We start from the raw sequence: 1,153,433 nt of genomic DNA on the forward strand, positions 1-1,153,433 counted from the left end.
ACACATGCTGGGAGTTGTAGTCCCTTTTGTGTGTGTATGCCAGTGTATCCCAACCAGGGCTGATCATATTAGTGTGCTGTGTATAAGGGGGCCGACCCGGGAAAATAGGGTGAGTAAAGGGCGGAACAAAAAGAAAAAGGAGCCGCCCCAAACCAGCAAGGCATGTGACATGCTGGGATTTTTGTTTTCAGCACAGCAAGAAACAGGAAATAGAAGCAGAGATAGGAAAACAAAGTGGGGGATAAAAAGACAACAAAGAACGGGAATAGAGTAGCCTAAACAACAAGAATAGAAATGAAACAAAAAAATAGGGTAAGTCAAAAACGGAAAAACATGTTGACCACCAGAGTACCCCTTTAAGACTGATAGCCACCGGGACTCCCCAAATATGAAGGTTGCTCAGCTGCTGAGTGTGCTTCATACAACGGGAGCAGCACATGACATACATTTACATCTGTTTGTGGGAAGGAGTTAAAGTCTAAAAATTATTTCCAGCAAACAAACCTTTAATAAAACTTTTAACATATTGCACATAATATCCAAGGGGCATGTAAAAAGTTTTTATCGTTTGGTGCCTTAGTATTCAGACTTCAACTGATGATGAGACTAAACATGTAGAGAAGCAGGCAGCCACGAACACTTATTTGGTATCGCTGTGTGCAGAAATGTCCGAACTATTTATATATTATATTAATTATCCCATACAGTGAACAGCATAAATATACAAAATACCAAAGTCCTAAATTGCTGACTTGTGGTCACATCACATCCCAGAAAAATGTAATAAAAAATTATCAAAAAGTCACATATACTCAAAAGTGGTACTGATAAAAACTACAGATCATGGTGAAAAATTATGAAAGTTATAGGGATCAGAATAGGGCAATTTTAAGCATACTTATTTTGTTTAAAAAAAATGTAATTGGCTCTGTCTTCAAGGCCAAAATATTTTTTACCTTAATGACCAGGCTCTTTTTATTTAAATTTGTATCTCTTTAAATGGTAATAACTTTAGAACACTTTTTCTGAGTGGAGCAATTCTGAGATTGTTTTTTTGTTACATATTGTACTTTATATAAGTGGTGCATTTTTGTTGGCACATGCAGCATTTTTTGTGAAAAACTGGAAAATTTCTGGATTTTTTTTTTTATGGTGTACACTGTGCGGTAAAAGTGATGTTATATTTATTCTATGGATCAGTACGATTATGGCGATACCCATTTTATATAACTTTCTTTGTTCTTTTTCTGAGCAAAATTCTTTTTCTGCCATTCATTTTCCAGCAGCCTTAACTTTTTTTATTTTTCGTCCGACGCCATTGAATAAGGGCTTATTTTTTGCGGGATGAGCTGTACTTTTTATTGGTATAATTTTTGCCATACGTGCTACCCTTTAATCTTTTTTATTCTGCTATTTGTACCAAAATTGGTGAATTTAGTGCATTTTTTTGTTGTTTTATTTTTTTTTTACGGCATTCACCATGCGGGATAATTTACATTATAGTTTTAAAGTACACGTCATTACGAACGTGGCAATATCTATTACGTATATGATTTGTGTTTTTGATCTTTTTTGTGATAATATAGGACTTTTATTGGGAAAGGGGCATTTTTTTATTTTTTTTTACACTTCATACTTCAACTTTTTATTAAATTTTTTAACATTTTTACAGGTTATACTATGCTGCAATACATTTGTACTGTAGCACAGTATGACCCGATCAGCTGCACACTGTACAGCCTGTGCGATCCAACCTGTGGCAGGATCTCGCAGGCTTCCGTAGCAGGCAGACAGGAGGTCATGATCTGACCTCCTGCTGCCATAGCAACCAACGACGACCCACGATCGTATCGCGGCGCGGCGTTTCTGAACAGGGGGAGCGTGCTCCCCTTGTCAACACCATAGATGCCGTGATCAGGATTGATCACGGCATCTATGGGGTTAATGCTGCCAGGACCGGCGCGGCTGCAGCGGGACTCCGGCTGTGATTGACAATCGGGTCCCGCCGGTGATCTCCTGCGCTGCCCGCGGCAGTGCCAGAGATCGCTAGGACCTATGCATATGTCCCAGCGCGCAAACCTGTTGGGTGCTGGGATGTATGCATACGCCCCATAGCAAGAAGGGGTTAAAGCGTACCTGTCATAGTGCAAAAAAAAAAAAATGTTACTTAGTACCTAATCCTGATCATGTAGATATATATTTTTTTGTGTCTAGGACCTATATGTCCAGAGAACAAAAAAGCATTCATCTGCTGCGGAGTTACTTGTAGTTGGGGGGGGTTGTAGTTGTGCAAGAATTTTTTAAAATTTTTACAGGTTATACTATGCTGCAATACATTTGTACTGTAGCACAGTGCTGGGTGCTGGGATGTATGCATACGCCCCATAGCAAGAAGGGGTTAAAGCGTACCTGTCATAGTGCAAAAAAAAAAATGTAACTTAGTACCTAATCCTGATCATGTAGATATATATTTTTTTTGTGTCTAGGACCTATATATCCAGAGAACAAAAAAGCATTCATCTGCTGCGGAGTTACTTGTAGTTGGGGGGGGTTGTAGTTGTGCAAGAACTGCAGGTGCAGTGTAAAACACTGTTACAGCAGTGTTGCTTCCAGCTGTTGCAGAACTACAGCTACCACCATGAACGCACATCTTTACTCTGTAGTTTTGCAAGAGATGGAGGCACAAAGCTAGATAATACACAGCTCTAGCACAGAGTTATACAAACATTGTACTCCAGTTGTTGCAAAACTATAACTCCCAGCATGCCTGCACAAACTTTGACTGTCCCTGATTGCTGGGATTTATAATGTTGCAACTGATGAAGGCACACAGCTCTAATACCTGAGTTTTAGAAACATTGGGGGGGGGGGGGGGGGATTCATCAAAACCTGTCCAGAGAAAAAAAATTTGAGTTGCCCATAGCAAGCAATCAGATTGCTTCTTTCAGTTTTGAAAAGGCCTCTGAAAAATGAAAGAAGCAATCTGATTGCTATGGGCAACTCAGCAACTTTTCCACTGGACAGGTTTTGTTACAAAACAATAACTTCCAGCAAGCCTGCACGAGCTTTGGCTGTCCCAGCATGCTGAGAGTTGTATTTGTGCAACAATTGGAGTTTCAGTGTGAATCACTGTGTTACAGCAGTGTTGCCTCCAGCTGTTGCAAAACTACAACATCCAGCATGCCCATACAACCTTTTGAACGTTTTGCTGTCCCGCCATAGTGGGAGTTGTAGTTCTGAAACAGCACCTAAGTTTCCCCACAATAGCTACAGGCATCAGAGTTTCCCCACAGTAAGTACAGGCATTGGAGTTCCCCCACAGTAGGCCCAGGCACCTGAGTTCCCTGACAGTAGGTACAGGTATCGGAGTTCCCCCACAGTAGGCACAGGCACCTTAGTTCCCCCACAGTAGGCACAGGCACCTTAGTTCCCCCACAGTAGGCACAGGCACCTGGGTTTCCCCACAGTAGATTCAGGCATCAGAGTTCCCTCACAGTAGCTACAGGCATCAGTTACCTCACAGTAGTTACAGGCATCAGAGTTCCCTCACAGTAGCTACAGGCATTGGAGTTCCCCCACAGTAGGCACAGGCAGCAGAGTTAGCACAAAATAGATGCAGGCATCAGAGTTCCCCCACAGTAGGCACAGGCACCTGAGTTCCCCCACAGTAGCTACAGGCATCGGAGTTCCCCCACAGTAGGTACAGGTACCTGAGTTCCCCCACAGTAGGTACAGGTACCTGAGTTCCCCCACAGTAGGTACAGGCACCTGAGTTCCCTCACTGTAGCTACAGGCATTAGAGTTCACTCACAGTAGGTACAGGCATCGGAGTTCCCCCACATTAGGCACAGGCAGCAGAGTTAGCACAAAGTAGGTGCAGGCATCAGAGTACCCCACAGTAGGCACAGACACCTGAGTTTCCCCACAGTAGCTACAGGCATCGGAGTTCCCTCACAGTAGGTGCAGGTATCAGAGTTCCCCCACAGTAGACACAGGCAGCAGAATTACCACAAAGTAGGTGCAGGCATCGGAGTTCCCCCACAGTAGGCACAGGCATCAGAGTACCCCCACAGTAGGTACAGACATCAGAGTCCCCCCTACAGTAGACACTGCCAGCAGAGTTTACCCACAGTAGGCACAGGCTGCAGATTTTATCCACAGTAGGCACAGGCAGCAGAGTTCGCCCACAGTAGGCACAGGCAGCAGAGTTCCCCAAAGTAGCTACAGTCATTGGAGTTCCCCCACGGTAGGTACAGGCAGCAGAGTCTGTCTGGATTGAAACCGTCAGCGGCCGGCCCATGCTTCACTGCTCAATGCGGAAAATAGCATGGGCCGGCTGCTGCCTGTCTCAATCCAGATGGACTCTGCTGCCTGTACATACTGTGGGGGAACTCTGATGCCAGTAGCTACTGTTGGTGAACTCTGCTGCCTGTGCCAACTGTAGGGGAACTCTGTTGCCTGTGCCTACTAAGGGGGACTCTGATGCCTGTACCTACTTTGGGGGGACTCTGATGCCAGTACCTACTGTGGGGAAACTCTGATGCCTGTAGGACGAGTGGCCTACTGGGAATTTTACCGGTAGGCCAGTCCAGCCCTGGCCTTGGGGTAAGTTCACACTGAGTAATTTGAATTCAATTTATATGCACAGAATTGCATTTCAGAATTCAGTGTGAACTCATTGGTGTGAATGCATATTCAACGGACCCATTCACACTGCTGATTTTCTGATACTTCTGCCACTGAAATTGATCTGCGTACAGAATGAACCGGTTCATTCTTTGTACAGAATTCTGCAAGCACTGCTGTGCCGTCAATGGTGAAGGTGCAGAGCCCATGCGGTCCTACTGCCGAAGAATTTTGGTGGTGGCTGACAGACGGAGTCTATGCTCGTGTAATTCTGCTCAAATTACTTCAGTGTGAACATATCCTTAGTGCCCAACTGCTCGCCAGACCACTGACTGCAGTGACCTTCCTATAGTGGTGCAGATTTACCATTCGGGACAGGAGCTGTATCGCACAGCTTTTCATTGCTCCTGAATGGCAAATCTGCTTATAGAAAATATGACATAGCTTTTCCATGATCCTGAATGGCATATCTGCTTATTACTGCTGTATTACTTATGCACATAAAAACTTCTGAAATCATATAATAATCCATGTGATTGCGGCCATGCAGTTGCTGTACTAAGATGTGCCATTCAGGAAGAAATGGAAAGCTGTGTGCGAAAGTCAGACCAGTCATACCATGTAATGACTCTTGACCATGTAATTATTACTGGGTCTGACTGTCACTCACAGCTATAAGCAGATTTGCCTTTCAGGAGCATGAGCTGTCTCACCACACTTTTCCAGTCCCCTGCACGGCAATTCTGCTCTGTAATGCCGGGTTCACATTACTAACTTTCCGGTGCACGCTTTGAAACTCTGGTGCCAAAAAAACCCATTGATGGCAATGGGATTGCGCTGCACAGTGCACACTGCGTATTTTTACGGGCAGTCTTTTCACGCGAAAAATACCCTGGAAACATTCTGCAAGAACATTGAATGAGTTCAATGTTCTGCCGGACCTCCGCTCCTCAGACATAGCCGTCTATGGGGACAGAGATCTCTCTGCGGTCCTAGTGCAGACTTATTCACTCAGTGCTGCATGCACTCAGAGTCTCCGACCGGATTTAGCCTGGATGGAGATTCCACATTGTGAACCTGGCCTTACAAGATCTGATGGTCTCACGCAGCTTTTCTAGGGTCCTGAATGGCACATATGCTTAGTTCAGCAACCACATGCTGGCCACTCTAGGGATTATTGCATGCTTTCTGAAATTTGCCTGGTCATAACGTGATACAGCTATAAGCAGAAATGCAATTCTGGAGCATAAAAATGCTAGGTGAGAACATCTGACATAGCTTTTCCATGCTCCTGAATGGCATAGCTGCTTATAGCTATATTACTTTATGCACTGGAAAACATCAGAAATCATATAAATAATCCGGGCAATGGCAGCTATTCAGTTGATGTACAAAGAAGATGTGCCATTCAGGAGCTTGGGAAAGCTGGGGGATATTGTGGAAGGGGTTTTGTAGCCACATGTTTTTTTTTATTGGATGAATGTTAGTGGGAGTGGGTAGGAATGTACACACGTGGTAGCGGGCAGGAGTGAAACACATACATTGGAGAAGTGGGCATGAATTGTCAAAAAACCTTTGACCCTCCAGCTAGTGCAAAACTACAACTCCTGTAATGCCCAAGCAGTCTGTAGATGCAAGATGGGAGTTGCAGTTCTGCAGCTGCTGGAGTGCTCAAAGTAGGGGAGACAATGCCTGCAGCCCCTGTAGGTCTAACCTGTCATCTAATTGCTTGTAATCTGTACTGTACAAAGTAGACCCCTGCTTGGGACTGGTTTTTCAATCACGCTCGCGCCCGCTCCCGGTGATTTTTTTGACAAATCCCGCCACATCCCGTAGGGTTTTTACTCCACCCCCGCCCGCTCCCGCTAAAATGTTTGTCCAATTCCGCCTGCTCCCACTAACATATGAATGTACAGACACTAGGGTGCAATGCTCTGCACATACTCCCCATGTATAGCAGGGTGTGTAGTGTAGAGTAGTGTAGTGTAGAGCACAGATGTGAATAGCAGTGACTGTGCAGACTCAGGGGCCCTGGGTCACTGACCGATGCAATGCTCTGCACATACCTGGCCTACGGGGATGTATGAGGGCTCATTTGTTGCGCAATTTTGGACTTTAGCATTTTTTTTACGTGTACATCAAGCATGTCAAACTCAAAGGCTAACATGGGCGAAAACAACAAGGTTTATGTTTATGTGGGCTGCATTAAAAAAAAAATGACCTCCCTGCACAACACCCCATGTCCCCATTGCACAACAACCCATGCCCCCCCTGCAAAAGACACCATACCCCCTTTGCACAAGACCCCATGCCCACCCTACACAAGACCTCATGCCCCCTGCACAACACCTCATGACCCCCTTCACAAGACCACATGACCCCCCTTCATAAGACCCCATGACCCCCTTCACAAGACCACATGCCCCTTTTGTACAACATTCCATGCCCCCTTTGCACAAGACCCCATGCCCCCCTTTGCACAAGACCCCATGCCCCCCTGCACAAGACTGCAGTACAGTTCCCCCACATTAGGTGCAGTATAGTTCCCCCACATTAGATGCAGTATAGTTCCCCCACATTAAGTGCAGTATAGTTCCCCCGCATTAGGTGCAGTACAGCTCCCCCACATGAGGTGCAGTACAGTTCCCCCACATTAGGTGCAGTGCAGTTCCTCCACATTAAGGGCAGTACAGTTCCTCCATATTAGGTGCAGTACAGTTCCCCCGCATTAGGTTAGCAGTATAGTTCCCCCACATTAGGTGCAGTACAGTTCCCCCACATTAGGTTGGCAGTATAGTTCCCCACATTAGGTTGGCAGTAGAGTTCCCCACATTAGGTTGGCAGTATAGTTCCCCCACATTAGGTGCAGTACAGTTCCCCCACATTAGGTGCAGTATAGTTCCCCCACATTAGGTGCAGTATAGTTCCCCCACATTAGGTGCAGTATAGTTCCCCCACATTAGGTTCAATATAGTTCCCCACATTAGGTGCAGTACAGTTCCCCCACATTAGGTGCAGTACAGTTCCCCCACATTAGATGCAGTACAGTCCTGCAATATATCAAAAGTTTTCAACAGTGACAGTGCCTCTTTAAAGGGGTACTCTGACCCAGACATCTTATCCCCAATCCAAAGGATAGGGAATAAGATGTCTGATCGTGGGAGTCATGCCAATGGGGACCCCCGCGATCTCTGCAGCGCCACCCTGACATCATCACTACAGAGCACACTGGCTCTGTGCGTGATGATGGGGTGATGCAGGGGACGGAACATCGTGATGTCACGGCTCCGCCCCCGTGAGATCATGTCCCTCCCACTGAATACAAGTCTATCGAAGGGGGAGCCCCCTCCCATAGACTTGTATTAAGGGGAGGGGCATGAAGTCATGGGGTGGAGCCGTGATGTCACGATGCTCCGTCCCCTGCATCACCCCGTCATCACGCACAGAGCCAGTGTGCTCTGTAGTGATGACGGCAGGATGGTGCTGCAGAGATCTCGGGCGTCCCCAGCGGCAGTACCCCCGCGATCAAACATCTTATCCCCTATCCTTTGGACAGAGGATAAGATGTCTAGGGGCGGAGTAACCCTTTAAGGGTGCTTAGGAGCATAATATACATGATTTCCAAAGTGTTTAACATTCTTAGCCTGTTTCTTTGATCTACTGCATTGTATGTGAAGTTGTACCATTTCTAGAGTATACAGTTTGAGCCCATGATTTGAATTCCTGCCATGTAATACTACAAATAATCAGCCATTGCCAACTTCCCAAGTAGGATCAGCTGTTTGCTGGGGGTCTGTGATAAGACAGCCCCATATAACAAAGTTTGTGTTCTATACACTGGGTATGTAGCATGTGAATTTCTTCTAAGTTATCCAAGTCTCTTTAAATACTGAAAACACTTATAAAATATAAATAGTAAAATTATCTGATAGAAATGATACGGACACAGCTGCCAGGTCATCACTAGCAAGTGAAACTCTAAGCAACCCGCTCCCGTAACTTCAGAGGTGCAATACATAGAGATTCAGTTCACATAGATCCCAACCACTAAAGAAAAAAATGTAGAACTCACCAATTCAGTTTCTTCAGTTTTTTTTTTAACCATTATTCTGGTTCCAAAAGTGAGGGCTCATGCAATGGATTGGTTCAGGGGTACAAACAGAAAGAAGTGACAGCTGTTTAATACCGGTGAGCTGTCTAGGTGTGGTTAAATAAATCAATGCAGAGGATCCACCTTACTTCACATTTGGGCTGGCAAGTAAGAATATACTCTCCTGAATGGTTCATCTCTATATTCTCAAGACAGGCAAATTTTAGTGATTCAACTTTTTAAATGCATTTGCAAGCTTTTTTACTCAGTACTTGCAAATGAGCCTCTAGGCTCATTTCTCTTCTATAAGAGGTAGACAAAGGTGACATTGAATCATTCAAATTTGCTGGTCTAGAGATTGATCAATTATGAGGCGATATGTGAAGCAAGGTGAATCCATTGCTTTGATGTAGTGAGACCTTTAGGTCTGATCGGTACAATAATTTTCCCACAATCTGACCATTTTCCAAGTTGCGTCTAGTTCTGTTTATATGTTGCTATGACTTGCACACACAAGCACATATTTAACCACACTTAGACGGCATGATGGCACAGAGGCCGGAGGAAGCGTCCACAGTTGTGAAACAGCTGTCGCCTTTTTCTGCTTGCACCCTTGCATGAATCCACCACCCTCTCCCTTGCTTCTTGTAACCTGCATAAGTGATGAAGAACAAATAAAAGATAACCAAATGAGTGCTACATTCCTTTCTTTACTGGTTCTGTGTCGAATACCTCCAGGCGAGGTGAAACAAATACTGCTCTCCTGGCGCTCAGCTGTGGGTTTTCCTGTTCTGGTTGTTATACGTAAAAACTAAGGCAGACAAGAAAATAATAAACAAAAAGGCTTTTAATAGCCAAATAAACGTCAGATGCAATCACTGTAAACATGTTTCGAGGGGCTGGACCCCCTCTTTCTCAGGTCATCCTTCCTTTACTGGTTGTAATATATAATAAAATATTTTAAAGGGCCTCAGGGCTAAACACACTCCTCTATCTCCACGTTTCCTTTATAAATTGCTCCAACCCTCACTTAAATGGGATCATTTTTCTCCTGATCCAGGAAAGCTGACATCACAATTGCCTGCCTTCTTAGATTAAACAAAGGTAGAAGGAGTCAGCACTCGTATCTGTAGCATGGTGCTCGCGGACAAGTAATAGTCTGCAATAGGTAAAGGAATCCCGGTGCTCACGATGGATGCTTAATCACCTCAAGTGTTTATTCACATAATTCACATGAAAAGCATGTCCTCTTGTCACTATCTTGCCAAATCCATATTTTTGATGTAAATTATGCAAATAAACACTTAAGGTGATTAAGCATCCATCGTGAGTGCCGGGATTCTTTTACCTATTGCAGACTGTTAGATTAAACATCTTGTTGCCTTATTATAGTTACAAATCGCTCTTAGGGTTTTTCATAGGGCATATTTTTCTATCAAGCTCATGGCCAAAATTTCTTCTTCTGGCAACCCCTTTTGTCTTAAATGTTTCGTGCCGGAAGCAGATATATATTTGTTGTTGGGTGTTGGGATGTACTACCGTTATGGTTATTTATTGAAATATGCACCACTGTTTTCTCTTTTCCTGGTCTGATTTTTTCTTTGTGTCACAGACCTGTTGTCTGTAATTTATTTGTTGATGGTTAATAAAAAAAAAGTCTCAGAATGTATTCCATTTCCTTGCTTTTTGCAGGTGGTGGATGCTCGCCTAGTATCAGTTTTTGATGCAAGGGAACTTGAGCTAGTTATAGCAGGAACTGCTGAGATTGATTTGGGTGACTGGAGAAACAACGCAGAGTACAGAGGAGGTAAATAAATTTCAGTGATATATCCACATAAGGTATCTTGGTGTTCTGCACATAAATATGAAGCTCTGATTTACAGTCATGTTGAAGACTGTGTCAAGGAATCTCCTAGTAATAAATTTATTACAGGGACTCATTGTCAAAATTTCATGGTGTAAGATTAATTAGAAGACTAACCTACAAGGCTATAGGGAGTTTAACATTCTACGTGCTACTCCACCTGGAAATGTAAAATTTCTCTCTACCTTGTTGGTGATTATTAGGTCTAAAGTAAATAATTTCAATAATAACATAATTTTTAGAAACTCCTATGCACATAATTTTTTTTTTACCACCTCAGAGTCAAAGGAAATGTTTATTGTCATGTGAGGAAGTATTTCGCCCCTTCCCCCCTCTTTTTTATATACATAATATACATATACTAGCTGAGTACCCGGCGTTGCCCGGTTTTTCCTTCCAAATCCTTTTTGGGGAAGGAAATCAACAAAGGAGGAAGCTTTTGCCTTCATATCCCATCCTCATATATTGTTGTCATATCCCAACCCCATATCCCATCCTCATATCTCAACTTCATATGCCGTCCTCACATCCCGTCCTCACATCCCATCTTCATATCCCGTCCTTATTTCCCATCCTCATATCCTGTCCTCAGGTGGCACTGATTTGTGATTATGTAAGCTGAAAATAGAAGGGGACATGGCTTTGTGGGACTGGGCGTGATTTGCAAGCAAGGCCAATGCACAAAAAGGTAGATAATAAAAGGGGTGGGGCTTAAACAGTGGGCGTGTCTTTGTGAGATGGGGTGTGGCTTGCAAGCCGGACTGACACATTCACCAGGAGACGCAGAGCGGAGCTTGCATGGGACTTGAAACAAAAACCCATATTTTATATAAGGGTGTATGTAAGGGTTAATTTAACTATCATATATATTTTTATTGGACATATAAATAATATGTGTACCAGGTATTATTGAAATATCTCCATTCGTTTGGAAGTTATGCAGTAACATATATTTCCCATAGACTTGTATGGGACCTTAAACAAAAACCCTGACCCTGGCAAATGGGGGCGAGTAAGGGTTAATTTATGTATCCTATGTTTGTTGTTGACATATAAGTAACATGTGTGCCAAGTTTCATGTTAATAACTTTAGCCGTTTGGACGTGATGCTGGAATATACACACATACACACAAACACATTTATATATATATACTAACTGAGTACCCGGCGTTGCCCGTTTTTTCCTTCCTAATCCCTGTTGGGGAGGAAAATAAACAAAGGAGGAAGCTTTTGACTTCACATCCAGTCCTCATATATTCTTGTCATATCCCAACCTCCTATCCTGACCTCCTATCCCGTCCTCCTATCTCGACCTCCTATCCCGACCTCCTGTCCTGACCTCCTATACCGTCCTCCTATCCCGACCTCCTATCGCGACCTCCTTTCCTGTTCTCCTATCCCGTCCTCATATTTTGACCTCTTATCCCGACCTCCTATCCCGACCTCCTATCCCGACCTCCTATCCCGACCTCCTATCCCGACCTCCTATCCCGATCTCCTATCCCGATCTCCTATCCCGACCTCCTATCCCGTCCTCCTATTCTGTCCTCCTATTCCGTCTATCTCAACCTCCTATCTCAACCTCCTATCCTGATCTCCTATCCTGTCCTCCTATCCCGTCCTCCTATCCAGTCCTCCTATCTCGACCTCCAATCCCGACCTCCTATCCCGTCCTCCAATCTCGAGCTCCTATCCTGACCTCCTATCCCGACCTCCTTTCCCATCCTCCTTTCCCGTCCTCATATCTCGACCTCCTATCTTGACCTACTATCCCGACCTCCTATCCCATCCTCCATTCTCGACCTCCTATCTTGACCTGCTGTCCCGTCCTCCTATCCCGTCCTCCTATCCAGACCTCCTATCCCGACCTCCTTTCCTGTTCTCCTATCCCGTCCTCATATTTTGACCTCCTATCCCGACCTCCTATCCCATCCTCCTATCCCGTCCTCCTATCCCGTCCTCCTATCCCGTCCTCCTATCCAGTCCTCCTATCTCGACCTCCAATCCCCACCTCCTATCCCGTCTTCCAATCTCGAGCTCCTATCCTGACCTACTATCCCGACCTCCTTTCCCATCCTCCTTTCCCGTCCTCATATCTCGACCTCCTATCTTGACCTACTATCCCGACCTCCTATCCTGTCCTCCAATCTCGAGCTCCTATCTTGACCTCCTATCCCGTCCTCCTATCCCGTCCTCCTATCCTGTCCTCCTATCCAGACCTCCTATCCCGACCTCCTTTCCTGTTCTCCTATCCCGTCCTCATATTTTGACCTCCTATCTTGACCTCCTATCCCGTCCTCCTATCTCGACCACCTATCTCGACTTCCTATCTCGACTTCCTATCTCGACCTCCTATCCTGACCTCCTATCCAGACCTCCTATCCCATCCTCATATCCCGTCCTCCTATCTCATCCTCCTATCCCGACCTTCTATCCCGACCTCATATCCCGACCTCCCATCCCATCCTCATATCCCGACCCGTAATATGTGTACCAGGTATTGAAATCTCTCCAGCCGTACGGAAGTTATTTGGGAACATACATTTCCCATTGATATGCATGGGACTTTAAACAAAAACCCTGACCCTTACAAATGAGAGTAGTTAAGGGTTAAATTAACTTTCCTATATTTTAAGTGGACATATAAGTAACATGTGACCAAGTATTATCGAAATATCTCCAGCCGTCTGGAAGTTATGCAGTAACATATATTTCCATTGACTTGTATGGGATTTTAAACATAAGCCCCGCCCCTGGCAAATGGGGGTGAGTAAGGGTTAAATCACCTATCCTATGTTTGTTGCTGACATATAAGTAACATGTGTGCCAAGTTTCATGTTAATATATTTTGCCGTTTGTGTGTATGTATGTTCCACAGAAACTTCCACACATACACACGTTGGGTTTTATATATATAGACTAGCTGATTACCCGGCGTTGCCCGGTTTTTCCTTCCCTGTTGGGGAGGAAAATAAACAAAGGATGAAGCTTTTGACTTCACATCCAGTCCTCCTATCCCGTCCTCCTATCCCGTCCTCCTATCCCGTCTTCCTATCCCGACCTTCTATCTCGACCTCCTATCTCGACTTCCTATCCCGACCTCCTATCCCGACCTCCTATCCCGACCTCCTATCCCGACCTCCTATCCCGTCCTCCTATCCCGTCCTCCTATCCCGTCCTCCTATCCCGTCCTCCTATCCCGTCCTCCTATCCCGTCCTCCTATCTCGACCTCCTATCCTGTCCTCCAATCTCGAGCTCTATCCCGACCTCCTATCCTGACCTCCTTTCCCATCCTCATATCTCGACCTCCTATCCCGTCATCCAATCTCGAGCTCCTATCTTGACCTCCTTACCCGTCCTCATATCTTGACCTCCTATCTTGACCACCTATCCCGACCTCCTATCCTGACCTCCTATCCCGACCTCTTATCCCGACCTCCTATCCCGACCTCCTATCCCGTCCTCATATCCCGTCCTCCTATCTCATCCTCCTATCCCAACCTCATATCTCGTCCTCATATCCCGTCCTCCTATCCCAACCTCCCATCCCGTCCTCATATCCCGACCAGTACTATATGTACCAGGTATTGAAATCTCTCCAGCCGTACGAAAGTTACGTGGGAACATACATTTCCCATTGATTTGCATGGGACTTTAAACAAAAACCCGACCCTCACAAATGGGAGTAGTTAAGGGTTAAATTAACTGTCCTATATTTTAAGTGGACATATAAGTAACACGTGACCAAGTATTATCGAAATATCTCCAGCCGTTTGGCAGTTATGCAGAAACATATATTTCCATTGACTTGTTTGGGACTTTAAACATAAGCCCCGCCCCTGGCAAATGGGGGTGAGTAAGGGTTAAATCACCTATCCTATGTTTGTTGCTGACATATAAGTAACATGTGTGCCAAGTTTCATGTTAATATCTTTTGCCGTTTGGAAGTTTTTGTGGAACATACATACACACACACACACACGTTGAGTTTTATATATATATATATAGATAGATACTAGCTGAGTACCCGGCATTGCCCGTTTTTTTCCTTCCTATTCCTTGTTGGGGAGGAATATCAACAAAGGAGGAAGCTTTTGACTTCATATCCCATCCTCATATATCATATGTCATATCCCAACCTCATATCCCATCCTCATATCCCGTCATCATATCTCAACCTCATATCCTGACCTCCTATCCCCTCCTCATATCTCAACCTCATATGCGGTCCTCCTACCCCGACCTCCTATCTCGACCTCCTATCTCGACCTGATATCCCGTCCTCCTATCCCGTCCACCTACCTCGACCCCATATCCTTTCCTCATATCCTGACCTCCTATGCCATCCTCATATTCCGTCCTCATATCCTGACCTTCTATCTCGATCTCATATCCCGACCTCATATCCCGACCTCATATCCCGTCCTCCTATCCCGTCCACCTATCTCGACCTCTTGTCCTGTCCTCATATGCCGACCTCCTATGCCGACCTCCTATTCCGTCCAGCTATCTCGACCTCATATCCTGTCCTCATATTCCGTCCTCATATCCCGACCTCATATCTCGACCTCCTATCCCGACCTTATATCCTGACCTCCTATCTCGACCTCATATCCCATCCTCATATCCCGACCTCCTATCCCGACCTCCTATCTCAACTTCATATCCAATCCTCATATCCCGTCCTCATCCCATCCTCACATCCCATCCTCATATCCCTACCTCCTATCTATACCTCATTTCCCTTCCTCCTATGTCGACCTCTTATCACAACTTTATACCGTCCTTATATCCCATCCTCATATTCCGACCTCATATCCTGACCTCAGGTGGGACTGATTTGTGATGAAGATATTGTAAGCTGAAAATAGAAGGGGACATGGCTTTGTGGGACTGGGCGTGATTTGCAAGCCAGACCGATGCACACAAAGGGTAGATAATAAAAGGAGTGGGGCTTAAAATGTGGGCGTGTCTTTGTGAGATGGAGTGTGGCTTGCAAGCCGGACTGACACATTCACCAGGAAATGCAGAGTGGAGCTTGTGGAGTAAGGTACTGGAAGTCCCATATACTTGCATGGAACTTGAAACAAAAACCTTTTATGTCTTTTATGTAAGGGTGTAGGTAAGGGTTAATGTAACTATCATATCTTTTTATTTGACATATAAGTAATATGTGTACCAGGTATTATTGAAATATCTCCAGCCGTACGGAAGTTATGTGGGAACATACATTTCCCATAGATTTGCATGGGACTTTAAACAAAAACCCTGACCCTCATAATTGGGGGTATTTAAGGGTTAAATTAACTATCCTATATTTTAAGTGGACATGTATGTAACATGTGACCATGTATTATCGAAATATCTCCAGCCGCTTGGAAGTTATGCAGTAACATATATTTCCCATAGACTTGTATGGGACTTTAAACAAAAACCCTGAACTTGGCAAATGAGAGTGGGTAAGGGTTAAATTACCTATCCTATGTTTGTTGTTGACATATAAGTAACATGTGTGCCAAATTTCATGTTAATATCTTTAGCCATTTGGACGTGATGCTGGAACATACACACACATATACACATACAAACACATTGAGTTTTATAAAAATAGATATGTCACTTTTTCAGATCATCTAAATACTTTAGGCAAATAAAACTCAGTAGGGCTGAAATTCTGTTCAGCCCTGCCTGCCCCTATGGGAAAACTGATTTGCCCCTACTAAAATAACTGGTTAAATATATTCACTGAACTATTGAGTCTATTTTCATGAGCCAAACTCAGGCACAATTCCTGCCAGACCTAATAATTCAAAACATTCCTGAAAAGGAACTTGTTGGATAATGTGAAGCAACCAGAAACTCTCAAAAAGCAGCACAGAGTGCTATGTTTAAAGAACATTCAATACACGTGCAAAAAAAAAAAAAGGGGGGGTCACAAAGCCATTGCTAACCTTCCCAGCAGATCATTAATATAGTATGGAGTGCTTGTGTCAAATACTGGACAGTCTTCAATCCAGCAAGAAAGAAAAGGAAAGTAACACAACACTTAGGCTAGGTTTCCACTTTGTTTTTTTTTTTTTTTTTTACACCTGAAAAAAACGCCAGCAAAAACGCCTGAAAAACTGCCACATCTTTTTCCTGTGTTTTGACAGTTTTTCTGGCGTTTTTTCTGGTGTGTGGAAACAGCCAGTTTTGTCACTGCCTTCAGGGTACTACTCTGTGGGTCGGATGCTGAGCGCCCAGTCCACAGAGTGTAAGGAGGTGAGGAGTGATGTATAGCATCACTACTCACCTCCTCCGGCCGTATAGTATACGGGAGGGCATAGTGTACCCGTGTAAACTATACAAGAGCCGGGAATCCTGTCACCAGACTGACAGTATTCCCTGCTCCTATAGTCCCTTTGGGCAGTATACAGAATATACAGCTATCTGTTGATAGCTGTATATATTGTATACAGAAGTCGAGGTCCACTTACCTCCGTCGCTCCCTGTCGGGTCTGTGTAGCTCCGCGCCTAGTGATGACGTCGTTAGGGGTGGAGCTACTGACGGGAGCCAGGCTGTTAAGGGTGTGAGGCTCTGTTCACATCGTACGTTTTGTATAATTTGAACATATCCTTCTGGCAGTGTCCTCCCAGACAGGGAGACTCCAGCTGTTGCTAAACTACAACCCCCAGCTTGCCAAAATCTGGGCATGCTGGGAGTTTTAGTTTTGCAACAATTGTAGTCTCTCTGTTTGGGAAGACAATGCATTATGGGCGCTCTCCCCAGAGGACTACTGCGGATGAACTGGATTTTTTTTCCTTTTAATAAAATGGTTGATGGCTGTGGGGGAGTGATTTTTAAAATAAAATAATTTTTCCAATGTGTTGTGATTTTTTTTCTTTATTTAATTTTCAGGCTTAGTAGTTGAAGACGTCTTATTGACGGAATCCATTACTAAGCCAGGGCTTAGCGTTAGCCCCAAAAACATCTAGCGCTAACCCCCAATTATTACTCCGGTACCCACGGGGAACCCTATGCCTTTTTCTTTTAAATAAATAAATAAATAAAAACGCATAGGCTTCCCCGCATTTTTATTCTCAGCCAGATGCGAACCAAGCAGCAACAGCCTGACGTAACCAGGGTTGACGAGGACCATTGTTACTGGACCTCCCCAGCCTAAATAATGCCAGCCTGTTACGGCGTAGGCCTAGGAGGGACATCTTTGACGCTCTGGGCCTGTTGGTACCGACTCTTCTAGTTACCACTGTGGCAGTGGGTACCGGGGTAATATTTGGGGGTTAGCACTAGCTGTTTTTGGGGCGAACGCTAAGCCCGGCTTAGTAATGGATTCTGTCAATAAGATGGCTTCCACTACTAAGCCTGAAAATTCAATAAATAAATAAAAAGACACATTGGATTATTATAATTATTTTATTTTAAAAAATACACAGTCCTTGTTAGCCATTTTATTAAAATAAAAAAATCCAGTTCATCCGCAGTAGTCCTCCGAATCCGCTGTAATCCTCTGCATACACGGATCTGAGATAAGAAGAAAAAAAAAATCCGTTGGGGAGAGCGCCCATAATGCAATGTCTTCCCAAACAGAGAGCCTCCAATTGTTGCAAAACTACAACTCACAGTATGCCTAAACAGCCTTCAGATGTCTGGGCATGCTGTGAGTTGTAGTTTAGCAACAGCTGGAGTCTCCCTGTCTGGGAAGACACTGCCAGATGGGTCTGTTCACATTTTTCAAAACGTACAATGTGAACAGAGCCTCACATCCTTACCAGCCTAGCTCCCGCCTGAAGCTCCGCCCCTAATGACATCATCACTAGGGGGCGGAGCTACACTGACCCAGCCGGGACTGGAGGAAGGTAAGCAGACTTCGTCTTCTGTATACATTATATACAGCTATCTATAGATAGATGTATATAGTGTATAACACCCAAAGGGTTAACCTACACTGTCCAGCAGTGTAAGTTAACTCCTTCCTTGCTGGGCTGGCGCATAGTGCACAGCTCAGCCAGGGGTTAAGTGAGCCAGCAATGTGTATACTGTAAGGCTAGGTTTTTTGGCAAAAACGCTAATAAAAACGCCCATTCTGCACATGACGTTTTTTTGTGAAAAAACGCTGCGGACAGATGTTAGCTGCAAGTTTATAGGGAACTGCAAAATGCCATATCCACATTTGTGTTTTTCACTTTTTTTTGTATATATTTACACCTATTCATATTTCCCGCAGAGAGCTGTGATTGGCCAGATGGTTCCAGCCAATCACAACTCTGTGGGGAATATGAATAGGCGTGTATATACGGCAGTGCAGGGGACCATAGAAGAGCGTCCGCATCTATACATTATACAAGAGGATCGCAACGGACCCGGGGCGATCTGTCAATTAGTACAGGTACTACTACTCCCATCATGGAACAGTGTGTTCTATGCTGGGAGTAGTAGTACTACCTAAAAAATTTAAAAAAGAACAAAAAAAAGTAAAATACACACACACACACTACATTTTTATTATTGTCGGCTACATTTTTAGTGCCCTACCCGCTCACATAAATTGATCCCTTTTTAAAAATGTATAAAAATGTTGTTATAAAAAAGATAAATTTTGTTAAATACAATTTTTTCCATCACTACTGTATCTTTTTTATTATTGTGTTTTAATGGTACCCTACGAAATTTTTATAAAAAGGGTATGTATCACTTTTTTGGATCGCTAAAGTCCAAAAATGAATAAAAAACGCCTGCAAAAACGCCAAAGTTCAAACCCATATGGCATTTTTCTTGGCGTTTTTTCACTCCCATAGACTTCTGTGGGAGGAAAACGCCAAGATTTTCCTGAAAAAAAATGCCAAAGTCTCAACAAGAGGTTGTTTTTGAACCAAAAGGATTTAAAAAATGCCAAACTGAAAAACGCCAAGTGGAAAGGGCATTTTGTAGTTCCCTATTGTCTTGCAGCTAACATCTGGCTTCAGCGTTTTTTCACGAAAAAAATGGCATGCGGCAGAATGGGAGTTTTTATTGGTGTTTTTCACTTCAATGTATCCTTTTTATTGAAAAAAATCAGTGTGGCAGGTCACATTCTATGCAAGGGCATAGAAAACAAGCAACAGCACCATTTACTGCTATGAACAGCATTTTGTCTGGCCTCCCATTGGCAAACCAATGAAGATAAAAAAAAAAAAATAATAATAATAATAATTTCACATTTAAAAAAAATATATAAAAATCTCGATGACCCACAACGCTTTTGGATAATATGTTCTAGACTGTTGACAAGTCAGAGGTAGAATTTTCGGAAAAATATGGGTCCCATTACTTCTGGCATTAAGCGAACACTGCATTCCACAATAATAACTGACTGAGCCAAACCCGTAGAACTCAATCTATCTCACAACTTTTCCAGGCTCACGTCACGTGAGCTTGGCAACAGCGCTGTTGTAGGAGAAGGGATTAGGAGCAAATGGCACATTTTGGTTCCATTTCAGCATAGGATGAGGAAGTGTGAACACAGAGATGACATCAGGGTAGCCCAGAATGCTACTGGTTAGCCAATCGTTGGCCGCAAGTTAGCCAGTCATTTCTTGCAGCTCCCAGGCCAGTTGGGAGATAGCATAGAGGTGGGTCTTAGAGACTGATAAAACCCTATGCACTGTGTTGCACTTGCAATCTTGGAAAGAAAGCTGAGCAGTCCACAGAACTGTCTCATTGTCGATCTACTGATCCCAGAAAGCTTTCACACTACAACACAAAGCATCCATACGGTATAGGTCACAGCAAAAAGTAAGCGGACTCCCATATGCAAAAGGCTGTGGTCTTTATTCAGGTCATCAGCAGTGCAACGTTTCCGCTACAATCTAGCCTTTGTCAAGCAAAGGCTAGATTGTAGCTGAAACGTTGCACTGCTGATGACCTGAATAAAGACCACAGCCTTTTGCATATGGGAGTCCGCTTACTTTTTGCTGTGACCTATACCGTATGGATGTTGTGATTCTGGACTGGTTACCCAGATGGTCACGGGCATAGGAGCTGGGACCGGTGCTGTCTTCCTGTCTGGATTTGTTTACAACACAAAGCAGTTTGAGAAAAGGTGAATTGTGCAGTGGGCTGACCTCAGTCACCTGCATTACTGTGTCCAGTTGGTGCACTAAAAATCCCAGCAGTGTGGCTGCAGAACAAGCCCATAGAAAGCTATCACACTACAACACAAAGCAATTTGAGCAAAGCATTGTGCAGTGGGCTGACCTGTGTTTTAGCTGTATTTTCTGTGTTTAACGGAATATAAATCACCTTAAAAACTTAAAAGAAAAATATTAAAACAATGTCTGGTAAAGGAATGGTTGAATGAGGACGAGGTAGAAGAAAGAGCATACCACGTCTTTTCTAGTAAACATGTTGGGGGCAGAACCAGCACCTTTGGCACCACCCGTTTGCCCAGGCCCAGGACAAGTAGCAGCAGGTAGGTGCCCGGTGGTAGTAGCAGCAGCAAGCAAAAGTTGTCAATTTCTTCCAGGGGTTGTGTTGTTTAGGAGGATGATATGGCCATTGTGGATTGTTTAGTTCATTCTTGGTCATCTCTGGAGTAGGAAGAGTCTGACAAATATGTAGTTGGACCAGGTGTCAGTGTATTCCTCATCATCTATAGTTGTATGGTTTAGTGGAAATGTCCTTCCTAGACGGTCTGTTCCATCATCTCTGTCTTTGCTTAGCCACAAGGAGGACTTGTGTGAGGATGTTCAGCCTTTGGAGTGTGTTGCAGAGGTGGTTGAAGCAGTAGCCGAGTATAGAACTTGAGGGACTGGTGGTGGTGAATTTAAAAGGTGGAGCAAGGATCCCATGATCAGACCAGACATCAGAAATTCATACTGAGAACAGTGTCAGGAACAATTAGTAGGACTTTAATGATGATGGTGATCTTGTTTTGGACAGGACATGAGAATGAGGTGATGAGAGCAGAAGGGTAGTGGTGGTACTGTCAGCGATGTAGAGCAGAGATAGAGCCAGAACATCTGTCAAACATACCAGACGTAGGCCTCCTAGTATGTATCAGCTTAGAAGTAGGTTAAGATGATGCTGCTGCATCTAAAGGCTCAAGAAAAAAAGCCTTCCGGAGGAAAGGCACAGTTGAATGGTGGTGTACCTATCTAGTATACTGCTGTGTGAAAATCATTTTCTACCTTACCAGATGCAGAAAATGTGGCACAGTGCCGTCTCTGCAAACAAAAAGTAATAGCCAGCGTCCAAGTTTAGGAACTATGGCCCAGATTTATCAAACTATGTTAGAGAAAAAGAGGAGAGATTTTCCTACAGAAAATAGAAAGGGAAGAACAGTCCTCTAGGTATATAAATTGTAATGAGTATATGAGATATGACCAATATGAATAGATGTAACCAGTATTGAAAATGAGTAAGGATTTAATAATAGATTAACCCCTTAAGGACAATGGACGTACTCCTACGCCCCCGTTTCCGAGTCCTTAAGGACCGAGGACGTAGGAGTACGTCCTGTCCATTCCCGACCCCCCGCCGCTAGCCGGAGGGGAGCCGGTGCCCGATGCCTGCTGAAATCGTTCAGCAGGCATCGCGGCATATCGCCCAGGGGGGTCATGATGACCCCCCCATGTCGGCGATCGCAGCGCATCGCTCGTCAATTCAGACGAGCGATGCGCTGTGATTCCGTTCCCCGCCGTGCGGGGATCGGAGCCGGATGTCTGCTGATTTCAATCAGCAGACATCCCGGCAGTGTGCAGGAGGAGGTCCGGAGGACCTCCTATACCTGCGATCGCTGCTGGACGCCGGTGACTACTTACCGGCGTTCTGCAGCGGTTCCGGGTCATCAGGGTCACGTGTGACCCTGTGACCCGGATGTAGATGGTGACTGGTGGTGTAGTATACACCACCAATCACCATCCATGCTGTACTGGAGGCTGGCATTGTGGCCACCCCCCTCAGTACAGTTGTGATTGGGTAGCCAAAGTGGCCACACTAATCACAATGTAATGTAAAGTTTTTTTGCTTTAGCTGTTTTTAAGTCATTAGGGGGCGTAGCTAGACGACATGTCCCCGTCTCGGGAGTAGTGACCTGCACAGAATGTGGGGATGGGAGGATAAGATGTCTAAGGCCAGAATATCCCTTTAAATTGATTAACTGCAGTTAGTTAGCATTAAAGTGAACCTACAGAAGAGTCAGCTGCACTAACCTGATTATACAGATAGATTCGGGTAAGCCTGTTTCCAGCACTTCTTACCGGAGATATTAGTCTGGTTGCCAATATGTTAATTCCTGGTTCTGTGCAATGGGTGGCACTCCGTTGCTGTGCAATGCTTTCTCCCTCACACTCGAGCCGATAACCTCACCCCCTTCAACAGATAACCCAGCCCTTTCACAAATATTTATCCTCTCTTTCTCAGCATGGCCGTGAAGGGGCAGAGTTATTGGCTGAAGGTAATAGGGGTATCCCCAGAGCGGGTGGGAAAATGCATTGCACATACAGAAGCTGCCCGTCTCCATTGAACGTAAGAAGAAATTACCATATTAGCAACCAAATGGATATCTCCAGAACAGCTGAGCCAATAAAAACCACATTATGTTCTGGTTAGTGCAGGTAACCCTGCTGTCAATTTCCCTTTAGGGTAGGGTCACACTGGGTGGACACGCAGCGTATTTGACACTGCAAGAAATCCACCAAGCAGCGGGAAATACGCTGTGTATGCGCTAGGAGCAGACACAGGGCTTTCCCCGCTACAGTCCTGTGTCTGCAATAAGGTTCGGAGGCCAGCCGTGGGCACCGGCATAACTGTGAGGCGTGGCCAGTTCCCAAACCTTATTACAGAAACAGGACTGCAACGGGGAAAGCCCTGGGTCTTCTCCTAGCACATACACAGCGTACTTACCACTGCTCTGAAGATTTCTTGCAGCGTCAAATTCGCTGCGTATCCAGCCAGTGTGACCCTACCCTTAAAGGGGTACTCCGGTGCTTAGACATCTTATCCCCTATCCAAAGGATATGGGATAAGATGCCTGATCGTGGGAGTCCCGCCGCTGGGGACCCCCGTGATCTTGCACGCGGCACCCCGTTTGTAATCAGTCCCCGGAGCGTGTTCGCTCCGGGTCTGATTACCGGCGACTACAGGGCGGGCGGCGTGTGACGTCACGCATCCGCCCCGTGTGATGTCACGCTCCACCCCTCAATGCAAGCCTACGGGAGGGGGCGTGATAGCTGGGGGCGGAGGAGTGACGTCACACGCCGCCCACCCTGTAGTCGCCGGTAATCAGACCTGGAGCGAACACTGATTACAAACGGGGTGCCGCATGCAAGACCACGGGGGTCCCCAGCGGCGGGACTCCCACGATCAGGCATCTTATCCCCTTTCCTTTGGATAGGGGATAAGATGTCTAAGCACCAGAGAACCCCTTTAAAGGGTTTTTACCACAAAGATAACTAGGTCTGAAGTAATGCATTATTTGAAAATGAAAATATTTCCAATGTACATCTCTTAAAACAACTGCGTGAGGAAGTGTCTATTCTATTGAGTCACAGCAGGGTCATAGTGCAGAGAGGAAAGCAGGGAGTGATCAGATCCATGGGGAGAAGTACAGTACAGGGATGTCGTTTATTTTACCTAAAAAAACAACAACAACAAAAACTCCAGCACATTTGTACTTTACATAAAGTATGCGGTACACATCTAATTTTACCAGCTTTGTTACCACACTTGGTGAGAAAACCCCTTTGATGATATACATGTGTTAATATTCCAAAATATAAAACTGCCATAATATACAAAGCATTATACATTGGTGTAATTGCAGATGGTGACATCTTACCTATTTATTGCCCTTAGGTTACCATGACAATCATATTGTTATTAGATGGTTCTGGGCAGCTGTTGAAAGGTTTAATAATGAGCAGCGGCTACGTCTGTTACAGGTAAGTGTTAAGTTTGCTGCCGAACTTTATCATTATGTACTGAATAGCAATCTTTAGTAGAAGTAAATATATAAATTTGTTCAAAATATGTTGCTGCCAAGCATTCCAGTGCTGCACAAATGTAGAATAAAGAACAACATTCTGGCATTGGAACATGAATAAAAATTCTCATGAAATGTGCAGTGTGAGGCTATGTTCACACAACAGAATTTCCGTGCAGAATTTTGCCAAATTCCGAAAACATTTACTGCACACTGAATTGGGATTCTGCTGTTCCATTCACACGGCAGAATTTCTGATGCAGTTCAGTTCAGCTTTCCGGATTCTGCAAAAAATTAAACAATGTCTTTAAATTATTAAATTATGCAGAATTCCAGGCAGAGTCCCATTGAACTCAATGGGGCTTTGAATTTTGTGTTTTGAGCACACAAAATGTCTGCTGAAATTCTGCAAAACTGAATTTGCAGAACGGAATTTGAGCAGAATAGCAGAATTTCCTCCATGTGAACATAGCTTTAGGCTCCTTTCTCACTGTGCTTGCACTGTGTGCTTGCCTTATGTCCTGGGAAAGCTCTTGGCTCATACATGACATCCATATGCCTTCTATTGTTTCCATTACAGCAGACTGCAGGATTCCATACAGAGTCTGGTCTGGTATGGTATACATAGTTACATATAGTTAGTTATATACTTCATAAGGTAACAAAAAAAAAAAAAAGTTCAAACTAGGGCTGGGCGATATACAGGTTCATACCGAATACTGAAATTTTTGTCCTGCACGATATGAATTTTTCCCCATACCGCAATACTGGTTTGGCCCCTCCCCCTCGGGAATGAATGAGTTATCAGCGCTGCACTGTCCACACATTGGGGAACTAATCATATGTGACCCGCGAGCGCTGTTCTGCCCCCCCCCCCCCCCCAATTATTTATCAGCCCAGCGCTGCGCTGTCCCCATCGGGGTAAATACTCACATATCACCCACAAGTGCTGCCCTCCTCGTCCTACAGTTTGTTGCGGCCGCCGGCGCTGACACTCTATACTGTGCGGCATCCCTATGCCCGGGCTGCAAAAGGTAAACAAAATAAACTTTCACTCACCTTCCCCGTCGGTCCAGACCAGCTTCCTAGGTAATGGAACGACGGACAGCCGTCAGTCTATCACCGGCCGCAGTGATGTTCCGCCTCGGCCGGTGATAAGTTGAGCGCACTGTCATGTAAGAAGCCGGCTTCTTACATGACAGTGGGCCCAGCCTATCACCGGCCGAGGCGGAACATCACTGCGGCCGGTGATAGACTGACGGCTGTCCGTCGTTCCATTACCTAGGAAGCTGGTCTGGACCAACGGGGAAGGTGAGTGAAAGTTGGCTGACGTAGGCTGACGGCTCTCAGACGTTCCCGTCCCCAGGAAGAGCATAAGGCCGATGTAGGAACATCCGTTAAAGTTTATTTTGTTTACCTTTTGCCGCCCCGGGCATAGGGATGCCGCACAGTATAGAGTGTCAGCGCCGGTGGCCGCAACAAACAGGAGGAAGAGAAGGGCAGCGCTTGCGGGTGATATGTCAGTATTTACTCCGATGGGGACAGCGCAGCGCTGGGCTAATAATTAATTTTTTTGGGGGGGGGGAGAAGTAGAACAGCGCTCGCGGGTCACATGATTTAAGGGGGGGGTAGGGAAATACAGTTATATACCGTGGAACCGCCATAAGTTACAAAAATACTGTAATAGACATATTTGGTCATACCGCCCAGCCCTAGTTCAAACTATAACCCTACTGTGTTGATCCAGAGTAAGGAAAACACTTATGAGACAGATGCAGAAATCTAGCAACCATAACTTGTATATTATATTTCATGGAACGCATCCATGCTTTTCTTGAATTTGTTCAATGCATCAACTATCACAACAGTGTACAGCAGAGAGCTCCATAGTTTCACTGCTCTTACAGAAATAATTCACGTCTGTGATGATGGTAAAACCTTCTTTCCTGTAGACGAAGAGGATGCCCCCTTGTTATGGTTAAACACCTAAGTAGGATAACTAGAAAGATCTCTGTTCTGTAGGTGACAGATTACTTTCATTCCTTTACAATGACATCCATTCAAGGTATGCATCATAAAATTCTCCCACTCTGACAGTGTGAAAGGAGCTTTGTTGGGCACTGAAAGCATAGTAATGCCCCAATACTGTCAATAAACGCAATTTAAGCATAGGCATTGGTTCTGTTACTGACCCAAAGATCAGCTGATAGGATCCCTGATGTCAAGTCATTATATAGCTCAGCTTGCCTCTTCCTGGTATACTGTAAAAGCGGGGCTAGGGAATGCCCCCATTGTACTTAAGTCACTCATTTACTTATTCACATTTTTATGGATATCTCTGGAATGGCGCAACCCTTGTAATCAACGTCACTTTACGATTTACAGGTACCAGCAGGTTAGTGTGGGTACCCTGCTGTCAGTTTACCTTTAATATTGCTGATATAAAGTTTGGTAACTGTGACTTAAATGTTATAGGATACTTGCAATGTACAGTGTGTTATTCAGTGAGGAAATTATTGTTTAGGCTTGTAGATCCCTATCTAGTCAGCGTATTAGAAGATTGATATCTAATGATAACTCGACAGAAAAGTCAAAGATAAGATTTTGATATTTTTTGCTTTTGATTATACTGAATGTTATGCTATATTATATATGATAGCAACAATAATAATCTGTTTTTAAGTAATTTTTAATTATTACTTAATTTTTGGTAGTTTGTTACTGGAACTTCCAGTATCCCATATGAAGGCTTTGCGTCACTCAGAGGCAGCAATGGCCCACGAAGATTCTGTGTAGAAAAATGGGGGAAAATAACAGCTCTTCCCAGGTAAACAATACAAATGTCTGTACGCATTATAACTTCCAAAGGGGAGTTAGTAAACTACAAAACATATAAGATGTTAATGATAAGGGAGCTTTTCTTCAAAACAGCACCAATCAAGAACTGTATAGAACAAATGTAAATGTAGATACTCATTGCTTGTTTGTTGGCTGATTGTTGGCATCGCACCAAAATTCATCTTTAGCTGGCTGCACATCTTCAAGTGTAAACGAGATGCATTGCTATCAATGATGGAAGTGAATAACAGGTCTCGCAATCCAACCATTGTTGAGCCCTGCAAAGGATCCTTTTAAAAATAATTTATCTACTAGATCGTTGCTTGTATTGGACAGCAGTTTGCATCTCCAAAAAGAGCCTTTTCCATACAATAATGCCTGGACAGGAAGTGGCACCAGTGAACAATATTGACATTACAATGTTCAGTTTTTCAATGTTTAAATTAACTAGTGTCTGTTATAAAAATGTAATTCTCTCTAGAGACACTAAGGGTATGTTCACACTGAGGAATTAGAGAGGAATTTCCATGAGTAATTCTGCTCGCTTTTTCCTCCCCAAATCATTCAGCAGTGAAAACCCCCATAGAGTTGTACAGAATTTCTGCCCCTCAGTTCACACTGAGGAATTTCCTCAAGCAGAATTCTGACAAGGAAGTATGTTCTGCTTGAAGAAAGAACATGGTCTTTCTTTCAGGCGGAATCAGTGTCGTTCTCCCATAGAGATCAATGTTATTATTTTCACACGGAAGCAGAAGCATTTCCACACGGAATTGGCGCGGAATTTCCGCATGAAAAAATAATAATTTTATGAATAGAAATACTTGATACTCCTCCTCCGCATGAAACCTGCATTTCCGCGCGAATTCCACGTGATTTCAGCGCCAATTCCGCGCAAAATTCTGCACGAAATCTCTGTGAGTTCTTGTGGAAAAGTAACAATATTTTGAGGCAGAAAATTTATGCTTGATTTCCGCCCCAATTCCTCAGTGTGAACATACCCTAAGAAGCGATCTTTTCTCCCCTCTTCTATCTGCCCATTGATACTTGCTAACCTACTCTTGAAAACTATAGTGGAATCAGAGCAGGTGATTATTCACACATTCTCCATTTGTTCCCAGAAATTGTTTTTGTCACAAAAATGTCTTAGGAAGGAAGGACACTGACTTGAGTACTTGACGTGAGAACGCACCCTAACAATGATTCTTGAGTAACATTACTTCTGTCCATGTACTTGTGACAAACCATAAAAACTTCCTGAGTAATGTCATAAGCAGCAAAATATTTATGTACATTGGTTAAAAACGTGTATATTTTGGGGCTAAAAAGGCTCTCTATGTCTTACCACTTGTGGTCCCTCCACTGTCCAGAAATCTGTCTTTTCCCTACATCTATTGCCTGTATGTCTCTGTACCAAGACAAAATACAGGAAGTGTGGGTGGAACAAACAGGGCTCTGTGCATGCTGTGGCTTGTTAATCAGCCTGCTGTGTGAGCCGGGTGTGTGTCAAAGAGCCTAAGGGCACAGATCAGCCAATTGTCAGCTCTGAGAAGTGAGGGTGTAGTTCTCACATGAGATGTAAGAGTAAGCGTTAACTCATGTGGGAATGCCCCCTCCTCCTCAGTGAACTGCATGCGCTGGGAGCAACATAAGCAAAGAAATTAGGAGCCATAAAAGGATGAAAGCCAGGACTTAACCTCTTAAGGACACAGGGCATACTTGTACGCCCTGCACCTGCTCCCGCGATATAATGTGGGGTCACACGGTTACCCTGCATCATAGTGGGTCGGTCCCTGTGGCTAATGATAGCCAGGACCTGTGGTTAATACAGCACATCATCGATCGCGGTGATGCCAGGTATTAACCCTTTAGGCGCAGCGATCAAAGTTGATCGCCGGCAGCTCAGTCAGGCTGATCGGGACCACCGCAGTAAACTGCGGTGTCCTGATCAGCTGTGAGGACACAAGGAGGGTCCCTTATTGCCTCCTCGTTGTCCAATCGCCGAGTCACTGCTCCGTGCCTGAGATCCAGGCAGGAGCAGTGGAGCGCCGATAACACTGATCAATGATATGCTATGGCATAGTGATTTAACCCCTTCCCTAATAAAAGTTTGAATCACCCCCCTTTTCACATAAAAAAAAACTATGTAAATAAGGATAAATATAAACATATGTGGTATTGCCGCATGTGTAAATGTCCGAACCATAAAAAATATATTGTTAATTAAACCGCACTGTCAATGGCGTACACGTAAAAAAATTCTTATGCCATAAATTTTTTTATAAAAAGAGATCAAAAAGTCTGATCAAAACAATGGTAATAATAAAAACTTCACATAAGGGTGCAAAAAATGAGCCCTCACACCGCCCCGTATGCGAAAAAAAAAAAGTCATAGGGGTCAAAAGAGTTTATAGTATAGAGAAAGGAGAAAAGGAAACAAAAAAGGGGCGCTATTTAAGTGTCGTTACTGTGGTCGGCCAAGGTTATGGGTTAAACAATGGTGGAGGAGGTGGGATGGGCACGCTCACCATCTTTTGTTGTGCATCAGGCACAACACTGGAAATCGCATGGAAGTGTGCAATACACTAAAGGATTCTCCCATGGCTGCCTTGCATCAATCCCGAACATCGGTGATGTCCGTTTCGTCAATGTGCCTGGTGCTGGATCTGGAAATCAGTATCTCTGGTCCGGCAGGGAAAATGGATACAGATCTGGGCGCCTGGGTGCAATGGTCCTGTATACCAAGGTCGGGGTGCAGGAAATGAGGATTTGGGAAGCATTGTGATACAAAAACTTCCTTCCTTTCTTCCGTTTCGCGAGGGGTGACCTGATGAAGCGAGGGACCCCTCGCGAAACGCTTAGTCATTTTAGTCAAAAAAAGGAAGTTTTTGTACCACAACGCTTCTCGAATCCTCATTTCCTGCACCCTAACCTTGGGTTACAGGACCATCGCACCAGGCGCCCAGATCTGCATCCATTTTCCCTGGTGGACCAGAGACACTGATGTCCAGATCCAGCACCAGCCACAGGGGTCAGAAGAGGACATTTTTAAACATATTAGTTGTCATGCATGTAGTTATGATTTTTACCAGAAGTAAAACAAAATCAAATCTATATAAGTAGGGTATCATTTTATTGGTATGGACCTACAGAATAAAGATATGTCATTTTAACCGAAAAATGCACTGCGTAGATACGGAAGCCCCCAAAATTTACAAAATAGTGTTTTTATTTTATCTTTTGTCCCACAAATATGGCATTTTTATTTTATATTTTGTCCCACAAATATTTTTGGGGGTTTCGCCGCAAAAAACAAACCATCATATGGGTCTGTAGGTGCAAAATTGAAAGGGTTATGATTTTAAAAGGTAAGGAGGAAAAAGCAAAAATATGCTTTCAAATGCACTGCAGTTATAATACAGATAAACAAAGGTGCGCAAATTAAAAATGTTACCTTTCCCCAGCAGTTAGAATTCTCCAAACATTGCCACTTTGTATCTGCAGTTACTAGGTACATATTATACATTGAACGGAAAAGAAGACTGTTTCTTTCATTATCATAGAAAAGTTAACTCTCAATACTTTTTTCAGTGTTTTATAAATTTTACTTTTAATATGTTGTTTAACTTAAAACGGAATCTGTCAGCTGCAATTTATGTTCCAAACTGCTGACTCTGTTAGGTAGGTGTTAGGACAAGGAGACACATGATACCGTTCATAAATGTCTGTGCTTTCATAACAGAGAACATTGCTATAATCCTCTGGTGCAAAGAGTAAGATGCTTTCCCAAGTGGGCTAAAAATCCTGCTCGCTCCCCCTTCTATTCCTGAAAAACAGTCAGCTGGAAGTCGAGCCAAGTTTTGAAATCTTATTCCGGCACTGTACATACAAATTATGCGCAGGTGCAAAATTTGGAATCAGGGCTACAAGGAAGAGCGAGGAGGCGTTCCAGCCCACTTCAGTGTTAACAGTTTGAAATGTAAATTGCAGCTGACAGATTCCCTTTAAAGGGGTAATCTGCCCCTAGACATCTTATCCCCTATCCAAAGGATAGGAGATAAGATGTCTGATCATGGGGGTTTCGCCTTTGGGAGCCCCAGCGATCTCTCATGCAGCACCCCGTGTCATCTGCTGCATGGAGCAAACTTTGCTCCATGCCTGATGACGGGTGATACAGGGGCCGGAGTATCATGACATTACAACCCCGCCCCCTCATGACATCATGCCCCGCCCCCTCAATACAAGTCTATGGGAGTGGGCCCGACGGCTGTCACGCCCCCTCCCATAGACTTGCATTGAGGGGGCAGGGTGTTACGTCACGAGGGGGCGGGTCCGTGATAAAACGGAGAGATCACTGGGGTTCCCAGCTGCGAGACCCCCACGATCAGACATCTTATCCCCTATGCTTTGGATAGGGGATTAGATAAACTAACTAGTAACATAATTCTCTGTTCTGCAAGTGGCTACTGGAATCATTGACTGATGCACCAATAACATAGGATTCATAAAAAAACATTCATGTGTATCATCCTTTGCCAGTCCTGCAATGCTGGGACTTGTGGTTTTGGAATAGTGGAGGTATAGTGTTTGGATAACTCTTTATTTATTTTTTTATTTTTTTTGCAGCAGTGTTGCCTTCAGCTGAGTGCCTACAGCTTTTGCAAAACTACAACTCCCAGAATGCCCAGACATCCTTTAGCTGTCCAGGTATGCTTGGAGTTGTAGTTTTGCAACAGCTGGAGGCACATGATTGGTAAAACTCTGTGTTACAGCAGTGTTGCTGCAAGCTGTGTCCCTCCTGCAGCCTTGTCAATCAGCCATCCCTGGTCCATGACTATTGGACACGTTCATGCTGCTGAGATCCTTAGTGGTGCGATTTTCAAAGGCATTTTTCTTTCATAAAATGTGAAAATTTGTTAAAGAAGTATATTAGAAAAAGTATTGTTTTGTCAAGATGTATAACATTTAAAAAGTTTTTATATCTGACAGTGCCCATTTAAGCAATAATGTGAAGGTTATGAATAGTTGTTTGTTCTTTATTTTACAGAGCCCATACGTGTTTTAATCGCCTTGATCTTCCTCCATATCCTTCTTTTTCAATGCTGTATGAGAAGCTTTTAACAGCTGTTGAGGAAACAAGTACATTTGGCCTTGAGTAGTCCTAAAGATTTAGCAGAATTACACCAGACATCAAAATGAAATTTGTTTTATTACGAGGAACTTTTTAAATGGATTGAGTATAAATCTATGAACTTGTGTGAATATGACCACAGATGTATCAAGAATGTGTCAAAAATATGTACAAGAAGGTGAAGAAGAATAGCATCAAAATTAAATTTGGAAAACTATTAATATAGTGCACATTGGAATTAATGGACATAAGAGATAAGTTACACACTTGTATAATGCATTCCAGTTTTTACAGGTAATGTTTTAGGTGCTTGCATGGTATGCATCCTAATTTTTATTACATTAGCTGAGCTCAGTCTTCAAGGGTCAAACTAACGTAATACTTAATATGTGTCAAAACCTATGCATGTTTATATCTACAACCTCTTTAGTGAATCAGATTTAGTTATCAGATTTACCTGATCTAACACATGCAAAAAAGGCCTGCACATTCTATGGATTAATGTATAGTTCTTCAACCAATTCACCTAGATGTTATTGCTTTCTACACATACAGTATATGTTAATAAGGTTTTTAAATAATACACTCACATGCCAGCACTATAAATCATAAAAATGTATTGTAAAATATTTTATTTATTCTTTGCATCTATAAATGGTGCAATCCCCTTATGCTTTTTATTATGTTGATTTTTATGGCCATTATTTGTAACTGTTATTAAATTATTTTGAATTGCAAGGTGACATAAGGAAGCAGTAATCTATGAAGCAGTGTTCTTGTTGTCAACTTTGTAAAAGCCTTAAATTGGATCTCCAGGTAGAAAATACTACATAATGATTTCAAAGCCGTCAAAGAAAAAAAATGTCTTTGTTGTCCAAAGCAACCAGTCAGAGCTTAGCTTTTATTAATTAAACGTCTGAGGGTAAATGTAAGCTGAACTGTGATAGGTTGCTGGGGAAGACCCATGCATACCTTATATCAACCCTGGCATTTTATTTTAGCAGTAATCGGGCTAGAATCTATGATCATAGATAACGGTTGTGACGTTGCACTGATAATTTTCTCACATTTACAGTTAGAGTAAATCATCCCGGTGCAAGGCAGAGGATATAATAATACACTTATTTAAGTCAGGAGTCTGCCTTCTCCATAGTGAAAGATTGACATTAAATCAGGGAAATCTAGTATATTATGTAGGTTCATTTTTTATGTTATATATTTCACTCCATTAGAAATAAAACTGGAGATCCACTTTAAGGCTTTGATGTTGTAACCTCATAACAGTCCATGACATATACATTCATTTATTTGTGTTATTTATTTATAAGATATATTTTGAATGAATATAAATTTTGAATTCTTTAATATATTTTTGAAATCAGTAAGGAAAATCTAGAGTATCTCTCCGTACCGTCTGCTTCATTAACAGGCTTGTGAGGATTAATTCTATCTTAGGTCCCCATATCCCACTGTATACTTTATAATTATTGATGAATGTTTCTTAAGTTACTGACTTTTGATATCAGCATGTTTCCTGAAATGTGTACAAAAGCTTTATACATAATGAATATATAAATGATTGTCCTTTTCTAGTAGGCAGCAGGTCTCCTACTGTGAGAATAAAGTAAGAGTAGTAGTAGCCTTTAATAATCAGTCCTCCACTTCTACTATTAATAGTATTAGATTTCTGTTGGTAGATCTTAATGGCTTTGACAAGAAATGAACAATGATCCAACAGGATGGAGTTTTTTCATTCCACTCCTTTTGTTTCTCCCAAAGATAAGCATCACCAAAGTTGTGTTCATTATTTTCTCTTGTTTGTTTAAAATAACATTCACATTCAGCTAAATGCGAATGTTAATATTGGAATCAGGCCTGCAAGGGGCAGGTTGACTCTATCCCATAAGTATGGCCATTCTAAGGGCCTATGTATCTAGGACCGAAATATCTAATGAATTAGGATTATGATTTATGTCAAGTTTGGCGCTGTAACATTTAGCATGTATTTTGTTTTTGTATGACCTGAATTATTTTACATATCATCTACACTTTATAAATCTTTTCAATGTATAGAACAGAAGTTCTCCCACTAAGCACTAAAGCGGTATAAATTTCCCAAATTTTATAAACACTTAAATTTGAATGGCAGTTTACTGGAGGATGAAACCTACTTTAATCTGTAATGGTTTAATGATCTTAATAGATTTTACACAGTATGCTGTTACTTTGACAACTAAATGCATTGCCATACAAATTTGGTTATTTTTATACGCTACTGTACAATTTACTAGGAAATATTTTAAATGTTGATGAACATTTAAGAACAAGTTTCCATTTCTACAACAGCATAAATGTGCTTGTACGTATTATTTAGCACCTTCAATAAAAAAGTTTTTTATCTGCTCATTTCTCTGAATTTTTTTTCTTAGTTTAATTCACATTAGAGGTTGCATACTGCTGCATGCATTGGGGCAATTTTGTGAAACTCCAAAAGAAAAGCTATATATCACAAAGAAAGCATGTTTATTGCACACCAGCGTAAATTCTGACATCTGCTCACCTGTGTGAGTTGTGCGAAGGACAATAGCAATGATTCAAGGACAATATCAATGCTAATAATCCAGGGATAACTAAGGTTTCTGCCTAAAGAAGTACTGCATTCATTGGTAAAATAACCGATGATAACTTTATTTCGGACTATAATTAATCTCATTTTATGTGGGACTCCATTACCTAGTTATGACCCCCTTATTATTTTACATAATAATGCATGTTCGAATTATACTTACCTGTTTAATACATTAGTTACCTGTAGGTATCACACAACATGTTTTGTGTATATACTGCACAGCTGTGCTTGCGGTCCATGACACAAGCTCATAAGCCGAGCTTGCTTCATTGATTGTGAGCAACAGCTGCTACCATCATGGGGGCACTCAAAGTTAATGACCAACATCAGCGATCACACTGATCACACAGAGATCGTCACACCCCCTTCCATAGACATGAATGGAGGGGGTGTGGTGTGGCGTCCCAAGGGGGCGTGGTATCACGACCACTGCCCCGAATCCAGCATTGCGGGGGGATAAGATGTCTAGGGGCCGAGTACCCCTTTCAGAGCCAAAATCCTCTCTTGTCTTACCATGGCCGCGGTTCTTGAAATTTTTTCACATTGCCCCACCCAGCAACATGCAGTATTGGTAAGATTCTGTCCACACTGCATTATTAGCTGTCCTCTACAGGTATCTACCTGCATCCTGAAAGGAAAGAATGCTGACGTATACTGTGGTGGACAGCAGTGGGTAACACCTATCAGGCACCTAGTGATTGTTTTTGGGCTATATACACTTTTAATGCAGTCAACTTGCAAGCAACAATCTACTTGGCTACTTGCAATCAGAAGTGTGAGAATCTATCAGTAATTCAATATATCAGAGTTCAGTCACTGTCCCCTTTCTCATTAAGCACAGATTAGACATGTCTTTCAGTAAGGTAACTGGATGCTGCAAGAGCCATCCCCCACTGCTTTAGGTCATCAGGCAGATTAACCCATTCCCTCCACAGGACGTATGAGTACACCCCGGGAGGGGGGGGGGGGGGGAACGGCATCGGATGCGGGATTGGGACATCATACTGCTCTGTAATGTGCAGCCTCTGACTGGAATCGTCAGCCAAGGGCCACAGCAAATAGCCTGCAGCAGCGATTGCCGCTGCTAGGCTTCTTACCCTTTAGATCCCGCAATCAAAGTTGATCACGCAACCTTAAGTACATTATTGTGTAAGAGCAGTTGGTTGCCCAAGCTGATCGGAACAACTGACTGCCCTCCCTATCTACTGTGTCGCTTGGTCCTTTTTCTGCTGCTCCAGCCTGCCTTTGCATACAATCCAATGACAGGTAATATGACGGCGACGACCATAGGGCCTCAGTCTTGAAAAGATTACATTGATATTCAAATTTAAGATTTATATTAGATTCCCAAGTTTAATGTCCCAGTGTTTAGTAATACTGTATGACCACAAAATCCAAACAAAGAAGGAGTCACATGGCGCCACAATGACAGAGCCTAGAGGTGGCAGCAGCATGAGCAGACAATAATCTGGCAGAATGACACAGCCATGAATTTAAAACACAAAGCAGAGGCGCCCCCTGTGGAGGATCACACGTGTTGATGCTGGACAGGGTTGGAGGGGGTGCAGGTGGTCTCTTACCCGCTCTGGTTATGTACCAAAATACGCAACAATGGACAGCACGTAGTGAGTAGTAGAAATAACCGGTTTTCCGTCTGCAGCCTTCCCAGAGAAACTTAAACAGCTCGGTGCAACTTCGTAAATGGCTGGGAACTTTGTGGCGCTGATTTTGGCAGCCTGGAATTGGCAGCAGCAAGAGGAGACCATATGGTAGCTGAATGACACAGCCTGCAGCTCGCGGCAGCATGAGGAGACCATAGGGCCTCACAATCACATCCCTAAGATTAAAAGATGAATTTTAAAATTTAGATTGAAGATTTATGGTAGCTAGTGCTACTATAAAAATTTGTAGGTAATGTCCCAGGCCCAGCAGCATCAGTAAACTATATAGTGGCTGAATGACACAGCCTGCAGCTCGCGGCAGCATGAGTAGAACATATAGTGGCTGAATGACGCAGCTCGCGGCAACATGAGGAGACCAAAAGGCATCACAATCCCTAAGATTAAAAGATGAATTTAAAAATTTAAATTTGATTTATGGTAGCTACTGCTACCTTAAAAATGTGTAGGTTATGTCTCAGGCCCAGCAGCATCAGTAAACCATATAGTGGCTGAATGACACAACCTGCAGCTCGCGGCAGCATGTGGAGACCATAGGGCCTCACTATCCCTAAGATTAAGATGAATTTAAGAATGTAAATTGAAGATTTATGGTAGCTAGTGCTACCATAAAAATGTGTAGGTAATGTCCCAGGCCCAGCAGCATGATTAAAACATATAGTGGCTGAATGGCACGGCCTGGAGTTAGCGGCAGGTGAGGAGACCATATAGTGACTGAATGACACAGCCTGGAGTTGCCGGCAGATGGGGAGACCATATAGTGGCTGAATGGCACTGCCTGGAGTTGGCGACAGCATGAGTAGAACACATAGTGGCTGAATGGCACAGCCTGGAGTTGGCAGCAGCATGAGTAGAACATATAATGGCTGAATGGCTCAGCCTGGAGTTGGCGGCAGCATGAGGAGAACATTTAGTGGCTGAATGGCACAGCCTGGAGTTGGCGGCAGATGGGGATACCATATAGTGGCTGAATGGCACAACCTGGAGTTGGCGTCAGCATGAGTAGAACATATAGTGGCTCAATGGCACAGCCTGGAGTTGGCGTCAGCATGAGTAGAACATAAAGTGGCTGAATGGCACAGCCTGGAGTTGGCGGCAGCATGAGTAGAAAACATATAGTGGCTGAAAGGCACAGCCTGGAGTTGGCGGCAGCAGCATCAGGAGCCCTGAAAGTGACCCGGTGACAGAGTGGTGCGGTGGGTGGCAATACCAGTACCCGGTGATGAAGGTAGATGAAAAAAGGTCTGATGCGGAGGAATGTTTGTAACTGGGGAGCAGTGCCTTAAATCTGGCACTATACATATTTGTGAAGAAGTGTTGGTGTGGCACCATGGTCAATCTACTCTGATGCATCAGGCATTGGTGGGTGGAAATCCTGGCTGATCCATGCCTGATTCATCTTCACAAACGTCAGTCTCTCCACATTTTTTGTGGACAGACGAGTTCTCCTTGGGGTGACTATGGCCCCCGCCACACTAAACACCCACTCTGATGGCATACTACTGGCCAGGCAGGACAGCTTTTCCAGGGCAAACTCTTCTAGTTGCGGCTACAAATCAAGTTTGGCTGCCCAGAAGGCCAGCGGATCTTCAAGGTGTGTTGGCATGGGCATGTCAAGGTATGCCACCACCTGCTGGTTCAGGTCCTGCTCCAGGTCTACCTGCTGCTGATGAGTTGCTTCACTATGCGGGTGAAGAAAGGTACTCATTAGCAACTGTAGACTCAGGCTGCTGCTGATGGAGCTGGTACTGCTCTTGCCACCCCACCCCTCCCCAGCAGCCATGGCAGTGGAAGGTGAGCGCAGAGGGCCCCCTGAGTCAGTCCTGCAAGAGGATGGATGATTGTGCTGATGGGCATTGGCCAACTGACTTCGTATGATGTATCTGTAGCAGGTCAGTTTGTCCTTCCTCTCAGTGGGTGTAAAAAAGGCCCCCATTGTGTGGTGTTAGCGAGGGTCAAATAAGGTGGAGAGCCAGAAGTCATCCTGCTGCCGAATGGTGACAATTCGGCCGTCACTACGCAAGCAAGTGAGCGTGCATCGTGCCATTTGTGCAAGTGACTTGGAGGGACACCCTGCCTCCATCTCCACTGCATTCTGCCACGGTCATCTGTCTTGCCTTCCTCATAACCTTCTAGCTCCTCTGGCTGCTCCTGCTCCTCCTCTCCTGTCAGATGACTAGAAAAACTGCCAATCTCGCAAAACGTAAACTGTGCTCCACTGTGCCCCTCCAGTTCATCCCCCACAGGTTTCATGTGGAGCCACATCTCCATTGCCCTGACCAGCCATCGTTTCCAACACGTGTTGTAGGAAATAAGCAGTGGAATTACGTTGTTCATCCCATATTCCTGGCAACTGACTAATAATGTGGCTTCCTCAAAGGGCCTGAGCAAACGGCAGGTGTCACGTATGAGCTGCCTCTGGTTGACATTGCAGTGACACAGGGGAGTCCCCCTATCCACTTGGATCATCAAGAAATCGGTGATTGCTTTTCTCTGTTCGTATAGTCGGTCCAACATATGGAGGGTGGAATTCCAACGTGTGGCAACGTCGCAAATAAGACTATGTTGGGGAATACCGTTCTGACGCTGCAGCTCAAGGAGGGTGTGCTTTGCAGTGTACGAGTGGCTGAAGTGAAGTGCATGCAAAGTTTCCTTCCCATTGTTAGGATGTCTTGCAAATGAGGGGAACACTTCAGGAACCGCTTGAAAACCAGATTGAACACGTGTGCCATACAGGGCGCATGGCTCAGCCTTCCTTGTCGCAGCGCAGACAAGATGTTCTTCCCGTTGTTAGTCACCATGGTTCTCATTTCCAGTTTTGTGGAGTAAGCCATGCTCCGATTTCTTTAGGAATTACTTTTAGCAGTTACTCCCCTGTGCGAGTCTGTTCGCCAAGGCAAACCGTGTGAAGAACAGGATGACACCGCCGTGCCCTTCACACATGGTATGCTGAAGGGGCACTGAGACTTTTCTGTGCAGTGGAGGCTGAAGACACAGTGAAGGATGGGGAGGCGGAGTCGCACACTGTCACAGGAGGAGGAAGCTGGGTGACCTATCCAAGTTGGTGTTGTGGCTGTGCAGAAACCACATTCACCCAGTGGGCCGTAAAGGACATGTATTGTACCTGACCATAGTTACAGCTCCAGACGTCGGTGCTGCCGTGCACGTTGGTACACACCGACAGGCTCAAGGACTGGCCCACCTTCTCTTCCACAAAATTGTGTAGGGCTGGTACTGCCTTCTTCGCAAAGAAATGACGGCTTGGCACTCTCCACCTTGGCTCGGTACAAGCCATCAGTTCTCTGAAAGGTGCAGAGTCCACCACTTGAAAAGGGAGGAACTGCAGCACCAGCAACTTGGACAGGAGCACATTCAGCTTCTCTGCGCCATTGGATGAGTGGGTGCATACTGTTGTCTCTTGGAAATGGCTTCGCCGATGGATTGTTGGCAGAATGACTGACTAAAAGTAGGAGGAGCAGGAGCTGGTTGTGGAGCCTTGGCTGGCTGAAAGAGGGAGTGGCGTGCCACTGGGTCATACAGCAGGCTCTCCCAGGCTGCTTTATGGTGGCGCAACATAAGATAGTACCTTGACCCTTGATAAAGCCGGCTGTGGCCGGCGAAACGTCGGGGGGGGGGGGGCGGGGGAGGTGGTCAGTGTGCTATTTAAATAGCAGCATTGGGACAGTTCATCATATAATAGGAGAGTTGGAAATATAGAAGAGCAGTAAATCAATCCTGATAGGAACAAAGTGTGGCGATCTGATAAGAGGAGCCAGATATCCAACCTCTCAATCATATATGGGAATGTATAACAATAATCCCAATCTGACCCAATGTCTGTGGTTTTAACTCACAATTTTTGATTTCTCACAAACTCACTTTTTAATTGATAAAAATAAAAGTAAAATTTTATATTGTAGGGTTCCCTAGTTTGGGAATTTAGTCCCGTGAAGGCGAAAGCCTGAACGGGAATTTGAGAAAGTGTCTCATATCCCTGGGAGACACCTTATGGGCAATTTGGATATATATGACCCATGATCTTGGACACAAACCCAGTTTTCTGACACTGGGCTGTACAGTGCGACCCAAAATCCATTGGCAATCCTCAGATTTCATGATGCCTTGCACACATTCAAGGCACCCAGTGCCAGAGGCAGCAAAACTAACCCAAAACATCATTATACATCCACCATATTTCACTGTAGGTACTGGGTTCTTTTCTTTTGTAGGCCTCATTCCATTTTCGGTAAAAAGTAGAATGACGTGCTTTACCAAAAAGCTCTATTTTGGTCTCATCTGTCCACAAGATGTTTTCCCAGAAGGATTTTGTCTTACGCAAGTTCATTTTGGCAAAATGTAGTCTTGCTTTTTTATGTCTCTGTGTCAGCAGTGGGGTCCTCCTGGGTCTCCTGCCATAGCGTTTCATTTCATTTAAGTGTTGACGGATAGTTAAGGCTGACACTGATGCTCCCTGAGCCTGCAGGAAAGCTTGAATATCATTGGAACCTGTTTGGGGCTGCTTATCCACCATCCGGACTATCCTGCATTGACACCTTTCATCAATTTTGCTCTCCCGTCCACGCCAGGGAGATTAGCTACAGTACCATGGGTTGCAAACTTCTTGATAATGTTGCGCACTGTGGACAAAGGCAAATCTAGATCTCTGGAGATGGACTTGTAACCTTGAGATTGTTGATATTTTTCCACAATTTTGGTTCTCCTCCTCTTTTTGTTGTCCATGCTTAGTGTGGCAAACACAGACACACAATGCAAAGACTAAGAGGTAGATTTATCAAAACCTGTGCAGAGGAAAGTTGACCAGTTGCCCATAGCAACCAATCCGATCGCTTCTTTCACTTTGCATAGGCCTTGTTAAAAATGAAAGAAGCGAGCTGATTGGTTGCTATGGGCAACTGAGCAACTTTTCCTCTGCACAGGTTTTGATAAATCTCCCCCTAAGTGAACTTTTCTCATTTTTATTTGCTTTCAGGTGTGATTTTTATATTGGCCACACCTGTTACTTGCCCCAGGTGAGTTTAAAGGAGCATCACATGCTTGAAACAATCTTATTTTTCCACAATTTTGAAAGGGTGCCAATAATTTTGTCCAGCCCATTTTTGGAGTTTGGTGTGACATTATGTCCAATTTGCATTTTTTCCTCCCTTTTTTTGGTTTAGTTCCAATACACACAAAGGGGGGAATTTATCAATGTACATAGAGCTTTTTTTTGTGTATTTTTTAAGGCAAAAATGTGCACAATAGTTTTTCTGCATCTTTTTTTTTTTACGCAAAATCTGATAGAATTCTTCATAGCCATATCTACGGTTATGTTTACCATAGAGCACTTTCTACTGTAGAATCCAATTTATTAACTGCGTGGTTTTTTTTTAAAGCAAAAAAATACGCAAACACACTTTTCTTGCGCAAATATACACCACCTCGGAGGACACTTACCAAAGTGTTCTAAAGCATTTGAGAATTGTATTAACTATTTTGGGACAGTTAGGCCTACTACTCCCATCATGGACAGACTCTGCCCATGATGGGAGTAGTAGTCGAGGGGCTGAGGTGCAGATCGCACCGGGTCATTCTCCAGAGACCCGCATTTATTAATTGTAAAAGCCGGCTGCATATGACACTACACTGCGCTGTCCACCGGCTCCTGTATACACCTCTCATAATCGCCTCCTCTGGGAGACAGGAGCTCTGATAGGTGAAAAGCTATTCACCAATCAGAGCTACCCTCTCCCGGGCGGGGATTATGAAATGTGACAGTGTATACCAGACTATAACTCCCATCATGGGCAGAGTCTGTCCCATGATGGGAGTAGTTGTAGTACCGCAGAGCTGAGGGATGGCACTTGCACATCCTCCGGCTGCGGTACTTTTAGAACTACTACTCCCATAATGGAAAGACTCCATCCATGATGGGAGTTATAGTCCAGGGCCTGAGGTGCAGATCGCACAGAGTCATTCTCCAGAGACCCGCTGCGATCCGCATTTATTAACTGTAAAAGCCGGCTGCACATGCGCTACACTGCGCTGGCCGCCGGCTCTTGTATACACCGCTCATAATTCATAATTACCGCCACCGGGAGACAGGAGCTCTGATTGATGAATAGCTTTTCACCAATCAGAGCTTCCGTCTCCATGCGGCTATTATGAATTATGAGAGATGTATACAGGAGCCTGGATACGGCGGCCAGCGCACTGTAGCCGCATGTGCCGCCGGCTTGTTAACTTAATAAATGCGGAGGGTGCAGTGGGTCTCTGGAGACAGACCCGGTGCGATCTGCCCCTCAGCCCCTGGACCATAACTCCCATCAGGGACGGAGTCTGTCAGTGATGGGAGTAGTAGTCCTAAAAGTCCCACAGCCTGGGGATGTCCAAGTGCCATCCCTCAGCGCTGCAGTACTACAACTACTCCCATCATGGCACAGACTATGTCCCATGATGAGAGTAGTAGTCCAAGGGCAGAGGGACAGATTGAGCTACACAGTCCAGGCCTGACTCTGTTCTCATTATGCGTTTTGCATAATGGGAACAGAGCCTTTCTGGCAGTGTGTTCCCAAACATGGAGACTCCACCTGTTGCTTAACTACAGCCCCCATGATGGGAGTTGTAGTTTAGCAACAATTGGAGGCTCCCTGTTCATGAACACGCTGGATTAAGTGCGCTCTCCCCAGGGGAGAGAACAAAAAATGTACTAACCCATATTTCTTGTTTTTCTTTTATTCTCCTTTCAGATACCTGAATGCAGAGGACTATGTCAGATTCGGTGGACTGTGACGATGACCAGTGTTTTTTTTTTTATTTCAATAAAATGGTTAACGAGGGCTGTGGGGGAGTGTATTTTTTTAAACAAAATTTTATTTTTCAATGTGTTGTGTTTTTCATAATTTTATTTTCAGGCTTAGTAGTGGAAGCCGTCTTAAAGACAAAATCCATTACTATGCCAGGATTTAGTGTTAGCCCCAAAATCAGCTAACGCTAACCTCTAATTATTACCCCAGTACCCACCGTCACAGGGGTGCCGGGAAGAGCCGGTACCAACAGGCCCGGAGCATCAAAAATGGAGCTCCTGGGCCTAGGCGGTAACAGGCTGGCGTTATTTAGGCTGGGGAGGGCCAGTAACAATGGTCCTCGCCCACCCTTGTAACGTCAGGCTGTTGCTGCTTGGTTGGTATCTGGCTGATACTGAAAATAGGGGGAACCCTATGCGTTTTTTTATTTTTTATTATTATTATTATTATTTTTTTTTAAACGTGCGTGGTTCCCCCATTTTTCTGCAATCCTTTTCTGTGAGAAATACTTCATTTTGTAGAAAAATTTCAGGGGTGCCAACACTAAGACTGTATCTACCTATCTCATATCTATCTATCTATCTCATATCTATCTCATTTCTATCTCATATCTATATATGTCATATCTATCTCATATCTATCTATCTACAATGAAAAGACTGCAGCACTTCCTTAGGCAAAAGTATAGCTTTTATCCAGCACAAAAATGCCAGAGCGATGTTTTGGCCATCTCTCACGGCCATCTTCAAGCAACAAAATGAATCACAGTGAGGCAATATATAGGGTGAGCAATCAGTGACACTATCACATAATTTCATAATTGTTACAACATGTGGTATAATGAGTTAAGGTTACCGGATCCGGTAAACCAAAATAGACAAATTATGGCCACCAGGTACTGGTAACAAAAAACATATGATACACAACAAACATAATGTATATCCACATACAGTAAGTGAAAGTGATACAATGTTAATAATATGAGCAATGATATCTCAAAGGAGCAGAAGGGGTTAACATACATAGCGCTTGTGTAAGCAAATAGTGTTCTAGGGACCACATGGCTACGGAAAATAGCTTACCAGCATCTCTGTGTGCTCCACAGTAGATCACAGCGTCCCGGGAGTGACGTTGGTACACGCAGGCACAGCGGCCTGCCGGGTGTATCAGCGCATGCGCACTGTGAAAAAGAGGCGCACGGGGCAAGAATATATATGATGGCAAGTGACCAGGCATAATAAAGTGAGCATATCAGGGAGTGTGGCACAGTGGCAGCATGTCTTTTGCAAACAGAAGTGTGGTACCACATTGCAGCACCCCACATAGCGCAAACCCCCAATCCCCACAGCCCGATCCCATAGGGAACAGATCTGCGGGGACCTGGTCGCCCCACTGTGTGTGTCCACCACCCCGAATTGTAGGCAATTATATCATAGTGGAGTCACTTGACATTGCATAAGGAATAATGTATGTAGAGAGAACAGAAACATAGCAGCCCAACATCACACTCTGGGATAACCAAAGATAAAGGGAATTAAAATAAATAGAGGACATATAGCAAAGTATCTCAGCCATGTGGTTCCTATTGAAATAAAGCAAAAATTGTGGATAACATCAAAGTTCTTCCCCTCTGCTCCTATAAAACATAAACAAAAATAACTATCAAAATCAAATTCATACAGTACACAATTAAAATCACATTCTTGGGGGGGGGCGTTGCATGAAGTCCATGGAGTGAGACGTGTCCTGAGTTCTGTCTCCTCGCAGCCTTAATAACGGTTTTATGCCCACAAATCCGCATCCTTCCCACCCTAATTGTCTCATCTGGCCATATAAAATAAATCTCTACACACCGAGCGGGTCCCGCTGGCGAAAGAAAGCCCTTATTAGGACCTCCGGACCACGAGACCCACAGCTATCCCCTGACTCGCGCCATACTGGCTGAGGCTGTCTCTTCCTGCGCTGCGTTCTGACTGCACGGATCAGAGCTCTACACGTGTGCAGAGGGTTGCAAGGATCGCTCCCTCTGACTGAAGTTCAGGCTCCCAAACAGCACCTCCGTACGGAGTTCGCTTCACTGCCTGAGGGCAGGAGACTGCGGCTGCGGTCTGGAAGGTCCACAAGTTTATTGGTGCCAATAAACGCCATTTTTGTTGAAAGATCTGCTGCCAGATTCCCTTTAATAAATCAAGGAGACATACCTCATACTCCTCTGGTCACACGTCCTCTTGGCCAGCCCGATTAAAGTGTTGCTATATCTGTGCGGACAGGCAATGCGGCGGCCTCCATTTTGCGACCTCCAGCTGTTGTTGTGCACGTGGCTGCATCTCCTCATATCTCCCTACCTCTATAGAAGGCACAGCGGACCACAGTGAGTAATTGCTCTTTTATACTTGCTCTGAGAGACTTATAGTTCTGAAATACTTGCTCACTGGCAAAGCATCCACTATCCTTCCATGCTCTTATACTTTATCTACCTGAGTGACTGTTAAAAAGACATTTGCGGTTCATGCTGTCCTCCAAAACTGCCTGCATCACCAAAACAGTCTTTTCTACATTGACAGCTGGGAATAGTTTATATGTGAATGACTTATATAGCTGAGTGACTTGCTCACTGAACCACCACCTATTATCCTTATAATAAGGAGCTAATGCCCATGGACCCTGTTTATCTGAATAGCTGTGGAAAATTAATTTGCTGAACAAACTCCTCTTTAAATTCATCATTATTTCCTATAAAGTGAATACTGTTTAGCAGAATTGGAACTCCTGCTTTTTGCTCTATATCTGCTTTACTGTCATCTAATTCTACATTATCTGCCTTCTGCACTCTTAAATAGCCCTCCTACTCCATCTACAGGCGGATTTGTGAAATACACCCACCTCCTCTGTGTTGAAATATTATATAATTTTACTCCATTGTTTTTTATGGGACTCTTTTCATGGGTGGCACAAAACGTTCCAACAGAAAACCAAAAAATACGGATTCGTCAAGGCTGACTGATCAGTCAAGTTGCTCTAATCGCTATAGTGCACTTGCAGATATACCACAAGATCATTTTGAAAACAGGAGTGCACCCTCTTCTCCGTCTCGACTGACTCCAGTGCCTCGTGCATTGCACCACCGCAGGCCAGAGGCTCATTTTACAAGACAATAAACTAGAAGTCAATCGCAACAGATTTCAATGTCTGATCTGAAGGTTCTGGAACACTTTCCACCAGATACCCCATTACGCAGTTTGACCCACACTATGCCTCCTACTTCCTCTGACCCAGCTCCTAGGGAACAGAGAACTCCTAAAGAAATTACCCTGCAGGCAAAGTGATCCCTATCTACCCACTCTGATTGGGGTTTAGAGCGTCCTCATACACCTGTCTCGCCGCACAGAAAAAGAATGGATAAGTCCTCTTGGTCTCCACACTCCGTGGAATCGGATAAGAATAGTCGCTGTGAACCAGATGATCATGACTGGAAAAAATTCTTACAACTTCTTCCCACAAAGGAAGATCTTGCTGGTTATCTAGCGGATGTCAAAGACACACTCAAATCTGAAATATCTACCGTCCGACAGGACATCAAAGGTGTAGCTAAGAGAGTGGATGAACTAGAAGAGGAACACGATAATACTCGTCACTACATTTCCTCCTTGCAGTCCACGGTCGCGGCCCAGCACCAAAGTCTCTGTGACTATCAACGACACCTAGGAGGCACAATATTAGTAGGGATGCACCAATATATTGGCGGCCGATACATATCGGCCGAAAATAGCTATTTTGGGGAAATGCCGAAACAACAAAAAAATTGCCGCTAATGACCCACCTCCCCTGCCCGCCCACAGCACAAGTTACAAACACTGCCAGTGCCAGAGGCGTAGCGTGGGGGGGTGCAGGGGGGGCCGGCTGCACCGGGCGCAACATCGGGGGGGGGGCGCGCTCTCCGAGATAGGAATACTTATTTTTATGTGCCCGGGCCAGCTCCCGTGTGTGGCTGCAGGCGGGGGCCGGCCAGAGCATATAAAAACTAATACTGTATACTAAAAACCAGGGGGCCTCCAGCTGTTGTGAAACTACAACTCCCAGCATGCCCGGACCGGCAAAGGCTGTCCGGGCATGCTGGGAGTTGTAGTTTCACAACAGCTGGAGGCCCCCTGGTTTTTAGTATACAGTATTAGTTTTTATATGCTCTGGTCAGCCCCCGCCTGCAGCCACAAACGGGAGCCGGCCCGGGCACATAAAAAGAAGTATTCCTATCCCGGACATCCCTGTGTCCCGAAAAATATTTTCGGGACATAAGGATGTCCGCCGGTCACTCACCATTCCCCGGCCAGCGCGCGTCCTCCTTCGGTCCTTCGCTTCTCCGCCTCTATGGTTGTACGCACGGCACGGGACGTCCCGTGCGTACAACCATAGAGAAGCAGGAGGACCGCAGGATCGTTGCAGGAGAACGCGCGCTGGCTGGGGCCTGGTAAGTTACCGGTGTTCCGGTCACCGCTCCTCCGGTCCCGGCACCTACTGCTATGGTCCATAGGCCATAGCAGTAAATGTGACCCCGGGCCGGAGGAGCAGTGACCAGATCACTGTGGGGGCAGCAGTACAGACATACAGCCTCCAGCCATACACTGTATATGGCTGGAAGCTGTATGTCTGTGGGGTGGGGGGAAGCTGCCTACTATTGTGGGAGAACTGCTGACCTAATGTGGGGGGGGGAGCTGCCTACAAATGTGGGGGGAGTTGCCTAATATAGTGGGGGAACTGCCTACTATTGTGGGGAACCTGCCTACTATTGTGGGGGAAATGCTGACCTAATGTGGGAGAGCTGCCTACTATTGTGGGGGAACTGCTACTATTGTGGGGGAGCTGCCTATTAATGTGGGGGAGCTGCCTACTATTGTGGGGGAGCTGCCTATTAATGTGGGGGAACTCCCGACCTAATGTGGGGGAGCTGGCAATCTAATGTGGGGGAATCTAATCTAATGAGGGGAGCGCTGCATTTTACCAGAAGACGGGGAGAAGTCATTTTCTGTATCGGTTTTGGCCGGACATTTTTTTTTTTTTTTCGGTTTCGTTTCAGTTCTGAAATTTCCATTTCGGTGCACCTCTAAATATTAGAGTTAGAGGACTCCCTGAAGCCACCCAGGATGAGGACCTAAAAAAAACTCTAGAAACCATCTTCAATGTGGTCCTCAAAGCTCCTCCCTCTAACAGGATACAACTAGACAGAGCTCACAGAGCATTGAAACCCAAGGGCTCTTCTTCGTCACCAAGGGACATTATTTGCTGTGTGACAGACTATATCACCAAAGAAGACATTATGGCAAAGGCGAGACTCATGAAATCTATAGAGACATCATCCAACTCCTACCAGACCTTTCCGGGGTCAAATTACAGAAACGTCGGCTACTGAGACCCCTACTTCAAACACTCTATAATCTATAGATATGGGTACCCATTTAGCCTTACAGCCAGGCGTAATGGTAGAATTGCAACACTAAAGACATCCCAAGACCTACACTCCTTTTGTGACACATTGGACATACCCATTCCTGAGCTCCCGAATTGGGAAATGCTTCCCCCACCACCATCTCCTCCTCCTGAGTAGACCAAAGTCGGTGCTCAGAGGAAATGCCCGCCACATGATGGCACTACACCGCAACGCAGATCGCCGAGAGGAGACCTGAAGACTTCCACAAGCCAACTATAAAGTTTAACACTGTTTTCCTCCCTCTTAGTAGGCATAAAATGTTTCTAGATGCCAGATGAGTCACTACCTTGAGACAAGGTGGCTGTTATTGTACAAGTTATTTTCATTTTTTTTGTATTGCCATTTTTCATAGGGCTAATATAGTTACCTTAAATACTTTTAGAACCGCATTATGCTTAAAGGGGTACTCCGGTGCTTAGACATCTTATCCCCTATCCAAAGGATAGGGGATAAGATGCCTGATCGCGGGAGTCCTGCCGCTGGGGACCCCCGGGATCTTGCACGCGGCACCCCGTTTGTAATCAGTCCCGGGGTGCCGTGTGCAAGATCACGGGGGGCCCCAGCGGCGGGACTCCCGCGATCTGGCATCTTATCCCCTATCCTTTGGATAGGGGATAAGATGTCTAAGTACCGGAGTACCCCTTTAATGTTTCAGACTCTAATAATCCATTATGGTGGCAATTTGGGGATTTCCCCTCTTGCTCAGACTCTGGAATCCTCTAACCGTTTATGAGCTGCGAGATTAGGTCACTTTGATGTAGTTGTTGCCAAGGTATACTCTTCTCTTTTGGAGATTCTACCTCTTCCCCCTGATTATTGAGGACTCACCTCATTCCCTTAGGCTAGCATAGCTATAAGCGTGAGGGGTTACTAGTAGATCCTCATATTTAAGGGATTTATCCCTTTTCCATATAAGGTTAATTGACCTGTTTTTTCTTGACTTCTTTATGTCCTTTTACCTTACCTATTTTACTATGTTCTATGTTACTGTTTTTTTTTTTTTTTTTTTTTTTTTTTTTTTTTTTGTGTGTATATAACCTCTCTTATTTTTTTCCTTTTCACTCTGCATGGTCTGGGCCCCTCATTACCCCCTTGGAGACTTTTCCTGATGCTATGCTGGAGTCTCCAACGAAATGAATCCTCCTCGATGTACCACATTCTTCTAACTGATTTGTACGGTAGGATCTATCACATTCTCTTTGCAGCAGACCTTCAATTTTCGCCATGGTGCGTCTAATGTCTTTAAATGTTAAGGGGTTGAACTCTGATATTAAGAGACAACTCTTTTTGAAAGAGCTGAAGGACAAGAAAGTTGATATTGCCCTTATCCAAGAGACCCACCATGACGAAGATTGTACATTCAAATTTGCCCTTAGACAATTTCCAGAAGTCTATGTGGCTACGCAGGATAGGAAGAGGGGAGGAGTGGCAATATTGATCTCCCGTACCTGCCCATTTCAAGTTACCTCATCCCAGAGGGATCCTAATGGTAGATATGTCATTATTTCAGGCACACATTCCGATCACAATCTGTAACTTATATGCTCCAAACACATCTCAGATAACATTCTTTAATAGGGTTTTTAGTAAACTTACTACACTGCTTCCCACCACACTAATTATCGGGGGGGGGGGGGGGGGGGACTTTAACGTACCCTTTTCTTCAACACTGGACAGACAGTCAGACACCCTATTCCTTCTCCATCTGCTATTAGACTTTAAACATCCTTTCGCAAATTTGTTAGGAAGTCACACCTATTTGATTTGTGGAGGTTTTCCAATCCCAATAATAAAGAATATACCTTTTTTTCCCATCCTCACTCTACTCATAGTAGGACTGACATGTTCATGGGCAACATTCTAGGTCTTAGATTATCTGACAAAGTCACTATTCACCCAATAACATGGTCAGACCACGCTCCTGTCACTTTATATTCGAGACCAGTCTCCACTCCACGGAAACGCTGTCACTGGAGAATGAATGAATCTCTTTAAAAAAAAAAAAAAAAAACACAACACAGAGATACCTTAATGACTGGAATCAAAGATTATTTTGACAGAAACGTAAACAGTGCCTCCTCTATTTCCACCCATAAGGTAGTCCTGAGGGGGAATTGTATCTCTTTAGCCTCCCATATCAAACAGAATGCCCTTAAAGACTATTCTGACCTTAAGACTAAACTAATACGATTAGAAAGAACTATGGCAACAACTCCCTCACTAAGGATTCTTAAACTAATAATTTCATTGAGGAATGGTTTGAGAGACCTAGAGATTGGTAGAGTGGAGAAACTTAACTTACACGAAACACGCGTATTGTGCCAAAGCCAACAAACCCCATTCCTTACTCTTATCCCAACTCAACCAACAATAATTCAAAAGAACCTCTTTCTCAATTAAAACTTCAAGTGGACAAATGGTGTATGATCCTGATCATATGGCCAATACATTCCATGAATTTTACTCAAATCTCTATAATCTTCCCTCAGACCTACCACGCAATCAAACCGTTAGAGAAGATCAACTTAAAGAGTATCTTGACACTTGTAATCTCCCCCAAATTCTAGACTCTGATCTCCAAATTCTGAATAGATCAATTACCAGAGAAGAGCTAGATGAAACGATTATGAACCTGCCTAATGGCAAAACTCCAGGTCCTGACGGACTTCCATACTTATATTACAAATCCTGCTTTGACATTTTATGCACTCATCTATTACCCCTCTTCAACTCATTCATGTCGGGTTCTCCCATACCACCTACCCTGCTGGATTTGTATATAACTGTCATCCCCAAACCCAATAAAGACCCATCTGACTGTGCAACCTACCGCCCCATTTCACTTTTAAATTCGGACCTAAAAATCTATAGTAAAATACTAGCCAATAGATTAAGTCTCATCCTCCCCTACCTAATAGACAAGGACCAAGTCGGTTTTACCATCCATAGACAAGCTGGGGACAACACCATATGCACCATTGGTTCGGACCAGTGTGTATTATCCTTTTCTACTTACTTTTGTTTTTTCTTTCTTCATTTCTTTCTACTTTCTGTGTCTTCCTCTCAATTTCTTCTTTTTTCTTTACCTTTACTTAATAGCTCTCCATAAACCTTATGAATAACGACCGAATGTATTGTGTTACTTACACATTATTTCCAGGTTTTATATAGTTCCTAAATATTATTACGATTTGACACTTTCCAATACTCAGGAGAAAAGTTGTTTCTGACAGACACTTTATTTCATTTTTATGTTACATGCATGCCTTCATTTTATGATTAATTTCCTTTAATGTACACAATTTTTCCATATAACTTGGAAATGTTTTCTTTGTCCTAGTCAACCTCCATTTATGTCCTGAACATCCATCGTTACCGCTTCTACCTAGATGGACATGTGAAGATAGGACTCTATGAAGTTTGTCGCCAAATGTCTTGTCTTTAACTTTTTTGTTTTCCTATTCCCTTGTATCATTTAATTTTACTTACCGTATATACTCGAGTATAGGCCGAGTTTTTCAGCACGATTTTTCGTGCTGAAAACACCCCCCTCGTCTTATACTCGAGTGAACTCCCCCACCCGCAGTGGTCTTCAACCTGCGGACTTCCAGAGGTTTCAAAACTACAACTCCCAGCAAGCCAGGGCAGCCATCGGCTGTCCGGGCTTGCTGGGAGTTGTAGTTTTGAAACCTCCGGAGGTCCGCAGGTTGAAGACCACTGCGGCCTTCAACATCATCCAGCCCCCTCTCACCCCCTTTAGTTCTGAGTACTCACCTCCGCTCGGCGCTGGTCCGGTCCTGCAGGGCTGTCCGGTGAGGAGGTGGTCCGGTGGGATAGTGGTTCCGGGCTGCTATCTTCACCGGGGAGGCCTCTTCTAAGCGCTTCGGGCCCGGCCTCAGAATAGTCACGTTGCCTTGACAACGACGCAGATGCGTCGTTGTCAAGGCAACGGCTCTATTCCGGGCCGGAAGCGCGGAGAAGAGGCGCCCCCGGTGAAGATAGCAGCCCGGACCACCTCCTCACCGGACCACCTCCTTACCGGACAGCCCTGCAGGACCGGACCAGCGCCGAGCGGAGGTGAGTACTCAGAACTAAAGGGGGTGAGAGGGGGCTGGATGATGTTGAAGGCCGCAGTGGTCTTCAACCTGCGGACCTCCGGAGGTTTCAAAACTACAACTCCCAGCAAGCCCGGACAGCCGATGGCTGCCCGGGCTTGCTGGGAGTTGTAGTTTTGAAACCTCTGGAGGTCCGCATGTTGAAGGCCGCAGTGGTCTTCAACCTGCGGACCTCCGGAGGTTTCAAAACTACAACTCCCAGCAAGCCCGGACAGCCGATGGCTGCCTGGGCTTGCTGGGAGTTGTAGTTTTGAAACCTCTGGAGGTCCGCAGGTTGAAGACCACTGAGGGCGAATGATGAGAAGAGGATGATGAAGGGGGGGGGGTGTGGGGATGATGAAGGGGGGTGGGGATGATGAAGGGGGGGGGGGTGGGATGATTACAAGGGGATGATGAAGGGGGGATGTGTGGGATGATAAGGGGATGTGTGGGATGATGACAAGGGGATGATGAAGGGGGGATGTGTGGGATGATAAGGGGATGTGTGGGATGATGACAAGGGGATGATGAAGGGGGGACGTGTGGGATGATGACAAGGGGATGATGAAGGGGGGATGTGTGGGATGATAAGGGGATGTGTGGGATGATGACAAGGGGATGATGAAGGGGGGATGTGTGGGATGATAAGGGGATGTGTGGGATGATGACAAGGGGATGATGAAGGGGGGATGTGTGGGATGATGACAAGGGGATGATGAGGATGTTAATGACGGGTCTGGATGATGACAGGGGGGGATGAGGTATTTCCCACCCTAGGCTTATACTCGAGTCAATAACTTTTCCTGGGATTTTGGGTTGAAATTAGGGGTCTCGGCTTATACTCGGGTCGGCTTATACTCGAGTATATACGGTATTTTGATGGCTCGACCTTCTGTGTCGTCATTTTTATTTTTCTGTTGTAAAGTTTGAAAAATCTGTTTAATAAAATAAACAATTATTTAAAAAAAAATATCAAATTACATAGTTACATAGTTAGTACGGTCGAAAAAAGACATATGTCCATCAAGTTCAACCAGGGATTTCATACTTAAAGTCCACATTGAGGACTTTAAATGGGCACTGTCACTAACCTTTTTTTTTTTTGATATGTTGTAGTTCTTATGTACTACAACATCTCTAATATAGTAAAATTTTATTTATTTATTAACAGTGTGTATTTTACAGTTGAAAACCGGCCACGAGGGGTCTCCCTCCTAGTGGCCGGCTGCAGCCTGGCATGACGTCACGCCTGAATTCGAACTGATGCTGGCCTGGCAATCAGTCGGAATTCATTCAGGCTGCGCTTGCTCCCTGCCTGTTAATCAGACAGGCGGGAGCGAGGGCTCAGAACAGAAGCGCATTGGCTCCCCTGCTCACTGGCCCCACACGCCGGCCCGCTTCCCAGCATCCCGTCACTGCTGCCGGTGTGAGGTGAGATTTGTCCTGCCGTTTGGTATGAGGGGGGAGCAGATTGCGTGTGGCGGGGTCCCGGGGGGGGGTGTGGATGGGTGAATTTTATTTGCACGGTTGCTGTGATCTGCGATACCTGGAACCAATGGTCTGGCAGATTCAAGGCCTCATAATAATGAGGCCTTGAATCTGCCAGACAATTGGTTCCAGGTATCGCAGATCACAGCAAATCACTGACATGTGACGGACAGGGGGGGGGGGGGGGGGGAGGGGAGGAGGAAGAGGAGGTAGCGCTGCGTCCACGGAAGGATATTGTTTTCAACACAGGGTGCCTCCAGCTGTTTCACCACTACAACTCCCAGCATGCCCTGACAGCCAATAGATGTCAGGGCAAGCTGGGAGTTGTAGTGGTGAAACAGCTGGAGGCACCCTGTGTAGAAGAACTAAAGGCGGAAGTGTCGGCCCCAGCAGGCATCAGTGACGTCGCACCTGCTGGGGAAGTCGGCCTGGTAGTGAGCACACCACCAGGCAGACAAAAAAGCATTTTTAATATAGTAAAAAAAAAAAAATAAAGGCAGAGAGGGGGTTAGGGAGAGATAGACAATAGGCAGGGACAGAAAAAAAAAAAAGAAAGGATGGTGGGAGCTACCCTTTAACCCTTTAATGACCAAGCCCATTTTCACCTCAAGGACCAGGCCAATTTTATTTTTCGTTTTCGTTTTTGCCTCCTTGCCTTCTAAAATCCATAACTCCTTTATATTTCCATGTACAGACCCATATAAGGGCTTATTTTTTGCGTGATCAATTGTACTTTGTAATTAAACCTCTCATTTTACCAAAAAATGTACGGCAAACCCCCCAAAAAAATTAAAATTTAAATGAAAACCAAAATTTTTCACATTTTGGAGGGTTTTGTTTTCACACTGTACACTTTATGGTAAAAATGACATGTGTTCTTTATTCTGTGGGTCAATACGATTAAAATGATACCCATGGCTAGATAAAAATGGGACAAAAAAGCAGCATTTGTGGACTTAAATTTTTTTTTACGTTTACGCCATTCACCGTACGGGATCATTAACATTATATTTTGATAGATCGGACATTTCCACACGCGGCAATACCAAATATGTTTATTAAAAAAAATGTTTTACGCTTTTTGAAGGTAAAATGGGAAAAAAAAAACAATTTTTCATTTTTATTGGGGGAGGGGATTTTTCAAATTTTTTTTTTTTTTCTACACTTATGTCCCCATAGGGGACTATCTATAGCAATTGTTTGATTGCTAATACTGTGCAGTGCTATGCATAGGACACAGCACTGCTCAGTATTATCGGTGATCTTCTGCTCGATCGCAGACCTGAGCAGAAGACCCCGGGAGACAGCCGCAGTTAGGTAAGGGGACCTAAGGCTGTCATGCTGGATGATCGGATCCCCGCTACAGCGCTGCGGGCAATCCGATCATCCAATCAAAGTGCCGCAATGCCGTAGATGCCGTGATCTGTATTGATCACGGCATCGGAGGGGTTAATGGTGGACATCCGCACGATCGCGGATGTCGGCCATTACCGGCGGGTCCCTCATGGGTTGCTCATGAACGTCCCTGTGCATTATCGTCAAGGCAACGTCACTATTCTGGGGCTGGGCCCGAAGCGCGGAGAAGAGGTCCCCCAGGTGAAGACGGACAGCCCGGAACGACTATCCCTCCCACCGGACAGTCCATGCAGCACAGATGGCCCGGCCAAGCTCACCCTAACGTCCCGCCGAGCGGAGGTGAGTACAAAACTAAAGGGGGGGGGGGGGGTCTGGATGATGAGGAAGGCTGCAGGGTGGAGAGTTCATTCGAGTATAAGCCGAGGGGGGTGTTTTCAGCACGAAAAATTGTGCTGAAAAACTCGGCTTATACTCGAGTATATACGGTACTTTGCTATATGTCATCTATTTATTTAGTCCCTTGGCGACCGAGCCCATTTTGACCCTAAGGACCAGAGCATTTTTTGCAATTCTGACCTCTGTCACTTTAACCCCTTGAGAACAGAGCCCATTATGACCCTAGAGAGGGGAGCATTTTATTCAAATCTGACCTCTCTCACTTTATGCATTAATAACTCTGGGATGCTTTTACTTATAAATTTGATTCTGAGATAGTTTTTTCGTCACAAATCCTACTTGTTAGTGGTAAATTTCCATCGATACTTGCATCAATTCTTGGTGAAAAATTCCAAAATGTGATGAAAAAAATGTAAAATGTTTCATTTTTCTAACTTTGAAGCTCTCTGCTTGTAAGGAAAATAGACATTCCAAATAAATTATATATTGATTCACATATACCATGTCTACTTTATGTTTGCATCATTAAGTTGACATATTTTTACTTTTGGAAGAAATCAGATGGCTTCAAAATTCAGCAGCAATTTTCAAATTTTTCACAAAATTTTCAAAATCGGAATTTTTCAGGGACCAGTTCAGTTTTGAAGTGGATTTGAAGGGCCTTCATATTAGAAATACCCTATAAATGAACCCATTATAAAAACTGCACCCCTCAAAGTATTCAAAATGACAAAGTTTGTTAACCCTTTAGGTGTTTCACAAGAATAGCAGCAAAGTGAAGAAGAAAATTCAAAATCTTCATTTTTTTACACTCACGTGTTCTTGTAAACCCAGTCTTTGAATTTTTACAAGGGGTAATAGGAGAAAAAGCCCCTCAAAATATGTAACCCAATTTCTCTTGAGAAAGAAAATACCTCATGTGTATGTAAAATGCTTGGCTCAAAAGGGAAGGAGCGACCATGGGATTTTGGAGAGTGAGTTTTTCTTAAATGGTTTTTGAGGGGCATGTCACATTTAGGAAGCCTCTATGGTGCCAGAATAGCAAAAAAAAAAAAAAAAAAAAAAAACACAAGGCATACTATTTTGGAAACGACACCCCTCAAGGCACATAACAAGGGGTAGAGTGAGCCTTAACACCCCATAGGTGTTTGACGACTTTTCGTTAAAGTCTGATGTGTACATCAAAAAATAATTTTTTCACTAAAGTGCAGTTTTTCCCCCCCAATTTTACCATTTTTACAAAGGGTAATGGAAGAAAATGCCCCCCCCCCCAAAAAAAAAAAAAAAAATTGTAACCCCATCTCTTCTGAGTATGGAAATACCCCATGTTAGTATGTAAAATGCTCTGCGGGCAAACTACAATGCTCAGAAGAGAAGGAGTCACATTTGGCTTTAGGAAAGCAAATTTTGCTGAAATAGTTTTTGGGGGGCATGTCGCATTTAGGAAGCCCCTATGGTGCCAGGACAGCCTATTTTGGAAACTACACCCCTCACGGAACAAGGGGTACAGTGAGCCTTAACCCCTTAAGGACACAGCCCTTTTTCACCTTAAGGACTGAGCCCTTTTTCGCAATTCTGACCACCGTCACTTTACGCATTAATAACTCTAAAACGCTTTTACCGAATATTCTGATTCTGAGATTGTTTTTTCGTGACAAATTCTACTTTATTTTGGTGGTAAATTTTCATCGTTACTTGCATTCTTTTTTGGTGGAAAATCCCAAAATGTCATGAAATTTTTGAAAGATTGGCATTTTTCTAACTTTGAAGCTCTCTGCTTATAAGGAAAATGGATATTCCAAATAAATTTTATTTTTATTCACAAATACAATATGTCCACTTTATGTTGGCATCATAAAAAGGACATATTTTTTACTTTTTTATTTTTATTTGAGGGCTTCAAAGTAGAGCAGCAATTTTCAAAAATGTCATGAAAATTGCTAAATCTGAAGGGACAGATGTTACAGAACTACAACTCCCAGCATGCCTGGGCAGTCTAGGCATGCTGAGAGTTGTAGTTTGGCAACATCTGGAGGGCTACCGTTTGGGCACCACTGTAACAGTGGTCTCCAAATTGTGACCCTCCAGATGTTGCAAAACTACAACTCCCAGCATGCCCAGACAACCTATGGCTGTCTGGGCATTCTGGGAGTTGCAGTTCTGCCTTCCTAGTGGTTGCCACAGTAAAGATCGTTTTACTTTCACCGGGGACCGGAATTCCCACGGGCGTATGCATACGCCCCACGTCCTTAAGGACTCGGGATGCAGGGCGTATGCATACGCCTGGTGTCCTGAAGAGGTTAACACCTCACAGGTGTTTGATGACTTTTTGTTTAAGTTTGATTTGTAAATGAAACAAAATAGTTTTTTCACAAAAATGCAGGTTTTTCCCTAAATTTTACATTTTTACAAGAGGTAATAGGAGAAATGCCCCCCAAAATTTGTAACCCCATTTCTTCTAAATATTGAAATACCCCATGTGTGGACATCAAGTGTTCTGCTGGCACACTACAATGCTCAGATGAGGAGGAGCGCCATTGAGCTTTTGGAGAGAGAAGTCAGGGCCATGTGCGTTTACAAAGCCCCCCGTGGTGCCAGAACAGTGGACCCCCCCCACATGTGACTCCATTTTGGAAACTATACCCCTCACAGAATTTAATAAGGGGTGCAGTTAGCATTTACACCCCACTGGCATTTGACAGATCTTTGGAACAGTGGGCTGTGCAAATGAAAATAAATGCACATGGTAGGTTTCATACTGGTGTGGTTCTCTGTGGCGGCCATTGTTTCTGTGATGCTTTGTCTGTGGGGTGGAGTGGCCCAGAGCCAGGGGCTTGGTCGGGAAGTAGTGGGGCTGCCTGGCCACTGGGTCGCTCCCCCTGTTGGGCATGGGGTCTCGGAGGCAGTTGTCGCTGCCGGGGGCTACGCCAGTGTCTGTTTAGGGACCCATTCTAACGAGGTGGAATTGACGTGGCGAGTGGGCTTGTACTTTTTGATCAAAATGTATACTAACAACCTGTTAGTTTTTGAAATTATGCTGAGAAGCAAGTAGATCAAATTACAAATGGTGGATGTGCGGCTGTGTTTCTCTTTTTGTGTTACAAATTTTGAGAGGATTTTTTTCCTTTTACCCCTTGTAAAAAGATTTTTTTGTACTCACCGTAAAATCTCTCGTCCTCGTAGCCTTCATTGGGGGTCACCTAACTGATGGGTATATGCTCCTGCAACTAGGAGGCGCTGACACTAGGTAAAATAAAAGTCGGCTCCTCCCTGGCAGGATATACCCGCTCACCTGCAGTGAGGCAACCAGTTTAGTTACAAAGCAGTAGGAGAAGCCACATAGAAACAAGTCCGAAGGACCCTAGAAAGGAATCCCGGAGAACCCAAGAGACATACAAAAGAAGAAGAAATGGGTGGGTGCGGTGTCCCCCAATGAAGGCTACGAGAGAGATTTTACGGTGAGTAGAAAAAAATCTTTTCTCGGTCACTCTTCATTGGGGGACACCTAACTGATGGGACGTCCCAAAGCAGTCCTCTAGGGTGGGAAAAAACAACCACCAGCGAAAAAGAGACAGTCCCAAGACTGAACTCACATGTCCGAAGGCCGGCGGACAGGCCCCCGGGACGAAGACACACTAGGCCCAGAAAAAAAGGTCCCGGAAGAACTCCCATCCAAGGAGATGGCCCAGCACCCAAAGGAAAGTCCGTCCTCTGTAGAGACCCAGTGCACCTGGATCAAATAGTGAGAAAGAAACCATGGGAAAAGAGGGAAACAGATGTCCGCGAAAAACTCCCCTGGCGAAAAAACACCCACACAGAGTGAAGAAGGGCAGAACAGAAAAACTGCCCGACGAATGGGATCGTGGAGGAGTCGGGGGCCGGGCCACTACAAATGTCAAAGACCTGAACCATCACTAAAGCTTAAGGAATGGGAAAGCTGCCCGAAAAGAAGGCACACCACAGCGGCGCAGGACAGGGACCCATAAGGGGACCATGGACCGAGGAGACCTGAGCAGCCTTGAGAAACATCCCGTCAGAACGGGAATGGAGGGAGAGCCAAGGAGAACCCAGCTTGAACTCCCAGGGTCTGGGCATAGGAAGGATCACTCCAGAAGACTGCGGCATCAATGCAGTACCCCTGAACCCGACAAAAGGGTAAGAAGGACACACAGACACCCCCCTTCCAGGAATAGTACTAAGCTGTGATAGAGAACAGAAAACATATGAGCCGAAGCAATAGAGATTACTGTTGAACGTACTTCAGTCAAAAAACAAAACAGGCCCTCCCAAAGAAGGGAAAAACGAGGGAGGTCGAGAAGACAACTCGAGTACAGACTGAAGACAAACACCCTGATCCCTGCACCCTTCGTGGAAAGGGAATTGGCAAGCGCACTAGGCACAGAAGGAGAAGGGAAATGCAATGACTGGGTGGGCAAAGCCCCCAGGTTCCAGCGGCAAGCCACCCTGCATCCCAAGAGGGATCGGAACCCTGTACACTGAAGCTGGGCAACAAAGACAAGGCGAGTTGAGAGCCATTCCAGACAGTGACCAGAAGGTACCTGAGTCATCCCGGGCAGAGACCCCAGAAAAGAACCCGGAAAAACAGGGAGGGGCTGAACCGACAGGCGCCCCAGCAGGCCCCACGTCAGAACGGAGGTGTGCAGCCTCCTCGGAACCGCAGGAACAAATCACTGGAGACCCCGGGGCGCACCCCACCGAGCCAAGGGAAGGAGGGCTCTGCTCCTACAAGCGGGCCTAGCATATGCAGGAACCCAGACATGGGGAGTCCACAGAACCAGTGGCGTACCAGGACTGCAGACACTAAAGAACCGCAGACCTCCAAGGACGCAGCAAAAAAGGGGGGGAACGCCCTCAGCAGACCAACAGAGCAACCCAAGAAAGGAGAACAGAGTGATGCTGCTGTTGCTGCAAAGGAAGAAAAGGGCCCGAGAACCCACATGCACACACTCCGCGCAACTGCACCTGGAAGAGAGACACCGGACTACAGCTGCTGTAGTAGCTGAAAGGGGAAGGTGACTAGGTAGATTAGGACCCCAGGCAGACAAAGTCTGGCCCCATGGCAAGGAGACCGTGGCCACGTCCGATCCCGCACACGGAAACACAAAGTGGAGAGAGATACCAGCCTGTAGACAGAGTAGCAGGCAAGCAGACAACCCTGTATGTAGTGCATTGGATAACCCTGTATGTAGTGCATTGGATAAGGCACATGGGGCAACTCGGAGAGAGTCACATGTTAACTACCATGGCAGTGGTGAACTACCGTCCACGGGGAGACAATGCATGGTAGATTACCCGAAAATGAAAGGTGGGGGGGGCAAGAAACCCCACCCCCTGGAGAGAGAGAGAGGGAACCAGAGGGACCGTGGAAAGCATCCTTGATACCCCGTATAGTGTCCGTGAAATACGCTGGGACAGTTCCAGTATACCACGCACAACAGTGGGGAACTCCAGCCGCAAACAACGTCCGCCGTGTGACAGCCGGCAGAAGAAGACATGCAAACAACTGTCTGGCTTACCGTATGGGTCCCTAGAGGACAGCGAGTGAGTCCAACGGGAAACTTGTACAGTAGTGAGGTACCGGAGGTCCAGTACGCAGAGACACCCGCCATGTAATGTGTAACAAGTGGTGCAGGCAACCCTGCAGACCACAACCTGGCATACAGGTATAGGACTAAGGAGACGAGTCACTACATTCGCCCCTCGCTCAGAAACTAGGTACCCGAACACCAGCCACAGAAACCTCAGGCGGTAGACATATGACAGTCAGGAAGGAAAACATACCGACCACTGTCTGGCTTAGTGGTATGGGTCCATAGTAGACAATGGAACGCACCGACGGACGCCTCACAGAGTAGTGAGGGACCGAAAACACAGAAGCAGATACATCCGCTATTTGATGTAGGACAGGCGGTGTGTAGTTAACCACGCCGACCAATGTCTGGCCGACTGGTATCCAAAGTAGACAACAACAATAAGTATTTGCGACTCGGCGCACATAAAGAAATATAAAGATGGTATTAGACAACTTACTGAACAAGTGATGATCAGTTTTGTCCTGGGTGTGGGAGTTGATAGGGGGGGTATTCAATGTTGGTGAGGGATTCCACTGAAAATAGCAAACAAATTATAAATGAATAGACTAATATGCAAACGACTCCATTCGTGCAGGTGGTGGCTCAAATATTTAATATGTACATGAGGATGAATTGTCACTTACTTAAAAGTGCTATATAGGTATTCTATAGCAATATCCGATTAGATATAATAACTTCATTAACAAATAGACTGTATTGTTTCTTGTGCTATTGAAGATAAGTTACACTGATACAATAGTAACAGGGAGCAATCTATGAGGTCACGTGCAGTATATCCAGATACGGTGTTTCCATGCTTCATTTTTCAGTTACAGCGTCCAGCATTTTTGTGAATGACAAGCTACTTCTAAGTATCTAATCGGACATTGCTATAGAATACCTACATAGCACTTTTAAGTAAGTGACAAATCATCCTCGTGTACATATTAAATATTTGAGCCACCACCTGCACGAATGGAGTAGTTTGCATATTAGTCTATTCATTTATAATTTGTTTGCTATTTTCAGTGGAATCCCTCACCAACATTGAATATCAACTCCCACATCCAGGACAAAACTGATCATCACTTGTTCAGTAAGTTGTCTAATACCATCTTTATATTTCTTTCTGTGCACCGAGTCGCAAATACTTATTGTTGTTGTCTATCTGTACCATGGGGGATTTGCCAGGACCCTCTTAGCGACCAATTGGCTGCCAGAATTAAATAAATTCAGCGCTAGTGATACACACGTCTATTTTTGGTATCCAAAGTAGACCAGGAGTGATACATCAGCCATGAATTGCATGACAGGTGATGTAGGAACTTACTTAAGGGTCCTGAAGACACATTGGTCAGTTCTCATTATACCGCACCCAGCAGTGGGGCACCGGAACTGCAGCCACAAACGCAACCGCCGTGAGATAAAAGGCAGAGGAAACCATGCAGACCACTGTCTGACTTACTGGTATGGGTCCTGAAAAATATCGGGTCAGGTCTCCAAATACCGCACCCAGCAGTGGGGCATCGGAACTGCAGTCACAGACACCTGAGCCGTGAGACGTGTGACAAGTGGCAGAGAAAACCATGCAGACCACTGTCTGGCTTACTGGTATAGATCCTGAAGACACATTGGTCAGTTCTCCATATACCGCACCTAGCCGTGGGGTATCGAAACTGCAGTCACAGATACATGAGCCATGAGATGTGTGACAAGCGGCAGAGGAAACCATGCAGACCACTGTCTGGCTTACTGGTATGGGTCCTGAAGACATATCAGTCAGTTTTCCATATACCGCACCCAGCGGTGGGGTATCGGAACTGTAGCCACAGATACCTCAGCCGTGAGACGTGTGACAAGCGGCAGAGGAAACCATGCAGACCACTGTCTGGCTTACTGGTATGGGTCCAGAGCAGACAGTGAGACATTCCATCGGACATCTAGCAAGTAGAGAGGTACCGGAACTCCAATGCAGATACATCGGTTGAGTGATGTGTGACAGGTGGTTGACAGGTGGTAAGGGAAACCATGCAGATCGTCTGACTGACTGGTATGGATCCCTAAGAGGGAACGGTAATGCCTTTGGACACCTCGCACCAGCAGAGAGGTACTGGAGAGTCAGCTGCTGACGCCGCAGCTGGGAGATGAGAGACAGGCGAGATCACTGTTTTGGCAGAGAGATGATAGGAGTAAACCCTGCCCACCCAGGAACATTCCCATGGAGACCTAGTGCTGGATGAGAGGATCCGGAGCACTAGACTCCTAGCCTGTGGAGAAGGGAACATATAGTATGTAATGCCAAAAACACCCCAGGATGGGCGGCCAGCAGACAGATGAGGAGCCTCAAGGACAACCTAAGAGTCCGTCAGGAACGCCAAGGGCTGAACAAGATATCTTGGATATATTCCAGATAGTTTCCAAGGAACCATGCATCCCTGGTAGTTCAACATGCTACGGTGGTGGGACATGCTCCATAAGTGAGCAACGCTCGCAAAAAGCGATCATCAGGTCACCCGCTAGGGTGACAAAACAGTAAAGCAGCCCAGAAGCAGACTCTAGGAACAACAGATATTGTTGGCCGGCCAAGGCTTCAATAGAATTATGGTGCAATACTAAAATTTGGCCACAAGAGAGCGCGCCAAACTACAATAAACGGTTAAGCAACTTAACCCCAAGGCTGCATGTTAAAATGCAAAGTATGAATAGTAAGTAACCCCACAGGATGCTAAATAAAACAACTCACTCAAGGCCAGCTAAGGCTGCAGTAGTGAGAGATTGCCACCAGGGGGAGCTATAATCCGGAAAACGGCGAGTTAATTTTTTATCTAATTATTAGGCGAGCGGGCCGAGAGGGGGAGTTCCCGCCGGGCCGCTGCTTAGTGAGGCCGACAGGGCCACTCTGCTGCAGAACGCCGCCGACCTGCGCATGGAGAAAGGGCGGAGCTAAATCCGCTGAAGAAGAAAATGGATATGGCCGTGGCCTAGTGAGGCCGAAGGGGCTGCTCTGCCACAGAGCGTCGGCGAAGCAAAGCTCCGCTGAGAGAGGTATGGCCGCGGGAGGTGCCCGCCGGTCATTAGAATGGACCGTGGGAACCCGGAGGGGAGCGCTGATATGACCTCACTGTGAGCGCGGCCATACTTCTGGATCGTGCGCTGGGACGAGGGAGAAGAGGGGCGGAGCCTGTACCACCATTACCCCCTCACCCAGCGAGCCACTGACCCCTTAATGCCTTATAAAAAGTGCAGAGGGGAGAAAAACGTGGGGATGGAGCCCCTGCAAAGGGCAGTCGGCCGTCCCAGTGCAAAAAAATTCACAGCCCCCCAGAGTGCCACATATAAAAACCCAATAAAGGACAGCCTCCCTTGTAAAGGGGGGGGGGGGTTATACTCCCCTATCTTCACATACTCACCTAGAGACGTCTTCAGCCAGCATTTTAGACACCTGCACACGTCATGCTGCTACAGCCCAAGACGAGCAGGGAAAAGAGGGGGACCTGGACCCACGGTGCAAGCCCAGGTGCTGGCCGTTGGCGGGAAGGGGTTAACGGTGCATTGGAATCTTCGTCAATGTCCCGTGCCCCTTAGCCGCATATGGGGGAACAGGTAGCGCCATGCTCCTGAACCCCCACCTGAAAAAGGGAAACAAAAAGGAGTAAAGAAAAATTCAAAAACTGGGTCTACAAGAACATGCAAGTGTAAAAAAATTAAGATTTTTAATTTTCTCCTTCACTTTTCTGCTATTCCTGTGAAACACCTAAAGGGTTAACACACTTACTGAATGTCATTTTGAATACTTTGAGGGGTGCAGTTTTTATAATGGGGTCATTTAGAAAGCCCTTCAAATCCACTTCAAACCTGAACTGGTCCCTGAAAAATTCTGTCACGCCCCCTCCCATAGGTTTGCATTGAGGGGCAGAGCCGTGACGTCACAACGCTCCATCCCCATGATTGACTGTAATCAGACCCAGAGCAAACACGCTCCGGGGACTGATTTTAATGGGGTGCAGCATGCAAGATCACGGTGTCCTTTGGATAGGGGATAAGATTAGAGATGAGTGAACTTACAGTAAATTCGATTCGTCACGAACTTCTCGGCTCGGCAGTTGATGACTTATCCTGCGTAAATTAGTTCAGCCTTCAGGTGCTCCGGTGGGCTGGAAAAGGGGGATACATTCCTAGGAAAGAGTCTCCTAGGACTGTATCTGCCTTTTCCAGCCCATCGGACCACCTGAAAGCTGAACTAATTTATGCAGGAAAAGTCATCAACTGCCAAGCCGAGAAGTTTGTGACGAATCAAATTTACTGTATGTTCGCTCATCTCTAGATAAGATGTCTAAGTGCCAGAGTACCCCTTTAAAGGAGATGTCCGGTGCTCTCTTTTCTTATTTTATCCGTTTCGGGCTGAAAATTAAAACAAAACAAATTTTCTCTCCCCCGGTGCTTCAGTACAGGTATTCGGTTATTCTTCTTACTTCCTGTTAGCCCGACACGTCACACGGAGCTTCAACCTATCACCGGCCGCAGCGATGTCCCGCCTCGACCAGTGATAGGCTGAAGCTCCTTGTGACATGCCGGGCTAACAGGAAGTAAGAAGAATACAGCCCGGGGACCGAACGCCTGTACCGGAGCACCGGGGGAGCGTATGCAGGTAAGAGAAAGCTTATTTTCTTTTTTTTTTTTGCAGCCCGGAACGGATACAATAAGAAAAGTGAGCACCGGACATCTCCTTTAAGGCCAAAATGGGCCTGGTCCTTAAGAGGTTAATCAGAAATAGAAAAACATAGCTACAGCACACCTTTCCTCAGGTTGTGTATAGTATTACAACTTGGCTCCATTCACTTCAATGGAACTAACCTGCAATACCACAGGCAACATAACAGTTGGGGTGCTGTTTTTATTTTTTTTAAAGAAAGTAGCTTTTTTTCTTTTTTCTGGACAGCCGCTGTGCGAACTTTACTGTGCGAACTTGACCTCATGTCAATTACTTCAGGCAGTGCTTAGGAAAGCTGGGTGAGTAAAACATACAGTATACATTTCGAAACCATTTTCTTACACAGCGAACAGCCAGCTATTACAGCCTTCTGACAGTTTATGTATGACGCCCCTCGGCACCTGTCCGCCCTCCACTCCCACAACACCGACACCTCAGCACGGACAACCAGGCGCGAGAATTTCACCACAAAATAAGCATTCTCCCCGGCCAATCTGCATCGAGTAGATTCAGGACGGGCCAGTGATTGGTTCGTACAGCTTGTGGGCGGAGATCTATGCCTGCGTGACCTGACGTCCCAGTTAATGCTGCACTTTTCAAACTACAACTGTCGTGCTCGGGGCCGTATCTCGTGTGGAGGGTCTGATAGATCTGCGTGCCGTGTGAGTAGTACTGGTGGGTGATCTCCATTACGTCCGTCCTGCCGCTGTGAATAGACCTGCTCCTTAGAGTATAGTCGGGGACACGGTGCAGCTCCTAATAACAGGTTGTGTCAGTGTTACCTTTGCAATAGTATGGTCTTCTTGATGGCTCCTACTCTGACAGATTTTGGAAAGCAATTTTACTATTATTATAGTAAACCGTCCAGTTTTATGTAGATGACGATTAAAGCTGGTGTTACTTTCTCTGGCCATGTTCCTTATGGAGCCTCCAGGTGACAATTTTTGGGTTTCCTTGGGAGGAGGTCTAATCACAGCCCCCTTGTAGGTTGACAAGCATACAACATGTTTCTCTAAGGCAGTGGTGTCCAAATTGTGGCCCTCCAGAAGTTTCAAAACTACAACTCCCAGCATGCCCCGACAGCCTTTGGCTGTCCGGGCATGCTGGGAGTTGTAGTTTTGCATAGTGTTGTGCGCAAATATTCCCATTTCCCTACACTACAAAACTACAAATACTGCGAATATATTCGCTATATATGCGTAATTACGAATATTAACTTTTTTCAGCATGTGAATATGGACATATTCCTCCTTTTCCCTTGTGGGCCAATTAGAATGATGCAAATACACTTGTCAGAGGTTATCAGCAACATCCCTCACTGTTTTCTTCCGTGAATATGCGAATATTCACATCCGGATATAAGGAATACGTGAAATTTGTGAATATAGGACGAATATTTGTGGTAGCGTACTTTGTGGTATAGCCTTGTTGGGGTGTTGCTGTTCTAGATTATAAAGGGCACTGTTAACCCTTGTCACTCGTGATGCCAGGGTGAGGGTTAAATACTGTAATGTTGCTAGGGCCTATCGCCACCCTTCTCAAGTGCGATAGGTGAATGCAAAATAAATGGATTGTCCACAACCACTGTCAACTGAAACTTGCAGGAACTTTTACTGAAGATTTTCTGAAGCAGACAATAGCAATAACAGTCCATGAACAAAGTCTATTCGTACTTGAGCAGCGATTGACAGTTGGATGAGATCAGATAAGCTCAATGTAGCTTTAGGAGGATTCCGTTGCATAGATCCGCTGGATTTAGGGGTTAATTAGGTCCAGGGATCTTGCGATGAATAGCGAGGAATTAGATATCTATAACCGCTATGATGTAGGCCGAGGCCGCAAGGCTTTGGCCTAGGAAACGTACTTGAAAGCTGCGGAGGTCCTACCTCATTCAGTGACAGCAACCCAAGAGAGCGAACAATGGCCGCAGCTCCCTTATATGGGCATGGGCGGGCCTTTTTGAATTGGTCCAAAACAACTGTCACTCACCGTTACACGGCATTATGGGATAACACGTGACTCAAGAACCACCTAAGGTCCTTCAACATACCATAGAGTTCTGGCCCGTGTCACATGACCCGCAGGTCCTGCGACGCTGGGACAAGTGAACACAATATACATATTTACATAGATAATATTTATAAATATCAAGTTACTAAGGGGTGACTAGGTGTTAATTAGGGAAGCGAACCCCAATAGTCCTCAGGACTCTGACTTTGGGGACTAGTAACAAAGGCACAGTATGAAATACGGTGCCGGGACACCACATATTCGTCTATATATTTGCGAAATATCGCAAATTCGAATATGGGCAATGCCGCTCATCACTAGTTTAGCAACACCTGAAGGGCCACAGTTTGGACACCACTGCTCTGTTACCTTTACATACTTCTGGAGACTGGTCTGTGGTCTTCTCTGAATGGCACCTATGGATCAGGCAGCATGAAACTGGGTTTATTTTCACACAGGCAAAAAAAAAAAAAAAAAAATGTTGCCGATGTCTGCATTGAAAACCATGCTACATGGCAGTTGCCCATAGCAACCAATCGGATTGAGTCTTTAATTTTTTAAAAGACCTTTGGAAAATAAACAAAGCCATCTGGTTGCTAGGGGCAACTGGTTAACTTTTCCTCTGTGTAGGTTTTAAAATTTCCCCCACTAGGCGCAGATTCTGGATGTGGGGGTATGTTCCCAGGTACTGTATAGGCTGAAGAGTTTCTGCTGGTTAATCAATAGTTAAATCTGCATCACAAAATTTTAAATTACTTAAATCACCAGTAAATGCTCCTTGGGTCGACTGATCACTTCGTTCTGACCTTTGACGAATGATGGCAGCAAAGGACCACAGGAATGATTCTGCAATTGTTTGTACGGCCCTCCCAGCTCAAGTCAGGCTTTGTAATAGTCTCACTAAATGGGCGTAAATCTATAAGGTTTGTTTGTTTTGTGTGTGTCTGGCCATGAAGTAGGGCTTGCAGAGCAAAAATGGCATACAGAAGTTATATAATGGCCTTAAACTTTGATTTCTCATGTACACAAATGGAAACGTATCCTGAAAAGTATGTTTAAAGGGAAAAAAATGCAAGACTATTAAGTCACCCAACCTTCGATGGGCTGACCATGGGGCGTGAGTATATGTGCACTCTCTTTTTCATGTGGCAGTGTTTCCCATCCAGGGTGGCTCAATCTGTTGTTAAACTACAACTCCCAGCATGCCCAGACAGCCAAGGCAAAGTCCACCCAAATTTTTGGTTGGTAGAGACTTAGCAAGCACTTTGGCCACCCCATGATATGTGGTTGTGTATAGATGTCTAAAACTAATGTACAGTGTATGTGTCGTGCATAGTGTTTCTTTCACAATGGACGTCTCTGATTGGAATTCATAAAACCTCAGTTTATTACTGCGGAAGTGTGTAAAGGAGTAGTAGTGTCAGAAGTCACTTCATACACTTTTTGGCTCAGCTTGTCTTAACCCCTTGGGGACGAAGACCATTTTGACCTTAAAGGGGTACTCCGCCCCTAGACATCTTATCCCCTATCCAAGGATAGGGGATAAGATGTCTGATTGCTGGGGACCCCTGCGATCTCTCCTGCAGCACCCCGAGTCATCAGCTCTCCGGAGCTACGTTTGACCGTGGCTGATGACTCATGATACAGGGAACCAAGGTTGTGATGTCATAGCTCCGCCCCTCAATGCAAGTCTATGGGAGGTGGTGTGACTGTTGCCACGTCCCCTCCCATAGACTTGCATTAAGGGGTTTGGGCGTGACATCACGAGGGGCGGAGCCATGAAGTCCCAAATCGCCGGCCCTGTCATCCACCACAGAGCAGACTTGGCTCCAGAGAGCTGATGACTTGCGGGGCTGCAGGAGAGATTGCGGGGGTCCCCAGCAGCGGGATCCCTGTGATCAGACATCTTATCCCCCTATACTTGGATAGGGGATAAGATGTCCATGGGCGGAGAACCCCTTTAAGGACGAGGCCAATTTTCATTTTTGCACTTTCATTTTTCCCTCCTTCCTAAAAATCATAACACTTGCATGACTAATTGCACTTTGTACTGACATCACTTATTTTATAACATAATTACGATTCTATGCAGTGCACTTTTTGGTACTAATGACTCCTTATCTGTAGGTCAATGTGGTTACAAGGATATCCAATTCATGTAGATTTAATTTTTCTACTTAAAATTTTTTTATAACTATATGCAACAAAATTAGTATGTTTAAATGTCATTTTCTGGCTCCTATAATGCATACGGGGCTATATGAGGGCAAATTTTTTGCGCCGTTGTCTGTAGTTTTCACTGGTACCATTTTTTTTTTCATTGGACTTTTTGATCGCTTTTTATAAAAAAAAATAAATAAAAAAAATACGTTATATGAAATGACCAAAAATGCACAATTTTGGACTCTGGTATTTTTTTTTTACGTGTACGCAATTGACCGTGCGGGTAACTAACATTATATTTTAATAGTTAGCACATTTACACAAGCAGTGGTACCTCATATGATTATTTATAATTTTTATTTTATTTTATTAAAAAATATGGGAAAAGGGAGGGAGGGATTCAAACTCTGATTAGGAAGGGTTAATTAACTTTTAAAAACCTTTTTTTTTTTTTAACACTTTATTTTCAAAAAAATGTTTTTAGCCCCCTTATGTTGATTGTAGAGGTGCACCGAAATGGAAATTTCAGAACCGAAACCGAAATAAAAAAAAATGTCCGTCCGAAACCGATACCGAAAATGACTTCTCCCCGTCTTCTGGTAAAATGCAGCGCTCCGCTCATTAGATTAGATTCCCCCACATTAGATTGCCAGCTCCCCCACATTAGTTCGGGAGTTCCCCCACAATAGTAGGCAGCTCCCCCACAATAGTAGGCAGCTCCCCCACAATAGTAGGCAGCTCCCCCACAATAGTAGGCAGCTCCCCCCAACAATATTAGGCAGCTCCCCCCAACAATATTAGGCAGCTCCCCCCAACAATATTAGGCAGCTCCCCCAAAAAATAGTAGGCGCCTCCCCCAAAGATAGTAGGCGCCTCCCCCCAAAGATAGTAGGCGCCTCCCCCCCAACAATAGTAGGCGCCTCCCCCCCCAACAATAGTAGGCGCCTCCCCCCCAACAATAGTAGGCGCCTCCCCCCCCAACAATAGTAGGCGCCTCCCCCCCAACAATAGTAGGCGCCTCCCCCCCAACAATAGTAGGCGGCTCCCCCCCAACAATAGTAGGCGGCTCCCCCCCAACAATAGTAGGCGGCTCCCCCCCCCCAACAATAGTAGGCGGCTCCCCCCCCCCAACAATAGTAGGCGGCTCCCCCCCCCAACAATAGTAGGCGGCTCCCCCCCCCAACAATAGTAGGCGGCTCCCCCCCCCCAACAATAGTAGGCGGCTCCCCCCCCCCCAACAATAGTAGGCGGCTCCCCCCCCCCCCAACAATAGTAGGCGGCTCCCCCCCCAACAATAGTAGGCGGCTCCCCCCCCAACAATAGTAGGCGGCTCCCCCCCCAACAATAGTAGGCGGCTCCCCCCCCCAACAATAGTAGGCGGCTCCCCCCCCCAACAATAGTAGGCGGCTCCCCCCCAACAATAGTAGGCGGCTCCCCCCCCAACAATAGTAGGCGGCTCCCCCCCCCCCCCCCCCCCCGACAATAGTAGGCGGCTCCCCCCCCCCCCCCCCCGACAATAGTAGGCGGATCCCCCCCCCCCCCCCCCCCCCCCCCCCGACAATAGTAGGCGGATCCCCCCCCCCCCCCGACAATAGTAGGCGGATCCCCCCCCCCCCCCCGACAATAGTAGACGGCTCCCCCCTCCCCCCCGACAATAGTAGGCGGCTCCCCCCCCCCCCCCCGACAATAGTAGGCGGCTCCCCCCCCCCCCCCCCGACAATAGTAGGCGGCTCCCCCCCCCCCCCCCCCCCCCCCCGACAATAGTAGGCGGCTCCCCCCCCCGACAATAGTAGGCGGCTCCCATCCCCCCCCCCCCGACAATAGTAGGCGGCTCCCCCCCCCCCCCCCCGACAATAGTAGGCGGCTCCCCCCCCCCCCCCGACAATATCAGACGGCCCCCCCCCCCCCCCCCGACAATATCAGGCGGCTCCCCCCCCCCCCCCCCCGACAATATCAGGCGGCTCCCCCCCCCCCCGACAATATCAGGCGGCTCCCCCCCCCCCCGACAATATCAGGCGGCTCCCCCCCACATTAGGTCAGCAGTTCCCCCCACCCCACAGACATACAGCTTCCAGCCATATACAGTGTATGGCTGGAGGCTGTATGTCTGTACTGCTGCCCCCAGTGTTCCGGTCACCGCTCCTCCGACCCGGGGTCACATCTACTGCTATGTCCTATGGACCATAGCAGTAGGTGCCGGGACCGGAGGAGCGGTGACCGGAACACTGAAGAAGATGACATGGTCACTTACCAGGCCCCGGCCAGCGTGCGTTCTCCCGCGACGATCCTGCGGTCCTCCTGGGTCTCTATGGTTGTACGCACGGGACGTCAGTGACGTCCCGTGCCTACGACCATAGAGGCGGAGAAGCGAAGGAGGATCGCAGGAGGACGCTGGGGAATGGTGAGTGACCGCCGGACATCCTTATGTCCCGAAAAGATTTTTCGGGACACAGGGATGTCCGGGATAGGATTAGGAATACTTCTTTTTATGTGCCCGGGCCGGCTCCCGTGTGTGGCTGCAGGCGGGGGCCGACCAGAACATATAAAAACTAATACTGTATACTAAAAACCAGGGGGCCTCCAGCTGTTGTGAAACTACAACTCCCAGCATGCCCGGACAGACTTTGCCGGTCCGGGCATGCTGGGAGTTGTAGTTTCACAACAGCTGTAGGCCCCCTGGTTTTTAGTACACAGTATTAGTTTTTATATGCTCTGGCCGGCCCCCGCCTGCAGCCACACACGGGAGCCGGCCCGGGCACATAAAAAGAAGTATTCCTAATCCTATCCCGGAGAGCGCAAACCCCCCCCCCCCCCAGATGTAGCGCGCGCCCCCCCCCTGCACCCCCCCACGAGTGCCTCTGCCACTGGCAGTGTTTGCAACTTGTGCTGTGGGCGGGCAGGGGAGGTGGTCATTATCGGCACATTTTTTGTTGTTTCGGCATTTTGCCGAAATAGCTATTTTCGGCCGATATGTATCGGCCGCCGATATATCGGTGCATCCCTAGTTGATTGCATATACTGATCAATGCTATGCCATAGCATAGGATTGATCAGTGTGATCAGTGCTCTGCTGCACCAGCCTGCTGAGGAGACAGGGAGCAGCAGGACACCGATGGGACAGCGAGGAGGAAGGGAAGCGATTTTGACGCAGTAATCCTGATCAGCTCCGCTGAGCTTCTGGGATATTTTGCTTTCGTTTTTAGACACTGTGGTCAACTTTGATTGCAGCATGTAAAGGATTAATGACAGTGCCTGGCATTAACCCTGGGTCCTGGCTGCTGATAAGTCAGGGACCCACTGGCTCTGACGTGCTCAGCTCGTGTGCGTGCTTAAAACCGTGGTGACAGGACTCGGGGCATACAGGTACGCCCTCCGTCCTCAAGTACCAGGACGCGAGGGCGTACCCATACGTCCTGTCCCCAACAAGTTAAATGGGCACTAAACATAGAGAATTCACTGAAATCTCTTTCCTTCCTTGTTGAAGGGAATCTGTCAGCAGTTTATATTAAAGGGGTACTCCGGTGAAAAACTTTTTTTTTTTTTTTTAAATCAACTGTTGCTAGAAAGTGAAACAGTTTAATTACTACTATTTAAACATTTTAACCCTTCCAGATCCATAGCAGGGGTCTCAAACTCAAATTATCTGGGGGCCACTGGAGGTAGCAGCTGGGTCAGGCTGGCCCGCATACGTCCCTTATATATAATGCCCCCATCATGTGCCCCTTACTATTCCCCCTACCCCCGTGTGGTAATAGCATGAGCTGACGGATGATGGGGGTGCTACTTCTGGGGGTTCCCCACATTAGGCAGGCAGCAGGTTCCCCACATTAGGCAGGCAGGCAGCAGGTTCCCCACATTAGGTAGGTAGGCAGGTTAGGTAGCACATTAGGTAGCATTGTCGTCGCCTCCCCTCGACTTTCTCTCTTTCTCACACACAGACATCCAAACACATGCACACGCAAAGACACACTGACATGTCCTGCACTTCTTCTCTCCGGCGGCGGCCTGACGAGTGACATCATGGACGTCCTCCTGTGCGGGTCTGCGGAGGGACGTCACATGCTCGACTTCCCTTATCAAACTCGGGCCGGCCAACCGGAGACGCGGAGGAGGGCGGGTTAAGCAGGGCTGTGGAGTCGGTAGATAAATGTTCCGACTCCACAGTTTTGTACCTCCGACTCCTCTGTATTAATATGCAAATGTATTTATAAACACTTACAGTTGAATCCTAGAAGCTGTTCCACCAAGTTCTTCTAAGCTCTTCTAGCAGAGTGGTAGTTGGGCAGAAGCTGCTGCCTTCTCCTTTTTGTGTGCTGATCTGCTGCTGAAGATAGGGCAGTGGGAGGATCCAGGAAGGGGCATTTATTATAAAACATGATTTCCCTAGTAGAATCCCATAGTCATGTTTAAAGTTTAACCCGTACAGGACGTAGGGCGTATAGATACGCCTTCTGTACCTGGGTCTTAAGGACCCGGGGCGTACCTGTACGCTGGGCGGGGACAAGGCCGAGGTGACTGCTGATATCGATCAGCAGGCACCCCCGTGCAAATGCCCAGGGGGGTCATCAGACCCCCCCATGTCGGCGATCGGCGCAAATCCCAAGTGAATTCACACTTGCGATTTGCGCCGTTTCCGGGTCTATGGTGACCCGGAATATAAGGGGGATCGCGGTTGTCTAAGACACCCACAATCCCCCTCTAGCGATAGGAGTGAGGTGGCAGAGGTGCCACCCCTCCTATCTCTGCTATTGGTGGTCTAGACGCGACCACCAATAGCAGATCAGGGGCGGGGGGGTTTACTTTAGTTTTCCCCGTTCTGCCCACCCACAATAGGCGGGGCAGAACGGGGAAACGACTGGGACCGAACGCCGAAGATCCACTTACCCGTCGGTGGAAGCTGTGGGACGGGATCGGCGGCGGTGATCGGCGCGGGCGGCGATGTCGTGCAGCAGAAGAGGACGGCTCCCTGGATCCGACGGAAGCCGGTAAGTTGCCTAGCAACATCTAGAGGGCTACAGTTCGAGACTATAGCCCTCCAGATGTTGCAAAACTACAACTCCCAGCATGCCCAGACAGCTCTCACTTCAGAGCCCTGTCGTATTTCAAGGAAACTGTTTAGGGCCACATATGGGGTATCTCCGTAATCGGGAGAAATTACAAATTTTGGGGGTCTTTTTCTCCTTTTACCCCTTATGAAACGGAAAAGTTGGGGGCTACACCAGCCTGTCAGTGTAAAAAAATTTACATTTTACACTAACATGCTGGTGTTGTCCTTTATTTTTTATTTTCATAAGTGTTAAAAGGAAACAAAGACCCACAAAATTTGTAATTGTAACGCAATTTCTTCCGAGTAAGAAAATACCCCATATGTGGGCTTAAAATGCTCTGCGGGCGCATAACAAGGCTGAAGAGTGAGAGCGCACTATGTACATTTGAGGCCTAAATTGGTGATTGGACGAAATTTCATTAAAGTTGGATGGAAAAATGAAAAAATAAAAATAAATTCACAAAAATGCTGGTGTTACCCCAAATTTTTCATTTTCACAAGGAAACATAGGAAAAAAGCCCCCCAAAATTTGTAACCCAAATTTTTCTGAGTAAGAACATACCCCATATGTGGATGTAAAGTGCTCGGCGGGCGAACTACAATCCTCAGAAGAGTAGGAGCACCATTGGGATTTTGAAGATAAAATTTGTCCGGAATTGAAGGCTGCATGTGTTTACAAAGCCCCAATAGAGCCAGAACAATGGACCCCCCCACACACACACATATGACCCATCTCACCCCTCACGTAATGTAATAAGGGGTACAGTGAGCATTTACGTCCCACAGGTGTCTGACAGATTTTTGGAACAGTGGTCCGTGAAAATGAAAGATGTAATTTTTCATTTGCACAGTCCACTGTTCCAAAGATCTGTCAAACGCCAGTGGGGTGTAAATACTCACTGCACCCCTTATTAAATTCTGTGTGGGGGGGTGCAGTTTCCAAAATGGGGTCACGTGGGGGGTCCACTGTTCTGGCACCACGGGGGGCTTTGTAAACGCACATGGCCCCCGACTTCTGTTCCAACCAAATTCTGTCTTCAAATGCACAGTGGTGCTCCTTCTCTTCTGAGCATTGTAGTGCGCCAGCAGATCACTTGATGTCCACACAATGGGGGACATGTATCAAAGATTTTACCCCTGTTTTGTGTGTATTTTTTTGCGCAAAGTTATGCGCAAGCCCTTTTTTTTTGCGCACATTTTGGTAGAGCATGTCCTCCAGATGTGGCTGAATCAGGGTACCTTGGAGTGACATCTATAGTACACATGGATTTATTACCTGCGTTCTTTTCCTTTGCACCAAAAATTTTTACGCACGTGGGTCTTTTTCCCCATAAATATAAGCCATCTTTAACTGCACGTAGCAATCCTTTCTATTTCTGAAGGAAAGTTCTACTAAGGAACCACCAGAATGTTTTAACTTTCCTATCTCAATTCCTCCTTTGGTTTGCTTTCTATTGCTTTTTACTCCTTGGTTATTCCAAAGCACTTTTAAAATAATTTGCATATAGAATATTTGTTTACAGTTCAGTTATTCATTAGATCACTTGTATATTGTTATTGTTGTTTTATGATCCAACAATTTAATACATTTACATAGGAAATGTTTGATAGCTTACTTATCATTGAATAAGCTCCAAGCTCCGTCACATTAAAATAGCTTTGTAATCCACTTAACACTGTAGATCATTCTCCTTTTATGTTTACAATTTACTGCTTTCCGTTATACTTTTCCCCAGCGCCCAGTAAGATGGTGGCTATCACTGATAGCCAGCCATCTTACCATGTGACCACGGGGGATTTAATTCCCCCCCCCCCCCCCCCCCAGCGATCGCTGCTATCAGCTAGTCAAATCTGACTAGCTGATAGCAGCGTTTCGCTATGAGAATACTTAGCAGCGCGGTGTGTGAGTCCGGATCACGGGGATCGGGACACACAGCGCTCTGCTAAGTGTCCCTTACCCGTCCCCCGGTGTCACTTACCCGGCCATGCGGTGTCCCGAGCGGTCCCGGTGCGAGCGGTGTCCTCCAGGCGGTCCCGGGAGTGGTGCATCCCCGCGGTGAGTTTGCAGCAGGGCGGCATCTTCATTGGCAGCAGTGAGATCGCCGTAAAGCTATCTCACTGCTGCCTCTGGGAGTTTCAAAACTGCAACTCCCAGCATGCCCAGACAGCCTTTGGCTTTCTGGGCATGCTGGGAGTTGTAGTTTTGCAACATCTGGAGGGCCACAGTTTGGAGACCACTGTATAATGGTCTCCAATCTGTGCTCTTCCAGATTTTCCAAAATTACAAATCTCAGCATGCCCACTCTGCCGAGGCATGCAGGGAGTTGTAGTTCTGTAACATCTGGAAGACCACAGATTGGAGACCATTATACAGTGGTCTACAAACTGTGGACCTCCCGCTGTTGCAAAACTACAACTCCCAGACTGCCCAAGCATGCTGGGAGTTGTAGTTCGTCAACATCTGACCCTTCAGATATTGCCGAAATACAACTTCCAGCATGTCTGGCCATGCTGGGAATTATAGTTTTGCAACAGCTGGAGGCACACTAGTTGGGAAACATTGTTTGTTTCCTAACTCTTTTTTCCCAACCCGTGTGCCTACTGTTTCCTAAATGGAGTTTCCAGCTGTTGCAAAACAACAACTCCCAGTATTGTCGGACAGCCATTGACTGTCCAGGCATGTTGTGAGTTTTGCAACAGCTGGAGTCACCCTGTTTGGGAAACACTGGCATAGAATACCCCTATGTCCACCCCTATGCAAAACCCTAATTTAGACCTCAAATGCTCATGGCGGTCTCTCACTTTGGAGCCCTGTCGTATTTCAAGGCAACATTTTAGGGTCACATATGGGGTATCGCCGTACTCGGGAGAAATTGCCTTACAGATTTTGGGGGGCTTTTTCTCCTTTTACCCATTATGAAAAGGAACAGTTGGAGTCCACACCAGTATGTTGGTGTATAAAAATAAAATTATTTACACTGACATGCAGGTGTTGCCGCATACTTTACATTTTCACAAGAGGTAAATGGGGAAAAAAGATCCCCATTTTTTGGGACACAATTTAACCAGAGTACGGAGATACCACATATGTGGGCGCAAAGTGCTCTGCGGGCGCACAACTAGGCCCATAAGGTAGAGTGCACCATGTACATTTGAGGGGATTTGCACAGGGGTGTCACAGATGTTAAATGAAGAATAAGGACATTGGTATAATTGATGTGTTATGATTGGGTGCAAAAAGTGGTATTATTGTGAGATTAAAACTCTACATAATGAAGAAAAAAAAATCTAAAACTAATAACGAGGACACATTTTCTGTTTAGGTGCAGATACGCTGCAGACAAAGCTCCTACTAAATAGAGCTGCGGTGTAAATTTATGCTCTGAGGAGAATTCTAAATGTAAACGCAATTCAAGAAAGTAGCTGCACAAGAATGATAAATTTAACGCAGCTGCACCAAATTTAGACAACAGGCAGAGGGGTAAAAAACTTCTATTATACACTGGAAATGATACATGTCCCCCATTGGGTATTTCCATACTCAGAAGAAATGGTGTTACAAATTTGGGGGGTTATTTTCTCCTATTACCCCTTGTAAAAATATAAAATGTGGGGGAAAACCAGCATTTTAGTGAAAAAAATATTTTTTTTTCATTTACACATCCGACTTTAGCAAAAAGTCGTCAAACACCTGTGAGGTTTTAAGGCTCACTGTACCCCTTGATGTGTTCCTTGAGGGGTGTAGTTTCTAAAATATTTTTTTCTGTTCTGGCACCATAGGTGCTTCCTAAATGCGACATGCCCTCCAAAAACCTTTCAGCAAAGTTCGTTTTTCAAAAGCCAAATGTGACTCCTTCTCTTCTGAGCATTGTAGTGCACCAGCAGAGCACTTGCCATCCACACTTGGGGTATTTCCATACTCAGAAGAGATGGGGTTACAAATTTTGGGGGGCATTTTGTCCTATTATCCCTTGTAAAAATATAAAATTTTGGGGAAAACTAGCATTTTAGTGGAAAAAAATAAATAAATCATTTACACATCCAACTTTAACAAAAAGTCGTCAAACACCTGTGGGGTGTTTAGGCTCACTGTACCCCTTGTTACGTGCCTTGAGGGGTGTAGTTTCCAAAATAGTATGCCATGTGTTTTTTTTTTTTTTTTTTTTTTTTTTTTTTTTTTTTTTTGCTGTTCTGGCACTATAGGGGCTTCCTAAATGCGACATGCCCCACAAAAACCATTTCAGAAAACCTAATTCTCCAAAATCCCATTGTCGCTCCTTCCCTTCTGACCCCTCTACTGCGCCCGCCGTACACTTGACATACACATATGAGGTATTTCCCTACTCGAGAGAAATTGGGCTACACATTTTAGGAAGATTTCTCTCCTTTTACCCCTTGTAAAAATTCAAAAACTGGGTCTACAAGAACATGCCAGTGTAAAAAATGAAGATTTTGAATTTTCTCCTTCATTTTGCTCCTATTTCTGTGAAACACCTAAAGGGTTAACAAACCTTTTGAATACTTTGGGGGGGGGGGGAGGGTGCAGTTTTTATAATGGGGTCATTTGTGGGGCATTTCTAATATTAAAGCCCTTCAAATCCACTTCAAAACTGAACTGGTCCCTGAAAAATTTTGATTTTGAAAATTTTGTGAAAAGTTGGAAAATTGCTGCTGAACTTTGAAGCCCTCTGATGTCTTCCAAAAGTAAAAACATGTCAACGTTATGGTGCAATCATGAAGTAGACATGTTGTATATGTGAATCAATATATAATTTATTTGGAATATTAATTTTCCTTATAAGCAGAGAGCTTCAAAGTTAAAAAAAAATGCTAAATTTTCTTTTTTTTCATCAAATTTTGGAATTTTTCACCAAGAAACGATGCAAGTGTCGACAAAATTTTACCACTTACGTAAAGTAGAATGTCACGAAAAACAATCTCGGAATCAGAATGAAAGGTAAAAGCATTCCAGAGTTATTAATGCTTAAAGTGACAGTGGTCAGATGTGCAAAATATGGCTGGGTCCTACACTGAAAATTGGCTGGGTCCTTAAGGGGTTAAGCTAACAATCAGAGTTTACAAGTTTTTATAGCCTTAGCTGAATGGCAGCAGTTTTTCCAATGATTTACAGCTTCAGTCTTGAACTATTGACCCTCCATTCCCTTCACTTATACAAGTGTCTCTAGTCCTGCAAAAAACATATTTACTTAGCCTCTCACTGATAAGGGATTAGGTTACCCATGTTCCCTGTAACAGCAGAACACAAAACTATGGAAAGTATAAGTATTGCCGCTCCTAATTGTGCGTTGAGTGCCATATAGTAAAGCATGCTTCTTCACGGTCACTTAACGTGTTCGTTTTGCGGTTACATGAGGCACTGCATGCATTGGTCTTTATTCTTACATTAGAGAAGTCATTAATTATAACTTTTTGTGAATTGGGACATTTAAACTTGCAATTTTTATTTTTTTAATTTTTTTTATTCCAGTGTAAATTTAGTAGAATTCGGAGTCGGTGCATTGTTTGCAGACTTCGACTCCAGGTACCCAAAATTTCGTCCGACTCCACACCCCTGGTGGTAAGTGAAGCCTTCTGGCATTTAGCACTGCTTGCCCAAAGCAGGGCTAAATGCCTGAAGATGTTACCTGCCCGGCGCCCGGAACTGCATGTCCTGGGCGTCGGGCAATACAAATTACACATACCTGGTGCGGGCCACAAACTTTCGTTCTGCGGGTCGCAAATGGCCCGCGGGCCGGGAGTTTGAGACCCCTGCTCCGCAGGAAGTTCTTATCTTTTGAAATTTATTTTCTGTCTGACCACAGTGCTCTCTGCTGACACCTCTGTCTGTCTCAGGGACTGTCCAGAGCAGGAGCAAAGCCCCATAGCAAACCTCTTCTGCTCTGGACAGTTCCTGATACAGACAGAGGTGCCAGCAGAGAGCACTTTGGTCAGACAGAAAAGAAATTCAAAAGAAAAGAACTTGCTGTGGAGCATATAGCAGCTGAAAGGGTTAAGATTTTTAAATAGGAGTAACTTACAAATCTGTTTTTAACTTTCTGTCTCCAGTTCATTTAAAACCTTTTTTTTTCACTCTAGTACCCCTTTAAATTTGAGCTATCAAAACTGATGACAGCCACAAAAAGCCGTAAAAGATCAGTTAGCAAAATAGGAACTTAAAACAACGCTGGCTCCAATCCAAAAGTAGTCACTTCTGACTATAAACTGTAAACTGTTTTTATTAATGCACAAATGAATACGTTTCCGGTAGGGCTGGGCGGTATACCGGTTCATACAGAATGCCGAATTTTTTTTCCTGCGCGATATGAATTTTGGCCCATACCGCAATACTGGTTGGGCTCCTCCCCCCCCCACTCGAATTAATGAATTATCAGCCGCAGCGCGCTGTCACCTAACTAATCAGAACAGCAGGCGCTGTTCTGCTTCTCCCCCGCCGGTTTATCAGCCCAGCGATGCACCCCACATCGGGGGACTAATCGTATGTCACCCACGAGCACAGCTTCTCTCCACCCCCTGCCAAATAATTATCAGCCGCTGCGCTGTACTTTGTATTCCTGTGCCCGGGATGCAAATATTAAGAAAAAAAAACGTTAACTTACCTTCGTCCTCAGTTTCTAAGGAACCGGCCTCACTGTTCTCCGCTGTTCTTGCTGCTTCCTGGGGATGGGAACGTCACACAGCCTTCAGCCTATCACTGGCCGCAGCGATGTCCCGCCTCGGCGGATGATAGGCTGAACCCACTGTCATGTAAGGAGGCGAGACATCGCTGCGGCCGGTGATAGGCTGAAGGCTGTGTGATGTTCCCATCCCCAGGAAGCAGCAAGGACAGCTGAGGACAGTGAGGCCGGTTCCTTCGAAATGGAGGACGAAGGTAAGTTTGTTTGTTTTTTAATATTTGCAGCCCGGGCACAGGAATACAAAGTACAGCGGCTGATAATTATTTGGCGGGGGGGGGGAGAAGCTGCGCTCGTGGGTGACATACGATTAGTCCCCCGATGAGGGGCAGCGCTGGGCTGATAAACCGGCGGGGGGGGTGCGTGTTTGGGGGGCAGAGCTGCGCCCATCACATGATGTTGATGATGGGGGGGGGGGGGGAGGGAGGGAGGTAAATACCGTTAAATACTGTGGAACCACCGTAATGTACAAAAATACAGTGATACACATTTTTGGTCCTACCGCCCAGCCCTAGTTTCCGGCGCATGGAACGGGCCCTTCCTCAGGATGAGGTGCTTATACATAGATGGGTACATACAGACTATATACACACACAGGGATTAACTTCAGGTAAAGGTTACATAAATTTAGGCATTCACAAATAACTTTTAAGCGAATGACGTAACAATCAAGAAGAGAAGGGATTCAATAAATATCTTATTCCTTTTAAAAACCATTTGTACCTGGGTAATAAGTCATAGTATACATAGTTGAATGAAATATAGAGGTTAAAATGAAGAACTTTTATGTGGATTAGGTAATAACTGTAAAAGGTAGCGTAACTCCTCGTGCTTTTAAGATGTCAGTACAAGTGCCGGTGAGTTCCAGTATCCTGAGCGCTATATTGCAGGCGTGTGGTTCAAAAGGGGCGATAAATTATTTTCCATAATATCGCTCTACTTGGGGAGATATGGACACCCTGTGTGTATAAATAAAAGCACTAGCAGTGATAGCTGCTGGCGCTATGTAAGCCTTGCCTATAAGTGTTTGAATCTGGAGGGCTATAGGGCAATAGCGGAGGACAAAAGGGGTGGGGTTTTATTCTCGCTCAGAATTAGATGCGCTGCTGTTATCAAATTCTATCGACGTTAAATTGATGATCTTTAAAAAAAAAAAAAAATATTTGGAGAGGCCCGCCCTCTACAGCAGATTTTCTTTTAACCACTCTTAATGCTAACGACTTTGTGGTTACCGTACATTCACTATCAATAGTAGTCAATCTAAGGCTGAGTTCCTTGACCTGGTAATCTCTCATCACAATAACCGCTTTGTAATCTCAACATATTTTAAAAGTGTAGACACTAATACAGTGATCCCTCAACTTACAATGGCCTCAACATACAATAGTTTCAACATACATTGGTCTTTCCTGGACCATTGTAACTTGAAACCAGACTCAACATACAATTCTACCGACATTGAAACTTGTCAATGGCTGGAAGAACCGACCAATCAGAATGGACACTCACTGTTAAAACACCTGTATTACTGAAGTGCATCCACTGACTGGCTGTCTTGCCCCCTACAGTACAGAGAGGTATTACATGTTCTGTACTATTAACATATGCCACAGTTAGCTGCTCTTTTGGACACAGGTAAAGGCGGCTCCATTTTTAGGACACTGTGTACTGTACAGGACCCTGAAGAACCTCCTGTCCTCTACATAGACAGTGATTTACAGCTCCCAGCAGATATTTCTTTTATATGTAAGGACTTTATTTATCTGTATTAGTTATCTACTTATTTTTGTTTAATCCTCACTTTTTCCTATTTTTGGATGACATTTTACTTTCAATAGTTTTTTATTGGTTTTAAAACACAAAAGAAACAAGAAACCACAAAAATCTCCCTCAATCAACTTTTATACTGTAAGCAGATGCCGCCCAACCCGACCATCTGATATGGAATTTAGTTAAAGATCCCGAACCTCTGGCCAGTGTGTATTCAAACGCATATGTCATATTAAGTCTGTCTACTACCATTGTGTAGGGTTACGGACAGTCGGGACCTCTACATTTCATTCTGGTATGTATAAAACGTCATGCAGTGAAAAGGGATCGACCGATAGGCTCTCTATCTTCACCCAAGGGGGGGAGGGGGAGGACGACCACCAATGCCGCAAGAAGGATACTAATGTGGATACATAATATCCTTTAATATCTGGAGATCCCAAACCTCCCGCTAATTTAGATTTGGCCATAGCTGCATTCAAGCGAGGTTTCTTACCGGCCCAAATAAATCTAGAAAGAATAGATGTGGCCTTCCTAAAAAATGATTCTGATATGTGGATTGGCATTGTGCGAAATAAATACAATAACTTCGGCAGTAAAAACATCTTGAACGCCGCTATGCGGCCCATCCAAGACATCTCCACTGAGGAGTATCTATGTACTGCAGAGGTCAAGTCCGATAATAGTGGTTCATAATTTAAAGCATATAAAAGGGAGTGGGTTGGTCAGGGATAATATAACATCGTGTGTGTGTGTTTAAAGGAGCATCACATGCTTGAAACAATTTTATTTTTCCACAATTTTAAAAGGGTGCTAAGAATTTTGTCCAGCCCATTTTTGGAGTCTGATGTGACATTATATCCAATAAAAAAAAAATGTTCCTCCCTTTTTTGGCTTAGTTCCAATACACACAAAGGTAATAATTGTGTATAGCAAAACATGTTACACTGCAATCCTTTTTTGTGAGAAATACTTCATTTTGTAAAAAAATTTCAGGGGTGCCAAAATTTACGGCGTGTGTGTGTGTATATATGTATATAGCGACTGCAGCACACAGGTTCAGTGCAAAAATAAGTGGTTCTTTTTAGGGATCGACCGATTATTGGTATGGCCGATATTATCGGCCGATAATCACGATTTTGGGCATTATCTGTATCGGCAATTACCTTGCCGATAAGCCGATAATGCCCCGCACCGCCTGCACCGCGACCCCCCCCCCCCCCCCCCCGACCCACCACACCGCTTCGCACCCCCCACCGTAGTGCTGGGCGGTATACTGGTATGAACCGGATACCGTTTTGTTTTTTTTATTTCTTCCACAGTATGGATTTTTACCCACACCGCTTGGGCCCCTCCCCCACTCTCCGAGTCAATAAAAAAAATTAAACTTACCCGTAATGGGGGTGGTCCGGGCCATCCATCCTTCGTGTAGTGTCCGGCGGCATTCCGGGTGGAGGGTGAACCGGTCCAGGCTGTCCTTCTCCCGGGGTCCTCTTCTCCACTCCGGGCAGGCTCCGGCCTAGTACACTGAATAGACACCGCTACGCCGTGATTTCAGGTGCGTCACTGTGCAGCAGCGTCTATGTTGCGTTACTAGGCCGGAGCCTGCCCGGAGTGGAGAAGAGGCCCCCGGAGAAGAAGTACATCCCGGACCGATTCACCCTCCACCCGGAATGCCGCCGGACACTACAGGAAGGATGGATGGCCCGGACCACCCTGACAGGTAGGGGGAGAGAAGCGGGTGGTGGCAGCGGCGCCCGCTTTAAATCGATGTTCTGCAGTGGTGTCGCGGTGGGATAAATAGCCGATAGCCGATAACTTATACCGATATTCCGTTATAAGTTATCGGCCCTAACCTCCACCGATTATCGGTATCTGCCCTAAAAAACGATATCAGCCGATCCCTAGTTCTTTTTTTCCATGAACAAGAGAGACATTTCGGTGTTCTCACAAGACCATTCTCAAGCCAAATCAACAGTGATCCAACAAGGTATATATACACATCAGTGCACATCAAACATCATAAATCAGTGCAAATTGATCAACAAATATCAATTACTCAAAAATAGTGAATAAAACCATCATACAGTATATAAAAAAAGGTGAACAGTGTTTAGGGGATACAAAAAGTATCCAAATATTATGAAGTGCAAATTAAAATTGCTATACAGCATACAATAAAAATAAAAACCGAGAATGGTATGATTATTAATCAATATCATCTGTGTACATTAATCATGTAAACTGGAGAAGGCGGGATGTTTATAAGACTCGCCATCCATGTCGGCGGCATGAAAGTGTCTAGCATGAGTAAAAACATGCTGCGCCGCGTCCTCCATCACCGTAGTGATTTAGTGTGTCATGAACTATGACCAATCAGATGCCGCTACCTCACATTTCCCATGGTACCTATGAGGCGGTCATCTGATCTGTCATGTAAGTGTAATATACATCAAATGTTGGTAGGGAATCAGAAACGGCCACGTAACAGTCAAGTGATCGCACATAGCGGTCACATGAACAATGGGCTATCACGCGCATCGGGCTATCAGCACGCATGCGCGCAATCACTCTGGGGCTAACCGATCACCATATCAGTTAAGGGAAAAAAAATCACAAATCAAAAAGATATAAAAAATAATATATAAATAAAACCGCCATTATTTCAGCAGTCCTTAAACCTTGCTGTTAACCCTCATGATCTCCGTGTGTATTCACAGGTAAGCACAATTATATTTATCCGTTACATTAGGTAACCCATGGCAACCGGAATCCATTTCTGGCTCCAAATCGCAACCACACTCTCCAACTCCAGGGCGGTCTCCATGTGGGGGACCTAAGTGTTACTAGCGGAGGTGCCACAATCAGTAACATGCATCTTGTGGGGTATGAATAAAAGAAAATCGGGGGAGGAGTAAAAAGTTCAGGTGGATCACGTGACCAGGACAAGGTATAGTTGGCCGGACCAATACAAAAAAGTTAAATATATAGCAGAAAATGTATAATAAAAAAATTTATATTTTGATGAGGGTATAAAAAGATAGCATATAGTGTAAGAATACAAAAAATTTATTTTTGGAGAAGATGATTTGGTTCGCTTTTAACTTGAGGTTTGACAGCAGAACTGAAGAGGAGGCTTGTATCGCAAAGCGTAGGTAGATCTTTACACGGTGAGTGGTGTTATGTTGTTGCACAGTTTGAAGAGGAGGCTTAACCCCTTTAAGACATTGGACTTAAATGTCCATCCTGGTGCCATGGTAATTAACGCTTCTGCACGTACATTTACATCCTGTACATGAATGGAGCCCAAGACCTGCATTCTCTTCATGCACAACAGGACCTAGATATCAAACCTGCCGGTAATGGCAGATACCAGCAATTGCACTGATGTCTGTCATTAACCTTTCAAATGCCATGATTAATACTGATGGCGGCTTTGAGTCATTTGATCACCTGTGGCACGAACACTGAGGTCAGATGAGCCAAGATGGCGGGCAGAGGTCCCCTCCTCTGCCTGCTTTCACAGGGTCGTCTACTTTGGTCTGCCTACTAGCAGACCAGAGAAGTAGATCACCAATAATACTGATCAGTGCTATTCCTATGCATAGCACTGAACAGTATTAGCAATGTAATAATTACTATAAATAGTGAATGAATAATTACCCCAGGACCTGCTTGACGATGTCAGTTTTCTAAGGCATAGCAGAAGTGGTATGAATTAGCAATTATTTCATTTTTTTTTTTTCTTTTTTAAAGTTTTGTGTGTTATTTTTGCACCTTTTTAAAAAAAAGACACAATTAATAAATCTTATTCACTGCATAGTCCAGAATGAAGCACTGCATTTCAGTCACTTTTGCTATAGTTGTCTGTTCTGAAATTGCACAAAAATTTTAGCCAATAAAATATCAGGATGGCAATGATAAATCTCCCTCTTTTGTTTAAGGAACATTCCAAAAATCCTGCAGGCCGTCAAGCAGTGTGAGCATGTATAGTCCCCATATAATTTTAATAATCTAGTTATTCCCTTCTTAACCTAGAAATGAATAATAAAGCAGTATGTTTAATGTGCACAACTTCTGTCCAGATAGTGATAGAATCATCTAGATCCTTATATTTAAAGGGAATGCTCGGTACTACAGACATTTTAATGATCTAGTCATTTAAAGAGTACCTGTCACCAAATAAAACTTTTAATATAGTGTTCCTTGTGTAATTAGCAGACACTTTCCCATTCTCTTGCTTTTAACCCCTTAACGACAATGGAAGTTTATACATGTCCAGGCAGGATGCATGTTCCCGCACCAGGAAGAGTATACATGTCCATGGTTCGCGGCAGGGTCTCGGCTGTAACACACAGCCGGGACCCTGCCACACTGCCAGGACCGAAGTAAACTTTGGTTCCAGCAGTTTAATCCTTACAGCCATGGGCTGTAAGTGTTTTGACAGAGGGAGGGAGCTCCCTCTGTCTTCCCTGCAGCACCCCACAGCGCAATCGCGGGGTGCTGTGTGTGATCCCCGGAGGGCGAGGGCCTGCCGCACTGCCGGGACCAAAGAAAACTTTGGGTCCCGGCAGTTTAACAACCCTTACAGCCGCGGTCAGTTGTTTTCACACTTATTTATAAAATAAGTGTGAAAACAAATAAAAATAAATAAAAATGCATAATGTGAAGGATTACATGGCGCACATCTGCAGCATGTTACATGCTGTGGATGCCCACCGGCAGTCACAATAATGAGCTCCCTGCTGCGGCTTGGTAGCTTTGTGTGTCCACTCATAGCGATGGATTTCCCGCCGGCAGTCATGAGTGGACACACTGAGCTACCCAGCCGCAGCAATGATTTCGCACTTGTGACTGCTGGGGGAAAACGCAGTGTGAAATATGCTGCGGATGTGCTCTGTGACCCTACACTGTGTCCTGTTCATACAGTGTTTCCGCAGTATGTTAGAGGTATCCATCAGCATCCCGTCAAAAAAAGTAATGCTGACGTATACTCTAGCAGTTCCATTCTTTTCTGAATGAGACTGCTACAGTATACATTGGCATCCCTTTTTTAACATGACAGCGGACACCTATACAGCAGAAACGCAGTATGAATGGGGTCTATTCATATAATGATGCCCTGAAAGCCAAATGGGGCTCCTCTCCTTCTTGGTCCTACCAGGCGGTCAGGCAACCAGATATGGCCAAAGTAGGGGTACTGCTCAGCCCGGGATGAACAGGGTGATAAAATATGGGGCGCAGTTCCTCCATTTCAAAAGTGACGTATCAAAATGATGTCCCACAAATAAAGAATTTGTGGGGGAAAAAAAGCTAATTGCTATTTTTTCCACTGACTTTTAAATAATTCTAGCCACACAATAAGGGCTCAACCTACTCACTTTTGCCCTAGGTGAATACTTTAGGGGGTGTAGTTTCGAAAATGGGGTCACATCTGGGTGTGCAGTATTGTTCTGACAGCTAGAATGCTTTGTAAGATGAAGTGCGGCCTATAATTTGTATAATGATATCCTGAAAGCCAAATGATTCTCCTCTCCTTTTGGGTCCCACCATGTGGCCATGCAACCGAATATGGCCTAAGCCGGGGTATTACCGAACACTGGATGAACAGTGTAATAAAATATGGGGCACATTTTCTACTTTTCAGATGCAATGTACAAAAAATATGTCCCACAAATGATTCATTTGTGAAAGAAAAAAAAATTAAAAAGTTTCCACTGATTTGTAACCATTTCAGCCACAAACAAAGGACTCCAAGTTTACTATTCTACCACTTTCAAATTTCTGCAAACCTTGCAAAGCACATAAAACAAATGTACTTTTCACATTTTCAAAATTTTCAAAATTTCAAGTTAAATTGTTAGGCTTCTAATTCATTTAAAATGTTCATTAAAAACAAAAGGAATGCTTTCAAAATAAATAGGACCTGTTAAAAGTATAAGTTTCATAAACTATTTGGTCAGAAAGTATAAAATATATGCAACCTTTGTGTTAATATAGCAAAACATCTTTTATTTATTTATTCTATGATTTTTTGCATTGTAAAAAAAAAAAAAAAAAAAAAAAAAAAAAAAAAATCTGCTTACTTTTACTATGTACATGATGGACAACTTATGACAAAAAACGGGCGTACAGGTTTACTTGTATTGGTCCTTAAGGGGTTAAAATTATCAACAAAAATGTTTAAAATGTAATAGAAAAAACGGCCACTAGGTGGCTCTGTTCTGTTCACTGCCACAATTAACCCCTTTTCCATTTTTGCACTTTCATTTTTTCCTCATTACCTTTTAACAATCATAATCCTTTCAATGTTGCACCTAAAAATCCATATGATGGCTTATTTTTAGTGCCACTAATTCCATTTTGTAATGACATCAGTAATTTTACCCAAAAATCTACGGCGAAATGGAAAAAAAAATCATTGTGTGACAAAATTGAAGAAAAACGCAATTTTTTAACTTTTGGGGGCTTCCGTTTCTACGCAGTACATTTTTCCGTAAAAAATGACGCCTTCTTTTATTTTGTAGGTCCATACAATTAAAATGATACCCTACTTATATAGGTTTGATTTTGTCGTCTGGAAAAAATCATAACTACATGCACGAAAATTTATATGTTTAAAATTGTCATCTTCTGAACCCTATAACATTTATTTTTCCACGTCTAGGGCAGTATGAGGGCAAATTTTTTTGCTCCTTGATAGCAGTACCATTTTTGCATTGATCGCACTTCTTGATCACTTTTTATTCATTTTTCATTATATAAAAAGTGACCAAAATACGTTATTTGGAACGTTGGAATTTTTTTGCGCATACGCCATTGACCATGTGGTTTAGTTGAGGATACATTTTTATATTTCGGACATTTACGTATGTACGTGGCGATACCACATATATTTATTTTTATTTACACTTTTTTTAAATGGGAAAAGAGGGGTGATTCAAACTTTTATTAGGGGATGGGTTAATTGATCTTTATTTCCCTTTTTTTATTTTTTTTTTATTTTTTATTTTCAATTTTATAGACCCCATAGGGGACTTTAACATGCATTACATTGATCTCTTACTGTTCAATGGTATGCCATAGCATTGATCAGTGTTCCTGCCGCTTGGCTGCTCCTGCCTGGATCTCAGGCACTGAACAGTCATTCAGCGATCGGACAGCAAGGAGGCATCCTACATGCTGTTCAAGATGCTGTGATTTCACTGTGGCGGTCCCGAACAGCACCACTGAGCTAATCGGCAATGTTTACTATCGTTTTAGACACGGCAATCAAGTTTGATCGCCGTGTCTAAAGGGTTAATGCCGGACATCAGCCCAATCGGCATACCTCGGATGGATGTTAATGGTCGTCCATTTTTGGCAAAGGGTTAATACTGTGAGTGGCAGGAGTCCGAACTCAGGAAGTGTTTCTCTACACTGAGCTTGATTGACAGCTGCACAGAGCCTCATTGAAACATGCACATAGCTTGAAGTCTTCTATTCATCACAGCACTGCAACGATGTGAGGCGGAAGTGGTCCCCCAGCAGGCTTCAGTGATGTCATGCCTGCTGGGAGATTGCACTATGTGATGTTAGGAATAGTTGGGGAACATAGCCTGAGTTCGGTTAGAAAAGTTGAATTGGTGACAGATACTTTTTTAAGGAACCTGAAGGTCCTAAGCGCTGGTGATTTATTCTGACATGCTTTAACCCCTCCTCGACGAAGGGCGTACAGTGCACCCTTGTATCCTGGGACTTAGGGACCGAGGGTGTACCTGTACACCCTCGACACTTCCGCTCACTGGCGGTGAACGGAACGGGATGCCTGCTGAAATCATTCAGCAGGCATCCTGTGACAATGCCTGGGGGGGGGGGTCCTGAGTGGTCCTGACTGGCGAATCACAGCTTTTCCAGGTTAATCGAGTCTCCGGTGACCTGGAAAAAATCACCCTTGCTCAGCAAGAGTGAGGTGGCATGTGTTTAACCCCTTAAGGACCGGAGGTTTTTCCGTTTTTGCATTTTCGTTTTTTGCTCCTTGCCTTTAAAAAATCATAACTCTTTCAAATTTACACCTAAAAATCCATATGATGGCTTATTTTTTGCGCCACCAATTCTACTTTGTAATGACGTCAGTCATTTTGCCCAAAAATCTATGGTGAAGCGGGAAAAAAAATCATTGTGCGACAAAATTTAAAAAAAAAACGCTGTTTTGTAATTTTTGGGGGCTTCCGTTTCTACGTAGTACATTTTTCGGTAAAAATGACACCTGATATGTATTCTGTAGGTCCATACGATTAAAATGATACCCTACTTATATAGGTTTGATTTTGTCGGACTTCTGGAAAAAATCATAACTACATGCAGGAAAATTAATACGTTTAAAATTGTCATCTTCTGACCCCTATAACTTTTTTATTTTTCCGTGTATGGGGCGGTATGAGGGCTCATTTTTTGCGCCGTGATCTGAAGTTTTTAACGGTACCATTTTTGCATTGATAGGACTTATTGATCGTTTTTATTCATTTTTTCATGATATAAAAAGTGACCAAAAATGCACTATTTTGGACTTTGGAATTTTTTTGCGCGCACGCCATTGACCGTGCGGTTTAATTAACGATATATTTTTATAATTCGGACATTTCCGCACGCGGCGATACCATTTATGTTTATTTTTATTTACACTGTGTTTTTTCTTTTATGGGAAAAGGGGGGTGATTCAAACTTTTAATAGGGAAGGGGTTAAATGATGTTTATTCACTTTTTTTTTGCACTTTTTTTTTGCAGTGTTATAGGTCCCATAGGGACCTATAACACTGCACACACTGATCTTTTACATTGATCACTGGTTTCTCATAAGAAACCAGTGATCGATGATTCTGCCGCATGACTGCTCATGCCTGGATCTCAGGCACTGAGCAGTCATTCGGCGATCGGACAGCGAGGAGGCAGGTAGGGGCCCTCCCGCTGTCCTGTCAGCTGTTCGGGATGCCGCGATTTCACCGCGGCTATCCCGAACAGCCCACTGAGCTAGCCGGCATGCTTTCGGTTTCACTTTAGACGCGGCGTTCAACTTTGAACGCCGCGTCTAAAGGGTTAATAGCGCGCGGCACAGCGATCAATGCCGCGCGCTATTAGCCACGGGTCCCGGCCGTTGTTAGAGGCCGGGCCCGACCCGCTATGACGCGGGGCCACGCCGTGGCCCCGCGTTATAGATCGGGAGTGGACACATGACGTTCCAGTACGTCATGTGTCCTTAAGGGGTTAAAAAAAAAAAAAAAAAATGGGGCTACAAGAACATATTAGTGTAAAAAATTGAGATTTTGAATGTTCTCCTCCACTTTTCTGCTATTCCTGTGAAGGGTTAACAAACTTTGAATGTCATTTTGAATACTTTGAGGGGTGCAGTTTCTATAATGGGGTCCACTATGGGGGATATCTAACAAAGACCCTCCAAGTCACTTCAAAATGTATATGGTCTCTGAAAAATTCAGATTTTGAACTTTTCGTGAAAAATTGCTGCTAAACTATGAAGCCCTCTAATGTCTTTAAAAAGTAAAAACACGTCCACTTTATGATGCCAACATAAAGTAGACATATTGTATAGGTAAATCAAAATATAATTTATTTGCAATGTCCATTTTCCTTACAAGCAGATTTCAGTCAGATCTCAAGTCCAATTTTTCATGAAATTTGGGAATTTTTCATCAAGAAATGATCGAAGAAAATATACCACTAAAATATAAAGTAGAATATGTCAGGAAAAAACTATCTGTGAATCAAATTCATAAGTAAAACCATCCCACAGTTATTAATGCTTAAAGTGACAGAGGTCAGATTTGCAAAAAATGCTCTGGTCCTTAAGGTCAAAATGGGCTTCATCCTTAAGGGGTTAAATAGATAAAAGTAGAAGTATACTGCAGGTAAACTATGCACTGAATTATATGTTAAATTGAATCTGTCGTCTGCATCACCTGCACTAACCTGTTGCACACTTGTGCCTCTGTTCTGCCATTATTCTGGTTCTTAGGTCCATGCACGGGGGGGGGGGGTGGAGAACATACAGCCAGCATCTTCCTACTAACGCCACCTTCCCTTTGCTGATCCTGCTCTGCTGCAGTAGGAGCTTCACGCTGCAGAGGCTTGGCTGGAAGTCACGCGTCATTTTAATGTACTGAAAAACTGGGATTGCGGCGGAATGGAGGCATGAGCGGGGACCGTTAAATGCAATTGTCATCAGTGTCTCCTACACTACAAGGATGTTCAGCAGATTAGTGCCGGTGATGCTGATGACATATTCTCTTTAAACCTACTTACTGTATTACTTGTCAGCAGAAAAAATACCAGACTGAAGAAAAGAATCGTTTGTATGCAATCATTATGCTGAGAAGTACATTGGAAGATAAAATCCCTCTAGACTGTCTGTATTCATCAATCCACACGTCTATTAAAGTGGAAAACTTTCACGATGTTTACTCCATGGACACAAACCTGCTGGGAAGGTAAGAGGAACTTTGATCTGTTTACAACTAATCGAGCCGACAGGTGGAGAAGCACTGCTATTTATAACATTTATTTTTAATGCTTTTATATTGTGCCAAAAAACCTTCTGATGAAATTAAATTTCAGCCACTTTGACGCTTATCCCCTCTTCTGTGGATAGGGGCTATCTCCGTCTACTTGCCTGCCCTCAGCGTGCTCTGGTCCCCACCTCCCTGGAAGAGTACAAGTGACAGTCCGCTCAGCCAATCACTGGCTGAGTGAGACATTGCTGCTACCGGTGATTGGCTGAGCGGACTGTCACTTGTGCTTGGTCAAGGAGGTGGGGACCGAAGCAAGCTGAGAACGGGTAAGTAGACAGGGCCTCGTACAGGAGATTGCGGGGGTCCTGAGGCTGTGTTAACACCTCGGAATTTCCGTGTGGAATTCTGCACACAGATTCTGGAGCAGCAGAGTCCCGTTGAATTCAATGGGAGTCTGATAAGTAATGCACAGAAATTCCAATTTCCGCGTGCATAGAAAGAATGAACCTGTTCATTCTTTCTGCCAACTCCGCACAGAATGCATAGCCGTCTGAGATGCAGCATTCCTGTGCTGTCTTAGCGCCAGCATGTTATGCCGGCACCCACAGTCTACGGAATGTCTGCAGAGAGATTTTCCGTGCAGACATACCGAAGTGTTTACATAGCCTTACAGTCGGACCCCCATTGATAAGACACTTATGCCCTATCCTGTAGATAGGGGATAAGTGTCTGATAAGCATTGTTCCCCTGAGTACTCCTTTAAAGGATTATCCAAGAGTCTAAACAAATAACTAATTTCTTCCAAAAACAGCACCGCGCCACACCGGTCCTCAGGTTGTGGGGTATTACAATTTGGCTCTATGCACTTCAATGGAATGAGCTGAGGACAGGTGTTTTTGGAAGAAACTTGCTTTGTTTTTGTATTTCTGATTAACCCCTTTAATTCAGTTATGTTAATATGTAAAAGTTTTTATTCTCTTTTCTTCAGAGGTAAATTTGCTGTGGTTCGACGATGCACAGAGAGAACCACTGGAAGAGAATTTGCTGCCAAATTTCTTAAAAAGCGAAGACGAGGGAAAGACTGCAGAGCAGAGATAATCCATGAAATAGCTGTACTTGAAATAGCAAAGATAAATCCACACATTGTGGACCTCCATGAAGTCTATGAAACTAGCCATGAAATTATCCTAATTTTAGAATAGTAAGTTATTCAGGTAATTTACATTAACACTGGCTATTTTTTTCAGTGTTCTGGGTTAATATGACTACTGACCTATCCTCAGCTGATCACTGTGGCGGCTGCTGCTGCTGCAGATCTGCACAGATGGCTCAGTTCACTGCCTAGTGTCCAGGCCTGGTTACTGCAGTGCGCAGCTGTGACTGTACCCCACCAGTCAGTGATGGGTGGGTAATCCTGACAGAAGGCCAACAATTCTATAAGCCTGAATAACCTGATATTTTACAGTATTCAAGTGTTTGCCTTCACATGTTTAGTAACTTTGCTTAATTTCATGTACCCAATGTTTTATTGGCTGTTTGACAGTAGAGAGCACTATACGAAAAAAAGTAATGACTACATCTAGTGCCAGAAACAGTTTTTTTTGTTTTTAATAGTAATAACTTAAAGGGGTACTCCGCCCCTAGACATCTTATCTTTTCCCCTATGCAAAGGATAGGGGATAAGATCTCTAGGGGCAGAGAACCCCTTTAACCTTTTAGTTCAAACTCCTACTAGTTAATATTAGTATTACTTATTAAAATTATGTTTGATTCCCAAGTGCTGCAGGTGGAGAAATATTTAACCTTTGTGCACCAGACCGAAATGACAACATCTCTGAAAGACAAATAATTACACTATTGCGTCAAATCATTGAAGGCGTGAAGTTTCTGCATGAGAACAATATTGTTCACCTTGATCTTAAGGTAATGTTGTTTAAGTAGGCATCGACATAACCTCTATAAATATATCTGTGTGTGTGTGTATATGTATGTGTGTGTGTGTATATGTATGTATATATATATATATCTCTATCTATATCTCTATCTATCTATCTCAACAGAGCAAGCAATATGAGAGCTTTTTTTTAACATGGCAAGTTAAGTAGCCTAATGGCGTCCTTTTATTTTACCTTGTGTGGTAATGTATGACAGTAGCAAAAAAATAATTATTTTGAGTGTTTTTTTTTTTTTTTTTTTTTTTTTTTTTTTTTAAGCAGTGTTGACATCACGAGGCACGGACATATCAGCAAAGTATCAAAATTGTAACAGTGCTCTTGTCTGCATGAAACCTGTTCAATTCAGTGACCAAAACGTAGTCAGTGACTGTTTGGCTCATTTTTAGAGCGTATATGAGTAGTGGCTTAAACAGAAAAGAGTGGTTTGCTGTATATACATATACAGTCATGGCAGTAAATGTTGGCACCCCTGAAATTTTTCTAGAAAATGAAGTATTTCTCACAGAAAAGGATTGCAGTAACATATGTTTTGCTATACACATTTATTTCCTTTGTGTGTATTGGAACTAAACCAAAAAAGGAGGAAAAAAAGCAAATTGGACATATTAAGTTAATATTTGGTTGCACACCCTTTAAAAAAAATGACTTAAATCAGTCGCGTCCTATAACCATCAATAAGCTTCTTACACCTCTCAGCCGGAATGTTGGACCACTCTTCCTTTGCAAACTGCTCCAGTTCTCTCTTAGGGTACGTTCACACTGACAAATATTTGAGCGGAATTTGCGCTGAACAAATCCGCTCAGAAATCAGTCTTTTTCCGCTTGGACTCTGCGCGGTATTCCGGGCTGATTCCGCACAGAAATCAGTGCGGAGTTCAGCACAGCATAGAAGACATTGTACTTTTTTTTTTTTTTTTTTTTTTGCGCGAATTCCGCACGGAAGTGTGGCGGCCTGAAAAAAAAATTACATTGACTTCTAAGGAGTTACGACGCGAATTCTGCATGAAGAACGAACATGTTCATTCTTCATGCGGAACGGAATTCAGTGACGGAATTCCGCTAGCGGAAATTCCTCAGTGTGAACTGAGGAGCAGAATTTTCATTACATGCTATGGGTTTTTCACTGCTGAATGATTTGGAGAGGAATAAGCGAGCAGAATCACTTGCGGAAATTCCTCTCCAAACTTTCAGTGTGAACATACCCTTATAGGAAGGGCGTCCGGGGCCAGAGGCAGCAGAACAACCCCAAAACATCATTGAACCTCCACCATATATCACTGTAGGTACTGTGTTCTTTTCTTTGTAGACCTCATTCCATTTTCGGTAAACAGTAGAATGATGTGCTTTACCAAAAAGCTCTATCTTGGTCTCTCCTTTCCCAGAAGGATGTTGGCTTACTCAAGTTCATTTTGGCAAAATGTAGTCTTACTGACCGTAAATCTGCAGAAGACGTTCTTTATTCAGAATCACGTATGATCCATGTGAACAGGTGGGGAGAGTGGGCGTCAGTGGAGACCTTCGGGCTACGGACCATGTCACGCGTTAGTGCTTCTTCAGGCCCTTCTTGATTATGTTGCGCAAAGGATAAAGGCAGATCTAGATCTCTGGAGATGGACTTGTAACCTTGAGATTGTTGATATTTTTCCACAATTTTGGTTCTCAAGTCCTCAGACAGTTCTCTTCTCCTCTTTCTGTTGTCCATGCTTAGTGTGGCACACACAGACACACAATGCAAAGACTAAGTGAACTTCTCTCCTTTTTATCTGCTTTCAGGTGTGATTTTTATATTGCCCACATTTGTTACTTGCCCCAGGTGAGTTTAAAGGAGCATCACATGCTTGAAACTATTTTATTTTTCCACAATTTTTAAAGGGTGCCAATAATTTTGTCCAGTCCATTTTTGGAGTTTGGTGTGACATTATGTCCAATTTGCTTGTTTTTCCTCCCTTTTTTTTGGTTTAGTTCCAATACACACAAAGGGAGTAAACATGTGTATAGCAAAACATGTTACTGCAATCCTTTTCTTGAAACATTTCAGGGGTGCCAACATTTACAGCCTTTACTTAAACTTAATAGTGGTCTCCTTTCTGGTCATAGAATTGAATAAGGCACATTCCAATCTGAGCACAGATCTGTTGGCAGACGATTTTGATATTTTACTGCTGAGGCACAAATTGTGATGTTTACGCTGTTGCAAAAATGACATATCTTTTTGTCTTCTTCTTTGGGTTAGTACGATTACAGTGAAGGCAAATCGACCTAGTTTTTGTTAAGGAATACTTCATGTTATACAGCATGAAGAATTGAACAGATTGATGTAGTTAGTTTTGTGGATAAAGTTCCAGTCGAACTTGTCATATCTTGTCTTGTTCTTTTCTGCTTACTCTGGGCTGAGTGGTCATGCGAGTGGTTCTAACCAGTGATTGACATCTGTATACAGAGAGCTGTCAGTCAGAGTAGCACCACCTACTTGGCCCAGAATGAACAGAATAGTGTATTACATGAATAAATGACAAGTTATCCCGAAACTGTTCCTACAAATCTATATATCAATCTGCTTAGCTTATCATACTCTCTTACATACTGCCTGCAGACTGGACTATATAAAAAAAATCCTGCGTCTGTGTGTTACAGCTTCGCTTGTAAACAACCAGACTGCGGCTGCGTAGCTCCACATCGTGTAGTTCCGATCAGCTGACTACTATAGGTCAGCTGATGCAGGAGCGTCATAGATGCCCAGGATCAAAACAGTATGATCCGTGCAAGCGCCAACTACTTGCGCATGCGTAGTGCGTCTAAATGAGTCACAGCACATTAGTGAATCAGCCAGCGCATACCATATGCGCTTGCCAATACCCGAGGCGCACCTGACAAAAGACGCACCGCATAATCTATAATGCATATGAGTTTGAACAGACTTCCATACATGTACTCATCAAGATAAGCATTTTTATTAAACCCTGGCATCTATGTTAATAACAATGAAAAAAATATCACAAGAAGGTGCCATATTGAAACACGGATCAGTGTAGCACAGAATATATTCAGATTATAAGATCTACATTTATACAAAAAAAAATTTCAAGGAGTCCTCAGTGAATTCATCCTCCGCTGTAATCTTCATATAAAGTGATGATGAATAATTAGTGAAATGAATCTAAAAAGACATGTAAAAAAAATATCATCATATCATCATGGGAAAAAATATCCAAAACCTCATGTTGTCACTTATAAAAATTAAATACACGGAACAGGTGAAAGAAGATAAAAAGTAAAAAGAAATAATAAAAACAAATGATGGAAAAAAAGGGAAAAAAATAAATAATAAAAAAAATAAAATAAAGAAATAAAGAAAAGAAAAAGAGAAAAAAAAAATGTGACTATTGATTGTAATGATATATGTATAACACCTGTTATGTAACCAATCACAGTATGTTGTGAATCCTATATATATGCACATTGGGGGACATGTATCATTTCCAGTGTATAATAGAAGTTTTTTACCCCTCTGCCTGTTGTCTAAATTTGGCGCAGCTGCGTTAAATTTATCATTCTTGTGCAGCTACTTTCTTGAATTGCATTTAAATTTAGAATTCTCCTCTAAGCATAAATTTACACCGCAGCTCTATTTAGTAGGAGCTTTGTCTGCAGCGTATCTGCACCTAAACAGTAATTGTGTCCTCGTTATTAGTTTTAGAATTTTTTTTCTTCATTGTGTAGAGTTTTAATCTCACAATAATACCACTTTTTGCACCCAATTATAACACATCAATTATACCAATATCCTTATTCTTCATTTAACATCTGTGACACCCCTGTGCAAATCACCTCAAATGTACATGGTGCACTCTACCTTATGGGCCTTGTTGTGCGCCCGCAGAGCACTTTGCGCCCACATATGTGGTATCTCCGTACTCTGGCTAAATTGTGTCCCAAAAAATGGGGATCTTTTTTTCCCATTTACCTCTTGTGAAAATGTAAAGTATGCGGCAACACCTGCATGTCAGTGTAAATAATTTTATTTTTATACACTAACATACTGGTGTAGACTCCAACTGTTCCTTTTCATAATGGGTGAAAGGAGAAAAAGCCCCCCAAAATCTGTAAGGCAATTTCTCCCGAGTACGGCGATACCCCATATGTGACCCTAAAATGTTGCCTTGAAATACGACAGGGCTCCAAAGTGAGAGACCGCCATGTGCATTTGAGGCCTAAATTAGGGTTTTGCATAGGGGTGGACATAGGGGTATTCTATGCCAGTGTTTCCCAAACAGGGTGCCTCCAGCTGTTGCAAAACTCCCAACATGCCTGGACAGTCAATGGCTGCCCGGCAATACTGGGAGTTGTTGTTTTGCAACAGCTGGAGGCTTCATTTTGGAAAACAGTGCCGTATCAGACGTTGTTCATATTTATTGGGGAGGGGAGGGGGGCTGTGTAGTGGTATGTGTATATATAGTGTTTTTTACTTATTTTATTTAAGTGTAGTGTTTTTAGGGTGCAGTCACACAAGCGGGGGTTCACAGCGAGTTTGCTGCATCTCAATCTTGCAGCACTCCCTGTAAACCTCCGCCCATGTGAGTGTACCCTGTCCATTCACATTGGGGTGAGGGGGGGAAACATCCAGCTGTTGCAAAACTACAACTCCGAGCATGCCCTTTGGCTGTCCATGCATGCTGGGAGTTGTAGTTTTGCAACAGCTGGAGGCACACTGGTTGCGAAACACGGAAACAGACTGTGTTTCGCCACCAGTGTGCCTTCAGCTGTTGCAAAAACTTCAAATCTCAGCATGCAGTGACAGCAGAAGGACATGCTGGAATTTGTAGTTATGCAACAGCTGGAGGCATACTGCTACAACTCCCAGCATGCCCTTTGGCAGTCCGTGCATGCTGAGGGTTGTAGTTATGCAACAGCTGAAGGCACACTGGTTGCAAAACACTTGAAAGTTTACTTAACTTAGTGTTTCCAAACCAGTGTGCCTCCAGCTGTTGCACAACTTCAATTCCCAGCATGCATGGTCTGTCAGTACATGCTGGGCGTTATAGTTTGGAGGCACAGCTGGAGGCACACGGGTTGGGAAAAAGAGTTAGGAAACCAACAATGTTTCCCAACTAGTGTGCCTCCAGCTGTTGCAAAACTATAATTCCCAGCATGGCCAGACATGCTGGAAGTTGTATTTCGGCAATATCTGAAGGGTCAGATGTTGACGAACTACAACTCCCAGCATGCTTGGGCAGTCTGGGCATGCTGGGAGTTGTTGTTTTGCAACAGCTGGAGGTCCACAGTATAATGGTCTCCAATCTGTGGTCTTCCAGATGTTACAGAACTACAACTCCCAGCATGCCTCGACAGAGTGGGCATGCTGAGATTTGTAATTTTGTAACATCTGGAAGAGCACAGATTGGAGACCATTATACAGTGGTCTCCAAACTGTGGCCCTCCAGATGTTGCAAAACTACAACTCCCAGCATGCCCAGATGGTCAAATGGTAAGATGGCTGGCTATCAGTGATAGCCACCATCTTACCGGGCGCTGGGGAAAAGTATAACGGAAAGCAGTACATTTTAAAAATAAAAGGAGAATGATCTACAGTGTTAAGTGGATTACAAAGCTATTTTAATGTGACGGAGCTTGTTCAATGATAAGTAAGCTATCAAACATTTCCTATGTAAATGTATTAAATTGTTGGATCATAAAATAACAAAACCAATATACAAGTGATCTAATGAATAAATGAACTGTAAACAAATATTCTATATGCAAATTAATTTAAAAGTGCTTTGGAATAACCAAGGAGTAAAAAGCAAAAGAAAGCAAACCAAATGAGGAATTGAGATCGGAAAGTAAAAACATTCTGGTGGTTCCTTAGTAGAACTTTCCTTCAGAAATAGAAAGGATTGCTACATGCAGTTAAAGTTGGCTTTTATTTGCGGGGAAAAAGACGCACTTGCGTCAAAATTTTTGGTGCAAAGGAAAAGAACGCAGGTAATAAATCCATGTGTACTATAGATGTCACTCCAAGGTACCCTGATTCAGCCACATCTGGAGGACATGCTCTACCAAAACGTGCGCAAAAAAATGGGGAAAAAAAAGCGCTTGCGCAAAATTTTGCGCAAAAAAAAATACACACAAAACAGGGGTAAAATCTTTGATACATGTCCCCCATTGTCACTTTGTTTGATATGCTTGAAAAAGGCAGTTTGTTGCCGAAACGTTGCACATGAATAGCAAATAAAGTCTCATTCCATCTACTAGCCTGAGTCCTCAGCTATTTGGTGCTGTATCCACTTTGGACTTTTTTTTTATATATATATATATATATATATATATATTCTACATCTGTTTTTATCTATACCATTTTTGTTTTAATGGGACTTATTTATTTTATTATCTGCTATATAAAGTGACCAAAAATTCTGGATTTTTTTTTTTTTTTTGTCCTTGACTGTGCAGTTTAAGTAATAGTATAGTTTAATACTTCTGTCATTTCCGCACGGAGCAATACCATATATGTTTGTTTTTTGTTTGATTCAAACTTTTATCAGGGAAGGGGCGCATTCACTTTTATTGTGCTATGACATTTTATTCACAATTTTTTAGTCCCCATAGGGGACTATTACATGCAATCTTTCGATTACATACGCTGAACAAAACTGCCATAGCATTGATCAGGGTTATCTGCGCTCCATTGTAGGCTGCGGTGACTGCCTGCTCTATTGGAGCTCCAATGAGACAGGAATAAGGCAAGTAGGGACTCTCCACTCATCCTCTGAGCTGATGGGATTTTGCCACAGTGGTCCCGATCAGCTCCTCTGAGCTAACCAGCAACTGTTAACACATTGCAGTGTCTAGTGGGTTAATCCAGGATATCAGTTTGATCAGTGATATCCGACATTAGCCTGGCTGCTGATAGCAGCTCCAGAGTATGCTTCATAGACTGTGAAGAGTTCTTAAACTGAGGTAAGATTATATATAATATTTACTTCTCAGCGATCCATGCTTTATTTTTATTTTTTTACACTTCTTTAAATGGGCACTGTCATGAAAAATTATTTTTGATATGTTGTAGTACTTAAGTACTACAACATATCTCTAATATACTTTTATAAAAATAAAAAAAAATGCTTTTAAAACATTTTAAAAGCAATTTGAAATTCGGCCACTAGGGGGCGCCCTCCTAGTGGCCGAATGCAGTGCTGAGTGACGTCAATGCAAAATGCGCAGGCGTAGTAACAGCCAGGGCTGCGCATCGGCTTCCCGCACTCGCCGACGGCCCTGCTGCGGGGGGCGTGGGGGGTTGTCTGCTCCTGCAAGGCACGGGGGGCGCGAGGAGTGCTGCTGCAAGGTGGGGGCGCTGCTGCAAGGTACGGGGGGGCGCTGCTGCAAGGTGGGGAGGGGGGTGTTTGGGTGTTACTCACCGAGCGGCAGGAAGAGGCTCCCCCGCACCCGTCCCTCCCGCATCGGCTCCTGGCTCACTCCTTCCCCCATGAAGCTCCTGTCCTGGGTGCCTCCAATTGTTTTACCACTACAACTCCCAGCATGCCCTGACAGCCAATAGATGTCAGGGCATGCTGGGAGTTGTAGTGGTGAAACAGCTAGAGGCACCCTGTTGGGAGAACTAAGGGCGGAAGTTGCCCCCCCCCCCAGCAGGCATCAGTGACGTGGTGCCTGCTGGGGAAGTCTGCCTGGTAGTGAGCACACTACCAGGCAGACTAAATGCCATTTTAAAAATAGTAAATAAAAACAAAAAAAAAATTATAGGCAGGGTGGGTGTTAGGAATAGAAGGGCAATAGGCAGGGACATAAAAAAAACATGATGGTGCGAGCTACCCTTTAATGGTTGTGAATGCATAAGGCTGAACCATTAAATTTTTTAATTTTCTTTTCTTTTTCCTGGTTAACTTTTAGCTTCAGAATATACTGCTCAGCAGGCTGGAACCTCCAGGTAACATCAAAATAGTTGATTTTGGAATGTCCCGAAAAATAGGAAATTCTGAAATTCGAGAAATTATGGGCACAACTGAATATTTAGGTAATTGTTTTCTTGTTTGCTAGTAAACACAAATAAAGGCTTGTCTCATTAGAAACCTTTTTTATATTTTGATTTTTTAAACGGGTAGTTAAGAAAATAAAAACCACAATACCTGTTCTGTGTCCACTGTAGTTATCCTTGTGATTTTGCCAGCTCCTGTGGCCCCTGTTGTCTTCTGAACATACTTTTTCCTGCTTGCAGCCCAGGAGGAAGGTGGCTGTAAAGCAATATTTACTGCTGCCCTTCTAGTGGTTGCCAAACTGCAACTCCCAGCATGCCTAGACAGCCAAAGGCTGTCTGGGCATGCTGGGAGTTGTAGTTTTGCAACATCTGGAGGGTCACAGTTTGGAGACCACTATTACAGTGGTGCCCAAACGGTAGCCCTCCAGATGTTGCAAAATTACAACTCTCAGCATGCCTAGACTGCCCAGGCATGCTGGGAGGTGTAGCTCTGTAACATCTGTCCCTTGAGATTTTGCAATTTTCATAAAAATTTTGAAAATTGCTGCTATATTTTGAAGCCCTCTAATTTTTTCAGAAAGTTAAAATATGTCCATTTTATGATGCCAACATAAAGTAGACATCTTGTATTTGTGAATCATTATAAAATGTATTTGGAATATTTTTTTTTTCCTTACAAGCAGAGTTTCAAAGTTAGAAAAATTCAAAATTTTCACAAAATTTTTCACAAAGAAAGGATGCAAGTAGCGACAAAAATTTACCACCAAAATAAAGTAGAATATGTCGTGAAAAAACAATCTCCGAATCAGAATAATTGGTAAAAGCATGTTAGAGTTATTAATGCATAAAGTGACACTGGTCAGAATTACAAAAAAGGGCTCAGCCCTTAAGGTGAAAAAGGGCTGCGTCCTTAAGGGGTTAAAACTACCCCCCACCAGCAAGATCATTGGAGACTATTGTGTGTTCACCTCAGCAGCTAGAGGCCCAGCAACGTTTGGTCTCTACCCTGTGTGCGCTGGTCCCCTCCTCTACACCCCTGATTTTGACGCTCTTCAGGTGCCAGTGTGCTCATCACTAATTAAGCACACTGGCTTCAGAATAATTTTTTTTACCTCTACGACTGGTGAGTGCCACTGTCCTCACTTTTACATATTCTTTGGATGTTGGACTGCAATGTCAGACGGTAGAGCACCAGTATTCTAGTCAGTACACAATATACAGTGTAATTATCAAAGCTTTGCTAAGGGAGAGGTGTGCAGTGCAAGCCAGCTTTTTATATGTAAGACAAGTATTTAGTAATAGACAGATCAGGAAAGGCATCGTCTTCTTTAAAGAGAATCTGACCACTAGTTCATCTGCACTCAAGCAAATATACTGAAAATGAGGGGTTACTCACTGAAATCTGTTTACTAGGTGCTGTGTTATGGAATCTCCCCTGTCTGCTACATAATCCCCTGTCAACCCCGCCCCTTCTTTAGAATAATGATGAAGGGCCGGGTTACAGGGGATTATATAGGAGACAGGGGAACTCGGCCAGGTGGCTTCCAGTCTCCAGTGTGTGCTGGGGTTCATTAGAAATGAAACTATTTAATTAAACACAGCACCTAGTGAAAGTATTTCGGTTTTACAGCTCTTCACCAACACTACAATCCAGTAGACTGGGTTTAGTGCAGGTGAACTAGCTGTCAGGTTCTCTTTGAAGAGTTATTTCCATCTCCCCCTCACCTTTTTTTCCCCCATTCCTCAAATATGCATGTTAAAAAATAAAAATAAAGTTATTCCACCCAAATTTTCCTTCTCCTTTTCCCTGATTCTTAACTTCTGTGGTCAATACTCTTTTTAGCGTTACTCACATGATGACATCAGAGCGCCAAAGCTAAGTAAACTAGTAACAGCAGCAAGGCTGCAGGATGGCTCCAGGGCTACTCCACATGTGTCTGAGCACTCATATTCACTTACATATTCATGCAGCAGTATAGGGTGGCTACAGGGTTAATAAGCATGCCTGCGAGCCTCCATATTTACTTATTTTGCCTAGGAGAGAAATGGCCATATTTAGAGCTGATGCCCATACACAACCAATGGGCACTTCTGATAACTTTGCCTGCCAAACTGAAAATAATGCAGGCACATCAGTGCAAGTGTGGCCAACACCTCAGTGCTGCGGTGGTGGCTACAAATGGGCTTTGTGTTTTGCCATTCCTCTATTATTCCTCCTCAAATGTAAAACTAAATAACCGTCTTGGTGTTACCAGTTTATTCCGTGTCCCTACAGATTCTGCTTTGATTGAATAGGCTCAGACAGCATATATCCAGAATATATGTTTATATGTTCTTTCTCTTTCAATTAGCTCCGGAGGTACTCAATTATGAGCCCATAACTACCGCAACAGATATATGGTAAGTTTATATTGGTGTTAGAGATGAGCGAACTTACAGTAAATTCGATTCGTCACGAACTTCTCGGCTCGGCAGTTGATGTCTTATCCTGCGTAAATTAGTTCAGCCTTTAGGTGCTCCGGTGGGCTGGAAAAGGTGGATACAGGCCTAGGAAAGAGTCTCATAGGACTGTATCCACCTTTTCCAGCCCACCGGAGCACCTGAAAGCTGAACTAATTTATGCAGGAAAAGTCATCAACTGCCGAGCCGAGAAGTTCGTGACGAATCAAATTTACTGTAAGTTCGCTCATCTCTAATTGGTGTATATTTTCTTTTTTTGTTGCTTTTTTATAGAATATTCTAAATAAGTGAAAGAGGCTCTTGAGAAGTGTATAAAAATGAAATGTTTATATTTGTCGGTGTTATAGTTTATAATAGGTAAAATATGGACGCCCTTGTAGTATGTTTACAGTATTTTTGTCTATTGTAAAATATATATATATATATATATATATATATATATATATATATATATATATATATATATACTATATACATACATACCGTATTTATCGGCATATAACACGCACTTTTTAGGCTAAAATTTTTAGCCTAAAGTCTATATGCGTGTTATACGCCGATACACCCCCAGGAAAGGCAGGGGGAGAGAGGCCGTCGCTGCCCGCTTCTCTCCCCCTGCCTTTCCTGGGGTCTAGAGCCCTGCTGCCGGCCCTTCTCTCCCCCTGGCTATCGGCGCCGCTGCCCGTTCTGTCCCCCTGACTATCGGTACCCCATTGCCGGCGCCGATAGCCAGGGGGAGAGAAGCGGAGCCAACAGCCAGGGGGAGAGAAGGGGCAGCGGAACCCATTGCCGGCGCTGCTGCCCCGTTGCCTCCCCCCATCCCCGGTGGCATAATTACCTGAGTCGGGTCCGCGCTGCTGCAGGCCTCCGGCGTGTGTCCCCTTCGTCATTGCTGACGTCAGTGCGCCGCGCCGTGCATAGCAACTTGCAATGGGGCGCCGGTACCGATAGTCAGGGGGACAGAACAGGCAGCGGCGCCGATAGCCAGGGGGAGAGAAGGGCCGGCAGCAGGGCTCTAGACCCCAGGAAAGGCAGGGGCAGAGAAGCGGGCAGCAACGGCCTCTCTCCCCCTGCCTTTCCTGGGGGTGTATCGGCGTATACACGCGCACACACGCACCCTCATTTTACCATGGATATTTGGGTAAAAAACTTTTTTTTACCCAAATATTCTTGGTAAAATGAGGGTGCGTGTTATAGGCCGGTGCGTGGTATACCCCGATAAATACGGTGTATATATATATATATAACGCAGTGTGAATGTTCCAGCATCACGTCCAAACGGCTAAAGATAGTAACATGAAACTTGGCACACGTAACTTATAGGTCAACAACAAACATAGGATAGGTGATTTAACCCTTACTCACCCCAAGTTGCCAGGGGCAGGGTTTATGTTTAAAGTCTCATACAAGTCAATGGGAAATATGTTACTGCCTAACTTCCAAACGGAGATATTTCGATAATACTTGGTCACATGTTACTGATATGTCCACTTAAAATATAGGACAGTTAATTTAACCCTTAACTACCCCCATTTGTGAGGGTCAGGGTTTTTGTTTAAAGTCTCATGCAAATCAATGGAAAATGTATGTTCCCACATAACCTCCGTACGGCTGGAGATATTTCAATAACCTGGTACACTTATTACTTAAGTCAAATAAAAAGATATGATAGTTAAATTAACACTTACCTACACCTTTACATAAAAGATGGGTTTTTGTTTCAAGTCCCATGCAAGTATATGGGACTTCCAGTGCCTTGCTCCGCTCTGCATTTCCTGGTGAATGTGTAATCCGGCTTGCAAGCCACTCCCTATCTCACAAAGCCACACCCACATTTTTAACCACACCCCTTTTATTATCTACCCTTTTTGCGTGTCTGTCGGGCTTGCAAATCATGCCCAGTCCTACAAAGCCACATCCCTTTCAATTTTCAGATTACAATATCTTCATCACAAATCAGTCCCACCTGGGGACGGGATATGACAACAATAAAGGAGGACTGGATATGAAGTCAAAAGCTTCCTCCTTTGTTGATTTTCCTCCCCAACAAGGAAAAATCGGGCAACGCCGGGTACTCAGCTAGTTAAGAACTAGTTTTTCTCACATAACCTGCTGCTCTAAAGACTACAGAAATATTGGTCTGTAATGTGACCTGAGTGTATGGATTTGGGATTGATGCACACCTTTATTAACATAGTAACCTAGTTTGTAAAAAGTTTGAAAAAAAAATTAGTCCAGGCCCCCGTTTAACTTGTTTGAGTCAAAAATCACAACCTCATGGGGCAGAGAGTTCCACAGTCTCGCTGCTCTTACAGTAAAGAATATCTGTATGTGATGATGGTGAAACCTTCTTTGCTCTAGGTGTAGAGACAACCTCTTGTCATGGTTACCGGCCTAGGTATAAAAAGATCACAAAAAAAAATCTATACTGTCCATTCATATTTGTACATTGTGATCAGATTACCCCTAAGACATCTTTTTTCCAAACTAAATAACCCCAAGCTTGATAACCTGTCTTGGTACTGTAATCCTCCCATACCATTTTTACCCTCCTCTGTCAGTCTCCAGTTCAGCCTTCTTACCCTCTATGCCTCTCTTGATACATCTCATGACTTTGTTAGCATTGGCAGCAGCTGCCTGGCACTGGTCATTAAAGCATAATGTCTTATTATTTAGCACACAATTGTACATTTTGTTTTTACCTCCCAAGTGCATAACCTTATTCGCATTAAATTTAATTTGCCATGTCTGTGCCCAAGCCTCCAGCTTCCCCAGATCCCTCTGTAATATTGTTATCCTCCTCTGTTGGGATCACCCTACCGAGTTTAGTGTCATCTGCAAATATAGAAATTCTACTCTGTAATCCCTCTACAAGGTCATTACCCCCTTAAGGACTGAGGGTTTTCAGTTTTTGCATTTTCATTTTTTCCTCATCACCTTCTAAAAAAATACTTTCAATTATACACCTAAAAATCCATATGATGGCTTATTTTTTGTGCCACCAATTGTACTTTGTAATGACATCAGTCATTTTACCCCAAAATCTAGGACGAAACAGAAAAACAAAAAAATAATTGTGCGATAAAATGGAAGAAAAAAATGCAATTTTGTAACTTTTGGGGCTTCCGTTTCTACGTAGTACATTTTTGGTAAAAATGACACATTCTCTATTTTGTATTACTCCTGAAAAAAATCATAACTACATGGAGGAAAATGTACACATTTAAAATTGTCCTATTCTGACCCATATAACTATGCAGTACATTGATTCAATACACTGATCACTGTCATTGCAATGGCAGGGATCCGTGTTATCGGCGGTTGATTGCTCAAGCCTGAATTTCGAGCTTGGAGCAATCAATCGCCGATCGGACGCACAGGAGGCAGGTAAGGCTCCCTCCTGTTCGATTGTAGCTGATCGGGACATCGCGATTTTACCGCGATGGTCCTGATCAGCCCGACTGAGCTGTCGGGAAGCTTTTACTTTCACATTAGACGCGGCGATCAACTCTGATCGCTGTGTCTAAAAAATGAATGCCAATACAGACAAATATATATGGAGGGGTCAATCAATATTTTCCCATAGATTCCTAATTGGAATCCAAAAATCCCCATGTTCCCATATATTAATATTATCAGTGTTCCCACAAGCTTTATTAAAAAAGTGCTCAAATATAACAAAATAATTATAAATGAAGAAATTATAGCATTCCCGTCCGCGCAGAGACTTAAGACCGGGCAGCATATCTAGCCTGCGCAGTCTCATAAAACACGGGAACTTTAAGTCCGAGTGTGCGCAGTGAGAAATAGAAAATAAACATCTAAGTCCCAGCGCATACGAGACTGCGCAGGCGAGATATGCTGCCCGGTCTTAAGTCTCTGCGCAGACGGGAATGCGCAGATGACGTGTCACTGATACCACCAATGAATGGCTTGGGTTGAATCTTAGATTCTATTGGCCCAGATGTAATCAAGCTCCGATTGGTTAGGAAAAACATCAATCACAGTATAACCAATCGTAAGAGCACCTGTGCAGAGTAAATTTTAAGAGCAATCACGCTGACATCGGAGGAAGTCTATAAATAAAGCAAAGATGGCGCCCGCGCTCATATGCCCGCTACCTCTTGATAAAGCTACTTTGTAGCGAAACATGTCGAGGGGGGCAGAGCAGGGACTTTTTTAATCGCACAAGTGGAGGCCAGTAAATGAAAGAGCATGTAACTGCAGGCATGCTTCCTTAAAAACAATAATAAGAGAGCAGTATCACTCCCCAAAATCACAGGTTTTACAAAACCTATATAACTGGCCCGAGCTGAGTGTATTTTTAAAGAGAGTGTAATTTCTTCATTTATAATTATTTTGTAATATTTGAGCACTTTTCTAATAAAGCTTGTGGGAACACTGATAATATTAATATATGGGAACATAGGGATTTTTGGATTCCAATTGGGAATCTATGGCAAAATAAAAAATGAATGCCGGACATCAGCCCGATCTGCGATCTCCGGCATTAGCCACAGGTCCTGGTTGCTTTTAGCAACTGGGACCCACCGGGTATGATGCGCGCTCACCTGCTGAGCGTGCGTTATACCTCAGGAGATGCTTATGGACGTTTATAAACATCCATATGTGTTAATGGGTTAATAAACATATTGAAAAGTGGACCCAGTAATGACCCCTGTGGCACCACACTAGTAATTGTCACCCAACCAGAGTTAAGTCCATTGATACCCACCCTCTACTTCCTGACACTGAGCCAGTTGCTAACCCATTTACATATATTCTCCCCATTTTTATGCATTTACATTCTGTGTTGCTCAGTATCTAATGCCTTAGAAAAGTCTAGATACACAGCTTCACCCTGGACTAATCTATAACTGACCTCCTCATAGAAGCTGATCAGATTAGTCTGACAGGACTGATCCTGCTTAAACCCATGTTGATGCTGTGTCAGAAGGTTATTTTCATTGATATTCCAGAATTTCAGAAAACCCTCAAAAATCTTGCCCACAACAGATGTTAAACTTATAGGCCTATAGTTCCCAGAATCCATTTTTGACCCCTTTTTGAATATTGATACCACATTTGCTAAACACTAGTACTGTGGAACAATCCCTGTCATTATAGAATTTTTATAAATATAAGGGTCTGCCTAGCACTGTACTTCCTGCAAAGCCCTGGGATGGATGCCATCTGGCTCTGGTGATTTGTGTTTATGTTAAGGCGGCACAGCACTCTTTGTTGGGTTAAACAGGTGAGATTTACTGTAGAATTTAAAGGACAACTGCAGCGGAATTACACTTATCCCCTATCCACAGGATAGGGGATAAGTGTTTGATCGCGGGGGGTCCGACCGCTGGGACCCCCCTCGATCTCCCTAACGGGGCGCCGGCATTAGCGCCCATGGTGACGTAGCGTCGACCTAGAGGTCGACGGTGACGCCCCGTCTCCTCCCCGTCCCCATACAGTTCTATGGGGGATGCGGGGAGGCACGAATGCACGAATGAGGCGTGCCGGCCGCAACGTCATGCTGCGGCTGGCACGCCCTCTGCACGGGAGAGCCGTGGCCCCGTACAGGAGATCGCCGGGGGCCCCAGCTTTCGGCCCCCCCGCGATCAAACACTTATCCCCTATCTTGAGGATAGGGGATAAGTGTTTGTACCGCTGCAGATGTCCTTTAATTTGTCCCTTCCCCTGTTATCTGACATTGGATTTTCCTTTGTAAATACAGTAGAGGAAATCCTCATCATCCTCCTTCACAATTACACCCAGATTATTTCTTAAGGGGCCTACATTTTCATTATTAAGTTTATTATTTATGTTGTTGAAAAATATTTTTGGGTTCTTTGTATTTTCTATAGCAATCCTTCTCTCTGTTGCAATTTTTGCTAGTTTTATTTCTTTTTTACAGACTTTATTTCTCTCCTCTCATAATTTTTTAGTGTTTCCACACTTCTGGTTTTAGTAGTTTGAATGATTTCCACTTATCATTTATCACATCCCTAACTGTTTTGTTTAGCCAAATTGGTTTGTCCTTCACAAAATCCTATTTAGGATGCTCTTAAAAATGCCCCATTTTAGAAGAGAAAGTTTCCCCACACAAATTTTGTTTTTGTTTCACTGCACAATAAAAATTTTTGGGGTTTTGAAATGCATATATAGTGTCGTTTTTAGAAGTATAATTGTCCACAAAAAATGCTCTCATTTCGTTCGGTCAATGGAAGAAAATAAATGTTATTAATCTAAGAAAGTGTGGAGAAAAGTTAAAGGGGTTTCCCAGTTATGTAAAACTTATATGCGGGAGTGTCTGATTGCAGGGGGCCTGATTACTGGGATCCCTTGCAATCTCCAGAATGGGACCTGTCTCTAGGTTTTCTGCCCAAATTTTGCAAGATGAACTGATCCTGGGAGGGGCAGCTTGCTTTTCCAATCACCAGCTTAGGTGGTACATCATTGCTGCTGGTGAATGGCACAGCGGACAGTCACTCCCGAGACCAGTTTGTTTTGAAAGGTGGAGGCAGATGAACTCGGGTGAGAGACGGGCTCCTTTCTGGAGATCGTGAAGGGTCCCATCGGTTGGACACCCCGAGATCAGATCCTTTATCCCCTGTGGTAGTAGATAAGTTTTACTTAACAGGACAACCCCATATAAACAAAAAATGAATAATTTTCCTGCAGCAAAAACCATTTAAATTGTGTGTATCACCTTAATGTCTTTGGATTCATTAAAGGTAACCTGTCTGTTGGCAATATGTTACTCTGGGTAAAATTAGTATTGTTACCCTGTCCCAATGACCTGCAAAATGCAGAAAATAAATTCTAAAAATGTCCCAAACCGTTTATTAATAACCCGAATGTAGTCCTCTGGGCATGGTGCATCTTTGCCAGGTACAATTGGTCCTGCAAAAACCAGCCCTCATATGGTCTGTATATGAAAAAATGATGGCTCTTAAAAGGCAACAAAGAAAAAAAAATGAAATGTAAAGACAAAAATAGATTTGGTCATTAAGGAAGTAAATGCAGATCATCTGACATGATATACAGTTGAATCTGATTAGAGCCCTCATAGCAGCTCCAGCCTTTAGACTCTTTCAGATACAATCAATCACTATACAGCCCTATAGACCCCAACCAATTTACAGACCCCAACCAATTTACTGCACACACAGGGCTGTGTCAGCAAAATATGAATCGTATTTCCGGCTGCTCAGCAGATTTCTCAGTGTGAAATAACTGTGTATGCGCTGTGTGTGACCCTACCCTTATAGCACTGAGATTATGGAACTCTCTGCCAGATGAAATAATCATGGTAAAGTCTATATAAGACTTAAGAATTGGGTCTGGGTACATTTTCTGGAGAGTAATAATACTACTACAGTTCACACTGCCGTTTTGGCTCCTTGTTTTTTCTTTTTGCCTTTAACAGCCATTAGTGTGACTGAGCCCAACGGGAGGCATAACTGGCACAGAGGAGTCCGTTCACTTGAAGTGGATTCTCTGACGTCTGTTATTCCGCCAGAAGATAGCGGGAGAAGAAGACTTTCCAAGCACTGATTTTTCTCCCGATATCTTCCAACGGACCCACTACTGACGGGCAGTAGTGTGAAAGGAGCTTTGTAGTCACTAGAGCAGTGGTTCTTAACCTTGTTAGAGGTACTGAACCCCACCAGTTTCATATGCGCATTCACCGAACCCCTCTTAATTGGAAAAATGTTAATGATTTTTTCAAATTCAAACCATAGGAGGTATATATTTATACATAGGTGCATAAAAGGAACAAAACCATTAAGAACAAAGAACAAAACCATGAAAACAAACATGTTTTTCACACACAAACATAATGAATATTTACTGCAAATCAGTGTGACTTCTGCTGTTGTCTTTCAGAAACCAGTTCAGAAATGCGCGGCTTTACCTTGGCAAGTGCCACTCTCATGTCATTTTCGCAACAATGGCAGTGTTCCCCCACATTAGGCAGGCAGTGTTCCCCCCCACATTAGGCAGGCAGTGTTCCCCCCCCCCCACATTATGTAGGCCAGTGGTCTTCAACCTGCGGACCTCCAGATGTTGCAGAACTACAACTCCCAGTGTGCCTGGACAGCCAACGGGCATGCTGGGAGTTGAAGACCACTGATGTAGGTAGTGTTCCTCCACAGACATACAGCCTCCAGCCATATACAGTGTATGGCTAGAGGCTGTATGCCTGTACTGCCCACTTCAGTGCTCCCGCTATAGCAGTAGGTCTCGGAACCGGTGGTCGGAGCACCGAAGATGACGTGCCGCTGGTCACTTACCAAGCTGGCCAGCACGCGTCTTCCTCCTTCTCTATCCTCCGGTCCTCGGCGCCTTCGTTTCCATGGGGGTACGAACGGGATGTCACTGACGTCCCGGCATGCGCTATGTCCCGGCGGCCCTGCGTTTATAAACTTAACGTGGGGCCGCAGGGAGTTAATAGTGATGGGGGGGAATTGCCCCGTCACTACAGGACGGGCAAACACCAGCTCTGCTCGGGGTCCCAGGCTAGCTCGGGCCCCCAAGCAATTGCTTGGTTTGCCTGTTCTGTTGTGACCTCCCCCGCCGAACCCCCGGGACTGACTCACCGAACCCCTGGGGTTCGATCGAACCCAGGTTAAGAACCCCTGCACTAGAGTCTGCACAAGGGCTGTTGACCCATGGAGTTTTCTTGGTTGCCGGATTTGAGGAAAATTGGCTTCTACCTCATTGTGTTTTTTTTTTTTTTTTTTTTTTTTTTTTTTTTTATTTACACTGGATCAACACTGTAGGGTAGACTAAACTGGATGTACGTATGTAACAATGTCTTTTTATCTTTACAGGAGTATTGGTGTAATCTGTTACATGCTCCTTACTGGGGTATCACCATTTGCTGGTGTAGATAACCAGGAAACCTACTTGAATATTTCACAGATAAAAGTAGATTACTCAGAAGAAACATTCACTTCAGGATCACGGGAAGCTGTGCATTTTATAAAGTCCATACTTGTGAAGAAACCAGAGTAAGTTATGATATGTGGAATATAGAGTGGAAATATGACTTACAGCCAAGCCCCTCTTCAAATGAGATTTTACTATTATTCAATAGCGTAGGGTGCCCTGATCACACACCTTTTTTTAGTTTCTCTATGTGGCCTCCGTTCCTCAACATATGTGGGTTTATATTTTGTCTGACAATTTAGGGGATAGTCAGATGGACATGAACACAATTTTAACCCCTTAAGACACAGCTCATTTTGGCCTTAACCCCTTTAAAGCGTACCTGTTTCCAAAAGAAAAACATTTTATATTTTGTTAATCAATGTGTGTGTGTATGTATGTATGTATATATATATGTGTGTGTATATATGTATATATAATATATATTTATTATATATAAAAACTTATTTATTTTTTTAAATTTTTTTTTTGAGTCCGAAATTTCAGCGAAACTGCCTGTCAGGCAGGAGCGAGCGCTGTGCCTGCAGCACGGCGCTCCTGATCTGGCCAGCCACTTCATCTAGCTAGCCAAATGTCAGTGTAGTGCAGGGCTGCACAGAAGAGGATCGGGTCTTGTGTGCTGTGTGTCCCGAAGCAGTGATTCATTGTCCCGTAGTAGCGCGGCAGCACGTCTGGACACAGAGCACATCAGTCCCGTCGTGCTGCCGCACTACTACGGGACAATGAATGGTTGCTTCGGGACACAGAGCGCACAAGTCCCGAAATGCTGCTATGCTAACTCGCCTTGCCGGGGAGATCTATTGTGACATACTGTGATGTTGAAGGGCAGAAGTGGGGACTGACAGCCTTCAGATGATGTCGCGCCTGCCGGGCAGGAGCCTGAGCGACCACAGGGGATGTAAAAAAGGTATTTATATAGGGTTTTGGGTAAAAATATAGACAAGGATAGAGTCAGCGAGAGTCAAGGACCGATTTGGGAGGGGGGGGGGGGGGAAATTAGGGACAGCTTAGTTGATGACAGGTACTCTTTAAGGACAATGGACGTGAATGTTCGTCCTGATGCGGTGGTACTTAACGCCCCAGGACGTACATTCATGTCCTATACATGACGCGAGCAGGTCCCGGCTGCTATGCGATTGCGCTGATGTCCGCCATTAACCCCTTTAAATGCCAAGATCAATAAAGATCATGGCATCTGCTGCAATGCGGCTGTTTATATTGGATGATCGGATCGCCTGCAGCACTGCTGCATGGATCCGATCAGCCAAAACTGCGGACTAAGTTCCCCCCCCCCCCCCCTCTCACGGGGTCTTCTGCTCTGGTCTGACTTCGAGCAGACCAGGGAAGATTGCCGATTTGTACTGATCAGTGCTGGGCATATATGCATAGCACTGAACAGTATTAGCAATCAAATGATTGCTACAAATAGTCCTCTCTGGGGACATTAAGAGTAAAAAGAAAAGAAAAATCACCTCCCCCAATAAAAATGTAAGTCACCCCTTTTTCCCATTTTACCCACAAAAAGAATTTAAAAAATAAACATATTTGAGGGGCGTGGCTAGCGCTGGTTATGAGCGGTCGCTTAGAGCTGTAGCTCTCGTGCCCGTGCACAGCAAACTCCTGCACTTATCCTGGCCCACTTCTTGGTCCGGACCCGATCTCAGGCACTGGGGATGCCCCCTGAACTGAACCCAGCCCGGAACAAAGGCGGGTCTGCTGCGGAGAAGCTCCGGGAGTTTGCCCGGGAACAGCCCCAAGATGGCGCCCGCTCCGCACACTCCTCAGCAAGGCACCAGCCGGGGTCCTCCGCTTCCAGCCCTGGGACTCCTGCTGCATGGGAGAAGGCTCCTGAATTAACCCTGAGAGAGGTAACCGCTCAATTGCTGGCGACGATAACCTCCTGCCAGACCACACTCGCAGGCAAGCTGGAGGAGGTGAAGATAGATGTGGGGCTACTCAGGCAAGATATGCAGACCCTGAGGGAGAGGGTGACCCATGCTGAGGGCACGATTTCCATTATAGAGGACACCCTGGCGCCTGTACTTGCCTCATTGACTGATATGTCCTCGCAGCTGGAATCTGGCAAAAGGCAGATGATCTTGAAAACAGGCTGAGAAGAAATAATATACGCATCATTTGGGTTGCCGGAACGATCTGAGGGCACAACCACAGGGCCTTTTGTGGAGCAGTTGTTAAAGGACTCCTTCTCTGATGCGCCATTTTCTATTGCCTTCACTGTGGAGAGGGCACAGGTTTCCTTGCAGATCGCCTACACTATGGCCTATCCGGCTAAATTTTGTGTTGTGGATGGCGACCATACCCTATTCTTCAATGATCCGGGAGAAGCTGCTGATTGGGTGTGCCGACAGCGGGGATCCCCTCACCGCTGAAGTCTTCTGAAGATGCTGCTCCATCTGTCTTTGCAGGACTCATGAACCAGTGCAGCTGCTGAGTATTCCTCCCCCCTTTCTTTCCCTTCGGCCCCCCCCCCCCCCTTCCCTGTTTCCTTCGCCCTCTCCCTTCCATATCCTTCCTCCCCGCCTGGTGGCTTACTCCCCTTTGACTGGGTGCCCTGGTCGTATGCTTTGGTTGACCCATTTGTTTTGGCGGGTGGGACCGGGGTGGACTACATGTCACCGGACATAGCGCGGGCTCCCCCGTAAGGCCTAGAGCCGTGAATGTACTCTGTTCCCACTGTGACTGTTCACACAGACATGTGCTTCTGTTGGGTTCATTGTTTTGGTGTTTTGCACTCCCTCATGTTTTGGGACTTGTGTAATCTTCCATGTATTCGGGGCGCTATGCTGATTCCTGACCTGGCTGCTGCTGTACCCCAAGTTTATGCTCCTGGTCTTATGTGTTACCTCTTATTTTTAAACAATGGCTGATATCCGTTTTATGTCATGGAATGTGAGGGGAATGGGAACTGTTAAAAAGATGTCGCTAGTTTTTTTTTCTCATATCCGTAGGTTTCACCCGCAGGTTGTCTGTCTTCAAGAGACCCACATGATTCCAGATAACTTGTGGGTGTTCAGTAAACCGTGGATTCAGTGGGCGGGGCATTTGTATCACTCCACTTATTCACGTGGGGGTGGGGGTCTCCATGTTAATACAGGGTCATTGCGGTGGGAGGTGGACCAGACACGGGTACATTTTTACGGGTTGCTATGTATTTGTGCATGCTTTCATTAATAATATTCCCTTTGTTTTACTAGGAATTTACAACCCCCCCCATCCGGCCACATTGGAGGTGCTACATCAGGCGGTCACCTTTTGCTGCGGGATTCCTTCATGCACGGGTGTTATGCTTGGGTGACTATAATTTAACCCCCGACACTGCACTGGATCGGCTTCATGTGACACCGCCACTGTCTCTGTTATCCGCTCCTACTCCTCTGGCCTCCCTCCTGTCTGAGGTAGGCTGGTTAGATATATTCAGGTATAAATTTTCTCGCCTTTTACAATACTCGTGTTTCTCCAATGGAAGCAACTCCCTTTCACGTATTGATCTGGTGTGTTGTAATCCCTCCTTTTACATACCACACATACCTCTCTTGAGGCCCGCGCTATCTATGACCATTCCCCTTTACTGATGGAGATATCGTTGTCCCAGGAGACCTATGTTCATAGATGGAAAGTGCATCCTTTTTGGTTACAGTTAATTGGCCCACATGACAGGATACCTGACCAGCTCCAAACCTTCCTAGCCGACCTCTTGTGGGAAACGCTTAAAGCTTATCTCCGTGGTTGCTTGAAATCCACCATTTCCTATATTAAGAGGGAGACTGCTCTTAGGGAGACGAGTAGGCCCGCACCTGTTCTGATTTGGAGGCTGCATATGTAGCTGGCCTTACTGAGGCCAACAAACATGCCCGGCTTACTACTGGTCATCAGTACATGCTTCTTCTTAATGAAAAAATTAATCGTTCTTTTCCAAACAATTTTGTTTTGAGCACGGCAGCCAGTCCAGTAAATTGTTGGCCCACCTGGTTAAGCAGAATCAGGCGTTCTGAGACTGGACAGGTATTGGTAGATAATTTGTTGATTGCTCAGCGCTTTGCTCAATTCTATTCCTCCCTACATGCCTCTCAGGTGCGGTACTCCCCTGGGGATTTGTCCTCGTTTTTAGACACTATTCAGTTTCCGGTGTTGGCCACTGACTCTGTCTCCCTCTTGGACTCTCCTATCACATTTGAAGAGATATCTGATGCTATTGGTGCAGGGTGGTAAGGCGCCCGGCCCGATGGCCTGTCGGTGGCGGTTTTATTCCCGGTATGTTTCCTCCTTTACAGATGCCTTTTAAAAGACATGTATGACTTTGCCTTTGAGGCCGGCCGCCTTCCACCTACTTTGTATGATGCTAATGTGGTAGTTCTCCTAAAACCGGATAAGGACGGGGGGCGTGGCCTGGACGCTGAGCCGAACGGACGCATGTTGAACTAGCTCCGCTCTGAACCGTGTTGTTTAGCATCCTGTTTCCATCCTGGACCTCAGAACTTTGCCTCAGAGGCTCCGGAACCGCAGTGGATCGGTGGGGTCCATCATGCCAGCTAATAAGAGCGGTGTGGCGGCAGCCGCGAAGTTGCAGGGTTTCGCGCGCGGCCATGACCAAGATGGCGCCGGGCCTTCTTCCTCCGCTCCTGCTGAGCCGGTCGCTGACTTCTGCCCTGAGACTCCCTCTACACTGGCCGCTGCCCCGGGGGAGATGACCCTAAGCGAGGTATCTGCGCAACTTCTGGCTGCCATTACTATGTGCAAAACTTCCCTGACGAGTATGCTGGAGGAGGTGAAGATTGATATTGGCCTAATCAGGCAGGACCTGCACAATCTCCGAGACAGGGTGAGACAGGCTGAAGCTCGTATCTCCTCAGTCGAGGACTCGGTGGCGCCCTTGCCAGCAGCGATCTCAGACCTTGAGCGCACTGCGTCGCAATGGAAAGAGAAGGCAGACGACCTGGAGAACCGGCTGCGGAGGAACAACCTCCGAATTGTTGGCCTGCCGGAGCACTCTGAGGGACAGGACCCCGGCTCCTTTATTGAAAAATGGCTGCGTGAGCTGTTGCCTGATGCCCCGTTCACTACCACCTTCGCGGTGGAGAGGGCACACCGGGTCCCGACTCGCCCCCTCCCGCCAGGGGCCCCGCCGAGGCCGCTTCTAGCCAGAATGCTGAACTGCAACGACCGGGACATCGCCTTACGTCTGCTCCGTCGCTTGCCAGAGCTCACCTTCAACGGGTCTCCGGTATCGATATTCCCTGACTTCTCCCAGGACCTGCAGAAGAAGCGTGCCACCTTCCAAGCAGTGAAGCGGAAGCTGAGGGACATGGCGATACCCTATTCCATGGTGTACCCAGCCCGACTGAGGGTCGTGGATGGTGAGAGGGCCATCTTCTTCATTACCCCGCAGGAGGCTGACGAGTGGGCCTCAAGGAGGCGCAATGTGAGGCGCTGAGGTCCTGAACACCATTTGGGCCCGGCTGGGCCTTGCCGTTTATCGCACTGTCTGGAGCTCCCGGATTGCCGGTGGACTGTGAGTACTGCTGTCTACAGTGACTTGCTTTTGGGCCCCCTGGTATACCCCTGCACCCATCTCCCGGTCCCCTCATGGCCTACTCCCCCTTGAGCATATACACTCTGGGAAGCACCCAACTGCCACCTTTACCCGTGGACTTTTACTCTCCGTACCTGCATACCCCACCTGGATACTCCACCCGATCTTGCCATCTTACCCCCCCCCTCCCCCCCCGTGGACTGTCCCTCAGTAACTGTATGCTCCCTCTCATGCCGGACCCATACAGACCCCTTCCTCATGCTGTCCTGTGCCCAACGAACCCTGCATCCTCTCTGTACCGTTTATCCCTTTCCCCTAGGCTGGACTTCCCCGCAGGGGACCTGGTAATACACTGGTGACTGCTGCCATACACCCGCGACTGCAACAGTTCTGATGACCCGCTACCACTCTGCTGAAGGGACTTGGAGCCCGGTTGCTACCTCGGGACTGCATGTTACTCTGACCTGCTCATACTCGCTACACTGTGCGGCATATTGCCTGGATTTTGGCCCACCCGTATTTCCCCTTGTTTATGTACCCTAGTTAACTGATGGTGCTGCTGTTTGTCCCTGGTGGCAGATCGTGAGGTCTCGTTTCCCTGCGACCTTGATTCACACGGTTCCCCCCGTATTATACATCTTCTCTGGGCCCTAGGCCATTGGCCTTTTGTATGTTGCATCTGTTTATGACCCTCTTGTTTTGTCTTTGTCTAGTGTTTTGTGTCTGTTTCGTTTTGTGTACGTCCTGGTCGGGCTGCCTGCCCTTTTTCCCTCTTCCCTGCGTTCCTTCTTTGTGGTTTCCCTGCTCCTCCACTCCCTTCTGTCGCTTCCCTACTTGCCCCCTCCTCTACTTTCACGTCGTGTACTCGTTTTACCCCTGTTCCTCTTCTCTCACCATCCCTTTCATTTCAGCTTCACTCTCTCTACATGGCGAACGTTAGGTATCTTTCGTGGAATGTGAGGGGTCTTGGCTGTCCACGTAAGCGGTCTCTGGTGTATGCCACTATACGTAAGTACCAACCTACTGTGGTTTGTTTGCAGGAGACGCACTTAATTGCTCCTAACACTCGGTGGTTGTCTAGGCCCTGGGTGCAATGGACGCTACACTCTTGCCACACCTCGCATTCCAGGGGAGTCTCTTTTATGATACACAAATCCCTGAGATGGGAGGCGAGGCACACTCGGGTTGACTCTGAGGGCAGGTTTGTTTTCATTTTTTCACTTATTGACAATTCCCCATATGTCCTCTTGGGTATTTATGTCCCTCCTCCTGGTGCCCTGGAGGTTCTCCACCAAGCTGCAGTTTTCGCTGCCTCTTTTCCAGGGGCTAGAGTTCTCTGCATGGGTGACTTCAATAATGTGTTGGATCCGGCTCTGGATAGGAGAGGGGTTGGCATTGTTCCTTCCTCTTCCCCGACTCCGCTAAGCGCCCTGGTTCAGGAGCTAGGGTGGAGGGACACTTTTCGACATTTGCATCCCCATGCCCGCGTATATTCTTGTCAGGCCGCTAGCGGCAATTCCCTTTCACGTATAGATATGATGTTGGGTAACCCACTTGTACTCCCTATGGTTCAGGCTGTGGCGTATGTTACTAGGGGGGTCTCCGATCACTCCCCTCTCCTACTGACCCTACAGACCCCTGGCCCTTCTAATATTAGGAGCTGGAAATTAAATCCTTATTGGCTGTCCTTATTTGGCCCTCATGATGGTATACCTGTACAACTATCCATGTTCTTCGTAGATCATAATGGGGTTGACGACCTCATTTTAGTATGGGAAACCGCTAAAGCATTCCTAAGGGGGTGTTTACAATCGGCCATATCTTATATTAAAAGGGAGGCGATGAGGGAGGAGTCTGAGCTGGGGGATCGCTGTGCTGACCTGGAGAGGACCTACATCACTGACCCGACCGATGACAATAAAACTGTATGGCTGCATGCGGGGCGACAGTATCTACATTGTTTGCAGGAGAAAGCGGCTCGTAAGCTTTTTTTTACCCAACAGAAGGCCTTTGAGATGGGAAATCAGTCCAGTAGATTACTAGCCCACCTTATACACCAGAACGCCCAGTCTCCGACGGTACTACAGGTCCGTTCGGTGGATGGGACTGTATTGACCACTACTTCCCAGATATCTGACAGATTTGTCTCTTTCTACTCTGATTTATACACCTCTCAGGCCACATACTCCTCACGGGAACTGTCTGACTACCTGGATGACATCACATTCCCTCGACTGTCCGCTGTTAGTGCCTCCTCTCTGGAGTCGGAGCTGACTATAGAAGAACTGGAGGATGCCTTGGGTGCCCTGGCGAGAGGTAAATCGCCGGGCCCCGATGGCATTCCAGTGGAAGTTTACCAGCAATACAAGGAGCAGCTGGCTCCGGTGTTGCTGGCCATGTATAACTGTGCGTTTGCCTCTGACGTGCTGCCTGAGTCCTTTTATGATGCTACTATAGTGGTCATTTTGAAGCCGGATAAGGACCCTCTGGAATGTTCTTCGTATAGGCCCATTTCCCTCCTCAACTTAGATTATAAGTTGCTCGCTAAAATACTCTCCCTCCGGCTGAATCGTGTTATTTTGGAAATCATTCATGCGGATCAATCAGGCTTTATGCCTGGGAGGTCCACATCTGATAACATCAGGAGGGTCCAGACACTCACCCAATTAGGTGCTACTGGGGGGAGGGATTGGGCGCTGGCCTCTTTAGACACGGCTAAGGCTTTTGACTCCGTTGAGTGGTCCTTCCTGCTGGAAACTCTTCGGAGATTTGGATTCGGACCTAACTTTATAAAATGGATTTCCCTTTTATATAGATCCCCAAGGGCGCGCATGTCCATCAACGGTGCTCTTTCTCCTTATTTCTCCCTGGGCAGGGGCACGCGACAGGGGTGCCCTATCTCTCCCCTATTATTTGCTATTGCTATTGAACCTTTGGCCCTTCGGATCCGTCAGCATCCGGGATACGCTGGTATAAGCATTGGCTCGAGGGAGGATAGGGTAGGCCTGTATGCTGATGACATGATCTTATTCATGTCTGATCCTGCGTGCACTCTGGCTTTGGGGATTGACCTTATTGACAAATTTGGGGTTTACTCGGGTCTTAGGATCAACTGGAGCAAGTCGGTGTATATGCCCATCAGAGATTCTCCGGTAGGGAATTGTTTACATGGCCTGCGGGTTGTAGATCAGTTCAAATATTTAGGCATCATTATCAACAGGCGGTTTGGGGAGGATCACCAGACGAACATTCTACCTCTTCTATCCTATGTCCGTGCCAAATTCCGGACCTGGGCTGCCCTGCCCCTTTCTGTTGCGGGACGCATTAATCTCATCAAAATGGTGGTCCTCCCCAAGTGTCTTTATCTGTTAGAACATGCGTCAGCCATAGTACCAGTCTCCTTTTTTAAGCAGCTGCATTCTCTCTTTCCTCCGTTTATTTGGGGCTCTAATAGATCCAAGCTGAAACTGACCACATTGCAACGACCTAGAACTCAGGGAGGTATGTCACTACCCGATCTACAGCTATACTACATGGCTGGCCAGCTCAGGTATCTTAGACACTGGGTTTCCTTGCAGCCCCTCCCCAATAGTGAGCATCACCTTGCCCACAGTCTACACCTCTCTCACCTGTGGCCCGTCTTGGAGGGTAGGGTTGGCCTGGGGGGCCCTTGGCTTCCTTTGCATAGACTGGCCCTGAAACTCTGGACCTATGCTAAACGTTTATTTGCCTTTACGGACAACCTGCTGGATAGACAACTGTGGCATGATCCTACGTTGCCGCACTTCTCTGACCAACTGGATCCGCACTTTTGGAGGTCCTATGGTGTGATCTCCGTTGGTGATGTCTATGATGGCAGTGCCTTTAGGGACTTCCAGTACTTTATTGACGTTAAATCTGTCCCCAGACGATCGTTTTACCGATACCTCCAGCTCAGACACGCCTTCCAAGTACAATTCCCTGGGTCTAGTGCTCCATTCTCTCACTTCCCGGTTATTGGGGTGTTCACCACTCAGGGGCCCCGGGGACTTATATCGGCTCTATATACTGCCCTTTTGAATGCTAAGATGGGGGGGGAGCCGCTGTCGGTTGAGGCGCGCTGGAGGAGCTGTGTAGCTGACATGACCGATGAGGAGTGGGATGATGCCCTCTCCTCACACCTGTACGTCTCACCCTCTATCAACAACAGACTAATTCAGCTGTACATGTTCCACCAGTCGTACCTCACCCCGATACGCTTGACTAAAATGGGTAGGCGCCCAGACTCATCTTGCCACCGTTGTGGACATCCTGACTCTGACTTTATGCACATGATGTGGTCCTGCCATTATATAGCATCATTCTGGTCCGAGGTGACACAGTTTCTTACTTCCTTAACTCGACGACCGGTGCCGATGCTCCCGAGGCACTGCCTTTTGGGTCTTTTTGATGAGGAACTGTGGTCGCCGACTGAGATCATCTTCCTCAGGGAGGTCCTCTTCCTTGCACGCAAGGCCATAGCATTGCGTTGGATGGACTCTAGGACTCCCACGGTTGCTGGTTGGAAGGCCCTCGTGAACACCTCAGTGAACTATGAGTATCTGGTTTACAAACATCGTAAGAACCCTGCCAAGTTCTATAAAATATGGGCGTCCTGGTGTGCCTCCCCCCATGCTCAATACACGGTATCCAGGTTCTTGGCAGCAAGAGACCTCATTCTATCACAGTCTTCTCCCCCGGCTACTTGATTTCTCTTTTCTTGTCTGACCTAGGCTGATCTTTCTCCCCCTTCTTTGTTTCTCTTTCTCCTTTCCCCCTTACTTTTTCTTTCCCCCCCCCCCCCCCCCCTTTTTTTTTTTTCTTTCTTTTTTTTTCTTTCTCATCTCCCTCTTCCTCTTCCCTGACCTGGACGGATTTGTGTGATGTTTTTACGTTTGTAGTGTCTCGTCTTTGTGTTTGTCTTTGTTTCCCTTTCCATAGTTCTTGAGTTCCCACCAAACGGTGGTTGGTTTTAATGTTTTCTGTGTTTTAGTTGATTCATTGCTGATGTAACTGCTCGTGTCATGCTGCTGAATGATTATCCTTCTTCCGGCACGGTGTCGGATGATACCTGTATTTCTCACCGCCAGCTTTTGATACTTTTCGTATGTATTTATTGTGTTGAGCACTTACATTGCAATAAAAACAGTTTAAAAAAAAAAAACCGGATAAGGACCCCCTTGAGTGTGGCTCTTATAGACCCATTTCTTTAGTTAATGTGGATTATAAATTTCTTATAAAAGGTTATACTTTCTATTATGCCCTGTAAATCTACCTCTGAGAACATTATAGAAAGGTGGGCAGCACTGTTAAGTGTATGCTGGTGCTGCAGGTAAACCCGGTCACAGGTCCAGTAAATCCAACGTAGAAAGCAGCAGCACTCAATTCCGTGGAAAAATGTGTGGCTTTATTCAACCAAACATACAGGAGGCGACGTTTCAGCTGTCTCACACAGCCTTTGTCAAGCAGTGACTGGTACATAGTGTGGGGTTTATATAGTCAACAGGTGACAATCAATTAGTGTCATAATTGTTTACAAAACAAAGTGCAGCAGTACAGTGGTTATTACGATCATAGATAGTAGGGCAAAATTAAACACCTTACATGCATCAGGCGCCTACCATACATGAAATAAACTCGGTGCAAAACAATAAGTAAACTCAAAACTGTTCACAACTTTTGTAAAGTGCATAATTGTGCATGTATTCACCGTGATGTGTGAATCTTCCGGGAGGGAGGAGTTCCGCCGCGCGTCTTCCATTCACCGGCACACACGAGGACGCCAACCAGTCCAGCCCAGGTCCGTCTCCTACGTATTTCCGGTTTGCGTCGGAAGTGATCTCATGGTAAACAAAAGCACGTGTATGGCTCGCGCTTGCGCACTAGAGTGAGTGCGGGCTGTACGCCATCTTGGGTCCTGGCTACCCTTACTGTGACAGTCCATATATGCGATAGTGGTACCTATGATACCGGTTGTACCGGCGCATCGTGGGGGTGGGATTGTCAACTGTTGTGGGGTGATGCCATGGAACGGGAAACCGTTCTGTTTGGCATACCGGCTCTGTGTCTCCCTGTCTGGCAATCCAGTGGCACAATCCGGATATACCACCCCTAAAGTGACAACCTGGCATCCACTCACCCATCTTTGCCTTCGTAGGTGTATTTCATGCAGCTCGTTTTCGGGGTGCTCAGGTACCCGGCGTCAGGTGCTTGGGAGTATCCGTAGAATAAGGAAAAGGGTGTCGTGATGGCGTCCTCAGTGACCGGTCATGGCTGGAGGCGCAGCATCTCTCATTCACTCCTCTGGAAGAAAAAGAATAACATAAATATATAGAAAAATATATAGAAAAAAAGTACCAATCATACACCATATTACGCGTACTTGTCCTGTGGCGTGTCTCCATGCCAGAGGAGAAATTATGGATTACATATTTTATGGCTGATTTTATATTCAGTGTTCAAACCATGAGGTTTGAGAGTATTTAACTCGTAGATCCACCTCAGCTCTCTCCTTTTTTACTTACACTCCCTATCTCCACCTTTTTTAAGGGGGGGAATGTGGTCTACCAACATAAAACTTAAATCACGTTCTGCATGGCCCAACTCCTCAAAATGTTTAGCCACTGGAAGGTCTTGGCGTTTCTTTCTAATGGTATAGCGATGGTGATTTATCCTGGTTTTGAAATCCCAGGTGGTTTCCCCAACGTATAACAATTTACACGGGCACCATAGTACATAAATCACGTAAGAAGAATTGCAAGTGAGATAGTGTTTAATACCAAACTCCTGCCCTGTGTTTGGATGTATAAACTTGTTGCCTTTATGCATCAGGGGGCAATTGATGCAAGATCTACACGGGTATGATCCCAAGTTGGCACTGGTAATGAAACTCTGTTTGGGACCTCCCCCTCCCACATCAGCCTTCACCAGACGATCCCTCAAATTGCCGGATCTCCGGTATGACATGAGTGGGGGGGAGGCAAATTCCTGTATTCCTGTGTGTCCTTCTTGTAGGATGTGCCATTGTCTACGTAAGACGCCTGCCACCCTACCAGAGATACCCGAAAATGTGGACACAAACGCTACTCTTTTAGAGGCTGGTCTCTGTTGTGTGCTCTCTTCAAGCGGATGGAGAACCTTCTGTTTACTCTCTCTGATTATATGTGCCGGGTAGCCACGTTCTGCAAAGTTGGACGCCATTGTGGTAAGGGCGGTCTCCAACTTATCCTCAGAGCTGACTATCCTTTTGACCCGCAACATTTGACTGGTTGGTAGGGAGTTGATCATGTGTCTAGGATGTTGGCTGTCGTAGCGCAGGATTGAGTTACTGTCCGTGGGCTTAACATAAAGGTCAGTCCGCAGACAGTTTCCCTCAATCCGTACCCACGTGTCAAGAAATTGTACTCCTGTGGTGGAATGTGTTAATGTGAACTTAATATTATCATGGATATTGTTCAGATGTTGATGAAAGGATTGAAGCTGGCTCTCACTGCCGGACCATCCGGAGGGTCCAGGTCGCAATCCAAATTGGGGGGGGGGCTCTGGATGAGGACTGTGCCTTAGCCTCTCTTGATGCAGCCAAGGCTTTCGATTCCGTAGAATGGGGATACCTTGCGGAGGTCCTGGCTCGTTTTGGCTTTGGTCCCCGTTTCATAAAATGGTTGTCTATCATATATTCCTCTCCTCGGGCCCGGGTAGTTAATTGTCTCCTTTCGGAACAGTTTGCTTTGGGTAGGGGGACTCGTCAGGGGTGTCCACTGTCGCTGCTCCTTTTTGCGGTGGCGGTGGAGCCCTTGGCCCTTCTCCTTCGTCAGGACCCGCTATATTCTGGCATCACTATAGATGGGAGGGAGGACCGCCTCTGTCTATACGCAGATGATATGATTCTGTTTATGTCTCGGCCTAGTGAAACACTCCCTTATGCAATCTCTATGATCGGTTTGGGGGTCTCCGCATTAACTGGGCGAAATCTGCTTACATGCCTCTCCGTCAGCGACCTGGTCCCTTTACTCTGTGGTCGGACTGTAGTCTCCCAGTTTAAATACCTGGGCATTGTCATGCATAGAGACCCTCTCCTTGATCTCCGGGTTAATGTTTTGCTTCTTCTGACTTATGTTAAATCTAGGTTCCACGTATGTGGTGCCCTCCCTTTGGCAGTCCCTGGTAGAATAAACTTGGTGAAGATGATTGTAGTCCCCGAACTGCTTTATATTCTTGAACACTCCTCTAATCCTGTCCCATGTCCTCTTTTTTTTTTTAAATCCATAGATTCTCTCCTTCCCTCTTTCATCTGGTGATCCGGTAGGTCCAAACTTAAACTTTCCACCCTGCAAAGTCCTAAGGAGGGACTGCACTCCCTGATTTTAAGACATATATTATTTAGTGGGACAACTGTTCTACCTCCGGCATTGGGTCTCTTCGGATTCCCAATCGACCGCAGAACTTCACCTTGCTTCCTTCTTAGGGCTCACTTCCATGCACTACTTTTTGGAGGGTGCCCCCCCAAAACACGCAAACTCCTTTCCTTACACAAGTTAGCGTTGCAAGTATAGCGCCAGGCACAAACAATGTCCTCCTTCACTGACATTAAGGCTGACCTTCCCCTCTTGCACAGTCATCACTTCCCCCACCTGACAGATGCCCTGGACCCTCCCTTTTAGATAACACATGGGGTGGCCCAGGTGGGTGACCTGTATCAGCAGGACGTCTTGAAAGCATTTACTCAGATCCAAACTGACAATGGGGTTTCCCGTGAGGCCTTTTATAGAGATCTACAGCTACAACATGCTTTGACCGCCCCAATTCCCCTCCCTGAGACCGCCCATTTCTACATATCCTCTCATTGGCATTATATGGTCCCAGGGACCGCGAGGATTCATTTCTGTACTTTACATACACCTCACCAGGGCTAAAATTGCAAATGTCACTGACTCGGCGGAGGCTTATTGGAAGGCATGCTTCCCTTCACTTAATACGTAGGATTGGTCGGAGGTTTTATCCTCTCACCTAGCGGTTTCTCCAGCTGCTAATAACAAATTAATACAACTTTTATAATATTAATCATTGTTATCTTACTCCGGTACGCTTACACAGAATGGGGCAGATGCCTTCCGATGCCTGTCACAGATGTCACTCGCCTAGAGCTGACTTCTGGCACATGATGTGGTTATGTCCCCTCTTGCAGGCATACTGGCTAGACTTAATAGATTTTTTGTCCTCTCTCATCTCTATCCCAGTCCCCACAGATCCTCTGATTTGTTTGTTTGGTCTGCTCCCTGAAGAATCTTGGCAACACCACATGAGAATTTTTCTATGGGAGGTCTTTTTATTTATTTATTTTTTAGCCAGGGAGGCAGTAGCTCTGCGCTGGATGGACCCCCGTCCCTCCACCTTATCTCTCACAATGGAAGAGATCGGTTAATTCCATACTTCCCTATGAACTACTAGTTTTCAAACATAGGAAATGCCCTGACAAATTCCTCAAGGTCTGGGGTGTCTGGTGTGACTCTCCTCTCACCAGATACTCACCTTCAGCTTTCACTTCCTTGCTGTCCTCTGGTGCTTTTGGCTCTCACTTCTAACTCCCTCTTTTTCTTTGCTCCTTTCTTATCTTCCTATCCCCTCTGTGATTACCCTTCTTTCCTTCACCCCTGTTCTCTCTTACTGTGGGGTATTAGTAGAATTTGGCATCCCTTCTCGTTCTTTCTGTTCCCGCTGTAGCTGGTCTATGATACAGGTCCCTAGATATGTACTGTTACAATATGAGGCAGTGCTTTGTTTTGTTTAGAATTCTTTGGTTGGGTTGTTACATGATGATGCTGCTCTACACAGTTGGAATTGTATGTCTTTATGATCCTGTGATTGCACTTTTTTTTTCTATACTGTTATTTTGTCATGCAGATGTCCACTCTGTGGAGCCATCGTATATGCCATTATTCAAACTTCAATAAAACTAGTTTAAACGTATTTGATATCACCTTGTGCGTAAATGTCCGAACAGTCAAAATATAATGTTAAGGATTCCGTACGGTGAACAGTGTAAATGTAAAAAAGAAAAGTCCAAAATTGCTCTTTTTGGTCACATAACATTCCCAAAAAAAGTAAATAAAAAGCTATTGAAAAGTCATACATACACAAAAGTGGAACTAAAAAAAACTACATGTCATGTGGTTAAAATAGGGCGATTTTAAACACACCTATATTGTGTAAAAAAAAAAAAAAAAATTGAGATTTTTTTTTAAAAGCAGTGCAATAATAGCAAAGCATGTCACCATGGGTATCAGTTTAATAATATTGACCCACAGAAAGAAAGCATGTCATTTTTACTGTAAAGTGTACAGCGTCAAAATGAAACTCTCCAAAATGTGCAAAATTTTGGTTTTCTTTTAAATTTCCATGTACGGGTTGTCATTCCAAAGTACAATCGGTCATGCAAAAAACAAGCCCTCATATGGGTCTGTGGATGGAAATATTAAGAGTTACAGATTTTAGAAGGCAAGGAGGAAAAAACTAAAATGCAAAAATAAAATTGGCCTGATCCTTAAGGCAAAAATTAAAGCGTACCAGTCAGATCCAACAAAAAATATTGTTTTCAATATATCACTCAGTACCTAATCCTGACCTTGTACATCAAATTTTTATGTGTCTAGCTCCTTTATTTATTTTATTACACTTTTAATTTAGCTCACTAGTCTGAATTCCTTTTAAAAGGGAGGGGGCATGTCCTCACTGTGCAGGTCTCCGCCAGTATGCTGTCTGCTCACATCTCCCCTAGCATTAGCAAAACTACAACTCCCAGCTTGTCCTCACTGACAGTAGAGGGACACAAGCTGACAGTGGGAAGATTTTTCCTCCAGCTATGAGCCCTGCACTCACAGCTGTCAATCAAGGAAGTGTGTCCATGACCTAGGTGATGATGCATGCACACAGCAGATCTTATGTCCATGCAGGCAGTTTTTTGTTTATTTCAGTATGAAATACTGAAAATATGCTAATGAAAACAATTGCAAAACCTTTCACACTGCTGTTGGTCCCCGTCAACAATGGCCGTTAAAGTCTGTTTTTCTGTCCAGAGCAGGAGAGGTTTGCTATGGGGATTTGCTCCTGCTCTGGACAGTTCCTGAAGTGGACAGATGTGTCAGCAGAGAGCACTGTGGTCAGACAAAAAATAACTACACAACTTCCTATGTAGTATACAGCAGCTGATAAGTACTGGAAGGATTATGATTTTTAAATAGAGGTAATTTACAAATCTGTTTAACTTTTTGGCACAAGTTGATAAAAAAAAAGATTTTTTTTACTGGAGTACCCCTTTAACAGCCGTTCTTATGACAGGGAGCAACGGGCAACAACTGGTCCCAAAGGCTCCCATCTACCATTATGGGGGCGCCGGGAACCGCTGTTTTTTTTTACGGGAATAGGGGGAGAATGATGGCTCTTGAAGTGATTTTTCTCCCGCGGCCCTCCATGCTGCCCGTCACACTGCAGTTTGAAATTGGCATTAGGGGTTAAGGGCCAAGCCAATTTAATGTTTGCATATTAGTTTTTTCCTCCTCCTCCTTTCCTCCTCCCCTTCTAAAAATCATAACTGATGAGAAACTATGGGGGGATGATTGGTTGAATTGGCACATTATAATTTTCTATACACAATCCATGGTTGGCAAGGGTTTTTGAACTTTATGTGCGATCTGGTTTCCCATGCAGCCAATTCTTCTAGTCTGTAAATGTGATCAAGCCTAGTGGTCCATTCATTTATTGTGGGTACAGATTGTGATTTCCAGTAATTAGATAGAAGGGGCCTAGCTGCTGAGAGTAAAAGCCTCGGGAGGTTTTGGGCCTTGGATGGGATAGTGTTTCGGAAAATATGTAGAAGTAGTAATTCAGCTTGAAATGGGGTTCCTTCACTGCTAATTTAGATACCATAACCTTCTAATAGGTCTGAATACTCAGATTTGTATCTGTACATCAGCTATACCCTTTACACCATTACACATTGTTTATAATTTTCTCTTATGATTGACAAATGCTATGTCAAATTGCACTGTTTTTCAAAAACAAAAAAATATTTTAAGACCAAAACTAAAAAATCATAACTTCCCCCCCCCATTGATCCATATGAGGGTTAGTTTTTTGCGAGACCAATTGTTCTTTGCAATGACATCTTTCATTTTACCATAAAATGTGTGGCACAACCAAGAAAATATTTTGTGGTGAAATTCAAAGGAAAAAACACAATTTTTTTACGCAGTGCACTTTACAGTAAAACTGACATGTTCTTATAATTCTATCAATACAATTAAAATGATACCCATGTTTACATGCTTTTCTATTATTGTACAATAAAAAAAAAATATCAAACACTTTTTAACAAAATTAGTATGTTTAAATTTGCTCTATTCTGACCCGTGTAACTCTTGCATTTTTCCATATATGGGGCTGTATGAGGGCTCATTTTTTGCGCTGTGATCTGTAGTTTTTATCTTTACCACTTTTGCATATATCTGACTTTTTGATCCTTTTTTATTAAATTTTTCTGGGATGTGATTTGATCAAAGAGCAGTAATCTTCATTTGCCGGAGCCACCGGGAGGCCGGTAAGGGGACCTACGGCAGCTATCCTGACAGGTGAACCTCCGCGATTTCACGATCAGTCACCTGCAATAATGCTAATGCCACAGATGCCGTGATCAGTATTGATCACGGCATCTGAGGGGTTATGGGCAGACATCAGTGCGATGTCAGCAGTGCTGGTAGCAGCCGGGACTTGCCACGCTTGAATCGAGCGCAGCTCCTGCGTTTGCTTCATGTATTGGAGCGTAAATTTACATCCTGGTGCTTTAAGTACCAATGCACCAGGGCGTACATGTATGTCCATTGTCCTCAAGGGGTTAAGGACATAAGGTTTTTTTTATTTTTGCACCTTTTTTCCTTTTTTTCCACCTACAGACCTATGAGGGCTTGTTTTTTGCACCACCAATTGTACTTTATTACATCACTTACTTTACCACAAAATGTACGACAAATATAAATTGGAGAGAATTTTCATTTTGCAACTAAGGGTGATTTTATTTTTTATTAGAGTGGTTTTATATATTTTTAAACTCCTTTTTTTTTTTACACTTTTTAAATGGGCACTGTCACCAACTTTATTTTTTGATTTTTTGTAGTACCTATGTACTACAACATATCTGTCGTATATTTTCATTATTTATTTTTTCATTTTCAGGGTGAATTTTATGTTTGAAAACCGGCCACTAGGGGTCACCCTCCTAGTGGCCGGCTGCAGCACGGCGTGACGTCACGCCTGAATTCGGACCGGGCAATCTGTCCTAATTCATTTACACTGCGCTCACTCCCTGCCTGTCAATCAGACAGGCGGGAGCGAGCACATTGGCTTCCCCGGCCACTGGCTGGGAGGCCACTCCTCCCACACATGTCGTCGCTGCCCCTGCCCACCCGCTGCCGGACTCTGCAGTATCAGTAAGTATGTTTATTCATGATTATTTAGGAGAGTTGGGGGTTATAACGGGTTGGAGGAGAGCGGGGTGCCGGGTTTAAGAACGGTGGGGGCGGCAGCGGTGTGACGGAGGAAACGGGGTAGCGCCGCATGGCACTAACTTAAATTCATCTACACAGGGTGCCTCTAGCTGTTTCAATTCTACAACTCCCAGCGTGCCCTGACAGCCAATAGATGTCAGGGCAAGCTGGGAGTTGTAGTGGTGAAACAGCTGGAGGAACCCTGTGTAGATGAACAAAGGGCAAAAGTCGGCCCCAGCGGGCATCAGTGACGTGGTGCCTGCTGGGGAAGTCTGCCTGATAGTGAGCACACTACCAGGCAGACAAAGTTATTTTTAATATAGTAAAAAAAAAAAAAAAAAAAAAAAATTAAAGCAGTGAGGGGGTATGGGATAGATAGTCCCATAGGGACTTATAAATAGATTGAAATTACTGTAATTTCATAATGCTATGCCTATGGCAACTTTTACTTTCGGTTTAGACGCAGTGATAGGCATTGATTATGGTGTCTAAAGGGTTAATGATGGGCAGTGGGAGAATCGCCCCTTCCCGTCAGCCGTGTCTGGCTATTGATGGTAAAGTGAGTGCTCTAAAGTGAGTGCAGCTCCTGCAAAGTCACTTAATGCTCCAGGGTATACAGGTACATGGCCTTAAATGGGCACTGTCATACAAAAACTTTTGATATGTTGTAAAGCATGCAAAACCAATAGGTTTTGCTATTGCTTTCTTAAGAAAATTTTCACTACTTCATACTGAAAAAGCCGGTAAACCAACTGCCCCCCCTGCCTGATTGGGCACAAACTAGTCCTGCTGTGTCCATGCATCATCACCTATGTCATGGACACACTTCCTTGATTGACAGCTGTGAGCGCAGGGCTCACTGCTGGAGGAAAAATCCTCCCACTGTCAGCTTATGTCCCGCTACTGTCATTGAGGACAAGCTGGGAGTTGTAGTTTTGCTAATGCTAGGGGAGATGTGAGCAGACAGCATACTGATGGAGGGGGTGGAGACCTGCAGTGAGGCCATGCCCCCTCCCTTTGAGAGGCATTCAGACTAGTGACCTTAATTAAAAGTGTAATAAAAGTGCTAGACACATAAACAATAGATGTACATTGTCAGGATTAGGTACTGACTGATATATAAAAAAAAAAAAACATTTTTTGTTGGATCGGATGGGTACGCTTTAAGTGGTTAAGCTAAATGAAGTAGTTAATGACGTTTTACAAAGTCAATCCAAAAAGAACAAACAGCAACAGCTGTATAGCACTGAAGGCCAAGGTGAAGATGACACCTGCACTGTGGACTTCTACGCTCCTCGCTGTGCTGATATTTCGGCCTGGCTGGAGCCCTTTGCCCAATCCGATTTCACTACAGGGGACTCATGACTTGTGGAGTTATTTGTGGATGCCCTAAAGGTTGTCTCCTCTGATACTATTGGTCCTGAACTTGTACTTCTGCCTGAATGGTGGGAAACGACCACTCTAACCGAAAGATATATTTTTGGCTGTTCACATCCTGTCCTTAGAAGTGGACTCATGAGGACAGGACATTTCTTTTCTACATCATGCTTAAAGCTGACTATTTTGAAAAAAAGTAACAATAACATGTTTTTGTGGGGTTTCCAAAAAATTGGAAGGCTCTGATCCTACTAATTTATGGATTCACTTTCACCACTACCCCAAACCACCTGCCCTGTCCTATTCTGGTTAATTCTTGCTTAATAAGGATAGGGACACTGTTTTATGTAAAGGATCTAGAATTTAATGGATCCGGTATTGCTTTATATTATGACTACTTGGCTGAGGGCCAAATATGCTGATTTAAAGAGGCTTCGGTCCCTGCATTTGCCTTTTTACAATGCTGTATCCTGCTCATATCTCTCGCCCCCTTCTTGGGAAGGTGCCAGGTTTTCCCCCCACTGCCATTGTGGGACTTATTCTTAGTTTCTATTTGGTTTATTTGGGGTTGCTTTTGCCCCAGCCTATTTTGTCACAACTCACTATGCTACCAAAATGTGTTGTTTCAGGGCCCTGAATAGTCCATCCATAGTTTCTTATTCTCTGCTATATTAGGAGTGTATTAGTTAGAATGTTAGGGGTCTATTTGATTCTACTAAGAGATTTGGGGGCTTTAGTTCTCTCTAAATTTCACCCTGCTATTTATTATCTACAGGAAATACATGACTGCTGATAGGCTACACCTCTTGCGCAAACCCTGTATACAAAATGATAGCCACTCTATCTTTTCTAATTATTCACAGGTTGTCTTCTTCGCACACCGGAGTTTACTATTCCAGTCTTTGCAGGAACATGTAGATGATCAAGAGCAATATCTAGGCATCCTGTTCAAAATATGTTTGAAGCCTAATTAGGCTGTATTTGTGAGAGGGGCGGGAGTATCTCCACCCCCTTCACATCCAGGCGGGACACAAGGGGTTGTGGGTGGGGGCAGGGGTATATAATGCCCCTGCCTCCTATCGGTGGGGCGTTCGTGACAATCTGCAGACGTGTCTGCTCGTGGATATTCCGCTCGTGGTTCAGATCGTTGGTGTAATGTAAGGCCGCCGTGCGGCGGTTCATTCTCGGGGAAATAGGGTGGCTGTTTGGGCGAAGGTTTAGCTTACTTGTTTCCCGGTTTCTCTGGCCGGGCATAGCGAGATCCAGCCGGGACGCCGTTTAACAGCGGTGTTTGGGGGAGGAGCCGCGGCAAGCGTGAAGCCCGGCTCTCCTCTGATTGGCCGGATGCAGGACAGCTCTGCAGTCTGGGGAGCGTACGCAGCGTGATACTGCAAGCCGGCAAATGTCAGGATTGTAAGGTACGGGGCAGGTTGGTGTAGCGGGGCCTGCTCCGTAATGCCGTCTCACTAACTTCGTCTAGTTCCGGCAGAAGGTGTGTGTTACTATATGAATTCAACCATATAGCTAGGTTTCAGCCAGTTTTCAGGTCATATGCGCCCGCAGCAGGTTCGGTTTATGTGCTTTCATTTTAGAATGCGGATTTGCCATCAGTGGGAAAAAAAAATAAACATTAAATGTATAAGTGTGTATATGGGTTTGTACATGGAATTTTTATATATATCTATATTATACAAGTGTAGAGTGGCACTGTGTGGGATTCAGATCCCCGGATCTAAGCAGGTGTTCAGTCCTATGTTGGACTCGACCACGGTGTCCTAATCAGGTATGTATCCAAGAAAAAATAGGGCGGCACTCCAGCGATCCAAATGTACAAAAATACCTTTATTCACCAAAGTGAAGCAACGTTTCGACCTTCTCAATGAGGTCTTTGCTTGAAAAACACCTCATTGAGAAGGTCGAAACGTTGCTTCACTTTGGTGAATAAAGGTATTTTTGTACATTTGGATCGCTGGAGTGCCGCCCTATTTTTTCTTGGGGATATATATATATATAATATATATATATATATTATATTATATTATATTATTATATTATAATATATATATATATATATATATATATATATATTATAATATAATATAATTATGCACTTTTTGGGTACGGTTATAGGTCATATATAGGTATTGTTAGAGGTTTGTTTGTAATACCTAACAATCACTCCCTGTCACACTGTAACGAACCCCAGCTGTGGTCAGGATAGCTATTGTAAGGGTGTTTCTTGGGATTGAGAGTCTTGCTTGGCGGGATGATATGGGACTGCAGGTTACATGCTGTAGGTTAGCTACGATTCAGTTGGTAGCTTATAGCGTCATTTTCACTTAGTTATACTGTACATACATTAATTGTCACACTACATACACGCTTGTACCATCTACTCCTGTACGCTTTGTTGTACCAGTGGTACTGTACGTGTGTGTGTGTGTGTGTGTGTGTGTGTGTGTGTGTGTGTGTATATGTATGTATATATGTGTGTGTGTGTGTGTGTATATATATATATATATATATATATATATATATATATATATATATATATAAAATATATATTAATAATTTTTTTTTTTTTTTTTTTTTTTTTTTTTTTTGCTAGTACCTTTTATATTGTACTTATGCTAGTACCATACCATACATGTGTTAACAGTCACTGCACATATGTAGTACCATCTATACTAGTCATACGCCAATGGTGGGTCAACTACCGTTGTTTACTGTATGTATGCCAAGAGTTGGTCTGCTCATACGCTGGTATCATACGCTAGTAGTTTACTGTAGTAGTGGTCATGCTGTACATGCGATAGTTGATCACTGCACATACGCCTGTACTATATGCCTGCACATACGCCTGTACATTGTTTATACGCTACTTCTATTTCATTATATCACCCTTTCATTCTATGCATTCGGTCACCATTTTCACATCATGTATTCACTCATTTTGTTACACCGTTTTCACAGCTACAGTTACACCAAGTATACTGTGTTTCCTTCTCAGCATTCGGATTCACTCGCAGCATTTATAGCATCAAGTACGGCTTAGCACGTATACTGCATGCACGCATTCATCATATGCACTCAGGGTTATAGAATCTACACTGCATGCTCGTCCTAATATTCATACTGCACGCAAGCCATACCATTCTCATTGCACGTATGCCCACAATCTTTTGCTGCAGGCATGCTCATGGTATTACTCCACATGCTTCTTTGTGACGTTAATACGGCAGGTACGCTTTCAGCATTTATTGCACATACTGATAGTATTGAAACTGCACAAAAGTTATAAGTATATGGTTACAGGTCGTGGCACATCATTTGATATGCTCATACAGTGTATACACCAGTACCATTCATACTGGGCTTACGTTAGTGATTGTTCATGATAATAGCTGTCAGGTTGTGCAAATGCTAACAGTTGGTTACTACACATACGCCTGTGACGTTTATTCTGTATATTTGCGGGTACTATTTATGCTGGGCACACTATAGATTACGCTTGTACCAGTTACATTCTTCATAAACTAGTGTTGTCACTATAGTAGTTGTCATTCTGCACATATGCTAGTAGTTATTGCACATGCTCATACTATTATACTGGACTTAAATTAATAGTTGTTCACTGTTGTAGTTATACGGTACCCACGCTGGTAATCGATTGCTGCACACACGTTTTTAGTGTCATACGGTACACATGCTAGTGGTTGTGACTGTAGTAGTTATACAGTACATGTACATATAGTTGTTTCTATTGTAGTTGTCATTCGGAACACGCTAGTACTTGGTTACTGCACATATGCTTGTTCTATTATACTGGACATACATTAATGATTTTCGCCGTTATTCGGTACTCACGCTGGTAGTTGATTGCTGCACACACATTTTCGTGCCATTTATATTGTATACATATTAGAGGTTGGGTCTGTAGTTATACAGTACATGTGCTAGTAGTTGTCACAATGTACATACACTTGTAGTTGGCATATGGTACATATGTTTGCATCAATCATACCATACACAGGTTAGTGCTTGTTACCATAGCAGTTGGTATGAATATACGCCTGTACTATTTAGGCAAGTAAGCACACTGTACTTGTCGATACCATTGACATAGTACACACATTGACACTTCTAGGTGCACACGCTCATATCATTAGTACCGCAGATTTGCTTGTTGATACTACACATCATACTGGTGCAAGTTATACTGTACATACGTTTGTGCAATTTACACGGAACATGCGACCATAGCTGTAACTTTATTTAGCTTCATACTGCATTATATATATGCTCACAACTATACTGTTCACAAGCTGATAGCGTGATACCGTGCATATTATACATACGTTTGTAGTTTTCGTAACCTCCTAGCTTTTCTCTCCGGTCATGCTTCATGGGCTCGCAGCATTTATGCGATACATGCATTAGGTGTAACATTGACGCGATACAAATGGTCATAGGTTATTCAGGTGTTGTGTATAAGTACTTAGTGCATATGTGCTTAGCATTCATGGCAAACATGCTGCACATGATCACATTTATATGGTACATAAGATCTCAGCCTCAAGTTGCTGCTCGTATCATTTATATGATATACGCTCATGTCACGAACACGTACTTCATGCTCTTAGGTGCTCAGGCCATGTCTGTATACAGTACATATGTCATAGTTTTCATACGGTTATCTTTCCGTGCATAACTGCATTGTATTCCGGCAGCCTCATGCATTACGAGGATTGGATCAGCATACCACTCAAATTTAGTGGACCATGCATGTCACTGTTTCATATCCCGTGCATACACTACTTGGCTGTTAATTTCGGCTTTTGTTTCCACAGCTGATAGGTCACTCCAGTCACTTCAATAGTTGAGCCATTTCTTAGGTACAAGTCAGTATTAAGGTCACATAGCAGCAAGGCATACTGTTGCAAAGTATGTCATGATACATTACGGGTGTTTCCCAACTTTCCTGCCACGTTTTCAGGGGATTACACTGCGCAGTTGTTGTTACTGACATGTCTCCAGAGCTACATTGTCATGACACATAGGCGGTTGTTTACCCTTCATACCTGCCGCGTCTGAAAGGGGATGCACGGCATAGTCGTCTGTTACTGTCACGTTTTCAGAGCAACAACGTCACGACATATAGGTGGTTACATACCCAGTATACTTGCCACATCTGCAGGGGGAAGCATGTCACAATTGTTCTCACTAACACTTTTTAGAACAACATAATGTTGCATAGGTTGTTGGTTTACTGGTTATGCCTGTCGTCTGCAGGGGCAGTTTTCACACCGTTTACCGTTACTGGCACAGCTTCAGAGCATAACTTAACAACATATATGTGGTTATTCCGCTACATCTGGTTATTGTTACGGACACGTTTTCTGAGCAATAACATTTGACTCATAGGTGGTTGTTACCCGTTTGCCTGCCAAGTCTGCAGGGGGGGCACCACTCAGGTTTGTTGTTACTGACACGTCTTCAGAGCAATAATTTTCGACACATAGGTGGTTGCTTAACCGTTATGCCTGCCACGTCTGTGGGGGGGCACCACATAGGCTATTGTTACTGGCACGTCTTCAGAGCAATAACATTTCAACGCATAGGTGGTTTTACCCGTTATTCCTGCCACGTCTGCGGGGGGGCACCATACAGGTTGTTACGGACACGTCTTTAGAGCAATAACATTTCAACGCATAGGGGGTTTTACCAGTTATTCCTGCCACGTCTGTGGGGGGGGCGCGGCACAACACGTTGTTACGTTACTGACACGTTTTCATTGCAATGACTTTTCGACGCATAGGTGGTTGTTTTACCTGTTATTCCTGCCATGTCTGCAGGGGGAGACACCACACAGATTGTTGTTACTGACATGTTTTCAGAGCAATAACATTTCGATACAGGTGGTTGTTTACCCGTCATGCCTGCCACGTCTGCAGGGGAAGGCACCACACAGGTCTTTTGTTACTGACACGTTTTTCAGAGCAATGACCTTTTCGATACAGGTGGTGGTTTACCTGTTATGCCTGCCACCCCTGCAGGGGGAGACACCACTCAGGTTTGTTGTTACCGACACGTCTTCAGGGCAATAATATTTCGACATAGGTGATTGTTACCCGTTACGCCCACCACATGTGCAGGGTAAGGCTCACGCAGATCTGTTATTGACACAGCCGCAAAAGCAATAGACCACGGCACATAGGCGCTCGTTATTCCATATGCCTACCATATAGGCAAGAGGAGGTAGCACACAGGTTCTGGTTACTGATGTTTTCAGAACAATAGCAACTCGTCACGTACGTGGGACCGCCAATCGTGCATTCCACGTCTGCCGGGGGATACACCACGCAGTTTCGTAACTGACAGGTTTCCACAGCTAGCATCCGTCACACGGACGACGTACACCTATCAGTGCCTACTTCGCCGGCATTATCATATGCACAATGGTCCAGCTTGAGGGGACGATGGCTCATTCATGGAGCAGTAGTTTCTACAGGTCCATTTGGTAGGCAATTACAGACACGATGGCAACAAAAGGGTGGGCCACTCTGGAGGCAGGGGAGTTAGGAATGGGGCAGTTGGGTTTGGCTTAGTTCAGGTGAGGTGTTCCGGATATTGTTGGATCTACAGGCAACATGTCAACACAAGGCTGTTACCGCCAAGGTCAGTCGGGTAGTGGTGGTTGTGCCTTATCTTGCTAATCAGTTTCCATCTTGCAACTTAAAATTAGGAACATGGTGAGCTTCATTAGGCCTGATAGGTTATAGTTTTTCACTCTCGCCCTGATATTAGGCAAGCATGCAAAAACAGATATCAGCTTGGGTTTAGCCTGATCCTGCTCAAGTGCCAACTCAGGTTTCAGTTAGAGTAGGCACGTCTACCACAGCTTTTAGTTTCCCGGTATCAAATCCTAGGCCAATCAGTTCGCACTCACTCAACTTCCGTCTTTATGTCAGAGCCTTATCTTGGCTATTGTGCTAAGGTAGGGGCATCGGTTTCACGATTATAACTTTTTTTTTTTCCCTACAAGATTGACTTATTGTCCACTAAAGGCGTAGCCTTCGTCGCGGTCATTGGGCAAAATTTTAGACCGATATGTTAGTACATATCATTGTAATCATGAGCACAAATGTGTAGCCTCGGTCACAAATATAATGTAGTGCTTCTGCTTGCCAATATACACATCCCCCTGCCTTAACCCTCTATTTTGCATAAGGTGGGAACAATCACTGCCTTCCATCAGGGCGTTTCTCTCTTTCTGGTAAAGGATTTCAATAAAAGCCTGATTCTGTCTGGTCTGGATAAATGTGGTTCAGGCTCCCCTTCTGTCTCTTCTGCCACTTCCTTTGGTATCCTTTTGCTGGAAATGTGCCTCATTGACTTGTGGTTGTGGAGGGTCCCAGATGCCCAACAATACTCTTGTTGTTTTAGTGCTTATACTTCTGTCACGTATTGATCTGCCACTTGGGACTTGTACAGGGGTGTGAAAATTTAAAAACAAAATCCGAAAACGACTTGTCCAAAGCACTAAAATGGGAGCACAATCTACTTGTCACTTATGACAAACCATTTTGTCTTGGTACACAGTTACCCCCCTGTAAGTAGTTGCCCTCTCCCTCCTTTTAGGTAGCAGCTACTCTTTAGGTAGCAGTCCCACTGTAGATAGGTGTTGCCGCACCTGTAAATACTTGCCCCCCCCCCCCCTGTTTGTAAAAATCACCCTGTAGATAGTTGCCCCCCCCCCCTGAAGATAGCAATCCCCCTGTAGGTAGATACCTCCTCCTTTTGGTAGCAGACTCTGTGAAGAAAGATGCTACCCCCCGCCCCCTGTAGATTACAGATAGATACCCCTCTGGCAGCCATTCTGTGCTCCGTTACTCATCTGGTCCGGGACCTACTTCTATGGGCCATAGCTCAAAGCAGTAGGTCCTCCAACTGAAGGAGCAGTGTAGCACAGAAGCTGCAGATACCTGATTCGGACTTTGTGGCCAGACTGTCGAGACTCTTCCTCAGTAGTCCGGTCCTCCAGATGTCCCACTGCTGCCTCTTCTGATGCCTTGGCATAATGATGACTTAGTACCGGACATGCCTGTGCGCCGCATGTCCCACTGCGCTACTTCTCTGCGGCCACTGCTTTCTTAAAGTCCCAGCAGCATTGGATTTACATACAGTTCTTCTGAGCTCTGCAAGCAAAATGTGCAGAGTCGGGAACTTTCCACAACCCTGCTGTATGTTATTGAAGATGCCTACCTTTTACAAGATTCGCTCTAGCTCTTCTTTTGCAGCTGTGGAGAGAGGCGCGTCCTTGTGGAAACTGAATAAGTTCTGGCTGTCACTAATGGACAGTGATGGATATCTCAAAGCAAGCTTACCTGAGTATATTTTCCACAATAAACGATCCATGTCTCCTCACAAATCACAATTTTTGCAAATTGTGATGTAACTATTTTGCCCTTTCAAAAAATGTGCTTTTATGAGAAACAATGGGCTGGGTGCTGTAGGGGCCGGGCTGAGCTGCACTGGAGCTGCCAAGCAGATGAAACACTGCTGCAGAGCCTAGCTGCGGTGGTATTCTTTGTTCCCGTGCTGGGTGGCCCACTGTTTCTCCTCCCAGCAGTGACTAGTGCTGGGAGGAGATGGCTTAACCCTTCCACAACTGGCCGCCGAAATGTATACGGCGCAGCCAATCGGCGGGTTTATGAAGCGAGCTCAGTAGCTGAGCTAGCTTTATACTGGCTAATGGCGAACATCACTGTTCCGGGTGATGTCTGGCATTAATCCTTTAGATGCCACGATCAAAGTTGATCCCGGCATCTAAAGTGCCGCAAACAAGTAGCTTAGTGGAGCTGATTGGGACACCCTCAGCAAAATCCGCGGGGTCCCGATTAGCTGAAGACAGGCAGGTCCCTACCCTCATCCGTCCTGTCTGATTGGTAATCCAATAATGCAGGCTGCCTCGGCAGTAATGGAGCACCGATAACACTGATCAGTGCTGTTCTATAGGCTCCTATGACACAGCATTGATCAGTGTCTGCAAGCACAAGATTACATCTGTGGGACTCCAGCTTTTGCAAAACTTCAAGTCAGGAATTGCTGATTTTTGGTCACTTCATATATCAGAAAAAAAATGAGCCCCCCCCTTACAGCCCTATATATGGAAACATTTAAGAAAGTTTTATAGGGGTCAGAAGAGGACATTTTAAGCATACTGTTGTTGTTTTTTTCCCCCTACAATAAGATATAATATTTAGGTAGTAAATTAAAACAAAAACTGTTCAAATTTGCTATCTTTGTAATTGTATGGACCTAAAGAATATAGATAATGGCCCTGATTTACAAAGAGTGGAGTGGAGTTTTCTTGGTGGGGTTTTTTCCCACCCCCAGTTATTTTTCCACTGTATTTACTAATGTTTCCCTAAGTTTTGCTCTTTTTTTCACATGCTGTGGGGTTTTCCAGAGCTCAAATCCACCACATTTTCTGTGGAAACTTTAGGTACATAGTTAATAAGGATGAAAAAAAAGGCAAGAGTCTATAAAGTTCAACCTAAAGCCCTATTGTGTTGATCCAGAGGAAGGCAAAAAGAATCGATGAGGTTGATGCCAATTGATTCCTTCCCACATCACAACATCTTGTGGGAGTGTTCCATAGTCTCGCTGCTCTTACAGTAAGAATCTTTGTCGATGATGATGATGATGATGAAACCTGCTCTCTTGTGCAGTTTTTTTTTATATTGTAATTTATTAGGTTTGTCTAATATGAAAGCCCTTCAAATCCACTTCAAAACTGAACTGGTCCCTGAAAAATTCAGATTTTGATTATATTGTGAAAAATTGGAAAATTGCTGCTGAACTTTGAAGCTCTCTGTTTTCCAAAAGTAAAACCATGTCAACTTTATGATGCCAACATAAACTAGACATATTGTATATGTGAATCAATATATAATGTATTTGGGATGTCTATTTTCCTTACAAGCAGAGAGCTTTTGAAGTTACAAAAAACGCAAAGTTTTCATGTTATTCATGAAATTTTTCACCAAGAAATGATGAAAGTATCTGCAAAAATTTACCACTGTTAAAGTAGAATGTCACGAAAAAACAATCTCGGAATCAAATTTATAAGTAAAAGCATCCCATAGTTATTAATGCTTAAATTGACAGTGGTAAGATGTGCAAAAAAAGCTTGTGTCCTTAAGGTGAAAATGGGCTGTCCTTAAGGGGTTAAAGATGCTGGGATTTTTCATTTTTGCACTTAAATTTTTTTTCTCCTCGCCATAGCGTTAATAGCCATACCACTTACGATTTTCTACCTGCACACCTAGAGAAGGGCTTGTTTTTTGCGCCACCAATTTTACTTTGTAATGACATTGCTTAGTTTACCAACAAACATACAGTAAAATAAAAATTGAAATGTGGGGCAAAATAAAAAAAACTACCATTTTGCAACTTTTGGGCACTGGGGACAATGGCCCTGATTTACTATTGTAAACCAGACCTTTTTGTCGGGTTGTGCACTAGAGTTTGGCACATTTCCCCCAAAAATTTCAATAACCCGAACAACTGTCCATTGGTCGCTGAAAAGGGCGTGTCCCCAACATTTAAAAAAAAAAAAACATCTAAGGTTTCTACAGCAATTGTGGTGGATTTGAGCTCCGGAAAACCCCACAGCTCAGAGCAGTTGTAAAAAGCAAAATGCCATATATCCTGGCATATAAGACGACTTTTTAACCTCGAATTTTCTTCTGAAAAGTCGGGGGTCGTCTTATACGCCGGGTCCGGCATAGGAATACTTATGATTATCTGCCCGGCCCGGCTCCCGGCGGGGGCCGGCCATAGCAGGTAAAAACTAATTACTGATACTAAAAACCAGGGGGCCTCAAGCTGTAGTGAAATTACAACTCCCAGCATGCCCGGACCTGCAAAGGCTGTCTGGGCATGCTGGGAGTTGGAGTTTCACAACAGCTGGAGGCCCCCTGGTTTTTAGTAGACAGTATTAGTTTTTACCTGCTATGGCCGGCCCCCGCCTGCAGCCGCACACTAGAGCCGGGCCGGACACATAAAAACAAGTATTTCTATCCTGGACATCCCTGTGTCCGCCAGTCACTTGCCATTCCCTGGCCAATGCACGTTCTCCTGCGATGATCCTCAGGTCCTCCGCCTCTTTGGTTGTACGTCAGTGATGTCCCGTGCGTACAACCATAGAGATGCAGGAGGACCGCAGGATCATCGCAGGAGAACGCGTTTTGGCCAGGGAATGGTAAGTGACCGGCGGCGCGTTATCATCTTCAGTGTTCCGGTCACCGCTCCCCCGGTACTGGCACCTCCTGCTATGGGCCATAGGCCATAGCAGTAGATGTGACCCCGGGCCGGAGGAGCGTTGACCGGAACACTGTGGGGGCAGCACACAGACATACAGCCACCAGCCATACACTTTATATGGCTGGAGGCTGATGCTGTATGTCTGTGGGGGGAGCTGCCTTTTATGGGGGGGAGCTGCCTACTATTATGGGGCGAACTGCTACTAATGTGGGGGAGCTGCCTACTAATGTTGGGGAACTCCCGACCTAATGTTGGGAAGCGGGGAGCTGGCAACCTAATGTGGGGGAACTGGCAACCTAATGTGGGGGAACTGGCAACCTAATGTGGGGGAACTGGCAACCTAATGTGGGGGAACTGGCAACCTAATGTGGGGGAACTGGCAACCTAATGTGGGGGGGAACTATAATGCCTACCCAATGTGGGGGGGAACTATAATGCCTACCCAATGTGGGGGGGGAACTATACTGCCTACCCAATGTGGGGGGGAACTATACTGCCTACCCAATGTGGGGGGGAACTACAAGGTACTGTACATTGCGGTAGAGGGGTAGTCTTATATGGCGAGTATATCCCAAACTCTACATTTACATTTTAACTGTAAAAGTTGGGGGTCGTCTTATACACCCAGGGAAAAGTGCAAAACCTAGACAAACATTAGTAAATACTGTGGAAAAATACCTGTCAGAAAGCAAAACCCACAATGAAAACTACACTCCTCTCCAAATCAGGGCCAATATCTTTATTTTGTAAGTCCATGCTATTGCAATGATACTCAACTTATATTTTACTACTTATAAAATGTAAACACTTTGTACAAAAATTATGTTTTAAAATTGTCCTCTTCTGACCACTATAACCTTTTTTATTTTTTTTTATTTTTTTTTGTGTGTGTCAGTATACTGGAATGTATGAGGGCTCATTTGTTTGAAAAAAAAAAAAAAAAAGGGTGGTTATTTAAACTTTATTTAACCCCTCAAGTACACAGCCAATTTTGGACTTAAAGGGGTACTCTGCCCCTAGACATCTTATCCTCTATCCAAAGTATAATTCATTTTTTGACATGTTCCATACAAAGTCAGAATATTTCTGCCAAAAATACTACATTTTTTTTTTAATCCTATTAGTGCTAGAGGTGGCCTAGAGCCAGTGCACCTCATTTTGCAGGGAAGTGAAACACCTACTGCCCATGATCTTAAGAGATTTGCTTTTTCTCTTGTGTAAAATATTTTTTGTAAATAAAGCAATTGTCAGATAAGTTAGAAATCACACAGGCTATCAAATGGAGGGCAGTTGTTTGAAATGACAGTGACTTTCTGAATCTTACGCATTTCTATAAAACCGTGACTTTATTGACCACATAACACAGAAATTTGAACAGATTTCAAAGTTTAAGGCGAGGGCTACACAGTGACTATGGCTGCGACACTGGTTGCATTGCCAAAAGATCGTTGTGTTGTGCTTTGTGAATTAGGCTACATCAGTTAATTTTAATGAATGGGGTCATATTGCGACCCACAAGTGACCACGACTGAAAATTCATCTTGGATAGATTTCTGGTGATTGATGGGTCGCACAATTTACAGGTCATGTCTCCATTCACTTACATTAGCTGGGCTGCAGGACGGTTGAGGGAGCTCAATATGGCAATCTGTGGCCGGATGACCGATGTCATGACAGAAAGTTCCTAGGTATCTTTAGTCTAAATCAGCAGTGTATTGTGTTGGCATTGTCCTTTTAATCAAGCTTTCCCTGCTATGAACATGGGTGGCAATAACTCTATAGCAATTATATTGAGCAGATAGAGTAAATTTGTCTGTTAACTCATTCTTCTCCACACTTCTGTGGTCAGTTGAGCTTTCAGGGGGAGGTTAATGGCACTGTCGTGGAACCCTCCATGCTAAGTGTATGTTACCTTATATCTAGGCTAGAAGTGGCCCATTAGGCTACTAGTGCTATTTTCAGTTTTCCATAATAAATGTTTCCTTTTACTCCAATATTGTAGTAATCACCTCTATATCATCATGACATTCACACAAATAGTTTTCTTGGTTTTTCCCCCTTATTCATTGAGTGTACATTTAGATGAACTTTTCTGTAGTCATAAATTAAAGAGCAAAGCAACACAAGATACATAAATGTTACATTTCTACTTTAAAGGGGTACTCCGGTGAAAACCTTTTTTCTTTTAAATCAACTGGTGGCAGAAAGTTAAACAGATTTGTAAATTACTTCTATTAAAAAATCTTAATCCTTCCTGTACTTATTAGCTGCTGAATACTACAGAGGAAATTCTTTTCTTTTTGGAATGCTCTCTGATGACATCACGAGCACAGTTCTCTCTGCTGATGTTATTATAATAACAACCTGTTAGTTTTTGATATTATGCTGAGAAGCAATCAGATCATTATACAAGATTGTAGATGTGCACCATGTCTGTTTTTCTACCCGAATTCACACTGTGATTTCTATCCCCTCCTTTTTTTTTTTTAACATGTGCTGCACTCTTCCCCACCCCCTCAGCCCAACCCTATATAAGTAGTAGTTAGCTACACATGGGTCATTTCTTTCCTAGCAGCCTCCCAGTCTGACTGGGAGAGCATGGTAAGTGAGCCATTACACCTTGTTCACACTGATGTGGTGCTGTGCGGTGTCCGCTGCTGCCGTGTCTGCAGGGGGTGCGGCCCATAGACTGGTTTGAGTGGCATTGGGGCCGCTTTGCCGGTGGGTCGTTCCCCCCCCCCCCCCCCCCTGTGGGCATTGGTGTCGCGGCAGTGGTGGTCGCTGCCCGGTGCTGCGCCATTTTATGCTAGGGACGTTAGGGACCCACTCTAAATAGGTGGCCTTGACGTGGCGAGTGGGCTTGTACTTTTTGATCAAAAATGTATACTAACAACCTGTTAGTTTTTGATATTATGCTGAGAAGCAATCAGATCATTATACAAGATTGTAGATGTGCACCATGTCTGTTTTTCTACCCGAATTCACATTATAATAATAACACTTTATTTATTGTTGTCCTTAGTGGGATTTGAACCCAAGTCCCCAGCACTGCAAGGCAGCAGTGCTAACCACTGAGCCACCATGCTGCCCTTAGCATACATCTGCTATGCATGGTTGCTAAAATGGACAGAGATGTTAGCAGAGAGCACTGTGCTCTTGATGTCATCAGTGTTGCAAAAAGAAAGGAATTTACTCTGTAGTATTTAGCAGCTAATAAGTACTGGAAGGATTAAGATTTTTGAATAGAAGTAATTTACAAATATGTTTAACTTTCTGCCACCAGTGGATTTAAAAGAAAAAAGGTTTTTACTGGATTACCCCTTTAATATAATGGGTTTCACCATTTACATGACCTGATGCTCACAAAGTTAAATTGTCTGTTCATTCTACCAAATGACTATTTACAGGAACAGAGCCTCCGCTGCAGATTGTCTGGCTCACCCGTGGCTTCAGCTAACAGAAACAAATTTGTATGGTCATCAAAGACTATCCATTTCACATCCAGAAGAACATGTAAATAGGTCAAATGACTTTAATTTGAAAAGTAGGTGCAATAGGATGAACAAGGATCGGGGTGAGGACAAAGAGAATATACAAGAAGACAATGTTTCAACCATTAAGAGATTTCGGTTGGATAGTACTCATCACAAGCACTACTGCATCTAAGCATTTTTTTTTTTTTTTATACTTGAAAGATGCATATTTGTATATTCTTTATTATTTTTAACTAAAATTATTAGACTTATTTGCACTATGTTCTTGCTGCTTTATTTAAGGTGCATAGTCCACTTACAGTACATACAGTGTCATGCAAAGTATGATGGGAGATAAATAATGTAAGATAGACACTGTCTAATATTTTGAGTATTTTTCAAATAAAAGATAATTTAACGAGACCTGCCAAAACAAAGTATGCTCAAATATGAACACTTATGCTGTGATGTGTTTAGTTGAAGTAGCAGGCTCATAGCCTGGTGTTGTATTACTAGGAGATTCTGATGACAAAATGTTCCTATTTGATTTCAATCAGGCACAGTGTGTTTTATTGTGAAATCAAAATCGCCACATCCTGTAGAACACACACATTCTACTTCTTAAATGGTAAATGTGTGCAAGTTTGTGTACGCTCATTGTTAATTTGATGACAAAATTTCGAGGTGACACAACTTGTACCAGGATGGGTCCCCACCTGATCAGCTGAATGAAGGGATAGAAGGGTTTGATGAAGTGCTGCAGTCTCTACACTGCAGTGCTTGACAGTAGTGCCTGTGGCTATTTGACTGTTACTCTGTTTAACCCTTTTATTTATCTGATCTATGGGTGTCCCATAGATGGGTTTCATCAAAGTAAAATCCCAGGAAATGTCTGTATGTTAAGTACATTTAATGGCATTCTTTTCTAGTGGGTGGTGCTTAAAAAAAAAATCCATATGTTAAAAAATAATAAATAAATTCATATATTGGGGGGAAAAAATGGAATTGCTATGGCTGCAGCTAAGGGTTTTAAGAGGAGTGTGTGTGTGTGTGTACAATCATTTTTAGAACAGGAATACTCCCAGATACTTATGAGCAGTCATTTCTGATTCTGGCTACTATCAAATCTTTATTCCTTAATTTCTTAATAGCTCCAAGAGATAATTGTGTATGGACAATTCCTGGACAAATATCTGCAGAACTCAGGAAGCAAAGTTGGTACATGCAAATGGACTCCCAAACAATTGTTTTTTTGTTTTTTTTTTTCTATAACTGAAACCGGGGTATTTGTAAGAAATGTTAATCTTTTGAGGTGCAATGTATAATCTAAGTTGCTTGAGACTAACAAACAGTAATTTAAAGTGCATTTAAAATATTTTCAGACCCTTTAATTTATTTATTTTTTTCAATTTTTATGTTGTGGACTTGTAGGGCTGGGCGGGATTCCCGTTCATACCGAATACCGAAATTTTTGTGCTGCACGATATGAATTTTAACCCATACCGCAATACCGGTTTGGCCCCTCCCCCTTGGGAATGAATGAATCAGTGCTGCGCTGTCCCCACATCGGGGAACTAATCCTATGTGACCTGCGAGCGCTGTTCTGCCCCTCCCCCCCCCCCTCCCCCTCCCAAATTAATTATTAGCCCAGCCCAGCGCTGTCCCCATCAGGATACTACTCACATGTCACCCGCATGCGCTGCACTCCTCGTCCTGTCTGTTGCGGCCTCCGGCGCTGACACTCTATAGTCCAGTGGTCTCCAACCTGGGGACCTCCAGATGTTGCAAAACTACAACTCCCAGCATGCTGGGAGTTGTAGTTTTGCAATATCTGGAGGTCTGCAGGTTGGAGACCACAGCTCTATACTGTGTGGAATCCCTATGCCCGGGCTGCAAAAAATAAACAAAATAAACTTTAACTCTCCTCCCGTTGGTCTGGTACCGGCCTCACTTGTTTCCTGGGGATGGGAACGTCTGACAGCCGTCAGCCTATCACCGGCCGCAGCGATGTTCCGCCTCGACCTGTGATAGGTTGAGCGCACTGTCATGTAAGAAGCCGGCTTCTTACATGACAGTAGGCTCAGCCTTTAACCGGCCGAGGCGGAACATCGCTGCGGCCGGTGATAGGCTGACGGCTGTCCGACGTTCCCGTCCCCAGCGTAAGGCCGACGTAGGTGCGTTAGTTTATTTTGTTTACCTTCTGCAGCCCGGACATAGTGATACAGCGTACAGTAGAGTGCCAGTGCCGGCGGCAGCAACAAACAGGACGAGGAGGGCAGCGCATGTGGGTGCTATGTGAGTATTTACCCCAATGGGGATGTGGGCTGATAATTAATATGGGGGGGGGGGGGGGGGGGGCTAGGAAATACTGTTATATACCGTGGAACCGCCAAAAGTTAAAAAAAAAATACCGTGATACACACATTTGGTCATACCGCCCAGCCCTATGGACTTGTGCTAAAAAAATAAATAAATCATGTTTTCCTCCATCATTCTGCAATTAATAGGTCCTAATAAGAAGGCAGAATGTTAGAAATTTTTGCTAATTTATCGAAAAGGAAAAACTAAAACATTACATTGATAAAAGTATTCAGAAACTTTACTCAGTTGAAACTTATTTGGCAGCGATTGCAGCCACCAGTTTTCTTTGGTATGATGCCACAAAAGGTTTGCATACCTGGGTTTGGGGATTTTGTTTTATTCAAATCGGGACCGTCTGTGGTCAGACATTTTCAAGTCAGGGTTCTGGCTTGGCCAGGGGACATTCACAGAGTTGTCCCTAAGCCGATTCCTGTGGCTGCGATAAATACAGCACTCTAATAGCGGGGGTGCTAGGTTAGGGCCCCAAGCCATCCATAATCCAATATAGAAAACAACCTAGCACACCACTTGCGGTGAAAAAAAGAGGTTTTTATTCAAGCAATCCAGTAATCAAAGTGACGTCTCTGTCAATTAAAACCTTCCTCAGACCGGATTTCTGCGGAGAAACTAGGAGTCAAGGAACAGATGACGGTCAGGTACCATGGTAGAGGTAAGTGGTAGCCGACTGCAATTGCAAGTGGTGTGCTGTGTACTTTTGTGTCATGGTTTTGTTAGGTGAATCTTTAGCCCAGTCTCTGGTTCAGAGCACTCTGACTCAGATTTTCATAAAAAAATGTATCTGTACTTTTCTCTATTTATTTTTCTCTTAACTCTGGCCATTCTCCCTTTCCCAGCTGCCAAAAAAGAAAAAGATAACATAATGCTGCCACCACTATGCTTCATTAAATGCAAAAGTTCAAAAAGGCACCACAAAAGTATTTGACCCATATTCTCAGTCCTGCATCATAAAGGAGAACTAAATATGTATACACTAAAAAAAAAACCGTTCATATAGACATTTATGAGGGGCATTTACTAAGGGATTTAGTAATTTTTTTCTGACTATTTTTGGCGCAAAATTGTCGCAATTGCGCCTACCCTATTTTTCGTGCGACTTTCTCTAGCAAGAGCTAGAAAGTAAATTTTTTTTTTTCCCGCCAGATTTACGCTAGTTTGCATTTTTGACTTGCAGTGGTCAGGTATTTATTAACTGAGACAGTCGCAGCTGCACAATAAAATGCTGCAACGGCTGTAAAAATTGACTACATTTACTCCAGCTCCAACATGGAGCAGGAAAAGCTACTGCCGCCCGGGCTCCGACATACTTTCTCCCCGCTACCCTCACTGTGCTACCGGGACACTGCAGTGATTTACATCCCCCCCCCCCCCTCACCTGCCAGCGCCACACAACTCCCATCTGTCTGCTGTTGCAAGACTACAAGTCCCAGCATGCCCTTACAGTGAGGACACGCTGGGAGTTGTAGTCTTGTAGCAGCGGGAGCTGAGCGGCGAGGGCAGGAGACAAGGGGGGGGGGGGGGAGATATCAGTGTCCCCATAAGTGAGGGTAGCGTGGAGGCCGTATGAGGAGCCCGGGCGGCTGCCCTGACAGCCAAAGGCTTTGGCTGTCAGGGCATGCTGGGTGTTGTAGTTTTGCAACAGCTGGAGGGCCACAGTTTGCAGACCACTGGTTTGTGGTCTGTAAACTGTAGTCCTCCAGCTGTTGCAAAACTACACAGCTGAAGGGGACCGGCGAAGACGTTCACTTACCCTTCCGAGGCTCCAGCGACAATCGCTGACGGAGATCGTCGAGCGGCACTGTCGCGCGGCGCTGGACCCTACGGAAGCCGGTAAGTTGCCCAAGCCCTAAAATAGTGTTTCCCAACCAGGCTGCCTCCAGATGTTGCAAGACTACAACTCCCAGCATGCCTGGACAGGCTTTGGCTGTCCAGGCATGCTGGGAGTTGGTTTTGCAACAGCTGGAGGGCCACAGTTTGCAGACCACTGGTTTGTGGTCTGTAAACTAGTCCTCCAGCCGTTGCAAAACTAAACAGCTGAAGGGGACCGGCGAAGACGTTCACTTACCCTTCCGAGGCTCCAGCGACGATCGGTGACTGAGATCGTCGTGCGACGCTGGGTCCTACGGAAGTCGGCATGCTGGCAGTTGTAGTCGTGCGGGGCAGGAGATGTGTGAGCAGGTGATAATAAATGTACTAACCCATTTATTTTTTTTCTTCCCATTTCAGATCTGTGTATCCTGTGGACTCCTTTGGATTCGGTGGACTACTTCGATGACCACGTTTTTCTTTGTTTGATTTTAATAAAATGGTTAATGAGGGCTTGTGGGGGAGTGTTTTTTGTAATAAAAATTTTTTAAAACCTGTTGTGTTTTTTCCTTACTTTACTAGACAGGCTTAGTAGTGGAAGCTGTGTTATAGACTGAGTCTATTACTAAGCTGGGCTTAGCGTTAGCCACAAAAACAGCTAGCGCTAACCCCCAATTATTACCCCTGTACCCAATGCCACAGGGGTGCTGGGAAGAGCCGGTACCAACAGGCCTGGAGCATCAAAAATGGCGCTCCTGGGCCTAGGCGGTAACAGGCTGGCGTTATTTAGGCTGGGGAGGGCCAGTAACAATTGTCCTTGTCCACCCTGGTAACGTCAGGTTGTTATTGTTTGGTATTTGGCTGAGAATGAAAATAGGGGGGACCCCTATGTGTTTTTTTTTTTTTTTTTTTTTAAATAAATAATTATATAAAATAAAAAATAAAAAAAACATAGGGTCCCCCCTATTTTTATTCTCAGCCAAATACCAACCAAACAGTAACAACCTGACGTTACCAGGGTGGGCGAGGACCATTGTTACTGGCCCTCCCCAGCCTAAATAATGCCAGCAAGTTACCGCCAAGGCACAGGAGCGCAATTTTTGACACTCCGGGCCTGTTGGTACTGGCTCTTCCTGGCACCCCTGTGGTGTTGGGTACTGGGGTAATAATTAGGGGTTAGTGCTAGGTGTTTTTGTGGTTAACGCTAAGCCCGGCTTAGTAATGGACTCCGTCTATAAGACAGTTTCCACTACTAAGCCTGTCTAGTAAAGTAAAAAAAAAAAAAAACACAACAGGTTTAAAAAAGAATTTATTACAAAAAAACACTCCCCCACAAGCCCTCGTTAACCATTTTATTAACATCAAGCAAAGAAAAACGCTGGTCGTCGAAGTAGTCCACCGAATCTGAAGGAGTCCACAGGATACACGGATCTGTAGAAGAAGTAACAAAAAAAAAAAAAAGTAAGTACATTTAGGGGAAAAAAAACAGAGTTAAAAAAATGTAATAAACACACACACACACTAAACGCCATTTACCACTATTCTGAGCCATGACTACAATTTAGTTATTGAATTATTTAGATGTGGTGAAAAGGCTAAAAAAAACAAAAAAAAAACTCAAAAACAAAAGATCCAGAAGGAAACCTAGCAGCCAAACCTATTCAGACAGCAGGAAAAAGGAACAGACTATTTTTTCTACTACATGAAGTAAATTTCCCACTTTTGCCTATGTGTGCCAAATTTATTAACACTGTGCAACAATTTAGTAAATTTGTTGCACATAGTCAAAAATGATGTAGAAAAAAAACAGGGTAAAAACCAGACTACATAGTTAAAGATTAGTAAATGCCTCTCATTGTGTATGGATTATATTGGGCAGGTGATGAGCAAGCTTAGTGTGTTCTGACCAGAGTCCTTTTTAGATGTTTTTTCTTTTTTTGCACACTCCAGTTGAGCTTTCATGAGTCTCTTACTGGGGTCTTTTACTGGAAAGAAGCAGTCCACAGAGTATTAGGTCGGCACTTGGATTGGTGCGGCTACCAGGGATAGGATATCCAATGTAGGTAGAAGAAAATCCCGGCACACCAAAATTAGATGCAAATAATTTTTCTTTTATTTAAGCATGTAGTAACGCAGCTGCGTTACCACATGCTTAAATACAAGAAAACATTTTTGCATCTAATTTTGGTGTGCCGGGATTTTCTTCTACCTACTTTTACTGGAAAGATGCTTCTTTCTGGACAGTCGGCCATAATGCCCAGATTGGTGGACTTTTACAGTGATAACCTTTTTGAAAGTTTGGTGGGGTAACCAGCTGCAGGAAGAGTCCTGGTTGTTCTAAACTTATCCAATTTAAGAATTATGAAAGCGACTGTGCTCATGCAAATTTTTCTGTGCAGAAGAATTTTTGTATGGTCTTCTCCAGATCTGTGGCTCCACATAATCATATTCGTGGGATCTACAGGCAGTTCTTTCCCACTCATGGCATGATTTTTGCACTGATTTACCTTATCATCTGTAAAAATTTACACTGGACAGGATTTTAAAAAAGACACACCCCTGTCTATCAGCTGAATTTACCACAGGGGACTCCAATCAAGGTATAAAAAGATCTCAAATAAAAATGGGAGGCACCAGGGCAAAATTTCAAGTGTCATAGCAAAGGGTCTGAATACTTGTCTATGTATGAACTTTTAGATTTTCATTTTTAGATTTATAGGATATTGAGTTCAGAATGATGGAGGAAAATATTTCTTTTATTTTAGCATAAGGCTGAAAGGGTCTGAAAACCTTCCAACTGCATTGTATGTCTAGATGGTTATTTTATCTACATGTTACTACATAAAGACTATTGTGGAGATATATCAAAACCTGTGCAGAGGAAAAGTGGTGCAGTTACCCATAGCAACCAATCAGATCACTTGGGCAACTACACCACTTTTCATCTGCGCGTTTTTTGATAAATCTATTCCGATTTGCCAAGTTTTATCAATCTGCCTGAAACTAAACTCTCTGATTATCTCTGATAGCAGCCAGTAAAAGCTCACGTTTCATTTTAGCAGACCTTGTTAAGATATAAAGGCTCTGCTGGGATTGGTTGCTGTGAGTAATCAGACCGTTTTGATTTCAGGCAGCTTGGTAAATCTGGGCCACTCTGTTTTACCATCATGCCCAGTGATTTGTTACCACAGGTGGGCTGCATAGTTTGTTACATATTGTAGGTGTAATTTGTAAATTTAAGATTAAATGATTGAAAACCAATTTAATTCAGTACAGTTAAAACATAACACTGTATATGTAAAATTTGTGATGAATAAAATATATTTAAAGAGCACCTGTCATCAACAAAAACTTTTAATATGTTGTTCCTAATCATTAATGAAGACATATTGTAATATATCTTCATTAAAAAATATTAATATTTATACCAGTTTTTTCATTTTATACTTCTGGCCACTAGAGGTCTCTCTTCTATCCCTGGTCTGGAAGCAGCATCCTATGCTTTGCATAGTAAATGTACAGCTCTTAGGACTAATGCTAAGGGCACTGGTCTTTTCCTAGGAAGTTCAGTTCCTGTCAATCATGCATGAGCATCACCTCCCCCGCCTTTCAGCACCTGTTATCTTATACATTGTATCCTCTCCCTGCACTCCCTGCTCTGTGGTGTCATCTTACTTCTGTCACTGTAATAGCTCCTTCCCCTGGTTCTTCTCCCGACACTCACATTATATTTGTCCAGTCATTAGGGAGCTGAGCAGTATCCTCCATCACACATAGCAGTCATTAGGGAGCTGTGCAGTATCCTCCATCACACATAGCAGTCATTAGGGAGCTGTCATGTATGTCCTCCATCACACATAGCAGTCATTAGGGAGCTGTCATGTATGTCCTCCATCACACATAGCAGTCATTAGGGAGCTGTCATGTATCCTCCATCACACATATCAGTCATTAGGGAGCTGTGCAGTATATCCCCCATCACACATAGCAGTCATTAGGGAGCTGTCATGTATGTCCTCCATCACACATAGCAGTCATTAGGGAGCTGTGCAGTATCCTCCATCACACATAGCAGTCATTAGGGAGCTGTCATGTATGTCATCCATCACACAGCAGTCATTAGGGAGCTGTGCAGTATCCTCCATCACACATAGCAGTCATTAGGGAGCTGTGCAGTATCCTCCATCACACATAGCAGTCATTAGGGAGCTGTGCAGTATCCTCCATCACACATAGCAGTCATTAGGGAGCTGTGCAGTATCCTCCATCACACATAGCAGTCATTAGGGAGCTGTCATGTATGTCCTCCATCACACATAGCAGTCATTAGGGAGCCGTCATGTATCCTCCATCACACATAGCAGTCATTAGGGAGCTGTCATGTATATCCTCCATCACACATAGCAGTCATTAGGGAGCGGTCATGTATATCCTCCATCACACATAGCAGTCATTAGGGAGCTGTCATGTATATCCTCCATCACACATAGCAGTCATTAGGGAGCTGTGCAGTATATCCTCCATCACACATAGCAGTCATTAGGGAGCTGTTATGTATCCTCCATCACACATAGCAGTCATTAGGGAGCTGTTATGTATCCTCCATCACACATAGCAGTCATTAGGGAGCTGTGCAGTATCCTCCATCACACATAGCAGTCATTAGGGAGCTGTCATGTATGTCCTCCATCACACATAGCAGTCATTAGGGAGCTGTGCAGTATGTCCTCCATCACACATAGCAGTCATTAGGGAGCTGTGCAGTATGTCCTCCATCACACATAGCAGTCATTAGGGAGCTGTCATGTATCTTCCATCACACATAGCAGTCATTAGGGAGCTGTCATGTATCCTCCATCACACATAGCAGTCATTAGGGAGCTGTCATGTATGTCCTCCATCACACATAGCAGTCATTAGGGAGCTGTGCAGTATGTCCTCCATCACACATAGCAGTCATTAGGGAGCTGTCATGTATCCTCCATCACACATAGCAGTCATTAGGGAGCTGTCATGTATCCTCCATCACACATAGCAGTCATTAGGGAGCTGTCATGTATGTCCTCCATCACACATAGCAGTCATTAGGGAGCTGTCATGTATGTCCTCCATCACACATAGCAGTCATTAGGGAGCTGTCATGTATCCTCCATCACACATCAGTCATTAGGGAGCTGTGCAGTATCCTCCATCACACATAGCAGCCATTAGGGAGCTGTCATGTATGTCCTCCATCACACATAGCAGTCATTAGGGAGCTGTCATGTATGTCCTCCATCACACATAGCAGTCATTAGGGAGCTGTCATGTATGTCCTCCATCACACATAGCAGTCATTAGGGAGCTGTGCAGTATCCTCCATCACACATAGCAGTCATTAGGGAGCTGTCATGTATGTCCTCCATCACACATAGCAGTCATTAGGGAGCTGTGCAGGATCCTCCATCACACATAGCAGTCATTAGGGAGCTGTCATGTATCCTCCATCACACATAGCAGTCATTAGGGAGCTGTCATGTATGTCCTCCATCACACACAGCAGTCATTAGGGAGCTGTCATGTATGTCCTCCATCACACATAGCAGTCATTAGGGAGCTGTCATGTATATCCTCCATCACACATAGCAGTCATTAGGGAGCTGTCATGTATACCCTCCATCACACATAGCAGTCATTAGGGAGCTGTCATGTATCCTCCATCACACATAGCAGTCATTAGGGAGCTGTCATGTATCCTCCATCACACATAGCAGTCATTAGGGAGCTGTCATGTATATCCTCCATCACACATAGCAGTCATTAGGGAGCTGTCATGTATCCTCCATCACACATAGCAGTCATTAGGGAGCTGTCATGTATGTCCTCCATCACACATAGCAGTCATTAGGGAGCTGTGCAGTATCCTCCATCACACATAGCAGTCATTGGGGAGCTGTCATGTATCCTCCATCACACATAGCAGTCATTAGGGATCTGTCATGTATGTCCTCCATCACACATAGCAGTCATTAGGGAGCTGTTATGTATCCTCCATCACACATAGCAGTCATTAGGGAGCTGTCATGTATCCTCCATCACACATAGCAGTCATTAGGGAGCTGTCATGTATCCTCCATCACACATAGCAGTCATTAGGGAGCTGTGCAGTATATCCCCCATCACACATAGCAGTCGTTAGGGAGCTGTCATGTATCCTCCATCACACATAGCAGTCATTAGGGAGCTGTCATGTATCCCCCATCACACATAGCAGTCATTAGGGAGCTGTTATGTATCCTCCATCACACATAGCAGTCATTAGGGAGCTGTCATGTATCCTCCATCACACATAGCAGTCATTAGGGAGCTGTCATGTATATCCTCCATCACACATAGCAGTCATTAGGGAGCTGTCATGTATACCCTCCATCACACATAGCAGTCATTAGGGAGCTGTCATGTATCCTCCATCACACATAGCAGTCATTAGGGAGCTGTCATGTATCCTCCATCACACATAGCAGTCATTAGGGAGCTGTCATGTATATCCTCCATCACACATAGCAGTCATTAGGGAGCTGTCATGTATCCTCCATCACACATAGCAGTCATTAGGGAGCTGTGCAGTATATCCTCCATCACACATAGCAGTCATTAGGGAGCTGTCATGTAAGTCCTCCATCACACATAGCAGGCATTAGGGAGCTGTCATGTATCCTCCATCACACATAGCAATCATTAGGGAGCTGTCATGTATCCTCCATCACACATAGCAATCATTAGGGAGCTGTCATGTATCCTCCATCACACATAGCAGTCATTAGGGAGCTGTCATGTCCGTCCTCTCTCCCCTGCTGTGACTTATTCTGACCGTGCAGACTTATCTCCTCCAAGACAGAGCAGGGGGGTGTGAAGGAGCTGTGCACCTACGTCTTCACTCCCCTCCCCCCGCTCTGTGTTTTCCTTTCCCCGTGCACCCTATAAACCTCCCGTGGTAGATTATGTCCTCTGCAGACACAGCAGGGGGGAGGGGCTGTGTTCGTCCTTGCTCTCCCCCTGCTGTGTCTGCCCGTGTAATGTAGAGCTGCGTCCTACATGTGAGATTTCCGAACCTAAAGGGGCGTGGCTTAATTATACACTGCAGACGTGCTGCGAGCTTGGGTAGGAGCTGAGGGGAGGAGCGAAAGGGCTGAGGGGAGGAGCGGTTTGGTTTTCTCACGGGTTCGGAAATCTCACCTCACACGTCCTTCCCCTGTACAGTGCTTGTATGCGCGCTCCTGGGAGGGAGCGCAGAATACAAGAAGAGGGCGGAAGCAGCAGTCCCGGCCTGGCTTCATGTGACGTCGCGCCTGCCGGGACACGCCTCCTTCCGCTCCTCTGTGAAAGAGCGCTCCTGAGCTACCGAAGATGAATATATAAACGTATTTACATGCAGTTTACACCCGCAATAAACACAGGGATAGGCTTTGTTACAGTTAGGGACAGATGGGCAGGGGGATTAGGGAAAGTTTAGTTGATGACAGGTTCTCTTTAAGAAACTTGGTACCTCTTCTTACTGCCACACAGAGAAGTTGAACGTTTGGGGAACAGTTAGGCCTCGTTCACATGACGCAATTTCTGAGCGTATTTCTGCAAAAAGATTCAGCTGGGAAATTCTGTTGCAGCAGTGTCCCATTGTTTTCAAGGGGATTCTGCTGTACCATGCACACAGCAGAATTTCAGCGGCAGAAACATCTGCTGTGGAAATCCCAATTTTGGCATCAGCCAAAGGAATTGACATGCATACAACAGTGTAAAGAAAAACAGACGAATCCTTCAGGATATGGGCGATATTCTTAATAAACAGGATAAACCACTGGCTAATCATGTGAACCAGGTCCATGGGGGCAACCCAAAATCTCTAAGGTTTCAAGGGATTGAGAGTTTAAGGCTAGGTTCACACTAGGGAATCTCCGGGCAGGAAATTTCCGCCCAGAGATTCTGATTGCGGCCAACGCCAACTGAATCAGTCTGTGCTAGGACTGCGCAGACACTGCAGTCTCCAATAGACTGCAATGTGTTCCGCAATTATTTCTGCCTGAAGAATGGGCAACGCCATTCTTCAGGCAAAAATTTTCAAGATGATTTTCAGTTCACAAATTCCAAAGTGTGAATTTGTGAACGGAAACCCATTCACTATACAATTAATTTTAGTAAGCGGAATTTCTGCCTGCAATTTCAAACCGGAATTGCAGGCAGAAATTCCGTAGTGTGAACCTAGCCTAAGTCTATCTAGGAGATCTCGGTAAACTACTAATGAAAAAGGAGTGCGAATGTATATTTAAACTCTACAGCATGTCTCCTAATGGGATAAACAAGAACATAAATTACATGTTTTATTTAGTGTGGCTGGTAGTATTAACAGTAATGGGGTACACTATGGAGAGCTTGAGTGAGTTTGGATACAGCAGCCAGTAAGGGAGGATTTAGGCTAGGTTTCCACTTGTTTTTTTTTTTTTTATAAAAACGCCCATTCTGCCGCATGGCGTTTTTTGTGTGAAAAAACGCTGTGGCCAGATGTTAGCTGTAAGTCAATAGTAAACTGCAAAATGCCAAATCCACTTGGTGTTTTTCAGTTTGGCCTTTTTTTAATCCTTTTGGCGTTTTTGGGCTCCTTGGCAGTTTTTAAAAAACAACCTCTTGTCGAGACTTTGGCGTTTTTTCGGGAAAATCTTGGCGTTTTTCTCCCATAGAAGTCTATGGGAGTGAAAAAACGCCAAGAAAAACGCCATGTGGGTTTTAAATTTGGCGGTTTTTCAGGCGGTTTTTATTCTCTTTTGGACTCTAGCGATCCAAAAAAGTGTTGGAGATACCTTTTTTATTAAAATGTAGTAGGGTACCATTAAAAAAATAATTAAAAAGATACAGTAGTGATGGAAAAAATTGTATTTAACGAAATGTATCTTTTTTTATAACAAAATTTTTATTAATTTTTAAACAGGGATCAATTTATGTGCGCGGGTAGGGCACTAAAAATGTAGCCGACAATAATAAAAATGTAGTGTGTGTGTATGTTTCACTTTTTTTTTTTACATTTTTTAGGTAGTACTACTACTCCCAGCATGGAACACACTGTTCCATGATAGGAATAGTAGTTAATTGACAGATCGCTGGGGTCCCTTGTGATTCCTTCTGTATAATGTATAGATGCGGCAGCCGCTCTTCTATGGTCCCCTGCACTGCCGTATATATACACATATTCATATTTTCCGCAGAGAGCTGTGATTGGTCAGATGGTTCCAGCCAATCACAACTCTGTGGGAAATAGGAATATGTGTATATATACGGCCGTGCAGGGGACCATAGGAGAGCGGCCGCCACATCTATACATTATACAGGAGGATCGCAACATGTGTCAGGAGGAGTGACACTCGCTGCGATCTGTCTATTAATGCAGGTACTACAGTTCCCAGCATGAAGCAGAGTGTACTCCATGTTGGGAGTATTAGTACCTGCAGTAAGGGACAGATCCCAGGGATGTCACTTCTCCTGACACCCGCTGCCATCAAAGTGACTGTTGGGATCAGCTGTTCTCAAGGCTACAGAGCCGGTAGATCAGCTGATCCTGAGCAGTAGATAGATATACATCGTATACATACTGCCCAGCAAGAACTTACAGTGAGCCTGCAATGTGTATACAGTATACACATTCCTGGCTCACTTAACCCCTTGCTGAGCTGTGCGCTATGCACCAGCCCAGCAAGGAAAGAGTTAACTTACACTGCTGGACAGTGTAGGTTAACCCTTTGGGCGGTATACACTATATACAGCTATCTATAGATAGCTGCATATAGTGTATACAGAAGATGGAGAAGTCCCCTTACCTCCGTCCAGTCCCCGTGGGTCCGTGTAGCTCTGCCCCTAGTGATGATGTCATTAGGGGGCGGAGCTACAGACGCAATCCAGGCTGGAAAGGGTATAAGGCTCTGTTAACATTGTCCGTATTGGATAATGGGAACAGACCCTTCTGCCAGTGTCTACCCAGACAGGGAGACTCCAGCTGTTGCTAAACTACAACTCCCAGCATGCCCAGCCAAAGGCTGTCTGGGCATGCTGGGAGTTGTAGTTTTGCACCAATTGGAGTCTCACTGTTTAGGTAGACATTGCATTATGGGCGCTCTCACCTGCAGAGAGCACAAAAAAATGTCCTAACCTATTTTTTTTGTGTTTTTTTTTTCCCTTTCTTCTCGTTTCAGATCAGTGTATGCAGAGGATTACGACGGATGAACAGGATTTTTTTATATTTTAATAAAATGGTTAACGAGGGCTGTGGGGGAGTGTTTTTTAAAATAAAATAATTTTTCCGTTGTGTTGTGTGGCTTAGTTATGGAGGCTGTCTAATAGACAGAATCCATGACTAAGCCTAGGCTTAGCGTTAGCCCCAAAAACAGCTAGCGCTAACCCCCAATTATTACCCCGGTACCCACCGCCACAGGGGTGCCAGGAAGAGCCGGTACCAACAGGCCCGGAGCGTCAAAAATGGCGCTCCTGGGCCTAGGCGGTAACAGGCTGGCATTATTTAGGCTGGGGAGGGCCAGTAACAATGGTCCTCGCCCACCCTGGTAACGTCAGGCTGTTGCTGCTTGGTAGGTATCTGGCTGATACTGAAAATAGGGGGAACCCTATGCGTTTATTTTATTTTTTTTATTTATGAAAAAAACGCATAGGGGTTCCCTGTATATTCAGTATCAGCACGATACCAACAAAGCAGAAACAGCCAGGCGTTACCAGGGTGGGCGAGGACCATTGTTACTGGCCCTCCCCAGCCTAAGTAACACCAGCCTGTTACCGCCTAGGCCCAGGAGCACCATTTTTGATGCTCCGGGACTGTTGGTACCGGCTCTTCCCGGCACCCCTGTGGCGGTGGGCACCAGGGTAATAATTGGGGGTTAGCGCCAGCTGTTTTTGGGGCTAACACTAAGCCCCGGCTTAGTCATGGATTCCGTCTATTAGACAGCCTCCATAACTAAGCCTGAATATTCAATTAAAAAAAGACACAACACATTGGAAAAAATATTTTATTTTAAAAAACACTCCCCCATAGCCCTCGTTAACCATTTTATTAAAATTTAAAAAAATAAAGTTCATCCGTCGTAATCCTCTGCATACACGGATCTGAAACCAGAAGAAAAAAAAAAAAAAAAAAAATAGGTTAGGAAATTTTTTGCACTCTCTGCAGGGGAGAGCGTCCATAATGCAATATCTACCTAAACAGTGAGCCTCCAATTGGTGCAAAACTACAACTCCCAGCCAAAGGCTGTCTGGGCATGCTGGGAGTTGTAGTTTAGCAACAGCTGGAGTCTCCCTGTCTGGAGTCTCCCTGTCTGGGTAGACACTGGCAGAAGGGTCTGTTCCCATTATCCAAAACGGACAATGTGAACAGAGCTTCAGACTAGCCTGAATGTCTGTAGATCCGCCCCTAATGACGTCTTCACTAGGCGGAGCTACACGGACCGGCAGTGACAGAAACGATGGAGGTAAGTGGACCTCCTGTTCTGTATACACTATATACAGCTATCTATAGATAGCTGTATATTCTGTATACTGCCCAAAGGGGCTATAGGAGCAGGGAGTCCTGTCAGTCTGGTGACAGGATTCCCGGCGCCTGTATAGTATATGCGGGTACACTATGCACCCCTGTACACTATAGTGCCGGAGGAGGTAAGTAGTGATGCTATACATCACTCCTCATCTCCTTACACTCTGTGGACCGGGCGCTCAGCATCCGACCCACAGAGTGGTACCCAGAAGGCAGTGAGAAAACTGCAACAGGGGACAAATTTGGCTGTTTCTACACACCAGGGAAAACGCCAGAAAAACTGCCAAAACACAGGAAAAACCTGTGGCAGTTTTTCTGGCGTTTTTGCTGGCGTGTTTTTAGGTGTACAAAAAAAAAAAAACAAGTGGAAACCTAGCCTTAGGAGGCATAATAGGAGTAAGGGTTGGTCACCCCCCCCCCTTGGTAGGGATTTCTAGGAGATATAGGACTTTAAGGGGAATGTGTCACAAAATGCGATTTTCTTTTCTTAAGAGGTTAAATAATGTTTTCTAATTTTTTTTATATTTTTGGAAATATAAAAAAAAAATTAACTTGTCACTAAATATAGCAATGAAATAACTTGTCATATCTCCCACTGTTGACCAGCAGAGGGAGCTAACATAAGGAATCTGGTGAAAGCAAGAAAATTGTCTGGCTGCTGCTAACTAGACCTCGCCTGTCTACCTTCCTCCTCTGTCAATGTGCAAATGAGAGGGGTTTTTTCAATTCCACTGTCACCATTTTGTTAGTGTCTGAAGAGTGGTAAAGAACAGACTAGATGTCTCTTGATAGGTCACTGCTCCTCAGGGACTTCAAGAAAATGGTGTTGACTCCCCCCCCCCCCCCCCCTTTCATTACACCTAGCCTATGCTATGTACATGTGCAGTAAGCAGTCAATGCATTTCTATGAGACACTCTCAGTCTTAACTTTCTTATACCCTATGCCTGCCATAAAGCAACTGTGTAGGTGTTGTGAAGTGAAACAACACAAAGAGGCTACAGTAATGGCAGCCCCCAGTACACACTTTATTATTAAATAACATTAAAACTACATTGTCCTAAAACAAAATACATACGTGAAATGCTTTATCTTGATAGAATAATTTTATTCATTACAAAAATAATTATTTTCGGATTTCTTTTCTGTCATGACCACAGTGCTCTTTGCTGACACCTCTTTTAGGAATTGTCCAGAGCAGGAGAAAATCCACATTGCAAACATATGTGGCTCTGGTCGTGACAAAAAAGAAATCCCTCTGTAGTATACAGCCACTAAGAAGTACTGGAAGGGTTAAGAATGTTTAATAGAAGTAATTTACAAATCAGTTTAACTTTCTGGCACCAGTTGATTTAAAAAAAAAAAAAAAGTTTTCCACCGGAGTACCCCTTTAAGTTCCTGAGTGGGGCTGCCCTTATAAGGACAACCACCTAGACATAGAAAGAAAAAGTGGTGTGAACCCTTATGTAGGTTTATCCAGGTTAATACAAGGGTCTAGACAACCCCCTTGCCTTTCCTTTGCACACAGTCTTCCTTAATCCCTAATTAGACTATTTAATACTGCGTACATGGTGTCCTCCAACATTTCTATATACACATATAGGCCACGCCTAAAATTTTTAACCCAAAGATTATCACCAAGTTCTGTACAGAATATCCCCTCGATAGGCGCACCCTGGATTATGGGTGCAGATATGTACATTATCCATCCTTAGACTTTAGCTTCTCTGCCGAATACTTACCATTAAATGTGACTGGCAGCAACATTTTCTTTTTACTAGACTCCCTTCTAATACCTCTGCAATGTTCGGAGTAATCTTCCCACTCTGTAGTAATGTGCAGAGCCTGCCACAAACTCCTCTTGTAAAGTATACGTCAGTTTAGCTCTAACATAAGCGCACACAGTATCTGTCTGTGAATTGTTTCCATCCACTGACCGGACATGCCCAGAGAGGCGGGAATGCGTGTGTTTACCTGGTGGGCGCTGGCAGTGAGTGCCACAGGTGTAGTGAAGAAAACAGTTCCTTACGGCCGAATGAGATCTGACCAGCTGCTCAACCAGCACACCCGACGTGATTGGCTGAGCCACGCAGACCCTCTCCCTGCTTTTGGTTGTGGGGGAGGGTGTGCTGCAGCTAGGCTGTTTAGGAAGACTTTTTGTTTTACAGCCAGAAGAAGTGAAGCCTCGCTCTCACCCCCCACTGACTGCTCAGTCACCTCGGCTGCCTCACTCTCACCCCCCACTGACTGCTCACAGTCACAACGGCTGCCTCACTCTCGCCCCCGCTGGCTGCTGCCAGTCACCATGGCTGCCTCGCTCTTACCCCTGCTGCCTCACTCAGACAGCCCCACATACTGCTCACACTTCCAGCGGACCGATGTTTAGTAAAGTGACACCTGTCATTCCCGCTGCCTTGTTCTAAACTGCCACTCACTGCAGCTACTGACACCTGTCATCCCCGCTGCCTCCAGCCGCACAGCCCCACTGTCTGCTCAGTGTCCAGAGAGCAGGGGACACAGCCGCAGTGACTGTGAGCAGACAGCAGATCGAACAGCTGTGGTGACTGGCAGTGGAGTGCGGACTGACAGCTGTAGGCACTGGGAGCGGAGATATCCGGCTAAAGGCAGGACAGATCTCCCTTTACTTCACATCAGTCCACTGGGACTGTGAGCAGTCAGCGGAGCTGGGGCTGTGTGAGTGAGGCAGGGGGTAACACAGTCAGTGGGTCTGGGGCTGTGTGAGTGAGGCAGGGGGTAACACACTCAGTGGGTCTGGGGCTGTGTGAGTGAGGCAGGGGGTAACACAGTCAGCGGGTCTGTGGCTGTGTGAATGAGGCAGGGGGTAACACACTCAGTGGGTCTGGGGCTGTGTGAGTGAGGCAGGGGGTAACACAGTCAGCGGGTCTGGGGCTGTGTGAGTGAGGCAGGGGGTAACACAGTCAGTGGGTCTGGGGCTGTGTGAGTGAGGCAGGGGGTAACACAGTCAGTGGGTCTGGGGCTGTGTGAGTGAGGCAGGGGGTAACACAGTCAGTGGGTCTGGGGCTGTGTGAGTGAGGCAGGGGGTAACACAGTCAGTGGGTCTGGGGCTGTGTGAGTGAGGCAGGGGGTAACACAGTCAGTGGGTCTGGGGCTGTGTGAGTGAGGCAGGGGGTAACACAGTCAGTGGGTCTGGGGCTGTGTGAGTGAGGCAGGAGGTAACACAGTCAGTGGGTCTGGGGCTGTGTGAGTGAGGCAGGGGGTAACACACTCAGTGGGTCTGGGGCTGTGTGAGTGAGGCAGGGGGTAACACAGTCAGCGGGTCTGTGGCTGTGTGAGTGAGGCAGGGGGTAACACAGTCAGCGGGTCTGGGGCTGTGTGAGTGAGGCAGGGGGTAACACAGTCAGTGGGTCTGGGGCTGTGTGAGTGAGGCAGGGGGTAACACACTCAGTGGGTCTGGGGCTGTGTGAGTGAGGCAGGGGGTAACACAGTCAGCGGGTCTGTGGCTGTGTGAGTGAGGCAGGGGGTAACACAGTCAGCGGGTCTGGGGCTGTGTGAGTGAGGCAGGGGGTAACACAGTCAGCGGGTCTGGGGCTGTGTGAGTGAGGCAGGGGGTAACACAGTCAGCGGGTCTGGGGCTGTGTGAGTGAGGCAGGGGGTAACACAGTCATCGGGTCTGGGGCTGTGTGAGTGAGGCAGGGGGTAACACAGTCAGCGGGGCTGGGGCTGTGTGAGTGAGGCAGGGGGTAGCACAGTCAGCGGGTCTGGGGCTGTGTGAGTGAGGCAGGGGGTAACAGTCAGGGGGTCTGGGGCTGTGTGAGTGAGGCAGGGGGTAACACAGTCAGCGGGTCTGGGGCTGTGTGAGTGAGGCAGGGGGTAACACAGTCAGCGGGTCTGGGGCTGTGTGAGTGAGGCAGGGGGTAACACAGTCAGCGGGTCTGGGGCTGTGTGAGTGAGGCAGGGGGTAACACAGTCAGTGGGTCTGGGGCTGTGTGAGTGAGGCAGGGGGTAACACAGTCATCGGGTCTGGGGCTGTGTGAATGAGGCAGGGGGTAACACAGTCAGTGGGTCTGGGGCTGTGTGAGTGAGGCAGGAGGTAACACAGTCAGTGGGTCTGGGGCTGTGTGAGTGAGGCAGGGGGTAACACAGTCAGCGGGTCTGGGGCTGTGTGAGTGAGGCAGGGGGTAACACAGTCAGCGGGTCTGGGGCTGTGTGAGTGAGGCAGGAGGTAACACAGTCAGCGGGTCTGGGGCTGTGTGAGTGAGGCAGGGGGTAACACAGTCAGGGGGTCTGGGGCTGTGTGAGTGAGGCAGGGGGTAACACAGTCAGCGGGTCTGGGGCTGTGTGAGTGAGGCAGGGGGTAACACAGTCAGTGGGTCTGGGGCTGTGTGAGTAAGGCAGGAGGTAACAGTCATCGGGTCTGGGGCTGTGTGAATGAGGCAGGGGGTAACACAGTCAGTGGGTCTGGGGCTGTGTGAGTGAGGCAGGAGGTAACACAGTCAGTGGGTCTGGGGCTGTGTGAGTGAGGCAGGGGGTAACACAGTCATCGGGTCTGGGGCTGTGTGAATGAGGCAGGGGGTAACACAGTCAGCGGGTCTGGGGCTGTGTGAGTGAGGCAGGGGGTAACACAGTCAGCGGGTCTGGGGCTGTGTGAGTGAGGCAGGGGGTAACACAGTCAGCGGGGCTGGGGCTGTGTGAGTGAGGCAGGGGGTAACACAGTCAGCGGGGCTGGGGCTGTGTGAGTGAGGCAGGGGGTAACACAGTCAGCGGGGCTGGGGCTGTGTGAGTGAGGCAGGGGGTAACACAGTCAGCGGGGCTGGGGCTGTGTGAGTGAGGCAGGGGGTAACACAGTCAGTGGGTCTGGGGCTGTGTGAGTGAGGCAGGGGGTAACACAGTCAGTGGGTCTGGGGCTGTGTGAGTGAGGCAGGGGGTAACACAGTCAGTGGGTCTGGGGCTGTGTGAGTGAGGCAGGGGGTAACACAGTCAGTGGGTCTGGGGCTGTGTGAGTGAGGCAGGGGGTAACACAGTCAGTGGGTCTGGGGCTGTGTGAGTGAGGCAGGGGGTAACACAGCCAGTGGGTCTGGGGCTGTGTGAGTGAGGCAGGGGGTAACACAGTCAGTGGGTCTGGGGCTGTGTGAGTGAGGCAGGGGGTAACACAGTCAGTGGGTCTGGGGCTGTGTGAGTGAGGCAGGGGGTAACAGTCAGTGGGTCTGGGGCTGTGTGTGTGAGGCAGGGGGTAACACAGTCAGCGGGTCTGGGGCTGTGTGAGTGAGGCAGGGGGTAACACAGTCAGCGGGTCTGGGGCTGTGTGAGTGAGGCAGGGGGTAACACAGCCAGTGGGTCTGGGGCTGTGTGAGTGAGGCAGGGGGTAACACAGCCAGTGGGTCTGGGGCTGTGTGAGTGAGGCAGGGGGTAACACAGTCAGTGGGTCTGGGGCTGTGTGAGTGAGGCAGGGGGTAACACAGTCAGTGGGTCTGGGGCTGTGTGAGTGAGGCCGGGGGTAACAGTCAGTGGGTCTGGGGCTGTGTGTGTGAGGCAGGGGGTAACACAGTCAGCGGGTCTGGGGCTGTGTGAGTGAGGCAGGGGGTAACACAGTCAGTGGGTCTGGGGCTGTGTGAGTGAGGCAGGGGGTAACAGTCAGTGGGTCTTGGGCTGTGTAACTGAGGCAGGGGGTAACACAGTCAGTGGGTCTGGGGCTGTGTGAGTGAGGCAGGGGGTAACAGTCAGGGGGTCTGGGGTTGTGTGAGTGAATCAGGGGGTAACACAGTCAGTGGGTCAGGGGCTGTGTGAGTGAGGCAGGGGGTAACAGTCAATGGGTCTGGGGCTGTGTGTGTGAGGCAGGGGGTAACACAGTCAGCGGGTCTGGGGCTGTGTGTGTGAGGCAGGGGGTAACAGTCAGAGGGTCTGGGGCTGTGTGTGTGAGGCAGGGGGTAACACAGTCAGCGGGTCTGGGGCTGTGTGTGTGAGGCAGGGGGTAACACAGTCAGCGGGTCTGGGGCTGTGTGAGTGAGGCAGGAGGTAACACAGTCAGTGGGTCTGGGGCTGTGTGTGTGAGGCAGGGGTTAACACAGTCAGCGGGTCTGGGGCTGTGTGAGTGAGGCAGGGGGTAACACAGTCAGCGGGTCTGGGGCTGTGTGAGTGAGGCAGGGGGTAACACAGTCAGCGGGTCTGGGGCTGTGTGAGTGAGGCAGGGGGTAACACAGTCAGTGGGTCTGGGGCTGTGTGAGTAAGGCAGGGGGTAACACAGTCATCGGGTCTGGGGCTGTGTGAATGAGGCAGGGGGTAACACAGTCAGTGGGTCTGGGGCTGTGTGAGTGAGACAGGAGGTAACACAGTCAGTGGGCCTGGGGCTGTGTGAGTGAGGCAGGGGGTAACACAGTCATCGGGTCTGGGGCTGTGTGAATGAGGCAGGGGGTAACACAGTCAGCGGGTCTGGGGCTGTGTGAGTGAGGCAGGGGGTAACACAGTCAGCGGGTCTGGGGCTGTGTGAGTGAGGCAGGGGGTAACACAGTCAGCGGGGCTGGGGCTGTGTGAGTGAGGCAGGGGGTAACACAGTCAGCGGGGCTGGGGCTGTGTGAGTGAGGCAGGGGGTAACACAGTCAGCGGGGCTGGGGCTGTGTGAGTGAGGCAGGGGGTAACACAGTCAGCGGGGCTGGGGCTGTGTGAGTGAGGCAGGGGGTAACACAGTCAGTGGGTCTGGGGCTGTGTGAGTGAGGCAGGGGGTAACACAGTCAGTGGGTCTGGGGCTGTGTGAGTGAGGCAGGGGGTAACACAGTCAGTGGGTCTGGGGCTGTGTGAGTGAGGCAGGGGGTAACACAGTCAGTGGGTCTGGGGCTGTGTGAGTGAGGCAGGGGGTAACACAGTCAGTGGGTCTGGGGCTGTGTGAGTGAGGCAGGGGGTAACACAGCCAGTGGGTCTGGGGCTGTGTGAGTGAGGCAGGGGGTAACACAGTCAGTGGGTCTGGGGCTGTGTGAGTGAGGCAGGGGGTAACACAGTCAGTGGGTCTGGGGCTGTGTGAGTGAGGCAGGGGGTAACAGTCAGTGGGTCTGGGGCTGTGTGTGTGAGGCAGGGGGTAACACAGTCAGCGGGTCTGGGGCTGTGTGAGTGAGGCAGGGGGTAACACAGTCAGCGGGTCTGGGGCTGTGTGAGTGAGGCAGGGGGTAACACAGCCAGTGGGTCTGGGGCTGTGTGAGTGAGGCAGGGGGTAACACAGCCAGTGGGTCTGGGGCTGTGTGAGTGAGGCAGGGGGTAACACAGTCAGTGGGTCTGGGGCTGTGTGAGTGAGGCAGGGGGTAACACAGTCAGTGGGTCTGGGGCTGTGTGAGTGAGGCAGGGGGTAACAGTCAGTGGGTCTGGGGCTGTGTGTGTGAGGCAGGGGGTAACACAGTCAGCGGGTCTGGGGCTGTGTGAGTGAGGCAGGGGGTAACACAGTCAGTGGGTCTGGGGCTGTGTGAGTGAGGCAGGGGGTAACAGTCAGTGGGTCTTGGGCTGTGTAACTGAGGCAGGGGGTAACACAGTCAGTGGGTCTGGGGCTGTGTGAGTGAGGCAGGGGGTAACAGTCAGTGGGTCTGGGGTTGTGTGAGTGAATCAGGGGGTAACACAGTCAGTGGGTCAGGGGCTGTGTGAGTGAGGCAGGGGGTAACAGTCAATGGGTCTGGGGCTGTGTGTGTGAGGCAGGGGGTAACACAGTCAGCGGGTCTGGGGCTGTGTGTGTGAGGCAGGGGGTAACAGTCAGAGGGTCTGGGGCTGTGTGTGTGAGGCAGGGGGTAACACAGTCAGCGGGTCTGGGGCTGTGTGTGTGAGGCAGGGGGTAACACAGTCAGCGGGTCTGGGGCTGTGTGAGTGAGGCAGGAGGTAACACAGTCAGTGGGTCTGGGGCTGTGTGTGTGAGGCAGGGGTTAACACAGTCAGCGGGTCTGGGGCTGTGTGAGTGAGGCAGGGGGTAACACAGTCAGCGGGTCTGGGGCTGTGTGAGTGAGGCAGAGGGTAACACAGTCAGCGGGTCTGGGGCTGTGTGAGTGAGGCAGGGGGTAACACAGTCAGTGGGTCTGGGGCTGTGTGAGTAAGGCAGGGGGTAACACAGTCATCGGGTCTGGGGCTGTGTGAATGAGGCAGGGGGTAACACAGTCAGTGGGTCTGGGGCTGTGTGAGTGAGACAGGAGGTAACACAGTCAGTGGGCCTGGGGCTGTGTGAGTGAGGCAGGGGGTAACACAGTCAGCGGGGCTGGGGCTGTGTGAGTGAGGCAGGGGGTAACACAGTCAGCGGGGCTGTGTGAGTGAGGCAGGGGGTAACACAGTCAGTGGGGCTGGGGCTGTGTGAGTGAGGCAGGGGGTAACACAGTCAGTGGGTCTGGGGCTGTGTGAGTGAGGCAGGGGGTAACACAGTCAGTGGGTCTGGGGCTGTGTGAGTGAGGCAGGGGGTAACACAGTCAGTGGGTCTGGGGCTGTGTGAGTGAGGCAGGGGGTAACACAGTCAGTGGGTCTGGGGCTGTGTGAGTGAGGCAGGGGGTAACACAGTCAGTGGGTCTGGGGCTGTGTGAGTGAGGCAGGGGGTAACAGTCAGTGGGTCTGAGGCTGTGTGAGTGAGGTAGGGGGTAACACAGTCAGTGGGTCTGGGGCTGTGTGAGTGAGGCAGGGGGTAACAGTCAGTGGGTCTGGGGCTGTGTGTGTGAGGCAGGGGGTAACACAGTCAGCGGGTCTGGGGCTGTGTGAGTGAGGCAGGGGGTAACACAGTCAGCGGGTCTGGGGCTGTGTGAGTGAGGCAGGGGGTAACAGTCAGTGGGTCTGGGGCTGTGTGAGTGAGGCAGGGGGTAACACAGTCAGTGGGTCTGGGGCTGTGTGAGTGAGGCAGGGGGTAACACAGTCAGTGTGTCTGGGGCTGTGTGAGTGAGGCAGGGGGTAACAGTCAGTGGGTCTGGGGCTGTGTGAGTGAAGCAGGGGGTAACACAGTCAGTGAGTCTGGGGCTGTGTGAGTGAGGCAGGGGGTAACAGTCAGCGGGTCTGGGGCTGTGTGTGTGAGGCAGGGGGTAACAGTCAGTGGGTCAGGGGCTGTGTGAGTGAGGCAGGGGGTAACACAGTCAGTGGGGCTGGGGCTGTGTGAGTGAGGCAGGGGGTAACACAGTCAGTGGGTCTGGGGCTGTGTGAGTGAGGCAGGGGGTAACACAGTCAGCGGGTCTGGGGCTGTGTGAGTGAGGCAGGGGGTAACACAGTCAGCGGGGCTAGGGCTGTGTGAGTGAGGCAGGGGGTAACACAGTCAGTTGTTCTGGGGCTGTGTGAGTGAGGCAGGGGGTAACACAGTCAGTGGGTCTGGGGCTGTGTGAGTGAGACAGGGGGTAACACAGTCAGTGGGGCTGTGTGAGTGAGGCAGGGGGTAACACAGTCAGCGGGTCTCGGGCTGTGTGAGTGAGGCAGGGGGTAACACAGTCAGCGGGGCTGGGGCTGTGTGAGTGAGGCAGGGGGTAACACAGTCAGTGGGTCTGGGGCTGTGTGAGTGAGACAGGGGGCTGTGTGAGTGAGGCAGGGGGTAACACAGTCAGTGGGTCTGGGGCTGTGTGAGTGAGGCAGTGGGTAACACAGTCAGTGGGTCTGGGGCTGTGTGAGTGAGTGAGGCAGGGGGTAACACAGTCAGTGGGGCTGTGTGAGTGAGGCAGGGGGTAACACAGTCAGTGGGGCTGTGTGAGTGAGGCAGGGGGTAACACAGTCAGTGGGGCTGTGTGAGTGAGGCAGGGGGTAACACAGTCAGCGGGGCTGGGGCTGTCTGAGTGAAGCAGGGGGTAACACAGTCAGTGGGTCTGGGGCTGTGTGTGTGAGGCAGGGGGTAACACAGTCAGTGGGTCTGGGGCTGTGTGAGTGAGACAGGGGGCTGTGTGAGTGAGGCAGGGGGTAACACAGTCAGTGGGTCTGGGGCTGTGTGAGTGAGCCAGGGGGTAACACAGTCAGTGGGTCTGGGGCTGTGTGAGTGAGGCAGGGGGTAACACAGTCAGTGGGTCTGGGGCTGTGTGTGAGGCAGGGGGTAACACAGTCAGTGGGTCTGGGGCTGTGTGAGTGAGGCAGGGGGTAACACAGTCAGTGGGTCTGGGGCTGTGTGAGTGAGTGAGACAGGGGGTAACACAGTCAGTGGGTCTGGGGCTGTGTGAGTGAGGCAGGGGGTAACACAGTCAGTGGGTCTGGGGCTGTGTGAGTGAGACAGGGGGCTGTGTGAGTGAGGCAGGGGGTAACACAGTCAGTGGGTCTGGGGCTGTGTGAGTGAGGCAGGAGGTAACACAGTCAGTGGGTCTGGGGCTGTGTGAGTGGGGCAGGGGGTAACAGTCAGTGGGGCTGGGGCTGTGTGAGTGAGGCAGGGGGTAACACAGTCAGTGGGTCTGGGGCTGTGTGAGTGAGTGAGACAGGGGGTAACACAGTCAGTGGGTCTGGGGCTGTGTGAGTGAGGCAGGGGGTAACACAGTCAGTGGGTCTGGGGCTGTGTGAGTGAGACAGGGGGCTGTGTGAGTGAGGCAGGGGGTAACACAGTCAGTGGGTCTGGGGCTGTGTGAGTGAGGCAGGAGGTAACACAGTCAGTGGGTCTGGGGCTGTGTGAGTGGGGCAGGGGGTAACAGTCAGTGGGGCTGGGGCTGTGTGAGTGAGGCAGGGGGTAACACAGTCAGTGGGTCTGGGGCTGTGTGAGTGGGGCAGGGGGTAACAGTCAGTGGGGCTGTGTGAGTGAGGCAGGGGGTAACCCAGTCAGCGGGGCTGGGGCTGTGTGAGTGAGGCAGGGGGTAACACAGTTAGCAGGGCTGGGGCTGTGTGAGGCAGGGGGTAACACAGTCAGTGGGTCTAGGGCTGTGTGAGTGAGGCAGGGGGTAACACAGTCAGTGGGTCTGGGGCTGTGTGAGTGAGGCAGGGGGTAACACAGTCAGTGGGTCTAGGGCTGTGTGAGTGAGGCAGGGGGTAACACAGTCAACGGGTCTGGGGCTGTGTGAGTGAGGCAGGGGGTAACACAGTCAGTGGGTCTGGGGCTGTGTGAGTGAGGCAGGGGGTAACACAGTCAGTGGGTCTGGGGCTGTGTGAGTGAGGCAGGGGGTAACACAGTCAGTGGGTCTGGGGCTGTGTGAGTGAGGCAGGGGGTAACAGTCAGTGGGTCTGGGGCTGTGTGTGTGAGGCAGGGGGTAACACAGTCAGCGGGTCTGGGGCTGTGTGAGTGAGGCAGGGGGTAACACAGTCAGTGGGTCTGGGGCTGTGTGAGTGAGGCAGGGGGTAACAGTCAGTGGGTCTTGGGCTGTGTGAGTGAGGCAGGGGGTAACACAGTCAGTGGGTCTGGGGCTGTGTGAGTGAGGCAGGGGGTAACACAGTCAGTGGGTCTGGGGCTGTGTGAGTGAGGCAGGGGGTAACAGTCAGTGGGTCTGGGGTTGTGTGAGTGAATCAGGGGGTAACACAGTCAGTGGGTCAGGGGCTGTGTGAGTGAGGCAGGGGGTAACAGTCAATGGGTCTGGGGCTGTGTGTGTGAGGCAGGGGGTAACACAGTCAGCGGGTCTGGGGCTGTGTGTGTGAGGCAGGGGGTAACACAGTCAGCGGGTCTGGGGCTGTGTGTGTGAGGCAGGGGGTAACACAGTCAGCGGGTCTGGGGCTGTGTGAGTGAGGCAGGAGGTAACACAGTCAGTGGGTCTGGGGCTGTGTGTGTGAGGCAGGGGTTAACACAGTCAGCTGGTCTGGGGCTGTGTGAGTGAGGCAGGGGGTAACACAGTCAGCGGGTCTGGGGCTGTGTGAGTGAGGCAGGGGGTAACACAGTCAGCGGGTCTGGGGCTGTGTGAGTGAGGCAGGGGGTAACACAGTCAGTGGGTCTGGGGCTGTGTGAGTAAGGCAGGGGGTAACACAGTCATCGGGTCTGGGGCTGTGTGAATGAGGCAGGGGGTAACACAGTCAGTGGGTCTGGGGCTGTGTGAGTGAGGCAGGAGGTTACACAGTCAGTGGGCCTGGGGCTGTGTGAGTGAGGCAGGGGGTAACACAGTCAGCGGGGCTGGGGCTGTGTGAGTGAGGCAGGGGGTAACACAGTCAGCGGGGCTGTGTGAGTGAGGCAGGGGGTAACACAGTCAGTGGGGCTGGGGCTGTGTGAGTGAGGCAGGGGGTAACACAGTCAGTGGGGCTGGGGCTGTGTGAGTGAGGCAGGGGGTAACACAGTCAGTGGGTCTGGGGCTGTGTGAGTGAGGCAGGGGGTAACACAGTCAGTGGGTCTGGGGCTGTGTGAGTGAGGCAGGGGGTAACACAGTCAGTGGGTCTGGGGCTGTGTGAGTGAGGCAGGGGGTAACAGTCAGTGGGTCTGAGGCTGTGTGAGTGAGGCAGGGGGTAACAGTCAGTGGGTCTGGGGCTGTGTGTGTGAGGCAGGGGGTAACACAGTCAGCGGGTCTGGGGCTGTGTGAGTGAGGCAGGGGGTAACACAGTCAGCGGGTCTGGGGCTGTGTGAGTGAGGCAGGGGGTAACAGTCAGTGGGTCTGGGGCTGTGTGAGTGAGGCAGGGGGTAACACAGTCAGTGGGTCTGGGGCTGTGTGAGTGAGGCAGGGGGTAACACAGTCAGTGTGTCTGGGGCTGTGTGAGTGAGGCAGGGGGTAACAGTCAGTGGGTCTTGGGCTGTGTGAGTGAAGCAGGGGGTAACACAGTCAGTGGGTCTGGGGCTGTGTGAGTGAGGCAGGGGGTAACAATCAGTGGGTCTGGGGCTGTGTGTGTGAGGCAGGGGGTAACACAGTCAGCGGGTCTGGGGCTGTGTGTGTGAGGCAGGGGGTAATAGTCTGGGTCTGGGGCTGTGTGTGTGAGGCAGGGGGTAACACAGTCAGCGGGTCTGGGGCTGTGTGTGTGAGGCAGGGGGTAACACAGTCAGCGGGTCTGGGGCTGTGTGAGTGAGGCAGGAGGTAACACAGTCAGCGGGTCTGTGGCTGTGTGAGTGAGGCAGGGGGTAACACAGTCAGTGGGTCTGGGGCTCTGTGAGTGAGGCAGGGGGTAACAGTCAGTGGGTCTGGGGCTGTGTGTGTGAGGCAGGGGGTACCACAGTCAGCGGGTCTGGGGCTGTGTGTGTGAGGCAGGGGGTAACAGTCAGCGGGTCTGGGGCTGTGTGTGTGAGGCAGGGGGTAACACAGTCAGCGGGTCTGGGGCTGTGTGAGTGAGGCAGGGGGTAACACAGTCAGTGGGTCTGGGGCTGTGTGAGTGAGGCAGGGGGTAACACAGTCAGCGGGGCTGGGGCTGTGTGAGTGAGGCAGGGGGTAACACAGTCAGTGGGTCTGGGGCTGTGTGAGTGAGGCAGGGGGTAACAGTCAGTGGGTCTGGGGCTGTGTGTGTGAGGCAGGGGGTAACACAGTCAGCGGGTCTGGGGGTGTGTGTGTGAGGCAGGGGGTAACAGTCAGTGGGTCTGGGGCTGTGTGTGTGAGGCAGGGGGGTAACACAGTCAGCGGGTCTTGGGCTGTGTGTGTGAGGCAGGGGGTAACACAGTCAATGGGTCTGGGGCTGTGTGAGTGAGGCAGAAGGTAACACAGTCAGTGGGTCTGGGACTGTGTGAGTGAGGCAGGGGGTAGCACAGTCAGTGGGTCTGGGGCTGTGTGAGTGAGGCAGGGGGTAACACAGTCAGCGGGTCTGGGGCTGTGTGAGTGAGGCAGGGGGTAACACAGTCAGCGGGTCTGTGGCTGTGTGAGTGAGGCAGGGGGTAACACAGTCAGCGGGCCTGGGGCTGTGTGAGTGAGGCAGGGGGTAACACAGTCAGTGGGTCTGGGGCTGTGTGAGTGAGGCAGGGGGTAACACAGTCAGTGGGTCTGGGGCTGTGTGAGTGAGACAGGGGGTAACACAGTCAGCGGGGCTGGGGCTGTGGGAGTGAGGCAGGGGGTAACACAGTCAGTGGGTCTGGGGCTGTGTGAGTGAGGCAGGGGGTAACACAGTCAGTGGGTCTGGGGCTGTGTGAGAGAGGCAGGGGGTAACACAGTCAGTGGGTCTGGGGCTGTGTGAGTGAGGCAGGGGGTAACACAGTCAGTGGGTCTGGGGCTGTGTGAGTGAGGCAGGGGGTAACACAGTCAGTGGGTCTGGTGCTGTGAGTGAGGCAGGGGGTAACACAGTCAGTGGGTCTGGGGCTGTGTGAGTGAGGCAGGGGGTAACACAGTCAGTGGGTCTGGGGCTGTGTGAGTGAGGCAGGGGGTAACAGTCAGTGGGTCTGGGGCTGTGTGTGTGAGGCAGGGGGTAACACAGTCAACGGGTCTGGGGCTGTGTGAGTGAGGCAGGGGGTAACACAGTCAGTGGGGCTGGGGCTGTGTGAGTGAGGCAGGGGGTAACACAGTCAGTGGGGCTGGGGCTGTGTGAGTGAGGCAGGGGGTAACACAGTCAGCGGGTCTGGGGCTGTGTGAGTGAGGCAGGGGGTAACACAGTCAGTGGGGCTGGGGCTGTGTGAGTGAGGCAGGGGGTAACACAGTCAGTGGGTCTGGGGCTGTGTGAGTGAGGCAGGGGGTAACACAGTCAGTGGGGCTGGGGCTGTGTGAGTGAGGCAGGGGGTAACACAGTCAGTGGGTCTGGGGCTGTGTGAGTGAGGCAGGGGGTAACACAGTCAGCGGGTCTGGGGCTGTGTGAGTGAGGCAGGGGGTAACACAGTCAGCGGGGCTAGCGCTGTGTGAGTGAGGCAGGGGGTAACACAGTCAGTTGGTCTGGGGCTGTGTGAGTGAGGCAGGGGGTAACACAGTCAGTGGGTCTGGGGCTGTGTGAGTGAGACAGGGGGTAACACAGTCAGTGGGGCTGTGTGAGTGAGGCAGGGGGTAACACAGTCAGCGGGTCTCGGGCTGTGTGAGTGAGGCAGGGGGTAACACAGTCAGCGGGGCTGGGGCTGTGTGAGTGAGGCAGGGGGTAACACAGTCAGTGGGTCTGGGGCTGTGTGAGTGAGACAGGGGGTAACACAGTCAGTGGGTCTGGGGCTGTGTGAGTGAGGCAGGGGGTAACACAGTCAGCGGGTCTGGGGCTGTGTGAGTGAGGCAGGGGGTAACACAGTCAGCGGATCTGGGGCTGTGTGAGTGAGGCAGGGGGTAACACAGTCAGTGGGTCTGGGGCTGTGTGAGTGAGGCAGGGGGTGACACAGTCATCGGGTCTGGGGCTGTGTGAATGAGGCAGGGGGTAACACAGTCAGTGGGTCTGGGGCTGTGTGAGTGAGGCAGGAGGTAACACAGTCAGTGGGTCTGGGGCTGTGTGAGTGAGGCAGGGGGTAACACAGTCAGCGGGTCTGGGGCTGTGTGAGTGAGGCAGGGGGTAACACAGTCAGCGGGTCTGGGGCTGTGTGAGTGAGGCAGGGGGTAACACAGTCAGCGGGTCTGGGGCTGTGTGAGTGAGGCAGGGGGTAACAGTCAGCGGGTCTGGGGCTTTGTGAGTGAGGCAGGGGGTAACACAGTCAGCGGGGCTGGGGCTGTGAGAGTGAGGTAGGGGGTAACACAGTCAGCGGGGCTGGGGCTGTGTGAGTGAGGCAGGGGGTAACACAGTCAGTGGGTCTGGGGCTGTGTGAGTGAGGCAGGGGGTAACACAGTCAGTGGGTCTGGGGCTGTGTGAGTGAGGCAGGGGGTAACACAGTCAGTGGGTCTGGGGCTGTGTGAGTGAGACAGGGGGTAACACAGTCAGTGGGTCTGGGGCTGTGTGAGTGAGGCAGGGGGTAACACAGTCAGTGGGTCTGGGGCTGTGTGAGTGAGGCAGGGGGTAACACAGTCAGTGGGTCTGGGGCTGTGTGAGTGAGGCAGGGGGTAACACAGTCAGTGGGTCTGGGGCTGTGTGAGTGAGGCAGGGGGTAACAGTCAGTGGGTCTGGGGCTGTGTGAGTGAGGCAGGGGGTAACACAGTCAGCGGGGCTGGGGCTGTGTGAGTGAGGCAGGGGGTAACACAGTCAGAGGGTCTGGGGCTGTGTGAGTGAGGCAGGGGGTAACAGTCAGTGGGTCTGGGGCTGTGTGTGTGAGGCAGGGGGTAACACAGTCAGCGGGTCTGGGGCTGTGTGTGTGAGGCAGGGGGTAACAGTCAGTGGGTCTGGGGCTGTGTGTGTGAGGCAGGGGGTAACACAGTCAGCGGGTCTTGGGCTGTGTGTGTGAGGCAGGGGGTAACACAGTCAGTGGGTCTGGGGCTGTGTGAGTGAGGCAGAAGGTAACACAGTCAGTGGGTCTGGGACTGTGTGAGTGAGGCAGGGGGTAGCACAGTCAGTGGGTCTGGGGCTGTGTGAGTGAGGCAGGGGGTAACACAGTCAGCGGGTCTGGGGCTGTGTGAGTGAGGCAGGGGGTAACACAGTCAGCGGGTCTGTGGCTGTGTGAGTGAGGCAGGGGGTAACACAGTCAGCGGGCCTGGGGCTGTGTGAGTGAGGCAGGGGGTAACACAGTCAGTGGGTCTGGGGCTGTGTGAGTGAGGCAGGGGGTAACACAGTCAGTGGGTCTGGGGCTGTGTGAGTGAGACAGGGGGTAACACAGTCAGCGGGGCTGGGGCTGTGGGAGTGAGGCAGGGGGTAACACAGTCAGTGGGTCTAGGGCTGTGTGAGTGAGGCAGGGGGTAACACAGTCAGTGGGTCTGGGGCTGTGTGAGAGAGGCAGGGGGTAACACAGTCAGTGGGTCTGGGGCTGTGTGAGTGAGACAGGGGGTAACACAGTCAGTGGGTCTGGGGCTGTGTGAGTGAGGCAGGGGGTAACACAGTCAGTGGGTCTGGTGCTGTGAGTGAGGCAGGGGGTAACACAGTCAGTGGGTCTGGGGCTGTGTGAGTGAGGCAGGGGGTAACACAGTCAGTGGGTCTGGGGCTGTGTGAGTGAGGCAGGGGGTAACAGTCAGTGGGTCTGGGGCTGTGTGTGTGAGGCAGGGGGTAACACAGTCAACGGGTCTGGGGCTGTGTGAGTGAGGCAGGGGGTAACACAGTCAGTGGGTCAGGGGCTGTGTGAGTGAGGCAGGGGGTAACACAGTCAGTGGGGCTGGGGCTGTGTGAGTGAGGCAGGGGGTAACACAGTCAGTGGGTCTGGGGCTGTGTGAGTGAGGCAGGGGGTAACACAGTCAGCGGGTCTGGGGCTGTGTGAGTGAGGCAGGGGGTAACACAGTCAGCGGGGCTAGGGCTGTGTGAGTGAGGCAGGGGGTAACACAGTCAGTTGGTCTGGGGCTGTGTGAGTGAGGCAGGGGGTAACACAGTCAGTGGGTCTGGGGCTGTGTGAGTGAGACAGGGGGTAACACAGTCAGTGGGGCTGTGTGAGTGAGGCAGGGCGTAACACAGTCAGCGGGTCTCGGGCTGTGTGAGTGAGGCAGGGGGTAACACAGTCAGCGGGGCTGGGGCTGTGTGAGTGAGGCAGGGGGTAACACAGTCAGTGGGTCTGGGGCTGTGTGAGTGAGGCAGGGGGTAACACAGTCAGTGGGTCTGGGGCTGTGTGAGTGAGACAGGGGGCTGTGTGAGTGAGGCAGGGGGTAACACAGTCAGTGGGTCTGGGGCTGTGTGAGTGAGGCAGTTGGTAACACAGTCAGTGGGTCTGGGGCTGTGTGAGTGAGGCAGGGGGTAACACAGTCAGTGGGGCTGTGTGAGTGAGGCAGGGGGTAACACAGTCAGTGGGGCTGTGTGAGTGAGGCAGGGGGTAACACAGTCAGTGGGGCTGTGTGAGTGAGGCAGGGGGTAACACAGTCAGCGGGGCTGGGGCTGTGTGAGTGAGGCAGGGGGTAACACAGTCAGTGGGTCTGGGGCTGTGTGAGTGAGTGAGGCAGGGGGTAACACAGTCAGTGGGTCTGGGGCTGTGTGAGTGAGACAGGGGGCTGTGTGAGTGAGGCAGGGGGTAACACAGTCAGTGGGTCTGGGGCTGTGTGAGTGAGCCAGGGGGTAACACAGTCAGTGGGTCTGGGGCTGTGTGAGTGAGGCAGGGGGTAACACAGTCAGTGGGTCTGGGGCTGTGTGTGAGGCAGGGGGTAACACAGTCAGTGGGTCTGGGGCTGTGTGAGTGAGGCAGGGGGTAACACAGTCAGTGGGTCTGGGGCTGTGTGAGTGAGTGAGACAGGGGGTAACACAGTCAGTGGGTCTGGGGCTGTGTGAGTGAGGCAGGGGGTAACACAGTCAGTGGGTCTGGGGCTGTGTGAGTGAGACAGGGGGCTGTGTGAGTGAGGCAGGGGGTAACACAGTCAGTGGGTCTGGGGCTGTGTGAGTGAGGCAGGAGGTAACACAGTCAGTGGGTCTGGGGCTGTGTGAGTGGGGCAGGGGGTAACAGTCAGTGGGGCTGGGGCTGTGTGAGTGAGGCAGGGGGTAACACAGTCAGTGGGTCTGGGGCTGTGTGAGTGAGACAGGGGGCTGTGTGAGTGAGGCAGGGGGTAACACAGTCAGTGGGTCTGGGGCTGTGTGAGTGAGGCAGGAGGTAACAGTCAGTGGGGCTGGGGCTGTGTGAGTGAGGCAGGGGGTAACACAGTCAGTGGGTCTGGGGCTGTGTGAGTGGGGCAGGGGGTAACAGTCAGTGGGGCTGTGTGAGTGAGGCAGGGGGTAACCCAGTCAGCGGGGCTGGGGCTGTGTGAGTGAGGCAGGGGGTAACACAGTTAGCGGGGCTGGGGCTGTGTGAGGCAGGAGGTAACACAGTCAGTGGGTCTAGGGCTGTGTGAGTGAGGCAGGGGGTAACACAGTCAGTGGGTCTGGGGCTGTGTGAGTGAGGCAGGGGGTAACACAGTCAGTGGGTCTAGGGCTGTGTGAGTGAGGCAGGGGGTAACACAGTCAACGGGTCTGGGGCTGTGTGAGTGAGGCAGGGGGTAACACAGTCAGTGGGTCTGGGGCTGTGTGAGTGAGGCAGGGGGTAACACAGTCAGTGGGTCTGGGGCTGTGTGAGTGAGGCAGGGGGTAACACAGTCAGTGGGTCTGGGGCTGTGTGAGTGAGGCACGGGGTAACACAGTCAGTGGGTCTGGGGCTGTGTGAGTGAGGCAGGGGGTAACACAGTCAGTGGGTCTGGGGCTGTGAGTGAGGCAGGGGGTAACAGTCAGTGGGTCTGAGGCTGTGTGAGTGAGGCAGCCGTGGGGACAGGGAGCAGTCAGTTGGGCTGTGCGAGAGCGAGGCTCCACCTATTCTGGTTGTAACATACTGAGCCTGCCTAAACAGCTGAGCTGCAGCACAGTCTCCCCCACAGCCAACAGTGGGGAGAGGGTCTGCACGGCTCAGCCAATCATGCCGGGTGTGCACTTGTTGAGCAGCTGGTCAGGTCACATTCGGCTGCAAGGAACAGTTTTCTTCACTAGACCGTCTCTGAGATCACAAAGCTGGTGCTTTATGACCTCAGATGCTGCCCAGCAAGGTCGCATAAGTGCAGAGCCATTCAGTATGGACCTGAGCCTTCTACTGTAAATATCAGCGATAAACACACTCTGGTCATAGAGGTTGTAAGTAGCCGCGCAGCAGTCGTTACATTATGCACACTTGCTTTATGTAATTGTACGCTATGCTGACTTATTGCACTGTATACATAGCTGATGGAAGTTCCTGAAACTGGTGACTAGAAACTTATGTCACAAGGAAACTATGGGATTTATGTATTTACAAAATACTTAGCGGTGTCTTACTATTAACACAAGATACATAGCATTACCTGTATAGGACTTGTAAGGTGAATTTACTGCATATATACTTGTGGATTATACCTGGCAGTGTTAAAGCGTTACTTTCATCAGTAAGAAAATTTAAAAATAAAATAAAAATATGTTCAAGTTAGTGCAGTAATGTACTCTTAAGACCTGTATGCATAATAATATGCATGTGTTAACATGTAAAATACCTTTTGATCTATGTATTACTATGCACAGTCTTTTTTCACCTCTATTGAAGGCTGGGGGCGTTTCTCCAGGGGCATGTTGAGTTCCTTCCCTCTCCCCTGTCATGAGGTCTGCACAAACATTTTTACATTTCAACAGCTTTGTGCCCAAAGTGCATGCTTTTTATAACCCTAAAGTAGCAATGTAGAACCTATATTACCAAAGAGAAACATTTTGCATATAAACAATTATTGAGCACCTTGTATTACTTGTCAGTGTGCATGGAAATGCTTCCTTTTCAGAAAAGACTGCAAGCTGTCTCACACTGGTGAAAGCTGGCTGATACATTGCACTAAAGCACAACATAGAGCAGAGCAGGGAGAGAACCACACTCCTCTTCCCCCTCTCCCCTCAGAAAAATGGTCCAACTAGTTGCTGGACCAAAAGGACTTGGTTACCAGGGTTCGTTTGAAAAATTGAAGAGACAGAGACTCCCTAGTGGCCATTTTTTCATAGATTTAGGAATCACATTTTTGTATTGGAGTATAGTAGAAAAATGCTTAGTTTTTAAGGAATTCATAAATGAAAAAAGTTGGTAACTCCTTAACCCCTTAAGGACCCAGCCATTTTACACCTTCGGACCCGGCCATTTTTTGCACATCTGACCACTGTCACTTTAAACATTAATAACTCTGGAATGCTTTTAGTTATCATTCTGATTCCGAGAATGTTTTTTCGTGACATATTCTACTTTAACATAGTGGTAAATTTTTGTGGTAACTTGCATCCTTTCTTGGTGAAAAATCCCAAAATTTCATGAAAAATTTGAAAATTTTGCATTTTTCTAACTTTGAAGCTCTCTGCTTGTAAGGAAAATGGATATTCCAAATATATATTTTTTTATTCACATATACAATATGTCTGTCAGGATCGGCAGGCTGGAGGTGGATCCTCTGTGTCAGAGAGGGATTGGCGTGGACCATGTCGCTGGACCGGTTCTAAGTTGCTACTGGTTTTTACCAGAGCCCGCCGCAAAGCGGGATGGTCTTGCAGCGGCGGTAGCAACCAGGTCATATCCACCGGCAACGGCTCAACCTCTCTGACTGCTGAGATAGGCACGGTACAAGGGATTAGACAAGAGCAAGGTCGGACGTAGCAGAAGGTCAGGGCAGGCAGCAAGGATCGTAGTCAGGGGCAACGGCAAGAGGTCTGGAACACTGGCTAGGGATACACAAGGAACGCTTTCACTGGCACAATGGCAACAGGCTCGGCAATGCTGGGAAGGGGAAGTGAGGTAGTAAAGGGAAGTGCACAGGTGAACACACTAATTAAAAACCATGCGCCAATCAGTGGCGCACTGGCCCTTTAAATCGCAAAGAACCGGCGCGTGCGCCCTAGGGAGCAGGGCCGCGCGTGCCGGGACAGCACAGACGGGGAGCGAGTCTGGTAAGCGGGTCGGGATGCGCACCGCGAGCAAGCGCGTCCCGCATCGCGAATCGCATCCCGGCTAGGGACATTATCGCAGCGCACCCGGTCAGCGGGTCTGACCGGGGCGCTGCGAACAGGAGAACGCTGTGAGCGCTCCGGGGAGGAGCGGGGACCCGGAGCGCTCGGCGTAACAATGTCTACTTTATGATTGCATCGTAAAATTTAAGTGTTTTTACTTTTGGAAGACACCAGAAGGCTTCAAAGTTCAGCAGCAATTTTCCAATTTTTCGCAAAATTTCCAAAATCACAATTTTTCAGGGACCAGTTCAGGTTTGCAGTGGATTTGAAGGGTCTTCATCTTAGAAATACCCCACAAATGACCCCGTTTTAAAAACCACCCCCCAAAGTATTCAAAATTACATTCAGTCAGCATTTTAACCCTTTAGGTGTTTCACAGGAATAGCAGCAAAGTGAAGGAGGAAATTCACAATCTTCATTTTTTACACTCGCATGTTCTTGTAGACCAAATGTTTGAATTTTTACAAGGGGTAAAAGGAGAAAATGGATTGTTATTTCTGTAGCCCAATTTCTCTCGAGTAAGCACATACCTCATATGTCTATGTAAAGTGTTCGGCGGGCGCAGTAGAGGGCTCAGAAGCGAAGGAGCGACAAGGGGATTTTGCAGAGTACGTTTTTCTGAAATGGTTTTTGGGGGGCATGTTGCATTTAGGAAGCCCCTATGGTGCCAGAACAGCAAAATCCCCCCACATGGAATACCATTTTGGAAACTAGACCCCTTGAGGAATGTAACAAGGAATAAAGTGAGCCTTAATACCCCACAGGTGTTTCACGACTTTTGCATATGTAAAAAAATATAGAATTTTTTCACTAAAATGTGTGTTTCCCCCCAAATTTCACATTTTTGCAAGGGTTATTAGCAGAAAATACCCCCCAAAATTTTTAACCCCATCTCTTCTGAGTATGGAGGTACCCCATAAGTTGACCTGAAGTGCACTACGGGCGAACTACAATGCTCAGAAGAGAAGGAGTCATATTTGGCTTTTTGGGAGCAAATTTTGCTCGGGGGCATGTCGCATTTAGGAAGCCCCTATGGTGCCAGGACAGCAAAATAAGCCCCCCATGGCCTACCATTTTGGAAACTAGACCCCTTGAGGAACGCAACAAGGGGTACAGTGAGCATTTACAACCCACTGGTGTCTGTCAGATCTTTGAAACAGTGGGCTGTACAAAATGTTTTATTTGCACAGCCAGCCCACTGTTCCAAAGCTCTGTCAGACACCAGTGGGGTGTAAATTCTCACTGCACCCCTCATTACATTCCGTGAGGGGTGTAGTTTCCGAAATGGGGTCACATGTGTTTTTTTTTTTTTTTTGCGTTTGTCAAAACCGCTGTAACAATCAGCCACCCCTGTGCAAATCACCTCAAATGTACATGGTGCACTCTCCCTTCTGGGTCTTGTTGTGCGCCCCCAGAGGACTTTACGCCCACATATGGGGTATCTCCGTAGTTGGGAGAAATTGCATTACAAATTTTGGGGGGCTTTTTTCCCTTTTACCTCTTGTCAAAATGAAAAGTATAGGGCAACACCAGCATGTTAATGTAAAAAATTTATTTTTTTACACTAACATGTTGATGTAGACCCCAACTTCACCTTTTCATAAGGGGTGAAAGGAGAAAAAGACCCCCAAAATTTGTTAGGCAATTTCTCCCGAGTACGGCGATACCCCATATGTGGCCCTAAACTGTTGCCTTGAAATACGACAGGGCGCCAAAGTGAGAGAGCCATGCGCATTTGAGGCCTGAATTAGGGATTTGCATAGGGGTGGACATAGGGGTATTCTACGCCAGTGATTCCCAAACAGGGTGCCTCCAGCTGTTGCAAAACTCCCAGCATGCTTGGACAGTCAACGGCTGTCCGGCAATACTGGGAGTTGTTGTTTTGCAACAGCTGGAGGTTCCATTTTGGAAACAGTGGCGTACCAGATGTTTTTCATTTTTATTGGGGAGGGGAGGGGGGCTGTGTAGGGGTATGTGTATATGTAGTGTTTTTTACTTTTTATTTTGTGTTAGTGTAGTGTAGTGTTTTTAGGGTACAGTCACACGGGCGGGGGATTACAACGAGTTTCCCGCTCCGAGTTTGAGCTGCCGCGCAAAATTTGCTGCATCACAAACTTGCAGCCTGATACTCACTGTAAGCCCCCTGCCCATGTGAATGTACCCTGTACATTCACAGGGGGGGGGGGGATCTCCAGCTGTAGCAAAAACCAATTATTCAGAATTGCCTTTTTTATTACATCGTTCATTTGACCGTTTTTAAAAGAAAAAAAGCAACGATCCCCATTTCTTTCATTACTGGGATTTCTATTGTGATTTCTGTATAACAGTTCATCCCTGCTGAAGTTATTTATTTTTTTGCTAGCAGCGTCAATGATTTTTTGGGGGTAACCTCTTTTTTGGAGTCTGTTAGCTAGTTCTTTTATCTGTGATTCACATTTCTTGCTATCGCTACTAATTCTTTTCAGGCGTGTCATTTGACTAAAGGGAATGGAGTTTTTAATGTGGTCTGGATGTGAATTAATAATGCAAGTATGCGTTTTTTTGCAATATTTTTTCTGAACCCTTCTGTCTGTATTCTGTTGTCTTCTATAGTAATCCGTACATCTAAAAAGTCAAGACTTTTGTCACCGAAGACACTAATTAATCCACCAGGGCGCCCCACAGTCGCCAGTATAGGTAACGTCACAGAATATTCATCAAAATTCCGACCAATATTGCTGTCCACCCATTCGTATCTTAAAGATACTGGAGACTTGCTAAAATTTTTGCACGGTTTCTCATGGCAACCAACCTTTTCTTTATGTTCTATTGACATTGAGAGCCTGTACACTCGCGTCCCCCATGACGCGGGTGTGCAGGCTGTCCGTCAAGCTATACAGGACACTGATAAGTCTCCATGCTTCATACAATTTATCTGTGAGGCATTACTTTTTATTTTATCTAATAACTGTTTTCAATAAGAGAATAATTGGTTTAGACAAAAACATGGAGCAGCCATGGGGACACCTACGCTAATATTTTTCTTTCTGTATTTGAGAGACAATATATATACACTATGTTCAATCCATTTATTGGATCCATTAAAGGATACATGAGATATGTCGATCACATTTTGGTAATTTGGGAAGGGACCCAAGAATCTTTTTGCAATTTTGTACACTATTTAAACGTCACAAATGACAAAAATATGAAATTTGCAAGTGTCTTCGGTGACAAAAGTCTTGACTTTTTAGATGTACGGATTACTATAGAAGACAACAGAATACAGACAGAAGGGATCAGAAAAAAATATTGCAAAAAAACGCATACTTGCATTATAATAGTTCACATCCAGACCACATTAAAAACTCCATTCCCTTTAGTCAAATGACACGCCTGAAAAGAATTAGTAGCGATAGCAAGAAATGTGAATCACAGATAAAAGAACTAGCTAACAGACTCCAAAAAAGAGGTTACCCCAAAAAAATCATTGATGCTGCTAGCGAAAAAATAAATAACTTCAGCAGGGATGAACTGTTATGCAGAAATCGCAATAGAAATCCCAATAATGAAAAAAATGGGGATTGTTGCTTTTTTTTCTTTTAAAAACAGTGAAATGAATGATGTAATAAAGAAGGCAATTCTGAATAATTGGTTTTTGCTACAAAAAGATCCGGATATAACTGAAATTACAACACAATATCCTATAATCACTTACAAAAAGAACGGAACCATTGCTAACTACGGTATATAAAAAATAAACAGAAAAAAAGTTGTGCACAAAAATCGCAGGAAAACTGGCTTAATAGAAGTTCACCGAAAGGTAACAGAAGATGCGGTTGTTGCACCTACTGTAAATACAATGTAGCTGCTGGAACAATAACTCTGGGTGGATATATTCATCACGTTCAAGAATTAATCACATGTAGAACCACGCATGTGGTATACTTTATAGAATGTACCTGTAAAAGATTTTCTATAGGAAAAACGAAGCGACAATTAAATACACGCTTCCGGGAACATCTATACACGATTAGAACCGGCAGAGGTACTACTAGATTCATTCTACATATGCAACAAGTTCACAATAGCAAAACTGAACAGTTAAGATTTGGAGGACTCGAGAGGGTTAACTCACCCATTAATGGAGGAGATCGTGAGGCAGCTTTAACCCGGACGGAAAAGGGTGGATATTAAGACTGGAAGCACAAGGTCCAGCGGGTTTAAATGATAAAGTGGATTTATCTCCCTTCATTGAATAAGAAATATGAAGTATTGTCTGCATGCACCTCACAGGTCCCGACTCATCAGGAGGGGTGGTCGCGGGAGCTGGGCCGCGCCCCTGATCCCCTAGACTGGAGCAAGGCATATGCCTTGTGCCATGGGTCCTCGGTTTCTGTTCAGTTGCAAGAAACTAACTTCAAAGTCTTGTCCAGATGGTACCGTGTCCCAGCTCTGCTGCATCGGTGCTTTCCATCTGTGCCTAATGTCTGTTGGAGGTGCGGCTCGGCCCCCGGGACCATGCTTCATGTTTGGTATGACTGCTCGCTTTTGCAGTCTTTCTGGTCCGACGTCTTGTCTGCCGTGTCCAGGATTTCAGGTTCCGACGTACCCCATACCCCCCAAGTAGCCTTACTGTCGATGGTGCCGGGCCAATTGAAATCTCTGAAAAAGGGTCTGATCGGCATATTACTCTCTGCTGCCCGAAGGGTGCTCCCAAGCAAATGGAAGTCAGTCCTGCCCCCGACCTTGGCTGACTGGATAGGTGAGGTGCAATTTATCCACGGAATGGAGGAGTGCATGGCGGACATGGCGTTCAAACCTGAGCGTTTTCTGCAGCGCTGGACGCCGTGGACCGACTTCCTGTCATCCCCTAAGTATCGGTCCATGTCTCTGTCGTCCCCCAATTAGTTTCGCTACCATCCACCACTGCCACTGACCATCCTCTTCTGTGAGGGTCTCCCCCCCTTTTTTGTTAGTCTCACCTCCTTTGCTTTGGGCTCCCTCCTTCCTTCTCCTCTTCCCCCCCCCCCCGGACTATTCCCTTTGGGTCTTTGTGGCACCCTTTACCCCCCTCTCCCTCTCAACTCTATTCCGTCTGCTTCTGCTCTGTTCCTTCTCCCTCCATTCTCCCCTTTTGTGTCTTGTCTATGTGTGGTTTTTTTCTTTTTTTTTGTTTACATTGGTAGTGTATTGGGCCTCCCCGCCAGCCTGACCCATTTAGACTTAGGTTGTAATACGCTAGTTTGAGTGGCTGCGGCCTGGTTTGGATGGCATGGGTTCCAGAGATTGCTTACTCTAGACAAGTGTAGTTCGCGAAAATCCAGCTCGCTCCACCAATGCGCCCCCGACACGGATCCGCACCCAGCCCGGTGCACACAGACTCAAACAAGAAGAAGAGATGATCCAGCGTGGGTCAGTAGAAATCCAGACTTTATTAGAACTCACAGTAAAAGCAGTAAAAACAACCAGCAGATCAGACGCGTTTCAGGCGCATGCGCCCTTCGTCAGTGATGTCAACCATCAGCACAGGTGTCAGTTAAATACCAAACAGGTAGTGGGTGGAGAATTGGCCACCAATTAAACTACACTTAGACCGCTGACAACGGTGCAGAGGAGGATACTAATACAAAACATGGACAAAATGTTAGTAAAAGTACAAAAAGCTAAAACAATACACTAATATGCAATTTTGCACAAATGGCTTGTACAACACAGGAATATAACATGGTGAATAAAGAAAAAACATATAAAATGTACACCAGTTATAATCGACTGTGAAAGTGGAACAAACGTGTGTGTGTGAATGCGGCGCTAGTAATGGAACAGCAATTCTCTCTTTAAATTCAAACCCTTCGGTGCACTAGTGCCCAAAGTGAATTGCCAGAATGCTTCGCGTTCCAATAATTTTCGCCGCACACAACCACCACGGGGTCCTATGTGAACACGTTCTATAGCATAAATTTTAAAATAATTAATGTGACCACCATGTACAGTTTTAAAATGTAAAGATGCTGCCGATCGGTTTCTTACGGCATTGCTGGTTATGTCATTGAGATGTTCCAGCGCTCTAACCCTAAGTTTCCTAGAAGTGGAGCCTACATTTTTAAGTTGGCACTGCAAACACTCAATGACATAGACTACATTATGGTGGTTACAGTTAATATAATCTTTTATTTGATTATTTTTAGTTTGCTCTGCATTGGAAAATTGTGTGCATAATTTAGCATAATTACATGTTCTGCAAATCCTGCCGCCACATTTAAAAAATCCTCTATTACTCAACCAGTTATTTCTGTTAACTGTGTTGGACAATACCAGGCTAGGGGATAGAATATCTCCCAGGGTTTTTGCCTTTTTTGGGACTATGTGACAACCTTTGGATAATATTTTTGCTACAATTTCGTCCTGTCTCAGGAAATGGAGGTGTCTATTGATAATGTTCTTGACCTGTGTAAATTGGGGAGAATAAGTGAGTGCTATGACCGGTTTACTCTGAAAATTAGAGCGACTGTGTTGTGAACAATTAATAGGTGGAGAAATTAGACGAGAACGGTCCTTTTTGGCAACAATACTAGTACCTTTTTTCCACATCTAATCCATTTGTCTCCCACGTGCAGTGGCATGGCAGATTCATAGATGATCTCCTCCTGATTTGGAGGGGTGATATATCTGCCATACAACTGTTCCTGGAATACATCAATGACAATTCTTACAATCTGAAATTCACTCACCATTCACACCCATCCAGCATTTCCTTTCTTGACCTTGAATTCAGTTCAGTGCCAGATCATATTATTTCTGTTTCCACGTTCCGCAAACACACTGCAGGGAACACTATTCTTAGAGCTGATAGTAATCATCCGCCACATACCATCAGGGCTATTCCAGTAGGAGAATTCACACGGATAAAAAGAAATTGTAGTGGTCCCTCTACTTGCGAGTCTCAAATTAGTGAGGCTTCGCTTAGGCTCGCGAGTAGAGAGGCTATACTACACGTACCTTATCCAGAGCTAAAACTATTGTTGCCAAAAAGGACCGTTCTCGTCTAATTTCTCCACCTATTACCGTATATACTCGAGTATAAGCCGAGTTTTTCAGCACGATTTTTTGTGCTGAAAACACCCCCCTCGGCTTATACTCGAGTGAACTCCCCCACCCGCAGTGGTCTTCAACCTGCGGACTTCCAGAGGTTTCAAAACTACATCTCCCAGCAAGCCCGGGCAGCCATCGGCTGTCCGGGCTTGCTGGGAGTTGTAGTTTTGAAACCTCCGGAGGTCCGCAGGTTGAAGACCACTACGGCCTTCAACATCATCCAGCCCCCTCTCACCCCCTTTAGTTCTGAGTACTCACCTCCGCTCGGCGCTGGTCCGGTCCTGCAGGGCTGTCCGGAGAGGAGGTGGTCCGGTGGCATAGTGGTTCCGGGCTGCTATCTTCACCGGGGAGGCCTCTTCTAAGCGCTTCGGGCCCGGCCTCAGAATAGTCACGTTGCCGTGACAACGACGCAGAGGTGCGTTCATTGCCAACGTACTTCTGCGTCATTGTCAAGGCAACGGCTCTATTCCGGGCCGGAAGCGCGGAGAAGAGGCGCCCCCGGTGAAGATAGCAGCCCGGACCACCTCCTCACCGGACCACCTCCTCTCCGGACAGCCCTGCAGGACCGGACCAGCGCCGAGCGGAGGTGAGTACTCAGAACTAAAGGGGGGGAGAGGGGGCTGGATGATGTTGAAGGCCGCAGTGGTCTTCAACCTGCGGACCTCCGGAGGTTTCAAAACTACAACTCCCAGCAAGCGCGGGCAGCCATCGGCGAATGATGAGAAGAGGATGATGAAGGGGGGGGGGGGGGTGTGGGGATGATGAAGGGGGGATGTGTGGGATGATAAGGGGATGATGAAGGGGGGATGTGCGGGATGATAAGGGGATGATGAAGGGGGGATGTGTGGGATGATGACAAGGGGATGATGAAGGGGGGATGTGTGGGATGATAAGGGGATGATGAAGGGGGGATGTGTGGGATGATGACAAGGGGATGATGAAGGGGGGATGTGTGGGATGATGACAAGGGGATGATGATGAGGATGTTAATGACGGGTCTGGATGATGACAGGGGGGATGAAGTATTTCCCACCCTAGGCTTATACTCGAGTCAATAACTTTTCCTGGGATTTTGGGTTGAAATTAGGGGTCTCGGCTTATACTCGGGTCGGCTTATACTCGAGTATATACGGTAATTGTTCACAACACAGTCGCTCTAATTTTCAGAGTAAACCGGTCATAGCACTCACTTATTTTCCCCAATTTACACAGGTCAAGAACATTATCAATAGACACCTCCATTTCCTGAGACAGGACGAAATTGTAGCAAAAATATTATCCAAAGGTTGTCACATAGTCCCAAAAAAGGCAAAAACCCTGGGAGATATTCTATCCCCTAGCCTGGTATTGTCCAACACAGTTAACAGAAATAACTGGTTGAGTAATAGAGGATTTTTTAAATGTGGCGGCAGGATTTGCAGAACATGTAATTATGCAAAATTATGCACACAATTTTCCAATGCAGAGCAAACTAAAAATTATCAAATAAAAGATTATATTAACTGTAACCACCATAATGTAGTCTATGTAATTGAGTGTTCGCAGTGCCAACTTAAATATGTAGGCTCCACTTCTAGGAAACTTAGGGTTAGAGCGCTGGAACATCTCAATGACTTAACCAGCAATGCCGTAAGAAACCGATCGGCAGCATCTTTACATTTTAAAACTGTACATGGTGGTCACATTAATTATTTTCAAATTTATGCTATAGAACGTGTTCACATAGGACCCCGTGGTGGTTGTGTGCGGCGAAAATTATTGGAACGCGAAGCATTCTGGCAATTCACTTTGGGCACTAGTGCACCAAAGGGTTTGAATTTAAAGAGAGAATTGCTGTTCCATTACTAGCGCCGCATTCACACACACACGTTTGTTCCACTTTCACAGTCGATTATAACTGGTGTACATTTTATATGTTTTTTCTTTATTCACCATGTTATATTCCTGTGTTGTACAAGCCATTTGTGCAAAATTGCATATTAGTGTATTGTTTTAGCTTTTTGTACTTTTACTAACATTTTGTCCATGTTTTGTATTAGTATCCTCCTCTGCACCGTTGTCAGCGGTCTAAGTGTAGTTTAATTGGTGGCCAATTCTCCACCCACTACCTGTTTGGTATTTAACTGACACCTGTGCAGATGGTTGACATCACTGACGAAGGGCGCATGCGCCTGAAACGCGTCTGATCTGCTGGTTGTTTTTACTGCTTTTACTGTGAGTTCTAATAAAGTCTGGATTTCTACTGACCCACGCTGGATCATCTCTTCTTCTTGTTATTGCTTACTCTAGACCCTTAAATGGATACTCGGATGTGACATCGCTCCCCACCGCGTTGGCTAGATGTCCTTGATTGTTTATTTCTTTCTCATTGTCAAAGGTTTCCCCGACCTTGCTAGTTATATGTTATCCCCGCTGACTCTCTCTATCTGGCCTTCACCTATGGCCTCATGGCCTACGTCAGTGTACTGCACTGACTGGGTCTTACTAGCCTGCCTATTTAGTACTACCCAGCACCTGATGGTGATTGTTTATGTTTCAGTACTGATTGCATGGAATCCTGATACCAGCTATCTGTATTCGATTGCCCGCTTCTACCGCCCTGGGGCGGATGTTGTATATGTTATCAATGTTTAATAAATCTTTTGAACCGTAAAAAAGAAATATGAAGTATTACTGCAAGTACCCTTTGACTCTATTTTAACTATTTACAATATTATTTGGTTATTATTCACTAACCTCACTTTTTTATTTTTTTTATTTTTTGTGATCACGAGGGCACCAGATGATCCAATAAAAATACGGGTTGCAATGACGTGAATAGAGGCCGGATAAAGTACACCTGTACGAAACAAACCGGTTAGTCGCCTCTGAGCCTCCCGTTACATCCACCTGTCCACCTGCTTCCTCGTTGTGCCTCCACTTGTTCGGTCATCTCGGCAGTGAGTTGCTGGATCTTCTCTTGTTTATTGCATATTTGTTTCTATTTCTTGGATCCCGGCACCACTACTGGACTACAGTTTATTATATTGGTTGGACTGCATTGTTTCTTACCTTTGAGACGTGGACCCTAATTTTGTTTGTTCACGCTACTTCCACCCTTATACCTGCACACGTGGTTTTGTTATGTGCCTCCCTTCATCACTGCTTTATTTATTTGATTAAAAGGAAAATAAATAAGCTCAGGATCTTGAATACTGGATAGACATTTAATTAATTGTTTAAAATATGTAATGTGCTCCGTGACGCACAGGGCCCTTGTGGGTCAGCGGGGACACAAAATGCAATTAAAAAAATTATAAAATTACATAGATAGCATAGAATACATTATAACATAAAAATATGTAATAAAATACAATCAATATAAAAGCCACACGTCTGTGGATATTCCAGCCTGCAAGAATATAGTGGTGCACGTGTCTTTTGAATAGAAACGAATATGTAAAGTGCAAATTTGTACTGTTCAATGCGCTGTTTGTATAATGAGTGGTATCCGTTGGCAACAATGTAACAATTATTGCATGGTAACAATGTAGCAATGTCTGGTATACTAGCAGTGCTTATGAGCAAACAGTAGCAATGTTAAGTATACTTGCAGTACTGAAGAGCTGAAAGATAAATCGCCGCTTAGAGACTCGGCCATCTCATATGGATAGCGGTGATAGTGGGCTTCAATGATGGGGACTGCAGCGCTTCAATGAGCCGTGAATTTTTCCAAATCGCACAGAATTCGCGGAGAGAATGTTCAAATTCACGGTCCTATTATGTGTGACCTGATGTGTGACGGCTCAGTGTCTATCAGCATATGCCATACATAATAGGACCGTGAATTTGAACATTCTCTCCCCGCATTCCACATGATTTGGAAAAATTCAAGGCTCATTGAAGCGCTGCAGTCCCCATCATTGAAGCCCACTATCACCGCTATCCATATGAGACGGCCGAGCCTCTAAGCCTCTAATACATATTATAATGTATTCTATGCTATCTATGTAACTTTATTATTTTCTTAATTGTATTTTGTGTCCCCGCTGACCCACAAGGGCCCTGTGCGTGATGGAGCACATTACATATTTTAAACAATTAATTAATAAATGTCTATCCAGTATTCAAGATCCTGAGCCTCAATTTTCCTTTTAATCATTAAAATAAAAGCATACTTTGAGATTAATGACGAAACAGTGCTGTCATTCTTCTGTCACCTTGTATTACCCTTTCATAATGTGTCGTGTCCTGTCTCATAATGTGAGGGGTTTTAATTCCCCTTTGAAGAGGAAAAAAGCATTTAGAGATTATGTTAAATATAATCCAGATATCATTGCTTTGCAGGAATCTCACTTTACTCCACAATCATATCCTAAATTCTTTCACTCCAGGTTTAATAGATCCTTCATGGCCTCCTATATTAACAAAACTCGAGGAGTAGTAATTCTTCTTAATAATGACTTCCCCCTATCTGTCCAGAGCTCCCATGTTGATCCTGAAGGGCGTTATCTTATTTTAGAGGAACTCCACTTTCAATCTAAAGTATGTATCATCAACACATATGCCCCTAATGATGATCCACTGACATTCTTTACTCTTATTGCTTCCAAACTACAAACCCTTTCTTATGACAAACTGATATGGTGTGGATATTTCAATATGGTTTTTAACGGAGTTCTGGACAGATCGAGCACCACTTTATTTAGACGCTCGGGCACTCAACATAGACTTTTACTTAAAACATTTTCTGATAATGAGCTTGCGGACACGTGGAGGGAACACAATTTAACTCAGAGAGGTTACACTTATTTTTCCCCAGCTCATGGACTCTACACCAGAATTGATTGGATCCTCACTAACTCGGCCACTCTATCTCACCTTCTCTATGCCCGACATATTCCATGTGTGTGGTCTGATCACAAAATAGTTTTCGCATGTTTCCAATTTGGAAATAGATGTGCGACTCCATTTACATGGCGACTCAATGAGTCGACTCTATGTCGTCCACATATACGTAATCAGATAGAAACAGAATTTTTTGACTTCTTTACCACTAACAGTAATGACACCTCAGATGTGGGTTGGGTTTGGATGGCCCATAAGGCCTTTGTTAGAGGTAGACTTATAGCTATTTCTTCACGAATGAAAAAAGATCGCAATAAGATACAGTCCACTCTTGAAAATAAATTAGCAAGATTAACTATAGCACATCAGAACAACCCTACTCCGTATCTCTTACAAGCTCTGCGGACTACTAGGTTACAGTTGGATGCGGTGCTTACAGAACATACAGAGAAGGCTTTAAGATGGACCCAGGCCACATATTATAAATGGGCAAATAAACCAGATCGTCTTTTGGCGTCCATGCTTACACAGAAACAAAAACAAAACAGGATACACCGTATACAGATTAAACCTGGTGTTCCCACGTCTGACCCATCACACATTAATGAGGTTTTTCATAATTTATATTCCTCGTTATATAAAGATAATGCCACTCCCCCTTCTGCTAATACCATTAATACTTTCCTTCGCTCTATCTCTCTTCCTTCAATTTCCTCCAATTCTAGAGAAGCTCTTAATGCTCCTATGTCATTTGAAGAGGTCTCTGCAACATGTTCAGATTTAAAACTTGGCAAAGCCCCAGGGCCTGATGGGCTATCGGCTATGTATTACAAGAAATTTAAATCCATATTAGTTCCACATATTGTTAATTATTGTAATAAATAATAAAGATGGCGGCGGCGGCGACATGTGAGTAGATCTTCAGCCGCGGTCGGGCCCTCTACAGCAATGCACGTCGCCGTAAAGCGACATGCATTGCTGTATTGGGACCCTGTAAACTACAACTCCCAGCATGCCCAGACAGCCCTTGGCGTCTGGGCATGCTGGGAGTTGCAGTTTTGCAACATCTGGAGGTCCACAGTTTGGAGACCACTGTGCCCTTCCAGATGTTGCAAAACTACACATTCTCAGCATGCCCTTACTGTCCAGGCATGCTGGGAGTTGTAGTGCTGTAACATCTGGCCCTTCAGATGTTGCAGAACTACAACTCCCAGCATGCCTGGACAGTTTTGGCATACTGGGAGTTGTAGTTTTGCAACATCTGGAAGGGCACAGATTGGGGACCACTGTATTAGTGGTCTGCAAACTGTAGTCCTCCAGATGTTACAAAACTACAACTCCCAGCATGCTGGGAGTTGTAGTTCGGCAACATCTGGCTCTAAAGATGTTGCCGAACTACTACTCCCAGCATGCCTGAGAATGTTTGGGAGTTGTGGTTTTGCAACAGCTGGAGGCACACTGGTTGGGAAACATTGTTTCCTAACTCAGTGTTTCCCAACCCGTGTGCCTCCAGCTGTTGCAAAACCACAACTCCCAAACATTCTCAGGCATGCTGGGAGTAGTAGTTTTGCAACAGCTGGAGGTCCCCCCCCCCTGTGAATGTACAGGATACATTCACATGGGCAGGGGGCTTACAGTGAGTATCAGGCTGCAAGTTTGCGATGCAGCAAATTTTGCGTGGCAGCTCATACTCGCTGTAATCCCCCGCCCATGTGACTGTACCCTAAAAACACTACACTACACTAACACAAAATAAAATAAAATAAAAAGTAAAAAACACTACATATACACATACCCCTACACAGCCCCCCTCCCCTCCCAATAAAAATGAAAAACGCCTGGTGCGCCACGGTTTCCAAAATGGAGCCTCCAGCTGTTGCAAAACAACAACTCCCAGTATTGCCAGACAGCCGTTGACTGTCTAGGCATGCTGGGAGTTTTGCAACAGCTGGAGGCACCCTGTTTGGGAATCACTGGCGTAGAATACCCCTATGTCCACCCCTATGCAAATCCCTAATTCAGCCCTCAAATGCGCATGGCGCTCTCACTTCGGAGCCCTGTCATATTTCAAGGCAACAGTTTAGGGCCACATATGGGGTATCGCCGTACTCGGGAGAAATTGACTAACAAATTTTGGGGGTCTTTTTCTCCTTTCACCCCTTATGAAAAGGTGAAGTTGGGGTCTACACCAGCATGTTAGTGTAAAAAAATAAACTTTTTACACTAACATGCTGGTGTTGCCCTATACTTTTCATTTTGACAAGAGGTAAAGGGGAAAAAAGCCCCCCAAAATTTGTAACGCAATTTCTCCCGACTACGGAGATACCCCATATGTAGGCGTAAAGTGTTCTGGGGGCGCACAACAAGGCCCAGAAGGGAGAGTGCGTCATGTACATTTGAGGTGATTTGCACAGGGGTGGCTGATTGTTACAGCGGTTTTGACAAACGCAAAAAAAACAAAACCCCACATGTGACCCCATTTCAGAAACTACACCCCTCACGAAATGTAATGAGGGGTGCAGTGAGAATTTACACCCCACAGGTGTCTGACAGATCTTTGGAACAGTGGGCTGTGCAAATTAAAAATGTTGTACAGCCCACTGTTCCAAAGATGTGACAGACACCAGTGGGGGGTAAATGCTCATTTTATGCCTTGTTACGTTCCTCAAGGGGTCTAGTTTCCAAAATGGTATGCCATGTGGGGGTTATTTTGCTGTCCTGGCACCATATGGGCTTCCTAAATGCGACATGCCCCCCGAGCAAAATTTGCTCTCAAAAAGCCAAATATGACTCCTTCTCTTCTGAGCATTGTAGTTCGCCCGTAGTGCACTTCAGGTCATCTTATGGGGTACCTCCATACTCAGAAGAGATGTGGTTACAAATGTTGGGGGGTATTTACTGCTATTAACCCTTGCAAAAACGTGAAATTTGGGGGGAAACACACATTTTAATGAAATTTTATTTTTATTTTTTTACATATGCAAAAGTCGTGAAACCCCTGTGGGGTATTAAGGCTCACTTTATTCCTTGTTACGTACCTCAAGGGGTCTAGTTTCCAAAATGGTAAGCCATGTGGGTGATTTTTGATGTTCTGGCACCATAAGGGCTTCCTAAATGCAACATGCCCCCCAAAAACCATTTCAAAAAAACGTACTCTCCAAAATCCACTTGTCGCTCCTTCGCTTCTGAGCCCTCTACTGCGCCCGCCGAACACTTTACATAGACATATGAGGTATGTGCTTACTCGAGAGAAATTGGGCTACAAATATAAGTATACATTTTCTCCTTTTTCCCCTTGTAAAAATAAAAAAATTGGGTCTACAAGAACATGCGAGTGTAAAAAATGGAGATTGTGAATTTTCTCCTTCACTTTGCTGTTATTCCTGCGAAACACCTAAAGGGTTAAAACGCGGACTGAATGTCATTTTGAATACTTTGGGGGGTGCAGTTTTTATAATGGGGTCATTTGTGGGGTATTTCTAATATGAAGGCCCTTCAAATCCACTTCAAACCTGAACTGGTCCCTGAAAAATTGTGAGTTTGGAAATTTTGTGAAAAATTGGAAAATTGCTGCTGAACTTTGAAGCCCTCTGGTGTCTTCCAAAAGTAAAAACACATAAATTTTATGATGCAAACATAAAATAGACATATTGTATATGTGAATAAAAAAAAAATTATTTGGAATATCCATTTTCCTTACAAGCAGAGAGCTTCAAAGTTAAAAAAAAATGCAAAATTTTCAAATTTTTCATAAAATTTGGGGATTTTTCACCAAGGAAGGATGCAAGTTATCACAAAATTTTACCACTATGTTAAAGTAGAATATGTCACTAAAAAACAATCTCGGAATCAGATTGATAACTAAAAGCATTCCAGAGTTATTAATGTTTAAAGTGACAGTGGTCAGAATTGCAAAAAATGCCCGGGTCCTGAGGTGTAAAATGGCTGGGTCCTTAAGGGGTTAATCTAAAACCTTCTTCTTCTTCCCTTCCTTACTTAGGTGTCTCTATTCCTACATCCCTCAGTGACATTTACAAGATAAACTATATACCTCTCTTTAAAACTATTAGAGAGGATTTAAAAAAATGGAATCTTCCACATATCTCTTGGATGGGGAGGATCCATTCAGTAAAAATGGTAATACTCCCGAAAATTTTATACTTCTTTCGCACGCTACCTGTTCCAATTAGGGTGGCTGATATTAAAAAATTACAATCTGAGATTTTCAATTTTATATGGCGAGGTAAACGCCCAAGAATACCCAAATCGATTATGTATTATCACCTTCTTCTTTATTTCCGGGCAGCCAGGTTAGCCCAACTTCTTCTCTGTAATGCACCGAACTCATCTCCTAGATAGGTAACATTGGAAAATGACTTACTTTCTCCTTATACACTCCAAGCATTGATGTGGGTCACAAAACCGGTAGCTCCTTATATTAAGACCAGGGCTACTATATCCCTATATTCTATTTTACTGTGGCGATCTGTACGATTTAAGTCCCATCTACATTCCCCTATCTCACCTGCTATGCCTATTCTACACAACCCACTGTTCCCTCCGGGTGTCCGAGGCTCAACGTTTTCATGGTGGTATAGAAACAAATTACTTACATTAAACAACTTCTTAGTGAGGAATACATTAATGAGTAAAGATACATTCATGTCCTGTTACAATCCACCTTTAGAAGAATCTTTTAGGATCTCTCAAGTATTTTCTTTTTTTACCTCATTGTTTCCAAAGGAAACTATAGTAGAAACATCCTTGTTTGAGAAGTTAGCCCTATATTCTCCATTACAACCTGGTTCTCTCTCCATAATCTGTTCGGCTCTTAATGCTCCTCCACCAGATACTAAACTTAAATTTATGTCCCAGTGGTAAGATAGATCTCTCATTAACCCAATGGCACAACTGCTGCATTCAACTCAGCAAGGGAAGTTGGCAGGTATCTTTGGTAGAAACCGCTTTAAAGATTTTACATAGAACATATTTAGTTCCTGCCAGACTACATGGTATCTATCCCTCAGTATCTCCATTATGTTTCAGGGGTTGTGAGGTAGAGGGATCGATGTTACATGTATGGTGGACTTGTTCTAAAGTTAAATCATTCTGGGAGGATATCATGTCACTCATTGAGTCGGTTACAGGTAAACAACTCCCACTTGATCCAACTACCTGTTTGCTGGGTCATAAGCCCAAGGGAATATCTTATACTTGCTTTAAATTGATACAATTTATCTTATTAGCATCCAGGATTAATGTGGCATCTAAATGGCACTCTCTAGATCTGTTAGTTAGCACTGTAATTACTCACATAAATTCCATAATGATCTCTGAAAAACTAAATGCAATTCGAGCTGACTCGATAGAAATGTTCGTCAAAATTTGGGACCCATGGATCTCCTCTTCTCACGCCCGGACATATCCTATTACTTATCTTTATAATAGATTTTTTTATTTTTTATTTTTGACAGCACTATCTGAATAACTAGTGTATTACTGAAAATGCCATTCTTTGAGCAACTTATAGTCTATTTAACATTATTTTATTACTAATATCCATACACATATCTATCCCTCCCCCCCCCACCCTTCCTACCTCTCCCATTAAGATTCTGTATGTCTGTTAATTTTTCTGTAACTTCTCATTGAGCATTGCTTATTTTATGCTACATTTGATTTTACTCTACAAGTATGTTATGATTACATTGATATATGTATTATTGAGTTTTCAATAAATTTCTCATTTTGACACTAAAGAGTTATATACCTCACAGGTAAAAGTGGGGAGGAAGAAATACGAAAATATGTGGAGGAATGCGAGTTACCGAAATTAACGAAGGAAGAGGGGGAGATTACAGAAAGTGAAGTATGGAAGGTGGTAAAAGAGGCACCCAGATCAAAGGCTCCGGGCCCAGATGGGATACCATTCGAACTGTACAAAAAGTATGCGAGTATTTTTGTTCCTAGGTTGGTGAAATTATTTAAAGACATTCTAAAGAGAGGAATACTGCCCCCCTCAATGAGGGAGGCAGTGATAACGTTAATTCTTAAACCTGGAAAAGATGAATGTGAGCTGGGTGTGTATAGGCCATTCTCGTTGCTAAATACCGATATGAAGATCTTGGCAAAGATCCTAGCAGCGAGATTGGCGAAGGTAATGCCCATACTAATTTCAAAAGACCAATGTGGGCTCATGAATGAAAGAACTACGGCAGATAATGTGAGAAGACTGTTTGGTAATCTGCAGACAAGAATCTGCGGGGGGGGGGGGGGGGGGGGGGGCGCTCCATCCTGTCATTGGATGCTGTTAAGGCCTTTGACAGGGTGGAGTGGTCCTACCTCTGGACAGTAATGAGGGTATATGGGTTTGGGGAAGGATTTATGAAATGGATAGGAATTTTGTATGATTCCCCTAGGGCAGAGGTTCTGATAAATAGTGTGCAATCGGAAGGATTCCAGTTGACTAGAGGAACCAGACAAGGCTGTCCTCTGTCCCCCCCCCATATCTTTGCCCTATATATTGGGCCATTGGCAATAAGGATTAAGAATATCGAGAGGCTAGAGGGTTTTGGATGTTGTGGGACAGAGGACAGAGTATCACTTTTTGCAGATGATATATTGCTTTATATTCGGAACATGCAGCAGACATTAAAGGAGATTATAGAGGAAATAGAGGAATTTGGGAAGAAATCAGGATTAAGTATAAACTGGAAAAAAAAAAACTGTATTAATGCCATTAGAAAGGCAAATGTCCCACGAGAGACTCAGGATAATAAGAGATGGAGAAACGTTTAAGTATCTAGGAATAAATGCAGGTAAGAAAGTTCAAAAATATCTGGAACTAATCTGGTTAGGCCTACCACTCAGTATGGCGGATAGGATTGTTTATTGAAGATGATACTTTTACCTCAGATACTGTTTGTGTTGACCAATAGTCCGGTATGGTTAGGAGAACGAATTTTTAAAGCAATTGAAACTATGGAAAGAGAACTTGTCTGGAAGGGGAAAAAAACAACAATGAAATTAAGTTATCTAAGCAGAAGGGTGAATAATGGAGGACTGGCTGTTCCAGACTTTAGACTGTACTATATAGCAGCACAGTTGAGGTGTGTTAAGAATTGGAAAGAAACAGACGTCTTGCGAACATGATAAAAGGGAAAAAAGACGAGTGTGAGGATATGGGAGAATTCTTAGAATCTAAGCTGGGCGGAAAGGATGCCATAGAGAAAATGGTGGGTAAAGTATGGGAATGAATGAAAAAAGTAATGAAGGTGAAAGGTTCATTTGTATACACAAGACTATCTAACAATACAAGATTTAAAGAATTAGAGGGGCAGGAATGGCGATTTTGGAGTAAATATAATTTGAAATTTGTAGCACAATTTTTTGAAGATGAGAAACTCAGAACATTTGAGGATCTGAGCGCATAGTATAAAATCCCTAATAATATGATGTCACTATTTAGGTATGCACAGTTAAGGGAGGCAGTTAAAAAATAGTTAGGAAACAGTAATTGAGAATTAATGACTGCCCGATAATGAAGGTGTTAAAGGAGTTCTCTAAGCTAAAACTTTTAACCCCCACTGTGCCCGGGCTGTAAAACTATACATAATAAACTTTCACTTACCTGCCTACGATCCCCCGTTGTTCCGATATCGTCATCCTGTTCTCCGGTCCCGGTCTCTTCCACTTCCTGCGGGTCGGTGACTTCACTCTGCGCTCAGCCGTTGCGGCCGCTGATAGGCTGAGCGCAGAGTGAAGTCACCGACCCACAGGAAGAGGAAGCTCACAGGGACCGGAGCACGGGCAGTGATATCGGAACAATGGGGGATCGTAGGCAGGTAAGTGAAAGTTTATTATGTATAGTTTTACAGCCCGGGCACAGCGGGGGATAAAAGATTCCAGTTGGAGAACTCCTTTAAGGGAAGGCACAGACAAAAAAATTATTTCTAAGATGTATAAAATAATGGTGGATGTTAAAATAAGGGAGAAAAGCACTTTAGTATAAAAGAATGGGAGAAGGATATAGGACAAGTGACAGAAAGGGAATGGAGGGTGATTTGGGAAGAGAACCTGAATATTATTAAAAACAGTTCACATAGAGTTACACAATTTTTTTTATAACACATAGGTTATATTATATGCCACAACTTCTGGGAAAAATAGACAAATGCCCAAGACGTGAGAGTGAAGGAATGAGGTTCTTCCATATGTACTATGAGTGTCCTGCACTTAAAGGGGTACTCCACCCCTAGACATCTTATCCCCTAACCAAAGGATAGGGGATAAGATGTCAGATCACAGGAGTCCCGCTGCTAGGTTCGCTCTGTGCGTAATGACGGGCGATACAGAGGACGGAGCAGCATGACGTCATGGCCCGCACCCTTAATGCAAGTCTATGGCAGGGGGCGTGATGACCGCCACACCCCCTCCCATAGACTTGTATTGAGGGGGCGGGCTGTGATGTCACGAGGGGCGGAGCCGTGACATAAAGATGCTCCGGCCCCTGTATTGCCCATCATTACACGCAGAGCGCGTTGGTTGTTAGGGGGAGAAAGAACGTAAGGAAGAAAGATGGACAAGATTCTAAGAGGGAAAGTGCAATTTGCAATAAGGCTGTTGGTGGCAAGAAAATGGATGTCTAAAGAAGCTCCAAATTCTGAGGAACTTAAGGCTATAGTATGTAATGATGAATTTTGAGTACTGTTGAGCAGCTAAGGCTGGATGCTTGGCTAAATTCCACGTAATTTGGGATAGGTGGATTGAAGGTATGACAGAGAACGAAAGATTGTGTTTGGTGGAGAGTCTTAGATAAAGGTTTAAAGTGGGCACATCTTATAAATATACACATTTTTTTCTCCCTTCTGCCAATGGGTGGGATAAGGGGAAGGGGGGATGAGTATATATATTTATATATTTGTAAGGAGAGGTGCACCAAAGCCAGAAGTAATTACAAGATGGGTAGGTATTATTGCCTTTTGCCTTTGTTTTTTCTTCCTTTCTCTCTTTCATGTTTGTTTATTTGACTTTTTTTTTTTTTTTTATGGCTCTCCTCCCTCGCTCCTCTTTTCTCCGGGTCAGCTTGAGAGTCTCTACACTGGATTAAGTGAATAACTTAAATATGAGAAGCTCCCCCCTTTAAAAAAATAAATAAATAAAAGGAAAACAAAAACAGAAAAAAGGTAAAATATAGTTTGAAAGCCCCCACGAAATTTTTGATCCTGAAGGGTGTGCAATAAACGCATCAGCAGTGAAGCACAAGTAGTCAGGGAGGAGTGGGGTGTGAAGGCACAGCGCTCCTCGCTGGTAAGGGGAGGAAATCTGATATTAAAAAAAATTATATAAAAGAATTAATAAAAACATTTTTGAGGGGGATTGAAGGATTATTTGTATGGTAGAGTCCAAGAGAGAGTGAGTGAAGAAATAGGTGAGAGGGAGGAAATGAGTAAATGTGGTTGGGCCTGGATGGAAAGTAAGATCCCGAGGGGGCAATTTTTTTATTTTTTTTTGTTTCAGTGATAGGAAGGTTTATTTAAGGGGGGGAGGTAATATTAGATAAAGCAAAAGGAATAGTCAATGGTGAGGGTCGGACAGGGCACTGGAACCGGTTTGAAGAAATGTACATGGGGGGGTAAAGGGAAAAAAATAATAATCCTTTTGAAATATTGATAATAGATGAAAAATGGAGATTTGATTTAATATGGAATGTATAATTGTGGATGAAATAAAAATATATAATAATAAAAATGGCAGGGCAGAGGCCCTTAGTACATAAAGTGATCAGCACTTTTTTCTTTATTTGCTGACTTGTTTGAGGGGCACTCTCTTCTACTGGTGGCTTTTAACCATTGAACTAATAAAATTATTATTTTAAGCACTTCCATTTTGTTTGCTTTGATCATTTATTTGATTGGCCTGGAAGTTATGAGAACATGTAGGCTGTGGATAAGCCAACATTATCGTATCATTTTCTTAATTTGTCATTTCTTTTGTCAGAAACTGCTTGGTGCATTTCTGAATGCACCAGCATGTTCTGCCAGCTATTTGCGGAAAATATGGATGGACATTCGCAAATATTCTGCTGTGTGAATGTAGTCTTAAAGGGAATCTGTCAGCTCTAAAGCATGTTCAGAACTAAAGTGGCAAGGAGGCTGTGCATAGACACAGCATGTCCATAGTGTGAACGAACCCTTAAAGTTCTAGACAGAGACATAATAAAGCAATCTGCATAAGCATTTTGTTCCCTGCTGTACTGGGCTCTGCTATGTTCATGAGCTCTTAAAGAGGTACTCCGGTGGGAAAAAAAAATCAACTGGTGACTGTTCCTGATGTGAAGGATTGGGCAGACAGAAAAGAACTATACAACTACCTCTGGAGCATACAGCAGTTGATAAATACTGGAAGGATTAATATTTTTGAATAGAAGTAATTCACAAATCTGTTGAATTTTTAGGCACCGTTTGAATTTAAAGGAGTACAGTAGTGGAATATAACTTATCCCCCTATCCAAAAGATAGGTGATAAGTTATAGATTGTGGGGGGTCCGACCACTGGGACCCCCCACGATCACCTGTACGGGGCCGTGGTAGTCCGGAGAAAGCATGGTGCCGTCCTTAGCAGGAAGCCACGGCAGACACATCCCCTCCATGTATCTCAATGGGATACATGGAGGGGGCGTGTTGCCCGTCGCATCTAGCGGGGACGGAACGCCCCCTTCCTGCGGACTGCCGCGGCCCGTGCAGGAGATCACAGGGGTCCCATAGGTCGGACCCCCTAAGATCTATAACTTATCCCCTAATCTTCGCATAGGGGATAAGTTATGTTTCACTACAGTATTCCTTTAAGACAAATTTGTTTTCCACTGGCGTTCCCCATAGGGGAAAACCCACATGGTTTTTGTTGTGGGGCAAAAATGTAATTGTAGTTTTGCAACATCTGGGGGAGCCCTGGTTGGGAAACTTGGTTAGCTCAAGTGTAAAACATGTATCTAACATATTTTACATGTTCAAAAAAAAAATACACATTACATAAGAATAAATGTATTAACAATTAATATATATTAAAATCACATTCTACTATAAATATCTACATAAAAATATAATAAAATTAACCAACATGACAAGCTATACATAAATCACCCGTCAATCAAACACATCAATCATTCATGCAGCATTCATTCATTCAACATTACATCAAGTATTAATAAATCACATACAATTATACATTATCTTACCTGTCTTCCAATGTTCCGATTTCCAGGGTTCTCTTCTATTCCCAGCATCCACTCCCGATAATGGTTCCCTGCTTTAAAAAAAATGTATAAATAAATTTTGTTATAAAACCAATATAATTTGTTAACTACAATTTCGTAGACATGTGCAATTTGTTTTGTTCCGAATTAGTTTTCATACTAATTTAACTTTTTTTGTACATTCGGATCCTCCTGTAGCCCATCCCAGCCTTGTGCAGGTTTATCCCTGATGTCCTTACACAGCTCTCTGGTCTTGGCCATTTGTTTGATTGACTGAGTGTGTGGACAGGTGTCTTTTAAAACTGTGCAGTTAATGTGTTCCAAAAAGAAAATAATTTCCTCTGTAGTATTCAGCAGCTAATAAGTACTGGAAGGATTAAGATTTTTTTGTAGAAGTAATTTACAAATCTGTTTAACTTTCCGGTACCAGTTGATTAAAAAAAAAATGTTTTCCACCAGAGTACCCCTTTAAAAAGAAAAAAATAACAGGTCTGTGAGAGCCGGAATTCTTACTGGTTGGTAGGTGATAAAATACTGTCATGCAATAAAATGCAATTAAATCTTTTAAAAATCATACAATGTGATTTTCTGGATTTTTGTTAAAATTACAGACCTCTACATGCTTTGTAAGTAGGAAAACCTTCAAAATCGGTGGTGTATCAAATGCTTGTTCTCCCCACTGTATTTGCTACTGCGTATTGAAGTCAATGGGTAGCAAAATCAGCTGCAGAAAATATGCAGTAATATACGGCACACGTGACCCTACCCTTAGGGTTCCTTCACATGTACTTGTGTATGAAACTCATATTTCATACACAGGATTTGAAGCTGCAGATTTGATGCTGTGCTGCTGTATGCTCCACAGGAAGTTCTTTTCTTTTTAATGTTTTTTACTGTCTGACCACAGTGCTCTCTGCTGAACACTTCTGTCCATGTCAGGAACTGTCCAGAGCAGGATAGGTTTTCTATGGGGATTTGCTCCTACTCTTGGCAGTTCCTAAGACAGACAGAGGTGTCAAGAGAGAGAACTGTGGTCAGACAGAAAATACATTTTAAAACTTCCTGTGGAGCATAGAGCAGCTGATAAGTATTGGAAGGGTTAACATTTCTAAATAGAAGTAATTTACAAATTTGTTTAACGTTCTGGCACCAGTTGATTTAAAAAAATATATTTCACCGGAGTACCCCTTTAAAGATGCAATCTGATTGCTTGCTAAGGGCAACTGGTCAGCTTTTTCTTTGTACAGGTTTTGATTAATCTCCCTAAATGTCTTCAAGTAGGTCATAGAGGCATCAGTTGATTTCTCAGCACTACCCAAAAGTAGCTTCTGAGATTTATTTTTTTTTTTTAGGGCAGCGGGGCAAACACTTTTACACCCTCTTGTGGCAAGATCAATTATCTATTCAATTTCCTGAGCTGCCCTATAAAATAATAAAAGGTCTCAGATGCTACTTTTGGGTAGTGTACCAGTCTGGGCATGCTGGGACTGCTGCGGCAATCCGATCATCCAGCATGGAGGCCAGAGGTCCCCTCACCTTGCTCCGGCTGTCTCCCAGAGCAGAAGATGACCGATAATACTGATCAGTGCTATGTTCTATGCATAGCACTGAATAGTATTAGCAATCGAATGATTGCTATAAATAGTCTAAAAAAAAAAAATAGTCTTAAAAAAAATGTGAAAAAACCCCTCCCCCAATAAAAACGTAAATTGTCCCATTTTCCCTATCCCCCCCAAAAAAAAGTGTAAAAAAAAAAAATTATATACATATTCAGTATTATTAAACTAAAATAAACTATTAAACTATTAAAATAAAATGTTGATGATACCGTACAGTGAATGGTGTGAACGTAAAAAAAATAAAAAGTCCAAAATAGCTGCTTATTTTATAACATTTTATTCCCAAAAAAATTCATAAAAAAAGTATTAAAAGTTTTATATAAGCAAATATGGTATCAATAAAACGTACAGATCACGGCGTAAAAAATGAGCCCTCATAGTTATAGGTCTTCAAAATAGGGAGATTTTAAACGTACTAATTGGGTTAAACAGTTTGCAAATTTTTTTTTAAGCGCAACAGTAATAAAAAAGTATATTATCATGGGTATCCTTTTAATCGTATTGACCCAGAGAATAAAGAACACATGTCATTTATACCGTAAATTGTACGACGTGAAAACGAAACCTTCCAAAATTTGCAAAATTGCGGTTTTCATTTTAATTTCCCTACACAAATAGTATTTTTTTGGTTGTGCCATACATTTTATGGTAAAGTGAGTTATGGCATTACAACGCACAACTGGTCGTGCAAAAAACAAGTCCTCATACTAGTCTGGGGATGGAAATATAAAACAGTTATGATTTTTTGAAGGCGAGGAGGAAAAAACAAAAACATTAAAATAAAATTGTCTGAGTCCTTAAGGCCCAAATGGGCTGAGTCCTTAAGGGGTTAACTACCTGGGGGTATGATCTACTAGGGACCACTACTTCCTTGGGGCATTACCTACCTGTAACTTCCATAAGCAACACCTTATTTTCTGTCCGCCAACACAAAATACTGTGATAGTGCTCCTCCCGAGACTAGACTCTGGACCTTTTACTGTCCAGGACACCAAGTAGGGCATTATTACAGTTTGTGGGCCTATAGATGGAAAGATTATGTAGAGGAGGGGAAGGCACTGGAAAAATGCAGAGTCTAACATGTTTGTCCTGCAGATTTTAAGAGATCAACATGGCGGTTTGATCCGGATGGAGAAGAAAAGGAAAGAGGACGCCGCTGATGAGAAAATACGTAATTGTTCTTAGATGTAACTGTAAGCACTTATATGGTATACAGATCCTGTGAACAGCTGATATCTACTGCCATATGGTCCTGTATATAATCACATAGAGGGAGATTTATCAAGGGATTTAGAGGTTTTTTTTTTGCTTACAAAAGTTGCACGTGCAACTAAGCAAATTTTTGTGCAACTTTTGTGTGTAAGCAAAAATTATCAATCAGCCCAATAAAAGCAATTTTCAGTTTTCTCTTTGCAGTGGTCGGGAATTTATCAAGTGCAAAAGTTACATGTCAGGCTGGGTCCACACTACGTTTTGTCCCATACTGGAGCGCATACGGCAGGGGGGAGCTAAAAGCTCGCGCTCCCGTATGTTACCGTATGCGCTCCCGTATGTCATTCATTTCAATGAGCCGACCGGAGTGAAACGTTCGGTCCGGTGGGCTCATTTTTGCACCGTATGCGCTTTTACAACCGGACCTAAAACTGTGGTCAACCACGGTTTTAGGTCCGGTTGTAAAAGCGCATACGGCGCAAAATTGAGCCGACCGGACCGAACGTTTCACTTCGGTCGGCTCATTGAAATGAATGACATACGGGAGCGCATACGGTCACATACGGGAGCGCGAGCTTTTAGCTCCCCCCTGCCGTATGCGCTCCATGTATGGGACAAAACGTAGTGTGGACCCACCCTCAGAGAAAAAAAAAAAATTCCCAAAATTTCATGAAAATTTTGCATTTTTCTAACTTTTAAACTTCTCATCATGCCCCCTCTCACCATGCCCCTTTCTCACCATGCCCCTTTCTCATCATGCCCCTTTCTCATCATGCCCCCTTCTCCTCTTGCCCCCTTCTCATCTTGCCCCCTTCTCATCTTGCCCCCTTCTCATCTTGCCCCCCTCACATCTTGCCCCCCTCACATCATGCCCCCCTCACATCATCCCCTTTCCCTCCGTTTTTGATATATACATTTTTCCCATCTTCCTTACTTAGCCGCGCTCGGCAGGCCAGGTCCGGTGTCCGGTCTTACGGGCTGCGGTTAGTGAAGCTGGATGAGTGACGTACTATGCCGGCTGCACAGCATCAGGGACGTCACTCATCATTCGCTGCAGCCGCCGCAGGTCAGTGTGGTCGCCGCTGGCAGCCCAACCGCAGCCACCTTAGAATAGTCACAGCGGCAGCAGCATTGAATGAGGGACGTCCCTGATCTTGTGCAGCGGAGCTAGCAGAGGACATCACTCATCCGGCTTCACTGACCGCAGCCGACACCGGACCTGGCCTGGCGAGCGCGGCTAGGTAACGAAGATGAAAAAAAAACAATACAATAAAAAGCAGAGGGGAAAAGAAGGAAAATGTAAAAAAAAACAAAGGGGGAGCCGCGCGCTGGTCACTGATTTAAAGTGGCCGTGGCCAGGCTACTAATCCTTAACAAGCAGCCGCTGCTGCGGCCACTTTAAATCAGTGACAAAAAGATTTATCGGTGTATAACACGCAGGCAGACTTTTTGCCTTGAATTTAAGTCTTAAAAGTGCGTGTTATATGCCGATAAATACGGTATATATTGATTCACATATACAATATGTCTACTTTATGTTGGCATCATAAAGTTGACATGTTTTTAGCAGCATTTTTCCAATTTTTCACGAAAATTTTAAAATCAGAATTTTTTAGGGACCAGTTCAGTTTGAAGTGGATTTGAGGGGCTTTCATCTTAGAAATACTCCATAAATTACCCCATTATAAAAACTGCACCCCTCAAAGTATTCAAAACGACATTGTGAAAGTTTGTTAACCCTTTAGGTGTTTCACAGGAATAGCAGAAAAGTGAAGGAGAAAATTCAAAATCTTCATTTTTTACATTTGCATGTTCTTGTAGAGCCATTTTTTTTTATTTTTACAAAGGGTAAAAGGAGAGAAATCCCCCCAAAATCTGTAACCTTATTTATCTTGAGTAAGGAAATACCTCATATGTGGATGAAAAGTGCTCCTTGGGTGCACTAGAGGGCTCAGAAGGGAAGGAGCGACAATGGGATTTTGGAGAGTGAATTTTGCTGAAATGGTTTTTGGTGGGCATGTCGCATTTAGGAAGCTCCTATGGTGCCAGAATAGCAAAAAAAAAAAAAAAAAAGAACACATGGCATACTATTTTGGAAACAATACCCCTCAAGGAACGTAACAAGGGGTACAGTGAGCCTCAACACCCCACAGGTGTTTGACGACTTTTCGTTAAAGTCGGATGTGTAAATGACATTTTTTTTTCACTAAAATGCTGTTTGTTTCCCCAAATTTCACATTTTTACAAGGGGTAATAGGGGAAAATACCCCCCAAAATTTGTAACCCCATTTCTTTTGAGTATTGAAATACCCCATGTGTGGACATCAAGTGCTCTCCTGCCGCACTACAATGCTCAGAAGAGAAGGAGCGCAATTGGGCTTTTGGAGACAGAATTAGTTTGGAATGGTAGTCAGGGGACATGAGCATTTACAAAGCCCCCCGTGGTGCCAGAACAGTGAACCCCCCCACACATGTGACCCCATTTTGGAAACTACACCCCTCACAGAATTTAATAAGGGGTGCAGTGAGCATTTACACCGCACTGGCGTTTGACAGATCTTTGAAACAGTGGGCTATGCAAATGAAAAAAAAAAAAAATTTCTATTTCACGGAACACTGTTCCAAAAACCTGTCAGACACCTGTGGGGCGTCCATTGTTCTGGCACTATGGGGGCTTTGTAAACACACATGGCCTTCAATTCCGGACAAATTTTCTCTCCAAAAGCCCAATGGCGCTCCTTCTCTTCTGAGCATTGTAGTTCGCCCGCAGAGCACATTTCATCCACATTATGGGGTATGTTCTTACTCAGGAGAAATGGTGTTACAAATTTTGGGGGGCTTTTTTCCTATATTCCCTTGTGAAAATGAAAAATTTAGAGTAACACCAGCATTTTAGTAAAAAAAAAAAAAGTTTAAAGAAGTGGTAAAAAAAAAAGTATTAAACACATATACATTATTTTTTTTTTTTGCTTATGTGTGCTAAATTTATCAACCCCCTGTGATGGTAAGATAAATATGTCACAAATAAGCAAACCCAGAGCAAAAAAAAAAAAGATGACTACAGAACTCACTTATGAAAGCAACAACGATAAATGTCCCTGATGGAGGAGGAGAAAAAAAATGAAAACGCAAGAAACGAAAAAATTGCTGCGTCATTAAGGGGTTAATTTGAATGTGACCTCTTTCAATGCTTTTTTTGAGGGGAGGTCACTGCTAGTATGGTAAATGATGGCTATTGTCTTCCATACCTGGAGATTCACTATACTCAAAGGGGAAGATTTATCAAAACCTGTGTAGAGGAGGAGTGGTGCAGTTGCCCATAGCAACCAATCAGATCGCTTCTTTCATTTTTAAAGAGGCCTGTGGAAAATGAAAGAAGCGATCTGATTGGTTGCTATGGGCAACTGCACCACTCTTCCTCTACACAGGTTTTGATAACTCTCCCCCAAAGTGTCGGGCCGCTCCCATTACCCGCACACGCTGACAGGTAGCACGGTGTAATGAGAAATTCTGTGTCTTGACAAGTTCTGTGTCCCGATCAGCTGACCAATCACAGTGCAATCACAGTGGGGGAGATTTATCAAAACCTGTGCAGAGGAAGAGTGGTGCAGTTGTCCATAGCAACCAATCAGATAGCTTCTTTCATTTTTAAAGAGGCCTGTGGAAAATGAAAGAAGCAATCTGATTGGTTGCTATGGGCCACTACACCACTCTTCCTCTGCACAGGTTTTGATAAATCTCCCCATGTGTCTTTGCTGCAGCTCTGCTGACTCAGCACTTTCAGCAGCTGATCGGGACACAGAACTTGTCAAGACACAGAATTTCTCATTACACCGGCTCTCACCACCGTTACCATGGCAGCACGTACACAAGCGAACGGCTCTCAGCCCAGTGCTCGCCCCTCCCCGCTGCAATCATTGGCAACTTCCATAGCAACGAAGAGACGCAGATGATCCCGGGCTAGACTCGTCCGGGAGAAGTGCGGTTGTGACAGGCGACTGTATCGGCATCTGCTTATAACCGGAGATAGAGCCCCCTGACGAGCAAGCGGATATGGCGGAGGAGGGTCGGTAGGGACAGCTCTGTGTCTGCGGTGACTCTACTGGAGCGCTGATTCGTGTACAGACGGTGCGGTTTCCTAGCAACCCCGCGGATCAACAGAGCTCGCCACAAGTTTAATATGGAGCAGGTACATGAAGATATGAGCAGCTATTGGTCTTTTCTTATATTTTATTAATGGGGTTTATGACTTAAAACTTTCCTTGCTTATCGGGATTGTGGCTGCAGTAATGATGTGGCTGCCCTGCTTCTCTGCAGTTTAGGGTCTGTAAAAGTACAAGGGGCCTCACAGGGTCTTGGCTTGAATGTTGCCTCCCTTCTTGCAAAAAAATACCGGCCAGGGTAATTTGCATAATTAATAATATATGTGTGACATCACATCATACACATATGCGGGGGGGGGGGATGTTATTTCGTCCTATTCTGACCCCTATCATTTTTTTATTTCCCCTTATACGGACCTGTTTGAGGGCTAATTTTTTTTGCTGTTTTTAATAGTACCATTAATTTTTTTATGTGACTTTTTTTGATCGCTTTTTTTAAATTAAATTCAGGAGTCCCATTTAATTGTTAAAGGGGTAGTCCAGTGGTGAAAAACTTATCCCCTATCCTAAGGATAGGGGATAAGTTTTAGATCGCGGGGGGTCCGACTGCTGGGGCCCCCTACGATCTCTCTGTACGGGGCCAGGCTCTCCAGCCAGATAGCGGGTGTCGACCACCGCACGAAGCGGCGGCCGACACGCCCCCTCAATACATCTCAATGGCAGAGCCGGAGATTGCCGAAGGCAGCGCTTCGGCTCTGCCATAGAGTTGTATTGAGGGGGCGTGTCGGCTGCCGCTTCGTGCGGAGGTCGACACGCCCCCTTTCCGCGGGCTGTCAGGGCTCCGTACAGGAGATCGCAGGGGGCCCCAGCGGTCGGACCCCCCGCGATCTCAAACTTATCCCCTATCCTTAGGATAGGGGATAAGTTGTTCACCACTGGGTTCATCACTGGACTACTCCTTTAACTATAACTCCCAGCATGCCGTGATACAGCCTGTGTCTCAGCAGCTGCTCCAAACGAAAACTACAACTCCCAGCATGTTGGACTATAAAGTAGTATATAGTATAGGTCAATGTTTCCCAACCAGGGGTGCCTCCAGCTGTTGCAAAACTACAACTCCCAGCATGCCCGGACAGCCAACGGCTGTCCGGGCATGCTTGGAGTTGTAGTTTTGCAACAGCTGGAGGCACCCCTAGTTGGGAAACACTGGTATAGTATATGGTGCAACATTCCGGGAGTTGGAGGATTGGTTGGATATATATCGGCCATTGCATGGACAGTATTTTTGATATAAAAATACTGGCAGGTTGGCCAAAATGCCGGCTGTGCCAGTAATATACCGACCAGGTGGCAACCCTACTTGAATGGGGTCCAATGGGTGTTAGTTATTTTACAGGAGTTGAGCAGGGAAAATGACTGGACATGCAGTATTTTTTTCTTGCTATGGCTAGGTTCATATCATAGACGGTAGAAAAAGGATTAGTAAAACGTAACTTTTAGTTACTTTAAGCTTAAAAAGATGATAATCGCTAACCAGTGGTAATATGAAAGAAAACCCTCAGGTTAGAAATGCATGTAAATCCATTAGGGATCGACCGATATTGATTTTTTTATGGCCGATACCGATAATATGTTAACTTTGAGTCCGATAGCCAATAACTTATACCGATATTCCGGTATAAGTTTAAAGCGGGCGCTTTAAATCAATGAACTGCAGCGGCTTTTGCGGGGCCAGAGAGCACCGCCGCCACCCGCTACTCTCCCCCTGCCTGTCCTGGGGTCCTCCCTAGTCTAACCACCGCCGCTGCCCCATTGCCTCCCCCATCCCCGGTTTTATAATTACCTGTTCCCGGGGTCCACGATACTTCTGGCTCCAGCGGCGTCCTGAGCTGTCCCTGTGCGCGGACCCCGGGCACAGGTAATTATAAAACCGGGAATGGGGGAGGCAATGGGGCAGCGGCAGCGGTCTCGGGTCGGGCAGGGTGGATCATTATCGGCATATCGGCAAGGTAATTGAGTAAACCGATAATGTAAAAAATCGTGAATATCACCGATAATATCGGCCAAACTGATAATCGGTCGATCCCTAAAATCCATGTTCAAGCAAGACAAAAAATCTGAAAAAAATTAAGGTTGCCCCTATTATGTCTTAGCGCTCCAATGTTTTGGCTAGAACCTACTTGATAGTCAGTGGTAAGGTAGATGCCAGTAGCTAAATGACAAGGGCAAAAAACACAATCCTCTAAATTAGTGACTCAATAACAGCCCAATACTTTCCCCCCCCAACAATATACAGGGTTCATCAGGGGTGTGTATATAGTGGGGATAACCATGTCCCAACATTTCTTGCTTTAAGTGGAATAGAATGTGGATAGACAGAACAAAACACGGTCCGTTGGAGGACCATTCACTCAGATACCCATAAACATTTGCCACTACTGTCTTGAGGAGATGAGGCAGCAGGATATTGTAACGCAGGAACATTCACGGCCCGTGACACAAGTGTCCAGTAGCCCCATGGGGGAAAAGTAGTTCAGTGTTTAAATATCCCATCCTTGGTGCCAAAATGAAAATGCAAACCACCCCCTCATGGTCCACCCCCCAATTTCTTACTGTCCGCGTAGGCGCACTAGTTAGATGAGGACTGTAGCCACCGCTCGGTCTTGCTCCGTGCGCCTGAATCAGGCGCACGCTATGATTCAGACACATGCACCCGATTTAACTTTCTGAAGCCAGTTAATATGAAAAAAAATTTTTTTTCGCTGGAATACCCCTTTTAAGGCTTCTCTCACACTGCCGCCGGGAGAGCCGGGCAGAATAGCGGGAGAAATATTACTGCAGGTGCTTTTATTCCCTCCCGCTATTCATTACGGCACCTGGCGGCCCCCATAATATTAAATAGGAACCGCCGGGACCCGTTGTCTGCCGTTGCTCCCCGTCATGAGAACGGCCGTTAAAGTCAAGGGGAAAAAAAAGAGGCTTTGACGGGGATCAACGGCAGTGTGTAAGGGGCCTAACAATAACCCCATTTTTCAGCTCCTGATGACTTTACTTAGGAGTGTCACTGTCTGAACAGTTATCATAATGGCCCAAAAGTATTATCTACAATTGAAACACTCAGCTACACCACTGCATTGTTATCCTAAACTTTAGTTCTCAGCCACAAAACACAAACATAGGAAAATAAAGCAAGGTTAATAACATTTTATATTAAAGAGTACTGTACCTGTCACCAAATACAACTTTTAATATAGTGTTCCTTGTGTAATTAGCAGACACTTTCCCATTTCCTTGCTTTTAAAATTATCAACATAAATATGTTTAAAATGTAATATAAAAAACAGCCACTAGGTGGCTCTGTTATGTTCCCTGCCACAATTAATACAGTTAGTTTGGTCTCCTCCCGGACGGAGTCCAAACTCAGGAAGTGTTTCTCTGCACTGAGCTTGATTGACAGCTGCACAGAAAGTGAAAGCTCCACAGATTCTCACATAAATCTGCACAGACTGAAAGCTGCAGGAGAACCTCACTGAATATTAGCACAGACTGAAACATGCAGAGCCTGAGGTCTTCTATTCATCACAGCACTGCAACCATGTGAGGGTGGAAGTGGTCCCCCGGAAGGCTTCAGTGATGCATTGCCTGCTGGGAAACGCCCACTTTCTCCTGCTGGGAAATTGCACTATGTGAGCATGAAGAATGGTAAGATTCAGAGCGTTTTAAAGCTCTGAAATTTTTTTAAGGGCTGGAGGCGTGTTAGGAGTAGTTAAGGGACATAGCCTGAGTTAGTATATAGCAGTTTATTTGGCAGGTACCGTATTTTTCGCCGTATAAGACGCACTTTTTATTCCCCAAAACTGGGGGGAAAAAGTCGGTGCGTCTTATACGGGGAATACACCCCTATCGCGGCGGTCCCTGCGGCCATCAACGGCCGGGACCCGCGGCTAATACAGGACATCACCGATCGCGGTGATGCCCTGTATTAACCCTTCAGACGCGGCGATCAAAGCTGACCGCCGTGTCTGTAGGGAAAGTGACACTAACCCGGCTGTTCAGTCGGGCTGTTCGGGACCGCCACGATTTCACCGCTGTGGTCCCGAACACCCCGACTGAATAGCCGGGTTAGTGCTTACAGGACACCGGGAGGGACCTTACCTGCCTCCTCGGTGTCTTCTCCGTTCAGGGATCCCCTGTATGGCCGGCGCTCTCCTTCCTCGCCATCACGTCGTCGCGTACGTGCGTCGGCGTGCGTAACGACGTGATGGCGGCGACGGAGAGCGAGGATACCCGGCCGGCAGCAGAGACGTTCTGGAGCGACAGGGACACGGCGACAGCGATGGAGCGACATCCAGGGCAGCGGTGACGGGTTCGGAGTGGCGGGGACAGGTGAGTATTACCTCCTATGCAGTGGTCTTCAATCTGCGGACCTCCAGATGTTGCAAAACTACAACTCCCAGCATGCCCGGACAGCCAACGGCTGTCCGGGCATGCTGGGAGTTGTAGTTTTGCACATCTGGAGGTCCGCAGGTTGAACACCACTATTGGGTTCAAAATCTTTATTTTTTTTTAGATTTTGCACCTATAAATTGGGTGCGTCTTATACGCCGGTGCGTCCTATAGGGCGAAAAATACGGTACTTTTTAAGTCTTGTGGTGAAATGGCTGTTAACTGTCTCTTGTATCTCCTAAAAAGTTGAAACGCTATTTCCACCTTCACAATCAAATTTCTCCAATGTATCTAAAATTTTAAATACTGTAACTTTGCAAATAGTTCATGTATATGTATGTTAGGAAGACAGGGGATACATATACAGTAGGAACCAGATTATACAGGGTTTGTCTGTTGCCTTTGTCCATTGAGATACATAATTCTATGCAGCAGCTGTGAACACAGAATAATAGGAAACTATTTGTAAAGTTGCCATGAATTGGAGCAAAAAAATTTATAAAAATTGTTGCAAAGGTGTGCATAGTCTTTCAGTCTTTTGTGCAGTAAGTAATATGAAGATTAATACATTGTATTCCAAAGTTTTGGGGGAAAAAACACACTCTCTATCATTGTCCTGATGTAATGAACGTTTTCATGTGTCAATGTTTTTTAATTGTTTATCACTACTGAGAATTTAATAATATTAACATATTAAATAATATTTCAACAGTCTGCAGCCTACAACAATGGAAGGTCCTCTAAGACGGCTTTAAAATTTTTACCACAGCTACCTGAGGTAATGTTGCCATTTTGTCAATACTGACTTTTTGTGTACTGTACCAAGAAATAATTGTAGCTGTGCTAACAGTCAAGTATTATGCCTTTCTTTTATATCTACATCCACAGTATATGGTCAGGAGCACATGTGTCTCCCCTTCAGCCCATGGCCATTTTACACACACTGTCGTGCTTTCTCAAAGCCTTGCGTGCAAAACAGCCATAAACTGAAGGATAAGACGCATGTCCTCCCCTTACCACATGTATGAAGAAGATAAATTGCAGGTCTTCTTGATGATTGGATCTTTGCTGCTGTTAATAGAAATGTTGCTTGAAAACATTGGCCCGGATTTACTATTTTAAACCCAACCTGTTTTGTAGAGTTGTGCACCAAGATGTGGCGGAGTGTGACAGAATTTGGAGCATGGTGCCACAAATTGTGTCTGCACCAGAATTTACAACCAAAAATTCATAAAACCCGACCAACTCTCCATTTTACTTACAAAACTTAAAGGGGTTATCCACCATAAGGTGATAATTGCCGGGCAGGCAGTAATGGACATGCTTAGGGAGGATATGCGCTTGTCTTAGGGCTAAATGGCTATGTTGTGAGATTACCATAACATTGTGGATCGCTTTTTGTGAACTTGTATTTCCTGTTTGACTTATGTTTTTTGACTACAAATCCCACAATGCCATTTTCCTCCCTCTCACACATCAGCCACCCCACCCATTGAAACAAAAGGAAATACAAGTTCACAAAAAGCTATCCACAGTGTAATGGTTTCAATCAGGGTGCCTACAGCTGTTGCATTAGTTGCAGATTGATCCCTCCACCCATTGAAGCAGACAGGCTCCCTGTCATCAGCTGACTAGTGAGTCAGGTCTCGGCCGCATTGCAAGCTGGGAAAAATCTGAGACAACAGTCATTTTGTATGCTGATAAAAATAAATAGTGGGGTGAAAATCACAGAAGAATTGTGAGAAAACCGTCACACACAGGTACAGACACTATATTATGAACTACACTACTTTACAGCTCCTGTAGCAAAGTCAAATAAAAAAAATCCTGGAATACCCCTTTAAAAAAAGGTATTTGACCACCAGGAAAAGTGGGTGTAGCTGCCAAAAAGGCATGTCCCCGACATTTTCGAAAAATCTCAACATATTTACTAATGTTTCCACAGAAAATGTGGTGGATTTGAGCTCTAAAAAAAAGCAAAACGTAAGGAAACATCATGGAAAAATACCTGTTGGGAATCAAAACCCACAAAGAAAACAAAATGTCACTCTTAGTAAATCAAGACCACTATTATGTGGCCAATCAAACAACATCTCAGCAACCACAAATCTTGTGAGTTTGGGTGATCATACCTCTTCAAGACTTTCCTAGATTTTTCTGACATTTTAAATTCTATTATATTGGGCCTGATTTACTAAGAGTGTAGTGGAGTTTTCTTTGTGGTCCCCCCCCCCCCAGATATTTTTCCATGGTATTTACTAAGGATTCCCTACATTTTGCACTTTTTCCTACATCATGTTCTTTTTACACACGCTCTGAGCTGTGGGTTTTTCCCGAGCTCAAATCCACCACATTTTCTGTGGAAACCTTAGTAAATATGTTGGGATTTTCCAAAAACCATGCCCCCTTTTCCCGACAGCCACACTCAGCTGGTCGGGTTCTTTTTCAATTCTGGCACAAATTCCGACGCAGAATCTGGCGAACTCCCTGGCAAAACATGTCGGGTTTACAATAGTAAATCAAGGCCACTATGTGTATGTTGCTCCTCTTCTTCAAGGGCACCATCCCCACTCTTTACTGCAGTTATAGGTGATTAACAAATAGAGGTTTTTCTTTATTTATAAAATATAAAAAGCAGCATTATCTAGAAGTGTTCAAATCGCACCATGTTTATTTAATAGAGGAAAACCCAGTGATAAGTTATTGTTGAATTACTATTATTATGCATACAGAATTGTGGTGTATGTATACAATTACACCATTCACAACTTTATTATATTTGCTGCAGAGGTGACAAAACGCAGCACCCTGCGGACTCTGATACAAATATAGACAAGAACTGCTATTTAAATAACGGATCCCGCAGTAAGGACCAAAATGTATTTTTTTTGTATATAAGGGTGGGGAGAACATTAAAACTTAGCTTTTATTTGATTCTGATAATAAGATCAAGCCAAAAAACCAAGTGCCACAGTGTATATAGAAAAAAATTTTTTTTTTTAAATGCTGAATACGTTCCAAGGGTGGCTAAAGGAAGCCCCCCAGGAATATGTCACAGAAAGCTTGCAGTTACCAGGGGTCTATTAGACAACATCACCTATTGGTAACCCTTAAATAGTAATATGTTCAGGCAAATGCACCAATCTATAACATGCAAAAGATATCTCAAAATTCAAGGTACCCTACGCGTTTCTGTCACAATAATGTGACGTCCTCAGGGGTCACCCTTTAGTTGCTAGACTGTATGTGGTACTATAATGAAAAAGACCACCAACATATACTACAGTTCCTAGTCACAGACATCAATGTAAAAATATTAAATACATAGTAATGCTATTTAAATATATCCTTGGGGGACGGCAACCCATGATGTCAGGTATGCCTTTTTTTAATAAAGTAAACAACCCATCCAAAAGGATATGTAGTTTGGCCGTGAGACTTCAGGAATCTGAAAAAAAAAATGGAAAGAAGTTCAGAAATATACTCAAGGCCATTCGTTCCTGAAAAAAGAAATCTCCCCCAAATGTATGCGATCTTACTCACAACCATCCATAGGTATACCAGGATAACCTAGAGGAAAATTGCAAAGGAAAATATTCCAGTCAGTTATACATTCCACCTCACAGTCTCTAAAGACTCTAGAGACCGTGAGTACACCGCAGAGCGGCTCCCCCCACACCCTTGCCTTTTTTACAGGTGGAATGTATAGCTGACTGGAATATTTTCCTTTCCAATTTTCCTCTAGGTTATCCTGGTATACCTATGGATGGTTGTGAGTAAGATCGCATACATTTGGGGGAGATTTCTTTTTTCAGGAACGAATGGCCTTGAGTATATTTCTGAACTTCTTTCCATTTTTCTTTTCAGATTCCTGAAGTCTCACGGCCAAACTACATATCCTTTTGGATGGGTTGTTTACTTTATTAAAAAGGCATACCCAAGGATATATTTAAATAGCATTAGTATGTATTTAATATTTTTGCACTGAGTTCATTGATGTCTGTGACTAGGAACTGTAGTATATGTTGGTGATCTTTTTCATTATAATACCACATACAGCCTAGCAACTAAAGGGTGACCCCTGAGGATGTCACATTATTGTGACAGAAACGCGTAGGGTACCTTGAATTTTGAGATATCTTTTGCATGTCATAGATTGGTGCATTTGCCTGAACATATTACTATTTAAGGGTTACCAATAGGTGAGGTTGTCTAATAGACCCCCGGTAACTGCAAGCTTTCTGTGACATATTCCTGGGGGGTTTCCTTTAGCCACTCTTGAAACGTATTCGGCATTTTTAAAGAAAAATAATTTTCTGTATACACTGTGGCACTTGGTTTTTTGGCTTGATCTTATTATCGGAATCAAATAAATGCTAAGTTTTAATATTCTCCCCACCCTTATATCCAAATTAGTAGTGGATAAAATTTATATATACATCTGATACAAATATGTAAGAACTGAGTTGCTTCTGCATTACTTTAAAGTTTGTTTCTCCGAATTGTCATAGTTACCACAGCCAGTACATATAAACTGCTACTTAATAGCAGTGTTATAATTGAGGAACCCTTAGAAAACAATAGTTGAAATGATAGTCTAAGAAGAGGCCGAATACTGGGGCTAAAAAGAATGTATTTTGCAGGTTAGTTCCAAGCCAGAATGGAGAAAAGCCCCGCCGTCTTTTCTTTTGAGAGAAGAGAAGAAAGATGAATCAAAAGTCCATGATATTTACAACTTCTCACAAAGTAAGTTCCAAAAAAACACTACCAGTCTTTGAATTCAGAATAAGTTACAGTTTTGTTGCACTACATGTCACGATTTATTCCACTATAAGAAAATTGTGTTGTGAAGGGGGGGGGGGGGATTTATCAAGGGATTTAGAGGGGTATTTTTTTTGCACGTGCACGTAAGCAACTTTTTGTGCGACTTTTGTGTGTAAGCAAAAAATACCAATCAGCCCTACCTAAGCAATTTTCGGTTTTCATTTTGCAGTGGTCAGGAATTTATCAAGTGCGAAAGTCGCACGTAAGCATAAAAAAAAGTCACAAACCCCCTTCAAAAAGTCGCAAGTGTAAGCCAGGTCAGACCTGGCTTACAAACTTGCCTTTAAAAGCAATTTTTAAAAAGTTGCACAAAAAGTCACAACTGCAACTTTTGTGTGACTTTTTGTGCAGCTCCTCTCCCCGACCACCCGCCCGCATCTATCACCCACCCGCTAGCTGTTGCAGAACTACAACTCCCAGCATGCCCTTAGAGTGAGGACATGCTGGCTGGGGGTTATAGTTACAACAGCTTACAGGCAGGTGACAGATGCGGGCGGGTGGTCGGGGAGCGGAGCCAGCCGTCAGAAATATGAAATTACAGCACTGTAATTTCATATTTCCCGGGCAGACCTGTGATTGGTCCAGATCTCCTGGCCAATCTCAGCTGCCAGAGGGAAATATGAAGTAACAGTGCCGTAACTTAATTTTCCCCGCTGGGAAGCCAGGGAGTGGAGAACAATGCGGCCTGCTTCCTTGGCTTCCTTGTCACCCGCCCCCGCCGTACTACTACAACACCCAGCATGCCCTTACTAGACATGCTGGGAGTTGTAGTGGTGCAGCACAAGCAGAAGATGTGCGGGTGGGTGACAAGCTTGTCATACGCCTGCACATCTCCTGCCCGCGCCACACAAATACAACTCCCAGCAAACCCTTACAGTAAGGACTTGCTGGGAGTTGTAGTGGTGCAGCGTGGGTGGGTGGAAGATGTGCGGGCGGGTGACAAGCTTGCAACCCGTCCACACATCTCCTGCCCGCGCAACATGACTAAAACTCCCAGCATGCCCCTGCAGTAAGGACACGCTGGGAGCATTATTAATGTGGTGGGGTGGGTGAAGAGCTTGTCACCTGCTCCTGCTGCACGAGTACAACTCCCAGCATGCCCTTACTGTAAGGGCATGTGGGGAGTTGTAGTCATGTGGCGGGTGCGGTGTCACAAGACTAGGCATGCTGGGAGTTGTAGTCATGCGGCGGGGCAGGTGACAAGCTTGTGACCCGTCTGCAAACCTCTTTCCCACGCTGCACGACTACAACTTCGTGCATTTCCTTACTGCAAGGGCATGCTGGGAGTTGTAGCAGTGCAGTGCGGGCGGCAGGAGTTGTGCAAGCGGGTGACAAGCTTCCCTGACTTGCTTGTCACCCATCTGCACTTCTCCCACCAGCCCCCCATCGTATGACTACAACTCCCATCTTGCCCTTACAGTGAATACATGCTGGGTGTTGTAGTCGTGCTGTCGTGGGTGGGAGATGTGCAGGCGGGTGACAATAAATGTACAAACATATTTTCTGTTGTTTGTTGTTGTTTTTTTCCATATTAGATCCGTATATCCTGTGGACTACTTCAGATTCAGTGGACTACTACGATGAACAGCGTTGTTTTGTTTAATGTTAATAAAATGGTAACAAGGGCTTGTTGGGGTGTGTTTTTTTTTTTAAATTAAAGTTTTTTAAATGTGTGTTTTTTTTTTTAAATTTACTTTACATGCTTAGAAGTGGAAGCTGTCTTATAGAGTCGGGGCTTAGCGTTAGCCCAAAAAACAGCTAGCAGCACTAACCCCCAATTATTACCACGATACCCACCACCACAGGGGAACCAAGAACCAGTACCAACAGGCCCCAGGCGTCAAATATGGCGCACCTAGGCCTAGGTGGTAACAGGCTGGTGTTATGTACGCTGGGGAGGGCCAGTAACAATGGTCCTCGCCCTCCCTGGTAACATCAGGCTGTTGCTGCTTGGTTGGTATCTGGCTGAGAATGAAAATAGGGGGAACCCTATACGTTTTTTTTTTTTTTATATATTTAATTATTTATGAAAAAAAACATGTGGGCCATATCTTCACTCTCAGCCAGATACCAACCAAGCAGCAACAGCCTGACGTTACCAGGGTGGGGAGAACCATTGTTACTGGCCCTCCCCAGCCTAAATAATGACAGCCTTTTACCGCCTAGGCCCAAGAGTGCTATTTTTGATGATCCGGGCCTGTTGGTACCAGCTTTTTCTGGCACCCCTGTGGCGGTGGGTACTGGGGTAATAATTGGGGGTTAGTGCTAGCTGTTTCTGGGGCTAACGCTAAGCCCCGCCTTAGTAATGGATTCTCTCTATAAGACGGCTTCCACTACTAAGCCTGTAAAGTAAATTAAAAAATTTAAAAAACACAACACGTTTATAACACTTTAATTTTTTTAAAAAACTCCCCCCACAAGCCCTCGGTTACCTAAAACAAAAAAAATTAATTGCTGGTTATCGTAGTAGTCCACCAAATCTGAAGTAGTCCACAGGATACATGGATCTGAAATGAAAAGAAAAATCAATAAATAAATGGGTTAGTACATTTAGGGTGAAAAAAGTGGTAAAAAAAAAATCTAATAAAGACACACACACAGATATATATATATATATATCAATTTTTTTTTTTACAGCTGCGACTTGAGATGGGGTTACAAAGTGGTGTTCTGAAGTCATTTATTGGTTTTTGCTTATGTGTGCTAAAAAATAAAAAAAATAAAAAATGGTATTCAAAAGTGATTTATTGTTTTTTGCTTATGTGAGCCAAATTTATCAACCCCATGTGATAGTATGATAAATATCAAAACCCCCCAAAAAATTACTACAGAACTCGCTTACCAGAGCAACAATGATAAATGTCCTTCAATATGAACAAATTCAAAACATAGTTTGACTTTCGCACTACTTTTTTTTACTAGTTTTTAAAATTTGGTGCAAAAATCACACAACATTTTCAAAGGACTTTACATCAATAAATGCAAAAGTTTACACAATGCACTCCAGTTTACTAAAAGTGGGGTTGATGTCGGATTTGGTCTAGATAACAAGACATTTTCAAAGGTTCAGACGTGTGATTACATGAAATTCTTGCGAAAATTGGGAGAGTTATCAAAACCTGTGCAGGGGAAAAGTGGTGCACTTGCCCATAGCAACCAATCAAATTGTTTATTTTTTGTTTCGAGGGCCTTTTGAAGAATCAAAGAAGCAATCTTGTTTGCTATGAGACACTGCACCACTTTTCCTCCACACAGGTTTTAAATAATCTCCCTCAAAGTTTACATTACCTTTTTAATGATGTGAAAATGGGTTATATATTGCATTTTTAAACTTGGCATTGCAGAATACTAGTTTAGGTTTTTTAAAACTATATTTATTAGGGATCGACCGATATCGATTTTTTAGGGACGATACCGATACTCTGTGGAGGTTAGGGCCGATAGCCGATAACTTATACCAATACTCCGGTATATGTTATCGGCTATTTAATACCAAATCCCCCCACCCCCCCGGCGACATCGTTGCAGATCATTGATTTAAAGCGGGCGCTTTAAATCAATGAACTGCAGCGGCTTTTGCGGTGCCAGAGACTGCCGCCCCCACCCCCTGCCGCCACAGCCAGAGACCGCCGCTGCCCCATTGCCTCCCCCATTCCCGGTTTTATAATTTCCTGTTTCCAGGGCCCGGGGTCCGTGCTACTTCTGGCTCCGGCAGCATCCTCCTGAGCTGTCACTGTGCGCACTGATGAGGACGTCACTCGTCATTGCGCAGCGTAACACAGGATGCCGCAGGAGCCAGAAGTAGCACGGGCCCCGGCAACAGGTAATTATAAAACCGGGGATGGGGGAGGCAATGGGGCAGTGGTAGCGGCATTCTCTGGCTGGTGCATTGGGGGGGGGGGGGTGCGGGGGCAGGGCATTATCGGATTATCGGCAAGGTAATTGCCGATACTGATAACGTCCAAAATCGGGAATATCGACTGATAATATCGGCCAAACCAATAATTAGGCGATCCCTAATATTTATCTACTTTTTAACCCATTAAAGACTCAGCCCATTTGGGCCTTAAGGACTCTGTTTTTTGCAAATCTGACCAGTATCACTTTATGCATTAATAACTCTGGGATGCTTTTACTAATCATTGTGATTCTGAGATAGTTTTTTCGTGACATATTCTACTTTATGTTAGTGGTAAATTTTAGTTGACACTTGCATCATTTCTTTGTGAAAAATTAAAAAATGTCATGAAAAATTAAAAAATTTAGTGTTTTTCTAACTTTGAAATGCTCTGCATGTAAGGAAAGTGGGCATTCCAAATAAATTATAAATTGATTCACATATACAATATCTACTTTATGTTTGCATCATAAAGTTGGCATGTTTTTACTTTTTGAAGACATTGGAGGGCTTCAAAGTGGAGCAGCAATTTTCCAAATTTTGTAAAAAATTTCTAAATCTGAATTTTTTCAGGGTCCAGCTCAGTTTTGAAGTGAATTTGAGGGTCTTTATGTTAGAAATCCCCCATAAATGACCTGAAAACTGCACCCATCAACGTATTCAAAGTGACATTCAAAAAGTTTGTTAACCCTTTAGGTGTTTCACAGGAATAGCTGCAAAGGGGAGGCAAAATGTCCTTTTTTTTTTTTACACTAACATGTTCTTTTTACAAGCTTTAAATGGAGAAAAAGCACCACAAAATCTGTAGCCCAATTTCTCCCGAGTATGGAAATACCGAATATGTGGACGTAAAGAAGTGTTCTGCTGGCAAACTATAGGGCTCAGGATGGAAGGAGCGACAATGGGCTTTTGGGAAGAGAATTTTGTTGACATGGTTTTTGGGGGGCATGTCACATTTAGGAAGTCCCTATAGTGCCAGAACAGCAAAAAAAAAAAAGCACATGGCACACCATTTGAGAAACTACACCCCTCAAGGAACCTAACAAGGGGTACAGTAACCCTTAACTTCCCACAGTTGTTTGAACTTTTGTTAAAGTTGGATTTGAAAATGAAAAATTAGATTTTTTACACTAAATTGCTGGTGTTACCCCAAAATTTTCATTTTCACAAGGGGTAATAAGAGAAAAAGTCCCCTTAAAATTTGTAGCCCCATTTCTCCTGAGTAAGGAAATACCCAATATGTAGATGTAAAATGTTCTGCTGGCAAACAATAGGGCTCAGAATAGAAGGAGCAAAATTTGGCTGTTAGAGAGAGAATTTTGCTGAAATGGTTTTTGGGGGCCATGTCGCATTTAGAAAGCCCCCATCGTGCCAGAACAGCAAAAAAAAAACAAAAAAAAAACACATGGCACACCATTTGGGAAACTACACCCCTCAAGGAACGTAACTAGGGGAACAGTGAGCCTTAACACCCCAACAGTTATTCTAAGATATTTTTAACAGTGGGCTGTGAATATTACAAAAATGTATTTTTTATTTTTACAGCCTACGGTTTCAAAAATCTTGGAATCCCCTTTATAGTCTAAATGCTTACTGTACCCCTTCTTATGTTCCTTGAGGGGTGTCATTTCCAAAATGAGGTCACTTGTGGGGGTTTCCACTGTCCTGGCACAATGAGGGCCTTGCAAACACAACATGCCTCCATTCCGGCTAAATACACTTTCCACAAAGCCCAATGGTGCTCCTTTCCTTCTGAGACCTGTAGTGCATCAGCAGAGCACTTTATATCCACATATGGGGTTTTTCCATATTTGGGAGAAATTGTGTTTCAAATTTTGGGGGGCTTTTACTCTTTTTATCTCTTGTGAAAATGAAAAATTTGGGGCTACAGCAACAGGTTAGTGTAAAAAGATGTAAAACCTGTAGGGTCAAAATGCTCACTGCACCCCGTGTTACATTCCTTGAGGGGTGTCGATTCCAAAATGGGGTCACATGTGGGTGTTTTATGTCAGAAACGCTACAACTATTAGCCAACCCTATGCAAATCACGAATTTAGGCCTAAAATGTAAATGGTGCGCTCTCACTCATGAGCCATGTTGTGCACCCGCAGAGCACTTCACGTACACATATGGGGTATTTCTGTACTCAGGAGAAAATGCTTTACAAATTTGGGGGTCTTTGTCTTCTTTTATCTTTTGTGAAAGTTAAAAGTATGGGGCTTCACTAGCATGTTAGTGTAGAATTTTTTTTTTTTTTACACTAACATGCTGGTGTAGCCCCAAACTTTTCTTTTTCACGAAAGGTAAAAATAGAAAAAGCCCCCCAAAATTGTGAAGCAATTTCTCCCGATAACAGAAATACCCCATATATGGCCCTAAACTGTTGCCAGGCAAATGCAACAGGGCCCAGAAGTGAGAGAGCTCCATGCGCATTTGAGGCCTAAATTAGTTATTTGCATAGGGACGGCAGATAGTTTTAGAGATTTACTTACATTCGGTGTACCAAAACACTGCAGTTAGTAAATCTCTGCCTTTTGCGGTATTTCCCAACCTGGGTGCCTCCAGTTGCTGAAAAACTGTGACTCCCAGCATGTTGGAAGTTGTAGTTTTACAATAGCTGGGGGCAACCTGGTTGGGAAACACTGCCCTACTGTGTTGATCCAGAGGAAGGCAAAAAAAAACACATGAGGCAGATGCCAATTTGCCCCATACCAGGGGGAAAAATTCCTTCCCGACTCCAAATATATCAGAATAAATCCCTGGATCAATGTTCTTGGGACTTTTTGTTGATTATTACAACCAGGGACTGGAATGTCCCTGTGTTGCCAATGCATTGTAAAAACGCTGTACATAGCCGTGGTCCCAAGCTCATGTACAACGTCACCAATGCATTGGAAAAGAACAAAAAAGCTGTGTACAACGCCGTATTCAGGCTCGTGTACAACGCACTTAAATTTGGGGAAGAATATAAATGGGGTAAATCATAAATACTCCACAGACGTATGGTAAGCCTTGAACCTTTTCCCTTTTTTAGCGCAAACTCTGCACCTTTTCTGGGACCGTCCTTTTTTTCCAGTGTGGGGGACCTCCCCTGGAAAATGTTGCCCTGGTACGATACTCCGACCTACAGTTCCAGAGTTACTCGGGCCCTCTCCTTCATGGTTTTCAAAGATCAGGGCCTTGATCATTACCTCCTGGAACTGCAGGAATGTTCCTGCGTTGCCAGCGCTCCGGAATAGCAAAAAAGCATTGTACAATGCCATCTGGACCATGGACAATGCTACTTTTTTGTACCATCTCCTGGTTTTGCGCATGGCGCCATATGGTTTGAGGACTTGATCCAAGAGATCAACTCCTCCCATATATGGATTGTAATCCAGGATACAATCAGGTTTGAGGACCAGTGTTGCGGTACCTCGTACAGTGACAGGGGTGCTGCCGTTACCGTGAATGGTGGTCAGCATAAAGACCTCCCTCTTATCCTTATATCTGACCAACAGCAGATTTTCACAAGTAAGGGTTCTGCTCTCACCCCTAGGAATTGGTGGGTGATATGTGGGGAGGCCTCTCTGATTTCTCCGCACAGTGCCACAAGCGACAGTGGCTCTGGCGGAAAGGGACTTGAAGAGGGGATGCTTGTATAAAAGTTATCCACGTACAAGTGGCAGCCTTTATCCAGCAGTGGGTACATCCGTTCCCACACAATTTTCCCGCTAACTCCCAGGATGGGGGGGGGGGCATTCTGGGGATTCAATGCGGAAATCCTTCCCTTCGTACACCCTAAATCTGTAAGTGTACCCTGAGGTACTCTCACAGAGCTTGTATACTATCACGCCATACCTTGCCCTTTTACTGGGAAGGAACTGGCAAAAATGGAGTCTCCCTTTGACATTATCAACATAATGCAAACATTTGAAAACTGCCTCAAAGCGTGGCCGTGGCATGGCCATACTGTAGAGGGGGGGAGGGGGGGGGGGTATATACAGAACATCCCCACTCCAGTATTGCCTAATGCTCGGCTTTTTTTTACTAAGCCCATATGCAGCATGAGGCCCCAAAATGTCCTCATCTCAGCTGCATTGACGGGGGTCCATCTGTCGGGCCTAGCCAAAAAAGCATTGGGATGCTGGGCCACAAACTGCTGGCCATACAAATTTGCTTGAGCCACCATCAAATTGACAAAGTCCTCACTGAAAAAAAAACGTAAAAAAGTCAATTTCAGTGAGGCCGGTGGTGTCAATTTGGATTCCTGGGCGGCCAGCAAACCCAGGAATCAGTGGCGCATAATTGTCCGGAACTGGAGTCCAGTCGGGGTCATCTAAGGGGGATAGTGCCGCTAGTATGGTGGACAGGGAAAATTGTTCAAGGGACAGGGCTACTAGTTTGGGGGGCCTCTCCTGACATTGCTCGGCGCTAGTGCTGCCGCCGCCTTCTAGGGGGTTCATCTTCACTGGATGAGGAAGAGGAAGAAAAGAGGAAGGTCGGGTCTTCCTCTTCCCCATCACTGGCGGATTCGCTGTCAGAGGCAAGCATGGCGTATGCCTCCTCCACCGAAAACATGGACCCTCTACTGGACATTAGATTTTTTTGGGGGGGACGGGATGGGACATGGGGGGGGGGGTGTTGTAAGTGTGTTTGTGTAAATGTAGTGTTTTCACTTACTTTATTTGTGAATAGTGTAAAGTGAAAAATGTGATGTGCTTTTGCAACAGTACAAAGGGTACGGTCAGGCCACACAGTGCAGAACAGCGACTGGAGGCACGGACCGCAAACCGCAAAAAAAAAAAGCAAAAAAAACCCGCAAGAGAAAAAAATGAAAAAATAAATATAAAAACGCAAGAAAATAAGATGCAAGAAAAAAAAATGGAACAAAAAGAAGTGCAAAAGAAAAAAATGTGACTCGAATGAGCAGGCAGAGCAGGGGAGGAGGTATTCAAACTATGCAGAGCACTACGATTGGCTGGACTGGTCGGACCAGCCATTCGCAGCGATCGGAGGGGGGGGGGGTGGCAACCCTGCCACCTCCCTCCTTTAGTGAATGGTGATTGGAGCTGTCTCGGACAGCTGCAATCATAATTTTTTCTCACAGGAGGCCATATTGCTCCGCGATCGCTGTGATAGGACTTATGACTTTACTGTCCAATCACGGCGTTTGCCCTTACAGGAGGGGGTTAAGTCCCCCCTAGACATTGTGTGAAGATGGCTGCTGTTAGAAAACAGCAGTCATCTTTACCAAATCACCCTGTCGGATGACGCTGTGGTACAAAACAGCTTGGATGTAAATGTACGTCCTGGTGCGTTAAGTACCACCTCGCCAGGACGTACATTTACATCCTGCGTCGTTAAGGGGTTAAATTAAGGCCAAACATACTTTCTGGCGTGGCTTACTTTAAACTGAAAGCCTGTTTGGCTTTGCTGCTTTGCGGTACTGTCGTAGTAACATGCTATCATGCAAGTCTTTGCCATGTTTCTAAGACAAATGAACAAAAAAGTCGCAAAAAATGTTGCATTTTACTCAGATTTGCATAAATACAGTAATTTTGTTGAATTTTTACTCCAATTTCGGAAAATCCTTGTAAAAGTATGGCAGTAGTGCAGTGGTACCACAACACTACTGCAAATGCAATGTGTGAGCACAGCCGAACAAATGCTATTTTTTTTTTATGTACTTTCTTAATAAGTTTATCTTTTTCAGCACGTGAAAATATTTTTTTGTGGGGCTTTTTTTTTTTTTTTTTTTACTTCTTTTGGCTTTTTTTTGTTTCTTTGTTCTCACTCACATCATTATTGGATTTGGATTATGATGTTTCAGATGGATTTTCTTCAGTGGACGCCTGAACCATCTCACAATCTCATTATGTGTCATTTGCAATTTTTCATCTGAATTTTGTTTCAGGATTTTAAATTGGTGCAAAATGTTTACGTTTTGGTGCGATAATTGGTGCAAAACTGAAACCTTGTATTTTCTTTAAAGCAACACAAGTGAGCTATGAAAAGAAGGGCATTATTAAAATTACTGAACATAAACTTCACAGGTTTTTTAACATGTGTAATTTTTATTTTTGTGATTTATTATTGGGGTACAACCACAAAGTGGTTTCAAATCAGGTATGTTCTTTTATTATTTTACCATTTGAAAGCTATGGACAACACATTGCTCATTATTCTTTATAATAATATTTCATTTATATTTTATGTTAGCCATTGTCACTATTCTTGATGGGAAATTTCTTTATGTGGAGAAGACTTTGGGGATAATGAAGTTAAAGAGGCACTGTCATTGTTAAAAACTTTTCATATATTGCAGGACTGATTATAATATGACATTTCACAATATACACCTGTTAGAATTTTTTTTTTATTTTCACCCAAATTCAAGCTCAAAATAGCCAGCACTAGGGGTCGCCTGTCTTTTAGCCAGACAGACTAGTCTAGATTTTACAGCATACTGGATACCGGCCATAAAGCATACCGGTATCCAGTATAGGAGATTTCTATTGTGTATGCAAAACTACAGATAAAGGATGTGTGGACATGCTGGGAGCTGTAGTTTTAAAACAGCTGGAGGCAAGACTGCTCTAACACAGTTATTTACATTGCAGCTTCAGTTGTTACTAAACTACAACTCTCAGCATGCTGAAATAGTCAAAGCTTTCTCGGACTCCTGAATGACAAAGAAGTTGATCAGACATTCCGGAGTCTGTGAAAGATGAATGACACACATAGTGACAGCTATGCTGATTAGCATCCAGCTTTACTAGGAGAAGATAAAACAGATAGAACATGTATTCATAAAAATGCTGTACTTTTATCTAAAAAATCCTTGCACTAATTTTATAAAGATCTATTCTTATATTTTTACATTTTATCCTGTTATGAATTCACCAAAATGTCTTCTGATTACTGCAGGCAAGCTCCAAGTATCTTCCTCTGACACATGACACAGCATAAAACCAGAGAGGAAAGGGTTACAGAGTAGAGAGTACTGATTGGCTGACTGAACAGGCTTGCTCCTGTGAGGGAGACAGACTGACACGCCCCCTCCAGCCTGCACAATGAAAAAGTAACTCACCAGCAGATAAATGCTTATATCTCTCGATATATAGGTCAGAGACACGTAAAATTTATATGCACATGATCAGGATTGGGTCCTGAGTAACATATCACTTTTTTTCTTTTTTTTGCACTATGACAAGTACACTTTATTAAACAATATTGTGCTTTATTGGGTTTTAGAGTTGACCAGTAAACAAACATTTACATTAGTTTTAGCTAGAAACACCTCTCAAAGATTCCACCTTTTAACAACATGTGCTTTTTAGATCCAGTTCGACTTTAATTTATTATATAGTACAGTGTATTTTATCAAACATAATATGTTATAGAGAAACAGAGTTCCAGCTCAATGAGGCCCTTATAAAATGCAGTGTTTCTTTTATTTAAAGGATATGTGCAGCAAAATACAACTTTTCCCCTATCCACAGCATAAGGGATAAGTGTCTGATCGCAGGGGGTCTGACTGCGGAGACCCTCGCGATCTCCTAAAAGGGGCCCCGCATTGCCGCTCTATGTGAGAAGCTAATGCGCATAGCGTCGACCTCAGAGAGGTCCCTCCACTCCCCCTCCCTAAACAGTTCTATGGGCAAGGCAGGGAGGCATGGATGGAGATACATGGAGGAGGCGTGCCAGCCACCACGTCACACTGCGGCCTGCACGCCTCCTGCACAGGAGAGCCGCGGCAGAGCCGTGGGCCCGTGCAGGAGATCGCGGGGGTTCCAGCGGTCGGACCCCCCCTCCCCCAAAATCAAATACTTATCCTGTGGATAGGGGATAAGTTGTCTTTTGCTGCAGATATCCTTTAAAGTTGCAAGACGTTTATTTTTGTCCTGGACATGTTTTTTTTGCCTGTTCTGGCTTAGCTTTAATCATAAACATGATCGAGCTAAGCCGAAGCATGTAAGACATTTATTTTTGTACTGGACAAGTTTTTATTGGCAACTTTGAATAATGTCCTTTATATAAGGGCTTTATGAGGGAACTTTGATTCCCTGTGTTGATGTGCTGCCTGCATGGCGTGTGGGCTTTCCACATATGAGAAGCATATGGGAACAGGTAAGCTGGCATTGTAGCTGCAGTTGCAGTTTACTGTTTTTCTATAATATTTTATGTCTGTCAGAGTTCTTTTTTTGTTTTATATGAGCTCTAAATCCCCTGCGTGGACATAGGTTTAAATGAAAAATGTCTGGCTGCTTGCATTCACCTCTAGGGGCTTGTGGCTTACTATATACTGTTTTAGTAAGTAAGTTAAATGTCTAAAGAGTCTCAACAATTTATTTACCGTAATCCATATCTACCTCAATAGACTGTCCTGACAAATTGTAAAATAAAGCAGTCTGAACACTATTAATATGGTTCTTTACTCTTTTACTGGCAATGTGCCACCTAGATTTATTATACCAATTAGAGAGATACTAAAAAACATGTTATTTTTTAAATGTGTTTCTATTTTTGCATTGAAACATAGTAAACTGTAGACTGGAGTGGACTCGAAGCATGCTCTGTGACCTGTGCAAAGGTCATTGCACAGTTTACTGTTTACTTTTTCTGCCTTTTGTTGTTAAATCCTGTATGTTTTGATAGTGAGGACACTGGTGAAACTTTTGCTTTGCAGGAGTGAAAGTGTCAGCTTATTATTAGGTTTAGTGGCCAAAATGTAAACTGCTGCATTTCAGTATTTTTTTCAATATAGATAGTAAAATGAAAAAATAGACGCAAAATATCAAAAACAACTTAACATTAAATCAAAAAAATTATTTAAAATCTTTAAAGATTAGGTCATTTTGTGATAACTATGATCATTTCTTTTAATGAATTGCAAATTGTCAGACATTTATTCTATTTTACATTTCAGGTTTTCTTGGGAACCCAATACACAACAGAACAAAACTCTTGAACTCTAGCTTTCCGAAGCAAAGACCTTCAAAATATGATGATTTATCAGCCATACCTTCTGTAAAAATGAGAAGCAGTTATTCCCACCCAAAGAAAGATCGTGAGCAATTCAGAAGTGCCCTTGTAGACATTATAATGTAAGTTATTCCTTCCAACTAAACAGTGCCTTAGTACATAATTCATTACAGAAATTATTCAAAATGTGAATTCTTTGAACCTTACTACTGCCTTAGTAATTTAAGCCTGTGTTTGAATCACAGTTGCTGTGTCTTATAATTGCATAGCAGTGTTAGTTGTAGCTTTATACTAAAACTTGTGGACACCAGTATTGTATGCCAAAAGATGGCAAAGTTGTGTTCTGGATACTTGCAATATTGTACTGAGGTGGTCCCTCAGTATTGTATTTTGGTCCTCCTCTCGCGGCTCTTTTTCCTACTTTCTAGATAGACTTGTCTCTGCAGTGTTGACCCACTCAGCCAATCACTGACTGCAGTGGTGTCCTGCCTCAGTCAGGGGATTTTTTCAATTTATTTTCATAGCAGGCCCAGTACATTAGACAATATTGCTAGAATTTGGAATACCCCATTAAAGTGTACCTTTCATTAACAAAAACCTTTAATTTAATGTAGATAATACTATTATATGTATATTTGTAATATACATTGATTAAAAAATGTGCATATTTTTGGATAAAAAAATGCTGTCCCTGGCGCTATTGCCCTTGTGTCTCTATGATGAGTCCAAATACACAGTGATGGCAGGAAAAACAGGGCTCTGTGCTGGCTCCTGCCTTGTCAATCATGCTGCTGTGTGAGCCAGGAGCGTGTTGCAGACCATCACTGCACAGAGCCCTGCTTGTCCTCAGTGCACAGAGCACTGCTTGTCCTCAGTGTATAGAGCCCTGCTTGTCCTCAGTGTACAGAGCCCTGCTTGTCCTCAGTGTACAGAGCCCTGCTTGTCCTCAGTGTACAGAGCCCTGCTTGTCCTCAGTGCACAGAGCCCTGCTTGTCCTCAGTGCACAGAGCCCTGCTTGTCCTCAGTGCACAGAGCCCTGCTTGTCCTCAGTGCACAGAGCCCTGCTTGTCCTCAGTGTACAGAGCCCTGTTTGTCCTCAGTGTACAGAGCCCTGCTTGTCCTCAGTGTACAGAGCCCTGCTTGTCCTCAGTGTACAGAGCCCTGCTTGTCCTCAGTGTACAGAGCCCTGCTTGTCCTCAGTGTACAGAGCCCTGCTTGTCCTTAGTGCACAGAGCCCTGCTTGTCCTTAGTGTACAGAGCCCTGCTTGTCCTATGTGCACAGAGCCCTGCTTGTCCTTAGTGTACAGAGCCCTGCTTGTCCTCAGTGCACAGAGCCCTGCTTGTCCTCAGTGCACAGAGCCCTGCTTGTCCTTAGTGTACAGAGCCATGCTTGTCCTCAGTGCACAGAGCCCTGCTTGTCCTTAGTGTACAGAGCCCTGCTTGTCCTCAGTGCACAGAGCCCTGCTTGTCCTCAGTGCACAGAGCCCTGCTTGTCCTCACTGCACAGAGCCCTGCTTGTCTTCACTGCACAGAGCCCTGTTTGTCCACCCACACTTTCTGTATTTGGACTCCTCACAAAGATACCCAGACAAACGTTTTTAACAAACGTATATTACAAATGAACATATAATGGTATTATTTAAATAATATAAAACAACAGGTACACTTTAAGAAATTTGGTGAAACGTATACCTTCGTACACATCCCAGTGAAAAGTAGACAATTGTTATTATTTTTTGTTGTTTGTATAATTTTTTTTTTTTTTTTTTTAGGAAAAATGATGGTGCTTCAGTGCAGCCTTTACATTTTGACCATCCTAGCTCATCTTCTGGTTCACCTTCAATAGATAAAGACATATTGGTAAGGATACAGGTTTACCCTTAAATAAAAATAAAAAAAGAGAAATCGCACCTAGTTCAAATGTTGCACATATTCAACTATAAATGTAATCATTTTAAAGGGGTACTCCGGTGAAAGTCTTTTTTTTTTTTTAAATCAACTGGTGCCAGAAAGTTAAACAGATTTGTAAATGACTTCTATTAAAAAATCTTAATCCTTCCTGTACTTATTAGCTGCTGAATACTACAGTGGAAATTATTTTCCTTTTGAAACACAGAGCTGTCTGCTGACATCACGAGCACAGTGCTCTCTGCTGACATCTCTGTCCATTTTAGGAACTGTCCAGAGTAAAAGGAAATCCCCATAGCAAACATATGCTGTTCTGGACAGTTCCTAAAATGGACAGAGATGTCAGCAGAGAGCACTGTGCTCATGATGTCAGCAGACAGCTCTGTGTTTCAAAAAGAAAAGAATTGCCGCTGTATTATTCAGCAGCTAATAAGTACAGGAAGGATTAAAAATTTTTTAATAGAAGTAATTTACAAATCTGTTTAACTTTCTGGCACCAGTTGATTTAAAAAAAAAGTTTTTCACTGTAGTACCCCTTTAAGCAATGTTTTTCTCTTTCTATAAGCCCAAGCTTCTGCAATTAAAAAAAATAAAATAAACCTTACCTCCTGCCGATCTCCCAGTGCCTCTGGTAATACTTCTGGGGCCCAACCCCATAGCTCAGCTAATCGCTGGGCACATGGGTTTCTCGCCTCTTTCGGTGATAGGCTGAGTACCAGTGTGACATATTGGGCCAGGGCACCAGAAAAAAGATCAGGGCCAGGGCTCAAAACATCACATTGCTGCTCAGCCAAACAAGACTTGCTGCGGCCAGCAATTAGCTGAGCTTCAGTGTTTTGTGTCGGCCCCAGAAGCAGGAAAAAGACCACACCGGAGGATGGGACCTTGATACCAATGGCATCAGGGGGGTGGTGGAAGGAAAGTCAAGGTTCTTTTTTTTTTTTTTTTTTTTTAAACATTAAAAATGCAGAGGAGATAACAACATATCATATACCGGAAAAAAGTTGGCACCACATGCTGCTGTCCTAATAAGCTAAGTGGAAAATATGATCGAAGTATATCACATAGCCAGATTGTGAAAAATCTAGTCATACAATTGATGACAGCCTAGAAAACTAAGGCTGCTTTCACACTATGAAATAGTTCCGTTTAGGAACTTCCGTCACCAGTTCCGTCACTATATCGGCGAAACCTGGCCATTACAAAACCCCTGACAGCCGTGACTAAATCGCATTGCAGCCTATGGGGTTTTGTAACTGCCCGTTTGCACCCGTATATGACCGTAATTCATTACGGGTGTTATACAGTGACGGGACATCGTGGCGGAAAAATTACTGCACTGCATGATCTCCTAAATATTACATAGTTACGTGGTTTGTAAGGTTGATCCAGAGGAAGGCAAAGAACCTCAATGAGGCTGATGCCAATTGCCCCATGACAGAGAAAATTCCTTTACGATTCCAAATATGGCAATCAGAATAAATCCCTAAATCGTTGTTCTATCCACATAAATCACTGCATATTCATATTCACTGCAAAAATGGTTAAATGCAAGAGTATTTGTAGTGTGCAATATTGTAACAAGTGAAAAAGACCGATCCTAAAGAGACTATCCAGCAACCAAGTGTCTTGTACTGTTTCAGCACATATCAGCACATGTTGTTTTTAACTGATTCAGTTTATTAGTGCATTCTGTGATAGAAAAAGTAAAAAAAAAAAAAAAAATGTATATAGTTTATACTATTTACCAGTGTCAGTTCATATTTTTAGGGAAATGTATACCCCTCTCACAAGGGGCCCCTTGTGAGGTGGAACTTTTTTATCAGTTTATTATAATATTTTTAATAAAATTCTATACTTTATTATAATTGAAGCACGATCTATGGTTCTTTAATTATAGTCTAATTTATTATATCCACTACACCTTCCTTGAGGGCTGGGTATTTTGTTGTCCTTTTTGTTTATTTTAACATTGGCACCATAGGTATAGGTGCATTACCCGTTGGTCCTCGGTAGGTTATATAATTGTGAGCTGCACTTACTTTTTCCCTTTTTTTCCTAGAGATTTGTAAATTACTTCTATTTAAAAATCTGAACCCTTCCAGTACCTATCATCTGCTGTATGTTCCAGAGGAAGTTCTTTTCTTTTTAAATTTTCTTTCTGTCTGACCACAGTGCTCTCTGCTGACATCTCTGCCCATTTTAGGAACTGTCCTGAGTAGGAGCAAAACCCCTATGCTGCTCTGGACAGTTCCTGACATGGGCAGAGGTGTCAGAAGAGAGCACTGTGGTCAGACAGAAAGGAAATTCAAAAAGAAAAGAACTTCCTCTGTGGTATACAGCAACTGATAAGTACTGGAAGGGTTAAGATTTTTAAATAGAAGTAATTTACAAATCTGCTTAAATTTCTGGCACCAGTTGATTTAAAAAAAATGTTTTTACGGGAAGTACCCCTTTAAAGTTGCCCTGACAGAGTCCTGTCCTCAACTGCATCAAACACCTTTGGGATGAATTGCAATCCAAGCCATTTGAATGCAAGAACTTCTCACCTAACTTCTCACCTCTCACCTGAACTCACAAATACTGTTTTTACTGTATTGGCACAAATTCCCACTGAAACACTGGATGCTGTTATAGCTGTAAAAGTGGCAATACGCTTACGACTATGCCTGCTAATTTCTGTTATCTGCATCCAATTCCCTGGCTACGGTCACAGCTGCTCTGATACTTTTTAGTGTTTCTGTGTCCTGGAAGCTGCTACTAATTGGGAATCATTCTAGGAACCCTGACCAGAGCATTTCTTCAGTGAAACATGAGTAATAGCACACTGTAGTATTGTTTAGCATGTTAACATGTTTAGTTCATAGTTTGCTTTTTCTTTTCAGAGGTACAATTACTATATAAGCCATGGGATTGACACTGAACATGTAGCATCTATGGAAGACTCATGGTTAGAAAATGTGTTACATTTGGTCCCTGAACACCTAAAGGTTTACACAGATAGTATTTACATTTTGTCAGATGAAATGAAAGAGGATTATCTTCTTAGTGTAAAGAAAGCAATTGGTGAGTTTCTTTTTTTTTAATCTCTTTTCGATATTGTAGCTTGTAACCCATTTCTCTTTCTATGTATTAGTTAAAGGGGTACTCCGCCCCTGGCATCTTATCCCCTATCCAAAGGATAGGGGATAAGGTGTTAGATCTCCGCGGTCCCGCTGCTGGGGACCCCGGGGATCGCCGCTGTGGCACCCCGCCATCATTACTGCACAGAGCGAGTTCGCTCTGTGCGTAATGACAGGCGATACAGGGGCCGGAGCAGCGTGACGTCATGGCTCCGCCCCTCATGACATCACGGCCCGTCCCCTTAATGCAAGTCTATGGCAGGGGGCGTGACGACCGCCACGCCCCCTCCCATAGACTTGTATTGACGGGGACGGGCCGTGACGTCACGAGGGGCGGAGCCGTGACGTAACGATGCTCCGTCCCCTGTATTGCCCGTCATTACGTGCAGAGCGATCTCCCTCTGCGCAGTAATGATAGCGGGGTGCTGCAGCAGCGATCCCCAGGGTCCCCAGCAGTGGGACCCCGGCGATCTGACATCTTATCCCCTATCCTTTGGATAGGGGATAAGATGTCTAGGGGCGGAGTACCCCTTTAAGTAGTCCAGTGATTTGAATCTAAGTTCTGCAGAATCTAAGTATGAAGGATACTATTAAAACCTTGGAAAAATCTTGTGTAAGCTGCATATAGCTTAAATAAAAATATTTGCATACTTGCCTTTCAAGTACATTGTGGCTCCTAGTAAATAAAAAAGAGAAGTGAAGCAATTGAAAGGTGAGCATGTGCCTGGTTTTATCTCTATAAAATATATTCAGCTTATATTTTTTCTAAAGGTCAGAAACCTTGAAGTAGAACATCTCATATGATTTTAAAAGCAGAAAATATGTTTAAAATAATGTACATAGATCTTTCATACTTTTCTAGTTACACGTAGGTTATCTAACTGCTCTATTTGAATTATGAATAGTATTCTTATTAGTAAGGTTTAATTTACCAATGAGATATGTATTATTTTGTATAAGAAAATTTTATTTTCTGTTTCTTTTAGTTGACTTTGTTTTAAAAGATCCAAGAGAGAAGAATGAGAAAAAGGACCTATCTCTGGAACCACATCGCTTAGAGTAAGTAATGTTTTTTTTTAACCTTGCCTTGTCACTGGTAATGTAGTATGCTAAAATAGGAAGCAGAGCAGCACCATAGGGTAAGTAAATCTAGAACAATAGGTAACACACTAGGTGGATTTAAGGGGGTATTCCAGGAATTTTTTTATTTGACTATGCTACAGGGGCTGTAAAGTTAGTGTAGTTCATAATATAGTGTATGTACCTGTGTGTGACGGTTTTCTCACAATTCTTATGTGATTATCGCCCCAATATTTATTTTTAACAGCATACAAAATTACTCATGTCTCGGGATTTCCCAGGTTGCAGTGCCTCGAGACCTGACATCACTAGTCAGATGATCAGAGGGAGTCAGTTCTGCTTCAATTCAGCAACAGCTGTAGGACCCTGGTTAGAAAACACTGTGTTTCAATGGGTGGGGTAGCTGATGTGTGGAAGGGAGGAAAGTGACCTCATACTTGCAATCATGGAACTATGGGATGTGTAGTTTAGAGAACAAAATCCAGCAGGAAATACCCAGTTCTGGCAGGTATGTACTAAAATCACCTTAGTTACATAGTTAGTTACATAGTTAGTATGGTTGAAAAAAGACATACGTCCATCAAGTCCAACCAGGGAATTGAAGGGAAGGTTGTAAGGGGATAAGGGAAAGGGATGTAGTTTTATAATTCTGCATAAGCATTCATTTTATTTTGTTCCAGGAATGTATCTAACCCTGTTTTAAAGCTGTTAATTGTTCCTGCTGTGACCAGTTCCTGAGGTAGACCGTTCCATAAATTCACAGTCCTCACGGTAAAGAAGGCGTGTCGCCCCTTTACACTAAACCTTTTCTTCTCCAGACGGAGGGAGTGCCCCCTCGTCCTTTGGGGGGGTTTAACCTGGAACAGTTTTTCTCCATATTTTTTGAATGGGCCATTTATATACTTATATACGTTTATCATATCCCCCCTTAAACGTCTCTTCTCAAGACTAAACAATTGTAACTCCTTTAATTGCTCCTCATAGCTAAGATGTTCCATGCCCCATATTAGTTTAGTCGCGCGTCTCTGCACCCTTTCCAACTCCGCAGTGTCCCTTTTATGAACAGGCGACCAAAACTGAATAGCATATTCCAGGTGAGGCCGTACCAATGCTTTATAAAGGGGGAGTATTATGTCCATGTCCCTTGAGTCCATGCCTCTTTTGATACATGACAATATCCTGCCGGCTTTGGAAGCAGCAGCCTGACATTGCATGCTATTCTGTAGTCTGTGATCTGCAAGTACACCCAGATCCTTCTCTACCAGTGACTCTGCCAGTTTAATCCCCCCTAAAACATACGACGCATGCAGGTTATTAGTACCCAGATGCATAACTTTACATTTATCCACATTGAACCTCATTTGCCAAGTGGATGCCCAGACACTTAGTCTATCCAAGTCATCTTGTAACTTATGCACATCCTCTATAGACTGTACCGTGCTACAAAGCTTGGTGTCATCTGCAAAGATAGAAACAGAGCTGTTAATACCATCCTCTATATCATTGATAAATAAATTAAACAGCAGCGGGCCCAGTACTGAACCTTGGTGTACACCACTAATAACCGGGGACCAATCAGAGTACGAATCATTGACCACCACTCTCTGGGTACGATCCATGAGCCAGTGTTCAATCCAGTTACAAACTAAAGTTTCCAAGCCCAAGGACCTTAACTTACCTGTCAGACGTCTGTGAGGGACAGTATCAAACGCTTTGGCAAAATCCAGAAACACTATATCCACAGCCATTCCTCTGTCAAGGCTTCTACTCACCTCTTCATAAAAGCAAATTAGATTGGTTTGACAACTTCTATCCTTAGTAAACCCATGCTGGCTATCACTTATAATACTATTATCCCCTATGTATTCCTGTATGTAATCCCTTATAAGTCCTTCAAACAATTTACCCACAATGCACGTTAGACTTACCGGTCTATAATTGCCTGGCGAAGACCTAGAGCCCTTCTTGAAGATTGGTACCACATTAGCCTTGCGCCAGTCCCTTGGCACAATACCAGACACCAGAGAATCTCTAAATATCATGAACAAGGGTACAGATATTACTGAACTTACCTCTCTAAGAACTCTTGGGTGTAGTCCATTCGGCCCTGGAGATTTGCTTACATTTACTTTACTTAACATACCTTGTACCATCTCTACATTAAGCCAGTTCAATACATTATATGAGGTGTTACCAGCACTGACCTGGCCAATGTCAGCTCCTTCTTCCATAGTATATACAGAACTAAAGAACCCATTCAGTAGCTCCGCCTTCTCTTGATCGCCCGTGACAACCTCCCCATTATCATTATTAAGGGGTCCTACATGCTCTGTCCTTGTTTTTTTTTGTATTTATATATCTAAAAAAATATTTAGGATTAGTTTTGCTTTCTTTGGCCACCTGTCTCTCATTTAGAATTTTTGCTGTTTTTATTACATTTTTACATGGTGGATAACACCTTTAACCACTTAAGGACCCTGGGCGTACACTCTGATGCCCTGGTACTTAAGGACTTAAGGAATACTTAAGGGATTCCGGTCCCCGCCGCTCGCCGGGATGCCTGCTGAAACCCCCCTTTCCCCCCCCCATGTCGCCGCAAAACGCCGGTCAATTCAGACTGGCGATTAGTGGTGATTCCGGGTCAATCGGGTCTCCGGTGACCCGGAAAAAAAGGGTGATAGTTTGCGTCCGAGAGACCACCTATCAACCTTTACCAACAGGAGTGAGGTGGCACGGGTGCCACCTAACGATCGCGTGATTGATCGGTCCGGAAGACCGATCAATCACTGAGCCTGCTGGAAGGTGATCGTGCGGTGATTGGACAAGTCGGGGGTCCCTTACCAGTCCATCAGGGCAGGCAGGGGTCCCTAGCATCGACATGGAGCGTCCCTGGAGTCGGCGGCATCGGCAGAGGTCTCCGGACAGCGGCAGCAGCAGCCTCCTCATTCTCGGCGGCAGGACACAACAGGAGGTGAGTTTTTTGCCTCCTGCTGTTGTTAAGCAACAACTCCCAGCATGCACAGCCAAACGGCATGCTGGGAGTTGTAGTTTTGCAACAGCTGGTGGCAAAACTACAACTCCCAACATGCCCTTTGGCTGTTTGTGCATGCTGGGGGTTATAGTTAGCAGAAAAAAGCAAAAATAGATCAGCTCACCTACTCTTCATAAATAGCACACCTCCGAGATATGAGTCCTGGAGTACAGAACTACACTCCCTGTAGACAATGATGAAAAATACAAAAGAAAAAATCCAGCTCCTGGTAAAAAAAACAACGTCAGTTCCCGTCTGACACGGGTGTAGAGTCTGAACCACGGTGGATTCTGGAATTGTTCTATTAGGTATTTAAACCCCCGTGGGACATGGTGTCAGTGCCATGACTAAGAGCAATAGCTCGAAATGCGTCGGCGTTCACTCTCCATTTTAAGTGACATGTCACTTGCCACTTGTTGTGACATCGCTTTTTAAATGTGCACTATTAAAAGTTAAGTTTTAGGATCCTTGTTTTTTACCAGGTGCTGGATTTTTTCTGTAGTATTTTTCCTCCTTGGAGTTATGCAACAGCTGGTGGCACTTTTTTTCTATGAAGAAGTATGCATTCAGTTGTTGCATAACTGCAACAACCAGCATGCACGCCAAAGGGCATGCTGGGCGGTGTAGTAGTATGCCTCCAGCTGTTGCATAACTACAGCTCCCAGCATGCCCTTTGGCTGTCAATGCATGCTGAGAGTTGTAGTTTTGCAACAGCTGAAGGCATACTGGTTGTGAAACACAGAGTTTGTTACCTAACTCAGTGTTTCACAACCAGTGTGCATCCAGCTGTTGCAAACTATAACTCCCAGCATGCACTGACACACCATGCATGCTGGGAGTTGTAGTTTTGCAACAGCTGTAGGCACACTGGTTGCGAAACACTGAGTTAAGTAACAAACTGTGTTTTGCAACCAGTGTGCCTCCAGCTTTTGCATAACTGCAACTCCCAGCATGCACGGACAGCCAAAGGGCATGCAGAGAGTTGTACTTTAACAACAGCTGGAGGTTTGCACCCCCCATGTGAATGTGCAGGGTAGGGCAGGGGTTTATAGTGAGTTTCCTACTGCAAGTTTGGGCTGTGTCAAATTTTCCGCCGCAGCTCAAACACGCAGCTTAAACCCCCACCTGTGTGAATATACTCTAAAAACACTACACTACACCTACACAAAATAAAAGGTAAAACACCACATATACACATACCCCTACACAGTTATCCAAAAGTTTCCAAAAGTTTCCAAAAGTGAGCCTCCAGCTGTTGAAAATCAACAACTCCCAGTATTGCCGGACAGCCATTGACTGTTAAGGCATGCTGGGAGTTTTGCACCAGCTGGAGACACCCTGTTTGGGAAACACTGCCGTAGGGTATTTTGGTGGCGGATGCAAATCCCCAATTTATGCCTTTAAATGCGCATGGTGCTCTCTCGCTTTGGAACCCTGTCGTATTTCAAGGCAACAGTTTAGTGCCACCTAGGGGGTTTTTCCGTACTCTGGAGAAATTGCATTACAGATTTTGGGGGGCTTTTTCTCCTTTTACCCCTTATGAAAATGTAAAGTTGGGGTCTACACCAGCATGTTAGTGTAAATTTATTTTATTTTTTTACACTAACATGCTAGTGTTGCCCCACACTTTTCATTTTCACAAGTGGTAAAAGGAAAAAAAGACCCCCAAAATTTGTAACGCAATTTCTCCTGAGTACACAAATACCCCATATGTGGATGCAAAGTAATCTGTGGGCGCACAACAAGACTCAGAAGTGAGAGCGCACCATGTACATTTGAGGTTTAAATTGGCTGATTTTACAGCGGTTCTGACAGAAACACAAAACAATAAATACCCACATGTGACCCCATTTTGGAAACTACACCCCTCATGGAACGTAACAAGGGGTATAGTGAGCCTTAACACCCCACAGGTTGGATGTGAAAAAGGAAAAAAAAAATGTCATTAAAATCCTGGTGTTACCCTAAATTTTTCATTTTCGCAAGGGAAAATAGGAAAAAAAGACCCCCACAAAGTGTAGCCCCATTTCTTCTGAGTATGGAAATACCCAATATGTGGATGTAAAGTGCTCTGCGGGCAAACTACAATGCTCAGAAGAGAATGAGCTCCATTGGGCTTTTGGAGAGAGAATGTGTCTGAAATTGAAGGCCATGTGTGTTTACAAAGCCCCCATGGTGCCAGAACAGTGGACCCCCCCCACATGTGACCCCATTTTGAAAACTACACTACTCACAGAATTTAATAAGGGGAGCAGTGAGCATTTACACCCCACTGGTGTCTGACAGATTTTTGGAACAGTGGTCCATGAAAATGAAAAATGTAGTGCACATGGCCCCCGACTTCTATTCTAACCAAATTCTCTCTCCAAAAGCTCAGTGGCGCTCCTTCTTTTCTGAGCATTGTAGTTTGCCCGCAGAGTAATATGGGGTATTTCCTTACACCGAAGAAATGGTGTTACAAATTTTGGGAGACTTTTTCTCCTATTACCCCTTGTGAAAATGAAAAATTTGGGGTTACACCAGCATTTTTGTGAAAAAAATCTAATTTTTCATTTTCACTTCCAAGTTTAATGGAAATTTGTCAAACACCTGTGGGGTGTAAAGGCTCACTTTACCCCTTGTTACGTGCCTTGAGGGGTGTAGTTTCCAAAATTGTATGCCATTTTTTTTTTTTGCTGTTCTGGCACCATAGGGGCTTCCTAAATGTCACATGCCCCTAAAACCATTTCAACTAAATTTGCTTTCCAAAAGCCAAATGTGACTCCATCTCTTCTGAGCATTGTAGTGCGCCCGCAGTGCACTTGACTTCCACACACAGGGTATTTCCATACTCAGAAAAGATGAGATTACAAATTTTGGGGGGCATTTTCTCCTATCACCCCTTGTAAAAATTTAAAATTTGGGGAAAAACCATAATTTTAGTGAAAAAAATAAAATAAATTAATTTACACATCCAACTTTAACGAAAAGTTGTCAAACACCTGTGGGGTGTAAAGGCTCACTGTACCCCTTGTTACGTTCCTTGAGGGGTGTAGTTTCCAAAATAGTATGTCATGTATTTTTTTTTTTTTTGCTGTTTTGGCACCATAGGGGCTTCCTAAATGTGACATGCCCCCCAAAAAACATTTCGGAAAAGCTCATTTGCCAAAATCCCATTGTTGCTCCTTCCCTTCTGAGCCCTCTAGTGCACCCACAGAGCACTTAACATCCACATATTAGGTATTTCCTAACTCAAGATAAATTGGGTTACAAATTTTAGGGTGATTTCTCTCCTTTTAACCCTTTTTAAAAATTCCAAAACTGGGTCTACAAGAACATGCGAGTGTAAAAAAAAATGAAGATTTTGAATATTCTTCTTCACTTTGCGGCTATTCCTGTGAAACACCTAAAGGGTTAACACACTTTCTGAATGTCATTTTGAATACTTTGAGGGGTGCAGTTTTTATATTGGGGTAATTTATGGGGTATTTCTATTATGAAGGCCCTCCAAATGCACTTCAAAACTGAACTGTAAAATTTTTTAAAATTTTGTGAAAAATTGGAAAATTGCTGCTGAAGCCCTCTGATGCAGAGAGTTTCAAAGTAAAAAAAAATGGCAAAATTTTTTAATTTTTCATAACATTTTTGAATTTTTCACTAAGAAATGATGCAAGTATCGACAAATATTTACCACTAACATAAAGTAGAATATGTCACGAAAAAACATTCTCGGAATCAGAATGAAAGGTAAATGCATCCCAGAGTTATTAATGCTTAAAGTGCTTAATGCTTAGTCCTTAAAGGGGTACTCCACCCCTAGACATCTTATCCCCTATCCAAAGGATAGGGGATAAGATGTCAGATCGCCGGGGTCCCGCTGTTGGGGACCCCCTGGATTTACCATGCAGCACCTACCTGTAGCGGTTTCCGGAACCGCTGGAGGTCCTCAGGCTGAGTCCATTTCGACCACCCGGATGGAAGATCGTCACGTCACAAGCCCGCCCCCGTGTGATGTCACACCCCGCCTCTCAATGCAAGTCTATGGGGGGGGGGGGGTGTGACACCCGGCTCTCAGCCGCGATCGTGTGTGCCAGAACCCCCCCCCCCCCCCAGTTCTCATCTGCGGTCGTGTGTGCTGGCACCCCACCCCGGTTCTCAGCTGCGATTGTGTGTGCCGGCACCCCCCCCCCCCCCGTTCTCAGCTGCGATCGTGTGTGCCAGCCAATCGCTCCCCCCCCCCACCGTTCTCAGCTGCGATCATGTGTGCCGGCACAATCCCCCCCACCCCACCCCCGTTCACAGTTGCGATCGTGTGTAAACCCCCCACAACCTCCCCCCCCCCCCGGCTGTCAGTTGCGATTACACCCGAACCCCCGCGCCCCGGATCATGTTCCCCGTTACATCCTCCGGCCAGTGGAAGAGGACATCAGTGATGCCCTCCAGGCCGCCGGGGAGATGAAGCGCGGTGCAGTACAGGCGAGTGTGTATGTGTGTGTATGTATGTATATATGTGTGTGTGTGTGTGTGTGTATATATGTGTGTGTGTATGTATATTTGTGTGTATGTATGTGTGTGTATGTATATATGTATGTATGTATATGTGTTTATGTATATATGTGTGTGTATGTATGTATATATATATGTGTGTGTGTGTGGAAGTATATATATATGTGTGTGTGTAGTATATATATGTGTGTGTGTGTGTGTGGAAGTATATATGTGTGTGTGTGGAAGTATATATATGTGTGTGTGTGTCTATATGTATATATGTATGTGTGTCTGTATGTATGTGTGTCTCTGTGTGTGTTAGGGGGTGTAGGAACTGCAACCTAATGTGGAGGGCCTACAATATAATGTGGGGGGCCTGCAACCTAATGTGGGGGGCCTGCAACTTAATGTGGGGGGCCTGCAACCTAATGTGGGGGCCTGCAACCTAATGTGGGGGGCCTGCAACCTAATGTGGGGGGCCTGCAACCTAATGTGGGGGCCCTGCAATCTAATGTGGGGGGCCTGCAATCTAATGTGGGGGGGACCTGCAACCTAATGTGGGGGGGGGGGGGCTGCAACCTAATGTGAGGGGCCCGCAACCTAATGTGGGGGGCCTGCAACCCAATGTGGTGAACCTGCAACCCAATGTGGAGGACCTGCAACCCAATGTGGGGAACCTGCAACCCAATGTTGGAGGACCTGCAACCTAATGTGGGGGAAACTATGCTAATGTGGGGGGAACTGCTACCTAATGTCGGGGGAACTGCTACCTAATGTGGGGGGCCTGCAAACTAATGTGGGGGGCCTGCAACCCAATGTTGGGGGACCTGCAACCTAATGTTGGGGAAACTATGCTAATGTGGGGGAAACTATGCTAATGTGGGGGAACTGCTACCTAATATGGTAAACTGTGCTACTGTGGGGGAACTCCGGTGCCTGTTCCTATTGTGGGGGAACTCCAGTGACAGCTATGTTCATTAGCATCCAACTTTACTAGGAAAAGATAAAACATATAGAAAACTTACGGTATTCATAAAAATGCTGTACTTTTATCTATAAAATCCTTGCACTAATTTTAAAAGATCTATTCTTATATTTATACATTTTATCCTGTTATGAACTCACCATAATGTCTTAGGAATATTGCAGGCAAGCTCCAAGCATCTTTCTCTGTGTAAGATGTACAGCATGAAACCAGTGAGGAAAGGGTTACAGAGTCGAGTTGGCTGACTGCCGAGGCTCGCTCCCGACTCAGAGCAGACACAGTGAGGGAGACAGTCTGCACACTGAAAAAGTTACTGAGCAACAGATAAATGCTTATATCTCTAGAAATAAAGATCCTAGAGACATAAAACATATATGTACACGATCAGGATTAGGGACTGGGTAACATATGGCTTTTTTTTTTTTTTTTTTAACTATGATAAGGTGCTAATGTTAATGCTTTAAGGTGTTAATAAACCTTTTTCCCCATCTGCAATCTGTTCAAGCTCCTTGCACCTTGATGTGTTATCCTCTTTGGTACCGGAACTCACTCTCCATGAAAATACGAATACATTTTGGAAAATGTAAATGCTATAATGACCTAGAATATAGTAGCACTCACATTTTAATCTGATTTTAACAAAAGGCAAAAAATGTACTTTTTCTCTTTTACTGTTGTTTTATATAACCAAAGTAAAACAAAAACAACAAAACACAACACAATTTGAAATACTTTTTTATGTTATAGATTGGAAGTAGTTCCAAAACCCTGGAATAAGTCATTTTTGACAAATTACAACTTCATTAAGGAGAATTTGAATATAATAAACCCAACAATGGCTGCTGTTTTAGATTTATGGCATTCATCATTCAGGTAAGTAATCACAAAATAGATGTCAATTTTGCTTCTTTTTTATGTGGTTTCACTCATTGTAATGCTCCAGGAAGAACACCCTGGAGGACACATGTGGCCATTTGTTAGCTGGGAATCAGTAGAGAAATATAAAACACTACACTTTTTTTTGTCCTTGAGTGGCCATTTATGGTCCTATGACAGTTTTTCCAAAACACTGCAGGGGAGATTTATCAAGGGATTTAGAGCTCTTTTTTGCACAAAAAGTTGCACATGTGCCTAAGCAATTTTTTTCGACTTTTGTGGGTACGCATAAAGTGGCAAATAGCCCTACCTAAGCAACTTTCAGTTTTGACTTTGTGGTGGTCTCGAATTTATAAAGTGCCAATGTCGCACGTAAGCAAAAAATAAGTTGCAAACCCCCTTCAAAAAGTTGCAAGCCAAAGCGATGTGAAACCTGACTTACAAAAATGCCTTTGGACAGCACTTTTTAAAAGTTGCACAAAAAGTCGCAACTGCGACTTTTTTGCATCTTTTTGTGAAGCTCCACTCCCCAGCCACCTACCTGCATCTACCTACTGCCTGCTAGCTGTGGCAAGACTACAAAATATGAAATTACAGTGCCGTAGTTTCATATTCCAGGGAGCTGCTCCCTTGCCACCAGCCCTCATCTGCCACGTGCCCGCTAGATGTTGGAAGACTACAACTCCCAGCATGTCCTCACTGTAAGGGCATGCTGAGAGTTGTAGTCTTCCGACAGCTAGTGGGCAGAAGGTAGATGCGGGTGGGTGGCTGCTGAGACGGCTGGCTCACAAAAATATGAAACTACAGCACTGTAATTTCAGATTTCCTGCCAGAGCTGTGATCACTCCCTGGGTCAGGGAGCCATTTTAACACCAGGGTTTCTCCAGCTGTTTCTAAACTACAACTCTCATCATCGGAGTTGTAATTTAGGAACATGGTGCCTTCAGCTGTTGCTAAACTGCAACTCCCATCAATGGAATTGTAGTTTAGGACCAGGGTGTCTCCAGCTGATGCTTACATAAAACTTCCATCATGGGAGTTGTAGCTTAGGTGCTTAACTGGAGGTTTGCTGTTGTTAAATTACAACTCCCATCATTCCTAGACAGACAAAGGCTGTCTGGAAATGATGGGTGTACTTTAGCAACAGCTGGAGGCTCCCTGTTTGGAAACCCTGTCTTGTGGGCATTCTCCCCAGGGGAGAGAGCGCCATAAATATACTAACCAATTTTTTGTGTTTTTTTTTCTTTTCACTTCAGATCTGTGTATCCTGTGGACTACGTCGATGACCAGCATTTGTTTAATATTAATGAAATGGTTAACAAGGGCTTGTGGGGGAGTGTTTTTTGGAATTAAAATATTTTAAACGTGTTTCTATTTGTTTATTTTTTTATTTACTTTCCAGGCTTTGTAGTGGAAGCTGTCTTATAGACGGAGTCTATCACTAAGCCAGGGCTTAGCGTTAGCCCCAATTACAGATAGCGTTAACCCCCAATTATTACCCTTGTACCCACTGCCACGGGTGCCAGGAAGAGCCGGTACCAACAGGCCTGGAGCATCAAATATGGTGCTCCTGGACCTAGGTGGTAACAGGCTGGGGAGGGCCAGTAACAATGGTCCTTGCCCACCCTGGTAATGTCAGGCTGTTGCTGCTTGGTTGGTATCTGGCTGAGAATAAAAATAGGGGAACCACACATGTTTTCTTAAAAATTTTTTAAATAAAATTATGCAAAAAAAAACGTGTGGGGTTCCCCCTGTTTTCATTCTCAGCCAGCTACAAACGAAGCAGCAACAGCCTGACGTTACCAGGGTGGGTAAGGGCCATTGTTACTGACCCTCCTCAGCCTAAATAAAGCCAGCCTGTTACCACCTAGGCCCGGGAGTGCCTTTTTTGACGCTTCGGGCCTGTTGGTATCGGCTCTTTTTGGCACCCCTGTTTTGGTGGGTATCGGGTAATAGTTGGGGGTTATTGCTAGCTGTAATTGTGGCTAATGCTCAGCCCCAGCTTAGTAATGGACTCCGTCTATAAGATGGCTTCCACTACTAAGCCTGTAAAGTAAATTTAAAAGAAAAATCACACAAGACATTTTAAAAACTTTTATTCCATAAAACACTCTCCCCCCCACAAGACCTCGTTAACCATTTTATTAATATTTAACAAAAAAAAACGAGGGTCAATGATGAAGTCCTCTGCATTAACAGATCTGAAATGAGAAGAATCGCACATTTTTAACACAGCTACGACTTTAGAGCAGAAAAGTCACGGGAGAGGAGGTGTTGTTACAAAGTGGTGTTCTGAAGTCATTTATTGGTTTTCGCAAGTGGTGTTTTAAAGTGATTTATTGGTTTTTGTTTATGTGAGCCAAATTTATCACCCCCAGCATCCTATAGCGATGGTGTTTACACCCAGTTTCTGGCATTGAATTCCTGCTAAAAACATGTTCTTTTGAATCTGTGTACAATCTATTTTTTACATTCTTCAATATAATTCCTTGGATCATACAATCAAAGAATCACATGGCTTATTATGCTTTGAAAAGTGCAACTGAAAGAAGCCACAAAAACTGTGTGTACTAATACACACTATTTGGGGTGGGGGAGACTAAAACTGCATTATCACAAACAATAAAAAGTTCAGTTTTTTTGGCAAAAATCCATAAAAATAGTGATGTAAAAGAAGCCTAAAGTCAACAGATTTAGGTTTTATTAAAATCCATGGTGAAATATAAAATGTACTTCATACAAAGGATTTAGGTTTTTGCCACTTTTTATGTCTGTACACTTAATGAAGCATTCTGGATTTCATGTTTTTTTTCCTGGCATTTGTCTCATAGGCTTCTCCATTGAAGCTGAAAAACACCAGGAGAAATGCATTTACAAAATGACATAAAATAAAAAATGCCACCAAAAATGTGTATAACGATGTTTTAACAGAGGCATGTTACATTTAATAAATGCAAAAGTTTTTTCATGTGTTTTTTCAATTGAAAACACCAAAAAGACCAATATGTGCAAAGATTTACATGCAGAAATTACACCAAAACTGCGCTGTGTGAAAACAGCAATACCAATAAATACATTTTTTGTGCTTTTCTTTGTTAATTTTACATTGTTAACCTTTGCCCTTTTTTTTTTTTTCAAAGGCAATTACGTCTTGTTGATACTGATGAATTTCACAACCGCCAGGAGTCAATGGAGCTATCAATCTTCCAAAACCTTGTCATGAGACATATTGATTCTGCCAAAGATAAATTACTAAAGAAGTAAGGAAGAAAATAAATGTTATTGTGTTACTTATGATCCTAAAAGTCCCCTTAACTAGTTCATTGTTTTCGAATACATTTAGATGAATAGTACAAAATACACGAATATACTGATGTTATATATTAGACGAAGAAGTTATTCATATAGAATATTCCCTTTTATATTCCAGTGGAGTATTAAAATTTTATACTAGAATTTTATACATAATCTTTACTGTTAAATGCTGCCAGAAAATATAATTTCTCCAATTCGATGTGCTCATACTTCTACAATGTACCAGAAAATGGTTGTAGTGCAGGACATAATTATTTTGTATTGTGCAGTATAGGAAAACAAGAAACACATGAGCCTCTCTTTCACATTCATTCACAACATTCACATCATGGATTTGCAATTAGATATGGGTGCAAAAAAGCTAAATATTTCCATGTGTGGGGCCCCTTAGGAAAAATAAGGGGGCATTCACACCACATTTTTGCAATTCAACTACCGGATCGGGCGGACCTGCGCATAACCTTGGTCTGGGATATGGCATCAGCCGTTTTTTAAATTCCCCGTCATATCTGGCAGCCGAATTGCAAAAACATGGTGATGCACCCTTATTTTTCCTAAGGGGCCTGCTACATGGAAACATTTTGCTTTTATGTGCATCCATATTTAAGGGGTATTTCAGCCATAGACAACTTATTCCCTGTCCAAAGGATAGGGGATACGATGTCTGATCGCGGAGTGCTGCTGCTGGGACCCCTCCAGCCCCCGCAATGTCCGTGCAGCACCCAGCATTCTCTGATGGGCTGCTACTCCAGTCTGGGAAACCTCTATGTTTCTGGGACTGTGGACGTCACTCCACGCCCCCTCCATTTTTTTTTAAACCTGGCAGTGTACAGCAGTGTTCCACACTTACTGGTTAAAGGTTACTGATACAAGTGCAGGCTAGGCTCCTATTCCCATTATTATACAGATCAGCCACAATGCTATATAAGGGGAGGTGCAAAATACTGATAAACAACCACACACGACTTCTGTTCAGGGTGGGGGGTGGGGGGGTAGTTGCCTAGTAATAAAAATTGCACACAGGTAAGGCATATACAGTGACCCCTCGACCTACGATGGCCCCGACATATGATAATTTCAACATGCGATGGCCTCTCAGAGGCCATCGCATGTTGAAGGCAGCATCAACATACGATGCTTTTTTACGTCGGGGCCATCGCATAAACGGCTATCCTGCAGCGTAGACTGCTTCAGCTGCCGCCGGATAGCCGTTTACGGTGCCCTGTGAGCTCCGGTGATGTCTCTTACCTGTCCTCGGGGCTACGACGCGTCCTCTTCGGGATCCCCTGCATCGTCGGCGCTCTCCATCGTTGTCATCACGTCGCTGCGCACGCCATCCCGTCATCCAATAGGAGCGGCGTGCGTAACAACGTGATGGTGGTGACGGAGCGCACGGATGCCGGGGAAGCAGAGGCCTTGCCGGAGCGTCGGGGACAACTCGGGGACGTGGCGACAGCGTTGGAAGGCGACATCCCGGGCAGCGGTGACGGTCCGGAGCGGCGGGGACAGGTGAGTAAAACTTCCTATACCAGTGGTCTTCAACCTGCGAACTTCCAGATGTTGCAAAACTACAACACCCAGCCGTTGGCTGTCCGGGCATGCTGGATGTTGTAGTTTTGCAACATCTGGAGGTCCGCAGGTTGTAGACCACTGTCCTATACTTTACATTGCACGGATCCCTCAACATGCGATGGTTTCAACAAACGATGGTCCGTTTGGAATAGATTACCATCGTATGTTGGGGGACCACTGTACAAGGGTGGCATTGACATGATAGCACTACACTCTACACTCTGGTGTACAGATTTACCAGTTTTATCAATCAGCCTGAGCTCCTGCACTTGCTTCTGCACTCGCTCCTGCACTTCGGTAACTTAGAAGGGCTCATGGAAACCCCCCCCCCGAACAAAAATTAGAAAGGTCCCCTTACCTGGCTCCTGCCGCCGATTGGCTTAGCCAGGCTTAATCAGTGGATAGTCGATCACTCTGTATAATGCTGTGCCATAGGCACAGCATTATACAGTAAATGCAATCTAATGATTGCATATCAAAGTCCCCTATGGGGACCTAAAAAGTGAAGAAAAAAAAAAAAAGTATTATATAAAACCCCCTCCCCTAATATAAAATAAAATTACCCTTATTTTTCTATTTTACAAAAAAAAAAGTAAAATTTTTTTTTGCACCGCATGCGTAAATGTCCAAACTGATAAAATTAATGTTTATGATCCTGCACGGTAAATGGTGTAAAAAATATATATAAAAAAATTATTAAAAGCAATCAAAAAGTCCCCATCAAAGCAAAAATGAAAACTACAGATCACAGCGCAAAAAATTTGCCCTTAAACAGAAAAAGTTATAGGGGTCAGAAAAGGACAATTTTATGCATATGAATTTTTTTTTAAATAAGTTTTTTTTTTAAGTAGTGCATTTTTTTTTAAGTAGTACAATAATAGAATAACTATATAAATTGGGTGTCGTTTTAATCGCATTGACCTACAAAATAAAGATAATGTAACTTTTCTACCATAAAGTGCTCTGCGTAAAAACCAAACCCCCCCCCCAAAAGTAGCAAATTTGCTGTTTTTTTTTTATAAATTTCCACCCGTAAATATTCTCTGGTTTTATGGTACATCGTATGGAAAAATAAATATGTCATTACAAAGTACAATTAGTCCTTCAAAAAAACAAGCACTCATATGGGTCTGTAGATGAAAAAGTAAAAGAGTAATAGATTTTAAAAGGAGGGGAGGAAAAAAAAATTAAAAAATGCTAATTGGCCTGGTCCTTAAAGGGGTATTCCAGGAAAAAACTTTTTTTTATATATCAACTGGTTCCAGAAAGTTAAACAGATTTGTAAATTACTTCTATTAAAAAATCTTAATCCTTTCCGTACTTATGAGCTTCTGAAGTTAAGGTTGTTCTTTTCTGTCTAAGTAATCTCTGATGACACGTTTCTCGGGAAACGCCCAGTTTAGAAGCAAATTCCCATAGCAAACCTCTTCTAAACTGGGCGGTTCCCGAGACACGTGTCATCAGAAATTACTTAGACAGAAAAGAACAACCTAAACTTCAGAAGCTCATAAGTACTGAAAGGATTAAGATTTTTTAATAGAAGTAATTTACAAATCTGTTTAACTTTCTGGAGCCAGTTGATATATAAAAAAAAGTTTTTTCCTGGATAACCCCTTTAAATGGGTACTTCGGTGGAAAACTATATATATATTTTTTTAAATAAACTGGTGCCAGAAAGTTAAACAGATTAGTAAATTACTTCTTTATAAAGATCTTAATCCTTCCAGTACTTGATGTATGCTCTACAGGAAGTTCTTTTCTTTTTGAATTTCTTTTCTCTCTGACCACAGTGCCCTCTGCTGACATCTCTGTCCATGTCAGGAACTGTCCAGAGCAGGATAGGTTTGCTATGGGGATTTTCTCCTTCTCTGGACAGTCCCTGACATGAACAGAGGTGTCAGCAGAGAGCACTGTGGTCAGACAGAAAATAAATTAAAAAAGAAAAGGACTTCCTGTGGAGCATACAGCAGCTAATAAGTACTGGAAGGATTACAATTAAGAAGTTATTTACAAATCTACAAAAAGAAAAATAGCCTGCACAACTACCTAATCCACGGGTGCACGCAGCTGTGGCAAATACAGAGTATACAAAAAAGAAGATTGTAGCAGCACACTTGGTCAGAAAATTGGTCATTTTCTTAACCCTGTTTGTTTGCTCAACTTAGGGGGAATGGCACCCTCTGTAGCCGTGCACCCCTCCCCTTTTTCACAGGAGGTATTTCAATTGATAATGGATCCAGCATGTCACCCAGTCAGAGGCTATATGCCCAGCAGAGGTGAGTGAAATGAGTGTTAGGGTCCCATCCGAAATGTAGCCACCTCCGCGTGGTAGACTTGGGGACACGTTTTGATCAAAAAATGCGCTAAGAGCCTCCATTTTTTGTCCAAGTGTGCTGCTGCAATCTTCTTTTTTGTATACTCTTATTTACAAATTTGTTTAACTTTCTGGCACCAGTTGATTTAAAGAAAAAAGTTATTTACCTTAGTACCCCTTTAAGGCCAAAATGGGCCATGTCCTTAAGGGATTAAAACTTTACTTTTGTGCATGCTTTTGTGCCTATTTTTAACCCCTTCAGGACGCAGGGCGTATGCACACGCCCTGCATCCTGAGTCCTTAAGGACGCAAGGCGTATCCATACGCCCGTAGGAATTCCGGGACCCTCCGCACCCCGTGGAAACCCCTGGGGGGTCCTGAGACCCCCCATGTCGGCGATCAGATTCAGACCTGCGATTTGCGGCTCTTCCGGGTCAATCGGGTCTCTGGTGACCCGGAAAAAAGGGTGAATGGGGCTGTCCGAGATAATCCCTCCAATCATAATGTGGATTGATCACGGAGCTCTGTGATACTATGTCTGTAGACGGTATCAGAGCAGAGCACTGCAAACAGAGCCCCGTGATCGAATATATCCATGCATAGAATGCTACAAAATCACAATAATTAGGGATTGTAATTTTAAAGCACATATTGCCACCTAGTGGTAAAATTGAGCACATGAAATTATTATTTGGAAATTGATTAAAAGTTAAGTTTTAGACTACAGAGGGTATCTATTCAGGGTTTCCCTGAGGGGATATATATCCCCAAGGTTGTTGTTTAGTAATTCAAGTGCCCGTAGATCCTCTAGGGGGCATTTGTAAGGTTATTAACTACAACTCCCAACATGCACAGACTGCCAAAGGACATGCTGGGAGGTGTAGCAGTGTGCCTCCAGCTGTTGCAAAACTACAACTCTCAGGATGCCCTTCGACTGTCAATGCATGCTGATGGTTGCAGTTTTGCAACAGCTGGAGACACATTGGTTGTGAAACAGAATTTGTTACCTAACGCAGTGTTTTTCAACCAGTGTGCCTCCAGCTTTTGCAAAACTAAAACTCCTAGCATGCACTGAGAGACTGTACATGCAGGGAGTTCTAGTTTTGCAACAGCTGGAGGCACACTGGTTGTGAAACACTGAGTTAAGTAACAAACTCTGTGTTTTGTAACCAATGTGCCTCCAGCTGTTGCATAACTACAACTCCCAGCCTGTATGGTCTGTCAGTACATGCTGGGAGTTGTAGTTTTGCAACAGCTGGAGGTTAGCCCCCTCCCATTTGCGGGTTTACAGTAAGTTATCTGCTGCATGTTTGAGTTGCGGCAAATTTTCAAAATTTTTGAAAAACAACAACTCTAGTTTTGCAACAGCTGTAGACACCCTGTTCATCCACAGGTGTCTGACAGATTTTTGGAACAGTGGTCTGTGAAAATGAAAAATTTTATTTTTCATTTGCACAGCCCACTGTTCCAAAGATCTGTCAAACGCCAGTGGGGTGTAAATACTCACTGCACCCCTAATTGAATTCTGTGAGGGGTGTTGTTTCCAAAATGGGGTTACATGTGGGGGGGGGGTCCACCGTTCTGGCACCACGGGGGGCTTTGTAAACGCACATGGCCTCCCACTTCTATTCCAACCAAATTCTCTCATCAAAAGCTCAATGACACTCCTTTTCTTTTGAGCATTGTAGTTCGCCCGCAGAGCACTTTTCATCCACATATGGGGTATTTCAATACTCTTTCCTATTCATACTATTTCCTCCCAAATCTTGGGAGGCTTTTTCTCCAATTACCCTTTGTGAAAATGAAAACTTTGGGGTAACACCAACATTTTAGTGAAAAAAATCTAATTTTCCATTTTCACGTCCAACTTTAGCGGAAATTTGTCAAGCACCTGTGGGGTCTTAAGGCTCACTATACCCCTTGTTACATTCCTTGACGGGTGTAGTTTCCAAAATAGTATGCCTTGTGGTTTTTTTTTTGCTGTTCTGGCACAATAGGGGCTTCCTAAATGCGACATGACCCCCAAAAACCTTTTTAAAAGCCAAATGTGACTCCTCCTCTTCTGAGCATTGTAGTTCGCCCGCAGTGCACTTGACGTCCACACATGGGGTATTTCCATACTCAGAAGAGTTACACATGTCGGGGGGCATTTTCTCCTATAACCCCTTGTAAAAATGTAAAATTTGGGGGGAAACCAGCATTTTAGTGAAAAAAAATTTTCATTTACACATCCGACTTTAACAAAAATCATCAAACACCTGTGGGGTGTTAAGGCTCAGCAGACCACTTGTTACGTTCCTTGACGGGGTTAGTTCCCAAAATAGCATGCCATGTTGTATTTTTTGCTGTTCTGGCACCATAGGGGCTTCCTAAATGTTACATGACCCACAAAAGCCATTTCAGAAAAACTCGCTCTCCAAAATCCCATTGTCGCCCCTTACCTTCTGAGCCTTGTAGTGCACCCACAGAGCACTTGACATCCACATATGAAGTATTTCCTTGCTGCTATTCCTGTGAAACACCTAAAGGATTAATACACTTTCTGAATGTCATTTTGAATACTTTGGGGGTGCAGTTTCTATAATGGGGTCATTTATGGGGTATTTCTAATATTTAGACCCTTCAAATCCACTTCAAAACTGAACTGGTCCCTGAAAAATTCAAATTTTGAACATTTTGTGAAAAATTGGAAAATCGCTGCTGAACTTTGAAGCCCTCTGATGTCTTCCAAAAGTAAAAACATGTCAACTTTATGATGCAAATATAAAGTAGACATATTGTATTTGTGAATCAACATATAATTTATTTGGAATATCCATTTTCCTTACAGACAGAGAGTTTTAAAGTTAGAAAAATGCAAAATTTTCAAAATTTTCATGAAATTTTGGGATTTTTAACCAAGAAAGGATGCAAGTAACAACAAAAATTTACCACTATGTTAGAGTAGAATATGTCACGAAATAACTATCTCGGAAGCAGAATAATCGGCAAAAGCATCCCAAAGTTATTAATGCTTAAAGTGACAGTGGTCAGAATTGCAAAAAAGGGCTCAGTCCTTAAAGGGGTACTCCGCCCCTAGACATCTTATCCCCTATCCAAAGGATAAGGAATAAGATGTCAGATCACTGGGGTCCCGCTGCTGGGGACCCCGGGATCTCGGCTGCGGCCGCTATCATTACTGCACAGAGCAGACTCGCTCTGTGCGTAATGACGTAATACTTAATGCCACGCCCCCTCGTGACGTAACGGCCCACCCCTCAATACAAGTCTATGGGAGGGGGCGTGGCGGCAATCACAACCCCTCCCATATACTTGCATTAAGGGGGCGGGCCGTGACGTCACGAGGGGCAGAGCCGTGACGTCACGATGCTCCGGCCCCTGTATTGCTGTTCATTACGCACAGAGTGAGTCTGATGATAGCGGGGTGCAGCAGTGGGACCCCTGCAATCTGACATCTTATCCCCTATCCTTAGAATAGGGGATAAGATGTCTAGGGGCGGAGTACCCCTTTAAGGTGAAAAAGGGCCTTATGGGGTTAAAACTGGTATTTCATGCATCAGTCTTAAAGGGGTATTCCGCCCCTAGACATCTTATCCCCTATCCAAAGGATAGGGGATAAGATGTCAGATCGCCGCGTTGCCGCTGCTGGGGACCCCACATAATGATGGGCGGTACAGGGGCCGGAGCATCGTTATGTCAAGGCTCCGCCCCTCGTGATGTCACGGCCCGCCCCTTTCAATACAAGTCTATAGGAGGGGGCGTGGCGGTCGTCACGCCCCCTCCCATAGACTTGCATTAAGGGGACGGGCCGTGATGTCACGAGGGGCGGCGCCATGACGTCACGCTGCTCCGTCCCCCGTATCGCCCGTCATTACGCACAGAGCGAACTCGCTCTGTGCTGTAATGAGAGCGGGGTGCCGCAGCAGGGATCCTGGGGGTCCCCAGCAGCGGGACCGCGGCGATCTGACATCTTATCCCCTATCCTTTGGATAGGGGATAAGATGTATAGGGGCGGAATACCCCTTTAAGCTAAATGTGCATCATAATACATTTGACCCATTTTGCACTGTCCTAAAAGTCAGAAAATAAAATCTAGATTTGTGTTAATATTTGTGTTATTTTCTGGCCTTGGAAATAATATTTACGTTGGAAAGTCAGAGATCACACTTCTTCGCAGGAAAATGCACAATTTTCTCCTCTGCACTTTTCAAAACTCTCAAAAAATGATTGAGAAAAGGTTACAAACTGTTGCGTAACAATCGGACACAGTATGGTTTACGACTTTTTAAAGGGGTACTCAGGTGAAAAACATTTAACATTTTTTATTTTAAATCAATTGGTGCCAGAAAGTTAAACAGATTTGTAAATGACTTCTATTTAACCCTTCCAGTTCTTATCAGCTGATGTATGCGCCACAGGAAGTTCTTTTCTTTTTACATTTATTTTCTGTCGGACCACAGTGCTCTCTGCTTACACTTCTGTCTCTTTCAGGAATTGTCAATTGCAAAATAGGTTTGCTATGGGGATTTGCTCCTTCTCTTGACAGTTCCTAAGACAGACAGAATTGTGTCAGCAGAGAGCACTGTGGTCAGACAAAAAGACAAAAAAAAAGAATTTCCTCTGTAGTATACAGCAGCTGATAAGTACTGGAAGGATGACAGTTGATTTAAAAAAATAAATTGTTTTTTTACCGGAGTACCCCTTTAACACCTAAAAACAAGTGCAGAATTGATAAACTTGTCCCATACATAGTGGGTGAGATTTTTCAAAGCCTGGAGGAAGAGTGGTGCAGTTGCCCATACTAACCAATCAGATCCTTCTTTTATTTTTGAAAAGGCCTGTGGAAAATGAAAGAAGCAATCTGATTGGTTGATATGGGCAACTGGACAACTTTCCCTTTGCACAAGGTTTGATAAATCGCCCCCAATGTTTTCAGTCTCTGATTGTAAAAAAAAGAATCTACCTCACAACAGGTAGCAATCTGGAAAGTAGTAAGAAATTGAAACACAAAGGACAGAATAAAGTTGCACAAGTCGCTGTTTTATTGATAATATTGTGCAATATTTTAAAATTTCCTTTGGGACAGAATTTTCTTTTAAGAAATAGAGATTGATGATATTACGAACCATTAATTTCCACAGATGGTTTCCGGAAATTCAGAACATCTATTACCAAGGAAACAAGAGAAAGCAAATTCCTAGTAATAGCAACTATAAGAAACTTGAATCATTTTTTAATTGTGCTGCTACACTAATGACAGAACAGCTGCAGAGCCTCGCTCTAGCATCCATGCAGGATTACACAAATCTAATTGTACAACCACCAGTGAGTATAAACATTACCTAATGTGTACTATGCTAATGTTTTTTTTTATCAATGTAAACTCAATCTTACTAGATGGCAGTTGATGCTTACATTACATGAAATCTTTTAGTATGTTAATTATTATAACATTCCTTTTGATTTGTCATTTCTAAGGTATGTCTAAAGGGATATTCATAAAAATAAATGGTGCTGGGGCTTGTATTTAAAAAAGTTACACCATTCTTCTCTCTTCTTCCTGATTTCGAGACGAGCGCTCAGTGCATGATCTGCTGGCTCAGTCAATCATTGACCGAGACGGGACACCGCAGCAATAGGCTAAGCCAGCATGTCCAGCTTCGAGCACTTATCTTGGAAACAGGAAGGATATCAGGGAACCATAAGTGCTAGGTAAGTATGTTTGCTTTTTGTTTTATGGACACCAGCACCAGATTAATTTGCATACCTTTGCTGGAATACTTCTTTAAAGTACACTTCCAATAAATGCTGTACTCTGCTCTTCACTACAATAAAACCTGTACTCTTTAGCTCATTACAGTGTATCTTGTTCTAGTTGTGCCTGCAGAACTGGGGAGACAAAAGTGGCATAAAGTTCGATTCACACTATTGTTATGACTTGCTTAAAATATATGTCAGGCTGTACTTTTTAGTCTTCCGTAAACATCTTGAATGTTTATGCCAGATGCCTTTTTTAAGACGGAGTACACTTTCTCTGTAGTACGGCATCTGATATATCTGATTTGTTACAAATTTTTGATGAGTTCTCGAAGAAATTCTAAAGATGTGTCATATCTGTGTATGGCATTAGTGGACAGTGTCAGAACAAATTAGATGACCACACCAAATCCTATTAAATTAAATGTTTCTAAAAAGTGTAGTACCCCCCCCCCCCCTCACCCCCCAAAAATACAAATCATATGATAAGGTACCTAACACCTGAAATTATTGTTATTTGTATTATAATGAAGACAATCATGTTGTTGTTTTTTCTGATTGTATATGTTTTTAATTGCAAAAATTTGCACATTTTTATACGACAGTCATCTTGCTTGAGTTTCTGATTTACCTTGCTATCAGAGATATGCTTTGTAGCTGTAAAGGAGCTGAATGTGGATCCTCTCTACCTGTGTGGCTGATGACTTGGACCTTATCGGAGAACGGAGTCTAAGGTGCTGCTGCTCTTCACCAGAGCCCACCACAAGGCAGGATGGGTTTGCTGCGGCAGGCGATACCCAGGTCGCTACCCTGAAACGGCTCGACCACATAGGTAACTGGGCTAGGCAAGGTACCGAAGGAGGAGGCTGTAGCCTAATCAACTTAGCAGAAGGTCAAGGCAGGCGGCAAAGGTTCGTAGTCAAAAAACGTAGCAGGAAGGTCTGGATACACGGGTATGGCAAAACAGGCAATAGGGAACGCTTTCTCTCAGGCAATTGGCACTGAAGATCCGGCAGGGGGTGTGGGAGGTGCAACAACTTATAATATGCTGTCAGGTGCTTTTACCCAGGTCGCTACCCTGAAACGGCTCGACCACATAGGTAACTGGGCAAGGCAAGGTACCGAAGGAGGAGGCTGTAGCCTAATCAACTTAGCAGAAGGTCAAGGCAGGAGGCAAAGGTTCGTAGTCAAAAAACGTAGCAGGAAGGTCTGGATACACAGGTATGGCAAAACAGGCAATAGGGAACGCTTTCTCTCAGGCAATTGGCACTGAAGATCCGGCAGGGGGTGTGGGAGGTGCAACAACTTATAATATGCTGTCAGGTGCTTTTACTAATTATAGGCGTATTGGCCCTTTAAATTTCAAAGCTCCCCTAAGGAACGGGAACGGGAATGCGCGCACCGGAGCTGAGAGAGTGAGAGCGCTGCAGGAGCGGGACGAGGTGAGTGACGGGCCAGGATTCGCATGTGGGCGCGTCCCGCGATGCGAATCCCGGCCCCGCCGGTGGTTGGGACCACGGGGACACTGCGGCCGGAGCGCAATGTGAAACAGTACCCCCCCCCCCTTTGGTCTCCCCGTCTTTTTATGGCTTAAACCTTTGAGAAGATCCTGATCTAGGATATTATCCCGAGGTTCCCAAGACCTCTCCTCTGGTCCGAACCCCTTCCAATCTGCAAGAAAGAAACGTTTTCCTCTGATGAGTTTGGAGTCCAGAATTTCTTTGACCGTATATACATCTGAGGTACCCGAGATGGGAGTAGTAGAAACGTCCTTTTTAGAGAAGCGGTTATAGATGACGGGTTTCAAGAGGGAGACATGAAAAAAATTTGGAATCTGAAGAGAGGAAGGGAGATGAAGAGAATAAGCCACTGGATTTAGGCGTTTCTTGACTTTGTAAGGACCCAAATAGCGTGGACCCAGTTTGTAGCAAGGTACTTTGAAGCGGATGTATTTAGATGATAGCCACACTTTGTCCCCAGGTGAGTATTAGGGAAGAGGACCTTTTCTTTTCTGCTTGAAATTTCATACGGGTCATGGCACGAAGAAGGGAGAGACGAGTCTTCTTCCAGATGGAGGAGAAGTTCCGTACAGGTTCATCAGCCATAGCGACACCGGAGGGAAAAGACAAGGGCAAAGGTGGATGAGGATGAAGTCCATAGACTACAAAGAAAGGTGAAGATCCTGTGGATTCGGTATCCTTCCAGTTGTACGAAAACTCTGCACAGGGTAGTAGATCGGTCCAGTCATCTTGGCTGTCAGAAACAAAGTGGCGAAGGTAATCTCCCAAGACCTGATTCACCCTCTCAACTTGACCATTAGATTGGGGATGATAGGCAGAGGAGAAATCCAGCTTAACTTGAAGATGTGGGCAGAGTGCCGTCCAGAATTTAGAAACGAACTGGACTCCCCGGTCAGAAACAATATGTGTCTGTAATCCATGGAGACGGAAGATATGGGAAAGGAACTGTTTAGCGAGTTGAGGTGCAGATGGTAAACCAGGCAAGGGCACAAAGAAAGCCATCTTAGAAAATCGGTCCACAACTACCCAGATGACCGTATTGCCGCTAGAAGAAGGAAGGTCTGTAATAAAGTCCATTGCAATGTTAATACATCCAGGTGCGTGACAGCAAGGTCCGGCCATGGATCCAACTGGGGTTTCTCTGCCTGACAACACAGATCTTGCTTCTATTGTGGCGCTTCAGTTTCAGCAGTTGGCCCAGCAAGCACAGCAGCTTAACCAGCTATCTGCCATGATGCAGCAGTTGCTATCTGCCCAGCAGCACCCGCCACAGCCACAGCCTCCTGCAGCTCCAGTACAGCCCCCCTCAGCTGCAGTCTCCTCCGGAACCAAACTCCGTTTGTCGCTTCCAGAGAAGTTTGAGGGGGATCCCAAGTCCTGTCTTGATTTTGTGACGCAGTGCTCCATTAACATTGAGCTCATGGCGGACCAATTCTCCATGGAACGACCAAAGGAAGCCTTCGTCATCAGTCTCCTGTCTGGTAGGGCCTTGGCCTGGGCTACTCCGCTATCACTACCAATCTCCAGGCATTCCTGATGGAATTTTGCACAGTCTTTGAAGAACCTGCCCGAGCTTCCTCTGCTGAGGCGGCTTTGCTAAGTCTTTCCCAGGGCAACTCCACTGTGGGGAGTATGCCATCCGGTTCCGGACCCTGGTGTCGGAGTTGTCTTGGAATAATGAAGCTCTCTGCGCTACTTTCAAGAGAGGACTATCAAGTCAAATTAAGGATGTCCTTGCTGCCCGAGAATTGCCATCTAACCTGAATGAACATATACAATTGGCATCCCGGATTGATATCCGTTTCTCTGAGCGACGAGAGGAACTGCGACAAGAAAGGGAATCTGCACAACCTCAGCGCTTTCCTCGTCTGGCACCAGTCTTCCAGCAACCACCGCAACCTTCTATGTTGCCTCCCGCAGTGGAGGCTATGCAAGTGGATCGGTCTCACCTGACCCCGCAGGAAAGAACTCGCCGATGAACCGAAAATCTATGCCTATACTGTGCCAGTGCAGACCACTTCCTTAAGCAATGTCCTCTGGGTCCACAGGCAAACATAGGGTTTGTTGGAGAGGCTTCCACCTCTCCACGCTTAAATCTGACTGTCCAGCTTCTTCCTTCTAAAGAGATAATCTTCGTTCTGGCTTTCCTTGGCTCTGGCTCAGCGGGAAACTTTATTGATGCCTCCCTAGTACATAGGTATCATCTGCCGGTGTCCCGCCTCCTGAAACCACTGTATATCTCTACGGTCAATGGAGAACGACTGTACTGTACCGTGCTATATCGCACAGAATCATTATCTATGCAAGTCGGAGTCTCCCATAGGGAGAACTTGTCTTTCTACATTCTCCCACACTGCACTTCTCCTCTATTGCTTGGCCTGCCATGGTTTCAACTCCATGTTCCGCAGCTTGATTGGAAAACTGGAGAAGTTCTTCGCAACAACCACTGTATTCATATACGTGTGATCAAGTTGAAATCTTCATCTAGTTTTCCGCCAGATTTACCTTCGTTCCTCCAGGACTTTACGATTGTCTGATTGATTTACTGCCTGGCACACCTCCCAGGGGCCGAATCTACCCCTTGTCAGTTCCTGAAACCCAGGCCATGTCAACTTACATCCAAGAGAATCTTCAGAAGGGATTCAGCAGGAAATCATCTTCTCCTGGCTCAGCTGGGTCTTCTTCATGGAAAAAAGATGGGTCGTTGCGTCCTTGCATCGACTACCGAGGACTGAATAAAATTACAGTAAAGAATCGTTATCCCCTTCCTTTAATCTCGGAATTGTTTGATCGGCTGAGAGGTGCCAGGATTTTCTCCAAACTGGATCTCCGTGGTGCCTATAATTTGATCCGTATAAGAGAAGGGGACGAGTGGAAAACTGCGTTTAATACTAGAGACAGTCATGTTGAGTATCTTGTTATGCTATTCGGACTATGTAATGCTCCAGCAGTCTTCCGGGAGTTTGTCAAATTCATTTTTCGGGACCTTCTCTACTCCTGTGTCGTTGTCTATTTGGATGACATTCTCATCTATTCGTCCAATCTTCACACTCATCGTCTCCATCTCCGTCAAGTTTTACAGCGTCTTCAAGACAACCAACTCTATGCAAAACTTGAAAAGTGTACTTTTGAAAAGACCAGTCTATCGTTTCTGGGGTACATTGTTACCAGTCAGGGACTTCAAATGGATCCTAACAAATTATCCGCTGAACTGGAGTGGCCTGAACCTTCTGGTCTGAAAGCGATTCAGCGCTTCCTTGACTTTGCCAATTATTACTGGCAGTTTATTCCCCACTTTTCCAACTTTTTTTCCCCCATCGTATCTCTTACCAAGAAATCTGCCTCCGCTTCTGCTTCGGTTTTTCAAGACCGGATCCGGACAAGCCGTTTACTTTGGAGGTGGATGCATCTTCAGTTGGTGCAGGAGCAGTCTTGACACAAAGATCTTCCAAGGGCAGGACTGTGACTTGTGGATTTTTCTCTAAGACTTTATCTCCAGCGTAGAGACATTATACTATTAAGTTGGCCTTTGAAGAATGGTGACATTTCTTAGAGGGCTCTGTGCATCCAATTACCATCTACACGGATCACAAAAATGTACTCTATCTTCAGTCTGCTCAACGTCTCAACCCTCGTCAGGCTCGTTGGTCCCTATTCTTCTCCTTTTTTATTCATTTCCGTCCAGCAGTGAAGAATCTTCGAGCTGATGCTCTATCAAGATCTTCTGAAGTACAAGACCTGGAATCACATCTTCAACATATTGTTCCTCCTGATTGTCTTATTTCCGCAGCACCAGCAAGTATTCAGCATCTGCCCCCTGGAAAGACTTATGTTTCTCCTCGTTTGAGACTCCAAGTCTTGAAATGGGGTAATTCCTCTCTGTTGGCTGGTCATACCGGTATCCGTAAGTCCTTGCAACTAATATCCCGACAGTATTGGTGGCCCACTCTGAAATGGGATGTCACAGACTTTGTTCGTTCCTGCCCAGTCTGTGCCTGGGACAAAACACCACTTGCCAAGCCAGCTGGTCTTCTACATCCTTTACCTATTCCTGACCTGCCCTGGACTAACATTTCTATGGACTTTATTAAAGACCTTCCTTCTTCTAACGGCAATACGGTTATTTGGGTAGTTGTGGACCGATTTTCTAAAATGGCTCACTTTGTAACCTTGCCTGGTCTACCATCTGCTCCTCAACTCGCAAAACAGTTCCTTTCCCATATCTTCCATCTCCATGGACTACCGACACATATTGTTTCTGACCGGGGAGTCCAGTTTGTTTCCAAATTCTGGAGGGTACTCTGCTCACATCTTCAAGTTAAACTGGATCTCTCCTCTGCCTATCATCCCCAAACTAATGGTCAAGTTGAGAGGGTGAATCAGGTCTTGGGAGATTACCTTCGTCACTTTGTTTCTGCCTGCCAAGACGACTGGGCCAATATACTACCCTGGGCAGAGTTTTTGTACAACCATAAGGATATTGAATCCACAGGATCTTCACCTTTCTTTGTAGTCTATGGACTCCATCCTTTTCCACCTTTGCCTTTGTCTTCTCCCTCTGGTGTCTCCATGGCGGATAAACTTGTACGGAACTTCTCCGCCAATTGGAAGAAGACTCGTCTCTCCCTTCTTCGTGCCATGACCCGTATGAAATTTCAAGCGGACAAGAAAAGGCGCACTCTTCCCGAATACTCAGCTGGTGACAAAGTGTGGCTATCATCTCAATACATCCGCTTCAAAGTACCCAGTTACAAACTGGGTCCACGCTATTTGGGTCCTTTAAAAAGTCAAGAAATGCCTAAATCCAGTGGCTTATTCTCTTCGTCTCCCTTCCTCCCTTCGGATCCCAAATTCTTTTCACGTCTCCCTCTCCCGTCATCTATAACCACTTCTCAAAAAAGGACTTTCACCTACTCCCATCTCGGGTACTTTGGATGTATAATCTGTCAAAGAAATTCTAGACTCCAAACTCATCAGAGTAAAACGTTTCTAGTAGATTTGGAGTGGTTCGGACCAGAGGAGAGGTCTTGGGAACCACAGGATAACAGCTTAGATCAGGATCTTCTCAAAAGGTTCTTGAGCCGTAAAAATGGGGGGGGTACTGTTACACACTGTCCCCGACCGCCGGCGGGGCCGGGATTTGCATAGCAGGACGCGTCCGCATGCGAACCCCGGCCCGTCACTCACCTATTCCCGCTCCTGCAGCTTCCTCACTCTCTCAGCTCTGGCAGGCATATTGTGACAGCACATTATAAGTTGTTGCGCCTCCCTCACCCCCCTGCCTGATCTTCAGTGCCATTTGCCTGAGAGAAAGCATTCCCATTGCCTGTTTTGCCATTCCCGTGTATCCAGACCTTCCTGCTACGTTTTTTGACTATGAACCTTTGCCGCTTGCCTTGACCTTCTGCTACGTTTGACTACGCTACAGCCTCATCCTATGGTACCTCGCCTTGCCCAGTTACCTGTGTGGTTGAGCCGTGTCGGAGGGTAGCGACCAGGGTGTCGCCTGCCGCAGCAAGCCCATCCTGCCTTGCGGCGGGCTCTGGTGAAAACCAGCTACACCTTAGACTCCGCTCCCCAATACGGTCCGAGTCATCTGCCACACCGGTGGAGGATCCACTTCCAGCTTCGTGACAGCCTACATCCAGGTGCATGACAATTGGTCTCTTTCTTCTCTTTTAAAGAATTCTTAATTAGACATGGCTTTTTTTTTAAATTTATTTATTTATTTTTTAAATATGTTGCTCTGTGCATGCTTTTGAAGCTCTGTGTAACGCTGGTCGTTGGAGTCTGCCGACGTACAGCCTTTTTGTTGACTTGGACGTCCTTCTCTCCTGCACTGTCGCATCCCATTGGGGCCACGAGCGTGCACAAGCCTCCTCTTATAGAGCCAGTGTAGGCTCCTTATTCCCTTCCCCTACCAATCTCTGGCAGGCACCGCCTTTATAACTCTGCTCCACTTGTTCTCTGGTGCCTGATTCTGCTTCTCTTTGATCATTGGGTGCCTAGCCAATTCTCCAGTGTATGACCTGGACTGTCGAGCATGCCTGTGCTCTTATCAAGCCTTTTCAGCTCTGCTGTACTACAGACTCAGCTCTTCACCTATTACACTCTGCTACTTTGTACTACCACCTACAGCATCAGCTCGCTACTCTTGCCTGTATGGTTAACCCTATTTAATATTATAGCAAAAGGGGAAGAAAAAACTCCAACTACTATGTAATCAACATTCCAAAAAACATATTTTATTGAAATTAGTGAAAATATAAAATCAGTACATATTCAGCCATAACCCATAATGATGCACAATGACCCTTAAAGCATGCACACATATAAAGGCAGTTTAAAAACAATGATGGTGAAGGAGCTTTGGAACATTATATAATTGATGAAATTCATATACTGACACATAAGACAAATATTTTTGTACATGCAACTCATAAGGTACATAGTGCTGACCAGCATGTTTAAAGCACAGTAAATTACATAAATATACTGTACCTAGTGGGAGTATTAAATGCCCACCAGAGGTCTCTGCTGTGCCCTCCAAGATTGCTCAATAAAATAGGGGCAACTATTTTTTTCACAGCTCTATGCAAGTGCAGATATAGAAATTATTTCAGTATCTATTACTTGTCTTTTATTTTGGAATAAAAGTAAACTATATGTATGATACAGTGGGGATCAAAAGTTTGAGCACCCCAAAGAAGCCAAGGAAAGATGGAAAAATCTCCAAAAGGCATCAAATTACAGATTAGACATTCTTATAATATGTCACCAAAATTTAGATTTTATTTCCATCATTTACACTTTCAAAATAACAGAAAACAAAAAATGGCGTCTGCAAAAGTTTGGGCAGCTTGCAGAATTTATAGCATGCACTGCCCCCTTTGCAAAGCTGAGACCTGCCAGTGTCATGGATTGTTCTCAATCATCATCGGGGAAGACCAGGTGATGTCAATCTCAAAGGTTTTTAATGCCCAGACTCATCTGACCTTGCCCCAACAATCAGCACCATGGGTTCTTCTAGGCAGTTGTCTAGAAATCTGAAACTGAAAATAGTTGACGCTCACAAAGCTGGAGAAGGCTATAAGAAGATAGCAAAACTTTTCAGATGTCAATATCCTCTGTTCGGAATGTAATTAAGAAATGGCAGTCATCAGGAACAGTGGAAGTTAAAGCAAGATCTGGAAGACCAAGAAAAATATCAGACAGAACAGTTCGCAGGATTGTGAGAAAAACAATTCAAATCCCACGTTTGACTGCACAATCCCTCCAAAAACATCTGGCAGACACTGGAGTTGTGGTACACTATTCCACTATAAGGGGACACTTGTACAAATATGGTCTTCATGGAAGAGTCATCAGAAGAAAACCTCTTCTATGTCCTCACCACAAAAATCAGCGTTTGAACTTTGCTAACAACATATAGACAAGCCTGATGAATTTTGGAAACAAGTTCTGTGGACCGATGAGGTTAAAATTGAACTTTTTGGCCAGAATGAGCAAAGGTACGTTTGGAGAAGAACAGAATTTAATGAAAAGAACCTCTGTCCAACTGTTAAGCACGGGGGTGGATCAATCATGCTTTGGGGTTGTATTGCAGCCAGTGGCACAGGGAATATCTCACGAGTAGAAGGAAAAATGGATTCAATAAAATTTCAGCAAATTTTGGATGCTAACTTGATGCCATCTGTGAAAAAGCTGAAGTTAAAGAGAGGATGGCTTCTACATATGGATAGTGATCCTAAACACACCTCAAAATCCAAGGGGGATTACATCAAGAGACGTAAACTGAAGGTTTTGCTATGGTCTTCACAATCTCATGACCTCAACATAATTGAAAATCTTTGGATAGACCTTAAAAGACCAGTGCGTGACAGACAGCCCAGAAATCTCAAAGAACTGGAAGACTTTTGTAAGGAAGAATGGGCAAAGATACCTCAAACAAGAATTGAAAGACTCTTGGCTGGCTACAAAAAGCGTTTACAAGCTGTGATACTTGCCAAAGGGGGCAATACAAGATATTAACTCTGCAGGGTGCCCAAACTTTTGCAGACGCCATTTTTTAGTTTTCTGTTATTTTGAAAGTGTAAATGATGGAAATAAAAACTAACTTTTGTTGACATATATATGTCTAATCTGTAATTTGATGCCTTTTTTGGAGATTTTTCCATCTTTCCTTGGCTTCTTTATGCACATTAATACAAATTCTTACCTGGGGTGCCCAAACTTTTGATCCCCATCGTATGAATAATTTATTGGTTGTCAAAATTTTGTTTTGTTAAAATGTTTTTAATATATTGGAGATTCCATATCTAATTCATAATAATTTTTAATGTTTTCTTGATTTTTATTTCTTCAGGATTCAGTTCGTGCCTATGAACATCCAGGGTTTATATTAAGACTCATTCTTGACAATGTTTCAATTAAATTTGAACCTGACTTTAGTGATTATGAAGTTGTGCTTTTAAATGTCTATGATGTGATGTGTAAAGCAATCAGTTTGGTTCCAAGAGTTGAAACAAAGCTATATTCAGAATGGGTGAGTATTTTGAATTTTTATGTCTAATTTGCATGTATATACAATATATATCATACACTACTGTTGACCCCTTACCACATCATGGCGTTCATGTAGGACATGAGGACATTGTAGGACATTGAGGCTGTAGAAATATGACAGTATGCTTAACTTTGCTGAAAAAACATACATTTAGGCAGAGATTTATCAATACCTGTGCAATGAAAAAGTTGACCAGTTGTCCATAGCAACCAATCAGATTGCTTCTTTTATTTTACAAAGGCCTTGTTAAAAATGAAAGAAGGAATCTGATTGGTTGCTATGGGCAACTAGTCAACTTTTCCTCTGCACAGGTTTTGTTAAATTTCCCACTTGGTGCTTACATCATAAAATAAGCACATACCAGTATTATATAGTGTCCAGATTTTCTGTTCTGTTTTGCATAGATACAGCATAATCTCTAAATAACATCTCCATATATTGTAGTGGAGATAGTCTGCTCATAAAGATCCCCAACACGACTGGAACTCCAGACGAACAGCAAGCAAAAGAGCAGGTATCAGTCAGTAGTAAACAAAGTCATTCTTTATTAGAACCAACTAAAATCCGCAGAGCTGGCGGCACAGCCAGGTAAAACATGCAACAGAACACAGAAAGAGGCGCCTCTCTAAGAGCTCTGCGGTTCTTAGATGGTTCTAATAAAGAATGACTTTGTTTACCACTAGCTGATACCTGCTCTTTTGCTTGACCTCCATTTATTAACTACATAATAATACTATGCAGCATCCAAGTTAATGCAAAATATCACCGCTATAAAGTGCCAAAATAATACAGTAGCAGTGTGAGGCCACTCCCATCTTTTCTTCTTACTGATTTTGTTATGTCAGGAATATACTTTTAGTAACTTCAGCTAGGTAGCTCTGTTTGCAACTCATCTCTCACTGAACAATAGGGTTAGGCAATTGAAATCCAACATGCCTTACATCATCTGTTGGGTAGAATCCAGAGGCCCCGATACACTTTAGACAGTCAGCTGAACCTGACCTTTAGCTTAAGAATTAATGGGGTGTCCTTACAGTTTTATATTATTGCTTCCTCTCTGTACTCAGAATTCCCTTAGCAGGATATTAGAAAATGACTTTTTTTTTCATTGACTTAATGGGCCACTAACCAAGTGTATGCAAATATATGTTTTTTTTCTTATAAATAACAGGATCATCAGTCAAAATTAACTTTAAAGCCAATTGTTCCTGAAGAGATTTTTGAAGAACACAAAAGAAAAGTCAAGGAATTTGTAGTTCTTGAGAGCCTTTTGCCTAAGGAACACTTAAAACTTTATGATAAATACAGCGTCATCATAACCAAACAGGCAGACTTGGATGTTCAGCAGTTTTTAGCCGAGACACATACATTTGAAGAAATTATGAGAGAGGTCATGAAATATGAAAAACTCACAGAAGAAATACAATATAATTCAAGAAAGGTAATGTTTAATTGCACTATGAAACTTGTATAAAATATTTTATAAATGACCATCTACTGACTGGGAAATTCAATAATAACTGACTAGGTTTAGATATTAATGGCTGTGTGTTAAGTTATTTTGAGGAGACACAACATTAAAGGGTTACTCCACTGGAAAAACAATTTTTAAATCAACTGGTGCCAGAAAGATAAATATATTTGTAAATTACTTCTATTAAAAAATCTTAATCCTTCCAGTACTTATCAGCTGCTGTTTTGATCCACAGGAAGTTAATTTATTTTTGAATTTCCTTTCTGCCTGACCACAGTGCTCTCTGCTGATACCCATTTTAGGAACTGTCCAGAGCAGGATAGGTTTTCCATGGGGATTTGCTCCAACTCTGGACAGTTCCTAAAATGGACAGAGGTGTAAGCAGAGAGCACTGTGGTAAGGCAGAAAGAAAATTCAAAAAGAAAATAACTTCCTGTGGATAAAACAGAAGCTGATAAGTACTGGAAGGATTATGATTTTTTAATTGAAGTAATTTACAAATCTGTTTAACTTTCTGGCACCAGTTGATTTAAAAGAAAAACTGGAACTGGGAGAGTACCCCTTTAACCCCTTAAGGACCAAGCCCATTTAACCTTAAGGACCAGGCCAATTTTATTTTTGCGTTTTTGTTTTTTCCTCCTCGCCTTCTAAAATCCATAACTCTTTTATATTTCCATCTACAGACCCATATAAGGGCTTGCTTTTTTGCGTGACCAATTGTACTTTGTAATGAAACCTCTCATTTTACCATAAAATGTACAGCAAACCCCAAAAATTATTTCTTTATGGAGGGAATTTAAATGAAAACCACAATTTTGCACATTTTGGAGGGTTTCGTTTTCACACTGTACACTTTACGGTAAAAACGACATGTGTTCTTTATTCTGTGGGTCAATACGATTAAAATTATACCCATGACTAGATACCGTATTTATCGGGGTCTACCACGCACCGGCCTATAACACGCACCCTCATTTTACCAAGGATATTTGGGTAAAAAAAAGTTTTGAGGGTGCGTCGCTGCCCGCTTCTCTCCCCCTGCCTTTCCTGGGGTCTAGAGCCCTGCTGCCGGCCCTTCTCTCCCCCTGGCTATCGGTGCCGCTGCCCATTCTGTCCCCCTGACTATCGGTACCTGCGCCCCTTTGCCGGCGCCGATAGCCAGGGGGAGAGAAGCGGCGCCGACAGCCAGGGGGAGAGAAGGGGCAGCGGCACCCATTGCCGGCGCCGCTGCCCCGTTGCCTCCCCCCATCCCCGGTGGCATAATTACCTGGGTCGGGTCTGCGCTGCTGCAGGCCTCCGGCGTGCGTCCCCTGCGTCGTTGCTATGCCCGGCGCACTGACGCCATGCACTGCGCCGTGCAGCGCATAGCAACGACGAAGGGGATGCACGCCGGAGGCCTGCAGCAGCGCGGACCCGACCCAGGTAATTATGCCACCGGGGATGGGGGGAGGCAACGGGGCAGCGGCCCCTTCTCTCCCCCTGGCTATCGGCGCCGGTACCGATAGTCAGGGGGACAGAACGGGCAGCGGCGCCGATAGCCAGGGGGTGAGAAGGGCCGGCAGCAGGGCTCTAGACCCCAGGGAAGGCAAGGGGAGAGAAGCGGGCAGCGACGGCCTCTCTCCCCCTTCCTTTCCTGGGGCGGTATCGGCGTATAATACGCACATAGACTTTAGGCTAAAAATGTTAGCCTAAAAAGTGCTTGTTATACGCCGATAAATACGGTACTTTTATATTTTTGTACCGCTTAAAAAAAAAATCTAAAACATTTTGTACAAAATCTGTAATCTAAGATCGCTTTATTTTGACTACCTATAACTTTTACATTTTTCAGTATATAGGGCAGTATGAGGGCTCATTTTTTGTGCCGTCATCTGTACTTTTTATCGATACCACATTTTTACACTTTTTATGTCCCCTTAGGGGACTATCTACAGCAATCATTTGATTGCTAAGACTGTTCAGTGCTATGCATAGGACATAGCACTGATCAGTATTATCGGCTATCTCCTGCTCTTGTCTGCTCGATCTCAGACCAGAGCAGGAGATGCCAGGAGACGGACGGAGGCAGGTGAGGGGACCTCCGTCCCCCATTACAGATGATCGGATCGCCGTGGCGATGTTGTTCGTATAAACATTTTCCTATAAATTCTTAAAAGGTTATATATTTTTTCTTTAATGCCTAGTTGTTTTTAATGCACATTTGTATAGGCTTGTAAATTAAAACATTTCCTCGTTGGACAATTGACATTAGCCTTATGGTTTTTGTTTTGTTGATAAACACAGTAGGGTTTTAGGTTCAACTTGATGGACTCTCGTTTTTTTTTCAACCTACTATGTAACTATATATTACTTTATCAGATTGTCCGGTTAGGAATGTTTGAACTCCACTGTGATGAATTGATCCGAGCACTGGCCAAGCGAACAGAATCTATATGTGGAAAACTGATTGGAAAAATGTTTAAGGATCATCAGGACAGCAACAGAAGGTAAGTTGTTTTTGAAATTCTTTGATTCTTGTACACATTTCGATTCTAGTTCTTAGAGCAGTTTATATATCTTCATTATAGTATTTAATTATAGGCTATGAACAGCATTGAAAGTGATTTTTATTTTTACAATGTACTTAATATGGTACAAAAACACTTTCTCTATAGGCCTGTATAAAAAAATATGGTTAGTTGGTTTTGGAATAGCTTAACTTATCAGTAAAGTGCATCAGAGAAGCAGTTCTGTTATTTGCTTCTTACCAGCCTTTCCTTTCCCTGTTGAGGAAGCTTGTAATAAAAGGGCTGTAGAGCACAAACTAAAACATTTTTAATAAAAGCCTATAGGAAAAGCATTATTTGTGCCATAATAAGTTGCAAGTCAGAATATGAAGTGTGCAGAGGATCCAAGCTAAGGCTTAGGGGGTTCAACCAAGAAAAAACAGATACTTGTTGGGGCGCCACTCGCTCGGATTATAATAAATTTGTTTTGCAAATAAAAGTCACAACACGTTTCGAGGACATAAACCCCTCTTTTCCTCAACCAGGTATGCAGGTATGCACCGCCTTTCAACAAGGGATTCTTTGTTAAAAGGGATCTATAGAATATGTAAATTAGCTAAGTCTTTCTGACCCTTGTATATATATATTAACATAGTTGTTACACCTTGCGCTCCGGCCACTTCCCCTGATCGTGAGCACACTGTCCCCCTCTCCCCTGCTGCCGGTGGGGCTGGGATTCGCATCGCGGGAAGCGCCTGCATGCGAATCCCAGCCCGTCACTTACCATGCTCCTCTGCTGCTTCTTCCTCTGCCTCTCAGCTCCGGCGCGCACGTCCCCGTCTCCTAGGGCGCGCGCATGCCGGAGCTCTGAAATTTAAAGGGCTAGTGCGCCTATTAGTATGTGAAACACCTGACACTATTCTATAAGTCTCTGCACCTCCCACTCTTCCCTGACAGATCTTCAGTGCCATTTGCCTGAGATTAAGCGTTCCATACTGTCTGTTTGCCTTGCCTGTGTTCTGACCCTTCCGCTACGTTATTTGACTACACACCTTTGCCACCTGCCTTGACCTTCTGCTAAGTCCGACTACACCTCTGCCTTCTCCTACTGTACTTCGCCTCGCCCAGCTACCTGTGTGGTCGAGTCGTATGCGGGGTAGAGACCTGGCTGTTGCCTACCGCAGCAAATCCATCCTGCCTTGCGACGGGCTCTGGTGAAGACCATCGGCACCTTAGACTCTGCTCCATGATACGCCCCGTGTCAGTGGATCCACATCCAGCATCGCTACAGCAAGATCCAGCCATGCATCCTGCCTGGGTACGTATGCCCGAGAGTCCGGATCTCACCCCCATAGTGGCTCTTCAGTTGCAGCAGTTGGCCCAGCAGGTGCAGCAGTTTTATCAGTTGTCTGCCACGATGCAGCAGCTGCTTACTGCCCAGCAACAACCGCAGCAGCCACAGCCTCCTCCTGCTCCGGTAATGCCTCCCGCTCCAGCAGTCACCCCAGGATCCAAGCTCCATTTGTCTCTTCCCGAGAAGTATGAAGGGGATCCCAAGTCCTGCCATGGATTTGTGACTCAGTGTTCCATGCACATAGAGCTTATGGTGGAACAGTTCCCTACGGAACAAGCGAAGGTAGCCTTTTTGTCAGTCTTTTAACTGGAAGGGCTCTGGTCTGAGCAACTCCGTTATGGGATCACAGTGACCCACTCACAGCAAGTCTTCAGGTTTTCCTGACGGAATTCCGAAGTGTTTTTGAAGTACCTGCACAAGCTTCTTTCGCTGAAACGGTCTTGCTGAGCCTTTCTCAGGGTAACTCCTCCATGGGCAAATATGCCATTTGATTCCATACTCTGGCTTCAGAGTTATCCTGGAATAATGAAGCTTTTTGTGCCACTTTCAAAAGAGGACTCTCTAGCTACATTAAAGATGTCCTTGCTGCCCGGGAATTGCCATCTACCTTAAATGATCTAATACAGCTGGCCTCCTGGATTGATATCTATTTTTCTGATCGATGTGAGGAACAACGTCAAGAAAGGGAGTCTGCACGACCTTGGCGCTTTCCTCGCCTGGCACCAGTCTTCCAGCAACCACCGCAACCTTCTACGTTGCCTCCCGCAGTGGAGGCTATGCAGGTGGATCGGTCTCACCTGACTCTGCAGGAAAGAACTCGCCAATGAGCTGAGAATCTATGTCTCTACTGCGCCAGTACAGGTCATTTTCTCAAAGATTGCCCTGTACGTCCACAGTCACAGGGAAACGCTCACACCTAGGGTTTGTGGGAGAGGCCTCCCTAAGTGTGAAAACCACCTCTCCACGCTTCAATTTGTCGGTCCAGCTTTCTCTACCCTCCAAAGAGATTATTTCCGTTCTTGCCTTCTTGGATTCTGGTTCTGCGGGAAATTTTATTGATGCCTCCATAGTACATAGATATCATCTGCCTGTATCTCGCCTTTTGAAGCCCTTGTACATCTCTACGGTTAACGGAGAAAATCTGGACTGTACCGTGCTATGCCACATAGAACCGATATCAATGCAGGTCGGAGTCTCACATAATGAGAACTTGTCCTTCTATGTGCTTCCTCACTGTACCTCTCCTCTCCTGCTTGGCCTTTCTTGGTTGCAACTCCATGTACCGCAGCTGGATTGGAAAATTGGAGAAGTTCTCCATTGGGGACCTTATTGCAACAGTCATTGCATTCATATTCGTCTGTTTAAGCGGGTGTCTCCTTCTACTCCTCTGCCCGGTTTGCCTTTGTTTCTTCAGGACTATGTTATACATCTTCAGTGAGAAACAAGCTGAAGTATTGCCACCTCATCGTCCCTATGATTGTCCAATAGACTTATTGCCTGGGACCACTCCTCCAGAGGGAAGAATTTACCCTCTGTCTATTCCTGAAACTCAGGCCATGTCTAAATATATTCAAGAACATCTTCAAAAAAGGCTTTATCAGGAAGTCATCTTCCCCTGCCAGAGCCGGATTCTTCTTTGTAGAGAAATAAGACAGTTCTCTGTGACCCTGCATTGACTATCGCGGACTGAATAAAATCACTGTCAAGAACCGCTACCCTCTTCCCTTGATCTCAGAGTTATTTGACCGTCTCCGTGGGGCAAGGATCTTCTCCAAACTAGACCTTCGAGGTGCCTATAACCTGATTTGCATAAGAGTCGGGGACGAATGGAAGACTGCATTTAATACTCGGGATGGACATTTTGAGTTGCTAGTGATGCTGTTCGGACTATGTAATGCTCCAGCAGTCTTCCAGGAGTTCGTTAATGATATCTTTAGTGGCCTCTTATACACCTATGTCGTGGTCTATTAGGACGATATACTCATCTACTCGCCCAATCTTCAGACTCATCGTTCCCACATCCACCAGGTCTTACAATGTCTTTGTGACAACCATCTTTACGCTAAACTTGAGAAGTGTGTTTTTGAAAAGTCCAGTCTTCCTTTTCTGCATTACATTGTTACTAGTCAAGGTCTACAGATGGGTCCTAACAAGTTGTCAGCTGTACTGGACTGGTCGATCTACTGGTTTAAAAGCTATTCAGCGTTTTCTTGGTTTTGCCAATTACTATCGGCAATGTATTCCGCATTACTCCACCTTGGTAGCGCCCATTGTCTCTCTCACCAAGAAGACTTCTAATCCCAAGGTCTGGACTCCAGAGGCTGAAGATGCTTTTAAACAGTTAAAGTCTGCCTTCGCTTCGGCTCGGGTCTAGACCAGACTCTGGCAAGCCTTTTCTTTTAGAGGTGGATGCATCTTTGGTTGGAGCAGGAGCTGTCTTAACACAAAAGTCCTCTAAGGGAAGAATTGTAACCTGTGGCTTTTTCTGTAAAACCTTCTTTCCCGCGGAGAAAAACTATTCTATAGGAGACCATGAACTCTTGGCTATAAAGCTGGCCTTGGAAAAGGGCGTAATCTCTTGGAAGGTTCAGTACATCCTGTTACTATATATTCTGACCACAAGAACTTGCTTTATCTTCAGACAGCCCATCGTCTCAACCCCCGGCAGGCCCGATGGTCTCTGTTCTTCTTTAGATTTGACTTTTACATCCACTTCCGTCTTTCAGAGAAGAATCTTCAAACTGACGCTCTTTCCAGGTCTTATGATGTGCAATACCTAGAATCTCCTCCTCAATATATTATTCCTCCTGAGTGTCTCATCTCCGCAGCGTCAGCAAATCTTCAGCACCTGCCTCTTGGAAACACTCGTTTAAGACTCCGAGTCTTGAGATGGGGTCATTCCTTTCTTCTGGCTGGTTATTCTGTAACTCGTAAGTCCTTACAGCTCATCTCCAGACATTATTGGTGGCCTAGTTTAAGACAGGATGTCGTTGATTTTGTCCATTCCTGTTCGGTCTGTGCCCAGGATAAGACCCCTCGTTCTAAACCTGCAGGTCTTCAACAGCCTTTGCCTGTTCCAGAGCTTCCCTGGGCCGATATTGCTATGGACTTCATTACTGACCTTCCGTCTTCCGGAGACAATATGGTCGTTTGGGTGGTAGTGGACCGATTTTCTAAAATGGCTCATTTTGTGTCGTTGCCTGGACTTCCATCTGCACCGCAGCTTGCTAAACTGTTCCTTTTCCATATCTTCCATTTTCATGGTTTGCCCTCACATATTGTATCTGACCATGGAGTCCAGTTCATCTCTAAGTTCTTGCGGGCCCTCTGCTCACGTCTCCAAGTTAAGCTGGACTTTTCTTCAGCCTATCATCCTCAATCCAATGGACAGGTTGAGAGGGTGAATCAGGTCTTAGGAGACTATCTTCGCCATTTCATTTCTGCTCGTCAAGATGACTGGGTAGATTTGCCTCCTTGGGCAGAGTTCTCATACAATCATAAGAATTCTGAATCTACTGGAACTTCGCCTTTCTTCGTAGTTTATGGACTTCATCCTCACCCTCCTCTTCCTTTATCCTCTTCTTCCGGAGTTCCTGGTGACAAAGTCTGGTTGTCTGCCAAGTATATCCGCTTCAGAGTACCCAGTTATAAACTGGGCCCTCGCTATCTTGGTCCCTATAATAATCAAGAAACGTTTAAATCCTGTTCCCTATTCTCTCCTTCTGCCGTCCTCTTTCCGGATTCCGAATCCCTTCAATGTCTCCCTCTTGAAACCTGTCCTTCTCTAAAAAAGAAATTTCACCTACTCCGATCTCTGGTACCGCTGATGTTTATGTTGTTAAACAGATTTTGGACTCCAAGTTTATCAGAGGAAAACGCTTTTATCATGTCGATTGGGAAGGATTCGGTCCAGAGGAGAGCTCTTCGGAGCCTGAAGAAAATATCCTGGACCGTGTCCTACTCAGTAAATTTCTGAACCGCAAAAGGAGGGGAAGACCAAAGGGGGGGGGGGCGTACTGTTACACCTTGCGCTCCGGCCACTTCTCCTGGCCGTGAGCGCACTGTCCCCCTCTCCCCTGCTGCCGGTGGGGCTGGGATTCACATTGCGGGACGTACCCGCATGTGAATCCCAGCCCGTCCCTTACCATGCTCCTCTGCTGCTTCTTCCTCTGCCTTCTTCCTTCTTCATCAGCTCCGGCGCGCGTGTCCCCGTCTCCTAGGGCGCGGGTGCGCCAAAGCTCTGAAATTTAAAGGGCTAGTACACCCATAATTATGTGAAACACCTGACACTATTCTATAAGTCCCTGCACCTCCCACTCTTCCCTGATGAATCTTCAGTGCCATTTGCCTGAGATTAAGTGTTTCATACTGTCTGTTTGCCTTGCCCATGTTCTGACCCTTCCGCTACGTTATTTGACTACGCACCTTTGCCGCCTGCGTTGACCTTCTGCTAAGTCAGACTATGCCTCTGCCTCATCCTACTGTACTTTGCCTTGCCCAGCTACCTGTGTGGTCGAGTCGTATCGGGGGTAGCGATCTGGGTGTCACCTGCCGCAGCAAATCCATCCTGCCTTGCGGTGGGCTCTGGTGAAGACCAGCGGCACCTTAGACTACGCTCCCTGATATGGCCCGTGCCATCAGCCACTCAGTTCAGTGGATCCACATCCAGCGTGTGGCAACCCCCCCCATGAGGCCCTCCCAACCCCAATATGGTGATCAGAATAAATCCCTGTATCAATGTTCTATCCCCATCAATCTAGTATCCATAATCTGTAATATATTTTTCAATAAACAAGTTCAAGGCCCCCCTTGAACTTGTTTATTGAGTCAGACATCACAACATCATGTTGCAGAGAGTTCCATTGTCTCACTGCTCTTAGGATGCCCACTAGAAAGATATCTGTACTGTCCATTCATATATTTGTACATTGTGATCAGATCGCCCCTAGGACATATTTTATCTACACTAAATAACCCCAAGCTTGATAACCTGTCTTGGTACTGTAATCCTCCCATACCATTAATATATCTTTGTCGCCCTCCTCTGCACCCTCTCCAGTTGAGTCAAGCCCTTTTTATATGCAGGTTCCCAGAATTGGACACAATACTTCATATGTGGTCTGACTAATGATTTATACAGAGGCAAAACTATGTCCTTATCACGTGCCTCTATGTTTCTCTTCTACATCCCATGACTTTGTTAGCCTTGGCAGCCACTGCCTAGCACTGTTCCCTAAAGCTGAGTTTACTGTCCACCAGTACTCCCAACTCTTTTTGGGTTGAAGCTTTACCTAATACCTTATTATTTATCACTTAATTGTAAATTTACATTGTATATATTATATATAGTTTTCTTTTGTGGTTGAAAAACGCAGGGGATATAGTGTCTGTAAAAGATCAGAGCTCTCTCAGTATTAAAGGGGTACTCCGGTGGAAAACTTTTTTTTTTTTTTTTTTAAATGAACTGGTGCCAGAAAGTTAAACAGATTTGTAAATTACTTCTATTAAAAAATCTTAATCCTTTCATTACTTTTAGCAGCTGATTGGAAAATCTTTATTTTTTTAATTTGTTTTTTGTGTTGTCCACAGTGCTCTCTGCTGACACCTGATGTCCGTATCAGAAACTGTCCAGAGCAGGAGAAAATCCCCATAGCAAACCTATGCTGCTCATGACAGTTCCTGACACGGACAGAGGTGTCAGCAGAGAGCACTGTGGACAACACAAAAAAGAAATTCAAAAAGTAAAGCATTTCCTCTGTAGTATTCCGCAGCTAAAAAGTACTAAAAGGATTAAGATTTTTAATAGAAGTAATTTACAAATCTGTTTAACTTTCTCGCACCAGTTCATTTAAAGGGGTTGTGCGCTGCCCTGACTTTCGGAGCTCCGCTCACAGCGTCCGGAAGTTCATTACTCCGAACGCTGTGTGCGGGCTTCCGTGTTCGCGGCCGCCGGGCGTGACGTCACGCCAGGCCCCTCGCGACGTCTCGCCCGCCCCCTCGTGACATCTCGCCAGCCCCCTCAATGAAAGTCTATGGGAAGGGGGCCGCTATCACGCCCCCTTCCCACAGACTTTGGTAAAGGGGGCGGCGGCCGCGAACACGGAAGCCCGCACACAGCGTTCGGAGTAATGAACTTCCGGACGCTGTGAGCGGAGCTCCGAAAATTAGGGCAGCGCACAGCCCCTTTAAAAAAAAAAAGTTTTCCACCGAAGTACCCCTTTAACAATTTTATGTTTAGATGGCATGCAGAGAGAGGGTATGCTGAGCAGGAAGCCTAACTAGCATAGATAAATTTTAATGGCAACTTCTCTTGTAAAGCCCACTAACTTGCAGCAATGTTTTAAACTTGCAGCAATTAATTAAATAGTTCTTAGTCCTGGTATATCGAGTGACCCTATTATTTTAATGAAAGTTGCTTGAAGTTTAAAATTGTATTGTCATCTGGGCTTTTTATGATATATTTACTGGATATGTCATTGTCTCATAGATTCAGGTCCTACCTCTGGAATTCCCACCCATCCTGAGATTGAGGCCTCCTGAGTTACTGAAACAGTATAAAACTTGGTGCTGCCTTTATTATGTAATACCTGTTAGAGTAAATTAGAGTCACATAATCTGTGTAAGACAACCTGTATATCGGTTTTCATCTTCCCGACCACCTCTGTCCACCACAAGTACAACAGATTGGCCCTGGGGCCCTCGATCTTGAGGCAGGACCTGCATCTACCAAGCATTTATGGCATCTTTTGCAAACATGCCATAAATGTCTTAGATGGGAATGCTGATTTTATGCTGTGTTCACCTATTTAATTATATTGGTTTAAACTGCCTAAAATCTGCAACATATACAGTACATGTGAACATACCCTTAAGGTTAGGACTGTGTTCACACATTGAGGTGTACTGAACTGACTGACCTATCCTGAGCATCCTCTTAGCATCACTAGACTCTCATATGTCACTCAGCAAGGTTATGGTCATGATGCAACATTAAGAGGTGTTGCTGGGTAACATAACATGACATCATGTCACAGCATTTCTTGTCACAGAATGTATAAGTGTGACCTCAGCAAAACGGAGGGCATCGTTAGTTACAGTATAGGGAAGATCTACAGAAACTGTATTTTTAATAAACAATATTAGTCATATGTACTCAAGTAGAAAACAGACATGGTGCACATCTACAATCTTGCACAATGATCCAATTGCTTCTCAGCATAATTTCAAAAACTAACAGGTTGTTAGTATATACGTTTTGATCAAAAAGTACAAAGCCCACTTGCCACGTCAAGGCCACCTATTTAGAGTGGGTCCCTAACGTCCCTAGCATAAAATGGCATAGTACTGGGCGGCGACCACCACCGCCGCGACACCAGCGCCCACAGGGGGAATGACCCACTGGCAGAGCGGCCCCAACGCCACTCAAACCAGTCCATGGGTCGCACCTCCCCGCAGACACGGCTCCACGGCAGCAACAGACGCCGCACAGCACTACACCAGTGTGAACAGGATGTTATAGCACACTTACCATGCTCTCCCAGTCAAACTGGGAGGCTGCCAGGAAAGAAAAGGCCCATGTGTAGCTAACTACTATTTATATAGGGTTGGGCTGAGGGGGTGGGGAAGAGTGCAAACAACATGTTCAAACAAAAAAAAAAATAAAAAAAAATATTAGTCATATAATGAATCTCTGCAGGAGCCTTCCCTATAGCTTTATGTGATTTTTCCCAGCCTTAAAGGGGTACTCCGCCCCTAGACATCTTATGTCAGATCGCCGGGGTCCCGCTGCTGCAGCACCCCGCTATCATTACTGCGCAGAGCGAGATTGCTCTGCACGTAATGACGGGCAATACAGGGGCCGGAGCATTGTTACGTCACGGCTCCGCCCCTCGTGACGTCACGGCCCGCCCCCGTCAATACAAGTCTATGGGAAGGGGGCGTGGCGCCCCCTGCCATAGACTTGCATTAAGGGGACGGGCCGTGATATCATGAGGGGCGGAGCCATGACGTCACGCTTCTCCGGCCCCTGTATCGCCCGTCATTACGCACAGAGCTAACTCGCTCTGTGCAGTAATGATGGCGGGGTGCCGCAGCGGCAATCCATGGGGTCCCCAGCAGCGGGACCGCGGCGATCTTTGGATAGGGGATAAGATGCCAGGGGCGGAGTACCCCTTTAAAGGGGTTATACAGGAATGTAAAAAAACAACAAAAAAAAAGATCAGATCAGCATAGAACATTAACCTTGCATCTATTATTCTACTGTGACCTTTTTAGCTACTGTACGTGGCTCTAATACACCTTGCTGCCTCTAATACAACTTGTTCCCTTCCTTGCACGCTGTCTTTAAATGGGTAATCAGGTGGAAAACTTTTTTTTTTTTAAATCAGCTGGTGCCAGTCAGACTGGGAGGCTGCTAGGAAAGAAATGGCCCTAGTGTAGCTAACTACTACTTATATAGGGTTGGGCTGAGGGGGTGGGGAAGAGTGCAGCACATGTTCAAACAAAAAAAAAAGGAGGGGATAGAAAACACAGTGTGAATTCGGGTAGAAAACAGACATGGTGCACATCTACAATCTTGTATAATGGTCTGATTGCTTCTCAGCATAATATCAAAAACGAACAGGTTGTTAGTATACATTTTTGATCAAAAAGTACAAGCCCACTCGCCACGTCAAGGCCACCTATTTAACTTCTTGATAATGTTGCGCACCGTGAACAAAGGCAAATCTAGATCTCTGGAGATGGACTTGTAACCTTGAGATTGTTGATATTTTTCCACAATTTTGGTTCTCAAGTCCTCAGACAGTTCTTTTCTCCTCTTTTTGTTGTCCATGCTTAGAGTGGCACACACAGACATCCAATGCAAATTCTAAGTGAACTTCTCTCCTTTATATCTGCTATCAGGTGTGATTTTTATATTGCCCACACCTGTTACTTGCCCCAGGTGAGTTTAAAGGAGCATCACATGCTTGAAACAATCTTTTTTTCCACAATTTTGAAAGGGTGGCAATCATTTTTTCCAGCCTCTTTTTGAAGTTTGGTGTGACATTATGTCCACTTAGCTTTTTTCCCTTTTTTTATTCACACAAAGGGAATAAACATGTGTATAGCAAAATATGTGTTACTGCAATCCTTTTCTGTGAGAAATACTTCATTTTCTCACAGAAAGATCCACTTTTTTCTGAGATGTTTGTTGTTAATCATTTTTAATGGATGTTAATTGAATAAATTGGAATTGAAATACCCATTTAAGTAGTAAACAATATAATAACTGTTACAGGCTGTGTGATGAATTTGAAAAAATTGCAGAAAAGGCTCTCAGCACTCCTCCAAATACACAAGAACTCATGGAATTGAAGGTATGTAAGTCCTATGATGCTCTTTCTCTTGAAATAAAGGAGTTTATAACATATATTATGTTATAGAACCATGTTTTTTTATATGTTTAAATGGCGTGCATGTAAGAAAGCATAATGTTACATATGGTGCCAGTGGGTTAGGAGAGAGGCTAAAAATTTTATTATTTCACAGCCTTTTTCTTAAAATTTTTATTTTGTCTATATTATTTATTTTTTATAATATTTATTTTATTTTTGCAATGCTTATGCCTGAAGGATGTTTGGATAATGTATTTTTTCCCAGGATTCCTCTTTATGTAGATTGTAAAACGAGAAGACAAGCGCTCTGTGATGTAATAAAAGAGAGACAAACTATCATAAAAAGGCTGTATAGCCGCTCACCTGGAAATGTTGTGTAACAACATACACAACAATGGTGAGCACATAAATGTATAGCGTCCGTAGTAGAGAGGAGGATGGCTTCAACAGGAATGCCGATTCCATGTGGCGCAGGACAAAGACAGCAGAGATAAGAATAAAAACAAGGGTAGTTTATTTCCCACAATACAACGCGTTTCACTGCTTCCGCAGCTTCTTCCGACATGAATGGTAACAACATTGTGAGCAATTTATATTAGCAACAATTAACCACATCAAAGGGGAAGAAGCTCCGTGAGCCAATGAAAAAAAAAACAATGATTTTTTTTGAAGCGTGATTTCTGGACATCTGTTCAGTCCGCAAACATTAAAGATATATGTATATAATCATAATAATATAATAAATATGTCAGAAAATAGTGCATATAGATAGTATAAAAAATGCAACTACTGTGACAAATATTATTGTATATTATCGTGAAGAGAGTATTCTATCCTAAATAATTAAACTGGTGATGTGACATAAAGAACACAGGTAACAATACCGAAACAACAATAATAATTATCAAGGATGAAATATGTAGTAAAAACTAAATCCGGATATCGCTATATTCTCCAAAGGTATATGAATGCAGTGCATACAAAAATAAATCACATATTAACAAATGTATATTAGAACTTCCGTAAAGAAAGCAAAAAATATATAATAAAATATAGAAAAAATTATAATAAACTGCTGCTATAGAAAAAGAATTGATAACTGAAACAAATCCTATCATGAAAGATCATATGGCAATCATATTGATACACCCATATGGCAATCATATTGATACACCCCAAGATGTGTAGTGAGACGTATATACCGTATTTATCGGGGTATACCACGCACCGGCCTATAACACGCACCCTCATTTTACCAAGGATATTTGGGTAAAAAAAGTTTTTTACCCAAATATCCATGATAAAATGAGGGTGCGTGTGTGCGCGTGTATACCCCGATATACCCCCAGGAAAGGCAGGGGGAGAGAGGCCGTCGCTGCCCGCTTCTCTCCCCCTGCCTTTCCTGGGGTCTAGAGCCCTGCTGTTGGCCCTTTTCACCCCCTGGTTATCGGCGCCGCTGCCCGTTCTGTCCCCCTGACTATCGGTGCCGGCGCCGATAGCCAGGGGGAGAGAAGCGGCGCCGACAGCCAGGGGAGAGAAGGGGCAGCGGCACCCATTGTCATGCGCCGCGCCATTCAGCGCATAGCAATGACGCCGGGGACGCACGACGGAGGCCTGGAGCAGCGCGGACCCGACTCAGGTAATTATGCCACCGGGGATGGGGGGAGGCAACGGGGCAGCGGCGCCGGCAATGGGTGCCGCTGCCCCTTCTCTCCCCCTGGCTGTCGGCGCCGCTTCTCTCTCCCTGGCTATCGGCGCCGGCACCGATAGTCAGGGGGACAGAACGGGCAGTGGCGCCGATAACCAGGGGGTGAAAAGGGCCGACAGCAGCGCTCTAGACCCCAGGAAAGGCAGGGGGAGAGAAGCGGGCAGCGACGGCCTCTCTCCCCCTGCCTTTCCTGGGGGTGTATCGGCGTATAACACGCACACAGACTTTAGGCTAAAAATTTTAGCCTAAAAAGTGCGTGTTATACGCCGATAAATACGGTAATAAATAAATTACAAGGATTAATTGTGTACACATAAATAGATAAAAATGTATATTCTAGGTGTCAGGATATAATCAATATAAATCTCCCGGAGATGGAAGATGAAACCGTGAGGTATTAACGTGGAAAGTGTGAATATCCAGTAACTGGATATTCACACTTTCCACGTTAATACCTCACGGTTTGAATGAGACTATAGAGAACGCTTGGTAATATCTCCCTGACTGTTCTCTATTTTCTCATTGTGTTCGTTCACCATTCTTTATTTTCATTTAAAGGGGTATTCCAGGCAAAACCTTTTTTTTTATATATATATCAACTGGCTCCGGAAAGATAAACAGATTTGTAAATTACTTCTATTAAAAAATCTTAATCCTTCCAATAGTTATTAGCTTCTGAAGTTTTCTGTCTAACTGCTCAATGATGATGTCACGTCCCGGGAGCTGTGCATGATGGGAGAATATCCCCATAGGAACTGCACAGCTCCCGGGATGTGAGTCACCAGAGAGCAATTAGACAGAAAACAACAACTCAACTTCAGAAGCTAATAACTATTGGAAGGATTAAGATTTTTTAATATAAGTAATTTATAAATCTGTTTAACTTTCTTGAGCCAGTTGATATATAAAAAAAAGTTTTGGCCTTGAATACCCCTTTAATTTATTTTATTTCCTTCTTTTTTTATTTGAGATTACAGTATTTTTCTCATCCTGATTGTTTATATATATTTTATATATTTTTTTTTCATTATTAATTTCTGCTCATTCTGGTAACTTGCCATTTTGTTTGTATTGAGTCTTTCTCTCTTCCATCTCCGGGAGATTTATATTGATTATATCCTGACACCTAGAATATAAATTTTTATCTATTTATGTGTACACAATTAATCCTTGTAATTTATTTATTATATACATCTCACTACACATCTTGGGGTGTATCAATATGATTGTCATATGGGTGTATAAATATGATTGCCATATGATCTTTCATGATAGGGTTTGTTTCAGTTATCAGTTCTTTTTCTATAGCAGTAGTTTCATATACAGATAGCAGATTCATATACCTTTGGAGAATATAGCGATATCCAGATTTAGTTTTTACTACATATTTCAATCTTGACAATTATTATTGTTGTTTCGGTATTGTTACCTGTGTTCTTTATGTCACATCACCAGTTTACTTATTTAGGATAGAATACTCTCTTCACAATAATATTTGTCACAGTAGTTGCATTTTTTATATTATCGATATGCCCTATTTTCTGACAGATTTATTATATTATTATGATTAAATACATATATCTTTAATGTTTGCGGACTGAACGGATCTCCAGAAATCACACTTCAAAAAAAAAAAATTTTTTTTTTTCATTGGCTCACGGAGCTTCTTCCCCTTTGATGTGGTTAATTGTTGCTAATATAAATTGCTCACCCTGTTGTTTCCATACATGCCGGAAAAAGCTGTGGAAGCAGTGAAACGCGTTGCATTCTGGGAAATAAACTACCCTTGTTTTTATTCTTATCTCTGCTGTCTGTGTCCTGCGCCATGTGGAATCGGTGTTCCTGTTGAAGCCATCCTCCTCTCTTTATGCAGATAACAGGTAACAGTGACCTAATATTTGCTTGCCTTCTATTAAAAAATCTTAATCCTTCCAGTACTTATCAGCTGTTGTATGCTCCACAGGAAGTTCTGTTCTTTTTGAATTTCCTTTCTGTCTGACCACAGTGCTCAATGCTGACACCATTTTAGGAACTGTCTAGAGCAGGATAGGTTTTCTATGAGGATTTGCTCCTACTCTGGACAGTTCCTAAAATGAACAGAGGTGTCAGCAGTGAGTACTGTGGTCAGACAGAAAGGAAATTAGAAAGGAAATTAAAAAAGAAAATAACTTCCTCTGTAGCATACAACAGTACAGGAAGGATTAAGATTTTTTTATAGAAGTAATATACAATATGTTTAACTTTCTGGCACCAGTTGATTTAAAAAATGTTTGTTTTTTCCAGGGGGTACCCCTTTAAACAGTAATTTGCTTTATGTGAGTTGTGTGATATACTGATGAGTATAAAAGGTCAATTTCTCTCCATTAGATAGCGTATATGATTCTTAACATATTTGTGAATCAGTTATTTCAGACAAATGACTCCCTAAAATATTAGTGACTAGGTGTTAAGGGAATTCTGTCTCTAGTAGCCAAATGGACCACAGAAAGTGGCAGGGCTTAAATAGTGTTATGCAAAGGAAAAAACCTAGACTGTTTGATACAAGCCAGTCTGCCTCCTCCAGAGTGTTTATAGTGTGCTCTAGAGGGCCCACACTGTGCCTGAAAGGTAAAATCAAAGTTTCCCTGGCCTTCTATGGCAACCCATAAAGTTCCGGGAAATTGTCCCCTCAATCATTGAGTGAAGTCCATTTTGCAAATCTCCCCCAAAGATTATCCTGGGTGCCTTGACCGCCCATAAATTCTGCACCCTCCAAGCTAGGATTGCATAATCTACCCAAAATGGTAGATGATTTTACCCTGCAGTGTGCCCTATAGATTATATAGAAAGATCATGCAGTGTAGGTGTGAAATTCAATATAAATTGGAACACTGATTTTAGGAAATGATTGTTCATTTGTGAATCCCACATAGACTATAGAACATTTTTGATTTATTTAAATATCAGGAATTTTTTTTTTGTTACTTATAGGAATTCATTCAGAAGGTGGAAGCACAGGATATGATGGATATGGAGTTGAAACTTGTTGAGGCCAAAAACCGCCTCTTGTTTCTTGTGGATTATGTGACTTTGTCCCCTGCAGACATACGTTTGAACAATAGCACCTTTCAGTGGCATGGCCGAATGGGAGAAGTTTTTGAGGAGCACAAAAAGATAATAAGGGAAAAGACTGAGCAGTATCAGGAGGGACTAAAGGTCAGAAAAAAATTATATTTTATTGATGAATATATTATGGCTAATACACATGAGCAAGACACATTTATTAGGTTCCTTTGTGGTATTCTGCTGTGTTACATTTTATTAGATATACCGTATTTATCGGCATATAACACGCACTTTTTAGGCTAAATTTTTTAGCCTAAAGTCTATGTGCGTGTTATACGCCGATACACCCCCAGGAAAGGCAGGGGGAGAGAGGCCGTCGCTGCCCGCTTCTCTCCCCCTGACTTTCCTGGGGTCTAGAGCCCTGCTGCCGGCCCTTCTCTCCCCCTGGCTATCGGCGCCGCTGCCCGTTCTGTCCCCCTGACTATCGGTGCCGGCGCCCCATTGCACGGCGCGGCGCATGACGTCAATGCGCCGTGCAGTGCATAACAACGACGCAGGGGACGCACGCCGGCGGCCTGAAGCAGCGCGGACCCGACCCCGGCAACAGGTAATTATGCCACCGGGGATGGGGGGAGGCAACGGGGCAGCGGCGCCGGCAATGGGTGCTGCTGCCCCTTCTCTCCCCCTGGCTGTCGGCGCCGCTTCTCTCCCCGTGGCTATCGGCGCCGGCAATGGGGCGCCGGCACCGATAGTCAGGGGGACAGAACGGGCGCTCATAGCCAGGGGGTGAGAAGGGTCGACAGCAGGGCTCTAGACCCCAGGGAAGGCAGGGGGAGAGAAGCGGGCAGCGACGGCCTCTCTCTCCCTGCCTTTCCTGGGGGTGTATCGGGGTATACACGCGCACACACGCACCCTCATTTTACCATGGATATTTGGGTAAAAAACTTTTTTTACCCAAATATCCTTGGTAAAATTAGGGTGCGTGTTATAGGCCGGTGCGTGGTATACCCCGATAAATACGGTATATAATTTATTTTATTTTTTGTTTATCATGTAAAAAAAAACCCATCTAAAATAACAGTAAAGGAAGAAAATACAGAGGACACGCAGGTCCACTCAAGCAATATATATACATTTTTTACATTTCTCTTCTTAAAGAATGCACTTTACAATTTTTATTATTTTTGTTTGTAATTTGCTATATATATAATCATATGATACTTTTGTGTACAGTTGCGTTGTGAGAGGTTTATTGAAGAATTAGAAAACTATGGCAAGCAAGTTGAAGAATTTGATGCATATGGTGATATTCAGGAGGTTAACAAATACCTCAAGAAAGCACAGTTGTTAAATTCCAAGTTGGAACAAGCCATTGAAAAGGTTAGTATTGTGTTGTTTATGTGTTACTGCAAAGTATCCAATCCCCTTTCACTGCTAATATATTACATTTATGGTGTTTTATTATATTTCTTGTTCACACAATTAGGTTCTAGTTCATAGAAATTATCACTATCTGAAATTGCATTTTATTATAGTGGCCATTTATAACCCAAATAATGTATCTACAGATGTGTATATTGTCATCAACTGATCTATTGTATAATAATTATCTTTGTTTACTACAGCTGTGCACCTTTTATGATTCTACGGGGACATATGTCAGGCTGTTTATTTCTTCTACGTTGAACCATAATTTGTATAAATTAACTAGTAACATATCAATAAAACTGTCACTTATTAGTATATAGCACTAATTAAAGATTATTAGACAAATGTAAATCCAATTCTTTTAAGGGCTTATGCCTAAATGCGTGTTAAGCATTTAATAAATCAGGTGAAGTCACCTTGATTCCTATGTATGGATATATTTTAGACCAATACTATTAATAAAAATGATTTTTTATTCTAAATGCCACCCTGTTTAAATGCCATCTGTTTTTTTGCTAAATGTATGTTGAGCCACAAAATTATGTTAAGCGAAAATGACTAAATCATCATTTTAAAAGTATGCATCTATAATACAACAACATCTATGCCATGTTAGCTGCTCCTTTGGACACCAAGTAAGGGCGGCTCCATTTTACTATTTTATTTTAGGACATTTCGTGTACTGTACAGGACCCAGATGAAGCTCTTGTAAATCTCTGTCTATTTCAGTGTTTTCCAACCAGGGTGTCTCCAGCTGTTGCAAAACTACAATGCCCAGCATGCCCGGACAGCCAAAGGCTGTCCGGGCATGCTGGGAGTTGTAGTTTTGCAACAGCTGGAGGCACCCTGGTTGGAAAACACTGAAATAGACAGTGATTTACAGCTTCCAGCAGATCTTTCTTACTTTTATCTATATTAGTTATTTACTTATTTTTCTTTAATCCTCACTTTTTCCTATTTTTTAAAGACATTTTGGTGGCTTCAGAACCAATTACCAGGTTTCCATAGAGTTCTGGTCTCAACATACAATGGTTTCGACATACAAAGGTCGTCCTGGAACCAATTAATATTGTAACTTGAGGGACCACTGTATTGTGCATGTGACTATCCCTTGACCTGGCTGAATGTAATGTACAACTATTTGACGAAGTAAAGGGTTGCATTATAGGTTCTTTCAATGTGTTGGGGTCTCCCCCCCTGATGTATTGTTTGATGCGTTTGTCAAAGGCGATGCAGCAGGTCTTTACAGACTTACACGTTTGTAAACGTACCATGAAATTAAATCTAATGCTGCGAAGTTGAATTTATCTGCAATTAATTATTTGACATTTACAGAGATTTTTAAATTTCAGATTGATCAACTTAACTCAGAAGAGGAAGCATTTGGCTGGGTAGCTTCACAGTATCCACAAAGGAAAAAAATTCAAGAGTCTCTTAATCCATATCTAAGACTCTATGAAATTATAACGGAGTTTAACACAAAGTATAAAAATTGGATGGAAGGTCCTTATACTACAGTAAATCCTGATCTTGTAGAGCAAGATGTTGGAAATTATTGGAGATTACTTTACAAACTTGAAAGAACATTTACAAACTCTCCAAATGCTCATTCCCTAACAGTGAAGATCAAGCAGAAAGTAGAAGAATTCAAAGAAATTATCCCACTTATTCAGGTTGTTTGTAATCCAGGATTACGTGACAGGCACTGGGAGGCAATGTCTGCTATTGTTGGCTATCCCATTAAACCCCAAGAGGACACAAGTGTTAATAAGTTCTTGGACATGAAACTCCAACCATATTTGGATAAATGTGAAGGCATTAGTGAAAGTGCAAGCAAGGAATATTCACTTGAAAAAGCAATGGAAAAAATGGTTTCTGAATGGGATCAAATGGAATTCACTTTACTTCCATATCGCGAAACTGGGACCTATATTCTATCAGCTGTGGATGATATACAGATGCTGCTAGATGATCACATTGTTAAAACACAAACCATGAGAGGGTCTCCCTTTATAAAGGCTTTTGAAAAGGAAATAAGGTAAAGAATATTGTTGTGTTTTAAAGAAAGAAAATTGCACATTTCTATTATTCATACTACCATTCATTTATTTACCCTAAGGGTATGTTCACACTACGGATATGTTGCTGAATCTCCGCTCGTGGATTTCAGCGAGTGGAGATTCAGCCTTGCAGCCGGCGGCGGCGGTAGGACCGTGCGGCACTGCGCCATCATCATTGACGGCTATGCAGTGCTCGCGGACTTCTGTGCAAAGAATGAACATGTTCTTTCTTTGCGTGGAACAATTTCAGCGGCAGAATTGTCCACTTCTGAAATGCTACAATGTGAACAGGTCTCGCGGAAGACCTATTTACACTGATGCTAAAGTTCACTGTGCTGAATTCTGCAGTGTGAACATACCCTAAAAATGCCTATAATGTTAGACCTAGAAGTACAGCGGCCACAATGTATAGGATACACTGTATGGCAGTGCGGTCTGCCATTCCATTCAGTGCAGAGAGCAAGGCTTCGTTCTAGAGATCATGGGAATCCCAGAGGTCGGACCCCCATCCCCCGCAATCAGACATTCATTCTATGAATAGGGGACATGTTTTGGGGGCTTAAGTACTCCTTTAAGTTATACCCATGTGACACCTTTATGGCATGTGCACATGACTGGTGGGGTTCCACAATGAAGACCCTTACATATCAGGAAAAGTTTTTCTGTCCCTTTACTGAGCACTCCGGACTGGACAAAGTTGTGCAATGCTTGGCTGTTTTCGCAACTCTCAAAAACTACAAAATAGAGAGACACGTGTTTTGACCTTTTCTCTTAAGTGAAACCCCCACTTATCAGACATATAGGGGGAGATTTAACAAAACCTCTGCAAAGGGAATGTTGCCCAGTTTCCCATAGCAACCAATCAGATTGCTTCTTTCATTTTGCAGAGGCTTTGTTAAAAAAAAAAAAAGAAGCGAGCTCTGGACAGGTTTTCCTCTGGACAGGTTTTGATAAATCTCCCCATAAAGCTCTTATTGGGAGAGATTTATCAAAACCTGTGCAGAGAAAAGTTGACTGGTTGCACATAGCAACCAATCAGACCGCTTCTTTAATTTTTCACGGGCCTCGTTAAAAATCAAAGAAGCAATCTGGTTGCTATGGGCCACTGGTCAACTTTTCCTCTATATATCTTTTGATAAATCTCCCCCCCTTGTTCATATGCCATACATGTCACCAATAGTTTTACTCTTTAATGTTTTATCATAGCCCTTGGGTATGTTACAGTTTGACAGTGTGGTATCGGGCTAGAAAAGGTTGTGCATCCCTGGACTAAATAGTTCACATATATACAAACCAATGTCCACCACTACTGTTGTTACGGAGTATGTGACACCTTCAGATCATAGAAAGCACTGTGAACTTACTGCTCCTTTATATCATCCTTCTGCCAATCACAACATTTTAGAAAACTTTTTTCTTCTCAAATCAATCCATTTAAAAAAAAAATGCTGAACTCCTATAGGAAATGACATCGTAGGCAGCATATATGCAAGATGGCTGTTTATACTTAAAGGGAAACTGTCATAAATTTCGATCTGTTTGATCCACAGGCAGCATGACACGAGGACAGACTGTTATAACAATGATGTATGATGCACTCTGAAACGCTGCAGCATTTTAATGGAAACATAACAGACTGGGAACAGGGCTCAGAATCATTTTGGTGGTCCCGGGTAGCTCCTTTTCTGCCTTCCTAGCCTTGGTCGACAGACCTGTCCTTTTAAGCAAATATAGAGAGATCTATCAATCAAGGCCGGTGTAGTGAAGAAAACTATGTGATAGAATATGAAACTACAGCACTGAAAAGTGCTGAGTTATCTCAGGATCCTTGATTGGCTGAGACGCACATACTCACCCCCTACCATTGGTTCTTTGGGGGGGGGGGGTGTATCATGTGATCAACTCCACTGTGTTGTGACACAGTTTCTTCAGTGTATTTTGTACATGGCTGCTCTCATACCGGGAGGAAACACACTGTCTCCCTCTGTGAGAGCACACTGCTTGGGCACAGTAACAGGTTCTTATCCCCAACCCTTTCTGGGGGATCATGGATCAGAAGCTCTGCACTACGGGAGGTGATTTCATTCATTCCCCCATGTGGGCATCGCGCTGTGGGGGGAGAAGCTGTCAGTTTCTTAACCCTTACACCCCGCTCGGTGATCAGAAGCACTGCACTGTGGGTCACAATATATTCAATCCCTGCAGCGCTATCCCCACATCGGGGAATGCATGAAATGACCTCCCGCAGCGCAGAGCTTCTCATCCCCGTTGAGCAGAAGCTGACAGCTTCTTCCCCTGCTATCCCCACATCGGGGATTGAATGTATTGTGACCCGCAGCGCTATCCCCACATGGGGAATTAATAAAATGTGACCTGCAGCACAGTGCTTCTGATTCCCGAGCGGGGTTGGGGATCAGAAGCTGACAGCTTCTCCCCCTGCAGCGCATCCCCCACATCGAGGAATGAATGAAATCACCTCCCGCATTGCAGAGCTCCTGATCCCCGATCCCCCAGCGGGGTCAGGGATCAGAAGCTCTTACTGTGTCTGAGCAGGGGTGCTCTCAGAGCGGGGAGACAGTGTGCTACGTACAAAAGCGTACAGCAGCCACATACAAAACACACTGAAGAAAACTTATTGATCACGTGATTGATCACAGACCGGTAGGGCATGGAGAAGTCACCAGGGACCACCCTAAAAAATAAATGCTGATATTGCTGATATGCTGAATAGGCTGATGTTATGAGTGTGATTTCCAGAGTTTATCATACATCATTGTTATAGGGGAGCTTAATTCTGTTTTATGCTGCTTATAGTTTAGGCAGCATTTAACTGATGACAGGTTCCATTTAAAATTCCCTCTAAATTGTAGGCCATGTAAAGTTATACAATTTTTTTTTCTGAATATATAACATTTTCAAACTTTCCTCCCTTTTCTGTTATAACTGCCCCTCTCTGCTTCTTGTTTACTGCTGATTGTCTATGTTATATACCACCTCTTCCTACCCATTTAAGTCATTGGCTAGCAAAATCAGCTGAAGAAAATTTGCAGCAAAATATGGCCTAACCCTACCCTAAATGTGTCTAAAACTTAGAATAAATGTGGTGCAAAAGGCATATACCAGTTTCTTGTTGTAAATTAAACCATCATTTCGGAGTGTATGGAATAGTCAATCTACCCCAACATCTCCAACATGAGATATTGTAGAAGAGAATACCATTGCAAGTGTCTGGAGGAGCATGCCACATTTTGTTTGGGCCGGAGGTACACTGATTCCCCATATAGTTTTATAAGTGCTATAAGCTTTGTATAACTGTGATGTTAAAAGGTGCTAAAGAAAACCTGTGTGCTCATACACACACATGTATTTTAATACCCTCAAACAACATCTTATTTCAGACAGTTAAATTAGCCTTTGCTTTCTTTACAGAGATTGGGAAGGAAAGTTGTTGCTTCTCCAAGAGATTCTGGATGAGTGGCTAAAAGTCCAGGCTACTTGGTTGTACTTAGAGCCCATATTCAGCTCTCCAGATATAATGGCCCAGATGCCGGAAGAAGGAAGGCGGTTCTCAACTGTAGATAAGACATGGAGAGACCTGATGAAACTAGTATTGTTGGTAGGTGGCTATAGTTCTAATTGTGTTGTGTAAAGGTGTTATAGGAAATAAGATGTGCGTGGAGAAGATAGGAATACACTCTGAACAAGATGTCATAATATTACATTACATTCATGAATAATCAACACATATTGCTCAACAACTACCATTTGTTATTAATACAAACTCATCCTTTATATTTCCACCTATTATATCCAGTACCTACTGATGTTCCTGTAGTACTATCTCTTAATGTAAATCTCCACAAGATGGTGCTGTGATTTCAGCTTAAAAATGTAATGACTGAACAAAAAGATAGACATTTCTTCCCTACTGATCAACATAAATAAACTTGCTCTATCTTCTATTTTCATGATAATATAGGCTAGCTCTTAGTATTTTGGGATGAAAGGGATTGCAAATGTGATCTTTCAAGCATCTAACCTGTCAGGGTAATTATGAATAATTGCTGCTTAAAAATGTGGATTTCCTGTTTACTAAAATATAGAACAAAATCCTTGGTGGGTTAATGACATAGGATTTTATATTTATTTTTCAAAAGGTGACTTTTTAAAACAGTTCTTAAATGAATATGGTTCCTATGGTAAATCAGTATACAAAGTTTTTTCGATATACAATTAAAACAGTAAAAAATCATTAATTCTATAAATAAGGAATTTGTCAGTGGTAAAAAGGGGTATTCTGAAACTAACTCTTAAAGGAGATATGCAGCAGAACAAATGTATCCCTAGAGGATAAGTGTCTGATTGCGGGGAGTCCGACCAATGGGACCTGTATGGGGCCCTAGTTCAGCCCCGGCTCTGCTCCTCTAATGCACGTGTTGTACCCAGCAAAATTAGAAACACCAATAAACTGCCTAAGAGGGTGCTTTAAAATGTAACTTTTAATGATATACCTTAAAATTATAATACCAAAAATTTGGTGCATGTGATATACCAGCACCTGAATTAAAATATTGACAGTTGTGGTCAAAATATGATGTATGGACAGTGGGGGGTATTTATTAATATTAGCTGTGCGTAGTCATTTTTTACCTCGGTTTTTCCTGCGGTGTTTTTCACGGAAGTGCGCCAAATTTATCAATTGTCGCACATCCGTTAATAACTTTGGCGCAAATTCCGAAACTAACAGACCACAGCGTCTTCCAGTCAGAAACGGCCGCCATTTCTCCCGCGCTGCTAGCAGGCTTGCCAGTCGTCTTTTCAGATTTCTTTGTGGTAAGATATCCTTGTGTTTTTCTGCAGTAATGTTTTAAGCATCGTTTGGAGCAATTAGTTTAGTTATTGATCAACTATAGGGCTTAATTGGGGGACATTTCCAACCCTTTCATATTTCAGGATCGCAATCTTTCATAGAAAATCCCCGAATTTGCCTAAACTAATGTTACGGTCAATTACAATACTAAGCTTGAAATGTGTAGATATAACAGGCTTTTTAAGAAGAAGAATAGGGGTCCGGTTGTAATGGCATAGATTTAGAATATTTCCAAGGTGTATTTTATCATGGCGTTGAGATGCGTCTCGTTTGCGGTATTAGTGAACAATTTTGCGACAAAGAGTAAAAGGCGCAAATAATAATTTCACATCCATTGGAGCTAAAGTAGCTATTCTGCTTAAGAATAAGGTTCGACGTTAAATACGGTGGAAAACGTTTGTCGCACCAAAAGTCGCAAAAACCTATTGGTGCACGTGATTAGCGACAAACAACCGTCAAAAAACAGGGGTAAAACCAATGATAAATACCCCTAAGTGTGTCCAATTTTCTAATATATATACAGATGTATTAGTGGATGCCACCCTGGGCTTAGGAAGGGCCCACTCCAACCCAGTGGTTAAAGGTGTATTCCAAGATTCTTTTTTATTTGACTAAGCTACAGGGGCTGTAAAGTTAATGTAGTTCATAATATAATGTCTGTACCTGTCTCTAAACGGCTGGTCTCGTATTCTTATGTGATCTTTGCTCTGGATGTTCATTTTTTAACAGCATACGAAATTACTCCTGTCTCTGGTATTTCCCAGGATGCAGTGCGGCCGAGACCTGACATCAATAGTCAGGTGATGACAGGGAGCCTGTTCTGCTTCAATGGGTGGAGCGACCACAGGGAATTAGCAACAGCTGGAGGCACACTGATTAGAAAGCACTGACCTTTTTCATTTAATCTAGCTTGTTTGTTGTTCAAATGGTGGGGTAGGCTGATGTGTGAGAAGTAGGAAACTGGAATCCTTCTTAGTATGTCCAGTAGCATACACTATTACAATAGCATAGCAAAGAATATGATACCACAGACGCGTTTCTGCTGCTAAGTTACAAGCAGCATCCTCAGGGGGGGTATATACATGAATATTAGATGGAAACATGACCACACAGGGGGAAGGATAATCACACCTATGTTAGTAAACTAAAAACATATGTAAAACCCATAAACAGGTGAGTGGTGAGAGGGTTATAATTCGGTGGGAAAAGAAACACTCCCTCAAAATGCCATCTTTCCTGTATTTTTTTTAGATAGGGTTTGTTGTCATATGCATAACATCTCAGGACCGCTCCCACCACCTGTAAGAATAAACAGAAAACAAGGAATTTGTCAGTGGCAAAAAGGGGTTTGTTCCGCAGAATATCTCCTTTAAAGGGGTACCCCGCCCTTAGACATCTTATAGAATAGTGGAAAGGAGTGGAGAAAAAAGGATCCCACTTGATGTGGTTGCCAGAAGAGACGAAGTCCAAACTTGGATCCGTGGTGTAGTAAACCAAAGGATTTTATTTGTAATGGTAGCAGTTAAAACAATAAAATAATAAAATGGCTGCAGAATAGGATGACGCGTTTCGAAGGAACACCTTCCTCCTTCTTCAGATCAGTGTCTTATGGGATAAGATGTCTGATTGTTGAGGTCCCTGCTGGGACCCCCCTGCAATCATTTAGAACGCCGTCTGCGGCATCGATGGCTTGTGATGTCACGGCCATGCCCCTCAATGGGAGGTCTATGGGAGGGGATGTGGCGGACGTCACGCCCTCTCATAGACTTGCATTGAGTGGGAGGGTGTGATGTCACGAGAGGGTCGTGGTCGTGGCGTCACAAGCCTCCGGTGCTGCAGCCGGCGTCCTAAGCGAACGCCAAGTGCTGCAGGGAGATTGTGGGGGGTCCCAGCTTTTCACTATTGTGCCTGTAATGTCAAGTTATGTCTTAAGTGCTTAACTTGCTTTACATGTGTGGGGTGTTTTGACCCCTTTTTTTGTGATTTCACTGTCCTCCCAGCTTCAACATTCCTCCAGTCTGACTATGACTGTTGCCTCGAGCCCAGGATCCTGTTTGGCTCGAGACAACAGCTGATCACAGGAGGCTTGGCATCTTCTTGTCTTCCTTGACAAGCCAGCCCCCTAAAGACATGTGCGGTCCAGCTGTACAGCTGTATGCATCACCCACTGTCAGCAGACTGCTGAGATAACGTGACAGCGGGGGACGCATTCAAAGTTTAGTTTTTACACATTGCACTTTATGGTAAAACTGACATATTCTCTTTTTTTTGTTGGTCAATATAATTTAAATGATGCCCATGTCCCTACGTGCTTTATTATTACTGTACTACTTAATGGGGTACTCCAGTAGAATTATAATTTTTTTTTTTATTAAAGAAGATTTTAAAAAAAGTTTTAAAAAATTTGAAATATGTAAATCACCCCCTTTTCCCATTTTACCCCCAAAAAGAGTTAAAAAAAAACTAATAAACAGATTTGGTATAGCCGCTTGCATAATTATCCAAACTATTAAAATATATTGTTAATGATCCAGTAGGGTGAACGGCGTAAATGTTAAAAAATAAAGTCAAAAATTGCTGCTTTTTGTTAACATCTCATTCCCTAAAAAATTTATAAAAAGCGTCAAAAAAGTCATAAATACGCAAAAGTGTTACTAAAAAAAAGTTCAGGTCACGGCGCACAAAATGAGCCTCATACATGCCCGTATACGGAAAAATGAAAAAGTTACAGGTGGTTGATTTTAAACATACTTATTTTGTAAAAAGAAAGTTTGAGATTTTTTTTACCCCTTAAGGACTCCATTTGGGCCTTAAGGACAATTTTATTTCTACGTTTTCGTTTTTTCCTCCTCGCCTTCAAAAAATCATAACTCTTTTATATTTTCATCCACAGATTAGTATGAGGGCTTTTTTTTTGCACGACCAGTTGTCCGTTGTAATGCATTCACTCACTTTACCATAAAATGTATGGCACAACCAAAAAAATACTATTTGTGTGGGGAAATTAACCCCTTAAGGACCCAGCCATTTTACACCTTAGGACCCGGCCATTTTTTGAACATCTGACCACTGTCACTTTAAACATTAATAACTCTGGAATGCTTTTACTTATCAATCTGATTCCGAGATTGTTTTTTCGTGACATATTCTACTTTAACATAGTGGTAAAATTTTGTGGTAACTTGCATCCTTTCTTGGTGAAAAATCCCAAAATTTGATGAAAAATTTGAAAATTTAGCATTTTTCTAACTTTGAAGCTCTCTGCTTGTAAGGGAAATGGATATTCCAAATATTTATTTTATTTTATTCACATATACAATATGTCTACTTTATGTTTGCATCATAAAATTGACGTGTTTTTACTTTTGGAAGACACCAGAGGGCTTCAAAGTTCAGCAGCAATTTTCCAATTTTTCACAAAATTTTCAAACTCACTATTTTTCAGGGACCAGTTCAGGTTTGAAGTGGATTTGAAGGGTCTTCATATTAGAAATACCCCACAAATGACCCCATTATAAAAACCGCACCCCCCAAAGTATTCAAAATGACATTCAGTCAGCGTTTTAACCCTTTAGGTGTTTCACAGGAATAGCAGCAAAGTGAAGGATAAAATTCACAATCTTAATTTTTTACACTTGCATTTTCTTGTAGAACCAATTTTTGAATTTTTACAAGGGGTAAAAGGAGAAAATTTATACTTGTATTTGTAGCCCAATTTCTCTCGAGTAAGCACATACCTCATATGTCTATGTAAAGTGTTCGGCGGGCGCAGTAGAGGGCTCAGAAGCGAAGGAGCGACAAGGGGATTTTGGAGAGTACGTTTTTCAGAAATGGTTTTTGGGGGGCATGTTGCATTTAGGAAGCCCCTATGGTGCCAGAACAGCAAAAAAAAAACACATGCCATACCATTTTGGAAACTAGACCCCATGAGGAACGTAACAAGGAATTAAGTGAGCCTTAATACCCCACAGGTGTTTCACGACTTTTGCATATGTAAAAAAAAAATAAAAAAATTTCACTAAAATGTGTGTTTCCCCCCAAATTTCACATTTTTGCAAGGGTTAATAGCAGAAAATACCCCCCAAAATTTGTAACCCCATCTCTTCTGAGTATGGAGGTACCCCATAAGTTGGCATGAAGTGCACTACGGGCAAACTACAATGCTCAGAAGAGAAGGAGTCATGTTTGGCTTTTTGAGAGCAAATTTTGCTCGGGGGCATGTCGCATTTAGGAAGCCCCTATGGTGCCAGGACAGCAAAAAAATACCCACATGGCATACCATTTTGGAAACTAGACCCCTTGAGGAACGTAACAAGGGGTACAGTGAGCATTTACCCCCCACTGGTGTCTGTCAGATCTTTGGAACAGTGGGCTGTACAAAATATTTTATTTGCACAGCCCATTGTTCCAAAGATCCGTCAGACACCTGTGGGGTGTAAATTCTCACTGCACCCCTCATTACATTCCGTGAGGGGTGTAGTTTCCGAAATGGGGTCACATGTGTTTTTTTTTTCTTTTTTGCATTTGTCAAAACCGCTGTAACAATCAGCCACCCCTGTGCAAATCACCTCAAATGTACATGGTGCACTCTCCCTTCTGGGCCTTGTTGTGCGCCCCCAGAGCACTTTGCGCCCACATATGGGGTATCTCCGTACTCGGGAGAAATTGCGTTACAAATTTTGGGGGGCTTTTTTCCCCTTTACCTCATGTCAAAATGAAAAGTATGGGGCAACACCAGCATGTTAGTGTAAAATTTTTTTTTTTTTACACCAACATGCTGGTGTAGACCCCAACTTCCCCTTTTCATAAGGGGTGAAAGGAGAAAAAGCCCCCCAAGATTTGTTAGGCAATTTCTCCCGAGTACGGAGATACCCCATATGTGACCCTAAACTGTTGCCTTGAAATATGACAGGGCTCCGAAGTGAGAGCGCCATGTGCATTTGAGGCCTGAATTAGGGATTTGCATTGGGGTGGACATAGGGGTATTCTACGCCAGTGATTCCCAAACAGGGTGCCTCCAGCTGTTGCAAAACTCCCAGCATGCCTGGACAGTAAACGGCTGTCCGGCAATACTGGGAGTTGTTGTTTTGCAACAGCTGGAGGCTCCATTTTGGAAACAGTGGCGTACCAGACATTTTCATTTTTATTGGGGAGGGGAGGGGGGCTGTGTAGGGGTATGTGTATATGTAGTGTTTTTTACTTTTTATTTTATTTTGTGTTAGCTTAGTGTAGTGTTTTTAGGGTACAGTCACACGGGCGGGGGATTACAGCGAGTTTCCCGCTACGAGTTTGAGCTGCCGCGCAAAATTTGCTGCATCGCAAACTTGCAGCCTGATACTCACTGTAAGCCCCTGCCCATGTGAATGTACCCTGTACATTCACAAGGGGGGGACCTCCAGCTGGTGCAAAACTACAACTCCCAGCATGCACAGTCTATCAGTGCATGCTGGCAGTTATAGTTTTGCAACAGCTGGAGGCACACGGGTTGGGAAACACTGAGTTAGGAAACAGACAATGTTTCCCAACCAGTGTGCCTCCAGTTGTTGCAAAACCACAACTCCCAGCATGCCCAGGCAGCCGAAGGGCATATTGGGAGTAGTGGTTACGCAACAGCTGGAGGAGAACAGTTTGGGGACCACTGTGTAGTGGTGTCCAAGCTGCAGCCCTCCAGATGTTGCAAAACTACAACTCCCAGTATGCCAAAACTGTCCAGGCATGCTGAGAGTTGTAGTTCTGCAACATCTAAAGGGCCAGATGTTACAGAACTACAACTCCCAGCATGCCTGGACAGTAAGGGCATGCTGAGGATGTGTAGTTTTGCAACATCTGGAGGGCACAGTGGTCTCCAAACTGTGGACCTCCAGATGTTGCAAAACTGCAACTCCCAGCATGCCCAGACGCCAAGGGCTGTCTGGGCATGCTGGGAGTTGTAGTTTACAGGGTCCCATTACAGCAATGCATGTCGCTTTTCGGCGACGTGCATTGCTGTAAAGGGCCCGACCGCGGCTGAAGATCTACTCACCTGTCGCCGCCGCCGCCGTCTTCATCGCCGGGATCCGGGTCTTCAGGGACGAGGTAAGTACCGGGGCCGGTCCCCAGCACTCCCCCGCCCCCCGCCTCGTCCTCCGGTCTTCCTCCCGTCCTCTCCGGACTTCCAGGGGCCGGGCAGGACGGGAGGAAGTAACCGCCCCCCCTCCTGCGATTGGTCGGTTAACTAACCGACAGATCGCAGTGAATAGGAGGAGGTGGCCGGCTTGCCACCTCGCTCCTAGTCTTCAGCATGGTCCTGGCTGTCTGTGACAGCCGGGATCATGCGAAATTACCGGGCGGTCGGGTCCCAGAGACCCGATCAGCCCGGTATCGCCGCAGATCGCAAGGGCGATTTCCCTTGCGATTTGCGGCGATCGCCGACATGGGGGGCCTACATGGCCCCCCTCGGCGTTTGCCCTGGATGCCTGCTGAAGCATTTCAGCAGGCATCCGCTTCCGATCTCTGCCCGGGGCGCGGCAGAGACCGGAGAAACACCAGGACGTACTAGTACGTCCTGGGTCCTTAAAGCCCAGGGTGCCAGGACGTTCTAGTACGTCCTGGGTCCTTAAGGGGTTAAAAAGAAAACCGCAATTTTGCTAATTTTGGAAGGTTTTGTTTTCACGCCGTACAATTTACGGTAAAAATTACGTGTTCTTTATTCTTTGGGTCTATACGATTAAAATGATATCCATGAAAATATACTTTTCTATTACTGTTGCACTTAAAAAAAAATCGCAAACTGTTTAACCAAATTAGAACGTTTAAAATCCCCCTATTTTGAAGACCTATAACTTTTTCATTTTTCCGTATAAGCGGAGATATTTGCTTATATAAAACTTTTAATACATTTTTCTATAACATTTTTTTGGAATAAAATGTTATAAAAAAGCAGCTATTTTGGACTTTTTTTTTTGTTACGTTCACGACATTCACCGTACGGTATCGTTAACATTTTTAATAGTTGGGATATTTACGCACGCGGCGATACCAAATATGTAAATAAAATATTTTTTTTTACACTTTTTGGGGGGTGAAATAGGGAAAATGGGACAATTATGTTTTATTGGGGAGGGGTTTTTTCAACCCCATAGGGGGACTATTTATAGCTATCATTCGATTGCTAATACTGTTCAGTGCTATGCATAGGACATAGCACTGATCAGTATTATCGGTCATCTTCTGCTCTGGTCTGCTTGATCGCAGACCAGAGCAGAAGACCCGTGGAAGGCAGCGGAGGCAGGTGATCGTTTGCCATGCAGGATGATCGGATCTGTATTGATCACGGCATCTGAGGAGTTAATGGCGGACATTCGCGCAATCGCGGACGTCCGCTGTTATCGGCGGATCCCTGGCTGCTATCAGCAGCCGGTACCTGCCGCGCATGACCCGAGCATCACTCCGATGCTCGCTGTTATGTATAGGACATAAATGTACGTCCTGGTGCGCTAAGTACCAGCTCACCAGGACGTACATTTACGTCCAGCGTCGTTAAGGGGTTAAAAGCAGTACAATAATAGAAACGTTTTTTTTTTTTTAAACACGTTTTATTGAAAAGTAAGGAACAATCGGCTCGCAGGCCCAATAAAGTGTCAACATGGTAGTACACGTTACATTGATTCAAGGGCGCCTGAGCAAAGTACAGTCTGACAGAATGTAAACGACAGGGTTACTTATCTTAGAGTGCAAAATAAAGAACACTAAACAGGCAACCGCAAACCGGGAGAACCCGGGATACTCTAGAAACTAGTAATTGGAGCACCCCCACGGAGCATACCCTGGGCAAAGTTGTGTACCATCATAGTTAAGAGAAAAAGGTAAGAAATGGAGAAAGAGAAGGGGGAAGGTGGGAAGGAAGAGAAAGGGAAAAAAAGCAGACCCGTGCAAGAAAAGAGAACAGAGAGGACCAGCTAACATGTCACATAAAAGAGAGAAGACGACAAGCGCACCATGCAATCACACACGGTCTCCAGGAATCGGAGATGGAGGCCCACGGGGAGACATAGAGTATGAGCATTGCGTGGACGGAGAGGAGCACCACTCACCCCACACTGAAAGAAATTTACCGGGACATTTCCTATGTTTATATACCAAATGGGAGAAGGGTATCACTGCATTCACCAAAGCCCTCCATTGAGATAAAGTAGGAGGGCTGGGGTCCATCCACTTAAGTGCAATAGCCTTCCTGGCCATGAATAATGTTTCCCTCAAGAAGACGCGGACATTATGAGTCCACCTCTCCTCATCTAAAACACCAAATAGACAGATTAAGGGGTCAGCAGATAAGGGAGGCTGGGCAAGCGTGTTGGGGAATCGAATAACCTCCCCCCAAAATGCCTCAATATTGGGGCAAGCCCAAATAAGATGCCAAAAGTCCGCTCCGGCAACACCACAGCGATGACAGGCATCAGAGTCGGAACGACCCATTCTAAACAGTCTGGGAGGGGTAACATAGCTGTAATGAATGATATTCAATTGAATCAATTTAGTATTAGCCGCTGGGGACACCAGCATATGTGAAGAAAATATTTCCTCCCAGATCTCTGTAGACAAATTGGGGATGTGAGACTCCCAATGCCGGACCGCCGGCAGCTGGGAACCGGAAACCTTGGCCTGAATGAGGTGTGTATACAGAATGGACACCAGCCCCCTAGGACCCTGAGAACGCAGCACACCTATTAGAGGGAAGGCTGAGATAGGGGCTCTACCTACAGGGAACTGAGCATTAAGCGCATGGCGCAACTGTAAATACCTAAAAAAACAGTGCCTGGGCAAAGCATAGGTGGATTGTAACTGATCAAAGGAACACAGTACATTGTCACGGTACACATGGTCTAAAGTAAGAATCCCGAGTCCCCTCCAAAAGGGTGGGTCCAGAGAGACAGTAATGTGTGGGAGGAAGGGGTTGTCCCACATCGGGAGATCCAATGGCACACCAGTATAACCATAGAGCACCTTAGCAGCACGCCACACCTTGATCGCCAGTTTATGAAGGGGTAGGTAAGCCCGCCCGCCAAGGGTGGGACTCTCCAGTAGAAGTCTCGGGGTCAAGAACGGGACAAAGCTAGTTAAGGATCGCTCCGGACCTGTTCCAACATCCTCTCCCACCCATTGCCTGAGATATCGTAGCTGGCCCGCCAAATAGTAAAGGTAGAAGTCGGGTAATGACATACCTGCCGCTAATTTAGGGCGTTGCAAAGTAGAAAGTCGAATTTTGCGTCTATTCGGGCCCCAAATAAATGGGGACAGAAGAGAGTGAAGGGAGTCAAAGAAACATTTAGGGACAGGCCCAGAAGCGTGTTCCAACATATATAGGCATTTAGGAAGGATAATGAGTTTAATAAGATTAACACGCCCAGTAACAGATAGCGGTAGCGTAGCCCAAACTCGAAATTTGGATTTGACATATGGGATCATATGACATATGACGATAGGTCACCAACTGGGTCCCTATGGATAAAGATCCCCAGGTACTTAAACTCCGTGACCACTGGAAGGCCACACATAATGGGGGGCCAAGTTTTACGCAAGAGGGGCATAATAACGGATTTAGACCAGTTAATAAACAGCCCAGAATAGAATCCGAACCTATCTAGTAAGGCCATAGCATACGGCAACGGGTCTGAGAGAAAGAGCACTGTATCATCCGCGTACAGACCAATGCGTTCTTCCCTATCTCCCACCGGCATACCACGGAAACCAGGGTCCTGGCGGATACGCAGTGCAAGGGGCTCCACCGCCACCGCAAACAGGAGCGGGGACAGAGGGCACCCCTGACGCGTACCCCTGCCCAAGGGAAACGGGCGTGAGCAAGTACCATTAACCAGGACCTGGGCCCGCGGACACCGGTAGAGGAGGGAGACCCACTTCCGGAAAGCAGAACCAAAACCGAACCTAGAGAGCACTGCCTGCAGGTACCCCCACTCCACCGAGTCAAAAGCCTTGGCAGCATCTAAAGACGCCAAGGCCCAATCACCACCCAGAGCCCCTCCCACCTGGACGGCAGTTTGAAGCCTACGGATATTGTCCAATGTGGACTTGCCCGGCATGAATCCTGTCTGATCTGAGTGTACAATGGACAGTACTACCTGATTCAACCGCTTAGCTAAAACTTTTGTGAGAATTTTATAATCCAGATTTAATAAAGAAATCGTCCGATAGGAGCCACATTCTAAGGGATCTTTGTCAGGTTTCAAGAGGACAACTATGGTCGCCTCGTACATAGAGTCAGGTAGAATATCGTCTATAAATGCCTTTTCAAACATATCCAGCAGGGGAGGAAGGAGAATCTCCGAGTACCGAAGATAAACCTCCAAGGGGAGGCCATCCGGGCCCGGAGACTTACCCCTAGTCATGTCAGCTACTGCTTCCTGCACTTCCAAGAGCGTAAGAGGGGCATCCAACATGTCTCTATCATTATCAGATAAAACAGGGAAATCTATGCCGTCCAGGTAAGAAGCAAGCTCCGCATCATCATATTGAACCTGCGAAGAATAGAGGTTAGTATAAAAAGCAGAAAAACTTTGTGCCATCTCCTCCACCCCCAGCAGCATAGACCCATCTGGGGCTTTAAGTTTAAGAACCTGAGCAGCTGTAGTAGATTGCCGTACTATGTGAACTAACAGTTTACTGGATTGATTACCATGTTCGAAATAGAATTGCTTGGTAAAAAATAATTTCCTATTGGCCTTTTCGTGAAGATGTAGCATATATTGTCTGCCCTCCCGCAGCCAAGCCGCCTTATTAGACTCTGAAGGGTCCGCCACATATATGGCCTCCAGAGCGGTGCGGGAACTGGCCAGTTCCTCCTCCCGCCGAGATGCAGATTTCTTAATAAAAGAGATCGTAGATCGCAGGCAGCCCCGCAGGTATGCCTTTAGAGTCTCCTACACCAGCACAGGAGAACCTCCAGGAACATTGGCTTGAAAGAACACCTGAAGCTGGTCCAGGATACGGTCGTTGGGGCCAATCTGATCCAGCCAGAAAGGGTGTATTCTTCATCTATGCGGTGTACCAGAACCGGCCACGCGAATGTCCAGCAATAATGGAGAATGGTCAGAGACAGCACGCGGTTCATACGAAACCGCCGAGACCTGAGACATGAGAAGCGGATTACCATAAGCGAGGTCGATTCTGGACAGCGCATTGCGACCCAGAGTGTGGCAGGAGAATTGTCTATTATGAGGATGGCGATCCCGAAAGATGTCCACCCAGCCAATTTCATCTACCAACAAAGAGAGAGGAGTGGTCCCAGTTCCCAAAGGAACCCCTTTGGTACTGTGGCGATCCATGACCAAGTCAGGCACCATATTAAAATCTCCCATACACAGCACACGTGCGGAAGGGTAGCCAGCGGCAAAAGTCACAGCACTATGCAATACCTCCATGGAGGCCGGCGGGGGATTATAAATACATAGCAGCACATGAGGCACATTGTTAATGTAGGCATAGACAAAAATATAACGACCTTGTGAGTCTCTACGCACAGCTACAGGATCCCATCTCACTGACCTAGCAACCAAAAGTGAAACGCCCCTAGAAAAAGATGTATGGAAGGAGTGGTGAGACCATTGTACCCAAGGTTTGGTAAACTGGTGGGCCCTGTCCGGGGTGAGATGTGTCTCTTGTAATGCTATCACATGAGGGCGGAACTTCCTAATATGTGCAAAGACCATTGTACGTTTACGAGGGGCCCGGGCCCCCCGTATATTCCACGACATTACTCTAAGGTCTGCCATGGTAAAAGAGAGTGTACACAAAGAACACAGCAAGAGACACATAAAGACAACACAAACATCAGCCATCCACACCAACAGATTGTTACAAACACACACGGGTCCATGAAAATAGAAAGGACACCAAGGTGGTGAGAGATAGAAGTGGGAATGCACATTCTGACAAGAGAAACCTCCCCTAAACATGGGGAACAAACATAGAAGAAAACAAGAAAAGCAAACCTAACCACTGCAGGAAAAGCAGTGAGAGACCAACAGCTCCATCTAGTGGGGGGAGCCTGCTCAAACATGGGATAGATGAGAGCCTCTGGATTATATAAACTGCAGAAGGGGTCAAGGAGGACAACAGATAGAAATAGGAGGGAAAAACAGGAAAACAAATAAAGAAGAGAGGGGGGGGGGGGGGGGGGGGAGAAAATGACCACCAATGAAACAAGGGGAAAAAAGGAGGAGGCTTAAGGTATGATACTCAGGAGGGGGAGACAGAGCGAGAATTGGAGGAGTAGAAAGCATAAAAAACAGTGCAAAGTGACCACCATTGACACCAGTCTCCCGCCACCCACCCAGCAGGAGAGCAGTCATCATAACCCACACTCTATTCAACCCATAAAGGGCACATGGAAGTGACCTCGCTTCAGAGGTCAAGCAGGGGCATAGGGAGGGGGGGAATTCAGCATTTGGAATGTCCAGGCAGGGGGATCCAATTTGTGGGGGGAACTGGAAGAAAGTCTTGAAAGTTCCATCAGGGCCATGCAATGTCCATGTGAGAGTCCAACTGCAGTCCCAGGAGAACAAGCACTGAAAGTCCGGGGGGGGGGGGGGAGCAGTCCGGGTATGGGGGTCCAGCCGACCGGAGGAAAGACAGAGGGGTATGCTCCCCACAGAAGTCCGGCCCAGTCCCACGTGGGCAAGCTTAAAACGTCCCAGGGGTAACAGTGATCGGTGGGGGGAAAAAAAACACAGGGCAGTCTGGACTGGGGGGGAGAGGGTGGAAAAAAGGTGCCAAATAGGTGGGATAGCAGGGAAATACACAGTACCTCAAACACTGCAGGGAACCAGGGTAGACAGGAGATGTTGAAAAGGGACACATGCTGGGACTCCATGGCTGTCACCCACATCAGTCCGGTCAGGCAGCAAGGTCCCGCCAGGGGCAGCAGGTTCACCTCCGCCTACTCAGCCATTCATCTGCGTCCTGCGGGGTGGCAAAGAAAATCGCCCGGTCTCCATCCACCACCCGGAGTCGGGCAGGGTAGGCCATGGAGTACGGCACCCCCCCGTTCACGCAACCGCGCCTTAACAGAAGTGAAGGAGGCCCTCTTGCGCTGGAGATCGGAGGAGAAGTCCGGGAAGATGGACACCTTGGCATTCTGGACCGTGATTTCCGGCAGCCGGCGGGCAGAACGGAGTATCAGGTCCCGGTCATTGCAATTGAGGAATGTTGCTAGCAGCGGGCGAGGAGGGGCCCCCGGTACAGGTGGTTTCGCCGGCACTCGGTGTGCCCTCTCTACAGCATAAGCAGCAGAGAAAGGAGCATCTGGCATGAGCTCCCGAATCCATTTTTCCACAAAGGCCCCGGGATTCTGGCCCTCTGCGCGTTCCGGGAGACCTATCACCCGTATGTTGTTCTGGCGCAGCCGGTTCTCGAGGTCGTCATTCTTCTGGCGGGCCGACTCCAGCTGCTCCTGCACCGCTGGTAAGGAGGAAGGTAAGGGCTGTACCGTGTCCTCTAGAGTGGAGATGCGAGTCTCCGTCTCCCCAACCCGTTCCCGGTGACTCTGCAGATCTTGCCGGAGAAGGCCAACATCCACCCTGACCTCCTCCATCTTGCCCGTAAGGGAGGTCCGGCACGTCTGAATAGCCATTAAAAGGGTGTCGCTCACCTCCCGAAGGGTCAGCTCAGGGCCGGCAGAGTCATCATCGGGTGACAAGGCCTCTCGCTCCTCCGCTTCCTCCGCTCGACCTTGCGGCCCAGCCCCCCCTGCGCCATCTTGTTTCACGGCGCGGGCATAGTCTCGCAGCTTCTCCACCGCAGATCTATCCTTCTGTTTCGTAGGATCCAGTTTAGGTGCCATCGTTCTGGTCCTGAGTCGGGTCAGCGGAGTCAGAGGCTCCAGGATTCAGTACAGGATAGGTAAAATGCAGGCTCTAAGCGGGAGCACCTACAGTGTGCGACCGCTCATCTCAACCGCCAGCCCACGCCCCTAATAGAAACGTATTTAACCATGGGTATCATTTTAATCGTATTGATTTCATTTAAATTTCCTCACACAAATTATAATTTTTTGGGTTCGCCGTACATTTTATGGTAAAATGAGGGATGTTATTACAAAGTACAATTGTTCGCGCAAAAAACAAGCCTTCATATGGGTCTGTGGATGTAAATATGAAAGAGTTATAGATTTTAGAAGGAGGAAAGAAAAGAAAAGCCAAAAATAAGGGGTTAAATAAAAAAAACTTTTAAACAAAATTTGTATTTTTTAAATCTCCCTATTCTGACCCCTTCAACTTACCGTATATACTCGAGTATAAGCCGAGTTTTTCAGCACGATTTTTCGTGCTGAAAACACCCCCCTCGGCTTATACTCGAGTGAACTCCCCCACCCGCAGTGGTCTTCAACCTGCGGACTTCCAGAGGTTTCAAAACTACAACTCCCAGCAAGCCAGGGCAGCCATCGGCTGTCCGGGCTTGCTGGGAGTTGTAGTTTTGAAACCTCCGGAGGTCCGCAGGTTGAAGACCACTGCGGCCTTCAACATCATCCAGCCCCCTCTCACCCCCTTTAGTTCTGAGTACTCACCTCCGCTCGGCGCTGGTCCGGTCCTGCAGGGCTGTCCGGTAAGGAGGTGGTCCGGTGAGGAGGTGGTCCGGGCTGCTATCTTCACCGGGGAGGCCTCTTCTAAGCGCTTCGGGCCCGGCCTCAGAATAGTCACGTTGCCTTGACAACGACGCAGATGCGTCGTTGTCTAGGCAACGGCTCTATTCCGGGCCGGAAGCGCGGAGAAGAGGCGCCCCCGGTGAAGATAGCAGCCCGGACCACCTCCTCACCGGACCACCTCCTTACCGGACAGCCCTGCAGGACCGGACCAGCGCCGAGCGGAGGTGAGTACTCAGAACTAAAGGGGGTGAGAGGGGGCTGGATGATGTTGAAGGCCGCAGTGGTCTTCAACCTGCGGACCTCCGGAGGTTTCAAAACTACAACTCCCAGCAAGCCCGGACAGCCGATGGCTGCCCGGGCTTGCTGGGAGTTGTAGTTTTGAAACCTCTGGAGGTCCGCATGTTGAAGGCCGCAGTGGTCTTCAACCTGCGGACCTCCGGAGGTTTCAAAACTACAACTCCCAGCAAGCCCGGACAGCCGATGGCTGCCCGGGCTTGCTGGGAGTTGTAGTTTTGAAACCTCTGGAGGTCCGCAGGTTGAAGACCACTGAGGGCGAATGATGAGAAGAGGATGATGAAGGGGGGGGGGGTGTGGGGATGATGAAGGGGGGTGGGGATGATGAAGGGGGGGGGGTGTGGGATGATTACAAGGGGATGATGAAGGGGGGATGTGTGGGATGATAAGGGGATGTGTGGGATGATGACAAGGGGATGATGAAGGGGGGATGTGTGGGATGATAAGGGGATGTGTGGGATGATGACAAGGGGATGATGAAGGGGGGATGTGTGGGATGATGACAAGGGGATGATGAAGGGGGGATGTGTGGGATAAGGGGATGTGTGGGATGATGACAAGGGGATGATGAAGGGGGGATGTGTGGGATGATAAGGGGATGTGTGGGATGATGACAAGGGGATGATGAAGGGGGGATGTGTGGGATGATAAGGGGATGTGTGGGATGATGACAAGGGGATGATGAAGGGGGGATGTGTGGGATGATAAGGGGATGTGTGGGATGATGACAAGGGGATGATGAAGGGGGGATGTGTGGGATGATAAGGGGATGTGTGGGATGATGACAAGGGGATGATGAAGGGGGGATGTGTGGGATGATGACAAGGGGATGATGAGGATGTTAATGACGGGTCTGGATGATGACAGGGGGGGATGAGGTATTTCCCACCCTAGGCTTATACTCGAGTCAATAACTTTTCCTGGGATTTTGGGTTGAAATTAGGGGTCTCGGCTTATACTCGGGTCGGCTTATACTCGAGTATATACGGTACTCATTTTTCTGTATATATGGATGTATTAGGGCTCTTTAGTTTTAATAGGGATAGCATTGATCAGTAATATCGGCAGTCTACGTCACTGGTCTGCTAGAGGGCAGACCAGAGGACAAGATAGCTGGAACCACCCAGGGGCAGGTAAGGGGACCTTCAGCAGCCATTTTGACCCATCAGACCCCCGCGATTAGGCCACTGGTGATCCGATGAGTCCCCCCTTCCCCGCACGCTGTCTTTAAACTACAGGTCCCAGCATTCTTTGCTGCTGCTCTGTGCTCACTTCCTCATAACTGCCGTTTTTTGCCCCAGTCCTTTGGCCAGTCCCAACGCTTGGAATGTTTCGAAGAAATCATTCCAATCCTGCTTTCATCTGCATTACTATATAGCAATGATTCACAAAATGGCTGCCTCCGTCTGTTGCAAAACTACAACTCCCAGCATTCCCAAAAGTCAAAGTCCATCTGTGCATGCGTGGAGTTAAAGTTTTTAAAGTTTTTAAACAGCTGAAGGCACCTTTTTGGGAAGCACTGCTACATGGTGTGTGTGTATATATATATATATATATATATATATATATATATATATACTGTGTGTGTGTGTATATATATATATATATATATATATATACTGTATATATATATATATATATATATATATATATATATATATATATATATATTTATACAGTCATGGCCGTAAATGTTGGCACCCCTGAGACAGAAAAGGATTGCAGTTACACATGTTTTGCTATACACATATTTATTCCCTTTGTGTGTATTGGAACTAAACCTATAAAGGGAGGAAAAAAAGCAAATTGGACATAATGTCACATCAAACTCCAAAAATGGGCTGGACAAAATTATTGGCACCCTTTCAAAATTGTGGAAAAATAAGATTGTTTCAAGCATGATATGCCCCTTTATTGTGGGCAATATAAAAATCACACCTGAAAGCAAATAAAAAGAAGTTCACTTAGTCTTTGCATTGTGTGTCTGTGTGCCATACTAAGCACGGACAACAGAAAGAGGAGAATATAACTGTCTGAGGACTTGAGAACCAAAATTGTGGAAAAATATCAACAATCTCAAGGTTACAAGTCCATCTCCAGAGATCTAGATTTGCCTTTGTCACAGTGCGCAACATTATCCAGAAGTTTGCAACCAATGGCACTGTTGCTAATCTCCCTGGGCGTGGACGGAAGAGAAAAATTGATGAACGATGTCAACGCAGGATAGTCCGGATGGTTAATAAGCAGCCCCAAACAAGTTCCAAAGATATTCAAGCTGTCCTGCAGGCTCAGGGAGCATCATTGTCAGCGTGAACTATCCGTCGACATTTAAAGGGGTACCCCGTTGAAAACTTTTTTTTTTTAAATGAACTGGTGCCAGAAAGTTAAACAGATTTGTAAATTACTTCTATAAAAAAATATTTGTCCTTCCAGTACTTATTAGCAGCTGTATGCTACAGAGGAAATTCTTTGCTTTTTGAATTTATTTTTTGTCTTGTCCACAGTGCTCTCTGTATCAGGAACTGTCCAGAGCAGGAGAAAATACCCATTGCAAACTTATGCTGCTCTGGGCAGTTCCTGACATGGACAGAGGTGTCAGCAGAGAGCACTGTGGACAAGACAAAAAAGAAATTTAAAAAGGAAAATAAATTCCTCTGTAGCATGTTAATAAGTACTGTAAGACAAATATTTTTTAATAAAAGTAATTTACAAATCTGTTAACTTTCTGGCACCAGTTCGTTTAAAAAAAGTTTTCCACTGAAGTACCCCTTTAAATGAAATGAAATGCTATGGCAGGAGACCCAGGAGGACCCCACTGCTGGCACAGAGACATAAAAAAACAAGACTACATTTTGCCAAAATGAACTTGAATAAGCCAAAATCCTGCTGGGAAAATGTCTTGTGGACAGATGAGACCAAGATAGAGCTTTTTTGGTAAAGCACGTCATTTTACTGTTTACCAAAAATGGAATGAGGCCTACAAAGAAAAGAACACAGTACCTACAGTGAAATATGGTGGAGGTTCAATGATTTTTTTGTTTTGGTGCTTCTGGCACTGGGTGCCTTAAATGTGTGCAAGGTATCATGAAGTCTGAAGTTTTCCAACAAATTTTGGGTCGCACTGTACAGCCCAGTGTCAGAAATCTGTGTTTGTGTCCGAGATCTTGGGTCTTCCAGCAGGACAATGACCCCAAACATACGTCAAAAAGCACCCAGAAATGGATGGCAACAAAGCGCTGGAGAGTTTGGACGTGGCCAGCAATGAGTCCAGATCTAACGGTAAATCCCACTGGTCATGCTAGAAAATGTTGATTTTCAAAATCCAAATCCTAATAATGAGTAAAATAAGGTGATCATTGCCTATTTAATCTAATATAATTTTATTTGTCATGTGTGATATACTGTTAGCCATCTATATTCTATGCAGCTACGGTAAACAACAGAGAAAAATGTAATAATATATCATTTTTTTTCTTGTTCACCAGGACAAGCATGTCCTTTCCGTGGTTATAATTGAAAAAATGCTTGAAAAATTCAAAAAGTCAAATGAGTTTTTGGAGCTTATATTAAAGGGGCTTAATGACTACCTGGAAAAGAAACGGTTATATTTTCCTCGATTTTTCTTTTTGTCTAATGATGAGCTCCTTGAAATTTTATCAGAAACAAAGGATCCAACCAGGTAAGGTTTAATAAATCCATCCACTAAAATTTTGAACATCATTGCAGTAATTTTTCCGCCACGATGTCCCGTCACTGTATCACGTCCGTAATGAATTACGGGCATATACGGGTGCAAACGGGCAGCTACAATACCCCATAGGCTGCAATGCTATTTAGTCACGTCCGTCAGGGGTTTTGTAATGGCAGGTTTTCCCCAATATAGTGACGGAACTTGTGACGGAAGTTCCTAATCGGAACTATTTCATAGTGTGAAAGAGGCCAAGGGGTACTCCTGTGCCCCAGCGCTCGGAACATTTTGTTCAGAACGATTGGAGTGGGCAACGGTGACGTTACAGCCACGCCCCTGTGACTTCACACCACATCCCCTCCATTCATGTCTATGGAAGGAGGCGTGTCGGCTGTCATGCCCCCTCCCATAGACATGAATGGAGGGGGTGTGGCCGTGACATCACTACTACTACCGCAGAAACCCGGCGTTTGTTTAGAACACCGGGTGCTGCGGGCCCCAGCAGCAGGACCCCCGGGATAAGATGTCTAACAGCAGAGTACCCCTTTAAGGGCATTGTTTATAATGACCCTACCCCTTTAAAGCAAACTATGTAAGTATAGTTGCATAAAATCAATCACCATACCAGTGTTGTTTTGTCTAGAATAGAATAATAATAATAAATTATAGCCATTTAATAATGTGTTTGGTCTTTTCTTTTAATGTGTGTTTATTTATTGAATGATTATTAATGGAAAAACACGATGTGTAGATAGATAGATGTTATTTTAACATGTGTATATCATTTTATTATGCATATTTATGTCTTTTTACAATGTTTCAGGGTTCAACCCCACCTAAAGAAATGTTTCGAAGGAATAGCAAAAGTAGAATTTACCGATGTCTTGGACATCACACATATGAACAGCAGTGAAGGAGAGGTAGTGCAGCTGGTCAATACAATTTCCACATCAAAAGCCAGAGGTCAAGTTGAAAAGTGGCTAGTAGAGCTTGAGGCCGCAATGATTCAATCTGTTCACAAGGTATGTTTCCTTCATATATGTCTGGCCTCTTTTAGTGGTCTGCATGGCATCATCACTATAGCCAGCCACAAAAACATGTTTATGTTTATAAATCTATTACATAAAATTACTGCTAGTTTATGTCATTTGTGGTTATAGTTGGTTGTTGTTGATGTTTTTTCTACCATGCCAAGACTTTTATTCAGTTCTTTTCAGGTATGGGAATTTTCCACAGGGACATCTTTGAGTCATTCCTGCTATACAACACATTTACAGCACCTGATCATCTGTTAGTTTTGAAGCTCCTTTTGACCATCTATTTGACCACATTATTGCAGCTAGGGTTTACAGAACCATTGTGGGAATGTATTAAAAGTGTACAAGAGTGTACAATTACAGTCTATATCAGGCATAGACAACCTTCGGCACTGCAGATGTTTTGGACTAAATCTCCCATTAAGCTTTTGGTGTAAGAGCATCGTGGGAGATATAGTCCAAAACATCTGCAGTGCCGAAGGTTGCCTATGCCTGGTCTATATTTTAACCCAGAGTTGTAGTCACCATAGTTTTGGCTTCAGTACTAACAATTTCCTGTTTGTGCAACGTCAGACACTTTACAATAATCTGATATAGATATCCACTGTATTCTGGAACAGATTTTTTATTTTTTTTAAATAATTTTTCATTTACATCCAGAACTGTAGACACGGCTTTGGATTAAAATACAGAGTATAACTCAGGATCAGTAAGCAATCAGTAAGCATGGTTTTTACAGAGCAAACTGGAGGGACACACTCCATTTATTCTGTGGATAAATCATACTTGCCTGTATTTGGAATACTCCTTTGTATTTTACGGCATTCAGCATTGTTTATAATGAATTTTTTATGTAGGTGATAATGATAAGTAATGTATGAAAAATTCATGTCTACATGTATCTATTTAAGGTGATTGGTCAAGCAATTGAAGCCTATCCTAAAACAAAGCGTATTGACTGGGTAAGGGAATGGCCTGGACAAACCGTATTGTGTGTATCACAGTGCTTCTGGACAAATGATGTTCAGCTCTCTATAAGGAAAGGTCAGAAGGTATGTATGTTCCCAAATGTAAATCTTTCTTAGATTAAGTCAGTTTGTATTTCTCTTTTGTCATCTTATTGAATATTGCAAAATAAACTACAAATATCTTTTTCTATCAGCCACAACTGGTGATTAGTAAAAAAAAGTATGTGCTATCTGCTCTGGACAAGACCAGTGATTCAAAGAGGGGAACTCACGTTACTGCTCATTATATTGTAAGGCATCAGGAAGCCTTTCTCCGTCACAGTAGTTTCTGGCAGAACAGGGTATCTAAAGGACTGCTATTAGAGAGTGTGACATAATGTCACAGCTACAAGCCAGATAGCTCTGCTGAAAATTGAAGATCTGGCCAGACAACCCCTTTAATCAGCAGGCATACAAATTAGCTCTCTTCCTTAAAGAGGAAAGCTGGCTCTCTTGTGTCTTTTAGTTAATGCTCGGCCCATAAAAGCCCTGGAAACATGGCAAAGGATTATATCAGCAAACCATGAACTCCTCTAGGAGCAAAAGAACTGTACTGTTTGAGGACAGAGCTGGGTGCTGGTTGGCTGGGTGAGAGATCTTTAATGTAGGGTAAAGTTGACAGCAACATTTAAACAGTACACGGGGAACATCATTGGTGGTGCAGGGGTCAAATAGACACCCTGTGAAATGATTATGGGGAGTCGATACATTGTTGTGGCTGCCATCTGCTCCTTCAGTCTGCTGTGAACGTGAACGGTATCAAAGCACAAATTGTTTTGTTTAAAATAAGCCATTTTATGGCTCTATAGATGGAAAAATGAAGGAGTTATGGCTGTTGAGGAACAAAGAAACAAAAACCCTGAAAATAGGCTTTGACCTTAAAGGGATACTGCATTGCAAGACAACTTATCCTGTATCCAAAGAATAGGGGATAAGTATCTGATTGGGGAGGGTTCTACGACTGGTTCTACAATCTCCTGCATGGCGCCCCGGCTCTCCAATGCAAGGAGCTGTATCGACCCTCGAACAAATTGGAGGCCGACATGCCCCCTCCATGCATCTCTGTGGGAAAGCTGAAGATACAACAATCATGTATCTCCTACTCTCCCATAGATATACATGGAGGGCACTTATCGATCACTGCTTCGTGTGGGGTCAACAGTCTCCTTGCATGAAGTAGAGATCGCTCTGTGCACGAAGAGAGCTTGGTACCAGGCCGAGATGGCGGGTGCCTTCATTTACTTCCATAGTTGTAAGTTCAGGAGCCTACGACATCTTGTTTTATTATTGAGTTCAATGAATAACAGTATGCAGAAGGCCTCTAGGCTCTCCCCAGCTGCAGCAGCCAGAATTTCATTGATAATGTAGATAACAATATACATGGCACATAAGCTGTTTCAATATCGTCTAGCATACATTTTACATAACTATTTGTACATTCAGATAACAACTAGATGTCCTGATGTCTGGTTGGCTTGGTCAAGCGTGCATGTGTTCTGAAAAGAGAGGAAAGCCACCTCTCTCATCACCTTTGGTGGTGACCTATCCCCCCCGAGAGCAAAGGATCAGTTATGCTGAAATCCAACATGCCTGACAATTCTGTCAGAAGGCTCTATTATACATTAGATGGTCGTCTGATCTAGTTTACTTTAACATGTATAGAAGTACAAGGCTTGATGAGCACTCTACCACTCCTGATAAGGGTGGTGCAATGGACCAAAGTACAATCAATAATAAGAAATGGTCCAACACTCACAATTAGCTTGCACAATCTATTTGGAAAGCTTGCAAGCAGCATTGTGGCTCCTCCGAGCCTTTCTCAACAGCTGCTTATAATTAAACAAGCAACATATTGAAAGATATGTGAAACATAGTGACATCACATTAAAAAGGTACTCTGGGGGGAATTTTTATTTATTTTTTAATAAACTGGTGCAAGAAAGTTATACAGATTCGTAAATTACTTTTATTTGAAAATCTCAGGCCTTCCAGTACTCATCAGCTGCTGGATGCTCCAGAGAAAGTTGTGTAGTTCTTTTCAGTCTGACGACAGTGCTCTCTGCTGACACCTCTGTCAGTGTTAGGAACTGTCCTGAGAATGAACAAATTTCCATAGCAAACCTCTCCTGCTCTGGACAGTTTCTGACATGGACAGAGGTGGCAGCACTGAGCACTGTGGTCAGACTGGAAAGAACTACACAACTTTTTCTGTAGTATGCAGCAGCTGATAGGTACTGAAAGGATTAAGATTTTTAAAAAGAAGAAATTTACAAATCTGTTTAACATTTTGGCACCAGTGGATTTGAAATTTTTTTTTTCCCACTGGAGTTCCCCTTTAACCCCATTTTATTTTAACGTTTTTTTTTTTCCTCCTCACCTTCTAAAAATTGTAACTCTTTTTATATTTTCTTCCACAGACTAGTATGAGGGCTTGTTTTTTGCACGACCAGTTGTCCTTTGTAATAACGTCACTCATTTTACCATAAATTGTATGGTGCCACCAAAAAAATACTATTTGTTTGCAGAAATTGATACCCATGATTACCGTATTTATTGGCATATAACATGCACTTTTTAGGCTAAAATTTTTGCCTAAAGTCTACCTGCGTGTTATACGCCGATAAGCCACTGCAGTTCAATGATTTAAATCAATGAACTGCATCGGCTTTGCAGGTGCAGAAACCGCCACCCCTGCCAGCTTCTCTGCCCCTGCCTGTCCTGGGGTCTAGAGCCCTGCTGCCGGCCCTTCTCTCCCCCTGGCTATCGGGGACACTGCCCGTTCTCTCCCCCTGACTATCGGTGCCGGCACCCCATTGCCGGTGCCGATAGCCAGGGGGAGAGAAGCGGCGCTGGCAATGGGGCAGCAGTGCCAAGAGCCAGGGGGAGAGAAGGGGCAGTGGCACCGATTGCCGGCGCCGCTGCACCGTTGCCTCCCCCATCCCCAGTTGTATAATTACCTGTTGCCGGGGTCGGGTCTGCGCTGCTTAAGGCCTCCGGTGTGCATCCTATGCGTCGTTGCTATGCACTGCACGGTGCGGCGCAATGACAAGTGACGTATGGGACGCACACTGAAGGCCTGAAGCAGCGCGGACCCGACCCTGGCAACAGGTAATTATACAACCGGGGATGGGGGAGGCAACGGGGCAGCGGTGCCGGCAATGGGTGCCTCTGACCCTTCTCCCCCTGGCTATCGGCGCCGTTGCCCCATTGCCGGCGCCGCTTCTCTCCCCCTGGCTATCGGCACCGGCAATGGGGCTACATACTTTTCTATTATTGTACCGCTTAAAACAAATCTCAAACTTTTTAACCAAATTAGTGCGTTTAAAATCCCTCTATTTTGCTGACCTATAACTTTTTCATTTTTCCGTATAAGCGGCGGTATGAGGGCTCATTTTTTGCACTGTGATCTGTACTTTTTTTCTATACCACATTTGCATATATAAATGTTTTGATACATTTTTTAATAATTTTTTTTAGTAAACACATTGCGATACCAAATATGTTTATAAAAATTTTTTTTTACACTTTTTGGGGTAAAATGGGCAAAAAGGGACAATGTACATTTTTTTTTTTTTACTTTTTAAAACTTTTATTTTTAACCTTTAATAGTCCCCATAGGGGACTATCTATAGCAATCATTTGATTGCTAATACTGTTCAATGCTATGCATAGGGCATAGCACTGATCAGTGTTATCGGCGATCTTCTGCTCTGGTCTGCTCGATCTCAGACCAGAGCAGAAGATGCCAGGAGACTGATGGAGGCAGGTGAGGGGACCTCCGTCCGCCATTACAGATGATCGGATCGCCGCGGCAACGCTGTCGGCGATCCGATCATGCATTTTTCTGACCGCACTCCCTCAGATGCCGTGATCTGTATTGATCACGGCATCTGAGGGGTTAATGGCAGACATCCGCGCGATCACGGATGTTAGCCATTAGCGGCGGGTCCCTGGCTGCCATTAGCGGCAGGTCCCTGGCTGCTATCAGCAGCCGGGAACTGCCGCACATGACCAGAGCATCGCTCCGATGCTCGCGCTCATGTAGAGGACATAAATGTACATCCTGGTGCATTAAGTACCACCGCACCAGGACGTACATTTACGTCCTGCGTCGTTAAGGGGTTAAGATACCATGGTAAGAATATGAACAAAGCTTCAAACAAACTTCAAACAAAAAATACGCAATAAGCAGGTTAACTACTATTAATCATAAGTAGATCAACTCACTTGAAAGGAAAAAAACGATTCAATTCAAATGCTTCTTTAATGGCTTCAAGCAGGTTACATTGAGAGGACCGATCAGGACACCAACAAGCGCTAGTTCCGCGTCAGATGCCACTTTTTCAAGGTATGATGGGAAAACCCACTCCTGACCAATGACATATTGCACAACACTATAGCCCAGATTTATCAAACCGTGTGAGAGAAAAAGTGAGAGATTTTCCCACAGCAACCAATCACAGCTCAGCTAATGAGCTCTGGTAAAGTGAAAGCCTAGCTGTGATTGGTTGCTGGGGGGGGGATCCCTCAATTTTTTTCTCTCACACAGTTTGATAACTCTGGGCCTATTTTCCAACAAATCAGTACAAAAAACATTTACAATCATTACATGATAAATAAAAGTACAGTGGTCCCTCAACATATGATATTAATTGGTTCCAGGAGAACCATCATATGTTGAAACCATCATATGTCGAGTACATATGTCTCTGTAAAAATAGTAATTGGTTCTGGGGCCTCAGAACCATTGTATGTTGAATACATATCTCTATGGGAAACTGCTAATTGGTTCTGGGATGACCATTGTATGTGGAGTGTATGGGGAGTGTTTAACAAACCAGGGTGCCGCCAGCTGTTGCACAACTACAACTCCCAGCATGCATGTACAGCCATTGACTGTCTGGGCATGCTGGGAGTTATAGTTTTGCAACAGCTGGAGGCACACTGATAGGGAAACATTGATGTATGGGGTGTATAGTGTGTCTTTGTATTGTATGTGATGTGTGACATCGCATACAGTACTGTACAGTTCTTTAAATGCCTTCAGGGGGGGACAGAATGTCCTCCATTACGATCCTGCCGACTACAGCTCTATAGAAAGGAAGGGGAGCAGCTCATTGGATGCCTGCAGCAAGATGCTGCAGGCTATTGGCTATGGCTGCTCTGGGGGGGGCGGGGCTTACACAGAGCTCGCAGTGGACGCCTGTATGAGTTAGTAGGACAGCATGTGAGTAACAGGAGGCAGAACCGGACACACGGGGACATTAAACAACTATCTGTCATTTGCTGAAGTTGTCAGCGCTGTCAGATAGCTGTTTGTATGATGGCCCCCGACACACGGCAGCATCATATGTCGAGGCTGCCTTCAACATACGATGGGCTCTGAGAGGCCATCATATGTTGAAATGATCATATGTCGGGGCCTACATAAGTCGAGGGATCACTGTATAAAACTAACTCATTTACCACATAATTAAAATAACATTATAAATCAGAGGAAAGATCATGGTGATTGTTTAGACCACAGACACCTGTTGCTGCTTTGTGCATAATCTATACCGCTTCCGCCTGGAAAAGTCTGTTATGACTATCAATGTTACTATCAAATTGCATAATCTTCAGTAACCCTAGGAATTTCAGTCCTTTACTTTTGCCTCCATGAATCCTGCATATCTATATATATAAAACTCAATGGCCCTCATTTACTAAGAGTGTTGTGTAGGTTTCTTTGTGGGTTTTAATTCCCTACAATTTATTTCCCACAGTATTTACTAAGGTTTCCCTACATTTTCCACTTTCCTCACACTTTGCTTTTTTTAGACATGCTCTGATCTGTCTGGTTTTCCTCAGCTCAAATCCACCACATTTTATGTGGAAACCTTAGTAAATATGTTGGCTTTTTGTGAAAATGTCGGGAACACGCCCCTTTTAGGAGACCACGCCCCCTTTCCCCAGCAGCCACGCCCTTTTCCAGGTTTTCTTAGCAAAATGGAGAGTTAGTCGGGTTTTTTCAATTCTGGCGCAAATTCTGGTGCAAAATCTGACGCAGCAGAATTTCTGGCGCAATGCGACAGAATCTGGCGCAATGCAACAGATTCTGGTGCACAACCCAACAAAACATGTTGGGTTTGCAATAGTAAATGAGGGCCAATGTGTGTATGTATGTATGTGTGTATGTTCCAGCATCACGTCCGAACGGCTACCCTTACCCCCCCCCCCCCCCATTTGTCAGGGTCAGAGTTTTTGTTTAAAGTCCCATACAAGTCTATGGGAAATATATATATGCATAACTTCCAAACAGCTGGAGATATTTTGATAATACTTGGTCACATGTTACTTATATTTCCACTAGAAATATAGGATAGTTAATTTAACCCTTAACTACCCCCATTTGTGAGGGTGTTTTTTTTTTTTTTTTTATTAAAGTCCCATACAAATCTATGGGAAATGTATGTTCCCACATAACTTCTATACGGCTGGAGATTTTTCAATAATACCTGGTACACATATTACTTATATGTCAAATAAAAATATATGATAGTTAAATTAAACATAACCTACACACTTATATAAAAGATGGCTTTTTGTTTTAAGTCCCGTGCAAGTATATGGGACTTCCAGTACCTTACTCCACGAGCTCCGCTCTGCATCTCCTGGTGAATGTGTCAATCCGGTTGCAAGCCACCCCATCTCACAAAGACACGCCCACATGTTAAGCCCCACCCCTTATATTATCTACCCTTTTTGTGCATCGGTCTGGCTTGCAAATCACGCCCAGTCCCACAAAGTCACACCCCCTTCTATTTTAGCTTACAATATCTTCATCACAAATCAATCCCACCTGAGGACAGGATATGAGGATAGGACATAAGGACGGGATATGATGTTGGAATATGAGGATGGGATATAAGGATGGTATAGGAGGTCGGGATATGAAGACGGGATGTGAGGATGGGATATAAGAACGGCATATGAGGTTGGGATATGAAGACGGGATGTGAGGATGGGATATGAGGACAGGATATAAGGATGGCATATGAGGTTGGGATATGAGGACGGGATATGAGGTCGAGATAGGAGGACAGGAAATGAGATCGAGATAGGTGGTCGGGATATGAGGACCGGATATGAGGATGGGATATGAGGTTGAGGTATGAGGTCGAGATAGGAGGACGGGAAATGAGGTCGAGATAGGAGGACAGGATATGAGGTTGAGGTATGAGGACAGAATATGAGGATGGAATGTGAGGACAGGATAAGAGGTCGGGATAGGAGGTCAAGATAGGTTGCGATATGAGGATGGGATATGAGAAATGGATATGAGGACGGGATATGAGGTTGAGATAGGAGGACGGACTAGGAGGTCAGAATATGAGGACACGATAGGAGGTCGGCATCGGAGGTCGGGATAGGAGGTCAGGATAGGATGTTGAGATATGAGGACAGGATATGAGGTAGAGATAGGAGGTTGGGATATGAGGACGGGATAGGAGGATGGGATATGAGGTTGAGATATGAGGTCGAGATATGATGACGAGATATGGGGTTAGGATATGACAACAATATATGTGGATGGGATATGAAGTCATAAGCTACCTCCTTTGTTGATTTTCCTCCCCATCAAGGATTTGGAAGGAAAAACCGGCCAACGCCGGGTACTCAGCTAGTGTGAAATAAATCTTGGAAATGTTTTCCTGTCCGTATTAAATTCACATGCTCTCGAAATCTATGGAAAAGAGGGCGTATGGTCTTACCAATATAAAAATATTTGCAGGGACACAAAACTGCATAAACTACATAGTCTGAACAGCACGTAATAAAATCTGTGACTACATGATTAACGGCTCCCAATTGCACACAGCAATAATTTTCCATGGAATTTCTTTTTTGTTTTGTCCACAGTGCTCTCTGCTGACACCTGATGCCCATATCTGGAATTGTCCAGAGCAGGAGAAAATCCCCATTGCTGCTCTGGACAGTTTCTGACACGAACAGAGGTGTCAGCAGAGAGCACTGTGGACAAGACAAAAAGAAATTCAAAAAGAAAAGAATTTCCTCTGTAGCATACAGCTGCTAAAAAGTACTGGAAGGGTAAAGATTTTTTTATAGAAGTCATACACATAGCGTGACAGGGGCTTGGTTAGTGAGTCCCTGCCCGCTACTGTGGGTCTGCCAGGAAGGTAAATAAGTGTCTTGTGCACCTTAGGTACACAATACCAATTCGGCCTGTGTGGTCTTTGTGGAAATAATTTTTCTGCCATCTTTTGTAAAATAACTCCTCTATTTATGCCCTACTGCAGTTTCTGTGAGTAGAGTGGAGTAGGGTCAAATGTTTTTAGGGTAAAAATCCAAAGAGTTCTTCATTGCTATACTGAGCTAGCATTCAATCTTAAAACTGGATATTCTCCTCTTTCGGATCTATCTAGTCACGAGTTTAGTGAAATCCACCAAAAGAGTGTAACCTTGTTCATTGTACCTTGTTAACTCAGGTGTAGAATCAAAGGTGAATGACCAGGGAGTCAGGAGTTTGTCTGGCGCAGAGAGGAACCATCAGACAGCCAAGTAAAATCAATGGATTTATTAGATGCAACGCGTTTCGCTGCGCATGCGCAGCTTCATCAGGCATGATGAAGGTGCCTGATGAAGCTGCGCATGCGCAGCGAAACGCGTTGCATCTAATAAATCCATTGATTTTACTTGGCTGTCTGATGGTTCCTCTCTGCGCCAGACAAACTCCTGACTCCCTGGTCATTCGCCTTTGATTCTACACCTATCCAGGAGGGCTGCAGTGGACCTGCCTTCATATTTCTTCTGCTCCTAACCTTGTTGTGTGTGGGCGCACAACCAACTTCGGTAAGCGGCTTGGGAATCACTTTCCCCTACCCCCACCTGCAAGATCTACTGATCCCGCACATGAGGCGCCTTCCTTCCTTTCTCTTGTTAACTCAGGTGGCATTGTGCTGTGTGTTGATTCACACGGGCCGTATTTTGCAGCTGCATATTTTTCTACCCATTTAAGTCACCGGGAAGCAAAATCAGCTGCAAAAAATATGCAGCAAAATACGGCCCATGTGACCCTACCCTAAGGGTTTATCCAGAAAAAGAAAACCGCTAATTACTTCCAAAAACAGCACTACACCTGTCCTTAGGTTGTATGTACTATTACAACTTGGCTTCATTCACTTTAGTAAAACAGCTGCAATATCACACACAACCTGAGGACAGTTGTGGTGCTGTGTTTGTTTGTTTGTTTATTTATTTTAAGCTTCAGGTCTGTTTTTGTAATCCCGGTTAACCATATAAATTTTTTCCTCTAAATATACTCTAAATATTAGTACTCCGGGATACCCCACAATCTGACACCTATCCCCTATCCTTAGGAGTACTCCTTTAATACACGAAAAAGCTCAAATAGAACATTTTTTTAGATAGTAGCATCACTATTGTATATGATGTAATATAATGACACATAAAAACTATTTTTGTCTACTTATTGTCTATAACAGCAGTACTTTTCTTTTATTGTAGTATTTTTTCACTAACAAACAGAATGCTGTAATATATGTCATTATGGTTATGTATCAATGTTTTTAGGCACTTGAAGAGTACCTTGAACAAAACAACAGACAAATTGATGACATTGTTGCCCTGGTGCGTGGGACATTATCGAAACAAAATCGGGTGACTCTGGGGGCACTTGTAGTTCTGGATGTGCACGCAAGGGATGTTCTTACATCTCTTGTTAAAAAACAAGTTAGTGATGAAAATGATTTTGAATGGTTGAGCCAACTGCGATACTACTGGGAGGTAAGTGATGAATATATTCATCTGCATTTCTTTCCAATTTCCAGTTACATAACAATCTTGATGCTTGCAGTGTGTAATGGTCCTGTTACAATCGTAAAATTCTGAATACCATGTACTGAAAAAAAAGATCTAGCGCTTGATCACTCCCATGATTATTTCAAGAACCAAAAATACAGTTTTACTTAGATTACAGAGGAAACCAATTAAATCTATAACTAAACAAAATTGCCTTCAGATGGCACTTTTTCTCTTGCCTAGTATTCTTTATTATGTTCAAATATGGTTTGATATTTATTTGTAAATTCATTTTGTGTAACTGCTAAGCTTATCTGTGATTGTTTATTAATTTGCAAGCAGTATTTAAATCAAAAAGATGAAAAATTATAAAAATGATGTGTAGATAACAGATTTTATGTTATTTACAAATTCCAGTGTTCAGTCATTAATGCACATATGCGGAAATACACTGCATTGAAAATTATTGCTTCTCATTATTCATATCGTCAGTCAACAATTTTTGTAATTGAAGCTGGCTGTTTTTGTTTGCTCATAAACATACTAAATGAAAGGGGACATGTACCCATTAAAGAAGATATTTTTTCTGTTAGGTAGACCCAGGTCAGAATTGAAGAATTGACCGTAATTTTGTCACACCTCCCATGCAAGCAAATAAGATTTCCGCAACCCTGTTCACATTCATCAGAAATTTTTTTACATACGGATTTGCAGCCAATTAGACATTTAATTACCATACAATAAACATTTATGCATTCTGAAAATAGAACAAAGAATCCATATCCCCTGAAAGTGTGTCAGTATAATACAGGTTATCATATACAGCTGCTAAAATAAGTGTTGAATACATTTTTTCTCACTCAGTATATTTCCAAAGGTGCTATTGACATGGAATTTTCACCAGAGGTGGGTAACAATCCAAGTAATCCAGACATACAAAGAAACAAAAAAAGCCCAGAAATTAATTAATGTGAAATGACACAGGGAAAATGTATTGAACACGCTTACTGATATTTATTTAATAATTTGTACAAAAGCTTTTGTTGGTAACGACATCTTCAAGACGCCTTGTGAATAGAGAAAACTAGTCACATTAGGGCTGCCTGATATATCGCAATGGCATTGCAATTTTTGTGTTTTGTGATATGTCGGAAGGGGAAACAGCAGGGTGTACATTGGAGGGGCCGGGCCACGCTGCACGGGAGCTGACAAGCAGGTGAAATATGGGAGTCAAGATTGGCTTTGGCGGTGACGGTAGGCTTGGCTCCAGTGCTGTGTGGCCCAGCCCCTCTAGTGTGCGCCCATTTTTTTCTCCTCCCTGCAGTGCCTAAAGATGGAAGGTGACTTAACCCCTCCACGACTGTTGCCCTATACAGTCATGGCCGTAAATGTTGGCACCCCTGAATTTTTTCTCAAAGAAAAAGATTGCAGTAACACATGTTTTGCTATACACATGTTTATTCCCTTTGTGTGTATTGGAGCTAAACCAAAAAAGGAGTAAAAAAAGCAAATTGGACAATGTCACACCAAACTCCAAAAATAGGCTGGATAAAATGATTGGTACCCTTTCAAATGTGGATAAATTAGATTGTTTCAAGCATGTGATGCTCCTTTAAACTGACCTAAGGTAAGTAACAGGTGTGGGCAATATAAAAATCACACCTGAAAGCAGATAAAAAGGAGAGAAGTTCACTTCGTTTTTGCTTTGTGTGTCTGTGTGTGCCACACTAAGCATGGATGACAGAAAGAGGAGAAGAGAACTGTCTGAGGACTTGAGAACCAAAATTGTAGGAAAATATCAGCAATCAGCAATCTCAAGGTTACAAGTCAATCTCCAGAGATCTAGATTTGCCTATGTCCACAGTGCGCAACATTATCAAGAAGTTTGCAACCCATGGCACTGTAGTTAATCTCCCTGAGCATCGACAAAAGAGAAAAACTGATGAAAGGTGTCAATGCAGGATAGTCCAGATGGTGGATAAGCAGCCCTAAACAAATTTCAAAGATATTCAAGCTTTCCTGCAGGCTCAGGGAGCATCAGTGTCAGCGCGAACTATCCATCAACATTTAAATTAAATGAAAGGCTATGGCAGGAGACCCAGGAGGAGCCCATTGCTGACACAGAGACATAATAAAGCAAGACTATATTTTGCCAAAATGAACTTGAGTAAGCCAAAATCCTTCTGGGAAAACATCTTGTGGACAAATGAGACCAAGATAGAGCTTTTTGGTAAAGCACATCATTCTACTGTTTACCGAAAATGGAATGAGGCCTACCAAGAAAGGAACACAGTACCTACAGTGATATATGGCGGAGTTTCAATTATGTTTTGGGGTTGTTTTGCTGCCTCTAGCACTGGATGCCTTGAATGTGTGCAAGGAATCATGAAATCTGAGGATTACCAACTGATTTTTGGGTCGCACTGTACAGCCTAGTGTCAGAAAGCTGGGTTTGCGTCCAAGATCTTGGGTCTTCCAGCAGGACAATGACCCCAAACATACGTCAAAAAGAAAGCAGAAATGGGTGGCAACAAAGCACTGGAGAGTTCCGAAGTGGCCAGCAATGAGTCTAGATCTAAATCCCATTGAACACCTATGAAGAGATCTTAAAATTGCTGTTGGGAATAGGCGCCTTCCAATAAGAGAGACCTGGAGCAGGTTGCAAAGAAAGAGTGACATTATGTCCAATTTGCTTTTTTCCTCCCTTTTTTGGTTTAGTTCCAATACACACAAAGGGACTAAACGTGTATAGCAAAACATTTTACTGCAATCCTTTTCTATGAGAAATTTTTCATTTTCTTGAAAAATTTCAGGGGTGTAAACATTTACGGCCATGACTATATATATATATATATATATATATATATATATATATATACCGTATTTATCGGCGTATAACACGCACTTTTTAGGCTAAAATTTTTAGCCTAAAGTCTGTGTGCGTGTTATACGCCGATACACCCCCAGGAAAGCAGGGGGAGAGAGGCCGCCGCTGCCCGCTTCTCTCCCCCTGCCTTTCCTGGGGTCTAGAGCGCTGCTGTCGGCCCTTCTCACCCCCTGGCTATCGGCGCCGCTGCCCGTTCTGTCCCCCTGACTATCGGTGCCGGCGCCGATAGCCAGGGGGAGAGAAGCGGTGCCGACAGCCAGGGGGAGAGAAGGGGCAGCGGCACCCATTGCCGGCGCCGCTGCCCCCTTGCCTCCCCCCATCCCCGGTGGCATAATTACCTGAGTCGGGTCCGCGCTGCTGCAGGCCTCCGGCGTGCGTCCCCGGCGTCGTTGCTATGCGCTGAACGGCGCGGCGCATGACGTCAGTGCGCCGTGCATAGCAACGACGCAGGGGACGCACGCCGGAGGCCTGCAGCAGCGCGGACCCGACTCAGGTAATTATGCCACCGGGGATGGGGGGAGGCAACGGGGCAGCAGCGCCGGCAATGGGTGCCGCTGCCCCTTCTCTCCCCCTGGCTGTCGGCGCCGCTTCTCTCCCCCTGGCTATCGGCGCCGGCACCGATAGTCAGGGGGACAGAACGGGCAGCGGCGCCGATAGCCAGGGGGTGAGAAGGGCCGACAGCAGCGCTCTAGACCCCAGGAAAGGCAGGGGGAGAGAAGCGGGCAGCGACGGCCTCTCTCCCCCTGCCTTTCCTGGGGGTATATCGGGGTATACACGCGCACACACACACACCCTCATTTTACCATGAATATTTGGGTAAAAAACTTTTTTTACCCAAATATCCTTGGTAAAATGAGGGTGCGTGTTATAGGCCGGTGCGTGGTATACCCCGATAAATACGGTAGATAGATATATGCGTAAAGTTTAAATCACCCCCCACTTTTCCAATTTTTTTCTAAATAAAACGAGGCAAACAAAAAGAATAAACAAACATGGTATTGCCGCATGCGTAAATGTCCAAACTATTAAAATATAACTGTAATGAAAGTGCACGATCAATGGCATAAACACAAAAAAAAAAAATACTAAATACCAGAATAGCTCTCATATATCCCCGTATAGGAAAAATAAAATATATAATTTTTTGGTAGCAAATTTAAACAAAACCAATATAAATTGGTTAAAGGGGTATTCCAGGCCAAAACTTTTTTTTATATATCAACTGGCTCCGGAAAGTTAAACAGATTTGTAAATTACTTCTATTAAAAAATATTAATCCTTCCAATAGTTATTAGCTTCTGAAATTGAGTTGTTGTTTTCTGTCTAACTGCTCTCTGATGACTCACGTCCCGGGAGCTGTGCAGTTCCTATGGGGATATTCTCCCATCATGCACAGCTCCTGGGACGTGACATCATCATTGAGCAGTTAGACAGAAAACTTCAGAAGCTAATAACTATTGGAAGGATTAAGATTTTTTAATAGAAGTAATTTACAAATCTGTTTAACTTTCCGGAGCCAGTTGATATATATATAAAAAAGGTTTTCCCTGGAATACCCCTTTAATGTCGTAGTTGTATGGACCTACAGACCAAAGATAATGGCCCTGATTTACTAAGAGTGTTGTGTAGGTTTCTTTGTGGGTTTTAATTCCCTACAATTTATTTTCCACAGTATTTACTAAGGTTTCCCTACATTTTCCACTTTCCCTACACTTTGCTTTTTTTACACATGCTCTGATCTGTAGGGTTTTCCTCAGCTTAAATCCACCACGTTTTATGTGGAAATCTTAGTAAACATGTTGTTTTTTTGTGAAAATGTTGGGAACACGCCGCTTTTCTGAGACCACGCCCCCTTTTCCCGGTGGCCACGCACCTTTTTCGGATTTTCTTAGCAAAATGGAGAGTTATTCGGTTTTTTTTCTATTCTGGCGCAAAATCTGGCGCAGACAGAATTTCTGGCGCACTGCGACAGATTCTGGCGCACAACCCGACAAAACATGTCGGGTTTGCAATAATAAATGAGGACCAATGTGTCACTTTTACCGAAAAGTGCAGTGCATAGAAACAAACCCCCACAAATAATGCTAACTTGCTTTTTATTTTCCTTTTCTCCTTGCATATATATATATATATATTTTTTTTTTTCATTTAACTGTAAATATTGTGGTAAAGTGAGTGATGTCATTACAAAGTACAATTGTTTGTGCACAAAACAAGCCTCATGTGGGTATATAGTAGGAAAATTGAAAGCGTTATGGCTATTAGCAACGCCAGAGTGTGTGCAGACTATACCAGGCCAGGCACATGAAATGCGGAGGAGGGATTAAGCTCATTCCTCCCAATTTTATATCCAATCTCCTCGCTTTTATGTTCATTTATTGAAGAAATGGAGGGAATTAAATATGTAATGGGGGAGGGAATGGTCATGGAATGAAAGGGAGTTAACTATTTGTTTTTATCGCAATCACATATCGAAAGTATTTACTCAGTATTTACCTGCATAATTGCAATTGCACATTTCCCCCAAATTGTGCAGCCCTAAGTCGCATGCATTGCTCTGGTGTTATTTTGGCCAACTCTTCCACACAAACAGTCTGCATATCTTGAAGGTTCCGTCGGCCTCTTCTATGAATCATGATCTTGAATTCTTTCCATAGATTTTCAATGGGATTTTTTCATTCAGCCTTTAAATCCATGATGCCAATTAATAATACTGTGTAATATGCTTTTATTACCTACGTGCACTGCTTTGTCCTGTTTTCATGCATGGAACCAACATCTAGAACTGCTGTGAATTAACACAGTGAATTAACATAGTTTGGGTTGGTCCAAAGGAAGGAAAAAGAAACATGAGACTGATGCCTTCTTGACTCCAATATGGCAGTTAGAAAATCCCTGGATCAACATTCTACATTTATCTTTTCTTTTTGTAATAACCTTCCATTAGTAATACTGGTGTAGGGAGGCCTTTGGACCCATTCAGGCCCCAGAAGTGTTCCCTAACCTGAGCCACAGGTTGATGATCACTGCTTTTATTTTACTGTTCTCTCTGACCTTAGCATTACTTGCGGCCAGAGACAATATGTCATAAGTCACATGGTCTCCAGGGGGCGTGGCTATGCTGCAGTCAACAGTAAATTAAAAAGCCTTGCACTTCCGGGTTTCAAAGACAGGACAAAGCGGCACACGGAGGTAATAGAAGCATATTACACTGTATTATAACTTGGCATCATGTGCTCCAAGACTGAAAAAAAAAATCTGGTGAATTTCCTTGACTATGTGTTTTGGTATCATTGTCTTGCTGAAATATCCACCCTAGTTTCATCTTCATCATCCTGTTAAATGGCAGAAGATTTTTGTCTGGAATGTGAAGTTTGCCAGTACCATTTGCTGAAAAGCAGCCCTACACCATGATGTTCCCATCTCCAAACGTCACTGTTGGTATGGTGTTTTTAGGATTATGTGTAGTGCCATTTCTCCTCCAAACATAGTTTGTGTTATTTCTGCATGAATTTATAGTCAGGACTAGAGATGAGCAAACTTACAGTAAATTCGATTTGTCACAAACTTCTCGGCTCGGCAGTTGATGACTTTTCCTGCATAAATTAGTTCAGCTTTCAGGTGGTCCCGTGGGCTGGAAAAGGTGGATGCAGTCCTATGAGACTCTTTCCTAGGACTGTATCCACCTTTTCCAGCCCACCGGAGCACCGGAAAGCTGAACTAATTTATGCAGGAAAAGTCAGCAACCGCCGAGCCGAGGAGTTTGTGACGAATCGAATTTACTGTAAGTTCTCTCATCTCTAGTCAATACACTTCAATTAAATTCCTGCAGCGAAAATTCTGTTGTGTAAATGGGACAGCGGAATCTCATTTAAGTGTATTGCAGAATTTTCATGTAGAATTCAATACAGAAATTCTGCCGTGTGAACCCGGCCTGAGGCCATTTTCACACATCGGAATTTCCATGCCGAATTCCGCTTTGGAATTCAGCATGGATATTCCACTGAAGCAGAGTCCCGTTGAATCCAACGGGATTCTGCTTCGCTGTGCACAGGGCGGAAATTTTGTTTTCCTTGTTCACAGAAAGAATGAACCTGTTCATTCTTTCTGCGGACTCTTCACGGAATGCATAGCCGTCCTGTGAGTTCCTAGCGCCAGCATATTATTTCTCCGGAATGTCCGCACGGTTATTTTCAATGCGGACATTCCGGAAGTGTGAACATAGCCTAAGGCTGGCGTCACAAGACAGAATTTCTGCATTGAAATCTGCATGAATTTATAGCCAATACAATTCAGTGAGATTCCGCTGTCTCATTCACACAGCAGAATTTATGCTGCAGAATTTCCGCTGCAGGAATTTTATGGAAGGGGACTGGCTATAAATTCATACAGAATTGTCATGTACAATTCCATGCAGAAATCAGTGGAGAAATTCTGCCGTGTGAACCCTGCCTCAGTGGTTGTTTTGCTCTCATCTGACCACACTATATTCTCCCAGTATTTCACTGACTTTTAAAAATGTTGTGCAGCAAACTTTAAATGAGCTTTAACATGCATTTTATTTAGCATTGGAGTCTTGCATGGGGAGCATGATACAGGCCATGGCAGTGGAGTGCATTACTTACTGTTTTCTTTGAGACAACAGTATCTGCTAATTCCAGGTCTTTTTGAAGCTCTGCATAAGTGGTCCTTGTCTCTTGGACAACTCTTCTAATTATTCTTTTCACTGCTCTGTCAGAAATTTTGCGGACCTGGTCGAAGCAAATTTATGGTGAAATAATTGTCTTTCCACTTCCTTATTATGGCCCCAATAGTGCTCACTGGAACATTCAAAAGCTTAGAAATGCACCTGTAACCAACGCCATTGTTATGTTTTGCAACAATTAGTTGTGAAGGTCTTGAGACCACTCTTTGCTTTTGCCATCATGAGATGTGTCTTGTGTGACGCCTTGGTAATGCCACCTTTTTGTAGGCCATCAGTTGGGATGGAACCTGTTTATATTAATATGCACTGGTATAGGGTTGTATTGCTTTTTAATCACTTATATAGTTCAGCAGTCTTGGCTTTCCATTCCATTTTGCGCCTCCCTTTGTTTATGTGTTCAATACTTTTTACATGATTACACATAACTTAATTTCGCAGCTTATTTGATTGTTTTTGTAAGTATGGATTTTTGTTAACCTCTGGCGAAAATTTCATGTCAGTAGCATATTTTTGGAAATATATTAAGTAACAAAAATGGTGACATGTTTAATACTTATTTCACCCACTGTGTATTACATTTTCTAATATTCCCTAATAAATTCCTTAATACAACATTGGGCAGCTGGAATAATACAATACAGAAATGTAGGTGCACTACTGTGGTAGATGTACACAATGACATTGGCTAATCCCTCAACACTGATGTTAAAATTGAGACATTCGCCAGTGTATCCTTATATTGGAGGGGGGCAGAGTGGATATTTTAACCATGGCAGCGCTTCTGCTCCTAAGCAATAACCCTGTATGACCTGCAGGCATACAGGATAGTTTACTCACAAACAAGGAGGAAATTAGCAGAGAAGTCTGCATTGAAAATCTAACAATCAAAAGGATAATTGGAGCAAACAGCGCTGTTTGATTTTAATACATATGTGTAGAAACTAATAAAGCTTATGGGAATTTTAATCACAATAAGTAGTATATGGGAAATTAGGGTTTTTTTGGATTCCCAAAGGGGAATCTATTGGAAATATCCTTATATTAAGGACACACCAGAGCCCGCACACCAACGCCAAGGTTTCTCAGATGGCACGGGACCTAACGCTAACCTACCTGTGCATAATAAGCAAAAACCAGGGGCCAGTGGGCAATTACAGCAGCACTAGGTCGACATGTAGCCTGCTCCCAGTAGCCTGCTCCCAGGGAACTGGGAGCAGGCTACATGTCGACCTAGTGCTGCTGTAATTGCCCACTGGCCCCTGGTTTTTGCTTATTACGCACAGGTAGGTTAGCGTTAGGTCCCGTGCCATCTGAGAAACCTTGGCGTTGGTGTGCGGGCTCTGGTGTGTCCTTAATATAAGGATACACTGGCGAATGTTTATCTGGTGTAGGATTCTATTGTGGCACTTGTAGTCCGCTGCAGGCATCCTCCATTGTATGCATTCTTATGCTGGGGATCGCCCCTAGCAACGGACTACAAGGGCAGGATCTGCTCCCCCAGTATATATATGCACAACTGCATTTGGGGTTGAGCACCTCCAGCCATTTGAGACCATGTTTTTTGTTGTTGTAACATTGGGCAGCTGAAACCATTGCTGTACCAACAGAATCTGCACAGTACAATTAAGGGAACTCAGCCTGTGATTTTTTGAGTGAGCCATCACTAAATCCTGTCTTTGAGGGTGGGGGCCCGAGTGTGCTGTGGATTGGTAAGTAGCCAGCCTCTGTACAGGAGATTGCAGAGGGCTCCAGCGGTCAGACCCCCCCCCCAATCATAAACTTATCCCCTAACCTGTGAATAGGGGATACGTTTTATATCCCTGGAGTGCCCCTTTAACTTTTTTTGTTTGTTTGTGTTGTTTGGGACACATCCCGAAATCTTAAGTAAGACGAGCAGTGTGGAACATAATGTTTGTATCAAAAGGTACAAAGGTAGGGAAGTAGCCAGTTCTCCTTCACATTTAAATCATCATCCCCCTCCCTGTCACCTGCGCCCTCCTCCCATGCACCCCCCCTCCTTGACACCTGCACCCCTTTCCCCGTCACTTGCACCCACCCATCATCACTTGCACTCCCCCCATAATCACTTGCACTCCCCCCATCATCACTTGCACCCCCTTCCCCCATCATCACTTGCATCCCCCCATCATCACTTGCACTCCCCCATCATCACTTGCACCCCCCATCCCATCATCACTTGCACCCCCCATCCCATCCTCACTTGCACCCTCCTTCCCCCTCATCATCACTTGCACCCCTATCATTGTGTAGGTAGCCAGGTAGGGAAGTAGCCAGTTCTTCTTCACATTTAAATCATCATCCCCCTCCCTGTCACCTGCGCCCTCCTCCCCTGCACCCCCTCCTTGTCACCTGCACCCCCTTTCCCCCGTCACTTGCACCACCCATCATCACTTGCACCCCATCATCATCACTTGCACCCCCCGTCCCATCATCACTTGCACCCCCCCATCTCATCATCACTTGCACCCCCCCATCCCATCATCACTTGCACACCGCCCCATCCCATCATCATTTGCACCCCCCATCCTATCATCACTTGCACCCCCCCATTCCATCATCACTTGCACCCCCCCATCCCATCATCACTTGCACCCCCCATCCCATCATCACTTGCACCCCCCCATCCCATCATCACTTGCACCCCCACATCCCATCATCACTTGCACCCCCACATCCCATCATCACTTGCACACCCCCCCAATCAAAAAAAAGAAAGAAAGAAACTTTTACTCACCTATACGCAGGCAGGGATCTCCTCAGCAGCACAGGCTGGCTGCGTTCTTCTCCCACTGCAGTGCAGTCGTCGATGAGTGACGTCATCGGCGCCTGCACTGCGTGGGGGCAGAGGTCACAGGTCTCCTCTCAGGGAAGCCGCAGGTCCTGCAGCTCACACTCAGGGGAGGCTTTAGCTGTGTGTGCGTGTGCGCACACAGCTTAGAGCGGTGCTCGCTCGCCTGGGGATCCGGGACAAGAGTCCTGGATCCCCATTAGCGGAGCGAGCGCATCTCGAGCCGGAGCCCAGCATGCCACCCATGCCATGAGTGGCACGCGTGCCGGGGGGTTGCCAACCCCTGCCCTAGACCGTCTAGTCACTAACTAAACAATCCAGCATGCCCTGACTATCAACTGGGGGGCTTTTCGCGGGTAGTTAAACTTATGCCTCCTGCAACCTTCTACTCACTGTTCACACACAGCATTTGCAACCTCTTGCTGTGTATCTCGTCCACACCACTCTTTGGGGCCACTAACAGCTCGGGCTGTGTGTTCCTCAGCAGGACCCCTGCCTCTCCCCTACAGCCAGCTTGCTGTCTTCTGGGAAGAGCCCAGACTATTCTGTTTGAATTCCTTTTAAACACACTTTCCCTTTCTGCTACCTCATTAATTAGGCCACAGGTGGAGGCTTCTCCAGAGTTAGATAGGGAAATACACCCTTTCCTTGCCACACTGTCACAGTACACATTTGTGAACTTTTATTATGTATGTTGTTGGATTAATTTGTATAATGTGACCTCACTTCCAGTCATGTGATCGGGTTGTGCGGGTATTTCAATTCTGTCTTCTGATGTACCGTATATCTTGTACCTGAGGAAGAAGCCAGTCTGGCTTTGAAACGTGTTATACGTTTTTATACCAATAAAAGTTATAATACACTGGTCACAGTTTTTACTGGCAGTGCCCTGGGATCCTCAAGGAGGAGCAGGAGTATTGGCTATACTGGGTATATGATGAAAGAAATAAATGCTAAGATAAACCATTGATAGTAGTATTCTGACATTTAACATTTAAAAAAAATGCAGCAATGATTCTAACTGTCCAGAAGGAATATGTGAAAATGTGAAAAATTGTGTGTTTTAATAAATGTCACTATGGAGTATGTAAACCTATAACTTCAACTGTTAGCTTTCTGGTTGGTACACCGGCCCTCTGGTATCTTTGATATTGATTGACTATGCTAACAAAACTACAGCGGGGCTGCAGTTTTAGGTAAGCTGGTGTAAAAGTGCTATTGCTGCACTTTCTGTCCTCAAAAAAATGCAAGAAAAAAAAAAAAAAAAAAAGCCACCACAAAAAAATAGAATACAAATTACAACACAGAATTTATTTCTCAAAGTAAAACAACCAGTTATAATCATCTTAACTTTTGATTGCATATACAGTAGTAATCGTTTGTGGAATTTTTTTGTAAAGGTTCTGAGGTCACTGTTATTTGGGGCTTGCTGTCTACATTTGTTACTGATTTTATGTAGTAGAATTGGTAAAATTCCATATGCAGCTAGCTCCCTGTCAAAACTCTTTACATGTGTTATGGCAAAGTATGCTTACTGAACTGGGATTCTGAGCTTTGGACATCTAAACAGTGGGAAAATAATTGCTGCAAACAGAAGCGCCCATTTCTGACATGAATATCTAAATATAGATATGTTTAAAAAAAAAAAGTGGTAATTGATTATGTTAGGCCCTTACTAACCAACCACCATTATATTGTTTTTTTATTTTTTTTATTTTTTTTTGCAGCTTGAATAACAGTGCCAATGTGATTATATTCAAGTTTACAGGTGTCAAAGTATTTACGCTTCAACTAGCTAATGAAGTGTACAGCCACTCATTATGCTTCAATACAGCTAGTCGAGCAGTAATAGTCAGGTTTTATTTAGTTTTTTTGCAGCTGAAGGAATGGTTTTTGATAAGATACCTTATGAATTATTAATCAGATCTACAGTATAGTAAGCAGGAGTATATGCTAGTGGTTTATACATTCTAGCAACATGATTGGGATTTATAATTCTTTATAAATGAAAGTAAAGGAATAGAATATTTATATTAATTGTAAAAAATATGTCATTACTTACTGTAGGATGAGTTCATGTGTAATGAACTGAATGCAATTCATCCACATTTTTCAGAAAATGATGTCCCTTATTGAAAGTAATTTTCTAAAAATTGGGCCACAGGACGACACAAAACTATAGCACATGGTCTCTCTCTCTCTCTTATGCACTTAGTTTAGACCATCTCACATATTGGTGGGCAATACATGAAAACTGTGAAAAGAAAAACTGTCTTGTTTTGTCCATAGCAACCAATAAATCTAAAGTTTCATTTTAACTGACTTTTTTTAAAGAAAATAAACCTACATTTGGTTGTTATAGGCAAAGCCAAACAGATTTTCTTTTCACAGTTTTTATTTATTCCCCCCCCCCCCCCTCATACTCCATTTGATTTATATGAGCTGCAGATTTAAAATTTAGGCATCAAAGAGCACAGAGGTCATCTGACTCCTCATATGGGGCCACGTTGTCTTTCTGTCTTACAAGCTTCTTCAGTTACCATGTTTTTGAAGACAATCTCCCCTAAAAACAATGCTTCTTGGGGAAAATACCCCTGTACATTCACTGTCCAATAGAATTTGCCACTATTTTGTTTCTTGTCAGATTATGTATGAAATCTGATGCATATATTGATATAATAAAGGCATTATACAAACCTATGGTAGTCTTATTACAGTTGCATACAAAATAGGGTTGAAGTATGACAGTATGCCTAAACCCTAAAGTCTAAGCTGACCTTTTTTCATTGATAGTAATAGGAACAATAGCTTACTATGTAGAACAAATACAAACCAACAAAATAGTCGGTAAGTTAAGTATTTTTAGTGCTGCCATTATAATCCATTAAACAAGGCTACATAAAGAGTTTTTGAGATTGTCAAATGATTTTTCAAGACTTTAACCTCTTAAAAGGGTAGCATTTAAGTTGTGTGTGAGTTGGAGCAATTCCAAAATATTACCAAAACTCCCCAACATATTATACACAGCTCCTTAGCAATAAATACAATGTAAGATGAAATTACATGTGTATGCTACCACAGATATTCTATAATACTTTTTATTCCATGCAGGAAGGACATTTGCAAACAAAAATGATTAATGCTGGATTACAATATGGATATGAGTACCTTGGCAATACACCTAGACTGGTTATAACTCCATTAACAGATAGATGCTACAGGTATTGCAAACATCAATAATTAAAAAGAAATCCGTTTGTCTTGAAGTGTGCTCTGATGCCTTATGTCGCAGATTGTGCAGCATATCCACTAAAACTTGTCAGAAAAATGTACATATGTTATATTTGGAGCTTGATGTGCATTGGCTACCAATTTGCATCACAAAGGGCAAAATCCTTGGTAAAAATCAACAGAAGATCCCTGACATAATAGGCATACTGTGGATTTCAAAATCTGCAGCATGTCAGCAGATCTACAGTGAAAATGTGCATAGTAAATTTATTCCAGATTTTCTAGTGTTTAAATGTTTAGGAATGTGTATATCCACCCAGTGACCAAAGCAATGGTGAACACCCATGCAGATTCTCCCCATAACAGATCACTCTATAGTGATCCTCTGTTCACCGCAAAAGAAATAGCTTTCTGCTCTGCTTGTTAGAAAAGAAGAACCTCTCTAGCAGCATGGCATTATAGCTGAGAAGACTCCACTTGCAAGGAAAGAAAGAAGGGGCTATATTGTCATGACAAATGTGATAACATTTATTTTTTATACTTATGCATGCTTATTACTATTCTAGATTTATGCTGGGGTTATAGGTAGAAATTCAACTATATAACTTATTATTTTATTAATGTAAGTGTATATATATTATCAAACTGTGTGAGAGAAAAATAGAGAGATTTTCCCACATCAACCAATCACAGCTCAGCTTTCACTTTACCAGAGCTCATTAGCTGAGCTGTGATTGGCTGCTGTGGGAAAATCTCTCTATTTTTTCTCTCACACAATTTGATAAATCTGGGCCTTAATATCCATATAGAGTGTAAAATTTTTACAGAAAATGTTAACATTTGTAATTTGTAACACCATAAACCTGCACTATACATCCTTAAAATGGCTTTGTTTTGATTTATTTTCAAAGTCCCTTAAAAAATAAAAAAAATCTCTTGTTTTTTTACATATACTAACAAAACAGTCAAGAGGTGGTAAAAGCTGAAAGGGCAGGCCAACTGTACTCTTATTGCCCATAAACTTAGTGTAGCCAATGTGTATATGTCCACTAACTGATGGCTATTTAGTCTTTCTAAGGGTACGTACACACAAGCTGATCCCCAGCGCGTATTACACTGCGGATCCTTTACAGGTGCCTGCTCAGAGCTCCAATACGCCATTATGAGCAGACACACTGAAGCGATGTGCGAGTCGCTGCGCATGGGCAGTGTACTTGCACACATCGCGGCTGCTCCCCCGCTCTATGAGCTAGGCCGAGAGCTGCCGCGATGTGCGAGTATACTGTGCATGTGCACGGCAACACGCACATCGCAGTGTGTCTGCTCGTAGTGGCGGATTGCCGCTCAGATCAGGCACCTGTAAAGGCAGCATTCAGTGGTCCTTCAGCGGCGGATCTGCAGCGTAATACGCGCTGGGGATCCACTCGTGTTAACGTACTCTAATCCTATAATTTGAGAATTACTGTATTGTTTGCCTATATGGTATATCTGTACAATATTTAATCTTTGTAGATGAACATTTTTTAGAATATACAATGTACAAGTATTAGAAAAATCATAAGCTTTTCTTTTTTAACAGAACTTTATTTGGTGCTCTCAATCTTCACTTGGGTGGTGCTCCTGAAGGACCTGCTGGTACAGGGAAAACAGAAACTACCAAGGACTTGGCAAAAGCTGTGGCTAAGCAATGTGTTGTTTTCAATTGTTCTGATGGACTGGATTACCTTGCATTAGGAAAGTTTTTTAAGGTATTACATGTCTCTTAATAGGTTTCAGCGTACTATAGGTGGCCACCAACAAAGGCCCAATGTATAATTTAAATCAGTTTTTCTGAATGGCTATGTGCCACAGGTCTAGGGTGTTGCATAGTATGTTCTCAGTGTTTAATTCCCCAAGGAGAAGTCCAAGATTCCAATTATAAATAATGTATTATTATGAGTGGGGACCTAGCCAGCTCCTCAGTGGAAACCTCTTCACCACATTTATGACAACATGCACTGTGAACACTATGTTTAAAAATATAAACCAAACTCCAATTCCGGCATCGGCAGAAAGAATAGACTTGTCTAGTCTTTCTGCGGATTCCTCTTGGAATTGCATTGCCGTCTATGAGATTGCCCATTTCTGAGCAGTCCTAGTGCCTGCCGGATCATTTAAATGTGTTGAATGTCCATCTGTGTTTTCCAGGCTGAAATTCTGCAAGTTTTGGCTGATTGAATATGGCTTTACATGGAACACTTTACTTTTTCTGGTATAGAACTGCTGATGCCTGTGATTGGCTTCAGTGGACCCATGTAGAGTGTATGATACATCATCCAGGCATTTTTTCCAGGTAGCAGCAGTGTCAGACTGGAAGGGGTGGTTAATATAGGTTTTTTCTTTTTCCCTATTCCTGTCCCCTGGCATTTTTTTGTTGTAAATGGAAGCCCCCTTTAAGGTCACCAATATTGCCTCAATTTTATACTTTCCTACTGGTAGGTTTCATGTAAGCTGTAGCTTTATTGTATTAAAAATCATCATACAATCATTATATCATGTCTTTTTATTTTCAAAGTGATGTTATAAATGCACTTGGCATCCTACTTAGAGGTCGAGTATGAGCCCAACAGAACTGTTAAGCCACATAAGGCCTCTTTCACACTTCCGTTGTCATCCTGTAAACGATCCCCGTCATGCTCTCACGCTCTGAATTCTTAATAACGGCAGTCAAAGGATCCCATTAATGTCAATGGGATCTTTTGAGCATCCGTTATCACTAGTTGCAGTCAGTTATGCTTGCAGTCCGTTTTTTTGACGGGAGAAATAACGGTGCATGCACTCATTTTTCTTCCATCAAAAATAACGTACATATAACAGCCATTAAAAATTTTACATTGAAGTCTATGGATGATGGATGTCCACTAATGGCATCCGTTAATGTCCGTTATTTCTATATTCCGTTATGATCCGTTATTGCTACTGGGTAAAATTAGCAGACAATAACGGATCATAATGGATAAAATAACAGATCAAACAAGGATGGCCAATGTTTGTTATTTTAACAGAATGTCCGTTAATATAACGGGCATTGGCCATCCGTTATGATCCGATGTGATCAGTAAATTGATCCGTTAATTCATGATCTGTTATTGCTGAATAACTGTTGTCAAAAGGCAGGAACATGACGGCAGTGTGAAAGTAGCCTAAGCTGACAATTTATTTTTCTTATTCTGGAAAAATGTTAATATTTTCATGTAAATCAGCAAGGACAGCATATGTAAATTTAACATGCTTATTATTCACTTTTCCTTCTAGGGATTGCTTTCCTGTGGTGCGTGGGCTTGCTTTGATGAATTTAACAGAATAGATTTAGAAGTACTATCAGTAGTTGCACAGCAGATCCTTACAATTCAAAGAGGTACCTGTTTGTATACCTATGTCATGTGGTTTTAATGCAGTTTTGTTGCAGGTATGTGCACAGATATTTCTAGGAGCAGGGGTTCAAGTGAAAAAAAAGGGCACTTATGATCCTAATATCGTCTAATCAGTGGTAAAGATATGTTGTTAGTTATTATTTTACTGATCATGGCTGCAAAACTACCAAGAGACTACAGCTCTAATAGGACACAATCAGGCAGAATACACCATGGTATCAATTACTCTTTTCTGGAGTCTTATTTTCCTTTGCTCTATAAGGAGAAATATATAATTATACACAGCCAGCCATAAAAGAACTATATATTGTGCCCCCATATACACAGCCAGAAATTATATACTTTGCCCCCCCCCCCCCCCCCCCATATACTCACCCAGTTCTTTTTCAGGCATACATCAAATGTGATCACAATCCCATATTATATACTGTGTGTATATATATATATATATATATATATATATGTATGTATATATATATATATATATATATATATATAAAACAAACGCTTGTAATGCAAATCTGGCACCTTGCCAGTTTTATTAGACAGGTTGCAGGGAAAGAAACAAACAAAAAGCAGGAGCAAAACAAAATCCTAGACCGTCTGGTCACTGACTAAACAGATCAGCTTGTCCTGACTAACAACCGCTGAGCTTCCCTCAGCCGGTTAAACATATGTCCCCTGCAACCTTCTACTCACAATTCATGTCACTCTCTTTGAGCCACTCATAGCTCGGGCTGTGTACTCCTCAGCAGGCTCTGTCTCTTCCCTACAGCCCACATGCTGTCTCCCAGGAAGAGCCCACATTAGACTGAGTCTCCATCTCATATACACACCTCCCTTCCCTCCTGCCTCATTACTTAAGAAGCAGGTGAGAGCTTCTGCAGGGTGAGCCAAGGAAATACACCCTTTCCTTGCCACACTGCCACAATACATATATGCAAACATCAATAGATCGTACCCATTAGCAAGTGGTTACCCAGTGACATCACAAACATAGTGTAAACATCAATATTGTGCAATCAGTATGAATATGCACATCTTAAACATCATAAAAAATGCCTAGATAAGAGGTATAAAAACCAATATAACCCTCCGATTATATAAACTAAATAAATAAACTATAAATGTATAATAAGTGGGAGTTACCTTATACACTGCTCAAAAAAATAAAGGGAACACTTAAACAACACAATGTAGCTCCAAGTCAATCACACTTCTGTGAAATCATACTGTCCACTCAGGAAGCAACACTGATTGACAATCAATTTCACATGCTGATGTGCAAATGGAACAGACAACAGGTGGAAATTATAGGCAATTGGCAAGATACCCCCAATAAAGGAGTGGTTCTGCAGGTGGTGACCACAGACCACTTCTCAGTTCCTATGCTTCCTGACTGATGTTTTGGTCACTTTTTATTGCTGGCGGTGCTTTCACTCTAGTGGTAGCATGAGATGGAGTCTACAACCCACACTAGTGGCTCATGTAGTGCAGCTCATCCAGGATGGCACATCAATGCGAGCTGTGCCAAGAAGGTTTGCTGTGTCTGTCAGCGTAGTGTCCAGAGCATGGAGGCGCTACCAGGAGACGTGGAGGAGGCCGTAGGAGGGCAACAACCCAGCAGCAGGACCGCTACCTCCGCCTTTGTGCAAGGACGAGCAGGAGGAGTACTGCCAGAGCCCTGCAAAATGACCTCCCGCAGGCCACAGAAACAGACTCCATGAGGGTGGTATGAGGGCCCAAGGTCCACAGGTGGGGGTTGTGCTTACAGACCAACACCGTGCAGGACTTTTGGCATTTGCCAGAGAACACCAAGATTAGCAAATTTGCTCTTCACAGATGAAAGCAAGCTCACACTGAGCACATGTGACAGAGTCTGGAGACACCGTGGAGAACGTTCTGCTGCCTGCAACATCCTCCAGCATGACCGGATTGGCGGTGGGTCAGTAATGGTGTGGGGTGGCATTTCTTTGGGGGGGCCGCACAGCCCTCCATGTGCTTTCCAGAGGTAGCCTGACTGCCATTAGGTTCCGAGGTGAGATCCTCCGACCCTTTGTGAGACCATATGCTGGTGCGGTTGGCCCTGGGTTCCTCCTAATGCTAGACCTCATGTGGCTGGAGTATGTCAGCAGTTCCTGCAAGAGGAATGCATTGATGCTATGGACTGGTCCGCCCGTTTCCCAGACCTGAATCTGATTGAGCACATCTGGGTCATCATGTCTCGCTCCATCCACCAACGCCACGTTGCACCACAGACTGCCCAGGAGTTGGCGGATGCTTTAGTCCAGGTCTGGGAGGACATCCTTCAGGAGACCATCCGCCACCTCATCAGGAGCATGCCCAAGCGTTGTAAGGAGGTCATAGGAGCATGTGGAGGCCACACACAGACTACTGAGCCTCATTTTGACTTGTTTTAAGGACAGTACATCAAAGTTGGATCAGCCTGTAGTGTGGTTTTCCATTTTGATATTGAGTGTGACTCCATATCCAGACCTCCATGGGTTGATAAATTAAATTTCCATTGATAGTTGAATGTGCTAACAAATCACACAAAAATTATGTAAAGATGAAAGTATTTCATACGATTAGTTCATTCATTCAGATCTAGGATGTGTTATCTAAGTGTTCCCTTTATTTTTTTAAGTAGTGTATTTAATTTGGCCAGCTTCATCACAATCAGTCATTCTCACACTGTAAATGACACCAGTGCGCAAGAACAGAAGGTTGGACATCACATAATGCGATTGTGTCACAGAAGGGAATGATCCCTTGCTTGGCTGTGCATACAGTGGGGATCAAAAGTTTGGGCACCCCAGGTAAAAATTTCTATTAATGTGCATAAAGAAGCCAAGGAAAGATGGAGAAATCTCCAAAAGGCATCAAATTAGAGATTAGACATTCTTATAATATGTCAACAAAAGTTAGATTTTATTTCCATCATTTACACTTTAAAAATAACAGAAAACCAAAAAATGGTGTCTGCAAAAGTTTTGGCACACTGCAGAATTTATAGCATGCACTACCCCCTTTGCAAAGCTGAGACCTGCCAGTGTTATGGATTGTTCTTAATCATCATCTGGGAAGACCAGGTGATGTCAATCTCAAAGGTTTTACATGCCCAGACTCATCTGACCTTGCCCCAACAATCAGCACCATGGGTTCTTCTAAGCAGTTATCTAGAAATCTGAAACTGAAAATAGTTGACGCTCACAAAGCTGGAGAAGGCTATAAGAAGATAGCAAAATGTTTTCAGATGTCAATATCCTCTGTTCAGAATGTAATTAAGAAATGGCAGTCATCAGGAACAGTGGAAGTTAAAGCAAGATCTGTAAGATAAAGGAAAATATCAGACAGAACTGCTTGCAGGATTGTGAGAAAAACAATCAAATCCACGTTTGACTGCACAATCCCTCCAGAAATATCTGGCAGACACTGGAGTTGTGGTACACTATTCCACTATAAAGAGATACTTGTACAAATATGGTCTTCATGGAATAGTTATCAGAAGTAAACCTCTTCTACGTCCTCACCACAAAAATCAGCATTTGAACTTTGCAAATGAACATATAGACAAGCCTGATGCATTTTAGAAACAAGTTCTGTGGACCGATGAGGTTAAAATTGAACTTTTTGGCCGGAATGAGCAAAGGTACGTTTTGAGAAGAACAGAATTTAATGAAAAGAACCTCTGTCCAACTGTTAAGCATGGTGGTGGATCAATCATGCTTTGGGGTTGTATTGCAGCCAGTGGCACAGGGAACATCTCACGAGTAGAAGGAAAAATGGATTCAATAAAATTTCAGCAAATTTTGGATGCTAACATGATGCCATCTGTGAAAAAGCTGAAGTTAAAGAGAGGATGGCTTCTACAAATGGATAATGATCCTAAACACACCTCGAAATCCATGGGGGATTACATCAAGAGGCGTAAACTGAAGGTTTTGCCATGGCCTTCACGATCTCCTGACCTCGACATAATTGAAAATCTATGGATAGACCTTAAAAGAGCAGTGCGTGACAGACAGCCCAGAAATCTCAAAGAACTGGAAGACTTTTGTAAGGAAGAATGGGCAAAGATACCTCAAACAAGAATTGAAAGACTCTTGGCTGGCTACAAAAAGCATTTACAAACTGTGATACTTGCCAAGGGGGACAGTACAAGATATTAACTCTGCAGGGTGCCCAAACTCTTGCAGACGCCATTTTTATTTTTTTTTCTGTTATTTTGAAAGTGTAAATGATGGAAATAAAATCTAACTTTTGTTGACATATTATAAGAATGTCTAATCTGTAATTTGATGCCTTTTGGAGATTTTTCCATCTTTCCTTGGCTTCTTTATGCACATTAACACTAATTTTTACCTGAGGTGCAGAAAATTTTGATCCCCACTGTAAACCTAGATCAAGCACTCTGCAGCCATATTATACAAGTGCAAAATCCTGGGACCTATCTTTATAAATGTGCGTGCGCCTTCAGTCGAGAAAGGACAGCGCACCAAAATATGCTCCACATATTATAACACTGTATAGCCTGGTTATGTGACGATGGACGGGCCCTATAGTAGTTGCATGGTTTTCCTCTATGGGTGCTGTGCCACTGTCTGTGCAGGTGATGAGGCATCAAAAGAGCAAAAGCTGAAGCTTCATTTCTGTATAATGTGCACATACCTATTGTGTTGTATTATTATTAAAGTATAATATTTGCATATTTTCAGGTATCAGTACAGGATCAAATCTATTATTATTTGAGGGTACAGAACTAAAACTAAACCCTACGTGTGCAGTCTTTATCACCATGAATCCTGGCTATGCTGGTCGCTCTGAGCTCCCAGACAACCTTAAGGTATTGCTCTTAATAAAACGTTTTCATGAGTTAGTGTATGTTCTTTGTGGAAAAAGATTGTAGTATTTTAGTAGTAAACAACTGTAGACTAGAAGAAAAGGACAAAGCTAAAGGACAAATATTAATATGACAGGTTTCTAGGCATGCACTGTGACCTGTGATCCCATCTTATCTATATACTGCTGTCATCTTTCATTGTGATATTTCTTGCCTGCGATGAGAATGAAGAAACTGCTGAAAAGTTTTCTCTATAGAACAGGAAATGTTAGCTTATCATTAAGGGGGTTAGTTATTTATAGGTGTTATCAGGGGTGTGGAAAACGTATCGCACAATTCCCGGGACATGCAGTTCCGGGTGCTGGACATGTAAATTGTTCAGCCATTTAGCATTGTCACGGGCAAGTAAAGTCAGGGTGCCGCTCAGAGATCGGGGACTGTTAAGGACGTATGGCGTAGGCTCTTAACACGAGCCCACGCCATACTGGGCAGCCCTTAGCTGATTTAAGTAGCTGAGGGCTGCCACTAATAGCTGGCTTGCGGTGATCATCGTGGTCAGCTATTAACTCCTTAGATTGCAGCTGTCAAAGCTGACACAGCCGTTTAAAGGGACATTTAAACTATATTATTTATGAATAATAATATTATTTACCATCAGCAAAAACTTCTTATACCTGTGCTGGATTGTCTTCTATCCTGTATCTCACATTGTCCTGCTGTATCACCATTCTCACCCCTGCTCACCCCTCTCCTTTCTCATCCTTTTTCATGTAGTCTTTCATCCTATAGCTGAACAATTTATAGCCCTACTTAGCGTAAATTCTCCACAAATTCTCCACTGTTGTTTTAACCCCTACATATTTTGTGAGATGTAACCTGTGTGTTTTCTGCTAATGTGCGCAGAAAGACTTTTGACATGATAAAGAGATGACTCCTGAAAGCTTGTCATTACAAAATACTGTTAGTCCAATAAAAAAAGGTATTACAAGATTAATTTAGCATCCACATCACTGGACTAATACAGCTACAGCTACTCAAAACTACCATATATATCTTATGCTCTCCTGCTTATCTATATATATATATATATATATATATATATATATAAAACTCAACATGTGTGTGTATGTATGTATGTATGTATGTGTGTATGTTCCAGCATCACGTCTAAACGGCTAAAGATATTAACATGAAACTTGGCACACATGTTACTTATATGTCAACAACAAACATAGGATAGGTGATTTAACCCTTACTCACCCCCATTTGCCAGGGGTGTGGTTTATGTTTAAAGTCCCATACAAATCAATGGGAAATATATGTTACTGCATAACTTCCCAACGGCTTGAGATATTTCGATAATACTTGGTCACATGTTACTTATATGTCCACTTAAAATATAGGATAGTTAATTTAACCCTTAACTACCCCCATTTGTGAGGGTCGGGGTTTTTATTTAAAGTCCCATGCAAATCAGTGAGAAATGTATGTTCCCACATAACTTCCGTACGGCTGGAGATATTTCAATAACTGGTAAACATATTACAGGTCGGGATAGGAGGTCGACATAGGGGGACGGGATAGGGGGACGGGATAGGAGGTCGGGATAGGAGGTCAAGATAGGAGGACGCGATAGGAGAACGGCATAGGAGGTCGAGATAGGAGGACGGGATAGGAGGACGGGATAGGAGGTCAAGATAGGAGGACAGGATAGGAGGTTGAGATAGGAGGACGGGATAGGAGGACGGGATAGGAGGACGGGATAGGAGGTCGGGATAGGAGGTCGGGATAGGAAGATGGGATAGGAGGACAGGATAGATGGACTGGATAGGAGGATGGGATAGGAGGACGGAAAAGGAGGATGGGAAAGGAGGACGAGATAGGAGGACGGGATAGGAGGACGGGATAGATGGACGGGATAGATGGACTGGATAGATGGACGGGATAGATGGACGGGAAAGGAGGTCAAGATAGGAGGACGGGAAAGGAGGTTGAGATAGGAGGTTGTGAAAGGAGGTCTAGATATGAGGACGGGAAAGGAGGACGGGAAAGGAGGACGGGATAGGAGGACGGGATAGGAGGATGGGAAAGGAGGACGGGATAGGAGGACAGGATAGGAGGTCGGGATATGATGACGGGATAGGAGGTCGGGATATGACAACAATATATGAGGACGGGATATGGAGTCAAAAGCTTCCTCCTTTGTTTATTTTCCTCCCCAACAAGGATTAGGAAGGAAAAACCGGGCAACACCGGGTACTCAGCTAGTCTACTTATAAGTCTGGTTTCACACCGCATTAACCCAGCATGTATAGATATATGTCACCATCCAGCATCCTGTCAAAAAGGGATGCAGATATAAACTGTGGATCCATTGCATTTAATAGCCTAAACACAGTCTAACAGTGGCTATATTTGGGCCATTTACCAAATGTATATGCGTATTTAGCAGGACTCAACAGAGTGATCTGCTTAGTTTTTCAATGTTGCTAAATGCACATTTAGCATTTTCTTTATGTGGGAAATGGGCCAAATGTAATCACTATTAGACTATGTTCATGTCAATAAACACAGTGGACCCTCTGCATCTTACTGACAGGATGCTGTATGCTGACATATACAGTACCTATACATGCTGGGTTAATGACATTTAATAGGCAACAGTTGCATGCAGAAAAACGTGGGCGCTATGACCTTTCGGAAAGGCACTGTCTGCATAGATAGCAATGCATTTTTGAGCGGATTCTGCAGACAGAAGTGACATGTTCATTCTTTCTGCATAATCGGAAATATGAATTTCCACGGAAGATACATCCTTCTTGGAAAGTTTGACGTGTGCACGGTACAGAAGAAATTCCGACTGTATTTCTGAGCTGAATTTTTCTGCCGTATTTTGCTCAGAAATTCTGCCATGTACATGGTGCCTTCCATTACAGAGCCATAAAAATTGATGGACAAAACCCCCACATATATTTAAAATCATTATATGACTGATCAAAGGATCACTGCTTTAAGTACCTTATGGGGACAAAAAAAAGTAACATTAAATAAGGTTTCCAAAATCACAGGGGCAGATTATAATCAGTTTTGCACCACTTGTTGCCCTCAATCAGTTATCCCCTTAAGGACCAAGCGTTTTTCCGTTTTTGCACTTTCATTTTTTCCTCCTTACCTTTTAAAAAGCATAACCCTTTCAATTTTGCACCTAAAAATCCATATAATGGCTTAATTTTGCATCACCAACTCTACTTTGTAATTACATCAGTCATTCTACCCAAAAATCTATGACGAAACAAGAAAAAAATTGAAAATTGAAGAAAATGTAAGAGATCTTGTAGTCCACAGTCATTTTAGTGTGGGTAAAAAATATACGGTATGTGGCTGAGGAATCCCAATATGGGCACCTGCCTTTGTGGTCAATGCTCATTTTGTGACTCGCCGAAAAGAATTTGTGAATCCAGCGGACAATAGATGCTACAAATTGACTTCATAAATTGTAAGAGCATGGGCATTGTATACATTTGTGCATGTACATGCCCAAAGTAATATCTAGAGAAAACCCTTCAAGAATTCCGGCAACGCATTTCTAAACATCTGAGCAGCATCCGGACGGGTGCCGATACACCTATAGCTCGCCTCATTAGAGAGGTACACGGCAATGACCCCACAATTTAGAAATTTTGGGGCTTAAGACAGATAAGACTTGGCCCAAGAGGTGGGAACTTAGATAATATCTGTCTAAAGGAGGAGTCGAAATGGATTTTTCGGTTGAAAACTTGAAATCCTCATGGAGTAAATGAAGGATTTAATTATACAGCCTTTATCTAACATGCAAAGTAAAGTACGGACATATCTAAATATGTATGAATATATATATATGATTACAATAGTTAGTTCATATGATTATGGCTTATGTGTACAGATCCAGCCGTATATAGAATATCATTTAATTTATGTAAGTGAATATAAGTAATGATTGGTAGAGAAAAAGATGATGTCTAAGTTATGAGTAGAGTAAAAATACAATATTAAATCTGGTATATGGCACTGAGTTTTATATTCCAATATTAGTAGGAAATTTACTATTTCAATTCTATGATAATAAAACTGAGGAAAACAAAATTTTCTAATACCCATCTATATGCTACGTTTTCCTAGTGCATATATCCAGTGACAAGCTATGTCTTTTAGGATGTATGTCTTTAATGTATGGTGTATATCAGCATAAGAGCTAAGTTTAGTAAATTAAGCCTATAATGTATGGTGCATATCAGCAAAAGAGCTGGATTATAGAGATATGCTTGGTATTCATCAGGATCGTATCATTTTCTGTCCCATTCATTGATATATACATAAATCCAATATAATGACCCTATGATGGATCAACATAATGATTCAATAGTCTTTCTGACCTAAATACCATAATGACTTGGTGACTCATTGATGGTTGTAGGTAATATATGTCGGGAGCAGAGACCATGTACATACACATATATATGCCAATGCATATCCTTCACCTATTTGGATATCTGTCCATTAATACTTGTCACCCGTTTACATTTCAAAATAAGGTCCAGAATGGGATCAGACAGGGGTAATATGGACTAATAGGGTATTAACTCATAACTTCGGTTAAGTAAAAGTATACAGTGACTAGACATCAATGCCTAGAGCGCCTGCGCACCAGTGTCGGGTCGGACGCATGCGCATATGTCAGTATACATTCTGACATGGCACAGCGCCAGGAGTAAGATCACGTGAGTAAACATCAGACCACATAAACCTGGCCGGTCACGTGAACGGGAGATGCCAGCGGATATCGTTCTTAGGTATGAGACGCGTACATAGTGACGTGTGCGGATCGCTATGGAATGCAATGCACGGATTGGTCTCTATCAAGGTAAATATAATTGGTGCATTAGTAGCGGGTAACGTGACCCTAGATATCATACACTGATTGGCCAGGTATCAGGACTGGCAGTATGGTAAACAATGATTGGCACCATGAGACCTGATAGGACAAATTGGATTGGTTGTAAGGATGTAAGGCTCCTATTGGTGAGGTGATCAATGGGTTTATCCCAGCACCATATAAAAAAGCTCATTTGGCATTGACATTCATTGCTGTCAGTTGACTCCTTGATAAAGCCACGCAAGTGGCGAAACATGTCAGGGTGTGACAGTCCTATGTTTTAACTGCACCTCCATTTTGTCTAATACACTTTACTAGCAAATTTGGTTAAAGGAAAATGGGAATGCTAGTGAGCCATTGAATAGTCCGCGCCTGCGGTGCACAGCAGGGTTACAGACATTGTGAATCACTAATTTAAAGCGTCAGATGTATGTTACCATATCTCATAAATATATGCACTGAACTACCACATATATAAGTGGTGAATATATAGAGGTGGTATACATCAGTATCACCCCCCACTCTACATAGATTTGGCAATCAACCTATATCGTGTACAGGGTGATTTGAGGGATATTAATCCCCTGTAGTATAGTTCTCACCGTGATAGAGGAGTTTAATACACGGTGATAGAGATCTATAATAGAGTGGTATATTATTTACTTTCTGGCTGACGACCTAATATGTGATCAGAGCATGACATTGGAGTGATTCCTTGGCTCACTATTCAGAGTATATGGGTTTAGTATCCTCTAGGGACAAAATTGAGGTGTATTTTTAAACGTGTGTTTCTCACCTTTAATTTTATTAATTTCTTGCACACAATAAACATTAAGTTTTATTTAGTAACACATGTACCAAGAAGTTCTATCTAACCCCTAGGGGGTTATATCTTTGTTTGAAAATTGAAGAAAAAACGCCATTTTGTAATTTTTGGGGCTTCCATTTCTACGCAGTAAATTTTTTGGTAAAAATGACACCTTATCTTTATTCTGCAGGTCCATACGATTAAAATGATACCCTATTTATATAGATTTGCTTTGGTCTTACTTCTGGAAAAATCATAACTACATGCACGAAAATTAATACATTTAAAATTGTCATATTGTGACCCCTATAACTTTTTTATTTTTCTGCGTTCGTGGTGGTATGAGGGCTCATTTTTTGCGCCGTTATCTGAAGTCTCTAGTGGTATTTTTGTACTGATCGGACTTCTTGATCGCTTTTTATACATTTTTTATGATATAAAAAGTGATCAAAATATGCTATTTTGGAGTTTGGAATTTTTTTGCGCGTACGCCATTGACCGTGCGGTTTAATTAACGATATATTTTTTATAGTTCGGACATTTATGCATGCGGCGATACCACATATGTTTATTTTTATTTATACAGTTTTTTTTTTTTTTGAAGGATCTTTATTTACTTTTTTTTCCACTTTTTTTATGCAATGTTATAGCCCCCATAGGGGACTATAACATGCATTACACTGATCTCTTACACTGATCGGTGCTATGCCATAGCATAGCATTGATGAGTGTTTCTGCCACTTGACTACTTCTGCCTGGATCTCAGGCACGGAGCAGTCATTCGGCGATCGGACAGCAAAGAGGCAGGTAGGGATCCTCCTCGCGTCCTGCAAGCTGTTCGGGACCTACTAATGAGACATACCTATAACATGGGGGACCTTCCTACTGGCAAAATGTATGTACATTAGAAGTGCAGTCTGTAGACTAAAACATTTGTGAAAACTGTCTACTAAGTATTTGTGGTAGTACTCTGATTAAAAAAGGGGCAGTGGCTTATAAATGAAGAGGCGGAAATATTGCCATATAAAGTGGCATGTATGGAGGAGACATTTATTACCGTATTTTTCGCCGTATAAGACGCACTTTTTCTTCCCCAAAACTGGGGGGGGGGGGGAAGTCGGTGCGTCTTATACGGGGAATACACCCCTGTCGCGGCGGTCCCTGCGGCCATCAACAGCCGGGACCCGCGGCTAATACAGGACATCACCGATCGCGGTGATCCCCTGTATTAACCCTTCAGACGCGGCGATCAAAGCTGACCACTGGGTCTGAAGGGAAAGTGACACTAACCCGGCTGTTCAGTCGGGCTGTTCGGGACCGCCGCGATGTCACCGCGGCGGTCCCGAATAGCCCGACTGAATAGCCGGGTTAGTGCTTACAGGACACCGGGAGGGACCTTACCTGCCTCCTCGGTGTCTTCTCCGTTCAGGGATCCCCTGTATGGCCAACGCTCTCCTTCCTCGTCATCACGTCGTCGCGTACGTGCGTCAGGGTGCGTAACGACGTCATGGCGGCGACGGAGAGCGAGGATACCCAGCCGGCAGCAGAGACGTTCCGGAGCGACAGGGACACGACGACAGTGATGGAGCGACATCCAGGGCAGCGGTGACGGGTCCGGAGCGGCGGGGACAGGTGAGTATTACCTCCTATGCAGTGGTCTTCAATCTGCGGACCTCCAGATGTTGCAAAACTACAACTCCCAGCTTGCCCGGACAGCCAACAGCTGTCCGGGCATGCTGGGAGTTGTAGTTTTGCAACATCTGGAGGTCCGCAGGTTGAAGACCACTATTGGGTTCAAAATCTTGATTTTTTTAGATTTTGCACCTATAAATTGGGTGCGTCTTATACGCCGGTGCGTCCTATAGGGTGAAAAATACGGTAAGTTGAGGGCTTAATAAGATAGCAACACCTGCCTTTGGAATAATCCTGCACCCAAGTGTCCATGACCCCAGGATCGACCCTGGACTTTGGATTACAAATACTGATTAAAAATACTGACCATAACACTGCAGAGTGAAGCCTACCTACTAGTAAGAAGAGAAGCAGTTTAGATGTTTCTCTCACAGATGTTTACACTGTTTGATATTGAGACTAGTACCAATTACTGAAACTACTTTTACATTTATGCATTTAAAAACATGCCCACTGCTAGCCAGCAAAAACTACTGTTCTGTGCTTTAAAATTGACAAACATTTAAACAAAGTTTGAATTCCCCTTTTACAAACAGGCTCTTTTTCGCACTGTTGCCATGATGGTACCTGATTATGCCATGATTGCTGAAATAGTCTTATACTCTTGCGGCTTTGTCACAGCCCGACCATTATCGGTGAAAATTGTAGCGACATATCGTTTGTGTTCTGAACAACTGTCTTCCCAGCATCATTATGATTATGGAATGAGAGCTGTAAAATCAGTCCTCACTGCAGCAGGAAACCTAAAGGTATAGATATGTGTGAAAATGAATGTTTTTGTGTATTTCAAACACTCGATAATGTACAATTTGGACTTAAGTGATATAATAACTAGCAAAAGAATGTAACGCTATAAGTACATACAGTGCTGCAAAATACATTGGCATTAAATAAATAAGAGAATAAAAATAGATAGGCCAATAATATAATGGTCCCTTATTCCAAATTCCTCACACTATTTATAAATAAGAAATAGAGAATGAGGAGGCACTCACGGTTTCACGGTGCAGCAGTTTTCTTTATTTTCAGTGCAGGGTTGGAGCAGTACAGCATCCTGCGGATGCTGTACTGCTCCAACCCTGCACTGAAAATAAAGAAAACTGCAGCACCGTAAAACCGTGAGTGCCTCCTCATTCTCTATTTCTTATTTACGGATGTTGCACTGTATGCTCAGGAGGATTGAGCACCTCATTTGGTTCCAGACAGTTGATTGCTTTGCTACAGCGCTTAGTGTTTGGCAGATAGCCAGAGCCGGCTAGAGACTGTTTAAGGCCATAGACGTCAGTGCCGGTCTTTGTCTACCTTTCCCTTGTCCTCACAATATTTAGTTCACTGTTTAGTAAAAATAAAAAAGACATGCACAATAAATTCAGTCCAGCTCTGATCCCCTCACCCTTTGTATCTGTTTGTTCAGCCCTGATCGTGTACTGTTTTTGCTCTCCTAATGACATTTGATCCTAAAGCACCCACTGCTTTAGCCACGGAATTACGCGGGAATGACGTAGTGTGAACATACCCTAAATGAGGGAAAACATAATGCTCCATAAGCATGTGAAAACAGAATTTTAGATTTTCTACACCTTAATTGGAGTCCAGCTGTTGTAAATTCAGTTGATTGTGTACTTCTTAACATAGAGTGTAAGGCAATTATATACAAAATTATCAATTAAAGGAACTCCCAGGCCTGAATTGGTTCAACCTTTTTCTTTTTTTGGCTATTCCTTGTTTCTGCAAGAGATACATATTTCTTATAGTACCATAATACAAATCATAAGTTCCTACAACTGACTCTAGGCTCCAACTATTTGTAAGATTTTACTTTGAGAAATACTTACGTCTGGCTAAAACAAGGAATAAACAAGAAAAAGAACAATTCTTTTATTTGATATTTTCCTATATAGTTTCCTTACGCTATATGTTAAAAAGTACACAAGTTGCTATCCTGAGTAGGATAGAGCTCGAAAGGTGGAGCAGGCTAAAATAACTATCTGCACATGTACAAGTGGATATATCTTTATAAAAATTCTGTTCATTTGCTCTAATACTCAAGTCCAGGACCGCTCATAACTTACACATAGTTATGCATACACATATCTTTCATAGACTGTACCATGCTGAAAAGCTTGGTGTCTTCTGCAAAAAATAGATGACACCAATCTTATATCATTAATAAATATGTTAAACAAAAGTGGGCCCAGTACTGAACCTTGGGGTACACTACTTATAAACCGCCCACACTGAGAGCTTTAAGTTGTTTTTGCTTATAATATTATAGCTAATATTCTAATGGCCTGCCATCTTCTTAAAAAACAAACAATATTGCAGTACCAAATAACTAATTTTAGGGCTAAGCTTATTTTGTGGGATTTACGAAAAGTAATGTATTTATTATACAGTAAACACTTGTGCATTTATATTTATTATCCTTTTATTTGCCACTGTCACTACTAAATAACATTTTAAGAAAAGCATATATTTTTACTCTAAATGTAAAAATATTTTGTATTTAATGTTATATATTTAAAGGTTTATTCCAGGCAAAAACTTTTTTTTATATATCAACTGGCTCTGGAAAGTTAAACAGATTTGTAAATTACACAATGCAGCCCGGACCTTCTAGGTGAGTAAATGAAAATAGATATACGTGGATCGTGCTTCAATAATAATCAATATTTATTATAAAATATAAATAAGTTCAGAGTAAGAGCGCTGATAATGGTACAGTTCATAAGAGATAACCGGCCTTGAGGTTTGGGCACAGTTCTTCGATGGTAATACTATGCCAGTAGATATGAATAAACGACTAGACGCGTTTCAGGGTTGTATAATATAACCCTTTCCTCAGTAGTCATGACTACTGAGGAAAGGGTTATATTATACAACCCTGAAACGCGTCTAGTCGTTTATGCACATCTACTGGCATAGTATTACCCTCGAAGAACTGTGCCCAAACCTCAAGGCCGGTTATCTCTTATGAACTGTACCATTATCAGCGCTCTTACTCTGCTACCTACCCGGTCCAGCAGTTCAGATCCATTCCGGTGTAACCATCCCGGTGCAGCCATCCCGGCTCTGACTACAGCTGACATCAGACGCCGGCAACACAAGGTGAACTTCCAGCCCTCCAGTATATGGTCCTGTTCACCAACCAGTAAAGCGGTGAGGAATACCAACTCCAGCGCATGCCAGCGCCAGCAGTCCCCGGGCATCATTGCGATCTTCGGCGCCTGCCAGCGCCTCAGCCGTTAGCGACTGCCACCGCGCTCAGATAATACTGGACCAGGCTCACGATTGGAAGCGCCCCACAGAGGACTGTGCGCACCACGGACACTCAGTCATTGCGGGAACAACACCCATCGCCTGAGTTACCATTTACAGACCGGTAACAATTTCTAATATTACAGACTGTTTGCTACTGTATCTAAAAGGGACATATCTACCCTAAATACCCAGAAGAGCAACTCTTTAACATATTTGTTTGGTACAGATCTTATTCTGCTATTTTATTATCCTATGCCAGGATTATAGTTTTAACTACTATATGCCTAAATATATTGTTAGGTTGCCTTTTAATATGTATGTTCTTCTCACAAGGGCCCTGTGAGAAGTGCCCAATCTTATTTATATTTTATAATAAATATTGATTATTATTGAAGCACGATCCACGTATATCTATTTTCATTTACTCACCTAGAAGGTCCGGGCTGCATTGTGTATTTTTTGGTTTTCCCTTTTCTAGCAATTAAGGTATAGTTGCTTGCCCAGTTTGACCTCGGTGCGTATTAGTTGTGAGCTGCACATACCTATATAATTTTTTCAGATTTGTAAATTACTTCTATTAAAAAATCTTAATCCTTCCAATAGTTATTAGCTTCTGAAGTTGAGTTGTCTAACTGCTTTCTGATGACTCACATCCCGGGAGCTGTCCAGCTCCTATGGGGATATTCTCCCATCATGCAAGGGATGTTCTCCCATCATGCACAGCTCCCGTGACGTGACATCATCATTGAGTAGTTAGACAGAAAACTTCAGAAGCTAATAACTATTGGAAGGATTAAGATTTTTTAATAGAAGTAATTTACAAATCTTGAAGTAAAGAGGAGTAGTAGAAAAAGTCGGCAGACTCACCAAAGACTTCTTTTCCAGGGTAATTTCTTTATTTCATACTCACATATAAAAGGTAGATACAAAAGGTGGGAGAGGGATCACAGTGGGGGGTATTCACTGTCTGGCGACAGACTCTGTTTCGCTCGGTGCTCGAGCTTCTTCTGGCCTGAACAACTAGGAATAGTAGGCTGGTTCTTATACAGGTGGGTTCACAGGTCTAATTTCTTAGCACCTCCCAACTGTAGTGACGTCTGGTGTGAAGGCGTTAGCTTAAAAACAAGCATAGATTACGCCTTCCGTATACCTTCTGTCATAAGAAAACAGCTTATTATGATAAAAATAAGAAGAGTGATTTTAAAAACAAGGGGCGTAATCCACTTTGTCATTCAAGCCTAAAGGACCTGTTGCTGCTGTATGGATAATCCAATATGTTTCTCGCTGCAACAGGAGGCGGTTGAGATCAATACCTGGTCTGTATTTAACTCTCTCCACTCCGGAAAAAGTAAGTACTTCTGGTTTTCCTCCGTGGGCTTCCACTACATGGGATATTAGGCGGGGTGCCCCTTTAAGTGTGCGCAGTGAGTACATATGCTCACGTATTCTTGCGCATAACTGACGTATAGTTTTTCCAATGTAGTAGAAGCCACACGGACAGTAAATAACATATACTACATATTTGGTACGGCATGTTATTAAATCTATAACAGTGTGAGTTATTGAGCCCATTCGCAGCGTTTTCAATTGTGCATTAAATTTGCAAAAATTACAGGACTTACAGGCATAATTCCCTTTTGGTATAGAACTTTCTAACCATGTTACCTCTTTTTTAGGCAATGTTTTTCGACTTTTTGACAGAATATCACCTATTGACTTGTTTTTTCTGTATGAAATAAGTGGTTTGCGGCTGGCTACCTCTTTTATGTCGGGATCCCCCTCTATAATGTGCCAGTTCCTTCTAACCGCTTGTTCAATTATATGGTTTATAGGTGAATTCTGGAACGTAAAAGAAAAGCGTTTTTTAGTTGGTTCTGATTTTTTACACTTTTTGCCCACTAACAGATTTTTTCTATCTAAGTTGTCTGCTCGCTCTTTTCCATCTTTTATCAGCTTACTAGGGTAGGAGCGTTCTAACAAGCATTTAGTTAGATCCTCTGCTTGTGTGTTATAAGACTCATCAGATTCATTGTTTCTCCGTAATCTTACGAACTGACCGTATGGGACACCCTTCTTCACTGAACTAGGATGAGAACTATTATAGTGAAGAAGGGTGTTTTTAGATACGGATTTTCTGTATCCTTCACTTGTAAGTCTGTTGCCTGTTACCAGTAGTCTCAGGTCCAAAAATTCAAGTGAGGTACCTCCATAATGTGAGGTGAATGACATATTCACTGTATTAGTTAAATTAAGGTAGGTGACGAAATCATTGAGCTGAGATTCTGAGCCTGACCATGCTATGAGAATATCATCTACATAACGCATGTATAATTTCACTTGTGAGATGTATGGGTTCTGGGATGAAAAAATAATTTGGCTTTCTAAGACTGCTAGGAACAAATTTGCGTATGTACAGGACACCGGGGTACCCATCGGGGTCCCGGTGTCCTGTCTATACCACTGGTCAGCAAATTGAAATGTACTGTTACTTAACAAAAAAGTAAGTGCCTCCTCTATAAATAAGATGAATTCTGCAGACTTATTAGACCATTTAAGGAATTCTTTTACAGCCCCTATACCAGCTTTGTGAGGAATTCTGGTATAGAGGCTGACCACGTCAATGGAGCAAAGGTTCCAGTCTGATTCCCAATTCATTGTTTGGATTGTTTGTAATAAGTGTAAAGTGTCTTTGATGTAGGCTGGTATAGAGGGGAGTAGAGGGGAGAGTAACCATTCTAAATAGTGAGACAAGTATTCAGTAGTAGACCCCACTCCCGAGACGATGGGACGTCCCGGGGGTGGGGTCTGTGCTTTGTGTATTTTGGGAAGGTGGTACCATGTTGCGGGTTTGGGTGCCTCTGGTATGAGGCGTTCCGCGTTCTTTTTGGACAGCATTCCTTGTTCAACAAACTTATGTAGGAGTGTAGTTAGACCTTTAAGAATTTTCGGAGTCGGATCAGTTTTGAGGGGAGTGTATGTGGACCTATCACGTAATTGCCTTTCGGCTTCTTGTGTGTATATGGTTTTGTACATAAGTACAACACTTCCTCCTTTATCTGCTCTAATTATCACAAGGTCATCTCTCTTTTTAAGCTCATGGAGTGCTGTTTGTTCTGCTTTTGTTAGATTAACTGGTATTTCCTTATACAGTATAGATCGAATATCTTGTAAAACTGAGTTTTGGAATAAATCTAACTGCCCTCCAGGTGGTATCGGGGGGTTAAATCTAGACCTCCTTCCTTTGGTGAATGGTAACAGAAGTACTTACTTTTTCCGGTGTGGAGAGAGTTAAATACAGACCAGGTATTGATCTCAACCGCCTCCTGTTGCAGCGAGAAACATATTGGATTATCCATACAGCAGCAACAGGTCCTTTAGGCTTGAATGACAAAGTGGATTACGCCCCTTGTTTTTAAAATCACTCTTCTTATTTTTATCATAATAAGCTGTTTTCTTATGACAGAAGGTATACGGAAGGCGTAATCTATGCTTGTTTTTAAGCTAACGCCTTCACACCAGACGTCACTACAGTTGAGAGGTGCTAAGAAATTAGACCTGTGAACCCACCTGTATAAGAACCAGCCTACTATTCCTAGTTGTTCAGGCCAGAAGAAGCTCGAGCACCGAGCGAAACAGAGTCTGTCGCCAGACAGTGAATACCCCCCACTGTGATCCCACTCCCACCTTTTGTATCTACCTCTTATATGTGAGTATGAAATAAAGAAATTACCCTGGAAAAGAAGTCTTTGGTGAGTCTGCCGACTTTTTCTACTACTCCTCTTTACTTCAAGATTCGTGATTTACTACTCATAGTCAGAGCACCACCAACACTTCGGGGAACACTCCAACACGTCCCTTAGTCCAAATACGTGAGAATATCAGCAGCAGTGCCGGACATTACACTCTTTGTTTGAATAATTTACAAATCTGTTTAACTTTCCGGAGCCAGTTGATATATAAAAAAAAGTTTTTGCCTGGAATACCCCTTTAAGTTTAAATTGATAATTTGAAAGTTTTTCATATTAACTCATATTTTACAGCTTAAATATCCAAATGAAAATGAAGAGATTTTGCTTCTTAGATCTATAATTGATGTAAATCTGCCAAAATTTCTGTCCCATGATCTCCCTCTTTTTGAGGTAAGTTATTTTTTATATGCTTTTAAATGTAGTAAAAAAACAAACAACAATATAAATAACAGTAAGTTTATAGAAACATTAATCATATGAAGTCTCATAGAAAGTATTTAATAATTAGGAAATACATAATTTAAAACCTAATTTACACTGTATCTTATCTAACAGTCATCCAAGTGGAGACTTCTTTGGAATAAAGCAGCTATGGTTTTGTAATCCTTGATAACCCCTAAATTAATAGATTTGGCTAGGACATTAAAACACATTATAAATCTATAATGTCCCTATAAATCTAGTATACATAAGTGGATATGGGGTGGAATTTATTTTTTTGGGGGTGGGGGGGGGGATAGTTTAAAAAGACAACAAATCTGGGGGGGGGGTAGTTTAAAAAGACAACAAATCTATCTACTGTGTGAAAAAAAATATTTATACATTATGTTCTTTTTTTTAGGGGATAACATCTGATCTGTTTCCTGGTATAAAACTTCCTAAAGCAGATTATAAAATCTTCATGGATGCAATAAAAGAAAATTGTGAACAAATGAATTTGCAGATGACCGACTTCTTTGCAGAAAAAATTTTGCAAATATATGAAATGATGATTGTGCGCCATGGCTTTATGATTGTTGGAGAACCTTTTGGTGGAAAAACATCAGCTTATCGAGTTTTGGCTGCAGCACTTAATGACATTTGTGAAAAGGTATTGCCAAAACATTACTATTGCTATTTGGACCATTGCATTTGAATGATCTTTATTAACCAGAGAAGAGATCTTCTGCAAAGTGCTTTAACCCCTTCCCGCAGAATGGCATATATAATCGCCGGGTTGTGCAGTGCGTTCGCGCATCCCGGCGTTTATAAATGACATTCAGTTAACCCGGCGATGCGCAGCATCGCACGGGTTAACTGGCAGAAGTCCCGCTGTTTCCAGCAGGGGACAACTTCTGCTTCACCCCCCAGGACCATCCATTGATGGTCCTGGTCAGCGATCACTGTGATTGGTCCCTGTGGACCAATCACAGTGATCTGGGGTGAAAGTTCAGATCCCCCGCACTGCCCGCCCCTGGAAGTCGGGCAGAACGGGGGACGAAGGCTGCAGGGGCTCGCGGGGACCTGCGGCACACGGGGGGAACACGTGGGGACCGGCGGACTTACCTGGAGCAGCGGCGGGACCGAGGAGCAGCGGCAGGACCGGCCACGTGGAGGAGCAGCGACGGGACCGGCAGGTAAGTATATAGTCCTCAGAGGCAGCAGTGAAGATCTTCACTGCTGCTTCTAGGAGTCTGAAAACTACAACTCCCAGCATGCCTAGACAGCCTTTGACTGTCTGGGCATGCTGGGAGTTGTAGTTTTGCAACATCTGGAGGGCCCCAGTTTGGAGACCATTGTATAATGTTCTCCAATCTGTGCTCTTCCAGCTGTTGCAAAACTACAACTCCCAGCATGCACTGACTGTCCAGGCATGCTGGGAGTTTTAGTTCAGCAACATCTGGCCCTTCAGATGTTGCCGAACTACAACTCCCAGCATGCCCTTCAGCTGTCTGGGCATGCTGGGAGTTGTAGTTTTGCAACAACTGGAGACACACTGGTTGGGAAACATTGTTTCTAACTCAGTGTTTCCTAACCTGTGTGCCTCCAGCTGTTGCAAAACTATAACTCCCAGCATGCACTAACAGACCATGCATGCTGGGAGTTGTAGTTTTGCAACATCTGGAGGGCCCCAGTTTGGAGACCATTGTATAATGGTCTCCAATCTGTGCTCTTCCAGCTGTTGCAAAACTACAACTCCCAGTATGCACTGACTGTCCAGGCATGCTGGGAGTTTTAGTTCAGCAACATCTGGCCCTTCAGATGTTGCCGAACTACAACTCCCAGCATGCCCTTCAGCTGTCTGGGCATGCTGGGAGTTGTAGTTTTGCAACAACTGGAGACACACTGGTTGGGAAACATTGTTTCTAACTCAGTGTTTCCTAACCTGTGTGCCTCCAGCTGTTGCAAAACTATAACTCCCAGCATGCACTAACAGACCATGCATGCTGGGAGTTGTAGTTTTGCAACATCTGGAGGGCCCCAGTTTGGAGACCATTGTATAATGGTCTCCAATCTGTGCTCTTCCAGCTGTTGCAAAACTACAACTCCCAGTATGCACTGACTGTCCAGGCATGCTGGGAGTTTTAGTTCAGCAACATCTGGCCCTTCAGATGTTGCCGAACTACAACTCCCAGCATGCCCTTCAGCTGTCTGGGCATGCTGGGAGTTGTAGTTTTGCAACAACTGGAGACACACTGGTTGGGAAACATTGTCTGTTTCTAACTCAGTGTTTCCTAACCTGTGTGCCTCCAGCTGTTGCAAAACTATGACTCCCAGCATGCACTAACAGACCATGCATGCTGGGAGTTGTGGTTTTGCAACAGCTGGTGCAACCCCAAACCCCCCCCCCCCCCCACCCCACCCCCGTGAATGTACAGGGTACATTCACATGGGCAAGGCTTTTACAGTGGGTTTCTCGCATCTTGAGATGCAGCAAATTTTGCGCTGGGAAACTCGCTGTAATCCCCCGCCCATGTGACTGTACCCTAAAAACACTACACTACACGAACACAAAATAAAATAAAAAGTTAAAAACACTACATATACACATACCCCTACACAGCCCCCCTCCCCCAATAAGAACGTCCGGTACACCACTGTTTCCAAAGCAGAGCCTCCAGCTGTTGAAAAACAACAACTCCCAGTATTGCCGGACAGCCGTTGACTGTCCAGGCATGCTGGGAGTTTTGCAACAGCTGGAGGCACCCTGTTTGGGAATCACTGGCGTAGAATTCCCCTATGTCCCCCCCTATGCAAGTCCCTAATTTAGGCCTCAAATGGGCATGGCGCCATGCTCTCACTTTGGAGCCCTGTCGTATTTCAGGGCAACAGTTTAGGGCCACATATGGGGTATCGCCGTACTCGGGAGAAATTGTGTTACAAGGTTTGGGGGGGCTTTTTCTTCTTTAACCCTTCATGAAAAGGAAATGTTGGGGTCTACACCAGAATGTTAGTGTAAAATTTTTTTATTTTTTACACTAACATGCTGATGTTGCCCTATACTTTACATTTTCACAAGAGGTAAAAGGGAAAAAAGCCCCCCAAAATTTGTAACTTAATTTCTCCCAACTACAGAGATAACCCATATGTGAGCGCAAAGGGCTCTGGGGGCGCACAACAAGGCCCAGAAGGGAGAGCGCACCATGTACATTTTAGGTGATTTGCACAGGGGTGGCTGATTGTTACAGCAGTTTTGACAAACGCAAAAAAAAAAAAACCCCACATGTGACCCCATTTCGGAAACGACACCCCTCACGGAATGTAATAAGGGGTGCAGTGAGAATTTACCCCCCCACAGGTGTCTGACGGATCTTTGGAACAGTGGTCCGTGAAAATGAAAACTTGTACAGCCCACTGTTCCAAAGATCTGTCAGACACCAGTGGGGGGTAAATGCTCACTGTACCCCTTGTTACGGTCCTCAAGGGGTCTAGTTTCCAAAATGGTATGCCATGTGTTTTTTTTTTGCTGTCAAATATGACTCCTTCTCTTCTGAGCATTGTAGTTCGCCCATAGTGCACTTCAGGTCAACTTATGGGGTACCTCCATACTCAGAAGAGATGGGGTTACAAATTTTGGCAGGTATTTTCTGCTATTAACCCTTGCAAAAAGGTGAAATTAGGGGGGAAACACACATTTTAGTGGAAATTTTTATTTATTTTTTTTACATATGCAAAAGTCGTGAAACACCTGTGGGGTATTAAGGCTCACTTTATTCCTTGTTATGTTCCTCAAGGGGTCTAGTTTCCAAAATGGTATGCCATGTGAGGGTTTATTGCTGTTCTGGCACCATAGGGGCTTCCTAAATGCAACATGCCCCCCAAAAACCATTTCAGAAAAACGTACTCTCCAAAATCCCCTTGTCGCTCCTTCGCTTCTGAGCCCTCTACTGCGCCCGCCGAACACTTTACATAGACATATGAGGTATGTGCTTACTCGAGAGAAATCAGGCTACAAATATAAGTATACATTTTCTCCTTTTACCCCTTGTAAAAATTCAAAAATTGGGTCTACAAGAACATGCGAGTGTAAAAAATGAAGATTGTGAATTTTCTCCTTCACTTTGCTTCTATTCCTGTGAAACACCTAAAGGGTTAAAATGATGACTGAATGTCATTTTGAATACTTTGGGGGGTGCAGTTTTTATAATGGGGTCTTTTGTGGGGTATTTCTAATAAGAAGACCCTTCAAATCCACTTCAAACCTGAACTGGTCCCTGAAAAATAGTGAGTTTGAAAATTTTGTGAAAAATTGGAAAATTGCTGCTGAACTTTGAAGCCCTCTGATGTTTTCCAAAAGTAAAAACTCGTCACTTTTATGATGCAGACATAAAGTAGACATATTGTATATGTAAATAAAAAAAATTTTTATTTGTAATATTCATTTTCCTTACAAGCAGAGAGCTTCAAAGTTAGAAAAATGCAAAATTTTCAAATTTTTCATCAAATTTTAGGATTTTTCACAAGGAAAGGATGCAAGTTACCACAAAAATTTACCACCATGTTAAAGTAGAATATGTCACGAAAAAACTATCTCGGAATCAGAATGATAACTAAAAGCATTCCAGAGTTATTAATGTTTAAAGTGACAGTGGTCAGATGTGCAAAAAACGCTCTGGTCCTTAAGGCCAAAATGGGCTTGGTCCTGAAGGGGTTAATGGGTGCTGAGTAATGGTTTATTTCCTGTTGCGACATGCACAAGCCAGCAGTTGGCCCCCCTGCACATTTTTTAAACCCCTTAAGGATGCAGGGTTTTTCCATTTTTGCATTTTCATTTTTTCCTCATCACCTTCTAAAAATCATAATGCTTTCAATTTTGCACATAAAATTCCATATGATGGCTTATGTTTTGCGCCACCAATTCTACTTTGCAGTGACATTAGTAATTTTGCCAAAAAATCCACGGCAAAATGGAAAAAAAATTAATTGTGCGACAAAATTGAAGAAAAAAGTTTGGTAAATCTTGGGGGCTTCTGTTTCTACGCAGTGCATTTTTCGGTAAACATGACACTTTATCTTTATTCTGTAGATCCATGCGGTTAAAATGATACCCTACTTATATAGGTTGGATTTTGTAGTACTTTGGAAAAAATCATAACTACATGCAGGAAAATGTATACGTTAAAAATTCTCATCTTCTAAACCCTATAACTTTTTTATTTTTCCGCGTGGCCGGTATGAGGGCTCATTTTTTGTGCCGTGTTCTGAAGTTTGTATCGGTACCATTTTTGTATTGATCAGACTTTTTGATCGCTTTTTATTCATTTTTTCATGATATAAAAAGTGACCAAATATACGCTATGTTGGACTTTGGAATTTTTTAGCGCGTACGCAATTGTCTCTGCTATTTAATTAACAATATATTTTTATAGTTCGGACATTTCTGCACGCGGCAATACCACATATGTTTATTTTTATTTACACAGTTTTTTTTTTTTATTGGAAAAGGGGGGTGATTCAAACTTTTATTAGGGAAGGGGTTAAATGACCTTTGTTAACTTTTTTTTCACTTTTTTTTTTTTGCAGTGCTATAGCTCCCATAGGGAGCTATAGTACTGCACTTACTGATCTTTTACTCTGATCCCTGCAAAGCCATAGCTTTGCATGGATCAGCGAGATAGGGGCTCAATTGCTCAAGCCTGTAGCTCAGGCTTGGAGCAATCAAACGCCGATCGGACGCGACGGTGCAAGGTAAGGGAGTCTCCGCTCGCGTCCTAGCTGATCGGGACATCGCTACTCTATTGCGATATCCCGATCAGCCCGACTGAGCTTCCGGGAAGCGTTTACTTTCACTTTCGGACGCGGCGGTCAACTTTGATCACCGCGTCTGAAGGGTTAATAGCACGCAGCACAATGATCGGTGCCGCACGCTATTAAGCCATGTGAAGACTCATAAGCGTTGGTATTTGTGCTTGTTATAGGGACCTACTTGACCCATTTAAAAGGCTCTTACTGTCAGGGAGGCTGCTTAAATTGTTGCTCTCCTTTCCTTTGTGATTATTCTGTATTTATTAGAGTGTAGATTGTGGCTGAGATTTATCAAATCTGTGTAAAGTGGTGCCGTTTTCCTAAGCAACCAAATTGCCTTTTTCAATATTAAAAAAGCGGAGACAAAAAATGGGTAACAGTCCTACTAGGCTAGGGATGAGAGATAAGAGAAAGAACAGAAAAAAAAATAAAGGAGTAATAAAAAGAATAAAAAATAATTAAATAAAGAGAATAAGAGAGAGAGTTTCCAATTTAAAATAGCATTTATTTAAATAAACTTAGTGGAGTGAGGTCCTTAGCAGGGCCCGTACTTCAGACTATTCACAAGATATAAAATATAATATATAAATATGCTATTAGAACTGTACTGAAGCTATATATAAAAACAACACTGGAGAATAATACCCCTTTTAAATATAATTAGAACTGGACACGGAAATAGGAAAGTCTTTGCGCTATATTAGGTGCTACAAATGCTGCAAATATGGATATTTCCTCCGCAATTGGAGAAGGATTATGTATAGTCAATAGCTTGGCAGAGACAGCATGCCAACGATCAGCATAACCGGTAAGAGGTACACAGTGCCAAACTCACATTGCGCTCCGAGCCTTGCATACCTGTCCCCACGCCGCTGGGTGATAGCGAGGTCCCAAAGCGGCGGATTACAATTACTGTGGACAATCAGCTACAACCCCCGCCAAGTTTGAAGCCACTCATACTGTAGCCCTGGGCAGTCAAACAGAGTGGGCTCCAAACAGGGGGAATCCAGCGCTGCCAAACGCTGCAACTAAATATTATCTACTGCTAACTAACTTATTTCCGCTCGGTGCCGTCCCTGCCAAGCTATTGACTATACATAATCCATCTCCAATTGCGGAGGAAATATCCATATTTGTAGCATTTGTAGTGCCGAATATAGCACAAAGACTTCCCTATTTCCGTGTCCAGTTCTAATTATATTTAAAAGGGGAATTATTATCCAGTGTTGTTTTTATATATAGCTTCAGTACAGTTCTAATAGCATATTTATATATTATATTTTATATCTCGTGAATAGTCCGAAGCACGGGCCCTGCTAAGGACCTCACTCCACTAAGTTTATTTAAATAAATACTATTTTAAATTGGAAACTTTCTCTCTTATTCACTTTTTTAAATTCTTTTTATGACTCTTTTTATTTTTTCTTCTGTTCTTTCTCTTATGTCTCACCCCTAGCCTAGTAGGACTGTTACCCATTTTTGGTCTCCACTTGCATTTTTGGCACATTGGGTTTTTCGTGCAACACAGTATCCTCGGCTTGGGCAATCACATTTTATGTTGAGCTCTCATTTATTTTTAACAATATTAAAAAAACCTCTGAAAATATGTAATGCTATGGGCAAGTGCTCTGCTCTTCCTATAAACAGGTATTAATAAATCTCCCTCTTAGTGTAATGCATTGCTTAAAAGTCTTTATGATACAGACATCCAACTACAGTACCTGGTCTGAAGTTTATAATCCACTCTTGATTTAATATGAAATGCTCTTTTTTTTTGCAGGGCCTTTCTGATGAAAATAAAGTTCAAATTACAGTACTGAATCCCAAGTCTATAACTATGGGGCAGCTCTATGGACAGTTTGATCCAGTGTCCCATGAATGGTCTGATGGAATATTGGCTGTTAGCTTCAGAGCCTTTGCTTCTTCGACAGTAAGTCGCTATGACATGTGTTCTAATATAGTAAAAGACAGTAAGCGGAAGAAAAATCCATGTACATTAAGCAAGAAAATGTTGTCCATCATTATAATAGTGATATATTTTGTTTTGCTATTGTTAGTATGATGCTAAACCAGTTTCTGAAATGATCATTTCTATTTTCATTTCAAATGATTAGGTGCATTGGTTTACTGCAGCAAATTAAACATGTACAAGCATGCAAATTGTTGGCAGTTTAATTGTATATTGTTTATAGTATTTATTTATAGTTTTCTATTGTATTCTTATGCCATGAAGGCAACAAAAAGGGGTTTATAAGGGATACAAAACAAAACAAAACTATTAGCCAACAATAATGCAATGTGAAAGTATTGCAACCTAGGGTTTTACATAAGTACAAATTAAATTCCACTGCTTTATGGTAAGGCCAACCATTAATGTTAAAGGGGTACTCTGGCCCTAAAACATCTTATCCCCTATACAAAGCATAGGGGATAAGATGTCTGATCATGGGGGTCCCGCCGCTTGGGGCCCCCGAAAGGATATGTGATCCTTTGGATAGGGCATAAGATGTTTTAGGGCCAGTGTACTCCTTTAATCTTAGGATGAGGTAAAATAGCTAATTTTGCAAGATCAGTAAGCCACAATTCAAACATGTTGGGTCTTATGTCTCTATCATTTTAACTCTCTCCAAGACTGTGGACAGATTAATGCGTACCTGTCAGATCTCACCTCCCAAAAATATATATGTTACTCAGTACCTAATCCTGACTATAGACAAGCTGCTGCAGGAATGGTTAGCATCCCAGTAGGTATGGGGACCCATAGTGATAGGATTTTCATGAGCCATGAAAACATTTTAAACAACCATATTACAAAAGGTCTTTAAGCAACATTTAAAAGGTATTTGGATCTAACAATGGCCATCAAATTACCATCTTGCTGAGATATGGAGATAACGAAAGCTTAAAGGGGTACTCCGGTTGAATTTTATTTATTTTTTTATCAACTGGTGCCAGAAAATTTAACAGATTTGTAAATTACCGTACTTCTATTTAAAAAAAAAACTTTAATCCTTCCAGTACAGTACTCAGCTGCTGTATGCTCTAGATGAAGGTCTTTTATTTTTGAATTTCTTTTTTCTCTGACCACAGTTCTCTCTGCTGAAACCTCTGTCCATGTCAGGAACAGTCCAGGTCAGGAGCAAATCCCCAATAGCAAACCTCTCCTGTACTGAAAGGATTAAGGTTTTTAAATAGACGTAATATACAAATCTGTTTAACTTTCTGGCACCAGTTGATTTAAAAAAAAAAAAAATAGTTTTCCACCGGACTACGCCTTTAAATTTGGTGTTAGTAAACTGTTGACCTAGATGTCACTATATATATGGCATTTCGGAAAGATAATTCACAAGACCTCTTATATGACTTCCATACACCACCTGATAAGTACTGGAAGTTGATTTAAAAAAAAAAAAAAAAAGTTTTTCACCGGAGTACTCCTTTAACCTCTTGATGATCGGGCCATTTTTCATTTTTTCACTTTCGTTTTTTTTTTCCTCCCCTTCTAAAAATCATAACGTGTTTAATTTTCCATCTGCAGACTCATATGAGGGCTTGTTTTTTGCGCCACCAATTTTACTTTGTAGTGACATCAATCAGTTCACCACAATATCTATGACGAAACTGAAAAAAACAACAACAAAAAAAACAAGACGTCATTTTGTAACACTTGGGGGGCTTTCAATTCCACGCAGTGCACTTTTCATAAAAAATTATACCTTCTATTTATTCTGTAGGTCCATGCAATTAATATGATACCCAACTTACCGTATATACTCGCGTATAAGCCGACCCGAATATAAGCTGAGGCCCCTAATTTCACCCCAAAAACCCAGGAAAAGTTATTGACTAGACTATAAGCCTAGGGTGGGAAATACATCATCCCCCCTGTCATCATCCAGACCCCCGTCATTAACACCCCCGTCATCATCACCCTGTCATCATCCAGACCCCCGTCATCATCATCACCCTGTCATCATACACCCCCGGCATCATCACCCTGTCATCATCCAGACCCCCCGTCATCATCACCACGTCATCATCCAGACCCCCGTCATCATCACCCTGTCATCATCCAGACCCCCATCATCATCACCCTGTCATCATCCAGACCCCCGTCATCATCACCCTGTCATCATCATCACCCTGTCATCATCCAGACCCCCATCATCATCACCCTGTTATTATCCAGACCCCCGTCATCATCACCCTGTCATCATCCAGACCCCCGTCATCATCACCCTGTCATCATCCCCCCCCCTTCATTATCACCGCCTGTCAATCGCTTCAATCAATGGTCTTCAACCTGTGGACCTCCAGATGTTGCAAAACTACAACTCCCAGCATGCCCGGACAGCCATCGGCTGTCTGGGTATGCTGGGAGTTGTAGTTTTGAAACATCTGGAGGTCCGCAGGTTGAAGATCACTGCCGGGCCTTTGTCATCATCCAGACCCCCCCACCCTTTAGTTTTCTACTCACCTCCCCTCGGTGGGATGGAAGGGTGAGCTGGTCAGGGCCATCTATGGTGCATGGACCGTCCGGTGGGGAGGGTTAGTGGTTCCGGGCTGTCCATCTTCCCCCGAGAGGCCCTCTTCTCTGCTCCGGCCCCGGACTAGTGATGTTGCGTTGACGACGACGTACAGGGACGTTCATGCTCAGTCAAGGAAACATCACTAGTCCGGGGCCGGGCCTGGAGCGGAGAACAGGGCCTTCCGGTGAAGATGGACAGTCTGGAAAGACTAACCCTCCCTGCACCATACATGGCCCGGACCAGCTCACCCTTCCTTCCTACCGAGGGGAGGTGAGTAGAAAACTAAAGGGGGGGGTCTGGATGATGACGAAGGCCGCAGTAGTCTTCAACCTGCGGAGCTCCAGATGTTTCAAAACTACAACTCCCAGCATGCCCGGACAGCCGATGGCTGTCTGGGCATGCTGGCAGTTGTAGTTTTGCAACATCTGAAGGTCCGCAGGTTGAAGACCACTGAAAGGGATTGACAGGCGGAGAGTTCACTCGAGTATAAGCCGAGGGGGGCGTTTTCAGCACGAAAAATTGTGCTGAAAAACTCGGCTTATACTCGAGTATATACAGTATTTGATTTTGTTTTACTTTAAAAAAAATTATAACTTTTTGTATGAAAATTAGCATGTTTAAAAATGTCCTTTTCCAACCATTATAACTTTTTTATTTTTGCATATACGGGGATGTGTGAGGGCTCATTTTTTTTTGCCATGTTCTGTAGTTTTTATTAATACCATTGTTTTGATGGAACTTTTTGATCACTTTTTATAAAAAATTTTAGGGTATAGAAAATTTTTTTTTTATGTATACGCCATTGACCATGCAGTTAAAGTAACATTCCATTTTTATAGTTCGGACATTTACGCACACGCCAATGCCACATATGTTCATATTTATTTTTGTTTACATATATATATATTTTTTGTTTATGGGAAAAGGGGGGTGATTCAAACTTTTATTAGGGAACGGGGTTAAATCACTTTTATTAACTTAAAAAAAAAATGTATAAACAATTTTACTGTCCCAATCTTCAGATTGCACACACTGTTCAATGCTAGGCCATAGCATAGCATCGATCAGTGTTTTTGGTGCTCTGCTGATCCATCCTGCCATGGCTGGCTGGAGCATCAGATTATCGATTGGACAGCGAGGAGACAGGTAAGGGCCCTCCCGCCGTCCTCTCCGCAGTGCTCTAGATCTAGAACTGCGGCACAACACTTTTCACTTTCCGAGTGCCCGGGCTGCAAAAAGCGAAAAACAAACAAACTCCCCTTCCTACGCTCCCCCATTGCGACGATAACGGTGTCCGGTTCCTCTGATTCTGCTCAGCTTCTTGGGCTCGGTGACTGATACTGTGCTCAGCGTATCTCCAGCCACAGCGATGTCCCCACCTCGGCATGTGATAGGATGAGCGCTTTGTCATGTAAGGAGCCCGGGCCCTGCCTTCTCCCTGCTGCCCGGGCTACTTACATGACAGTGCGTTCAGCCTATCACCGGCCGAGGCGGGACATCGCTGCGGCCGGCGATCGCTGAGTGCAGTATAAGTCACCGAGCCATAGAAGGACCAGGAAGCAGAGCAACACCGGATGAACGGGACGCTGATATCGGTGCAACGGGGAAAGTTGGAAGGTGAGTTAAAGTTAGTTTTTTTAATTCTTGCAGCCCGGGCACAGGGGAAGGGAAAAGTGTTGCACTGCCGTTCTCCTTTAACATTATAGACGCAGCGTCTAAGGGGTTAATGCCGGCATCACCACGGTCGGTGATGTTGGGCATTAGCCACGGGTCCCGGCGGCTATAGAAGGGGAGTGCGCGCGTCTTAGAAGGGGAGTGGAAGAAGGGAGTACAGGCACGCCCTTCGTCCTCAAGAGCTTATGGGTACACCTTTGAGTCCTGATACTTATTGACCAGGGGCATACCTGTACACCCTGGTCCCATTATCGGTTTTTAAAGCACGCTTACCGGCTGAGCGTGTTTCAAAGCCGGTGGGTACCGACAGCTATCGGTAGCCAGGACCCAGGGTTAATGCTGGGCATCACCGATCGGGTCGATGTCCTGCATTAACCCTTTGATCGCTGCATCTAAACTAAAAGTAAAATTATCCTGGCACCTCAGCGGAGCTGATCGGGACCATTGCATTGAAATCTCGATTTGCCAATCAGCTGAGAGGACGGCAGGAGGGCAAGTCCAAAATTGTGCATTTTTGGTCACTTCATATACCATAATAAATGTATAAAAAAGCGATCAAAAAGTCCCATCAAAACAAAAATTATATTGATAAAAACAAAAGACCATGGCACACAAAATGAGCCCTCATACACCCCCGTATGCGGAAGAATAAAAAGTTATAGGGGGCAGAAGATGACAATTTTAAACATACTAATTTTGGTGCATGTAGTTAGGATTTTTTTATGTAGTAAAAAGTAGTTTGTTCGTCCTTAAGGGGTTAAACAAATGTAACATTATTGTTACTTGCATATTTTAGTTTGTAAATTTTAACAAATAAAGAGCTTCCTGAGCAACTTACCTAAAGTTTCATAAATAGTCTTTATATTTCTTTTATTTTAGACTCCAGATAGAAAATGGCTAATTTTTGATGGACCAGTTGATGCTGTTTGGATTGAAAACATGAATACAGTGCTAGATGACAACAAAAAGTTATGTTTGATGAGTGGAGAGATCATTCAAATGTCTCCTCAAATGAGCCTAATATTTGAGCCTATGGATTTAGAAGTGGCATCTCCTGCTACAGTAAGTATCCATTGCTTTAATGTGCCTAGAAAAAAGTACTTGGTAACAATGGTCAAATTGGTCTATGACAGCACACTAGGCAAAATATATGTATGGAATGATAATCACATAATCAAGTGCATAAAACATCTATTGTCTACTGAAAAAAATCTACTGTCATAATAAAGTGCCAAGTGTATAAAATTCCAAGAAAGCTTATACAAAGATTACGAGGGCTAAAATAAGGAGACCATACAGACCAAACAGGATGCAAGTGCTATAGTGGTGCAGGAACCGGCATGGCCCCACTTCAAAGCATGTTTTAGCATGTATTACCTTAATCCTGGACTATACCTTTGTTCTGGAATATACCGGATATACTCAAGTATAAGCCGACCCGAATATAAGCCTAGGGTGGGAAATGCAGCAGCTACTAGTAGAATTCAAAAATAAAAATAGATACTGTAAGATAAAAGTACAAAAACCTTACCTCAATCAAATTCTTCAAAACTGGATTCCTTCTCCTCATCTGTATGTCCAAACAGAGCTTCAGCACTAGCTTGTGTGAGGTTATCAGCATAGACATTGTTATCATCACTGAGGTCGCAGTCATCACCATCACTGCTATTGTTTTCATACAAAGCTACCTTCACTGCCATCCATAGCATTACTAATGCCACATTTCTTGAGGGCACTTTGCACCATGTCCTCTGGAATGTCTTCCCATGCAACACAAACCCAGTTTGCTATCAATTCTATGTCGGGCTTCATCAGATTTCTAAGAAAATATAACAAAAAGTGGAGCTCACAACAGAGGGCTTGAGGTTAACTGTGACCTCCTCACCCAAGGAGGAAAGAATCAAAAGAAAAAACTTCACCACACCACAGTCCTCAGTGTCCTATTTCAAAAATGAAATCTATGGTGGACTTCAATACTGTATAAAAATGATTTAATCTCAAATACTATAATATACATACAATATTAAAATATTCTGCAGCCTTTTTTCCATTCTATCTTCATCCATCCAGCCTTTAATATATGCACACACTGTAATTCGTGATGGGAATTTGACCTTTTTAGGAAAGGTCTTTCTTTTAAAAATAATGACAGGCCACAGCTTTGTTCCATTAGCCAAACATGACAGAGCGACTGTAAATATATATATATATATATATATATATATTTTTTTTTTTTTTTCCTGTGGTTCTGAGTAAAATAGTTTCTGTTGCTAGGAAGATCAAAGGTCATAGGTGTTTCATCCATATACTTCTTTGTCTTATGATGAATCAATGTAATTACATCACTTTTTCATCAAGGTCTTTTGGCAACTACTGTGAAATCTTTGTTCTTTGCCGCAAACATAGGGCAAACCTATTCATGAAGCGAGTACACCATCCTGCTGATGTAACAAAATTTGCAATGCCTATTGCTTTAAAGTTGTCTTCTTTAGCCAGTTGAAGGGCACATAAGCAAATTTCCATGCACGTTACGCAGTAACCATTTTGACGAAACTCCATAACCCATTTATGCAATTCACTCTCTAGAGCCCCTTATGAAGTCGTTAAATCACGTCAAGCTTTTTTTGCCTTTGGAATCTTTTCCAACTCAGCTTTCATTTTCCGCCACTCCCTCACTTATTTTTCGTTAACACAAAATTCCCTACTTGCAATACTGTTAAATATAAGCCTCTGAAAAATAATTCCGTACCATTCACACTCCGCAGCCATACCCCCTTCAGCCCCTCTTTCTTTTTTTTTTTAAACTGTCATTTTTATTAAGAGTTTCAACATTGTTATTCAAACAAAAATAAAGTGCAATAACTGTAAAGCAAAATGACCAGAGTACAGATCAACAACGGTACAAAAGTCCAGAACACATGTTAATTCAATAAAGGGTAATAATAAACAGAAAGGACTAGAGAGCGTGTAGATACCTACACAGGAGACTGAGGACAAAAAGAAAAGAAAAAGACCACATAAAGCAAACCCACACTAGACAACACAAAGGCAGAGGTACAAAAAAAAAAAAGGGGGGGTGGGGGAGGGGAAAGGAGGAGTCAAGAATACCTCAAGGAGGTTGGCGATCAGTGAAGCGGTCCCACGGATCCCAGACAGATAGGAAGAGCGGTACAGCATTATTAAGGGAGGCAGTCAACGACTCTAGGGATCGGATCTCTCGTATATGTGCTATTAAGTCACACTCTGACACAGGGAGCATGTGTTTCCAGTACTTGGCAATGAGTATTTTGGCAGCCAGAACAATATGCAAAAACAGTTTCAGTGGTTTCTTGGAAAGAGCTTTAGGAGACAAGTGCAGGAGATACACTAGGGGATCAAGGGGGACAGAGACTCCCAGGACAGAGGTAAGTATTCGGGCTACTACCCCCCCAAAAACTCCCTATAAGAGAGCAGGACCAGAAAATATGAAACATTGACCCAATGCCCACCCCACAATGCCAGCACTGTGGAGGGATAGAGGGATTCAGTCTATTAACCCCTTAAGGACTCAGGGTTTTTCCATTTTGGAATTTCGTTTTTTCCTCCTTACCTTTAAAAAATCATAACCCTTTCAATTTTCCACCTAAAAATCCATATTATGGCTTATTTTTGGCGTCGCCAATTCTACTTTGCAGTGACATTAGTCATTTTACCCAAAAATGCACGGCGAAACGGAAAAAAAAATCATTGTGCGACAAAATCGAAAAAAAAAACGCCATTTTGTAACTTTTGGGGGCTTCCGTTTCTACGCAGTGCATATTTCGGTAAAAATTACACCTTATCATTATTCTGTAGGTTCATACGGTTAAAATGATACCCTACTTATATAGGTTTGATTTTGTCGCACTTCTGGAAAAAATCATAACTACATGCAGGAAAATTTATACGTTTAAAAATGTCATCTTCTGACCCCTATAACTTTTTTATTTTTCCACGTACGGGGCGGTATGAGGACTCATTTTTTGCGCCGTGATCTGAAGTTTTTATTGGTATGATTTTTGTTTTGATCTGACTTTTTGATCACTTTTTATTCATTTTTTAATGTTATAAAAAGTTACCAAAATACGCTTTTTTGGACTTTGGAATTTTTTTGCGCGTACGCCATTGACCGTACGGCTTAATTAATGATATATTTTTATAGTTCGGACATTCACGCACGCGGCGATACCACATATGTTTATTTTTTATTTTTTTTTACACTGTTTTATTTTTCTTATGGGAAAAGGGGGGTGATTCAAACTTTTATTAGGGAAGGGGTTAAATGACCTTTATTAACACTTTTTTTTACTTTTTTTTTGCAGTGTTATAGATCCCATAGGGACCTATAACACTGCACACACTGATCTTTCATCCTGATCACAGGCGTGTATTAACACGCCTGTGATCAGCATTATCGACGCTTGACTGCTCCTGCCTGGATCTCAGGCACGGAGCAGTCATTCGTCGATCGGACACCGAGGAGGCAGGTAAGAGCCCTCCCGGTGTCCAATCAGCTGTTCGGGATGCCGCGATTTCACCGCGGCGGTCCCGAACAGCCCGACTGAGCAGCCGGGATACTTTCAGTTTCACTTTAGAAGCGGCGGTCAGCTTTGACCGCCGCTTCTAAAGGGTTAATACCGCACATCGCCGCGATCGGCGATGTGTGGTATTAGCCGCGGGTCCCGGCCGTTGATTAGCGCCGGGACCCACGCGATATGATGCGGGATCGCGGCGCGATCCCGCTTCATATCGCGGGAGCCGGCGCAGGACGTAAATATACGTCCTGCGTCGTTAAGGGGTTAAGGAGATCCAGAGTGTGATACCAACCCATAAGCATTTAAAACTGGGTCTCCTTGTAGGCTATACAGATTAAGGCCTTAGAGGCCCTCTCCCAAATCACTTTCCACTGAGGGATAGAAATACAGGTGTTCAAAACCTCCTCCCAGTGAGACATGTAGCAGTGATTGGGGGCAACCCCTCCCAGGGGAGAATTGAGAATAGAATAGCTGTTATGATTCGGCTAGCTGGATGTGGATCCTCTGTGTCAGCGAGGGATTGGCGTGGACTGTGTCGGTGGACCGGTTCTAGGTTGCTACTGGTTTTCACCAGAGCCCGCCGCAAAACGGGATGGTCTTGCTGCGGCGGTAGCAACCAGGTCGTATCCACCGGCAACGGCTCAACCTCGCTGACTGCTGAGAAGGCGTGGGACAGAAGGACTAGGCAGAGGCAAGGTCAGACGTAGCAGAAGGGGCAGGCGGCAAGGTTCGTAGTCAATGGCAATAGCAGAAGGTCTGGAAACACAGGCTTTGGACAACACTAAACGCTTTCTCTGGCACAAGGCAACAAGATCCGGCAAGGAAGGAAAGGGGAAGTGAAGTTATATGGACAGGGAGCAGGTGGAAGCTAATTAGACTGATTGGGCCAGGCACCAATCACTGGTGCACTGGCCCTTTAAATGTCAGAGAGCTGGCGTGCGCGCGCCCTAGAGAGCGGAGCAGCGCGCGCCAGAACATGACAGCCGGGGACCGGGACGGGTAAGTGGCTTGGGATGCGATTCGCGAGCGGGCGCGTCCCGCTATGCGAATCACATCCCCATCGTGAATGTCAGTGCAGCGCTCCCGGTCAGCGGGTCTGACCAGGGCGCTGCAGAGAGGAGAACGCCGCGAGCGCTCCGGGGAGGAGCAGGGACCCGAAGCGCTCGGCGTAACAATAGCTAGCCGAAAGAAGGTCTTTCTCCAGCGGTCCACGGCGGCATAACAGTTTGAAGTCCGTAGGCAAGGAGACCACCGAGGAGCTCAGGGAAGAGGACATGTAATGGCTAAGTTGGAGGTAATGAAATCGCCCGGAGGAGGGAAGACAGTTATGAGACATCAGCTGATCAAATGGCAGGAGTGAGCATGTACGAAAATGCACTACATCAGCCCAGCAGAACAACTCCCTAGTACCCCATTCCCTTACCATGAGAGACGTCTGGCCCACCGGGAAGCCAGGGTGGTAGAGAAATGACCTCAGAGGTGAAGCCAAGGAGACCAGTTTAAACTTTACCAAACAGTAATTCCAAAAATACCGGGAGAAGGCCATTGGGCCTTAGAGAGGAGAGGAGAGAGGGAAGGTCCAGAGGAGAGAGTTAGGATGCACAGGGGCCAGCCAGAGCTTCTTCAATTCCATCCATCTGCTGCAGGCGTGGTAAGAGGAACAGACCGCCAGGTGGCGGAGATGAGCAGCCCGGTAATACTTAGAGACATCAGGGACTGCAAAGCCGCCACCAGAGCGAGCAGCCATCATTACCGACGTAGGAAGGCAGTGCCTCTTAGCATTCCAGATTAAACGAATGATAGCACACTGAAAGGACCGGAGAGCAGCAAGGTGGACAGGGAGTGTCTAGAAAAAATATAGCTGCTTAGGAAGGATGGTCATCTTTACAGCAGCAATTAGACCAAAAAAATGAAATTTATTGGGGTCATCATTTCTCCAGTAGGCCATGGAGTTCCTGAAGCAAAGGAGGGAAGTTAGCAGAGTAAAGGGAAGCATAGGAGGAAGATAGGTAAACCCCAAGATATTTAAGTTTAGAGGGAGACCACCGAAAAGAAAAGTTAGCCTGAAGAAGGGAGGACAGGGAGGGAGATTGAGAGGCATAGCCTTGGTCTTAGAAATATATAACCTTATAACCCGAGACTACTCCATAGGCATTTATGATCCGGTACAGGGCAGGGGGAGAAAGAAGAGGGTGAGTAAGGGTCAGGAAAACATCGTCCGCAAACAGACAGATCCTATAGTCCCTGTCATGAAGGCGGACCTATGAGATGTCCGGGTCGGCCCGGACCAAAGCGGCCAGAGGCTCTATACAAAGCTCAAATATCAGGGGCGACAGCGGACATCCCTGCCTGGTACCATTAAAGAGAGGAAAACTTGGGGAGGTGACATGAGGGAGTTTAACCGAAGCAGTGGGAGAAAAATAGAGGCCCCGCAGGGCAGTCAGAAAAGGCCATGAGATCCCAAATTTTTGAAGGGTAGCAAAAAGGAATGGCCAGCTCAGCCTGTCAAAGGCCATCTCGGCATCAAGGCTAAGAACCAGGGCTTGTTCTGAGTGCCGATTAATTCTATCAAACCCACAAACCATCTAGTGTCATCACCACCCTGGCGACAGGGAATGAAGCCGACCTGATCTTTATGGATGAGGGAAGGTAGGAAGCCGCAAAGGCGAGCTGCCGGGACCTTAGAAAACAACTTCAGGTCAGAGTTAAGGAGGGCAGTGTGTCTATAGCTGGCACAATCATGGGGATCCTTACCGGGCTTAGGGAGAAGAGTTACCAGGGAATGCAGGAAGGATTGTGGGATCCCCCCCCCCCCCCCCCAAGAAGGAATTGAATAACTAGACCAGTCTAGAGAGCAAAAGAGGAGCAAAAGTTTTATAGTACAGGTAGGTAAAACCGTCTGGACCAGGGGAGCGACCCGCAGGGAGGGACTTAAGGACCTCCGACAACTCTTCAGGAGTGATCGGAGCATTCAAAACAGCTCGATCAGAAGCCGATAGAGTTGGCAGATTACAGCCTGATAGGGAGGAGCTAAGAGCAGCATCATGCTCCCCCGGGTCAGATGGATGCTGGGAGGGAAGATAGTAAAGATTAGAGTAATAGTTCAGGAAAAGGTGAGAAATAGCTTCTGGATGGCATTGGAGAGTACCGGCAGCATCCCTCAGGGCCGAACGGGATTAGGGGAGGGGGCGGGGGAAATCTCGACCCGTCAGGCGTCCTTAACCTCAGATATTAGGGATTTAAAGTCCTCCTTGGTCGGAATCTGAGAAAGCAATTGGCTCCATGCGGAGGGGACAGGGGATATCCCGGGCAAGCCAGAACATTCCAGATCAGCATCAGACACATTGTCCCAAGTAAATCCAGCCCTGCCGGGCAATGGTGCAGCACGCACCCCAGGGGAAGAGGGGGGGTCCCGCTGTTGGGGAGACCAGGGGGCCCCAGCCTGAGGCTTGGTAGTAGAGGACATCCCAAGGAGGGAGCAGAAGCAGAGGGCTCAACAGCAGGCATGTCCGAGAGTGCAGGGGGAACAGCCACTGTGGAGGGCCAGGCTGTAGCAGGGCAGAGTAAAAGTGCAGCAGTGGGGGTGGTAATGGCCCCTGCCAATAGGGAGGCCCAAGATGGCGGCCGGGGGGGTTTGAGGAGAAGGGGCCACAGGTCCCAGGACAGCAGGGGGAGAGGAGGAAGGGCACAGGCTCACCTGGGTGCCAGCCAGAGAGGAGATGCTTGCAGGCAGGGAGGAGTCAAAGGGGTTATCCATCATAAGATGATTTTAGTACGTACCTGGCCGGCAGTAATGGACATTCTTAGGAAGGTTCTGCGCTTGTCTTGGGGCTAAATAGATTACCTTAACACTGTGGCTAGCTGTTTGTGAACCGATATTTCCGGTTTAACTTTTCCTTTTTTGACTACAAATCCCACAATTCCATTTTCCTCCCTCCCACACATCAGCCACCCCACCCATTGAAACATAAATGAGCTGCATCCATTCAAATCAGTGTGGTGCCTACAGCTGTTGCAGATTGATGTCTCTCCCACCAAGCGATCCCTCCACTCATTGAAGCAGACAGGCTCCCTGTCATCAGCTGACTAGTGAGTCAGGTCTCGGCCGCATTGCAAGCTGGGAAAAATGTGAGACCACAGTCATTTTGTATGCTGTTAAAAATAAATATTGGGATAAAAATCACAGAAGAATTGTGAGAAAACCATCACACACAGGTACAAACACTGCATTATGAACTGCACTAACTTTACAGCCCCTGTAGCATAGTCAAATAAAAAAAAATTCCTAGAATACCCCTTTAAGTCCAGGCAGGGAGTCTCGGGACAGTACAGGCTCCAGGGGATGGAACAATGGCGGCAGCTGAGCGGAGGTCCCCTGTGTCAGCAGAGCGGCATCAGCAGCGTGGGGAGGAGCGGAGGACCTCGGCCGTGACCCGGAGCAAGGTCCCGCTGCAGAAGGAGAGGAAGCACAGGACCGCGTCATGCCAGCAGAGGGGGAGATGCAGGCCCTGTGTGCTGAGACGTCAGTTGTGGCTCTCAGCGACGGACGGTCTTCTGTTTCTTAGCAACAACTTCGGTGACATCTGCTGCATATGGCCTTCAAAACGCAGCGGCGACAATGCGCAGCAGCGTCCCTACCCCAGCGTTACTAGTCCGGGGCTGACCCGGAGTGGAGAAAAGGGCCTCCCAGTGAAGGTGGACAGCCCCCACTGGCTCACCCTCCTCACCTACATGCGGATGGTCTCTGGGCAGACGGGCCCTACCCTCGATGAGTCTGAGGCCAGCACGGAGAATTGGGCCTCCCGGTGAAGATGGACTGCTCGGCACACCCCTCCACCAGTACGCCTGATCTATTTTGAAAGATTGTAATTGTTTTTACTATTTTTCTTTTTTTAATTTTTTTATATTATTGACTCGAGTATAAGCCGAGGGGGGCTTTTTCAGCACGAAAAAACATACTGGAAAAACTCTGCTTTTACGCGAGTATATACAATACCTTGACAAAGTGTCACATGACGCAAAACAACTGAGTGATGATGTTCTGACCAGTCTTCCGGTCTTATACCTTCTGTGGAGCAATAAAGAAAATTTTTAATTGCAACCAAGTTTTGTGTGCCAGGAATTATTCTAAAATCTATGCATTCTGCAGTGCCTTCTGTTTTACACTTTGCACAGGACTGTGTTACATTGAAGTGTCAGCACTTGCCTTCCTTAACTAACCTCTTTAGTGTTGTGCAGCAGTGTGGTGCAGATTGGAGCTCTTGCTTATATGTGGCTTATATGTTAAGGATGAACCATTTGTTTGCATAATTCCATTGTATTTACCATGTACGTGGTTTATATATGTCAATATCTTTTTGAATAGATACTTTTTGACACTAAAATAGCAGGTAAAATGTGCCTGGGCCACAGCAGCAGTCCTTTACCTCACTGTGTTGCTCAATATCTGCAGAGCCAAGGGTATTCTGCCATTGTGCTCCGACCTGGTGCTGGAACTGGCCTAAAGACAAGGAAACATTAGACACTAATAGCAATTGGGGGAAATATATCAAACTGTGTGAGGGAAAAAGTGAAGTGATTTTCCCACAGCAACCAATCACAGCTCAGCTAACGAGCTCTGGTAAAGTGAAACCTGAGCTTTGATTGGTTGTTATGGGAAAATCACTCCACTTTTTCTCTCACACAGTTTGATAAATCTGGGCCAATATGTTTTTTTTTTTCTTTTTTCATTTGTAAAGCTGTTTTGCTTTGGCAAGCCATATATATATATATATATATATATATATATATATATATATACTTGAATGTATGTTAGATGATTTTACTCTACATTATGTAAGAATATAATATTGAATTTATTCTTCATAGGTATCAAGATGTGGTATGATTTACATGGAACCAACAATGCTTGGTTGGAGACCAGTTATGATATCCTGGCTTAACCTGTTACCTTCTGGACTCAGCAAAATGCATAAAAGCTTTGTTGAAGGATTGTTTGAAAGGATGGTTCCGCCGTGTCTTCAGATGATTCGAAAATGTGCCAAGGTAATCAAAAACTGAAGTAAAAATGTAATTTCTGAATGTATATTTACATGACAATAGAAGTCGTATGCAATATAAGTGAAAATAAAAGGAAAAGAGAGAGGCGCGCTCCTGGTGTGATACCGTTGAAGTAAAAGCGGGTATGTGCGAGTTAGATGCACCTTACCGTGGTTAGTTGTGCTGCGGGCACAACACCTTTGTAAGCCTTCAGATCGCAAGAAGCCGTTGGTATCCCGCGTCCGAGATCCTAGCGTACGGCGGCGTTAGGTAGGTGGCTGCCTCTGCATCCCTAACGGTGACTGGCAAGTCCGGTTCTAACGTGTAGGAATAGGGAGAAAAATTGGGATGAGATCCGGCGCCTCCTCCGAAATGGTAAGTTCGGAAAAGAAGATGTAACAAAACTGCCTATATTTAAAAAAAGGTTGTTTTATTGGAGGGTGCAACTTAAAAGTTTCGAACCCGAACCGGGTTCTTCGTCAGGCATTGGGATAAAAAACATACAAGGCGCCAGTTTTAAATACACAGATCAGCTGAGTGCTACCGGGTCAGCGGGTCACGGTCAGCATGAAGGTTAAACATAGACATTTTATATATAACAGTAAACATGAATAAAATTCAATAAAATTGAAATAAAATACATGATGCTGATATGTTGTGAAATAGAACATATACCTAGGAGAGTGTAACCTAGGTATTCGTTGTTTGACATAGTGCTGCGGCTTCCCGGCATCATGTCACGTCCTCGGGAATCCGTGACCCATTTCTGAGATCCTGATTAGACGTGTGGACATTATTTCAGTCGATTTTCAAATCTTGCATAGGTGTGGTGTATTGATGTATGTTCTTTACAGCTTCGGGGTGTTTATTAGTTTTTAGCTTGGCAGCGCTGGAGGGCTTTTGTGTGCATGATAGTTGTTATATCCATGGACCGGTATCCATGTGGACAGCGCAGGTGAGTATTTTTGTGTAACTGATGTGGATATTAGTATATGGTTATCCTTCTGAGAGTGTCCATTTTTGGGTTTATAGTTAGGTAGTTAGGTATGGAGCATTTTTTATGCATGCTTTATTACTGTTCTGGTCCTTCCAGGGTTAGACCGCGCTGGAGACCCATATTTGTCATCCAACGCGTAGGTGGAGGAGTAAGGAGAATTAGATTATAGTTTCAACAATTTCATTAAGACCTCGCGGGAAGTTTTTTTTGTAGTTTATACATCAAAAAAACCTCCCGTTTTTTGAGTGTCTCAAAACGATTAGAACATGTTTCAGATATGACATCAATCGGAGTTATCTTGATTGGTTCTGTTATGGTTGGGTGAGCCATAGAGCAATGTCTAGAGAGGCCGTGCAGTTGGAATTTATTCTTTATGTTCTGTCTATGTTTATTCATTCTGCAGTGCAACGGTTGTATTGTTCGACCCACATACTGTAACCCACACATGCAGTCGATGAGGTAGATGATATACATCGACTGACAGGTAAGTCTGTGCTTGAGTACGTGTTCCTCTTTTGTTGTATTGGATGTAATTATTTTCACATTATGTTGTATTTCCTTGCAACATTTGCATCTTTTTTGCCCACATCTGAAGCTTCCAACCGGTAAACTATTTTTTAGATTATTTACTTTATGTTGCCGTATTTGACTTGGGGCCAGGAGGTTTTTTAGAGTGGGGGCTCGTCGGAAAGTAATTCTTGGTTTTTCCGGGATCTTGCCTTTCAAATGTATGTCATTTAGTAAAATATGCCAGTTCTTTTTTTAGCGCTGTCTGGATCTTATTAGCAGAATCACTGTATGTGGTGATAAAATAGTTTTTTTGCATTTCTGCATGTTTTTCTGGTTTCTCCTTATTAATTGGCTTTGCAGGGATCAGACAGTCAGATTGTGATTTACTAGACGCCTTTTTTAAGGCTTGCTTGATGATAGGTTTTGGATATTTCTTTTCTTTAAATCTGCTTTCAAGAATTTTTGCTTCTTGCATAAACGTGAGGTCCTCTGTACAATTTTTCCTGATGCGTTGAAACTGGCTGTATGATACATTTTTGAGCCACTGTCTGTAGTGTCCACTGTTGAAGTCCAAATAACTATTAACATCGACTGTTTTGAAGAATGTAGAAGTGATAATTTTATTCTCAATGTGAGAGATGGTCAGGTCTAGAAAATTAATTCTTTCTGTAGAGGCCTCCATTGTGAATTTTATGCCCCATTGGTTATTGTTTATGGTTGTAAGGAGAATGTCAGTGGGATCTTCAGGACCGTCCCAGATGAAAAACAGGTCGTCAATGTACCTACGGTACATGATGATGTGGGACATGAAGGCAGGATTACTAGTAATGAACTGGGATTCGAAGGCGCCCATGAACAGATTTGCATAGGCTGGTGCGACCTTCGAATCCATCGCGGTCCCTTTGTGCTGTTGGTACGTTGTTTTATTATATGAAAAGTAGTTATTATGAAGAATAAAATTGAGACCTTTGATGAGGAAGTTCTTTTGTTGGGTTTGTAGTGTAGTATCCTCATCTAGGAATTTTTTAACGCAGTCAAGTCCCAAACTGGATTACATCCAATACAACAAAAGAGGAACACGTACTCAAGCACAGACTTACCTGTCAGTCGATGTATATCATCTACCTCATCGACTGCATGTGTGGGTTACAGTATGTGGGTCGAACAATACAACCGTTGCACTGCAGAATGAATAAACATAGACAGAACATAAAGAATAAATTCCAACTGCACGGCCTCTCTAGACATTGCTCTATGGCTCACCCAACCATAACAGAACCAATCAAGATAACTCCGATTGATGTCATATCTGAAACATGTTCTAATCGTTTTGAGACACTCAAAAAATGGGAGGTTTTTTGGATGTATAAACTAGAAACCATCTTCCCGCGAGGTCTTAATGAAATTGTTGAAACTATAATCTAATTCTCCTTACTCCTCCACCTCCGCGTTGGATGACAAATATGGGTCTCCAGCGCGGTCTAACCCTGGAAGGACCGGAACAGTAATAAAGCATGCATAAAAAATGCTCCATACCTAACTACCTAACTATAAACCCAAAAATGGACACTCTCAGAAGGATAACCATATACTAATATCCACATCAGTTACACAAAAATACTCACCTGCGCTGTCCACATGGATACCGGTCCATGGATATAACAACTATCATGCGCACAAAAGCCCTCCAGCGCTGCCAAGCTAAAAACTAATAAACACCCCGAAGCTGTAAAGAACATACATCAATACACCACACCTATGCAAGATTTGAAAATCGACTGAAATAATGTCCACACGTCTAATCAGGATCTCAGAAACGGGTCACGGATTCTCGAGGACGTGACATGATGCCGGGAATCCGCAGCACTATGTCAAACAACGAATACCTAGGTTACACTCTCCTAGGTATATGTTCTATTTCACAACATATCAGCATCATGTATTTTATTTCAATTTTATTGAATTTTATTCATGTTTACTGTTATATATAAAATGTCTATGTTTAACCTTCATGCTGACCGTGACCCGCTGACCCGGTAGCACTCAGCTGATCTGTGTATTTAAAACTGGCGCCTTGTATGTTTTTTATCCCATTGCCTGACGAAGAACCCGGTTCAGGTTCGAAACTTTTAAGTTGCACCCTCCAATAAAACAGCCTTTTTTAAATATAGGCAGTTTTGTTACATCTTCATTTCCGAATTTACCATATCGGAGGAGCCGGATCTCATTGTATGCAATATAAGCACCTATTGATTACAGGAAAATTTACTTATAAAAATATTGAAAAACTATTTGTTTATATAATTGTTTTATGTTTTTTTTTCTTTCTTAATATGTATATATTTTTTTCATTCTAGGAATTGTCACCAACGTCTGATACAAATTTAGTCAGATCTCTTATGAATCTAATGGATTGTATGTTGGATGAGTTTTCAAATGAATCTGTAATTCATAGCATGAATGAAAGGGAAATTTGCTCATGGTTAGAGGTACGTAGATCAATTCATCAGCTTAGAAACTTTATAATATTAGAGTTTCATTGTTCATCAATTCAAGTAATAAAGCAATGTCATCTGGAGCAATGCAGCAAAGTACACCTTAGTTAAATAGGCAATAATAACCCAAAGTGTTTTTTTTTTCTTCTCCAAGGGCATATTTTTGTTTTCTCTAGTTTGGTCAATTGGAGGAAGCTGTAAGGAAGATGATCGTTTGAAGTTTGACAAACTCCTTAGGGAAATTATAGAAGGACCACTAAGTGAAGAGACAAGGACTCGCTTTAAAATTTTGCATCCTGTTGATCCACCTGAAAAACAATTTACAGCTCCAGTTCCCAAAGAATACACGGTTTATGACTACCGATTTGTAAAAGAGGTATATCTTCCATGCATTGCATTACAATTTGGATGGGTTTTAGAAACGCATTTTATTGCACACTTCCCTTGGTCCCATGTAATACAATAAATATCATATTATATCTTATACTGTGAGCTCAGTGAGCCCTGTGTATGCCAGCTCAGAAGGAAGCTATATGACTTTCTGATCTGGTGATCATGTGATTGCCAGTGCCGGGTATCTGCGGAAGCTTGTGGGTGCTAGCAGATCTCCTTTTACAGGGGAAAACAGCAATAAATAATGTATTACACTTAATAAAAATTGAAGGAGAGGGGTCCCAGAGGAGGCTGCTCCAGCAGTTTCAAGGATATAAAAATATGGGTGATATCCGTGGCGCCTTGACGATGTGTAGGAAAGAAACAAGTATCCTATATTTTCTCTGGATACTTGTTTATTCAAATAAAATGAAAAAATTATACAAAATGGATAAAAATAAAATAAAATGAACATGAGGAAGCAACGCATTTCGCAGGGTACCCCCTACTTTGTCAGGCTGACTCCCTCATGTTCATTTTATTTTGTTTTTATCCATTTTGTATCATTTTTAATTTAATTTGAATAAACAAGAATCCAGAGAAAATATGTTTCTTTCCTACACATCCTGAAGGCGCCACGGTTATCACCCATATTTTTATATCTTGGAAACTGCTGGAGCAGCTTCCTCTGGGACCACTCTCCTCCATTGCCTAGACCGACACAGCTGACGATCGGGTTTGGATGCCAGGCAGCCAGAGGGCTTCTGGAGAACGATTATATCACTCCATCCATGCGCAAAACAGTGTTGTGCCTGCAGCGCAGAGTAGGTGAGTTCGAAACCATCCTCCACCTTCAGCCACAGTTTTCAAACAATTAACATCCAGCAGTGTGGATTGTTGATATTTCCGTTTTTATCTTTATTTTTTATCTTTGTTTATACTCTGTTCTGACCATCATTTACGGCACTTAGATAGCACCATTATTTTTTTATGTTCCTATTTTTCCATATATACTGCACTTTAATAAAAATTGCATTACAGTAGATAGAAAAAAAAAACTTTGGCATTTCTACAAAGTTTTGGTCATTTTCTCCAAAAACGCGGCGAAAAAAGTGCATGGTACTTCTAATAAACGCCACGTGTGAAAACAGCCTAAAAGTGTTTTGAAATGTTCAGGATTTCAATGTTATTATTGAATACAAACAAGGAATGGATTTAAAACAAGAAGAATTTTCAGTCTTTCCTTTCAACATGTCCTTCATTTATCTTCTGTTCCTATATTTGTATTCAGTAATTGCAGTTAAAACCCTGAACCTGTAAACACATGCTCAGAAGACCAGTGAAGTGTTAGGATAGGCCTAGTTTACATTTGCTCCTTTTAGGGCCATAAAATGGAGTCTGAAGGTTAGTTGCACAACGGATGCTGAGGGATCCTGAGGGATTTTATTGATTTAAATGGGGTCTGTCTGGTTTCCGTCTGGTATTGGTTTATTTAGCAGTATCTTACCAGACAAAAATGACTGCTTGCCTTGCAGCATTTTTTGTTTGCTCAGATACTGCTCATTAAACAGATTTTACTATAGAACATAGCCTTATAAGATTACCAATTCAATAATGTTGTTTTGTACTGCTTTGAAATTAACATGGACACGGTTGTTTATATCAAACTGAGACTCTGCATTAAATGTGTGCACAAATTATTAATTCATTTCTGCTTTGAAATCTTTAATTTTTACAATGACCATAGTGTAAAAAATACAGTGAAACATCAATTGTGAACCCGGCCCTGTGGATATTTTAGGCACAGTAACAAAAATGCATAGTCTGAAATAACTAATAAATAATAAATGACAAATATGTTATATACATTTATTTGTAGGGTGTTGGAAGATGGGAATTATGGACAGAAGACTTGAGTTCAGTGCCACCTATACCACGCGATATGATGTTTAATGAAATAATTGTACCCACTTTGGACACCATTAGATATACAGCATTGATGAAGTTGCTGACAACACATCAGAAGCCCTCAGTGTTTGTGGGTCCAACTGGTACTGGAAAAAGTACTTATATAATTGTAAGTATTCATCTTATTAGTTTTATGTCAGGTTTCATTATAAAATGCGAGACTGTTGTCTATTTGTTGTGCTCAAAATAATTTACTTTTGAAATCAAATTTATGGGCTGTTGTGATCATCATATGAAACCATGATCTTCAATGCAGTGCTGCATAGGCCCAATCATATTTTTAATTAGAGTTAACAATATGCATCTAGATCAAGAAAAAAAAAATTGTCTCCAGACACTGGTAGTTATATCGTCGCAGCAAAGCTAATAACCTAAAATGCATCAGAAGACTGTGTTTTGCGTGGCTTTACATAATAAAGAGGATTCCTTTTTTATATTCCAGATTAGGTCCAAACTATTTTTTTAAAATACTTTAAACACTCTACGGTTAAAACCTAACTTTTAAGATATATCACTGCACTCACTGATCTTTTACACTGATCACTGCAAAGCCATAGCTTAGTGCATAGTGTTATCGGCGGTCGATTGCTCAAGCCTGCATCTCAGGCTTGGGGCAATCAATTGCCGAATGGACGCGCCAGAGGAAGGTAAGAGGACCTCCGCTCGCGTCCTAGCTTATCGGGACACCACATTTTCACTGCGGTGGTCTCGATCAGCCCCACTGAGCAGCCGGGAAGCTTTTACTTTAATTTTAGACGCTGCATTCAACTTTGAACACTGCGTCTAAAGAGTTAATAGCGTGCGGCACCGCGATCGCTGCCGTGCGCTATTAGCCCCGGGTCCTGGCTTCAGTTACATGCCGAGACCGACCCGATATGACATGGGGTCACCGCGTGACCACGCGTTATATCGCGGGAGCCGGCCAAGGACGCAAATATACGTCCTTGATCGTTAAGGGGTTAATATACTTACCTGTGTTACAGCCTATAATATATTTTAAGAGCAGCAGTAATAAGGCTAATTTTACTTGTATACAAAAGTGGTTTTCGAGTGGTGTTTTATACCGATTTTAGCATTTTATACCAATTTTAGTGAGTTTAAAGAGCCCTGTGACTACACTAGAAGGTCATTTTTATCTTTCTATCTGAAATAATAAATACACTTTTTTAACAGATCTTGAATCCATGTAACTTTAAGCACCTTACTATATATTTCTTATGCAGTCTTTGATATAAATTGTTCATTGGGACAATCCTTATTATATTTCTACATAATTATTAAAGGGGTTCTCCGGTGCTTACACATCTTATCCCCTATCCAAAGGATATACCCGTAGGCTTGCATTGAGGGGTGGAGCGTGACGTCACACGGGGGCGGAGCCGTGACGTCACATGCCGCCGGCCCTGTAGTTGCCCGTAATCAGACCCGGAACGAACACGCTCCGGGGACTGATTACAAACGGGGTGCCGCATGCATGATCACGGGTGTCCCCAGCTGCGGGACTCCCGCGATCAGGCATCTTATCCCCTATCCTTTGGATAGGGGATAAGATGTGTAAGAACCGGAGGACCCCTTTAAGTCCCCTCTCAACTAAATAACCCTAATTTAGATCATCTTTCAGGGTATCATAGTCCACCTATTCCATGTTTTACTATGCTTGACTTTGATTCAGCTCAAGCTTTATTATGTGTTTGTCATTATTCTTCACTCTCATATCCTAGTGATGAGAGAGTGAAGAATAATGAATATCCATAAGATTGTCAGGCATCGCGCAGCATACAGGGTGGAGGTAGGGGAGCTCGGCAAGCCGCCTCCCGCCTCTATTGCGCACTGAACAGAATTAGCATTCTAGAAATGGGGGCCATATTAATATATAGGTAAGTTACTCCTCATTTTACAAAGCAGGATCCAAAAGGAGAAAAATCCTGGCCCATCTGATCCAGGCACAGAAAAAAATTCTTAAAATATTACAGCTCTTTTAAAGTCATTTTAAAAATATAAAGAGGCCATAAAAATATAAAAAGGTTCTGACGCGTTTTGGTAAAGCACCTTTGTCAAGGTGTGTCTTGACAAAGGTGCTTTACCGAAATGCGTCAGAATCTTTTCATATTTTTATGGCCTCTTTATATCTTTTAAATGACTTAAATAAAGCTGTTATATTTTATGATTTTTTTTTTTTTTTTTTTTTGTGTCTGGATCAGATGTGCCAGGATTTTTCTCCTTTTGGATCCTGCTCTGTGTTGTTCTACTTCCATATCGGCTGCATGCCCTGAGCACCTGATCGGTCAGAAGTCCTTGGAAGCTAACATCACAGTGGAGGATTGAGCGAACAATTAGATTTTAACACCTCATTTCACTCCTGTTCACCCACACTATAACCCAGTGTATTGGGTTTAATGCAGTAAACAACAACAAAAAACGTGGTCTCAATTGGCTGGAGGTGCTCAACCCCAAATGCAGTTGTGCATATATACTGGGGGAGCAGATCCTGCCCTTGTAGTCCGTTGCTAGGGGCGATCCCCAGCATAAAAATGCATACAATGGAGGATGCCTGCAGCGGACTACAAGTGCCACAATAGAATCCTACACCAGAGAAACGGTGTGGATGTGTAACAATTAGAATACTACAATACAGAAATTTAGGTGCACTACTGTGGTAGATATCTACCACAGTAGTGCACCTAAATTTCTGTATTGTAGTATTCTAATTGTTACACATCCACACCGTTTATCTGGTGTAGGATTCTATTGTGGCACTTGTAGTCCGCTGCAGGCATCCTCCATTGTATGCATTTTTATGCTGGGGATCGCCCCTAGCAATGGACTACAAGGGCAGGATCTGCTCACCCAGTATATATGCACAACTGCATTTGGGGTTGAGCACCTCCAGCCATTTGAGACCACGTTTTTGTTGTTGTTTATAAATTTATACTTGGAGGTGTGTAAACTCCATATGTTAATGCGCCTTGAACATTTTCCAGGCAGCATTAGGGTTGCACCTGTGAGGCCATGCACCTATATCAGCCAACTTGGGTGGGGCTTGTAGCCTCTCTCCCCCCTTCCATTGTATGTGTGCTCAGTCACGCTGGAGGGAACTGGGAGCAGGCTTCATGTCAACCTAGTGCTGCTGTAATTGCCCACTGGCCCCTGGTTTTTGCTTTTTACGCACAGGTAGGTTAGCGTTAGGTCCTGGGCCATCTGAGAAACCTTGGCGTTGGTGTGCGGGCTCTGGTGTGTCCTTAATATAAGGATACACTGGTGAATGTCTCAATTTTAACATCAGTGTTGAGGGATTAGCCAATGTCATTGTATACATCTACCACAGTAGTGCACCTAAATTTCTGTATTGTAGTATTCTAATTGTTACACATCCACACCGTTTATCTGGTGTAGGATTCTATTGTGGCACTTGTAGTCCGCTGCAGGCATCCTCCATTGTATGCATTTTTATGCTGGGGATCGCCCCTAGCAATGGACTACAAGGGCAGGATCTGCTCACCCAGTATATATGCACAACTGCATTTGGGGTTGAGCACCTCCAGCCATTTGAGACCACGTTTTTGTTGTTGTTTATAAATTTATACTTGGAGGTGTGTAAACTCCATATGTTAATGCGCCTTGAACATTTTCCAGGCAGCATTAGGGTTGCACCTGTGAGGCCATGCACCTATATCAGCCAACTTGGGTGGGGCTTGTAGCCTCTCTCCCCCCTTCCATTGTATGTGTGCTTAGTCACGCTGGAGGGAACTGGGAGCAGGCTTCATGTCGACCTAGTGCTGCTGTAATTGCCCACTGGCCCCTGGTTTTTGCTTTTTACGCACAGGTAGGTTAGCGTTAGGTCCTGGGCCATCTGAGAAACCTTGGCGTTGGTGTGCGGGCTCTGGTGTGTCCTTAATATAAGGATACACTGGTGAATGTCTCAATTTTAACATCAGTGTTGAGGGATTAGCCAATGTCATTGTACACATCTACCACAGTAGTGCACCTAAATTTCTGTATTGTAGTATTCTAATTGTTACACATCCACACCGTTTCTCTGGTGTAGGATTCTATTGTGGCACTTGTAGTCCGCTGCAGGCATCCTCCATTGTATGCATTTTTATGCTGGGGATCGCCCCTAGCAATGGACTACAAGAGCAGGATCTGCTCCCCCAGTATATATGCACAACTGCATTTGGGGTTGAGCACCTCCAGCCATTTGAGACCACGTTTTTGTTGTTGTTTATAAATTTATACTTGGAGGTGTGTAAACTCCATATGTTAATGCGCCTTGAACATTTTCCAGGCAGCATTAGGGTTGCACCTGTGAGGCCATGCACCTATATCAGCCAACTTGGGTGGGGCTTGTAGCCTCTCTCCCCCCTTCCATTGTATGTGTGCTCAGTCACGCTGGAGGGAACTGGGAGCAGGCTTCATGTCGACCTAGTGCTGCTGTAATTGCCCACTGGCCCCTGGTTTTTGCTTTTTACGCACAGGTAGGTTAGCGTTAGGTCCTGGGCCATCTGAGAAACCTTGGCGTTGGTGTGCGGGCTCTGGTGTGTCCTTAATATAAGGATACACTGGTGAATGTCTCAATTTTAACATCAGTGTTGAGGGATTAGCCAATGTCATTGTATATATCTACCACAGTAGTGCACCTAAATTTCTGTATTGTGGGTTTAATGCAGGTGAACAGCCTGTCAGTTTCCCTTTAAATTTTTTTGTTACCGTACATATGCACACTATCCACACTAAAGATGAATTAATCATTCTGCTTTAGCCTTATGTTAAATCACATTATCTTTCCATTTTGTTTTCTAATATGGATTTATATTGTTTATTGTTTTCTGACCGTTTTGAAAAAAACAAACAAAAAAACAAAACTATACCTTAGATCCATCAATGGGAATTCCACTCATTTATTTTTCAAATAGCATCAAGAAATGAAATGTTTATTTGAGCAATAATGCCCCAATGATCTCACTCACAATCATCTAAGTAGTCCCTGGTGCCTCATGTCATTGTACATGCTTATCTTTTTCAGTTTTAATTAGAGTAGTTCTAAAAATTCAATCAATCATATTGTTACTGTTAGACGTATAACATTCCCTCTGTGGCATTTTATGTTTCCATTTTAAATAAGTTTATTGCTATGGGGAATTTTTTTTACCAAGCCAGTAGTTATACTGACATCATTGGATGTGATTTCTCACAGTAGCACACATTATTTGTGTAAGAGTGGTATAAAGAACCGACTAATTATAAAGTATAAATTTACATGTATTAGAGACATACTCAATCCATACAATTCTATTCAAAGTGAAATTTTACCGTATTCTCTAAAACCCGTGTAGTTTACGGTTAAAACTCAAGTCAAGATTGGCTTGCATCATACATTCCAAAATGCTTATTTTTTTCCATGAAATGGTTTCCACTATAACCAAGACTGAAAAATGTGTTGCTCCAAGGATGGGAGTGTGCTTCTAGGTGTTTCCAATAAATAGCGATGTCCCGATACCATTTTTTAAGACCTATGCTGCTTTTCTTTTTTTTTTTTTTTTTTTTTTTTTTTTTTAGCACTAGCCAATTACTGATACTTTTTTTAAATGTCATGTGAAAGGCTTTTTAAAAGTAGTTTTTTTTTTCCGTTTTTTTTTTATGGGAAAAAGTGGGTTTTTTCAGTTTTTATTAGGGGAAGGGCTTTTTTTATATTGAGAAAACAAAACAAGAAATGTAAATTTAAATCCCCCGGGTAGCTGTCCTTTATATAAAACCCCTCATATAAGCTATGTAGTTAGTAGGTAGCCCCCTTATTAGCATGGTAGTTGGTCTCCATAATAGCTTGTAGGCAGTAGATAGCCCCCCATATTAGGTAGGCAGAAACGTAGTAGATAGCCCCCCCACATTAGGTAGAAAGCAGAGACCCACACATTAGGTAGGCAGCAGAAGTCCCTCACATAAGTCCCAGCATAAGTCTCCCATAGTAGGCAGCAGATGTCCCCACATTAGGTAGGCAGCAGTTTCCTCATAGTAGTCAGCAGATGTCCCCCACATTAGGTAGGCAGAAGATGTTTCCCACATTAGGTAGGCAACAAATTCCCCCCATAGTAGGCAGCAGTCCCCCCCATAGTAGGCAGAAGTTCCCCCATAGTAGGCAGCAGTTCCCCATAGTAGGCAGCAGTTCCCCATAGTAGGCAGCAGTTCCCCCATAGTAGGCAGCAGTTGCCCCATAGTGGGCAACAGTTCCCCCATAGTAGGCAGCAGTTCTCCCATAGTAAGCAACAGTCTCCCCCAGAGGAGGGCAACCAATGTGAGTAAGGGTGGACTGTAGTGCCAAGACTGGTTATCAAACCCGGGTTTATTTTGTTTGTAAAAAGGATGTCTTAATGGTGAGACAATTACATCATGCAAATATATGAATGGACAGTATGGAGTTCTTTTTAGTGATCTTTTTATACCTAGACCTGTAATTGCAAGATTAATTTGAGGCCTGTCTGTGCTGTAGAGAATGCTCTAAGTCTAGAGGAAAAAAAATGTCACCATTATCACGGACAGGGATTTTTTACTGTAAGAGCAGTAAGACTATGGAACTCCCTGCCACATAATGTTCTGATGGGTAATTCATTAAACAAATTCCTTTAAAAAATGTAGTATTACAGACTGTAATCTGATTTGTGTTGTCACCAACCAATATAGACGCTAGTCTTTATAATTTTTTTTACAGGTACTGAGTGATATATAAAAAAAAAATTTTTTTTGTTGGATCTGACGGGTACCCTTTAAAGGGATACTCCATCCCTAAGACATCTTATCCCCTATCCAAAGATGTCTGATCGCAGGGTCCCACCGCTGGGATCCCCCCGCAATCTCAGTGCAGCACCTGTCACGCCACCTCCCATAGACATGAATAGCCTCTTAAGGACCAAGGACGTATGAGTACGTCCTTGGTCCCACTCCCGTGATATAATGCGGGGTCCCACGGTGACCCCGCATCATATCACGGCAGGCCCGGCGTCATAGGGAAGCCGGGACCCGCCGCTAATAGCGCGGGGCACTGATCGCGGCTAAAAGTGAAAGTAAAAAGTGCCGGTTAGCTCAGTGGGCTAGCCAGGGTGAAATCGCGGCATCCCGAACAGCTTGCAGGACTGCCGGAGGGTCCCTACCTGCCTCCTCGCTGTCCGATCGCCGAATGACTGCTCAGTGCCTGAGATCCAGGCATGAGCAGTCAAGCGGCAGAATCATCGATCACTGGTTTGCTATGAGAAACCAGTGATCAATGATGAAGATCAGTGTGTGCAGTGTTATAGGTCCCTATGGGAGCTATAACACTGCAAAAAAAAGGGAAAAAAAAGTAAATAAAGATCATTTAACCCCTCCCCTATTAGAAGTTTGAATCACCCCCCTTTTCCTATAAAAAAAAAACACAGTGTAATTAAAAAAATAAAAAAACATATATGGTATCGCCGCGTGTGGAAATGTCGAAATTATAAAAATATATTGTTAATTAAACCGCACGGTCAATGGCGTACGTGCCAAAAAATTCCAAAGTCCAAAATAGTGCATTTTTGGTCACTTTTTATATCATGAAAACATTTATAAAAAGCGATCAATAAGTCCTATCAATGCAAAATTTGTACCGTTAAAAACTTCAGATCATGGTGCAAAAAATGAGCCCTCATACCGCCCCATACGCGGAAAATTAAAAAAGTTATAGGGGTCAGAAGATGACAATTATAAACGTATTAATTTTCCTGCATGAAGTTATGATTCTTTGCAGAAGTACCACAAAATCAAACCTATATAAGTAGGGTATCATTTTAATCGTATGAACCTACAGAATAAAGATCAGGTGTCATTTTTACTGAAAAATGTACTACGTAGAAACTGAAGCCCCCAACATTTACAAAACTGCATTTTTTTTTCAATTTTGTCTCACAATGATTTTTTTTTCTGTTTTTTTCCGTTTCACTTACGTCATTACAAAGTAGAATTGGTGGCGCAAAAAATAAGCCATCATATGGATTTTTAGGTGCAAAATTGAAAGAGTTATGATTTTTCAAAGGCAAGGAGCAAAAAACGAAAGTGCAAAAACGGAAAAACCCCTGGCCCTTAAGGGGATAGAGGGGGCATGATGTGACATCATGAGGGGACGTGGTGTGAGTTCACATCTCCGGCCATGGAAACCCAGCATTCTAAACATACTGTTTAGAATGCCGGGTGCTGCACGGAGATTGTCGGGGGTCCCAGTGGCGTAACCCCCCCGCGATTAGACATCTTATCCCCCACCCTTTGGATAGAGGATAAGATGTCTGTGGGCGGATTACCCCTTTAATAGTCCGCGGGTGCCATTTCTCAAAGCCAGACCAAGGCTTTTATCCTAAATGAAAAAGCAAGATGGAAGACGGAACTGGGATGGGGTATCCAATAAATGTATTTGCCTGGTATTTGCCATCAAGTGGCTGCAGGCTCCATGAGACTAATTTTCCATGCCAGTAATTGAGCCATCCATATGTATAATTACTTCTCCCTACACAGATGGCAGTTGACACTTACACACAACTAAGCTCCTCTCATGGTATGGTAGAAATGTCAAAAAAGTCACTGCATTGCATATTAAATTATGCATTGTAGCTCTGACATCACTGGTGTCTCATTAGTTAGTGGCCGTAGGGTAGTCATCATTGTTACATGGTGATCAGTTCTAAGTGAAAACTTGTGGGTTGGCATGCATAACTATCCATTTGGGTTTAGACTTTAAGGGTTTTGTTTGTTTTATTTTTTTTTTAAACTGTCTGTTCCTTCAAAGTTTTAATACAGAAGGTAATGTTTTGGTTCTTAAAATTCCATACAGTTGGGAGCATTCATGTAAACTGTCTTTTTATGACCTAGAATTTTCTTTTTCAAAAATCATTTTGTTGATGCATTGTTTGTGATATCTACATTACACACTGCTGATTCAAAGGTTATTTCATTTCCATGATAACCCATGGTTGTAAAAAACAAGGTGTGCTATCAGAAAAAAACACGTCTCATCACCTTTTTCCTAATAGTAATTGATCCATTTAGAAGAGAGTATACTAACAGTTACAGTGTCACAAAGCAGAATATTATCCAATGTTCACTTATGATCACTGTAGTGCTCCATTCATTTTTTTCCTGCATCGCTAATATTTTTGTTAACATTGCTTCTGCAGATGAACATGTAGAGACTAAGCACCAGAAATTTTGAAAAATATCTGTATGGTTCCAATTTTATGCAAATGAGCATTGCTGACTCACTGATGTCATAATTTGCACTTTATTTAAAACGGATTCTTTCAAATTTTTAATATGTAATGTAGCTTTGGTTCCACTAAAGCAACAAAATAACTTTTTTTTTTACCAAATATTGTAATAACCATTGTATTTTAGTTTGATTTTCTCTTTGAAGGAAGATTTGGAACAAAACATTCAATATTTACAAATAAAGCCATAGCATGTTTATCATACATTATTTAGATTCTGATTGAAATCACAGAACTTATTCTTCACTAATCTTCCAGGCAAATAGTATTTGACCTATTGAATATGAATATTGAATATTTGCAGTATGTTTCTTAAGGGCAATAGGGGTTTTGGGGATATGTTTGAATTATTAGAGGGTGGGTATAGATTGACTGGTGGGATTGATGTAGGTAAATTTCTTATTGGAAGCTTCATGGGAAAATTTGGCAAGAGTTTAAAATGTTGTGCGGTATTAAAGGAAGACTTCCACGCACGTCATTGTGGCATAATGATAGACTAATGGAATTCAGTAAAGGGTTAGGAATCAAATGGGTTAATCACATTTTTTGTCAAAGGAAAATATTGCCCTTCATAGATCTTCAACAAACGCTAGGAATCAAAGAGACACAATATTTATGGTACAGGCAGTTATTGGAGGCTTATAGGAACACGGAGAAAAATGTATCTTTATGGTAGAAAATCACTGTGTGTTGGATGGTATGAAAGAAATTTCACCAGTTAGATTGTGGATAGGTTATTCTTATAAATGTATTCTCACTCTCGGGCCTAAAAAGTATCAAGAAAAGATTAAGGGAAAGTGGGCTTCACAAATTGGAGCATTGAATGATTGCACATTGAAGCGGGTATTTGAAAATGTGACACGTTGCACAAAGAATAGAGAACATCAAATGCTGCAGTTGAGAATTATATTTCAGTTGTATCATTCCCCAATGACGTTGTAAAAATTTTATGGTGGCAATTTTGGGCGAAGTCGTGGAATTTGGGGATCTGAATTTATTATATCTAAAACTCTTTTTGGTGACTAAGGTGTTAATAATGAGGACTTGGTTTACTGAAAAACCGCCAGTCCCGGATCACTGGATACACCTAGTAAATAAAATAAGGAGGAATAAAGAAATTTTTGCAAAATCCTCCAAAAAAGCTGGTAAAAAGTTTCAATTGACTTGGAGGTGTTGGTGATGTGTCTGGTGTTTCTATGGTGCATATATTGAGGTGCTGTGTTGGTTCGGATTTGGATTGATATATTGTATGCTATTTTTGTATATCCATGTAATAAAAAATATAAGAATATGAATATTGAAGAAGAAATCCTTTTAGATGATCAAGATAGAGAACATTCGGTCATGTGTGGGGGAGATTTATTAAAACCTGTCCAGAGGAAAAGTTGCTGAGTTGCCCATAGCAACCAATTAGATCGCTTCTTTCTTTTTTCAGAGGCCTTTTCAAAAAGGAAATAGGCAATCTGATTGGTTGCTATGGGAAATTCAGCAACTCTTCCTCAGGACAGATTTTGATAAGTCTCCCCCATAGTATTAACACATTATTTGTGGAACTAGCAAACAGTAAAGTTGCATTTTCTACAGTTGCTACTACTTAGGCTCGGCATAGCTACATGCAAGAGTTTTACGTTTAGTAACAGAAATGGAATCATATACAGTACTGTACTGTCTTTTTAAAACATGAGAGCATCTCACTAAATGTGTTTTGGGAAAGGCTTCTCTGATCTCACAGCAGGGATCAAAATAAATATACAGTTCCTCCAAAAAGCCACAAAATATGAAAATTTCCACTGTTTGAATCTGGCTTAAAGGAGTAGTCCAGTAGTGAACAAGTGGTGAACTTCTATAGAACTTCTATAAACAAAATAGAGTTTATTCTTTAGAAACATGAAAAAACTAAATGTCGTTTTATAGGCCTAGCAAACACTTAAAATAACAGTTCTAGTATCAAGCAATCCAAAAATGCTAAATCATATTTACACACAGATGAAAAAAAAATCTGCTAAACAAATAACCTGAAAGTGCACAGCAAAAATACATTGTGTAAATTTTGCTTCAGCGTATACCTCAGTATAGCTTCAGTTGAAGCGTTCCTGGTTGAGCACAAAAGACGCCAATGCCTTTTAGGATAATACTTAACCCCTTAAGGACGCAGGACGTAAATGTACGTCCTGGTGAGGTGGTACTTAACGCACCAGGACGTACATTTACGTCCTGAGCATAACCGCGGGCATCGGAGCGATGCCCGTGTCATGCGCGGCTGATCCCGGCTGCTGATCGCAGCCAGGGACCCGCCGGCAATGGCCGACGCCCGCGATCTCGCGGGCGTCCGCCATTAACCCCTCAGGTGCCGGGATCAATACAGATCCCGGCATCTGCGGCAGTTCGCGATTAAAATGAACGATCGGATCGCCCGCAGCGCTGCTGCGGGGATCCGATCATTCATAACGCCGCACGGAGGTCCCCTCACCTTCCTCCGTGCGGCTCCCGGCTTCTCCTGCTCTGGTTTGTGGTCGAGCAGACCAGAGCAGGAGATGACCGATAATACTGATCTGTTCTATGTCCTATACATAGAACAGATCAGTATTAGCAATCATGGTATTGCTATGAATAGTCCCCTATGGGGACTATTCAAGTGTAAAAAAAAATTTAAAAAAATGTAAAAGTAAAAGTAAAAAAAAAGTGAAAAATCCCCTCCCCCAATAAAAAAGTAAAACGTCCGTTTTTTCCTATTTTACCCCCAAAAAGCGTAAAAAACATTTTTTATAGACATATTTGGTATCGCCGTGTGCGTAAATGTCCGAACTATTAAAATAAAATGTTAATGATCCCGTACGGTGAACGGCGTGAACGAAAAAAAATGTAAAAAGTCCAAAATTCCTACTTTTTTAATACATTTTATTAAAAAAAAATTATAAAAAATGTATTAAAAGTTTTTTATATACAAATGTGGTATCAAAAAAAAGTACAGATCATGGCGCAAAAAATGAGCCCCCATACCGCCACTTATACGGAAAAATAAAAAAGTTATAGGTCATCAAAATAAAGGGATTGTAAACGTACTAATTTGGTTAAAAAGTTTGTGATTTTTTTTAAGCGCAACAATAATAGAAAAGTATATAATAATGGGTATCATTTTAATCGTATTGACCCTCAGAATAAAGAACACATGTCATTTTTACCAGAAATTGTACGGCGTGAAAACAAAACCTTCCAAAATTAGCAAAATTGCGTTTTTCGTTTTAATTTCCCCACAAAAATAGTGTTTTTTGGTTGTGCCATACATTTTATGATATAATGAGTGATGTCATTACAAAGGACAACTGGTTGCGCAAAAAACAAGCCCTCATACTAGTCTGGCGATGAAAATATAAAAGAGTTATGATTTTTAGAAGGCGAGGAGGAAAATATGAAAACGTAAAAATTAAATTGTCTGAGTCCTTAAGGCCAAAATGGGCTGAGTCCTTAAGGGGTTAAAGGGGTAGTCCAGTGGTGAAAAACCAATCCCCTATCCTAAGGATAGGGGATAAGTTGCAGATCGCGGGGGGTCCGACCGCTGGGGCCTCCCGCGATCTCCTGTACGGGGCCCCGACAGCCCGCGTGAAGGGGGCGTGTCGACCGCCGCACGAAGCGGCGGCCGACACGCCCCCTCAATACAACTCTATGGCAGAGCTGGAGTGCTGCCTTCGGCAATCTCTGGCTCTGCCGTAGCGATGTATTGAGGGGGCGTGTCAGCCGCCGCTTCGTGCGGGGATCGACACCCGCTATCTGGCCGGAGAGCCTGGCCCCCGTACAGAGAGATCGCAGGGGGCCCCAGTGGTCGGACCCCCTGCGATCTCAAACTTCTCCCCTATCCTTAGGATAGGGGATTGGTTTTTCACCACTGGACTACCCCTTTAAGTATTATCCTAAAAGGCATTGGCGTCTTTTGTGCTCAACCAGGAACGCTTCAACTGAAGCTATACTGAGGTATACGCTGAAGCAAAATTTACACAATGTATTTTTGCTGTGCACTTGCAGGTTATTTGTTTAGCAGATTTTTTTTTCATCTGTGTGTAAATATGATCTTAGCATTTTTGGATTGCTTGATACTAGAACTGTTATTTTAAGTGTTTGCTAGGCCTATAAAACGACATTTAGTTTTTTCATGTTTCTAAAGAATAAACTCTATTTTGTTTATAGAAGTTCTGCCAATTTATTTTACCAATACCTTTGTTGTTGAGATTTCTGCTCGGTTGGGTCCTTAGCTGTAACATGTGCCTTCCATAGAACTGAATAGAGGACTGACTTTCTTTGAGTCTATTTAATGATCACATGGTTCAGCTATGGAACAAAACAATGTGTATATCTCAAAATGAAAGGTACTGGTAAGGCTAGGTTTCTACACAGATTTTGAGGACACTTCTGGCTTTGGCTCAAAAACTGCAGTGGCAGTTTTAACCCCTTAAGGACCCATAAACCAATAAAATATGCAAATATAATGTAATAATGATAGTATCATAAACCTGTTTCCACAGGGCCCTTGAATGGTTCGGTAGCGTCTGACATCAGAGACAGATGGAGCAAACTGTCGGGTAAGCTGAAATCAGTGGATGCCAGACCTTCAGTTCAATGCAAACTTTGCGGTAATCACAAAAGTGCGTTAAAGATGCATTAAAATCAAACTAGACGCGTTTCAGGGCTCTTATTTATTCAGAACGGCCCTTTTCTCAGTAGAAATATAGGATAGTGAAACCAATGGGTCCTTATATATATTTTGCAATTAAAATAGATACATATAAGCTGTTTTCTTTTTTTGTAGAAAGTAAGAACTGAAATGGATTTTAACAAAACTAAATCTTGTTGTATATTGTTAATATATAAACCTATATATAAGAAACTAGACAACTAATATATTTTAAAATAGGAATATAATATAACATATGACATTAAACCACAAATATACAATGAAAAAAAAATACAATTAAAATGCAAAAAAATAATTATGATAATAACAAAATAAAAATAAATAAAAATAAGAGTAATGAGAATCAAAAAAAAAAAAATTAGAATAAAAATAAATAATAAATATAAATAATAATAATAAATATAAAATGAATGAATGCTGTAACATTTCTGGAAAGTGTGTTCATCCGAGGTGAGTGGACCAACAATGGTGGTTTTGTTTGTTAACTTCACCATTCACATAAAAGTTTGCCTCATCACTGAACAAAATCTTCTGCGTAAACTGAGGGTCCTGTTCCAATTTTTGTTTTGCCCATTCTGCAGCACCTGAAACTACGGATACTGGAAACCTGTGTTAGCATTTCTCCTGCGGTGTTGCTATCAGTGTGTGAAGAGTGGGAGAAGAGGGTTGCATTGACAATCCAACACAATGGGCAGCACATTGAACACATTTTATAAGTGGTCAGAAACTTGTAAATAACTCATGAAAGAATAAAGTTACATTAAAACCAAGCACATCATTGTTTTTCTTGTGAAATTCCCAATAAGTTTGATGTGTCACATGACCCTCTTCCTACAAAAGTTGGATTCAAAATGTCCGACTTCAAAATGGTCATCACCCATCTTGAAAAGTTTCCCCCCTCATATATACTAATGTGCCACAAACAGGAAATTAATATCACCAACCATTCCCATTTTATTAAGGCTTATCCATATAAATGGCCCACCCTGTATATATAAGGACCCATTTGTCTTACTATCCTATATTTCTACTGAGGAAAGGGCTGTTCTGAATAGATAAGAGCCCTGAAACGCATCTAGATTGATTTTAATGCATCTTTAACGCACTTTTGTGATTACCGCAAAGTCCGCATTGAACTGAAGGTCCAGCATCCACTTTTGCAACAGCTGTAGCCTCTTGGCATCCAGCCTACTGTTTCCAGCTTACCCGACAGTTTGCTCCATCTGTCTCTGACGTCAGACGCTACCGAACAACACGAGGTCCGTGCTAGGACACCTGCAAGCTACCATCTTTACTGCATCTAACATGGTAACTGTCGACACGGCGTATACCAGGTCTGTGGCAGGCAGACCAGCCGCGAAGACGCAAGCCAGCGTTCTATGTCAGCTTATGCAGTTATCGGTCGGAGCACACGTCTGAAAATTCCAGCTTGCTGTGATCATCTTTTCAGTTGGTAACTATACATGCAATCATTATCTATTTGTATGGACTGGGATACATTTGTATTGTGAACGGCAACAACACTATTCCGAACCATCAAATGCCAGACTATTGAACGAATAAGTGAAATTCACAGTTTAAAGTGCGGGACTATACTACTGTTCCACAAGGGCCCTGTGGAAACAGGTTTGTATAAAGCCTGATGGGCTGTGTTTGTGCGAGGGGCGGAAGTAATTATCGCTCCCTGCACTTCCAGGTGGGGCTCATTGGGAACAGGTGGGGGCGTGTGTATATAACTTCCCCCTCTCCTACAGGGGCGGAGCACGTGTCGTTTGTGGAATCTCTGCTTCCTGTGGCAGGCTGGTGTTTGAATCTCCCACAAAAATCTTCAGAGCTGCTGCTCACGGTGCGGAAGCCTCGCTGATCATGGGTCTGGGGTGGTGCAGGCGCGGCATCCTGGCAGCTCCGCTGGCTGTCTTATCTGGGGATTCTGTGTCTCACTCTGATTATAAGGTAATATTGGGCAGGTATGGTTCTGGCTGGCTCTGCCCGCAGCGGTAGTGGGGGCCAGGAGCGGCAAGCAGGTGAGTTAAATCGGTGCTGGGGGTGGTGCGGCCTCAGCATTTCGCGCAGCCCGCTAGCTGCCTCATGGCGACATGTGGACCGCCGGCCACCCACACAACTACAATTGTCTATGCCCTTGGGACAGGTTGCGGCAGCTGCCCAGTCCTCGTTAAGCGGTCCTGTCAGCTTGTCTGCTATCGTTAATCTAAAGTATAGTGTAATGCTCTGCGGAGGGTTGTTTCAATATAAAGTTTGCTGTATACAGTGTGGTGCAATGCTCTGCAAAGAGTCGTTTCAATATAACTTTTGCTGTGTGGTGCTCTGCGGGGTATACGGTGCCCTTGCAGTATACGGTACAGTGTAATGCTCTGCAAAGGGTCTCGTTACAATATAACATGTACTGTATAACGGTGTAGTGCAGTGCTCTGCAGATGGTCTCGTTACAATATAGTATACATGATATACAGTTACGGTGCAATAATCTGCAGATGGTCTCGTTACAATATAGTATACATGATATACAGTTAAGGTGCAATGCTCTGCAGATGGTCTCATTACAATATAGTATTCATGATATACAGCTATGGTGCTATGCTCTGCAGATGGTCTTGTTACAATATAATATATACTATATACAGTATAGTGCTATACTCTGCAGATGGTCTCATTATAAACAAACTTTATACAGTTAGTGCAATGCTCTGCAGATGGGATGGTTTCAATACAACATATTATATAGGGCATAGTGCAATGCTCTGCAGAGGGTCGTTACAGTTAGCATGTCCAGTGTGGTGCAGTGCTCTGCGAAGGGTCTCGTTGCAACACAGGGTGGCATTTACTGTTTGGTGTGGTGCAATACTCTGCAGAGGATCACGTTGCAGGGTAGCATATGCTGTGTGTGGTGATACAGTGCTCTGTAGACTGTCTTGTTTCAATATAGTATATAGTAGGGTGCAATGCTCTGTAGAGATATAACATAGGCTATATCCAAATAAATCATAGTATACACAGTGTTATTTGCACGATCATGGTATCCATACGGTTCATACGCTTGGTTTATTATGGGCATACACGCATTACTGGTACAAAGTGCACACGAGTAGAGCATCTTCACGGTTTGATAACTCCATGAGTTTCTTATTGTCCGTACTCTCATGGTTAATTCATACGCTTATGGCAAACTGCTCGTACGCGCTTAGTATGTATACAGTTTCATGTGCTAATATCATTATATACGGTACATATACTCACTGACGATACATTCACAGCATTTATACTGGGCAAACTCGTTTATGCTGTTCACCTCATGGTTATTCTCTCACTCACTGGTGTTTTACACGGTCCACAAACTTGGCATTAATGCTGTTCACATATTCTTGGCATGTTCACGGTCTTACGTTCTTTCTACCATGTTACGTTCATGGCAATCAAACACCTTGTAATTATCACTGGTTCATACGCTCAAAGTATCATTCGGTTCATATGTTAATGGTATTTCATACTGGTTACGGCAGTATACTGCCTATGGCAATTATACGGTTCATACACTCATGGCAGTTATAGTGGTCACACTCTCACGGTTCTTAAGTTGTTCACATGTTCACCGCAGGGTTCATACGGTTCATACGCTCATGGCGGTTGTATTGGTTGCACGGTCATGGTTTTGTTGTTCACGCGTTCACCGCATTCATACACGCAGGTTTTATACGCTCATGGCAGTTACATTGGTCACACGGTTATGGTTTTGTTGTTCACACGTTCATCGCATTCATACACGCAGGGTTCATACCCTCATGGCAGTTATATGGGTTACACGATCATGGTTTTGTTGTTCACGCGTTCACCGCATTCATACACGCAGGTTTCATACGCTCATGGCAGTTACATCGGTCACACGGTTATGGTTTTGTTGTTCACACGTTCATCGCATTCATACACGCAGGGTTCATACCCTCATGGCAGTTACATGGGTTACACGATCATGGTTTTGTTGTTCACGCGTTCACCGCATTCATACACGCAGGTTTCATACGCTCATGGCAGTTACATCGGTCACACGGTTATGGTTTAGTTGTTCACACGTTCATCGCATTCATACACGCAGGGTTCATACGCTCATGGCAGTTATATTGGTTACACGGTCATTGTTTTGTTGTTCACACGTTCATCGCATTCATACATGCCTAGTTCATACGCTCATGGCAGTTATATTGGTTACACGGTCATTGTTTTGTTGTTCACACGTTCACCGCATTCATACACGCAGGTTTCCTATGGTTCTCACACATAGTGACATGCTGTTTCGTGCAGTTGTGGCCACGCGCTCATAGCATGTTCACAGCATTATACTGCTCATAGTACTCATACCTCATAGCGTCATACCACATATTAATTCGTAGCACATATGCTCGACGCTTATACTGCACATGTACTTGTAGCGTTTATACTGCACATACACATGGCCTACATCAGGCACATACGCCCTTAGCATTGATATTGCAAGTATACTCATAGAATTATACTGCTCATAGTATCATGACACTATACGCTCATAGCATTTATACCACATATACGCTCGTTGTATTCATACCACAGACATGTTCACGTCATGTATATTGCACATAGAATTGTAGCAATACACTACACGGACATTCGTAGCATTCATTCTGTACATACGATGGTAGTAATTATTATGCTGACACGTTGTAGTACTTATTCTGCGTACATGTAGCATTCATTCTGTTATGTTATCTGCACTAACATCCATAGCGTTTACTGTACATGGGTAATGGTATTTATTCTGCATGTTCATCCATAGCGTCTACACTACACACATGCTCCCGTAGCTTTTACTGTACGTATGTTTATAGCATTCATTCTGTGTATTCGTGCATAGTCTTTTATACGGAAAGTTCACTCAGGTTTGTCAGGATGTAGCCCTATTGCCTGACTCCTCTTTAGGTTAAGGGGTCAATGCCGGTTGCTACTGACTCGTTCAGAGCAATCGCATTGTTGTTTATTGTCATGACCTGCAAGTTCTCAGGTCAGATACAACCTCCTCTGTTGTATTTCTCGACTAAGTTATCAGTTAGTTATAGAACACGTATTCAACTATCCGGCACAGGTACTCGTTCAAGGGTGGTCATCATTTTAGTGGCACTAATCGGCTGTTCAATACCCGGTCACCTGACTCGTTCCTTCAGGGGTTGAATCGCAGTTGTTACTGACTCACATTCAGAGCAACCAATTTCAGGAATAGTAACAATGTTAACCTGTTGCCTGACTCCTCTTCAGGTTAAGGGGTAATGTCGGTTGCTACTGACTCGTATTCAGAGCAATTTTGTCGTTGGTGTATTTGTTATGACCTGACACGTTTTCAGGTCAGATACAACCTCGTCTGTTGTATTTCTCGATTGTTATTTCGTTATAGTACACAGATTCAACTCTCTGGCATAGTTGCACGTTACGCTCATAGTCTGGTTACGTTCATAGCTTTATTTTGTTGTACTGCACATGGGTAATAGTTTTTCTGCATTTCCATCCTTAGAGTCTACACTACACCTATGCTCCCGTAGCTTTACTGTACTCATGCTCATAGCTTTCATACTGCATATTCGTGCATAATGTTTATACTGAAAGCTTAAACAGCTTTGTTAGGATGTTGCCCTATTTGCCTGACTCCTTCAGCTTAAGGAGTTAATGTCGGTTGCTACCGACAAATTTTCAGAGCAATTACATTGTGGTTCATTGTCACGACCTGAGACGTTCTCAGGACAGATACAGCCTCCTCCGTGGTATTTCATGACCACGTTATCAGTTACTTATAGTAGACATATTCAACTATCTGGCATAGTTGCACGTTGTCTATCTTTTTAGATATATGTTTACACTTTATTTTCTAGGCATGTATGAGGTACTCATAATGATGTTAGAGCATAAATTCATAACGTTCCATACGTTTTCACGGTACTTACGCTCCCAGCTTGTGTATGATACATGCACCAGTACACAGCATTTGTTGCATACTACCATAGTTGTATGCGGGTAGGTTATGTGCATTCGTTCCTAGTGTTGAATAGCAGTTGCACCTCTGGCTGTACATATATTTACAAGACATGATTACAGTATTCATATGGTGCTTACATTCATTGCAGATATATCGAGCACATATTCTTAAACCTCCTACGTCTGCAGGGGGGGATGCACCACATAGGTTATTGTTAGACATGTCTCAGAGCAATAACATATTGAGTAGCGACTTGTAGTTGGGTATACTGTTAGCAGGTTATGCCGCACATACGGTTAACATGTTTCATGTGGTGCACACAGGGGAGGTAGATCCTTTGCTTAGGGTATTGGACACAATTGGTCATTTTTGTTACTGACACGCCTTCAGAACAACACGCCAGCTTCATACAGGTATCTTGTCATGAATACTCATGATGTTACCCTGTTGCCTGACTCCTCTTCAGGTTAAAAGGGGTAATGCCAGTTGCTACTGACTCGTTTTCAGAGCAATTTTGTCGTGTGTTATATTTGTTATGACCTGACACGTTTTCAGGTCAGATACAACCTCGTCTGTTGTATTTCTCGATGACGTTATAATTTCGTTATAGTACACAGATTCAACTATCCGGCATAATTGCACGTTCTCTTTTAAGGAGGGCCAGCATTTAGTTACAGATATATTCTGCATTTAATACACAGTTTCATGACTCATTTCTTTAGGATCGGGGATTAAATCATGAATGCTGTCTCATTTCAGAGCAATTGATTTGACATGGTTATGTAGGTAATCTGACACGTTTCAGATAGTATACAATCTCAATATGGCATTTCACACTTACGTATTTGAGAAAAAAAAAAGTGGTTTTTAAAGACCTGTGACGTTTACAGGCACAATGATTTCACAAAGACCTGTCATGTCTACAGGCTCGATGGTTCCGCGGGGACCTGTGACGGGTTCAGGCACGACGGTGTCACAAAGACCTGTCAGGTCTACAGACATGATGGTTCATCTAAACACTGGTCACGTCTACAGATACGTTGCTCTCGCAGGGAGCTGTCATCTGCAATGGGTCATCACTTCCAAGTCCAGTTGGGTCAGTACAGTGGCTAGTTAGGTATGTCTGTTACAGTCTCAATCAGGTAAGGTGCCTTCGTGAACCTTGTCATGCGACATGACCCACACGATCTATCAGGTAGATAGGTATTTCTTGTCATTTACCTGTCAGTTTAGTTTTTGCCTCTTAAATAGCAGGGGATTGGTGCTTGTCAGACCTGCCATGAAGTTAGCCTTTCCGTGTCCATTTGAAGTAATGTCACAAGTAGGGATGGTGATAGGTATAGTTCAGTTAGTATTTGGCAGGGAATGTTATTCTCAGGTTGATTCTTTACAAATGGACGTTACTACCACGGTTTCAAAGGTATGGTTACCACCTCTAGTAGTCACTAGTTGGTCAGGGCTACTCTTTCAGCACATTAGGTATAGTCTACTTCGTGTATGTGAAGATTAATGCTGGGTGTAGGACGTGTTATTTCAGGAATTGTATTCATCCTAGCATGGTGGCTTTTTGCCCTCTATAGGCGTGCCCTCATTGCGCGGTTATGGCACAACTCAGACCGCTATGCTAGGGTAAGATCTTGTATAGGTATGTAGGCAATCTTTCCTGTCACTAGTACACGTATGGAGCCCCGATCACAAGTATAAAGCCTGATGGGCTGTGTTTGTGCGAGGGGCGGAAGTAATTATCGCTCCCTGCACTTCCAGGTGGGGCTCATTGGGAACAGGTGGGGGCGTGTGTATATAACTTCCCCCTCTCCTACAGGGGCGGAGCACGTGTCGTTTGTGGAACCCTCCCAACCCTCCCTTATCTTATTCCTTCACTATAGTGCATGCCCTCTATAGGCGTGCCCTCATTGCGCGGTTATGGCACAACTCAGACCGCTATGCTAGGGTAAGATCTTGTATAGGTATGTAGGCAATCTTTCCTGTCACTAGTACACGTATGGAGCCCCGATCACAAATGATACTATCATTATTACCTTACATTTGCATATTTTATTAGTTTATGTATTTTAATACATTTTGCAATCCTTTATCATAAAATTGAAGCACAATCTTTTCCTATTTTTATATAATATTATATATTGCCATTATGTATCGGGTTATCTGATACTAGCCTTGAGGTGATGATTTATATATTTTTTTCTTTTTTGTAAACCTGGGTGTGGGTGAAAATCATTTTACCTTGGCTACTAAATTTGTGAGCTGCACTTTTCTTTTTATTCTACTTTATGTTAGTGGTAAAATTTTGTCGATACTTGCATCATTTCATGGTAAAAAATTCAAAAATTTGATGAAAAAATTTAAATTGTTGCATTTTTTTTTTACTTTGAAGCTCTCTGCTTATAAGGAAAATGAATATTCCAAATAAATTATATATTGATTCACATATACAATATGTCTACTTTATGTTTGCATCATAAAGTTGACATGTTTTTACTTTTGGAACACATCAGAGGGCTTCAAAGTATAGCAGCAATTTTCAACTTTTTCACAAAATTTTAAAAATTGAAATTTTTCAGGGACCAGTTCAGTTTTGAAGTGGATTGGAAGTGCCTTCATATTAGAAATACCCCATAAATGACCCCATTATAAAAACTGCACCCCTCAAAGTATTCAAAATGACATTCAAGAAGTTTGTTAACCCCTTTGGGTGTTTCACAAGAATAGCAGCAAATTGAAGGAGAAAATACAAAATCTTCATTTTTTACACTGGCATGTTCTTGTAGACTCAGTTTTGAATTTTTACAAGGGGTAAAAGGAAAGAAATCTTTGTAAAATGTGTAACCCAATTTCTCTCGAGTAAGGAAATACCTCATATGTGTATGTCAAGTGTTCGGCGGGCGCACTAGAGGGCTCAGAAGGGAAGGAGCGACAATGGGATTTTGGAGAATGAGTTTTTCTGAAAATGTTTTTGGGGGGCATGTCACATTTAAGAAGCCCATATGGTGCCAGAACAGCAAAAAAAAAAACACAAGGCATACTATTTTGGAAACTACACCCCTCAAGGAATGTAACAAGGGGTACAGTGAGCCTTAACACCCCTCAGGTGTTTGACGACTTTTCGTTAAAGTTGGATGGGTAAATTATTTTTTTTTTCACTAAAATGCTAGTTTTCCCCCAATTTTTTTATTTTTACAAGGGGTAATAGGAGAAAATACCCCCCAAAATGTTTAACCCCCATCTCTTCTGAGTATGGAAATATCCCATGTGTGGATGTCAAGTTCACTGCTGGTGCACTGCAATGCTCAGAAGAAAAGGAGTCACATTTGGCTTTTGGAAAGTAAATTTTGCTGAAATGGTTTTTGGGGGGCATGTCGCATTTAGGAAGCCCCTGTGGTGCCAGAACAGCAAAAAAAAAAAAAAAAAACACATGGCATACTATTTTGGAAACTACACCCCTCAAGGAACGTAACAAGGGGTACAGTGAGCCTTTTTGTTAAAGTTGGATTTTTTTCACTAAAATGCTGGTTTTTCCCCACATTTAGCATTTTTTTTTACAAGGGGTAATAGGAGAAAATGACCCCCAAAATTTGTAACCCCATTTCTTCTGAGTGTTGAAATACCCCATGTTTGGACGTCAAGTGCTCTGGTGGCGCACTACAATGCTCAGAAGAGGAGAAGCGCCATTGAGCTTTTGGAAAGAAGCCCCCGTGGTGCCGGAACAGTGGACCCCCCACATGTGACCCCATTTTGGAAACTACACCCCTCACAGAATTTAATAAGGGGTGCAGTGAGTATTTACACCCCATTGGCGTTTGACAGATCTTTGGAACAGTTGGCTGTGCAAAAGAAAAATTACATTTTTAATGTTGACGGACCACTGTTCCAAAAATCTGTCAGACACCTGTGGGGCGTAAATGCTCACTGTACCCCTTATTACATTGAGGGGTGTAGTTTCCAAAATGGGGTCACATGTGGGGGGGGGGGGGGGTCCATTGTTCTGGCACTATGGGGGCTTTGTAAACACACATGGCCTTCAATTCCGGACAAATTTTCTCTCCAAAATTCCAATGGCGCTCCTATTCTGAGCGTTGTAGTGCGCCAGCAGAGCACTTTACACCCACACATGGGGTATGTTCTTACTCAGAAGAAATGGGGTTACAAATTTTGGGGGGCTTTTTTTTTTATTTTCCCTTGTGAAAATGAAAAATTTCGGGTAACACCAGCATTTTAATGGAATTTTTTTTTTTTCCATCCAACTTTGAAGAATATTCATTAAACACCTGTGGGGTGTTAAGGCTCACTATACTCTAGTGCACTCTCACTCCGGAGCCTTGTTGTGCACCCGCACAGCATTTTACGCCCACATATGGGGTATTTCCGTACTCAGGAGAATTGCATTACACATTTTGGGGTCTTTTTTTTTCCTTTTACCCCTTGTGAAAATAAAAAGCATTGGGCAACACCAGCATGTTAGTGTAATTTTTTTTATTTTTTTACACTAACAGGCTGGTTTAGCCCCCAACTTTTCCTTTTCATAAGGGGTAAAAGGACACTACACAGGGTGCCTCCAGCTGTTTCACAACTACAACTACCAGCTTGACCTGACATCTACTGGCTGTCAGAGCATGCTGGGAGTTGTAGTGGTGAAACAACTGGAGGCACCCTGTGTTGAAAACAATAACTTTGTTACTCCGAACCCCGCTCCCCTCCCCCCCTGTTGAAATCAATAGTTGCTGCATGCCGCAGCACTACACCCCCTAACGCAGCGCTACCCCAAACCCAGTACTACAACATATAAAAAAAAAGTGCCCATTTAAGACCCTGGGTGTCATGACGTAGCGGTACGCCATGGGTCCTGTAGGGGATTAAAAAAAAAACGAAAAACAATCTGTGTGGAAACCTAGACTTAACAGTACCATTATTATTAAGATATACACATTGTTCTGTTCCCTAGCTGTACCATGTGTTCATTAAAGAGACACAGAGAGAGATTTATCAAAACCTGTCCAGAGGAAAAGATGCACAGTTGCCTACAGCAACCAATCAGCTTGCTTCTTTCATTTTTAACAAGGCCTCTGCACAATGAAAAAAGTGATCTGATAAATCTCCCTCACTGAATCTTGCAGCATCTTACCATGTGTAGACCTAGCCTAAATAAAATGAAGACTTCTTCTTATATAATATAGTTTATCAGGCCACAAGATAACATTTTGGTGGTAGTGCTTCCTTAAGAAAAAAGTGTATGCAAGAAAATCTACTCTAAAATCGATCAACTTTCACTGTAGCAAAAGTCTCCCTGCCCAGAAAACCCCTTTAGGGTGTGTTCACATATACAGTATCGTGCACATATTTGATTTGCAGAATTTGAAGCTGAAGCTTTGAAGCTGTGTTCATGCATTTAGTTTACATGTAACCCTGCACAAAATGTGCAGCTTCAACTCCTGTGCATCAAATATGCACAGGATACTGTACATTTGAATACACCCTTAGCATCTATTCACATGTACAGCATCCTGCGCAAATTTGATATGCAGAGTTTGAAGCTGCAGGTTTGAAGCTGTGTGCAGTAAATTAGTTTACATTAAACTCTGCAGCATAAAATCTGCAGCTTTGAATCCTGTGTATCAAATATGCACAGGATACTGTACATGTGAAAAGATTCTTAAAGTGTATGTGTCTCAATTTTGTAAAGGTTGTAAAAAAATAAAAATACTTAACATATACATATTAATTTCTAGGATTTCTTGTTAAATAACTTGGACAAAGAGACATACAAACCGCTGCTGATCAATTTCTCAGCTCAGACAACAGCTGCTCAAACTCAGAACATTATTATGTCCAAGCTTGACAAAAGAAGAAAAGGAGTCTTTGGGCCTCCCCTAGGAAAGAAAACGGTAACAATTACACTTTTCAATTTACATTTTTATGTCATACTGTGTTATTTGGTTGGGCAGTCTTCTACCAACTACTGGCATTAAAGGAGTACTCCGGCCCTAATACATGTCTGATCGCGGGGGTCCCGCCGCTGGGGACCCCCGCAATCTGTCATTCAGCACCCACCTTTGTGAGCTTTCCGCAGCGCTGGAGGCTCCGAGTGTGCAGTGTGACGACCACGGGGCCGGAGTATCGTGACATCATTACCCCGCCCCCATGTGACATCACACCCCACCCCCTGCAAGTCTATGGGAGGGGGCGTGTTTAGGGCGTATTAACATGTATAGTATACTGTGCATATTTGATGCTGCAGTTGTTAATTTGCAGATTATTTGATGTTAGAGCTGTCATGAGACAATGAACTTCTGTGATATACAGCATGGGATGTCCATTCCAGGCTTTTCCTGCCCCATCATAATATACACAGAAATAAAGCCCAGTATTAACTGCTGCAAAAATACCTATGAGTGGTCACAAATGGGTTTAATATCAGTTTATACATTCAGTATTGTTGTAATCATATCAACCCAAAATGGTTCCATGTAAAAATACAACTTAGCCCATCATGCAAAAAAATAAGTTATGGCTTCTGAAAGTTAAAAGAGTAGTGAAGGGACTAAATATGCTCATTCTGGGATAAAAAAAAAGTAGAACAAACCTGTACTAACTTACTAACCTTTCACACTATTTGTCGATCTTGACATTAGAGTGTGCCTGCTCACTCAATCACTGGCTTAGGCAGGACTCAATTTTGGCCAGTGATTGGCAGAGAATGCACTTCCTTGTGTTGAGACTGATCCATGACTGGAGGGTAGAAGAACAATGCCGGGTACCAGGCGTGATCCACTGGAACAAACTTGCTTCAGACAGGTTGTAGATAAAAGTAGATTTATTTGCCAAAGATGCACAAATGCATTTCGAGGTGTAACAACCTCTTTATCAGTGTGAGTATGGCGTGACAAGAGACAGATTTAAATACAGGAAATTACGCCAACTCTTCTGCTTATGCAGAATTATAAAACTACATCCCTTCCCCTTATCCCCTTACACCCTTCCCTTCAATTCCCTGGTTGGACTTGATGGTTGTATGTCTTTTTTCAACCATACTAACTATGTAACTATGACGTCTGTAGGATGGGACAGCTGACGTCGGACTGAGCATGATGTGAAAAAAAATGATAAAACATTTCACAGATAAAAACACAATAAAATATAGAGGAAAGGAATTCTAATAAACATATACATGTAAAACATTTGTCATCATAAAATTCTTCTATTTCTGAAAGCTGTGAGTGCCGGGTTATGCTGGCGGTCCGGAGCACTGTAAGTAGATGCGCTGCGCGGTGGGTCCAGGCACCATCAACACAATCCCAGTCTAAGCATATATGAGTACCAAAAAATAGTCCCCGGGCTACCCCTTTAAGATATATGAAGAAACTAATCAGCACAGAGTTTTGAACTAAGCACTGATGTGGTCATGTTAATGTGTAACATTTATTTCAGAAAATGTAACATGTCATAGAGACTTGTTTAAAGTTGTTATTAGTGGGGGTCCAGGTACAAACACCAATCCATAGACTGAGTGGGGAGTAGTGATCAGCTGAGTTCTGTTTCTCTCTGCTGTGTACCTAAATCTATGCTCCCATCTTCAAGGGGTGCTGAGACAGCAGAGAGAAACAGCACTCAGCTGAGTACTTCACCGCACTCATTCTAGCGATCAGTGAGGGTCTTAGCACCTGGACCCCCACCATTGAAAACTTTTAAGGAGTCTTAAAGGACTAGGACAGTCACTCTTTAAAAAAAAAATATTTATGTTCTACTTTTCTAACTGATATGAATGTGGTATATAGTGATTTGACATTTACATGATTTTGTTTCTAGGTCGTTTTTGTAGATGATGTAAACATGCCTGCCAGAGAGGTTTATGGTGCTCAACCACCTGTAGAATTGCTTCGCCAGTGGTTAGATCATTGGAACTGGTATGATCTGAAAGACTGTTCCATGATCAAGTTAATCGATATACAAATTATATGTGCTATGGGACCAGCAGGTAATGTTTTTTTTTCTCATAACCTTATACAATGGGCCTCATTTACTAAGAGTGTCGGGTTTTTACTAGTGGGAAAAGTTGTTTCAGACTTGCAGGATTCCTCTCTATTTACTATTGGGAAAAGTCGGGAACATTTTCTGACCAGCTTTTTCTAGGTGGATATTTCCAGCCATTTATCCACAGGATTTTCTGTGAATTCAATAGTAAATCGGTCGGGTTGTGAAACCACACCCCTTTTTTTGGATGGCCACGGCCCCTTTGCGACAGACTACGCCCCTTTTTAGCTTTTCACAGTTCAATGTTCCGTTTGTCAGACTTTCCAGGTGCACACTGGTGCAGACTGGTGCAGACATGTCTCAGACACTCTGCGCCAAAATAACCAGACAAAAAATGGCAGTTTTAAGCTTAGTAAATGAGACCTTATATGTTGCATAGTAGATTTATTAAAGGGGTTAATGTATCTCCTTAAAGGGGTACTCCGCCCCTAGACATCTTATCCCCTGGGATCCCCGCTGCGGCACCGTGCTCTCATTACAACACAGAGCGAGTTCGCTATGTGGGTAATGATGGGCGATACGGGGGATGGAGCAGCGTGACGTCATGGCTCCGCCCCTTGTGACATCACGGCCCGTCCCCTTAATGCAAGTCTATGGGAGGGGGGGGGGGGTGACGACCACCACGCCCCCTCCCATAGACTTGTATTGAAAGGGGCGGACCGGACATCACGAGGGGCGGAGCCGTGACGTAACGATGCTCCGGCCCCTGTACTGCCCGTCATTACGTGCAGAGCGAACTCTCTGTGCTGTAATGATAGCGCAGTGCCGCAACGGGGATCCTGGGGCTCCCCAGCAGCGGGACCGCGGCGATCTGGCATCTTATCCCCTATCCTTTGGATAGGGGATAAGATGTCTAGGGGCGGAGTACCCCTTTAAGGAGACTGCCAAGCTGGCTTAGGGGGTCTTGTAGGTCAGGTTGTTGGATCCCCCAGAAAAATAGAGCTGTGCCTTCTATGCTACATATTGTATGTAGTTTCCCTGCAAGTCAACATTTAAATTACCAGCCAAAGCTTAATATCCCCCTTAAAGGAATCTGTGGATACCTATTTCACAGTTCTTGCACTTGCCATTACATTTCTATTCCCAGTGTGTCTCTGTACCCAGACCCCCACCAATGAACTTGCAAATTAGATGGCAACATTGGCATGAAATTTGTATGCTCCTCCTATGCTTGCGTGACTTTACTTCACACTAGGAAACATACTGGTAGGGGAACTTAGGATGTAGATTGTGTACTCTAGGGGGGTAGGAACTGATACATCTATACACTGGGGAATATACTGGCTCTATATATATATATATATATATATATATATATATATATATATATATATATAGATTACAGTCATGGCTGTAAATGTTTGCACCCCTGACATTTTTCTAGAGAATTTCTCACAGAAAAGGATTGCAGTAACACATGTTTTGCTATACACATGTTTATTCCCTTTGTGTGTATTGGAACTAAACCAGAAAAGGGAGGAAAAAATGGTCTGGACAAAATTATTGGCACCCTTAACTTAAGGTGTACCTCTCCTGAAACAAACTTTTTATATATTAAAGATAAAACGCCACTGAACAACTTTTCAATTGCTTTTATTTAAAAATTCTCCCTCCTTTCATGTTTTTTTTTTAACTTTAAAAATTCCTCCACTAGGGGTCTCCCTAGCAACCCTATCAGCAAGCATTTCAAACTCAGTGAGTGAGTCTGAAATCACTCTGCAGCCAGGACACATAGGACCTCAGCGCAGTTCCCCGCCTGTCAGTCAGACATGCAGGAGGGAGGGAGCACTGAGCTCGTACACAAGCAGGGAACAAACAGAGAGGAGAAGACTGTGGAGCTGTGTGCTTGGGCTGTATGTGCATTCGCTCTTCTCTTTTTCTCCATTCCTCTCCCCTTCCACATGGCTAATTATCTATGCACTGCCTATCTCGATCTCTGTCCACCGGACTTGCCGTTGCTATGACAACCTCCCCTGTACTGTGCCTTGAATTGAGCTACTGAAGAGCCTAGAATAAAAGTTATTTTTAGGGTTTTTTAAAGCAGAATAAATGCAGGGATAGACTTAGTCAGGGAAAGATTGAGAGGGGGATTAGGGAAAGTTTAGATGGTGATAGGTACTCTTTAATATTTAATTGCACACCCTTTGGAAAAAAAATACCTAAAATCAGTCTCTTCCTATAACCATCAATAAGCTTCTTACACCTCTCAGCCGGGATGTTGCAAACTGCTCCAGGTGTCTCTTATTGGAAGGGTGCCTTTTCCCAACAATAATTTTAAGATCTCTCCATAGGTGTTCAATGGGATTTAGATCTGGACTCATTGCTGGCCACTTAAGAACTCTCCAGAGCTTTGTTGCCATCCATTTCTGGGTGCTTTTTGATGTATGTTTGGGGTCCATGTCCTGCTGGAAGACCCAAGATCTCGGACGCAAATCCTGCTTTCTGACACTGGGCTGTATGGTGCAACCCGAAATCCGTTGGTAATCCTCAGATTTCATGATGCCTTGCACACAGTCAAGGCACCCAGTGCCAGAGGCAGCAAAACAACCCCAAAACATAATTGAACCTCAACCATATTTCACTGTAGGTACTGTGTTCTTTTCTTTGTAGGCCTCATTCCGTTTTCGGTAAACAGTGGAATTATGTGCTTTACCAAAAAGCTCTATCTTGGTCTCATCTGTCCACAAGACATTTTCTCAGAAGGATTTTGGCTTACTCAAGTTCATTTTGGCAAAATGTAGTCTTGCTTTTTTATGTCTCTGTGTCAGCAGTGGGGTGCTCCTGGGTCTCCTGCCATAGCATTTCATTTCATTTAAATGTCAACAGATAGTTTGCGCTGACACTGATGCTCCCTGAACCTGCAGGACAGCTTGAATATCTTTGGAACTTGTTTGGGGCTGCTTATCCACCATCCGGACTACCCTATGTTGATACCTTTCATCATTTTTTCTCTTCCATCCACACCCAGGGAGATTAACTACAGTGCCATGGGTTGCAAACTTGCGTACTGTGGACAAAGGCAAATCTAGATCTCTGGCGATGGACTTGTAACCTTGAGATTGTTGATATGTTTCCACAATTTTGGTTCTCAAGTCCTCAGACAGTTCTCTTCTACTCTTTCTGTTGTCCATGCTTAGTGTAGCACACACAGACACACAATTAAATGCATCTGCTTTCAGGTGTGATTTTTATATTGCCCACACCTGTTACTTGCCCCAGGTGAATTTAAAGGAGCATCACATGCTTAAAACAATCTTATTTTTTCACAATTTTGAAAGGGTGCCAATAATTTTGTCCAGACCATTTTTGGAGTTTGGTGTGACATCATGTCCAATTTGCTTTTTTTTCTCCCCTTTTTGGTTTAGTTCCAATACACACAAAGGGAATAAACATGTGTATAGCAAAATGTGTTACTGCAATCCTTTTCTGTGAGAAATACTTCAATTTCTTAAAAAATTTCAGGGGTGCCAACATTTACAGCCATGACATATATATATATATAGAAAAAGAGAGAGAGAGAGAGAGTGAGAGTGAGTAAATTATATGCATTGGCTTGAAATTTAGAGATAAGTATAAGTCTCATCTTTTCTCACCTCAAATTTACTAAGCTCATTGGTTTACTGCTTTAATCTACAGATATTTTCTTTTAATAAATGATCTTGTTTTTTCTTGCTGTATAGGTGGTGGACGAAATATCATAACCCCACGATTCCTCAGACATTTTAACACTATAACAATTAATGAATTTGATGACAACTCAATGTATACTATATTCTCCAGGATATTAGAATGGCATCTTTCAATAAGGTACACAGAGTTTACCAATTATTTCATAATAAAAGTAATAGGTATTTCAGATGAATGTACCTTTTAGGGTGGAGTATTTATGGAGAAACACAGCTGCAGTTTTTTATTTCAGTTTTTGTATTTTTTTCTTTTTTTTCTTAGTCAAAACCAGGATTGGATTCAAAATTAAAAGAAAATATCTTGCTGGATCCACTTATGGCTTTGGCGCCAAAATACTTCATAAAACTGCAGTAATATTTTTCCACACGTAAAGTGTGTGTAAAGCGATTTTTAAAGGGAATCTGACCACAGCATCTCCCACACTAACCTGAATTCACAAGTTATTAGAGTGGGTGATGCTGATTTAAAGGCGTACTCTGTTTTTTTTTGTTTTTGTTTTTGTTTTTTCTTTCAAAATCAACTGGTGCCAGAAAGTTAAACAGATTCATAAATCACTTTTATTTAAAAAAATATAAAGCCTTCCACTGACATAAGTTAAACAGATTTGTAAATTACTTTTATATAAAAATCTTAATCCTTCCAGTACTTATCAGCTGCTGTATGCTACACAGAAAGTTGTATAACTATTTTCTCTCTGACCACAGTGCTCTCTGCTGACACCTCTGTCTGTGTCAGGAACTGTCCAGAGCAGGAGATGTTTGCTATGCGGATTAGCTCCTTCTCTGGACAGTTCCTGACATGAACAGAGGTGTCAGCAGAGAGCACTGTGGTCAGACAGTACATTATACAACTTCCTCTGGAGCATACAGCAGCTGATAAGTATTGGAAGGATTAAGATTTTTATATAAAAGTAATTTACAAATCTCAAAAAGGTGCAGCTCACAACAAAAAGTGCGAGGTAATTAAAGCTATAACCGGTCCCCTCCGGCATCCAAGGAAAAATAGAAATCAAATTTGTAGCTTTTATCTCAAGGATCTCACCATCTAAGGTGCATAATGATATGTGTGGAAACGTTAAAAAATTGAATAGAAAACAGCATCACTAGTATAAAAATTTAATTCAATAAAATAAATAAATGAAATACACATATAAAGGCATTAATAAATACCCCACTGGGCCCTAGTGGAGTATCAATAATGAATAGAATGCTAGTTGACCGTATATGTATCTGCAGTCCGATAGTCCAGCACCTAGTTTGAAAGTCCCCTTTACGGAGCGGATGATAAAAGTGCACTTGATAGAAATATTATTAAGTCAGACTCCAGGTAGTCGGTAGATTAAATAATGAAAATATTGAAAGAACAATAATGGTTGTATTTCTCACCGCCTGCAGCCGCCTGGTTCTCACTGGCGTGGACCGATGTATTGCGGCTGTTGTAAGTTCTCCCGTATGTCCACAAGATAGTAACTAGCGGTCTCACACTGGGTTCGCAGCCCCGATGGCACACAGAGGTCAGCTGGCGGTGACAGAGCCGACACTCCGGCAGGAGTGTCAGCACACACGGGAGCGGCGTATTAAAAGTAATACATTTAAATAAAATAAAATACATTTTGACAATGTAATTAAATAAATATATAAATTAAAAGCCTATATTAATTTGTCTGCGTTACTTTAACCTTTTTAGGAACACGGTTTTTCCGTTTTTGCACATTCGTTTTTTCCTCCTCACCTTTTAAAATTCATAACCCTTTCAGTTTTGCACCTAAAAATCCATATGATGGCTTAATTTTTGCGCCACCAATTCTACTTTGCAGTGACATCAGTAATTTTACCCAAAAATCTACGGCGAAACGGAAAAAAAATCATTGTGCGACGAAATTGAAGACAAAATGCCATTTTGTAAATTAAAATGATACCCTACTTATATAGGTTTGATTTTGGCGTACTTCTGGAAAAAATCATAACTGCAGAAAAATGTATCCGTTTAAAATTGTCATCTTCTGACCCCTATAACTTTCTTTTTTTTGCGTATGGGGCAGTATGAGGGCTCATTTTTTGCGCCGTGATCTGAAGTTTTTATCGGTACCATTTTTGTATTGATCGGACTTTTTGATCGCTTTTTATTCATTTTTTTTCATGACATAAAAAGTGACCAAAAATACACTTTTTACATTTTTTTTATAGTTCAGACATTTACGCATGCGGCGATACCACATATGTTTATATTTATTTTTATTTACATGTTTTTTTTTTTAAATGGGAAAAGGGGGGTGATTTGGACTTTTATTAGGGAAAGGGTTAAATGACATATTCACCTTTTTTTTTTACACTTTTTTTTTGCAATGTTATAGCCCCCATAGCGGGCTATAACATTGCATACACTGATTGCCAGCACTGTTCACTGCAAAGCCATAGCTTTGCATTGATCAGTGTTATCAGAGGTCGATTGCTCAAGCCTGAATCTCCAGCTTGGAGCAATCAATCGCCGATCAGACGCGTCGGAGGAAGGTGAGTGACCCTCCGCTCGCGTCATAGCTGATCGGGACACCTCATTTTCACTGCGTTTAGTCCCGATCAGCCCCGCTGAGCAGCCGGGAAGGTTCTACTTTCGTTATCGATGCAGCGTTCAACTTTGAACGCCGCGTCTAAAGGGTTAATTATTTTAGTCCCGGATCCCAGCTTCAGTTACATGCCGGGACCGACCCGATATGATACGCGGTCACCGCGTGACTGCGTGTTATATTGCGGGTCGTTAAGGGGTTAAAATGCACAGAAAATGACTAAATCATTTTTTTTTTTCATTTTCCTTTCAAAAAGAGTTAATTATAATTAAGCAAGAAAATATATGTACCCCAAAAAGGTGGCATTAAAAAGTACAACTTGCCCCACAAAAAGCAAGCCTCCAAATGGCTTTGTCAATGGAAAAATAAGAAAGTTAAGGCACTTGGAAAGCAGCAATGGAAACAATGAAAAATAGCTTGGGCATTAAAGGGATTATCCAGAAATAGAAATACAGAGCTAATTTCTTCAAATAACAGCACATATGTCCTCACATTGTGTTATTACGATTTTGCTCCATTCCCCTCAGTAGAACTGAGCTGCAATACCACGCACAACCTGAGCAACAACAGATTGCTGCTGTTTTTGAAATTAGCTGTTTTCTATTCATGGATAACCCCTTCAAGGCCCAGAAGGCACGCCAGGGGAAGGAGTGAAAACTGCATCAAACTTCATTATGTAACATAACAGTATAACATGGTAAGATTCAATATTACAGGTACTGGAGCCGGATGTTGCATACTGACAACCTTCTGTCAGTATTCCCTCTTTGTCTTTGTAGCTAGTGTCCAGGGCACTTTAAGACCTGGACAGTGTTTACTCTAAACTGAGATATCCAAAATAGAACAAAATAAATATTGCTGTGTGGCACCAAATAAATAACCATAATTATGTAGTCTATTTAACCCCTAAATGACGCAAGACGTAAATGTACGTCCTGGTGAGTACATTTATCGGAGCGATGCTCGGGTCATGCGCGGCATGTCCCGGCTGCTGATAGCAGCCAGGGACCTGCCGGTAATGGCCGACATCCGCGATCGCGCGTATGTCTGCCATTAACCCCTCAGATGCCATGATCAATACAGATTACAGCATCTGCAGCACTGCCGTCACTAAAATCCGATCATCCGATCTGTCGTCACTAAAATCCGATCATCCGAGCGCTGCCACGGCGATCCGATCATCCAGAACGGCAGACGGATGTCCCCTCACCTGCCTCTTTTGCCTTCTACGGGTCTTCTGCTCTGTTCTGAGATCGAGCAGACCAGAGCAGAAGATGACCGATAACACTGATCAGTGCTATGCTCTATGCATATCACTGAACAGTATTAGCAATCAAATGATTGCTATAAATAGTCCCCTATGGGGACTATTAAAGTGTAATATAAGTGTGCGTTCCCACAGGGCGTATACGCAGCGTATTTGACGCTGCGCAAAATTTATGGCAGCAGCGGGAAATACGCTGCGTATCCCTTGCTCACTATACACACAGGGCTTTCCGGCGGCAGCCCTATGTGTAGTGAGTTTTGGAGGCAGAGCCGCGCATCACAGACACACCGGCACACGGCTCCGCCTCTAAAACTCACTACACGCATAGGGCTGCCGCCGGAAAGCCCTGTGTGTATAGTGAGCAAGGGATACGCAGCGTATTTCCCGCTGCTGCCATAAATTTTGCGCAGCGTCAAATACGCTGCGTATACGCCCTGTGGGAATGCACCCTAAAAAGTAAAAAATCCCCTCCCCAATAAAAATGTAAAATGTCCCATTTTCCCCATTTCACGCCCAAAAAGTGTAAAAAATAAATAAAAAAGTACTATTAAAATATAATGTTAATGATACCAGACGGTGAACGGCGTGAACATTAAAAAAAAGTTCCAAAATTGCTGCCTTTTTATAACTTTCTATTCCCCAAAAAATTATAAAAAAATGTATTAAAAGTTTTATATATGCAAATATGGTATCAATAAAAAGTACAGATCACGGCGCAAAAAATAGCCCTCATACCGCCGCTTATACGGAAAGAGGAAAAAGTTTTAATCGTATTGACCCAGAGAATAAAGTACACATGTCATTTTTACCATAAATTGTTTGGTTACATCCCAGTTGTCTAGGAAAGATAACGGGGTTATTGTCTGAAACCTTAAGCATTAAAGAGGTTAATGCTTGTATCCCTGGTGGTTTTGGGCAGAGAAAACATTAATGAAATCATCCTTGGTGGTCTGTGGCAGGGTCAGTTTAAAGCCACCATTAGGCAGTGATGTGGTTATTGTTTGCATCCCTGATAGTCTAGGGTTAATGTGAGTATCCTTTGTGATCTAGAACAGAAAAATACCAATACCAGTATTCCTGGTGGTCTGGGACAGAGAAAGGGCTAATGTCAAAATTAAGACAGATAAGAGATTAATGTCAGTGTCCCTATTAGACTGTGGTTGAGAAGGAAATAATCTTAAAATCTCTGGTGGTGTCTTCCATCACTAGCATGTGATTGATGTGGGTGGGGTTATCCCAGATTCAATATACAGAGCTGATTTCCTCCAAAAACAGCACGCACCTGTCCTCAGGTTGTGTGCTATGGTTGCTCAGTTTGATTTAATAAATGCTTATGGACAGACAGGCTCACACCACTGGCATGTTCGTACAATACAATCAGTGACAGCTGTTTCACTCTATGGGTTTCTTCAGTCTGAAGAATGTTGTGCACTTTAATAAAGAAGATTTTTTGCACATGAATACGGATGAGTGCCATATACGGTACTTTTTCTTTATTTGTGGACTATACCTTTACTATTTCTTTGGATATAGAGCGCCCTGTACCTGTGTGAATTGGAGCATTATTCATGACGTTCTTCAGGCTCATTGGAGAGCATTACCCCCTAGTTGCTTGTGGTCTGTACTGCTTTGCCAGCATTCTACCTTGTGTTAGAAAATAACCTATTGTTTAAATAAGGTTTTTATGTAGATCATATTATTAAATTTTATTTTTTATAATTTTCCATTTAGCAATCTATATTTTATAATAAGCCTAATATCTTGCAGTTTGAATTCTGGCCACTAGGTCTAAAACTAAGTTAAGACTTCCCGTTCTGTGCAGATAATTTCCAGTAATTCCTTTCTTCTGAAGTGTACAATGAAAAGTAACATCGGTAGAGAGATAACACTGAATCCACTACCATTCACAGCAGAGATCAGCATCCCCCCTCCCTGTAGAATGACATCAGAAAACATCTTCAATTCATCTAAATAGTAGAGTACCTGTCTATTGCTGTTTATGATCCATGTATCCTGCTGTAAATCATATCACTAAATGCTGTTAAAAGAACTCAGGCAAGATGGCTGCTTTTATAATAATATTCACTAACATAAATAAAAAATAAACTAAAATAAGAACATAGAAACATATTAGAAAAAGAACATGTTCAGTATGGGTGCAATCAGGAAAAAAATCTTGGTGATAACTTCCCTTTGAATCATCTTGAAACAATGCTTGTCTACATTTGGTTACCAAAAACTAGTTCAGGGCCTCTTTAGAACAAGCAGTGTGGGTGTCTAATGGTACAATGCTCCCATGTTAGGCATGTATTAAGACTATTTTTCCTCATAAGCTCCTCATACTTTGTCATTTCTCCTCCTTACTCCCCTTCCTCTATCCTCAGTTTCTTGTGTGTTTGATTTTGTGGACCTATTCACATGTAGTTCCTGTCATAAATGGAGCATAAAAACCTGTCTGTAGTGTTATAAAGTAAGGATTTGCTACTATTCACATACACTATGTCGTGCGGTAATAACTCAATTATGAATTATGATCATAAAAATTATTAATTATGAAAAATTAAAAATTATAAAAAATCTCAAGATTATGACCTGGTGAATTGTAGACAAAGCTAATCAACACAATTCACATCTGAGTCCGACTATTTCCTCAGATATTAACAAGTTATTTTTATGACTGGATGACAGTAACTGTCATCCCGTCATAAAAAGAGCTTGTTAATATCTGAGGAAATAGTCGGACTCAGATGTGAATTGTGTTGATTAGCTTTGTCTACAATTCACCAGGTCATAATTTTGAGATTTTTAATAATTTTCATAATTTTTTATTTTTTATAATAATTTTTATGACCATAATTCATAATTGAGTTATTACCGCATGCCATAGTGTATGTGAATAGTAGCAAATCCTACTATTCACATACACTATGTTGTGCGGTAATAACTCAATTATGAATTATGGTCATAAAAATGATTAATTATTAAAAATTATGAAGATTATTAAAAATCTAAAAATTATGACCTGGTGAATTGTAGACAAAGCTAATCAACACAATTCACATCTGAGTCTGACTACCCTGTTTCCCCAAAAATAAACCCTACCCCGAAAGTAAGCCCTAGCAGGATTATCAGGGTGGGCTGCAAAATAAGCCCTACCCCAAAAATAAGACCAGGGGTAATCAACTGGCAGACCACGGTCCAGATCTGGATCGTGGCCACCAGTAATTCCCGCAGACCAGACGCCCCACCCCTCCTCACCTCCCCTCACCTCCTTTAGCTGGTCGCGGCAAGTTACCGTAGTTGAGCCGGAGCAGGGACGATGTCACTTTAAAACGTCCGCGCGTATGCACGGCCGACGTCACGCCCTGCCCCCGGCTGCTAAGCAACAGGCAACAGAAGGAGATCCCGTACAGAACAAGTACAGTATAAGTTGCGGACGCTACGGTACGGACGAAGGTGGGGAAGTGCTGGTCTCCGCTGGGGATGAAATGTGTAATGTACCGTAGTTTATTATGGCAGAGGGGTGGGGGGCACTGTAGGAGTGTGGAGGACGACGGGGGAAGGGGAGGATGGGGGGCTGTAGCAGTGTGGAGGATGGGGGGCTGCAGGAGTGTGGAGGATGGGGGGCTGTAGCAGTGTGGAAGATGGGGGGGGGGTGCGGCATCCTCCACACTGCTACAGCCCCCCCATCCTCCACACTCCTGCAGCCCCCCATAAATAAATATGCCCTACCCTGAAAATAAGCCCTAGTGTGTTTTTTGGGACTAAAATTAATATAAGACCCGGTCTTATTTCGGAGAAACACGGTATTTCCTCAGATATTAACAAGTTCTTTTTATGACGGGATGACAGTAACGCTTAAGGAAGTAGTTTTGCAATATACAATAATACACAGGTATTATAAAGTATGCAGATTTATTGGTTATTAGATTATAAACAAAAATGAGTAATAAACACAATGATATATGAAATTGAATATCAATTAGATATTAGTAAACAGTACAAGATTGTTAATTGACTACATTTAATAGAACAATACATGTGAGTAGTAAGTACTTTGTTACAATAAAACAAAAACTACTAGGTTAGAATATCGTATAGGAAAAAGGTTACATATCACTCTATTCAGAGGAACCTCATGATATTAAGGTGGGTAATATCTAATCATTGGGCATCAATATGGAATGCTAAATTCACTCCCCGCCCCCCTCTAACCACTACAAATCACATGACTCCAAGAATGGGGAAATCATCTAAGGATATAAATATGGAAGAATTATGATATACTTCCCCCCCCATTCTGGACTATTTTCTATACATTATCTTGGTAAGACATTAAGACAATTAGCAGAGATATATGATCTTGCTCTATATTTTAAGAGAAAAAACTTGAAACAAGTTTCCTGTGTGGGAAATATAGTTATAACACTTAGCTTGGCGAGTAGGAATTCTAGCAATATGTATAAGAAATTATTTAATGCTTTGATAGATTATGAGTCTTGATTTTTCTGCAGGTAAAATGAAGTCTCACAATATCCTAAAACTATGATCTCAATATCGAGATAATTAATTATTTTATTTTATTAATTTAGTTGCCAATCTAAATGATATAATTCCATCCACATTATCCCAATTAGTCTTAATTAAATGGAATACAATTGTTGTGTCTCTTACCAAAACGTTGTATGAACCTTACTTCTGCTCTGAGGAACACTGAACGGTCCATCTCATCGTCAGGGACAGCCATTGGGTCGGTACTGTGTAATCAGTCCGGCATCTGGGATCTCACATGGCTTCCATGGCATCCATCTTGTGGACCTCTTCCCTTTGTCTTTGTGTTCTCAGTTAGAGCAGTTCAGACTTCAGTATTCAGTATTAGCTCTGTATTCAGTATTCAGCTATCAGCTCCAGAGACAGTCTAGTTCCCTAACATCTGGTTTACCAGGCTTTTTAATTAGTTAGACACACCCTCCTAAATTGGAATTCCCTAATGAATGTAGGTTGGGCGTGTACATATGGTAATGACTATGACATCACTATACTACCCAGAATGCATTGAGCATATCACCCATAATGCCTTTCCTGTGTTATAATGTCACCTACCCATACACTAGGAGTTGCTATTGCATAAGCAATTAGCATCATTACCATTAAGGGTTAACTGTCAATAATTGGTCTTAAACCACATTCCACACTTTTAAATGTGGAGCCATATAATTAACAAACAGGGATTACTTTTTGACACCTATAAGTAAGCAACCCTGGATTCCCATAGACAGAGAGTTTCCAATTAGACATCCTGAATTTATTGGACAGATAAGAAATACAATGGTTGATTTTCTAACGCAGATGTTTGAATGTTTTAGAGTATCTCCCATTAAGCCTTGACATTTTTTTAGTTTATTGATACTCCACCTCACTCCATTTCTTAGAGTTTAGTTTTTTTTGCCTATATTCCTAGTTATTATAGGTCTACACTGTCACCTCTAATGATCGTTCACTGGGGTAATCCTTGCTGAATAAGGGTACCAGGAATGATGGGAACCTGCAGGATCTGTCATATGGATTCTAATGAATACTGCCCGGACTATAAGTGTATGCCCCCAACCTTGGGCATTAGTAAGATACATGGCCTGTCAGTATTAAAGGGCACAAAAGGCCCTGAGAAGCATGTTCAGAGCTTTGTATGCTGGGTACCAGTTGGACTATACAGAACATGAGAGCCATCCATATAATGTTTCCCCCCATCATCCCCTACATTCAGTTGCAGGATCTTGAGATGGCATACATCTCACATAATTCTGGTGCCAAAGCCTCATGCATGTCCCTCAGTGTAACAGCATGCCTCATGTATGCAAATCATGCCCCTCAACGTATGCTGTACTATAATAAAGTATCCCACCCTCTAATACCCTAAATTGTCAGACAGGCAGAAAAACCCAAATATCTTGGCAGTGCAGAGGGGCGGGGTTGGGGGTCATGTATCAAACTATAAATGCCACTAGACTCATGGCACCCTAAGCTGTTGCAAGATATTGAAAACGTAATGTTTTGGGGGAGGCAACAAGTCATCTTTAAACAAAATATGTATTAAATTAGAAAATCCTTGGTTTACGGCAGTGTGTTGGTTATTCCCTTAATTACTCACGTCTCCAGTGTTGTACAAGTTGTACCAAGATCCTAAACACTGACTATTCAGCTTTTTGTTTTTCTCCATGCACTAATACATACAAAACAGTATAGGAAGCGGATAACGATGGCTGTGCCACTGTAAGTGTTGAACTTTTTGCCCACTCTCTGGAGTCTAGGAAGTCTGCAGGAGCAGTCTTTCCCCAAAACAGGAAATTTTTAAGCGGCACAACTTAAAGGGAACGTTACTGTATGTACAGTATAATGTTTCTAGTTTCTGTTCATAGTAGCACACCTGCATAAATAATTCTACTTAAATAAGTCTACTTTGCCAATAACAGTGTTTCCATGTTTTATTTTCAAATATTCTTAGCATTCAAATAATTGAGGCATCATAAGTTAAGTACATTTTCTTTATATAGGTGTTGAATATTTTTAAATATGAGTGTTTTTTCAATCAGTGTAATCAGTCGCATCATTACTTTTAATGGCCTGCTGGTAATATTTCAAAATTGATTTAATAAATGTAAATGTCAAGTGGAATGTTTACATATTCTAATAGTTGCTATAATTGGGCATTAGATATCCAGATGATGAACAACCTTGTTTTTCCTTACAGATTACAAATAGCTTAAGTAAACTTGAGTTACAGTACAAATTATTAAAGGGGTATTTCTAATAATGTTGTGGTGTACTTCACGGATATGTAACTTACTGATTAGTAGGGGTATAACCTCCAAGACCAATTTCAATTCTTACAATGTACAGTTCTCCATGCCATTTAAAGGGGTACTCCAGTGAAAACTTTTTTTTTAGCCCCTTAAGGACGCAGCCCTTTTTCACCTTAAGGACTGAGCCCTTTTTCGCAATTCTGACCACCGTCACTTTACGAATTAATAACGCGGAAACGCTTTTACCGAATATTCTGATTCTGAGATTGTTTTTTCGTGACATATTCTACTTTATTTTGGTGGTAAATTTTCTGCGTTTCTTGCATCCTTTTTTGGTGAAAAATCCCCAAATTTCATGAAAATGTAGAAAATTTTGCATTTTTCTAACTTTGAAGCTCTCTACTTGTAAGGAAAATGGATATTCCGAATACATTTTATTTTTCTTCACAAATACAATATGTCCACTTTATGTTGGCATCATAAAATGGACATATTTTTGCTTTTTGAAAAAATTAGAGGGCTTCAAAGTAGAGAAGCAATTTTCTAAAATTTCATGAAAATTGCTAGATCTGAAGGGACAGATGTTACAGAACTACAACTCCCAGCATGCCTGGGCAGTCGAGGCATGCTGAGAGTTGTAGTTTGGCAACATCTGGAGGGCTACCGTTTGGGCACCACTGTAACAGTGGTCTCCAAACTGTGACCCCCCCAGATGTTGCAAAACTACAACTCCCAGCATGCCCAGACAGCCTTTGGCTGTCTGGGCATGCTGGGAGTTGCAGTTTGGCCTTCCTAGTGGTTGCCACAGTGAAGATCGTTTTACTTTCACTTTCAATTCCCCCCCACCGTCGATTCCCTACCTGATCCAGTAGGCTCCACCGAAGATCCCAGGTCCCCAGGCATCTTCTCCTGCAGGTACGGCCTCCATCTTCTTCCCATATCCCCTCGACATCCAGGGGCGGGCAGAACGGGGGTTGCCATGGCAACCCCCGTCCTGCGCTGCCATTGGTCAGAACTCCATTCTGACTAATGGCAGGGGATAGGAGGAGATCGCAGCTCTGCGACCTCACTCCTATCCCTTAGGCTGATCGGGGCTGTTGCTGACAACTCTGATCAGCCCTATTTTCCAGGTGATCGGGTCACCAGAGACCCGATCAGCCCGGAATTGGAGAAAATCGCATGTCTGAATTGACATGCGATTTTCTCCAATCTCCGACATGGAGGGGGGGGGTCTCAGGACCCCCCTGGGCGATGTGCCGGGGTGCCTGCTGAATGATTTCAGCAGGCATCCGGCTCCGTTCCCCAACCGGCTAGCGGATTTCCCACGGGCGTATGGATACGCCTTGTGTCCTTAAGGACTCGGAATGCAGGGCGTATCCATATGCCCTGTGTCCTGAAAGGTTAAATCAACTGGTGCCAGAAAGTTAAACAGATTTGTAAATTACAATAGTAATATATTAACCACACCTCAAGGATGATACACCATGAACAAAAATTATAGACAGTTAGATTGATAGAAATGCAAAACAATTTATTATACAATGTTTGTCACAATATAAAATAAAAAAAAAATGTATTTGATAAAACATAAATAAAAATAAGACTGATAAAGCAATAGTGTATATAATGTTTTACCATTGGTCCCTAATGGTATATGGAATTGAATATAGCACTGCTGTTTAGGAGGTTGTTAGGTTATCGGCCGATTGTCCGGCATAAACTGTTAGTCCAGCAAATATGTGGCTATAGTGTGAAACAGTCTTTGGTTGACAGACTAGGTTGTTCAGATTAATAGGAATTAATGTTCATATTCTTTGCCTACTGAAGAAGGGGTCTATTTAAGTGCCCTGAAACACGTCTAGGTCTAGATACAGTCTAAATAGAGCATTAGAAATATGCACTTCTCCTCCAGAAGCCGGCACATTGATTGAAACAAACCGTTTATCCTTCTATCACATCAGCTGGGAGTCTCACCCTCCTGCCGCACAGACTTGCTTCAAACGCTGTTGTATGTACAACTATCCCCTTCTGGCTTAAGTAGAGGTCCGATACCAACACAGCCACACACCGCCGCTACGGACCTCCGACGTGGGAGTCTCTTGCCAGAACCCCCGCCGCTAGACGGATTCTAACCATCGCCTACAACACAGCAATTTTACCATCATTGGCCCGTCGCAGTACGGAGACCAGCGGACAGGGTGAGAGACAACCAATTCCTATTAATCTGAACAACCTAGTCTGTCAACCAAAGACTGTTTCACACTATAGCCACATATTTGCCGGACTAACAGTTTATGCCGGACAATCGGCCGATAACCTAACAACCGCCTAAACAGCAGTGCTATATTCAATTTCATATACCATTAGGGCCCAATGGTAAAACATTATATACACTATTGCTTTATCAGTCTTATTTTTATTTATGTTTTATCAAATACATTTTTTATTGATTTTATATTGTGACAAACATTGTATAATAAATTTTTTGCATTTCTATCAATCTAACTGTCTATAATTTTTGTTCATTGTGAATCATCCTTGAGGTGTGGTTAATATATTACTATTGAGATTTTTCACTATTGTCGATCAGTGGGGACTGATCATTTTAAGTACATATACCTCGGACGTTGGTTGTGAGCTGCACACGTTAGTTTTCTTTCCAAGATTTGTAAATGACTTCTATTAAAAAATCTTAATTCTTTCTGTACTTATTAGCTGCTGAATACTACAGTGGGAATTATTTTCCATTTGACACACAGAGCTGTCTGCTGACATCATGAGCACAATGCTCTCTGCTGACATCTCTGTCCATTTTAGGAACTGTCCGGAACAGCATATGTTTGCTATGGGGATTTCCTTTTACTCTGGACAGTTCCTAAAATGGACAGAGATGTCAGCAGAGAGTACTGTGCTCATGATGTCAGCAGACAGCTCTGTGTTTCAAACGGAAAATAATTTCCACTGTAGTATTCAGCAGCTAATAAGTACAGAAAGAATGAATATTTTTTTAATAGAAGTAATTTACCAATCTGTTTAACTTTCTGTCACCAGTTGATTTAAAAAAAAAAAAAGTTTTTCACCGGAGTACCCCTTTAATGTGCAGGGGTCTCTAAATACCGTAGCTCAATTGAAATGGCATCCTGTTAGCATATATATCCACCAGTAACCCATTTTACAGCCAAATATTATGTTCCCTACCTTATTTTAATGTCCTGGCTGTATGCTGGCAAAGTTGAAAAACTATGTTTTTATTCTGTTTTGTCAAGTGATGTCAGTGCAGCCGGACATCACAGATTGCTGAGAGACACTGTGCACCCGTGCCTGGGCTGACACTCATGCATAATACATGCCTCAGTAGGTGTGGTTAGAGACCAAAAAGGCATGGGGACTATTTCAAAGCGCAACATCACCTCTGGGACTCATTGCTCATGATTTTCATACAGTGGGAAATATAAAATGTATTTCCTCAACTTTGCTAGCATCATAGTAACATAGTTTGTAAGGTTAAAAAAAAGATAACAGTCCATCAAGTTCAACCTAAAACCCTACTGTGTTGATTCAGAGGAAGGCAAAAAAAAAAAAAAAAACACGAGGCTGATGCCAATTGCCCCATGACAGAGGAAAAATTCCTTCCCAACTCTAATATTAATTCAGAATAAATCTATGGATCAACGTTCTATCCACATATAGCTAGTATCCATATCCTGTAATATTATATTTTTCCTTAATAAATATCTAAAAAATTTCCCCTTAAACTTGTTTATTGAGTCAGACATCACAACATCATGTGGCAGAGAACTCCATAGTCTCATTGCTCTTACAGTAAATAATCTCTGTGTCTGTGATGTTGGCAAAAGCTTCTTTCCTCTAGACGTAGAGGATGCCCCCTCGTCATGGTTACCAGCCTAGATATAAAAAAAAATCACTAGAAAGATCTCTGTACTGTCCATTGATATGTTTGTACATTGTTATCAAATCGCCCCTAAAACGTCTTTTCTTCAAACTAAATAATCCCAAGCTTGATAACCTGTCTTGGTCCTGTAATCCTCCCATACCATTAATTATCTTTGTCACTGTCCTCTACCAACTCTCCAGGTCAGCCATATCCAGGTGCCCAAAATTGAACCCAATACTCCTAGTGTAACATGGCTCATGATTTATACAGAGGCAAAACTATGTTTCTGTCACAAGCCTCTTTGTCTCTATTAATACATCTCATGACTTTATTAGCCTTGGCAGAAGCTGCCTGGCACTAATAACTAAAGTTCATTTACTGTCCACCAGTACCCAAAGTATTTTCAGTAATATATATATTTTTTAAACTGACATTATTACAGTGTATATGCATAAACAATTGTATCACAATATAGGGTAGTAATGATGGAAATTGTATAATCCTGACTGACACGTTAAAAAATTAAGGAAAGCATATACATGGTAACACTAACATTATGAACCATTGCACATAAATAACCAACCACTATATGTGGGGACACATACAACAATACACACAATAGACAAGACAAGACAAACAAACATCACTCACTCGGAACACACACAAAAAAAAAAGGGGCGGGGAGAGGAATAAGGGGGAAGGGGGAGGAGAAGAGGAGAAAAAGTGCATGAGTGGGTAGAGATCCAACGTTGGCTGCAGGAGAAAAACTCACACAATGAGGGAGACAATAGAGAATGGCATTGCGGGCTAGTCTATGGGGAGGGGCTCAGCTGGTCTCTCAGGGCCAGAAATCTAGATATTGTGAAATTGTCTGCGAAGAAGCACACCAGAAGCAGACCATATTTTTGGAATTTGGAAGGGTTCCTACAATGCTTATAAACAAGGTATTCGTATTTCACGGTGGTATTGACCAGGCTATGGACTTGCAAGCTAAGAACAATACCTCCCAGAGCAGAGGAAAATAATTTCTTATGGCGACCACTGGTCCTCCTCAAAGAGACCCAGTAGGCAGGGCCTTATGTCTGGTAACAAGGGACGCTGTAACAAGGTGCCCAGAAATCGCATAATGTCACTCCAGAAAGTATTTATGGGTGGACATAGCCATATCATGTGCATGTAGTCCACCCCACCAACTCCAAATCTAGGACAATTAGTGTTAGGCCGTCTGCCCATTTTAACTAAGCGTGTCAGTGTGAGTTATGACTGGTTATGACTTTAATATAAATCAATTGGTTTACAATAACACATTATAACATACAACAGCCCCCTCCCAAAGACCATGCCATCAATCAATGTTATAATGCTAGCCTTATTTGTAAAGCTAACCATATTTAGCCTAAAATTAGTCATTTTTAGCCCTAATATGTGATTACCAGAAACTATTTATAGTCACTGTTATTTTACACACCTTCCCTCCATTTGATAGCTTATTCAATTCCTAATATTTTTGAAAATTAGTGCATCAGTAACCTCTTCTCACCATCATGCCATCTAAAGTAGTTTACTATGTAAATTATCAACAAAGCACAGTGCCAGCCTGTTTAGTGCACTTTCACTGTCACTACATCATGGCATAAGAAAGAATAGTATGTCTGTGCTGTGATTGGCCAGAGAAGTCAAGAAATTGAAGTAACAGTAACTGTGTGTACTACTGGCAAATAGCCCAGGTCTGGTCTTACCCCCTGAAAAGAAGATGATTACATCTTACCACTGTAATCTAACAAAACCATGCAAGTTTCTAAAATCTTTTCAAACGACAGATACGCTTTAGCAAAAATGTAAAAAAATCATATTTTAGACAATTTTTTTCAAAATGAAATTACTAAAAATTTTACAAAAAGCTAAAATTATAGAAATTTTAAAAATCCTGATCCTGAAGAATAAATATAATCTGAACCTAAACTGGTTAAATAAGCAAAAGTGTGGTCTCTGACTTAAGGCCTCTTTTCACGGGCCGACTATCAGACAAATAAGTGTTCTTACAAACACTCATTCCTGATAATGGGCCTGTGGACAAGAACCAGTAATCAGCTGACAAACAAGAAAATGCTTGTTTGTCGGCAGCTCACATCTTTTGTGCGGCCGACAAAACTATCATTACAATGTTTAAACAGAGCATGTGAGGCTGCCAATGATGAATTTAAAGGGCTGCACAATTAATTGAACTGTTCTAAAAGGGCCTTGATGCAGAGTACTTTATCAGCGACTCATACCTCCCAAGCCCACCTTGCTTGGTCATACAGTTCCTGCTTTTCCACAATCTTAACTCCTGGCCTGAATGATAGGAGAGGTGGCATCGAAGAGGCGGACCTGAGCTGAGGGGGTCATGTACAGGCCAGAGACAGCAGAGAGGAATGGACCGGTGATACTGTTAAGGATGGGTTAATGTGCGGCCTTAATCTGTGAGTGACTACCACTTTACTATTTTGCCGAGTGTCGACGTAAGAAAATTCACACCAGGCCAGGTTGGTATGAGTTCCCTCCTCGGTTCGGACTCCAGGGAGTTCTCCTTTATTACAGGAAGTAAATTTGGTTTTTACATTCGAAAAAAGGAGGGTTAGTTATGACATCACAATTAGCATGTTGCATTTTGATTGGTTGTTCGATTATTGTGTCCGTATATGTTAGCATATCTAGTGTCCATTAATTTCTTGGCAGAAGTTCTCTGTTCGTCAGATATTCAGTCTTTCTACTCCCGCATGGAGTCATCTCAAGGCCTATATTCGGAGTCACAAACAGATAGCATTCTGATGTATATGGGTTAAAGGGTAGGTAACAGATATATTTTTCCAGCAGCAATGGCATATTAGTATTAGTATATTGATCAGTCATTAGAAACATAGGGGTCATCCCTATCAATACCATAATCTTCCAAAGCGAGTCTTAGTTTTATTTTGAACATTAATGAGGTGGATGTTCCTCCTCATGCTGTCCTCGGCCTGCCTGTGCTGCTCGAATCCCACCTAGTCTTTGTGAATCAGACTTGGCAAAACATCCGCCATTCTATTTGCCAGTATTTTAGTATATATATATATATATATATATATATATCGAATTTAAAAGACAAATAGCTTGCGCAATCCGCCGGATTCTTTTCTGGTTTTGGGATGCCAGTTACAAAAGAACTTAACATACATGTGGGGATTGGGGAGCCAGATAGAAATTGATTAAAAAGGCCAGGAAGTGTGAAGATAGTATATCAAAATAAGTTTTGTAGTAGAGATAAGGTAGTCCGTCAGGGCCAGGTGATTTAGCGTTCGGGAGGTTTTTAATTTTGTAGTACTTCCAGGGATATTTGAAAGTTCAATACACTTAGATCAGAGCGGGTAATCTCATGTAGTCCACAGGCATCCAGATATTCACGTATTTTTGTAATTCGATTTGTGTAGCCTGAAGCGGACACAGAAGGCAGACTATATAACTGTGAATAGAAGTCATGGAACAACTTGGCTATGTATTTCGGGTCATAAATCATATGGTCGTTGTTATCTCTAACTCTGTTTGAGAAACTTGAGAACTAAGTTGGGCCGCTAGCAATGTGTGGGCCTTGTTTGCCTTTGTGTAATATCTATGTTTTGAAAATGAAATGTGCCTTTCAACTTTCCCTATCTCTGTATCTTTCAACTTATTACGCAATTGTATGATAGATCTAAGGGAAGAGATAGTTGGGTTGGCCCCAATCCCGGTCTCCAGGGATTTAAGTTTAAAGGGGTATTCCAGGAAAAAACTTTCTTTTATATATCAACTGGCTCCAGAAAGTTAAACAGATTTGTAAATTGCTTCTATTAACCTGTTAAGGACGCAGGGCGTATTCATACGCCCGGCATTCCGAGTCCTTAAGGATGCAGGACATATGAGTACGCCCGTGGGATATCTGGTCCCCACCGCTAGCCGGTTGGGGACCGGAGCCGGATGCCTGCTGAAATCGTTCAGCAGGCATCGCGGCATATCGCCCAGGGGGGTCATGATGACAATTCAGCCCAGCGATCTGCAGCGGATTCTGGGTCAATCGGGTCTCCAGTGACCCGGTGACCCGGAATTACAGGCTGTTCGGGGCTGTCTCTGACGGCCCCGAACAGCCATAGCTAGCAGGGGTGAGGTGGCACTGGTGCCACCTCACGAGCACCCTGATTCGTCTGCCGGTTTACCGTCCGACCAATCAGGGCACCTGCTGCGGGTGTCACTCCCGCAACCCGCTCCACCCCTCTTCTGGAGGACGTGAGCGGGTGCGGGAAGTGGACCCCGGCAGCTGGGGACCCCGATCCCCGGCGTCCCTATTGGGATCGGGGCCCCAGGAGCGGCGGCGGCGAGGGACTGACCTTCAGCGGCGGCTTGCAGCAGCAGTAGGAGGTGAGTGAGAGCCTCCTGCTGTTGCTTAGCAACAGCTCTCAGTATGCAAAAAGGGCATGCTGGGAGCTGTAGTTATGCAACAGCAGGAGGCAGACCACCACAACTCCCAGCATTCCCTTATAGTTTTGCAACAGCTGGAGGCACATTTTTTCTATGGAAAAGTGTACCTTCAGCTGTTGTACTACCAGCTTGCACAAACAGCAAAAGTGCATGCTGGGTGTTGTAGTGGTGCATCTGCTGGTTGCATAATACAACTCCCTGCATGCCTGTTGGCTGTTGGTGACTGCTGAGAGTTGTAGTTTTGCAACAGCTGAAGGCACACTGGTTGTGAAACTCAGAGTTTTTTTTTTACCTAACTCAGTGTTTCACGACCGGTGTGCCTCCAGCTGTTGCAAACTACAACTCCCAGCATGCACCGTACATGCTGGGAGTTGTTGTTTTGCAACAGCTGGAGGCACACTAGTTGTGAAACACTGAGTTAAGTAGCAAACCAGTGTGCCTCCAGCTGTTGCATAACTGCAATCCCCAGCATGCCCTTCCGCTGTCCGTACATGCTGGGGGTTGTAGCTTTTGCAACAGCTGAAGGCACACTGGTTGCAAAACACTGAGTTTGTTACCAAACTCGATATTTCACAACCAGGGTGCCTCCAGCTGTTGCAAAACTACAACTCCCAGCATGCACTGATAGACCGTACATGCTTGGAGCTGTAGTTTTGCAACAGCTGGAGGCACACTGGTTGTGAAACACTGAGTTAGGTCACAAACTCAGTGATACATAACCAGTGTGCCTACAGCTGTTGCAAAACTAAAACTCTCAGCATGTACAGTCTGTCAGCGCATTCTGGGAGTTGTAGTTTTGCAACAGCTGGATGTCCCCCCCCCCCCCAATTTGAATGTGCAGGGTACACTCACATGGGCGGAGGTTTACAGTAAGTATCCGGCTGCAAGTTTGAGCTGCGGCAAATTTTCTGCCGCAGCTCAAACTGCCAGCGAGAAACTACTGTGAACCCCTACCCGTGCGACTGTACCCTAAAAACACTACACTACACTAACACAAAATAAAATAAAAAGTAAAAAAACACTACATATACACATACCCCTACACCGCCTTCCTCCCCAATAAAAATGAAAAACATCTGGTACGCCACTGTTTCCAAAACGGAGCCTCCAGCTGTTGCAAAACAACTACTCCCAGTATTACCAGACAGCCACTGACTGTCCAGGCATGCTGAGAGTTTTACAACAGCTGGAGGCACCCTGTTTGGAAATCACTGGCATAGAATACCCCTATGCAAGTCCCTAATTTAGGCCTCAAAGGCGCATGGCGCTCTCACTTTGGAGCCCTGTCGTATTTCAAGGCAACAGTTTAGGGTCACATATGGGGTATCGCCGTATTCGGGAGAAATTGTGTTACACATTTTGGGGGGTATTTTCTGCTTTTACCCTTTAAAAAATTTTTTTTTTACATATGCAAAAGTCGTGAAACACCTGTGGGGTATAAAGGTTCACTTAACCCCTTGTTATGTTTCCCGAGGGGTCTAGTTTCCAAAATAGTAGGCCATGTGTTTTTTTTTTTTTTTTTGCTGTTCTGGCACCATAGGGGCTTTCTAAATGCGGCATGCCCCCAGAGCAAAATTTGCTTTCAAAAAGCCAAATGTGACTCCTTCTCTTCTGAGACCTTTATTGCACCAGCAGAGCATTTTTCACCGCCATATGGGGTGTTTTCTAAATCGGGAGAAATTGGGCTTCAAATTTTGGGGGGTATTTTCTGCTATTACCCTTTTTAACATTTTTGGGAAAACAAGCATTTTAGGGAAATTTTTTTTTTTTTTTTACATATGCAAAAGTCGTGAAACACCTGTGGGGTATTGAGGCTCACTTTACCCCTTGTTACGTTCCCTGGGGGGTCAAGTTTCCAAAATAGTATGCCATGTGTTTTTTTTGTTTTTTTTGCTGTCCTGGCACCATTAGGGGCTTCCTAAATGCGGCATGCCCCCAGAGCAAAATTTTTTTCAAAAATCCAAATGTGACTCCTTCTCTTCTGAGACCTGTAGTGCGCCAGCAGAGCACTTTTCACCCCCATATGGGGTGTTTTCTGAATTGGGAGAAATTGGGCTTCAAATTTTGGGGGGTATTTTCTGCTATTACCCTTTTTAAAAATGTAAAACTTTTGGGAAACCAAGCATTTTAGGAAAAAAAATAATTGTTTTACATATGCAAAAGTCGTGAATCACCTGTGGGGTATTAAGGATCACTTTACCCCTTGTTATGTTCCCCAAGGGGTCTAGTTTCAAAAATGGTATGCCGTGTGGGTTTTTTTTTTGTTTTTTTTGCTGTTCTGGCACCATAGGGGCTTCCTAAAGGTGACATGCCCCCCAAAACCCATTTGTCTTCCCTTCTGAGCCTTCTACTGCACCCGCCGAACACTTTATATGGACATATGAGGTATGTCCTTACTCGAGAAAAATTGGGTTTCAAATACAAGTAAAAATTTTCTCCTTTTTACCCCTTGCAAAAATGCAAAAATTGGGTCTACAAGAACATGTGAGTGTAAAAAATGAAGATTGTGAATTTTCTCCTTCACTTTGCTGCAATTTCTGTGAAACACCTAAAGGGTTAAAATGCTGACTGAATGTCATTTTGAATACTTTAGGGGGTGCAGTTTTTATAATGGGGTCATTAGTGGGGTATTTCTAATATGAAGACCCTTCAAATCCACTTCAAAACTGAACTGGTCACTGAAAAATAGTGAGTTTGAAAATTTTGTGAAAAATGTGAAAATTGCTGCTGAACTTTGAAGCCCTCTGGTGTCTTCCAAAAGTAAAAACACATAAATTTTATGATGCAAACATGAAGTAGACATATTGTATTGGTGAACCGAAAAAAAATGTATTTTGAATATCCATTTTCCTTACAAGCAGAGAGCTTCAAAGTTAGAAAAATGCAAAATTTTCAATTTTTTCATCAAATTTGGGGATTTTTCACCAAGAGAGGATGCAAGTTACCACAAAAATTTACCACTATGTTAAAGTAGAATATGTCACGAAAAAACAGTCTCGGAATCAGAATGATAACTAAAAGCATGCCAGAGTTATTAATGTTTAAAGTGACAGTGGTCAGAATTGCAAAAAATGGCCGAGTCCTTAAGGTGAAAAAGGGCTAAGTCCTTAAGGGGTTAAAAAATCGTAATCCTTTTAATAATTATCAGCTTCTGAAGTTGAGTTGTTGTTTTCTGTCTGGCAACAGTGCTCTCTGCTGACATCTCTGCTTGTCTCGGGAACTGCACAGAGTAGAAGAGGTTTGCTATGGAAATTTGCTTCTAAACTGGGCGGTTCCCGAGACAGGTGTCATCAGAGAGCACTTAGACAGAAAAGAACAACTCAACTTCAGCAGCTCATAAGTACTGAAAGGATTAAGATTTTTAATAGAAGTAATTTACAAATCTGTTTAACTTTCTGGAGCCAGTTATATATATATATATATATATATATATATATATATATATATATATAGATGCAAATCATAAAATGTTGCAGTATCTTGTAATACCTTTTTTATTGGACTAACAGCATTTTGTAGAGACAAGCTTTCGGGATTCCTTCCTTTATCAAGTCCAAAGCAAATCTAACAGTTAGATTTGCTTTGGACTTGATAAAGGGTGGAATCCCGAAAGCTTATCTCTACAAAATGCTGTTAGTCCAATAAAAAAGGTATTACAAGATACTGCAACATTTTATGATTTGCATCTGCATCACTGGACTAATACGGCTACTCAAATTTACTATATATATATATATATATATATATATATATATATATATATATAATTTAAATAAAAAAAAAAAAAAAAAAAAGGTTTTTCTTGGATAACCCCTTTAACCTCCAATGGGGAGATTTATCAAAACCTGTGCAAAGGAAAATTGCCCAGTTACCAATAGCAACCAATCAGATAATTTATTTTTATTTTGCAGAGGTCTTGTTAGAAATGAAAAAAGTTATCTGATTGGTTGCTATGGGCAACTGGGCAAATGTTCCTCTGCACAGATTTTGATAAATCCCCCCCCCCCCCCCCCCAAGTTTCTATATTGTTTGAGGGATTCTTTTTTTTAGGCAAGAGGCCAATGCAATACACTGGCCCTTAAATACCGGTTTGCGTGCTTCCCATATTGTAGAAAATATGAATTAAGGGATATTGCCAGCAGTTCCCTATTTTCCTCTTTTTTCAATAGTGACTCATTAAGTCTCCAATGGCATATTCTATGGGGTAAGCGTATCCCACAGGTCAAGCGTAACCGGGCCGTGGTCCGACCAGGAGAATGTATTGTAGAATCTTTGGTCCGACGAAGACCTAAGATATTACCAAAAACATGTCTATTCTGGTATGCGTGGTGTGAGGGTGTGAGTAAAATGTGTATTCCTTACTGCTGTAATTACATATTCTCCAGAGATCATATATGTGATGTTTCCTAATTAATTTCCTGAAGGTAGCTGAGAGAACTTTCAAAGAGGGTGAGGGATGAGAAATTGAGTTCCTATCAACGGAGGTGGAGAAAGGAATATTAATATCTCCTCCTATAAATAGAGTGGCGGAGGGGAGCTTTACTAGCTTAGTAAATAATCTGGTTAAGAAAGGGAGTTGGGAGAAGTTCATAGCATATATGTTGAATAAGTTGAGGGGGGTATTAATAATAGTTCCAGATATTAGGATATATCTTCCATTTGGGTCAGAATATGATGACATTATTTTTAAGGGACAGGTGCGGGAATTCAAAATAGCTACCCCTCCTCTTTTTCTATCTTGATTGGCTACAACAACAGTAGGATAGTGTCTAAGTGCAAAGTTAAAAGATCCCTGAATTTTTTTTAAAGGAGTGTTAGGAGTAGTTAACATAGCCTGAGTTAGTTTAGAAAAATTTATTTGGGGACAGGTACTCTTTAAAGGGGTACTCCACTGGAAAACATAATTTTTTTTAAATCAACTGGTGCCAGAAAGTTAAACAGATTTGTAAACTACTTCTATTTAAAAATCTTAATCCTTCCAGTACTTATCAGCTGTTATATGCTCCACAGAAAGTTATTTTCTTTTTTAATTTCTTTTTTGTCTGACCACAGAGCTTTCTGCTGACACCTCACTCCATGTTAGGAACTGTCCAGAGTAGGAGCAAATCCCCATAGCAAACCTATCCTGCTCTGGACAGTTCCTGACATAGACAGAGGTGTCAGCAGAGAGCACTGTGGTCAGACAGAAAGGAAATGCAAAAAGAAAAGAACTTCCTGTGGAGCATATAACAGCTGATAAGTACTGGAAGGATTAAGATTTTTTTAATAAAAGTAATTTACAAATGTGTTTAACTTTCTGGCACCAGTTGATTTAAGAATTATTTTTTCCAGTGGAGTGCCCCTTGTCCATGCTACAGACTGGCTGAATGTCCGCTTGCAGCTGGTGCCTCTGGGTGCTTCGGTTGTAGGAATTAGTATGGAAATTAATTAAAACCTGTGCAGAGGAGAATTTGACCAGTTGCCCTTGTCCATGCTACAGACTGGCTGAATGTCTGCTTGCAGCTGGTGCCTCTGGGTGCTTCGGTTGTAGGAATTAGTATGGAAATTAATTAAAACCTGTGCAGAGGAGAATTTGACCAGTTGCCCATAGAAACCAATCAGGTTGCTTGTTTTATTTTTCAGAGGCCTTTTTAAAAATGAAAGAAGTGATTTAATTCGCTATGGGTAACTTAGGAACTTTTCTTCTGGACAATTTTTGAGAAATTTCCCCAATGTTCTTTTCAGAATAACTATTTACATTATATTACATTTGCCAATTATTAGATATCAGCCATTTGTATAGTTGTTTAAAAGGTTTAACTGTATTAAAACGATAAAATACATTGTTTTTCATTAAGTAAATTCACTTTGACATATTACTGCATGCATTATTCATAAATTCATAAATGTCTTTTTTTCCCACTGTAGATATAACTTTCCAAGTGAATATACTGTATTAACACCACAAATTATACACAGCACCATGGCAGTGTACAAAGAAGCAATGAAAAATCTATTGCCAACTCCAACAAAATCTCACTACTTATTCAACCTCCGTGACTTCTCTCGTGTAATTCAAGGCATCTGTTTATCACGTCCGGAGACATCAGATTCTCCGTTACTTATAAAGCGCCTATGGGTTCATGAGGTACAAACTTTATCTCAAACAGACAACTGTTTTCAACAACAACTTTAAATATTTTTTACGTTTGTGGACAGATTTATTATAGTGTGGTTTGCTGTTGTGGCCAAAACGAGGAGTGAATAGAGAACGTAATAAAATATAAACTTCTGGTTTGGTCAGAACAAAATTCAAAAAAAAAATACCCTTAATTGGCATTGTGAAAACAAGCCTAAAACTGCTCCTGGCAGCCCTGGTAAGTAGCAAATAACTTGTCAGGCTGGACACTTCCACTGCAGCTGTACATGGTGGCTATTCAGATGTACTGTACAGTAATGCATGAACAGCTAGTGTATGCCAGAGCAGCTATCTGTTCATATGAACAGTGTTGTCTTCATGACACAACCCCATTAAGTTGTAATTTTCAAAGGTAGTTTGGCAATGAATGGCTTGTTAGATAGACACAGCTGTTCAATGATATGTTTGTAAAATTTCTATGCATATTCTCTTTAAACAGCCACATTCATATTAATTCGTCCAGCTTACCTGCAGTAATCTGGACTCCCTTGTCAGCTGAGAACGCCATTATAATTCAGTATTCAAAACAGAAATGTTGAGGGAAAGTATAGTGTCTTTTATTTACAATACATAATACAATACATAATTTCAATACATTGAAAACTCTATAGACAAGAAAAAAGAAACAGTCAACACTTTTCAGACTTAATTTTAGCCCTTACTCATGGCAGAAGTAAAGCCATGAGTAAGGGCCAACAGTAAGGCTGAAATATGTTGGCTGTTTTATTCTTCTGTCTATGGACTTTCTAATGTATTGGCACTGGACCATTTCTGTTTTTGGCGCTCCCCCAGAAATTGTCTGCCAAGTGTGAACACCCTAATAAGTCTGGTAGACTGTGAAACTGTAATATTTTGGTCAGTTTTCTGCATCAGGATTAGGAAGACAAAACTAGGAGTAGAATCAATACTCTGAAGAGGTAAACATTTTTCATTTTATATTTTTTTTTCTCTTTGTAGGCATTGCTCCTAGTTTTTTCTTACAAATGCTAATGGAAAATACTGACTGAAACACTGGCATGTGAGAGTGCCCCGTGTTCCAATGAGTTTGTAGTGTCTGTTCGGTGTATGCATGTTTAATCATTTTTTATACATAGATTTTTCTATAATTTATAAGCTTCAGTTTGTAAATTATTTTATTTTTTAAACATGTTAAGGAGGAGGTACAGTAAATTACTTCTATGCTCATATGTTTACTTTTTATAGATCGGTTGTTTCTTTCTTTCAGGTTCTTCGAGTTTACTATGATCGCCTTGTAGATAATGCAGATCGGTCTTGGCTTGTTGGCTATATAGAGGAGGTTGTAAAGAGTCATATGAGAGAAGACTTTCATCAACTTTTTCAACATCTAGACTTTAATGGTGATGGCAAAGTAGAGGAGGATGATTTGCGTAGTTTAATGTTCTGTGATTTTCATGACCCTAAAAGGGAAGACACAAACTATAAAGAAATATCTAATGTAGATAAACTGTGTTTAGTTGTGGAAAGTCATTTAGAAGAATTCAACAACATTAGTAAAAAACCAATGAATTTGGTCTTGTTCAGATTTGCAATTGAACACATATGTAGAATCTCCCGCATTTTAAAACAGCCTCGTAGCCATGCCCTTCTTGTTGGTGTTGGAGGAAGTGGGCGTCAGTCTGTTACTCGATTAGCTGTCCACATGGCTGACCAGAGACTCTTTCAAGTTGAAATTTCAAAAAGTTATGGTAATTCTGAATGGCGTGAAGACTTAAAACAAATTTTACGTCGATCTACAGAGGGGGAAATGCAAGGTGTTTTTCTCTTTACGGATACCCAGATTAAGAAAGAATCTTTCCTAGAAGATATTAACAATTTACTCAACGCAGGAGAGGTTCCGAATCTTTTTGCGCCTGATGAAAGACAAGAAATATGTGAGAAAATGCGACAGATAGACAGACAGCGAGATAAATCAAAACAGACTGATGGCAGCCCCCTTGCTCTTTTCAACTTGTTTATTGATCGTTGCCGAAATCAACTTCATATTGTACTCGCTATGAGTCCTATTGGAGATGCATTCCGGAACCGTCTTCGTAAATTTCCAGCACTTGTTAACTGCTGTACAATTGATTGGTTCCAGGTAATAATTATCTTATCACTAAATATAAAAGCTTTTTATTTCTTTTCATTGAACATAAATGATCCTGTCCCTACCTTAAAGTTTCTAGAGAGTTTACCAAAGCTTCAGTAGCCCCTTTATAAATATCAATATTCACATAGTATTCACTCGCCTAACTATTAATTATTTTTCTTTCATCTGTTAGATTTCTATTTACATTTTTTTTTACGTTGCTTAATTTTTGCTTTTTTAAACATTTCAATTAGTCCTGGCCAGAAGATGCACTTCAAGCTGTTGCAACACGATTTTTAGAGGATATCGAAATGTCTGAAGAAATTCGAAGTGGATGTATTGATATGTGTAAAAGCTTCCACACATCAACTATTACCTTGTCTGAGAAGTTCCGAGCAGAGCTACAAAGATATAATTATGTAACTCCCACTTCTTACTTGGAACTCATCTCCACTTTTAAAACTTTACTGGAGAAAAAGCGGTCGTAAGTATTTATCACCATACATTTTCTAAAACTGAAGAACTTAATGTGACTGCAAGAAGCAGTTGCCATATACCTAAATTATTACAACATAAAACTTGAGGAGCCACAGTTGCTATGAGCCCACAAAACTTTCTGTAGAGCAATAAGTATGATGTACATCAAAACTAATTTTTATAACAATGTTTAGTTATGAAAATGTATGTTTCTAAACTTAGTCAAACTGTTCTTATGATACATCATATTTAGATTTATGGCATCTTCATGAATGTTTAAAGGGAACCAATCACTAGATTTTACCATATATTACACTTGGCAACATGTTATATATGGTGAAATCTTTACAGAGCTGTGATGTGAGCCGTCAATCAAGCCAAAGGGGCATCACTGTGGTCGGAGCGTCGGGACCGGGTAAGTATAGCTAGACTTTATAACTATATATGTATCCTCACCATCCTTGAGGGCAGAAACGTCCCCTGGGGATGGTAAGTATAAAGATTTTACCATGTATAACGTGTTTCCAGGCTCTCTGTATGGTAAAATCTAGTGCTTGGTTTTCTTTAAAGGGGTATTCAGGAATTTTTGTTTTTTCTTTTACTGTGCTACAGGGGATGTAAATCAGTGAAGTTTAAAATATAGTGTCTGTACCTGTATTTGATGGCTGGTCTCTCAATTCTTATCTGATCTTTGCCCCAATGTTCATTTTAGGCAGCATACAAAATAAATGTTTTTTTAAGGTTTTTCCCAGGTTGCAGCATGGCCCGAGATATTACATAACTTTTCTAAGATTTTAAATCTGACCTGTCTCATTTTATCTATATATATATAAAACTCAACGTGTGTGTGTGTGTATGCATGTATGTGTGTATGTATGTTCCACAAAAACTTCCAAACGGCTAAAGATATTAACATGAAACTTGGCACACATGTTATTTATATGTCAACAACAAACATAGGATAGTTGATTTAACCCTTATTCACCCCCATTTGCCAGGGGCGGAGTTTATTTTTAAAGTCCCATACAAGTCAATGGGAAATATATGTTACTGCATAACTTCCAAACGGCTGGAGATATTCCGATAATACTTGGTCACATGTTACTTATATGTCCACTTAAAATATAGGATAGTTAATTTAACCCTTAACTACCCCCATTTGTGAGTATCAGGGTTTTTGTTTAAAGTCCCATGCAAATCAATGGGAAATGTATGTTCCCACATAACTTCAGTACGGCTGGAGATATTTCAATACCTGGTACACATATTACGGGTCGGGATATGAGGACAGGATAGGAGGAAGAGATAGGAGGTCAAGATAGGAGGATGGGATGGTCGGGATAGGAGGTCGGGATAGGAGGTCGGGATAGGAGGTCGGGATAGGAGGTCGAGATAGGAGGTCGGGATAGGAGGTCGGGATAGGAGGACGGGATATGAGGTCGGGATAGGCGGTCAAGATAGGAGGTCGGGATAGGAGGTCGAGATAGGAGAACGGGATAGGACGTCAGGATAGGAGGTCAGGATAGGAGGTCGGGATAGGAGGTCGGGATAGGAGGTCGGGATAGGAGGTCGGGATAGGAGGTCGGGATAGGAGGTCGGGATAGGAGGTCGGGATAGGAGGACGGGATAGGAGGACGGGATAGGAGGACGGGATAGGAGGACGGGATAGGAGGTCTAGATAGGAGAACGTGATAGGAGGTCAGGATAGGAGGTCGAGATAGGAGGATGGGATAGGAGGATGGGATATGAGGACGGGATAGGAGGATGGGATATGAGGACGGGATAGGAGGATGGGATATGAGGACGGGATAGGAGGTTGTGGTATGAGGACGGGATATGAGGACGGGATATGGGGTTGGGATATGACAACAATATATGGGGATGGGATAGGAGGACAGCATAGGAGGTCGAGATAGGAGGTCGAGATAGAAGGTCGGGATAGGAGGTCGGGATAGGAGGATGGGATAGGAGGACGGGATAGGAGGATGGGATAGGAGGTCGGGATAGGAGGTCGGGATAGGAGGACTGGATAGGAGGACTGGATGGGAGGTCGTGGTATGAGGACGGGATATAGGGTTGGGATATGACAACAATATATGGGGATGGAATATGAAGTAAAAATCTTCCTCCTTTGTTGATTTTCCTCCCCAACAAGGATCAGGAAGGAAAAACCGGGCAACGCCGGGTACTCAGCTAGTGTATTAATAATTTTGGGTTGGTTTAACTTTATTTAAAGTTATTCTGAGATAGTTTTTTGTGACATATTGTACATTTAGTGGTAAATTTGTATCAATACATTCAGCTATTGTTTGTGAAAAACTCCAAAACCTTGCAAAAATATTGAAAAATTATTTACAACGTACCCGTCAGATCCAAATTTTTTTTTTAAATATATCACTCAGTACCTAATCCTGACCATGTACATCTAATTTTTATGTGTCTAGCACCTTTATTTATTTATTTTATTACACTTTTAATTTAGCTCACTAGTCTGAATTCCTCTCAAAGGGAGAGGGTGTTGCCTCACTGTGCAGGCCTCCGCCCCCTCCCTCAGTATGCTGTCTGCTCACATCTCCCCTAGCATTAGCAAAACTACAACTCCCAGCTTGTCCTCACTGACAGAAAAGGGTGTCACGCGCTGCGCTTCGGCCGCAAGCTCCGGCCGTGAGCGCAGTGTCCCGGGGTCCCTGTCGGCTGGCGGGGCTGGGATTCGCATTGTGTGGTCGAGCCGTGTTAGGGGTAGTGACCTGGATGTCGCCTGCCGCAGCAAGCCGATCCAGCCTTGCGGCATGCTCTGGTGAAGACCAGCGGCACCTTACACTCCGCTCTCCAATACGGTCCGAGTCATCAGCCACACAGGTTAGAGGATCCACATCCATCTCCGTTACAGCAAGATCCGGCCATGGATCTCGCTGGGGTTCCTCTGCCTGGATGGGCTTTAGCCTGGGCAACTCACTTTGGGACCACAGTGATGCTCTCACAACCAATCTCCAGGCTTTCCAGACGGAATTTTGGGGTGTCTTTGAAGAACCTGCCTGAACCTCCTCCGGTGAGACGGCGTTACTGAATCTTTCGCAGGGCAACTACTCTGTGGGCGAGTATGTCATTCAGTTTCGTACCCTGGCATCTGAGTTATCATGGAACAATGAGGCTCTTTGCACCACCTTCAAGAAAGGACTATCCAGTTACAATAAGCATGCCCTTGCTCCCCGGGAATTGTCTTCTACCTTAAATGATCTTATACAGTTGGCATCCTGGATTGATATCCGTTTCTCTGAGTGACGTGAGGAGCTTCACCAAGAAAAGGAGTCTGCACGACCTAGGCGCTTTCCTCGTCTGGCACCTGTCTTCCAGCAACCACCGCAACCTTCTACGTTGCCTCCCGCAGTGGAGGCTATGCAGGTGGATCGGTCTCGCCTGACCCAGCAGGAAAGAACTCGACGACGAACTGAGAATCTATGCCTATACTGCGCCAGTGCGGATCATTTCCTAAAAGATTGTGCTCTACGTCCACAGCCAGGGAAACGCTCGCACCTAGGGTTTGTGGGAGAGGCCTCCCTAGGTGTGAATACCACCTCTCCACGCTTGAATTTGACAGTTCAGCTTTTTCTAACCTCCAAAGAGACTGTCTCTGTTCTTGCCTTCTTGGACTCTGGTTCCGCTATAAATTTTATAGCTGCCTCCCTAGTACATAGGTATCATCTTCCTGTGTCTTGCTTTTTAAATCCCTTGTACATCTCTACGGTCAATGGAGAAAGAGTGGACTGTACTGTGCTGTACCGCACTGAACAGTTTTCTATACAGGTCAAAGCCTCGCATAAGGAGAACTTGTCTTTCTATGTACTCCCTCATTGTATTTCTCCTCTCCTGCTTGGCCTTCCATGGATGCAACTCCATGCCCCGCAGCTGGATTGGAAAACGGGAGATGTTCTTCGTTGGGGTCCGCATTGCAAGAACAATTGTATTCAAATACGTATGATTAAGCTTAAACCATCTTCTTGTCCTCTGTCCGGTTTGCCTTCGTTCCTACAAGACTTTGCTGATGTCTTTAGTGAAAAACAAGCTGAAGTGTTACCACCACATCGTCCATATGACTGTCCTATTGACTTACTGCCCGGTTCCACACCTCCTTGGGGCAGAATTCTGTCCCTGAAACTCAGTCTGTCTAATTACATTCTAGAGAATCTTCAAAAGGGATTTATCAGGAAGTCCTCTTCCCCTGCCGGAGCCGGGTTCTTCTTCGTAGAAAAGAAAGACGGGTCTCTGCGACCTTGCATCGACTACAGAGGCTTGAATAAAATTATGATAAAGAACCCGTACCCACACCCTTTAATCTCAGAATTATTTGACTGTCTTCAGGGTGCTAGGATCTTCTCTAAACTAGATCTTCGTGGTGCCTATAATTTGATTTCTATACAAGAAGGGGACTAATGGAAGACTGCGTTTAATACTCGTGATGGACATTTCGAGTATCTGGTGATGCCATTTGGACTCCTGCGGAGAGAAATCATACAATTGGAGATCTCGAGCTCTTGGCTATTAAGTTGGCCTTGGAAGAATGGCATCATCTCTTGGAGGGCTCTGTACATCCACTTACCATTTATACTGACCACAAGAACTTGTTATATCTACAGACTGCCCATCGTCTCAACCCTCAACAGGCTCGCTGGTCTCTGTTCTTCTCCAGATTTGACTTTTTTATTCACTTCCGTCCAGCAGAGAAGAATCTAGATCTTCTGAGGTACAAGACCAAGAATCGCACCCTCAGCATATTGTACCTCCTGATTGTCTCATTTCCGCAGCGCCAACAACGCCTCAGCACCTGCCTCCTTGGAAGACCTACATTACTCCCTGCCGAATCTTGAAATGGGGTCATTCCTCTCTGTTGTCCAGTCATGCCGGTATACGTAAGTCCTTGCAGCTCATCTCCCGACAGTATTGGTGGCCAACTCTAAGACAAGATGTTGTTGACTTTGTTCATTCCTGTTCAGTCTGTGCCCGGGACAAGACCCCTCGTGCCGTGCCAAGCCTGCTGGTCTATTACATCCTTTGCCAGTTCCTGAGCGGCCCTGGACCAACATAGCAATGGACTTTATTACTGACCTTCCTTCTTCCAGCTGCAATACGGTCATCTGGGTTGTTGTGGACCGATTTTCTAAAATGGCTCATTTTGTGCCCTTGCCAGGTTTACCATCTGCACCACAGCTTGCCAAGCTATTCCTTGGTCATATCTTCCGTCTCTAGGGATTGCCTACTCATATTGTCTCCGATCGGGGGGGGGGGGTCCAGTTCATCTCCAAGTTCTGGAGAGCCCTCTGTTCTCGTCTCCAAGTTAAATTGGACTTCTCCTCGGCTTACCACCCTCAATCCAATGGTCAGGTCGAAAGGGTAAATCAGGTCCTGGGGGACTATCTCCCCCATTTTGTCTCTGCTCGTCCAAGACGACTGGGCCGATTTACTACCCTGGGCCAAATTTTCTTATAACCATAGGGATTCTGAATTAGGGGAACTTCTCCCTTCTTTGTGGTCAATGGGCTTCATCCTCGTCCTCCTCTTCCCTTGTCCTCTTCTTTCTCCGGAGTACCTATGGCTAACGAACTGGTACGGAATTTCCCCTCCATCTGGCAGAAGACTCGTCACTCCCTTCTTCATGCTACGACCGGTATGAAGTCGCAAGAGGACAGGAAAAGACGCCCTCCTCCCGAGTTCTCCCCTGGGGACAAAGTGTGGTTGTCCTTTAAGATACCAAAGTGTGGTTGTCCTTTAAGATACCCTTTTTTAAGCTGGGTCCACCCTTTTTGGGTCCTTATGAAGTCAAAAAAAGACTTAATCCGTGGCTTATTCAATCCATCTGCCCTCCTCTCTCCGGATCCCGAATTCCTTCCATGTGTCCCTCTTGAAGCCTGTCATCCACAACAGATTTTCTCAAAAGGACATCACGCCTTCCTCCATCTCTGGTACCTCTGATGTTTTTGCTGTAAAGGAAATTCCTGATTCCAAGCTAGTCAGAGGAAAATGCTTCTTTCTTGTGGGTCGGGAAGGATTCGGTCCTGAGGAGAGGTCTTGGGAACCACAGGACAATATCTTGGACCAGGATCTTCTCTAAAAGTTTCTGAGCCTCAAGAGGAGGGGGAGACCAAAAGGGGGGGGGGGGGTACTGTCATGCGCTGTGCTCCGGTCATGAGCGCAGTGTCCCAGGGGTCCCCGTCTGCTGGCATGCGAATCCCAGCCCATCACTCACCCCGCTCCGCTGCTTCTGTGTCTCAGCTCCGTCACGTGCATCTCCTAGGGCGCGCACGCTGGAGCTCTGAAATGTAAAGGGCCAGTGCGCCCATAATTAGTGTTTGGACCTGACACCACATTATAAGTCCCTGCACCTCACACACTTCCCTGCCGGATCTTCAGTGCCCCTAGCCTGAGATTACCACCATCAGCCACACAGGTTAGAGGATCCACATCCAGCTCCTTAACAGAGGGACACAAGCTGACAGTGGGAGGATTTTTCCTCCAGCTGTGAGCCCTGCACTCACAGCTGTCAATCAAGGAAGTGGGTTCATGACATAGGTGATGACGCATGGACACAGCAGGACTAGTATGTGTCCAAGCAGGCAGGGGGGCAGTTGTTTGAATGGCTTTTTCAGAATGAAATTCTGAAAATGTTCTAATGAAAGCAATTGCAAAACCTATTGGTATTGCATGCTTTACAACATATCAAAAGTTTTTGTATCTGACAGTGCCCATTTAACATGCTCTGCCTCATAAGAAAGATAGTCATGCCACATAAATTAGCTAATAATTAACATTTTCTTACTGACTTAAAAGTTCAGCAAAAATAGATTTTTTAAGGGCCCAGTTTTTTTCTGAAGTGGATTTGAGAGGCCTGGATGCTAGAAACCTCTTTATGGCACATGTTCTAAAAACTTTACCCCTCAAATAACTCCCAATAGGATTTAGAAACTTAGTTAATCCTTCAGGTCAGAGGTACTCAACTTTTTTTTATTAGGGGTTAACTTATCCAGGTCTGCCATTTGATAAAGGTTTGAGCTGAACACTAAGATCTGGTTAACGCCTAGCGGCAGCAGTACCATGCAAGAAGTAGGTGGTGCATGTTTTAGAACTTTATTATTACCCTAATTATAAGCCACAGAATGAAACAAGCTACTAAAGATTCAAGGATTCAACCGTAATGTTCCCTGTATGATCTGCATACTGCCACACATCATGTCCCAGAATCAAATACTACCACACACTGTACACCCATGTATCATACTGCCACACACCGTGCCCCTGGTATAAGACTGCCACACACCGTGCCCTTGGTATAATACTGCCACACACAAACGCTATGTCCCTGAGTATAAAATTGCCACATACTGTTTCCCTGAGTATAATACTGCCACACACTGTGCCCTTGAATATAATATTATCACCATACAAGGGACCTATCTATGGCGGGTAAATTAATCTTGCATACCTATAGATCACCAAAGCGATCCACGAAAACCCTCATTTCCCATATATAAAATAAACTTTATTATTAATTATTCCTCATACTAAAGACAAAAAGATTAAAATTGCAGTGTCTTTCTCTCCATACAGTGTTCCTTGTCTGTAGCTGATGCCCGCCTGGCTATCTAATACTAACTAAATAATCACTGCATGCACCTGCAGTGCTATGCGGCATAGAGACGGCACTGTATTTAAAATCAACACTCAGCCTGAAATAGAGTGCCGTCTCCATGCCACATAGCACACTGCAGGTGCATGCGGTGATTATTTAGTCAGTATTGGATAGCCAGGCTTGCATCAGCTACAGACAAGGAACACTGTATGGAGAGAAAGACACTGCAATTTTAATCTGTCTGTCTTTAGTGTGAGGAATAATTAATAATAAAGTTTATTTTATATATGGGAAATAGGGGTTTTTGTGGATCGCTTTAGTGATCTATAGGTATGCTTGAATATAATACTGCCACACATCGTGCCCCTGAATATAATACTACCACCACATGCTGTTGCTATTCCCGAAAATATAATATTGCCAAAAAAGTGTCATTAACCATATAATTATACCTATGTGTCCCTTAAAACAATGAATGAAGTGTCTGTGCTCCCTAAACGTTCTGTGCCATTATTACCCCCCCCCCCCCATGAACTGTGCCATCATTCCCTTATTAAGAGTGTCCCAAAACACTGGGAACTGTCACGATTCGGCTGGCAGGAGGTGGATCCTCTGTGCCAGAGAGGGATTGGCGTGGACCGTGCTAGTGGACCGGTTCTAAGCTGCTACTGGTTTTCACCAGAGCCCGCCGCAAAGCGGGATGGTCTTGCAGCGGCGGTAGCAACCAGGTCGTATCCACTAGCAACGGCTCAACCTCTCTGACTGCTGAAGATAGGCGCGGTACAAGGGAGTAGACAGGAGCAAGGTCGAACGTAGCAGAAGGTCGGGGCAGGCAGCAAGGATCGTAGTCAATATGGCAATAGCAGGAGGTCAAGTACACAGTATGGACAAACACAGTAAACGCTTTCTCTAGGCACTAAGGCAACAAGATCCGGCCGGGGAGTGCAGGGGCAGTGATCAGATATAGTCTGGGAGCAGGTGGGAGCCAATTAAGCTAATTGGGCCAGGCACCAATCATTGGTGCACTGGCCCTTTAAGTCTCAGAGAGCTGGCGCGCGCGCGCCCTAGAGAGCGGAGCCGCGCGCGCCAGCACATGACAGCAGGGGACCGGGACGGGTAAGTGACCTGGGATGCGATTCGCGAGCGGGCGCGTCCCGCTGTGCGAATCGCATCCCCGACGGCCATGACAGTGCAGCGCTCCCGGTCAGCGGGACTGACCGGGGCGCTGCGGGGAGAGAGACGCCGTGAGCGCTCCGGGGAGGAGCGGGGACCCGGAGCGCTAGGCGTAACAGGAACGGCTGACATGGAGAAGGACTTAGGAGTTTAAGTTAATTGAAAATTTAACTGTAGCAACCAGTGTCAGGCAGCTGCAAAGGCAAATAAAATCATGGATTCATCAAAAGGAGTATAGATGCCCACAATAATGAAATTATTCTACCACTGTACAAATCACTAGTCAAATGGAATACTGTGTACAGTACTGGAGTACAAGAAAGATATAGTGGAGCTGGAGAGGGTTCAAAGACAGGCAACCAGAGTAATAAGGGGAATGGGAAGACTACTGTACCTAGAAAGATTATCAGAATTAGGGTTATTTAGTTTAGAAAAAATAAGGCTTAGGGGCGACATAATAACTATTCATAAGTATATCAGGGGGCAGTACAGAGATCCCCATGACCTAAATTGGCAATTCTGGTATGTTTTTTTATGGCGTATGATATGTGTTAACAATGAATAGAATGTAAAGATAAATAGTTTCTGTTATTATCCCTTAACAGAGAAGTAATGAAAATGAAAAGAAGGTATGAAGTGGGATTAGAGAAACTAGAATCGGCATCGTCACAAGTTGCCACCATGCAAAGTGAGCTAGAGGCCCTTCAGCCCCAGTTAAAGGTTGCCAGCAGGGAGGTGGATGAGATGATGGTCGTTATTGAGAGAGAGTCCATTGAAGTGGCCAAGACTGAAAAGATAGTCAAAGCTGATGAAGCTGTGGCAAATGAACAAGCAATGGCTGCTAAAGCAATTAAGGATGAATGTGATAGTGATCTGGCACAAGCTCTACCTATATTGGAATCTGCTCTGGCTGCACTGGACACTCTTACTGCCCAGGTACATTTTTATTTTTTTTTCAGATTACAGTTTCTCAGTATGTCCAAAAATATTAAATAGAATATTTCTGATGTTTTGAGATATATTTATGTATTTGCTGGTAACCTTGTTAATAAAATGTTATATAGATATATTTATTTATTTTTGTTTTAATATATATATATGTTATTTAACAGGACATTACAGTGGTAAAGTCTATGAAAAGTCCTCCTGCTGGAGTAAAACTTGTCATGGAGGCCATTTGTATTTTGAAAGGAGTGAAGCCTGATAAAATTCCGGACCCTTCTGGTTCTGGACGAAAGATTGAAGATTTCTGGGGACCGGCAAAAAGAGTACTTGGGGATATGAAATTTCTCCAGTCTCTGCATGAATATGATAAGGACAATATTCCACCTGCTTACATGAACATCATTAGGAAACAATATATTACCAATGCAGAGTTTATTCCAGATAAAGTTCGCAATGCATCTACAGCTGCTGAGGGGCTTTGTAAATGGGTCATTGCCATGGATTCATACGATAAGTAGGAAAATATATCTTTAAATAGAATGTAATATTATTGTAAATGGCATTATCTGTCTGTTTATCTGTAAGTTATAACATTTGACAGCTTTGTTTTGCATGCCGTGACAGCACCATACATTATTGTATATACAACTAATAGTATTGTTATACTGGTATTGTAATATCAAATATTACAGTATTAATATTAACAAGACTAATAGTTCCATTGGTTTTAGTGAAGTAACACACATTAACAGTTTTTTGGGATACATATTTGGTTATTTTGAATAGTTAAAGGGGAACTCCAGTGGAAAACTTTTTTTTCTTAAATCAACTGGTGCCAGAAAGTTAAACAGATTTGTAAATTACTTCTATTAAAAAAATCTTAATCCTTCCAGTACTTATTAGCTGCTGAATACTACAGAGGAATTTTTTTTCTTTTTGGAACACAGTTCTCTCTGCTGACATCACGAGCACAATGCTCTCTTCTGACATCTCTGCCGATTTTAGGAACTGTCCAGGGCAGCATATGTTTGCTATGGGGATTTTCTCCTACTCTGGACAATTCTTAAAATGGACAGAGATGTCAGCTGAGAGCACTGTGCTCGTGATGTCAGCAGAGAGCACTGTGTTCCAAAAAGAAAATAATTTCCTCTGTAGTATTCAGCTGCTAAAAAGTACTTGAAGGATTAAGATTTTTTTTAATATAAGTAATTTACAATTCTGTTTAACTTTCTGGCACCAGTTGATAAAAAAAAAAAAAAAAGTTTTCCAGTGTAGTACCCCTTTAACCTCTTAAGGGCCCATGACGTACCGGTATGTGGGAAATTGCGGCATCCCGAACAGCTGTAGGACACGAGGAGGGTCCCCTTACCTGCCTCCTGGTGTCCAATCGCCGAATGACTGCTCATTGCCTGAGATCCAGGTAGAATCATTGATCAATGGTTTCCTATGAGAAACCATTGATCAATGTAAAAGATCAGTGTGTGCAGTGTTATAGCCCCTTATCGGAGCTATAACATTGCAAAAAAAAAGTTTGAATCACCCCCTTTTCCCATTAAAAAAAGTGTAGATAAAATTTAATTAAACACATATGGTATCGCCGCATGCGGAAATGTCCGACTTATAAGAATATATCATTAATATTACCACACGGTAAATGACGTACGCGCAAAAAAATATCAAAGTCCAAAATAGCGTATTTTTGGTCACTTTTTATATCATGAAAAAATTTATAAAAAGTCAATAAGTCCGATCAATACATAAATGGTACCGCTAAAAACTTCAGATCACGGTGCAAAAAATGAGCCCTCATACCGCCCCATATGCGGAAAAATAAAAAAGTTATAGGGGTCAGAAGATGGAAATTTTAAATGTATACATTTTCCTGCATGTAGTTATGATTTTTTTTCAGAAGTACGACAAAATCAAACCTAGATATGTAGGGTATCATTTTAATTGTATGGACCTACAGAATAAACATAAGGTGTCATTTTTAGCAAAAAAATGTACTGTGTAGAAACGGAAGCCCCCAAAAGTTACAAAATGGCTTCTTTTTTTTTTTCAATTTTGACGCACAATGATTTTTTTTTCCTTTCGCTGTAGATTTTTGGGTAAAATGACTGATGTCATTACAAAGTAGAATTGGTGGCGCAAAAAATAAGCCATCATATGGATTTTTAGGTGCAAAATTAAAAGAGTTATGATTTTTTTAAAGGTAAGGAGGAAAAAATGAAAGTGCAAAAACGGAAAAACCCCGTGTCTTTAAGAGCAGGGGCCCTATACAGGCCAAGCCGGGACCCCCAATCAGACACTTATCCCCTATCCAGGGGAAAAGGGATAAATGGGTGTACTTGGGGTTATCTTTACGCATACCTAATGCAATCAGATATGTATTGTGAATGGTTCGCTTAAACATACCAGGCGATCATCATAAATAGGATACATACATTAATTTTCTTTAATTATGATTTGGTGATAGTATTATTATATTGCACAAATATTGTGGTGAATTTTATCTAGCTATACAATTAAATGCTAAGTTTTACAGCACCTTTATAAACATTTTCTTTGGAAAAGGGATAAACAAAAAAATGTTGCTGTACATCTTCTTTAATGATATTTTGTCCTAAGAAACTGTCTAAGCCTTTTTTTAAGACCTCCAGTTTTTGGGCTGTTATCAGATTTACAGTTTGTAGGGTTCATTCACACAAGGTAAAATGAAGGCTAAATTTACAAGGGATCCTGCGTGGATTCTGCCTTGCATCATACTCCCATTGACTGTAAATTTCCTTGCAGACATTTCTGACAAGGTTCTGAATTCTGGTGTTAATTCTTCCTCCAGAATCCACTAGTAAAATCCCATTATGTCAGTGGGAGTTTAAATTAAAGCTTATTTCTGCTGCAAATTCTACAGAGCAGAAAAGAGGATTTCAGCAAGGAAATTCCCTAGAGGAATTTTCCTTGCTGAATTTTGTAGTATGACCATACCCCTTGAGTAAAGAAGGCTTGTTGCCTCTAAAAAATTCACCCTTTTTTCCAGGAGGAAAGAGTGCCCTCTTGTCTTACGAGGTGGTTTTAAATGGAACACTATATTTTTAGTTAAGGCAAAGTATATAGTTCAATTACACTCTTAAACGTCCATTCACAAGACTAAACAATTTTTATTATTTTATTCTTTCCTGATAACCAAGATGTTCCATGCCCCTTTTTAGTTCAGTTGTGACCCTTTTCAGCTTTCTATGAAACAATTCCCAAAACTGAACAGCATGCTCCAGATGAGGCCACACCAATGCTTTGTGAAGCGGTAATATTATGTCTGTGTCTCACGAGTCCTTGTCTCTTTTAATACATGACAATATCCTAGAGGTTCTTTTGTCAAGGACAAGAACCTCTCACAGTTGTACTGCCTTTGGGACTTATGAGACATCCGGTTAGGGTGTGGTCTTCAGTGAATAAATGGATGGAAGGGGTGTCGCCTGCCATGCCAGGCACCAAAATAATGCACCAAAATTTTACCTGAAGTAAGCCAACTATTGAGTGGTGGAAACTAGAACTCAACAGTGCAAACTTAGACTAGACAGTGTATATATGCACCAGATTAATCTACCTGAGTTATTCTGCTAAATCTAGTGCATTTGAAGTCTAAGAATTAGACGATTTCAGTCGAATTTCCCCAAATGTGTCCAAGCCAGCTTTTAATTTATGTGCATCTTTCATAGACTCTATAAACTATAGTCAAATGCTATTATGTGACTCTTTATGCTAACATCTAAAATGTAATAGTTTCCTTTAATGGCAACACAGTGGGGCAGAATATTGTTATGATTAGGGTTCACAAAAACAAGAAAAAAAAAACAGCCATATTTTATTTATTAAAAGGCAAGAAAGAGTTCTCCATAGTGTAAAACTGCATACGCAAATCAGAATGCTTCATGTGAATGGGTGCTTACCAAGACTGGCTGTGTGGACCCCAGCACAACAAAGATAAAGAGCGTAATGGGATGGTCTCACTGCTGCCTGATAAAGCACTAAGGTGCGAAACACGTTGAATGGTGGGAATAAACGTCTTGCACTCGTACCTGCTATCTGTGGTCACTCAGCGCCCAAAGTTATCCACCAATTTCTGGAGGTTGTTGGTTCATGGTATTTTATTTATTGCCATATTTTCATCCTTCAAATGGCAAACAGCCACAAAAATAAATTATGTTGTTTTTTTTAACTATACTATAAATAACATATCCTTATATTGTATATAATACTTTCACCAAGGTAAATTTCAGCATTTACATGTATTGTAATTTGTTTAGGGTGGCAAAAGTCGTGGCTCCTAAAAAAGTGAAGTTGAACCAAGCAGAAAGTGAACTAAAAATTGCTATGGATAGTTTGAGGAAGAAACAAGCAGCTTTGAAGGAGGTACAGGATAAGCTGGCCAAACTTGAGGAGAAACTTGAGGAGAACAAACAAAGAAAAGCAGATCTTGAGAACCAGGTTTGTATTATTATTTTTATAGGGAATGTGTAATCACAAATGAAAGCAAGTTTTTAACATTAAAACATGTGTTTGTGTATTTTTGGTCACCTTTTCCTTTTAATTTCCATAGCACATAAAAAAAAAAAAAGAATCCTGAATTTATGCAGTTTTTACCTAAACGGGCACTGTAAGATGCAAAAACGTTTCATGTTTTGTGCATCTTGGCAAAATGTTAACCTTTCTAATATACTTCATAAGAAAATGTTATTTCCTTTTTATAAAAATCATGGCTTATAAAATCATGGCTTTGTCCAAGCTGAAGCAGGCATGGACAAAGTCCAGTAAGTGAGGGTGGGCTAGCATTCCTCTGTGCTCTCTCCTGTCTGATAGGACTCCTGAGAGCACAGAGGAGTACTATCAGACAGGAGAGAGCACAGAGGAGTGCTATCAGACAGGAGAGAGCACAGAGGAATGCTATCAGACAGGAGAGAGCACAGAGGAGTGCTATCAGACATGGGAGAGATCAGAGGAGTACTATCAGACAGGAGAGAGCACAGAGGAGTCCTATCAGACAGGAAAGAGCACAGAGGAGTACTATCAGACAGGAGAGAGCACAGAGAAGTCCTATCAGACAGGAGAGAGCACAGAGGAGTGCTATCAGACAGGAGAGAGCACAGAGGAGTACTATAGGACAGGAGAGTGCACAGAGGAGTGCTATCTGACAGGAGAAAGCAGAGAGGAATGCTATCATACAGGAGAGTGCACAGAGGAGTGCTATCAGACAGGAGAGAGCACAGAGGAGTACTATCAGACAATCCCACCCTCACTTACTGGACTTTGTCCATGCCTGTGCTTTAGCTTGGACAAAGCCATGATTTTATAAGTCATGATTTCTATAAAAAGGAAATAAAATGTTCTTAAAAAATATATTAGAAACGTTAATGTTTTGCCAAGATGTACAACATATAAAAAGTTTTTGAATCTGACAGTGCCCTAAACTACAAAGCTAATAGTAAACTGACACTTTCTGCTCTGTATCGATTACTTTCTTAGCAGTTATCTCATCACCATCATAAGCAGGATTATAATAATAAACATCAATATACTGTATAGATAACAGAATCCACCATGCATGATAGGTGATGGTCACAACTCTTTTTCCTTCCCCTACCTACTCTGACATCTGTATCAAACACAGGGTGTGCCTAGAAAACTCTCCTAATGAAGTTGGAACAGCTCCAGATTACAGATGCCTATGTATAATTTTTCTGCTGTAAAGCATTTCTGATTTTATGTTAGTAAAATAAGTATTGATAATATGTTACAGTTAAACATTAATTTGCTTATCTTTAGACTTGCAGATTGCTTAACTACATGTGCCTCAGCAATCGTTATGGCTATAGCTAGTCATACATAGGAGATAAACTAGTAGCCTGTGCCAATTCCTTTAGAATCTTGCATACCCAGCCAAGAGTGTATGTCTATTACTATTAGCACAGAGGTATAACCTACTGCCAGCCAAATCTGTCAGCAGCTTATCTCCCACTCGAACAAAGAATAGAGCATATTAAACTTCAGCATAACTAGACTGTTGAGGCTGAGTCATATAACAACAATCTTCTCAGATATTTCAAAAAACAACTCAAAGGCTGCTTTCACACTATGAAGTTCACCCGTTAATAAACGTACGTTTGAAAAATAATTATTAACGCACGCTAAACAACCCCATTCAAGTCAATGGGTTTTTTCGTTTACCTGTTATCACCCGTTATAGCCTGTCATGACTAACGGACGTTAGTTGTGACGGGAGAAATAACGGGACATGCACTCATTTTTCGCCCCGTCACAGGAAACGGGTAAATTAAGAGACGTTAACTTCAACATTGAAGTCTATGGCCGAGGGACGTTCGTAAATACGCCCCTTAATGCCCGTTATTATAACGGACGTTATTTTTTCTTAGCATGCTCAGAAGAGGTGACATCAGCAGACTCCTGCAGTGCTGAGGGAAAACTACTACTCCCATCATGGAACAGACTTGTTTCCATGATGTAAGTAGTAATTCCCCATTTGGGAGGTTACATTAGTGTTTGTACTACTACCCCCATCATGGAACAGATTCTGTTCCATGATGGGAGTTGTAGTACAGGGGCTGAGGGATTGATCGCATTGGGTCTCACTTCTGACACCCGATGCGATCAGAAGTTATTAAGCTGGGGAGCGGGCGGCATTCTCCGCAACCCTGCGATCACGATGTATTTTTTACTTTCATTTTTAAATTTCCCGCTGGGAGCCCGTAATGGCCGGTACTGAGGAGCCATTCGGGGATCCCAGCGGGGTTTTTAAAATGGACAATGTGACCCCCGCCAGCACATTTATATGTATACATCTATACCCCTGCAGTGCATAATGTGACCCCGCCGACACATTTGTCTTAATTTTCCATTGCAGCGCTACATGTGAATGGTATATCTATCAGAACGCATCCAGCAGCCACCGGCCAGATGATCCTGACAGATATACTATTCATTCATAGCGTCGGTGGCTGCATATGTATATAGATGTGCTGGGGGGGGGGGGGCAGACATATAGCGTTATCTGCCCCCCACAGCACTTCTATATACATATGCAGCCGCCGTGCTATGAATGAATAGTATATCTGTCAGCATCATCAGCCAGGCGGCTGCTTGATGCGCTGCCTGCAGATATAATTGTCACATATAGCGCTGCACAAATGCGCTATATGTGACAAGTATATCTGTCAGCAGCGCATCCAGCAGCCGCCGATGATGCTGACAGATATACTATTCATTCATAGCATGGTGGCTGCATATGTATATAGAAGCGCTGTGGGGGGCAGATAATGCTATATGTCTGCCCCCCCCCCAGCACATATATATACATATGCAGCTGCCGGCGCTATGAATGAATAGTATATCTGTTAGGATCATCTGGCTGGCGGCTGCTGGATGCATTCTGATAGATATACCATTTACATATTGGGCTGCAATGGAAAATTAAGACAAATGTGCCGGCGGGGTCACATTATGCACTGGGGGTTATAGATATATACATATAAATGCGCTGTCGGCGGGGTATAGATGTATACATATAAATGCGCTGGCGGGGGTCATATTTTTATTAATGCGCTGGCGGGGGTAACATTTTTAATAATACGCTGGGGGGCTAGATAAATAGCGCTCTATGCCCCTGCCCCCCGCAGCGTTATATATCTTGACCCCCCTCCCCTACAACACTTTTAATATACATATGTCCCCTAACATTGTCCATTTTAAAAACCCCGCTGGGATCCCTGAATGGCTCCTCAGTACCGGCCATTCAGGGCTCCCAGTGGGGGATTTCAAAATGAAAGTAAAAAATACATTGTGTACATCGCAGGGTTGCATGCCGCCCGCTCCCCTGCTTAATAACTTCTGATCGGATTGGGTGTCAGAAGTGAGACCCGGTGCGATCAATCCCTCAACCCCTGTACTACAACCCCCATCATGGAACAGACTCTGTTCCATGATGGGGGTAGTAGTACAAACACTAATGTAACCTCCCCAGCCACCAGCAGACTCCCGAAGCCAGGGGACTACTACTCCCATCATGGAAACAAGTCTGTTCCATGATAGGAGTAGTAGTAATAGTCCTGGCTGTGGGAGTCTGTAGGCAGAGGTTTTAAAACGTCCATACATGACGGATGTTATAACGGGTCTTAACGGATGAATATGCCCGTTATTTGGACAGACATTATTCAGCCGTTAGCATCCGTTAATTCACCAGTTATTAAACGTTTATTAACGGGTGAACTTCATAGTGTGAAAGCAGCCTTAGCCCTGAAAGTTTACTGTAGGTTTCAGGCTGGGATCATAGGTATTATTAGAGATGAGCTAATTTTTGAAAAATTAGATTCAGCTGAATTTTCCGAAAAAATTTGGTTCGGTACGAATTTATTTGCGGCGAATCAATATAAAAAAACGGCTATTTCTGGTCTACAGTGAGGCTCAATACGGGTGTAGAACACTTTGCTTTGTCCTAACATGCATAGGGAGTGTGCTGTGTTAGTGAAATAAAACTGTTATTCAGTATGACATGCAGATTACAGGCATCGCTATTAGAATCACTGATGTGATCTGGATGTGGCAGCAGGGAGACCATATGGCGTCAAAATTGAAGAGAATAAATAGATTTTTTAATGTAATTTTTATGTTATTTTATTTGAATCTATTTACATTTTTTGAGTACCCATTCTGGTGAGCATCGAGCTGGCGGTTCGCCTCGGGGCGAGCTACCACCTGTTCTAGCCCATGCCGTTCAGCACCCCCGAAACACCCCCCCCCCCCCCTCCCCAATCCCACTGTCTTACTCTTTTTGGAACTGCAAATGTTTCATATAATCAGTTATAGTTCATTGTGATCGCTCCAACCTGTTTCATTGGATTCTTGTGGTAATTCCACAGCTACTATACGACGTCGACGATAGGGCCTCAGTCTTGAAAAGATTACATCGATTTTTTTTAAATTGAAATGAAAGATTTTGAACTTGAAATTAAAGAAATTAAAGACGTTTACTTTGAATAAATAGAGAACAAAGGACCAAATCTAACAAGGAGTCACATGTCACATGGCGGCACAATGGCATCAGTATGAGGAGACCATATTGGTTGGTGGCAGCATGAGGAGAACATATAGTGGCTGGATGACACAGCCTGGAGTTTGCGGCAGCATGAGGAGAACATATAGGGGCTGAATGACACGGCATGGAGGTGGCAGAAGCATGAGGAGAACATATAGTGGCTGAATGGCACAGCCTGGAGTTGGTGGCAGCATGAGGAGAACATATAGTGGCTGAATGACACAGCGTGGAGGTGGCAACAGCATGAGGAGACCATATAGTGGCTGAATTAACTGTTACTGCCACCGTCTCCAGGAACCCCTGTTCCACTGCCTCCCGGAAAGGTAGGCTGCCACAAAGCAGGTGGTGTTCCCCGGGCACTTTTGGCTCCAAAATTTCCACTTCTGCCACCATGCTGACTGCCAACCATGCTACCACCTTGCTGGCTCAGCTGCAGCCTCACGTGCAACCTGCAACCCTCTTCTCTTGGTGATGATGAAGCCCCTTCTGCACCCGGCTCCCAATTGCGATCTGCTTCATCATCATCAACAAGTGTCTGCACGTCACTGATGTACTCCTTAGGTTCCTCAACAGTATCTTCTTCAGGACCCTGAATGCTGGCAACACCACCTCCCACCTCACTGTCCTCATCACTACCTGCCCGCCTAGCGGAGGAAGCGGCGGATGTCACCTCCATTTCTTGACTGGGCAGTAGCTGCTGACTGTCCCTCATTAGATCGTCCTCACTGAATAGTGGAGCTGAACCCACAGCATAAGATACTTATTTAGGGGAGGGAACAGCATAGGACAGAGGCAATGGGAGGAAAGGGACTGCCAGGCTATGCCAGATGAGAGTTGTATCTAAGGAACTCACCGACTATTTGACTGGGGGTATCAGATGTCACTTGTGATGAAGTGGATGACCGTGTTAACCAATCGCTGCGACTCCTGCTGCCACTCACCCCTAGTTTTCTGCGACCTCTGCCTGCGCCTGATGAATTTAGGCCTCTGCAACTCCTCTGTGCACGTCCTGGCACTTCTCTGCCTGACATACTTAGTGCATATATGAGAGGAGTACAATACGCTTCACTACGCTTAAAACAGTATTTGTCTAGAACAGCAGCAGGTGTGTACTTTTGGCTGTCCTTTCTCTAGGCCCTTGACAGATTAACAGGTACAAAATATTACACTACTTAGATGTTGGTATGTGGTATGCACTTATGAGGGCAGAAAAACGCCCTACAGTACGCTTAAATAAACGTATTGGAGTAAAACACCAGCCAGTGATTACTTTTGCCTGGCCTTTAACAGTATCTAGGCCCTTGAAAGATAACAGGTACAAAATAGTACACTACTTAGATGTACGTATGTGGCATGCACATATAAGGGCCTAAAAATGCGCTACAGTATGCTTAAAAAACATAATTTTGCACAACACCAGAAGTACACAACAGTGCTGCAGCACACAGTCACTGTGTACTAAACCCAAAATTGCACTCTCTCAAAGACTATTAGGAATGGACAGCTGGGTGTGTATTCTACGGTCTACAGACCAGTATAACCAGCAGACCATTTGTTTTGGAACAAAGAGTTGCGCTGAAAAATTATTCCTCCATCCTCTGTTAAGATTTCTCAAGCTGAGACAGCTTGTTCAAATGTATGAGGCAACACACCCCTCTCTGTAATGCAATGCTGTAGAAAGTGACTGGGAGATTAATGGCTGCAGTAAAAATTATTTTCAGTGAAAATGCACTGCTCTCTGTCCACCAGAACGCTTACGTGACTAGGAGGAGAAACACTGCTGGAAAAAACTTTTCTGTGTAAAACACAAAGCGCTGACAGTCCTATCTTTCTGCAGTGAAAGGATGACGTGACTAGCTGGAATATGGCTGACCATTATATAGGGCTTTGACATCATAGGGGTGACTGGCTGCTGATAGGCAGCATCCTGCATGTGATTCAGGGTCATCCAGCCTACCATTGTTCCCGCCTTCCCAGAGTTCCTTGCCCCATGTCCTCACATGTGGATCCACCATTTTAGATGCCCTGGAACCTGGACCGCACTAAATGGAGTTTAAAGAAGCGATTCGTGCGATAAAAATGCGGCGTTAGTCGCATTAGTTGAAAAACACATTTTTCATGAAATTCGCTAGAATTCGGATTCGTCAGATTCGATTTGCTCATCTCTAGGTATTATTACGGTATGTTGTATTTACAAAGTTACCTATCTCCTTCATGACTGCAATATGTTTATATACATTGGCAACATACGCTGACCTACTACCTACACGGAGGGTACTGGCTTTTATCTGCAGCAGACAGCCACTGCAAATGACAAACATTAGCGATCATGCTGATGTTGGTCATATAACTCTTCAAAATGCTGCAAGCGAGCGTGGGGCACTGATTGCTGACTATGGCAGCCTTTAATGGGCCTTTAAGCCTGCCATAGTAAATCTGGTGATAGAGTCTGCCTCAGGCAGAATCCACTGGAAGAGCACAGATTGAACGGATTATAGCATTGTATGGACCAGAATAAGAATGTTGCTTGTAAAAGTGTAAAAAACAACATAAAATTAATAAACGTTTTTACAAATATAAAAAAAAAAAGAAAACAACAAACAAAACCCTCACCTCATAAAAACTAAAACACTAATTCCGCAGGGTGAACTGTGTAAATGAAAAGATATCCCAAACACCAAAATTGATCATTTTTGGTTACATCATATATCATATAAATTATAACAGTTTATCAAAAAGTCCCATCTTAACCCATGGTATCAATAAAAACAACAGATCATGGTGAAAAAAAAATTTGCTCTCATACAGCACCATAGAGGGAAAAAACAAAACATAAATTGGTCAGAATTAGACGATTTTAGACATAAACATTTTTGAAGATAAACATTTAATCAAGTAGTAAAATATAACGAAAGCTTTATAAATAGGGTAATATTGGAATCGCACTGACCCATAGAATGTAGATAAGATATCAGTTTTACTGTTACTTGCAAGCCCTAATATGGCTCTGTAAATGGAAAAAATAAAAAGGTTATGGCTTTTAGAAGGTGAGTAGGAAAAATGAAATCACCAAAGTGAAAGTTTACTCTCCTTTGAAAAGGTTAACTTTTTTTGTAGCACAATTCCTTATTTTAATGTATTCGGATGTAAGATACAATCTTTAGTCTATAAATATTTAATGATTAGCTAAAACAATGTTGTGTATTCACTGTGTTCTCTATAGAAAAGCTTCAGCAGTATAAAACTGATACAATTTATGTACTAGAGTAACCCTACAATGCAATGAAATTTTTATATTTATCTGCACATCTGTGAAAATGAACATAGAAAAAAAATTGAACTGAGGAACTGTCAGGTGACTACTTTCCTTAATGTAGTTAGGGTTTCAGATATGAACTGTTCTGGCATGATGATATAATAACTCTGTCTGTTCTAAATCATCATTTTTGGCCTTCTCGTAAAGTGTGATTAGCGCTTTACATCTCACACTAAGCACAGTATAATGTGCTGACAGCACCACATAAATTATTTTCTGGGAGCTAAAGCTTACAAATTTGTTGGCATCAATTTCGAGCCTTTGTGCTGGAGGATTGATGGGCTTCAATAAAACTGAATATTTGTGTCAGGGGTTTGTAATTTCCTAACAACTTGTTTTGGTGCTATAGACATTTATGGTGTTTTCCTACTACTTTTATATTATTTTTCGACAAGAATATGAAATAATGATACTGATAATGAACCATTGCAAACATTGTATATGGTTTATAATCATGTTGGGTGTCTCAATACACACCCCAAGCAGTGTTGGACTGGAGCACCTTGGGCCCACCAGAGGAAATCATACCTGGGGCCCCTTTCCCATTCTGTGCCACAGCATTGTTATAGTATAGCAATATATGGTTGCACTACAAATATATATCTAAAAGACAGACAGGGGAGAAGTGAATAATCCAAATCAAAAACTCCAATTGGCCCTAGGGCCACAAAAGTCCTTGCTGATAAAACTCAGCTATTACTTTTTGAAGTAAAATACTAAGTATACATGCACTGAATATGATCAATTGAAGGCATTCCAAATACTATACCTCAAACTATATATGCATATAAATATATGTGTGTATATATATATATATATATATATATATATATATGTGTGTATATATATATATATATTACAGTATCTGATATAGCTCCTTAGACTTTTCTGTGAATATCAGAATATAGGATAATTCTTTCAAATTACTGACTAAATAGTATAGAATGCCTGAATGGTTACAGTATCTAATTTTTCTAAATATTTTATCATATCTTTTTATGTTGTAACAACATGGAAGAAATTACACCGTGCTACAATGTGAGTGCACAGCCTGTATAACAGTGTTTCATTTAGCTGTCCCCTAGGGCTGGGCGGTATACCGGTTCATATCGGATACGTTTTTTTTTCCCCCCATGGTATGGATTTTTCCCCATACCGATATACCGGTCGGGCCCCTCCCCCACCCTCCGAATTAATTATAGAGCCCAGCCAGCGGAGCCCTCACCTTTCCCGGACCATGAGCATGTATGTAGGGTGTAGGAGAGTGGTAATACCGTGATACCGCCATAATTCAAAAAAAATACAGTGATATTCATTTTAGGTCATACCGCCCAGCACTACTGTCCCCTCAAAATAACTCACCATACAGCCATTAACCCCTTCAGGACCAAGCCCATTTTGGCCTTAAGGACCAGAGCGTTTTTTGCACATCTGACCACTGTCACTTTAAACATTAATAACTCTGGAATGCTTTTAGTTATCATTCTGATTCCGAGATTGTTTTTTCGTGACATATTCTACTTTAACATGGTGGTAAATTTTTGTGGTAACTTGCATCCTTTCCTTGTGAAAAATCCTAAAATTTGATGAAAAATTTGAAAATTTTGCATTTTTCTAACTTTGAAGCTCTCTGCTTGTAAGGAAAATGTATATTACAAATAAAAAAACATTTTATTCACATATACAATATGTCTACTTTATGTCTGCATCATAAAAGTGACGTGTTTTTACTTTTGGAAGACACCAGAGGGCTTCAAAGTTCAGCAGCAATTTTCCAATTTTTCACAAAATTTTCAAACTCACTATTTTTCAGGGACCAGTTCAGGTTTGAAGTGGATTTGAAGGGTCTTCTTATTAGAAATACCCCACAAAAGACCCCATTATAAAAACTGCACCCCCCAAAGTATTCAAAATGACATTCAGTCATCATTTTAACCCTTTAGGTGTTTCACAGGAATAGAAGCAAAGTGAAGGAGAAAATTCACAATCTTCATTTTTGACACTCGCATGTTCTTGTAGACCCAATTTTAGAATTTTTACAAGGGGTAAAAGGAGAAAATGTGGACTTATATTTGTAGCCTGATTTCTCTCGAGTAAGCACATACCTCATATGTCTATGTAAAGTGTTCGGCGGGCGCAGTAGAGGGCTCAGGAGGGAAAGAGCGATAAGGGGATTTTGGAGAGTACGTTTTTCTGAAATGGTTTTTGGGGGGCATGTTGCATTTAGGAAGCCCTTATGGTGCCAGAACAGCAAAAAACCCTCACATGGCATACCATTTTGGAAACTAGACCCCTTGAGGAACATAACAAGGAATAAAGTGAGCCTTAATACCCCAAAAGTGTTTCACGACTTTTGCATATGTAAAAAAAAATTTTTTTTTTTCACTAAAATGTGTGTTTCCCCCCAAATTTCAAATTTTTCCAAGGGTTAATAGCAGGAAATACCCCCCAATATTTGTAACCCCTTCTCTTCTGAGTATGGAGGTACCCCATAAGTTGACCTGAAGTGCACTATGGGCGAACTACAATGCTCAGAAGAGAAGGAGTCATATTTGGCTTTTTGAGAGCAAATTTTGCTCGGGGGGCATATCACATTTAGGAAGCCCCTATGGTGCCAGAACAGCAAAAAAAACACATGGCATACCATTTTGGAAACTAGACCCCTTTAGGAATGTAATAAGGAATAAAGTGAGCCTTATTACCCCACAGGTGTTTCACGACTTTTGCATATGTAAAAAAATTAAAATTAATTTCCACTAAAATGTGTGTTTCCCCCCCTAATTTCACCTTTTTGCAAGGGTTAATAGCAGAAAATACCCCCCAAAATTTGTAACCCCATCTCTTCTGAGTATGGAGGTACCCCATAAGTTGACCTGAAGTGCACTATGGGCGAACTACAATGCTCAGAAGAGAAGGAGTCATATTTGGCTTTTTGAGAGCAAATTTTGCTCGGGGAGCATGTCGCATTTAGGAAGCCCCTAAGGTGCCAGAACAGCAAAAAAAAAACACACATGGCATACCATTTTGGAAACTAGACCCCTTGAGGAACGTAACAAGGGGTACAGTGAGCATTTGCCCCCCACTGGTGTCTGACAGATCTTTGGAACAGTGGGCTGTACAAGTTTTCATTTTCATGGACCACTGTTCCAAAGATCCGTCAGACACCTGTGGGGGGTAAATTCTCACTGCACCCCTCATTACATTCCGTGAGGGGTGTCGTTTCCGAAATGGGGTCACATGTGGTTTTTTTTTTTTTTGCGTTTGTCAAAACCGCTGTAACAATCAGCCACCCCTGTGCAAATCACCTCAAATGTACATGGTGCGCTCTCCCTTCTGGGCCATGGGGTCACATGTGGTTTTTTTTTTTTTGCGTTTGTCAAAACCGCTGTAACAATCAGCCACCCCTGTGCAAATCACCTCAAATGTACATGGTGCGCTCTCCCTTCTGGGCCTTGTTGTGCGCCCCCAGAGCACTTTACGCTCACATATGGGGTATCTCTGTAGTCGGGAGAAATTGCGTTACAAATTTTGGGGGGCTTTTTTCCCTTTTACCTCTTGTGAAAATGTAAAGTATAGGGCAACATCAGCATGTTAGTGTAAAAAATAAAAAATTTTTACACTAACATTCTGGTATAGACCCCAACATTTCCTTTTCATGAAGGGTTAAAGAAGAAAAAGCCCCCCAAACCTTGTAACGCAATTTCTCCCGAATACAGCGATACCCCATATGTGACCCTAAACTGTTGCCCTGAAATATGACAGGGCTCCAAAGTGAGAGCGCCATGTGCATTTGAGGCCTAAATTAGGGATTTGCATAGGGGTGGACATAGGGGTATTCTACGCCAGTGATTCCCAAACAGGGTGCCTCCAGCTGTTGCAAAACTCCCAGCATGCCTGGACAGTCAACGGCTGTCCGACAATACTGGGAGTTGTTGTTTTTCAACAGCTGGAGGCTCTGCTTTGGAAACAGTGGTGTACTGGACGTTCTTATTGGGGGAGGGGGGCTGTGTAGGGGTATGTGTATATGTAGTGTTTTTAACTTCTTATTTTATTTTGTATTCGTGTAGTGTAGTGTTTTTAGGGTACAGTCACATGGGCGGGGGATTACAGCGAGTTTCCCAGCGCAAAATTTGCTGCATCTCAAGATGCGAGAAACCCACTGTAAAAGCCTCGCCCATGTGAATGTACCCTGTACATTCACGGGGGTGGCGGGGCTTGGGGGGGTTGCATCAGCTGTTGCAAAACCACAACTCCCAGCATGCATGGTCTGTTAGTGCATGCTGGGAGTCATAGTTTTGCAACAGCTGGAGGCACACAGGTTAGGAAACACTGAGTTAGAAACAGACAATGTTTCCCAACCAGTGTGTCTCCAGTTGTTGCAAAACTACAACTCCCAGCATGCCCAGACAGCTGAAGGGCATGCTGGGAGTTGTAGTTCGGCAACATCTGAAGGGCCAGATGTTGCTGAACTAAAACTCCCAGCATGCCTGGACAGTCAGTGCATACTGGGAGTTGTAGTTTTGCAACAGCTGGAAGAGCACAGATTGGAGACCATTATACAATGGTCTCCAAACTGGGGCCCTCCAGATGTTGCAAAACTACAACTCCCAGCATGCATGGTCTTTTAGTGCATGCTGGGAGTTATAGTTTTGCAACAGCTGGAGGCACACAGGTTAGGAAACACTGAGTTAGAAACAATGTTTCCCAACCAGTGTGTCTCCAGCTGTTGCAAAACGACAACTCCCAGCATGCCCAGACAGCTGAAGGGCATGCTGGGAGTTGTAGTTCGGCAACATCTGAAGGGCCAGATGTTGCTTAACTAAAACTCCCAGCATGCCTGGACAGTCAGTGCATGATGGGAGTTGTAGTTTTGCAACAGCTGGAAGAGCACAGATTGGAGACCATTATACAATGGTCTCCAAACTGGGGCCCTCCAGATGTTGCAAAACTACAACTCCTAGCATGCCCAGACAGCCAAAGGCTGTCTAGGCATGCTGGGAGTTGTAGTTTTCAGACTCCTAGAAGCAGCAGTGAAGATCTTCACTGCTGCCTCTGAGGACTACATACTTACCTGCCGGTCCCGTCGCTGCTCTTCGGTCCTGCCGCTGCTCCTCGGTCCTGCTGCTGCTCCAGGTAAGTCCGCCGGTCCCCACGTGTTCCCCCCGTGTGCCGCAGGTCCCCGCGAGCCCCTGCAGCCTTCGTCCCCCGTTCTGCCCGACTTCCAGGGGCGGGCAGTGCGGGGGATCTGAACTTTCACCCCAGATCACTGTGATTGGTCCACAGGGACCAATCACAGTGATCGCTGACCAGGACCATCAATGGATGGTCCTGGGGGTGAAGCAGAAGTTGTCCCCTGCTGGAAACAGCGGGACTTCTGCCAGTTAACCCGTGCGATGCTGCGCATCGCCGGGTTAACTGCATGTCATTTATAAACGCCGGGATGCGCGAACGCACTGCACAACCCGGCATTTATATATGACATTCTGCGGGAAGGGGTTAAGGCCTAAACCTTGGCAACAAAAGTGAATACACCCCTAAGTGGAAATATCCAAATTGGGCCCAATTGGCCATTTTCCCTCCCCAGCATCATGTGACTTGTTAGTGTTACAAGGTCTCTGGTGTAAGTGGTGAGAAGGTGTCTTAAATTTGGTAATATCTCTCTCACACTCTTTAGTACTGGTCACTGGAAGTTCAACATGGCACGTCATGGCAAAGAACTCTCTGGGAATCTGGAAAAAAAAATTGTTGCTCTACATAAAGATGCCCTAGGCTCTAAGACAATTGCCAACCCCGGAAACTGAGCTGCAGTACGGTGGGAAAGACTTTACAAAGATTTTACAGGAATGGGTTCCACTCAGGCCTAGCCATAGTCAACCAAAGAAGTTGAGTGCACCTACTGAAACAAAGCATGATCCCCTTCCTTTAGACACTGAGCTGCAGGGCAATATTACAATATCATAAAGACCACAAACACACCTCCAAGATGACCACTGTCTTGCTAAAGAAGCTGAGGGTAAAGGTAATGGACTGGCCAAGCATTTCTCCAAACCTAAACCCTATTGAGCATCTGTGGACAAGGTCTCTAACATCCACCAGCTTTGTCACATTGTCATGAAGGAGTGGAAGAGAACCTCAGTGGCAACCTGTGAAGCTCTGGTCAACTCAGTGCCCAAAAGACTTTATGCAGTTGTTGAAAATAACGATGGTCACACACAATATTGATTGGACATTTCCCCTTTTGGGTGTACTGACTTTTGTTGCCAGTTATTGGACATAAATGGCTTTGATTTTGAGGGGACAACATTATTTAACACTGTTATACAAGCTGCACACTTATTATATGCCTCACCAATATCCATTAAACAATAGTGTCATCATGGCTTAGGAACAAATGGCCAGTGCCAAGAGCAATAACAAGCCTTGCTGATGCTTAGTAAACCAGTGTCAGGGTTTATGTCAGCACTGCTCTCCCAGGTCATATAATGACCAGAAGAACAAATGCACAGGGAGACCTGCTCAGTACTGCTGCTTGTTATCTGCAGTCTGAGGGACAGATTTGCTGTGACACAGCAGAATGCAGTGGAGATTTAGGGGCCTAAAGTAGGTATTACAAACCAGACAATTCCTGGCAATATTAGACGCTTTTATTCCTAAATAAATTGCAGTTTTTAAATGTAAGAGGGGAGCCTCATCTTGGATGATTGTATGTTCTTTTTAGAATTTTCTAAATATGGGAGAAATAAAACTCCCTTTTCATGCTTCTTGAGCATGCTCCAATCATGTTTTTGTAACTGCGAGTGTACAGTATTTTGCTTTACAAAATGGTAACATACACTCTGTTCAGTTAGCCTTTTTAAAACTTGTGCTATGGCACTTTCCTAAACAGTCCACATGTTGATGCTACAGGCTCACATTTGCTGTATTAGCTCTTTTTTTATCTCTATTATAGCAAAAAGTTACCTTTTACTCCTGACACAGAGTATACATGCGAACTGCAGGATATGAATCATTTCACATTTCACTTGTGATATACAATGATACACTTATAGCAGCTAATTATTACCAGATCTTTTCTTAGGAATAAAAAGGAAATTAGTTATTTATTTTGCTGTAAATAATTGAAGGGGTGCTTTTTACACATTGAATGTGTCAGTAGATAAGAACCATTTGGCCCATTTAGTCTGCCCAGTATGCTGAATACTATCAATAGTTCCTAGTCCTATCTTATATGAAGGTTATATTAAACTCCTTGACTTTATTTGTGCCTACCACTTTTACAGAAAAGCTATTCCATGCATCCACAACTCCCTCAGTAAAGTAATGCTTTCTGATATTACTTTTTTAAGCTGTTGACCCTCTTATTTATTTTCACTAGTACTGCACACAATACTCCAAGTGAGGTCTCATCAGTGCTCTGTACAACAGCGTGAGCACTTTCCTCTTTCTACTACTAATCCATCCCCTATAGACCGGAGCATTCTGCTAGAAGTTCCTGTTGCTTTATTACATTGTCTGGCCACCTTTAAAGCATTACTGTCGTTAAAAATAACTTTTGACATGTAGATAATTTTTTTTTTATTTCTTTATTATTTATAGTTATACACGTTATCAAATTTACATTGAATACTTGTTCCACATTAACACTTAATCCATTTATCGATAAAATCCCCCTCCCCAGCCCACCCCTGAGCATGTGTAGAACAAACAAGAAAAACAAAAAAATAACTCCCTCCAGAAACCATTCCCTTTGGGGCATTCCCATGTAAGATGTAAAAAATTTGCTCTGGAAACTCCACACTTGGGGCATCTTGAATCCGCTCTACATTTAAACGTCCATAAACTGATAGGCGAATAGCACAAACGATAAATAATCTTTGATTGCAAAAAGTTAAGCTTTTTCTGAGAAGAGACTTTAATACAATTTTTTACGATTTTCTCCCATGAGGTTTTTTTCATCACACCTACCACTTTCCCCCAATATTCTTTGATTTTATCCTGAAAATTTGAAGGGATACAACCAATAAACATTTTATAAACAAAACTAAGAAATTTTCCCACTACCGTGGGTGACCTTACAAAATTGATTACAGAGTGAGAACCAACTTCCAAGGCCTCCCTATTTAAAGGGGTACTCCAGTGAAATTTTTTTGTTTTTTTTATCAACTGGTGCCAGAAAGTTAAACAGATTTGTAAATTAAAAGACAAAAAATACCCAGCCCTCAAGGAAGGTGTGGTAGATATATATATATTAAACTATAATTAAAAGACCAAGGATCGTGCTTCCATTATAATAAAGCATAGAATTTTATTAAAAATATTATAATAAACTGATAAAAAAAGTTCCACCTCACAAGGGGCCCCTTGTGAGAGGGGTAGACAATTACCTAAAAATATGAACTTACACTGGTGAATAGTGTGAACTTATTTTGTTCAACTTTTACTATCACAGAATGCACTAATAAACACAACATGTGCTGATATGTACTGAAACAGAAAAAAGACACTTGGTTGCTGGATAGTCTCTTTAGGATTGATCTTATTCACTGTAAAAATGGTTAAATGCAATATTGTAACAAGTTCCTCTTAATAGGTAAAAATGTAACAATGTTCAGTATGTGATAACTGAGGAATGGTCAAAGTTCGCTGTCGCTGGTTTCTCTAGGTCACTGTATCTGGACAGATAGCTGGCAGCTTAATGTACATTACCGGTCCTTAGAGCGGAGATCTCCCGTAAGGCTGGATGGATGAAACACTGTGATGGTCACTGCAGGTGGGCTACCTCCAGGTCCCGGCGCTGGCAGGCGTCGGGGATGGAAATTTTCAGAGGTGGCACTCACTGGTGGAATATCCTGCCGTCGAGGCCAGGTCTGCAAACGACCGGAGATGGATGCCTCTACCTCGTGAGAGTGGCGTGTGACGTCAGTGCCGGCACCTGCAGGATGTGCTTAGATTCCTCAGCTCGCTGCGAATCCACTCTGGACTGAAAGTCTGCTGTGGATCGGGGCGGCAGGGACCAGTATGATTGCAATGGTGGATCCAGGTAAAATAAAGTATAGAGTTTAAAGTGCAGTCTTAGTGATAGTTCACAATTGACTAGACGCGTTTCAGTTGTCGACGACTGAAGAAAGGGTTTATCCACATACCCTGAAACGCGTCTAATCAATTGTGAACTATCACAAAGACTGCACTTTAAACTCTATACTTTATTTTACCTGGATCCACCATTGCAATCATACTGGTCCGGTCCGGAGACTACCCTGCTGACCCTGCCGCCCCGATCCACAGCAGACTTTCAGTCCAGAGTGGATTCGCAGCGAGCTGAGGAATCTAAGCACATCCTGCAGGTGCCGGCACTGACGTCACACGCCACTCTCATGAGGTAGAGGCATCCATCTCCGGTCGTTTGCAGACATGGCCTCGACGGCAGGATATTCCACCAGTGAGTGCCACCTCTGAAAATTTCCCTACGCCTGCCAGCACCGGGACCCGGAGGTAGCCCACCTGCAGTGATCATCACAGTGCTTCATCCATCCAGCCTTACGGGAGATCTCCGCTCTAAGGACCGGTAATGTACATTAAGCTGCCAGCTATCTGTCCAGATACAGTGACCTAGAGAAACCAGCGGCAGCGAACTTTGACCATTCCTCAGTTATCACATACTGAACATTGTTACATTTTTACCTATTAAGAGGAACTTGTTACAATATTGCATTTAACCATTTTTACAGTGAATAAGATCGATCCTAAAGAGACTATCCAGCAACCAAGTGTCTTTTTGCTGTTTCAGCACATATCAGCACATTTTGTGTTTATTAGTGCATTCTGTGATAGTAAAAGTTGAACAAAATAAGTTCACACTATTCACCAGTGTCAGTTCATATTTTTAGGTAATTGTCTACCCCTCTCACAAGGGGCCACTTGTGAGGTGGAACTTTTTTTTAATCAGTTTATTATAATATTTTTAATAAAATTCTATACTTCATTATAATTGAAGCACGATCCTTGGTCTTTTAATTATAGTTTAATATATATATATATATATATATATATATCTACCACACCTTCCTTGAGGGCTGGGTATTTTTTGTCTTTTTATTTATTTTAACATTGGCACCATAGGTATAGGTGCATTACCCGTCTGTCCTCGGTAGGTATATAATTGTGAGCTGCACATACCCATTCCTTTTTTTCTTAGAGATTTGTAAATTACTTAATCCTTCCTGTACTTATTAGCTGCTGAATACTACAGTGGAAATTATTTTCCGTTTGAAACACAGAGCTTTCTGCTGACATCATGAGCACAGTGCTCTCTGCTCATTTTAGGAACTGTCCTTGGTAAAATGAAATCCCTATAGCAAACATATGCTGTTCTGGACAGTTCATAAAATGGACAGAGATGTCAGCAGAGAGCACTGTGCTCGTTATGTCAGCAGACAGTCCTGTGTTTCAGAAAGAAAAGAATAGAAGTAATTTACAAATCTTTTTAACTTTCTGGCACCAGTTGATTTAAAAAAATAATAAAAATTTCACCGGAGTACCCCTTTAATGTACATTTATCTGCAGGACTAATTTGTTGATACCAAAATATCTTATCAGGTTTCATGTGAAATGCCTCCATTAGTGTTTTAAACAATTTTAATTCCCCATTACTATATATCTGTGCAATATACTGTATTCCGTGTTGCTTCCAAAACACCTCATCAATTCCCTTATTAAATTCTGGAAGTTTTTTTTATTCCTCCATATTGTTGAACAATCTAAACTATTTGTGAACCTACAAATCCTTTTACTTTCTTCCCAAAGCCTTTGATAAAGTTTAAGAAAGGGAAAGTGTTTTAAAGAGTTTGTGTAAGCTTGTGATTCTAATATTTCTATCATCCCTTCAAAGTGGTTACCAGATTCCTGCATGATATGTCCTATCTCTACATAGCTTGTTGTGTATATTTCCCAAGACGGCCCATCCGATCACAGGGATGAAGTTCCGGAATAGGAATCTAAAGCTTCATTTAGCTCCTGCAAAAGAATAGGCCTGCCGAGGTGCTCCCGTTCCTCTATTGAGAAAGAAAATAATTAAATTTTCTTAAAAAATGCAGATAGATTTTTGTCAGACAAAATAACTTCCGACTTATACAGTCTTTGAAAAAACCCATAGATACAGTCATGAATCGTGTTAATCTGGGCTGAGCCTCTACAATCTGAGAGGGTAATTGTAACACTCACGTTTTAGAAGACAGGAACACCGGTGGATGTGGATCCGCTGGATCTGTGTGGCAGATGACTCGGACCGTGCCAGGGAGCGGAGTCGAAGGTGCCGCTGGTTTTCCAGAGCCCGCCGCAAACCGGGATGGACTTGCTGTGGCAGGCGGCACCAAGGTCGCTACCCCTGGCACGGCTCGACCACATAGGTGACGGAGGATATTTGAGGCACAGGAGGGATAAGGCAGCTCATAGTCAGCATAGCAGAAGGTCAGGGCAAGCCGCACAGTAGCATAGTCAGGACGTAGCAGGAGGTCAGTAGGCAGGCGGCAGAGGAGCAAGGTCAAGTCACAGAGCAAAGGATCAAATACACGGCAAGTCAATACTCAGGAATGCTTTCTCTCAGGCACAAGGCAACAAAGATCCAGCAGGGAAGTGAGGAGGGTGGAGGAATTTATCAATGAGCCACAGGTGAATTACACTTTAATCCTTAAAGCTCCGGCATGGGGACGGGGACATGTGCGCCGGAGTAGAGAGGCAGAGGCGGGGGCAGGAGAAACACCTGGTAAGTGACGGACTGGGGCTTGCATGCGGGCGCGTCCCCCAATGCGAGTCCCAGCCCCATTGGCAGCAGCAGGTAATGGGACCATGCGCTCACGGCCAGCGTGTGTTGCTGGAGCGCATAACTTAACAGAAACCCCCCCCCCTTGGTCTCCCCCTCCTTTTACGAGTCAGAAAACTCCTGAGAAGGTCATGGTCCAGGATATTCTCCTCAGGCTCCCAAGACCTCTCCTTAGGACCGTAACCCTGCCAGTCGACCCAAATTTTTTTTTACCTCTCACAGTCAACAAAATGCCGAAGATGATTCTCAAGGATTTGAATAACCCTCTCCACTTGATTGTTGGACTGAGGGTGGTAAGCCGAGGAGAAGTCCAGGTTGATGTCCAGATGGTTACAAAGGGCTCACCAGAACTTAGATAATGTAAACAAAAGACATGCAACAAGAAGTGCTTTGCCAGCTGCGGGGCAGAAAGAAGACCTGGTAGCGGAATGAAATGAGCCATCTTGCAAAACAACGACAGATGACAGTGTTATTATGAGATGGTGGCAAATCGGTGATGAAATCCATGGCTATATGGGACCAGGGAGTCTCTGGAATAGGTTAAGGCTGAAAGAGTCCTGCAGGTCTCTGTCGAGGTTTTTTTTCACGGGCACAAGTTTCACAGGAACAAACAAAATCAGAAACATCACGTTCAAGATGGGGCCACCAGTAGTGCCGAGAGATTATATGTAGAGTCTTGTGTATACCAGGATGTCCTGCTGTCAAGGAAGAATGACCCCCATTTCAGTACCTTGCGTCTCAATCTGGCAGGCACAAAGGATTTTCCTGGAGGAACTTGCAGAATTTCGACAGGAGCGGCAGGAATCAAATGGTCAAGAGGAATAATATGTCTAGGCGTAGAGTCCAAACCAATGACGTCAGAGGACCTGGAGAGAGCATCTGCTCTGATGTTCTTGTCTGCTGGACGGAAGTGGATGAAGAAGTTGAACCTAGAAAAGAACAGTGACCACCTTGCCAGGCGGGGGTTCAAACACTGTGCAGACTGAAGGTATAGAAGATTCTTATGGTCAGAGTAGATGCTGACCGGATGAGAGGAACCTTCCAATAAATGTCGCCATTCCTCCGAAGCTAGCTTGATAGCGAGGAGTTCACGATTTCCAATGGAGTAATTCCTCTCAGCAGGAGAGAATATCTTGGAGAAGAACCAACATGTTACATTCTTGCCCTTGGCGTTTTTCTGGGTAAGAACGACACCTGCTCCAATAGATGAAGCATCAACTTCCAAACAAAGGGCTTCTCCGGATCTGGTCTTGTAAGCATGGGAGCAGAGACCAACGTAGACTTTAAACAGGAGAAGGCCTCTTCATCCTCTTGAGGCCAAGACTTAGGATTAGAAGCCTTCTTAGTAAGAGCCACAATGAGAAACAATGTAGCCAAGAAACGGAAGACTAGACTTCTCGAACAGACATTTCTCCTGTTTGGCATAGAGATGATTTTTCCGTAGTCGCTGAAGAACCAGACAAACATGAGTACGATGTTCCTTTAGGTTTGGAAGAGAAGATCAGGATGTCATCTAGGTATACGACAACACAGGTGTAGAGAAGATCACGGAAGATATCATTGACAAACTCTTGAAAAATGGCTGGAGCATTGCAGAGACCAAAAGGCATTACGAGATACTAAAAATGTCCGTCACGAATATTGAAGGCCGTTTTCCATTCATCTCCCTTGCGGATACGAATGAGGTTATACACTCCACGTAAGTCCAACTTGGAGAAGACCTTGGCACCACGTAGACGGTCAAAAAGTTCTGAGATAAGAGGTAGTGGGTAGCGGTTCTAGACCATGATTTTGTTAAGTCCCTGTAGTCAATGCATGGACGGAGTTAGACATCCTTCTTCCCTACAAAGAAGAAACCAGCTCCAGCTGGAGAAGAGGACTTATGGATAAATCCCTTTTGGTTATTCTCCTGGATATACTCAGCCATAGCTTTGGTCTCAGGAACCGATAGAGGGTATATCCTTCCACGAGGAGGAGTGGTACCAGGCATAAGATCTATAGAGCAGTCGTAAGGACGATGTGGAGGCAGAGACTCAGCCTGTTTCTTGCAGAATATGTCAGAGAAATCTTGGTAAGGTGGCGGCAGACCAGGTAAAGGAGGAAGACGAGAAACAACTTTACATTGAACTGTTTGGAGGCAAAGATTTTGACAGGATTGTCCCCAGCGAATTATTTCTCCAGTCCACTTGCGGAGAATGGCGTTGCAGCCAAGGAAGGCCAAGAAGAATCTGTGAAGTACAGTGTGGCAGAACATAGAATTCAATCTTTTGTTTATGCAATACTCCCACTTGCATTGCAAGAGATTCTGTACGGAAGCGAACCATACAGTCCAGATTTTTTCCTTTAACAGAGGAGATGAACAAGGGCTTGGCAAGCTGAGTAAGGGGAAGATGATACTTGTGGACCTGCTGATCCAGAATCCAAAAATTCTGCAGCGCTGAAGGAAGACTTATACAGGAATAGTTAAGCATAGAGAGGTAGTATTCACACTCGGGGACGCCTCTCCCACGTACCCTAGGTGCGAGCAAACTGTACAGTCCTTGAGGAAGTACTCTGGACTAGCACAAGGCAAACGTCGTCGTGATCTCTCCTGTTGCATAAGACGGGACCAATCCACATGCATAGCCTCTTCTGCAAGAGTCGCTGGAAACTGAAGAGGTGGACGTTGAAACACGGGTGCCTGGCGAGGGTATATCCGTGTTCGGACAGGTTCCCTCTCTAAGCACAGTTTCTCTCGTCTCTCTGCAAAACTCACATCAATGCGTGTGGCCAAGTGGATAAGTTCAGTCAAAGAAGATGGAGGATCATGTGCTGCGAGGGCATCTTTAATCCTGCTTGACAGTCCTTTTTTGAATGTGGCACACAAGGCCTCATCATTCCATGCAAGTTCAGAGGCAATAGTGCGGAATTGAACCACGTAGTCACCAACCGAAGACTTCCCTTGACAGAGGGTCAGCAATGCCGTCTCAGCAGAAGAGGCACGTGCGGGTTTCTCAAAGACACTGCAAAATTCTGCCAAGAAGGCTGACAAATTGGAGGATACTGGATCACCACGGTGCCAAAGGGGTGTAGCGCAGGCCAGTAGACTTATGACAATGGCCACCTTCAAAAGTTCCGTTGGAAACAGTTCAGACATGAGCTCCGAGTGCATGGAGCACTGTGTAACAAAGCCTCTGCATGACTTGGAATCCCCATCATACTTGGAAGGTAAAGGCAGACGTGGCTGGGAGCCAGAAGACACAGTAGGAGTTGGTGGTGGGAGTGGGCCAGGTTGCAGTACCTGCTGCTGTTGTAAGGCCAAAAGCTGTTGCATCATAGCTGAAAGTTGAGAAAGTAGCTGCGCCTGTCGAGCAAACTGCTGCGACTGACATACCACAATGGAGGGAAGATCCGCAACTTCAGGCTGGGGTAAATCAGCAGGATCCATGGCCGGATCTTACTGTAACACTCACGTTTCAGAAGACAGGAACACTGGTGGATGTGGATCCACTGGACCTGTGTGGCAGATGACTCGGACCGTACCATGGAGCGGAGTCTAATGTGCCGCTGGTTTTCACCAGAGCCCGCCGCAAAGCAGGATGGACTTGCTGCGGCAGGCGGCACCTAGGTCGCTACCCATGGCACGGCTCGACCACACAGGCGGCTGAGGAGATGCGAGGCACAGAAGGTATAAGGCAACTCGTAGTCAGGATAGCAGAGGTTAGGGCAGGCAGCACAATAGCATAGTCGGGACATAGCAGGAGGTCAGTAGGCATGTTGCAGAGGAGCAAGGTCAAGTCACAGAGCAAAGGATCAGATACACGGCAAGGCAATACTCAGGAATGCTTTCTCTCAGGCACAAGGCAACAAAGATCCAGCAGGGAAGTGAGGAGGGTGGAGGAATTTATCAATGAGCCACAGGAGAATTACACTAAGGAGTGCACTGGCCCTTTAAATCTTAAAGCTCTGGACTTTAAATCTGTATTTTGGTTACGCCCCAGGTGCACTCCAGAGTTCTGACCTTTTTTTCTAATTTACCTTAATTCTTTTCCATTTGGCATATCCCTCCAGAAATATAAACCCTGCTAAAAATTTGTGTGTCAAACTTGCATATTAATTATATTACATTATTTTCAGGTTGATCTGTGCAGCAAAAAACTGGATCGAGCAGAACAGTTGATTGGAGGATTAGGTGGAGAGAAAACAAGATGGAGTCAAACTGCAATAGAACTTGGAACACTTTACATTAACCTAATAGGAGATATTCTAATATCTTCAGGAATTGTGGCATATCAAGGAGCCTTTACATCAAGTTATCGACAGGTACTGTCTTTGATTAACATACTTTCAAAAGTCAGCTTTACCCAAAAAACATATAGTGTGATGTATTATCCTGCTACACCTACTTTGCATATTTTTGCTCATGCCCCAGTTTGCGAAAAAAATGAGACTTTTTGCCCTTTTACATTACTCATGCCTGTTTTTGAAAGGTTTGTGTCGCCTGCTGTAAAAGCGGCATACATTTTAAAGTGTGGTGTTCAGGTGAGGTCGTAGCCTCTTAATGAATCGTCCGAATGCTCTCTATGCACAGAGCGACTTTTGCTCCATGCATGGATTACTGTCAACCACGGCACCAAGCGGTGGCAGTTACGCCCCTCCATGTGTCTCTTTGGGAGTGCCTGAGCAATCGTGTATCTCCGGCTCACCTATAGAGATACATGGACTGGCGTGTTGGCCACCGCTTTGTGCCATGTTTGGCAGTAATCTGTGCACGTAGAGGAGGTTGCTCCGTACATGGAGCCGAGAGCCAGGCAGAAGATTGCAGGGGGCCCCAGCGGTAGGATCTCGGCAATCAAGCACTTCTCTCCTATTCATCTATTTCCTGATCCCCGTTTATAATATCTTCGTCATCATTTTTTAAAGGGCCTACGCCTTAATTTTTTACATTTTTGCTATTTATATAGTTAAAGAACATTTTTGGGTTAGTTTTACTCTCTTTGGCAGCGAGTCTTTCTGTCTCTATTTTTGCCGCTTTTATATGTTTTTTACATATTTTAAATTTATTGCCCCTTAACGTTCTTATTCATCCATATTGGTTTTCTTTTATTTCTGACCCTTTTATTCCCATAAGGTATATACATCTTACAGTGAGAATTTAAGATATTTTTAAAAGTCTCCCATTTAGTGTCAGTGTTCTTTTTTTTTTTGAGGACATTATCCCATTTTATATTGTTTAGGGCTTCTCTGAGTTGATCAAACTTTGCCTTCCTAAAGTTCATTGTTTTTGTGGCCCTTCGAGAGATTCCCTTAAAGGGCTATTCCAGGCCAAAACTTTTTTTTATATATCAACTGGCTCCGGAAAGTTAAACAGATTTGTAAATTACTTCTATTAAAAAATCTTAACCCTTCCAATAGTTATTAGCTTCCAATAGTTATTAGCTTTACATAAAGACAAATTCCTCCCCCTTTCCGTTTTGTCCGATCCTTCCTGAATTGACTATAACCCTGTATGTTGACCGCCCAGTCACAGCTATCATCCAACCAAGTCTCTGTTATACCCACTATGTCACAATCCTTCTCAGACATTTTCAACTCCAGTTCGTCAGTTTTATTGGTCAGACTTCTGGCATTAGTCAACATGCAATTCAGTGGTATATGTTTTTTTTTTCCTATGACGCCTATCCCTATTAACTATTCTAACCCCTCCCTCCGCTCCATCCCCAGGTACATTAATAAGTCCCCCCTCTCCATCTACACTATCTTCCCCCTCTACGTTGTGGGTTCCCTCTCCCCAGTCCCTAGTTTAAACACTCCTCCACCCTTCTAGCCATCTTCTCCCCAAGCACAGATGCACCCTCCCTATTGAGGTGCAGCCCTTCCTTACGGTAGAGCCGGTATCCGACAGCAAAGTCGGCCCAGTTCTCCATGAACACAAACTCCTCCTTCCTACACCAGCTTCTGAGCCACTTGTTTACCTCCCTAATCTCCCACTGCCTCTCTGGTGTGGCTTGTGGTACAGGTAATATTTCAGAAATACCTTCGAGGTCCTTGCCTTAAGCTTGCGGCCTAAGTCCCTGAAATCATTTTTAAGTACACTCCACCTACCTCTTACTTTCTCATTGGTGCCAATATGTACCATGACTGTACCAAATATCGGGTCCAGGTTCTCACCCAGGTGTGTGAAATTTGGGTTGTGCCACAGCAGAGTATCTGAGGGTATATCAGTGTAACCATGGACCAATTTAGCTGCCCGCCAGACATGAATGGCCAGTTTGTGGAAGGGCAAGAGGGTGCGACCCCACAGGTTAGGACTCTCCAGAAGTAGTCTTGGCGTCAGCTGAGGAATAAACCTGGCCAAATGTAGCTTGGCATCTGGCATTGTGTCATTGACAATACATAAATGGATATATCTCAGTTGGCCAGCCAAAGAAAGGCTGAAGAGCCAGATGTTGCCGAATTACAACTCCCAGCATGCCTGGACAGTCTTGGCATGCTTTGAATTGACATCTGGAGCGCTACAGTTTGGACACCACTCTATAGTGGTCTTCAAACAGTGCCCTTCCAGATGTTGCAAAACTACAACTCCCAGCATTCTGTGACTGTCCAGGCATGCTGAGAGTTGTAGTTCTGCAACATCTGAAGGGCCAGATGTTACGGAACTGCAACTCCCAGCATGCCTGGACTGTCTGAGCATGCTGAGAGTTGTAGTTTTGCAACATCTGGAGGACACAGTTTGGAGACCACTGCACAGTGGTCTCCAAACTGTGGCCCTCCGGATGTTGCAAAACAACAACTCCCAGCATGCCCAGACAGCCAAAGGCTCTCTGGACATGCTGGAAGTTGTAGTTTTGAAACTCCTAGAAGCAACAGTGAAGATCACTTTACAGCGATCTTCACTGCTGCCTCTAGACGCTGCGGCTGTCTCAACTTGCCTGCCGGTCCTCCCCTGCTCCACTCGCCTGTCCCCGGTTCACGGTCCGCGCGTGCCCAAGGAACTTGCCGCCGGTCCCCGCGTGCCCAAGGTACCTGCCGCCATCTTCCCCCTGCTCTGTCTGGCCTTCCAGGGCAAAGCGGGGGATCCCAACTGTCATCCCCCCGCCCCCGCCCTGCGAGTCACCCATCAGTCCTGTTCGGCCAATCGCAGGGGATAGGAGGAGGTGGCACCCGTTCAGCCCGGAATCACCGCAAATCGCCAATCTGAATTGATCGCCGATTTGCACCAATCGCCGACATGGGGGGGTCTCAGGACCCCCCTAGACATTGTCACGGGATGCCTGCTGAATGATTTCAGCAGGCATCCCGCTCCGGTCCCCGCCCGGCGCAGGGCGGGGACCGAAATTCCCACGGGCGTACAGGTATGTCCTTGGTCCTTAAGTACCAGGTAGCAAGGGCTTACCTTTATTCCCTTGGTCCCCAACAGGTTAAAATTGTCATCTTCTGACCCCTATACCACTTTTTTTTTCATGTATGGGGTTGAATGAAGGCTCATTTTTGCACCTTGATCTGTAGTTTTTTTTTTTTTTTCATTCAGAAGAATTTTATTAATTGAGCAGTAAGCAAGCAGTAGCAAAGAGCATTGTTAGAGTACTCAATGAGAATCTTCATCAGTCGAATCAATAGGAAAAACAGCATGAAAAAGATAAGGCAATGAACATCTGGTACAAAGTATCAATAGGAAAGGAATGTCATCTGGGGGCAATATACAATGTCGTGGATACTAACAGGTTGCACTAGAACAAACAAGTAGTTAAACTGTCAATAAACATGTCTCTATATCCTTATGTGTTTAGGAAGAGATAAAGGTCAGTGATACGAGAAAACAGAGAAAAAAGAGAAAGAGAAAAAAAAAAAGTAAATAAAATAAAGTAAAGGGGCAAAGGGAAAGAGCTGGGGAAGACGACAAGGGGAGAAGTATGGAGGGTTGGAAGAGGAGGGAGGAGAAACATCAGAACTCGGGTACTCACTTGAATCTCTACGTAAGGGCGCAGCCACCACCCCAACACTCCGGTCCCGGTCCACGAGAGGGCTACCTCACCCCCCTCAGATACCATCATCCGCCGCGTAGAAGGGTGAGTTAACAAAAGTGAGCCAGGGAAGCCAAATCGTAGTGTATTTCTCTTGCCTACCCGAGGAGTCTGCCATCAGTTCCTCCATACGGCACAAGAAGAGTATCTCCCTGTACCATTCAGAAATGGTCGGGGGGCAAGGGTCTTTCCAATGTCTGGGTATGACAGTTCTCGCAGCCATGAGGAGGAAGTGTGCCAGTGCCCTAGAGGGGGTTCTCCTAGTGGCGGGTAGTATGGAAAGTAGGAGGGCTTTTGGGTGGTTCATGTAAGTCACACCAGTAATGGAGGCGATGCGGGCAACCACCACCTCCCAGAAACGGGTCAGTGAGGGGCACGACCACCAAATATGGGTCATTGTTCCACCCGGTGCGCCGCAACGCCAACATAAGTCCGGTACAATGGGGTACATGCGGTGCAGAGTAGAAGGAACCCTGTACCACCGGGATAGTAATTTAAAGTTAGTCTCCTGCGCCCTACACGATACTGACAGTCGGTGACACATGGTAAAAGCAGTCGTCCAGTCCGAGGGAGCAAAGGTCGTGCGTAGCTCCGACTCCCACGCCCCCACATACCTTGGAGGCGATTGCTCAGCCCTATCCATAAGTAAGCGATAAATTTGTGATACAGGCCTGAGGGGCGCAGAGTCAGAGACGCACATCTGTTCCAAAGGCGAGAGAGGTCTTGCCAGGAACAGTGTCTGTCCCATGGTCCGGATAAAATGATCTAATTGTAGGTATTGCATCTGGACTAGCGGTGTACGGGAGCGTTCAGGGACCAGTGTCTCATAGGGTTTCAGTCTCGTGCCGTCCAAGAAAGTGTTAATCGGGAGGAACCCTCGTCCTGTCATCCCTAAAAAGTCAGTACGGTGTAAACCAGGAGTGAAGAGGGGGTTGCCAGCGACCGGGGTCAGGGGTCCACCTGGTACAATTAGCTCAGTCTTCGTTATATAGCGCCTATAGGTCGTGACCATCTCCCTCAACACCCAGGGCAGAGTGCGGATGGATTCCCAGGACAGGGCATCTGGGGGCAACCAGGGGAAGGCGGCCAGTTGTTTGCCAGTCCCCAACTCGGATCCCACCCATCTCTTGGACGCGTGACCGTGAAAGAGGTCTAGGAATCTCACCAGAGTGGCTGCAACGTAATAGGCCTGACTGTCCGGGACCGCCAGGCCCCCCGCCCGCTTACTTCTCATTAAAACTTGCCTGGCTATCCTTGATGGCCTGTTTGCCCAGATAAAGTCCCTAAACAGCTTGTTTATCTTTTTAAAGAATGCGGGGGGGAGGGTGACAGGCACAGTTTGGAATAGGTAGAGGAGTCTCGGGAGAACATTAATTTTAAGGATGTTCGCTCTACCCAACCACGAAAAGGTATCCCTCGTCCATCTCCGTAAGTCCCCCTCAATCGTAGACAGCAAAGGCTGAAAGTTAAGGGCATAACAGTCCGATAGATTCGCGGGCACCTGGACACCCAGATAGGTAATGGATGTGGAGGACCATCGGAAGGGGTGGGCTTCCTTAAGTCGAGTCACTAACTCCTCAGGGAGGGTCACATTGAGGGCAACACTTTTGGCCAGGTTGATTTTATGGTTACTAAAGTGAGAGTACGTCTCTATGGTCTGCAATATAGCTGGCAGGGAGACCAGAGGGTCCGCGACGTAAAGGAGCTGATCATCCGCGAACGCAGAGCAGGTGTAATTCTCCACCCCCTGTCGAAACCCAGTAATCGCAGGGTTCGATCTTAGGGCAATCAGCAGGTGTTCCATGCACAGAACATAAAGCAAGGGGGAGAGAGGGCACCCCTGTCTCGTACCGTTCCGGATTGGAATGGGAGATGAAAGGGAGCCGTTAATTCGCACCCTCGCCTGGGGGCTATTATATAGGGCCAAGATTCGTCCCAGCATTGAAGGGCCCAGTCCTATCTGCACGAGGACAGCATTCATGAACCCCCAGTCCACCCTGTCAAATGCCTTTTCGGCGTCAAGTGACAGCAACATTAATGATTGGCTAGATGTCTTGGCCTGGTGTATGATAGAGTATGCTCTGACAGTATTGTCCCTGGTTTCCCTCGATTTAACAAAGCCAGATTGGTCAGGGTGGACTAGGGGACCAAGAACAGTGGTCAGGCGATTCGCCAACAGCTTGGCAAATAGTTTGGTGTCAACGTTCAACAAGGAGATGGGGCGGTAGCTGGCACATAAATTGGGGTCCTTGCCCTCCTTAGGTATCACTGTAATATGGGCATTCAGGGCGTCTCGCGGGAAATTAGAATTGAGGGAGATAGCATTGAACGCCCCGTGCAGGAGGGGGAGCAGGTCATCCCTCAGGGACTTGTAAAACTTGGCTGTGAATCCATCCGGACCGGGGCTTTTCCCCGATGACTGGTTCTTAATCACCGTGGCCAGCTCCTCCTCTCCAAACGGGGCCTCCAAGAGCTCAACGTCCTCCTCAGACAGTCTGGGGAGGGCTGTATCGGTAATATAGTCAGTCAGGGAGAGGTGGGGTGAGGTCGATGTTAGGGTGTCGGCGGGCGATGGGAGATTATAGAGATTGGTATAGTAAGACTCAAATGCGGCAAGGATATCCTTCGTAAGGAAGGACCTCCCAGTCTGGGACGTGGTGATTGACGGGATATAGAGCGCAGCTCTCTTGTCTCTCAGTGCCCTGGCCAGGAATCTCCCGGGTTTGTTTCCCCACTCATAGAAAGTCTTCGAGCAGTGTTGTCGGTAGTATTTGTAACCATCGTTAAGGAGGGTACAGATGTCGTGGCGGGTTTTGATGAGGGCACGTAAAGAGGATTCCTGTAGGGACCGCTTGTGTTGTGCCTCCAGGGAAGACAATGTTTCTAGAAGACGCCGCAGTCTCTCCGATCTCTCCTTTTTGAGGCGGGAGCCATGTCTGATCAGCACACCCCGCAACACACATTTAAGTGCTTCCCATTGGGTGGGGAGTGGCGTATCATCAGAAACGTGATCAGTTCTGAAATGTGCTATGGTGGTTTTGAGATCGGATAGACAGAGCGTATCAAGAAGTAGAGATTCGTTTAATCTCCAGTTATATTGCGGTCTGGTGAGGGTGGGGAAGAATATTGTGCAGTGGACCGGTGCGTGGTCAGATAGGAACAAGTTCCCAATTTGAGATGATGTCACTCTGGGTAAGTAAAAGTGAGGGAGGAATATGTAGTCTAGTCGGCTGTAAATGTTGTGGGGGCTAGAGTAGTACGTATAGTCTCGGTCAGTGGCGTGCTGGAGCCTCCACACATCGCACAGCTGCATGGAGTGCAAAAGTTTCCTGAGTGTACTAAGTTGTCTATAAGAGACAGCAGAGCGCTGCGCGGAAGCGTCCAGCAGGGGTTGTATAGCTAAATTCAAGTCGCCCCCCAATATCAACATGCCCTGTGTGAATGAGGACAATTCCTCTAGCGTACGTGTGAGGAATGAGGTTTGCAGAGAGTTAGGGGCATAAATCGTCGCTACAGTCACCACCTGCTCCAAAACCGTCCCCTTAACAAACAGAAATCTGGCTTCAGGGTCGGTTCTGACGTCCAGGACCGAGAAGGGTAGGGAACGATGGAAACCAATCGAAACCCCCTTCGAACGAGACTCAGAGTTTGCACTATGGAACCAGGTGGTGAAGTATCGACCCAGGCGATCTGGCATATGGCCTGTCTTAAAGTGAGTCTCCTGGAGACACAAAATTTTTGTGCGGTTTTTGTGTAAGTGGCATAAAATTTGGGACCTCTTTTCCGGGGTATTAAAACCCTGGACATTTAAAGTGGTTACCTTAACGTCCGACATGATGCTAGTAGTCACTGAGTCCGGAGGAGGGGGTTCGGAGTGCAGGGGTCAGCGGCAAGTCCCAAGTCCTAGATCGGGGGGCAAAAAGACACACAAGGGAAATAGAGAAAGTTAGGAGAAGGAAAAATAAATAAAAATACAAGATCTGTAAAAGAAAAAGCAAGTGTACTTGCAAATAAATCTACCTGCAGCACTAGACGTCTGCGTATCTGGTGTATGTAAACTACACCTACCCTAGTGGGGGGAAGGGTACGATGTGAAAGTATCAGAGCAAGTTCCAAAAACGCTCAACGAAATCAGAAAATAACTAGAACTATCGGCTGGGTCCGTCAATCCCAGGCCTCTACAACTGCTAAACAAAGGCGGCGGCAGTTTGTGATACCACCGTCTAAACTCAAGATAAGGGGGGAGCAGCAGCAGCTCGTGGGAGAAATGCTACTGATGGGGAGGTGGGGGTGTGGGGGGGGGAGGGGAAATGGAGGAGGGGGCAGGGGGAAAGGTGTAGGGGAGGGGGCAAGAAGGGGAAGGAGTGGGGGGGGGAGAGGGGATGGTGAAGAGGGCGGGGGGAAGGAGTAGGTGGTAGAGAGGGAGGGGGGGGGGTTAGGAAGAGGTGGTTGAGAGGAAGGGGGGGGGGAAGGGAGAGTGGGTGGGAGCTAGATTATGACATGAGTATAGTCATTGATAGGGCCGGCAGAAAATCAGGTGGCCCACTGGAGGGTATACAAGTGGTCAAAAGCAGGTTCGGAGACAGTATTGGTCGCTGATGCGAAACTTAATCACAGTTCCATTTTATCACAGTTCCATTCCCCTCGACTCCGATCTGGTAGGCCGGCGTCTCTGAGGGAGCGGCTCCCCATCAGCCAGGCGCCGTTTCTGGGGGCGTTGTGAAGGTCTCAGGGTTGGGGGGGGGCATAAGGGTCCCTCAGGTAGGCGATCCATTCAGGTAGCGCCAAAGGTGGGAGTCCCAATGCAGTCAGGAAGGATGAGAGGTCACCCGGGTGACGTAAGGAGGCTGTCTGGTTTCCAGAGGTGGCATATAAGGCAAACGGGAATCCCCATCTATACGGGATGTTACGTTCCTGCAGGTGTCTCAGCAACGGGCGTAGTAGAGCCCTCTGCCTCAGTGTGCGGCGGGACAGGTCAGGATAAATTTGTAGGATAGCTCCATCAAAGTCTATGTCCCCTTGTAGGCGCACTTTCTGCATGAGCTGCTCCTTTATTGTGTATTTGTGGATACGGCAGATAACGTCTCGCGGTCGAGAAGGGTCCGTGCTGGGAGCCCTAAGAGCCCGATGGACTCTGTCAATTTCAATATGAGTAGTTGGTGGGTGTCCCAGTATCAGGTTGAAAATCCCGGTAACCGTGGCAAGCAGGTCAGGCGTTCTGGTGGCCTCAGGAAGGCCCCGTATACGAACATTATTTCTCCGGTTTCTGTTCTCAATGTCGTCTAAGTGATCCGCAAAGGCGTGGTGTGTGGAAGTTTGAGCATTCAGAGCAGTTTGCATGTCCTTTAGTGAGACAGTAACAGAGTCTTTAAAGTCCTCCAGAGCTCTAATCCTACCCTCTAATCCTACCCTGCATGTCGGCTACATCGCGTTTAACAGGTTGCAAGTCCTGGCGCCAGGCAAATTTGAGATCTGAAGCCAACGCAGACATATTAGCTTTCGTGGGTAGCAGTGCCAGCAGCGCTTGTAATTCGGGGTGCCCCTTAAGGAGAGCCACAGCTTGGGCAGGTGGTGGGAGGGTGGAAGCAATATTCATGTACTCCGGGGAGCCAGCAGGCACTTGACGAGACCCCTGGCCCTGCACACCCTGTCCCCTCTGTGGAGGCCCCTCAGAGGCCAGGCCCTCAGTCATGGCAGTCAGATCATGGGCCAGGGAGGGCGACAGCCAGGCTGGGGATGCAGTGGGAGATCCCTGGCGAAAGTGGGGGTCATCCTGGGTAGGCAGATCATGCGCCCCTTCTTCTTCTGGAGGGTTGAGAGGGGAGGATGGAGAGGGGGGTCCCTCTTGGCTTCTAAATATGGAGGGGATGCTAGGGGATGGAGAGGGAGCCCTGCATCCCTCCATGGCAGTAGAGGGCATAAGAGACAGGGCCCGGGGTGGTGGCGTGCTCAGGACCCCTCCAGCACTCACCTCCGTCCAAGATGTTCGGGGCGCAGCTCCAGCGTGGGTCCCCGGCTGCCCGCAGGCATCCTCTGTGGGGCAGTCCATGAGGTGCGTTTGTGAAGTACATTGCGCATCTCCACTCGTCTCTTCCGGCAGCTGCCGAGTTACCCGGAGCCCGGTTTCCACAGTTCCCGATGGCAGCGGAGGCTGTATGGAGCTGCGAGGGGCTCTGGTCGGTAAGTCCAGAAGTGCCGGGAGCGGGGTCCCATGCGGCGCCGCTCCGGTCCCCGCTGTGCGTTGCCTCGTGGCAGGAGGGGAGTGGGCGGGAGTAGTAGAGCCCTGCTGGTCCCGCGCCATCTTGGACTGGGCCGGCATCTTCTGCGGTGGCTCCTGCAGGTCTCTCAGCGGGCCGAAGAAGTTCCGGATCGGGGTCCCTGTGTGCTTGGGTGTCTTGGTGGAGTGTCCCCTCTTTCCTGATCTCCTGCCGACCATTTATAGTGGCGATATCCCCCAATATGACGGCCTGGGTGACGGAGCTCTGTACCTCAGCGTCTTGCTCGTACCATAGCAGGACACGCCCCCCCTTGATCTGTAGTTTTTATTGGTATAATTTTTTGGATCCACTTTTTATTATTTTTTTTATGGTATGTGAAATGACTAAAAATACACATTTCAGGATTTCAGTATTTTTTTTAATGCTTACGCCATTCAGCGTGCAGTTTATTTAACATTATATGTTAATAGTTCGGTGATCCCTACAACACTTTTTTTTCATATATGGGGTTAAATAAGTGCTCATTTTTGCACCGTGATCTGTAGTTTTTATCCAGATCATTTTTTGTTTCACTTTTTATAATTTTTTCTGGTATATGAAGTGACCAAAAATACGCATTTCAGAATTTTTTTTTTTTTTTTAATGTTTACTCCATTGACCATAAGGTCTATTTAACATTATATGTTAATAGTTCGACATTTACTCACGCGGCGATACCACATGTGTTATGTTTATTTTTGTTTACATTATTTTACTTATAAAATGTTAAAATGGGGTTGATTTAAACTTCTGTTAGGGAAGGGGCTTAATCACGTTTATTAACAGTTTTTTGCTATTACATGCAATTTTACATGCAATTTTTCAATTGCATACACTGAACATTGCTGTGCCATAGAGTCCGATTATTAACTACCTTGTATAGGGATTGTACAGTAAAGGGTCAATCTCTGCAGATGATACTGAGCTCTGTAAAGTGGTTAAAGGGGTACTCCGGTGAAAAACTTTTTTTTTTTTTTTTTTAAATCCTTCCTGTACTTATTAGCTGCTGAATACTACAGTGGAAATTATTTTCCGTTTGAAACACAGAGCTGTCTGCTGACATCATGAGCACGGTGCTCTCTGCTGACATCTCTGTCCATTTTAGGAACTGTCCAGGGTAAAAGGAAATCCCCATAGCAAACATATGCTTCCCTGGACAGTTCCTAAAATGGGCAGAGATGTCAGAAGAGAGCACTGTGCTCATGATGTCAGCAGACAGTTCTGTGTTTCAAAAAGAAAAGAATTTCTGCTGTAGTATTCAGCAGCTAATAAGTACAGGAAGGATTAAGATTTTTTAATAGAAGTAATTTATAAATCTGTTTAACTTTCTGGCACCAGTTGATTAAAAAAAAATAAAGTTTTCACCGGAGTACCCCTTTAACACAATAGAATACAATGCACTGTTACAAATGGATCTGGATAGGCTGGAATCTTGTGCTGTGAAGTGGCAGATGAGGTTTAATACTGATAAATGCAAGGTTATGCACACGTGGAGATAAAATCCAGGCTGGGAAGATGTATTAACTGGGAAAACAGCAGGGATGACTTGAAAAAGACTTATAAATAAAATAATGTGGTGCATCAAAAGGGTCAGGGTCAGTCCAAGGAGTTCTGTCGATACAGACAAAGGTGCATTTTGCTCCAACCCCCCCCCAATCACTGATGTAGTGTCAGTTGGAGTCACCCGGGCGAGACAGAATATTTTGTATCCCCCCCTAGCCTGTGAATGCAATGGCATGTTAGGCTCTGTACATCAACAGCACATTTCTTAAGTTTTTCCTGCTCCCGGTAGATAGGTAATGGCCCCTGGTAGATAGGTAATGGCTCCAGGTAGAAAGGTAGATAGTGCCCCCTGATAGGTATTTAGATAGTGCCGGTAGGTAGGTAGATAATAGGCATGTAGGTAGGTTGACAGGGTAGGCAGGTAGGTGTTCAGGCAGGTAGATAGTGTAGGTATGTTGGTAGGCATTGTAGACAGGTAGAATGTAAAGGCAGGTAGTTAGTTTGAGCGGTGTACAAACAGGTAAGGTAGGTGTGCAGAAAGCAGGCAGGTGTGCAGGTAGGTGTGCAGGCGGGTAGGTAGGTGTACTGGTAAGTAGGTATGTAGACAGTGTAGGCAGGTAGGTGTGCAGGCAGGTAGGAAATGTAAGTAGACAGTTTAGGCAGGTAGATATTATAGGCACTTAGGTAGGTGGTGGAGGACAGTAGCTAGGTAGACCATGCAGGCAGGCAGGCAGGTAGGTAGGCATTTTGGCAACCCCCCTAATTAAAAAAATAAATGAATAAATGTTCCACTCACCTTAATTCACGCTCCTGCTCGGACATCAGGAACCTCTTCTTCAGCGCAGTATTTCTCCTCCCATGGCAATCAGCTTCCCTCATTTTACCTTCTGGGGGGAGCGGCGCTGCCTGTGAAGCAAATCCCCTGCCAGTGGCTGGGGATTCAGATTCTTCCACCCCCACCTGCCAGTGCCCTAAGGCAGCTGCCTTGGCTAGAGCCAGCCCTGAAATGGGGCATAGATTCACACGATAAAGAAATATTTTTTTGCCACTGTACAAATCCCTAGTCACACCACATGTAGAAGGGCATCCTCTACGTTTAGAGCAGAGAAGGTTTCTACACTAGCACAGATGAGGGTTCTTTACTGTAAGAGCAGTCAGGCTATGGAAGTGGTCATGGTAAACTCATGAAAATAGTTAAAAAGGGGCCTGGAGACATTTCTGGACAGTAATAACATTACAGATTAGGAATATTAGATATTTATCTATTTATATGGAACTTGTCACGATTCGGCTAGCTGGTTGTGGATCCTCTGTGTCAGCGAGGGATTGGCGTGGACCGTGCCGGTGGACCGGTTCTAAGATGCTACTGGTATTCACCAGAGCCCGCCGCAAAGCGGGATGGTCTTGCTGCGGCGGTAGCAACCAGGTCGTATCCACTGGCAACGGCTCAACCTCGCTGACTGCTGAGAAGGCGTGGGACAGAAGGACTAGGCAGAGACAAGGTCAGACGTAGCAGAAGGTCGGGGCAGGCGGCAAGGTTCGTAGTCAATATGGATAGCAGGAGGTCTGGAAACACAGGCTTTGGACAACACTAAACGCTTTCACAGGCACAAGGCAACAAGATCCGGCAAGGGAGTGCAGGGGAAGTGAGGTATTATAGCCAGGGAGCAGGTGGAAGCTAATTAGGCTAATTGGGCCAGGCACCAATCATTGGTGCACTGGCCCTTTAAATCTTAGAGAGCTGGCGCGCGCGCGCCCTAAGCAGAGGAGCCACGCGCGCCAGGACATGACAGCCGGGGGCCGGGACAGGTAAGTGACTTGGGATGCAATTCGCGAGCGGGCGTGTCCCGCTATGCGAATCGCATCCCCGCCGGCAATGTCAGTGCAGCGCTCCCGGTCAGCGGGTCTGACCGGGGCGCTGCACAGAGAGGAACGCCGCGAGCGCTCCGGGGAGGAGCAGGGACCCGGAGCGCTCGGCGTAACAGAACTGATGTAGACAGTCGAATACTGGTCTTGGTAATTATTGTCAGTCCCCTAAAACCCTGAACGGGTAGGCATAGCACACACTCGCTGCTTCATTCAAACCAGAAGCAGTCTTTTGATTGGACCCTGGGCAAGCTTTATTTTTTTATTGTTTGCCCTGAATCTTTCTTTTCCTGTGCACGGATAACCATTTTAATCCAGTTCAGTCTACAGACCCCAGTATCACCCCCGCTGCTTAATTCAGACACCAGAAATCTCAGCTTAATACAGACCTCAGGCTTTGACTCCAGTTTCACCACCCCCTAACATATTACAGACCTCAGAAATTTATCCTAGTATCAGGCCCCCTGCATGAGACCATTATAATTAATACCAGTATATGAGTTACAAATATCCCCCCCCCCCCCCCCCCCATTCAGTGACCATATAGTTATAGATATGAGCTCCACACAGGCTCTGCAGACCATTTAAGTGACTACACTGCACTTACATTTTTCTTTCCTTTTTCTTCTTTATCCAGTGTCATTACGATTTCTTATAGCCACTACTTCTCTTCACATAACTTCCTAGACAAACATCTTAGGCGCTTCACTTTTACAGCACTTATAGTGCCCCAAACAGTAATAATATCCCTCCTTGGTGTCCCACATAGTAGAGTGGGTATATAAGTGGGTTGTAGAAAAGTAGGAAGGTCTCCCAGTTAGGTAGCTCCATTAGTTTCACATTATGTAGGTGTCTTGAATAGATGGATTCCATCTGTAGGGAGGTCCTTTTGTAGATATTTGCCCTTATAACTGGTAGATAGTAATAGTAGATTACTCCCTGTAGGTAGGTCACCCTGTAGATAGTAGCCCCCTGTAGGTAGCTGCAGCCCTTTTGTAGGTAATAGCAGCCCCTTGTATATATTAGCAGTAGCCCCCTTTATATAGTAGCAGCCCCCCTCTAGATAGCATCAGCCCTCCTGTAGGCAGCAGTAGCCCCCCTGTAGGTAATAGCAGCCACACTCTTGGTGGTAGCAGCCCCCTGTAGATAGGTTTCCCTTTGTCATGGTAAAAATACCTTCCCTGTTGCCTACAGACTTATTTCTTCCCCCACTCTGCAGAGGCCAAAGATGATGTCATTGTCCTGGAGCCCAAAAGAAAACAGGCTCCAGGCCTCTAGTTATGAAAAGAGGAACCAGGGGCACCTCACTCTGTCAGAGCTATTAGCTATGTGCCACTGTATTTAGATGTTGCATGTACCTGTCTTGTTATTCCCTGAAAATTTTAACTGCCAGGGACAGGATCCCAACCCCATGACTGTTCTGGCAACAAAAAGACAGTTGGCAACTATCGTTGCTTTTGTGGGCTCAGGTGTCATCTTCTTTGGGCCCCCTCTGGATGACTGGTCTTCCTTCTCACTGGAATTGTGCAGTAAGGTAGAAAAGGGGACACAATATACACCTTCTCAAGAACAGTGGGGGGTCCCATCAATCAGAGACTTATCACATATTCTGTGAATAGGTTATTAATGTTGATTCTGGGAAAAAAACACTTTAATTTAATTTGTATGTGCTGTAAGGTTATGTTTCTTTTTACCTTTACAACTGAAATTCGTTTTTATATTTGCTTCTCATTCTGAAATAGTAGACCTTTTGCAGTGAGGAATGTCAGTAAATAGTTTTTTCCTATCTTTTTTATCTTTTGTTTTTGTCTGTTCTTTGTGACTGCCATAATATCTTCTCTCCGCTAATGAGCTGTTGCCGTGAAGATCAAAAAGTACATATTTGCTGCTGAATGTCACCAAACTTCTTTCTATCAAAGACAAAGTAGCTATGGTTTCCAATTAAAACTCCATGAAGTCTTGTAGAATTTTAACAAACATAGCAGTGTTTAGTATAATATTAGTTAGACTAGCTATCATAGATGATTTGATGTCTTGTTGAGGTGGTAAACACATTTGTTTATTATTTATGTATTGGAATGGTGATTAACAGTACATTTCCCTTTCATGTATACACAGAATAACAAAAAATATCTATCCATCTATGGTTATATATATATATATATATATATATATATATATATATACACACACACACATAATATATATATATATATATATATATATATATATATATATATATATATATATATAAAAATATGTACTACATTTGCCCACTTTTTTTTTCTTAGCTAAGTATGCCTGTGAGGTAACATAACATAGTAACATAGTTCATAAGGTTGAAAAAAGACCAGAGTCCATCAAGTTCAACTTATAACCCTAATGAGTCCCTACTGAGTTGATCCAGAGGAAGGCAAAAAAACCTCATACTAGAGGTAAAAATTCCTTCCCGACTCCAAATATGGCAGTCAGAATAAATCCCTGGATCAACATTCTGTCCCTATAAATCTAGTATACATAACCATCAATGTTATTATTCTCCAAAAATGCTTCCAGACCCCTTTTGAACTCTTTTACAGAGTTCACCATGCCTACCTCCTCTGGCAGAGAGTCCCATAGTCTCACTGCTCTTACAGTAAAGAACCCCCGTCTGTGCTGGTGTAGAAACCTTCTTTCCTCAAGATGTAGAGAATGCCCCCTTGTTATACAGTCCTGGGTATAAATAGATCATGGGAGAGATCTCTGTACTGTCCCCTGATATATTTATACATAGTTATTAGGTCTCCCCTGAGCCTTCTTTTTTCTAAACTAAATAACCCTAATTCTGATAATCTTTCTGGGTACTGTAGTCTTCCCATTCCCTGTATTACTCTGGTTGCCCGTCTTTGAACCCTCTCCAGCTCCACTATATCTTTCTTGTACACTGGTGCCCAGTACTGTACACAGTATTCTATGTGTGGTCTGACTAGGGATTTGTACAGTGGTAGAATTATTTCCTTGTCATGGGCATCTATGCCCCTATTGATGCACCCCATGATTTTATGTGCCTTGGCAGCAGCTGCCCGACATTGGTCACTACAGTTAAATTTACGATTATCTAAGACTCCTAAGTCCTTTTCCACGTGAGTCGTCCCAAGTGTTCTCCCATTTAATATATAATCCCAGCCCGGATTATTCTTCCCCATGTGCATAACTTTACATTTATCAGTGTTGAACCTCATTTGCCACTTCTCAGCCCAAACCTCTAACCTATCTAGATCCATTTGTAACAGTGTACTGTCCTCTATAGTGTTTACTGCTTTACGGAGTTTAACATCATCTGCAAAGATTGCTACTTTACTATTCAACCCCTCTACAAGGTCATTAATGTTACGCCGAGCGCTCCGGGTCCCTGCTCCTCCCCGGAGCGCTCGCGGCGTTCACCTCCGTGCAGCGCCCCGGTCAGATCCGCTGACCGGGAGCGCTGCACTACTGTCTCCGGCGGGGATGCGACCTGTGTAGCGGGATGCGCCTGCCCGCGGCTCGCATCCCAGTCTCCTCACCTGCCCCGTCCTCCGTCCGCTCAGTCCCGGCGCGCGGCCCCGCTCCCTAGGGCGCGCGCGCGGCTCTCTGAGATTTTAAGGGCCAGTGCGCCATTGATTGGCGCCTGGCCCAATCAGTACCTGCACCTGTGTCCTCCTATAAAAACCCACTTCCCCTTCCTGGTTTCGCCGGATCTTGTTGCCTTGTGCCAGTGAAAGCGTTTTGTATATGTTCCAAGCCTGTGTTCCAGACCTTCTGCTGTTGCCCCTGACTACGACCCTTGCTGCCTGCCCTGACCTTCTGCTACGTCCGACCTTGCTCTTGCCTTGTCCTTCTGTACCGCACCAGTCTCAGAATTCAGTGAGGTTGAGCCGCTACCGGTGGACACGACCTGGTTGCTACCGCCGCAGCAAGACCATCCCGCTTTGCGGCGGGCACTGGTGAATACCAGTAGCAACTTAGAACCGGTCCACCGGTACGGTCCACGCCAATCCCTCACTGACACAGAGGATCCACCACCAGCCTGCCGAATCCTGACAATTAATGAATATATTAAATAGGACAGGACCCAAGACGGACACCTGTGGTACCGCACTAGTAACAGTCACCCAATCAGAATAAGTACCATTAATAACAACCCTCTGTTTCCTATCACTGAGCAGGTTACTTACCCACTTACACACATTCTCCCCCAGCCCAATCCTTCTCATTTTATGCACCAGCCTTTTATGTGGAACCGTATTAAATGCTTTGGAAAAATCCAGATATACCACATCCAGCGATTCCCCCTGGTCCAGTCTGGAGCTTTCCTCCTCATAAAAGCTGATCAGGTTAGTTTGACAGGACCTCATAAAGCCATGCCGATATGGAGTCATACATTTATTTTTATCAAGATACTCCAAAATAGCAACTCTTAGAAAACAGAGGTTAAACTAACAGGTCTATAATTCCCGAGGTCACCTTTTGACCCCTTTCTAAATATTGGCACAACATTTGCCATGTGCCAGTCCTGGGGAACAGTCCCTGTCACTATAGAGTCCCTAAATATTAAAAATAAGAGTCTGTCTATTACATTACTTAATTCCTTTAGAACACGGGGGGTGAATGTCATTGGGACCTGGTGACTTGTCCATTTTGATCCTTTATAGGTGGCACTGTACTTCTTCCTGGGTTAGGCAGGGGACCTGTACTGGGGAGTTTACCTTATCTCACTGTATTTCACCTGGCATTTCATTCTCCTCGGTGAATACAGTGGAGAAGAATTTGTTTAATATATTTGCTTTTTTCTGATCCCCGTTTATAATTTCTTCCTCATCATTTTTAAGGGGCCTACACTTTCATTTTTGACCTTTTTGCTATTTATATAGTTAAAGAACATTTTGGGATTAGTTTTACTCTCTTTGGCAATGAGACCCTCCGTCTATATTTTTGCGGCTTTTATCTGTTTTTTTTGAACATATTTTACATTTTACTCCATAGCTTTTTAATGCCTCTTCACTGCCGTCCTGTTTTAGTAGTTTAAATGCTTTATTTTTGTCATGAATTGCCCCCTTAACGTTCTTATTCATCCATATTGGTTTTCTTTTATTTCTGACCCTTTGACCCAGTGAGAATTTAAGATATTTTTAAAAGTCTCCCATTCAGTGTCAGTATTCCTGTTTTTGAGGATATTATCCCATTTTATATTGTTAAGGGCTTCTCTGAGTTGATCGAACTTTGCCTTCCTAAAGTTCATTGTTTTGTGGCTCCTCGAGAGATTTCCTTAGTTAAGAACAAGTTATAATGTATTATATTATGATCACTATTTCCTAGGTGTCCAGCTACTTGCACATTAGTTACTCTGTCAGGTCTGTTGGTTAATATTAAAGGGGTATTCCAGGGAAAAACTTTTTTTTTATATATCAACTGGTTCCAGAAAGTTAAACAGATTTGTAAATTACTTCTATTAAAAAATCTTAATCCTTTCAGTACTTATAAGCTTTTGAAGTTAAGGTTGTTCTTTTCTGTCTAAGTCATCTCTGATGGCACGTGTCTCGGGAAACGCCCAGTTTAGAAGCAAATTCCCATAGCAAACCTCTTCTAAACTGGGCGGTTCCCGAGACACGTGTCATCAGAGATTACTTAGACAGAAAAGAAAGAACAACCTAAACTTCAGAAGCTCATAAGTACTGAAAGGATTAATATTTTTTTTATAGAAGTAATTTACAAATCTGTTTAACTTTCTGGAGCCAGTTGAGATATATATATATATATATATATATATATATATATATATAAAAGTTTTTTTCCTGGATAACCCCTTTAAGTATAGTAGAGAGCCCCCTCTGGTCGGGCCCTTCACCATTTCGGACAGATAATTGTCTTTAGCTATAGTCACAAACCTTTTTCCTTTATGAGATTCACAGGTCTCAGTCTCCCAGTTTAGATCAGGATAGTTAAAGTCCCCCTTTATTAACACATAATTTTGATTTGTTGCCTTGTTTATTTGCCTCAGTAATTGATCTTCTTGCTCTTCCATTATGTTTGGTGACTTATAGCAAACCCCTATCAGAATTTTTTTATTCTTATCTCCATATATTTCTACCCATAATGACTCCACATTATCGTTTCCCTCCCAGATATCCTCCTGCAGTCCGGCCTTCAGACTGTACTTTACATAAAGACAAACTCCTTCCCCTTTGTGTTTTGTCCGATCCTTCTTGAATAGGCTATAACCCTGTATGTTGACTGCCCAGTCACAGCTATCGTACAACCAAGTCTCTGTTATACCCACTATGTCATAATCCTCCTCAGACATTTTCAACTCCAGTTCGTCAGTTTTATTGGTCAGACTTCTGGCATTAGTTAACATGCAATTCAATGGTGTATGTTTTTTTTTCCTATGACGCCTATCCCTATTAACTATTCTAACCCCTCCCTCCGCTCCACCCCCAGGTACATTATCAAGTCCCCCATCTCTATCTACACTATCTTCCCCCTCTATGTTGTAGGTTCCCTCCCCCCCCCCCAGGCCCTAGTTTAAACACTCCTCCACCCTTCTAGCCAGCTTCTCCCCAAGCACAGCTGAACCCTCCACATTGAGGTGCAGCCCGTCCCTACGGTAGAGCCGTTATCCGAGAGCGAATTCGGACCAGTTCTCCATGAACCGAAACCACTCTTTCCTACACCAGCTTCTGAGCCACTTGTTTACCTCCCTAATCTCCTGCTGCCTCTCTGGTGTGGCTCGTGGTACAGGTAATATTTCAGAAAATATAACCTTTGAGGTCCTTGCCTTAAGCTTGCGGTCGCTGAAAGTCCCTGAAATCATTTTTAAGGACACTCCACCTACCTCATACTTTGTCATTGGTGCCAATATGTACCATGACTGCTGGGTCCTCTCCAGCCCCACCCAGCAACCTGAACCCGATCCGCAATGTGCCGAACTCGAGCGCCAGGAAGACAACACACTGTTAAGCGATCCCAGCCTTTGTGACAGATCGCCCTGTCTGTCCCCCTAATAATTGAGTCCCCCACTACCAGTACCTGTCTGGCCTGCCCTGCACTCCTCCCTCCCTCCTTACTGAAGCAGACACCCCCCTGGCGGTCAGAGGCAGAGTCCTACTGCAGTACTGCTAGCTCTGAAATGGCATCCCCCTCATCTGCCAACCAGCAAACTTGTTGGGGTGTGCCAGTTCAGGACTAGCCTCCCTGACACTTTTCCCTCTACCCCGTTTTCTAAATGTAACCCAGCTATCTGCCTGACTGTGGTGCACCTCCGTCCCACTATCCTCCCCCACCTCTACCCCAGAGAGTACTTGCTCAATGAGCAGGAGACTCCTCTCCAGGTTGTTAGTGTGTCTCAGTGTTGCCAATTGCTCCTCTAGATCCAGGAACTGGGTTTCCAAATGAACAACTCGCACACATCTCGCACAACAATATGCACCCTCAAACTTCTGTTCAAGGATTGCATAGATTGTGCAAGATGTACACTGGGCTGCATTTTCCAACATGGAGACCATACTAGATTTGGGGATTGCAAAAATTTACAGTAAAAAAAATTAAAAAAAAAAATCAAATATTTCAATTTAACCCCTTAAAGGGGTAATCCCGTGGAAATTTTTTTTTCTTTTTTTTTAATTAACTGGTTCCAGAAAGTTAAACAGATTTGTAAATCACTTCTATTAAAAATCTTAATCCTTCCAGTACTTTTTAGGGGCTGTATACTAAAGAGAAATCCAAAAAAGAAATGATTTCCTCTGATGTCATGATCACAGTGCTCTCTGATGACCTCTTCTGTCCATTTTAGGAACTGTCCAGGACAGCATATGTTTGCTATTGGGATTTTTTCCTGCTCTGGATAGTTCCTAAAATGGACAGCAGAGGTCAGCAGAGAGCCCAGTGTACATTTTGCACAATCTATGCAATCCTTGAACAGAAGTTTGAGGGATGCATATTGATGTGCGAGATGTGTGCGAGTTGTTCATTTGGAAACCCAGTTCCTGGATCTAGAGGAGCAACTGGCAACACTGAGACACATTGACAACCTGGAGAGGAGTCTCCTGCTCATTGAGCAAGTCATGACATCAGAGGAAATGCATTTCTTTTTTGGATTTCTCTTTAGTATACAGCCCCTAATAAGTACTGAAAGGATCAAGATTTTTTAATAGAAGTGATTTACAAATCTGTTTAACTTTCTGACACCAGTTGATTTAAAAAAAAAAAAAAAAAAGTTTTCCACGGGAGTACCCCTTTAAGGACCCAGCCAATTTTCCCTGTAGGACCTGGCCATTTTTTGCACATCTTACCACTGTCACTTTAAGCATTAATAACTCTGGGTTGCTTTTACTTCTCATTCTGATTCCAAGATTGTTTTTTCGTGACATATTATACTTTATGTTGGTGATACAACTGTGTTGATACTTACATAATTTCTTAGTGAAAATTTCCAAAATTTGATGAAAAAAGTGAAAATGTTGCATTTTTTTTTTAACTATGAAGCTCTTTGCTCATAAGGAAAATGATATTCCAAATAAATTATATATTGATTCACATATACAATATGTCTATTTTAAGTTGGCATCATAAAGTTGACATGTTTTTACTTTTGCAAAAATTCCCAAAGGAAAGATGGAGTGATGTAGTAGAATTCATGAATGAAAGCGCTATGTGCGCTGTAGCGTGGCTAAGACTGGGCGGAGTAAGCCGGTGTGTGTGCTAGAGTGAGTTTGTGTGCGGATGACATGTTATACTGTTAGGGCGAGTATTTAAACTGGAAAGGAATATAGTGAATACTGATATTGAAATGCCCTACTGAGTTATTAGAGCAATACAGGTCAGTGACGGAGTGAATAAGGGGCGGGGTTACGATATATTAGAAATAAAAGTTTAAAAACGAATTATTACGTAGTAAAGACTGATGTTAAAATGCTGAGCTGTTGGAACGTTATATAGGAATGACTAAGCTGGTAGGGGGCTGGATTAGGGTATGATATAGTAATGTATAGTATGGTGTAGTATATACCATGAGGAGATTAAAAAGAACCCTACATAAAAATCTATGTTAGTGATCTAAAAGGAAAATGACAGGAAATATTGTATATAAAAAAATTATATATATTATCTGGTAGATGTATTATTAAGTAATGAATAGTCTAGCATAAATTGAAGCGCTATATAACCATAGCAGAGTTAGGTGGATTACAGAACATATTAAAATGTAGTGGTTAAATTTGGCCGAAGCCAATAAGATGATAGAAGTAAAAGTACAAGGTTACAGTTAGTATACAAAGCCTATTAAATTTACAAGGTGGCAAAAAGTAAATGTAACTGTTAATAAGTTAAATGAATGGCTGACAGGGGAAAGATAAATAAGTAGCTGACAGGGGGAAGGTGATTATTATACTATGCTAGTATAAACGATTATTTTAGGTAGAAAAAAATTTTTTAAAACAACCCCTGAGTAGAAATATATATATGAAAATAATAATAAGAAGTTTAAAGTGTACTAGAAGTAAATAAGTGGTCATAAGCACTATGAGAAAAAAAAATCATATATACATATATATATATATATATATATATATATATATATATATAATTTTATCATGTATATACTCATGTGATTTTTTTGGGGGGGGAATAAATCTGTATTCCTAACATTTAAAAATAATAATTAATTATTTAAAATTGCCATTTTTGGATATACAATATGCCTAAACATAAAAATTCATCACATACATATGTTTAAAACAAAGGTCACATACACATAATATGCAAGTAATATACAAACATTAGTGTAAAAATAGGGTATAAAAAGTTAATATAAATGTCATCATAAATGATAAGGTATATAAGATTAAAACCGACTGGAAAGATTTGGAGGTTTGGATATTAGGTTTAAACCAAAATGGTCTCCGAAATGGTTTGGTTTTTACCATTTTGGTTTAAACCTAATATCCAGACTTCCAAATCTTTCCAGTCGGTTTTAATCTTATATACCTTATCATTTATGATGACATTTATATTAACTTTTTATACTATATTTTTACACTAATGTTTGTATATTACTTGCATATTATGTGTATGTGACCTTTGTTTTAAACATATGTTTGTGATGTATTTTTATGTTTAGGCATATTGTATATCCAAAAATGGCAATTTTAAATAATTAATTATTATTATTTTTAAATGTTAGGAATACAGAATTATTCCCCCCAAAAAATCACATGAGTATATACATGATAAAATTATATGTATATATATATATATATATTTATATATATATATATATATATATATATATATGATTTTTTTTCCCCTCATAATGCTTATGACCACTTTTCAGGATTCGGCAGGCTGGTGGTGGATCCTCTGTGTCAGTGAGGGATTGGCGTGGACCGTACCGGAGGACCGGTTCAAAGTTGCTACTGGTTTTCACCAGAGCCCGCCGCAAAGCGGGATGGTCTTGCTGCGGCGGTAGCAACCAGGTCGTGTCCACCGGTAGCGGCTCAACCTCACTGACTGCTGAGACTGGCATGGTACAAGAGGACTAGACAGAGGCGGGGTCATACGTAGCAGAAGGTCAGGGCAGGCGGCAATGGTTCGTAGTCTAGGGCAACGGCAGAAGGTCTGGAAACACTGGTAATGGCACACACAAAAACGCTTCCACTAGGCACTAAGGTAACAAGATCCAGCCAGGACAGGAAGGGGAAGTGGGTTTAAATTCACATGGAGTAGAGGAAGCTAATTGACACTAATTGGGCCAGGCACCAATTAGTGGTGCACTGGCCCTTTAAATCTCAGAGAGCCGTCGCGCGCGCGCCCTAGAGAGCGGGGTCGCGCGTGCCGGGACGTGACAGCCGGGGAACGGGACAGGTGAGTAGATTGGGATGCGACTTTAAACTTCTTATTATTATTTTCATATATATATTTCTACTCAGGGGTTGTTTTCATTTTTTTTTTTTCTACCTAAAATAATCGTTTATACTAGCATAGTATAATAATCACCTTCCCCCTGTCAGCTACTTATTTATATTTCCCCTGTCAGCCATTCATTTAACTTATTAGCATTTACATTTACTTTTTGCCACCTTGTAAATTTAATAGGCTTTGTATACTAACTGTAACCTTGTACTTTTACTTCTATCATCTTATTGGCTTCGGCCAAATATAACCACTACATTGTAATATGTTCTGTAATCCACCTAACTCTGCTATGGTTATATAGCGCTTCAATTTATGCTAGACTATTCATTACTTAATAATACATCTACCAGATAATGTATATAATTTTTTTATATACAATATTTCCTGTCATTTTCCTTTCAGATCACTAACCCTGATTTTTATGTAGGGTTCTTTTTAATCTCCTCGTGGTATATACTACACCATACTATGCATTACTATATCATACCCTAATCCAGCCCCCTACCAGCTTAGTCATTGCTATATAACGTTCTAACAGCTCAGCATTTTAACATCAGTCTTTACTACGTAATAATCCGTTTGTAAACTTTTATTCCTAATATATCGTAACCCCGCCCCTTATTCACTCCGTCACTGACCTGTATTGCTCTAATAACTCAGTAGGGCATTTCAATATCAGTATTCACTATATTCCTTTCCGGTTTAAATACTTCAAACACTTTTGTTCTCATCACCTTGTAATCCCGCCCCTTATCAATCTCGCTATGGTCATGTATCGCCCTAACAGTTTAACATGTCTTCCGCACACAAACTCACTCTAGCACACACACTGGCTTACTCCGCCCAGTCTTAGCCACGCTACAGCGCACATAGCGCTTTCATTCATGAATTCTACTACATCACTTCAGTACATATACCGGCTTACTCCGCCCACTGTTAGCCACGCTGCAGTGCAGATAGAGCTTTCATTCATGAATTTTATTACATCAGTAGCGCTCACCAGCGCATCTCATGTACGCTGATCTACTAGTCCTACGGATCCACAATACTAAAGCTACTAATAACAATAAGTTTACAGAGAACATTATAAGAATATTCTTAGCTTTATATAATTTGTCAGTGGATACTTATTCCCACTAACTTTGATTGCAATTTATTCCTTTTCTGCACTATAGTAACAGTATGAATTCCAACACAGCTGTGTGAGGTCTGTCAGTCAATTCTGAATGGCCTAATTGACTTAACCTTTAGGAGATACGTAAGGCTGTTGTATTTAAATCTTAGTGTTTGCCATTTTTTGAATATGCACATTGCTTGAGGAAGTGCCCTTTGCGGGCAAGAAACGCGTTGCTTTTGTGCCCTGAATAAACCTTATGAAGCAATATCTATGGACATCGTCATCCTTCTTCCACTGTAGCTGCGCCTGATTTAGATCCATCTTTCCTTTTGGGACTTTTTGCTGTTGTACTTGCCGGTAAGGGAGAACCTCACCGGAGGATCAAAGCTGCATAGAGATTATCCTTTTCTACACGTGATATGGTGTTGTGCCCTGAGCGCAACATCTTGTGGTAAGTGTAAATCTTTACATTGTGACAGAAATCCTTTGTAATATCACACTAGGGGCGCTGTGTCTTTTTTCTCGTTTGTCTTATGTTTTTACTTTTGGAAGACATCAGAGGGCTTCAAAGTGTAGCAGCAATTTTTTAATTTTTCACAAAATTTTCAAAATCAAAATGACATTCAAAAGGTTTGGTAACCATTTAGGTGTTTCACTGGAATAGCAGCAAATTGAAGAAGACAATTCAAAATCTTAATTTTTTTTACTCTGTCATGTTCTTGTAGACCCAGTTTTTGAATTTTTACAAGGGGTAAAAGGAGAGAAATCTTCCTAAAATGTGTAACCCAATTCCTCTCGAGTAAGGAAATACCTCATATGTGTATGTTAAGTTCTCTGTGGGTGCACTAGAGGGCTCAGAAGGGAAGGACCGACAGTGGGATTTTGGAGAGTGAGTTTTTCTGAAATGGTTTTTGGGGCATGTCACATTTAAGAAGCCCCTATGGTGCCAGAAGAGCAAAAAAAATATACACATACTATTTTGGAAACTACACCCCTCAAGGAACGTAACAAGGGGTACAGTGAGCCTTAACATCCCACAGGAGTTTGACGACTTTTCGTTAAAGTTGGACGTGTAAATTATTTTATTTTATTTTTTTCACTAAAATGTTTTCCCCAACTTTTACATTTTTACAAGGGGTAATAGGAGAAAATGCCCCCCAGAACAGTGGACATGTGACCCCATTTTGGAAACTACACCCCTCTAGAATTAAATAAGGGGTGCAGTGAGTATTTACACCCCACTGGCGTTGACAGATCTTTGGAACAGTGGGCTGTGCAAATGAAAAATTACATTTTTCATTTTCACGCACCACTGTTCCAAAAATCTGTCAGACACATGTGGGGCATAAATGTTTACTGTACCCCTTATTACATTACATGAGGGGTGTAGTTTCCAAGATGGGGTCACATGTGTGGGGGGGCATTGTTCTTGCACTATGGGGCTTTGTAAACACACGTGGCCTTCAATTCCGGACAAATTTTATCTTCAAAAGCCCAATGGTGCTCATTCTCTTCTGAGCATTGTTGTGCGCCCGCAGAGCACTTTACATCCACATATGGGGTATGTTCTTACTCAGAAGAAATGGGGTTACAAATTTTGGGGGGCTTTTATCCTATTTCCCCTTGTGAAAATGAAAAATTTAGGGTAACATCAGCATTTTAGTGAAAATATATATATATTTTTTCATTTTCTCTTTCATCTTTAATGAAAATTCTTCAAACACCTGTGGGGTGTTAAGGCTCACTATACCCCTTGTGCACTCTCACTCCTGAGCCTTGTTGTACGTCCGCAGAGCATTTTACGCCCACATATGGGGTATACTCAGGAGAAATTGCATTACAAATTTTGCGAGTCTTTTTTTCCTTTTACCGTTTATGAAAATAAAAAGCATTGATCAACACCAGCATGTTAGTGTAAATTTTTTTTTTTTTTTTTTACACTAACAGGCTGTTGTAGCCCCCAACTTTTCCTTTTCATAAGGGGTAAAAGGAAAAAAAAAGCCCCCCAAAATTTGTAGTGCAATTTCTCCTGAGTACGGAAATACCCCATATGTGGCCCTAAACTGTTTCCTTGAAATACGACAGGGCTCCGAAGTGAGAGAGCGCCATGCGCATTTGAGAACTAAATTAGGGATTGCATAGGGATGGACATAGGTGTATTCTATGCCAGTGATTCCCAAACAGGGAATTCCCAAACAGCTGTTGCTTAACTCCCAGCATGCCTGGACAGTCAGTGGCTGTCTGGAAATGCTGGGAGTTGTTGTTTTGCAACAGCTGGAGGCTCCATTTTGGAAACAGTGCCGTACGATACGTTTTTAATTTTTATTGGGTGGGACATTGTAAGGGGGTTTATATGTAGTGTTTTACCCTTTATCATGTGTTAGTGTAGTGTAAGGTTTTAAGGGTACATTCACATGGGCGGAGGTTTATAGTGAGCTTCCCTCTAGGAGTTTGCGCTGCGGCAAAAAATTTGCCGCAGTTCAAACTTGAGGCAGGTAACTAACTGTAACCCCCCCCCCCCCCCGTGTTTGTGTACCCTGTACATTCACATGGGGGGCAAACCTCCAGCTGTTTCAAAACTACAACTCCCAGCATGTACTGACAGATCATGCATGCTGGGAGTTGTACTTTTGCAACAGCTGGATGCACACTGGTTGGAAAACCTTCAGTTAGGTTCTGTTACCTAACTCAGTATTTTCCAACCAGTGCTCCTCCAGTTGTTGCAAAACTACATCTCCCAGCATGAACTAATCGGCGAAGGGCGTGCTGGGAGATGTAGTTATGCAACACCTGGAGGTACGCAACTACAACTCCCAGCATGCCGAGACAGCTGTTTGCTGTTTGGGCATGCTGGGATTTGCAGTTTTGCAACATCTGGAGGGCTACAATTTTGAGACCACTGTATAGTGGTCTCAAACTGTAGCCCTCCAGATGTTGCTAAGCAACTCAACGGCTTCCTTAGGATCCAAGGAGCCACATTGCCGTCCTCTTCTGCTACCGATCGCCGCCCGTTGCCGCCGCCGATGGGCAAGTGGACTTCGGCGCCGTTCCTCGTCGGTTTCCCCATTCTGCCCAGCCCAGCCCCCCTGCCCCCAATCTGCCATTGGTCATCGCTTCTAGACAACCAATAGCAGGGATAGGAGGGGTGGTACCCCTGCCACCTCACTCCTATCCCTTCAGGGGGATCGTGGGTGTCTTGGACAACCCCGATCCCCCTTATTTTCCGGGTCACAGGGTCACCGGAGATGCGTACGACCTGGAATTGCCGCAAATCAGCGGTGTGGGGGGGTTTGTCTGATGACCCCCCTAGGCATTTGCGTGGGGTGCCTGCTGATCGATATCAGCAGTCACCCCGGTCCGGGTCCCGCTCGGCGCGGCGGGGACCGAAATTCCCACGGGCGTACAGGTACGCCCTGGGTCCTTAAGTACCAGGGTGTCAAGGCGTACCTGTACGCCCTGGGTCCTTAACAGGTTAAACTCCCTGAATTTAAAGTCCCTTCATTTTAAGTCCCTGTCACTTTTATACTTACACTCACTTGTATACGTCACACTCTTGTATACAACCACACAATCGCTAGCTCAAACAATCGCAAGTGTGTTTGCTTTTATATTTACCACAATCCACCTCTCTCTTCCACGGCCTGGAGTGAATGCAAAGGATAGTCACACATACAACGCACAATTACCACATAGTCAAACATATAATGCACAATCACCACATAGTCTCACATTCAACAGACAATCACCACATATATTCATATACAATACACAATCGGGGAGATTTATCAAAACCTGTCCAGAGGAAAAGTTGCCCATAGCAACCAATCAGATAGCTTCTTTCATTTTTAACAAGGCCTCTGCAAAATGGGCAACTCAGCAACTTTTCCTTTGCACAGGTTTTGATAAATTTCCTCCAATCACCTTATAGTCACACATACATCACAAAATCACCACATAGTCACACATGCAACACACACAGTCACCACATAGCTATAACATGGAGTCACATATATACATACACATCCCTACAGAAATTAATGACTGCTTACCTTGCTGGTAGTGAGGCCTAGAAAATACATGAAGTGACATGACAGGGGGCAGCTGTGGAGATCACATCATCTTCATGTCAGGACTTTCTTCTGTGTAGATCATAGCACTGCAGGGGACAGGACAGTAATGGGTTAACTCCTCCTCCCCGTAACTTGTAGTTTCTGCTGCAGTTGGAACTGACAGGAGGGAATGTGCAAAGCTGGGATTTTGTCACTGTGTAAGGCTGCTAGTTCTTATGTCCTTACTTTCTCTCTGTACTTCCCTAAGCAATTCCTCTAAGCAATGAGAGCACCTTGTGGAAAGTAAAGTATAACATGAAAAATGATGGCAGTTCTGAAGGCAAAAAGGTGTTAAACCAGTTACAGTATGGAGGGGCCTAGCTACAGGGTGGGACGTACAGAATGGCCTAATAACTGGCCGGGGACAGTATTGGGTGAGGTTGCTTGAGACTGGTCCTTTACATTAATATATTTTTACAACGCTTTGTAATGTTGTGCATCTTGGAGAAAGTGGGTATTGTGAGGTAGGGCTTTGACTCTTGAGGGAGATTAGATCGGAAATATCAGAGACCGTGGGAGGATAGAAACTATGATTAATGTTTGTTTATAATAAAATGTAATATGTTATGATTATGTATACTGGAAATTTATAAATAAAAAATAAATAAAATAAAAAAAAGTGTATGAGATATGATCAGTATTAGTATATAAAAATAATTAAATAAACAATAGACATGTTCAGGTATGTCGGCAAGGCCCTTGCCGACAATACCCAAAAAAGATAGAAAATGCAATGGATAAAATAGCAATGTTAGAATATTAAATGAAAAAAGACCTCATATCATTAGCCACCTTATAGCTGATTATAGTGCATAATGCAAGTATTAATGTCTCCAGATATGCATCCATATCTAGAGACATTAATACTTGCATTATCAGTACTAGGTCCACTTTGAATTTATTTTCAATATGTTTATTAATGACCTTGTATGGGATTACAGTAGAATTTCAATATTTGCAAATGATACTAAACTGGATAAGGTCATCACCACAGGGAGAATAAAATAATATTACAAAGGGATCTGGAGAAGCTGGAGGCCTAGACACAGACATGTCAAACTAAGTTCAATGTGGATAATTGTAAGGTCATGCACGATTATGTGTTAAATAGTAAAACATTAGGTAAAACTTCTACCGAAAAGGACTTGGGGGTACTGGTGGACAGTAAACTCAAAGGGGTATTCCAGGAAAAAACTTTTTTTTTTATATCAACTGGCTGCAGAAAGTTAAACAAATTTGTAAATTACTTCTATTAAAAAATCTTAATCCTTTCAATAATTATCAGATGCTGAAGTTGAGTTGTTTTTTTTCTGTCTGGCAACAATCTTCTCTGCTGACATCTCTGCTTGTCTTGGGAACTGCACAGAGTAGAAGAGGTTTGGTATGGGGATTTGCTTCTAAACTGGGCAGATCCCGAGACTTGTGTCATCAGAGAGCACTTAGACAGAAAAGAACAACTCAACTTCAGCAGCACATAAGTTCTGAAAGGATTAAGATTTTGTTTTAATAGAATTAATTTACAAATCTGTTTAACTTTCTGGAGCCAGTTTTTTCCTGGATAACCCCTTCAACTTTAGTGATCAGTGCCAGGCAGCTGCTGCCCAGGCTAATAAAGTCATGAGATGTATCAAGAGAGGCATAGGGGCTCGTGACAGGAACATACTCTAGTTTTCCTCCCTATAAATCATTAGTCAAACCACATATTGAGTATTGTGTCCAATTGTGGGCACCTGTATATAAGAAGGACATGGCTGAACTGGAGAGTGTGTAGAGGAGGACGACAAAGATAATTGATGGTATGGGAGGATTACAGGACCAAGACAGGTTACCAAGCTTGGGGTTATTTCGTTTGGAGAGAAGACTTCTTAGGGGTGATTTGATCACCATGTACAAATATATGAATGGACAATACAGCGATCTTTCTAGTGATCTTTTTATACCTAGGCCGGTAACCATGAAAGGGGGGCTGTTACGCCGAGCGCTCCGGGTCCCCGCTCCTCCCCGGAGCGCTCACGGCGTCTCTCTCCCTGCAGCGCCCCGGTCAGTCCCGCTGACCGGGAGCGCTGCACTGACATGGCCGTCGGGGATGCGATTCGCACAGCGGGACGCGCCCGCTCGCGAATCGCATCCCAAGTCACTTACCCGTCCCGGTTCCCTGCTGTCATGTGCTGGCGCGCGCGGCTCCGCTCTCTCCGCTCTCTAGGGAGCGCGCGCGCCAGCTCTCTGAGACTTAAAGGGCCAGTGCACCAATGATTGGTGCCTGGCCCAATTAGCCTGATTAGTTTCCACCTGTGCACTCCCTACTTATACCTCACTTCCCCTGCACTCCCTTGCCGGATCTTGTTGCCCTTGTGCCAGAGAAAGCCTTTCCTTGAGTGTTCCTAGCCTGTGTTCCAGACCTCCTGCCGTTGCCCCTGACTACGATCCTTGCTGCCTGCCCTGACCTTCTGCTACGTCCGACCTTGCTCTTGCCTTATCCCTTGTACCATGCCTATCTCAGCAGTCAGAGAGGTTGAGCCGTTGCCGGTGGATACGACCTGGTTGCTACCGCCGCTGCAAGACCATCCCGCTTTGCGGCGGGCTCTGGTGAAAACCAGTAGCTACTTAGAACCGGTCCACCGACACGGTCCACGCCAAACCCTCTCTGACACAGAGGATCCACCTCCAGCCTGCCGAACCGTGACAGTAGATCCGGCACTGGATTCCGCTGAGGTGCCGCTGTCAAGTCTTGCCGACATTTCCACGGTGATTGCCCAGCAATCCCTAATGATCACCCAACGAAATCACCAGCTGGCATACTTGACCACCGTGACACAGCAACTTCAATCACAGATACAGCAGCTGCTGCCGCAGATACAGCAACTTCAGTCACAGACACAGCAGCTGCAACAGCAACAACCATCTCCTCCGCCGGCTCCTGCAACTCCTCCGCAGCGACCGGCCGCTCCCAACCCCTGCTTGTCCCTGCCGGACAAATTTGATGGGGACTCTAGACTCTGCCGTGGTCTCCTGCCTGGGAAGGCCCTGCCATGTGCCACACCGCTCGGAGCACCTCTCTCACAGTATCCTTTGCAATCCACCCCTGTGCCTCCCGCCGAGGAGGCTATGCAAGTGGATCGGTCTCGCCTGACCCCTGAAGAGAGGACTCGCCGCAGAAAGAAAGAAGATTTACTTCTATACTGCACTGTGCGTTACCGCACAGAACCCCTGCTCTTGAGCATGGAACTTTTTGTTTTGCCCAAATGCTCCTCTGAAGTCCTCCTCGGTCTGCCATGGCTCCAACGCCACTCCTCTACCCTTGTCTGGACCACCGGGGAGATCATGAGCTGGGGTGCTTCTTGCCACAGAAAATGCCTCACGTCTGCTCCCAGTCCCGTCAGTCAAACCTCTGTGTCTCCCCCTTTACCTGGTCTCCCCAAGGCCTATCTGGACTATGCTGTGTCTCCTCCTCACAGCCCCCGTCCTGTTAACACTCTGCCCCGTGCCAAGCTTGACCCTCTTCCCTCCCTCCCCACCCCCACGCCTTCTTGTGTGCCTGCTGTTGATGTGGTTTCCCGGGGCTTCGCCACCATCTGGAAAAAGACTCTAAAATCCCTCATACTAGCCTCATCCCGGGTGAAGAAGCTTGCCGAAGAAAAAAGAAGAACTCCTCCTGTTTTTGTGTGGCTCTCCACCAAGTATATCCGCTTCCGTGTCCCCAGTTTTAATCTGGGACCACGTTATCTTGGACCCTTTGTAGTTGAGTGCTCAGAGGAGAGATCTTGGGAACCTGAGGACAACATCCTGGACAAAAGTCTTATCCTCAGGTTCTCAGGCTCCAAGAAGAGGGGGAGACCCAAGGGGGGGGGGGTACTGTTACGCCGAGCGCTCCGGGTCCCCGCTCCTCCCCGGAGCGCTCACGGCGTCTCTCTCCCTGCAGCGCCCCGGTCAGTCCCGCTGACCGGGAGCGCTGCACTGACATGGCCGTCGGGCATGCGATTCGCACAGCGGAACGCGCCCGCTCGCGAATCGCATCCCAAGTCACTTACCCGTCCCGGTCCCCTGCTGTCATGTGCTGGCGCGCGCGGCTCCGCTATCTAGGGCGCGCGCGCGCCAGCTCTCTGAGACTTAAAGGGCCAGTGCACCAATGATTGGTGCCTGGCCCAATTAGCCTGATTAGTTTCCACCTGTGCACTCCCTACTTATACCTCACTTCCCCTGCACTCCCTTGCCGGATCTTGTTGCCCTTGTGCCAGAGAAAGCCTTTCCTTGAGTGTTCCTAGCCTGTGTTCCAGACCTCCTGCCGTTGCCCCTGACTACGATCCTTGCTGCCTGCCCTGACCTTCTGCTACGTCCGACCTTGCTCTTGCCTTATCCCTTGTACCATGCCTATCTCAGCAGTCAGAGAGGTTGAGCCGTTGCCGGTGGATACGACCTGGTTGCTACCGCCACTGCAAGACCATCCCGCTTTGCAGCGGGCTCTGGTGAAAACCAGTAGCTACTTAGAACCGGTCCACCGACACGGTCCACGCCAAACCCTCTCTGACACAGAGGATCCACCTCCAGCCTGCCGAACCGTGACAGGGGCATCCTCTGTGCCTAGAGGAAAAAAGGTTTCACCATCATCACAGATGGGGATTCTTTGCTGTTAGAGCAGTGAGACTATGGAACTTTCTGCCACATGATGTGGTGATGTCTGACTCCATATACAAGTTTATGGGGGGGGGGATGGATGTTTTTCTATAGAAATATAATTTTACAGATAATAGATGCTAAATCTATTTGGATAGTTGATCCAGGGATTTATTCTGATCGCCATATTGGAGTCAGGACGAAATTCTTTCTCTCATGGGGCAATACAGTAGGGCTTTAGGTTGGACTTGATGGAATCTTACAAACTATGTAACGATAAGATTTATGGTGCCCAAACTATTGGCAGAATTAAATCCTTACAGATTCCCTCCTTATGATCAGCTAAGTTTTACTCTGATACTCTGTGGCAACTCAGAGAAAAAAAATTGTTTAACATCAAGCTGTGGTATCAGGGAAACGTCTGGGATGACCCCTGCCCGGATGATAGGTCTCTCCTTGCTTTGTGTGTATGGAGAGAGCTGGGCAGGGGGAATATGGGGAGACTGTCTTAGGGACACTTCATCTGATGCCACAACTACATTTTAAATGTTGCAACTTGTAACGCTGATGGTTGGCAACCACCAGTGTACCATGTGTCCTGGTTCTTACCAGCATCAGGCGACATTCTCTGTGCAATGTGTTTGCTGTATTTCCTGATCTTCCTCCTCTGATGTGTGTGTTGCTGCAGTTTCCACTCTGGCCACTAGGAGCCGAGTGCGAGCACTGACAGAGTGTGCACTCCCTGATAGTTCCCCCTCCAATCCCTGCAAGGCACTCCCTATATAAAAAAGCCACACATGTTGCCTGATGCCTCAGCAATTCATTCCTGAACTGCTAAGCTCTTTGTCTGCCTGGTTATCCTGTCTGCGGATCCCTGTCTGTACACTGGACTTTACCTTTGCCTTATCCTATGGAACTTGGCCGGTCTCTCCTGTTATGAACTTGAACTGCCTACCACAATTCCCATCTGTTTGCAGCTTGATCCAGCCGGTACCTATAGCCATCTTGGCTAGCTGTTGTCACAGTAACTTGCTCTGTTAAGGAATATGCAGCAGATCTTGTATGTGTGACCTTCCCCTACACCTGCCCCAGGGTTGTCAGTGATAAGGCAGCCTGTTGTTATTAGATGCTTTCTGTGGTTCTGGCAGCATAAATCTACTGACAGACTCTCATAAGACTTCCATCTGAGTAATTTATTTTTTGTGGATTCATACACAGCACAATAAAAATAGTCCACTGGATGCTGCACAGGTTTCAGGGCTCTATGTGTCACCATATATTGCACACGCTGAAAAATATATTTTTAGTCAGCTTGTATGACCAGCACAGCTAAATGTGTTTCTCTAGCAAATACGATTTATGTAATTTTTCGTGATTTCCTTTAGATGTCACTGTTGGCTCAAGCAAAGGAGACCATATTACCCATGCATAGAAATAGCTTCTGAGTCTTCGTTTCAGCTCTTTCTTTGATGTGTCTGTTTCACTGATCTTCTTTGTACCTCAGCAAAATAAGCCAAAGTGAAGAGATTTATTAGATAAGATCTTGTGTTAAGGAATAGCAATAGCAGTATCTTGTCATAGATATGCAGACATTGATGTATAATTGTGTAACTCTACGAAGCTGGGGGTTAATTATTTCATTATTTCAGAAAACATCTGTTGTTGAACTCATTTATGTTGCACATCAATCACATACGGTATATACATTTTGTATGGAAACATAATTGTGTTTCTATAAATGAAACTTTTTTTAATTGGCCATTGACTAAAGGAAATCTTTGCCAACTCTGTATCATTCTTTAGGAATCGACATGTTGCTATGTAAAGTATGGACATATTTTCTGCTGCTAGGTTTCTCTGCTTCTTAAAATGATGCTCTGTCTAATAAGGGCATCAATCCTGATGATGCTGCCACGCCCCCTCCCATAGACTTACATTGAGGGGGCGGGGCGTGACATCATGAGGGGGCAGGGCCGTGATATCACAATACTCTGGCCCAGGGCTCAAGTCCTGCAGGAACGCATGGGAATGGAGTTCCTGCACGTTTTCCACAGCAGGAACACTGTTCCCATTATTATTAGGAGTCCAGCCCTTGAGTGGAAATCTTGGGTGAGTTCCCACACTTTTTTTTCCCAGGACTTGCCCCCTGCTTCGGCCCCTGTATCGTGAGTCATCAGCACGGAGCGATCTTTGCTCTGTACAGCTGATGACAAGCGGGTGCTGCAGGAGAGATTGCGGGGGTCCCCAGCGGCGGGACCCCCGCAATCAGACATCTTATCCCCTATCCTTTGAATGGGGATAAGATGTCTAGGGTCGGAGTACCCCATTAAGAACGCAGGGTGTAAATGTACGCCCTGTGCCCGCTCCCCTTCAATGACACGCACCCAGGAGCTTGAGTGCACATGATAGCTGGATGGTCCCGGTGGTGAGATTTGCTGGTACCAGTGGCTAATCCAATGCTTCAGTAAGCTATGGCAGGCTGAAGCAATGGAGCACCTATAACACTGATGACTGCTGTTCTATGGAGCAGCATTGAAGTGTATGGCTGTATGCAATCTGAAGATTGCAAGTAATAGTGGGGAATAGAAAATAGTAAAAATAAAAATAAAAAAAAGGAAAACAAAATTCACCATAAGGTGATTTTAGTACTTACCTGCCAGACAGTAATGGACATACTTAGGAAGGATCCATGCTTGTCTTGGAGCTAAATGGCTATATTGTGAGATTACCATGATGCTGTGGCTATCTTTTTGTGAAATTTTCTGTTGGAAATCCCTCCGTCAAACTACAAGACCCATAATACTTTGTTTGTAAGTGTGATGTCACTTCTCTCCCTCCCATACATCAGCCACTCCACCCATTGAAGCACAGGTGACCTGCTTTGCTGTAAACAATAGACCAGTGTTTTCTAACCAGGGTGCCTACAATTCACTGCAGAATGATCTTCTCACCCAGCGTTTGCTCCACCCATTGATGGAGACAGGCTCCCAGTCACCTGACTAGTGATGTAATGTCTCGGGCCACAGTGCAACCTGGGAAAACCTGAGACAACATTTTGTATGCTGTTAAAAAATAAACATTGTGGCAAAAATCACATAAGAATTGCCAGATCACCATCACACACAGGTGCAGACACTATATTATGAACTACATTTACTTTACAGCCCCTGTAGCATAGTTAAATAAAAAAAATTTCCTGGAATAACCCTTTGACCCTTTCCCCAGTAAAAGTTTGAATGACCCCCCTTTTCCAGTTTAACCTCTTCAGGACGCAGGGCTTATGCATACGCCCTGCATCCTGAGTCCTTAAGGACGTAGGGTTAGGGTACGCCCGTGGGAATTCGGATCCCCGACGCTAGCCGGTGCATATGCCCAGGGGTGTCAATTCAGACCAGCGATTTTCTTAGATTCCGGGTCATACGGGTCTCCGGTGCCATCCCTCCTATCCCTGCTATTGGTCAGTCAGAAGACAGTCAGATCGGAGACGGGGGGGGGGTTAAAGTTCGGTTCCCCAGTTCTGCCCATCGACAGTAATCCGGGGAGAACGGGGGGACTGTAGCGTGACCAGCGGCAGTGGAGGTCCCTTACCTGCAATCGTCGGTGAGCGGCAAGGACGTGCGGCTACCTGGTGAAGACTACGGAAGCTGGTGAGTAGTTGCCTGGCAACATCTGGAGGGCTAAAGTTTGGAGACCATAATACAGTGGTCTCTAAACTGTAGCCCTCCAGATGTTGCAAAACTACAAATCCCAGCATGCCCATACAGCCGTTTGGGCATGCTGGGATTTGTAGTCTTGCAAGATTTAGTGGGCTACAGTTTGGAGATCACTGTGCAGTGGTCTCTAAACTGTGGCCCTCCAGATTTTGCAAAACTACAACTCCCAGTTGTAGTTTTGCAACAGCTGGAGGTTCCCCCCCCCCCCCCCGATGTGAATGTACAGGGTACATTCACACGGGGGGTTTGCAGAGGGTTTCCTGCTTCAAGTTTGAGCTGCAGCAAATTTTCTGCCGCAGCGCAAACTCCTAGCGTGAACCTCACCATAAACCTCCACCTGTGTGATTGTACCCTAAAAACACTACACCAAACTAACACATAATAAAGGGTAAAACACTACATATACACCCCCTTACACTGTCCCCCCAATAAAAATAAAAAAACATATCGTACAACAGTGTTTCAAAAACAGAGCCTCCAGCTGTCAAAACAACAACTCCCAGCATTTCCGGACAGCAACTGACTGTCCAGGCATGGTGGAAGTTTAGCAACAGCTGGAGGCACCCTGTTTGGGAATCACTGGCATAGAATACCACTATGTCCACTCCTATGCAATCCCTATTTTAGTCATCAAATGCGCATGGCGCTCTCTCACTTCGGAGCCCTGTTGTATTTCAATGAAACAGTTTAGGGCCACATATAAGGTATTTCCGTACTCAGGAGAAATTGAGTTACAAATTTTGGGGGTCTTTTTCTCCTTTTACCCCTTATGAAAAGGAAAAGTTGGGGGTCTACATATGTTAGTGTAAACATTTTTTTTTTTTTACACTTACTTGCTGGTGTTGCCCCAAGATGTAAAAGGAAAAAAAAGACCCCCAAAATTTGTAAAGCGATTTCTCCTGAGTACGGAAATACCCCATATGTGGGCGCACAACAAGGCTCAGAAGTGAGAGCGCACTATGTATATTTGAGGCCTAAATTTGGAAATTTGCACAGGGGTGGCTGTTTTTACTGCATTTCTGACATAAACGCAAAAATTAAATACCCACATGTGACCCCATTATGGAAACTACACCCCTCACGGAATGTAACAAGGTGTATAGTGAGCCTAAACACCCCACAGGTTTTCGACAAATTTTTGTTAAAGTTGGATGGGAAAATAAAAAAATAGTTTTTTTTTCTTTTTACTAAAATGCTGGCGTTACCCTACATTTTTCATTTTCACAAGGGAATTGCATATTTTTTGTCACTTTCTATACCATATAAATGTATAAAAGCGATCAAAAAGTCCTGTGAAAACGATATATGGTACGACTAAATAGTGCATATTATGACGCAAACAATGCACAAAATAAGTTTTCTTGCAATATAAAACCTATATAATTTGGGTAATCTTGTAATCGTATGGACCTACAGAATAAAGATAATGTGCCATTGTTACAGAAAAGTGCACTGCGTAAAAAACGAAAGTCCCCAAAAGTTAACCCTTTAAGGACCAGGGGATTTTCCGTTTTTGCACTTTCATTTTTTCCTCCTTATTTTAAAAAATCATAACTCTTTCAATTTTGCACCTAAAAATCCATATGATGGCTTATATTTTGTGCCACCAATTCTATTTTGTAATGACAGTCATTTTACCCAAAAATCTACGGCAAAACGGGAAAAAAAATCATTGTGAGACAAAATTGAAAAAATAAAAACACTATTTTGTAACTTTTGGGGGCTTCTGTTTCTACGCCGTACATTTTTCGGTAAAAATTACAAATTCTCTTTATTCTGTAGGTCCATACGAATAAAATGATACCCTACTTTTATAGGTTTGATTTTGTCGTACTTCTGAAAAAAATCATAACTACATGCAGGAAAATTGATATGTTTAAAATTGTCATCTGCTGACCCCTATAACTTTTTTATTTTTCCGCATATGGGGCAGTATGAGGGCTATTTTTTTGCACCGTGATCTGAAGTTTTTATCTGTACCATTTTTGTATTGATTCGTCATTTTTGTATTGATCGGACTTGTTCATTTTTTTATGATGTAAAAAGTGTCCAAAAATGCACTATTTTGGACTTTGGAATTTTTTTCCGCGTACGCCATTGACTGTGCGGTTTAATTAATGATATATTTTTATAATTCGGACATTTCCGCATGCGGCGATACCACATATGTTTATTTGTATTTACACAGTTTTTTTTTAAATGGGAAAAGGGGGGTGATTCAAACTTTTATTAGGGGAGAGGTTAAATGATCTTTATTCACTTTTTTCATTCACTTTTTTTTTTGCAGTGTTATAGCTCCCATAGGGGCTATAACACTGCACACACTGATCTTTTACATTGTTCAATGGTTTCTCATAGGAAACGATTGATCAATGATTCTACCACTTGACTGCTCATGCCTGGATCTGAGGCACTGAGCAGTCATTCGGCGATCGGACACCAGGAGGCAAGGTAGGAGACCCTCCTTGTGTCCCAGAGCTGTTCGGGATGCCGCAATTTCGCCACGGACATCCAGAACAGCCCCCTGAGCCAACCGGCAGTGATTTACTTTCACTTTAGCTGCGGTGTTCAACTTTGAACACCGCATCCAAAGGGTTAATAGCGCGTGGCACCGCGATCATTACCGCACGCTATTAGCTACGGGTCCCGGTCGTTGTTAGAGGCCGGGCCCGACCCGTTATGGAAAAGGAAAGGACTCAAGACGTACCGGTAACTCAAGACGTACCGGTACGTCCTTCGTGCTTAAGAGGTTAAAAAAAAAAAATTATTTTGTTGTAGATTTTGTGGTGAAATGATAAATCCCTGAGTCCTCAAGGGGTTAATAATAGCCAAAGCAAAAAAAAATAAAAAATTCTGGACTGCCTCTTTAACCCATTAAGAACTAAGGGCGTACAGGTACGCTCTTGAGTCCTGGTACTTATGGACCAAGGGGGTGCTTGTACGCCCTGGTCCCGTTACCAGGGTTTGAAGCATGCTCACGAGCTGAGCACACTTTATACCCGGTGGGTCCCGATTGCAATGAGCAGAACCCACGGTTAATGCCGGACATCGCAGATCGAGCCGATGCCTGGCATTAACCCTTTAGATGCCTTGATCAAAGTTGATTGCAGCGTCAAAATTCGGGTTAACTAGATGCGGGTTAGCTCAGTGCATCCGCTGCAAAATTGCAGGTTCCGATCAGCTGAGTGGACAACAGGAGGGCCCTTACCCGCCTCCTTGTAATCCGATCTTTGCTCTGAAGCTCTACCAAGGCTCTGCAGACTAGATAACACTGATCAATGCTGAGCCAAAGCTCAGCATTTAACAGTGAATGCAATCAAAAGATTTCATATTATAGCCCCCTATGGGCTATACATTTTGGGGCATGTAGTTATAATATTTTTAAAGTAGTAAAATCAAATAAAACCTACATAAATTGGGTATACTTGTAACTGTATGGACCTACAGAATAAAGAAATAAAGATAGGGTCTCACTTTTACTGAAAAGTGCACTGCGTAGAAACTGAAGCCCCTGAAAGTTAACGGCAGGTTTCTTTTTCAATTTCACCCCACAAATATATATATATTTTTTTGCACAAACGAAAATTGGCCTGGTACTTAAGGCCAAAATGGGCTTGGTCCTTAAGGGGTTAACTTGGTAATATAAAATTCAATATAACTGTAATAACTTGACCTGCTTTGGCCTGAAGGGCTAAAACTTTTTAATGTCTGGCTGCAGCATCATACATAGCCATGGCTATGGGGTAGCCAATCAAGAGTTTTGGACATGCTGTGTTCTCTTTGAGTCAACACCCTGCACTGTGGCTATTTAAGCTCTCAGTTGTCTCTCAAACTTTGCACGTGAAAGAGCTGTACTCTGTAACTAGCTGTATCCTGCATCTGATTCTGTATTCTGTTTCTGTGACTGTGGCTCTGATATTTAGTTAACCCTTTGCTATACAATGCAGTACTTTTGGCTTTTTGAGCCGTCTATCCGACTCTCCTTTGTGTTTGTCTTCCTTTGAGTTTAGTATCCTGTGCATGTTAACCCATTGTGTCCAAACTCTTTCTCCCTGACCTATACTGTATTGTGTGTAGTTTGTTGTTTTGACCTGACTACTGCACGTAGTCAGAGTGAGGACCATCATCAAGTTGTGGAATCGCCCTTTAGGGCGATTATGCAATAGGCAGAGACAGGGGTCCTGGGTGAGTTCAGGAGTGCACTGTTTCCCTGCTTATACATGACAATTACACTAAGATTTCATGAAATAAAACCACAAACAAAAACACTTAAGTAAATATATATTGGTTTGATTGCTGATCCAGCAAGTCACCACTGTACATAATACCCCAAGATTGGCTTTTTCCACAGAGTATTTTAGGAAACAACACCACATTTTTCATTACATATTTTATGGTATTTCTTTCAAATGTTAAAGTCTACGGTGACATCAATACCTTCACCCCCTCGGAAATTTTCAATCAATCCAGGTTGCACTGAAAATTCCAGAGGGTGTGGAGGTATTGATGTCATATTAATCATCAGTGTAGACGGACAGGGGAAGCAGCAGCCGGACATTGCTTACCTGCATACTGATACCAGAGTTCTGCCTGCACAACCTGATCCAGTAAGCAATGTTAGCTGAGTTGAGCGGTGTTCACAATAGGATTACTACACCATGGAGTGCTTCTTGCATTTTAATTCAAAGTATACAGTGAAGCATAAAGCACACGGCATATACAAAGTGTTTTGGTTTGTGCTGTTTTTGCGGCTTTTTTGGTTGTGTTTTTTTTTCCCAACATGCAACATGCTCTAGATATGGTTTTTTACTGACATTTTCAATACCATATTAAAGGGGTACTCCAGTGTAAATTTTTTTTTTAAATCAGCTGGTGCCAAAAAGTTAAACAGATTTGTAAATTCCTTCTATTTAAAAATCTCAATCCTTCCAATACTTATCAACTGCTGTATGCTACACAGGAAGTTGTATAGTTCTTTTCTGTCTGACCACATTGCTCTCTGCTGATGCCTCTGTCCGTGTCAGTAACTTTCCAGAGTAGGAGCAAACCTCTTCTGCTCTGGACAGTTCCTGACATGGACAGTGGTGTCAGCATATAGCACTGTGGTCAGACACAAAAGAACTATACAACTTCCTCTGGAGCATACAGCAGCTGATAAGTACTAGAAGGATTAAGATTTTTAAATATAAGTAATTTACAAATCTGTTTAACTTTTTGACACCAGTTGATTTAATAGTTTTTGAAAAAAATTGTTTTCCACCAGAGTACCCCTTTAATAGCAATTATAAAATGGCACTGTATAAAACACCAAAAAGCCACAAATCTCTTAATTATTATTATTATTTTTTTTTTATGAATCTAAAGTATAAGCATTTTAGTGGACAAGATCATTTAAATGTATTTATACTTTTAGATATGAATACTTTCATTCTAGTTGTTTGATTGATTTATATGATTTTTATTTAGGAAATGGGGATGTTTGCCCTAAGCCACTTCAAATTGAAACCTGTAAAATGTGAAATAACATTTGGTTCATGTCTCAAAAGAAAATTATTTGCATCAGACAAGGTTGAGCTGAGACAGCTTCTTACTAATATCCAGCATGCTCTGCTGGATGCCTTTTGTGTCCCTATGAGTGTGATTTTTTAATGCAGTGCAAGACAGTGAAAAAAGGGATCTCATCTGCTATGATAATAATTCTGCTGTTATGACTGTCACTGATACACTTTCTAATATGCTTAAAAAGTCACGTTTTGTTTATTGGGTTAAACATTTACACACAATTGTATGCTTTAAAATTTTCTAAGAAATAATAGTTGTAAATATTACACAAGGCGGCAGTTAAGTAAGGATTTTGAAACCTATTTAACTGACAAGTTAAATGGGCACTGTCAAATACAAAAACATTTTGTATGTTGTACATCTTGGCAACACATGAACCTTTCTAATATACTTCATCAGAAAATTGTATTTTCCTTTTTATAGAAATCATGGCATATAAATTCATGGCTTTGTCCAAGCTGAAGCACATGCATGGACAAAGTCCAGTAAGTGAGGGTGGGCTAGCACTACTCTGTGCTCTCTCCTGTCTGATAGGACTTCTCTGTGCTCTCTCCTGTCTGATAGCACTCCTCTGTGCTCTCTCCTGTCTGATAGGACTACTCTGTGCTCTCTCCTGTCTGATAGGACTACTCTGTGCTCTCTCCTGTCTGATAGGACTCCTCTGTGCTCTCTCCTGTCTGATAGGACTCCTCTGTGCTCTATTCTGTCTGATAGCACTCCACTGTGCTTTCTCCTGTCTGATAGCACTCCTGTGCTCTCTCCTGTCTGATAGGACTCCTCTGTGCTCTCTCCTGTCTGATAGTACTCCTCTGTGCTCTCTCCTGTCTGATAGTACTCCTCTGTGTCCTCTCCTGTCTGATAGGACTCCTCTGTGCTCTCTCCTGTCCTATCAGACAGCGGATAGTAGAACAGGCATCCAGTTTTGGACATAAACTTCTTTATTGAGCCAATTCAAATGCATTTCGAGGCTGCTGCCTCTTTCTCAATGAACAATGGCTTCGGACTGACACAACATGCAAGTGCTATTTAAAAACAGTAAAAAGCCCGCGAGCGAGCCAGGTGCCGGAAAGCCACGTGTGAACTGCTCACATTGGTGACGTTAATACAACACCTGTTAAAGTGATGACATATAAACAAATTGTAACGGAGTTGGATGTGAATCCACTGACCTGTGAGGCAGATGACTTGGGCTGTATCGGGGAGCGGAGTCTAAGGAGCCGCTGGTCTTCACCAGAGCCCGCCGCAAGGCAGGATGGGCTTTCTGCAGCAGGATGCACCCAGGTCGCTACCCCCGATATGACTCAACTACACAGGTATATGGGCGAAGCAAAGTACAGTAGGATGAGGCAGAGGCGTAGTCAGACTTAGTAGAAGGTCAAGGCAGGCGGCAAGGTGGCATAGTCAAGAAATTTAGCGGAGGGGTCTAATACATGGGCAAACAACAGACTTGGGAACGCTTAATCTCAGGCTATGGGGCACTGAAGATCTGGCAGGGAAAAGGGGGCGGAACAGCCTTAAATAAACTAACAAGAGGACCAGGCACCAATTAGTGCTGCACTATCCCTTTAAAACTGAGGCAGCCTGCGCGCGCACACGCCCTAGGAGGTTGGGATGCCCATGCTGGGACCCAGAGAAAGGAGCAGGTAAGGGACAGGTCCCGCAATGTGAATCCCGGCCCGGCCGGGAGAGCGGGGCGGTAAGCGCTGACGGTCAGAGCGTCGGACCAGAGTGCTCACTGTGACACAAATATAGTTCATGTTAAAAAACTATATCTTTAAAACTCCACCATCACATGTCTTGCAATAAAAACTATAATAAATAATAATAAAATATATGTGAATACATATTAGGTAATTGTTTGCCGTGATACATCTGAGCAATAGATGTATGCCGTGGACTAGTGCAGGCATATAGGCAGATGAATGTCAGAGCCGGTATTTGTGTCATTCTTACCTAGAGATGAAAGAAGGCACAATAAAGGATACTACCCGGTGATTAAAATGTGCGGAGGGAAAAATGGGTCCAAAGAAAATTCTGGGGGTCAGCGGAGGATGCTTCAGACGCTGCTGGGACTATGACAACTCCAATGGGCTGTGCGCTTGCACACAAGTGTTGGAGGTTGAACAGTTATAAAAAAGTAATTGAGATGGTACATGTGACAGGGCAGGAACAACAGACAAGGTGTGTTATAACTCCTATGGGGGAGTTAATAATAGGGGGGGATAAGGAGATGGTGTGGATGAGAGTAGGACTGTGTCTGGTAGTGTAAATGTTGGGGAGAAAAACTGTATTGCCTAATATATAACCAGAATGGTTAGATCCTAGGTTTTTGAGAAAAAAATTATTTGGATTGTAGTGGTATACAGAATAGGGGTGTAACCTATGTGGTTGGAAGGACTGCATAAGGTGTATGAAACTGGGTATGCCAAAGCAGATGGAGAAAGGTATGGGTGGTTAGACGTTCTCTAGACATTCATTAAGCCCCGAGGGGTATAACGTATCCATCCTATAAATCCAATACGATTCTCGCTTGCACAAGTTTCCAAAACAATCTTCTCCTCCGGGATCTGTTACAATGCTGTGATGGTAAAATCCTTGAAACTGCTATTGTGGATTTCTATTGCGTGCTTCGACACTCTATGTTTCAGGTATTGATGGGTAACATTGTATTTGTGCCTGTTAAATCTGCTTCTGAGTTGTTGGGACATGCGACCAATGTATTGTAGCTGACAGGTACATTCTATCAGATATATGAAATGTGTGGAGCTACAATCTGCAGGTTTTTATTTGGAAAGACTCTCCCGTTTGATTGCTGACAAATGAGGTTGCTTTGTCCTTAATACTGTCGCATAGTTTGCATGCTTGGTTCAGGCACTTCAAACACCCTCTGGTGGGCCCAAAATGGTTCTTGCCCTCCTGTAGGTAAAACCGGGCTTTTCATGTAGGATTCTTTTGAGAATGGGATAATGTTGTAAAATCTTCACATGGGTCTGGGATCACATGGTTTTATATCCTGCTGTATAGTCGGTGATAAAGTTGAATTTGAAATCTGTTTGATCAGATTTTCTAGTACTCGGAGGGTGGTCCACTGTACGGGATTCTACTGCTTTCTTGTAAGCATTTTTGATGATGTTCTTTGGATAACTTTTTTTGCAGAGTCTTCTTTCTATAGTCTTGCTCTGAAATTTAAAATCGGAGTCCTTGGTGCAGTTCCGGCTCACTCGATAAAATTGGCCGTATGGAACACTTTTTTTTCCACTTGTGAAATTGGCAACTTCTATAGTCGAGGAGTCTGTTGCAATCCACTGTTTTAAAGTGGGTTTTATTAATAATTTTGGTACCTACTCATGTTAATACTAGGTCCAGATATTCAATCTTATCACTAGCGCATTTGCCTGTTAGTTTCAAGTTTTGTTTATTACTGTTGAAATGATTTGTGAATTGGTTGAACTCTTCCTCGGTCCCATCTTAAATAAACAGTAAATCATCTATGTTGCATTTGTACAATATGATGTGTTCACTCCAGGGGGGCCGTTGGTATATGTATCTGTCCTCGAAATCTCCGATATAGAGATTAGCAAACGATGGTGCAAAACAGGTGCCCATCGCGATCCCAGTGGTCTGTAGGAATATCCTTTGTTCGAACCCAAAATAAATGTGTGAAAGAATAAAGGCAATGCTATCAGTTATGAATGTCTTTTGTTCGAGTGGCATAGATTTATTGGTAGAGAGTACAGATTATATTACTTCAAATCCAAGTTGGTGGGGGATATTCGAGTACAGGGTGGACACATAAAAAGTAGCCCACCTGTAACTTGATTTCTATGGCAGCGGTTCCAGGAGTCCAATGAGGGTGGGTGTGTGTCCTTCAAGTAAGATGGGAGATTCACCACATCTTTTTGTAACATGATGTCGACATAATTAGATGGATTACTTGTGACGGAGTTGACCCCAGAAATAATTGGACGTCCTGGGGGATTGACAGGATCTTTATGTAGTATCGGTAGGTGATAGAATACCGGTGTGCGGGGTTGCGGATCTTCATAAAGTAACGCTCTTTTTTGTTCAGGACTCCAGTCCCGTACGCTTGATCGACTAGAGAGTGGCAACTTTTTATGAATTCCTGTCACGATTCGGCTTCCAGGTAGTGGATCCTCTGTGTCAGCGAGGGATTGGCGTGGACCGTGCTAGTGGACCGGTTCTAAGAGGCTACTGGTTTTCACCAGAGCCCGCCGCAAAGCGGGATGGTCTTGCTGCGGCAGTAGCAACCAGGTCGTATCCACTAGCAACGGCTCTACCTCGCTGACTGCTGAGAAGGCGTGGGACAGAAGGACTAGGCAGAGGCAAGGTCAGACGTAGCAGAAGGTCGGGGGCAGGCGGCAAGGTTCGTAGTCAGGATGGGTAGCAGAAGTTCAGGTACACAGGCTTTGGACACACTAAACGCTTTCACTGGCACAAGGCAACAAGATCCGGCAAGGGAGTGCATGGGAGGAGGTCAGATAAAGGCAGGGAGCAGATGGGAGCCAATTAAGCTAATTGGGCCAGGCACCAATCATTGGTGCGCTGGCCCTTTAAGTCGCAGAGAGCTGGCGCGCGCGCGCCCTAGAGAGCGGAGCCGCGCGCGCCAGCACATGACAGCAGGGGACCGGGACGGGTAAGTGACCTGGGATGCGATTCGCGAGCGGGCGCGTCCCGCTGTGCGAATCGCATCCCCGACGGCCATGACAGTGCAGCGCTCCCGGTCAGCGGGACTGACCGGGGCGCTGCGGGGAGAGAGACGCCGTGAGCGCTCCGGGGAGGAGCGGGGACCCGGAGCGCTAGGCGTAACAATTCCAAAGTCGGTTCTGTGGGAAGTAGTATAGGGGATCAGATATGATATTGAAAGCCTCCTTGAGGTAGGTGGAGCAATCTTGAATTACCACCCCATTGCCTTTGTCTGCGCTGCGGATGATGTTTCTATTTTCTGCAAGCCCTTTCATTGCCTTGTCTTGCATCTTTGTTAGGTTGTTTTATTTTGTACTTGCTGTTGATAGAATGAAACTCTTCTGCTACTAAGTCATAAAAAGTCTCTATGAATTCTCCTTTATGGTGAGTTGGATAGAATGCTGATTTAGGCTTTAATCTGCTGCATAGTGCTGGTGGATCCAGTTGGGTGGCTTCCTGGTCCTTCGGGTTGATTGTTGTTCCTAGTCTATTATTTTCCATTATGCAAAAATGACGACTTAAAGTGAGCTTTCTGATAAATGTGTTCAAACCTATAAAGAGTTTGAACTAGTCTATTTTTCTCGTAGGACAGAATGACAGTCCCGTGTTGAGGACCTCTCTCTCTGTCTCCGATAATATATGGCTGGAGAGATTAAAATCTTTATTGAATGTTTTTCTCTCATGTCTTTGTCTCTCATGTCCGTTTTTTTCTTTTCCCTCGACATCCCCTTTTCCCCCGATCCTTTCCTCTTTCCTTGCCGGACTGTAGTACTCTGTTATTAACGTTGTGAGAGTCTCAGTTCTGCTGTGGTACGTGGCGGTGGGGTTGAGTACTTGTGATATATCATCCATCATTGAAACCGAAAGTCCAAACCAGCTCACCCCGCCTGGACAACCGGAGCACGGATTCAGGTGCTGGACAACACCGAAAATGTAGAGAAGAAAGTAGAGTTGGATCCAGCTTCAATAGCAATAAAACCGTCTTTATTTAAAGGACATGCAAGGAACAGCAGAGGTTATGCGTTTCAAGCGCCAGGCGCTCTTAGTCATACAACAAGTGCAAGGAAAACACAGGTATTTAAAGGTGGAGCAATCCCACCTAAGCACAGGTGCTGTGGTCAGGTGGGATTAACCCATCATCCATCATTGGACCCTTTGGTTAGACCATCTGTATTGGTGATGTTGGAGTTCCTCCCATATTGTTCTTACTCCTGGTCAATATCGAAGGAAATGGTGCCATCCGGTACTTCTGATGTTACTTCTACAAAGGATGTGGGGGGTAGAGCTAGTGACGAGAGTTCTCATGCTTGTTGTAATAGAACCTCTAGATCCGAGGTCTCTTCCAATATCTCAACAGCTTGGTCCAAATATTGGGTTGCCGTTTGCCCATGTTCACAAGAAAGATTACCTGACTGACAGTATTAAATATTGGAAAAAGTCCAAAACAGAGGACCTAGAGAATCCAGGCACAAGCAACAATTTGAGGACAAGATGTTACGGATTATACACCCACCAGATTTATCAAACTGAAACAGAATGCTAGACCCCAAAATGGACAGTAATTTTTGAACAGCACATACAGCAAACCTAATGACCAGCCCAATTCTGGAGCCCCGACATGTAAGGAAACTAGAAGAACTCCAAATACAAGGACCCTCAATCAAAGGACCACACGTAATACTGAGGACCATAGGAGCACTAAGGAGTTTATGACTAAGGCATACCCCCTCCTCAGTAAGAAGCTTTTTTCTGCACAGTAGACCCCAACTAGGGATGGACTACCTCCCAACAATTTTGGAAAAATACCAGAGAGGAAAAAAAAACACTGAGAAGCCAGAGTTGGATGAACATTGGTAAACAGCCACCCAATATTTGAACCAAGCTGTTGAGATATTAGAAGAGACCTCGGATCTAGAGGTTCTATTACAACAAGCACGAGAACTCTCGTCACTAGCTCTACCCCCCACATCCCATGTAGAAGTAACATCAGAAGTACCGGACGGCACCATTTCCTTTAATAACGATCAGGCGTCAGAACAATATGGGAGGAACTAGAACATCACCAATATTATAATTCCCCCACCTACCTATCACCTACTGATACTACATAAAGTTCCTGTCATTGCCCCAGGACCCCCAGCATTTTCTGTGGACCCATCTTTCCCTCCTTTAACAGGTGTTGTATTTACGTCACCGATGTGCGCAGTTCACATGGGGCGACCGGCACCTGGCTTGCCTGTTTTTAAATAGCACTTGTATGTCGTGTCAGTCAGAAGCCATTGTTCATTGAGAAATCGGCTCAATAAAGAAGTTTATGTCCACAACTGGATGCCTGTCTATCCTTGCGGCACGTGCCTTAACATCCCGGTGTTTTTTCCTGCTCTACTATCCGATGTTCTACGACCAGCTGGGGCAATCCTAGCCTGATTCCTTGGAGGCAGCTCTGCTTTTACCACATAACTAGTGCTTCATGGTGGTTGTGTCTGGAACACAACCCCACATGGTGAGCACACACCTGATCGGTGCAACTTCTGTTCTTTGTTACGTTACGTTACAGACATTAGAAGAAGCTCTGCTCAATTTTTATTTGCATTAGATTGGTCCTGTCAGACAGGAGAGTGCACAGAGGAGTTAATTACTGGACAAAGTAAGTGAGGGTGGGCTAGCACTCCTCTGTGCTCTCACCTGTCTGATAGGACAGGAGAGAGCACAGAGGAGAACTATCAGACAGGAGAGAGCACATACTTTGTCCATACCTGTGTTTCCCTTGGACAAAGCCATGATTTTATAAGCTAAGATTTCTATAAAATGGAAGTAAATTTTTCTTATAAAGTATACTAGAAAGGTTAAAGGGGTATTCCAGGTAAAAACTTTATTTAATATATCAACTGGCTCCGGAAAGTTAAACAGATTTGTAAATTCCTTCTATTAAAAAATCTTAATCCTTCCGATAGCTATTAGCTTCTGAAGTTTTCTGTCTAACTGCTCAATGATGATGTCACGTCCCGGGAGCTGTGCATGATGGGAGAATATCCCCATAGGAGCTGGACAGCTCCCGGGACATAAGTCATCAGAGAGCAGTTAGACAGAAAACAACAACTCAACTTCAGGAGCTAATAACTATTGGAAGGATTACGATTTTTTAATAGAAGTAATTTACAAATCTGTTTAACTTTCCAGAGCCAGTTGATATATATAAAAAAGTTTTAGGAGTATAGGTAGAAAATATTGCATACCTACTGCACTAGATTATGCCTAGTTAGATTAGTTAGTATATTTTTGATGACTTTTTTTTATGACTCCTGTAAAACATTCTGGGCAGAGTTTATTAAGACTGACTTTCCTGCCCGTCTTAAAGGGAACCTGTCACCAGTTTTAGGCTGCCTAAACCACAGGCATTATAAAATAGGTGCAGATACCGTGGTCCCGACACACTATAATTTGCTATAGAGGAAGAGAAAAAGGTGTGTGCAGCTCACAACTAAAAAGACGAGGGTACTCCGCCCCTACAAATCTTTTCCTCTATCCAAAGGATAGGGAATAAGATGTCTTATCGCGAGGGTCCCACCGCTGGGACCCCCCGGATCTCCGTGCAGCACCCGGCATTCAAAAAAATATGTTTAGATCGCTGGGTTCCCACGGCGGGAGATGTAATGTCACACCAAGCCCCCTCATTATGTCATGCCACACCCACCTCATTCATGTCTATGGGTGGGGACGTGATTTGATAATATGTCTAGGGGTGGAGTACCCAGACCATAAGGCCTGTGAACAAAAATAAAAGTAAAATAGAATAAAATACAATAGCTACACTGCACTTGAATTTATGACTTGACTGAAAGACCTAATTTCACCTGCTGCATAAATGAGCAGCGAACAATAACAGCGGCAAGATTGTACAAACTAAGACTATGGTTATACAGCAGAATTTCTGCACATAATTCTGCATGAAAATTCTGCCGTAATTCTGCAGGAATGAATTGCCCGTTCACTTTAATGGAATTTCTGCAGTGTAAATTCTGCAGTAGAAATTCCTTGCTGTGTGAATGGGACAGCAACATCCCATTGAAGGGTATTGGCTATAAATTCACTAAGAATTTTCATGCGATATTCCATGCAGAAATTCTGGCGTGTGAACATAGCTTAAGTGGCAATATTTTCTGAACAAACAAGACTGGACAGAGACTGTTAAACCTTACTTGGGACCCCCTTGTAACCCTTCCCAATAAAAACATTACAACATTATAACTTTAAATGGGTGGGGGTATGCCACAGATTTTATTAAAATATTTAAATAACAAAATAAGGCACTGAAGAACTGTAAAAAAATTTTTGGGTTATTGCGGTATGCTCCCCCGACTCCGGTGAGCATGAATGCACATAAACCCCTCCACATGTGCAAATTTCTCCTTACATCCGCCTCGCTGTGACTTCACTTGAAACACACTGAAAAACAATATCAAACACAAAAACAGCCAGCAAAACAGGGCGGGCTGGCGGGACAACTTCGGGGACCCTGTAGCTGGTGGTGGAATGAGGCACCAGATCCTGACCTGCAGATAACATACAGGGGGTGGCTAAGAAGTGGGGAGAACTTTGGCCAGAGATAGGCTGCACATCCCCCTGAGATCCCACCCTCCCAACAGAGTAGGGAAATTATAGCAGAGCTGACATAGCTAACTGTCACAAGGGCTGAAGGGGAAATAAACTGCTGGTATTACTGTCCAGTCAAAGGGCCCTAGTGACATTGCCGTCACCAGGCCCCTACATCAGTCCCACAATAACCCAAAACTTTTTCAGAGTTATTAAATGTCCAACTTGTAGGGAAAAAAATGCAGTTCTTTCAAATTGGTGTTGCAATCCTGCAGAGAAGATTGGAGGTATGGCAACTTGTATGAGAAGATAATACTCAGGCTTTTTAGAGAAATCATAGTTTAAAAATGCTGCTGACTTTGGTAACTAGTCATTGGGGAGGCTCCTGGTAGCTGCCCCACCAGCGCTGAGTGATGCAAGGTAGAAATGAGTCAATCATGCCTGGCAGGGCAGACAGCATCCACGGGTACTAGTACCGACCTCCGTGACTGCTTATTCAGATCCTGGTATCTTTTAGAATTTTTCTGAAACGCCCAAGCATATCAGAGTGAATCACAGTATGTGGACTTCCTCTGCCTGCACCTGTTTTATGCTGCTTACAGCTGGTTCCCTTTTACTTTAAAAGTGCACAGAAAAAAAATGTAATTGAGAGGCATGAGTTACTTATAAATTTTGAATGTGGCAAATTTTTCACACTGTCCATGTGCCAGACCTTTAAATCTATTCCAGTGATGAACTGAAATAAGTTACGTTAAATCTGATGGACTATAAGAGGCCATCCCCACCCACTTTTTAAAGGAATGTTGTTGGCGTTCAGATGAGCGGATTTACAGGGCATATTTTGCTGCAGATCTGCCGCTGAAGGACCTCTGTATGCTGCTCTTACATGTGCCTGCTCGGAGAGGCAATACGCTGCTACGAGCAGACACACTGCGATGTGTGAGTCGCCGTGCGCATGCAGTGCAGTATACTTGCACATCGCGGCAGTTCTCGGCATAGCTCATACTGCAGGGGGAGCTGCCTCGATGTATGCGAGTACAACTCGTACACCTCGTACACATTGCTTCAGCGTGTCTGCATGTAGCGGCGTACTGCTGCTCTGAGCGGCCACATGTAAAGGCAGCATACAGAGGTCCTTCAGCGGCAGATCCGCAGCGTAAAATATGCTGTAAATCCGCTCGTCTGAACTTACCCGAAAAGCAGAAAATCTTTGCACAAAATCTGACTTGTCCAAAAATTTCGGACTTTGTATGCCAGTAAATATTTTCAGTTTTACGAAGTATGAAAAGCCTCCTGTCAGAGTACACTGAATATATAGGCGGAGATTCATCAAAACCTGTCCAGCGGAAAAATTGCCCAGTTGCCCATAGCAACCAATCAGATTGCCTCTTTTATTTTTAACAAGGCCTCTGAAAAATGAAAGACGCAATCTCATTGGTTGCTATGGGCAACTTTTCCTCTGCACTGGTTTTGATAAATCTCCCCCATAGTGATTTCAGACTTTGTACTGCAGCCAATAAGCAACAGTATTTGCCTGTTAGAAAGGGCAATGGTAATTAACAACTAAGGAGAATATAAAGAATAATCAGGTACCTTTATAATTAAACATTAAATTAATTTATCCCAGTTGGTGCCCTAATCACATCATGTCTATGTCTGTAGTGATTACACTGTTATCTTTTTTGGATTATGAATATATGAATTACAATTCCCTTGATTTCTCCTTTACCATCACCTCAAGAGATTGCACCAGTCTTATTATATTATCATATGACTTTATAATCAATGTTTTACAAGGAGTAATTATCTACCCAGAGTTAGAATTACCTGTTGTTATTTAAAAAAAAAAGCAACTTCCTTATGAAAAATTTTAATTACAATAAACCAGTTTTATGAGTTTCCTAAAAAATATAGACTGGATAGATCAACACTATTTTTATATTCAGATGTAACTTTATATTATATTCTCATTAAAGGGGTACTCTGGTGGAAAACCTTTTTTTTATTTTTATTTTTTTAAATCAACTTGTGCCAGAAAGTTAAATAGATTTGTAAATTACTTCTATAAAAAAATCTTAATCCTTCCAGTACTTCCAGTTCTTATTAGCTGCTGAATACAGAAGAAATGTTTTTCTTTTTGGAACACAGAGCTCTCTGCTGACATCACGAGCACAATGCTCTCTGCTGACATCTCTGTCCATTTTAGGAACTGACCAGAGCAGCATATGTTTGCTATGGGGATTTTCTCCTGCTCTGGACAGTTCCTAAAATGGACAGAGATGTCAGCAGAGAGCACTTTGCTCATGATTCCACAGAGAGCTCTGTGTTCCAAAAAGAAAATAATTTCTTCTGCAGTATTCAGCAGCTAATAAGTATTGGAAGGATTAAGATTTTTTTAATAGATGTAATTTTCAAATCTGTTTAACTTTTTGGCACCAGTTGATTAAAAAAAATAATAAGTTTTCCACTTTAAATGTATTGACAAAGTATTAACATTCAGAATATTTATAGGGTCACTGGAGGACATTTATCAAAAGGTGTTTATTGTAGACACAGATCTACCCCTTTACACTGCTTGTCTAATTTATACTCTTGATCAAAATTTACAAAAGTTGTGCACGTCCTTTTTATAAATTTTGTGCAAATATAGAAACGCCCCCCTTGTTCTACCATGTACTCCTTCTCTACCTCACACTTCACAGAGCTGTGGCATTTTACAGCGGTACACTACTCACATAGCTAGAAGTGCTGGAGCAGCAGTGTGCGCCGAACAAAACTCTGCACAATAGTAAAATCATAAATCTTTATAAAGTACATAGAGGGGGAGGTTTGCGGTTTACACTGTTCATGTCAGTTTTGTAAAAGTGGGCGTGTGCACGTATATTGTTTGCTTTACTTGATATTTTCAAAGGGGTGAGAGTCCAGTTTACATAAAAAATTTCACACCAGAATTTTGATAGATAGATAGAAATCACAGAAAGGGTTTTAGTTTTATTGTTTTTGGGATGTAAAATTTGGTGCCAAAATAAAAAATGTTGGTTCCAAAGAAAATCCAATATGGCTGCAAAAAAAAAAAAGAATTTTCACATATTTTCATATTTTCAAAGCAGCAAAAGAGACCTTTGAAAATGTGAGAAAAAAAAATAGGTGTGAATAATATCACTGGAACAGAAATGACAGTAGTTTTTCAAAATCTCCCCCAGAATATCTGGGTAATTTTGCTGAACAATCTGCCCCCCTATCAGTGTTTACCAACCAGAATGCCTCCAAGTGTTGCAAAACATGGCATGCTGGGAGTTGCAGTTCTGAAAAAGCTGGAGGCACCCTGGTAGCAGAAATTAGTCTGTGAAAGGGGTATGGAACAGGGCTGAATGTGTTATTATGTGTAAGCATGACCATGCACACACTCAACTCTGCTACATATACCTGATCACACATTCCGCTCTGCTGCATACACACAATCACTAGAGATGAGCGAACTTACAGTAAATTTGATTCGTCATGAACTTCTCGGCTCGGCAGTTGATGACTTATCCTGCATAAATGAGTTCAGCTTTCAGGTGCTCCCGTGGGCTGGAAAAGGTGGATACAGTCCTAGGAGACTCTTTCCTAGGACTGTATCCACCTTTTCCAGCCCACCGGAGCACCTGAAAGCTGAACTAATTTATGCAGGAAAAGTCATCAACTGCGGAGCCGAGAAGTTCATGACGAATCGAATTTACTGTAAGTTCGCTCATCTCTAACAATCACACTCAGCTCTACTACATACACCTGATCACACACTCATCTCTGCTGCATGCACACAATCACACACTCATCTCTGCTGCATGCACACAATCACTCACTCAGCTCTGCTGCATACACATGATCACACACTCAGCTCTGCTACATACACACTCAGCTCTGCTACATACACACACAGCTCTGCTGCATACACACACACTTTCAGCTCTGCTGCATTTACACAATCACACACTCAGCTCTGCTTCATACACACTCACACACTCAGCTCTGCTACATATACACAATCACACACTCAGCTCTGCTAGATACACACACTCAGCTCTGCTACACACACATGCAGATCTGCTGCATATACACAATCACACACTCAGCTCTGCTACATTTACACAATCACACACCCAGCTCTGCTGCAATTACACAATCACACACTAAGCTCCGCTGCATTTACACAATTACACACTCAGCTCTCCTACACACTCACACACTCTGCTCTGCTGCATACACACTCAGCTTTGCTGCATTTACACAATCACACTCAGCTCTGCTACATACACACACTCAGCTCTGCTACATACACTCACTCACACACTCAGTTCTGCTACATACACACAATCACACACTCAGCTTTGCTACATGCACACACTCACACACTCAGGTCTGCTAGAAACACACACTCAGCTCTGCTTCATTTACACAATCACACACTCAGCTCTGCTGCAATTACACAATCATGCACTCAGCTCTGCATTTACACAATCATGCACTCAGTTCTGCATTTACACAATCACACACTCAGCTCTGCTACACACACTCACACACTCAGCTCTGCTACATACACACAATCACACTCAGCTTTGCTACATACACACACTCAGGTCTGCTAGATACACACACACTCAGCTCTGCTGCATATACACAATCACACACTCAGTTCTGCTGCATTTACACAATCACAAACTCAGCTCTGCTACATACATACACTCACTCAGCTCTGCTGCATACACACTCAGCTCTACAACATATACACACTCAGCTCTGCTACACACACATTCAGAGCTCTGCTACATACACACACTCACACACTCAGCTCTGCTACATACACACACTCAACTCTGCTGCATTCACACAATCACACATATACATAGACCTAACAGCTGTACCTCCTTCTCCCTCCCTGCACATTACAGTGGTATAGTCTTAGCTGTATAGTAACCATGGTTACATTACACAGGTGCAGTCTCCTGCTCTCATCAAGAACAATGGGGAGTTTTAATTTTAAACAGTTGGACGTTTAAACTGTGACGGGAAGTATTTCACCCGCACTATAACCCTTGTATCGGGTTAGACATCAGGTGAATGAGTGATCACAAGTGGTCTATAAACATTGCATTGTTTTTAAAAAGGTACATGGAAAAGGTTTTAAGTTTCCCAGAGATAATCTGACTGGTGGAAGAAGCATCTGACACTTTGGTACGTGTGCTCCTTGATGTTCTATATTTGCATAAAAAATGTTGGAAATGCGCAAAGTTTGACAGCAGAAACAAACCTTGCGCAGATAATAAATTAGTGCCCACTGCATTTTTCGCTCCATGGTACACAAACAATAGACAACATCCGAAAATGTTCCACCAAAAAAGATGCAATGAGTGACATTGCTTAAAATTATGCGTCAAAAAATAAACATCCAAAAGGGGTAAAATCATTGATAAATCTCCCCCACTGTCCATTTTTATTGTCTTAAAGGGTTGTGCTAAAAAGAGATGGCAGCTGAGACAGAAGCTAATTTTTGCAGGGTTTCTCTGGTCTGGTTAATATAGTTGTCTCTTTCCTCTATTATATCTGTCAAGTTTACATACCCTAACGGGTCATAATAAATACAGAGGTTGCTCTGATAGGACAACCTTTTAAAGATTATCCAACCATCCTACTTAACCTCTTGGGGACGCAGGGCGATGTTCCGATCAGCTGGGATGCAGGCGGAGGTCTCCTTACCTGTCTCCGCGGCGTCCGATCGGGGTTTGATTGCTCCAAGCCTGAGCTACAGGCTTGAGCAATCGAGCCCCTATCTCACTGATCCGTGCAAACCTATGGCTTTGCAACGATCAGTATAAGAGATCAGTGTGTGCAGTGTTATACGTCCCTATGGGAGCTATAACACTGCAAAAAAAGTGACAAAAAAGTTAACAAAGGTCATTTAACCCCTTCCCTAATAAAAGTTTGAATCACCCCCCTTTTCCCATAAAAAATAAATAAAAATAAACATATGTGGTATCGCCGCGTGCGGAAATGTCCGAACTATAAAAATATTTCATTAACCCCTTAAGGACCCAGCCATTTTACACCTTAGGACCCGGGCATTTTTTGCACATCTGACCACTGTCACTTTAAACATTAATAACTCTGGGATGCTTTTAGTTATCATTCTGATTCCGAGATTGTTTTTTCGTGACATATTCTACTTTAACATAGTGGTAAAATTTTGTGGTAACTTGCATCCTTTCTTGGTGAAAAATCCCAAAATTTGATGAAAAATTTGAAAATTTTGCATTTTTCTAACTTTGAAACTCTCTGCTTGTAAGGAAAATGGATATTCCAAATAATTTTCTTTTATTATTCCCATGTACAATATGTGTACTTTATGTTTGCATCATAAAATTGATGAGTTTTTACTTTTGGAAGACACCAGAGGGCTTCAAAGTTCAGCAGCAATTTTCCAATTTTTCACAAAATTTCCAAAATCTAAATTTTTCAGGGACCAGTTCAGGTTTGAAGTGGATTTGAAGGGTCTTCTTATTAGAAATACTCCACAAATGACCACATTATAAAAACTGCACCCCCCAAAGTATTCAAAATTACATTCAGTCAGCATTTTAACCCTTTAGGTGTTTCACACGAATAGCAGCAAAGTGAAGGAGAAAATTCACAATCTTCATTTTTTACACTCGCATGTTCTTGTAGACCACATTTTTGAATTTTTGCAAGGGGTAAAAGGAGAAAATGTATAGTTATATTTGTAGCCCAATTTCTCTCGAGTAAGGACATACCTCATATGTCTATGTAAAGTGTTCGGCGGGCACAGTAGAGGGCTCAGAAGCGAAGGAGCGACAAGGGGATTTTGGAGAGTACGTTTTTCTGAAATGGTTTTTGGGGGGCATGTTGCATTTAGGAAGCCCCTATGGTGCCAGAACAGCAAAAAAACACATGGCATACCATTTTGGAAACTAGACCCCTTGAGGAACGTAACAAGGAATAAAGTGAGCCTTAATACCCCACAGGTGTTTCACGACTTTTGCATATGTAAAAAAATTAAATAAAAATTTCACAAAAATGTGTCTTTCCCCCCAAATTTCACATTTTTGCAAGGGTTAATAGCAGAAAATACCCCCCAAAATTTGTGACCCCATCTCTTCTGAGTATGGAGGTACCCCATAAGTTGACCTGAAGTGCACTACGGGCGAACTACAACGCTCAGAAGAGAAGGAGTCATATTTGGCTTTTTGAGAGCAAATTTTGCCCGGGGGCATGTCGCATTTAGGAAGCCCCTATGGTGCCAGGACAGCAAACCCCCCCCCCCACATGACATACCATTTTGGAAACTAGACCCCTTGAGGAACGTAACAAGGAATTAAGTGAGCCTTAATACCCCACAGGGGTTTCACGACTTTTGCATACGTAAAAAAAAAAATTTATTCACTAAAATGGGTGTTCCCCCCCCAAATTTCACATTTTTACAAGGGTTAATAGCAGAAGAGATGGGGTTACACATTTTGGGGAGTATTTTCTGAGTATGGAGGTACCCTATAAGTTGACCTGAAGTGCACTGCGGGCGAACTACAATGCTCAGAAGAAGGAGAGTCATAAGGAGTCATATTTGGCTTTTTGAGCGCAAATTTTGCTCGGGGGGCATGTCGCATTTGGGAAGCCCCTATGGTGCCAGGACAAAAAAATAACCCCCACATGGCATACCATTTTGGAAACTAGACCCCTTGAGGAACGTAAAAAGGGGTACAGTGAGCATTTACCCCCCACTGGTGTCTGTCAGATCTTTGGAACAGTGGGCTGTACAAAATTTTTCATTTGCACAGCCCACTGTTCCAAAGCTCTGTCAGACACCAGTGGGGTGTAAATTCTCACTGCACCCCTCATTACATTCCATGAGGGGTGTAGTTTCTGAGGTCACATGTGTTTTTTTTTTTTGCGTATGTCAAAACCGCTGTAACAATCAGCCACCCCTGTGCAAATCACCTCAAATGTACATGGTGCACTCTCCCTTCTGGGCCTTGTCGTGCGCCCCCAGAGCACTTTGCACCCACATATGGGGTATCTCCGTAGTCGGGAGAAATTGCATTACAAATTTTGGGGGGCTTTTTTCCCTTTTACCTCTTGTCAAAATGAAAAGTATAGGGCAACACCAGCATGTTAGTGTAAAAGATTTATTTTTTTACACTAACATGCTGGTGTAGACCCCAACTTCACCTTTTCATAAGGGGTGAAAGGAGAAAAAGCCCCCCAAATTTGTTAAGCAATTTCTCCCGAGTACGACTATACCCCATATGTGACCCTAAACTGTTGCCTTGAAATACGACAGGGCTCCAAAGTGAGAGAGCGCTATCCGCATTTGAGGCCTAAATTAGGGATTTGCATAGGGGTGGACATAGGGGTATTCTACACCAGTGATTCCCAAACAGGGTGCCTCCAGCTGTTTCAAAACTCCCAGCATGCTTGGACAGTCAACGGCTGTCCGGCAATACTGGGAGTTGTTGTTTTGCAACAGCTGGAGGCTACATTTTGGAAACAGTGGCGTACCAGACGTTTTTCATTTTTATTGGGGAGGAGAGGGGGGCTGTGTAGGGGTATGTGTATATGTAGTGTTTTTTACTTTTTATTTTATTTTGTGTTAGTGTAGTGTAGTGTTTTTAGGGTACAGTCACACGGGTGGGGGATTACAGCGAGTTTGAGCTGCCGCGCAAAATTAGCTGCATCGCAAACCTGCAGCCTGATACTCACTGTAAGCCCCCTGCCCATGTGAATGTACCCTGTACATTCACAGGGGGGGGGGGGTAACCTCCAGCTGTTGCAAAACTACAACTCCCAGCATGTACAGTCTATCAGTGCATGCTGGTTGTTATCGTTTTGCAACAGCTGGAGGCACATGGGTTGGGAAACACTGAGTTAGGAAACAGACAATGTTTCCCAACCAGTGTGCCTCCAGTTGTTGCAAAACCACTACTCCCAAACATTCTCAGCATGCTGGAAGTAGTAGTTCGGCAACATCTTTAGAGCCAGATTTTGCCGAACTACAACTCCCAGCATGCTTGGAGTTGTAGTTTGAAACATCTGGAGGACTACAGTTTGCAGAACACTAATACAGTGGTTCCCAATCTGTGCCCTTCCAAATGTTGCAAAACTACAACTCCCAGTATGCCAAAACTGTCCAGGCATGCTGGGAGTTGTAGTTCTGCAACATCTGAAGGGCCAGATTTTACAGAACTACAACTCCAAGCATGCCTGGACAGTAAGGGCATGCTGGGGATGTGTAGTTTTGCAACATCTGGAAGGGCACAGTGGTCTCCAAACTGTGGACCTCCAAATGTTGCAAAACTGCAACTCCCAGCATGCCCAGGTGCCAAGGGCTGTCTGGGCATGCTGGGAGTTGTAGTATACAGGGTCCCATTACAGCAATGCAAGTCGCTTTACGGCGACGTGCATTGCTGTAAAGGGCCCGACTGCGGCTGAAGAGGAACTCACCAGTCGCCGCCACCGCTGTCCTCATCGCAGGGATCCGGGTCTTCAGGGACGAGGTAAGTATCGGGGCCGGGCCCCAGCACTCCCCCGTCCCCCGCCGCGTCCTCCGGTCTTCCTCCCATCTTCTCCGGACTTCCAGGGGCCGGGCAGGGCGGGAGGAAGTAACCGCCCCCCCCCCCCCCTGCGACTGGTCGGTTAGCTAACCGACGGATCGCAGGGGATAGGAGGAGGTGGCAGGCTTGCCACCTCGCTCCTAGCCTCCAGCATGGTCCTGGCTGGCTGTGACAACCGGGATCATGCAAAATTACCGGGCGGTCTGGTCCCAGAGACCCGATCAGCCCGGTATCGCCGCAGATCGCAGGGGCGATTTCCCTCGTGATTTGCGGCGATTTGCGGTCATTTCCCTCGTGATTTACATGGCCCCCCTCGGCGTTTGCCCTGGATGCCTGCTGAAGCATTTCAGCAGGCATCCGCTTCCGATCTCTGCCTGGGGCGCGGCAGGGACCGGAAAACGCCAGGGCGTAAGTTTACGCCCTGGGTCCTTAAGTACCAGGGCGTAAAATTACGCCCTGGGTCCTGAACAGGTTAATTAAATCGCACGTTCAATGGCGTACACGCAAAAAAATTCCAAAGCCCAAAATAGCGTATTTTTGGTCACTTTTTATATCATGAAAAATGAATAAAAAGCGATCAAAACGTCCGATCAATACAAAAATGGTACCGATAAAAACTTCAGAACATGTCGCAAAAAAATTAGCCTTCACACTGGCCCATATGCGGAAAAATAAAAAGTTATAGGGGTTAGAAGATGAGAATTTTTAACATAGAAATTTTCCTGCATGTAGTTATGATTTTTTTCCGAAGTACGACAATATCCAACCTATATAAGTAGGGTACCTTTTTAACCGCATGGACCTACAGAATAAAGATAAGGTGTTATTTTTACCAAAAAATGCACTGCGTAGAAACGGAAGCCCCCAAAAATTACAAAATTACATTTTTTTCTTCAATTTTGTCGCACAATTAATTTTTTTTCCGTTTTGCCGTGGATTTTTGGGTAAAATGACTAATGCCACTGCAAAGTAAAATTGGTGGCGCTAAAAATAAGCCATCATATGGAATTTTATGTGCAAAATTGAAAGCGTTATGATTTTTAGAAGGTGATGAGGAAAAAAGAAAATGCAAAAACGGAAAAATGCTGAGTCCTTAAGGTGAAAATAGGCCCTAAGGGATTATGGGTACGTTCACACGTACAGGATCTGCTGCATATTTGGTGCAGCTGACTTTGCTTCCCATTAACTCCAATGGGTAGCAAAGTCAGCTGCACAAAATATGCAGCAAAAATATGCAGCAGATCCTGTATGTGTGAACGTACCATAATTGTACAAAATTACACTATATATTTACATACATATCATAAATGTCTAAGATGTCCACAGATCTCTACAATTTTCTGATATAACCAATAGCTAAATACTGTGTTATATGTATCAGGCTATGTTCTGACAAAGGTTTCAAGATAAGCATTCGTGTGTATAGTACTGAACTGTATTTAAAGGGGTGCTTCAGGTAACTAATCCTATATCCTATCCTTTCCCTCTCACCAACCTATTTGTCTAAATATAATTCATTAGCTATATAGAGCAGTTTCCTTTTTTCAGCTCTCACTGACATGCAGGGAGTGAGAGAAAAATGTCATAATCAAATCCTGCTTGTCTCTGTGCAAACCCCTCAGTGAGATAAGCCCCCACCCTCCTGGAAGACAAGCACCACATGTTTTCTGTCTTCACAGCCACACCTCCTCTCCCTGTGTGAGGATCTTGCCGGCAGAGAAGCCCAGTCTCCTTAGCACATAACGCTGCTTTTTCCTGCTGTAGATCTTATCACTGACTGCTGCCATTCAGAGCATAGCATGATTTTTTGCTGGGGGAAGGACAGTTTCAAAGAAAAGACATGTACATTGTGTGCTGCTGACAACAACACTGCATGCACACAGATAGTAAGAGCAGTTGGCTAGCAGCCATTACACAGAGCTGCACCGACTACCAGGATTTGTCTGGGCTGCAAGCAAGGAAAAATAATATTTAGGAGACAACTGGGGCCATAGGAGCTGGCAAAATCACAAGGCTAACTACATGGGACACCAAACGGGTATTGTGTTGGCTTTGGAGCATTTTTATTTTTCTTACCTTCCCCGGAGAACCCCATTAACCCCTTAAGGACCAAGGGCGTACAGGTACGCCTTTGCTCCCTGGTACTTAAGGACCAAGGGCGTACCTGTACGCCCGTGGGAATTTCGGTCCCCGCCGCGCGCCGGGCGGGGATCGGGCCGGGGTGACTGCTGATATCTATCAGCAGGCACCCCGCGCAAATGCCCAGGGGGGTCATTAGACCCCCCCATGTCGTCTATCGGCGCAAATCGCAAGTGAATTCACACTTGCGATTTGCGCCGATTCTGGGTCATACGGGTCTATGGTGACCCGGTGACCCGGAATAGAAGGTTGAGCGCGTGTCCTAGACACCCACGATCCCCCTGTAGCGATAGGAGTGAGGTGGCAGGGTTGCAACCCCTCCTATCTCTGCTATTGGTGGTCTAGACGCGACCACCAATAGCAGATCGGGGGCGGAGGGGTTTACTTTCGGTTTCCCCGTCCTGCCCACCCACAATAGGCGGGGCAGGACAGGGAAACCGACAGGGACCGGCGCCGAAGATCCACTTACCCATCGGTGACTGCAGTGGGCGACGATCGGCGGAAGAAGAGGACCGCGACGCAGCTCCCTGGATCCAACGGAAGCCGGTGAGTTACTTAGCAACATCTGGAGGGCTACAGTATGAGACCACTATAGTGGTCTCTAAACTGTAACCCTCCAGATGTTGCAAAACTACAACTCCCAGCATGCCCAGAGAGCTTTTTAGGCTTGCTGGGAGTTGCAGTTTTGCAACAGCTGGAGGTCTGCAGTTTGAGTCCACTGCAAAGTGATCTCTATACTGTGCACCTCCAGATCTTTCAAAACTACAACTCCCAGCATGCCCAGACAGCAGTTTGCTGTCTGGGCATGCTGGGAGTTGTAGTTTTGCAACATCTGGAGGTCCACAGTTTGGAGACCACTGTGCAGTGGTCTCTAAACTATAGCTCTCCAAATGTTGCAAAACTGCAACTCCCAGCAAGCCTAAACAGCAAACAGCTGTCTCTGCATGCTGGGAGTTGTAGTTGCGATCCCTCCAGCTGTTGCATAACTACATCTCCCAGCATGCCTTTCGGCGATCAGTACATGCTGGGAGTTGAAGTTTTGCAACAGCTGGAGGCACACTGGTTGGAAAATACTGAGTTAGGTAACAGAACCTAACTGAAGGTTTTCCAACCAGTGTGCCTCCAGCTGTTGCAAAAGTACAACTCCCAGCATTCACTGTCTGTCAGTACATGCTGGGAGTTGTAGTTTTGAAACAGCTGGAGGTTTGCCCCCCCCCCCCATGTGAACGTACAGGGTACATTCACACTGGCGGGTTTACAGTAAGTTTTCTGCTTCAAGTATGAGCTGTGGCAAATTTTTCACCGCAGCGCAAACTCCTAGCGGTAAATTCACTGTAAACCCTCCAGTGTGAACGTACCCTAAAAACACTACACTTACACATAATAAAGAGTAAAACACTACATATACACCCCCTTACACTGTCCCCCTAATAAAAAATAAAAAAAACGTATTGTACGGCAGTGTTTCCAAAACAGAGCCTCCAGCTGTTACAAAACAACAACTCCCAGCATTTCCGGACAGCCACTAACTGTCCAGGCATGCTGGGAGTTTAGCAACAGCTGGAGGCACCCTGTTTGGGAATCACTGGCGTAGAATACCCCTATGTCCACCCCTGTGCAATCCCTAATTTAGTCCTCAAATGCGCATGGCGCTCTCTCACTTTAGAGCCCTGTCGTATTTCAAGGAAACAGTTTAGTGCCACATATGGGGTATCTCCGTACTCGGGAGAAATTGCACTACAAATTTTGGGGGCTTTTTTTTCCTTTTACCCCTTATGAAAAAGAAAAGTTGGGGTCTACACCAGCCTGTTAGTGTAAAAAAAAAATTTTTTTTTACACTAACATGCTGGTGTTGTCCTTTACTTTTTATTTTCACAGGAGGTAAAAGGAAAAAAAGACCCCCAAAATTTGTAACGCAATTTCTCCTGAGTACGGAGATACCCCATATGTGGGCGTAAAATGCTCTGCGGACGCACAACAAGGCTCAGGAGTGAGAGCACACCATGAACATTTGAGGCCTAAATTGGTGATTTGCACAGGGGTGGCTGATTTTACAGCGGTTCTGACATAAACCCCAAAAAATAAATACCCACATGTGACCCCATTTTGGAAACGACACCCCTCACGGAACGTAACAAGGGGTATAGTGAGCCTGAACACCCCACAGGTGTTTGACAAATTTTCATTTAAGTTGGGTGGGAAAATGAAAAAAAAAAATTTTTTCACTAAAATGCTGGTGTCACCCTAAATTTTTCATTTTCACAAGGGAAAATAAAAAAAAGCCCCCCAAAATTTGAAACCCCATTTCTTCTGAGTAAGAGCATACCCCATATGTGGATGTAAAGTGCTCTATGGGTGCACTACAATGCTCAGAAGAGAAGGAGCGCCATTGGGATTTTGAAGAGAAAATTTGTCCGGAATTGAAGGCCACTTGTGTTTATAAAGCCCTCATGGTACCAGAACAATGGACCCCCCACATATGTGACCCCATTTTGGATACTACACCCCTCATGTAATGTAATAAGGGGTACAGTGAGCATTTACGCCCCACAGGTGTCTGACAGATTTTTGGAACAGTGATCCGTGAAAATGAAAAATTTAATTTTCCATTTGCACAGCCCACTGTTCCAAAGATCTGTCAAACGCCAGTGGGGTGTAAATGCTCACTGCACCACTTATTAAATTCTGTGAGGGGTGTCGTTTCCAAAATCGGGTCACATGTGGGGGGGGGGGTCCACTGTTCTGGCACCACGGGGGGCTTTGTAAATGCACATGGCCCCTGACTACCATTCCAAACGAATTCTCTTTCCAAAAGCTCAATGGTGCTCCTCCTCTTCTGAGCATTGTAGTTCACCCGTAGTGCACTTCAGGTCCACTTATGGGGTACCTCCATACTCAGAAGAGATGGGGTTACAAATTTTGGGGGGTATTTTCTGCTATTAACCCTAGCAAAAATGTGAAATTTGGGGGGAAACACACATTTTAGTGAAAAAAATATATATATTTTTTTACATATGCAAAAGTCGTGAAACCCGTGTGGGATATTAAGGCTCACTTTATTCCTTGTTACGTTCCTCAATGGGTCTAGTTTCCAAAATGGTATGCCATGTGGGTATTTTTTGCTGTTGTGGCACCATAGGGGCTTCCTAAATGCGACATGCCCCCCGAGCAAAATTTTCTCTCAAAAAGTCAAATATCACTCCTTCTCTTCGGAGCATTGTAGTTCGCCCGTAATGCACTTCATGCCAACTTATGGGGTGCCTCCATACTCAGAAGAGATGGGGTTCCAAATTTTGGGGGGTATTTTCTGCTATTAACCTTACACCTGTGGGGTATTAAGGCTCACTTTATTCCTTGTTACGTTCCCCAAGGGGTCTAGTTTCCAAAATGGTATGCCATGTGGGTTTGCTGTTCTGGCACCATAGGGGCTTCCTAAATGCAACATGCCCCCCAAAAACAATTTCTGAAAAACGTACTCTCCAAAATCCCCTTGTCGCTCCTTCGCTACTGCGCCCGCCGAACACTTTACATAGACATATGAGGTATGTGCTTACTCGAGAGAAATTGGGCTACAAATATAAGTATACATTTTCTCCTTTTACCCCTTGTAAAAATTCAAAAATTGAAATTGGGTTTACAAGAACATGCGAGTGTAAAAAATAAAGATTGTGAATTTTCTCCTTCACTTTGCTGCTATTCCTGTGAAACACCTAAAGGGTTAAAACACTTACTGATTGTCATTTTGAATACTTTGGGGGGTGTAGTTTTTATAATGGGGTAATTTGTGGGGTATTTCTAATGGGAAGACCCTTCAAATCCACTTCAAACCTGAACTGGTCTCTGAAAAAAAGCGAGGTTCAAAATTTTGTGAAAAATTGGAAAATTGCTGCTGAACTTTGAAGCCCTCTGGTGTCTTCCAAAAGTAAAAACTTGTCAATTTTATGATGAAAACATAAAGTAGACATATTGGAAATGTGAATAAAAAAAATATATATTTTGAATATCCATTTTCCTTACAAGCAGAAAGCTTAAAAGTTAGAAAAATGCAAAATTTTCAAATTTTTCATCAAATTTTGGGATTTTTCACCAAGAAAGGATGCAAGTTACCACAAAATTTTACCACTATGTTAAAGTAGAATATGTCACGAAAAAACAGTCTCGGAATCAGTAGGGATGTAAGAAAAAATCGATTCTCGCGATAATCGCGATTTTTCATTTGCCGATACAGAATCGATTCAAAATATTTTTGAATCGATTCTTTTAGGGATGTGAAATTTTTATCTGCGGACGCCCGTATCTTACCTGCCAACGAGCCCGCGGAGCTCCGGTACAGGTGTTCGGTCCCCGGGCTGTATTCTTCTTACTTCCTGTTAGTCCGGCACGTCACATGGAGCTTCAGCCTATCACCGGCCGCAGCGATGTCCCGCCTCCGCTGGTGATAGGCTGAAGCTCCATGTGACGTGCCGGACTAACAGGAAGTAAGAAGAATACAGCCCGGGGACCGAACACCTGTACCGGACTGTACCGGAGCTCCGCGGGCTCGTTGGCAGGTAAGATAAAGTGCGTTTTATTTTATTTTGCAGCCCGGTCGGGATAACATGACAAAAGTGTGCACCGGAGTACTAGATCGCCGCTGTCAAAGCTGACAGCGGCGTCTATTGGGATCTATGAATGCTCCCAGGTGGGCGATATATCGCGATATATCGCGATGTATCGTCACCTAGACGGTATCGCGATATATCGGGATATATCGAATCGCCACACTGGTATTGCGATTCGAATCGAATCGCCAAATTCTTGGCGATTCACACCCCTAGGAATCAGATTGATAACTAAAAGCATTCCAGAGTTATTAATGTTTAAAGTGACAGTGGTCAGATGTGCAAAAAACGCTCTGGTCCTAAGGTGTAAAATGGCCTTGTCCTTAAGGGGTTAAATAGGCATCCCAGATATCCTTGCAGGATAACTAGCAAGTGTTTTCTATATAAGCTTGCAATGTTTACTGTTAACATTTAATCTTGCAGATGCAAACCAAGGAATGGAACTCAATGTGTAAGAATAAGAATTTACCCTGCTCTGAAGACTATTCTCTCACCAGCACATTAGGAGAGCCTGTAAAAATTAGAGCTTGGAACATTGCCGGATTACCTTCTGATAGCTTCTCTATTGACAATGGAATTATTATTTCGTAAGTCACTCTTTATGCTTTTACTACACATAAACACAGTTTGCTGACCTGGAACTACCAGTTTATTTATGTATAATTTTTGGTTGCCTATTTTGTGTCTTTCTTTTGGCCTGTTTTTTTGTTTTCAAAAACATTGCCTAAACTTGCAGTATGTGCAGTTATTGTGAATCTAGACTGACATAGTGATAGAATATAAAGTGTATGGCTATGTTATGTATACATATGGTAGGATGTGCTACTGAAGTATACAGTCTTGGATCAACACTTATACCCCTCTATTGTTTCTGCAGTATAGCAATGTGTTGAATCTCCACCTTTATTCATATCACAGGACTGTAACTCTGTATTAAAACTTAACATTTAATAGATATACTTTAAAATTAAAGGAGTACTCCGGTTGTAAGACATCTTATCCCCTATCCAAAGGATAGGGGATAAGATGCCTGATCGCGGGGGCGATGCCCAGTGGCGGGACCCCCGTGATCTTCCACGCCGCACCCCGTTAGAATCAGCACCCGGAGCGTGCTCGCTCCGGGTCTGATTACTGGCGATCACGTGGACGGAGCATAGTGATGTCACTTCTCCGCCCAGTGTGACATCACGCTCCGCTTCCCTCAATGCAAGCCTATGGAGGGGGCGTGACAGCTGTCCCCAGCGGCGGGACCCCCGCGATCAGGCATATTATCCCCTGTCCTTTGGATAGGGGATAAGATGTCTTAGCGCCGGAGTACCCCTTTAAATAAGCCAAAGTGCTCAGTGAAACAAAGAACGGATTTCTTGGGTAAGTGAACCAATATTGGAGCATAGATAATATGTGGGGAAAAAATTTCACCAGAGGTGTGTCTCAAGGCGCTTAATGAATCTTATATCCAATTAGATGCAGTAAGATTCGCTTTATTAGTCCAAAATATTAACGCGTTTTTGGTGTAGACCTCCTTCCTCTAGCACAAGGACACAAATGAGCTCACATGATTCACGTGCATATATACACACTTAATCAACAGTAAAATCACCTATATATAATTGTAGTTCAAGATATATACAGAGTTCGCAATATACCTGGTTGAGCCTAGCTCACATATATGTAACATAATTGTACACACCTTTACAGTCAAATCAATCCATCATTGGCCATATTGATAGGGAAAATCCATGTATTTCTTATTTACTTACACAAGTTCTGTATCCAGGAAGACAGGGACACCATCAGCTAGCCAGCCGTCTGATGCGTCACTTCCTGCCGCGCCGCTGCGAGGTGAAACGCAGGCTGGCAGGAAGTCGTATCCAGCATGGATTGCATACTTCCGAGGTGGAATGCAAGCGCTGCTGCGCCTGCGTCACTATCAATAACAGCGATCTCTAGGCTTCATTACGAGCCCAGAGACTGCTAAATTGGATTTAATAGTAATGTGAGGGGTTAATCTCATATCTAATCAGCAGGGACATACCAAGAATAGACAGCATAAAACTAATATTTTAAATTGACATACAAATAGGGCAAAACATTACAAAAATGAATAAAAATACTTGACGTGCAAAAGTTGGCTAAATATCCTCTATTGTGCAAAAGTATTTTTAATCATTGTTGTAATGAATTGCACTATTTGTATGTCTATTTTAAATATTAGTTTTATTCTGTCTATTCCTGGGATTGTTCCTGCTGATTAGATATGAGATTAACCCCTCACGTTACTATTAACCCGTTAAGGGCCAAGCCCATTTTGACCTAAGGACCAGGCCAATTTTATTTTAGCGTTTTCGTTTTTTCCTCCTCGCCTTCTAAAATCCATAACTCTTTTATATTTCCATCTACAGACCCATACTGTATAAGGGCTTTTTTTTGCATGACCAATTGTACTTTGTAATGAAACCTGTCATTTTACCATAAAATGTACGGCGAATCCCAAAAAATTATTTTTTTAGGGAGGAAATGTAAATGAAAACCACAATTTTGCACATTTTGGAGGGTTTCGTTTTCACACTGTACACTTTACAGTAAAAATGACGTGTTCTTTAGTCTGTGGGTCAATACAATTAAAATGATACCCATGGCTAGATACTTTTCTATTTTTGTACCACTTAAAAAAAATCTCAAACTTTTTGTACGAAATCAGTAATATAAAATCGCCCTATTTTTACCACCTATAACTGATACCACAGTTGCATATATAAAACTTTTAGATCACTTTTTATTAATTTTTTTTTTGGAATAAAATGTGACAAAAAAAAAAAAGCTGCATTTTGCATACTTTTTAATTTTTTACGTTTACGCCATTCACCATACAGGATCATTAACATTATATTTTGATAGTTCGGACATTTATGCATGCTGCGATACCAAATATGTGATTAAAAAAATGTTACGCTTTTTGCGGGTTAAATGGGAAAGAGAGACAATTTTCATTTTTATTGGGGGAGGGGATTTTTCACTTTCTTTTTTCTTTTTCTTTTAACATTTTTTTACTTTTTTTTTTATATACTTTTTATACCCACTATTTTAGATGATCGGATCCCCGTGGCAGCGCCGTGGGCGATCCGATCATCTATTTTAACATGCGCAATGCCGCAGATGCCCTTGATCTGTATTGATCATGGCATCTGAGGGGTTAATGGCCATTACCGGCGGGTCCCCAGCTGCTAATAGCAGCCGAGACTTGCCGTGTATGACGCGAGCACCGCTCCGATGCTCATGGTCATACACAAGACGTAAATTTACGTCCTGGTGCGCGAAGTACCTCTGCACCAGGTTGTACATTTACGTCCGTGGTTGTTAAGGGGTTAAGTCCAATACAGCAGTTTCTGGGCTCGTAATAGAGCCTAGAGTTCGATGTTATTGATAGTGATGCAGGCGTAGCAGCGTTTGCGTTCCACCTCGGAAGTATACATTCCACGCTGGATCAGACTCACAGTGGCACGGCAGGAAGTGACGCATTGGATGGCCGGCTAGCTGATGGCGTCCCTGTCTTCCTGTATACAGAACTTGTGTAAGTAAATAAGAGATACGTGGATTTTTCCTATCAAATATGGCCAACGATGGATTGATTTGACTGTAAAGGTTTTGTACATTTATGTTAACCCCTTAAGAACCACGGGTTTTTCCGTTTTTTCAGTTTGATTTTTTCTTCCTCACCTTTTAAAAATCATAACCACTTCAATTTTGCACCTAAAAATCCATATGATGGCTTATTTTTTACGCCACCAATTCTACTTTGCAGGGACATCAGTCATTTTACCCAAAAATCTACGGCGAAACGGAAAAAAAAATCATTGTGCAACGAAATTGAAGAAAAAATGCCATTTTGTAACTTTTGGGGGTTTCCGTTTCTACGCAGTACATTTTTCGGTAAAAATGACACCTTCCCTTTATTCTGTAGGTTCATACGGTTAAAATGATACCCTACTTATATAGGTTTGATTTTGTCGTACTTCTGGAAAAAATCCTAACTACATGCAGGAAAATGTATACGTTTAAAATTGTCATCTTCTGACCTCTATAACTTTTTTATTTTTCTGCGTATGCGGCAGTACGAGGGCTAATCTTTTGCGACGTGATCTGAAGTTTTTATTGGACTTTTTGATCGCTTTTTATTCATTTTTTCATGATATCAAAAGTGACCAAAAATACGCTATTTTGGACGTTGGAATTTTGACCGTGCGGTTTAATTAATTATATATTTTTATAGTTCGGACATTTACGCATGCGGCGATACCACATATATTTATTTTTATTATGTTTATATATTATTTATATGGAATTTGGGAAAAGGGGGGTGATTTAAACTTTTAATAAGGAAGGGGTTAATGTGTGTGTGTTAAACTTTTTTTTAACTTTTTTTTTTTTTTTTTGCACTTTTAGTCCCCTTAGGGGACTTTTAGGAGGAATCATTAGATTCCTCATACAGATCACTATGGTTGTATAGAACCATAGTGATCTGTGTGCTCTGCGCTCGAATGATAAAGCCTGAAAGGAGAGGTAAGCCGCCGTGAAAGGAGAGGTAAGCCCTCAGGCTACCTCAGCAGTGGATGCCCCCCCCCCCGCGATCGCGCTGCGGGGGGGGCGATCCACCCCACTGGACCACCAGGGACTGAATACAGGCACCTTTAAATGCAGCTGTCAACTTTGACAGCGGCGATCTAAAGGGTTAATAGCCGCCCGCGGCGAACGCCGCATGTCGGCTATTAACGCCGGCCCCCAGCTGCAGGAATCAGCTGGGGTCGGGCGGTATGACGCGGGCTCGAGTCAGGAGCCCGCTTCATACCCGGTTAAGGGCCATTGGACGTGTATACATGTCCATGGTCCTTAAGAGGTTAAATATATGTTAGCTAGGCTTAACCAGTTATATTGAGAACTCTGTATATATTTTGAACTACAATTATATACAGTGACCCCCAACCTACGATTGCCCCGACCTAGGATAATTTCAACATGCGATGGCCTCTCAGAGGCCATCGCATGTTGAAGGCAGCATCAGCATACAATGCTTTTGTATGTCGGGGCCATCGCATAAATGGCTATCCGGCAGTGCTGACTGCTTCATCTGTCGCCGGATAGCCGTTTACGATGCCCCGTGTGCTCCGGTGATGGTCTCCTACCTGTCCTCGGGGCTCCGGAGCGTCCTCTTCGGGATCCCCTCCATCGCCGGCGCTCTCCATCGTCGTCATCACGTCGCCGCGCACGCCGTCCCGTCATGCAATAGGAGCGGCGTGCGTAGTGACGTGAGGACAGCGATGTGAGAGCGAGGATCCCGGGCAGCAGAGACGTTCCGAAGCGGCGAGGACATCACGGGGATGCGGTGACAGCGATGGAGTGCAACATCCAGGGCAGCGGTGACGAGCGGTGACGGTCTGGAGCGGCAGGGACAGGTGAGTACAACTTCCTATTCTTTACATTGCACGGATACCTCAACATACGATGGTTTCAACAAACGATGGTTCATTTGGAATGGATTACCATCGTATGTTGAGGGACCACTGTATAGGTGATTTTACTGTGGATTAGGAGGAAATTCATCAATGTTGGTGTAGGTAGAAGTTTTTTGTAGATGGCTTTGGTTGATCTAAATTTGGTGCAATTGTGCCAAATTTACCATACTTGAGCAAGGCACATCATAAATTTTGGGCAAGGTTCTAAATCTCCACACAGTTCTATTTGTACACCTGAGCTGCAACTCATAGGAAAAGTGTACACAGGGATTTTGCTCTATTGCTTTGAGGCCAGGATTCCATTGAGGTTTTTTGTCCACCAGCAAAAACGCCCCAAAAACTGTCACAGCTTTTTCCTGCGTTTTGTTAATTTTTCTTCTGTTTTTTCTTGCGTTTTTGCAGGTATGTGGAAACAGTCATCTTTGTACTGTTACCGCCCAGGCCCAGCAGTGCCATTTTTGACGCTCCGGGCCTGTTGTTACTGACTCTTCCCGGCACCCCTGTGGCGGTGGGTACCGGGGTAATAATTGGAGGTTAGTGCTAGCTGATTTTGGGGCTAATGCTAAGCCCTGGCTTAGTAATGGATTCCGTCTATACGACAATTTCCACTACTAAGCCTGAAAATTCAATTATTAAAAAATGACACATTGAAAATTTTTTTTTATAAAAAAAAAACCACTCCCCACAGCCCTCGTTAACCATTTTATTGAAATTTTATAAACGTTGGTCATTGACGCAGTCCACTGAATCTGACATAGTCCTCTGCATTCACGTATCTGAAATGACAAGAAAAGAAAAACAAGAAATGAGGAGAGCACACATAATGCAGCGTGTTCCTAAACAGGGAGCCTCCAATTGTTGCTAAACTGCAACTCCCATGATGGAGGGTGGTAGTTAAGAAACAGCTGAAGTCTCCCTGTTTGGCAACACACTGCCAGAAAGGCTCTATTCCTATTATGCAAAACGCATAATGAGAACAGAGTCATGCCTGGATTGTGTAGCTCCGCCCCCTAATGATGTCATCACCAGGGGGCGGAGCAGTTAAGGTCGCATGGGGTCTCAGGAGTGAGACCCCCTTTCGATCTGTCCCTCTGCCCTTGGGCTACTACTACCATCATGGGACAGAGTTGGTCCCATGATGGGAGTAGTTGTAGTACGCAGCGCTGAGGGATGGCACTTGCACATCTCCCGTCTGCGGGACTTTTAGGACTACTACTCCCATCATGGACAGACCCTGTTCATGATGGGAGTTATAGTCCAGGGGCTGAGGAGCAGATCGCAGCAGGTCATTCTCCAGAGACCCGCTGCGATCCACATTTATTAACTGTACAAGCCTGCGGCACATGCGGCTCCACCGCGCTCCCCACTGGCTCCGTAATTCATAATACCCGCCGCCGCGAGACAGGAGCTCTGATTGGTGAAAAGCTTTTCACCAATCAGAGCTCCTGACTCCCGGAGGCAGAGAATACAAATTGTGACAGCGTATACAGTATTCCCCACCGGGAGTCGGCAGGGAGCGCAGTGGAGCCGCATGTGCCACCAGATTTTACAGTTAATAAATGCAAATCGCAGCGGGTCTCTGGAGAATGACCCGATGCAATCTGCCCCTCAGCCCCTGGACTGTAACTCCCATCATGGCCAGATTCTGTCCATGATGGGAGTAGTAGTCCTAACTGTGCTAAAATATTCCCGCGGGGGGGGGGATGTGCAAGTGCGTCTCTCAGCACTGCGGTACTAAAGTCCCATGATTGACATCCCCCGTTACTACAGTCCCATGATTGACATGATTGACATCCCCCGGTTTTCTCAGTAGAGCACTTTCCTAGGTGTCCTTTTTGATGGTGTATTTTTGCGTAAAAAAAAAATAAAATGCATCTAAAAAAACGCACATGATAAATTAGGATCCACTGTAAAATGCATTCCACAATACACAAAAAAATAGTGTACTTACTTTTTGCTCTATCAAAAAAGACACAATAAAGACGCAATGAAAGTCACTGCTCAAATTTTTGTTCAAAAAAATACACAAGAAAAAGGGGTAAACTCAATGATAAATCTCTCCCTAAGTGTGTGTATATATATATATATATATATATATATATATATATATGCACGTTAATCATGTGTAGTGTGAGCTCATTCGTGTACTTGAGGAAGGAGGTCTACTCCGAAAATGTGTTTGTATTTTGGACTAATCTAATCGGATATAACATTCATTAAATTCCTTGAGACACACTTGGTGAATAATTTTTTCACATATTATCTATGTCGTCGACCCTAAACACAGCCTGTGTAAGGTATATTGGTTATGATCCGGCGTTATATTATTCCCTCTGGAGTACATGTTCTCCCTGAAGTGGGATTGATCTGCTCTGCATGGTGTTGTGGCTGCTCCACAACCCATCCAGGTGAGCCGCCATATTGGTTGTTTGTAGCAACAATTCTATTTTTTTAACTTTATTACCCTATGTGGTGCTCTGCCTTTTTTCTTTCTAATTACATAATATTTAAGAATGGTATTTATTATGTGAATGGTGTTTAACATAGTAACATAGTTTCTAAGGTTAAAAAAAAAAGATAAGAGTCCATCAAATTCAACCTAAATTGATGATCCAGAGGAAGGCAAAAAAAACACATGAAGCTGATGACAATTGCCCCATTACAGAGGCAAAAATTCCTTCCCGACCTTAATATGGCAATCAACATTGTATAACCATAAAGCTACTATCCATAACCTCTCATGTTATTACTCTCTAGTAGAGATGAGTTAATCGAATGCGAATATTGCCGCAATTCTATCGTGTGAATCGCTTCATTATGACCATGCTACTCTATTAGGCCAAATAGCACATGTAGAGGTAATAGACCAAACAACAGAATAACCCTAGGGGTTAAATATCCTCTAAATTACAAAAAGGTGAGAAACACACGTTTTAAAATTACAGTTCCACTAATGTCGTTTAGGTATCTGAAAACCAACACTTAGGGTCATAGCCGATATATCACCAGGGGCTACCAGCAGTATATGAAAATTTGCAACTCCCTCATCTAGTGCCAAACTTAACAGCCCTATGTCTGTTTATTCTTTCATTCCATGTTACTGGATTCGGGGACATGCATCCCTCTCATGTATACTGGGCAATATGGGCACTGTATTAGATTGTTGTATAATGAGATGGTATCTCCCTCAGGATATTGATGCCACTAGTTGCATGTGGTTCTCACATGAGGATACTCAGGCCACTTATATGTGTGGCTCACAGAGGGAAGTCGCTGTTGGATTGCGGCAAAACACTGACTGTAACCTGCTGTGCACCGCAGGTACGGCTATAAGGTTCACTGGCCTAATCTGACCCTACCTAATTTTTCTTTTTCCTTTTATGTTTGTTTGAGACATAGTGGAATTGCAGTTAAAACCATACACTGTCACCCCCCAACATGTTTCGCCACTAGTGTGGCTTTATCAAGGAGATGGACTGACAGCATTGAATGTCATTGCCAATTGAGCCCGTTTATATGGTATCAGAATAGCCTCATTAAATCACCAACCAATGGAGAGCTCTGTCTCAACCAACCAACCAGTAGGGTTATAACATATATAACTAACCAATCACTTACCCTTTACTTGGACTGGTCCAGGGTAGGACTAATCACTCGATGGAATATAGGGTTACATCACACGCTCAATTCCAACTCATCCAATCAAGGAGGTTGCTAATCGCCTACAATCAGTGTCTGCTCCTATGTAAACAAACACTAGCATCACTCGTCAGGGCCGCATCCAGTGCCGCGATGTGCACATCTAACTGCTGTCAAAGTCACCTGACCTACTCAGTCACGTGATTGTCACATGACAATGCGCAACTCACTTGCGCGATCCTGTGTTGTTAACGGGTAAGCGCCTATGTGTGCATCTGTATAGGTGCCACTGCGCATGCGTTAGTTAGACGCCGCTGCTCCGCTGAAGTTTATTAACTCTAACGCTGCCAAAGGGCTGGTCACTTTCAACCCAACTATAGATATATGGACCAGACTATGTTCTTAAGGGTTGAATGGAATGAAACATGTTCTATTGTCTATGTGGTAATTACAAACAATAGTTGTTTTTATGTGAATATTTTTATGTTTATGTATATATATATATTTTTTTTTTAAAGTTAATTGAAATTGAAATTTTATTTTTAGTGGAAAGGGAAGATCGACTCAGTATGAAAGAAATGTATGTATATATATATATATATATATATATATATATATATATATTTTAGAATTAATGAAATATGTGCGCACTAGAAAATTTTATTTATTGTTGTAAAGCAACAATGGAATTGTCATAAGACATCTTTATGGGATGATTTTAAAGTTGTTTTACATTAACAGGATGTTATAATACAAGTCTGGTGACTCAGATAGAAAAAAATTTACATGATTCATATTATACTACTATAAAATGATTTCCAATTAATCACGGTGTGCTTGTGTTTATTTATAGGTTGTTGCATTATTTCTGAGGATTTATTTATTTTATTTTACTTTATTCAGCGCCTATTTTACTTTATTCAGCGCCTATTCCTTGACCTAGGTATATAATAGAATGCTGTCAAGCGGTGGAATCATATGAACAAACTTTTATCTGGATATGGTTGAAACGTCACAGATTAATACGAAATAAATAAATATACTTTGGTATATGTGGCTGTGATATATATATATATATATATATATAACTATTATTCATTAAAGGCTCATTAGATTAACATCCATATTTTCTCTACCGAAATGTAATCAAGACTGATGTGACTAACTCTCTATTATATTTTTTGTGGAGACAGGCTGGTATTCCTTAATCAATGTCTATAGCTTCCTAACATCAGTTATTCAACTTGTCGCCGGAACTCTTGTACTATACAAGAGTTCCGGCGACGCATATCTAAACATCTTAGCGGGATCCGGACAGGTGCCGATACACCTATTGCACGTCACATTAGAGATGTGCATGCAAATAACCCCATTATTTTGCGTTTCTGGGGACTTAGACCGATTAAACTTGGTCCAAGGGGTGGCAACTTGGACAACATCCTACTGAGTGAGGAGTCAAAGTGGATCTTCCGTTTGAAAACCCTAAATCCTCATGGATTGAATGAAGGGTTTAATTACACAGCTTTCATTTAATTATTTAAATATATGGTATCTCATACCACTGCATGGACCCACATGATATAGCATTGCCCCTAAATAACATAGTATGCCCATGTGAAAACGCCTAAGTTGAATAACTGATGTTAGGAAGCTATAGACATTGATTAAGGAATACCAGCCTATCTCCACAAAAATATAATAGAGAGTTAGTCACATCAGTCTTGATTACATTTCGGTAGAGAAAATATGGATGTCAATCTAATGAGCATTTAATGAATAATAGTTATATATATCACAGCCACATATACCAAAGTATATTTATTTATTTCGTATTAATCTGTGACGTTTCAACCATATCCAGATAAAAGTTTGTTTATATGGTTCCACCGCTTGACAGCATTCTATTATATACCTAGGTCAAGGAATAGGCGCTGAATAAAGTAAAATAGGCGCTAAATAAAGTAAAATAAATAAATCCTCAGAAATAATGCAACAACCTATAAATAAACACAAGCCTGCCGTGATTAATTGGAAATTATTTTATAGTAGTATAATATGAATCATGTACATTTTTTCTATGTGAGTCACCAGACTTGTATTATAACATCCTGTTAATGTACAACAACTTTAAAGGGGTAGTCCAGTGGTGAAAAACGTATCTCCTATCCTAAGGATAGGGGATAAGTTTGAGATCGCGGCGGGTCCGACTGCTGGGGCCCCCTGCGATCTCTCTGTACGGGGGCCAGGCTCTCCGGCCAGATAGCGGGTGTTGACCAACGCATGAAGCTGCGGCCGACACGCCCCTCAATACATCGCTATGGCATCGCTTCGTGCGGTGGTTGACACGCCCCCTTCCCACGGGCTGTCGGGGCCCCGTACAGGAGATCGCGGGGGGCCCCAGCGGTTGGCCTCCCCTGCGATCTGCAAATAATCCCCTATCATTAGGATAGGGGATAAGTTGTTCACAGCTGGACTACTCCTTTAAAATGATCCCATAAAGATGAGCTATGTCTTATGACAATTCCATTGTTGCTTTACAACAATAAATAACATTTTCTTGTGCGCACATATTTAATTAATTCTAATATATATATATATATATATATATATATATATATATACATTTCTTTCATACTAAGTCGATCTTCACTTTGCACTAAAAATAAAATTTAAATTTAAATCGACTTTAAAAAAAAAAAAAAAAAAAAAATATATATATATATATATATATACATAAACATAAAAATATTCACATATAAACAACTTTATTAATTGTTTCTAATTACCACATAGACAATAGAACATGTTTCATTTCATTCAACCCTTAAAGGGGTATTCCAGGCCGAAACTTTTTTTATATATCAACTGGCTCCGGAAAGTTAAACAGATTTGTAAATTACTTCTATTAAAACATCTTAATCCTTCCAATAGTTATTAGCTTCTGAAGTTGAGTTATTGTTTTCTATCTAACTGCTCTCTGATGACTCACGTCCCGGGAGCTGTGCAGTTCCTATGGGGATATTCTCCCATCATGCACAGCTCCCGGGACGTGACATCATCATTGAGCAGTTAGACAGAAAACTTCAGAAGCTAATAACTATTGGAAGGATTAAGATTTTTTAATAGAAGTAATTTACAAATCTGTTTAACTTTCCGGAGCCAGTTGATATATATAAAAAAAGGTTTTGCCTGGAATACCCCTTTAAGAACATAGTCTGGTCCATCTATCTATAGTTGGGTTGGAAGTGACCAGCCCTTTGGCATGGTTAGAGTTAATAAACTTCAGCGGAGCAGCGGCCTCTAACTAACGCATTTGCAGTGGTGCCTATACAGATGCACACATAGGCGCTTACCCGTTAACAACATAGGATCGCGCAAGGGAGTTGCGCGATGTCATGTGACCTAGGCCGATCACGTGACTGAGTAGGTCAGATGACTTTGACAGCAGTTAGATGCGCACATCGCGCCACTGGATGCTGCGCTGACGAGTGACGCTATTGTTTGTTTACATAGGAGCAGACACTGACTGGAGACGATTATCAATCTTCTTGATTGGATGAGCTGGAATTGAGCGTGTGATGTAACCCTATATTCCATCGAGTTATTTGTCCTACCCTGGACCAGTCCAAGCAAAGGGTAAGTGATTGGTTAGTTATATATGTTATAACCCTACTGGTTGGTTGGTTGAAACAGAGCTCTCCATTGGTTGGAGATTTAATGAGGCTATTCTGATACCATATAAAAGGGCTCAATTGGCAATGACATTCAATGCTCTCAGTCCATCTCCTTGATAAAGCCACACTAGTGGCGGAACATGTCGGGGGTGACAGTGAATGGTTTTAACTGCATTTCCACTATGTCTCAAACTAACATAAAAGGGAAAAGAAAAATTAGGTAGGGTCAGATTAGGCCCGTGAACCTTATAGCCGTACCTGCGGTGCACAGCAGGTTACAGTCAGTGTTTTGCCGCACAGCCACCAATGGCAATCCAACAGCGACTTCCATCTGTGAGCCACACATATAAGTGGCTTGAGTATCCTCATGTGAGAACCACATGCAACTAGTGACATCAATATCCTGAGGGAGATACCATCTGATTATACAACAATCTAATACAGTGCCCATATTGCCCTTTATACAAAAGAGGGAGGCATGTTCCCCAATCCGGTAACATGGAATGAAAGAATAAACAGACATAGGGCTGTTTAGTTTGGCACTAGATGAGGGAGTTGCAAATTTTCTTATACTGCTGGTAGCCCTTGGTGATATATCAGCTATGACCCTAAGTGTTGGTTTTCAGATACCTAAACAACACTAGTGGAACTGTAATTTTAAAATGTGTGTTCATCACCTTTTTGTTACATTTAGATTAGAATAATAAAAGTTAAGTTTTACTATATATTTGTAGCACATGTAATTTAGAGGATATTTAACCCCCTAGGGTTATTCTGTTCGTTAATCGCTTCATTAAAAACCATTTAGTACGGTCCAGGCTCCATGGCGTCTAAAATTGCGGATCCACATGTGAGGACATGGTGCAAGGAACTCTGGGAAGGCGGGAACAACTGTAGACGGGATGACCTTGAATCACGTGCAGGATGCAGCCTATCAGCAGCCAGTCACCCTTGTGATGTCACAGCCCTATACAGGGTGGGCCATTTATATGGATACACCTTAATAAAATGGGAATGGTTGGTGATATTAACTTCCTGTTTGTGGCACATTAGTATATGTGAGGGGGGAAACTTTTCAAGAGGGGTGGTGACCATGGCGGCCATTTGAAGTCAGCCATTTTGAATACAACTTTTGTTTTTTCAATAGGAAGAGGGTCATGTGACACATCAAACTTATTGGGAATTTCACAAGAAAAACAATGATGTGCTTGGTTTTAATGTAACTTTATTCTTTCATGAGTTATTTACAAGTTTCTGACCGCTTATAAAATGTGTTCAATATTCTGCCCATTGTGTTGGATTGTCAATGCAACCCTCTTCTCCCGCTCTTCACACACTGATAGCAACACCGCAGGAGAAATGCTAACACAGGCTTCCAGTATCCGTAGTTTCAGGTACTGCACATCTCGTATCTTCACAGCATAGACAATTGCCTTCAGATGACCCCAAAGATAAAAGTCTAAGGGGGTCAGATCGGGAGACCTTGGGGGCCATTCAACTGGACCACGACGACTAATCCACTTTCCAGGAAACTGTTCATCTAGGAATGCTCGAACCTGACACCCATAATGTGGTGGTGCACCAACTTGCTGGAAAAACTCAGGGAACATGCCAGCTTCAGTGCATAAGGAGGGAAACACAGCATCATGAAGCAATTTCGCATATGCAGTGGCCTTGAGGTTTCCATTGATGAATGGTGTGTACCCCATATACCACACCATACCATCAATTTTTGTGTTCCAACAGTCTTGGAGGGAGCTATCCAATGTGGGTTAGTGTCAGACCAATAGCGGTGGTTTTGTTTGTTAACTTCACCATTCACATAAAAGTTTGCCTCATCACTGAACAAAATCTTCTGTGTAAACTGGAGGTCCTGTTCCAATTTTAGTTTTGCCTATTCTGCAGCACCTGAAACTACGGATACTGGAAGCCTGTGTTAGCATTTCTCCTGCGGTGTTGCTATCAGTGTGTGAAAAGTGGGAGAAGAGGGTTGCATTGACAATCCAACACAATGGGCAGCACATTGAACACATTTTATAAGTGGTCAGAAACTTGTAAATAACTCATGAAAGAATAAAGGTACATTAAAAACAAGCACATCATTGTTTTTCTTGTTAAATTCCCAATAAGTTTGATGTCTCACATGACCCTCTTCCTATTGAAAAAACAAAAGTTGGATTCAAAATGGCCACCATGGTCACCACCCATCTTGAAAAGTTTCCCCCCTCACATATACTAATGTGCCACAAACAGGAAGTTAATATCACCAACCATTCCCATTTTATTAAGGTGTATCCATATAAATGTCCCACCCTGTATAATCGGCAGCCATATTGTGGCCAGTCACTTCATTCGTCGTTTCACCTCATAGTCACATGAGCGTTCTGGTGGACAGAGAGCAGTGCTTTTTTCCACTGAAAAGGATTTTTACTGCAGCCAGTAACCTCCCAGTCACTTTCTACTGCATTGTATTATAAAGAGGGGCAGAAAGCTGTGTGTTGCTTCATACATTTCAACAAGCTGCCCCAACTGCATAAACCTTAGTGGAGGAGGCAGGAATAATTTTTCAGTGCAATTCTGTGTCTTTGTTCCACAACAAATCATCTGCTGATTATACTAGTCTGTAGATGGTATAATACCCAGCAGTCCATTCCTAATAGTCTTTGACAGAGTGCAATTTTGGGTTTAGTAATAAGCTTTTTTTAAGCGTACTGTAGCGCATTTTTCTGCTCTCATAAGTGCATACTACATACCTACATCTAAGTAGTGTACTATTTTGTAGCTGTTAATCTGTCAAGGGCCTAGATACTGAGAAAGGACAGCCAAAAGTAATCACTGGCTGGTGTTTTACTCCAATACGTTTTTTTAAGCATACTGTAGTGCATTTTTCTGCCCTCATAAGTGCATACCACATACCTACATCTAAGTAGTGTACTATTTTGTACCTGTTAATCTGTCAAGGGCCTAGATACTGTGAAAAGCTGGGCAAAAGTACTCACCGGCTGGTGTTGTACTCAAATACTTTTTAAGCGTACTGTAGCGCATTTTTCTGCCCTCAAAACTGCATACCACGTACCTACATCAAAGTAGTGTACTATTTTGTACCTGTTAATCTGTCAAGGGCCTAGATTCTGTGAAAGTACAGCCAAAAGTACACATATCTTGCTGTTGTAGACAAATACTGTTTTAAGTGTAGTGAAGCATATCATACTCCCGTCATATACGCACTAAGTATGTAAGGCAGAGAAGTGCCAGGACGTGCACAGAGGAGTGGCAGAGGCCTTAATTCATCAGGCGCAGGCAGAGGTCGCAGCAGGCTAGGGGCGGGTGGCAGCAGGAGTCACAGCGAGAGGCCTGAGCTCCCGGTAGCAGCTAGCGGTCGTGTCTCGACCAGCAAGCCATGTGCCGTCATCGATTGGTTAACACGGTCAACAGTCGGTGGGTTCCTCAGACACAACCCACAGTTGGCATGGCCCAGGAGTAGTGCCTGTCCTCCCATTGCCTCTGTCCTTTGCTGTTCCCTCCCCTACTGAAGTATCTTATGGTGTGGGTTCAGCTCCACTAATCACTGAGGACGATCTAATAGAGGACAGTCAGCAGCTACTGCCCAGCCAAGAAGTGGAGGAGACATCCGCCACTTCCTCCGCTAGGTGGGCAAGTAGTGATGAGGAGAGTGACGTGAGAGGTGGTGTTGCCAGGGTTCAGGGTCCTTAAGCAGACACTGTTGAGGAACCTGAGGAGTACATCAGTGACGTGCAGACACTTGTTGATGATGATGAAGCTTATCGCAATTTGGAGCCGGGTGCAGAAGGGGCTTCATCATCATCAGGAGAAGAGGGTTGCAGGTTGCCCTTGAGGCAGCAGCTGAGCCAGCAAGGTGGTAGCATGGTTGTAAGTCAGCATGGTGGCAGAAGTTGAAATTCTGGAGGCAAACGTGCCCGGGGGAGACCACCTGCTTCGCAGCAGCCTACCCTCCCGAGAGGTAGGTGAACAGGGGTTCCTGGACACGGCAGCAGTAGCAGTCAATTAGTGTGGACTGTTGTTTGGAAAATCAGCTACTCGGCAATGAGGCAGTTTTTTATCAAGCATCCGAAAGAGGTTAACATAGCCACATGCAAGATGTGTCGGCAGAAGGTCAAGTGTGGCCAGGGTCCCAATGTTGGCACCACCATAAAGCGGCCTGGGAGAACCGTGGCTTCGATGTAGTGGTCCAGCCTGCTGCATCACCCAGTGGCACACCACTCCCTCTTTCAGCCAGCCAAGGCTCGAAGGAAGCTGTGTGTCATACCCTCCTTCTTTCGCTCCAGATGCTCCTGCTCCTCCTACTTTGTCAGTCATTCCGCCAACAATCTATTGGCGAAGACATGTCCAAGAGACAACAGTATGTGCCCACTCATCCTATGGCGCGGAAGCTGAATGTGCTCATGTCCAAGTTGCTGGTGCTGCAGTCCCTTCCTTTTCAAGTGGTGGACTCTGCACCTTTCAGAGAACTGATGGATTGTGCCGAGCCGAGGTGGAGAGTGCCAAGCCGTCATTTCTTTGCGAAGAAGGCAGTACTAGCCCTGCACAATTTTGTGGAAGAAAAGGTTGGCCAATCCTTGAGCCTGTCTGGACCTGTAACTATGGTAAGGGAAAATACATGTCCTTTACGGCTCACTGGGTGAATGTGGTTCCTGCACCGCCACAACACTAACTTGGACAGGTCACGCCGCTTCCTCTTCCACGCTCCATACTCTCGGTCCCCTTCAGCATACCATGTCTGCAGGGCTGTTCTTCACATGGTTTGCCTTGGCGAACGGAGTCACACAGGGGAGGAATTGCTAAAAGTCATTCGTAAAGAAATCGGAGCTTGGCTTACTCCATGAAAACTGTAAATGGGAACCATGGTGACTGAACACGGGAAGAACATCTTGTCTGCGCTGCTACTGGGATGGCTGAGCCATGCATCCTGCATGGCACATGTGTTCAATCTGGTTATGAAGCAGTTCCTGAAGTGTTCAACCCATTTGCAAGAGATCCTAACAATGGGAAGGAAACTTTGCATGCGCTTCAGCCACTCGTACACCGCAAAGCACACCCTCCTTGAGCTGCAGCATCAGAACGGTATCCCCCAACATAGTCTGATTTGTAACGTTTCCACACGTTGGAATTCCGCCCTCCATATGTTGGACCAACTATACGAACAGAGAAAAGCCATCACCAATTTCTTGATGATCCAAGTGCATAGGGGTAGTCCCCTGTGTAACTTCAATGTCAACCAGCTTATACGTTACACCTGCCGTATGCTTAGGCCCTTTGAGGAAGCCACATTATTAGTACGTCGCCAGGATTATGGGATGAATGACATTATTCCACTGCTTCATTTCTTACAACACATGTTGGAAACTATGGCTAGTCAGTGCAATGGAGACATGGCGCCTACATCTCACGGCCACATTAGCCCTGTCGGGGCTGAACTGGAGGAGGAGGAGAAGGGGAGGGGCACAGTGGAGCACAGTTTAGGTTTCGCCAAATAGGCATTTTTTATAGTAATCTGACAGGAGAGGAGGAGCAGCAGCAGTCAGAGGAGCTAGAGGGTTATGAGGAAGGCGAGACAGAGGACCCAGACACCCTGTGGCATATGCAGTGGAGATGGAGGAAGGGAGTCCCTCCGAGTCACTTGCACAAATGACATTAAGCATGCTCACTTGCTTTCGTAGTGACAGCCGAATTGTCTCCATTCGGCAGCGGGATGACTTCTGGCTCTCCACCTTATTGGACCCTCGTTACCGGCACAAAATGGGGGCCTTTTTCACACCCACTGAGAGGGAGGACAAACTGACCTACTACAGAGACACCCTACGTAGTCAGTTCGTGCCATCGTCCATCCTCTCGCAGGTCTGACTCGGGGGGCCCTCGGCACTCACCTTCCACTGCCATGGCTTCTGGGGAGGGATGGGGTGTCAGGAGTAGTACCAGCTACATCTGCAGCAGCCTGAGTCTACAGTCGCTGATGAGTACATTTCTTCACCCGCTTAATGAAGTAGCAGCAGGTAGGCCTGGAGCAGCCAACACAACTTGAAGATCCACTGGACTTCTGGGCAGCCAAACTTGATTTGTATCCGCAACTAGCAGAGTTTTCCCTGGGAAAGCTGTCCTGCCCACCAGTAGTGTGCCATCAGAGCTGGTGTTTAGTGCGGCGGGGGCCATAGTCACCCCAAGGAAAACTCATCTGTTCACGAAAAATGTGGAGATACTGACCTTTGTGAAGATGAATCAGGCATTGATCAGCCAGGATTTCCACCCACCAATGCCAGATGCATCAGAGTAGATTGACCATGGTGCCACACCACACAAATATGGATATTGCCAAACAGATTTAAGGCGCTTCTCCCCAATTACAAACATCACGTCACCGGGTACTGGTATTGCCACCCACCATACCACTCTGTTACCGGATCACTTTCAGGACTCCTGATGCTGCTGCTGCCACCTCCCGGCTGTTTTATTCAGCCACTATATTGTCTTCTCATGCTTCAGCCAACTCCAGGCTGTGCCATTCAGCCACTATATGGTCTCCTCATGCTTCAGCCAACTCCAGGCTGTGCCATTCAGCCACTATATGGTCTCCTTATGCTGCCACAAACTCCAGGCGGTCATTCAGCCGTTACATGGTGTTCTCATACTGATGCCACCTCCAGGCTGTCAATGTGCTGCCATGTGACATGTGATTCCTGGTTAGATTTGGTCCTTTGTAACCACAAAGGACCATGGTGACTTAGAACAATCCATGACACTGGCAGGTCTCAGCTTTGTAAAGGGGGCACTGCATGCTATAAATTCTGAAGGGTGCCCAAACTTTTGAAGATGCCATTTTTTTGTTTTCTGTTATTTCTGTTAAGTGTAAATGATGGAAATAAAATCTAACTTTTGTTGACATAGTATAAGAATGTCTAATCTGTAACTACATGCAGGAAAATGTATATGTTTAAAATTGACCCCTTTAACTTTTTTATTTTTCCATGTATGGGGCGGTAAGAGGGCTAATTTTTTGCGCCGTGATCTGAAGTTTTTAGGTGTACCATTTTTGTATTGATTGGACTTTTTGATCGCTTTTTATTCATTTTTTCATGATTTAAAATGTGACCAAAAATACGCTATTTTGGACTTTGGAATTTTTTTGCGCGTACGCCATTGACCGTGCGGTTTAATTAACAATATATTTTTATAATTCGGACATTTCCACACGCGACGATATCACATATGTTTATTTTTATTTACACAGTTTTTTTTTTATGGGAAAAGGGGGTAATTTAAACTTTTATTAGGGAAGGGGTTAAATGATTTTTATTAACTCATGCCTGGATCTCAGGCACTGAGCAGTCATTCGGCGATCGGACAGAGAGGAGGAAGGCAGGGGACCCTCCTGATGTTCTACAGCTGTTCGGGATGCCGCGGCAATCCCGATCAGCCCCCTGAGTCGAATGGCGTTCATTTACTTTCACTTTAGACGCGGCGTTCAACTTTGAATGCTGTGTCTAAAGGGTTAATAGCGCGCGGCACCGCGATCAGTGCCGTGCATTATTAGCCATGGTTCCCGGCCGTTGCTAGGTGCCGGGCCTGACCTGTTATGATGCAGGGCCCCGTATTATAGAATGGGAGTGGGCGGAGGGTGTACAAGTACGCCCTCTATCCCCAACATGTTAATCTTAGGGATTGTGAAGCCCTATTGTCTACTCATGCTGCCGCCAGCTCCAAGCTGTGCTATTCAGCCACTATATGGTTTACTGATGCTGCTGGGCCTGGGACATTACCTAAAAATATTTTATGGTAGCACTAGCTACCATAAATCTTCCATTTCAATTTTAAAATTCATCTTTTAATCTTAGGGATTTTGAAGCCCTATTGTCTACTCCTATGCTGCCGCCAGCTCCAGGCTGTGTCATTGTGCCACCATATGGTCTCCTTATGCTGTTGGCACCTTAAATTAAACTTTTAAAATTTTAATATATCTAAAATCTTAAATTTAAAATTTCAGAAATATCTTTAATCTTCTCTATTGTGAGGCCCTATGGTCTTGTCAGGCTGTTGCCACCTCCAGACTGGGTCTTTCTGTCACTATATGGTCTCCTCATACTGCTGCCACCTCTAGGCTCTGTCATTGTGCCACCATGTGACTCCTTGTCATTCCAATGCAGATCACAGATTTAGGCCTAAATGTACATGTGCGCTCTCACTCTACGTCCACATATAGGTTATTTCTGTACTCAGGAGAAATTGCGTTAAAAATTTATTTTTCTCCTTTTACCTCTTGTAAAAATGAAAAGTATGGTGCAACACCAGCATGTTAGTGTAAAAATTTAATTTTTTTACACTAACATGCTGGTGTAGCTCCCAACTTTTCCTTTTCATAAGGGGAAAATGGAGAAAAAGCCCCCCAAAATTTGATACACAATTTCTCCCGCATACGGAAATACCCAAAATGTGTCCCTAAACTGTTGCCTTGAAATGCGACAGGGCTCCGGAGTAAAAGATCGCCATGCGCATTTGAGGACTAAATTAGGGATTGCATGGGGCGAACTTGGATGCAAGCATTGTGTTTGCCTCCTCCACCAAGAATACCTTACAGCAGTGTTTCCCAAACAGGGTTCCTCCAGCAATGTACCTGTATGCCCCCTTCTTCCTTAACAGGTTAAAATGCCTATGTAAGACATTTGTAAAGGTTGGCTTTTGCCCCAGTACAATGCTGGTTTACTGCTTGCCTAGAGAAATGCCTTAGATACAGCACAATTCATAAACCCTCATTAACCAGCCTGACATTAGCAAGAGGGGCCTATCCCCAGACTAAATAATGCAAGCCTATCATTTTTGACTCTCAAGGCCTGTTGGTACCAGCTCCAGATATGGATTTTATTCCAGGTCCTAACTGTGTGTGTGTTGTGTGCAAATCTGTGCAACTTTTTCAAAAGTCACACATGATAAATCCTGACGTAAATAATATGCAGGGATCAAAACACCCACTTCCCATCTGCTGTCCTCACCCCTGGATTCCCTGGTGCAGAATAGCCACCTGCCCTGATGAAAACAGGGTCATACATGCAGATAGTATAGGCCAATTTTGGCCTTAACCCCTTCCCGCTATATCACTTATTGGTGCGTCCTGGAAAAGGGGGACTGGCATTGGAGCAGGATTGTGACATCATCCCACTCCTTACCCTGTGGCCCCCGGCTGGGGCCGTTAGCCAGGGTCTGAGGCTAATAGCTTGCAGTGGCGAAAAACGCTGCTAGTTGATTGCAGGACCTAAAGCCAGTCACTGTGTGCGCATGGTTGGTGGAGTTTGCTGAGCGGGATCACCGATCAGCTTACATGACGTCTGGAGGGTCACTACCTGCTTCCATGCCATCTGATTTGGCAGGCTAGAGCAGCAGAGCTCAGATAACACTGATCAGTGCTGTGCAATAGCAGGTTATAGTTCCCTATGGGGACTAAAAAAAAGTGTGAAAAAAAATATATGAATAAATCCCCCCACTAATAAAAGTTTGAATCACTCCCCTTTCCCATTTTTTTTATAAAATAATGTAAACAAAAAGAAACGTAAACATATGTGGTTTTGTCTTGTGCGAAAATGTCAGAACTAATATAATGTTCATTAAATGGCTTGTTGAATGGCGTGGATGTAAAAAAAATACCAAAGTCAAAAATTGCATATTTTTGGTCACTTCATATACCAGAAAAAAAATTATAAAAAGCGATAACATTTTTTTGCATGAAAACAAAAATGGTATAGGGGTCAGAAGAGGACAAATCAAACGGTACAAATTTTCTTACAAAAAAGTTAAGTAAACTAAAACAAAACCCAAATCAATTGGGTATTGTTGTAATCTTATGGGCCTAACAAATAAAGATAACTTTACTGTAAAGAACACTGCCTAGAAACTAAACCACCTAAAAGATGCATAATGACATGTTGTTAAATTTCGCCCCACAGGGGTCCACTGCTTTGGACCCCTGTGATCTCGGCTGTGGCAACCCACTGTAATCACTGCACAGAGCAAACTCGCTCTGTGCGTCATGACAGGTGATACAGGGGCCGGAGCATTGTGACATCAAGGCTCTGCCCCCCTCATGACATCACGACCCGCCCCCTTAATGCACGTCTATGGGCGGAGCCGAGTCGTTACGCACAGAGCGAGTTTGCTCTGTGCAGTGATGACAGTGGTGTGCTGCAGCCTAGATCATTGGGGTCCCCAGCGGCAGGACCCCCATGATCAGACTTCTTATCCCCTATCCTTTGGATAGGGGATGTTACGCCGAGCGCTCCGGGTCCCCGCTCCTCCCCGGAGCGCTCACGGCGTCTCTCTCCCTGCAGCGCCCCGGTCAGTCCCGCTGACCGGGAGCGCTGCACTGACATGGCCGTCGGGGATGCGATTCGCACAGCGGGACGCGCCCGCTCGCGAATCGCGTCCCAAGTCACTTACCTGTCCCGGTCCCCGGCTGTCATGCTCTGGCGCGCGCGGCTCCGCTCTCTAGGGCGCGCGCGCGCCAGCTCTCTAGATTTAAAGGGCCAGTGCACCAATGATGGTGGCTGACCCAATCTTCCCAATTAGCTTGATTAGTTTCCACCTGTGCACTCCCTACTTATACCTCACTTCCCCTGCACTCCCTTGCCGGATCTTGTTGCCCTTGTGCCTAGTGAAAGCGTTCCCTTGTGTGTTCCTAGCCCGTGTTCCAGACCTCCTGCCGTTGCCCCTGACTACGATCCTTGCTGCCTGCCCTGACCTTCTACTACGTCTGACCTTGCTCTTGGCTTATCCCTTGTACCATGCCTATCTCAGCAGTCAGAGAGGTTGAGCCGTTGCCGGTGGATACGACCTGGTTGCTACCGCCGCTGCAAGACCATCCCGCTTTGCGGCGGGCTCTGGTGAAAACCAGTAGCTACTTAGAACCGGTCCACCGACACGGTCCTCGCCAAACCCTCTCTGACACAGAGGATCCACCTCCAGCCTGCCGATCCGTGACAGGGGATAAGATGCCTAGGGCTGGAGTACCCTTTAAGGGGTTAATTCATGAAAATGCTGTGTCATTAAGGGGTTAATTCATGACCCCTATAATCTTTACAAAGTACTTAAATAATTCTGAACCCAGGGTTTTGCCTTTTTAATTTCATACTAGCCAAACCTCAGTCTCCTCCAAAAGAAGGAATCTGACATTTAAAGACAGCTACATTTTTGAAAGCCTGAGTACATGTTCTCTGTCACTCACATGCATAAGTATGGAGCCTGTTGCTAACCCTATCCAATAGAAAAAGGCTCCCACAAATCCATTAGACCAAAAAATACTCTAGACCAAAAAATACTAAAAAGAGCCTTAAAGTGGTACCCCGCCCCTGGCATCTTATCCTCTATCCAAAGGATAGGGGATAAGATGTTAGATCGCCGCGGTCCCCCCGGGGATCCCCGCTGCGGCACCGCGCTATCATTACTGCTGTGCGTAATGACGGGCGATACAGGGGCCGGAGCAGCGTGACGTCATGGCTCCGCCCCTCATGACATCACGGCCCGTCCCCTTAATGCTAGTCTATGGCAGGGGGCGTGATGGCCGCCACGCCCCTTCCCATAGACTTGTATTGACGGGGCGGGCCGTGACGTCACGAGGGGCGGGGCCGTGACGTAACGATGCTCCGGCACCTGCATTGCCCGTCATTACGTGCAGAGCGATTTCGCTCTGCGCAGTAATGATAGCGCGGTGCTGCAGCAGCGATCCCTGGGGTCCCCAGCAGCGGGACCCCGGCGATCTGACATCTTATCCCCTATCCTTTGGATAGGGGATAAGATGTCTAGGGGCGGAGTACCCCTTTAAGAAATGTATCTTCTACTAGCCAAACCAGAGTCTTCTCCAAAAGGTAGAGTCACCCTTCTAAAATCTTTTTGGAAATCTTTCTCCTCTACAGTACGGAGCAGGGTACTTTCCTTAGGCTTTGTTCACACGCTGATTTTCTGTTTACTGGTATTTTTGAAGCCATAAAAAATCAGCAGTTTTTGTAAAAATGCTATTTGGTAAACTGGTAAAAAAATACCTTTTTTTTGTGTTTCATTGTTTCATCAGTTTATTTTATTGTTTTATTTATTTTTTATTTTTTTTACCAAGAAATGTCCAAAATAGTGGACAAGCTAAATATTTAAACGGTCTTCGACATAAAGGCAGATTTTCTCTCTCATGTGTGCACTAATTGCTGATTTTCTATAGATTTTTGATAGAAAACATTTTTAAAAGGAAATCTGCTAATTTTGGACCAATACAGGCTTTTACCACTAAACAAAACAGCCAGTTTAACTGTGTGGACACATTGCTTAAGATTGGGTGGTATTGTATCTCATTGAACACATTTATTAAACATTCTACTGTTTACCTCGGAGATAATACCATTGTTTGATATAACAATTTCTGCAGAAAATACTTGGCTTTAAAATACACAGAACTGCTAATTTTCAAATTAATGCAAATGAGCATCTTTATAGTGCTAACGAAAGAGACTATGAAATGAATCAAGCAATAAACCCAGATGAAGCCGACATGTATCAGATCAATTCCATATTGAGCAAGGAAGATCTGGCTCTTGTCAGTAATAATATCCCTGTCGTTATTAACCTTCTGAAACAAGTTAATGTCCTTGCTTTTAGTGACCACGACAACACAAATGGATATTTAAATCATGAAACAAACAGCAATTACCATTTTTAATTTCTTTTGTGGTTACAGAATTGTAGCATTATTTCATTTCTTCCACTGCACTTTCATCATTTGGAGATTTTTATTATACCCTTTCATTTAGTGATATGAAAATATATAATATCAATGAATTTAAAAGGTTATAATGTATTTTTTTTTAACAGTTATTCATGTCGTGCACTCAGTATGTGTCAGTTTTGATTTTCCCAACCAACTAGTTTTAGGGTATGTTCACACGTATGCAGATTTGATGCGCAGGATTTGATTAAACTAAATGACTGAGCACAGACTCTAATCTGCAGTTACAAATCCTGAGCATCAAATTATTACAAATTATTACAAAGGATTACAAAGCAGGCACATAACTTTGGCAGGACTCTTGTGCTCTGCAGCTCAGAAACAGGGATTATAGAATATTGCATGCAAGAAATAAATCCTGAATCATCTCTGTCACTTTTTTATGCTACCTTGAGATACGGCGGCATACACCTGCTGACAGAGACCCAGAGTCATGCTTATAGTGTACACAGAAATGGGGGAGATTTATCAAAACCTATGTACAGGATGAGTGGTCCTGTTGACTATAGCAACCAGTGAAAGAAGCTGAATGAATGCTGTAGGCAACTGCACCACTCTTCCTTTACACAGGATTTGATAAATCTCCCAATTGTTTCCCAGAAGCAATGCTTCAAGAGGGAAAAGACATAGGGATTTAGAAAAAAAAATTGGTCTTTGAGGAATTTCCAAATAAAACAGTGAAATTGTGTTTTGGCACACACAATCATCTTCCTCAGGGCCATATAAAAGCACCCCCATTATGTGAATCAGTATTGTATTGCTTACCAGTGATGCAGAGTGTTTTGGTCTCAGTGGTGTCTACATGCACCTTGCATAACCATCTCAGGTGAGTATACATGTGCTGGGTGATGTGATGCAATTTAAACCGGCTTTTACTATTACACAAGGGAGCACCCCTCTCTTTTTGTTCTTCTCTTGTCAAGTGGAAAATAACTCTGTAATATGGAGTCTCATAGAGCGTGCCAGATATATCAAAATAATAATATGTGAAAGATGGGTCTTATTTTTATCCTTTATTCATGTTTTATGGCTCAGTGGTAGTTAGAAAAATTAGCAGTATGCTCTAACTTTGGTGTCTTTTTCCAGATTTTGGAGTGTTATTCCTCCCATAGACATTTATGTCGGCATTTTTTTCTTCCTTTTTTTTTAACCCTAATTCTTTAAAAGAAATCCTTGAATCACATGATGAAGGAATCACATGACTTGCAATGAGAAATACGCAGGGGAAAAACTACACACTATTATGGGGAAAAAAAATGCAAAAAAAATTGCATCATGGAGGAGAAAAAAGAGGGGGCAATTTTGTTTGGCTTTCTTTTAGGCCAAAAAAACAAACAAACAAAAAAAAACATCCAAACTAAACTTGTGTCTGAAGGAAGCCTTTAGGTAGTGGCTCACTTAAGGGTTTTTTTCAGAATTTATTTTATTTGACTGTGCTACATGGGCTGTAAAGTTAGCATAGTTCATAATATAATGTCTGTGCCTGTATTTGATGGTGGTCTCGCAATTCTTCTGTGATTTTTGCCCCATGTTGTCTCAAGTTTTCCCAGGTTGCAGTGTGGCTCGAGACATTACATCACTAGTCAGGTGATGACAGGGAGCCTGTCTGCTTCAATGGTTGGATCGACCGCTGGGTGGGAGAGAGCTCAATCTGCAACTAATTGTATTTTTACAGCAGCTGGAGGGACCCCGATAAGAAAACACTGGTCTTTTGCATGGTCTTTTGCAGCTCATTTGTGTTTCAGTGGGTAGGGTGGCTGATGTGTGGGAGGGAGAAAAGTGACCTCACACTTACAAAAAAGGAATTATGGGACTTGTAGTTGAAGAAGAAAACTCCAACAGGAAATAGCCAGTTCACAAAAAGACAGCCACAGCGTTATGGTAATCTCACAACACAGCTATTAGCCCCAAGACAAGCACAGATGCTTCCTAAGCATGTCCATTACTGTCTGGAAGGTAAGTACTAAACTCGCCTTATGGTGGATAACCCCTTTAATAATATGTTATTGTTACTTTGTAGGTTGATATATAATCAGTCTATATATAGATATACTTTTAAATGAGAGTTAAAGGGGTATTCCAGGAAAAACAAATTATATATCAACTGGCTCCAGAAAGTTAAACAGATTTGTAAATTACTTCTATTAAAAAATCTTAATCCTTTCAATAATTATCAGCTGCTGAAGTTGAGTTGTTTTCTGTCTGGCAACAGTGCTCTCTGCTGACAGCTCTGCTTGTCTCGGGAACTGCACAGAGTAGAAGAGGTTTGCTATGGGGATTTGCTTCTAAACTGGGCGGTTCCCGAGACACGTGTCATCAGAGAGAACTTAGACAGAAAAGAACAACTCAACTTCAGAAGCTCATAAGTACTGAAAGGATTAAAGGGGTATTCCAGGCAAAACCTTTTTTTTATATATATATCAACTGGCTCCAGAAAATTAAACAGATTTGTAAATTACTTCTATTAAAAAATCGTAATCCTTCCAATAGTTATTAGCTTCTGAAGTTTTCTGTCTAACTGCTCAATGATGATGTCACGTCCCGGGAGCTGTACATGATGGGAGAATATCCCCATAGGAACTGCACAGCTCCCGGGACGTGAGTCATCAGAGAGCAGTGAGACAGAAAACAACAACTCAACTTCTGAAGCTAATAACTATTGGAAGGATTAAGATTTTTTAATAGAAGTAATTTACAAATCTGTTTAACTTTCCGGAGCCAGTTGATATATAAAAAAAAGTTTTGGCCTGGAATACCCCTTTAAGATTTTTATATAGAAGTAATTTACAAATCTGTTTAACTTTCTGGAGCCAGTTGATATATAAAAAAAAGTTATTTCCTGGATAACCCCTTTAATATGCACACATATGTCATTTCAGAAATGCAAGACGTTGGCCTTTGATGATTGATCCTCAGGGACAGGCAAATAAATGGGTAAAGAATATGGAAAAGGCCAATAGCTTACATATCATTAAGCTAAGTGATCCTGATTTTGTGCGAACTCTAGAAAACTGTATACAGTTTGGAACCCCAGGTAAGTTGACAATATGAAAGTTGTGAAATATTAGTGCCAGATTATACTTATAAAATAAAGAATTAAAGGTACAGTTTCCCCAAGATGACTTGTGCATTTCTTGTATTTAATTTTCTACTAATCATTAATCACATTAAAGCTGTAATTGCTGTATTAACAGGAGGTAGTAAAGTCTGTATGTTGATTCACTTGTGTGAAATTCTTTTAATTAGTTCCTTTAATTGTATTGTGAAGCACAGCATATGTATGTATTCATTAAAAATTAGGGAGAACATTTATCAAAACCTGTGTAGAGAACAGTGGTGTAGTTGCTCATAGCAACCAATCAGATTTCTTCTTTCATTTTCAGCAGCCTTTTTAAAAATGAAAGAAGCGATCTGATTGGTTGCTATAGGCAACTGCACACCTCTCTTTCTGTATAGGTTTTGATTCTCCCCTTGAATTCTCCCCTTGAATATTCTGAATGCAGATCTTGAATGAATAAAATTACATTTTATATAATTGCAGACAGATATCCTGCCTACATGCTTTTTCAGGAAACTGGCTATATATATATATATATATATATATATATATATATATATATATAAACAAGAAGCACTCCAAAATATTTATTCACACATCTGTATACAAAGCGACGTTTCAGCTCACCAATAGAGCCTTTTTCAAGCATGGCAAATCGTGCATTATGATACATATATATAGGCCCCCAAACCACTCATGCAGATGGGGGGTGTCACTCAAAAATCTAAATAATAGTGTAAAAGATACTCAGTTGACTGTGATCAGTCATATAATATAGTGAAATTACAAAAATACATATTCTGTTATACATTTCAGTGCGATCGTGAAAACATATACAGTAGTGTAAATCACTCATATATGTTACATAATTCATATCTGGTCCGGTTTTGGGGGGCGGCACTCACCTGATGTCAGAAATGCTGTAGTCCAATGATAGGTACTCACATCTTGAACAAATGTGTTAACATTGTTACTGCGCAAGTCCAGGATCAATACTTCTGGGCCAACCGGAAGTCGTCAGTGATCACGGGACTCTGCATCCAGACGTATCAAATCATGAAAGTCCCTAACATCCACGCATGCGTGGACCCATTTCGTGCACTCAGATTGCCATATCAACTAAGGGCAACATGTAGGGCAATCACGTACTCCATGATATTGCCCTACACTTTGCCCTTAGTTGATATGGCAATCTGAGTGCAGGAAATGGGTCCACGTATGCTTGGATGTTAGGGACTTTCATGATTTGATACGTCAGGATGCAGACTTCCGGTCTAGAATCCTGGCTCATAGCCTCTTCACGGTGCTTCTCCTTTTGGATATATATATATATATATATATATATATAATTTCCCTATAAAACAATTTCATTTTTCCTCCTTGATTAAATAAAACCAGAATACAAGACTTGCACTGTCTAAAATGTTATTTTATTATTGTAGATGAAAAGAACATAAAAGCATTACAGTAACATTGTTAGAAATAGCTGTAGCTTTGGGCTTGTCAGTTATTTAATTTTTTGTGAGCTATTAGGATTGTTTCATATAGAGCGTTTTTGGAAAAACACCACAACAGTTTTTAAACCAAAGTCAGAAGTTGATCCGTCAAGAAGAATAAGTATATGTCATTCCTTTATATTTCTTATTCCTTTTGAAAATACTTCTGGCTTTGGCTAAGAAAAAAATGCAATGAAAACAGTAATGTTGTATTTCTAAAAAACTCTGGTAGGATTAATACTGTCTAGCCCTCATGTGTGCTATATTTATCAAATTGACTCAGACTGTTTGATAAATCTGACCCATCTGTAGATTGTCTAAGCTTAGACCAACTGTTATTTGTATTACTACACCAGAGTAGTGTGCAAAAATGTTGGTGCATTTTTGGCGCATGGAGGCCATTCTCTTTTTCAGAGAAGCCCCACCTCCTTATTGATAAACCGCACCCTATTTTCAGACAAGGTATAAAAGTGTCTAAAACACATAATGTGGTGCAAGTTATGTAGGCCTGTATTTGGCACAAAATGCTCCAGGATTCTGGTAAATTTGCAATTTTAACCACCAGTCCATTAGTCCGTCAAAGGAACTGGCTAATTGGTAGTTTTTAATAAGCAGCCTAAGTCATACTCCAATTCAACCATTAACTGTTCATTCTGGATGGGCCTTACAACATTAGTGCACCTTCCTCATACTAAAGCAGAATGGTTGTTACAAAAGCAATATAGGCGATAGACTGGAGCTGTGGTTTTAATTTCAGCATGATCCTGACACCTAGTGGACAGTTCACAATCTCCTTGGCCATGTTCTCTCTAATTATGCAGCTCTATGCATCCATATTCCAAAAAGATTCTACTTTATCTTTTTTTTTTCACTCTTTTTGGAATCCACTTTCTGTTTTGGCTTTAAAAACTATACAAAAAAATACAAAATAGTACATGTGAAAGCACCCTTAAAGGGAACCTGTCACCACGGAAAATGCTATCTAATATATTGGCATTGAAGAGCAGGAAGAGCTGAGCAGAGTGATATAGATCATTGTGGGAAAATATTTAGTATAACTTGTAACTTATTGATTGAATTTACTAAATCTTTTCATTTTAAGTGCTCCTTAACCATGAAAAGATCAGAGATTTCAATTAATAAGTTACAAGTTTTACTGATTCTTTTCTTACAAAGATACAGTGGGGATCAACAGTTTGGGCACCCCAGGTTAACATTTGTATTCATGTGCATAAAGAAGCCAAGGAAAGAGGGAAAAATCTCCAAAAGGCATCAAATTACAGATTAGACATTCTTATAATATGTCAACAAAAGTTAGATTTTGTTTCCATCATTTACACTTTCAAAATAACAGAAAACAAAAAAATGGCGTCTTCAAAAGTTTGGGCACCCTGCAGAATTTATAGCATGCACTGCCCCCTTTGCAAAGCTGAGACCTGCCAGTGTTATGGATTGTTCTCAATCATCATCTGGGAAGACCAGGTGATGTCAATCTCAAAGGTTTTAAATGCCCAGACTCATCTGACCTTGCCCCAACAATCAGCACCATGGGTTCTTCAAAGCAGTTGTCTAGAAATCTGAAACTGAAAATAGTTGACGCTCACAAAGCTGGAGAAGGCTATAAGAAGATAGAAAAACGTTTTCAGATGTCAATATCCTCTGTTCGGAATGTAATTAAGAAATGGCAGTCATCAGGAACAGTGGAAGTTAAATCAAGATCTGGAAGACCAAGAAAAATATCAGACAGAACAGCTCGCAGGATTGTGAGAAAAACAATTCAAAACCCATGTTTTACTGCACAATGCCTGCAGAAAGACCTGGCAGACACTGGAGTTGTGGTACACTATTCCAATATAAAGAGATACTTGTACAAATATGGTCTTCATGGAAGAGTCATAAGAAGAAAACCTCTTCTACGTCCTCATCACAAAAATCTGCATTTGAACTTTGCAAATGAACATATAGACAAGCCTGATGCATTTTGGAAACAAGTTCTGTGGACTGATGAGGTTAAAATTGAACTTTTTGGCCGGAATGAGCAAAGGTACGTTTGGAGAAGAATTTAATGAAAATGAAAAGAAGATCTGTCCATCTGTTAAGCATGGGGGTGAATCAATCATGCTTTGGGGTTGTATTGCAGCCAGTGGCACAGGGAACATCTCATGAGTAGAAAGAAAAATGGATTCAATAAAATTTCTGCAAATTTTGGATGCTAACTTGATGCCATCTGTGAAAAAGCTGAAGTTAAAGAGAGGATGGCTTCTACAAATGGATAATGATCCTAAACACACCTTGAAATCCACGGGGTTTACATCAAGAGGCGTAAACTGAAGGTTTTGCCATGGCCTTCACAATCTCCTTACCTCAACATAATTGAAAATCTATGGATAGACCTTAAAAGAGCAGACAGTCCAGAAATCTCAAAGAACTGGAAGACTTTCGTAAGGAAGAATGGGCAAAGATACCTCAAACAAGAATTGAATTACTCTTGGCTCGCTACAAAAAGCGTTTACAAGCTGTGATACTTGCCAAAGGGGGCAGTACAAGATATTAACTCTGCAGGGTGCCCAAACTTTTGCAGATGCCATTTTTTTGTTTTCTGTTATTTTGAAAGTGTAAATGATGGACATAAAATCTAACTTTTGTTGACATATTATAAGAATGTCTAATCTGTAATTTGATGCCTTTTGGAGATTTTTCCATCTTTCCTAGGCTTCTTTATGCACATTAATACAAATTTTTACCTGGGGTGCCCAAACTTTTGATCCCCACTGTATATATCACTCTGCTCAGTTCCTCCTACTCTATAACATGATGCTAATAGATTAGATAGCATTTTCATGGTTTTAAGTTCCCTTTAAAACATTTGGATTATATTTGATTATAGAAGCAGTTGGAGATTTTAAAGGGGTACTCCGGAGAAAAACATCTTATCCCCTATCCCCAGCGGCGGGACCCCTGCGATCTCCGGTGCAGCACCCTAGGCATCCGTGCAGGGAATGAACACCACTCCGTGCCGGGTGACTGGCGACCACAGCTGGCACGCCCCTTCCATTCATGTCTATGGGAGGAGGCTTGACGACTATGTACTAGCCGTAATGCCCCCTCCTATATACATGAATGGAGGGGGCGTGGCGTGACTTCGCGAACACAGAAACTCCAAGCTTCCATCTTCTGGACACCGCCGCTGCCAGGCTGGAGATCACGAGGTCCCCCTATCCTTTGGACACGGGATAAGATGTTTTTTGCCGGAGTACCCCTTTAAGTAAGGACTTTGTTCATTTTGACAGGTAGTGCCGGTGACACTGATGACAACAGTACGTACCTTGTCCCGTTCCGTGCAAGTAATCTCTGGTAATCTTCTCCGTTAGCTTCAGCTACAGACCCAGCTTGGGGAATGGGTGGAGCTTAGTGACGTCACCGCTGCTGTTCTCTAGCAGCGGGACCCAGCAGAGAGCAGCAGCGGCTTGGGGCATGAGCGGAGCTTAGTGACGTCACCGCTGCTGCTCTCTGCTGGGTCCCACGTCACTAAGTTCCGCCCGTGTCCCAAGCCGGGCCCGGAGCTGAAGCTAATGGAGAAGATTACTGGGGATCCCCTGCACAGAACGGGACACGGTAAGTACCATGTTCATCATTGTCACCTGCACTACCTGTCGGTACCGACAGGTTAGTGCAGGTGACACTGGTGACAGATTTCCTTTAAGATTTGTAAGGATATAAAAGCTAATTTTAGAATATTACAAAATGCATTTTTGACATTTAAACCAGTGTCATTTTGATATTGGGATTTGAAAAAAGTAGGTAGTTTGTCTCGTTTTGTTTATTTATTTTTTGCAATGAATTCATAGAAATCAGCCAATTGATGCTGTTTTGTTTTTGAGGATTAAGGATAAATCTGCCCATTTTTAAAATATTATTGCTTAATTTATTTTAGTATTACTGGAAAATGTCGGAGAAGAATTAGATCCTATTCTGGAGCCACTTCTTCTAAAGCAAACATTTAAACAAGGAGGTAGTGTGTGTATTCGTCTGGGGGATTCTACAATTGAATACGCTCCTGATTTCCGGTTCTACATTACAACTAAACTAAGAAATCCTCACTATTTGCCAGAGACATCTGTCAAGGTCAGCTAAGAGTTTGCACTTTTTTACCTCTAAGATTAAACTTTATTTGTTTACAGACCCCCTAAATTACGTTGAAAGCTGTAGATGAGCAAGGTTTACTGTTTACATTTTCTAATATGATATTTCTGGCAGATTAGCCCTTTGGCAGGAACTCTGTTTGTTAGAGGAGTTATTCTTTGTAGAGGGTACTGCTTTAGAAAAATGAGATTTAAGTTGATGTTTTATTAGATATCTTTTTATTTACGGTACTTGTTTGCCTGATGCTTATCTTGATTTAAAAGTTCACATTTAAATGCTGTGCTCTTTTTGAACAAATTAGAAATAACGCTATTGAAAGGTCAAACATTCTGCCTTCTCTGAAAACAAAGGTTTTATTTTGTTGCTTCATTAAATTGGAAAATATGTTTGAATATTAACATTCCAGTGTAATTTATATTATGTAGGTCACCTTGCTGAATTTTATGATCACTCCTGAAGGGATGCAGGATCAGTTGCTGGGTATTGTTGTTGCTCGAGAAAGACCAGATCTTGAGGAAGAAAAACAGGCACTTATTCTCCAGGGAGCGGAAAACAAAAGGTAGTACACTCTTCATGATATGTTGTTATTAATTATGTACATATATTTAAAAAAAAAAAAAAAAAAAAAAATATATATATATATATATATATATATATATATAGTGCTATGCCGTTGGGCTAAATAAATCCACAATTTTTTCACTGCATTTTGGAGTGCTGAAGAATTTTTCTTTCTTTTTTTCTTGCTTGGTATATATATATATATATATATATATATATATATATATATATGTCCAAAAGTAAAGAATATATATATATATATATATATATATATATATATATACACTGCTCAAAAAAATTAAGGGAACACTTAAACAACACAATGTAACTCCAAGCCAATCACACTTCTGTGAAATCACACTTTCCACTGTTTTGGTCACTTTTTAAAGCTGTGGCCAGAAGGATTGCTGTGTCTGTCAGTGTAGTGTCCAGAGCATGGAGGCGCTACCAGGAGACAGGCCAGTACATCAGGAGAAGTGGAGGAGGGTGTAGGAGGGCAACAACCCAGCAGCAGGACCACTAGTTCTGCCTTTGTGCAAGGAGGAGCACTGCCAGAGCCCTGTAAAATGACCTCCAGCAGGCCGCAAATGTGCATGTGTCCACTCAAATGGTCAGAAGCAGACTCCATGTGGGTGGTATGAGGGCCCATCACCGTGCAGGACGTTTGCACTTGCCAGAGAGCACCAAGATTGGCAAATTCGCCACTGGCACCCTGTGCTCTTCACATATGAAAGCAGGTTCACACCGAGCACATGTGACAGATGTGACAGAGTATGGAGACGTCGTGAAGAACGTTCTACTGCCTGCAACATCCTCCAGCATGACAGGTTTATCGATGGGTCAGTAATGGTGTGGGGTGGCATTTATTTGGGGGGGCCGCACAGCCCTCCATGTGCTTGCCAGAGGTAGCCTAATTGCCAATAGGTACCGAGATGAGAACTTCAGACCCCTTGTGAGACCATATGCTGGTGCGGTTGGCCCTGGGTTCCTCCTAATGCAAGACAATGCTAGACCTCATGTGGCTGGAGTGTGTCAGCAGTTCCTGCAAGAGGAAGGCATTGATGCTATGGACTGGCCCACCCGTTCCCCGGACCTGAATCCGATTGAGCACATCTAGGACATCATGTCTCGCTCCATCCACCAACACCACATTGCACCACAGACTGTCCAGGAGTTGGCGGATGCTTTAGTCCAGGTCTGGGAGGACATCCATCAGGAGACCATCTGCCACCTCATCAGGAGCATGCCCAGACGTTGTAGAGAGGTTATACGGGCACGTGGAGGCCACAAACACCACTGAGTCTCATTTTGACTTGTTTTAAGGACATTACATCAAAGTTGGATCAGCCTGTAGTGTGATCTTCCACTTAGATTTTGAGTGTGACTCCATATCCAGACCTCCATGGGTTGGTAAATTTGATTTCCATTGATAATTTTTGTGTGATTTTGTTGTCAGCACATTCAACTATGTAAAGACAAAAGTATTTAATACAATTACTTCATTAATTCAGATCTAGGATGTGTTATCTTAGTTTTCCCCTGATTTTTTTTGAGCAGTGTATATATATATACAAGCAAAGGAAAGCAGCACATCCCACTCAAAAGTAAACAGATGCCAGCAGGTCTAAGAGGCAGTGGTCCAAGGCCCAAATGCAGATCCACACATAAAAGAGGCGACCACAGCACACAGGAGTGTCATAAAGTGCAGATAACTTTTATTCCATGAACAGGCAGTACAACATTTCAGTGTTCTCATAACTCTCTGGCTTCTCTCTGGCTTGAGAATGGTGTTGTGTGAACGCCAAAACGTCGCACTGCCTGTTCATGGAATAAAAGTTATCTGCACTTTATGACACTTCTGTGTCCTGTGGTCGCCTCTTTCATGTGTGTGTGTATGTATGTATATATATATATATATATATTTATATATATATATATATATATATATATATATATACATAAGTGTATATATATATATATATATATATATATAAATATATATATATATAAATGAAAAATGCAGCATTACTTGATCAGAGTCCTTCCAGATAAACAAACAATAACGCAGCACTCCAATGTAGCAGCGTAAAAAGTGACATTTATTGACTATTATGTCACAACTGTACTCCCAGGTACAGCAACTAAATATTGTACCCATACCATGACTTACCAACACCAGTATACCATGACTGGGTAAAACTAGCATACTATAGCGAATTAACTTCAGTCATTGAATTACTCAATAAATAATGAAAAGTTATCTTCTAGAGAACAGGAGCCTGAGTCACTCATTTGCACTGCACTCCATTAAAGCTGAGGAGACAGACGAATGTTGTACTTGGCTATCTTTGGCAGCTCCCATAGAGAATGAATGGAGTGGCACCGCACATTCTAATAGGAGAGTTAGATCCCCATTCTTAAGATTGTGGAGGACCCCACCCAATAAACCCTCCTTCCCTTGTGATACCGTTATTTGCTTGGCTTTGGCTTCTAAAGATAAAGAGAGAATTCCTGGATTAAGTTAGATTGATTTTAGTAATTTATCTAATGCATTTTACCAACTTGAATTTGTTCATCACTGCAGATGGCTGAAGGGCCATATGGTTGTTGTTACCACATGTGAACAGTATTGTTATATAAACATACTGAGAGCATAGATGGGCTCCAGCAGCTACTTTATCTATCAAAATGGCAAGACTACTTGAACATAAACAGTGAGTGTATTGTTTTGACCCTCATAGCATTTAAGGGGTTGCCCATCGCCCAAAAATTATTGTGTTTGGGCTCAGGCTGGCATAAAAAAAGTAAAACCTCACCACAATTCCCATTTAGGGCACAGACATAGCAAATTAAGTGGAGAATTGTAAAGCTATGCACTTGGGATGTAAAAAACAAAACTTACAGTTATATGCTAATAAATAAAACACTGGGTAAAACTGCTACTGAAAAGGACTTGGGACTAATGGTGGACAGTATGCTCATCTTGAGTGACTAGTGCCAGGCAGCTGCTGCAAAGGCTAATAAAGGCATGGAAGGTATCAAGAGAGGCATAAAGGCTTGGGACGTGAATATTGTTTTGCCTCTGTAAAAATCACTAGTCAGACAACACATGGAGTATTGTGTCCAATTTTGGGCCTCTGTATATAAGAAGTACAAGGATAAACTGAAGAGGGTGTGAAAGAGGGTGACCAAGTTAATTAACGGAATGGGTAAATTAAATTACCAACACAGATTATCAAATTTTGGATTATTTATTGTGAAAAAAGACAATTTAAGGGGCGATTTGATCAAAATGTACAAATATATAAATGGACAGTTCATAGATCTTTCTAGTGATCCTTTGATACCTAGGCCAGTAACCATGACCAGGGGACAGTCTCTACATCTAGAGGAAATTTTCACCATCACAGACAGGGATTTTTACTGTAAAACCAGTAAGACTGTGAAACTCTCTGCCACATGGTATAGGCAATTAGCATCTGCCTCATACAGGATTTTTCTGGATCAATATAATAGTGTTATAGGTTGAACATGATAGACTCTTTGTAACTATGAGCATTGGCGGCAGAATTTGTTAGGTCAACGTAGATGTGAGCTGTGTATTCTGGAACACCCACGCTTATTGTAAATACAGCCCTGAATCTGTTAGATATACCTCCATATGAAATAGAGTCAGATTTTTATTACTCTGTTATAGATGTCAAATTCTTCAGTTGTCCTTTATCTAACCATACTTTACTCACAAATTTACTCACAAATGTTCACGTTTCTGAAGCCAACAGGAGAAATTACTGCATGCATTCTTATTTTTGAGCTGGATAAGGACTGTAAAAGTGCTTATGTATGCTGCAGGCAGCCAGAATAGTTTTGATTAAAACATAAGTTTACTTTGACTAAATTGTGCCTTATGGCATTCAAAAATCTGGCAGCTGTATTTCAAAATCATCATGCATTATGGGAGATGTTTTTGTGTCATCTGTGCTTGGTAGGCCATCAGCTTTTGAGTGTGAATTCTGCAGTACATACATTTTTTCTCATTCTCATTTTTTTTTCATTTTTATTCTTTAATGTTACTCATTTAAACATGTCTTTTTTTTTTTTTTCATTTTTACAGGCAGCTAAAAGAAATTGAAGACAAGATCTTAGAAGTACTTTCAACTTCAGAAGGCAACATATTAGAAGATGAAACTGCCATTAAAATATTGTCTTCCTCCAAGGCTCTAGCAAATGAAATTTCTGAGAAGCAAACAGTTGCTGAGGCAACAGAGAAGAAGATTGATTCAACGAGAATGGGCTACCGCCCCATCTCTATCCATTCTTCAATTCTGTTTTTTTCCATAGCTGACTTAGCAAACATTGAGCCCATGTACCAATACTCACTAGCATGGTTTATTAATCTCTTTATTATGTCAATAGACAACTCAGAGAAGTCAGAGCATTTGCAAAGTAGGTAGGTTATTTTATGTACTTTATTTGCTATTACAAATGCTTATCTAGGGGAACCTAAAAAAAACTAATCAGAGAGGTTTTTTGGTACCTCACTTCTTAAGTACAGTGTGCAGTGTATGTGCCCTGTGACATAAAACTGTGCCATGGCAAATATGCATTGCAGATTTAATATAACTACTGCACTGTACCACTTTCTGTTCCCAGCTTTCAGTTACAGACAGATTGGACAAGTGGTTCTGTTGTTTACATAGGGCTTTTGATATTGCAAGTAATAATGCTCCTATTGGTCTTAGGCCTCGTTCACATTGCCATAAGACTCTGCTATTCGGAGTTCCGTCGGCAATCCGGCAAGAAGGACGGGAGTTTAGCGGTGAGAAAAATAGTGCAAGCACAATTTTTTTCTCCACTAAATTCCTGTAAAATTACCGGATCACAGACAAGACCCCAAGTGAATGGGGTCTGTCGGGACCCGATAGTAACTTTTTGCATTCTCTAAGGCCTCGTTCACATTGCCGTTCGCATCCGACCCGTTGAGAGGTCTTTCTTTCTTTTTTTTTTTAAGCCGATCGAACCCTGAACGAGTCGAATGCGAGCGGCAATGTTAACGAGGCCTTAGAGATTGTGAGGAGGTTATTCAACTCTGGCATGAAATGGGAAATCTAAACCATAGCTTAGTACTATTTTTTCATCATGTATTAAATAACCATAGCATCATATAATTTGGTATATTCATGAGGTGATGCAAAATTCATATTTGAAACCATTAAATATTTAAAGTGGGGAAATGTAGGAACTTGTTTTTCTAGCGCAGTCTACAGCAGAAGACTTGTAGTTAGGGCGATGCAAATGGTTGTTGGCTCCGAAAACAGTTACAGTAGATATGATTATTATGTGTCCAATGAGATAGCTCACCTGCTGCCCCAGATACAAACATACTACTGTACATATGCATTATGTCTGCACACCCAATACTATCTATAAAACTATTTCTATAGTAAACTGAATTTATTTATTTTTTTAAGGTTGCAAATACTGAAGGATCACTTTACATACTCACTGTACGCAAATGTATGCCGTTCTCTGTTTGAAAAGGACAAGCTTCTGTTTTCTTTCTGCTTAACAGTAAACCTGTTGAAGCATGAAAAATTGGTAAGTAATATTCAGTGTTGTAATAAAACATGTTAATAGTGTTAATATAATTAAATATCATATGTTGCTATGTTGCCAAAACGAATACGCTAGGCTGGTCACAAATATGTAAACAATGCTCCATAGTTGAGCAATGTTCTATTTCTATTGAATATTGTCATTATTTATAGTATGTTATCTTAATGATCCTGTGCCATCTCCACACGGTTCATCCTTAACGTTCATGGACCTTCTTATCACCTGACTGTAGCAGCCAGTTGCTTTGATAACCTTCTGCAGTTAAATAGTGTAACATCACATTATCATGAGTTTCTAAACATCACGCACCAGGGTGGCAGAGAGGGTTCAGTAAATGATCTAATGAGTTAAAAAAAATTACTACATTAGGGTGTATTTTTACAATCACAAAAAAAGTTTCTACACTGGTGCTACAAAAAGGATAGTGGATCGTTCCAATATTCCCACATAGCAGCTAAGGTTCCAAGTGTGAACCCCCTGGATATCACACTAATGAACGAAGGCTTAAAGAGGTTCTCCACTGCCCTGTCTTCCGGAGCTCCGCTCGCAGTGTCCGGAAGTTTATTACGCCGTACGCTGTGTGTGGGCTTCCGTGTTCGAGGCCGCCCCCTCGTGACGTCACGCCCGCCCACTCGTTACATCACGCCCGCCCCCTCAACGAAAGTCTATGGGAAGGGGGCGTGACAGAAATAGAACTTTCAGCTCTTGGTGGGACTTTTATACATAGCCTTCATATATATATATATATATATATATATATATATATATATATTTGATACCAGTGTGATTCAGAACAGTGTCATGTATAGTACAATTTTTAACTAACAGTGTCTCCTACAATGTTATATCATAATACACTGTCCGTCGTTAGCTTATGGATAAATATATGTTTGAGAAGCCGTACAGCTTCTGAAATGCTTCGGAAGGTTTTTTGGACTAACTCTATTGGGGGGACGAGTATAGTAGAGACGCCGCCACCAGCCTTGGCAGTTACCTCCTAAATAACGATCATAAAGGATATACAGGTACCTATATTTATCCAAAAACTAATGGCTGACATTGTATTATGAGATAACATTGTAGGAGAGACTGTTAGTTAAAAATTGTACTATACATGACACTGTTCTGAATCACGCTGCTATCAATGATATATATGCAGGATATATTTTTACATCTCTAAAAGCTTGTTTCATTAAGGCTAAGTATCTACTTGGTTTATTTTTGGAAAAATGCCAAGAAAAACGCCAATTCTGCCGCATGGCGTTTTTATCGGCCAAAAAATGCTGCGGCCAGATGTTGGCTGTAAATCAGTGAGAAATCGCTAAATTCCACTTGCCGTTTTTCACTTTGGCCTTTTTTTTTTAATCCTTTTGGCATTTTTTCACTCTTGTTTTTGCGTTTTTCAGCTCCTTGGCGTTTTTCCAAAATTGTAGCATGTTGAGCCACTGGCGATTTTTTGTCAAAATCGTGGCGTTTTTCTCCCATGGAAGTCTATGGGAGGGAAAAAAAACGCCAAGAAAAATGATATGTGGGTTTTAACTTTGGCGTTTTTTTATCCTTTTTTGGACTTTAGCGATCCAAAATGTGATGGAGATACCTTTTTTAATAAAATTTCGTAGGGTACCATTAAAAAAATCTAAATAAAAAAGATATTGAAGGAAAAAATTGTATCTAATGAAATTTTTCTTTTTTATAACAACATTTTTATAACAGGGATCAATTTATGTGGGCGGCGACCTTAAAATGTAGCCGACAATTATAAAAATGTAGTGTGTGTGTTTTTACTTTTTTTCTTTTCTTTTTTTTAGGTAGTACTACTACTCCCAGCATGGAACACACTGTTCCATGATAGGAGTAGTAGTACCTGTACTAATAGACAGATCGCCCGTTGCGATCCTCCTGTATAATGAATAGATGCGGCCAGACGCTCTTCTATGGTCCCCTGCACTGCCGTATATATACACCTATTCATATTTCCTGCAGAGAGCTGTGATTGGGCAGATGGTTCCAGCCAATCACAACTCTCTGTGAGAAATAGGAATATGTGTATATATACGGCAGTGCAGGGGACCATAGAAGAGTGGCAGGCCGCATCTATACATTATACAGGAGGATCACAGCGGATGTCAGGAGTGTCATCCTCTGTTATCTTTCCTTAACTGCAAGTACTACTACTCCCAAAATGGAGCACACTCTGCTCAATGCTGGGAGATGTAGCACCTGCATTAATAGACAGATTGCAGTGGGTGTCAGAAGTTACACTCACTGCGATCTGTCTATTAATGCAGATACTACAGCTCCCAGCATGGAGCAGTGTGCTCCATGTTGGGAGTAGTAGTACCTGCAGGTAAGAACAGATCACAGTGGGTATCACTACTGACACCCGCTGCAATCGTCTGGAGCGGCTTTCTCCTGCACTCGCATCTCTGCACTATACTCCGGCCGGCCACTCACTCATTCATATTTCCCTCTGAGAGCTGTGATTGGCTGCAACCATCCGGCCAATCACCATTCTGGGTGGAAAATATGAATGAGTAATGTTCTATTCACATCACTGGCATATCTGCTATATTATGGACGATCTCATCGGGTGTCAGAACTGAAACCCGGGGCGATATGTCTATTAGTAAAGGTACAACTACTCCCATCATGGAACAGTCTGTTCCATGCTGGGAGTAGTAGTACTACCTAAAAAATGTAAAAAAAATGTAGAGAAAAAGAAGTGAAACACACACACTTTATTAACAATTAATTAAAATGTTGTTATAAAATATATAAATTTTGTTAAATACAATTTTCTCCATCACAACTGCATCCTTTTTTTTTTTTTTTTGGGTACCAAAAAAAAACTGCCAAGGTGCAATTTCCACACAAATGAAAAAACGCCAGAAGCAAAACGCATTTTTTCATGCGTTTTTTTCAACCCAAAAAACGCAGGACAAAAAAAACAGTAGGAACTTAGCCTAAGACAATGCCTTTTCAAAAAGGCAACTGTTCTTATAACACGTGATAAGCTTTTATTGCTGGCGGAAGTGGTATCTAAGCTGTATGCTTCAGAGCAGAATTCAATCTTACTGACAGGAATACATTCTGGACCAAAGAGGAGTTCCAAGCACTGACCCCCATTATGATATTCTTATGCCCTAACACCCCTTTAAATCGAGCACAATAATGCACATAAAGTCATGAATGAATGAATGATAATGATGTAATCATGTTGTTTTGTCTGTTGTAGTGTTGCCCCAACCTGAGATACAAATAGCCACTTGACCTTCAAACTTAAATTAAAGGGGTATTCCAGGGGAAAACTTTTTTTTATTTTTTTTAATATCAACTGGCTCTAGAAAGTTAAACAGATTTGTAAATTATTAAATGAAACCATTTATACCAGTATATGCTTCTTGCGAAATTTTCAGACACTCACTGTTAGATGCTTTGCAACAGTTTTTTCTTTATTCAATCATTTTCATAAAAAATTCAGAGCTGTAACATTCGAAGTTTGCAGATGTTGTTAGTCGGCATATATCCGTCCCAGCAGAGATGGTATTCACTGGTCGGGAGCCATCAGGCTCTGACGCAGGTAAGTTATCCAATATGCTTCCCTTTGCAAGATACGCATGCGGTTTAAATTCTCATTCGCTTCAATGTGAATTTGTTCTAAGATTTGCCACCTTAACGCGTTCACATTATGTTGTTTTTCTAAAAAATTTCTTGTGACAGTAGTTTCACTGAATTTAGATGATTTACTCACTGTTTTAGTGTTTATAGCCTTTCTAATGTTATTTTTATGCTCCATTATTCAAATTTTTATTTTTCTGCTGGTCTGTCTGACATAAAAACATATAAACAACATTATCAGAACTACATGTAAAAAAGCATTTGCTTGGAATTTTTTTGCCACTTTTAGGATGATGGATATTCTCACCTTTTATTATGTTATTACAATGTGGACATGCTAGACATGGGTATGTACCTTTTCTCCTAGTGTCTAAGAATGTTTGGTGACTTTTTCATTTTTCTAATGTCGCCTTTAATAAGTACATTTGCTATAGTTTTACCGCGACTGTATGCAAACATAGGGGTTCTTTAAAAAGCTTGCCATATTTAGGATCTGAACTAATTAATGTCCAGTATTTATTTACAGTTTTTTTTTTATTAGATTAGTATGTCTATCATAAGTGCTCATATACATTGTTCTTTCCATTTTTTTTTGTGTCTTCTTTTTTCTTTAATAATTCTGTTCTGTCCATCTGTGCTACCTCTTGTTCTATTTTTTCTAATTCTCTTTGCAAATATCCTCTGTTTTAAAAATTTTCTGTAATGATACTTTCCTTATTTTAATGATATTCTTTCATATTCATCTTCCTTATTAATACCCTTAGCTCTAATATATTGACTTTTAGGCAAACCCTTAAAAATATTAGGATTGTGGAAACTATTTTTATGTAGCATATCATTTTTTTCAGTTTTTGTTTTTTTTTACTAATAATGTAGTGTCAAAATTGTTGCTTTCATTCCTTGTTATCTCGACGTCCAGGAAATGTATCTTCTGGACATCGTAAGTAAGAGTGAATTTAATGGTAAGATGTGCCATATTCAATCTCTGTACGAAATTTAGGAGAGACTCCAGTGAGTGAATCATCTAAATTCAGTGAAACTACTGTCACGAGACATTTTTTAGAAAAACAACATAATGGGAACGAGTTAAGGTGGCAAATCTTAGAACAAATTCACTTTGAAGCGAATGAGAATTTAAAGCGCATGCATCTCTTGCAAAAGGAAGCATATTGGATAACTAACCTGCATCGGACCCTGATGGCTCCCGACCAGTGTATACCATCTCTGCTGGGAAGGATATATGCCGACTAACAACATCTGCAAGCTTCGAATGTTACAGCTCTAAATTGTTTATGAAAATCATTGAATAAAGAAAAAGCAGTTGCAAAGCATCTAACAGTGAGTGTCTGAATATTTTGCATGAAGCATATACTGCATAGCTCATGGTTTCATTTACTAAGACATGCACTTGGGAATTGGTGAATACCCACACCTGAGCACAGCCTAGTAGTCTACACAGGACTTTTTCTCTAAGATTTGTAAATTACTTCTATTAAAAAATCTTAAAGGGGTTATCCACCATAAGGTGATTTTAGTATGTACCTGGCAGACAGTAATGGACATGCTTAGGAAGGATCTGCGCTTGTCTTGGGGCTAAATGGCTATCTTGTGAGATTACCATAATACTGTGGCTAGCTTTTTGTGAACTGGTATTTCCTGTTTGACTTTTCTTTTTTGCCTACAAATCCCATAATTCCATTTTCCTCCCTCCCACACATCAGCCACCCCACCCATTGAAACATAAATGAGCTGCATCCAAAAGACCTGTGGTTTTCAATCAGGATGCCTACAGCTGTTGCATTAATTTCAGATTGATCTCTCTCCCACCAAGCGATGGCTCCACCCATTGAATCAGACAAGCTTCCTGTCATCAGCTGACTAGTGAGGTCAGGTCTTGGCAGCATTGCAACCTGGGAAAAATCTGAGACAACAGTCATTTTGTATGCTGTTAAAAATAAATATTGGGGTAAAAATCACAGAAGAATTGTGAGAAAACTGTCAAACACAGGTACAGACACTATATTATGAACTACACTAACTTTACAGCCCCTGTAGCATAGTCAAATAAAAAAAATTCCTGGAATACCCCTTTAATCCCCTTCCAATAATTATCAGCTGCTGAAGCTGAGTTGTTCTTTTCTGTTTGGCAACAGTGCTCTCTGCTGACATCTCTGCTTGTCCCGGAAACTGCACAGAGTAGAAGAGGTTTGCTGTGGGGATTTGCTTTTACTCTGGACAGTTCCTGAGACTGGTGTCATCAGAGAGCACTTAGACAGAAAAGAACAACTCAACTTCAGCAGTTCATAAGTACTGAAAGGATTAAGATTTTTTAATAGAAGTAATTTACAAATCTCTTTAACTTTCTGGAGCCAGTTGAGATGTATATATATATATATATATATATATATATATATATATATATAACATTTTCCTGGATAACCCCTTTAAAGGTCTAGGGCATATTACTAGTGCTATATTACAGATCCCATTCATGGTGAATTATTTAATGCCATGGAGATCTTTACACAGAAATGTTTTCATAGTTTCAATATGTGAAAAGGTATCTAAATTTTTGAAAAATAAAAAAAATAGTTTACATGGAGTGAATTAAGAACAATTATAGTATTACCACAAGCCACTCGCTTTCTGTTTTAGAAAATAATATAATGTCATATTGCTTGTTTATATGTAGGGTTACAATAGTCAGTCACCCATAACAAGCAGGCAATCCAATATGCAGAAAAAGTTAATAAAATGTGCAATAAAACACCCATCTTGTTTAAAGTGTTCCTGTTGGGTTTTTTCAGGATACGCTTGTATTTATGTAACACTTACGTTTCAGTAGACAGAACACAGGTAGTAGTGGATCCGCTGGTCCTGTGTGGCAGATGACACGGACCGTACCAGGGAGCGGAGTCTAAGGTCCCTACCCCTGGCACGGCACGACCACACAGGCAGCTGAGGAAACTCGAGGCACAGGTAGGATGAGGCTACTTGAGGTCAGGAAAGCAGGAGGTCAGGGCAGGCAGCACAGTAGGGAAGTCAGGGACATAGCAGGTGGTCAGTAGGCAGGTGGCAAAGGAGCAAGGTCAGGTCACAGAACAAGGGTACCATACACAGCAAGGTAATACTCTGGAACGCTTTCTCTTAAGCACTAGGGCAACAAAGGTCTGGCAGGGAAGTGTGGGAGGTGGAGGAATTTATTAAGTGAGCACAGGTGTTAATTAATGGGTCCTTTAAATTTCAGAGCTACGGCGCGTGCACGCCCTAAGGGACGGGGACACGCGTTCCGGAGCACAGAAGCTGAGGAGAGTGCAGGAGGAGCAGGTGGTGAGTGACGGGCTGGGACTCACATGCGGGCGTGTCCCGCAATGCGAATACCAGCCTTGCCGGCGGCAGCAGGAGACAGGGCCAAGCGCTCATGGCCAGCGTGTGCAGCTGGAGCGCTAAACATGACAATTTACAAGTAAAACTACTACCGAAAAGGACTTGGTGGTACTAGTGGACAGTAAACTCAACTTTAATGATCAGTGCCAGGCTGCTGCTGCCAAGGCCAACAAAGTCATAGGATGTATCGAGAGAGGCATAAAGACTCGTGACATAGTTTTGCCTCTGTATAAATCAAATGGTGTCCTATTTTGGGCCCCTGTATATAAAAGGACTGGAAAGGGTGCATAGGAGGGCGACAAAGATAATTAATGGTATGGCAGGATTTACAGTCCAAAGACAGGTTATCAAGCTTGGGGTTATTTAGTTTGGAGAAAAGACGTCTGAGGGGCATTATGATCACAATGTACAAATATATGAAGGGACAGTACAGAGATCTTTCTAGTAATCTTTTTATACTTAGGCCGGTAACCATGACAAGGGGGCAATTTGACTTAAAAAACACCTTACACTTTAGTGCAATTTAAAAAGTTTTTGAAAATGATAGGTGCATGAGTCTTTTTGCTATGTCTTGAGTTTTTTTTTAAAGCTTTTCCACCAGTCAACAGTGTTTACAGTTGCTGTGCATCCCATTTTATTTGTTCATGAACTGAATAACATATTGGCATAATATTACTGTTTTAGATTGATGAAATCGAATGGATGTTTTTGCTGACTGGTGGCCTAGGACTTGACAATCCTCATTCCAATCCATGTACATGGTTGCCCCAAAAATCATGGGATGAAATATGCCGCCTTGATTCTGTTCCTAGATTCAAGGGTATTCGGAAGGATTTTATGAGACTTAAAGATGGATGGAAAACAGTTTACGATAGTTTGGTAAGTTGCCATTTTGGGAAGTGGTCATTCGTTAGCATGTAGTAAGCAGTATATGATTGGACTATAACTGTTATATGAAAGAAAAATATTTGTTATAGGATTATTTTGAAATGTGTTAAATTTGCAAAGTTGAAAAAATATTTTATAACTAGCACCTATCACTGGAGAGGCTGAGGAGCTATGGTCTCTGTCCCATCATTTCACACAGTGGTTGTAGAAATATTTGTGCATAGTTTGAAGGTTATGATTTAGATTACAAATTACAGTTTAAGGGTAGGGTCACACGTAGTGTAAAGGCTGTGGGAATTCTGCTGCGTATTCTCCTATGAGCAGCACGCAGGGCTTCCCCGTGTCAAACCTGTGTGTGCAGTAAGGTTAGGAGGTGGTGCCCACCTCTTTCTGGGTAGCCTTGTGTATGTGCTCATAGGAAAATATGCAGCAAATTTGGCCTAGTGTGACATACTCTGCGTATAAGCTACGTGTGACCCTTTTCTAAATGTAAAATCAACATAAATCTTATCCTTAGAACAGTGTCCTGAAAGCTACCTGTGTTAGGCTGGGTTCACACTACGTTTTTGCCATACTGTTTTCAATCCGTTTTTCTAAAGAAAACTGTATGGCAAAAAAACGGATGGAACAGTATAGAAAAAAGTAAACCGTATGCGTTTTTAAACAGTATACTGTTTTTAAAAGTGCATACAGTTCCGTCAGTTTTTATAGAAAAAAAAACATACGTTTTTGAAAATTTTGTCCATTTTTAATGGGAGGGGTCTTGGGTGGGGACTTTAGGTTTCAAATGCGCATGTGCAAAGTAAAAACGTATACATTTTTCCCGTATGGTACCGTATACATGTGCGTTTCCCATTGACGTCCATGTTAAAAAAAACGTATGCGGTTGCAGTACGGTTTTTAAACCGGAGACAAAATTGTGGTCAACCACGGTTTTGACTCCGGTTTAAAAACCTTACTGCAACCGCATACGTTTTTTTAACATGGATGTCAATGGGAAACGCACATGTATACGGTTCCATACAGGAAAAACGTATATGTTTTTACTTTGCACATGAACATTTGAATCCTAAAGTCCCCACCTAAGACCCCTCCCATTAAAAATGTACAACATTTTCAAAAACGTATGGGTTTTATTCTATAAAAACTGACGGAACTGTATGCACTTTTAAAAACAGTATACTGTTTAAAAACGCATATGGTTTACTTTTTTCCATACTGTTCCATCCGTTTTTTTGCCATACGGTTTTCTTTAGAAAAACGGATTGAAAACAGTATGGCAAAAACGTAGTGTGAACCCAGCCTTAAAGGGGTTATCCACCATAAGGTGTTTTTAGTATTTCATGAGTATTTCCTGTTGGATTTTGTTCTCTAAACTACACATCCCACAGTTCCATGCTTGTAAGTTTGAGGTCAGTTCGCTCCCTCCAACACATGAGCCCACCTCACCCATTGAAACACAGTGTTTTCTAATCAGGGTGCCTACAGCTGTTAGGAGCCTGAAGCAGGACAGGCTCCCTCAGATCATCTGACTAGTGATGTCAGGTCTGGACACACTGCAACCTGGGAAATCCCAAGACATTAGTAATTTTGTATGCTGTTAAAAATAAATATTGGCACGATAATCACAGAAGAATTGTGAGAAAACCATCACACACAAGTACAGACACAATATTATCTACACTATTTTTACAGCCCCTGGAGGTAGCATAGTCAAATAAAAAAATCCTGGAATACCCCTTTAATAACCATGCTTTAAAAGGAGCCACCATCTACTTGTTACTGTCCTGAATAACAGATTGGTGGTGGTTAAGGGGCCTATATCCTCCTGAGAGGTTCCCTTCAAAACAAAACAAAAGATTTATTTTCTAGATTACTATGTGTGTGTTTATTTATTAATCACCAGTCTTGCCAAGAGTGTAGCTCCTCTTTTATGCATGATCGCAAGCATGTATTCTAGCTATAGAATACTGTTGCCAACTTTAGTAGGTATTTTCTCCTGTAACAACAGGCTCATTCTACACATGTTGCTTCAACTTTAAATTCCCTTTATCATGTCAACTATCTCTGTTTCCATTGGCATCCCTCGGATTTCAGTCTGTAGAGGGAAATGTAGCCTCTGCTACATGCTTAGTGGACAATTTAGCAACCAAACATGGATTTGATCCAAGCTAACAGCACCAAGATCAGATATTTTGAGGGCCTTCTTTTCAATCCAACATGCAATATTTCAGCATTTTTTCAAGACTTTAAAGGGGTTATCCACCATAAAGCGATTTTAGTACGTACCTGGCAGACAGTAATGGACATGCTTAGGAAGGATCTGTGCTTGGCTAAATGGCTATGTTGTGAGATTACCATATATTTTGGGAATATCCTATTTCCTGTTCTCGTTTGTTCAAACTACAAATCCCTTAGTTCCTTGTTTGTAAGTGTGAGGTCATTTTTCTTCCTCACACACATGAGCCACCCCACCCATTGAAACACAACTGTGCTGCCGGAATGCAGTAGACCATCAGAATGCAGTAGTTTTATCACCAAGGTGCCTCCAGATGTTGCAAATTCTTGCAGAATGATCTCCCATCCAGCGGTCGTCACTCCCATTGAAACAAAGACAGGCTCAGTCTGAACACCTGACTAGTGATGTAATGTCTTGTGCAACCTGGGAAAACCTGAAATATCATTTTGTATGCTGATAAAAATAAATGTAGGGTTAAAAATCACAGAAGAATTGCGAGACCACCATGAAACGCAGGAACAATCACTATATTATAACCTACACTAACTTTACAGCCCCTGTAGCATAATCAAATAAAAAATTTCCGCTAGCAGAATTCTGTCACTGAATTCCGTTCCGCATGAAGAATGTTCTTTCTTCATGCAGAATTCACGTCCTAACCCCATAGAACTCAATGTAAATGTTTTTTTCAGTCTGCCACATTTTACGCGGAATTCCCGCAAAAAAAATAATTTTTTAAATAATGTCTCCTATGCCACTCTGAATTCCACACTGATTTCTGTGCGGAATTTACTGCCCATTCCGCACAAGAAAAATTCATTTCTGAGCAGATTTTTTCAGCGGGAATCAAGCTAAAGCATGTTGGACTAAAAAATGAGCTTCTCTAAATACATTTGTTGTCAATTACCTTTTTTGGGGTTTACTCAAAAGTGTGGGTGAGATGGATGCAGCCCACCAGTTGATGTGTCGTAGTTGGATGTTTTTTTGTTATTTTCTCTCTTGGTGTGTTGTATAAAAAAAAAAAAAAAAAAAAAAAACTCAGTTGAATGGAGAAACTATAGTTGGGTGCAAGCCAAATGGTGAAGGCAAAACTTGTCTAATGTGTTGATCGTTAATTATGTCTTTAGGTCCAATATTAACTATTTACAGAGAAAATCATTTTTAGTGTTTTTTTTTCTTATTTCTGCCTCTGGATGCTGTCATATGTGTCATTATCTACCAACAGTTATGAAGGTATGTTCATCACAGTATATGAAATTCTTACTGTATGTTGCTGTGAATGTGTAAAAATACTGAACACATTTAGAAGATCCATTGCAGCTTTTAGCCTCCATTCTTATGCTTTGTTCTATTTTGTCTTGAACATTTGAAAACAATGAATATATCTCTTTGTTCAGAAAGCTTTTGCATATGCAGTGCAGTTTTTAAAGAAAATTATATAATTTTTCTCAGTTTCTTAGTGTTAGTAGAAAGTAATTTAAAATTCACAAAGTTTTTATTTATCAACAAAATAAATTAGCTTCCTGTCATTGTGGCCCTGTTCACATCTTGTCAAGGCCTCAGCATGTCCATGGTTTGCATCGTATGCTCGGCATGTTCTCTTGACTACTGTTAGGCTGCAATGTGATTTTTGGCTACAAAGTACTGTGCACAGCTTTTTATGTGTGCAGATGTTTTGTCAGTCATTGCATACTGATATGTGATCAAGAAAATAGCTCTCGACACATACCCATCAACTCAGCAACTTGGGTCTTAGATGCCCCTACCAGACATGCTCAAACAATGCTTCATCTTTAAAACGCTGGCATATCATGCCCCTAATATAAATAGATTTTTAGAACAGTAAAAGTAATAAAGTTTATCAACAGTACTGTAACTATGTTAAAATAAAGGTGTTCTAGTTATTTTGCCCAACATTGTATGTGGAAATTTTTTTGGAAAATCTAGCATTTTTCTCAACTTTACATGTTCTGCTCTTAAAGGAAAACTGTCACTTGTTTTCTCCCGCACTATTCACAGTACTGGTGGATAGTGCGGGAGACTCTGATTAAAACGAGCCCTACCTTGTCTGGATCTGCACCGCCGTTCTCCCGCAATTGTAGTTTTATTATCTGATGAAATCTTCCTGTAACTGGCACGGGCGGGGCTTAGGCGCTTAACTGGCACTGACGTCAGCACCGCTTATGAATATTCATCCCCCCCCCTGAATATTCATAAGCGGCGCTGACGTCAGTGCCAGTTAAGCGCCGAAGCCCCGCCCGTGCCAGTTAGGCTAGGTTTAGACTACGGAATTTCCGCTGGAATTTTCGCTCTGAAATTTGCGGCAGAAATTCCGCTTACTATAATGCATAGTGTAGTTAATGGTTTTCCGTTCACAAATTCACACTTCGGAATTTGTGAAGCGGAAAATCCGGATGAAAAATCCACTAGAAAATTTCCGGAAGTCCTAGCGGAGCACATAGCAGTCTATAGGAGACTGCAGTGTCGGCGCAGGCGGAACTCGGAATCTCTGGGCGGAAATTTTCTGCCCGGAGATTCGGTAGTCTGAACCTAGCCTTACAGGAAGATTTCAACAGATAGTAAAACTACAATTGCGGGAGAACATCAGCGCAGATCCGGACAAGGTAGGGCTCGTTTTAATCAGCGTCTCCCGCATTATCCACCAGTACTGTGAATAGTGCGGGAGAAAACAAGTGACAGTTTTCCTTTAAGAAAGGTAGTCATGTCACATATATTAGCTAATAATTCACCTTTACAATATGTTGACATATTTGGTAAATGTCCTATTACTTTTCAGATGTCAGAGGGCTTAGAAGCTTTCTAGCCAATTAAAAAATTTCATATTTTTTAACCTCTTAAGGACCAAGCCCATTTTGGCCTTAAAGGAAAATGGAAAACATTTTTTTTTCAATCAACTGGTTAAACAGATTTGTAAATTACTTCTATTAAAAAGAATCTTAATCCTTCCAGTACTTATCAGCTGCTGTTATGATCCACAGGAAGTTCTTTTCTTTTTGAATTTCCTTTCTGCCTGACCCACAGTGCTCTCTGCTGACACCTCTGTCCATTTTTGGAACTGTCCAGAGCAGGATAGGTTTTCTGTGGGGATCCTACTCTAGACAGTTCCTAAAATGAACAGAAGTGTCAGCAGAGAGCACTGTGGTCATGCAGAAAGGAAATTCAAAAAGAAAAGAACTTCCTGTGGATCATAACAGCAGCTGATAAGTACTGGAAGGATTAAGATTTTTTACAAATTTACAAATCTGTTTACCTTTCTGGCAACAGTTGATTAAAAAAAAAAAAAAAAAAGTTTTCCAGTGGAGTAGCCTTTTATGGACCATGCCAATTCTTTTTTTTTTTTTTTGCATTTTACATTTTTTTCCTCCTTGCTTTCTAAAATCCATAACTCTTTTATATTTCCATCCACAGTCCCATATGAAGGCTTATTTTTTGTGCAACCAATTGTACTGTAATGACATCACTCATTTTACCATGAAATATACAGTAAACCCAAAAAATTATTATTTGTGTTAGAAGATTTAAATGAAAACCACAATTTTGCTAATTTTGGAGGGTTTTGTTATCATGCTGTACACTTAATGGTAAAAGTGACATGTTTTCTTTATTCTATGGGTCAATACGATTAAAATGATACACATGTTTAAATACTATTACAGTATTGTACTGCTTTTAAAAAATCTCTAACTTTTTTTGTTTTTTTACAAAATAAATATGTTAAAATCGCTTTGCCTCCCTTTCACTTTTCTATTTTTCTATATACAGAGCTGTATGAGTGCTGATTGTTTGTGCCATGACCTGTAGGTTTTTTTTAGTTCCACTTTTCTGTTTTTAATGGCTTTTTATAAATTTTTATGAGAATTTGATGTGACCAAAAAGCAGCAATTTTGGACTCTGTTTTTTTTTTTTTATGTTCACTGTATGGGATCATTATTATTATATTTTGATAGATCGGACATTTATGCTCGCAGCGATACCAAATATGTTTAATAGCTATTATTTTTTAAAGGGGTACTCCGGCCCTAATACATCTAATATTTCTGATTGTGGGGGCATCCGCCGCTGAGGACCCCCGCAATCTGTCATTCAACACCCACCTTTGCGAGCTATCCGCAGTGCTGGAGTGTATCCCTTTAAGCTTTTTTGAGTAAAATAGGGAAAAGGGGTGATTTAAATTTTTTGTTGGGGGAGGGGCTTTTTCAAATTTTTTTTTACTTAAAAAAAAAATGTTTACTTATTTTTTTAACTCTGTGTCCCCTTAGGTGACCCTCTATGGCAATCATTAGATTGCTAATACTGTTCAGTGCTATTCATAGGCTTTTCAGCAGACCAGAGCAGAAGGAGAGGATCTCCGTCCACCATCTTGGCTGATCTGATCCCCTTGGCCATGCCAAGAGCGATCAGATCAGCCATTAAAATCGCCACACTGCCGCAGATGCCGTGATCATTATTGATCACGACATTTGAGGGGTTAATGGTTGACATCAGCGCAATCGTTGCACTGTGCATGATCCTGCATGACCTGAGCACCACTCCAGTGCTCGGGTCATTTACAGGATGTAAATGTACGCCCTTGTGCGCGAAGTACCAGCGCATCGGGATGTACATTTACATTCATTGTTAAGGGACCCTTTGATTTCTAAAGTGTATTTGAGAGGCCTGAAAAAATTCATATCAGGATTTAGAAACGCTCTTAACAAAGTACATAAGTACCTGGGAGAGGGACCTGGGAACTTCCTTTTTGGAGTCACACTGGGGTGCACTGTTCCATTCTCTCTCTCTCCTTTCCTGTGAAACACCTAAAGGGTTAACAAACTTTCTAAATGTAATTTTGAATACTTTGAGGGGTGCAGTTTCTAAAATGGGGTAATTTATGGGGGATTTCTAACAGAAAGGCCCCTCAAATCCTCTTCACACTAAACTGGTCCAAGAAAAATTCCGATTTAGAATTTTTGGTGAATATTTGGAAATATTTGGAAATATTTGGCTATACTTTGAAGTCCTCTAATGTCTTCAAAAAATAAAAAACATGTCAACTTTATAATGCCAACATAAAGTAGACATATTGTATATGTGAATCAATATATAATTTATTTGGCATGTCCATTTTCCTTACAAGCAGAGAGTTTCAATGTAAAAAAAAAATGCTACATTTTCAAAATTTTCATGAAATTTGGGAATTTTTCACTAAGAAGTAATGAAAGTAATGAAAATTTACCACTATCTTAACCGGTTGCCGTCTAAGGACGAGCCGGCTCGTCCTGAGACAGCAACCGTTGTATGGCCCGAGCTCACGATGCTGAGGTAGTTGGAAAGCTTAGCTCACGTCCTATGCCGGCTGCTGCACTGGCAGGACACACAGAGCACACAGATCAATGTGGTTCTATGAAACCACATTGATCTGTATGAGGACTGTTATGATTCCTCCTTAAAGTCCCCTAAGGGGACTAAAAGTGTAAAAAAAAGTTGAATAAAAAGTTTTAGAAAACACCCATTAACCCCTTCCTTATTAAACGTTGAAATCACCCCCCTTTTCCCAAATTCCATATAAAAAATATGTAACCATAATAAAAATAAACATATGTGGTATTGCCGCATGCGTAAATGTCCGAACTATAAAAATATATAATTAATTAAACCGCACGGTCAATGCAAAAAAGCACAAAAAAGTTAAAGCAACTCAGAGTTATAAATGCATAAAGTGACACAGGTTAGTTTTGCAAAAAATGCCCTGGTCCTTAAAGGGGTACTTTGCCCCTAGACATCTAGACATCTTTTTGCCCTATCCAAAGGATAGGGGATAAGATGTCCAATCGCTGGGGTCCAGTGGCCCACCACTGGGACCCCCGTGATCTCCCTGCAGCACTCAGCGTTCATTTAGAACTCCAGCTGTGGCATCAGAGGCCCGTTACATCACGGTCACACCCCCTTATGACGTCATGATCACACCCCTCAATGCAAGTCTATGAGATATTTTTTTGTAATAATACAGGGCTTTATTGGGAAAGGGGCATTTATTTATGTATTCTATATTTATTTATGAAAAAACATTTTATTTGTATGATTTTTACCTGATAATACTGCAGTATATCTGTACTGCAGCATAGTATAACTGTCTGTGTCTCATTGACAGTTCGCCTGTGAGACCTAGCCTTTGGATGGACCTCACAGGCTTCCGTACTTGATGGACAGGAGGCCATCATTTGGCTTCCTGTTGCCATGACAAGAATCGGGACCCTGTGATAGCATCCCCTTTTAACCCCTTAAGGACCAGGCCATTTTACACCTTAGGACCAGAGCGTTTTTTGAACATCTGACCACTGTCACTTTAAACATGAATAACTCTGGAATGCTTTTAGTTATCATTCTGATTCCGAGATTGTTTTTTCATGACATATTCTACTTTAACATGGTGCTAAACTTTTTTGGTAACTTGCATCCTTTCTTGGTGAAAAATCGCAAAATTTGATGAAAAAATTGAAAATTTTGCATTTTTCTAGCTTTGAAGCTCTCTGCTTGTAAGGAAATGGATATTCCAAAAAAAAATAATTTTTATTCACATTTCCAATATGTCTACTTTATGTTTGCATCATAAAATTGATAAGTTTTTACTTTTGGAAGACACCAGAGGGCTTCAAAGTTGAGCAGGAATTTTCCAATTTTTCACAACATTTTCAAACTTACTATTTTTCAGGGACCAGTTCAGGTTTGAAGTGGATTTGAAGGGTCTTCTTATTAGAAATACCCCATAAAAGACCCCATTATAAAAACTGCACCCCCCAAAGTATTCAAAATGACATTCAGTCAGCGTTTTAATCCTTTAGGTGTTTCACAGGAATAGCAGCAATGTGAATTCACAATTTTCATTTTTTACACTTGCATGTTCTTGTAGACCCAATTTTTGAATTTTTACAAGGGGTAAAAGGAGAAAATGTATACTTGTATTTGTAGCCCAATTTCTCTCGAGTAAGCACATACCTCATATGTCTATAGAAAGTGTTCGGCGGGCGCAGTAGAGGGCTCAGAAGCGAAGGAGCAACAAGGGGATTTTGGAGAGTACGTTTTTCTGAAATGGTTTTTGGGGGGGCATGTTGCATTTAGGAAGCCCCTATGGTGCCAAAACTGCAAAAAAAAAACACATGGCATACCATTTTGGAAACTAGACCCCTTGAGGAACGTAACAAGGAATAAAGTGAGCCTTAATACCCCACAGGGGTTTCACGACTTTTGCATATGTAAAAAAACAACTACTTTTTTTTCACTAAAATGTGTGTTTCCCCCCAAATTTCCCATTTTTGCAAGGGTTAATAGCAGAAAATACCCCCCAAAATTTGTAACCCCATCTCTTCTGAGTATGGAGGTACCCCATAAGTTGACCTGAAGTGCACTACGGGCGAACTACAATGCTCAGAAGAGAAGGAGTCATATTTGACTTTTGAGAGCAAATTTTGGTCAGGGGGCATGTCGCATTTAGGAAGCCCCTATGGTGCCAGAACAGCAAAAAAAAAAACACATGGCATACAATTTTGGAAACTAGACCCCTTGAGGAACGTAACAAGGAATAAAGTGAGCCTTAATGAGCCAGGGGTTTCACGACTTTTGCATATGTAAAAAAAAAAATTTCACTAAAATGTGTGTTTCCCCCCAAATTTCACATTTTTGCAAGGGTTAATAGCAGAAAATACCCCCCAAAATTTGTAACCCCACTTCTTCTGAGTATGGAAATACCCCATGTGTGGTTGTCAAGTGCCCTGCGGTAAAACTACAATGCTCAGAAGAGGAGGAGCGCCATTGAGCTTTTGAAGAGTGAATTTGTTTGGAATGGTAGTCAGGGGCCATGTGCGTTTACAAAGCCCCCCGTGGTGCCAGAACAGAGGACCCCCCCACATGTGACCCCTTTTTGGAAACTACACCCCTCACAGAATTTAATAAGGGGTGCAGTGAGTATTTACACCCCACTGGCATTTGACAGATCTTTGGAACAGTGGGCTGAGCAAATGAAAAATTTAATTTTTCATTTTCACGGACCACTGTTCCAAAAATCTGTCAGACACCTGTGGGGTGTAAATGCTCACTGTACCCCTTGTTGCATTACGTGAGGGGTGTAGTTTTCAAAATGGGGTCACATGTTGGAGGGTCCATTGTTTTGGCACTATGGGGGCTTTGTAAACACACGTGGCCTTCAATTCCGGACACATTTTCTCTTCAAAATCCCAATGGCGCTCCCTCTCTTCTGAGCATTGTAGTTCGCCCGCCGAGCACTTAACATCCACATTTGGGGTATTTTCTTACTCAGAAGAAATGGGGTTACAAATTTTGGGGGGCTTTTTTCCAATTTTCCCTTGTGAAAATTAAAAATTTAGGGTAACACCAGCATTTTAGTGAAACAAAATAATTTTTTTCATTTTCCCATCCAACTTTAACGAAAATTTGTCAAACACCTGTGGGGTGTTAAAGCTCACTATACCCCTTGTTACATTCCGTGAGTGGTGTAGTTTCCAAAATGGGGTCACATGTCGGTATTTATTTTTTTGCGTTTATGTCAGAACCGCTGTAAAATTAGCCACCCCTGAGCAAATCACCAATTTAGGCTTCAAATGTACATAGTGCGCTCTCACTCTTGAGCCTTGTTATGCGCCCGCAGATCATTTTACGCCCACATATGTGGTATTTCCGTACTCAGGAGAAATGGCGTTACAAATTTTGGGGTCTTTTTTTTTCCTTTTACCTCTTGTGAAAATAAAAAGTAAAGGGCAACACCAGCATGTTAGTGTAAACATTTTTTTTTTTACACTAACAGGCTGGTGTAGACCCCAACTTTTCCTTTTCATAAGGGGTAAAAGAAGAAAAAGCCCCCCAAATTTATAGTGTAATTTCTCCCGAGTACGGAGATACCCCATATGCGGCCCTAAACTGTTTCCTTGAAATACGACAGGGCTCCGAAGTGAGAGAGTGCCATGTACATTTGAGGACTAAATTAGGGATTGCATAGGGGTGGACATAGGGGTATTCTATGCCAGTGATTCCCAAACAGGGTGCCTCCAGCTGTTGCTAAACTCCCAGCATGCCTGGACAGTCAGTGGCTGTCCAGAAATGCTGGGAGTTGTTGTTTTGCAACAGCTGGAGGCTCCGTTTTGGAAACACTGCCGTACAATATGTTTATAATTTTTATTTGGGGGGGGGAGTGGACGACGACAGTGTAAGGGGGTGTATATGTAGTGTTTTACCCTTTATTATGTGTTAGTGTAGTGTAGTGTTTTTAGGGTACATTCACACTGGCGGAGGTTTACAGTGAGTTCCCTGCCAGGAGTTTACGCTGCAGGGAAAAATTTGCCGCAACTCATACTTAAAGCAGATAACTTACTGTAAGCCTGCCCGTGTGAATGTACCCTGTACATTCACATGGGGGGGCAAACCTCCAGCTGTTTCAAAACTACAACTCCCAGCATGTACTGACAGACCATGCAGGCTGGGAGTTGTACTTTTGCAACAGCTGGAGGCACACTGGTTGGAAAACCTTCAGTTAGGTTCTGTTATCTAACTCAATCTTTTCCAACCAGTGTGCCTCCAGCTGTTGCAAAATTACAACTCCCAGCATGTACTGATCACCGAAGGGCATGCTGGGTGATGTAGTTATGCAACAGCTGGAGGGATCGCAACTACAACTCCCAGCATCCTGGGATTTGCAGTTTTGCAACATCTGGTGTGCTACAGTATAGAGACCACTATATAGTGGTCTCGGACTGCAGCCCTCCAGATGTTGCTAGGCAACTTACTGGCTTCCGTCGGATCCAGGGAGCCTGCTGCACGACATCGCCGCTTGCCGGTCCTCTATTGTTTCCCCGTTCTGCCCCGCCTATTGTGGGTGGGCAGAATAGGGAAAACGAAAGTTAACCCCCCGCCCCCGATCTGCTATTAGTGGTTGCGTCTAGACCACCAATAGCAGGGATAGGAGGGGTGGTACCCCTGCCACCTCACTCCTATCTCTTCAGGGGGATTGTGGGTGTCTTAGACACCCGCGATCCCCCTTATATTCCAGGTCACCATAGACCCGTAATGACCCCGAATCGCGCAAATCGCAAGTGTGAATTCACTTGCGATTTGCGCCGATCGCCGACATGGGGGGGTCTGATGACACCCCTGGGCATTTGCGCGGGGTGCCTGCTGATAGATGTCAGCAGTCATCCCGGTCCGGTCCCCGCCCGGCGGGGACTGAAATTCCCACGCACGTATGAGTACGTCATGGGTCCTTAAGACCCAGGGCGCAGGGACGTACTCATACGTGCCTGGTCCTTAAGAGGTTAATCATATAGATGCCAATGACCACGGTATCTATGGGGTTAAAGCTGCCAAGACATTCATATGGGTATGTCATGTTGCAGTAACGTACCCGCTACAAGGAAGTAGTCATACATCCTATAGCGCAAAGGGGTTAATATACAATAAAATCTCTTCCAAAAGGCTACCTCTTTCAAAACATTTCCTCCTTATCCAGAACAGATTTCTTGTGAAAAATCTGCAGTTTTACCATGTGCATACTGGCATAATACTCCCTAGAAGACCACATGGGTTGTAATTTCAAAGAGGTTTCACTGTACTGGAACACATTCCTTTAGCAGTTTTAGCAGGAGTTATCATCTTGATGTAACAACAAGATACCTTAGCAATCTGAGGCTTTTTTTTGTACTATTACCCCACAGCAGAGGAGGCTCTAGACTTTTTGAGGCCTTAGGCGTCCTGTGAATGTAAGAGAATGGCAGTGTATACTGTGTATGCATTGACGCTATTTCAGGGCGCACACAGGAATTTCTCACAGATTGGGGTTTAAGAACATAAAATAATCCACTCTAGGACGACATATTAATATTTCAGTGACTTATACCATTATACGGTTATTATATATATAAAAAAAACACTATACAGAGACCATTAACACTAACAGGGGATGAATAATTGCACCACACCATATCTACACATACTGATACTGAATAAAAAACACTATACAGATACCAATATCACCAATAATACCACTGTACAAAGGACGAATAATTCTGCCACACCATGACTACACATTACCACCATATAGAGACTGGAAAATACCAACATACTGAATAAAAACCACTATACTCAGACCAATATCGCTAACAACACCACTATACACAGACCAGTATTACCAATAAAACCACTATACAAGGGGCAAATAATTGGACCGTAATATAACCGTTACAATTACAACCCTATAGTAAGTGGATAATACCGCCTTACTGATACTAACTAAAACCACTGTACACAGACAGTGGTTACCATGGCTCTACACAGGCTCTGAAGACCATATAAGTGGTTACATACAGCTAAGTCAGGTGACTCTGAGGTGATATCTTCCCTAATTGGAGTTGTTCACTTTCCTTTTTCTTCTCCATCTGGCCCAGACCGTCATGATGATTTCTTTCAGCCACAACTCGTCTCTACAGAGCCTGCCATACAAACATTTTAGGCTCTGTGTTTGTCCAGTACCTACAGCACTCCAAACAGTAATAATAAACCTCTTAGTGTCCTACACAGTAGAGTAGGTAGATTAGTGGGTTGGTAAGAGTAGGTGCATCCCCCATTAGGTAGATAGGACTCTTCAGTAGGCAGACACATTGTTTCCCCCAGTACACAGGTGCTCTGAGTAAGTAAGTGCCATCTGTAGATAGCTGACACCTGTAGATAGTACCTCCATGTAGGTTGGTCCCACTCTATATATTTGCAGTCCCCTGTATATGGTTGCAGCCCTCCACATATCTTAGTAGCAGCCCCCATTTAGGCAGTAGAAACTGTAGCCCCATTTAGGTAGCAGTAGCAGCCCCCCTTAAGTAGTAGTAACAACAGGCCCCTTTAGTAAAAGCAGTCCCCTTTAGTGACCCCCTTTTGGTAGTAATAACAGTCCCCTTTGGTGACTCCCTTTAGGTAGTAATTGCAGTCCCCTTTACTTGACCCCCTTTAGGTAGTAATAGCAGTCCCCCTTAGAGACCCCCCTTTAGGTAGTAATAGCAGTCCCTTTTAGTTACCCTCCTTAGGTAGTAGTAGCAGCAGTCCTCTTTAGGTAGTAATAGCATTCCCTTTAGTGACTCATTTTAGCTAATAATAACAGTCCCCTTTACTGACCCCCTTTAGGAAGTAATAGCAGCCCCCTTTAGTGGCCCCCTTTAGGTAGTAATAGCATTCCCTTTAGTGACTCATTTTAGCTAATAATGGCAGTCTCCTTGACTGACCCCCTTTAGGAAGTAATAATAGCAGTCCTCTTTAGTGGCCCCCTTTAGGTAGTAATAGCAGTTCCCTTTAGTGACCACCTTTAGGTAGTAATAGCAGTCCTCTTTAGCAGCCCCCTTTAGGTAGTATTGACAGGCCACTTCATGTAGCAAAAGCAGCCCCCTTTAGGTGGTGCCAGTCAAAATGGTAGTCTATTAAGACATCCACTATTTAGAGTGCGCAAAATCCTTTGGAACTGCACAGAGATTTCTGTGGAGTTAGTAGAGATCTGACAACATTCCCAATGAAGGAGAATATCACCTAAAATCATTTGACCTATGTAGCGTAGGATTGCCAGAATACTGTATTTATGGTGGTCTCATCGGATTTCAGAGATAAAGTAAATTTCTGTACAAGGAAGATGTAGCAACCTATAATGCCAGAGAGTAAGATTGTTATCAGTAATGCAAATCATCATTTGCTATAAGTTAATTATCAATCACTCTCTGGTGTCAAAGTTTTTTTTGTGGCTGAATGCCACTTTATGCCATTTTTATGTATTGGTAACAGAATTGTATGTACATTTATACATATTTATACCACTCTTAAAATGTAAAACTATTATTAGTCAAAATGGGATGGTAGTAGGCTGTCAAGCAATGAGCACACATAACAATATCAAACAGAACTTAAGTTTAAGTTTAAAAGAGAGTTTAAACAGTTTTTTTGTAATTTCCCACAAAAAGGGTATATGTTTGTCAGTACCTAATCCTGATTATGTACATGTATCCCCTTGCCACAGTGTCAAGAATGGGAAGCTAAATCTCCTGTTGAAATTAAAGTACTTTTTTTAACCCTATGTGCCCGGGCTGCCAAGCGAAACAAAACAAACTTTAACTCACCTTCCTACGTTCCCCCATTGGGCTGATATCGATGTCTCGTTCTCCGGCCGCAGGGGGACACTGCTGCGCCCGGTAATACGGTGAGCGTCACATGACTTTTCGACTTGCAGGAAGCGGAAGAAGTCGGGGACCGAAGAACGGGACATCGATATCAGCACAACGGGGGAACGTAGGAAGGTGAGTTAAAGTTTGTTTTGTTTTGCTTGGCAGCCTTGGCACAGAGGGTTAAAAAAAAAACGCACCGGAGTACTCCTTCAAGTGGCAGGTCAGGCATGTGCGAAGTCTCTCCATTCGTTGTCTGTGGCAGTGTTGGAGATAAGGGTTGCAGCCATTTTCCATTTTTCTTATCCCTCCACCCCTTTCAAGGCTGTCTTCACAGCTGAACATGCCGGCGTTAGGACCGCTCGGGACTGAGCCATCTCCATAGATGGCAAAGCATTTTTGAGCAGAATTCGCTGAAAGAATAGACATGTCTATTCTTTCTGCGAATGCCGGAATCAGGATTTCTGCTGCAGAAACATCTTTCTGTTGTGGAAATTGCACTGCGTGCACAATGCAGCAGAATCCCATTGAAATAATTTTGTGACGGAGAAAGTAACGGGATAAATAGTGCATGAAACGGAGAATTCTATAGTGTGAAAGCGGCATAACATGAAACAAAAAAATATATTTTTTTTTAGTGGAGAAGAAATAAAAATGCAGTTGTGAATTTTTTATTTTTTTTTGGGGGGGGGGGGGGGTTGTTTTCATACCATTCATCTGTGGGTCTGTATAATTAAAGTGATTCTGAATTTATATAGTTTTTCTGTTTTACAAAAAAAAAGTTCTTTACAACACCATATTCTGTCCCCTGTAAATTTTCTATTTTTATGTCTACATAGTCATGTGAGTGCTTGCCTTTTGAGGTTGCTGAGACTTTTTGATCAACTTTTATTCCATGTTTCTTGGATAGGATTTGACAATGAATCTGCAATTCTAGCTTTTGGGATTATTGGGATTTTTTTGTTTATTCCTTTCAGTTTTCTGGCTAAATAAAATATTTTAATAATTTGAATATATTAGTGGTGATACCAATTACGTTTTGTCCTTTTTTGGAGTTTAAATTAGAAAAATTGGAAAACGGGGATGATTTACATTTTTTAAACTTTTAAAAAGATAATTTTTTTTTCACTACATTTTGCTACATTGCTTATGCATTGCAGGGTACTGTACTTGAGGGGACAGCAATATTTAAAACTATTATCCAGGCTGTGCACTCACTACTTAACATTAAAGGGGTACTCCGGTGCTTACACATCTTATCCCCTATCCAAAGGATAGGGGATAAGATGCCTGATCGCGGGAGTCCTGCAGCTGGGGACACCCGTGATCATGCACGCGGCACCCCGTTTGTAATCAGTCCCGGAGCGTGTTTGCTCCAGGTCTGATTACGGTCGACCGCAGGGCCGGCGGCGTGTGACGTCACGCCCCCGCCCTATGTGCCGTCACGCTCCGCCCCTCAATGCAAGCCTACGGGAGGGGGCGTGATTGCTATCACACGTCACACGCTGCCGGCCCTGCAGTCCACTGTAATCAGACCAGGAGCGAACACGCTTCGGGGACTGATTACAAACTGGGTGCCGCGATGATGATTAGGGGCGTCCCCAGCTGCGGGACTCCCGCGATCAGGCATCTTATCCCCTATCCTTTGGATAGGGGATAAGATGTGTAAGCACCAGAGTACCCCTTTAAAGCAGAGTGACATTTATTCAGCGTTACCACATGAAAAGATATAATACAGTATTTACAAAAATGTGAGGGGTGGACTCACTTATGTGAGATACTGTAATAGTAAATTGTGATCATATTGCCCCTATGATGTCTTTTCACCAAACTAGATAACCCCAAGCTTGATAACCTGTCTTGGTACTGTAATCCTCCCATACCATTAATTACCTTTGTCTCTTTCCTCTGCATCCCCTTCAGTTCAGACATGTCCTTCTTATATACAGGTCCCCAAAATGAGTCACAATCCTCCATATGTGGTCTAAATAATGATAAATACAGAGGCAAAACTATGTTCTTGTCACAAGCTTCCATGCCTCTCTTGATACATCCCTACATGACTTCATTAGCCTTGGCTGCAGTTGCCTGGCACTGGTCTCTAAAGTTGAGTTTACTGTCCATCAGTACCCCTAACTCCTTTTTAAAGGAGTACTCTGAATCAAAACTTTTACCCACCATTAGAAAGCTTTACCCGAGATATAAAACTTAGTAAATTACCTCAGTAGCATTACATGCAGCCATCCATGTTTTATAGCGATTCCGTAAGTGCAGCCTGTCTTTGCCAATTATGACACTCGTTCCACGCTTTCCGGCCACCCGCGGCCATCTTTTGAACGAATCGTCATCATGGTGTTGTTCCTCCCCGAGTTATGCCAGCCCCCACTAGTGCCGCTCGTTCACTCCCACCTCTGAATATTCATAAACCCCCTGGTTTACTCAGCAGCTATTCGCTCTGCTGAGTAAACTCCTCTCCCTCTATCCTTCTATCAGCATGCGTGAGGCGCGCCTGCGCACTCAGCAGCCTGACCGTACCGGACATGTGATCTCTCCCATCCAATAATATAACTTAGAGTTACGCCGCAGTAACTCTAAGTTATATTCACATAGCTAGTGACGCTAGCAATCGGAGTAAAGGGAGTAAAGGGAGATTGAAGCGCACATGCATAATTTGTGGGGTTGGGAACCGGAGTGAGGGAGGGGTTGGGAGCGGAAGAAGAGGAGTAAGCATGCTTGGAAAACGTCATTCATGAAGTCACGGCCATGCTTACAGTACCCGTAAGTATGCTAAAATACCAGGGATGATTGCAGGAGAACGGCTGGACCGATTTTGGCGAGCAGGACCTCTAATGAAAGGTAATCGAGTACACTTTGCTATGGTGTTTTAGATCAGAGTACTCCTTTAATAGAAGTTTTACTTAATGTCTTATCACTTAGCACATCATTGTACATTTTGTTTTTAACCCCTTAAGGACTGAGCCCTTTTTCACCTTAAGGACTCGGCCATTTTTTGCAAATCTGACCACTGTCACTTTAAACATTAATAACTCTGGAATGCTTTTAGTTATCAATCTGATTCCGAGATTGTTTTTTCGTGACATATTCTACTTTAACGTAGTGGTAAAATTTTTTGGTAACTTGCATCCTTTCTTGGTGAAAAATCCCAAAATTTGATGAAAAATTTGAAAATTTTGCATTTTTCTAACTTTGAAGCTCTCTGCTTGTAAGGAAAATGGATATTCAAAATAATTTTTTTTTTAATTCACATATACAATATGTCTACTTTATATTTGCATCATAAAATTGATGAGTTTTTACTTTTGGAAGACACCAGAGGGCTTCAAAGTTCCACAGCAATTTTCCAATTTTTCACAAAATTTTGAAACTCGCTTTTTTTCAGGGACCAGTTCAGGTTTGAAGTGGATTTGAAGGGTCTTCATATTAGAAATACCCCATAAATGACCCCATTATAAAAACTGCACCCCCGAAAGTATTCAAAATGACATTCAGTAAGCGTTTTAACCCTTTACGGGTTTCACAGGAATAGCAGCAAAGTGAAGGAGAAAATACACAATCTTCATTTTTTACACTCGCATGTTCTTGTAGACCCAATTTTTGAATTTTTGCAAGGGGTAAAAAGGAGAAAATTTTTACTTGTATTTGAAACCCAATTTCTCTCGAGTAAGCACATACCTCATATGTCTATGTTAATTGTTCGGCGGGCGCAGTAGAGGGCTCAGAAGGGAAGGAGCGTCAAATGGTTTTTGGGGGGCATGTCACCTTTAGGAAGCCCCTATGGTGCCAGAACTGCAAAAAACCCCACATGGCATACCATTTTGGAAACTAGGCCCCTCGGGGAACGTAACAAGGGGTAATGTGAACCTTAATACCCCACAGGTGATTCACGACTTTTGCATATGTAAAAAAAAAGAAATTTTTTTTTACCTAAAATGCTTGGTTTCCCTAAAGTTTTACATTTTTAAAAAGGGTAATAGCAGAAAATATTCCCCCAAAATTTGAAGCCCAATTTCTCCCGATTCAGAAAACACCCCATATGGGGGTGAAAAGTGCTCTGTTGGCGCACTACAGGTCTCAGAAGAGAAGGAGTCACATTTGGCTTTTTGAAAGCAAATTTTGCTCTGGGGGCATGCCGCATTTAGGAAGCCCCTATGGTGCCAGAACCGCAAAAAAAAAAACACATGGCATACCATTTTGGAAACTAGAGCCCTCGGGGAATGTAACAAGGGGTTAAGTGAACCTTAATACCCCACAGGCGTTTCACGACTATTGCATATGTAAAAAAAATAAAAAAAAATTTACCTAAAATGCTTCTTTTCCCAAAAACTTTACATTTTTAAAAAGGGTAAAAGCAGAAAATACCCCCCAAAATTTGAAGCCCAATTTCTTGCGAGTACGGCGATACCCCATATGTGACCCTTAACTGTTGCCTTGAAATACGACAGGGCTCCAAAGTGAGAGCGCCATGCGCATTTGAGGCCTAAATTAGGGATCGCATAGGGGTGGACATAGGGGTATTCTACGCCAGTGATTCCCAAACAGGGTGCCTCCAGCTGTTGCAAAACTCCCAGCATGCCTGGACAGTCAACGGCTGTCCGACAATACTGGGAGTTGTTGTTTTGCAACAGCTGGAGGCTCCGTTTTGGAAACCGTGGCGTACCAGACGTTTTTCATTTTTATTGGGGAGGGGAGGGGGGCTGTGTAGGGGTATGTGTATATGTAGTGTTTTTTACTTTTTATTTTATTTTTTGTGGTAGTGTAGTGTAGTGTTTTTAGGGTACAGTCGCACGGGCGGGGGTTCACAGTAGTTTCTCGCTGGCAGTTTGAGCTGTTGCAGAAAATTTGCTGCAGCTCAAACTTGCAGCCCGATACTTACTGTAATCCTCCGCCCATGTGAGTGTACCCTGTACGTTCACATTGGGGGGACATCCAGCTGTTGCATAACTACAACTCCCAGCATGCGCTGACAGACTGTACATGCTGAGAGTTTTAGTTTTGCAACAGCTGTAGGCACACTGGTTATGTATCACTGAGTTTGTGACCTTACTCAGTGTTTCAAAACCAGTGTGCCTCCAGCTGTTGCAAAACTACAACTCCCAGCATGTACGGTGCATGGTGTAAGGTGACTGCTGGGAGTTGTAGTTTGCAACAGCTGGAGGCACACCGGTCGTGAAACACTGAGTTAGGTAAAAAAAACTCTAAGTTTCACAACCAGTGTGCCTTCACCTGTTGCAAAACTACAACTCTCAGCAGTCACCGACAGCCAACGGGCATGCTGGGAGTTGTAGTTATGCAACCAGCAGATGCACCACTACAACTCCCAGCATGCACTTTAGCTGTTTGTGCAAGCTGGGAGTTGTAGTTATACAACAGCTGAAGGTACACTTTTCCATAGAAAAAATGTGCCTCCAGCTGTTGCAAAACCATAAGTCCCAGCATGCCCATAAGGGAATGCTGGGAGTTGTGGTGGTCTGCCTACTGCTGTTGCATAACTACAGCTCCCAGCATGCCCTTTTTGCATGCTGGGAGCTGTTGCTAAGCAACAGCAGGAGGCTGTAACTCACCTCCTGCTGCTGCTCCATCACAGGCTGTCCCTCGTCGTCTCCGTCGCTCCTGGGGCCCCGATCCCAACAGGGGCGCCGGGGATCGGGGTCCCCAGCACCGGGGGTCGTCTTCCCGCACCCGCTCACGTCCTCCGGAAGAGGGGCGGAGCGGGTGCGGGAGTGACGCCCGCAGCAGGCGCCCTGATTGGTCGGCCGGTAATCCGGCCGACGAATCAGGGCGATCGTGAGGTGGCACCAGTGCCACCTCACCCCTGCAGGCTCTGGCTGTTCGGGGCCGTCAGAGACGGCCCCGAACAGCCAGTAATTCCGGGTCACCGGGTCACTGGAGACCCGATTGACCCGGAATCGCCGCAGATCGCTGGACTGAATTGTCCAGCGATCTGCGGCGATCGCCGACATGGGGGGGCATAATGACCCCCCTGGGCGATATGCCAGGATGCCTGCTGAACGATTTCAGCAGGCATCCGGCTCCGGTCCCCAACCGGCTAGCGGTGGGGGCCGGAATTCCCACGGGCGTATGGATACGCCCTGCGTCCTTAAGGACTCGGGATGCAGGGCGTATCCATACGCCCTGCGTCCTTAAGAGGTTAAGGCCCTAGTGCATATGTTTACATTTGTCCACATTAAATTAAATTTGCTTCAAGCTTCCCCTGAACCATCTGTGATATTATGTTATCATCCTCTGTGGTGATCACCTTACACAGTTTAGTGTCATCTGCAAAAATAGTCTATTCTGTAATCCCTCTACAAGGTCATTAATAAACATATTGAAAATAAGTTGCCCAGTACTGACCCCTGTGATACCTCACTTGTAGCTGTGACCCAAGTAGAGTAAGTTCCATTGATGCCCGCCCACCATTGCAGTAAATATAGCAAAAGAACTAGACTTACTGACATGATTGTTAAAAACTTGAGAATCTCTCTGTACAGTATATGTCTATTGATAAGTAGAATGTAAGTAGAAGCAAAATTGGAAAGATTTAAACAATTAGTTTTTATTTGTTGATAAAATATTATCTATTTAACCTGTTTTCCTTTTGAATTGGCCAGCTCTACTGAATATAGCATACATTTGAAATGGAGAGCCAACTTTATTTTCTTTGTATGTGGTTCTTTTTATCTTACATACAATATGTTGCTAACAAATAATCCTACTATACTGCATGACTATTTGACATGATTTGAATATGCTGTATTAATACTCCTACATGTTATGTATGTTCAACTGAAAATTAATAAAACATATTTTAAATTGATACCCACCCTGTCACTAGGCCAGTTGCTAACCCATTTACAAATATCCTCCCCTAGTCCCAGCATCCTCATTTTATGTACTAAACTTTTACATGTGGCACAGTATCAAATGCCTCAGAAAAGGCCAGATATACAACAGCTACAGCTTCACCCCGGTCCAATCTATAACAGACCTCCTCATAGAAGCTGATCAGATTAGTCTGACAGAACCAATCTTTCATCAGTCATGTTAGTGCTATGTTAAAAGTTACTTTCATTCAGATACTCCAGAATAGCATCTCTCAAAAAAAAACCTCAAAAATCTTACCCACAACAGGATCCTGTTTTGACCCCCTTTTAAATATTGGCACCAAATTTGCTAAACTCCAGTCCTGTGGAACAATCCCTGACATTATAGAATCTTTAACCCCTTCCCGCAAATGGACGTGTATACACGTCCATTTTTTCTGTGTCTTAACGCAAATGGACGTGTATACACGTCCAATACTTTTCTATCACCATGTCCGTTGGCATGGTCTGGGCATGCTGGGAGTTGTAGTTTTGCAACATCTGGAGGCCCACAGTTTGGAGACCACTGTGCAGTAGTGTCCAAACTGTGCTCTTACAGATGTTGCAAAACTACAACTCCCAGCATGCCCAGACAGTAGAGGCATGCTGGGAGTTGTAGTTCTGTAACATGTGGCCCTTCAGATTTTGCAGCACTACAACTCCCAGCATGCCTGGAAAGTCTGGGCATGCTTGGAGTTGAAGTTTTGCAACATTTGGAGGGCTACAGCTTGGACACCACTGCACAGTGGTCACCAAACTGTGACCATCCAGATATTGCAAAACTAACTCCCAACATGTCTTTCGGCAGTCTGGGCATGCTGGGAGTTGTAGTTTTGCAACAGCTGGAGGCACCCTTTTTGGGAAACAATGAGATAAGTAACAAACTCAGTGTTTTGCAACCAGTGTGCCTCCAGCTGTTGCATAACTACAACCCCCAGCATGCACGGACAGCCAGAGGGCATGCTGGGAGTGTTAGTAGTATGCCTCCAGCTGTTGCATAACTACAAGTCCCAGCATGCCTTCAGTTGTCACTGCATGCTGAGAGTTTTAGTTTTTGCAACGGCTGAAGGATCACTGGTTGCGAAGTTTGTTACCTAACTCAGTGTTTCGCAACCAGTGTGTCTCCAGCTGTTTCAAACTACAACTCCCAGCATGCACTGATAGACTGTACATGCAGGGAGCTGGAGGCACACTGGTTGCGAAACACTGAGTTAAGTAACAAACTGTGTTTTGCAACCAGTGTGCCTTCATCTGTTGCATAACTTCAACCCCCAGCATGCATGGACAGCCAAAGGGCATGCTGGTTGTGGTAGTTTTGCAACAGCTGGAGGTTTGACACCCCCCCATGTGAATGTACAGGGTATATTCACACGGCCGGGGTCTGCAGCGAACTTCATGATACAAGTTTGAGATGCAGCAAGTTTTCCGTCGCAGCTCAAACTCTCAGCGGAAAGCTCGCTGTAGACCCCGGCCGTGTGAGTGTACCCTAAAAACACCACACTATACTACATTACACAAAATAAAAAGTAAAACACTACATATACACATACCCCTACACAGCCCCCCTTCACCCCCCCCCCCCCCAAATAAGAATAAAAAAAATTCTCGTATGACACTGTTTCCAAAACGGAGAATCCAGCTGTTGCAAGACAACTCACACTATTGCCGGACAGCGATTGACTTTCCAGGCATGCTGGAAGTTTTGCAACAGCTGGAGGCACCCTGTTTGGGAAACCCTGCCATAGGGTATTTTTGGTATCGGAGGCAAGTGTAATTCTTGCATCTGGTTCCGTCCTTATGCAAATCCCTCATTTAGTCCTCAAATGCGCATGGCGCTCTCTCACTTCAGAGCCCTGTCATATTTCAAGGAAACAGTTTAGGGCCACATATGGGGTATTTTCGTACTCAGGAGAAATTGCCTAACAAATTTTGGGGGGCTTTTTCTCCTTTTACCCCTTATGAAAAGGTGAAGTTGGGGTCTATACCAGCTGTCATTGTAAAAATGTTTTTACATTTTTTACACTAACATGCTGGGGTTGCCCCATACTTTTCATTTTCGCAAGAGGCAAAAGGAAAAAAAGACCCCCAAAATTTGTAACGCAATTTCTCCTGAGTATGGAAATACCCCATATGTGGACATAGAATGCTCTGCGGGCGCACAACAAGGCTCAGGAGTGAGAGTGCACCATGTACATTTGAGGTGATTTGCACAGGGGTGGCTGATTGTTACAGCGGTTCTGACATAAACACAAAAAAAAACAACACCCACATGTGACCCCATTTTGAAAACTACACCCCTCACGTAATGTAATAAGGGGTACAGTGAGCATTTACGCCTCACAGGTGTCTGACAGATTTTTTGAACAGTCGTCCGCAAAAACGAAAAATCTAATTTTTCATTTGCATAGCCCACTGTTCCAAAGATCTGTCAAAGGCCAGTGGGGTGTAAATGCTCACTGCACCCCTTATTACATTCCTTGAAGGGTGTAGTTTCCGAAAAAGGGTCACATGTGGGGGGGGGGGGGTTCCACTGTTCTGGCACCACGGGGGGCTTTGTAAAGCACATGACCCCCGACCTTCATTCCAAACAAATTCACTTTCCAAAATCCCATAGTCGCTCCCTCCCTTCTGAGCCCTCTACTGCGCCCGCCGAAAACTTGGCATACACATATGAGGTATTTCCTTACTCGAGAGAAATTGGGTTACACATTTTGGGGGGATTTCTCTACTTTTACCCCTTATAAAGATTAAAAAACTGGGTCTACAAGAACATACGAGTGTAAAAAATGCAGATTTTGAATTTTCTCCTTCACTTTGCTGCTATTCCTGTGAAATACCTAAAGAGTTAACTTCCTTACTGATTGTCATTTTGAATACGTTGAGGGGTGCAGTTTTTATAATGGGGTATTTCTAATAGGAAGGCCCTTCAAATCCACTTCAAAACTGAACTGGTCCCTGAAAAATTCAGATTTAGAAAATTTTGTGAAAAATTATAAAATTGCTGCTGCACTTTGAAGCCCTCTGATGTCTTCCAAAAGTAAAAACATGTCAACTTTATGATTCAAACATAAAGTAGACATATTGTGTATGTGAATCAAAATATCATTTATTTGGAATAACTATTTTCCTTACAAGCAGAGAGCTTCAAAGTTTGAAAATTTTCAAATTTTTCATGAAATTTGGGAATTTTTCACCAAGAAAGGATGCAAGTATCGACGAAATTTTACCGCTATGTTAAAGTAGAATATGTCACGAAAAAACAATCTCGGAATCAAATTCATGAGTAAAAGCATTCCAGAGTTATTAATGCTTAAAGTGACAGTGGTCAGATGTGCAAAAAACGCTCTGGTCCTTAAGGTGAAAATGGGCTTGGTCCTTAAGGGGTTAAATATAAGGAATAAGGGTATATCTAGCACGTTACTTAATTCCTACAAAACTCAGGGATGGATGCCATCTAGGCCAAGAGATTTGTGTAGTTTAATATTAATAAGGCAGTGCTGCACAGGTGAGATTTGCAGGAGAATATACCGTATTTATCGGGGTATACCACGCACCTGCCTATAACACGCACCCCCATTTTACCAAGGATATTTGGGTAAAAAAAGTTTTTTACCCAAATATCCTTGGTAAAATGAGAGTGCATGTGTGTGCATGCGTATACCCCGATACACCCCCAGGAAAGGCAGGGGGAGAGAGGCCGTCGCTGCCCGCTTCTCGCCCCCCGCCTTTCCTGGGGTCTTGAGCCCTGCTGCCGCTTCTCTCCCGCTGGCTATCGGCGCCGCTGCCCGTTCTCTCCCCCTGACTATCGGTGCCGGAGGTACCGGAGGCCTGAAGCAGCGAGGACGCGTCCCCGGCAACAGGTAATTATGCAACCGGGGATGGGGGAGGCAACGGGGCAGCGGCGCCGGCAATGGGTGCCGCTGTCCCTTATCTCCCCCTGTCTGTCGGCACCGCTGCCCCATTGCCGGCGCCGCTTCTCTCCCCCTGGCTATCGGCGTCGGCAATGGGGCACGATAGTCAGGGGGAGAGAACGGGCAGCGGCGCCGATAGCCAGGGGGAGAGAAGGGCCGGCAGCAGGGCTCTAGACCTCAGGACAGGCAGGGGCAGAGAAGCCGGCAGCGCTGGCGGTCTCTGCACCTGCAAAGCCGCTGCAGTTCATTGATTTACAGCGCCCGCTTTAAATCATTGAACTGCAGCGACTTATCGGCGTATAACACGCAGGTAGACTTTAGGCTAAAAATTGTAGCCTAAAAAGTGCGTGTAGTACGCCGATAAATACGGTAAATTATTCCTTTTCATGTCATCTGACATTGGATTTTCCTGCGTAAATACGGTAAAGAAGAAGGTATTTAGTAGATTGGCTTTCACTCCTCCACCAATACACTCGGTTTCCGTTTTAAACTTCCTATAATTTATGTAGGAGTAGAATATATATATATATATATATATATATATATATATATACATTATTTTTACTTTCTATGGCAGTAGTTCTCCTTGTTGCACTTTTTGCTAATTTTATTAATTATTTTTTACAGAATTTCTTATTCACGATTTTTCATCACCTCCCCACTACCTTCTTTATTTAGTAGTCTGAATGCTTTTTCTCATATTATTTATTGCATCCTTAACTGTTTCCATTAACCAAATTGGCCTTCTCCTATTTCAAACACATTTATTTCCGTAGGATATATGTCATTCACAAGACCTATTTAGGATGCTCTTAAAAATGGCCTATTGAGCTTTTGTACCTTTGTTACTGAGGACAGGCATGTGACAAACAACAACAGAATTTATTAGCTAAATCCTTTTTTGCAATTTGCTGATAACGAAACTTTCATATGCTTTAATTTTAATTACCGGCATTTTGTCTTTTTATTAGTATATGTACAAAACTAGTTTTTAAGATTCCTTCATATGCTTTATTCACCTTTCATTTTTCTAACAAAAACAGAGAAAAAAATACTGCAGTAAACATTGATTTCTGTTATATTTGCACATTAAGACCTTCAAGAAGACTGATTTATTGTTGTCATTGTGATACAAGTTTTCTGTGGAAATGTTTAAATCTTAATGTGATAATTGTATTGTTTTGTATTTTATTTACTCTTCCCTCTCTCTGTGGAATAAATGTATCATTCAAGAATTATTTGCAGAAGACAAATAGGAGTTTTATATTATCTTGGCTTTAAAGGGGTACTCCGCTGCTCAGCGTTTGGAACAAACTGTTCCAAACGCTGGAGCCGGTGCCGTGAGCTCGTTCCAAATGCTGAGCCGCGGAATACCCCTTTAACGTTTTGTAGCTGTTATAAAATGTGACAAATTAAATAAAGTCAACCTACTGTGTCTGCACTTGCAGGAACCACACCATGAGGCTTTTCCTTCTGAATGGCAAGAAAAAGTGGGTCAGTTCCAACGTATGCTCATCATCCGATGCCTAAGGCCTGACAAAGTAAGTATGGTAGCAATTTGAAAGTCTTATCATACACGGCTTTTATGACTTAGTGCCTTGAAATGAGATAAACAACCAACATTGCATATTGAATGTAATGGAGCATGACGGAAAGCTATAACGACAAACATGTAACACTTGTTTTTCTTTCCTTATTATTAGAATATATTACTTTTAGCTCAGCAAAGCTCACAAGTTAGAGCATGAATTTAATTCATGGGGGTGTTTGTTTTCTTACAGCAGCAATAATCATTTAAAGTGAACATTCCAGAAACAGGATCATTATCATTATGTTTACAGTGCTGTTTACCTAGGCAGAAAAAATTCTGAGACAAATTGTTTGTTCCTGGTAGAATAGGGTTCTAGGAAAGTCCAGATTGCAATGCTTTGTTTTCAGTGCTTATATGATTTTTCCCATCACAGAAAATGATGTATTGCTAGGATATTCCATCACTTTACTTTATTCCATCACTTTATCCTCCACCTATCAGAAAGTTAAAGTATATCTTAGCAGTACAATGTCATTTTCTGGGAATACTCCTAATCTGCAGATAATCACTTTCAAATTTCCACATATCACAATTATTGTACCCCCTTCAATAAAAGGTTTTGTAAAAGGTTTTATTCCTAAAAACTTGTGCGTGGTAGCTCAGCCCCATGTGCTGTAATGAAGCTCAGTTTTAATAACAAAAATAAAAGCTGACCACTTGTTTCTAATTTAAAGACCTTTAAAATAGTAAAATAATGTTTTTCAATATTATATACAGTACAGTATATGTATATTAGCAGTGGAAATGTTCTTAACAGGAGTTGATAGTCTTATGTGAACTGAAGCGAGCTAACTATAATCACGTAATAATCCAATGTATTAATATACAATTTCAAAAAAATTATCTGCATAATGATTTTAGGTGGAAGTAAAGAAGTCACTGATCAGTTCATTTCAATCCTATATATACATACTTGTTTTTCTAATAGGGCATATATGTACAACCTGTGGCCAAGAGGTAGGGAAGCCAATAACAATGCCCAGTGTATCTGTATTAATAATGCTGAATTAGTTAAATAGATCCATAGAGCCCCATGTGAAGGCCAGAAATGTTTATTTTGGGCCGCTATTTGTGGATGGTATCCATTAGGGTTTGCTGGAGGGAATAGCACAGACTTGTCCACTGTTTTATTGATCTGGATACAGTAAAATAAATTGTACAACACAGTATACCTCATTATTCCTTGAGATCTGTCAAGGAGCCCCCTCAAGTGCAGGTAATATTTAGGATGGGTTTCCATAGTGGCATCTGTTGGATGAAGCACTGCTTCTGCATTGCATAATGCTGTCACAGGAATAGCCTGTATTTTTTTTTACCTTGTTTTATCTAACTTATAAGATAAAAAAAAAGGCAATGAACCAGGCATACAATGTTCCAATTTGTGCAGCTGCAATGCAAAAGCATGATGTGTTATTATATATAGGATGTGAGGGTGCTATGTAATGGTTGTCAATATTCATTTTGTGAAAGAATAAATGCAATTCATGATAACATTACTCTTGGGTTATTTTACTTACTGTGTCTTGGAAAAATAACATTTGTTTCTTTATCTAGATAATTCCAATGATTCAAGAGTTTGTAACAGAGAATTTGGGACGTCAGTTTATTGAACCTCCTCCATTTGATCTGTCAAAAGCATTTGCTGACAGCCACTGCTGTGCTCCATTGATCTTTGTTTTGTCTCCTGGCGCTGATCCAATGGCTGCATTACTAAAATTTGCTGATGACCAGGTAATCACCGCAGTATTTTCCACAATAGGACCTGCATCATTAATATGGTGCAAGCACATATTGTATATTATACAGTGAAACATTTTAAAGAAGACCACTCAAAATTGCATAAAAAAGGTGGTCTTGGTCTAGGGGGGTTGGTGTTCTCAAAAGATGCATAATAAATTAGGAACTTAAAGGGGTACTCCGGTGCTTAGACATCTTATCCCCTGTCCAAAGCATAGGTGATAAGATGCCTGATCTCGGGAGTCCCGCTGCTGGGGACCCCCGTGATCTTGCACGCGGCACCCCGTTTATAATCAGTCCCTGAAGTGATGTCACGCCTCCCCCCCCCCCGTGTGACGTCACGCTCCGCCCCTCAATGCAAGCCTATGGGATCATCTCTCGCTCTGGAGGACCTGTCCTGTTCTGCATTATTTTTTATGGAAACTAAGTAATACTTTCCCCTGACACGATTCTCCAATCATATGGGCCCTTTACTTCAATCAGCCATTCGTTGCACATCCCCTATTACACAGGGCCCTTACCATTAGGTTTCCCCACAAATTGCAGATGATTGCTAGAGGTCCTATAAGGGATCACTGTCTGATAATGTTATTGGCAGGGGACACTTATAACATTTACTAATATAAATACTCACTTAGTATTGTGCACTAAAATGTGTCTAATATTGCAAGCATATTTTCATCATTTACACCAAGATGCGAGTGTTTTCTGTCCCTCCTATCTAATTCCTCATGTCCCCCCCCCCACTGCCTCCCCCCCAATTTTTTTTTCCATCCCACTCATGGATGTTCCCTCCCCTGCCCATTTTCCTATTTCTAGTTCCCATACTCATATGCGCCACAGCCAGCCAGTTTTTTGTCCGACCACATCCCATGTTTATGGTCCCTCCAGTCACTTATCAGATTCCATTAGAAATGTATTCTTTCATAATCATGCAAGTTTGCTTTTGTATGCCTTGCTCATTTCCTTATATAGCTTGGGTCTGCAGTCCATCTCCATTGTTTCAGCCCCCCATATACCCCCTATTCACCTCTGCTATATTCCCTTTTCCCCACCCTCCTCCCCCTTTCCTCTTGCTTATATTATGCATTCTTGTTCTTAATAAAGCAATATTTTTGAACTATTTGTGTCTACACAAGTTCTGTTTTAGTAACATAGTTCATGAGGTTGAAAAAAGACCAGAGTCCATCAAGTTCAACCTATATCCCTACTGAGTCCCTACTGAGTTGATCCAGAGGAAGGCAAAAAAAAACTCATACTAGAGGTAAAAATTCCTTCCCAACACCAAATATGGCAGTCAGAATAAATCCCTGGATCAATGTTCTGTCCCTATAAATCTAGTATACATAACCAGCGATGTTATTACTCTCCAAAATTGCATCCAGACCCGTTTTGAACTCTTTTACAGAGTTCACCATGACCACCTCCTCCAGGAGAGAATTCCACAGTCTCACTGCTCTTACAGTAAAGAACCCCCGTCTGTGCTGGTGTAGAAACCTTCTTTCCTCTAAATGTAGAGGATGCCACCTTGTTATAGATACAGTCCTGGGTATAAATAGATCATGGGAGAGATCTCTGTATGGGCCCCTGATATATTTATACATAGTTATTAGGTCGCCCCTATGCCTTCTTTTTTCTAAACTAAATAACCCTAATTCTGATAATCTTTCTGTGTACTGTAGTCCTCCCATTCCCCGTATTTACCCTGGTTGCCAGTCGTTGAACCCTCTCCAGCTCCACAATATCTTTCTTGTACACTGGTGCCCAGTACTGTACACAGTATTCCATGTGTGGTCTGACTAGTGATTTGTACAGCGGTAGAATTATTTCCTTGTCGTGGGCATCTATGCCCCTATTGATGCACCCCATGACTTTATTAGCCTTGGCAGCAGCTGCCTGACACTGGTCACTACAGCTAAATTTACTGTTAACTAAGACTCCTAAGTCCTTTTCTATGTCAGTCGTCCCAAGTGTTCTCCCATTTAATACATAATCCCAGCCGGGTTTTTTCTCCCCATGTGCATTACCTTACATTTATCAGTGTTGCATCTCATTTGCCACTTCCCAGCCCAAACCTCTAACCTATCCAGATCCAGTTGTAATAGTGCACTGTCCTCTATTGTGTTTACCGCTTTACAGAGTTTAGTATCATCTTCAAAGATTGCTACTTTACTATTCAACCCCTCTACAAGGTCATTAATAAATATATTAAACAGAACAGGACCCAAGACTGACCCCTGTGGTACCCCACTAGTAACAGTCACCCAATCAGAATAAGTACCATTAATAACCACCCTCTGTTTCCTATCACTGAGCCAGTAACTTACCCACTTACACACATTGTCCCCCAGCCCGATCCTTATCATTTTATGCACCAACCTTTTATGTGGCACTGTATCAAATGCTTTGGAAAAATCCAGATATACGACATCCAGAGATTCCCCGTGGTCAAGTCTGGAGCTCACCTCCTCATAGAAGCTAATCAGGTTAGTTTGACAGGACTGATCCCTCATAAAGCCATGCTGATATGGAGTCATACATTTATTTGTATCAAGATATTCCAAAATAGCATCTCTTAGAAAACCCTCAAACAATTTACATACAACAGAGGTTAAACTAACAGGTCTATAATTCCCGGGGTCACCTTTTGTTCCCTTTTTAAATATTGGCACCACATTTGCCATGCGCCAGTCCAGTGGAACATTCCCTGATGCTATAGAGTCCCGGAATATTAAAAATAGGGGTCTATCTATAACATTACTTAATTCCTTTAGAACACGGGGGTGAATGCCATCCGGACCTGGTGATTTGTCTGTTTTGATTTTTTTGTAGGCGGCACTGTACTTCTTCCTGGGTTAGCCAACATATGTGAATTGAAGGCTTGGCACATATCCAATACAAATAAGAAGCTGCCTGTATATCTTCACCATGTGTCTCTAAATTTTTTTTAACACAATGTATATCACAAATTAGGACACTTCTGCAGTAACTGTGCATCCGTATTGTATTATTTTAATTTAAAAAAAATGCTTAGCATATCTTGATGCAATTTTAAGAATTTAATATGACTGTAATTATATTGTAAAATTAAATGTTGTTCCCTTTTGTTTTTATTACACTTATGTGTAATATATGTACATAAAGGTTACTAAACATACCTGCTCTACCTTTAGGGTTTTGGTGGCTCAAAGCTAAGCTCATTGTCTCTTGGTCAAGGGCAAGGACCAATAGCTCTTCGTATGACAGAAAAAGCTATAAAAGAAGGCAGTTGGGTAGTCCTTCAGAACTGCCACCTGGCTACCTCATGGATGTCAATGTTGGAAAAAGTTTGTGAGGTAATTTCTTTAATCATTTTGTACCACTGAACTAGATGGTTAACGGCATGTTAACTTGTTTGCAACTATTTTCTTTTTATTCATCTAGAATAAAGAATTAAGATGCTGTACATATGATTGTAAGATATTGAAGCTTTAAATACAGGAGCTATGCAAACGTATGTTTCAATGGTCACAAATGACTAACAAATCATGTGTCTGGCCTCCTTTCCATCTGCACTTTAGCAAGAAAAGTGGGCAAATTAAGTGGAGTGACATATTACTTTAAAGTTAGCCTAAACACAGGGTTTGTTTGACTGTATGTTGTTCTATATTCTTTAAGAAGAAAACACAGGATTTTTATTGGCACAGCTTATCCAGCGAAGGGCCTTATCGACAAAGTATTTTATCACTGGTTTTGTATTTAAATTCGTCACTATCCTTCATCTTTTCAATATATTGTTATTTAAAAAAGAAATATATTTGTTTTAAGTCAACTCTATACCATTGGTCACCAAGATTCCTCCTAAAATGGCATCAACCCCTGGTTCGGCTGTGATGGGTAGATATACATGTATTCATAATCAACAGAGCAAGTGGAGGAATATGGAGGGAGCAATGCCAAAGACTAAGGGGTTGTGTGTTTATATACTGTCGGGCTATTTGTACCGATCAAATCAGAGTAATGATATGAGAGGTACAAGATAATTACAAACCTCCATCTTGAATCAAATTATTCAGTTTAAAGGAAAACGGTCACCTGTTCACCCTCACTAAACCCAATACACTGGGTTATAGTGTGGGTGAACAGTAGACCGATGAGGGGTTAATTGGTTAAATACGTACCTGCAGCCCGGAGATCTGTCCCACCGAAGATCTTCTTCCATCTTCCCTGAATTGCTCGCTGGAGGTGGTCCCGCTGACTCAATATGAATATTCATTGCCGTGGGTCATGTGAGCGCTCACGTGACCCTCGGCAAAGAAAATTCATATTGAGCTGGTGGGCCCACCTCCAGCGAGCAATTCGCTGGGACAGATCTCCATGCTGCATGTAGAGCCCATTAACCTCTAATCGGTGTATTGGGTTTAATGTGAGTGAACAGATTACCATTTTCCTTTAATTAATTTGACCAGGTCACGGAAAGTGCAAGTCAAAGCATGGCCATACAGAATGGAATGTTTCATGTAAACAGAAAGTGGATCAAAAGGCAAACATGAGACAATAGGCATAATAAGTACCGTATTTATCGGGGTATACCACGCACCGGCCTATAACACGCACCCTCATTTTACCAAGGATATTTGGGTAAAAAAAGTTTTTTACCCAAATATCCATGGTAAAATGAGGGTGCGCGTGTGCGCGTGTATACCCCGATACACCCCCAGGAAAGGCAGGGGGAGAGAGGCCGCCGCTGCCCGCTTCTCTCCCCCTGCCTTTCCTGGGGTCTAGAGCCCTGCTGCCTGCCCTTCTCTCCCCCTGGCTATCGGCGCCGCTGCCCGTTCTGTCCCCCTGACTATCGGTGCCGCTGCCCCGTTGCCTCCCCCCATCCCCGGTGGCATAATTACCTGGGTCGGGTCCGCGCTGCTGCAGGCCTCCGGCGTACGTCCCCTGCGTCGTTGCTATGCACGGCGCGGCGCACTGACATCATGCGCCGTGCAGCGCATAGCAACGACGCCGGGGACGCACGCCGGAGGCCTGCAGCAGCGCGGACCCAGGTAATTATGCCACCGGGGATGGGGGAGGCAACGGGGCAGCGGTGCCAGCAATGGGTGCCGCTGCCCCTTCTCTCCCCCTGGCTGTCGGTGCCGGACAGAACGGGCAGCGGCGCCGATAGCTAGGGGGAGACAAGGGCCGGCAGCAGCGCTCTAGACCCCAGGAAAGGCAGGGGGAGAGAAGCGGGCAGCGATGGCCTCTCTCCCCCTGCCTTTCTTGGGGGTGTATCGGTGTATAACACGCACATAGACTTTAGGCTGAAAATTTTAGCCTAAAAAGTGCGTGTTATACGCCGATAAATACGGTAACTATTCCTGGTCCGGATACAGGTGTATAGATAACAATGGGTTGTATCTGTTCTATTTGTCAAATTAATCTCAGGTCATCTATTTGAGATGGATGAGAAAGTAACCCATGGTATTGTATTGGGTTAGAAAGACAAGGACGTTTACTGATTGATCAGGTGATTATAGTGGCCATAATATAGTCACATGACATTTATATCTATATAGCTATTATAGTAAATTAATGTTTAGTTGTTATGTCATGTCACTAGACCCTGATCTTCATATATTGCAAAACTACCTCTACCACTACTTCCTAGAACTCATATCTGGGAAAATAGTCGGGCCCAGATATGGTGAATTGCATTGTTTGTATATTTTTGTCAATTCATAACGGTCATAATATTTTTTATATTGTTGTTGACAATTCATAATTCATTCATAATTCATTATTTAGTTATTATATTATAATTATATCTTTTGACAAAATTAAGACCTTAGGAAGATGATTTCTCCTACATAATAGGCCCTAGTGTCGAAGATTTTTCCAACAATACCACACAAAATAAGGGCTGAAGATTGTGGAGCATCTACAGTATGTTAAATGGAACTGTATTATACATGATATACCGTATTTATCGCCGTATAACACACACTTTTTAGGCTAAAATTTTTAGCTTAAAGTCTATGTGCGTGTTATACACCGATACACCCCCAGGAAAGGCAGGGGGAGAGAGGCCGTCGCTGCCCGCTTCTCTCTCCCTGCCTTTCCTGGGGTCTAGAGCCCTGCTGCCGGCCCTTCTCTCCCCCTGGCTATCGGCGCCGCTGCCCGTTCTGTCCCCCTGACTATCGGTGCCGCTGCCCCGTTGCCTCCCCCATCCCCGGTGGCATAATTACCTGTTGCCGGGGTCGAGTCCGCGCTGCTGCAGGCCTCCGGCATGCGTCCCCTGCGTCGTTGCTATGCGCTGCACGGCGCGGCGCATGACATCAGTGCGCCGCGCCGTGCATATCAACGACGCAGGGGACGCATGCCGGAGGCCTGCAGCAGTGCGGACCCGACCCCGGCAACAGGTAATTATGCCACCGGGGATGGGGGGAGGCAACGGGGCAGCGGCGCCGGCAATGGGTGCCGCTGCATCTTCTCTCTCCCTGGCTGTCGGCGCCGCTTCTCTCCCCCTGGCTATCGGCGCCGGCAATGGGGCGCCGGCGCCGATAGCCAGGGGGAGAGAAGGGCCGGCAGCAGGGCTCTAGACCCCAGGAAAGGCAGGGGGAGAGAAGTGGGCAGCGACGGCCTCTCTCCCCCTGCCTTTCCTGGGGGTGTATCGGGGTATACACACGCACCCTCATTTTACCATGGATATTTGGGTAAAAAACTTTTTTTACCCAAATATCCTTGGTAAAATGAGGGTGCGTGTTATAGGCCGGTGCGTGGTATACCCCGATAAATACGGTACACATCTAGAACTTACCTCTCTGTTACAAGTGATCAAAATGATTACTAAACAAATGTGTGAAATATAAGAAAAAATATACATATGATGCCGGCTGAGTAGACTGTTATATTAGCATTTTATAACATATACAGTCGGGCAAAAAAGTATTTAGTCAGCCACCAATTGTGCAAGTTGTGCCACTTAAAAAGTGAGAGAGGCCTGTAATTTTCATCATAGGTATACCTCAACGGTGAGAGACATAATGAGAAAAACAATCCATAAAATCACATTGTCTAATTTTTTAAGAATTTGTTTCCAAATTATGGTGGAAAATAAGCATTTGGTCACCTACAAACAAGCAAGATTTCTGGCTCTCACAGACCTGTAACTTCTTCTTTAAGAGTCTCCTCTGTCCTCCACCCGTTACCTGTATTAATGGCACCTGTTTGAACTTGTTATTGGTCTAAAAGACACCTGTCCACAACCTCAAACAGTCACACTCCAAACTCTACTATGGCCAAGACCAAAGAGCTGTCGAAAGACACCAGAAACAAAATTGTAGACCTGCACCAGGCTAGGAAGACTGAATCTGCAATAGGCAAGCAGCTTTTTATGAAGAAATCAACTGTGGGAGCAATTATTAGAAAATGGAAGACATACAAGACCACTGATAATCTCCCTCGATCTGGGGCTCCACGCAAGATCTCACCCCGTGGTGTTAAAATGATCACAACAACGGTGAGCAAAAATCCCAGAACCACACAGGGGGGGGACCTAATGAATGACCTGCAGAGAGCTGAGACCAAAGTAACAAAGGCTATCATCAGTAACAGACTACGGCACCAGGGACTCAAATCATGCAGTGCCAGACATGTCCCCCTGCTTAAGCCAGAACATGTCCGGGCCCATCTGAAGTTTGCTAGAGAGCATTTGGATGATCCAGAAGAGTATTGGGCGAATGTCAGATGAAATCAAAGTAGAACATTTTGGTAAAAACTCAACTCGTTGTGTTTGGAGGAGAAAGAATGCTGAGTTGCATCCAAAGAACACCATACCTACTGTGAAGCATGGAGGTGGAAACATCATGCTTTGTGGCTGTTTTTCTGCCAAGGGACCAGGACGACTGATCCGTGTAACGGAAAGATGAATGGGGCCATGTATCGTGAGATTTTGAGTGAAAACCTCCTTCCATCAGCAAGGGCATTGAAGATGAAATGTGGCTGGGTCTTTCAGCATGACAATGATCCCAAACACATCCCCTGGGCAACAAAGTGGCTTTGTAAGAAGCATGTCCAGGTCCTATGGGGTTGAGATCTGGAGACTGGCTAGGTCATAGTCAGTCTCCAGATCTCAACCCCATAGAAAACCTTTGGAGGTAGTTGAAAGTCCTTGTTGCCCAGCGACATCCTAAAACATCACTGCTCTAGAGGAGATCTGCATGGAGGAATATGCAAAAATACCAGTAACAGTGTGGGAAAACCTTGTGAAGGCTTACAGAAAACGTTTGACCTCCTTGCCAACAAAGGGTATATAACAAAGTGTTAAGATGAACTTTTGTTATCGACCAAATACTTACTTTTCACCATAATTTGCAAGTAAATTCTTTAAAAATTAGATAATGCGTTTTTTTTGTTTTCTTTTTCTCATTATGTCTCTCATAATTAAGGTATACCTATGACGAAAATTACAGGCCTCTCTCATCTTTTTAAGTGGGAGAACTTGCACAATTGTTGGCTGACTAAATATTATTTTGCCCCACTGTACATTAAGAATTTCAAATTTCAAATGACTAAAATAAAAGTGTATTTTAAAGTCTCAGTATAAATTAGTATATATTTTCAAGAGTACGGAGACCAATAACTAGTGTGGAATTCTAAGTCAGTGCTAAGATCTGCATTGTTTCTCCAGGAAAGTATGCAACAATTACATTTTAGTGTTTGTTCATACAGATGTATTTTCTGTGGCGTATTTGATGCAGAAAATCTGCATATTACTTTGCTACCATTGACCTCAGTCAATGTTACCAAAATCCGCTGCAGGTTTTTATCAGCAAAGTACCCTTAGGGCTCGTTCACACGAGCGGATTTCTTTTCAAACTCACAGCGGGATCCACTGCTAGTTTGAAAAGAAATCCGCTCATGTGAAGTAGCCCTTAGGATGCATTCACACTGGCAGATTTGATCTCAAACTTGCAGCGTCTTTCCTGCTGGGAGTTTAAAAAGGGGCAGGCTCTCTGCAACAAATTTTCAGCTGCGGAATTTTAGCTTAGGAAAAACCGCTGCAGACCCCATTGAAGTCAATAGGGGCTATGGTGAATTTTCCACAGCGGAAATTCTGCTGCTGAAAATCTGCTGCAGACAACCTGTGGAGAGTATGCCCCCATTTCAAACTCATAGAGGGAAACACTCTGCAATTTTGGAATCAAATCTGCCCAAGCCAATGCACCCTTAGGTACGGTCAGATGAGCGGATTTACAGCTGTTATTTTATGCTGCAGATCAGCCGCTGAAGGACCTCTGGTGCCTTTACATGTGCCTGCTCAGAGCGGCACTACGCCGCTACGTGCAGACACACTAAGCGATGTGCGAGTCGCCGCGCATGCGCAGTATACTCACACACATCGCAGTCGTTCAATGAGCTAGGCCAAGAGCTGCCGCTCCAAGCAGGCACATGTAAAGCCAGCATAAAGAGGTCCTTCAGCGGTGGATCCGCAGCAAAATCCGCACGGAAAATTCGCTCATCTGAATGTACCCTAACTGTGGATTTGTTGCAGATTTTGGTTTTCCATTAAAAATCCATACAAATTCTGCAATCACTTGACAGGCTGCACATGTAAATCCCGCACTGTGAGTGAATTTACGTTCAAATTCTTTGCAGATTTTTTCTGCATTCATTTTCTGCTATTGATTTTCCTACCCTTTAAAGGTAGAAATGGTTTTTGGGTGGCATGTTGCATTTAAGAAGCACCCATGGTGCCAGAACAGCAAAAAAATCCACATGGCACACTATTTGGGAAACTACACCTCTCAAGGAACATAAGTTGTACAGTGAGCCTTAACAACTCACAGGTGTTTGATAAATTTGGACATGAAAATGAAAAATTTGATTATTTTTTTTTTTTACTAAAATGCTGGTGTTACCCTACATTTTTTATTTTCACAAGGGGTAATAGGAGAAAAAGCACCCCAAAATTTGTAACACCATTTTTGCTGAGTATTCCATATGTGGATGTAAAGTGCTCTGCGTGCACACTACAGGGTTTAAAAGAGAAGGAGCGCCATTGGGCTTTTGGAGAGAGAATCTGGTTGGAATGGAAGTCGAGGGCCATGTACGTTTACAAAGCCCCCATGGTGCAGAACAGTGGACCCCCACACATGTGACCCCATTTTGGAAACTACACCCCTCAAGGAATGTAATAAGGGGTGCAGTGAGCATTTACACAACACAGGCGTTTGACAGATTTTTGGAACAGTGGGCTGTGTAAATGAAAAATTATTTTTTTCATTTTCATTGACCACTGTTCAAAAAATCTGTCAGACACCTGTGGAGTGTAAGAGTGGCATTTATCAACCCTTTTACCCGAGTTTTTCTGTGTAAATTTGTCGCAAAAAAGTCGCTACTGCGACACCGTGACTTTTTGTGCGACAATCATCTATGCGAGCAAGAAGAGCAAGTTTTGTTTTTTTGACTACGGTACGCGGGTTTGAAAACTTTACCTGGTTTAGTCAGGTATTTATTAACTGCGACAGTCGCAGCTGCGCAATAAAATGTCGCAACGGCCGTAAAAATTGACTAAATTTACTCCAGCTCCAACATGGAGCAGGAAAAGCTACTGCCGCCCGGGCTCCGACATACTTTCTCCTCGCTACCCTCACTTCGCTACAGGGACACTGCAGTGATTTACATCCCCCCCTCTCACCTGCCAGCGCCACACTCCCATCTGTCTGCTAACTGTTGCAAGACTACAAGTCCCAGCATGCCCTTACAGTGAGGACACGCTGGGAGTTGTAGTCCTGTAGCAGTGGGAGCTGAGCGGCGCCGGCGGGAGACAAGAGGGGATAGTAGTGTCCACATCATTATTAAGTGAGGGTAGCGGGGAGGCAGTATGAGGAGCCCGGGTGGCTGCACTGTAATGTCAGCCCGGGCTCCTTACATATACCGGCGCCGCAGACTCCTAAATCGCCAGCAGCCAATCACAGGACCCGACATGATTAGGGGATAAAGGAGTCTGTCAGGGGGGCTCCGTCAGCATACACCCCCCCTCCCCCCACCGGCCTTCACCGGCGCTGTGCCGGCTCCATTTTTATTTATTTTTTCTTCTCATTTCAGGTCAGTGTATTCTGTTTACTCCTTCGGATTCGGTGGACTACTTCGATGACCAGCGTTTTTCTTTGTTTGATTTTAATAAAATAGTTAACGAGGGCTTGTGGGGGAGTGTTTTTTGTAATAACATTTTTTTTAAAACTGTTGTGTTTTTTCGTTACTTTACTTGACAGGCTTAGTTGTGGAAGCTGTCTTATAGACGGAGTCCATTACTGAGCTGGGCTTAGCGTTAGCCACAAAAACAGCTAGCACTAACCCCCAATTATTACCCCGGTACCCAACGCCACAGGGGTGCCGGGAAGAGCCGGTACCAACAGGCCCGGAGTGTCAAAAATGGCGCTCCTGGGCCTAGGTGCTAACAGGCTGGCGTTATTTAGGCTGGGGAGGGCCAGTAATAATGGTCCTCGCCCACCCTGGTAATGTCAGGCTGTTAATGTTTGGTTGGTATTTGGCTGAAAATAAAAATAGGGGGGACCCTATGCGTTTGTTTTTTTATATTTAATTATTTATTTAAAAAAAACGCATAGGGTCCCCCCTATTTTTATTCTCAGCCAAATACCAACCAAACAGTAACAGCCTGACGTTACCCGGATGGGCGAGGACCATTGTTACTGGCCCTCCCCAGCCTAAATAATGCCAGCTTGTTACAGCCTAGGCCCAGGAGCGCCATTTTTGACACTCTGGGCCTGTTGGTACCGGCTCTTCCCGGCACCCCTGTTGTGTTGAGTACCGGGGCAATAATTGGGGGTTAGCGCTAGCGGTTTTTGTGGCTAACGCTAAGCCCAGCTTAGTAATGGACTCCGTCTGTAAGACAGCTTCCACTACTAAGCCTGTCCAGTAAGTAAAAAAAAAACACAACAGGTTTAAAAAAATTCCCCACAAGCCCTCGTTAACCATTTTATTAACATCAAGCAAAGAAAAACGCTGGTCGTCGAGTAAGTACATTTAGGTAGAAAAAAACGTGTTAAAAAATGTAATAAACACACACACACACACACACACATATATATATATATATATGCACACACATTTTTTTTTCAAAGCTGCATAGTGGTGTTCTGTAGTCATTATTTGGTTTTTGCTTATGTGTGCTAAAAAAATGGTATTTAAAAGTGATTTCTTGGTTTTTGCTCATGTAAGCCAAATTTATCAACCCCCTGTGATAGTATGATACATATGTTATACATATACATGGCTGAGAATAAAAATAGGGGGGACCCTATGCGTTTTTTTTTATATTTAATTATTTATTTTTAAAAAGTGCATAGGGTCCCCCCTATTTTTATTCTCAGCCAAATACCAACCAAACAGTAACAGCCTGACGTTACCAGGGTGGGCGAGGACAATTGTTACTGGCCCTCCCCAGCCTAAATAACGCCAGCCTGTTACCGCCTAGGCCCAGGAGCGCCATTTTTGACACTCTGGGCCGGTTGGTACCGGCTCTTCCCAGCACCCCTGTGGTGTTGAGTACCGGGGTAATAATTGGGCGTTAGCGCTAGCTGTTTTTGTGGCTAACGCTAAGCCCGGCTTAGTAATGGACTCCATCTGTAAGACAGCTTCCACTACTTAGCCTGTCCAGTAAGTAAAAAAAAAACACAACAGGTTTAACCCCTTAAGGACCGGAGGTTTTTCCGTTTTTGCATTTTCGTTTTTTGCTCCTTGCCTTTAAAAAATCATAACTCTTTCAAATTTACACCTAAAAATCCATATGATGGCTTATTTTTTGCGCCACCAATTCTACTTTGTAATGACGTCAGTCATTTTGCCCAAAAATCTATGGTGAAGCGGGAAAAAAAATCATTGTGCGACAAAATTGAAAAAAAAACGCTGTTTTGTAACTTTTGGGGGCTTCCATTTCTACGTAATACATTTTTCGGTAAAAATGACACCTGATATGTATTCTGTAGGTCCATACGATTAAAATGATACCCTACTTATATAGGTTTGATTTTGTCGGACTTCTGGAAAAAATCATAACTACATGCAGGAAAATTAATATGTTTAAAATTGTCATCTTCTGACCCCTATAACTTTTTTATTTTTCCGTGTATGGGGCGGTATGAGCGCTCATTTTTTGCGCCGTGATCTGAAGTTTTTAACGGTACCATTTTTGCATTGATAGGACTTATTGATCACTTTTTATTCATTTTTAAATGATATAAAAAGTGACCAAAAATGCACTATTTTGGACTTTGGAATTTTTTTGCGCGCACGTCATTGACCGAGCGGTTTAATTAATGATATATTTTTATAATTTGGACATTTCCGCACGCGGTGATACCACATATGTTTATTTTTATTTTTATTTACACTGTGTTTTTTTTTTATTGGAAAAGGGGGGTGATTCAAACTTTTAATAGGGGAGGAGTTAAATGATCTTTATTCACTTTTTTTTTTCACTTTTTTTTTGCAGTGTTATAGGTCCCATAGGGACCTATAACACTGCACACACTGATCTCCTATGTTGATCACTGGTTTCTCATAAGAAACCAGTGATCAACGATTCTGCCGGATGACTGCTCATGCCTGGATCTCAGGCACTGAGCAGTCATTCGGCGATCGGACAGCGAGGAGGCAGGAAGGGGCCCTCCCGCTGTCCTGTCAGCTGTTCGGGATGCCGCGATTAGCCGCGGCTATCCCGAACAGCCCGACTGAGCTAGCCGGTAACTTTCACTTTCACTTTTAGCCGCGCGGCTCAGCTTTGAGCGCGCGGCTAAAGGGTTAATAGCGCACGGCGCCGCGATCGGCGCTGCGCGCTATTAGAGGCGGGTCCCGGCTTCACTATGACGCTGGGCCCGCCATGATATGACGCGGGGTTACTGTGTAACCCCGCGTTATATCAGAAGAGCAGGACCAAGGACGTACCGGTACGTCCTTGGTCCTTAAGGGGTTAAAAAAAAATTTATTACAAAAAAACACTCCCCCACAAGCCCTCGTTAACCATTTTATTAACATCAAGCAAAGAAAAACGCTGGTCGAAGTAGTCCACCGAATCCGAAGGAGTCCACAGGAAACACAGATCTGTAGAAGTAACAAACAAAAAATAAAAATGAGTAAGTACATTTAGGGAGAAAAAACAGTGTTAAAAAAATGTAATAAACACACACACACACACGCACACACATTTTTTTTATCAAAGCTGCATAGTGGTGTTCTGTAGTCATTATTTGGTTTTTGCTTATGTGTGCTAAAAAAAATGGTATTTAAAAGTGATTTCTTGGTTTTTGCTCATGTAAGCCAAATTTATCAACCCCCTGTGATAGTATGATACATATGTCATACATAAGCAAAAAAATAGCAAGAAAAAAATGACTACAGAACTTGCTTACCAAAGCAACGATGATAAATGTCCCCGTAAATGCTCACTGCACTTCTTGTTACATTCCACGAGGGGTATAGTTTCCAAAATAGGGTCACATTTGGGGGGATCCACTGTTCTGGTACCATGGAGGCTTTGTAAACGCACCTTTCCTTCAATTCCAGCCAAATTCTCTCTCCAAAAGCCCAATGGCGCTCCTTCTCTTCTGAGCCCTGTAGTGTGCATGCAGAGGACTTTACATATATTACAAGAAACAACTGATTATCATATTCAGTCATATTCACTTCAGTCATGGCTTGGCAAAGAAGTTGTAGGTTTTGTGTCATTTTAGCAGAGATGGAAGAGTCCAGCATTAAGAGCATCTTTTTGAGTGTTACTTCTGTCACTGTAACTTCAGAGGCTGGTAGTCTGTAGTCTTCACAGGCTGGTAGTCTTTTTGCCGGTGGGCTGCAGAGGGTCTCTGGTTATTATTTTAGCACTGTATTGTACTTGCTTATATGTCTGGGTACAGGAGGCTTATGCGTGCGGTGATGAGCAGGTCCAAGGCTCCGGTTGCAAGATGGCGCCCGCAGCTTGGATCTTCACAAAGGCTGGGAATAGCTCTCCGGATACAGCAAGGAGGAAGCTCAAAGTTTGTCCCGAGGTTCTGTCTGTCAGTGCATGCTGGCAGTTGTAGTTTTGAAACGGCTGGAGGCAAACTGGTTGGGAAACACTGAGTTAGGTAACAAACCCTAAGCCAGTGTTTCGCAACCAGTGTGCCTTCAGCTGTTGCAAAACTAAAACTCTTAGCATGCAGCCAAATGGCATGCTGGGAGTTGTAGTTGTGCCTCCAACTGTTGCATAACTACAACTCCCAGTGTGCCCTTTGGCTGTCTGTGCATGCTGGGAGTTGTAGTTATGCAACAGCTCCCAGCATGCACAGACAGCCAAAGGGCATGCTGGGAGTTGTTGTGGTGTGCCTCCTGCTGTTGCATAGCTACAACTCCCAGCATGCCCTTTGGCTGTACATGTTGGGAGTTGTTGCTACTCAAAAACAGGAGGCACAGCGCTTACCTCCTGCTGTTGCATTGTTGTTCCGCCACCGGTCCTGGGGCCCCCCGCTGATGGTGTACACTCCCGGCGCCTGCTCTCACCCTCCGGTCTAGGGGAGGAGCGGGTGACATTAGTGATACAGCCCAGCAGGAGTCCTGATTCATCGGCTGAATTAGCACCACCTTACTCTTGCTGGTAAAGGGTGATTGGTGCTGTCTCGGACAGCACCAATCACCTTTTTTTCCGGGTCACCAGAGACCAGATTGACCTGAATTGACCGGCGATCAGGCATCCCGTTCCATTCACCGCCCGGTTACCGGCAGTGAACATTCATTCAGGGCATACAGGTACGCCCTGGGTCCTTAAGTCCCAGGATGCCAGGGCGTACCTGTACGCCATGTCCTGGTGGGGTTAAAGTCAAAGTTAAGGAAATCAGGACCAGGAAATCTGCAGCAAAATAGGCACATGTGAATGTACCCCTAGGGTGTATTCACATGTTCTATATCTGTGCATATTTGATGCTGCAGATTTTCAATGTAAACTAAATAACTGAACACAACTTTAAATCTGCAGCATCAAATATGCACAGGATACTGTACGTGTGAATAGACCCTTAAGCTTTTTCTCTGCAGTGAAGGAGTTAAGTAAGTCTCACTTTATTTCACACATCTATGTCCTTGAAAACATTCTCATTGATTGGTTTTGAAATAGCTAGTTTTGTGTGAGTCAGGTCCGATAACATCTAAGCCACATCCGAGGTGAATGGGATTTTCATATTTAATGTGTATTCAGAGTAAGGCAGGAAATGGAAAATATATTTATAAAGTCAATTGCCTTTATTCCAAAGTAAAGGTATCATTATCTATAGATTAATCGGTTTGGGCCTGAGAAGATGTTCCCTTAAATTATTTTCATAGCAAAAAAAATAAGTAAATTTATAGTATAAATAATTTGTATACATTCAGGTATTAAAACCCATGAATAACATATCTCTGTATAAGGTCTTATAACTGGAAGTACACATTTCCACTGTATTTCTTTTGAATATTTTTTCCATTTGTATGTTTTTTTGAAGAGTGACATGTACACAGTGCACAGAAAAGTAACAAAATGTAAATATTCTCATCAAATTAATGTTAGTAAAAGTAGATTTTTTTTTATTGTATAACAGTTTCATCAATTTCAGGTATACAGAAAGGGTCAAAGTTGCAACCATTAAATTTGCATCTAGGCAGTGGGAAGTTACCAAAGACATGACGCAAGACCTACAACTCTCAGAGCACTATAGGCTTAGATACACATATCCTTATCAATACATAGTTACATAGTTAGTATGGTTGAAAAAAGACATACGTCCATCAAGTCCAACCAGGGGATTGAAGGGAAGGATGTAAGGGGATAAGGGAAAGGGATGTAGTTTTATAATTCTGCATAAGCATTAAATACACTGTCCCTGGGTAAAGCTTTATCATAAAAGCTGCATCTATAGATACATTAACCAGGTCTACAAATAATTTGCCCTGTTGTAATCACTAATTTGTATATATAACATATCTGTGAACTGTAGTCATGGTACTCTAAAGATCCATACAACAATACCACCCATGCCCGTATAGCATATAATTGATTACAGTGCAGTAACATCAAGTTAATAACAGGTGGCAATTTCTCTGATCAAAGTCAGTCACTCAGGAATGTGGATATCCTATCGCCGATGCCCAGGACATGTAGTTCCGGGCACCTGGCAGGTGAATTTTTCATACATTTAGCCCTGTATCTGGCAAGCAGGGCTGGACCGACTTTCCCCTTTATTTTTATATGCCGGTGCTCAGGGTGTATTGAGTGGGCTTCTGACATGAGCATGCTCCATACCCAGCAGCCCCCGGCTGATTTTAGTAGCTGGGGGCGCCGCTAATAGCTGACATGCAGCTATTAACCCTTTAGATCGCCACTGTCAAAGTAGTTGACAGCAGCGTCTCAACCAAATGAACACAGATCAATGGAGTTCAATAGAACTGCATTAATCTTTATGAGGAATCTAATGATTCCTCCTAATAAAGTTTAAAAAAAAACAAAAAAAAAACATTTTAATAAAAGTTTTAGAAAACACCCATTAACCCCTTCCTTGTTAAAAGTTCATATCACCCCCCCTTTTGCCATTTTCCATATAACAAATATGTAAACATAATAAAAATAAACATATTTGGTATTGGCACGTGCATAATTGTCTGAACTATTAAAATATAACATTATATATTGCGTATGGTCAATGGCGTTACCGTAAAAAAAAAAAATCACAGAATTGCATTTTTTATGTTTATTACATCATATCTAAAAAAAAAATGAAGTCAAAAGTGTTCAAGAAGTCCAATCAATACTAAAATTGAACCAATACAAACAGCAGATTACGGCCCAAAAAACAAATCATCATTGTTGTGGTTCTAGGGTGATAATCCTGTCTGCAGCTCCACGTATTGTGGAAAATCCTTCTGACTACACCAATTGTGGTTTTTAGGATAAGAGTACAACAAAACATACCCCTCCCCCGACCATGTGCTTTCTTTGTTAGAGTCCTCAAAATGGCCACCAACTATATGAAACGGAGGCAGGGAGTTCAGGCTAAATTTATAGGGCCTAAATATGTTTGTAAATACCCAGAAACACTGATTAAGTTTTGTACAACTATCAAATAATTGTACAAGGTATTTTGGCAGAAATGTCTTGTACCAAATTAACACTCACTCTGTAACCAGCAAAGTTGATAACATTTAATAAAACATTAATTAGCTAAACCAAATAAGACATAAATACAAGCTTTAATACAATAGTACATACTCTATGTTTAGCAAACTAGCATGAATCTACCCAAGTGATATATAAATATTTAGTGTAGAAATGATACAATCAATATACTTATCCATCCCAGGCTATGGTGTTGAGGAGCAGATGCTCTCCTCTTGCAGGAAGTTCAAAGAGAGAAAGAGGACCCTATGTTTTCCAGTAAAATCCCCTAATGCCTGCCCATTTGGCTTAGTGTTTAGTGTGGAAAAACAGGTTCTTTGGCCACACCTACTGTGGCTGTGTTTGAAACTAAGCTTAGACTGTGGGGGCAGGGAAATGTATACTAAATGGGATATAATGGAGGTAAAAGCACATCATTTCAATATCCATAACAATCATTCAGCCCACTATACTGAAAAATAAAAATGTTACAGGAGTAAGGGGATTTTTTTATTTTTTATTTAAAAGTAAAAATTATATTTTTTACATTTTTAAAATTTAAAACATGACGGAAACCAAAACAAATTTGGTATTGGTGTAATCAGAATGACCTAAAGTATCAAAATAACATGTAACTTTGACCACAAGGTGAATGGCGAAATAAAGAAAACTCAGAAATTAGCATTTATTTATTTTTTCGTTTCACCACACAAATATTTTTGATTTTTTTTTGTTTTGGAGCATATGTTAAGAAAAAAAGAAAGGTTTCATTACAAAGTACAATTGGTCCTGCAAAAAACAAGCCTCATATGGGTCTGTATATGGAAAAGTAAGAGTTATGGCTATTATAGGGGAGGAGGAAAAAACTAGTGCAGAAACTGATAAAGAGCTTATTTATATACTATTTTGGTTGAAATTATTTTGTCTACCAGGACAAGTGGATTTTCATGAGGGACAAGTAGATTGTATTCCGTTTTTGTCCCTTGGACAATATTTTTAATTTTTTTTATTTCCACACCCCTGGTCACTTCCCCTTTTCTTCTCCAACCATTCCAGATGACCATGATGACTTTGTCCAGTCATGACTCATCTGCACAGTTTGGTGCCCGCTTTAGTGTACCACAAGGTAACTGTGCCCTCATAGTTGCCCCACAAAAAGTGACTTGTGATAGTGAGCCCATTTAACCTGTTGGGAACGAAGGGCGTATGCATACGCCCTCTCGTCCTGGTACTTAAGGACAAAGGGCGTATCCATACGCCCGTGGGAATTTTGGTCCCCGCCGGGAGGGGACCGGACCGGGGTGACTGCTGATATCTATCAGCAGGCACCCCGTGAAAATGCCCAGGGGGGGTCATTAGACCCCCCCTATGTCGGTGATCGGCGCAAATCTCAAGTGAATTCACACTTGTGATTTGCGCCGATTACGGGTCATTACGGGTCTATGGTGACCCAGAATATAAGGGGGATCGCGGTTGTCTAAGACAACTATGATCCCCCTGAAGGCATAGGAGTGAGGTGGCAGAGGTGCCACCTGTCCTATCCCTGCTATTGGTGGTCTAGACGCGACCAACAATAGCAGATCGGGGGCGGAGGGGTTTACTTTCGTTTTCCCCGTCCTGCCCACCCACAATAGGCGGGGCAGAACGGGGAAATGAAGGTGACCGAACGCCAAAAGTCCACTTACCCCTCCACTTACCCCTTTTTGGGGACAGGAATAATTTTGGTGCAGAACTGCATACTTTGTTAGTGGCATATAAATAATAAAAAAGTAAATATAAATAAATATATATATATATATATATATATATATATATACTGATTGGTTAACAGACAGAGCACACTCTTTTGTCTAACCACCTAGATACCATGGTAACTATTAACTACAATATCTATGGGGAAAAACAGCCAGGTTTGGCGTTATCTAGAACATAACATTTTGCATAATAAGTCCTTTAGAGGTGTCCCAAGCATACCCTGGAGCGGGCTTGCTGCAAATGACTGTTTCCCTCCAGCTGTAACATAAAGGTAAAGCAACCTTCAATCCTATTAATGGATTAATATTCTGGACCATTGACTTAGAATAGTAATGCCTTAGTACACACCATTATGCTCTTTGTTATTATTACACAGACTATTGCTAGGGCTTGGTTTGACCTAGAACTTGAAAGGAAACTAGGTCTTACTGTGATAGTTTAAAGGCCCTATAAGACTGAAGTTGTTTACATAGCCTTTTCAGGGCTCTAGCATTGGGTAAGGTGGACCACACAATTGATCGCTAGATCACTCTTGTGGCCTTTTGCTACAATTAGCCGTCTTAAATTACACAGGGTGATATTGGCCTGTTCAGCCGATAAACACCCGTGTAATAGGGCCCTAACCCTATACAGTAAGACCTGGTTTCCTTTCAAGGTATAGGTCAAACCAAGTCCTAGCAATAGTCTGTGTAATAACTACACAGAGCATAATGGTGTGTACTAAGACATTACTATTCTAAGTCAATGGTCCAGAATATTAATCCATTAATAGGATCAATTTTTTTAAATTAAAATAGTAAAAAAATATACCATACATTAAACACCATGTTTTTTTATGATGATGTTTGTTATGCATACATTACAAAACAACAAATAAAAATGTAATTAACTGCACAATTAACTTATCAGGTTATTTAGTATGAATATCTTTAAAAAAAATGATCTATGTTTCCCCATGTTAATAAATAGCACACTAATGTAAATGTAGCAAATGGTGCCTTAACCCCTTAATGACTACGGACGTGGCCAGCTCCCGATCTGTGAAGCGCGCTCAGAAGCTGAGCGCACTTCGTAACTGCTGGGTCCTGGTTGCTATCAGCAACCAGGACTCGCGGCTAATACCGGAGATCGCCGATCGGGCTGATGTCTGGTAATAACCCTTTAGAAATGGGAGAAATCCATACGGCTAGCTCAGCAGAGCTGTTTGGGACCGCCGCCGTAAAATTGTGGCATCCCAAACAGCTGAGAGAACAGCGGGAGGTGCCTTACCTTATTCCCGGCTGTCCGATCTGTGTTTTATTGCTCCAAGCCTGAAATCCAGGCTTGAGCAATCAAGCACAGAAAACACTGATCAATGCATTCCTATGGCAATGCATTGAACAGTGCCTGCAATCGAATTCAACCCCTTCCCTAATAAAAATGTAAATCACCCCCCTTTTCCCATTTAAAAAAAACTGTGTAAATAAAAATAAACATATTTGGTATTGCCACGTGTGTAAATGTCCGAACTATAAAAATATATCCTTAATAAACCACACGATTAATGGCGTACATGCAAAAAAAAATCCAAAGTCCAAAATAGTGTATTTTTGGTCACTTTTTATACCATAAAAAAGTCAGATCAAAACAAAAATGATACCGATAAAAACTTCAGATCACGGCACATAAAATGAGCCCTCATACCGCCCCGTATGCGGAAAATTAAAAAAGGTAATAGGGTTCAAACGATGACAATTTTAGATGTATTAATTTTCGTGCTTGTAGTTATGATTTTTTCCAGAAGTACGACAAAAGTCAAACCTATATTAGTAGGGTATCATTTTAATCATATGGACCTACAGAATAAAGTTAAGGTGTCATTTTTACCGAAAAATGTACTGCATAGAAACGGAAGCCCCCAAATGTTACAAAATGGCGTTTTTTTCTTCACTTTTGTCGCACAATGATTTTTTTCCATTTTGCCGTAGATTTCTTGGGTAAAATGACTGATGTGGGTGGTGCAAAAAAAACAAAAACATCATATGGATTTTTAGGTGCAAAATTGAAAGGGTTATAAGGAGGAAAATACGAAAGTGCAAAAACGGAAAAACGCTTGGTCCTTAAGGGGTTAAAATATGTTTCTTACTAGATAAAAGAAGACAATATGAGGAAAAAAAGAGCCAAAAAGTTATCATTATTAAGGCCAAAATTTTGGAAAAAGTGTGTGAATTATATTAAAAACTGAAGACTTATGTATTAGCCCAATTCATGAAAGACTGTAGATTGAGCCTACTTTGCACAACCTTAGCCTAGAGAATTTTACTTTTTATGTTTTTTTTTTGTCAACTCAGTGAGGAAAATGCAAGTTAATAAGACATCATCTTGTGCAGTTTATAACTAGCATTAAATATTCATGACATGTTGAATTTGGATTGCAGTGTATGTTTATATTTTAATGTTTTGTCGTTTCACAGGAGCTGAATCCTGAGACTACACATCCAGATTTTCGCCTCTGGCTTACAAGTTATCCATCACCAAATTTCCCTGTCTCTGTACTGCAGAATGGAGTGAAAATGACAAATGAGGCACCCAAAGGCTTGCGTTCTAACATTATCCGCTCATACCTGATGGATCCCATCTCTGATCCTGAGTTTTTCAGTAGCTGCAAAAAGCTTGTTAGTAATATTTATTAGATTGGCCACCAGCAGTAGTTTTATTTTATGTATACTGTAACCCACTGCTTAAACACATATTATTTGGCTTAGAAACATGAAATGCCACTTCTTGTAATTATATGTAATGTCGATTAGTTAACTATATTTGTTAAATAATGTTGTTACATTGTTACAATATTTGTTAAATAATGTTGTTACACTTAAGTGTAAATTTAAGATTCCGATTATAGTTATTTGAAGGAGTTGCGAACAGGGGAGATTAAAGTGTACTTGTCTCTTTAAAAAGTCCTATAGACAAGTCAAAAGTTTTGATCAAACCCTCAGACCCCGACTGATCACTAGAATGAGTGGGGAGTGAAGCACACACTGACTGTTGGCATCATAAAATGGACATATTTTTACTTTTTGAAAAAATTAGAGGGCTTCAAAGTAGAGCAGCAATTTTCAAAAATGTCATGAAAATTGCAAAATCTGAAGGGACAGATGTTACAGAACTACAACTTCCAGCATGCCTGGGCAGTCTAGGCATGCTGAGAGTTGTAGTTTGGCAACATCTGGAGGGCTACCGTTTGGGCACCAATGTAACAGTGGTCTCCAAACTGTGACCCTCCAGATGTTGCAAAACTACAACTCCCAGCTGGGCATGCTGGGAGCTGCAGTTCTGCCTTCCTAGTGGTTACCACAGTAAAGATAGCTTTACTTTCACTTTCATTTTCCCCCCCCACCGTCGTTTCCCTACCTGAGCCGGGATCTCTGCAGTCTCCAGCGATGATCTGCGGTCCCCACGCCATCTTCAGGTAAGGTACCGGTCTACATGTTCTCCCCCCGTTTTGCCCGAAATCCAGGGGTGGGCAGAACAGGGGGTTGCCATGGCAACCCACTGTCCTGCGCTGCCATTGGTCAGAATCAGTTCTGACCAATGGCAGGGGATAGGAGGAGATCTCAGCACCGCGACCTCGCTCCTATCCCACAGGATGATCGGGGCTGTCACTGACAGCTCCGATCATCCCTATTTTCGGGGTGATCGGGTCACCAGAGACCCGATCAGCCTGGAATAGCAGAAAATCGCATGTCTGAATTGACATGCGATTTTCTGCGATCGCCGACATGGGGGGTCTCAGGAACCCCTCAGCGATGTGCCGGGATGCCTGCTGAATGATTTCAGCAGGCATCCCGGTCCCCAACCAGCTAGCGGCGGGGACCAGAATTCCCACGGGGGTATGCATACGCCCCACGTCCTTAAGGACTCGGGATGCAGGGCGTATGCATACGCCCGGCGTCCTGAAGAGGTTAAAGTCAATGGGTTGACTTTGTGATGTGGGACAGAAACAGTTTTTTTTTAACCACTTTCCCCTCTCACCAAGAGATAAAAATCCTGAAGAGATGACCACCCTAATCGGGACAACCCCTTTAACTAGTTCTTTTGCTTAGCAGCACCCAAATTGCATGTCCCAAAGAAAGCTCACAGTGGGGATCAAAAGTTTGGGCACCCCAAGTAAAAAGTTGTATTAATGTGCATAAAGAAGCCAAGGAAAGATGGAAAAATCTCCAAAAGGCATCAAATTACAGATTAGACATTCTTATAATATGTCAACAAAAGTTAGATTTTATTTCCATCATTTACACTTTCAAAATAACAGAAAACAAAAAAATGGCATCTGCAAAAGTTTGGGCCCTCTGCAGAATTTATAGCATGCACTGCCCCCTTTGCAAAGCTGAGACCTGCCAGTGTCATGGATTGTTCTCAATCATCATTTGGAAAGACCAGGTGATGTCAATCTCAAAGGTTTTAAATGCCCAGACTCATCTGACCTTGCTCCAACAATCAGCACCATGGGTTCTTCTAAGCAACTGGAAAAAGTTAACGCTCACAAAGCTGGAGAAGGCTATAAGAAGATAGCAAAACATTTTCAGATGTCAATATCCTCTGTTCGGAATGTAGTTAAGAAATAGCAGTCATCAGGAACAGTGGAAGTTAAAGATCTGGAAGACCAATAAAAATATCAGACAGAACAGCTCGCATGATTGTGAGAAAAACTATTCAAAACCCATGTTTGACTACACAATCCCTCCAGAAAGATCTGGCAGAAACTGGAGTTGTGGTACACTATTCCACTATAAAGAGATACTTGTACAAATATGGTCTTCACGGAAGAGTCATCAGAAGAAAACCTCTTCTACGTCCTCACCACAAAAATCAGCGTTTGAACTTTTCAAATGAACATATAGACAAGCCTGATGCATTTTGAAAACAAGTTCTGTGGACCTATGAGGTTAAAATTTAACTTTTTGGCCAGGATGAGAAAAGCTACGTTTGGAGAAGAAGGGGAACAGAATTTAATGAAAAGAACCTCTGTCCAACGGTTAAGCATGGGGGTGGATCAATCATGCTTTGGGGTTGTATTGCAGCCAGTGGCACAGGGAACATCTCACGAGTAGAAGGAAAAATGTATTCAATAAAATTTCAGCAAATTTTGGATGCTAACTTGATGCCATCTGTGAAAAAGCTGAAGTTAAAGAGAGGATGGCTTCTACAAATGGATAATGATCCTAAACACACCTCGAAATCCATGGGGGATTACATCAAGTGATGTAAACTGAAGGTTTTGCCATGGCCTTCACAATCTCCTGACCTCAACATAATTGAAAATCTATGGCTAGACCTTAAAGGAGCAGTGCGTGACAGACAGCCCAGAAATCTCAAAGAACTGGAAGACTTTTGTAAGGTTGAATGGGCAAAGATACCTCAAACAAGAATTGAAAGACCCTTGGCTGGCTACAAAAAGCATTTACAAGCTGTGATACTTGCCAAAGGGGGCAGTTCAAGATATTAACTCTGCATGGTACCCAAACTTTTGCAGATGCCATTTTTTTCTGCTATTTTGAAAGTGTAAATGATGGAAATAAAATCTAACTTTTGTTGACATATTATAAGAATGTCTAATCTGTAATTTGATGCCTTTTGGAGATTTTTCCATCTTTCCTTGGCTTCTTTATGCACATTAATACAAATGTTTACCTGGGGTGCCCAAACTTTTGATTCCCACTGTATGTACAGGCCTTCATATTCATTTACAGTACATAATATATATTTATCTAACAGTGAGGAGTGGCTTTTAATGGAGCCATATATTTCAACTTATATGCTGCTTTTTTTTAGACTTGCAAGCTCTCATTAAAATAAGGTCTTATACAGGAGACAGTACAGGGGAACAGAGAATACATGCAACCCTATTCTTTTCATTAGCATTCCATGTGCTACTGTGTGGTAGTGTGGTGCCTTTGAAAGTTGCTGAATCACAGGGAATATTTTCCTAAAATAAATGCTCAATGTGGTGCATGGCACATTCTTTTTTCTGTTGCATTTATGCAGTCAAAAGCCTTTGTAAATAGGTGACATACAGCAGTAGAGAAGAATTGCATAGACTGCTATGGGTGCAATATAAGGGTACTGTACAGATCAGGATATGGATTTACTTAAATCTATAGAGTAGGGCTGGGAGCCATTCAGATAGGATAACCAATATGCTTATGGTGTGATTTGTGTCTCGTCCAATCATAACCATAACATAATTATCATGTCTAGTTTTTAGTCTTGCAAATAATCGTGCTTTTCTCAGGCATTCTTGGTTATTTTTGTTTTTGTAAATGATAAGGAATAACAAAATAACAGAACGGCAAAATGTTTATCAGGTTTTGGTAATCTCACTTAGAATATATTTCTGACAGACCAGTATCCTTAAGGGTAGGGTCACGCGGACTGCATCCGCAGCTTATTTCACGCTGTGGATGCGCCAATGGCAGTCACAAGAGCAAGCTCCCTACTGCAGCCAGGTAGCTCTACTTTTCTGCTCGTAGTTGTAGATTTTCAGCTGCACATCTGCTACGAGCAGGCACTGTGTCGACAGCGGGAAATCCGCCGCTACTACCGGACACATGGAGCTATCCGGTCACAACAGGGAGCTCGCTCTTGTGACTGCCATCGGTGCATCTTCAGCGTGAAATATGCTGTGGAAGCGCTCCATGTGAACCTACCCTAAAGGGGAATTTTGTTCCTGTCTGGCTTAAGAAAACAAATAAAAAAAAATAATAAAAAGAACCCTGTACCCACCTGCTGCTGATCCCCTCCTAGTACAATTCTGATGGTCGCCACAGTGCTGGACCACTTAGGCTACTGTTAGTTAGCATTTCCTGTATGTCAAGACAGTGAAGAGGAAGTCTGACAACATGGCCTTGCAGCAGTGAAACAGCATAAGCGGGGTTTCAGCAGCAGATGAGTACAGGGTTATTTATATTAGATTGGTACACTGAGCACATTTAATTGTTAAAGTAATCCCCAAAACTATCCTTTTAAAGAAGTAATTCCATGTTTAAAAAAGACAGGATAGAGGATAAGTGTTGAACCCCTCCATTCTCCAGAATGGGGCCCCGAATACACAGGGCCCCATTCTTGAGGTTGCAGTGATCCCAGACAGGCCCCGTTCTACACTTGTCCCCTGTCCTGTGGATAGTTAATAGTTTTTTAAATGCTTAAGTATATAATTCTAGCATTACATATTGCTGTAAAGAATATGGCCCAGATTTTCAATCAGTGGACGACAAAAACTGTAATATTCCCATAGCAACCAATCACAGCTTGCTTCGTAGGTGGCTTTGGCCAAATTGTGCACATTTTTGTCTTCTACTGAATAATGACCTGTGTCTGTACTATTTAATGTGGAAAAGGCTCCTTTTTAATTTTGTATTTACATTTTTTTGTTATAGCCGGAGTTCAAGAAACTACTTTATGGATTGTGTTTCTTTCATGCACTGGTTCAAGAAAGAAGGAAATTTGGCCCACTGGGATGGAATATTCCTTATGAATTTAATGAGACGGACATGAGAATTAGTGTTCAACAGTTACATATGTTTCTAAATCAATATGATGTAAGGATGAGAGAGAATTTTTGTTTGTTGATCGTGCATTATAGCTTAATTACTTAATTACACCACTGTAAGCTATTGCCATCATGTGTGGTCAGCAAAAATCTGAGGTGTTATAAGACATTAGGCCATAGTGATGTATTCATGCCTTTTTGGAGGCATTTTACTGCACAATAGGGTCTTAACTGCTGTGTAATCTTTATTATCATAATTATTTATTTATATTTCACCATTGCCTCCAGGGCACTTTGATAAAAATACATGACGCAAATGCAGGTACAGTGAACGTTCTACACAGCAAATCGCAGACTTACAGTGTATTAAGGGATACAGGGCCCTGCCCATAACGACTATCAATCTACAAGGGGATAGCTGCAATACAGTGGCAGCAGGGTTACTGTAAGTCATAGATATTCCTGACATTCCTATAATGTTTGTCCTTGTTTTTACAGGAGGTACCATATGATGCTGTAAGATACATGACAGGCGAGTGTAACTACGGAGGAAGAGTGACTGATGACTGGGATCGTAGGACACTTCGAAGCATTCTGAATAAATTCTATAGCCCAGAAATAATTGAAAATGAAAATTACACATTCGACTCAAGCTACATTTACTATGCACCTTCAGATGGAGATGTGAGAAAATATTATAAAACGTTAAAAAAAACAACAGTTATAGATAACAGTGTATTTTATACTGACCAACATATCATTAGCTTTTAGTAGGCTTTAGTATCAAATTATTTTAAGCATAGGTCCATACACAGCTGATTTTCCTCCTTCAAAGCTGTAGTAAAATCCATGTGCAACATTTTGCAATCAATATAAATGTATTTCTGCTATCTTGTATGTTTTTAAAGAAAATCTGTCAGCCGTATTTGCTGCTAAGAGCTGCAGACAATATTGGATAGTGGTTAGTGTCAAGGAGATGGAGCTAGCCTGCTCAAGCCTGGCATGCATCTTCGCTCACCCTCATCTTCCATCCCTTCCTTGACTGACATACAGAGCCCTGTACATTAATCAAGATGGTCTGGGAGCTAAGGACAAGTGAGAAGGTATGCCAGGATGTGGCAGTTGAGTAGCTTGGCCCCACCTCTTTGACATTTGGCTAGAGAATGGGAAGACAAATTAAGTTTGGCAACCACTATCAGCTCTAGGAAAGGTACCGTTTGCTTTTATACCCAGCTATCCAGATTCCCTTTTATTTTGTAGCATACTGTAAATACTATTGCATGCATATCATGCCATCATTTACACTAACTATTAATTATTTCATTTATAAAATTTAGTACAACATTTGTTCTTTTTAAAACCTATTTAGTGTTAAAACTTTTTAGCATTTTGACATAATATATTTTTTTCTACGGAAGTATGATTTTTCTGATGTATTGTATAGCTGTTAACTTAAAAGAGCTCCTTACAAGTGAGAAAAGTTATGGAACTATAAACACGAAAAAGAAAAGCACAGGAGCGCACCTAGTGACAACCGTATGGGCAAGTTGAATAAATGGAGGAAGGAGAAATTGGCCCCTTTCCAGAGGGTGTTATGCTAAGAGCACAACACCTCTGAAAGTGTATGGGTATGTTGTAATGGTCAGCAGACTTGTGTCCCATCCAATTATTCAGGTAGGAACATCAGTGCAAACATAGAAACCACAGTAGGACTCCAACAGGAGGAAATTGGGACTTCAATTGCCGGGGCGCTTCTCCAAGCAATGGATGGAATGGGGTTATCCAGGAAAAAATCAACTGGCTCCAGAAATTTAAACAGATTTGTAAATTACTTCTATTAAAAAAATCTTAATCCTTTCAGTACTAATGAGCTTCTGAAGTTAAGGTTGTTCTTTTCTGTCTAAGTTCTCTCTGATGACACGTGTCTCGGGAACTGCCCAGTTTAGAAGCAAATGCCCATAGCAAACTTCTTGTACTCTTAAAAGAACAACCTTAACTTCAGAAGCTCATAAGTACTGAAAGGATTAATATTTTTTAATAGAAGTAATTTACAAATCTGTTTAACTTTCTGGAGCCAGTTGATATATAAAAAAAAGTTTTTTCCTGGATAACCCCTTTAAGTATATAGCTTTTATGGAAGTTATTGAACTAGTATTCCAGTCATGTGGAATTCAGGACCACCCTGTGTATGCCCTCTTGCCAGTGTAAGCAGAATATATACATATCACTTACCAGTGCCTATAATGAGAAAAAAGAGAGCAGATGGCTTTGCACAGCATGTCAGGCATCATTGCAAATTTCGTTTCTAGCCCACAAGTCCATTAATCCCCCCAAAAATTTCGACTTTGTTATGCAGTGATTGAATGGTGTTGCAATAGTAACCATTTGGTTCACTCAACCAGAAAGCTTTTAGCTGTACAGAGATGAAATTTGAGGCAGATAAAATGCCCTTAGACTTAGGTTGTCAGTGAATGAAACAGCTATAGGTTATTTTCTGATTTAAAATGTTCAGGAATGATTTACACCCAGCAACTAGATCACATTACCCAAATATAGTAACATATACTCAATTATTTAGATCAATTACCCAGATTCACAAAAGAGGAGGAAGAAGTCTACTCCATAGTTTACTGTTCGTCCTTAAACCCTTTAGTGCAGATTATGTGTCTTTGCCATGTCCTGTACTTTTCTTACAAGATTCTGAAGATAATATGAAGATGATAATGGTTTTAAGGTAGCTTAAGTCTCATAAATATAAATTGAAGTTCTGACCCTTTTTTAACAGTACTTTTTTTCTCCTTCTAGTACAACCATTATATTGAATATACAAAGACCCTCCCTCTGAACTCTTCTCCTGAGATTTTTGGTATGAATGCTAATGCTGACATTACTAAAGATCAGTCAGAAACACTGCAGTTATTTGATAACATCATTCTAACACAGGTATGACACTAGAAAATACAGAACTAATATCCACTTTTAGAAGATCCTTGTTCTTTTTTTTTTATTACATGTTTGGTTATTGTATTTTATTTAATTGAAATCAGATTTTTATTGTCAGTATTGTCTTAGATCCAATCGTGCTCATACTTTCTAGTAACTTTTCACAAAATATTAATACAATTGTTGAAGTAGTAACTACTTAACAGAAGGTTATTTAGATGAGTTTGTTCTGTAAATACTTCAGACAATTTGGTTGTTGTCTCCTGTACAGTTTGCAACCCCTTTTCTGTTGTGGATGGTTGTTAAAATGCTTACTTAAAGGGGTTATCAGGATTCATCAAACTGATGGTCTATTCTTAGGATAGAGTAGTAATGTTGAATTGGTTGGGTTCTATTTCTCGAAACCCTTGCAAATGAGGTGTTTCGAGAAGGCAATTGAGCTTGTGAATAAGAGAAAGATGCAATACCAAGCACCGCCACTACTAAAAGTACCACATTACATGGCCACAGACCCATTTAAACAATGAAGAGTGCTCACCCCAGGGTGTTCTCCAAACAGCTGATTGGTGGGGACTGCCAAGAGTTTGCCTCCAACTTATCTAATATTGTGTTACATTTGTCTGATTATCAAGATTCACTGCTAGCTGCATTGTTTTTAAATAATGTATTTATTTTTTTCTTTCAGAGTGATAGTGGTGTAAGTAAAACATATTAAATGTACTTTGTGTGTCGTCTGTGGGACTTCTTTCTGTTTCTTTGGTTATCATATGATGTCAAGAGGTATCTAGCAATACAACAGTGTAATATGCATCCACAGTTTTCTGTCAGATTGCATAGTGTAATGGGGATCCAGCCAAAGCCCTCTAATAAGAAAAAAACACCACTACAGCCAGCACACAGTTTAATAATTATATTCATGGGCACTACATATCATTTAAAGAAGAGGACATGTGTATATGTTTAACATGGACTTGAGGACAAAATAATTATTTTTTAGTTTTATGGGTTAAGGGTTTGTTCACACATTCAGGTTTTTAATTGCGATATAAAGCAATAAATATATATAGAGAAAGAGAAGCCACAGTATTTCCTTTATTTGTGTCCTCCATTTATAATCTGGTCCTGATGTTGTATTTAATAACTGCAATTAACCCCTTAAGGACACAGCCCATTTTGACTTCAAAGGGGTACTCCGCTGATCAGCGTTTCAAACTGTTATGAACGCTAGAGCCGGCAACTGGAACTTGTGACGTAATAGCCCAGCCCCTCATGGCATCATGCTCCGCCCCTCTCAATGCAAGTCTATGGGAGGGGGCGTTCCAAACGCTGAGTAGCAGAGTATGCCTTTAAGGACGCAGCCAGTTTTATTTTTGCATTTTTTTTTCCTCCTCACCTTCTAAAATTCATAATTCTTTTATATTTCCATCAACAGATGAGTATGAGGGCTGAGGGCTTGTTTTTGGGCAATCAGTTGTCATTTGTAATACCATCACTCATTTTACCATAAATTTCATGATTAAATAAAAAAAATACTATTTATGTGGGGAAATTGATAAGAAAACGGCAATTTTGCTAATTTTGGAAGGTTTCGTTTTCATGCTGTACAATTTACGGTAAAAATTACATGTTTTCTTTATTTTGTGGGTCAATACGATTAAAATGATACCCATAATTACATACTTTTCTATTATTGTACCTCTTTAAAAAAAATCTCAAACTTTTTAACCAAATTAGTGCATTTAAAATTTCTCTATTTTGACGACCTATACCTTTTTAATTTTTCCGTATAAGTGGCTGTATGGGGCTCATTTTTTGCACCATGACCTTTACTTTTTATTGATACCACATTTGCATATATGAAACTTTTAATTAATAAAAAAAAAATTGGGGGGAATATTATGTAACAAAAGAGCATCAATTTTTGACTTATTTTTGCGTTTACGCTGTTCACCGTACAGGATCAATAACATTATATTTTGATAGTTCAGACATTTAAGCACGCAGCGATACAAAATATGTTTATTAATTTATTTTTTTTACACTTTCTGGGGGTAAAATGGAAAAAAGGGATGACTTACATTTTTATTGGGGGAGGGGATTTTTCCAATTTTTTTCCCTTTTTTTTCCTTTTTTTTTTTTTTTTAACACCTTAATAGTTCCCATAGGGGACTATTTATAGCAATAATTTGATTACTAATAATGTTTAGTGCTATACATAGGGCATAGCACTGATCAGTGTTTGTGGCTCGATCTCAGACCAGAGCAGAAGACCCCTGGAGATGGACGGTTGCAGGTGAGGGGACCTCCGTCCGCCATTATGGAAGATCAGATCGCCACAGGCAATCCGATCATCCATTTTACCAACCGCACTTCCGCAGATGCCGTGATCTGTATTGATCAAGGCATCTGAGGAGTTAATGGCGCATATCAGCGCGTTCGCTGATGTCCACCATTACCGGCAGGTCCCTGGCTACTGATAGCAGCAGGGACCTGCCACACATGATACGAGCACCACTTCGGTGCTCGCGGTCACGCCCCGCCCCCTCAATGCAAGTCTATGGGAGGGAGTGTGACGGCCCATGACTTTGTTAGCTTTGGCAGCAGCTGCCTGGCACTGATCACTAAAGTTGAGTTTACTGTCCACCAATACTCCCAGGTCCTTTTCTTTAGTAGTTTTACTTAATGTCTTATTATTTAGCACATCATTTTACAGTTTATTTTTACGACCCAAATGCATAACTTTACATTTAGCCACATGAAATTTAATTTGCCATGTCTGTGCCTAAGCCTCCAGCTTTCCCAGATCCTTCTGTAATATTATGGTATCCTTCTCCGTGGTGACCACCTTACCTAGTTTAGTGTCATCTGCAAATATAGAAATTCTACTCTGTAATCCCTCTACAAGGTCATTAATAATGATATTAAAAAGAAGTTGACCCAGTACTGACCCCTGTGGTACCTCACTTGTAACTGTCATCCAACCAGAGTAAGTTCCATTGATCCTCTCCCTATCACTGAGCCAGTTGCTACTATCCTCCCCTAGTCCCAGCATCCTTTTGTGTGGCACAGTATCAAATGCCTTAGAAAAGTCCAAACACACAACATCCACAGCTTCACCCTGATCCAATCTATAACTGACCTCCTTATAGAAGCTGATCAGATTAGTTTGACAGGACCGACCATGCATAAACCCATGTTGGTGATCTGTTATTTTCATTAAGATACCCCAGAATAGCATCTCTCAGAAAACCCTCAAATATTTTATTGAGAACAGATTTTTTTTTAATTTGAATGACGAGGTACATGCTCTTAAATCACCCAAGTGCAAGTAAAGAGTTCAAATGTTCACACAAGAAAACATGCACGAGGATGCGGTCCATCACAAGCCCTTCTCCAACAGGAGAGAGGCCCCCAAACAAACTAAACCCTTCGCCTCCTGGCCAAAAGGCACCTGCAAGGTTCCAGGTACGATGTCCCCTTTCGCCGAAGCTACTCAGGGACCGAAAAGTGTTCCTGGCGAACAACTAGGTGTTAACCAAGTTGCCACAGAGGAACCAGTAAAACCCGTTCAGCATTCCTGCCGAAGCAGGAATGCCACAGGGCATGGCAGGGAGGTAAGGAACCTGATGGCCACACACACCTCCCCTAGACCAGCAGGAGGGACACCCAGAAGGGCTACCGCACCCTGACCAAATCCTAGTTGTCACGATGCCGGCTGGCAGGAGGTGGATCCTCTGTGCCAGAGAGGGATTGGCGTGGACCGTGCTAGTGGACCGGTTCTAAGTCACTACTGGTTTTCACCAGAGCCCGCCGCAAAGCGGGATGGTCTTGCTGCGGCGGTAGTGACCAGGTCGTATCCACTAGCAACGGCTCACCTCTCTGACTGCTGATGAAAGGCGAGGTACAAGGGAGTAGACAGAAGCAAGGTCGGACGTAGCAGAAGGTCGGGGGCAGGCGGCAAGGTTCGTAGTCAGGGTGGATAGCAGAAGTTCTGGTACACAGGCTTTAGACACACAAAACGCTTTCACTAGGCACAAGGGCAACAAGATCCGGCAAGGGAGTGCATGGGAGGAGGTCAGATATAGTCAGAGACCAGGTGGAAGCCAATTAAGCTAATTGGGCCAGGCACCAATCATTGGTGCACTGGCCCTTTAAGTCTCAGGGAGCTGGCGCGCGCGCGCCCTAGAGAGCGGAGCCGCGCGCGCCAGCACATGACAGCAGGGGACGGGAACGGGTAAGTGACCTGGGATGCGATTCGCGAGCGGGCGCGTCCCGCTGTGCGAATCGCATCCCCAACGGCCATGACAGTGCAGCGCTCCCGGTCAGCGGGACTGACCGGGGAGCTGCAGGGAGAAAGACGCCGTGAGCGCTCCGGGGAGGAGCGGGGACCCGGAGCGCTAGGCGTAACAGTACCCCCCCCCTTAGGTCTCCCCTTTTTTTTGTCCGGTGACTGCCTCCCCTGGGATGAGGACACCGGGAAGGAATGGATGGTTTCCTCAATGGCAGGCAGTACAGCAGGAGTAGGAATGGGGAGGGAGGGCAGAGGGTGAAGCTTGGCACGGGGCAGGGAGACACAAGGACGGGAGCCATGAGGGGACACAGAGGCTTGCCTGAAGGGACTGGGAGGGGGGGAGAGGCATTTTCTGTGGCAGGCAGAGTCCCTAACGACCTTAGGGGGACCGGATACAGGAGGAACCACAGGGTCACGGCAGGGAGTACTGGGAACCGGTTTAAGGCAGTCCTTGGAACAAGAGGGACCCCAACTCTTGATCTCCCCAGTGGACCAGTCCAGGGTTGGGGAATGGTGTAGAAGCCAGGGTAGTCCAAGGAGAATTTCGGAAGTGCAATTGGTAAGGACCAAAAATTCAATTTTCTCGTGATGAGGTCCGATGCACATTAGGAGGGGCTCCGTGCGGTAACGTACGGTGCAATCCAACCTGGCTCCGTTGACCGCGGAAATGTGGAGTGGCTTGACAAGACGGGTCACCGGAATGCGGAATTTATTCACCAAGGACTCCCGAATAAAATTCCCAGAGGCACCAGAGTCCAGGCAGGCCACGGCTGAGAGGGAAGAGCTGGCTGAAGTAGAAATCCGTACAGGCACCGTGAGACGTGGAGAAGCCGACTTAGCATCAAGAGACGCCACACCCACGAGAGCTGGGTGCGAGCGTGCGTTTCCCAGACGTGGAGGACGGATAGGGCAATCCACCAAAAAATGTTCGGTACTGGCACAGTACAGACAAAGATTCTCTTCCTTACGGCGATTCCTCTCTTCCAGGGTCAGGCGAGACCGATCCACTTGCATGGCTTCCTCGGCGGGAGGCCTAGGCGCAGATTGCAGTGGAGACTGTGGGAGAGGTGTCCAGAGATCTAAGTCTTTTTCCTGGCGGAGCTCTTGATGTCTCTCAGAAAAACGCATGTCAATGCGAGTGGCTAGATGAATGAGTTCATGCAGGTTAGCAGGAGTTTCTCGTGCGGCCAGAACATCTTTAATGTTGCTGGATAGGCCTTTTTTAAAGGTCGCGCAGAGGGCCTCATTATTCCAGGATAGTTCAGAAGCAAGAGTACGGAATTGTATGGCGTACTCGCCAACGGAAGAATTACCCTGGACCAGGTTCAGCAGGGCAGTCTCAGCAGAAGAGGCTCGGGCAGGTTCCTCAAAGACACTTCGAATTTCCGAGAAGAAGGAGTGTACAGAGGCAGTGACGGGGTCATTGCGGTCCCAGAGCGGTGTGGCCCATGACAGGGCTTTTCCAGACAGAAGGCTGACTACGAAAGCCACCTTAGACCTTTCAGTAGGAAACTGGTCCGACATCATCTCCATGTGCAGGGAACATTGCGAAAGAAAGCCACGGCAAAACTTAGAGTCCCCATTAAATTTGTCCGGCAAGGACAGGCGGAGGCTAGGAGTGGCCACTCGCTGCGGAAGGGGTGCAGGAGCTGGCGGAGGAGATGATTGCTGCTGAAGTTGCGACTGAAGTTGGTGCACAATGGTGGACATTTCCGACAGCTGGTGGGTTAGATGGGCGATCTGTCGGGATTACTGGGCGATCACCGTGGTGATATCAGAGATATAAGGCAGAGGGACCTCAGCGGGATCCATGGCCGGATCTACTGTCACGATGCCGGCTGGCAGGAGGTGGATCCTCTGTGCCAGAGAGGGATTGGCGTGGACCGTGCTAGTGGACCGGTTCTAAGTCACTACTGGTTTTCACCAGAGCCCGCCGCAAAGCGGGATGGTCTTGCTGCGGCGGTAGTGACCAGGTCGTATCCACTAGCAACGGCTCACCTCTCTGACTGCTGATGAAAGGCGAGGTACAAGGGAGTAGACAGAAGCAAGGTCGGACGTAGCAGAAGGTCGGGGGCAGGCGGCAAGGTTCGTAGTCAGGGTGGATAGCAGAAGTTCTGGTACACAGGCTTTAGACACACAAAACGCTTTCACTAGGCACAAGGGCAACAAGATCCGGCAAGGGAGTGCATGGGAGGAGGTCAGATATAGTCAGAGACCAGGTGGAAGCCAATTAAGCTAATTGGGCCAGGCACCAATCATTGGTGCACTGGCCCTTTAAGTCTCAGGGAGCTGGCGCGCGCGCGCCCTAGAGAGCGGAGCCGCGCGCGCCAGCACATGACAGCAGGGGACGGGAACGGGTAAGTGACCTGGGATGCGATTCGCGAGCGGGCGCGTCCCGCTGTGCGAATCGCATCCCCAACGGCCATGACAGTGCAGCGCTCCCGGTCAGCGGGACTGACCGGGGAGCTGCAGGGAGAAAGACGCCGTGAGCGCTCCGGGGAGGAGCGGGGACCCGGAGCGCTAGGCGTAACACTAGTGTACATAAAAAGAACACAAACATGAGCACAGTGACAAAACATATAAAATAAATAAGTGGATGTGCACAGTGTGATACGGCCCGGACATCCGGATGAATCTATAAAAATGTATCTGCAGATCAACAGCTAGGAGGCCGGAATTCTAGAGGTGAGTGCTCTGAAGAGTGAGAGAAAAAGTGCGTGCTGTGTGCCATCAATCAAGTGGGGTCGCTACTTCCAAGTGAGTTCTGGCACCCTGGGGTCACCACTCCCAGGGCACTTTTGCACCTCGACCTTTACCCGAACCTTAGGGTGAGATCCAGAAGATACAGGTCGCTTCAGGGCCTGCCGTCTGGCCATACAGCCGGCCCTAGTACACCTGCACCATTCTGTGTGGTTCCCGTATCCTGCCTTGGTGGTCTTCCACACTGCCAACTAACAGGAAGGTACTACACTTGATCTTAGAGAAGCAATGTTAAACTTACTGGCCTATAGTTCCCAGGATCCCTTTTTGACCCCTATTTATATATTGATAAAACATTTGCCAAGCGCCAGTTCCGTGGAACATTCCCTGTCATTATAGTATCTTAAATATAAGGAATAAGGGTCTGTCATTATAGAGATTCTATAATGAAAGGGATTGGTCCACAGGACTAGTGTTTAGCAAATGTGGTGCCGATATTTAAAAAGGGGTCTCAAAAGGATCCTATCATCTGTAGCAACAACAGCAACAACATGGGATTATTCAGGATCGATCCTGTCAGACTAATCTGACCCGCTTCTATAAAAAGGTCATTTATAGTTTGGACCAGGGTGAAGCTATGGATGTAGTATATCTGAACTTTTCTAAGGCATTTGATACTGTGCCACACAAAATGTTAATACATACAGAGAGGATGCTGGGATAAAGGGAGGATATATGTAAATGTGTTAGCACTGGCTCAGTGATAGGTAGCAGAGAAAGGGGAGGTTGGAATCAATGGAACTTACTCTAGCTGGTTGACAAGTGAGGCATCGCAAGGCCACTTCTGGGCCCACTTCTTTTCAATATGTTTATGAATGACCTTGTAGATGGATTACAATGTAGAATTTTAATATTTGCAGATGACCTAAAACTGGGAAAGGTTATCACCACAGAGGAGGATAACATAATATAACAGAGCGATCTGGGGAAGCTGGAGGCTTGGGCACAGACAAGGCAAGGGGTGATTCCAGGGAATGAATGATGTATGAATGTGTTTGTCTGTCTTAAGGTTGCTGGATCTGTGTTACTCTAGGGGTCACTCAGTACTTGCCTTTGTATTTACCATTTGTGACTGCTACTGTTTGGGGCATGAAAATGTGGTGATATTGTTGATATGTCGGTCAGTGGCTGCTCTATTGTGGCATGTTGTCTTGCATATTTCCCTGCCTGGGCTTTGCTTTTGTGGCTTCCCAGAATTTTGTTATGTTATGTTTTGTATTACTTGAAAAAAATGCAAAAATAGAAACTTTAAAAAAATATGGAGGCTTTCTCTATGTCTAGAGGAAAGAAGGTGTCACCATCATATAGTTACATAGTAACATAGTTCATGAGGTTGAAAAAGACCATCAAGTTCAACCTATAACCCAAATGAGTCCCTACTGAGTTGATCCAGAGGAAGGCAAAAAAAAACTCATACTAGAGGTAAAAATTCCTTCCCGACTCCAAATATGGCAGTCAGAATAAATCCCTGGATCAACGCTCGGTCCCTATAAATCTAGTATACATAACCAGTGATGTTATTATTCTCCAAAAATGCATCCAGACCCCTTTTTGAACTCTTTTACAGAGTTCACCATGACCACCTCCTCAGGCAGAGAATTCCACAGTCTCCCTGCTCCTACAGTAAAGAACCCCCATCTGTGCTGGTGTAGAAACCTTCTTTCCTCTAGATGTAGAGGATGCCACCTTGTTATAGATACAGTCCTGGGTATAAATAGATCATGGGAGAGATCTCTGTACGGTCTCCTGATATATTTATACATAGTTATTAGGTCTCCCCTAAGCCTTCTTTTTTCTAAACTAAATAACCCTAATTCTGATAATCTTTCTGGGTACTGTAGTCCTCCCATTCCCCGTATTACTCTGGTTGCCCGTCTTTGAACCCTCTCCAGCTCCACTATATCTTTCTTGTACACTGGTGCCCAGTACTGTACACAGTATTCTATGTGTGGTCTGACTAGTGATTTGTACAGCTGTAGAATAATTTTCTTGTCATGGGCATCTATGCCCCTATTGATGCACCCCTTGATTTTATTTGCCTTGGCAGCAGCTGCCCGACACTGGTCACTTCAGCTAAATTTACTGTTAACTAAGACTCCTAAGTCCTTTTCCACTTCAGTCGTCCCAAGTGTGCTCCCATTTAATACATAATCCCAGCCCGGATTTTTCTTCCCCATGTGCATTACCTTACATTTATCAGTGTTGAACCTCATCTGCCACTTCCCAGCCCAAACCTCCAACCTATTCAGATTCATTTGTAACAGTGCACTGTCCTCTATTGTGTTTACAGCTTTACAGAGTTTAGTATCATCTGCAAAGATTGCTACTTTACTATTCAACCCCTCTGCAAAGTCATTAATGAATATATTAAATAGGACAGGACCCAAGATGGACCTCTGTGGTACCCCACTAGTAACAGTCACCAATCAGAATAAGTACCATTAATAACCACTCTCTGTTTCCTGTCACAGAGCCAGTTACTTTCCCACTTGCACACAGTCTCCCCCAGCCCAATCCTTCTCATTTTATGCACCAACCTTTATGTGGAACCGTATCAAATGCTTTGGAAAAATCCAAATATACAACATTCAGTGATTGCCCCTGGTCCAGTCTGGAGCTCACCTCCTCATAAAAGCTGTTCAGGTTAGTTTGACAGGACCGATCCCTCATAAAGCCATGCTGATATGGAGTCATTAATTTATTTTTATCAAGATACTCCAAAATAACATCCCTTAGAAAACCCTCAAACAATTTACAGAGGTTAAACTAACCGGTCTATAATTCCCGGCATCACCTTTGGACCCCTTTTTAAATATTGGCACCATATTTGCCATGCGCCAGTCCTGGGGACTAGTCCCTGTCACTATATTAAATCCCTGAATATAAAAAATAGGGGTATGTCTATTACATTACTTAAAGGTATATTCCAGGCCAAAACTTTTTTTTTATATATCAACTGGCTCCGGAAAGTTAAACAGATTTGTAAATTACTTCTATTAAAAAATCTTAATCCTTCCAATAGTTATTAGCTTCTGAAGTTGAGTTGTTGTTTTCTGTCTAACTGCTCTCTGATGACTCCCGTCCCGGGAGCTGTGCAGTTCCTATGGGGATATTCTCCCATCATGCACAGCTCCCAGGACGTGACATCATCATTGAGCAGTTAGACAGAAAACTTCAGAAGCTAATAACTTTCGGAAGGATTAAGATTTTTTAATAGAAGTAATTTACAAATCTGTTTAACTTTCCAGAGCCAGTTGATATATATAAAAAAAGGTTTTGCCTGAAATACCCCTTTAATTCCTTTAGAACACAGGGGGGAGGGTGAATGCTATCTGGACCTGGTTATTTGTCCATTTAGATTTTTTTTTTAGGTGGCTCTGTACTTCTTCCTGGGTTAGACAGGTGACCTGTACTGGGGAGTTTACCTTATCTTGCTGTATTTCACCTGGCATTTCATTTTCCTCAGTGAATTCAGTGGAGAATAATTTGTTTAATATATTAGCTTTTTCCTGATCTCCGTTTATAATTTCTTCCTCATCATTTTCCTCATTGTCTACACTTTCATTTTTGACCTTTTTGCTATTTATACTTAAAGAAAATTTTGGGGTTAGTTTTACTCTCTTTGACAATGAGTCTTTCTGTCTCTATTTTGCGGCTTTTATCATTTTTTTTTACATATTTAAAATTTTTCTCTATAGCTTTTTAATGCTTCTTCACTGCCGTCCTGTTTTAGTAGTTTACTGTATTTTTCGCACAATAAGACGCACCTGACCATAAGACGCACCTAGGTTTTAGAGGTGGAGAACAAGAAAAAAAATATTCTGAACCAAACGGGTACAAAAATATTTAGGACCCCCCTTGTGGCCAGCAGGACCCACCTTGTAAACAGCAGGACCCCCCTTGTGGACAGCAGGACCCCCCTTGTGGCCAGCAGGACCCACCTTGTAAACAGCGGGACCCCCCCTTGTGGCCAGCAGGATCCCCCTTGTAAACAGCAGGACCCCCTTGTAAACAGCAGGGCACCACTTGTAGTTGCTTACTAATCGCCGCTCCACACCCCCGCACTTATCACTACCGCTGCCCTGTTCTGCCATCTGCATAATGGAGTCTATGGAGGAGCATGTGACACACACGTCACTCTGCTTCTTCCGTAGCGTTACGCTGGGCGCAGGGGAGGAGGTGGAGTGATGTGTGTGTCACATGCTCCTCCATAAGACTCCATTATGCGGACAGGAGAACGGGACAGTGACAGTAAAGGGGATGGCAGAACGGGGCAGCGGCGTGAATCAGAGAATGGGGCAGGGAAGCACTTCGCACTAGACCCAGGAGCAGGTAAGACTACCTCTTCAGCAGCCTTCCCTGCACTTCGGCCCTGCACTTCGGCACACTCATTCGCTCATAAGACGCACAGACATTTCCTTCCCACTTTTGGGGGAGAAAAAATGCGTCTTATGGAGCGAAAAATACGGTAAATGCTCTATTTTTGTCATTCATTGCCCCCTTAACGTTCTTATTCATCCATATTGGTTTTCTTTTATTTCTGACCCTTTTATTCCCATAAGGTATATATTTATTACAGTGAGAATTTAAGATATTTAAGATATAAGGTCTCCCATTTAGTGTCAGTATTCCTTTTTTTTAGGACACTATCCCAATTTATATTGTTAAGGGCTTCTTTGAGTTGATCGAACTTTGCCTTCCTAAAGTTCATTGTTTTTGTTGCCCCTCGAGAGATTCCCTTATTGAAGAACAAGTTATAATGCATTATATTATGATCACTATTTCCTAAGTGTCCATCTACTTGCACATTAGTTACTCTGTCAGGTCTGTTGGTTAATATTAAGTCTAGTAGGGCGCCCCCTCTGGTCGGGCCCTGCACCATTTGGGACGGATAATTGTCTTCGTATGCCACAAGATAAGTCCCCTGGGGGTCTCTGGGCCAATTTTAGTAACACAAAACCTACTTGAGGAGATGAATCCCCTCAGGGTAAAACCCTGACTAAAGATCCCCTATAAAATATAACTTTTAATTATACTCATTAAAATAATTTTCAACTTGGTGTGCTGCACATTTATTGCCACTAGATGGCAGTGGTGTTTAAAATTATCAACACTGTGTCCAGTTAATTCCTCTCTAATAGGATCGCAAAGTGTCTGTCATACAGACTACTGTTTTATCATTTCTATCTAGTGTACTCCAATGCCCTACTGCAGCTTGGACACTCGGTGTACTACCTAGAAAGGTCACTGGTACAGTGTGCTATTAAAACGTTAATCCTCTCCTCTAAACGTTTTCACCATTCTAAATGGCTTTCTCAAAGAAAAACGAGGCACGATTTTTCTTTGAGAAAGCCATTCAGAATGGCGAAAACGTTTATAGGAGAGGATTAACGTTTTAATAGCACACTGTACCAGTGACCTTTCTAGGTAGTACACCGAGTGTCCGAGCTGCAGCAGGGCATTGGAGTACACTAGATAGAAATGATAAAACAGTAGTCTGTATGACAGACACTTTGCGATCCTATTAGAGAGGAATTAACTGGACACAGTGTTGATAATTTTAAACACCACTGCCATCTAGTGGCAATAAATGTGCAGCACACCAAGTTGAAAATTATTTTAATGAGTATAATTAAAAGTTATATTTTATAGGGGATCTTTAGTCAGGGTTTTACCCTGAGGGGCTTCATCTCCCCAAGTAGGTTTTGGATAATTGTCTTCAGCTATAGTTAGAAACCTGTTTCCTTTATGAGATTCACAGGACTCAGTCTCCCACTTTATATCAGGATAGTTAAAGTCCCCCATTATTATCACATCATTTTGATTTGCTGTCTTGTTTATTTGCCTCAGTAATGGATCTTCTGAATTTTTTTTATTCTTATCTCCATATATTTCTACCCATAATGACTCCACATTATTGTTTCCCTCCCAAATATCCTCCCACAGTGCATCCTTCAGACTGGACTTTACATAAAGACAAATTCTTCCCCCTTTCCGTTTTGTCCCATCCTTCCTGAATAGACTATAACCCTGTATGTTGACCGCCCAGTCACAGCTATCGTCTTACCAAGTCTCTGTTATACCCACTATGTCATAATCCTCCTCAGACATTTTAAACTCCAGTTCGTCTGTTTTATTGGTCAGATTTCTGGCATTAGTCAATGGTGTATGTTTTTTTTTCTATGACCCCTATCCCTATTAACTATTCTAATGCCTCCCTGCACTCCATCCCCAGGTACATTATTAAGTCCCCCCTCTCTATCTACACTATCTTCCCCCTCTATGTTGTAGGTTCCCTCCCCCCCCCCAGTCCCTAGTTTAAACACTCCTCCACCCTTCTAGCCATCTTCTCCCCAAGCAAAGCTGCACCCTCCCCATTGAGGTGCAGCCCGTCCCTACGGTAGAGCCGGTATCCGACAGCGAAGTCGGCCCAGCTCTCCATGAACCCAAACTCCTCCTTCCTACACCAGCTTCTGAGCCACTTGTTTATCTCCCTAATCTCCCACTGCCTAATACAGGTGATATTTCAGAAAATATTACCTTGGTCCCCCATAATTGAGTCCCCCACTACCAGTACCTGTCTGGCCTGCACTGCACTCCTCCTTCCCTCCCTCCTGGAGCAGACACCGCCCTGGTGGTCAGAGGCAGAGTCCTGCTGCAGTACCGTTAGCTCTGAAATGGCATCCCCCTCATCTGCCAACTGGCAAACTTGTTGGGGTTTTCCAGTTCAAGACTAGCCTTCCTGACACTTTTCCCTCTACCCCTTTCTCTAACTGTAACCCAGCTAACTGCCTGAATGTCCTGCACCTCCGTCCCACTATCCTCCCCCACCTCTACCCCAGAGAGTACTTGCTCAGGGAGCAGGAGACTACTCTCCAGGTTGTCAATGCATCTCAGTGTCGCCAGTTGCTCCTCTAGCTCCAGCATCTGGGCTTCCAAATGAACAACTCGCACACACCGTGCACAACAATATCCACCCTCAAACTGCTGTTCAAGGATTGCATACATTGTGCAAGATGTACACTGGACTGCATTTTCCAACATGGAGGCCATATTAGATTTGAGGATTGCAAAAATTAACAGTTAAAAAACAATCAAATATTTCAATTTAAACTCCCTGAATTTTAAGTCACTTAATTTTAAGTCCCTCTCACTTTTATACTTACACTCACTTTTGTATACTCACTATTGTATACAGACACACAATCGCTAGCTCAAACAATACAGAGGGAATTCTTTACTGTAAGAGCAGTGAGGCTTTGCCACATGATATTGTGACGTCTGACTCAAAGGTTCAATGGGGGCCTGGATGTTTTTCTGAAAAAATATACTATTACAGGTTGTGGATACTCGATTTATAGGTATATAACTTTGGTCCTGGGATTTATTCTGATAAATTGAAGTCGGGAAGGATTGAAGGGGTTGTGCGCTGCCCTGCAGTTCGGAGCTCCGCTCACAGCGTCTGGAAGTTCATTACTCCGAACGCTGTGTGCGGGCTTCCGTGTTCGCGGTCGCGCCCCCTTCCCATAGACTTTCGTTGAGGGGGCGGGCGAGATGTCACGAGGGGGCAGCGAGACGTCACGAAGAGGCCGGGCGTGACGTCACGCCCGGCGGCTGCGAACACGGAAGCCCGCACACAGCATTCGGAGTAACGAACTTCCGGACGCTGTGAGCGGAGCTCCGAACTGCAGGGCAGTGCACAACCCCTTTAAAGCTATATCGAAGTCGGGAAGGATTTTTTCTCTGTTATTGGGCAATTGGCATAAGCCTTATAGTGTTTTTTTTAACTTTCTCTGGATAAACACAGTAGAGTTTTAGATTTTACTTGATCCTTTTTTTTTTTAAAGGGGTACTCCAGTGGAAAACTTTTTTTTTTGTTTAAATCAACTGGTGCCAGAAACAGATTTGTAAATGAAAAATAGTACTATTTACAAGAAAGAATTGGGGCTCAGTGTAAAGGATATATGGACACAACTGGCTTGTTATATTAAATGTTGGTATTTATTATATTATCCAATGATAAAAAATCTATTTATTTCAATTATAAAACGTGGTAAGTACCGTGACCCACAGGGCCCTTGTAGAGCCACGGCACTCCCTACAAATAATTAAGTAGTGGATAAAATAGATATACAATAATGCTATATATATATATATATATATATATATATATATATATAATGTTAATAAAGCATGATAATCCTACTGAGACCAATCAAAATGTATAAAATAACTAAACAAGTTCAATTAAAACAGATCGTCCTCTTTAAAATTAAGACCCCTTTGTATGATGGTAACTAATAGCAACCAGTGAAGTTAAAATGTGTAGCAAATTGTCCAAAATTAAATAAGTCTTTTAGTGAATAGCTTCATGGGTCAGTATCCAGTTCATAAAGTACATCAATGTCCTGCAGCGCTGTTGTGGATATATGTCACTTAGTGGAACAGTTGCAAAATAGTTGCCGGCAATTATAACAATTGTAACAGTTAGTAGCAACAGTGTGGGTGGTTTGGCAGATAATGGTTACAGTTGTGAGTGGTAAAGTGATACAATTATGCTCACCGCCCCGGGACCGATGTTTGTCAGGATGCTGTTGCTCTTTGGGGATGCTACGATCCCTCCTGCGGCTCTTGGTGATACTGCAATCCCTCCTGCAGTCTCTCCTGGATACTTGGCTGCAAAAAACACCGTTGAGTCTCTCACTGCGGGAGAGGACACTACTGGAAGACTCGGCCATCTTCTATGATAGTAGTGCCGTGGCTGGCGGTGGGCTCCAGGTATTGTAGCTCCAGCGCTTGTGTTCTGAATAGCGTCCGCGTCCTCGTGGCTTCAAGGATCGCGTATGTGACTGGCAACTGACCGGGTAGGACACCAATGTTTGTGGGGCTCACAGAGGATTAGTGGGGATGGTCTCAATGGTAGTCTTTGGGGGGCTGGACGCGTTTTAAGTCTATACTCAGACTTTTCTTCAGCAGCTATATAAATTATATATGGTTCCCGTCTCAGACTTAAGCTTATATATAATTAACTCCTCCTCTAACAAATTCGTCACTTCCAGTGTAAATAAATACGGTACATAGTAGTAGTATCGGAATGAATGGGATTCGTAATATCAATATTAATAGTGATAATACAACCTAGAAAATGGTTATATTTTGTTTATAATGCAACAAGGTGCATATAGATTAGCTAATAAATATAACGTATAAAATATATGACCTATATACGCTGGAAGTTGGACAAATCCTACTTATAATAATAAATATATATGAAATCAGTGAATATGATAGAAACTGTAAATCTAGATATATATAAATAGTGAAAAATACATAAATATAATTATACATATATATATATATATACCGTATATATATATAAAGATCTATAAAATATATAGAAAAAATATAAAATATATATATATATATATATATATATATATATAAATGGATATTAAAAATATAATAAATAGAAATATTAATATAATTGTACATCAAGACACATTGTGATAGTATATGAAATAGTGTTTAAATTAAGTATATATACTTATAGATATATCTGTAAAAATCTGTAAATAATCTGTAAATAATCTAGTAGAAATAATTATTATACAGTTTGAAATACAATTTATATGTTGTGAACTATGATGAAATGTATAAAAATGATCGAACTGTCTTGTGTAAATGGGGACTTATATGTGTATATAATGTATATAAGAGTGAATGTGAATGGTGATGATATCATAAAAATTATGGTAAATATTAAGTGGAAACAGTGCAAACAGAGGGACATATGAAGAAATCAGCATATGGAACTCAACACAAAGTATGCATGTGGGACTCAATGTTAAATAGATGTATAATAATAAATATAAATATGTATTAATAGAATCTAATATATATATAAAAAAATAGAATATATAATAATTGTAAATAAACATCAGCTAAAATAGGACTAAAATGGGACTACAAAATGATGAGAAGTGGGGGGGGCCCAATGAAGGGTCCGTCGTGGTGCTGATAATACAGCCAGACGCATGACGGACCGTCTAAAGGGACCTTCCTAATCTTGTATGCTATTCTAAAAAACCAAACAGTTCAATATCATTATTCAGTCCTTTAGGGGCCATTGATCCAAATTCAAAAAAAATTCGGGACTCCGCCCTGGACATCTTACTGATATAATTACCACCTCACCAGTCTGGTTTGATTTTTTGAAGGGCTACATATTTTAGGTTATTGGGGTTGCCTTGATGGAAGAGTTTAAAATGCGCTGACAAGGGATGTTTATCATTTTGTTTTTTGATATTATATCTATCTCAAGAATGTGTGTTTTCAGAGCACGGGAAGTACGTCCCACGTACTGCTTATGACATGGACATTGAATTAAATATATAACACCCTTGCTAGCGCAGTTTAAAAAATCTTTTAGATTTTGCAACTTTTCCACTAAGTGACATATATCCACAACAGCGCTGCAGGACATTGATGTACTTTATGAACTGGATACTGACCCATGAAGCTATTCACTAAAATACTTATTTAATTTTGGACAATTTGCTTTACATTTTAACTTCACTGGTTGCTATTAGTTACCAACATACAAAGGGGTCTCAATTTTAAAGAGGACGATCTGTTTTAATTGAACTTTTTTAGTTATTTTATACATTTTGATTGGTCTCCGTAGGATTATCATGCTTTATTAACCTTTTATTTATATATAGCATTATTGTATATCTATTTTATCCACTACTTAATTATTTGTAGGGAGTGCCGTGGCTCTACAAGGGCCCTGTGGGTTACGGTACTTACCACGTTTTTATAATTGAAATAAATACATTTTTTATCATTGGATAATATAATAAATACCAACATTTAATATAACAAGCCAGTTGTGTATATACAGCCTTTACCCTGAGCCCCAATTCTTTCTTGTAAATAGTACTCTTTTTCATTTCACCTTGTGTATAGGTGTTACTGTTGGGTAGCCCGGATTGCTATTGGTTACGGTCTGAACATAGAGCCACTCCAAGTCCTTCTTTCAATCAGATTTGTAAATTACTTCTATTAAAAAAAAATCTTAATCCTTCCAGTACTTATTAGCTTCTGAATACTATAGAGGAATGCTTTTTTCTTTTTGGAACACAGAGCTCTCTGCTGAATCATGAGCACAGTGCTCTCTCCTGACATCTCTGTCCATTTTAGGAACTGACCAGAGCAGCATATGTTTGCTATAGGGATTTACTCCTACTCTGGACAGTTCTTAAAATGGACAGAGATGTCAGCAGAGAGCATTATGCTCGTGATGTCAGCAGAGAGCTCTCTGTTCCATAAAGAAAATAATTTATTCTGTAGTATTCAGCAGCTAATAAGTCTTGGAAGGATTAAGATTTTTTTAATAGAAGTAATTTACAGATCTATTTAACTTTCGGGCACCAATTGATTTAAAAAAATAAAGTTTTCCACCGGAGTACCCCTTTAACGACTCAGCACTTTTTCACCTTAAGGACTCTTAAGCCCTTTTTTGCAATTCTGACCACTGTCACTTTATGCATTAATAACTCTGGGATGCTTTTACCTTTTATTCTGATTACGAGATTGTTTTTTCGTGACATATTCTAATTTAACAAAATCGTGGAAAATTTTTGTCGTTACTTGCATCCTTTCTTAGTGAAAAATCCCCAAATTTCATGCAAATTTTGAAAATTTTGCATTTTTCAAATTTTTAAACTCTCTGCTTGTAAAGAAATGGATATTCCAAATAAATTATATAATGATTCACAAATGCAATATGTCTACTTTATGTTGGCATCAGAAAGTTGACATGTTTCTACTTTTTGAAGACATTAGAGGGCTTCAAAGTATACAAGCAATTTTCAAAATTTTCACGAAAATTTCAAAATCTGAATTTTTCAGGGACCAGTTAAGTTTGCAGTGGATTTCAGGGGCCTTTTTGTGAGAAATACCCCATAAATGACCCCATTATAGAAACTACACCCCTCAAAGTATTCAAAATCACATTCAGAAATTTTGTTAACCCTTTAGGTGTTTCATAAGAATAGCAGCAAGGTGGGGGAGAAAAATCAAAGCAGGGAGCAGTGGTGAGTTTGTTTGTGTTCCGGCTGCAGTCTGAGATTTAGGACTCCTGCATGAGTCTGAAATCTATAAAAATAAATAAATAAATAAATAAAAAGGACTGGTAGGGAGACCCCTAGTGGTCATTTTTTCAAAGTGGAAAATTAAATAGAAAGAAGCATATTTTTTAATAACATGCTATTGGAAAGTTATTCTGCATACATTAATTATAATATATCAAAAGTTTTTTTGATGAAAGGTACCCTTTAACACTAAAATGATGGTGTTACCCCAAATTTTTCTTTTTCACAAGGGGTAATAAGAGAAAATAGGCCCCAAAATTTAAAGCCCAATTTCCCCAGGTTACGAAAACGCCCCATATGTGGATGTTAAGTGCTCTGCTGGCGCACTACAATGCTCAGAAGAGAAGGAGCAAAATTTGCCTTTTTGAAAGAGAATTTTGCTGAAATGGTTTTTGGGGGACCTGTTGCATTTAGGAAGACCCCATGGTGCCAGAACAGCAAAAAAATAAACTACATGACATACCAATTAGGAAACTATACTCCTCAAGGAACGTCACAAGGGGTATAGTGAGCGTTAACACCTCACAGGTGTTTGACAACTTTGCATTGAAGTTGGATGTGAAAATGAAAAATTAGATTTTTAACACTAAAATGATGGTATTACCCCAATTTTTTCTTTTTCACAAGGGGTAATAAGAAAAAATGGACCCCAAAATTTAAAACCCAATTTCTCCTGGTTAAGAAAACGCCCCATATGTAGATGTTAACTGCTCTGCTGGTGCACTACAATGCTCAGAAGAGAAGGAGCAAAATTTGGCTTTTTGAAAGTGAATTTTGCTGAAATGGTTTTTGGGGGGCATGTTGCATTTAGAAAGCCCCCATGGTGCCAGAACAGCAAAAAAAAAAAAAAAAAACCTACATGGCATAATATTTTGGAAACTACACCCCTCAAGGGGTATAGTGAGCCTTAACACCTGACAGGTGTTTGACGACTTTGCGTTAAAGTTGGACGTGAAAATGAAAAATTTGATTTTTAACACTAAAATGATGGTGTTACCCCAATTCTTTAATTTTCTCATGGTGTAATAGGAGAAAATGGACCCCAAAGTTTGAAGCCAAATTTCTCCCGATTAAGAAAACGCCCCATATGTGGATGTTAAGTGCTCTGCTGGTGCACAACAGATCTCAGGACAGAAGGAGCGCCATTGGACTTTTGGAGAGAGAATTTTGCTTGAATTGAAGTCGGGGCCATGTGCCTTTACAAACCTCCCATGGAGCCAGAACAGCAGAAACCCCCCACATATGACACCATTTTGGAAACTACACCCATTCAGGAACATAACAAGGGTTAAAGTGAGTGCTTACACCTCACAGGTTTTTTGAAATGTGGGCCATAAATGTGAAAATTTAGATTTTTCGCACTATATTGATGGCGTTACCCCAAATGTTTCATTTTCACATGGGGAAATAAGGCAAAAGGCCCCCAAAATTTGTAGCGCAATTTTGCCTGAGAAAGAAAATACCCCATATGTGGATGTAAAGTGCTCTGCATGCGCACTGCAATGCTCAGAATAGAAGGAGCGCCATTGGGCTTTTGGCGTGAAAAGTTTGTTGGAATTGAAGTCGGGGGCCATGTGCATGTTACGCCGAGCGCTCCGGGTCCCCGCTCCTCCCCGGAGCGCTCGCTACACTCTCGCTCCCGCAGCGCCCCGGTCAGATCCACTGACCGGGTGCGCTGCGATACCGCCTCCAGCCGGGATGCGATTCGCGATGCGGGTGGCGCCCGCTCGCGATGCGCACCCCGGCTCCCGTACCTGACTCGCTCTCCGTCGGTCCTGTCCCGGCGCGCGCGGCCCCGCTCCCTAGGGCGCGCGCGCGCCGGGTCTCTGCGATTTAAAGGGCCACTGCGCCGCTGATTGGCGCAGTGGTTCTAATCAGTGTGTTCACCTGTGCACTCCCTATGTATACCTCACTTCCCCTGCACTCCCTCGCCGGATCTTGTTGCTATTGTGCCAGTGAAAGCGTTCCTTGTGTGTTCCTAGCCTGTGTTCCAGACCTCCTGCCGTTGCCCCTGACTACGATCCTTGCTGCCTGCCCCAACCTTCTGCTACGTCCGACCTTGCTTCTGTCTACTCCCTTGTACCGCGCCTATCTTCAGCAGTCAGAGAGGTTGAGCCGTTGCTAGTGGATACGACCTGGTCACTACCGCCGCAGCAAGACCATCCCGCTTTGCGGCGGGCTCTGGTGAACACCAGTAGTGACTTAGAACTGGTCCACTAGCACGGTCCACGCCATTCCCTCTCTGGCACAGAGGATCCACCTCCTGCCAGCCGGCATCGTGACAGTAGATCCGGCCATGGATCCCGCTGAAGTTCCTCTGCCAGTTGTCGCCGACCTCACCACGGTGGTCGCCCAGCAGTCACAACAGATAGCGCAACAAGGCCACCAGCTGTCTCAACTGACCGTGATGCTACAGCAGCTACTACCACAGCTTCAGCAATCATCTCCTCCGCCAGCTCCTGCACCTCCTCCGCAGCGAGTGGCCGCCTCAGGCCTACGACTATCCTTGCCGAATAAATTTGATGGGGACTCTAAGTTTTGCCGTGGCTTTCTTTCACAATGTTCCCTGCACTTGGAGATGATGTCGGACCAGTTTCCTACTGAAAGGTCTAAGGTGGCTTTCGTAGTCAGCCTTCTGTCTGGAAAAGCTCTGTCATGGGCCACACCGCTCTGGGACCGCAATGACCCCGTCACTGCCTCTGTACACTCCTTCTTCTCGGAAATTCGAAGTGTCTTTGAGGAACCTGCCCGAGCCTCTTCTGCTGAGACTGCCCCGCTGAACCTGGTCCAGGGAAATTCTTCCGTTGGCGAGTACGCCGTGCAGTTCCGTACTCTTGCTTCAGAACTATCCTGGAATAATGAGGCCCTCTGCGCGACCTTTAAAAAAGGCCTATCCAGCAACATTAAAGATGTTCTGGCCGCACGAGAAATTCCTGCTAACCTACATGAACTCATTCATCTAGCCACTCGCATTGACATGCGTTTTTCCGAAAGGCGTCAGGAGCTCCGCCAGGATATGGACTTTGTTCGCACGAGGCGTTTTTTCTCCCCGGCTCCTCTCTCCTCTGGTCCTCTGCAATCCGTTCCTGAGCCTCCCGCCGTGGAGGCTATGCAAGTTGACCGGTCTCGCCTGACACCTCAAGAGAGGACACGACGCCGCATGGAGAATCTCTGCCTGTACTGTGCCGGTACCGAACACTTCCTGAAGGATTGTCCTATCCGTCCTCCCCGCCTGGAAAGACGTACGCTGACTCCGCACAAAGGTGAAACAGTCCTTGATGTCAACTCTGCTTCTCCACGTCTTACTGTGCCTGTGCGGATATCTGCCTCTACCTTCTCCTTCTCCACTAAGGCCTTCTTGGATTCCGGATCTGCAGGAAACTTTATTTTGGCCTCTCTCATCAACAGGTTCAACATTCCAGTGACCAGTCTCGCCAGACCTCTCTACATCAATTGCGTTAACAATGAAAGATTGGACTGTGCCGTGCGTTACCGCACGGAACCCCTCCTAATGTGCATCGGACCTCATCACGAAAAAATTTAGTTTTTGGTCCTCTCAAATTGCACTTCCGAAATTCTCCTTTGACTACCATGGCTTCAACGCCATTCCCCAACCCTTGATTGGTCCACAGGAGAGATCAAGAGCTGGGGTACCTCTTGTTTCAAAGACTGCCTTAAACCGGTTCCCAATACTCCTTGCCGTGACCCTGTGGTTCCCCCTGTAACCGGTCTCCCTAAGGCCTATATGGACTATGCTGACGTATTTTGCAAAAAACAAGCTGAGACTCTACCTCCTCACAGGCCTTATGACTGTCCTATTGACCTCCTCCCGGGCACTACTCCACCCCGGGGCAGAATTTATCCTCTGTCCGCCCCAGAGACTCTTGCTATGTCTGAGTACATCCAGGAAAATTTAAAAAAGGGCTTTATCCGCAAATCCTCCTCTCCTGCCGGAGCTGGATTTTTCTTTGTGTCCAAAAAAGATGGCTCCCTACGTCCTTGCATTGACTACCGCGGACTTAATAAAATCACGGTGAAGAACCGCTACCCCCTACCTCTTATCTCTGAACTCTTTGATCGCCTCCAAGGTGCCCACATCTTTACCAAATTGGACTTAAGAGGTGCTTATAATCTCATCCGCATCAGGGAGGGGGATGAATGGAAAACGGCATTTAACACTAGAGATGGACACTTTGAGTATCTGGTCATGCCCTTTGGCCTGTGCAACGCCCCTGCCGTCTTCCAAGACTTTGTTAATGAAATTTTTCGTGATCTCTTATATTCCTGTGTTGTTGTGTATCTGGACGATATTCTGATTTTTTCTGCCAACCTAGAAGAACACCGCCAGCATGTCCGCATGGTTCTTCAGAGACTTCGTGACAATCAACTTTATGCCAAAATGGAGAAATGTCTGTTTGAATGTCAATCTCTTCCTTTCCTAGGATACTTGGTCTCTGGCCAGGGACTACAAATGGATCCAGACAAACTCTCTGCCGTCTTAGATTGGCCACGCCCCTCCGGACTCCGTGCTATCCAACGTTTTTTGGGGTTCGCCAATTATTACAGACAATTTATTCCACATTTTTCCACCATTGTGGCTCCTATCGTGGCTTTAACCAAGAAGAATGCCAATCCTAAGTCATGGCCTCCTCAAGCGGAAGACGCCTTTAAACGGCTCAAGTCTGCCTTTTCTTCTGCTCCCGTGCTCTCCAGACCTGACCCATCTAAACCCTTCCTATTGGAGGTTGATGCCTCCTCAGTAGGAGCTGGAGCGGTCCTTCTACAAAAAAATTCTTCCGGGCATGCTGTTACTTGTGGTTTTTTTTCTAGCACCTTCTCTCCGGCGGAGAGGAACTACTCCATCGGGGATCGAGAGCTTCTGGCCATTAAATTAGCACTTGAGGAATGGAGGCATCTGCTGGAGGGATCAAAATTTCCAATTATTATTTACACCGATCACAAGAATCTCTCCTATCTCCAGTCTGCCCAACGGCTGAATCCTCGCCAGGCCAGGTGGTCTCTGTTCTTTGCCCGGTTTAATTTTGAAATCCACTTTCGCCCTGCCGATAAGAACATTAGGGCCGATGCTCTCTCTCGTTCCTCGGAGGCCTCGGAAGTAGAGCTCTCTCCGCAACACATTATTCCTCCGGATTGCCTGATCTCCACTTCTCCAGCCTCCATCAGGCAAACTCCTCCAGGGAAGACCTTCGTCTCTCCACGCCAACGCCTCAGAATCCTCAAATGGGGTCACTCCTCCCATCTCGCAGGCCATGCGGGCATCAAGAAATCCGTGCAACTCATCTCTCGTTTCTATTGGTGGCCGACTCTGGAGACGGATGTTGTTGATTTTGTGCGGGCCTGCACTGTCTGTGCCCGGGATAAGACTCCTCGCCAGAAGCCTGCTGGTCTTCTTCATCCTCTGCCTGTCCCCGAACAGCCTTGGTCTCTGATTGGTATGGACTTTATTACAGACTTACCCCCATCCCGTGGCAACACTGTTGTTTGGGTGGTCGTTGATCGATTTTCCAAGATGGCACATTTTATTCCCCTTCCTGGTCTTCCTTCTGCGCCTCAGTTGGCAAAACAATTTTTTGTACACATTTTTCGTCTTCACGGGTTGCCCATGCAGATCGTCTCGGATAGAGGCGTCCAATTCGTGTCAAAATTCTGGAGGGCTCTCTGTAAACAACTCAAGATTAAATTGAACTTTTCTTCTGCTTATCATCCTCAATCCAATGGGCAAGTAGAAAGAATTAACCAAGTCCTGGGTGATTATTTACGGCATTTTGTTTCTTCCCGCCAGGATGACTGGGCAGGTCTTCTACCATGGGCCGAATTCTCATACAACTTCAGAGTCTCTGAATCTTCTTCCAAATCCCCATTTTTCGTGGTGTACGGCCGTCACCCTCTTCCCCCCCTCCCTACTCCCTTGCCCTCTGGTTTGCCCGCTGTGGATGAAATAACTCGTGATCTTTCCACCATATGGAAAGAGACCCAAAATTCTCTCTTACAGGCTTCATCACGCATGAAGAAGTTTGCTGATAAGAAAAGAAGAGCTCCCCCCATTTTTTCTCCCGGAGACAAGGTATGGCTCTCCGCTAAATATGTCCGCTTCCGTGTTCCCAGCTACAAATTGGGACCACGCTATCTTGGTCCTTTCAAAATTTTGTGCCAGATTAATCCTGTCTCTTATAAACTTCTTCTCCCTCCTTCTCTTCGTATTCCTAATGCCTTTCACGTTTCTCTTCTTAAACCACTCATCATCAACCGTTTCTCTCCTAAACTTATCTCTCCCACTCCTGTCTCCGGTTCTTCGGACATCTTTCCTGTAAAGGAGATACTGGCCTCCAAAAAGGTCAGAGGAAAAACCTTTTTTTTGGTTGACTGGGAGGGCTGTGGCCCTGAAGAGAGATCCTGGGAACCTGAGGACAATATCCTAGATAAAAGTCTGGTCCTCAGGTTCTCAGGCTCCAAGAAGAGGGGGAGACCCAAGGGGGGGGGGGGTACTGTTACGCCGAGCGCTCCGGGTCCCCGCTCCTCCCCGGAGCGCTCGCTACACTCTCGCTCCCGCAGCGCCCCGGTCAGATCCACTGACCGGGTGCGCTGCGATACTGCCTCCAGCCGGGATGCGATTCGCGATGCGGGTGGCGCCCGCTCGCGATGCGCACCCCGGCTCCCGTACCTGACTCGCTCTCCGTCGGTCCTGTCCCGGCGCACGTGGCCCCGCTCCCTAGGGCGCGCGCGCGCCGGGTCTCTGCGATTTAAAGGGCCACTGCGCCGCTGATTGGCGCAGTGGTTCTAATCAGTGTGTTCACCTGTGCACTCCCTATGTATACCTCACTTCCCCTGCACTCCCTCGCCGGATCTTGTTGCCATTGTGCCAGTGAAAGCGTTCCTTGTGTGTTCCTAGCCTGTGTTCCAGACCTCCTGCCGTTGCCCCTGACTACGATCCTTGCTGCCTGCCCCGACCTTCTGCTACGTCCGACCTTGCTTCTGTCTACTCCCTTGTACCGCGCCTATCTTCAGCAGTCAGAGAGGTTGAGCCGTTGCTAGTGGATACGACCTGGTCACTACCGCCGCAGCAAGACCATCCCGCTTTGCGGCGGGCTCTGGTGAACACCAGTAGGGACTTAGAACCGGTCCACTAGCACGGTCCACGCCATTCCCTCTCTGGCACAGAGGATCCACCTCCTGCCAGCCGGCATCGTGACAGTGCGTTTACAAAGCCCCCATTGTGCAACAACAGCAGTAACCCCACACATGTGACACCATTTTAGAAGCTACACCCCTCAAGGAACGTAACAAGGGTTCTAGTGAGTACTTACACCTCATATGTTTTTTGAACTATGGGCCGTAAAAGTGAAATAATTGATTTTTAACACTGAATTGCTGGTATTAAGCAATTTTATTTTAGTTTCACAAGTAGTAAGAGAAAAAAATCTCCACAAAATTTGTAGCCCAATTTCTCCAGAATAAGGAAGTGTCCCATATTAGGCGGAAAAGCACTATGCGGGTGCAAAACGGGGCTTAGAAGTGAGACAGCAGCGATGAGATTTGAGGCCTAAAGTGGTGCTTTGCATTGCAATAGTTGAGGTTCTGACATAAAATCTAAAAGAAAAACCCTGGCAACTGACCACAATTTTGAAACTTCACCCTTCAAGGAAGGTAACAAGGGGTACAGTGAGTATTTATACCTCACAGGTTTTTTGATTAAAATGTTTTATTTTTTTACACTAAAATGCTGGGGTTACCCAATTTTTTACATTTTCCCAAGGAGTAATGGGAGAAATTGGGTTACAAATTTTGGAGGGCTTTTTCTCTTGACAATGGAAATATATCCACATATGGGGTAATGTGCTGGGCGGGCGCACAACAAGGCTAAGAAGTCATAGACGTCTGTTTGCATTTGTGGCCTATGGCATATCAGTAGCTGACGGTTACATACATTCAGAGGAAAATACAAAAAAGAAACACCCACATGTGACACCATTACAGAAAGTACCCACCCTGAGGAAAGGCTAAAGAGGACATTTTGAACGCACAGGTGTTTCCTAAATTTATTTTCCAGGAATGGATAGCTTTTGAAAATTGCAATTTTCAACCTATGCTCTGCTTCATTATTCTGTGAACAACTAACATGTGACTCGGAATTGTCGCCTGGAAATACGACAGAGCTCATGAGCAAGAACCCTTCCCATTTGAGGCCGATGTTTCGTACGGACCTAACAGTTACATACATTCAGAGGAAAATACAAGAAAGGAACACCCACATGCGAGCCTATTACAAACAGTACACCCCCTATGGAAGGTGTATAGGGGTGAAGTGGAGATTTGGAAGAGACGGGTGTTCCCTAAATGTATTTTTCAGGGGATGAAATGTACTATGGGGGGAATCAAAATTGCAATTCTAATACTCATATGCTAATTTTTTCCCCAGAATGATAACCCAGAGTATAGCCGAAAGTAAAAATGATGCCCTCCCCAAACCCTATGCTCTGAATCATCATTCTGGTAATGTGATGTGTGTGGCTTTAACTAATTTGTCACCCGGCTCAGGTCGAGAGAGAGTGCTGCGCATTCAAGACAACTGAAAACCCCCAATGCTGTTGACTCTGTGTCATTTTCCCCCATTTTTTGGGGGAAAAAGAGATATTATGAGGGGTATTGGGAAATAGTTTTTTTTTTTTTTTCGGAGCAGGGGGAGGGGGTGTTTGGTTTAAAAATTTGGAAGACAATGTCCTCTGGACTGGTACGTTGGAGTATAATTGTGGGGAATTAAAATTTATGGAACAGGATTAAAAATTGAGTGCTCCATGGAAGTGTTATAGTCGGGTAAAGTGTCACATTGAGTGGTGGTGTCCTTCCGAATCCCCTTCCTGTGACACACTCTGAATTTTTTTTCAGGGATCGTCCCTCCTTTCCAGTGTGGGGAACCTCACCTGGATAGTGTTGGCCGGGGACGATCCGGGGAACTGAAGTTCCAGAGGTGCTCTCGCAAAGTTTATACATCTTCACGCCATACCATGCTCTCTTGGTTGGGATGTATTGCCGGAAGCTGAGTCTCCCCTTAAAGCTGATGAGAGACTCTTTAATAGCGACCTCCCGCCAAGGGACATAGGCCTCACAAAATTTGGCCCCGAAGTGGTTGATGACCGGCCTGATTTTATACAGGCGGCCATACCTGGGATCACTTTGGGGGGAAATGCCGCATTTTCAGCATAATGCAAACATTTCCGAATGGCCTTAAACCGGGGATGTGTCATGGCCATTCTGTTGAGTGGGATCTGGTAGAGGACGTTCCTGCTCCAGTACTGCCTGACACTGGGTTTTTTCACTAGACTCATATGCAGCACTATGCCCCAAAAGGTCCTCATTTCGGTTACATTGACGGCGTACCATCCATTGGGTCTAGCTAAAAATGAGCCCAGGTTTGCAGCCACAAACTGTTGGTCAACCATCAAATTGACAAAGTCGTCACTGAAAAAAAAAACTAAAATAGTCCATTTCAGTGAACCCGGCGATGTCAATCTTGATTTCTGAGTCGCCAGCAAACTCAGGAATCACGGGCTCGTGGTCCGCTGGCTCAGTCCAGACAAGTTCGGGGCACAAGTATGCTTGGCTGAGGGGCTTGACTAGTATGAGCACCAGAGGGACTCATACTAGCATGGGGGTCAGGAGCAGAGGAGGCGGCATGGCGGCGACTCCACCGCCTTGGTGGCTCCTCATAATGAGGAGGACTAGGAAATAAGGAAGGTGGGGTCTTCCTCATCCTCTTCTGGCGCTTTCAGTGTCGGAAGCAAGTATGGCATATGCCTCCTCTGCTGAAAATGCCCTGCGGGCCATTTCCCTACTCTAATGGGGTGTGAAGTGTATATATGTGGGGGCAAAAACTTTATTGGTGTGTGTGCTGCGTGTGTTGTGGTGCGAGACTTCCTACCTAACCCACCTTAACCCCTTAACGACAATGGACGTAAATGTACGTCATGGTGACGTGGTACTTAGCGCACCATGACGTACATTTACGCGCCAACATGATCGCGAGCACCGGAGCGGTGCTCGCGTCATGCCCGGCAGGTCCCGGCTGATATCAGCGCCAGGGACCCGCCGGTAATGGCGGACATCCGCGATTGCGCGGATGTCCGCCATTAACCCCTCCGATGCCGTGATCAATACAGATCATGGCATCTGCGGCATTGCGGTAGTTTGAATGGACGATCGGATAGCCCGCAGCGCTGCCGCGGGGATCCGATCATCCAGCATGGTGGCCGGAGGTCCCCTCACCTTGCTCCTGCCGTCTCCCGGGGTCTTCTGCTCTGGTCTGAGATCGAGCAGACCAGAGCAGAAGATCACCGATAATACTGAGCAGTGCTGTGTCCTATACATAGCACTGCACAGTATTAGCAATCAACTGATTGCAATGAATAGTCTCCTATGGGGACATAAAAAGTGTAAAAAAAAAGTAAAAAAATATAAAATAAAAAAGTAAAAAAAATGTGAAATATCCCCTCCCCCAATAAAAAGTAAAACATCCGTTTTCCCCATTTTACCCCCCAAAAAGCGTAAAAAAATTAATTAATACACATATTTGGTATCGCCGCATGCGTAAAAGTATGAACTATTAAAATATATTGTTAATTATTCCGTACGGTGAACGGCGTAAATGTAAAAAGTTTTTTAAAAAGTCCAAAATTGCAGCTTTTTTGTCACATTTTATTCAAAAAAAATTAATAAAAATGAATAAAAAGTAAAACCTAAGCAAAAGTAGTACTGATAAAAACTACAGATCATGGCGCAAAAAATTAGCCCTCATATCGCCCCATATACGGAAAAATGTTATAGGTGGTCAAAATAGGGCAATTTCAAACATACTAATTTTGTTAAAATGGTTTGAGATTTTTTTTTAGCGGTACAATTATAGCAAAGCATATAACATGGGTATCATTTTAATCGTATTGACCCACAGAATAAAGAAAACATGTCATTTTTACCGGAAAGTGTACAGCGTGAAAACAAAACCTTCCAAAATTTGCTAAATTGCGGTTTTCTTTTAAATTTTCCCACATAAATAATATTTGTTTGGTTGTGCCGTAGATTTTATGGTAAAATAAGTGATGTCATTATAAAGTACAATTGGTGACGCAAAAAACAAGCCCTCATATGGGTCTGTGGATGGAAGTATAAGACAGTTATGATTTTTAGAAGGCGAGGAGGAAAAAACAAAAATTCAAAAATAAAATTGGTCTGGTCCTTAAGGCCAAAATGGGTTTGGTCCTTAAGGGGTTAAACTACTAACTAACCCACCCTAAGAACAAAAATATAAAACAAAACTAAACAAAATGAAAATAAACTTTAAAGAAGAAAAAAAGACTTCTAGCGCCAAAAAAACCTGCGCCAAAAAAAAAGTGTCTACCTTATCAATGGTGTGCACACTGATTAGCGCTTGGTGGCGGCAGGGAGCGCAGAAGTCAGTGGGGGGTCTGGCCACTCAGCCCAGAACAGTGGCTGGTGGCACGTACACAGACCCCCACACAAAAAAAACGAAGAATAGAATAAAAAGACGATTAAAGCCTCCCAAAAAACCACTGATCAGTGATAAATCACTGACAGCAGTGGGGCAGGCCCCACACAGAGGTATGGTCCGTCCACACAGCACATGCCTGCTACTGGTGGCACAGACCGCCTATGGATGCAAAAAATAAAATAAAAAAGACACTGTAATCCTCAAAAAAGCACATTCACCACAAAGAAACGCTGATCAGTACTACAGGACTGATCAGCGGCTGGTGGACTTTGGCTAACAGTGGCGGACCACTCTTTTATAGCTAAGAGGGCCCAGCCACATGTTCAGCAAAAAAAAAAGGTCTTCGCCCCAAAAAACTTTGGGGGCAGACCACAGTGACCCTGTAGGGCCGGGTGTCCCGCGGACACATACAGATGGTACACCAAAAAATATATATGTATATTATTTCGATTTTTTACCATCTAAAAACTCTCCCTGCCTAACCTAAAGCTGTCCCTAATTGCTAACAGTGCGGGATGGAACTGAATAGTTCTTCTGATGGGGGAAGATGGCAGCATATGGCTCCGTCCAGCTCACATATGTGTGATGGGCAGAACGGAGCAACATGCTCCTTCGCCCACATCCCCCCTCCCCATACTGCCGTGATTGGTGCGGTCACTACGGCTGCCCAATCACAGCTGTACTTGGGGGGTGGCAACACTGCCACCTCCCAGTACAGTACGGATGATGATTGGTGGTGTATATCACACCACCGATCATCATCCTTATCCGGGTCATCGGATCACACATGACACAGATGACCCAGAATCACCGCAGATCGGTTTGTATTTACCGGCGATCTGCTGCAATCGCCGATATGGGGGATCCTCAGCAGTCATCCCGGTCCGGTCCCCACCCGGCGAGCGGTGGGGACTGGAGAAATGCAGGGCGTTCAGAAGACTTAAAGTTAGGAAGACAATGTAATAGAGCAGGAGGAAACGCTAGCAGAATGCTTGGATGTATACGGAGAGGTATAAGCAGTAGAAAGAGAGAAGTGCTCATGCCGCTGTTCAGAACACTGGTGAGGCCTCACTTGGAGTATTGTGGAGGCCGTATCTCCAAAAGGATATGGATATTCTAGAGAGAGTTCAGAGAAGAGCTACTAAATTAGTACATGGATTGCAGGATAAAACTTACCAGGAAGGGTTAAAGGACCTTAACATGTATAGCTTGGAAGAAAGAAGAGACAGAGGTGATATGATAGAGACTTTTAAATACATAAAGGGAATCAACACGGTAAAGGAGGAGAGCATATTTAAAAGAAGAAAAACTACCACAAGAGGACATAGTTTTAAATTAGAGGGACAAAGGTTTAAAAGTAATCAGGAAGTATTACTTTACTGAGAGAGTAGTGGATGCATGGAATAGCCTTCCTTCAGAAGTGGTCACTGCAAATACAGTAAAGGAGTTTAAACATGGGATAAGCATAAGGCTATCCTTCATATAAGATAGGGAACTATTGATAGGATTCAGATTATTGGGCAGACTAGATGGGCCAAATGGTTCTTATCTGCTGACACATTCTATGTTTCTATGAGTCCTTAAGGACTCGGGAATGGGGGCGTACGGGTATGCTCTGCGTCCTTAAGTGGGTAAACTATGTATCTATCACATATCTAAGGTATTCAACATAAACCATCGGAAGGCACTTACACAGCATTGGGCTACAAGCCAGTTGTCCAGCTTCAGGTGTTCCATTTACGTCATGTCACCTCTCTCAAAGGCTATAATGGTGCAGAGAAAGACTGCAATGGGGGATAGCATTGAGTCCTACTTTTGTTTTGAATACAATGGCAGCCTATGTGAAGACTACATAGGCAACCGCATGGAGAGATCTTCATGGGGAAACGTTGCACTGGTCCAGCTTCTTAGATTATGGTGTGAAGTGACATCATTTACAGTAGCTGGACCCCTCTAGTCTTCATTCCAGGTGCAACAACAACTCGTCGTTAGATTGATTTGGTCATGGAACCAGTGGTATAGCCAAAGTATTCCAGGAGCCGTTTTTCAACACAATTTCAGGTGGCATGTTACTTATACTACTGTGAGCAACCTGCGTGGCCTATATGTGCTACCATGCTCTGAAGTGTTTCTGGACCTGTCTCCCATCAAGCTCATCTGGGACATCACTGGTGAGCAGTTGCAAAGGAAGCTAATGACAGCAGATCTTGATGAAGTGCATTCAGTATGGCAGAACATTCCTCAGACAACCATTAATAAGCTTATTGATAACCTGCCAAGGGGTATCTATCGATCTTTCAATTTCCATAATTCCAGGACTTTTCCTTCATGCAGTTTTTATTGTAGAGGGCTGTGTAATTGCTGCTACCTCTTGACAAACATTAATAATGGGATTATGTTCTAGGGCTAATACAAACTTAGGTGGTGGCTTAAGTTACTAAAAAAATTTCCTTGTCTGTGGTTCATATTCATGCACATGAGGTATGGGTATATTGTCATAAGAGGTTATTCTCTTTACAAGTAGGTAATGGCTGTTTTTCATTAAGTATAAACAAAGTAAATCTTTTCAGTCTTAAGATGATAGAATTCCAATAAAAAGACTTTGTAAAAATTGTAAATTATTACATGTGCAGTATTAGTTCTGAACCTGGTAGAGCTTATACTAAAAATCATGTAATGCTGTTATTAAAAAAGAAGATGTCACACATCTGCTTGTGCTTCCATAATATCTCTGGAATAAGCAGTTCATAAAGTTTTTCTATTGGAAATTTGGAATATTACATTTATTTATATTAAAACGTATTTTCTATTGATATTTTGCATTATGCTACTGTCTTAGAATAACCTCATAAACAGAATGGGTATAGCTGGGAAGTTGGCTGTCTGAATGTAATACTTTATTTACGTAGTTAGCTTTATTTTGTCCTGTTCATATAGTCGTTTCGTATGAATATATGTGAAACTTTGAAATACAGGTTTTAAAAAGGATGGTGCAAAATTAAAGGCCTGTAGTTAAACAAACACTAGTGACTGGAAATTAAAGCAAAATCTGTCTGAATAGTATTGAACTGCATGTGCCACAAATCATGGTATGGCTTGTTATCCGAAAACATCTGGGTTGCGGTCCTTACAAATTACGTCTTCTTCAGGAACAGAAATGCAGTGGCTTTTGCATTAACTTTCAGGGCCCCTTGGAAGAGGACAAATTTACTTGCTGGTGTTCAGCAATTGGGCTGCCTTTCTCCTCAATGGGAAGGTCAGTCGCAAATGAGAGACTATGTATAAACATGTTCTGTGCATTGAGCAGGTGCAAAGCCAATGGCCCCTTCATTTTGCTAAGGATACTGTCACTAGCAACTCCTACCTGGACATGTTAAAAGAATGGCTTATGCCATAGATAATCGAAGATCTGTCAAATGTAGTCTATCAGCAGGGTGGTGCTTCTTTACATTTCCATTTGGATGTTCAGTGGTATCTGAATGAAACTCCACTGGAATATTGTGCACCCAAAATTGTTGCTCTGACCTCCAGGATCGACAGATCTATCTCCTTGCAATTTCTTCCTGCCCCTCCTAGCCACAGGATATGAATGACCTGAGACAACTTGTATGCCGTAAATGTCTGGACAGAACTGAACTACCACCTAGACATCTGCCATGTCACTAATGGAAATCACATAGGGGGAGATTCATCAAGTCCTGTTCAGGGGAAAAGTTGACCAGTTGTCCATAGCAGCCAATCAGATTGCTTTTTTTAATTTTTCATATGTCTTTAAAAAAAAATGAAAGAAGCAATCTGATTGGTTGCTATGGGCAACTGGTTGACTTTTCCTCTGTGCTGGTTTTGATGAATCTTCCCCATAGTGTATAGATAAAACTTGGATAGAGATTGTGTCTTTTCATGTTAGTAAATGTGTTAGGTTTTCTCGATTATGACTATTAGAGCTATCATTTTGCACCATTCTTTTTAAATCACAGTATATGTAATTGTTATATCTGAATAGTCTTAATTATATACCTAATTACTTTTCTATATATAGAAGAAGATATTTAAAATGCATGATTATTAGGTTAGAATTTTCCTCACATAGAAATTAACGTTTCATTCTTAAAATACTCGCAATATCAGTGCTGCCACTAGCGAGTGATAAATTATGGGATAATGTGTGTTTTTTTATTCATTCATTGGCTATACATAGTCACGGACGTCAGGAGGTGGCGGCAAATCTTCAGATGAAACAGTGTATGAAGTGTCTGGTGATATCTTGAGTAAACTTCCCATGAACTTTGACACCGAAGCTGCACTGAGAAGATACCCAACCACTTACACTCAAAGCATGAATACTGTATTAGTCCAAGAAATGGGTCGATTTAACAAATTGCTTTCCACCATAAGAGATTCTTGTATCAACATACAGAAAGCAATAAAGGTAAGTAGCAATGGCTTTGGTTAAAGGAGATTTAAAAGTTTTAATTGTTACATTTATTTACCCATTAGCATAGGGAATCATACAGTTCTATAATGGTAAATCTATTTTGATTTCTGCTTTCATTTCTTTCCTTTGTCTATACTCTCTATAATTTAGCCCAGTGATCAGTCCCATGTAATGCATTTATTGGCTAAATGACCAATATTAAACATGATATCAGTCATGTGACCCCTTCAGTTAAGAGTTTTTGTGCAGACATGTTAATTTGTGATACCTAGCCCCTTTTTCAATCAGGTTAATCAGGGTAAAAATGTGGTGCATGTTCAAAAGCAGCCACATGTAGTTTAATTTGCTGGGCAAGCAGCCTTCCTCCCTTTTTGCATATATATATATATTTTTTTTTTTAGCTCACTCCCACTTATGATTTAGAATTCACAGGCAGGAGTGAATATGAAAATAAGTATGCAGAGCCACTGTGAGTCAAAGTGACCCTAGTTAGAAACAAAACTCAAACTAGGGGAAAAAAGCGGAGGCAGTAACCCTGGCGACTTCAGGAGAGTAACCCTCTAAGAGGGCCGAGCTGGAGAGAGCTCATTTGAGCATGAATCTGATCACCACCACTCATGAAGAGTTCAGTATGGCTATATTTACACTGTTTGCAGTATATGTGCAAAAATGCCTTTTAGCAGTTATCCTGAACAAGTTAGTAAGACTTATGTGGACCCAGATTATGCCAAAAGAGGGGTAAGGTAAGACTAATTAAATTCAAACTACTTTTTTTTATTTTTTATATTAACTGAAAACAGGGCTTGGTGGTTATGTCTGCAGACCTGGAAGAGGTAGTAATGAGCATCCTAAAAGGAAAGATTCCTGGTATGTGGATGAAGAAGTCTTATCCAAGCCTTAAACCTCTTGGCAGCTATGTTAATGATTTTCTTACAAGGCTCAAATTTTTACAGGTATGTCAATGTACTGTAAAATTGTGTGTACGAACTATAACCTAGTATAAAAGTATAAATAGTGAGATGATGTAAGTCCATGTTGACCTTAAGGACCAGGCCAATTTTTGCAAATCTGACCTCTGTCACTTTATGCATTAATAACTCTGGGAATCTTTTACTTATGAATTTGATTTAATGATTATTTTTTCGTGACATATTTTACTATAAGATAGGGTAACATTTTCGTCGATATTTGTATAATTTCTTGTTAAAATTCCAAAATTTTATGAAATTCTAGCATTTTTCTAACTTTGAAACTCTCTGCTTGTAATGAAAATGGACATGCCAAATAAATTATATATTTATTCACATATAAAATATGTCTACTTTCTGTCAGCATCATAAAGTAGACATTGACTTTTTGAATACATTAGATGGCTTTAACCACTTAACGACGAAGGACGTATATTTACGTCCTCCACCGGCTCCCACTGCGTGACCCCGCGTCATATCGGGTCGGTCCCGGCGGCCGAGACCCGCGGCTAATACAGGACATCACCGATCACGGCAATGCCCTGTATTAACCCTTCAGACGCGGCGATCAAAGCTGACCGCCGCGTCTGAAGCGAAAAGTGAAAGTATCCCGGCCGCTCAGTCGGGCTGTTCGGGACAGCCGCGGTGAAATATCGGCATCCCGAACAGCTTACAGGACCCCGAGAGGGACCTTACCTGTCTCCTCGGTGTCCGATCGGCGAATGACTTCTCCGTGCCTGAGATCCAGGCAGGAGAAGTCAAGCGTCGTTAATACACACCAGTGATCTGTGTAAAAGATCAGTGTGTGCAGTGTTATAGGCCCCTATGGGAGCTATAACATTGCAAAAAAAAGTTTAAAAAAGTGTTTATAAAGATCATTTAATCCCTTCCCTAATTACGTACACGTAAAAAAAATCTAAAGTCCAAAAAAGCAAATTTTTGGTCACTTTTTATTAAAAAATGAATGAAAAGTGATCAAAACAAAAATGGTACCGATAAAAACTTCAGATCACGGCACAAAAAATGAGCCCTCATACCGCCCTGTACGTAGAAAAATTAAAACGTTATAGTGATCAGAAGATCACTGTGTAAAAGATCAGTGTGTGCAGTGTTATAGGCCCCTATGGGAGCTATAACATTGCAAAAAAAAGTTTACAAAAAGTGTTTATAAAGATCATTTAACCCCTTCCCTAATAAAAGTTTGAATCACACCCCTTTTCCCATAAAAAAAACAAAACAGTGTAAATAAAAATAAACATATGTGGTATCGCCACGTGCATAAATGTCCGAACTATAAAAATATATCGTTAATTAAATGGCATGGTCAATAGCGTACACGTAAAAAAAATCAAAAGTCCAAAAAAGATCATTTTTGGTCACTTTTTATTAAAAAATTAATGAAAAGTGATGAAAACAAAAATGGTACCGATAAAAACTTCAGATCACGGCACAAAAAATGAGCCCTCATACCGCCCTGTACGTAGAAAAATGAAAACGTTATAGTGATCAGAAGATGATATTTTTTAAGGTATACATTTTCCTGCATGTAGTTATGATTTTTTTTCCAGAAGTACGACAAAATGAAACCTATATAAGTAGCGTACCATTTTAACCATATGGACCTACAGAATAATGATAAGGTGTCATTTTTACCGAAATATGCACTGCATAGAAACGGAAGCCCCCAAAATTTACAAAACGGCGTTTTTTCTTTTTTCTTATTTTTTCCATGTCGCCTTGAATTTATGGGTAAAATGACTAATGTCACTGCAAAGTAGAATTGATGATGCAAAAAATAAGCCATCATATGGATTTTTAGGTGGAAAATTGAAAGGGTTATGATTTTTAAAAGGTAAGGAGGAAAAAACGAAAATGCAAAAACCGAAAAACCCCGCGTCCTTAAGGGGTTAAAAATTCAGTTTGAAATGGATTTGAGGGGCTTTCTGTAAGAAATCACCCACAAATGTCCCCATTATAGAAACTGCACCCCTCAAGGTATTCAAAATAACATTCAGAAAATTTGTTAACCCTTTAGGTGTTTCACAGGAATAGCAGCAAAGTGGAGGAGAAAACTCAAAATCTAAATTTTATTCTTTCATTTTTTCAAGCGGTAAAAGAAGAAAAAGCCCCCCCAAAATTTGTAATGGGGGGGGGGGTATAAAGTGCTCTTCGGGCACACAACATGGCGCAGGAGGGAAGAAGCGACTTTGGGATTTTGGAGAGAGAATTTTGCTGTAATGGTTTTTGGGTGGCATGTCGCATTTAGGAAGCCCCATGGTGCCAGAACAGCAAAAAAATAAAAATCCCACATGTCACAATTTGGGAAACTACACCCCTCAAGGAACATAACAAGGGGTACAGTGAGCCCTAACACCTCATAGTTGTGTGACGACTTTTTGTTAAAGTGGGACGTGAACATTATTTCACTAAAATGCTGGTGTTACCCCCCAATTTTTCAATTTCACAAGGGGAAATAGGAGAAAATACCCCCCAAAATTTGTAACCCCATTTCTTCGGTGTATCCAAATACCTTATATTTTGTCGGAAAGTGCTCTGCGGGCACACAATGTGGCTCAGAAGATTAAGAACGCCATTGGGCTTTTGAAGAGAAAATTTGGCTGGAATTGAAGTTATGGGGCCATGTGCGTTTACAGAACTACCATGGTGCCAGAACAGCAGAACCCCTTCCCCACATGTGCCATCATTTTGGAAACTGCACCCCTCCAGGAACGTAACAATTTGTTACCCCAAATTTTTCATTTTCACAAGGGGTAATTGGAGAAAATACCCCCCAAAATTTGTAACCCCATTTCTTGAAAATACCTTATATTTGGATATAAATTGCTCTGCTGGCGAACTACAGGGCTTAGAAGAGAAGGAGCGTTATTGGGCTTTTGGAGAGAGAGAATTTGTCTGGAATTGAAGTCGGGTGCCATGTACGTTTACAAAGCACCCATGGTGCCAGAACAGTGGAATCCCCCACATGTGCCATCATTTTGGAAACTACACCCCTCAAGGAATGTAACAAGGGGTACAGTAAGTATTTACACCTCACAGGTGTTTGGAACAGCGGGCCATGAAGATGAAAACAAATTTTCACAAAAATGCTGGTGTTAACCCAAATTTTTAATGTTCACAAGGGATAGTAGGAGAAAAAGCCCTACAAAATGTGTAGCCTAATTTTTCCCAAGTAAAGAAATATAGTGGGGCAAAAAAGTATTTAGTCAGCCACCAATTGTGCAAGTTCTCCCACTTAAAAAGATGAGAGAGGCCTGCAATTTTCATCATAGGTATACCTCAACTATGAGAGACATAATGAGAAAAAAATCCATAAAATCACATTTTCTGATTTTTAAAAAATTTATTTGCAAATTATGGTGGAAAATAAGTATTTGGTCACCTACAAACAAGCAAGATTTCTGGCTCTCACAGACCTGTAACGTCTTCTTCGTCTCCTCTGTCCTCCACTCATTAGCTGTTTTAATGGCACCTGTTTGAACTTGTTATTAGTATAAAAGACACCTGTCCACAACCTCAAACAGTCACACTCCAAACTCCACTATGGCTAAGACCAAAGAGCTGTCGAAGGACACCAGAAACAAAATTATAGACCTGCACTAGGCAGGGAAGACTGAATCTGCAATAGGCAAGCAGCTTGGTGTGAAAAAATCAACTGTGGGAGCAATTATTAGAAAATGTAAGACATGCAAGACCACTGATAATCTCCCTCGATATGGGGCTCCATGCAAGATCTCACCCCATGGTGTCAAAATGATCACAAGAGGTGAGCAAAAATCCCAGAACTACACGGGGGGGACCTAGTGAATGACCTGCAGAGAGCTGGGACCAAAGTAACAAAGGCTACCATCAGTAACACACTATGCCGCCAGGAATTCAAATAATGCAGTGCAAGACGTGTCCCCCTGCTTAAGCCAGTACTTGTCCGGGCCCGTCTGAAGTTCGCTAGAAAGCATTGGGATGATCCAGAAGAGTATTGGGAGAATGTCATATGGTCAGGTGAAACCAAAGTAGAACTTTTTGGTAAAAACTCAACTTGTTTTGTTTGGAGGAGAAAGAATGCTGAGTTGCATCCAAAGAACACCATACCTACTGTGAAGCATGGAGGTGGAAACATCATGCTTTGGGGCTGTTTTTCTTCTAAGGGACCAGGACGACTGATCCGTGTAAAGGGAAGAATGAATGGGACCATATATCGTGAGATTTTGAGTGAAAACCTCCTTCCATCAGCAAGGGCATTGAAGATAGAACGTGGCTGGGTCTTTCAGCATGACAATGATCCCAAACACACCACCTGCGCAACAAAGAAGTGGCTTCATAAGAAGCATTTCCAGGTCCTGGAGTGGCCTAGCCAGTCTCCAGATCTCAACCCCATTGAAAACCTTTGGTGGGAGTTGAAAGTCCGTGTTGTCCAGTGACAGCCTCAAAACATCACTGCTCTAGAGGAGATCTGCATGGAGAAATGGGCCAAAATACCAGCAACAGTGTGTGAAAACCTTGTGAAGATTTACAGAAAATGTTTGACCTCTGTCATTGCCAACAAAGGGTATATAACAAAATATTGAGATGAACTTTTGTTATTGACCAAATACTTATTTTCCACCATAATTTGCAAATAAATTCTTTGAAAATCAAACATTGTGATTTTATGGATTATTTTTTTCTCATTATGTCTCTCATAGTTGAGGTACACCTATTATGAAAATTACAGGCCTCTCTCATCTTTTTAAGTGGGAGAACCTGCACAATTGATGGCTGACTAAATACTTTTTTGCCCCACTGTATGTGGATGTAAAGTGCACAACAAGGCTAAGGAGTGAGAGAGCAACGAGCACATTTTAGGCCCAAAGTGGTGATTTGCACTGACATAAAATCTAAAAAAAAGAAAAAAAAACAACGACCTCAATTTTAAAACTACACCTCTCAAGGAACGTAACAAGGGGTACAGTGAGTATTTACATCTCACCTCACGTCTTTGGAACAGTAGGCTGTTAAAAGGCTATGTTCGCATTTGAGGCCTATGACATATCAGTAGCTGACGATTACATGTATCCATAGGGAAAAAAAAGAGTACAACCCCTGGGGAAGGTGTATAGGAGTGAAGTGGACATTTTGTCGGACGGGTGTTCCCTAAATTTTTTGTTTTCAGGAATCGATGAAGTTTAGTTTGCAATTTTCATACTGATATGCCAATTATGTCCCCAGAATGATGACCCAGAATATAGCCAAAAGTAAAAATGATGCCCGCCCCAAACATATGCTGCTTCATCATTCTGGGAATGTTGTATGTGTGGCCGTCCCTACCCTGTTGCCTGCAATTGCGCACACTGCTCAGGTGGGAAGAGAGCAAAGCACATTTGAAGCAACATTAAAAAAAAAAACTCAATGCAAGTGACTGTGTGACTCATGACCCAGGAAAAAGATACCCCAGGAGGTCTTATCAGGGGTATTTTGTGAAGAGTTTTTTTTAAATTTTTTTTGTGTTTTTTGGTTTAACCCCTTAAGGACGCAGCCCATTTGGGCCTTAAGGACGCAGAAAATTTTATTTTTACGTTTTCATTTTTTCCTCCTCGCCTTCACAAAATCATAACTCTTTTATATTTTCATCCACAGACTAGTATGAGGGCTTGTTTTTTGCGCGACCAGTTGTTCGTTGTAATGCCATCACACACTTTACCATAAAATGTATGGCGCAACCAAAAAAATACTATTTGTGTGGGGAAATTAAAAAGAAAACAGCAATTTTGCTAATTTTGGAAGGTTTCGTTTTCACGCCGTACAATTTATGGTACAAGTGACATGTGTTATTTATTCTTTGGGTCAATACGATTAAAATGATACCTGTGATAACATACTTTTCTATTACTGTTGCGCTTAAAAAAAATCACAAACTTTTTGACCAAATTAGTATGTTTAAGATCCCACTATTTTGAAGACCTATAACTTTTTCATTTTTCCGTATAAGCGGCGGTATGAGGGCTCATTTTTTGCGCCGTGATCTGTACTTTTTATTTATACCATATTTGCTTATATAAAACTTTTTTATTAATTTTTTTGGGAATAAAATGTTATAAAAAGCAGCTATTTTGGACTTTTTTTTACGTTCACGCCGTTCACCGTACGGTATCATTAACATTTTATTTGAATAGTTCAGATATTTATGCACGCGGTGATACCAAATATGTATATAAAATATTTTTTAAACACTTTTTGGGGGTACTTTTTTACTTTTATTTTTACACTTTAATAGTCCCCATAGGGGAGTATTTAAAGCAATCATTCGATTGCTAATCCTGTTCAGTGCTATGTATAGGACATAGCACTGATCAGGGTTATCGGTCATCTTCTGCTCTGGTCCGCGGGAAGGCAGATCAGAGCAGAAGACTCCCGGAAGACAGCGGAGCCAGGTGAGGGGACCTCTGGCTGCCGTGCTGGATGATCGGATCGCCGCGGCAGCGCTGCGGGCGATCCGATCATCCAATTAAGTGACCAAAATGCTGCAGATGCCGTGATCTGTATTGATCATGGCATCTGATGGGTTAATGGCGGACATCCGCGGGATCGTGGATGTTCGCCATTACTGGCGGGTCCCTGGCTGCGATCAACAGCCGGGACCTGCCGCGCATCATCCAAGCATTGCTCCGATGCCCGCGGTTATGCTTAGGACGTAAATGTACGTCCTGGTGCGTTAAGTACCACGTCACCAGGACGTACATTTATGGCGCTCGTCGTTAAGGGGTTAAAATTTGGAAGACAATTTACTCTGGACTCGTACATTGGGGTCAAATTATGGAAATTAAAATGGGGTAAGAGTATTAGAAATGTAGTACTCCATGGAAGTGTGGCATTCTATGAAGCAATTGTTAATGCAGAGGCCCGGATGCATTTTTTCTGGGACCGTCCCTTCTTTCCAAAGTGGGGGACCTCACTTGGACAGGGTGGGCCTGGGACGATCCGGGCACCTACAGTTTCAGTTCCAAGGGAACTTTCGCCTGCTCTTTCCCGGTCGCCAAAGATCAGGGCCTTCCTCTTGGAACTGAGGAAATGTCCATTTGTTGTCAGCGTACTGGGACAGTAAAAATGAGTTGTACTTGGCAACATGGACCGCAACTTTTTGTACCATGCCCGGGTTTTCTGCATGGCGTTATATGGCTTTAGGGCTTGATCAGAGAGATCCAGTCCCCCCACATACTGATTGTAGTCCAGAATAAATCAGGCTTGAGGACCGTTGCTGTGGTACCTCGCACAGGGACGTGTGATACCGTTACCATGAATTATGGTCAGCATAAGGACCTCCCTCTTGTCCTTATACCTGACCAGCAGGTTTTCACTGGTAAGGGCCCTGGTCACACCCCTGGGCATAGGTGTCTGGAGGGGATAAGTCAGGAGGCCTCTTCGATTTTTCCGCATGGTCCCACAAGTGGACATAGATCTGGCGGCAAGGGATTTGAAAAGTGGGATACTGGTATAAAAGTTATCCCCATAAAGGTGGTAACCCTTATACAGCCATGGGGGCAAAAGGTCCCACACAATTTTCCCGCTAACTCCCAGAGTGGGGGGACATTCGGGGGTTCAAGACAGGAATCCCTTCCCTCGTACACTCTAAACTTGTAAGTGTGGGTGGGCAAAGCGGGACAATGGGAGGTTAACCCTTCCGCCAGTGCCCATGATTGGTCGGTCGTACTGACCAACCAATCACAGCAGTCCTGGGGGGGGGGGGGGAATCACTGCCACCTACATGTGGAGGGTGGTGTGTCTTATACCACCTATCACCCTCCTTTTCCCGGGTCACCGAGACCCAAGATTGCTGTGATTTGTCAGTTACCGCCGGAATTACTGGTGGTGATCGGAAACACTGAGGGTGTACAGGTATGCCCTTGGTCCTTAAGTACCAAAGACCAAGGGTGTACTCCTAAGCCCTTAGTCTTAAAGGTTTTAAAAGCCAAGTATCACTGTGCAATGTATGGAGACAGATATTCTGGCTTCTCTCATGCTCCAATATCCCAAACGTATATATAGATGATGACCAGAAACAACGATGCCCTCCTCAATCTTTTGCCTTTGATTAGCGAGTGATCTTTAAAATAGTGGGACCCCGACCCACCTGTTTGTGTTTCTGTTGTTCTTATAACTATAACATTCACCTACAATCTTGTTACTACTACTGTATATAACGATAATCATATAACAACAGTGTATTTTACAAAAAGTACATGTTGACATGCACCTTGGGATTTCTACATGTAAAACTTCAGGAATCTTCATACCTTTATGCAATGAATACACAGGGCTTATAGTTCATTGATACATCTGTTATGTGCAGTAGTTTGTTTACTGGGGTGTGAAAGTATCATTTAGATTTCACAGTTTGTCACATAGCCTATAAAGATAACAGCTGAAACCGATACATAAGACAGATGGTGATTTGGGTTATTCACACTAATTTCACAAAACACTGCTGAAATGATAAATATTAACAGTGTTAATAACTTGTGTCACATCTCTTCCACTGTGCTGAACCCAAAACTTAGCAGCATGTTGTTTTTCCCAACTTTAAGTGCGGGCTAAGAGGGATAAATGAGGCATAAATACTAAAGCCCAGAGCAGAAATTTGGTAGACATTTTTTAAGCTTCCAGTAAAATGTGCAATCCAGGTTTTGTAGATTTCTAAATACAATTACGATGTTACCCTTAAAACTATGGAATATTGTCCATATACACTAATTAACCATAACATTAAAGTCACTAACCGGTCAAGTGAATAATGTTTATACACTTGAAATAGTGCCACCTGTGTGGGAGCAAGTCAATAGGCCTGGTGGCATTTTTCCAGTTTGCAGTGGTTAGTACCTGCCTTAAAGGGGTACTCCGGTGAAAAACTTTTTTTTTTTTTTAAATCAACTGGTGCCAGAAAGTTAAACAGATTTTTAAATTACTTCTATTAAAAAATCTTAATCCTTCCTGTGCTTATTAGCTGCGGAATATTACAGTGGAAATTCTTTTCCGTTTGAAACACAGAGCTCTCTGCTGACATCATGAGCACAGTGCTCTCTGCTGACATCTCTGTCCATTTTAGGAACTGTACAGGGTAAAAGGAAATCCCCCTAGCAGTTCTGGACAGTTCATAAAATGGACAGAGATGTCAGCAGAGAGCACGGTGCTTGTGATGTCAGCAGACAGTTCTGTGTTTCAAAAAGAAAAGAATTTCCGCTGTAGTATTCAGCAGCTAATAAGTACAGGGAGGATTAAGATTTTTTAATAGAAGTAATTTACAAATATGTTTAACTTTCTGGCACCAGTTGATTTAAAAAAAAAAAAAAAAAGTTTTTCACCGGAGTACCCCTTTAAGTGGTTCAGTGAAGAATAACTGATAAACCATTGACAAGGTCATGGGCACCCAAGGCTCATTGGTATGCTTGGGGAGCAAAGGCTAGTCTGTCTGGTCCAGTCCCACAGAAGAGTTTCTTTAGCACATTTTGCTAAAATTGTAATGCTTGCTATGATAGCTGCAGGTTCACCGGGTTAGCTTATTGTCTACAAGGCATAAAATATTGTGTAAATAGCCTCAAAGGCAGAATAAAGCAGACTCCTAGTCCATTGTCTTTGTGAGGAGATTAAACCACCCTTCCCATTCCTGTACACCACTTATTGACAGCTATTGATGAGGGGGCCAGAAGAGGCAGGGAGAGAGGGGAAAGTACTCTGCAGTATATAGCAGTTACCAGGCATTTTGCAGGTAATGGGTGGTTACCCATGATCAAAGCACATGGGAGTGGCAGGCCAACAGCTAAGTCAAAAGCCAAGACCAAGATGGGAACAAAGCGCAGTTCTAAAGGGCAAGACCAGGACCAGAGTTTAAAGTATAAGAGGAGAGAATAATAATAAATGAGCAGACAGTCCAGACAATGATGAATGTAATTTACAGACGCAATTCAGTTGAAGGAGAAGTCTCATACTAAAAAACATATCCCTTATCCAGAGGGCCTTCCGTGATCTCCAGGAGGGGCGCGTCACGACCCCCACCCGAAGCTTGGGCCGCCACACCCCCTTCATATATCTCTATGGGGGAGCCTAAGATTGCTGAATGGCTACCCATAGAGATATATGGAGGGTGTGTAGTGGCCCCCGCTTCAGGCGGAGGTTGTGACGCCCCATTCCCAGTGAGTTTTTAGATCACGGGGGGTCCGAGTGCAGCAGCCGGCACACACCTCCATGAATCCCATAGAGATACATGGAGGGGCATTCCGGCTGCCGCGTCATGCGGGGATGGAACGCCCCCTTTCCTGTACATTGCCGCAGCCCCGTACAGGAGATCGCGGGGGGCCCCAGCACTTGGATCCCCCCGCGATCTAAAACTTATCCCCTATCCTTCGGATAGGGGATAAAGTTCAGAGCACTACAGATCTCCTTTAAAGGGGTTATCCAGGAATAGAAAAAAAGAGCTAATTTCTATTACAAATCACTCCCCGTCTGTCTCCAGGTTGGGTGTGGTCCTGCAGCTTAGTTGCATTAAAGTGAATGGAGCCAAGCTGTAAAACCAAACCCAACCTGGAGATAGATGTGGAGCTGTTTTTGAAAGAAATTATCTCTGTTTTTCTATTCCTGGATAACCCCTTTAATAATTATTAGTAAAGGTAATGATTTTATATGTTAGAAATATTAAAACTTTTTTATTGCCTCTGGACAATCCCTTGGTTAGTTGAAGCCTCCTGTTACCTGAGGGCTCACAATAACCACAGGTTTGTAACAGCTTACATATGTGCGTATTGCTACTGACTTTTCCTGGTTTCCTGTGTTAAACAAAGGGTACAACCTCCTAAGCCAGTCAGAGGTTTAAGTGACTGCTGGAGCACTGTTTCAAGTAATAAAAAAAGAGCTAAAAAAATGTTAGGACACCTTTTTTTATTTTTATTAAAAGTTAACCATCTACATGTTATGAGTTGCATGAACATTTAGGCATTGGTATATAATGAAAATATAGATGATTGTATTTCTATTTTTGCATTATTATGTATATTTTTCTTTAACACAGGACTGGTATGAAAATGGAACTCCTCCAGTTTTTTGGCTCTCTGGCTTTTTTTTCACACAAGCATTCTTGACTGGAGCACAGCAGAATTTTGCTCGAAAGTACACAATTCCTATTGATCTGCTGGGCTTTGACTTTGAGGTCTTAGAAGATAAAGAATACAAACATGCACCAGAAGATGGTAAGAAACCATCAATTCTGCTTTATATTCATTCAAAGTGTTGATGGAAAATTTAGTGTTGATGACTAGGTGTTTGAAGCTATCTAAGAAACTTTATTGAATATAAACATTTGTAAGGTATGTATAGTAAAATATTTAAAGTGTTCGTATCATTTTCAAAAAAAATTGTCATGTTACAGAGACATGTCAAAGTGTTGATCGGTCTGGGTCTGTGTGTTCAGATCAACCAGAATTATTGGAACAAGGCAGTAGAAGTCTGCGTTTTGTACTTTTTGCTGCGATATCAGTCTCACTGCAAGGCTCTATTTTCAGTCTAAATGAATACACCACCAGCGCACAGGCTTGCAGGATTAATGCAAAGGCATGTACCTCTACCTAGATCCCACAGCATCAGGCTTCCTGGGCACACATGGTGGAGATTATTAAAAAAATGTGTATATTTTTTCGTGCAAGGACCTTCCTTGCACAAAAATTATGCATTTATTTTTATTTTTTTTTGCCACTGTTTCAATGATAAATACCCCCCATAGTTTTTTGGCCAGCATTTGGTGCTCATTTTGGAGCACATTTTGATTAGTATTTTTAGCCCAAACCAGGGGTGCACCGTAAAGAAAGTACAAATCTTTCCACCATAATTTTAATTTGAGTCATTTCCACTCTTGGTTTTGGCCTAAAAATGACCTCCAAAAAGAGGAACAAATTCTGCCTAGGATGCTACAAGTAAACCTAGTCTTATGGTGCATGCAAGGCAAGGATGTAAAAAAATAAACACTGTCACATAAATTGCATTGTTTATGTCTTACATATGAATATTCAGATTATCATGGGCTAGTACTAGTACAAACATTCCATTTATTTACATAGTTACATAGTTTGTAAGGTTGAAAAAATTCAAGAGTCCATCAAGTTAAACCTAAAACCCTTCTGTGTTGATCCAGGGGAGGGCAAAAATTCCCCATGAGGCTGATGCCAGTTGCCCTTTGACAGAGAAAAAATTCCTTCCCAACTCCAATATGGCAATCAAAATAATCTCTGGATAAACATTCTATCCTTACAAATCTAGTATCCAATCTAGTATCCACTTGTTTAGTAAAATCAAAACCGAATGACCAGGGAGTCAGGAGTTTGTCTGGCGCAGAGAGGAACCATCAGGCAGCCAAGTAAAATCAATGGATTTATTAGATGCAACGCGTTTCGCTGCGCATGCGCAGCTTCATCAGGCATGACAAGGGAAGGCTGGTAACAGATATATATACCTCCAGGAATTAACCATTAGAGTACTTTTTGGAAGAGTTGTTACATAGAATTACATATCCACATATAAATGTGACAATGTATGAAAAATATATAAATAGATATAAATAAATATAAATAGGCAAACAAAAGTCACAAAAATAATAATAAAACAACAATATAAAAGCACAATGCAATCTTATAAACATATATATATAATATAATTATCGCATGTGGTGTGAATATAACACCACAAGCGACTCAAGGAATCACACCGCTTAGTCACTGGTGATTCCTTGAGTCGCTTGTGGTGTTATATTCACACCACATGCGATAATTATATATATATGTTTATAAGATTGCATTGTGCTTTTATATTGTTGTTTTATTATTATTTTTGTGACTTTTGTTTGCCTATTTATATTTATTTATATCTATTTATATATTTTTCATACATTGTCACATTTATATGTGGATATGTAATTCTATGTAACAACTCTTCCAAAAAGTACTCTAATGGTTAATTCCTGGAGGTATATATATCTGTTACCAGCCTTCCCTTGTCATGCCTGATGAAGCTGCGCATGCGCAGCGAAACGCGTTGCATCTAATAAATCCATTGATTTTACTTGGCTGCCTGATGGTTCCTCTCTGCGCCAGACAAACTCCTGACTCCCTGGTCATTCAGTTTTGATTTTACGCTTACCCAGGAGGGCTGCAGTGGACCTTCTTCTATATCTCTTCTGCTCTTAACCTTGTTGTGTGTGGGCGCACAACCAACTTTGGTAAGCGGCTTGGGAATCACCGTCCCCTACCCCCACCTGCAAGATCTACTGATCCCGCACATGAGGCGCCTTCCTCCCTCTCACTTGTTTAGTAAATCAGACATCACAAGATCATGTGGCAGAGAGTTCCATAGTCTTACTGCTCTTACAGTAAAGAATCTCTGTCTTTGATGATGGTAAAACGTTCTTTCCTCTAGACGTAGAGGATGCCCCTTGTCATGGTTACCGACCTAGATATAAAAAGATCACTAGAAAGATATCTGTACTGTCCATTCATATATTTTATGTGCTGCAGAAGAGTCTTTTGCAAAAGACAAAAAAAGTGTACTGTTACACATCATGTTAACTTTCTGGTGTTTTATATAAAGATTATACTAAAGATGTAGGATTGTATTTGTAATGGTACATATACATACACTGTAACAGTTGTTTTATGTATCTGGTAGTAAGTCTATTCCATAATATACTGTAACTGTCTAAATAATGTTTTTTCAAAGGTGTCTATATTCATGGACTGTTTCTTGATGGAGCCCGCTGGGACAGAAAGACAAAGAAGTTAGGAGAGTCTTACCCTAAGATTCTTTATGATTCAGTACCAGTGGTTCGTATAATTCCATATATTTTTATATGTAAACACATTCTTTTTTTACTATTTTTTATTGCTCAACTTTGCTAATAATCTTGATTAAAAATATTATACTGTTACTGCATCCACAACTCATGTGCAGACCTGCGTATCTCCATGGTAACCGAAAACTAACTGTTTAGTGTAGGTTCTCATGTAGTGGAATAATATGACAAGCTCTGCATGTATTACATGCAGATTTTAAAGGGTACGCCACCCCTGGACATCTTATCCCCTATCTAAAGGATAGGGGATAAGTTGTCTGATCGCAGGGGTCTGGCCCCTGAAACCCCCCACAATCTCTGGGTGGCACCACGGCATTCTGAACATTTTTGTTCTGAATGCTGGGTTTGGGCGGCCGTGGTCATGAGCGGGATAAGATGTCCAGGGGCGGAGTACCCCTTTAAAGCAAGTGTGCTGCAGATTTTGCCTATCCATTGCAAAGGGGGACATCTACAGTGAAAACTACCTATATTTAAAATATGCACTGCCGGTGAATTTCCATGTTGATTTTTTTTTTATGTAGTATGTTTTTTTTTTATCATAGTATGTTACTGTAATATGCTGTAAGATTTCCACCCACAAATTTCAAAAGAAAAACTGTAGTGCATCTGCTATATCTCAATATACTCATAGGATGAGTTCACTCACAGTGTTTTGGTCAGTAGTATTAGTCCAAAACCAGGAGTGGATCCAGATTGGAGATGAGCATGCTAAACCTGAAAAACCCTGTCTCACTCAGAACTTTGGCCAAAATGAGGTTCGGAGCACATTAGGAGCCTGGCAACAGCCGGCATATGTTATGGTGCCATTTTAGCATAGAACGAGGACATATGAACACTGAGATGACATCCAGATAGCCCAAAATACTTTGCATCTAGCAGCATGATCTCATGATCACTGGATAGTCAATCATTGCATGCATACAGCTCCCCAGCCAATCAGGAGACATCATAGGGGTGGGTCTAATAGACTGATAAAACTTTAGGCACTATGTTTCGGCCACAGTGCATAGAACAACTGTGGAACTACTGATCCCAGAAAGATTTCACACTACAGTACAGAGCAATTTGAGCAAAATATTGTGCAGTGGGCTGAACTTACTGACCTGCATTATTGTGTCCAGTTGCTGCACTACAAATTCCAGCAGTGTGACTGCAAAACAAGCCCAAAGAAAGCTATTACACTACACACAAAGCAATTTGAGCAAAGCATTGTGCAGTGGCCGTTTATGCCATGTTACCTGTTTTCTTGGTTTAAGTAAACAGGGTATTTCTAGCTGGGTTTCTCCACCACTTGATTACTAGATGAGTGACAAATGGCCTAAAAAAACCTAAAAATATCACTTCAAAATCTTTTTCAATAAAAAAACCAATGTCTGGTAAAGGAATGGTTGGACAAGGACGTGGTAGAGAAAAGAGCACCCCTGCCATGTCCTCTGCCAGTAAGCACGTTGGGGCAAGCACTGTGGAAACCATCCATTTGTCTAAGCCCAGGGAGCAGCAGTCAGTTACTAGGGGCCTGGTGATTGTATCGCCCCCAATGGGTGTGGACCCACTGTACTACTTACCATGAGGTTTTGGGCCAAACTTGGGAGGCGAGTCTAAGTGTTCCCCTGGTTTTCATCCTCTATCCCACTCCAGGATATGGAAGCTGAGCTTCAGCTGCAGGGCAGACATTAGGTTACAGAATACCACAAGAGTGCCACGGTTAAGTGACAACTGACCAGGATTCCCTGGTGCCAAGCATCAGGGATACAGGCGAGTGGGCAAGCTGATACTATAGATGGTATTATCGCAACAATTAAATCTGATGAAGCATATCTGACTTTGTGTGCTGGAGCTGTTAGAACAGCAAGGCTGAGGAGCTCAGATGCAGCCAGGTGGAGCAGGCTTGATTAGCAGACGGAGATGTGGTCAGCAGTCTGGGTCATGCACTGGAGAGTCAGACAGGTACAGAGGGATCAGGCTCAAGGCAGAGTTAGGCAACAGGCTAGGTCAGGAATGCAGGAACACAGACAGATACCTTTGCTGTATAGTATACAATATTGCCCAGGTACCACAGGAAGGGAGGAGTACTCATATAGATGGTGCCTGGCAGGGATTGAAGGAGAACAGGAATCAGGGACATGCATAAATTCTCAGTTATAGCCTGTGCAGTCGTGCAGCCTTTACGGACAGAAACTGTCGCCTCTTGCTACAGTGCAGAGTAATATGGAGGGAGAACCGAGCATATGACTCAGCCAAGGCAAACAGTGGGACATGCAGCACCACCTTGAAGTCAAGGAAGTTCTTCAAATTCAGGCTCTTCAACTGTAGGGATGAAGTGGTGGAGGAAGGAGTTTAGAAGAGTTAGGTATCCAGTGAGTAGAAGGCAACCAAAGTTTTTAGGAGACGGATTTATTCGCTCCAAAACTTAAACTGTCCCATAAACCAGAGAGCAAACAGGGTACCTTCATGCTGATGTTCTGGGAGGAAAGCCAGACCTTGACACCAGGAGAAAACAGAGAAAGTGGTCTTCATCTGGTGTCTGCATTTTTCTTCATACAGGACACCACCTGAGAGATAAAGTCCTTGATCAATCTCCAGATGCGGAGGAAGTCTCTGAATGAGACTAGGTACAGTAGGTACCTTAGAGGTCACTGGTAAAGGCAAAGGGGCACAAGGATGAAGTCCATAAACAAAGTAGAAAGGAGAAGAGCCAGCAGATTCTCCTGAATGGCTGTTGTAAGAGAATTCTGCTCATGGCAGGAGATTGACTCAGTCATCATACTGTGCAGAGACTACAAAGTGTTGCAGATAGTTGTCCAAGATCAAGGGCCATTTTTAATTTTGATTTTACCCATGGCAAGCAAATTTTTGGCCCCCCATCCCCCACACCCCCGCCCTCCTGCCTGACCAACCGAAACACACTAACAAACATACACTTACAGACACACATTACAGACGTACACTTATAGACACACACTACAGACAGATACACTTACAGACACACTCACCTGGCCGTCCGTGGTTTCTTCTTTCCTGCGGTGGCCAGGACTGACGCGCCACGTCGGTGACATCCTCCTGCTCGGGTCTGCAGAGACGTCGCTTGCATGATGTCTCCCGTCAGTCCCGGCCTCAGGCTCACTGTTTTAAAGGCTGCAGCTCCACTTTAGAACAGTGAGCCACAGCGCAGCAACAGGGTCGGCCCTACCTGAACCGGCGGCAGCAGCTAGCTGCTTTAGCGTGGGGCTAAAGGGCTAGCTGCTTTGGGCCCCCAGAAATGACACGGCCTAGGGATACTGCCCCTTTTGCCCCACGTTAAAGACGGCCCTGCCAAGATCTAAACTACTCCCTTAACTTGCCAATTTGACTAAGGATGGTAACCAGAGGAGAAATCTAACTTGACCTCAAGTAGCCCATAGAGTGCTTGCCAGAATCTGGAAGTACTGTAAACTGTACTCTTAAAAAGAAGTAGACAATGAAGGTGAAAAATGTGTTTTATGAGCAGACTTGCCAGTTGACTAGCCGAAGGCATCCTGGAAGCAGAATGTGTGCCATCTTTTCAGCAAAATGTGCCATCTTTGAAAATATGCCTACCACTAACCAAATTACAAAACGGACTGTTAGGTCGGTGATGAAGTCCATAGCTATGTGCTCCCAGTGGACTTCAGGAATGGGTAATGGCTATAGTAAGCCAGTAGGCTTGGTTCTGTAGACCTTGTTTCGGGACGTGCAGGCAGACATGAACTCTCAGAGATCTTTAGGTAGAGTAGGACACCAGTAGTGATGGGACAGCAAGTCAAGGATCTTACGAACCCCAGGATGACCAGCAAGTACAAATTATTTCCCTCTTTGCAAGCAGAATAAAGATCTTCCCTGAAGGAATGCCCTTAACCTGTACTGGGGACACAGAAACCAGATATTAAGGATCAAGGGTGTGTTGAGGTTCTTTTATCTGGTATGCCAGGTCAAAGGAACTGGAGAGCGTGTCTGCCTTCACATTATTATTCACTGGTCAGAAATACAGGAGAAAATGGAATCTGGCAAAGAAAAGTTCGCAATGGGCCTGATGAGGGTTTAGTCGCTGTGCAGACTGCAGGTATGGGAGGTTCTTGTGGTCTGTGTTTATCACTACTGGATGCAGCACCTCCTCTAGAAGATATCTCCATTCTTCTAAGGCCATCTTGACAGCAAGCAGCTGTATGTTTAATCTGACGAATAACATTAGTACTCTTTAATCGACTAGTTGTAAGAAGATTACACCAAGTACACGTCCGTCGAAAGGTCATAGATGTTTTTTTAGGAACACGATCCATTCATAAAATGGGTCAATGTTTTTCTAAAATGCTACAAGTAGAAGGGAGAAGAGTTATAATTAAAAGTAACCACCCATGACCTTTCGTTGGGCCCGTACTCTTCTTGTGCCTAGTCGATTAAAGAGTACTAATGCTATATGTAAAAATAAACATACTGGTATGAACACAAATATAATAAAAAATAATATATGTAAAGAATAATGATGGCACTCACCATAGGATGAAGAAACGGTAATACAACATGGGGAAGAAGGACGCCGTGGGCGTCATAGCTATTTCGTGCGCTAGGCGCACTTCTTCAGACCACTCCCCCATTGCCATCAATGCCGGTGTGAAATACCTGTCAGTGACGTCAGTGGGCGTATGCCTCCATTAATACACCATAGAACAAGTGAAAAAACAGTGCAAAAAAAAAAATACACAATGCAATAACCAGTATAGGACGTCATATAAATATGCTTAAATCCACTTTATCATTCATGCCAGCTGGACCCTGATCACGCATGTGCAGGATCCACCTCGCCTCCTTCTGCTGCAGCCTGCGGCGGATTAACAGTTCGGATGATAGCTTTGTGATGCACAAAGACTAACCCTTAGAGGTTACCCTTAAGAAGTCATAGATGCTGCTTTTACATGAGCAGCATCTATAGATCGCGTTGCCTTGGTAAAAAGAAATAAAAAATACAGACGAAATGACCTTTACCAGAAAAATGAGTCCGATTCCCAGAGAGAAGAATCCACCTCTGACAGGTTTTCCTTTGTATTTGACTTCAGTCCCTTCTCCAATACAATCAAAAAAGCCATAAAGTAGAAAATTTGTTCCTTACCTGAAATTTTCTTTTCCTGAAGTCCGTAGGTGGCACCGAATGGGTTAATGCTTCCCAGCTTACCCGGAATGAGAGCAGTTGCTAGCAATATAATCAAGACAAGTTAATCACTTTAGCTACACCCTAAGTGCCTCTATAAGAACATTCAATAAACACACAAACCACGTATCGTATGCAGCAATAATATTTAATGGGTGGGTAAGTTGTGCCGCCTACGAACTTCAGGAAAAGAAAATTTTAGGTAAGGAACAAATTTTCTACTTCCTGTACGTCCTTAAAGCGGCACCGAATGGGATTTGCAAAGCAGTAAACCAAAAATAATAAAGGGAGGGAATCAGCAACTCATGGCACTTTGAAGAACGCTCAAACCAAAGGCTGACCCCTCGGACGATGTTACATCCAGTCTGTAGTGCTTGACAAAGGTATTTGGTGAAGACCAGGTAGCTGCTTTACAAATTTGATCCATGGGTACATGGTACCTTTCTGCCCAAGATGTGGCTGTTGTGGGCTCCTAACAAAAGAGGAGATTGCTTGTCATCCAACTCATAACAATGTTTAACCACTTAAGGACCTAGGGCATATGGATACGCCTTGACGTCCTGGTACTTAAGGACCCAGGGCGTATCCATACGCCCGTGGGAATTTCGGTCCCCGCCACGCGCCGGGCGGGGAACGGGCAGGGGTGACTGCTGATTTCAATCAGCAGGCACCCCGTGCAAATGCCCAGGGGGGTCGGCGGTGAATTCACACTTGCGATTTGCGCCGATTCCGGGTCGTACGGGTCTGAGACACCCACGATCCCCCTGTAGGCATAGGAGTGAGGTGGCAGGGTTTCCACCCCTCCTATCCCTGCTATTGGTCTGCTATTGATCGTCAGAGGCGACGACCAATAGCAGACCAGGGGCGGGGGGGTTAACTTTCATTTTCCCGTCCTGCCCACCCACAATAGGCGGGGCAGAACGGGGAACCGAAGGGGATCGGGCGCCGACGTCCACTTACCCGTCCGGAGGCTGCGGCGACGTTGATCGGCGGGCGGTGTCACGTGCGTCTGAAGAGGACGGCTGCCGGGATCCTACGGAAGCCGGTAAGTAGATCTGGAGGGCTACAGTCTGAGACCGTGGTCTCTAACTGTAGCCCTCCAGATGTTGCAAAACTACAACTCCCAGCATGCCCAGACAGCTGTTTGGGCATCCTGGAATATGTAGTTTTGCAACAGCTGGAGGGCTGCAGTTTGAGACCACTATACAGTGGTCTCTAATCTATATCCCTCCAGATGTTGCAAAACTACAACTCCTAGCATGCCCACATAGCTGTTTGTTGTCTGGGCATGCTGGGAGTTGTAGTTTTGCAACATCTGGAGGTCCACCGTTTGGAGATCACTGTGCAGCGGTCTAAAAACTGTAGCTCTCCAGATGTTGCAAAACTGCAATTCCCAGCATGCCCAGAAAGCAAACAGCTGTCTCGGCATGCTGGGAGTTGTAGTTGGGTACCTCCAGCTGTTGCATAACTACATCTCCCAGCATGCCCTTCGGTGATTAGTACATGCTGGGAGTTGTAGTTTTGCAACAGCTGGAGGCACACTGGTTGGAAAATATTGAGTTAGGTAACAGAACCTAACTGAAGGTTTTCCAACCAGTGTGCCTCCAGCTGTTGCAAAAGTACAACTCCCAGCATGCACGGTCTTTCAGTACATGCTGCTAGTTGTAGTTTTGAAACAGCTGGAGGTTTGCCCCCCCCATGTTAACGTACAGGGTACATTCACATAGGCGGGTTTACAGTAAATTTCCTGCTTCAAGTTTGGGCTGTGGCAAATTTTTCGCCGCAGCGCAAACTCCTAGCGGGAAATTCACCGTAACCCGCCAGTGTGAATGTACCCTAAAAACACTACACTACACTAACACCTAATAAAGGGTAAAACACTACATATACACCCCTTACACTGTCCCCCCCCCCCCCCAATAAACAATTTAAGACGTCTTGTACGGCAGGGTTTCCAAAACGGAGCCTCCAGCTGTTGCAAAACAACAACTCCCAGCATTTCTGGACAGCCACTGACTGTCCAGGCATGCTGGGAGTTTAGCAACAGCTGGAGGCACCCTGTTTGGGAATCACTGGCGTAGAATACCCCTATGTCCACCCCTATGCAATCCCTAATTTAGTCCTCAAATGCGCATGGTGCTCTCTTACTTCGGAGCCCTGTCGTATTTCAAGGAAACAGTTTAGGGCCATATAGGGGATATCGCCTTACTCAGGAGAAATTGCACTACAAATTTTGGGTGTCTTTTTTTCCTTTTACCGCTTGTGAAAAGGAAAAGTTGGGGGCTACACCAGCCTGTTAGTGTAAAAAAAAAAAATAATTTACACTAACATGCTGGTGTTGCCCCATACTTTTTATTTCCACAAGCGGTAAAAGGAAAAAAAGACCCCCAAAATTTGTAACGCAATGTCTCTTGAGTACGGAAATACCCCAGATGTGGGCGTAAAATGCTCTGCGGGCACACAACAAGGCTCAGGAGTGAGAGCGCACCATGTACATTTGAGGCCTAAATTGGTGATTTGCACAGGGGTGGCTGATTTTACAGCGGTTCTGACAAACGCAAAAAAAAAAATACCCACATGTGACCCCATTTTGGAAACTACACCCCTCACCGAACGTGACAAGGGGTATAGTGAGCCTGAACACCCCACAGGTGTTTGACGAATTTTCATTAAAGTTGGATGGGAAAATGAAAAAAATTATATTTTTTCACTAAAATGCTGGTGTTACCCTAAATTTTTCATTTTCACAAGGGAAAATAGGAAAAAAGCCCCCCCAAATTTGTAACCTTATCTCTTCTGAGTAAGAACATACCCCATATGTGAATTTAAAGTGGTCTGCGGGCGAACTACAATGCTCAGAAGAGAAGGAGCGCCATTGGGATTTTGTAGAGAAAATTTGTCCGGAATTAAAGGCCACATGTGTTTACAAAGCCCTCATAGTGCCAGAACAATGGACCCCCGACACACGTGACCCCATTTTGGAAACTACACCCCTCACGTAATGTAATAAGGGGTACATTTAGAATTTACGCCCCACAGGTGTCTGACAGATTTTTGGAACAGTGGTCCGTAAAAATGAAAAATAAAATTTTTCATTTGCACAGCCCACTGTTCCAAAGATCTTTGGGTTGTAAATACTCACTGCACCCCTTATTAAATTCTGTGAGGGGTGTAGTTTCCAAAATGGGGTCACATGTGGGTGGGTCCACTGTTCTGGCACCACGGGGGGCTTTGTAAACGCACATGGCCCCTGACTACCATTCCAAACTAATTCTCTTTCCAAAAGCTCAATGGCGCTCCTCCTCTTCTGAGCATTGTAGTTCGCCAGCAGAGCATTTTACGTCCTAACATGGGGTATTTTCATACTCAGAAGAAATGGGGTTACAAATTTTGGGGGTCATTTTCTCCTATTTTTCTCCTAAAACTGCATTTTAGTAAAAAAAAAAAATTTTTTTCATTTACACATCCAACTTTAACGAAAAGTCGTCAAACACCTGTGGGGTGTTAAGGCTCAGCGGACCCCTTGTTACGTTTTTTGAGGGGTGTAGTTTCCAAAATAGTATGCCATGTGGGTATTTTTTGTTGTTCTGGCACCACAGGGGCTTCCTAAATGCTACATGCCCCCAAAAAACCATTTCAGCAAAAGTTGCTTTCAAATAGCCAAATGTGACTCTTCTCTTCTGAGCATTGTAGTTCGCCCGCAAAGCATTTTACGTCCTAACATGGGGTTACTAACTCAGAAGAGATGGGGTTACAAATTTGGGGGGGCATTTTCTCCCATTACCCTTTGTAAAAATTGTAAATTTGGGGGAAAAACTGCACTTTAGTGAAAAAATTTTTTTTTTCATTTACACATCCGACTTTAACGAAAAGTCGTAAAACACCTGTGGGGTGTTAAGGCTCACTGGACCCCTTGTTACGTGCCTTGAGGGGTCTAGTTTCCAAAATGGTATGCCATGTTGGGGTTTTCTGCTGTTCTGGCACCATAGGGGCTTCCTAAATGTGAAAAACCATTTCAGCAAAATTTCCTCTCCAAAATCCCATTGTCGCTCCTTCCCTTCTGAGCCCTCTAGTGCACTCACCGAACACTTGACATACACATATGAGGTATTTCCTTACTCGAGAGAAATTGGGTTACAAATTTTGGGGGCATTTTTCATCTATTACCCCTTGTAAAAATTCAAAAACTGGGTCTACAAGAACATGCGAGTGTAAAAAATGAAGATTTTGAATTTTCTCCTTCACTTTGCTGCTATTCCTGTGAAACACCTAAAGGGTTAACACACTTACTGAATGTCATTTTGAATACTTTGAGGGGTGCAGTTTTTATAATGGGGTCATTTATGGGGTATTTCTAATATGAAGGCCCTTCAAATCCACTTCAAAACTGAACTGGTCCCTGAAAAATTCCGATTTTGAAAATTTTGTGAAAAATTGGAAAATTGCTGCTGAACTTTGAAGCCCTCTGATGTCTTCCAAAAGTAAAAACACGTAAATTTTATGATGCAAACATAAAGTAGACATATTGTATATGTGAATCAATGTATAATTTATTTGGAATATCCATTTTCCTTACAAGCAGTGAGCATCAAAGTTAAAAAAAATGCAAAATTTTCAATTTTATCATCAAATTTTGGAATTTTTCACCAAGAAATGATGCAAGTATCGACAAAATTTTACCACTAACATAAAGTAGAATATGTCACGAAAAAACAATCTCGGAATCAGAATGAAAGGTAAAAGCATTCCAGAGTTATTAATGCTTGAAGTGACAGTGGTCAGATGTTCAAAAAATGGCCGGGTCCTTAAGGTATATTTGGGCTGGGTCCTTAAGGGGTTAATTGTATCCCTGATCCACCTCGCCAATGATGATTTGCTCGCCTTCTTTCCTCTTTTGGGCCCTTGGAGGAATAGACCTTCCGACTGTCTGAACGTAGATGTTTTATGTATGTCATCAGAACTCTCTTGACATCTAGAGAATGAAGTGTGTCGTTGTGCTCATTCTTTAGAACTGGAAGAATAATCTCTTGGTTGAGGTTAACTACTGAAGAAACTTTGAGCAGAAACCCCGGCATGGTTCTCAGAATCACAGCATCAGAGACAATTCTTAAATACGGCTCCTTAGACGACAAAGCTTGAAGCTCCCTAAGCCTTCTGGCAGATGCAATAGCCACTAAGAACAGACAATTGAAAGACAGCCACTTCCAGGTTGCTTCCTCTAATGGCTCGAACGGATGACCACACAGACGTTTTAGGACTAGCGGGAGATCCCAGGAGGGAATAGGATTATGGAACGTAGGTCTAAGCTTATTAATGGCCTTAAAAAACCTGGAAATCAATGCTGATCTAGAGAAGGCTCCATTCAGATATGAATTAATTGCCGTGAAGTGAACCTTCAGGATATTGGGTTTTAACCCTTTCTGGAACCCCTCCTAGAGAAACTGTAGCACTGACAAAATCTCTTCAAAGGAACATTCTTTCTGCTGACACCAGGCCAGAAACAGAGACCATACCCTAGCATAGGTTTTTAGGGTAGCAGATTTTCTGGATGCCAGCAGGGTATCAATCACTTCCTGAGAAAGACCCTGGTTGGTTAAAGCTCTTCATTCAAAATCCAGGCCGTCAGCTGGAGTCGGTGAAGGTCCGGATAAAACGTTCCTCCTTGGACGAGCAGGTCCTTGATCTCCAGGAGCTTCCAATAATGACCCTTCGATAACCTCAATGCGATGGGTAACCAGGCCATTCTTGGCCAGAACGGAAGAATTGCTATTACTTTCACCTGTTCGTCTCTGATTTTCTGGAGAACTCTCGGTATTAACGGCATCGGGGGATAGACATAAATGAAAGTCTGGTTCCAGTTGAGCTCCCACTCTCAGGGCTCCCACTCTCCAGGGTTCACCCTGTTCCTGCTGAGCCAGTCTGCTTGAACATTGTTCACTCCTCTTATATGGACCGCTCAGATGGATAGGAGATGAGATTCGGCCCAATCCATGATGCGAGCGCATTCTGCTTGCATCCGGTGACTCCACGTCCCGCCCTGCTTGTTTAGATAGAAAACTGAGGACATGTTGTCTGACTGAACCAAGACTGCCCTGTGGTGAATTTGAGGCTTGAAATGCATCATGGCCTTTCTGACCGCGGTAAGTTCCTTCAGATTCGATGACATTGTTAATTCTTGCGGCGTCCAGGATTTCTGTACCCATGTGTCCCCCACATGAGCACCCCAGCCTGAGGCTTCCGTAGTGAGGACTATTTGATCTAGACTCTGGAGAGAGCTGCCCGGGAGAAGATGTTTCGGAAGAAGCCACCACTTGAGATTCTGTTTCAGGGATGCCGGAACATTGACCACTGTATCCAGAGAGTCTTGTGACTTGTTCCAATTACTTAGAATGTTGTCTTGAAGCTGTCTGAAGTGCATCCTGGCCCATTGGACTGCCTCTATAGATGAGGTCATCATCCCTAGTACCTTCATGGCTTCCCTCAATGAACAAGCCCTGGATGATATTAGATTTTGGACGGCTTTTTTCAAATTCTCCACTCTCTGATGAGAGATAAATAGACGCATCTTCCGAGTGTCTATGATAAAGCCCAGGTACTGAATTACTGTGGATGGGACCAGAGATGACTTTTTCTGGTTGACCAGAAAACCATGGGCTTTCAGAAAGTGAAGAGTGATGCTGAGGTGGTGAGTGAGAAGTTGTTCTGAAGGAGCTTGGATTAACCAGTCGTCCTGATACGGGGTGACAGAAATCCCTTGAAGACGGAGAGCTGCAGTGAGGACTACCACCACCTTTGTGAACACGCGTGGGGCTGAAGTAATGCCGAACGGTAGGCAGGTGAACTGAAGGTGCTGGATGTGATGCTGATGGGAGATTGCAACCCTGAGGAATTTTCTGTGTGCCGGAAGGATGGGGATGTGCAAATAGGCATCCTGAAGATCTATGGAGGATAAGAAATCCCCTTTCTGAATGTTCAAAATGGCAGATCGAATCGACTCCATCCTGAACTTCTTTTTCAGGATGAACTTGTTCAAGAATGAAAGATCCACTACCAGTCTCCAATCCCCCGATGACTTGGGAACTGCAAAGATTGGAGAATAAAGGCCTTTGAACCTTTCCTCTACAGGAACCTCCTCCAGTGCGTTCTTGAAGATAAACTGATGCACAAGACTCCTTATCACAGGATCGGAGCCTTTGTTCACAAGGAATCTTTCCGGTGGAAAAGATCTTAGTTCCAGCGAATAGCCTTTGGTAACAATGTCTGTTACCCAGGCGTCCGATGACGTCTTCCTCCAGGTGTCTGAAAAGTGCCTCAATCTGCCGCCTACTGGCTCTTCCACGGTACTTATGGTGTCATTGTTTGTCCTTATTGAAAGGTCTTCCCTTAAAAGCTCCGGCGTCAGACTTCTTTTTGAAGTCCGGTTTCTTATTCCTATGAAAGGAATAACTCCTCTTGGGAGAGGCTCTAGACCTGCCATAATACGGTCTAGTCGGCTTCTTCTTGTTAAAGGGAAAATGGGCATCTTTCTCTTCATTGAAAGATTTTAATATCTCCTTTAGCTGGGGACCAAAGATAGAAGAAGTTTGGAAAGGTAGACCCACAAAGCTGACTTTTGAAGAGACATCTCCACCCCACTGTTTAATCCACATAGCTCGTCTTGTGGCATTTGACAGGGCTAGGATCCTTGATGAAAACTTCAACACATCAATGGGGGCATCACAGAGAAACTCCGAGGCCAGTTTCATGGCCTCTACTCTCTTCCAGAGACGTTCTCTGGAAACACCTTCCTCAATATCCTGTGACAGTTGGCTAAGCCACACTCTTAATGCTCTGGCTACAGGAACAGACGCTGAAGCTATTTTTGCTGAGGAGGATGCTGATAAGTACACCTTCTTCGCAAAACTGTCCGCCCTTCTATCCAATGGATCTGAAAGCCTAATGGATTCCTCCAACGGGAATAATGACTTCTTTGCCAGCCTGGCAGCCGCCAGGTCTAGCTTAGGGGGCTCCTGCCACTCTGCACAGACTTTGGGATCTAGCCTGTATGTAGATTTGAATCTGGCGCCCGCATCGGTTTTCTTCTCTGGCTTGTTCCAGTCTTTCTTAACCCAATCTGAAACAACTGGATGTGAGGGAAACAACTTAGCTGAGACCGGAGGAAAATAATAAAGTTGATCTTTCTTTGATTTGTGAGAAATATCTTTCTCTTATTCAACCGTTTCCTTCACTGCAGACAGCAATTTCGGAAACTTCTCCTTAGGAAGAAGGTATAAGTCCTCATCTAATTCATCCATGATGACGTCCAAAGAAGACCCATCCGACGAAGAAGCTCCTGAAGCCGACTGTGAGGATATAGGAGAAGTGCGCTTAGTTGCCTTCTCCTTTCTGGCTGGTACAAGTGACTCTTTTAGCGCTTTAAAGGTATTGGTCATCTCGCCTTTAAACCATTTTAGTAAGGCACCTGGTTGCATGTCCTTTGGATTCTGACAAGCATCACATATGCCCCGCTCACAATCTTCAGGCAAAGGTTGCTGACATTCTGCACACACATTGTGCTTAGTCTTCCTCTTTGCTTTGCCTCTATGAGAAGACATTCTGAGGAAAAAAATGCCATATAATTAGTATATATAAAAAAATAACATATGCTAATGGAAGGAAAGCCAGAAAAGAACAGTGTTCTCTGATACCTTACAGGGCCCAAGAGATCTGCTGCCTTGGCTGAGGGCAACCAGACAGAGATCTGGCCCTGTTTAAATAGTCACGCCCTGAATGCTGCATTCGGACATGCGCGCATGGCGCATGCGCGATGGGCCTCAGAGGCATCCGAGTCGCAGCGCCATCTTGGAGTCCCCCAGAACTAACCTGCTTTCCTAGCGGCATTAGGAACTGAAGTCGCAGGCCCCGCTCACCCATCGGAACTTCACCGTCTGGGTATGGCAGCTGACGGTTCGCGGATGAAGAGTAGGATGCACTGGGGGAAATTTTACCGTGGTCTTCTTCTGAGAGGCAGCGGAGGGAACAGCTGAGGGACCGGCAGTAGCATCCGGTATACGGCTGACCCGGCCTCAGAACTCAGGAAGCCCCGAGTATGAGGTACTTGTCCTGATCCTCTTCCGAGTGAGAGAGAAAAAAATATGTGGTTTGTGTGTTTATTGGATGTACTTATAGAGGCACTTAGGGTGTAGCTAAAATGATTAACTTGTCTTGATTATATTGCTTGCAACTGCTCTCATTCCGGGTAAGCTGGGAAGCATTAACCCATTCGGTGCCACCTTAAGGACGTACAGGAATGATAATTGGTCACTTCTTTAAAAAGACCCGTTACTAATTAGTCTGACTCAAAACAGACCTGTGATAGTCTTCAGGAAAGTGAAGAATATAGGCAATTTACTCACAAATAGTTGCTTTGTGTCTGAAAAGAATAAGAGTTCAGATTGGCTCAGTGGTTTGGCACCTACGGGAAACCACTGTTGTGGGAGTTGTAAATGGTGTCCTCACTTGAAAAAAGGAAAAAAACTTCGTTAGGTGGACCTGAGGTAGTAGTGAAAGATCTTATTACCTGTTTTACCGACCACGTGGTGTACGGAATCCCTTCTACATAGGGAGCACTATACGCCCCATGCACACTTGTTTCCGTGAGCACGTACGATCGGTGAAAACATCAAAAGGCTGCCCGAGGGTTATATGAATGAAGAACATAAGAGCAATACCTCTGTCTTGACGTTCTTTGGAATCGAGAGAGTCTATGTCGTTGCTGGGGAGATAGAAGGAAAGCGCTGCTGCAGAAGGAGGCGAGGTCGATCCTGCACATGGGTGCTCAGAGTCCAGCTGGCATGAATGATAAAGGGGATTTAAGCATATTTATGTGACGTCCTATACTGGCATGAATGTGTTTTCCCTTGTATGTTTTTAACTCTTTTTTTTTTTGCACAGCTTTTTCACTTGTTCTGTTGTGTATGGAGGCATATGCCCACTGACGTCACTGCCAGATATTTCACACCGGCATTGACGGCAGTGGGGGAGTGGTCTGAAGAAGTGCGCCTAGTGCACAAAATAGCTACCCTGCTCACGGCGTCCCTCTCCCCCATGCTGTAATCTGCCGGTTGTCACGAATAAAGTATTACCGTTTTTCATCCTATGGTGAGTGCCATCATTACACTTTACATATATGTTCTGCACTGGTTTCTGGATTGAGCACCCCATTGAAGTTTATATGGACCTTAGTGCCCTTGGGTGTCACATGCCTGTTGGTAGGATTGCTGCGGAAGCTGTGCCGAGCGCTTTATCTATAGCACCATAATTAAAAATAACTTATAATTTTTTGCCACTCAACGTTGTAACAAAAACCGGATGCTTATGTTGTGCCTGGATTCCTAAACATGGTGTTAAATCATTCCATTCTCATTTGATGGGTGAATTAATTACTATGAAAAAATAATACCTGTTCTTCCTCTTTTGTAATTTATTTACTGACATGTAAATGCGGTGTTCAGTACATTGGACGTACAAAGTCTTCATGCTCGCATGAATAAGCAATTATTTAATATTGGTGCCAAATTCACGCAGAACAGTATGTCACAGCAATTTCCATCTGTGTGATTGAGTCATATCTGAACTATACCCTAACCGAATGCATCAAATAATCAACAGAAATCCTTTAGAATTTTTTTAGAATAAACACACTTTGACTGGAGGGATTGAACGAAATCATTGAAAGAACTAGTGTTCAATGTGGGCTACTTATAGATTATTTATTTATTTTGTTTTCTAAAAACAAACCATGGATATTCATTGTATTTTGTTTTGATTTAATATTGGGTGTTTCACTTTCAGTACACTTGTCATTTCTGTTTGAGTGACGTGTCTCTTTACTTTCCTATTTATTGTAATCCTGTTCTTTTATGTTCAAGCCTAATTAAAGGACTCTTTTTTTTTTTTCCAACAATGAACCTATTGAACTTTTTTACTTAATAACAGTCAAGGGAGGGGAAACAGGAAGGAAGGGTTGTGCTCAAGGGGACAATACAGCAGAGAGGATAGAGGGATTACCAAAGCTATATAGTGGAGGATGTCCGGCCTCCGTTACCGCTGTCCCTCCAGATCCAAACTGATAAGAAAGGAATCTTCCCCAGAAACACACTTTTCAAGCTTGGCATACAGTTTATTTTCCCTCAACCACTGTAAGACGAGGCACACTTGCTTCAGGTGATTGGACAAGGCGGGAGAGTAGATGAGAATAGTTCCCAGATATACCACTACCCATTTGTACAGCAAGTCCCGGAAGATGTTGTTCACTCATACAGGCCATCATGAGTGTTGAACACCGTTTTCCACTTTTATCTAGTCACACATATACTTTATGACTGGGCACCCACCTACCTCAGTGGTTTAATTGACTTTGTAAGGCTATGTTTACACTGTGTTTATGGCTTCTGTTATTATGATTTTTTAACTCCTTGGGGACGAAGGGCGTATGCATACCCCCTCGCGTCCCGTCACTTAAAGGGCTAGTCCAGTGGTGAAAAACGTATCCCCTATCCTAAGGATAGGGGATAAGTTTGAGATCGCGGGGGGTCCGACCGCTGGGGCCCCCTGCGATCTCTCTGTACGGGGCCCCGGCTCTCTGCCCAGAAAGCGGGTGTCGACCCCCGCACGAAGCGGCGGCCGACACGCCCCCTCAATACATCTCAATGGCAGAGCCGGAGATTGCCGAAGGCAGCGCTTCGGCTCTGCCATAGAGTTGTATTGAATGGGCGTGTCGGCCGCCGCGTCGTGCGGAGGTCGACACGCCCCCTTCCCGCGGGCTGTCGGGGCTCCGTTCAGGAGATCGCAGGGGGCCCCAGCAGTCGGACCCCCCGCGATCTGCAACTTATCCCCTATCCTTAGGATAGGGGATAAGTTGCTCACCACTGAGTCACCACTGGACTACTCCTTTAAGGACGGAGGGAGTATCCATACGCCCTCGGCATTTCTGATCACTGCCGCTCGCCGGGCGGTGATCGGACCGAGATGACTGCTGATATCTATCAGCAGGCATCCCGGGGCAATGCCTAGGGGAGACCCCCCATGTCGGCGATCGCAGCAAATCGCAGGTCAATTCAGACCTGCGATTTGCCGCGATCCGGGCAAATTGGGTCACTGGTGACCCGATCGCCCGGAAAATAAGACTGATCGGAGCTGTCAGAGCCAGCTCCGACCAGCCTAAAGGATAGGAGCGAGGTGGCAGTGTTGCCACCCCCTCCTATCCCCTGCCATTGGTCTGTCAGGCTGACCACCAATGGCAGGAGGGGACGGGGGGGTTAGAGTTCATTTCCCCCGCTCTGGCCACCGATCGGAAGTCGGTGCAGAGCGGGGGGAACACGGGCGGCGAGGAGGGAGCATGGTCCGGCTTACCCGGAACTTCGGAGGCGGCATCCCGGAGCAGCGGCTGCAGCAGGAAGAGCGGCGGCCGGAAAGTGCGGCGGAGAAGGCTGCAGTGAAGATTGCGATAAGTGATCTTCACTGTGGCCTTCTAAAAGCTGCAAAACTACAACTCCCAGCCTGCCCACACAGCCAGAGGCGGTCTGGGCATGCTGGGAGTTGTAGTTTTGCAACATCTGGAGGGTCACAGTTTGGAGACCACTATATGTGGTCTCCAAACTGTAGCCCTCCAGATGTTGCAAAACTACAATTCCCAGCTCGGCCAGACAGTCAGGGATGCTGGGCATGTAGTTCTGCAATATCTGGCCCTTCAGATGTTGCAGAACTACAACTCCCAGCATGCCTGGACAGTCTAGGCATACTTGGAGTTGTAGTTTTGCAACATCTGGAGGGCTACAGTTTGGAGACCACTACTTAGCGGTCTCCAAACTGTTCTTCCCCAGTTGTTGCATAACTACAACTCCTAGCATGCCCAGACTGTCCAGGCATGCTGGGAGTTGTAGTTGTGCAACATCTGAAGGGCCAGATATTGCAGAACTACACGCCCAGCATCCCTGACTGTCGTGCTGGGAATTGTAGTTTTGCAACAGCTGTAGGCACACTGGTTGGGAAACACTGAGCTAGAGTCTGTTTCCTAATTAAGTGACTCCAACCCGTGTGCCTCCAGCTGTTGCAAAATGACAACTCCCAGAGTGCAATGACAGGCCTTACATGCTGGGAGTTGTAGTCTTGCAACAGCTGGAGGCACATGGATTGGTATCACTGAGCTAGAGTCTTTTCTAACCAGTGTGCCTACAGCTGTTGTAAAACTACAACTCCCAGCATGTACGGTCTGTCAATGAAAAACGTCTTATACGGCAGTGTTTCCTAAACGGCACCTCCAGCTGTTGCAAAACCACAACTCCCAGTGTCCTGACAAGCTGGGAGTCTTGCAACAGCTGGAGGCACCCTGTTTGGGAAACACTGCTGTAGGGTTTTGGTGGAGACAAGCCCTTTCCTTGTAACCGGGTCCGCCCCTATTGCAAATTCCTTATTCAGGCCTCAAATGTGCATGGCGCTTTCTCACTTCAGAGCCCTGTTGTATTTCAAAGCAACAGTTTAGGGCCAAATATGGGGTATCTCTGTACTCGGGAGAAATTGCGTTACAAATTTTGTGGGGACTTTTCTCCCATTACCCTTTGTAGAAATGGTAAATTTGGCAAAAAAAACTGCACTTTAGTGAAATTTTTTTTTATCATTTTCATATCCGAATATAACGAAAAGTCGTCAAACACCTGTGGGGTGTTAAGGCTCACCGGACCCCTTGTTACGTGCCTTGAGGGGTGTAGTTTCCAAAATAATATGCCATGTGTTTTTTTTTTTTTTTGCTGTTCTGGCACCATAGGGGCTTCCTAAATGTGACATGCCCCCAAAAAACATTTCAGCAAAATTCACTCTCCAAAATCTCATTGTCGCTCCTTCCCTTCTGAGGCCTCTTACTGCGCCCGCCGAAAACTTTACATACACATATGAGGTATTTCCATACTCGAGAGAAATTGGGTTACACATTTTGAGGGCTTTTTCTCCTATTACTCCTTGTAAAATTTCAAAAACTGGGTCTACAAGAACATACGAGTGTAAAAAATTTAGATTTTGAATTTTCTCCTTCACTTTGCTGCTATTCCTGTGAAACACCTAAAGGGTTAACAAACTTACTGAATGTCATTTTGAATACTTTGAGGGGTGCAGTTTTTATAATAGGGTAATTTATGGGGTATTTCTAATATGAAGGCCCTTCAAATCCACTTCAAAACTGAACTGGCTCCTGCAAAATTCCAATTTTGAAAATTTTGTGAAAAATTGGAAAATTGCTTCTGAACTTTTAAGCCATCTGATGTTTTCCAAAAGTAAAAACATGTCAACTTTATGATGCAAACATAAAGTAGACATATTGTATTTGTGAATCAATATATAATGTATTTGGAATGTCTGTTTTCCTTACAAGCAGAGAGCTTCAAATTTAGAAAAATGCTAAATTTTCAAATTTTTCATAAAATTTTAGAATTTTTCACCAAGAAATGATGCAAGTATCGACAAAAATTTACCACTAACATAAAGTAGAATATGTCACGAAAAAACTATTTCGGAGTCAGAATGAAAAGTAAAAGCATCCCAGAGTTATTAATGCTTAACGAGTACCTGTCATCATCTAAACTTTCCCTGATCCCCCTTCCCATCTGTCCCTTTCTCTAACTATGCCTATCCCTGTGTTTATTGAGGTTTAAAACGCTGTGGAAATACCTTTTTTTTATCCCTCTTCATTAGCTCAGGAGCACTGTCTTTCTGAGGGGTGGAAGAAGGCGGGTCCTGGCAGGCATGATGTCACATGAAGCCTGGCTGGGGCTCTGATTCTGCCAGTCTTCCTGTATGCTGCTCTCCCTCTGCAGCAGTGTTTCCCAACCAGGGCACCTCCAGCTGTTGCAAAACTACAACTCCCAGCATGCCCAGACAGCCAACAGCTGTCCAGACATGCTGGGAGTTGTAGTTTTGCAACAGCTGGAGGCACCCTGGTTGGGAAACACTGCTCTGCAGTGTGCATACAGACTAAGTACAGGGTAGGGACAGCAGCCTGTCTCTGTCTCTCACCTGTGTCTCTCTGCACTAAAAAGTCAATGCTGAGAACCAGGGGCTGAGGGAGCAATTACAGAGGCAGTGATTAAGATGAATGTCAGGGAGGGGGGGCACAGAGCAGGGAGTGCAGTGAGATGATACAATGTATAAGATAACGTGTGGTGAGGGGCAGGGAGAACACAGAGCAGGGGGGAGGGGGAGGTGACTGGCTGTTATATGAGAGGCATGTGCAGGCTTGTAGCTCACAGTACTGAACTTCCGGTGGAAGGACCAGAGCCATTTCAGCATTAGTCCTAAAAGCTTTACACTTACTATGAAAAGCATAGAATGCTGCTTGCAGACCAGGCATAGAAGAGTGACCCCTAGTGGCCAAAAGTATAAAATGAAAAAACTGGTATAAATATTAATATTTTTTAATGAAGATATATTACAATATCTCTTCATTAATGATTATGAACAACATATTAAAAGTTTTTGTTGATGACAGGTGCTCTTTAAAGTGACAGTGGTCAGATGTGCAAAAAATGCTCCCGTCCTTAGGGTTATAATGGGCTCCGTCCCCAAGGAGTTAATCATATTCAACAACTCTTTTTCATACTTAACATAGGTTTGTTAAATGACATACAGTGAAGATGGGGCATTTCATTTGTGTCTTTTGAGAAAACACATTTTTTATTTTTTAACTATTACAACAAATATTGTAGTATTCTATACATTTCTATTACTGTAGAAAACATTAACACATTTTAACAACATTTTTCTTTGGTTACAGATGTGGCTTAAACCTTGTAAGAGATCAGAAATTCCACAAAAACCAAGCTATCTTGCACCAGTTTACAAGACCAGCGAAAGAAGAGGGACATTATCCACTACAGGACACTCAACCAATTTTGTTGTTGCAATGACCCTACCATCAGACAAACCTCAGGAGCACTGGATAGGGCGCGGAGTTGCATTGTTGTGCCAGCTTAACTCTTAAAAACATTTCACTTTCAGTAATTGTTTTACCTGGAATCTTTTGAAACATTAAAATTTTACCGAAACAACATAACCGAATAAAATACGTGTTTGAGAACATTTTATTTGACATTTAAAAAAAAAAGTTAATGAATGTGAATTAACCCCTTCCCTATTAAAAGTTTGAATAACCCCCCTTTTCCCCCCAAAAAATATATATGTAAACAACAATTAACATGTGTTATTGCCACGTGCATAAATGTCTGAACTATAAAAATATAACGTTAATTAAACTGCATGTTCAATGCCGTATGCGTAAAAAAATGCCAAAGTTTAAAATTGCATATTTTTGGTCAATTTGCATAACCTAAAAAAATTATAAAAAGCCAATAAAAACTACAGATCATGGCACAAAAAAATGAGCCCTCACACATCCCCATAAAAAAGTTATAGGGGTCAGAAGAGGACAATTTTAAAAATACTAATTTAGTACAAAAAATTATAATTTTTAAAAAGCAGTAAAACAAAATCAAACCTATATAAGTTGGGTATCATTATAATCGTATGGTCCTACAGAATAAAGAATGCATGACATTTTACTGAAAAGTGCACTGCGTAAAAACGGAAGCCCCCCCCCCCCAAATGTTACCAAATGGTGTTTTTTTTTTAAAATTTTGTCCCCCAAATAATAATTTTTTTTTGCTGTAGATTTTGTGGTTAAACGATTGATGTATATACAAATTAACATTAGTGGTGCAAAAATCAAGCCCTCATATAGGTCTGTAGGTGAAAAATTAGATTTTTGGAAGGTAAGGACCTTAAAGGGGTACTTAGGTGAAAAACTTTTTTTTTTAAATCAACTGGTGCCAAAGAGCTTAACAGATTAATCCTTCCGGTACTTTTTAGCTGCTGAATATTACAGAGGAAACTCTATTCTTTTTTTATTTCTTTTTTGTCTGTCCACAGTGCTCTCTGCTGACACCTCTGTACATTTTAGGAACTGTCCAGAGAGCACTGTGGACAGACAGAAAAGAAATCTAAAAAGAAAAGAATTTCCTATGTAATATTGAGCAGCTAATAAGTACTGGAAGGATTAAGATTTTTAAATAGAAGTAGTGATCTGATGAATTAGTGTTGATCACGGCATCAGAAGGGTTAACGGCAGGCATAATAAACATGATCACTGTTGTCCACCATTATCGGTGATAGCAGCCGAAGCTCACCTGCGATGTATTGAGCACTGCTCCTGCACTCGCTTCATAGCTGTGAGATTAATTTATAGTTGTGCACAAAATTACCCACTGCTGCACTGTACATTTACGGCGCGTGTCCTTAACCCCTTCCCTCTCGGCCATTTTTTCACTTTTGTTTTTTCCTCTTCACCTTCTAAAAATGATAACACTTTCAATCTTCCACCTACAGACCCATATGAGGGCTTTTAGTTTTTGCGCCACCAATTTTACTTTGCAATACCATTGATAATTTTACCACAAAATCTACTGCGAAACCAGGGAAAAAATATTTGTGGAGCAAAATAAAATAAAAAAAACACCATTTTGTAAATTTTGGGGGCTTCCAATTCTACGCAGTGCGCTTTTCAGTACAAATGACACCTTATATTCATTCTGTCGGTCCGCACGGTCACAAAGATACCTAATTTATATAGGTTTTATTTTATTTTACTACTTGCACCAAAACTATAACTACATGCACCAAAATTAGTATGTTTCAAATTGTCCACTTACGACCCTTATAACTTTTTATTTTTTCCGTATATTGGGATGTATCAGGGCTCATTTGTTGCACCATGATCTGAAGTTTTTATCGGGACCATTTTTATTTTGATGGCACCTTTTGATCGCGTTTTATTAATTTTTTTCTAGTATATGAAGTGACCAAAAATACGCATCTCTGGACTTTTTTTTTTGCTTGTACTTTTGACCGTGCAGTTTAATTAACATCATATTTTAATAGTTCAGACATTTACACATGTTTAGGTTTTAATTTTTATTTTTTTTACGTTTTATTTGAAAAATGGGAAATGGGGGGTGATTTAAACTTTTATTAGGGAAGGGGTTAATGCATATTTATTAACTTTTTTTATTTATTTTTTTACACTTTTTTTTGTCCCCATAGGGCTCTATAATACATAGTTAGTATGGTTGAAAAAATACATACGTCCATCAAGTTCAACCAGGGAATTGAAGGGTTGGGGTGTTAAGGGGATAAGGGGAAGGGATGTTGTTTTATAATTCTGCATAAGCATTAATGTTATTTTGTTCTAGGAATGTATCTAACCCTGTTTTAAAGCTATTAATTGTTCCTGCTGTGACCAGTTCACAAGGTAGACTGTTCCATAAATTCACAGTTCTTATGGTAAAGAAGGCGTGTCGCCCCTTTAGACTAAACCTTTTCTTCTCCAGACGGAGGGAGTGCCCCCTCGTCCTTTGGGGGGGTTTAACCTGGAACAGTTTTTCTCCATATTTTTTGTATGGGCCATTAATATACTTATATACATTTATCATATCCCCCCTTAAACGTCTCTTCTCAAGACTAAACAATTGTAACTCCTTTAATCGCTCCTCATAGCTAAGATGTTCCATGCCCCATATTAGTTTAGTCGCGCGTCTCTGCACCTTTTCCAGCTCCGCAGTGTCCCTTTTATGGATTGGTGCCCAAAACTGAACAGCATATTCCAGGTGAGGCCGTACCAATGCTTTATAAAGGGGGAGTATTATGTCCCTGTCCCTTGAGTCCATGCCTCTTTTGATACATGACGATATCCTGCTGGCTTTAGAAGCAGCAGCCTGACATTGCATGCTATTCTGTAGTCTGTGATCTACAAGTACACACAGATCCTTCTCTACCAGCGACTCTGACAGTTTTATTCCCCCTGAGACTTATGACGCATGCATGTTATTAATACCCAGATGCATAACTTTACATTTATCCACATTAAACCTCATTTGCCAAGTGGATGCCCAGACACTTAGTCTATCCAAGTCATCTTGTAACTTATGCACATCCTCTATAGACTGTACTGTGCTACAAAGCTTGGTGTCATCTGCAGAGATATATCTATATATATCCTCTATATCATTGATAAATAAAATGCCACTCTCTGGGTACGATTCATGAGCCAATGTTCAATCCAGTAACAAACTAAAGTTTCCAAGCCCAAAGACCTTAACTTACCTGTCAGACGTCTATGAGGGACAGTATCAAATGCTTTAGCAAAATCCAGAAACACTATATCCACAGCCATTCCTCTGTCAAGGCTTCTACTCACATCTTCATAAAAGCAAATTAGATTGGTTTGACAACTTCTATCCTTAGTAAACCGATGCTGGTTATCACTTATAATACTATTATCCCCTATGTATTCCTGTATGTAATCCCTTATAAGTCCTTCAAACAATTTACCCACAATGCACGTTAAACTTACCGGTCTATAGTTTCCTGGGGAAGACCTAGAGCCCTTCTTGAAGATTGGCACCACATTCGCCTTGCGCCAGTCCCTTGGCACAATACCAGACACCAGAGAATCTCTAAATATCATGAACAAGGGTACAGATATTACTGAACTTACCTCTCTAAGAACTCTTGGGTGCAGTCCATCCGGTCCTGGAGATTTGCTTACATTTACTTTACTTAACTTACCTTGTACCATCTCTACATTACATGATGTGTTACCAGCACTGACCTGGCCAATGTCAGCTCCTTTTTCCATAGTGTATAGAGAACTATAGAACCCATTTAGTAGCTCCGCCTTCTCTTGATCACCCGTGACAACCTCCCCATTATCATTATTAAGGGGTCCTACATGCTCCGTCCTTGGTTTTTTGTATTTATATATCTAAAAAAAATATTTAGGATTAGTTTTGCTTTCTTTGGCCACTTGTCTCTCATTTTTAATTTTTGCCGTTTTTATTAAATTTTTACAGATTTTATTAAGTTCTTTGTACTGTTTAAATGTTATAGCTGACCCATCAGATTTGTATTTTTTAAAAGCCATTTTTTTTGTTTATTGCTCTTTTAACATCATTTGTCAGCCATGTAGGATTTAGTTTTAATCGTTTATATTTGTTCCCCTTTGGTATATATTTAGCTGTATAGTTATTTAGAGTTGATTTAAAGATGTCCCATTTACCTTCTGTATCAGTATTTGACAACACCTCCCCCCAGTCTATGTCCTGTAGTGCAGCTCTCATCCCAGGGAAATTTGCCTCTTTAAAGTTATATGTTTTTGCCTTCCCCGCCTGTCTTTGTTTTCTACATTTTAAGTCAAAAGTAACTATATTGTGGTCGCTATTACCAAGGTTTTCCCGCACAGTTACATTACCAACCAGCTCTGCATTGTTGGAAATGATCAGATCCAACAAGGCATCACTTCTTGTTGGGTCCTCCACAAACTGGCCCATAAAATTATCCTGCAATAAATTTAGGAATTTTCTCCCCTTTGTAGTTTTAGCCAACCTCCGACCCCAATCTATATCTGGATAGTTAAACTCTTCCATTATTACCACTGTACCTGCCCGGGCAGCCCTCTCTATTTGTTTATGCAGCTGACCTTCTATCTCTTCAGTGATGTTAGGGGGTCTGTAGATTACACCAAATAACCAAATACTATTTTTTCAGTATTTCCATCCTTTTGTAATTCTACCCACAATGATTCCACATCCTCAAAATCATCACACACTATGGCATCGTTCACACTGACTTTCATACCACTTTTAACATACATACAGACTCCACCACCTTTTCTGTTCATTCTGTCCTTGCGAAACAATGTAAACCCCTGCAGATTGACAGCCCAGTCATGCGAGGAGTCCAGCCATGTCTAAGTGACCCCAACTATATCAATATGTTCCTCCAGTATCAAGGCCTCAATCTCCCCCATTTTATTTGCTAGGCTTCTGGCTTTTGTGAACATACACTTTACATTTCCATTACGTTTTACACATATAGTCTCACTAATGGGATTTTATAAGTTATTGGGGTTAATGTTATTATTTGAGTTATAGGGTCTAACGTTATTATTTAAGTTATTGGGGCTAATGGGATTTTTTGCGTTATTGGGTCTAACGTTATTATTTAAGTTATTGGGGCTAATGGGGCTTTTTGAGTTAATGGGGCTTATTGTAGTTATTGAGTTATTGGGGCTAATGGAATTTTTTGAATTATTGGGGTTACAATTTTTTTCGGGCTACATTTATTTTTACGGCTGGTTTGTAACACATGGATCTCCTTATCCACTGCTCTTAACCTCCCCCCACAGGACTCCTCTCCACCCACCATTATGTCCTTACCCCTCTCTAACCTATCCATCCCACTGTCTGCTTTCTTTGCTTTCTTATCCTCCCCCACTCACCTAGTTTAAATACTCAGCCACCCCTTCCAGGATTCTCTCCCCCAGCACAGCGGACTCCCTTTTATTCAGGTGCAAATTATCCGTAGAATAACATGCAATCTTTAGATTGCATACACTGATCAATGCTTCTCCATAGGAGAGCATTGATCGGTGTTATCGGTGCTCCATTGCTTCAGCCTGGAAAAGCTGACTGAAAGCCTAGAGCACCGATCGGACAGCAGGGAGAAAGGTAAGACACCTCCCCCCGTCCTCTCACCTGATCGAGATGCCCACTGATTTCGCCCACTGAGCTAGCCAGGATCGGAATTAACCGCTTTAGGATGCAGCGATCAACTTTGATCACGGCGTCTAAAGGGTTAATGCCAGACATCAGCCCAATCGGTGATGTCCAGCATTAGCCGTTGGTCCCGGTTACTGATAGCAACTGGGATCCACCGGGTAGGATGCGCGCTCACCTGCTGAGCGCATCATACAGCGGGAGCCTGCAGTGGATGTACATATACGTCCATTTGCAGTTAAGGGGTAAATGTCTATGGATTTACAATTGGATGTTCTGAAGCTTCTGTGGTTATCCTAATACTTTTGGCCATATAGTGCAGGGGTACTCTACTATTTTTTATAGGAATCCGCTTTTCCAGGTCTGCCATCCGGTGAAGGACCGATCAGTGCACTCCTAGAGGCCGCACTACCATGCAAGAAATAGGCGCTGCCTGTTGTACAACATTATTGTTAACCTGATAATAAGTCACATGGTAAAATAAGCTACTGAATTGTGGAGGATTTAACTCTACTGTTCCTTGTATGATCAGCATACTGCTACACACCATGTCCCTGAATCTATTACTACCACACAGCATGCCTATTAATATCATACTGCCACACACTGTGCCCTTGGTATAATACTGCCAGAGAAATAGCAAATGTTCCAACTGCAACAGTGAAGTCTTTGGGGTCTGTATGCAGTGCTATAGGTAGAGGTGATTTGCCACTGCACCACTTGTAGTAGATAGAGATGAGCAAATTTGATTTGGCCGATTCAACGAATTTTCGCACATTTATTTGCGGCAAATCTCTATTAAAAATGGCTATTTCTGGCCTACAGAGAGCCTCAATAGGGGTGTAGAACACTTTGCCTTGCTGTAACACGCATAGGGTGTGTGCTGGGTTAGTGAAATAATCCTGTTATTCAGTATGACATGCAGAACAGAGGTATCGCTATTAGAACCTCTGTCACAGAGCGGCACAATGACAGCCTGGAGGCAGCAGCATGAGGAGAACATATAGTGGCTGAATGACACAGCCTGGAGTTGACAGCAGCATGAGGAGACCATATAGTGGCTGAATGATACAGCCTGGAGTTGGCAGCAGCATGAGGAGAACATATAGTGGCTGAATGACACAGCCTGGAATTGGCAGCAGCATGAGGAGAACATATAGTGGCTGAATGACACAGCCTAGAGGTGGCAGAAGCATGAGCAGACCATATAGTGGCTGAATGACACAGCGTGGAGGTGGTGGCAGCATGAGGAGACCATATAGTGGCTGAATAACACAGCGTGGAGTTGGCGGCAGCATGAGGGGAACATATAGTGGCTGAATTACACAGCCTGGAGGTGGAGGAAGCATGAGGAGACCTTATAGTGGCTGAATGACACAGCGTGTGCCAACTACACCACCAAGTATTGATGTGATGCAAAGACACCTAAAAGGTGGAAGAACGACGTATGGTCCATTGTAGCAGGTGGGGGTAAAAACTTCCCCTGTAAGGCCCTACTCTCGCCCTATTAATTCCCTTCTTGGCAATTGTTACTCACCCTAAAAAGGGCAGCCCCACACAGCAAACTCTCTTTCCACCTGAAAACCCTGGGAAATGGCAGTGTTTGTAGGGGGAAATAGGGAGAGGTTAATGAGTAGGGCCTTACAGGAGAAGTTGTTACCCCGACCGGTTACAGTGGACCATACGTTGCTCCCTTCTACCTTTTAGAGGTATTTGCAGCACATCAATACTAGATGGCACATGGTGTTTTTTGCACACCTTTCCTTTTGTTTGATTTCAAAAGAATTTTGGGTACATATATTTTATCCTAAGAAAAGTTAAGTTTTAGCTGATGCATATCCTCAATATTTACTTTTGGTCTGATGCAGAGTAATGTCTGTAACTGGGGAGCAGCACCTTAAATATGTTTAGCACTCTCCATATTTTTGAAGTGTTGGTGTGGCACCATGGTCAATCTACTCTGATGCATCTGGCATTGGTGGGTGGAAATCCTGGCTGATCCATGCCTGATTCATCTTCACAAAGGTCAGTCTCTCCACATTTTTTGTAGACAAACGAGTTCTCCTTGCAGCTACTATGGCCCCTGCCACACTAAACAACCAGTCTAATGGCACACTACTGGCCAGGCAGGACAGCTTTTCCAGGGCAAACTCTGCTTGTTGCGGCCACAAATCAAGTTTGGCTGCCCAGAATCCAGCGGATCTTCAAGGTGTGTTGGCATGGTCATGTCAAGGTATGCCACCACCTGCTGGTTAAGGTCCTGCTCCAGGTCTACCTGCTGCTGATGAGTTGCTTCACTATGTGGTTGAAAAAAGCTACTCATCAGCGACTGTAGACTCAGGCTGCTGCTGATGGAGCTGGTACTGCTCCTGCCATCCCTCCCCAGCAGCCATGGCAGTGGAAGGTGAGCGCAGAGGGCTCCCCGAGTCAGATCTGTGAGAGGATGGCCTACAGATGGCCATACTTAGTCACTGCATTTAACCTTTGGTAATCCACACAAAGCCTAGTGGATGATTTGTCTTTTTTGGGCACCAGAACTACTGGGGAGGCCCTAGGGCTTTTTGACTTCTTAACCTGTTAAAGACCAAGGGCATACCTGTATGTCCTGGGTCCCTTCTCTTTCTATGACGTGGTGCCACGGTGTGCCCCGCATCATAGCGGGTTTGGCCCAGCCTCTAACAATGGCTGGGACACGTGGCTAAGAGCCCGTGGCAGTGATCGCGGTGCTGCACGGTATTAATCCTTTAGACGCGGCGTTCAAAGTTGATCGCCGCATCTAAAGTGAAACTTAACTACCCCCGGCTAGCTCAGGGGGCTGTTCAGGACCGCCGCAGTGAAATCGTGGCAACCCGAACAGCTGCAGGGTACTAGGAGGGTCCCCTTACCTGCCTCTGGTGTCCAATCGCCGAATGACTGCTTAGTGCCTGAGATCCAGGCATGAGCAGTCAAGCGGCAGAATCATTGATGGCAGAATCATTTCCTATGAGAAATCATTGATCAATGTAAAAGATCAATGTGTGCAGTGTTATATAAAAAAAAGTTAATAAAGATCATTTAACCCCTTCCCTAATAAAAATAAGAATCACCGCCCTTTTCTCATTTAAAAAAAGTGTAAATAAAAAAAACGTGGTATCGCCGCGTGCGCAAATGTCAAAATTATAAAAATATATTGTTAATTAAACCGTACGGTCAATGGCGTACGCACAAAAAAATTCCAAAGTCCAAAATAGCGTATTTTTGGTCACTTCTTATATTATGAAAAAATGAATAAAAAGCCACGAAAAAGTCTGATCAATACAAAAATGGTACTGCTAAACACTTCAGGTCACAGCGCAATTAGCCCTCATACTGCCCCATACACGAAAAAATTTAAAAGTTATAAGGGTGAGAAGATGAAAATTTTAAACGTAGAAATTTGCCTGCATGTAGTTATGATTTTTTCCAGACGTAAGTCAGTATCAAACCTATATAAGAAGGGTATCATTTTAATCATATGGTCCTGCAGAATAAAGATACGGTATGGAAACGGAAGCCCCCAAAAGTTACAAAATTGCTCTGGGGATACCCGGAAGGCTACCTGTCTTAGTGGTGGCTTGTCCCCCGTATCAACATGGTGGGTGGCTAGAGTAGTTCACCCTGTCTTCCCAGTAAAGGTGGCACTGAAGCGACCTAGTACCTGACTTAGCTGACTCTTTCTTTTCTCTGAGAGCTGTGGAGTGACCTCCACATCCTGAAGGGATCCCTGGCTCTTAGCTTCCTCCACTAGGTCCAGTAGGGGATCACTACCCAGCCCTTCCTCTGGTGCACTGCATACACTGAGTACCACCTCCTCAGAGTCATAGTATGCCATATTAATGTGGTACTGTTTCTGTCTCTGACCTCTCTCATCAAGGGCAACTACGTATGTGGTGGGTTCTAAGCACTGCAAAATGGGGAAGGGACCCTCCCAGGCAGCCTGCAAATTCTGCCTGATGGGTTTCAGAACCATTACCTTCTGTCCCACTTCATAGACCCGGTCCCTTGTATTCCGATAATACCAGTAATTTTGCCTGGACTGTGCTGCTGTGAGGTTGTCATGTACCAGCCCAGTCAATGCCTGCATCCTGTCCCTGAATCTCAGAACATGCTCCACCACAGAAGTCTCAGGGGCATGCAGCCCCCCTTCTCATTCCCCCCTAATTAAATCTAGGGGTCCCCGCACTTTGCGACCATACAATAATTCAAAGTGCGAGAAACCTGTAGACTCTTGGGGTACCTCCCTGTAAGCGAATAAAAGATGGGGTAAATACTTTTCCCAGTCTCTGCCCTCTGATTCTACAAAGGTTTTCAGCATTTGTTTCAAGGTCCCATTCAACCTCTCGCAGAGACCATTTGTTTGGGGGTGGTATGGGCTTGCTACCAAGTGCTGTACATTTACCTTCTTACAGAGACTTTGCATTAGATTGGACATGAACTGTGTGCCCTGATCAGTGAGCATTTCTCTGGTGAACCCAACCCTGCAGAATATACTGATCAGTGCATCTGCCACCTTATCTGCACGGACAGAGCATAAGGCAACAGCTTCAGGGTACCTGGTTGCATAATCCACCACAGTAAGAATAAATTGTTTCCCTGTGCTGCTGGGTATAGCTAGAGGCCCCACAATATCCACTGCCACTCGTTCAAAAGGTACAGATATGACTGGTAGGGGCACTAGGGGAACACAAGTAACATCCCCAGACTTACCCACCCTCTGGCAGACACGACAGGATCTACAGTAATTTGCAATAGCAGTAACCATACTTGGCCAGTAGAAATTGTGTGCCAACCTGGACTTGGTCATGGCCACTCCCAAATGTCCTGCCAGGGGGGGGGGGGTCTCATGGGCTAACCTCAGCAGCTATTTCCTGTACTGCCCAGGAACTACTAACTGCCTATCTCTCTCCTGGGGCCCTAGCATGCCTTTGCCCTAGCCCATCTCCACTAGGTTTTGGCATTGGTAATTCATTGTCATCACATTTTACAATACACCCCATTTCACTTTTGGAAAATATCACTGGTTCATTCACAGGTAAATATTTATCAATCCCCTGCACTCCCTCCCAGTTATCACATTTTCAAGTGTCTCCCAAAGTCTCACACAGTACCTCAGAATGAACTGGGCTCGCTCCTAGCCCATCTGGTGTGCAGGTAGTGTCCTCCGGAGCATAATGACAGAACATCCGACCAAATCATTTCCTAGCAGAACATTAACAGGGATGTCCTCAGAGTCCCAAACCTCCCGCAAACCTTTGCCTGTACCCCAATCCAGGTACACACGGGCCATGGGCACAGCAGGTCCCACACCTCCAATTCCTTTTAAAGCCATGGTTCTTCCAGGGATGATGTCCCTCTGTATCCACCCCCTCAGGCCGCACCAAGGTAAATGAGCCTCCAGAATCTTGTAAACCCACTGTCACCCGGTCACCCACAGTTACAGTAGATTGTCCCCTCTTTTCTCCACTGCTCCAGACACCAAATGAACGGCCGTGTGTCCTCCAGTTGCTTGTGGATAATTCTTCTTGTTGGGGCAAGTGGCACTCAGGTGCCCAATCTTTTTGCATCTGTAACATCGGCGGGTGTTCCCCTGACCCAATGTGGCTCCTGTTGCTATTGGTGATGATGCCAAGAATTTCCCGGCTGGCCTGATGGTGCTTTGTGGTTGTGTGGTTCCCCTCCAGGTACTTGCTCCAGCTTGTGCAGATCCACACTTTGCTGCTGGTGCCCGGTTATTGGCAAAGTCATCTCCTAGTTCTGCTGCTTCCGCTGCTGTCTTGGGCTTACGGTCCAAAATCTACTCTCTGGCATCAAAGCTCCGCATTTGGAGAAACTGATTCAGAACCATCAAGTCCTCCAGGGTCTCAAAATTAGTGACTTGTAGGCCCCCAGTCCATTGCCTGAATGCAGTCATTAGCTGACCTCCATGTTCAGTACAGCTTTCTGTGGCACTTTGTTGCAAAGTCCGTAATCTTTTCCAATAAGCCTCTGGAGTCAGATTAAAACTTTTTAGCAGGGTAGATTTTATTTCCTCATAGTCCTGGTCACTTTCAGAGGGAAGAGAAGCAAACACATCCAAAGCTTTCCCTCGCAACCGTGGGGTTAGATATTGTCCCCACTGTTCCTTAGGTAGATAGAATTTCCGGCAAACCTTTTCAAATCCCCTCAGGGACACATCCAGATCACCATCTTCCTCCAACATGGGGAAATATTTCAAGTGAGATTTGTGGTCTACTTGATCCTGCACATCACTGCGTGAAGATAAAGCATCCCCTCCAGCCAGCCTCAGAATCTCCAGTTCATGTCTCCGCTGAGCTTCTCTTTCTGCCACCTCTCTTTCAGCAGCTCATGCCTCTCTCTCAGCGGCTCGTGCCTCTCTCTCTGCAGCTCGTGCCTTTGCCTCTCTCTCTGCAGTTTGGTACCGGAGAAGCAGCTGAAGTTTCATTTTAGCATCCACATTCCCAAGGTGTTGTAAGGCAGTCTGCATATAACAGTCCACGGCCTCATGTGGAGTACTGTCCTGATGGGGAGTAATGTTGAGTAATGTTGCTGCATTCCCCAGGAGATATCAGTCCTTGGATGGCAGTTCCAGCTTCAGGACTTTGTCTCATGTCACTGAGCTCTGCTGCACTGGCATCATACTCCACAAGATCAGCAATAAGTTGTTACTTGTTCTTTCCTGCATAGGGATCTCCTTTTCTTGGCTTATTAGCTCCAGTGCAGGCTTGGACTGCTTGCGATATGCCTCCATATTTCCAAGATGAGACAAAAGATGTAAAACAGGAGACGGGGAGGGCAGAACTGTCTTGCACTCTTTTTGTATGTCTTTTAAACCAGCACTGAGCTTTGGAATTTACAAAAAAAAAAAATTATGCAATTCATTTTAGTGTTAAGATTTCCTTACAGTTAAAATCCAGCAAGCACTAAAAATCTCTAAATATATCCCCACGCTTCCACCAGTTGTCATGATCTCACCCTATCGGTCCAGTCAAGATTCTAGAGAGAGTGTGATGGAGCAAGGGTTAAAGCCACCAGATCGGAAAGGTGAGCTCCTATATTTAGAGATCAAAGACGAGAGCTGATTAATTAAACATTTAATCTGAAAAAAGGTATCACAGTGCTCGGTATAATAAAAAACAAATGACATACAGGTACAAAAATATATAAAAGAGTTCAGCAAGACAAGTTCAGAAAACAAAAAGAAAAGTCCTTACAGCATAATGGTATAGCCGTCCTTGTGAGTGAGAGTCCCGCTGTTCTTAGGATCTTGTCAGCTTTTTCCACAGGCTTGAAGAAAAGTTTTTCCAGCATCTCACTTTTATAGTGGCTTTTTAGGAGGGAAAAATCCTTCACACCCCCCCCCCCCCCCCCTCTGATCCCAACAGTTGGGGGGCATCTCTCTTCCGAGTCCCTTATCTCATTTCGATTTTATGATGGGACCAGAGACATCTCATATCCTGCTGCTACAAAGGCTTTTGACTTCAAGGGAAGTATGACACAGGCAGACAGAACCCCCCAATAAAACTGGAATACAAAAAAACAAATACACAGTCTGAATAAACCCTCTCACCCATGTCTTAGATTAACACAAATACAATTATAATACACATGTGGGATTCCATAATCAGGCCTTGGGCCTGACACCCAGTGGGCCGTAAAGGACATGTATTGTCCCTGACCATAGTTACAGCTCCACACGTCGGCGCTGCCGTGAACTTGGTGCACACCGACAGGCTCAAGGACTGGCCCACCTTCTGTTCCACAAAATTGTGCAGGGTTGGTACTGCCTCCTTCGCAAATAAATGACGGCTTGGGACTCTCCACCTTAGCTCGGCACAAGCCATCAGCGGAGGAAGCAGCGGATGTCTCCTCCACTTCTTGGCTGGGCAGTAGCTGCTGACTGTCTTCTAGATCGTCCTCACTAAATAGTGGAGCTGAACCCACAGCATAAGATACTTCTGTGGGGAAGGGAACAGCATAGGACAGAGGCAATGGTAGGACAGGCACTGCTCCCGGGCCATGCTAACTGAGAGTTGTGTCTGAGGAACCCACCGACTGTTGACTGGGGGTATCAGATGTCCCTTGTGATGAAGTGGATGACCGTATTGACCAATCGATGATGGCAGATGGGTTGCTGGTCAAGACACGTCTGCTATCTGATCTGATGCCACTCGTCCCTAGAATACATTTAGGCCGCTGCCACTCCTCTGTGCACATCCTGGCACTTCACTGCCTGACATACTTAGTGCGTATATGAGGGGAGTACAATACTCTCCAATGCACTTAAAATGGTATTTGTGTACAACACCAGCAGGTGTGTACTTTTGGCAGTCCTTTCACAGTATCTAGGCCCTTAATACTTTAACAGGAACAACATAGTACACCACTTAGATTCACGTATGTGGTATGCACTTATGAGGGGAGGACAATGTGCTCTAGTACGCTTAAAAAAGTACAGCCGGTGTGTACTTTGACTGGCCTTTCACAGTATCTAGGCCCTTAAAGGGGTATTCCAGGCCAAACATTTTTTTATATATCAACTGGCTGCGGAAAGTTAAACAGATTTGTAAATTCCTTCTATTAAAAATTCTTAATCCTTCTAATAGTTATTAGCTTCTGAAGTTGAGTTGCTGTTTTTTGTCTAACTGCTTTCTGATGACTCACGTCCCGGGAGCTGTGCAGTTCCTATGGGGATATTCTCCCATCACGTGACGGGACGTGACATCATCATTGAGCAGTTAGACAGAAAACTTCAGAAGCTAATAACTATTGGAAGGATTAAGATTTTTTAATAGAAGTAATTTACAAATCTGTTTATCTTTCCGGAGCCAGTTGATATATAAAAAAAAGTTTTTGCCTGGAATTCCCCTTTAAGACTTTAACAGGCACAAAATAGTACACCACTTAGATGAATCGCTGCTGTAAAAATGCTTTTCTGTGTAACACACACTGCTCTCTGTCCCTCGCTGATGTGACTAGGAGGTGAATCGCTGCTGGAAAAATGCTGTTCTGTGCAACCCACAGCGCTGTCTGCCCCTCTCTATCTCTCTGCAATAAAAGGCTGAAGATGGCTGCCGATTATATAGGTCTGTGACATCACAGGGGTGACTGGCTACTGATAAGCTGCATGCTGCATGTGATTCAGGGTAATCCCACCTACCCTTGTTCCCACCTTCCCAGGATTCCTTGCCCCATGTCCTCACATGTGGATCTGCCATTTTAGATGCCCTGGACCCCGGACCGCAATAAATGGAGTTTAATGAAGTGATTCTCGCGATCGAATTGCGGCGATATTCGCATTAGTTGCGAATCAAACTATTCCTAAAATTCGTAACGAATTAGGATTCATCAGATTCGATTCGCTCATCCCTGTGCTGGAGAGGAAATGAGAAAGGAACCGTCAAGGTACACACATTCATACACACTGGTCTGTGTCAGGCAGGCCGTGTGTTTAAGAGAAGTTTTTTTTTTATTAAAATGCTGTCCTTACAAATATCCCCCACCTAGATATCTGTGTCACACATACATTAATATCTGTTGCACCACAGAAAAGGTATAGCAAGTACTATGTAAACTAAAGATGAAAGAAAGTTTAGCAATTTTTTTAATTAAAGCCTAAATGCCCTAGTAGACAGATACCACTGGGAGGAGCGTGGTTCATGTATCCATGCCTACACATGCGCAACTCTAGGAGGTTCATATAATCTTAGATGTTTGAGCCCTTCAATATTGCACCAGGGAGCACCCAACTTTGTTTTTGTTCTTCCACAATGTAAAGTAGTGAATACGTAGCCGGTATTAGTGATTACTTTTGCTGTCCCCTTGAAATAACTCAACACACAGCCAATAATGTCTAAACTTTTGCACCACAAGTAAGTTCGCCCCTAAGTGGAAATGTCCAGATTGAGCCAAATTAGCTGACACCTGATTCCCATATCAGGAACTGTCCAGAGCAGGAGAAAATACCCATAGCAAGCTTATGCTGACCTGGACAGTTCCTGAAACGGGCATCAGGTGTCAGCAGAGAGCACTGTGGACAAGACAAAAAAGAAATTAAAAAAGAAAAGAATTTCCTCTGGAGCATACAGCTGCTTAAAAGTACTGGAAGGATAAAGATTTTTTAATAGAAGTATATTACAAATCTGTTCAACTTTCTGGCACCAGTTGATTAAAAAAAAATGTTTTCCACTGGAGTATCCCTTTATGTAGAGTTTACTGTCCACCAGTACCCCCAGGTCCTTCTTGGTAGAAGTTTTACCTAATGTTTTATTATATAGCACATAACTGTACACTTCCCAAGTGCATAACCTTACATTTATCCACTTTTAAATTCATATGCCATGTCTGTGCCCAAGCCTCCAGCTTCCCCAGATCCCTCAGTTATATTATATTATATAACTCTGTGGGGATCAACTTACCTAGTTTAGTGTCATATTCTGCAAATATAGAAATTCTACTCAGTAATCCCTCTACAAGGGATTAATAAACACAATAAAAAGTGGACCCAGTACTGGCCCCTGCAGTACCCCACTATTAACTGTCACCCAACAGTTTATACCCACCCTCTGCTTCCTGTCACTGAGCCTGTTGCTAAACCATATATTACATATATCCTCCCCTATTCCCATAATTCTCATTTTATGTACTAACCTTTTTGTGCGGCAGAGTATCAAAATGCCTTAGAAAAGTCCAGATATATAACATCCACAGCTTCACCCCGATCCAATCTTTAACTGACCTCCTCATAGAAGCTGATCAGATTAGTCTGACAGGACCGATTCTGCATAAATCTATGTTGGTGCTGTGTCAGAAGGTTATTTTCATTAAGATATTCCGGAATAGCATCTCTCAGGAAACCCTAAAAAATCTTACCCACAACAGATGTTAACCCCTTAAAGGGGTACTCCGGTGGAATTTTTTTTTTAATCAACTGGTGCCGGAAAGTTACAGATTTGTAAATTACTTCTATTAAAAATCTTAATCCTTCCAGTACTTATTAGCTGCTGAATACTACAGAGGAAATTATTTTCTTTTTGGAACACAGAGCTCTCTGCTGAATCACGAGCACAGTGCTCTCTGCTGACATCTCTGTCCATTTTAAGAACTGTCCAGAGTAGGAGAAAATCCCCATAGCAAACATAAGCTGCTCTGGACAGTTCCTAAAATGGACAGAGATGTCAGCAGAGAGCACTGTGCTTGTGATGTCAGCCGAGAGCACTGTATTCCAAAAGGAAAATAATTTCCTCTGTAGTATTCAGCAGCTAATAAGTCCTGAAAGGATCAAGATTTTTTAATAAACAGATTTGTAAATTACTTCTATTAAAACATATTAATCCTTCCAGGACTTATTAGCTGCTGAATACTACAGAGGAAATTATTTTCTTTTTGGAACACAGTGCTCTCTGCTGACATCACAAGCACAGTGCTCTTTGCTGGCATCTCTGTCCTTTTTAAGAACTGTCCAGAGTAGGAGAAAATCCCGATAGCAAACATAAGCAAACAGTGCTCTCTGCTGACTCCTCTGTCCATTTTAAGGACTGTCCAGAGTAGGAGAAAATCCCCATAGCAAACATATGCTGCTCTGTACAGTTCCTAAAATGGACAGAGATGTCAGCAGAGAGCACTGTGCTTGTGATGTCAGCAGAGAGCACTGTGTTCCAAAAAGAATAATTTCCTCTGTAGTATTCAGCAGCTAAGAAGTCCTGGAAGGATTAAGATTTTTTTAATAGAAGTAATTTACAAATCTGTTTAACTTTCTGGCACCAGTTGATTAAGCACTGGACAGCTCCTGAAGGTTTGCTATGGCAGTGTTTCCCAACCAGGGTGCCTCCAGTGGTTGCGAAACTACAACTCCCAGCAAGCCCAGACAGCCTTCGGGTGTCTGGGCATGCTGGGAGTTGTAGTTTCGCAACCGCTGGAGGCACCCTGGTTGGGAAACACTGCCATAGCAAACCTTCAGGAGCTGTCCAGCGCTCCGGGACTCACCTCTGGCCAGGTTAGGGTTAACAATCCTCCAGCGCGTCAGGCCCCATGCTGATATCACTATGGCACATGCGCAGATGATCCTACGGAGCGAGGACCAACTGCGCATTCGCCCATCACGACATCCGATTCGCCGAAAGCAGCCCAATCCGCATTCAGCTTAGAAGAAGCTGGAAGTAAGGAGGGTGCGCGTTGATGACGACAGAGCATTCCGTCGCGCGGGAGGCGGGCACGTACGGAGCGAGGGGCAGGCCGGCCTCCAATACACCACCCTCCACGGTGACGTCCCGGTGGCAAGATGGCAGCGGAAGAAAAGAAAAAAAGTGGTCGAGGCAAGGCAGGAAGCAAATGAAGAAACCAGCTTCCGGGTCTGGAAAAAGGTAAGTAAAACACCACATACAGAACCGTTAGCAACATGAAAAGAAGCCATAATAACATATAGCCACAGAACTAACTAACTGCGAAAAGTAGGTTAAGGCAGTGGAGAACCCCTTTAAAGTGGAAAAGTAGCAGATGTGCTGCCCTTGACATCAGATAACATGTTGCTGCCCGCCAAAGTGTAGTGTGAACTGGGCCCAGTTTAGTTCCAGTCTTGTTCCAGTTTAGCTCCATTGCTAGTTGTGAGCTGAACTCCCATTGCTAGTTGTGTGGAGAAGTCAGAGAGAGAAGTGTGAGGTGATCTGAGGAGGCCTCAAGCTAATCAGAAGTCTAAACCTGCAGCCACGAATCTTCTAAGGAAAATCCCCTGTGCTCAGGTGAACGTCAAAGCCTAGCGGTAGGCACTAAACCCCGAGGAAGAAAAGCAATAGTCTTTAGTCAGCCAGTCTGCAGCACCAAAGTCAGCGTGGGTTGCCATTCATCACAAATCAGTCACCATATATATCTATATATATAAAACTCAATGGCCCTCATTTACTATTGTCGGGTTGTGCACCAGATTTTGTCGCATTGTGCCAGATTTTGTGCCAGAATTTGCGCCAGAATTTAAAAACCCCCATCTAACTCGCCATTTTGCTAAGAATGCCCAGGGGGCGTGGTCTCCGAAATGGGTCGTGTTCCCGACATTTTCACAAAAGCCCAACATATTTACTAAGATTTCCACATAAAATTTGGTGGATTTGAGCTGAGGAAAACCAGACAGATCAGAGCATGTGTAAAAAAAAAAACAAAGTGTAGGGAAAGTGGAAAATGTAGGGAAACCTTAGTAAATACTGTGGGAAATAAATTGTAGGGAATTAAAACCCACAAAGAAACCTACACAACACTCTTAGTAAATAAGGGCCAATGTGTGTGTATGTGTGTATGTGTGTATGTGTGTATGTTCCAGCATCACGTCCAAACGGCTAAAGATATTAACATGAAACTTGGTACACATGTTACTTATATGTCAACAACAAACATAGGCTAGGTGATTTAACCCTTACCCACCCCCATTTGCCAGGGGCAGGGTTTTTGTTAAAAGCCCCATACAATTCTATGGGAAATATATGTTACTGCATAACTTCCAAATGGCTGGAGATATTTTGATAATACTTAGTCACATGTTACTTATATGCCCACTTAAAATATAGTATAGTTAATTTAACCCTTAACTACCCCCATTTGTGAGGGTCGGGGTTTTTCTTTAAAGTCCCATGCAAATCAATGGGAAATGTATGTTCCCACATAACTTCCATACGGCTGGAGATATTTCAATACCTGGTACACATATTACAGGTCTGGATGGGAGGTCGGGATAGGAGGTTGAGATAGGAGGTCAAGATAAGAGGACAGGATGGTCGGGATAGGAGGTCGGGATAGGAGGACCAGGATAGGAGGTCGAGATAAGAGGACGGGATAGGAGGACGAATAGGAGGTCGGGATAGGAGGTCGAGATAGGAGGTCGAGATAGGAGGACAGGATAGGAGGTCGGGATAGGAGGTCGAGATAGGAGGACGAATAGGAGGTCGGGATAGGAGGTCGAGATAAGAGGACGGGATAGGAGGTCGGGATAGGAGGATGGGTTAGGAGGTCGGGATAGGAGGTCGAGATAGGAAGACTGGATAGGAGGTCGGGATAGGAGGACGGGATAGGACGACGGGATAGGAGGTCGATATAAGAGGACGGGATAGGAGGTCGGGATAGGAGGTCGAGATAGGTCGGGATAGGAGGATGGGTTAGGAGGTCGGGATAGGAAGTCGAGATAGGAGGACGGGATAGGAGGACAGGATAGGAGGACGGGATAGGAGGTCGGGATAGGAGGTCGAGATAGGAGGTAGGGGTATGAGGACGGGATGTGGTGTTGCGATATGACAACAATATATAAGGACAGTATATGAAGTCAAAAGCTTCCTCTGTTTTCCTCCACAACAAGGATTAGGACGGAAAAACTGGGCAACGCCGGGGACTCTGCTAGTCTATATATATATATATATATATATATATATATATATATATATACATATATAAAACTCAATGTGTGCATGTATGTGTGTATGTTCCAGCATCACGTCCAAACGGCTAAAGATATTAACATGAAAGTTGGCACACATGTTACTTATATGTCAACAACTAACATAGGATAGGTGATTTAACCCTTACCCACTCCCATTTTCCAGGGGCGGGGTTTATGTTTAAAGTCCCATACAAGTCAATGGGAAATATATGTTACTGCATAACTTCCAAACGGCTGGAGATATTTCGATAATACTTGGTCACATGTTAATTATATGTCCACTTAAAATATAGGATAGTTAATTTAACCTTTAACTACCCTCATTTGTGAGTGTCTGGGTTTTTGTTTAAAGTCCCATGCAAATCAATGGGAAATGAATCTTCCCACATAACTTCCGTACGGCTGGAGATATTTCAATACCTGGTACACATATTATGGGTCTGGATAGGAGGTCGGGATAGGAGATTGGGATATGAGGACGGGAAAGGAGGACAGGATAGGAGGTCGGGATAGGAGGACGTGTTAGGAGGACGGTATAGGAGGACCGCGATAGGAGATCAAGGTAGGAGGACAGGATAGGAGGTCTTGATAGGAGGTCGAGATAGGAGGTCGGGATAGGAGGTCGAGATAGGAGGACGGATAGGAGGTAGGGATAGGAGGTCGGGATAGGAGGTCGAGATAAGAGGACGGGATAGGAGGTCGGGATAGGAGGTTGGGATAGGAGGACGGGATAGGAGGTTGAGATAGGAGGTCAAGGTAGGAGGTCGGGATAGGAGGTCGAGATAGGAGGTCGAGATAGGAGGTTGGGGTATGAGGACGGGATGTGGTGTTGCGATATGACAACAATATATGAGGACGGTCCAAAAAGAGTATAGTCAAGCACAGCTATTCAATCATGGTACGAATACTCCCCTATAGTCCACTAGCGATGATTACTGCTGCAGCGTGTCCTGTGTGCAACAAAGTCCAGGGCGGTGCTAGCCGGTATAGTAGTCCAGAATCAAATACAACGTAGAAAGAAGAAAAACCAGCGCACTCACCACAACAGGTGTACTTTGTCTTCATGTGTCTTTATTGTAGAAAATCACAGATGTGGCACAATGAGCCAGACACAGGTACAGGCGTGCGGGGGGAAGACAGGTACAAAGATGCTCTCGGGCTAGCGGGTCCGCCTTGCGCTTCGCAAGGACTTGCGAAGCGCAAGTAAGCGCGAGGCGGACCCGCTAGCCAGAGACCATCTTTGTACCTGTCGTCCCCCCGCACGCCTGTACCTGTGTCCGGCTCATTGTGCCACGTCTGTGATTTTCTACAATAAAGACACATGAAGACAAAGTACACCTGTTGTGGTGAGTGCGCTGGTTTTTCTTCTTTCTACGTTGTAATATTTGAGGACGGTATATGAAGTCAAAAGCTTCCTCTGTTTTCCTCCACAACAAGGATTAGGAAGGAAAAACCGGGCAATGCCGGGAACTCCGCTAGTCTATATATATCTAAAACTCAACGTGTGTGTGTATGTGTGTATGTATGTGTGTATGTGTGTATGTTCAAGCATCACGTCCAAACGGCTAAAGATATTAACATGAAACTTGGCACACATGTTACTTCCAGAACAGCTCCCTGAACTAACTGGCATGGTTTTACTTTCACTCAAGACGCGGTGTTCAACTTTGAATGCCGCATGTAAAGGGTTAATAGCGTGCGGCACCGTGATCAGTGCTGCATGCTATTAGCCACGTGACGTGGGGCCACGCCGTGGCCCTGCATTATAGAACGGGAGCGGACTCATGACGTACCGGTATGTCATGGGTCCTTAAGTGGTTAAAGGGGTACTCCCGAGGAAAACTTTTTATTTTAAATCAACTGGTGCCAGGAAGTTAAAAGATTTGTAAATTACTTCTATTAAAAAATCTTAATCCTTCCAGTACTTTTTAGGGGCTACATAGTACAGAAGAAACGCTTTTCTTTTTGGATTTCTCTGATGTCATGGCCACAGTGCTCTCTGCTGACCTCTGCTGTCCATTTTTGGAACTGTCCAGAGCAAGAGAAAGCATACTATTTCTTTTAAGTAGTAAAATAAAAAAAAAATATATTTGTACTGTCTAGAAGCTTTTTTTCTTCAATAATTATCTGTGTCCTCCGTAGATTTTGTGGTAAAATTAATTATGTCATTACAACGTACAAATAGTCCCACATAAAAGAAGCGCTTCTATGGCCTAAAATAAGGCTACGACATTAAAAGGTTTATAGAAATGTAACTGCATTGTTTAGTTTCCTGTCATAGGTTGGTACAGATGTTTACTGAATTTTAAATTATTAGCATGTATATGATTTTGGATTAAAAATGGATTAGTATTCACAACCTGTAAAAACTGTCAGTCCTTAATTAAAAAAACATTCAGCTTCTCCAAATGTGTATGTTGTTTAAAAACCATGGGAGATGAGTGGCTGTCATATATCTGGCACCACTAATCTCTGCACAGAACAATAGGATTGGGCAGGTCGAATCTATGGTGTCTGATTCATTTTTCCTCAGATATTCAAAAGACTTGCTGCCCTGCTAGATATTAAATTGCATGGGATTTCTGCCAAAATACAGTTTGAATCTGGGGAATCATACAGCATTAGCAAAAATAACAAAGAGAAAACTAAACATTTGTACATTACCATATATGATGAGCTATGTAAAGTAAAAAAGATCACCCCTAGGATTAGTAAAGATATGCCCCTTATAACCTTACCTGAAAAGAAAAGTAAATTGGATACATTTCAAATAATGGCATTAATTCAGTAAATATAATGCAAGGAATGCAAGTTTTTTTTTATATACTATGATGCATGCATAAACTGCAATTGCAAAATGCTTATAGATGATTCTGCAGTCGAATGGGCTAACAGCCTAAAGCACAATTTGCAATGCTAATATGCATTCAAGCTTGAGCTTGTCTAAAAATAAACCAGAAAAAAATCTTTACTCACTTGTTCGATCCACCACGCCTGCACGACTGAGCAGCATGTCTAACTGTTGATTTGAAAGCATTTAGACTACTAAAACAAGAAGGTAGTGGGGAAACTTAAAAACAATATAAGGAGAGGAATAAAGTATGTAAAAAAGAAATAAAACTAGCAAAAATTGCAACAGAGAGAGCGATTGTCAAAGAAAGTAAAAAGAACCCAAAAATATTCTTCACCTCCGTAAATAATGAGAAACTTAAAACTGAATATTTTGGCCCCCTAAGAAATAAACTGGGTGCAATGGTGGAGGAGGATGAGAAACAGGCCATCTACTAAATGCCTTCTTCTATTTACACAGGAAAATCCAAATCTCAGAGGACAAGGGAAAGGATAATGTATATTTTCAAGCAAATCTCACCAGTTTAACCTAACTAGAATGCTGTGCCACCTTAGTAACATTAAGACACACAAATCACCGGGCCCAAATGGCATCTATCCCTGGGTTTTGCAGGAATTAATTACCGGGCTAGACAGATCCTTGTTCCTTATATTTAAAGATTCTATGATGACAGGTAGTGTTCAACAGGACTGGCATTTGGCAAATGTGTTACCAATATATAAAAAGGGGTTAAAAAGGGATCCTGGGAACTTTAGTCCTGTAAGTTTAACATCTGTTGTGGGAGAGATTTATGAGTTTTTTCTCAGAGATACTATTCTGGAGTATCCTAATGAAAATAGCGTTCTAACACAGCACCAATATGGATTTATGCTAGTGTTAAGGATGGGTTAATGTGCGGCCTTAATCTGTGAGTGACTACTGCTGTACTATTTTTCCAAGTTATGATATCACAATTAGCATGTTACATTTTGATTGGTTGTTCGATTATTGTGTCCGTATACATTAGCATATCTAGTGTCCATTAATTTCTTGGCAGAAGTTCTCTGTTCATCAGATGTTTAGTCTTTCTACTCCCGCATGGAGTCATTTCAAGGCCTATATTCAGAGTCACGAGCAGATAGCATTCTGATGTATATGGGTTAAAGGGTAGTTTCCAGCAACAATGGTATTTTAGTATTAGTATATTGATCAGTCCGATATGAGGCCACCTCCGCGTGGTGGATGGGGGGACACATTTTGATCAAAAAGTGCGCTGAGAGCCTCCATTTTTTGACCTAGAGTGCTGTTGCAACTTTCTTGTTTGTACATTTTATATTGATCAGTCATTAGAAACATAAGGGTCATCCCTATCACTAGATCAGTCCTGCTAGACTAATCTGATCAGCTTCTATGAGGAGGTCAGTTATAGATTGGACCGGGGTGAAGCTGTTGATGTTGTGTATCTGGACTTTTCTAAGGCATTTGATACTGTGCCACACACAAAGTTAGCACATAAAATGAGGATGCTGGGACTAGGAGGAGGAGGATATATGTAAATGGCTTAGCAACTGGCTCAGTGATAGGAAGCAGAGGGTGGGTATAAACCGAACTTACTCTGGTTGGTTTACTATTGGGGTATATATAATATACAGTTACTATTGGGGTAGTACCACAGAGGTCAGTACTGGGTCCACTTCTTTTCAATATCTTTATTAATGACCTTGTAGAGGGATAACAGAGTAGAATCTCTATATTTGCAGATGACACTAAACTGGGTAAGGTGATCACCACAGAGAAGGATAACATAATATTACAGAGGGATCTGGGGAAGCTGGAGGCTTGGGCACAGACATGGCGAATTCAATTTAATGTGGATAAATGTAAGGTTATGCACTTGGGCCATAAAAACAAAATGTACAATCATGTGCTTTATAATAAGATATTCAGTAAAACTACTACAGAAAAAGACTTGGAGGTACTGGTGGAAAGTAATGCAGCCGCGCAGCAGCTGCCAAGGCTAACAAAGCAATAGCATATATGAAGAGAGATAATTAATGGTATAGGAGGATTAGAGTACCAAGACAGGTTATCAAGCTTGCGGTTATTTAATCTGGAGAAAAGACGTCTTAGGGGCGATTAAATCACAATGTACAAATATATGAAGGGACAATACAGAGATCTTTCTAGTGATCTTTTTATACCTAGGCCGGTAACCATGACAAGGGGGCATCCCCTATGTTTAGAGGAAAGAAGGATTCATCATCATCATCATCATCACAGACAGAAATTCTTTACTGTAAGAGTAGTGAGACTATGGAACTCTCTGCCACATGATGTTGTAATGTCTGACTTACTAAACAAGTTTAAGGGGGGGTCTGGATGTTTTTTTTTTTGAAAAATATATTATTACAGGTTATGGATATTAGATTTATATGGATAAAACATTGATCCTGGGATTTATTCTGATACCATATTAAAGTTGAGAAGGAATTTTTCCTCTGTCATGGGAAAATTGGCATCAGTCTCATGTTTTTTTTTTTTTTTTTGCCTTCCTCTGAATCAACACAGAAGGGTTCTAGGTTGAACTCGATGGATTTGTCTATTTTCAACCTTACAAACTATGTTACTATGTTAATATATAAAATTCTTGGGAAACACCTAATCAGCCAATAACTGGCTGAAATGGGTCACCACAGCTACATGTAAAACAAAAGCAGGAAACGTTACCGGGGAAGCTGGGACTGAGACAGACACAATTGAGAATCGGCCGATTGAGTAAAAATGTTTTCAGCCCATTCCCAGCCTTGACATATACCTTTTAGTTTAGTGAACAACTCCTGTAAACCATTATTATGTTAGATTATGTGGCAATACCAAATATGTAGGAGATGTAAAGAAAAATTTGATTCAAACATTTTTTTTATTTCACCTGAAAACATAATAAAAATAACTCAGCCTCTGTAAAAGCAAAAGTATAGTAAGAATTGACAAATATTTAATGTAAGCAAGGAACACTATGTACTCATCAAGTAAATCTGATACAGAGACCTCCCAATGTAAAGATAATATTTTTATAGTGTTTTAGTACCACAAGTACTTGGAATGCCTACAAACTAGAAAAATAAATGTTATTGGATGTCGGTTCACCTCACCAACCACATGTTAAATTGTTAAAACCTGCTGCCTTTTCAAATTGTGATATTAACTAATTGCTATTTTTAAATGTATATAACATTAATCACAGTGATTTTGTAATGAAATATTTGTAAGACTGGGATAGGGATTTCAGTTAGAGTCTAATAAACTAGTGGAAAAACACAAACGTTACAATTGGACCATAAAGAATACCATTAGACATGGAGGTCAAAATCTATTTTATCTTCATATAGGGCAATGAGCAGCATTATGGCAAAACCAAGTAGAAGTCCTAAGTTTTGCAGGATGAATTGGCCTAATGGACAGTATCCATGTTCTTCACTTTCATGATCTTTATGCAGCATTTCTGGGAGCTAAAAATTAAACATAAAACATTTTGTTAAATGCAGAATTCTGTTATTTATGGTAGTTGTGCACACATGTTTTTTTTTTTTTTTTAGAAGGCTCACACATCTTAGACTACAGGAGGGTTACACTATATTCAATAAAAGAATAAATACTAACAATTCAGTAAAATAATCTTGTGTAATTATAACATTGTCTCCTGATGACACTGATTGTAAAAAGAATAGGAACTATGCAGCATATTTGGCCTACTGTACATTAAATGGGGCCTAGGAGCATTCTCTCTCTTCTTCTTCTCTTTTTTCCAGCTTATAGGTGCTACTACTGCTACAATTTTAAATTAAAAGGAGTATATCTCCTAATGAATTACTGGAGTACATCAGTAGTTGATCTCGATGGACTTAGGTTGAACTCTTGTCTTTTTTTTCAACCTTACAAACTATGTTATGTTACTATGTTAGTATCTCAGGTGGTTACATAGTTAATAAGTAGAGATGAGCGAGCCGAGCCAGCCAAACCCGGTCTTGCTCCAAATTTTGGGGTGACCACGGCTCTCTGAAATTTCAAACATTGCTAGGCTCAGCTTGGATGTGCCTGGCAGCGGATGTAATAATAGCAGAAGGGGTGAGGAACACATGGCATTTTGGTGCCTTAAAGGGATTCTCCACTGGAAAACATTTTTTTTATCAACTGGTGCCAGAAAGGTGAACAGATTTGTAAATTACTTCTATTTAAAAATCTTAATCCTTCCAGTACTTAGCTACTGTATGCTCCACAGGAAGTTCTATTATTTTAGAATTTTCTTTCTCTCTGACCACAGTGCTCTCTGCTGACACCTCTGTCCATTTAAGGAACTGTCCAGAGTAGAAGCAAATTCCCATAGCAAACCTATCCTGCTCTGGACAGTTCCTGACATGGACAGAGGTGTCAGCAGAGAATATTGTGATCAGACAGGAAGGAAATTAAAAAAGAAAAGAACTTCCTCTTTTGCATACAGCAGCTAAAAGTACTGGAATGATTAAGATTTTTAAATAGAAGTAATCTACAAATCTGTTTCACTTTCTGGCATTAGTTGATAAAATTGTTTTGTTTTTTTCCAGCAGAGTACCCCTTTAATGAAAAGAGGAAGTACTGGGAACACTGAGATGACATCAGAGTAGCCCGACCTTGTATGTATTAGCAAGATCACTTGACTCCAGGTTATCCAATAATTGTTTTGCATTATGTGCAATACAGCTTCCAGGGCAATGAGGACACTCGATAGGTGTGGGTTTAAAAGGCTAATAAAGCCCAATGAACTGTATTGCAACCTCTATTTTGTTTGCTTTAAAGTTTATTTTTATTAAATTTAACAGGGTAGAATAACATTTCAGGCTGATAATAAATCACATATGAGAGAAAGTACATAAGTACATAAGAAAGTCCAAGTTTAGCAATTACATGTCTACCTAAGCATGTGGAATGGCATCACAAGGCCTGGCTAGTAGTATCACTAGTCCACCATGTCTGCTGTCCAATGGCTTAAATGGGCACTGTTAGATATAAACACTTTTGATATGTTGTAAAGCATGAAAACCAATAGGTTTTGCAATTGCTTTCATTAGAAAATGTTCAGTATTACATACTGAAAAAGCCAATCAAAGAACTGACCCCCCCCCCCCCCTGCCTCCTGGGATGCATTCCAGTCCTGCTGTGTACACTGCTGTGTCACTATGTCATGGACCCACTTCATGATTGACAGCAAGCTGCTCTGCTCTCAGCTCCTTTACTGCCTGTGTTTACTTGTCTGCCATGTAAAGAGAAGGGGAGTGAAAGGGGCAGGAACACACTGCAGCTGGGCTCTCACTGACTGCTTGTTACGCTATGCGCTCCGGCCTCACACTTGGTCGTGAGCGCATGGTCCCCTTACCTTCTGCTGCCGATGGGGCAGGGACTCAAACTGCGGGACGCACCCGCATGCGAGCCCCAGTCTGTCACTCTTCGGGTGTTTCCCCTGCCTCTGCTTCCACCTCTCTGCTCCGGCGCATGTGTCCCCGTCCCTTAGGGCGTGCGCGCGCCGGAGCTTTAAGATTTAAAGGGCCAGTACGCTCATTAGTGTAACCACCTGTGTCTTGTTGATAAATTCCTCCACCCTCCTCCGTTGTCTGCCGCATCTTTGTTGCCTTGTGCCCTAGAGAAAGCGTTCCTTTGTATTGCATTGCCATGTACCAGATCTCCTGTTCTTGTGACCTTGACCTTGCTTCTCTGCTGCCTGCCTACTGAACTTCTGCTACGTCCCGACTACGCTACTGTGCTGCCTGCCCTGACCTACAGCTATCCTGACCACGAGTTGTCTCATCCCTTCTGTGCTTCGCATCTCCTCAGCCGCCTGTGTGGTCGAGCCGTTGCCGGGGGTTACAACCTGGGTGTCGCCTTCAGCAGCAAGCCCATCCTGCTTTGCGGCAGGCTCTGGTGAAGACCAGCGGCACCTTAGACTCCGTTCCCTGGCACGGTCCGAGTCATCTGCCACACAGGTCCAGCGGATCCACATACACCGGAGTTCCTGTCTTCAGAAACGTGAGTGTTACAGTAAGATCCGGCTATGGATCCCGCTGAGGAACCCCTGCCTGAAGTTGCGGAACTTCCCTCCGTTGTGATACGTCACTCACAGCAGTTGTCCCGACAGGCGCATCAATTTTCTCAACTTGCAGCCATGATGCAACAGCTTTTGGCCTTGCAACAGCAGCAGGTACCACAATCTGGCCCACTCCCACCTCCAGCTCCTGCAGTCTCTCCTGGCTCCCAGCTGCATCTGCCTTTGCCTTCCAAGTATGATGGGGATTCCAAGTCATGCAGAGGCTTTGTTACACAGTGCTCCATGCATTTGGAGCTCATGTCTGAACTGTTTCCAACTGAACGTAGTAAGGTGGCCTTTGTCATTAGTCTACTTTCTGGAAAAGCCCTGGCTTGGGCTACACCCCTTTGGGACTGTGGTGATCCAGTATCCTCCAATTTGTCTGCATTCTTGGCCGAATTTTGCAGTGTCTTTGAGGAACCCGCACGTGCCTCTTCAGCTGAGACGGCGTTGCTGAATCTATGTCAAGGAGTTTCTACCGTTGGTGACTACGCGGTTCAGTTCTGCATTCTAGCCTCTGAACTCGCCTGGAATGAAGAGGCCTTGTGTGCCACATTTAAAAAAGGACTGTCAAGCAGGATTAAAGATGCCCTTGCAGCACGAGATCCTCCATCTTCTTTGTCTGAACTTATCCACTTGGCCACATGCATAGATGTGCGTTTTGCCGAAAGACACGAGGAATTGCGCTTTAAGAGGGAATCTGCCCGCCTGACATCTGTGTCCCAGTGTTCTCCTCTTCTGTCTCTTGCGCCTCTTGCCAAAGAGGTTATACAAGGAGATTGTCTTCGTCTTACGCAGCAGGAGGGGTCACGACGACGCAACCGGAATTTGTGTTTGTACTGTGCTATCCTGGAGCACTTTCTCAAGTACTGTACTGTTCGTCCGCACCTAGGGTATGTGGGAGAGGCATCCCTGGGTGTGAATACTACCTCTCCACGCTTAACTATTCCTGTACAAGTCTTTGCTTCAGCAAAGTCTTCCTTCAGCGCTACAGCCTTTTTTGGACTCCGGATCTGCAGGTGACTTTATTGATGCGGCTTTAGTCCACAAGTATCCTCTTACTCGGCTTGCCAAGTCCTTGTTCATCTCCTCTGTAAATGGACAAAATCTGGACTGTAAGGTTCACTTCCGTACTGAATCTCTCGTCATGCAAGTGGGTGTATCGAATAAAGAGAAGATTGAATTCTATTTTCTACCACACTGTACTTCTGAGATTCTTCTTGGTCTTCCTTGGCTGCAACGCCATTCCCCACAACTGGATTGGAGAACTGGAGAAATAATTTGCTGGGGACAATCCTGTCAAAATTTTTGCCTCCAATCTGCTCTGCGTAAAGTTGTTTCTCGTCCTCCACCTTTACCTGGCCTGCCGCCACCTTACCAAGATTTCTCGGATGTCTTCTGCAAGAAACAGGCTGAGTCTCTGCCTCCACATCGTCCTTATGACTGCCCTATTGATCTTCTGCCTGGTACCACTCCTCCTCGTGGGAGGATATATCCTCTTTCAGTTCCTGAGACCAAAGCCATGGCTGAGTATATCCAGGAGAATCTCCAAAAGGGATTTATCTGTAAGTCCTCTTCTCCTGCAGGAGCAGGTTTCTTCTTTGTAGGGAAGAAAGATGACTCACTCCGTCCATGCATTGACTACAGGGGACTTAACAAAATCACGGTCAAGAACCGTTACCCTTTAACTCTTATCTCAGAACTTTTTGACCGTTTGCGTGGTGCCAAGGTCTTCTCTGCGCTGGACTTACGCGGTGCGTATAATCTCATTCGTATCCGCAAGGGAGATGAATGGAAAATGGCCTTCAATACTCGTGACGGACATTTTGAGTATCTTGTTATGCCATTTGGTGTCTGCAATGCTCCAGCCGTTTTCCAGGAATTCATTAATTATATCTTCCGTGATCTTCTTTACACCTGTGTTGTCGTATACCTTGATGACATCCTGATCTTCTCTTCCAACTTAGTGGAGCATCGTGTTCATGTTCGTCTGGTTCTTCAGAGACTACGGAAGAATCATCTCTACGCCAAATTGGAGAAATGACTGTTTGAAAAGTCTAGTCTTCCGTTTCTTAACTAGATTGTCTCTCATCAGGGCCTGCAGATGGATCCAGATAAGTTATCTGCAGTTTTTGATTGGCCTCGTCCCTCGGGCCTACGTGCAATTCAACGCTTTCTGGGATTCGCTAACTATTATCGTCAGTTTATCCCACATTTTTCACCTTGGTTGCTCCTATTGTAGCTCTCACTAAAAAAGCATCCAATCCTAAGTCTTGGCCTCGAGAGGCTGAAGAGGCCTTCTCCCGTTTAAAGTCTGCGTTTGCCTCTGCTCCCGTGCTTACAAGACCTGATCCAGAGAGGCCCTTTGCGTTGGAGGTTGATGCCTCATCTATTGGAGCGGGAGCCGTCCTCACACAGAAAAACGCCAAGGGCAAGAGTGTAACTTGTGGGTTTTTCTCCAAGACTTTCTCTCCTGCTGAGAGGAATTACTCCATTGGAGATCGTGAACTCCTCGCTATTAAGCTAGCTTTGGCAGAATGGAGACATTTACTGGAAGGTTCTTCTCATCCGGTCAGCATCTACTCCGATCATAAGAATCTTCTATACCCACAATCTGCTCAGCGTTTGAACCCCCGCCAGGCAAGATGGTCACTGTTCTTTTCCCGTTTCAACTTCTTCATTCACTTCCGTCCTGCAGACAAAAACATCAGGGCTGATGCACTCTCCAGGTCCTCTGACGTCATTGGTTTGGACCCCACACCTAGGCACATTATTCCTCCTGACCGTTTGATTCCTGCCGCTCCTGCCGAGATTCAGCAAATTCCTTCTGGAAAATCCTTTGTGCCCACCAGATTGAGACGCAAGGTCCTGGGGTCATTCTTCCTTGACAGCAGGACATCCTGGAATACGCAAGACCCTACTTCTTATTTCCCGGCACTACTGGTGGCCCCATCTTGAACGTGATGTTCCTGATTTTGTTCGGTCCTGTGTAACTTGCACCCGTGACAAAACTCCTCGGCAAAGACCTGCAGGACTCTTACAGCCTTTACCGATTCCAGAGACTCCCTGGTCCCATATCGCCATGGATTTCATCACCGATCTGCCACCTTCTCATAATAACACAGTCATCTGGGTCGTGGTAGATCGGTTTTCCAAGATGGCTCAGTTCATTCCTCTACCAGGTCTTCCTTCTTCTCCACAGCTGGCGAAGTACTTCTTGTCACATGTCTTTCGTTTATATGGTCTTCCACAACATATCGTTTTGGATCGAGGTGTGCAGTTTGTCTCTAAGGTTTGGTGAGCTCTTTGTAACCGTCTGGACATCAATCTGGACTTCTCCTCGGCCTACCACCCTCAGTCCAAAGGTCAGGTGGAAAGGGTCAATCAAATCCTTGAGACTTATCTGCGGCATTTTGTTTCAGCTCGCCAAGATGATTGGGTTGACCTTCTCCCCTGGGCTTAATTCTCATATAATCTTAAGGATTCCGAGTCCACGAGGCTGACTCTCTTTTTTGTTGTCTACGGACTCCATCTCCGTCCCCCTCTTCCTCTCCCAGTCTCCTCCGGTGTGCCTGCTGTTGATGAGCTGGTCCGTGACTTCTCCACCATCTGGCAACAGACCCGACAGGTAGAAGACCTCCTCCGTCCTTCTCTCCTGGTGACATGGTGTAGCTTTCATCCAAATACATCCGCTTCAAGATCCCCTGTTACAAGCTCGGTCCCCGCTACCTTGGTCCCTTCCAGATTCTACAAAAAATCAATCCTGTTTCCTACAAACTCCGTCTTCCTGCTACGCTATGTATTCCCAATTCCTTCCATGTCTCTCTCCTCAAGCCTCTTGTTGTAAACCGGTTTTCTCAGAAGAATCCTCCCCCAACACCTGTCTCCAGCTCATCAGATGTCTTCAAAGTTAAGCAGATTCTTTCTGCAAAAACTGTCAGAGGTAAATAATTTTTTTTGTCGACTGGGAGGGTTACGGTCCTGAGGAGAGATCTTGGGAACCTGAGGAGAATATCCTGGACCGTGACCTTCTCAGGAGTTCCCTCTCTCGTAAAAGGAGGGGAGACCAAAGGGGGGGGGTACTGTTACGCTATGCGCTCCGGCCTCACACGCTGGCCGTGAGCACATGGTCCCCTTACCTTCTGCTGCCGACGGGGCTGGGACTCGCACTGTGGGACGCACCCGCATGCGAGCCCCAGTCCGTCACTCTCCAGGTGTTTCCCTTGCCTCTGCTTCCACCTCTCTGCTCCGGCGCATGTGTCCCCATCCCTTAGGGCGTGCGCGTGCCAAAGCTTTAAGATTTAAAGGGCCAGTACGCTCATTAGTGTAACCACCTGTGTCTTGTTGATAAATTCCTCCACCCTCCTCAGTTGTCTACCGGATCTTTGTTGCCTTGTGCCCTAGAGAAAGCGTTCCTTTGTATTGCCTTGCTGTGTACCAGATCTCCTGCTCTTGTGACCTTGACCTTGCTTCTCTGCCGCCTGCCTACTGAACTTCTGATACGTCCCGACTACACTACTGTGCTGCCTGCCCTGACCTACAGCTATCCTGACTACGAGTTGTCTCATCCCTTCTGTGCTTCGCATCTCCTCAGCCGCCTGTGTGGTCGAGCCGTTGCCGGGGGTTACAACCTGGGTGTCGCCTGCAGCAGCAAGCCCATCCTGCTTTGCGGCGGGCTCTGGTGAAAACCAGCAGCACCTTAGACTCCGTTCCCTGGCACGGTCCGAGTCATCTGCCACACAGGTCCAGCGGATCTACATACACCGGAGTTCCTGTCTTCAGAAACGTGAGTGTTACACTGCTTTTGTGAAGAGAAGGGGGAGAGGGGCAGAAACACACTGCAGCAGACGGGGAATGGTTATCACAGAAAGGTACCCATCCCTGCCTGTAAATGAAAAGTACTTTCCCATTGCAATCACTCCAAGAAAATAAAGTGAATTCTAAGAGAAATATTGGGCATAGGCACATAAAGATTATATGTACATGATCAAGATGAGATACTGAGCAACATGTAACAGCTTTGTTTTTTTTGGGTGATCTGACAGGTACGCTTTAAGCTGCTGCTAGTCCACAAATGTCTGCTGGCTACAGCTACCACTAGTTTACCAATGCCTGTGCCCACCGTTTACAGCTAGCACTATTCCATGAATGCCTGCTGTCAGGTGGCTACAGCTACCACTAGTGCATTGAGGCCTGCTTTCTGCTGGCTACACCTACTACTAGTCCATCAATGCCTTCTGTCTGCCGTATACAGCTCCCACTACTAAGTCCAGCAACCCCTACTGACACTTACAAGCATATTGTGCACAAGGGAAAGAGATAAGCACTGGATAACCATGCTCTAAGCCAGATTGAAGCCAGAATGGGGGAATTAAATTTTTTAGGGAAAACCTACACAGACAACTTGCTACGGCTTTCCAAAACTGAACATGAGTCAAACCTCTATTCCCTCTGCCAGTGCTACCCTTAACCCCTTAAAGGGGTACTCCGCGCCTAGACATTTTATCCCCTATCCAAAGGATAGGGGATAAGATGTCAGATCACCGGGGTCCCGCTGCTGGGGACCCCCGGGATTGCCGCTGCGGCACCGCACTATCATTAATGCACAGAGCGAGTTCACGGGGATGGAGCAGAGTGACGTCATGGCTCCACCCTTCGTGACATCGTGGCCCACCCCCTTAATGCAAGTCTATGGCAGGGGGCGTGATGACTGCCAGACAAGTATTGAGGGGGAGGGATGTGACGTCACGAGGGGCGTCCCGATGCTCCGACTCCTGCATTGCCCGTCATTACGCGAGTTCGCTCTGTGCAGTAATGATAGCGTGGTGCCGCAGCGGCGATCCTGGGGGTCCCCAGCAGTGGGACCCCGGCGATCTGACATCTTATCCCCTATCCTTTGGATAGGGGATAAGATGTCTAGGGGCGGAGTACCCCTTTAAGGGGTTAAGGGTAGCACTGGCAGAGGGAATAGAGGTTTGACTCATGTTCAGTTTTGGAAAGCCGTAGCAAGTTGTCTGTGTAGGTTTTCCCTAAAAAATGTAATTCCCCCATTCTGGCTTCCCCCTTTAAGGACCACAGGTTTTCTCATCTTTCGTATTTTCCACCTCACATTCTAAAAATCAGAACACTTTCAATTTTGAGGCCTTATTTTTTGCATCACCAATTGTAGTTTGTAATGACATCAATCATTTCACCACCAAAAAAAAGTGCAGTGCACTTTTCAGTAAAAATGACACCATATCTTTAGGTCCATGTGGTTACAAGAAAACACAATTTATATAGGTTTTATTTTATCTTACAACTAAAAGAAAATTATAACTACATGCACCAAAATTTGTATGTTTAAAATTGTCATCTTCTGACCCCTATTACTTTTTTATTTTTCTTTATGCAGGGTGGTATTAGGGCTAATTTTTTTGCGCCTTTATCTGAAGTTTTTATCAGTACCATTTTTGTTTTGATCGGACTTTTTGATCGCTTTTTATACTTTTTTTTTTTTTAGGAAATACAAAGAGACCAAAAATATGCAATTTGGGACATTGGAATCTTTATCAGTGTACGCCATTGACCATGTGGTTTAATTAACATTATATTTTTATAGTTCGGATATACACACGCGGCGATACCACATATATTTATTTTTATGTTTGTTTACATATATTATTCTTATTCATATAGAATAATTAATATTCTGTCCATGATGGGAGTAGTCCTAACTGTCCCAAAATAGTCCTGCAGCTGAGAGGGATGTGCAAGTGCCGTCTCTCAGTACTACAACTACTCCCATCATGGGACAGACTCTGTCCCATGATGGGAGTAGTTGTAGTTTAGCAGTGTTGAGGGACGGCTCCTTCATCCCCCGGCTGTCTTGGTAGAACTTTCGTACGTGTCCTTTTTGATGGTGTATTTTAGCGTAAAAAAATTCGCAAAAAAATGCATCTAAAAAAAAAAAAAAACGTACATGATAAATTAGTATCCACTGTAGAATGCATTTCACAATACACAAAAAAATTTGAGTACCAGTTTTACATAGGTTTATTGATGACATTGTTCCCTTCTGCTGTGATTGTCTGCTCACCGAGCCTATTACATACATGTGTCTACCGTTGGTTCCGAACTACTGAAGGGTATACCCCGGCCTCAGGGTCTACTTCTCCTTTTTATTCTTTATTTGTTTGTTCTTTGTATTCTCATGACAATGTATGTCACTGTTGTGTTCAACTGAAAAAATTAATAAAGAAATACTTTGGGAAAAAAAGAGAGTACTTGCTTTTTGGTCTATCAAAAAAGACGCACAAAAAGATGCAATGAAAGGCACTGCGCAAATTTTTGCACAAAAAAATACATAAGAAAAAGGGGTAAACTCAATGGTAAATCTCCCTCCATTGAGTTTGAGATATATATATATATATATATATATATATATATATATATATATATATATGTAGATACCAATACCCCAAAGGTGTATACCCAACAGGTTTGTACAAGTTCAAATGTAAATGTTATCCCTTACCATATCAACAAGTGCCACATATAGAAACATGCCAGCTGTAATGGCAAAAATCCACAAAGTGATATTATTGGCATATTGTCCGACTGCTGTTCCTATTAACATGCCTACATACGCCATCATTGCAGACAAGAGATTGTACACAATTGCTTGGCTTACAGTCATACCAGCATTCAGTAGCACAGCAAAGTCCCCTGTAAAAGATGAGAAATAAATAGTTGGGTCACTTATGCAATCTTCAGCAATAGGTTATTAATATTAGCACATCCACTGCACATTAGGTAAGGATTTTTATATTTCATTTCCTAAAGATGTTTCTCAAGTATCAAGAGTTTATATTTACCTAATTCATGGGGAAGCTCATGGCAGAATACAGCTACTGATGTGCTAATCCCACCCCTCAAGCCAGCACTGAAGGCAGCACCTAGAAGTAAATATATTACAAGGGATAATACATATTACAAGTGATAATACATATTACGAGGGATAATACATATTACAAGGGATAATACATATTACAAGGGATAATACATATTACAAGTGATGAAGCCAAGGAGACTTGGATCAATCCAGAATGTCACATATCTCATATCTGAAAAAATGTGTTACCTATTTCTTTCATGATCACTGGTGGTTCTGTAGTCCCCTTTTATTCTATGTGGCATTGTGGAAATCTCTTCTTTACTATGTGTCTTCTTACTAAATATAAATTGGGACCTTCATGTTAGCTACCAATTGGAATGCATATAATGTAGGCTCAGATTCATCAATCTGTGTCTGATTTTTTTCTCAGATAGAAACAAATTCCAGCGTATCTGTCATTTTAATAGAGCAACTTGAGAAATGAAATCTGAGCCTTGATTAGTTGCTATCTGTCTGAAACTAAAATCAGACACCTTTTTGTCTCAGGAAGGTTGATAAATCTAGGACATAGTTTACTATCCGGAGAGGAACTGCAGGAGCTGCAGTGTTTAGAGCAATGTTTTATATGAAACCCATGGTTATTCCACTTCCAATATGCTTATAGTAGAACTAGAGGTCTATTAAATATGTACACATTTTTATTAATATTCAGGTTAATTCTCTTTTACAATAGTCCTGTACTTCATCTACTAGTGAATAGTTTTTTCCCCTTGAAGAGCACCTGTCATTTCCATAAACTTCTGACATGTCATAGAGACATGTCATACGTTTGTTTCACAGGGGGTCCGGGTGCTGAGACCCCACCAATTGAAGGGAAAGACACTTACAGTATACAGAATCAAAATTCAAGCCTATAGGACCTCTGGTAATTTTTCTGAGATGGCGGGGCACTGTGTATAGCTGTGTGCTTCTGACTCTTCATCCTAGTGATCAGTGGGGGGCAGCACCTAACCCCCCCACTGATACAAACTTCTGACATGTCTTTATGATGTCCCAGAAGCTTGTTGAAATTATAGGTAGTCTAAACCTGACTGCACATGCTTACCTATGGCTAGTCCATCACTAAAATTATGCATTCCATCTCCCATTATCACCATCCATGCCATACTAGCAATCCCAGCATCCTTCATGTCTTTTCCTGAATGGGAATGGCCATGTGAATAGTGAGAGTGTTTATTGTGGGTATCCTTCTTTGGCATCTCTACTTCTACATGATTACTGAAATTTCCATCATCTTCACAAGAGTCATCATTGTTAATATGTGGCTTGGCATCTTCAACTAAAACCTTTAGAGGCAATTGATGGGCACTATCCACATAACTTGTTTTTGTTTCATCGATCTGCTGAGAGCCAGATGCAGCTGGGTCTTCAGTTACTAGATTAAAAGAAACAATAGATAAAGAAACAATAACAGCAAAATACGTAAGAGGAATCGGTTTTACTTATAGTCATGGGGTTGGGAGCAGCCATGTGCGGGGAATCGTTGGCCCCAGTTACTTGAATTGAGATGTGCTATTGTTCCACTGCACAGCAGGTAGCTGACACCGCAATGCATGGAAAGACTGAAGGGTCCATATTGCAGAATCGGTGCTATGGTCCATTATATTATCAGAATTGCTGTGGGTCCCCACAGATTATAAAGTGATGGCTTAACCTACTGAAGACATAAGCTCTTTCTGTTGGTCAAGTGTCTATGGAAAACACAATAGCACTATGTAAAAATTGTGATAAGTGACTATTTAAAAAAAATAAAATAAATCAGCCTCTTTTTTGTTGCATCTATTTTAAAGGTGATTTGTCACTCTGTCTACAGCGTGGACTGTATTTTCAATGTGGAGAAGGAAACATTGAGTAGTTTTTTATATAACTTTGTTGGAAAAGAGTCAGTGGAACTAGTCATTTATTTTTTAAACCTATGCTCATTCTAGGCTTAGAAATTCAGTGAGCGGTCCTGCTCTTACAGATATATTGGTATGCACACTCCTATAAGGATGCCAGTCAATGAACAGTACCAATGAATGAATGATCAGAGATTTAAAGATTACCTGTCATCAAACCATATTTTCTAAACTAGTGATTACATTCCCTAACTACGCCTAACACCCCTCCTGTCCTCCACACTGTGTGAGCTCCTGGCAGGAGAAAGTGGGTGTTCCCCAGCAGGCACGATGTCACTGAAGCCTGCGAGAGCTGTGCCTTGCTATGCCCTACACGCACTTCCTGAGTTTGGTCTCCTGCCAGGCCAGGAGGAGACAAAACTAACTGTTTGACTTCTGGCAGGGAACAGAACAGAGCCACCTAGTTGCCGTTTTATCAGTTACATTAAATAGCAAAGTGTCTTATAATTACATAAGAAACAATATATTAAAAGTTTAGTTTGGTGACAGGTACTCTTTATAAATTACTAATTTTACTGAATATTTTCTCATAGATCTCTAGATTTATATTTTTAGATAATTTGACTTAATTTAAAATACTTGGCTTAATCTCAACTCAAACCTACCAATATTTCAAATATTATCTAACACAAATGCATGTTACTCTGAGGATATATTAATTATCTCTGGACACATTTTTGCACCTTGTTTACAAATTCCCAGTACATGTATGGGTATATATTTTTGGACATATCTGTGATGCAATCACCCTGCCTTTGTTTGTTGAGTTTTGCTCTGCCCAATAAATACATAAGATTAGAGTGGGATAGTGAATGTGCATTACAGTTGATTTCCTGATCTTAATCACACAGTAGAACAGTAGAATTGTACACATGATTGTACATATATGTTCTCAAGGGGGAATGTTCCTATGGAAAATCTCTGTGCAGACATTCCCCTGACAGCAGAGCGCTGGCAAAACATGCCTTGTGCTAGAACCGCTCGGGAATGTGCTGTATCAGAACGCATTTCAGTACAGAGTCTGCAGAAAGAATAGACAGGTCTATCTTTTCTGCGAACACTGGAATTTGAATTTCCGCACCAGATGTTTCAACCCCGGAAATTCTGCTATGTGAAAGGTGCAGACGAATCCCATTGAAATCAATGGGACTCTGCTGCTGCAGAATCTCTGTGCGGAATTGTGTGAACATAGCCTGACAGTATAGTACAGGACCTCTTATGATACCTGTCTGCAGCTTAACATTACAGCACAGGTCCTAAAAGTGTTAAAGCTATCCTATTTAATAAACAATCTGAACAATCTGGCATTTTGTAACACAAGTTAGTAGAAGTATCACTGGAAATAGTGGAGTTATAGTGCAAGTGTTGTGCGCTCACACTAAAGTCGCTCTTTTGCACATCTAGGTGCATGGACGTTTATTTTAGATGAAGTTTCCATTTATACAGCATTAAAGCTCTTAGAGAAATAACTATGATGGACATTTATCATTGTTTGCTTTGGTAAAAGAGTTCTGAAGGCATTTTTTTTTTGCTTAAGTTTTGCTTATGTGCTACATATTTACAATTGCAATTGACAATTAGATATTTAAAAATTAGATTCGGACGATTTGCCGAATTTTTTGAAAAAATGTGGTTCAATACGAATTTATTTGCGGCGAATCTATATTAAAAATGGCTATTTATGAGGAGACCATATAATGATTAAATGAGACTGCGTGGAGGTGTTGGCAGCATGAGGAGACCATATAGTGGCTGAATGACAAAGCTTGGATGTGGCTGAAGCATGAGGAGACCATATAGTGGCTGAATGACACAGCGTGGAGGTGTTGGCAGGATGAGGAGACGATATAGTGGCTGAATGACACAGAGTGGAGGTGTTGGCTGAAGCATGAGGAGACCATATGGTGGCTAAATGACACAGTGTGGAGTTGTTGGCAACATGAGGAGACCATATAGTGGCTGAATGACACAGCGTGGAGGTGTTGGCAGCATGAGGAGACCATATGGTGGCTAAATGACACAGTGTGGAGGTGTTGGCAGGATGAGGAGACCATATAGTGGCTAGTGATGAGCGGCATTGACCATATTCGAATTTGCGATATTTCGCGAATAGATGAATATTCGTTCTATATTCACAAATTTCACGTATTCGTTATATTCACGTATTCGAGGAAAAAAAAGTGAGGGGGTGGGCAACTTTACTATTGGTTGCTAGGGATGTTGTTAATAACATCTGACAAGTGTATTTGCATCCTTTTAATTGGCCCACAAGTGGAGAAAAAATATGCAAATATTCACATATGCGAATTTGCGAATATGCGCATATGCGGAAAAGAGTGAATATTCATAATTTCGAATATATAGCGAATATATTCGCAATATTCGCAAATTTGCAATTTTGTCGATAAAAATTTGAAATGCGAATATTCGCGCCCAACACTAATAGTGGCTGAATGACAAAGCTTGGATGTGGCTGAAGCATGAGGAGACCATAAAGTGTATGAATGACACAGCATAGAGGTGTTGGTGGCATAAAGAGACCATATAGTGGCTGAATGACACTTCGTGGAGGTGTTGGCAGCATGAGGAGACCATATATGGCTAAATGACACAGCGTGGAGGTGTTGGCAGCATGAGGAGATCATATAGTGGCTGAATGACAAAGCTTGGATGTGGTTGAAGCATGAGGAGACCATATAGTGGCTGAATGACAAAGCTTGGATGTGGCTGAAGCACAAGAAAACCATATAGTGCCTGAATGACATAGCGTGGAGGTGTTGGCAGCATGAGGAGACCATATAGTGGCTGAATGACAAAGCATGGATGTGGCTGAAGCATGAGGAGACCATATAGTGGCTGAATGACACAGCGTGGAGGTGTTGGCAGCATGAGGAGACCATATAGTGGCTGAATGACAAAGCTTGGATGTGGCTGAAGCATGAGGAAATCATATAGTGGCTGAATGACACAGCGTGGAGGTGTTGGCAGCATGAGGAGACCATATAGTGGCTGAATGACAAAGCTTGGATGTGTCTGAAGCACGAGGAGACCATATAGTGGCTGGATGACACAGCATGGAGGTGTTGGCAGCATCAGGAGACTGTATAGTGGCTGAATGACAAAGCATGGATGTGGCTGAAGCATGAGGAGACCATATAGTGGCTGAATGACATAGTGTGGAGGTGTTGGCAGCATGAGGAGACCATATAGTGGCTGAATGACACAGTGTGGAGGTGTTGGCAGCATGAGGAGACTATATAGTGGCTGAATGACATAGCGTGGAGGTGCTGGCAGCATGAGGACAACATATAGTGGCTGAATGACAAAGCTTGGATGTGGCAGAAGCATGAGGAGACCATATAGTGGCTGAATGACACAGTGTGGAGGTGTTGGCAGCAGGAGGAGACCATATGGTGGCTAAATGACACAGTGTGGAGGTGTTGGCAGCATGAGGAGACTATATAGTGGCTGAATGACATAGCGTGGAGGTGTTGGCAGCATGAGGAGACCATATAGTGGCTGAAGTACACAGCGTGGAAGTGTTGGCAGCATGAAGAGACCATATAGTGGCTGAAGTACACAGCGTGGAGGTGTTGGCAGCATTAGGAGACCATATAGTGGCTGAATGACAAAGCTTGGATGGGGCTGAAGCATGAGGAGACCATATAGTGGCTTAATGACAATGCATGGAGGTGTTGGCAGCATGAGGAAATCATATAGTGGCTGAATGACACAGCGTGGAAGTGTTGGCAGCATGAGGAGACAATATAGGGGCTAAATGACACAGTGTGGAGGTGTTGGCAGCATGAGGAGACCATATAGTGGCTGAATGACAAAGCTTGGATGTGGCTGAAGTATGAGGAGACCATATAGGGGCTGAATGACACAGCCTGGAGGTAGCTGAAGCATGAGGAGACCATATAGTGTCTGAATGGCACAGCCTGGATGTGGCTGAAGCATGAGGAGACCATATAGTGACGGAATGGCACAGCCTGGATTTGGGTGAAGCATGAGGAGACCATATAGTGTCTGAATGGCACAGCCGGGAGGGGGCTGACGCATGAGGAGACCATATAGTGGCTGAATGGCACAGCCTGAAGTTTGTGGCAGCATGAAGAGATCCTATAGTGGCTGAATGGCACAGCCTGGAGGTGGCTGAAGCATGAGGAGACAATAGGGCCTCACAATCTCTAAGAATAAAAGATGAATTTAGAAATTTCCATTGAAGATGTATGGTACCTAGTGCTACCATAAACATATATAGGTAATCTCCTAGGCCCTGCAGCATCACTAAACCATGTATTTGCTAAATGACACAGACTGGAGCTGGCTGAAGCATCAGTGAACCATATATTGGATAGATGGCACAGCCTGGAGGTGGCTGAAGCATCTGCAAACCATATATTGGATGAATGGCACAGCCTGGAGGTGGCTGGAGCATTTGTAAACCATATATTGGATGAATGGTACAGCCTGGAGTTGGCTGAAGCATCTGTAAACCATATATTGGATGTATGACACATCCTGGGGGTGGCTGAAGCATGAGAAGAGACCATATAGTGGCTGAATGAGACAGCCAGGAGGTGGCATCAGCAGCATCAGGAGTCCTGAAAGTGAAACGGTGACAGAGTGGTGCAGTGGGTGGCAATACCAGTAGCCGGTGACGAAGGTGGGTGAAAAAAAGGTCTGATGCGGAGGAATGTTTGTAACTGGGGAGCAGCGCCTTAAATCTGTTTGGCACTATCCATATTTGTGAATAGTGTTGAGCGGCATAGGCCATATTCGAATTCGCGATATTTCGCAAATATATGGACGAATATTCGTCATATATTCGCTAAATTCGTATATTCATAATATTCGCGTTTTATTTTCGCATATGTGAAAATTTGCGTATGCGAAAATTAGCATATGCAAATTTTCGCACATGCGAAAATTTGCACGCCAATCTCACACAGTAGTATTAGAGCCCTTTTACACCACACAAGCTGGAAGCAGAGAGGGATGATCACTGTGATGTGTACTGTGAAAAAAAAAAAAAAAAGAATATTCGTTATTACGAATATATAGTGCTATATTCGCGAATATTTGCGAATATGCGATATTCGTGAATAAAATTCGCATTGCGAATATTCGCGAGCAACTCTATTTGTGAAGTGTTGGTGTGGCACCATGGTCAATCTACTCTGATGCATCAGGCATTGGTGGTTGGAAATCTTGGCTGATTCAAGCTTGATTCATCTTCACAAAGGTCGGTCTCTCCACATTTTTCATGGACAAATGAGTTCTCCTTGGGGTGACTATGGCTCCCGCCACACTAAACACTCACTCTGATGGCACACTACTGGCTGGAAAGGACAGCTTTTCCAGAGAAAACTCTGCTAGTTGTGGCCACAAATAAAGTTTGGCTGCCCAGAAGTCCAACTGATCTTCAAGGTGTGTTTGCATGGGCATGTCAAGGTATTCCACCACCTGCTGGTTCAGGTCCTGCTCCAGGTGTACCTGCTGCTGATGAGTTGCTTCACTACGCGAGTGAAGAAAGCTGCTCATCAGCGACTTAAGACTCAGGCTGCTGCTGATGGAGCTGGTACTGCTCCTGCCACCCCACCCCTCCCCAGCAGCCATGGCAGTGGAAGGTGGGCTCAGGGGACCCCCCGATTCAGACCTACGAGAGGATGGACGATGGCCCCAACAGGCATCGGCCAACTGACTACATAGGATGCCTTTGTAGTAGGTCACTTTGTCCTCCCTCTCAGTGGGTGTAAAATAGACCCCTATTTTGTGGCGTTAGCGAGGGTCCAATAAGATGGAGATCCAGAAGTCATTCTCCTGCCGAATGGTGACAATTCGACTATCACTACGCATGCAAGTGAGCATGCATCGAGCCATTTGTGAAAGTGACTCGGAGGGACTCCCTGCCTCCATCTCCAGTGCATATTGCCACGGTGTGTCTGGGTCCTCTGTCTCGCCTTCCTCATAACCCTCTAGGTAAGCCCCGAGGTAATTTTTTGCATCGGGCCCTGTGGTTTCTAGCTACACCCCCGCGCAAGACCGCTGCACATTGATACAGCATTGGGGGCAACGGTTAACAGCAGAAAGGGGCTTATCCAAGGACAGGGGATAAGTGATAGATCGCAGGGGGGTGCGAGCGCTGGGATCTCCAGCACAGGCCCCGGCAGTTTGCTGGAAGCTGACGTCTGTACCCCGCAGGAAGCTGCGGCTGGCACACCCCCTCCATGTATCTCTACATGGAACGGGGGGGGGGGCAGGCCTTGAGCTGTGTGAGGGGCCCCGAAATTTCTGATGGCAGCCCTGGAGGCAACACACAGCTATCTGCCCCTCTCTGTAATACAATGCTGAAGAAAGTGACTGGGAGGTTAATGGCTGCAGTAAAAATCTTTTTCAGTGAAAAAAAACACTGCTTTCTGTCCACCATAACGCTGATGTGACTAGGATGTGAAACGCTGCTGGAATGAGCTATTCTGTGTAACACACACACACAGCTATGTCCGTCCTATCTCTATGCAGTGTAATGAATGATATGACGAGCTGCAAAATGGCTGCCGAATATATAGGGCTGTGACATCACAGGGGTGACTGGCTGCATCCTGCATGTGATTCAGGGTCATCCCGCCTACTTCCCTTCCCGCCTTCCCAGGGTGCCTTGCCCCATGTACTGACATGTGGATCTGCCATTTTAGATGCCCTGGAGCCTGGACCGCAGTAAATGGAGTTTAATGAATTGATTAGCACAATAGAATTGCAGCGATATTCGCGTTCTTTGCGAATCGAATATTTCATGAAATTCGTAATGAATTCGGGTTCATCAGGTTCGATTTGCTCATCTCTATTTATAATACTATCACAGGGAGTAGATAAATTTGACTTTTGTGAGACTTTTTTGCAACTTTTTAAAGTTGCTCTCGTATGGGAGTTTTGTACTTCAGGTCAGACCTGTAGCAGACTTGCAACTTTTTGTAACGGGTTTCGCACATCATAAATATCCAAATCATTCACAGTGAGAAGAAGAAAAAACAAGATCGCACTCACAAGTCCCATCAATTCGTGCTCTCGAGCCAGACGATGCGCTTGTAGCATGAAACACGTGTCGCTCCTTCACCTGCTATATGAGATGTAACCCCCGTTCACAGTAATAAAGCACGAATTTATAGGACTGGTGAGTTACATAGTTAGTACGGTTGAAAAAAGACATACGTCCATCAAGTTGAACCAGGGAATTGAAGGGTAGGGGTTATGATTTGGACAATTCCTGGATTTCTTAGAGATCAGCACCCCTCACCTACTCTGTGCATAGTCCAGCCGTGGGATCTCAGCTCTCCATTTATTCAGATGCTTGTGGAATAAGTGTTGCAATAGTGGGTAGTGCCAGTTATTGCTCTACATTAGGACCCATCATAAATATCCGACCACTGCAAAGTGAAAACTGAAATTTGCTTAGGTAAGGTTGTTTGAAACTTTTTGCTTACCCACCAAAGTCACACAAACAAATGCTTAAGCGCACGTGCAACTTTATGTGCGCCCGGAGTAAGCAAAAAAAAAAAAGAAGAAGCTCCAAATGCCTTGATAAATGTCCCCCTATGTGTCTCAAAAAATTAACCAATATCTATTTCCAATCCAAGAGGGAAACCAACTGCGGGACACAGCAGGACAACAATGCATACTTGCTTTTAAAAGTTTAAGGATTTATTTAGAAAATATAATACAACATGTTTCGAGGAGTATCTTTCCTGTTCCTTAGGTCTATACATATTTAGGTACATAGGTTGTATACCCTATACAGGAGTGAAAAATATTCTAAATTTGCGGGTGGGAGGCTTGACATCATCCACGACTGGGAATGTTAGGCTTTATTAGACAACAAATCCTTCAATAAATATTCTAGTAAGATATAGATGACAAACCCAATTCTTGGTTAGAGTATATAAATATATTCTTGAACATATGAAGAGGGGGTAAAAACACAGATATTAAGAATAATAGAAATAAATGACACAAAAGGAGCCATGAAGGAGCTGGAGTGGTCTGTGGTGTAATGATACCAAAACAGACTCAGATGCAACCCCAGCAGGCAGCATGGGATCGTGTCCTGGTTTGGCCAGAAACTTCTGAATAAACGTGTTAAATAAGTGATCAGAATATAGAACCTCTAAGTATTGATGATAGACAGTTGGGAAACACTAACCTAAAGCTTCTATGAGGGACATTTATCATTGCTGTATTTAGAAAGCCCCTTATTTTTGCTTACGTGCATCATATTTATCCTAATTGCTTGGGAGTTGATAAATTTAAGTAAGAAAAAACAATAAATCACTTCAGAACACCACTTTTCCGCAACTTTTTTAGCCTGTTGCGCAAAAAAAAACACCTTTATTTATCCCCTTATGGACACACCCAAATTTATTTTTGTATTTTCCTCACCTTCTAAATGCCACAGTTCTTTTAACCAGTTAAGGAAGCAGGGCGTATGGGTACACCCTTGCGTCCTGGGGTTTGAAGAGTGCTCAAGAGCTGAGAAGACTTCAAACCCGGTGGGTCCCGACTGCTATCAGCAGCCAGGGTGAATGCTGGACATTGCTGATCAGGCTGATGCCCGGCATTAACCCTCTAGACACCACGATCAAAGCTGATTGAGGCGTCTAAAATGCTGGGTTAATGTGTCGGTTAGCTCAGTGGACATAATCGGGACCATTGAGGTTAAACGATGTCCCGATCAGGGCCCTTACCTGCCTCCTCGCTGTCCAATCAGTGCATTGAAGCTCCCAAAGAGCCATGGCAGGCTGGAACAGCAGAGCATCGATAACACTGATCAATCCTGAGCCAAAGCTCAGCATTGAACAGTGTATGCAGTCCAAAGATTGCATGGTATAGCCCCCTATGGAGACAAAAAAATTAATGTGAATAGGCCCCTCCCCTAATACATAAAAAAAAAGTGGTATCACCGTATGAATAAATGTCCGATCAAAATATAAGGTTAGATAAACTGCATGGTCGATGGCGCACACGTACAAAAATTCCAAAGTCCAAAATTGTGCATTTTTGGGTCACTTCATATACCATAAAAAATATATAAAAAACTATAAAAAAATCCCGTCAAAACAAAAAAATGGTACCGATAAAAACTACAGACCACGGCACAAAAAATGAGCCCTCATATTGCCCCATATGTGTAAAAATAAAAAGTTATGGGGGTCAGAAGAGGACAATTTTAAACATACTGGGAGAGATTTAGCAAAACCTGTGTAGAGGAAGAGTGGTACAGTTGCCCATGGCAACCAGATTGCTTATTTCATTTTTCACAGGTCTCTTAAAAATGAAAGAAGCTATCTGATTTGTTGCCATGGGCAACTACACCACTCTTATTCTGCACAGATTTTGATAAATCTCCCCCACTAATTTTGGTGCATGAAGTTATTTTTATTTTTTTTTTAAGTAGTAAAATAAAATAAAACCTACATAAATTGGGTATCCAATACCAGGCAACACTTGCCCAAGTGACCTGTCTGCTGGAAGGCACACTCCATCATTATAGCTGGAGCAACGCTGCAGTTTACCAGGATTCCGGTGGACGAGTCCCCCTTTATCCAGCAAGGAGTTACCGTACATTCCTTTATCACCTTTATAGACTATCTGGCAACGTCTGTTTTATGCAGAGCCGTTATCGGCACAGCCGGCTAACTTATACAGCGCTTAGTACTGCTACAAGGAAAGACATCTTGATTACTGTGTTACTATTCCGTTTGCACATTCACTGTTATTACCACAGAGATATTGACTGTTACAATTGTATCCTACTGTGTTTATAACGCATACTGTACTGGTCTTTATCACTTGTTCCGCTGCTACGGAACTTAGTGCTCGTTTTAGGTAAGACCCAGTAGTGTTTTTTTTTTTTTTTAGCCAACAGCTATCTTTTATTGTTTATTCTTTAGTCTACAGCTGCTCATTACTTATTGCATTATAATTGGGATTAGGGATTCACAAGGGCCCTGTGATCCCTATGCCATTTCTGACCATTTAATTAATAAACTGTACTCATTTTTCTGAACATGAGCATCTGATTTAATTCAATTTATTGTTCTTTGTTTGAACATGAGCATCTAATTTATTCATGTACTAGGTATCATTACTAGGTATCATATTTGAGTGTCTTAACGGTTCACCATCCCCTCCTTTTATTCTTTCCCAAACCCACCCTATCTTTTTATCTCATCCATATTCTCATCCACATTTACATATTGCTACATTCAACATAGTACTAGATAACCTGTCTACCTATTTGTATTTTCTAATCACTGTTTAAAAGATTTGTTCAAAAGTTTCTGACCTACCCTAAATTGATCCCACACTGCCTACTGGAGTTGCATCAGTTTTTTAGGATATTTTTGTGTCATTTGATCTCTTTTTTCTTTTAATATCCTCAGACATTGTGCTTTAATCATTTTTATATATACATATCTAACCAAGAATTGGGTTTGTCATCTGTATCTTACTAGAGTCTTTAATATATATGTAAATATTAGAGGATTTGTTGTATATTAAAATCTAACATGATCCAATCATGGGAGATGTCCCCCCTATCACAGGGTTGATAAAAGGCCATCTGGGAATGAATTACACATGTTTTTAAACTCCTGCATAGGGTATAAAACCTGCCTGTGTACCTGTATATGTATAGACCTGATGAAGAGGACAGATGCTCCTCAATACACTTCATCTTATGATATATAAATAAATCCTTTACTGATTTAAATGTTGGTCAGCACATAAAGTATCTGGTGTTGTACCGCTGTATCCTGCTATTGGTTTTCCATATATTGCTGCTTCTTGAAGTTTATCAGGAAATCCATAGCTTGATACTGTCTGCGACCGCAAACCCACCCTGCACGCTGGTGACCCCTACTGTCAGGACCAACTGTGGGGACAAGGAGACAGCCCTAAACTGACCCTAAAAACACTCTCCCTGCCTACTTGCCCATCCATCCTAACCGATGGATCGACAACTGGGCACTGGTCCCTCCCTGCGCTAAAGTGCAGTGGCGTAAAAACACATAATAATACAGTCAGTCAAAAGCCAGAAACACTACAGGAACGTAGAACACTATAAATACTGAACTCAGATAACTAACAGAAACAGATAAAGTTCAGAGGACACAGATAAGTAAGTAAGCACAGAGAACACTATAGACCAATGGTAAAGCACAGAGGAAACACAAATTCAGTAATCATGAACTCTATGATCAGTGCATGTACTAAAAAACTCTAAAGATCAGATCAACCAAACAGGATATAAATATAGAACACTGTCCACACTGGACACCGATAACTAACAAACAGATTAGGTCCAGAACACGACTGGGAAATGGATGAGTCAGCATAGTCTCCATGAAAAAACAGGAATTATAACATACAGAGCACAGGTAACACTAGACCAGAACGGGATGAGTTAGAATAGACTCCAGGAACAAACAGGAATGAAAACTCAATCCCCCAGAAACCTCCAGTAACACGGGAATGTCTTGATACTAGAACTCAATCTTCCAGAGTCCAACATGGAGCACGGAGATGTCTTGTAATAATTGTCAATTCCCCAGAGTCCCATGAAAAGGTACCAGGGATGTCTTGTTACAAAAACTCAGAAAACGGATACAAGAAAACACACAGTGTGAACAGCTACTTAGCAGAAAGGACATACTAATCCTAAAAAACGACTAATCAAACACAGATAAAAATCTACTATGCGCATGCTATATAACCATGGATAAAAACCCAGAACATCTCAAAGATAAATACAAAGTAAATGCAGAAATAGTAGCATATGGACATTTATAAACGTCCATAAACGGCTCCTAAGGTATGATGTGCACTCAGCAGGTGAGCGTGCATCATATCCGGTGGGTCCCGGTTGCTATAAGCAACCAGGACCCATGGCTAATGCTGGACATCGCCGATTGGGCTAATGTCCGGCATTAACTCTGTAGATGCAGCGATCAAACTTGATTGCTGCATCTAAAGTGAAAGTAAAAGCTTCCTGTCAGCTCAGTCGTGCTGATAGGGACCATAGCGGTAAAATCGCAATGTCCAGATCAGTGAGAACGCAACAGGAGTGTGCCTTACCTGTCTCCTGCATGTCCGATCGGCAATTGATTGCTCCAAGCCTGAAATCCAGGCTTGCACTGCAATGGCAGTGATCAGTGTATTGAATCAATGTACTGCATGTAATAGTCCCCTATGAGGGCTATAACATTGCAAAAAATAAGTGAAAAATAAAGTTAATAAAGATCATTTAACTCCTTCCCTAATAAAAGTTTGAATCACCCCCCTTTTCCCAATAAAAGAAAAAAACTGTGTAAAAAAAAATAAAAAGAAACAGATGTGGTGCGTAAACTATGTCTGAACTATGTCTGAACTATAAAAAAATATCATTAATTAAACCGCACGGTCAATGGCGTATGCGCAAAAAAATTCCAAAGTCCATAAAAAATGTAATAAAAAGCAATCAAAAAGTCTGATCATGGTGCAGATCATGGCGCAAAAAATTAGCCCTTATACCGCCCCGTACATGGAAAAATAAAAAAGTTATAGGGGTCAGAATAGGACAAATTTAAATGTATACATTTTCCTGCATGTAGTTAGGATTTTTTTCAGAAGTACGACAAAATAAAACCTATATAAGTAGGGTATCAATTTAACCGTATGGACCTACGGAATAAACATAATGTATAATACTACCGAAAGATGTACTGCGTAGAAACGGAAGCCCCCAAAAGTTACAAAATGGCGTTTTTTCTTCCATTTTGTCGCCCAATGATTTTTTTCCATAGATTTTGGGGTAAAATGACTGATGTCATTACAAAGTAGAATTGGTGGCACAAAAAATAAGCCATCATATGGATTTTTAGGTGCAAAATTGAAAGTGTTATTATTTTTAGAAGGTGATGAAGAGAAAATGAAAATGCAAAAACTGAAAAACCTTCCTTCCTTAAGGGGTTAAAGCACAAACAGACAAGGAGTGTTGCACTCACAACTTCACAGCAGCATGACAGTCACCAGCCCAGAACCTAAACTGAGCTGGAGAAAGCTAGACACACCGCCACTGCCATTGGGTGAAAGGATAAAAGCGTTAACTATTTCCTAGCCAGGAAAATCTAACTGTTCAGCCACAACCTAAATCTAATGGCCGTGTCTGAAAATAAACCAAGACAGACATTACACCTACATTATATGCCTGTCAGAATGCTGCACTCGGAGTGTAACCAACATAGGCAGTACATACAGTATCCTTACATTTTCTTGTGCAGTGTAAAACCAAACACTATTCATGTTCTTGGTCAGTGTAAAACCAAACACTATTCATGTAGCTGATTCCAGAAATAATAAATAAATGTGATTACCTGTCGTGGGTTTTAGGTGTAACCATTCGGCATCTGATCGACGATTTAGTTTGTGATCATATAATTTTCTTCCCACAACAGAATCCTCCACTTTCTGTTTTTGTTTCATCCTACTTGGCTTACTCTTAAAAATTAAGAATTAAACAAAATTAAACAGAGCAGGAGATGTGGTTAAGATGTGCTCTTATTTTGATCAAAATATTTTGTGTTAAAAATAAGGTTATCTAACAAAAGAAACAAACTGTGCATGCTGTAAAAAAGCAACATAATAATAAAATCAGCTCTGCTCTCCCTTGTAGCTGCAGAGCTCCTTTCCCTGCTCCCTCCCCCCTTCCCTCATGTTTGTTTAGGGAGAGACCAGTAATGTGAAGGGGGAGCTCATATTACTGCTCATTAGATTTTGATGCACAGGGAAGCCTTCCTCAGTCACAGTAGTTTGTCAGAACAGGCTCACTGCTGTCTTATCTGAGAAGCCCTTCTCCAACAGGAAAGAGGCCCCCCAACGAACCTACCCTTCACCTCAGGCCCAGAAGGCACCTGCAAGGTTCCAGGTTCAATGTCTCTTTTTGATGAACCTATTATGGGACCACAAATGCTCAGAGCATCCCCCAAGGAGCCATATACTGTTTGGCATCCCTGCTGAAGCAAGGACTCAGGATTGCATTGAGGTGTGGAACCTCTGCTAGACTGACAGGAGGAATACCCAGAAGGGCTAATGGCCTTTGAAGCGCCATACACCTAACAAACACCCTGCCCCTGAACCTAAGATTTAATATATACTGCATCTCCTAAACCTATGATTAAATATACACTGTAACCCCCAAACTTATGATAAAACATACCCTGTGCATCCTACATCTATGATTTCCTTGAAATAAAAAAAACACTTTGTCCCTGAGTTAGCCCTGCTCGAAGTAATACATACCTGTCCCTCCATGTGAAATGTCATCTGCACATGCTGCTCTGCCCTCTATAGGTCAGGCCTAGCTCCTGGTGAACAATGTAGGTGGAATGAAGATATCATTGCACTGCCTACATCACAAGAAAAGCTATGAACGGCAGAGAAGGGAGCTGTGGACTCTCTTGCAATTGCCAGTGTGTACTCTTTCAATTATACCTGTATCCTTATGACACAGATACAATTGACTTGAGGCAAATTTGACAGGATCCCCATTTCTTTCTGATTTCCCAAAATGTCTGGATCCCATTAAAGTCTGTGTTAGTATTCATCTGTATGGGTGTCCTGGAGACACCAATACAGTTGAAGGAGTCAGTTATGACAGTAAACCACTTCCCTATGTATGCCCCTTACTCCTTTTAAAGAAGTCGTAATAACATTAAATGAAAAGGATGCTTTTGATTGAGAAAATAATGTTTCTCATTTGGATATTCAAATAAAATTTTTCATGTTTTAAAACATGATACATTATTTTCAAGTTACTAATATTTCTTAATAAAAGTATTATAAGATTTTATGTTTTTCACTGATTTCGAGGGTAAAAAAAAAAATACTCAAACCAGCATGTGGAAAATCAACCCTAAAGTAAGTACAAGCTTTCAATTTAGATTATTAGACTGAGGGTTGAAAAAGCTTGGGAAGTCAAATCTGTTTGGGAATTTGCAGTACTGCTGAAGACAAAATGAATTGTAAATTTGCTTTTCAAGGTACACAGTAAAAAACATGAAAGCTGTAAAGAAAAGACAACTGTGGCAGTCATAAATCCACAGACTTTAGTTTATTATTGCTATGTGAATAATCAACACATTGTAGAAAACTTAAAAAAAAATCCTGTGCATCAAATCCTGCGCATCAAATCTGCGTACGTGTTAACGTACACTAAAGGGGTACTCTGGTAGAAAAAAAAAATATTTTTAAATTAACTGGTGCCAGAAAATTAAACAGATTTAAAAATCTGTTCAAAATCGTATTCTTTCCAGTACTTATCAGCTGCTGTATGCTGCAGAGGAAGTTATTTTTGAATTTCTTTTCTGTCTGACCACAGTGCTCTCTGCGGACACCTCTGTCCATGTCAGGAACTCTCCAAAGCCGGATAGGTTTGTTATGGGGATTTGCTCCTGCTTTGGACAGTTCCTGACAGAAAAGAAATTAAAAAAGAAAAGAACTTCCTCTACAGCAGCTGATAAGTACTTAACCCCTTAAGGACCACGGGTTTTTCCATTTTTGCTCTTTCATTTTTTCCTCCACACCTTTTAAAAATCATAACCCTTTCAATTTTGCACCTAAAAATCCATATGATGGCTTATTTGTTGCGCCACCAATTCTACTTTGCAGTAACATCAGTCATTTTACCCAAAAATCTACGGCGAAACGGAAAAAAAAATAATTGTGCGACGAAATTGAAGAAAAAAATGCAATTTTGTAACTTTTGGAGGCTTCCGTTTCTACGCAGTACATTTTTCGGTAAAAATTACCTATTCTGTAGGTCCATACGGTTAAAATGATACCCTACTTATATAGATTTGATTTTGTCGTACTTTTGTAAAAAATCATAACTACATGCAGAAAAATGTATACGTTTAAAATTGTCATCTTCTGACACCTATAACTTTTTAATTTTTCCACATTTGGGGCGGTATGGTGGCTCATTTTTTGCACCGTGATCTGAAGTTTTTAGCGGTATCATTTTTGTATTGATTGGACTTTTTGATCGCTTTCTATTCATTTTTTCATGATATAAAAAGCGACCAAAAATACGTTATTTTGGACTTTGGAATTTTTTTGCGTGTACGCCATTGACCGTGCGGTTTAATAAATTATATATTTTTATAGCTCAGACATTTACGCACGCGGCGATACCACATATGTTTATATTTATTTTTATTTACATGGAGTTTTTTTTTATGGGAAAAGGGGGGTGATTTGAACTTTTATTAAGGAAAGGGTTAAATCACATTTTTTAACTTTTTTTTTACACTTTTTTTTTTTTGCAGTGTTATAGGTCCCATAGGGATCTATAACACTGCACACACTGATCTTTTACCCTGATCCCTGCAAAGCCATAGCTTTGCAGTGATCAGGGTTATCGGCGGTCGATTGCTCAAGCCTGAATCTCAGGCTTGGAGTAATCAATCGCTGAAGGGACACGACGGAGGCAGGTAAGAGGACCTCTGCTTGTGTCCCAGCTGATTGGGACACTGCATTTTCACTGCGGATGTCCCGATCAGCCCCGCTGAGCAGCCTGGAAGGTTTTACTTTCGGTTTAGACGCGGCGTTCAACTTTGAATGCCGTGTCTAAAGGGTTAATAGCGTGCGGCACCGCGATCGCTGCCGCGTGCTATTAGCCCCGGGTCCCGGCATCAGATGCATGCCGGCACCAACCCGATATGACGCGGGGTCACCGCGTGACCCCACGTTATTTTGTGGGAGCCGGCCAAGGACGTAAATATACGTCCTTGGTCGTTAAGGGGTTAAAGGATTAAGATTTTTAAATAGAAGTAATTTACAAATCTGTTTAACTTTCTGGCTCCAGTTGATTGAAATTTTTTTTTCCCACCGGAGTACTCCTTTAAATAAGTGAACAAAGAAATGATTGAGGGTGTCTGCAACAGTGTAGTATGAAAGAAAGAATATTTACCTTTCTCTCCTTGTATTGTTTAAACATTCGTAGACAATTTTCGATTATGAAGAGTATATAGATTCCACCAAGGGCAACAAGACCTTTCATAACACTGTCATATTCTACTAAAAACTGCTTGTTTGGGGGTTCATTCAAATCCTTGTCATTATCATGACTATGTCCAATTTCTTTTGATGCATGGTCATGCTCTCCTTTTGACTGTAAATAATAAAATGTGAATAAAAACTGAATAAAAATTTGCATGAGAATTTGTATGAATTGAAAAATATGTGTTTTTAAATGTTTTCCCCAAAGATTCATAGTAACATAGTTCATAAGGTTGAAAAAAGACCAGAGTCCATCAAGTTCAACCTATATCCCTAATGAGTCCCTACTGAGTTGATCCAGAGGAAGGCAAAGAACCCTCTTACTAGAGGTAACAATTCCTTCCCGACTCCAAATATGGCATCAGAATAAATCCCTGGATCAACGTTCTGTCCCTATAAATCTAATATACATAACCAACGATGTTATTATTCTCCAAAAATGCATCCAGACCCCTTTTAAATTCTTTTACAGAGATCCGCATGACCACCTCCTCCGGGAGAGAATTCCACAGTCTCACTGCTCTTAAAGTAAAGAACCCCCGTCTGTGCTGGTGTAGAAACCTTCTTTCCTCTAGAAGTAGAGGATGCCCCCGTGTTATAGATACAGTCCTGGGTATAAATAGATCATGGGAAAGATCTCTGTATTGTCCCCTGATATATTTATACATAGTTATCCCCCTAAAGCCTTAAAAGATAATTTTAAGGCTTTCAAGACTTTTATAAGAAGAACATCCTTTAATGTTACATAACTAATTAGCTGTAACATAAAACACTGCCTAATGTTGTATAGGCCCCTCTCATTATGCTAAAAAAGCTCTGACCCATTAAGGCTTAGACTTTCCAAGACCTCTGAATTTTTCCTGTACTTTCTGACACTCAGACATTACCAGAAGATAATTGAAATGCTGTAGTTGCAAGGGGGGAAGCCAGTTTAATGCCTGGCACTGTTTAATATGTTACTAATACCATTCCTCACCAAATTGTTGCTGTGTTGCAGAACACATTACTCTTCCAACAGGACAAGGGGATGCTACCATTAGAGAATATTGTTGCCATGAAGTTGTATATCAGTCAGCTATAATGCCAAAGCAGATTGTAGTTGTCAAAATATTATCTACAAGATGCCAGGACCCAAGGTTTCCAGAATAATATCATACTGCCTCCATCATCTCTTCCTATCCTAATGTCACCTCTTCCCCTGGTCACTGAGGAACACTCATCTAAGCATCCACATGATGTAAAAGAAAAAATGTTGATCACCAGACCTCTTTCCATTGCTCTGTGTTCCAATAGGAGGCACTTTAGGCAGCGGAAAGGGGTCAACATTGGCATTCTATGGCTACATAGCCCCATACATAGCAAGTTGGTGTCAATGTGTGTTCTGACTCCTTTCTGTCTAATGATTTTGTCACCAATAACTTTTTCAGCAACTTATGCTACAGGCCAAATCAAAGCAGATGATCTTGGGCCGATTCTAGCCTTTCAGCTACCAAAACAAAGCCTAAAAATGGCACCCACAACCCCATGCTTTGCATTCCACATCTGTAACCAGCCAATTGGGTCAATGGAGCCAGTGAATATTTTTCACTTCTAAGACTATACAGGTTTACTGCCTGAGGCCATAAGCTTATCTTACCTCATGGCAGATACAACCCTGTGGTTTTTTTTTTATTCCAGTACTGGTCACAGAGTATACCCATTGCACTTTCCCATGAAAGTCAATCTTCAGACACCAATTTCCAACAATGTTTGTGATACTGAATGTTGCTTGAATGCATAGTCACACAATACTATGCTATACATCATATGCAATTTTTTTAGGCTTTTTTCACACTGCTGTTAAGATAAGGCAGTGTGATGGCCATCAGTGGAGCCGGGGAGAATAGGGGGGGGGGGGGGGGGGGGAATTACTGCATGTGCAGTCTTTCTCCCGCTACTCCTGCTCCAAAATAACGGTGCCCAAAAGACACCATGGGAAAAATGGTAAATGGGGTCCATCGGGACCTTTTAGTGCCCCATCCTGACAATGGGCGTTAGAGGCTGAAAAAAAAAAAAAGAGAGCCTAACGGCCGTTTAAGGGTGCACTGTCACATGTTCACTCCCACACTAACCACAGGTACTGATGGATAGTGCGGGGGAGGCTGATTCGTATGATCCCTACCTTACCTGGATCCGTCTGGCCATTTCCCCACAATCTTAGTTTTTCTATATATGCAAATGTGGCGGTAACTGGCACAGGCAGGGTTTTCAGTAACCTAGTGGCACTGTGACGTCAGCGCCACCCATCCACAGCGCTGCCCGCTTATAAATATTCATCCTCCTCCCTCTGGCTCTCCCTCTCACCGCCGCTCCTAACTGGTCTTCACTGCGCATGTGCCACTTCCGGACATGCGCAGTGAAGACCAGTTAGGAGCAGCAGGAAGAAGGAGAGCCGGAGGGAGGGGGGATGAATATTCATAAGCGGGCGGCGCTGCGGACGGGGGCGGCGCTGATGTCACAGTGCCACTAGGCTACTGAAAACCTCGCCCGTGCCAGTTACAGCCACATTTGCATATATAGAAAAACTAAGATTGCGGGCGAACGGCTGAACGGATCCGGGCAAGGTAGGGATCATATGAATCCGTCAGTACCTGTGGTTAGTGTGGGAGTGAACATGTGACAGTTTTCCTTTAAGAATGTGGCACAACGGCAGTGTGAAAGTAGCCTTATCCTGGTTTGCTGATATGGCACATATCTAGAATGCATCTTTATGCATTTCACAATATGAGATAGAATAATTAATATATTTCAGGAAGATATGTTTTATATTTAGTTTGTGTAGGCAAAAAAAAAAAAGTTTTGTTACTTTGTTAAGTAGTTAGGAGTGGTTTGTTTGAGATCCACTTGATTTATGAAACAAAATATTAATTAGATATCATGCACAGCTAAAACAGCAATACGTGTATACTGAATAAGAATTGCAACGACTTATATTTGCAGTAATGATATGAAGTGTTTACATGAGGCATGAGATGAAGAAGTGCATCTCCTATTAAGGTTCCCACAGCCAAAGCGATGAGGAAGTTGAGTAGAAACTTAAAGCATCCTTGGTTAATGACTGGAATCAAAATAACTCCCAGCAGGGACAAGAGGCTGATGACAGTGATAGATATGAGGCCACAGATCCAGGCTACAAATGGGAAAGAAATCTGACAGTTAGAAAAGCATGACCATTTAACAGATTCTTCATAATATTAATATATTTATAATTAAACCAAAACTACTCACATATGGGATAATATATATAATTATAAAATTATTGTACGCCAGCTTTCTGATGTATAAAAGTCAACATTTGCTGTGGAAGCCATGGTTTGTTAAAACAAATTGCTACGGTACTTTTCACTGTTTTACTCTTACTTAAAAAAAGAAAAGAAAAGAAAAAAAACAGGAGCTTACTTGGGAAGGGTTCTGGCCCAGCCCAGCACCATGAATTTAAAGAGTACCTGTCATCATCTCAACTTTCCCTGATCCCCCTTCCCATCTGTCCCCTTCTCTAATTATGCCTATCCCTGTGTTTATTGAGGTTTAAAACGCTGTGGAAATACCTTTTTTTTTATCCCTCTTCATTAGCTCAGGAGCACTGTCTTTCTGAGGGGTGGAAGGAGGCGGGTCCCGACAGGCATGATGTCACATGAAGCCTGGCTGGGACTCTGCTTCTGCCAGTCTTCCTGTATGCTGCTCTCCCTCTGCAGCAGTGTTTCCCAACCAGGGCACCTCCAGCTGTTGCAAAACTACAACTCCCAGCATGCCCAGGCAGCCAACAGCTGTCCGGGCATGCTGGGAGTTGTAGTTTTGCAACAGCTGGAGGCACCCTGGTTGGGAAACAGTGTGCATACAGACTAAGTACAGGGGAGGGATGGCAGCCTGTCTCTCTCTCTCCTGTGTCTCTCTGCACTAAAAAGTCAATGCTGAGAACCAGGGGCTGAGGGAGCAATTACAGAGGCAGTGATTAAGATGAATGTTGGGGGGGGGGGGGGGGGGCACAGAGCAGGGAGAGCAGTGAGATGATACAATGTATAAGATAACGTGTGGTGAGGGGCAGGGAGAACACAGAGCAGGGGGGGGGGGGGGGGGAGGTGACTGGCTTCTGTTATATGAGAGGCATGTGCAGGCTTGTAGCTCACAGGCTGGGAGCGAGTCCTGAGCTGAGAGCACTGAACTGCCGGTGGAAGGACCAGAGCCCTAGCATTAGTCCTAAAAGCTGTACACTTACTATGAAAAGCATAGGATGCTGCTTGCAGACCAGGCATAGAAGAGTGACCCCTAGTGGCCAAAAGTATAAAATGAAAAAACTGGTATAAATATTAATATTTTTTAATGAAGATATATTACAATATCTCTTCATTAATGATTATGAACAACATATTAAAAGTTTTTGTTGATGACAGGTACTCTTTAACATAACTTGAGCTCCCCGAATACATAAAAACAAACATCCCTCACATAAATCCTGCAAACCCCAAATAAACGGTGGGGACCACTTAACCGTACCCCAGCAAGCGTAAGATGATGCTTATACTTCCAACCTTAGAAAATGAGTATTTTCAATTTACCATGTGTGTTTAATGTGTATGTTAAAATTTACAATTTCATGTGTATGTTACAATATTATCACTCTACATCTTACTATCATACTGTTACCGACCAAATCCTGTATACTGAGACCATTATTATCAATAATACCAGTATACAAGGAAGAATAGTATCACTATAAATCTTACCATCATAGTTACTGACCAAATCCTGTATACTGAGACCAATATTACCAATAATACCAGTATACAAGGAGGAATATTATCACCATACATATTACTATCATATTGTTAATGATCAAATCCAGAGTATTAGGACCAATATTACCAGTATATTAACAGTATACATGGAACAAATTATACCACCACACAAAGACTGGATAATAACACCATACTTAGTAAAAAACCACTATACACAGACTAAGAATACCAATAATACCAGTATACAAATAATACAAGGGCCAAATAATACCAATGCATCAGGAACACACTATACATCACATAGTGACTGTACAGTTACTGAATAAAACCACTGTACACAGACTATTATTCCTTCATACAGTGACTGTATACTGTAGAGGCAGATACCAGAATCTGTATGCAATATAAGTGATTATATACAGGACCATATAATGGTAGATTTCAGCTGCACACAGGACCTGTATACCATATAGGTGATTATATACAGAACCATATTGAGGTATATACCGGCTTTACACAGGATCTGTATACAATAAAAGTAATTATATACGGGACCATATAGTGTTAATTACCAGCTGTACACAGGATATGTTTTCTCTTATTAAGGGTAGGGTCACACATGCCGTATTTTGCTGCATATTTGATGCACAGATTTGAAGCTACAGATTTAATGCTGCAGATATCAATGTAAACTATATGACTGAATATTGCATCAAATCTTCAGCTTTAAATCCTGTGCATCAAATATGCGCAGGATAAGTGTATGTATGAATATAAGAGTGCGTTTACACGTACAGTATCCTGTGCAGATTTGATGCACAGGATTTTCTGCTGCAGATTTCAATGTAAACAAAATGGCTGAACACAGCTTCTAATCTGCAGTTACAAATCCTGCGCATTAAATCTGCGCAGGATACATAGTTACATAATTACTATGGTTGAAAAAAGACATATGTGCATCAAGTTCAACCAGAGAATTCAAGGGAAGGGGTGTGGTGGGATGAAGGGGAAGGGATGGGATTTTATATTTTTGCATAAGCATTAATGTTATTTTGTTTTAAAGCTATCAATTGTTCCTGCTGTGACCAGTTCCTGAGGTAGACTGTTCCATAAGTTCACAGTTCTTATGTTAAAGAAGGCGTGTCGCCCCTTGTGACTAAACCTTTTCTTTTCCAGATGGAGGGAGTGCCCCCTCGTCCTTTGAGGGGTTTAACCTGGAACAGTTTTTCTCCATATTTTTTGCATGGGCCATTTATAAACTTATATACGTTGGTCATATCCCCCCTTTAAACGTCTCTTCTCAAGACTAAACAATTGTAACTCTTTTAATCGTTTCTCATAGCTGAGATGTTCCATGCCCCATTTTAGTTTAGTAGCATGTCTCTGCACCTTTCCAGCTCCACAGTGTCCCCTTTATGGACTGGTGACCAAAACTGAACAGCATATTCCAGGTGAGGCCGTACCAGTGTTTTATAAAGGGGTAGTATTATGTCCCTGTCCCTCGAGTCCATGCCTCCTTTTATACAAGACAATATCCTGCTGGTCTTGGAAGCAGCAGCCTGACATAGACTACAGAATAGCATGCAGTGATCTACAAGTACACCCAGATCCTTCTCTACCAATGACTCTGCCAGTTTAATTCCCCCTAAGACATATGAACGCAAAGGTTATTAGTACCCAGATGCATAACTTTACATTTATCCACATTGAACCTCATTTGCCAAGTGGATGCCCAGACACTTAGTCTATCCAAGTCATATTGTAACTTCTGCACATCCTCTATAGACTGTACCGTACTACAACGCTTAGTGTCATCTGCAAAGATAGAAACAGAGCTGTTAATGCCATTCTTTATATCATTAATAAATAAATTAAGCAAGAGTAGGCCCAGTACTGACCCTTGGGGTACACCAGTAATAACCGGGGACCAATCAGAGTATGAATCATTGACCACCACTCTCTGGTTACGATCCATAAGCCAGTGTTCAATCCAGTTACAAACTAAATATTCTAAGCCCAAAGACCTTAACTTACCTATCAGATGTCTATGAGAGACAGTATCAAACGCTTTTGCAAAATCCGAAAACACTAAATCCACAGCCATCCCTTTGTCAAGGCTTCTACTCACCTCTTCATAAAAGCAAATTAGATTAGTTTGACGACTTCTATCCTTAGTAAAACCATGCTGGCTATCACTTATAATACTATTTTACCCTATGTATTCCTGTATGTAGTCCCTTATGAGTCCTTCAAACAATTTCCCCACAATGCACGTTAAAGGGGTTATCCACCATAAGGCGATTTTAGTACATACCTGGCAGACAGTAATGGACCTACTTAGTAAGGATCTGTGCTTGTCTTGGGGCTAAATGGCTGTGTTGTGAGTCCAACATAACATTGTGGCTAGCTTTTTGTGAACTGGTATTTCCTGTTTGAATAATTTTTTTTTACTACAAATCCCATAATTCAATTTTCCTCCCTCACATAAGCCACCCCACCCATTGAAACATAAATGAGCTGCATCCATTCAAAAGACCTTTGGTTTTCAATCAGGGTTTCTACAGCTGTTGCATTAGTTTCAGATTGATCTCTCCCCCAACAAGCGATCGCTCCCCCCATTGAAGCAGAAAGGCTCCCTGTCATCAGCTGACTAGTGAGTCAGGTCTTGGCCATATTGAACCCTGGGAAAAATCTGAGACAACAGTCATTTTGTATGCTGTTAAAAATAAATATTGGAGTGAAAATCACAGAAGAATTGTGAGAAAACCGTCACACAGACACTAAACTAACTTTACAGCCCCTGTAGTGTAGCCAAATAAAAAAAATTCCTGGAATACCCCTTTAAGCTTACCAGTCTATAATTACCTGGGGAAGACCTAGAGCCCTTTTGGAAGATTGGTACCACATTCGCCTTGCGCCAGTCCCTCGGCACAATACCAGAAACCAGAGAATCTCTAAATATCATGAACAAGGGTACAGAAATTACTGAACTTAGTTCTCTAAGAACTCTTAGGTGTTATCCATCTGGTCCTGAAGATTTGTTTACATTTACTTAATTTACCTTGTACCATCTCTACATTAAGCCAGTTCAGTACATATCATCATGTGTTACCCACACTGGTCTAGCCTGCGTCAGCTTCTCCCTCTTCCTTGGTATATACAGAACTAAAGAACCCATTCAGTAGCTCCACTTTCTATTGATCACCAGTCATAACATGCCCATTATCATTATTAAGGTGTCCTACATGTTCTGTCTTTGTTCCCAACCAGCTCTGCATTGTTGGAAATGACCAGATCCCACAAGGCATCACTTTTTGTTGGGTCTTTCATCCTTGCCTGACAAAGGGTCCGTTACGGACCAGAAACGCGTTGCTATAGTGTGAATAAATCTGATCTTAGGACAATAATTGTGTGTCTGCACTATTTCTATTGCTGCATCAGCACCTGGAAGCTTGAATTTTGTCCATTTTCTGAGTAACATTTAACATGCAGACATACTCCACCACCTTTCCTGTTTACCCTATCCTTGCGAAACAATGTAAACCCCTGCAGATTAACAGCCCAGTCATGTGAGGAGTCTAGCCATGTCTCAGCGACCCCAACTATATGAATGTGTTCCTCCAGTATCAAGCCCTCAAGCTCCCCCATTTTATTTGCTAGACTTCTGACATTTGTGAACATACACTTTACATTTCCATCAAGTTTTACACATACAATCTCACTAATGTGATTTTTCGAGTTATTGAGGCTAATGGAATCCTTTGAGTTATTGTGGCTAATGTTTTTTTTTTTTTAAAGTTATTAGGGCTAATGGTATTTTTTAAGTTATTGGGGCTAATGGGATTTTTTGAGTTATTAGGGCTAATGGGATTTTTTGAGTTATTGGGGCTAATGGGATTTTTTTGAGTTATTGGGGCTAATGGGATTTTTTTGAGTTATTGGGGCTAATGGGATTTTTTTGAATTATTGGGGTTACAATTATTTGGGCTACATTTATTTTCATGGCTGGTTTGTAACACATGGATCTCCATATCCCCTGCTCTTAACCTCCCCCCACATGTTGCCTCTCCACCCACCATTATGTCCTGACCCCTCTCTAACCTTTCCGTCCCACTATCTGCTTTCTTTGCTTTATTGTCCTCCCCCCACTTACCTAGTTTAAATACTCTGTCACCCCTTCCAGGATTCCCCCCCCCCCCCAGCACAGCGGACCCCCTTCCATTCAGGTCCAAATTATCCGTAGAATAGAGTTTTTACCCCAATGAAAAATCAGCCCAGTGCTCTAAAAACCCAAATGCTTCACCCTTACACCACGACTTAAGCCATGCATTTAACGCCCTAAGTTCCCACTGTCTTTACTGCGATGTGCATGGCACAGGCAGCATTCCGGAGAATACAACCGAACCTTAGAGGTCCTTCCCTTCGGCTTTGCACCTAGTTCCTTGTAATTATTCTTTAAGGACTTCCACCTACCATGTATTCTGTCATTGGTTCCCACGTGGACCACGACAGCTGGGTCATCCCCAGCCCCCCCAAGTAATTTGTCCACCCTTTCCACCACATGCCGAACCCTGGCTCCGGGGAGACAGCAAACAGTTCGGTTGAGGAGGCCTTGACGACAAATTATTCTATTCGTCTTCCTAATTGTAGAATCCCCTACAACCACTAACTGTCTTGGCCTACCTGCGTTACCATCCCCTGCACTACTAGTTGGACTGTTCCCCTGGCTGTTAGGGAGACCAGTATCCACTAGGGTTGCCATCTCTTATACTGAGGCCCTCGCATCATCACCCAACTTGGCAATTTTGCTTGGGAGATAAGAAGCAGAAGTGGCTCTCCTTTTCCTTGTCCCCTTTCCAGTCCTTCTAACTACATTAACCCAGCTCCCTACTTGGACCTCCTGGCTAATTTCTCCAACCTACATTTCTACCCCACTAACTGCTTGCTCTGTAAGCAATATGCTCTTTTCAAGATTGTCAATTGCCCTCAAGATTGTCAATTGCCCTAATTTTGCTTCTCTAGATCTCTAATTCGAGCTTACAGATGGGCAACATGCTCACATCTGTCACAGCTGTGCTGATGCAGAACCAGGATAGCCCGGCAGGGTTAACCAGATGTCTGAGGGAAAATTCTGACTTTTGGCTGGATTGGCGCACACCCGAGAATTCACACAGGAGGTGGTGATGAAGTATAGTTTTATTTGAGTGTAGAACAACGTGTTTTGAAGGATCAACCCTCTTCGTCAGGTTCATAACAAACAGTGCACAATTCCATTCTTATATGCATTAGAAAATTCAAAAAATGGCAGGAGAGTGGGTCACAGGGTCAGAAGTGACGTCACCTGGCTCTGGGGTCCGCTGTGGAGGATGAAACTTAGTATATGTTCACCTTTAACATTAGAGAAAAATTCCCATTGAAACCAATAGGCTGTGTGTAGCCTATGGTAAGGGGACTGTCATATATATACAGGAGGGAGCATGGTTGAGTAGTGTATAAGGGGCAAATCACATGAATCAGATGCTGGGAGGGGGTAATGAACTTTAGCTATGTTGACATACTTTATTTCAAATGGGCATATGTAGGTCAGTGGGTTAATTGTGTGCCCATATACGGAATGTGTGTCAATGATGATTTGCAGATGTAGGTAAATTGCCATTGGGAAGTAAACAAATGCTTAGTGAGTACTGAAACTCATCTGAATAGGAAAGAAAACCATCACTGACAATCAGCAGCACACCCAGCAATAATAATTATTGATTTAAGGAGGTACAAAATCATGAATTATTATTGCTGGGTGTGCTGCTGATTGTCAGTGATGGCTTGCTTTGCTATTTGGATTGTGTTTTTCATCACTGGGTAGCACCCTATCTTCTTAGGTTGAGCCCCCCCGGTTTCTCTCTTTTCTGAAACTAATCTGGTCACTAGGTGGCAGCAGAGGTAGGGGAAAAATAGCTGCCTGTATGAATGTAGATAGAGTATTAGGTTGTCTGGATGTTTTACAGTTTAGGAAAATTCTGAAAATGGTTTTGGTGGATCGTGGAGTATAAAAGGATGTATAAAGGGAACTAAATTAAACGGTGGGATGTGTTAGTTGGACAGGGGTGTTGGGTGGGGTAAGGATGGTGGGGGTGATGGGGGCGCAAAGGGGGCAGGAGTGGACCAGTGGCTGAAGAAGGGGGGAGTGTTAGAGGTTATTTGATGAGTACTGTGGCTTCATTGAGACCAAGGGGTTGGAGCTTTCCCAGTTTGAAGATCCAGTACATTTCTCTTTTGACAAGATTTTGGAATCGGTTTGTATTGTGACTGGGGATATGGTCTATGGGGCAGATGGTGATTGGGTCCCTGGTGTCTGGGGATTTTTGGCACAGTGTCTTGATACACTGTGTAGGAGAAATTTCTTCTTGATGTTATTTCTGGGTTTGTTTAGTCTTGAGTGAAGTTCCTGTGTGGTTCTACCTACATATTTTATGCCACAGATACCGGAGATGACGTAAATTACAAAACTGGATTTGCATTATAGACTATTTTATAGGAGGGCATTAGGTTATATGGTGAATCTCATGTTAATATTGCCTGACCATAAAGGGCGGGTATGTTTGGTTAATTTTTAGCAAGTCTTTTCAATGTCCTCTGCAATGATTTGTTATATGTTTTATATGAAAACTTAAATAAAGAATTGACAAAAAAAAAAAATGGATTTGCATGTTAGATGGTATTTTATAGTGAATTTCTCACCTGAGGTAGAGTTTGTGAAGAATTATTCTTTGTGGGAGATGGTATTACAGCAGAGAAACTTTTTTGTGAAGCATTTGTATGACCATTTGGTGTGTTGATGGTTTTAGAGGTGTGTCTTTTTTTTTTCTTTTGTCATTTTAGTCGGCTTTGTGCGATCGTGCTCCTAAGTGCTGGGGCTCTGCGGTATGTGATTTTAGGTCTTTCTGGGAGTGCGGTTTTTAAGAAGGGATCAGGTAGTAGAATGTGCCAGTGTTTGCCGAGAATGGTCTGGATCTGGTTATGGGAAAAGTTGTATGTGGTGATCAAGTTGTTATTGCTTTGTGGAGGATCATTCCCAGTCAGATTACGTTTTGGTTTCAAGCATTCTTCTTGTGTGAGGTCTTTGGTTTTGTTGTATGCTTCTTTGAGGAGTGGTTCTGGATAGCCTTTTTCTCTTAAGTAGTTGTGTAGTATTTTTGCTTGAAGTCCTTATTTTCTGTGCAGTTTTTTCAGATTCTTTTGTACTGGCTATATGGCATATTGGTCCTCTATTTTTTGTGATGGTCACTGTTGAATGGTAAATAACTGTTGGAGTCCACTTGTTTGAAGTTGGTGATGGTGGTGATTTTTCCGTGTGTTCTGAATGTCAAGGTCTAGGACTTCTATCTTGTCAGGTGAGTGATTGAAGGAAAGGCTGATCCCCCCAATTATTGTTGTTGATTTTGTAGATGAGTTCATTGATAACTTCTGGTGGTCCGTCCCATAGGAAAAATAGGTCATCGATGTATCTCCGGTATAAATTGTCATGTTCTTTGTAGATGTCCTGTGAGGTGATATATGTTTCTTCGAATTTACCCATGACCAGATTTGCGTAAGACGGTGCCACCCTTGTGCGTATCGCTGTGCCACGCGTCTGATGGTTGGTAGAACCGTCATATTGGAAAAAGTTGTTAGTGAGTACTAGTTTGACGCAGTCTGTGAGAAACTGTTTTTGTTGAGGGGGAATTGTGGAGTCAGCATTCAGAACGGTTTGATAAAGTTTTGCCGATGTCATGACGTATATTGGAGTAGAGGGCAGTGACATCCATGGTAATGAAACAGAAGTTCTTCTTAAATTCTATTGGTTTTAGGAGGGTTATGAGGTCATCGGAGCTTTTCAAGTAGCTTGGGAGTGTTTGGACATAGTCTTGAAGGATGAGATCCAGGTAATGAGACAGGTGAGATGTGTGGCTGTTTATTCTGGATATGATAAGTCTTCCTGGGGGGTTGGTGGTGTTTTTGTGGATTTTTGGTAAGTTATAGTATTATGGAATGTTGGTATTGGTATCTTGTAGGAATTTTCCTTAGTTTTTTGTGATGATGTTTTCTTTGAGGGTTTCGTCCAGTAGTTTGGCAATATTGTTCAGCAGATTGGGAAAAGAGTTGTTAGAGAGTTTTCTATAATAATCTGCCTTTTCTAAGATTTTTAGTGCTTCATGGTGGTAGCCTTGGTAATTTTGTATCATGATACCGCCGCCTTTATCTGCCGGGAGTATTGTGATTAATTAATTGTCTTTTAGAGCAAGAGATTCTGCCTTAGTGAGGTAGCCTTCTTTATTGTAGTGTGAGGCCTTTTTGGGGAGGTTTTTCAGTTCAGTTTTCAGTTTTTCAGTTCTTCTGCTACCATGTTTTTCAGCTTTGTATGGGGTAAAATTATGATTTATTTTTTTATCGGAGGGTATTTGCCTTCCAGCGGTGTGGGGTTCTGTGCGGTGATGGTATTGTTTTGGTTGGGTAGTGAGAAGTGTCTCTGGAGGGTCAGTTTTCTCATACAATGATGCAGGTCCACAAAGAGATTGAAGTCATCAGAATGATAAGCCTTTCTTTAAAAGGCTGGTCTCGTATGGAGTTAATTTGTGTGATGACAGGTTGAAGAGTTTGACAAAGATGTATTTTCTTGTTTGTTTGTGTTTTTCTGGTCTATTGGATTTTTCATTCCTTGTTTCTTCCGTTTTCCTCCTCTGTCATGGCATTGCAGGATTGAAAGAAGGGTACATAGTTTTGGCCAATGTTTTTGGAGTTGTCAATGGGGATGGTGTTTGGGGGGGGGGGGGGGTCCTTGTTCATCGGTGTGTGCCGGTGAGAAGAGAACTAGGAGTTCTGGTTCGTCAGTGTATGTTTGGGTGGGATCATCATGGGTCGTGAGGATTATCAACCAAATACTCTATCTACATTCAAACAGGCAGCTATTTTTCCCTTGCCTCTGCTGCCACCTAGTAACCAGATTAGTTTCTATGGGGAGAATTATCAAAATCTGTGCAGAGGAAAAGTTGCGCAGTTTCCCACAGCAACCAATCAGATTGCTTCTTTCATTTTTAGGAAGGCCTGGGAAAAATAAAAGAAGCAATCTGTTTGCTATGGGCAACTGAACAACTTGTACAGGTTTTGATAAATCTCCCCTTGTGCACTCACTAAGCATTTGTTTACTTCCCACGGCAATTTACCTACATTTGCCAATCATCATTGACACACAATCCATATATGGGCACACAATTAACCCACTGACCTACATATGCCCATTTGAATTAAAGTATGTCAACATAGCTAAAGTTCATTACCCCCTCCTGGGATCTGATTCATATGATTTGTTCCCCATCCACACTCCCTCCTGTATAGCATACACTCATGACAGTCCTCTTACCATAGGCTACAATGGCTACATTGGTTTCAATGGGAATTTTTCTCTAATGTTAAAGGTGAACATATACTAAGTTTCATCTAACACATTCCCCACTGCTGACCCCGGAGCCAAGTGACATCACTCTTGACCCGCTCTGCTCCCATTTTTTGGATGTTCTAATGTATATAAGAATGGAATTGTGCACTGTTTGTTATGAAGCTGACGAAGAGGGTTGATCCCTCGAAACGCGTTGTTCTACACTCAAATAAAGCTATACTTCGTCACCACCTCCTGTGTGAAATCTCGGGTGTGCATCAATTCAGCCAAAAGTCGGAATTTTCCCTCAGACATCTGGTTAACCCTGTTGGGCTATCCTGGTTCTGCATCAGCACATCTTCAACTCTACCGCTCGCACAGTGGGACCGACAGCCGGCTGCCTCCCGACTCTGCTATATAACCCAAACGCAAATCAGTGTTTCCGGCCCGCACAACACTATAAGGGGAGCACCATAAAGTTCATTTATCAGATAACTTTTGCTCAAACCCTTAGAATAACTGCACTATTGGAGCATCGTCTCTGCCTTTTATCTTGCTCTTTCTAAACATCTGTCACAGCGGTATTCACCCTGAAGCTACTGCTCCAGAGGTGCATACATGTGGCACAATGTGCACAGAAGATAACCTCCAATCCTGATGTTCATATCTTTGGTGACAAACAGCCAGTGGCAGACTGACCGGCCGGTCCATTCAGACATTGTCCAAAGGCCCGGCTGGATAAAGGGCCCGCTGCTGCTGGGGATCCAGGACACTTGTCCCGGATCCCCAGAAAGAAGAGCACTGTCTTTCAGGTCTGGCAGCTAAATTTCACCTGTGAGCTGCAGGCTACCGCACTTCAGTCCTAGCCCCCAACCCCAAGTCCTATCAGCTGGGGCAGGGACACTGTCTATTTAAGGACAGCAATGCTTGCTGGGAAGAGAAGTGCCATGTGCACGTCTGCTTCTTCCAACGTGTCCCTGCCTCAGCTCCTGTGCTTAGTGCCATTTTCTGAGGACCCCTAGATGAAAAGTTCAGCAACAACCACAGGAGCAGCCCGGAGAGAGGGAAGAAAAGAGACACTGACCTGGTGACCCCTGTCAGGTGTAATCTGTCTGCTGAGCTGTATGTTTAATCTTTTGATGTGTGAAACAGTCTGCTGTGCTCTGAATCTAATCTTGTCATATGTGATACCGTCTGCTGAGCTGTGCATCTGATCCTTGTATCTAATCCTATTATGCATGATCTGTCTGCTGAGCTGCTGTATCTAATCTTTCCATGGGTGATACTATCTGCTGAGCTATGTGGGATACTGTCTGCTGACCCTGTGTATCTAAATCTTTCATGCGCGATACTTTCTGCTGAGCTTGTGTTTCTAAATCTGTCTTGTGCGATACTGTCTGCTGAGACTGTGTATCTAAATCTGTCATGTGCAATACTGTCTGCTGAGCCTGTTTATCTAAATCTGTCATTTGCGATACTGTCTGCTGAGCCTGTGTATCCAAATCTGACATGTGTGATACTGTCTGCTGAGCCTGTGTATCTAAATCTGTCATGTGTGATACTGTCTGCTGAGCCTGTGTATCCAAATCTGTCATGTGTGATACTGTCTGCTGAGCCTGTGTATCTCAATCTGTCATGTGTGATCCTGTCTGCTGAGCCTGTGTATCTAATCCTTTTATATGCAATAGTGTCTGCTAGGCTACTGTATCTAATGCTATGATGTGTCATACTGCTGCTGAGCCTGTGTATCTAATCCTATCATGTACTATATTGTCTCATGGGCCTGTGTATCTAATCCTATCATGTATCATGACTGCTGCTGAACCTGTGTATCTAATCATATCATGTACTATACTGTTTGATGGGCCTGTGTATCTAATCCTATCATGTATTATACTGCTGCTGGGCCTGTGCATCTAATCCTATCATGTATCATACTGCTGCTGAGCCTGTGTATCTAATCTTATTATATGTCATACTGCTGCTGAGCCAAGGGCTGGACTGGCCATTAAAGGAGAACTGCAGAATATAAAAATTGTCCCCCATACTGCCGGCAGTAAAAAAATCAAGATGTACATACCTTCCTTCGCTCCCCCGGGGCCTCCTGTAACCGGCACCGGTATCCGCCGCGATCCTTTTCCTGGTTGCTGGTGGTCGGCGAGTCATACTGCACTCAGCCAATCACCGGCCGCTGCGATGTCCCGACTTGGCCGGCGATAGGCTGAGCGGCAGTGTGATGTTTTTGGCCCCGCTCAGCCTATCGCCGGCCGAGTCGGGACTTCATTGCGGCCAGTGATTGGCTGAGCTCAGTATGACTCGACGAACACCGGCAACCAGGAAGAGGATCGTGGTGGAGGCCCCGGGGGAGCGAAGGAAGGTATGTACATCTTTATTTTTTTTTTCTGCCGACAGTATGGAGGCCTTTTTTTATATTCTGGAGTTCTCCTTTAAGCGTTAGAGGCCATGTGAGATAAGCCACAATAAGGTACCCTGAGCGGAGGAGGAGAGAGCAGAGGAGTCAGGAGGGTTTATGAGTATGATGGGGTCAGAGGGGTCTGGAGGAGGACAAAGTGGTCTGGGGGGACAGAGAGGTCTGAAGGAGGATTTAGGGGTCTGGGGGCAGAGGGCTCTAGAGGAGGATTAGGGGTGCAGGGGAAAGATGGGTCTGTAAGGGATTTAGGGGGCACAGAATCTGGCAGGGTTAAAATTATTATTGTCTTCTTATGGAGGATGAGGATATGCGGACAAAGTGATTAATCTATTTTGTGCTTGTGTCAGACTCTGCAGAGAAGATAGAGCTGTAAGACATCCTGGTGTCCGGACCAGATAAAGAAGAAAAGGAAAGACAACAGAGAAGACATCACTCAGGTCTCTGATATCATTGTATAGTCTGTCTGACTGTCCCATCAGCTGTAGTCACTTGTAAGTTCTGCAGTGATGATGGGTGACAATGTACCCCAATATATGGCTCTTCAGCCATTACAAAACGACAACTCCCATCATGCCTAGGGCTCTCCAGCATAGTCCAAAATTATGGAAGTTGGGAGGTCAGGCAGGCATGGGTTGGCACAATCCTTTGTAGTGGACACTAATATAAATATACAAATTGACTTAGAGAACGTCTCAGGGGCCCTTTCTATACTATTTTTAGTTGCATTTGCTATCATACAAGAATAAGGCAACTAGTGGATAATAATCTTCAAAAAGCAGTCTTTTATTGTTATAGCCTTTGGAGTAATATACATAAGTGAGGTGTATAAAAACATCATAGAATTTTAAATACATATGACTGGTGAGCTCCTAGAGAAGTTAGATATGCAAAGAAGTGCAGTAAAAATAGAGTTAGATAAATTCTTAAGTAAATATATATTATACAGAGTCACAAAAATGCAAAACCTCCTAGAGCCCTTGATCTTCCAAATAGCAGGTGTAGAACAAAGGCAATAAGAGTATATAATAAAGCAAGGTTTATCTCCCATTTCTAAGTCCACGCACATGTGCGAACCTGAAGTGACAGATGTCACGTGTAAATGTTTTGATGAATCAGAACCAATCCGGTATTGAAGCGTAAGATGTGGGATCATGTGACAAATCTATCCAATGATTTCACAGGACGTCACAAACCACATCACGTGATGACCAGATCATGTGACATTCCAGAAAGTTCTGAACTGCGCAGCACGAGGGATGGGGAGAAGACACACAGACACCGGAAGGAAGGAAGAATAAAGAGGGGGTGCATGTAGGAGATAAGAAGTGACCTTTTAGAACCTAATATATCATTGGAGCATTGAACTAATCCACTAGTGTGAATCCAATAGTGTTGCTCATGAATATTCGCAATGCAAATTTTATTCGCATATATCGCATATTCGCGAATTCACGAATATTCGCGAATATAGCACTATATATTCGTAATTACGAATATTGTTTTTTTTTTTTGTTTTTTTCACAGTACACATCACAGTGATCATCCCTCTCTGCTTCCAGCTTATGTGGTGTAAAGAAGACTAATACTACTGTGTGAGACTGGGGCGCGAATTTTCGCACATGCGAAAATTTGCACATGCTAATTTTCACATATGCGAATTTTCTCTTATGCTAATTTTCGCATGCGCGAATATTCGCATATGCAAAAATAAAACGGGGATATTACGAATATGGGAATATTCGCGAATATATGACGAATATTCGTCCATATATTCGCGAATATTCGCGAATTCGAATATGGCCTATGCCGCTCAACACTAGAATCCAAATGATTGGAAGTTTTGAAAATAGGCGATTCCACCCTTGGTTATAAAAGTACAAACAATGGGCCCCCACGTGTCATATGCCTCAGATACCCCTGATGACGTGACTGATGTCATGAAACATGTAGGGGAGGCTACGTTATTGTGTTTTAATATCAGCAACACAGTCACTAAATTGATCCTGTGGGTCTGCAGGCACAGGGTTTGAATACACTCTCGGCTGAAGAGCACAGATAATAATAATAGAGTGACTTTTTTGTTGCTGGGCTTTTAACCAATAAGTTCTCATAAGTCTTTTTTATAGAAATACGAAATAAAAGTTACGTTTTAGAGGTGGGTGCTTTATACAGGGTTTTGCACCCCCACCTGGTTTTGTTCCCAGGTGAGTGGTTTGGTTGTTTGGTTATGAATAACCCCTGCACCCTCTTTGGGCCATTTTTTGGTGTTTGGTTATTATTTCCAGGCAGTGTGACATTATTATGTCCATACAGCACAGTGTGGGATATTATATCCACAATAGTTGGTCGGCACTTCCGTAGATTGGTGGTGCAGGTGGATGGATCAGGCCCAGTACTTAGTAGAGAAGTAATCCCAGCACTCACCATATATTCAAGGTAGTTTATTGCATATCCTCAATATCAACAGGATGCATTTCAGCCTTTAGTCTTCCTCTGCAGAGGAAGGCTAAAGGCCGAAATACATCCTGTTGATACTGTGGATATGCAATAAACTACTTTGAATATATGGTGAGTGCTGGGATTACTTCTCTACTATTATTATATCACAGTGTGGGGCACTGTTAAATCCTGGTGGTACAGTGTGCAGCACTGGTATATCCAGGAGGCATGTACAGTATGCAGCATTTTATAACCCCCCCCTACTTTTGTGTTAGGGACCCACTACTTACAGGTGGCCGTGACGTGGCTAGGGGGCTTGCACTTCATGATCATAAAGTACACTTAAGACCTGTTAGTATAAATTTTGCTGAAAAGCTGAGGATCACTGCGCATGTTGTAGATGTCCGACCATGTCTGATTTTTTTCTCTATTTGAATTCATATATATATATATGTATATATATATATATATATATATGTATAAAACTCAACGTGTGTGTGTATGTATGTTCCAGCATCACATCCAAACGGCTAAAGATATTAGCATGAAACCTGGCACACATGTTACTTATATGTCAACAATAAACATAGGATAGGTGATTTAACCCTTACCCACTCCGATTTGCCAGAGGCGGGGTTTATGTTTAAAGTCCCATACAAGTCAATGGGAAATATATGTCACTGCATAACTTCCAAACGGCTGGAGATATTTCCATAATACTTGGTCACATGTTACTTGTATGTCCACTTAAAATATAGGATAGCTAATTTAACCCTCAACTACCCCCATTTGTGAGGGTCAGGGCTTTTGTTTAAAGTCCCATGCAAATCAATGGGAAAGGTATGTTCCCACATAACTTCCGTATGGCTGGAGATATTTCAATAAATGGTGCGCATATTACGGGTTGGGATAGGAGGACGGGATAGGAGGTCGGGATAGGAGGACGGGATAGGAGGACGGGATAGGAGGACAGGATAGGAGGACAGGATAGGAGGTCGGGATAGGAGGACGGGAAAGGAGGACGGGATAGGAGGTTGGGATAGATGGACTGGATAGGAGGATGGGATAGGAGATTGGGATAGCAGATTGGGATAGAAGGTCAGGATAGGAGGTCGAGATAGAAGGTCGAGATAGGAGCAGGGGATATGAGGATGGGATAGGAGGTCAGGATAGGAGGTCGAGATAGGAGGTTGGGGCAGATGAATTGGATAGGAGGTCGGGATTGGAGGTGGGGATTGGAGGTCAGGATTGGAGGTCGAGAGAGGAGGTCTGGATAGAAGTTCGAGATAGGAGGACGGGATAGGAGGTCAGGATAGGAGGTCGAGATAGGAGGTTGAGATAGGAGGTCAAAATAAGGATAGGAGGATGGGATAGGAGGTCGAGATAGGAGGACGGGAAAGGACGACGGGATAGGAGGATGGGATAGGAGGTCAGAATAGGAGGCAGGGATAGGAGGTCGGGAAAGGAGGTCGAGATAGGAGGACAGGATGGGATAGAAGGACGGGATAGGAGGTCGGGATAGGAGGACGGGATAGGAGGACGGGATAGGAGGTCGACATAGGAGGTAAAAATAGGAGGACGGGATAGGAGATCAGGATAGGAGGTCGAGATAGGAGGACGGGATAGAAGGTCGGGATAGGAGGTCGAGATAGGAGGAAGGGATAGGATGGGACAGGAGGACGAGATAGGAGGTCGAAATAGGAGGACAGGATAGGAGGACGGGATAGGAGGTCGAGATAGAAGGACGAGATAGGACGACGGGATAGGAGGATGGGATAGGAGGTCAGAATAGGAGGCAGGGGTAGGAGGTCGGGAAAGGAGGTCGAGATAGGAGGACGGGATGGGATAGAGGGACGGGATAGGAGGTCGGGATAGGAGGACGGGATAGGAGGTCGACATAGGAGGTAAAAATAGGAGGACGGGATAGGAGATCAGGATAGGAGGTCGAGATAGAAGGTCGGGATAGGAGGTCGAGATAGGAGGACGGGATAGGATGGGATAGGAGGACGAGATAGGAGGTCGAAATAGGAGGACAGGATAGGAGGACGGGATAGGAGGTCGGGTTAGGAGGACGGGATAGGAGGTCGGGTTAGGAGGACGGGATAGGGGGTTGGGATATGACAACAATATATGAGGACGGGATATGAAGTCTAAAGCTTCCTCCTTTGTTTATTTTCCTTCCCAACAAGGATTAGGAAGGAAAAACCGGGCAATGCCGGGTACTCAGCTAGTTAACTATAAAGGAAAAAGTAATTTTATGAAGGGAAAGTAATACACAGTTACTTTAGGCTCCTGTTTCCAACTCCTGCTTTTTTAAACTGATGCTTTTAAAACTTCTAAAGGTTCACACTTAAAGGGGTTATCCACCATAAGGTGATTTTAGTACGTACCTGCCAGACAGTAATGGACATGCTTAGGAAGGATCTGCGCTTGTCTTGGGGCTAAACGGCTATGTTGTGAGATTACCATAACACTGTGGCTAGCTTTTTGTGAACTTGTATTTCCTGTTTGACTTTTCTTTTTTTGACTACAAATCCCACAATTCCATTTTCCTCCCTCCCACACATCAGCCACCCCACCCATTGAAACATAAATGAGCTGCATCCATCAAAAGACCTGTGGTTTTCAATCAGGGTGCCTACAGCTGTTGCATTAATTGCAGAGTGATCCCATTGAAGCAGATAGGCTCCCTGTCATCAGCTGACTAGTGAGTCACGTCTCGGCCGCATTGCAATCTGGGAAAAATCTGAGACAACAGTAATTTTGTATGCTGTTAAAATTAAATATAGGAGTTAAAATCACAGAAGAATTGTGAGAAAACCATCACACACAGGTGCAGACACTATATTATGAACTACACTAACTTTACAGCCCCTGTAGCATAGTCAAATAAAAACAATTCCTGGAATACCCCTTTAAGCCCTCAGTCACACTTCAGAACACAAACCCCAGGTTCAACACCACAGACCCCACAGACCCCATTCCGCTGGCGAAAATCTGCTGCGGGTAGCATGCGGAGACCCTGCCCTTTCAAACTCAAACTACAACTCCCAGAATGCCCTGATACAGTCTTTGGCTCTGCAGCTGTCTCAAACCAAAACTATAACTCCTAGCATGTTGCACTATAACTTATACTATACTGCCATATAATGCAACATGCTAGGAATTGTAGTTTGGAGTTGGATCAGTTGCAAAGCCATAGGCTGTGTCAGGGCATGCTGGAAGTTGCAGTTAGTTACAAATTACAACTCCCACCATGCTCTGATATTGCTTATGGCTCTGCAGTTGACCCCAAACAACAACTCCCACCATGGTGCACTTCAACTTTAGTAACGTCAACAAGCGTCCAGCCGATGCATAGCAAGCCACACCCATTCCATGTAGCCATACCCCTCTCTGAAGCCACGCTCCCTATATTTTAGCCTTTTTTTTTTTTATGGGTGGAGGGCCTATTTTCAGGTAGGGGCCTGGAGCTGCAGCTCCATAAGCCCCTATTTTCATCTGGCACTGCATGTATTAGAGGACCCATATATACTAAAGTGGGAGTATAATCATCAAACTTACATTTGGTTGGTGAGGTACAGTTAGGTGGTTCTCACCCTTTTTGGGGGGTTTGTCAGTTTTTATAAATTAGGGGGTGGCTTTCTGTTTTTTTTTTTTCCGTTTATAATTCCTGGGTTACTGAGGCAGCACTGGTATTGTGCTTGTTTAATTTTGTTATGCACTTTTACTTTGATTAGCCATTTTAACTTGACTTATTCCTTATATTAGTAAACAAGTTTGTTCAGTATTTATATTTTCCTTAAATAATATTTATATTAATTATTATATCAAACAAATATTATTTTGTGGCATATAAGCCCCTTTTTGCACTATATCGTAGGGTGGGTGTTAGTTATGCTGTTATAGTAATTATTGCTGCTCTGGCACTTTTGCAGTGTTACTCTTTGTGTAGTGTTGCTTCTCTTCATTGATTTTAAGATGTGTGTATAATGTTAGTTAATACAAATTGTTGCTTTTCAATATACAACACTTTCTTTAAGCAACTTTTTTTTGTATGTTTGCATAGTCATATAACAGCCATAGGCTGGTTTCACACTCGAGTCTGAGGTCCATTTGGGTCCCAAACGCATATTGCGTTCGGGGTGTGAAAACAGTCCCATTGACTTTAATGAGGTCTGATAGGTTTCAGTCTGTTGTTTGTTTTTTTTAGTGGGATTTGAGATCTTCTTGGAGGTGGTCTTCGTTTCTTTTCTTCTACATCTGGCCCAGACAACCTATGATGTCTTATTTCAGACACAACTCCTCTCTGCCACACAAACATCTTTGGATCCTCACTTTCACAGCACCCTCCCCACGTTTTCCCCACCCATAGATCCCCTTCCTTTTGGGATGTTTTCGTACAGGTTCACACTTTGTGTGACATCATCACACATGTTTTGTACTGCTTTTGGTCTATGTAGAATGCAGGATTAAAGTGATCCTGCATTCAGAGATTTTCTTAGGCTTCCCTCAGTATTCACCACACACACCTTCCTTCTCCTTTCCACACTGTAGCTCAGCACATACTAAACTGGGGCAAATCCTCCCCCCCCCCCCCACTCTGTATACATAAAAATGTAGGGGTTCCCAGTGGGCAGAGAGGGTCACCTGATTATCAGTGCATCTCTCTATCTTAAAGGCACAGTACATAAATAACATTATACATAGTGAATATAGTAAATATAATAAAGTACTTAAACATATTGAACATAGTAAACATTTTCACAGTGGGCCCAACACAAGAGCAGCAGGCATGCCTGAGGAGATCCGCAGCCTACAGGACAACCTTTAGTGCTGGAACGCCACAGAGACTCAGGCCATTTATGCTCCATTGGGAATTCTGGGAAAAAGGATATGCATGACTGAGCTGAGCATGCATTTGTGTGAGTGGGTAAAGCGGTGGTGAGGGGTCAGGGAACTATAGTCGTTGGCTGAGCTAGCATTGGGCTGCCCTCAAACTTAAATAGGCACTGTCAGATATAAAAACTTTTGATATGTTGTAAAGCACGCAAAACCAATAGGTTTTGCAATTGCTTTCATTTGAAAATGTTCAGTTTTTCATAGTGAAAAAGCCAGTCAAACAACTGCCCCCTCTGCCACTGGAATACATTCAGCGCTTCTGTGAACACTGCTTCGTCCTGGAGTCCAGGACGTTTTGGAGGGGGGAGGGGCTGTACACACTGCAGAGACTCATGTGAAGAGAAGGGGAGGGGGAGGGGCAGGAAGACTGCTGCCGTCTCTCACACAGCAGACATCAATGAGAGAGGCAGAAACATGCATTACAGATGAAAAAGTTAATGTCCAAGCATGTGTGTGTGTGTGTGTGTATATATGTGTATGTGTGTATATCAGTGTGTCTATCTAATGTGTATGTGTAAGAATATATGAAGCCTGTGTGTGTGAGATAAAGGGGGACTACCTCCAGCTGTTGCAAAACTACAGCTCCCAGCATGCCCACACATCATTTGGCTGTGCAGGCATGCTGGGAGTTTTAGTTTTGCAACAGCTGGAGGCACTCTGGTTGAGAAGCACTGGACTGGGGAGAGGGAGGGGGAGTGGCTATCACAGTGAGTACCCGCCCCCCTGCTTCTGGGGGATAAAATTAAAGTATTTCAGAAATAAAGCTAATTTCTGAGAGAAATGTAGGTCACAGACACATACAAAGTACATGTACATGATCAGGATGAGATACTGAGCAACATATGACAGTTTTGTTTTTTTGAGTGAACTGACGGGTATGCTTTAAGTGTATGGAAAGCTTCACAGACATAAGTTCTTTTTCACTTTTATATCACTTGTTGCCCTTAGAGCACAACACATTTTCTCTGAGGCATAATAGGAAATGTAGGTTGAGGGGCTACACATGAGACTTCATTATAGTAACCTTATCAGAGGGGAGGAAGAAGCCAAGATGGTAGAAAGTCCAAACAGGTATATACAAGGCATTCACATGAGCCTTTACAATATTCTTCAATAAAACTCTATGCTCTGCTATATGAGCAAACTAAATTTACTGTAATATCACTTGTTATCTTTAAGTACAACATCTGCCGTATATGAAAATTATGTCACAGTTTTAAAGGGGTACTCCCATGGAAAACTTTTTTTTTAAAATCAACTGGTGCCAGAAAGTTAAACAGATTTGTAAATCACTTCTATTAAAAAATCTTAATCCTTCCAGTACTTTTTAGGGGCTTTATACTGAAGAGAAATCCAAAAAATAAATGCATTTCCTCTGATGTCATGACCACAGTGCTCTCTGCTGACATCTCTGTCCATTTTAGGAACTGTCCAGAGCAGCATAAGTTTGCTATGGGGATTTTTTCCTGCTCTGGACAGTTCATGAAATGGCCAGCAGAGGCCAGCAGAGAGTACTGTGGTCATGACATCAGAGGAAATGCATTTCTTTTTTTGGATTTCTCTTTCGTATACAGCCCCTAAAAAGTACTGGAAGGATTAAGATTTTTTAATAGAAGTGATTTACAAATCTGTTTAACTTTCTGGCACCAGTTGATTTAAAATAAATAGTTTTCCATGGGAATACCCCTTTAAACTTGCTAATACTACTGTAATAAGGATAGCCAATTAAATAAAAAACATAGTCACCAAGAAAAATGTGGAAAACCAGATAAACAGTTAATTGTATTTATGCATTAGTTAGGATCCACAAAGTAAACAAACATGCCTGATTTGTTCTGCAGATTAGTTAGTCGGAACACTTCAGGATTAGCTTTTTTGCCAGGTCCCATTAGGATATAATAGGGTCCCTTTTAAAATGGTGCACTCATCTGTGAAGGATTCCTAATTACACATGCCCACAGTAAAGCAGGGCAATGGATTTCACACCACTTCTAATGGTTTAATTGGAAAAAAAAAACACTTAGAACTCTTTTTATAATAAAGCCAAGCAAAGAGTCAATGACCAAGCTAAATAAGTCTCATACTATGGAGAGAACTTTGTTGATGGTTTAAACAAAGTAAATGAGGCAACAGCTCTGGAAAACTATATGACGACCATAGTAATACACACATATTGTTTGGAACACATAGCGATGAATGAGAGCCTCACAAAAAAATAAAAATTTAGACATAATTGCAAATGCCTTGACATTTATTTAAACTAAAATAAGAATTACAGTTTTATATTCCAGACGACCACTGTATGAGAGACTGGTCAGGGTTATTTCCCCTCAGAATTAGTGCAATGTGTACAAGAAACATTTTGATTATGACTTCTTTCAGGGTAGAAAGTTTCAGATCCTAATGTCCTTGTTTCCATTTTGGTACATAGTAACATACTTTGCAGGGTTGAAAAAACAAGACAACAAGACAAGAGTCCATCTAGTTTAACCTAAAACCCAAGTGTGTTGATCCAGAAAGGTAAAAAAAAATCATGAGGCCAATATGGTAGAATATGTCTCTGGATCAATGTTCTATCCATATAAATCTAGTATCCTCAACCTGTAACAATATATTTTCGCAGAAAAATATCCAGGCCCCCCATGAACTTGTTTATTGAGTCAGACATCACAACATTAAGTGGCAGAGAGTTCCATATTCTCATTGATCTTACAGTAAAGAATCTCTGTCTGTAATGATAGTGAAACCTTCTAGACGTAAAGGATGCCCCCTAGTCATAGTTACCGGCCTAGGTACAAAAAGATCCCTAAGAATATCTCTGCACTGTCTCTTCATATATTTACATTGTAATCAAATCTCCTCTAAGAGGTCTCTAAATAACCTCATCCTTGAAAACCTGTCTTGGTCCTCACCCTCCTCTGCACCCACTCCAGTTCCGCCATATCCTTCTTATATAATAGTGCCCAAAATTGGACACAATACTCCATATGTGGTCTGACTAATGATTTATACAGAGGCAAAACTATTTCCCTGTTACAAGCCTTTATGCCTCTCTTGATACATCTCATGACTTTGTTAGCCTTTACAGCAGCTGCCTTGCATTGGTAACTAAAGTTGAGTTTACTATCCACCAGTACCCCAAGTCCTTTTCAATAGAAGTTTTACTTAATGTCTTATTATTTAGCACAGAATTGTACATTTTGTTTTTCTCAGTCCAAGTGTTTAACCTTACGTTTATTCACATTAAATTTAATTTGCCATGTCTGAGCCCAAGCCTCCAGCTTCCTTAGATCCCTCTGTAATATTATGTTATCCTCTTCTGTGGTGATCACCTTACCCAGTTTAGTGTCCTCTGCAAACATTGAACTTCTTCTCTGTAATCCCTCTACAAGGTCCTCAATAAACATATTGAAAAGAAGTGGACCCAGTACTGGCCCCTGTGTTACCCCACTTGTAACTGTCACCCAACCAGCGTAAGTTCCTTCACCCCAGTCCAATCTATAACTGGCCTCCTCATAGAAGCTGATCAGATTAGTCTTAGAAACCCATGTTGGTGCTGTGTTAGAAGGTTACTTTCATTAAGATACTCCAGAATAGTATCTCTCAGAAATCGCTTAAAATCTTTCCCACAACAGATGCTAAACTTACAGGCCTATAGTTACCACGATCCCTTTCTGACCCCTTCTTGAATATTGGTCCCATATTTGCTATGTGCCAATCCTGTTCATATGGGTCTGTAGGATTTGATAAAATGAAACACATTGTCATTGCCTTTTTATTTACTTAGACCCCCTTCACCTATGTCAAATGATTCAGCAGCATTTCTTTTAGAGTTGTAGAAAAATGCCTGGGATAAACTGATGATAGAACTGATCCCATTTGTTTAAATGGGACAGTTGACACTTCTGTGGGGAAATGCATCTTGCAGCATTCCCCTAGCCGGCATGCAGAAATAATGGGCACCATGTCCTAGACAACTGAAGCCATCTGATGCACTTTGCCATTAGCTGTGACATTAGTTGTGGCCAGTTTTAGGATGGGTTAACTAAGCCAGATCGCTGGATATATATGAACCCAACGTTAGACTTGAAGGTCAATCTTTGCACAACATTACAATAGAAATCAGAGTCACTTACCAGATGCTCCTCCTCTACTTACTTCCAAAGTCTCTACCTCCAAATCAGTAAAATGCTTGATGCAAAACCTACTATCAATCTGATATAACAATGCTGGGCATAGGTAAGCAAATTGATCAGGGGAAATTGGAGTGTTGAGATTTAGCCCATAGTAACTGAGGAGCTGTGTAACATTTAAACACTGAAAAGAAATAAAACAACGTGAATTAAAATATATAACCAACTTGGTGACTCTTGACATGCACTAGTATAGATAATAATTTTCTATCTCTATTGTCTGTCTGCTATTTTCTTATAAAAAAAAAAAGAGGTGGATATTAATACAGAATTAAGCATTCCCTATTCTCAGTACCATCCATTGCAGTTTTCAAAACACTGTCACAGCAGGGTTCTTTACATTTCAAGTAAACAAAATAGCTAGAAAACAAAGACAGCAAGCTCACTTGAAGCTATGGGCAACTTCTTTACTTGTGCTCATTTCTCTAAATTCACACACTACATTTGTTTAGCGATAACTGGCTTTATCCTATGGTGACAAGCGGGGGGCCAAATAGACTGCCTCGCAATGGAAGGCATAGCTGAAGAAAGAAGAAAGTCATACAACAAGGTCTTGCAGACATTGATTTTACTTGTAATTCAGCAGACTTTTTCACCTTTTCCAGTACTCAATTATGGCACAATTACAGTAGTTTCAATGTTCCAAACACTTAGCTGGTGATGGTTACCAGTTCTCTACTGCTATCTGTAGCCTAACAGTTGTCCTCTTGTTATTAGGTTCCCATGTGTACAGTCAGTTCTTCTCACTCACTTAAATCTCTCCTGTTGCTGAGCACCACCCCCACCCATAATGCCTTCAGCTCTGACTATCATGGCCCCTATATCTCAATTATACAGGCATCCTCTTCACTAAATTCACATTCAGAACCCATTCATACACCATAGCCTTCCTCAGTATCTGTCTTTAAGGCCTTTGTTACTGTCACAGGTTATGACAGGGCTTAAGAAGTTCACACTCGGTGTTAAGAACCATGTGACACATACACATTTTTTATAAGGACTGATTCCGCTCGCTTATTGAGGCTGTAACATGAACCACAGTGACCACCTCATGAAGTACAGGTTCATACATACTACACCTGCATATTTACATTTATTTACAAAAATATAACAGTTCTCTGATGGCAGTCACAATTTGCAACAATGACAATATCTCAATCTGTGTACATTCTTGACAACTGTACATGCCCAACATATATACATGGCAACAAAAACAGCCAAACTATATAGAAGACACCGTCACCACAAATGTTATTTTTTAGGGTGAGCTTCAGAACCCCCTACATAATTATCAGAGAGCTGTTATAGATATTTTGAAACAGTGATAGCATTTTGTAATAAGACCTTAATAAGACCTTTTTTTTTTTACATCATATTATAGGTATTCCTTTGGATCATAAATCACAAAAGGTTATGGTAGTAGAGAAAAGTGTACACATAACAGCTATACACACAGAATTTTTGGGAAAAAGGTCACGGCAGTTGTTGAAGAAAGAGATGTACAGTAACTCCCTCACAAACAAAAGAGCATTACATGGAGTAATTGTAATGAAAAAGATACATTATAACTAAATTATTTGAGGCAATTTCATAACTTTTAACTAGTGACTATAAAATGTTAAAAAAAATATATATAGCTCCCACTTACCTCATCATGTTCATGCACTTCATCGTCATGTGGACTGTAGCTTTTCTGTAAGTCTGAACTGACTTTTAAACTAGTCTGGTCATTAGAAGCCTCTCTTTTGTGGATGTTTCTATGAAGATATTCAGGCCTCTGTCCGTGTTCCTTGGATTCAATAGAATCATCACCAACATTGCTAGGAGTAAAAGGTTTGTAACCATGCTTGTTTTCATTTTGGGCTTGTTCAAAACCAGTCTGGGATTTTACAGTAGATTCTATGTTTTTTGTTACTTTCTTTCTCTTTTTATGCTTCTGAGGTTTCTTTTTGGCCTTGGCCTGTGTTGCATTTGCACTGGTCAATGGCTCATTTGTTTGTCCTTCAAGCGTCATACGGTGGCCCGCAGCATTGTGATTGCGTAGGGTATTGTAGGTAACATTATGAACATGATGTAAGTGATTTTTGTTAGCAGTTTTATGCCTCGTAGACATGGATTCCTTTTCTTCGTTGCATGCCTTAAACTCTTTTATAGAAAATGTTTTTGATTCATTTTTTTTATTTGTGTGAGGATGGGGTTCTATTTGATCATGAACATGTAAATGCTTTCCTTCCTGAACATCTAAAACATCCAAGTGTGACACAGGATCATGACCAATATCCTCATGACCTATTTCAACTACTTTCACCTCACCAAGACCCAAACTAGATAAAAGTCTTTCCAGCCCATAATATGACAATCTTCCATTTTTCCCATAGCGATGAAATAATTTTTCAATATAATATTTTTGTTCATGCTCAGCTTCAGGCAATGAAGTCTTGATTGTGTAAACTCTATTCTGTGGAAATGGTTCTTCTGACATCTGGGGATCATTGTGAATGTGACCGTGGCTTTCTTCAGATGTGTAATGGCCATGACAAAGGATGCAAATATTTAAAAATAAAGTAAAAAAATAAGGAAAGCAAAAATTTCGGTGCATTTGTACCTTCATTTTTATTCCTCCTGGACAAAAGCAAACAAACAAACAAATACAATCATAAAGGAAAAACCTTAAAGAATTTGGATTCAGTCTTTTAAACAGCCTAGTTTAAAGATAGTATTGTGGTGCAGCTAAAAAAAATGCTATTTATCTGATATCTCAAATAATATGATGGCTATAAAGGAGTAAAATAATAAATCAATGTACTACTAGTAGAATGGTGAGCACACAGCAGGCAAAAGTGGACTAGGTGGATCCAGTCCTAGGAGAGTCTCCTAGGACTGTATCCACCTTTTCCAGCCCACCGGAGCACCTGAAAGCTGAACTAATTTATGCAGGCTAAAGTCAGCAACTGCCTAATGAGTAAACCATTAGACAGTGCTTCGAAGAAGTCCTAAATCTTAATCACAAATAACTAAGTCTAAACAAACAATAAACTGTTATCACAAGAATTTGGCACAACTGCAATTTTATATCTACATAAAACAAAGACTTATGAAAAAGGCATGCATCGTTTTTTGAGCTTCATTTTGAGCAGAAAAATAAAAAAAAGGATCAAAACGGAGCAAAGAGAAAATAGCCAATAGCTGTAAGTTCATTACTTACCCTATTTTATGTAATACTACATACCATTTAAACATTATTTAAATAAGGGGGGGAAAACAAGGAAGGAACAAACAGATTTTCAGGCTACGGTGTCCTAATATGGACACCATAACAGGCAGCCAAGTCAGTATGTGTCGCCAGCCACATTACCAAAAACTGTAAAACAAAAACTGCAGACATACCTATGGCATTAATGGCTTCATCTTTAAGGTTTCACCACAATAAATACTGCTATACCAAGGAGACTCTGACATTTTATACCACTTCTATATTAGGGAGGGGGACATGCAGATACATTGTCAAGAAAGGCTGCACACAAAGAAACCATTAAGATTCTCTATTTTTTCTTATCTGAAAAGTTTCATGTGATGAAGAGATCGTTCACAAAGAACATCCTCATGGCCAGGACAACTGGCAGAAATAATGGTAACATTGTGTACACAAAAATAACAAAATGTTTTCATAGTTGTTTATTATTAATTCCTAAAAAGTATTAGTGTGGAAGCTGGGATACATCTGTAGTATTTCACATGCTCTGCAAAATGATGCTGGATACTGCAACAAACTAAAATTTTGTGGGACATATTCAAAAACTTGGTTAGTTTTACTAAGACTAGACAGGAACTGTCCAGAGCAGGAGCAGATATCCATAGCAAACCTATCCTGCTCTGGTCTGTTCCTGACATGGACAGAGGTGTCAGCAGAGAGCGCTTCCTGTGGAACACAGTAGCCAGGAGCAGTTGTGTGTGAAGCAGCTTTGGGTGTGTCCCTTTTTGTGTTTCTCCAGAGTTCCAGAGGCAGAGCAGGTGATTCACCAACCTTTCCCAGGGGTGTGGCAGGCTCCTTGGGAGAGTTTTCCCTGCATGGAGCCCCTGGCCTCCACTCCCCGTTCTTCCAGGCTGGCGGGGGGTGGAGAGAAAACAGCGACAGCCATTTTTCCGGCCGGAGGAAGAAGATCTGGCAGAGTCTGCAGCAATGTAGGCTCGGCTCCTCCGGCAATGGGTGCCAGCCAGAGATCCAGTGGAAGGAAGGCGAGGAGGCAAAGTATTGAGTTGTGGGCTGAGAGAGGGCCCGAAGAATCCAGCGAGACCTACTGCTCCCGCATGACCACACGGTTTGCGGAATACGACCGCTGCGGTAGGGAGCTTAGGTTGATGAGAGAGGACCTGCGTGGAGCCCAGAATCTGGCATGCTCTGGGTCCAAAAAGAATAAACTGGAACAGAAAAAGAGGATTGCAGCCCTGAAGAAAGACATTGCAAAGATGGAGGAGAGGAGAGCAGAGATCCTGGAGGGAAGCGGTCTCTTCAGGGAGAAGATGGAGAACCGGGATCGGTTTGCCGCCATGAAATCCCCAGGTAAGGTGGAGGTGGATGATGGGGAGAGTAGTGGCGGTGAAGAAAGAGAGGATGATGGTGTTGGTGTAAAGGAGGAGGAGGTGGAGGAGAAGAAGTTGGAGGAAAGTGTACAGGTTGTGGAGGATGATGTATTGCCTGACCCTACTCCCTGTGACACCCAGACCACTAAGACTCAGGACAGCTACATAGAGCCGGCTCAGGTGGCACTACCGCTAAGCGATAGTGAGGATGATGATGTGGAGAGTGAGGCTGGGGGATTGCTGAGGGCTATAGTGATGCAGGAGTCCCCAGCCCACCTCCAGAATTTTACATTTGGTGATGACCAGTGTGATGACACATTAGTAAAAAGAAAGGCAAAAAAACAGAAGACCCAGGAAACTGTGCATTATGTGTTCCGTCCTTTCCAGCAGTCTGGGCCAGCTGCAAAGCTGGTTCAGGCTGCTGGGTCCTCTAAACTGCCAGACTCCGTTTCTGTGGTGGAACGGAGCCAGCATGGGGGATACAGCATGGCGTCAGTAAAAGCTGCAGACGCAATAGATGTGAAGCCCGCCCATCCTGCTGGTAGGGAGGGGCAGGATGGGCTCATGGTGGGCAGCGCGAGTTATGCCCCTGGGTGCTCGGGGGGCGGTTCCCCGAGTACTGTGGGCATTACCGGCACTGCAAGGCACTCCCCTGTGAGGGGGGGGAGTGTCCGGGCGCCGGGATTATCCACAGAGCCTGTGAAGTCGGGTGAAGCAGGTGCTGGCGCTGTGGGAGGAGCTGGGGTGCGCCCGGTGGGGCAGTCCCAGAATCAGGATGTGATAGCAGCCATGAAGGAGAAGCCATCGGCGTCGACCCCAGCAGCGGCTAAGCCAGCACAAAGGGCTTTACTAAAGCCAGCCATACTACAAGTCCCAGCCAGCCCAGAATTTGTTAGTCAGGACAAGAATGTAGGATGTGATATTGATGGGTGTAGTAGTGTTGTGGGTGAGAGGAGTGTATGTGGGAGTGTCAGTGGAGTGAATGTTGATGGGAGTGGTAATAGTATGGCTGGAAATAAAGAGGTTGAGAGTTGTGGTGTGAATGGTGTTGTAGGTGGTTCTGGCTCTGGGTCTGGTCCGGCTGCCCCCCCGGCAGTGACTGCTCCCAGGAGCTATGCTAATGTCGCTGCCGGGGGTTCAGGGGGGTCCCCGTCTCCGTCCGGCCCTGGGGGCCATTTGCAACAGCGCCTCCTGGAGGCTCTACGCAGGGGTGACAGGTCGATCCAGGTAGAGGGAAGGGGTGAGGTTGACCTGTCTTTCTGGATAGAGAGGCACGGTTTGGGGGCTTTCCGAGAGCGGAATGGGGAGGTGGTCTGGTCCCTCCCGACAACCGGGCAGGACAATAACCGTAGGAATGTGGTCCGTCTGATTTGGAGGGGCGAGGATGCGTGCCCACCTCGCGCTAAAGTGGTTGAGCTCCTCCTTCAGATGGAATTCAGGGCGAGTGACATCTTTGCCCTGATTCACCCCTACGGATCGTCTGAGTTTGACGTCAGTTTCGTTCGGCCGGAGGGGCTCGAACTCTTCTGGTCGAATTACGAAGTGGCAAAAAACGAGCCCGGCTGGCGGGATTTCGCCGTAAAGGCGATTTCCCGTCAGAATGCTGTCAAGAAGGTGACCGTTTTGACCCGTAACGAGTCACTTTCTTGTTATGACATCATGACCTGGCTCGGACGGTATGGGGATGTGACGGACATGCCCAAGAAAAACTTGGATGAGCACGGGATCTGGTCCGGGGCCTGGACGTTTTCCGTCAAACTCAAGCGTTCAGGGAGTACGGTTGCCCACATTCCGTCAGCCGCCTTCCTTGGACGTGATAGGATCCAGGTCTTCTACCAGGGGCAGCCTAAGGTCTGTCACAGGTGTGGCAGCCCCACCCACTTTAGTGCAGCCTGTACTGTACAGGTCTGCGCTTTGTGTGGTGGGGTGGGACATCTGGCCGCATCCTGTAGGCAGATCCGGTGCCACCTGTGTGGTGTCCTTGGGCACCCATTTAGCCGTTGTCCTAGCGCCTTCGCCCGTGCAGCGGCCGCTCCGGCTGAGGAGAGCTGTGAAGTTGCCTCGGCCGGGGAGGGTATGGGCAGGGATGGGGGTGCAACAGGGCTCGTGAGGAGGAAAAAGGGCCCCGCCAAACTAAGGCGGGAGGAAAATCGTAGAAGGAGTAGGGAGCTGGAGAGTGCCCAGGTGACGGGGGTAGCTCTGGCCTCTGCTCCTGAATGCGGCCCTGTAACCGCTGAAGCCCTGGAGGAGGATGTGCTGGATGGGGAGATCAGGAGGCTTCACAGAGAGGAAGGCAATATGGCCGACCCTTCCGATTCCTCCCACTATGAAAGTGTGGATGAGGAGAGTGGGGAGAGGCCTAAAAAGAAAGACAAGGGCAAAAGGAAAGGGAGAAAGAAGAGGTCAGAGCCCTCTGTTCCTTGTACTACGGGCCAGGTTCAAAACGGAAGCCTGACTGCCCCCCCTCTGGTTGACCTGTCAAACCGGTACCTCGTCCTCGATACCATCTCCTCCCCCTCCTTGGCTGGGGAGGGTGAGGGCGAGGTGCCTAGGGAGAAAGAGCCTCTGGGAGGAACTGGGCCCTGTCCTATTGAGGCACCTTCCTCAGAGGGCAGGGCTAGACCGGGGCCGGACGGAGACGGGGATAATATGGATCTATCTGAATCGAAAAAAAGATCCAAGAGTGGTCCTGCCCTCTCGTCTTCTTCGGGGGATGAGGGGGCAAAAAAGAAGGGAAAACAAAAGTAAAGGGTGTGGCCGTCTAATTTAATCACCCTGTATGGCGGCACTCACCCCATTGACGCTGGCATCTATTAATTGTGCCAGCATAAAGTCGGATACGGCTAGATTCGCAGCCTTTGATTTTCTTGGCCGCGTTGAAGCCGACATTTTCTTTTTACAGGAGACCAGGTTGTCAGATCTAGCCTCTCTGGTAAAAGCCAGAAGAGAGTGGAGGCGCGGTCCCTCCCACTGGTCTCTTGCGGCTGAGCCGTATAGTGGGGTGGCGGTCCTTTTTACCGCTCCTGTTGAATGCCGACGGGTTATTGAATTAGAAATGGGGAGGTGCCTGATCTTAGATGTCTTCATGAAGGGACAAGAGCTCCGGCTCATTAACATCTACGCCCCGCAAAGTAAGCGGGGCCGTAAAGATCTCTTTATGAGGATTAAGCCCTTTCTTTTTACGAGTCGGCAGGTGATCTTTGGAGGGGACTTCAATAATGTCACGAGGTCCCAAGATAGGAGAGGCTCCAATAGTCCGCTGACTTGCGATAGTGTGGCGCTGATTAGCATAGCTAGAGAAGCTCGCCTAGAGGATGCCCACATCCGGAGCCCCTCGGGCCACGCGGGTTTCACCTATCATCAAGGTAGTCGCAGGTCTAGGATAGATAGGTTTTATTTAAAGGAGGAAGCCGTCTCTTCTGCAGTGTCCGTGGTTGAGGTGGAGTTCTCCGATCACTGTATGATTTTGTTTTCCCTGAATGTTTCAGAAACCCCCCGGATGGGAAAAGGTTATTGGAAGCTGAATTCGTCCCTCCTGGAGGAAGCGGAGATAAGACAGTCCTTTGAGGATTTTCTTCAGAGTCAGGTACCTTTACTGGGCCTATGTAGTAGTAAGTCAGAGTGGTGGGAGATATTCAAGAAGCGGGTTGCGGGGTTCTTCCGCCAGCTCTCGAGCCTCAGGTCCCTGAACAGGTATCGCCTGTATCAGGGTCTGAGGAGGAAACTCGAGCTTCTTGTCTCGACTGGAGGTAGCCAAGAGGATATCTCCAGAGTGAAGTCCTTGCTGATGAGGTGTCAGTACGATAGGCACGCATCTTTGGTTTTTGAGAGGGATTTCGGGAAGTACCGCTCGCCCGACCCTTACAGAAACTGTAAGATGTCAGTGAGTAGTAAAGTCATTTCAGGACTGATTGATAGTACAGGATCTCTGAATCGGTCCAGATCAGGGATCTTGGAGATCGTCAGATCCTTCTACTCTCACCTCTTGGGAAGGAAGGATCTGGATCGGGATGTGATGTCGGGTTTCCTGGCTGAAACCATTCCTGAGCCAGGGGTAGACCCCTCTCTTGGCGTTTTGGCAGAAGAGATCAGGGAAGAGGAAGTGAGACTGGCGATCGAGGGGCTTGCCCCCAAGAAGTCACCAGGTCCGGATGGCTTAACATCTGAGTGGTACAGGACCTTTAAGGAGTCTTTAGCTCCCCTCTTGACTGAGGTATTCAATGAGTGTCTCTCCTCGGGCACTCTGCCAAAGTCAATGAGGAGGTCAGCCCTGATTCTTCTCTCAAAGGGTAAAGATCCCAGCCGTATTGATAATTGGAGACCCATAGCTCTTCTCAATACGGACAGGAAGCTTCTGGCCAAGATACTGTTTAATCGGCTGGTGAAGTTTGCACCCCGGCTCCTTTCGGAGGCCCAGCACTGCACTGTTCCAGGCCGAAGCACCTTAAGTGCTGTCCTTAGTGTCAGGGAGGCAGTGGAGCGGAGTAGTGCGGGTTTCTGGAAGGGGTACTTGCTGTCCTTGGATCAGGCCAAAGCATTTGATCGGGTGAACCACGAGTACCTCTGGTCCGTCCTCCTGAGATATGGCTTACCGAGTACTTTTGTTAATTGGCTTAAGATCTTGTATGCAGGGGCAGAGAGTTTCCCACTGGTGAACGGGTGGTCTGGCCACTCTTTTGGAGTGGGGTCTGGAGTCCGTCAGGGTTGTCCTTTGAGCCCGCTGTTATATGTGTTCGCGATCGATCCCTTCCTTAGGAGGGTGAGTTGCGGACCGTTGGTGGGAGTCGGGATGAGTTTGGCGGAGCCGGGGGCCATCCAGGGGGTAGTGGCGTACGCCGACGATGTCACTATTTTCGTCTCCTCGAGAGAGGGGGTTGATGTGGTGATGTCGGAGGTGGAACGCTACTCGGAGGCATCCGGGTCTAAGATCAACCGGGATAAGTGTGAGAGTCTCTGGCTGGGAGGGGGGGATCCCACGTTTGATCTCCCGGACACCCTTCCAGGGCCCCAAGAATCAGCAAAAGTCTTAGGCATCACATTTGGCCAGGATGATTATCCCACCAAAAACTGGGATGGTAAGCTCCAGGATGCCACTCAGAAGGTGGACCAGTGGAAGGGTTGGTCTTTGACCCTCAGGGAAAAGGTACACCTGATCAAATCGTACCTGCTCCCCTTGTTTATCTATCTGGGCAGCGTATGTATCTTGCCAGAGGCTTACTACACTAGGATCTACAGCCTGTTTTTTCAACTGTTATGGGGGAACAGGATGAACCTAGTCAAGAGGGAGGTTACGTACCGCACGAGGAGACTAGGGGGTTTATCTATGGTAAACCCTGTGGTGTTCTTAACAAACACCTTTTTAAAAGCTAACATCTCAAACCTCTGGTCAGAGAGGGCTCCTCCGTGGGTACTCTCCTGCAGGGAATGGTTTCGGCCTTTCTTCCAGGAATGGGAGACAGGAGGGCAAGTGAAGGACCTCCGTACGCCCCATGGATATCTTCCGGCTTACGCTACCCCGACTCTGAAGGCGATACGTCGGTGGGGTCTGGGAGTGTGGGAGATCAGGACCCAGTCAAGGCAGTTCCTTGACAAACGGGTTCTGTTGACCCACTTCCAGAAGCCTCTGGCACTCAGGGACTGCCCAGGTCGGGATCTGAGGGTGGGGTTGTACCTTTTAAACATGAAAAGGATCCCCCAGAAGTTTTGGGACTTGGCCTGGCGCTGCTTTCAGGGGAAGCTATATGTAAGGGACAACCTGAAGTGCAGGAACTCTGATGACCGGGGATGTCCCCGAGAAGAGTGTGGGGACACGCTGGAAAGCATGGACCATTTCCTGCTTCATTGTCCCTTTAATATAGGGGTTTACAACCGGGTGGGCGCTTCCATCGGCTGGAGTCAACTTGCCGGCCTTACCTATCCGGAGTGGGCTTATGGGGCATTCAGGACACTGGGTGGCCGAGACCGGGGCACTTTATTCTTAGTTAGTTTAGTGGTTAGGTACTACACGTGGAATGCACGGTGTTTAGTGTCGACCCAGCAGAAAATCCTCTCCGAGGTGGAGGTCTGTAGGAATATCACCGGTGACCTCGGGAAGATCAGGTCTTTGGAGTATGGCAGTCTTGGTACCAGTAGGGCTTCTCTCCTGTGGAGAGGGTTTTCTTTTGATGTGCCCTAGGTACTAGATCTTTTGGGTAGAGTACCTTTATTTTGGATAGGGGAAGTGTGATAGGGATAGAGATAGGGTGAGAGTAGGGTTAGCTTTAATGGAGGGATAGAATTAGGGAGAATTGTAGGGGGAGTTAGGAAAAGAGTTAAAAATTATTTTGGTGTATCAAGTCTGCCATCCTTCTTTCTGGTGGTGGGCTAATGCATGTGCACGCTAGCTTTTTTGTTTTGTTTTAAGCTGATATGGCATGAAGGGCTTACAGGCGACCAAACTTGGGCCTAAAGTGGGTTGTGGTTCAGTGTCTGTTAGTTAGTATGTATAAGTTTGTGTATAAGTTGGTTGGGTGGAGTGCTAGGTGGGGAGGGTGTATTTGTGGGTGGTGGTGTGTTTTCGTGTTTTTGGGGGACCTGACATGGGTCAGTTAAGGACAGAACTTTGTAAACTGTAGAGGAACGGTATGGACTCTGACCCATGTGCAGGAGGGGTGGTGTGGGTGAGGGCACAGTTCGAGTGTAGGGATTTCCTGTATTTTTTTTTTTTTTTTTTTTTTTTTTTTTGTAGGTTTCTGTAAATAGGGTGCATATATTTATGTTTATATACTATAATTTATCAATTTCTATTAGTGATTTTGTATCTATTTGGTTTTGTATCTACATCGTTTTATATTGTCTCATATTATAGTTATGGCAGTCGGACCAGTTGTTGTGTTATGTGTTTTTGTTTATTTATTTAGATTTTAAATTTTTATATTTTTTATTTATTTATTTTCCCCTTTTGTTTTGTTTCCCGAGTATGGATGGTTTTGAGTCACAGCCGGGTAGTGCTAATTTTATGTTTATGTTTAAGCCAAGTTGTGCTGTTTATTTTTATTTATTTATTTCTTTATTTTTATAATTATTATTTATTTATTTATTTATTTTTTTATTTTTTACCCCCCCCCCCCCCCCGAGTATGGATGGTTTGAGTTACAGCCAGGTAGTGCTAATTTTATGTTTATGTTTAAGCCAAGTTGTGCTGTTTTTATGTTCATTTTTGGTATGTGTGTCAGTGTGTTTTTGTTTGTTTGTTTTCTTTTTGCTTTGTAAAGCTGGGCTGGCCGGTTAGGCAGGGTTTTGTTTTTGATTTATATTATAGCTGGTTAAGCTTGTTTTTTGTTGTATTGGATAAGTTTTGTATTTTTATAATAAAAAGAGTGTCAGCAGAGAGCACTGTGGTAAGACAGAAAAGAAATTCAAAAAGAAAAGAACGTCCTCTGCAGTATACAGCAGCTAAGTAATGGAAGGATTACGATTTTTAAATAGAAGTTACAAATCTGTTTAACTTTCTGGCACCAGTTGATAAAAAAATATAATAATAATTTTTTCACCCCTTAAAGTTTTACTACTTTTGCACAATTGAAAGATTTAAAAAACAATGGGGGGATTTAACATTCAAGGCACATTGCAGTGTTGTGCCCAGAGATACCTTTGTTCCCTCCTCTCCTGGACCCCTCCAAACCGCAACCCCTAGGTCCTTCTCCAGACCCCTCTGTTCCCCAGACCCCTAAGTCCTAAACTAAACTCCTCTGTTCCAATAGACCCATAGACCTCCTCCCGACCCTTATGTCCCCAGACCTCTAAGTCCTCATTTAGACCCCTTTGCCCCAAGATCTTTCTATCCTCTTCCTCTAGATGCCTTTATATCCTCCTCTGGACCCCTCTGTCTCCCAAGACCTCTCTGTCCTCCTCCTCAATATCTCTATGCCCACTACTTCCCCAGACCCCTTAGTCACTCCAGAACCATCAGTGCTCCTCCAGACCCCAAATCTACCCCAAACCCCTCATTTACCTCTTTCCTTTTCTAGACCTTTCAGTCCTCCTTCAGACCCCTCAGTCACCCACAGATCCCTCGGTCTCCCCCAAACCCATCAGTCCTCCTCCAGACCCCTCAGTCACCTCAGTCCTCCTCCAGACATTCAGTCACATCTGTCCTCCTCCAGACTTCTAAGTTCTCCAGACCCCTTAGACACCTTTGTCTTCTTCCAGACCCTCCATCACCCCCAGACCAACTCAGCCCTCTCTAGACCCCTTAGTCACCTCAGACCCCTCAGTACTCTTCCAGAGCCCAAAGTCTTCATAGTCACCACATGGTCCCCTCCTCTAGGACCATTTTTTCCACTTCTTTAGATTCCTCTGTTTCCCCACATACAGTGGGGCAAAACATATTTAGTTAGCCACCAATTGTGCAAGTTCTTCCATTTAAAAAGATGAGAGAGGCCTGTAAATTCATCATAGGTATACCTCAACTATGAGACATAATGAGAAAAAAATCCATTATATTCACATTGTCTGATTTTCAAATAATTTTTTTTGCAAATTATGGTGGAAAATATGTATTTGGTCACCTACAAACAAGCAAGATTTCTGGCTCTCACAGACCTGTAACTACTTCTTTAAGAGTCTGTAAAAATGTAATAAAAACGGCAAAAATTCTAAATGAGAGACAAGTGGCCAAAGAAAGCAAAACTAATCCTAAATATTTTTTTTAGATATATAAATACAAAAAAAAAAAAAAAAAACAAGGACAGAGCATGTAGGACCCCTTAATAATGATAATGGGGAGGTTGTAACGGGCGATCAAGAGAAGGCAGAGCTACTAAATGGGTTCTTTAGTTCTGTATATACTAGGGAAGAAGGAGCTGACATTGGACAGGTCAGTGCTGGTAACACATCATGTAATGTACTGAACTGGCTTAATGTAGAAATTATACAAGGTAAGTTAAGTAAAGTAAATGTAAGCAAATCTCCAGGACCGAATGGACCACACCCAAGAGTTCTTAGAGATGTAAGTTCAGTAATATCTGTACCCTTGTTCATGATATTTAGAGATTCTCTGGTGTCTGGTATTGTGCCAAGGGACTGGCGCAAGGTGAATGTGGTGCCAATCTTCAAGAAGGGCTCTAGGTCTTCGCCAGGCAATTATAGACCGGTAAGTTTAACGTGCATTGTGGGTAAATTGTTTGAAGGACTTATAAGGGATTACATACAGGAATACATAGGGGATAATTGTATTATAAGTGATAGCCAGCATGGGTTTACTAAGAATAGAAGTTGTTAAACCAATCTAATTTGCTTTTATGAAGATGTGAGTAGAAGCCTTGACATAGGAATGGCTGTGGATATAGTGTTTCTGGATTTTGCTAAAGCATTTGATTCTGTCCCTCATAGACATCTGACAGGTAAGTTAAGGTCTTTGGGTTTGGAAACTTTAGTTTGTAACTGGATTGAACACTGGCTCATGGATCGTACCCAGAGAGTGGTGGTCAATAATTCATACTCTGATTGGTCCCCGGTTATTAGTGGTGTACCCCAAGGTTCAGTACTGGGCCCGCTGTTGTTTAATTTATTTATCAATGATATAGAGGATGGTGTTAACAGCTCTGTTTCTATCTTTTCAGATGACACTAAGCTTTGTAGCACAGTACAGTCTATAGAGGATGTGCATAAGTTACAAGATAACTTGGATAGACTAAGTGTCTGGGCATCCACTTGGCAAATGAGTTTTAATGTGGATAAATGTAAAGTTATGCATCTGGGTACAAATAACATGCATGCATCATATGTCTTAGGGGGGATTAAACTGGCAGAGTCATTGGTAGAGAAGGACCTGGGTGTACTTGTAGATCACAGACTTCAGAATAGCATGCAATGTCAGGCTGCTTCTTCCAAAGCCAGCAGGATATTGTCATGTATCAAAAGAGACATGGACTCGAGGGACAGGGACATAATACTCCCCCTTTATAAAGCATTGGTACGGCCTCACCTGGAATATGCTGTTCAGTTTTGGTCGCCTGTCCATAAAAGGGACACTGCGGAGCTGGAAAGGGTGCAGAGACGTGCGACTAAACTAATATGGAGCATGGAACATTTTAGCTACGAGGAACGATTAATGGAGTTACAATTGTTTAGTCTTGAGAAGAGACGTTTAAGGGGGGATATGATAAACTTATATAAGTATATAAATGACCCATACAAAAAATATGGAGAAAAACTGTTCCAGGTTAAACCACCACCAAAGGTCGAGGGGGCACTCCCTCCTTCTGGAGAAGAAAAGGTTCAGTCTAAAGGGGCGACACGCCTTCTTTACCATAAGAACTGTGAATTTATGGAACAGTCTACCTCAGGAACTGGTCACAGTAGGAACAATTAATAGCTTTAAAACAGGGTTAGATACATTCCTGGAACAAAATAACATTAATGCTTATGCAGAATTATAAAACAACATCCCTTCCCCTTATCCCCTTACACCCTTCCCCTCAATTCCCTGGTTGAACTTGATGGACGTATGTCTTTTTTCAACCATACTAACTATGTAACTATGGACTCCTCTGTCCTCCACTCGTTACCTGCATTAATGGCACCTGTTTGACCTTGTTATCAGTATAAAAGACACCTGTCCACAACCTCAAACAGTCACACTCCAAACTCCACTATGGCCGAGACCAAAGAGGTGTCGAAGGAGACCAGAAACAAAAATGTAGACCTGCACCAGGCTGGGAAGACTGAATCTGCAATAGGCAAACAGCTTGGTGTGAAGAAATCAACTGTGGGAGCAATTATTAGAAAATGGAAGTCATACAAGACCACTGATAATCTCCCTCGATCTGGGGCTCCAAGCAAGATCTCACTCCGTGGTGTCAATATGATCACAAGAACGGTGAGCAAAAATCCCAGAACCACACGGGGGGACCTAGTGAATGACCTGCAGAGAGCAGGGACCAAAGTAACAAAGGCTACCACACTACGCTGCCAGGGACTCAAATCATGCAGTGCTAGACGTGTCTGGAGACCAAAAAAGAGAGATAGTTCAGTGCGGGAAAAGGCACAGAGTGCGACAGCGGGTTGGAAGTTGTAAAGAGCCGGAACAGTACAGGACTCAGACACCAGATTGCCAAATTGAAGTCCTATATAGAGTCGCTTCAGCTGGCAATCAAATCACTCAAATTTCAACTAAAGGCTATTGAGTTTCAAGTCACCGCTCTCAAATTTGAAATCTACGTCCTCAAGTTCCAGATTAGAGAACAGCTGCGTATCTCCTCGGGACCTAGAAATTCAAGATTTATTTAAAGGGCCAGCATACCAAATACAAAAATGTCAGAACCTGCAGCGCCACAGTCCCCACCTGAGCAGCAGGGGGGCGATGCTCCAGCGACCCCACCAATGGGGTCTCCACCCCTAGTCAGAAGCGTGCTGCTGCCTTCACCAACACTCCCTACCTCACAAAGACGTGCTCTCCCCGTGATTCCAGCAAGACCTTCGTCACAGGCAGAGCAGGATCCAGCAAGTCCACCTCCAACCTCTCCCTATGTATTGGGAGCCCCTGTTGCTGCACCTGTCTTCTTGGGGAATCCTGTGCTTCCCACCTACAGTGGTGACCCTTTCACATTGAGAGACTTTAAAGAAAAGTTCTACAGTCTCTTTGGATTTTATGCATTACCACCTCATCAACAGATACAGTTGCTTTTGGGACAGCTCCAGGGACCCGCCTTGGAGGAACTTCGCACCTGGCCCACGGCTGACAAAGCCTCAGTGGGACAGATGTTTGAAGGACTTTCTCAGGTGTTTGAATCTCATTTCCCTTCTGAGGTACGCCTCAGACTATATGAACGACGTCAGAAACCAGGTGGGACTCTCAGGGCATATGCAGTAGCTTTACAGAGCGCATTAAAGGCGGTACAGAAGCTGGACGGCATCACGCCCTATCAGGGCAACCGAGTACTGATGGACCGCATTATAGAAGGGGCACTGAACAAATGGGACAAAGCCCAACTTAGGATGCTGGCCGTGCAAAATACCAACATGGCTTTCCCAGTTTCTAAGAGACTAGCGGTTAAAGTGATCGAATCAGGACCCCAGACAGAGGAGGCTAGTGTTCCCGCTACAGAATCTCCGGGGCCCTCGCACCAGTCATCTGTCCCTTCTCAGACTGCCCTTCCAACACCTTCTTCTAGCCCTTGGACAGCTGATCTACAAGACATTAAGCAGGACATTGAACAGTTAGCCAAGGCCTTTAAAGAAATGGCTGTGTGGCCCAATCCTTCTAGATCTGCAACACCGCCACCTAAGAAACCTGACCCCCGCCCTGCTTATCCACCTAATACCCCTCCTGTGAGACCGCCTGGAAGTCAGAGACCTGTCTGTAGTTACTGCAACAAGAATGGACACTGGAAGAACCAATGCTGGGCTTTAAACGGGCGTCCCCTGGGGTCGAGGACCACACCCCAGTAGTAGCTGCTGAAGGTCCAGAAATAACCAGCGACAAGAAAGGACTGTCTATGTATGTTGCTCCTTGCCCTTATGTACAGGTGATAGTTGAAGGTATCCGGTTACAAGCTCTAATAGATACGGGGTCTCAGGTGTCCACTATTCCGCAGGGGGTTTTCTATAAGTATTGGGGTCCAGAAAGGTTGTGTGAACCTAAGGAAGCAGAGTTTAGAGTAATCGCAGGGAACGGGAAACCAGTACCCAGGCATGGCTACTGGAAGCCCACGGTGAAGGTGGGAGAGCATGTGTTAGAAAGGCAGGGTGTGATTGTCACCAATGTTAGGGATGAAGGGGCAGCTGACTTCATCTTAGGAATGAATATCATGAGGCACTGTTTTGATTATATTGTTTGTGCACTGAATGCATCTCTCCCTCACTTGTCACTTCCAGCTGCCCAACACCACCTCAAAATCCTCCAAGCAGAACAGAAGTTTGTGAATCATCAAGGAGAAATCTGTCGAGTAAGGATCCAATATATACGTGCCGTTACTCTACAGCCACAGACAGAGACAGTTATTTGTTGTTGTGCCCGACCCGGGGTGAAAAATCAAGATTTTCAAGCGCTCTTGGAACCCATCATACCGGAAGATTGTCCCTTGGTGCGAGCAGCTAGGAGCCTGGTGACAGTATGTAACGGAAAAGTTCCGGTAAGACTCATTAATCTCTCTGAAGTTGCCATCCGGCTATTCATGTATACTCCTGTAGCTAAACAGCACCATTTAGACGTCAGGGATGTGGTCTCGAAGTCACAAGTGGCCCAATGAGGACCTGATCAGAATCTGACAGAACCTTGGTGGGGCCAACTACAAATAGGGGACAAAAATACACCCAGGGAACAGGTGGAAGGAGTCATCCAGGTAGCTAAGAAATATCAGGAAGCTTTCAGCAAGTTCCCCACAGACTTTGGCAGGACCACGATGATCAAACATCGGATTCTCACTGGGGACAGTCCACCCATCAAGGAGAGGCATCGCTCCGTGGCTCCAGGAATGTACCAGACCATAAAGAAGATGCTCATGGAAATGAAACAGGCTGATGTCATCCAAGAAAGCCAGAATCCTTGGGCCGCACATTTGGTCCTTGTGAAGAAAAAAGATGGGACTATCCGCTTTTGTGTAGATTACCGAAAATTGAACGGCTCTTCTGAGTGTTGCTGTGTAAGAGGGGGCGTGAAAGAGGAGTTTCAAAAACAGGAGTTTGAAAGCAGGAGGTTGAGATCGCTGTGAGTGTTAATTTCTGAACCCACAAGGTCTACAAAAAATTTGAAGTGTAATTTTGACTGTCTGTTTTTGCCTATACATTTGTGAAATCCCTATAACTAGATGGCCTCCATGTTGGAAAATGCAGTCCAATGTACATCCTGTTCAATGTATGCACTCCTTGAACAGCAGTTTGCGGGTGCATATTGTTGTGCGAGATGTGTGCTAGTTGTTTGTTTGGGAGCCCAGATCCTGCATCTAGAGGAGCGACTGGCAACAATGAGAAGCATTAACAACATGGAGAGGAGTCTCCTGCTCACTGAGCAGGCACTCTCGGGAGTAGAGGTGGGGGAGGACAGTGAGACAGAGTTGCAGGACAGTCAGGCAGTTAGCTGGGTTACAGTTAGAAAGCGGGGTAGGGGAAAAAGTGTCAGGGAGGCTAGTCCTGAACTGGCACACCCCAACAAGTTTGCCCGCTTGGCAGATGAGGGGGATGCCATTACAGAGCTAGCAGAACTGCAGCAGGATACTGCCTCTAACCGCCAGGGGGGTGTCTGCTCCAGTAAGGAGGGAGGGAGGAGTACAGGGCAGGCCAGACAGGTACTAGTGGTGGGGGACTCAATTAGTAGGGGGACAGACAGGGCGATCTGTCACAAAGACCGGGATCGCCGAACAGTGTGTTGTCTGCCTGGCGCACGAGTTCGACACATCGCGGATCGGGTTGACAGGTTGCTGGGCTGGGCTGGAGAGGACCCAGCAGTCATGGTACATATTGGCACCAATGACAAAGTAAGAGGTAGGTGGAGTGTCCTTAACCCCTTAAGGACCGGCATTTTTTCCGTTTTTGCATTTTTGTTTTTTGCTCCTTGCCTTTAAAAAATCATAACTCTTTCAATTTTGCACCTAAAAATCCATATGATAGCTCATTTTTTGCGCCACCAATTCTACTTTGTAATGATGTCAGTCATTTTGCCCAAAAATCTACGGTGAAACGGAAAAAAAAATCATTGTGCGACAAAATTGAAAAAAAAAACGCCGTTTTGTAACGTTTGGGGGCTTCCGTTTCTACATAGTACATTATCCGGTAAAAATGACACCTTATCTTTATTCTGTAGGTCCATATGATTAAAATGATACCCTACTTATATAGGATTGATTTTGTCGTACTTCTGGAAAAAATCATAACTACATGCAGGAAAATTAATACGTTTAAAATTGTCATCTTCTGACCCCTATAACTTTTTTATTTTTCCGTGTATGGGGTGGTATGAGGGCTAATTTTTTGCGCCGTGATCTGAAGTTTTTAACGGTACCATTTTTGCATTGATAGGACTTATTGATTGCTTTTTATTCATTTTTAAATTACATAAAAGTGACCAAAAATGCACTATTTTGGACTTTGGAATTTTTTTGCACGTACGCCATTGACCGAGCGGTTTAATTAATGATAATTTTTTATAATTCAGACATTTCCGCATGCGGTGATACCATATATGTTTATTTTTATTTACACTGTATTTTTTTTTATGGGGGGGGGGGTGATTCAAACTTTTAATAGGGGAGGGGAGGGGTTAAATGATATTCATTCACTTTTTTTTTCACTTTTTTTTTGCAGTGTTATAGCTCCCATAGGGACCTATAACACTGCACACACTGATCTTTATCATTGATCACTGGTTTCTCATAGGAAACCAGTGATCGATGATTCTGCCGCATGACTGCTCATGCCTGGATCTCAGGCACTGAGCAGTCATTCGGCGATCGGACAGCGAGGAGGCAGGTAGGGGCCCTCCCGCTGTCCTGTAAGCTGTTCGGGATGCCGCGATTTCACTGAGTTAACCGGCAGCTTTTACTTTCGCTTTTAGTCGCGCGGCTCAGCTTTGAGCGCGCGGCTAAAGGGTTAATAGCATGCAGCGCCGCGATCGGCGCTGCGCGCTATTAGCGGCGGGTCCCGGCTTCACTATGATGCCGGGCCCGCCGTGATATGATGCAGGGTTACCGTGTAACCCCGTGTTATATCACGGGAGCAGGACCAAGGACGTACCGGTACGTCCTTGGTCCTTAAGGGGTTAAAAATGATTTCAGGGACTTAGGCCGCAAGCTTAAGGCAAGGACCTCTAAGGTAGTATTTTCTGAAATACTACCAGTACCAGGAGCCACACCAGAGAGGCAGCAGGAGATTAGGGAGGTAAACAAGTGGCTCAGAAGCTGGTGTACGAAGGAGGGGTTTGGGTTCATGGAGAACTGGGCTGACTTCGCTGTCGGTTACTGGCTCTATCGTAGGGACGGGCTGCACCTCAATGGGGAGGGTGCAGCTGTGCTTGGGAAGAAGATGGCTAGAAGGGTGGAGGAGTGTTTAAACTAGGGACTTGGGGGGAGGTAACCTACAGCAAAGAGGGGGAAGATAGTGTGGATAGAGAGGTGAGAATGATAAATGTACCTGGGGGTGGAGCGGAGGGAGGGGTTAGAATAGTTAATAGGAATAGGCTTCATAGGAAAATAAAACTTACACCCTTGAATCCCATTAATCCCAATAACATAAAGGATGGAAATGTAAAGTGTATGTTCACAAATCCCAGAAGCCTAGCAAATAAAATTGGGGAGCTTGAGGCCTTGATACTGGAGGAACATATTGATATAGTTGGGGTCACTGAGACATGGCTGGACTCCTCGCATGACTGGGCTGTCAATCTGCAGGGGTTTACATTGTTTCGCAAAGATAGAATGAACAGAAAAGGTGGTGGAGTCTGTCTGTATGTTAGAAGTGGTATGAAAGTCAGTGTGAACGATGCCACAGTGTGTGATGATTCTGAGGATGTGGAATCACTGTGGGTAAAATTACAAAAGGATGGAATTACTGAAAAAATAATACTTGGTGTAATCTACAGACCCCCTAATATCACTGAAGAGATAGAAGGTCGGATGCATAAACAAATATAGAGGGCCGCCCGGGCAGGTACAGTGGTAAGAATGGGAGATTTTAACTATCCAGATATAGATTGGGGTCCGGGGTTGGCTAAAACTACAAAGGGGCGACAATTCCTAAATTTATTGCAGGATAATTTTATGGGCCAGTTTGTGGAGGACCCAACAAGAAGTGAAGCCTTGTTGGATCTGATCATTTCCAACAACGCAGAGCTGGTTGGTAATGTAACTGTGAGGGAAAACCTTGGTAATAGCGACCACAATATAGTTACTTTTGACTTAAAATGTAGAAAACAAAGACAAGCGGGGAAGGAAAAAACATATAACTTTAAAAAGGCAAATTTCCCTGGGCTGAGAGCTGCACTACAGGACATAGACTGGGGGGAGGTGTTCTCAAATACTGATACAGAAGGTAAATGGGACATCTTTAAATCAACTCTAAATAACTATACAGCTAAATATATACCAAAGGGGAACAAATATAAACGATTAAAACTAAATCCTACATGGCTGACAAATGATGTTAAAAGAGCAATAAACAACAAAAAAATTGCCTTCTAAAAATACAAATCTGATGGGTCAGCTATAACATTTAAACAGTACAAAGAGCTTAATAAAATCTGTAAAAATGTAATAAAAATAGCAAAAATTCTAAATGAGAGACAGGTGGCCAAAGAAAGCAAAACTAATCCTAAATATTTTTTTAATATTTTATAAATGCAAAAAAACCAAGGACAGAGCATGTAGGACCCCTTAATAATGATAATGGGGAGTTTGTCACAGGCGATAAAGAGAAAGTGGAGCTACTGAATGGGTTCTTTAGTTCTGTATATACTAGGGAAGAAGGAGGAGCTGACATTGGACAGGTCAGTGCTGGTAACACATCATGTAATGTACTGAACTGGCTTAATGTAGAAATGGTACAAGGTAAGTTAAGTAATTTAAATGTAAGCAAATCTCCAGGGCCAGATGGATTGCACCCAAGAGTTCTTAGAGAACTAAGTTCAGTAATATCTGTACCCCTGTTCATGATATTTAGAGATTCACTGGAGTCTGGTATTGTGCCAAGGGACTGGCGCAAGGCGAATGTGGTGCCAATCTTCAAAAAGGGCTCTAGGTCTTCCCCAGGAAACTATAGACCGGTAAGTTTAACGTGCATTGTGGGTAAATTGTTTGAAGGACTTATAAGGGATTACATACAGGAATACATAGGGGATAATTGTATTATAAGTGATAGCCAGCATGGGTTTACTAAGGATAGAAGTTGTCAAACCAATCTGATTTGCTTTTATGAAGAGATGAGTAGAAGCCTTGAAAGGAGGAATGGCTGTGGATATAGTGTTTCTTGATTTTGCTAAAGCGTTTGATACTGTCCCTCATAGACGTCTGACAGGTAAGTTAAGGTTGTTACGCCTAGCGCTCCGGGTCCCCGCTCCTCCCCGGAGCGCTCACGGCGTCTTTCTCCCTGCAGCGCCCCGGTCAGTCCCGCTGACCGGGAGCGCTGCACTGTCATGGCCGTCGGGGATGCGATTCGCACAGCGGGACGCGCCCGCTCGCGAATCGCATCCCAGGTCACTTACCCGTCCCGGTCCCCTGCTGTCATGTGCTGGCGCGCGCGGCTCCGCTCTCTAGGGCGCGCGCGCGCCAGCTCTCTGAGACTTAAAGGGCCAGTGCACCAATGATTGGTGCCTGGCCCAATTAGCTTAATTGGCTCCCACCTGCTCCCAGACTATATCTGCTCTCTGCCCCTGCACTCCCTTGCCGGATCTTGTTGCCTTGTGCCAGTGAAAGCGTTTAGTGTGTCCAAAGCCTGTGTTACCTGAACTTCTGCTATCCATCTTGACTACGAACCTTGCCGCCTGCCCCGACCTTCTGCTACGTCTGACCTTGCCTCTGCCTAGTCCTTCTGTCCCACGCCTTCTCAGCAGTCAGCGAGGTTGAGCCGTTGCTAGTGGATACGACCTGGTTGCTACTGCCGCAGCAAGACCATCCCGCTTTGCGTCGGGCTCTGGTGAACACCAGTAGCCTCTTAGAACCGGTCCACTAGCACGGTCCACGCCAATCCCTCGTTGACACAGAGGATCCACAACCCGTAAGCCGAATCGTGACAGTAGATCCGGCCATGGATCCCGCTGAGGTGCCGCTGCCAAGTCTCGCTGACCTTCCCACGGTGGTCGCTCAGCAATCGCAGCAGATTGCCCAACAAGGACAGCAGCTGTCGCAGTTGACCGCCATGTTACAGCAACTTCTGCCTCTGCTACAGCAGCAACCATCTCCTCCGCCAGCTCCTGCACCTCCTCCGCAGTAAGTGGCGGCTCCTAGCCTCCGCTTGTCCCTGCCGGACAAATTTGATGGGGACTCTAAACTCTGCCGTGGATTTTTGTCTCAGTGTTCCCTGCATATGGAGATGTTGTCGGACTTGTTTCCTACAGAACGGTCTAAGGTGGCGTTCGTAGTAAGCCTTCTTTCAGGAAAGGCCTTGTCTTGGGCCACACCGCTCTGGGACCGCAATGATCCTGCCACAGCCACAGTCCAGTCCTTCTTCGCTGAAGTCCGGAGTGTCTTCGAGGAGCCAGCCCGAGCTTCTTCTGCCGAGACTGCCCTGTTGAACCTGGTCCAGGGTAATTCTTCAGTGGGCGAGTACGCCATCCAATTTCGTACTCTTGTTTCCGAGTTATCATGGAATAACGAGGCTCTCTGCGCGACCTTTAAAAAAGGCCTATCCAGTCGCATCAAGGATGTGCTGGCCGCACGAGAGATTCCTGCCAACCTCCAAGAACTCATCCATTTGGCTACCCGCATTGACATGCGTTTTTCTGAGCGACACCAAGAGCTCCGCCAGGAAAAAGACTTAGATCTCTGGGCACCTCTCCCACAGTATCCGTTGCAATCTACGCCTGGGCCTCCCGCCGAGGAGGCCATGCAAGTGGATCGGTCTCGCCTGACCCAGGAAGAGAGGAATTGCCATAGGGAAGAAAATCTCTGTCTTTACTGTGCCAGTACCGAGCATTTCTTGGTGGATTGCCCTATCCGTCCTCCACGTCTGGGAAACGCACGCACGCACCCAGCTCACGTGGGTGTGGCGTCTCTTGGTTCTAAGTCTGCTTCTCCACGTCTCACGGTGCCCGTGCGGATTTCTCCTTCAGCCAACTCCTCCCTCTCAGCCATGGCCTGCTTGGACTCTGGTGCCTCTGGGAATTTTATTTTGGAGTCTTTTGTGAATAAATTCCGCATCCCGGTGACCCGTCTCGTCAAGCTGCTCTACATTTCCGCGGTCAATGGAGTCAGACTGGATTGCACCGTGCGTTACCGCACAGAACCCCTCCTGATGTGTATTGGACCCCACCACGAAAGGATTGAGCTCTTCGTTCTCCCCAACTGTACCTCTGAGGTCCTCCTCGGTCTGCCATGGCTCCGGCTTCATTCTCCCACCCTTGATTGGACCACCGGGGAGATCAAGAACTGGGACTCTGCCTGCCATAGGAAGTGCCTCTCCCCCCCTCCCAGTCCCGTCAGGCAAGCCTCTGTGCCTCCTCATGGCTCCCGTCCTTGTGTCTCCCTGCCCCGTGCCAAGCTTCACCCTCTGCCCTCCCTCCCCATTCCAACTCCTGCTGTACTGCCTGCTGTTGAGGAAACCCTCCATTCTTTCCCGGTGTCCTCATCCCAGGGGAGGCAGTTACCGGACAAAAAAAAGGGGAGACCTAAGGGGGGGGTACTGTTACGCCTAGCGCTCCGGGTCCCCGCTCCTCCCCGGAGCGCTCACGGCGTCTTTCACAGCTTTGCGGCGGGCTCTGGTGAACACCAGTAGCCTCTTAGAACCGGTCCACTAGCACGGTCCACGCCAATCCCTCGTTGACACAGAGGATCCACAACCCGTAAGCCGAATCGTGACAAAGGTCTTTGGGTTTGGAAATTTTAGTTTGTAACTGGATTGAACACTGGCTCATGGATCGTACCCAGAGAGTGGTGGTCAATGATTCGTACTCTGATTGGTCCCCGGTTATTAGTGGTGTACCCCAAGGTTCTGTACTGGGACCGCTGTTGTTTAATTTATTTATCAATGATATAGAGGATGGCATTAACAGCTCTGTTTCTATCTTTGCAGATGACACCAAGCTTTGTAGCACAGTACAGTCTACAGAGGATGTGTATAGGTTACAAGATGACTTGGATAGACTAAGTGTCTGGGCATCCACTTGGCAAATGAGGTTCAATGTGGATAAATGTAAAGTTATGCATCTGGGTACTAATAACCTGCATGCGTCGTATGTTTTAGGGGGGATTAAACTGGCAGAGTCACTGGTAGAGAAGGATCTGGGTGTACTTGTAGATCACAGACTACAGAATAGCATGCAATGTCAGGCTGCTGCTTCCAAGGCTGGCAGGATATTGTCATGTATAAAAAGAGGCATGGACTCGAGGGACAGGGACATAATACTCCCCCTTTATAAAGCATTGGTACGGCCTCACCTGGAATATGCTGTTCAGTTTTGGGCACAAGTCCATAAAAGGGACACTGTGGAGCTGGAAAGGGTGCAGAGACGTGCGACTAAACTAATATGGGGCATGGAACATCTTAGCTATGAGGAGCGATTAAAGGAGTTACAATTGTTTAGTCTTGAGAAGAGACGTTTAAGGGGGGATATGATAAATGTATATAAGTATATTAATGGCCCATACAAAAAATATGGAGAAAAACTGTTCCAGGTTAAACCCCCCCCCAAAGGACGAGGGGGCACTCCCTCCATCTGGAGAAGAAAAAGTTTAGTCTCAAGGGGCGACACACCTTCTTTTCCATGAGAACTGTGAATTTATGGAACAGTCTACCTCAGGAACTGGTCACAGCAGGAACAATTAATAGCTTTAAAACAGGATTAGATAGATTCCTGGAACAAAATAACATTAATGCTTATGAAGAAATATAAAATCCCATCCCTTCCCCAATATCGCGCCACACCCCTACCCTTCAATTCCCTGGTTGAACTTGATGGACATATGTCTTTTTTCAACCGTACTAACTATGTAACTATAACCCACAAGGATGCATATCCTCTCCCCCGTATTGAAGAATCCTTGACTGCACTGGGGTCTGCCGCCTACTTTTCCACAGTGGATTTGACGATTGGTTACTGGCAGATACCAATGGCGGAGGAGGATAGGGAGAAGACAGCATTTGTGACCCCCATGGGACTCTTCGAGTTCAAGAGCATTCCCCTTGGACTGTGTAATGCACCGGCTACTTTCCAACGCTTAATGGAGCGATGTTTAGGACATCTTAACTTCCAGAGTGTTCTGTTGTATCTGGATGACATCATTGTCTATTCCCAGACATATCAGGAACACCTGGACCACCTGAAAGAAGTTTTCCAAGTTCTTATCCAACATGGGCTCAAGGTTAAACCCTGCAAATGTCACCTGTTAAAGCCACAAGTACACTACCTGGGACATGTAGTCAGTGCCCAAGGAGTTCAGCCTGATCCGGACAAAGTGAGTGCTGTGAGAGAGTGGCCTACACCCAAGACAGTGCAAGACGTCCAAAGTTTCCTGGGATTTGCTGGTTATTACCGAAACTTCATTCCCCACTTTGCCCAAATTGCTGGACCCTTAACCGAGTTACTGAGAGGAACTGCCCGGGAGAATTATAATGGGATGTTACCCATACAGTGGGCTGATCAAGAGGATGCCTTCCGAGCCCTGAAATACCTCCTCACGGAACCCCCTATTTTGGCGTATCCTGATTACAGCCTGCCGTTACGTTTATATACAGACGCTAGCTTTGAAGGTCTAGGAGCAGTCTTATCTCAGGTACAAGATGGCAAAGAGAGGGTAATTGCCTACGCCAGCCGACATCTCTGAGGCGCCGAGAAGAACGACGCTAACTACAGCTCCTTCAAACTGGAGCTCCTGGCCCTGGTCTGGGCCATTACTGAGAAGTTTAAAGACTATCTGGCTGCTACTCCCTTCACGGTCTACACTGATAACAACCCCTTGGCCCATTTGAACATTGCTAAATTGGGGGCTCTAGAACAGCGCTGGGCCTCCCGATTGGCCAACTATGATTTCAGCATCAAGTACCGCAGTGGAAAAACTAACGTTAATGCGGATGTACTTTCTCGCATGGCCCCAGGGGAAGCACCTCCTGCTGAAGATGTGTGGGAATATGTGGAGATGCCTCCCTTCTACCGAAGATTCGTGAGCCAGAGTGCTCTAACTGCCCAGGAGGGTGGCGAACCTGAATTTCTCAAGGTCCCTGAAGATTTATCCACATGGAAGACACTTCAGGACGAAAGCCAGGTTATCAGGGACCTCTTAGACTATTGCCTCCACAAGAAAGTGCCCACTCGGCTGCACAAGACACAAGGGGACTTTGAATTGAAACAGCTCTGGCGACAGAGGAATCACCTGTTCCTGCACAAGGGGTTGGTATACCGAAATTCCCTGGACCCAGTTTCCGGAGATCGCATACATCAGATTGTGGTCCCTAGAAGAGATGCAGCCATGGTCCTGAATGCCTATCATGACCAGTCCAAACATTTCGGGGTCCATAAGACTGAGGCCACCATCAGAAGAAGATTTTACTGGATAGGGATGCGGGGAGACATCGAGAAGTGGTGCGCTGAATGCTCCGTGTGCAATGTTATCAAGAATCCCCGAAGGGACGCCAGGGCCTCTTTACATCCCATCTGTACTGAGAGGCCGAATCAGATTGTTGCCTTGGATCATGTGAAGTTGGCCCCCACTCGATCCGGCTACTGCCATGCTCTGACCATGGTGGATCATTACTCCAAGTGGGTGGTTGTGGTCCCTGTCCAAGACCTTACCGCCAAGTCAGCTGCTCAGCTCTTCTATCGTCATTGGATCCAACCTCTGGGGTGTCCCGAATCGGTCCTCACAGAACGGGGAACCACCTTTGAACCCCAGTTGTTCCAAGAACTTTGCCAGTTGCATGACTGCAAGAAGCTCCGGACGACGGCCTACCATCCCCAAGGGAATGGGCTCTGCGAGAGGATCAATCAAGTGTTCATCTAAATGCTCAGAGCTGCCTCTGTCTCAAAGCACGAAGAGTGGCCCCGGTTGTTGCCTGAACTCCGTCCACTGTCCACTGTTCCACAGGGTATACGCCCTTTTGCCTGATGATGGGCCGACACGGCCAATTGCCAAAGGATCGGACCTTCGGGCTGCAGGCACCTTTCAACAATTCCCCTCAGGTTTCCCATGGTTGGGTGTCGGAGCATCAACGAAGAATAGAGGAGGCCAAAAACATTGTTGAAAAGAAGATGGGTGAAATTCATGGGCGCCAGCAGAAAGATTATAATCGACATGCTTCGGCTCAGCCCTTACAGCTTGGAGATAAGGTCTGGCTCCGAAAGTTCCCTAGGACCCATAAATTGGACTCATTGTGGGAAACGGAACCCTATACCATTACTGCAGTCCCTTACCCTGAAACGGATGTATATGAAATACAGAAAGAAGGGTTCGAGCCGCAAGTGGTCCACAGAAACAGAATAAAAGTGTGCCTGAAAGAAGACATGCTTGGCCCACCTCCTTCTACTCCTTCTACTCCACCTCCAGTAAGGCCAGTGAGAGAATACATGCTGGGAGAAGGAATTCATTCCACTATGGACGTTCCTTTATTCCCCTCTCAGCAGCCTACCATGTATTGGGGTATACCGTTTCCAGCTCCCCCCAGCCAGCTGCCACTGGTTGCTCTGCTCAGTCAGATGCCAGTAGCTGTTCCACCCAGCCAGTTACCAATAGCTGTGGCTCCCTACCAACCACCATTGGTTGCTACACCAAGCATCAGTGCTACTCCTGTGGCTGCTCCAAGTTCTGATGCACCTTCTCCACCTGACTTCCGAGAACCTCCCAGTCCAACCGAAGATATTGCTTCTGTTTCCAGCCCTCCAGCTGGTCCCTCGGGGACTGAAGTTCTTGCAGAATCACCAAGTGAAGAGACTCCTGATGACTCGGAGGTGGTGTTGCGGCGGTCTCAAAGGACTACACAGGGTAAACTACCCTTAAGGTACCAAGTTCCACACTCAGTACCTGCACACATAGTACCTTCAATGACTCACTTCAATGTACTACCTCATTCTTCTTCAGTACATACACAGAAATAAACATATGTCTCACATTCAAGTAGCACTTGGGAATTGTAGCCTATTGTTACTCAATTCCTGCCACTGTTAGGTACACTCATATTTCTTTATTCTGTATTACGTGTGTGAGATGCTCTACCTGGCCAGTAGGTGCTCTTGCAATGATAGAATAAAACACGTATTTCTAAAGGTAACCTAGATAGGTTATACTTGTCACGATGCCGGCTGGCAGGTAGTGGACCCTCTGTGCCAGAGAGGGATTGGCGTGGACCGTGCTAGTGGACCGGTTCTAAGCCACTACTGGTTTTCACCAGAGCCCGCCGCAAAGCGGGATGGTCTTGCTGCGGCGGTAGTGACCAGGTCGTATCCACTAGCAACGGCTCACCTCTCTGGCTGCTGAAGATAGGCGCGGTACAAGGGAGTAGGCAGAAGCAAGGTCGGACGTAGCAGAAGGTCGGGGCAGGCAGCAAGGATCGTAGTCAGGGGCAACGGCAGAAGGTCTGGAAACACAGGCAAGGAACACACAAGGAACGCTTTCACTGGCACTAAGGCAACAAGATCCGGCAAGGGAGTGCAAGGGAAGTGAGGTAATATAGGGAAGTGCACAGGTGAAAACCCTAATTGGAACCACTGCGCCAATCAGCGGCGCAGTGGCCCTTTAAATCGCAGAGACCCGGCGCGCGCGCGCCCTAGGGAGCGGGGCCGCGCGCGCCGGGACAGAACAGACGGGGAGCGAGTCAGGTAGGGGAGCCGGGGTGCGCATCGCGAGCGGGCGCTACCCGCATCGCGAATCGCATCCCGGCTGGCAGCGGGATCGCAGCGCCCCGGGTCAGAGGACGTGACCGGAGCGCTGCAGCGGAGGGAGTGAAGCGAGCGCTCCGGGGAGGAGCGGGGACCCGGAGCGCTCGGCGTAACAGTACCCCCCCCCTTGGGTCTCCCCCTCTTCTTGGAGCCTGAGAACCTGAGGAGCAGACTTTTGTCAAGGATGTTGTCCTCAGGTTCCCAGGATCTCTCTTCAGGACCACAACCCTCCCAGTCTACTAAAAAAAAATTTTTCCCTCTGACCTTTTTGGCAGCCAAAATTTCCTTGACCGAGAAGACGTCCGAGGAGCCGGAAACAGGAGTGGGAGGAACAGATTTGGGAGAAAAACGGTTGAGGATGAGTGGTTTGAGAAGAGAGACGTGAAAGGCATTAGGGATACGAAGAGAAGGAGGAAGAAGAAGTTTATAAGAGACAGGATTAATTTGACACAAAATTTTGAAAGGACCAAGATAGCGTGGTCCCAACTTGTAGCTAGGGACACGGAAGCGGACATATTTAGCGGAGAGCCATACCTTGTCTCCAGGGGAAAAAACGGGGGGAGCTCTTCTTTTCTTATCCGCGAACCTCTTCATGCGTGAAGAAGCCTGTAAGAGAGAATTTTGGGTCTCTCTCCATATAATGGAAAGGTCACGAGAAATTTCATCCACAGCGGGCAGACCAGAGGGCAAGGGGGTAGGGAGGGGGGGAAGAGGGTGACGGCCGTACACCACGAAAAATGGGGATTTGGAGGAAGATTCAGAGACCCTGAAGTTATACGAGAATTCGGCCCATGGAAGGAGATCTGCCCAGTCATCCTGGCGGGAGGAAACAAAATGTCGCAAATAATCACCCAGGATCTGGTTAATTCTTTCTACTTGTCCATTGGACTGGGGATGATATGCAGAGGAAAAATTTAATTTAATCTTGAGTTGTTTACAGAGAGCCCTCCAGAATTTAGACACGAATTGGACCCCTCTATCCGAGACAATCTGCGTAGGCAACCCGTGAAGACGAAAAATGTGTACAAAAAATTGTTTAGCCAACTGAGGCGCAGAAGGAAGACCAGGAAGAGGGATGAAATGTGCCATTTTGGAGAATCGATCAACGACCACCCAAATAACGGTGTTGCCACGGGAAGGGGGTAAATCAGTAATAAAATCCATACCAATCAGAGACCAAGGCTGTTCGGGGACAGGCAGAGGATGAAGAAAACCAGCGGGCTTCTGGCGAGGAGTCTTATCCCGGGCACAGATAGTGCAGGCTCGCACAAAGTCCCCAACATCCGTCTCCAGAGTCGGCCACCAATAGAAGCGGGAGATGAGTTGCACAGATTTCTTGATGCCCGCATGACCTGCGAGATGGGAGGAGTGACCCCATTTGAGGATTCCGAGGCGTTGGCGTGGAGAAACAAAGGTCTTTCCTGGAGGAGTCTGCCTGATGGAGGCAGGAGAAGTGGAGATCAGGCAGTCAGGTGGAATGATGTGTTGCGGAGGGAGATCAACTTCTGAGGCATCCGAGGAACGAGAGAGAGCATCGGCCCTAATGTTCTTATCGGCAGGACGAAAGTGAATCTCAAAATTAAATCGGGCAAAGAACAGAGACCACCGGGCCTGGCGAGGATTCAGCCGTTGGGCAGACTGGAGGTAGGAGAGGTTCTTGTGGTCGGTGTAGATAATAACAGGAAATCTTGATCCCTCCAGCAGATGCCTCCATTCCTCAAGTGCTAATTTAATGGCTAGAAGCTCTCGATCCCCGATGGAGTAGTTCCTCTCCGCTGGAGAGAAGGTCCTAGAGAAAAAACCACAAGTGACAGCATGCCCGGAAGAATTTTTTTGTAGAAGAACAGCTCCAGCTCCCACTGAGGAGGCATCAACCTCCAATAGGAAGGGTTTGGAAGGGTCAGGTCTGGAGAGCACGGGAGCCGAAGAAAAGGCAGACTTGAGTCGTTTAAAGGAGTCTTCTGCTTGAGGAGGCCAGGACTTGGGATCAGCATTTTTTTTGGTTAAAGCCACGATAGGAGCCACAATGGTAGAAAAATGTGGAATAAATTGCCTGTAATAATTGGCGAACCCCAAAAAGCGTTGGATAGCACGGAGTCCGGAGGGGCGTGGCCAATCTAAGACGGCAGAGAGTTTGTCTGGATCCATCTGTAGTCCCTGGCCAGAGACCAAATATCCTAGAAAAGGAAGAGATTGGCATTCAAACAGACATTTCTCAATTTTGGCATAGAGTTGGTTGTCACGAAGTCTCTGAAGAACCATACGGACATGCTGGCGGTGTTCTTCTAGATTGGCAGAAAAAATTAGGATATCGTCCAGATATACAACAACACAGGAGTATAACAGATCACGAAAAATTTCATTGACAAAGTCTTGGAAGACGGCAGGGGCATTGCACAGTCCAAAGGGCATGACCAGATACTCAAAGTGTCCATCTCTGGTGTTAAATGCCGTTTTCCACTCGTCCCCCTCTCTGATGCGGATGAGGTTATAGGCGCCTCTTAAGTCCAATTTAGTGAAGATGTGGGCACCTTGGAGGCGATCAAAGAGTTCAGAGATGAGGGGTAAGGGGTAGCGGTTCTTAACCGTGATTTTATTAAGACCGCGGTAGTCAATGCAAGGACGTAGGGAGCCATCTTTTTTGGACACAAAGAAAAATCCGGCTCCGGCAGGAGAGGAGGATTTACGGATAAAGCCCTTTTTTAGATTCTCCTGGACGTATTCGGACATGGCAAGAGTCTCTGGGGCAGAGAGAGGATAAATTCTGCCCCGGGGTGGAGTAGTACCCGGGAGGAGGTCGATAGGGCAATCATAAGGCCTGTGAGGAGGTAGAGTCTCAGCTTGTTTTTTGCAGAAAACATCCGCGAAGTCCATATAGGCCTTAGGGAGACCGGTTACTGGAGGAACCACAGAGTTACGGCAAGGGTTACTGGGAACCGGTTTTAGACAGTTCTTGGAACAAGAGGACCCCCAACTCTTGATCTCCCCAGTGGACCAATCCAGGGTTGGGGAATGAAGTTGAAGCCAGGGAAGTCCAAGGAGAATCTCCGAGGTGCAATTGGGGAGGACCAAAAGTTCAATCCTCTCATGATGAGATCCGATGCTCATAAGAAGGGGCTCCGTGCGGAAACGTATGGTACAGTCCAATCTTTCATTATTTACACAATTGATGTAGAGGGGTCTGGCGAGACTGGTCACCGGGATGTTGAACCTGTTGACGAGAGAGGCCAAAATAAAATTTCCTGCAGATCCAGAGTCCAAGAAGGCCACTGTAGAGAAGGAGAAGGCAGAGGCAGACATCCGCACAGGCACAGTAAGACGTGGAGAAGCAGAGTAGACATCAAGGACTGTCTCACCTTTGTGCGGAGTCAGCGTACGTCTTTCCAGGCGGGGAGGACGGATAGGACAATCCCTCAGGAAGTGTTCGGTACTAGCACAGTACAGGCAGAGGTTCTCCATACGGCGTCGTGTCCTCTCTTGAGGTGTCAGGCGAGACCGGTCGACCTGCATAGCCTCCACGGCGGGAGGCACAGGAACAGATTGCAGGGGACCAGAGGAGAGAGGAGCCGAGGAGACGAAACGCCTCGTGCGAACAGAGTCCATATCTTGGCGGAGTTCCTGACGCCTTTCAGAAAAACGCATGTCAATGCGAGTGGCTAGGTGAATAAGTTCATGTAGATTAGCAGGAATTTCTCGTGCGGCCAGAACATCTTTAATGTTGCTGGATAGGCCTTTTTTGAAGGTCGCGCAGAGGGCCTCATTATTCCAGGACAATTCTGAAGCAAGTGTACGGAATTGTACGGCATACTCGCCAACGGAAGAATTACCCTGGACCAGGTTCAACAGGGCAGTCTCAGCAGAAGAGGCTCGGGCAGGTTCCTCAAAGACACTTCGGATTTCCGAGAAGAAGGAGTGTACAGAGGCAGTGACGGGGTCATTGCGGTCCCAGAGCGGTGTGGCCCATGACAGGGCTTTTCCGGACAGAAGACTGACTACGAAAGCCACCTTAGACCTTTCAGTGGGAAACAGGTCCGACATCATCTCCAGATGCAGGGAACATTGGGAAAGAAAGCCACGGCAAAACTTAGAGTCCCCATCAAATTTATCCGGCAAGGATAAGCGTATCCCAGGAGCGGCCACTCGCTGCGGAGGAGGTGCAGGAGCTGGCGGAGGAGATGACTGCTGAAGCTGTGGTAGCAACTGTTGTAGCATAACGGTCAGTTGAGACAGCTGTTGGCCTTGTTGCGCTATCTGTTGTGACTGCTGGGCGACCACCGTGGTGAGGTCAGCGACAACTGGCAGAGGAACTTCAGCGGGATCCATGGCCGGATCTACTGTCACGATGCCGGCTGGCAGGTAGTGGACCCTCTGTGCCAGAGAGGGATTGGCGTGGACCGTGCTAGTGGACCGGTTCTAAGCCACTACTGGTTTTCACCAGAGCCCGCCGCAAAGCGGGATGGTCTTGCTGCGGCGGTAGTGACCAGGTCGTATCCACTAGCAACGGCTCACCTCTCTGGCTGCTGAAGATAGGCGCGGTACAAGGGAGTAGGCAGAAGCAAGGTTGGACGTAGCAGAAGGTCGGGGCAGGCAGCAAGGATCGTAGTCAGGGGCAACGGCAGAAGGTCTGGAAACACAGGCAAGGAACACACAAGGAACGCTTTCACTGGCACTAAGGCAACAAGATCCGGCAAGGGAGTGCAAGGGAAGTGAGGTAATATAGGGAAGTGCACAGGTGAAAACCCTAATTGGAACCACTGCGCCAATCAGCGGCGCAGTGGCCCTTTAAATCGCAGAGACCCGGCGCGCGCGCGCCCTAGGGAGCGGGGCCGCGCGCGCCGGGACAGAACAGACGGGGAGCGAGTCAGGTAGGGGAGCCGGGGTGCGCATCGCGAGCGGGCGCTACCCGCATCGCGAATCGCATCCCGGCTGGCAGCGGGATCGCAGCGCCCAGGGTCAGAGGACGTGACCGGAGCGCTGCAGCGGAGGGAGTGAAGCGAGCGCTCCGGGGAGGAGCGGGGACCCGGAGCGCTCGGCGTAACAATACTGTTGTGTTTTAGGGTTAAGTAGCGTGTAGCCGATAGACCCTATTAGCCATCCTTATTGGTAGATAGCATCGGGCAAGCCAATGTACCCTTCTGTGTACTAACAAGTGCAGAGGAATAAAAAACACAAGAGGTGAGGACCGTTTGGGGAGATAAATCAGGGTGAAACAAAAGATGGGTCCTTACCCTTGGGTGTTGCGCTCAGAGCACAACACCTGCAGTGGCGTCTGGAGTGAATGAGAAGCCGGACAGCTGCCACGAGGAACTTCCTGGGGTGATGTCAGTCTCACCGGTAGCAAGGCATACGGAGAAATGAATGGAAAAAGAGTTACTCTCAATGACGGCGCTGATCCACAATTGAATTAAATTGTTTTATTATATACAGTGCTGTATATAATAAAGCAATTTCATTCAATCCTGGACCAGCGCCGTCATTTAGAGGAACTCTTTTTCCATTCATTTCTCCGTGTACTAACAGGTGACTCATCGCGGCAAAAAGAAAAATGTGGTGAGATTTCAAAATGTTTAGACAGCTTGAGACTAAATGTATAGAAAGCTGTGTACTAATGTCTAGTTAGCCTCATAAATGTCATAGAGAGCTATATGTAAATGTTTAAGGAGCTAGAAACTAAAGGTTAGATAGCTGCCTTAATGTCTAGATAGCCTTAGTATTGTCTAGTCAAGATGCTAGTCAAAGTAACAAGTAAGCACAAATGTATTCAATGTCTACTTAGGTTTTTGTCAGGATGTAAAAAAAAAAAAATTTGTAGATGTTATCCTGTTCTAGTCCTAGTTCCTCTGCCTTAGGGGACAGACGTCGAGGTCGACTTATCTTAAGTAAGGGGGTTTGTGGTGTCCCAGTACCGTATTATATACGTTACCTGTATAGAGGTCCCCATAGCCAGAGTCCCTAGGATGTCGGGGTCACTCTTTTTTAGATCTCCCCTTGTCACCTCACACTTAGTCTATGACTATATAGCCGTTCTATTTAATATTAGCATAAGTATAAGTATATATATGTAAATTTAGTTGTTTACCTGTTCGGAGAGTAGCAGGACCTGCGGGTCACGTGACTAGCTTAGAACTCTATGGTTTTGCTTTAGGACTTTTGGAGGTTTCTGTGACGTATTCGCCCACAATGCATTGTAACGGTGAGTGACAGTCGTTACGGACCAATCCAAAACGGCCGGCCCCTGCCCATACAAGGGACCCGCGCCATATTGATCTCTCTCTTCTCTCTTGGGTTGCTGACTCTGCTGGAAGAGGAAGGACCTCCGCAGTTTACAAGATGTTTTGCTAGGCCAAAGCCTTGCGGCCTAGGCCTATAACCTAGCGGTTATAGTTCCTGCAAATTTTCAGTTACAGCAATTGTGGACAATCCTTTATTCTTGCATCACCTATTGCTCTTGGAAAGGGTGGCAATAGGCCTATCACGAAACACAGCATTTAACCCTCACCCTGGCGTCACGAGTGACAAGGGTTAACAGCGCCCTTAACTATTCAGCACCCTAGTTACTATACACCCCACAAGTCAACATCCTGCCATCCGCCACCACAAGAGCATTTGGATTATCCAGAAGAGGACTGGGAGAATGTCATATGTTCAGATGAAACCTAAGTAGAACTTTTTGGTAAAATCTCAACTCGTTGTGTTTGGATGAGAAAGAATGCTGAGTTGCATCCAAAGAACACTATTCCTACTGTGAAGAATGGGGGTGGAACCATCATGCTTTGGGGCTGTTTTTCTGCTAAGGGACCAGGACGACTGATCCATGTAACGGAAAGAATGAATGGGGCCATGTATCGTGAGATTTTGAGTGAAAACCTCTTTACATCAGCAAGGGCATTGAAGAAGAAATGTGGCTTGGTCTTTCAGCATGACAAAGATCCAAAACACACTGCTTGGGCAACAAAGGAGTGGCTTTGTAAGAAGCATTTCAAGGTCCTGGAGTGGCCTAGCCAATCTCCAGGTCTCAACCCCATAGAAAACCTTTGGAGGTAGTTGAAAGTCCGTGTTGCCCAGCAACAGCACATCACTGCTTTAGAGGAGATCTGCATGGAGGAATGGACCAAAATACCAGCAACAGTGTGTGAAAACCTTGTGAAGCCTTACAGAAAACGTTTGACCTCTGTCATTGCCGACAAAGGGTATATAACAAAGTATTGAGATGAACTTTTGTTATTGACCAAATACTTATTTTTCACCATAATGTGCAAATAAATTCTTTTAAAATCAGACATTGTGATTTTATGGATTTTTGTTTTTTTTCTCATTATGGGGCAGATGTTTTAGCCCAGGGGCAGATGGTGTTAATCCCTAAATGTTTGTGACGCCAGGGCGTGATTTTATTGTGAACCACCTGAACGATAGCACCGCTATTCCTAGTTAGGCAGGGCAAATAAGAGTCCAAGGCCAGGTCAGGGTTAACGCTAGCTTTACTGAGGTAGACAGATGGTTCAGTCTTTACAGCTAGGCCATGATCCCAGAGAGGTTACCAGTAATACAGGGGACCTTGCAGCTTGCTGGGACTTGCAGTGGCTTTAAAAGACTTTAGCACAGCCACACTAACTACAATTGACTTGACTTGACTGAAGGTAGTGACAGCAGACAGAGATGACTCGACTTACTCACTGCGGGTCATCTGGTCACCTGGTGCTCTCTGGGTAACAAAACATGTGACTTTAACATAGTTACATAGTTAGTATGGTCGAAAAAAGACATACGTCCATCAAGTTCAACCAGGAAATTGAAGGGTAGGGGTGTGGTGGGATATTGGGGGAAGGGATGGGATTTTATATTTCTGCATAAGCATTAATGTTATTTTGTTCCAGGAATGTATCTAACCCTGTTTTCAATTTATCAATCGTTCCTGCTGTGACTAGTTCCTGAGGTAGACTGTTCCATAAATTCACAGTTCTTATGATAAAGAAGGCGTGTCGCCCCTTGAGGCTAAACCTTTTCTTCTCCAAACGGAGGGAGTGCCCCCTTGTCCTTTGTAACAACCATTATCATGTGACTAATAACCATGTGACCATATCAAAGGTCCTTTGAGCATAATATACAATTATACAGATTATAGGGGTACAGTGCATGTGAGCCCTGGGGACAAGCAGGGACTCAAGCTGATAGGACTGTGAGATGCATATTCGGTACTGGGACATCACACTTGCATAATTGGTGGCTGGCTAAATACTTTTTTGCCCCACTGTACCACTCTCTCCTGTCACTTTGTGGAGGCATGATGCTGCACTGTGGGGAGCATGTCTGATCTCCTCCTGCTCGTGGCACATCTGCTCCCAGCAGTCCCTGCCCTGGGACTGCTGAACGAAAACTCTAGAACATAAACTCAGAACTATAAAAGTGAATAGCTGTTCTTAAAGAACACAGTTGGCATTTTAAACTGAAAGGTTTTTGAGCACCTGGAATCTGTTTACTAAATTCTCCAAACTATATATTGCCTTACCTTTAAAAAAGTTTGGAATATTTGCACCACAAATCACTGTATCCTGTTGCACACTGCTGAATTCTCTATGGTCATTTCAGTGTGGCAGCCTGTTTGCTTCTTGAGCTATGCTACAGCCACATAAAATTGTAAGAGTATGCTCACACATAGCATATACAGATTGAATGCTGCAGATTTTATGTTGTGTTCACTTACCGTGTTTTTCGCCGTATAAGACGCACTTTTTCTTCCCCAAAACTAGGGGGGAAAAGTTGGTGCGTCTTATACGGCGAATACACACCTATCGCCGCGGTCCCTGCGGCCATCAATGGCCGGAACCCACGGATAATACAGGACATCACCAATCGCGGTGATGCCCTGTATTAACCCTTCAGACGCGGCGATCAAAGTCTGAAGCGAAAGTGACACTAACCTGGCTGCTCAGTCGGGCTGTTTGGGACCACTGCGGTGAAATCGCTGCGTTCGGAACAGCTTATAGGACACCGGGAGGGACCTTACCTGCCTCCTCGGTGTCTGCTCCGTGTCGGGATCCCCTGCATGGCGGCGCTCTCCTTCGACGTCATCACGTCGTCGCGCACACCGTCCCGTCATCCAATAGGAGCGACGTGATGACGGCGACGGAGAGCGTGGATCCCGGGGAAGAAGACGTCCGGCGCGACGGGGACACCCCGTGGAAGCGGCGACAGCGATGGAGCGACATCCAGGGCAGCAGTGACGGGTCCGGAGCGGCGGGGACATGTGAGTATTACCTCCTATCCAGTGGTCTTCAACCTGCGGACCTCCAGATGTTGCAAGACTACAACTCCCAGCATGCCCGGACAGCCAACGGCTGTCCGGGCATGCTGTGAGTTGTAGTTTTGCAACATCTGGAGGTCCGCAGGTTGAAGATCACTGTTGGGTTCAGAATCTTTTTTTTCTAAGTTTTACACCTTTAAAATAGGGTGCGTCTTATATGCCGGTGCGTCCTATTGGGCGAAAAATACGGTATATAGTTATATTGTATAATTAGCAATAATTATAATTGAACACATCATAAGATCCACAGCATTAAATCTGCAGTGTATACACTATGTCTGAGCTGATATTGTTTTATGTAATTACAGTTAAAATACTATCATAGGCATTCAAATATATGTATGAAAAGAAAAGCCAATTGTGCTAAATGGACCAGCTATTTGTTTAGCCTTCCCTAATTTATTTCCAGTGCACAACAAGAAGAAGAAGGCCATTTAAAGCTGATTTTCTGTTTCCCTGTTTTGAACTGATAAAGTTCATGTTCCTTCTAACCCATATAGACCTGTTCCCATGACCAGACCCATGTGATTATCACAATCTTGCAGCACATTCACACAGGCTACATTCCCTTCCTTACTTTACTAAAAATTCTATGTATAGATAACAGACCTTTGGATCATTTTTTTTTCTATCTCACAATGAGCCTACTTTGTTTAAAGGATGTAAAAACCTAGTGACTGAACTTAAGCCTTATCATTCCAAAACCTGGAGGCATTTTAAAATATGTTATACAGTTAGAGTGTACAGGAAAAAATAGATAGATGTTTTATAATGAAAGTACAATATTTTACATTGTTCTATAATGTAGGACAGAAAAAGCATAGTTATAAACTCATGTCAGACAGTGAGATGGACTGGTTATCACAATATATTATATTTAAGGGCAGCAATTTATAGTGAAAGGTCTACTGGGTTAGTAGACCAAAAAACAAAATAAATAAAAATGTTGTTAAATTTGCATAGGCAGAATGCAGCTATTGGCTGTACGGGCATGCTAGGAGTTGTAGCTTAGCAACAGCTGGAGGCACACTGATGATTAGACCTCAGTGTTTCTCAAACAGTATTTCTCCAGCTGTTGCTAAACTACACTGGGGCATACTGGGCCACACTGGGGTTCTTTTCTCTAAAAAAAATTTTTTATAAAAACTAACCATTTTTTTAATCTTTATTGGTCCCGGGTCTCGGCGGTGTAGCGGAGCACGCCAGGTCCAGTGATATTCCTATACTCCTCTTCCCTGGATAGCACATGCACTGCTAAACAGGGAGATTGAGACCCCCGAGCAGCCTGTCGTGCTATTGGCTGCTCATCTATGCGTGCACCCGACAGGGAACGCTGCATAAATGAGGATAGGTCGGAAGTTGGCCCCCCAGCAGGCTTCAGTGACATTGTGCCTGGTGGGGAAGTCGGCCTGTTGCTCGTGGCTTAATGAGCAGCATAACAGGTCTAAAAAAGGCATTATTTAAGGTAGGAAAAACATTTTTAACCCCTTAAGGACCCAGCACAAATATACCTTAAGGACCCGGCCATTTTTTGAACATCTGATCACTTCAAGCATTAATAACTCTGGGATGCTTTTACCTTTCATTCTGATTCCGAGATAGTTTTTTCTTTACATATTCTACTTTATGTTAGTGGTAAAATTTTGTCGATACTTGTTTCATTTCTTGGTGAAAAATATCAAAATTTATGAAAAAATTGAAAATTTTGCATTTTTTTTTTTACTTTGAAGCTCTCTGCTTATAAGGAAAATGGATATTCCAAATAAATTATACATTGATTCACATACACAATATGTCTACTTTATGTTTGCATCATGAAGTTGACATGTTTTTACAAAATTGGAATCTTTCAGGGGACCAGTTCAGTTTTGAAGTGGATTTGAAGGGCCTTCATATTAGAAATACCCCACAAATTACCCAATTATAAAAAACTGCACCCCCCAAAGTATCTAAAATGACATTCATTAAGTGTGTTAACCCTTTAGGTGTTTCACAGGAATAGCAGCAAAGTGAAGGAAAAAATTTAAAATATTCATTTTTTATATTCGCATGTTCTTGTAGACCCAGTTTTTGAATTTTTACAAGTGGGTATAGGAGAAACAGCCCCCTAAAATGTGTAACCCAATTTCTCTCGAGTAAGGAAATACCTCATATGTGTATGTCAAGTGTTCGGCGGGCACAGTAGAGGGCTCAGAAGGGAAGGAGCAACAATGGGATTTTGGAGAGTGAATTTTGCTGAAATGATTTTTTTGGGGGGGCATGTCGCATTTAGGAAGCCCCTGTGGTGCCAAAACAGCAAAAAATACCCACATGGCATACCATTTTGAAAACTACACCCCTTAAGGAATGTAACAAGGGGTACAGTGAACCTTAACTACCCACAGGTGTTTGACGACTTTTTGTTAAAGTTGGATGTGTAAATGAAATTTTTTTTTTTTTACTAAGATGCAGTTTTTTCCCAAAATTTTACATTTTTACAAGGGGTAATAGGAGAAAATGACCCCCAAAATTTGTAACCCCATTTCTTCTGAGTATGGAAATACCCCATGTCTGGACGTCAAGTGCTCTGCTGGCGCACTACAATGATCAGAAGAGAAGGAGCGCCATTGAGCTTTTGAAAAAAGAATTCGTTTGTAATGGTAGTCCCGGGCCATGTGTATTTACAAAGCCCCCTGTGGTGCCAGAACAGTGGAACCCCCCACATGTGACCCCATTTTGGAAGCTACACCCCTCACAGAATTTAATAAGGGGTGCAGTGAGTATTTACACCCCACTGGCGTTTGACAGATCTTTGGAACAGTGGGCTGTGCAAATGAAAAATTAAATTTTTCATTTTCACGGACCATTGTTCCAAAAATCTGTCAGACACCTGTGGGGCGTAAATGCTCACTGCACCCCTTATTATATTACGTGAGGGGTGTAGTTTCCAAAATAGGGTCACATATGGGGGGGGGGTCCATTGTTCTGGCACTATGGGGGCTTTGTAAACACACGTAGCCTTCAATTCCGGACAAATTTTCTCTTCAAAATCCCAATGGCGCTCCTTTTCTTCTCAGCATTGTAGTTTGCCCTCAGAGCACTTTACATCCACATTTGGGGTATTTATATACTCAGAAGAAATGGGGTTACAATTTTTGGGGGGGCTTTTTTCCTATTTTCCCTTGTGAAAATGAAAAATTTAGGGTAACACCAGCATTTTAGTGAAAAAATTCTCTTTTTTTCATTTTCCCATCCAACTTTAATGAAAATTCGTCAAACACCTGTGGGGTGTTAAGGCACACTATACCCCTTGTCACGTTCCGTGAGGGTTTAGTTTCCAAAATGGGGTCACATGTGGGTATTTTTTTTTTTTGCGTTTATGTTAGAACCGCTGTAAAATCAGCCACCCCTGTGCAAATCACCAATTTAGGCTTCAAATGTACATGGTGTGCTCCCACTCCTGAGCCTTGTTGTGTGCCCGCAGAGCATTTTACGTCCACATATGCAGTATTTCCGTACTCAGGAGAAATTGCGTTACCAATTTTTTTTCCTTTTACTGCTTGTGAAGATAAAAAGTATGGGGCAACACCAGCATGTTAGTGTAATTTTTTAAATTTTTTTTACACTAACAGGCTGGTGTAACTCCCAACTTTTCCTTTTCATAAGGGGTAAAAGGAGAAAAAGCCCCCCAAAATTTGTAGTGCAATTTCTCCCGAGTACGGGAATATCCCATATGTGGCCCTAAACTGTTTCCTTGAAATACGACAGGGCTCCGAAGTGAGAGAGCGCCATGCACATTTGAGGACTAAATTAGGGATTGCATAGGGGTGGACATAGGGGTATTCTACGCCAGTGATTGCAAAATAGGGTGCCTCCAGCTGTTGCTAAATTCCCAGCATGCCTGGACAGTCAGTGGCTGGCCAGAAATGCTGGGAGTTGTTGTTTCGCAACAGCTGGGGGCTCCGTTTTGGAAACACTGCCATACAATACGTTTTTCATTTTTATTGGGGGGACAGTGTAAGGGGGTGTATATGTAGTGTTTTACCCTTTATTTTGTGTTAGTGTAGTGAAGTTTAGTGTTTTTAGGGTACATTTGCACTGACAGCGGTTTACAGTGAGTTTCCTGCTAGGAGTTTGCGCTGCGGCGCTGTTTCAAAACTACAACTCCCAGCATCCACTGACAGACCGTGCATGCTGGGAGTTGCACTCTTGCAACAACTGGAGGTACACTGGTTGGAAAACCTTCAGTTAGGTTCTGTTATCTAACTCAGTATTTTCCAACCAGTGTGCCTCCAGCTGTTGCAAAACTACAACTCCCAGCATGTACTGATCACCGAAGGGCATGCTGGGAGATGTATTTATGGAACAGCTGGAGGTACGCAACTACAACTCCCAGCATGCCGAGACAGCTGTTTGGGCATGCTGGGATTTGCAATTTTGCAGCATCTGGAGGGATACAGTTTCTATACCACTGATCTACAAACTGGACCTCCAGATGTTGCAAAACTACAAATCCCAGCATGCCCAGACAGCAAACAGCTGTATGGGCATGCTAGGAGTTGTAGTTTTGCAAGATCTGGAGGGATATAGTTTAGAGACCACTGTATAATGGTCTCAAACTGTAGTCCTCCAGTTGTTGCAAAACTACATATTCCAGCATGCCCAAACAGCTGTCTGGGCATGCTGGGAGTTGTAGTTTTGCAACATCTGGAGGGCTACAGTGTTGAGACCACTTTATAGTGGTCTCAGACTGTAGCCCTCCAGATCAACTTACCGGCTTCCATAGTATCCCGGGAGCCGTCCTCTTCTGATGCACGAGGTCGCCGCCTGCCGATCACCGTCGCCCGCAGCCTCCGGACGGGTAAGCGATCTTCTGCATTCGGTCCCCCCCCCGTCTAGACCACCAATAGTAGGGATAGGAGGGGTGGCACCCCTGCCACCTTACTCCTATGCCTTTAGGGGGATCGTGGGTGTCTTAGACAACCGCAATCCCCCTTATGTTCCGGGTCACCATAGACCCGTATGACCTGGAATCGGCGCAAATCGCAAGTGTGAATTCACTTGCGATTTTCGCTGATCGCCGACATGGGGGGGTCTGATGACCCCCCTGGGCATTTGCGCGGGGTGCCTGCTGATAGATATCAGCAGTCACCCCGGTCCGATCCCCGCCCGGCGCGCGGCGGGGACCGAAATTCCCACGGGCGTATGGATACGTCCTGGGTCCTTAAGTACCAGAAAGCCAGGGCGTATCCATATGCCCTAGGTCCTTATGGGGTTAAAGGCAGTGAGGGGGTTATTGATAGATGGGCAATAGGCAGTGACAGAAAAAAAATTAGATGATGGCAGCTACTCTTTAAATATTTTGCTCATTTGTAAGGGACCAAAAGGCACAGTTGCCCACAAATAACATAATTTTAACGAGAACCTGTCATTACTTACATGCTGCTTGAAACATAAGTCATCAGGATGTCAGCTTCTCCCTGTCCCAACCTACCTTTTTCCTCTGGGCCAGAATGTACTTGCAAGGGTTTGGGTTTGATGTCTCTTTTTGCCAAAGCTACTAAGGGACTGCAATTGCTCCTGGTAGATCTTTCTGTTTAGGTGTAAGAATTTACTTATTAATCAAGGCATGTGGGGCAGGCAAAAGCTACCAGGGACCACCTTGATAACTAATTGTCCAGGCAGCATGACTTGATAATAAACTTTCTTTAAATGTGTCCATGAAACCTTTGTAAATATTATAAGACAACTTGGCCAAAGATTCTTTCTCCCTAACCAGGGGTAGCATGACGTACCAACATCCCCCCATTTTTGAGCTATTTTTGACACTATTTAAACCTATATAAAATGTTGTTTAATGTTATAAGGTTACCTGCTAGTATTAAATGATGCCTATAATTCTCCAGATAGAGAGAATGCCCCCTTGACCATTGAGGGGGTTTATCCTGAAACAGTTTTTCCCCATATTTTTTGTCTGGGCTTTTCATATACTTATGAAAATGTTGATCATATCCCCCCCTTAAAGGAAAACTGTCAACCTGTTCACCCACACTAAACCGAATTCTCTGGGTTATAGTGTAGGTGAACAGAAGTCCAACCAGGGGTCACTTACTTAAATATGTCCAGTAAGTCCTGAGATATGTCCCCCAGAAAATCCTCTGCTAAATTCAGTGAATCGTGCACAGGGGGCAGGGCTTTGCTTGCTTAATTTACATATTACATAGTTACATAGTTAGTATGGTTGAAAAAAGACATACGTCCATCAAGTTCAACCAGGGAATTGAAGGGAAGGGTGTAAGGGGATAAGGGGAAGGGATGTTGTCTTATAATTCTGCATAAGCATTAATGTTATTTTGTTCCAGGAATGTATCTAACCCTGTTTTAAAGCTATTAATTGTTCCTGCTGTGACCAGTTCCTGAAGTAGACTGTTCCATAAATTCACAGTTCTTATGGTAAAGAAGGCGTGTCGCCCCTTTAGACTAAACCTTTTCTTCTCCAGACGGAGGGAGTGCCCCCTCGTCCTTTGGGGGGGTTTAACCTGGAACAGTTTTTCTCCATATTTTTTGTATGGGCCATTTATATACTTATATACGTTTATCATATCCCCCTTAAACGTCTCTTCTCAAGACTAAACAATTGTAACTCCTTTAATCGTTCCTCGTAGCTAAAATGTTCCATGCCCCATACTAAGGTTGTGTTCTCTGGAGTACTTCCTGTGCCATGCGCATCACAGGAAAGACAGCGGGAGCTTAGGGAGTTGAATGCATGGCTTAAGTCGTGGTGTAAGGGGGAAGGGTTTGGATTTTTAGAGCACTGGGACTTTTCATTGGGGTACAAACTCTATTCTATGGATAATTTGCACCTGAATGGAAGGGGGTCCGCTGTGCTGGGGGAGAGAATCCTGGAAGGGGTGGCAGAGTATTTAAACTAGGTAAGTGGGGTAAGGATAATAAAGCAAAGAAAGCAGACAGTGGGATGGATAGGTTAGAGAGGGGTCAGGACATAATGGTGGGTGGAGAGGAGTCCTGTGGGGGAGGTTAAGAGCAGTGGATAAGGAGATCCATGGGTTACAAACCAGCCGTAAAAATAAATGTAGCCCGAAAAATTGTAACCCCAATAATTAAAAAAATTCCATTAGCCCCAATAACTCAATAACTACAATAAGCCCCATTAACTCAAAAAATACCATTAGCCCCAATAACTTAAATAATAACGTTAGACCCAATAACGCAAAAAAATCCCAATAGCCCCAATAACTTAAATAATAACGTTAGACCCAATAACTCAAAAAATCCCATTAGTCCCAATAACTTAAATAGTACAATTAGCCCTTATGACTCAAATAATAATATTAACCCCAATAACTCTTAAAATCCCATTAGTGAGACTATGGGGGATATTTATCAAAGTTGTCTATGTCCCGCATCAATATAGACCAAACTACAGAGAGTTAGTCTGGTCTATTGTGCACCTAATTTATCAAATGGCGCACGGCTCTTGATAAATTCTGTGCACAGACTGCATGATCTATGCTTTAGTCTATATTTAAACCTGCTCCAACATGGTCTGACATTTCGGCGTACTTTCAGCCTATGCGACTTGTCGCTGAAAAGTCGCTTTTGATAAATTCAGCACCAATGCATTTTTTAATGCATTTCAATCCAAAATAGACTAGCATGCATCATGTTCTAAAAATCCTCTAGAGCAAAAGTCGCAGAAAAGTCGCACATATTTAGACTGCGACTTTCTGTGCGACAAATTTAGACAAGAAAAACCAGTCTAAATCCTTTGATAAATCTCCCCCTATATGTGTAAAACTTAATGGAAATGTAAAGTGTATGTTCACAAATGCCAGAAGCCTAGCAAATAAAATGGGGGATCTTGAGGCCTTGATACTGGAGGAACATATTGATATTGTTGGGGTCACTGAGACATGGCTGGACTCCTCGCATGACTGGGCTGTTAATCTGCAGGGGTTTACATTGTTTCGCAAGGATAGAATGAACAGGAAAGGTGGTGGAGTCTGTCTGTATGTAAGAAGTGGTATGAAAGTCAGTGTGAACGATGCCATAGTGTGTGATGATTTTGAGGATGTGGAATCATTGAGGGGCATTTACTAAGGGGTTTAGTCACTTTTTCTGACTATAAAATTGTCGCAATTGCTCCTACCCTATTTTTCGTGCGACTTTCTCTAGCAAGAGCTAGAAAGTCAAAAAAAAATTTCCCGCTAGATTTACGCTAGTTTGCATTTTTGACTTGCAGTGGTCAGGTATTTATTAACTGAGACAGTCGTAGTTGCGCAATAAACTGTCGCAACGGCCGTAAAAATTTACTAAATTTACTCCAGCTCCAACATGGAGCAGGAAAAGCTACTGCCGCCCGGTCTCCGACATACTTTCTCCCCGCTACCCTCACTTCGCTACCGGGACACTGCAGTGATTTACATCCCACCCCTCTCACCTGCCAGCGCTTCACAACTCCCATCTGTCTGCTGTTGCAAGACTACAAGTCCCAGCATTCCCTTACAGTGAGGACACGCTGGGAGTTGTAGTCTTGTAGCAGCGGGAGCTGAGCGGCGCGGGCGGGAGACAAGGGGGGGGGGGGGGGATATCAGTGTCCCCATAAGTGAGTGTAGCGGGGAGGCCGTATGAGGAGCCCGGGCGGTTGCACTGTAATGTCAGCCCAGGCTCCTGCCCTGAGAGCCAAAGGCTTTGGCTGTCAGGGCATGCTGGGTGTTGTAGTTTTGCAACAGCTGGAGGGCCACAGTTTGCAGACCACTGGTTTGTGGTCTGTAAACTGTAGTCCTCCAGCTGTTGCAAAACTAAACAGCTGAAGGGGACCGGCGAAGACGTTCACTTACCTTTCCGAGGCTCCAGCGACGATTGGTGACGGAGATCGTCGGGCGGCACTGTCGCGCGGCAATGTCGTGTGGCGCTGGATCCTACTGAAGCCGGTAAGTTGCCCAAGCCCTAAGACAGTGTTTCCCAACCAGAGTGCCTCCAGATGTTGCAAGACTACAACTCTTAGCATGCCTGGACACCCTTTGGCTGTCCAAGCATTCTGGGAGTTGTAGTTTTGCAACATCTGGATGCATCCTTTTTGGGAAACACTGGCCTAAAACAGTGTTTCCCGACCAGGGTGCCTCCAGATGTTGCAAGACTACAACACCCAGCCTTTGGCTGTCCAGGCATGCTGGGAGCTGTAGTTTTGCAACATCTGGAGGCACCCTGGTTGGGAAACACTGGCCTAAAACAGTGTTTCCCAATGAGGGTGCCTCCAGATGTTGCAAGACTACAACTCCCAGCATTCCTGGACAGCCTTTGGCTGTTCAGGAATGCTGGGAGTTGTAGTTTTGCAACAGCTGGAGGGCCACGGTTTGCAGACCACTGGTTTGTGGTCTGTAAACTGTAGTCCTCCAGCTGTTGCAAAACTAAACAGCTGAAGGGGACCGGCGAAGACGTTCACTTACCCTTCCGATGCTCCAGCGACGATCGGTGACGGAGATCGTCGGGCGGCACTGTCGCGCGGCAATGTCGTGCGGCGATGGATCCTACAGAAGCCGGTAAGTTGCCCAAGCCCTAAAACAGTGTTTCCCAACCAGGGTGCCTCCAGATGTTGCAAGACTGCAACTCCCGGCATGCCTGAACAGCCTTTGGCTGTCCAGGCATGCTGGGAGTTGTAGTTTTGCAACATCTGGAGGCACCCTTGTTGGGAAACACTGGCCTAAAACAGTGTTTCCCAACCAGGGTGCCTCCAGATGTTGCAAGACTACAACTCCCAGCATGCCTGGACAGCCTTTGGCTGTCCAGGCATGCTGGGAGTTGTAGTTTTGCAACATCTGGAGGCACCCTGGTTGGGAAACACTGGCCTAAAACAGTGTTTCCCAACCAGGGTGGCTCCAGATGTTGCAAGAATACAACTCCCAGCATGCCTGGACAGCCAAAGGCTAAACAGCATATTCCAGGTGAGGCCGTACCAATGCTTTATAAAGGGGGAGTATTATGTCCCTGTCCCTCGAGTCCATGCCTCTTTTTATACATGACAATATCCTGCCGGCTTTGGAAGCAGCAGCCTGAGTTGTAGTCCTGCAGCTGGGGGCAGGGGACAAGCTTGTCACTTGCCCACACATCTCCTGCACCACACAACTACAACTCCCAGAATGTCCTTACTGTAAGGGCATGCTGGCAGTTGTAGTCGTGCGGGGCGGGAGATGTGTGAGCAGGTGATAATAAATGTACTAACCCTTTTTTTTTTTCTCATTTCAGATCCGTGTATCCTGTGGACTTCTTCGGATTCGGTGGACTACTTCGATGACCAGTGTTTTTGTTTGTTTGATTTTAATAAAATGGTTAATGAGGGCTTGTGGGGGAGTGTTTTTGTAATAAAATTTTTTTTAAACCTGTTGTGTTTTTTCCTTACTTTACTAGACAGGCTTAGTAGTGGAAGCTGTCTTATAGACGGAGTCCATTACTAAGCTGGACTTAGCGTTAGCCACAAAAACAGCTAGCGCTAACCCCCAATTATTACCCTGGTACCCAACGCCACAGGGGTGCCGGGAAGCGCCTGTACCAACAGGCCTGGAGCGCAAAAAATGGCCTGGGCCTAGGCGGTAACAGGCTGGCGTTATTTAGGCTGGGGAGGGCCAGTAACAATGGTCCTCGCCCACCCTGGTAACATCAGGCTGTTACTGTTTAGTTGGTATTTGGCTGAGAATGAAAATAGGGGGGACCCTATGCGTTTTTTGTTTTTTTATAAATAATTAAATATTTTAAAAAAACACATAGGGTCCCCCCTATTTTTATTCTCAGCCAAATACCAACCAAACAGTAACAGCCTGACGTTACCAGGGTGGGCAAAGACCATTGTTACTGGCCCTCCCCAGCCTAAATTACGCCAGCCTGTTACCGCCTAGGCCCAGGAGCATAATTTTATGCTCCGGGCCTGTTGGTATCGGCTCTTCCCCGCACCCCTGTGGCGTTGGGTACCGGGGTAATAATTGGGGGTTAGCGCTAGCTGTTTTTGTGGCTAACACTAAGCCCGACTTAGTAATGGACTCCGTCTGTAAGACAGCTTCCACTACTAAGCCTGTCTAGTAAAGTAAAAAAAAAACACAACAGGTTTAAAAATAAATTTATTACAAAAAAACACTCCCCCACAAACCCTCGTTAACCATTTTATTAACATCAAGCAAAGAAAAACGCTGGTCGTCGAAGTAGTCCACCAAATCCGAAGGAGTCCACAGGATACACGGATCTGTAGAAGAAGTAACAAAAAAAAAAAAGAGTAAGTACATTTAGGGAGAAAAAAACTGTGTTAAAATTTTTTTATAAACACACACACACACACACACACACACACACTAAACGCCGTTTACCACTATTCTGAGCCATTTAGTTATTGAATTATTTAGATGTGGTGAAAAAGCTAAAAAAAAATAAACTCAAATACAAAAGATCCAGAAGGAAACCTAGCAGCCAAACCTATTCAGACAGCAGGAAAAAGGAACACACCATTTTTTCTACCACATGAAGTAAATTTCCCACTTTTGCCTATGTGTGCCAAATTTATTAACGCCGTGCAACAATTTAGTAAAATTGTCGCACATAGTCAAAAATGAAGTAGAAAAAAACAGGGTAAAAACCAGACTACATAGTAAAAGATTAGTAAATGCCCCTCAATGTCGTTATAGTGTGGAATAACACAGAAGAGGCCTAATGATTTTGTAAGGTATTTAAACCACAATTCACACAACAAAACTTCAATGTATTGATAGATGTTATGACAAGTCAGCTCACCACCAAAAGCTTCCAGAAGCCCAAGGCAGTTAATTCTGTATTAAATTATAACAGCTATCATCCAGATTATGTCAAAAATTCTTTGCCATATGGACAATTGGTACATTTGCAATGTATTAATGATAGCCTTACCTCTTTTGAGTCACAGGCAGAATATTTGATGGACAGATTACATCAGAAAAATTACCCAGAATCGTTATTACAACAAGCGTTTGTTAAAGCAAGGGACTTGAATCACAATGCTTTAATAAAGAAAAAACAGAAACAAGGGGAGAGTAATCGCCAGGATAAACAGTTTATTTTTTCTTTTGAGTTTAGTCTGATGCAGAACATTGTAAAAACTGCTTTCTATAAGCACAGGATGAAGTTCTGCGAGATGTGGTCCATAGAAAACCTCTGGTCACGTTTTGCAGAACCAACTTGAGAGATAAGCTAGTCAAAGGATGTGAGAATACTCTTCAAGAAAACTGGTTAACTAAATGTGACTAAATAGAGTCCACTAAATGTCTTTTGGGATTGAGTGAGTACAATGAGACACAGAAGGAATTTTTCTTGGGCCTGTTGCAAATGGTTCTGTATGAAAATTACTTTATGTATGAGGACGATTTTTCTTTCTTGCAGCGAAAAGGATTGACGATGGGGCAAATGTGGCCCCTCCATATGCAAATGGATATATGGCCTTTTTTGAGGAACAATACGTATTTTTTCAGGATTTTTTTCATAAGTATATGTGAACCTGAAAAAAGTTCATAGACGATGTGTTTTGCGTATGGGAGGGGCCACATCTGCCTTGCAGGAATTCTTTGATTTTTTTTTAACCAAGTGAGGAGTGAATTAAAATTCACTATGTCTAGCGACCAGGAGAAGGTTAGTTTCCTGTACACAGTTGTTCTAAAAATCCAGAGGGGAGGTTTGGAGACAGATCTATTTAGGAAGAACACAGACCGTAATAGTCTACTACATTTTAGTAGTGCACATACAAGATCGGTTAAGAAGTCTATCCCACGGAGACAAAGACAGAGGGTTGAAAGTATAGTGACCAACCCGGAGCTAAGGGAAGTGAGATTGAGAAAGTTGGAGGCTAAATTTGGTGAACGGGAATACACTGAATCGATATTGAAGGCAGCTAAAGCACCAAAGGAGAGAAATAGGATGTTGTTTAAACACTCTTGAATGCTGTCCGTGAGACGTTATCACCCACTCTCATACAAAGTGGATAATATTGTCAAGCAACACTGGTATTTGCTCAATTAATCTTAAACTGAGATAGACAAATTTCATAAAACAAAGAGTAAAAGGAAGGCACATATCCCTGCCTGCATTGCGCTCAGTGCAGCAATGTGACACGGGGGAGAGATTTTACAGCATCCGCATAGTGGAGAAAACATAAAAATCAAGAATTTCTTCACTTGTGATTCCAGAAATTTCATTTATGCTATTAAATGCCTGTGTGGTCTCCAATACGTTGGGAAGACTACTCAATGTGTAGGGGACCACATAAATAGGCATAAGTCCACGATTCGCTACAAGAACTTATTGTACCCGATCCAGAGCCATTTTGATTTACATGGCAAAAGGAATACATGAGATTTACATGTAAAAAGGAATAGAAAATAGGGTAGTAGAAAAGACTAACTAAGTGCAGTATAAAACTGCACTAAAAATGCATATATAATAAAAATAGTTTTTACCCCAATTCAACGGATGAAGACGCTAAGGTCATTTTTATCATTCATTCCGAGCGGTCCCAGGGCCCGGGTTTTTATTATCCATTTCGCTTCGAGTCGACGTAGCATGGTTTCCTTGTTAAGTCCTTGTGGAGCAGTATTGACTCTTTGTATGCTGGTGATTCTTATTTCATTGAGGTTACCTTGATGAACTTCTTTTATGTGCTTGATCAGACGAGGTGCTCCTTGTCTGGTTGTTATGGAATAGATGTGCATTGGGCGGATTGCAGATCCTATAAAAAAAATTTGCAGGTGCACATAATGCAATATACAACATATTTTGTTCTGCAGTTTATAAATGCTCTTATCATTATTGTGTCACCCCCAATTTTAATGGACTTTACTTGTTGTACATGATTACAATAGTTGCAAGATCCGCACTTATAGCTTCCTTTTGGGGTAAATTTTGTTAACCATGATTCATTAGAAATTTAGATAAGGGTTCAGTGGCGCATCCTATTCCTGACACAATGGGGCGGCCTGGTGGCCTTTCGAGATTCTTGTGTGTTTTAGGAATAAAATACCACACTGGTTTTGTAGGGTTAGTAGGTAGTAGTTTTTCAGCTTCTTTTTCTAGAATAATCCCTTTGCTAACATTTATTCTCAAAAATGTGCGCAATTTTGACACTATTTTATTAGTGGGGTCTGTGGTTAATTTCGTATATATGTCTTCCATGTTAAGTTGCCACATAGATTCTTCTATATAGTATTCCCTTTATCTGATCATTTGATCAGTAGGTCTTTGCGTTTTTTCAGTTCATGAAGTGCTTTTATTTCTTGTTCTAAATTTTTTTGAGCCTCAGGATATATAAGGGCAGACAGTTCTTTAAGAACCTGTTGTTGATTGGTGGACAGAAGGAAGATTTTATAACTCCTGTGAAATAAGGTGTTGTTTGATTTTTTATTGTTTCTTCCCTTTCTGTTAAACTTAATTTACATTAGTTTGACAATCTCTTGATCATTATTCCCGTAAATAATGTCCGCTGAAAAGCCAAGGGGGCCTATGTGGGGAGGTTGTGAAGTTTCTTCGTCAGTGTTCCCATTTTGCGATTTGGTGCTTGGTTTGTTCAATAATTTTTTATAATTTCACACTCTTACAGTTATGAAAACTATGGCGGAGATTTATTGAAGGGTGTAAATTATGCGCTTACCAAGGATGGTTGTGTGATCCAAGCATAACATTCGTGATTGTATAAAGCTGTACCAAAGGGGTCTCCATGCAGCCTTCCCATTCACAAACAGACAAGAATTTGCACACTCCTCTTCAAAAGCGATGGAATTCCACTCAGCACTGGACAGACTTCAGAGCAAAGGTTCAGTAGTAAAACTTTATTTCCCACAATGCAACGCATTTTGCAGTGACACAACGCTTCCTCAGGCATGTTAGGATGGAGTGGGGATTCTGCATAAATAGTTCTAAATTAACCCATTCAGTGTTATATAGATAGTACCAAATTAACCCATTCAAGGGTAAATAAAAACACATACCACAATTGCGCATCCATATATGCAAATTCTCCATACATAAATGCACATAAATTAGAAAAAATAAATAAATATATAGAAAAATATATACATACCTGAAACAATATGTACATACATTTTTTTTTTAATATATACATACCTGAAACAATATGTACATAAACATTTTTTGTTTAAACCTTGCAGAAACAAAGTACCTCCTTTAATAATCCAAAAAGATTCACGGTTGATTTGTTTCTGAAATTTATTGGGACAGTAAGCAGGGATGGTTTCCAAAATATTTTTTTAAGTAAGTTTTGAATTCTCAGGATTTTTATCGTGTTTGTGCAAAAAATGCCTGAATATGCTGTGCAGTGTTCACCCATTTCTAATGTTCGATCGATGTGTATTCATAAGGGGCACGGGTGGTCTAACCGCTGGGACTCCCCGCAATCTCCCACTATCCACAGTATAAACTAGCCACAGTATAAATTTGTTACTGGACTTCTTCTTAAAGTTTACTTGGTGCTTCTAAATTGTGCCGAATTTTAGTTCTTATAAAATTAATGCTTTGTTGGCGAGTGAATATAAAATGGGGACATTCACCATGTTGGGCCAATATTTTGTTAAAATATTTTTTATTTAATTCGCCCCACAATTAAAAGCAGCAATAAAATTATGTTTATAATTATTTTGATATTTGCTTTTATTTTTATATTTTTATATGCACATATTTTCGGTTTCACCAAGTCACTTTGTTTTATATCCTTAACCTTATTATATTTATATGCATTAGATAAAATTGATGTCGGGTATCTTTTGTTTTTAACCCCTTAAGGACTAGGCCATTTTACACCTTAGGACCAGAGCGTTTTTTGAACATCTGACCACTGTCACTTTAAACATTAATAACTCTGAAATGCTTTTAGTTATCATTCTGATTCCGAGATTGTTTTTTCGTGACATATCCTAATTTAACTTTATGGTGGTAAATTTTTGTGGTAACTTGCATCATTTCTTGGTGAAAAATCCCCAAATTTGATGGAAAAATTGAAAATTTAGCATTTTTCTAACTTTGAAGCTCTCTGCTTGTAAGGAAAATGGATATTCCAAATACATTTTTTTTATTCACATATTCAATATCTCTACTTTATGTTTGCATCATAAAATTTACAAGTTTTTACTTTTGGAAGACACCAGAGGGCTTCAAAGTTCAGCAGCAAGTTTCCAATTTTTCACAAAATTTTCAATCTCACTATTTTTCAGGGACCAGTTCAGGTTTGAAATGGATTTGAAGGGTTTTCATATTAGAAATACCACACAAATGACCCCATTATAAAAACTGCACCCCCCAAAGTATTCAAAATGACATTCAGTCAGCGTTTTAATCCTTTAGGTGTTTCACAGGAATAGCAGCAAAGTGAAGGAGAAAATTCACAATCTTCATTTTTTACACTTGCATGTTCTTGTAGACCCAATTTTTGAATTTTTACAAGGGGTAAAAGGAGAAAATGTATACTTGTTTTTGTAGCCCAATTTCTCTCGAGTAAGCACATACCTCATATGTCTATGTAAAGTGTTCAGCGGGCGCAGTAGAGGGCTCAGAAGCGAAGGAGCGAGAAGGGGATTTTGGAGAGTACATTTTTCTGAAACGGTTTTTGGGGGCATGTTGCATTTAGGAAGCCCCTATGGTGCCAGAACAGCAAAAAAAAAAAACATTTTGGAAACTAGACCCCTTGAGGAATGTAACAAGGAATTAAGTGAGCCTTAATACCCCACAGGTGTTTCACAACTTTTGCATATGTAAAAAAATATATATTTTTTTCACTAAAATGTGCTTCCCCCCCAAATTTCAATTTTTTTTGCAAGGGTTAATAGCAGAAAAGACCCACCGAAATGTGTAACCCCATCTCTTCTGAGTAGGGAGGTACCCCATAAGTTGACCTCAAGTGCACTACGGGCGAACTACAATGCTCAGAAGAGAAGGAGTCATATTTGGCTTTTTGAGAGCAAATTTTGCTCGGGGGGCATGTTGGCCACTGGGTCACTCTCATGGGGGGTGCGTGGTCTCGCCTGGCGGCGTCTCCCCCGCCGTACAGGGGACTCATCATCACTACTAGATGATGAGGAGGATGAGAAAGAACACAAAAATCTAGGATCTTCCTCTTCCTCACTGGCAGATTCGGAGTCGGAGGCTAAAAAAGCGTAAGCCTCCGCTGCCGAAAATGCCCGGCGGGCCATCACCTTTTTTTTATGGTGTCGGGGGGGGGGGGGGGCAGTGGCGGGGGGAAGGGGTGCGTGTGGGGGGGGGACGTATGTAGTGTGTGGTGCTTGGTGCTTGTAAAAAGTGTACAACAGTAATAGAAGGGAAAAAAAAGCTGCTGACCAAAAAATAAAGGGATGGAGCACGCAGCTCCCTGAACCCCTAATAGGACCCAGAGTAAGGGGTCAGACCCTAATAGGACCCTGGGGGACCTATAAGGGGGTCAGCGGGGGGATTCTTTTTATTAAAAGAAAAAAAAAGCTGCGGCCAAAAAAAAAAAACGGATGGGGCACGCAGCTCCCTGAACCCCTAATAGGACCCGGGGTCAGGGATCAGACCCTAATAGGACCCTTGGGGACCTATTAGAGGGTCGGGGGGGACTTTTTAAAAAACTTTTTTAACTTTATTAACTCCTACCTGTCCCTGCAATCCGCTGTCCCTATTCTAAGGCTGGTGAGGGGGCTCCGGAGCTCCGAGGGGGGATCCACGGTCTTCTCCTCACTGCTGCACCCACTGACTGAACACAGAGAGCGGGTGCAGCAGTGGGAAGGGACTGTTAACCCCTCCTCTGCCGCACTGCTATTGGCTGGACGATCACCAGCCAATAGTAGCGTTGCTGGGGAGGTGACAGTATTGTCACCTCTCCCCAGCAACGGCAGGTGATTGACGGTGTATCGTACACCGCCAATCACCATCTAGTTCCGGGTCATCGGGTCACCACTGACCCGAATGACCGGAATCACCGCAGATCGCCTGCACGATTTCGCGGACGATCTCCGGCGATCGCCGACATGTGGGGGACCCGGGACTACCCTCAGCGTTTGCCTCGGACGCCTGCTGAACGATTTCAGCAGGCGTCCGGTTTCGCAACCCGCCCGGCGGGCGGCGGGATGCGAAATTCGCCAGAACGTATGAGTACGTGCCTGTTCCTTAAGACCCAGGGCGCAGGGACGTACTCATATGTGCCTGGTCCTTAAGGGGTTAAAACACTGTTGTAGGATTTTTGACTGTTCCACAAAATCTATATCTAATGTGAAATTCTTGTGAATCCGAAGTTACTGTCCATAAGCTATGTTACACAACCATTTAATAAGAATGGTTAATAAGAAGAACATTTAAAATCTAAAAAACTCTTGACATCAAGAGATTAAAAAAAAATGTTTGAGTCCTGATTTTACCTGAATCATTTGTCTTAATAAGTAAGTCCAAAAATTCAATCTCTGTGTCAGAGTGATGCAGAATGAACTTTAGGCCCCAAAGATTATCATTTAAAGATATAGCAAAATTGGTGGCTTGTTACGGAATCACTAACCAAATCAAAAACAAATCATCTATAAATCTCTTATAGTAGCCTATATATTGAAAGAAAAATTAAGAATTGGGTAGCTCTAATACCAAAATAATGACTTATGGGTACCAGGCGAGTACTAACGTGGAGGTTGTGTATTCCGTACAACCTAAACAATAATATAGGTAGGTATATACACAATCATGTGTATATAGAATACGTATTCCTCAAGGCTGGACTGGATTAGAGTATATTTTATAAATGCTTGTATATAAAAAAAATTCTTGTATATAAAAATATTAAAGAAATATGTGTAGATAAATATATATATATATATATATATATATATATATATATATAATATGTATATGTGAAAAATGTAAAAATAATAATAATACAATAGGATTCGAATTCTATTGTATTATTATTATTATTATTTTTACATTTTTCACTTATACATATTGTATATATACACACATTTCTTTAATATTTTTTTTTTATATACAAGCATTTGTAAAATATACAATAATCAAGTCCAGCCTTGAGGAATACGTATTCTATATACACATGATTGTGTATATACCTACCTATATTAGCCTATATATTGGCTTAATACTGGGGACTGTGCAATGTGAGGGGGCTCAAAGCTCCCCATAAATAAATTTGCATAACTAGAGGGCAAAACAAGTCCCCATTGCACAGCCCCTCGTTTGTCTGTAAATAATATAATTGAATAAAAACACATTATGATCTAATATGACGTGCATCATCTCTAACAGAAACAACACCTGTATAGGGTCAAGATTTTAATCTAAAGAAATGGTTTCCTCGATTGCTTTAACCTCTTCAGGACACAGGGCGTATGGATACGCCCTGCATTCCGAGTCCTTAAGGACCAAGGGCGTATCCATACGCCTGTGGGAAATCCGGTCCCCACCGTTAGCCGGTTGGGGACTGGAGCCGGATGGCTGCTGAAATCGTTCAGCAGGCATCGCGGCATATCGCCCAGGGGGGTCATTGTGTTCCCCCATGTCGGCAATGGCCGCAGATCGCTGGACAATTCAGCCCAGCGATCTGCGGCGATTCCATGTCAATTGGGTCTCCAGTGACGCGAACAGCCATAGCCAGCAGGGGTGAGGTGGCACTGGTGCCACCTCACGATCGCCCTGATTCATCGGCCGGTTTACCGGCCGACCAATCAGGGCACCTGCTGCGGGTGTCACTCCCGCAACCCGCTCCGCCCCTCTTCCGGAGGACGTGAGCGGGTGAGGGAAAAAGACCACGGGAGCTGGGGACCCCGATCCCCGGCGTCCCTGTTGGGATCGGGGCCCCAGGAGCGGCGGCGGGACTGACCTGAAGCGGCGGCTTGGAGCTGAGTGACAGCCTCCTGCTGTTGCTTAGCAACAGCTCCCAGCATGCAAAAAGGCATGCTGGGAGCTGTGGTTATGCAACAGCAGGAGGCAGACAACCACAACTCCCAGCATTCCCTTATGGGCATGCTGGGACTTATAGTTTTGCAACAGCTGGAGGCACATTTTTTCTATGGAAAAGTGTACCTTCAGCTGTTGTATAACTACAACTCCCAGCTTGCACAAACAGCTAAAGTGCATGATGGGAGTTGTAGTGGTGCATCTGCTTGTTGCATAACTACAACTCCCAGCATGCCCGTTGGCTGTCGGTGACTGCTGGGAGTTGTAGTTTTGCAACAGCTGGGGGCACACTGGTTGTGAAACACGGAGTTAGGTCACAAACTCAGTGATACACAACCAGTGTGCCTACAGCTGTTGCAAAACTAAAACTCTCAGCATGTACAGTCTGACAGCTGGATGTTCCCCCTCCCCCCCCAATGTGAACATACAGGGTACACTCACATGGGCGGAGGTTTACAGTAAGTATCCGGCTGCAAGTTTGAGCTGTGGCAAATTTTCTGCTGCAGCTCAAACTGCCAGCGAGAAACTACTGTGAACCCCCGCCCCTGTGACTGTACCCTAAAAACACTACACTACACTACCACAAACTAAAATAAAAAGTAAAAAAACACTACATATACACATACCCCTACACAGCCCCCCTCCCCTCCCCAATAAAAATGAAAAACGTCTGGTACGCCACTGTTTCCAAAACGGAGCCTCCAGCTGTTGCAAAACAACTGCTCCCAGTATTACCAGATAGCCACTGACTGTCCAGGCATACTGGGAGTTTTACAACAGCTGGAGGCACCCTGTTTGTTAATCACTGGCGTAGAATTCCCCTATGTCCACCCCTATGCAAGTCCCTAATTTAGGCCTCAAATGCGCATGGCGCTTTCACTTTGGAGCCCTGTCATATTTCAAGGCAACAGTTTAGGGTCACATATGGGGTATCGCCGTACTCGGGAGAAATTGTCTTAAAAATTTTGGGGGCTATGTTCTGCTTTTACCCTTTTTAAAAATGTAAAATTTTTGGGAAAACAAGCATTTTAGGTAATTTTTTTTTTATTTTTTTACATATGCAAAAGTCGTGAAACACCTGTGGGGTATAAAGGTTCACTTAATCCCATGTTTTTTTTTTTGCTGTCCTGGCACCATAGGGGCTTCCTAAATGCGACATGCCCCCAGAGCAAAATTTGCTTCCAAAAAGCCAAATGTGACTACTCCTCTTCCTGTACCTGTAGTGTGCCAGCAGAGCACTTTTCACCCCCATATGGGGTGTTATCTGAATCGGGAGAAATTGGGCTTCAAATTTTGGGGCGTATTTTCTGCTATTACCCTTTTAAAAAATGTAACATTTTTGGGAAAACAAGCATTTTAGGTAAAAATTATTATTATTTTTTTACATTTGCAAAAGTCATGAAACACCTGTGGGGCATTAAGGCTCACTTTATCCCATGTTACATTCACCGAGGGGTTTAGTTTCCAAAATGGTATGCCATGTGGGTGTTTTTTGCTGTTCTGGCACCATAGGGGCTTCCTAAATGCAACATGCCCCCCAAAAACCATTTCAGAAAAATGTTCTCTCCAAAATCCCCTTGTCGCTCCTTCCCTTCTGAGCCCTCTAATGCGCCCGCCGAACATTTTACATAGACATATGATGTATGTGCTTACTCGAGAGAAATTGGGCTACAAATACAAGTAAAAACTTTCTCCTATTACCACTTGCAAAAATTCTAAAATTGGGTCTACAAGCACATGTGAGTGTAAAAAATGAAGATTTAGAATTTTCTCCTTCACTTTGCTGCTATTCCTGTGAAACACCTAAAGGGTTAAAACACTGACTGAATGCCATTTTGAATACATTGGGGGGTGTAGTTTTTATAATGGGGTCATTTGTGTGGTATTTCTAATATGAAGAACCTTCAAATCCACTTCAAAACTGAACTGGTCCCTGAAAAATATCGAGTTTGAAAATTATGTGAAAAATTGGAAAATTGCTGCTGAACTTTGAAGCCCTCTGGTGTCTTCCAAAAGTAAAAACATGTCAATTTTATGATGCAATCATAAAGTAGACATATTGTATATGTGAATTTAAAAAAATGTATTCGTAATATACATTTTCCTTACAAACAGAAAGCTTCAAAGTTAGAAAAATGCTAAATTTTCAAATTTTTCATCAAATTTACGGATTTTTCACCAAGAAAGGATGCAAGTTACCACAAAAATGTACTACTATGTTAAAGTAGAATATGTCACGATAAAACAATCTCGGAATCAGAATGATAACTAAAAGCATTCCAGAGTTATTAATGGTTAAAGTGACAGTGGTCAGATGTGCAAAAAACGCTCTGGTCCTTAAGGCCAAAATGGGCTTGGTCCTTAACCCCTTAAGGACTCAGCCCATTTTGGCCTTAAGGACTCAGACAATTTAATTTTTACGTTTTCATTTTTTCCTCCTCGCCTTCTAAAAATCATAACTCTTTTATATTTTCATCCACAGACTAGTATGAGGGCTTGTTTTTTGCGCGACCAGTTGTCCTTTGTAATGACATCACTCATTATATCATAAAATGTATGGCGCAACCAAAAAACACTATTTTTGTGGGGAAATTAAAACGAAAAACGCAATTTTGCTAATTTTGGAAGGTTTTGTTTTCACGCCATACAATTTCTGGTAAAAATGACATGTGTTCTTTATTCTGAGGGTCAATACAATTAAAATGATACCCATTATTACGTACTTTTATATTATTGTTGCGCTTAAAAAAAATCACAAACTTTTTAACCAAATTAGTACGTTTATAATCCCTTTATTTTGATGACCTATAACTTTTTTATTTTTCCGTATAATCGGCGGTATGGGGGCTCATTTTTTGCGCCATGATCTGTACTTTTTTTTGATACCACATTTGCATATAAAAAACTTTTAATATATTTTTTATAATTTTTTTTAAATAAAATGTATAAAAAAAGTAGGAATTTTGTACTTTTTAAATTTTTTTTCGTTCACGCTGTTCACCGTACGGGATCATTAACATTTTATTTTAATAGTCCGGACATTTACACACGCGGCAATACCAAATATGCCTATAAAAAATGTTTTTTTACGCTTTTTGGGGGTAAAATAGGAAAAAACGGACGTTTTACTTTTTTATTGGGGGAGGGGATTTTTCACTTTTTTTTTACTTTTACTTTTACATTTTTTTACATTTTTTTTTACACCTGAATAGTCCCCATAGGGGACTATTCATAGCAATACCATGATTGCTAATACTGATCTGTTCTATGTATAGGACATAGAACAGATCAGTATTATCGGTCATCTCCTGCTCTGGTCTGCTCGATCACAGACCAGAGCAGGAGACGCCGGGAGCCGCACGGAGGAAGGTGAGGGGACCTCCGTGCGGCGTTATGAATGATCGGATCCCCGCAGCAGCGCTGCGGGCGATCCGATCGTTCATTTAAATCGCGAACTGCCGCAGATGCCGGGATCTGTATTGATCCCGGCACCTGAGGGGTTAATGGCGGACGCCCGCGAGATCGCGGGCGTCGGCCATTGCCGGCGGGTCCCTGGCTGCGATCAGCAGCCGGGATCAGCCGCGCATGACACGGGCATCGCTCCGATGCCCGCGGTTATGCTTAGGACGTAAATGTACGTCCTGGTGCGTTAAGTACCACCTCACCAGGACGTACATTTACGTCCTGCGTCCTTAAGGGGTTAAAGGGTTAAGACCGACATCCATTGCAATGTTTGAATACAGAGCACAAACATCCAAAGTGAGAAAAGTGTAGGGGGATCTCTCTGCCACAGATTTAATTAATTAGTTGGGTGGAAGCTTTAAGGTGTGATGGTAACTGTAAAACATAAGTTTTCAGAAATAAATCAATTACCGTATTTATCGGGGCATACCACGCACCGGCCTATAACACGTAAAAAAGTTTTTTTCCCAAATATCCTTGGTAAAATGAGGGTGCGTGTGTGTTCATGTGTATACCCCGATACACTGTTTCTGACCCCGCAGAAGCCCCCAGGAAAGGCAGGGGGAGAGAGGCCGTCACTGCCGGCTTCTCTGCTCCTGCCTTTCCTGGGGTCTAGAGCCCTGCTGCCGCTGCTTCTCTCCCCCTGCTATCGGTGCCGCTGCCCCTTCTCTCCCCCTGGCTATTGGTGCCCCATTGCCGGCGCCGATAGCCAGGGGGAGACAAGGGGCAGCAGCACCCATTGCGGGCGCCGCTGCCCCGTTGCCTCCCCCATCCCCGGTTGTAGAATTACCTGTTGCTGGGGTCGGGTCCGCGCTGCTTCAGGCCTCCGGTGTGCGTCCCCTGCGTTGTTGCTATGCACTCGTCATTGTGTCTCGCAGCGCATAGCAACGACGCAGGGGACGCACACCGGAGGCCTGAAACAGTGCGGACCCGACCCCGGCAACAGGTAATTATACAACCGGGGATGGGGGAGGCAACTGGGCATCGGCGCCGGCAATGGGTGTCACTGCCCCTTCCCTCCCCCTGTCTGTCGGCGCCGCTGCCCCATTGCCGGTGCCGCTTCTCTCCCCCTGGCTATCGGCGCCGGCAATGGGGCAGCAGCACAGATAGCCATGGGGAGAGAAGGGGGAGAGAAGCGGCGGCAGCAGGGCTCTAGACCCCAGGACAGGCAGGGGCCGAGAAGCCGGCAGCGTCGGCAGGTCTCTGCACCTGCAAAAGCCGCTGCAGTTCATTGATTTAAAGCGCCCGCTTTAAATCATTGAACTGCAGCGGCTTATCAGCGTATAACATGCAGAATGACTTTAGGCTAAAAATTTTAGCCTAAAAAATGCGTGTTATACGCCAATAAATACGGTAGAAATTGACAAATTACTAGTGATAGACCCAATCTCCGAAATAATAGATCCTTCACCACTATATTGTAGAGAATATAATTTTCTATAATTTTCTACTGTATTGATCATTTATTTAATAAAAAAGAACGGGATTTCATTTGTACTCTGTAAAATTATTCTCTGCCTATTTTTTTTATTATTTACCAAAATTACACAAGTGCAGTTAATCCTCCGGGTCGTCCTATTATTTCGGGGATTGGGTCTGTTGCTATGATTCATCCAAATACGGTCACATTTTTCTGAAATATTATCCATGAGATATTTCAGATTAAAGAAATGAATAATTTAGAGAGCACATTTGCCATTTATTTGCTCTACTTCGAGTGTAGATTGCAATATATGGGCCGCACTGTTTAGTGCAGTCCCGCATTAATATACATTGGTCAAACTTTAGAAATGGCCACACACTGCACAGTATATCCAGGCATCTTTTACACAAACATGATAAAAATCCTGAAAATTTAAAACAGATTTTTGTTGAAACGATCCCTGCTAATAGATTTCAGAAACAAATCAACCATGAATCTTTTTGGATTTTTCAATTAGGTACTTTGTTCCAACAGGGTTTAAACAAAACCATTGAGAACATCTGTTAACCAGTTTTATATGTTATATATGTTTTATATGTCCCATGTAATTTGATAATTTAATGCTAACATTGTTTCAGTCTTGTATATATTTTTCTCTATATATTTATATTAATATATTGTTTTACTTCATATTGATATATTTTTTTTACTAAACATATGTTTATTTTTTCTCATTTATGTTCATTTATGTATGGAGTAGTTGTATAAATTTGGCACTATCTATGTAGCACTGAATGGGTTTATTTAGCACTATTTATGTAGCATCTTAATATCGTGGAGCAGTGTCTCCACAAAAATGTGTTGCTTTGTTGGAAATAAAGTTTAACTGCTGAATCTTTGCTTGGAAGTTGGTCCAGGGCTGAGTAGAATCCCATCTTTTCTGTGGAGGAGAGTCCATATTGGCTTGTCTTATTTTCTGTTGATTGCCTAGGCTACAGACCACCACTTCTTACTCTGAAGCTGTGGACAGGCTAGTGTTGTCTTTGCACAGAGCTGTCGAGAGCAGTTTCTGCCAGGAACCGTATCTTTATGTAAACATAATCACTCACAAAGGCTCTGCTGCCCTTGTGTAAGCTGTACTATGTCAGTAAGTAATGCAAAGTGCTATTGGTATCCAAGAAGAAGAAAGAAATCCCAACACTTCGGACTCAGTTCAATTAGAATTAATTTCATGGCTTTGATTATATCCATTAAAATTTCAGGGAGGTCATATACCTTGAAAAAGGGGTTTCCCGAAACACATTGGTATTCTTTTATGTAATATTTTAGGGCCTCCCTGTTATTTTAATGAATATCAATAAAGCCGTTACGTTTTATTTAAAATGAACTGGAGTCAGAAATGCTGGGATTTCTTTCTTCTTCTTGGATACTTCATCGTCCTGCACCCACTGCAACACCCTGTGCACCTGACTAATTCGAGTCCAGTGACTGATTCTAAGGAGGGGTGAGCAGTCTAATTTATTTATTTTACTAAAGTGCTAGTAACTTGCACAAAACCCTCAAATCCTGCAAGAGCCTGCCCTGCTGAAAGCAGAAAGAGAGAGAAAAAGACAAATGAGGACATCCCTTTAAGCTGTTTGCCTGGCTCAGACTATGAAAAGTCACCAAAATGTTGTGCAAACCCCCCTTTTGTACAGTCTTTGCAACTCATGGAAAAGGAAGAAGGAAGGGGGATGCAGTTTTGCAAAGGAAGAGGTATAGCATGCAGGGGTAAATTGTTACAGAAATCTACACCAGCTCTGAGCCAGCCTAGATCGATGTGTTTGGCGAACAGGCAGCTCAGATCAGCTGGATTTATTGTGTGGCTGGAAGTAAATCCAGTGCAGTGACCATGGGCAGAGTTTTACATAAGGCCCAAGTATGAATCCACAAAACTTAGTACAGTATATCTCCCTTAGTATTTTTTAACATGCTACGTGAGCCATTTAAAGGTAGCATTGTTGAATGCAAGCTTAAAGCTTATAAAAAGGACAAAATAATGTTAATATGTGCAACCAATACTAATCCATACAGACATATTACTGTTTGGTTAAGAATTTAAGCAGAAATTCCATCCCCATTGGAGCTTTTCATTTATTTGATGTAGTATAGATTATAAGCTTTAGTGACTTCAAAAGAGGATTTAAGCTTTTAATGCTAATACCCTATAAAAGAAAAACTGTAACAATTAAGCTTACAGTTTAAACATGTAAACCTGATTTTAATATCAGTTTTAATATGAAGAAAAATATATACTTGGGGCATGGTATAGTTCAATAATTTTTTAACTGGAAAAATTACCTAGTATTACAAATACAAATAGATCACATTTTCGCAGCTTTGCGTGTGCAGCAGTTTTATACAGCTCTGTTTCCACTGTGTAGCTAAAATGCACATTTTCTTGTAGGACATGTTATTTATATATTTTTTTTAGACATACAATATAGGGAACCAAGGCAACTTCTCTATACATTTCTAGTCCTATGGATCAGCAAAAACCGGCATATGTCCTAGAAACAAGATGCATATAATTCCCAGTCAGGGGTATTGTTCACATATCAACCTGTGGAGGAAGAAACAAATATGCAGCTATGGAGCTTCTCACTGTCTAGAAGTTCAAATAATGCTAGAATGCTATAGATGAGCGAACTTACAGTAATTCGATTTGTCACAAACCTCGCGGCTCGGTGGATGCTTACTTTAGCCTGCATAAATTAGTTCAGCTTTCAGGTGCTCCGGTGGGCTGGAAAAGGTGGATACAGTCTTAGGAGACTCTCTCCTAGGACTGTATCCACCTTTTCCAGCCCACTGGAGCACCTGAAAGCTGAACTAATTTATTCCGGCTAAAGTAAGCAACTGCCGAGCCGGCGAAGTTCGTGACGAATCGAACTGCTGTAACTTCGCTCATCTCTAACCCATGCCTTACAGCATGGGCCTGGCATCTGAGATCATATTTGCCTGATATCAGGCACCATTTAAATTAGCAACCAAAATGTAACTGTGAATAATCTATTCCAGGGGGAAGGAGTGATTGCAGCTGAAAGAGTCATGGTAATTAGACTCACTAGGAACAGGAATACAATAACATGAGAGAAGTGGTATCGTAGAGAGATTATACTGTACACCCAAATATAAACAAGATGGAATATGTGAATATGATGGATGTGAAAGTCTGTACCTAATAAATTATATGTAATGGAAGCATCAATTATATGAATGGAAGCATCTAATGTCTTAGTAACGTAGTTTGTAAGGTTGAACAAGAAACAAGAGTCCATTGAGTTCAATCTAAAAATCTATTGAGTTGATCTAGAGGAATGCGGAAAAAAAAAATCATGAGGCTAATGCCAATTGCCCCATGAAAAAGAAAAAATTGGGTGATCAGAATATATCGCTGGATCATCTTTCTATTCACATAAGTCTAGTATCCATAACCTGTAATATATTTTCTAGAAAAACATCTTGCCCCCCCTTGAATTTATTTATTAAGTCAGACATCACAACATCAATTGGGAGAAAGCTCCATAGTCTCACTTTTCTTACAGTAAAGATAAGTATAGATAAAAAGACATAAACAACCTGTAGGCAAATAGCCATGGTGACTAGATATATAAGTAATAGATGTGGTATCTCAGAGCGGAACACCCTTGTCTACTTGCCGTGTCAGGTGGATATAACTACATGGTGCCAGCTTCTGTCTCCACAGCTCCATATCTAAATGAATTATGTCATGGCAATTGCCTTTATTGTATTTCTCACTATCTAATGTAATTGCATCTTGAATGTAATTTAAAGAGTTATTGTTATTTCTGTGTGAGGATGGGTTAGAAACAACATGAACAGGCCACCAAATCAGGACCTACTGCCCTGTCTCCACTCGGGTCTGACCAGACAGGGAGGAGTTTAGTCCAGTCAGAGTAGAGAGGAGTGGGTGCAGAGTGAAACAAGAGAGACAAATCCTCTTACCTTACCTCATGGGGACAGGTCCAATACCAAGTTGCTAAATTATTGGATTAAGAGTGACTACACTCTTCACATGGATCCTGCTGACCAGGTTGCCAGTCCAGTCTAAGTCAAAGCTTTGGGGACAACAAATGAATCTGACGGGCCCCATAGCATTCTAAGGATAGCGGTATGAAGATCCTCAGGCAACACCTGTCCATTGCAGTCCATCCTGGCGGTAAGCACCAAATTTGGAATTCCTACTGTGAAGCGGCGCGAGTGAGTGCTAGTCAGCTCCCAAAGTCAAATCAAGTCTATTCCAAACAAGTCTAGCCTAATCAAGTCTATTTAAGTCCTGTCTAGTAAAGTTTTAGTCACATCAGAGTTGGTCAATCCCATAAGAGCAACTGTGATAAAAGTTCAAGTGGTTTCCTTAACCTGGCATGTGAGGTATTCTTTCCCCGGCACTTGGCACCAGCAACCGTTTTTCCTTGGAGTGTATTAGGTTTATACTCCTGGCATTACGAACATTCACTTCAGTCACAAGACTCATTAGTCTACAATACATGCCATACTCCTGCCTACCACATAGGCAACCCTCCATATTTGAGAGGTAAACAGAATGACACTGAGAAGATACTATAGGAGTGTTGAGAGTGTACTGAGAGGACACAATTTAGTTCCCAGACCAAGTTAAAACCTGAACCTGGTTCATTAAACAGTCCTCTGGATCAACTCAACTCTGGATCAACTCAACTCAATAGGGACTTCATAGGGTTATAGGTTGAACTTGATGGACTCTGGTCTTTTTTCAACCTTATGAACTATGTTACTATGTGAAAGGTTTTATTGGACAAAAAATAGGGAAATAATAATACCCCATGACTCATCACTGGGACACCTAGCAGGGAACAGAAGGGGGTTTAAAAGGGGTACTCCGGTGAAAACCTTTTTTCTTTTAAATCAACTGGTGCCAGAAAGTTAAACATATTTGTAATTACTTCTATTACAAAATCTTAATCCTTCCAGTACTTATTAGCTGCTGAATGCTACAGAAGTTCCTTTCTTTTTTGGAACACTGATTACATCACGAGCACAGTGCTCTCTGCTGACATCTCTGTCCATTTTAGCAACCGTGCATAGCAGATGTATGCTAACAGCAGCATGGTGGCTTAGTGGTTAGCATTGCTGCCTTGCAGTGCTGGGGCCTTGGGTTCAAATCTCACTAAGGACGACACTAAATAAATAAAGACTTATTATTATAACATCAGCAGAGAGCACAGTGCTCATGATGTCATCAGAGAGCATTCCAAAAAGAAAAGAATTTCCTCTGTAGTATTCAGCAGCTAATAAGTACAAGAAAGATTAAGATTTTTTAATAGAAGTAATCTAAAAATCTGTTTAACTTTCCGGAGCCAGTTGATTTAAAAGAAAAAAATTTTCACCGGAGTACCCCTTTAAGCGGGGCCTATGGACTTGATGTTACACCTAGTTGATGCTATTACGGGACCCTATCACGGGCCCTGCTCTGGAACCTCCTATTAGACAACAGAAGCCCCTATTTAGGTGGTGACCACTATCTGGGCATAATTCTATGTCCCCACTAATTACCTGATGTCACCATTAGGCGATAAGTCATGGATAAGGAAAAACTAGATGCCTCTCTTACATAGGTGGAACAGAGAAGTTGTGACTTGTGATGTAGTTAGAGAAAGCAGGCAACATTTTGCTGTTCATTAAGCAGATGTCGTTGTGCGTAGCCTGTAGATCCACCTTTCTCTTTTTAACAAAATGAGAACAAGGTCAACCCCCTTAGGGGTGTCACCCTTTCTATGGCCACAAAAGTAAGATTGTCTGTAACCCTCCTGTGGGTACTATGTTCATGCTGGGCTACGAAAGTGTCCATACAGTTCCAAACAGATCGCACTTTTTTTTTAACCCCTTAACGCAGAATGACGGGTATACCCGTCGGCTGTTGAAGTGCATTTGCGCAGAGCGACGGATATACCCGTCATTCACATAATTGCAGCTGCTGCTGCATCCCTGGGGCTGAACTTTTCACCTCCGGTTGTCTCTGGTAGGTGAGAAGTTCAGCTTAACCCCCGTCGCGCTGGACGCCGCATTTATACGGCGGATAACGCAATACCTTCACGCATTCCGCCGTATAAAGGCGGCGTTCATTGTGCGCACTCCCGCGGCGCTGATCGGGTTAATTAGCTAAAGTCCCGGGGTGTCCGGCACAATTTTCTGCCGCGGCGCAAACTCCTAGCGGGAAACTCACTGTAAACCCGTCAGTGCGAATGTACCCTAAAAACACTACACTAACACATTATAAAGGGTAAAACACAACATATACACCTGCTTACACTGTCCCCCCAATAAAAATAAAAAACATATTGTACGTCAGTGTTTCCAAAACAGAGCCTCCAGCTGTTGCAAAACAACAACTCCCAGCATTTCTGGACAGCCACTGACTGTCCAGGCATGCTGGGAGTTTAGCAACAGCTGGAGGCACCCTGTTTGGGAATCACTGGCATAGAATACCCCTATGTCCACCCCTATGCAATCCCTAATTACTACTACAAATTGTGGGGGGCTTTTTCTCCGTTTACCCCTTATGAAAAGGAAAAGTTGGGGGCTACACCAGCTTGTTAGTGTAAAAAAATAAAAAATTTTACATTAACATACTGGTGTTGCCCCATACTTTTTATTTTCACAAGCGTTAAAAGGAAAAAAAGACCCCCAAAATTTGTAACTCAATTTCTCCTGAGTACGGAAATACCCCATATGTGGGCGAAAAATGCTCTGCGGATGCACAACATGGCTCAGGAGTGAGAGCGCACTAAGTAGATTTGAGGCCTAAATTGGTGATTTGTACAGGGGTGGCTGATTTTACAGCGGTTCTGACATAAACGCAAAAAAATAAATACCCACATGTGACCCCATTTTGGAAACTACACCCCTCACGGAACGTAACAAGGGGTATAGTGAGCCTTAACACCCCACAGGTGTTTTACGAATTTACGTTAAAGTTTGATGGGAAAACTTTTTTTTCCACAAAAATGCTGGTGCTACCCTAAATTTTTCATTTTCACAAGGGAAAATAGGAAAAGAGACCCCCAAAATTTGTAACCCCATTTCTTCTGAGTAAGAACATACCCCATATGTAGATGTAAAGTGCTCTGCAAGCAAACTACAATGCTCAGAAGAGAAGGAGCGCCATTGGGATTTTGGAGAGAAAATTTGTCCGGAATTCAAGGCCACATGTGACCCCATTTTGGAAACTACACCCCTCACGGAATGTAATAAAGGGTGCAGTGAGCTTTTACGCCCCACAGGTGTCTGACAGATTTTTGGAACAGTGGTCCGTGAAAATGAAAAACATTTTTTTTCATTTGCACAGCCCACTGTTCCAAGGATCTGTCAATAGCCAGTGGGGTGTAAATGTTCACTGCACCCCTTATTAAATTCTGTGGGCGGTGTAGTTTCTAAAATGGGGTTACATGTGGCGGGGTCCACTGTTCTAGCGCTGTGTAAATGCACAAGGCCCCCGACTTCTATTCCAACCAAATTTTCTCTCCATAAGCTCAATGGCGCTCCTTCTCTTCTGAGCATTGTAATGCGCCAGCAGAGCACTTTTAGTCCACACATGGGTTACAAATTTTGGGGGGCATTTTCTCCTATTACCCCTTGTAGAAATGTAAAATTTGGGGAAAAAACTGCATTTTAGTGAGAAAAAAAATTCATGTACACGTCCAACTTTAACGAAAAGTCGTCAAACACCTGTGGGGTGTTAAGGCTCACTGGACCCCTTGTTATGTTCCCTGAGGGGTGTAGTTTCCAAAATAGTATTCCATGTGGGGGTTTTCTTGCTGTTCTGGCACCATAGGGGCTTCCTAAATGTGACATGCCCCCCAAAAACCATTTCAGAAAAATTCACTCTCCAAAATCCTATTGTCGCTCCTTCCCTTCTGAGCCCTCTAGTGCACCCACAGAACACTTGACATACACATATGAGGTATTTCCTTACTCGAGAGAAATTGGGTTACAAATTTTAGGAACATTTTTCTCCTTTTACCCCTTGTAAAAATTCAAAAACTGGGTCTACAAGAACATGCGAGTGGAAAAAAGGAAGATTTTGAATTTTCTCCTTCACTTTGCTGCTATTCCTGTGAAACATCTAAAGGGTTAACACACTTACTGAATGTAATTTTGAATATTTTGATGGGTGCAGTTTTTATAATGGGGTAATTTGTGGGGTATTTCTAATATGAAAATTCAGATTTTGAAAATTTTGTGAAAAATTGGAAAATTGCTGCTATACTTTGAAGCCCTCTGGTGTCTTCCAAAAGTAACAACATGTCAACTTAATGATGCAAACACAAAGTAGACATATTGTATATGTGAATCAATATATCATTTATTTGGGATTTCCATTTTCCTTATAAGCAGAGAGTTTCAAAGTAAAAAAAAATGCTAAATTTTCAAATTTTTCATGAAATTTTGGAATTTTTCACCAAGAAATTATGCAAGTATCGGCGAAATTTTACCACTAACATAAAGTAGAATATGTCACGAAAAAACAATCATGGAATCAGAATGAAAGGTAAAAGTCTCCCAGAGTTATTAATGATTAAAGTGACAGTGGTCAGATTTGCGAAAAAGGCCTGCATCCTTAAGGTGAAGGTGAAGATGAGCTGTGTCCTTAAGGGGTTAAAGAGCCTAGGCAAGTAAAAAGTGCAAGTAAAAAGTGGAAAGTGTTCACATAAAGAAACGTGCATGAGGATATGGTCCATCACAAGCCCTTCTTCAAAAGGAGAAAGGTCCCCCAATAAACCAAACCCTTCATCTCTGGGCCAAAAGCCACCTGCAAGGTTCTAGGTAAAACCGGTTTGGTGACCCAGTCGAAGCAGTGACACCCAGGGCGTGGCAGGGAGGTGAGGATCTTAATGGCCACACACACCTTCCCGAGACCAGCTGGGGGGGCTCCCAGAAGGGATACCACACCCTGACCAATCCTAGTGAACATATAAAAGAACACAAACATGAGCATAGTGACAAACATAAAAAATAAATAAATGAATGTGCGCAGTGTAATACTGCCTGGATCTCTTGGCCGCCATCAGGGGGGTACAACCCATACACTTGTATGGGGCCCGGAGCTTTAGGGGGGGCCCGGCCACCGGCCTTTTTTTTTTTTATTTTATTTTTTTAGTTGTCAGTTTGTGCTGCTGCCATTAATCATTGCTGCTTTTTTTTTTTTTTTTGACATGTCTGTCAAGTTGTCAATGAGTGGGCCTGGCGCCACGGGCCCGCGGTCATTGCTACGATACTTGTTTTTTTATTTTTTTAGAGCTGCCTGTCAAGTTGTCAGTCAGTGAGTGGGACCGCCGCCACTCATGACTGATTACTTACAGTTTGTGCAGTGCAGTGCTGCCGCCGCAGCCACGGTCATTCATTGCTGCTTCCATGATGCAGCAGGGATGCTCTGGGGCCGTCTGTCTCTTTACATGCGCAGTGGCAGGCGGGAGGTACTACTTTCTCGGGCACGGCAACTGCACATTGATACAGCAGCCTCTGCTGCAAGTATCGCTGTCGCAGTGCTGAGAGTCTCTCTGCTGCCCTGCGCTGCTGACTGAACAAGTCTTCTCCGCTCTGTGAGTCCGCTGGCTGGCTAGCTAGCGCTGAGGTGAGTGCAGAGTGAAATAAAAGCGCCAGTCTGCAGCTATAAATGTGAAGAAAAAATATATATAATGTCACAGAGGCAGAGGAGAGCACTATTTAGCGCCGGTGGCAGGCAGTTGAGCTGGCCAAGGGGCCATGAGAGCGAGGCATAATCATAAACTATATGGGGGCAACAATTAGAAGCAAAAAGGGGCCTACAACAAGTTTAGTGGCAAGCTGTGCCCATATAGTTGTTGTAGGCCCCTCTTTGCAAATAGTTTTCCCCCCATATAGTTGTAGACCTCTCTCAGATGGGCCCATGCCTACCACAACTATTAACAGAGGGGCCTACCTAAACTATATGGAGCCCCCTATATAGTTTGGGTAGGCCCCTCTGTTCATAGTTGCTTAAATATAGTTGTTTGGGTAGGCCCCTCTTTGAAAGGAGTAGTCTGGTGAAAAAAGACGTATCCCCTATTTAAGTATAGGGGACAAGTTATAGATCGAGGGGGGGGGGGGGGGGGCGGTGGTCTGAGCACTGGGGTCCCCCGCGATCTCCTGCACGGGGCCCCGGCAGTTTGCCGGAAGCTGACGTCTGTACCCCACATGAAGCCGCTGCCGGCACACCCCATCCATGTACCTGGAGGGGTGCGTTGGCCAGCGTTCCGTGCGGAGTACGGCACACCCTCCTTCTAGCCGACTGCTGGGACCCCATGCAGGAGGAGATAGCAGGGGGCCCCAGTGCTCGGACCCCCCACAATCTATAACTTTCCCCTATCCTTGGAAAGGGGATAAGTTATTTTTTACCAGACAACTCCTTTAATAGTTGCTCCCATATAGTTGTTGTAGGCCCAGACCCCTGTCAGAGAGGCTGACAACTATATGGGAGTAAAACTACTAACAAAGGGGCCTACCCCAACTATATGAAACACATATCCTTAAACCCCTCTATATAGCTTTTATTGCATAACCCCTTAAAGGAGATATCCAGTGGTGAAATACTTATCCCCTTTCCTAAGGATAAGGGATAAGTTTCAGATCGCGGGGGGTCCGACCGCTGGGGCCTCCCGCAATCTCCTGTACGGAGCCCCGGCAGCACTCAGGAAGGGGGCGTGTTGACCACTGCACGAAGCGACGGCTGGCACGCCCCCATCAATACAACTCTATGTCAGAGCCGGGGCGCTGCCTTCGGCAATCTTTGGCTCTGCCATAGAGCTGTATAGAGGGGGCGTGTCACTAGTCGCTTCGTGCGGTGGTTGACACACTCCCTTCCCTCGGGCTGCTGGGGCCCCGTACAGGAGATTGCGGGGGCCCCCAGGGGTCGGACCCCCCGCGATCTGAAACTTATCCCCTATCTTAAGGATAGGGGATACGTTTTTCAGCACTGGACTACTCCTTGAACCCCTTAAAAAAGTTAATAAACATCATTTAACCCTTTCCCTAATAAAAGTTTGAATCACCCCCCTTTTCCCCTAAAAAAACAAAAACTGTGAAAATGAAAATAAACATATGTGGTATTGCCGCGTGCGTAAATCTCAATGGCGTACACTCAAAAAAATTCAAAAGTCCAAAATAGCGTATTTTTGGTCACTTTTTATAGCATAAAAATGAATAAAAAGCTATAAAGTCCGATCAAAACAAATGGTACCAATAAAAACTTCAGATTATGGCGCAAAAATTAGCCCTCATACCGCCCCGTAAGTGGAAAAATAAAAAAAGTTATAGGGGTCAGAAGATGACAATTTTAAACGTATAAATTTTCCTGCATATAGTTAGGATTTTTTTTCTGAAGTATGACAAAATCAAACCTATATAAGTAGGGTATCATTTTAATCGTATGGACCTACAGAATAAAGATAAGGTGTAATTTTTATCGAAAAATGTACTGCATTTCGCCATAGATTTTTGGGTAAAATGACTGATGTCATTACAAAGTAGAATTGGCAGCACAAAAAATAAGCCATCATATGGATTTTTCGGTCTAAAATTGAAAGGGTTATGACTTTTAACTTCTTTAGGACTTAGGGAGTACCTGTATGCCCTAAGCCCGCTCCCATTGTGAAAAACGGGGTCACGGCGTGACCCCGCATCACACCGGGTCGGTCCCGGCTGCTAACGATAGCCGGGACCCTGGGCTAACAGCGCGCGGCATCGATCGTTGTGCTGCGCGCTGTTAACCCTTCAGACGCGGCGATCAAAGTTGATCGCCACGTCTGAAAACGAAAGTAAACGGTTCCCGGCAGCTTAGTCAGGCTGATCGGGACATCGCCATAAAATCGCGATGTTCCGATCAGCTGGGAAGCAGGCGGAGGTCTCCTTACCTGTCTCCGCAGCGTCCGATCGGGGATTGATTGCTCCAAGCCTGAGCTACAGGCTTGAGCAATCGAGCCCCTATCTGACTGATCCCTGCAAAGCTATGGCTTTGCAGGGATCAGCATGGGAGATCAGTGTGTGCAGTGTTATAGGTCCCTATGGGACCTATAACACTGCAAAAAAAAAAGTGACAAAAAAAAGTTAACAAAGGTCATTTAACCCCTTATTTTAAACTTTAACCCCCCTATTAAAAGTTTGAATCACCCCCCTTTTCCCATAAAAAAAAACTGTGTAAATAAAAATAAACATATGTGGTATCGCCGCGTGTGAAAATGTCCGAACTATAAAAATCTATCATTAATTTAATTTGCACGGTAAATGGCGTGCGCGCAAAAAAATTCCAAAGTCCAAAATATTGTATTTTTGGTCACTTTTTATATAATGAAAAAATGAATAAAAAGCGATCAAAAAGTCCGATCAATACAAAAATGGTACCGATAAAAACTTTATAACACAGCGCAAAAAATGAGTCCTCATACCGGCCCGTAAGCGGAAAAAAAAAATGTTATAGGGGTCAGAAGATGACAATTTTAAACGTATAAATTTTCCTGAATGTAGTTATGATTTTTTTTCCGAAGTACGACTATAACCAACCTATATAAGTAGGGTATCCTTACAACCGTATGGACCTACAGAATAAAGATACGGTATTATTTTTATCGAAAAATGCACTGCAAAAAGTTACAAAATGAAATTTTTTCTTCAATTTTGTCGCACAATGATTTTTTTTTTCTGTTTTGCCGTTTTTGGTAAAATGACTAATGTCCCTGCAAAAAATAAGCCATCATATGGATTTTTAGGTGCAAAATTGAAAGCGTTATGATTTTTAGAAGGTGATGAGGAAAAAATGAAAATGCAAAAACGGAAAAACGCTCAGTCCTTAAGGGGTTAAAAGATAAGGAGGAAAAAACAAAAGTTCAAAAATGAAAAATCGCCAAAGCGGGAAGGGGTCAAAGACTCAAATTGCATTTTCACTTTTTTCTCCTTCCCTTCTAAAAATCATAACTCTTTCAATTTTGCACCTACAGACCCATATAAGGGCTTGTTTTTTGCTTCACCCATTGTACTTTGCAATGATATCACTTATTTTATAATGTAACCTGCGGCGAACCAAAAAAAAAAATTATTTGTGGGGTGAAATAGAATGGGACCTGTTAAACCCGTTGTACAGGTACCCTGTGAGACCGTAAGGATCGGGGATGCAGGGCATATGCATACGCCCTGCATCCCCAAGAGGTTAGGAAACATGACAAACATAAGCCCTGCGAGCACTTCTGCAATTTTCGCGCTCAGGAGCTGAACGTGCTTCATACCTGGTGGGTCTAGGCTGCTAACAACATCTAGGACCCAAGGCTAATGGCAACATCGCATTTGGACACCTAAATAGGATATTTTGCTCCAGCTGGCTGATCAGATGGTGGAAGGGCCCTTAATTGCCTCCTTGCCATCTGATCGGGGCTCCCTTAGTGCAGCAAGCCATAGCAGGCTGCACTAATGGTGCACAAATAACAATGATTTTTATAGAATACATGTAATAGGATATAGGATACATGTTTCCTATAGGAATAAAATTATTGTAAAAAAAAAGTAAAAAAAAATTGTGAATAAGCCCCTTCCGAATAAAATTGGACCATCTCCCCCTTTTTGAAATAAAGTTATGTAAACAAAAATATATGTGGTATCACCACGTGCGTAAATGTCCGAACTATTATAATATAATGTTAATGATCCCATACGGTGAACGGCCTAAACATAAACATAAAAAAAAAGTCCAAAATTGCTGCGTTTCTGTGACATCACATTTAAAAAATATCTTATAAAAAGCTATTAAAAACTTAGATGTATAGCGGTAGAGATAAAAAGTACAGATCATTACAAATCTTAACCCTTTCAGTATTTATCAGCTGCTGTATACTATAGACGAAATTATTTTCTTTTTGAATTTATTTTCTGTCTGACCACAGTGCTCTCTGGTGACACCTCTGTCCATGTCAGGAACTGTCCAGAGCAGGAGCAAATCCCCATAGCAAACTTCTCCTGCTCTGGACAGTTCCTGACATGGACAGAGGTGTCAGCAGAGAGCACTGTGGTCAGGCAGAAAGGAAATTCAAAAAGAAAAGAACTTTCTCTGTAGTATACAGCAGCTGATAAGTACTGGAAGGATTAGATTTTTTTTAAATAGAAGCAATTTACAAGTCTGTTTAACTTTCTGGCACCAGTTGATTAAAAAAAATGTTTTTCAGGGGAGTACCCCTTTAAGGCCAAAATGGGCTGTGTCCTTAAGGGATTAAGGCCAAAATGGGTTTGGTCATTAAGGGGTTCAGTTCCTAGTCTAATCCATATGTAGTGGGGCATAGGGAGTGGAATTAATAATCACCTCCATATACTTAACTGGCATTTAAAGTGTAGGTACTCTATAGTGGAAACCAGCTCTGGTAAATTCCAGTGGCAGCATCTCCACATTGGTTTGCATGATGAGTAGTGATATATTAGCAATGTAATTTTGATCTTTTCTAATATATTCACTTTTTATTAGTAATTATGCAATAAAAGTAATATTTTAGTTTGTAGAGGGGTTTAACCCCTTAACGACGAAGGACGTATATCTACGTCCTCCGCCGACTCCCGCGATATGCCGCGGGGTCACGCGGTGTCCCCGCATCCTATTGGCTCAGTCCCGAAGGCTATCAACGGCCGGGACCCGCGGCTAATGCAGGACATCACCGATTGCGGTGATGCCCTGCATTAACCCTTCAGACGCGGCGATCAAAGCTGACCGCCGCGTATGAAGTGAAAGTATCCCGGCTGCTCAGTCGGGCTGTTCAGGACCACCGCGGTGAAATCGCGGCGTCCCGAACAGCTTACAGGACACCGGGAGGGCCCTTTCCTGCCTCCTCGGTGTCCGATCGGCGAATGACTGCTCCGTGCCTGAGATCCAGGCACCAGTGATCTGTGTGAAATATCAGTGTGTGCAGTGTTATAGGTCCCTATGTTAATAAAGATCATTTAACCCCTTCCCTAATAAAAGTTTGAATCACCCCCCTTTTTCCATAAAAAAAACTGTGTAAATAAAAATAAACATATGTGGTATCGCCGCATGCGTAAATGTCCAAAATATAAAAATATATAGTTAATTAAACCCCATGGTCAATGGCGTACGCGCAAAAAAATTCCAAAGTCCTAAAAAGCTTATTTTTGTCACTTTTTATACCATTAAAAAATGAATAAAAAGTGATCAAAAAGTCTGATCAAAACAAAAATTGTACCGATAAAAGCTTCAAATTACGGTGCAAAAAATGAGCCCTCATACCTCCCTGTACGTGGAAAAATAAAAAAGTTATAGGGGTCAGAAGAGGACATTTTTAAACGTATACATTTTCCTGCATGTAGTTATGATTTTTTCCAGAAGTACGACAAAATTAAACCTATGTAAGTAGGGTATAATTTTAACCGTATGGACCTACAGAATAATGCTAAGGTGTCATTTTTACCAAAATATGCACTGCGTAGAAACGGAATGGCAAAATGGCATTTTTTTCTTCGACTTGGTCTCACAATGATTTTTTTTCTGTTTCGCTGTGGATTTTTTGGTAAAATTACTAATGTCACTGCAAAGTAGAATTGGTGACGCAAAAAATAAGCCATAATATGGATTTTTAGATGGAAAATTGAAAGGGTTATGATTTTTAAAAGGTAAGGAGGAAAAAACGAAAATGCAAAAACTGAAACATTCTGCGTCCTTAAGGGGTTAAAGGAATATTCCAGTACGGACTATTCCTTTAAGGGTATTAATGCCCGATGGATATATGTATTGTTTGATTTGGGCGGTACCCTTCCTTAACCATTGGGCAAATACCTGTTGTTGTTGGCTACCCAAACTATATGGCGACTACTATTGAAGGGAGTGTCCAGCGCTAAGGGACATTTGGCCATTGCATATGATCTAACAGATCTTTACTCACCTCCAGCGTTCCCGCGGTGCCCCCGTTGTCTTGCTCTGGTCCCCAGCTGGACAGGAGTGGGACACCGGAGGCTCCGCAGAAAGGCTGGAGGTGAAGGTCTGTTAGATCATATGCAATGGCCAAAGGTCCCTTAGAGCTGGATAACACCTTTAACATAGGGGCCTACTACAACTTTTTGGGGGCACCTATTAATAGAGGGCCCTACAATAACTATATGGGGGCACAGAATGGGCCTACAACTATATGAGAGGCACAAAGTAGGCACTATTACTATGTGGAGCAATACATATGGGAAGTTTGTAAAGAGGCTGGTTTAATTGTGCTGAAGAAAGGAGCCTAAAATGTTTGTCTGGCAGGTTCTGTTTGGGCCAGGAGAAACCCTGGAAAAATCTTCATTTTGGTCGAAGCTGGATAGCGAAGAAAATAAAAAGTGGACAACTCTGATTAGAGAAGACGCCCCCTGTGAAGACGTCTCCTGTGAGTCCTGAAACAAAACAACACTGTAAACATTTATATGGTCTGCATAGCACTTGTGTACAGTGGTAGCTACCACCATATGGTCGCTGTATTGGAGGAATATTGGTCTTTGTATGTATGTATGAACATAGAACATACTGACTTAATTGGGACACTGACAGCAGGTCACCCACACTAACTGGATGGTAATAGTATGGGCAACCCTGATTCTAACAATGCATAGTGCGTTCCCTAGCCCTGAGTGCACTGGTATGCCCTAGATGGTTTGTTATGACTTTTCGCTAAAATCGGATGTGTAAATGAAATTTTTTTTTCGCTAAAATGCAGTCTTTTCCCCAAATTTTTACATTTTTACATGGGGTAATAGGAGAAAATGCCCCCCAAAATTTGTAACACCGTTTCTTCTGAGTAAGGAAATACCCCATATGTGGATGAAAAGTACTCTGCGGGCAAACTACAATGCTCAGAAGAGAAGGAGCGCCAGTGAGCTTTTGGAGAGAGAATTTGTTTGGAATTTTAAGTCGGGGGCCATGTGCGTTTACATAGCCCCCATGGTGCCAGAACAGTGGACCCCCCCACATGTTACCCCATTTTGGAAACTACACCCCTAACATAATTTAATAAGTGGTGCAGTTAGCATTTACACCCCACTGGCATTTGACAGATCTTTGGAACAGTAGGCTGTGCAAATTAAAAATTTTATTTTTCATTTTCACGGACCACTGTTCCAAAAATCTGTCAGACACCTGTGAGGCGTAAATGCTCACTGTACCCCTTATTACATTACGTGAGGGGTGCAGTTTCCAAAATGGGGTCACATGAGGGAGTCCATTGTTCTGGCACCATGGGGGCATTGTAAACACACGTGGCCTTCCATTCTGGACACATTCTCTCTCCAAAACCCCAATGGCGCTCCATCTTTCCTGAGTATTGTAGTACACCCGCAGAGCACTTTACATCCACAATTGGTGTATGTTCTTACTCAGAAGAAATAGGACTATTTTGGGGGGCTGTTTTCCTATTTTCCCTTGTGAAAATGAAAAAATGTAGGGTAACACCAGCATTTTAGTGAATTTGTTTTTCAATTTTCCCATCCAACTTTAACAAAAATTGGTCAAACACCTGTGGGGTGTGAAGGCTCACTATACCCCTTGTTACGTTCCGTAACAAGTTTCCAAAATGGGGTCACAGGAATTTATTTTTTTGCTTTTATGTCCGAACCGCTGTAAAATCAGCCACCAATGTGCAAATCACCAATTTAGGCCTCAAATGTACATAGTGCGCTCTCACTCCTGAGCCCTGTTTTGCGCCCGCAGAACATTTTATGCCCACATAATGGGTATGTCATACTCAGGAGAAATTACGTTACAAATTTTGGGGGTCTTTTTTTCCTATTAGCTCTTGTGAAAATGAAAAGTATGGGGCAACACCAGCATGTTCGTGTAAAAAAGAAATTTTTTTACAATAACATGCTGGTGTAGACCCCAACTTTTCCGTTTCAAAGTGGTAAAAGGAGAAAAAGTCCACCAAAATTTGTTAGGCAATTTCTTCCGAGTACGGAAATACCCCATATATGGCACTAAACTGTTGCCTTGAAATACGACAGGACTTACGAAGTGAGATAACGCCATGCGCATTTGAGGCCTAAATTAGGGATTTGCAAAGGGACTGACCCAGATGCAAGCATTACACTTACCTCAGATACCAAAATTACCCTTCAGCAGTGTTTCCTGAATAGGGTGCCTCCAGCTGTTGCAAAACTCCCAGCATGCCTGGACAGTCAATGGCTGTTCGGCAATAATGGGAGTTGTTGATTTGGAGGCTCCGTTTTGGAAACAGACATTTTTCATTTTTATTGGGGGGGGGGGGGGGACGACTGTGTAGGGGTATATGTATTGTTTTGTAGCCCCCTGAGGAAGCGAGTTTTACCGCGAAACGGTCGTTGGGGTTTGGTGTAGGTATGGTTTGGCACCCACAGGTTATTGCTGTTTTCATGCTATGTACTTCTTACATTTGGTCTATTGTCTGTACCATATCCTTGTATTTCATATGTGAATTCCTAGTGTTATTTCCATCTTATATACTGTGCCCTCTCCTTACCTATACCTTGTATCTGACTGGCGCTGTGCTATTTTGCTCTATGTATGTTTTTACAATTTAAAAAAATTGTTATTTGTTTAAATAAAGAGTGTTTATATTTTGTCTATATTCTAGTTTCTGGTGGATTTTATTGTAGGTGTAGTATATGTAGTGTTTTACAGAAACTCACTGTAAACCCCCGCCCGTGTAAATGTATGTAACCTCCAGCCGTTGCAAAACTACAACACCCAGCATGCCCTTCGGCTGTCTGTGCATGCTGGGGGTGTACAGCTGGAGGCACACAGGTTTCAAAACAGTGAGAATTTGTTTCTTAACTCAGTGTTTCGAAACCAGTGTGCCTTCAGCTGTTGCAAAACTACAACTCTCAGCATGCCCTTACAGCCGAAGGGCATGCTGGGACTTACAGTTATGCAACAGCCGGAGCACACTACTGCAACTCCCAGCATGCCCTTTGGCTGTCCGTGCATGCTGGGGATTGTAGTTATGCAACAGCTGGAGGCACATTTTTTTTTCCAGCTGTTGCATAACTACAACCCCCAGCATGCACAAACTACCAAAGGGCATGCTGGGAGTTGTAGTCGTGCCTTCTGCATGCTGGGAGTAGTTGCTAGCAACAGCAGGAGTTCAGCCTTACCTCCTGCTGCTGCGCTCTGAGGATCTGCCTGCCGCCGCCGACTCCGCTCCTGGGGCTTCCCCGGCATTGGCAGGGGGATCGGGGGCCCCCACGCCAGGTACCGGCACTCGCTCTCCGGAATAGGGGTGGAGCGGGTGCCATTACAGGACACCCCCACAGCAGGAGTCCTGATTCGTCGGCCGGTAACGGCTGACTAATCAGGACGACCATGTGGTGGCACCAGTGCCACCTCACTCCTGCTGCTAAAGGGTGATATGTGCCATCTCAGACGGCATCTATCATCCTTTTTCTCCAGGCAACCGGGGACCCGATTATTCCAAAATTGCCGCAAACCGCCGATCAAAATTCAGGACCCCCCCAGGCGTTGTCACGGGATGCCTGCTGAATGATTTCAGCAGGCGTCCCGGTCCGGTCCCCGGAATTCCCATGGGCGTACAGGTACCCCGGCGTCTCCGAGAGGTTAAACTAGAATATACATACACATCCTAGGACAGCCTAGGACAGCACGTCACAACATTAACCCCTTAAGGACGCAGCCCATTTGGGCCTTAAGGACGCAGACAATTAAATTTTTACGTTTTAGTTTTTTCCTCCTCGCCTTCAAAAAATCATAACTCTTATATTTTCATCCACAGACTAGTATGAGGGCTTGTTTTTTGTGTGACCAGTTTTCCGTTGTAATTCCATCACTCACTTTACCATTAAATGCATGGCGCATTCCAAAAAAATACTTTGTGTGGTGAAATTAAAAAGAAAACCGCAATTTTGCTAATTTTGGAAGGTTTTGTTTTCACGCCGTACAAGTTACGGTAAAAATGACATGTGTTATTTATTCTTTGGGTCAATACGATTAAAATGAAACCCCTGATAACATACTTTTTTTTACTGTTACGCTTAAAAAAACCGCAAACTTTTTAACCAAATTAGTATGTTTAAAATCCCCCTATTTTGAAGACATATAACTTTTTCCTTTTTCCATATAAGCGGCGGTATGAGGGCTCATTTTTTGTGCGGTAATCTGTAATTTTTATTGATACCATAATTGCTTATACATAACTTTTAATCCATTTTTTATAAACATTTTTGGGACTAAAATGTTATAAAAAAAGCATCTATTTTGGACTTTTTTTTATTTTTACGTTCACGCCGTTCAACGTACGGTATCATTAACATTTTATTTTAATAACTACACATACAAAGAGGTGAAATCACCGGCACCGCTAGATACATACACAGCTATATATTCATCCGGTAGTACGGACACATACACGTCCTCTAATCCGGTATATCTATTTAACACATAAAGTCTATGGCATGAGGGTAGACTGCAATATGACTGTGGGTGGTTCTCCTCTATCAGAAACAAAGTATTCCATATGCTACATCCAAAGAATTCAGAGTGTACTCATCCGGAGTCAGTCGCCGTACCAGAGATTCCGGCACCGGTTATCCTCGGTCCATCAGGAATATCGCAGGAGATAGAGTGGGGGAGTTCTCAGACGCTGGCCACGGTCCGTATCATGCCCTCCGGCGCTTCGTCAGGCCACACGAAGCGCCGAAGGGCGTGATACGGACCATGGCCAGCGTCTGAGAACTCCCCCACTCTATCTCCTGTGATATTCCTGATGGACCGAGGATAACCGGTGCCGGAATCTCTGGTACGGCGACTGACTCCGGGTGAGTGTGCTCTGAATTATTTGGAAGTAGCATATTTTATTTTAATAGTTCAGATATTTACGCACGCAGTGATACCAAATATGTATCTAAAATATTTTTTAACACTTTTTGGGGGTGAAATAGGGAAAATGGGACAATTTACGTTTTTATTGGGGGAGGGGGTTTTTCAAATTTTTTTAACTTTATTTTTTTTACTTTCCTATAGGGGACTATTTATACCAATCACTCGATTGCTAATCCTGTTCAGTGCTATGTATAGGACACTTAAACAAAACTACCCTTGGGGTAGTAAGGGGTCAATGACCAGAAAAAACACTAAACCCCAAGGCCAAAGCCTGGGGTGAAAAACCCCTATTGCTTATACCTAAAAATTGGCAATGGCAATGGCCATTGCCACCATTGCCTCTTGAGAAAGCCGCGGAGGCGGCGAAACATGTAGAGGCGGCAATAGTGTTCTGTTTTTTAAGCGATACCGGTGTGTTACCTCTCATATGACTAGCCACTGCAGGGCTAATTCTATGGAGAAATGGTGGATACCATTCTCTTTATTCTGACATTATAAGTACTAGGTACACCTGGCATCAGTTTTAACATTTTTCAGTTTTGGGAATTTTTACCTGTATTGAATAAAAGTGGCAATAGAAAAAGGAGGTATATCAGCTTACCCAGTCGTATCCAAGATGCAAGGAATCGTGGCACAATACACCTGAACCAGCGGGAGCTTCGGATGAATCTCTGAGGCCAAGTCCTCAGGTGGAGTAATCACGGAGAAGGAAAGGAAGTTCCGGCTCCCAAAGCTGGGTAAAATTCCAAGTTTATTTCTTCATATAAAAATCCAGTGCATGAGCAACAATAAAAACATAGAAAAATAGAAACACAAAAAGCACCAACGCGTTTCGACTTAACGCTAAGTCTTAATCATGGCAACTACAATAACCAGCATGTCTTCCTTATATACCCTAATGTCCCATAATGACATGTCTTTATGAATGTCTTGTTATGCCCGACATGGATCTATTAGTAAATTGAACATTTGTAGGTAAGTGTAAGTGTTCCTGAATTCTAACTTTAAGCTTTCTGCTGGTGCATCCGATGTTTTGTAATTTACAATCTAGGCAAGTAATACTGTACACAACATGGTGGGTATGGCAATTGATATAACTTTTGATGTTATAACTGATACTGGTGACACAAGATTTGAAAGTATTAGAATTGGTCATGAATTTACAGTTGCTGCATCTATTCCTACCACACTGATAGTTACCTTTAGTGGGAAGCCAGGTATAGCCCTGATTATTGCGAGTGGTAATGTCACTGGGTGATAATTGAGTGTGTAAAGATCTGGCTTTGCGTGGAATTACCTTTACATTATTGGCTTGTAATATTTGTGACATGATGAGATCATGATGTAACACTGGTATGTGTTTATGAATAATATTTCTAATGTCAGCAAACTGATTAGAAAAAGCTGTGGTGAAAGTTAGAGTATTGTCCATATCATTGTGTGTATGCAGAGGTTTGTCCTTCAGGTAATATCCTGGTGGTTTGGAATTGACAATACCCTCTGCTCTGGCTATTGTATGTTTATCATACCCTCTATCCTGTAGGTGTTTCCTAATATTTCTATATGTGTCTAGGTATGTGGAATCTTGAGTGGAGGCACGTCTAGCTCGAACAAATTCACCTATGGGAAGGTTCTGAATAATGTGACGAGGAAGGCAGCTTGTGGAATGTAAAAGACTGTTTCCTGAGCATGATTTGCGGAACAGTTTGGTATTGATACAATTATTATGTATGTCACCAATGAGTGTGACATCCAAAAAATCAATACTCACAGGATTCATACTGATTGTAAATTTTAAAGAAAAATCATTATCATTTAGAAACTGTGAGAATTGCTGCATCTGAATAGAAGTACCTCTCCAGACTAGGAGGAGGTCGTCTATGTAACGCCCGTACCACCCTATGAGATGGTGAAAGGGGTTGGCTGGCGTAAACAAGAGGACCTCCTCCCAGTATGCCATATAAAGGTTGGCCAAAGACGGGGAAAATTTAGAGCCCATCGGGCAACCAGTGGTCTGCAAATAATAAACATTGTTGAAACAAAAAAAGTTGTGTTGTAATAGAAAAAGCATGACTTGTAAGATATACTCCTGTAAATCATAACTATAATTACTGTATTTTTTAAGGTGATGAGTTATGGCTATCAAGGCCATGTCATGTGGAATGCATGTATACAGGGCCGTGACGTCACAGGTCATCCAACTTTCATGTTCCGACCATTGAAGATGTTCCACAGCCTGTAAAAGAGACTTAGTGTCCTTAATATATCCAGTGGTCCTACATACAAGGGGCTGTAACAGTTCATCCAACCAGGAACTCAGTCTTTCCAATAGGGAATCAATACCCGCGACTATGGGTCGCATTGGTGGAGGGAATGTACCCTTGTGCAATTTCGGTAAGGCGTGGAATACGGGGCATTTCACATTAAATATTCAGCCTATTTTTCCGAAATAATGTGTAAAGTCACGCCTTCTTCCAGGATTTGTTGCAATTTGTTTCTGACAATTTCTGTGGGGTTGTAGCTTAGCTTACGATATGTATTTGTGTCCTGCAACATCTTTAGTATCAGCAACTCGTATAATGTGGTGTCCATGACGGCTACAGTGCCCCCTTTATCTGACTGTCGTATGGTCAACATTTTATTATCCATTAATTCTTTGACAGCTTTTCTTTGATTGGCTGTGAGATTTTGTGCATGTTTGTTACTGTGTTGTTGTTGGTAAAGAATTTTCAAATCCTGTTCCACCCTTTGTTGAAAGGTGTCCATACTGTCAGATCTGGAGTTGATAGGATAAAAATCTGGATTTTTTGTATTGAATGTATTGATGGTACTAGAAAACTTATTTGAATCATCGGGTGTTTGTTGTAAGTCCACAAGTATCTGGATGGCAACATGATCTCGAAACGTGCTCTGTAGAGGCATATGACTTCTTCCTTTGACATTAAGGTATTGTATATTTATAGAGTCACTATCAGCCTTTTAATGGTTAGTAGGCGAACAAATTTGTTAACATCAAGGATTGTATGATATAGGTCAAAATTACAAGTGGGGACAAACGTGAGCCCTTTTTCAAGGACTTCTATTTGTGCACTGCTGAGTATCTGTGCCGATAGGTTGACTACTGAGTTTTTTTATTATTTGTATTTCGGTTGGTATTTGTTCTTTCTCGTGTATGTAGCTCTTGTAGTTTCTCCTCGACTTGTGTTTCCTTCCCGACTTATGTCTCCTCCGTCTCAGGGCGATACCTGGCTTCCCACTAAAGGTAACTATCAGTGTGGTAGGAATAGATGCAGCAACTGTAAATTCATGACCAATTCTAATACTTTCAAATCTTGTGTCACCAGTATCAGTTATAACATCAAAAGTTATATCAATTGCCATACCCACCATGTTGTGTACAGTATTACTTGCCTAGATTGTAAATTACAATACATCGGATGCACCAGCAGAAAGCTTAAAGTTAGAATTCAGGAACACTTACACTTACCTACAAATGTTCAATTTACTAATAGATCCATGTCGGGCATAACAAGACATATAGTTGATAACCATGATGGCATTGTCCCTAGGATAGAGGTCACAGGATTAGAGAGAGTACGCCCTCCCCGGAGAGGGAGAGATTGGTGTAAGGCTTTGTTCAGACGGGAAGCGTTTTGGATCCTATGCATGGACTCACGTTTCCCGTCTGGACTCAACTACAGACACGATTTATCTTATATTTACTAATGTTTTGCTTAAGTGTCTGGTGATATGTATCCCTGCATTTAGTTTATATATTTTTTTTATATTTCTATATATTGCTTCATTTTTTATATATATATATCTTTTGATACATTTGAACAAATTCAGATGTCCTTTGATGAACTTATGCTTCACCTGCGGGTTTACGCCCATGGGCGGGTTACAAACCCCACCTTCCTCTATTCATTATGGGACATTAGGCTATATAAGGAAGACATGCTGGTTATTGTAGTTGCCATGATTAAGACTTAGCGTTAAGTCGAAACGCGTTGGTACGTTTTGTGTTGCTATTTTTTCTATGTTTTTATTGTTGCTCATGCACTGGATTTTTATATGAAGAAATAAACTTGGAATTTTACCCAGCTTTGGGAGACGGAACTTCCTTTCCTTCTCCGTGATTGAATAAAAGTACATTTTTAGGGGTAAGCAATAGGGGTTTTTCACCCCGGGCTTTGGCCTTGGGGTTTAGTGTTTTTTCCATGTATAGGACACAGCACTGATCAGGGTTATCGGTGATCTTCTGCTCTGGTCTGCGGGAAGGCAGATCAGAGCAGAAGACGCTGGGAAGGTAGCAGAGCCAGGTGAGGGGACCTCCGTCTGCCGTGCTGGATGATCGGATCGCCGCAGATGAGCTGCGGGCGATCCGATCATCCATTTTAGTGACAGTGATGCTCCAGATGCCGTGATCTGTATTGATCACGGCATCTGAGGGGTTAATGGCGGACATCCGCAGGATCGCGGGTGTCCGCCATTACGGGCGGGTCCCTGGCTGCGATCAGCAGACGGGACCTGCCACGCATGACCCGGGCATCGCTCTGATGCTCGCGGTTATGCTTAGGACGTAAATGTACGTCCTGGTGGGTAAAGTACCACCTCACCAGGACGTACATTTACGGCGCTCGTCATTAAGGGGTTAAACACTGCTATGTAGACTGTGGACTCACTACATTGTAACAAAATGGTATGGCAAGGTGTGTGGTGCAGGGCAGATGTTGTTACCCTAGGGCAGTGCTTCTCAAATAGTGAGGCTCCGTAAAGGGGGGCTCGTTTGACCAGGGCCGGCCTTAGGGGTGTGCAAGCTGTGCGGCCGACACAGCTCGCACCATGTATGCCGATGTAATGAAGAAAACTGTGCCCTGTAGCGGAATGTGAACCTCCGCACATGGACACGTTTTTTTGCGTTGCAGGCCGCTCCCTCTCATTACATTTCCACTACCCTCCCTCAACTGTGTCCCTATCTCTGGTTGGCTGGCGGCCAGAGTCTGAAGAGGGACGTCGCGCATGTAACCTACCTCCGCAGACCCGCACAGGACGTCAGTGACATCACTCGTCAGGCCGCCGCCGAAGAGAAGCGCAGCGCAGGTCAGGTAAGGTTGTCTATGTGTATGTGTGGGTGTCTGTCTGTGTGTGTGTGCATGTGTTGGTGTCTGTCTGTGTGTATGTGCATGTGTGGGTGTCTGTCTGTCTGTGTGTGTGTGTGCATGTGTGGTTGCCTGTCTGTGTGTGTGTGTGAGTCGGTGGGAGGAATGGGCAAACGACAATGCTACCAAATGTGGGGAACCTGCTACTACCTAATGTGGGGAACCTGCTTCTTCTTAATGTGGGGCTATACTGCACCTAATGTGGGGAGCTATACTGCACCTAATGTGGGGGAACTGTGCTGCACCTAATGTGGGGAGCTATACTGCACCTAATGTGGGGGAACTATACTGCACCTAATGTGGGGAGCTATACTGCACCTAATGTGGGGGAACTGTGCTGCACCTAATGTGGGGAGCTATACTGCACCTAATGTGGGGAACTATACTGCACCTAATGTGGGGGAGCTATACTGCACCTAATGTGGGGGACTATACTGCACCTAATGGGGAGAACTATACTGCACCTAATGTGGGGGAGCTATACTGCACCCACCTAATGATACTATTTACAGTCGCGCGGGGGGGCGTGAAATGTTTTCTTCTTCCTGGGGGGGGGGGGGGGGCATGACAGAAAATAATTGAGAAGCACTGCCCTAGGGGCAGATGGTATTAACCTATTGTGTTGTGATGGTTAACCACCCGAAGGTATACAGCTCGATCCTGGGCTAGGCACAGGGGCAATGAAGACATCAACGCCAATTTACAGACAACGGTAGCTTTACTGAGGGTAGACAGGTGCAAAAGTCTATGCAGTACAGCCAGGGCCCAAGGAGGTGACCAGTGACATAGATACCTCGCAGGTTTGCTGGGACTTGTGGTTGGATGGGAGAATTTAGTGCAGGCCACGCTTGGTAGACAGATGACTTGACTGACTTGTGACTGATAAGACTTTAGCTTACTTGCACTTCACTTGTGGCTGAAGACTTGACTTGAGGTCTCCAATGCTCTGGACACACACACTGAGTTGACTTTACTGAACTGGACCTCAACACAAAGAGAGTGAGGCTAACTCCACCCAGGGCTTTTATGGGGGAGACTAACAGGGAGCCCATAGGTCACCTTTGGGGTCTGCTGGTCACTGGTACCTCCTGGGTAACAATCACATGGTACATTTATTAAAGGTATAACACACAGCATAATGCATAACAGATATACAAATGGGAAAACAACTGCAGGGGGCCCTGGGGACACTGAGGGACACTGGCTGACAGGGCAGGAAAGGTACAGGGCAACACCATCCCGTACTGGGCCACGACAAACATAAATGTGAGGAGTGTATTCAATTATGTGAAATCTCTATATAGACATTCACACACACACATACATATCTATAAATGCACACTCAACATGCACACCATGTCAGGTTTTACTGTATTTGCATACTTTTCTTCTGTCAACACTTGAGTTGTTTGAAAAGCTGTACATTTTCAATTCAATGTTGGTGAGGTGTTTGAAGTAGTATAAAGAGTGGGTATTTGATAAATGTAAGTGGGTAACATTTGAATAATTTATGCATAGAAGAGTGAAAAGAAATAATTTTAATTATAATGTTCAGATCGGCATCAATGAGATTTGTTTGAAGTAAATGGCTAATTGTATTGTATTTCAGGCTCTTTTTTTTTTTTTACCATCCTAATAAAGTCTTTGACGTTAAGAAGATTCTTTGCCACTTCCTAGTAAAACTTCTCTTTTCCTGCTATACTTTTTTTAATTAAAACTTAAAAACTTCTAGTCTAGTCTAAATGCTTTGTACAGAATTAGCTAAACTATTTGTGTTAGCTCATTTACAAGTACAGTGCTGTAAATGTGGGAAGACAGCATATGTAATTGCTAGGGGGCTCATAGTAGTGGGTAGCTGGTCCTGTTTCATCCTGCTCTTTATTTTTTGCCACTAAAAGGGCATGCCTCACCACAGAGAACAAAAACAGGAAAAAAAATGTAAGCATCTATGAGCATATTTTGGAATTGATGCACAAAAATTTTAAAGTATGCTATTTTTACAAGACTGTCTGGAGGGGGGCTTTATTTATTTGGCGGGGGGGGGGGGGGGGGGGGGGGGCTGTTTTATACTATGTGGTACTCCAAATTTCCTTCAACAACATGCCTAAAGAAGTGGGAGTAGTCCATGAAACGCATTGCATGCTGGGAATTAAACAAAGTTTTACCTGTCCATTGTTGTCTTGAATTTCTCTCAGCGCCAAAGTATCCCATTGTTGTTGGAGGAAGTTTGGATTATCATATTGTTGTTGGTGGGAAGGCTGTAGAAGGTCCAATTATTCTATTACATGTTCTTTCCAAAGTTGTGCTTGGATCTGTACAATCATCCAGGGTAAGCGCTAGTTCACATGAGGCATTTTCTGAACCATAAGCAGATGAGGGGGATGCCATTTCAGAGCTAGCGGTACTGCAGCAGGACTCTGCCTCTGACCACCAGGGGTGTGTCTGCTCCAGTAAGGAGGGAGGAGTGCAGGGCAGGCCAGACAGGTACTGGTAGTGGGGGACTCAATCATTAGGGGGACAGACAGGGAGATCTGTCACAAAGATGGGGATCGCCGAACAGTGTGTTGTCTTCCTGGCGCTCGAGTTCGGCACATTGCAAATCGGGTTGACAGGTTGCTGGGTGGGGCTGGAGAGGACCCAGTAGTCATGGTACATATTGGCACCAATGACAAAGTAAGAGGTAGGTGGAGTGTCCTTAAACATGATTTCAGGGACTTAGGCTGCAAGCTTAAGGCAAGGACCTCCAAGGCAGTATTTTCTGAAATATTACCTGTACCACAAGCCACACCAGAGAGGCAGCGGGAGATTAGGGAGGTAAACAAGTGGCTCAGAAGCTGGTGTAGGAAGGAGGGGTTTGGGTTCATGGAGAACTGGGCCGACTTCACTGTCGGTTACCGGCTCTACCGTAGTGACGGGCTGCACCTCAATGGGGAGGGTGCAGCTGTGCTTGGGGAGAAGATGTCTAGAAGGGTGAAGTAGTGTTTAAACTAGGGACTGGGGGGAAGGGAACCTACAACATAGAGGGGGAAGATAGTGTAGATAGAGGGGGGGACTTAATAATGTACCTGGGGGTGGAGTGGAGGGAGGGGTTAGAATAGTTAATAGGGATAGGCATCATAGGAAAAAAAAACATACACCATTGAAGTGCATGTTGACTAATGCCAGAAGTCTGTCCAATAAAACTGACGAACTGGAGTTGAAAATGTCTGAGGAGGATTATGACATAGTGGTTATAACAGAGACTTGGTTGGATGATAGCTGTGACTGGGCAGTCAACATACAGGGTTATAGTCTATTCAGGAAGCATCGGACAAAACAGAAAGGGGGAGGAGTCTGTCTTTGTGTAAAGTCCAATTTGAAGGCCGCACTGCTGGAGGATATTTGGGATGGAAACGATAATGTGGAGTCATTATGGGTAGTAATATATTGAGATAAAAACAAAAAAAAATTCTGATAGGGGTTTGCTATTAGCCACCAAACATAATGGAAGAGCCAGAAGATCAATTATTGAGGCAAATAAACAAGGCAGCAAATCAAAATGACATGATATTAATGGGGGACTTTAACTATCCTGATATAAACTGGGAGACTGAGACCTGTGAATCTCATAAAGGAAACAGGTTTCTGACTATAGCTAAATACAATTATCTGTCCCAAATGGTGCAGGGCCCGACCAGAGGGGACGCCCTACTAGACTTAATATTAACCAACGTACCTGACAGAGTAATTAATGTGCAAGTAGATGGACACCTAGGTAATAGTGATCATAATATAATACATTATAACTTGTTCTTCAATAAGGGAATCTCCCGAGGTGCCACAAAAACAATGAACTTTAGGAAGGCAAAGTTCGATCAACTCAGAGAAGCCCTTAACAATATAAAATGGGATAATGTCCTCAAAAAGAACAATGCTGACACTAAATGGGAGACGTTTATTTACCTTATGGGAATAAAAGGGTCAGAAATAAAAGAAAACCAATATGGATGAATACAAATGTTAAGGGGGCAATGAATGACAAAAATAAAGCATTTAAATTACTAAAACAGGACGGCAGTGAAGAAGCATTAAAAAGCTATAGAGAAAAATGTAAAACATGTAAAAAACTGATAAAAGCCGCAAAAATAGAGACAGAAAGACTCATTGCCAAAGAGAGTAAAACTAACCCCAAAATGTTCTTTAACTATGTAAATAACAAAAAGGTCAAAAATGAAAGTGTTGGCCCTTTAAAAAAATGATAAGGAAGAAATTATAAACGGATATCAGGAAAAAGCAAATATATTAAACAAATTCTTCTCCACTGTATTCACTGAGGAAAATGAAATGCCAGGTGAAATATAGTGTGATAAGGTAAACTCCCCAGTACAGGTCACCTGTCTAACGCAAGAAGTACAGTGCCGCCTACAAAAAAATCAAAATAGACAAATCCCCAGGTCCAGATGGCATTCACCCCCGTGTTCTAAAGGAATTAAGTAACGTAATAGACAGACCCCTATTTCTAATATTCAGAGACTCTATAAGTGACAGGGACTGTTCCCCAGGACTGGCGCATGGCAAATGTGGTGCCAATATTTAAGAAGGGGTCAAAAGGTGACCCTGGGAATTAAAGACCTGTTAGTTTAACCTCGGTTGTATGTAAATTGTTTGAGGGTTTCCTAAAAGATGCTATTTTGGAATATCTTGATAAAAATAAATGTATGACCCCGGATCAGCATGGATTTATGAGGGATCGATCCTGTCAAACTAACCTGATCAGCTTTTATGAGGAGGTGAGCTCCAGACTGGACCAGGGGCAATCGCTGGATGTCGTATATCTGGATTTTTCCAAAGCATTTGATACAGTTCCACATAAAAGGTTGGTGCATAAAATGAGAAGGTTTGGGCTGGGGGAGAATGTGTGCAAGTGGGTAAGTAACTGGCTCAATGATAGGAAACAGAGGGTGGTTATTAATGGTACTTATTCTGATTGGGTGACTGTTACTGGTGGGGTACCACAGGGGTCCGTCTTGGGTCCTGTCCTATTTAATATATTCATTAATGACCTTGCAGAGGAGTTGAATAGTAAAGTAGCAATCTTTGCAGATGACACTAAACTCTGTAAAGCGGTAAACACTATAGAGGACAGTGCACTGTTACAAATGGATCTGGATAGGTTGGAGGTTTGGGCTGGGAAGTGGCAGATGAGGTTCAACACTGATAAATGTAAGGTAATGCACATCATGAAGAAAAATCCGGGCTGGGATTATGTATTAAATGGGAGAACACTTGGGACGACTGACATGGAAAAGGACTTAGGAGTCTTAGTTAACAGTAAATTTAGCTGTAGTGACCAGTGTCGGGCAGCTGCTGCCAAGGCAAATAAAATCAAGGGGTGCATTAATAGGGGCATAGATGCCCACGACAAGGAAATAATTCTACCGCTGTACAAATCACTAGTCAGACCACACATAGAATACTGTGTACAGTACTGGGCACCAGTGTACAAGAAAGATATAGTGGAGCTGGAGTGGGTTCAAAGACGGGCAACCAGAGTAATAGGGGGAATGGGAGGACTACAGTACCCAGAAAGATTATCAGAATTAGGGTTATTTAGTTTACAAAAAAGAAGGCTTAGGGGAGACCTAATAACTATGTATAAAGAATATCAGGGGACAGTACAGAGATCTCTCCCATGATCTATTTATACCCAGGACTGTATCAATAACAAGGGGGCATCCCCTACGTTTAGAGGAAAGAAGGTTCCTACACCAGCACAGACGGGGGTTCTTTACTGTAAGAGCAGTGAGACTGTGCAATTCTCTCCCGGAGGAGGTGGTCATGGTGAACTCTCTAATAGAGTTCAAAAAGGGGCTGGATGCATTTTTGGAGAGTAATAACATTGCTGGTTATCTATACTAGATTTATAGGGACAGAATGTTGATCCAGGGATTTATTCTGACTCCCATATTTGGAGTCGGGAAGGAATTTTTACCTCTAGTATGAGGGTTTTTTGCCTTCCTCTGGATCAACTCAACTCAATAGGGACTTATTAGGGTTATAGGTTGAACTTGATGGACTCTGGTCTTTTTTCAACCTTACGAACTATGTTACTATGTTACCATGAAGCGCTTTTCCTTTGCTTTGTAACAATACTATGTGGGATTTCGTAATGCTATACATATACTTTACACCATATTTTTCCATTGTGGCCTGGGCAGGGCTGGTGCAAAGATTTTTGCCACCCTAGGCGAAAGCTAATTTTGCCGCCCCCTTGACCCCGCCCATTGGCCCTGCCCATTGACATGCCCCACCTTACTACGATGGTGGCACACTGTAACAAACCTCCTCCTCATGTAATCACCTTAATACTTGGGTGACACACTGTAACAAACCTCTTCCTCATGTAATCTCCTTACTACTGGGGTGACACACTGCAACAAACCCCCTCCTTATGTAATCTCCTTACTACTGGGGCGACACACTGTAACAAACCCCCTCCTCATGTAATCACCTTACTACTGGGGTGACACACTGTAACAAACCTCTTCCTCATGTAATCTCCTTACTACTGGGGTGACACACTGTAACAAACCTCTTCCTCATGTAATCTCCTTACTACTGGGGTGACACAGTGTAACAAACCCTCTCCTCATGTAATCACCTTACTACGGTGGTGGCACACTGTAAAAAACCCTCTCCTCATGTAATCTCCTTACTACTGGGGTGACACGCTGTAACAAACCCCTCCCTCAAGTAATCTCCTTACTACTGTGGTGACACACTGTAACAAACCTCCTCCTCATGTAATCTCCTTACTACTGGGGTGACACACTGTAACAAACCTCCTCCTCATGTAATCACCTTACTACTGGGGTGACACACTGTAACAAACCCCTTTCTCATGTTATCTCCTTACTACTGGGGTGACACACTGTAACAAACCTCCTCCTCATGTAATCTCCTTACTACTGGGGTGACACACTGTAACAAACCTCCTCCTCATGTAATCTCCTTATTACTGGGGTGACACACTGTAACAAACACTAGTTTAGCAGACAGTGTCACATTTAGCAGTATTAGAGAGTTACAGCAGACAGTATCTACTGTACAGGATTAGATACAAGGGCTCAACAACCAGTATCAGACATAAGGGGATTAGATACACAGCTTAGCAGACAGTAGTACACATAGAGCGATTAGATACACAGCTCAGCAGACAGATCACACATGGGGGGGGGATTAGGTACAGAGGCTCAGCAGACAGATCACACATGGGAGATTAGATACAGGGGCACAAGAAACAGTATCATACATGGGAGGATTAGATACACAGTTCAACAGACAGATAACACATGGGGATTAGATACAGGGGAACAGTAAAAAGTATTACACATAGGGGATTAGATACATAACTCATCAGACAGATTACACATGGGGGAATTAGATACACTGTCTCAGCACACAGTTTCACACACTGGGGGATTAGATACACAGCTCAGAATACAGATCACACATGACAGGAGTCTCACCAGGTCAGTGTCTCTTCCCTCTCTCCGGTGGCTCTGAGGACAGGAATGTCCGATACTTGTGACTGAACTTTCCCCCTGGTTTCACTGAGGACAGGTGGAGCGCAGTGGCTGAGACTTCAGGGGAGGGAGCAGCGCTCCTCCACCAGAATAAAGTAATCAGAAAAGCTACGATAATGTGGGGGTGGGGGGGGGGTTAAGGTTTTGAGGCAGATTGTACAGTGGCTCGATCAGCGCTTCTCAAGATAATGTGGAGCGGGAGGTGGGTGTACAGTGGAGCTCACACAGCGCTCCTCCAGCAACATGAGTGGCAGGGGAGGGGGTGTTGTGGGACGGGGGCGCTGTCACAGACGATCGCTGATTTCACTTGCAGCGCTCCTCCAGCATGATGAGGCCTGGGGAGGGTGTGTGTATTGTCAGTGGAGCGCTGCGTTTCTCCAACATAGGGGGGGGGGGGGGGGGGAGGGGGGCTATCAGGGCTGAACCAGGTGGTTATAAAGCTAACTGATTCTGCTTGCTGTAACAAGCAGAGAAGCGCCCCCCTCCAGGGGTCGCCCTAGGCGGTTGCCTTCTTCGCCTATAGGCAGAGCCGGCCCTGGGCCTGGGTTGTTATTTATAGATGAAACCATCCCTGTTATAGTGATTTTTACCACTTTTGTAGCTGAACTGGGCATATGCGGTAACAGTTTGCGGAAACGTTATGGCGCGGTCTTGAGTCAGGAGCCCGTGCCATACCGGCCGTCCCCCGGCTTATTCCTGTAGCTGGGGGCTGCCGTTAATAGCGATCGCTGGGGCTGGCTATTAACCCTTTAGATCGCCGCTGTCAAAGACAGTGGCGTCTAAACGGACCTTTAACCAGTCCCTGGTGGTCCAGTGGGGTGAAAAAGCAATCAAAATGTCTCATCAAAACAAAAATGGTACCGATAAAAACTTCAGATGATGGCACAAAAAATTTGCCCTAATACATCCCTGTATATGGAAAAATGAAAAAGTTATAGGGGTCAGAAGATGACAATTTTCAACATACAAATTTTGGTGCATGTAGTTAGAATTTTTTTTTAGGTAGTAACATAAAATAAAATCAAAGCTATATAAATTAGGTATCCTTGCAACCGCATGGATCTGCAGAATAAACAAAAGGTGTCATTTTTAATCGAAAAGTGCACTGTGAAGAATCGGAAGCCCCAAAAGGTACAAAATGGCATTTTTTGTAGTGAAATGATTGATGTCATTACATAGTAAAATTGGTGGCGCAAAAAAACGCCCTCGTATGGGTCTGTAGGTGCACAATTGAAAGTGTTAGGATTTTTAGAAGGTGAGGAGGTAATAATGAAAGTACAAAAATGAAAAATGGCCTGGTCCTTAAGGGGTTAATGAACTGATGTAAAATAATCCAAAAAATCTTTATTGTCTTAATATGCAACACATTTTGTTGCAGATTATTATGTCTAAGGGTAGGGTCACACATAGTGTATATGTGCAGACCTGCTTCCAAACCTTACTGCACACATAGGGCTGCCACCAGGGAGCTCTGTGTGTCTGCTCATAGGAGAATATGCAGCATATTTCACGCTGGGCATCAGATTTCCTGCAGTGTGATATACGTTGCGTACACACTATTTGTGACCATACCCTAAAACTTTGCCAAATGTCTTAGTTATGGTTATATCCCTTCAACACTCAGCAGTCAAAGTGGGAATCCAGCTGTCACACAGAAGCCACCTGACACACCATATCAGCCTGTTTAAGTGCATCTGCAAAACACATTTAAAGGGGTACTCCAGAGGAAAAAAATTTTTTTTTCATTTCAACTGGCTACAGAAAGTTAAAAAGATTTGTAAATTACTTTATTAAAAAATCTTAATCCTTCCAGTACTTATCAACTGCGGTAATCTCCAGAGGAAGTTGAGTTGTTATTTTCTGTCTGACCACAGTGCTCTCTGCTGACACCTCTGCTGTGTCAGGAACTGTCCAGAGTAGGAGCAAATCCCCATAGCAAACCTCTCCTACTCCAGACAGTTCCTGACACGGATAGAGGTGTCAGCAGAGAGCACTGTGGTCAGACAGAAAAGAACTATACAACTACCTCTGTAGTATAAAGGAACTGATAAGTACTGGAAGGATTTAGATTTTTTAATAGAAGTTATTTGCACATTTGTTTAACTTTCTGGCATCAGTTAATAACAAAAAAAAAAAGTTTTCCACCAGAGTACCCCTTGAACCCATTAACGACCATGGATGTGTATACTCGTTCAATGGCTGTTAAGGTGGTATGGTGCGGGCTCCCGACTCGAGCCTGCGTCATACCGGCCAGCCCCCAGCTGATTCTTGTAGCTGGAAGCCGGCGTTAATAGCTGACATGCGGCTAGTAACCCTTTAGATCGCCGCTGTCAAAGCTGACAGTGGTGTCTAAAAGTGCCTTTATTCCATCCCTGGTGGTCCTGCTGAGGTAGCCTTACCTCTCTTTCTGTGTCGGCTACGTCGCTCAGAATGATAAAGCCTGGCAGGATTGAGCGCACACACAGAGCGTACACAGATTAATGTGGTTTTATACAACCACATTAATCTGTATGAGGAATCAAATGATTCCTCCTAAAAGTCCCCTAAGGGGACTAAAATTGTAAAAAAAAAAAGTTTAAAAAAAGTTTAAAAACACACACATTAACCCCTTCCTTATTAAAAGTTTATATCACCCCCCTTTTCCCAAATTCCATATAAAAAATATGTAAACATAATAAAAATAAAACATATGTTGTATCACCGCGTGCGTGAATGTCCGAACGATAAAAATATATTGTTAATTAAACAGCATGGTTAATGGCGTACACACAAAATATTCCAAAGTCCAAAATAGCTTATTTCTGGTCACTTTTTATATCATAAAAAGGAATAAAAAGCGATCAAAAGGTCAGATCAAAACAAAAAGGGTACTGATTAAAACTTCAGATCACAATGCAAAAAATTAGCGCTCATACCACCCCATACGCGGAAAAATAAAAAAGTTATAGGGGTCAGAAGAGGACAATTTTAAATGTATTAATTTTCGTGCATTTAGTTATGATTTTTTCCAAAAGTACGTATTGTATGGACCTACAGAATAAAGATAAAGTTACATTTTTACCGAAAAATTTACTGCGTAGAAACGGAAGCTCCCAAAATTTACAAAATGGTGTTTTTAAAAAAAAAAAAATTCGCACAATTATTTTTTTCCCATTTCGCCGTAGATTTTTGGGTAAAATGACTGATGTCATTACAAAGTAGAATTTGTAGCGCCAAAAATAAGCCCTCATATGGATTTTCAGGTGCAAATTAAAAGGGTTATGGTTTTTAAAAGGTGAGGAGTTAAAAAGAGAAAAATCCTTGGTCCTTAAGGGGTTAAATACCACAAGTGGAAGATGGCACTCCCTATCTGCTATACATGGCAAAACACATTTATTTATTTAAAAAGGCAGCAAAATACAGAGGGGGAGATTAATCAAAACCTGTGTAGAGGAAAAATTGACCTGTTGTCCTTAGCAACCAATCAGATTGCTTCTTTAATTTTTGAAACGGCCTGTTGAAAAATGAAGGAAGTGATCTGATTGGTTGCTATGGGCAACTGGTCAACTTTTCCTCTGCACAGGTTTTGATGAATCTCCCCCATAATGGCTAAAAAAAACCTGTTTAAAATTCTTTGTAAAGTCTATGTGGCAACTAATAGTGGGGCCATTGCATGGATTAACATATATATATATATATATATATATATATATATATATATATATATGTATATATATATATATATATATATATATATATATATATATATATATATAAAATGTTAAATCATCCGTAGTTCCAGTATCTTGTAATACCTTTTTTATTGGATTAACAAGATTTTGTAGAGACAAGCTTTCGGGATTCTTCCCTTTATCAAGTCATAAGCATTTCTGAGCTCACAAGGAGAAATGCTCCTGCACCACAGAGAATGTAGTCTACATGATACAATGCACCAAGTGTGACCTGGGATGTTACATTGGTGAGACCAGTCAGCCACTCAATGAAAGGATGAACCTCCACAGATTGTCCATCAACAACCATAGAGAAAAGGACTATTGCACCCCAGTTGGACACCATTTCACCCAAACAGGTCACTCCCTACAGGACCTCAAAATCAAGATCCTGAAAGGAAACTTCAAGAACACCCAGGAAAGAAAGGCATTTGAAGCCAAAATGATAGTTTTTTTATGACTCCAAGAACAGAGAACTTAATGTGGATTTAAGCTTCTTATCCCATTATAAAAATTTCCTATGACCTTTGCTAAACTGTCTTCGCTCTCCCTGCTCTAACACCATTACACCCCTGCTCCCCCTCCCCTGTCTAAGTCTTATCTTCAGTCTATGGTCCTGTAGTAAAATTGTCCTTTCTCCTCTGTCCAGCATAATCACCATTCTCACCTCTGCTCTCCAGCCCCCCCCCCCCTCATCCTTATCTGCAGTCTATCGTCCTATAGCTATACAATTTATGGCCCAACTTAATGTCCATTCTCCACATATGTTGTTTTAACCCCTGTATATTTTGTGAGATAGAACGTGTGTTTTCTCCTTGTGAGCTCAGAAATGCTTATGACTTGATAAAGGGAGGAATCCCGAAAGCTCGTCTCTACAAAATCTTGTTAGTCCAATAAAAAAAGGTATTACAAGATACTGCAACTACAGATGATTTTGCATTTTGCATCACTGGACTAATACGGCTACTCCTAACTACTCGACTACTTAAATAAATATAAACATATATATATTTTACTGTACTTCCATCTACAGGAATTGTGCTCTATGAGGTTTTGGATGGAAAGGGAGATTTTTATATTCATAGACATCAACAATTTATAGCCATGACATCGCACTTCACTATCGGGAAAAGTTGGGTGGTGGAGGGGACACAGGTTATCAGTGAGCTCCTGACCTGTCACTTACCTCTTCAAGCTCTGCATTGATGAATGTCGGCAGTGTCTGCTCTGCTGCTGCTTCCATGATGCCCGGGATGACAGAGTTGGGGTCGGGGGTGGGAGCTGAGGGGATTCACACCTTCACTATCACTCCTTACTGTTTATATCCACGGTCTGGGAACAGTGTCATTCCTCTGTGCAGTCTTTTCAATTGAATCTCCTGCCAGTCACCACTAGAGGAGATCAGAAGAAAATGTAGGTGGAACCTATACACTGTGTCTGTCTGAAGGCTATATATAGTGGGGTAGCATACACCATACATGTATGGTGTATGCTCCATGTCTACTCTGCACTAGACCAGAATGTCACTGGGCAGGAGGTGTGAGAAAAAAAAAGTTTGACTGGCTAAACGGGCCTGCCAGTGAGACCCGGGACTATGGATGCTCCACCTGGGGAAGCAGCCTCATTAACCCCCCACCGGTGACGCATCTGGGGATGTGATAGTGAGGGAGAGACACTGGAGGAGGTGGGAGGGGATAGGGTCACTAGTGCAGGTAGTGGGGCAGGAGGAGGAAAGGAGCCTAGAGACTTTGGGGGAGAATTATCAAAACCTGTCCAGAGGAAAAGTTGCTATATTGCCCATAGCAACCAATCAGATCACTTCTTTCATTTTAGAAAAAGCCTCTGAAAAATGAAAGAATCAATCTGATTGGTTGCTATGGGCAACTCAGCAACTTTTCCTCTGGACAGGTTTTGATAAATCTATCCTTTATCTTCAGCTATTGGCTAAAATACTGAAAGTGATGTGGGAAAGAATGTGTTCAACAATACTAGAGATCTTGGAGATTATTTTGTGATGGATGTCATCTATTTTAGTTTTAAAATAAGTAGCCATGTCTTTAGCTAAGAGGGCAGTGATAGGCGTCTGTAGTTTAGGCATAAGGAATGAGTTGAATGTGTCGAAGAGTCGATTTTGGTTGTTAGACAGAGAGGAGATGAGGAAGTAAAAGTGGCTTGTCTGGCAAGGTGAAGGGCTGCGTAATAGGCTTTGAGCATGAACTCATAATGTTAATAGTCCGCTGACGTCTTAGTTTTTCTCCACAGTAGTTCAGCACACCTAGAACAGGGCCGAAGAAATCAAGTTCTGTGCTGACATCTGTGTCAGGAGGTTCAGATTTTAGGGGTTGCTGTATTGTCCAGGGTAGTCTTTAGGGTGTTGTGGCAATGTTTGCTGCTAGATTGGGGCAGGAGAGGGAAAAGACTGGGGACAGTGAAGACTGCAAAGTGTCTTTAAGTTTATTGGAGTTTATAGCTTATAGATTTCTGTAAATGTATATGGTTGGAGTTTTCGGAAAAGGATAAGAGTTTTTGATAGAGAAGGAGAGATGGTTATGATCAGAAAGCTCATAAGGAGAGTCAGTAAAGTTAGACAGAGCAAATTCTAGAGAAGACCAAGCCAAGTCTATTTCTATCCTTGGTCAAAGGAGTCGTGGGTAAAGCGGGCTTCTAATCCAGGAATTGAACGGCGCTGACTGGGACAAGGACATCAGACAGGTAGTATACCTTCCAAGAGGGATTTTGTTAATGCAACACGTTTCACCATGCATGCATGGCTTCCTCAGGCATGCAAATCAGCAGTAACAGCTTGGTTTTATATGCCGGGATTAACCCTTGCATTACACAGTTAAAATTAGAATACAAACAAAGACAAAAATTATTATAATATAAAAATATACTTAAACTTAAACTTAAAACTATATATGTATATATGAGCAATAAAGGGTTAAATAATTACCTATAAAAACCGATGTATGGAAAATAGGTAAAACCGCATGGTGTGAATAGAAAAAAGTTCTTGCTCAAACAAGAAATAGAAAAGCAATTAGTATGTAGTTCCCAGGCACATAGGGCTAACGTACATTCTCTATGGTCTCATTAAGACCCCCCGGGACCAAGGTGGCAAGTTTGTGTATCCAATAGGATTCTCTGTTAATTAAACGTTGAAACCGATTTGGAGTGTTATGAGGAATACTTTCAATAATAACCAATTTAAATGTTTATACCAGGACTGTTTATACCAGGAAGGCTGCAGACCTCGGCTCCATTCACGCGATCTCCATTGTTGTGTATGGGCTACACAACTATGTCAGGTGAGCAGTAATTTCTCCCTCTATCCCTTCTACCATTGAAGTGAATTTACTCCACAAGGAGCACCTCCGCCTCTTTTCTTGGTCAAAGGAGGAAGTTAAAGGCAGAAATCGAGAGGCATATGAGGAAATTGGGGTGTCAAGGGGATATTAAAATCCCCTATGATGAGTGTAGCTGTTTTTGAGAATAGGAAATAAGGGAGCAATGTAGCAAAAAAAAATTGATCTGTTTGAGGTGACTCAGGGGGTTAATAGATGAGTGCCAAATAATCTGAGGGTATGGACCTCAAAAGAGGAATATGAGAATGAGAGTAATGGATGAATGACATTGTTAGTGTCAAAAGATGTATTTATTGACAAGATCAGTAATAACATGAAAACAATGCCATGTGATAAAATACAGTATAAGACTCAGTAATAAAAAAAAGCATACCAAAATATGCATTAACAAAGCAAACAACAGTTCCCTCAACAAGGAAAGGGTGGGGCAGGGGGGAAAAGGGGCAGGGGTGAGGAAGGGGATGTGGAATAGGGGAAAGGGTCAGCACATCGGTATGATACAGAGGTTGTGAGTAGACTATGCAGGTGGAAACAGTAATATAAGATAGTCAAAGTCATACAATCATAGAGACAGGTAATGGTGCATGTCCGGGGAATGGGGAGAGGAGATCCAAGGTTCCCAAACTTTAGAAAACAATTCCATTGTGTCCGCTCTGAGTGCATTCAGCTTCTCCAATATTAATATCTGGTTTACTCTGGCAATAACGGTAGATAATGAGAGAGTGGCTGAACGCCATTTAGAGGCTATGTGTATACGTGCCGCTAGTAGAATAAACTGGGTCAAATTAAAATGGTTAGAAGACAAATCAGTTGGTTTGCGACCCAATAAGCAGACATTGGGAGGTAATGGCACATTAACCCCGAGGACCGATGAGATGAGATCCACGATTCAGTCCAGGAGGTAGTTACCAGTGGATAGGACCACCAAGTGTGGAGCATGGATCCCACCTCAGAACAGCCCCGAAAACATAAGGGAGAGACCTCCGGGTAAATTGCATGTAGGCGTGCAGGTACATAATAGGTGCGATGCAGAATTTTGAGAGCAGTTTCAGCAAGGGAAACCTGCCAACTGCCCTTACTAAGTTGAGAGCAACATGAATGCCAGTCAAAAATAAACACATAGGAAGACGGCACTCCGACTGGTGTCCAAAATAAGTGGGTTTTATTGGTCCCAAAACATACAAGTGATGCAACGTTTCGACCTAACAATAAGGTCTTTATCAAGTATGATAAATGCTTGATAAAGACCTTATTGTTAGGTCGAAATGTTGCATCACTTGTATGTTTTGGGACCAATAAGACCCACTTATTTTGGACACCAGTCGGAGTGCCGTCTTCCTATGTGTTTATATTGGATTATCAGCTGTGGTCGAGCTTGAGGTCTGGCGCCAACCACCTTTAAAGGGAATATCACTGTGCACCATCCACCTCTGCTACAATGAATGCCAGTCAGATAGCGAAACAAAGATACCCGGAGATCCTCCTCCGATTGAGACATAAACTACAATTTAGTATTATCTGGTGGGCTATTGCGGAGGGAGTAAATGAGGGATAAAGATCCTGGACGAGTAGGTGTATAGAGAGCCATCGGTTCAATAGAAGTAGGAGTAACTGGGGTAGAGTGTTGAAGAAGAGAAGACAAAAAGGAAAAGATCTGGGAAATACAGAAAGTCTCAAATGGTGGGGGTGGAAATTGGGATAAAAAATTTGTCCTAGAGATTAGTCTCCCCCCCCCCACCAGGGATCGGTTTATGTTGGTAAGCCTATTAGAAAACCACCAACGAAAGGAGGTGGAAGAGAGACCTGTTGGGAAGGAAGGGTTATGGAAAAAAGGCAGGGCTGGAGAGATGAGGGATTGAAGTTTCAGCTTAAATCTGACGGAGCACCAAAGAAGAAGAGAATAGCGAGAGAGTAGTGCAGAGGGAGGGAGAAGGGAGCAAACTGGACCTGTCGACCACATAAGAGAGCAGAGGGTATACGGGGCAAGTAATTCATTTTCAAGATCCACCCATTTAGGACCTGAGGAACCTATATTACAAACTAAAAGTAGAGCTATGCGTGCCGCCCTGTAGCATTTCAAAATGTTGGGAACCGATAGTCCCCCCACCATCTTGTGGTAATACATCCCTGATCTAGGGATTCTAGGGCGAGAGTCTCGCCATATGAAACGAAACAGATCAGCCTGGAGAGCTTTAAGGTCAGCTAAAGGCAGGGGAATGGGAAGGGTCCTAAAAAAATAGAGAAGTCTGGGGAGAATCACCATCATGACTGAATGTAAACGACCCAACCAAGATATGTGAGGCAGATTCCAACGTGTCAGATCGGCTCTAATAGCTTTGTACAGTGGGGGATAGTTAAGGCGATACAAAGAGGAAAGAGTAGAAGGGAGAGAGATTCCAAGATGAGGAAGGTAAGAAGCGGAAGGTTTAAGAGCAAAGTTGAGACCAATCAGATCCTGTGTCGACCTAGGAGTGTTGCAGAACAGTATTTCAGACTTATGCTTGTTCACCACCAGGCCCGAGACGACAGAGAATTTATCTAGTATAGAAAATAAATTGGGAAGAGAAAGAAGGGGTCTAGTCAAGGTGAGCAATAAGTCGTCCGCGAAAAGATTAACCTTATAAGTGGAGTTACCTATGGTCATGCCCGAAACATTTGGATCATTACGTAGGATACTCGCCAGGGGCTCCATAGCCAATGCAAATAGTGCTGGATAAAGAGGGCACCCCTGACGAGTACCCCTTTCAATAGTGATGGGAGTAGGGGAAGAGGTGGGGAGTTTCAAGTAAGCCTGCGGGGTAGTATAGGGGCAATGTAGAGCCGCTACAAAAGAGCTCGAGAAGCTCATAGATTTCAGGACCCCAAATAGGTATGACCACGAGATAGAGTCAAAGGCCTTTTCTATATCGAGACCCAATAAGGTTAGGGGAGCGGACGTGGTGGAGGTCCAATGAATAACATTTAAGAGTTTACGAATATTATCAGGGGCCTGGCTTCCCAATATGAACCCTACTTGGTCCCTATGAATTAAGTCGGGGAGAAGGGAGTTCAATCTGCGGGCTAGAATGGATGTAAAAATTTTCATATCGAGATTAATGAGTGAGATGGGGCGGTAGTTGGAGGGGAGGAGAGGGTCCTTATTAGGTTTCGGGATAACAACAATGGAGGCCATAAGAAATTCTGAAGGCATAGGGGAACCAGACATTAGATTATTACAGAAGAAAACTACATGAGGGAGAAGGATAGAGCTCACGTTTTTGTAATATATAGCCGAGAGGCCGTCCGGGCCTGGTGCTTTACCTAATTTCAGGTCAGACAAAGCCCGATCGGTCAGACAAAGCACTTCCTCGAGTGACATAGGTTCATTCAGGGAATCTCTAACAGAAGGAGAGAGAGAAGGCAGGGAAGCAGAGGCAAGAAAAGCATCAAGAAGAGCAGCAGACAGGGCGAGGGGCGCTCTTTATATAGGGAAGAGTAGAAAGAGTGGAAAGTGTCATAGATACAAGAAGGGTTAGAGGAGGGTACACCAGGTTTCACTTGGATGGAGTGGACCCTATTGAGGCACTGTCTCTGGCGTAACATAGATGCCAGTAATCTATCCAGCTTATTAGCCCATTTATAATATGTAACCTGGGTCCAGCGAAGTGCTTTTTCTGTGCGATGTGTAAGGACACCATCTAGTTGCAATCTCGTATTTTTGATAGCGTGGAGGAGGTAGGGTTGTGGATTTAGGTGATGGGCGGTTACCAACCTAGCTAGTTTATTTTCTAATGAGGATTGGGTCCTAGTCCGTTCCCTCTTCAGGGTGGAGGCCAATTTAATAAATTGGCCTCGGATGAAGGCCTTATGGGCCAACCAGGTCCAGGCTACGTCAGGGGTGGAGACAAAGTTAGAGGAAAAGAAAAAATAAAGATCCTCCTCAATAGCCATGCAGACATGTGGCCGGGATAAAAGAGACTCATTAAGTTTCCATGAGTAGGGAGTGGAACATTTCATACCACATGAGATGTGCCTGGAGTGAAGCAAATGTGGGAGAGAGGGGGTAGACGTAAGGATCCAATCAATCCTGGTATATAATTTATGAGATGGAGAATAATACGTATAGCCCCTCTGTGTCAGATAGTGCTCTCTCCAGGCATCGGCTAGGTCATGTGTGGTAAATTTATCGTGCAGGAGTCGCTGCTGTGTACCAGAATGACGAAACATAGAGGTATGAAACCGGTCAAGCACGCCATTGAGCACCATGTTAAAGTCTCCACACCAGATAAGATAGTCGTATGACAGGGTCGGTAGTTTAGTAGCTATGGAGACAAAAAAATCTAATGGATTATTGTTCGGTGCATATGAGTTAACAATACACAGCCGCAAGTCCTGATAGAGACCCTCAAGAATGAGATATCTGCATTCCGGATCAACATGGGTTCGTTCCACTGTATATGGGAATGAATTATGCAGTAAAACAACAACACCTCGAGATTTAGTGGTATATGAGGCCATGAAGAAACGGGAGTACATATTATGAATATGTTTGGGGAAAGACGTAGTGGTGAAATGAGATTCTTGAAGACAGATGATATCAGGGTTATGCCTTAGGTAATCTATCATAGCCTTCTTGCGTTTAGGAGGGGAGTTGAGTCCCTGGACATTATGGGACATCACACGACCCATGAGGAAAAGAAGAGAAAAGGCTGAGATAAGCACAAATAAGACAAGTGTAGGATAACAATTACTGATGAGATAGGAGGAGAGAAGTGGAAGAAGAGGGTAGCAGAGGGAAGAACATACCAGGGGGTGGGGAACAAACCAATCACATTAAACAGAAGGAACACAAAAAAATACAAAAGAAACAATAGTATCCAGAGGGAGGTGGGCACAAGGGACCCCAAAGGGCACAGAGTCCCCCCCATCCACCAACACCCCTTTGAAGTAGGGCAACAAGATAATCCACCCTTGGGATTCCCTGGCAGGCGAGCGACACCTCGCATAACAAGGTGGACATAATAAATCTCATGGGTAGGAAAACTGAGCCTAGCAAAGTAGGACAACTCAAGTAAAACATGAAATTACACAAATAACATTATGGTGGTCGGAGGATCAGAAAATGAGAAAAAATCTTCCAGGTCTCATGGTTGGGTGAGAGGACCTAACGCAAAAATCCCACAAAAACAGTTTGTGAGTCAAAAACAGGATAGCATCCCGAGAACAAGAGCAAAAAAGAAAAACAAGATTGAGTCAAGAAATATGGTAGGGGGACATATGAAGTAAATACCGCACAAAGTATCGCATACAGTCCTTCATCCAGGTGCTTGAGGTAGTGGACGAAGCCTCATGTAGGCACTCTCTGCCATGTCTTCCGAACCTTAGTGAGGCGCTGGGGTAAAGGCACAGGGTCATCATAGGGCACATTCTCCTTGCGAAGAATCTCCAAGGCTTCTTGGGGTGTACGGGCTGTGAACAGTATAGAACGTAGCTGGAACTGCAAATTAAACGGGAAGCCCCATCGGTACTTTATCTGCAACTTCTGTAGAGCCAAGGTAACTGGTCTCATGTGTCTCCTCCGCTCCAGCGTGGATGGGGCTAGATCAGCTTGGAGGAGACGGTCCCGAGATTCAGGATAATGCAAACGAAGAACCACATCACGTGGGGTATCAGGGTTTTTCGGGCGGGCTAGAGCCCGGTGGATTCGATCCATGCGGAAGATGTCTGGGTCAGCCTGAGACAGAAGGGTCTTAATCAGTCCGATGACCACCAGCTGGAGGTCAGTGTTGGATTCAGGCAGGCCCCTTATTCTAAGATTGGCCCGGCGGGATCTGTTCTCAAGGTCCTCTATCTTAAGCTCTAACATGTCCAGGTGGTCGGCAGGATCTGCACTGGTAAGGCGATCTGCTTCTAGGCCCCCCGCCAAATCATCAGTCTTCAGCTCTAAGTCTGCCATCCTCTGGCCCAGTTCACCAATTTGTTTAGAAAAGTCCGCCACCTCTCTCACCAGCTCCGTCTTAAACATACCCTGGATGTTGTGGAAGAGATCAGCCGGTGTAAGCGGGAGATCAGGCATCGTGTCTGGAGGAGGTGAGTCTGTAATGTCTTCCTCCGCTATCAGCTCCAGACTCGGAGTGCATGAGAGAGTCGGCGCCGGCGGGTTTCGGCCCCGTCCGAAAAATCTTGGGAATAGTTTGTGATATCAACCTCTGAGACGAGCCAGGTTGGGTCAGGTCCTGGTTGGCCATGAGGGCTGCCGGTAAGTGAGGTTTCAGAGCTGTGGAGCCGATATATTGGCGCTAATTAGGCAGTTTTCACGCAGGTGGCACGGAGCACACAGGAGATACGTCCTCACCAGCGAGCCGCGCGCATGTGCCCCCATGAATGACATTGTTAAGTGCATTGTAGGGAGAGAAGCACACCAATACCTCCCTCATGCCTGTTTTCAAATCTGAGGGTGAGGGAAAAGAGAAGATCACCATAAATTAGAGCAGGGGGAAGGGAGAATTTAGGGAGCACAGTTAAAGGAAACAAGAGAGACAGGAAAAGACAAAGTGACATCCATCTGACAGAAATAAAAAAGCACAAACGGATGCGCTCCGTAGTGTAACACCAAAGGTGAGTTGGTAACGCTAAGTGTGAATTGCGCTTACCACATGAAGTTGTACTCCAACCAAGTACAACAATGGAACAGGGCGTATCATCAAAGGGTCTCTGCAGCTTCGTCCCGCTGAAATAGAATCACGATAAAAACAAGCAATGTCCAGGTAGCGCTGAGACCAGATGAGAAGTTAAAAGGATTTATTTCCCATAATGCAACGCGTTTCACGGTCACCCGCTTCCTCAGGCATCTTGGGTTTAGCAGATTACAAGGTATATATAGGGAAAAGAGGTTAACCCCTTCAAGGAGGAAAATTTAATTAACCCCTTGAGGGGTCAAGCCCTTTAGACTCTTCACAACAAGATAGAAGCACATAATAACATCACAACAAAGTTCCCAATAAAACAAATACAATACAATTAAAAACAAATTATATTTTAACAAAAATATAAAAAATATTATAGTACTATATAAAAATAAAAAAAAGGAAAAAATATATTTGATATTTTAACGGGCATTTTCCAGTGTCTCATTAAGACCATCTGGAAATAAAGTAACCAAAGAAAAAATCCAAAAGGATTCCCTATTGTTTAATCGCTGTATACGATTATGACTAAAAGCTGGAATAGTTTCTAGTATAGTAAGCTTTAAAACATCAATGTATCTATCATGTTTAAGAAGTGGCGTGAGACACTATGTAGAACGAAACCATTTTTAATGTTAGATCTATATTTGTTCATACGTGACCGCACCGTCTGTACGGTGCGGCCAACGTATTGAAGCCCACATGAGCAAGTAAGTAGATAGATAGCAAACGAACTATCACAGGAATAAGGATTTTTTTTGGAAACTTTTTTTTAGATACTGTGGAGTAAAATGAAACAGAGGGAGTGCCAATCATAGCACAACAAAGGCACCTTGGTCGCCCACAAGGAAAAGTGCCCGGGTCTTTGGAACCAACAGAATGGTTTTGTTGAAGAGATTCAGATTTGAACCTACTCGGAGCCACCAAATTTCTCAGGTTCGGGGACCGACGAAACGGAATACCTGGTTGGGATGGCAACAATTTTTTTTAAATGGAGTCATCCAATAGGTTAGACCAATTTTTTCTTAATATTCGGCGAATATCACCTGCTCCACAATTAAAATCTGTAATAAAATTATATTTATAGGACTCCTTAGGTGCTGTCTGAATAAATTATTTTTTTCTTTTTCTCACAAGTGTTTCCTGTGATATATCCTTCACCCTATTGAATGCATCGGTTAGGATGGAGGGGGGATAGCCTTTGGATAGAAAACGTTCACGAAGAATGCCTGACTGTTTTAAAAAATCGGGTTTATTGGTGCAGTTTTTGCGTATACGCAAATACTGCCCATAGGGCACGTTTTTAATCCACTTGGGATAATGAGAGCTACTGTATTCCAAAAGACTATTAACGTCTACCTTTTTGAAAAAGGTTTCTGTTATAATCTTATTATTGATATCTTTTTTTAATCAACAGATCTAAGAATTCTATCTCATTATTAGAAAAATGTAGTGTAAAAGAAAAACCCCAATCATTAGAATTTAAATAAGAAACAAACTGTTCAGCCAAGATAATAGAACCTGACCAAATAAAGAACATATCATCTATAAAACGTCTGTAAAAAATAATATGAGAACTGAAATGAGTGGGCTGCTTAATGTACAGGGACTCGAATCGCCCCATAACCAAGTTAGCATAACTTGGGGCGAAACGAGTCCCCATAGCGCAGCCCCGTGTCTGTCTGTAAATCGTGTTATTAAACTGAAATGCGTTGTGATCCAAAATGAAATGCATGGTTTCAATTAAAAAGGAGATCTGTAAGGGATCCAATGTAGGATCATTACACAAAGTATCATAAATGACTTTCAAACCAACCGATGTGGAAATATTCGAATATAATGAACAAACATCAAGCGTGATGAATAAAAAATGTGAAGGTAAACTTAAATTATGAATTTCTCTAATCAGTTGGGTGGAGTCCTTGAGATATGATGGTAACTGTAACACAAAAGGCTGTAAAAATAAGTCAATAAAGTGCGATAGATTACTAGTGAGGGACCCAACCCCCGAAATAATAGGACGACCAGGAGGGTGAGTGAGGGACTTGTGTAGTTTGGGAAGGTAATAAAAAAATCGGTAGAGAACAATGTCGAACAGAAAGGAATTCCTTTTCCTTTTTATTCAAAAAATACATATCGATAGCTTTTTTAATCAGTGTATTATATTGTAGCTTATTTGGATGAAGGATCCTGCTTCAAGCTTTCATAATAATTTGTATCAGATAGTATAGATAAAGCTTCATGAACATAATCAACCTTATTTAAGATGGCTATCCCCCCCCCCCCTTGTCCGCAGGATGGATAACAATAGATGGATTGTTTTGTAAGGACTCAATAGCTCTACGCTCCTCATAGCTGAGATTGTCATGATATCCAGTAAATCTGACCGTTTCATGTAAAGTGCATAATTCTTTAGAAGCTAGAGAATAAAAAGTTTCCACATGGGAGCCCCTATGTTGTAGGGGATACAATGAGGAAACTGGATTAACCTCAACATGTCTCACAGGACAATTAGTAGGGACAGCAAAATCCACCGTAGGGGACGCAATAGGTGCATCACTAGTGGGGGATGGCACACCCATCGAATCCCCAGCAGGGGACACGGTGGATGTGTCATTCTGAGTGGATGGCATGTTAGATAAACCACGTTTATCGATCAATGAAAAGTGGCATTCAAGAGTAAGCTTACGAATAAATTTATGTAAATCAAGAAAAAGTTGGAAATTATTGGGGAGTGCTGTAGGACAAAAGGAAAGACCTTTGGCTAATAAATCTATTTCATTCTGCTTTAGCATATAAGATGAAAGATTAAACAATTTAATTTTCTTTTTATTTCCACTATTATCTTCATTATCCTTGGTACTATCATACTGTATTGATCCTGAATTAGCTAAATCATAACCTTGTTCTTTTTTGTGCTGTGATCTATTTCTACGTTTAATTCCTCCTCTTGAGCCTCTGGGACGCTTTTTCTTTTTACGGCTGTACTTTGTATCAGGGGAAAATATTGTGTAATCCGATTTTTTTGGGGACTGATGGTAGGGGGAGGTAAGTGAACAGTGTTCACATGAGCAAGCTGGAAGTTTAAAAAAGCCGTAGACTCATTAGACATAGAGTTCGGGGTGGAATAGTTACTGAGACTATCATTAGAAACCTCATGAACTGTTATATCGAGTGTTAATGTATCATCATCAGAAGAATTAGAAATACCAGAAATTCTATTTGGTGTATTTATGATAGAAAAAACATTCGTCACTGGATTGGACATATAGGTGGAATCTTCAGTATCCTGAATGGAAAGATTACTCAAAAAAGTACCCACTAGTGTATCAAGTTTAACTGTGGTGCAAGCAGCTGAGGGGCGAATAATTTCACTAGGGTTAATAGCAGCATATGATCTATTAACATGAGGATTAATAGGGGCAAATCCAGACCATGCGGTCAGATGTCGCGATTCTACAATTTGAGTAGAAAGGCCATTACCAGAAATAATATCTGGGAGTATATCACAGGTCTCAGAAATTTGTATCGCTTGAGGGTGGATGGTTTCACCAGGGTTAATGGTGGGGTGTGGTCCAGTCCTTAGGGAGTTAATAGGAGCAAATTCAGACTGTGCGGTCAGAGACTGCAATTCTATTCTCAGACGCGCACAGGCCGGGAGGCCAGCATCAAGCTCACCTCTAGTGGTAGAAAGTTCCTTTATAATGTTATGACCAGGTAAGCTAGCCGGCAAGTTAGATTTTTTTTGTATCATGAGGTTTAGTGAAATTATTTTTGTTTTTATGAAAAACAGAGTTATATATCATGCGGCCGCTGTGGGGGGACTGACTGGGACTTGTGATATACTCCCAGGTATTATTTCTGGTAATGGTCTTTCTACTCAAATTGTAGAATCGCGACATCTGACCGCATGGTCTGGATTTGCCCCTATTAATCCTCATGTTAATAGATCATATGCTGCTATTAACCCTAGTGAAATTATTCGCCCCTCAGCTGCTTGCACCACAGTTAAACTTGATACACTAGCGGGTACTTTTTTGAGTAATCTTTCCATTCAGGATACTGAAGATTCCACCTATATGTCCAATCCAGTGACGAATGTTTTTTCTATCATAAATACACCCAATAGAATTTCTGGTATTTCTAATTCTTCTGATGATGATACATTAACACTCGATATAACAGTTCATGAGGTTTCTAATGATAGTTTCAGTAACTATTCCACCCCTAACTCTATGTCTAATGAGTCTACGGCTTTTTTTAAACTTCCAGCTTCCCCTACCATCAGTCCCCCAAAAAATCGGATTACACAATATTTTCCCCTGATACAAAGTACAGCCGTAAAAAGAAAAAGCGTACCAGAGGTTCAAGAGGAGGAATTAAACGTAGAAATAGATCACAGCACAAAAAAGAACAAGGTTATGATTTAGCTAATTCAGGATCAATAAAGTATGATAGTACCAAGGATAATGAAGATAATAGTGGAAATAAAAAGAAAATTAAATTGTTTAATCTTTCATCTTATATGCTTAAGCAGAATGAAATTGATTTATTAGCCAAAGGTCTTTCCTTTTGTCCGACAGCACTGCCCAATAATTAACTTTTTCTTGATTTACATAAAGCTTACTCTTGGACGCCACTTTTCATTGATCGATAAATGTGGTTTATCTAACATGCCATCCACTCAGAATGACACATCCACCGTGCTGGGGATTCGATGGGTGTGCCATCCCCCACTAGTGATGGACCTATTGCATCCCCTACGGTGGATTTTGCTGTCCCTACTAATTGTCCTGTGAGACATGTTGAGGTTAATCCAGTTTCCTCATTTTATCTCCTACAACATAGGGGCTCCCATGTGGAAACTTTTTATTCTCTAGTTTCTAAAGAATTATGCACTTTACATGAAACTTTCAGATTGACTGGACATCATGACAATCTCAGCTATGAGGAGCGTAGATGTTACGCCTAGCGCTCCGGGTCCCCGCTCCTCCCCGGAGCGCTCACGGCGTCTTTCTCCCTGCAGCTCCCCGGTCAGTCCCGCTGACCGGGAGCGCTGCACTGTCATGGCCGTCGGGGATGCGATTCGCACAGCGGGACGCGCCCGCTCGCGAATCGCATCCCAGGTCACTTACCCGTCCCGGTCCCCTGCTGTCATGTGCTGGCGCGCGCGGCTCCGCTCTCTAGGGCGCGCGCGCGCCAGCTCTCTGAGACTTAAAGGGCCAGTGCACCAATGATTGGTGCCTGGCCCAATTAGCTTAATTGGCTTCCTCCTGCTCCCTGGCTATATCTGATCTCCTCCCATGCACTCCCTTGCCGGATCTTGTTGCCTTGTGCCAGTGAAAGCGTTTAGTGTGTCCAAAGCCTGTGTACCTGAACTTCTGCTATCCATCCTGACTACGAATCTTGCCGCCTGCCCCCGACCTTCTGCTACGTCTGACCTTGCCTCTGCCTAGTCCTTCTGTCCCACGCCTTCTCAGCAGTCAGCGAGGTAGAGCCGTTGCTAGTGGATACGACCTGGTTGCTACTGCCGCAGCAAGACCATCCCGCTTTGCGGCGGGCTCTGGTGAACACCAGTAGCCTCTTAGAACCGGTCCACTAGCACGGTCCACGCCAATCCCTCGCTGACACAGAGGATCCACTACCTGGAAGCCGAATCGTGACAGTAGAGCTATTGAGTCCTTACAAAACAATCCATCTATTGTTATCCGTCCTGCGGACAAGGGGGGGGGGGGATAGCCATCTTAAATAAGGTTCATTATGTTCATGAAGCTTTATCTATACTATCTGATACAAATTATTATGAAATCTTGAAGCAGGATCCTTCATCCAAATATGAGCTACAATATAATACACTGTTTAAAAAAGCTATCAATATGTCTTTTTTGAATAAAAAGGAAAAGGAATTCCTTTCTGTTAGACATTGTTCTCTACCGATTTTTTATTACCTTCCCAAACTACACAAGTCCCTCACTCACCCTCCTGGTTGTCCTATTATTTCGGGGGTTGGGTCCCTCACTAGTAATCTATCGCACTTTATTGACTTATTTTTACAGCCTTTTGTGTTACAGTTACCATCATATCTCAAGGACTCCACCCAACTGATTAGAGAAATTCACAATTTAAGTTTACCTTCACATTTTTTATTCATCACTCTTGATGTTTGTTCATTATATTCGAATATTTCCACATCGGTTGGTTTGAAAGCCATGTATGATACTTTATCTAATGATCCTACATTGGATCCTTTACAGTTCTCCTTTTTAATTGAAGCCACGCATTTCAGTTTAATAACACGATTTACAGACAGACACGGGGCTGCGCTATGGGGACTCGTTTCGCCCCAAGTTATGTTAACTTGGTTATGGGGCGATTCGAGTCCCTGTACATTAAGCAGCCCACTCATTTCAGTTCTCATATTATTTTTTACAGACGTTTTATAGATGATTTGTTCTTTATTTGGTCAGGTTCTATTATCTTGGCTGAACAGTTTGTTTCTTATTTAAATTCTAATGATTGGGGTTTTTCTTTTACACTACATTTTTCTAATAATGAGATAGAATTCTTAGATCTGTTGATTAAAAAAGATAGCAATAATAAGATTATAACAGAAACCTTTTTCAAAAAGGTAGGCGTTAATAGTCTTTTGGAAAACAGTAGCTCTCATTATCCCAAGTGGATTAAAAACGTGCCCTATGGGCAGTATTTGCGTATACGCAAAAACTGCACCAATAAACCATATTTTTTAAAACAGTCAGGCATTCTTCGTGAACGTTTTCTATCCAAAGGCTATCCCCCCTCCATCCTAACCGATGCATTCAATAGGGTGAAGGATATATCACAGAAAACACTTGTGAGAAAAGAAAAAAATAATTTATTCAAACAGCACCTAAGGAGTCCTATAAATATAATTTTATTACAGATTTTAATTGTGGAGCAGGTGATATTCGCCGAATATTAAGAAAAAATTGGTCTATCCTATTGGATGACTCCATTTAAAAAAAAAAATTGCCATCCCAACCAGGTATTACGTTCCGTCAATCCCCGAACCTGAGAAATTCGGTGGCTCCGAGTAGGTTCAAATCTGAATCTCTTCAACAAAACCATTCTGTTGGTTCCAAAGCCCCAGGCACTTTTCCTTGTGGGCGACCAAGGTGCCTTTGTTGTGCTATGATTGGCACTCCCCCTGTTTCATTTAACTCCACAGTATCTAAAAAAAGTTTCCAAATAAAAAATCATTATTCCTGTGATAGTTCGTTTGCTATCTACTTACTTGCTTGTTGTCACAATGCCGGCTGGCAGGAGGTGGATCCTCTGTGCCAGAGAGGGATTGGCGTGGACCGTGCTAGTGGACCGGTTCTAAGTTACTACTGGTGTTCACCAGAGCCCGCCGCAAAGCGGGATGGTCTTGCTGCGGCGGTAGTAACCAGGTCGTATCCACTAGCAACGGCTCAACCTCTCTGACTGCTGAAGATAGGCGCGGTACAAGGGAGTAGACAAGAGCATGGTCGGACGTAGCAGAAGGTCGGGGCAGGCAGCAAGGATCGTAGTCAGGGGCAACGGCAGGAGGTCTGGAACACAGGCTAGGAACATACAAGGGAACGCTTTCACTAGGCACAAGGGCAACAAGATCCGGCGAGGGAGTGCAGGGGAAGTGAGGTTTACATAGGGAGTGCACAGGTGAAGACACTAATTGGAACCACTGCGCCAATCAGTGGCGCAGTGGCCCTTTAAATCGCAGAGACCCGGCGCGCGCGTGCCCTAGGGAGCGGGGCCGCGCGCGCCGGGACAGGACCGAGGGAGAGCGAGTCAGGTACGGAAGCCGGGGTGCGCATCGCGAGCGGGCGCCACCCGCATCGCGAATCGCATCCCGGCTGGAGGCGGTATCGCAGCGCACCCGGTCAGTGACCGGGGCGCTGCCGTAGCGAGGATGTTGCGAGCGCTCCGGGGAGGAGCGGGGACCCGGAGCGCTCGGCGTAACAGTACCCCCCCCTTGGGTCTCCCCCTCTTCTTAGAGCCTGAGAACCTGAGGACCAGACTTTTATTTAGGATATTGTCCTCAGGTTCCCAGGATCTCTCTTCAGAACCACAGCCCTCCCAGTCCACTAAAAAAAAAGTTTTTCCTCTGACCTTTTTGGAGGCCAGTATCTCCTTTACGGAGAAGATGTCTGAAGAACCGGAGACAGGAGTAGGAGAAATAAGTTTGGGAGAGAAACGGTTGATGATGAGTGGTTTAAGAAGAGAGACATGAAAGGCATTAGGAATACGAAGAGAAGGAGGAAGAAGAAGTTTGTAAGAGACAGGATTAATTTGGCACAAGATTTTGAAAGGACCAAGATAGCGTGGTCCCAATTTGTAGCTGGGAACACGGAAGCGGACATATTTAGCGGAGAGCCATACCTTGTCTCCGGGAGAAAAAATGGGGGGAGCTCTTCTTTTCTTATCAGCAAACTTCTTCATGCGTGATGAAGCCTGTAAGAGAGAATTTTGGGTCTCTTTCCATATGGTGGAAAGATCACGAGTTATTTCATCCACAGCGGGCAAACCAGAGGGCAAGGGAGTAGGGAGGGGGGGAAGAGGGTGACGGCCGTACACCACGAAAAATGGGGATTTGGAAGAAGATTCAGAGACTCTGAAGTTGTACGAGAATTCGGCCCATGGAAGAAGATCTGCCCAGTCATCCTGGCGGGAGGAAACAAAATGCCGTAAATAATCACCCAGGACCTGGTTAATTCTTTCCACTTGCCCATTGGATTGAGGATGATAAGCAGAAGAAAAGTTTAATTTAATCTTGAGTTGTTTACAGAGAGCCCTCCAGAATTTTGACACAAATTGGACGCCTCTATCTGAGACGATCTGCGTGGGTAACCCGTGAAGACGAAAAATGTGTACAAAAAATTGTTTTGCCAACTGAGGCGCTGAAGGAAGACCAGGAAGAGGAATAAAATGTGCCATCTTGGAAAATCGATCAACGACCACCCAAACAACAGTGTTGCCACGGGATGGGGGTAAGTCTGTAATAAAGTCCATACCAATCAGAGACCAAGGCTGTTCGGGGACAGGCAGAGGATGAAGAAGACCAGCAGGCTTCTGGCGAGGAGTCTTATCCCGGGCACAGACAGTGCAGGCCCGCACAAAATCAACAACATCCGTTTCCAGAGTCGGCCACCAATAGAAACGAGAGATGAGTTGCAAGGATTTCTTGATGCCCGCATGGCCTGCGAGATGGGAGGAGTGACCCCATTTGAGGATTCCGAGGCGTTGGCGTGGAGAGACGAAGGTCTTCCCTGGACGAGTTTGCCTGATGGAGGCTGGAGAAGTGGAGATCAGGCAGTCAGGAGGAATGATGTGTTGCGGAGAGAGCTCTACTTCCGAGGCATCCGAGGAACGAGAGAGAGCATCGGCCCTAATGTTCTTATCGGCAGGGCGAAAGTGAATTTCAAAATTAAACCGGGCAAAGAACAGAGACCACCTGGCCTGGCGAGGGTTCAGCTGTTGGGCAGACTGGAGATAGGAGAGATTCTTGTGATCGGTGTAAATAATAACAGGAAATTTTGATCCCTCCAGCAGATGCCTCCATTCCTCAAGTGCTAATTTAATGGCCAGTAGCTCTCGATCCCCGATGGAGTAGTTCCTCTCCGCCGGAGAGAAGGTCCTAGAAAAAAAAACACAAGTAACAGCATGCCCAGAAGAATTTTTTTGTAGAAGAACCGCTCCAGCTCCTACTGAGGAGGCATCAACCTCCAATAGGAAGGGTTTAGATGGGTCAGGTCTGGAGAGCACGGGAGCAGAAGAAAAGGCAGACTTGAGCCGTTTAACGGCGTCTTCCGCTTGAGGAGGCCATGACTTAGGATTGGCATTCTTCTTGGTTAAAGCCACGATAGGAGTCACAATGGTGGAAAAATGTGGAATAAATTGTCTGTAATAATTGGCGAACCCCAAAAAACGTTGGATAGCACGGAGTCCGGAGGGGCGTGGCCAATCTAAGACGGCAGAGAGTTTGTCTGGGTCCATTTGTAGTCCCTGGCCAGAGACCAAGTATCCTAGGAAAGTAAGAGATTGACATTCAAACAGACATTTCTCCATTTTGGCATAAAGTTGATTGTCTCGAAGTCTCTGAAGAACCATGCGGACATGCTGGCGGTGTTCTTCTAGGTTGGCAGAAAAAATCAGAATATCGTCCAGATACACAACAACACAGGAATATAAGAGATCACGAAAAATTTCATTAACAAAGTCTTGGAAGACGGCAGGGGCGTTGCACAGGCCAAAGGGCATGACCAGATACTCAAAGTGTCCATCTCTAGTGTTAAATGCCGTTTTCCATTCGTCCCCCTCCCTGATGCGGATGAGATTATAAGCACCTCTTAAGTCCAGTTTGGTAAAGATGTGGGCACCTTGGAGGCGATCAAAGAGTTCAGAGATAAGAGGTAGAGGGTAGCGGTTCTTTACCGTGATTTTATTAAGTCCGCGGTAGTCAATGCAAGGACGTAGGGAGCCATCTATTTTGGACACAAAGAAAAATTCAGCTCCGGCAGGAGAGGAGGATTTGCGGATAAACCCCTTTTTTAAATTTTCCTGGATGTACTCAGACATAGCAAGAGTCTCTGGGGCGGACAGAGGATAAATTCTGCCCCGGGGTGGAGTAGTGCCCGGGAGGAGGTCAATAGGACAGTCATAAGGCCTGTGAGGAGGTAGAGTCTCAGCTTGTTTCTTGCAAAATACGTCAGCATAGTCCATATAGGCCTTAGGGAGACCGGTTACAGGCGAAACCACAGGGTCACGGCAGGAAGTACTGGGAACCGGTTTAAGGCAGTCCTTGAAACAAGAGGTACCCCAGCTCTTGATCTCCCCTGTGGACCAATCCAGGGTTGGGGAATGGCGTTGAAGCCACGGTAGTCCGAGGAGAATTTCGGAAGTGCAATTGGGGAGGACCAAAAACTCAATTTTTTCATGATGAGGTCCGATGCACATTAGGAGGGGCTCCGTGCGGTAACGTATGGTACAGTCCAATCTTTCATTGTTAACACAATTGATGTAGAGGGGTCTGGCGAGACTGGTTACCGGGATGTTGAACCTGTTGATGAGAGAGGCCAAAATAAAGTTTCCTGCAGATCCGGAATCCAAGAAGGCCATAGTAGAGAAGGAGAAGGTAGATGCAGATATCCGCACAGGCACAGTAAGACGTGGAGAAGCAGAGTTGACATCAAGGACTGTCTCACCTTTGTGCGGAGTCAGCGTGCGTCTTTCCAGGTGGGGAGGACGGATAGGACAATCCTTCAGGAAGTGTTCGGTACCGGCACAGTACAGGCAGAGATTCTCCATGCGACGTCGTGTCCTCTCTTGAGGTGTCAGGCGAGACCGGTCAACTTGCATAGCCTCCACGGCGGGAGGCACAGGAACGGATTGCAGAGGACCAGAGGAGAGAGGAGCCGGGGAGAAAAAACGCCTCGTGCGAACAAAGTCCATATCCTGGCGGAGCTCCTGACGCCTTTCGGAAAAATGCATGTCAATGCGAGTGGCAAGATGAATGAGTTCATGTAGATTAGCAGGAATTTCTCGTGCGGCCAGAACATCTTTAATGTTGCTGGATAGGCCTTTTTTAAAGGTCACGCAGAGGGCCTCATTATTCCAGGATAGTTCAGAAGCAAGAGTACGGAATTGTATGGCGTACTCGCCAACGGAAGAATTACCCTGGACCAGGTTCAGCAGGGCAGTCTCAGCAGAAGAGGCTCGGGCAGGTTCCTCAAAGACACTACGAATTTCCGAGAAGAAGGAGTGTACAGAGGCAGTGACGGGGTCATTGCGGTCCCAGAGCGGTGTGGCCCATGACAGAGCTTTTCCAGACAGAAGGCTGACTACGAAAGCCACCTTAGACCTTTCAGTAGGAAACTGGTCCGACATCATCTCCAAGTGCAGGGAACATTGTGAAAGAAAGCCACGGCAAAACTTAGAGTCCCCATCAAATTTATCCGGCAAGGATAGTCGTAGGCCTGAAGCGGCCACTCGCTGCGGAGGAGGTGCAGGAGCAGGCGGAGGAGATGATTGCTGAAGCTGTGGTAGTAGCTGCTGTAGCATCACGATCAGTTGAGACAGCTGGTGGCCTTGTTGCGCTATCTGTTGTGACTGCTGGGCGACCACCGTGGTGAGGTCGGCGACAACTGGCAAAGGAACTTCAGCGGGATCCATGGCCGGATCTACTGTCACGATGCCGGCTGGCAGGAGGTGGATCCTCTGTGCTAGAGAGGGATTGGCGTGGACCGTGCTAGTGGACCGGTTCTAAGTTACTACTGGTGTTCACCAGAGCCCGCCGCAAAGCGGGATGGTCTTGCTGCGGCGGTAGTAACCAGGTCGTATCCACTAGCAACGGCTCAACCTCTCTGACTGCTGAAGATAGGCGCGGTACAAGGGAGTAGACAAGAGCAAGGTCGGACGTAGCAGAAGGTCGGGGCAGGCAGCAAGGATCGTAGTCAGGGGCAACGGCAGGAGGTCTGGAACACAGGCTAGGAACACACAAGGGAACGCTTTCACTAGGCACAAGGGCAACAAGATCCGGCGAGGGAGTGCAGGGGAAGTGAGGTATACATAGGGAGTGCACAGGTGAAGACACTAATTGGAACCACTGCGCCAATCAGTGGCGCAGTGGCCCTTTAAATCGCAGAGACCCGGCGCGCGCGCGCCCTAGGGAGCGGGGCCGCGCGCGCCGGGACAGGACCGAGGGAGAGCGAGTCAGGTACGGAAGCCGGGGTGCGCATCGCGAGCGGGCGCCACCCGCATCGCGAATCGCATCCCGGCTGGAGGCGGTATCGCAGCGCACCCGGTCAGTGAATCTGACCGGGGCGCTGCCGTAGCGAGGATGTTGCGAGCGCTCCGGGGAGGAGCGGGGACCCGGAGCGCTCGGCGTAACACTCGTGTGGGCTTCAATACGTTGGCCGCACCGTACAGACGGTGCGGTCACGTATGAACAAACATAGATCTAACATTAAAAATGGTTTTGTTCTACATAGTGTCTCACGCCACTTACTTCTTAAACATGATAGATGCATTGATGTTTTAAAGCTGACTATACTAGAAACTATTCCAGCTTGACATCAAGGACTGTCTCACCTTTGTGCGGAGTCAGCGTGCGTCTTTCCAGGCGGGGAGGACGGATAGGACAATCCTTCAGGAAGTGTTCGGTACCGGCACAGTACAGGCAGAGATTCTCCATGCGACGTCGTGTCCTCTCTTGAGGTGTCAGGCGAGACCGGTCAACTTGCATAGCCTCCACGGCGGGAGGCACAGGAACGGATTGCAGAGGACCAGAGGAGAGAGGAGCCGGGGAGAAAAAACGCCTCGTGCGAACAAAGTCCATATCCTGGCGGAGCTCCTGACGCCTTTCGGAAAAACGCATGTCAATGCGAGTGGCAAGATGAATGAGTTCATGTAGATTAGCAGGAATTTCTCGTGCGGCCAGAACATCTTTAATGTTGCTGGATAGGCCTTTTTTAAAGGTCGCGCAGAGGGCCTCATTATTCCAGGATAGTTCAGAAGCAAGAGTACGGAATTGTATGGCGTACTCGCCAACGGAAGAATTACCCTGGACCAGGTTCACTAGGGCAGTCTCAGCAGAAGAGGCTCGGGCAGGTTCCTCAAAGACACTACGAATTTCCGAGAAGAAGGAGTGTACAGAGGCAGTGACGGGGTCATTGCGGTCCCAGAGCGGTGTGGCCCATGACAGAGCTTTTCCAGACAGAAGGCTGACTACGAAAGCCACCTTAGACCTTTCAGTAGGAAACTGGTCCGACATCATCTCCAAGTGCAGGGAACATTGTGAAAGAAAGCCACGGCAAAACTTAGAGTCCCCATCAAATTTATCCGGCAAGGATAGTCGTAGGCCTGAAGCGGCCACTCGCTGCGGAGGAGGTGCAGGAGCAGGCGGAGGAGATGATTGCTGAAGCTGTGGTAGTAGCTGCTGTAGCATCACGATCAGTTGAGACAGCTGGTGGCCTTGTTGCGCTATCTGTTGTGACTGCTGGGCGACCACCGTGGTGAGGTCGGCGACAACTGGCAAAGGAACTTCAGCGGGATCCATGGCCGGATCTACTGTCACGATGCCGGCTGGCAGGAGGTGGATCCTCTGTGCTAGAGAGGGATTGGCGTGGACCGTGCTAGTGGACCGGTTCTAAGTTACTACTGGTGTTCACCAGAGCCCGCCGCAAAGCGGGATGGTCTTGCTGCGGCGGTAGTAACCAGGTCGTATCCACTAGCAACGGCTCAACCTCTCTGACTGCTGAAGATAGGCGCGGTACAAGGGAGTAGACAAGAGCAAGGTCGGACGTAGCAGAAGGTCGGGGCAGGCAGCAATGATCGTAGTCAGGGGCAACGGCAGGAGGTCTGGAACACAGGCTAGGAACACACAAGGGAACGCTTTCACTAGGCACAAGGGCAACAAGATCCGGCGAGGGAGTGCAGGGGAAGTGAGGTATACATAGGGAGTGCACAGGTGAAGACACTAATTGGAACCACTGCGCCAATCAGTGGCGCAGTGGCCCTTTAAATCGCAGAGACCCGGCGCGCGCGCGCCCTAGGGAGCGGGGCCGCGCGCGCCGGGACAGGACCGAGGGAGAGCGAGTCAGGTACGGAAGCCGGGGTGCGCATCGCGAGCGGGCGCCACCCGCATTGCGAATCGCATCCCGGCTGGAGGCGGTATCGCAGCGCACCCGGTCAGTGGATCTGACCGGGGCGCTGCCGTAGCGAGGATGTTGCGAGCGCTCTGGGGAGGAGCGGGGACCCGGAGCGCTCGGCGTAACACTCGTGTGGGCTTCAATACGTTGGCCGCACCGTACAGACGGTGCGGTCACGTATGAACAAACATAGATCTAACATTAAAAATGGTTTTGTTCTACATAGTGTCTCACGCCACTTACTTCTTAAACATGATAGATGCATTGATGTTTTAAAGCTGACTATACTAGAAACTATTCCAGCTTTTAGTCATAATCTTATACAGCGATTAAACAATAGGGAATCCTTTTGGATTTTTTCTTTGGTTACTTTATTTCCAGATGGTCTTAATGAGACACTGGAAAATGACCGTTAAAATATCAAAAATATATATATTTTTTTTATATAGTACTATAATATTTTTAATATTTTTGTTAAAATATAAGATTTGTTTTTAATTGTATTGTATTTGTTTTATTGGGTACTTTGTTGTGATGTTATTATGTGCTTCTATCTTGTTGTGAAGGGTCTAAAGGGCTTGACCCCTCAAGGGGTTAATTACATTTTCCTCCTTGAAGGGGTTAACCCCTTTTCCCTATATATACCTTGTAATCTGCTAAACCCAAGATGCCTGAGGAAGCGGGTGACCGTGAAACGCGTTGCATTGTGGGAAATAAATCCTTTTAACTTCTCATCTGATCTCAGCGCTTCCATTGATCCCGCTCTGCTACCTTGAGATTGCTTGTTTTTATGGTGATCCACCTGACAGGGCAGGTAGACAAGGGTGTTCCACACCGGGACACCCCACAATCCCTTGGGCAGGCTGTTTAAATCTCCACTGTAACTTTACATTGACACAGGTTTAACAACCAGAACTGCTTGGAGGGCAGTCCTCAGATTATTATTTATGCCACAGTCACAGATTTTGCATAAGAATGATTTTCCTGCCCCATATCTGGCATTTTGCTTATAGTTCAGGGTAGGTTCACACCACGACTTTGTCTCCATTTCACTGTTTGTAAATGTAGTACATTTAATTTTGCTTAGTGCAAAAACCTAGTCAACCACAATATTGTGTTCACTAGGGATGTCCCGATACCATTTTTTAAAGACAGATACGAGTACCGATACTTTAATTCTAGTACTCACCCCCCCTCTAGCCAGCAGGCCCCCCTTTGTAGCCAGCAGCCCCCCCCCCCTTGTAGCCAGCTGGACCACCCTGTGGACAGCAGCCCGCCTTTATAGCCAGCAGTCCCCCTTTGCTTTGTAGCAGCAGTCCCCCTTTGTAGCCAGCAGAACCCCCCTGTAGACAGCAATCTCCCTTTGTATCCAGCAGGACCCCCCCTGTAGACAGCAGTCCCCTTTGTAGCCAGCAGGACCCCTTTATAGCCAGCAGGACCTCCCTGTAGACAGCAGTCCCCCTTTGTAGCCAGCAGGACCCCCCTGTAGACAGCAGTCCCCCTTTGTAGCCAGCAGGACCCCCCCTGTAGCCAGCAGTCCCCCATTGTAGCCAGCAGTTCCCCCTGTAGCCAGCAGTCCACCTTTGTAGCCAGCAGGACCCCCCCTGTAGACAGCAGCATCCTTTGTGGTTGCTCACTGTCCGGTGTCGTCGCTCCGCAGCCCCGTTCTCATCACTGCCGCTGCCCTGTTCTGCTGTCTGCAAAACGGCATCTTATGGAGGAGCATGTGACATAAACGTCACTCTGCTTCCCACGTAGCGTTATGCAGGTCGCAGTGGAGTGACGTCTGTTTCACATGCTCCTCCATAAGACACCATAATGTGGACGGCAGAACGGGGCAGCTGCAGTGATGACAACAGGGCTGCGGCATCGATACGAACTGGAGAACGGGGCAGCGGAGCACTCCACCAGGTATCGAATTTGGTATTGGGGACATTAGATGAGTCCCCGATACCATGCAGATACATGGTTTTGGCACATCCCTAGTGTTCACCAAAAAATATTACATTTCCAGCAAATCTCTGTTTAACCCAACAAGAAGTGCAGCACTGCCTAATTAACATTATAACACACAAATCAACGGGCCCAGATGGAGTCCATCCCAGAGTTTTGCAGGAATTAAGTACCATGCTAGACAAATCCTTATTCCTTATATTTATAAATCTAAAATGGCAGGGATTGTTCCACAGAACTGGTGCTTACCAAATGTGGTACTGATACTGGTACTACAAAGAGGGGTAAAAAAGGGATCCTGGAAAATTTTGGCCTGTAAATTTAACATCTGTTGTGGATAAGATATTTGAATATTTTTTGGAGAGATGCTTTTCAGGAAAATAACCTTCTAACACAGCACCAGCATGGGTTTATGTGGGATCAGTCCTATCAGACCATTCAGATGAGCTTCTATCATAAGGTCACTGGACTGAGGTGAAGCTGAAAATGATGTGTATCTGGACTTTCTAAGGCATTTGATACTGTGCCAATTGGGAAGCTGGCACTAGGGGGGATACATGTAAATGGAGTGGCCACTGGCTTAGTGATGGAAATCAGAGGGTTGGTATTGATGGAACTTAATCTGGTTGGGTTACAGTTACTAGTGGGGTACCACAGGGTCAGTAATGGGTCCACTTCTTTAAAATATGTATATTAATGACCTTGTAAAGGGATTACAGAGTAGATTTTAATATTACAGAGAGATCTGGGGAAGTTGGGTACTTGGGCACAGATATGACAAATAAAGTTTTATGTGGAAAATGTAAGGTTATGCACTTGGGCAGTAAAAACAAAATGAACAATTATGTGCTAAATAATAGTGTTCGCAAATTCGCGAATATTGCAAATATAGTCGCTATATATTCGAAATTGCAAATATTCGCTTTTTCCCACGCATATGTGAATCGTCACATATGCGCATATTCGCATATGTGAATGTTTGTATATGTGCATATTCGCATATGTGAATATTTGCATATTCCTTCATATTCCTTCTTTTCACTTGTGGACCAGTTAAAATGATGCAAATACACTTGTCAGAGGTTATCAACAATATCTCTAGCAACCAATAGTAAAGTTGCCCCCCTCACTGTTTTCTTCCTTGAATACGAGAATATGCGAATATTCACACATGCGAACATGCAAATATTCACATATGCGAATATAACGAATACGCGAAATTCGCAAATATAGGACGAATATTTGTCTATATATTCGCAAAATATTGCAAACTCGAATATGGACAATGCCGCTCATCACTACTAAATAATAAGATATTAGGTAAAACATCTACCAAAAAGCACTTCAGGGTACTGGCGCCAGGCAGCGAGGCATAGAAGCTCATGACAGGAACATAGTTTTGCCTCTGTAAAAATTATTAGTCAGCCCACCTATGAAGTATTGTGTCCAATTTTGGGCACCTGTATATAAGAAGGACATAGCGGAACTGGAGAGGGTCCAGAGAAGGGCAACAAATATAAATTATAGTATGGATTGATAAAAGTACCAAGACAGGCTATCAAGTTTGGGGTTACTTAGTTTGGTGAAAATGCATCTTAGAGATGATTTTACCACAATTAGAAATGAGCAAGCCGTGCACCACAAACCCGGATTTGACCTGGCTGCGGCTCACAGAACTTTCAAACGTTTCCTGGTTTGGCTCAAATGAGGAGGTATGAGGAACACATGGCATTTTGGCACTCATAGGAAGCACAGGGGCAGTGAAATGACTTCAGGTTGACCAATTTCTTGCAATTATCATGTGTAACCTCAGGTAATACAATGATTTGCTGGTTTAATTGTCAATCAGCTCCCAGGCCAAAAGGCATGGTGCCCACCACTGCAGACATTCTGGACAGAGAAAGAAAGACAGACAGACAGTGTGAGCAGTAAGAGCCAGAGATCCTTCAGAATCCCAAAAAGCCTTCTCATGTCACAATAACCTCCACAGCTGGCTGAGCTCAGATCCCAGGCTACACAATTCCACAGCAAAGATAGCACAGCCTTAACCCATTAAAGATGCAGGGTGTACAGGTACTCATCCCCTGGAACTTAACAACGTAGGGCATAACTGTACACCCCGACACCTTAAGTGGCTTCAAGGAGCAGTGAGTGTCGGCTACCATCAGTAACTGCTTATGCATTTAACCCTTTAGATGCTGTGATCAATGCCGAACACGGCATCTAAAGTGAAAATGAAACTTGTCGGTAGCTCAGTGGGGCTCACAGAACCCCCGTGATGGATGTTATCATGGGGGTTCCATGTACTAATATGGCAGAGGAGGATCCCCTTACTTGCCGTCTGTCACCGACTGCTGATTCACTGATTCACTGAACTAGACAACTTCCTCTGGAGCATACAGCAGCTGATAAGTACTGGAAGGATTTAGAATTTTAAATAGAAGTAATTTATAAAATCTGTTTAACTTTCTGGGACCAGTTGATTTAAAAAAATTAGTAGCACCCTTTGATGTCCCGTAACTGTAAGTATTGCACTTTAGATGGCTATGCTATGTTCATGGCGATTTAAATACGTGAAAACCCCTTTAAGCACACACAGTATATCTACAAGTTGTAACTAATAGTGCCTACATTTAATGCACATTAGCTCTCTAAAGCGCTAGTACATCTACATTCTTGGTTGATTAAACATGTTATATTTACCTGTTTGTAAGGTAATAGCACAATAAAAAGCCCCTACATTTAATGTGCATTAGCCCTCTAAAGCATATGTACGTCTACATTCTTTGTTTAATCAAACACATGTTATACTTACCTGGTTGTATGGAAAATGCAATAAATGGCACCTTAATATAATGTATATTAGCCCTCTAAAGCGCTAGTACGTCTACATTCTTGATTTAATAAAACAGACGTTATATTTACCTGGTTGTAAGGTACAAGCGCATACATTTAATATGCATTAGCCCTCTAAAGCGTATGTACGTCTACATTCTTGGTTAGATCAAACGCATGCTATATTTACCTGGTTGTAAGGTAACAATACAATAAATGGCACCTTAACCCCTTAAGGACTCAGCCCATTTTGGCCTTAAGGACTCAGACAATTTAATTTTTACGTTTTCATTTTTTCCTCCTCGCCTTCTAAAAATCATAACTCTTTTATATTTTCATCCACAGACTAGTATGAGGGCTTGTTTTTTGCGCGACCAGTTGTCCTTTGTAATGACATCACTCATTATATCATAAAATGTATGGCGCAACCAAAAAACACTATTTTTGTGGGAAAATTAAAACGAAAAACGCAATTTTGAACCGTACGGGATCATTAACATTTTATTTTAATAGTTCGGACATTTACGCACGCGGCGATACCAAATATGTCTATAAAAAATGTTTTTTACGCTTTTTGGGGGTAAAATAGGAAAAAACGGACGTTTTACTTTTTTATTGGGGGAGGGGATTTTTCACTTTTTTTTTACTTTTACTTTTACATTTTTTAACATTTTTTTTTACACTTGAATAGTCCCCATAGGGGACTATTCATAGCAATACCATGATTGCTAATACTGATCTGTTCTATGTATAGGACATAGAACAGATCAGTATTATCGGTCATCTCCTGCTCTGGTCTGCTCGATCACAGACCAGAGCAGGAGACGCCGGGAGCCGCACGGAGGAAGGAGAGGGGACCTCCGTGCGGCGTTATGAATGATCGGATCCCCGCAGCAGCGCTGCGGGCGATCCGATCGTTCATTTAAATCGCGAACCGCCGCAGATGCCGGGATCTGTATTGATCCCGGCACCCGAGGGGTTAATGGCGGACGCCCGCGATCTCGCGGGCGTTGGCCATTGCCGGCGGGTCCCTGGCTGCGATTAGCAGCCGGGATCAGCCGCGCATGACACGGGCATCGCTCCGATGCCCGCGGTTATGCTTAGGACGTAAATGTACGTCCTGGTGCGTTAGGTACCACCTCACCAGGACGTACATTTACGTCCTGCGTCCTTAAGGGGTTAATATAATGTGTATTAGCCCTCTAAAGCACTTGTATGGCTACATTCTTGGGTTCATTAAACACATGTTATATTTACCTGGTTGTAAGGTAACAGCAGAATGAAAGACGTCTACATTTAACGTGCATTAGCCCTCTAAAGCGCTTGTATGGCTTGTAAAAGCACCTTTATTTAACATGTATTAGCCTAAAGGGCTTGTACATCTACATTCTCGGTTTAATCAAACACGTTATATTTATCTGGTTTTTAAGATAAAGCGTTAAAATTTAAAGTTGACTAGCAGGTGAGTGAAAAATCACCCCAAAAAGATCAAATTTACCTAAAAAAAATATGACTGGTAAAGGAATTGTTGGAAAAAATAGAGGACAGAAGACTTCTACCATGTCCTCTGCCAGTAAAAATGTTGGTGGCAGTACCAGCACCAGTACAGATAGGAGCAGTTATTTGCCTGGTGGTAATAGTAGCTGCCATGTCAGCCATTCATAGTCCTTATTGTCTGCCAGGCGTTGCGTAGGATCCCAGGATAGCACCGCCCTTGTGCACTGGTTGACTCATTTGAGGCCTTCTCATTGGTAGGAAGAAGAGCCTGTATGACGGTGAGCCAGCTGTCAGTGGGTTACTCATCGTCTACAGTTACATGGCACGGTGGAAATGTTCATCCTAGAAAGCCTGTTTCCTCATCTCTGTCTTTGCCCTATCCCCCTCCGTACTGCTACACAGAAGAATAGCACTAGCCACAAAGAGAAGTTGTGTGAATGTCAGCCGTTGGAGCGTGTTGCTGAGGTGGTGGAGGGGGATGCAGTGGCCGAGCATGGCACTAGTTGGACTGGTGGTGGTAGGCATGCTGTGAGGCATCATGGTGGATATGAGGGTGAACATGAAGGCCATGATCAAACATGAGAAGGGCTTACGTCTCCTATCATGCTGGCTGATGCATTGAGAATGATAAAGCCTGGCAGAACCAGGCATTATCAATCGAGCGCCGAGCACACAGATCATTGTGGTTCTATGAAACCACATTGATCTGTATGAAGGAATCTAATGATTCCTCCTAAAAGTCCTCTAAGAGGACTAAAAGTGTAAAAAAAGAGTTGAATAAATTGTTTTAACCTCTTCAGGACCCATGACGTATGCATACATCTTCACACCCTGGGTCTTAAGGACCCATGACGCATACGTCATGTCTTTTCCTGGTCTCCGCCGCTCACCCGGCGGAGATCGGAAGCGGATCCCTGCTGAAATCCTTCAGCAGGGATCCAGGGCAAACGCCGAGGGGGGCCATGTATGCCCCCCATGTCGGCGATCGCCGCAAATCGCTAGGGAAATCGCCCTTGCGATCTGCGGCGATACCGGGCTGATCGGGTCTCTGGGACCCGACCGCCCGGTAATTTCGCATGATCCCGGCTGTCACAGACAGCCGGGACCATGCTAACTTATAGGAGCGAGGTGGCAAGCCGGCCACCTCCTCCTATACCCTGCGATCTGTCGGTTAGTTAACCGACCAATCGCAGGAGGGGGGGGCGGTTACTTCCTCCCGTCCTGCCCGGCCCATGAAAGTCCGGAGAGGACAGGAGGAAGACCGGAGGACGCGGCGGGGGACGGGGAGTGCTGGGGACTGGCCCCGGTACTTACCTAGTCCCTGAAGACCCGGATCCCGGTGAAGAACATGGTGGCGGCGGCAACAGGTGAGTATATCTTCAGCCGCGGTCGGGCCCTTTACAGCAATGCACGTCGCCGTAAAGCGACATGCATTGCTGTATTGGGACCCTATATACTACAACTCCCAGCATGCCCAGACAGCCCTTGGCGTCTGGGCATGCTGGGAGTTGCAGTTTTGCAACATCTTGAGGTCCACAGTTTGGAGACCACTGTGCCCTTCCAGATGTTGCAAAACTACACATTCTCAGCATGCCCTTACTGTCCAGGCATGCTGGGAGTTGTAGTTCTGTAACATCTGGCCCTTCAGATGTTGCAGAACTACAACTCCCAGCATGCCTGGACAGTTTTGGCATACTGGGAGTTGTAGTTTTGCAACATCTGGAAGGGCACAGATTGGGAACCACTGTATTAGTGGTCTGCAAACTGTAGTCCTCCAGATGTTGCAAACTACAACTCCAAGCATGCTGGGAGTTGTAGTTCGGCAACATCTGGCTCTAAAGATGTTGCCGAACTACTACTCCCAGCATGCCTGAGAATGTTTGGGAGTTGTGGTTTTGCAACAACAGGAGGCACACTGGTTGGGAAACATTGTCTTTTTCCTAACTCAGTGTTTCCCAACCCGTGTGCCTCCAGCTGTTGCAAAACTATAACTACCAGCATGCACTGATAGACTGTGCATGCTGGGAGTTGTAGTTTTGCAACAGCTGGAGGTCCCCCCCTTGTGAATGTACAGGGTACATTCACATGGGCAGGGGGCTTACAGCGAGTATCAGGCTGCAGTTTGCGATGCAGCAAATTTTGCGCGGCAGTTCAAACTCGCAGCGGGAAAATCGCTGTAACCCCCCCCCGCCCGTGTGACTGTACCCTAAAAACACTACACTACACTAACACAAAATAAAATAAAAAGTAAAAAACAGTACATATACACATACCCCTACACAGCCCCCCTCCCCTCCCCAATAAAAATGAAAAATGTCTGGTACGCCACTGTTTTCAAAATGGAGCCTCCAGCTGTTGCAAAACAACAACTCCCAGTATTGCCGGACAGCCGTTGACTGTCTAAGCATGCTGGGAGTTTTGCAACAGCTGGAGGCACCCTGTTTGGGAATCACTGGCGTAGAATACCCCTATGTCCACCCCAATGAAAATCCCTAATTCAGGCTCACTTTGGAGCCCTGTCGTATTTCAAGGCAACAGTTTAGGGTCACATATGGGGTATCGCCGTACTCGGGAGAATTTGACTAACAAATTTTGGGGGGCTTTTTCTCCTTTCACCCCTTATGAAAAGGTGAAATTGTGGTCTACACCAGCATGTTAGTGTAAAAAAATATTTTTTTTACACTAACATGCTGGTGTTGTCCTATACTTTTCATTTTGACAAGAGGTAAAAGGGAAAAAAGCCCCCCACAATTTGTAATGCAACTTCTCCCGACTACGGAGATACCCCATATGTGGGCGCAAACTGCTCTGGGGGTGCACAACAAGGCTCAGAAGGGAGAGTGCACCATGTACATTTGAGGTGATTTGCACAGGGGTGGCTGATTGTTACAGCGGTTTTGACAAACGCAAAAAAAAAAAAACACATGTGACCCCATTTCGGAAACTACACCCCTCACGGAATGTAATGAGGGGTGCAGTGAGAATTTACATCCCACTGGTGTCTGACAGATCTTTGGAACAGTGGGCTGCGCAAATTAAAAATTTTGTACAGCCCACTGTTCCAAAGATCTGACAGACACCAGTGGGGGGTAAATGCTCACTGTACCCCTTGTTACGTTCCTCAAGGGGTCTAGTTTCCAAAATGGTATGCCATGTGGGTGTTATTTTGCTGTCCTGGCACCATAGGGGCTTCCTAAATGCGACATGCCCCCCGAGCAAAATTTGCTCTCAAAAAGCCAAATATGACTCCTTCTCTTCTGAGCATTGTAGTTTGCCCGTAGTGCACTTCAGGTCAACTTATGGGGTACCTCCATACTCGGAAGAGATGGGGTTACAAATTTTGGGGGGTATTTTCTGCTATTAACCCTTGCAAAAATGTGAAATTTGGGGGGGAAACACACATTTTAGTGAAAATTTTTTATTTTTTTTTACGTATGCAAAAGTCGTGAAACCCCTGTGGGGTATTAAGGCTCACTTTATTCCTTGCTACGTTCCTCAAGGGGTCTAGTTTCCAAAATGGTATGGCATGTGGGTATTTTTTGTTGTCCTGGCACCATAGGGGCTTCCTAAATGCGACATGCCCACGAGCAAAATTTGCTCTCAAAAAGCCAAATATGACTCCTTCTCTTCTGAGCATTGTAGTTCGCCCATAGTGCACTTCATGTCAACTTATGGGGTACCTCCATACTCAGAAGAGATGGGGTTACAAATTTTGGGTGCTATTTTCTGCTATTAACCCTTGCAAAAATGTGAAATTTGGGGGGAAGCACACATTTTATTGAAATTTTTTTAAATTTTTTTTACATATGCAAAAGTCGTGAAACACCTGTGGGGTATTAAGGCTCACTTTATTCCTTGTTACGTACCTCAAGGGGTCTAGTTTCCAAAATGGTATGCCATGTGTTTTTTTTTGCTGTTCTGGCACCATAGGGGCTTCCTAAATGCAACATGCCCCCCAAAAACCATTTCAGAAAAAAAACGTACGCTCCAAAATCCCCTTGTCGCTCCTTCCCTTCTGAGCCCTCTACTGCGCCCGCCGAACACTTTACATAGACATATGAGGTATGTGCTTAGTCGAGAGAAATTGGGCTACAAATAGAAGTATACATTTTCTCTTTTTACCCCTTGTAAAAATTCAAAAATTGGGTCTACAAGAACATGCGAGTGTAAAAAATGGAAATTGTGAATTTTCTCCTTCACTTTGCTGCTATTCCTGTGAAACACCTAAACGGTTAAAATGCTGTCTGAATGTCATTTTGAATATTTTGGGGGGTGCAGTTTTTATAATGGGGTCATTTGTGGGGTATTTCTAAGATGAAGACCCTTCAAATCCACTTCAAACCTGAACTGGTCCCTGAAAAATTGTGATTTTGGAAATTTTGTGAAAAATTGGAAAATTGCTGCTGAACTTTGAAGCCCTCTGGTGTCTTCCAAAAGTAAAAACTTGTCAATTTTATGATGCAAATATAAAGTAGACATATTGTATATGTGAATAAAATAAAATAATATTTGGAATATCCATTTTCATTACAAGCAGAGAGCTTCAAAGTTAGAAAAATGCTAAATTTTCAAATTTTTCATCAAATTTTGGGATTTTTCACCAAGAAAGGATGCAAGTTACCAAAAAATGTTACCACTAAGTTAAAGAAGAATATGTCACGAAAAAACTATCTCGGAATCAGAATGATAACTAAAAGCATTCCAGAGTTATTAATGTTTAAAGTGACTGTGGTCAGATGTGCAAAAAATGGCCGGGTCCTAAGGTGTAAAATGGCTGGGTCCTTAAGGGGTTAAAAAAACACCCATTAACCCCTTCCATCCAGTTTAAATCACCCCTTTTCCCAAATTCCATATAAAAAAATATGTAACCATAAAAAATAAACATGTGGTATCGTCACATGCGTAAATGTCCGCACTATAAAAATATATCATTAATTAAACCGCACGATCAATGGCGTAAGCACCCAAAAATTCCAAAGTCCAAAATAGCGTATTTTTGGTCACTTTTTATATCATGAAAAAATGAATAAAAAGCTATCAAAAAGTCCTATCAATACAAAAATGGTACCGCTAAAAACTTCACGACACAAAAACTGAGCCTGATACCACCACGTATGCGGAAAATAAAAAAGTTATAGGGGTCAGAAGATGACAATTTGAAACGTATAAATTTTCCTGCATGTAGTTATGATTTTTTTTACAGAAGTATGCCAAAATTAAACCTATATAAGTAGGGTATCATTTTAATTTAATGGACCTACAGAATAAAGAGAAGATGTCATTTTTACCAAAAAACTGTACTGCGTAGAAACTAAGGCGCCCCAAAAGTTACTAAATGGTGTTTTTTCTTCAAGTTTGTCGCACAATGATTTTTTTTTCTTTCGGTGTAGATTTTTGGGTAAAATTACTGATGTCATTACATAGTAGAATTGGTGGCACAAAAAGAGGCAAGAGGCATGTTAAATCACTGTGTACAGTCCTGTACAGTCTGTTCTGTACTTCCTCAAGTGACTATGACTTCAATATAGGTAGGGCTACAGAAGATTAAAGAACAGACATGAACTTGGACGGGTAAATGGAGGCTCCTGACTGTATAACAGTATACAAATAGATAACTGTATACTGTATAGCCCACAAAGAGTTAACTTATAATGCTCAGCATCACTAGTTATCTCCTTCCCCACTGGCCCAGCAGTGGAGGACATTATCCAAAAATATATAGACATTGATGGATACTGTCTGCCCCCAAAGAATTAAGGAGGAATGCTTCTTACTCTTTCCTGGCTTGGCAGAAGGTATACAATGTATACTCCTTGCTCAGCTGAGTTGTATCTATGACTGTATATCCACAGGCACAGCTAGAACAGAGCAAGAACTCTCAACATTTGAATGAAGGAAGTTAGGAAGGTATTAGTTACATGTAAATATCCTTTTAATGGTCTCTGTACTTTCAAACAACATCCCTTTATTTGATTGCCTATGTCACTTAATTTACTCAATTTACCCCAATGAAACAAGCAACTTACCCTTGAAAAAAAGCTCTAAATTCCTGGGGTTACTAAAACAGAACACTGGAAATTGGGGTAACACTTAGATTTTACTATGTGCAGGAGAGAGCCTGAAATGTGTGAATGCAACCTGAGCCTGACTGCCTACTTCAGATGGTCCACATTGTGCCCCTGAGGTAAAATCAAGGCTACCCTCTTATTTTAAACAACCAATATAGAGATAGTTTGCAAGCATCAGGAATGCTTTTGTGATGTAACCTGTTTCTAACTGTAATCATCTTCCCTCTCTTGATCTTGTATTCGTCATAATCAGTCATAATCATACTGCTTAGACCAAGGCTGCTATTAGGAAGTAACTCTTTTCTTGCCTTGATGGTGTTTCTGATTTTCATTCTGCTCACATAGCATCTTGCAAATCAAGTGAACCAATAAATCCTTCCTTCCCTATAAATGGCATCTATAGTGCTACACTGTATCCCCCCAGCATGGTCCAAATCTGTTCAGTCCTGTTCCTGATCCAGTTTTTGGTTGACAAAGTAAATCCAGGTGTCAATACTACTGGCAAACAACCTCTGATATGATACCCTGAAATGGAGTAAATGAGAAATAGCTGTGCAAAATGGGGGTGAACTCTAAGGTACTCAACTATAGCAGTGAGAACACTAAAATCACCTTGCAATACTCTGAAGTGTTAATGTAATAAAAACAGGTATGATTTAAGTCTCCACTTGTCTCATGCAGTATCTTTTACATTATTACAGCCAAAAAAGTAATGGAGCCAAAGACAGAAAGTACAACAATGAAAAACGTTATTTATCTCCTATCTTTGTTTTGGGCCAAAAAACACATGGGAAAAAAACTGCATCAAAATGCAAAAGGGTCAACTGTGCCTGATTACTGCTGAGTAATAGAATAGCCGTTTATACAGGTAGGAGGCAAGACTGCTATAGCGAGGACACCTGCTGCTATATATAGTGGAAGGTGTGTGGTGCGGCTTCAGCCCAGCGAAAGCGGGTTAATGAATGAGACTTGCATCAACAACAAAGAAGAAGTGTAGAATGAATCGCACTCACCACTAATGTTCCCAGGTAAAACGATCCTTTAATGCATCGATAGTAATAGCAGTATGTTACAGGAAGATAATTTCCATCAAGTGGGGAGTGAGAGCAGCCGCTCTCGTGATGCAGGGGCACACATGTGGGTTGCAACTAGTTTCGCGCCAGCCGACGCTTCTTCCGGCTAGGTGTGGCCATCGATGCATTAAAGGATTGTTTTTCCTGGGAACATTAGTGGTGAGTGCACTTCTTCTTTTTTGTTCATATATTGGCTGAATTACACAGCCTGGAGCTGGCAGCAGCATGAGTAGACACTAGGGCTTCACAATCCCTAAGATTAAAAGATACATTTTGAAATCTCCATTGAAAGTGTATGATACCTAGTGCTACCATAAACAAATATAGGTAATGTCCTAGGCCCAGCAGAATCACTAAATCATGTAGTTGCTTAACGGCATAGCCTGGAGGTGGCTGAAGCATGAGGATACCATATAGTGTATGAATGGCACAGCCTGGAATTGGCAGAAGCATGAGGAGACCATTGAAATTTAAGATTTTGAAAGTTACATTTAAGATTTTGAAATTGAGGATTTTGAAATTGAAATTTTTACTCCCAAGTTTTAGTATCCCAGGCCCCGGCATTTGGGTACAAAGGACCAAATCTAACAATGAGTCACATGGCAGCACAATGATAGAGCCTGGAGGTGGTATCAGTATGAGCAGACCATATAGTGGCTGAATGACTCCCTGGAATTTGTGGCAGCATAGGGAGACCATATAGTGGCTTAAGCATGAGGAGACCATAAAGTGGCTGAATGGCACAGCCTGAAATTGGCTGAAGCATGAGGAGAACATATAATGACTGAATGGCACAGCCTGGAGTTGGCTTAAGCATGAGGAGACCATATAGTGGCTGAATGCCATAGCCTGGAGTTGGCTGAAGCATGAGGAGACCATATAGTGTCTGAATAGCACAGTCTGGAAGTGTAGAACCATGAGGATACCACTGAAATTTAAGATATTTATATTTAAATTGAAAGGGGTACTCCGGTGCTTAGACATCTTATCCCCTCTCCAAAAGATAGGGGATAAGATGCCTGATCGCGGGAGTCCCGCCGATGGGGATTCCCATGATCTTGCACGAGGCACCCCGTTTGTAATCAAGATTAATTTAAGATTTTGAAATTTAAATGGAGGATTTTGAAATTTTAATTTTATCTCCCAAGTTTTAGTGTCCCAGGCCCCGGCGTGTGGGTACAAAGGAACAAATCTAACAATGAGTCACATGGCAGCCTAATAACAGAGCCTGGTGGTGGTGGTATCAGTATGAAGAGCCCATATAGTGGCTGAATGACTGCCTGGAGTTTGTGGCAGCATAGGGAGACCATATAGTGTTTGAATGGCACAACCTGGAGGTGGCTGAAGCATGAGGAGACCATATAGTGTCTGAATGGCACAGCCTGGAGGTGTCTGAAGCATGAGGATACCATATAGTGGCTGAATGGCACAGCCTGGAGTTGGCTGAAGCATGAGGAGACCATATAGTGGCTGAATGAGACAGCCTGGAGATGGCATCAGGAGTCCTGAAAGTGACCCTAATGCAAGTAATTTCTGAAACTGGGGACCAGCAACTTAATTATGTTTTGCAGTATCCATGGCAGCACAATGAAAAATAGTACACTACTTAGATGTACAGTAGGTATGGTATGCTCTTATGAGGGCAGAAAAATTTGGTATAGTACGCTTAAAAAAAGTATTTTAGTAAAACACCAGCCGGTGATTACTTTTGCCTTGACTTTCACAGTATGTAGACCCTTGAAAGATTAACAGGTACAAAATAGTACACTAGTTGGATGTAGTATGTGGTATGCACTTATGAGGGCAGAAAAATGCACTACAGTACACTTAATAAACATATTGGAGTAAAACATCAGCCGGTGATTACTTTTGGCTGTCCTTTCACAGTATCTAGGCCCTTGACAGATTAACAGGCACAAAATAGTACACCACTTAGATGTAAGTATGTGGTATGCACTTATGAGGGCAGAAAAATGTGGCACAGTAGGCTTAAAAAAACATATTTTAGTAAATAACCAGCTGGTGATTACTTTTGCCTGGACTTTCACAGTATGTAGGCCCTTGACAGATTAACAGGTACAAAATAGTACACTACTTAGACGTACGTACTTGGTATGCACTTATGAGGGCAGAAAAATGCGTTACAGTACGGTTAAAAAAACATATTTTTGCACAACATCAGCAGAACACAACAGTGCTGCAGCACAAAAAAGGCTGTGCACTAAACACAACATTTCACTCTGTTAAAGACTATTAGGAATGGACTGCTGGGTATTATACCGTCTGCAGACTAGTACTGTATAACTAGCAGATGATTTGTTTTGGAACAAAGACACAGAATTGTGCTGAAAAATTATTCCTGCCTCCTCTGCCAAGGTTTATGAGTCAACACACAGCTATCTGCCCTCTCTGTAGTACAATGCTGAAGAAAGTAACTGGGAGGTTAATGGCTGCAGTAAAAATCCTTTTCAGTGAAAAAAACCCTGCTCTCTGTCCACCAGAACGCTGATGTTAATAGGATGTGAAATGCTGCTGAAATTAGCTTTTCTGTGTAACACACACATAGTGATATCCGTTCTATCTGTATGCAGTGTAATGAATGATATGACCAGCTGCAAAATGGCTGCCAAATATATAGGGCTGTGACATTTCAGGGGTGACTGGCTGCTGATAGGCTGCATCCTGCATGTGATTCGGGGTCATCCCACCTTGCCTTCCCGCCTTCCCAGCGTTCCTTGCCCCATGTACTGACATGTGGATCCACCATTTTAGATGCCCTGGAGCCTGAACCTCAGTAAATGGAGTTTACTGAAGCGATTCACACGATATTTAATATTCGCATTCGTTGCAAATCGAATATTTCATGAAACTCGTAACAAATTTGCGTTCATCAGCTTCGATTCACTCATCTCTACTTACGACTATTAAACTGTGGGACCCACTGGAAATAATGTAATAAATGCAAAAGTCACTGTATAAACAGCATAAGTAGATATTTTCTTTTCAAGAAATTGTGTCAGTAGCTACAACCACTAAATTATATTGGAGTGATTGATCCAGAGAACTAGATTGTCTGGCATGCATATAGTTGGAAAGAAATTGTATTTCCTCTTTGAGTTTAAATTGGCAGATGGCATACTGAAGGTTGTTTTTTGTTTCTCTCGGAACACAAATTACACATTTACATTCATTACCAAGCTGACCTTGAAGGAACTTTTCCTACATATATATTCAACTGATGTCTGCAACTTCCCCTTGTTAACTTATTAATCTAAATATCGATGTAAAATTCTACGTAGTAAAGATGCATAGTAAAAATGTATACAGAGAAAACTACTAGATGTAATCTTCACAAAGAAAAAAAAAGCAAGTGTGCTCTAGAATTCATACATATACATAAAAAAAGAGAAACAATTTGGGATATTGTGCCTACAGACCAACACCCAAAGGTGTAGTGCTAACAATAACAACTCCAAATTCAAATACTAAGGCTGCAGTCACATCTCGTTTTGTACATATGGGCGCCGGATTCGGCTGGGGGAAGGGCAAACCGGGCGCTCCCGTACCCCAGCCGGATCAGCGCGTGACTCCATTTACTTTAATGAGCCAGCCGGAGTCAAACGGTGACTCCGGTCAGCTCAGTTTTGATTCGTATGTGGTTTTGGACCGGACCTAAAACCGTAGTACACTACGGTTTTAGGTCCGTCAGGAAACCGCATACGGGTCAAAACTGAGCTGAACGGGAGTCACCGTCTGACTCCGGTCGACTCATTAAAGTAAATGGATTCACGGGCTGATCCGGCTGGGGTACGGGAGTGCCTGGTTTGCCCCTCCCCCAGCCGGATTCAGCACCCGTATGTACAAAACGAGATGTGAATGCAGCCTAACACCGAAAATTACAATAAGGCTTATTAATCTTTATTAAACCAAAACTCAAAAATAAGTTGAAAAACACATAGTAAGTACATCAATTGGCACCAAACATCTCAACTGGGAGTACACTATTGGAATCAGCCAGGTAACAGTATTATGATTATAGAGGGACATAATGAACAGGTATATATCATATAAATAGTAACATGATAAACATGGCACCTTTATCAGTAATAATAAAGTGCTTAGTGCAATAAGTACAAAAAGAGACTGCAAATGTTAAAGGGGTATTCCACCCCTAGACATCTTATCCCTGATCTCTGCTGAGGCACTGCAGTCATACAGTGCCTGATGACTAGCGATATGTTGCTGACGTCATGGCCACACCCCTCCTATAGACTTGCATTGAGGGGGCGGGCGTGGGACCCCCGCGATCAGACATAAGATGTCTAGGGGCAGAGTACCCCTTTAAATAATGGCTAATAAGTCCATCACATACATACAAGCCTTACCAATATGTGTACAGACCCCAACATATGTTCTGCTCAGACATTGGAGCTTCTTCAGGGGACGTGGCTAACACTGGGTTCCCTGACCATCAGCTACTCGGCAGTGTGGAAGTTTTTCATCAGGCGTCCAGAGGAGGCTCACCTAGCCACATGCAAGATATGTTGGCAGAAGGTGAAGCGTGGCCAGGGTCCCAATGTCGGCACCACGGCCCTGCATCAACACATGCTTCGCCACCATAAAGCGGCATGGGAGAACCGTGGCTCCAATGTAGTGGTCCAGCCTGCTGCATCACCCAGTGGCCATCCGCTCCCTCCTTCAACCAGCCAAGGCTCCAGCACCTCAGCCGAAGGGAGCTGTGTGTCAAACCCTTCTTCTGTCGCTCCAGATGCTCCTGCTTCTCCCGCTTTTAGTCAGCCATTCCGCCAACAATCCATCGGCGAAGCCATGTCCAAGAGACAACAGTATGCGCCCACTCATCCAACGGCGCAGAAGTTGAAGGTGCTCCTGTCCAAGTTGCTGGTGCTGCAGTCCCTCCCTTTTCAAGTGGTGGACTCTGCAACTTTCAGAGAATTGATGGCTTGTGCCGAGCCGAGGTGGAGAGTCCCAAGCCGTCATTTCTTTGCGAATAAGGCAGTACCAGCCCTGCATAAGTTTGTACAAGAGAAGGTGGGCCAGTCCTTGAGCCTGTTGGTGTGTTCAAAAGTGCATGACAGTGCCGACATGTGGAGCTGTAACTACGGACAGGGACAATACTTGTCTTTTACGGCCCACTGGGTAAATGTGGTTCCTGCACAGCCACAACAGCAACTTGGACAGGTCACACCGCTTTCTCCTCCACGCTCTCGCTCTCAGGCAGTTGGTCCTGTGTCAGTGTGCGACTCCGCCTCCTCATCCTCCAGCGTGTCCTCGGCCTCCACTGCACGTAGAAATCTCGGTGGCCCTTCATCATATCATGTGTGTAGGGCACGGCGGTGTCAAGCTGTTCTTCACATGGTTTGCCTTGGCGAACGGAATCACACAGGGGAGGAACTGCTAAAATTCATTCGTAAAGAAATCCGAGTATGGCTTACTCCACAAAATCTAAAATGGGAACCATGGTGACCGGCAACGGGAAGAACATTGTGTCCGTGCTGCCACAAGGAAGTGTGAAACATGCGCCCTGCATGGCACACGTGTTGAATCTGGTTGTCAAGCACTTCCTTAAGTCTTCATCCCATTTGCAAAACATCCTGAAAATGACAAGGAAACTGTGCATGCACTTCAGCCACTCGTACACCGCAAGGCACACCTTCCTTGAGCTGCAGCGTCAGAACGGTATCCCACAACATAGTCTTATTTGTGACGTTGCCACTTGTTGGAATTCCACCCTTCATATGTTGGACAGACTATACGAACAAAGAAAAGCCATCACCGATTTCTTGATTATCCAAGCAGATTGGAGTACTCCCCTGTGTAACTTCAATGTGAACCAGTGGCAACTCATACGTGACACCTGCCGTTTGCTGAGGCCCTTTGAGTAAGCCACATTATTTGTAAATCGCCTGAATTACAGCATGAACAACGTAATTCCACGCCTACATTTCCTACAACAAATTATTGAAACGATGACTGGTCACGGCAATGGAGACGTTGCGCCTACATCTCAAGGCAACATGAGCCCTGTGGGGGCTGAACTGGAGGAGGATGATGAGGGGCAGAGTGAAGCACAGTTTAGGTTGGATGAGATGGCCGGTTTTTCTAGTCATCCTACAGGAGAGGAGGAGCAGGAGACGCTACAGGAGCTGGAGGGTTATGAGGGAGGTGAGACAGAGGACCCAGACACACCGTGGCAGTATGCAGTGGAGATGAGTCAGATAGTCCCTCTGAGTCACTGGCACAAATGGCACGATGCATGCTCAGTTGTTTGCGTAGTGACCCCAGAATTGTCAAAATTCATCAGCGGGATGACTTCGGGCTCTCCACCTTATTGGACCCTCGCTACCGTCACAGAATGGGGGCCTTTTTTACACCCACTGAGAGGGAGGACAAACTAAACTACTACAGAGAGATCCTACGTAGTCAGTTGGCCGATGACTATAGGCGACCTAGTCCATCATCTCGCAGGTCTGACTCGGGGGGCCCTCTGCGCTCACCTACCACTGCCGTAGCTGCTGGGGAGGGGTGGCAGGAGCATTACCAGCTCCATCAGAAGAAGCCTGAGTCTACAGTCGCTGATGAGTAGCTTTCTTCACCCGCATAGTGAAGTAACTCATCAGCACCAGGTAGACATGGAGCAGGACCTGAACCAGAAAGTGGTGGCATACCTTGACATGGCCATGCCAACAAACATTGAAGATCCGCTGGACTTATGGGCAGCCAAACTTGATTTATTGCCGCAACTAGCAGAGTTTGCCCTGGAAAAGCTGTCCTGCCAGGCCAGTAGTGTGCCATCAGAGCGGGTGTTTAGTGTGGCCGGGGCCATAGTCACCCCAAGGCAAACTCGTCTGTCCATGAAAAATGTGGAGAGACTGACCTTTGTCAAGATGAATCAGGGATGGATCAGCCAGGATTTCCAGCCACCAATGCCAGATGCCTCAGAGTAGATTGACCATGCTGCTATACCAACACTTCCCAATTATGGTTATGAAACCCTCTTGGGTTATGTTATCAATTAGGGTTATGAAACCCTTTTCGGTACTGCGAATGCCTGCTCCTGACTCATCCTGTGTCTTTCCGGAACTACTTGCCTCCCTGATGCCTGGGGCCTTGGGCCTTTAATTTTTGGATGTTTAGCAGTAGTTAAATACATGCTTAATGCAAATTTCAACATTGATCTATAAATGTAAGGGGTTAGGAAACCCTCTTGCCTGCTCCTGACTCATCCTGTGTCTTTCAGGAACTAATTGCCTCATTGATGCTTCTGGCCTTGGGCCTTTAATTTTTGGATGTTTAGCAGTAGCTAAATACATGCTTAATGCAAATTTCAACATTGAATTTTTATGAAGGGGTTATGAAACCCTATTGGGTACTGCGAATGCTTGCTCCTGACTCATCCTGTGTCTTTCAGGAAATTCTTGCCTCACTGATGCTTCTGGCCTTGGGCCTTTAATTTTTGGAAGTTTAGCAGTAGCTAATACATGCTTAATGCTAATTTCAACAATCATCTTTAAATTCTCGGCGCTCTGCCAGGGCCGTTACCTACCCCGCCGGGGCCGATCCGAGGACCTCACTAAACCATCCAATCGTTAGTAGAGACAGACGGTGTGTACAAAGGCCAGGGACTTAATGAACCCGAGCTTATGACCCGCACTTAGTTGGAATTCTTCTTTCATGGCAAATAATTGCAATCCCTGATCCCTATCACGAATGGGGTTCAGCGGGTTACCCGCACTTGTCAGTGAAGTATAGACACACGCTGGTCCATTCAGTGTAGTGCGCGTGCAGCCCTGGACATCTGAGGGCAGCACACACTTGTTATTGCTCGATCTTGCGATTGATCGTGTAATGTAAGGGGTTATGAAAGCCTCTTGGGTACTGCTGATGCCTACTCCTGACTGCTCCTATGTCTTTCAGGAACTACTTGCCTTCATGATGCTTCTGGGCTTGGGCCTTTAATTTTAGGTTTTTTGAAATAGATACATACATGCATAATTAAAATTTCAACATTTATGGTGCAATGTATGGGTTTATTAAAGGGGTATTCCAGGCCAAAACTTTTTTTATATATCAACTGGCTATGGAAAGTTAAACAGATTTGTAAATTACTTCTATTAAAAAATCTTAATCCTTCCAATAATTATTAGCTTCTGAAGTTGAGTTATTGTTTGCTGTCTAACTGCTCTCTGATGACTCACGTCCCAGTGCAGTTCCTATGGGGATATTCTCCCATCATGCACAGCTCCCGGGATGTGACATCATCATTGAGCAGTTTACACAGAAAACTTCAGAAGCTAATAACTATTGGAAGGATTAAGATTTTTAATAGAAGTAATATACAAATCTGTTTAACTTTCCGGAGCCAGTTGATATATATAAAAAAAAGGTTTTTCCTGGAATACCCCTTTAAACCCTCTTGGGTACTGTTTCTTTCTAATTGTCTGATACTTTTCTCAGTAGTAAACTTGATTTTTCCAGAATAATAACCATTACACCATTGAACGCTTGTTGTGTGTGATTTTTTAATTAAAATTTTCAAAAATAATACGGAGATGGATGAACTCTGCTTCTTTATTTCAGAAAACATTACTTTAGAGAAGAATGTCTTTTTGGGGTCCACCGTCCTGCATTATAGAGTCTTCTGGACTCTTGGATATCAGCTTGTTCATAAACAAAGGTACACAAAAAAAAAAAAAAAGGGTCGTCAGGGCAATGGAGACGCTGCGCCTACATCTCACGGCCACATGAGCCGTGTGGGGGCTTGTTGGATTTGGTCCTTCGTACCCACACGCTGGGGTCCGGGACACTTAAAGTTTGATTTAAATTTTAAATAAAAAAATCAGACATTTCAATGGTCTCCTCATGCATCAGCCAACTCCAGGCTGTATCATTCAGGCAATATATGGTTTACTGATGCCGCTGCTGGGCCTGGGTCTGGGAATTTCAAATTTTCTCATAGGTAGCACCCGCTGTCCAAAATCTTCTTCAAATATTTCAAAAATGGTTGTTTTTTCTTTGAGATTGTGAAGCCCTGGTGTGTACTAATGCTGCTTCCTGCTACACTCTGTCAGCCCATTGGTCCTGTTGCAGTGTGTGACTCCTCCTCCACATCCTCCACTGTGTCCTAAGCCTCCACTGCCCGGACAAGTCTCAGTGGCCCTTAAGCATACCATGTGTGCAGGGCACGGCGGTGTCATGCTGTTCTTCACATGGTTTGCCTTGGCGAAAAGTCTTGGAAACAATGGCGGGTCAGGACAATGGAGACATTGCGCCTACATCTCACGGCCACATGAGCCCTGTGGGGACTTGTTGGATTTGGTCCTTCGTACCCAAACGCTGGGGTCCGCGAGACTAAAAGTTTGATTTAAATTTAAAATAAAAAAATTAGACATTTCAATGGTCTCCTCATGCATCAGCCAACTCCAGGCTGTGTTATTCAGGCAATATATGGTTTACTGATGACACTGTGGGCCTGCGGCTGGGAATTTCAAATTTTCTCATAGGTAGCACCCGCTATGCAAAAGTCTTCTTCATAAATTTCTAAAATGTTTGTGTTTTTTTGGGGGGGATTGTGAAGCCCTGGTGTGCATCAGTCAACTCCAGGGTGTGTCATTCAGACACCGTATAGTTTAGAATCTGCTATCAGGTGATCTTGAGTTAAATAATTAAAACCCTCAAAGCATTTATTTGTTGCTTCTTTGGATGGACCTATTTTCTATGTGTGTGAGCCATAATGGCTTCCCATTGCTTCAGCCACCTCAAGGATGTCCTAAATCTTCTTCAAAAATTTCAAAAATGGTTGTCAGGGCAATGGAGACGTTGCACCTACATCTCACGGCCACATGAGCCCTGTGGGGGCTTGTTGGATTTGGATCAAATAAAAAAAATCTGAAGTCTCCTCATGTATCAGCAAACTCCAGGCTGTGTCATTCAGGCAATATATGGTTTACTGATGGCGCTGGTGGGCCTGGGTCTGGGAATTTCCAATTTTCTCATAGGTAGCACCCGCTATTCAAAATCTTTTTCTAAAATTTTGAAAATTGTTGTGTATTTTTGGGGGGATTGTGAAGCCCTGGTGTGTACTCATGCATCAGCCAACTCCAGGCTGTATCATTCAGGCAATATATGGTTTAATGATGCCGCTGTGGGCCTGGGAATTTAAAATTTTCTCATAGGTAGCACCCGCTATGCAAAAGTCTTCTTCTTAAATTTCTCTAACTTTTGTGTTTTTTTGGGGGGGATTGTGAATCCCTGGTGTGTACTCATGCATCAGCCAACTCCAGGCTGTATCATTCAGGCAATATATGGTTTAATGATGCCGCTGTGGGCCTGGGTCTGGGAATTTAAAATTTTCTCATAGGTAGCACCCGCTATGCAAAAGTCTTCTTCATAAATTTCTCTAATTTTTGTGTTTTTTTGGGGGGGATTGTGAAGCCCTGGTGTGTACTCATGCATCAGCCAACTCCAGGCTGTGTCATTCACACACCGTATAGTCTAGAATCTGCTATCAGGTGATCTTGAGTTAAATAATTAAAATCCTCAAAGCATTTATTTGTTGCTTCTTTGGATGGACCTATTTTCTATGTGTGTGAGCCATAATGGCTTCGCATTGCTTCAGCAACCTCAAGGATCTCCTAAATCTTCTTCAAAAATTTCAAAAATGGTTTTTCTTAGGGATTGTGAAGCCCTGGTGTGTACTCACGCATCAGCCAACTCCAGGCTGTGTCATTCAGGCAATATATGGTTTACTGATGCCGCTGTGGGGGCTTGTTATATTAGGTCCTTCGTATCCACACGCTGGGGTCCGGGACACTCAAAGTTTGATTTAAATTTCAAATAAAAAAATCTGACATTTCAATGATCTCCTCATGCATCAGCCAACTCCAGGCTGTGTTATTCAGGCAATATATGGTTTACTGATGGTGCTGCTGAGCCTGGGTCTGGGAAATTGAAATTTTCTCATAGGTAGCACCCGCTATCCAAAATCTTATTCTAAAATTTCGAAAATTGTTGTGTTTTTTTGGGGGGGGGGGGGGGGGGTTGTGAAGCCCTGGTGTGTACTCATGCATCAGCCAATATACTTGTGCACATGAAAAATTTTCGTTTCATTAGTTTTTTTCATTTTGGATAAAATTTTCGGTTCGGTAATATTTTCGGTTTTGATATTTCTGATACATTCAGTATTCTGTTGTTCGGTTGAATTTTTCGGATACATTCGGTATTCAGGTTTTAATTTTTTTCGGATACATTTGATATTCGGGTAAATCTTTTTATTCCTTTTTGGACTTTAGCAATCCAAAAAAATTATGGAGATACCTTTTTATAAAAATTTCGTAGGGTCTCATAAAAAAAAATAATAAAAACATACAGTAGTGATGGAAAAAATTGCATCTAATGAAATGTATCTTTTTTTATTATGAAATGTTTATTCATTTTTAAACAGGGATCAATTTATGTGAGCGGGTAAAGCACTAAAAATGTAGCCGACAATAATAAAAATGTAGTGTGTGCGTGTTTTTCACTTTTTTTTTTTTTTTTTTTACATTTTTTAGGTAGTAATACTACTCCCAGCATGGAACACACTGTTCCATGATGGGAGTCGTAGTACCTGTACTAATTGACAGATCGCCGGGGTCCCTTGCGATCCTCTTGTATAATGTATAGATGCGGTGGCCGCTCTTCTATGGTCCCCTGCACTGACGTATATATGCACATATTCATATTTCCCACAGAGCTGTGATTGGCCAGATGGTTCCAGCCAATCACAGCTCTCTGTGAGAAATAGGAATATGTGTGTATATATACGGCAGTGCAGGGGACCATAGGAGAGCGGCCGCCGCATCCATACATTATACAGGAGGATCACAGCCTGTGTCAGGAGCGATACCCGCAGTGATCTTTCCTTAACTACAAGTACTATTACTCCCAACATGGAGTACACTCTGCTCAATGCTAGGAGCTGTAGTACCTGCATTAATAGACAGATCGCAGCGGGTGTCAGAAGTTACACTCGCTGCGATATGTCTATTAATGCAGGTACTACAGCTCCCAGCATGGAGCAGAGTGTACTCCATGTTGAGAGAGTAGTAGTACCTGCAGTAAGGGACAGGTCACAGCGGATGTCACTCCTCCTGACACCTCCTGATGTCGGGATCAGCTGTTCTCAAGGCTACAGAGCTGGGAGAAAAGCTGATGCTGAGCCGTAGGTTTACATCGTATATCTACCCAGCAAGAACTTACAGTGAGTCTGCAATGTGTATACAGTATACACATTGCTGGCTCACTTAACCCCTTGCTGAGCTGTGCACTATGCGCAAGCCCAGCAAGGAAAGAGTTAACTCACACTGCTGGACAGTGTAGGTTAACCCTTTGGGCGGTATACACTATATACAGCTATCTACAGATAGCTGTATATAGTGTATACAGAAGACGAAGGCCGCTTACTTCCCTCGAGTCCCGGGCAGGTCTGTGTAGCTCCGCCTCTTAGTGATGACGTCATTAGGAGGTGGAGCTACAGACAGGATTCAGGCTAGTCTGAAGCTCTGTTCACATTGTCCGTTTTGGATAATGGGAACAGACCCTTCTGCCAGTGTCTACTCAGACTGGGAGACTCCAGCTGTTGCTAAACTACAACTCCCAGAATGCCCAGACAGCCAAAGGCTGTCTGGGCATGCTAGGAGTTGTAGTTTTGCACCAATTGGTGGCTTCCTGTTTGGGTAGACATTGCATCATGGGTGCTCTCCCCAGCGGACAGCACCAAAAATGTCATAACCAATTTTTTGTGTTTTTTTTCTTCTCGTTTCTGATCCGTGTATGCAGAGAATTACGGCAGATTCAATGGATTTTGGCAGATAATTTTTTTTTTCTTTTAATAACATGGTTAGCGAGGGCTGTTGGGGAGTGTTTTTTAAAATAAAATAAATCTTCCAATGTGTTGTGTTTTTTTTAATTGAATTTTCAGGCTTAGTAGTGGAAGCCGGTCTTATTGACGGAATCCATTACTAAGCCAGGGCTTAGCAGATAGCGCTAACCCCCAATTATTACCCAGGTACCCACCGCCACAGGGGTACTGGGAAGAGCCGATACCAACAGGCCCGGAGAATCAAAAATGGCGCTCCTGGGCCTAGGCGGTAACAGGCTGGCGTTATTTAGGCTGGGGAGGGCCAGTAACAATGGTCCTCGCCCACCCTGGTAACGTCAGGCTGTTGCGGTTTTTGGTATTGTGCTGAGAATGAAAATACTGGGAACCCTATACTTTTTTTATTTTTTTTATTTAAATAAAAAAAAAACGCATAGGGTTCCCCGTATTTTCATTCTCAGCACAATACCAACCAAACAGCAACAGCCTGACGTTAACAGGGTGGGCGAGGACCATTGTTACTGGCCCTCCCCAGCCTAAGTAACACCAGCCTGTTACCGCCTAGGCCCAGGAGCGCCATTGTTGACGCTCCGGGACTGTTGGTACCGGCTCTTCCTGGCACCCCTGTGGCGGTGGGTACCGGTGTAATAATTGGGGGTTAGCGCTAGCTGTTTTTGGGGCTAGCGCTAAGCCCTGGCTTAGTAATGGATTCCGTCAATAATCCCGGCTTCCACTACTAAGCCTGAAAATTTAATTAAAAAAAAAAAAACACAACACATTGGAAAAAAATTTTATTTTAAAAAACACTCCCCCACAGCCCTCGTTAACCATGTTATTAAAAGAAAAAAATATTAATCTGCCGTAATCCGGCGAATCCGCCGTAATCCTCTGCATACACGGATCTGAAACGAGAAGAAAAAAAACACAAAAAATTGGTTATGACATTTTTGGCGCTGTCCGCTGGGGAGAGCACCCATGATGCAATGTCTACCCAAACAGGGAGCCACCAATTGGTGCAAAATTACAACTCCTAGCATGCCCAGACAGCCTTTGGCTGTCTGGGCATGCTGGGAGTTGTAGTTTAGCAACAGCTGGAGTCTCCCTGTCTGAGTAGACACTGGCAGAAGGGTCTGTTCCCATTATCCAAAACGGACAATGTGAACAAAGCTTCAGACTAGCCTGAATCCCGTCTTTAGCTCCGCCCCCCTTATGACATAATCACTAGGGGGCGGAGCTACACTGACCTCTCTGGGACTCGAGGGAAGTAAGCAGACTTCATCTTCTGTATACACTATATACAGCTATCTATAGATAGCTATATATAGTGTATACCGCCCAAAGGGTTAACCTACACTGTCCAGCAGTGTAAGTTAACTCTTTCCTTGCTGGGCTTGCGCATAGTGCACAGCTCAGCAAGGGGTTAAGTGAGTCAGCAATGTGTATACTGTATACACATTGCAGGCTCACTGTAAGTTCTTGCTGTGTAGATAGACAATGTATACCTACGGCTCAGCATCAGCTGTTCTCCCGGCTATGTAGCCTTGAGAACAGCTGATCCCGACATTCACATCAGGAGGATCGCAGCGGGTGTCAGGAGGAGTGACATCCGCTGTGATCTGTCCCTTACTGCAGGTACTACTACTCCCAACATGGAGCACACTCTGCTCCATGCTGGGAGCTGTAGTACGTGCATTAATAGACATATCGCAGCGAGTGTAACTTCTGACACCTGCTGCGATCTGCATGGAGCAGAGTGTACTCCATGTTGGGAGTAGTAGTACTTGTAGTTAAGGAAAGATCACTGCGGGTATCACTTCTGACACCCGCTGTGATCCTCCTGTATAATGTATGGAAGTGGCGGCCACTGTCCTATGGTCCCCTGCATGGCCATATATATACACATATTCCTATTTCTCACAGAGAGCTGTGCTTGACTGGAACCATCTGGCCAATCACAGCTCTGCGGGAAATATGAATAGGTGTATATATATGTCAGTGCAAGGGACCATAGAAGAGCGGCCGCCGCATCTATACATTAGTACGGCAATCTGTCAATTAGTACAGGTAACTACTACTCCCATCATGGAAGAGTGTGTTCCATGCTGGGAGTAGTAGTTCTACCTTAAAAATGTAAAAAAAAAAAAAGTGAAAAACACGCACACACTACATTTTTATTATTGTCGGCTACATTTTTAGTGCTTTACCCGCTCACATAAATTGATCCCTGTTTAAAAATTAATAAACATTTCATAATAAAAAAGATACATTTCGTTAGATACAATTTTTTCCATCACTACTGTATCTTTTTTATTATTTTATTTTTGTTAGAATGAATTCTTTACGCTCGTTTACGGATAATGAATGCATTTGTTATTTACCACATGCATTCGGAAAATAACGAATGCATTCGTTATTTTGCTATTCATATTATCGTGGCTATTCGTGAATGTTCAAAATATGTTTTCGCGCATTCGGATTGGTCTGAATGCCCGAAAACGGTAAAATTCGGTAAATTAGACATTCGTGTTGAAACGAATTGCACATGTCTATCAGCCAATTCCAGGCAGTATCATTCAGGCAAAATATGGTTTACTGATGCTGCTGCAGGGCCTGGGTCTGGGAATTTCAAATTTTCTCATAGGTAGCACCCGCTATCCAAAATCTTTTTCAAAAATTTTGAAAATTGTTGTGTTTATTTTTTTTGGGGGGGGGGGGGGGGGGCGGGATTGTGAAGCCCTGGTGTGTACTCGTGCATCAGCCAACTCCAGGTTGTGTCATTCAGGCAATATATGGCTTACTGATACCGCTGCTGGGCCTGGGTCTGGGAAATTCTAATTTTATCATAGGTAGCACCCGCTATCCAAAATCTTCTTCAAAAATTACAAAAATTGTTGTGTTTTTTTCTTAGGGATTGTGAAGCCCTGATGTGTATGCCTGCATCAGCCAACTCCAGTCTGTGTCATTCAGGCAATTTATGGTTTACTGATGCCGCTGCTGGGCCTGGGTCTGGGAAATTCTAATTTTATTATAGGTAGCACCCGCTATCCAAAATCTTCGGTTTAAATTTCTAAATTCATCTTTTAAACTTAGGGATTGTGAAGGCCTAGTGCCTACTCATGCTGCTGGCAACTCCGGGCTGTGCTATTCAGCCACTATATGGTGTCCTCATGCTGCCAACACCTCCACGCTGTGTCATTCAGTCACTATATGCAGTGGCGTTGCGACCCGGGTGCGGGGGGTGCGGCACCGGGTGACACCAACCTAATGGGGGGACACCAAGACACTCCGCAGCACAGCACCCACTCTCCCCCCTGCCTTCACCCCCCCCCCCCGGCCTTCACCTGCGTTGTGCCTGTCCGACAGCACCCCCCCCCCGCCTTCACCTGCGCTGTGCCCGTCCGACAGCAACCCCCCCCCGGCCTTCATCGCCGCTGTGCGCGACCGTCCGTAAGCACCACCGCATGACGTCAGGGCGCCCGGAGAGAAGGAGCGCTGCGCTGGATGGGATGGGTGAGTGTGTGTGTGTCTGTCTCTATCTCTGTCTGTGTGTGACTGTCTGTGTGTGACTGTCTGTTTGTGACTGTGTTTGTGACGGTCTGTGTGTGACTGTCTGTGTGTGACTGTCTGTGTGTGACTGTCTGTGTGTGTGACTCTGTGTGTGTGTGACTCTGTGTGTGTGTGTGTGTATGTGACTGTGTGTGTGTGATTCTGTGTGTGTGTGACTGTGTGTGTGTGTATGTGACTGTGTGTGTGTGGATCTGTGTGTGTGTGACTCTGTGTGTGTGTATGTGACTGTGTGTGTACGTGACTGTGTGTGTGTGCTGCAGGGGGACCCAGGAGCTTTAAGCTACACCCCTGCCCACAATCATTTCTTGTATTGGAATTATGTAGGAGGCCTTCTGGTGTGCCAAGTATGCCTTATTTTCTGTGTGTGTGTGACTGTGTGACTCTGTGTGTGTGTGTGACTGTGTGTGTGACTGTGACTCTGTGTGTGTGTCTGTCTGTGAGTGTGTGTCTCTCTGACTGTGTGTGTGTGTGTGTTTGTATGTGTGTCTCTCTGTGTTGTATGTGTTTTTTTTTGTGTGTGGGGGGGGGGGGGGGGTTTGAACCAGCGATCTAATGTGGGGAGACTTTGACCCATTGTGGGAAACCTGCAAGGGAACCTGCGGCCTAATGTGGGGAAACTACTACCAGATGTTTGGAGTCTATGCTACCTAATGTGCGGAGTCTATGCTACCAAATGTGGGGAGTCTATGCTACCTAATGTGGGGAATCTGTGCTACCGAATGTGGGGAATCTATGCTACCTAATGTGGGGAAACTGCTACCTAATGTGGGGAATCTGTGCTACCTAATGTGGGGAAATTGCTACCTAATGTGGGGAATCTGTGCTACCTAATGTGGGGAAATTGCTACCTAATGTGGGGGAACACGTACCAAATGTGGGGAATCTATGCTGCCTAATGTGGGGAAAATATGCTACCTAATGTGGGGGAACTGCTGCCTACCTAAAGTGGGGGAACTGCTGCCTACCTAATGCTCCCCCCTGGCAGTAGCACCGTCATCATCCACCAGCAACACCCCCCCCCCCCCAGCAGTAGCACCTCCATCAGCAGATCCTGATGGTGGATGATGGCAGTGCTCCTGCCAGGAGGATGATCCTGCGGATGGATGATGGGGGTGATACTGCCAGGGGGGATGGCCAGTTTCACCCTCATCATCCTCCAGCAACACCCCCCCAGTAGTAGCACCCCCATCATCCACTAGCAACACCACCAATACCCCCCTCCCGTGGTAATAGCATCAGTTAACGGATGTTGAGGGGTGTTACTGCGGTTGTGGTATTATATTCAGAGGGTGCACTGTATGGCAACGTTAAATTCAGACGGCGCAGTTTGTGGTAGTATTATATTCAGAAGGCGCAGTGGGTGGTTGTCACGATGCCGGCTGGCAGGTAGTGGATCCTCTGTGCCAGAGAGGGATTGGCGTGGACCGTGCTAGTGGATCGGTTCTAAGTCACTACTGGTTTTCACCAGAGCCCGCCGCAAAAAGCGGGATGGTCTTGCTGCGGCGGTAGTGACCAGGTCGTATCCACTAGCAACGGCTCAACCTCTCTGACTGCTGAAGATAGGCGCGGTACAAGGGAGTAGACAGAAGCAAGGTCGGACGTAGCAGAAGGTCGGGGCAGGCAGCAAGGATCGTAGTCGGGGGCAACGGCAGGAGGTCTGGAACACAGGCTAGGAACACACTAGGAAACGCTTTCACTGGCACAATGGCAACAAGATCCGGCGAGGGAGTGAAGGGGAAGTGAGGTATAAATAGGGAGTGCACAGGTGAACACACTAATTGGAACCACTGCGCCAATCAGCGGTGCAGTGGCCCTTTAAATCGCAGAGACCCGGCGCGCGCGCGCCCTAGGGAGCGGGGCCGCGCGCGCCGGGACAGGACAGACGGAGAGCGAGTCAGGTACGGGAGCCGGGATGCGCATCGCGAGCGGGCGCTACCCGCATCGCGAATCGCATCCCGGCTGGAGACGGTATCGCAGCGCACCGGGTCAGTGGAGCTGCCCGGAGCGCTGCGGTAGCGAGAGAGAAGCGAGCGCTCCGGGGAGGAGCGGGGACCCGGAGCGCTCGGCGTAACAGTACCCCCCCCCTTGGGTCTCCCCCTCTTCTTAGAGCCTGAGAACCTGAGGAGCAGACTTTTGTCTAGGATGTTGTCCTCAGGTTCCCAGGATCTCTCTTCAGGTCCACAGCCCTCCCAATCCACCAAAAAGAACCTTTTTCCTCTGACCGTCTTGGAGGCCAGTATCTCTTTCACTGAGAAGACGTCAGAAGAACCGGAGACAGGAGTGGGAGAAACTAATTTGGGAGAGAAACGGTTGATGATGAGTGGTTTAAGAAGAGAGACATGAAAGGCATTAGGAATACGGAGAGAAGGAGGAAGAAGAAGTTTGTAAGAGACGGGATTAATTTGGCACAAGACTTTGAAAGGACCAAGATAGCGTGGACCCAGTTTGTAACTGGGGACACGAAAGCGGACATATTTAGCGGAGAGCCATACCTTGTCTCCGGGAGCAAAAATGGGGGGAGCTCTTCTTTTCTTATCGGCAAACTTTTTCATGCGAGATGAAGCCTGTAAAAGAGAATCTTGGGTCTCTTTCCATATGGTGGAAAGATCACGAGTCACTTCATCTACAGCGGGCAAACCAGAGGGCAAGGGAGTAGGGAGGGGGGGAAGAGGGTGACGGCCGTACACCACGAAAAATGGGGATTTGGAGGAAGATTCAGAGACTCTAAAGTTATACGAGAATTCGGCCCATGGTAGAAGATCTGCCCAATCATCCTGGCGGGAGGAAACAAAATGTCGTAAATAATCACCCAAGACCTGGTTAATTCTTTCTACTTGTCCATTGGATTGAGGATGATATGCAGAAGAAAAGTTTAATTTAATCTTGAGTTGTTTACAGAGAGCCCTCCAGAATTTTGACACGAATTGGACGCCTCTATCCGAGACTATCTGTGTGGGCAACCCGTGAAGACGAAAAATGTGTACAAAAAATTGTTTAGCCAACTGAGGCGCTGAAGGAAGACCAGGAAGAGGGATGAAATGTGCCATCTTGGAGAATCGATCAACGACCACCCAAACAACAGTGTTGCCACGGGATGGGGGTAGGTCTGTAATAAAATCCATACCAATCAGAGACCAAGGCTGTTCAGGGACAGGCAGAGGATGAAGAAAACCAGCGGGCTTCTGGCGAGGAGTCTTATCCCGGGCACAGACAGTGCAGGCTCGCACAAAGTCCACGACATCCATCTCCAGAGTCGGCCACCAATAGAAGCGAGAGATGAGTTGCACAGATTTCTTGATGCCTGCATGACCTGCGAGATGGGAGGAGTGACCCCATTTGAGGATTCCGAGGCGTTGGCGTGGAGAGACGAAGGTCTTTCCTGGAGGAGTTTGCCTGATGGAGGCTGGAGAAGTGGAAATCAGGCAGTCAGGAGGAATGATGTGTTGCGGAGAGAGTTCAACTTCCGAGGCATCCGAGGAACGAGAGAGAGCATCGGCCCTAATGTTCTTATCGGCAGGCCGAAAGTGAATTTCAAAGTTAAATCGGGCAAAGAACAGAGACCACCTGGCCTGGCGAGGATTCAGCCGTTGGGCAGACTGGAGATAGGAGAGGTTCTTGTGATCGGTGTAAATAATAACTGGAAATCTTGATCCCTCCAGCAGATGCCTCCATTCCTCAAGTGCTAATTTAATGGCTAGAAGCTCTCGATCCCCGATGGAGTAGTTCCTCTCCGCCGGAGAGAAGGTCCTAGAAAAAAACCCACAAGTAACAGCATGCCCGGAAGAATTTTTTTGTAGAAGGACCGCTCCAGCTCCTACAGAGGAGGCATCAACCTCCAATAGGAAGGGTTTAGATGGGTCAGGTCTGGAGAGCACGGGAGCCGAAGAAAAGGCAGACTTGAGCCGTTTAAAGGCGTCTTCCGCTTGAGGAGGCCAAGACTTGGGATTGGCATTTTTTTTGGTTAAAGCCACGATAGGGGCCACAACGGTAGAAAAATGTGGAATAAATTGCCTGTAATAATTGGCGAACCCCAAAAAACGTTGGATAGCACGGAGTCCGGAGGGGCGTGGCCAATCTAAGACGGCAGAGAGTTTGTCTGGATCCATTTGTAGTCCCTGGCCAGAGACCAAGTATCCTAGGAAAGGAAGAGATTGGCATTCAAACAGACATTTCTCTATCTTGGCATAAAGTTGATTGTCACGAAGTCTCTGAAGAACCATACGGACATGCTGGCGGTGTTCTTCTAGATTGGCAGAAAAAATCAGGATATCGTCCAGATATACAACAACACAGGAGTATAAGAGATCACGAAAAATTTCATTAACAAAGTCTTGGAAGACGGCAGGAGCGTTGCACAGGCCAAAGGGCATGACCAGATACTCAAAGTGTCCATCTCTAGTGTTAAATGCCGTTTTCCATTCATCCCCCTCTCTGATGCGGATGAGATTATAAGCACCTCTTAAGTCCAGTTTGGTAAAGATGTGGGCACCTTGGAGGCGATCAAAGAGTTCAGAGATGAGGGGTAGGGGGTAGCGGTTCTTTACCGTGATTTTATTAAGACCGCGGTAGTCAATGCAAGGACGTAGAGAGCCATCTTTTTTGGACACAAAGAAAAATCCGGCTCCGGCAGGAGAGGAGGATTTACGGATAAAGCCTTTTTTTAAATTTTCCTGGATGTACTCCGACATAGCAAGAGTCTCTGGGGCGGACAGAGGATAGATTCTGCCCCGGGGTGGAGTAGTGCCCGGGAGGAGGTCAATAGGACAATCATAAGGCCTGTGAGGAGGTAGAGTCTCAGCTTGTTTTTTGCAAAAAACATCCGCAAAGTCCATATAGGCCTTAGGGAGACCGGTTACAGGGGGAACCACAGAGTCACGGCAAGGGGTACTGGGAACCGGTTTTAGGCAGTCCTTGAAACAAGAGGGCCCCCAACTCTTGATCTCCCCAGAGGACCAATCCAGGGTTGGGGAATGGAGTTGAAGCCAGGGTAGTCCAAGGAGGATTTCGGAAGTGCAATTGGGGAGGACCAAAAATTCAATCTTCTCGTGATGAGGTCCGATGCACATTAGAAGGGGCTCCGTGCGGAAACGTATGGTACAGTCCAATCTTTCATTGTTTACACAATTGATGTAGAGGGGTCTGGCGAGACTGGTCACTGGGATGTTGAACCTGTTGACGAGAGAGGCCAAAATAAAATTTCCTGCAGATCCGGAATCCAAGAAGGCCATAGTAGAGAAGGAGAAGGCAGAGGCAGATATCCGCACAGGCACAGTAAGACGTGGAGAAGCAGAGTAGACATCAAGGACTGTCTCACCTTTGTGCGGAGTCAGCGTATGTCTTTCCAGGCGGGGAGGACGGATAGGACAATCCTTCAGGAAGTGTTCGGTACTGGCACAGTACAGGCAGAGATTCTCCATGCGGCGTTGTGTCCTCTCTTGAGGTGTCAGGCGAGACCGGTCGACCTGCATAGCCTCCACGGCGGGAGGCACAGGAACGGATTGCAGGGGACCAGAGGAGAGAGGAGCCGGGGAGAAAAAACGCCTTGTGCGAACAAAGTCCATATCCTGGCGGAGCTCCTGACGCCTTTCGGAAAAACGCATGTCAATGCGAGTGGCAAGATGGATGAGTTCATGTAGGTTAGCAGGGATTTCTCGTGCGGCCAGAACATCTTTAATGTTGCTGGATAGGCCTTTTTTAAAGGTCGCGCAGAGGGCCTCATTATTCCAGGATAATTCTGAAGCAAGAGTACGGAATTGTACGGCGTACTCGCCAACGGAAGAATTACCCTAGACCAGGTTCAACAGGGCAGTCTCAGCAGAAGAGGCTCGGGCAGGTTCCTCAAAGACACTTCGAATTTCCGAGAAGAAGGAGTGTATAGAGGCAGTGACGGGGTCATTGCGGTCCCAGAGCGGTGTGGCCCATGACAGAGCTTTTCCAGACAGAAGGCTGACTACGAAAGCCACCTTAGACCTTTCAGTAGGGAACTGGTCCGACATCATCTCCAAGTGCAGGGAACATTGGGAAAGAAAGCCACGGCAGAATTTAGAGTCCCCATCAAATTTATCCGGCAAGGATAGTCGTAGACCAGAAGCGGCCACTCGCTGCGGAGGAGGTGCAGGAGCTGGCGGAGGAGATGATTGCTGAAGCTGTGGTAGTAGCTGCTGTAGCATCACGGTCAGTTGAGACAGCTGTTGGCCTTGTTGCGCTATCTGTTGTGACTGCTGGGCGACCACCGTGGTGAGGTCGGCGACAACTGGCAGAGGAACTTCAGCGGGATCCATGGCCGGATCTACTGTCACGATGCCGGCTGGCAGGTAGTGGATCCTCTGTGCCAGAGAGGGATTGGCGTGGACCGTGCTAGTGGATCGGTTCTAAGTCACTACTGGTTTTCACCAGAGCCCGCCGCAAAGCGGGATGGTCTTGCTGCGGCGGTAGTGACCAGGTCGTATCCACTAGCAACGGCTCAACCTCTCTGACTGCTGAAGATAGGCGCGGTACAAGGGAGTAGACAGAAGCAAGGTCGGACGTAGCAGAAGGTCGGGGCAGGCAGCAAGGATCGTAGTCGGGGGCAACGGCAGGAGGTCTGGAACACAGGCTAGGAACACACTAGGAAACGCTTTCACTGGCACAATGGCAACAAGATCCGGCGAGGGAGTGAAGGGGAAGTGAGGTATAAATAGGGAGTGCACAGGTGAACACACTAATTGGAACCACTGCGCCAATCAGCGGCGCAGTGGCCCTTTAAATCGCAGAGACCCGGCGCGCGCGCCCTAGGGAGCGGGGCCGCGCGCGCCGGGACAGGACAGACGGAGAGCGAGTCAGGTACGGGAGCCGGGATGCGCATCGCGAGCGGGCGCTACCCGCATCGCGAATCGCATCCCGGCTGGAGACGGTATCGCAGCGCACCGGGTCAGTGGAGCTGCCCGGAGCGCTGCGGTAGCGAGAGAGAAGCGAGCGCTCCGGGGAGGAGCGGGGACCCGGAGCGCTCGGCGTAACAGTGGTAGTATTATATTCAGGGGTACAGTGTGTGGCGGTATTATATTCAGAGGTACAGTATGTGGCAGATTTATATTCAGAGTGTACAGTATGTGATGGTATTATATTCAGAATGTACAGATGTGTGGTAGTAATATATTCTGAATGTATAGTGTGTGGTAGTATTATATTCAGAGGGCACAGAGGGTGGTAGTATTATATTCAGGGGTACAGTGTGTGGCGGTATTATATTCAGGGGTACAGTATGTGGCAGATTTATATTCAGAGTGTACAGTATGTGATGGTATTATATTCAGAATGTACAGATGTGTGGTAGTAATATATTCAGAATGTATAGTGTGTGGTAGTATTATATTCAGAGGGCGCAGTGGGTGGTAGTATTATATTCAGGGCTACAGTTTGTGGCGGTATTATATTCAGGGGTACAGTATGTGGCAGATTTATATTCAGAGTGTACAGTATGTGTTGGTATTATATTCAGAATGTATAGTGTGTGGTAGTATTATATTCAGTGGGTAAGGTGTATGGAAGGTTTATAATCAAAGAGTATAGTGTATAGTAGTATTATATTTAGAGGATACAGTGTCTGGCAGGTTTATAATAATACTTGTTTTCATATAGAGGATGAGAATCCGCTGACAGTGAGGAGACGTCTGGGCGTCACATTCTACAGACAGAAGTTTTAGCTGGACCTGGCGGTATGTACCATCTGAATTAGATAAGGGAAGACTATAGAGAAGACGTCACCTGTAGTCTCTGATATCATTGTGTATTCTCCTCACTATAGAGAAGACGTCACCTATAGTCACTGATATCATTGTGTATTCTCCTCACTATAGAGAAGACGTCACCTGTAGTCACTGATATCATTGTACATTCTCCTCTCTATATCCTGTCAGAGCTGTAGTCGCTTGTCAGTTCTACAGTTCTACAGGTCTACAGTTATGGTGAGTGAAACTACAACTCCCAGCATAACCTCACCACTGCTCAAAGGGGTACTCTACTGGGAAATTTTTTTTTTTTTTTATCAATTGGTGCTACAAAGTTACACAGATTTGTAAATTTCTTATTTAAAAATCTTAATCCTTCCAGTACTTATTAGCTGCTGTATAAGTGATTGACAGGAAGTTCTTTTCTTTTTTAATTTATTTTCTGTCTGACTACAGTGCTCTGTGCTGACACCTTTGTCCATGTCAAGAACTGTCCATAGTAGGAGCAAATCCCCATAGCAAACCTATCCTGCTCTGGACAGTTCCTGACATGGACAGAGGTGTCAGCAAATAGCACTGTGGTCAGACTGGAAAGAACTACACAACTTCCTGTGGAGCATACAGCAGCTGATAAGTACTGTAAGGATTAAGATTTTAAATAGAAGTAATTTAAAAATCTGTTTAACTTTCTGGCACCAGTTGATATAAAAGAATATGTTTTCCAGTGGAGTACCCCTTTAAGTAATTCTAGGAGCTGTATATTTAAATGGTGAAAACTTCTTTAACACTTTCCTATTCTGTGGCAACTGGTATATCTGATTATTATACTGGAATTTCTCACAATGCGCTACAACAGTGGTGTCTGTCACAACAGGCTAAAAACGTTCTGAGGGGGGGAGGTATGGGGTGACACCATTTTCTACCGCACCGGGTGACACCAACCCTAGCAACGCCACTGACTATATGATCTCCTCACACTGATGCCACCACCAGGCTCTGTCATTGTGATGCTGTGCGGCAGTGATTCTAAAAGTGATGCCGGTAATCTGCATGTTATTCTGAATGACAGTATTATTTCACTACCCCAGCACACTCCATATGTGTTTTAGAACACAGCAAAGTGTTCTATACCCCTATTGAGGCTGTCTTTAGGCTAGAAATAGCCTATTTTAATATATATTCGCCGTGAAAAAATTTGGATCGAAACTAACTTTTTCAGAAAATTCTGCGAATCGGGCGAATCAAATTTTTCAAAAGTTTGCTCATCTCTATTTGTGATGCCAGGATGAGGTTATTCTGGTATGGTAACCTCCGTCATCCAACCCAAAAACGAATTTGGAATAAAGGAATGTCCACAGCAAGGAGTCTGAATAAACTGGAACTTTTACTTGAAATGCTTAGGGAACAGTCTTAACAATTATGCAGTTCCTTCAGAGGCAACCGGGACACAGGATAACTCGCAGGCTTGCTTGGACTTGTAGTTATTGAGATATTTAGGCAGGCCACTATGCTACTAATATATTCCAAATCACTGGATTTGTAGAGAGAATTGTAACTCACGTTTTAGAAGTGGCTGCGTTTCTTTAGGCTTTGGCCTAGATGCAATTGTGCAGGAAGTGATGCTACTTTAGTGTACAGGATGAGAAGCAGGAACTAAGAACAGGAACTTAGAGAGCTATCTGAGAGACTACAGCCCCTTATATACTAGGGGGCTGGACTAAAGTACATTGGTTGCTAATGCCTGGGGTTCCTGTGCCCATGGAACTCTGGGCATATAACATGACAGTAAGTGACATGACCAAGGAAGGTCTTATACATTTTATACAAAGTGTACAATTTTATACATATGAACAATAGATATACATAATGACTATACATTGCATGTATATGAGACAACCAAGGGGGAGCCCTGCAGGAGAGCCCAATGGACCTAAGGGTCTCTTCCTGAGGGGACTTACGGATGGTACATGACTAGCTCCTGTACCGGGAGACCACATAGAAGTTCAGAGGTTGGCCGGATTAGAAATAGTTAAACCTGAACCCAGCATATAGAGAAACACAAAACTTCTCCAACAAGAGGCGAAGTGGATTATAAACACTGATGCACTCGGTCCACTAGGTTTGAATGACAGGTTGCATATAAGTTCATTCATCTAGTGGACCTTGAATCCAAGTTTTCTGTTTTGTTTTTAGTCATGAGGGATTGTATACTAGTTGGTGACAGGTGAACTGTTGTTTTACACCTTGTAAATAATATGTGTAACCATTCCTAGCATAGATGCCAGAGGAAGCACAAGTAGTGCAGTGCACCTGTCACCTGTTATTGTGTAATTTTATGTCTGATACTTGTCTTTGTTTGTACCCCATAATTGCAAGCGCTGCGGAATCTGTAGGCGCTATATAAATAAATAAAATAGTGCGAAACCGCGCTGTTGCCATCAGCTGTATTCCCCATGTTTGTCCCTCCCCCCATCTTACAAGTTTTACATGAGTATTTAATAAGATTTTTAAAGTAGATGCGGTGAATGCCGACTACCATATTTCTTTATGGATTGCTTCTATGTGACTTTTTGGGTCATTGTTTTTTGAGACGTTCACACAGAGCTGAATCTACTGAAATTTATGCTGTAGCGGTAGTGGTGGCAAAAAGTCTCTCACTTCAATTTGATCTATACATTTCAATAAATTCTTTGTTATTTTCTACATCTTACTTTTGGGTTCAGATAATATAGCTATAACTTTAGCCAGAAGCGCCATCTTTAAAAGTCAATTTCTTCTGCAGCCTTCCGAGGATCGTTTGGCTAACAGAGGTTCTTTGAGGATAATGAATTATTATTGCATTTACCGCCTCAAATTCCTTGAGTCACCGATGGACGCAGGCTATATACATTTACGATCCAACTGTGGACCAATATATGGAGGGTTATTTAAACCAATTCACCAAAAGATCACCGAAGTAATCCACTAATTCCCTATATTTCCCATATATGTCACGATCCCGGCTGGAAGGAGGTGGATTCTCTGTGCCAGAGAGTGATTGGCGAGGACCGTGCTAGTGGACCGGTTCTAAGTCACTACTGGTTTTCACCAGAGCCCGCCGCAAAGCGGGATGGTCTTGCTGCGGCGGTAGTGACCAGGTCGTATCCACTAGCAACGGCTCAACCTCTCTGACTGCTGAAGATAGGCGCGGTACAAGGGAGTAGACAAAGGCAAGGTCGGACGTAGCAGAAGGTCGGGGCAGGCAGCAAGGATCGTAGTCAGGGGCAACGGCAGGAGGTCTGGAACACAGGCTAGGAACAAACAAGGGAACGCTTTCACTAGGCACAAGGGCAACAAGATCCGGCCAGGGAGTGCAGGGGAAGTGAGGTATAAGTAGGGAGTGCACAGGTGGAAACTAATCAAGGTAATTGGAAGATTGGACCAGGCACCATCATTGGTGCACTGGCCCTTTAAATCGCAGAGACCCGGCGCGCGCGCGCCCTAGGGAGCGGGGCCGCGCACGCCGGGACAGGACCGACGGAGAGCGAGTCAGGTACGGGGGCCGGGGTGCGCATCGCGAGCGGGCGCCACCCGCATCGCGAATCGCATCCCGGCTGGAGGCGGTACCGCGGCGCACCCGGTCAGGAGATCTGACCGGGGCGCTGCAGCAACGAGGATGAGGCGAGCGCTCCGGGGAGGAACGGGGACCCGGAGTGCTCGGCGTAACAGTACCCCCCCCCTTGGGTCTCCCCCTCTTCTTGGGTCCAAAGAACCTGAGGAACAAAAACTCAATTCTTTCGTGATGAGGTCCGATGCACATTAGGAGGGGTTCCGTGCGGTAACGCACGGCACAGTCCAAACTTTCATTGTTAACACAATTGATGTAGAGGGGTCTGGCGAGACTGGTCACAGGGATGTTGAACCTGTTGATAAGAGAGACCAAAAAAAAATTTCCTGCAGATCCGGAATCCAAGAAGGCCATAGTAGAGAAGGAGAAGGTAGAGGCAGATATCCGCACAGGCACAGTAAGGCGTGGAGAAGCAGAGTTGACATCAAGAACTGTGTCACCTTTGTGCGGAGTCAGCGTACGTCTTTCCAGGCGGGGAGGACGGATAGGACAATCCTTCAGGAAGTGTTCGGTACCGGCATAGTACAGGCAAAGATTCTCCATGCGGCGTCGTGTCCTCTCTTGAGGTGTCAAGCGAGACCGGTCAACTTGCATAGCCTCCACGGCGGGAGGCACAGGAACGGATTGCAGAGGACCAGAGGAGAGAGGAGCCGGGGAGAAAAAACGCCTCGTGCGAACAAAGTCCATATCCAGGCGGAGCTCCAGACGCCATCCGGAAAAACGCATGTCAATGCGAGTGGCAAGATGAATGAGTTCATGTAGGTTAGCAGGAGTTTCTCGTGCGGCCAGAACATCTTTAATGTTGCTGGATAGGCCTTTTTTAAAGGTCGCGCAGAGAGCCTCACTATTCCAGGACAACTCGGAAGCAAGAGCACGGAACTGAATGGCGTACTCGCCAACGGAAGAAACACCCTGGGCCAGGTTAAGCAGGGCAGTCTCGGCAGAAGAAGCTCGGGCAGGCTCCTCGAAGACACCACGGACCTCAGCGAAGAAGGACTGGACTGTGGCTGTGGCAGGATCATTGCGGTCCCAGAGCGGTATGGCCCCAGACAAGGCCTTTCCAGAAAGGAGACCACGGCAGAGTCTAGAGTCCTCATCAAATTTGTCCGGCAGGGACAAGCAGGGGTTAGGAGCGGCCGGTTGCTGCGGAGGAGTTGCAGGAGCCGGCGGAGGAGATGGTTGTTGCAGCTGCTGTGTCTGTGACTGAAGTTGCTGTATCTGCGGCAGCAGCTGCTGTATCTGAGACTGAAGTTGCAGAGTCACGGTGGTCAAGTATGCCAGCTGGTGATTTCGTTGGGCAATCTGTCGGGCTTGCTGGGCGATCTGTCGGGCTTGCTGGGCGACCAGTGTGGGGAGGTCGGCGACAACTGGCAGAGGAACTTCAGCGGAATCCATGGCCGGATCTACTGTCACGATCCCGGCTGGAAGGAGGTGGATTCTCTGTGCCAGAGAGTGATTGGCGAGGACCGTGCTAGTGGACCGGTTCTAAGTCACTACTGGTTTTCACCAGAGCCCGCCGCAAAGCGGGATGGTCTTGCTGCGGCGGTAGTGACCAGGTCGTATCCACTAGCAACGGCTCAACCTCTCTGACTGCTGAAGATAGGCGCGGTACAAGGGAGTAGACAAAGGCAAGGTCGGACGTAGCAGAAGGTCGGGGCAGGCAGCAAGGATCGTAGTCAGGGGCAACGGCAGGAGGTCTGGAACACAGGCTAGGAACAAACAAGGGAACGCTTTCACTAGGCACAAGGGCAACAAGATCCGGCCAGGGAGTGCAGGGGAAGTGAGGTATAAGTAGGGAGTGCACAGGTGGAAACTAATCAAGGTAATTGGAAGATTGGACCAGGCACCATCATTGGTGCACTGGCCCTTTAAATCGCAGAGACCCGGCGCGCGCGCGCCCTAGGGAGCGGGGCCGCGCACGCCGGGACAGGACCGACGGAGAGCGAGTCAGGTACGGGGGCCGGGGTGCGCATCGCGAGCGGGCGCCACCCGCATCGCGAATCGCATCCCGGCTGGAGGCGGTACCGCGGCGCACCCGGTCAGGAGATCTGACCGGGGCGCTGCAGCAACGAGGATGAGGCGAGCGCTCCGGGGAGGAACGGGGACCCGGAGCGCTCGGCGTAACAATATATTTGTTAAAAGGTATAATCTTTATTAATTTCAAAATACCAACAAAAAAGGAGTTAAAATTTGCAGTGTATCTCTCCTCCTGTATTATTAATTATCTGTGCCAGCCAGGCATCACCTATTATCTACCTGTGTGTACCTGCAGTGTACACACGGTTAGTGGAGGAGTCTACACTGTATATTAAAAAACCTATCCTATGCCCCCCTCGACATGTTTCACCGCAAGACGCGGCTTTGTCAAGAGGCTTAGGGGCACTGAATGAAAAAGCGCCAAAACAGGGGTTAAATAACCTCCTATTGTGACATCATGGTGGGGTGATATCCACTTCTGATTGGTGGGACACCATCCCATCCAATCATCCTCTATTTAATTTGATGGACATTTCCATGCACCTATTGCTGCTCTCATAGTTCAACCAATCCGCATAGTTGTGCAACTATGCGGATTGGTTGAACTATGAGAGCAGCAATAGGTGCATGGAAATGTCCATCAAATTAAATAGAGGATGATTGGATGGGATGGTGTCCCACCATTAAGAAGTGGATATCACCCCACCATGATGTCACAATAGGAGGTTATTTAACCCCTGTTTTGGCGCTTTTTCATTCAGTGCCCCTAAGCCTCTTGACAAAGCCGCGTCTTGCGGCGAAACATGTCGAGGAGGGCATAGGATAGGTTTTTTAATATACAGTGTAGACTCCTCCACTAACCGTGTGTACACTTCAGGTACACACAGGTAGATAATAGGTGATGCCTGGCTGGCACAGATAATTAATAATACAGGAGGAGAGATACACTGCAAATTTTAACTCCTTTTTTGTTGGTGTTTTGAAATTAATAAAGATTATACCTTTTAACAAATATATGGGAAATATAGGGAATTAGTGGATCACTTCGGTGATCTTTTGGTGAATTACTATATACATTTACGCACCAGTGTTGGTGCAAGGTGTACATTGGTGTTTTACTCATTATTAGATTTGCATATTGTTCTGTGATATTTTACTGTTGGCACAGTGACAATTGTTTCAGGTTGCACAGGCATTGTTCAATGGATACACTTACTAGTATTATTTACTTCTGGAGGCACTGTGGCCACTAATATTTAGTTCAGGGTCATAGTGACCATAATTATTAAGATGGGCATCACATTTGGGGTGCACAGTGTGTGATACTAATATTCAGGGGCAAAGCATTCAGAAATAAAATAAAAAGAGAGTATCCAAAGATCCTCTACTAGCATCACACTCTCCCTGTCTGGTACCCCCATCTATTTCCATTCACTTTTACACTAAAAAATAGTATTGGCAGTTGGGTATGCCACATCTAATTGTACTGTATATTACAGAGCAGTGATACTGGACCAGACAAAATCGTGGTGGTCCCATCATATAGACAAGTTGCACGTAGGCATTAAGCAAGAACTATTCTTTATTCTACCCCTTGTTAGCAACACTCATAGGACTTGCTGAACCTACTCTAATTCTTCTTGTGACCCTGGCTACTTTCCAGGCTTAGTCGTATGCCATAGTTCCCATGCAGCAGAATGAAAATCAAACAATTTACAATTCCACTACATGCACTGAAAATCTTAATTCCAAACTTTACATTTTGAGGGTATAAATAAGCGCAAAATTGGACATTACAATAATGCACACTAATTATTTAAACAGGAGGAGTGAGGGCCTTGCTTGTGAGAGCTTACAATCTATAAGTGATGGGCTTGAGACAAAAGGTAGCAAGTACCTTATACACTGCTCCAAAAAATAAAGGGAACACTAAGATAACACATCGTAGATCTGAATGAATGAACTAATCGCATGAAATACTTTCGTCTTTACATAGTTGAATGTGCTGACAACAAAATCACACAAACATTATCAATGGAAATCTAATTTATCAACCCATGGAGGTCTGGATGTGGAGACACACTCAAAATCAAAGTGGAAAACCCCACTACAGGCTGATCCAACCTTGATGTAATGTCCTTAAAACAAGTCAAAATGAGGTGCAGTAGTGTGTGTGGCCTCCATGTGCCCGTATGACATCCCTACAATGCCTGGGCATGCTCCTGATGAGGTGGTGGATGGTCTCCTGAGAGATGTCCTCCCAGACCTGGACTAAAGTATCCGCCAACTCCTGGACAGTCTGTGGTGCAATGTGGCGTTGGTGGATGGAGCGAGGCGTAATGTCCCAGATACAGAAAACGTGGATACCACTCGCACCAGCGCCGATAATTTCTCCCACCTGTGCTGCGGATCAGCCGGTTCCGCCCACGGCAATCTCACGAACTCCAAAGAACTTTGTCTGGCACTCAAGGTAGGAGACAAAGCAGGCTTGTCTTTATTTATAAAGCAGTTCACATACAGAAGAATGGTCTGATGCGTTTCACCCGCTGCGGGGCTTAATCGTAGACTGACACATCTTATACAAACATGGTTAAAATACTGAAATTACTGGTGAAGCTCCCCTGATCTGAAGGAAGACGTCACCATCGAACATTAAATAATTGTGTTTCAACAAAAATTCTGTTGCGATGGTGACAAATTCCTTCAGACCAGGGGAGTACCCACTATAATGTTCCAGATGAAAAATTAGTGCTTCCAAACCCCAGGACCGCGGTATTGATGGATAGAGCCCTATCACATCACACGTGGCCCATGAGTAATTTTACTCCCATTTTACTCCAATAAGAATATTGATGACATGTTTTGTGTCCTGTAAAAACGTAGGAGTAATTTTTGTTAAAGGTTGTAAATAGTAGTCCACCCACTCACCCAAATGCTCCACAAGGGAACTTATGCCCGCCACAATAGGTCTTAACGGTGGTGGGAATGTCCCCTTGTGGAGCTTGGGGAGTGAGTGGAATATTGGGATTATTGGATTAGACACAAACAGTGATTCTTCTAGATTGCTATTCAATGCTCCCAGAGTTACCCCATCTTTCAATACTTTTTAAAAAATATTTCCTGGAATGGTTTTGTAGGGTCTGTTTTAAGTTTTCTGTATGTGCTATCGTCCAACAATATTTCCTGATTCAATTTCTCGCATAAACCAGAGTCCAAAACTATAATATTCCCCCCTTTATCGGCATTCCTTATGGTGATATACTCATTTTCGCTCAATTCTTTTAGTGTAATTCTTTCTTTTTTATTTAAATTATCATACATTTTTTCCGTACTGATATTCTCATAAAGTTAGACTAAGTCTCTCTCTACCAGCTCCTGGAATCTATCCAGGGCCTCCTAGCGGGAGGCCACAGGATAGAACCCAGGGCTGGCAGAGCGGTAAGGGGACAATAATACATTTTCCAAACTATCATTTTCCATTTTCCTGTAAGTTCATTAAATGTATCACATTCATTTGATCACAAAAAATTGTACAATACACTGGTAATGTGGAGTTGGGGTGATAACTACTAGGGGACAAATCCTGAAAACTATCTTTGTCCATCCCTCCTTCCTTCAATAATGAGAAGTGTCTCTGAAGTGTCAATCCCCTAGCAAGCTTATTAACATCCAGAATGGTATTAAATAAATTGAACTTACAGGTAGGTACGAAATTGAGTCCTTTGCTGAGAAAAGAGATGTGCTTCTGGGAGAGAATGCAAGCTGAAATATTTGTCACTGGGTTCATCTCCGGGTTAGAAGTGACCGGAGTGGGTATCTTTTTTCGCCTATGGCTGCGACCCACTCTTCTTCTCTTTTTTCTTTTAGTTTTTTCTTCTGGATTGGTTGGTTTTTTGGAATCGCACCCTGGTTTGCAGCTGTATTCACAACAATGTTATCTCTGGAAACTACTGGAAGTTCATCATCTTGGGAGCTCTCAACATCTGAGAAACTGACTTTCCTGGGAGTTTTGGGATTAAATTTCTTCTTTTTAGATTTGGATTGGGGAGTACGTAATATTGATCTGGGACTCCCAAAATTCTTATCCTTATTAAGGAACCATGAGAACATTTTATTCTGATTACAGTCCATAGAGTCACACTGGAATTTACCTTTTTTAGTCTCCATAATGTGATTTTCTACGGAATCAATTTTCTCCAGAACCGCTTGTTCACTAGTTCCAAGTTCTCATGTTCCTTATAAACAATTAGATTAGATTTCAGAACTTCTAGTTCTTGTTGCATAGTGTTAAGTTCCTCCTCCTCCTCCACTATGAATGACATTAACTTGGCAGAGCATTCTAATAAGGCATTGTCCTATTTTTTGGCAAAGTTCTCTGAATAGGTTTTCATTGGTCTTTTTTTCAACCGAAGTCCCCTCGGCACCATATGTTTTTCTAGATAGGTAGTGAGGGTCTTGCGATCCCACCAAGTTTTTGTTTCTTTTATCATTAAATCTTCCATGCGTTTAATAGTAGATATCATGTCTGGGGGGGGGGGGGGGTGTTTATCTGCATCATGTGTAGGCACACTTTCTAACACTACCAGTGCCTTAGTATTTCTGTTGGGGCCATATAAGTCTCGTTCCTCCCCATCATTTATATTCATGGCACTCCCCGATTCTGTACCTTGTGATCCTGCTTGTGCATTAGACATCTTGTTCCAAGCCAACAGCCCGGGAGCAGTTCCTCTCGGTAGTTAATCAAACACAGAAAGCCTGGATACCGCTCGCACCAGCGCCGATAATTTCTCCCACCTGTGCTGCGGACCAGGCGGTTCCACCCACGGCAATCTCACGAACTCCAAAGAACTTTGTCCGGCACTCAAGGTAGGAGATAAAGCAGGCTTGTCTTTATTTATAAAGCAGTTCACATATAGGAGAATGGTCTGACACGTTTCACCCGCTGCGGGGCTTAATCGTAGACTGACACATCTTATACAAACATGGTTAAAATACTGAAATTACTGGTCACATGACCATTAACATGTGTGACATGCAGATTACAATACACGGGTTGTACAACCAACAAAGATGAGGTTTCGCAAACATGTCTCAGATGTGAAAAACAATGTTGCAAATGTCTCTATGTTGTCCAGGCACTTTAGGGATATCCATGCAGGTGATACAGGATCCCTGAGAGTAATGGGAGTAGAAAAAGTTAAATTAGGTATTAGAGGTGGCGATTTAAAAAGACGCCTATACAACAGAGAGACATATTGGATGTTCTTGTTGGCAACGAGACATCCAGAGGGCCTTAATAAAAGAATGGATCTTATAGTGACGTGCCCGTAATTAGTTTTATAGGACTGTGATTGAATAGATAAGTTAGTGGGTCCTGGCAGTAGAGCTGTAATAACAATAAGAATAAGTTTCTGCTCAGGTCTTTTGCCAGGACGTATTTACGTTTTATATAATTTTTGTACACTATGATGGTTCTTTAACTATGGCATAATAACATATATATGTTTTTAAAAAATGACCATCTATGGTACCGCGAGTGAATCGCACCTCCATCATTAATGTTAGTATGAACAGACTTGTATAATGAAACCAGGTAGCGGGCCAGTTCGGTCCAGCTATTCCATGTGATTTAACTTTTAATGACGTTAATGGTCATGTGACCAGTAATTTCAGTATTTTAACCATGTTTGTATAAGATGTGTCAGTCTACGATTAAGCCCCGCAGCGGGTGAAACACGTCAGACCATTCTTCTGTATGTGAACTGCTTTATAAATAAAGACAAGCCTGCTTTATCTCCTACCTTGAGTGCCAGACAAAGTTCTTTGGAGCAATGTCCCAGATGTGCTCAATCGGATTCAGGTCTGGGGAACAGGCGGCCCAGTCCATAGCATCAATGCCTTCCTCTTCCAGGAACTGCTGACATACTCCAGCCACATGAGGTCTAGCATTGTCTTGCATTAGGAGGAACCCAGGGCACACTGCAACAGCATATGGTCTCACAAGGGGTCTGAGGATCTCATCTCGGTACCTAATGGCAGTCAGGCTACCTCTGGCAAGCACATGGAGGGCTGTGTGGCCCCCCAAAGAAATGCCACCCCACAACATTACTGACCCACCACCAAGCCGGTCATGCTGGAGGATGTTGTAGGCAGCAGAATGTTCTCCACGGCGCCTCCAGACTCTGTCACATGTGCTCATTGTAAACCTGCTTCCATCTGTGAAGAGCACAGGGTGCCAGTGGCGAATTTGCCAATCTTGGTGTTCTCTGGCAAAAGCCAAATGTCCTGTACGGTGTTGGGCTGTATGCACAACCCCCACCTGTGGACGTCGGGCCTTTATACCACCCTCATGGAGTCTGTTTCTGACCGTTTGAGTGGACACATGCACAATTGTGGCCTGCTGGAGGTCATTTTGCAGTGCTCTGGCAGTGCTCCTCATGCTCCTGGGTTATTGCCCCCCCATGGCCTCCTCCACCTCTGCTGATGTATGGGCCTGTCTCTTGGTAGCGCCTCCATGCCCTGGACACTACGCTGACAGACACAGCAAACCTTCTTGCCACAGCTCGCATTGATGCGCCATCCTGGATGATCTGCACTACCTGAGCCACTTGTGTGGGTTGTAGACTCCGTCACATGCTACCCCTAGGGTGAAAGCACTGCCAGCATTCAAAAGTGACCACAACATCAGCCAGGAAGCATATGAACTGAGAAGTGGTCTTTGGTCACCACCTGAAGAACAACTCCTTTATTGGGGGTGTCTTGCTAATTGCCTATAATTTCCACCTATTGTCTGTTCCATGTGCACAACAGCATGTGAAATAGATTGTCAATCAGTGCTTCCTGAGTGGACAGTGTGATTTCATAGAAGTGTGATTGACTTGGAGTTACATTGTGTTGTTTAAAGCGTACCTGTCAGATCAGCAAAAGAAAACTAAAAAAAAACTGTTCATCCTGATCATGTACATGTAATTTTTATGAGTATACTGCCTTTATTTCTGTTAGAATTACCTTTTATATGCTGCTCACTGTAAAACTTGTTCACCAAAAGCAGGGGGAGTGTCCCTCTTCTCCTCAGTGTGATAACTACTCCCCCTCCTCCCCCTCCCTCTCTCTGCTCTGAGTCACTGGTTTTGGAGCGAGCCTGGCAGTCAGCCAAGTACAGAAGTCTCATCTGTAACCCTTAGCTCTCTGGTTTTATACTATATACAGATATACAGGCTGTCAGGACATGTTAGGAGTTGTAGTTTTAGAGAGACTGCAGATTGACTGTATGTGGAGGGGTCATATAAAATTACAACTCCTATCATGCCTTCACAGCCTGTATATCTGTCAGGGCATGATGGGATTTGTAGTTTTATATGATCCCTAAACAAACAGTCACTCTGCAGCCGCTATAAAACTACAACTCCTATCATGCCCTGACAGCCTGTATATCTGTCAGGGCACGATGGGAGTTGTAGTTTCAGAGAGTGATAGGTTAGGGAGAGAACATATACAAATATATGGAACAGTACTAAATATATACACATATATTCTTTCCCTAACCCAGTGTTTCCCAACCAGGGTGCCTCCAGCTGTTTCACAACTGCAACTCCCAGCATGCTGGGAGTTGTAGTTTTGCAACAGCTGGAGGCACCCTGGTTGGGAAACAGTGCTCTAACCTGTCACTCTCTGAAACTACAACTCCCATCGTGCCCTGACAGATATACAGGCTGTCAGGGCATGATAGAAAATGTAGATTTGTAGCAGCTGGAGATTGACTGGTTGTGGATGGATCACTTGAAACTACAACTCCCATCATGCCCTGACAGATATGCAGGCTGTCAGGGCATGATAAGAGTTGTTGTTTTATATTATCTCTCCACAAAAAGTCAATCTGCAGTCACTCTAAAACTAAAACTCCTATCATGCCCTGACAGATATACAGGCTGTCAGGACATGTAAGGAGTTGTAGTTTTAGAGTGACTGCAGATTGACTGTATGTGAAGGGATCATATAAAATGACAACTCCTATCATGTCCTCACAGCCTGTATATCTGTCAGGGCATGATGGGAGTTGTAGTTTGAGGTGATCCATCCACAACTAGTCAATCTTCACCTGCTACAAAACTACAACTCCCATCATGTCCTGAAAGCCTGTATATCTGTCAGGGCATGATGGGATTGGTAGTTTTATATAATCCCTCCACAAACAGTCAATCTGCAGCTGCTCTAAAACTACAACTCCAATCATGCCCTGACAGATATACAGGCTGTCAGTACATGTTAGGAGTTGTAGTTTTAGAGTGACTGCAGATTGAGTGTAGGTGAAGAGATCATATTAAATTACAACTCCTATCATGTCCTCACAGCCTGTATATCTGTCAGGGCATGATGGGATTTGTAGTTTTATATGATCCCTAAAAAAAATTACCTGTATTTGGATGTACTTTAGGTGTGTGTGGGTGAATAGAGGTATTGAGGGAAGTATCGTCGAAATGAAATGAATGTATAGGGGATGAATTAGTAATATTAAATAATCTTGGATGAATGTAAAAATACGGAAATACAATAAAAGTATGAAATATGAACCAGTGCAAGATTGGTAAGTGTGGTAAAAGCATTAGGTGTGGGTGAATTGAAATGTTTAAATGATGGCTGGCTATAGATATGTAAGTATAGGTGATGAATATGCTGGATGTAATCATGTGTAAATGTAAGTGTATGTTATATGTCAGAGGTATGAATTGGATCTGTGAACATCATAATGTATGTGAATGGCTGCTAATATGTGTGATAAATTTGGATTAGGTATAGCTGAATTAGTATGTACAAATGTGTACAGATACATGGGTACAGATTATGCATGTGATATATAAAATCTTGTGTGGGTACAAATGAATGAATAGGATCCAATTTGTATATATGTGCATCATAATACTAAATATAAAAGTATAATAATGTGAATAATGATAGTAGGACAAATAAAATATGATGGAAAAAGAATAAAAGAATCATATATAAAATAAAATAAAAAATGGAAATAAAAAAAAATAATAAAAATAAATCTAAAAATAAAAATTTAAATGTAAAACTAAAATAAAAATAAATATAAAATGAAAATAAAATAAAAATAAATATAAATGTGAAAATAAAAATACATAAATAAATATAATGGTGTTTACAATAAAAGGAGCTAATGGTATTTGTAATAAATGGGTTAGGTGAGGAAGCCAAATATTTCCATTTCAGAATTCAATCCATAAGGTGCTATTGTTTGGAACTCGTAAATATTACGACTTTCGATACGTGACATTTTGGCTATATGGTTACCACCTCTCCACTCCTTCTTTACGGATTGAATGGCTGCGAATACCATGCATGATGGAAGCAAAGAGGAGGCTATGCAAACGATGAAAATTATCCTACCATATAACAATCAATATAAGAAGATACAACAAATTATAAACCAATACTGGCCAATATTGAAACAAGACAAAACTCTAGCATCACTTCTAACAGATAAAGCCAAAATTATTTATACTAAGGCACCGAATTTGGGCCTGAAAATTGCCCCAACTACAAAACAACCAAACCATAGCAAGGAACAGCAAAAAACATCACAAACCTGGCTATCCCTTCGCCGCTTTTTTCGCTGCGGGAAGTGCACCAATTGTAGCCAAACGAAGTTCCCGAAAGAAAAAAACAGACACAATAACCTCTACAGTAAATTCACACCAACACACGATTGACGAATTACTTACCTGCAACAGCTCTTCTGTGATTTATATCATCACCTGCCCATGCAACAAAACAGTATATAGGACGGACAAAAAGAACCCTTAAGACGAGGATAAAAGAACATATATATAACATCAAAACTGGCTTCACTAACCACTCCTTATCCTCGCATTTCAAGGAATTTCACAATCAGGATCCATCATGCATGGTATTCGCAGCCATTCAATCCGTAAAGAAGGAGTGGAGAGGTGGTAACCATATAGCCAAAATGTCACATATCGAAAGTTGTAATATTTACGAGTTCCAAACAATAGCACCTTATGGATTGAATTCTGAAATGGAAATATTCGGCTTCCTCACCTAACCCATTTATTACAAATAACATTATCTCCTTTTATTGTAAACACCATTATATTTATTTATGTATTTTTATTTTCACATTTATATTTATTTTAATTTCATTTTATTTTCATTTTCTATTTATTTTTATTTTTAAATTTAAATTTGTATTTTTATATTTATTTTTATTATTTTTATTTCCATTTTTTTTAATTTTATATACAGTGATTCTTTTATTCTTTTTCCATCATATTTTATTTGTCCTACTATCATTATTCACATTATTATACTTTTATATTTAGTATTATGAGGCACATATATACAAATTGGATCCTATTCATTCATTTGTACCCACACAAGATTTTATATATCACATGCATAATCTGTACCCATGTATCTGTACACATCTGTACATACTAATTCAGCTATACCTAATCCAAATTTATCACACATATTAGCAGCCATTCACATACATTATGATGTTCACAGATCCAATTCATACCTCTGACATATAACATACACTTACATTTACACATGATTACATCCAGCATATTCATCACCTATACTTACATATCTATAGCCAGCCATCATTTAAACATTTCAATTCACCCACACCTAATGCTTTTACCACACTTACCAATCTTGCACTGGTTCATATTTCATACTTTTATTGTATTTCCGTATTTTTACATTCATCCAAGATCATTTAATATTACTAATTCATCCCCTATACATTCATTTCATTTCGATGATACTTCCCTCAATACCTCTATTCACCCACACACACCTAAAGTACATCCAAATTACAGGTAATTTTTTTTTCCTACTAGTCCATTCCATCCCACGTTTTACACTTCCCATGGCCATCTATGTCCAAAGAATCCAACCAGGTATTTCACCTACCCAGTTTGACCGCCAATTTTGAGCTATTTATAGCCCTGAATAAGTGGGGGAACCCATTGATCACTGAAGAAGGTCCCAGGCGAACAAAACGCGTTTGATCCAGCTAATACAACATATTGACATTACCTTCAGTCTCATATAAGGTACTAGACACATCGCGGACATCAGCAAGGACATCACCGCCACCACCGCTGCACGCGCCACCGGCACTCACTGCTCCACGTCTACATCTCTGATCGCGGTCCTGCTAAGCCATCTTACCCGATCCCTGATGGAGTGTTAACCTGACCTGGACGATCGACCTGCTGGAAGGCAGACCCGGCCGAAATTATTTGGGAACTCACCGCAGAGGAAGGAGAGGACTGCCATATCCTCCAGCACAGGATAAGAGGTACTTTGTACCGGCGGGACTTCATTCATTCATGGCCGCCGTGCCGTTTTATACAGTTGGAACTTTGCTGCATAGCCGCCTTGCTGTGTTTTCAGACGGCCGCCGAGCCGTCCAACATTTACTGCATCCAAGACTTTGCATTAGCCTGTCCGGCACCCAATTCATCTCTTTTTTTACTACCAATGAGGAACTTTTACCTTGGCTAAATAAGAGTGGGCAAATAACTGGGGTACTCCAGCGCCTGCAAGTGCACTGCAGGTGCTCCCACCACCCAACTTGCATTACCTATCTGTTCATCACACCCTTTGAGACTGTCTGAACATTGTTCATTAATTTTTAATTTTTAAATATACTTTTATGACAAATCATTTGTCCACCATTTGTTAAACTTTTATGCCCATTACTTAAAGCACTGTAAGTTAGTGCTAGGATCCAGCACCTGTATTATAGTGTTATGTTTATTAATTGTACCTAATAAATAATTGTTATACTTTGGACATGGTCAGCACATGAGTTATTGTAACACACTCAAATATATATATCCCCTTGATCCATTTTGTTACAATATATTATCACTAATCTACATTTTTTCCATTCACACCTACACAATACTCTACTGTTACACACACCATTCAATACAACAACTACATTTATCCTATTTACGATCTAATATCACACCCACCTTATTTTTTTATCTATTATTATATATCACTCTCCATTTAGTCCTTGAGAACCAGCCGAAACTTTATGCTTTTTAACATGTTATAAAAAAACTTACATATAATCCAATTCTCTCCTATAAACCGGCTCTCAATGACATCATCATGAAAGAAAAAACAACAGGAATTATATCAACAGAATTGGCAAAGGCCCTCATAGAAGAGCATCCTAGATCACCTACCTTATATTTGCACCCGAAAATTCCCAAAAACCAGACGAAACCGCCAGGACGTCCCATTATCTCTGGAAATGGTAATCTGACTGAGAAAATTGGAAAATGTATTGATGCAAAATTAAAACCGATTGTGAAAAGTTTGCCATCCTATGTCCGGGACACAAACGACATGTTAAAAAGAATTGAGGGTATCCATTTGGATGAGAATGTACTCCTGGTGACATGCGATATCGAATCGATATATACCAACATACGACACAGTGATGGCCTAGAAGCAGTCAGTTTCTTTTTGGAAAATAGCAATATTGGTAAGGAAATGGTGGATTTCATTTTACAGTTACTCGAATTCACATTAACTCATAACGTCTTCTCTTTTAAGAGGTCCCATTTCCTACAGCTCCAGGGTACTGCTATGGGGGCGGCCTGTGCTCCCTCGTATGCAAATTTATTCCTGGGGCTGTGGGAAAGGAACATCTTCCTGTCGGATCATGGGGGAGCCGCGGTGGATCGAGTCCTATTTTGGGCGCGGTACATCGACGACATTCTCATGATCTGGCAGGGGGATGAGATTGATTTGGATTCTTTCATATCACATCTCAATTCTAACAATAAAAACATCCATATTACATACAATTTTAACCATGATCACATTGATTTTCTAGATATATCTTTCGGGACAATTTGGGATATGTACAGATGGACATGTACAGGAAACCAACATCTACAAATACGTACTTGCATGCCTCTTCTTCACATCCACAACATATTATCAATGCAATACCGACTGGCCAATACCTCAGGGCAAGGAGAATTTGCTCATCGGACATAAGATTTAAGATACAAGCGGATGATCTTCGTCGAAGATTTACAGAACGAGGGTACAGTCAACGCAGTTGAGAAGAGCATATAGAAGGGCTGTAAATACGGAACGAAGAACTACAACCAAAAGGTAAGAAATGTGGAAGAACAACCTGTTAGGTTTATTACTTACTATCATTCCCAATGGAATAATATGAGGAAATGCTTGGAGAAATTTTGGTCTCTTCTCACTGCAGATCCGGTACTGAAACATTATGTGACACCAACTGTGACAATGACAGCTAGATCAAATAATCTGAAAGATCTACTAGTGAAGAGTGAATACAGACCAAGAAACCCTCCCGGTATGTGACTATTCTTTTAATGATCCCAATAAAAGTTATATTTTAGGCACTACCCTGAACACACCTATAATTTGTTGTTCATTGATTCTATTATATGCTGGGTGGATTATGCGCCAGAGCGCGGTCTAACGTGGGACCTTACATATCTACATTTAGAGTTCATTATATTGCTGTATCAGTATATGTGACCATTGGGAAATATCGTTGCATAAAGGTGGTGTATATAGGTCTAATTGGGGACCACTAGTAGCATACAATAGCATATATATTCAGGAAATTGAATACACACCCTGGATACGAACATTAAAGGGTACCTCTCATCAAAAAACTTTTGATATATTATAGATTAATGTATGCAGAATAACTTTACAATTGCAAGTTATTAAAAAATATGCTTCTTTCTATTTAATTTTCCACTTTGAAGAAATGACCACTAGGGGTCTCCGTACTTGTCCTGGCAGCAAGCATTTCAGGCTCATGCTGGAGTCCTAAACACTACGAGCTGCCAGTCTGCTTTGTTCACAAAGGAGAACACTCAGAGCTGCCAGCCTGCTTTGTTCACAGCCTTTTTGGCTGTGAACAAAGCAGGCTGGCAGCTCTGAGTGTTTAGGACTCCAGCATGAGTCAGAAATGCTTGCTGCCAGGACTGATCGGAAAAAATACAATAGAAAGAAGCATATTTTTCATTAACATGCTATTGGAAAGTTATTCAACATTCATTAATCTAAAATATATCAAAAGTTTATTTGATGAGAGGTACCCTTTAATTCTATTGTTACAGCGCTGGCACTTTATATTAATATTTTTTAAATATATATATAATGCACAAATCTATGTATAGTATTTAACTATTCTAACAGTCTGATTCATTGTACATAGCACCTTACAGTATTATTCACTATTGTAGCCTGGAAATAGCCATTTTTAATATCGATTTGCCGCAAATGTATTCTTTATCAAATCACATTTTTTGATGTGAAAATTTGGCCAAATCAAATTTTTCAAAAAATGTGCTCATCTCTACTCTTAACCTTCTTCAGATTACTCAACAAGAATGTCTACACTTACACTACACTACATATCTGGCACATATTGAACAAGCATTACATACTGACACACCAATTGGCAGTATTAAGGCGCAAGCCCAGTATTGCTCTCCTGTAAGTTCTTTATGGAGAGGTGCTGCACACGTTGGGCGGTACAGTTGCTGAGGTACCCGTGCTCTCCTGTAAGTTCTTTATGGAGAGGTGCTGCACACATTGGGCGGTACATTTGCTGAGGTACCCGTGCTCTCCTGTAAGTTCTTTATGGAGAGGTGCTGCACACATTGGGCGGTACATTTGCTGAGGTACCCGTGCTCTCCTGTAAGTTCTTTATGGAGAGGTGCTGCACACGATGGGCGGTACAGTTGCTGAGGTACCCGTGCTCTCCTGTAAGTTCTTTATGGAGAGGTGCTGCACACGTTGGGCGGTACAGTGGCTGAGGTACCCGTGCTCTCCTGTAAGTTCTTTATGGAAGGTGCTGCACACGATGGACGGTACAGTTGCTGAGGTACCCGTGCTCTCCTGTAAGTTCTTTATGGAGAGGTGCTGCACACGTTGGGCGGTACAGTGGCTGAGGTACCCGTGCTCTCCTGTAAGTTCTTTATGGAAGGTGCTGCACACGATGGACGGTACAGTTGCTGAGGTACCCGTGCTCTCCTGTAAGTTCTTTATGGAGAGGTGCTGCACACATTGGGCGGTACATTTGCTGAGGTACCCGTGCTCTCCTGTAAGTTCTTTATGGAGAGGTGCTGCACACGATGGGCGGTACAGTTGCTGAGGTACCCGTGCTCTCCTGTAAGTTCTTTATGGAGAGGTGCTGCACACGTTGGGCGGTACAGTGGCTGAGGTACCCGTGCTCTCCTGTAAGTTCTTTATGGAAGGTGCTGCACACGATGGACGGTACAGTTGCTGAGGTACCCGTGCTCTCCTGTAAGTTCTTTATGGAGAGGTGCTGCACACGTTGGGCGGTACAGTTGCTGAGGTACCCGTACCTACATTCAGCAGGTTCCATGCATGAGTCATATTAATTAGAAACGGTCTTGTGCATAAAACTCTCCACACTGAACTTGCGCTTTAAGAAATTTCCCAATTGCTTGCATTTACAAAAATAAAATAATACAGTACTTTTGCCATACTAATTAAGACTAATATTATTTCCAAATCAGTCTTACAAGACATTTTTATCCTCTATCTAATCATTCAGCTTTTACCTCTATGCTGTTTAGTGAGATACTATTTTGTAAAGAACACAAATAGGTCTATTGCTAGAACCCAAAATTCAGTACTATTGCACCACGTCTTTCACTTTCCTTCAGTTTACTGTGTTTTTGTAACTCTCAGCAAAGGTGAATGTTATTTCATGGCTGTGCAGATGATGGCTTCACATTTTTGTTGTATCTACATTGTCCCTTGGGGTCTTCTATTGCATCTTGAAATATACTTTACAGTGCTCCATGATATCTTACTGTGTAGTTAGTACTTTACCATCTGCTACTCTGATGTAATTTTTAGGAGGAAATAAGCCCATGGCAAGATAGCATTGTAACTTAGAAACAAAAACCATGTCCTTAATGCTGAATATTGACAAAACATTCTGTTTTACAACAGCAATATTAGCTGTGCATTGAAAAATGTAAATGTCTGAAGATGATTTCAAAGATTGCCCATACATTAAAGTAAAGCTAACCTGCTTGTAACACAGACATAATAATTGGAATAAAAATATAGCTCCTGCCAACCAACTATTTGCTTCTATCGGTTTCAAAAAGGCCTCTGAAACATGAATGAAGCGATCTGATTTGCTATAGGCAACTGCCCCACTCTATACAAGTTGTAGTTAATCTACCCTAGTGTATTTTTTGCCAGGGATTTGGCTGTAGCAAATTTGCTGTCAAAATTTCAGATTTTGATGCATATTTGGCACAGACTTGCCCTTGATTTAACTACTTGCATTGCATTGGTGATCTTAGAACTACCACACTAAAACCCCCACAAAAGCTGGCATTCAAGGGTATTCAAGCACTTGAAATCTTATCCTCTTTTCACACAGGGCAGTGGTGAGAGTCAGGGTCCTGGTAGAAGTTTATTTAGGGTTCAAATGCTGCATATGGGATACGTTTTCAAGTGCTGGAATACCCCTTTAAAGAGGTACTCCGGCCCCAAGACATCTTATCCCCTATATATAGGATAGGGGATAAGATGTCTGATCGTGGGGGTCCCGCCACCTGTGGGAGCTGCACGCAGCACTGCAGCCTCCGAGTCTGCTGGGTCACGACTATGGGGCCGGAGTATCGTGACATCACGACTCTGCCCCTAGTGTGATGTCATGCCCCGCCCCCGCAATGCAAGTCTATGGGAGGGGGCGTAATGCCTCTGTGGCATTATGCGCTTTACTCCCTGGATGACACTCAAATCTTTCTCACTGTATTAAATAGTTGGTTTCACTGAAGATTGAACCCAGGACCTTCTTCATGTAAAGCAGACGAAACAACCACTACACTATGAAACTTTCGGCCGGCTGAAAAGGGAAGAGCACTGTCTCGCACATCATTAGCTTTTAACTCATGATCACAGTGTACCGGGGTGATCTAATATTTTAAAATGTGTTAACAACATTTCAAAAGATTTTTTTTTATAACAGTATCAATTTAACACTCGAATCAATATATTTTCTCATAGCAGTTACCCAGCAAATTATCAATATACCACCTTCATTTCAGAATGCATTTCTACTCTCTATATTTAACCCTTTCAAGACCATTTTTTTAATACTAACCTACTTGGCTTCTAAAAGCCATAACTCCAAAAGCCAGTTTTTCAACAACTAAACTAATTGAGTTTTGACTTGCATTTTGCAATACCAGTTGTACTTTTTAACTGCATCCTTCATTTTACCATGCATTGTCAGGTAGTTATGTTGGTTAGGTAGCCAAGTAAATAGCTATGTTGGTTAGGTATAGGTAGAGAGGTAGGTAGTAATGTTGGTTAGTAGCGAGGTAGGTAAAATGTTGGTTAGGGATAGGTAGCCAGTTAGGTAATATTGTCGGTTAGGGATAGGTAGCTAGGTATGTAGTATTGTTAGTTAGGTATAGGTAGCCAGACAGACAGGTAGCACTGTTTGGGGGGCGGAGATCATGGGTCTCCTATCATTGTAAGCCACAGATGTCTAATATGCTTGCTCACCTGGGGTATGCCGACATGTGTCCTGAATCCCCATTGGTGAATGAGTACCTGTCCTAGACCTATGTTTTTGCAGTATGCGCCCCCCTGCTCTGACGGGGCCTTTTTCGCCAAAGCGTTGGTACTGGTTATCTTTATTTTACAGATCAGTATGATTACCCTATGTTAATAGTTTTTGTTTTACTGCCTTTAAAAAATGAAAACCTTTCTCTAGAAAATGTAAACGCTTCAAATCGCTATATATTTTTTGTCTATTGAGCTGTGTGAGAACAAGTTAAAGGACAAGAAAGCAAGTTGTAACCATAATGATCAAATAATGATCATTAGTCATGTAACTGTATAATGCTTGTCTGATCCTTCTTCTGTCAAGTGTCATTAGGGATGAGTTTACACGTAAGATAATCACCTGATCCCAGCAGGTGTGACCTATTTTTAATAATGTATACGGCCAGCTTTAAAACCACACAAGTTGGTTTTACAGTCAAGTAAGCTAACATAACTGGAGGAAAATGTTTATACTCATTGTAGTCCTTTTTTATTTGTAAAAAAAAGTTGATTAAAAGTTGATTTTTTTTTATATGAAATTGATCTGTTTCCCTGTCGTATCAGATTAAGAAATGAAAAAATACTAGTTGAATCATGTGTTATATTTGCATAGATTTATATACAAATCGAAGTAATTAACATTGGAAAAATATAAAGTTATGTATATAAGAATTATGGGGATAGACTGTTGATCCAGGGATTTATTCTGATTGACATGGTGGAGTTGGGAAGGAATATTTCCTAGTTAGGCTATGTTCACATGTCTGAAAATGTTCAGAATGTCTGAAAGAAAATAAGGGCGGACATTCCGCACATATACTTTATTCAGAGGCACTAGGACAGCTCGATAATGTGCTGTTTCCCAAGACAGCAGTGCATTTTTGGTTGGAATCTGCAGAAAGGCCATGTTAAAGGGGTTATACAGGGAAAATAAACTTTTTTTTAGATATCAACTGACTACAGAAAGTTAAACAGATTTGGAAATTACTTCCATTAAAACATCTTAATCCTTTCAGTACTTATGAGCTTCTGAAGTTAAGGTTTTCTTTTCTGTCTAAGTGCTCTCTGAGGACACCTGTTTCGGGAACTGCCCAGTTTAGAAGCAAATCCCCATAGCAAACCTCTTCTAAACTGGGCGATTCCCGAGACACGTGTCATCAGAGAGCACTGAGACAGAAAAGAACAACCTTAACTTCAGAAGCTCATAAGTACTGAAAGGATTCATATTTTTTTAACAGAAGTAACTTACAAATCTAAAATAAATCTAATTTGCCCGACCTCAAGGAAAATGTAGAAGGTTTTGATAGATAAGAATAATTAAATTATTGAAAACCGTGCTTCAATTGTAATATATATTCTTCAATTTATTAAAATTAACAGTATCTAATAAACTATCTTCATACAGGGCCCTTGTGTGAAAAATAGAATGGACAATTTACAATTATTAATAAAACATTAAACATAAAATAGACATAAAATTATAGCCACTAGTGAATAACTGTTCAATTGAAAATATTCAAGTAATGTTGTAACAGCCAGCATCCATAAATGTCACTAAATGGTTAACACAGGTTATAGCCTGGTTGTTTCATCTTTTTAAATGTTCAGATATTGCAACAGTGTTTCTGAATGTTTAGATATTTCAGAAATGTTTCAAAATTATGATAGATGTAGCACTGTAGCCTAAGTGTAGAGCACTAGCACAGGTGGCAGAATATATTACCAGTCTCTGGATAGTCGTCCGCTGTAGGTGGAATTAGGGTAACGGCGTTCCCCCCAGAGTTGCAGGAGTTAAGCGCTGGCTTGCACTGGCGATGGCAGGTCTGGTCTGCGCCGGACCGATGGAGAGCCGCTCGCTGATGGTGGAACTCACTGCTGAGGTAGTTGGCAAAACCTCGTGGGGTCAGCGTGTGACGTCATTGGTAACCGGTTGAGGGCAAACACTGGAAACAGAGGCTGGAACCAGAGGCTGTGCGCGCTCACATGGGCTGGGCTACCAGGTAGCGATAACTGTGATGATAGCACAATTTCAAATGACGCTGTGTTCAGGATCAATAGTGGCTAAATAAAATCAGAACTAGATGCGTTTCAGGGCACTTGGGGTCACGGCCCTTTCCTCAGTAGTCATGTTTGATACTGCGAAGTGTCATCTTTTTATAGGGGCACAGATTTTCTATTTCTATTTCTATTCTATTTACGCAGTCAGTCTCTCTCTCTCTTTTATCTTTTTTTTTTTTCCGTCTTCTTCTTCAGACCCTATCATAGCACTAATGCCAATCCAATACCACCAGCAGATGGAGACACTCCATTGTAACATTGGTTGTGAGCAGCAGTTTCTAAAAACAAATGCCTCATGGTGCATTTCCCATCCATCAATGGATGGTAAATTTAGTTTTTATCATTCACTGACTACAGAAACCAATGCATGGTCAAGCAACAGCAATGACGCACCCTTGTGTATAGGCATGAGACCCTCACGTCATTTAAATGGATTCACCACCACCCACAAGACAGCTACCTGTCATGTCATGTCAAACCTGCACAGGTGTGCTAGATTATTTATTATTATTTAGTTTTTTTTTTTTTTTTTTACACCAATCAGTGTGCAAACATGGTCATTAAAACGCTAAATGAATAGACATTCATAAACCAGGCAGTGCAACTCATCATTTTGGTCTCCAATTCTCAAACTCAAATTCTCACCCACAGAGGATTGAATGAGAATCTTTCTTGTTTAACACTGAAATGGGGTGGTGCATTGTACACTACCCGAAGTTACTGCCACATCGGGTCAATGCATAGGGCGACGGAAGCAAGCTTCCAAATCAGCTCCCGTTCTCAAAAATCCATTTAATTTATGGTCCCCAGGTAGGGAACGTATCAGATATTAAAGTGATAAGAACAGATTTTTGATTGAATATACCTTTACTACCAATCAAATGTCAATCACGTATACAATAAATAATACATTCCCCACAACAGATATATATACATACAGTGGTCCCTCAACATATCCTACATTTTGTTTTTATCATTCACTGACCACAGAAACCAATGCATGGTCAAGCAACAGCAATGACGCACCCTTGTGTACAGGCATGAGACTCCCTTCTTAGTGTATGGGGTCATATATGTTACCATGGGGTACAAGACTGCTGGCACACACCATTTCTTACCAATTCTCCAGATGTCATCTTTGCCCTGTACCAGCTTTTTCTTCTTTCATTGCTCTCTCTCTCTCAGCATGCATTGCTAGTTCCTGCAAGAGACCTAACCAGACAGATCCACACTTCCCCATCCACCTGTACACTCTGTTCCATAACTGTGGGAGGACAGGAGCACTGCAGCCTTGGCAGCCTCCTTCACCATTCAGTCCGCTTGGCTTTTGGGGCATATTGGTTTGATTTTCATGATGGCCACCTTCTCTTGCAGCTTTAGGAATTTGAACACCCAAATTACAAACTACAGATTGGTTTGCCCAAGGATTCAAGAAAACCTTTACTCCACTAGGCCCATACTTGTGGGCAGTAATTAAAGTGTATCCATACTCATTATGTCATACCTTCAGATATCTTACACATCTCAGTGAATACCTCTACTTTTCTGAACCACCAGCTCAGATCGAGTGGTTTATTGCAGTGGAACTTCATTCTGCATGTGGTCACCATATATCCTGTCTTATGTATTACATATTTACATTACTTGGAACAAGCTTACAACTCAGGATCAAGCATGGATTCTCTGATATCCTATCATGGCTCTTGAATTTTTAACCTTATCAGTTAAGACAATCAGCATCTCCGTGTTACACTAAATTATCATTTTAAAGTTATCCACTCAAAATTGCTGTTTTTCAAATACATGCAATGTAGAATATATAGGTATAAATTCCTTGTTGACTTATGTTATGCCTCTTTGTTTACGTCTTTCTGCATATATGGGGTCTATAGTTGTCATAATCATTCAAATTACACCATTTATGCATGTAATGTGGCCATAAATTTTATTCATAGCCGGGACCCTGGGCTAATAGTGCATGGCACCGATCGTTGTGCCGCGCGCTATTAACCCTTCAGATGCGGCGATCAAAGTTGATTTTTTTCAGAAGTATGACAAAATCAAACCTATATAAGGTATCATTTTATCCGTATGGACCAGAGTGAATACATAGGGTTCACCACAAGATGTAAACGTTGGTGAGCCTCAAAAACAGGAAGGCCAGATTAGAGTTTGCCAAATGACATCTAAAAAAGCTTTCACAGTTCTGGAACAACATCCTATGGACAGATGAGACCAAGATCAACTTGCACCATAGTGATGGGAAGAGAAGAATATGGAGAAGGAAAGGAACTGCTCATGATCCTAAGCATACCACCTCATCAGTGAAGCATGGTGGTGGTAGTGTCATGGCATGGGCATGTATGGCTGCCAATGGAACTGCTTCTCTTGTATTCATTGATAATGTGACTGCTGACAGAAGCAGCAGGATGAAGTCTGAAGTGTTTTGGGCAATATTATCTGCTCATATTCAGCAAAATGCTTCAGAACTCATTGGACGGTGCTTCACAGTGCAGATGAACAATGACCCAAAGCATACTGCAAAAGCAACCAAAGACTTTATTAAGAGAAAGAAGTGGAATGTTATGCAATGGCTAAGTCAATAACCTGACCTGTATGCGATTAAGCATGCATTTCACTTGCTGAAGACAAAACTGAAGGGAAAATTCCCCAAGAACAAGCAGGAACTGAAGACGGTTGCAGTAGAGGCCTGGCAGAGCATCTTAGGGATGAAACCCAACAATGTCTGGTGATGTCTATGCTTTTCAGACTTCAGACTGTAATTGACTGAAAAGGATTTGCAACCAAGTATTAAAAAGTGAAAGTTTGATTTATGATTATTAGTCTGTCCCATTACTTTTGGTCCCTTAACAAGTGGGAGGCACATATGCAAACTGTTCTAATTCCTACACTGTTCCTCTGATTTGGATGTAAATACCCTCAAATTAAAGCTGACGATCTGCAGTTAAAGCACATCTTGTTAGTTTCATTTCAAATCCATTGTGGTGGTGAATAAAGCCAAAAATTAGAATTTAGTTGATGGCCCAATATTTATGGACATGACTATATCTCTCTCTCTCTCTCTCTATCTCTCTCTCTCTCTCTCTCTCTCTCTCTCTCTCTCTATATATATATATATATATATATATATATATATACATATATATATATATATATATATATATATATATATATATAATGTTACAGTTAAAACTAGTTTTTAGTTAAAACTGTTTTTCCCTAGTGAAAACTAGTTTTGATTAAATGCCTTTGTGAAAACTAGTATTGACTGCTTTTCCCCAGTGAAAATTAGTTTATATTGCAATAATACTATTTTTATGTGCAATTTTTTCATGTGTTTCTGTGTGATTAGCATGATTAGTGTTAGTCGTTTGAGGGGAAGGTGTCTCTAGAAAATCACCTGCATACATTTTTTTAGGGTGTTTTTTCAGCCAATAAAGATCTATGAGGTGAGGAAATGCCACAAAATCTGGAACTAAAGGCTATAGCCAGAGCATGCCGGGATTTAAAAATACTGCCATAGAGCCAAAAAAGCAACTCAAAGGGGTTATTCACCATAAGGTTATTTTAGTACGTACCTGGCAGACAGTAATGGACATGCTTAGGAAGGATCTGCGCTTGTCTTGGGGCTAAATGGCTATGTTGTGAGATTACCATAATCCTGTAGCTAGCTGTTTGTGAACTGGTATTTCCCATTTTACTTTTCTTTTTTTGACTACAAATCTCACAATTCCATCTTCCTCCCTCCACACATCAGCCACCCCACCCATTGAAACATAAATGAGCTGCATCCATTCAAATCAGTGTGGTTTTCTATCAGGGTGCCTACAGCTGTTGCAGATTGATCTCTCTCCCACCAAGTGATCCCTCCACCCATTGAAGCAGACAGGCTCCCTGTCATCAGCTGACTAGTGAGTCAGGTCTCGGCCGCATTGCAACCTGGGAAAAATCGGAGACAACAGTCATTTTGTATGCTGGTAAAAATAAATATTGGAGTGAAAATCACCTGAAGAATTGTGAGAAAACCATCACACACAGGTAAAGACACTATATTATTAACTACACTAACTTTACAGCTCCTGTAGCATAGTCAAATAAAAAAATTCCTGCAATACCCCTTTAAAGCTGAGAAGAAACCAAAAACGAAGACAATATGCAGGTATGGTACTTTATATTTCAACTTTGACTCCCAGCTAACATCTGGCTTCGTCTTGGCCCGAAAAAACAGTGTCATTTATTTTTTTATCACTATTGTCTGTGGTGGACATGTTTTACAGTCAATAAGTTTATGCTGTAAATGTGCTGACGTGCATGAAATTTATTTAATGGTGCACAGCAAATGATAAATGGGGGAGATTTATCAAAACCTGTGCCGAGGAAAAATTGCCCAGTTGCCCATAGCAACCAATCAAATTGCTTCTTTCAGGTATTTTTAAAAATGAAAAAAAAAAAAAAAAACAATCTGATTGGTTGTTATGGGAAACTGGTCAACATTTCCTCTGGACAGGTTTTGATAAATCTCCCCCAATGTGTCTGAGCAATAGACAGGGAGGGAAAATGAAAAGTGCTGCGTGTAGCTGATTGCATTGCTGACCTTCTATAACTTTCTTGTTTTTTCATGTACAGGGTTGTATGAGGGTCAATTTCGTGCCATGATCTAAAGTTTTTAACAATATCTTTTTTACCTTTTTAATTTGCATTTTTTGGGATGAGGTGTGACCAAAGATCTGCAGTCTTGGACAAAAATCAAATAAAAAAATTGTGCCAAATTTCTTCACAATGAACAATAAATAATTGTGTCTGCAAAATGAATAATTTTCAATTATTCTCCCCCATATAACAGAGAGTGGGTGTTGACTGGCAGTCACCCAGCAGAAATTCTACCAAAAGTTTTATTCATGAATTCCAGGCAAGGGTTGTGGGGGAAACACAGCAGGTGCACTTACAGACACTGTTTTGCATTCTTACATGCTTTCTCCAACCTGTAGCATGATGACTATGACACAAGTTTAACCCCTTAAGGACGCAGGACGTAAATGTACGTCCTGGTGAGGTGGTACTTAACGCACCAGGACGTACATTTACGTCCTAAGCATAACCGCGGGCATCGGAGCGATGCCCGTGTCATGCGCGGCTGATCCCGGCTGCTGATCGCAGCCAGGGACCCGCCGGCAATGGCGTCCGCCATTAACCCCTCAGGTGCCGGGATCAATACAGATCCCGGCATCTGCGGCAGTTCGCGATTAAAATGAACGATCGGATCGCCCGCAGCGCTGCTGCGGGGATCCGATCGTTCATAACGCCGCACGGAGGTCCCCTCTCCTTCCTCCGTGCGGCTCCCGGCGTCTCCTGCTCTGGTCTGTGATCGAGCAGACCAGAGCAGGAGATGACCGATAATACTGATCTGTTCTATGTCCTATACATAGAACAGATCAGTATTAGCAATCATGGTATTGCTATGAATAGTCCCCCAATAAAAAAGTAAAACGTCCGTTTTTTCCTATTTTACCCCCAAAAAGCGTAAAAAACATTTTTTATAGACATATTTGGTATCGCCGCGTGCGTAAATGTCCGAACTATTAAAATAAAATGTTAATGATCCCGTACGGTGAACGGCGTGAACGAAAAAAAATTAAAAAAGTCAAAAATTCCTACTTTTTTAATACATTTTATTAAAAAAAAATTATAAAAAATGTATTAAAAGTTTTTTATATGCAAATGTGGTATCAAAAAAAAGTACAGATCATGGCGCAAAAAATGAGCCCCCATACCGCCGCTTATACGGAAAAATAAAAAAGTTATAGGTCATCAAAATAAAGGGATTATAAACGTACTAATTTGGTTAAAAAGTTTGTGATTTTTTTTAAGCGCAACAATAATATAAAAGTATATAATAATGGGTATCATTTTAATCGTATTGACCCTCAGAATAAAGAACACATGTCATTTTTACCAGAAATTGTACGGCGTGAAAACAAAACCTTCCAAAATTAGCAAAATTGCGTTTTTCGTTTTAATTTCCCCACAAAAATAGTGTTTTTTGGTTGCGCCATACATTTTATGATATAATGAGTGATGTCATTACAAAGGACAACTGGTCGCGCAAAAAACAAGCCCTCATACTAGTCTGTGGATGAAAATATAAAAGAGTTATGATTTTTAGAAGGCGAGGAGGAAAAAATGAAAACGTAAAAATGTAATTGTCTGAGTCCTTAAGGCCAAAATGGGCTGAGTCCTTAAGGGGTTAAATGAAAAGCATGCACTGTGGTCAATTTAACCAGATAAACAAATATATTACAGTACTATAGCAGGAAATTTTAAAATATTTCACAAATACACATAGGTCAATCGTAACATTAAAACATGGTCCACAGGCATTGGTATGCAAAATCCATTTTGTCTATCTCCACCCCACTTTCTGTATTTAAAGAGTACCTCTCATCAAAAAAAACTTTTGATATATTATAGATTAATGTATGCAGAATAACTTCACAATTGCATGTTATTAAAAAATATGCTTCTTTCTATTTAATTTTCCACTTTGAAGAAATGGCCACTAGGGGTCTCCCTACCAGTCCTAGCAGCAAGCATTTCAGACTCATGCTGGAGTCCTAAACACTACGAGCTGCCAGTCTGCTTTGTTCACAAAGGAGAACACTCAGAGCTGCCAGCCTGCTTTGTTCACAGCCTGTTTGGCTGTGAACAAAGCAGGCTGGCAGCTCTGAGTGTTTAGGACTCCAGCATGAGTCAGAAATGCTTGCTGACAGGACTGATCAGGAAAAATACAATAGAAAGAAGCATATTTTTCATTAACATGCTATTGGAAAGTTATTCAACATTCATTAATCTAAAATATATCAAAAGTTTATTTGATGAGAGGTACCCTTTAAAGCAAACCTGTCAGTAGGTTTTTATAATGTAAGCTATGGGCACAGCTGTATAGTGCGGTTGCCCCTGAATCTGTATATATCTCATTAGTTCATTGACTCTTACTGTGCCAAGATATCAGAGTTTAAAATGATATGCCAATTGGGCTTTAGAGCCCACTGAGTTTTCCCTTAAAGAGTACTTAAAAAGCTGTGTATCTTACCCTCACATGGGTTGCAGCCCTCACATGGTTGCAGTGCTGTGGTGAATAGAAGACCTCAGGCTCTGTGCAGCTTTTTCCAGGGAGGCTATTTGCAGATTTCAGTAAGGCTCTGTGCAGCTGTCAATCAAGCTCATTTTTATATTGATCATTTTAAAAACAAGTGTCTGCTAATTACACAAGGAACACTATATTAAAAGTTTTATTTGGTGACAGGTACTCTTTAACTGCGGTCCACATGCCAGATAGTCACTACATTTTGCAATCAGGGGGGTAGAAAAGGTGAAATATACTAACAGGTGAAGGGGCTGAACTTTGCTGGGCTCTAGCACCAAATGAGAATGCTCAGTGTTCTCCAAAACCTAATTTTCATTTATTATTTTTAAACTCTTATATCCGAGTGCTGAAAGAGTTTATACAGAAGGACTACAAGGCTCAGATCACTAACATGAAATTTTAGATGTGAGAATGATATGAGATTGTGAAAATGAAATTGCTTGTGATGTACTTCAGAAGTGTTTTTTTTAAGGCTTGGACGGTACCGTTTGTGAGGTAGATACTTGCAATGACTTTAGGTGTTGGGCATGCCTGGTTATTTTTTCTCTTTACATTTCAGGCTCCTATGTAGAGATGAGCGAACTTTTGAAAAATTTGATTTGGCCGATACGCCGAATTTTCCGAAAAAGTTTGTTTCAATCCAATTTTTTCTGCGGCGAATCTATATTAAAAAAGGCTATTTCTAGCCTACAGACAGCCTCAATAGGGGTATAGGATACACATTGCCTGAGGAAGTGCCCTGTACGGGCAAGAAACACGTTGTGATTGTGTTTTGAATAAACCATATGAAGTTAACCCCTGCATTACGGACTCTTCTTCTACTGCGCTGCGCCGAACTAAGGATCCAATTTTACATCTGCCATTTTTTTCCTCTGAATCTCTACCGGTGAGCAAGTCTTCAACCGGAGGATCCTGGCTGCATGCAGATTTATCTATTATGCTCTTCATGGTGTTGTGTCCACAGTGCAACATAGCAACATATTCTGGAAAGTGCAATGACATAGTGTGGAGGTGTTGGCAGCATGAGGAGACCATATAGAGGTGGAATGGCACAGCATGGAGGTATTGGCAGCATGAGGACGCTATAAAGTGGCTGAATGACACAGTTTGGATGAGGCTGAAGCATGAGGACACCATAGGGTGGCTGAATGACACAGTGTGGAGGTTTGGCGCAGCTTGATGAGACCATATAGTGGCTGAATGACATAGCGTGAAGGTGTTGGCAGCATGAGTAGGCACTAGGCCTTCACAATCCCTAAGATTAAAAGACGAATTTAGAAATTTAAACCGAAGATTTTGGATAGCGTGTGCTACCTATGATAACATTTTAATTTCCCAGACCCAGGCCCAGCAGCGGCATCAGTAAGCCATATATTGCCTGAATGACACAGCCTGGAGTTGGCTTATGCATGAGGAGACCATTGAAATGTCTGATTTTTTTATTTGAAATTTAAATCAAAGTTTGAGTGTCCCGGACCCCAGCATGTGGGTACAAAGGACCAAATCCAACAAGCCCCCACAGGGCTCATGTGGCCGTGAGATGTAGGCGCAACGTCTCCATTGCCCTGACCAGCCATTGTTTCCAAGACTTTTCGCCAAGGCAAACCATGTGAAGAACAGCATGACACCGCCGTGCCCTGCACACATGGTATGCTGAAGGGGCCACTGAGACTTGTCAGTGGAGGCTTAGGACACAGTGGAGGATGTAGAGGCAGAGTCACATACTGTCACAGGACCAACGGGCTGACTAAGTGTAGCAGGAAGCAGCATGAGTACACACCAGGGCTTCACAATCCCTAAGAATAAACAAAAATTTTTAACATTTTTGAAGAAGATTTAGGACAGCCGGTGGTACCTATATATTGCCTGAATTACACAGCCTGGAGTTGGCTGATGCATGAGTACACACAAGGGCTTCACAATCCCCCCCAAAAAACACAACAATTTTAGAAATTTTTGAAGAAGTTTTAGAACAGCGCGCGCTACCTATATATTGCCTGAATGACACAGCCTGGAGTTGGCTAATGCATGAGTACACACCAGAGCTTCACAATCCCTAAGAAAAAACACAAGCATTTTTCAAATTTTTGAAGAAGATTTAGGGAAGCAGGTGCTACCTATATTTTGCCTTAATGACACAGCCTGGAGTTGGCTGATGCATGACTACACACCAGGGCTACACAATCCCTAGGAAAAAAAACACAACAATTTCTGAAATTTCTGAAGAAGATTTAGGACAGCGGGTTCTACCCATATCTGTAGCATGAGGAGACCATTGAAATGTCAGATTTTTTTATTTGAAATTTAAATCAAACTTTTAGTGCCCCGGACCCCGGCGTGTGGGTACAAAGGACCTAATCTAACAATCCCCCACAGGGCTCATGTGGCCGTGAGATGTAGGGGCAATGTCTCTATTGCCCTGACCGGCCATTTTTTTTATTTGTACCTTTGTTTAAGAACAAGCACATATGCAGATGACTCTATAATGCAGGACGGGGGACCACAAAAAGACATTCTTCTCTAAAGTAATGTTTTCTGAAATAAAGAAGCAGAGTTCATCCATCTCCGTATTATTTTTGAAAAATCACACACAACAAGCGTTCAATGGTGTAATGGTTATTATTCTGGAAAATTCTAGTTTTTTACTGAGAAAATTATCAGAAAATTTTAAAAAAAACTGTACCCAAGAGGGTTTAATAACCCCATACATTGCACCATAAATGTTGAAATTTAAATTAAGCATATATGTATCTATTTCAAAAATTCTAAAATTAAAAGGCCCAAGCCCAGAAGAATCATGAAGACAAGTAGTTCCTGAAAGACACAAGAGCAGTCAGGAGTAGGCATCAGCAGTACCCAAGAGGCTTTCATAACCCCTTACATTGCACGATCAATCGCGAGATCGAGCAATAACAGGTGTGTGATGCCCTCAGATGTCCGGGGCTGCACGCACGCTACACTGAATGGACCAGCATGTGTCTATCTTTCACCGACAAGTGCGGGTAACCCGCTGAACCCCGTTTGTGATAGGGATCGGGGATTGCAATTATTTGCCATGAAAGAAGAATTCCAACTAAGTGCGGGTCATAAGCTCGGGTTCATTTTGTCCCTGCCCTTTGTACACACCGCCTGTCTCTACTACCGATTGGATGGTTTAGTGAGGTCCTCGGATTGGCCCAAGCAGGGTTGGCGATGGCCCTGGCAGAGCGCAGAGAATTTAAAGGTCATTGTTGAAGTTATCATTAAGCATGTATTAGCTACTGCTAAACTTCCAAAAATTAAAGGCCAAAGGGCAGAAGCATCAGTGAGGCAAGAAGTTCCTGAAAGACACAGGATGAGTCAGGAGCAAGCTTTCACAGTATCCAAGAGGGTTTCATAACCCCCTTCACTAAAGATCAATGATGAAATTTGCATTAAGAATGTATTTAGCTACTGCTAAACATCCAAAAATTAAAGGCCCAAGGCCCGAAGCATCAGTGAGGCAAGTAGTTCCTGAAAAACACAGGATGAGTCAGGAGTAGGCATTCGCAGTACCCAAGAGGGTTTCATAACCCCTTACATTTAAAGATCAATGTTGAAATTTGCATTAGACATGTATTTCAGCTACTGCTAAACATCCAAAAATTTAAGGGCCAAGGCCCGAAGCATCTGTGAGGCAAGTAGTTCCTGAAAGAGGTTTTCATAACCATAATTGGGAAGTGTTGGTGTAGCAGCATGGTCAATCTACTCTGAGGCATCTGGCATTGGTGGCTGGAAATCCTGGCTGATCCATCCCTGATTCATCTTGACAAACGTCAGTCTCTCCACATTTTTCGTGGACAGATGAGTTCGCCTTGGGTTGACTATGGCCCCGGCCGCACTAAACACCCGCTCTGATGGCACACTACTGGCCGAGCAGGACAGCTTTTCCAGGGCAAACTCTGCTAGTTGCGGCCACAAATCAAGTTTGGCTGCCCAGAAGTCCAGCGGATCTTCAATGTTTGTTTGCATGGCCATGTCAAGGTATGCCACCACCTGCTGGTTCAGGTCCTGCTCCATGTCTACCTGCTGCTGATGAGTTGCTTCACTATATGGGTGAAGAAAGCTACTCATCAGTGACTGTAGACTCAGGCTGCTGCTGATTGAGCTGGTACTGCTCCTGCCACCCCTCCCCTCCCCAGCAGCCATGGCAGTGGAAGGTGAGCGCAGAGGGCCCCCCAAGTCAGACCTGCGAGTGGATGGACCATGTCGCCGATAGGCCAACTGACTACATAGGATCGCTCTGTAGTAGGTCAGTTTGTAAAAAAGGCCCCCAATCTGGGACGGTAGCGAGGGTCTAATAAGGTGGAGAAATCAGAAGGCATCCCGCTGACAAATTTTGACAATTCGGGGGTCACTTCGCAAGCAACTGAGCATGCATTGTGCCATTTGCGCCAGTGACTCGGAGGGACTACCTGCCTCCTTCTCCACTGCATACTGCCATGATGTGTCTGGGTCCTCTGTCTCGATTTCCTCATAACCCTCTAGCACCTCTGGCTGCTCCTGCTCCTCCTCTCCTGTCCGATGACTAGAAACACCGGCCATCTCATCCAACCTAAACTGTGCTCCACTCTGCCCCTCATCCTCCTCCTCCAATTCAGCCCCCACAGGGCTCATGTAGTCTTGAGATGTAGGCGCAACGTCTCCATTGCCGTGACCAGCCATCGTTTCAATCATTTGTTGTAGGAAATGTAGAAGTGGAATTATGTCATTCATGGCGTAATCCAGGCGACTTACAAATAATGTGGCTTCCTCAAAGGGTCTCAGTAAACGGCAGGTGTCACGTATGAGTTGCCACTGGTTCACATTGAAGTTACACAGGGGAGTACTCCAATTTTGAACACACCGACAGGCTCAAGGACTAGCCCACCTTCTCTTGAACAAACTTATGCAGGGCTGGTACTGCCTTCTTCGCAAAGAAATGACGGCTTGGGACTCTCCACTTCGGCTCGACACAAGCCATCAATTCTCTGAAAGGTGCATAGTCCACCACTTGAAAAGGGAGGGACTGCAGCACCAGGAACTTGGACAGGAGCACATTCAACTTCTGCGCCGTTGACTAAAAGGGGGAGAAGCAGGAGCATCGGGAGTAACAGAAGGATGGTTTGACACACAGCTCCCTTTGGCTGGTGGTGGAGCCTTGGCTGGATAAAGGAAGAAGCGGATGGCCACTGAGTGATGTGGCAGGCTGGACCACTACATCGGAGCCACGGTTCTCCCAGGCCACTTTATGGTGGCTAAACATGTGTTGACGCAGGACCGTGGTGCCGACATTGGGACCCTGGCCACGCTACACCTTCTGCCGACAGATCTTGCATGTGGCTACGTGAACCTCCTCCGGATGCCTGATGAAAAACTGCCACACCGCCGAATAGATGATTTTCCCACCTACAGTCCACACTAATTGACTGCTACTTGCACCGTCTCCGGGAACCCCTGTTCCACTACCTCCCGGAAAGGTAGGCTGCCGCGAAGCAGGGTGTCTTCCCCGGACACGTTTGGCTCCAGATTTTCCACTCCTGCCACAATGCTGACTGCCAACCGTGCTACCGCCTTGCTGGCTCAGCTGCTGCCTTGAGGGCAACCTGCAACTCTCTTCCCCTTATGGTGATGAAGCCCCTTCTGCAATCGGCTCCAAATTGCAATCGGCTACATCATCATCATCATCAACAGTTGTCTGCATGTCACTGATGTGCTCCTCAGGTTCCCCTACAGTGTCTGCTTCAGGACCCTGAACCCTGGCATCACTGCCTTCCACGTCACTCTCCGCATCACTACTTGCCCGCCTATCGGAGCAAGCGGCGCATGTCTCCTCCCCTTCTTGGCTGGGCAGTAGCTGCTGACTGTCCTCTATTAGATCATCCTCAGTGAATAATGGAGCTGAACCCACATCATAAGATACTTCTCTAGGAGAGGGAACAGCATAGGACACAGGCAATGGCAGGACAGGGACTGCTCCCGGGCCATGCCAACTGAGGGTTGTGTCTGAGAAACCCACCAACTGTTGACTGGGGGTTTCAGATGTCACTTGTGATGAAGTGGATGAGCGTGTTAACCAATCGACGATGGCAGATGGGTTGCTGGTCGAGACACGACCGCTAGCTGATAACGGGAGCTCAGGCCTCTCGCTGCGACTCCTTCTGCCACTCGCCCCTAGTTTGCTGCCAACTCTGCCTGAAGTATTTTGGCCTCTGCCACTCCTCTGTGCACGTCCTGACACTTCTCTGCCTGACATACTTAGTGCGTATTTGAGGGTATTACGATACGCTACACTACTCTTCAAACAGTATTTGTCTAGAACAGCAGCAGGTGATTACTTATGGCCGTCCTTTCACAGTATGTAGGCCCTTGACAGATTAACCGGTACAAAATGGTACACTAATTAGATGTACTTATGAGGTATGCACTGATGAGGGCTGAATAATGCGCAACAATACACAGAAAAAAATTAGTATTTTTGCAAAACACCAGCCAGTGAGTACTATTGTTTGGATTTTCACAGTATGTAGGCCCTTGACAGATTAACAGGCACAAAATGGTACACTACTTGGATGTACGTATGCGGTATGCACTGATGAGGTCAGAAAAATGTGCTACAATGAGCCTAAAATCTCTGTAATTTTTATAAAACACCAGCCGTTGAATACTATTGTTTGGACTTTCACAGTATGTAGGCCCTTGACAGATTAACAGGTACAAAATGGTACACTACTTGGTTGTACGTATGCGGTATGAACTGATGAGGGCAGAAAAATATGCAACGATACGCAAAAAAAAAATCTGTATTTTTTTAAAACATCTCTACTCCTATGTAATTAGTGTGATATACATTATACCTATAGCATTACCGGTCATTTGGCAGTACCACTTATGAAATCTGAATTAAAGGGGTGGAGTACCCCTTTAATTTATAAACTAGAGAATTTGACCTGTTTAATAGCAGCTAAACCCACTGGCACAGCCAACTAAATAGACAGATATAAATTGACACCTGATGGCATTGTGTGATCAACAGACTGTAAAAACTGTATGTGATCAAGGCCCCCTAAGCTTTCTAATTATATCAAAAACTCACTACCTTGAAGCAGAAAGTACTCCTTGTCAGGACCTTCCTTTGGTATCAATGTGGCTTTGATTTCAGGCAGAATTTCCACATGGAAATTCTGCTTGGAATCTGTCTCAAATTTCTTGTGTGTCATAGTTTATGCATGAAAAAGTAGAGGAAATTCAGTGAGGTTATTCTGCTGTGTGAATGAATGGATCAAAAGCCCTGCATGCACATTACCTCTGCATTCAATTTTAGGGACAGCAACCAGACATACACCAATTAGCTAGTTATGTTTCCCAGGGACAACTTTGCATCTTGGGATTACTCCTTTAACCCCTTAAGGACGCAGGACGTAAATGTACGTCCTGGTGCGGTGGTACTTAACGCACCAGGACGTACATTTACGTCCTAAGCATAACCGCGGGCATCGGAGCGATGCCCGTGTCATGCGCGGCTGATCCCGGCTGCTGATCGCAGCCAGGGACCCGCCGACAATGGCCGACGCCCGCAATCTCGCGGGCGTCCGCCATTAACCCCTCAGGTGCCGGGATCAATACAGATCCCGGCATCTGCGGCAGTACGCGATTTCAATGAATGATCGGATCGCCCGCAGCGCTGCTGCGGGGATCCGATCATTCATAACGCCGCACGGAGGTCCCCTCTCCTTCCTCCGTGCGGCTCCCGGCGTCTCCTGCTTTGGTCTGTGATCGAGCAGACCAGAGCAGAAGATGACCGATAATACTGAGCTGTTCTATGTCCTATACATAGAACAGATCAGTATTAGCAATCATGGTATTGCTATGAATAGTCCCCTATGGGGACTATTCAAGTGTAAAAAAAAATGTTAAAAAATGTAAAAGTAAAAAAAAAGTGAAAAATCCCCTCCCCCAATAAAAAAGTAAAACGTCCGTTTTTTCCTATTTTACCCCCAAAAAGCGTAAAAATTTTTTTTATAGACATATTTGGTATCGCCGCGTGCGTAAATGTCCGAACTATTAAAATTAAATGTTAATGATACCGTACGGTTAACGGCGTGAACGAAAAAAAAAAAAAGTCCAAAATTCCTACTTTTTTAATACATTTTATAAAAAAAATTATAAAAAATGTATTAAAAGTTTTTTATATGCAAATGTGGTATCAAAAAAAATTACAGATCATGGCGCAAAAAATGAGCCCCCATACCGCCGCTTATACAGAAAAATAAAAAAATTAGGGGTCATCAAAATAAAGGGATTATAAACGTACTAATTTGGTTAAAAAGTTTGTGATTTTTTTAAGCGCAACAATAATATAAAAGTATGTAATAATGGGTATCATTTAATCGTATTGACCCTCAGAATAAAGAACACACATCATTTTTACCATAAATTGTACGGCGTGAAAACGAAACCTTCCAAAATTTGCAAAATTGCGTTTTTCGTTTTAATTTCCCCACAAAAATAGTGTTTTTTGGTTGCGCCATACATTTTATGATATAATGAGTTATGTCATTACAAAGGAAAACTGGTCGCGCAAAAAACAAGCCCTCATACTAGTCTGTGGATGAAAATATAAAAGAGTTATGATTTTAGAAGGCGAGGAGGAAAAAATGAAAACGTAAAAATTAAATTGTCTGAGTCCTTAAGGCCAAAATGGGCTGAGTCCTTAAGGGGTTAAGGGGTACTCCGCCCCTAGACATCTTATCCCCAAAGGAAAGGGCATTAGATGTCTGATCACCTGGGTCCCATCGCCAGGACCCCCGCGATCTCTGCTGCGGCACTGCAGTCATCTAATGCACAGAACGAAGTTCGGTACTTGCCTGATGATTAGTGATGCAGCACTGACATCACTTTGCATCTTGGATGGGGATAAGATGTATTGGGGTGGAGTACCCCTTTAATTTATAAACTAGAGAATTTGACCTGTTTAATAGCAGCTAAACCCACTGGCACAGCCAACTAAATAGACAGCCCATCATTACCCTGCAATACTCTCATCAGATTTATAATGACAGGCAATAATGATTTGGAATATTAAATGCTCTGAAGTATTTCAGAACATTTAGGAAGCAAGCAATACTGCCACAGTTAAAACATCCTGAAGAAAACACAATATTTCAACTGTATCGTGTATGGCATGAAAAGTAACACAAACATAGGTGTGGCATTGCTGTTTTAACCCCAGTCTCCTCATAATGGAAAAATAATAAAATTGTTGGTTTCAATATAAAACACTGTACTAACCTAAGAAGATAATATTGCGTTTATACCACATGTGGATGGCTTTAAAAAAAGAAAACATTTAAATCAATGGCAGACTTGTTGTCTTTCTCCATTTTCTACTCACTGGGACAAGATGTCTTCTTGTTTTTTATGTACAAGGTAGGAGACAGGCACCTGGCACTGGCGTGATGTGTATACTGAAGACAACATTCCTATTTTCATCACAGGAATCATGTGAACAGACCGAGCAGAAACAAAGTCGGTAATCACTAATAGCAACAAGAAACGTACAAACGGAGCACTCACCCGGGTGAAATCACTTCTTGCTTAGTTTATTGGGTTTGTGGTGGTATACAGGCGAGCAAGACAGATAGCAGGGTGGGGGGAAACAGAGGAGAAGGCGACGGACCATTTAGCACATCTGCACTTTGTCAGGCCTATAAATAATTTCGCCTGGGTGAGTGCTCCGTTTGTACTTTTCTTCTTGTTTTTTGTTCTGCACTTTGGAGCGCTAGTTTTTTTTAGAACACCTATATCTCTGTTGTATGTGTTTATATTTCTCCCTCACCTTATCACAGGTCAGGGACTGACATCATGGTTGGGGCCACCCTATTAGGTAGGTGGGTTTCCCAAAAGGTAGGGTCAGAGGGAAATGAGGTTGTGGAGAAGTAGAGTGAACTTAACCCCATTTCTATCCTATTATCTTGCCTTGGTCCCACAGGGTTCCCAGTATATTGGGACACACTAAACCAATACATAGAAGGTTGAGGGATTTTTTGTGCTCCAGGGTCTATACATATTTAACACACAATGTTGGGGGTGTTTTGTTTGCCACACTTAAAGGGGTACTCCGCTGAAAAAAAAATTTTTTTAAACAACTGATGCCAGTGATGCCAGATTTGTAAATAACTTCAATAAAAAAATCTTAATCCTTCCATTACTTATCAGCAGCTGTATGCTCCAGAGGAAGTTCTTTTCTTTTTTAATTTCTTTTCAGTCTGACCACAGTGCTCTCTGCTGACACCTCTGTACATGTCAGGAACTGTCCAGAGCAGGAGAGGTTTGCTATGGGATTTGCTCCTACTCTGGACAGTTCTACATGGACAGAGGTGTCATCAGTGAGCACTGTGGTCAGACTGAAATGAAATTCAAAAAGAAAAGAACTTCCCTCTGTAGTATACAGCAGCTTATAAGTACTGGAAGGATTAAAATGTTTAAATAAAAGTAATTTACAAATCTGTTTAATTTTCTGGCACTAGTTAATTAAAAAAAATGTTTTCCAGAGGAGTACCCCTTTAATTATTAAAATTTCTTTTAATCTGCATAATAAAAATTATGTTTTATAACTTTACGATTTCATAACATCCATACTTAGTCAGAGGTCTTGTCTTGGGGATTAGTGGTTTTCATTGATCTTCTGACATACATTGAATAGGATTTGGTGCCAATAAAAACTAAAACTTGCCCTGCAGAAAACATGACATCTCACAGTTTTGAATCAATCTCACAGAAATGCATCAATAAAAAATTGGTCCTAAATGTTTAAAATAGGCTACATCTATAAGTGAACAGTAAATCAAGATAGTTTGGGTTCTTGAGTTCTTCATGTGGATAAGGCCCTCATTTTTGTTACCCTTACACAGATAAGTAAGAAGGTTTATTTTCCTTCTTTGTGAGTCTTTTCCACATATGGTCACTTATTTATCTAGTCATTAAGATACATTAACAAACAATCACATGAGCAGTAATACAGTATTATTGTAATAAGTATTCTGACTCTTAACCTATTGGGGACGGAGGGCCTATGGGTACGCCCTTGTGTCCTGGTACTTAAGGAGGAAGGGCGTACCTGTACGCCCTAGTCCCTTTCCTGGGGTTTGAAGCACGCTCACGAGCAGAGCGCATGACAAACCTGGTGGGTCCCTGCTGCTATCAGGGTTAATGCTGCTGATCGGGCTGATGATCAAAGTTGATCGCGGCATCTAAAAACAAAAGTAAAATGCCCTTGATCTGTGATTTGCCGCTCGATGCCTGCTCAGCCGGCTGGAGCAGCAGAGCAACGACAACTCTGATCAATGCTATGCTATGGCATAGCATAGATCAGTGTATGCAACCAAAAGATTGCATGGTAAAGCCCCATATGGGGGCTAAAAAAAAAAAGTGTTAAAAAAATGTTTATAAAAGTTTATTAGCCCCTTCCTAATAAAAGTTTGAGTCCCCCCTTTTCCCATTTATTAAATAAAATAAAAAATTAAAATAATCATATGAGTTACCGCTGCATGCATAAATATCTGAACTAGTAAAATATAATGTTGGCTAAACCGCATGGTCGATGGCGTACACGTCAAAAAATACCAAAGTCCAAAATTGTGCATTTTTGGACACTTCATATATCATAAAAAAAAATTATAAAAAAAAAAAAATTAAAAGTGATCAAAAACTCCCATCAAAACAAAAATGGTGTGCGGAAAAATGAAAAATAAAAAAAATAATAGGGGTCAGAAGATGACAATGTTAACCCCTTAAGGACTCAGGGTTTTTCCGTTTTTGCACTTTTGTTTTTTCCTCCTTACATTTTAAAAATCATAACCCTTTAAATTTTCCACCTAAAAATCCATATTATGGCTTATTTTTTGCATCATCAATTCTACTTTGCAGTTACATCAGTCATTTTACCCAAAAATTCACGACGAAACGGAAAAAAAAATCATTGTGCGACAAAATCGAAGAAAAAACGCCATTTTGTAACTTTTGGGGGCTTCCGTTTCTACGCAGTGCATATTTCGGTAAAAATGACATCTTATCATTATTCTGTAGGTCCATACAGTTAAAATGATATCCTACTTATATAGGTTTGATTTTGTCGTACTTCTGGAAAAAATCATAACTACATGCAGGAAAATTTATACGTTTAAAAATGTCCTCTTCTGACCCTATAACTTTTTTATTTTTCCACGTACAGGGCGGTATGACAGCTCATTTTTTGCGCCGTGATCTGAAGTTTTTTTAGGTATGATTTTTGTTTTGATCGGACTTTTTGATCACTTTTTATTCATTTTTTAATGGTATATAAAGTGACCAAAATACGCTTTTTTGGACTTTAGAATTTTTTTGCGCGTACGCCATTGACCGTGCGGTTTAATTAATGATATATTTTTATAGTTTGGACATTTACGCACTAGGCGATACCACATATGTTTATTTTTATTTTTATTTACACTGTTTTATTTTTTTTATGGGAAAAGGGAGGTGATTCAAACTTTTATTAGGGAAGGGGTTAAATGACCTTTATTAACACTTTTTTTTTAACTTTTTTTTTGCAGTGTTATAGGTCCCATAGGGACCTATAACACTGCAAACACTGATCTCTCATCCTGATCACAGGCGTGTATTAACACGCCTGTGATCAGCGTTATCGGCGCTTGACTGCTCCTGCCTGGATCACAGGCACGGAGCAGTCATTCGTCGATCGGACACCGAGGAGGCAGGTAAGGGCCCTCCCGGTGTCCTGCAAGCTGTTCGGGACACCGCGATTTCACCGCGGCGGTCCCGAACAGCCCGACTGACTAGCCGGGATACTTTCACTTTAGCTTTAGAAGCGGCGGTCAGCTTTGACCGCCGCTTCTAAAGGGTTAATACCGCACATCGCCGCGATCGGCGATGTGTGGTATTAGCCGCGGGTCCCGGCCGTTGATGAGCACCGTGACCGCCGCAATGTGATATACATTCTGCGTCGTTAAGGGTTAAACATACAAATTTTGGTGCATGTAGTTATAATTTTTTTAAAGTAGTAAAATAAAATAAAACCTGCATAAATTGGGTATTCTTGTAACCGTATGGACCTACAGAATAAAGATAAAGTGTCACTTTTACCGAAAAGTGCATGGAATAGAAATGGAAGCCCAAAAAGTTACAAAATGGTGTGTTTTTTTATTTCACCCCACAAATAAGTTGTTGTTTTTTTTCGTTTCGCCACAGGTTATGGTATAAAATAAGTGATTTCAATAAAAAGTACAATTGGTGATGCAAAAAACAAGCCCTTATATGGATCTGTAGGTAGAAAATTGAAAGCGTTATGATTTTTAGAAGGGGAGGAGGAAAAAATGAAAGTGGAATAATGAAAATTGGCCTCGTCCTTAAGGTCAAAAGGGGCTTCATCCCCAAGGGGTTAATGACAATCTCTGACCAAAAACAAGCCACCAAATCTCCACTCAACTTAATGTAGCAAAGTCTAAGGCTACCCTGTGACTTCACTGGAGCCTTGCACAAGGTCAGACTTGGCTGTCAGGGACCCAGGTTGTATTTTCAGAGCACGAAGATGAAGCAATGATGAAAGTCAAAAGGCCCCAAATTATTACAGGGACTCAAAAAAGGGTTACCATTATTGCCTATCATGTCAGTACTAGGAGTTCATATAGAGCAAAAATAGACAGGCAAGACATTAAACAGAAAATGTAGCCCAATAGCCAGGGGGTCAGGTCAACACAGAACCAAGTAATTCACACAGTCCAGCCAAATCAGAATATCCAATTTCCCAGTGTAGTGCAGAGGACAGAGTCAAATGATATATAGATCACAAGGCACCTGTGAAAGGCAGAAGCCTGTTTTATATAGCAACCGTTCATTATCAATGGGCGCCAAGACTGAGTTCTGATTAGCTAGGCATCAAACAGTCCTGATTGGATGACCAGCATTCCTGTCTGTGAGACTGATGGCCACAGCACAGAATGATGCAGAATGTTAGTACTGCAGTGAAGCCTGGCGAATTTAGTGTCTGACAATTATGTAATTTTATGTTACCCCAAAAATGAGCTAACCTTGAGAATAGTCTCCCATTTATGCAACATATAACGTCTTGCTGATCGGATAGATGCTAAACAAACAGGATCAATGTAATGACAGAGAAACCAATATTAATATTTTCAAAAGTATTAGGATTACTGTTGGATATTTCCACCTTAGTGACAGCATACTATATTCCCATACTAGTCATTCATGCATCATTAGTATGGGAAAAAAAATTGTTGGATATGTAGGACAATTTACTTTGTACATAGTCAAATGTTGTTAGTTATAAAACAGGTCTGGTAAAATGTTTCACAAAGTTTGGAAACCAGTCCAGAGTTTGTGCAGGAAACTGGTCCTTGTAAATAAGATAATATGATTATCAGTTTGTGTTTGGTTATTGGGAAATTCCAAAACAAATTATACCCCAAAAACCTAAGCTAACTATCGCACACTATATTTTTCAACAGCAGTAGATTTATAGCAATTATCTACAGATTGTAAAAAATTATACATTTTATTTTGATTTATACTTTTATGAAGACCTAAAGCAAAACAGTTACGAGAACTTGTGATCTCAAAAATATCCTATAAATTATTTGGCATTGCAGGGACTAGGAAAAGCCAATATATCTGAAAGTGCCAACAAGAGTTTTATAGCATTGATGACTTCAACAGGATGCATAGGCTTTTAAGTCAGGATTTTTGATTCTTCCTTTTCTCGAATAACTAATCCCATATGAAAAATAAACATGATTAATTCAGAGTATCAGCTAATGTAAGTGTGTCATGTGGACAGTGCTCAACTGTAATCTTCCCAAGGACAAATTCTATGTTAAACAGAAAAGTACTGCAGATAAGGTGATGCTATAAAGGACATACCTTTTCTTTAAATGGGCACTGTCAGATACAAAAACGTTTGAAGCATATATATCCAATAGGTTTTGCAATTGCTTTCATTAGAACATTTTCAGAATTTCATACTGAAAAAGCCAGTCAAACAATTGCCCCCCCCCCCCCCCCCCCCCGCCTGCTTGGAAACATACTAGTCCTGCTGTGTCCATGCGTCATCACCTATGTCATGGACACACTTCCTTGATTGACAGCTGTGAGCGCAGGGCTCACACCTAGAGGAAAAATCCTCCCACTGTCAGCTTGTGTCCAGCTACTGTCAGTGAGGACAAGCTAGGAGTTGTAGTTTTGTTAATGCTAGGGGAGATGTGAGCAGACAGCACACTGAGGGAGGGGGCGGAGACCTGTACAGTGAGGCCACACCCCCTCCCTTTGAGAGGAATTCAGACTAGTGAGCTAAATTAAAAGTGTAATAAAAAATAAATAAATAAAGGTGCTAGACACGTAAAAATTAGATGTACATGGTCAGGATTAGGTACTGGGTGATATATTAAAAAAAATGTTTTTTTGTTGGATCTGATGGGTACGCTTTAAGATTTACTAAAGGAATTCTTAAGCACTATATTGACATAATTTAATGCATGTTTATTTGTATAGAATAAGCTAAATAATGTTATAGAGCTTCAAAGTATTTAAATAATACTATAAAACTGATTTAAGGTTAATAACTATACATAAAACGTGTTCAAGAACATATGGAGCATACTTTTAACTACATTTTACTGCACATAGTAGTAGGACCCCTCATGGCTGCTAAAAACAAAAGGTCTAAACCAAACATTTAATCCCAAAGTCCAGTGCACAATTTCTGTACATGTGGAGGAAGGTGAAATTTATTAAAGGCACAATTTGGGGAACAGTCACAGATTTTTGCAACTTTTTTTCCCAGCTCTGGGCAAAATTTGTCAAGAACTATACTAACTCCTAGCTGATAAAGATTTCTGAGACTGGTCCTGGATTTATGAAGACGCATGTACCTCTTAATACATCCAGCACTATTGTACACTGGTAGGGGTTTACTTAAAGGGTATTCTGGAGAGAAAAAAATAGTTTTTAAGCCAACTGGTGGCAATATGTTATACAGATTTGTAAATTATTGTTACGCTCTGCCAGGGCCGGACTGGGACCAAAAATTGTCATTTTAGATTAAGCAGCCCATTTTGATTGTGGGAGTGGCTATGTGGAGGTGGGGCCAGAAATGGGAGGGGCCAAATTTTAATCACAACTGGGTACATAACAGAAAATGTATACTATATAAACATTAGGCTAGAGTAAAGCAGTGTAGGTGTATTTCAGTGTGAATAATGCATTCACAAAAATGCACAAAGCTTGTGTCTGTATTTTTTACATTAATGTGCTTAATGTCTATGGGAAAGTAGTGTCTGTGCACATAGTATGTAAAAAAAAGGGCATATTTTCTATAACTGTGTAAAAAGTGACGCATGTCAAAAAATACATTTTTTTCCCCAAAAAAACTTATATAGAACACATTAATGTTAAAAATACAGACTCAATCTTTCTGCAATGAAATAATGTATACTGAGACCAATATTATCAGTATACAAGGAGGAATATTATCACCATATATATTACTATCATACTGTTTCTGACCAAATCCTGTATACTGAGACCAATATTAATAATAATATCAGTATACAAGAAGGAATATTATAACCATACATATTACTATCATACTGTTATTGACCAAATCCTGTATACTGGGACCAATATTACCAATAATACCAGTATACAAGGAGCAATATGACCATACATATGATATATTACCATTAGAGATGAGCGAATCAAAGTTAACGAACCTGAATTTGTTACGAATTTCATGAAAAATTTGATTCTCAACGAATACGAATATTGCCGCGATTCTATCGCATGAATGACTTCATTAAACTCCATTTTACAGCATTCCAGGCTATTGGAGACCTAAGATGGAGGAGCCACATGTGAGTACATGGGGCAGGGGATTATGGGAGGGCGGGAAACAGCGGCGGGAATGAAGGTAGGCGGTTTGACCCTGAACCACATGTGAGATGCAGCTTATCAGTGTTCACTGACCCCTGTGATGTCACAGCCCCTATATAATCGGTGGCCATCTTGCCTCTCTTCATTTCATCTATGCACTCAGATGAGGAGGACGGGACTGCGTGTGTGTGAATAGCTCATACCACAGCGTTACACTGCAACTGCTAGTCACATCAGCATTAGGGAAAGACAGGAGTGCAGAGTGCTGTGCTGTAACACTGAGAAGGATCATTGATAGCTAAAACTCCTATTCACGTTATTGAGCATTGCAGCAGAGAGGGGCAGATAGCTGTCAGCTGCCTCATACAGATCTCCAATCTGCCTGAACTTTCTGAAGCATCTTATCTCCTCATTTTTCAGCCCAATTGAGTTTTTTTTTTCTCCACAAATCTTCTGCTGCTCAGAATTGTGTGACAGAGTGCAATTTAGGGTTTAATCCCTGGATTTTTTTTTTTTTTTGTGGTGCTGCACTGTTGGGTCCTGCTGCTGTTCAGAAATAAGTCATATTAGTGTGGACTTTAGTGCCTTTTTACAATTTTTCACCTGTTACTCTGTCTCTGTGCTAAATTCAGTGTTATACCACACGTTATACACCTGCCGGTGTATTAAAGAAAACATTTTTTTTCCTGAGTACAAATACGCTTAACAGTGGCCTTATCATTGCAAAGGGCCTACATACAAGCAAATAGTGTACCATATACCACCTTTTTTTCTGTCTCTGTGCTAAATTCAGTGTTATACCACACGTTATACACCTGCCGGTGTATTAAAGAAAGAAAAGGTTTTCCTGCGTAAAAATACGCTTAACAGTGGCCTTATCATTGCAAAGGGCCTAAATACAAGCAAATAGCGTACTGTATACTACCTTTTTTTCTGTCTCTGTGCTAAATTCAGTGCTATACCACACGTTCTACACCTGCCGGTGTATTAAAGAAAAAATAAAAGGTTTTCCTGCCTACAAATACGCTTAACAGTGCGCTCATCATTGCAAAGGGCATACATACAACCAAGTAGTGTACTATTTAGTACCTGTATTTCTGTCTCAGTGCTAAATTCAGTGCTATTCCACACATTAGTATACACCGGCTGGTGTATACAACAAAAAAAAGAGTTTTTTCTGCGTATAAATACGCTTAACAGTGCGCTCATCATTGCAAAGGGCATACATAGAACCAAGTAGTGTACTATTTACTACCTGTTATTCTGTCTCTGTGCTATTTTACACAATAGTATATACCTGCTGGTGCAATTAAAAAACAAAAAATGTTTTTTCTGCGTAGAAATACGCATACCAGTGCCCTCATAATTGCAAAGGGCATACATACAACAAAGGAGTGTACTATTTGGTAACTGTTATTCTGTCTAGGGCCTATATACTTTGAAAGGACAGCCGAAAGTAATCGCCTGCTGCTGTTCTATAGCCTCATAAACGCACTAAGTATGTCAGGCAGGGAAGTGCCTGGACGTGCACAGAGAAGGGGCAGAGGCCTACATACGTCAGGCAGAGTTGGCAGCAGACCTTGGGCAAGTGGCAGCAGGAGTCGCAGCAATAGGCCTGAGCTCCCGTTAACACCCAGCGGTTGTGTCGTCGACCCATCTCTCCTCGTCAATTGGTTTGCACACTCATCTCCATCATTACAAGCGACATCTGACAACCCCAGTCAAGAGTCTGTGGGTTACTCAGACACAACCCTCAGTTGGCATGGCCCGGGAGCAGTCCCTGTAGTCCCATTGCCTTTGTCCTATGCTGTTCCCTCTCCCAAAGAAGTATCTCATGCTTTGGGTTCAGCTCCACTATTTAGTGAGGACGATGTAATAGAGAACAGTCAGCATCTAATGGGCAGCCAAGAATGTGAGGAGACATGCGTCCCTTGCTCCGCAAGGCGGGCAAGTATTGATGTGGAGAGTGACGTGGGAGGCGTGACTCTCCACATCATTGTTCAGGGTCCTGAGGCAGACACTGTTGTGGAACATGAGGAGGACATCAGTGACGTGCACACATCTTTTAATGATGATGAAGCCAATCGCAATTGGGAACTGGGTGCAGAAGCCGGGGCTTCATCATCATTAGTGTTGAGCGGCATAGGCCATATTCGAATTTGCGAATATTCGCGAATATATGGACGAATATTCGTCATATATTCGCGAATATTCGCATATTCGTTATATTCTCGTTTTATTTTCGCATACGCGAAAATTCGCGCATGCGAAAATTAACATATGTGAAAATTAGCATATGCGAAATTAGCATACGCGAAAATGCGCATATGCGAAAATTAGCATATGCGAATTTTCGCGCGCCAGTCTCACACAGTAGTATTAGAACCTTCTTTACACCACACAAGCTGGAAGCAGAGAGGGATGATCACTGTGATATGTATTGTGAAGAAAAAAACAAAAAAAAAACGAATATTCGTAATTACGAATATATAGCGCTATATTCGCGAGATTCGCGAATTCGCGAATATGCGATATTCGCGAATAATATTCGAATTGCGAATATTCGCGAGCAACACTAATCATCATCATTAGAAGAGGTTTGCTCTTTGTCTATGAGGCAGCAAGGCGGTAGCACGGTTGGCAATCAGCGTGGTGGTGGCAGTAGAGGAAATTCAGGAGCCAAACGTGCAGGGGGAGACCACCTGCTTCGCGGCAAACTACCATTCAGGGAGGTAGTGAAACAGGGGTTCCTGGAGACGGCACCAATAGCAGTGAAATAGTGCGAACTGCGGGTGGGAATATCAGCTACTCTGCCGTGTGGTTGTTCTTCTTAAAGAATCCGGAGGACCTTAGCGTAGTCACATGCAAAATCTGCATTATAGAGTCTTGTGAACTGTTGGATATGCGCTTGTTCTTAAACAAAGATATTTCTTAAAAAAATTTCTAAAATGTTGTTGTTTTTTGGAGGTGTGAAGCCCGGGTGTGTACTGGTGCATCAGCCAACTCCAGGCTGTGTCCTTCAGGCAATATATGGGTTCCTGATGCCGCAGAGGTGGGGCCTGGGTCTGGAAATTTCAATTTTTTGGATAGCGGGTGCTACCTATGAGAAATCTTTGTCAAAAATGTCATATATTGTGTTGTTTTTTTGGGGGGGATTGTGAAGCCCTGGTGTGTACTCTTGCATCAGCCAACTCCAGACTGTGTCATGCAGGCAATATATGGGTTACTGATGCCGCAGGGGTGGGGCCTGGTTCTGGAAATTTCTAATTTTTGGATAGCGGGTGCTACTAATGACAAATCTTTGACAAAAATTTCTCATTGTGTTGATTTTGGAAGGGGGATTGTGAAGCCCTGGTGTGTACTGGTGCATCAGTCAATTCCAGGCTGTGTTCTTCAGGCAATATATGGGTTACTGATGCCGCAGAGGTGGGGCCTGGGTCTGTTAATTTCAAATTTTTGGATAGCGGGTGCTACCAATGAGAAATCTTTGTCAAAAATTTTACATATATTGTGTTGTTTTTTTTGGGGGGGGGGATTGTGAAGCCCTGGTGTGTAGTGTACTAGTGCATCAGCCAACTCCACGCTGTGTCATTCAGCCACTAAATGGTCTCCTCTTGCTGCCAACATGTCCACGCTATGTCATTCAGTCACTATATGGTCTCCTGACACTGATGCCAACACCAGGCTCTGTCATTGTGCTGCTGTGCGGCAGTGATTCTAAGAGCGATGCCGGTAATCTGCATGCTATTCTGAATAACAGTATTATTTCACTACCCCAGCACACTCCGTATGCATTTTAGGACACAGCAAAGTGTTCTATACCCCTATAGAGGCGGTATGTAGGCTAGAAATAGACTTTCTTAATATCAATTTGCCGCGAACAAATTCGGATCGAAACTAACTTTTCAGGAAAATTTGGCGAATCGGCCGAATTGAATTTTTGAAAAGTTCGCTCATCTCTAATTTTAATGTTAGGGGTTGTGAAGCCCTCTTGAAAACTCATGCTGATGCCACCTCCAGGCTCTGTCATTGTGCTTCCATGGAACATGTGTCTCCTTATTGGATTTGGCCCTTTGTACCCACACGCTGGGGCCGGGACACTAAAACTTGGGAGTTAAAAGTTCAATTTCAAAATCCTTAATTTAAATTTCAAAATCTGAAATAAAAATAAAAAAAATCATACATTCCTATGGTCTCCTTATGCTTATGCCAACTCCAGGCTGTGTCATTGATGCAATATATGGTTATCTCATACTGCTGCTGGGCCTGTGTCTGGGAATGAAAACTTTGTTATGTTAGGTAGTACAAGCTATTCAAAATCTTCATTTTAAATTTTAAAAATTCTTCTTGGCTTCACAATCCTAAAGAAAAACCCAAGAGGTCTCCTCATGCTTCAGCCAACTCCAAGCTGTGTTATTCAGGCAATATATGCTCATTATTGCCATGTTGATACCAGACCAGTAATAAAAGGAATATTGCCAAGGACTAGCAGAAATAGGGAACTGTGGATACTGAGCACCGGCTGTTGGAATTGACTGACTATCAAAGGTGGTAGATTTACCATTTTGAAGTTCCTCAGTTCCAGTAGGCTTTAAGTCGTTCATTGATTGTTGTGGTTCTTCACTTGCAGAATTAAGTTGTATCATGTTTTCCTGTTCCTCCAATGAGTTAATGTCACTGGAACACACAATACTCATATTGTCATCTAATGAAAGATCCTTTTCTTCAGAGAACGTATCTATCATTTTATTATTTTGAATGTCAGGTGGTATTCTGACAATTTTTATGAAGCCCTGGGGTCTCCTCATGCTTCAGCCAACTCCAGGCTGTGCCATACAGACAATATATGGTCTCCTCCTACTGATGCCACCTCCAGGCTCTGTTACTGCTGACACGTGACATGGGACTCCTTGTTAGATTAGGTGCTTTGTACCCACACGCCAGGGCCCGGGCCACTAAAACTTGGGAGTTAAAAGTTACATTTCAAAATCCTCAATTTCAATTTCAAAATCTTAGATTTCTATTTAAAATTCTTGTATTTCAATGGTCTCCTCATGCTTCAGCCACCTTCAGGCTGTACCATTCAGACACTACATGGGCTCCTTATGTTTTCCCCACCTCCAGGCTGTGTCATTCAGCCAATATATCGTTTTCTGATGCTACTGGGACTGGGATGTTAACTCCAAATATGTTCTGGTAGCATTAACTAACATAAATCCTTAATTGAGATTTCAACATTGATCTTTCAATGTAAGGGGTTATGAAACCCTCTTGGGTACTGTTGATGCCTGCTCCTGACTGATCCTGTGTCTTTCAGGATTTACTTGGATTACTGATGTTTCTGGGCTTGGGCCTTAATTTTTTGGATGTTTAGCACTAGCTAAATACATGCTTAATAGAAATTTCAACATTGACCTTTCACTGTGAGGGGTTATGAAACCCTCTGGTGTACTGCTGATGCCTGCTCCTGACTGTTTTTCAGGAAATACTAGGCTTGCTGATGCTTCTGGGCTTGGGCCTTACATTTTTGGATGTTTAGCAAGAGCTTAATACATGCTTAATAGAAATTTCAACATTGATCTTTCAATGTAAGGGGTTATGAAACCCTCTGGTGTACTGCTGATGCCTGCTCCTGACTGTGTGATTCAGGAACTACTTGGCTTATTGATGCTTCTGGGCTTGGGCCTTCAATTTTCAGATGTTTAGCAAGAGCTAAATACATGCTTAGTAGAAATTTCAACATTGATCTTTCAATGTAAGGGGTTATGAAACTCTCTGGTGTACTGCTGATGCCTGCTCCTGACTGCTCCTGTGTCCTTCAGGTATTACTTGGCTTACTGATGCTTCTGGGCTTGGGCCTTACATTTTTGAATGTTTAGCACTAGCTAAATACATGCTTAATAGACATTTCAACATTGATAACATGCATCTTTAATAGAGATTTCAACATTCACCTTCAATGTTAGGGGTTGTGAATTTCTCTCGTGTACTCATGCTGCTGCCTGCTCCTGTATGTGTCATATAGCAACTATATGGCTTAGTGATGCTGCTGAGCCTAGGAAATTACCTATATATGTTTATGGTAGCCCTACGTACCATACATCTTCAATTGAAATTTCAAAATTCATCTTTTATTATTATTAGAGATTGTGAGGCCCTAGTGTCTCCTCATCTGCCGCCAACTCCAGGCTGTGCCATTCAGACACTATATGGTCTTCTCATGCTTCAGCCAACTCCAGGCTGTGCCATTCAGGCAATATATGGTTTACTGATGCTGCTGGGCCTGGATATGGGAATAAAAATGTTGTTATGGTAGCACCAGCTACCCAAAATCTTTGGTTTAAAATTCAGAATTCATCTTATAATCTTAGGGATTTTGAAGGCCTAGTGTCTATTCATGAAGCTGCCAACTCCTGGCTGTGCCATTCAGACACTATATGGTCTCCTCATGCTGCCAACACCTCCACACTGTGTCATTCAGCCACTATATGGTCTCCTCATGCTGCCAACACCTCCACGCTGTGTCATTCAGCCACTATATGGTCTCCTCATGCTTCAGCCTTATCCAAGCTGTGTCATCCAGCCACTATATGGTCTCCTCATGCTGCCACCACCTTCACGCTGTGTCATTTAGCCACTATATGGTCTCCTCATGCTGCCAACACCTCCACACTGTGTCATTCAGCCACTATATGGCCTAATCATGCTGCCAACACCTCCACGCTGTGTCATTCAGCCACTATATGGTTCACCTCATGCTGCCAAAACCTCCACGTTGTGTCATTCAGCCACTATATGGTCTCCTCATACTGATGCCACCTCCAGGCTCTGTCATTGTGCCACTCTGCGGCAGTGATTCTAAAAGCGATGCCGGCAATCTGAATATTATTCTGAATAACAGTATTATTTCACTAACCCAGCACACTCCATATGCGTGTTAGAACACAGCAAAGTGTTCTACACCCCTATTGAGGCTCTCTGTATGCCAGAAATAGCCGTTTTTAATATAGATTTGCCACAAATAAATTTGGATCAAAACAAATATTTTTTTTAAAATTCGGCGAATCGGCCGAATTGAATTTTTCAAAAGTTCATTCATCTCTAGTTATAATATTTTTGGAGATCATTTGTTTGTTTATGGGACTGTCCAAAGTATGCTCTGGGGCTCATAAGACTCTAAGTACAAAACTGTAGAATCTCTAATAACCAAAGCTAGATTACTTTTTAAGGGAAATCTGACAGATGTGTGGTGTCCCAGCACCAAAGGCTGTCCAGTGACTACGGACTTCCTCGGGGAGATCTACAGCACAGGTGGTAGGCCCACTACAGGGCGGAATGTAATTACTATTATTAGAGATGAGCGAACTTTCTAGCCTACATACAGCCTCTATAGGGGTATAGAACACTTTGCTGTCTTCTAAAAGGCATATGGAGTGTGCTGGGGTAGTGAAATAATACTGTTATTCAGAATAACATGCAGATTACTGGCATCACTTTTAGAATCACTGCCGCACAGCAGCACAATGGCAGAGCCTGGTGGTGGCATCAGTAGGAGACCATTTAGTGGCTTAATGGCACAGCGTTGAGGTGTTGGCAGCATGATGACACCATATAGTGGCTGAATGACACAGCGTGGAGGTGTTGGCAACAGGAGGAGACCATATAGTGGCTAAATGGCACAGCGTGGAGGTGTTGGCAGTATGAGGACACCATATAGTTGCTGAATAACACAGCATGGACATGTTGGCAGCATGAGGAGACCATATAATGGCTGAATGACACAGCATGGAGGTGTTGGCAGCATGAGGAGACCATATAGTGGCTGAATGACACAGCATGGAGGTGTTGGCAGCATGAGGAGACCATGTAGTGGATGAATGGCACAGCCCGGAGTTGCCAGCAGCATGAGTAGGCACTAGGCCTTCACAATTCCTAAGATTAAAAGATGAATTAAGAAATTTAAACCGAAGATTTTGGATCGCGGGTGCTACCTATGAGAAAATTTAAAATTTCCAGACCCAGGCCCCACATGAGGCATCAGTAAATCATATATTGCCTGAATGACACAGCCTGGAGTTGGCTGATGCAAGAGTACACAGCAGGGCTTCACAATTCCCCCAAAAAACAACACAATTTTAGAAGTTTTTGAAAAACATTTTGCATAGTGAGTGCTACCTATGAGAAGATTTGAAATTCCCAGGCCCCACAGCGGCATCAGTAACCCATATATTGCCTGAATGACACTGCCTGGAGTTGCCTGATGCACGAGTAGACACCAGGGCTTCACAATCCCCCCCAAAAAACAACATTTTAGAAATTTTTGAAAAAGATTTTGGATAGCGGGTGCTACCTCTGAGAAAATTTGAAATTATCAGACCCAGGCCCAGCATTCCTGAGGAAGTCACTCAGTGACGGAACGCGTGGAGGTTCTTCGGACCGGGCATATGAGTGACATTTGCTCCCACTTTGTGCAGGCCTTGCCTCCTATCTGACCTCATTTATTCATTTCTTGCTGGCATCTCTAATTTATTTATTTTTCATATTTATTGATTGCTTGGCACCTTATTACCAGATATACCGCATGTCATTTTCTGATATTTACTGTGATACCTCTGTATATAGGTTTATCCTGTGTATTTTGCACATGTCACTTTACGGTGAGCTTGTGTGATATAGGTCAGACGGGGGCATAGTGCACTGTAATCATTCTAATTTTGGTAGGTAAGCCACATCTTTTAAGCCCTGGTCCGGATGAGACATACACCATCTGTGTGGTGTGGCCCGACATGGGCCTTTTTAAGTGGTTTTAATTCATTTTTCTGTGTCTGTTATCATTGTTTTTTCTGCTATGTCAATCATTTGCTCCTAATAAAGATTGTTATATTTTGCATTAATTGAAAATCTTTGGTGTGCTTCCATTTGTACATTATTTCTGGGTTTGTTGCAATGTTGGTTCCATATAATGTTGGTTAAGCACCCAGGTTCATTTATATATTTTTCTAGCTGAGCCCCCCTCCCTTTCTTTCTTGAAGACCCAGGCCCAGCAGCACCATCAGTTTTTTTATTTGAAAATTAAAACAAACTTTGAGTGTCCCGGACCCCATCGTGTGGGTACGAAGGACCAAATCCAACAAGCCCCCACAGCAACATCAGTAAAGCATATATTGCCTGAATGACACAGCCTGAAGTTGGCTGATTCACGAGTACACAGCAGGGCTTCACAATTCCCCCCCCAAAACACCACAATTTTAGAAATTTTTGAAAAAGATTTTCGATAGCGGGTGCTACCTCTGAGAAAATGTGAAATTCCCAGACCCAAGCCCAGCAGCGCCATCATTTTCTTATGTGAAATTTAAAACAACCTTTGAGTGTCCCGGACCCCAGCGTGTGGGTACGAAGAACCAAATCCAACAAGCCCCCACAGGGCTCATGTGGCCGTGAGATGTAGGCGCAAAGTCTCCATTGCCCTGACCGGCCATTGTTTCCAAGACTTTTCACCAAGGCAAACCATATGAAGAACAGCGTGACACCACCATGACCTGCACACATGGTATGCTGAAGGGCCACTGAGACTTGTCCGGACAGTGGAGGCTTAAGACACAGTGGAGGATGTGGAGGCGGAGTAGCACACTGTCACAGGACCAACGGGCTGACAGAGTGTAGCAGGAAGCAGTATTGAGTACACACCAAAGCTTCAGAATCCCAAAGAAAAAACAACCATTTTTTAAAAAAACTTTAAGAATATTTAGGACAGCGGTTGCTACCTATATATTGCCTGAATGACACAGCCTGGAGTTGGCTGATGCATGAGTATACACTAGGGTTTCACAATCCCCCTAAAAAAACACAACAATTGTAGAAATTTATGAAGAAGACTTTTGGATAGCGGGTGCTACCTATGAGAACATTTGAGATTCCCAGACCCAGGCCCAGCAGCGGCATCAGTAAACCATATATTGCCTGAATGACACAGGCTGGAGTTGGCTGATGCATGAGTACGCACCAAAGCTTCACAATCCCTAATAAAAAAGACAAACATTTGTGACGAAAAATTTTAACGAAAATTTAGGACAGCGAGTGCTCTCTATATATTACCAGAATGACGCAGCCTGGAGTTGGCTGCAGCATGAGGAGACCATTGAAATGTCTGATTTTTTTATTTGAAATTTAAATCAAAATTTGTGTCCCGGACCCTGCCGTGTGGGTACAAAGGACCTAATCTCACAAGCACCCACAGGGCTCATGTGGCCGTAAGATGTAGGCGCAACATCTCCATAGCCCTGACCGGCCATTTTTGGTTTTTGTACCTTTGTTTAAGAACAAGCGCATATCCAAGAGTCCAGAAGACTATAATGCAGGACGGTGGACCACCAAAAGACATTCTTCTATAAAATATATTTTTTTATGAAATAAAGAAGCAGAGTTCATCCCTCTCTGTATTTTTTTTTTAAATGTTACTTGAAAAATCACACGCAACAAGCGTACAATGGTGTAATGGTTATTATTCTGGAAAATGAAAGTTTATTACTGTGATAATTATCAGAAAATTCGAAAAAAAAACACTACCCAAGAGTGTTTAATAACCCCATACATTGCACAATAAATGTTGAAATTCAAATTAAGCATGTATGTATGTATTTCAAAAATCCTAAAATTAAAGGCCCAAGCCCAGAAGCATCATGAAGTCAAGTAGTTCCTGAAAGACACAGGAGCAGTCAGGAGTAGGCATCAGCAGTACCCAAGAGGCTTTAATAACCCCTTACATTGCACGATCAATCGCGAGAAATCCTGGTGGCTGGAAATCCTGGCTGATCCATCCCTGATTCATCTTGACAAACGTCAGTCTCTCCACATTTTTAGTGGACAGACGAGTTCGCCTTGGGGGTGACTATGGCCCCAGCCGCACTAAACACCCGCTCTGATGGCACACTACTGGCCGGGCAGGGCAGCTTTTCCAGGGCAAACTCTGCTAGTTGCGGCCATAAATCAAGTTTGCCTGCCCAGAAGTCCAGCGGATCTTCAATGGTTGGTGGCATGGTCATGTCAAGGTATGCCACCACCTGCTGGTTCAGGTCCTGCTCCATGTCTACCTGCTGCTGATGAGTTGCTTCACTATGCGGGTGAAGAAAGCTACTCCTCAGCGACTGTAGACTCAGGCTGCTGCTGATTGAGCTGGTACTGCTTCTGCCACCCCTCCTCTCCCCAGCAGCCATGGCAGTGGAAGGTGAGCGCAGAGGGCCCTCCGAGTCAGACCTGCAAGTGGATGGACCATGTGGCCGATAGGCATCATCCAACTGACTACGTAGAAGCTCCCTGAAGTAGGTCAGTTTGTCCTCCCTCTCAGTGGGCATAAAAAAGACCCCCATTCTGGGTCAGTAGCGAGGGTCTAATAAGGTGGAGATCCAGAAGTCATCACGCTGACAAATTTTGGCAATTCGGGGGTCACTTCGCAAGCAACTCAGCATGCATCGTGCCATTTGTGACAGTGACTCGCTGGGACTACCTGCCTCCATCTCCACTGCATACTGCCACGGTGTGTCTGGGTCCTCTGTCTCACCTTCCTCATAACCCTCCAGCTCCTCTGGCTGCTCCTGCTCCTCCTCTCCTGTCCGATGACTAGAAACACCGTCCATCTCATCAAACCTAAACTGTGCTCCACTCTGCCCCTCATCATCCTCCTCCTCCAGTTCAGCCCCCACAGGGCTCATGTAGCCTTGAGATGTAGGCGCAACGTCTCCATTGCTGTGACCAGCCATGGTTTCAATCATTTGTTGTAGGAAATGAAGGAGCGGAATTACGTCGTTCATGGCGTAATCCAAGCGACTTACAAATAATTTGGCTTCTTCAAAGGGCCCTTAGCAAACGGCAGGTGTCACGTATGAGCTGCCACTGGTTCACAATGAAGTTACACAGGGGAGTACTCCTACCTGCTTGGATCATCAAGAAATCGGTGATGGCATTTCTTTGTTCGTATAGTCTGTCCAACATATGGGGGGTGCAATTCCAACGTGTGGCAACGTCACTAAGACTATGTTGTGGGATACCGTTCTGACGCTGCAGCTCAAGGAAGGTGTGCTTGGCGGTGTATGAGTGGCTGAAATGCATGCACGGTTTCATTGCCATTGTTAGGATGTTTTGCAAATGGAGTGAAGACTTGAGGAAGTGCTTGACAACCAGATTCAAGACGTGTGCCATGCAGGGCGCATTTTTCACACTTCCTTGACGCAGCACGGACACAATGCTCTTCCCATTGTCGGTCACCATGGTTCCCATTTCCAGATTTCGTGGAGTAATCCATACTCGGATTTCTTTAAGAATGAACTTTAGCAGTTCCTCACCTGTGTGACTCCGTTCGCCAAGACAAACCATGTGAAGAACAGCTTGACACCGCCGTGCCCTACACACATGGTACGATGAAGGGCCACCGAGATTTGGGCATGCAGTGGAGGCCAAGGACACGGTGGAGGATGAGGAGGCGGTGTCTCACACTGTAACAGGACCAACTGCCTGGGAGCGAGAGCGTGGAGGAGGAAGCGGTGTGACCTGTTCAAGTTGCTGTTGTGGCTGTGCAGGAACCACATTTACCCAGTGGGCCGTAAAAGACAAGTATTGTCCCTGCCCGTAGTTACAGCTCCACACGTCAGCGCTGCCGTGCATTTTTGAACACACCGACAGGCTCAAGGACTAGCCCACCTTCTCTTGAACAAACTTATGCAGGGCTGGTACTGCCTTCTTCGCAAAGAAATGACGGCTTGGGACTCTCCACTTCGGCTCGACACAAGCCATCAATTCTCTGAAAGGTGCATAGTCCACCACTTGAAAAGGGAGGGGCTGCAACACCAGCAACTTGGACGGGAGCACATTCAACTTCTGCGCCTACCGTGCATACTGTTGCCTCTTGGACATGTCTTCGCCGATGGATTGTTGGCGGAATGGCTGACTAAAAGCAAGAGAAGCAGGAGCGACAGAAGGAGGGTTTGATGCACAGCTCCCTTCGGCTGAGGTGGTGGAGCCTTGACTGGATAAAGGAGGGAGCGGATGGCCACTGGGTGATGCAGTAGGCTGGACCACTACATCGGAGCCACGGTTCTCCCAGGCCGCTTTATGGTGGCGAAACATGTGTTGACGCAGGGCCGTGGTGCCGACATTGGGACCCTGTCCACGCTTCACCTTCTGCCGACAGATCTTGCTTGTGGCTACGTGAACCTCCTCCAGATGCCTTATGAAAAACTTCTACACCGCCGAGCAGCTGATTTTCCCACCCGCAGTCCGCACTAATTGACTGCTACTGGCGCCGTCTCCAGGGACCCCTGTTCCACTACCTCCCAGAAAGGTAGGCTGCCGTGAAATAGGTGGTCTCCCCCGGGCACGTTTGGCTCCTGAATTTCCACTACTGTCACCACGCTGACTGTCAACCGTGCTACCGCCTTGCTGCCTCAAGGGCAACCTGCAACTCTCTTCTCCTGATGATGATGAAGCCCCTTCTGCACCCGGCTCCCACTTGCGATCAGCTTCATCATCAATAACAGGTGTGTGCACGTCACTGATGTCCTCCTCAGGTTCCCCAACAGTGTGTCTTTCAGCACCCTGAACACTTGCAACACCGCCTCCTACGTCACTCTCCGCATAACGACTTGGCCGCCTACCGGAGCAAGCGGCGCATGTCTCCTCCCCTTCTTGGCTGTCCAGTAGCTTTTGACTGTCCTCTATTAGATCGTCCTCAGTAAATAGTGGAGCAGAACCCACAGCATAAGATACTTCTTTAGGAGAGGGAACAGCATAGGACAAAGGCAATGGGAGGACAGGGAGTACTCCCAAGTGAGGGTTGTGTCTGAGGAATCCCCCGACTGTTGACTGGGGGTGTCAGATGTCACTTGTGAAGATGTGGATGAGCGTGTTAAACAATCGACAACGGCAGATGGGTTGCTGGTGGGGACACGACCGCTGGCTGATAACGGGAGCTCAGGCCTCTCACTGCGACTCCTGCTGCCACTCGCCCCAAGTCTGCTGCCAACTCTGCCTGAAGTATTTAGGCCTCTGCCACTCCTCTGTGCAAGTCCTGGCACTTCTCTGCCTGACATACTTAGAGCGTTTATGCTGTTCTAGACAAATACAGTTTAAAGAGTAGTGTAGTGTATTGGGTATTACAATACACTACACTACTCTTTAAACTGTATTTGTCTAGAACAGCAGCAGGTGATTACTTACGGCTGTCCTTTCACAGTATGTAGGCCCTTTACAGATTAACAGGTACAAGAACGTACACTACTTGGATGTACGTATGCGGTATGCAATGATGAGGGCAGTAAGATGCGCAACTATAGGCAGAAAAAACTCTGTATTTTTTAAAAACACCAGCCGGTTAATACTATTGTTTGGACTTTGATGGTATGGAGCACCTTGACAGCTTAACAGGTACTAAATGGTACAATACTTGGATGTACCTATGCGGTATGCACTGATGAGGGCAGTAATATGCACAACTATACGCAGAAAAAACTCTGTATTTTTTATAAAGCACCAGCCGGTGAATACTATTGTTTGGACTTTGACGGTATGGAGAACCTTGACAGATTAACAGGTACTAAATGGTACAGTACTTGGATGTACCTATGTGGTATGCACTGATGAGGGCAGTAATATGCGTAACTATACTCAGAAAAAACTCAGTATTTTTTAAAAACACCAGCCGGTGAATACTATTGTTTGGACTTTGACGGTATGGAGCACCTTGACAGATTATCAGGTACTAAATGGTACAAGACTTGGATGTACCTATGCGGTATGCACTGATGAGGGCAGTAATATGCATAAAATGCACAACTATAGGCAGAAAAAACTCTGCATTTTTTAAAAACACCAGCCGGTAAATACTGTTGTTTGGACTTTGACGGTATGGAGAACCTTGACAGATTAATAGGTACTAAATGGTACAGTACTTGGATGTACCTATGTGGTATGCACTGATGAGGGCAGTAATATGCGTAACTATAGGCAGAAAAAACTCAGTATTTTTTAAAAACACCAGCCGATGAATACTATTGTTTGGACTTTGACGGTATGGAAAACCTTGACAGATTAACAGGTACTAAATGGTACAATACTTGGATGTACCTATGCGGTCTGAACTGACGAGGGCAGTAATAAGCGTAACTATACGCAGAAAAAACTCTGTATTTTTGTAAAACACCAGCCGGTGAATGCTATTATTTGGACTTTGAGGGTATGGAGCACCTTGACAGCTTAACAGATACTAAATGGTACAATACTTGGATGTACCTATGCGGTATTCACTGATGAGGGCAGTAATATGCGTAACTATATGCAGAAAAAGCATTGTACAGTAACCCCCCGACCTACGATGGCCCCGACATATGATAAAATCGACATACGATGGCCTCTCAGAGGCCATCGCATGTCGATGTCAGCATCGACATATGATGCTTTTATATGTCGGGGCCATCGCATTAACTGCTATCCGACAGCGCAAAATGCTGAAGCTGCTGTCGGATAGCAGTTTAAGCATCCCTGGCAGGTTCACTTACCTATTCCCGCTGCTCCGGGTCCACTTCGCGATCCTCCGGTGTCTTGCGCATCTTCTCCAGGGTCCGGGCCTTGCTTTCCGGCATCGTAATTACGTCACTACGCATGCTGCGCCGGCGCAGCAGCGTAATAACGTCACCAGAAAGCGAGGCCCGGACCCTGCAGAAGATGCGCAAGACACCGGAGGATCGCGAAGAAGACACCGGAGCAGCGGGACAGCATCGGGAGCCCCTGGAACAGCAGCGGGAGCGGTGAGGACCTGGTCCGGAGCGACGGGGACAGGTAAGTACAGCTTCCTATACTTTACATTGCACGGATCCCTCAACATACGATGGATTCGACAAACGATGGGTCGTTTGGAACGAATTACCATCGTATGTTGAGGGACCACTGTATTTTTGTAAAACACCAGCCGGTGAATACTATTGTTTGGATTTTAACGGTATGGAGCACCTTGACAGATTAGCAGGTACTAAATGGTACAATACTTGGATGTACGTATGCGGTATGCACTGATAAGGGCAGTAATACGTCCAACTATAGGCAGAAAAAACTCAGAATTTTTTTAAAAACACCAGCCGGTGAATACTATTGTTTGGACTTTGACGGTATGGAGCACCTTAACAGATTAACAGGTACTAAATGGTACAATACTTGCTACTAATGGTACAAGAATGCATCACACGGTATGCACTGATGAGGGCAGTAATATGCGCAACTACAGGCAGAAAAAACTCTGTATTTTTTAACCCCTTGGGGACGGAGCCCATTATGACCCTAAGGAGGGGAGCATTTTTTGCAAATCTGACCACTGTCACTTTAAGCATTAATAACTCTGGGATGCTTTTACTTATAAATTTGATTCTGAGATTGTTTTTTCGTAACATATTCTACTTTATGTTAGTGGTAAATTTGCGTCGATACTTGCATCCTTTCTTGGTGAAAGATTCAAAAATTTCATGAAAAATTTGAAAATTTTGAATTTTTCTAACTTTTAAGCTCTCTGCTTATAAGGAATATGGATATTCCGAAAAAAATTATATATTGATTCACATATACAATATGTCTACTTTATGTTTGCATCATAATATTGATGATTTTTTACTTTTGGAAGACATCAGAGGGCTTCAAAGTTCAGCATAAATTTTCCAATTTTTGGCAACATTTTCAAAATCGGAATTTTTCAGGGTCCAGTTCAGGTTTGAAGTGGATTTGAAGGGTCTTCTGGTTAGAAATACCCCATAAATGACCCCATAATAAAAACTGCACCCCTCAAAGTATTCAAAATGACATTCAGTAAGTGTGTTAACCCTTTAGGTGTTTCACATGAATAGCAGCAAAGTGAAGGAGAAAATTCAAAATCTTCATTTTTTACACTGGCATGTTCTTGCAGACCCAGTTTTTGAATTTTTTGATGTTTGGGGTAAAAGCAACACAGCTCATCACCCTGAACACACCATCCCCACTGTCACACATGGTAGTGGCAGCATCAGGGTTTGGTTGGGCTTTTCTTCAGAAGGGACATGGAAGATGGTTAAAATTGATGGGAAGATGGATGGAGCCAAATACAGGACCATTCTGGAAGAAAACCTGATGGAGTCTGCAAAAGACCTGAGACTGGGACGGAGATTTGTCTTGCAACAAGACAATGATCAAAAACATAAAGCAAAATCTACAATGGAATGGTTCACAAATAAACATATCCAGGTGTTAGAATGGCCATGTCAAAGTCCAGACCTGAATCCAATGGAGAATCTGTGGAAAGAACTGAAAACTGCTGTTCACAAATGCTCTCCATCCAACCTCACTGAGCTCCAGCTGTTTTGCAAGGAGGAATGGGCAAAAATTTCAGTCTCTCGATGTGCAAAACTGATAGAGACCTACCCCAAGCGACTTACAGCTGTAATCGCAGCAAAAGGTGGCACTACAAAGTATTAACTTAAGGGGGCTGAATGATTTTGCACGACCAATTTTTCAGTTTTTCTTTTGTTAAAAAAGTTTGAAATATCCAATAAATTTCGTTCCACTTCATGATTGTGTCCCACTTGTTGTTGATTCTTCACAAAAAATTACAGTTTTATATCTTTATGTTTGAAGCCTGAAATGTGGTAAAAGGTCAAAAAGTTCAAGGGGGCCGAATACTTTCACTATGCATTGTAGATGAAATGAAGAGAGGCAAGATGGCCGCCGATTATATAGGGGCTGTGACATCACAGGGGTCAGTGAACACTGATAGGCTGCCTCTCACATGTGATTCAGGGTCAGCCTGCCTACCTTCATTCCCGCCGCTGTTTCCCGCCCTCCCATAATCCCCTGCCCCATGTACTCAAATGTGGATCCGCCATCTTAGGTCTCCAATAGCCTAGAACGCTGTAAAATGGAGTTTAATGAAGCGATTCGCACGATAGAATCGCGGCGATATTTGTATTCGTTGCAAATCAAATTTTTCATAAAATTTGTAACGAATTTGGGTCGTCAGCTTCGGTTCGCTCATCTCTAACTATTATGTTCAAGCACTTTATTAGAAGTTTGATATATTTTCATAAGTATTATGTTCTATCTGTTATTTACATTAAGGTGCTATACCTTTAAGAGAGGAGCGGTTTAAACCCATGTGACTCTGCCTGCCAATGGGAACCCCTAAATTCTTAGCCTTATAGAATAGTGGGGAAGACTTTCCCCAGACTAGAGCACAATTGTGTTAAAGGTGCAAGGATCACCCACATGGGAGAAGTTCATGCCCTGGTGGAAAAAGCCACAGGACCTTGTCAGAACCCTAGCGACCTGGAAGAATCTTTAGTCCTAAGTCAGTATCAATCTATTGGTTGAAAAGCACCACAAGTCCCAGCAAGGCCATAGGGTTCCCAAAGGGTTACACTGCATCCTCTCTACTCTGCACCATACTGTCTGTGTGTATTAACATCTGCACCCTGCTCAGTTAAGACAGATATCCTTAACCTGACGTCGGTGTGTTCCTTTACTCCGCGTGTCTGGCCCAGGATCCTCGGAACATGTATAGGCTAATGGTGCCCAGGCGTCACAAAGTGATAAGGTAATTCCTAGCACCCCTGTGGCTACCACAGATGGTTCACACACACAACCAACTAAAAACACCATTATAGTGCAGGTGAAGCTAATTAAAACTAGGTATAATGTACGTCTGTGGTCTCATTGTGCAGATATATGCTGTATTAGGCTGTATTGCCAATATGTACATTTTCTGTCATGTAAAATGGAGACAGGAGCTGGCATCCCTGCCTCCGTCTCCTCTGCTCCTATATGCCCATCCAAGAATGAACAATTACATGGATTTGGTACTGTTTGTGACATTGTAAATAGCGTATAAGGACAGGATGGTTTATTTTCCCATCTAAAATGAGTAGAAGAAAACAAATGGTTTGCCTGCACTCATAGAATCTCATATGTGTAAAGAGTCTGTGAATATTTACAACATGGGAGGGCATATGGGAGTAGAGGGAAGCAGCAATGCTCAAAATGCCAGCTCCTGCCTCCATTGCACACAGGAGAAAATTAACGTATTAGCATTACTGCCTAATGGTGCATTCACACGCTATTACTAGCAGTGGGTTTCACGCTGCAGGAAACCTTCTGTGAGTTACGCTACCATTGATTTGAGTGGATCCACAGACAGTCCACAATAGTGTCAGATTTATGGACTGTCCGCGGACCAATTTAAAACAATGGTAGTGTAACTCGCAGTGTGTATCCCGCAGCGGGAAACTGTCTGCTAGTTACTAGTGTGTGAACACACCCTAATACAGCCTAAATCTCTACAACAGGACTAGGGATATGTAAATTAGACTTTTTTAATCTGGCTCACCTACACGACAACCCTGCATATATAAAGGGGTTATCCACCATAAGGTGATTTTAGTAGTATATGCCTGCCAGAACTGATTTCCTGTTGAATTTCATTCTCTACTACACATCCCATAGTTCCAAGCTTGTAAGTGTGAAGTCATTTTCCTCCCTCCCACACATCAGCCACCCCACCCATTGCAGCACAAATGAGCTGCCACCATTCAAAGACCAGTGTTTCCTAATTAGGGGGCCTACAGCTGTTGCAAAATGAACTCTCTCCCACCCAGCGGTCCCTCCACCCATTGACACAGGACAGGCTCCCTCTGATCTCCTGACAAGTAATGTCAGGTATCGATGCACTGCAACCTGGGAAATCCCGAGACATGTGTAATTTTGTATGCTTTTAAAAATAAATAGTGGGGCGAAAATCAAAGAAGAATTGTGAGAAAACCATCACACACAGGTACAGACACTATATTATGAACTACACTAACTTTACAGCCCCTGTAGCATAGTCAAATAAAAAAAAAAGTCCTGGAATACCCCTTTAAGGCTTAGTGTGGGCAAACAATCTGTTTTAGGTGATGTTCTGGTATTTTAATTTCTACTCATTTTAGATAGGAAAATAAACCATCCTGTCCTCACACGCTATTTATGATGTCACAAATGGTACCGTATCCATGTAATTGTTCTTTTTATGATGTAAGCATACTTTCCATGCTTTAAAGGTTATGCATTCTATGAAGAATACTTTGAATACTCTAGAGATTAAAGTACTTTAATTCAAAAGCAGATGCTGTTTTACCACTTCTAAGAGACTTTATTAAGGTTCTGAAAAAAACATCATAGACATCCATGAATAATGCCATTTAATTTTAAAATATCTCAGCCCTGACATAAATGTCTTTAATAGACACGAGGCACATTTGGTTATGTAGCTCTGAATTTATAGCAATGGAATTGGAGCTGTCATAATTTAAATATGCTTTGCACATATTTTGAGCTGATAGATTGCTAGTACATTTACATATAATGAATATACGATCGCACACTTAAAGGTAGGAATGTTAAGATTTTATTTAAAACTAACTCATTTTCCAACATTCCTTTTCATTTTCTCTGAGCTTTGAAAGATATATAGCTCTGCTTAGTACCTTCATGTGGTTTTATATCCTTTCTAACTAGCTAACTAATCATGTGACAAAAGAGGTTTATTTATAGTCATATGGAAAAGACTAATTTAATGGCCTTTTCAATTTTAATGTTTAAATACAGCATATGCAAAGTGTGCTAACCTAAGATGGGTTCTGTTCACACTTCTTTTGACCGACATGTGAGCGTTCTGCTCTCTGAGTAGAGCAAAGAAATCCAGGGTATGTGTGGAAAGAAAAAAAAAAGCATATGTTTGGTGTTCCAGCACCAATAGCTGTCCTGTAGCTTTGGACTGTCTCGGGCAGCTTGGTAGCGTACTGTGGGACCACCAAGGGACTTACTGTCAAATTCATTATGTTCATACTTTATTGCACAAATAATATATTTTTCTAAATTAATTATGATACAGTTATATTGATAAGGAGGACCATTATGATTTTGATGACTGATCGATATATATATATATATATATATATATATATATATATATATGAATTGTAAGGATTCCTCCTTGGGGATTAGCTCTGGGATTGTCCTGGTCACTTGCCACGGGACACATTTCCTCGCAATAACTCACCAGATAACCATTAAGCATACAAATCTGGCACCTTGCCAGCTTTATTTAAACAGGTTGCAGGTAAAACAACACATAACTCAGGAACAAACCAAAGTCCTAGACCCTCTGGTCACTGACTACACATGTAAGCATGCCTTGACAACTAACTGGTGAGCTACCCTCAGCCAGCATAAAACATGTGCCCCTGCAACCTGTTTTACTCACAGTTCACACCACTTCTTGGACCACTCACAGCTCCCACTGTGTGCTTCCTCCACAGGGTCCGTGTGTCTACCCCTACAGCGACATGCTGTTTCCCAGGGAGAGCCCCAACTATTCTGCTTCCTTTCCTTTTAAACACACTTCCCCTTTCTGATACCTCATTAATTAGGCCACAGGTGGAGGATTCTCCTGAGTTAGCAAGGGAAATACACCCTTTCCTTGCCACACTGCCACAATATATTAAAAATAGATATATATGCTAACATTATGCAGAAAAAAACATTATTTTCCTTATGAGACATATCAGCTTGCTATTTGACTGTAACTAAGATAAAGACCTTGGAACAAGGCCAAAAGAAGATAAGAAGAGGCTGAAAGTTGGAAGACAAAATATTTGAAGAGATATAGACTGTGCAGAAGGACAGAGAAATCCGGAATTTTCCGGTAGAAGAGTGAAAGGGCAGCATAAGTGAACTATGAAAGTGAACTATGAAAGCGAACTATGAAAGAAAGAAATGGATGCTTAAATATGCTAATACATACAGACGCAATACTCTAATAACCAATCAAAATATAACATTAAAGATAAGTGAATCGATGCTGACGAACCCAAATTCGTTATGAATTTCTGGAAATATTCGATTCACAACGAATGCGAATATCGCTGCTTTTCTATTGCGCAAATCGCTTAATTAAACTCCATTTACTGTGGTGCAGGCTCCAGGGCATCTAAAATGGTGGATACACATGTCAGTACATGGGGCAAGGAACGCTGGGAACGCGGGAAGGCAAGGCTGGAAGGGAAGTAGGCGGGATGACCCTGAATCAAATGCAGGATGCAGCCTATAAGCATCCAGTCACCCCTGTGATATTACAGCCCTATATAATCGGTAGCCATCTTATGGTCAGTCCCTTCATCACAATACACTGCAGAAGGATCATATGACACAGAGCCTGTGTGTGTGTTACAGCAGAGTCCAGCAGCGTTAAACAACCTCCTAGTCACATCAATGTTCTCATGGAAGGAAAGCATTGTTTTTTTCACTGAAGGATTTTTTTTACTGCAGCTGCAGGCATTAACTCCCCAGTCACTTTCTTCAGCATTGTTTTACAGAGAGGGGCAGATAGTTGTGTGTTGCCTCATACACTTCAACAAGCTGCCTCAACTTCATAAACCTTAGCAGAGGAGGCAGGAATAATTTTTCAGCGCAATTCAGTGTCTTTGTTCCACAAAAAATCATATGCTGGTTATACTAGTCTGTAGACAGTATAATACAAAACAGTCCATTCCTAATAGTCTTTGACAGAGTGCAATTTTTTGTTTAGTACACAGCTTTTTTTGGCTGTTGTGTACTGCAGGTGTTTTAGAGAAATATGTTTTTTTAAGGGTACTGTAGCACATTTTTCTGCCCTCATAAGTGCATACTGCATACATACATCTAAGTAGTGTACTATTTTGTACCTGTTAATCTGTCAAGGGTCTACATAGAAGTAATGTAGCGCGTTTTTCTGCACTCATCAGTGCATACCGCATGCGAGCCCCAGTCTGTCACTCACCTGGTGCTTCTCCTGCCCTGCCTCTCTGCTCCTGCACGCATGTTCCCATCCCCTAGGGCGCGCGCCCCGAAGCTTTAAGATTTAAAGGGCCAGTGCACTCATTAGTGTAATTCACCTGTGGCTTATTGATAAATTTCTCCACCTTCCTCACTTCCCTGCCGACTCTTTGTTGCCTTGAGCCTGAGAGAAATCATTCCTGTTATTACCTTGTCATGTATCTGATCCTTTGCTCTGTGACCCGACCTTGCTCCTCTGCCGCCTGCCTACTGACCTCATGCTTTGGTCCACAAGTATCATCTTCCCCTTACTCGGCTTGCCAAGCCCTTGTTCATCTCCAATGTTAATGGACAAAATCTGGACTGTATGATTCACTTGCGTACTGAATCTTTTGTCATGCAAGTGGGTGTATTGCATAAAGAAAAATTTGAATTCTATGTTCTGCCACACTGTACTTCAGAGATTCTTCTTGGCCTTCCTTGGCTGCAACGCCATTCTACGCAACTGGATTGGAAAACTGGAGAGATTAATTTTTGGGGACAATACTGTCAAAATCTTTGCCTCTAATCAGTTCAGTCTAAAATTGTTTCTTGTCCTCATCCTTTACCTGGCCTGCCACCACCTTACCAAGATTTCTCTGATGTTTTCTGCAAGAAACAGGCTGAGTCTCTGCCTCCACATCGTCCTTACGACTGCCCTATTGATCTTCTGCCTGGTACCACTCCTCTCCGTGGAAGGATATACCCTCTATCGGTTCCTGAGACCAAAGCTATGGCTAAGTATATCCAGAAGAATCTCCAAAAAGGATTTATCCGTAAGTCCTCTTCTCCTGCTGGAGCAGGTTTCTTCTTTGTGGGGAAGAAGGATGGCTCACTCCGTCCACGCATTGACTACAGGGGACTTAACAAAATCACGGTCGAGAACAGTTACCCTCTACCTCTTATCTCAGAACGTCTACGTGGTGCCAAGGTCTTCTCCAAATTGGACTTATGTGGAGTGTATAACCTCATTTGTATCTGCAAGGGAGATGAATGGAAATCGGCCTTCAATACTCGTGACGGACATTTTGAGCATCTCGTAATGCCATTTGGTCTCTGCAATGCTCCAGCCGTTTTTCAGGAATTTGTCAATGAAATCTTCCATGATCTTCTCTACACCTGTGTTGTCGTATACTTAGATGACATCCTGATCTTCTCTTCCAACTTAGAGGAGCATAGTACTCATGTTCATTTTGTTCTTCAGCGACTACAGAAGAATCATCTCTACGCCAAACTGGAGAAATGCCTGTTCGAGAAATCTAGCCTTCCATTTCTTGGTTACATTGTCTCTCAACAGGGCCTGCAGATGGATCCAGATAAATTGTCTGCAGTATTGGATTGGCCTCGTCCTTCGGGCCCACGTGCTATTCAAAGCTTTCTGGGATTCACAAACTATTATCGTCAATTGATCCCACATTTTTCAACCTTAGTTGCTCCAATTGTGGCTCTCACTAAGAAGGCATCTAATCCTAAGTCTTGCCTCAAGAGGCTGAAGAGGCCTTCTCCCATTTAAAGTCTGCGTTTGCCTCTGCTTCCGTGCTTACAAGACCGGAGAGGCCCTTTGGTTTGCAGATTGATGCCTCATCTATATAAGCGGGTGCCTTTCTCACTTAGAAAAACGCCAAGGGCAAGACTGTTACTTGTGGGTTCTTCTCCAAGACCTTCTCTCCTGCTGAGAGGAATTACTCCATTGGAGATCGTGAACTCCTCACTATAAAGCTAGCTTTGGAGGAATGGCGACATTTATTGGAAGGTTCTTCTCATCCTGTCAACATCTTCTCCGACCATAAGAATCTTCTATACCTTCAGTCTGCTCAGCATTTGAACCCCTGCCAGGCAAGGTGGTCACTGTTTTTTTCTAGGTTCAACTTCTTCATTCACTTCCGTCCAGCAGACAAGAACAACAGGGCTGATGCTCTCTCCAGGTCCTCTGATCTCATTGGTTTGGACTCCACTCCTAGGCATATTATTCCTCCTGACCGTTTGATTCCTGCAGCTCCTGCCGAGATTCAGCAAGCTCCTCCGGGAAAATCCTTTGTTCCCGCCATATTGAGACGCAAGGTCCTGAAATGGGGTAATTCTTCCTTGACAGCAGGACATCCTGGAATACGCAAGACTCTACTTCTTATCTCCCAGCGCTACTGGTGGTCCTATCTTGATTGTGATGTTTCTGATTTTGCTCATTCCTGTGAAACTTGTGCCTGTTACAAAACTCCTCGACAGAGAACTGCAGGACTCTTACAGCCATTACCCATTCCAGAGACTCCCTGGTCCCATATCTCCATGTATTTCATTTGCTGCAATCTTCTTTTTTGTATACTCTGTATCTACCACAGCAGTGTACACCCGTGTATTAGGTTGTTGTGCTGACTATTTATCTTTTTGCTTGTATTTACTACACAGGGGGAATGGCACCCTCTTTAGCTGCGCACCCCTCCCCCTTTCTCACAGGTGGTGTTTTAAATTGTATATGTATCCAGCATGTCACCCAGTCAGAGGCTATATGCCCGGCAGAGGTGAGTTGGTATCTGAGTGTTAGGCTCAGAATGTGTGTTAGGGTCCCATCCTAAATGAGGCCACCTCCCTGTGGTGGATGGGGGATATGTTTTTGATCAAAAAAGTACGCTAAGAGCCTCAATTTTTTTGACCAATGTGTGCTGCTGCAATCTTCTTTTTTGTATACTCATTTCTGATTGAGGTGTGCAGTTTGTCTCTAAGTTCTGGCAAGCCCTTTGTAACTGTCTGGACATCAATCTGGACTTCTCCTCTGCCTACCACCCTCAGTCCAACGGACAGGTGGAGAGGGTTAATCAAATCCTAGAGACTTATCTTCGGCATTTTGTTTCAGCCTGCCAAGACGATTAGGTCGACCTTCTTCCCTGGGCTGAATTCTCATATAATCATAAGGATTCCGAGTCCACAAGGTTGTCTCCCTTTTTTGTTGTCTATGAACTTCATCCCCGTACTCCTCTTTCTTTCCCAGTCTCCTCTGGTGTGCCTGCTGTTGATGAGGTGGTCCGTGACTTCTTTACCATCTGGCAACAGGTTCTACAGTCATAATTCCATGCTTCTTCACGCATGAAGGCGCAAGCGGATAAAAGTAGAAGACCTCCTCCGTCCTCCTGGTGACATGGTGTGGCTTTTATCCAAGTACATCAGCTTCAAGATCCCCTGTTACAAGCTCGGTCCTCGCTACCTTGATCCCTTCCAGATTCTACAAAAAATCAACCCTGTCTCCTACAAACTCCGTCTACCTGCTACGTTGCGTATTCCCAATTCCTTCCACGTGTCTCTCCTCAAGCCTCTTGTCATAAACCGGTTTTCTCAGAAGAATCTTGTCTCCACACCTGTCTCTGGCTCTTCTGACATCTTCAGGGTTAAAGATATTATTGCTACCAAAACTGTGAGAGGTAAACAATTCAACTGGGAGGGTTAAGGACCTGAGGAAAGATCTTGGGAGCCTCAGGAGAATATCCTTGACCGTGACCTTCTCAACAGTTTTCTGACTCATAAAAGGAGGCGGAGACCAAAGGTAATGTTACTTTATGCACTCCGGCCACACACGCTGGCCGTGAGGTCATGGTACCGTTACCTGCTGCTGCTGGCGGGGCTGGGACTCGCATCGAAAGACGTGCCCGCATGCAAGCCTAAGTCCGTCACTCACCTGATGCTTCTCCTTCCCCCGCCTCTGCCTCTCTGCTCCAGCACGCATGTTACCGTCCCCTAGGGCATGCGCACACCGGAGCATTAAGATTTAAAGGGCCAGTGTGCTCATTAGTGTAATTCACCTGTGATAAATTCCTCCCCCCTCCTCACTTCCCTGCCAGTTCTTTGTTGCCTTGAGCCTGAGAGAAAGCATTCCTGTTATTGCCTTGCCGTGTTATCTAATCCTTTGCTCTGTGATCCGACCTTGCTCCTTTGCTGCCTGCCTACTGACCTTGTGCTACATCCTGACTACGCTACTGTGCTGCCTTCCCTGACCTTCTGCTATCCTGACTATGAGCTGCTTACCCCACCTGTGCCTCGCATCTCCTCAGCTGCTTCCATGCCAGGGGTAGCCGGTCGAGCCGTGCCAGGGGTAACGACCTGGGTGCCGCCTGCCGCAGCAAGTCCATGCGGCGGGCTCAGGTGAAAACCAGTGGCACCTTAGACTCCGCTCCCTGGTACGGTCCGAGTCATCTGCCACACAGGTCCAGCGGATTCACATCCACCGGGGTTCCTGTCTTCTGAAACATAACTGTTACAAAAAGTAATCACCGGCTGGTGTGTTACAAAAATACTGAGTTTTTAGGCGTACTGTAGCATCTAAGTAGTGTACTATTTTTTACTGGCCTGCATACTGTGAAAGGACAGACAAAAGTAATCACCGGCTGGTGCTGTACTCATTTACTTTTTTAAGTGTACTGTAGAGCATTTTCCTGCCCTCATCAGTGCATACCACATACCTACATCTAAGTAGTGTACTATTTTGTAAATGTTAATCTGTTAATGGCCTAGATGCTGTGAAAGGCTAGCCAAAAGTGCACACCTGCTGCTGTTCTAGACAAATACTGTTTTAAGTGTGGTGAAGCGAATTGTACTCCCCTCATATATGCACTAAGTATGTCAGGCAGAGAAGTGCCAGGACGTGCACAGGAGCAGAGACCTAAATCCTTCAGGCAGAGGTCACAGCAGACTAGGGGCGAGTGGCATCAGGAGTCGCAGCGAGAGGCCGGAGCTCCTGTTTTCACCTAGCGGTCGTGTCTCGGCCAGCAACCCATCTGCGGTCGTCGATTGGATAACACGGTCATCCACTTCATCACAAGTGACATCTGACACCTCCAGTCGGTGGGTTCCTAAGACACAACCCTCAGTTGGCATGGCCCGGGAGCAGTCCCTGTCCTCCCATTGCCTCTGTCCTATGCTGTTCCCTCCCCTTCAGAAGTATCTTATGCTGTGGGTTCAGCTCCACTATTCACTGAGGATGATCTAATAGAGGACAGTCAGCATCTACTGCCCAGCCAAGAAGTGGAGGAGACATCTGCCACTTCCTTCGCTAGGCGGCCAAGTAGTGATGAGGAGAGTGATGTGGGAGGCGGTGTTGCCAGGGTTCAGGGTCCTGAAGCAGACACAGTTGAGGAACCTGAGGAGGACCTCAGTGATGTGCAGACACTTATTGATGAGGATGTAGCCGATCGCAATTGGGAGCCGGGTGCAGAAGGGGCTTCATCATCATCAGGAGAAGAGAGTTGCAGGTTGCCCGTGAGGCAGCAGCTGAGCCAGCAATGCAGTAGCATGGTTGGCAGTCAGCGTGGTGGCAGCCTGGAAATTTCGGAGCCAAACTTGCCCAGGGCAGACCACCTGCTTCGCGGCAGCCTACCTTCTCGGGAGGTAGTGGAACAGGGGGACTGTTGGTGGGAAAATCAGCTACTCGGTGGTGTGGCAGTTTTTCATCAAGCATCCAGGGGAGGTTCACATAGCCACATACGTCTGGAGCTGTAACTACGGTCAGGGACAATACATGTCCTTTACGACTCACTGCGTGAATGTGGTTCCTGCACAGCCACAACCCCAACTTGGAAAGGTCACGCCGCTTCCTCCTCCTTGCTGCCAGCCCGTTGGTCCTGTGACAGTGTGCGACTCCGCCTCTTCATCCTCCACCGTGTCCTCAGCCTCCACTGCCCGGACAAGTCTCAGTGGCTGTTCAGCATATCATGTGTGGAGGGCACAGCGGTGTCATGCTGTTCTTTACATGGTTTGGCTTGGCGAAAAGAGTCACACAGGGGAGGAACTGCTAAAAATAATTCTTAAAGAAATCCATGTAATTACTCCATGAAAACTGGAAATGGGAACCATGGTAACCCACAGCGGGAAGAACATCTTGGCCGTGCTGCGACAAGGAAGGGTGAGCCATGCGCCCTGCATGGCACGCGTGTTAAATCTGGTTGTCAAACAGTTCCTGAAGTGTTCCCCCCATTTGCAAGACATCCTACCAATGGGAAGGAAACTTTGCATGCACTTCAGCCCCTCGTACACCGCAAAGCACACCCTCCTTAAGCTGCAGCCTCAGAATGGTATCCCCCAAGATAGTCTGATTTGTGATGTTGCCACACGTTGGAATTCCACCCTCCATATGTTGGACTGACTGTACGAACAGAGAAAAGCCATCACTGATTTCTTGATGATCCAAGCGGATAGAGGTACTCTCCTGTGTAACTTCAATGTGAACCAGTGGCAGCTCATACGGGACACCTGCCGTTTGCTCAAGCCCTTTGAGGAAGCCATATTATACGTAAGTTGCCAGAATTACGGGATGACTGACGTCATTCCACTACAAGTGTTGGAAACAATGGCTGGTTAGGGCAATGGAGACGTTGTGTCTACATCTCACGGCCACATGAGCCCTGTGGGGGCTGAACAGGAGGAGGAGGATGAGGGGCACAGAGGAGCACAGTTTAGGTTTCATGAGATGGGCAGTGTTTCTAGTCATCTGACAGGAGAGGAGGAGAATGATGAACTAGAGGAGCTAGAGGGTTATGAGGAAGGCGAGACAGAGGACCCTGACATACTGTGGCAGTGGAGATGGAGGCAGGGAGTGCCTCCGAGTCACTTGCACAAATGGCATGATGCATGCTCAGTTGCTTGAGTAGTGACCGCCAAATTGTCAACATTCGTCAGCGGGATGACTTCTGGCTAGAATTCCGTATGTATGGGACTCTTCATTTACCCGCAAACTTCAATCCCCTAAAGATATTGCGGATAGCTTTATGCAATATTATGAGACACTGTATAATTTATCCCAGGATCAGCATACCCCTCAACTGACAGACATAGATATTGCTTCATTCCTCCAGTCGATCCCCCTCCCTACGCTAACTGACTCTCATATAACAGCGTTGAATACACCCATCACTCCCCTGGAGGTATCAAAGACTACCGGTGGGCAAATGCCCAGGCCCAGATGGGTTGACGGCATGTTACTACAAAACCTTTTCAAACATTCTCGCACCGCATGCGACCGACTTCTTTAATGAAGCCATGCAAGTAGGCCGACTGCCCAGAGAGAACCAGGAGGCATTGATCGTTACCCTCCCTAAAGCAGGCAAGACACCGGATAGGCCCAGCAACTTTAGGCCGATATCACTCCTAAATATTGATGTAAAAATGTACACTTCCCTGTTAGCAAACAGACTAGTCCCCATACTACCTTCCCTGGTTTCGGTCGACCAAGTCGGGTTTGTCCGCGGTCGGCAGGCATATGAAAACACCAGACGCATACTTAATTTAGTGCACCATTTGGATGCAAATTCTATCCCCTCGGTCCTCCTTGCATTAGACACCGAAAAGGCATTAGACCGCCTGAACTGGTTCTTTGCATTTGCGGTCTTAGAAAAACTGGGATTTAAAGGCCCAATACTCTCAGCAATAAAAGCACTGCATTCTTGCCCAAATGCTAGGGTTATCACTAACGGAACATTGTCAGACAGCTTCTCTCTGGGCAATGGAACCCGCCAGGGATGCCTCTTTCGCCACTGATGTTCATTCTTTGTATAGAGCCTCTGGCTTTGTCATTGATACTCAGTCCTCAAGTAAGAGGTGTTCAACTTGGCTCAGACACTCATCTCATATCCATGTATGCAGATGATGTGATCCTATCTTTGGAGACCCCAGAACAATCCCTGGCAGGGGCCATTGGGGTTATCACTCAATATAGCGCAGTCTCTTACTATAAAATGAATACTAATAAGACCCAGGCCCTACCGATACATCTGAAGAATGCCACATTAGACTCCCTGAAACGCAAGTACCCCCTGGATTGGAGAACGGATAGTATTACATACTTGGACATTCAGGTTACTCCCTCTGTATCTCAATTGTATATAAAGAATTATGCCCCGTTCCTAACAACCTTTGAAGAAGAGCTAACTAGGCTGAGTAAAGTTGAAGTGTCTTGGCTAGGCAGAATCGCTGCCTTCAAAATGTTAGTCCTCCCCAAGTTATTGTATCTTTACCGCATACTACCTATTTACAGTGGGGATCAAAAGTTTGGGCACCCCAGGTAAAAATTTGTATTAATGTGCATAAAGAAGCAAAGGAAATATGGAAAAATCTCCAAAAGGCATCAATTTACAGATTATGGAAGAGAAAAAAAGAAAACATGGAGCGCCTCATAGGGTATTAACCTTCATTAGATAAAAAATATAAAATATATATATTCACAGGGTGCTCACCTGTATGGGTTGTGGATTAGCCACAACACTAATGTATGCCAACCAATCCCTCTCCGGGGAGAAATATCCGGGATATGCAGCAAGGAGAAGATGATCGGGTACAGAACCACATGTGTAAACCCGTCGTATATAAGCAAAAGTTCAATGGAAAAACATATTCCAATTGCGCAGAATCCCTTGAGTGCTATGAATGCACCAGTCAGCCAGTATATATTAAAGAGCTGAATTTATTTGTCCATAACAAGCGCTTTCAGAATCCAAATGACTCCTTCATCAAGTTCAAGGACTATGACAAACAATATAATGGCCACAGTATATATACATTTACATAAGAAACAATAATAATAATAATGGAATAATTGATATGCACCTTCATTGCGGCATTCACGTGTCTCCACCATTCACCGGAAATGTGCTGAGGGAAGGGGAGTGACGGAAGTTGTAACATCGCTCAAACACTTCCTACTCTATGATAATCTCAAAATAACATCTTATAATGTTTATACAACACAGTAAGCCCGATATCTCATAATATTCACATGAAGAAATTAAAAATAAACAACTTATAATTACTTATTGCTTGCCGGAATGTGCGTCAGCTTCGTTATCGGTGACGTCACTAAGTCCCGAAAATGGGGCCAATAGCGGCCAAGAACGTCTATATGACTGACAGCTCGGGGCGGATATGACATCGCCAGGTAACTCCAGACGGCGTCTTAAGAACCGCACAAAACAGAAATGACGAAGAGATGATGCCTCTGGTAACCATCAGACCGCGTCTTAGCAACCGTACAAAGCGGATGCCACACTATTCTTTCTGATGTTGTCATGATGCCGTCTGGTCACGATCGGTAAAGCTCTTTTTAGTGTGGCATCCGCTTTGTACGGTTACTAAGACGGTCTGATGGTTACAGATTAGACATTCATATAATATGTTAACAAAAGTTAGATTTTATTTCCATCATTTACACTTTCAAATTAACAGAAAACAAAAAAATGGCTTCTGCAAAAGTTTGGGCACCCTGCAGAGTTAATATCTTGTACTGCCCCCTTTGGCAAGTATCACAGCTTGTAAACACTTTTTGTAGCCAGCCAAGAGTATTTCAATTCTTGTTTGAGGTATCTTTGCCCATTCTTCTTTACAAAAGTCTTCCAGTTCTTTGAGGTTTCTGGGCTGTCTGTCACGCACTGCTCTTTTAAGGTCTATCCATAGATTTTCAATTATGTTGAGGTCAGGAGATTGTGAAGGTCATGGCAAATTTTCAGATTACGCCTTTTGATGTAATCCCCCGTGGATTTCGAGATGTGTTTAGGATCATTATCCATTTGTAGAAGCCATCCTATCTTTAACTTCAGCTTTTTCACAGATGGCATCAAGTTAGCATCCAAAATTAGCAGAAATTTTATTGAATCCATTTTTCCTTCTACTCGTGAGATGTTCCCTGTGCCACTGGCTGCAATACAACCCCAAAGCATTATTGATCCACCCCATGCTTAACAGTTGGACAGAGGTTCTTTTCAATAAATTATTTTCCCCTTCTTCTCCAAGCGTACCTTTGCTGATTTCAGCCAAAAAGTTCAATTTTAACCTTATCGGTCCACAGAACTTGCTTCCAAAATGCATCAGGCTTGTCTATATGTTCATTTGCAAAGTTCAAACGCTGATTTTTGTGGTGAGGATGTAGAAGAGGTTTTCTTCTGATGACTCTTCCATGAAGACCATATTTGTACAAGTATCTCTTTATAGTGGAATAGTGTACCACAACTCCAGTGTCTGCCAGATCTTTCTGGAGGGATTGTGCAGTCAAACGTGGGTTTTTAATTGTTTTTCTCACAATCCTGCGAGCTGTTCTGTCTGATATTTTTATTGGTCTTCCAGATCTTGCTTTAACTTCCACTGTTCCTGATGACTGCCATTTCTTAATTACATTCTGAACAGGGGATATTGACATCTGAAAACATTTTACTATCTTCTTATAGTCTTCCCCAGCTTTGTGAGCGTCAACTATTTTCAGTTTCAGATTTCTAGACAACTGCTTAGAAGAACCCATGGTGCTGATTATTGGGGCAAGGTCAGATGAGTCTGGGCATTTAAAACCTTTGAGATTGACATCACCTGGTCTTCCCAGATGATGATTGAGAACAATCCATGACACTGGCAGGTCTCAGCTTTGCAAAGGGGGCAGTACAAGATATTAACTCTGCAGGGTACCCAAACTTTTGCAGACGCCATTTTTTTGTTTCTCTGTTATTTTGAAAGTGTAAATGATGTAAATAAAATCTAACTTTTGTTGACATATTATAAGAATGTCTAGTCTGTAATTTTATGCCTTTTGGAGATTTTTCCATCTTTCCTTGGCTTCTTTATGCACATTAATACAAATTTTTACCTGGGGTGCCCAAACTTTTGCTCACCACTATACATCCCTGCATCTTTCTTCTCCCAGTCGACAACACTACTTTCCGACTTTATTTGGAAGGGGGGACATAAAAATATCCAGCACCCTTCTCACTAAACACAGGGACAAAGGGGGAATTGGACTACTTGATCTATCCTCATACTATAAGTCCACTCTTATAGCCCAATTGACACACTATTGGAAGGGGGACACCAGTCTCCCGTGGTTACAGGTCGAATCTTTTCTAAGCAAACCCGCTGACTTAAAATCTTTATTATTTTATCAAATGTGGTCTTTAAAAGGTTCCAAAACATGTTTCTCTACTTACTGCTGTGGGCTTATCCTGCTGGAACTAGGTACACAAGACAACAGGCAGGGGCCACTTAGGGAACCCACCCACTACCCCTTTATTGCTCCTAGAGGCAGTTATCCCCGACTTAGACATACATGCATGTACCTCTACTGGTCTAGTTAGGGTCGCTCAGCTTTTTGATAAAACCACTTTTCACTCCTTTGCTTACCTCTCTTTGCAATACCACCTTCCATCTAGAGATTTCTACAAATTTCTACAAATCAGACACTGCTTGGGGACACATGCCCATCACAAATGGCAATATAATGCTGAGTTTCTGAAACGGTTAACTACACCTTTTAAGGGCCTCTGCCCTATATATGACCTACTGGAAAACTCTAAACCCCTTTCTATTTACACTCCATACAAGTCATGTAAAAAATATCTCTCTCGAAACATTACTGATCGGGATTGGTTGGAGGCCTGTAAGTGGGCGAGAAAGCTTTACCATCAGTATCGCATTTAGAAGCCTTTCTTAAATTTAGAGTACGGTGGTATCTAACTCCAGATAAACCACAGATCATATAGCTGGGTTCATCTTCAGATTGTTGGAGAGGGTGTGGAGCTAAAGGCACATTGTTACATATTTTGTGGTCATGTCCGAAGTTTCGAAGCTATTGGTGTGAGGTTAGTGCGATTTTGAGAGATATCACCGGCCATGACATTAAATTATCCCCATCTCTGGCAATTCTATTAAAAGATATAGGACAGATCATACCTCCATTTAGATGTATTGTGATTAAGGTATTAATACTAGCTAAACTACTTATTAACCGCCATTGGAAGTCCTCCAAATTGCCCAATGCCACTGACCTGATTTCCCTATTGAATTTCTCTTATCAATGCGAACAGGCGGTCTCTTTAAATGTGGGAGGAATCCTACTCTGACAAGAAATTGGGAGCCTTGGAGATGCTCTCATTTTGCACTACCTCCCCCATAGCTGATGAAGAGGAATGGTTGGCAGGGGAGTTGGGTGATTCTACTTCTGGGATGCCCAGAACATGACGGTTGTGGGGATGTTTTGTGTGGGAGACCTGGATATACTTACTGAATTATATGAGGTCACTACTCTTCTGCATTGTGAAACGGCACCTCCCCCTCCCCCCCCCCTCCCCTCTTTGTATCCTCGGCTATTGTTTTTGTTTCTCTGTAGTTCCTTGCTCAAATGAAAAACTGTTATAGCTAAGGTTAGACTCTATGCACTGGACAAATGATCGAGTAACTTTGACCTCACAACGGTCTATGAACCTTCACATGCATAGCCGTCATTTGTCTGGCACTTACTGTTCATGTTTTTACATATATCTTTGTAGATGCCTTGTAACACCTAGTGCATGAGTTGTTCATTGTTTCTTTCAATGCTTTGCTTACTTTCCTGTTCATTTGTTATGTCAAATATTACCATGTATGTTAAAAAAATTTCAATTAAAACCATTGAAACAAAACAAAAAAAGAGATCTGGTCATTATTTATTTAACAAAAACTAGTCCAGAATGTAAAATAATAAACAAAATAACAACACCCTTACTGCTTCCATAGGAATTAACATGGTAAGTAGCAGCTGGATGTCCTTGATTAACTAATCATCAGAAAGTGTAATCACCTCTATAAACGCATACGTTTTGGCAGTTTGCTGGTTTTGAGAATTCAGATGGGTCTTAACACACTGTCAAGGAGGAAATAATCACCAATAATCATAGAGAAGCAATTGCTGCTGCCCATCAATTTAGGAAGAATTATAAGACCATTTAAAAAAAAAAAAAAATTCATTATTTTTACTGTAAAGTTAAAAATATTCAAGGGTGCTCAAAATCATTCTAGGAGTGGATGTCCCAACAAATTCATTTAAAGGGCTGACAATGCAATGCTCAGAGAAATTCTATTAAACCCAACAGCTTCATCTCAGACACCACAGGCCTCAAATGGCATATGAAAGGGATGTTCTGGTGCCAGAAAGTTAAACAGATTTGTAAATTACTTCAATTGAAAAATCTTAATCCTTCCATTACTTATCAGCTGCTGTATACTATACAGGAAGTTCTTTTCTTTTTTAATTTTTTTTTCTGTCTGACCACAGTGCTCTCTTTTCATGTGAGGAACTGTCCAGAGCAGGATAGGTGTGCTATGGGGATTTGCTCCTGCTCTGGAGAGGGATGTGTGAGGGCTTATTTTTTGCACTGTGATCTGTAGTTTTTATCAGTACCATTTTTGTTTTAATGGGACATTTTGAACACTTTTTATACATTTTTTTTTAGTGTATACAAAGTGACCACATGGTCTGGAAATACAATACCAAAGTAAAGATGTTTGGCCATAATGCACAGAGCCACGTTTAGCAAAACCAAATACAGATCATTACCACAAACATACGAATTGTTAAGCATGGGGATGAAGAGAGGATGATTTAGGTTTGTTTTACAGCCACAGGATCCGGGCATCTGGCAGTCATTATGTTGTCCATGTACTCCTCAGCATAACAATTTGTTCTGGGGTCAAATATGAGTCATCAATCCAACAGCTAAAGATTGGCTAAAACTAAGTCATGGACAATGATTACAAGCAAATCTACCACAGAATACCCTATTTGTTTTGTTTCATTTCTATTCTTGTTGTTTAGGCAACTCTATTTCTGTTCTTTTTTGTATTTTTATCCCCCACTTTGTTTTCCTATCTTTGCTTCCATTTCCTGTTTCTTGCTGTACTGAAAACTACAAATCCCAGCATGCCACATGCCTCGCTGGTTTGGGGAGGCTCCTTTTTTTTGTTCCGCCCTTTACCCACCCTACTATTTTCCCGGGTCAGCCCCCTTATACACAGCACACTAATATAATCAGCCCTTGTTGGGATACACTGTCATACACACACAAAAGGGACTACAACTCCCAGCATGTGTCATTCAGGAGTCTTCAGTCTGTGGAATAACACCAGCATGCTGCCTCTGTAGTCTCCTGGGGGTTGTAGTTCACCACACCTCTATAGGGCATACACCAGTGTTTCCCAACCAGGGTGCCTCCAGGTGTTGCAAAAGTACTACTGCCAGCATGCTCGGACAGCCAAAAGCTGTCTGGGCATGCTGGGAGTTGTAGTTTTGATACAGCTGAAGACACCCTGGTTGGGAAACAATGCACTTTGTTTGTAATATACTGTATAGGCTAGGCCAGTGTTTCCCAATCAGTGTGCCTCCAGCTGTGGCAAAACTACAACTCCCAGCATGCTCAAAGGCTGTCAGGGAATGCTGGGAGTTGTAGTTTTACAACAGCTGGAGGCACACTGGTTTGGAAACACTGGTGTAACATGATGTGTATGCTGAATAGGCTAGGACAGTGTTTCCCAACCAGTGTGCCTCCAGCTGTTGCAAAACTTCAACTCCCAGCATGCCCAAAGTCTGTTCAGGCATGCTGGGAGTTGTAGTTTGATACAGCTGGAGGCATACTGGTTTGTAAACACTAGCATACACACACATAACAGGGACTACAACTCCCAGCATGTGTCATTCAGGTGCCCCCCCCCCCCCCCCTTCACACATAGAAATCATCCCCAGTTCAAGATTTATTCCCCTGCAGTCTATACATCCCCAGCCCGTGCACCTTGTTATCCTCCCCTTCACATACATCTTCTCTGTCTTCTTTCAGTGCAGGCCTGCGTCCTCAGAAGACAGATCAGGGGGGAGGGGGAGATGAGGAGCTGTGTAGGAGCTTCTTGCTCTCATGCACACCTGCGTCCTCCAGGAGGGGGAGATGAGGAGGCGTGGCCTATCTCTCATGCAGTTTTGAAAGAACAGAGAAAAAAAAACATGACATCTTGTCCACAGCCTAATCCTAACCTGTGGACAACAGTCAGAGATCCAACACAGAACTACAGAACTTCCTGGCCCACAAACAGGTAAGAAAAAAAGACACATGCTACACAAATATATAATACATGTCAATTGCAAAAAACATGAACATTAAAAGAAGATGCAATATAGACAAAAATCTTAACCACTGGAGTACCCCTTTAACCTCTTAAGGACCCAGGACGTACGGGGACGTCCTGGCGTTTTCCGGTCTCTGCCGCGCGCCAGGCAGAGATCGGAACTGGATGCCTGCTGAAATCCTTCAGCAGGCATCCAGGGCAAACGCCGAGGGGGGCCATGTAGGCCCCCCATGTCGGCGATCGCCGCAAATCGCAAGGGAAATCGCCCTTGTGATCTGCGGCGATACCGGGCTGATCGGGTCTCTGGGACCCGACCGCCCGGTAATTTCGCATGATCCCGGCTGTCACAGACAGCCAGGACCATGCTAAAGAATAGGAGCGAGGTGGCAAGCCTGCCACCTCCTCCTATTCCCTGCGATCCGTCGGTTAGTTAACCGACCAATCGCATGAGGGGGGGCGGTTACTTCCTCCCATCCTGCCCGGCCCCTTGAAGTCCGGAGAGGACGGGAGGAAGACCGGAGGATGCGGCGGGGGACGGGGGAGTGCTGGGGACCGGCCCCGGTACTTACCTCGTCCCTGAAGACCCGGATCCAGACGATGAAGATGTCGGCGGCGGCGACAGGTGAGTATATCTTCAGCCGCGGTCGGGCCCTTTACAGCAATGCACGTCGCCGTAAAGCGACATGCATTGCTGTAATAGGACCCTGTAAACTACAACTCCCAGCATGCCCAGACAGCCCTTGGCATCTGGGCATGCTGGGAGTTGCAGTTTTGCAACATCTGGAGGTCCACAGTTTTTGGACCACTGTGCCCTTCCAGATGTTGCAAAACTACACATCCTCAGCATGCCCTTACTGTCCAGGCATGCTTGGAGTTGTAGTGCTGTAACATCTGGCCCTTCAGATGTTGCAGAACTACAACTCCCAGCATGCCTGGACAGTTTTGGCATACTGGGAGTTCTAGTTTTGCAACATCTGGAAGGGCACAGATTGGGAACCACTGTATTAGTGGTCTGCAAACTGTAGTCCTCCAGATGTTGCAAAACTACAACTCCAAGCATGCTGGGAGTTGTAGTGCGGCAACATCTGGCTCTAAAGATGTTGCCGAACTACTACTCCCAGCATGCCTGAGAATGTTTGGGAGTTGTGGTTTTGCAACAGCTGGAGGCACACTGGTTGGGAAACATTGTTTCCTAACTCAGTGTTTCCCAACCCGTGTGCCTCCAGCTGTTGCAAAACCACAACTCCCAAACATTCTCAGGCATGCTGGGAGTAGTAGTTTTGCAACAACTGGAGGTCCCCCCCCTGTGAATGAACAGGGTACATTCACATGGGCAGGGGGCTTACAGTGAGTATCGGGCAGCAAGTTTGCAATGCAGCAAATTTTGCGCGGCAGCGCAAACTCGCTGTAATCCCCCGCCCGTGTGACTGTACCCTAAAAACACTACACTACACTTACACAAAATAAAATAAAAAGTAAAAAACACTACATATACACATACCCCTACACAGCCCCCCTCCCCAATAAAAATTAAAAACGCCTGGTACGCCACTCTTTCCAAAATGGAGCCTCCAGCTGTTGCAAAACAACAACTCCCAGTATTGCCGGACAGCCGTTGACTGTCCAGGCATGCTGGGAGTTTTGCAACAGCTGGAGGCACCCTGTTTGGGAATCACTGGCGTAGAATACCCCTATGTCCACCCCTATGCAAATCCCTAATTCAGGCCTGAAATGCACATGGCGCTCTCTCACTTTGGAGCCCTGTCGTATTTCAAGGCAACAGTTTAATGCCACATATGGGGTATCGCCGTACTCGGGAGAAATTGCCTTACAAATCTTGGGGGTCTTTTTCTCCTTTCACCCCTTATGAAAAGGTGAAGTTGGGGTCTACACCAGCATGTTAGTGTAAAAAAATAAACTTTTTACACTAACATGCTGGTGTTGCCCTATACTTTTCATTTTGACAAGAGGTAAAGGGGAAAAAAGCCCCCAAAATTTGTAACGCAATTTCTCCCGAGTACGGAGATACCACATATGTAGGCGTAAAGTGTTCTGGGGGCGCACAACAAGGCCCAGAAGGGAGAGTGCACCATGTACATTTGAGGTGATTTGCAGAGGGGTGGCTGATTGTTACAGCGGTTTTGACAAACGCAAAAAAAAAAAAAAACCACATGTGACCCCATTTCGGAAACTACACCCCTCACGGAATGTATTGAGAGGTGCAGTGAGAATTTACACCCCACTGGTATCTGACAGATTTTTGGAACAGTGGTCTGTGCAAATTAAAAATGTTGTACAGCCCACTGTTCCAAAGATATGACAGACACCAGTGGGGGGTAAATGCTCACTGTACCCCTTGTTACATTCCTCAAGGGGTCTAGTTTTCAAAATGGTATGCCATCTGGGGGTTATTTTGCTGTCCTGGCACCATATGGGCTTCCTAAATGCGACATGCCCCCCGAGCAAAATGTGCTCTCAAAAAGCCAAATATGACTCCTTCTCTTCTGAGCATTGTAGTTCGCCCGTAGTGCACTTCAGGTCAACTTATGGGGTACCTCCATACTCAGAAGAGATGTGGTTACAAATTTTGGGGGGTATTTTCTGCTATTAACCCTTGCAAAAATGGGAAATTTGGGGGGGAAACACACCTTTTAGTGATTTTTTTTTTCTTTTACGTATGCAAAAGTCGTGAAACCCCTGTGGGGTATTAAGGCTCACTTTATTTCTTGTTACGTACCTCAAGGGGTCTAGTTTCCAAAATGGTATGCCATGTGTTTTTTTTTTGCTGTCCTGGCACCATAGGGGCTTCCTAAATGCGACATGCCCCCGAGCAAAATTTGCTCTCAAAAAGCCAAATATGACTCCTTCTCTTCTGAGCATTGTAGTTCACCCATAGTACACCTCAGGTCAACTTATGGGGTACCTTCATACTCAGAAGAGATGGGGTTACAATGTTTGGGGGGTATTTTCTGCTTTTAACCCTTGCAAAAATGTGAAATTTGGGGGGAAGCACACATTTTAGTGAAATTTTATTTTTATTTTTTTACATATGCAAAAGTCGTGAAACTCCTGTGGGGTATTAAGGCTCACTTTATTCCTTGTTGCGTACCTCAAGGGGTCTAGTTTCCAAAATGGTATGCCATGTGGGGTATTTTTGCTGTTCTGGCACCATAGGGGCTTCCTAAATGCAACATGCCCCCCTAAAACCATTTAAAAAAAACTTACTCTCCAAAATCCACTTGTCGCTCCTTCGCTTCTGAGCCCTCTACTGCGCCCGCCGAACACTTTACATAGACATATGAGGTATGTGCTTACTCGAGAGAAATTGGGCTACAAATATAAGTATACATTTTCTCCTTTTTCCCCTTGTAAAAATTCAAAAATTGGGTCTACAAGAACATGCGAGTGTAAAAAATGGAGATTGTGAATTTTCTCCTTCACTTTGCTGTTATTCCTGTGAAACACCTAAAGGGTTAAAACGCGGACTGAATCTCATTTTGAATACTTTGGGGGGTGCAGTTTTTATAATGGGGTCATTTGTGGGGTATTTCTAATATGAAGACCCTTCAAATCCACTTCAAACCTGAACTGGTCCATGAAAAATTGTGAGTTTGGAAATTTTGTGAAAAATTGGAAAATTGCTGCTGAACTTTGAAGCCCTCTGATGTCTTCCAAAAGTAAAAACACGTAAATTTTATGATGCAAACATAAAATAGACATATTGTATATGTGAATAAAAAAATATCCATTTTCCTTTCAAGCAGAGAGCTTCAAAGTTAGAAAAATGCAAAATTTTCTAATATTTCATAAAATTTTGGGATTTTTCACCAAGAAAGGATGCAAGATACCACAAAATTTTACCACTATGTTAAAGTAGAATATGTCACGAAAAAACAATCTCGGAATCAGAATGATAACTAAAAGCATTCCAGAATTATTAATGTTTAAAGTGACAGTAGTCAGAATTGCAAAAAATGGCCGGGTCCTGAGGTGTAAAATGGCTGGGTCCTTAAGGGGTTAAGGACCCAGCCGATTTTCACCTTAAAGGGGTTATCCACCATAAGGTGATTTTGGTACGTACCTGGCAGACAGTAATGGACATGCTTCGGAAGGATCTGCGCTTGTCTTGGGGATAAATGGCTATGTTGTGAGATTACCTTAACACTGTGGCTAGCTTTTTGTGAACTGGTATTTCCTGTTTGAATTTTCTTTTTTTGACTACAAATCCCATAATTTCATTTTCCTCCCTCCCAAACATCAGCCACCCCACCCATTGAAACATAAATGAGCTGCATCCATTCAAAAGACCTGCACGCACCCTCCCATAGACTTGCATTGAGGGGGCGGGGCGTGACATCACACAGGGGCGGAGTCATGATGTCTCGATCTTCCGTCCCTGTGGTCGGGAGCCAGACCCTCCAGTTCTTCCGGAGCAGTAACAGGTGGGTGCTGCGTGGTATATTGCGGGGGTCCCCAGCGGCGGGACCCCCGTGATCAGACATCTTTGGATAGGGGATAAGATGTCTAGGGGTGGAGTACCCCTTTAAGGAAAATTCATCAAACACCTGTGGGGTCTTAAGGCTCAGTATACCCCTTGTTACTTTCCGTGAGGGGTGTAGTTTCCAAAATGGGGTCAAACAAGGGTATTTATTTTTTTGCATTTATGTCAGAAGCACTGTAAAATCAGCCAACCCTGTGCAAATCACCAATTTAGGCCTCAAATGTACATAGTGCGCTCTCACTCCTGAGACTTGTTGTGCGTCCGCAGAGCATTTTACATCCACGTGTGGGATATTTCCATACTCAGAAATTGTGTTACAAATTTGGGGGGTCTTTTTTTCCTTTTACTTCTTGTGAAAATAAAAAGTATGGGGCAACACCAGCATGTTAGTGTAAAAATGTAATTGTAAACCCCAACTTTACCTTTCCATAATGGGTAAAAGGAGAAAAAGCCCCTCAAAATTTGTAACACAATTGCTCCTGAGTACGGAGATACCCCATATGTGGCATTAAACTGTTTCCTTGAAATACGACAGGGCTCCGAATTGAGAGAGCGCTATGCGCAACTGAGGACTAAATTAGGGATTGCATCGGTGTGAACACAGGTGTGCATAGGGGTATTCTACGCCAGTGATTCCCAAACAGGGTGCTCCCAGCTGTTGCTAAACTCCCAGTCAGTGGCTGTCCGGAAATGCTAGGAGCTGTTTTGCAACAGCTGGAGGCTCCGTTTTGGAATTTGCCAAAGCTCAAACTTGAAGCAGGAAACTCACTGTAACATGTACATTCACAAGGCGGGTGGGGTGGGGGGGGTACCCTGACAGACCACGCATGCTGGGAGTTGAGGTGACGCATTAAAATGTGAGTGACCGCTGCTGCATGTTGCTTATGGCCGGCACAAGGGATTCACACAAGACAGAATGTTGGTATTAAAACTCTTTCCTCAGCAGGAAACTCAGAAATGTTCCCAGAGAGTTCTCAAAAGTGTTTCTGTTTAATTACACGGAAGTACATTGTGTTACATCTGACAAAAAAGGGAGGTTTAGTTATGATGTCAAAATCATCATGTTACATTTTGATTGATTAGTTAAGGTTTATCTCTGTATATATTAGCATATTTAGCATTTATTTATTTCTTAGCCAAAGGTTATTTATACAGCCCTCTCACTCTCATACTGGAGAATTCCAGATCCTTGTCCTTTTATACAATCTGCATCTTCCTCAAATGTTTTGTCTTCTAACGTCTCATCTTGGCATCATTCCAAGGTTTCCATCTTAGTCACGAGCAGATAGTAGCAGGAGAGGGGAAGAAATGCAGAGATGGCGCAATATAGTGCAGTTAATCCTTTTTGTAATAGGCTGGACAGTTGTCCAAAATTACAATATTGCTCACCTATGGGTGTTGTGCAGGCAGACACAATACTGGCGATCGCATGTATCAAGTAACGGGAAGCGGTGAGCAGTATCGGGAGGCAGCCGGCGGTTGGTCCCGCTGTGGATACAGGAGAAAACAGCTGGTTCTGGGAAAACCTAGCGAGGCTATCGCAGAACTCCGTCAGAAAATTCAGATTTTCAGGACCTGAAGAAAAAGGAGAACCTTTGAAACGCGTTGTCCCACTAACCCTGCATGTTTTATGAACTAATAAAGCCTGCATTTGTTCACAATACTCGGGTGTGCGCCTCATAGCCGAAATTGGAATTTTCTGCCGGAGTTCTGCGATAGCCTCGCTAAGTTTTCCCAGAACCAGCTGTTTTCTCCACAAGCAGATAGCAGATCAGGAACATGACATCAGGAACATGGTGTATGGGTTAAGAGTAGGTAACAAATATCTTTTTTCAGCATTAGAATTGGCATCTAAATATATAAGTATTAATATATTTACTTTATTTTTGGAGATATACATATATATATATATATATATATATATATATATATATATATATATATATATATATATATGTCAGCAGTCAGAATCATTTTAATCAACTTGTCAGTACTTTTGCAACAGCTGGAGGCACACTGGTTGGAAAACCTTCAGTTAGGTTCTGTTACCTGACTCAGTATTTTCTAACCAGCTGTTACAAAACTACAACTCCCAGCATGTACTGATAGCCGAAGGACATGCCGGGAGATGTAGTTATACAACAGCTGGAGGTATACAACTACTACTCCCAGCATGGCGAGAGAGCTGTTCACTGTTAGTGTATGCTGGGAGTTGTAGTTTTGCAGGATTTAAAGGGCCATGGTTTAGAAACCTCACACAGTGATCTCCAAACTATGCCCCTCCAGATGTTGCAAAACTACAAATCCCAGCATGCCCAGACAGCAAACTGCTGTGAGGCCATGCTGGGAATTGTAGTTTGCAACATCTGGAGGGTCCATCCAGATGTTGCTAGGCAACAACTCACCGGCTTCCATAGGATCGCCGCCTGCCGCCGATCGCTGCCGCTAAGTGACCTTCAGCGCTGGTCACCGCAGGTTCCCCCATTCTGCCTGGGAACCGAACTTTAACCCCCCGCCCCCAATCTGCTATTGGTCGGTCACTTCTGACCGACCAATAGCAGGGATAGGAGGGATGGCACCCCTGCCACCTCACTCCTATCCCTTCAGGGGATCGGGGGATGTCTTGGAAAACTCCAATCCCCTTTATTTTCCGAGTCACTGTGTCACCGTAGACCCGTATGACCCGGAATCGTCACAGATCACCGGTCTGGATTGACCGAAAATTTGTGGTGATTGCCAGCATGAGGGGGGGGGGGGGGTCCAGCAGGCACTGTGGTCACACAGAAAGGAAATTCAAAAGGAAAATAACTTCCTGTGTAGTATACAGCAGCTGATAAGAAATGGAAGGATTAAGATTTTTAAATAGAAGGAATTTACAAATCTGTTTAACTCTCTGGCACCAGCTGATTTTTTTTTTCCATTGGAGTACCCTTTTAAGAGAGCTGTGCATAAAAATGCCCACAAATCTTGAAGAACTGAAGAAAAGTAAAGAAAAGTGGACCAACATGAGAACAAGTGATAAGGAAGGTAGCTCTATAAGCATCTGATCCAAAGAGTGTTCTTAGCTTTTCACACATTGCTTTTCCGCTTTTGCTAAAATTGTGTGGAATAAATAATGATACATTGGAATCTTGTTTGTGTTACTGTTATTCTTAAGTTGCATTTATCTGATTTTAAGACCTTCTAAGAACCAGATACTTTTTTATTATTATTATTATTATGATCTGATACGTTAACCTCCCTGGCGGTATGATTATGTCAGGAAATTTGTACCAAAAGCGGTACAGTTTTTTGTATGGAAATTTGGCGTTATGTATTGTAGGCCTACAATTCTTAGTAATTACTTACTTAAAGCTGACCAAACAAGACTCTAGTAGACGTGATAAAGTTTGAAACACAAAATCATGAATTTTAATCTAATAAATTATATAATTTTTTTCAATAATGTAATGAAAAACAATGAAATTTGTCAAACAAAGAAAATTCAATAAACATCCTGAGTGTGATAAATTTTAAAACATGGGACTGCACAAAGTCCGACATCACAATCAGGACAATGAAACCTGGTTTCTTTTCGGACTTTCTTTCCATTGCCATCTCTCTTTGAGCAGCAAACTAAGCACATCCTGGTAGGTGCTGCCTTTTTTGCGGTTGGCGGGATGTAGTCCATAAAGTGACGACCAGTCAGGCATTCTGGGTTGACAACGTCAACAGCACGATGTCCAGGTCTGTTCACAACTACTGACGGCGTCTGGTGGTTGACAAAAATCCTCTCAGCCACCTTCCAGATGAACTCGGAATGAACAAGAGGCTTGTCACTCTTTGCTTTGTGCAGGATATATGCATTCCAAAGTAATTGTTCCAGAAGATGTCTGAAGATCTTCTTATGATATTTTTTTTGCTGTTTGCGCATAGCTGGATAAAATGTCATTGCCTGATCGGCTCTGTAGACACCTCCCATGTTTTTGTTATAGTCAATCACGACTTCACACTATCACGCGGCTTCAGCACATCTTTCCCACCTTTTGTGTGGACCATGGCAGTGGAGGTATTGTGCACAGTGCTCATGAGACACACGTCCTTCTTGTCTCGCCATCGCATTGCCATCATCTTACCCTTCTGCCAGGCAACCATTTCTCCGGTTTTTAGTTGTTTTTTTTTGGCAAACATAGATGGCATGTCACGTCGGTTAGTCCTCACGGTACCATATGCGTCAGTCTTGTTTTTTAGCAAAACCTCATACAGTTCCGGAGACATGTAGAAATTGTCCGTGGTCACACAATACCCCTGGTTCAGCAATGGTTCCAGCAGTGTAAGGACAGATGATGTGGCCATCCCATAGCCGCTGTACCTGGGGTTGAACTTTGTGCCTTTACCGGTGTAAATGACCAAATTCCAGATGTACCCAGTGGATGACTAGTAGGTATGTAGAATCAAAACCGAATGACCAGGGAGTCAGGAGTTTGTCTGGCGCAGAGAGGAACCATCAGGCAGGCAAGTAAAATCAATGGATTTATTAGATGCAACGCGTTTCGCTGCGCATGCGCAGCTTCATCAGGCATGACAAGAGAAGGCTGGTAACAGATATATATACCTCCAGGAATTAACCATTAGAGTACTTTTTGAAAAGGTTGTTACATAAAATTACATATCCACATATGAATGTGACAATGTATAAAAATATATAAATAGATATAAATATATATAAATAGGCAGACAAAAGTCACAAAAAGAATAATGAAACAATAATGTAAAAGCACAAATCTGTTGATATTAACAGTTTTTTACAGTTCGACAGTGCACATTATCAAAGCTGGCTAAGAGGGGTGCCATTCGGCCAGTATTTACGAATTTGCAGAAATTGTACTTCTGATTCAGATTTCTCAAGCTGAGGTTTTAAAACAACGCTTCATACAGAAGGGCTATCCTAAATCGCTCTTAACCAAGGCATATATGAAGGTGAAGGATAAAAAACAATCTGATTTGGTTACATCTATTTCCAAAAAATCCAGTTCCAATCAGCCTCATAACCCCTTTAGATATAACTTTGTTACGAATTTCAATATCGAGGCATCTAATATCAGAAAAATACTAACTAAAAACTAGCCCATTATTCAAAATGATAAAATTCTAAACCAAATAATTCCCTCAGTTCCTAATGTCACCTACAGACGTTCTAAAAATCTTAGCAATTTATTAGCCCCCAGTAGATTTTCCGAACATCTTACACCACAGAATACCTGTTCCATTAAACCATATTGTTTCCTTTGTAAAAAAAAGTCGCTGCCTTTGTTGTGAATGGATCATCCAAACTGATACTTTTTCTCTTTTTCACACAACAAACATTTAAAATAAAAGATTCACTAAATTGCGACACCACTTTTGCTATCTATCTATTAACCTGTGGTTGCGATCGCCAATACGTTGGCCGCACAACACAAACGGTGCGCTCCAGGATGAACAAGCACAGATGGAACATAAAACATGTTTTTTTGTTGCATAGTTTGTCCCGACACTTCACTCTTCATCATCAAAAAAATACTGAAACTTTGAAATTAATTATTCTAGAAACTATCCCCATTCATTTACCTAACAGAATACAAAGATTAAATAATTGTGAATCCTTCTGGATTCACAAACTACATACTTTGCACCCTCAAGGTTTTAATGAATGTATCGATACAGTTAAATAATCTGATAAATCAGGGTTTAAAAACTTTCCATTTCTTCCAATGGATTAATCTCCAAAATATTATATCTTGATCTATTTTTTTCGTTGTTCCTTCTGTGCTGTTCACCCTAGAGCGCCCCACTGTGTATTTATTATTCAAGTTCCGTTTTTTGTTCTTCCCTTCCTTTCTGCATACAGAAACTTCTGTATTTTTTTATTTATTTATTTAATGTTTGTAAATTTGGATCTCTTTACGAATATTCACACCCTGCGTTTTCGCCGGGTGCTGTATTCAATACCACACTAGTTATTCTAGTTAATTTTCTTCACTTTCTCTAAGTAGTGTTCATACATCACTTTCTGGTCAGTTGCGATTTGGTTCACCGCACTGTTTATTATTTATTTTTTATTTAATAATGCAGCGATATACAAATCAAGTTTTCATTCTTTGAATTAACATACATAGTACCTTATAGGTCCACATCTCTTTATATTATATATATGTTTTGAAATAATATCCAACTTGCGTTATTGAATGCCGCACCGGTGACTAAGCGGTGTGATTGCTTGAATCGCTTGTGGTGGTATATCACACCATATGCGATAATTATATTATATATATATATGTTTATATGATTCCATTGTGCTTTTACATTATTGTTTCATTATTATTTTTGTGACTTTTGTCTGCCTATTTATATTTATTTATATCTATTTATATATTTTTATACATTGTCACATTCATATGTGGATATGTAATTTTATGTAACAACCTTTTCAAAAAGTACTCTAATGGTTAATTCCTGGAGGTATATATATCTGTTACCAGCCTTCTCTTGTCATGCCTGATGAAGCTGCGCATGCGCAGCGAAACGCGTTGCATCTAATAAATCCATTGATTTTACTTGGCTGCCTGATGGTTCCTCTCTGCGCCAGACAAACTCCTGACTCCCTGGTCATTCGGTTTTGATTTTACTCTTACCCAGGAGGGCTGCAGTGGACCTTCTTCTACATCTCTTCTGCTCTTTACCTTGTTGTGTGTGGGCGCACTACCAACTTTGGTAAGCGGCTTGGGAATTACCGTCCCCTACCCCCACCTACAAGATCTACTGATCCCGCACATGAGGCGCCTTCCTCCCTCTCTCTAGTAGGTATGTAGGATTTGATGCCAAACTGCGCTCTTTTGGATGCAATGTATTGTATCCAGCTTAGGCGTCCCTTGTAGGCCATCAAACTTTCATCCACGCTAACGTCCCTTTCTGGCAAGTAGGTCCGCTGGAAATTGGTCACAATAATTTGCCATACTTCCCAGATTTTTTTTAGTTTGGGTGCAGGATGCGTGGCCTCATCAAAGTCTTGTTTTTGAAGTGGAAATACTTAATGATGAGGGGAAACCGGTATTCCAACATGGCGGTGCCAAAAAACGGAGTGGCCAGTAGCTTTTTGGTGGTCCAGTACCATTTCTGGAACGGTTTCCCCACCAGCCCCTGAAGAATGAGTAGTCCCAGAAACTGCCCGATGTCCTCTTTGGTCACCGGTTCCCACTTTCTGCTCCTGGAAAACCTGGCATGCGGCGTAGCGGATTGCTGCTCTTAGCGATTTGTCTCTCTAACAATTATTTCAAATTACCTCCTCAGTGAGGAATAATTGCAGGTATGCCAGCGGGTTGTCACGCTCAACATCTACCTTCTTCCCAGGTGATCCAGTGAACGGGAATCTTGGGGGCACTACCTGGTCCGTATCACAGTTGATAGAGTGCCAAGTGCGCACATCGCTGAGGTCAGGTACAGGATCATCGCCTTTGTCACTTGACAGATCAGTGTCGGTGTCAGTGTCAGGCGACAAATCTCCCCACGACTCACCATCGCTCAGTTCTGCGAGCACCTCCGTGTCGCTGTCACTTAGCTGGTCTAAAATAGATTTTGATGTATAGTGGCGCTTTTTGATGCCATTTTATAAATATTTTTGGGGCACAAATAACAGTAATGTAAAGTGGCAAGGGGCAGTGTACAGTGATCAAGTGTCAGATCTGAAGTAATACAGTGTAATCCCCTCAGATTACAATGTATGACCTCTTTATGACCTCTTTTTATATGTGTGTGTATGTTTACATTTTTGAATTTCCCGCCCAGTTCCGCTCCCATGCGCCGCTGCTGCTTGCAGAGAACGGAACCAGGAAGTCAGACGGAGGCTGATCACAGCGGAGAACACCGCTGATCACAGCGAAGAACATCGCTGGATCGCAGGTGGAAGGTAAGTGGGCTCCGCTTGCAACTCTGCAATGCTACCCCGTAACGATACCCCGCTACCCCACAACGCTACCCCGCAACCCTGCAAAGCAGCAATGTTACCCCGCAAAGCCGAAATGATACCCCCCAACGCCGCAGTGATACCCCACAATTAGTTACATAGTTACAATGCCACAATGATACCCGCTACCGCGCAATGCTACCCCGCAACGCCGCAATAATCCCCTGCAATGCCGAAATTCTACCCCGAGCGTGACTCTGGGTTACTGCTCCTGGCTCGGGATAACAGCTAAGAAGGTTAAACAATAGAATTCCAAAAGGGTGTACTTTCTTTCTCTTGTGATTATATTTAAGCTAAGAGACATGACATTAAAGGGGTACTCCGCCCCTAGACATCTTATCCCCTATCCAATGGATAAGGGATAAGATGTCTGCCCCCCCCCCCCCCCCCGGTAATCTTCCTGTAGCACCCAGCATTTGTATCGTAGACCAGCACTAGGCTGGGAAGACTGAATCTGCAATAGGCAAGCAGCTAGGTGTGAAGAAATCAACTGTGGGAGCAATTATTAGAAAATGGAAAACATACAAGACCACTGATAATGTCCCTCGATCCGGGGCTCCATGCAAGATCTCCCCCTATGGTGTCAAAATGATCACAAGAACGGTGAGCAAAAATCCCAGAACCACACAGGGGGACCTAGTGAATTACTTGCAGAGAGCTGGGACCAAAGTAACAAAGGCTACCATCAGTAACACACAATGCCGCCAGGGACTCAAATCCTGCAGTGTCAGACGTGTCCCCCGACGAATCCCCCTGCAGTGCCAGTACATGTCCGGGCCCATAGGAAGTTTGCTAGAGAGCATTTTTTCGATGATCCAGAAGAGGATTGGGAGGATGTCATATGGTCAGATGAAACCAAAGTAGAACTTTTTGGTAAAAACTCAACTTGTCGTGTTTGGAGGAGAAAGAATGCTGAGTTGCATCCAAAGAACACCATACCTTACTGTGAAGCATGAGTGTGGAAACATCAAGCTTTGGGGCTATTTTGCTGCTAAGGGACCAGGATGACTGATCCGTGTAAAGGAAAGAACGAATGGGGCCATGTCCAGTATCATGAGATTTTGAGTGAAAACCTCCTTCCATCAGCAAGGGCACTGAAGATGAAACGTGGGTGGGTCTTTCAGCATGACAATGATCCCAAACACACTGCCCGGGCAATGAAGGAGTGGCTTTGTTAGAAGCATTTCAAGGTCCTGAAGTAGCATAGCCAGTCACCAGATCTCAATCCCATAGAAAACCTTTGGAGGGAGTTGAAAGTCTGTGTTGCCCAGAGACAGCCCCAAAACATTACTGCTCTAGAGGAGATCTGCATAGAGGAATGGGTCAAAATACCAGCAGCAGTGTGTGAAAACCTTGTGAAGACTTACAGAAAATGTTTGACCTCTGTCATTGCCAACCAAGGGTATATTACAAAGTATTGAGATGAGCTTTTGTTATTGACCAAATACTTATTTTCCCCAATAATTTGCTAATAAATTCTTTAAAAACTAGACAATGTGATTTTATGGATTTTTTTTCTCATTATGTCTCTCATAGTTGAGGTATACCTATGATGACAATTACAGGCCTCTCTATTCTTTTTAAGTGGGAGAACTTGCACAATTGGTGGCTGATTAAATACTTTTTTCCCCACTGTAAGAGAAAATATACTTCAAAATGTATTTGAACTACTTCAAGAAATAAACTGTTAATGTTTATTTGAACAACCTTAAAGGGGTACTCCGGTGAAAACAAATTTTTCTAACCCCTTAAAGACTCATGACGTACCGGTGTGTCATGAGTCCGCTCACGATCTATAACGTGGGGCCACGGCGTTAGAGCGGCATTGATCGCGCTGCCGCGCGCTATGAACCCTTTAGACGCAGCGTTCAAAGTTGAACGCCGCGTCTAAAGTGAAAGTATGCCGGTTAGCTCAGGGAGCTGTTCGGGATAGCCACGACGAAATTGCGGCATCCCGAACAGCTTACAGGACAGCGGGAGGGCCCCTACCTGCCTCCTCGCTGTCTGATCGCCGAATGACTGCTCAGTGCCTGAGATCCAGGCATGAGCAGTCAAGCTGCAGAATCATCGATCACTGGTTTCCTATGAGAAACCAGTGATCAATGATAAAGATCAGTGTGTGCAGTGTTATAGGTCCTATGGGAGCTATAACACTGCAAAAAAAAAGTGAAAAAAAAAAGTGAATGAATATCATTTAACCCCTCCCCTATTAAAAGTTTGAATCACCCCCCTTTTCCCATAAAAAAAAACACAGTGTAAATAAAAAAAAAATAAACACATATGGTATCACCGCATGCGTAAATGTCCGAATTATAAAAATATATCATTAATTAAACCGCTCGGTCAATGGTGTACGCGCAAAAAAATTCCAACGTACAAAATAGTGCATTTTTGGTCACTTTTTGTATCATTTAAAAATGAATAAAAAGCGATCAATAAGTCCTATCAATGCAAAAATGGTACCGTTAAAAACTTCAGATCAAGGTGCAAAAAAATGAGCCCTCAAATAGCCCCATACACGGAAAAATAAAAAAAGTTATAGGGGTCAGAAGATGACAATTTTAAGCATATTAATTTTCCTGCATGTAGTTATGATTTTTTCCAGAAGTACGACAAAATCAAACCTATATAAGTAGGATATCATTTTAATCATATGGATCTACAGAATAAAGATAAGTTGTCATTTTTACCGAAAAATGTACTACGTAGAAACGGAAGCCCCCAAAAGTTACAAAACTGCGTTTTTTTTTTCAATTTTGTCGCACAATGATTTTTTTTTCCGTTTCACCGTAGATTTATGGGCAAAATGACTGACGTCATTACTAAGTAGAATTGGTGGCACAAAAAATAAGCAATCATATGGATTTTTAGGTGCAAAATTGAAAGAGTTATGATTTTTTAAAGGCAAGGAGCAAAAAACGGAAATGCAAAAACGGAAAAACCCCCGGTCCTTAAGGGGATATTGTTAATTAAACCACACAGTCAATGACGTGCGAGCAAAAAAATTCCAAAGTCCAAAATAGTGCATTTTTGGTCATTTTTTATATCAAGAAAAAATGAATAAAAAGATGAATCAGTCCTATCAATGCAAAAATGGTACCGCTAAAAACTTCAGATCACAGCGCAAAAAATGAGCCCTCATACCGCCCCATATGCAGAAAAATAAAAAAGTTATAGGGGTCAGAAGAGGACAATTTTAAACGTATAAATTTTCCTGCATGTAGTTATGATTTTTTCCAGAAATACGACAAAATCAAACCTATATAAGGTTATAATTTTAATCATATGGACCTACAGAATAAAGATAAGGTGTTATTGTTACCGAAAAATTTACTGTGTAGAAACGGAAGCCCTCAAAAGTTACAAAAGGGCGGGTTTTTTTCAATTTTGTCTCACAAGAATTTTTTTTTCCGTTTCGCCATAGATTTTTGGGTAAAATGACTGATGTAATTACAAAGTAGAATTGGTGGCGCAAAAAATAAGGTTGCAAAATAGGTGCAAAATTTTAAGAGTTATGATTTTTTAAAGGTAAGGAGGAAAAAACGAAAATGCTAAAACTTTAAAACGCTTAGTCCTTAAGGGGTTAATCAACTGATGCCAGAAAGTTAAACAGATTTGTAAATTAAAGGAGAAGGTGGAGACAGCACTATGTTAAACCATTCCTTTATTGAAATCCAGGTTAAAAGTCCATAGACAAGCAGAGGAAAAAATTTGCACTAGGACAAAAGTGCATATGTGCAAGGTTGGAGCACCTCTGGACTCTGACGCGTTTCAGGCCATTTGGCCCTTAGTCATGGCATACATGTTGTCTCTCCAACACACTCTTTTATACTGAGGAGACCTAATGTTCCTCTCCCACAAGGGGAGGGGAAACAAGGACCAACCCTTCTAAACAGCCAACTTTATTGTCCTGAGTGCAATAAAAACAAGCATGATTAAAAAAAAAAGGTGCTTGCAAAAACAAAAAGGAGCAACATTTTTTAGAAAAATTATAATTTACAAAGAAATTTACAAACAGATGCTTAATAGTGGAGGATCAGGTCTGTTCTATTATTCAAACCAAAAGGATAAATACTGTTAAATAGATAAATCCACATGGCTTCTCTATTATTTAGGTGCTGTATATTGTCACCTCCTCTTTTGTTTGGAATATTTTTTTCTAATGCAGAAAATTTCAATTTTGAGACATCACCGTTATGGACTGAAAATAAATGTCTTGACACATTAGACATACCACTAGTGAGGAGACCTGTTGACTGCCGAATATGCTCTTGAATTCGTTTTTTTAAAAGGCGTTTAGTGCGGCCAACATAACTGAGTGAACATTCTATGCATGTAATTTTGTATACCACCAGTTTAGAATTACAGTTAATGAAACTACAAATTTTATGTTTTTTGTTATCAACTGTGCCCTCAATAGTGGTACATCTTTCAGCATGTTTACAGATCACACATCGTGCTTCAAAACACTTGAAAAATCCTTTCATAGATAACCAACTATCATTTGTGTTATGATCGACAACTGTACTCGGAGCTAGAGAGTTGGCTAGGGTTGCAGCTCTACGGGTTGAAAATCTGATCCCTTTTTGTAACACTGTGCTCAAACCAGGGCCAGAGTGAAGTATAGGGAGATGTTTAAAAATAATATTTCTAATTTTCCTGAATTGGGGACTGTAAGTTGTGACAAAAGTAATAGCATCACTAACCTGATCACGTTTCTTGTTTTGGAGAAGTTCAGACCTATGTATAGAGTCCACTCGTTTGTGGGCTTTATTTAAAAAAAAAAAATGTTTACAGAAAACCGGAGCATGAATGGGTGCTAAATCTTCACCTGCACTCGCTAATTTATACTTTTAGTGGGAGAATTTTTATATTTTTTCAGAACACAATCCATACAGAGACAATGTCGCATGGTTTGGCAGATATGTGGATGATATTGTAATTTTGTGGAAGGGAGGTAAATCTTTGGGTAACACATTTGTACAATATCTTAACAATAATCCTTGTAATTTGCGCTTCAAGCATAGATGGTCTGAAACATGTACTCCATTTTTAGATGTATTACTAGTTGCTGAGGGCAACAACATTCAGGTGCGTCCATTCCGCAAATCCATAGCAGGTAACACCATTTTCAGGGTTGATTCTTGCCATTCCAGACATACCATAGAAGGCATTCCGGTGGGCGAATTGATCCGTGTAAAATGGAACAGCTCCACTGAACTAGTGTATCAGGAGGAAGCGAACAACAACTTACAGTCTCCAATTCGAAATTAGAAAATATTATTTCTAAACATCTCCCTATACTTCACTCTGACCCTGCTTTGATCATAGTGTTACAAAAAGGGATCAGATTTTCAACCCTTAGAGCTCCAACCCTAGCCAACTCTCTAGCTCCGAGAACAGTTGTCGATCATAACACAAATAATAGTTGGTTATCTATGAAAGGATTTTTCAAGTGTTCTGAAGCACGATGTGTGATCTGTAAACATAATGAAAGCTGTACCACTATTGAGGGCACAGTTGATAACAAAAAACATAAAATTCATAGTTTCATCAACTGTAATTCTAAACTGGTGGTATACAAAATTACATGCATAGAATGTTCACTCATTTATGTTGGCAGCACTAAACACCCTTTGAAAAAACGAAATCAAGAGCATATTCGGCAGTCAACAGGTCCCCTCACTAGTGGTATATCTAATGTGTCAAGACATTTCTTTTCAGTCCATAACGGTGATGTCTCAAAATTGAAATTTTCTGCATTAGAAAAAATTATTCCAAACAAAAGACAATATATGGCACCTACATAACAGAGAAGCCATGTGGATTTATCTATTTAACAGTATATATCCTTTTGGTTTGAATAATAGAACAGACCTGATCCTCCACTATTAAGCATTTGTTTGTAAATTTCTTTGTAAATTATAATTTTTCTAAAAATGTTTTGCTCCTTTTTGTTTTTGCAAGCACCTTTTTATCATGCTTGTTTTTATTGCACTCATGACAATAAAGTTGGTTGTTTAGATGGATGTGTACTTGTTTCCCCTCCCCTTGTGGGAAGGGAACATTAGGCCTTCTCAGTATAAAAGAGTGTGTTGGAGAGACCACATGTATGCCATGACTAAGGGCCAAATGGCCTGAAACGAGTTGACGTCCAGAGGTGCTCCAACCTTGCACATATGCACTTTTGCCCTAGTGTTCACTTTTTCCTCTGCTTATCTATGGACTTTTAACCTGGATTTCAATAAAGGAATGGCTGGCTCCACCTTCTCCTTTGCTTGCTCCTTTGAACTGTGAGGCTGGCCGTGCACGTGTGGAACAGGTGAGCTGAATCCCCTTTTATGTTCAGATTTGTAAATTACTTCTATTTAAAAATCTCAATCCTTCCAATACTTATCAGTTGCTGTATAATACAGAGGAAGTTCATTTCTTTTTGAATTTCTTTTCTGTCTGTCCAAGGTGCTCTCTACCGACAGTTGACTGACAGGATTTTCAAATATTTGCACGTGACATATGTAATTCTTAATTTCAATGTGATAATTTCACCAAATAAAAATAAATTATCCATCAAGTTAAGCAGAAATGTGTAATAGTGAAGTATGTTCAGTGCAGGGATTATGTTACAGAATCTTTTCACTTATACAATCATTCTTTGCAAAACTCCAGTAAAATGAGAAAAGATAAAGGAAATAAGATGCTGGGCTCTGTAGCATCCAGGCACTTATGGGCTCTTGTCCTCTGTTGTTGCACCTGCGGGGCTTTTCCCCCTTGCACCCAGACTCCAATAGAGTGGCATTGGCCTATCAACCCTCCCACCCCATGGGTCAAACCTTGAAAAGTTATTCCAGTGCATCCCTAAACATAGGCTCTAATTCCAATTATATCTAGCTGTCTTATAGTGGTAAGGAGCATCCTTCTGCTGTATGTATGGAGACAGCAAACAGTAGAAAGATTAGGCCATCTAGGTCAACCAGCACCTCCATTGCCCATAAATATGGCATATCACATGACTCTTGTGACAGTGGTAATACAAGTAGGATCCCCATCCATATACTAATGAAGACAAATAAACTTGGTACTCTTTCTTTTTTGAAAATCCAGTGGGCTGGGTGAAGGGAAGGGATTCATTTTGGCTGGAAGTGATGAAGTCAAGATGAAAGTCAAGATGTGTTGTGAAACTGCTCTGTCTATCCTATTGTTTTCTTGTGTTATCTCTTCTAAATGTACAAGGCTCAAAGTACCAACCTTCTCAACTGAAGCTATCCACCGTAGGGGTTGAAATACTTTATAACATTGTATGGTCAGGGCTGGAGCTACCAAAAATGACAATTTTATGCATACCAATTTTGTAAAAAAGTTAGGATTTTTTTTAAAGTAGTACAATAATAGTAAAACTATGTAAATGGGTTATCGTTTTAATCTCATTGATCTACAGAATAAACCTAATCTCTAATTTTTACCATAGTGCACTGCGTAAAAACCAAGTTGCTAAATTGCAGTTTTCTTATAAATTTCTGCCCACAAATAAGAATTTTTTTGTTTCGTGGTACATTTTATGGTAAAATAAAAGGTGTAAGGTGTCATTACAAAGTACCATTGGTCACGCAAAAAGCAAGCCCTCATATGGGTCTGTAGGTATGAAAAAGAGTTTTAAAAGGACAGAAGGAAAAAAATGAAAAGGCAAAAATGAAATTTGCTTTGTTCTCATGGGGTTGATTTGAGCCAAAACCACAAGAAAAGGTTTATATCTTTCCATTGCATGCTTTTTGTGTATGATCCATCTGCCCATTCTGTTTTACCTAAAAATACTTGGCCAAAAAAAGGACCAAAAACTGACCAAAATACTGTGTGTGAATCTAAAGCTACCCCTTTCCCTAGGTCACTTTTATTCACTTTGCTACTTGACAATGCTGCCAACTGCCATCTAATTAAATACTGTGATGATACCTGTCAACAATTCAATGCCTCCAGATTGTCATGGACCATTTCGTCAAGATGTGTTAAACTCTTTCTCTCTAATCGTGGTGATGGTGGCCTTTTAAATATACTGGTGGCACCAAACTATGGTGAAATTCCATAATACTTTGTATCCAAAATGGCTGCTGCTCCAAAATTTATAGGGAACCAATCATCAGATTTTACCCTATATAATGCTTGGCAAAGCGTTATATAGGGTAAAATTGTTGTCCTCACCATCCCCGGGGGATGTTCCTGCCCGCAGGGATGGTGAAGATATGAAGTTATAAACTAGTCACCGCCGCCGTCGTAAGTAGTCACCTGGGCGGGGAGCTCTCCTCACCAACTCCAGTTCTTCGGCCGGCAGTGACGCCCCCTCCGCTTGATTGATGGGCCGCGTCATCGTTCCGCTCACTGAACAGACGTAGCAGAGTGATGACACGGCCCATCAATCAAGCGGAGGGGTCGTCGCTGCCGGCCGAAGAACGGGAGTTGATGAGAAGAGCTCCCCGCCCAGGTGACTACTTACGGTGGCGGCGGTGACTAGTTTATAACTTCATATCTTCACCATCCCTGGGGGCAGGAGCTTCCCCCGGGAATGGTGAAAATAAAGATTTTACCCTATATAACGCTTTGCCAAGCATTATATAGGGTAAAATCTGATGATTGGTTCCCTTTAAGCTTTAAATGTGCCAAAGTTGGGGCAATCTTGACACATTTATTTTACACAGCGCACCAACAAGAATTGGGTATATGTACACAACTGTATTGTCATCCTTTGCAACCTCTAAGCTGTATGAACCCATCAAAAATAAAACTCTGATGCCTTACTGTAAATTTGTATGCCTACCATTTCATTGAACTGTGGCCGTGTTTTTAGAGTAGAGTATCTTCACAATACAATACAGTAGGGTGGCAGCTTATGGAGGCTTACATTAATCCTATAGCTGTGTGTCACCATACTGGCTTTGTAAGTAGGACTTTTCCTTGGGCCCAAGAAATAAGCATGTCCATGAAATAATTATCTTTTCCTGTACCAAGCAGTCATTAAAAAGTAATATAAATATATTTTAAGGTAATAGAAATAACTTTTTAGTAGATACCTAATATAATCACTGCTTCATGTTCAAAAAGTGTTTGGAATACAAAGAAAATACATAAATTAAATGTGTTAAGCATTATATTTGGAGCAGTTGCTAGGTATTTTTTTTTTTATCTACAGCTGAATAACATATTTCCATAGCAACCCCTGTCTTTCTGCACTGTATTTTGAACTGTAGATGCATTAATAATTAATATACAATGTCCCTGTAAATTGCCATAAAAACTCTAACTGCATTAGTTATCAAGTTATATGTTTGTAAAAATAGGATAAAATGTACAACAATTTTAAATAAAATAATGTCCTCCTTAATTTAGTAATATAGCTCTGACCCTTTAAGAAAAGGAAATTTGAATTGGGATGAAGAATCTCTATTTTGACAGCTCTACGGGACATCAAGTTTTTAAGCAGTAAGAGTCCATTGTGTAGGAGCAGACTGTAAACATAGGGGACATTTGTGCTGCTATCGAACATCATGTTGGGTGTTATTTTATTAGAAATTAACTTAATTTGAATAATGGGCAGTAAGATTAGAGGGTTTCTTTAGTGCCCAGTATGCCATATGTATGCATGACTGAAGTTGAAATTCCAGAGAGAATAATGCTATGACAGAATAAAATATGTGGTCAACTTAAAAAGGTATGGTCACAATGGGTGGTAGTACGCAACATTATCTGTATGCCTCTAGACCTGCCATCTTAGTATATTTCTGAAGAAAACCTGTCATATGCTTACAATACCTTAAATGGTAAAACAAAGTGTACAGCTTGTTCCACAGAATATACTGTAAGTCCTAATTCTGCTTTGTCGATGGAAAAAATGAAAAAAGTTATGGCTGTAGCCCATTCCCTCCCCAGCACGTACGGGTATGGCCTTGAAGGTGACCAGCTGTGGGTGGGAGGAGCTTGGTTAGAATGATAAGGAGGCCGAGCATGATGTGTGTGTGGGCTTAAAGGGCATATGGATGAGGAGACCAAGGATGAGGCAGTGGGGGGAGAAGTTTGAGCAGAACGAGGATAAGAGTGGCAGGGGTGTTAGAAAACCAAGGATGAGGGGGATGTGTATGTATGATGTGAGTATGCATGATGTGTTTATGTATGATAGATGTGTGTATGTATCATATAATGTATGATATATGTGTGTATGATAGGTGTATGTATGATAGACATATGTATTGTATGATAGTTGGGAGTATGCACGATAGATGGGTGTATGTATGATAGATGTGAGTATGATTGATGTTTATGTATATATGTATGATGTGTATTTGATAGATGCGTGTATGTATGATAGATGTGTGTATGTATGATAAATAACACATCTATCACACACACACGTTGTACATACATCTATCATGCATACATATATCATACATATACACATCTATCATACTTAAACACATCTATCATACATACACATTGTACATACATCTATCATGCATACATCTATCATCATACGCATATCTATCATACATACACACATATGTCTATCATACATACGTCTATCATACATAAACACATCTACACCAGTTATATACACATTTTTCATACATACATATATTGTACATCAATGCAGAGGGGTGGAGGGCCAGATGGGAATGGGTACAGGTTGGTCTAGTGCAGCAAAATACCAAAAATACACCATTGATGGGTTTGAAAATATTGGTTTAGATTGGTGTTCTCCAGTCTGTTGCTCTACAGCTGTTGCACAACTACAACTCCTATCATGTTCTGACAGCTTAGCTTGACACGTTTCATGGTAACCCACTTTATCAAAAGTATGATAAAGTGGGTTGCCACAAAATGTGTCAAACTAAGCTGTACTGGCACGTGTTTATTGCTGATCAAGATTTTAAAGATGTTCAATAAAATACTGCTTTTATACACCATCTGATGAGTGCTGGATTACCTTTTTCCATATGATATTCAGATGGTACAGTGTGTGGCAGAATATATTCAGGGGTCACAGGGTATGGCAGTAATACATGCAGGGGGTACTGTGTGTTGCAGTATTACATGTAGAGGATACAGTATGTGGCAGAATTATTTGCAGAGGGCACAATGTCTGGCAGGGTTATAATGATTATTGTTTTCATATAGAGGATGAGGATCAGCTGACAAAGTGAGGAACTAATAATGTCCATACATCAGACTCTGCAAAGAAGATGTAGCTGGAAGACGGGTGGCCTGAGGCTTTTCTTTGCACTGGGGCCCTGTTGTTTCTAGCTACACCCATAAGTGCGATTGTGGGATCCCAATCAGCTGGCATGATGGTTGGAGGATCCCTTCCACCCTCTGTGCCATCCGATCTTCTCTCTGCTTCTCCAAGCCACTTTGGCAGGCTGGAGAAGCAGAGTGCCAATAACACTGATCAATGCCATGCATATTGCATAGCACTGAACAGAAGTAGTAATCTAAAGATTGTGTTTATTACTCCTCTATGGGAACAAAAATAAATAAAGAAAAAATATTTCTTAAAAATGTAATAAATTTGAATACCCACAATAAAAATTTCAATAACAAAATATGATTGGTCCTTCAAACAACAAGCCCTAATATGGGTCTGTAGATGGAAAAATACAATAGATTTTAAAAGACGATGAAGAAAAACAAATAAAAACATATGTACTCCCTAAGGGGACAAAAAAAATGACATGTTTTAGAAAAATAAAATAAAAAAAAAGTGTAAAAAGCTAATACAATCTCCCCTTTCCCAATAAAGCCCTATAGCAAATATAGAATCGGTAAATACTGAGTATTGTTTACTTCAAATGAATGGGTTAATATAAACATTTTATGCTGTTTTTCCAGGATGTAGAAGAAATAGTGTTCAGCATTTGTTTCTAGGTGCTTATGTCTCCTCTTTTTTTGTCCTTTGTTTCTAGATTGACATCACACCTGAAACACTCTTCCTGGTGAGGATGCCGGTCCATTACTCAGGGGACGGAGCCAATTTAAGAAGACTTGGTTCCCTCAGACAACTCGCGGTCTGGGAGAGCACCTGAGGAAAGACCTGCTACCATACCTAACCTAGAGGACCCAGTTCTTTCAGATATGATGTCAAAGGGGGGGAAATGATAGGTTCGAGCCAGCGGAGAATCCGTTTTGATTTTTATAGACTTCATCTTCATTCTATATAAGACTTTCCTTTTGACTTGTGTCCTTCTTCTGAACTTTGACTGAAGAGACACTTAGTGATATATATATATTCAAGATCCTGGAGAGAATGCTGAACAAGAGACTTCTTATCTTTTCCTTAACATCTGTAGCAGAAGCCAATTTAGGGGAACCTTCAACTGGAAAACTTATTTATATTTTTACTAAGTCTGCTGATTATGTAAAGATTATAGATTTATTGCTTCCTTCTTCCTTTCATAGTTAAAATCTACTACCCAAGTCCAATGGAATATCATGTATATAAGCATTACACTGAGATAGAGAGGCCAGTCCAGCTTCTCCTTTCAGTTCAGTTACAACCTCTGTGTTGTGTCTTTATTGGGAAGCACTATTGAGTATCCACCGGCAGAAGACGACTCAACCATTGGGGTTGAACCTAACACATGTATTGCAATAATAAGCCCTCACACAACTCTCAACTCTTATTTATTACTAGTGTTGAGCGTGAATATTCAAAATGCAAATCTTTACAGCGAATATAGGCACTTTGCGATTTCGCTAATATTTAGAATATAGTGATATATATTCGTAATAACAAATAATTTTTTATGCAAGTTTATGCTAATATTTATGCTAATATTTATGCAAATATAGGCACTTCCAGACTGGACACTGATCCCTCCCTCCTTTTAGGTAAAAGATATCATTGCGCATGCGCAATATGCAATTTTCATTACGAATTTTCAGATGGAAAAAAAGAGAATGAACATAGCAAATATGCGAATTTTGTGAACATAGGACAAATATTCGTCCATATATTCCCAAAATATCGCAAATACAAATTTGGCCCCTGCGACTCATCACTTGTTGTTACCACAATACAGTCCGATCACACTACTTATTCCTGATACCTCTGTCTTTTCTCTCTCTCTTTTCTTGTTCAATGTCCTTTCTCCTACACCCTTCTATACCTTTACCCCTTTGCCCCGTTTTTCTCCTTTTCTCCATTTCTCCACTCACCCATCTTTTCATTTATCCCATAGTAGAACACCTGAGGACTACACCCCTTCCTTTTTAACTAGTTTTATACTTTAAGACAGGCACTTGGGGCTTAAGTGCCTAGCAGTTAACCTCGGTCCACTCTACCCTACCGTGTGAGTCGTCAAGCTACACCGTATATTTTTGTAAATTAGCCTCCCACAACTCTGTCGGCTCAAAAATGTTATGGCTGTCAGAATATAAAAACACACACAAAAAAATGAAAGGAAAAAAGGATTTTGTTGGGAAAAAGAAGAAAAACATAGGGGGAAATTTATCAAAACCTGTGCAAAGGAAAAGTTGCCCAGTTGCCCATAGCAACCAATCAGATCGCTTCTTTCAGTTTGCAGAGGCCTTGTTAAAAATAAAAGAAGCGATCTGATTGGTTGCTATGGGCAACTCAGCAACTTTTCCTCTGGACAGGTTTTGATAAATCTCCCCCATAGTGTATAAACTCGGTATTGCCATTATTGTTCCAACCCACAGAATAATGATAGCATGCAATGCCACACAGTGGACATCATTAAAAAAGAAAACAAATAAATAAATAAAATAATGACAGAATTATTATTTTTCTCATTTTGCCTCCACAAAAAAAGAATATAAAAAAAATGATCAAAAGGTCACATGTACCTCATAATAGTAGAAGTAGAAACTGCAGCTCTTTCTTTAAAAAATAAGCCCAACTTGGTTGGCTGAAAAATTTAAAAAAAAGTTATGGGTGTCAGAACATGGAAGAAAAAAAAATTAAATAAATTGTTTTAAATAATTTTGTTGTGAAAAGGAAGAAAACCCCCCAAAAAGGTACATTAATTAGATAGCACCATAATCGTACCAATTAATACAATAAGGATAGCATATTATTCATACCGCACGATGAACACATGATAAAATAAAAAACAATCACAGAATTATTATTTTTCAAATCTTGCCTCCCCCCCACAAAAATATAAAATAATGATCAAAAGGTCATATGTACCCCATAATAGTACAAATAGAAAGTACTGCCTGTTCTGCAAAAATCAAGCTCTAACACAGCTCAGCCAGCCAAAAAATATAAAAGTTATGACTGTCCCGATTATGGCAACACAAAAAATGTTTTTTTTTTTCCTTTTTATATGATTTTGTTGTACAAAGGAACATTTAAAAAAATTCAAAAATATCAAGCATAATGACATTTTTTTTCATCTTCCCTCTAGAGATGAGTGAACTTACAGTAAATTCGATTCGTCACGAACTTCTCGGCTCGGCAGTTGATGACTTTTCCTGCATAAATTAGTTCAGCTTTCAGGTGCTCCGGTGGGCTGGAAAAGGTGGATACAGACCTAGGAAAGAGTCTCCTAGGACTGTATCCACCTTTTCCAGCCCACGGGAGCACCTGAAAGCTGAACTCATTTAAGCAGGATAAGTCATCAACTGCCGAGCCGAGAAGTTCATGACGAATCGAATTTACTGTAAGTTCGCTCATCTCTACTTCCCTCCATTAAATAACACATCATAGCATCAATAAAGCAAGACCGACCACACAGCCCTGTCAATGGGGCTTGCTAAACACCCTAATAAAAACCCAGGTGGCACTCCTTTATTTCTAAGGCCTGTGTGCGAGTCAGGCTTCACACTAGGGCCACACATGGGATATTTAAAAAAATTGCAGATTCAGGATGATAAATAGTTGAATTTCTTTTTGTTAATGCCTGCTGTGTTGAATAAAAAAAATGAAAACATTTTGAATTTCCCCTTCCGCTTTGCTTTAAATTATATGAATCACTTACAGGGTTAACCGTTTCTAAATCCTGTTGCGAATTCTTTAAATGGTGACATTTTTTCATTTCATGAAAAATTCGATCTGTAACAAATCCGAATATCGCCACGATTTCATAAAATAATTAAACTCCATTTAGTGCGTTCCAGGCTTCATGGCATCTAAAATGGCAGCTACACATGTGAGGACATGGGGCAAGGAACTCTGGGAAGGCGGGATCCCCATGAATCACATGCAGCATGCAGCCTATCAGCAGCCAGCCCTGTGATGTCACAGCCCTATATAACCATTTCATTTTTTTTTATTGCAGAGAGATAGAGCAGTGTGTGTTTCACAGAAAAACAGCTTTACAGCAGCGATTCACCACAAGCCCAAATCATTGCAGAAAAGCACTGACAGGGAAGGAAGAGAGGGAGAGAACTTTTGGGTGTACTACTTAGCGACTCTGTACTGCTGCACTGGGGTGCACTGCTGCATGTCATACTGAATAACGGTATTATTTCACTAACACAGCACACTGCCTATGTGTGTTACAACAAGGAGAAGTGTTCTACATCCCCTATTGAGGCTCTCTGTAGCCCAGAAATAGCCGTTTTTAATAGCAATTTGCAGCAAATAATTTAGGATCAAAATAATTTTTGGGGGAAAATTTGGTAAATCGGCCGAATCGAATTTTTAAAAAATTTGCTCATCTCCACTTCTAAGCATTATGGCGTTCTTAACACTAAATGGACATTCACCAAATGATTACAAAATAAAGTAGACAAATTGTTAATGTGAATTATCTATCTTTCTTTAAAAGCAGAGAAAGCCAAATTTTGAGAAATGCTAATTTTTTATTTATTTTTTTTATTTTTTACAAGTTATAGCTGAAGATATTGACCAAAATGCATCACTAACATGAATGACCGGGCCGGGGTGATTGCTGATATCTATCAGCAGGCACCCCGTGCAAATGCCCAGGGGTGTCATTAGACCCCCCCATGTCGGAGATCGGCGCAAATCGCAAGTGAATTCACACTTGCGATTTGCGCCGATTCCGGGTCATTACGGGTCTATGGTGACCCGGTGACCCGGAATAGAAGGGGGATCGCGGTTGTCTAAGACAACTACGATCCCCCTACAGCGATAGGAGTGAGGTGGCAGGGGTGTTTACTTTCGTTTTCCCCGTCCTGCCCTCCCACAATAGGTGGGGCAGGACGGGGAAAATGACGGGGACCGAACGCCGAAGGTCTACTTACCCCTCTGGAGGCTGCGGGCGACGGGGATCGGCGGCTGCGACGGAGATCGGCGGCTGCGACGGAGATCGGCGGCTGCGACGGAGATCGGCGGCTGCGACGGAGATCGGCTGCGACGGAGATCGGCGCAGGCGGCGTGCGGCATGCGGCAGAAGAGGAAGGCTCCCTGGATCCTACGGAAGTCGGTAAGTTGCCTAGCAACATCTGGAGGGCTACAGTCTGAGACTGTAGCCCTCCAGATGTTGCAAAACTACAAATCCCAGCATGCCCAGACAGCTGTTTGCTGTTTGGGCATGCTGGAATATGTAGTTTTGCAACAGCTGGAGGGCTGCAGTTTGAGACCACTATATAGTGGTCTCTAAACTGTATCCCTCCAGATCTTGCAAAACTACAACTCCTAGCATGCTCAAACAGCTCTTTGCTGTCTGGACATGCTGGGATTTGTAGTTTTGCAACATCTGGAGGGTCACAGTTTGGAGATCACTGGGCAGTGGTCTATAAACTGTAGCCCTCCAGATGTTGCAAAACTGCAAATCCCAGCATGCTGAAACAGCAAACAGCTGTCTCGGCATGCTGGGAGTTGTAGTTGCGTAACCTCCAGCTGTTGCATAACTACATCTCCCAGCATGCCCTTCGGCAATCAGTATATGCTGGGAGTTGTAGTTTTGCAACAGCTGGAGGCACACTGGTTGGAAAATACTGTTAGGTAACAGAACCTAACTAAAGGTTTCCAACCAGTGTGCCTCCAGCTCTTGCAAAAGTACAACTCCCAGCATGCACGGTATGTCAGTACATGCTGAGAGTTGTAGTTTTGCAACAGCTGGAGGCACACTGGTTGGAAAATACTGTTAGGTAACAGAACCTAACTAAAGGTTTTCCAACCAGTGTGCCTCCAGCTCTTGCAAAACTACAACTCCCAGCATGCACGGTATGTCAGTACATGCTGAGAGTTGTAGTTTTGCAACAGCTGGAGGCACACTGGTTGGAAAATACTGTTAGGTAACAGAACCTAACTGAAGGTTTTCCAACCAGTGTGCCTCCAGCTGTTGCAAAAGTACAACTCCCAGTATGCACTGTCAGTGCATGCTGGGAGTTGTGGTTTTTGAAACAGCTGGAGGTTTGCCCCCCCCCCAGGTGAACGTACAGGGTACATTCACACGGGCAGGTTTACAGTAAGTTTCCTGCTTCAAGTTTGGTCTGCGGCAAATTTTTTGCCGCAGCGCAAACTCCTAGCGGGAAACTCACCGTAACATGCCAGTGCGAATGTACCCTAAAAACACTACACTACACTACACTAACACATAAGAAAGAGTAAAACACTTCATATACACCCCTTACACTGTCCGTCCCCCCCCAATAAAAATGAAAAACGTATTGTACGTCAGGGTTTCCAAAATGGAGCCTCCAGCTGTTGCAAAACAACAACTCCCAGCATTTCTGGACAGCCACTGACTGTCCAGGCATTCTAGGAGTTAAGCAACAGCTGGAGGCACCCTGTTTGGGAATCACTGGCGTAGAATACCCCTATGTCCACCCCTATACAATTTCTAATTTAGTCCTCAAATGCGCATGGTGCTCTCTCACTTCAGAGCCCTGTCGTATTTCAAGGAAGTAGTTTAGGGCCACGTATGGGGTATTTCCGTAATCGGGAGAAATTGCACTACAAATTTTGGGGGGCTTTTTCTTCTTTTACCCCTTATGAAAAGGAAAAGTTGGGGGTTACACCAGCCTGTTAGTGTAAAAAAAAAAAAATGTTTACACTAACATGCTGGTGTTGCCCCATACTTTTTATTTTCACAAGCAGTAAAAGGAAAAAAAAGCCCCCCAAAATTAGTAACGCAATTTCTCCTGAGTACGGAATTACCCCATATGTGGGCGTAAAACGCTCTGCGGGAGCACAATAAGGCTCAGGAGTGAGAGCGCACCATGTATATTTGAGGCCTAAATTCGTGATTTGCACAGGGGTGGCTGATTTTACAGTGGTTCTGACATAAACGCAAAAACATAAATCCCCACATGTGACCCCATTTTGGAAACTACACCCCCCACAGAACATAACAAGGGGTATAGTGAGCATTTACACCCCACAGGTGATTGACGAATTTTCATTAAAGATGGATGGGAAAATGAAAAAAAAATGTTTTCACTAAACTGCTGGTGTTACCCTAAATTTTTCATTTTCACAAGGGAAAATAGGAAAAAAGCCCCCCAAAATTTGTAACCCCATATCCTCTGAGTAAGAACATACCCCATATGTGGATGTAAAGTGCTAGGCGGGTGCACTAAAATGCTCAGAAGAAAAGGAGCGCCATTGGGATTTTGAAGAGAAAATGTGTCCGGAATTGAAGGCCACATGAGTTTACAAAGCCCCCATAGTGCCAGAACAATGGACCCCTCCACATGTGACCCCATTTTGGAAACTACACCCCTCGTGTAATGTAATAAGGGGTACAGTGAGTATTTACGCCCCACAGGTGTCTGACAGATTTTTGGAACAGTGGTAAGTGAAAATGAAAAACTTTATTTTTCATTTGCACAGTCCACTGTTCCAAAGATCTGTTAAACGCCAGTGGGGTGTAAATACTCACTGCACCCCTTATTAAATTCTGTGAGGGGTGTAGTTTCCAAAATGGGGTCACATGTGGTTGGGTCCACTGTTCTGGCACCACAGGGGGCTTTGTAAACGCACATGGCCCCTGACTACCATTCCAAACGAATTCTCTTTCCAAAAGCTCAATGGCGCTCCTCCTCTTCTGAGCATTGTATTTCGCCTGCAGAGCATTTTACGTCCTAACATTGGGTATTTCCATACTTAGAAGAGATGGGGTTACATATTTTGGGGGGCATTCTCTCCCATAACCCTTTGTAAAAATGTTAAATTTGGGGAAGAAACTGCACTTTAGTGAAAATTTTTTTTTTTTCATTTACACATCCGATTTTAACGAAAAGTCGTCAAACACCTTTCTGGTGTTAAGGCTCACTGTACCCCTTGTTACGTGCCTTGTAGGGTGTAGTTTTCAGCTGTTCTGGCACCATTTCAGCAAAATTCACTCTCCAAAATCCCTTTGTTGCTCCTTCCCTTCTGAGCCCTCTACTGCGCCGCCCGAACACTTGACATACACATATGAGGTATTTCCTTACTCGAGAGAAATTGGGTTACAAATTTCTGGAGGCTTTTTCTCCTATTACCACTTGTAAAAATTCAAAAACTGGGTCTACAAGAACATGCGAGTGTAAAAAATTAAGATTTTGAATTTTCTCCTTCACTTTGCTGCTATTTCTGTGAAACACCTAAAGGGTTAACAAACTTACTGAATGTCATTTTAGATACTTTGAGGTGTGCAGTTTTTATAATTGGGTCATTTGTGGGGCATTTCTAATAGGAAGGCCCTTCAAATCCACTTCAAACCTGAACTGGTCCCTGAAAAATTTCGATTTTGAAAATTTTGAGAAAAATATGAAAATTGCTGCTGAACTTTGAAGCCCTCTGATGTCTTCCAAAAGTAAAAACATCTCAACTTTATGATGCAAACATAAAGTAGACATATTGTATTTGTGAATCAATATATAATTTATTTGGAATGCCTATTTTCCTTACAAGCAGAGAGCTTCAAAGTTAGAAAAATGCTACATTTTCAAATTTTTCATCAAATGTTGGAATTTTTCACCAAGAAATGATGGAAGTGTCGACAAAAATTTACCACTACCATAAAGTAGAATATGTCATGAAAAAACAATCTCGGAATCAAATTTATAAGTAAAAGCATTCCAGAGTTATTAATGCTTAAAGTGCAATACAGGAATATGGGTGCACTACTGTGGTAAATGTATACAATGACATTGGCTATCCCTCAACACTGATGTTAAAATTGAGACATTTGCCAGTGTATCCTTATATGAAGGACACACCAGAGCCCGCACACCAACGCCAAGGTTTCTCAAGATGGTGCGAGACCTACGCTTATCCTACCTGTGCTTGATAAGCAAAACAGGGGCCAGTGGGTGGGACTTGCAGCTTGCCTCCCTCCTCCTAATTGTATGTGTGCTCAGTCACGCTGGAGGGTATCTGGGAGGAAGTTGTGAGTCAACCGAATGCTGCCGTAATTGCCCACTGGCCCCTGTTTTGCTTATCAAGCACAGGTAGGATTAGCTTAGGTCTCGCACCATCTTGAGAAACCTTGGCGTTGGTGTGCGGGCTCTGGTGTGTTCTTCATATAAGGATACACTGGCGAATGTCTCAATTTTAACATCAGTGTTGAGGGATAGCCAATGTCATTGTATACATCTACCACAGTAGTGCACCCATATTCCTGTATTGTATTCTAATTGTTACACATCCACACCGTTTATCTGGTGTAGGATTCTATTGTGGCACTTGTAGTCCGCTGCAGGCATCCTCCATTGTATGCATTTTTAGGCTGGGGATCGCCCTTAGCAACGGACTACAAGGGCAGGATCTGCTCCCCCAGTATAAATGCACAACCGCATTTGGGGTTGAGCACCTCCAGCCATTTGAGACCACGTTTCTTGTTGTTTGTTAAAGTGACAGTGGTCAGATTTGCAAAAAATGCTCCCGTCCTTAGGGTTATAATGGGCTCCGTCCCCAAGGGGTTAAAGGGGTACTCCGGTAGAAAACATTTTTTTTCTTTTAATCAACTGGTGCCAAAAAGTTAAACAGTTTTGTAAATTACTTCTATTTAAAAATCTTAATCCTTTCAGTACTTCCAGTATACTACAGAGGAAGTTTTTTCTCTTTTTGAATTTATTTTCTGTCTGACCACAGTACTCTCTGCTGACACCTCTGTCCATGTCAGGAAATGTCCAGAGCAGGATAGGTTTGCTATGGAGATTTTCTCCTGCTCTGGACAGTTCCTGACATGGACGGAGGTGTCATCAGAGAGCACTGTGGTCAGACAGAGAAGAAATTTAAAAAAAAAAATACGTTTTTGAATAGGAGTAATTTACACATCTGTTTAACTTTCTGGCACCAGTTGATTAAGAAAAAAAAATAGTTTTCCACCAGAGTACCCCTTTAAGGACAAAATAGGCAGAATTACAGTTTCTTTAGTAAAAAAGAAACATTTTTTGACATGTTGCCCACACATTGCAAAAGTTTTTAATTGTACTGGGTGTCACTCCTGAGCCCACTGCGCACCTTTTCTCTGTATAAGTCTACGCAAACTTATACACAAAAAAAGTCAGAATTCAAGTAGGTGCTGTACTTTTTTTTAAAAGCAAATCAAATGATATACTGAATTGATAGGTAGTGTTAGATAGGGTAGGTTAGTTCAGCAGGTTCTAGTGTAGGGTATAGTGTTAGTTAGCATGCGCACTATACGAATTTCATTACGATTTTTGCATGGAAAAAAAGTCTATGAACATAGCAAATATGCAAATTTCGTGCACAAAGGATGAATATTCGTTCATATATTGCAAAATATCGCAAATTCGAATATGGCCCCTGCCGCTCATCACTAATCTGCATGTCATCTAAATATAGGCAATAAGGTACAGAATAAGTATTGTATTTAGAATAACTCCATTGTAAAGAAGCCCCTTGACACATAGAAACCACTAGACTTATGGAATACAGTATATGAACAATTGTCTGGTAGAATAAATGAATTGAATAGGGTAATTCACAATGTTTCCTTTTGTATATTTATTGCTGCTTGTATTGCACGTTGTCTGTAGTCTTTCCTTATATGAAGCATGTTCATCATATTATTATATACTTTTGCTGCATTTTTGAATTACAGTACTTAAGATTTTGACAATATTTTTATGAAGACATAATTTTTCAGCATAAATCTCCATTTTCCTTTCCACTCTATCACCTGGAAAAGTGTTATTAATTGCAAACAATTTAAATAACCATCGTGTCTGCTTCAATATTTCTTAACATACCACTTTATCAACATAAAAGTGATACTGTAAGAAGAACAACAGAGAATAAATTATATTTTATATCTAACAAAGTATATGCAAAGTACTCCAAGGTTCAATGACCTTGAATGACTTTTAAATATGAATTATCAAACATGAAGCTGACTTAACAGACCATGAGGAGTGTCCAAATCTTTTCAAGGGAAATAGTGCAGATAATCATAATTATTTATGGGTGTCAAGGTCAAAAGAATTGTTCATCACTTTCCATGGCTTGCTGAAGAACCTTTTAAAGTACTAAATGATACATCATTCTTGTCAGTAATGTTCTAAAGGAATTAAATGAAGCAATATAAAGAGAGATTTTTTTGACAGCCTAGTGTTTGACAGTCTGCCATATCATTCACGTCTTTCCCATTCTAGCTTGTTCAGATTTTGTAAGCCATGTCTTTCATTCAAAATACACACATGCATATATATCTTTTTTTATGTGAGATTTTTAACTAAATATATTAAATACACATGGTAAATATATTGTTTGTTGTGTATAAAGTAAGACTAAGTTCACATTGATATTGTGCTCAGTCCCATTAAGGGCATGTTCGGCTCTTTTTTTGAACCGAACGGATGCTACTGGGTCACCATTGGGTCCCGATGTATCCTATTTACTTGAATGGGGTCTGTTGGGGATCTGGTCATTTACTGGAGTGTAGAGAAGGAGAAAAAAATAGCGCATGCACTATATTTTTCTCTGCTAAACTCCGGTTTAGCAGAGAAACTTGCCGACTGACTTTTTTGCTACAGTAAATGCTATCATGCAATGTCAAAATATGTTCCCAAAAAATTACTTTTTGTAGGTGTATATGACAAGAAAAGGACCTTGAACTTAATTTTACAAATGTAAAATTGTGTCCAAAAATGTAACTAAATGTGAATCAATAGAACTCAGTAAACATAATGGCTGCTTTTAAGATGTTTTTGAGCTAAAAAAAAATGACAGCTTACTGCACTGGTTACTCTATGCTATCTGAATTGGTTCCTTGATAACCGTCAGAAGAAGTTTAAGAAGAGAAAAGAACAACCAAAATTGGATAAGTGCATAAAGCATAGCTTTTAATCAGTATGCTAAAACCCCACCTGTATTGTAGTGAAAAACCTAATCACCATTAATAATGAGAGCGTATTCACATTGATTACTGAGGTCAACAATGTAATGACCACAGTATCTATTTTAAAAGTACCTAAGCGCTGAGGTTTGTTTATCCTCCTAGCTTAGTATTTTTGTTGCAGAGTCAATGAAGCTTATACAAATCAATATCGCCAACGGGTTTTGGTCATTCTATGACAAATTACATCATCAGGGTAGCATTAAATATAGATGAGTACATATCACAAAAGCTACCTATCAAGAAAAACTTACAGTACAGAACATATGCAGAGAAAAATAACAGGTACCAGGATCATGCATAAAGACATTGACCCCTTAACGACCATGGACGTGTATACACGTCCACACCTATTAGTTTTAAAATAGCAAAAAATCGTAATTTAAAAAAAAAATTTCATGATTTTTTGCATTGTAAAAAAAAAAAACTACAAATGATATCGGCTTACTTTTACTATGTACATGAAGGACGACTTGTGACAAAAAAACATAATTATCGTGATTGGCAAAACGTTACCAGAGTTATTCTCTAATAAAGACAGACATCCCCAATTTGAAAGAACAGGCCTGGTCTTTCAGGGGCATACAGGTTTATTTGGGTTGGTCCTTAATGGGTTAAGTCATGCAATACACACCTTATATATTTCCTTATTTGGTTTTTGGTTCCAGTCTGTAAAGGAGAAAAAGCATATCTACTTTGGTGCCTGTAAATAAAGAGAAATGCCTTCTAGTCTCCTATCAAATCAAGTACCTGTGGAAAGATAGTTTTACAGCATTGTAGCTGTTACTCACTGTTAGCCAATCTCACCACGAATCTTCAGCCGCTGAGAAGAACCTGCGTGATACAGGGAGCCAAAAACATTTGGCTACTACTGCTTGTGGTTGTACAGGGTGGTGTCTGACCTCATATTCGCTCATTTGAGCAGCCACATTACAAGGACCCACCCACTGGCTGACGTCAGGTGGGGGGGGGGGTGTTCGGCTGAAAGCGCCACCTCACCTAATGACTAATCTCTGCTCTGCAGTGAACAAGTGAGGTATACCGACAACCATTATTTGATGCAGGAAAACCCTACTTCCATAACTTTTTCTATGAGGATGTAAATCCAGCAAGGTGAATAATGGATGTTCATTCCATAATAACAGCACATCAATAAAACAAATTAACTAACCAGAACGATATTAAAATTTGTTAGATTATAGATGTACCTAAACCTTACAAATGTCATACATTAAAGGGTTACTCCAGTTTATTAATCAACTGGTGCCAGAAAGTTAAACAGATTTGTAAATTACTTCTATTAAAAAATCTTAAACCTTCTAGTTCTCATTAGCTGCTGAATACCACAGAGGAAATTATTTTCTTTTTGGAACACAGAGCTCTCTGCTGACATCTCTGTCCATTTTAAGAACTGTGCAAACATGTGCTGCTCTGGAGAGTTTCTAAAATGGACAGAGATGTCAGCAGAGAGCAGTGTGGTCATGATGTCAGCAGAGAGCACTGTGTAACAAAAAGAAAATATTTTCCTCTGTAGTATTCAGCAGCTAATAAGTACTAGAAGGATTAAGATTTTTTAATAGAAGTAATTTACAAATCTGTTTAACTTTCTGGCACCAGTTGATTTAAAAATAAAAGTTTTCCACTGGAGTACCCCTTTAAAGATTACAGTTACCTATATAAGGCTTATCTAAGATACATGGCATTTTATAATGGTGAGGTACATCTATAAATGTAGGTATCTGAAATCTTTAATTTATGACATCTGTAAGGTTAGGTACATCATTCTAACACCAAAGATTTATTCAAACTTCCAACTCCAAAGAGTTAAAAGAATGTAAAGTTTTGCTGAATGGGTGTTGATTTCACATTGTAATTATAATGTAATAGATAATTCAGTCACAGGCAGGTATTGATTTATGATAGCCAGGGCCACACGCACTCCACACCGATCATGGCCATACCATGGGAAGATACTTAAAAAAAAACCTGATGCAGTTAATACAGTTGGAGACAGGCAACATAGCGAGATGGGGTGTGTCCTGCTTGGGGAGAAGTAGACATGATATAATTGGGGCCTTTTGTGATGACCCTGTTGTGAGTAACCTAAACCTAAACCTAGGCGGATCCTCTTATTATAACTGAAACTGGAACCTCTTATCACACACTATTCATCCCTTTGGCTAACTGATGCTATTCTTACTAAATATAAAAGTACTAGAAGAGGAAGATAAAAGACAGGAGCAGTGAGGCATCATATCAAATGCGTACACATCGTAGGTGGACTCCTGCACACATCACAAATAGACACGGTATAGTAACGATGTTAGTTGCGTAGATAGCATCAGTGCATGCGCACCGGTGTGGAATCCCATAAACATCAGCAACACCCAAAGCAACATAATTAAAGGAATACTGTAGTGGAATCTAACTTATACCCTTTCCGAAGGATAGGGGATAAGTTATAGATCGCAGAGGGTTCGACCATAGAGATGCATGGAGGGGGAGTGTCGGCCGCCGCGTCATGCGGGGATGGAACGCCCACCTTCTTGTGGACTGCAGTGGCCCCGTTAAGGAGATTGTGGGGGGAGGGGAGTGTCCCAGCGTTCGGATCCCCATCATCTATAACTTATCCCCTATCCTTTGGATAGGGGATAAGTTATATTCCACTACAGTATTCCTTTAATGATGTTGCTTTGGGTGTTACATAATAACATAGTTCATAAGGTTGAAAAAAGACCAGAGTCCATCAAGATCAACCTATAACCCTAATGAGTCCCTACGGAGTTGAGTTGTTCCAGAGGAAGGCAAAAAACCCTCATACTAGAGGTAAAAATTCCTTCCCGACTCCTGAATCAATGTTCTGTTCCTATAAATCTAGTATACATAACCAGCGATGTTATTATTTTCCAAAAAGGCATCCAGCCCCTTTTTGAACTCTTTTTCAGAGTTTACCATGACCACCTCCTCAGGCAGAGAATTCCACAGCCCCACTGCTCTTACAGTAAAGAACCCCCGTCTGTGCTGGTGTAGAAACATTCTTACCTCTAGACGTAAAGGATGCCCCCTTGTTATAGATACAGTCCTGGGTATCAATAGATCATGGGAGAGATCTCTGTACGGTATCCTGATATATTTATACATAGTTATTAGGTCTCCCCTAAGTCATCTTTTTTCTAAACTAAATAACCTTAATTCTGATAATCTTTCTGGGTACTGTAGTCCTCCCATTCCCCATATTACCCTAGTTGCCGTCTTTGAACCCTCTCAAGCTCCACTGTATCTTTCTTGTAAACTGGTGCCCAGTACTGTACACAGTATTATATGTGTGGTTCTGACTAGTGATTTGTTCAGCGGTAGAATTATTTCCTTTTCATGGGCATCTATGTTGCTTTTTTCCTTGTCGTGGGCATCTATGTTGTACAGCGGTAGAATAATTCCTTGTCGTGGGCATCCTTGTCCATGTTGCTTTTGTTAATGGGATTCCACACCTGTGCGCATGCCCTGATGCTATCTACGCAACTAAAATCACTACTATACCGTGTCTATTTGTGAGGTACGCAGGAGTCAACCTACGACGTGTACGCTGTTACGATGCTGGATGTGGATGCTACTAACCTGTGTGGCGATGACTCGGACTGTATCGGAAAGTGGAGTCTAAGGTGCCAGTGGTCTTCACCAGAGCCCACTGCGGCAGGTGACACCCAGGTCGCTACCCCCAACACGGCTCGACCACACAAGTAGCTGGGCAAGACGATGTACCAGAGGATGAGGCAGAAGCGTAGTCAAACTTAGCAGGAGGTCAGGGCAGGCGGCAAATGTGCGTAGTCAAATAACGTAGCAGGAATGTCTGGATACCCTGGAAGAGGCAAACAGGCAAAAGGAACGCGCAATCTCAGGCTAGGGGCACTGAAGAGTCGTCAGGGAAGTGGAGGAGGAGCTGGCATAAATGATATATGGGATGGACCAGACACCAATTAGTGGTGCGCTGGCCCTCTAAATCTAGAGAAGGTGCCGCGCGCGCCCTAGGAGGCTGGGGTGTGCGCGTGGGGAAGCAGAGAGCCTGTCAGCAGGAGGTAAGCCACGGGCCGTGTGCCAAGATGCGAATTGCGGTCCCAGTGGGAGTGGGAGACGGCGGGCGCTCACAGTCGGGTGTGGGACTGGAGCACTTGCCTTTTGGTCTCCCCCTCCTTTTTGAAGACAAAAATTTGTGGATAAGGTCACTGTCTAAAATATTGTCCTGTGGCTCCCAAGACCTTTCCTCCAGGCCAAATCCTTCCCAATCCCCTAGGAAAAAGCGTTTACCTCTGATAAACTTAGAGTCCAAAATTTCTTCAATGATTTAAGCATCAGAGGTACCTGAGATGGGAGTAGGTGAGATGTTTTTATTTGAACAATGGGATGTGGATGACAGGTTTCAAGAGGGAGACATAGAACGAATTCGGGATCCGGAGTGAGGATGGCAGATAGAGAGAATAGGGTTTAGACATTTCTTGATCTTAAAGGGACCCAAATAGCGATGACCCAGTTTATAACTGTAACGGACCGTTTCAGCAGACAAGGGGGTAAAACTTACAAATTGGATATAGGTGAATGCACCAAACTCCCGAACTGCATACAAGGGAATAAGGTAGCACTCCAAACTCCCGAACTGGAACCTCACGAATAGCTGTTAGCAGACGAACAGGAAAAGCTCCCAAGCGGCTTACACTCCTGGCAGTCAGTCCCTATCAGCATTCAGTGAATCCCCCCAAGAATGAGACAAGGCTCCGTGTTGAGGGTCAAGCAGTGGTCTGACTTTAATGGGGCTACCTGCCCGGTATTTATGCAGGTCTCCATCGGGTGGACACTACCCTAGGGGACCTGATGGAAGACTGTAAAACATAGCGGACAGTAGCCAATCACAGTGGCTTCAACATAAGCCCTTCATGCTTTACCCATACCTCCCTCCTCTCTATCCCCCAGACAACTGGGAAGAAATCCAATTATCTTCCAGGACGAGGAAATCCAATTATCTCCCAGGGATAGAGGCAGACTCCATTGAGCACATTGTTGCAAAAAGACATTAAACTACACAATGCAACAATTACTACATAAAACCATGTACATGCAACATATCCCCAGATAGCTTAGGTCTGAGCGCACATTATCAAATGGTGCTCAGACCACACACATATAGTTCAATTGCCATGGAGCTAAAGTCTTTCCCATAGTCTTTCATTATATGAATGGGCTCCATGGCATAGCTATCTGGGGTATCAGCGCTCACACAGAGTAAGTACCGAATGACCCCACTGTATTTAAAGGGCCAAAATGAGTAGAAATACACTCTGGTATGGCTGAATACTGTTTTTAACCCCTTAAGGACCCAGCCATTTTACACCTTAGGACCCGGTCATTTTTTGAACATCTGACCACTGTCATTTTAAACATAAATAACTCTGGAATGCTTTTAGTTATCATTCTGATTCTGAGATTGTTTTTTCGTGACATATTCTACTTTAACATAGTGGTAAAATGTTGTGGTAACTTGCATCCTTTCTTGGTGAAAAATCCCAAAATTTTATGAAAAATTTGTAAATTTTGCATTTTTCTAACTTTAAAGCTCTCTGCTTGTAAGGAAAATGGATATTCCAAATAAAAACGTTTTTATTCACATATACAATATGTCTAATTTATGTTTGCATCATAAAATTGACATGGTTTTACTTTTGGAAGACACCAGAGGGCTTCAAAGTTCAGCAGCAATTTTCCAATTTTTCACAAAATTTCCAAACTCACAATTTTTCAGGGACCAGTTCAGGTTTAAAGTGGATTTGAAGGGTCTTCATCTTAGAAATACCCCACAAATGACCCCATTATAAAAACTGTAGCCCCCCCCAAAGTATTCAAAATGACATTCAGTCAGCATTTTAACCCTTTAGGTGTTTCACAGGAATAGCAGCAAAGTGAAGGAGAAAATTCACAATCTTCATTTTTTACACTCGCATGTTCTTGTAGACCCAATTTTTTAATTTTTACAAGGGGTAAAGGGCAAAAATGTATACTTGTATTTGTAGCCCAATTTCTCTCGAGTAAGCACATACCTCATATGTCTATGTAAAGTGTTCGGCGGGCGCAGTAGAGGGCTCAGAATCGAAGGAACGACAAGGGGATTTTGGAGAGTACGTTTTTCTGAAATGGTTTTTGGGGGGCATGTTGCATTTAAGAAGCCCCTATGGTGCCAGAACAGCAAAAAAAAAAACACATGGCATACCATTTTGGAAATTAGACCCCTTGAGGAACGTAACAAGGAATAAAGTGAGCCTTAATACCCCACAGGTGTTTCACGACTTTTGCATATGTAAAAAAAAATTCACTAAAATGTGTGTTTCCCCCCAAATTTCACATTTTTGCAAGGGTTAATAGCAGAAAATACCCCCCAAAATTTGTAACTCCATCTCTTCTGAGTATGGAGGTACCCCATAAGTTGACCTTAAGTGCACTATGGGCGAACTACAATGCTTAGAAGAGAAGGAGTCATATTTGGCTTTTTGAGAGCAAATTTTGCTCGGGGTCATGTTGCATTTAGGAAGCCCCTATGGTGCCAGGACAGCAAGAAAAAAAACACATGGCATACCATTTTGAAAACTAGACCCCTTGAGGAACATAACAAGGAATAACGTGAGCCTTAATACCCCACAGGGGTTTCACGACTTTTGCATGCGTAAAAAAAAAAAATCACTAAAATGTGTATTTCCCCCCCAAATTTCACATTTTTGCAAGGGTTAATAGCAGAAAATGCCCCCCAAAATTTGTAACCCCATTTCTTCTTAGTATGGAGGTACCCCATAAGTTGACCTAAAGTGCACTACGGGCGAACTACAATGCTCAGAAGAGAAGGAGTCATATTTGGATTCTTGAGAGCAAATTTTGCTCGGGGGGCATGTCGCATTTAGGAAGCCCCTATGGTGCCAGGACAGCAAAATAACCCCCACATGGCATACCATTTTGGAAACTAGACCCCTTGAGGAACGTAACAAGGGGTACAATGAACATTTACCCCCCACTGGTGTCTGTCAGATCTTTGGAATAGTGGGCTGTACAACATTTTTAATTTGCACAGCCCACTGTTCCAAAGATCTGTCAGGCACCAGTGGGGTGTACATTCTCACTGCACCCCTAATTACATTCCGTGAGGCGTGTAGTTTCCGAAATGGGGTCACATTTGGGGTTTTGTTTTTTTTGTGTTTGTCAAAACCGCTGTAACAATCAGCCACCCCTGTGCAAATCATCTCAAATGTACATGGTGCCCTCTCCCTTCTGGGCCTTGTTGGGCGCCCCCCAGAGCACTTTGTGCCCACGTATGGGGTATCACCGTAGTCGGGAGAAATTGCATTACAAATTTTGGGGGGCTTTTTTCCCTTTTACCTCTTGTCAAAATGAAAAGTATAGGGCAACACCAGCATGTTAGTGTAAAAAATTAATTTCTTTTACACTAACATGCTGGTGTAGACCCCAACTTCACCTTTTCATAAGGGGTGAAAGGAGAAAAAGCCCCACAAAATTTGTTAGGCAATTTCTACCGAGTACGGCAATACCCCATATGTGGCCCTAAACTGTTGCCTTGAAATACGACAGGGCCCCGAAGCCAGAGAGTGCCATGCGCATTTGAGGCTTGAATTAGGGATTTGCATAGGGGTGGACATAGGGGTATTCAACGCCAGTGATTCCCAAACAGGGCGCCTCCAGCTGTTGCAAAACTCCCAGCATGCTTGGACAGTTAACGGCTGTCCAGCAATACTGGCAGTTGTTGTTTTGCAACAGCTGGAGGCTCCGTTTTGGAAACAGTGGCGTACCAGATGTTTTTCATTTTTATTGGGGAGGGGAGGGGGGCTGTGTAGGGGTATGTGTATATGTAGTGTTTTTTACTTTTTATTTTATTTTGTGTTAGTGTAGTGTAGTGTAGTGTTTTTAGGGTACAGTCACATGGGCGGGGGATTACAGCAAGTTTCCCGCTGCGAGTTTGAGCTGCCGCGCAAAATTTGCTGCATCGCAAACTTGCAGCCTGATACTCAGTGTAAGCCCCCTGCCCATGTGAATGTACCCCGTACATTCACAGGGGGGGAACCTCCAGCTGTTGCAAAACTACAACTCCCAGCATGCACAGTCTATCAGTGCATGCTGGTAGTTATAGTTTTGCAACAGCTGGAGGCACACGGGTTGGGAAACACTGAGTTAGGAAACAGACAATGTTTCCCAACCAGTGTGCCTCCAGTTGTTGCAAAACCACTACTCCCAAACATTCTCAGGCATGCTGGAAGTAGTAGTTGGGCAACATCTTTAGAGCCAGATGTTCCCAATCTATGCCCTTCCAGATGTTGCAAAACTACAACTCCCAGTATGCCAAAACTGTCCAGGCATGCTGGGAGTTGTAGTTCTGCAACATCTGAAGGGCCAGATGTTACAGAACTACAACTCCCAGCATGCCTGGACAATAAGGGCATGCTGAAGATGTGTGGTTTTGCAACATCTGGAAGGGCACAGTGGTCCCAAAACTGCGGACCTCCAGATGTTGCAAAACTGCAACTCCAAGCATGCCCGGACGCCAAGGGCTGTCTGGGCATGCGGGAGTTGTAGTGTAAGGGTACCAGATGGAGCAGTCCAGATCACTTTACGGCGGTCTGGACTGCTGCAAAAGTCCCGCGCCGCCGCCAAAGATCCACTCACCTGTCGCCGCTGCCGCCGTCTCCGCCGCCGAGATCCGGGTCTTCAGGGACGAGGTAAGTACCGGGGCCGGGCCCCAGCACTCCCCCGTCCCCCGCTGCATCCTCCGGGCTTCCCCACGTTCTCTCCGGACTTCCAGGGGCCTGGCAGGGCGGGAGGAAGTAACCGCCCCCCCCCCTGTGATTGGTCGGTTAGCTAACCGAGAAATCGCAGAGGATAGGAGGAGGTGCTAGGCTTGCCACCTCGCTCCTATACTTCAGCACGGTCTGTGACAACCGGGATCATGCAATATTACCGGGCTGTCGGGTCCCAGAGACCCGATCAGCCCGGCAACGCCGCAGATCGCAGGGGCGATTTCCCTCGCGATTTGCGACGATCGCCGACATGGGGGGCAGACATGGCCCCCCTCGGCATTTGCCCTGGATGCCTGCGGAAGCATTTCAGTAGGCATCCGCTTCCGATCTCTGCTCGGCGCGCGGCAGAGACCGGAGAAACACCAGGACGTACTAGTACGTCCTGGGTCCTTAAAGCCCAGGGTGCCAGGATGTTCTAGTACGTCCTGGGTCCTTAAGGGGTTAAAGGGCCCAATCTCCCAGGGCCATAGTCCAACGGCAGCAGGCGGGCAACCAGGCTTCTCCAATGCAATGTGGCTAGATCGGTCTCCTCACATCTCTCCCCTTTTCCAAACAGACTAACAGGGTATCTGACCTCCTGCCAGTCAGGGCCCTTGTTAGTCCAGCAGCCCACCCACAATAACTGGTTACTACACCTGGGTAGGGGAGAATCTCGTCCAAGTGCCTCACCACGGCTGTGTGGGGAACTGGTAACTGCCTTGGTGGGTTCCCCACACTGCCACGGGAGTAGTCTGGTTGAAGCCTGGTTGCTGGAGACCGACTGTCTCCCCTTTAGCTGCACCGCTCTGCTGCTGGAGACCGACTGTCTCCCCTTTTGTTGCACAGCTCTGCTGCCGGAGAGGGAGAACGCCCGTCTCCCCTTTGGCTAAACAGCCCTGTCGTGGGGGGGGGGGGGGGGGTGTTGGGGTAAGTGCAGAGACCACATCTTCCAGCCACATCTCCTTCCATACCCGGAGCTCCAATTCCTTTACCCATTCCTCCAGGGGCTGCTCTCCCAGGAAGGGCATCCGCAGGGCTAGTCGCTTCTGCAATCGCTGGTCTTCCTTGGGGAGTCTCTCGCCCCGCTGGTACTCCACAGTACCCAGTGCCTGGTACCAGATGACTTTGCGGACTGCATCTCGGTCATCCATGACACCCTCCTCATGCTCCACTGCTGGTTCCATCCTGGTGCTGTCAGAGTCGCTGTACTCAGACATGCGTTGCCCTCAAATTGTAAAGTCCAAAGCAATGGTGTCTCCTATAGCTGTCCTTCTGGCTGTAGGAACGATCCCGCCACTTGCCACCAATTGTAACGGACCGTTTCAGCAGACAAGGGGGTAAAATCCGTTTAGGCGATAATCCCCTTTTCACAGACAGGCACAGCTACTGTAAAATCACGAAAACTCACGAATTGGATATTGGTGAATGCACCAAACTCCTGAACTGCATAAAAGGGAATAAGGTAGCACTCCAAACTCTCGAACTGGAACCTCACGAATAGCTGCTAGCAGACGAACAGGAAAAGCTCCCAAGCGGCTTACACTCCTGGCAGTCAGTCCCTATCAGCATACAGTGAATCCCCCCAAGAACGAGACAAGGCTCTGTGTTGAGGGTCAAGCAGTGGTCTGACTTTAATGGGGCTACCTGTCCGGTATTTATGCAGGTTTCCACCGGGTGGACACTCTTCTAGGGGACCTGATTGAAGACTGTAGAACATACTGCACAGTAGCCAATCGCAGTGGCTTCAACTTAAGCCCTTCACACTTTACCCATACCTCCCTCTTCTCTATCCCCCAGACAACTGGGAAGAAATCCAAATATCACCCAGGACAAAGAAATCCAATTATCTCCCAGGGATAGAGGCAGACTTCTTTGAGCACATGGTTGCAAAAAGACATAAAACTACACAATGCAACAATTACTACATAAAATATATACATGCAACACATCCCCAGATAGCTTAGGTCTGAGCACACATTATCAAATGGTGCTCAGACCACACACATATAGTTCAATTGCCATGGAGCTAAAGTCTTTCCCATAGTCTTTCATTATATGAATGGGCTCCATGGCATAGCTATCTGGGGTATCACCGCTCACACAGGGCAAGTACTGAATGACCCCACTGTATTTAAAGGGCCAGAATGAGTGACATACACTCTAGTATGGCTGAATACTGTTTTTAAAGGGCCCAATCTCCCAGGGCCATAGTCCAAAGGCAGCAGGCGGGCATCCAGGCTTCTCCAATGTAAAGTGGCGAGATTGGTCTCGTCACAATAACTAGGTACCTTAAAGCGGATATACTTTGAATACAGCCAGACTCTATCACCAGGAGAGAACTCGGGAGGAGATCGTCTTTTCTTGTCTGCTTGAGACTTCATACGTGAAGTGGCATACAATAGAGATTGACGAGTCTTCTGCCAGATGGTAGAGAAACTCCGCACTTGCTCATCCATCACAGGGAAGAAGGATGAGGATGAAGCCCATAAACCACAAAGAATGGTGATTACCCAGAGAATTCAGAGTCCCTATGATTGTATGAGAACTGTGCCAAGGGAGTAGATCTACCTAGTCATCTTGACGAGAAGAAATGAAATGACGGACATAATCTCCTAAAACCTGATTCACCCTCTTGACCTGTCCATTGGATTGGGGATGGTATGCTGAGGAGAAATCCAATTTAACTTGGAGATGAGAGCAGAGAGCTATCCAGAACTTGGAGACGAATTGAACACCTTGGTCGGAGACAATATGGGAAGGTAAACCATGAAGGCGTAAAATATGGCAAAGGAATAGCTTGGCAAGCTGCGGTGCTGTTGGTAAACCTGGTAGAGGCACAAAATGAGCCATTTTAGAGAATCGGTCCACTACAACCCAAATGACCGTATTGCCACCAGAAGAAAGAAGGTTTGTAATAAATTCCATAGCAATATTGGTCCAAGGCTGTTGTTTCACTGGCAAAGGCTGTAGTAGACCAGTAGGCTTGGAATCCCGGGCACAGATTGAACAAGTGTGGTAGGCCTCTGGGGTAGTGGTAGTATAGTCAGGGTTTTGCTTTAGTATATCAGGGGTTAAGGTTAACCCTATTGTTCGTGACGCCATTCTGAGGGGTAGTATGCTGAGGTAATTTTCCGGCCTATCGCCTCCCTTCCCAGTAATGATAGGTGCATACATAAAATGACTGAAGGTCCACAAGGTAGTTGAACTTGAACTTGGATAAACTTTACTTAAAGACTTGCGGTACATCCAATGAACAGTAACAGTCTCATTAATACAGTCTCCATATACTTCGGTGACTGACAGTTGTTGCGGACCTTGACTTTTGTTATGTCTCTGAATTTAGGGTTAATTGCGAAGATCCGTCCGGATTTAGGGGATAGATAAGGTCCGGTGATCTTGCAGAGTGCTTAGGGATTGATTACACTCACAGTTTAGAAGATATCAGCCGTCGTCGCAAGGCTCAGGCCTAACTCACTGATGACAGCAGCACAGATCCTTCCCTGTTAACAGCCCAGGAACAAGAGAGAGAGAGCTATGGCCGCCGCTCCCTTATATAGGCAGGGGCAGGGCCGTTTTGATTGGTCCGAGTAACTGTCACTCACCGTTACAAGGAATGATGGGTGAAATACGTCATAGGGACCTCCAAAGGTCCTTAAGCAAAAACCATAGAGTTTACCTCATCACGGGACCTGCAGGTCCTGCTACGCTCCGTACAGGTAATTAACCAATTATATACATTTGTACAATTATACTTATATAAATCCTGAATAAACTGTTAGATTTACTAATACCTAGATGAGAGGAGACAAGGGGCGGACTAGATAAGAAGGACCCCGACGTCCTAGGGACTCTGGCTATGGGGACTTCTATACAGGTACCGTATAGGATGCGGTACCGGGGACACCACACAAGCATAGACAAAGCCAAGGATATCCTGCTTTAAAGTGGGCCACCAGTACTGTCAGGAGTGGAGCTGTAAAGATTTACGTATTCCGGCATGACCAGCTAGAAGAGAGAAATGACCCCATTTCAGAACTCGGAGTCTTAAACGAGGAGGTATGTATGTCTTCCCAGGAGGCAAGTGCTGAAAACATGCTGGTGCTGCAGAGATGAGACGATCAGGAGGAATAATATGTTGAAGATGGGACTCCTGGTCTTGTACATCTGAGGATCTGGACAGAGCATCAGCATGATGATTCTTCTCAGCAGGGTGAAAGTGGATAAAGAAATCAAATCTGGAGAAGAACAGAGACCAACAAGCCTGTTGGGGGTTGAGACGATGGGCCGACTGGAGATAGATCAAGTTCTTGTGGTCTGAATAGATAGGTAGCAGATGTACAGAGCCATCCAAGAGATGACGCCATTCTTCTAAGGCCAACTTTATGGCCAAGAGCTCGTGATCTCCGATAGTATGATTTCTCTCCACAGGGGAGAAGGTCTTTGAGAAGAATCCGCAGGTTACAGTTCTTCCTTTAGAAAATGTTTGTGTTAAGACAGTACCTGCTCCAACCAAAAAGGCATATACTTCTAAGATAAATGGCTTGTTGGCATCGGGTCTAGATAAAACAGGTGCAGAAGTGAAGGTGGACTTCTGTTTGAAAGCTTTTTCAGCCTTCAGCCTCTGGAGTCCAGACCCTAGGATAAGCAGTCTTCTTGGTAAGCGAGACGATGGGAGCAACCAAGGGGGACTAGTGAGGAATAAACTGGCGATAGTAATTAGCAAAGCCTAGGAAGCGCCGAATAGCTTTCAAACCAGTGGGGCGTGGCCAATCCAGCACTGGGCCCAACTTGTTGGGGTCCATTTGAAGACCTTCACTAGTAACAATATACCCCAGGAATGGAAGGCTGTTTTTTTCCAAGGTACACTTCTCAAGTTTAGCATAGAGATGGTTTTCTTGGAGACGCTGTAATACTTGGCAAAGGTGGAGGCGATGAGACTGGACATTGGGCTAATAGATGAGTATGTCGTCCAAGAAGACGACGACACAGGAGTAAAGAAGCTCACGAAAAATGTCATTGACAAACTCCTGGAAGACTGCTGGAGCATTACAAAGCCCAAATGGCATGACAAGATATTTGAAATGTCCATCACGAGTATTGAACGCAGTCTTCCATTCATTCCCTTCACGGATGTGAATCATATTATATGCCCCTCATAGGTCGAGTTTGGAAATGATCCTAGCACCACTTAGACGATCATATAACTCGGAGATCAATGGAAGTGGATAGTGTTTTTTTACAGAAATTTTATTCAGGCCACGGTAGTCGATGCAAGGTCGCAAGGATCCATCTTTTTTTCCATGAAGAAGAATCCGGCACCAGCAGTGTTACGCCGAGCGCTCCGGGCCCCGCTCCTCCCCGGAGCGCTCGCAACATCCTCGCTACTGCAGCGCCCCGGTCAGATCTACTGACCGGGTGCGCTGCGATACCGCCCCCAGCCGGGATGCGATTCGCGATGCGGGTGGCGCCCGCTCGCGATGCGCACCCCGGCTCCCGTACCTGACTCGCTCTCCGTCGGTCCTGTCCCGGCGCGCGCGGCCCCGCTCCCTAGGGCGCGCGCGCGCCGGGTCTCTGCGATTTAAAGGGCCACTGCGCCACTGATTGGCGCAGTTGGTCTAATTAGTGTGTTCACCTGTGCACTCCCTATGTATACCTCACTTCCCCTGCACTCCCTCGCCGGATCTTGTTGCCATTGTGCCAGTGAAAGCGTTTCCTTGTGTGTTCCTAGCCTGTGTTCCAGACCTCCTGCCGTTGCCCCTGACTACGATCCTTGCTGCCTGCCCCCGACCTTCTGCTACGTCCGACCTTGCTCTTGTCTACTCCCTTGTACCGCGCCTATCTTCAGCAGTCAGAGAGGTTGAGCCGTTGCTAGCGGATACGACCTGGTTACTACCGCCGCTGCAAGACCATCCCGCTTTGCGGCGGGCTCTGGTGAATACCAGTAGTAACTTAGAACCGGTCCACTAGCACGGTCCAATCCCTCTCTGGCACAGAGGATCCACCTCCTGCCAGCCGAATCGTGACAGTAGATCCGGCCATGGATCCCGCTGAAGTTCCACTACCAGTTGTCGCCGACCTCACCACGGTGGTCGCCCAGCAGTCGCAACAGATAGCGCAACAAGGCCACCAGCTGTCTCAACTGACCGTGATGCTACAGCAGCTACTACCACAGCTTCAGCAATCATCTCCTCCGCCAGCTCCTGCACCTCCTCCGCAGCGAGTGGCCGCTTCCGGCCTACGACTATCCTTGCCGGATAAATTTGATGGGGACTCTAAGTTTTGCCGTGGCTTTCTTTCGCAATGTTCCCTGCACTTGGAGATGATGTCGGACCAGTTTCCTACTGAAAGGTCTAAGGTGGCTTTCGTAGTCAGCCTTCTGTCTGGGAAAGCTCTGTCATGGGCCACACCGCTCTGGGACCGCAATGACCCCGTCACTGCCTCCGTACACTCCTTCTTCTCGGAAATTCGAAGTGTCTTTGAGGAACCTGCCCGAGCCTCTTCTGCTGAGACTGCCCTGCTGAACCTGGTCCAGGGTAATTCTTCCGTTGGCGAGTACGCCATCCAATTCCGTACTCTTGCTTCCGAATTATCCTGGAATAATGAGGCCCTCTGCGCGACCTTTAAAAAAGGCCTATCCAGCAACATTAAAGATGTTCTGGCCGCACGAGAAATTCCTGCTAACCTGCATGAACTCATTCATCTAGCCACTCGCATTGACATGCGTTTTTCCGAAAGGCGTCAGGAGCTCCGCCAGGATATGGACTTTGTTCGCACGAGGCGTTTTTTCTCCCCGGCTCCTCTCTCCTCTGGTCCTCTGCAATCCGTTCCTGTGCCTCCCGCCGTGGAGGCTATGCAAGTTGACCGGTCTCGCTTGACACCTCAAGAGAGGACACGACGCCGCATGGAGAATCTTTGCCTGTACTGTGCCGGTACCGAACACTTCCTGAAGGATTGTCCTATCCGTCCTCCCCGCCTGGAAAGACGTACGCTGACTCCGCACAAAGGTGAGACAGTTCTTGATGTCAACTCTGCTTCTCCACGCCTTACTGTGCCTGTGCGGATATCTTCCTCTACCTTCTCCTTCTCTGCTATGGCCTTCTTGGATTCCGGATCTGCAGGAAATTTTATTTTGGCCTCTCTCATCAACAGGTTCAACATCCCGGTGACCAGTCTCGCCAGACCCCTCTACATCAATTGTGTTAACAATGAAAGATTGGACTGTACCGTGCGTTACCGCACGGAGCCCCTCCTAATGTGCATCGGACCTCATCACGAAAAAATTGAGTTTTTGGTCCTCTCCAATTGCACTTCCGAAATTCTCCTTGGACTACCGTGGCTTCAACGCCATTCCCCAACCCTTGATTGGTCCACAGGAGAGATCAAGAGCTGGGGTACTTCTTGTTTCAAGGACTGTCTTAAACCGGTTCCCAGTACTCCCTGCCGTGACCCTGTGGGTCCCCCTGTAACCGGTCTCCCTAAGGCTTATATGGACTATGCTGACGTATTTTGCAAAAAACAAGCTGAGACTTTACCTCCTCACAGGCCTTATGACTGTCCTATTGACCTCCTCCCGGGCACTACTCCACCCCGGGGCAGAATTTATCCTCTGTCCGCCCCAGAGACTCTTGCTATGTCTGAATACATCCAGGAAAATTTAAAAAAGGGGTTTATCCGCAAATCCTCCTCTCCTGCCGGAGCTGGATTTTTCTTTGTGTCCAAAAAAGATGGCTCCCTACGTCCTTGCATTGATTACCGCGGACTTAATAAAATCACGGTAAAGAACCGCTACCCCCTACCTCTTATCTCAGAACTCTTTGATCGCCTTCAAGGTGCCCACATCTTTGCCAAACTGGACTTAAGAGGTGCTTATAATCTCATCCGCATCAGGGAGGGGGACGAATCGAAAACTGCATTTAACACCAGAGATGGACACTTTGAGTATCTAGTCATGCCCTTTGGCCTGTGCAACGCCCCTGCCGTCTTCCAAGACTTTGTTAATGAAATTTTTCGTGATCTCTTATATTCCTGTGTTGTTGTGTATCTGGACAATATTCTGATTTTTTCTGCCAACTTAGAAGAACATCGCCAGCATGTCCGCATGGTTCTTCAGAGACTTCGAGACAATCAACTTTATGCCAAAATGGAGAAATGTCTGTTTGAATGTCAATCTCTTCCTTTCCTAGGATACTTGGTCTCTGGCCAGGGACTACAAATGGACCCAGATAAACTCTCTGCCGTCTTAGATTGGCCACGCCCCTCCGGACTCCGTGCTATCCAATGTTTTTTGGGGTTCGCCAATTATTACAGACAATTTATTCCACATTTTTCCACTATTGTGGCTCCTATCGTGGCTTTTACCAAGAAGAATGCCAATCCTAAGTCCTGGTCTCCCCAAGCGGAAGACGCATTTAAACGGCTCAAGTCTGCCTTTTCTTCTGCTCCCGTGCTCTCCAGACCTGACCCATCTAAACCCTTCCTATTGGAGGTTGATGCCTCCTCAGTGGGAGCTGGAGCGGTCCTTCTACAAAAAAATTCTTCCGGGCATGCTGTTACTTGTGGTTTTTTTTCTAGGACCTTCTCTCCGGCGGAGAGGAACTACTCCATCGGGGATCGAGAACTACTGGCCATTAAATTGGCACTTGAGGAATGGAGGCATCTGCTGGAGGGATCAAAATTTCCAGTTATCATTTACACCGATCACAAGAATCTCTCCTATCTCCAGTCTGCCCAACGGCTGAATCCTCGCCAGGCCAGGTGGTCGTTGTTCTTTGCCCGTTTTAACTTTGAAATTCATTTTCGCCCTGCCGACAAGAACATTAGGGCCGATGCTCTCTCTCGTTCCTCGGATGTCTCGGAAGTAGAGGTCTCTCCGCAACACATCATTCCTCCTGACTGTCTGATCTCCACTTCTCCAGTCTCCATCAGGCAAACTCCTCCAGGGAAGACCTTCGTTTCTCCACGCCAACTTCTCGGGATTCTCAAATGGGGTCACTCCTCCCACCTCGCAGGCCATGCGGGCATCAAAAAGTCCTTGCAACTCATCTCTCGTTTCTATTGGTGGCCGACTCTGGAGACGGATGTTGTTGATTTTGTACGGGCCTGTACTGTCTGTGCCCGGGAAAAGACTCCTCGCCAGAAGCCTGCTGGTCTCCTTCATCCTCTGCCTGTCCCCGAACAGCCTTGGTCTCTGATTGGTATGGACTTTATTACAGACTTACCCCCATCCCGTGGCAACACTGTTGTTTGGGTGGTCGTTGATCGATTTTCCAAGATGGCACATTTTATTCCTCTTCCTGGTCTTCCTTCAGCGCCTCAGTTGGCAAAACAATTTTTTGTACACATTTTTCGTCTTCACGGTTTGCCCACGCAGATCGTCTCGGATAGAGGCGTCCAATTCGTGTCAAAATTCTGGAGGGCTCTCTGTAAACAACTCAAGATTAAATTAAACTTCTCTTCTGCTTATCATCCTCAATCCAATGGGCAAGTAGAAAGAATTAACCAGGTCCTGGGTGACTATTTACGGCATTTTGTTTCCTCCCGCCAGGATGACTGGGCAGATCTTCTACCATGGGCCGAATTCTCGTACAACTTCAGAGTCTCTGAATCTTCTGCTAAATCCCCATTTTTCGTGGTGTACGGCCGTCACCCTCTTCCCCCCCTCCCTACTCCCTTGCCCTCTGGTTTGCCCGCTGTGGATGAAGTGACTCGTGATCTTTCCACCATATGGAAAGAGACCCAAAATTCTCTTTTACAGGCTTCATCTCGCATGAAAAAGTTTGCCGATAAGAAAAGAAGAGCTTCCCCCATTTTTGCTCCCGGAGACAAGGTATGGCTCTCCGCTAAATATGTCCGCTTCCGTGTCCCCAGTTACAAACTGGGACCACGCTATCTGGGTCCTTTCAAAATCTTGTGCCAAATTAATCCTGTCTCTTACAAACTTCTTCTTCCTCCTTCTCTTCGTATTCCCAATGCCTTTCATGTCTCTCTCCTTAAACCACTCATCATCAACCGTTTCTCTCCCAAACTTGTTTCTCCCACTCCTGTTTCCGGTTCTTCTGACATCTTCTCCGTGAAGGAGATACTGACCTCCAAGACGGTCAGAGGGAAAAAATTTTTTTGGGTTGATTGGGAGGGCTGTGGTCCTGAAGAGAGATCCTGGGAACCTGAGGACAACATCCTAGACAAAAGTCTGGTCCTCAGGTTCTCAGGCTCCAAGAAGAGGGGGAGACCCAAGGGGGGGGGTACTGTTACGCCGAGCGCTCCGGGTCCCCGCTCCTCCCCGGAGCGCTCGCAACATCCTCGCTACTGCAGCGCCCCGGTCAGATCTACTGACCGGGTGCGCTGCGATACCGCCCCCAGCCGGGATGCGATTCGCGATGCGGGTGGCGCCCGCTCGCGATGCGCACCCCGGCTCCCGTACCTGACTCGCTCTCCGTCGGTCCTGTCCCGGCGCGTGCGGCCCCGCTCCCTATGGCGCGCGCGCGCCGGGTCTCTGCGATTTAAAGGGCCACTGCGCCACTGATTGGCGCAGTTGGTCTAATTAGTGTGTTCACCTGTGCACTCCCTATGTATACCTCACTTCCCCTGCACTCCCTCGCCGGATCTTGTTGCCATTGTGCCAGTGAAAGCGTTTCCTTGTGTGTTCCTAGCCTGTGTTCCAGACCTCCTGCCGTTGCCCCTGACTACGATCCTTGCTGCCTGCCCCGACCTTCTGCTACGTCCGACCTTGCTCTTGTCTACTCCCTTGTACCGCGCCTATCTTCAGCAGTCAGAGAGGTTGAGCCGTTGCTAGTGGATACGACCTGGTTACTACCGCCGCTGCAAGACCATCCCGCTTTGCGGCGGGCTCTGGTGAATACCAGTAGTAACTTAGAACCGGTCCACTAGCACGGTCCACGCCAATCCCTCTCTGGCACAGAGGATCCACCTCCTGCCAGCCGAATCGTGACAAGCAGGAGAGGATGACTTTATAATAAAACCTTTGTTTATATTTTCTTCTATGTAGTTAGACATGGCCTGAGTTTCTGGAACAGACAAGGGGTAAATTCTGCCCCGAGGAGGTGTGGTTCCAGGCAATAAGTCGATAGGACAATCGTAAGGACGATGTCGAGGTAAAACTTGTTTCTTGATGAAGACGTCAGCAAAATCCTGAAGAAAAGATGGCAGACCGGGCAGAGGGATGGAAGGAGATACCAACTTGGACGGAAGGGTATGGAAACAGTTGTTATAGCAGTAAGTTCCCCAACGAAGTACTTCTCCAGACTTCCAGTCAAGATGTGGGACATGTAGTTGCAACCAGGGGAGGCCTAGTAGAAGAGTAGAGGTACAATGTGGAAGTACATAGAAGGACAATTTTTCTTTATGCAGAACTCCAACTTCTATGGAACTACATAGACGGACAATTTTTCTTTATGCAGAACTCCAACTTGCATAAGATAGTACAGACCAGATTTTCTCCGTTTACCGAGGAGATGTACAAAGGCTTCAGAAGGCGGGTTACTGGCAGGCGATACCTATGCACAAATGAGGCATCGATAAAGTTCCCTGTAGAACCAGAATCCAGGAAGTCCAGAACGGAGATGGTCTCTTTGGAGGGTAGAGACAGCTTGACCTTCAAATTCAAGCATGGAGAGGAGGTATTCACACCTAGGGAGGCCTCTCCTACAAACTCTAGGTGCTAGCGTTTCCCTGTGACTGTGGATGCAGAGGACAGTCTCTGAGGAAATGATCTGCACTGGCGCAGTATAGGCAGAGGTTCTCAGCTTGTCAGCTAGTTTTTCCTGCAGGGTCAGTCGAGACCGATCCACCTGCATAGCCTCCACAGCGGGAGTCATCGTAGAAGGTTGCGGTGGTTGCTAGAAGACGGGTGCCAAACGAGGAAAGCACCGAGGTCGTGCAGACTCCCTTTCTTGGCAAAGTTCCTCACGTCGTTCAGAGAAACGGATATCTATCTGAGGCACCAACTATATGAGTTCATTCAGGATAGCGGGCAATTCCCAGGTGGCAAGGACATCCTTGATATGGCTAGAAAGTCCTGTCTGGAAAGTGGCACATAGATTTCATTGTTCAAAAAAAATTCTGATGCCAGGGTATGAAATTGAATGGCATACTTAAACACAGAGCAGTTGGCTGCAAAAGACTGAGCATTGCCATTTCAGCAGAGGAGGCTCTGGCTAGTTCTTCAAAGACACCCCGAAATTCCATCAGGAAAGCCTGGAGATTGGTTGTGAGAGCATCACTGCGGTCCCAAAGCGGAGTTGCCCAGGACAAAGCCCTTCCAGTAAGGAGACTGATGACCACCTTTGCTCGTTCTGTAGGGAACTGTTCCGCCATGAGTTTGATGTGCATGGAGCACTGAGTAACGAAACCACAACAGGACTTGGGATCCCCCTCACAAGTTGAGTTTCGTTCCAAAGAGACTGTAGCAGCGGGAGGCAGCACTGGAGTAGGAAGAGGTTGAGGCTGTTGCGGCTGTTGTTGAGCAGTTAGGAACTGCTGCATCATGGCAGATAACTGGCTTAACTGCTGGGCCTGCTGGGCCTGCTGGGCCAACTGCTATGACTGGAGCACCACGATAGATGCGAGATCCGGATTTTCTGGCAGAGGAACCCCAGCTGGATCCATGGCCGGATCTTGCTGTTATGATACTGGATGTGGATCCTACTAACATGTGTGGCGAAGACTCGGACCATATCGGGAAGTGGAGTCTAAGGTGCCACTGGTCTTCACCAGAGCATGCCGCAAGGCAGGATGGGCTTGCTGCGGCAGGTGACACCCAGGTCACTACCCCTCGATCACACAGGTAGCTGGGAAAGACGAGGTACGTGTGCCGCAATGCGTATTGTGGTCCCAGCGGGAGCAGGAGACGGCAGGCGCTCATGGTCGGGGTGTGGGAACGGAGCACCCGCCGTGACATATGCATTTGATATGACGCCTCACTGCATCCTCTATATAGAAGTTTTGTTGAGCCAAGTCGGCCGAAGAGTCCTTATACGAGAGTTCATAATACCCCTTTAAAGATATTATCACAGAACGTGAGACAGGACAGATTTTAAAAATGAGCCTTGAAAGCCAAAGTAGGCCTCACCGTTAAGGGGTTAAAGAAGGGAAATGTAAATGTTACGTTGACATAGGTATTTGTGGCCTTTGTTATGACATTTGAAGTCTTCTTGATCATCTTTGAGATGTTTCTACACCTTAATTGTAGTCAGTTGATTAATCGTGATTTGGAAAAATACCAACCTATTTATATAAGGTCTCACAGTTGGCAATACATATCAGAGCAAAAGTCAAGCCATAAGCAGTAAAGAGCCAGGATTCCATGGAGGCACAGATCTGTAGAAGGGTACAAAAATGTCTGCTGCACTAAACGTTTCCACAGTGGCCTTAATAATTCCTCATTGGAAAAAGTTTGAAACAACCAAGACACTTCCTAGAGCTGACTGCCCCACTGCACAAAGCAATTGGGAGAAAAATGTTTTTGAAAAGAGGTGACAAAGAACCCAGTGGTTACTCTTACTGAGTACCTAAGATCCTGTGCACAGATAGGATACATTTCCAGAAGGTTAACCATCACTGCATATTTTTCAGAGGCTGGAACAGAGAGACTGGTCAGGCCTGAGTGAAAGCTGATAGAAGTACGATGGTAACTGGTTCCAAATGAACCATCATTACTTGAATCCATTGTATGTTGATGGATCGTGCAATAATAATATAGAAAGTAATATTCACGTTTCCCCATTGCTCCGGACAGTCACCGCTGCCCTGGATCGTCGCTCTCCATCGCTCGCAAGCCGCTCCTATTGGATGACGGGACGGCGTGCATGGCGATGTGATGACGACGAAGGAGAGTGACGGCCATCCGGAACGTCGGGGTGAGGTGAGTGACATTCACCGGAGCACACGGGGCACATTAAACGGCTATCCGGCAGCAGCTGAAGCAGTCTGCGCTGCCGGATAGCGGTTTATGCGATGGCCCCGACATACAAAAGCATCATATGTTGATGCTGCCTTCAACATGCGATGGCCTCTGAGAGGCCATCATATGTTGAAATTATCGTATGTCGGGGCCATCGTAGGTCGGGGGATCACTGTAAAAGGCAGTGATAATATTTTCGAAACCTGATCCAGACTGCCTTTTTCAAAGATCTGAGATATTATTACTAGAGCTGAGTGAATCGAACTTGACGAACCCAAATTCGTTACGAATTTCATGAAAAATTCGATTTGCAATGAATACGAATATCGCTGAGATTCTATCGCACGAATCGCTTCATTAAACTCCATTTTACAGCGTTCCAGGCTATTGTAGAGCTAAGATGGCGGATTCACATGTGAGTACATGGGGCAGGGGATTATGGGAGGGCGGGAAACAGCGGCGGGAATGAAGGTAGGCGGACTGACCCTGAACCACATGTGAGATGCAGCCTATCAGTGTTCACTGACCCCTGTGATGTCACAGCCCCTATTTAATCGGCAGCCATCTTGCCTCTCTTCATTTCATCTATGCAGTCAGATGGAGAGGACGGGACTGTGTGTGTGTGAATAGCTCATACTACAGCGTTACACTGCAACTGCTAGTCACATCAGCATTAGGGAAAGGCAGGAGTGCAGAGTGCTGTGCTGTTAAACTGAGAAGGATCATTGATTGCTAAAACTCCCATTCACGTTATTAAGCATTGCAGCAGAGAGGGGCAGATAGCTGTCAGCTGCCTCATACAGATCTCCAAGCTGCCTGAACTTTCTGAAGCATCTTATCTCCTCATTTTTCAGCTCTATTGAGTTTTTTTTGCTCCACAAATCTTCTGCTGCTCAGAATTGTGTGACAAAGTGCAATTTAGGGTTTAACCTCTTCAGGACACAGGGCGTATGGATACGCCCTGCATTCCGAGTCCTTAAGGACCGAGGGCGTATCCATACGCCCATGGGAAATCCGGTCCCCACCTCTAGCCGGTTGGGGACTGGAGCCAGATGCCTGCTGAAATCATTCAGCAGGCACCCTGGCACATCGCCCAGGGGGGTCCTGGGACCCCCCATGTCGGCGATCGGAGAAAATTGCATGTCAATTCAACATGCGATTTTCTACAATTCCGGGCTGATCGGAGCTGAAAATAGGGCTGATCGGAGCTGTCAGCAACAGCCCCGATCAGCCTAAAGGATAGGAGTGAGGTCGCAAAGCTGCGATCTACCCCTATCCCCTGGCATTAGTCAGAACGGAGTTCTGACCAATGGCAGCGCCTGCCCGCCCCTGGATGTCGAGGGGCTCTGGGAAGAAGATGGAGGCCGTACCTGCAGGAGAAGATGCCTGGGGACCTGGGATCTTCGCTGGAGCCTACTGGATCCTGATCAGGTAGGTAATCGACAGTGGGGGGGGGTAAATTGAAAGTGAAAGTAAATCGATCTTTACTGTGGCAACCACTAGGGGTGCCAAACTGCAACTCCCAGCATGCCCAGACAGCCAAAGGCTGTCTGGGCATGCTGGGAGTTGTAGTTTTGCAACATCTGGAGGGTCACAGTTTGGAGACCACTGTTACAGTGGTGCCCAAACAGTAGCCCTCCAGATGTTGCCAAACTACAACTCTCAGCATGCCTTGACTGCCCAGGCATGCTGGGAGTTGTAGTCCTGTAACATCTGTCCCTTCAGATTTAGCAATTTTCATGACATTTTTGAAAATTGCTGCTCTACTTTGAAGCCCCCTAATTTTTTCAAAAAGCAAAAGTATGTCCATTTTATGAATCCAACATAAAGTGGACATATTTATGGACATTTATCAAGGGGTTTAGTCAGGTTTTCTATACTATAATTGTCGCAAAATTGTCGCAACTGCGACTACACGCTTTTTCGTGCGACATTTTGACTGGAAAGCGAGAAAAGCAAGTTTTCCTAAAATTTACTATGTAGTAATAATTTTAAAATGGACTACGGGTAGTCAGGTATTTATTAACTGCGACAGTCGCAACTGCGCAAAAAAAAGTCGCAACAGCGTTAAAAATTGACTAAATTTACTCCAGCTCAAACATGGAGCAGAAAAAGCTACTACCAAAGTAAAAAAGGAAAAATTGCTTACGTGAAAGAAAATTATCAACAGGCTGAAAGCAGTTGATAAATACGTCGCACATAAGCAAAAAAAAAGTAAGGAAAAAATTACTAAAAAAAAGAATACATAAGCAAACATTGATAAATGTCCCTCATTGTGTTTGTGAAGAAAAATTAAATTTATTGTGAATATCCATTTTCCTTACAAGCAGAGAGCTTCAAAGTTAGAAAAATGCAAAATTTTCCAAATTTTCATGAAATTTGGAGATTTTTCACCAAAAAAGGATGCAATTAACACCGAAAATTTACCACCAAAATAAAGTAGAATATGTCACGAAAAAACAATCTCAGAATCAGAATATTCGGTAAAAGCGTTTTCGCGTTATTAATTCGTAAAGTGACGGTGGTCATAATTGCGAAAAAGGGCTCAGTCCTTAACCCCTTAAGGACCAGGCCATTTTACACCTTAGGACCGGAGCGTTTTTTGAATATCTGACCACTGTCACTTTAAACATTAATAACTCTGGGATGCTTGTACCTATCATTCTGATTCCAAGATTGTTTTTTCGTAACATATTCTACTTAATGTTATTGGTAAAATGTTGTCGATATTTGCATAGTTTCTTAGTGAAAAATTCCAAAATTTGATGAAAAAATTGAAAATTTTGCATTTTTCTAACTTTAAAGCTCTCTGCTTCTAAGGAAAATGGATATTCCAAATAAAAAAAAATTTTATTCACAAATACAATATGTTTACTTTATGTTTGCATCATAAAATTGACGTGATTTTACTTTTGGAAGACACCAGAGGTCTTCAAAGTTCAGCAGCAATTTTCCAATTTTTCACAAAATTTTCAAACTCACTATTTTTCAGGGACCAGTTCAGGTTTGAAGTGGATTTGAAGGGTCTTCATATTAGAAATACCCCACAAATGACCCCATTATAAAAACTGAATCCCCCAAAGTATTCAAAATGACATTCAGTCAGCGTATTAACCCTTTAGGTGTTTCAAAGGAATAGCAGCAAAGTGAAGGAGAAAATTCACAATCTTCATTTTTTACACTCGCATGTTCTTGTAGACCCAATTTTTTTATTTTTACAAGGGGTAGAAGGAGAAAATTTATACTAATATTTGTAGCCCAATTTCTCTCAAGTAAGCACATATTTCATATGTCCATGTAAAGTGTTCGGCGGGCGCATTAGAGGGCTCAGAAGGGAAGGAGCGACAAGGGGATTTTGAAGAGTACGTTTTTCTGAAATGGTTTTTGGGGGGCATGTTGCATTTAGGAAGCCCCTTATGGTACCAGAACAGCAAAAAATCCCCACATGGCATACCATTTTAGAAACTAGACCCCTTGGGGAACGTAACAAGGGGTAAAGTGAACCTTAATACCCCTCAGGTGTTTCACGACTTTTGCATATGTAAAAAAAATATATATTTTTTTCACTAAAATGTGTGTTTCCCCCCAAATTTCACATTTTTGCAAGGGTTAATAGCAGAAAATACCCCCCAAAATTTGTAACCCCATCTCTTCTGAGTATGAAGGTACCCCATAAGTGGACCTGAAGTGCACTACGGGCGAACTACAATGCTCAGAAGAGAAGGAGTCATATTTGGCTTTTGGAGAGCAAATTTTGCTCGGGGAGCATGTCGCATTTAGGAAGCCCCTATGGTGCCAGGACAGCAAAATAACCCCCACATGGCATACCATTTTGGAAACTAGACCCCTTGAGGAACGTAACAAGGGGTACAGTTAGTATTTACCCCCCACTGGTGTCTGTCAGATCTTTGGAACAGTGGGCTGTACAAAATGTTTAATTTGCACAGCCCACTGTTCCAAAGATCTGTCAGACACCAGTGGGGTGTAAATTCTCACTGCACCCCTCATTACATTCCATGAGGGGTGTAGTTTCCGAAATGGGGGTCACATTTTTTTTTTTTTTTTGCGTTTGTCAAAACCGCTGTAACAATCAGCCACCCCTGTGCAAATCACCTCAAATGTACATGGTGCACTCTCCCTTCTGGGCCTTGTTGTGCGCCCCCAGAGCAATTTGCGCCCACTTATGGGATATCTCCGTAGTCGGGAAAGTTGCATTACAAATTTTGAGGGGCTTTTTTCCCTTTTACCAATTGTCAAAATGAACAGTATAGGGCAACACCATCGTGTTCGTGTAAAAAATTAATTTTTTTACACTAACATGCTGTTGTAGACCCCAACTTCACCTTTTCATAAGGGGTTAAAGGAGAAAAAGCCCCCCAAAATTTGTTAGGCAATTTCTCCCGAGTACGGGGATACCCCATATGTGGCCCTAAACTGTTGCCTTGAAATACGACAGGGCTCCAAATTGAGAGCGCCATGCGCATTTGAGGCCTGAATTAGGGATTTGCATAGGGGTGGACACAGGGGTATTCTACGCCAGTGATTCCCAAACAGGGTGCCTCCATCTGTTGCAAAACTCCCAGCATGCTTGGACAGTCAACGGCTGTACAGCAATACTGGGAGTTGTTGTTTTGCAACAGCTGGAGGCTCCATTTTGGAAACAGTGCCGTACCAGACGTTTTTCATTTTTATTGGGGAGGGGAGGGGGGCTGTGTAGGGGTATGTGTATATGTAGTGTTTTTTTACTTTTTATTTTATTTTGTGGTAGTGTAGTGTAGTATTTTTAGGGTACAGTCACACGGGCGGGGGATTACAGCGAGTTTCCCGCTGCGAGTTTGAGCTGCTGCGCAAAATTTGTTGCATCGCAAACTTGCAGCCTGATACTCACTGTAAGCCCCCTGCCCATGTGAATGTACCCTGTACATTCACAGGGGGGGGGGGGGGACCTCCAGCTGTTGCAAAACTACAACTCCCAGCATGCACAGTTTATCAGTGCATGCTGGTAGTTATAGTTTTGCAACAGCTGGAGGCACATGGGTTGGGAAACACTGAGTTAGGAAACAGACAATGTTTCCCAACCAGTGTGCCTCCAGTTGTTGCAAAACCACAACTCTCAGCATTCTCAGGCATGTTGGGAGTAGTAGTTCGGCAACATCTTTAGAGCCAGATGTTGCCGAACTACAACTCCCAGCATGCTTGGAGTTGCAGTTTTGCAACACCTGGAGCACTACAGTTTGCAGACCACTAATACAAAGGTTCCCAATCTGTGCCCTTCCAGATGTTGCAAAACTACAACTCCCAGTATATCAAAACTGTCCAGGCATGCTGGGAGTTGTAGTTCTGCAACATCTGAAGGGCCAGATGTTACAGAACTACAACTCCCAGCATGCCTGGACAGTAAGGGCATGCTGAGGATGTGTAGTTTTGCAACATCTGGAAGGGCACAGTGGTCCCAAAACTGTGGACCTCCAGATGTTGCAAAACTGCAACTCCCAGCATGCCCAGACGCCAAGGGCTGTCTGAGCATGCTGGGAGTTTTAGTTTGCAGGGTCCAAATACAGCAATGCATGTCGCTTTACGGCGACGTGCACTGCTGTAAAGGGCCCGACCGCGGCTGAAGATCAACTCACCTGTCGCCGCCGCCGCCATCTTCATCGCCGGGATCCGGGTCTTCAGGGACGAGGTAAGTACCGGGGCCGGGCCCCAGCACTCCCCCGTCCCCCGCCGCGTCCTCCGGTCTTCCTCCCGTCCTCTCCGGACTTCAAGGGGCCGGGCAGGGCGGGAGGAAGTATCCGCCCCCCCTTGCGATTGGTCGGTTAGTTAACCGACGGATCGCAGGGGATCGGAGGAGGTGGCAGGCTTGCCACCTCGCTCCTAGTCTTCAGCATGGTCCTGGCTGTCTGTGACAGCCGGGATCATGCGAAATTACTGGGCGATCGGGTCCCAGAGACCCGATCAGCCCGGTATCGCCGCAGATCGCAAGGGCGATTTCCCTTGCGATTTCCAGCGATCGCCGACATGGGGGGCCTACATGGCCCCTCTCAGCGTTTGCCCTGGATGCCTGCTGAAGGATTTCAGCAGGCATCCAGTTCCGATCTCTGCCCGGCGAGCTGCAGAGACCGGAAATACAACAGGACGTTCTCTAACGTCCTTGGGCATTAAAGCCCAGGTAGTGAGGACGTTAAAGAGCGTCCTATGTCCTTAACCCCTTAAGGACCGGGGTTTTTTCCGTTTTTGCATTTTCGTTTTTTGCTCCTTGCCTTTACAAAATCATAACTCTTTCAATTTTGCACCTAAAATTCCATATGATGGCTTATTTTTTGCGCCACCAATTCTACTTTGTAATGACATCATTCATTTTGCCCAAAAATATACGGTGAAATGAAAAAAAAATCATTGTGCGACAAAATTGAAAAAAAAAACGCTGTTTTGTAACTGTTGGGGGCTTCTGTTTCTACGTAGTACATTTTTCGGTAAAAATGACACCTTATCTTTATTCTGTAGCTCCATACGATTAAAATGATACCCTACTTATATAGGTTTGAGTTTGTCGGACTTCTGGAAAAAATCATAACTACATGCAGGAAAATTAATACGTTTAAAATTGTCATCTTCTGACCCCTATAACTTTTTTCATTTTTCCGTGTATGGGGAAGTATGAGGGCTCATTTTTTGCGCCGTGATCTGAAGTTTTTAACGATACCATATTTGCATTGATAGGACTTATTGATCGATTGATTGATATAAAAAGTGACCAAAAATGCACTATTTTGGACTTTGGAATTTTTTTGCGCGCACGCCATTGACCGAGCGGTTTAATTAATGATATATTTTTATAATTCGGACATTTCCGCACGCGGTGATACCATATATTTTTATTTTTATTTACACTGTGTTTTTTTTTTTATTGGAAAAGGGGGGTGATTCAAACTTTTAATAGGGGAGGAGTTAAATGATCTTTATTCACTTTTTTTTTCACTTTTTTTTTGCAGTGTTATAGGTCCCATAGGGACCTATAACACTGCACACACTGATCTTTATCATTGATCACTGGTTTCTCATAAGAAACCAGTGATCAACGATTCTGCCGCATGACTGCTCATGCCTGGATCTCAGGCACTGAGCAGTCATTCGGCGATCGGACAGCGAGGAGGCATATAGGGGCCCTCCCGCTGTCCTGTCAGCTGTTCGGGATGCCGCGATTAGCTCAGCTCTGAGCGTGCGGCTAAAGGGTTAATAGCGCGCGGCGCCGCGATCGGCGCTGCGCGCTATTAGAGGCGGGTCCCGGCTTCACTATGATGCCGGGCCCGCCGTGATATGACGCGGGGTTACTGTGTAACCCCGCGTTATATCAGGAGAGCAGGACCAAGGGAGTACCTGTACGCCCTTGGTCCTTAAGGGGTTAAGTGGTTAAGGGGTTAATCCCTGGATTTTTTTTTTGTTGGTGGTGCTGCACTGTTGGGTCTTGCTGCTGTTCAGAAATAAGTCATATTAGTGTGGACTTTAGTGCCTTTTTACCATTTTTCACCTGTTACTCTGTCTCTGTGCTAAATACCAAACGTTATACACCTGCCGGTGTATTAAAGAAGATTTTTTTTTCCTAAGTACAAATACACTTTTTCAGTGGCCTTATCATTGCAAAGGGCCTACATACAAGCAAATGGTGTACCATATACCACCTTTTTTTCTGTCTCTGTGCTAAATTCAGTGTTATACCACACGTTATACACCTTCCGGTGTATTAAAGAAAGAAGAGTTTTTACTGAGTACAAATACGCTTTTTCAGTGGCCTTATCATTGCAAAGGGCCTACATACAAGCAAATAGAGTACCATATACTACCTTTTTTTCTGTCTCTGTGCTAAATTCATTGTTATACCACACGTTATACACCTGCCAGTGTATTATAGAACATTTTTTTTCCTGAGTACAAATACACTTAACAGTGGCCTTATCATTGCAAAGGGCCTAAATACAAGCAAATAGCGTACCATATACTACCTTTTTTTCTGCCTCTGTGATAAATTCAGTGTTATACCACACGTTATACACCTGCCGGTATATTAAAGAAAAAAAAGTTTTCCCTGAGTACAAATACGCTTTTTCAGTGGCCTTATCATTGCAAAGGGCCTACATAAAAGCAAATAGCTGTTACACCGAGCACTCCGGGTCCCCGCTCTTCCCTGGAGCGCTCGCAGCGTTTACCTGCTCGCAGCGCCCCGGTCAGACTCGCTGACCGGGAGTGCTGCGATAGTGTCTCTAGCAGGGATGCGACCCGCGATGCGGGATGCGCCCGCTCGCGGTTCGCAACCCAGCCTGCTTACCGGACCTGTCATCCGGTTGTCCAGTCCCGGCGCGCGGCCCCGCTCCCTAGGGCACGCGCGCCGACTCTCTGTGATTTAAAGGGCCAGTGCGCCGCTGATTGGCGCCTGGCCCAAATTAGTAATTTCACCTGTGCCTTGGTCTATATTACCTCTCTTCCCCTTCCCTGTATTGCCGGATCTTGTTGCCATTGTGCCAGTGAAAGTGTTCCTTGTATGTCCCAAGCCAGTGTTCCAGACCTCCTGCCGTTGCCCCTGACTACGATCCTTGCTGCCTGCCCTGACCTTCTGCTACGTCCAACCTTGCTCTTGCCTAATCCCTTGTACCGCGCCTATCTCAGCAGTCAGTCGGGGTTTAGTCGCTATCGGGTGGAACGACCTGGGGGTTACCTGCCGCAGCAAGTCCATCCCGCTTTGCGGCGGGCTCTGGTGAATACCAGTAACCCCTTAGACTCCGTTCCCCTGGTACGGCCTACGTCATCACCCCACTGACACAGAGGATCCACCACCAGTATCCTCACAGTATACCCATCCGGATCCTGACAGTAGATCCGGCCATGGAACCTGCTGAGGTCCCGCTGCCAGTTGTCGCTGACCTAACCACGGTGGTCACCCAGTAGTCGCAACAGATAGCGCAACAAGGTCATCAGCTGTCTCAACTGACTGTTATGCTACAACAGCTTTCACCACAGCTACAGCAACCATCTCCTCCGCCAGCTCCTGCACTTCCTCCGCAGCGAGTGGCCGCTTCCAGCCTCCGCTTGACCCTGCCGGACAAATTTGATGGGGACTCTAAACTATGCCGTGGTTTTCTCTCGCAATGTTCCCTGCATTTGGAGATGATGTCGGACCAATTTCCCACTGAACGGTCAAAGGTGGCTTTCGTGGTTAGTCTCCTGTCTGGGAAGGCCTTGTCATGAGCCACACCGCTCTGGGACCGCAATGATCCTGTCACTGCCACTGTTCAGTCCTTCTTCGCTGAGGTTCGTAGTGTCTTCGAGGAACCAGCCCGAGCCTCTTCTGCCGAAACTGCCTTGCTGAACCTTGTCCATGGAAATTCTTCTGTGGGCGAATATGCCATCCAATTTCGTACCCTCGCCTCTGAATTATCTTGGAACAATGAGGCCCTCTGCGCGACCTTCAAAAAATGCCTATCCAGTAACATCAAGGATGTGCTGGCCGCACGAGAAATTCCTGCCAACCTGCATGAACTTATCCATTTTTTCCACCTGCATTGACATGCTTTTTTCAGAAAGACGCCAGGAGCTCCGTCAGGATATGGACTTTGTTCACACCAGGCGATTTCTCTCCCCGACTCCTCTCTTCTCAGGTCCACTGCAATCTGTTCCTGTGCCTTCTGCCGTGGAGGCTATGCAAGTAGACCGGTCTCGCCTGACCCTACAAGAGAGGACACGCCGCCGCAATGAGAACCTATGCCTTTACTGTGCCAGTACCGAACACTTCCTGAAGGATTGTCCTATCCATCCTCCGCGTCAGGAAAGACGCACTCCGATTCCGCACAAAGGTGAGACAGCTCTAGGTGTGAACTCTGCTTCTCCACGTCTTACTGTGCCTGTGCGGATTTCTTCTTCTGCTAACTCCTCCTTCTCAGCTGTGGCCTTCTTGGATTCAGGCTCTGCAGGAAATTTTATTTTGGCCTCTTTCGTTAACAGGTTCAACATCCCAGTGACCAGTCTCGCACAGAACCCCTGATAATGTGCATTGGACCACATCACGAAAAAATTGAATTTCTGGTCCTCTCTAACTGCACTTCTGAAATTCTCCTCGGCTTGCCTTGGCTCCAACGCCATTCTCCTACCCTTGACTGGACCACCGGGGAGATCAAGAGCTGGGGTGCTTCTGCCACAAAAAATGCCTCACATCTGCTCCCAGTCCCGTCAGTCCAACCCCTGTGGCTCCTCCTATACCAGGTCTCCCCAAGGCCTATTAGGACTATGCCGATGTTTTTTGCAATAAAACAAGCAGAGACTTTGCCTCCTCACAGGCCTTATGACTGCCCTATTGATCTCCTTCCTGGTACTACTCCACCCCGGGGCAGGATCTATCCTCTGTTTGCTCCTGAGACTCAAGCCATGTCGGACTACATTCAAGAAAATTTAAAGGGGGATTCATCCGCAAGTCTTCATC

The 1,153,433-nt window shown here is 43.4% G+C and overlaps 4 protein-coding genes, 1 long non-coding RNA gene and 1 pseudogene across 18 annotated transcripts in view; 3 read left to right on the forward strand and 3 right to left on the reverse strand.

Moving 5' to 3' along the window:
• HECW2 (HECT, C2 and WW domain containing E3 ubiquitin protein ligase 2) overlaps positions 1–34,915 on the forward strand; it is a 660,271-nt gene extending 625,356 nt beyond the window's left edge. For all 4 annotated transcript variants that reach the window (XM_056536055.1, XM_056536058.1, XM_056536057.1 and 1 more), the window contains 4 exons: positions 10,409–10,523; positions 24,417–24,502; positions 27,258–27,370; positions 32,426–34,915. In XM_056536055.1, coding sequence (XP_056392030.1) covers positions 10,409–10,523; positions 24,417–24,502; positions 27,258–27,370; positions 32,426–32,537 — 426 coding nt within the window. In that variant the 3' untranslated portion in view covers positions 32,538–34,915. The remainder of the gene's footprint in view (positions 1–10,408; positions 10,524–24,416; positions 24,503–27,257; positions 27,371–32,425) is intronic.
• A 9,430-nt stretch (positions 34,916–44,345) lies between these two features.
• On the reverse strand, positions 44,346–67,368 carry LOC130284880 (uncharacterized). Of its 2 annotated transcripts, none has more exons than XR_008847168.1 (3): positions 52,119–52,690; positions 45,822–45,967; positions 44,346–45,256 (listed from the first exon to the last, which is right to left on the reverse strand). It is a non-coding gene; the product is annotated as an uncharacterized LOC130284880 (long non-coding RNA). The 2 variants fall into 2 exon arrangements; XR_008847169.1 differs by lacking the exon at positions 44,346–45,256 and adding an exon at positions 67,279–67,368 and having other exon boundaries at positions 45,290–45,967; positions 52,119–52,213.
• On the forward strand, positions 66,658–151,839 carry STK17B (serine/threonine kinase 17b). Of its 10 annotated transcripts, XR_008847167.1 has the most exons (9): positions 67,267–67,403; positions 94,735–94,904; positions 95,914–96,126; positions 96,704–96,848; positions 104,786–104,909; positions 107,222–107,270; positions 116,165–116,344; positions 135,076–135,329; positions 151,502–151,632. XR_008847167.1 is itself a non-coding variant. In XM_056535768.1 (8 exons), exons 1-8 carry the CDS (start codon positions 66,673–66,675, stop codon positions 151,758–151,760), a joined length of 1,146 nt encoding a protein of 381 aa, XP_056391743.1. In that variant the 5' UTR covers positions 66,658–66,672; the 3' UTR covers positions 151,761–151,839. The 10 variants fall into 10 exon arrangements, 9 of the variants coding, with proteins under 9 accessions (XP_056391743.1, XP_056391744.1, XP_056391741.1 ...); XM_056535768.1 differs by lacking the exons at positions 67,267–67,403; positions 135,076–135,329 and adding an exon at positions 66,658–66,678 and having other exon boundaries at positions 151,502–151,839; XM_056535769.1 differs by lacking the exons at positions 67,267–67,403; positions 135,076–135,329 and adding an exon at positions 66,658–66,678 and having other exon boundaries at positions 94,738–94,904; positions 151,502–151,839.
• Positions 151,840–218,304: 66,465 nt separating this feature from the next.
• DNAH7 (dynein axonemal heavy chain 7) lies at positions 218,305–749,453 on the forward strand. Its single transcript, XM_056535765.1, has 64 exons — positions 218,305–218,662; positions 223,735–223,800; positions 227,666–227,768; positions 240,656–240,833; positions 242,484–242,571; positions 245,505–245,685; positions 246,728–246,800; positions 256,052–256,177; positions 259,321–259,440; positions 268,523–268,706; positions 279,024–279,203; positions 280,396–280,665; positions 283,057–283,184; positions 293,819–293,897; positions 298,594–298,818; positions 299,902–300,048; positions 301,449–302,134; positions 305,586–305,772; positions 325,441–325,634; positions 326,467–326,665; positions 327,592–327,732; positions 337,282–337,494; positions 351,022–351,131; positions 352,721–352,889; positions 354,436–354,538; positions 359,273–359,400; positions 367,346–367,558; positions 374,111–374,209; positions 374,661–374,909; positions 381,825–381,974; positions 387,127–387,309; positions 396,669–396,845; positions 400,704–400,835; positions 400,996–401,217; positions 403,093–403,290; positions 428,886–429,041; positions 430,963–431,131; positions 434,868–434,994; positions 459,777–459,996; positions 461,273–462,145; positions 462,391–462,620; positions 472,013–472,343; positions 472,520–472,866; positions 476,657–476,837; positions 500,706–500,891; positions 570,319–570,482; positions 598,385–598,539; positions 603,994–604,184; positions 604,628–604,761; positions 608,878–609,213; positions 610,235–610,361; positions 618,069–618,263; positions 645,948–646,040; positions 647,645–647,821; positions 651,001–651,162; positions 670,175–670,375; positions 675,140–675,301; positions 675,751–675,936; positions 678,058–678,195; positions 713,121–713,351; positions 714,158–714,310; positions 725,376–725,553; positions 728,069–728,172; positions 749,165–749,453. Exons 1-64 carry the CDS (start codon positions 218,654–218,656, stop codon positions 749,369–749,371), a joined length of 12,024 nt encoding a protein of 4,007 aa, XP_056391740.1. The 5' UTR covers positions 218,305–218,653; the 3' UTR covers positions 749,372–749,453.
• A 25,714-nt stretch (positions 749,454–775,167) lies between these two features.
• Positions 775,168–836,907, reverse strand: SLC39A10 (solute carrier family 39 member 10). The gene is made up of 10 exons (XM_056534176.1): positions 836,838–836,907; positions 835,099–836,072; positions 833,394–833,574; positions 808,301–808,470; positions 805,213–805,413; positions 801,617–801,740; positions 787,355–787,684; positions 786,230–786,310; positions 785,890–786,080; positions 775,168–775,767 (listed from the first exon to the last, which is right to left on the reverse strand). The coding sequence occupies exons 2-10, from the start codon at positions 836,059–836,061 to the stop codon at positions 775,609–775,611; spliced, it is 2,400 nt and encodes a 799-aa protein (XP_056390151.1). The 5' UTR covers positions 836,062–836,072; positions 836,838–836,907; the 3' UTR covers positions 775,168–775,608.
• A 186,398-nt stretch (positions 836,908–1,023,305) lies between these two features.
• LOC130286458 (U2 spliceosomal RNA) lies at positions 1,023,306–1,023,478 on the reverse strand (annotated as a pseudogene).
• Between the last annotated feature and the right edge of the window lie 129,955 nt (positions 1,023,479–1,153,433).

The sequence above is a fragment of the Hyla sarda genome, chromosome 8 (assembly GCF_029499605.1).
Source record: "Hyla sarda isolate aHylSar1 chromosome 8, aHylSar1.hap1, whole genome shotgun sequence".
NCBI lineage: Eukaryota > Metazoa > Chordata > Amphibia > Anura > Hylidae > Hyla > Hyla sarda.

Bases quoted from the DNA above. Each gene is read 5' to 3' on its own strand.
- STK17B (XM_056535766.1), top strand. From the start codon at position 67,326: ATGCTGCACTTTTCAAACTACAACTGTCGTGCTCGGGGCCGTATCTCG. The intron at 67,404-94,734 runs GTGAGTAGTACT...ATTACTTGTCAG, and splicing joins CTGATAGATCTGCGTGCCGT to CAGAAAAAATACCAGACTGA. The intron at 96,849-104,785 runs GTAATGTTGTTT...GTTAACTTTTAG, and splicing joins TTGTTCACCTTGATCTTAAG to CTTCAGAATATACTGCTCAG.
- DNAH7 (XM_056535765.1), top strand. The intron at 713,352-714,157 runs GTAAGTAGCAAT...AACTGAAAACAG, and splicing joins ACATACAGAAAGCAATAAAG to GGCTTGGTGGTTATGTCTGC. The intron at 725,554-728,068 runs GTAAGAAACCAT...GTTTTTTCAAAG, and splicing joins CAAACATGCACCAGAAGATG to GTGTCTATATTCATGGACTG.
- SLC39A10 (XM_056534176.1), bottom strand. From the start codon at position 836,061: ATGAAGGTACAAATGCACCGAAATTTTTGCTTTCCTTATTTTTTTACT. The intron at 787,685-801,616 runs GTAATCACATTT...CTTTTAATCTAG, and splicing joins ACACCTAAAACCCACGACAG to TAACTGAAGACCCAGCTGCA. The intron at 775,768-785,889 runs GTAAGGGATAAC...TTTAATTTTTAG, and splicing joins ATGTGGCACTTGTTGATATG to CTCCCAGAAATGCTGCATAA.